General features: G+C 44.1%; 4 protein-coding genes and 1 non-coding gene across 14 annotated transcripts; 4 read left to right on the top strand and 1 right to left on the bottom strand.

Annotated features, from left to right (window-relative positions):
- Nucleotides 1–29454: 29454 nt before the first annotated feature.
- On the bottom strand, nt 29455–29605 carry LOC122685078. Its single transcript, XR_006338250.1, has one exon. It is a non-coding gene; the product is annotated as a small nucleolar RNA SNORA71 (small nucleolar RNA).
- A 17810-nt stretch (nt 29606–47415) lies between these two features.
- LRRC30 (leucine rich repeat containing 30) lies at nt 47416–49902 on the top strand. The gene is made up of 2 exons (XM_043889679.1): nt 47416–49135; nt 49630–49902. The coding sequence occupies exon 1, from the start codon at nt 47739–47741 to the stop codon at nt 48642–48644; it is 906 nt and encodes a 301-aa protein (XP_043745614.1). The 5' UTR covers nt 47416–47738; the 3' UTR covers nt 48645–49135; nt 49630–49902.
- Nucleotides 49903–233234: 183332 nt separating this feature from the next.
- Nucleotides 233235–878348, top strand: PTPRM (protein tyrosine phosphatase receptor type M). 4 transcript variants are annotated; one of them, XM_043889723.1, is made up of 34 exons: nt 233345–233799; nt 391517–391639; nt 473551–473822; nt 488196–488274; nt 504170–504285; nt 521018–521192; nt 527271–527564; nt 599368–599676; nt 606541–606650; nt 614061–614262; nt 617440–617542; nt 639515–639788; nt 640770–640806; nt 667132–667264; nt 739343–739494; nt 744095–744169; nt 744401–744427; nt 748404–748415; nt 749120–749307; nt 794064–794151; nt 806070–806146; nt 809929–809965; nt 833684–833781; nt 845382–845498; nt 846172–846222; nt 850785–850939; nt 851177–851312; nt 852629–852778; nt 853728–853901; nt 854917–855048; nt 859657–859782; nt 861793–861956; nt 869564–869699; nt 877491–878348. In XM_043889723.1, exons 1-34 carry the CDS (start codon nt 233727–233729, stop codon nt 877542–877544), a joined length of 4449 nt encoding a protein of 1482 aa, XP_043745658.1. In that variant the 5' UTR covers nt 233345–233726; the 3' UTR covers nt 877545–878348. The 4 variants fall into 4 exon arrangements, with proteins under 4 accessions (XP_043745661.1, XP_043745662.1, XP_043745658.1 ...); XM_043889726.1 differs by lacking the exon at nt 846172–846222 and having other exon boundaries at nt 233235–233799; XM_043889725.1 differs by lacking the exons at nt 744401–744427; nt 748404–748415.
- Nucleotides 878349–959258: 80910 nt separating this feature from the next.
- On the top strand, nt 959259–979584 carry RAB12 (RAB12, member RAS oncogene family). The gene is made up of 6 exons (XM_043889040.1): nt 959259–959721; nt 969836–969896; nt 974394–974532; nt 976381–976470; nt 977171–977275; nt 978395–979584. Exons 1-6 carry the CDS (start codon nt 959274–959276, stop codon nt 978506–978508), a joined length of 957 nt encoding a protein of 318 aa, XP_043744975.1. The 5' UTR covers nt 959259–959273; the 3' UTR covers nt 978509–979584.
- Nucleotides 979585–1015300: 35716 nt separating this feature from the next.
- MTCL1 (microtubule crosslinking factor 1) lies at nt 1015301–1126841 on the top strand. 7 transcript variants are annotated; one of them, XM_043888803.1, is made up of 16 exons: nt 1015301–1016652; nt 1026476–1026700; nt 1028991–1029149; nt 1082074–1082133; nt 1083218–1083292; nt 1087051–1088226; nt 1089210–1089365; nt 1097504–1097734; nt 1099115–1099300; nt 1107946–1108113; nt 1111801–1112055; nt 1116737–1117033; nt 1118568–1118599; nt 1119735–1121187; nt 1123645–1123696; nt 1125715–1125853. In XM_043888803.1, the coding sequence occupies exons 1-15, from the start codon at nt 1015600–1015602 to the stop codon at nt 1123681–1123683; spliced, it is 5565 nt and encodes a 1854-aa protein (XP_043744738.1). In that variant the 5' UTR covers nt 1015301–1015599; the 3' UTR covers nt 1123684–1123696; nt 1125715–1125853. The 7 variants fall into 7 exon arrangements, with proteins under 7 accessions (XP_043744738.1, XP_043744739.1, XP_043744742.1 ...); XM_043888807.1 differs by lacking the exons at nt 1083218–1083292; nt 1123645–1123696 and adding exons at nt 1089987–1090005; nt 1094916–1095019 and having other exon boundaries at nt 1015302–1016652; nt 1125715–1126841; XM_043888804.1 differs by lacking the exon at nt 1083218–1083292.
- The last annotated feature ends 26592 nt before the right edge of the window (nt 1126842–1153433 follow it).

Genomic DNA, 1153433 nt, shown 5'->3' on the forward strand with positions numbered 1-1153433 from the left:
CCCACTTTGTCTAAGGCAAGAAAGGTCGCTTGGATTTAATTATTATCATTCGCATACCCTTACAGTTCGAGAAGGAGATCTTATGGGGGAGCGGGGAGAAGGGAGTTCAGTCTTAATAGGATATCTCAACTGCTTTGTTCTTTTTTTAAAAATACATCTGGTCCCTGTTAAAGAATTTTTAATTTCCTCTGATTTTTTTTTCCTATTGAAAGTATTCATAACACTTTGCAGATCTTGCTTTCTCACAATATAAACAGGAGAGATAAAGTAAGTGAGTTATTAAGGCCCACGCTCTCATAAATGTCTTTTTTCTTTTTTTGCCTGAGATAGTTATACTTCAGTTGTGTCAGTCAATGTGACAACCTTACCAATTCTAGTTTTTCTCAAGACATTTCCTTCAACGTTTAATGAATAAAATATCATTATAATATTAGCAATTATTATTACTTTTAAGCATAGAAATACAGAACAAGAGGATGGAATTTGACCCTTTATAAAGGATGCAATATAGTTGGGTGAGAAGGTAATCATCACAGTACTAAATTTAAAACACAGAGATTCTTAACTATTAAAGCATTGTAGTAGTAAAGTATTGAGTATATATGTAACAAATCAGTGATTAAGTTCAGTGTTTAGCAAGTATTAAGCATCTAATATTAAAAGATAGAATTATAAGTATTTCTGCTGCAAAATAACTTTGCATGCACATTATACATGGGCAGATATGTCTTTTTGAGTCTTAAGCGCATTCATGCTGATTAGCTGGTGTGATCTTCCCAATTATGAAAGGCAGCAGTTAGTTACCCTTGTGTGAAGAAGTGAGGAAAAGAGTTCAGGAGGTCAAGGTCTCAATGTCAGCAAATGTCTGGTGTAGAGTCAGCCCTCAGAGCTGATTTCTGGTCCAGAGTTCTCTGATTGCTGCCCTGAGACCCTGGAGGATGAACTGAAAGGCAATAGTGAAATCACAGGGGTCATCTGTACCCCCATATCCTGGGCACCTAGAAGTTCTGTCTGGACTTCAGACCCTATCTTTGAACTGCAGACAGGGAACTCAGGCTCCTGATTTAGAGAAACAGAGGGTCAGCACATTTGAGGAGTGAATAGAAAGTATCTGAAGTCACCAAGTTAGCCCAATTTGTCCCTGCTCAAAATTAAGCAGAAAGATTTCAGTGAAAGAAGAATTTCAGAAGCCACTGTAATGAACAAGCTTGGGTAAGTTTGAATAGAAAAAATGTCATAATTCCCCTTCACTACTAGTGTTCCCATCCTTCAGCAAGCTTCCATTCAGTTCAGTTGCTCAGTCGTGTCCAACTCTTTGCGACTCCATGGACTGCAGCATACCAGGCTTCCCTGTCCATCACCAACTCCCAGAGCTTGCTCAAAGTCAGGTCCATCGAGTCGGTGACGCCATCCAACCATCTCATCCTCTACCGTCCCCTTCTCCTCCTGCCTTCAATCTTTCCCAGCATCAGCGTCTTTTCTAGTTAGTCAGTTCTTCTCATCGAGTGGCCAAACTATTGGAGTTTCAGCTTTAGCATCAGTCCTTCCAATGAATATTTCCTTTAGGATGGAGTGGTTGGATCTCCTTTTAGTCCAAGGGACTCTCAAGAGTCTTCCCCAACAGCACAGTTCAAAGCATCAATTCTTTGGCGCTCAGCTTTCTTTATAGTCCAACTCTCACATCCATACATGACTACTGCAAAAACCATAGCTTTGACTAGATGGACTTTTGTTGGCAAAGTAATGTCTCCTTTTTAATATGCTGTCTAGGTTGGTCGCAGCTTTTCTTCCAAGGAGCAAGCGTATTTTAATTTCATGGCTGCGGTCACCATCTGCAGTGATCTTGGAGCCCCAAAAAACAGTCTGTCACTGTTTCCACATCTATTTGCCATGAAGTGATGGGATCAGATGCCATGATCTTAGTTTTCTGAATGTTGAGTTTTAAGCCAACTTTTTCACTCTCCTCTTTCACCTTCATCAAGAGGCTCTTTCGCCTCTTTAGCCACATTCATCAAGAGATTCAGCAGGCTTGGAAATATCTAAATTAGCTACAGCACCATGAAAGCTCAAGCGTGGCCTGTTCAAGGTGAAAATGAAGCAAGAATGTTCATGGTTTGTGAGAAAGCAGAAATTCAGCTCAACAAGGCACACAAAGATGCTGCCTCCAATGTCACCTGTAAATAATGAGCAACAAAAATGCCTAAATGCTAAGCAAGAGTTAACTGTTTAATAATTTATTGTAAATCAAGTGAAAAGCTATTAGGTACCCATTTTTAAAGTATGAGACTTAAAATTTACCAAAAAACGCTGGAAGTAATAAAAGCAAAATTCCAGTTAATAGGGGTGTCCTGGTTGTAATTATATAAAATAAGCACATGTATAAACAAGATACTAGCAGGCAGCATGCAGAAAAAAATTGCTGTGTTCAGCTGATAAGAGTGCAAGGGATGGTGGGGGTGGGGTATTATTGGTATGATAAAGAACTTGGGCCAGCCTCATAGACGGCTCCCATTCTTCCCCCTCACTTTCTAGAAATTATATCTTGGGAAAGTTTCCTCATCTGTAACGTGGGAATAATAATAGTGCCAACTTCATGCATTCAACAAATATTTTTTTAGTCCCTGTTAAGTACTGGTTCTATGGCTTCACCATTAAACAAGACAGGTTCTCATCTCTGTGGAACATTGTCTGGCAGTTAAGGCAGGAAAAAAAATGTAAGCTAAAATTATAAATTTAATAAGTTTGTTAAAGGGTCACTGAGTTAAGGAATTTGAGACCAAGTCCTGATCTGGCTGTTTGGGAAGGTTTTGCTGAGAAACATTTTCATAAGGAGTCAATGAGCCAGTGTCTGTCAGTCACCAGCACTCTGCCTAGCTTATGGTAAATGCTCAAGAAAGATGAATTACTATTTCAGTTTTTCTCTAATACTACTATATTTTTCAATTAAAAGAAGAAAAAAACCCAGCTTGATTATGAGCATTTTCAGAAACAAGAGTTCAGGCAGAGAGGGATGGGCCAGATCAGAGCTTTCAAAACCTCTTAGGGGATCATGTTAAAATGCAGATTCCAGTACAGTAGGACTGCAGTCAGAGGCTGAATTTCTGGACTTCTAACAAACTCCTAGGTGTTTGTTGCTGGTAGGCAGAGTGCACCTTGAACAGAAGTTCCTGGCTTGCTTGTCCTTGATCTTGCCTGCACATTGGAATCGATGGAGAAGTTTGAAAAGATACTAACGTTCGTTTCTATCCCCAGAGATTCAGATTCAGTTGGTACAGGGAGGAGTCTGGACATGAATATATTTTAAGGCTCTCTAAGTGAGCCCAAATGCAACATTTGAGACACCCTGGGCTAGACTGGATGGCTCCTACAGGGGAGATGATCCAGGTCTAGTCACTGGTGGCTGGGCATGCTGCAGGAGCCAGTCTCAGAGAAGTATGATCACAGACAAGAAGAGGAAGCACAGCCTGGCAGATGTTTTCCTGCAAGGACAGACAGCCACGTGGCAGGAACCCAGCCAGTGATGCCCAGAGCATGGGCCAGGACCGTTTCTCTGGAGGCTTGGGGTAAGCAAGGCTGTCCTTTAGTTCTAAAGGGATTGAGATCCCAGACAGGGACTGGGACACAGAAACTTCATACCGGGATCCAGGTACCAAGCTGGAGTATAAAGTGGGAGATGTGATTACCAGGAAAGAGGTAAGAGGTTGGTCACTAAAATTGGGTTAGGGTGTCAGAGTCTGGTCCAGGACAAAGCTAAACAGGCTGAGTGTAAACTAAGCGGCTTAATGTCCCATGGCAGAAATAAGGTGATTAGGAGACTAAGCCTTCGGCAAGAGTGAGGGGTGGACGGTCCAGTAGACAGAGTAGGCAGATTAGGGATGGAGGCAGAATAGTGTCACCTCAGAGATGTTGGTGAAGACTCTTGAGAGTCCCTTGGACTGCACAGAGATCAAACCAGTCAATCCTAAAGAAAATCAACCCTGAATATTCATTGGAAGGGCTGATGCTGAAGCTGAAGCTCCAATAATTTGCCACCTGATGCAAAGAGCCAACTCTTTGGAAAAGACCCTGATGCTGGAAAAGTTTGAGGGCAGGAAAAGAAGGGGGCAGCAGAGGATGAGATGGTTGGAAGGCATCACCAACTCAATGGACATGAGTTTGAGCAAGCTCCAGGAGATGGTGAATGACAGGGAAGCCTGGTGTATTGCAGTCCTTGGGGTCGCAGAGTCAGACACGAGTGAGCCACTGAACAACAGAGATGTGCATGTCCTAATGGCTGGATCCTGGGAGTACGTTGTGCATGAAAAGTCTCAGATGTGATTAAGTGAGGATTTTTACAATAACTTTATTTATTCATTCATATCCCCAAACTGGAACCAAGCCGCATGCCCATCACCAGAAGAATGGATTTTAAAATATCGAATATTTTGGGACTTCCCTGGCAGGCCAATGATTAAGGCTTCACCTACTAATGCAGGGGGTACAAGTTTAATCCCTGGTCAGAAAGTTAAGATCCCACACGTCTCTTGGCCAAAATATGAAAACATAAAACACAAGCAATATTTTAACAATTCAATAAAGACTTTTAAAAAATTAAAATAAAATGTTGGATGGAATGTTTGAAATGTTTGCAAACATTTTGCAAACATTGCAAATGTTTGCAATGGAATAAACTTGGCAATAAAACAGAATGAACCACTGACTCACACAACATGAATGAATTTGAAAAATGTTCAAGCTGGTTTTAGAAAAGGCAGAGTAACCAGAGATCAAATTGCCAACATCCGCTGGATCATCGAAAAAGCACGAGAATTCCAGAAAAAACATCTATTTCTGCTTTATTGACTGTGCCAAAGCCTTTGAGTGTGTGGAGCACAATAAACTGTGGAAGATTCTGAAAGAGATGGGAATACCAGACCACCTGACCTGCCTCTTGAGAAACCTGTAATACAGGTCAGGAGGCAACAGTTAGAACTGGACAACAGACTGGTTCCAAATAGGAAAAGGAGTTCGTCAAGGCTGTATATTGTCATCCTGCTTATTTAACTTATATGCAGAGTACATCATGAGAAACGCTGGGCTGGAGGAAGCACAGGCTGGAATCAAGATTGCCGGAAGAAATATCAATAACCTCAGATATTCAGATGACACCACCCTTATGGCAGAAAGTGAAGAAGAACTAAAAGAGCCTCTTGATGAAAGTGAAAGAGGAGAGTGAAAAAGTTGGCTTAAAGCTCAACATTCAGAAAACTAAGATCATGGCATCTGGTCCCATCACTTCATGGGAAATAGATGGGGAAACAAGGGAAACAGTGGCTGACTTTATTTTTCTGGGCTCCAAAATCACTGCAGATGGTGATTGCAGCCATGAAATTAAAAGACGCTTACTCCTTGGAAGGAAAGTTATGACCAACCTAGAGAGCATGTTAAAAAGCAGAGACATTACTTTGTCCGCAAAGGTCCGTCTAGTCAAGGCTGTGGTTTTTCCAGTGGTCATGTATGGATGTGAGAGTTGGACTATAAAGAGAGCTGAGCACCGAAGAATAGATGCTTTTGAACTGTGGTGTTGGAGAAGACTCTTGAGAGTCCCTTGGACTGCAAGGGGATCCAACCAGTCCATTCTAAAGGAGATCAGTCCTGGGTGTTCATTGATAGGACTGATTTTAAAGCTGAAACTCCAATACTTTGGCCACCTGATAAGAAGACCTGACTCATTTGAAAAGACCCTGATGCTGGGAAAGATTGAGGGCAGGAGGAGAAGGGGATGACAGAGGATGAGATGGTTGGATGACATCACCAATTCAATGGACATGGGTTTGGGTGGACTCTGGGAGTTTGTGATGGACAGGGAGGCCTGGCGTGCTGTGGTTCATGGGGTCACAAAGAGTCAGACACAACTGAGCAACTGAACTGAACTGATACTAAGTGAAAGAAGCCAGCAGAAAAGAGTCCATTTCTGTGACATTTAGCAACAGACAAAACTAATCAAAGGAAAACAATGGTTGCCTATGGAGAGAGTGAAGATTGACTGGAAAAAGATAAAAAGGAGTCTGGGGTCATAGAAAGGGTCTGTATCCTGATTGGCGTGTTGGTTTTATGGCTACAAACCTCTACCAAAATTCATTCAGTTATACAGATTTAGGATCCATGCATTTTTCTGTATAAATAAGGATCTTGAGATGAGGCAATTTTTGTCAATTTTTCTGGCTGAGCCCAGAGTAGTCCCAGAAGTCCTTGTGAGTGAAATAGCGGGGACAAGGGAGTCAGAGAAATTCAGTGTGACAGAAACCCACTCTGCCAAAGACGACTTTGAAAGACAGGGGAAGGGGACCATGAGTCCAGGAATTCTAGAGGCTTCGAGAGGCTGGAATACTTCCTAGAGACTCCAAATCTTTGGCCACCTGATGCAAAGGGCTGACTCACTAGAAAAGACCCTGATGCTGGGAAAGATTGAAGGCAAAAGGAGAAGGGGACAGCAGAGGATGAGATGGTTGGATGGCATCACTGGCTCAATAGACATGAGTTTGGGCAAACTTCAGGAGAAGGACAGTGCTTTAATGGTTTCTTAAAACACTTATAGTATTTTAAATTTGCTAATCTGAGTTTTCAAAGCATGACTTAAAAAATACATTTAAATAGACTTTCACAGCAATCTCATACACAAAAAATCATAGTTTAAAAAAAAAAAATACGGGAACAAATTCCAGTTCCCACATTTACTTGACTGAGTGAGCTTTGGGAAATTATTTAAGTTTCTTGACCTTGGTCTCCTCATCTGTAAAGTGGGGACACATAAAAGACCTACATCAAAAGATGAGAAGCAAAGTTCTTAGCATAGTGCCCAGTATCAAGTAAGTATCCAATAATTATTTTCTTCAATTACTGTGTTCATCTCCATCATCAGGAGATTAGGAAGCAATGTTGTGCAGCTGCTGTCATGAAGATGGGCCAGTTTGTCAGCACAGGTTTATAAAAGGCCGTTGGACACATGTGAAGAGATAAACCATTATTTATCTTCTTATTTACATGGAAGATGCAGAGATGACCCCAAGGGGAAAGGCAAGCTAGAAGCAAACATCTTCCTGAAAACCAAGTAGTAGAAAGAGGTTAATGGAAAATAGTGACCAGTACAGCAAAATCCAAAGAGAATATGTTTTTCAAAAAATTTGGCAGAGAATTGGTCATTAGAGAACTTTGCAAGTATGTTTTTTCTCTCATAGAGGAAGAGGAAGCCAAATTGGGGTGGGGGGGGGGTGGGTGTCTGGGAGACAGCTGTTCACAAGGACATGTAAACAACATTTGTCCCCCAGACTCTGCAGGGTGTCTCTGCCTGCTGGATATCTGTAACAAAAAAACCTTCAACAGGAAAGTTAGATTTGGAAATCAAGGTTAGCAGCACATGTGACTTGGTAAAGCTGGACACAAATTATCTGAAAAATAGGAAATAGATGTTCATTTCTTTTAAAATTTACTTTATGGAAGTATAGTTGATTTGCAATGTTGTGTTAATTTCTGCTATATGGTACAGTGACTCAGTTATACAGGTAGATATATTCTTTTTCATATTCTTTTCCCTTATGTTTTATCACAGGATATTGAGGAAACACAGGATGTTTCCTGTCCTGTACAGTAAAATTTGGTTATCCATCCTGTATGTAATAATTTTCATCAGGAAATGGTGTTTATGAAGATACTTGTCATGTGTCATTTTCATCTGCCCTGGTTTGGGAGAAGATGCTTATCACGGTTATTGGTGCTTCCCTCTGTTTTTATTAAGTTCTTCTGTTCACTCCACGTGGAGGCAGATATTCTTCAATGTTCTGCACTTTCCATTCCCATTCTTTTCTCCTTGTTTACCTCCAGATCCTCACCTTTGCTCATTTTGTCACAACCCCTACATACCTTTCGTCAGGAAGCCAGTGGGTAGTCGAATGACTGAGACACCTTGCAGTGATCTGGCGGCAGAGACAATATTCAAGTTTTAGGAAGACGCTGTTACTATGAAATAGGATTTGTGGTGAAACAGACAGTATCCTTCCATTAAAAGACCCTTTACAGGATTCAGGAAGTAGTTAATTCTGGTCATTGTAGTAATTAATTCAACGCCGTATACTGGACAGCCAGAAGATCTAAAATTAGAATTGTATTTCTGGACAACATGAGCTATTTGTCTCTGGGACAGATTACTTACCTTCTCTGAGCCTCAGTGTTACTTCTCTGTAAAATCTGGAAAACAATATAGACCACTAGACATAATAATTACTCCCTATAAGGACAGCAATAGTAATAACAGCTACCAGGTATTAAAGAATCTTGACAGGAGACATTACATCTGTGTTCACAGATGTTCTGCTTCAATCTCTGTTCTAGGACTGCATCATGGCCCCTGAACAAGACTGGAGAACTACACTGACCAGGATCTCTTCAACCCATGCCCACAGTCATTAAAGTTGACCTTCAGAATTGCCCAGCAATCTCAGGGCCTGCTAGAAACTGTTCACATCCCACTGACTGACCCCATCTTTTCAGGGCTCAGCTGCATTTCCCTCTGGCTAGGATGCCCACCATCTCTTCCTTTTTCCTCTCGTTGAACTCGTAGCCATCCTTCAAGACCCACTCAAACATCCCCTCCCCCAGGTAGCCTTCTGTGATTGCTTCAATGCTCGCAGACTGCTTGCTCCGTTGTGCCACCAGTGTACCTTGTAATGCAATTTCCGTTTTAACAGATCTGTGAATTTTATTAACTTATTTTCCACATTAAACAACGAATTCTTGCCCCTCTTGTTTTATTTTGTCTTAACACTTGCCATAGTGTCTGAAACTAAACAAATACTTGTTGAAAATGACAATAATGTTGACGCGTTCAACACTATGTAATGATACTGGTGCAGTTCCTGTATTATTCTGACACGTCATTTAAATCATCTCAAAGCTTTCTAAACATCCCCAGGTGGCAAAAGGCAATGTGAGCTACTAGGGCTTAAAGAGCTCTGTTACAAGCAATGCAAGCTGAGTCTGGCCACCTTAAAGAGGGCAAGGTAATTGGGGAGATATTTGTGGGGTGGGAAGCGTGGGGGTCACAGAATTCATAGGAACCTGGAGGACAAGGCTTGGAGGATGTGTAGGAACCTAGAGAACTCCAGATGCTCGGCCACAGGCCCAAGGTCAAGACCACCCACCTGAACAGAACAGCTGACACCAACTACAGCACAAGAGGCGTCTGACCTTCAGCTGCTCGCTCCATCTTTGTTTCACCAGCTCATCTTCCAAAATCTGGGGAGCCAATCATGAACTGAGCTAACATCCTGTGCCCAAGGTCGTGGTGGAAGAGGCATGGACCTTTTTCTTATCCAGCAGGAGTTCTGACTGATGAGAAGTAGAAGACAAATGAGCGAGACGGAGAATTCCTCCTGCTTCTCTCTACCAGGCCGTGCAGGAGGCCCCGGGGTCCTATTCTCTGCTCGGATAAGCCTGGCATTCAGATCCCTTCCAAGCCCCCCACCCGACCCCCATGAGCTCCTCTGGTTCATTCAGAACAGAATCAGCATTTCATGCCTTTCTCTGCAATGTCACATCTCCCCCATCTCTCTGCATTCTCCTCTTCTCTGTTGCCATGGATTTCGCCTCCCAAATAGAGCATCAGCATTTTAATCTTTGCCTCCCCATCTGTGCCTGAGATGCTAGCTCAGAACACTTGGGGAGAAGTAGGAAATCAGTTTGGTAGCTTCATTGAGTCCACGGTGTGTAGGAAGAAACCCAGGTGAGGAATTTGATCTTGAAGCAGAAGTGACGGGAAGGAATTATAGACTCTTAATCAGAGAAACAAGAGTGAAGTCCTTCTTAGGAAAGTCTTCTGGCAGTAAACAGAAAGAGTGGAATCAAGAGAAATGGAAGACGAGTGACTAGGTCGGGGAGAAGATGGGGCGGGGGGCGAGGTAGGGGGGATAGAGCAGAGAGGAGGGCAGTGGGAATGGAGAAGAAAGAGGATGAAATGAGATTTCAAAAGAAGGAACATGACTGAGTAACTAATTGGATACAGATGATCAAGGAAATTGGAGATTTAAATTTTTCTTTCTGAAAATGCAAAAAAAAAAAATTGGTTAGATGGGAAGGTGAGCCACTGGGAGAGGAAGTCACAAGTCCAATTGTTTGTTGTAGTTGTGATGTTACGAGATAGTCTGAGGGGGATGTTAGAAGCACAGCTGGAAATTTGAGACAGAGTTCCGTTCTCTCTGTGTGATGGTGACACCATGGACGGATGCAAACTCAGGAAGTGGGATGCTCAGAGAGAAAGGTCATGAGGAGCTCAGGTGAGAACAAGGCCAAGCGGAGCTCCTAGGAGGTGGCCAAAGACTTCCATGGAAAGAAGGTGCAGAATTCATCCATGGGAGGCGAGAGCTGGGAGAAAGGAGATTCGAGGAAGGAGTAAGGACTGAGGATGAACTTTGGTGGCTTTGGTGAGTGGTCCAGGAAGCTTAGGGAAGACGAGTGACACCCACTTTACTGAATGTTTACGGTGTCTGCTGCTTAACCCTCATGTGCAAAGTCAGTATTATGTCCAGTTCAAGGGTAAAACAACAAGAGGCTCAGAGAGGTTAGCCAACTTGTCCCAAGTCACACAGTTAAAATGCATGTTGTTGTTCAGTCTTTAAGTTGTGCCCGACTCTTTGTGATATGTCAGACTTCCCTGTCCTTCACCATCTCCCAGAGTTTGCTCAAACTCACGTCCACTGAGTCGGTAATGCCATCCAACCATCTCATCCTCTGTCACCCCCTTCTCCTGCCTTCAGTCTTTAAAACATTTATCAGTTTGTTTTTGCTATGGCCACAAATCATCCCCCAACATAATGGCTTAGGGCAATGATCATATATTTTTCCTCCAGACGATTCTGTGGTTTGACGGTTGGTCAGCTCAGTGGGACCCTTTCCCTGTTGGTCTTTGCTGGGGATGTTCTCAAGCCTGCCATCAACTCCAGGGTAAGGAAATAGTGGTTTGGGGGTGCCGTGGTCGAGACACATGAAGCCAACCCACAGGAGATCAGCACAGTCCTAGGATGTTAATAGATTCGGTGACTTAGAAATTAACACACTTAGAATAAATAAAATTAAAATGAGAACAGCATACCCAAAGTAACAGGGATAAAGAGTGAATCTAACGTGTGGCAGAGAGCAATTGCCGACAGCATATAGTAGTAACAACAGTGATTAGAGCCGACGGCATTACTGAGTTCGCAGCGGGCCAGCCACTGACCCAAGGGCTTTTGTGCATGATCTCATTTAATCCCCACAACAACCCCATCGGGCACGGCTGTTAGCTTATCTTCCAGTGAGGAAACAGGCACAAAATGCCTGGGTGGCTTAACCCAGATGGATCCAGGCAGAGGAGTCGGGAGTTTGGAATGTAGAAGAAAGGTTTGATTGTATAATTTCAGCCCTGGTATAGATGTCTTAGAATAATGAATTCCAGGACATGAGCCTGTTGCATGCTGATTAACACAAAGAAAAAAGTTCTAAAGGTAAGGAGGGCGAAACTGGGAGTCGAAGATGCTGAAGTCCTTGGACTTGGCTGTTGAAGTCAGTAAGAATAATGGTGGATAATAAGGCAAAAAAAAAAAAAAGGGAAAAAAAAGAATGCAAACCATGTCCTGAATGCTCCAAGAAAATACAGGATGTGAAAAGTTTATGCAATAGTGTGAAAACAGAAAAATAGACAAACACAGGGAAAGCCATATCATCAGGATATGCCAGGTTTTTTTTTTTTATAGTAACGCTACAACAACTCCTGAACCTCAGAGAAGAAAATGGCCAAGGTATCTTTCCTGACTCATGATGGTGGGCTGGCTGTGGGCTGTTCCCTTTTGTAACTCGGGGGTCCAAGCTGATGCAGGCCTCATTTCAATACCTGCTTCCACAATCACAGAGGCTGCAAAAGGGCTAAGTCACAGGTCGGCGCTTAGGTCACTGGGTCGTATCAGCCTCAGTGGAATCTTACCCATGCCTGTAAGTGCAGGAGAACCAGAAGTAACTGGAGAAAAGTTGCTAATGACAACCGCAGAGACATTCTGGTGGATTCTCCTACGACATGGGACACACAACAAGAACACAGGTATGGTACACGGATGGTATAGGGACCCCAGTTGAGCGTGTAGAATGAAATGGGGGACAGGAGAGAGAGAGCTGGGTGGTGAGGTCAGGTGTGGCGGAGGGAAGCAAGATCAAGGCACAGCCTGCGTCACTCTCTGAAAGGTAGTGGGATGGATGGAGGAGGCTGTGAACAGAGGAGCCCTTTATCACAGCAGCATGGGGGTCTCCTGATACCCCTGGCAATTTAGAAAACTCTATTTCCTATTAGGATGAGAAGGTTCTTTTCCTTTCAGTCCAGACATTCTCCAAGTCAACCCCTGGATAGAGTATTAGCATTTCAAGTGTGCGGTGGGGACTTCACCTGGGACCAGAAAGGTCTTAAGTAGGAGAAGGGACGAGAGTCTTGTTATCCCCGAGTCTCCAAGACTGGGCATGTGCCAGATGGTTTGAAAAAAAAAAGCACATCAGCTCTTAATAGGTGCCTAAGCCGGACTCATCATTACACCTCTTCAGAGGATTAACTTCAGGTTTCCTAATAACTGAGACAAAAATGCCCTGGGCTACATGGTTTTCATTTTCTCACAAAATGAAACATGGATATTTATCTGCAAAGAGACACATTTAAGTGTAAATACATTCAAGGATGAATTTATTATGTGTGAATTCCCAGCATAGCAGACAATATTTTTCACTATGTTTTTCCAAGTGACCAGGCTAACCAAAGAAATTCTTCCGATTACCTACTTGAGTGGCCAGCTTCATGTCGGTCACTTGGGGAGGGCTTTTAGGAAGAAAAAGGACTCTTCAGATAACGTTTGTTTGGTTTTTGATTACTTACATTCCGAAGGTGTTTAGGACCTAAAGAATGTAGAAGAAGGCACTGATTATTTTTCTAACAGATTGTCTTTCTTACATATCAGATGTTTCAGCTGAGCCTGTGTTAGAGCTCAGTAAATTGATGCCCAAATTCTTTGACAGTGACCAGGAGCTCATCACCCACAGAGAATGTCAGTTATGCGCAATCCCATACTCACCCAAAAAGAGCTTTGTTCCTCAAATCTGGATAGTAGCAAGGACCAGTGCAGGTCAGTTTTAATGAGAACCATTGGTGTAGGCCAGCTTCTTAAATTTCAGCACAGACATCAGAAATGGAAACAAAACATATGTAGTGGGGAAAAATAAACAGTTTTCAGGAGCAAAGCAGCCTATGTCTTTCCTCTCTGAGAGTTTGGCCAAAAATGTCCCCCCTTCAAAGCCAACAGGACAGGCCAAGCAGCCAAGGACTGAAAACAAAATAACCCAAATGAAGGAAAGGAAAAGAGAAGTTTCAGGAAGGTCACACACCACATGTGCTGGTCACAATGTCACAGCTCATTCAAGGAGAGCTTAATCCACTCTTTCCTAAAGTGCCAGCTCAAGGAGCTGGGAGATGTTCTCAAAATGTGTCTTTTCATTGGATAACTATTGTTCAGTAACATCTATTCTTGCCTGGAGAATTCAATGGATAGAGGAGCCTGGAGGGCTACAGTCCATGGGATCGCAAAGAGTTGGACACGACTGAGCCACTAACTCTTCAACATCTACACACTTTGCATCTCTAGGAATGGTTCTACAGGTAATGACCTATTCACTAAAGGCTGGATTTTAAATACAAGATGATTATATGTGATTAATTTGAATAAAGATGTTAGTGTTCTCTGAGGCCTGTAGATCTGACCTTGGGTAGAAGACAAACCTGGCTGTAACTCCACCTTTGTTCTTGCTAACAAACCCCCAGTTAATCTGGGTTTCAGATGGTCTGTGTTTGAGGGAAGGTGGGCTCGTCCCCATCCTGGGCGTGAATCTTGATAAATCTAGATCCATTAGGGAATTCTATTCTGTTCTCCAGGGGCTGGCTTAGGTAAGGCGCATGACTCAGTTCTTTTCTTAATCAGCATTGCTCAGGTATACCTCTATACCTCTAAAATAAAATCCAGCAATTTTGAGCATGCAATTTGATAAGACTGATGGATGTAAACAGGCCTATAACCACTGCCACATTCACGATGTACATTTCCTGCACTGCCCCCCAAAATTCCCTACTGTCTTTGTGCAGTCAGCTCATTCCCCACCTTCCAGAAACAACTGCTCTGCTCTATGTTACTTTGAACTGGCTTTTGTGAAGTAATCACATGTGTGGAATTGTACAGTCAGAGGTCTGTGTATCTTCTTTCATTTAACCTAATGCCCTGAGACCCTTCCACGATGCTCCGTGACTCAGTGGCCTTTGGTTCATGTGGCCGAGTGATCCCTCCACTGGCCTCTTTGTCAGTTCAGATAGCTGACAGATTTTTGGCTCCCACACATAAAGCTGTTGTGAACATTCAAGTACAAATCTTTTCGTGGACGTGTATCACCATTTCTCTAGGAACTACCGGGGGTTGGGTTGCTGAGTGATGGGCAGGTATGTGAGAACGACTTGAGAAGCTGAAAAAGTGCTTCCAAGGCGGCATTCCCATGAACAATTCTGATTTCCAAGATTTCCAGTTACTCCTCATCCTCGCTTACATCCGGTATTCTCACTCTTCAATACCAGTGATTCCAGTCGTGGGACTCAAAGTAGTTTAATTTGCATTTGCCAATGACAATGCATGATATGATATAACCAACAGTTTTTCATGTGCTTATTTTCCATTTGTATATCTTCTTTGGCGACATGTCTGTTCAAATCATTTGTCTTTTTTTTTTTTTTAATTCAGGGTATCTTCTTAATATTGAGTTGTAAAAGTGCTTTATGTACTCTGGATGTCAGTTCTTCAGCAGATATGCTTTAAAAGCATTTTCTACCAGTATATGCTTGTCTTTTCACCTTCTGAACAGTTACTTTTTAAAGAAAAAGTTTTGAATTTTTAGAACACTTTAAGACGTGCAGAAGAAGTGAGCCCCTCTCTTTTCCTCACTCCACAAAGCTCCTCAAACACTGACTGGCATGGAGAAGGCTTTTTTCTAGAGAAACTACAGGAGCATCAAAATTAATAAAGCTAAATCTTCCAATCCATGAAGCACCCTGCATCTCTCTAGGAATGTCTACAGGGGACCAAACATTAGGTGACATAAGGGGGTCAACTCCTGACAAACCCCCTACTTTATTATCTGGAATGTTCTATTAAATATTGTGCATATTTAAATTAAATGAGGGAGCAAAATGAAACAAAAACACAAAGCCTTCTCCAATAATAAGTTTAGTCATTTTATTTTCACTTCTAAAATAGGCCCAACCATAGGTTATCTGTTTCATTTGTATGTATATATCCTTCTGCTGGTATGGCTTATTTATTTCAATTGATGGGAAAATCCTAAAGGGATCCCTCACATTTTGAAAGCAAGCATAAAACATAAAAACTCTACTTAATGCACTCTGGTGACCGAGATGGGAAGGAAATCCAAAAGGGAGGGAATATATATGGGTATGTATGGCTGATTCATTTTGCTGTACACTCAAAACTAATGCAACATTGTACAGCAACTATAATCCAATAAAAATTAATTAAAAGATAAAATAATAACCGATTTTAAAAAGTCACGAGTCCCCAGGGACATGGGCTGAGGACAGCTCCAAGGGAACACTGGCAGGCAAGGAGAGGAGTGGGGTGGGGATTGAAGTGAGCCTGCCGCCGGGATGGCTCAGAAAACACTAATCCTCAAAACCAAACAACTGAAAAGGAGGAAGTTTCTGTATATATCAAAGAACACAGATTTTTGAGTGTTCTAGAAAGTTGTATAGACTCACGATTCTCTCTCTATAATTTTTGAGTATGCACATGTGTGAAACAGATCCTCAGAAATGTGAGGATGTGCACACATGACTATGCATTTCCCAGGAGGGCAGGTTGTGCTGCGACGCCACTGCAGCCCAGGTGGGGCTGGTACATGGTGGACGTTCAATATTTATTCATTGATAAATTGTTGTTCTTGCCAAAGATCCGTTTCCTCCCTTCTCTCCTCCCAACAGTTTTTTTAATGAAAGGCATCATGACCACTGAAAAGTCTTTTCCCATTAGAGTTTCATCCTAAACTGGAATAAATTATGTTGGACACATGCACACACAGGAGTACAAGAGTTTGGATGGAAAAGAGAACCTGTTCAAGACCATGGGCAGTTTGTCCAGGGCGCCACTAGATGGCGCGGCATATCCATTCAGCAGGAAATACTTGCACGCTGAGCCGGTTTTCAAATGTTATTCAACCGTTGTTGTTGTGCATTTGTTAAGCTGTATCTGACTTTTGGGGACTTCATAGGCTACAGCATGCCAGACTCCTTTGTCCTCCATTATCTCCCAATTTTGCTCAAATTCACGTCCATTGAGTCGATGATGCCATCCAACCATCTCATCCTCTGTCGTCCCCTTCTCCTCCTGCCCTTAGTCTTTCCCAGCATCAGGGTCTTTTCCAATGAGTCGACTCTTCACATCAGGTGGCCAAAGTATTGGAGCTTCAGCTTCAGCATCATTATTTCCAATGAATATTCAGGGTGGATTTCCTTTAAGATTGACTGGTTTCATCTCCTTGCAGTCCAAGGGACTCTCAAGAGTCTTCTCCAGCACCACAATTCAAAAGTAAGCATCAGTTCAAATGTACCACGTGTGAATTCCTGGACAAGATCATGGCGTGAGTGTGCCATTTCATTTGTCTTGAAGAAGAAGAGGGCATCAGAGGATGAGACAGCTGGATGGCATCACCGATGCAATGGACATGAACTTGGGCAAGCTTCGGGAGATGGTGAGGGACAGAGAGGCCTGGGGTGCTGCAGTCCGTGGAGTCACGAACAGTTGGACACGACTGGGCAACTGAACAACAGTCTGACCGTCACTAAACAAGCGACACTCTCTCCTGATACCGGGGAGCACTCTGAGAACACAATCCACTGTCAAACACATTCCCGCCCTCAGTCCTTCCCTGAGGATTCCCAGATGACAGCAGAGCTGTAGTCCCCTCCAGTACACGCCCAGACTTTCCTTCTCTCCCTTTCCTCCCATCTACCTCTCTTTTCCTCAGAACCCCACTGCTGCCCTGAAATCGTCAGTCCCTGACCTCTTGCTCTGGACACCTAAACCCTTCATCAGCCACCTGCCAGGCCCACCTGCTGACACCTGGCCTGACTCTGGAAGCCACAGACTCAGAGCCAAGGCTCAACTCCTTCCCTTGGCCCCGTGGGAGGGAGGTATCCTGGCATCTCAAGTCTTCCTCCCAATAAACGTTGACCAGTTGTCAAATGCAGCATTTTACTCCATTCCCAGGGGCTCAGTGCTAAACAGCCCACCTGCCAATGCAGGAGACATGAGACGCAGGTTCAGTCCCTGGGTTGGGAAGATCCCCTGGAGGAGGGCATGGCAGCCCACTCCAGCATTCTTGCCTGGAGAATCCCATGGGCAGCAGAGCCTGGTGGGCTACAGTGCATGACACGACTGAAGTGACTGAGCAGAAGCATCAGCAGACTAGGGGTTAATGGGTTTTCGGGGTGGGCTGGTGGGGAACTCAGCCACCAATCCTAACAATCCTATCACATTAGGGGCCCCAAACCCAAAGGTGATGATTGACATGGATGACAGCTAGTTAACAGGATCCCATTGTGAGTGCCATCGTAAGGTTCTGAAGAAAATGTGGAGGGTGGAAGGCTGAAGGAAGGCCCAGAAGGGGAGGTAATGCTGAGCTTGAAGCATAAAGAATTCTCTCAATGGAGGTGTGGGAAGGCTTGGGGAAGCCCACAGATGCCATTGCATACGCCCGACAAGAAGTTCTGGAGGCTTGAGTGCACAGTCAGTGGGAGTTGGCTGATTGTAAGGCAGAAGCCAAGCGGAGGATGGACCGAGAGGGTCCCCTCTGACATTCCCACCTGAACACTAAACTATGAGGTGCCCGCAAGGGCTTTCCTGGTCTCTTGCGGGGTGAACTGTGTCTCCTCCCAAGAAAGATATGAAGTCTCGACCCCAGTCCCTTTGAATGTGACCTGGTTTGGAAGAAGGACACTGCAGATGTAATTGCTTAAGGGAGGATGGGGTCCAACATTCTTGGAAGAGAAGAAAAACAGGAATGTGATGACGGGACAGAACCTGGAGCCCCGCGGCCGTGAGCCCAGGGATGGCCAGCAGAGATTGTCCCCAGACACTGGAAGTGGCAGGAGATGAGGAAGGGTCACCTGCACACACAGGTGCCCTGGGGCCACCTTGCTTCTGGACTTCAGGCCTCCAGGTCTGAGGGGCAGTACCTTCCTGTTGTTTTAACGCCTCCAGCCCCACCCCAAGGGTCTGGAGCTTTGTGACAGCAGTCCTAGGAAGTGAATACGAGGTCCTCGCCGCGCCTACTGGCCCCAGAGCCTGGCCTAGAAGGCCCTGGCCTCACCTCTCCCCCATTCTCCTGTCCTCTGCTTCCCCCCAGCTGGACTCAAAGTCCATCTGTCCCTTCAGGGAGCAGCAGCCTCAGTCATCCCAGGCGGGTGTGTCTGAGCCCAAAGGACCCATGGGCGCAGTCATGGGGACTAGCCCTTATCCTGGGATCCCCTCTCCTGAGCATGCCAGGAGGAAGAGCTTCACAGAACAGACCCCTTCCACCTTCGTGGCTCCATCCTGCCTCTGGGCCCTGCCCCCTGAGTTCCCAAAGCACCAGGCCTGAGCTGTGGGAGGCTTCGTTCAACTTGAATAACAGACTTAATTGTGAGTCACAAGGGTCTTGACCTTGACCTTCTCAAATTCAAGGTCTGAATGTGAGATGGTTCTAATCCTTGAAAGTGATAGGATCAGCTTAGGGGCATACCCAGACCTTGGAAATAGGGATCAAGTGTGCATGTGTGAAGACAGAGTGGGGAGAGCAAAAAAGTTCCCTTTTCCTTGTCCCAATCAAGGTCAGTTCATTCCATAAATGAGCTAAACACACAGAGTGTTTTCTCCCTACTGACTTTATTATCTTTAGTTTTTGAAGAACTGGCATTTCAAATGATCCTAATGACACTGAATCTATCTTAATTATAACCCTTCATCTCAGGGCAGAGAGATGTCCATGGAAGAATTTTCTAAATTTCTTAATTAACCTGAGATGACTTTATTTTGCCCAAGACTGTGCTCTGAAACCATTATGAGATATTCTGTATGTGCTACCCCAGAGTAGTTAAAAAAAAAATTTTTTTTAACTATACCATAAAGCAAAAAACAAGAACAAAAACTACAGCAATAACCTGCTAAGTGACAAAAGATCAGAAAGACTAAAGAAGAAGGCAACGACCAGTATTTAAATGTCCAGATGTGTAGAGACTCATATCCTGCACACATCATTTCCATGTTTTTAACCTGCTCAAAATCTAATTTTTGATGGTGAGGGTTTTATAAGCAAGGTTTAAATTTATTACTATGTGGCTGCTTATTATTTACTTTATTTTCCAAAAAAAGTTAATCCTTCCTCTACACAGAGACCAGATCTGAAGTTTAATCAGTAGAAGCTTCCCCTGGGAGGAAATATTCATCTTTTCCTCTGTTTCCCTTTATGCTCTGTCCCTTCCAGCAGAGGAGACTCCCCTGGAGATGCAATGAGCCCGCAGGTTCCTCACCGTGGTCCCCATGAGGCCTGAAAGAGACCCACACTGTCGTCACATGGTCCTAAATGACATATCTGACTCACGCACTTGAGATGATTTACCTGCCATGGCTCAAAAGCATCCTGTCTTTTCACTCCAACTTGTCTTTTCCAAAATATTCTTTAAGGTCAAGTGGGATTCGGGAGGCTGTGGGCTTTTTGGGGATTTGATCCAGGCAAAGTCAAGCTAACGTGGGTTCAGGGGACAGGGTCTGAGGTGTGGCTGGGAGAATCTCTGGCCTCTGGCTGGTTCTTGATGGATGCTGCCATTGGGGGGCGGGTGGGTCCCTGGATTGCCAGGGCTGTCTGAGGACCACAGAGAGCCTGGGGTTGGGACTGCCCGAGGACCCTGGGGTCTTCCGCCTCGCCCTACCATGAAGCCTGGGCCCCTCTTCACCTGCATGGCTCCTGGGGACCTGCTCCTCCAGACCCTCTTGGGGGAGGCTCTGCACCCCAGGTCCACGCACACCACTCAGCACTCCCCCACCAGGGCCTCCTGGGAAGACCAACCGGGATTCTCATCTGGAGCTGCCACCAAAGCCGTGCCAACTTGGAGACTATACCACTGATATCACTGTCAGTGCTTTTCTAGAACTTTCTCCCCCCAGGGATGGTAGTGGGTGGAGAGCAGCTGTTCCTTTCTTTGCTCCTCGAGGTTCCCTGAGAGAGGAAATGAGGAGGCTTCTTTCTGGGTTCCTTCTGGGAGTCTGTTCTAGGCTCCTGGATGTTTCTCCTAGGCTTTCTCCCCAGGGATACAGCAGAGTTCTGCCTGAGTTTGTGTAAGGAGGGCTGGTGTGTATTCAGGACTCAGTATCTGCACACTGGGCTTCCCAAGTGGCACTAGTGGTAAAGAACCTGCTTGCAAATGCAGGAGACATAAGAGAGGTGGGCTCAATCCCTGGGTCAGGAAGATCCCCTGGAGGAGGGCATGGCAACCCCCTCCAGTATTCTTGCCTGGAGAATCTCATGGACAGAGAAGCCTGGAGGGCTACAGTCCATGGGGTCACAAAGAGGCAGGACTGAAGTGACTTAGCATGCATTCACCTTCCCACTAGTCTGCTGTTTCCCGGAGCTTCTAGAAACCCCTGCTCCTCACCCAGCCTCTCCCACGTGACCTCCAACTCCAGGAATGCTCAGGTCCTCTGAGCACTCAGGAGACAATCTGATAATGTGAAATGCAAGGCTGAGTTATCTCCCGGGCACAGGTCGACAGCCCCAGATGCCTATGGAATAAGTGCAGAGCGGGCGCTGGGGCCACACACCTGTTGGAACCAGGCTCTTCCACGCCAGGCTCTTTTGGGACTGAGACCCACACTGTCTCAGGAGGACCTGTCTCCTCCGGCCCAGCTCATTGCATCGATGTGACTCCACTGTTCTCCTGAGTGTGTTTACTATTCCAGGAAGTGCCTGCTCAGAAAGCTACAGATTCCTTGGTCTTCCCATATCTTCCTGAAAGACCATCAGCTTTTCAACAGAGAACATTGCAGATAATTTACACCCTGAGCCGCTTTCAAGCCCTGCCTCTGAATCTTTGCCTGCTGTGTTGAACAATCCTGATGGTGAAGCTGGTGCGCTCACCCGAACTTCATCAAGACCCCTTCACGTGAAAACCCACCTTAGCCAGACACCGGAATCTCAGTGAGGATCCCAGCTTTGGCCTCTTCCCTCCGATTCTTCCCCCCATCCCAACCCAGGCCCTGCCTCGCTCGCCCCCACAATAAGAAGAAACACAACTTGGTCTGCTTATCAGCAGATTATCTGGGTGATATTTCTGAGGAGCTGGAATTTGATAACAGCAAGAAAAGAGGAAAAGAGAAGTAAGAGTTCTCCATGCTTGTTACTTTATATATAGTAGTGTATGGGGAAAGAATTTTTTAAGAAGTGGACATGTGTCCATGTATAACTGATTCACTTTGCTCTACGCCTGAAACTAACACAACATTGTAAAGCAACTGCTTTGTTCAGTCGCTCAGTCATCTCTGACTCTTTGAGACTCCATGGACTGCATCACCCCAGGCTTCCTGGCCTTCACTACCTCCTGGAGTCTGCTCAAACTCATGTTGCTGGAATCAATGATGCCATCCAACCATCTCATCCTCTGTCGTCCCCTTCTCCTCCTGCCCTCAGTCTTTCCCAGCATCAGGGTCTTTTCCAATGAGCCAGTTCTTTGCATCACATGGCCAGAGTATTGGAGGGACATCCTGGGAGTGAAGGCTCTGTGCTCTGCCGGGGGTAAGGGGTGGGGTGGGGGGGAATGTTTGCTCCCCGCTTCTGTAACAATTTGGAACACAGAAGAAGCCAGAACTAAGATTCTGACAGGACAGAATGGTCTAGCAAGCCACTGGAAATTCAGATCTATGTGAGCATAGGAACTCTTTCACATCGTCAAGCTGTGAGGATTAGGAATATCCAGATTCTTTGAACTGAATAGGGAAAAAAAAAGAAAAACCTGGTTAACTGACAACATTTTCATGGCCGTTCTTTCTTTAATAAACAATTTTGAGACCATTTACTATGTCCCTTTCAACCTACCATGCCTTTCAACTTTAATGAATTTCTTGTATGGAATTTTTATAATTTTTATTTTTTGTATTAGAGTAGTTAGTATTTGATGATGGGCCTGAAGCCAGCTGAACATGCTTTAGAAGTTTCCAAGGTATCTGATTGAGTTTATAAGCTTCTTTCTCAGCGCTTCTTTACTGCCTCTCTGAAGGATTAGAGAGTTTGTTGGTAGTTGTGCTGAGCTTGACATGATAATGAAACAATCAGAAAGGAGCCTCACAGACAGGGCCGATTCCCCGGCTGTCTCATTGAGTAATGAAGGACCAACAGCTCCCCCTAGTGAAATTACAGGGGTACTAAATGTTTCTGTGGCTTCCCAGTTGGCTCAGATGGTGAAGAACCTGCCTGCCATGAGGGAGACTGGGGTTCGACCCCTGGTTTGGGAAGATCTCCTGGAGAGAGGAATGGCAACCCACTCCAGTATTCTTGCCTGGAGAATGCCGTGGACAGAGGAGCCTGGAGGACTACAGTCCATGAGGTTGAAAAGAGTTGGGCATGACTGAGCAGCTAACACTCTGACAAGGAAAAGGAAAACTGAGATATGCGAACATACATTATTGTCTTACTTTTACTTAAAATTCTGTATATTTTGTGACTTTTCTGGTGAATTGGATGGTGAAAAATCTCCTGCAATGCAGGAGATGCAGGTTCAATTCCTGAGTCGAGATCTCCTAGAGAAGGGAGAAGGGAGAAGGACAGAGGAGCCTAGTGGGCTACAGTCCATGGGATCGTGAAGAGTCAGACACAGCTGAGTGACTAACACTATTTAAATGTTTCTATGAGCTAACTTCAGAGTCCTATTACATCAGCTCGAATTTAGGATCAAACCTCTTTCTATTGCAGATCTTCAAAAGTAGAATCAAAAACTATCAGTAAAATTTCTGATTATCAGTTAGGAATAAGTTAAACAATATATTAACTATTACACTTATAACTGGAAGACTTTATCACATAATGCACTTTATTCTTATGTATTATTATTATTTTTAAATAGTTTACTTAAATATTTAATATTTGGCTGCACCGGATCTTAAATGCTCCATCTTTGTTGTGGCACGTGAACTCTTAGCTGTGGCATGTGGGATCTAGTTCTCTGAACAGGAATTGAATCTGGACCCCCTGGCATTGGGAGTGTGGAGACTTAGCCACTGGAGCAACACAGAAGTCCCTCATACACTTATTTACATAGTCTGTTGTTCTTTGGTTGCAAAGTCATATCTGACTCTCTGTGTCCCCATGGACTGCACCATGCCAGGCTTCCCTGTCCGTCACTATCTCTAGGAATTTGTGCAAACTCATGTCTTAAATCTGAAAAAAAAAAAAAAACAACAGATAAAAGTGAATTTGTCTTAGAACAATCATTCATCTTCACTTATCAAAACATAGTCATAAGGGCTTATTAAAAGAACAGCAAATCTTGAAAGACTACTGGTAAGATGAAAATATTTTGACTGGATTTTCATGAGAAATTAATAAATATGGCTAAGAAACTGCCACTAATACATTTGGGGAAAATTATAAAATGCCAAGAAAGAAACACATATTCTATCTTTCTCTTCTCCAGGTGTGAACAATGCTTTGTAGAGATTGGAATCTTCCTGACTGTCTTCCCTACCTGGTTCATTCATCAAAATGGAAAATTATTCTGCACAACTCTCAAGTAATGCATGACAAGAGATAAGTGATTCCCAGAAGACTTTAAAATTAAATGAAAAGAGATCCAAAGGCCCAAATCACATGGAGCCACAAATCACATACAGAAGTCAAATCAATAGGATTTGACCCACTAGTGGAAACGGCTTGACAGAGAAGAAATTACTTCTTTCAGAATCTACTAATTGTTGAATAGAACACATATTCATGGAATTCATTCACAGTTGAAGTGTGTTCACTGGATAGGTTAGAGAAAAGCTCTTATCAAATTAAATTTTTAAATGTAAGCAATAGAGGGTTGGTTAACATTTAATATTAATCTACTATTTGGGGGCATTCAATGAAAAGAGCAAAGTTCAAGCTTTGAACCAGGAAGCAAAACATTCAAAGTTGGTTGGATTTTCAGGCAGAAATACAAGTCTAATAATCCATGTTGAGTTATAGAGTTTTTGATGCAGACACCTAGAAAAATGAGTTTCCAAACAATTAGTTTTCATCAACAGTATCTGATGGGTCTAAGAACACAATCTAAATGCGTGTCATTTCTGGAAAGAGATCTAAATTTAGAGCCTTGCTAATGTCCAGCATTATCCTCCCAAGCCTCTTCAGATGCACCTGTCCTGACCACGGAAGTCCATCCAACTGGGGGGAGCTCACCGCTTCCGGCTCAGGAGTTATTACAGCCTGCCTCCCACTTGCCTGCTTTTAATCCTTTGTGTCTCCCTGGTGACCTTGGTTCTTTGATTCTGTTGTTTTTCACCCTCTCTCAAGAACTTTGCTATGGCGACAAGAAAAGGAAGCATATTTTCCCAAAAAACATCTTTTCCATCATTGTAAATGAGACTATGTTTACACTTGATCATTGTTGCGATAACAATGAAAAGACAGTGGAAAGTTTGTGATTCCAACAGTCTGGATACAAGATACCCTGACCAGTTCTTCCACTTACACCAACAAAGCCTGCTGGGCTACAAAATAACTAAAGATATTGATAAACTAATAAGAATCTTTTAAAAATGATACAAACAAAATTGTTTACAAAACAGAAATAGACTCACAGAAGAAATAGAATCCCATGGACACAGGGGCCTGGTGGGCTACAGCCCATAGCGTTGCAGAGTCGGACTTGACTGAAGCAACTTAGCACACACACAGAGAAAACAGATGCTAACCTGAATTGTGTTTTTAGCAAAAGGAAAATCTACCAGAAATGAAAGTAAAATAAGCTAATTTTCAGATCAATAAAAACTTTTCCAACCTGTGTATATATAGCTGGGAGTCTTAACCATTGGACCACCAGGGATGTGCCTTCTAGCAGTAACTTTTGTTAATGAAATTTTGAAGGCAGCGTTTCATGAAAAGGAAGGCGACTTCAAATGTAGATCTGAGGTGTAAGAGGGAGTACACGGAGGGATAAACCTATGCAAATGATGGCTGTGTAAAATAGTATCAATCAACTCTGTAGGATTTAAAAAACAGGATAAAAAAATGCACTACAAAAAAAGAGTATGCAAAGTTATGGTGTTCCAAATTCCTTGTATCATTTGGCAAAGTTGTTAAGATATTATGTGACTTAAATTTGATTAAGTTAAACAATGTCAACGATGGGACTGGTGAGAGACACAGGTGGGATCCCCAAGGTCGCGGTAATCCGCCACTTCGTAATCTAAGCTATGGACACACAGTTGTGCGTTTTGTCTGTTGCATTCTTTTCTCTTACCCATCTTCATATCTGCTCAGTGTTATGAATTAGCCAGGAGAGAGGTTTGTGTGATGAGCCAGTTGCTGTTGAGTCACTACGTCATGTCCGACTCTTTGTGACCTCCTGGGCTGCAGCACGCTGGGCTTCACTTCCTTCGCTATCTCCTGGAGTTTGCTCAAATTCATGTGTATTGAATTGGTGATACCGTCCAGCCATCTCATGCTTAGTCTCCCCCTTCTCCTCCTGCCCTCAATCTTTCCCAGCATCAGGGTCATTTCCAATGAGTTGGCTCTTCACATCAGGTGGCCGAAGTGTTGGAGACAGTTGAGTGAAATATAATACTGCTTTCAAGGTGCTTACTCTGCAGTGAAGGAAATAGAAATGTCTTTGAACGATTAAAGTTCAAGGGAGGAACTGAAAAGCACTAGGAATCTTGCACATCCAGTCAAGTGAGACGAGAGGGCAGACAGCGAAATGGGGCTCATTAAGCTAACTGAGAAGGATTGGTGAAAGGGGTGGCCCCGACAAGGGATGAATAGTCTGTCTAGTTCACAAGTTGAAGAGACCAGTTTCCGGTAGAAAACTGAAAATAAAAACAATGATTGTATTGTTTGCCTACTGTAGTCCTCATTTCCTAGAAAGACTGACTGGAAGGGCAACAGATTCACTTGCAGCTATTCCTCCCTAACAATCTACCCTCTTTAGATGCGACATGAAAGCTGGAGCTCGGGTGCAAGTCTTGTCCAAGAAACCTATCTGAGGAGCAATAAAGCAGGACTTGGGATTTTATGTTTCCCTTACGTATTCAAACCTTTTTACAGATGCAGTGTAGATCTTTGAACTGCAGGGGCCGTCCCTGTCCCTCACTGGCTATTAGATGTTTTAGATAAACGAAAAACTCAAATACACATCGAGAGAAAATACATCTGTAGTTAAGAACAAGAGCATCGCTAGGAATCTGAGAGTCACAAGGACAGTGTGTTAGTCATAAAGAAAACCTTCCTTTATGCACTCCTTCTTTTATTGGGAATGACTTGGGTGCCATTACACAGGTCCTCTGTCCTACAGCTTCCAGATTTACAATGATTACCCAACATGATTGATCAATAAACTATCCAATAACTCATCAGGGTGGCTGGAGTGTAAGGTACTTTGCATTTTGTGATTGAAAATCCTTTCAAACTATCACTTGTAATTTTGATCTTATTCTAAACCTTTATCAATGATGTTGGAGATTTATTGGTTGAATTTGGCTAATGGAATCTCCAACAAGTCAACTGCAATGTTTCCCCTGAGACTTGTATTCTAAACAGCGCAGGTATTGTGATTGTTCCAGAGGTTAGAAAACCTGGATTCTAACTGTGGGTCTACCACTGCTTGACCATGCGAACTTCAAGATACTTTGCCTGTCTGAGATCAGACATCCTCTGAATAATGGAAACAGCACTACTCCACCTCCTAACTCCCCAAGGGTCTTGGGAAAATCAGAAATGAAAGTAGTATTTCTTTGAAAACTGGAAGGTTACACACACACACACACACAAATAATATTATTTTTCTTAATTGAACAATTTAGGAAATTAATTTACTTATTTAGTTTTATTAGGTATAGTGGATATAAAAGAAACAGTACATGTTTAAAATATAAGTTGAAAAGTTTTAGCACACACACACGTACATACCAAAGTTTCTTCATATTCTTAGATAATTTTTGCTCTTATATGTTTCCCTTCTTCCTTTCTAATTTAAAAGATTCTTCTTTCTTTTCCCTCTCTGATTGCATTGGCTAGGACCTCTAGTATAATGTTGAATAGAAGTGGTGAGAGTGGACATCTTTTCCTTGTTTCTGATCTCAGAGAGAAAGACTCCAGTCTTTAGTCACTGAGTATGATATTAGCTGTAGGTGGTTTGTAGATGTTTTTGATCAGGTCAAGGAAATTTCGTTCTATTTCTAGTCTATAAACAGGTTTTTTTAAAATCAGGAATATCAGTTTTTATCAGATGTTGAATTTTGCCAAGTAGTTTTTCTGCATTTATTGAGGTGATCATGTAGCGTGTTAATATATGAATCATATGATTGATTTTCAAATGTTAAATCAACCTTGTATTTCTAGAATAAACCCCACTTGACTTGGACTTGATACCCTTTTAATATATTGTTTGATTAAATTTGCTACAACTTTGTTAAGGATTTTTACATCTATATTCTTAAGGATGCTAGTCATCTTTCTTGTAATATTTTTGTCTGGTTTTGGTATCCAAGGGATGCTGGCCTCATAGAATGAATAGGTGAGTATTCCCTCATCTGGAATTTCATTGATGAGTTTGTATAGAATTAATATTATTTCTTCCTTAAGTATCAAAGCTGCAAATGGCCCCCCACCCACCCACCTCCACTCTGCAACTGATTTATTTTTTCCTGTTTCTTTGCCTGTCTAGCACTTTCTGATTGGATAATAATGGCTTGCATTTTACCTTGTTAGAATCTGGATATTTTGTGTTACTATATATATTTCTTAGCTTCGTTCTGGAATGCCATTCATTTCCTTCAAAAGGATTGGATCCTTTTGTGGCTTGTTTTTAGCTTTGTTGACTGGGTCCAAGCAGATCCCCTTTTGAAGTTTTTTTCACTACTAAGGCAGTACTACATGAGTCTTTAAACTGATAATATAAATGTTAAATTTATCTTATTGAACTATAGTTGATTTACAGTGCCGTGTTACTTTCTACTGTACAGTAGAGTGATTCAGTTATATGTGCACATATATGTTCTTTTTCATACTCTTTTCCATTATGGTTTATTACAGGATATTAATATAGCTCCCTGTGCTATACAGTAGGATCATATTTATCCATCCCATATATAATAGTTCACATCTGCTAACGCAAACTCCTACTCCATCCCTCCTCCACCCGCCCACCCCCAACTGATGTGGTATAAATGACAAGGGTTCCAATTTTTCTGCACGAAGGATGGCTGGTCCCGTGTGAGCTGAGGCAGCTGTTCTCTGTAATCCTTCCTGGTGGTTCTCTTCCTGGCCTCGGGTAGTTTCATCACATGCAGACGCTGATCAGCATTCTGCAAACTGAGGGGAGGGGGCCCTCTGCAGAGTTTTAGAGTTCTGTCTATGGAGCTCTTGCCTCTCTGGTTCTCTGCCCAGAGAACTCCAGCGCTTCTGACTTCCTCGTCCTCCCAGCACCTTCTTGTGAACTCAGAGGGCCTGCCCGGCTCTACCTGATGGCCCTCCCCTCCAGGTGATGGTGGGCTAACCTCGTCTGTTTCTCCTGTCTCAGGAATCACTGTCTTCTGCTTATGTCCAACTTCTGAAAATCATCTTTTCAAGGATTTTGTCCTCTTTTTCCTACATCCCATCTTGACTGGAAGTGAAAGTCTCTTTGTGACCCCATGGACTTTAGCCCACCAGGCTTCTCTGTCCATGGGGATTCTCCAGGCAAGAATACTGTAGTGGGTTGCCATGCCCTCCTCCAGGGGATCTTCCCAACCCAGGGATCAAACCCATGTCTCCCACATTGTAGGCAGATTCTTTACCATCTGAGCCACCAGGGAAGTCCTCAAATTTACTATTTATACTCATTTCAATTTACATAATTCTGTCTTCTCTGCCTGCCTTTCCACTCCTAATCAGATGTTAGGATTTCATGAAACCAAAGTCATGTTAAAGGAGAATCCAGGGTTTGGAGGAAAGAAGGAAGAAAGAATTAATCAAGTTAAAGATAAAAATAGTTCAATACCTTCACTAGGTTCCTCCTACCTGTGAAATATCATGCTTGGTGCCATTAGACTTTTTTTTTTTTTTAATTTTTTTTTTTTTTTTTTTTTTTAAAGACAGACATGTGCGAAAGCGCCAGGGTTTGCAAGGGACAGGATGGACCCTCCAAACACGGGGAAAGGCTTTCGGCAATTCGTCTCCCTGCACTATCAATGACCAGGGCACCGGCGCCATTAGACTTTTGCATGAGCCATGGCCCCCTGTGGATTTAGAGTAAATGCAGTTGTTGTTGGTGTTCAATTGCTAAGTCATACCTGATTCTTTGCGACCCCATAGACTGCAGCATGCCAGGCTTCCCTGTCCTTCACTATCTCCCAGAGTTTGCTCAAATTCATGTCCATTGAGTCAGTGATGCCATCCAACCATCTTATCCTCTGCCACCTGCTTCTCCTCCTGTCCTCAATCTTTCCCAGCATCAGGGTCTTTTCCAATGAGTTGGCTCTTGACATCAGGTGACCAGAGTATCAGAGCTTCATCTTCAGTATCAGTCTTTCCAATGCATATTCAGGGTTAATTTGTTTTAGGATTGACCGATTTGACCTCCTTGCAATCCAAGGGACTCTCAAGAGTCTTCTGCAGCACCACAGTTCAAATAGGAAAAGTTTACTGAGACTTGAAGATTTCACTTTGAAAAAGAGGACACCCTTACCCATTTCTCTTTCACCCGCTGCTTCTCCCTCCATTCATTTCCTAAGCCTCCCAGAAAACTATTTCCCCAGCAAGACAGCCTGTGTTTGCTGCTTGGAAGTTCTGCATGTCTGGGATCCTTCCCTGGTTTCTAGGGGCTTCCCAAGGCTTCCTACTCAACCATTCAGCCCTGGTCTGAGAAAAAATGACGAAAATAGCTGCATTCACTCAGGGATGATCTTACAAAACCTGACTCTTGTGCGCACCTCTGGTCATTTACGCCTTCTGTTGTCCTGTGGTCGCTGATGTTTTATTTATGTCGGGCATGCGGACCGCTGCGCCGGCCCTTTCAGAGCGTCTGGCACCGTTGCGGGAGCGTTCAGTTCTGCTACATTTGTGTCACACATTTGCAACACACTGAAAGGATGAAGCTGGGAGGTTCAGGGAAATGTCAGCCTGGGGTGGGTGTGAGGCTAGCTGGGTTTCTCTGTCTACCAGAAGGAACATTACTTTAAATTGATTGGTTGTTTCCAAAACCACAATCCCAATGAATATTTCATAAGAGGCTACTATCAACTTTTATAGGGACCCTAGTGGTCCTTGCAGACTCCAGATCGGCTATGAATTGATTTTTCAGACTTCTGCTTATCCTTTGAACTGCCAATCAAATCATGCAGTAACTTCTCCTTAATAGAAACTTAGCTAAAGAAAGAGCTGTTATCTTTCGGGTGTGGATAGGCAGGATGCTCAGCTGTGCCCTCCCTTGAAAGGGAAGCTTAGGAAGGTGTTCAGGAGTAGACACAAGCATTTGGTAGGAGTGAGACCCTACTAAGCACATGGACCAAGGCACCAGGAAGCAAACACTTCCCCATCTCTTCACCTAGCTACAATTAGAACTCAATATTTGTGTCCCTTGTGTTTATATACCTTGTCTGGCTCCTCCATGAGACTGAGACCTGAATATGTGGCTTTGGGTTATGTCCTATATCCCTCATATAGATGATGTCATGCAATATTTGTCTTTCTCTGACTTATTGCACTTAGCATAATGTTCTCAGGATCCGTGCATGTTGTCACAAACAGCAGGTTGCCCTCCTTTCTTGTGGCTATATAATATTCCATTGAATGAGTACATGCCACATCTTCTTTATCCATTTATCCACTGACAGACATTTAAATTATTTCTGTATTTGGGCCATTGTGAAAAATGCGACAGTGAACATGGGAAAGCACATACCTCTTTAACATCCTGTATTCATTCTCTTTGGATAAACACCCAGAAGTAGGATCGCTGGGTACTTCTACTTTTAATTTTTTTGAGGAATCTCCTTCCATGCTAGCTGCACCAGTTTACATTCCCATCAACAGTGCACATGGGTTCTCTTTCCTCCAAATCCTGGCCAAAGATTATTTCTTGTTTTGTTGATGATAGTGATCCTAAGAGATGTGAGTTTTGATTTGCATTTCCCTGATGGTTGGTGATATATGAATGAGGACATCTCACTTCCCTTGTTTCATTCACAGTTGACACTCCTTGACATCCACCTGAATTAAGATACTAAATATGCACAGATGTTTCTTTTCCTTGGTTAAGGCTCCTTTGTCCTCTTCTCCATCATTCTAATTTCTAGCCCTCCACCATCTGCCACTATTTATTTAGGCTCTTCCTCATTTCCATTTCATAATTTTTAAAAATACTGACTTCTGATTACTGTTTCATACTTCCAAAGTCCTTAATTGTTTTTTTAAAGCCAGTCAGGAATATTAAAAAATAACATTACCAAATGATGACATTGAATAAAAACCAAATGCCAAGAGCTGTCAGCTAAATGAATAAAACACTACAGTTTTTCATCCAAACCAGAATGGATCACGGTGGGTGATTTCTTAAATACAGATAACCCTTATTTGACTGCTGGGTCTCTAGAAAGATCCAAAAGTCAGGGAAATCCCGTTGAAAATGCAAATATCCTTGTGCCCGGGGAGAGCTACCAGGTTAGTGCGTGTTACCTAAGCAGAGGGGGTGGAGTGGGGGGGTCTTGCCGGTGGACAGGCCTGGAAAGGATAAGGTCACTGGAATACCCGACAGAAAGAAACTATGAGAGAGCCTAGAGGAAAGATGTGAAAAGAGATTTAACAAAGGCCAGACGAAGAAGAAGAAGAGGGGGCAGGGGGAGGGGGAGGGAAATCAGGAAGCACATTGGGAAAATTAGACAGTCACCATCAAAGGAATTGAGTCTCCTGCTCCTTCTCTCCTTCTCTCCTTTCCAATCTGCCTGTGTATATTTACTATCTGGCACACCTACTGTTTCTAGTTCTCTCTTTCTGAATCCAGCATCACTGCTGAGTATCGGACACTATGGCATCTGCTAGGGCAGAGGCATATGGGCTAGTTATTCTTGGCTGGGGAATTCTACGGACAGAGGAGCCTGGTGGGCTACAGTCCATGGGTGGCAAAAAGTTGGACACAACTGAATGACTTTCCCTTCACAGGGCAGAGGTACCAGGATATGGACCCCTGCCCTGAGCAGCAGCCAGAGAAGGAGGGCAATGCGGGGAGAGGGGGCAAGTGGGACATTGATGATGAGAGCACAATTGCCGATAGACTTCTTGCAGGGTAATGGTTTTTAGTGACTGATCACAAGGCTTAACATAATCCCAAGAATGACATTTTACAGGTTTAACAGATTCAACAGTTCCATCAACTAGCTAGATTAGCCCCAATGACACAATAAAACTCTTCTGTTTACTGAAAGTCTGTAAGACAGAGAGCCCTAGGCATTCTTCCAGAGAGTAGAATAGACTGTGAAAGTAAATGGAACAGAAAAGAGTTGGAGAGAGAGGCAGGGGGCGGGAGGGAGAGGGAGGGAAAGAAGAGAAAGTGTGAGGAGTAAACATGACAGGACACGGAGTTTGATGACTGAGGATACGAGCTGGCGGGATTTGGGAAGGTCATCGTCTTTGAAAGTCATTGTAGGAGTCGGACTGAACTCAGAATCAAGGTACACAGCAGCCTCTTTTTTTACAAAAGTATTCTGGAAAGAGTTTGTCTTCGGCAACTTCAACAAGCACCATTTGAAACCAGCTAACCACAGTCGAGTCCTTCCATATAAGGTCCTGTCAAAAAGTTTCACAACCATCTTTTTGGAGCCAAGCAAATTATTTTTAACCAGGAGACACCAAAGACTCTCTGAAGTAGGTCAGCAAACAGAAGTCTGTGTTCTTCCACTGCTGATGCTAATCTCATGACTCAAGACGGTTGAAAAGGATAAACATCAATAACAGACATACAGAAAGGTTAACAAAAACCTAGCCCCTAAAGCATGGAGGACTCCCTGGTCTCTGGTTTACTGCTTCTGAATCTATAGATAATTGAGCCAAGGTCCGGTGAGTTGAGTGATGTCCCCAGAGCCTAGGGCAAAGCGGGGGCTGAACGTAAATCCTGGCATTCTGACTCCTGAAAGCAGCATCTCCTCGGCTACACCGCCCTCTGCTAGTAATACCTGTGAAGAAACAGTTTCTATATCCTCTTTTTCTTCAGCCCTCTGCTTTCAAGATTCTCTTCCAGACTCCAGGTAAGGTCGTAGAGCAAGACTCCTGCATTGAACAATCTGAGCTCGGGGCACAAAAGTGAAATGCTTTTATTTTCTCCAATTGCTGCCTTTAACTATACTTGCCTTCCTCCTAAACACATCTTGGGTAAATCCCTCAGTTCTTTATGTTAATTTTAGGTATTAAAATATGTCTGCTCCTGTTTAAAACTTCAATTTCCTTTCTTCTTGTCGACCCACCATGTAGTTCTTACAGTTCGCTCCACACTGAAAGAATAATTTCAATTTTATTTAATTGTTCATCTTTACCACTTTTGTTTCATCTTCCCATTACTTTTTTTAAAAATCAACACTTTAATTTGAAATAATTTTGGACAGAGAAAAGTTCTTAGCCCATAATCCCCCAATAATAATATTTTACTTATTTTGCTTTATTTTTTGGTTATATATATATATACATGTTTATGCATATTTAAAGCTCTATTTGTATACATATTTTCTTACACATTTGTATGCACATTTGAGAGTAAGATATAGACATCATGCTTCTTTGCTCCTAAATATTTCACTGTGTATTTTTTTTAAAAATGACTTTCTCTTATATAACAATGAAATGATTTTCAAAGCATAAAGTCTACATTGATGCAACACTATGATCTACTCTACAGACCTTATTCAAATTTCAGAATTATCCCACTAATGTCCTCATAATAAAATAAGAAAATTAATTTTTTTCTGGTTCAAGATCCAATCAAGTATCATATATATTACCTTTAACTGTCATTTTTCCTTTTGCTTCTTTTATCTGGAACAATTTTTTAGTCCTTTTTTTTTTCTTCTTTTTATTCGCTTGAAAGTACAATCATCTACATTGCAGAATTGTGCTCTATTCAGTTCAGTTCAGTTCAGTTGCTCAGTTGTGTCTGACTCTTTGTGACCCCATGGACTGTAGCATGCTAGGCCTCCCTGTCCATCACCAACTCCCAGAGTTTATTCAAACTCATGTCCATTGTTCGGTGAGGCCATCCAAACACATAATCCTCTGGCGTCCTCTTCTCCTCCAGCCTTCTATCTTTCCCAGCATCAGGGTCTTTTCAAATGAGTCAGTTCTTCACATGAGGTGGCCAAAATATTGGAGTTTCAGCTTCAACATCAGTCCTTCCAATGAATATTCAGGACTGATTTCCTTTAGGATGGACTGGTTGGATCCCTTTGTAGTCCAAGGGACCCTCAAGAGTCTTCTCCAACACACAGTTCAAAAGCATTAGTTCTTCGCCACTCAGCTTTCTTTATAGTCCAACTCTCACATCCATACATGACTACTGAAAAACCATAGCCTTGACTAGATGGACCTATGTTGGCAAAGTAATTTCTCTACTTTTTAATATGCTGCCTAGATTGGTCATAACTTTCCTTCCAAGGAGCAAGCGTCTTTTAATTTCATGGCTGCAGTCACCATCTGCAGTGATTTTGGAGCCCAAAAAAATAAAGTCTGCCACTGTTTCCCCATCTATTTGCCATGAAATGATGGGACTGGATGCCTTGATCTTAGTTTTCTGAATGTTGAGCTTTAAGCCAACTTTTTCACTCTCCTCTTTCACTTTCATCAAAAGGCTCTTTAGTTCTTCTTCACTTTCTGCCGTAAGGGTGGTGTCATCTGCATATCTGAGGTTATTGATTTTCCTCCTGGAAACCTTGATTCCAGCTTGTGCTTCATCCAGCCCAGTGTTTCTCATGATGTACTCTGTGTATAGGTTAAACAATGGTGTGCTCTATTAGGGTTTGCTATTTATTTATTTTAATTTTTTTTAATTTTTTATTTTTTTAATTTATTTTTAACCTGATTTTTCTTTGTGTCTTTTAATAATAAAAAATAAAGCTCACAAGAGAAGATTCTCTTCTTATACATTCAAATAATGAATCTGTGATTTCTTATTTCTTATACTAAAAGTTTCTGAAGCATCTTTACAAACTGCATTTTAAAAGACTTGAGTCTCATCAAATACATCATGCTCAAGATTAAAAAAAGAGAAAGAAAGAAGGAAAGATGGAAAGTAACAAAGGAAAATGTATGACTTATAATTTTATAATGGCATTGTTTAGAACAACCCGGACAGAAGACCACTTCTGATTTTACTATGCATGGATGAGAAGCAAATCTACTGTATATAATTTTACCTGTATGAATTAGTTATCTGTTGTAGTATAACAAGTCACTCTGAAACAAAACTACTTTAAATAATGAATATTGTATTTGTTCATGATGCTCTGGGTCAGCAAGCTGGGCTGGGCTCAGCGGGGTGGTTCTGCTGGTCTCACCTGCCATCACTCCTGGAGCTGCAGTCATCTGATGGCTCTGCTGGGGACTGGCATTGGCTGTCAGCTGGACATCTCTTTCCTTATGGAGGCTCATCCTCAAGGGAGCTAGCCTGGACTTCTTCATATGGTAGAAATAGGGCAAGAGTGGGCTCTGAATGCCCTCAGTCTAAACAACTCACTGACCTGTAGAAACTGAATCCATCACTTCCGCTATATTTTGTTGGTCAAACTAAGTCTCATGTGTAGCCTGAATTCAACGCATTGGGAAACAGACACCATTTCTTCATGGGAGGTGCAGCAAAAATAATGTGAAAGAGCAAGTGTGCAGAGTGGGACGAGTTATTATACTCAAACATGCAAACAATGTACCACCATATCTAACAGCTGAAAGAACTTTCCAAAGATTTGCTTCTGGTTCCAGGAGCCCTGGGATGCATTTGTATCTCAGTCTGACCTCCAGTTCTGCACCTTCACGTCATAGCACTAATCATGGAATATGGTGAGTGTCGAGTCGTCCTGGAAGCCACCCCAGGATAGCTAGCAATGATTTAATTATCCATGGAAGTGACAGAGAATCTTCCAAACAAAATATATTCCTTGTCCAAATTTCTCCCATCTGCCCCCCCCCCCCCCGCCATGATGTTTACTGCTCCAGTGCCTTTTGAACTGGGGGGGGGGGGAAGAGCGATTGGAGGGGAAGTCAAGTAGATTGTAGCTACAATTACTTACTTATCTTTATACGTTATATTTTTAAAAAATTCTACAGTGTGAGCTCATCACTAGGGACTCGCTTGGTGCCTTGGAAGTATCTTGAGTAACTGAGATGCCCTAAGGTTAAGCTGCACTAGCTTCTCAGTGAATCCAGCTCACCTGGGAGCACTAGAGAACACATCTCAGTCTGAGAATGAAACTGGGCTTCCCTGAGGCCACGAGTCCACACATGGAGACAGAAGCCTCTGATAGCACATTTGATTCCACATCTTGTATTTCATTTGCTGACAAGTTGATAGAGGAGATTTTATGGGGCATAAGGTACCAGTCAACGGACACAAATTTAAGTAAACTCTGTTAGATGGCGATGGACAGGGAAGCCTGGAGTGCTACAGTCCATGGGGTCACAAAGAGTCAGACATGACTTAGTGACTGAACAACAAGGTACTGTTCTAGACTTATTCTTTGGTAGCATATTTGCTTCTCAAAGGACAAATATATTTACAGGGATGTGAGCTGAACCAAAAGCCAAAACAAACTGCTCCAATTTACTGAACTGCAGAACAAATTGAACCAAATACACAAATTTTTATAGAGCCACAAACCACGGCAAAGGTTTTCCTTCCCTTTCAAAAAAAAGAAAACATGTTTTGCTTTCTTTCCCATCATGTTTCCATTAATTTTGTTTTTGAGTTCTAAAAAGTTCTGGAGATGGAGCCTGCATGATTTTTAACCAAACTGAGTTGTACGAAAAAAAAATAAATAACTTTTTTGTTTTCTTAGAACTAAACTAGTCTTTCTCAAGCTCTCATAACTGCCTGGAAATGGAAAACACACACAAAACCTTCCTTAAAAAGACAATTCAAATCACAGATTTTGCAGTAATTTTTGGTTTAAACTCAAATTTTTAAATTTCTCCTTCCGCAACTTTTCCTTGGTTCTGAACTCTCTCTGTTGGACTTATGACCTCAAAACCTTGTAGGAAAACCAGACAGGAAGTTGGGCAACTGCTTTCTTTAAGTCTAATCTCCACACGGGAGTGGGGGTGAGGTCAAGATTCCACCAATTTACAGTCACTCCAACAAGTGTCTCCCTCAGGAACTTAGCTGGGGCAGTAGGCCGTGCGCAGGGATTTGTGAAGACCAGAACTCTGAGCAGTGGAACATGGGTCCTGCTTGGGCTGGTGAGAAGCAGCTTGGGAGCCTGCCTAGCCTGCGAGGGGACAAGCGCAAGAGATAAGACTGTCCAACCACAGGACATGTGCTAATGTGCAAACAAAATGGACAGAGTTGGGCATAATTCATAACTGCAAACATTTTAAAGCATTTCCCACACTTAACCCCACACTCAGAGAAGGCAATGGCAACCCACCCCAGTACTCTTACCTGGAAAATCCAATGGATGAAGGAGGCTGGTAGGCTGCAGTCCATGGGGTCGCTAGGAGTTGGACACGACTGAGCAACTTCACTTTCACTTTTCACTTTCATGCATTGGAGAAGGAAATGGCAAGTGTTCTTGCCTGGAGGATCCCAGGGATGGGGGATCCTGGTGAGCTGCCGTCTATGGGATCACACAGAGTCGGACACAACTGAAGTGACTTAGCAGCAGCAGCATATACATATATATATACATATGTATATATATATGTATTTGTTTTCATATTCTTTTCCACTATGGTTTATCACAGGATATTGAATATAGTTCCTTGTACTATACAGTGGGACCTTGCTGTTTATCCATTCTCTACATAATAGCTTGCATCTGCTAACCCCATCCTCCCAGCCCATCCCTTGCCCACCCCCTTTCCCTTGGCAACCACAAGTTTGTTCTCTATGTCTGTGAGTCTGTTTCTGTTTTGTAGATAAGTTCATTTGTAGTCATAGTCTAGATTCCACATATAAGTGATATCATATGGTATTTATCTTTCTCACTCTAAGTGTAGAGGCATCTTAACTTCCTTCCTTTCAGCTAAAATGCAAACACTTGAAAATCAAGTAATGGCCAAGGTAAATCATGACAATGATTATATTGATATTATACTTGTTGTTTAGTTGCTAAGTCGTGTCCCACTCTTTGCAACCCCATGGACTGTGGCCTGCCAGGCTCCTCTGTCCATGGGATTCTCCTGGCAAGAACACTGGAGTGGGTTGCCATTTCCTTCTCAGGGGAACGTCCCGACCCAGGAATCGAAACCGGGTCTCCTACATTGCAGGCAGATTCTTTATTGACTGAGCTACAAGCGAAGCCCCAATATTATCACTGATTGGAGCCCAACACTGGGCCACTGTTGTACATAGACTAATCCTCAGAAGAAACTCAGCCAGACTGAAAACTTGCTTTATCAGGTCATGAAAGTAGTAGAATAGCAATTGTAATAGTAGTCATCATCACTAACATTCACCGATTACTTTCTGCCAGGAGCTGAGCTAAACAGTTTACCTGCTTCATCTCATTTAATCTTCATAGCAATCCCAAATTATTATTACCCCTGTCTCTCAGAGGAGGGAACTGAGGTTTAGAGATGCTAAGTAGTTGGTGCCAGGTCACACAGCTAGAAAGTGACAGAACAAGGAATTGATCCCAAGCTCTCTGCCTGCAAACCCTATTCGAACAAGAATTTAAAACTGGATGTAGAATTCCTCCAACTTAGGGCTTCACCCTGACAGGGAGGGGAGCTTCTGCTAACATGGTTCATGCCAAATCTGAAATTAAAACAGTAATAGGTCATTGGAGGAGTTTTAAAATGAGATTCCAGCTTATAATTTAATCAAACATGTAAGTTCAATAACACACCATGCATATTTTACATTTCCTGTTTGAGGCAACTGTCTCAGGTGGGGCTGTATGCTTCCCTTAACTGAACTTTTGTCTTTTTGCTTCTATTTTTTATTTTCTGAGCCATTAAAAAATTTATCATCCTAAAACTTCACAATAATTTGAAACTTCAATCTTTAATGAAGCTCTCCTTAGGTCTGAGGATGTTACGTGGATTCTCATTGTTCTTAAATTCATGACCTTGCTTTCTGATATGGACTTATGCACGATGTCGTTTCAGTTTAATTGCTCTCTCCACTTTTAATCAAAGCATCTTTTTATTTCCTCATTCCTGCACTGTTGTTCAGCTTGAAGTGTGCTCTGAGGATCGGGCCCAAATGAGCAGGACTATAAACGCCTTCAGTGGTTACTCAGCTCCACAAGGACAAACAGGAGCATGCAGGGAAAGTGGAAGTGAGGAGAACTAGCATTCTCCCACAGAAGGATCTCCTGAGGAGGAAGGGTGTGGGGATAGCAAAATGGATCTCTCTCTGGAGGCGACCCTTTTAAGAGCTCAATTATCATTGTTTGAGGTGAGGTCTCCTCTGAGAGATGAAATAGACTCGGCTTGTGGGACCAAGCTTTGTTCAAGGAGCTGCTGCAATGGGGGCTAAATTGGGGGTTCTGAAAACAAACAAAAAAAGGAGCTCATAGATACAGAAAATGGAGTAGGGGTTGCAGGGGTGAAGATGAGCAACATGGGTGAAGGGGGTCATAAACCACAAACCTCCAGTTTTGAAATAAATGCCCTGACAACAAAATGTACACCATGGTGACTAGAGTTAACACAATGTTGCTTGTTTGAAAGTTGCTAAGAGAGAAGATCTTAAAAGTTCCCATCACAAGAAAACAAAATTCTGTAACTATGCCTGACAATGAGTGTTAACTAGACTCCTTGTGGGCATCAGTTCGCAATGTTTACAAATAATGGATCATCATGTGGTATACCTGAAAGTAACACAACGTCATATGTCAATTATATCTGCATTAAAACAATTCTGGATTCTGTGAGGAGCCCGGGCACGCAGGGTGTGGTTAAAAAGAGGGGTGCTCTAGGAAGATGAATGTCAAAATATAGGAACAGAGAAGCAATGAAAAGCAAACAGGATAACACCACTCAGGCATAAACATGGAATGAAGTTTGGCTGTTTACAGAACATGGATGGATTTGGAGGGCATCGTGCTAAGTGAGTCAGACAGAGAAAGGCAGATACTGTATGATATCACTTCTGTGTGAAATTTACAAAATACAACAAACTAGTGAATATAACAAAAAAGATAACTCACAAACACAGAGAACAAACTAGAGTGATTACTAGTGGGGAGAGGGAAGGAGGAGGGACAATATAGGGGTAGAGGATTAAGAAGTACAAACTATTATGCATAAAATAAGCTGTGAGGATACACTGTACAGGGCTTCCCAGATGGCGCCAGTGGTAAAGAATCTGTCTGTGAATGTAGATCACCAGCCCAGGTGGGATGCATGATACAAGTGCTCGGGCCTGGTGCACTGGGAAGACCCAGAGGGATCGGGTGGAGAGGGAGGTGGGAGGGGGGATCGGGATGGGGAATACATGTAAATCCATGGCTGATTCATGTCAATGTATGACAAAAACCACTACAATATTGTACAGTAATTAGCCCCCAACTAATAAAGATAAATGAAAAAAAAAAAAAAAAGAATCTGTCTGTGAATGTAGGAGGCAGAGGAGATGCAGGTTTGATCCCTGGGTCAGGAAGATCCTCTGGAGAAGGAAATGGCACCCCACTCCAGTGTTCTTGCCTGGGAAATTCTATGGACAGAGGAGCCTGACGGGCTATAGTCCACAGGGTTGCAAAGAGTTGGACACGACTGAGCATGTACACCACACTATCCATTGTACAACACGGGGAATATAGCCAATATTTTATAATAATAGTAAATGGAATATAACCTTTAAAAACTATGAATCATTATATTGTATACCTATAAATTACATAGTAATGTATATCAACCATACATCAGTGAATCAATCAATAAAAACAACACACAGATAAACAAACATGAAAGCCAAAAAGGCTTATGTGTTGTTGTTTTTTTTTTTCTTATATCAGACTTCCAACAGGACCCAGATGTTTGTTTCAGTGACCATTTATTGAGCACCTACTGTGTCCTCAGAATTGTGTCAGGGACATGGGGTGATAAGCTTTGTGGACAAGTAAGTCTGGGAGAGAAGCTTGAACTAAGAGAGAGAAACAGCTGTGTTTGGATCTGCCTGAGGGCTGCCTGCTCTCCAGGAAAGTGTGCTTGCCCAGCGGGGAGCTGACGGTCGGCACAGCTTGGCTAAGAGGAAGGTCCAGGAGAGGCAAGAGACCAGGCTCGCTCTGCATGGGTGAGGTTCCCAGAGCCCCGAGGCAGCTGTGCAATTGGTCGTCCTTTATGTGCTCTGTCCCATATCCACTCACAGGTTACTCATGGAGATGGGTTCTATGGATCTTAAGGTGTATTCAATTCAATTCAATTCAGTCACTCAGTCGTGTTCGACTCTTTGCAACCCCATGAACTGCAGCATGCCAGGCCCACCTGTCCATCACCAACTTCCAGAGTCCACCCAAACCCATGTCCATTGAGTTGGTGATGCCATCCAACCATCTCATCCTCTGTCATCCCCTTTTCCTCCTGCCCTCAATCTTTCCCAGCATCAGGGTCTTTTCCAGTGAATCAGCTCTTCTCATCAGGTGGCCAAAGTATTGGAGTTTCAGCTTCAACCTCAGTCCTTCCTATGAACACCCAGGACTGATCTCCTTTAGGATGGACTGGTTGGATCTCCTTGCAGTCCAAGGGACTCTCAAGAGTCTTCTCCAGCACCACAGTTCAAAAGCACCAATTCTTCGGCTCTTAGCTTTCTTCATAGTCCAACTCTTGCATCCATACATGACCACTGGAAAAACCACAGCCTTGACTAGACGGACCTTTGTTGGTAAAGTAGTGTCTCTGCTTTTTAATATGTTGTCTAGGTTGGTCATAACTTTCCTTCCAAGGAGTAAGCTTCTTCTAATTTCATGGCTGCAATCACCATCTGCAGTGATTTTGGAGCCCCCCAATATAAAGTCAGCCACTGTTTCCATTGTTTCCCCATCTATTTGCCATGAAGTGATGGGATGGGATGCCATGATCTTAGTTTTCCAAATGTTGAACTTTCAGCCAACTTTTTCACTCTCCTCTTTCACTTTCATCAAGAGGCTCTTTAGTTCTTCTTGACTTTCTGCCATAAGGGTGGTGTCATCTGCATGTCTGAGGTTATTGATATTTCTCCCAGCAATCTTGATTCCAGCTTGTGCTTCCTCCAGCCCAGTGTTTCTCATGATGTACTCTGCATATAAGTTAAATAAGCAGAGTAGCAATATACAGCATTTATGTACTCCTTTTCCTATTGGGAACGAGTCTGTTGTACTATGTCCAGTTCTAACTGTTGCTTCCTGACCTGCATACAGATTTCTCAAGAGGCAGGTCAGGTGGTCTGGTATTCCCATCTCTTTCAGAATCTTCCACAGTTTATTGTGATCCACACAGTCAAAGGCTTTGGCATAGCCAATAAAGCAGAAATAGATATTTTTCTAGGAACTCTCTTGCTTTTTTGATGATCCAGCGGAGGTTGGCAATTTGATCTCTGATTCCTCTGCCTTTTCTAAAACCAGCTTGAACATCTGGAAGTTCACGGTTCACGTATTGCTGAAGCCTGGCTTGGAGAATTTTAAGCATCACTTTACTAGCGTGTGAGATGAGTGCAATTGTGTGGTAGTTTGAACATTCTTTGGCATTGCCTTTCTTTGGGATTGGAATGAAAACTGACCTTTTCCAGTCTTGTGGCCCCTGCTGAGTTTTCCAAATTTGCTGGCATATTGAGTGCAGCACTTTCACAGCATCATCTTTTAGGATTTGAAATAGCTCAACTGGAATTCCATCACCTCCACTAGCTTTGTTCCTAGTGATGCTTCCTAAGGCCCACTTGACTTCACATTCCAGGATGTCTGACTCTAGGTGAGTGATCATACCATTGTGATTATCTGGGTCGTGAAGATCTTTTTTGTACAGTTCTTCTGTGTATTCTTGCCACCTGTTCTTAATGTCTTCTGCTTCTGTTAGGTCCCTATCATTTCTTTCCTTTATTGTGCCCATCTTTGCATGAAATTTTCCTTTGGTATCTCTAATTTTCTTGAAGAGATCTCTAGTCTTTCCCATTCTATTGTTTTCCTCTATTTCTTTGCACTGATCACTGAGGAAGGCTTTCTTATCCTTCCTTGCTATTCTTTGAAACTCTGCATTCAAATGGGTATATCTTTCCTTTTCTCCTTTGCTTTTCGCTTCCCTTCTTTTCACAGCTATTTGTAAGACCTCCTCAGACAGCCATTTTGCTTTTTTGCATTTCTTTTTCTTGGGGCTGGCCTTGAGTCCTGTCTTAATAAGGTGTATTAAGCCATTTAATTCCCACAGCACCCTTATGAAATTCTATGATTATCTCCATTTTACATATGAAAACATGGAAATACAGACAAGCTAAGTAGCTTGCCCTGGGGCACATGGCCTTTGAGTAATAAACTCAGGATGACAACCCAAGACACTTTGGCCTGGCAAGCAAAGTTCACAGTGCTGACCACCAGGCCAGCTGCCTCTCAATGCGGTGGCTCTGAGGCGGCATGCCCTAATCAGAATAGTAATAAGCCACTTTACAAGGAAGAGAAGTTGTGCAGACAGAGGCAGGTTATTCAGAGGGCCAAAGAATTGATGCCTTCGAACTGCGGTGCTAGAGAGTCCCTTGGACATCAAGATCAAACTAGTCAATCTTAAGGAAATCAACCCTGAATATTCATTGGAAGGACTCATGCTGAAGCTAAAGCTCCAAAATTTTGGTAACCTGATGTGAAGAGCTGACTCATTGGAAAAGACCCTGATGCTGGGAAAGATCAAGGGCAGGGAGAAAAGGGAGCCACAGAGGATCAGATGGCTGGATAGCATCACCAGTGCAATGGACATGAACTTGGGCAAACTCTGGGAGATGGTGACCGATGGGAGGCCTGGCTTGCTGCAGTCCATGGGGTCTCACAGAGTCGGACATGACTGAGTGACCGAACAACAAGTATGAGAACAGGATTTATATCGGAAGACTGGGTGTGGATTAGAATTCTAATACTAACTAGTTCTGCATCGGTTAACCTCACTGACTCTCAGTTTCCTCATATTTAACATGAGGTTAACAATATTGGACTTCCCTGGTGGCTCAGATGGTAAAGAACCTGCCTGCAATGCAGGAGATCTAGGTCCCATTACTTAGCATGCCCTGGAATTTCGAGAACTTGTCAACAAGGCTGTGCTCTGAGACTTAATGCCAAACTGAAATCCACTCAGCTTCAAAAAGTTTCTTTCGGCAAAAGTCAGATGTGTGGGCTTCACAGTGAACTCTAAAGCCCACAGCAGTTACTGTTTATTCCTCAGGGACCAGCCTTAATGCGAGCAAGATAAAAGCTTGCTTGGATTTTGCCTGCTTTCACCAGAAAGAGGTTAAGTCTGACTTGCACTTCCTCGCAAAGGTCTCACTTACAGTAAGAACCTGACTCATGGGGTAGGAAGGGGCTCTCCATGGCATAGACGGGGACACAACCCAGAGACAGTGAGCATCCCCTCCATGAACCTGCTCTGACTGGATCACTGTGGTTAACAAGAGGCAGCATCCATGTTTCAAAAACTCAGAAGAAACAGTCAGCAATTCACACAGCTCGTCCATTAGATAGATGAGAACCTCACTAAAGAACTGAACTGTTTGGGGGAGGGGATTGAATTCGTTATGCCAAAGTCTTCTGGAATATTTTAACTCTGGCTTCTCCTGGTTGTGTTGGCAGAGAAAGCAGGGCTAATGCCTAATTGTATAGTTATTTCTATTGTGTGGGTTCATAGTCATTTCTTTACCGATGGTCCCCCCAGCCCCACTCCATAGAAACTTGAAAACAAAAAGCCATATCCTAGTCGTAGTTATTCGAGCTCTCTACAGGGTTAAGTCTAGCATTTTCTTAGGGTTCCAACAAGGGCTGTTGAGTCGGACTCCCTGGGTTTGAATTCTGGTTCTGCCGCTGAGTAGAGATTGAACTTGGGGGAGTGACTTGATTTTGCGTTAGTAACTTAACCTCTCTCTTGTCTTCATTTCCTCATCTGTGAAATGGAGGTAATTTTAACATTCATCTTCTCCGTAAAGTGTCTAGGGTTCATATAGTAAATATTTGATAAATATTGGCTATTGATAAATACTCAAAAATTATTTATTGGTAAGAATGTATTAGAGACAGAGAGATAATTGTCACAAAGAAGAAAGCTGTGCCTCTTTCTCAAACCATCCCAGCTTCTGCTAGTCCCAACAGTTCAGATATCCTAGCATAATTTCTCAGACTCATGGAAGCAGCAGAATTCTATCGTCACATGAAAAGTACGTATATAATCTGTGATATGCTCTAAATCCTGGGGTACAGATTTAGCCATGGTGCTTTTTTCTCTCCAATTAACAGCTACAACAGTCAAGAATCCCATTATAAAAAACATCCCAGGTTTCCACCTTTGTCTAGGAGTGCCAGGGGCTTCATCAGGCAAAAGGGGCCAGATGTCTCTCAAAGGCCAAGTGGGGCAGGAATGGCCTGGCATTGTCTTGCATGTCCAGCTGCTCCTCCTCCGTGGAGGGATCTGAGCTTCCCCGGGGGCGGCGCCCAGCCAGAGCCCAGCTCGAGCTGCAGGCTTGGTGGTGACAGCTCTGAGACCTCGATCACAGGACCAGCATCACTGTCCAGGAGAACTGCCCGGCCAGGACTGCTGCCAGTGAGAGCCACAGGCCTCTGGGCCAAGCCAGCCCCGCACAGCCCGTTAGCCCTTTTCTCAGAACCTGGGTCATCAACCTCGGTGTCTCTTCTTCCCTGAACCATGACTTAGTTTCAGGATTTTTCACCTATGCAGATGTGTCTGCCAGGACCCCCGCTAGATGGGCTTGCCAGTGCAGCCGTACAAATCTCCATAGATGGAGGGACTTAAACAGGGAAATGTATTTTTCCACAATTCCGGGGGCTGCAAATCTAAGAGAAGGCGAGGGCAGGTAGATTGTTTCTGAGGCCTCGCTCCTTGACTTGTAGATGGCCGTCTGCTCCCCATGTCCTCAATGTAGCCCCATCTCCAAACACGGTCACATTCTGAGTTACTGGAAGTTAGGACTCCAACATTGGAAATCTTGGTGGGGGGGGTGGGGCACAGTTTAGCCCATGACACCAACAGCTGACTCTAGCGGCTTGGGGAATAAGGTAACTTGTTCAACGAGAGAGACAGAGATGGAGAGAGCAGGAGGTGTGTACCAGGGAGCCTCTTCAGACCACTTTCCAGGACAGTGGGCACCGTGTTTTCCTTACTAAGCCATCACTCAAGTGCTGTCCTGACATTTGGAGTCACCTGAGCAGATCCAGGAGCTCTTTGTGAAACAGGTGGCCCCAGAGCTCCTCTGAGAGAAAATAGGAGTGCAGTCTGCACCCTTCTTCACCCTCTCCTCAAGAAATCACCTCTGACCAGCACCGTGTAAAACCCTGGCCTGGAGGATTCCAGGCATCAAGACTCCTTCTGCTACTTTTTTCCACAATCTGTGATTCACAGCAATTTGAATTGGGGTGTGTGTGTGTGTGTGTGTGTGTGTGTGTGTATTACTTCTACCGATTCCTGGCTGTGAGAACATATAATAATAGCTTCGTGACCAGCATTCAGCCCAGCTCTGCTCTGGGGTTGGGATGAGCCTGAGACCTGCCGACACCCTGGCTTCAATTTTCCCCCTTGGTTCCTCCCTGGAGACGGGCTGGTTAATCACCCTGCTCAGCTGTGACACCCCAGAGAAGCCAAGAGGGGACAGTCAGAGGCGGCCTCCCCGTGACCTGCTTGCTCACACCAGACCAATAAAGTGCGGGCAGAGTGACAACGACAGCTGCCCCGTGGTGTTCAGAGGGAGCCAAGCAGTTCAGTTCTGCAGCCCCGGGGACGAGTGTGTCATTACAGCCCTGCTTCTCCAAGAGAAGCCACCTCAACGCAGTCGGGGGTGCTCGCAGCTCTTGGAGCCACAGTCAGGCATCTGGAACCCCAAGGACCAGGCACCAGGGACCCTGAGAGCCAGGCATCTGGGATTCCCATCTCCCGCATCTCCCCAAGTCCTACTCCACCTGCGGCACCACCAGCTACGGCTCCTGTCACCCGATCGGCCCCCTGCTGGGCTTTAGCAGTGGAGTCCGGTCTCCATCCCCATCTGTGGCAGCAGAGACGCTGGAGAAAGGAGGTACATGGGGGCCAGGCAGTCCGGGGCCCGCCGCAAGGACAAGAGCCCCCTGGGGCGGGGGCTACTGCGGGGGAGGCAGAAGTTCTCCTCCTGGGACGATGCTCTGCTTCCCGGCAGGGACCCGCGCTGCCTGCTGAAGCGGGGGCTGCGCCATGTCAGTTTCAGCCTGGTCACCAAGGGCATGACGGACGCGCCCGACTTCCTGTGGGGCCTGTCGGAGATGCAGAAGCTCAACCTGTCCCACAACCAGCTCCGGGCCGTTCCGCCCGAGCTGGGGAAGCTCACGCGGCTGGTGGTCCTGAACTTGTGCGGGAACCGCCTGAAGACACTGCCCCGGGAGGTCAGCCTCCTGCAGAGCCTCAAAGTCCTGTTCGTGCACATGAACGGCCTAACGGAGCTGCCGGCCGAGCTGGGCGCCTGCCGGAGCCTGGAGGTCCTGAGCGCGTCGCACAACTGCCTGTCCCAGCTGCCCGCCAGCCTCGCCGACCTGTCGCGGCTGCGCAAGCTGAACCTCAGCCACAACCGCTTCGCCCACATCCCCGTCTGCGTGTTCTCACTCAAGGAGCTGGACTTCCTGCACGTGGGCTCCAACCGCCTGGAGAACATTGCCGAGAGCATCCAGTGCCTGGCCGGCTTGCAGATCTTCATCGCTGAGGGCAACCACATCCACACCTTCCCACGCTCGCTCTGCCTGCTCACAAGCCTGGAGCTGCTGAATCTGAACAACAATGACATCCAGACGCTCCCTGCGGAGCTCTACATGCTCTGCAGGCTGACCAGGATCGCCTGGAACCCCATGGACAAAGGGCTGCACATTTCCCGAAACCCTTTATCCAAACCTCTGCCCGAGCTGCTGGAGGGGGGCCTGGAGATGCTCGTCAGTTACCTGAAGGACAGAAAACACACCTGACTCAGACGGGAACTTCCCTAGTCTAAACCCTCTCCTCTTCCTGTTGCTGCGGGTGGAGGCTTGTGTTACTATGTGCTGGGTTGTACGGAACGCCCCTTCTTAGCAGGTGTTTGCTTTTTAGCTCTGTATACTCCTATAAATGGGCTTCTACTTCTCAGCAGTAGAGAATCCACCTGCAATGCAGGAGATGTGGGTTCGATCCCTGGGTAATGGGAAGATCCCCTGGAGGAGGGCATGGTAACCCACTCCAGTATTCTTGCCTAAAGAATCCCATGGACAGAGGAGCCTGGTGGGCTACAGTCCACGGGGTGGGGAAGTGTCTGACGCAACTGAAGAGACTTAGCCCGCCGGCCTCTCCCCAAAACCCGCATAATATCATCTCCTTCTGAATATCAGTGGATAGAGGACTTGGGTTTTCTTTCCCCAAAGAAAAATAATTCTGCTTCTTCTGGGGAGAAGTGGGATTCAGCCTTTGAAAGAGAGGACAGCAGGTATGATTCAATGTCCACCAAAAGTGAAATGTTTACTAAGTACGTGCTGTGAGCCAGGTACAATATAGGAGGGGTTGAGACCGTGTGGTTTCAGTCCCTGAGCTGGCACCCTGAAGCCACATAGCCCCAAAAAGACATGCCCCCACCCCTGTCTCCAGCATCCCTTGGGACCAAAGAGAAGCTGGCACCCAGCCCTCCTGGCAATGACCAAATCCAGCAGAGTTTCCCCTTGAGTCCCGGGGGAGACAAGCCACAGGAACTTTGCCTCTAGAATGACTAGGGCAGCAGTCCAGCCGCTCATGCTGACGTCTGGGGGTGGGTGACGGGGTGCAGCGTGCTGGCTTTCAGAGAATAAACACAAACAGAGCCAACACTCGCTGTCCATCTTCTTTCCAATCCTTCTCTTGCGCCCAGTCATATCCTCAAGCTTTTCTAGAGACACGGGCCAATGGTTACCGTCCCCTGTTGTAATTTCACTCCTCCTCTCTTCCTAGATTTGCCTTCTCGGAGGTGAGCTAACAGCCAGGGGAAAAGCTCAAAAGGCAGGAAAGAGGAGGTAAGGCATAGACAGCCCACCCCCAAAAGTCATTACCCTTTCATATTCAGAGGAGGATGATGTTTGCTACTTGGCTTTCACCTGTGGTCCTTTAAAAATTAGCTGAGGCGCTTCCCTGGTGGTCCAGTGATTAAGACTCCACTCTTCCAATGCAGGCGGTGTGGGTTCAATCCTTGATGGGGGAACAAGGGTCCCACATGCCAAGGGGCATGGCCAAAAATAAATAAATTAATGAAATAAAACGCTTCGGAGATCTCTCACTTATTTCATAATTTTACAAATTACAAATGAGTTGAGTGACATGCAAAGCTCTTTGGAGAAAAGGCTCTGTAAGAATATTATTTGCTTTGTTTTCAATTCCAAGAGTTACACAGCTGTTAGTTCAATGCAAAATCAGGACGAGCCATTACAGAGTTCCTGCCACAAGAATTACTGGGCCTCACTGTCATTGTCCCAGCCGAGAGCCCCTGAGATGTCACCGTGTGTTGAGAGTTCAAGAATTCAAATGAATATGACAGTGAACGTACAATGCCTTCAGATCCAGAGATCTGGATCTGCGGATCCACAAGTGCTCAGGTTTCTTGGCACATTTGTCTACAGGACACAGCAGACAATAGCAAGGCAGGAATGGGGGATGTGGCCAGGATCATCTAACTTCTTACTACCCTTAGTTTAATTAAGTTAAATTCATGTTTATTAACACTTTTCCTGGGCAGGCACCTCGAGAAGAATAAGGCTCAGCTCCTTCTACCAAGGAGCTCAAAGTGTGCTGAAAGAGACAGACCTACGTGGCAAGTCATGTTCCCTGCTGCTGCTGCTGCTGCTGCTAAGTCACTTCAGTCGTGTTCGACGCTGTGCAACCCCATAGACGGCAGCCCACCAGGCTCCCCCGTCCCTGGGACTCTCCAGGCAAGAACACTGGAGTGGGGTGCCGTTGCCTTCTCCTCATGATCCCCACTAGAGAGAGATTAAAGCAAAGATAGCATACCGGATGGTGTGTAGCACAGGCTGAGCCCCAAGTTTCAGAACCAAAGGACACGATTGGGACGAATCAGTCAAATCCCTGTTCTTGGCAGCCGTCTCACCCTAATTCCCCTCACCGCTTCACCCCACGTAGGGGAGGGGAGCACAGCCAGGGGGTGCGGGGCTCATTCTCAGGTGCTGACTTAGGCAGCTTTAGTGGCAGGGGGTGGGCTGTCGTCTTCGTATTCTAAGCATTGATCAAGGAGGGGTGTGTCCATGTAACTTATTCACAGGACAAATGGATTTCCCACCAGACCCCAAAGTCAATATCCCATCCGTCATAGAGGGCAGCCCATTCCTGCCATTATCATCAGATACCACTGTTCCATGAACACCCTGGGGACATGAGTTCTTGTGCTGAACTACCGCAAACAGATCTCAACAGTGTCACCGGGAGGCAGGTGAAGTCCCCTCCACATCCCCGCCCCCTGCCCCGCCAACCACCCCCCAGCAGCAACCGGAGATCTGCTTATCCCCGCCGGGCACACATAGGCACACTCAGTAACCTCACCCACGTTCACTTGCTGGAGCCAAGACTATTTAAAGACATCAGTGGAATTCTTACTCGATCTCATGACTCAGAGGGAAACGGCAGTGTGAGGCTCCCTCTGCAGAGCAGGACAGAGGCTGGAGCTGGAGCCCAGACAGGCAGCTGTCGCACAAACACGGTGCGTGCCAGGATCGCGCCCGCTGGTGGCCCCTGGTGTCCGCTCCCGAAGACCCACTTGGGCTCATGCTGAATTTCCATGACCTTGCTCTGGGCCGAGAGTCAGGCTGGGGCACCACCATCGCACTTTTCCTGCTGAGCAATCATTTTATTTCCTCTCCTGGCTTTTTCAGTCACTTGATACCTCACAGTAACTCTACTCCAGGGAAAGAACATAACCATATTTTGAAGGTGACCCAAGAGCTTATTATACTGCTTAAGGAAAGGGTGGTATCAGTGTGGTTGGCAGCTTCCATCAGTGCCTTTCAGAGGTATAGAAGTGAGGTTTTCTTTGTGAACAGTCGGCATTGAGGGCTGCATGAAAGTAATAGCAGTTGCCCGATGGGCTTTAGATATTGATTCTTTGTGAATGCTCCTTTTTTATTGATGAAGGGAAGTGCTGAGCACAAACCTGGTTAACGTGCTTGGTTATTCAAAACACCCACGCGGAGGGAATTTGATACAGTGCTGGTGTCTGCCATCAAACCCTACAGTTTGCTGACGGGTTGTGAAATGCATCTTGCTTATCTTCTGTAGTTTTGATGCCGCCACACTCGAATAACTCCCAGGTATTTCTAAGACTTCTGAAATCAAAGCCCTGAGGCTGACTCCAAGGGCGGTGGAGTACGTTTAGCCAAAGAATGCAAGCTAATTGGGGGCTTGATGTAGGGAGCTGACTGTTCACATCCTGATAGTGGGGCGGTTGCATGTCACCAGGCTCTCAGTAAGACGTGATCTCAGTAGTGTGTTCAGAGACACCTTTTGAAGCAGCTGACAAACCCACAATTAAGAAGAAATCCTCTGTTCCTAGGGAAGGAAGATGGTTTTGAAAAGACACATCTGTTCGAGAAATAATACCACTAAATTCATAAAGCTGCTGCACATTAGAAAGAAGCATATCATCATTAGTTACTTGTTGACTTAGTAAATGGTTAATAGAAGTAATGCGCTCTGTTCTCAGACTTGAGTCAATGTACTGTCTCTCTGTAGTAACCAGAGACAGACGGGATGCACCTGTCCTTCACAACAAGACACTCCTGCAAAGAGATGGAGAGGGAAAGCTGTCATTATCTGTACAGATACTTTAAACCCTTTTCTTGTGGGAATGGTTACTGCATTTTAAAATGCCATTTCCTATGCCTCCAAGCACAGACTGAATATGCATGTGGATGGCTATGCGTTACACAGTGGAAGATGAACGCCCTGTGGGCTTGGTCCCTGGAAGACAACGCAAGTGTCAACATCCTGAGATGATGGGGGTGAGGCTCAAAGCTGCGCTGGGCTGCTTCTCATCAGTAATGTACATCAGCAACGGTGAGTCTGGACAGTCTCTGAGATTCTATTACAAATGAGAGAAACAGAAGACGAGTTCAATAAATGGTCTTTTTCGACAAAGGAAGCATTCAAGCTGTTAGATTTAGCTAATAGGAAGATGCTAGAGGATAAGATGGTTAGGTAGCATCACCAACTCAATGGACAGGAATTTAAGCAAATTGCAGGAGGTAGTGGGGGATGGAGGAGCCTGGTATCCGCAGTCCATGGGGTCGCAAAGAGTTGGACACAACTTAGCGACTAAACAACAACTCCATCCTAAACAATACCTCCTTAGGTATCCATGGGTTCTCTATCTTCTTATCCCACCAAAGAATTTTATTTTCAGCACCATGTGAGAAACAGAGAAACACAAAATTCCCAGCCTAGATTAAATGTGCAACTAAGTATTGATATCATCAGGTAATTATAATTTATCCAAGTACATCAAAATACAACTTTTCATAGATTGTAAGAAAATGAAATAAAATTCAGAGGAACATCAAAGCTGCTATAAATAGTAATAGGAACAATCTTGACCTTGTTGAGAAAAGAACTTTTTATGAGTGTTCTTTGAAGGTACCCATTAAGTTATACATTGAATCCAAAGCATTACTAATTTTAAAAAAGGACAGCATAGTAATAAAAGGGAAGCAGAGAGGGCTCATAATGAATTTGTAAGAGCTTGGGCATCGTTAGGCGAGCATAACTGGAAGCTATTAGCATCAAGCTTGCTATGCAGATTTTTTTTTTAGTAGTGTCATAGGAATCTATTTGCAAGGAGAGAACTTGCTTCCCACTGCTTAAACTTTCTTCTTATTTCAGCACAGGACAGAAAATGAAAGTGAACTTGAGTCCTTCCGGAAAGCGTCAAAGTAATTCCGGACGCCCTTGAGGGAAACATACATTATGAAATATACAGGATGACTGGGTTCCATAGGGTGAGCTAGAGTCACCCTTGGAGCATCACAGAGTCCCCCATATTCTTCAGCCTTGAGTAACTTGAGTTCCCCAGAGGAGCCAGGACATGCCACTGGGGCCAATCTGTATTTCAGCCTCAGCGGCAAGGCTCCTGGATGCTGTTGGTCCCCGGACTGCAAAGCCACTGGACTTTATCCTCATGGCTAACTTGGACTTCACATCAGCATAGGGAAGAGATTCAATCATAATGTATCCAATGAGTAATGAAAAAGTGAAGTCTGTACAGGTAACTTCTCCTGTCCAGGCTTCGGTTTTCTACAAACTGAGGCAACTGAATTCACTTATTTTACTATTTATTATCTTTTAATTCTGTAGGTTAGAAGGTCAACACAGATGTTTCTAAAATCAAGGTTTAGCTGGTCTGCATTTCTTTCTGTCAGCTCTAGGGTAGAATTCATTTCCATCTCATTCTGGTAGCAAAATTCATTTCTATAGGGCTGTAGGACTGAGGTTTCAGCTTCCTTGATTGAATTCACTTTAAAGTCAACTCACTTTAAGCTTTTCTTAGCTTTGAAATTCAGACTATATATATATATATATATATATATATTTTTTTTTTTTTTTGGCTTGTCTTCTCCTTGTCTCATGCCCCAGTGCATAGCTACCTGACCTTAGGGTCATTGTAATTACTCAAGAAAAGCCAAAAACATTGACTCAATGGATCAAAATCAGTATCTCCTTGTAGTACCATGAAAAATATAATTTACTTTTGATTGACTTTCAAAAGTATGAAAAGAGCTAAGGCTTTGTGAAACGTGAATCCAGGAGTCTGCAGACCTCTAGATTGTCTGGATTCCATATGTTTTTATTGGCTTGGAGGTTCAGAGGAAATGAAAGATTTAAAGCTTCTCTTATGTTTCTGGAAGAGAAGGAATTTTTAATTATCTGTTTCCCATTTTTTGAAGAAAGAATTGGATTTGATGAAATATTATCATTTGGGTACACAGAGCTGAAATGTCTTATAGAAGAGTAAGCAGAATCTGTTCCAGAGCTTGACCTGAATGTTTGTAATGAGTTATGCTTTCTCTGCATCCCAGTCCAAATACACATGTGAGTCAAACTTGAATTTGGCTATAAATTTTCCAAAGCAACTCCTGCAAGTGGACACACAGAAACCTGCAAAACAGCTCTTCCTTTGGTTTCTTTGATTCTTAATAACATTACTTCTCTGCCTCCACTGTTTTAATCAAAACTACAAATGGATGATATCTACAGTGTGGGAATTAGAAATTAATGACTATAATTTGGCTTTTGATTACCCTTCATTCCAGAAGGGCAGATTACAGTTGTGTTGGATAAGAATTCCTAAGTAATCTTGAAATACATAAGTACTTTGAAAATTGAAAATACAGTTCTGTGTGATCCTTCTCCACCAAGGTATGTGAGTACAAGTTCAGGAATATTTTCATCCAGGAAATCACAGGAGTAGTGCAAACAAAAAATCTAGCAAGAAGAATGAACATCTTCTTTATATTTTACTCTTTCATGCTTTCTTATTATTTAAAGGTTGCTGCTGTGAGCCGTGGGCTACACCCGGATTCGTGGCCTCAGGAGGAGAAGAATTTGATCCAGGGCCAGAGACGAGGCTTGACCACTTGGAGCTTTTGTGTAGCAAAGTTTTATTAAAGTATAATAAAGATAGGGAAAGCTTCTGACAAAGACATCAGAAAGGGACAGAAAGGGTGCCCGCCGGCTGGTTTTTAGCAAGGCATTTTATGTCTGTTAGTGAGCTTCTAATCAGATAAAAGAAACACCTCTAGGCTGAGGGAGTTTCACCAGGCCCGGCACCCACAATATTCATTTTTGAGATAGGATGACACAAGGTGTGTCATCCCTCAGCCCTAAAACAAGGTACTGGTTTGTTGAGCCATTATCAGCCCAAGGTTTGAGAAAAGAAAAAAAGTTAGTCTTAGGCAGAACCATTTTGAAGAAAGGCAGATTCCAAAGCAAATACATAGTTCAATTAACATAGCTGAAGAGAAACGTTTCCATGAGAAAAACACATCGGTTAGCTCAAGGCAGAACCAGGTGTCGTCAACACAGAATTAAAAGAAGCCTCTTTAAATTTTGTGCGGAGAAGGAAAAAAACGTCTGCAAGTGCAGTTTATTTCCTCCTTCCGCTTGGGGACCTCTGGCCTTCCTACCTGTTACCCTCTCATTATCATGATTACTTCTCTGTTGTTGGTAATCAAGAAAACTCTTTACTCTCCCAGAAATGTATCTAATATGCTTGTTGTAGAAAACTTCAACTGTTCATCTGACCGTGTAATATGTTGGTTATAGACAACTGAGTTGACCTCCTTAGTTTGTAAATGAACTTGCCAGGTCTCAGGGATTCATCCTCTACCATCATTTTAGCTGACTTACTTCTGTGACTGAAGAGGCAATATAATCCTTTTGGATCAAGGTGAGCAGGTTCCTTTTTTTTTTTTACCACCAAGGTCGAGTCCTTCATGGTCATCATCTATTGTGCAAAGGCCAAGGATGAATTTGACAAAATCACATGACGTGTGCAATAAAAAGTTGACTCAGGAGGTCTAGGGTGTTGACACTCTGTACATTTCAAAGAAAGGTCTGGCCTTTGACAAATTCCTGGGAAATAATCTCTAAGCCTTTGGAATACCCTGCCTCATAAAGACATCTTTGTTTACCTAGGGCCATGGGTCATATCAGACCATCTGGGCTCACACTGTGATTGATGGTAGGGTCTTTGGTAACACAATATCTGTGTAACCTCTGGAAAGGCTGGGAACCCAGGTGCTAAAGTCAGCCACAGAGGACTTCCATGTCTCCAAGACAAACTCCCAACCAAAACAAACCCTGGACACCAAGGCTCAGCTGAGCCTCCCTGGTTGACAATAGTGCGTACATGTCACAAATCATTGCTGGGAGAATTAAGTATCATCAAATTACTCCACCAGGAGATGACAATGGGAAACCATGCCTGAATATGCTCCTTTTATCTTTGATGATTTTAACTTCTGTCCTTTCCCTGTGTTAAGTCATAACAATGAGTATGACAGATTTTCTGAATTTTACGAGTCCTTCTAGCAAACCACTGAGCTTAAGCGTGCTCTTAGGGACCCCAAAAAGAATGAGTTAAAGAGGAGAAAACCCTTGAAATTGTTGGTTAACAGAAGAGAGGCTCCCTCTAGTCACATAGAAACAGAGCATAGAAGGGCCAGTTCTGAGTGGACACTGATGCCCGTTTGCCTTCTTTCTGCTAACTTACAGCCTCCCCTCCCCGCGTCCTAACTGCCAGCTAGTTTTACTCAATTCTCAAGAAGAGAGATACATTGGTTTTGCTTAAGATTGCCGAAATAGAGTTGGAAAAGCCTCAGTTCCTCTTCCTTATCCCTTTTTCCTTCTCCACGTGTTTTAATTGGTTTAGAACTTAAGGATGGAGAAGGGCATGCCAACCCACTTCAGTATTCTTGCCTGGAGAATCCAATGGACAGAGGAGCTTCACGGGCAACAGTCCATGGGGTCACAAAGAGTCAGACACGACTGAAGTGACTTAGTAGCAGAATTTAAGGAACATGATTGAATTTGTTTAAATCAAGGATGAGGAGGAGCAAAATCAGTACTCGTGCTAGATTTCCTCTCCAAACTTTGGAAAGGAAAAATTTTCCTTCAATCTATCATTCTAATAAAAACATTTTAGAATATAAGACGTGACTAATGCAATCAAAGAGCTGGCCCTGTAGTTTCTCCCGCCTGGGCACTGTACACACCTACCTCACCTAATGGGCCCACAGGCAAGAAGTCCAGAAGGCTTCTCTGTTACTCTCTGATGCAATGTGTATTTTGCTGCTTTTCTTGATCTGAATTACTAGTGTCCCTCCTATTTAAGCTTGGGCTTCGCAGGTGGCTCAGTGATAAAGAACCTGCCTGCCAAGCAGGAGACGAAGGTTCGATCTCTGGGTCGGGAAGATTCCCTGGAGCAGGAACCCACTCCAGTGTTCTTTCCTGGGAAATCCCATGGACAGAGGAGCTTAGTGGGCTACAGTCCATGGGACTGCAAAAGAATCAGACACGGCTAAGCACACACACACTTAGATGTGAAGCCGAGAAACTGCCCCATACATTCTGATCTGGTTTTATACAAGTCATAGACAGAAAAGGATGATCTTCCTGGGATTAATGCAGACTGTGTTCTTTTTTTTTTGGTTTTTTTTTTTTTTTTTTTTTTTTGGCACAGGCTATTTGAAAGAAAACAAAACAAAATGCTGAACAGTTTTGAAAAACCAAGAAAAAGTCCTGCTGGCACGCTCGTGCACTTATTTTCCCCACATATTGGTCCAGAAACCCCATGATGCTCTGTATCTTGCAGACACAAGGGTTTTGAACAGATTGCGCGCTCCAAGCTCCAGCCGCAGAGACAGCCCCAGAATTTTATCTTCTCACTGGGAAATTATTTTCCCCACATATGTTTTGATGATGACAGGCCTTTTTCCATCTTGCTGTTCCTCCTCCTCAGGAGACTAGAAATGTAAGAAATAATTTCTGATTCGATACTTGCCGTTCAGCCCACGTACCACTGCAGTTTAAAGACTGTCTACACACTTGCTAACAACTTACTTTAAATCTATGCTTTGGGAAAATGAGAGGCAAAGGGGAAGAGAAGAAAGAACTTAAAATAATACGTTTGAGAAGATATGTGTAATATTTGGAAGAGAAGTTTCCCTAATTCTACTGATTGTCTCACATTATATAAAGCTACATCTATGTGGGTTGGACAAGTTCATTTCTAAGCTAAGTTCCTATAATTCTGCTACTTAGGAAGTCTCAGTGTAAATGAGGATATTTTCCTCTATTCCTTACCTAATTCAAAACTGTCATAGTTCACCATTCATTTGAGGAAAGAATGATCAGTATTTCTGTTTACCAGCTAAAATGACACAGCATTAGGAAAGGAACAGAAACACAATTCAACATTCACAGGGTTAATCACCTTTGAAATTACAATTCCTAATTTTTCTTTTAGTGAACCATAGTTGATTTACAATATTGTGTTAGTTTCAAAGGTACAGCAAAGTGAATTCTTTTTTAGATCCTTTTCCATCATAGGTTATTAGTGGAAATTGAACATAGTTCCCTGTGCTATACAGTAAATCCTTGTTGTTTATTTTATGTACAATAGTGGGTATCTGTCATTCTCCAACTCCTGATTTATCCCTCCCTCCTTTCCCCTTTGATCGCCATGTTTGTTTTCTACGCTTGTGGGTTTGTTTCTGTTTTATAAGCAAGTTTATTTGTATTAATTTTTCAGATTCCACATATAAGTGATATCATGTCACATCTGTCTTTGTCTGGCTTACTTCACTGAGTATGGTAATCTCTAGGTCCATCCATGTTACTGAAAATTGCATTATTTCATTCATTTTTATGGTTAATATTCTATTGTGAGTGTATGTGTGTACATAGCACATCTTTTTAATCCATTGATCTGTTGATGGAAAATTCTTATTTTTTTTAACTTAGAAGATTGACATTATTTAGAATTCTTTGCAAAAATGAAGTGTTGTTCATGATGTCACTGTACTATGTCAAATCTTTAAAACTCTCAAAGTTTCATATATTGTGACAATATTGTATAATTCAGAGAAAGGGAAAGTCGCTCAGTCGTGTCTGACTCTTTGTGACTCCATGGCCTATACAGTCCATGGAATTCTCCAGGCCAGGAATACTGGAGTGGGTAGCCTTTCCCTTTTCCAGGGGATCTTCCTGACCCAGGAATTGAACTGGTGTCTCCTGCATTGCAGGCAGATTCTTTACCAATTGAGCTATAATTCAGAGAAGTTTCAGTTTTTCGTACTGAAGGTAATAGAGAACTTTACTTGTACCCATTTCCATAGGTCAGGAGATGGCCAAGTATTTATGCTTTTTCTCTTAATATTACCAGGCTGACATCCATCCAATACTTGCAAACTCTAGAATTGGAACAAACAAATCTTAAAATCCATCTCACCTAGATTTCTCCCCCATACATGTCTTTAAAAAAATTTATGCTCAAACACTCTCAGTAACAGAGGGCTCACCCATGTGCAAATGGTTCAATCCATTGATTTTTTGATATGTCTTCTCCTCATTTTCCATCTCAGTAAATGATACCCCAACCCACCCAGGAACCTAAGATGAATTCTAGCCTTCTCCCTCTCTTAATCCTTCATCTACTCTCTCACCCAGTCCTGAGATTCCACCTCCAAAATTCTTCTATTGTCCTATTCAAGCTGACACTGCACTTCATTCTGGCCTCCTCATTCATCCCCTTGGTTCCCTTTTCATCAACCAGCATAGGTACCAAGGGGGCCTTTTAAATAAGCAAATTGGACCGTGGCAGACCCCTGCTCAACATTTGCAATAGAATCCAAAATCTTTCACATGATTTATAAGGTTTCACAAACTCCAGCTCCATTGGTCATTCTTTTTTTCTTTTTTTTTTGCAGATGAAACCTTTTGTTATTAATTTACTTATTTTACTTTATTTTTGCTGTTCTGGGTCTTTGCAGCTTACAGGTTCTCTAGTTGGGGCTCGAGGGCTTAGTTGTCCTGTGGCATGTGGGATCTTAGCTCCTGAACCAGGGACTGAACCTGCATCCCCTGCTTTGCAAGGCAGATTCCTAACGACTGGACCATCAGGGGAGACCCTCCACTGTTAATTCTCTTACAAATGTGTGCCCATACTGGCTTCTTTGGTTCCTGAAGATTCTATCCTGTCTTTGGACTTTCAAGTGCACCCTTCCCTCTTCTTGAAATGACCTTGAAGGCTAACACCTGCTCGCACTCCAAGTTTCAGATCAAACACACTTTTTCAGCAAAGCTTTCCTTGACCTTCCTCTTTTCCTTCTTTGCCCCTACCACAGCTGAAATTACGTGCATTAGAGTATGATCATGTGCACACATGAATAAATGCATGTGAACACACAGATGCACATACAGACGTGTAACTTGTAGGGATTCACCTCCCACCGCACAGCAGCATCAGCATACTTTCCTTATTTCGTGGTTGCATCGCCTGGTGTGTAACTGTCTTTGTGGCCCACAGTAAGTACTTAATGCATTGTACAGGATGCATTCATATCTAATTATTCAAAATCATTAATTTGGAAATGGTGTCTTCATTGAAATTTGTTTCATCAACCAAATGAAGTAAATGATGTGCATGTATCCCTAATGAATAAGTGCTTTTCAGCAGGAAACAAAGTTAACATTCGTTTAAAAATATTGTACTTGAGAAGCAAAGAATCAACAGAGGAGAGTGGTCATCTCTTATTTAGGCTAACACATTAACAGTACCTATATAATTAAACAGGCAGTCATGAGTTGAATGAATAAATGATGAGCTTGGGGACAGAACGGCCACTGCAGGCAGTAACACTTCATTTTCTGAGCATGCATGCTCAGTTGCTCAGTCGTGTCTGGCTCTTTGTGACCCCATGGATTGTAGCCCACCAGGCTCCTCTGTCCATGGGATTCTCCAGGCAAGAATACTGGAGTGTGTTGCCAATATTTCTTCTCCAGGGGATCTTCCCAACCCAGGGATTGAACCTGAGTCTCCTATGTCTCCTGCATTGGCAGGTGGATTCTTTACTGCTAGTGCCTCCTAGGAAGCCTGATTTATATTTATGTCTCTTAATTCATCTCTACAACAACTCTATGAACTGGTGATTTTCTGTAAATGAGGAAAGTGGGACCAACACTGTGCCCAAGTCACATGCCAGGAGCAGACAGCCTGGAGGGAGCCGACATCTCCCCATCCCCACCTCCCAGGATGCTGGGTGCATCTCCCTGCCTTAGGGAAACATAAGGATCCAAGTGAACGGGTCAGGGTGGGGCGTCACGGAGGCAGGGACTAGGACCACTGTAGGGCCAAAGTCAGTGTGAGTCCAAGCTGAAGCCAGTAAGAGAAAGGCAGGGTGGCCAGTGCAGGCAAAACCAGAGGGGGCTAGATGTCAAAGCTTCCACACAGGTGCTGGGAGTGTAAATGTGTCTGAAGAAGCTGGCCCGGCACACAGACCCCTGCTGGTCCTCATGTTCCTGGCCACCAGCCAGGAGCCTTGGGAGTAGTCTTGTCTGCTTCTAGGAAGCCCGCCCTGTCACCTCCCTTCTGGCCAGCAGAGTCCCCACTGTCACAATTAGAGTGGACCCTCTGGGACCACAACCAGCTCCTCTAAGAAAGCTGGTGTTTTTGTGCCGTGATGGCCTCGGTCACATCCTCTAAGGACAGATTCTGCACCTTAGCTCCATGAAGTGCATGACACCACCCCCACACCTGTCACATTTCTCCCAAAGACAATTTTTGAGGTCCTAGTGGTTGATGCCCAAACTCGCAGTCCTGGGGAGTCAGGGTGCCTCCAATGCAGGCCTTCTGCTCCAGGCTCCAGTACACGCTTGGCTTCTGTGGGCACCTTGTGCCCAGACTTCCCTGGTGGATGTTTTTGGGAAAGAAAGTCTCCTGTGTGTCAAGTGCTGGCAGAGAGGACTCTGCCCATGCCGCAGGAAGCCTGTCCTTCCTCCTTCCCTCCCCACGAGCATCCTCCTCCTAGATGGAGTCTGGGCTCAGGCTGGCTGCAGTGGTCCCTTGGTGGAGCGATGTCTGTGACTTGCTTCCCGGCCGTGGTCCAGCTGGACGGCGTGGTTAACTGCGCTAAGCCCCTGCATCCTGGGTTCCAGAACATCTTCATCATTCAGAACTTCAAATGCCACTGTGTCCAGATGGAAAGTCTATAATTTCTGGCTCAAACATTGTAGTAAGGTCCACAGATGTTGTAGTCAGATTTTACCTTTTTTTTTTTTTTCCCAATGAGCGAACACAAACATTTTTACACCCTGCAACAGAGTTGCAGTAACTGTTAAAATATCTGGCTGAGAAAATCGAAGACAGTTGAAGGAGAGTTGTAGACGTCAACCCAGCCTTTCAATAATGCGTTCAATACCTTGAAAAGTGATGGGAAATCAAGGATGAAATGAAACAGTAAACAGAGCGAAGGCGGCTTTCACATACCATGACAGCTATGTCATTTTAAGCCTCAGACAGAACAGGGGATCAAAATGCCAAACATGAAGTATGAGGCTGCATGTCCCAGGTGAGTGGCTTTGGCTGCTGACACAGAGGATGCTTTTTGCACTGTGTATCCTGAGTCAGAAGGAAAAAAAAAAAATTAATGTCGGGCAAAGTTTAGCCTCATCCCAAGGGAGCTTCCATGCCCCAGGATATCCTTGTAAGAGATGGGAGTCCAGGCACGCTATGCTGCATTTGGCCTCTCATGGGAGAGACAACCAACCAAGAAGTCAGCAGCTCTGCCCGGCCCTCCCTGGATCCTTGCAGGATCCTCCGGGACCACCCCCATCTCTCAGAGATGCATTCTGCCCTGTCTCACCAGCGGAGTCCTCCCAAGCCCACAGCCCAGGTGCTCCTCCTGGGTCCTGAAGTCTCCATACTGTGGAGCCCCATTGTCTGCCCATCACATTGGTTCCAGCTTCATTTCTGGCTCTGTTTTCTGAGCCCTCTGAAGCTATTTCCCTCTGTTGGGAGAAATCTTGCCTGTGGAGGGACTGGCTTCTCTGATCGCAGAGCTCTGTGGCAGCCCCCTCCCCACTTCCTGAGATGCTGTCCTGGGATCATCTGTCCCCACGAGCCATGAGATGCCGTCCTGGCCGTCCTTGTCAAGAGGCGGAAGGGGATTAGCATCACTCGTCTCTTAGGCTCTCGCTGGGCCTCTCACTTCAAAAGTCACGAAGTGGAGCCACCTGTCCTGCACTATATTTATCACGTTCTTCGACAGGACTAATCCTGGTACTGTACAGGGCCACCGCCCACGTCCACAGCCTCCGGCTCTGATGACCCCACGGCGCCTGAGCACAGTTGTAGGTACGTGCCGGTGATGGACACTCGTCTAACGATGCCACCTGATTGAGTCAACAGATCCTTTCGTGCCTCCTGTGGGTGATAGGAGCTTTGTGGCCTTGTGGACACTCTATAGCGATGTGTGAATTACACGGCACACCCCACTGCTGCCTGAAACCCTGCCTGACGTGCAATCAGTAGCCACAGAGATCATGTTGCAGTGTTTGTTATAATTTTAACCTAAGGGCTTCCCAGGTGGCGATAGTGATAAAGAATCCGCCTGCAATGCAGGAGACCTAGGTTCGATCCTTGGGTTGGGAAGATCCTCTGGGGGAGGAAGTGGCAACTGACTTCAGTATTCTTGCCTGGAGAGTCACATGGACAGAGGAGCCTGGGGGACTGCAGACCATGGGGTCGCAGTCAGACACAACTGAAGTGACTTAGCACACATCATGGGACTTAGCCTCTTTTCATCTGTTTTTTTTCCTTCTGGATGGAATTCTAGAAAAATCTCTTCAAGTCTATCTTTTAATTTGTTAATTTCTCTTCAGCTGAGTCTTGATCAGTTAAACAGCAGACACTGGATTTTAAGCTTCGATGTTATAGTTTTCATTTCTAGACGTTCCACTTGGTTCTTAATCCAGTCACCTAGGTCTTTCTCTCTAACCTCTTCTTCACTACTGTTTTTTGATCCCTTTTCTTTCTATGTCATTGAACTTATCGAATGTGCTTATTTTAACATCTGTTGTCTGATAATCCAACATCTAATATCTTATTTCAGTTCTGCTGAGTTTTGTTTCTGTTGCTTCTCGCTCATGGGTCCTCCCTGTAAATCTCATGATTTTGGGCCATAAAGCTTTACCTGAAGGAACTGAAAGCTTCCTTTGAAAACTAGGTTGAAGGTCAGAAGGAGATTCTTTCAGAGAGGTTCTGCAGTTGCTTCTGTTGGTTCCCAGGTGCCTTAGCTACCAGACTTACCAGGGTTGGCTTTTAGCTAAGGTACAGAATTAAAGTTTTAGACTCAGAGAATGACAGCCTGCTTAAGGCCTGACTTGTCCTTATGAACTCTGGGTGAATTTTTTTTTTCTCCTGAATCAGCCCAAATCTTTAAAATTGGGTATTTCTCTAGCTCGCCTCTGGGGAGAGGAATGTGGATTTACTTCCAGCTTACCTTTATCTTGAGGCTTAATCTGGTTGAAGCTAAGTTCCTTTGTGGCACTGGGGGAGACTTCTCACCTTGGGCAGACCTGGCTTTGTCTCCGGTACACATATCCATTCTTTTTCAGATTCTTTTCCCACATAGATTATTATAGAATATTGAATAGAGTTCCTTGTGCTATACAGTAGGTCCTTATTGGTTACCTATTTTATATACAGTAGTTCATATTTGTTTAATCCCAAACTTCTAACTTATCCCCCCACCACCAACACCATGTTTCCCTTTTGGTAACCATAACTTTGTTTTTGAAGTCTTTGTTTTGTAAATAAATTCATTTGTATCATTATTTTAGATTCCACATATAAATGATATCATATGATATTTTTCTTTCTCTGATGTACTTCACTTAGTATGATCATCTCTAGGTCCTTTCATGTTGCTACAAATGGCATTATTTATGGTTAAGTAATATTCTTATTTACGGTTGAGTAATATTCCATTGTGTATGTGTACCACATCTCTCTATGCGCTCCTAAATGGACATTTGGATTGCTTACATGTCTTGGCCATTGTAAATAGTAGCACCTAGTAATTGTCCTGCAAGTCATCATATGGGCAACATGTGGACAACATTCCTATGTATAGAAGAAATAGATCTTGGAATAAAGAGGCGAACAGTGCATTGATGTCCTGCCACGAAATTTTCAGTGGGAACAGCCTTTGAATGACTTCTGCCTGGGGCATTCCATCAGCCCCAAGGACCAGAGTAGCGTGCTTACTGCTCAGACCTAGGGGCGGCCCCTCATTTCCATGCCTTTTGCATGAGTCCTGACCCTGTCGATGAGACTAACCAGATGCCCATCCACACCTCCCTCGGCCTTCTTCCTGCTGATGCCCCAACCTATCCATCTGCTCCAGGACTCCCCACCAGCAGTAGCACCTGGGGAATAGGAACCCAACAGAAGCAGAAGGGGAGAGACAGTTTCGCAGGTGTGGTGAAAGAAAGCATTGAAAGCTGAGCCCCACTGTGAAAAGTGATCAAATCTTACAAGAGTCTGACTTAATCATCTAAAAGACCCCCTGATGAGACACCTCAGTGGTTGAACATTCCGGAAGACTGCTGGTTGAACATGGCACCCCCTCGAGTCAGGGGAAGGAAGCCCTTCTTTCCCCATCCTCTCCGGGAACCTGGCGTGTTTTCCTCTAATGAACAAACCATGAGTTTCAGGACACCTAGAAAGTTACTCTGTCTCTCATTCCCTTGTGGACAGAATTTGCACAGGCCTCCTGCTAGCTCCCTTCTTGGGTAGAGGGTGTTGGAAAGGGTCCTTCCTCTTTTCTGACTCCTTGTAATTTGGTGTCTGCTGTGTGTGGAGGAGGCAGACAATAGACATTCCCCAGCATGGTGGCTGGTCTGCTTGTTCACAAAACTGGGGTCAGCTGAGGCTTTGTCAACTTTCAGCTTTCTGTTGAGCAGTGTAAAAGGAAAAAAAAGAAGAAGAAGAAAGAAAGAAAAGGGAAAAAAGCCTTTATTCAGAATTCCCAGGCTCACAATCAATAGAGTTGTTAATTCAAGACCAAACTGCTTAATCAACTCATGGCACCATTATTAATTCATATATTAGGCAGTCTGCATCCATTTCTGGGTTATTCTCATTTGATGATGAGAAGTGAAATGTTTTCTTCTCTATGCTCTACCACCCAATAAGCCTTTTCCAAGTGCAAATTACTGAGCCCAGGTAAAATAAAGACAGCTCTTTGGAAGCCATCAGCTACTGCCTCCCTGGTGAATGCTGAGGAGCTGGGTTGGGGGAGGGTGCCGTGTGAGAAGTGGCCATCCAACACATTAGCCATCTCTTACGGTAAACAAGGAATTAGTATCTGAACAATAAAGAAAGCAGGATTGGCCCCAGATAGCTAGATGCATAGGAAAGATATGATTTCAGCAAGCCAGATGCTTGGATCTTCCATATATAGGGGACTGCTAAAGCTCTTCATGTGAGAGATTTCATTTTCTCTTAATTAATAGTAATCTTTTCATATTCAGATTACCTGCCCGTTGCTGCAAACTTGTATCTAGCCTGGCTCCTCCCCTGCCTCCTTGGCATCAACTCTCTCCCAGTCACCTGAGATGTTGTCTCCTGGGCTCGAGTCCTAATATTCTCACTGAATAAAACCCAGCTCTCAACTTTTAGTTTGTGAGTATATTTTTTTTTAGTCAACAATGATTAAATAGTATTGCCTCTAAGGGAGACAAAAACAATCGAATTGTCCCTGCATTCCTGTGGCCTTCTTCACTGCCTAAGAAGTCCTTCTACAGCATAACTACAAACTCACCCAGGGCCAGATTGGCTGCGTGTGACATGGACAGGTCTTTGCTCTGCCCACCTGCCAGTCATTCTGGAAAATATATGTGCAATGATATCTTTATAGAGTCAAAGAAAACTCCTGTAAAGAGGACAAGACCCCATCTTATTCACTCTTCCTCCCTTAGACTGCTGAGCAAAGTCTGAGGAGCTACAGGCTAACATTAATAGTTTTCTTAGCCAATGTTATCAATATCATAAAAATATCTATTATGACTGACATGCTATAATAGTTTTTTCAGATTTACCTTAAGGAACATTTCTCTGGTCCAGAAAGCCTTCAATTATCAGTGAAATGAAAATGTCCTATCAGCATAGAAATTAATTTGACTTTGTAGACTCTTATTGCAAATGATGTGCGAACACCCTTAGGAGAGGAATTCTGGTCAGTTGATATGCTGGTTAACAAGGAATCGCCAAATGTCAGGTTTGGCAATGCTGACGTGTGATTTCAAGGAATTGGGTCACCAGAAAATACACTTGACACTAGAATCTCACTGAATGTAACCCTGTTGTTGATGGTTCAGAAGCACCTCGGGGTCTTGTGGTGGCTCAGTGACTACCACTTGACTCTGCTGGGTGTCAGGGAATCATGATGGATTGTTTGGTCAGAGAGAGATGGCGTGAATTCACGGGGCCCATGATAGGGACTCTTACTGGCAGTAGGATGGTGGATAATCACACATCCACCAGCATTTGTGAAATAAGCCCCACACGAAGTAAAAGCAGAGCAGGAAAAAAGGTGAAACGCTGAAACCTGACCGAAGAAGACCTTCTTCCTTTGGAGCCCAGAGCATCCAGTTACCCCAGAGGTCACACGGCCCCCTGGCTTTGTGAGCGAGGCTGTGGCTCCCACGGCCCCTGCCCACGTTCCCAGGCTGCAGGGCGGAGGGGCTGCACGGGCAGGAAAAGGACCCTCCCAACATCGCAGGTCTGAGATCACCTGTCCTGACCATGTGTCCTGGGGCTGATGCCCCAGGTCGTCTGTGCTGCCTTGGGCCCCTTTGATGTGATCGCCATTGTCAGCCCTTTTTGTTTTTTTAGCTCTTGTTCACCCATGGCAGGGGGCTTCCTTGGTGGCTCAGACAGTAAAGAATCTGCCTATGCAGGAGACTCAGTTTGGATCCCTGGGTCAGGAAGATATCCGGGAGAAGGGAAGAGCTACCCACTCTAGTATTCTTGCCTGGAGTATTCCATGGACAGAGGAGCCTGGAGGGCTATAATCCATGGAGTCGCAGAGAGTCAGACATGACCGAGTCACTAACAACACCATGCTAGACACTCTGCCCCTCCCTGCCATCCTCCAAAACTTATTTCAGGAAAGAACTTAATTTATTGCAATAACACCCTTTGCTGTTTGGAGAAACACATGTGAGTCTGCGATTTCTTGTTTTCCATGGTATTTGATATTTATTTATTTAAATGGCTGCACTGGCTCTTAGTTGAAGCCTGCGGGATATTTAGTTGTAGCATGTGAACTCTTAGATGCGGCCTATGGGATCTAGTTCCCCAACCAGGGATCAAACTCAGGCCCCCTGCACTGGGTACTTGGAGTCTTAGCCACTGGACCACCAGCGAAGTCCCTGTATTTGCATTTTAATCCTCACCCTGAATTTTTTCTAAGAGAGCTATGCCTCGTTTTTAGAATTATCAGAAACTAATCAGGAAAAGTGGTCTCTTTCTCCTCATCTAGGATTGTCGCTAAGTCAAGTCTGACTCTGCAACTGCATGGACTGCAGCATGCCAGGCTTCCCTGTCTTTCACTGTCTCTCTGGATGTGGGCTAACAAATAATATTTATCATCATCGTCATCATAACCATCACCACTCTAGACTTTCAAAGTTCTTCCATAAGCACCATCCCCTCCAGGACCCGACAGTGACATCTACCAGCTGTCAATCATATCACTTACTCTTAAGGCTTGCTATGGTCCTTGTAAAAGATTTCAAAGATCCCTCCTAGTCCTAACATCCTGGGTTTACCAGTTCCATGGAACAGGCTCCTGTGATCTTCTTATCCTGTCTAATCCACAGCCATAACTATTTATTTTCACAAGTTAACTGTTTGTTTTCTGTTTCATCTGCCAAGAGTTTTGCCAGAAAGTGTGGCATACTGCCAATCTTTAGCAGAGAAACCTCTTCAAAGACCCAGATGCTGGACAACATGCATTCCTTGGAATCACTCGGACGTGTGGTAAGCTCACCTGCTCTGAGTTGAGCCAAACCTCTTGGGGGAGCTAAGTGAATTCTAGGCATCACGCATGTTTGGTTTGGTACATTGTTAACATGGAACGTTTATCCGTAGCTGTACCATTCTGGGCAGCTGCTTTGAAATATGCACGACTTGTAGGTTCTGACCATGGACAGCAGGTGGCGCTCTCGTTTTAGGATTCCAGTTCCTCGGTGAGGCGGTAATCACGGAAAATTTCAGGTGCATTTAAAAATTTATGCACTTTTTTCCCTCTGCCAAGCCAGAAATGTACTCCATTTTTTAGAATCAGGTTCATTTTCTTCCTACTGTGTTACCTCAATTGGGTAATAGTCAACCCGACTTCTCCCTTGGCTGTGTTCTTTCCTTGTTCAGGGGATGATGTTTGAGGCTAGCCGCAGTTGGGAGTTAGAGGTAAGTGCAAGTCTGGGAGATGGTGAAGTGCTGTTTTCATGCCGAGCTGGGTGTCCTCCTGACAGTTCCGGGTGGCCTCGTGCAGACACCCTTGACTGTGTCCTGTTTGCCTGGGTATGGAACCTGTCTGCTCCCCTGTCTGCAGTGAGGGAGCCCAGAGCCAGGAAAAGGTTTCTGCAGAAAGCTGAGTGGGGGAGTAGGTGGCAGGCAAGGGAGTGAGCTGTGGGCAAATCCCAGGGGCACCCAGCTGGCCTCCCAGGGCACCATCATTCCCACTAGTGCTTGAGCATGGCCTTTTGTCAGCGACCGAGCACTCATTCATTCGATCATTCCTACAATCATTCAGCAAGTGCAAGACCTCTTATATTCCCAAAGTGTGGTTTGCTGATGTATCAGACAGGGTCCAATCAGGAGACAAAAACCCGTGAGTTATTTTGTTGTTGTTCATTGTTCTTTCGCTGAGATGTGTCCTACTCTTTGTGACCCCATGGACTGCAGCACTCCAGGCTTCCCTGTCCTTCTCTATCTCCCAGAGTTTGCTCAAGCTCATGTTTTTTGAGTCGGTGATGCATCCAACCACCTCGTCTTATGTCATCCCCTTTAACTCCTGCCCTCCATCTCCTCCTGCTATTTTAAGAGAGAGAATTTATTCTAAAGAATTGTAAACCCTGCATATATTCTTAACAAGAAAGCCAGATAGACAAAAGAACAGCAAAGTATCCTCCAGGGATAGTAATGGGAGTGGCTGTCCCCTCCTCCCACCCCAGGGGTGGAGATGGGTGGGGGTGAGGCTGGAGTATCATTCCTGAAAGCTCAGTCCTGCTGGGTCCCAGCTCTGAGAAGGCTAAGCTCAACTGGTGGAGATCTCTGAGCCTGTGTGATAACAGTGTTGTGAATGTTAAAAAAAAACAACTGCAAACTGGAGTTGGCCACTGCTGTGGACAGGCATTGCCCCCATTGGGGTGAAGAAGTGCAGCAGGGGATATGATCAGAGGAATGGCTTCTTCCTCCTTCCTTGCTGGCTCCCTCTAGAGCCCCCACTGGCAGATCAGGGGCAGGGCACAAAAGTGATGATGGAACCATCATAGGGGCTTTCCAGGTGGCTCAGTGGTCAAGCATTTGCCTGCTAGGGCAGGAGCTGCAGGAGACTCAGGTTCGATCTCTGGGTCAGAAAGATCTCCTGGAGGGGAAAATGGCAACCCACACCAGTATACTTGGCCTGAAAAATCCAGTGGCTAGAGGAGCCTGGCGGGCTACAATCCATGGCGTCACAAAGAGTTGGACGCAACTGAATGACTGAGCAGGAAAAGCAAGACATCATAGTTGCTGCCTCGTAGGGAATGGTGGTTTGTGTAGAGATACAGCTGAGTCGCTGCACACACACCAACTCAGCTTTGTTCCCATCCCCCTGGGCTCCACCCAGATGCCCAGCAGGACCCATTTCCTTTTATAGCCCCAGTGTGACATAAAATTTCACTGAACATAGCATAAAACTTTATTTCCTCTCTTTTCCTCGAAGATTCAAATACAATTTCCTTACTTCATCTTTTCACCTCCCTTCTATCATTACCTCCTCCGGTTTTTCTTAGCCCAGTATTACTTTTCATCAAAATCAGATACAAGAGCCAGAAAAGTATGTCAAAATGTCATCGTGGGTCTTTTGTTAAATGTAAATGGATGTGTTGAATTGAATTAATGCACTTTCATAGCAACTATGCTTTCAACAGCTTTCATTATGACGGTAACATCTGTTGTCAGATCTAATCCATTTGACACATATCAGCGTTCCCATTCTTCGTTAGAATGTTGACCTACGCAGTTAAGAAAAAAATCAAGCAAAGTAGAGGTGGAAGGTATTGGGGAGGTTGAAGTCCAAAGGAGAGAAAATGGAATTGAATGGGGAATTATTTTGAAGATCACTGGTTGTTGCTTTTCATCCAGGAGATGCATTTATCCAGGACAGGCAGCAATCAAACCTGTGCCGGGTGAAGGAAGGGTGAAAATGAAAGTGAAAGTGTTAGTCACTCAGTGGCATCCGACTCTTTGCAACCCCATGGGCTGTAATCCACCAGGCTCCTCTGTCCGTGGGATGTTCCAGGCAAAAATCCTGGAGTGGGTTGCCATTCGCTTCTCCAGGGGATCTTGCAGGGGCTGAACCCAGGTCTCCCGCATTGCAGGCAGATTGTTTACCACTGAGCCAGCAGGGAAGGGTAGCAAGCTAGAAATCCTGAAGATGGAGGTTGGGCAATATATCTCCTGTTTTTTCCCATGTTTCACAGGCCAAAAATATGGAACCTCCGTTTCCCTTTTCCCTGGCCAGGAGTGCTCTGCATACATTTAACATTCCATCCAGTGAGAGGAGCTCACTAGATGTTTGGAAAGTGAGAGGAAGATGTGAGCCATTTCATTTCTTCCTCTGGAAGCCACAGTTGTGGTCTCTGTGGACTGAGTTATCAGCAGTGTCCGCCCTGCCGTTGGCGTCAGCCTGCAGAGGTTCATCTGGGGGACCCGCAGCCACTCTCTGTAGCTTCCTGACTTGGGAAGACAGCTCTTTGGTCTCTAACTGCAAACCTGAAAGCTACGGCAGTGCCCAGTGCCCCCTCCATCAGGCTTCCAGTGTAGTTTTTTATATAATTTTATTTTTTTTTACTGAAGTTAGTTTCAAGTGTTCAGCAAAGGGATTTAGTTATATATATACATGGGCTTCCCTGGTGGCTCAGTGGTAAAGAATCTGTCTTCCAAGGCCCGATACCCAGGTTTGGAAGATCCCTGGGTTGGGAAGATCCCCTGGAGGAGGAAATGGCAACCCACTCCAGTATTCTTGCCTGGGAAATCCCATGAACAGAGGGTCCTGGTGGGCTACCGTTCATAGGGTCACAAACAAGTCAGACGCAACTTGACAACTAAACAAAAATATATAATACATATCCTTTTCCAGATTCTTTTCCATTATAGGCTATCACTATATATATATTTAATTGGAAGAGAATTGCTTTGCAACCTTGTATTAGTTTCTGCTGCTGCATGTCTACATCTGTCCCCTGCCTCTTGAGCGTCCCTCCCACCGCCCCACCCACCCGTCTAGGTCGTCACAGAGCACCGAGCTGATACAGCAGCTGCCCACTAGCTGTCTATTTCACACGTGGTGGTGTATATACGTCAATGCTCCTCTCCCAGTTCCTTTCCCCTCCCCTTCCCCCCATGGCCACAAGTCCATTCACATCTGTATCTCTATTCCTGCCCTATGATGGGTTCATCAGTATCATCTTTCTAAATTTCAAGTATATGTGTTAACATGATATTTGCTTTTCTCCCATGTTTTTATAAGCACCTTATTTCTTCTACTCAGTCCCTTCCTGCTTGATCCACTAGAGTGGTCTCTGTTTTCATGAGCAAACACATACTAATCCAGAGGTGTGAAGGGAGCACTGTCAAAAAGGCACATTCCATTATAAAGTCATTTTCTCTGATGAGTTAGTCTTATGTTACTGTGTTTACCAGCTGGACAAGTTTCAAGAAGCCCAGGAGATTATGTTTGTTGCATTTCTTGATGACCAAATGTAGGTTCGGACAAATCATGATAGCTTCAGAAACCTCTTGTTCCTGGTCCAGAATTAAAATGTCCTTCTAGTACCTTTAATGTACAAGGGACAGCTGAGGTGAATTCTTGGAGGAAACAATTGTCTTTTTCACTGGTATGAGCCAGACAATCCAAATCAGAAGTGAGCAGAGGGTGCCCTCTTTCCTGTGGACGATGTTAACTGAGAATCACTTTTCACGCAGTAAATCTGATTCAAGGCTTTTATGAAATGTGAAATTTAATATTCATCCCCAGAATGAAGATTCATCTCTTTAAAAGCTGTTCACTATCTCACTCAAGGTGTTAGTACTCACGTGGGATGGATTGAGATGGCTCCATCAATTCTGTCTTCCCAGGGGTTCTTGATCCACAGGAAAAGAATGTAGTCGCTGAAACTTTAAATCATTTTGAACAGTCCTTGTCACAGACTTTTTATCTTTGCTCTGTCTCCCACCACTATTTGTTCTTTTTTCTAGTTTTAATCTCTTAACTATGCATTGTATTATGAGTTCATAAATAGAAAGCAATTGTATAACTTGCAGAGGGTTCAATCAATGTTTTATTTTTATTTCCCATTCACAGTTGCTTGAAAAAGTTCTTTCCTTGTAAATACTGAAAAGTAGAAGGATCAGTAGCATCACTGGCCAGGATAACAGTCTGGATGGATTCCCCTAGTCCATCTTGTCATGGAGAAAGGACCGTGCTGACCCACTCAGACCCCATCTGCAGGCTGGGGTCATTTCTTTCGGGTAATGTATAGGAGTGAGACTCATTGATTGGTAATGCGCAGTATTTGCTTTTCTTGAGTGCTGTCACACAGCTGATCTTATTGTTTGGTCATAATAATGCTGGGAAGTGGAAAAAGCAAGAAGGAGCATGCCCCAGTTGACCACTTTGAAAAGACCCACTCTTTTCCCTGCGGCTCTGACAGCCAGGCTCCCCAGTTTGGCCAAGACAGGATTAGTGCAGAGTTTGTATTGCTCTCTTGGATGGGTCTTGATCATCCCTGGGACAATTAAAGAGTAAGACAGGAAGAAAACCCTGAAACCTTCAGGGAAGTAGAAATAAAACACATCTGGCTATTCTAAAAGTTGAGAATAATTTTATCCTGTCACTTAAAGATTTGGGATTCTGTAGAATTACCGTATGGCCCAACAATCCCAGTTCTGGGCATATACCTGGACAAAACTATAATTCAAGGATACATGCACCCCTATTTTCATCAATATCAGTCAGTTCAGTTGCTCAGTCATGTCTAACTCTTTGCAACCCCATGGGCTGCAACACACCAGGCTTCCCTGTCCATCACCAACTCCCAGAGCCTGCTCAAACTCAAGGCCATCAAGTCAGTGATGCCATCCAACCATCTCATCCTCTGTTGTCCCCTTCTCCTCCCACCTTCAATCTTTGCCAACATCAGGGTCTTTTCCAATGAGTTGGGTCTTCGCATCAGGTGGCCAAAGTATTGGAGCTTCATCTTCAGCATCAGTCCTTCCGATGAATATTCAGGACTAATTTCCTTTAGAATTGACTGGTTGGATCTCCTTACAGTCCAGGGGACTCTCAAGAGTCTTCTCCAACACCACGGATCAAAAGCCTCAATTCTTCAGCACTTAGCTTTCTTTATAGTCCAACTCTCACATCTATACATGACTACTGGAAAAGCCACAGGTTTGACTAGATGGACCTTTGTTAGCAAAGTAATGTCTCTGCTTTTTAATATGCTGTCCAGATCGGTCATAGCTTTTCTTCCAAGGAGCAAGCATCTTCTAATTTCATGGCTTCAGTCACCATCTGCAGTGATTCTGGAACCCCCAAGATAAAGTCTGTCGCTGTTTTCATTGCTTCCCCATCTATTGGCCATGAAGTGATGGGACCAGATGCCATGATCTTAGTTTTTTGAATGTTGAGTTTTAAGCCAACTTTTTCACTCTCCTCTTTTACTTTCATCAAGAGCCTCTTTAGTTCTTCGCTTTCTGCCATAAGGGTGGTGTCATCTGCATATCTGAGGTTATTTATATTTCTCCCAGCAAGCTTGATTCCAGCTTGTGATTCATCCAGCCCAGCATTTCCCATGATGTACTCTGCATATAAGTTAAATAACCAGGATGATAGTATACAGTCTTGATGTACTCCTTTCTCAATTTGGAACCAGTCTGTTGTTCCATGTCCAGTTCTAACTGTTGCTTCTTGACCTGCATACAGATTTCTCAGGAGGCAGATCAGGTGGTCTGGTCTTCCCATCTCTTGAAGAATTTTCCAGTTTGTTGTGATCCACACAGTCAAAGGCTTTGGCATAGTCAATAAAGTAAAAGTAGATGTTTTCCTGGAACTCTCTTGCTTTTTCGATGATCCAGCAGATGTTGGCAATTTGACCTCTTGTTCCTCTGCCTTTTCTAAAACCAGCTCAAACATCTGGAAGTTCACAGTTCACGTACTGTTGAAGTCTGGCTTGGAGAATTTTGAGCAATACTTTGCTGGTGTGTGAGATGAGTGCAATTGTATGGTAGTTTGAACATTCTTTGGCATTACCTTTCTTTGGGATTAGAATGAAAACTGACCTTTTCCAGTCCTGTGGCCACTGCTGAGTTTTCCAAATTTGCTGGCATATTGAATGCAGCACTTTCACAGCATCATCTTTTAGGATTTGAAATAGCTCAACTGGAATTCCATCACATCCACTAGCTTTGTTCGTAGTGATGCTTCCTAAGGCCCACTTGACTTCGCATTCCAGGATGTCTGACTCTAGGTGAGTGATCACACCATTGTGGTTATCTGGGTCATGAAGATCTTTTTTGTACAGTTCTTCTGTGTATTCTTACCACCTCTTCTTAACATCTTCTGCTTCTGTTAGGTCCATTTCTGTCCTTTATTGTGCCCATCTTTGCATGAAATATTCCCTAGGTATCTCTAATTTTCTTGGCATGATCTCTAGTCTTTCCCATTCTATTGTTTTTCCTCTATTTCTTTGCATTGATCACCAAGGAAGGCTTTCTTATCTCTCCTTGCTATTCTTTGGAACTCTGCATTCAAATGGGTGTATCTTTCCTTTTCTTCTTTAACTTTAGCTTCTCTTCTTTTTTCCTTTTTGCATTTCTTTTTCTTGGGGATGGTCTTGATCCCTGCCTCCTGTACAATGTCACGAACCTCTGTCCATGGCTCTTCAGGCATTCTATCAGATCTAATCCCTTGAATCTATTTGTCACTTCCACTGTATAATCATAAGGGGTTTGATTTAGGTCATATCTGAATGGTCTAATGGTTTCCCTACTTTCTTCAATTTAAGTTTGAATTTGATGGTAAGGAGTTCATGATCTGAGCCACAGTCAGCTCTTCGTCTTGTTTTTGCTAACTGTATAGAGCTTCTCCATCTTCATCTGCAAAGAATATAATCAATCTGATTTTGGTATTGACCATTTGGTGATGTCCATGTGTTGAGTCATCTCTTGTGTTGTTGGAAGAGAGTGTTTGCTATGACCAGTGTGTTCTCTTGGCAAAACTCTGTTAACCTTTGCCCTGCTTCATTCTGTACTCCAAGGCCAAACTTGTCTGTTACTCCAGGTATCTCTTGACTTCCTACTTCTGCATTCCAGTCCCCTATGATAAAAAGGACATCTTTTTTGGGTGTTAGTTCTAGAAGGTCTTGTAGGTCTTCATAGAACCAGTTCAACTTCAGCTTCTTCTGTGTTGCTGGTTGGTATATAGACTTGAATTAACATGATGTCGAATGGTTTGCCTTGGAAATGAACAGAGATCATTCTATTGTTTTTGAAATTGCACCCAAGTACTGCATTTCAGACTCTTTTGTTGACTATGAGGGCTACACCATTTCTTCTAAGGGATTCTTGCCCACAGTAGTAGATATAGTAGTCCTATTTTCATAGCAACTCTATTTATGATACCCAAGACATGGAAACAGCCTAAATGTTCATTGACAGATGAATGGATAATGAATATGTATACATAGTATATATGGAACATATATTTGTATATATGCAATGCATATGTATATATGGAGTATATATAGTATATATGTATGTATGGTATATATGGAATATATGTATACAATGGAATACTGAAAGTGAAAGTGTTAGTCGCTCAGTCATGTCTGACTCTTTTGTGACCCCATGGACTGTAGCCTGCCAGGCTCCTCTGTCCCTTGAATTCTCCAGGCAAGAATATTGGGGTAGGTTACCATTTCCTTCTCTAAGGGAGCTTCTGGATCCAGGGATAGAACCTAGGTCTCCTCAATTACAGGCAGATTCTTCACTGTCTGAGCAATGAGGGAAGCCCTGGAATATTACTCATCCATAAAAACAATGAAATAATGTCATTTGCAATGACAATAATGTCATGAATGAAATAATGAAATAATGTCATAACGTGGATGGACCTAGAGATGATCATACTAAGTGAAGTGAGTCAGAAACAGAAAGACAAACACCATGTGGTATCATTTATATGTGGAATATAAAATATGATACAAATGAACTTATCATGAAACTGACTCATCAACATAGAGAACAGACTTGCTGTTACCAAGGGAGAGGAAGGGGATGATTTGGGAGTTTGAGGTTAGCAGATGCAAACTGTCACATAATAGGATGGATAAACAACAAGCTCCCACTGCATAGCAGGGGGAACTATAATAAATACCCTTTAATAAAAGACTTGGGATTCTATTTGATTACTGACTCTAGCTGACCATCCAAGCCCATGAACAAGGACCACAACCATCCAGCACCCGTGGCACCATGAACCTGCACGCATGTTGGTGGGCTGACACGGATGCCCTAGAATTCTCTTTCTCTGAGAGTCTTGTCTGATCTCCTTGACTAGACTGGAAGAGACTTGGACAGAAAATACAAGCCAGAGAGCAACACCCAACCACCATGTCTATCCTGCTTGGCAATTTGGCTCCCAGCAAGCTGACCAGGACACTGTGTAGTCACTTCTGACCCCCAGCCAGTGTTCCTAGGCATGACTCCTGCATGGGGAGGGAAAGACACAGCCCTCCTGTGAGGCAGGGTCCCCCACTTTTCACAACCCCACCCCCATACTTTCTACAGGGGCATCGCTTCAGCCTAACACACACATGGATCCGTGGTGTAACTGCACAGTCCTGGGGTTGGGAAGACCAAGGGAGAACTGGCCTCAGGGAAGACTGGATGCAGTGATGCAAATAATGTCATCTCTCTCTCTTTCCAGCCTGTCTTTGCTTATTTTGGTAGATTGCCTTGCTCTTTGGAATTGTGGTGCTGCAGAAGACTCTTGAGAGTTCCTTGGACTGCAAGGAGATCAATCCAGTCAATTTTAAAGGAAATCAACCCTGAATATTCATTGGAAGGACTGACGCTGGAGCCGAAACTCCAATTCTTTGGGACCACCTGATGTGAAGAGCTGACTCATTGGAAAAGACCCTGATTTGGGGAAAGATTGAGGGCAGGAGGAGAAGGGGGCAAAAGAGGATGAGATTGTTGGATGGCATCACTGACTCAATGAACATGAATCTGAGCAAACTCCGGGAGATAGTGGAGGACAGGGAGCCTGGCGTGCTGCAGTCCATGGGATCGCCAAGAGTCGGGCACTGTGACTGAACAGTAACAACTTGTTCTTTACTTTCTAATGTAAACAATTTATATCCGCTGGCTAAAACCAGGCTTACGTTGTGTCAGTGCAGCAACCCCAGAGGAAAGGTGTGTCTTCCTCCTGCCAAGGCTCCCTCACTGGCCTGGTGTGGGTGACTGGCCCACTGCTGTGACCAGCCACTGGGATGGGGCTGGTGCTCTGCGTCCCTGGCAGGTCTTGGGAACCAGGATCGGTAGCCGCACCAGACACAAGAGCTGAGACAAGCACCTCTACAGAGGAAGGTTCCCAGACTGTCTACGGTGGTGACTACTTTGAAGAGTCAGCGCATCATTTGCACAGCAAATTCCTCCTCCTGCAGATAAAGGAAACAATGAGAGTGAACATTTGACCCCATATCCACACATCTCTGCAGGGCTTCCCTGGTGACTCAGCGGTAAAGAATCCACTTGCGATGCAGAAGACACAGGAGATGTGGGTTCAATCCCTGGGTTGGGAAAATCCCCTGGAGGGGGACATGGCAACCCATTCCAGTATTCTTGGCTGGAAAATCCCAGGGACAGAAGAGCCTGGTGGGCTGCAGTTCACAGGGTTTTAAAGAGCTGGAGATGACTGAAGTGACTGAGCAGGCACAGGCCCACCTCATATCTCTGCAGGACTCCCCACAGGCGAGTTCCCCTGGGGTGAGCACCAGAATTCAGTGGAATGCAGTTCAGAAGTCATCCTCGTTGGCAGACGCGTGCAGGGCAGCAGTCCCCGAGGCCATCTCAGCCCTTGGTATGTCTGGCTCGAGCCAACACTATCTGTCATTCAGTTTTAAGAACATCTGACACACCTTTTCACGCTGAGAGCTAATTGCCCTATTTTCCAACCTGGAACTGTCCCTCTTGTGATATTTTTCCAATCACAGTGATCTATTTGTCTAGCCAGCAAGCACTGCCAAGCCAGAGCTATTCTGGAGGGTGGCTGGGGTGATGAGCAGGAGAATTATTCAGCCACACAGTAAACAAAGGGAAATTCTCTCTGAATCAGAAGTTCCAAAGCAATAGCATCATTTCTTTAACCACACATATAGGATAATAAAAATGGCTTGCCATCCATTTTTAATCTTCATGAAATGAAGACACTCAATCATGAAAGTCATGCATTAGCTGCTTACTTCAAACAAGGCAATGAATACATTACAAAAGTAATTAAGTGAGAACTCAAGTGAAATAGAGCAGTATTCTATACCAATAGTTCCCTGTAATCAGATAAAAACAAAACAATCCATAGGTTAGACACAGGATGTAAAAGTAAAAACCAAGGCCATAAGTATGTAAAAATAAATAAGGTCCATTGTACAGCAGAGATAGAGCTCAAATTTCTAACACCTCTCATCATGTTATTTTTACTTTTTAGGAGGGAACAGTAAGGACTTACTTTAACCTGTACTCTGACTTATTATCTTATTATTAGCAGTAATTGATCACTTGCTATGTATAAAGCATTCTGGCAAGAAGTAGCCAACTAAAAGCCAACTAAGTCACTTTGTGTCCAACTCTTTGCAGCCCTATGAACTGTGGCCCACCGGGCTCCTCTGCCCTGGGACTTCTCCAGACAAGAATACTGGAGTGGGTCTCTAGTGGATCTTCCTGACCCAGGGATCAAAACTGAGTCTCTTACATCTCCTGCATTGGCGGGTGGGTTTTTTTTGTTTGTTTGTTTGTTTTACTACTAGCACCAGCTGGGAAGCCCCGGTGGAAGAGGATAAACTGGGGCATGTAAAGTCGCCAGTAAGCTGATGAGAGCTGGGTGTTGTGTTTGTCTGCTGGGGCTGCCACAACCAAGCCTCTCAGACTTGGGGACTTAAAAAACAAACACAGATGGTCACAGTTCTGGAGGCTGGAAACCTGAGATCAAGAGGTTAGCAGGGTGGGTTTTGTCTGAGGCTTCTCTCCTTGACTTAAAGGTGGCTGTCTTCTTCTGCTGTCTTCACTCAGTCTTTTCTCTGTGTGTATCTGTGTGCATGTGCGCATCTTAATCTCCTCTTCATACAAAGACACTAGTCACATTATTAATATATTAGGGACCACCCTAATACCTCACTTTACCTTGATCACCCCTTTAAAAGCCCTGTGTCTAAACACAGTCACATTATATGGTACCAGGAGTTAGGACTATAAGCCGTGAATTTGTGGGGAGAGGGGCACAATTCAGTCCGTAGTAGGGATACTAAGGGCTTGAATGAAGATGGTTTCCTTGGGCGTGGAGAAGAAGAAAGACACCTGGAGCCATCATGAAAGCAGAACTAACAACTCTCAGCCAAAGTCTGGATGTTTGGGTGAGGGAGAAGATGCCCATGGAGACTGCATTTCCTAAAAGGTAAGTTCAAAGGGGAAGGAAGACAAAGGATAAACCTGATGACCACAGATAAAAGTTTTTGTTTTGTTTTTGTTTTTCGGTTTTTATTTGTATAGAGGAGAGTTTGACACAAAAGGGAGACAAAAGGGAAGGAAAGGAAGCTGGAAACCAAGAAACCAAAGATGGTCTCAGACGGACAGAGGAAGAAGAAACAGGCCATTGGACTCATTCTGTAGATTTGGAGGGCTCACGTTTTCCTTTTAGTTAAGATGAGAACATTTAGAGAGTACAAGTGATTGGGAAGACACATGAAAATGCAAAAGATGGAAAACAAGGGATTCCCCCATTCCCATGGGTAGTCTCAATTTTCTTGGTAAAGCTCAAGATATGATGTGGTAGGAACATCTGGGTCGTTAGTTAAGGAACTCAAGTTTCATGTTTGGGAATCAAAAAAGATGCTGGGGTCCCAGCTCTGCTGTGAGACCCTGAGCTTACCATTCCCCAAAATGCTGTTTTTCTAAAAGAGGAAGTCCCCCTCCCTGAGCTTCACCTGAGATACAAATGTACAAGCATCCTGCAAACTGGAAAATCCTATGAACTCATGGGCTGTTAGTCATTGTTTTCCTTATTTATTATGTGAGTGGGACGATGACCCACAAAGCAGACTCTTCAGAACCGTCCTGGATCTAAATGATTCTCAACCTTCAGATGTCCTGGCACCCCCTCCTTAGACCAGACTGAGCTGAAATAGACCTATTTTCCCCTGCTCCCCAGAGCTTCCCACCTCGACCATGGGACCTTGAACTTGGTACTTTCCAAACACGAGTTACTGAAGCGTCTCACCACAGTGTCCAAAATAATTTAGTGCCCACCCAGAGAGATAACATGAAGCTAGCTGCTGGCACTTCATAAATTACTTCTATTTCTTGCATTTTTTATATCAGGATGTCATATTCTCTTCTAATCTCATATATCACTTCGGGACACAATGTCACTCTCGAATTTTTGAAATATTGTAGAAAAGATCTTCACTTTTTCGATACATATCAACAACTCTTATTATTTAAAAATTGCCACTATTACTTTTGGATCGATGAACAGGTTGGTTTCCCAAAAAAGTCCAATGTTTTCCCCAAGATAAAAATGTTCTATTATAAAAATGATGTACTTTGGTTAGGTTTCTGGGTCAGCCAACAAATACGTATATAATCTTAAAAAAGAACGGACACCACAGCCTTGAAACACACCGTTCAAGCCACAGGAAAGCATTTTGTCTACCGGCTTCCTCAGAAGCAGAGAGAATATTCTTTTTTAGAAACACACATCTCAGGGCTGCAAACTGGGTCACATGTCCATTTCTAAATACTTTCTCTGGAACGGGGTGTGGGCCTTGACTTCAACCAATCAGGAGTGAGTGATGTAAGACCGCCCTGAAACTCCAGGACTGACAGGAGGGAGGATCAATCAATATCTGAATAAAGGAGAAACTAGATTATTTTCTAATTAATTTATTTATTGAAATAAATAGGTAGAGGTGATGGTATGCCAAGAAGTCATCAAAAATTTGAAGATATGGTTTGAAGAGTTTGTTTTCCTTTTTACCAAAAATTCAGGTAGGGTTTCTCATTTTTTGGGTCTTTTAGACTCTCATTCAACAATCCATTAATAGTATATGTGAACACTGGCTGTATGCAAGTCACTCTGCTAGGCTCTGTGGGGAGCACAGAGAAATATAAAATATGATAACAAACTTTGAGGTGTTTATAACTTAACTGAGAAGAGAAATCACATAGAATAAAAAAGAAAAGAAAAACCCAAACAGACAAAGCCATCATATTTTGTTCCAAATAATCCTGGAAGGATCACTGTGGCCTGGGGTCACGGGGGAGACTTTGGACTTGAGCTTTATCTTGAGAAGAGGTAAGGTCTAGACCATGGTGGAGGATGTTTTGTGCTCCACTCCACGGGAAAAGCAGAGTGATCTGCTGTGAAAACTCATCAGAGACCTCCCTGGAGAAGGCCACGTGCTGACCCCTCTCCTCCAGCCTCCGTCAGGGAAACTTGGACTCACTGAGTCTCCTCTGCTTCCATCACATTGCTTCTCTCTCTCCATGATTTTCTGGCCAGTGAATCTAAACGGGATTCTTCTCCTTCAATTTTTAGCCATGCGTCTTTGTTGACTGGAGTTCTCTTTATGCCCCAACTATCAAGATTTAGGGCAGGGGGATAAGGGGGTAACAGAGGATGAGATGGTTGGATGGTGTCACTGACTCAATGAACATGAGTTTGAGCAAACTCCAGGAGATGGTGAAGGACAGAGAAGCCTGGCGTGCTGAAGTCCATGGGGTCGCAAAGAGTCGGACATGACTTGGCAGCTAAACAACAGTAACAATCAATATCCTACAATAAATTGGTAAAGGATATGGGGAGATTGGAAGCCACCAAATGGTGTTTCAAGCACTTGCTCAAGGAGCCAGGGCTATTAAATCCTGCCCATCATACCAACTCCCTCCTAAGTCTCTGAGATTCAAGGACTATGATTAGTATGTCAAAGGTTAAGGGATATTTGCACTGTGTCTTTTTTAATTAATTTATTTCTTGGTTGCATTGGTTGGGTCTTAGTTGCAGCACACAGGATTTTTCATTGCAGCTTGTGGGATCTAGCTCCCTGACCAGGGATTGTACCCAGGCCCTCTGCATTGGGAGCACAGAGTCTTGACCACTGGACCACCAGGAAAGTCCCTGCCTTTAGTTTTGACCCAAATCCCCATGCAGAACTTCAACAGACTTAGCCAGATCCTGGCAAAGACTCAGTTGTCTAGGACTGAGGTCTAAGTAGTTGCATTTCTCTGTGTCCAAACCTAAATTTCAGATTATACCGCTCCACCAAGAAAAGCCATATTTATACCCCAGACGGATAGGAACCAGCAGAGTCCTAATTTCCTTGTAACAGTGGGTGCTTGTCTGTAAGCTGGACCCACCTGACAACGCAGCTGGGTCCACCGATCCTGCTCCTTTTCTCCTCGACTGTGGAGTAATACAGGGAGACACCTCTCCCCTAAAAAGTCTCAAGAGTGACCCTCGTTTGTGACCCCAAGTTAGAAAATATCAGACGGCTAAGGAATAAAAAACAAATCACATGGGCTTCCCTTCAAGTGAATGTCATTTATGGAAAAGAATAAATGATGTGAAAATCCAGGCACTACATAGCCCAGGAAAAGAGGTGAGATATTCTGAGAAGTTTGTATTTGTAAACAATCAGAATGCTTCAGATTAGAATAAATTAAAAAAAAAATTTTTTTCATAAGCAAGTTGGGGAGGGGAATTCTGGAGATGACCTTGAATATCAGGATTCCTGCAGCAGATCTGGACCTGGCATTGTCCTTTGGGCCATCTGAACATGGACACTGGGGGTCAGCCCCACCGTCTCCCCTCCATCCTCTCCATGCCCCCTCCTCAGGCCTCTACCATGACTCAGCATCTCTGACATCCCCTAAAATGTTACACAGTAAAAGGCCCCAGAGAGTTGTTGAGGAACTCTGCAATCTATCAACCAATTCAGAAAATAATGCTACAAGTCATGTCCTTCTATGGGAACAATGAATGACGAGTCATTAGTCTCAAAAGCAACAACAAAAAAGGTTTCAGCCAAACTTTTGACTTCCTGCCACTTAAAAAAAAAAAAACAAACAAAACGAGGGAGGCTCCCTGTAGTTTTCACAAGCTCCTGTATAGTGCTGGGCTCCACTCCCTAGAAAATGAACTGGGTCTTCAGCCCAGGTTGTGATCAGCTGGTCAGCACCAGCCTCCTTGAGGGCTGAGTGGAGGAGCTGGGTGGAGGCTTAAGGCAAAGTGGCTTTCTTCCTTCTCAAAGTCAGATGCTGATCTCAAAGGGCTTTGGCAAGCAAATGCCAAGCACACACCCTCTCTGAACCTCCTCTGAAGCCACGCTTCCCTTAACTTCTCACATCTATCATACTATTGTCCACCATTGCCCATTCCCTACTTCTCTCAGCAACCTCATGCCTCTTGATGTGGGAGCGGGGAGCTCCTCCCCATACCAAAAGCCACCATGGTCAGGTCAGATTGTCATGAGAAAGCTACATATAATCAGTCTTAAACACACATGCATACACATATCCACATACATAAGCATACATGCATGCACACACATTTGGAGAAGGGAATGGCAACCCACTCCAGTGTTCTTGCCTGGAGAATCTCATGGACAGAGGAGCCTGGCTGGCAACAGTCCATGGGGTCACAAAGAGTCAGACACGACTGAGCGACTATCACACACATGTGCACACACATACATACATGTGTACACATAGACACACGCACACACACACACACCTGTGAATTATTCTTAAAAATCATTAGAACGCTTTCAGAACCAGATTCCTTCCTCTCCATGCCAGCATTTCCTGTCTGAGTTTACAGTCGAGGGTGCTACAGTCAAACACTGTAGATAATAGTCTCCACCTAAATGACACCTGCTGGTAAGTTCTTTCTTTATAGTTTTCAGAACACAGAGTTGGGGTGAGGGGAGAGTGAGAGATGGATTCCAGCTCCTCAAACATCACTCTATTGATTTATGGATGGAAAAATATGGAATCTGTCAAGGCAAACAGCACTCTGTTAAATGCAAAATGTAATACCAGCTGCGGTGGCCACCGCCGCCAATACATATATTTCAGGAAGTCAATTTACTTTTAAATGGAATTTTAACATTGGTGAAAGGAGTCGCGCTGGAACCCTTATTTATATGAAAACTGTCTTCAGCAGAGAGGACCAATGCACATGCTCCCAGTCTGCAGAGACGGGAGCTACGCAAACTTCGGGAGACATGTTTGTTTCCTCAATCATCTATGACTGTTTACCTGCGTACGCAGTGGGCCAGGCTGGAGAAGGAGGCTAGGGAGGGAGGGGGCCGGGAGAGTCCACGGTGCAGGCCCGCCAGTTCGCCAGCTCCTGGACCTCTGTGATGGGTATGTGTGGCCCCTCTCTCTGGGACTTGGGGAGCCACCTTCTTCAGGAGTAAGGAGGATGGTGGCTACAGCATAGCCACATCATCCTGCTGAAGGCCTGTGTAGAATGGAGGTCCATTTACTACATCAATTCTGAGTGAAAGCTGTGTGATCATAAGCCTGCTGCTTAACCTCTCTGGACTCAATTTGTTCATCTGTAAAGTGGAGATGGCAACCCTTACCTGTTGTGATCTTGCGAGAATTCAATGAGAGGACATTCATACAAGTGGCGTGGGTCTAGTTTTTCAACACCAGAAAGGTACTATTTCTCTTTTCTCTTTTTCTTCCTCACACGTGAAGAATCATGTCTTTCTCAAGGTCCAAGGGTAAGGTGAATGAGGCCGACCCACATTTCTGATTCATGGAACAACCAAGGAAGCCTCTTTCCTTAAAAGCAGGAGTGGAGGATGAGCTGAGACTGGTTAGTGCTAATGACTTGAGTAGACTGGTTAAGTCTTCTAGATCAATTAGTGAAGGTGCTGGTTTGTCTTGGCACAGACAAGAACTTAATTAAATTGTTGTTGTATTAATTAAGTTGTAAGAACTTAAATTAAAGTGTGTGAGGGGCTTCCCTGGTGGTTCAGTGGCAAAGACTCCACATTCCCAATGCAGGGGCTCTGGGTTCCATCCCTGGTCAGGGAACTAGATCCCACATGCTGCAGCTAAGAGTTCGCATGTCACAGCTATGTCCTGGCACAGCCAAATAAATAAAAGCAAACCTTAAAAAATTAAAAAATAAAGTTTGTGAATAGTGAGCCAGGAAGCCCCTGTGGCTGGGCTTAAAGATTACCTGAGTAAATAGTAATTCTGATGGTTGCCCCTTTTCAGCACCCAGAAAGGATCGTCTTCTTAGGCAGAAACAGAAAGTCTCATCTTTCCCATCCTTTGTGAAATAGGCAGTTAGTTGCCCACAGAGGAAAAGCACAGAATAACCTCTTCAAGAACAATAGACCCAACAGGCTCGGAGCCACAAGGGAATTTAAGGTCATCTGCCGGGCTCCCGTCAGCATGCTGTGGATGTCCCCGGTGATCTGCCTGTTGGTGGGGGTTCAAGAGTTGGGTGTGTGTGATGCACACACCTGTCCTCAGATTCCAGGGACAGTTGGACTTTGCTGGAGAAACTTGTGTTCTGTGGTTGCCCACTTTGGCTCCCAGACGCCTTGGGAAATGACACATAAAAATTTTATTAATATTATAATGTATAAGATAATCCATGTGAGTTCACAAGAATCCACACAGCTCATTTTGGTTCTAATTAGAATCTGAAAATGCATTCTCTGCCATAAAATCCGTATCATTTAATCATTGAATTACATATCCCATCCACATTAGTGGTTCCCAAATTGTGGTGCCTTTAATATAAATACCAATATTGAATGGATTACATGCTTTTAGTTTGATATCGTGAGCACTGATAAGTGCGTTGGGAAAGATTATAAAGAAATCACTTAAGCACTACGGATGCCCCCCTCCCCGGTCTCTGCCGCATCGCTCACATAAGCTTTGGGGACACACACACACAAGGGCATGGATAAAATAGACCCCAGACTCTCACTGTCCCCCAGACAGCTTCTAACACATTTATGTCTTCAGTTTCTCCCACCCTCTCCTTCTATCTCTCTTGAAAGGCGAAATAGAACTCCCCAACTCCCGGAAAAGAATTTTTTTTTTTTTTCAGAAAATTCACGTCTATTGATATCTTGGGAAATTTATAGTCAATTCTTTCTGTGTTTTTTCTCTTCCTTTTTACACTGCAGGTGCCTTGGTGTATACTATAAGCTGATTAATTTCTCCATTTCGGCTCTAAAATGTTTCATTCAACTCGTTTTGGACTTCAAAGCTCAGTCTTTCTGGATGGGCAGGCACTCCGAGTTTTCAAAACAGACTTCTTACAAGCTATTCTTTTCGGTCCTTAATCTCAGTGAAACAAAATGTGGATTCGGTGACACGCCCCCTCCAACCCTCTTTCCTCTCTGCCCCTTCCAAACCCAGCGCCCACACCTGGAAAATACAGGTCTGAGACTCAAGATCTAAGCTCATGAAGACCCAGAAATGTGCCTGGTACTGTTGTTAAGTTCAGCCTTCATCTGCACCCGTGACTCTGGGGTGGGGAGAGGGATGTGCCTGCTCCAGGCCTCCCATGGCTCCCCACTGGTCTCCTCCCGGCCAGCCAACACGGACACTCTAACCCTTCCCTCTCTCGTCCTATTTTCTGCCAGGCCAGAGGCATGGAGGCATTGCTTGAAGACACCCTCTTCTGTAACCAACCTGGGCCTCGAACCCTTTAATCAGTAGAAATTGCTAAGAGGCCCAAGGAGAATTTCAGGTGGGCAGGATAGGAACGTGGACCTAGCGTCGGCTCCAGGTCACCTGTGACAGTTGTGACAAGACCCAGGAGGGATGGAGAAGAGAGACAGGTCACGGAGGAGCCATGGGAGGTGGGGGGAGTGAGGTCAGAGCCCCTCCCTGTAGGTTTCACAGCGGGTGACTCTCAGGGACCCCTGAGACAGCTCAGTCAAGGTCCAATCCATCCTGGCCCTCCATTCACAAGGCGGCACTCTGGGGACAACTTCATCTCAGCCCCGAGGGCAGCACGTGGCTCTGTTCTTAGCGGGGGTGGGGAGGTGGGGGGGTGCTGAGGGGGGGTGAGGGCACCTTGCCCTTCTCTCCCCCTCAGGGATCATTCCTGCAGCAGAGGCATTCATGGATGTTTTTCAGAAACCAGCAAAGCTCTGGCAGTAATGTTCCCTGGAGAACTGCAAATTTGAGCCAGCGTCCAGAATTCAGTCACCTGGTAATAAATCATCATACCTTCTTCACCAAAGAAAATGTCACTTCCAGGAGAGACGTCCACTTCGGTTTCTCCACAAGATGACAAATGGCCCCACACCAGGACAGCCCTTACCTGAACCCAGCCAGACCTGGGTGCACAGTTGGGGCAGAAATGAGGGGACTGTGTGAATGACAGGCCCTGTTGTGCCAGACCCACCCACCACCTCTCTCCCGGAGACCACCTTGGCCCCCCTCATCCTGTGCTCCCCTTGAACGGGGCCCCCCCTTTCCCGGGAGCCCTGCCTCTGTCCTGTCCTCACCTCATTGTTTCAGGGCACAATGAAGAAGCTGGCTTGTAACCTGTGTGATTTTCTTCCGACAGCAGCTCCCCCGTGTCTCCTCCTGGCTGCGGGCTGCCTACGGCAGTCTGGAGTATCTTCCAGAATCTCTCTTCACACCCATTATCTGCAGAGAGATAAAGCTCTGAGCCAGAATACTGGGTGATTTATTACCCCAGAAACATTTCATTTTAATTCTTTAAGAAATCGCTCTGGGTGATTCTTGGGGAACAAGAAAAAAAAAAACCCTGAAAAACTATAGTTAAATGCTTTCACAGTCAAAACCACTTGCTATTAAAATCATTGACTACGGGTTTTTTTTTTTTTTGGAATGTTTGACTGATTACACGCACCCTTCTCTAGAAATATTGACGGATTCTCGGGCTGGGCTGGTTCCCCAAGCACACATAACACATAATCCTTGGCAAAATGACTAAAGGAATCATTTATGTGGGCTGGAAGACTGCAGTTCTGCCGGGAGAATTGTGTTATTTCTTATCTCAACTACCCTGCTGTCATTCTCAAAGTGAGCCTGCTGCATAGCTCCCCGGGGACCCGTCACTGCGAGGCTGGGACGCTGGCGGCAGCAGTCACCTCCCCGAGATGCTGTGTCCGGGGTGTGGGTTGGAGAGAGGACGCCCCGGCCACTCCCTCCCAACAGAGAGCGATTGATTCTGCTCTGCCCCTGGACAACACTTGAGCAACAGAGGGATGGCTCAGAGATCAGGTTCAGCATGCTGCGGGGCTGGCCTTGGCAGAGCTAAGGCCTAGAATCTGCAGCTAGAGTATTGAACCCCCCTCTTTTCGACTTGTATGAGGATGAAATCAAATCGAGCCGCCGAAGAAGCAAACACATGTCACGAGCGGTCCCCAAACGGTCTTGTTCATTCTTCCGCTTGATGACCACATTGTCTGCAAGGCTGACACAGTAGTGCTCCTGAACCAAACTGGAAACCCATATTGTTCCTAGTGCAAGTGAAAGTGTTAGTCACTCAGTAGTGTCCGACTTTTTGCGACGCCGTGGACTGTAGCCTGCCAGGATCCTCTGTGCATGGGATTCTCCAGGCAAGAATACTAGAGTGGGTTGCCATCCCCTTCTCCAGGGGAATCATCCCAACCCAGGGATTGAACCCAGGCTTCCTGCATTGCAGGCAGATTCTTTAGCAATGAGCCAGCAGGAAAGCCCTATGTTGCTCCTAAGATGCACCCAAACCTCTGCTGGCTTGAAAAACAGTGATTCTCAATCAAATGATGTATCTGGAGCAGGGAAGGAAAAGAAGGAGGGTCTCTATTAGATTTATGAGGCAAAAGACTAGAAGCAAACCTCACTAACTCTTCTTCAGCTTTTGGGGTTCCCAGGAAGGACCTCCACTCCGTCACTCCAGTGTGTGTGTGTGTCGTACTTCCCAGAAGCAGGCGATGCTGAGAGATGTCTGTGTCAACACAGGAAGCTTGGGTTTAAAGTGTGAGAAACACTAATGAATACATACAAGGACAACATCGCATAGCCCACTGCTCTAGATTTTTACTTCTTTCAACAGATATTTATTAAATATCCAGCCAACCTTCTGAGCACCCTCGAGAATAGGAAAGAAATACCTCCTAGGCTGGCTGTGTTCCTCCCTGCCCCAAACCACAGTGAAGCTTGAACACATCACAGGAGGGTGTTTATTTGGGAAAGACCCAACAAATATTTCCTGGAGAAGGAAATGGCAACACAGTCTAGTATTCATGCCTGGAGAATCCCTTGGATAGAGGAACCTGGCGGGCTACAGTTCATAGGGTTGCACATATCAGACATATCTGAAGTGACTTAACACGTATGCACAACAGATATTTATTGAGCACCTATTACGTGTGGGTCACTGTTTCAGTGGATAGGGTGACTGAACAGGAGCACGGGTCTCACCTTTTGGAGTTCACATCCATCGGGGAGCACTGAGAAAGTCATAAATCCTGTGATCTCAGAGGGTGATAGATGCTCTGAAGGACTTAAGGGGGAAGTCACAGGGCAGTTCCTGTGTGGGAGGCACTTTTAGGGGGAGCCTAGGGGGAAGTGTGCGGAGTAACTGGGAGAAAAAGAACCCAGCATCTCAGGACCCTGCCAGGACCCAGCATCTCAGAAGACACAGTTCATAGGGTGGAGACCAGACCCGAGCTGTTCTTTCAAAGCTCCTGCAAGGCCCCCTGTCTAAGCAGAGTATGTGGGGTTGAGAGGAGCCAATGGTAGTTACAGTCTTGGCCATTTCCACGCACGATGAGCACTGTCCCCTCAGGAAGGGGGGCTGGGATCAGCGGTCTATAGTGGTCATGCGTGATCAGACCCTGGGAACATAAAGTGAAGACTTGAAGCAAAAAGAAGCCAGGCTTCAGCCTTAAGAGCCCATGAAAAGAAAACGCATAGATTTAGGTTGTTTTCATTTTTCTCAAAAATAAAGTCACCACGTGTCTGAAGCAACCTACAAAGCGATTTCCCAATCAATTCTTTAGCAGCTATAAAAATCCATGTTGATCCACTGCAGAAAATCTGAAGGAGGAGAAGATCTCCCGAGAGAGGGGGGATGATCGGCTTGCTCTCTAAACAGACTGTCTGCCCTGTCAGTTAACACCCATCAATGTTTCCACAGCAGAACAACACTGAAGTCAAATTGGATGAAACATATTTAGACACAATCAGATTGCTCTGTATTCAAAAGGGCTTCCAGGAGGAAGGCGGCCTGCAGGCCTGTGGTTGAAGCCTTCTAGGGAGATGGGACTGCGGATTTGCAGGCTGACTTGGCCTGCTTACTGAGCGGAGTGGGGATTTGCTGGGTGTTTGTACATCCTGACTTCCCCGTGATATGCTGCGAATCCAGGAAAATCTGCACCAAGGCTGCTTAAGCAGACGGCAAGGCTGCACTTGGACACAAAGGAAACATTTATTTGTTAAGAAATTTGGAATCTTTTTCTGCTCAGAAATTTCTTTTTTATAATTTTTATATTTTATTTATTAATTCATTTAATTTTGATTTACTGCACAGTATGTGGGATCTTAGTTCCCTGACCCGGGGATCGAAACTACCCACCTCCCCCACTCCTCTGGAAGTGAGGAGTCTCAACCACTGGGGTCGCTGGGGAAGTCCTGGAAAAGGAGCTCATTTGTCTCTACGGTCATGTCCTCATCACGCCCTCCCAGAATTCTCTATCCCCCAACCATCATAGTGACTTAGGAGTCCATTAACTCTTCATCTGGTTGCTTCTGTTTTCTCCAACCTGACTCCCTCCAACCCAGATAGGAGGTTGATGTGATGGGCGGATTCTGGGAGTGAGGTGAAAGCACCCTGCCGGCAAAGCTGCAGCTCAGACCAGCTAAGGGATCAGGTGGTGCTGGGGTCTGGGAAAGACCCCACAGAGGCAGGTGAGACATGGCCATTCTTACCCTTCTCTAAAGAGATCTGCGTGGTTTTCCACTTTCATTTCAGAAGCTTTCCGTCATTTCAGGTCCTCACTGCCGAGTGTGGTCGTCACTCATCAGTACAGCATTCCCAGCTCTATCTGTGTCTCTTGACGTCCCCAACCTAATCTTCTATTTCTGTCCTAGAAGCTTATTTGCATCCCAAGGACTCTGCCTCCTTCAGTGTTTGCAGAAATTCCATCATGTGCTGCACTGTGCTGGGGTAGGGTAAATAAAATGAGTGACATCACCTTTGTCTACTGGGAGATAACAGGGCTCACCCATGAGCCCTGTTATCACCCAGAGCTCATCGAGAGTTACCGGCTGACTCTGTGTCTCTGTTTCTCATTTTGGGGGGATGGATGCATCAGTGTGGAGCTGCCGCCATCCACCAGGGGAAGAGGTGGACTGTTGATCTCAGCGCTGATCATGGGGTCAAAGTGAGTGAGCGGATAGCGGGTCGGTAACGAGGCAGCTGAGTGGCTGTGCCCTTCAGTATGTATGTTTGTTTCTTTCTCAAGGAGTCCTAGTGCTGAAACCTAATGCGTGATTTCACTGAGGTTTACAAAGAAGCAACAGCTCACGGGGACAACTTAACTGCACATCTAGATTTGACCTTGGGTCTTGCCAGCAATCTCAGGGAAGGACAGGAGTGATAGGTCTGCAGCCCCTTCCTCTGCACTCGACATTTGACACTCAGCATACTGACCTCGTGACCCACTTGTATGACTGCCGCCCAATGAGCCTCAGAGCCCAGAGTGTGAAGAGAGTGCCCGGGGGATCAAGGAGCCTTGGGCACTTGTTCAACTAAGGAAGGCAAGAAGTTGACCAGCCCTAACTTATTAAGAGAACACTGTCTGCTCATTCGAAAGGATGGGGGAGCACCCCTTCCCCACAAAGTTTCCAAGAGAAAACAGAGTTGCCACTATTTATTTCTGATATCTGTTCAAGTGATGGAATCTGGGATTTGTCATTCGCAGTAGCAGGCAACATGTAAAATACCTTCTAATCCAGTGCCTTTAAGGAGGAATGTGTAAAACCAAGATACAGAATGCAATGAGTGAGAAGGGAAGAAAATATCAGAGAATCTTCATGGACAGAGGCACCTGGCAGCTAGAGTCCATGGGGTCACAAAGAGTCGGACACAACAGAGTGACTAGGCATACACACATATTTAACTTAAAGTGAGTATTTACAAATGTGGGACTTCCCCGGTGGCACTAGTGGTAAAGAGCCCGCCTGCCAATACATGAGACATAAGATACCTGTGTTTGATCCCTGGGGTTGGGAAGATCCCTTGGAAAGGGTGTGGCAACCCACTCCAGTATTCTTGCCTGGAGAATCCCATGGACAGAGGCTCCTGGCAGCTATAGTTCATAGGGTCACAAAGAGTTGGACATGACTGAAGTGACTTAACATGCACACATGCATTTACTAATGTGTATTTTACATGTATTTTATTATGTGCATAATATACAAGCACAGTGGCACACGTTGAGGATTTGTAAGGTTTTTTAGGGAGGGGTACATCATAAATACTTAGGAAATGTTGCATCTGGATAATCATATATAGCATCTGAATTGTATGTAACATCTGAATGAATATTAACAGATATTTAAATGCCTAGATGGGAAGTTGGGATTAGCAGATGGAAACTATTACATATAGGATGGATAAACAACAAGGTCCTACTGTACAGCATAAGGAACTATATTCAATATCTTGTGATAAACCATAATGGAAAAGAATATAAAAATGAAAAGAATGTATATAGGTATAACCAAATCACTTTGCTGTACAAAAGAAATTTACGCAATACTGTAAATCAACTATCTGCCCATAAAATTTTTAAAAATAAAATAAATGCCTGGATGATTCCAGTTGTGATTTGCCAATAGTTCTTCCCAGTCCCAGGTCAGCTTCTTCTTCCTAAGATGGGTCAAAGTGGATTTCATAGATGAAAAGGTGGGTGGGTGGAAGGAGGGATGGAAGGGTTATGCTTGCTTATACTTTAACTGGAGGCCCTTTCTCAGGCATCCAGGATTCTGAGAAGACTCGGAAATTACAGTCAATATACTACCAACAGGGCTCCCCAGGAAGTGCTAGTGGTAAAGAACCCACCTGCCAATGCCAAAGACCATAAGAGATGAGGGTTCGATCCCTGAGTTGGGAAGATCCCCTGGAGGAGAGCATGGCAACCCACTCCAATATTCTTGCCTGGAGAATCCCATGGACAGAGGAGCCTGGCAGGCTATAGTCCATAGGTTCGCAAAGAGCTGGACATGACTGAAGCGACTTAGCACACACACATGCTACTAACATATTAACCCCTATTTAAACAAATATTGGGGGAATCTTTTAGAGAAGTTTTTGTGATCTAATGTAATTCAAGGTGCTTAAAAGCATTTTATGCTTCAGATCATGTTTATGGATTATGTTTCTCCACGTGGCAAGATTATGCACTACACGGCAATTAGAACACAGAACATCCCCCTTCACTCCTGCCACCTTCAACTGCAGATTTTTAGGCAGGGGAGAAGGAAGAAGGGGAAAGAATTGTGACAGAAGGAACAAGGTGAAAATCATTATATAATTGTTTTTTTTCCTCTTTGCCTTGGAGGCAGTTTAATTCTAAGCCAGTGATTGCAATGTTTGGTCCAATCAGTGTTTCTTCACCATTTAGACATTTACTGATGTTATTTAACTTTGGAAATCTTGTTGGAAGGTGATGGGCTTTCATCTATTTATTTTTATTCAGTGTCACAAAGTCCCCAGCCTCACAGAGTTTCTCACTCAAAATAGGCTGCTATATCACATGAAGTTCCTATATGTGGAATCTAAAAAGAAATGTTTCAAATAAACTTACGAAATAGAGACTCACAGACTTAGAGAATGAACTTGTGGTTGCCGAGGGGAACAGATAGTTAGGGAATTTGGGATCCATGTACACACTGCTGTATTTTAAATGGAGCACCAACAGGGACCTATTGTATGGCACCGGGAACTCTGATCAGTGTTATGTGGCAGCCTGGATGGGAGCGGGGTTTGGGGGAGAATGGATGCATGTATACGTATGACTGAGTCCCTTTGCTGCTCACCTGAAACTCACAACATTGTTGGTTAACCAGCTATACTCCAATGTAAGATAAAAAGTTAAAAAAAAAAAAAAAACAGTCTGCTGAGAGAGATTTGTCCCATGGAATGCCTCCTCTCCCCCGAGCTCAAGGAGCACTTGGATACGGAGCATCTTTAGGGCAGGTGTGACCTTTACTTCCAGGCACCTGTGTGGGTCGAGGGGCCAAGACATCTACTTGGTCCTGAAAGTCTGATCTTCCTCTCTGATAACATTTGAGCAGCTTAAAACCCCACATACCAGGATAAAGCCATCATGATGATGAACAGTGGCCTTAATTGGGTATTAAAGGATCTTTACATTGGGATGACTACGTTAAAACCCCTAATTGATTGGAGGCACTTGAGTAATGGAATCCACGGAGCCCCATTAGTAGCACATTGATGTGTTCGCTTATCTTGGGAGCTGATGGCAAAAGGATACAGATGAGAACCTTGTCCTGCGGCACATCCAGGGTAAGATTTCTGACCTTAGATTTATGTTCACTAGGGCAGCAATCCCAGCTGCTGACTTCATGGTCTGAATTACAGATTTCCATTTAGCTGGACGGCATGAATCTGTGGCTCCGATTATGTCTGCACTTACAGCCCCTTAGAGTGCCCACTGCATTCTAATGCACTTGTTTTCCTCATCCTCTGGCCATCCTTGGAGTAAAAGTGCTTGGGCAGTGTCTGGGCCCTCGTCCCTGGTCCCTCCAGAGACCTGTCACTAGACAGATGCCTGGACCACTCCCAGCAGCCCCGACCCCCGCTGCTCTACTCATCGCTGCCTTTCCCTCTTCAGAGGAGATTTCTTTTCATCAGAACTTTCCAATCTAAGAAATAATGAGCATGATTCTCCCCCTCTGTTCAGGGAATGCACAGAGCAGAGAAGAGAGGAGCTTTTTAAATTTAACAAGCTTTTGCTGAGCTCTGCCTTCCACTGGACACTAGAGCCCCTTCCCAGTGTTGGGTTGGTGGGATGCTCGTATTCTGTGAGACCAGCAATGTGCCTGGTCCCAGGCTTTTCACCCAAACTTTCCCTCCAGCTGATTGGCTTTGGTCCTGAAAGTTTGAGAGCTAGTCTGCATCCTATACCCAGGCTCGGATCTTTCCTTTTTCCTTCCTTCTTTTTTCTTAAATGAAAATATGATCATCTTTCACTGTGTGCTAAGTCGCTTCAGTCATGTCCATCTCTATTTGATCCTATGGACTGTAACCCACCAGGCTCCTCTGTCCATGGGATTCTCCAGGCAAGGATACTGGAGTGGGTTGCCATTTCCTCCTCCAGAGAATTTTCCTGACCCAGGGATCTGATCAGAGTCTCGTGTCTCCTGCATTGGCAGTCGGGTTCTTTACCATTAGTGCCAACTACATGTTGTTTTATGATCTGCTTTAATTTTTTTAAATTAATTGTAATGGTGATACATACTTTTTTTTGGAAAGTTCATTTATGGCCTAAAGGTATACAGTTAATTCTTCAAAGAATATTTCTTTTATCAATGCATATAGAAACACATACATGAAAATATAAATGTACACTTAAAATTAAAACTAAATTTCAATATACATCTTATCTCGAAAATTAATTTTTATTTTTCCTTAGCACATGGTAGATATTTTCCACATCAACCAATTGCATCAGTATCATTCTAGGTGCACAGATCAAATGTAACATGATTTATCTCATGTACTCAAGGGAAAAGGCAACCCACTCCAATATTCTTGCTTGGGAAATCCCACGGACAGAGGAGCCTGGTGGACTGCAGAGTATAGGGTTGAAAAAAGTGTCAGACAGGACTTAGCAACTAAACAACAACAACATTATTATTAGATATTTAGAATATTTCCTGGATTTTGCAATCATGAGTAATTATAGGACGAGCATTCTTTTAGCTGAAACTCCTTCCCCCTTTTTCCTTTTAACATGGAAAATTTCAACTGTACACAAAATTAAGTGAATATTGTAATGAACCCCAAACCAGTACCTCGGTTCAAAAGTATTAACATTTTGTCCATCATGTTTTATCTATCTCCCCTCTCCCCTAACCCTCACACACTTTTTGTTTCCCTAGAGCACTTTAAAAAAAATATGACACTTCCTAAATTCCTTTTAAGAGGTAGGAAGATAAGCAAGTATAAGAAAGGATTACAGATAAGACCTACTTCCTTCTGCTTCTCTGCCTCTCCCCTACCACTCCAAGGGGTGCTGGTTTCTCGGAGGTTAAGCACTGTCTCCTGCTTTTCCTATGAGGTTAGAATGGAAAATGTGTTGCACGCCTACTTTTTATAAAGTACGTCATTTCTCACTCATGGACTTTCTGAATTTAATCAAGTTACATAGCCTTTCTGAGCTCGAGGGCTGAAATAATGAATATTAGCCAGATTGCAGATTTGTCCTGCTGGGGGCAGGTTTGGGGTGGGTGAGGTGAGCAATGGGCGGTCAAGAGCTCAGTCGTGGACGTGACAAGTTTTAGATATTGGAGGCATCCAGGTGGAGAGTTCAAGCAGGTAGATGTACATACGAGTCTGAAGTCCATGAGAGGCATTGAAGATGGAGGTGTAAGCTGAAGGGTCATCAGCATATAAATGGACGTCATGTCATGCACTGGCTGAGCGCTCCCAGGGAGTGAGTGCAGATAGAAATAAAGAACGCATCCAAAGATGCTGTAATATCCACGGAGGAGAACAGAGGAAACAGCAAAGGGGACTGAGCGGGAGCAGGAGAACCAGAGAAGATGTGGGCTTCTGGGTTTCAAGGGAAGAAAGTGTGAAGAGCAGTGAGCAGTACTGACCGCTGAGTTCACACCTGGAGGTTCATGATCCCTTGGAGCCAGGCAGTTTCTGTGATCAGATGAACGAATGTGGACTGGAGTGAGTGGGTGAAAAGTGAGGACAGACGGTTCTCCTGGGAGTTTGCTGTCACGGGATGGAGAAGATCAGGTGGTCTTGGAGGGAAGCAGGGTCCAGAGAGAGATTTTATTTATTTCTTTTCCTTTGATACTGAAGTGGAAAAAGAGTATACTCACTCTTCTGATGAGGACAAAAGAGAAGAAAAGCAGGCTTTGACAGGAGAGGACAGAGCCAGGAGGATGAAGGAATGAAGGAACTCTAGGAAGGAGAGGGCGTGGGATCCAGCGGGAAAGCAGAGCTGGTCCTGATTGCACTGATGGGAGGGAGGAGGGAACACGGGCACACGTGCAGAGGATGGGGTGTGTGCCCATTCTGTCTGCTTCCCCTTTCTCAGCAAGATCAGAAGCAAGTGCATCACAGGGTAGGGACAGGGTAGGAGATGTAAGGCTTAAAGAGAGCATGTGAGAGAGTTATCTTTGTGATTTTAAGACCATATGAGCTGTTCTTCATTGCAGGATAAACGCTCGATGCTATATCTTGTTAACTATAGATGTGGGAAGGCGCAGCTATTTTTCACCATGTCTTATGTGTCCCCAATACGGAAGGGATTATTACTCTCTACAGGTCGGATGCACACATTTAGTAATATTTGTGTTCATGTTGTCACCCTCCCAGATGTCCCGTGAGAACCCTCAGGTCTGCAGGGCTGCTTTAAGTAGACACTTGAATGTAGCCTTGACGACTAATGATGAGAAATGGATTCTCTAAGGTCCTACACTCACCCATCAAAGAGTCTGATAGAATTAGGTAAAGTAAGTCACCCAGTGCAAAGTCACTCGGTGTGTGGAGGATGCCTTTTGGATATCTCTTGTCTGTATATCCAGAGCCACGGTACCTGCAGACAGGAGTGGAGGGGTGCCAAGTGAGGAGGGGGCGGGGAGGAGATTAAGCCATGTGTTCTCTTTCCAGTCAATTTCTCCACTAGGCCCTGGGGGCCTTCCTCCAGCCCAGGCAGCAAGGAGCGATTCATCACTGTCGAAGGAGGAAGTTGCCTTTGCAGAACCGAACAAAGGCATTAAATTCTTGACTTTAAGTTGAAGAGCATTCTCTTTTGCTCTCCCTCCTCTAGGATGGGGGAGAGGAAAAGCAAAAGGGGTGGACACTGGCTGCCTCCCCACCTGTTTTGGGGGTGCTGGAAAGGAGTAAAGCCCATGTGGGAGCAAGGACCCAGTGATGGGGGGACATTACACCAGCATGCGTCATCCACCGGGGACAGGAGAAGAGGAAGGTGCACCCAGGCTGGGAGGGTCTGTCTCCATCTCCGAGAAGATGGGGAGCAAGTTCTCAAGTTTCCTGTCCCAAAGGAGTCTGTGGTAAGAGACAATTCAGTTCAGTTCATTCACTCAGTCGTGTCCGACTCTTTGCGACCCCACAGCACGCCAGGCCCCCCTGTCCATCACCAACTCCCGGAGTTCACCCAAACCCATGTTCATCGGGTCGGTGATGCCATCCAACCATCTCATCCTCTGTCGTCCCCTTCTCCTCCTGTCATCAATCTTTCCCAGCATCAGGGTCTTTTCAGATGAGTCAGCCCTTCGCGTCAGGAGGCCAAAGTGTTGGAGTTTCAGCTTCAACATCAGTCCTTACAACGAACACCCAGGACTGATCTCCTTTAGGATGGACTGGTTGGATCTCCTTGCAGTCCAAGGGACTCTCAAGAGTCTTCTCCAACACCACAGTTCAAAAGCATCAATTCTTCGGCACTCAGCTTTCTTTATAGTCCAACTCTCACATCCATACATGACCACTGGAAAAACCACAACCTTGACTAGATGGACCTTTGTGGACAAAGTAATGTCTCTGCTTTTTAATATTCTGTCTAGGTTGGTCACAACTTTCCTTCTAAGGAGTAAGCGTCTTTTAATTTCATGGCTGCAATCACCATCTGCAGTGATTTTGGAGCCCAGAAAAATAAAGTCAGCCACTGTTTCCCCATCTATTAGCCATGAAGTGATGGGACCAGATGCCATGATCTTAGTTTTCTGAATGTTGAGCTTTAAGCCAACTTTTTCACTCTCCTCTTTCATTTTCATCAAGAGGCTCTTGAGTTCTTCTTCACTTTCTGCCATAAGGGTGGTGTCATCTGAATATCTGAGGTTATTGATATTTCTCCCAGCAATCTTGATTCCAGCTTGTGCTTCTTCCAGCCCAGCATTTCTCATGATATACTCTGCATATAAGTTAAATAAGCAGGGTGGTGGAGGATGCAAAGTGGGGACAGCCTGTGTGAAGGAATGTAGAACCCTTTGGGGGAGGCGGGGATGAATCCACAGGTGAACCAGAGAGGGTGGTCTCATGACACCATGGTATCAGCCCAAGGAGGACCAAGTCCCAGTGACTGCTGCCTCCTCCTGACGGGCATCACAGCACTGTGCAAACAAACATCCAGGACTGAGTGAGGAACCCTGAATTGAACTGGGTGCCTCCATCCAAACCTGAAGATGACCAAGTCTATCCATCACATGGATTGTATTTCTGCCATTGGGACGCTTGGATGAGAGATTAATCGAGTCACAGAAAAAAAGAGAAATTGACATTGCTGCCTATCTGTACCACTCTTCCTTGGTTCTGCTTACAACATGAAAATATTCATCCAAGAAATAATGTATTAAAATCATTAACATCTTAGTCTGAGTGAGCTTATCACTGTGTTCTCAAACATGGGAATTTGTGCTCCCAGGAGATTTTGGCAACATCTGGAGGCAATTTTGATGTCCCATCTTGGGGGAGAGGGGTAATGAGGCCAGAGAGAGGGCTGGGCATCCTATAACACACGGATCAGACTCCACAGCAAAGACTGATCTGGCCCCAAACGTCAATAGCGCTGAGGTTGAGAAGCGCTCTATTTCTCTCCTTCATCAAAAAATAGTTTCATCATGAACAGACTGAATTCCTCAAGGAGGATGGTGGTGCAGATTGGGAAGAATAGAAATTGAAACTGAGAGAGAAAATAAATCCTAGCCTACTCCAGGTTTGGAAGGGCCCGTAGTTTAAGCATAGTCGCTGATTGTATCTACCACCAAGAGAAATAGGAGTATCAACGCTAATTGCATCCTACTTCCAAAAGTACACAAGACAAAATTCCAAATACTAATAGGCTGGGAGAAGGGATAAATTAGGAGTTTGGGGTTATTAGATACACACTACTATATATAAAATAAACAACAGGACCCACAGTATAGCATAGGGAACTATATTCAATATCTTATAATAACCTATAATGGAAAAGAATGGAAAGGAATACATATATATGTATGTGTATATATACATATATATACACACACAGAAACGTATAACTGAATCACTTTGCTTTATGCTATATATAACATTGTAAATCAACTGTACTTTAATGAAAATAAATTAAAAACATAGTAATGGGCACACTGGAATTTCATTTCATCCTTACCTGGCACACACAGTCTACATTAATTTGAGTGAGATTCAGGCCATATTAGGTTTACAGATGAGCAAAATTTTACCCTTGGAGGTCAACAAGTTGCCTTCAATAGTCCAAGTCAAGATAAGCCTTCTGTTAATGGTTCTTTCTCATCCACTGCCCTTCTGAGGGAGGTGTGTGATCACTTTTCTTTTAAAATACCTAGTTCAATGGAAGCTCCAGGCAGAAGTGACCCTTGGCACACACACAGTCTTTCTCACTGCGGTATCGGCCAGCCCACCTCTCAGAGCCAGCAGCGGCCTCCAGGCCGGGCTTCCACCAGGAAGGAGGCTGGTGCGCAATCCTCACGCCATGCAGAACATTGGCGGGAACTTGGCACCTGCCCTCACGTGGTAGCTGGTACAAGGAAACCTTTTTGATGGTGGGGAAATTCACAAGCTTGCTGCTGGGTCAGAAGTCATCAACCCATCAGTCTTTTCTGCTTTGCCTTGCCTCATTCCTCCAGTGTCCTGCACGCAGGAGCCCTCATCCCCTTTGTCTCTTGCCGGGTTTTCAGGACGCTGTCGTCTATTTCTCCGCCTCCCTAACCCAGTGCTCCCGCTGGGGCTTCCTGACTTCGCCTTCCTCCTGCCAGGTCCTTATTTGTTCTTGCCTCTCACCTCTGCTTCATTCTCCGTTTGGCAATCCGCCTGGACCTCTCCACTGCTGCCATCTCTTCTTGGGGGCTAATTTCTGGATGTTTGTCTCTGTTCCGAATTCTCGCCTGAATTTTCAACCATTTACTGCTCATAGGACTTTCTGCCCAGTTTCACCCTCCATAAAATGAGGATAATAACATACCCATCTCCTGGGATCACTGTGAAGAATAAACGGGTGACGGGGGAAGCACTCAGGGAATGCTGGCTATTATTATTCTTATCTGTTCCCACTTAGAAGCCTGAACACTACCTCAAATTTAGTTTGTCCACAACCAGACTCGTTTTCCTCCAAAACCTGATTCTTTTTCTCTGTCCTACCTTTCCAGTTACTCAGCTTTGACTAGGGTGAACCCCTCATTTATTGCCCAAACTAGTACATTTATAAAGAAAGAGGAATTGATAATTACGCAGGCTCAGGGCACGAATCCCTGGCAGCCTAGAGGATGTGTGGTCCTTCTGTCTTGAAATCGCTTCTCCGGACCATCATCCCCTCTAAGCTTCATTAGTAATAAACTCTGTCCCCACAGAGGCCCCCTCCCCTCCAGCTCTCCTCCTTTTTTCCTGCATATCTTTCCCTGCTGCAAAATTTGCAACATTTTCTGATAATTTAAGGAATAGGGCAGAAATTATGCAGCCCACAGTTCAAGGTTTTCTGGGATCTCAGCCAACTTTTACAACCTCATGACTCAGGATCAAGCCAATCAAATAAGCCACCCACTGCCAAGGCACCTACCCCAGACCTGCCCCTTCCCCCTCCCTGCCTTTGCTCTGCAATGTTCCTCCAGACCCCCACCCACATCCCATCATCACAGACCTTTGTCCTACTTACGCTCTGAAGTCATCACCCTCCACAACAACAAGCACTGGAAGTGTAAGGGGGCCTGATGTCCTAGCTACAAGTAACTTCTCCACTGAACTCACATGATAGTTAAATTTGTATCTCTTTTGTGGCATTTATCCCCTCTGACCCTGAACTGAAGTTACTCAGATTCATGCATTTATTTCCCCGGAATATGCTGCAAATTCCTGCAGAACAAGGACATGAATTCAATTTGTCCAAGAATTTAGCACTTGGTAGGTACTCAGCGGTATCTGCCTCCTTACACAGGCTCTTGCTGTTTATTGACTGTGTGTAAAAGTCCACAGACTGGATTTCCTTCCTGGTTTTGTATAGTTTCAGTGTATGTACAGTCCCCAGAAGCTGGTTAACGCTCTCGTTTCCCCTTTTCCCTTGGGGGGAGGGCAGCAAGGCCTGAGGGATGCTTGCGAGGGCTGGAAAGAGAATGTGAAGGTCATTAATGTTCATACGAAGTCTGTGGCCATCAGGCAGTGTGACAGGGGGGTTTGCAGACGCGCAAACTGAGAGATGCTGCTGAGGGGGCTCCGAAGGGCTGTCTGAAGCACCCCCTCCACATTGCTCAGAAGAGACGGTGATGTGGAGGGGTGAGTGAGGTGGCTTCGGGGTTACAAAGTACGTGTGACATTCAGAACCCCATCTCCTAAAGACCCACATTCAAGCAAAAAGGAAGAGTCCCTGGGTTCTGCCCTAAGAAGCAGAAAGGAAACATGTGGACCTGGTTCATCTCTGTAAATAGGTATCGACCCCTCACTGACAGGCAGGGTTGGTCTGAAGAGACAGGATGGCCCGGCACCTGCCAGGCTGGCTGGTCACTGCCTGCGTGTCCCACGTGGGCACCAGGCAGAGTGCAGCGTCCGTCCATCCTCACACACCCCCGGGAGCTCCCTGTTCCTGGGGATTAAGCACCCAACAGAAGTCAGGCACCTGCTCAGTGAGGAGGTGGGATTTGAAGACGGGCAGTCTGCTTTTAGGAACCACCATGCCACGTGCAGGAGGGAGCAAGGGAGAGGGGCGGGAGGGAGCGATGCACCTCCACACCCCCAGCCCACGGCCTGAGGGGAGATGTCCTGGGCCACGTGGCCGTACCCCCTTGCTGACGGGGTGCTGAGGTGTGCTAAGGGCCTGGCAGGCTCCTCCCAGAGGGTTCTTTCCTGTCTTCACAATGTGTAACTTATCTGCACTTGGATGAAGAGAAGCAGGGTCCGCTGGGTACCAACAGGTGCACTCTCCAAGCTGCCTTTCTCTCAAGTGAGTCTTCTAACCCTTTCAGGTGACCACTGCTCTTCTACATGTCAGATTCACTCTGGTTCAGCTAGTAAGACCTGATATCATCCTGTGAGTGAGTGAGTGAAAGTCGGTCAGTCGTGTGCGACTCTTTGCTGCCCCATGGACTATACAGTCCATAGAATTCTCCAGGCCAGAAAGTTGGAGTGGGTAGTTCCCTTCTCCAGGGGATCTTCCCAACCCAGGGATCGAACCCAGGTCTCCTGCATTGCAGGTGATTTCTTTACCAGCTGAGCCAGCAGGGAAGCCCAAGAATATTGGAGTGGGTAGCCTATCCCTTCTCCAGCAGATCTCTGAAACCCAGGAAGTGAACTGGAGTGAACTGGAGTCTCCTGCACTGCCAGCAGATTCTTTACCAGCTGAGCAATCAGGGAAGCCCCCGGTATCATCATATACTGTTGGCCTGAAAACCTTCACACTTCTGTGTAATCTCTCCTGGCACCAGTCCCTCGGTCATGTCCAACTCTTTGTGACCCCATGGACTGTGGCCTGCCAGGCTCCTCTGTCCATGGGATTTCCCAGGCAAAAATACTGGAGTGGATTGTCATTTCCTTCTCCAGGGGATCTTGCTGACCCAGGAATCAAACCTGGGTCTCCTGCATTGAAGGCAGATTCCTGACTGTCTGAGCCACCAGGGGATCTACTGCATACTGATATATCCTTCAACCACAATGAAAAGAACTGCTAGAAAAATTAAATGAAAATGGACATAAAAATATACACCCTAAGTTTAAAATATTAGATTCAGCAAACATAAAATGATTCTGTCAAATTCCTGTATAAGTTTCTAAATACTTATTCTCAATGTCTGGACTCATGTCTGCAGAGACCTGAAACAAACGGTTGATGGGCACTTTTCTGAGATGGTGATTTGATTGTAATGGTTTGTGCATCCGTGAACCAGGATGCTTTCAGGAACCCACCCTCCCCACTCTGAGAGCCAGAGTTCTGGGTCTATCTTAAGACCCACCCTGAGCCTGGAGAATCACCTTCGGCTCTTAAATTATGGCCCTGATTGCATCAGTGTCTGGTTCAAGAGCATAGCTGACTATTATTTGCTCCGTTCATGAACACACAAATCACAGCTTTTCTCTCTGGCCCCTTAAGATGGGATGCCTTGCTGCTCTGATTAATTATGCATCAGTTAATTAATTCGTTGGCTTTAGTGAGTTGAATCAATTATTTTAAATGACTTTTAATTGCTCATATATGCATTATATCAAAAGACAAAAGCGGTTCGTGGAATTCGACAAGAAAACCTCCCAGGACAGGGGGGTCTTGTAAAACAAATTATTTAAAGTTTCCCAAAGCATCTTCACGACTTCCAAAATACCAGTGGTATCTGAAGCAAGACAGGATTCTGTTTAATCTTCCATTTAGAAGTAATCCTAAACTAATACAGACGAATAAGGTTGGAGAATGTATTGAAAAATCACTGTGACTCACAGCTGCCTCTAAGCTCCTCTAAACACGCAGGTGTTTCAGTGAAACCTGATAGCTCCCTGGAGACAGGATCACCTTTTTTCATCAGCATGACTCTCATCTATAGCTCAGTGATATGTCAGGCAAGTGGGCACTGAACGTCTGTTAACAGGGATAAATGGCTGGGAGTGTTCTAGATTCTTTCTTGTTTCAGGAAACAGGACAGCAAGAGGGTAGATCATGGACAGCACTGACTGTCCAAGAAAAAATATTTGCAAAGCATGTGTCTGATGAAGGACTTGAATCCAGAAAACACAGGAAACCCTCCAAACAATAATAAGGAAACCATGTGCGTGCTCAGTTGCTAAGTTGTGTCTGACTCTTTGAGACCTCATGCACTGTAGTCTGCCAGGCTCCTGTGTCCGTGGGATTTCCCAGGCCAGAATACTGGAGTGGTTTGCCAGTTCCTTCTCCAGGGGATCTTCCCAACCCCGCGATCAAACCTGCATCTCCTGCATTGGTGGGTGGATTCTTTACCACTGAGCCACCAGAGAATGCAAAAGCAACCCATAAAAGAAACAGCAAAAGCTCTGAAGAAACATTTCATCATTTATCATTAGAGAAATGGGGATTAAAGCTACTGTGAAACACCACTTCGCAACTACAGTCCAAAAGACTGAGTGCTGGAGGCCTTTGGCATAAAGAGGAGAAACTGAGATTGGAAATTAGCACTGGGGCCTCCACAAGCAACAGCTCTGGGATGTTGGGAGGGTGAGTGACAGCCAGAACCTCGGTGGCTGCAGCTCTTGTAACAGTGAAGGGGTCAGAGGACCAGTGGCTGTTTCTATGCAAGAGCCTCTTACTAGTCAAGTGGTAGCTTTCTGAAGCTGCCTATATTTACAAAAGAGACAGAAAGAAGAGAGCAGGAGGCATCATTCATATGCCACTGGGATGTTGAAATAATATGTGGATTGTCTGAGGGCTTTTAATTTACTGTAACTTTCTTAATGTGCTGTAATATACTATATAGATATATGCAGTGTAATTTTAAATCACTGGAGGCTTTCTTTCCTGATAGTAATTAATTTCACAGCGCAGCAGTGTTTCTTGGACTAAATCTCTCAGGCAGCAGACGGCATGGGTTCCTTTTTGCACTTAAAATGCTCTCAGGACCCTGTCTGCTTCTCTAAACCACATCCCCCGCCGGCCTGTTTGTATCCTGTGCAATGCTTAGGTACGTCAGCCCCAGCTTTTGTTAAGCCTTTATTACCAAGTGACACATGTTCTGAAAGGTATTTATGAAAGAGCGTATGTGAAACCTAGGGCATCGAGGAAGTGCCCCCATCTACATGGTTTCATTCAACAAATATTTAGGCAGGATTCTCGGCACTGGAAATGCAGCTGTGAGAAAGCCCCTTTTCTTGAGGTCCAGTGATGTGACAGGTGAGAACAAGCTTTGACCTAACCATGACTGTTCTCTTGGTCCCTGGGAAAGATGATCCCCCTCAGAGCACATGCCCAGGTGCGGGAAAGCTGAGCTGGGTCTGCTGAGGAGAAAGGCCAAGACATGCAGGGCACCTTGACCCAGCACCTGACTCTCCAAGCCCAGTGGTCCCTGAAGAGCGGCTTTCAGACTAGGTGTGCCGGCAGGGAACATACCTGGCTTATTTCTCCCCCACCAGAGGCATGGGAGTTACATCTTATGTGTGTCACCCAAATAAAGCTGAACCTTCAAGTTCTCAGAATAGCATCACATGCCAAAGAAGCAGCAGTCAGATATCAAGAGAAGCGTGCATGCGTACGTGCTCAGTTGGGTCTGACTCTTTACGGCCCCTTGGACTGTAGCCCGCCAGACTCCGTCCATGGGATTTCCCAGGCAAGACCCACTCCAGTGGGTCTCCATTTCCTTCTCCAGGGGATCTTCCCGACCCAGGGATTGAATCCGCATCTCCTGTGTCTCTTGAATTGCAGGCAGATTCTTGACCAGCTTGAGTTATCAGGGAAACCCTCAAGAGAACAACTCAAAGCAAAAAAAAAAAAAAATATCTGAATACATGTTCAAGAAGGGATTTTGTTTATAAATTTGAGCAAAGTTGTTAAAGATCCTTTTTACCATCTATCTCCCTACAGCCCCACTCATAGCAAAGTAGCTGCCTCAGTCGGCGTCTCAAGTTCCTAAAGAAGTGGGTGCAGGCAGAGGGCTGCATTTGAACTTCTCAGCAAGCCTGAGGGGTGTCCAGGAGCAAAGGCTGGTTCAGAACAGAACAAGGAAGAGCCCCGGGCTTCAGTGCTGTCCACCTGCTCTGATGGGGTGGCTGCCTGACCCACAACTGAACCCCATGGAGGATGGTCCTGGCCATCCTCACAAGAATGAGTGATATTGTGCATAAGAAGTTTAAATATTTTGTACAAAATTGCATAAAAATATTATTAATAATGATATTGATTATAGATTTTTAATTTTTATTTTTAATTAAAATACAGTTGATTTACAATGTTGTGCTAGATTCAGGTGTACAACAAAATATTTCAGACGTACATATACATTTGAATATAAAATATATATTTTAGATTATTTTGTCTTATCAGTTCATTTCAGTTTAGTTACTCAGTCGTGTCCTACTCTTTGCGACCCCATGAATCGCAGCACACCAGGCCTCCCTGTCCATCACAAACTCCCGGAGTTTACTCAAACTCATGCCCATCGAGTTGTTGATGCCATCCAGCCATCTTATCCTCTGTCATCCCCTTCTCCTCCTGCCCCCAATCCCTCCAAGCATCAGGGTCTTTTCCAATGAGTCAACTCTTCGCATGAGGTGGCCAAAGTACTGGAGTTTCAGCTTCAGGTTGTTACAAAATATTGAATATAGTTCCATTTTCTGCACAGCAGGTCCTTGTTGTTCATCTACTTTATGTATAATAGTGTGTATCTCAAACTCCTAATTTATCCCTCCCCTCTTTCCCCTTCAGTAACCCTAAGTTTGTTTTCTATGTATTTATTTCTGTTTTGTAAATAAATTCATTTGTATCAGTTTCTTAGATTCCACATATAAGAGATGTCATATGATATTTGTCTTTCTCTGCTCATCTTGCTTCACTTAATATGATAATCCTTAGACCCATCCATGTTGCTGCAAATACTATCATTATATTCTTTTTCTATGACTTAATAATAGATATTCCATAATCTATTTTATGGATATATCCATAATAATAGATAATTCCATAATGGAATAATAATAATATTCCATTGAAATATATAAATCACATCTTCTTTATCCATTCATCTGTTGATCAACATCTAGGTCGCTTCCATGTCCTAGCTATTGTAAATAGTGCTTCAGTGAAAACGGGTTCATGTATCACTGTTGGTGGGAATGTAAATGGGTATAACCACTATGGAGAAATTTTATGGAGGTTCCTGATCATAGATTTTTTGGTACTGATTATAGATTTTTTTTTTTAAACTAACAAAGCAAAAATATGTTTGAAATTGTATGGGTTTCCCACCACTTTTGCATAGTACAAAAATAACCATGTATCTCACTGAATATGCCAAATTAATTTTACGTTTCATTTCATTACAAAAGAAAATAAAGGAGTATTCATTATGGAGAGAGACCTAAAACTGATACTTTTCTACAATGTTGCATTATACATGTATGATATAAATACATATGTATACATTTGTACATAGGTAAATACATACGCATAGATTGTTATATATGTGTCATGATTTCTACTTTTGCAGTTGTATTTTCTGGTCAAAATTATAAAAAACGTTAGAGGAAAAGAGTTTGTTAGTGGTTAATTAGCAGCTAATCAGTTAAACTGATTTTATCAATGGATTTAATAGCTGATGGCTAAGGTTTTGCCACACCCAGATAATATGCTGCATTTTAATAAATGCTTGAACATCTTATCTAATGATTGAGCAGGAGAATAAACTTAATTTTCTATATTAGGCTAATTTTGAGATATTTTGTAGGCTTTTCCAGTACACTGCAAGTTCTGCTGCAAAGACAACTCAGAAATCATTTTTCAGAAGACTTATTTTCCTATCCATATGGAACTGGTCTTGTCCTGAGGAAAACAATGTATCATAGCACACCAGGGAAACTCATGATAAGAAGGTGATCTTTTCAATTTTTCTAATCTCTTGCAATTTAACATGTGAAAAATTGAAATGAGACCTCAGTATTTAACCTTGCATCTCTTTGACCATTAATGGAATTCAGCATTTTAATATGTCTTGGGCATCTATGTTTCTTCTTTTCCCCATAAGCAGGAACTTTATTAAACTACACATTTCATAAAAGAACATATAAATGGATCTTTAAGTACATTCAGCTCATCTTAAATTTATATAGAAATTTATTTACACTTCTGCATTATAATCTTACATTATTTTTCCAAGCTTACCACCAATAAATGGTAATGGAATGATCATCCGCTCACACAGATGCAAACTAGTTGTCCACAGGGCTAAGTAAAACACCGCTTCTCAGGAAACTCAGCTTATTAGATTTCAAAACAACAGCTCCCTCGAAAGAAGCTTTCTTCTGAGACAGCCTTTATGTGAGACATCTATGTTTCTTTTTGGAAGCTGTCTTTTCATATTCCTTGTCCACTTTTTTAAAGAGTATTTGTATTCATTTGGATTTGTTGTTATTTAGATGCTAAGTCATGTCCTACTCTTTGCGACCCCATGGACTGCAGCCCACCAGGCTCCTCTGTCCATGGGATTCTCCAGGCAAGAATACTGGAGTGGGTTGCCATTCCCTTCTCCAGGGAATCTTCCTGACCCAGGATCGAATCAGCATCTCTTGTATTGGAAGGTATATTCTTTAATATTGGATTTATACAAATTCTGTATGTAGTAAAGTTTATTATGATATTTTAACCAATATAAGACCCCCAAGACTCTGATGCTGGGAAAGACTGAAGGCAGGAGGAAAGGGGGATGACAGAGGACAAGATGGTTGTATGGCATCACCGACTTATTGGACATGAGTTTGGACAAGCTCCAGGAGATGGTGAAGGACAGGGAAGTCTGGCGTGCTGCAGTCCTTGGGGTCTCAAAGAGTCAGACATGACTGAGAGACTGAACAACAAATAATAATGCAAGTTTCTGCTTTTGTAAATTTGCACGTCTGGAAGTTGGCCACCATTGAAGGCAACACCTCGGTTCATCCTGAATTCTGCCTTCCATTGTTGGATTACCTGTCTCCCCAAAGGACTGTACATGGCATTGTTCTTCCTCGGCTTTGACATTTAAAACATTTATAATTTGACCAAGATAAAAAGACTAGAAAAGAAAACATATCAGTCTCCCATAATGAATCACACACAAGAGATTTTCCCACTGTGTGACTGGCATTGTATTTGCATAAAGTGAGAGGTAAGACGTATGAAGTGTTTGATTCATCAGTGAAAACAATTTCCAAATGCCACGCTTAAGCTGTCTTTCACTGTCAGCCAAACATGCAGTATAGCAGGACATCATCCTTTGGACAAACTGTTCTCAGAGATCTGAGGCTACTTCCCCAGCTCCGTGGCTGCCCTGCTCTGCCCTGCCCTGTGCTAAATTCGTCTTTATCACCTACCTCTCTCTTGTTAGGACTTGCTTCAGACACCAAACACTCAGAGACCAAGTTAGCAAACATCACTATGTCTCTAAGATTAACCAATGACTATCACAAAGGGTAGGAATCCCCTATATTGTTCTTGATCCAAAATTATCGTGTTTCCTCCGCACTGAGAGGGATCTGCAATCATGGGTGGGGTATTATCTTTTGTTGGTACGTTGAAATTTTATTTTCTAGTTAAATTTTTATTTTGTACTGGAGTATAGCAGATGAACAATGTTGTAATAGTTTCAAGGGAACTGCAAAGGGACTCAACCATACATATACTTGTATCCATTCTCCCCCAAAGTCCCCTCCCACAGGCTGCCACATAATACTGAGCAGAATTACCTATCCTAAATAGAGTATTATTGATCCTATTCATGACTATACTTATGTTACATGGGCATGAACATTGAGACAATATACAGAACTAACTGGTTTGCTTATTTTATTTTTAAGTTTATGTAAACAATATAATACAACAGGTAGCTTTTACTCAACATTGTTTCTGAGATTTATCCATGTGGTTACTTGTAGCTCTAGTTAATTTCACTGAGCATGGTGTTTTGTTATAAGACTTCCCTTAGGCTTTCTCTCCTTGAAATTCATCCCCACCTACATTTTCCTTTAAAGAGCCAGGAAATGTTCTGTGCCCCCTGCATTCATTTTCACCCCCGTAATTCCAGAGCTTTCAAAAGAGGAAATTCTTTCTCTACTTTTCAAAAAACTGTTCAGAGCCTGCTGCCTTTGTTGCTACTATATTACCCTTTTATTTTATCTACTATTACGTCCACCTCATTCTCTGTAGCTTTATACATCGTGGGAGAAATGAAATGGAAGCTTTTCTTTTTTTTTTTTTCTGGAAGTCTTGACTCTTATCACTGTTCCCACATTTGTGTACAGTTCAGTATTTACTGACTGGCAGGGCCTTGAATTTCTCAGACTGGTTCATGCCTCACTCCTACTCCAGCCACACTGATACCCCGCCCTTGACCTGTGACTCACTGCCACCAACCACAAGTTATGAAACGGATGCAGTTTCTCTCCAGGAACATAAGCCTTCCTAACTTAGAGGCGTTTTCTCTCAATCAAAACCTAAAGTTTTGCTTTTGATCACAAATGAAAGCCTATAGTGTTTGCTGTTCTGTCAGAACTTCTAGCATCTGCAAACAGGAGTGGGGGTGTCCAGGGGGGTGTCTTTAGCCTGGCATCATTGCTCCCTGGATAGTGAGAACAGGTGTTGGGATCAGAGAAAGCTAGCTCCCATCCCAGCTTTGGTACATGCCAGCTCTAAGGCAGTGGCAGGCGCCTGACTTACCCTCTCTCAGCTATGTATCTTCATTAAAAAAAAAAAAAAAGCTCCTCTCAGGATGGAATAGGATTATCCGTATACTGCATACCAGACCAGTATGGTTGAGCAAATCACTCTGAGATGAAGCATCTCTACCAACTACTCCCACAGTTGTACTTTGCTGGTCCGTTTTGCTTCACGTGTGAGGAGCATCTTTGTTCTCTGATCTCTGCTCACCGGAGTGTCCAGCGTCCTGTCCCCTGGGGGCAGGCCCTTCTGTGATCTACACAGAGCCAGGGCCAGGGAGATGCTGAGGGCCCTCCCTGCCTCCCTCCCTGCCTCCCCACCCCCCATCCAATACACACGCCTCTCTTTTTCTCTCCATTGTTGTTCCGGAGCACATGAACGAACAATTATAATAATAAATATTAAACAATATTTTAAAAGGCCTTTGATCATGTTCTAGATTTACCCTCAAATACCCTTGGGGAGACAATACCAGTTCTGAAGGAAAGTTAAAAGCTTGAACTAGTGTTTTTGAAATTCAAACCTAAGGTGTGTTGGATGTGATCCATCTGGGATTTCAACCATGTGTACCCAAGTTCAAAACCTTTGCTGGCTTTATTTTATCCTGCTATCACTTAAATACAGCTTAGCTTAGCTTAGTATGTGTCAGGTATGATGCTCAGGGCTTTATCCAGTGGGATGGGTGTTACTGTGTACGTGTGTGCGTGTTCAATTGCTTCATTTGTGTCCAACTCTTTGCAACCCCGTGGACTGTAGCCTGCCGGGCTCCTCTGTCTATGGGATTCTCCAGGCAAGAATACTGGAGTGTGCCATGCCCTCCTCCAGGGGATCTTCCCAACCCAGGAATTGAACCCATGTCTCCTGTGTCTCCTGCATTTCAGGCAGGCTTTCTACCCACTGAGCCTACCAATGAAATGCCTTCCCAAGTGGCAAGGTCAGTCCTTGAACCTCAGCTGGAGTTCAGAGTCCTTGGCTGTAACTGTGCCTCCCTTCGCGTCTCTGCTGTCCTGACTTTCAGAGGATTGGTGAGCGCCACCCACACCAGGGAGTGCTCCCTCCTTCTACAGACTGACCCCGGTCACAGCACAAGGGGTGGGTGGGCATCCAGGGTAGTACAAGATGCTGAGATGGAGGAGAGAAGGAGGAGAAAGACTGAATGAAACATAGGAGCAACCCAGAAGTGCTGGAAGCCACAATTATTATATTTCTGCTAGGGTAGAATTCAGGAATAATGAAGCATGCCCCTCATCAGGTTTATTGTAGAATAAGTCATTTAGTAAACACCAGACAAAGCTGCTGAAAGACGACTGTAAAGCAGTTTGTTTCATGGAGCACAAAGGGTGATTTGAGTGCAAGCATTAAAACAGTTATCCTGGAGCAATTATGGATATAAGTGATCTCAAAGAGGCTCTGAATTAGCCAGGGAGCTCCCCAAGAAGCCTGAGGTTGGACAGGGTGCTGTGTATTCGTCATGCTGCCAACAGCACCTCCTTTGCCCTTTAATGCAGGAACAGAGAAGGAAATACTTCTAGGGCCCCTTCTCACAACTGCGGGGAAATGTGCCTGCATTCCTGCGCTGGCCATTGTGGCCGTTAGGATAATGGACAATAGACGATGCCCTGCAGCTGGAGCGTGGGCTGCGGAAATGGTGTTCAGACTCCCATGGCGAGAAAGACACTCTGGGAAAGAGCTAATATCACTGACCTCGGGCGAGTCCTGACCTCAGCATCCGAGACAGGCCCTGTGCAAAGTGCCCTCTGGTGGGATTTCACGGGAGCCTCACAACCTCCAGGGTGAACACTTGGATTATCCGCATCGATACTGATGAGGAAACGGGCATAGTTGATGCAAGTTCTCTCAGCAGCCAAGTGGCAAAGCCAGGCTTTGAACCCGCATGCTGCCGGGGACCTGGGTCTCAGGACAGACCAAGCCCTTGCTACCCCTCCTCTACCATTCAATCAGCCAGTCCACGACTGGCTTGTCCTCAGTCTTTCATTTCTGGAGCGTTCTGGGTGGCCTCGCTAGTGAGTGGAAGCCGCCCAGTTTAGGGGCAGGAGTTAACAGGGTGCAGTGACCACAGGGCCCCGTGTGACCCCCCTCCTCACCACCTCTCGATTCAGCTGCTACTGTGGGAGATGGTCTGTGTGAGGCTGCCGAGGGGCCACTCTAGATGCCCAAGCATCTGCATCTTTTTCAGCCCTCAGTCTTTCTCCAAGGCTCCCAGAGCTGCTGGGTTCAATAGACGGCATGTCACCTGGCGCAAATGGGTGACCCGTAGCTGTTAAATGATTGACTATCTAATAGCGGTCACTTGAAAAGTTTCTGGTATGTCTTTCATTTTACAGGAAGGAAGAGCTGGAGGCCAGAGCAATTTAATGATCTGCCCAAGGTCATAGACAGGTAAGGGGGAAGAGCAGAGCAGCTTTAAATGCAGAATCTTGACTCTGAATCCTTTGGTCCTCCTGTCTGCTCTCAGAAACCTGGACCAGTAGTCTGACATGTTTTCTCATTTTGATTCTCTGCAGGTTACATACAGCTGGGTAGGTGTCCAACCATACTAAAAATAATAACGAAGAAAAAAATCCAGAACCAGTAACCACCTAGGAGCCCCAGAACTAAAGGACTCAGTAACAGTGCTCTGTCCCCAGCAAAGAGGGAAAAACTGAGACGTTACCACATGCCCGGGCTGGAGCCAATTGCCATGTTTCCTGAAAGGTGATCCCAGGACCACTTTTAGAAAAGACTGTTCTAGATCAGATACCTACTTATTTCTAATCTTGTCTCCAGGCTGATGAGATGATCCATGATCCACTTTCTACACCACCCTCTAACTCTGGGGAGTCACACTTAGAAGAGGATAGATCCTTTGGGACAGAGCTAGGGATGCCCAAGGATTAGGAATGGTGGCATTTTATCCACGTGGAGCATGCCAAGGAATGGGATGTGCTCTCACACACCTAGGCAGGACCCCCACCTCAAGGCAGGACCCCCACCTGATGAAGAGGTTGTCTCTCACAGCCCAGGCCGCCTGGTTGAGTTCCTGCCTTATCAAGCCACCAGCTGCCGTTCCAGAGGAATCTGATGATTAGTCCCTAGGCTTGCCCAGCTGCAGGATGTAAGAAGAATAGAAGGAAGCTGGGGTCTTGGCGGCCACGTTTATAATTAGCAACACACTGATTTTCAGGGTGCTCTGGGGAGGGAACTTGATTCCTCGTGCTGCACTATTATGTTGTGATCCAGCCCTTGGCATAGAGCCGACCATCTATTCCTACAGAACAGCAACGCAGGGGCCTATGTGGCTTCTGTGTCCTGGTTAGTGGGTCTACCAGGACAGGTAGGCAGTGGGGGTGGGGTGGGGTGCAGCCCCTAGTTAGGGCCTGAAAGGGCATATGGCTTATTTATGATACCCACATCTTATTCCCTGGTTGTGTATGCACTTGTTACTCCGAGCTGCCCATAAACTTCACCTCCCTGACACATTTCTGAAACTGGGCAAAACTAGCAGCTACAGCACATCTGGATTCCTCTCCCTCTCTGGATAGCAACCCCTAGAAAGTGCGCCAACCTTTCACCCCCCAGTGTCAGCCAGCGGGCGTATGTGTCAGGACTCTTCATGCACTCAAGAAGACAGGATTTGCAGACAAGATCACCAGAGTCAGCAAGAAAAGATGCCCCCGGGGCTGGCCCTCCTCTGCCAGCGTCCCTGGCTTGGCTGGATCACCTGCTCTGTGTCTCCTTCGGTCCCTGTGATGGAGTTTTCACAGGTCCCTGTGATGGAGTTTTCACAGTCGTTGGGCATTAGCTCCAGTAGGGCAGGGAGGTGGCTGTGAGAACTCCTTCCTAGTGGCACACGGACCTGGCCTCTAAAGGGAGGATGTGAGGAACACACACTAATGCGGACACACCTTCTCCCTTTCCTGGAGACTCAAGGAAACATCAAGCTGGGACTGAGAGCTCTGAGAATCTGGATCCTGAGGGCACCAGAGAGAAAGGGGCGGGGTCAGCAGGAATTCAACCATCCAAGAACAGTCCTCCTCTGTGAGGGGCCCAGCTCCCTCCAGACAGAAGACCTGTGGTCACGGTCACTCCTGCCCTGGCCTGCTCTCACCCCGCCTCTCCTTCTAGAGCTTTCCACTTGGATCCCTCCCTGGCCTCATTCGTGACATGGAAATATCACTGATGACTTTCTCCTTGTAATTTGTTCCCTGGCATCTTCTGCAAGGGCTTCCCAGGGGGCGCTAGTGGTAAAGAATCAGCTTGGCAATGCAAGAAATAAAAGAAAAGTGGGTTAGATCCCTGGGTTGGGAAGATCCCCTGATGAGGGTATTGCAACTGACTCCAGTATTCTTGCCTGGAGAATCCCCAGGGAGAGAGGAGCCCGGCAGGCTACAGTCCATGGGGTCACAAAGAGTTGGACACGACTGAAGCCACTTAGCATGCATGCATGTCTTCTGCAGAGTATTCAATTAAAACCGAATTGGAGATCAGAAAGGCCAGAGCAGACAGGCAGCTACATGCCAGACGCTCCTGCACCTCCAACCTCTGCCACCCCAGAAACACCAGCTGTGGACACCAGCCCCACCGGGAACAGAGGCCAGGGCAACCTTGCACCACTGCCCTCAGAAAACCGAGCTGGTGCTGAATCCGGTGGGAGTACAACCCTAGAGGAGGGGAAACTGTAATCTCGTTTCAGGAAAAGACGTCATTTTCTCCTGCAGCTGACGGGGGAGGCAGGGCGGCGTGGAATTCATCAACGCGGCATGGCCAGATCTGAGCGGGGTTTTGAACAAACATCTTACGGGTTGTTTAAATTGGAGACAGTCACCGATAAAAGGCGTATTTGGTCCAGCTGTTTGCGCAGGACTCAGCCCTAATTCTAGCTCAAACGCTGCTCATTGTTTAAAGGCTTTATATTCTGAAGTTGTTCCCAGGCGTATCTGCAGGGGAAGAAGCAGAGAGCTGATAGCACGGGTGAGCTGCGACTGCCTGGCTGGACTCAGGAAAGAACAGGAGATAAACACGGCAGTTGGGGGGGTGGCGGGGACACTTTCAGGGACAGAGTCTTGCAGAGGTGAGACCTCGGGGGACATGGCTGCTCCGGGGTGCCCCAAGGTCCCGCTGAGTGGAGGGGCCGGGGCAGCTGGGACCACGAGGCCTTTTCTGGAGCCGGGCCCTGGCAACGAAGCCAGATGGAGGAAGAGGAAGAGGAGTGGCTTCCCGTCTGCCTGTGACTCTCCCAGAGCTGGGCCCGCTGGCCCTGGGCAGGAAAAAGATGGCCTTCTCTGATAGGAAGGCTGTTGAATTGCTCGGAACAATAGATTAAGGTCTCGGTAGAGGCATTATTTGAACTCCACTGTTTGGTCAGCGTTCTGAAAAAGGTTATGATGCGATCTCCATCTGATTAGCATGGAAGGGAGCTAGGCAATGGATGAAGCAATTGCTTCTGTGAGATATCAACACCAAAATCACAACAGACTTGGCTGTAGTCTTGGCAGCTGTTCCCTGGGATTTCTGAAGCTGCCAAGGGCAAAGGGCAAAATAATATATATTCAGAAGAGAAGGTATTTTGTGGTCAGACGCCATCCCTGCACATCCTTGTAAAGGCTCTGATGCTCAAAAAACCCGAGGGGGCATGAAAGAGAGCTACATCACCTGCCGAGTTACTCGCTAGTCACCTGCCAGATTCTCCTGCCTGCAGGAGAGTGAAAGCGGGCTTGAGAGTGTGGAGCCGGAAGGAGCCCAGGATGCAGGCCACCCCCTTCCTTTTCCTGATGGGGAGAGACAGAGGTGCAGGGTCCTTTTGGGGAGCCACTCGCCTTCTCTGGGCCCCGCCAGGTCCCAGACCCAGTGCTTCTGACCCCAAGACGGTGCTCCTGGCAAAGCAGACCAGGCAACAGGGACTCCTGGAAGCCGGGTGGTCCCCGGGCTGGAGCCTGGCGGACGAGGATGAGCTTGTGGAGAGGAAGACAAACTGGGTTGGGATGCAGTTGCAAAGCGCACGTAGGAGATGAAACCCAGAGCATTCGTAGAGAGGGAGGAAGTAAGCCTGGAGGGATGAGCAGGGGCAGAGCTGGAGAAGGACTGGCAGCACAATGGCTATTTTCTTTTTACTTGATTGAATTATAGTTGATTTGCAGTATTGAGTTGATTTCTGCTGTACAACAAAGTCATTCAGATGTACATGTCTATTCTTTTTCATGTTCTTTTCCATTACGGTTGATCACAGGATACTGGCTGTAGTTCCCTGTGCTACATGTAGGACCTTGTTGTGTATCCTATATATACTAGTTTGCATCTGCTAATCCCAGACTCCCAGTCCTCCCCTCCCCCACTTCTCCTCCGCCTTGGCCACCGCCAGTCTGCTCTCTGTGTCTGTGAGTCTGTTTCTCTTTCATGCATCAGTTTATTTGTGTCATATTTGAAATTCCACATATGAGTGATATCATATGGTATTTGTCTCTCTCTTTCTGACTCAATTCGTTTAGTATGATCGCAGCCAGGTCCATCCATCTTGCTGTAAATGGCGAGGGGGATGGTTCCTAGTGGGTCACCGGACAAGTGGGTCACAGTGACAAAGCCTCGATTCTACCCCACTTCAGCAGAGCCATGGAGGGATCACTCTGCCCTAGAGTGAAACAGCTTCATTTAACCTCTTTTGAGAAGTCTTGAAGATGCGTGAAGCGAACCTAGCTGTTAAAGCGAACAACAGATTAACTATTATTCCTAAGTGTAGAGTGCCTCTCTGTTGAAAGAGGCAACTGGGGGCCCAGGAGCCGGTCTCTGAGGTGGAGGGTGAAGAGGGGAGGGCTGGAGACTTTTCTTCTTTCCCTCGGAATAAAACATTTACTCCCCAGCAGCCAACTGTATATGTGTGTGTGCACCATGAATATTCATGATGGTTAAAGGTTGGTCAAGGCAGGCACTTAACAGCAAGTCTCCAAGGAGGACAAAACTTCAAAATGAGAGGTCCCCAACTCACGTGGGCACCTGTAGTAATTAGAAAAGAGGACTATAATCCTTGTAAGGACTTGATTTTGTCTTTTGCTGTGCAACAAGCCATGCCCAGGCTTAAAGGCTTCAAACAAAAGCTGATCGTTTTCTCTCGCCTTTTTCTATGGGTTTACTTGAATCAAAAGTGACCGTGCCCCAGAAGTTCCAGAATGTTCTTTCTACACTTTGACAAGCAAGTCCTGAGATCAGACCAGATTTTAGTATCTTTGTTTGATACTTTCTACATTCTTCTTTTTTGGCCTTGCTTCTTGACATATGGGATCTTAGTTTCCCAACCAGGAGTCAAACCTCTGCCCCTTGCATTGGAAGCGTGGAGTCCTCACCACAGAACCACCAGGGAAGTCCCACTTTCTACATTCTTGCCTCTGAATGGTTTGCCTTTATCTCCAGCGTCCCTTTCGAATCTGACCACTGGTTTGGTTTCTCAGTATTCTCTCTCCCTCTCAATTTCTCCCTCTCGCCCTCTACCTCCCTCTCTTTCTTTCTCTCTCCTTCTCTCAGCTTGCATCTCACCCTTCAGCACCATTGCGCTTCATTGTACTTGCCTCCCGTCTACTTTGCCGTGACCATTGTGCTGGGGTCAGAGGACCTGGTGGTTCTGCATCACCTGGGTGGCTCCATAGCAAGACCCTCACGTCTATCTCCTCATCTGTAAGCCCCACCTGTCACTGAAGGGTGACCAGCCACATCACTGGGGGTCTATGGGGTAGAGAAAAGCCACAGCCATCTTTGGAAAAACCATCCCCCGCAGGGTCTTAGATTGTCCCTTTTCTAAGTGGATTCGCTTTGCTTTGCACATTGATTGCATAGACATCCTTCACAAATAAATAATCACTGTACTCTCTCCTAGGTCTATAGTGAGAAATATACAACCCTCCCAGGTCTGAGGTTCATTTTCCTTCATCGGACAGAGACTTAGTGAATCAAGACTCCACTTTCCTTCGAACACAACTGTGAAAGAAACGACAGAGCAAACATGATGCAAACAGCAGCTGACACTCCCACAGGGAGATTTTAGGGAGTGGTGGGAACGGGGGTGAAACGGGGCTTGTGGGCAGGTCTCAGGACTGCTGGCACTTAGCGGGGGCTGAGTATCATCACGTGAGAAAGACTGTTGATTATATAGCTTCTAATTTACTTTGAAATACTTCAGCACATTCAGTAGGATACCTATGTGTGTACAATTTAATTTTAATCAACACCCTAGGTGCAGTTAACTTTAAAAGACCCTTCAAATTAGGAATCCAAGCTCTAGGGGTGCTTAGTTACCATGTGAAAGACCCCAATCAAAGCTCTGCTTTCCAGACACAAGCACTTCAGATGTTGCAACTACATTTGGATGGAAAAAAACAAACTGTGACTCTGCCTCCTGGGATCAGAGTTTACACCTGCTGTTTGGGCACCACCATGCAAGGTATGTGTGTGTGTCCATCCGGCCCTGAAGATCCAGGAACCCCTCAGTTCAGTTCAGTTCAGTCGCTCAGTCGTGTTCAACTCTTTGTGACCCCGCGAGCTGCAGCACACCAGGCCTCCCTGTCCATCACCAACTCCCAGAGTCCACCCAAACTCATGTCCATTGAGTTGGTGATGCCATCCAACCATCTCATTCTCTGTTGTCCCCTTCTCTGCCTGTCCTCAATCTTTCCCAGCAACAGGGTCTTTTCCAATGAGTCAGCTCTTCTCATCAGGTGGCCAAAGTACTAGAGTTTCAGCTTCAGCATCAGTCCTGCCAATGAACACCCAGGACTGATCTCCTTTAGGATGGACTGGTTAGATCTCCTTGCAGTCCAAGGGACTCTCAAGAGTCTTCTCCAACACCACAGTTCAAAAGCATCAATTCTTCGGTGCTCAGCTTTCCTCATAGTCCAACTCTCACATCCATACATGACTACTGCAAAGACCATAGCCTTGACTGGACCGACCTACCCCTCAGCTTCACTGAAATCCAGGAGCCCGCTTGAATGACCAGATCCCCTGCATTCACACCAGGACAACACAATGGGGAACCGTAGAGCTTTTCGTGGCCACAGGCGTTCCCATTGTAAATACAAACCTCTACCCTTTCATGAAGAATGTCTTCCAGACCTTCCTGAGGTAGCTGAGGGGATGGGTGGATGTGCAGGTCACACAAGGTAGGTCCAGGTCCAAGTTCCTACCTTACTGAGTCCTCGGATTCATGCCTCTGCATTAAGTGCAGAAAGCTCCCAATTTGTAAATGTTGGCAAGTGAATTTGGCCCATGTTGTTGGAAGAGTAAATGCACATCTGTGTGCCAGTTACTTAACCTCTCTCTGCCTCTGTTTCCTTATCCATCAAATGGGAACAATATTAATAATAATAATTCTCACAAGGTTGTCATGGACTAAAGTGAGTCTGTATGTAACATTTCACAGGGACTAGCCACGTTATAAGCTCTATGTGTGTTGCCAGTTTAAAAACAAATACACCAATTTCCACCAGTCAAGTGTCCAGACACCGCCTATTCTTGACCCGTCTTCAGTTTTCCTGTTGCCGATTTGCGCTGTCCTCTTAGCCTCCACGGAAGGAACAGAAGTCAGACCTGTAATAAAAATGCACTAAAGAGAGAGCTTTACCAATGAGCTGAACAAACACATACCCTGAAACAGCTCTTCAGAGCTCACCACGGGACTGCCTTCTCTCTCCTGCTCCTCTGCCCTCACCAGGCTGAAGGCAAATGCGTGTATTGTTGCTGCCAGACACTCGAGTTGATTCCATCCAGACTCAGGCACCAAGTGGGTGGGTACTTGATGCAAAGTGTTGACTTATCTGGGCACAGCAAATGCCAGATGCCTCATCTGGAAGCTGTCTTTCCCTAGCAGAAATGTTGGTGCAGCACTCCGGCATTAAAGCACCAGAAATCATCCTGGTAAGTTCCACTTGAGCCTGGCCCACTAGTTAAAATCTGGAAACTCAAATTAAAGCTTTTAATCTTTCCCCCATCACAGTTGGACTTGAAACCTTAGGAGCAGATGGGTCTGAATTTAAGCACAGGTCAAGGATTGTGGCTTCTTTAAGGAAGCCCTATTTCTTCTCCCTTTCCTCAAGCTTTCTGTCTCTGAGAACTGAAGGAAGGTCAGAGGCAAGAGGAAGAGAGAAAAGGAGCTTGTTGCCTGCTAGGTGGCTTGGTTTCAGTGACAGAAGGGATTTTTAGAGGAGGCAGGACACCTCTGAGTGAGGCTGCAGCTCGTGTGGAGACAGGATGCAGGAGGACCTCTGCGGCCCCCAGGAGGAAGTCATCCATGGGGTATCTCCATCCTGAAGTGGCCATCCCAAAGCCTCATACCCTCCACTGGGTGCAGTGGTGATGTGGCAGTGGTACCCAGAAGCCTGAACCAAACTGCTCTGCCTTCTCCATCTTCCCATGGAGTCACTCGGACCATCCTCTCTATAGCCTTGAGTCCCTGCCTGTTTCAGATGCCTTTCCTCTGGGCACTGTCTCAGTCCCTGACTTAGGCTTAACATCTTGAGTTAATACTTTTCTCTGCCGATGTGTTTGGGAGTAAACAGGAATGATGTTCTCATTTCCAAAGCTCACACTCTTTATTCTGCACATAAAGCTTATACAGCATTCCTGAACCAGAGACAAAGTCCATCAGAAGGGTTATGGCTGCAAAAAGAAAGGGACATCCTACAAGGGAGGGCTTTTCCTTGAACCCTTCCCCCCACGGCTGACTCCCATCTTGAAAGGAACCTAGATGTCTTTGTTTACAAGACGCAATTGACTGTCTAGGTCCAGATCCTCAGAGGAAAGTAAAAATTTCCCTGAATGGAAAAATCCCTGAAATTCACTCACACCTATGCATTTTTTTTAAACTTTTTATTTTGTGTTAGGGTATAGCCAATTAACTTATGCATTGTTAATAACACAAGTCCAGCAGGACTATGTGATTCCCACTGGAAAAAATTCCAGGAGAAAACATTCGCAATACCAGATTTTAGCTCACTTTCGACCCTACGAAACCTAGTATTGATTCAAAGACTGGATTTGAAAGTCAGTCTGACTTAGTTCATTCTGTATCACAGACCTGGGTCCATCCACATCTCTGCAAAAGACCAATTTTGTTCTTTTTTATGCTGAGTAATATTCATTGTACAGCAGAAATTAAAACAACATTGTAAAGCAATAACATTCCAATAAAAGTAATTAATTATTTAAAGAAGTCAGTCTGTTCAGGTTTGCACCACTTCCTAATTAGGAAGTAGACTTCGCTTCTCTATAGCTTGGTTATCTTATCTTTGGAACGAGCAGATTAGGTGTTCCTCCTCCATAGGGTTCTGGTGCCAATTAAGTGAATAACAAATGTAAGCCTAGGACAGTGCCTGGCAAACAGCAAGGGCTTAATAAGTGTTGTCCACCACGTTGTGGCTGCTATAGCTCCAGCTGCATTGGCAACCTTTGTTTAAGTTTCCACTTTCTCTTTACTGAATCAAAATATTAAGAAACAACAAAATTCCTTCCAGGTTTTTTTTTAAAATTTTATTGGAGTATAGTTGGTTTATAGTGTTTTGTAGGTTTCAAGTGTACAGTAAAGTGAATCTAGTTGGGTAAAATGAACCACAATTTTGCATGAGGTATAAAACTGTGGGTTCAGTCAGATGTGGTTTCCCAGGTGGCACTAATGGTAAAGAATCTGCCTGCCAATGCAGGAAATGCAGGAGAAACAGGTTTGATCCCTGGGTTGGAAAGATTCCCCTGGAGGAGGGCATGGCAACCCACTCCAGTATTCTTTGCTGGAGAATCCCATGCACTGCGGAGCCTGGTGGGCTGCAGTCCATGGGGTCACAGAGAGTCAGACATGACTGAGCACACACACACACGCACACACACCACATGCAGATGTACTGAGTTCAACATCATAACACAGAGTTTAAAATAAACTAAGAAACACAGAGGAAAGGAAACCATAAAGAGTTAAAAAAACCATTGAACTAGGTGTAAAAAGACTCGTGGAGGTTTTTAAAAGAACAAATATTAATATGTATGTGCTGACTAGATGCTTGAAAGGCACTCTATGCTGGGAATCACAAAAACGAACAAAATACAGAGTTCCTTTCCTTCAGTGAGCTCACTGCCTTGTATGGAGGACTCAGGGGTAAACAGGCCATTACAGCAGGGCACAGTGTGTGGAGGAAAATCTGAGGTGCTGGCTTGTAAGCCAAGGTTTCTGAGGTCCTTTCAGGATGGGAGGCAGGCGTGGTGGGTCAGGGAAGGGTTTAGAAAAAGTTCTCACTTGTAGGAGGTCCCTCTTTCCACCATACCCCTTCGTACTGATCTCTGGGTCGGAAGTGCTGAGGGAGCCTTGTCAGGGGTCTATCAGAAGGGTATTGTGCCCAGTTGAGGGCATTTGAGCAGAAAGAGCTTCTTTTTTAAAAGTTGTTTTTGTTTTTTTTTTTTGATGTGTACCATATTTAAAATCTTTATTGAACTTGCTACAAGTTTGCTTCTATTTTGTGTTTTGGTGTTTTGGCCATGAGGCATGTGGGATCTTAGTTCCCCAGCCAGTAATCAAACCCACAGCTTGCATCGGAAGGGAAGTCTAACCACTGGACTGCCAGGGAATTCCTAGAAAGAGTTTCTGGAAAGGAGTAGTATCTAAGCCAAGAACTGCAGGCTGAGTTAGAATTAGGTATAGAGAGAAGATTACCCCAGTAGGGAGAGAAACAAGGGGCTTTCCAGGCAGTGGTAGTGGTAAAGAACCCGCCTGCCAGTGCAGAAGATGTAAGAGACACAGGTTCGATTCCTGGGTCAAGAAGATCCCATGGAGGAGGGCATGGCAACCCACTCCAGTATTCTTGCCTGGAGAATCCCATGGACAGAGGAGCCTGATGGGCTACGGTCCATGGGTCTGAAAAGAATTGAACACGACTGAAGCGACTTACCACACACGCATGGAAGAGAAACATAGGCAGAGCCCACTTCACAGGCCAATTCACTGTGGCCAGGACCTTGGAGCTGCCGGGAACAGCGAGAGGAATCGGACCACAAAACTGTCAGTCACGGGACAGGCCTGCCCCTTATCTGAAGGCAATATGACTTCCAATGTCACTCTTCGCTGCACAGGTAAATTGGGTCAGAGGGCCAGAGAGGGGGCTGCCTGCAGGAATGCAAGTTAGAAAATCAGCCAGAGATGAGCTGACAGCAATTGGAACAGAGACTAGCAGAAGGACTGAGAGGGTATTGATAAGTCAGAGTCCAAATGACCAGTGACTTCAGGGGATGTGGACGGGGGGCCAAGGAAACGAGGCAGCAAGAGGAGCTTCACTGCTTCAGGTTTGGGCAGCTGAGCAGATGAGCACATGATTTCCTTTTTAAAAATGTTATTGGAGTATAATTGATCTACAATGTTGTGTTAATTTCAGGGGTACAGCAAAGTGATTCATTACACATATGCATGTATCCTTTCCCATTATGATGAATATAGTTCCCAGTGCTATATGGTAGGATTTTGCGTGATTGTGTGCTCATTGGCTCAGTCGTGTCTGACTCTTTGAGATCCCGTGGACTGTAGCCCACCAGGTTCCTCTGTCCATGGGATTCTCTGGGCAAGAATATTGGAGAGGGTTGCCATGCCCTCCTCCAGAGGATCTTTGCAATCCAGGGATTAAACCCATGTCTCCTGCATTTCAGGTGGATTCTTTATCACTGAGCCACCAGGGAAGTCCTATCTTATTTATTATATGCTAGTTTGTATCTGCTAAGCCCACAGAGCACATGATTTTCTCAAATAAGGATAAGGAGAATGGATTCTGTGGGAAACGATATGGGGTGGGTTTTGAGGATGCTGTGTTACAGGTGCTTATGGGCATCAGGAGAGGTGAGATGCAGACCATCAGATACATGGCTCTGAAGGGCAGGCTGAGGTCCTGGCTGAGAAACCACACACACACACTGCTGTCATCAAGGGTGTTGGGGTTTTGATAGCTGAATGAGCACCTCTTCCTCTCAAAACCACCTCTTCCAAGCAAATGAGAGTCCAAAAGATTGGACCAACCTCTCCCCAATCTGGTTTCTGATCCCTACACCTTCCCCCACACACTCTGACCAAGAGCCTCATACTCCACAACTAGTCACCCTTCTAAGCAGAGACCACGTCTGGGAGAGGACGGGAATGCAGCTGGAGCCCAGCAGCCCACACAACCTGACGACGGGCCCACCTCACGTAGGGTGGGCCCCCATGGGTTTCGGCTGTGCGGTGCCTGCCTTGTTCATAGGGAATGAAGGTGCAACCTCAGCCCGGCTGCTGCAGCGTGGGAGCTCCCAGCATTTCCCTCCATAAATGAAGATAAGAGTAAGAATCTTCCTCCTCCAGCCTGAATGCATGTTCAGTGTGGGAGGGGATGCTTGCTTTGCTGCTTATGACTCACTCCCTCCAAAACCCACTAGGGCATCCAAGGGGAAAATAAGCCCCTTGCCATTCCCCCAAGGTATGTTTATTGCAGGGAAAAAGCATTCTCAGCCCCTAAGTTCCGTGATCCAGGAGGACCAGTGACCTTCCATCCCCTGAAAACCCAAACTTTCACCTTCCCAGCCCACAGCCTTGGAGTCCTCAGGGAGAGATACCATGACCAGCCTACGTATGTGGCATTGGGACAGAAGATGAAAGTCGCCTTTGGCTTTTCCTCTAAAGCAGAAGATGTGCCAGTGTTTATGGAAAGCCATCATCTTTGTGTGTGCATTGAAGTTTTCATTTAATGAATGAACAAAAATATCAGAGCCGCTCACAGGGCAGCCCCTGTGCTGTCAGGGCAACCAGCCACCCTCTGAAGGACACGGAAAACCAGAGGCTGGGTGGTGTGAGCGTCGCTAGCTGAACAAAATCCTGGAGCAGGGAGTGCAGGGAGAAGCAGCAGAGCTCGGGTAGAAGTGAGGGAGAGATACTAACAACGCTTCCTGTTCCCATCACACCTTTTGTGCTCGATTGCCAAGCCCTGCACGCATACACTGCATCTCTGACCTTCCTCCCAGGTAAACATCATCACCCCATTTCACAGATGGGAAATAGGTCCAGCAAGGGGCAAGAGTAGCCATGCCCACAGGAGAGCAATAAAGACAGCCTTTCCCCCGCACCCAGACTGTGTCCCTCCTTCTGCTACAGAGTCACAGCCAAAAGCTCAGACTGGAATGGAAGCCAAATCAGCCCAGCCTGTCCTCCTCCAAAGGGAATTGGGCTGGTTCCCTGCCGCTGCTTGTGGAAGTGTCTCTGGAAGAAGACCTCGCAGAAGCAGGGCTCCCATCTGCTCTTTGTGGACATTTAATATTTCGGGGAGATTACCGCAAAGTTTACCTCGGGCCCTGAGCTGGCAGTTCCTTTCTAGGCGTGCAGGGACTGTGCACCGCTTGTGTTCCTAACTGTGGCTCTCCCAGCCCTGGTGACCTGGGATAAGAAGCCTGTCAAGCGGTTTCTGTGTGCTGGGTGGCTTAGAAATGCGGAGGGGTGGCAGACAGCAGAGATGGAACCCCCATTTTTAATCCTGGACCAGGGCCAGTGCAGTTGGTAACCCGCCTCTCTGGAACTTTGTTTTCGGAAGGGACGATTCCATTTAAAAAGGATGTGATGCTTTCCCATCAAGAGGATGAAATTGACTTCCCTGGATGGCAGGACACCCCACAAATCTGAAAACAAAACAGAAAAGTGTTTTGCTTTGCTGCAATTCACTTTACGGTTCAAGAGTATTCAAAAGAGGTAGGGAGATAAAACTCATTTTGTCACTGTCCAGCCTTGAGAGAAAACGAGGAGGGGGTGGATGGGAGTAAAACATGGAAAACACTGCAATTGTGCGATAACACCCAAATGCTGGTCTGGGCTACCTCTCATTTCCCAAGAAACCGTTAAGCCTCCCTTAATAAACCAGAGTCTGAAACAGACTCTGATTCTGACACTGTCAGTTTGCGTGGCGTGTGATGAGACATGAAAATCACCGCGTAGCTCTCAGGCAGCAATCATCAGACCACTTGAAGTGTGGCCAGATGATCTGGGCAGTCCTGTGCGGAGTCTTGGACGGCGTTCCATCAGGATGTCGGAGGCTGTGTGATTGTCTGTGTTTCTTTTCCTGTTTCCTGTTTGTTTTCCAAGCAGAGGGGTCAACGGCGGAGCAGCAGAGCAGACAGAAAACTCCTTTGGCTTCTTTTTTTGGTCCCACTTGCTGCTCGTCTCTCTCCTCCTCCCTCTTGTCAATTTCCCTCTTATACTCTGTAAACTTCGCCTCCCTTTCCACCTTTCCAACATTTCTCTCTTCAAATGCTGCCTTCCTCCTTGATGGACTAGTGGATCTCACTCCTGTCTAGATGGACGCATTTCTGGCTAAAAAAAATACATCCATGTGTGCGGTGCGATCAGGACAGTGCTCCCCACACTCAGCTGAATTTTCCCCCATCACAGAAGACATAGGGGCAACTGGGGGGAAATGTTATCTCCAGACTGCTGGCACCTCCAGGAAAGTAGCTTCAAGCACAGATTTTGCCTGTGATAAAATTGCAAAACGGTGATGTGGTGAATGGCTTTGCCTCCTGAGCTGTTATAACCTGCAGACCAGAGGCACTGAGGCAAGACTGCTGAGCCCTGCTTGAGCGGTACAGACTGAACTCTCCAAACAATGAGTCTGGATGCAATGAGTAAATGGACTTAGGAAGCCAAGTAGCGGCGGGTGTCACGAAAGCTTCTAAAAGGCATATCTGCACCTGCTAAGATTCTTGGTCTCTGCTTGAAGGAAGTTACGAAGGGTTTTTTTGTTTGTTTGTTTGTGTTTTGTTTTGTTTTTTTTTTTTTGCATGAAGATCTCTCTTGGAACAGCTGTGCCTGGGACGCATGTGTGGATGAGGAGGGCCTGATGGAAGCAGCCCCAGGACTCTTGAGCCTCTGTTGTTCAGTCTTTGAGTCCTGTCCAACTCCCTGCAACCCCATGGACTAGAGCACAGAAGGCTTCCCTGTCCTTCGTTGTCTCCTGGAGTTTACTCAAACTCAAGTCAATTGAGTCGGTGATGCCATCCAACCATCTCATCCTCTGTCGCCTCTAGGGGGAGAGTTCTCAGACATGCTCTGTCTTAGGCTGGGCATCCCAGATAAATCTTCCGAACAAAAAGTCAAGTGCAATTCACTTATGGGGATGGAGTCCAGTATGCAGCTTTAGGACAGTGAGTAAACAGAGAGGGAAAGGTAGCTAAGGAAGTGCAGAGGAGTTCCCAGGGCAGGTGCCTGGAGCCCCACCCTGCTGTAGAAACTGGGAGCCAGAGCAGAAGACACATATCCAGACGTTCACCAGCTGTTATTATCTGAGGTCCACTCCCAGGACTCATGGGCCCCATGCACTTTGGCTTTTATCACAGTGGATGGATTTCACTCTGGACTCCAGTGAATGCCTTCAGGAAAGGAAATCTTGGTGCTGAGGGCTATAACCCCAGTGTACCAAAGTGGAGAGGGCATTGGATGTAGGTGGGGTGCTAATGGCTTCTCATCTATATATCACAATAACATATCAAGTGGAACTTAGAGTTATGTGGCTCTTTGGCTGGTGATGCTTATAAATGGTGGCCCTGAGCTATGTCAAGTTAAAAAACTTATGTCAAAAGAAAAAAGTTTAGAGAGAACAGCATTGAAACAAGTATACTATCAAGGGTGAAACAGATCACCAGCCCAGGTTGGATGCATGAGACAAGTGCTCAGGGCTGGTGCACTGGGAAGACCCAGAGGGATGGGGTGGGGAGGGAGGTGGGAGGGGGGATCAGGATGGGGAATACATGTAAATTCATGGCTGATTCACGTCAATGTATGGCAAAAACCACTACAATATTGTAAAGTAATTAGCCTCCAACTAATAAAAATAAATGGAAAAAAAAAGAAACAAGCAACAGAGTAAAAATGTGACTCATGGTATCGGTGGAAATGTTGCAATTAATATCTGATAAGGGACTAAAGTCTAGCATATATATAGAACTCCTATACCCCAAAATAATAACAAAACCTGATCAAGAAATGTGCAAAGAACTTGACATTTCTATAAAAAGCATATCATTGTAGTTGTTTAGTCACTAAGTCGTGTCCAACTCTTTTGCAATCCCATAGACTGAAGTCCACCAGGCTCTAAAATCCTTGAGATGTTCCAGGCAAGAATACTGGAGTGGGTTGCCATGCCCTCCTGCAGGGGTTCTTCCCGACCCAATGATCAAACCTGTGTCTCCTGAATTGGCAGGTGGATTTTTTTACCACTGAGCCACCATGGAAGTCCCAAAGAACACATACATTTAGTGCATAAATATATGAAAATATGCTCAACATCTCGAATTATTAGAGAAATGCATATCAAAACCACCGTGAGATGGCACCTCATACCAATTAGAATGGCTGGCATCAAAATATAGAAAAAATAACAAGTGTTTAAGAGGATGTGTACATGGTCCTTTGTATACCATGAGTACAAATGAAAAATGGTGCAGCCGCTATGGAAAACAGTATGGACATTTCTCAAAAATGTAAACACAGTTATCATATGATCCAGCAATTCCAGTTCTGAAGATCTACCCCCAAAGAATTGAAAATAGACTGTTGAAGAGATATTTGTTCACCTATGTTCATAGCATTATTCACAATACTGGAAAGGTGGAAGCAACTCAAGTGTCCGGTGACTAGTGAATGGATAAGCAAAAATGGTCTGTCCATACATTGCAATAAGATTCAGCCTCAAAAAGGAAGGAGATTCTAATACATGCTACCACGTGAATGAATTCGGAGACTCTTGTGCTAAGTTAAAGACACCAGTCTCAAAAAGATGAATACTGGATGGTTCCACTTACAGGAGGTGCCTAGAGTAGTCATTCATAGAGATTCATAAAGATAAAGAGCACACGGGTGGTTGGCAGGGGCTGAGGGGGAGGAAGTCAAGGAAAGCTGTCATTTAATGAGTTGAGATTTCAGTTTAGGAAGATGAAAAAGTTCTAGAGATTAGTTGTACAACAATGTGAATGTAGGTAATGCTATTGAGCTGTAAGCTTAAAAATAGCTAAGGGGACTTCCCTGGTGGTTCAGAAACTCCATGCTCCCAGTGCAGAAGGCACGGGTTCAGTCCCTGGTTGGGGAACTAAGATTTCCACATGCTGCACAAAAAAACCCCCAAAACTAAAATAAAAATAAAATAAAGATTGAAAAAGTAGCTAAAGATGTTATGTTAAATGTTACATTATTTACCACAATTAAAGAACTTAAAATCACATACGGAGTTGAAAAAACACAGTTGAATCGATGGAAAGCTAGACCAGAGATCAGAAGGTTTAGATTACTGTTCTGACTTTGGTTATTCATATCTTAGCTCGACTTAGCTAAAATATAAGTGAGAAGCAGCACTAGAAAAGCACTTTCAGCATTTTTAAAAAGGATGGTATTGTTATTAAGGACCATTGGCATAATCACATTGTTAAAACAGTGCACTAACAAAACAAACCTTTCTGCCCTAACAGATTATAGGCAGAATCAGATGAATGAGAAGCTATCCTGCCAGCTCATATTAACACCCTAATAGAAGAAAGAGGGCAAACCTGAAAAAAAAAAAAATGCAGCCATTTACTTAAAAGCAATTTTAAAAGGGAAAAAATAATAACAGTAAATCTGTGACCCAGAGTTCATTTGTTGTGAGGAATGAATTTGGATGGGTCTTGAAGCCTTATATCATGAATCAAAACTAATTTGAGTTTCAATGACTTTGTGTTTCACATGGTGTATTTAACTCTTATCAGACAGATATATGGACAAATACAGATCGACACGTGTGCAGTAAATTAAGCTAGAACCATTTTCTTCCATTAGCGATTTAGCTCGGGGAAAGCATTACACAGGGAAGGCTCTTCAGACCCTCACCCCTGTCAGAGAAAGCTGTAGACCTGAGTTATTAACAGAGCAAAAAAGGAGGAATGTGGTCCTCATTCCCACATGTTCACCCTGAGCCCTGTTAACTGGACTCCCGCGGGCCCGGGTGTAATGGGCTTGTTGCTAGGTAACAGACACAGGGACCCTGGAAAGCCTCTGCTCTGGGCTGCATATATTTTCCACAAAAGCCCTGGCTTCTACGGTCTGGAAACTGTTTCCATTACTCATTGTCTCTGTTGCTCTTCCCCCCCATTTGTTTTTGTTCACAGACCCCAATTTAACAAATGAGTTCATACATCTTATGCCATTAAACAGTTGTGTGAAATAGAGACCCGCCTTAATGGAACTGGTTTACTCCAACAGGTAATATAATAGAAAGCATTTGGCTACTGGTGTTTATCTCCACTTCAAACAAGGAGAGGCGCTGGGAAAAGCATGCAAGCAAATGAAAATGTTTCCTAACAATAGAGTGCCATCTTAAATATGGGTTCCACTGAGCAAATAAATCAGTCAATAAAATTGCTCTTTCAAGTCGCAACAGTTTGGGGGAAAGTGGAGAAATTTGAAAGCGAATTAGGCGTTTGATGCTTTTAAGGAATCTTGTTAATAGGTTAGAGGTGGAAATTGCATTGTGATATGTACAAGAATGTCCTCATTTTTGAAGATGATGCTCAAGGCAAAAGTGCCATAACTTCTGTAAACGACTTTCAAATGGTCCAGCCGAAACTATAGATGAAGCAAAAATGACAAAATATGGAAATAGTAGCAATGATTAGATCTGGATGGAACAACGTATGGATGTTCATGGTCCTGTTTTTTAATTTTTTCATATGTCTGGACTTTTTCATAATGAAAAGTAATTTATAGTAGAAACAAAGAAACCCTCTACGACTGTCTTAGAAAGGAAGGTCTTATAACATGGGAGATCCATTTTTTCTGCTCCTGGAAAGACGGAGGAGAATTTTGGAGGGTGGGAGTAGAGTAGAGCTGTCGGAGGAAAGAGATGGGGGTGGCAGGGAGGGAAAGGCTTGATGTTGGAGACCCTATGACATGAACCGGTTAGAAGACCCCAGTGCTGGGTAAATGGTGACTTGTGGTGTTCAGCTTGAAACCGTCATGTTTCTGAGACATTATTCACTCTTTGGTGAATCCAAATTATTCAGTAAATTGAGCTATAATTAGAACAATTTGTGAGAATGAAAAATGAGTCAGGGGTCAACTTCCACATCGTAGAAAGATCCATAGACTCAGCCATTTCCGTGGAAGCTGGACTCAGAGGTGATCATGAGGCTCTGGTTCCTTGGGAACTTATGGAAATCTTTGGAAAAGACTGTTGTTGTTGTCATTCTTTCATTCACCAAGTTGTGTCTGACTCTTGGCAACCCCATAGACTGCAACATGTCTCCTCTATCCGCCACTATCTGAGTTCACTCAAATTCATGTCCATTGAGTAGGCAATGCCATCCAACCATCTCATTTTCTGTCGCCCCCCCTTCTCCTCCTGCCCTCCATCTTTCTCAGTATTAGGGTCTTTTCCAATGAGTCGGCCCTTCATATCAGGTGGCTGAAGTGTTGGAGCCTCAGCATCAGTCTTTCCGATGAATATTCAGGGTTGACTTCCTTTAGGACTGACTGGTTTGATCTCCTTGCAGTCCAATTCCAAGACCCTCAAGAGTCTTCTCCAGCACCACAACTTGAAAGCATCAGTTCTTTAGCACTCAGCCTTGTTTCTGCTCCAGCTCTCACATCCCTACATGACTACTGGAAAGGGTTTGAAGCTTACAAAGAATGGAATTGGATTCAAAGATATCTCATCTTGGTCTCAGAGCTTATACTCACTGTTCTGCAGAAACAGGAGTCATGGCAAGTAGGACCACAGGGGGAAGGGCCAAGATGAGATGGACAGGCACACAGAAAGGGCCCTTATTGTTGTTTCCGTGGGAAAGAATGGATGAAGCAGGGTAAGCATGATTAGAACTGGTTAGTTAGTTGGCTTGGGGCACAAGGATGTATCTGTATGTCTGGTCCCTGGTCCTGGGATGATCAAGTCAGGTAGACAGTGGCTCTAGATTGGTTGGTTTGCCTTTGAAATGTAGACTCCCAAGCAGGAGAGCTACTTACTACATCCAGGAATCAGCCAGTCCAGGAGGGTGACCCCGTCCATCGTCAGCAAGGCTCCAGATGTCAGAGCATCTGCATGCAGGAAATAAAAAATCATGATTGCTCCAAATTTAAATCCATGAGCATGGATGAGATCACAAAGGGTTGGGGCCCTGAGCACTCTAAGTCAGAGGTCAGCAAGGTGATAGGAATCTAGCAAAAAGAACTGATGAAACAGGAAAAATCCAGCAGAGAGTTGAAAGGGAACCAGCAGAACATGGTAGCTCTGGAACCAAGTGAATGGAATGAGAAACTGGGCTGGTGTTATTGATAAGCCCAGTAAATAACACGGGGCCGTGGGCTTTGCAAGGACAGTTGTGGTGCAGAAGGAGGGACAGAAGTTTAAATGAATTGGATTTAAGAGAGAATGGTGGGGGGCGGGTGAGACAGAATAACTGTCCCTCTTCCAATATCTGTAAAGAGAGCATGGGGATGGAGCAAGGCCTGGAATGGGGCTAGCTTTAAGACTGGAAGAAAACCTGTTTGTATGTAATCAAAGGAACAGGAGGAGGCAGAAGAGTCAAGCAGGAGATGCCCAGGAGTGGACAAGAGGGGCCCAAGAGGAGAGTTTAGCCGTGGAGAGGAGCAGGTGCCCGTGGGGGGCAGGTGGAGGACCAAGGCACCGGTGCCGGCTGTCCTGAAGATGCGGTGATGAAAGGACGTCCACCAATTTTTTTTCATGGTGGTGATTACCTTTTGTGTGTGCTTAGCCCCTTAGTCATGTTCAACTCTTTGCAACCCAAAGGACGGGAGCCTGCCAGGTTCCTCTGTCCATGGAGCTTGTTCTTTTTCCTGATGCTGACTTGATGCTCTTAACTGGGTGGGTGACCGTAATCTAATTCACAGGAAGTGAGAGAGCCCAGCCCACCTCCTTCTTATGTTGGCTTGGCATTGTATACAAACGAAATCACAAGAAAGAAATGCAAATCTCTAAATACAGTCACATAAACTAGATGAAGGTTGTTGTTCAGTCGCTCAGTCGCGTCCGACTCTTTTCGACCCCATGGACTGCAGCACACCAGGCTTCCCTGTCCTGATTCTGATTAAACTGTTTCTCCAACACTGTGAACAAAAGTTTGGGAGAACTTCAGGTGTGATAACAAGACACGTTTTAATGCTCCTTCCAATAAGCAAAACAATACTGACTTTCCAGGGTATTCTAAAGTTATAAGAGAGAGGGGAAAAAGTGGATTCAGCATTTGACTACTATATCAGGAAGGGCTTAACAGCCTCCAAGGGAGCTCCTAAGAAAGTGCTTTAGGAGGAAGACCTGTGCGCACACATACATCCCGCGCACACGCACCTCATACACTCCACATGTCTACTCTCCCCACCCCACCCCTGCCCCCCAGTGGAGCACAGCCTTGCAAGTTACATTCTAGGGACTAAGATGGCTTTATTCCGACAGCTTATTTTTCTGACTTTGCAATTGTTCTGTCCCGGTCACGATGACATGTCTCCTGCTCTTCTATCATAAATAAAGGCAATTTACTTATGAGCTGTCAGACAATGCTCAAAGATACTTTTTTCTTTTCATGTTCATAACTTAACCCTCTAAGTGGGTGGGGAGACTTCACAGAGATCGCAGGATTCTGAGTCTGATGAAAAGTCAGCACTGCCTCTGCCTCAGGTGAAGAGCATCTCAGAGTCCCCAGTCCAGGCTGTAGGGGTGCTGGCAGCACCCCTGGGTGCCCTGGGCCACACTGCCCCTCACTGATTCTCCCTGGGATCTGCCCAGGGGCTGGGGCTCACCAGGTCTGGGCAGCAACCCACCCCCAGCCGAGGGTCTACCAGGAGTTTCATGTTCTTGCCTCCTTTAATGAATTCCTCACGACCTTCCAGAACCTACAAGCCTGTCAGATGCCCAGTGAGCATTTATTCACCTTCACTGGGAGAACATTTGGCATCCAAAAGTCATATCTTGCTCTTTATGACCCCATGGACTATAGCCCACCAGGCTCCTCTGTCCGTGGGATTCTCCAGGCAAGAATACCGGAGAGGTTTGCCATTTCCTCCTCCAGGGGATCTTCCTGACCCAGGGATGGAACCTGCATCTCCTGCATTGGCAGGCAGATTCTTTACCACTGAGCTACCTGGGAAGCCCCCAAAGTCATCTAATCTTGAATTATTTCATTTGCTGCCTGGGAGACAGTCATTGACAAGCCAAAGTTTCTGGCCTGGGCCGTGCCTATCTCTCTCAGAGAAAAATCCTCGTTAGCTGTATCATCAGAAAAGATCTGGCAGGCAGAAGGTTTTTTATTTGTGCAGAAGGCTCCTTTGTTATCTTTTATGCAGGTCACAACTCTTATTTTCCAGGCTTCCTTCTCCATCGTGAAGATGCATCATAGTTAAGAAAGTTCCCGCATCTGGGGTCCTCTGAGGCCATAACTGATTTAAGCCCTGGGCTGACTTTCCTGCTTGCTCTTTCTTCCCATGGAAACAGAATTCGAGCTGTACAGCCGGGGTTCGGGGGAGGGAGTTATTAGTGTTTACCACGGGGAAGCCGGCTCTGCTGCCCAGCTCTGCTTTTGCAGGTCTAGATCATGGCTGCATCTTGATTCAGGCGCACAAAGCCTTGATTTATGTCACTAATAAGTATGTGGTTTGTGTTGCAGTCCCTGTGAACCGCTCAGAATACATGATGTGCTGGTTGTAAATTGATAGCCGTCTATTGTAAATCATGGGCAGCTCAGAAAAAGGTGACAAGTATGGGAATCAAGTTCATGTGATACAGCCTCGACCCAGGATGCAAACCTCAGCAGAGGGGTCAGGGTGTCTTGTCGTTGTTTAGTCACTAAGTCGTGTCCTAACTCTTTTGTAACCTCATGGACACAGGAGCCTGTCAGGTTCCTGTGTCCTTGGGATTTCCCAGGCAAGAATACTGGAGTGGGTTGCCATTTGCTTCTCCAGGGGACCTTCCTGACCCAGGGATCAAACCTGCATCTTCTGTAATAGCAGGCAGATTCTTCACCATCTGAGCCACCAGGGAAGCCCCCAGAGCATCTCAGCCAAATCCAAATTATCCAGCATGTCACTGACATCCATTTCTTGACGTCACTGAGAACACACAGACCCTCTTTCTCTTTATCAATGAGTCTTGCTTATACATCAAACTCTATACGAAGAATTCTGATCTCAAATGAAAAATTGGTCCATTATCTGCCTGTCTTATGGGGAAAGGAGGTCACACCACATTAAGAAAGACATAAGTGGGAATTCCCTGGGGGTCCAGTGGTTAAGACTCAGCACTTTCACTGCTGAGAGCCTGGGTTCAATCCCTGGACCCAAGATCCCATGAGCCGCATGACTCAAGCAAAAAAAAAAAGAAGAGAGATAAACTTCAAAGACAACATAAACTGACTCCATACAGAAGGGTGCAATGACTTCCATGCAGTGTCACAAGAAAATGCATCCTTTCCGCATGAGAAGCAACGCGGTCCATGGGAAGTCCAGCATAGCCCAGCACATGGCCCTCACGTCTTCGTTCAGTCCCTTGTCCGACTTCACCTGCTTTCACTGATCAAGAGCTCAAGCTTCAGTTTTGTTCATCCATTCATTGGGCAGCTTCTCAGAAAGCTTTTGTAATAGTCCTTGAAATGGAACATGATTAATGGAAATTCACAAGAAACATTAATGAGGTTGAAATGCCTTTACATCCATCTTGGAATTCTGGAACAACCCCCTGCTCTCCAACCCCCAGGGTACTGCGTTTTAGTCCAGGCAGCAAGGTAATTGAGATTCGCACAGTAAATGGCATGAGATGGATGTTTGTGGGTTCTGAAAATGTTGTGCGGGAAGGGTGAGCCTTGCAGTGGTGACACTGAAATTTGTCTGAGTGTGAGAATCTTCTGGGAGTGATTTTTACCTTTGTGTCAATAAGTGTTTTCCCCAGAAAACTGGAGGGCCTGGGCATCGAAAATCTGGTTGTCTTTTTACATGGTGCATCAGGTAGAGGCAATCCCGCTGTCCCTGAAGTTGAATCGTGACATTAAATAGCACAAGGAAATAAAAGTGTGACACTCCACCAGGACTGTCAGCTGAGTCAGAAAACCCGATTAGCAGCAAATTTGGCACCTGAGACTCCTGCAAATGGAATGAATTGCCAAAGGCGTGTCTCACCGAGAGAACACTGCCTTTTCATTCAGTTATAGCAATAGTATGGGCTACTTGATATGGTGCATTAATTGTCTTAGAACAATTGGCGGTAGTATAAACATACTCTTTTAGTACGTGCTTTGGAAAGAAGCATTTTATGTAGCTGGGCCTATATTCCTTGGCTATTTTATTAAATGTTAAAACTTTTAAAGAAACTGTGCCATATTTACAAATGATTTAGACTAGCAGAAACCACATAGGGCATGCTTAGGTTAATTACTGCCTGGGAGATTTTGGAAGTCTGATGTGTCTTCGATTTCAGTAGGAAAAATTCAGCATTGTGAAGCGTGTTATGCCAATAATATCTAATTCCTATAGATGAAGATGCATTGTATGCAACTCAACTGTCAAGATGGACACGGCTTAGGAAATCAGGAATTTTAAATGAAAACTTCTGGGAGACAAGGAGAAAAGTCAGCTTTTCTTCTGAGCATTTGTCATCATGGCAACTACATTTCAAACATTTATGTTTCATTTTCCTTATAAAGTTGAAATATGAGGCCAGGGTGATTATCAAAGCTGGTAAAGGGTAGGGAGGGGGTGCATACAATTAAAAATTTAGCATCAATTATATTTGATACAGCGTTTTGTCACTGTGTTTTGAAATGATGTAATTTTCACCTGCCTTTCCATAGCACTAAGGTCTGCTAGAGATGTGTCAGGGACCAACTGGGGATGGCAGACAAAGTTTGGGATTAGCAAATGCCAACAAGTATACATAGAATGGATAAACAACAAGGTCCTACTGCATAGCACAGTATCCTGTGATAAGCCATAATGGAAAATAATATGACAAAGAATATATGTCCCTATAACTGAGTCACTTTGCTCTACAGTAGAAATTAGCAAACATTCTAAATCAGCTATACTTCAATAAAACTTGTAAAAATCCTCATTATGCCTCAAGCTCTCTGCTCTGAAAAAAATCAGCTCCACATTGATCTCCCTGTAACACCAGGATTTAAGGAAGAAATGTTTTGCTACCTAAAGGAGTTTGTAAACAACTGGGTTATTTTGATTCATTGAAAAAAATACATTTAAGGATGTTGTAGAAAAAAATGTAAACATGGAAATGTATGCATGACATATTGTTATATTAAAAATAGTACAAAAGAAGTGTGAATGTTATAGGTCCTTTTTGCAAACAGACTCATATTTACACTTAACAAGAAAATGATAAATAAAATAAAAATAAATTCTATTCAGAGCTGAGTGTTAGAGAGTATTTTTATATTCTGTTTATCTGTCTGTATTTCTTTAACTTTTTGTTTGGAAATAATTCCAGATTCACAGGAAGTTGCAAAAAGAGTACAGAGAGGTCCTGTGCACCCCTACCCACGTTCCTCCCATGGTAACAGTGACAGTAACGTGAACGTAGTGTGTGTGTGTGCAAAGTTCTGTGTGATTTAGTCACACAGATGTGTAAATCTGTGCAACCACCCCAAGAATCAAGACAGAGAACAACTCCACCACCACAGAGATCCTTGGAACTATACTTGATAGTTCCCGCCCCCAACCTTGTCCCTTATCCTTGGAAACCACTAAATGAGTTCTATATGTCCATCTCTGTATAGCTGTGATCATTTCAAAAATGTTGCATAAATGAAATCATATAGCATGTAGCCTTTTGCGATTGGCTTTCATTCACTCACCATAATTCCCTTGAGTTCCAACCAACTTATGTTTATGAACTGTGCTTCTTTTTTCATTGCTGAGTCATATTCCATGGTGTTGCTATACCATAATTTTTCTTTTTCTTTTTTTGCTATTCATGGGTTGTAATTACAGCTGGGTAATGTCCAAATCTGTAGTCTTTATTACAAATAAAGGTAACATAAATATTTTTGTACATATTTTTGTGTGTGGACACAAGTTTCCATTTTTCTGGAATAAATTCTCAAAAGTGTGATTTCTGGATCATATGGTGACTACGTTGAGCGTTGAAAGAAATTTCCAAAATAATTTTCCAAGTGGCAGTGCCATTTTGCATCCCTGCCAGCAACATATGAGAAGACACACAAATGACAGTAAGTATTATAGGCTCCCCTTTTCTTGAATTTTATACCTTGTGTCAGATGAGTGAAGCAAAGACTGTATGACATTATCTGATGCTGTTCTCAATATATGTAGAGAAAATATTTGTCAACTATATTACGAACGGGGAGGGCAAATGGACTATGTGGGTGAAAACTATGTTCATTTTACTCAAACTTTAAAACACTGAGATCAGTGGACAGTGACAAGTTACATACATATAATGTAATACCTAGACAATCACTCCATATCTATACAAAAAGCTACACTCCAAAACTTTATACAAATCAGAACAGAATTCTAAAAAATGTTCAAATAAACCCTAAGAAGGCAGAAAAAGTAAAATAGAGCAAAGGAAAAGAGGACAAATAGTAAGGTGGTAGAAGTAATCCTTAACATGTTAATAATTAAATTAAGTGGAAATTCAATTAATCTTAAAACACCAATTTAAGGGACCTCCCTGGAGGTCCAATGATTAAGACTTTGCCTTCCAATGCAGGGGGTGCAGGTTCAATCCCAGGTCGGGAAGCTAAGATCCCATATGCCTCCTGGCCAAAAAACAAAACATGAAACAGAAACAATATTGTAACAAATCAATAAAGACTTTAAAAATGGTCTGCATTAAAAAACAAAAAACACACCAGTTAAAAGACAAAGACAAGCAGACTGAGTTTTTTTAATGACCCAACTATATACTGTCTAAAATAAACATCATGTGTATTTGTGTATAGGTAGGTTGAAAGAAAAAAAAATGGAAAGAGACATCATATCAACATTAATCAAAAGAAAACAGAAATTAACATCAGATCAAGCAGACTTGACAGCAAAGTGGCAGGTTCCTTAGGCTGCTCTCCACCTCCCAGAATCTTCTGTGCTTATTGACTTTGTTATGTCCAGGGACTTGTCGTTAACAGCAGGGCTGGTAGGAATGGGAAACAACAGGACCATTCCATCTTGGCCAGAATTGAAGTCCTCAATAATTTCCTTACTTCCAAAATAAACTAGATATTTAAATAGTTTAGTTAAAGTATATTTAAATTATCAAAGCAAATTAAACTCTCGATGAAAGAACTTACAATGAATTGCAGGTCAAAGTGAACTGCAATTTTCTGAATTTCAATTTTGAAAATTTTACTGATTCATTGTCCAAAAATTTTCTTGATCAAGGTTTGAATAAAGCTAATGTGTGTGTTCACGTTCACTCAGTAGGTAAGTATCAGGGTTGACTCCTTTCCAAGGAAGTCTGGCTTCAGAGCCCATGCACTCCCCTTGGCTGGTTCCATTCTGCCTCTCTCTCATACACCAGCATAAAACAAGGATGCTGGCTGAGGACACTGGGTGTGATCTGCATGCCTATCCCCTTTCTGATCTCCATTTCACCCTCAGGCAATCCCTCCTTGTTTTCATTCCTCATGTCCATAGAAATATATATATATATATATATACTTAGAGAGAGAAATGCATAAAACATGGCATTGTTTTATGAAACTATACCAGATCAAAGGGAAAAATAAGCCACTATACAAAGAATCTTTGATAACCCTAGGGAAAAGGATTCAGAGAGAGAAAAATTTGGCTTGTTTACCTAATTTCTGGTCATGAAATTGCTTATGGTCCTGAATTCCCATGAGTCACACCTATAAACAGCAGAGCTTCTACAGAAAAAGAGAAGACGTGAGCAAGGGCAGGGGAGAGACGACCCGGGTCCCCTGGTCCTCTCTTGCGGGTGAACAGGTCCCTATTTCTTGTCCCCAGGACATGCTTATACAAGGGGACAGCATCTTCCCCAGAGGGCATCCTGCTGTGTTATGGTAGGCAGAGAGCCTGACTGGTCTTAATTGCACTAAACTGTGTGAAATTCCACCCATTTAGTGTAGGAAACTTGCAATACCCCCATTTTATTATACCACAGTCTTATAACACCTAAGTCTTACAGCAGAAGTACTGAGGCCTTTTCAGCTGCCTTGACTCTGTGCCCTTTTCACCAAGCTTCATCCAAGATCCAAGAGATAGGATCAGGTTGAAGAGCATTAGGTTGCATGAAAATAGGGCAGTGTGTTTAGACAACCTCCCCAGAGACTCTGGGAGAAGCCACGCGAAGAGGAGAGCTGTAAGGTAGAAGCGAACAGGTGGATTGACGAGAGTTTACCAGACTGCAGATTCATTATCTGCTGCAGGGAACAAAAGACACTAGTGCGTGGCTATATACATTTCTGACATCAGGTCAAGTGGAAAATGGGCTTTCTTGGTGGCTCAAACCTTAAAGAATCTGCCTACAATGCAGGAGATGCAGGTTAAATCCCTGGGTTGGGAAGATCCCCTAGAGAAGGGCATGGCAACCCACTCCAGTATTCTTGCTGGAGAATTCCATGAACAGTGGAGCCTGGTGGGCTACAGTCCATGGGATCCCAAAGAATGGGACACAACTGAGAGACTGAGCATGCACGCCTGCAAATGGAGAATAAACAAATTAGTAGGTTTTTAAAAGGCATTTCTTATTTGCCTGTGGACCAAGGTGGCCACTCCAGTGAGCAAAGAGGTAAAAAGATATGGCTTCTTCTCACATATGTGAAGATCAGTTTCAGTCCCCTCCTGTGTAGGAAAGGGACAAATCTTGGATTAAATTACCCAGCCTCATATGTTAGAACATGTTGAGAACCAGAAATCTTTCATTTCCCATATCATGTAAAGAGACAATATTGCTTTCTTAAAATTACCTTCTGACAATCGTGTTAAACCTACATCAAGCAATAACTGAGCCAATTTTATTCTTTAGATAACAAGAGAAATAATCTTTTAGAAGCCTCTATTGGGGGATTCCTACATAGTTTTGGTAAACTCTACTGTATGGAGATGTCTATATGCAGAAACTGAATCCATGGAAAGTGCACCATTGCCTAATTTTTGACAATGACATTCACCGGAGAAACCACCACCGCAGCCAAGATATAGACTTTTCCATTCACCCTCAGGAGGTTCCTCCAGCCCCTTTGCAGCTCATCCCTCCCTCCACCCCCAGCCACAGCAAAGTACCCACCTATTTCCCACATTTAAAAAAATTAATTTATTTTAATTGGATGCTAATTACTTTATAATATTGTAGTGGTTTTTGCCATACGTTGACATGAATCAGCCATGGGTATACATGTGTTCCCCATCCTGAACCCCCCTCCCACCTCCCTCCCCATCCCATCACTCAGGGTCATCCCAGTGCACCAGCCCTGAGCACACCGTCTCATGCATCGAACCTGGACTGGTGATGTATTTCGCATATGATAATATATATGTTTCAATGCTATTCTCTCAAATCATCCCACCCTCGCCTTCTCCCACAGAGTCCAAAAGTCTTCTTTACATCTATGTCTTTTGCTGTCTCGCATATAGGGTCATTGTTACCATCTTTCTAAATTCCATATATATGCGTTAATACACTATATTGGTGTTTTTCTTTCTGACTTACTTCACTCTGTATAACAGGCTCCAGTTTCATCCCCCTCATAAGAACTGATTCAAATGCATTCTTTTTAATAGCTGAGTAATATTCCATTGTGTATATGTACCACAGCTTAGGTTGCTTCCATGTCCTGGCTATTGCAAACAGTGCTGCGATGAACATTGGGGTGCACGTGTCTCTTTCAATTCTGGTTTCCTCGATGTGTATGCCCAGCAGTGGGATTGCTGGGTCATATGGCAGCTCTATTTCCAGTTTTTTAAGGAATCTCCACACTGTTCTCCATAGTGGCTGTACTAGTTTGCATTCTCACCAACAGTGTAAGAGGGTTCCCTTTTCTCTGCACCCTCTCCAGCATTTATTGTTTGTAGACACAATTTTTTAAAGCCAGTGTTTCCATTATTAGTGAGGAATGAAAGAGAAACACAGAGGTATAAAGAACTTTCAAGGTTATTTTGAAGGATCATCCAGGATCTATGTCATGCACCAGTGTTATTCACAAAATACCAAGGGGGTAGCCTATACACTCTCTCTCATTTGCCTAATGCCTGGGAGGGGCAGTCAGGGCTGGAGTTGCCATAGCTTTGAGTATTTGAAAAAAGAGGCAAGTGGGGAGACCAGATAATCGCTCTCCCACTCTCTGGTACGTTGGCGAGTGCAAATTTGATAGCTAGAAGTGCTAGTGCAAGTGTGTGTGCTGGGGGCGGGGGTGGAGGGAGAGAGGCTTCTGGGCTAAGCCAGGTGATTTCTACCTGTGTGGTTTCAGGTCAGTGATGCTGCTCCTAATCTCTTTCACTTCTCCAGTAAAGTGAGAAGGCGGGACTGAAGGTTCTCTAAAGACACTTCCAGGTCTACAAATCGGTGTTCAGTCGTAAACAGGAGAGTTTTTAATAATTATTTATTTTAATTGGAGGCTAATTACTTTAATATTGTAGTGGCTTTCACCATACTTCGACACGTATCACCCACGGGTGTACACGACGTGTCCCCCATCTTGAACCCCCCTCCCACCTCCCTCCCCATCCCATCCCTCAGGGTCATCCCCGTACACTGGCCCTGAGCGCCCTGTCTCATGCATCGAACATGTACTGGTGGTCTATTAAACAGTACTTTTAAAACACTACTGACAGTGGGTTGTTTTAATTGGTTGGAATAAAAATAGAGAACTGAAACTGTGTAAGAGAAATACTTTGCAACTCTCTGTATCTCTTGCAGAAATGATCCTCTCACCTGGGTGATCTGGCATAAGCATTAGTTCAGTTGTCTCTCTTAGCTCTTTTTAACTTTTATTTTAATGATTCTGTCATTGTGATCTTACTTTGAGACTTAAGAGGAAAACACATAAAAAGTAAATGACATCAATGACTCTGTGTCTTGTTGCAGATTACTGTTTTCCTGGAGGAAGTATTATGTTTACTTTTAAAAGACTGTGATATTTTAACATAAGTTCTAGGTCACTTTCATTTAAAGAGGCTTTTGAAACTAATTAATACAAAAATTATAATGTTCTACACCTGATTTTAGCCATGAGAAGAAAAACCAAAAAATACTTGAGTTCTTTCAGAACATTCCAAACAGATTACCCATAGACGTGACTGTAATACTGTTTCAAGTTGAGTTATAACATCTATTTTCTTGTAATAAGAAAAATACTCAGGGGATGGTTAAGTCAAACTTCAAAATCACTTTTCTGCTTTTCAGAGATAATTTGACTTTTTCCTTCTAATTCGTACACAATGGGTACATGAATCCTGAAAATGTAAACACACCTATTTTGGGGTTTCTGATCTAGTTTGTCGATTATATCACATTCTTCCCCCCTCTTTATGATTACCCTCTGATACCTCAAATAAAAACTCAAGTCCATTTTACTGCTTATTATTGTAGATGGAAGAAACTTAAATCTTTAAATTACAATGAAATTCATGAATTGTTGGCAGCAACTTTAACGGAAACAAAAGAAGTCATACGGGTTTCTTAGAGCCTCTGTCTAAACCAAATGTAAATGTCATAATTTTTTAAAAAATTTAACCCAATTCAGCAAACTAAATAATGAGAAAATACATTTTAACTGTAAATAAATTTGAATCTTTTCTCACATAATTTTGGAACATGAAAATAAATTCTGAACCTGAACCAAACTGATAGTTAATTGATTTGCCTCTCAGCCCTATAAATGTATAATTTTATTTTTTCATTATCTCATTTAAAAATTATCATGAATATATCATTTTCAAAAGTGAACCATATAAATTTTATTTTAAATGATTCATGTTAGTGTAGATTGTGTTCATATAACAAAGTTGTATATTGTTTCAATAATTTAAACAGATATGTACATATGTGTATATATAGATATATGTATAATGTACATATCTATAAAGATATAATGTAATAATGCAATATATATCATAATGTAATATTGTTATACCTTACAGGTAGCTTAAAAACCATCATACAAATATTTTAATCATTAAATATTTATAATATATTTATATATATAATTTTTCCTTTTTCTATGTATTTTCCTTTTTTTAAAACTTTCTTTCCCTGGTGGCAGGCTGTGGAGTGTGTTCTAAATTTTCAGTTAAGTTCTTCCTTGTCCATTAGTTCATTTTAGATCAGCTCAATTTCGTTCAAATCCTGAGCTGATCAGCCTCTGCTAATTTGCATAGCTGTGCATGCCTTCTTAAATGTGAAGGAGATTAGTGGTGGGAAATTGCAACGTACTGGAGGAGGGGTCAGCGACTTTGCCTGGTCCGTTACCCCTGGGACGAGAGACAGCAGTGTCACAGGTGCTGGGTGTCACCTCTGTGACCGGCTGGAGACAGACATCGGCTGAACCCTCACCTGCCAGCCGCTCCAAGTCCCACAGTCAGAGGCCCCAACAATGCCTTTATTCATGGTTCTGCACACTAAGCGGGGACAAAGTCGCGCTGAAGGTCAAGAGGGGCCATCACAATCAAGATGGACCAGCTCAAGTGTCACACTGAAGCCAAAAACTTGTACCTGCTGCAATTACAGTGACCAGGGCAGGGCCCCGTGCTGGCAGGGCCTCTGTCCTGAGCAGGGCCTCGTGAGGTTCTCTGTGTGGTCCCCGGTCTCTGGTTCCTCGGCCACTGCTGATGGAGTGGTTGAAGCAGCATTTAAGCTGTCAGGGAAGAGAAGGGGTTCATTAGAAAACCAAGAACATCCTCTCAAGGTGCTCACAACCTCTGTGCAATGTTTCTGAACAAACAGGATTTAGGCTTTCTGGAATGCATATGGCACGTGTGATGAAAAAAAATCAATTAGATTTTTCATAGAACTATGTATTGAGTGTTTTCTATAAAATGAGAACATTTATTGGGGATTGGCTATAAAATGTGAACTCTGGGACCTCGCTGTTGGTCCAGTGGCTAAGATTCCATTCTCCCAACTCAGCGCTGAGTTCAATTCCTGATCAGGGAACTGGGTCCCACATGCCACAACTAAAGATCCTGCATGCTGCCGTGAAGATGGAAGATCCTTTGTGCCACAACCAAGACCTAGTGCAACCAAATAAATAAACTTTTAAAAAAAAAATGTGAACTCCATGAGCTTCTGTGATTGTGTGTGCATGCCTGTGTTTTGTCTGTATGTGTGTGCATGTGCGTGCATGATTTCTGTCCTTGGCCTACTGTTGTTTCCCAAATGCTAAGTCCCTGGCCCATAAGCACAAAGTAGATGTTTGTTGAATGAGGGATTATTCTGAGCACTGACCATAACATTTCATAATTTACATATATTATGTCACTTAAATTTCAACAACTTGAATAGTACAGTGTATAGACCTCAGTAGGCAGATGAGGAAACCAGTCCCAAGGAGTTCAGTGGGTTTCCCTCCATTAACACGCAGGGGTGACAGGCTCAGCCTTTGAATCCTGGTTTTCTCTTTGCAGAGTCTGTTCTCTTCATCATGTTTCATGATTTCAGAGAGTTGAGACTTCACGCTTATTCAGCACTAAATCATAACCAACCTTATTCCAAGTATCTCAGAGCCAGACTGGTTTCCTGGATTCTAGAATGTTCTGACACATGGGAAGTATTTCCTTTCAGATTTGTAGTGCTTGTCTGTCTGCTCCTTTAACTGGCTGTGTCTGAGTCCGCTGGAATTGATCAACCTGATGAGGTTAGCCTGCAAATGCCAACTAACGATAGACTTTAGGATATGGGCAAGCCCTCCATGTGTGGGGAGCCCTGATTTCACCTGCATTACCAATGTGCACAAGAGGATGACAGCTTACTTTTCTTTCAGGGTCTCTGAATGAGTTTTGCTCCCAAGATAGATATTGTATTGAAAGCCCTGGAGAAACAATTTTTTCAGTTCATGCTTAGAGGGGACTATGGGTCAGAGCCACACTGTTACAACCAATAAGCCCGTATCTACCCTGAAGGGCGAGCACCTGGGCTCCCAGGACTGCTTCCCCCTGAGCCAATGGTTTTGTAAATGGGCATTTGAATTAGAAGCTGGGCTGAGACCAGGGAGACAGCAAAGTGGCTGTAAGACAGTGTGATTACTTTCAGCTGTGATAGGATTAACTCTTTCACCCATTAGTGCTTCTTGATTCTATCCATTTTCCATATGAAGGTATGGCTAGCTTTTTCAAAAAATTTTTCCTTAAAGGATTTCCTTTACATTAATATTGTCTTTTTAAAAAAGTTTTATAACCGTCTCATTTGCAGTAAACTTCCTTTATGTTCCAGGGTTGAGCATAATAACACAGAATGAAATGGAAGGTAAGGATTATAATCTACCACGAGGACTTTTTCTGAGTCATAATCAAGAGATATATAGAGAGAAATAGGCTATTTTCACCCACAGAATTCATGCCCCACTGGAAACAATATGAACTGGGCAATAATGCTCACAATAACTATTTGTATTTTGGACATGTTCAATGCATAGAGATTAGAGAAGAAAAATGGATTCCAATTTAGCAGCCCATAGCCATTCAAATAAAGTGTTCTGTCTGAAAGTTGGCCTGAACTATCCTTTTCTATCTTATTTCCCCCAACTGCCTAAAAGTCTAGGAGGGCAATTTAGAAAGTTAAGCTAGAGAAGGGCTAAAGTGAATTCAAGATCTTATGAAATAAATATTACAGGGTACAATGACAAAGAAGCCTGGGCAGGCTTTCATCCAGACATAATTACTTGCCTACCAGAGAGAACACAACGCTTGCCATCTTGAAACGGCAGTGTTAGGTGCGGGGGCTCCATGAGCAGTTTTCTGCAGGGAAGATTCATAATTTCATCAGGCTCCCATCGGTCGGTATAATTTATTAGGTTATGAAACATTGTCCTAGCAAAGGATTGAATCTTTCACACTGTGACAACATCTGCTTTCTGGTCCTTTAACTGAATGTCTGAAGGTTTAGATTTCCCAGGGCTCCTAACTTCTTCTGGAAAGAGAGTCAGATCTGGTCTGGGTGGGGGACAAACTAGACCGTGGGAGTAGCATGATGTCAAATGAGGCGACACAAGTAAACTTCTCAGGCTGTTGTTCAGCAAACAGAGGAAGACGTGTTGAATAGTAGTCTGTTGCCTAGAAAAGTGTATTTCCTCATCTGATGAGCGGGTCACTCAGAGACGCTTGCGAGTCTCATTCTGACTTAACCTGGACAAAGTGCAAAGACTTCTGGAGAGAGGAGGATTTCTCCCAGCACCACCCGCTCTCTACTGAACCGCAATGGCCACCCCCTGGTCTGCTGGATCTTCCAGGGCATCTTTCATTGTCTTGCTCATTACTTGGTCCATCTCAAATCCCCCAAAGCAGTGAAGACACAAACCCCCATGTAAGGAGCAGTCTCACTTTGTATCACAACACAGCTAGAGCAAGGATGAGAACTGATCTGAAACCATAGACCTCTCTGAGCATCCACTGATGGTCACGGACACTTGTGTCAGGCAGACCTTATAATGTTTAGGTGCATTCCTAGATCCCCACGGCCCATCTCTGAATCTGCGGGTCTCAGGTTAAGAAGCACTAGTTTAAAAGACAAATGCCGTATGATATCACTTACGTGTGGAATCTAAAATACAGCACACATGAACATATCTGCAAGACAGCAACAGACTCACCGACATGGAGAATAGACTTACGGTTGCCAAGGGGGAGGGGTCTGGGGATGGGATGGATTGGGAGTTGGGGATTAGCAGATGCAAGCTATTATATGTAGGATGGATAAACAACAAGGTCCTACTGTACAGCACAGGGAACTACATTCAGTATCCTGTGATAAACCATTCTAGAAAGGAATATGAAAAAGAATATATATATGTATAACTGAATCACTTTGCTCTATAGCAGAAATTAACACTGTAAATCAACTATACTTGAATAAAACACATTTAAAGAAACAAGAAGCCCTCGTTGAGAGAAGGAGTTTTCAACTTCAACATCCACGCTTGTGACTGGAAGAGTCTTTGTGGGGGGCTGTCCTGTACCTTGTAGGATGCTTAGCAGAATCTCTGGTTTCCACTCGCTAGATGCCAGGAAACCCTCCCTCCATTTGTGGCCACCAGAAGCATCTCCAGAGGCTGCCCTCCCCAGGTGAGAACTGCTAAGGCAGACACACCCAATAGGACTTTCTGAAATCAGCCCCCAAGTGAAAGGAGGCCCTCTCCTGCCCTCAACGTGGGCAGACTGTTGGTATTCACAAGAGGAACAGAAGCCCACATTCGTGGCATATTTTTTACCTTCATGCACTCACTTAGCCACACAACCACCCAGTGAAATAGCAGCCACGAGTGTAATAAACAGCAAGTTCAGGTTTAAAACCAAGTCTTCTGGTGTCAAATCCAGTGCTCTTTCATATGCATGATAAGGTAATGGGAGTTCTGGCCCTTAACTCAAAGTTCTAGTGGGATCTGGCCCTTAATCAACCACAGTATGTGTGCTCAGTCACTAAGTCATGTCCAGCTGCTTGTGACCCCATGGACTATAGCCTGCCAAGCTCCTCTGTCCATGGGATTTCCCAGGCGAGAGCACTAGAGTGGGTTGCCATTCCCTTCTCCAGGGGATCTTCCTGACCCAGGGATTGAAACCACGTCTCCTACATTGGCAGGTAGGTCCTATACCACTAGGCTACTAGGGAAGCCCTAATCAGCCATGGAAGCTCTTAAATTGTCTGCGACTCATCCTGCATGGCTCAGCTGTGTAACAGGAAGGACACCTCCACCTGTTTCCAGGGAAAGTTGGAGGAACAGACGAGAGCCTGCTGAGCAATTAAAGACAACCCACGCCAGCTTAAATGTAAGGTGTTATTAAATTGAAAAGTATCCATTCATCTATAAGAATTACATGGACATCAGCACTCTGAAATCTTCCTTATGAATACAATCTTGAAAAATGATGGTGCTCGTGGAATATTAAAAAACCGAGATGGGCGAGGGATTGGCTGTCACACTTGACATTAATTTCCTTTTGTGCAGTCCAGTAGAGCAGGCGTATTCAAAACCAGTCCTTCCATCTTCCAAAAAGAAGCCACTCTAAGAAGAAGTAAGATGAGCTAACAATAACAGACTATTATTTTTCTTGTCGATTTCCAAACCCTTCAATTGAATTTGCAGCCCAACAATGGTGCTGTTTGAGTAGAATAAAAACACCCTGACTTGAATCTGTAAAGAATTATAAGTGAGTTACATCTTGCTCATGCTTAAAAACAGAAAGCCCACACGACTGTGAAATGGATGGAAAGGAAGATGAACTGGTAGTCTTGGGTTGTAGCTTGTATCACCTCACTCCTTGTTACGGAGTCACCAATGATGGTAATTGGTTCTTCCCCATGAAACAAGTGGATGGGAGCCAGGAACTATCAAATCCCTTATTAGCTTCCTGGGTTCAGTGGATGGAGGGCACCAGCCACCGTCCAGGCATCAGATATCAGTCCCTCACCCTAGAGCTGCAGCCTCTTCAGAATGATGATTAGAATAATTCTAATTCAATTGCTCTTGGGGACCCATAAGGACAGAAAAATTATGCTTAGCCCCAGAGGTCACTTGCTTGGCTGATTTTTCACTAATTATTTCTTAGTTGCTTTTTTTTCAGAACAGAGAGAAAAAAGAGTTCACTTTTAGGGTTTTATGAAGAAGGACTTGGAGCCTTTACAGCAGTGCAGGATTCATAAGGCTAGGGCTTTAAAAAAGAGGTCAGCACGTACGTGGCACATTGAAATTGATCAAGACAGCAGCATGCCTACAGTGTAATTTTTTAAAAGATGAGACTTCAGCGGTGAGGGATGGAGGCATGGCAGGTGAGGGATGATAAGTGGCCCGGTAACAGTGGGAGGAGGGGCTTGGTCCAGAGATGGCCACGAGGCTAATTAAGTAGTAATAAATGGACCCTAAGTGACCTGGATTCTGAGGTTTATTGAAACATTGATGGAAAAACTCTTAGTTAGGTTCAGTTCAGTGGCTCAGTCATGTCCGACTCTTTGCGACCCCATGAATCGAAGCACGCCAGGCTTCCCTGTCCATCACCAACTCCCGGAGTCTACCCAAACCCATGCCCATCAAGTCGGTGATGCCATCCAGCCATCTCATCCTCTGTCATCCCCTTTTCCTCCTGCCCCCAATCCCTCCCAGCATCAGGGTCTTTTCCAATGAGGTGGCCAAAGTACTGGAGTTTCAGCTTCAGCATCAGTTCTTCCAGTGAACACCCAGGACTGATCTCCTTTAGGATGGACTGGTTGGATCTCCTTGCAGTCCAAGGGACTCTCAAGAGTCAACACCATAGTTCAAAAACATCAGTTTTTTGGCACTCAGCTTTCTTCACAGTCCAACTCTCACATCCATACATGACCACTGGAAAAACCATAGTCTTGACCAGACAGACCTTTGTTGGCAAAGTAATGTCTCTGCTTTTTAATATGCTATCTAGGCATGAGAAACACTTAGTAGGGACTGGCTAATCTGAGCATCATGCAACACCAACTGAGCTATTTGTATCTCGTGTGTGTGTGTGTGTGTGTGTGTGTGTGTGTGTGTGTGAGAGAGAGAGAGAGAGAGAGAGAGAGTTCAGTCATGGCCAACTCTCTGCGACCCCATGGACTGTTGCCCTCCAGGCTTCTCTGTCCATGGAATTTTCCAGGCAAGAATACTGGGATAGGTTGCCATGTCCTCCTCCAGGGGATTTTCCCAACCCAGAAATAGAACCTGCGTCTCTTGCTTCTCCTGCATTGGCAGGCAGGTTCTTCACCACTGCACTGCCTGGAAAGTCCCCATATCTCTCATAAATTGTTATTTAAGACTTAACAACCCAGACTTTGGCACTTGTCCTATTGTCAGACTGATATGATTCTATTGTCAGGAACACAGGGTCAGAGGAACCTTTAAGGAGTGAGGATGAAGGGTTCCCTCTATTGATGATCTTGCTGTCACTCACCCAGCAGGGGGCCTCTCCTGGAGCAGAAAACACAGGGCCAGAGGAAGAAGAGGAACCTCTTCAACTCCCTGGGGCCAGGAGTGAGTTTGGCGCTGTGCAGCTGTGTGGCCACCAGCCGGGGGAGTGAAGGCCCAGGAAGTTGGGTCGGTGTAAGTCATCCATCGTCATGCTCTTCTGCTATCTTTGAAATTTCAATAAAGCCTGATGGAAAGCACGGCAGGATCAAGTTCTGAGAAAATAAGAACTGTTTCCCCCCCCCCCCACATCGTCTCCTGTGGTGTTCACCCTCAATCCGTTCCATCAGTGACACCCTCTGCATTGGGGAAAGGCAGACACACCAAGAACAAAGACATCAGTTGGATGTCTGAAAAAAAATTTTTTCACTGATAATGGAGATGCTGATGGCTGAGGATATCTATTGCCAGAGCTAGGTTGTTTGGAGGCAGAGAAGGGCTTGTGAGCCCCACTGACTGGGAGAAGTCAGAGAGAATGGGGGGAGTGGGGCGGTGACATGTCAGCAGTGCTCTAAGCCAAAAGAGAAGATGGAGCAGCTGATGGGAGGGAAGTTTCCAAAGCGGAGCATGGCCAGGGCATGTGTGGCCAGGGATGCCTGGGGAAGGCTCCTTCTCCCAGACCCTCTGGGCTAGACTCCAGGGGGAGAGAGAATGGACCACCTGAGGCTAGGGGCATCTGAGCAGTAGAGCCTGAAAAGTAGATGGTCTTGAAGTGAAGGCTGGTAGCCCACAGACAAGGAATAGCTGGTATTCAGTAGAGCAGGTATTCTAAGCAGAGGAGCTGAACATGTACCTCTTTTCTGCTCCAAACCTCTCCCAACTCCAGAGCAGTAAGGGAGTCCAGTCGATTGTATTATTTGCTCAAAATATTTGCACTCATAGAGGCTACCCCTTTTGCCTGGATCCCAATGATAAGAGGACATTGATCAAAGTCTCAGTTGATATGTAATGTGAGTGAGAATAAACCTTTATTATTGCAAGCCACTGAGATTTTAGGAGGGAGGTAGCTTTTCATAAGCTAATGCAGGATGCCTATCCAAAAGATTTCCAAGGGACTTCCCTGATGGTCCAGTGGTTAAGACTTTGCCTTCCAATGCAGGGGTTGCAGGTTCAATCCTTGGTCCGGGAGTTCAGATATCACATGCCTCAAGGCCAAAAAAAAAAAAAATCACAGACAGAAACAATATTGTAACAAATTTAATAAAGAGTTTAAAAATGAAAAAGATTTCCAAGACCCAAGGATCCCCAAGAAGGACTGGTGGGCAGGGGGGCCCTTGAAGAGATCTTGTGGTTTTGAACATGGCTAAGATGACACAGAGTTGTCCATGTGGCTCTTTGGTAAAGAATCCACCTGCCAATGTAGGAATCTAGGGTTCAATCCCCACATCTTGAAAATCCCTTGGAGAAGGAAATAGCTATTCACTCCAGCATTCTTGCCTGGGAAATGCCGTGGACAGAGCAGCCTGGCGGTCTACAGTCCATGGGGTCGCCATGAGTTAGATACAACTTAGTTACGCAACAACAGTACCAAGATGACACGCAGTGACCTGGGTCAACCTGAAGACCAAAACTCAGCAGAACAGGGGGCCCTCAGCAGGAGACCAAGCATGGGAGAATTCAAGGGAAAGTGTTCAAATGGATGTGACATTAGCCGTGACCATATTGAACCGAGCTGAATAAAGAAGAAATACATGCTCCCTGCTGTTGAAGCTCAAGCATTCTTAGAGGACCTGTGGGGAGAGGTGATGAGAAGGGAAAGGAGAACATCCAAATGATGTACCCAAAATACAGCAAGGAATCCTTCGAACACATTCTTTCCAATCAGCAATAACAAGTTTTCTGCCGTGTGTGGAAATGGGGCTCACAATCTTCATTTATAGAGAAATCAAGTTTCATTTTGACACACGTGACTTTGTGACTATGGGATTCAGACCCGCACACGTATGTTCTGCAGCGGGAATGAATCCCTTGAGGAGCAGAGAGACACAGACGAGAAAGAGGGCCAGGTTGCAGGTAGGCTTGAGGGACACCACTGACCACCAGGCCACAAGCAGGGGTGGTGCCCGATCCGTGTTCCCAGGGACCCCGGCATATCTTCATGGAACGTCTTGAGACCAGTTCCTGGCAATCAGGCTGCTGGGGTGGGTGCCACAGTAACTCACTGCAATCCGGTTGGCAGAGTGATAGCAGCCATGCTTTATGCAAAGTCTGCGGAGCACCATCAACTCTGAATACAGAGCCGGTTTGCATCATCTGGCCATTCATTCAAGTATGCAAGACAGTGAGCAGGCTTCATTATTCTAGAACTCAGCCTCTTTTTCAGCCCCATTCTGCCCAATGGCAGAAAACATCATCTCAGGCAAAGACAGCTCTTCTCCATTACTTCGGGCGTGAACTTCCTCCCAGTCCCCTGTCCCTCCCAGGGGGCAGCAGCCACGGGCATCCCTCCACTTTGGAACCCTCTCTGATACGTCCCTCTAGATCTGCCCACTTCCTCCACATTATTTCTGGGGCCCCTACCCTCTCCACCAACCTCTTTCTAGGGCAGGAAGGATCCACTATTTTAGGGCACAAACGACCCAGGGGGCTGGCCTGGGTCTTAAGTGTCCAGACCCACCCGGCCACAACTTGACCTCTATAGTCACCTCCATGTGCACACCCAGACAAGAAAGACACGGAGGGGGCTGGGGCTGCAGTTGCTTTGCTTTGAGATTAAAAAGTGTGTGTGTGGTTATGTCTGTGTGTGTGTGTTGTGTGTAAGAGAGAGGGAATTTGGGAGCATACATCAACTAATATATCTCAAAATAATCTTTCCACATGTCATATCATTTAATCCTCACTGAAATGCCAGAAGGACAATATTATTTCTCCAGTTTTACAGAAGCGAGAAGTGAGGCTCAGCCATACGAAACTGTCAGTCACTTAGTCGTGTCCGACTCTTTGCAACTCCAAATAAGCATGCAAATAAATACTTCTGAACAGGTCACAAAAGTGGTAGATGGTGTACCCAGAGCCCAAGCTTGGATCTGTCAGATTCCAAAGCTTCTGTTTTTTTCCCCCATGGTAGAACATTTCAGTGGTTCCCTTTCCTGGGGATGCTTCTTCCGTGGTCCAGAGAGCATGTTGGTACTTCATCTGCCTCCTCCTATTACCTTAGCATCACCAGCTAGTAGATGGAGCATCCATCAGAGACCTCACCATTGATGCCATCAGGATGGCCAATGGGCTGCTTTTATGGAGGAGCACCGGGATTGACCTCTACCAGGGGTGAGATGGTATTTTCTGCTTAGATCCTACAGAAATGTCCTGCAAGGGCCCAGGAATCAGTGACCACAATTGGTCCCATTTTGTAGCGTAAACAGTGTCCCAGTTCCCATCAGCATTTTCTGCCACACACAGGGACATAACCAAAGCCGGCATTGATTCATCCTTTAATCCATCTGTTGGCAGTCCTTTCTCCTGCAAGAGCAAAAAGACCATCTTAGGTGTCTGTTCCCATTGCTGACACTGAGAGTGATTCGTCCCCGTGAAAACTCTGGGGCATCCCCCAAGATGCCACCCACCGGTCTGGAGCAAAAGCACCGCATTTGCAGACACCTGTGGTTTGCCTAATTACATTTTCACAAACCCTCAGAAACCACTGAGGGCTTCAGCTGCACCACGCGTGTGGTCTAATGAGGTTTCTGAACTCCGTGTTATGAAATTGTCGCAGGTTATTTGTCAGGAAGCAGCTGTCTTGTGAACAGAGCAGACTTAAAATTTGGGGGTACCCACACTGTAATAATAATTCTTCATAGTTATAAAAACATCACATGACTTTAGTTACATGGAACAAATGTTTTCTGGGCTTTTGTTTCGAATGCACCTGAGTTTTCCATGTTTTGTGTTCCTCTGCATGTTTTTGAGGAATTGAAAATGGCAGGCAGTGCTACTCTCATCCCTAAATTTGAAAAAGAAAGAATGGTTTTCTCATGAAAACAGAGATCTCAACTTGAATTGATCAATGTTGATTTCCTTTCCTTGTAGATGGATTAACTACTGTTTGCTCTTGTGTTCACCCTTTCCACAAGTTATTGTATTTTACCATAGTCATTGCATTCAGATTTTTCTAAAGAGAGTATTTAATGTAAGCACATCACCGCTTGGTTATTAAGGGAGTGATGATATGGTGAGTGGATTATTCTTGCCCTTGGTGGTTGTTTCTCTCCCCTTCTTTCTCTCTGGGCTCCTGGCTCTGTAACCCCGCTGTTGCTAATTATGAGTTCTCTACACCAGCTGGAGCATCGCTACTGCATCATCCATCCCTGCCCACTTCTAATAACAGCCCTGTGGCCAGGGGAGCCTCCGATCACCTGGAGCCATGAAACCTGAGCCAGGAAGCTTGGTACCAGAGCCTCTCACCCACTAGCAGGTGGGGCTTGGAAACAAACTTCCACCAGGCTTTGTCTTTAGGCCAGACTGCCTGGGGTTATTCAACTCCCACCATTCACAAAGCCCCTGTATGGAACTTCCCCAGCCTTTGGAGGAGGGGCGTCTCATTGTGCATCTTGCTGCTATAGGGACAACGCAATCTATGTACTGGAAATTAAGTTAAACTACTGACACATGTTTCGTGCATTGGGCTCAGTCATGTCTGAGCACTCTTTGTGACCCCGTGGACTGTAGCCCACCAGGCTCCTCTGTACCTGGAATTCTCCAGGCAAGAATACTGGAGAGAGTAGCCATTCCCTTTTCCAGGGGATCTTCCTGACCCTGGGATTGAACCCATGTTTCCGGCATTTGCAGGTAGATTCTTTACTGAGTCACCTGGGAAGCCCAATGCACATTTACTGTACAGCACATGGAAAATGAAGAAAAATAAACACATTCGCACAAGATAAGTATGATGTCATGACCCAGAGATATCTCCAGTTTTTAATCTCCATGTATATGTCTATGTCTATTTTATGAAAAAGGAATATACCATAATACCATTTAACTAACTGATTTCTTAAATTAGTGATATGCTATTATTTTTATTATCACGTGGCATGAAATGTATGTCAGATGATTGCTAAGTAATGGATCGTATGACTGTATCATTCCCTACTTAGCAAATCTGCTAAAGCTGATGACTTAGGGTGATTTCTCTTTTATTATAAACAGTGGGCAGTATAAAGAGGTTTCTGGGTTTTCCAGGTGGTGCCAGTGGTAAAGAATTCACCTGCCAATACAGGAGGACGTAAGAGACGCGGGTTCGATCCCTGGGTCGGGAAGGTCCCTGGCAGATCCCTAGAAGAGGATGCACTCCAAGCCACACAGGGCCATGTGGGGAAGAGCCAGGGTCCATCCAGAGAGAAGAGGACTGGGCAGAGCGTGGCCCAGGCCCTGGAAAATAAGTTACTCATTCATGTTTCATGAATTCTGCTGAATTCTCCTCTATGTCAGCTTACCCAACGTCAGGGGTTTATTCGGAAAGGAGTGGGAAGGTGGGGTAAGCCACAGAGTAGACTTAGGGTTGGCCAGCTTGAACAATTTTGGCAGCCCATGGACTACAGGGGTGGTCCCTAATGGACTGGTACCTGTTCTGGACTAATTCAGGTCAGGAAAGACTATAGGATTACAGCCTCTGTTGGGAATAAGTATTTATTGGGCTTCCCTGGTGGCTCAGAAGGTAAAGCGTCTGCCTATAATGCAGGAGACCTGGGTTCGATCCCTGGGTTGGGAAGATCCCCTGGAGAAGGAAATGGCAACCCACTCCAGTACTCTTGCTTGAAAAATCCCATGGACAGCAAAGCCTGTTAGGCTATAGCCCATGGGGTCGCAAAGAGTCAGACACGAATGAGCGACTTCACTCACTTCACTTCACTTAGAAATGAATTGGGCTTCCCAGGTGGCACTAGTGTTCAAGAATCCACATGCCAATGCTGGAGACGTAAGAGGCTCGGGTTCAATCCCTGGGTTGGGAAGATCCCCTGGAGAAGAACACGGCAACCAACTCCAGTATTCTTGCCTGGAGAATCCCATGGACAGAGGAGCCTGGCAGGCTATGGTCCATGGGGTAGCAAAGAGTTGGACACGACTGGAGCAACTTAGCGAGTGTGCGCGTGCACACACACACACAGAATTGAATTGGAATTTTGCCAACCTCTGCAGAATTAATTACAGCCCCACCCTCTCAGATTTCCTAACCACTGACTCTAGGGCTCAGCCTCTTGTAACGCCCACTGAGGCCTCCTGACACCCAGAACAATCCCTAACAGAGTCTGTCTTCAGCTGAAACAAGATCGCCATGACTGTGCTGAATTCTCCTCTGTGTCAGCTCACCCAACATCAGGCACAAAGAACGCTAAAGCCTCCAAGCCCAAAACAGGTTAGCTTAGTTCAGTGCTCTATATATAAAGGTCTGCTGGAGCGAGGCTGAAATTCTTGGCAAGATAATATTTATGAATTAGCTGTGAATTTCAACTACCCCTGCATCCATCTCACTTCATTAGTATGGAATCAAAAATTATAATTATGGAGTAAATGTTTTTCCAAGACAAGAGAAAAAGAGTTTTTGCCACAGTCCTTGTTATTTCTCTTTTGTAGGGAAATCTAAAATTGGACCAAAAAGAAATGGGACTATGAGCTTTCAACATTCTCCTTGTGATGGGATTACTACATATTATTATTTCTATTCATAGTTTCATTGCTTCTGATAGAGCTGTTATTACTGGAAACAAAACACAACAATAACCCTTTGAAATCTCTTCCAGCAAATTCTCTAAATAGGTAGGCATCTTCCTACCTCATCTCAGTTTTTTTCTAGGGGGTCAGCTAATTTTACCTTTTAAAACCATTGGTATTCAAATCCACGGTTTTTTAAATATCTAGTGGTTTGCTAAGAATTGTCCAATCTCTTCTTGAGCATGTGAGCAAAAATGTTCTTATCCACCACTGAGGAAGCAACTGTTCTCTTTTACCCCCACTGGGAACGTGGGGGCACCTTCCCCCACTTCATCAGCATCCTTCTACTCATAGGCTGCATTCGTTCCTGCCTCACCTGACCCTCCTCAGATGTGTGTAGGAGCGTGACAGCCCCGGCTGGGAGAGACATGACCCACACAACGGCAGGGAGGGTTGGTCCTTATTAGGCCTCTCAGAGTTCCCAGCTCAGCTGCCTGCCCTTTGGTGTCCAGGCAACAGGTGACATCCTGCCATAGCCGGGGCTCTTAGAGAACTCCTTTATCCGGTCACTGTTGTGGCATGCTGCCTGCCAGGCCCTCCTGGTGTCTCACTCTGGTATGGATCACACAGCACAATTTTCCTTTCTAAGACCTGGGAATCGATTTCATGTTCTGATCCATCCCTTTCAGGCCAGGCGCTGGACTGGAGCCATTCCCTCCCCTCCCACCCCAATTCCACAACCCTGCATGCAAACCAGAGCAGCAAGGAGCAAAAGGAGCAGCCGAGATTCATTCTATTTTAGCTTTTATTTAATTAATTATTTTTTGGCCATGCCGTGCAGCCTGGGGGAATCTTGGATCCCCTGCACCGAGAGCAGTCTCAACCACTGGACCACCAGGGAAGTCCCCAGAGACCCATTTTAAACAGTCTCTGAAAGCTGGTTTGATGTAGCAATATTCGTGTCAGAGATCAGCTTCTAGGGTCCCTTTGTGTACCCGTGGAAAGTTCTGGAACAGTCGCCCCAAGAAAGCTTTTCCCTCTGCTGGCCCCTACCAATCGTCATGTGGATCCCTGGGGTTCTTCTGAGGCTTGGCTCTCTCTGTCCCTTTGATGGCCTGCCGAGCGTAGATGCCTGTCTATTCGTGCTGCCCCCTCTCTCAAGACTTTTTCTAACATGCTGAATGCTGAACTCTAGCCAGCATGATGCCATTTCATTTTGCTTCAGCCAGACCCCAAATACTAAAGCTCCAACAAGGACATTCAAACTGTGCTTTAGAAATGAGAGGAAGAAATCCAAGCTTTAGAACCCTGTGTGGGAGTGAAAGTTAGCTGTTTGCAAAGTCAGGTTTGACTTGTATTCAGAGTGGACTGAAAGACAATACAAACTGGATTCAGCTGCAGAAAATGGTATGAAAAGTCCCAGAGACACCTTTATTTGGAGTTTCTAAAACCGCATGGAGAATAGTCCTAGCAGAATTTCCCCACTGCTTATAAAATATGTACCCCACCCTAAGAGGAAGGAAGGAGAGCAGGACCACCTTCTCTGTCTCTTCACTCTCTTTTTGACATTTGGCTCTGCAAACACCAGCACCGCGTCAACTGCTTGCCCTTCAGTGAGAAACGCTCTGTACAGATTTCAGTGGCAATGTGTGTGTACATGCTAAGTCGCTTCAGTCACGTCTGACTCTTTGCGACCCCAGGACTGTAGCTCGCCAGGGTCCTCTGTCCATGGGAATCTCCAAACAAGAATACTGGAGTGGGTTGCCATTTTCTTCTCCAGGAGATCTTCTCAACCCAGGGATCGAACCCACGTCTCTTATGTCTCCTGCGTTGGCAGGCAGGTTCTTTACCACTAGCGCCAGCTGGGAAGCCCAACAAGTCACCAATCAATGGGCAAAAGTGGGTGCTCCCCCAAATCTGTACACGACTAGTTTCTCTGTCTCCTTTGAAAGAATCTCTGTGTTCAGAGAACTCTCAGGTCTCGGCCGCAGCCTGCGTGGACAGGCACACACGTGGAAAACGTTTTCTTCAAACAGGTGATAAAATTGAGTGACGCTCTGAGGACTGTGCTCAGGCTGGAAGGCGGATTGCTAAGACATTTCCTTTCCTAATTCTGTGACTTAAGAGAAAGAGCCAGACTGCAGGAGGAAGCCTCTTTTTCTGGAGCTCACTCATTTGTCAGTCTCTCAATGCAGAGTAAAGTTAGTGATGTGGAGTAAGAAACAAATACTGGGACACATGGCTCTTGCAGGCATCTTGAGAGGGGAGGGCTCCCCAGCACTGTTTGTCCCCTGGGCTTTTCCAGTGGCTCAGCTGTAAAGCATCTGCCTGCAATGCAAGAAACAAAGGAGATTTAGGTTCGATCCCTGGATTGGGAAGATCCCCTGGAGGAGGAAAGGACAACCCACTCCAGTATTCTTGCCTGGGAAATCTCAGGGAGAGAACAGCCTGGTGGGCTACACTCCATGGGGTTGCGAAGAGTTGGACATGACAGAGCACATGCACGTACATATATAGTACCTTCAAGGTTGTCATCTCTACCACCCAACCCAGCTGGTCCATAAACTTTTTGGCTCTGAAGTCCTCATTCTCTTATACTGTGTTTGGTTGCTGGCTGTCTCCATACTCCTGAGGAGGCCATGCTAAGAAACTCTGTGTTCCTGACTCCAGGAAATAAAGCAGGAACCTGCGTTCTGCAGCAAGGATGTGAATATGAAGCAAAAACAAAAACCGAACACGTATTTTCTAAAACTACATGGTTATGATTTCCATTACTGTAGCATACTCCAATTATTTTCTTTTTCTATAAATAATTTTAAAAATGTGTTGGAGAATGGTGTCATTTCTAGCATTGTTTCAAAATTTTTCAGATTCAAAAATGATGAATATTTAAATGATGCGATGGAATTGATGATGCATATTTTGTCAGATGAAAGGCTTGAGATTAAGTGCATGTGGTTTTCTCCAGGCAGTGAGTAAACCACATCCCATCTAGCTGGGAAAGCAGAGTCATTCACACTTCATGGTACCAACTACCACCGAGCAGAGTTCACTCTGTGGCCCAGGGCATACTATGGGGTCGGGGCGCCTGCTAAATGACTGGAGCTCCCACTCAAAGCTTGTAAACGAACCTTCAAGAATGGCAGCTCCATCAGAAGACTGGAGACAACTGGAGGCAGGGGCTCAAGAGTGAGCAATGCATAATTTGCAGCCAGAGTTAAAAGAGTTTCATTCTATGTCAATTACACCTCTGTTAAAAAAATTATAACCTAATACATTGGCAGGATTATGGAAAGAGTGAATGATGTCTGATGTACACAAATGAGCACCTAGAAGCCAGTAAAAAAGAAATTTAAGCTCTTAAGTTCACAGAAATCAAACCAAAATCATCCAATTATGTCTTTGAAGGTGTAACCATATCAACATAGTCTGTTATTTATTTTTTTAAGTTCAGGAAAGGGTCCTTTGTGTGTTGTCAAAACAATCCAACTAACAAACACTACTGTGGAGTTTTCTATGTATTTGTATTGTTTGGGTTTGTTCTCACACAGGAGGCGGAACATATACACAGAATAAATACGACTGATAGTTTTTAAGGATTTAGTTTAATTAGTGTGAAAGTCACTCAGTCTTATCTGACTATTTGCAACCCCATGGACTGTAGTCCGCCAGGCTCCTCTGTCCATGGGATTCCCCAGGCAAGAATACTGGAGTGGGTAGCCATTCCCTTCTCCATGGGATCTTCCCGACCCAGGGAATGAACTCGGGTTTCCTGCATTACAGACAGTTTCTTTATAGTCTGAGCTACCAGAGAAACCCTTAAAAAAGGGAGTTTCAAAATGTGTGGCAATGGACAGGACAGATTCTCATTTACAGCATCTTCATATCACCTATCTCCCTTTCATGTTTCCTGATTCGATCTAAATTTGGAACAGGATAAAGACAAAAGAGGGAAACAGGGGATATGTCTAACAACTGGACTGTGTTTTGACAAGTTAATTCTTCTCAGATCTCTGGACTGCCAGTCTGGCTGCTACCTGGCTTCCTTTCAAAGTGCAGTCCCCAGGAAGACCCTCTCTAAGGACAAAGCAGAGTGTCATCTTAGAGCTGAAGAAGCAAAGACCTGTCTCTCAAAGCTGCTTTCTCTAGGGACAAAGCAGCTTTATATCCAGGGTTGGAAACACCAGACAGGATTAGGAAATGAATAACTTTTTCCCCCACACAAAAGAGCATGTGACTGTGAACTGCTTCACAAGGCTTAATTTTCAGAGGCATAAATGGAATTTAAACTGTAGGCAATAAATCAGTGACACCTTTGATTCATTATAGATAATCACAAGGAAGCTCTTCTGATGATCAGTGCTAACAGAGTCATAGCTCCTGTTTCCTTCAGACTCCACCATCGGTTGAAAGAAGGGATTGGTCTGGGCGGGGAGGTGGGGGAGTAGTTGGCTGCAGCCCTGAGTGGCAGATGGAATTTCCCTCCAGGGTGCAGGCGATGTGACCTGGGCAGTTGTTTACCTTCCCGAGGCCTCTTACGCCTGCCCAGGAAGCATCTATATTCAACTCACCCTAAAGACTGCTTACCACTCTTCCCCCTCCCAGCCTCTGGCTCCCTAAAGCCCCTGTTGCCATCAGACTGCAGGCCACACCATTAGCCCAGGCGTGTGGTCCAGCCCCCACCCTCACACGGGCCTCTCTTCCTCATCACAGGCACAGACCGATAGCACTTGGGTGTGTCTGCAAACCCCAGAGCTGCAGCCCACTGGGGCCCATGTGGTCTCGGTCCCTGCCCTGACCCTTGTCCAGAGACCCTCATGCCACCTGGTTGGTCCATTTTGGGGGACCCCATGGTTTTTCCTGCCATTTAAATGTTTGCCTTTGAAAGCCCAGGCCATGCTAAGGTCCCTGTCCCTTTTCTTCCAGGAGTTTCCACAGATCAGCTTAAGTTCTATTTTCCTCTAAGATGCTTCTCTGCTTCTCCCTGTTTCCACATGTTCACATCTCTGACAGCTGGTGTGTCTTAGTCTTGGTGGTGTTTTACAGTTAGGCCTGGCAGCAACTTTTAAAATCAATTCTACACTAAATAACTGTGCATTCTACAGTTGATGCATCTGTTGTTCAATTGCTCAGTCCTGTCTGACTGTTTGTGATCCCATAGACTGCAGCACACCAGGTTTCCCTGTCTTTCACCATCTCCTGGACTTTGCTCAAACTCATGTCCATTGAGTCGGTGATGCCATCCAACCATCTGATCCTCTGCCACCCCCTTCTCCTCTTGCCTTCAACCTTTCCCAGCATCGGGGTCTTTTCCAATGAGTCAGCTCTTCGCCACAGGTGGCCAAAGTATCAAAGCTTCATCTTCAGCATCAGTCCTTCTAAGAATATTAAGAGCTGATTTCCTTTAGGATTCTCTGGTTTGATCTCCTTGCTGCCCAAGGGACTCTTAAGAGTCTTCTCCAGCACCACAATTCAAAAGCATCAATTCTTTGGTGCTCAGCCTTCTTTGTGAAAGTGTTAGTCACTTAGTCAAGTTGACTCTCTCTGACCTCATGAACTGTAGCCCACCAGGCTCCTCTGTCTATGGAATTTCCCAGGCAAGAATACTGGAGTGGGTAGCCATTCCCTTCTCCAAGGGATCTTCCCGATCAGGGATCAAACTTGGGTCTCCTGCATTGCAGGCAGATTCTTTATCTTCTTTATGGATTTAAAACATCCGTCAACTTAGAGGCAAAGAAGATGCAAACAGAGCCCGGGGTACAGAGTGGCCCCTGTATCACTGGTACAGAGCATCCAGACCCAGCACAGCTGTCGAGTCTGGGAGTCACTGCCTCCCGCCACCACCCCCATCCCCCAGGGCATAAGAACCTCTGCCTGACAACCAATGTTTCTCCTTATTTTCTTAGGAATTCTGGGCCTGTGAGTCTAGCTATCATCAGGCAAAGGGGGAAAGTTGCTGTCTAGACAAAGACTATAATTACTAGTATTATTTAAAGTCACTGAAATGCCTGACTTGCAGAAAGAAGCAAAGGGGCTCATGTAAGTCAGAAGCTAATAACAAACACCCAGCAAACACCTCCCTGGGGGATACGACATCTACTCCAGGTTTTGCAGGCTTGCTTGCTTGCTTCACTTCAGTTGTGTCTGACTCTTTGTGACCACAGACTGTAGCCTGCCAGCCGCCTTGGTCCATGGGAGTCTCCAGGCAACAATCTTCCTGGCTTTGCAGGGGGTGCTGGTAAAAGAAGCTGCCAGAATCTCTGAGAAGCCTGTGTTGGATAAAGCTACAAGAAGAGCTTCTCTGGTAGTGCAGTGGTAAAGAATCCACCTGCCAATGTAGGAGACACAGGTTCGATCCCTGGTCTGGGAAGATTCCACATGCCTCAGAGCAACTGAGTCCATGCACCACGACTATTGAGCCTGTGCTCTAGAGCCTGGGACCCACAACAAGGGAAGCCACCACAGTGAGATGCAGCAAAGAGTAGCCCCTGTTCACCACAACTAGAGAAAGGTCCTTGCAGCAATGAAGACCCAGCATGGCCAAACAAAACAACTATAGGCAAGTAAGGTGTGCGTGTGTGTTTTTTTTTCCTCTCTTGTATGCGTGCATGCTAAGTCACTTCAGTGTTCAACTCTTTGCAACCCCATGGACTGTAGCCCACCAGGCTTCTCTGCCCGGAGACAGTATCTCAGGTGACCCTGAGAAAGCTGACTCAAGGAGGCAGGGGAGGAGCCAGGCTGTATACAAGTTTTCGGCCAGGGGCAGGTAATGTGAATGTTAAAAGATTACTGTTGATAAGGAGGAAACTAAATCTCTCACACGAAGAGATTTCCAGTCAATCCTACAGGAAATCAACCCTGAATATTCATTGGAGGGACTGATGCTGAGGCTGATGCGCCAATACTTTGGCCACCTGAGGAGAAGAGCCAACTCATTGGAAAAGACCCTGATGCTGGGAAAGATTGAGGGCAGGAGGAGAAGGGGGAGACAGAGGATGAGATGGTTGGATGGCATCACTGACTCAACGTACATTATTTTGAGCAAGCTCTGGAAGATGGTGAACAACAGGGAAGTCTGGCATGCTGTAGTCCATGGGATCACAAAGAGTTGGACACGACTGAGCGACTGAACAAAAGCAAATCTCTCATATGAAGAGTTTTAGCTATCTTAGTGCGGGACGATGCAAGCGTCCGGGCTTGCTGAAATCATTTCTTTCATGTGCATCTAGCTATCTGGGGCCAATCCTGCTTCCTTCATTGTTCACATACTAATTCCCTTGTTTACTTTAAGAGATGGCCGCCTCTCACATCCCCCCTGCTCCTCGGCACTTACCAGGAGGAAGTAGCTGGCTTTGTTTTATCTGGGCTCAGATATTTGCATTTGGAAGAGGCTTGTTTACTGTAGAGCACAGAACAAAAAAACATTCCATTTCACCTAAGGAAAGGCCACATGTGGCCTATCTCATTCCCCTAGAACTGTCACTTCAGCCTCAGAGACTGAATGATAGATTCCCCTGGGCCAGGGCTTTCCACCTTCTGCCCAGTGAGAAACTTCACACCCCCATTTAGGAGCTAGATGGCCCCATTTAGCCATGAGAGATCCAGAGTGCACCCAGCTGAAACTCCTCCCCAGAGCACACAGGGGTAGCACCAAGGTTTCAACTCAGGTCTGACCAGCAACAAAGCTGGCACTCCATGGCATTATAAACATTAACCTGGCATCTATCAAATGGCTGGGTAGACAGTACCCACTGGTTTTTTCACAAAGCTGAGAACGCCATCCTGCAGAAATAACTCCCAAGCCTCTATTTCCCTGCTCTTCCAACTGTTCAAGACAATGTCAGAAAGCAGAGTCCCCTCCCAGAATCAATACAAAAAAGATTGGGAACTTCCCTCTGGAAAAGCTAATATGAATAAAGGATTTCATGAGTATAAACTTTAATATTATGAATGTCATGGATAAGGTTGAGGTACTTTAAATAAACCCTGAATATTCACTGGAAGGACTGATGCTGAAGCTCAAGCTCCAATACTTTGGCCACCTGATGATAAGAGCTGATTCATTGGAAAAGACCCTGATGCTGGGAAAAAAACTGAAGGCAAAAGCGGCGGGGGGGGGGGGGGGGGGGGGGAGTGGGGTGGAGTGGGCCAGAGGATGAGATGGTTGTATGGCATCACCGACTCAATGGACATGAGTTTGAGCAACTCCAGGAGACAGTGAAGGATAGGGGAGCCTGGCGTGCTGTAGTCCATGGGGTCGCAGAGAGCTGGGCTCCCTTTAGCAACTGAAAAACAACAAAATGAATATAATCTTTAATATTTTGAGTGTCATGGATACAGTTGAGGTACTTTGAAACTTGAGACCAATTAAGAAATAGTGGAGTAGAATGGTGGTTACTAGAGGCTGGTGGAGGGTACTAGGGAGGTGTTGTTTAGGGGTGCACACTTGGAACTAGTAGATAAGTCCTAGAGAGCTAATGCAATGTCACAATTATAGTTAACAACACTATGGTACAAACTTCAAAGTTGCTAAGACACTAGCTCTTAATTGTTCCCGTCACAAAATAAAAATGATAATTATGTGATATGACAGAGATGTTAGCGATGGTGTAATCGTGTTTCAACATACAAATGTATCAAATCAACAACAGTTTACAATTTCAACTGATACAAGTTTATATGTCGATTATATCTCAGTCTAAGAAAAGGAAAGAAGAGGAAGGAAGAGGTCTTAGTCTGTGATATACAATTAAGGTTAAAATGTGAGAGTGAGAAGGAGAGAGAACAGATTCAACCTCTTTGGACACTTTAAGGAAACTCATGCTTTAAGAACCTATTTGCCCCCTTGAGAATGAAATCATGGGCAGGAAGATACGGATTCAGCAAGACCTGCATCTGAGTCCTATTTCTTATTTAAACATCTCTTTACTCACCCCAGTCTCACTGTCAGCAAATGATTTGTTTCCCTCTGCTCTGAAGACTGGCTTCATTTAATTTGTAAGGAATTATTTATTCGCATCATTTCTGTTGCTACTTGATAAAGAAATACTGCATCTTTTAAGAAACGGTTGGGAGCTCAGACAACAAAACAATAAAGAGAATAGAAAAATAGCAGGAATGCAATAGAAGTAATTAGACTTGAACCCGACATTACTTTCCATCGCCAACACCATATATTAGTACAAAAGGGAGAATAATAGTTTTTCATTTACCTTCATATTTATGGTCATGATGAAAAAAATCACATAACTTATTTAGGGAAATCTTTAGTTTAAGCCAGTGTATAAAAAGCTTTTATTTGAAGTGCATTACAGTGGTCTGTTTCTGTGCAAGTAATTTTTCCTGCATAAGAAAAATAGTTCTGAAAAAAAAAATGTTACAAGCATCGTTCTTTTTTATTTTAGAATTATATGTTTTCAAATAATGACTACAGTATCTACTACTGTTCCACAATATTCTCATTATTTCTATGTCACCAGAGGGTGTCCTTTGTGGGTAAAAATTCAGAAATTACCAGAACACTGGAGAAACACTTTGTTGTATTGTTGTCCTTTAAACACACTTGGTTGCGTAAGATACAATGGAATCTGGCTTATTTTTGTTTTCCTTAACTGGACCTGTACTATGAAATGAGGATTGCTTCTTACTACCTCTTACTGGTGCTTTCTTTAATTTTTTTTTTTAATTCTACTTTTATGAATTGAATTATAAGCAGCATAACTAAAATGAGGCAAGACATTATTCCTCAAAGCATTGTGGTCCCTCAGTTGGGGGACTCCACATTTCTTGCCTGAGAGGGGAGAAGGGATAGACACACAGCTGACCCTAAATTTGTCATCAAAGCCGCCATTTGGATGTAGCCTGGCGCTTGTCATCTCCACATCATCCCCCGCTGGCCACCCAGGGGAACAGACATCAGCTGGATACCTCAGGCAGCAGCCATTCTTGAGGTCCACGAGTGCCCAAGAACCCATGACCACTGTAGGCTTGTGGGCGATTGGGACACCCCCACCGACATGCCCCAGCCTCTCTTGTCCCTGACCGAGCCCATGACCACATGCAGCTCAGAGCCACTCTCGAGACAAAAACAAGTTTTGGATCTTCCTCTCTTGGCCAGGCCTGGCTGATAGAAATGTGCCAGCAACAGGGAGGAGGGGAAAAAAGGGGGGGTTCTAGCCTCAGCAGGGTGCTCCCCAACCCTGCTCAGGATGCTGGAGAGATGAAGCAGCCATGAGCCACTGTAACTAAATTTTTTTAGTTATCAAATGTAAGTAAAATTTGAAACTCTAAGAAACATAAATAGAGTTACAGATGTAGAAAGCAAACTTGTAGTTACCAGGGACTAAGCAGTAGAGGGGAGAGAGAGGATAAATTGGGACATTGGGATTGACATAGACACGACACTATACATAGAATAGGCAACTAATAAGAACCTACTATAGAGCACAGGGAACTCTACTCAATATTCTGTAGTGACCTCTATGGGAAAAGAATCTTTAAAAGAGTAGATTTATGTAGACATGTAACTGATTCACTTTGCTGTACAATTGAAATTAACACAACATTGTAAATCAACCATACCTCAATTAAAAAAAAAACTTTTTTAAAATTTTAAACTCAGTTCTTCAGCTTTACTATGTCACATAGCCAACACCCACACATGGCCAGTGGTTACCACACTGGACAGCAGAGGGTGTGGAAGATCTTGGCCATTGCAGAAAGTTCTCATGGGGAACCCTGCTCTAGAAAGCTTCAGATTTCCCCCTGCTGTTCTAGGGGATGAGTTCCACTGGGTCAGTGTGAGTGGATCTTGTTCTGGTTCTGTTGCCAACCTGCTGTGCATTGGGGCAGGTCACCTCCTTACCTGTGAGGGCTTCCTGGAATTAGATTCTGGTCTGTGATGGAAGAAGGGCAGGCCTCACATGACCCAAGGGTTTCAGATTACTTGTTTCTGTTTTGGCTTTTGTAGAATTGCTTTTACTGAATTGTAGTTTTGCATCATGTTTTCTGAGCTTCCCTGGTGGCTCAGTGGTAAAGAATCTGCCTGCCAATGCAGGAGATGCAAGTTCCATCTCTGGGTTGGGAAGATCCCCTGGAGAAAGAAATGGCAACCCACTCCAGTATTCTTGCCTGGGAAATGCCATGGACAGAGGAGCCTGGCTATAGTCCATGGGGTCTCAAAGAGTGAATACATCTTAGCCATTAAACAACAATCACTTTTTCTACCTATGAAAGGACAATCGCATGCAATTCAGTACTGCTTTCATTTTGGGAATTTTGTGGAACATTTGAAAAATTATATTACAAACTTTACTATTTATGAGATGTAATTGGAAAACTTCTCTCAATCCTCAGAATCAGGACAGAATGTGTTCCTCATAAGCAAGTAGTGGGCAGTTAGGTTTTAAAACAACATGAATGTTGTAACTAATCTCATTTTCCTCTTTGTTTTCACGGTGAGAAAGCTCAGAACAACACCATTAGAAGCAGTTAGACTGACTCTTATGATACTCATTTTTCTTCCTAATTGTATCTCTAATGAAAGCTTTCGGGAAGTCATCAAAATATTTTGGGGAATGAATTGGAGTTGAAATAAGTTATTTTATGAATAGAGGGAAACATATGTTCAGAACCCCCAAACCTTTAAACACATCATGAAAATGCATAACTTAAATCCAGGCTAAGAGAATCCATGTCTTGGGATGATATCCTTAGGAAGATGTCTTCTAACCAGACTTGACCTTGGGGTCTGGGAATTTAGTAGACGTGTATTTCTGGAGTATAGCAAAAGACTAAAAGAAATTAGGGGGCTGGGAATTATAAACTCAGATGTTCTGAAGACTGAAAAATGAAAAGACATCACTGTTTCTAAGCAGAAGGTTTCACTGTTGCTGTTGTTGTCTTAAAAAAAACTTGGAAGTTTCCAAAGCTGTCACATTAACAGACTTCTCACTCCTCCCACAGTAAGCATGACTCTATAATTGAAAAACATCTCTTGATCGAAGAATAAATTAGTAAAAGTAAGAGCATCTCATCCCTCAAAACACTTCCATCCTGTTTTGTTTGTTTGTTTTGATCACTGTCAAAATGTACTTCTTCTGTAAAAGGATATTTTTCAAATAAAAAATTGTTCTTAGAAAACTGTAAATACGACAGCTTTCTTCTTTGAAGTTAGTTATATTGTTATGGTATCAGACTTCATGAAGAAGGGAAACTACATGTTTTGAAATCAAAATGTGAAAGTCCAAACTAGAGTGTACCCAGATATGGTCCATAAGAATTATCTGGACATCACTATTGACAGATATGTGCTTATTTGCAGTACAGAGCCCCAAAAGAATCAAGGGGAAAAACAGAGTGTAGGGTTCCATCACGAACACATGTTCTGTGGTAATCATGTAACGGGGTTGTTTTCAAGAAGCAGTGGTACTCTGCCCTATGTGTGTGCATGTCCATTCATTTCAGCGGTGTCTGATTCTTTGGGACCCCATGGACTGTAGCCGGCCAGACTCCTCTGTCCATGGGACCCTCCAGGCAAGAATACTGGAGTGGGTTCCTGTGCCCTCCTCCAGGGGATCTTCCCAGCCCAGGGATCAAATCCAGGTCTCCCGCATCGCAGGCAGATTCTTTACTGCTGAGTCACCCGAGAAGCACACTCCGCCCTGTACTAAAGCACAAAAAATAGCCCTGAGTATTCTTTTCACTCAACATCTGAGTCTCTTGCTTCTATACATGTCACACAAATATATGAATATTAGTATATCCACATCTCAATCATTCTTGCAAGTAAAAGGCACAACAGGGAGGATTATTGAAATAAGAATAAATGATCTTTATTGGAAATTTACTATGTACCAGGCACTCTGACCAGTGTTCCTGAAGGACTCTCTTATTAACAAACAGTGGGGTAGGTATTGTTTCCATCTTCAATACACAGTGGAGGAAACTTGGGGGGTAACTTATCCAGGTCCACAGGCACGCAACAATGGGTGGGACCCCAAGCTGAGACTGCCTAGCCAGGACCCTGTAAGTCCCCTGAAAAAGAGAGAGGACTTGGCTGCAAGTTAGTGGCAGGACTGAGAGAAAAACCCTGAGAGGGGGACCCAGATTTCACCAACCCTCACTGAGAGACCCCTTCCAAGCTCCTTCTCCAGCACCTGGAGAGGATTAGAGGGACCACAAAGCTGGAAGAACAGACAGGGGGACCGGGACAGATGGCTTTCCTAAGATCTGTGAGAGAGAATTCCGGCCTGACATCCTATCAGCTAATGTTGAACTCTTTCATTTACTTCTCTCTGAAGAGAGGACAAATTTGTTTTCACGTAAACATGATTAATTTGCCGAGAGAGTATTTAATAAACATCGCTCTAATTATCTGAGTATTCTGACACCAGATCGCTGTGACCCTGAGAAGCTCAGCTCTCCTATCGCTCTGCTTCCCATTCTATTAAACGAGGATGGATAAAAGGCTTTCTTATCAAAGTACCTTAGGATTTGATGATGAGTGTAACAAACAGCCACGGAGCTGCCTTTGTATCCAGCTTAAAAGGCCAGACATTTTCCACTGAAGGCTCCATCCACACTGAAATGCCTCATCCTGATACAGTTTTATACAGAGTAATTAAGATATCATATTTGGGACCAAAATTCTAACATTCACAAGTAATTAAATGCTAACAACTGGGAGTTCCCTGGCAGTCCAGGAGTTAGGACTCTGATCGTTCACGGTTGTGGTCAGGGTTCAGTCCCTGATCAGGGAACTAAAATCCTGCAAGCTGGGTTGTGTGGCTAAAAAAAAGAAAAAAGTACTAGCAACTGGCTGGGCACGTTCTATGGTTTTCAGTCACTTCAACTTAGAAGATGCCCTAGAAACACACTTATACTATGTATAAAATAGATAACCAACAAGAACCTATTGTATAGCACAGGGAACTATGCTCAGTATATAGTAATAATCTATAAGGGAAAAAATCTGGAAAAGAATACATCGCAAGTAATTGATATTTATTTGATTAATATGTGGGATTTTTTGACATCTGTTACTTTATTGTTCTCTCCTGCATTCCTTGGGCTTCCCTGTTCTTTCTATCTGGTCCAAAAGGAAACATAACTTGGTTCTCACTGACCAGCTACTGACTCCCTGGGCTTGCTGATATAATATCCTGTCCATTCATCAGCCTCCCACCTCCCGTCCTCAGCCTACCCCGGCTGTTTAAAGACAAGTGTGTTGACAAACAGGCCTGGGCTTTCCCTGCGTTAGCTCTTTGTCAGGTCCAGCAGGTTTGTCATAGAGCGAGGCATGGTGGAATGATGAGCCAAGGTAAACAAGAGTTAGGGGTCCTAAGAGGGTCTTCTCAGAGGGTTTGCAGTCCAAGGCCCTGGGCAGACTGGGAGGGCTCCTTCCAAGTAAACGGACAGATCAAAAGGGAAATGATCAAACGGACTCTTAACAAAGACCTTGAGCCGGAGAGCGGTGAAGTGTGAACTGCAGGAGCTCCGCGTCTGTTCCCGCTCCCCGGGGAGTCAGGTACAAAGGCAGATGCGATTGTGGTCATGAAAAAAGTCTTGCATTGACATGGTTCTGGAAATTCGTCCAGCCAGATGAAAGAGCACAACGGAAACAAGAGCTAACCTGCTCTCCACCCAGCTCCTCCCTCCCCTCGCCTCGTGGATGTGGATTTGGGAGAAAACACGCTTTGTGAATGTGGCAGAGCATGGGGCTGAACCTCACAGGCTGCCTGGTTCTGCCCCGTGGAATCGCCCTGCTGGTCAATATGGACTGAGTGGCAGGCAGATGGCCTCTTGCCAAGTCTTGCCGTCCTCATCCTGGGTCCCAGTCTGCATTTTTGACAATCACTTGGATAAAGATATAAAAGGCATGGAGAGTGTGCACCCCCTGCCTGGTGTCTGAACCTCCTTCTTGTGTTTGGAGAATTGCTTAAAGAACCAGAACTGTAGAGAGGAGGGCTCCTGTCCAACATCAGATCCTGAGAGAACCAAAGGTCTCTGTTCCAGGCCGTCCTTGCCCTGGAGTGTGGGGAGGCCCAGCCACTCAGGCTCACACAAGCCCAGGTCTGAACCAGAAGACAGGGGCTCAGAGAAGAGACCCAGACATATCCCCACTGGCAGCAAAAGATGGGTTGCAGGACTGGTTCCAGGTTTCCGGGCCACACTAGCACACCCAACGCAAACAGGGACTGTGTCCCCGGCCCAGGGCCAGAGGCCTGGGAGACTGTGCATCCAGGTACAAGGGACAGGAATGTCCTCCCAGTGGGGTTTCGTAGACTGGTTTGTGACAGCCTCTTTCCTGCAGCTCAGCCTGCCCTTCCCCTGCCTCAGCCCAAGGTTCTCATGTGACCTTCCCAACGGACTCAGTGGTAAAGAATTTGCCTGTAAATGCAGGAGATGCAGGAGACTAAGGTTTGATCCTTGAGTCGGGAAGATCGCCTAGAGAAGGAAATGGCAACCCACTCTAGTACTTTTGCCTGGAAAATCCCATGGCCAGAGGAGCTTGGTGGGCTACAGTCCATGGTGTTGCAAAGAGCTGGCCACGACTGAGCAACTAACACTTCCTCTTTTTACCACATTGCTACTCGAATATAAAGAAACATAAAATTAGGTATAAGCTCCTTATGATTGTGACTCGTTTACAGTTATAAAACCAAAACAAATTTACCAATTAATTACCAGCAGAACTACAAAAGCAATAACATTCAAATTAACCTCATTAATTTAATGTGAGAGATGATGATGTTTTGCCAGAACTGGATCATTGCTCGCCCCACGGCTCAGCACCAACCGCTGGGACTCAGGAGGTGTCGAGGTGGGGGTGGCCCGTCTGCAGCCCTGGAGCCAGGAACGCACGGAGCCCCGGGCGCCCTCCCATCCATCACTCCTCAGCTTCCTCTGGATCTTCAACACCCAGAGGGTTCTCTCCAGAGAGCGGGGCTTCTGTCTCATCGCTCTGACTTAACTGCCCTGAGATTCCTTCTTCCCCCAAATCAATCTGTTCTTCACTGAGTCCTGACACCCTGGGTCTGAAGTCACTGGCCCAGCGTGAATTCAGTATTGACGCCTCGTCAAGCCCAGTGAGGCCGCCGGGAGGCAGCATCAAATGGTACTGCAGTGACGGCTCCCTCAGCACCCACGTTCACAAGACAGGGCTGGGCGCCCCTTCAGAGAGTGACTGCACGAGGCGAAGCCCTGCTTTTCTCTTGTTGCTGTTCAGTTCCTATGTTGAGTCCAACTCTTTGTGACCCCACGGACTGTAGCCTGCCAGGCTCCTCTGTCCGTGGGATTCTCCAGACAAGAATACTGGAGTGGGCAATCCATTGCCTTCTCCAGGGGATCTTCCTGACCCAGGATTCGAACCCCTGTCTCCTGCAAGTCTCCTGTATTGATGGCAGGTAGATTTTTTTTTTGCCACTGAACCACCAGGGAAGCCCCCTCCAAAATTAAGATGCAAGCCTATCAGGGGCATGTCTGAGGGTATTCAGTGAAACACTGTTTGTGGTGGCAGGAGGCTGGAGGTGACCTGGTTCCTTCACTGGTAAAGTGACCCATGGCAGATGCACGGTGTGGTCTACTGTGCAACAATTAGACTCCATGGGCGTACACGTATCAACCTACATGGGCCTAAAATATAAGGTAGAATGAGATTTAAAATACTATTTACATTAGCTAGAGACACCTAGGAAAAATAATACGTGTTTTGCAAGAAGGCATGCAAATACAAAGATGCATGCTACATCCAAATATTTGCCTGTAGGGACTTCCCTGGAAGTCCAGTGGTTAAGACTCTGTGCTCCCAACTCAAGGGGCCCAGGTTTGATCCCTGGTCAGGGAACTAGATCCCCAATATTGCGACTAAACATCCTCCACGTTGCAACTAAGACCTGGAGCAGCCAAATAAATAAATAAATATTTGACTGTAATAGTATGACAGGAAGGATGCTGATATAAGAGACCAAGTAGAAAAACAGCCAAACTCACTCACTCACTAGCAAATGAGAGGACACCCTATATGGGCCAATGATCATGTCCATGAATGGTAAGGTTTAATAAATCCTTAAGTCAAAATTCTGTAACCAAGGCAAAAAGAAAAAGAGAGGGACGGAAAAGAGAAGAGAGGGAGGAAAAAACAAGTGCCGGTGCTACAGGTATGTACCACACAGGCAAATTACAAAGATCTTCTCAAAAACTTTTATTTCACACGATGAGAAAATCTTTTGAAAGTCACAATTAGAAAATCCAGCTTTAAAAAACAGAATATTTTTTATAAAGAATAAGGGACAACTATTAGGACTTCAGCAGTGCCCCCCTAAAGACACCATCTGTCCCACAAAAAGTAACCCAGCCTTTACCCTGACTCCAGCTTATCCAAATGCAAGTCTCCCAAGCGTGATTTGAACGTAATGAACATGGCGCTGTTCTTTACGGCATAATAAGTTTGCACACAGCTTTATCTTTTCAAGCCAGAATAGGCTGTGCTATTTCAGTTACATTTCAGTGAAATACCCATGTCATAATTCATGAAAACATTTCATTAACTGATTATAGATCTTGTCACTTCAGCAGGGAAGCTGAGAAGAGCACCTCTGACCTTAACATCCTTCCGCAGAGACTAAATGACATATGAAGGGTCAGAATTCCTTGCCCAATTGCTAGTCAGAGAGGCTAAGAAAGTGACATTTTTTTCTAACCAGGCATTGATCACATACTTAAAAAAGAGGTGATTTCCATTGTCATCTTGGGATATGTGAAAATCCTTTTAAGACTTTGCAAATAAGTTTTTAAAATACTGGCTTGGCATCTACAAGAATCAACACCTGTTGATTATTAACTCCAAGGCAAAAATAAGCTTATTATGGCTTGGCGTTGAATTGAGCTGCCACCTTAAATGAAATCACAGTAATAAGATACTTATTCTCAATTCTGTAAGTAGATGATGTGACATCTCTCAGTGGTATGAAACAGCTACTATCTTGAAACTTACCTACTGTCTGATCCATCCTAGGTGAGGTCAACCAATTTGTGTGACTGTCTGTGAGTTATTCACGATACAAATTTTTCGCTTCCCTATCTATGTGTTATCCCAAATTTTGCAGTTAGGTAAGGCCATGGGAGTTTCTCCGGTCAAAAGGCTATGAGTGAGGGTGATGAACGTCACATCTGATCTGAGGAACTTGGGACCTGGAGTGAGTCCCGCATGCTCTCAGCTCCCCGTTATCATGACCAGGGAGCTCACCTGTGAGGTGTGCAGTGTCCCTTGGCCAGCTCTTTGGGGGATGACGAGGGGCAAGCTCCCCAGAGACCTGAACTGGGTGAGGAGCATGGACCAGAAAGTTTCTGCTCCATCAAGCCACTGAGATCTGAGGGTCACTTCATTGCTGCAGTGTAACCTAGTCTATACTGACTAATATTCATATTGAAAGTTTTACTAAACAATAACCTAATTTATCAAATTTGGCAGGAACACAAACAGATTTAAAAGATAACTGTCCATGGAATGTTAAGCAAAATATTTGTTTAACACAGAAGAAGAATTTCCTGAGGCGGTATCATGGGATGAGGAGAAAAGTGAGTGGTCCCAAGAGAGTTAAGTGCTCTTAATTCAGAGGGGGTGTCCCTGGGCTGTAGGATTAACAGAAGAAGGAGGGCCCTGAGTGAAGCCTTGCAATTTGTGCCCCATTTGAAGAAGCTGGAGCAAGAATGTTGGGAAGGAACTGGAAATAAGTTTGGACCTGGACTAGTCCAAGACCATGGAAAGAGAGGTGCATTTAGGAGAACAATTAGAAATAAAATTTGAAAAAAAAAAGAAATAAAATTTGAATATTTTAACCCCATGATGTGAAGTCCATTGAAAGTCAAGCTAAGGATTTTGTACTTATATTAAAGGCAATAGAGAATAACTTTTCTGGGTTTTTTTTAGAATACTGAGTTATTTTAACCTTTTTAATTTTTTAAAAATTTATTTTAATTGGAGGATAATTGCTTTACAATGCTGTGTTGGTTACTACCGTACAACAACGTGAATCAGCCGTAAGTATATATGTATATTCCCGCCCTATTGAGCCTCCCTCTCCCCCCAGCCCCACCCCTCTAGGTCATCACAGAGCACCGGACTAGGCTCCCTGTGTTATATAGCAACTTCCCACCTGGCCTTTCAATTATTTGACTGAAGAGAGAAAGATAGACAGAGAGAGGTAGAGAGGTGTGACATCAGCTCACGTCAGTGTTCAGTGAGTATCTGAGAGCGAAATGAGCGGAAATTGAGAGAAGCCTGTCTCCAGGCAGAAGGTGCACTGGGTTTTGATGATGACCAGGTTTAAAAAAAGGAAAGGCCCCGTGAAGAATTTGCAGACACTGGTGAGTAGATGCAGAAGGCCAAGGAGAAGGATGGCTAGCAAGTCATTCATTCATTCTGCAAATACATACTCAGTACCCACCACGTGCCAGGCACTATTCAAGGCTCCTGGAACACAACAGCAAACAAAATCAAGTTCCTGCTCTCAAGGAATTTAAATATTAGTCAGGAGATGCAAATGATGAACAAATAAGGTACCAGAGGTTATGCTGGGGAGAGAGAAAAGAACTAGATTGGGATTGATGAAGAGCAGAGAGGGGCAGGTCTCCCAGGAAAGGTCACAGAGCGGAGTCTGAATAAATAGGAAGCAAACCATGTGACTATCTTGGTTGGGGGGTGTATCGAGGAAAGAAAATATATAGATCACCTAGTATTCTGTAGGAAATGACTTCACGGCAGAGGTATTCTGTACATGTGGAAGAGGCTGCATAAGCCAGCATCCCCATGAGGGGCAACCAGTACAGAGGAAATGAAGGAATGGGTGAAGGAGTGAATGGGTGTACGCATACTTTTTTTTTTTTTTTTTGCTGACAATACTTTTCTAATGGACTTTTAAAAAATTATATTTATTTCCATATGAAGGAGGAGGAAGAAAAAGAGAAGGGAGGGGAAGAGCAGGAGGGGGATGGCAGAGAAGCAGCGCCCAACCAGTTCCTTCCTCTGCCTGGTTCCTGGGAGTGTCAAGAAACGCAGGAGGAACCCCTGCTTCCCCGGACACACCCTGAGAAGAGGTAGGGGCTCACTCTGGCCTAGAGCTTCCCAGGCCTTCCGATTTGGGGGAGGTGGCTGGTCAGAGCCCTCCTCCAGATCTCCCTGTAGACAGGATTTTGGGGTGAATCCCTCCCCGAAAGACACAGGTTCTGAATCAATCGTTCTTTTAGTAACTCATAACATGGAGTTTCTCCCTTACTGTGATATATGTTCATTAATTTTTATTTATTTATTTTTCTTAATATATATGTGTATTTTATTAAAGTGGAGTTGACTTACAATGTTTCAGGTGCACAACAAGGTGATTCAGTTACACCTATTCACACATATTATTCTTCAGATTATTTTCCATTATAGGTTATTACAAGTTATTGACTATATTTCCCTGTTTTACACAGTAAACCTTTGTTGCTTATTGCATATCTGTTTTTTAAAAATTAGAAATCTAGCATTCTATTCATGCTAAATCAAACAAGTGGAATCAAAATGGCATAACTTTTTTAGTTAGGCAAAAATTTGTAAGTTTTCTAAACTATATATATTATATATATACATATATGTATACAAAAGCTTTTCTACTATACTTGATAAAGGCTTGAGAAAGAACATTAAAAAAAGAAGAGCTGGAGAAATTGAGAAACATAGACTAAATTAAATGGGAGTCCTGAATATGAAATAGAAAAAGTGAAACAAACTGGATAAAAATTCAGAAAAGGCAGAAAACATCAGAGTATGAAAAGTACGAATTACTAACTAGTTGTAAGTCTACCATTTACATAATTGTTTCATATTAAACAATATATACTTAAATATTGCTATGGCTATGGAGCTAACAGTTGAAAATCAATGAAAGCAAATAAAGTGGGAAGGTTAATATCACATCTAATCATCACAGTACAAAAAGTGAAGGTTGAAATGTCTCCAGTGAAAACAGCCGTGATTTTCAGTAATTACTAATATGACTTAATAAGCAGGATTTTAAGATGATATTCGGATTCCCTTAAGTTTACTGGATCTTTTGTTGACTAGGATGTAAGCATTAGGGAGTGATAAATATACTCCTTGAGGGATGAATTTTAAAGCAAATCAGCTATGGCAAATAATTTATCGCGTGTGAAGATGGGCCTGTATCTTTAATTGCTGATGTTTTATTTGCTCTTCTCCTTTTCAGAGCTTGCTCCTCTTCTCTTTCTTTGTCTCTGTCCCTTTTCATTCAGAATCAGAAATGAAGATTGTTACGTCACAGGGAGAAAGGAGACAAGGAAGCCAGACCACAGGAAATCATTGTCTGTTTCAAAACTGGGATTAAGTGCAGGCAGTGCTGGCTTTCCACAGAAGTCTGCCTCCTTTTACTGCTAGTACAAATTAATAGCAGGCAGATAATTCTTATTTGTTCATTGAAAACAACTTTTTTTTAACCCTAGTTCATGTTATGCAACACATTTATCTTAGTTTTAAATTCATTTAAAATGAAATGTTTAAGGTTTTTCTCCCAGGTCCAAAATAGTGAGATTTTAGTGTAGCAAATTTTCCAGGAGTTTGTCTTTCTCTTTGTAGTGTATATTATATTATATATTTACATTATATATAAATATATATTTAATAAATATATCATATAATATATTTAAATATTTAATTACACAGATATGTGTTCATTATAGAGAAATAGGAAATATAAGTTTTAAGACATTTAAAAGATTTGGAGGTCTGAACTTGAACTATAGGTGAAAAATTGAGATTATTTATAATGAAGGTATCCGTAAGAGATATTAAAATTAGATTTGAGTTCATCCTCCAGGATTCAGCTAGGTAATTTGAACACATAAATCCATCCCCGACCTTTATTTTATTTAAAAATGAATGCATAGTGACTGTGACACTCAAAGTTGCTATTAGCTTTTTTCTCTATTAACCAAACAGAGAAGATATTGCCTAATTCAACCCATAGCTGAACTATACCTAACTAGTCAGAAATAGGGCTTCCCTGGTGACTCAGTGGGTAAAGAATCCGCCTGCCAGTGCAGGAGACCCGAGTTTGATTCCTGGGTCGGGAAGATCCCCTAGAGAAGGGAATGGCAACCCACTCCAGTATTCTTACCTGGAGAATCTCATGGACAGAGAATCCTAGCGGGCTACAGTCCATGGAATCACAAAGAGTCAGACACGACTGCGTGACTAAGCACACAGCACTTACACAGAAATAAGCACTTTTAAATTCCATTTGTAAAATATCCAAAGGAGAAGACTCCCAGTTTTCCCGAATCATCTGTGACTAAATTTTCCTCCTGCTCTTAGTATCTCACCTATAAAGAAGCTCCTCCCTGCAGTTAATGCAAATCTCTAAAGCCACAACTTCACCTCACATCTTCTCCTGGGATCAGCTGTGTTTGAATCTATCACCTGTGATGTTCGCTCCTCTCCACGCCTTCGTCTTGATTCCTAGGCTGCTTTGGTTTTTCCTTGCCTCTAGTGACAGAATGAGTTTGAGCAAGCTCCAGGAGATGGTGATGGACAGGGAAGCCTGGCATGCTGCAGTCCGGGGGTCGCAGAGAGTCGGACATGACTGAGCAACTGAACTGAACTGAACTGAATGCACTCATGCCATTTGTTTGACTGTGACAGTTGTTTGAGTACCTGTGACACATATAAGTACAAGTACACACACCTTTAAACTCAATTTCTAAAATGGTTATGATGAGGAGGGGGGCACTTTTTGGGTAAAAATTTGTTAGACCTTGTGAAAATTATATAAGAAATGCCAAATACAGTCTTACTGTAAAAGATTTTAAAATATAGAGTAAAACACTAATACTTGCTCTCACCTAGCTCTCCACAGACTTCCTGTCCAGCCTTTTCACTGTCGATTGCTTTCAATTACTCAGCATTCTGTTGGCCTATGTTGATTTTTCCCCCAAGATTCAATTTAGCTTTATTTTCTCTGGGTTACAGTAGAAGAAATACAAAACCATAGAATCAGAATAAGTAAAGTTAATCATCAAGGAAAAGGTCAGAGGATAAATTCCTTGGACTTTGTGGGCCATATGGTCTCGGTTGCAATGACTCAACTTTGCAATCTTTGCAGAGTTTGACAGCAGCCATGGATAGTATACAGGGCTTTCCTGGTGGCTCAGTGGTCAGGAATCCTCCTGCCAATCCAAGAGACTCAGGTTTGATCCCTGGTTGGAGATATCCCCTGGAAAAGGAAATGGCAACCCTCTCCAGTATTCTTGCCTAAGAAACCCCATGTACAGAGGAGCCTGGCGGGCTATAGTCCATGGGGTCACAAAGAGTCAGACATGACCTAGCTACTGAGCTTGCATGCATAGACAGCATATACAGGGATGAGCATGAATGTGGACCAATAAAACTTTGTCAACACTGACATTTGAATTTATGTAATTTTCATGCATCACAAATATTAGTTTTTTTGTTTTTTAAAACCATTTAAAAATATAAAAATTATGCTTAGCTTACATGATATACAGCCTTGGGACAACTTGGTCCATGCCCCATGGCTGGTGGATCCCTGAAGCATAGAGAATGTGATGGTGAAGCAGAGTAAGACCCTGAAATAGGAGTAATATAGCAAAGTGCTGTTTTCCAGGATAAATTTTAATAATATAGTGAATACTTAATGCTCTTCATCAAGTAATCAAACCTCAAAACATAAGATCCCCTAAAAATGTTTATAAGCAACTTTAAACTCCTAATATTTCAGTTAATTGGAGGAAATGGAATCAGACAAGATATAGACGGGACTAAGATTTAATTAAAAATTTGTATCATCTTTTAAAAACAAAAATCAAAGAGTTCTTTCTTAATTGCTGTGCAAATATTTCATTCCATCAGATTTACTTGTTGAGAATCCTTTTCCCATCTTTTAATAAAATAATTAACACGTAATTTTACATATAATTAAAAGGATGTGTACAATTTAATCCCTGGAGGAGGGCATGGCAACCCATTCCAGTATTCTTGCCCGGAATCCCTATGGACAGAGGAACCTGGTGGGCTATGGTCCGTAGGATTGCCAAGAGTCAGACAAGACTGCCGTGACTGAACACTCATTCATACAATTTAAGCCCAACATATTTCACTAGAGTAAGCAAAGACAGCTGAAGGAATTTGAGATTAAGATCTAATTTTTAAAGAGCTGAAGGTTTGAGAACAATGCAATTTCCCAATAATACATGCTGTATTCATGAACCATTCTTAGAAAATTCTAAGTAATAGAAAGGGCAAGATCAGGCGCTGAACATGATCAAGCCTATGATGACTCAGAAGAAAGTTAGTGCTGAGGTCTGAACTCTTGCTCTTTGAAATTTTATTTCATCCTTGAAAAGGATGAGGCATACAATTAGGACAAATTATTCTACATACTATTTGTGTTTTCCAAATTGGAAAAAAATTGAATCAGTCTGTTTCCTTTAATGATTACTTAGATGTCATTTCAAGAGCAGGCCGAATGCAGGTCCCTTTAATACAATAATGGGACATAAGCCATCCCCTGGGCAGTGTCTTCCTAACTGCTCATGGTCTCAAAGCACAACGCTCTGAGCTGGTCCCAGGGTCACTCAACTGATAATGTCCGCAATGGGCCAGATCATCGCAGGACCATGCTGTTTATTTCTCAGTCTTGTGCACACCCTACTTTCTTCTTCATCCAGCCACACAAACGTCAGCAGTGGACATTCTGGTATTTTCCTGGCCCCCAAGTTCCACATAAGAGATCTTCTCCCCACTGCTTTTATGGCTGGATCCTAGCAAGGCTACAGAGCTCCTCACCTCTAAAGATTTTCCTCCATTTTGCAGTAAGAGAAACTTAATCCATTCGTTTCCCCTGACATTTATAATAAACATGGCACCATTTTTCATTCACTTTATGTTTGTCACTTTCAAATGTATTGTAACAGTATAAGTAGCAGCTGAAGCTTAAAAAAAAAAACAAAAATAGCCCAAGAGCACATTCTCATACTGATTAAGAAATGAACCTAATATTTCTTGTACAGAAAGAGTTGTTGTTTGTTTGTTGGTCTTGTTGCATCTCTAAGTCATGTCTGACTCTTTTTGCCACCCCATGGACTGTCAGGCTCCTCTGTTCATGGGATTTCCCATGCAAGAATACTGGAGTGGGCTGCCATTTCCTTCTCCAAGGGATCTTCCTGACCCAGGGATCAAACCCGCATCTCCTGCATTGGCAGGCAAAATCTTTATCACTGAGTCACCTGGGAAGCCTACATAAAGAGTTGCCAAGCAATACCTCTGTAGTATTATTAAATTAAGAAAAAATCCCAAAGTGGTGCTTTTAATAGTTGCCTTTTAATTACCTCCAGATAGGGTGCTGTATAATAAGGAAAATACATTTCTGGTTTGCATCATTGTATGTCATCCTTAGTTCAGAAACGTGCTCATTCATGGACCAAAGTACTGCCTGGATACAGATTCCCAGGGCTGTTCTCACTTCTCACACCTGGAAACCCAGCGTGGCATTTCAAAGACATGAGAAAAAGTGCCAGGCAGACGAGAAGAATCTGTTCGTACACTGTACAACCGTTGTCCATGATCAGAAGGAGCTGTTTTCGTTGAACAGACATGCCCAAGAGAGAGTTTCTGATTTTTCCCTGATTTAATTTGGTCAGAAGAGGCACTGCCCTCTGAACCACTGCTTTCAATCTTAGGAGGGAGTGCAATTAGTTAGAAAGGAAAGAAATGTACTCCCTAAGAGACAGATCATAAGAAGCGACATCCCCTTGCTTGGATTACTAACTATCCATTAGAGATCTAATAAAAGTTGCACTTATTATGATGTCTGAGCTGGGGTGAAGCACGGACTGCAAGCGCTTTTGTGTCATCACTGCCCGGGATGCTCTCCATGTTCCCACTCAAATCTTGTGTGGTTGTTAACAGAATTAACTGAATGTTCTCCATCTCAACCCTCTTTCTGCTCCACTCTGACCTCTGGAAAATTAAGTCTGTTAATACTTGAGGACATTTGTCAAAAAGATAGTTGGAAACTGATTTAATAAGAAAGGACACATATAATTTTCAAAGATTTCTTTTCTACGTGTGATGTATTTATCCATAGTCATAAGTGAGTGGAGTGTTATTCTCATGCAAGGAAAAGAAACACTTTCCTTAGGGAAAAAGGGGGATATAAATGGTAAGCACCTAATTGTGTAGCAAAGAGACTTGCACAATCTTATTTCCTGTCTTGCAGAAGCTGCCCGTTCAGAGTAGAAATCATGTAAATGAAACGAAACTTCAGCATAAAAGCAATAAACCAATGCATGAATATTCAGTGCCTTATTTACATCAAATCCAAGTCAAAAATGATTTAACCATAGTGATTAAGAATAATAGTTTTTCTGGGGTTGGACTAGTGAGGTGGAAGATACAATTTCAATTTTAGTCAAGAGGGAGAAGTTTTAACCTCTTCTTAATCAATACAGAATTTTCCCTATGTACCTAAAACTAGCTATAGAAGGGTGTTAGGAAAACTGGATAGCCACATGCAAAAGAATGAAAGTGGACCTCTACTTGTTACACAAAATGAATTCAAAATGGATTAAAGACTTGAACTAAGATCTAAACCCATAAAACTCCTAGAAGAAGCTATAAGGGGTGAGATGCTTGACATCAGTCTTGGTAATAACGTTTTGGATTTGGACATCAAAATTAAAGGCAAAAAAAAGCAAAAACAAACACGTGGGATTTCATCAGCCTAAAAAGTTTCTGCAAAGCAAAGGAAACCATCAACAAAGTGAAAAAAATTGACCTACCAAATGGGAGAAAATATTTACAAATCATGTGTCTAATGAGGGGTTAATATTCAAAATATGTAAAGAATTCATACAACCTAATACCAAAAAAAAACAAACAAGTGATCCAAGTTTAAAATGGGCAGAGGAGCTGAATGAACATTTTTTAAAGAAGACATACAAATGGCTAACAGATACATGAAAAAAAGTGCTCAATATCTCTAATCATCAGGGAAATGCAAATTAAGACTGAATGGGAGGCGGAGGAAATGACAACCCACTCAGTATTCTTGCCTGGAAAATATCATGGACAGAGGAGCCTGGTGAGCTACAGTCCATGGATTGCAAAGAGTCAGACTGCTGAGCACCAACGAAGACAGCGCAACAATACATCTTTGTATCCTATGGAGAAAACTGAAAGAAATATCACCTCAAACCTGTTGGAATGGCCATCACCAAAAAGACCAGAGGTTACTACGGTTGGCAAGGATGTAGAGAAGAGCCCTTGTGCATTGTTAGTGGGAATGCAAATTGGTCCATCCACTAAGAGAAGTAGTACAGAGGTCCCTCAAAAAATTAAAAACGGAGCCATCATATGATCCGGCAATTTACTTTGGAGTATGTTTCCAAAGGAAACACGATCACTATCTCAAAGAGGCATCTGCACCTCCATGTTCATTACAGCATTATTAGCAGTAGCCAAGATGTAGAAACAACCTAAGTCCATGGCTGGCTGGATGGATGGATAAAGAAGATGTGATGTACATATATAATGGAATATTATGCAACCATAAAAGGAAGGAAATCCTGCCATACGAGACAACGTGGATGAACCTTCAGGACATTACGCTAAATGAAATGATAGCTAAAGACAAACTCTGCATGATCTCACGTAGATATGGGATCTAAAAAACCAAACTCATGGGTACAGATTGGTGGTTGCCAGAGGCAGGACAAGAAGCGTTGGGAGAAATGGGTGAAGCTGGTCAAAAAGTACAAACTTTTAGTTATAAGACAAACAAGTTCTGGGGATGGAATGCCATAATTAACAATATTATATTGTATATTTAAAAGTTGCTAAGAGAGTAGATCTTTCTTCAGTTACTTTTTTTGGAGGGCTGCACCAGGAGGCTTGCAGGATCTTAGTTCCTGCACCAGGGATTGAACCCATGTACCCTGCAGTGGAAACGTGGAGTCTTCACCTCTGGACCCCCAGGGAAGTCCATTTTTCATCACAAGAAAATAAGTTGTAACTCTGTGGTGAAGGATGTGGTTAACTAAACTGTGGCAATCGTTTTGTAACATATACATATATCCAACTATTATGTTGTACACCTAAAAGCAATACAATGTAATGTGCCAATCACATCTCAGTAAACCCTGAGAGCACTGGAAGTGCTTTCCTTGCCTGCTAATCTCCTGCCTTGAAGAAACCAAATTGCTCAGCTGACAGACATGCTTCAGTTTCCATGGAAGTTTACTGTGCCTAGGTTGAAGACATCTTTTACTGAGATTTTCAACCCATTAGAGCTTAGGGAAGCAGGGTGGATGGGTACCAAGAGTGGTGGTCAAAGAGTCAGTCCTACTTTGCCCTGTTAGCTTCTGAACCCATGAAGTCAAGCTATCTTTATACCAACCAGTAATTCGACACACAAAGCCCATTCTGAAACACAGTACCCCCAGGCTCATGTTTTTCTGGAACAAGTTTAGTAAGCCAGTCCAAGCTTACTGCATCCAGGTAATGAGATGTATGCGAGAACCCACTGCCTTCCATGGTCACGTGCCCACTGTCATATATCTTTTGCCATATAAAAGGGTTCTTTGTCGCATGACAATGCTATTTGGGACTCTGTGCCTATAAATGAATCACTCTGTAAGCTCTCAGGGATGCTTGCAGATATACTGCAGGTGTGCATTGCAAACCCAAATCTGAGATAGATGTCGGTTCTAATAAGGACAAGTCACTCCCCCTTCCAGAGTTGAATGTGTCCAGTGTAACTGAGCAGCCATCAAGCGGCTGGCAGCACCAACATATCAGAAAAAGAGCTCCTGATATTCTCTCTCCAACCTGCTTTCCGTCAATCTTCCCCACCATAATTAATGGCAACTCCATCCTGCAGGCAAGAGATTGAAGATAGCCTGGGACTTCGTTGATGGAGGGCTATGAATTTCAGAGGGCTTTGGAATGATTTGGGAGAATGGAAAGGGTGGAAGGTGAGGTCAGATTAGGGCTTATTCAGAACAACCTGGCCAGATGGTGATCTTGAGGTTTGGACTTTCAGTGGGGACTGAGGCAGCTGGGGAGGAGGGAGATTCAGTGGGCTGAACCCCAGGGTTCACCCCAGGTTGGGGTGGCAGTACATGGGTGGAGGTGGCAGCTGGTGGTGCCAACAGCAGCTGAAGACCTTGGAGCGTTTACTTGACCTTGGTGGATGCAGGGGACATGCAGTCTTGAAGACCCGTGTGGACTGGGCTAGCTAGCCTATGGTCTGGAGGCAGGGTAGCCCCTGGTCAGCAGGCAGTGCCCAGCTCCTGGAATACAGAAAAAGGAGAGAGAGGAAGGAGAGGGAGGAGAGAGAGGGCAAAGGCAGGCAGGCACAGTCATCTGAATAAAAGTTAAAATGGTAACTCTGGGTTATATGTATTAGTTCTAGAAATTCATAAACCAGATACAATATTAACATGCTTTTCATATTAAAAAGTCTCTTCATGACCTGAGATAATCAAAGTAAGAAATTTTATTATCAGTGCCAAGACCTCTTCCGGGTCCTAAAAATCCATGGTTCAGTAACAGTAAGATACACTGTGTATCTTTTTTTTCTTTAAATGGAAGTTGCTTTATAATATGCTAATTTCAGGTGTACGGCACAGTGATTCAGTCACACACACACAGATCGGCACACACACATATGTGTATATACGTATGCATATGTGTAAGTATGTGCTCAGCTGCTTAGTTGTGTCCGACTTTGCAACTTCATGGACTGTAGTCCACCAGGCTCCTCTGTCCATGGAATTTTCCAGGCAAGAGTACTGAAGTGGGTTGCCATTTCCTTCTCCAGGGGATCTTTCTGACCCAGGGATCAAACCTGCATCTTTTTCATTGGCAGGCAGATTCTTTCCCACTGAGCCACCATGTATATATGTATGTATATATATATATATATACACACACACACAATGTGTATACAATGTGTGTGTGTGTGTGTGTGTGTGTGTGTGTGTATTCATTTTCAGGCTTCCCAGATGGAGCTAATGGTAAAGAACCTGCTTGCCAAGGCAGGAAGATTATAAGAGACATGGGTTCTATGCCTGGATTGGGAAGATCCCCTGGAGGAGGGCATGGCAACCCACTCTAGTATTCTTGCCTGGAGAAACCCCTGAACAGAGGAGTCTGGTGGGCTACACTCCATGAGGTCACAAAGAGTTGGATATGACTGAAGCAACTTAGCACCCACACAGATTGATTTTCAGATTCTTTTCCCTTATAGGTTATTACAATACACTAGGTATAGTTCCCCATGCTATGCAGTGGGTCCTTGTTGATTATCTCTTTTATATATAATACGGTGTATCTGTTAGTCCCCAAATCCTAATATATCCCTTTCTCCTACGCCTTTCCCCTTTGGTAACCATACATTTTTTCTCTACGTCTGTGACTGTCTGTTTTGGAAATAAGTTCATCTGTATCTTTTTATACTGTGTATCTCATTCCTTCACGCAGTATTCTAATCAACTACCTACAGCCCTCACTGGTGATTAGAGCATTTTTAAAAAATTTACCTGGACTCTCCTGTCAGAACTCTTGCCGGGTGAATGAGTAACACTTGGCCCCTGGCAAGCCCTGGTGGGGACTTCTCTCCCTGTTAATGACTTCTACCTGCTGAGCCATGGGCAACCTTCCCCATCTTCCATCTGAACAATGACGGGAAGACATTTCCTCTCCCATCTCCGCTCCACTCTGCTAAGAAGATCCACGCCCTGCTGCTCCAAGCCCCTCTCCTTTCCGGCTTCCCAGGAGGATGTACAGTTGTGTTATAGCCTCGAGAAACTTAGCCCAAATTCCCAGTAGGTCGTCAGCAGTTCTAGAACATTCCACCAGTTAATGACTGCATTTTAATACATCTCCTTTTCATAACAGCAGAACAGCCTTCCTCCCTACTCTTTCAGTCTGGGAGCTGCCTGCCTATTTGCAAACTGTTAAATATTTCTCAGAGCTGATGCCTTCAACAAACTTCTTTTTTTTTTTTTTTTTTTTCTTTATTCTGCGTAAACGTCCTTCTACCAAGGGGCCACCCCTAACAGGAAAAATAAAAACAAGATTCTCAAAAGAAGATTTAATAGCAATTCCGAGCAGAGTTGATCTGGTTTCATCACAGAATCTCTGACTTTCCACAGGGAAGAAACCTAATTTAAGGGTGGAGAGGGGAGGAACTCTGATAGCCAAAAGTTCTGAGAGCCAGAAATGACATCTAAAAATAATATTTGTCAATGTACCCAGAGGCTATTGCATGATGGGCGCCCACTGGCGCAGGGCCCCAGGCAGCTGCCTCTGCCTCAGGCTGCTTATGTTGATTCTCCAAAAATAGCAACAGTGAGCTCTCACCTAAGGCTCCTGCCCTCATCCCCCTCAGCTACAAATGTATCTCTCAACCCTAGGATCAGACCTGTTCTCTTACAAAGAATGTCTTCCATCCCCTCCGTGGGCAAGTCTGCGTTTTGCTGCAGAGCTCAGTATATTCTCTTTGGAATCAATGAATTTCTATCATTCTAGCTGCCACCTCTTGTATCACTACACTTACTTTACCTCCTCATTTCTGTGTGCTTTCTCTACTCTTCCTGCCTTTATTTAGTCCTCTTTCTCTGGGCTCTGGAACCCCAGAGATGCTGCAGTTCCAGTAAGGGAGCTCTCGGAAAGACTTCATAGAATGTTTGAACTGCTAGGGAAAGAAACAGTACAATCAAAGCCACTTGGGGCCCTTCTGTGACTCTTATCCACAGGGAAGGGGGCCCTAGCAGGAGACAGAGTTATAGTTGGTGAAGAAGAAGCAGTCATTCATTTTGGATAGCAGGGGAGGGGGTGCTTGGTACTTTGTGGTGGCACCATGACCTTGCTTTTGCCTGTTCTTCAGAATAATTATGAATTGACCTTGTTTCAGCTCCTTTTTTAGGGGCTCTGAGGGCTTCCCAGGTGGATCAGCAGTAAAGAATCTGCCTGCCAAGCAGGAGACATGGGTTCGATCTCTGGGTCAGGAAGATCCCCTGGAGAAGGGAATGGCAACCCACTTCAGTATTTTTGCCTGGAGAATCCCATGGATAGAGGAGCCTGGCGGGCTATAGTCCTACCTCCTTGACTTGATGAGTAGCTATCAAATTGGCTTGTTCTGAGGATTCAGGAGTTAACATACATGTATTTAGGATAAAACAGGCATATGATTATTATCATCTATAATCCTTGAAGGACCAGTTTTCTCAGAGTGGTGGAAGCCAGCAACCAGGCTGCAATGGCCAAAGATAAAGAGCCATTGGTTAAGCAAGTTCAGCATGTTCTGAATAGCAATTCAAGAGAGAGTCTGATGGAAAAATCTGGAAATCATGCAGATTCATGAAGGGAATTGGTTTATCCAAAGACATACAGAGCAGTGCTTCTTAAAGAGTGTTAGCAATGCAAAATTCCAGCCCTCCAGGTGATTCTTTAAAAAAACAGCTCAATTTTGTCAAAGGCTTTCTCTGCATCTATTGGATAATCATATGGTTTTTATCTTTCAATTTGTTAATGTGGTGTATCACATTGATTTGTGAATATTGAAGAATCCTTGCATCCCTGGGATAAACCTCACTTAGTCATGATATATGATCTTTTTTTAAAAAAAAAAAAAGCTGAACTATAATTGATATACAGTAAACTGCATTGACCTAAGACATACCATGTGGCAAGTTTTGACACATGCGCACATGAAACCATCACCACAGTCTACATATTCATCACCCCTTGCTAACCCCTCCCTCCTGTCCCCCACCCCCACCATCCCCAAGTGATTTCTGCTGCCAGTGTGTGAGAACCACTGGGATCTTGAGATAAAGTATGCCCTTGGGAGGACCTGAAGTCATGGTCCCCAAAATAGTAATGACGATGAAATGATAACAGTGGAGAAGGGAAGAAAAGGGGAGGTAGTTGGCAAATCGGGACAGGCAGCCTTGGGCTCAAGGACCAGGCTAAGGAGGATTGTCAGACTCAAGGCCGTGAACAAGCAGGTGCTCATTTCTCTCACTGGGTGACAGGGACTGGGGACAGCGGGGACGTAGGGCTTCTCCATGGCCACCTTCTGATACTTAGGCTAGGAAAATGTTTCAACTCCAGGTCTCTGATCATGGCACATCCTTGCTCAGAAACCCTTAATGGATTCCCTTTTCTATAAGATGCAGTAAAAACAGACAGACAGGGACAAGCTGCAACAGAACCTTCTCGACTTGGCTTTCAGGACAGCCTACAGTCTGGCCTGAAGCACCCTCCAACACCATCTTCCCTTTTTCCACCCCAGTTAGCTCTGGTTCTGTCCCAGGGGCTTATTCCTGTTCTGCCTAATTGCTTTTCCCTTTCCTCCCTTCCAAGAGCTGGTCCTCCTCCACTGGTCCACCACCCGTCCACTGAAACACTGCCGTTTCCTGAAACCTCCTCTGATGGTGCACCTGGGCTTAACCTCTTTTTGCTCAGAACGTTTATACCATAAATGGTGGCCTTTGTGTTGAAAGTGGCAAATGCTTAAAGGCAAAGCTCTATGCGTCTCATTTTTGCATGCTAGCACCTGGCATACGCTGAAGCAGACACCAAATGTTTGCTGCTAAATGAAGGAACAAATGAATTTGCCCCCAGTTCTTCATCTTTCATTTATATGACTGGGTCAGTGTACCAGGGGCTTCCCTGTTGGCTCAGCGGTAAAGAATCTGCCTGCAATGCAGGAGACCCAGGTTTAATCCCTGGGTTGGGAAGATCCCCTAGAGGTGGGCATGGCAACCCACTCTAGCATTCTTGCCCAGAGAATCCCATGAACAGAAGACCTGGCGGGCTGCAGCCCAGAGGGTTGCACAGAGTCCGACACAACTGAAGCGACTAAGCAGAAGCCGCAGGACAGTTCCTGGGTTTGTCAGCCATGGCACTTCTGACGTTTTAGTCCAGGTGACTCCTTGGGGTTGGGGGCTGCCCTGTGCATTTTTGGGTGTTTAACAAAATCCCTGGCTTCTGCCCACTAGTTGTCAGTGGCATTCCCTTCTTGGTGTGACAAACAATAAATGTTTTCAGTTGTTGCTAAATATCCCTTGTGTCCCTGGTGTGATGAGGTCAGGAGAGGGTTTGAGTGGGGAAATAACTCTGTTTGAGACACTTGAACATTAACTCCCCAGGTCTTCCTATTACATATTCATTAAGAAAAGGATAATAGTTATGATCAAATTCAGGTCAAGGCATAACGGAAAATGATTAACACTTGGAACTCCTAAATCCTAGGAAACACCCTTTGTGTTCTAAGTGGCTTTCCCCCTCCATCCCCCCATGCCCTCCCTGTTCCCTGCTACTTTGTACTTTATTCCGATAGACTGTCCATCAGTTCCTATTCACAGCAACAGAAAATATGTCCTGGACCCGAATAGAGAAGCTTTAAGGACGGAATGACTTCAAGTCAGTTGGAATTTTGAATAGGGTTCTGTGAAATGAAGTATTTCCTGCCATATTGGTGGTCAAGAAAAGTCATAGCCAGGTCTGAAATTTCAGACCTCCAAATGTGAATGAGGACTCCCAAATGGGAACACGATGCCTTCGATCGAGCAGATGCCATGCCCCCATGGGAACTGCTGAGGAGCTTGGGGTGAGAGAGGGGGTGATACAGGAAGCAGCCAACTGCCAGCCCTGCCACCCCTTATGGTGGACAAGGAATTAAGTATAAACAATCAAGAAACAGGATTTGGCCCCATATAGCTATGGTACCTATGAAAGGAATGAATTCAGCGAGGCCAGAGGCTTGTATCTTCCATAGCCCGCCAGGCTCCTCCATCCATGGGATTCTCCAGGCAGGAATACTGGAGTGGGTTGCCATTTCCTTCTCCAGGGGATCTTCCTGACCCAGGGATCGATCCCTGGTCTCCCACACCGCGGGCAGACTCTTTACCATCTGAACCACTAGGGAAGCCCTTCCCATACCCAGAAGAACACTAGGTTCCTTAACTTGATATCAGGTTTTCCTTACTTAACAATAGTCCTTGACCTCCAGACCTTCCATCCTCTTCATTGCATACTCGTATATAGCCCAACTGCCTCTCCTGCCTCCTGGGAGCAGTTTTCTCAGGACTACCGAGATGCTGTCTCCACGGCTTGGAGTACTTAACAGTCCCACCAAATAAAATAAGTCTCCACTTTCAGGTTGTCACTACATTTTTTAGTCCACCGTACCATTGTGTTCCCCAAACCGAGCCTTCCAGGTACCTCTTACTCTCTCTCCTCATCATGCCCGCTGTGTATGATCTACAACCATCTGTTCTCAGGAACTGAGGATGCTAAATCACTTCCCCACATTTGTTATGAGATAAAACGTTTACCATCTTGACTTCATGTGGACAAGTTCTGAAAGTGAGAAAGTCAGGAAGCATGATTCATGCTCTGTCTCCCTGAGCTCTCTAGATGTTTACAATCTTAAGTATTTCCCCCTCCATCTTTCAGATGCAGTCTCGGTTTTAATACACTTTCTTCCTTATTATAATATGATCTATGGTGTTCATTTTGCAAGTCTAATTCAATGGACCATTTGCTCAATGCGCTATTAAAACAGAAGAGCGGCATGTAACCTTAAGCCTCTGTCCAATCAGGCTGAGCTCCCAGCACACCTCCTGTGGGTACCACCCGCTGCCCCGTCGTTCCCCGCTCCCCTGCTCCGGGCAGGTGGCGGCCTCTCTCCCTCACAGCCTGTTCTTCTTCCCACTTCTCCCCTTTCTTCTCCATCTACCTCACGCTGACATTTTCCTTTGATCCTTTCGTGCTTTATAGACTCTTTGTCTCTGTTCTCACACTCTGCTTCTGTCTGTGCTGTGTGCCTCAATTTCAAATCACTGGGAACATAAGCTGTATATCACTCTTCTCCTCCTTAAGTCACAAAAGCAGAGGGGGAAAAAAAATGAAAAAAAGAGCTCATCTTTCCGCCTGAGCGAAGCCTTCGTCATGTAGTCAGTAGGTCTGTTGCTCCGTACCAGCTGGAGCGGACCCTGGACACGATCCTCTTAATGAGAGAACTTCTGATGCAAGTGAAAAGCATATGCTTGTAGGAAACAGCCTGGAAAATGTGGTAAGATAGCTAGCATCACGGTATTCTGACAGTTTTGATATCCTAAGGATACTTAGCTTTCCATAAAATTCTAGAATGTGTCCTGGAAACTAGGACTTTGGATTTATGTATTAATTTTGAGTACGTCTTGCACAAATGGGACCTATCTTTGATTTTGGTCCTTAACAATCAAGGAGAGATTCAACAAGGTTGCCTCCAGGAAGTCGGCCCCAGGGTGAGGGATTCTGCCGTTCTGTGTGGGTCACTGTGGCTCCATCTGTTCAGAAGACCATCTGTAGATGTAGATAAACAGAAAAGGACACACAACCAGAGGTGCGAATTTGAGCTTACCTACGATAGCCACTCAGCAAATGTTACAAACCAGTTTGGGGAAGAGTGATCCCCTGTTCCTTCTTAGAAAATCATTCAGCTCTTTCCTTCCGTGGTCTTCTGCTCTCTTTCAGACTGTTATCCACCTGTCCCGTTCCCTGACTTCACATGCAGCCTGCAAACTTAGAAGGAAATACAGTCCGTGTTCTTAAAAACAAACAAACAAACAAAACCTGCTAATTTCTATCTTCTCACCCCAGGGAAAGATGAGAGCTTGACTGATAAGCAAGCTGAGAAAGGCAAGCACACTTGGCCTAAGATGCCTAAGTTTTGCAGCTTTTGCAAAACTGGAATTAGAGACTAGAGTGATCAGGGAACCAGAGGTAAAATATGGAGACCTTGTGAACACCTTCTGAGTGGCTCCTCATAACTTGGCCTTAGTATTTCATTCGATATGAATTCATTGCATAACAAAGTGAAAGTTGCTCAGTTGTGTCATTGTGTTGGACTCTTTGTGACACTATGAGCTATATTCTCCAGGCCAGAATACTGGAGTGGGTAGCCGTTCCCTTCTCCAGGGGATCTTCCCAACCCAGGGATCGAACCCAGGTCTCCTGCATTGCAAGTGGATTCTTTACCAGCTGAGCTACCAGGGAAGCCAGTACCCCAATTCATATTGCTGTCCAAAATGTATTTTCCAAAGCCATAGAGAAATAATCTTGGATATCCACAACTCTATTATTTCTTGATGAAAATGGATATACTCTTCCTTGTGCTTTTATTAATCAAGACATTTAAACCAACCTGTCTGTTCTTTTTTCAAATTTTTAATTTCATAGTATAATATAAAAGCAGTACGCTTCTGTAAAAGATACCTCATCTTCATTATGACATTGACTTCTCTCTTCCTGAAAAGAGGAAAGATAATGCCAATACTGTTTTAGCCTTCCTCCCTTATGAACTCAATGAATTCATAAAAATAAATGTCATAAACAGAGATTAGCAATCAGACAATATCTAATACAAGGGATTTCATTTTGATCTGGCAAGAGGTATTGCTTTGCAATATTTTAAAAATAATTATAAAATTTTGGAGCTTTCTTGTTTTTAATGTAACTCTTCAGCTGATGTAAATTTTCTTTCTCCGTTCTCTTGCAACTTTTCTCCTTTTTTATTCTTTGAATCATGTATGTTGTAACTGCATCTCCATCAGATATCCATAAATGTATCATCTATGTTTTTCTCCATTTTCAGCCTTAATGGATCCTTGAATTGTAACCTTTTGGGAGATAAGATTCACCAGTCCATAATCTCAGGTAGTTTTCATGATATTCTGAAGTAAAAACATGGCAACTTGTCAGATCTGGAAGTGAGAGAGTCTTTAGACAAAATCCAACATTATTTCATGATTAAAAAAAAAACAACCTTGATAAACTAGGAATAGAAGGGAACTTTCTCAACAAGAAAAAGACCTTATCTGAAAAACTTACATGTAACATCACACTTAATTATGAAAGACTAGATGCTTTCCCCACCATGTTGGGAACAAGATCAGGACATCTGCTCTCACCACTTCTATTCAGCCTTGTACCTCATCACAGCCAAGCGGAGGAAACAACCCAAATGTTTATCATCATTTGAATGGATATATGGAGAATGGATAAACTATTGTTATATATCCATGCCTGCATGCTAAGTCGCTTCAGTCTTATCCAGCTCTTTGCAACTTTATAGACTATAGCCCTCCAGGCTCCTCTGTCCATGAGATTCTCCAAGCAAGAATACTGGAGTGGGTTGTAATTTCCTTCTGCAGGGAATCTTCCCTACCCAGGGATCAAGCCTGCCTCTCTTGAATCTACTGCTTTGGCAGGTGGGTTCTTTACCACTAATGCCACCTGGGAAACCCAATCTCAATAAACCTCTTAAAAAAAAAAATCTATCCTCCGGAAAAACAAAACAAAACAAACAGAGCAATGGCTTACCATGAGATCAGTACAGCACTAAATGTTTTACAAAACAGTGTTTCATTTCTATGCTCCCATTTTGCAGATGGAGAAACTGAGGCTTCAAATGTTTAAGCAGCTATCCCAAGGCCATCCTGTGAGGAAATGGCTGGGCTGGCATTAGAATAAGAAAAGTAACTCCCAATTCACTGTCAGATTTAATATTTATTGGATGTCATTATGTAGTGAGCCGCTTTTCAATGTAGTATACCATTTAATTCTTGAAACACTTGCTGTGATGTAAATATTACTTTTCTCACTTTAGAAGTAAGGAAGCTGATATTCCTAGAAACTGTGGAAACTGGCAAAATTTCAAACTAGTCTTTTTATTGAGATTCCCATGCTTATTTTTCACCTCACCAAAACTAAAGGTCACCTGCCTCTACAAAGGTCAACAGGCACTATCTGAGATCCAGGTACTCAGACCCTCTGAGTGTAATACTCAGATGAAATGGAACTTTTCAACCACATGCAAAAGAAAGACTAGATCCAAGCCCAGCAAATAAAGATACATCTGCAATGGAAACAGTTTCATCGATGGATTACTTCAATTTATTTATGATTTTTGGTCTCAGCTTAGTGGACCATGTAAATTCAAAGACCACCTTCCTAATAGCCAAAATTTTCAAAGCATTAATTTGATTCAAGAGTAATGTGTTTTGAGGCTGCCTTCTCTCACGACTTATTTATTTAGCTGAATTGCAGATCAGCTTAAAAAGTCCATTGATGATGAAATAACCTCTTTTAGAAGGGCGATTGTAAAATATGTGTCAGTTCATTTATAGAAAACAAAATGCTTAGTAAGATTTGCTTTCAGAGATTTTTGAAATTTGAGGCCTATGGAAGCAAGGGATGTCTGCCAATGAAATTCACCAGGTCAGTACCTGCAAGACTTTCTAGAGTTTTGTTAAGTAGAACTCTAAAGAGGACCTGAGGCTGGGAGTATGGGGATGGTGGTGGTGATGGGCTGCAGGAAGCTGCTTCCAGGATAGAAGCAGATAGGGGCCTCTCTTATCTGACTTGCTTCCTCCTCCCTCCCCACCCTGAGAAATGAACAAAGAGGCAGACACCGCATCACCCTCCAGGGAAGAGAACAAGAACTACACCTAAGAGCAGAGGAGCTACAAATTCTACCTGAATCCTTCCTAATGGAGGCCTTGGGCAAGGACTCTTATTGTCTCAGGGTATTGTTCAAAGTATGAAAACACTGGCTTCTGTTTAAAAATAAAATATCATAGGTTTCCGTAGAAGAGTATAAGAACTATATTTAAGGGCCACCAGTCAGAAAGAGTCTTTCTGAGACTCCACGGGTGGGCTTCAAGAGAAGACTCCACAGGAGCAGAGTTCTTTGTATGCAAAAGGGTTTTTTTTTTTTTTTTAAGAGTCTATTCTTTTAAGATTTCAAACGCAATACAATCCTCTGAGAAGAGGGGAGAAAACCCTCAGGAGAGCTGATTAAATGCCCGTGCAAGTTTTGTCAGAGATTTAGGTTTATTGGCCATTTTCCCCAAAACAGACAGTCCTCCAGGACTGCTGGCTTGTCTGATTTCCAACCTCAGATTATCTCTGGGGGAAAATGAGTAAAAGTGGTCAAAAGCTAGAAAACAACTGGGAATGTTACTGTACAGACTGGCAGCAATGATTGACAACGCTGTATTGTGTATTTAAAAGTTGCTAAGAGAGTAGATCTTAAAGTTCTCATCATAAGGAAAAAAACAAACTCTAACTACATGAGGTGATGGATAGTAACCAGATTTACTGTTGTGATCATTTCATAGTATATATGTCGATCAAATTGTTATGTAGTACACCTTAAGCTTGTGTGTGTGTGTGTGTGTGTGTGTGTGAAGTTGCTTCAGTCTTGGATGACTCTTTGAAACCCTATGGACTGTAGACCACCAGGCTCCTCTGCCCATAGGGATTCTCCATGCAAGAATACTGGAGTGGGTTGCCGTGCCCCCCTCCAGAGGATCTTTCCAACCCAGGGATCCAACCTGCGTTTCCTGTGGCTCCTGCATTGCAGGCGTATTCTTTGTCACTTAACCACTGGGGAAGTCCCACACCTTAGGCTTATACAATGTTCTTGGTCAATTATATCTTAATTAAACTGGAAAACTTTTAAATAATACAAAATAGACCTTGCAAACATTCAGAGAAAGATTCACAGCCACTTAAACTTAACCAAACCCAATTGCCCGGGTTACCTACTCTTCTCTGTATTGGTAACAGAAGCAGTCAGAGCTTTTTCTAAGACAAAGACACAATGCTTCTTCATCAGCGCCCACACAAAGTGCCCTGTGCAAGCATGTCTTTTGTTGGCGTCAGCTTCAGCCCTGATTTTGAATAACTTTGAGAGAAAAGATGTGCAGGAAACCTTTCGAGTGTCTGTGACTCAGTCAGCATAGGAACTGCACTTGCTGGAAAAGAATGTCTTGCAATCTTTAATAATGGGAACGAAGCTGCCTTGGCTTACCATTCCTCCTTCTCTCCCCGAACTGTCTCAGTTTTTTTGCAGATGTTTTAACACAGCTTATCTAGACAGCAGCTGACATAGGCCACTGATTCACTCTGGGTTGAAAAAGTAATCGCTTGAAGATAACAATCTCTTTAGTCTGTGATGGAAGAATTGTTACTGGCTCTTTCTGTAATACGAAAAAAAAAGAAAACTCAACTTGGAAACATATATATATGTTGTTAGTAATGAACTTCCAAGGCAGCTGGGCTTCTCTTATTTGTAATTTTTAACACGATGGTTAAACATGACTCTGTCGAGAGGGTGACGTAACTTCCAGCTAATAGCCATTGGTTTCCGGGCCCATCCCAGCTTGGGCTTCTCTCGTTTTTTGGTTGGACGGCGATTAGTGTGCAAGTGAGATTCAGTTTCCAGGCCTTCTTTCCACACGTCCTGACACTCTTTGTCCTGATGTTCCCATGAAGGAAATTCATCAGAGTGGGGCTCCGGGCTGCTCTGCCTCCACCCACCTTCCTTCCTTCCCAGGGGAAGCCCTGTCATGTCTTTGTGCTCAGCTGGAAGGAAGGATGAATCATTTGAACATGCTCAGGGTAGGGTCTGCCCATCCATGGAGGTGCTTAACCAGCACCCGAGCTTTCTGGGCTGGTTTGCTTCTGTTGAGGGCGCCAACAGGACGAGAGGGATCTGTGATCTGCAAGTAGTTGAATGAGTTGAATTCTAAAGAGTTATTTAGAGTTAAGAGGTCTGTTATGTCCATACACCTAAGTTCAGCCTCCAATCCAGCATTTATTTATGATAATGCTGATTGAAAAAAAAAATCCCCTTCTACCACAGTCAAGCTCATGGAGACAGAAAGTAGAATGGTGGTCCCTAAGGCCTGGGTCGAAGAAGAGGAGGGAATGGGGAAGTTGTTAGTGTTTAATGGGTATATATAGTGTTTAATGAGAATGAGGAGTTAGTGTTTAATGGGTGAACAACCTTAGTCCCAGGTTTGCAACATGAAATGAGGTCTGGTGATAATGATTCCAATGAAATCCTTGGGTATGTAATTCCACTGCACTGTACCCTCAGAAGTGGCTAAGATGGTAAATATTATGTGTATTTTATCACAATAAAAAATTGTGATGAAAAGTCCTTCTAATACCTGTGCCTGGGTTCCCCCAGGGTTACATCGTTGTTCAGTCACCAAGTCGTGTCTGACTCTTTGCAACCCCATGGACTGCAGCACACCAGGCTTCCCTGTCCATCACTATCTCTCAGAGCTTGCCCAGGTTCTTGTCTGTGGAATCTGTGATGCCATCCAACCATCTCATCCTCTGTCGAATCCTAGGGCTATATTTAACTGTTAGTTCCAGTGACTTACAGGAGTCAAAAGCTGGAATGCTAAAAACAATTCGACATCCCATGGTATTTGGTTCTACGAGGGAACTTCCCCCCAGAATAACATTCTAGTCTCTCTCCTTTTTCTCATACGCCCTTTTCCTTGGGAGGAAAACTGTCCTGTTAAAGCTAGAGAAGCTTTCTCTTTCTTAGAAGCACCCTGACTGGAGAAGGCAGACACAGAAGGAAGATCTTGCATCTCTACAGAGAGGTTTGCGTTGTGCAGATGAGCCTGGGATTGGATGGGTTACTTTATGTAGAAATGAAGTATTAGAAAGCCAGTGTGGTTGTACATTGTTATGTTTTTCAATCTAGCTTTTATACATTTGTTCATCCAACTATTTAAGGATACCTTTATGTTCCAGGCACCCTCCTACGCACTTGTGGCAGTGTAACAAAGCTGTGATTTTTATCTGTATCTGCCTAGTTCTTAAGTTTTGTTTTTTTTTTTAATTTGGGGCTGCACTCTGTGCCATGTGGGACCTTAGTTCCCCAACCAGGGATCGAACTCGCCCTCTCTTCACTGGAAGCAGAGTCTTAACCACTGGACTGCCAGGGAAGTCCCCTAGTTCCTAGGTTTCACTGTTTCACTGGGGAAGGAAAAAAACTGGGGGAGGAAAGAAAAGAGAGAGACGCTCTGTACTGACCTCCTAGGACCTCTGCAATGAACAGATTCTCATTCTAATTAGGCCAATATGGAATACACATCAAATTCTCAATATACCCCAAACTGAAGTCAGCACATCTTACCACCACCTTTGTAAATTCTGGCAAATGCTAGAGATATGGAAATTTAGAAAGGAAGGCTAAGAAAAAAGCAACACCTAAAATTAGGACAGAGTCAGATATTCCCGTGCTCAGAGGTTAGCATGAACAGGAATCAACATAAAATGGCTAAGATTAGCCATCTGCAGAAATCAGCCCAGGAAATAAGCCACCCGAGAGATGATTCACAAACATATTGCTAGCAATTTGAGGGTGCTTTTTAGTCTCACCAGGGGTCTAGTAGGCTCCTCTAAAAGGGAAGTCATCAGTTTAAAATGTAACTAGTGGAAGATTAGCAGTAATTTGAGAAATTGCAAACTGTCATAAGGAAATGATAGAGGTTTCAGATGACAGATAAAGAATATAGAAAATGAATAGCACAGTAGAATTTGTCAATGTGCCCTCACAATCTGTAGGGAAGGAAATCTGCTGACTCTAAAGACTACTAGTGAATATTTTAGGAATATTCCTAGGATCAAGAAGATCAACTCTTCTTGTTTGATAGTTGGATAATTACAGCCAGATCTATCTGTTCTTATTCTATGTTCACTAATTAGTCTGCTAATCCCACTGATACTGCTGCCGCTGCTGCTAATTCACTTCAGTCATATCTGACTTTTTGCTACCCCACTGACTGTAGCCCACCAGGCTCCTCTGTCCATGGGATTCTCCAGGCAAGAAAACTGGAGTGGGTTGCCATTCCCTCCTCCAGGCAATCTTCCTGACCCAGGGATCAAATCCACATTTTCTGCGTCTCCTTGCATTGCAGGTGGATTCTTTAGCACCGAGCCACCAGGCAAATAAGTTGGTGAAAAAATGGTAAAGGTGGGGGAGGAGGAGTCTGCACGGAAGAGATAAAACTGTGAACAAGCAAATGATCCAAATATTTAGGGATTGTCAAATGGTTGAATCAAGCCCATGCTGAGTTCTTAAAAGCTGTGGATGGGACAAAACTGACCTAGGACTGCAGACTTTGGAAGTAAAATTGTGATTCCATAACTCTCTTGGAAACTATGGAACAATTTCCATTCTTGACTCACATATGAGTCACTTATTCATTGTTGTTGTTCAGTCGGTAAGTTTGTCAACTCTTTGCAACCCCACAGACTGCAGCGTGCCAGCCTTCTCTGTCCTCCACTATCTCCCAGAGTTTGCTCAAACTCATGTCCATTGAGTCCATGATGCTATCTAATTAATGCATTGTTTTCCATTTATTTATGTATTTCCATTTACCTATTCAGCCAGCGTATGGATTTTCTACTTTTATGGTAGCCAGTAAAACAAATTTAGCAGCTGAAATCAATGCAAATGCATTCTTTCAGTTCTGTAGGTTAGAAATACAGGTCAGAATGAAGGCATCAACCAGCCAGGCTCTTATCTGGAGGCTCAGATGGGAGTTCATCTGTAAGACCGTTAGGGTTGTTGAGCTCAGATGGTAAAGAATCCACCTGCAATGTGGGAGACCTGGGTTCGATCCCTGGGTTGGGAAGATTCCCTGGAGGAGGGCATGGCAGCCCACTCCAGGATTCTTGCCTGGAGGGTCCCCATGGACAGAGGAGCCTGGTGGGCTGCAGTTGATGAGGTCGCAGAGAGTCGGACACGACTGAGTGACTAATCACAGCATAGCGCAGGGCTGTGGGCAGAATCCAGTTCCTCGCAGATACAGAACCAAGTCCTCATTTTCTTTCTGGCTGCCAGCTGGGGGCTGCCCTAAGCGCCTAGTGCCCCCTTCCAGTCCTTCTATGTGAGCCTTTGAACTTTAGAACCAACAAGAGGACGTTGATTCTTCTCACACTTGGAATCTCTCTGACTTCCTGTTACCAGAAAAGTTCAGAACTGCACCCACACTCTCTTGTGATCCATTACCTTCATTATATCTGCTAAATCCTTTCTGCCATGAATTGTAACACGTTCACAGAATCTAGGGACCTGGGTGTGAACTTCTTGACGGGGACATTCGGCTTACCACAGCCAACAATAATTACTGTTGATACAGACATATTTTTACTTTTAATAAATTTCGTACTCAGTGAAAATAGCACTGAAAAAAAAAAAAAGCTGATCGTTAACCTTGTTGAAACCCTGCCAAGAAGTGATCTCTTAGGCACAAGTTTCATGAACAACCTAATTTTTTAGCCTTAAAAAATATCATTTCCAACCCTTAACTGTATTAGAGGTTCTCCACTGGTTACTTTATAGATTATCAAAGTGTGCTTTTTATGACGGAATCATGAACAGTGTATAGAAATTGCACACAAATATATAGCAAGGATATGATCTGTATAACTGATTTACTGCTGAATTTTCTACCATGTGGGGAAATGAGAAATCACATTCAAACTGGTGTTGAGAGATAAATTTCTGGAGGGTGATTTGACAACATATAGAAGAGCCTTAAAATATGCATATTCTTTGACACACAAATTGTCCTTCTAGAAAATTCTCTTAAATAAATAATAATGGAATGGATGAAGCATTTACTACAAAGACAGCATAACATGATAGTAAAGGATTGCAAGCATGCAAGCTAAGTTGCTTCAGTCATGTCTGACACTTTGCGACCCTATGGACTGTAGCCCACCAGGCTACTCTGTCCATGGGATTCTCCAGGTAAGAATACTGTCGAGGGTTGCCATGCCCTCCTACAGGGGATCTTACCGACCCAAGGATCCAAACTGCCTTTCTTATGTCTCCTGCATTTGCAGGTGGACTCTTTACCACGAGAGCCACCTGGAAAGACCAGTGAAGGATTAATGCAATCTAAATATACAAACAAAAAATGGTTAATTATACTTCTTTCATACAATGAAATGCTTTTTGATAAAATTCCTGGAGGTATTTGGAGATATGACTTCCCAGGTGAGGGTCAAACCTCGGAGAACGGGAAAGGGCTTGGATTTTTCCACACCTAATAAATGCAGAGACAGGGAAAGTAACTGCACGATGATTCCAGGCCAAGTTCCAACACGGAGCAGGGAACATAACATCCCCTGTTCCTGGGTAATCTTAGTTATGGGGAAAGACCTCGAGAGGTTTCCATAATTCCAGAGCAACACAGACAACCTGCCCAAGGTTTCTGAGACAGAGTCAGACCTGGAGAGACTGTGGTGGGTGGGAGCACAGGTCCAAGCAAGGTCCCTAGAACTCTTAGGTGCAACCCTGGGGCATTGGAGGGCTTCCCAGGTGGCGCTAGTGGTAAAGAATCTCCCTGCCAGGAGACACAGGTTTGATCCCTTGGTTGGGAAGATCCTCTGGAAGAGGAAATGGCAACCCACTCCAGTATTCTTGCCTGAAGAATCCCATGGACAGAGGAGCCTGGCGGGGCTACAGTCCATGGGGTTGCATGGAGTCAGACATGACTGAGTGACTACACAGCAGCAGGGCAGGGGAATATCATGAACTGAGGTTAGTTTCTGCTCCCAGCAGACTGAGAGTTGGAAATAAAAAGATGAACTTTATTCACATGTCTAACATATCTGAGATTTCAACACATAGCACACGAACATAGACAGTGTAGATGACGTATACTAGTCATAAAATCTTTCCAGATGTTACATGGTGAGTGTTCCTAACTCGATCCTTTGAGATTTTCTCTAATATCCATTTGTTAAGATAACGGGATAGGTTTGAGTCTTAAATATGGATGAAATATGATAAGTATTAATTTCTAACATAGATTCTAAAGAAAAGTGAAAGTGTTAGTGGCTCAGTCGTGTGTGACTCTTTGCGACCCCATGGACTATAGCCCACAAGGTTCCTCTGTCCGTGGGGTTTCCCAGGCAAGAATACTGGAATGGGTTGCCATTTCCTTCTCTGGGGGATATTCCTGACCCAGGGATTGAACCCACATCTCCTACACTGCAGGCACGTTCTTTATCACTGAGCCACTTGGGAAGCACATACAGAGTCTAAGCACCAGCCCTATCCAGTGGGCAATTCTGCCCCAACTATTCTAGAACTCCCTCCTACATCTGATTAGGCTTTTCTGGGGCTTATGCTGTGTTGAGGTGTGTGAGTGCCTGGGGAGAAAAGGGTCTTTTTTTTTTTTTTAAATATTTATTTATTTGGCTGTGCCTGGTCTTAGTTGAAGCCTGTGGGATCTAGTTCCCTGACCATGGATCAAGCCCAGGCCCCCTGAATTGGGAGCATGAAATCTTAGCCACTGGACCGCTGGGGAAGTCCCCCAAATCACCTATCCTATCACTATGTCTGTCCACACCAGTTCCCACATGTCATGAATGAGGTGGGAGGCTTGTGGTCTTCCTAATTACCCAAAGTGAAAGTCACTCAGTGGTATCTGACTGTTTGTGACCCCATGGACTATACAATCCATGGAATTCTCCAGGCCAGCATACCGAAGTGGGTAGACTTTAGCTTCTCCAGGGGATCTTCCCAACCCAGGGATAGAACCAAAGTCTTTCAAATCTCAGGCGGATTCTTTATCAATTGAGCTATCAGGGAAGCCCCACCCACGGCTGGAACAGGTCTTAAAAATGTGCTTGTCCTAGGGAGACATCACTGAGTAGCTGGGGGCGCTTCATGAGTTCCAGATTCTGTTCCAGGAAGAAGCAAAGAGCCCCTCTCGAGCTGATCCTATGACTCAGCCTATTTCAGTAACAAAGATATGACCTAAAATTACAAAAGATGACTTAGGTGGAAGTGTGCCTTTTATAGATGTGGTAGGGATGAGAGTCAGGTTTAATCTCTTTTAATGTTTGCACTGAACAGAAGCTTCTCTTTGGATTCAAGCCACACGGCACACTTTCCTCTGCGCTGCAATGAGCTCTTATTTCACACGTGAGGTCTACTGGTTTGCAGATCTGATCAAATGGAAAAGAATAGATTCTGAGTTAGGGTGTGAAGGTTGTAAGAACAATGCAGAAAATGGTCAGAGTCAGTTAAAAATTGTGTTCCATCCTCTGCAAACCTGGGCCTTTTCTGATTAAACAGATCACAGAGAAGGAATTACTAAGATCCCTTCCCTGTGGCTTAGAGTCCACACGGATAAAACCAGAAAAATTAACTACTCTCCACCTCTGACATGTCACCCAGACTTTCTCTGGGGGAATTATGAGGCCTGGTTTGGGCTGCAAAGATCACTGATTAGATTTTTCTGGTGGGGACATCAAAGAAAAAGCAATAATACGGGACATGATATATCTAATTGTGATCTTTCTTGATGCAAATAACTCCATGAAAATAATGGCATAGATCTGAATACCTGTCTTTAATTTCTTGGTAGACAAATGTGATAAAACATGAGAAGAAAATTAAAAAAATACTTATACCAAGGCAGAATAAAATTTATAACCAATACACTTTGATGGCCATCAGTGCAATTAATGTAAATGGATTTTTCTCATGGGGGCTAAATAGAAAATACACCTTCACTCAGTTTGAGTCTCTATACACACTCAGAGCTTTCTTGGTTCTGTTTGCTTATTATGCTGTCTTTGAAGACTTCAGAGCAATAGGGGATAAAAATGTGTCACTTCGGTCTCTTTTGCCTTCAAATGACAAAACCTGCATTATCTGCTAATTTTAATTACTGTGTGTCAGTCCTTATCTGTGCCTTGCAACTGGATGATCTTATGCCTTTAGTCATGGTCTTGGGTAACACTGGACAACATTCAGAAGATACTCAATGTTTTCTTTTGAGGGCCTAGAATTCCTCTACCAAGGTGAGAGGGCAATGACCCAAGAAACCTCTCCCTGGAAAGTCTCTCTCTTCCTAATTGGCCTGCTTACTAGGCAAATGCATATATGCACCACACTTTCACTAGAACTGGACTTAACCATTGGAATTGCTCTGTTTTGCTGACTTAAAAAGTGCACAATGAGAGAATTTTGAGTTAAATTTTATTTGGAGCAAAGTGAGGACTATAAACCGGGAGACAGCATTTTGGCTAGCTCTGCTCCAAAGAGGTGGGGGGTGGGGGGGAAGTCAGTACAGTTCTGATTTTGGTGGAGGAGTACGTGCAATCCAGCACATACTTTTTGCAGGTTTTCTGCTTTTCACAAAGAGCAGTCATCTCCATGAAAGATTTTAGTGCTTTTCTAAGATATGAGGAGAAGCAAGAACTGGGCTGCTGAAAATATCTAACCATCTGAAGACCTGTCCTGCCAGTTTTCCCCAGAGCACAGAGGGCCTCATTTCTGCTCTCCACCCTGAACTCCTTTGATGGGGTATTGAAAGTCAGCAGCTGCAGCAGCACGTGATTTCATCATTGTAGAGGTAGATGGCAAGTGCCCATGGCAAGGGCCAATTTGTAGCTGACAGTTCAATGCTGAGTCCCCATGTTTTATAGTCGTTCACACTTTTACACAATCACTTTTTATCCTAAGGGAGTTTTTCTATTTTGAAAAATTTGAGCCTTATTTTTATTATTCAGATTCAGAGATGAAACATGAATATTCTACTTTCTCCTGTTCTCATTCATTTGTGAATTCCAGATACTTTTGGCTATAATCTGAATGTCTCTGTGTCCATGATACTTGTTCCTCATTATTCAAAGACTCTTTCGTATCAAGTTGGCTGTTAGCAGCAAAGTCAGACTGTCAGAAGAGCCAAGAGAAAACGCTAATTGGTGTTCTTTTAATTAATGTCAGGACTTCCCTGGTGGCTCAGATGGTAAAGAATCTGCCTGTAAATGCAAGAGACCTGGGTTCAATCCCTGGGTCAGGAAAATTCCCTGGAGAAGGGATTGGCTACCCACTCCAGTATTCTTGCCTGGAGATTCCATGGAAAGAGGAGTCTCATGGGATGGCAAAGAGATGGACACAAGTGAGTGACTAACACTTTCACTGCTTAAAGTTATTCTTGCTTCTTATTCATGTAAGCCTTCCAATCTGGGTACTAGAACACTACAGATTTTGGTGAAATCTGGAACTGAGTCAAAAGAATGACTTCTTTGCTAAACAATGTAAAGAAAATAGATAATTGGGGAAAATAGGTATAAATTTCTAAAGTAATGCCCCTCCTCCATGAATATAAATGCTTATTAAGTAAGGGATAATTGCGTTCTATCTCATGAATATGAAACTGTAATTAAACAGTTTTCTGTTCTTGGATATATTTCCAGTTTTAACTATAAAACTAGAATGGCAATGTATATTCATGATTGTTGTTTCTCTTTAAAAGTTCTTTCTTTCTTAAAAATATTAAGCAAAATTTTCATATTATGAATATGACATTTGTTAAGTATAAAATTTTTTAAATGCCTAGGAAACATTTTTTAATAATTCATAATTCTGCTACTTTCAAAATTTTGAGGTTTGGAATATCTATTTCCAGAATGTATAGTACTCTCAGGTGAAAGCTTGTGATACTTCAAAAGGCATAGATTATAAATACAAGATGGGTAAAATTCCCCATTAAATAGTAAATTCCCATTGTTTAAATTTTGCAAACATTTCAATTATACCTATGAAGGTCATCTCTTTGTATTTCATCTCTATGGCTCCCTGAGTCCCTGAAGCTCAGCAAAATCTCGTCATTTTAGCTGTGGTTTATGTTTGGAATGACAATACCCTGAATATCAGTAGATATTCATTAGGTAACAATGGTCAAAAATCTAATGTTTATGAGGTATCTGCAAACGAGTTCTAAACTTCCTGGGCTATCATGGAGTGATGCAAATGCCCCAAACTTGCCCAGCCTGGCCATCAATTTCCAAAATGTCCCTCAGAAACTCAGAGCTGCTGTGGCATCGCTTCCCAGCAGACACATCAGTTCAAGGGCAATGAATCAGGGGCTAACCTGTGCCCTAATTGGGGACTCTCTTCCCCATGGATCAAGCAAAGCCAACTTTCCTCTTCCCTCCAGCAAAATGTGCATAAAGAGAAATTATGCCTGACTCATCCACTAGTGTTGAGAGTAAATAATGAAATAGCAAAGGCAAAACTAATAGACTCAATTAATTTAAACCTTCCAAATAAAATCTGACAGTTTCAGAAGAAAGGCAAATGAGCCATTTCAGGTAGGGAAGAGGGCTATGGTACTCGGTCCTCTCAGAGACAGTTTGCTAGTGTGGTCATTCTTTGGGAAGCAGCTAACTTTCTGCCTGGTTCAACTCTGAAACTGGTCTTATTTTCAAATTTTGAAGTTTCAAACTTTGAAACTTATGAAGTTTCAAAAAAGAGGGGAGAATATGGTGAAATGTCCAAATGTGCACTTGACATTGGACTTTCCAGCAAATACATGGACCAAGCCAAATGGAAATGACATGTAGACCTTTTAAAAAAACACTTTTTAATTTTATATTGGAGTATAGCTGATTAACACTGTTGTGAGAGCTTCAGGTGAAGAAGGAAGGGACTCAGCCATACATATACATGGATCCATTCTCCCCTCAACTCCCCTCCCATCCAGGCTGGCACATAACATTGAGCAGAGTTCCCTGTGCTCCACAGGAAGTCCTTATTAGTTATTCATTTTAAATGTGGCAGAGTGTGCATGTCCATCCCAAACTCCCTAACTATCCCTTCCCCTCATCCTTTCCCTTCCCATTGTAACCCTGACTTGGTTCTCTAAGTTGGTGAGTCTGTTTCTGTTTTGTAAGTCAGTTCATTTGTTTCATTTCTCTTTATATTCTGCATATAAGGGATATCATGCAAGATTTCTCTTTCTCTGTTTGACTTGTTTCACTCAATATGACGCTCTCTAGGTCCATCCATGTTGCTGCAAATGGCATTATTTCGTTCTTTTTAATGGCTGACCTTTTGAAGCGGAGATGAGTCATTGAAAGGGCTTCGGTGTGGATAAAAAGAGGTCAAATTGTAGGAATAAAATCTAACTTGTGCTTATTGATTACAGATTGATAACACAACATTACTAGCATCTGTTAGATGCTTTCACACCTGTTTTTCAGATAATGTTCAAAACAAATCCTGTAAAATGATGTATCCTCCTTTTATGTGTGGAGAAACTGACATTAGGAAAGTGCAAGTGACTTAGCCCAGGTCCCTGAACTCATAAGAGGCAGAGCCATTCCTGACACAGTCTGCAAAGGCGGGGCAGTTATTATGCAAGAAGTGGTGTAGAAAGTCATGTGGACACACATCATAGACTCTGGCACAAGCCCTTACTGTGGCAAACATTGTTAATTCAATGTTTTAGACATAATCAGAACATTAAAAATGAGTACAAAATATTATCCTAACTTTATATCATAATTCATACCTGTTTGGACTAATATGTGTGCTCTTTATGTCCAGCTTTTCTAAACGGAGAAAGGTTAGAGCTGGAGAAGGTCCAGTTATTGTTCAGTCGCTCAGCTGTGTCTGACTCTTTGTGACCCCATGAACTGCAGCTCGCCAGGCTTCCCTGTCCTTTACTCTCTCCTGGTGCTTGCTCAAACTCATGTCTATTGAGTCCAAGTGACCAGGACTTAAAACAAAGCTGCTGTGAGTGAGTGGTGTCTGTGCACCTCAGCGTGTCCCTGGGAAGATGCTGTCATCAGAGCCTTAGAACGAGCTCCAGCGCACTGATGTTTTAAGTCTTCTGTGCATTAACATTATGTGTGTGAACTTTGTACCCACTTCTGTCTTCTCCTTTCAAACAGGAAGCAGATATCTGCTGTCTTTTGCCCCCTCCCTCCCAGCCCTCATCCTTTTCCAGTTGTCTTTCCCTTTGGGGGAAACCTCCTCTTACTGCACTTGGAGTCCATTAGCACTTAGGCTCTGCCCCTGCTCCAAGGATGAGCAGAACAACCTGACTGACTTGTCAGTGCTCAGTGATTGGTTCAGAGCTGGTCATGTGACTTAGGGGAAGGCTAACCAGAGTAAACTGCTTTATCTGACATATTAGCTTCCTGCGGCCACTGTAACCAATGAACACAAACCTGGTGGTTAAAAACAGAAACTTGCTCTGTCTCAGTCCATGAGGCTGGAGTCTGAGATCTGTTTCCCCGAGTCACAATCCAGGTGTCAGCAGGGCCGCAGTCCCTGGAGTGGCTGCCAGCATTCCTGGCCTCCTGGCTGCATCACCTCCCAATTCCCCCACCCGACCCCTGCCGTGGTCACATGGCCTCTTCTTCTCTGTGTGTGCTGTCTTCCTCTGCTTCCTCTTATCAGGACACTTATTATTGCATTTGAGGTCCACCTAGACAATCCAGGATAATCTCCCACGTCCAGGTTCTGAACCTTCTCATATCTGCAAAGATCTTATAAGATGATACATACTGGTCCCAGAGGTGAGGACCTTTCATCTTTGAGTGACCATTACTCAGCCTGCTACATCTGGGCAGAGTTAAAGAGAGGAAATATGTCTCTTTCATCCTGGCCTTAGGCTTCTGGTGGGTGAGCCTGCAGATTTCTTGCCTGAGAAGGGAATAGCAGGAAGAAGTGGGGCAGAACACAGAGAGACAAGATCTGCTGACATCCTTTCAGGATTCAGCCAGGCCCCAGACAAGGCCAGCCTCTGGACTACAAGTTCTTTTAGCCTTTAAATTCCCTTTTTGCTTAAGACAGATTTTTTTTTTTTTTGGTCTACAGATAGACCAATATAAATTCTGTCTCCACTATTAGAATACATCTTCTGAAATAGTATCTCAGATTGGTCCCATTTCATAATCTAGGGGATTGGAAATTTTCTACTCAAAGCCGAGGCTTTGGAATACCCATGTGTGCATTTTATGATCAAAGGTAGAATCAAGTTGTTTCTGAGAATTCCTGGTAGCTTTTGTTTTGCTTTTTCCATTGTCCAGAGATGTTCCTCATCCCCTCCTTCCGTGCTGTTTTTCTTTCCACTTCACCTGACTCTCACTCTATTTCTTTTCCTTTCTCACTTCAAAGGTTTCCTAATTGAAATGTGCTGAAGCAATTGAAATGTGGTACCTTGGTGAATTTCTGCCAGACACCATAACCTTTGGACCTGCTAGCGTCTTGCTGTGAGAAGGGACAGTGTATATTGATGGAAGCTTAGAAAAAAGAATCATAAGAAAGTTCATACTGGTAAGTTCTCCTAGGAAGAGAAAATAAGAGAAAAGAGTTAAGTTGCAAAATGGACAATGATCTGTCAACAATTAAAATATTTGGTATAAGATATTCTGAGCATATAAAGTGAAATACATGTCGCAGATACAGAAATGTGGGGTCATGAAACAAAGTAGATTTCAAGATTTAATTTCAAGAAGATGGCTTTCAAAAAAGTGTTTTATGGTGTTTCTACTAACAAGGTGGAAGAATCTGGGCTGAACAGCTGAATACCTGTTGGGTGTATGGCCAGGTGAAAACTAGATTGAAGGGAGTGATGACCTATGTTTATCCAGAGGGAGGTCTTTGGAAGATTTGCCAAAGGCTGTCTTTCATCTGATGTGTTTATTAGTAACTTCAATCAGGCCAGAATGACATGTTTGTCAAATTTAAGTATGACATGAGCTGGAAGAGACAGAGATGAATATACTGAGTGATAGAATCTAAAATGAATCCCCTCAAGCTGGATCTAAATCTAATGAAACCAAAGTTAAATGGCTTCTATATTAGGTTCACATTCAAGTTTACAAACTCAAGATGAGGGAACTATGGCTTAACTGCACTTTAAGGGGGAAAAAAAAAGTTATTTTTGGTTAACAGCTAGATCAACATGAGCCAAAAATGTTTTCAAGTTGCCAGAAGAGTTCACTGAATCTTGGTTGTCTAGTGACCAACAGAGTCCAGAACCAGGGAGTTAACCAGGACATGTTTTTCGTTTTGGTCCAAAGGACAGGATCCAGGTGATGAATGACAGACCATGCCACCAGATGAAGTATTACAAGGACGCTTAGTGAGCAAAATTAAAATTCCTAAGTCATAAAGATGTATCTTCAACATTTTAAATGATACAAAGTCCCAGGCTCTATTCTGAGAAATTTAGACTCTGTAGTTAAGAAGGAGACTTCAGTAATTTATCTTTTCACAGACCTCTCCAAGTGATGATCAGACAGATGAATTTTTTCTTTTGGCCATGCCATGCAACCTGTGGGATCCTAGTTCCCCAACCAGGGATGGAACCCATGCCCACTGTATTGGAAGCATGAAATCTTAACCACTGGACTACCAGGGAAGTCCCCAAGACAGATTAATTTTTAAAACTCAGATTCTAGATCCCAGAGCAGCTTCCAACGTATTTTATATCCCTGAGAATTTTTTTCTTTCCAAATTGTACATATCTTTTAAAGTATTCCTTAAAATTGATCCATCCTCAAACATACATTATGTGTTTATCCTTTGCTAGATACCAGAGTTGGGTGACACAGGAATAACTGCTGCTGTCAACTCAACCTGGCCCCCAAGTTCAACCACATCAGGAGCTTTGGGAAATGCCCCACCCCCACTTTCAACCTCAGGGGCTGTAATTACAGGGAGGACCTGGGAATCTCATTCCTAAAAATCTTCCCTGATGCACTGCCTGTGACACTCAACAAGCCCTTTCTCTTGCTCCAGAATTCTGTCTTTTATAAATTGACGTTTTATTTCAGGGACTGCCAGGGAGGGGATGATGTAGGTAGAAACAAAGGCTAAAGAGATGAACCGACGCCTGTGGGCTAATCAGTTATGATTTTACCTCTCCAGATGTGCGGGAGGTACCCCCACCCTCTGCACGTCTGCCTGTGACACAGGAGGCCCTGGGGAACCAGACCCATCATTTGTGCCCTTAACAGTTTCTCAGAATTTCACATGTGTCACCCCATTTCTGATTGTGTGCACTCAGCCAGGGACGAGATCTCCTATAACTGTGGGATTCTGTGTTTGAAAATAAAAGTCACATTGAGTGTTTCAGACTTTTGTGAAACCTTCCTGGCAGCCTTATTAATTTACTCTTATTTTGGTACTCACTGTTCTTTCTGTCTGGGTGGTTATTTTAAAATGGGAAAGGAACCTAAATTAGTATTATACATTTTAAGGCATACATTTGCATCCATCATGAACTTTAATTTATACTTCGGCCAAATAATTTTAACAGTTGCTATAAAATCAGTTATTTAATAATAGTTTTTACTACCATAGTGAATGCAGCAGTAGACAAGCTTAATAGCCTCGTGTCCACAACAAATTTCCAGCTATTATGTTTACATCCCCCACGCCTTTGACAACTCCATGGACCAGTCAAATTCCCACTGATTGCATTATTTGAATCTTGCTAAAAACTAGTTCACCATGTGCGCACAGTAGTTTTTTAGCGAATACATCTGTTTTTCCAACCTCAATCTCTTTTGCTTTCTCAGATTTACATCATTATAAAAACGCCTGTTATTTTCAATAGAATAATTTTCTGTAATCATATATGTACCCCTTCATAGGACATCTGCAATTCCATTCTAAGGCACAAAGAAGAAAATGTGCATGAACGAACTACATTTAATATTTATGCTTGAAGTAGTAAACATGTGAGAAAATTTCAAGGGGGTTAAAAAAAAGCATATTTTAGACATATGCCAAGGTAGTTAAGTAAGAAAATTTAAATTGGGCAACTGGAAATGTAAAATTAAAAAGTACAAAAATATAACACTAACTTGATCTCTCTTTTTGGCAACTTGCTTTTTAAAATTATGTTCATTTTCTTAAAAGGACGATTATGACTTTTAGTTCCTTAAACTTGAGGTAACTTTGATTATATGAATTTAAGAAACTCTAAAGCTATCTAATCTGATTAAGTTAAATACTAAATTTATCTAATTTATCTTTGTGCACGAATGCTCAGCTGCTTCAGTCATGTCTGACTCTCTTCGACCCGATGGACTGTAGCCCACCAGGTTCCTCTGTCCATGGGGATTCTCCAGGCAAAAACACTGGAGTGGGTTGTCATGCCCTCCAGGCAGTCTTCCCAACCCAGGGACTGAACCTGCATCTCCTGAGTCTCTTGCATTGCAGGTGTATCCTTTACCTACTGAGCCACCTGGGAAATTCCAATTTATCTTTGTATCAACCTCAACTAATCAGACTTGTTTTTTTGCTGGCTTAATTTTCTAATTATCTAATTTATATTACCAATTCATTCCAAACTCTACCTACAAATATCTAAATCTCCTCCCAGTATGTTTAAAGATGGTGAAGCACAGAAAAGCCTGGTGTGCTGCAGTCCATGGGGTCGCAAAGGGTCGGACATGAGCCGGCGACAGAACAACAGCAGTATTTTATTAATTTCATCTTCTTGGAGACATTCGTCTTGGACTCTTGACTTTGTGCATCCTTCTCTGGATCTTCTACACAGATGTTCTCTTGTGATCTCCTGATGCTTCAATCCTGAGGAGTCTGTCTTTCTCTGTTGCTTCTCTTGTTCCCCAATTCTATGCTTTTTAAATTATTGGTTTGCTTATCTGTCTGCAGTTTCCTCAGAAGGAGTTAATTTTTTCTGAAAGTTTGCATACTCAAGTATGTTTTTATTTCGACCTCATAGTTTACTGCAGTATGGCAGAGAATGCAATTCCAAATAGGAAATAATTCACTTTCAGAATTTTGACAGCTCTATTCTGTTGTTTTCCAGCCTCCTGAGTGCTACTGAGAAGTTAAAGTCATTCTGCTTCAACAGTCCATTTTCTGAAGCCATTTCTTCCTGTCTGGAAGTTTGTGGGGATATTTTCTTGATCCCATTGTTTTGAAATTTCACAGTAATGTGCTGTGGTTTGGATCGATTTTCCTCAATTATGCTGTACACTCAAAGAATACTTTCAATCTGGAGGACCTTCTTTTCTGGGAAATTTTCTTGGTTTATTTCCTGATTATTTCTTTCCCACTGTTTTTCTTTTCCCTTAGAGCTTCATTTTCTGGAAAATAACTATTCCGGGCCTAATCTTCTGATTTTCTCATCTCTTCCCTTGTATCTCATTTCCTTGTTTTTTTGTTCAACTTTAATGGAAATGAAATTTGTTTTACTTTAATGAATAAATTCATCAGTTTTATTTTTCATTCTTTCTACTGAATCTTTCATTTCTGCTATTATGTTTTTTTATTTCTCAAAATTCATTTTTATTCTCTAGATATTCCTTCTCTACAGCATCCTGTTCTTAAAGAAGTACTATCTCATTGCTCCAAGGATGTTATTCATAGAATTTTTTTTTTTGGGCCACATCAGACCAAAGCATATGGGATCTTTCCCGACCAGGGATCAAACCTGTGCCCCCTGCCTTGAGAGCAAGGAGTCTGAACCACCAGATTACCATGGAAGTCATGATTGATTTTTTCTTTTTTGGTAGATTTCATGTCTCTGTCCCATAGCTGGGTTATTTTTCTCATTATTATTAATGGGTTTCTTTAGTAGAGGTTTTCCCCTACTTGCTGGTGTTCTCTGGTTCTCTATTCATTTTTAAAAGTGGGATTTTATCTTATGATCGTAAGTTACACCTCAGTAGAGCTCTAAACAGATATAAGAGAAACAATGGGGTATTAGGAGGCTGAGGGGAAGTTCCAAACACCTGGGTGAGGCTTATCAAGTTCAGTGAGCCCCTGGATGGTGCACTGGACAATTTCAATGTCAGACTCTAGGGTGTGTCTCCTGGGGTGGTCAGATTGTTCAGAGAAGAGTCTCCCCACTGGAGGGTGAAAGCCTGGTCATCAAGTGTTCCAGGAGCCGCGTGGGGAAAAATGGTTTCGGTGTTTCAAAATTCATTATTTACACCATTCCTTAAGCTCCATTTTCAACCTGGGACTCCCAACCTCAGTGGTGCTGGATGTCCTTCTATCACCTTCTATCACCACCTTGCCTAAACCTGACCCTCCAGCCTTCCTCCAGAACTGACGAGAGGCCATCACCTGGGTGAACTCACAAAGGATGGTTTGATTGAGAGGGTTGTTACTACAGTTAAGCAAACTTTTAACCCATCCATCTACTTGCAGCCCACCTAGACCCCTGCTTCCTAAATCCTTTGGTACTTCAGGTCCTTCTCGAATTTCTTAAACGCTGACATAGGGTTTGTCTGTCCTTGTTCTATTGGGTAGATTGTCATTCTTCCTTCTGCTTTTCCATTTTCAAAATTTTGTTGCCCTTGTGCCCCTCCCATTTATCATCATTGTGATTTAGTTCCTTCCCCCCACCTTATCCCTTTTTTAAAGATTTCCATATTTTATTCTCAAGTTTTATTTTAAGTGATGCTAATTACAGCATTTGAAGGGGAGGATCTAATTCCATACAAAATGGAAGACACTAAAATGTGCCCATTAAACTGCTAAAAAATAAACTGACTGGTGAGAATACAACAGAAGTCCAAATTAGATTCTGAGTGCTGTCGCCATGTGATTATCATTATTTGGGGCTTTCAGGAGGAGGCAAAGGTACATGGGTGGGTTCAATATACTAATTTTAACCCAAAGTGGTGATGAATTTATGGGTCTTTCTGCCCTCAGTATTTTTTCCTGTAACAGGGGGATAAAGACAGGCTCATGATACTATTTATAAGATATAATAATTTCATCTGTGTACCACCTTACGCTATACAAAGGGTTTTACGTACATCTCCTTTCATCCTCCTGATACATTTATTCATCAGTTAGGGCAGGTACTGTGAGTCCTTTTACTTCTGTAAACTGAACATCACAGAGGTTCCTGTGCTGGAGGCCACATGGCAGCCAGGGATGGAGGTGGAAATGCAGTGCTTCTGGGTGCCTGGGGGCCTGATGGAGCTATTTGAACAGAACAGATGACAAGGAAAGCTTGAGAGCTGATTCTGGAAGCTGATTGAATGTCTACATAATTTGGAAAAAAATGAACATATTAGGCAGGGATAAAAGACCTCAGTTTCTACCAAGCAAATGGCTAAAAAAAAAAATCCAGGTAAACCTATGGTTAGGGAGACAGAATGAAACCCAGAAATTTAATCAAGATTTCAAGAGACCGAATTAGATTCCCTGGTACGGATGCGTATGACACAAGCCATTATCCCAGCACAAAGCCCTGTTTCTTAAGGTTAAATACTGATGTTCTTATCTTGGATGTCCTCTGGGAATCTTATTACTTTCATGGCTATTCTTCTATATTAAAGGAGCACAGAAACACAGAAGGCAGCACACAGTATCTGCAACCACCATCTGCAAGCATCTCTCTTCTCTGCTGAGCTGTACGGCCCACTTGGAAGAAATATACTAGAAACCTTGGGACTTATCGTCCTTTGTTTCATCCTAATTCTGTCATGTTTATCTTTAGCCCCTATTTAATCAATTAACAAATAGCCGTGGAGTCCCTTGGCAGGGGGCCCTAGAGAAGATACAAAGAGAGAAGACACGGTCTCCACCCTGGAGAAGTCATTGTTTTTGATAGAGCAAGACATCACATCATAGCAGTGAGGCCCAGGTCTCAAATCTTACCAAAATAGGGGATACTCATATTGTGTCACAATATGTCACTCAAAACAATTTATTCATTGAACACAATCTAGCTACTTTCCTGGGCAGCTATTGAGTGATGATGGCTGACCTGGTAGGATTAGGGCCATGTTGGATCTGGGATTTTGACAAGAGTCGTGCCATCTTCTTAGGCCGTCCTCTGAAATTGGGCCATTGACCCGCCTGTTCTTGGGCAGCTCTGCCTTGATGTCCAGCCTCTTAGTTCTGCTGTCATGTCCTTTTTTCGTCCGGTGTTTCACTGTGGCAGGAAGGGGTTGGCTCTCTACCTTCTGTTCTCTTTGACATGGACTCTCAAATACAACCTCCTCCCTCCCAAGGGGACCACATCCTATCCTCATAACAGAGGACATAACTGGGTACCATGGGAAGGGAGAAAACTCTGCTTGTCAAGAATATAAAAATATCATCCCTCATACCCTGCCCTTTGAATTAAGCATCATGAAGGAAATACACAGAGTACAAAAAAAGAGGATAAGAGGAGAGACCTGGATTCATTCACTAGAGAAGTCTTTTCCTAGGAGAAGGCACTCACCGCAAACTGAAGGATGAGAAAAACCAACATGAAGATGTATGTTCCCAGGCAGAGAGAACCATAAATTAGGTCCAACAAAATAGTAAGTCATGTTTGATAAGTTGGTAATGAGCGAGGACAAGCAGGTGGGAGGTGAGCTGGGTCTTCTGGGTGTTCCCAGGAATAGCTCCTCCTTCATGGATCACAGCTTTGTTGTGGTGAAGGAGCTTGCTGGGAATAACTCTTGAGAGTCCTTTGGACAGCAAGGAGATCAAACTAGTCAATCCTAAAGGAAATCAACCCTGAATATTGAGTAGAGGGACTGATGCTGAAGCTGAAGCTCCAGTACTTTGGCCACCTGATGGGAAGAGCCAACTCATTGGAAAAGACCCTGATGCTAGGAAAGACTGAAGATAAAAGGAGAAAGGGGAGGCAGAAGATGAGATGGTTAGATAGCATCACCAACTTAGTGGATGTGAATTTGAACAAATTCCAAGAGACAGTGGAGGACAGGGGAGCCTGGCGAACTGCAATCCCTAGGGTTGCAGAGAGTTGAACAGGACTGAGCAATTGAAAAACAACAACAGAGATCAATTCACCCAACAACCATTCCCAGCCACCATCCCCCTGCCTTCCTCCACAGGAGAGCTAGGAAAACATGCCACGGAACTCCCCAGCACCCTGGGAGCAAGGCGTGGCCATAGGACATGATTTTTGCTGACAAGTTGTAGGAGATAGTCCTTTTGGGGGCCTTCTCTTCCCAAGTAAAAGTCAAAATGCCCCAAGAAGAAGTCATCTTGCGCCTTGCCATTTCTCTTCCTCCCTACCTGGAGTGCAGAAGGAAGCACTCAGGTTTTGCAAGACTGAGAATGAGCAGTAAGACCAGTAAGACAGGAGAAACAAGAGCCCTGGATGGTATGGTGATGGGGCTGCCCCATCTGGGCTGGTCACCTCCAGGAGAGAAACAGAATGGCAACTTTTCTTTTTTAAGATGTTCTGAGCAGTTTAATTCATAGTTAAACTTGAATTCATAGTTAATCCTCAAAGGAACTTTAAAAAGTAAGTACCTTTGTCATCCCAGTTTTTAGATGAGGAGGTTGAGGCATGGAAGGGTTGAACAATTCACTCAAATGACTCATTCAGTCAGTGGAAAAAGCTGGACTTTGAACACAGGCAGTGGGCTCCTGCCTCCCACCCCTTGACCACTGGCGACATGGTCAAGCGTGCCAGTGCTGGCTGGGTTTTCTGTTATTCACAGATGTTTGCAACCCTAACCTATCCATCCTTAAAGGATGAACAAAGTTCAGATGGGAGTTTTCAGATGATCATATCAACAAATGGTGCGGTGTGTGCCAGAGGGCAAGTGAGACAACTATTTGAAGAATTGATGCTAGATAATGAATCAAAGGTGAAGACAGAAAATACAGCAGAGTGGAAAGACACATACCATAGATATCACTTACATGTGGAATCGAAAATATGGCACAAATATCTATGAAACAGAAACAGACTCACAAACATTGAGAACAGATGGCGGTTGCCAAGGGGAAGGGGCAGTGAGGGAGGGATGGATGAGGGAGTTTGGGATTAGCACAGCTTCCCAGGTGGCTCAGTGGTTAAGAATCTGCCTGCAGTGCAGGAGATCGGGCAGGAGCCACGGGTTCAATCCCTGGGTCAGGAAGATCCTCTGGAGAAGGAAATGGCAACCCACTCCAGTATTCTTGCCTGAGAAATCCCATGGACAGAGGAGCCTGGCTGGTCATAGTCCATAGGATTGTAAAGAGTCAGACATGACTTAATGACTGAGCACACAGATGCAAACTATTAAATATAGAATGATTAAACAAGAAGGTCCTACTGTATATCACAGGGAACTCATATCCTGGGATAAACCATAATGGAGGAGAATAAAAAAGGAATATATTAACATATATATATATATATATATATATATATATATATATATCCTCTTGAGAAACCTGTATGCAGGTCAGGAAGCAACAGTTAGAACTGGACATGGAACAACAGACTGGTTCCAAATAGGAAAAGGAGTACGTCAAGGCTGTATATTGTCACCCTGCTTATTTAACTTATATGTGGAGTACATCATGAGAAACGCTGGGCTGGAAGAAGCACAAGCTAGAATCAAGATTGCTGGGAGAAATATCAATAACCTCAGATATGCAGATGACACCACCTGTATGGCAGAAAGTGAAGATGAACTAAAAAGCCTCTTGATGAAAGTGAAATAGGAGAGTGAAAAAGTTGGCTTAAAGTTTAACATTCAGAAAACTAAGATCATGGCATCTGGTCCCATCACTTCATGGGAAATAGATGGGGAGACAGTGGAAACAGTGTCAGACTTTAATTTTTTGGGCTCCAAAATCACTGCAGATGGTGATTGCAGCCATGAAATTAAAAGACGCTTACTCCTTGGAAGGAAAGTTATGACCAATCTAGACAGCATATTAAAAAGCAGAGACATTACTTTGCCAACAAAAGTCCATCTGGTCAAGGCTATGGTTTTTCCAGTGGTCATGTATGGATGTGAGAGTTGGACTATGAGGAAAGCTGAGCACCGAAAAATTGATGCTTTTGAACTGTGGTGTTGGAGAAGACTCTTGAGAGTCCCTTGGACTGCAAGGAGATCCAACCAGTCCATCCTAAAGGAGATCAGTCCTGGGTGTTCATTGGAAGGACTGATGCTGAAGCTGAAACTCCAATACTTTGGCCACCTCATGCAAAGAGTTGACTCACTGGAAAAGACCCTGATGCTGGGATGGATTGGGGGCAGGAGGAGAAGGGGACGACAGAGGATGAGATGGCTGGATAGCATCACCGACCGGATGGACATGGGTTTGAGTAAACTCCAGGAGTTGGTGGTGGACAGGGAGGCCTGGCTTGCTGCGATTCATGGGGTCGCAAAGAGTCGGACATGACTGAGCGACTGAACTGAACTGAACTGATGTATATATATACATATATATAAAACTGAGGTACTTTGCTGTAACTGGATACTAATACATTAAAAATAAACTATACTTCAATAAAATAAGTTTTTAAAAAAGAAAATATAGCAGGGTGATCAAGAAAGGGAACTCTGGGATATCTGTGTACCAATCACAGATCTATCAGCTATGACTAGCTGTGGCCTAGTTATTAATACATCACATTATCTTTATTAGATCTAAGTCAGTCTGTCTTTAAGCCTCAGTTTCCTCATCTCTCAAATGGGCATAGTAACCAAACATATCTTTTAGAGTTTCAGTCCCCTAGCAATATGCTCTGCTCATAGAAAGACTTCTGCAAATATTAGCGCCCCAAACATAGTGAGATAAATTCAAATGTTTTCCTCTATGGCTCATCTCCTCTTCACAGTAATGACTGGAATCTTCAATTCAAAATGCAACATTTGGAAACTAAAATATTAAAGATGAAGAGAAAGTAAAGACAATCTTTTCTTTGATGTTAGCAATGAAATTTTTTTTTCTTTTTCTTCATAGTCTAGTGAAAACCTGGCCTTATTACAGATCACAGGCCCCTGCCCACCATTGTTGCCATAATTTAATCCGAGAGAGGACTCGGATATTGTCAGTATCGTGTTTCTTAATAGTATTAGTCAAGCAGAGCTTGAAGGAAGGTACCCAGTGACTTCAAAGGATATTTTAAAGAAAGTGAAATAAGAAGGAAGTGAGAATCCATGGGAATGTCACTGGGTACCATGGTTTCCACCCTGAGTTTTGGAAAAGCTGCATAACCTCCAAACTGTGTTCTGAGAAAAACAGTTGTCTGGTACAAAGGCATGAGAACTGATATAAAACGTTAGTTCAAAGCCTTTGGGGAAAAAAATGAGGGACCTAAAGACAGTCACTGTCTCCTTTAATGAACCCCCACATGGAGAGGGGCTGCTGCGTGGAGAGCTGGTGCCTTTGAACTGCGAGTCAGACAACCGGGCGCCCCCTCACGCCTTCCGACGGGGCGGAGGCCCCAGACTTCCCAGCTCCGAGAAGCGCCTGCGCAGAGCGTCTTCTCCCAGGACTCGTTGGGGGCTTAAACAGAAGACCAAGAGGGTGACTGCGCAGTGACCGCCAGCGGACCCTGGTAAAATCCTCCTAAATCAAGTGCTTCTTCCTTTGTCTTTTTTTCCATATTCGATGAAGCAGCTTGAAAATTACGGCTGATGTGTATGTAGGAGGCTGTAACCGTGTCTCTAAGGTGGCTCTCCCTCCCGGGGGCAGGGCGTGCTTTTGTGCTCAGGGGGTTGCTTTTGTGTGGGTGGTTGTTGCCCCTGGTCCGGGAGGCAGAGGAGAAGGATGAGATGGTTGGATGGCATCCCCAACTCAATGCACATGAGTCTGAGCAAGCTCCGGGAGATGAAGGACATGGGAGCCTAGCGTGCTGCAGTCCACGGGGTGGCAAAGAGTCAGAAGTGCCTGAGCAACTGAACAACAACAGGAGGCAGGGGTGGAAGGGAAGGGGACAGCAGGGCTTGTTTCCGCACAGGATCCCTCCCTGAGCGCCGACCCCAGAGTCCAGCCCGTGCAGTGCAGGGAAGACCCCAGAAGCTGCTTACAAGCTTGGACCCGGCCTTAAAGCCATATTTTCTAGCATCTTGACATCACCATGTGGGGCTCCGCCTTGCTATGGACTCCACGACTAAGCAGGGAACTTTTTGAGAATATCAATCTACCTAATCATTTTACCTAAAATCAGCAAGAGGAAAAAGCTCCACAGAATCATATTTTTATAAAAATAATGGCCTATTTGCAAATTGTGAGCATCTAGTCCCAGCTAGTAAGATGAAATACAAGAGTTATATAGTAAACTGAAAGTTTAGTCACTCGGGGCCTGTTTGTAAAGAACTCTCACCCACGATGTTGACACTCTTACAACGCAATAGGGTAGATGGGGCAGAAATTATTATTCCCATTTTTCAGAGGAGCAAACGAGAAAGGACTACCAGGATAAATTTCATGGTTTCCTTGGATGTGGCCTTGTGTTGGGTCTGGCAGCTGTTATAAACTCAACGTGCCCAAAAGAAGAGCCTGGAAGAAGAAAAAGAAGAGAAAGGACAGAAGAGAAACCCCGTTGAAGGTCATCCCATCTAAATGGTGCGTGCCTTCATGCTCATTCGATTCAGTGCTGTCCAACTCTTTGCAACTCCATGTACTGCAGCCCGCCAGGCTCCTCTGGACACAGGATTTCCCAGGCGAGAGTACTGGAGTGGGTAGACATGCCCTCCTCCAGGGGATCTTTTCAACCCAGGGATCAAACCTGTTTCCTGCGTTGGCAGGTGGATTCTTTACCACTGAACCACCAGGGAAGCTCCCCAAACCTATTACCTCTCCCCTTTTAATTAGGCCTAGAGAAGGAATTCCTGGGGCATCTAAAGATTCATCCTAGTGGTTTAAGCCTTTATATGCAAGTGGCTTTGAACTCTGCTTGGAGGAGCCTTGCTTTTTTCTGGTGACAGGTTCTGGCCTCAGGCAGGATCTGAACAACTTCAAAAGAGGGCACCTGCCCTGTTCTTTCTTCTGTGCAGGTGTGAACAGGGCTTCACTGGTGAAAGTTTAAATGCCCTGGTTTCTTCTGGCCCCCGTGAACCGCTAATGATGTGTTTTTCATTTTCATCCCATTCTCCCTGGTTTCATGTACACATATTCACAAGGTGAGTGAAGCTGTGAAGTCCTGGGTGAAAAATTCTATTTGCTCCCATCATGTCTGAGACTAAGCAGACTCTGACGGTGAGTGCGTGCACCGGGCAGAGATCTGCTCATCACTGGGTCCATGCTCCTCACTGCTACCTTACTGCTCAAGGCTTCTCCAGGTAGAGACAGGTGGGGGCCAGGGGCGGGCAGGGTGGAAACTGTGATGCACTCTGCCCACTTAACGGCTTTGCTTCACCAGAGAGGATTGTTCAGGGCCACCGATGCACACAGAGCCTCCACGTGTAATACCATTTCTGCAGGAAACGGAAGTCAATTTAAATCATACAGTTGGGACTCAATCAAGTCGGACTCCAAATTCCAAACCAGCTCTGTCTCTAACTCCCTCTTTCCTCCTTCTCCTTTTCTTCCTTCTATCATGCCTCCTTCCTTCCGTTTGTTCTTTCTTTTCTCAACCACAACACTATCTTTGATCAATGAAAGATAATACGTCATTTGAAACCTCTGCAAAGGGGTTTATTTATATTTTCCATTTATTATCTCAAAATATGCTTCCATGATCTCAATGTGTCTCTAAAAATGAGATTTCATGATTGCAGCAGAGCCTAGAGAACAAAATGTGAGTAACAAAAACAGCGACAATTTTTTCCTTTTCTGCTGGGTCATGTTAGCTCCAATTAAGCCACCCTGGGAGGTATTTAAATGATCTTTTTGTCTATGGTTTTTGACAGGTGCTATACTTCTAGTGGATCAGGAACTTTTTGCCTGTGCATTCATGCTAAGTCACTTCAGTTGTGTCCCACTCTTTATGATCCCATGGACTGTGGCCCACCGGGCTCCTCTGTCCATGGGATTTTCCAGGCAAGAATACTGGAGTGGGTTGTCATGCCCTCCTCCAGGGGATCTTCCCAACCCAGGGATCGAACCTGCCTCTCTTATGTCTCCTGTATTGGCAGGCAAGTTCTTTACCACTCGGGCCAACTAACAAGCCATTCTGCCTGTGGTTAACCTCAAAATTCAGCCTAACATTGAGGATAGGTGGGAATGGGTTGTGGTCAGATCAGTGTTCTTTTTTAATTTACGTTTTGACTTTCATGGGGTTGGACAAGCGTCATAGGCTTACTGATGTCCAAAACACCACAACAGTACAAACGGTGGGCAGTGTGGGCTCCTGCCCTGGGCCTGGACCTTACAGGGTCCTGAGCATCACTAACCTATAAAAACCAATGTATCAAGGGGCCCATGGTCACCTTTGTCACTAGGGACCTGATGCTCAGTGTTGAGAGACCATAAAGCATCCCTACACATCAAAACACAAAGCCAGCTCTGCTCAGGCTCCAGAGAAATGCTTCCCCTTGGCTTTTGATCCCTGGTCTTGGAAGGGAAGGGCACTGTCAAGACTTCCAGGGTGGACTGCCACTGCCACGGCAGATGGACACACTTCAGTGTGTAGGTGATGTCACCGCAGAGCCACTTCCTTAAAGGAAAAGTCAAATCAATTAAAAATCAAAACCTTGGGACTTCCCTGGCTGTCCAGTGGCTCTTCTTTGTGGAGCAGTATAATTGGAAATCTAGGTTGGGTGGAGAGGAATGTGACTACTCAGACCTCAGTCCTGGACAACCAAATTTTTGCCAGGATCCGGCCAAGCCTATTAAAGTTCTGCATTGGGATTTGGGTCAAAACCAAAGGTAGGGACTTCCCTGGTAGTCCAGTGGCTGAGACTCTGTTCCCAGTGCAGGAGGCCTGGGTTCCATCCCTGGGCGGGGAACTAGATCCCACATGCTGCAAATAAAAATCCCTCAGGCCCCAGCAAAGATGGAAGATCCTGAGTACCACAGAGAAGACCCAGTGCAGACAAATAAATAAAATACTTTAAAAAAAGAAATGAGCTTTCAACAGCTATAGGAAAGATTTTTAATTTTCAGGTTTCAAGAATCTGAGGTAACATTTTTGATGGAAATATGTCCTCAAGTTTTGCAGAATTTGAGTACACAAATCCTTTCTCAGTGTTTTCCCAGAGAGCTTCCTGTGATGATGAAACACTCTGTATCTCTGCTGTCCACATGTGGCTACTGAGGACTTCCAAGAACCACTGAGGGACAAAACCAGGTGAAATGTGGCTAGAAACCTTCCACGCAGAACAACATAGCTTCCGATCATTGCTGTCACCAGAACACAAATTATGTGATCATCTCCATGATGACAACATTTGAATGATTTTACTAAAATAAAGGGAAAATTATATTTATGGAATAAATACCTAGTAATGCATGAATTATGTATGTCTTTATTACTGATCCATACACCCAGACTATCAACAGGGAATATAGATATGTACAGTGATACATTCAGTTGTCTTTGATACTTTGCTAACTTTTGACATATGAAAACTATAGGCTTTCTTTTTTGATATTTCTTTGGCTGCACTGAATCTTAGCTGCAGAACTCAAATCTTTAGTTGCGATATGTGAGCTCTAGTTCCCTGACCAGGGATCAAACCCTGGCCCCCTGCATTGGAAGCCTGGAGTCTTAGCTGCTTGACCACCAGGCAAGTCTGACAATAGGCTTTCTTGTCTTTCAATATTGTTATCTTTGTCAATGTAGGGAGATAAAACACCTTATATAATAGTTTGCCATCTTGATGAATAGCTTTGAAATCTTTTTTTTTTTTTTTTCTGCTGTGCCATGCAGCATGCAGGATCTGAGTTTCCTGACCAGGGATCAAACCTGGGCCCCCTGCAGTGGAGGCCCAGAGTCTTAGCCACTGGACCACCAGGAAAGTCCCTTGAAAGCTTTAGATATATGATAGGGGCTGGCTTTACAGCACCCCTAACTCTGACCAGCCATTCTGAAAATGTCACTGCTGTTCCCAGAGAGACAGGAGTGTCATGTGGTTGGATTAAAAAAAAAAAAAATCTCTGTTTGGGGAAAAAAAAAAAAGTGACAGGAAATATCCCACTGGTAGGACTCCTGCAGCATTCTTCCTTAGAGGAAGTCAAGTCCATTCCTTCTGATACAGGCCTTCCATCTGGGCTCAGTGCTGCTTTGGCCAGTTAACTGGAAGAGGGAGCGAATAATCAGTAGCTGTTAGAACAGCCAGGGATTGAGCTGCTGGCAAAAATCCCATCACTGTTTGCAATGTGGATTGCAGGCTAATAAGGGCAGAGTCGGCTTAACACTGTAATATTTAGAGATCAGAGATAATAGAAATTCACTGGGCCTCCCACTGAGTTTTAAGTAACCAGGGGAAGGGACATAGCACCTTCAGGTTACCAGGGCAGCAGCACTGGGAGGCCCCTCAGGGCTTTTCTCTCCACTGCTGTGGGGACCCCACTCTGTGTACCTGCCTCCCACACCCCCATCCCCCCAGCCACCTCACACATCTTTGCCCTAGGGTGGGGTGCTCCATATTTTCTCCTGGAAGTCCCCAAGGGAGTCAGTCCTAGGGGCCCACAGTGGCAACCTGCTCATTCCCTACATTGACTTTTGCTGATTTTCCCCTCTGTCTTACTTTCCTATGCCTCTTGTACTGTTTCCTGGGATTACTTTCTCAACAGAACCTAAGACCACTTACACTTAAATCCTTACCTTCAGGCCTGTTCCTGGGGGAGCCCAGAGTTAAGACAGCCTCCTGCACAGAGCATAGTGCCTGGGAGACACATGCCTTCAGAGATCTTCAAACTAGTTCACATACTACTGTGCAAATGATATCCTATCCTAATATTAACATCTTTGCTCAAAGAAATTACTCGGAAAGAAAATGACTAGATTGATGTCTCCCTCCTTATCTGGGTCCATCTCACATTTATTAACATAACAGCTCCATTGGAAAGCACCATGACCATTTTTTAAAAAAGCAAATTTGGGATCCATCACAGTGCAGGCAGGACCTGGGCGCCAGGGAAAGCCCTGGGGACAGACCCTCACTGCTGATCCTCAGAGGTATGTGACTTGCCTGCTTCTCCAGACTTCAAATGTTATTTTGCAATCGAGATAAGGCTCAACAAGTACAGACTTGCAAAAAGAGTTTGGGTGATGTAATGTCCTTAAAAAGTAAATGATTAATACAGAGCCCCTGAAGAGGCACTTCTGATATATAAGTGGAATATAATAAGTGGAATTGTGTAATATATAATATTATTATATAGGATATAATAAGTGGAATTCCGCAAGAAAGAGGGGCTGTTGGCTGGGGCACAAAAGGCAAAAGTCCAGTCCAGTTGGCCCTGGGCAGGTGACAGCTATGACATATCCCTGTTTATTGATTCTAGGGTCCACTGGAGACCTCAGGGTCAAGGTGAGCATGGGATCAACTCACCTTTTGGGCCTTTGTGAGGACGGGGCTCGGGGTAGCCCCCGATACACCTGAGTGAGGGGTGTGTCCTCTTGCTGGAACAAGTGCTACTCACCGGTAGTTACTTGGTTTCTAATCGAACCTCTACGCAGGCCTTCTATCGCATTTATATAGGTCTGGCGTCTACAGACGCTCGATGCTGGCTCCCTGCGTCTATTCTGAGGAAGATAGAAATAGTTCTCCCCCCACCCAACCTCCCCTCCTCTTTTTTTGCAATCTTAAAAAGTGGACCTCTTTACTGAAGCATTAGAAGCTTTTTTATCCACTTAATGAAATAGGCATTCCAGACCCCAAACGGTAAATGATATATTTCCAGACATCATTTGATTCATTCCCCACGCCTCCTCCTCCCGCGTTTCCCAACACTTTGCACCAGATACAGAAATCACAGGTTCCGTAGGTCCGAGCCCTCGTTTCGGTGTGACCGCCGCCTCCAGTGCACGGCCGGCGGCTCGCTCGGGTCCCCCACCCCCAACCCCCGGGTCGGCGGGGGCGCCATGAAGCGGCCGGGCGCGTCCGGTTCGGCGGGTGCCGGGCTCCGGGGCGCGCGTGTCCCGCGGGACCGATGCGGGGTCTCGGTGCCCCCGGCCGCCGCTCTCTGCCCGGGCGCCCGCCAACTTCTCGGCGCGGAGAAGCCGCAGCCCTTCGCAGCGCCCCGGATCTGCCGGCTCGCCCGGCCCGCAGCTGCCGGGGAGCGCCGGCCCCGCGACTCCCGGCTCCGCCAGCCCTACCCGCCGACCCTGCCGTCCGGCGCCAGGATCGGAGCCGCCGTCTCGCCCGCTCCGCTCGCCAACTCCCGGCGGCCCGTGACCCGGGACAAACTTCTGGTCCAGGCGCGGCCCCGGAGCGGTCACCCTCCCGGAAGCCGGCCGCGAAACCCGGGCCCGGGAGGGAGCGGGAGGGAGCGGGCGGGAGCTGGTGGCACCGCCCGGCCGCCGCTCCCGGCGCGGTGACGCCGCCCCCGCGGCCGCCCCCCGCCCGGCTCCCCCGGAGGCGCCGCGGCCGCCGAGCGCCGAGTGCGGGCCGGCGGGGCCGGGCGCTCACGCCCTCTAGCGGGCCGCGGCGGCCGGGCGGCCGTGACGTGGGCGCTCCCTTCAGCCGGCCTGCGGGGCCCCGCCAGTCAGTCGGGGAGCAGGAGCCCCGCGCGCAGCCGGCGCGGGCTCGGCCATCGGCGCGCCGCCGCCCGGGGGCTGGCTCGGCTGCCCGCGCAGAGGCGGCGGGCGGGACGCGCGCGGCCTCGCCCCCGGCCCCGGCCCCGGGCACCGCGGCGCCGGAGGCTCGGGTCCCGAGCCCAGGAAGAACCGAGCCAGCGCAGCCTCCGGCACGGAGGGCGGATTTTGGCTCCGCGGGCGCGCCCTCCGCGCTCTCTCGCAGCCGCGCCAGCTCCGAGCGGGGCCGGCGACGGGGCACGGGGACCCCGTCTCCTCGCCCTCCGGCCCCGGGAGCCGCTGGAGTTGGGACTTCTGCAACTGTTGGCACTCGGAGCGTCTGGTTCTGGTTTTGGCTGTTCACCCTCTTCTCGCCGCCTTGGAGGCACAGCTCCCGGCCGCCCTCCGCCCTCGCGCCCACCCAGCGCCGCCGGGGAGCGGCCCGGGGCGCACTCGGCACCATGAGCCGACTTGGGACTTGCCTGGTCACTTTGACCGGACTTTTGCTAACTGCGGCGGGGGACTCGTTTTCAGGTAAGCGGGGCCTCGCCTGCAGGGGCCTGGGGCGCGCGGGCCGGAGGGGGGCTCTGGACACCGGCAGCTCTGGGGTGGGAGAGCCCGAGCGGCGGACGGAGAGGCCGGAAAGGGGGCGCGGCGGGATGGGCACCGCGTCTTTCAGTCCCCGGCACGGGAGCGGGGCTGGCCGGGAGGGTGGGCACCTAGCGCTCGGGCCGGCCGAGCGGAGAAGCCCCGGGGGCTGGCCCGGGAGCCAGGCTCTCATCTCCGCCCCCGCCCCTCCGCGGCCTGGGCGCGTGTCCGCGCGGACGGCGCCACTTGGAGTCCCCGGTCGGCTCCCGGAGCAACAGCAGAAAACTTTGCCTGAAGTTGGGAGCTGCAGCCGCCGGCCGCCGGGCGTGGGCGCTGCGCGGTCCTTCTCGCCGCGAGCGGCTGCCGGGCCGGATCGCCGTGCCCGCTGCGCCCGCGCGATCGGTGGACCCGGCGGCGGCGATCTCCAGCTCCCTGCCCTCCCGCCTCCGCCCAGCCCGCCGAGGCCGTGACCTCCGCTCGTACTGGCATTCGGGAGGCTGCACGGGAGAGCCGAGGCGGCGGCCTCGCAGGTTCCGGCAGCAGGATCGGCGGCCCGGCGGCAGGAGGATCGGGCCCCAGGGTCCCGGCAGCCGCGGCTCTGGCCCGACGGGCTCTTCCTCCGCACCCCGGCCCCGCGGAGCACCCGGCTAGGGGCAGCGGTCAGCCCGCCCCGCGGCTTGCGGCTGGGGGTGGGCAGGAAAGGGAGTGCGGGGAGGTGCCCGCTGCGCGCCTGCAGTCGGAGCCCGGAGAGCTCCTTGCGGGAGGACGCGTGGCCGGGAGTTGGGGGTCAGGAGGGGCGCGAACCCCGCCTGGTGTTACTTGGAGCACACACGTGGATGGACAGCCAACGTTTGCACACCTGCACACTTGTACACTTTCTCGCGTGTGTGTCAGTTTCATTAAGATCTACGTAGAATGGTGGAACTGGGCTTTTTTTCCTTTTAATAAAAAGCCTGTTATTTGGCCTTGAACTTGTGCTGCAAAATAGGTTTCTATGTTTATTCGGGAGGAATGAGTAAGTTGAATTTTTTTTTTTTTTTTTTTTTAGTTTGATGAGGGAGAATTTCACTGGTGGTAAAACACATATTTTAAAACGTTGGAGACTTTTCCGTCTGGCCTTCCGACCGGTGAAAACTTAAATCTTTACTTCCTGGAGCCTGGGGGACACGCAGGCGCAGAGGCCATGCCCCGGTGTTGCTGAGCCCCGAGACCCTTGACCACAGTTGGCCTCCAAGGAAGCCGAGCGTGGAGTTGGCTGCTCGCTGTGTGCTGTCAGTTTCAATATAGAAATACCCTTTCCCGAAGTTTAATATGCCCTTAACTGTCTGGTAATTGCACGTGCGCCAGAGGACTTAACAAAACGATCCACTGCTGTCTGCTATAAAATTGATGCCGATTTTGGCCTGCGTTCTTTTTACTGGTGAATTATGGAGTAGACTCGCTAGTTTTAGAGCCTTGTAACTCATTAGTGTTAGAAGCCAAGGATGAGGGCCTCAGTGATGGTTTTCTCTTTATTAAGATCCATAGCTCCCTGCCTGGGATTTGTTTCAAGTTAAGCTGTGTCAGAAAGCGTTTGGATGGATTTTCAAGAAGTGGGTAAGGGATTGGGGTGGAGGTGGGGAACAAATATTTACGTAACTTATTTAAATGATCAATTTCTCATCATCAAAAGGAACTTCAGCCTGAGTAGTACTGACCTGTGTCCTTGTTAATGCTTATGTAAATTAATAGTCAAGCCAAAAGAGACTTTGCTTTTACTAAATTTTATCCAGATTTTTCTTTTAGAGGAAGTAAATCATTCTATTTGTTTGTTATCCTACCAGTAATTGAACTGTGCCTTCATTTTTTTTTTTTTTAATTTGGAAAGCCAGAGTTAACCTAGTGTGGAGGAACTGAAGGGCAGTATCCCAGAGAATGCTTAGAAATGATGAAATTAAAAGAAAAATTGAAGTTGGCAAATTTTGTGTGTGCAGGGATCAGATAAATTGCAGTGTATTATGCTTTTGCTCTCCACTTTGGGTTTTAGGTAGTACATGTGGGAAGCGCTTAATGCTTTGGAAAAGTCAGTTTTTTATTTTTGAAAATTTTTTTATGTTGAGAAAGTTAATTCTGATGTTGTGAGTGATACCAACACTTATTTCTCTTTATGAGTCTTCTGAAAATTGAAATATTAGGCTGCTGGTCACCTGACATGGGGATCCTTTTAGAGAAGAGGAAGTAGATTGTAAGTGGCTTGAGGGCGAAGTCAGTTATTTTTTCTTCTTGGTTCCCATAGAACACTTACATAGAGCCCTAGACCCAACAGACACTCACTGTTTGTTGAATAAATGACTGACTGATGTGAATTCTGATCCTTTGCAGACATTCAAATTGTACATGAACTGTCTGACACAGAAGGGAGGGAGAGGAAGGACTGTCAGACATTAGACTGGCTTGCATTGTCCCGGCTTTTGAAATTGTCATTTTCATCACAGATTCTTCTCAGCCTCAGCGCAACCAATGGACTGAATCGGGAGGCTTTATGTAATCAGTGGAGGATTTCTTTTTTTTGTAACCAAGATTTGTACACAAGACACTTTGCTGTTTCCCCTCTTTCGGAATGCATTCACAATTGATGTGATTGCTGAGTAATGATTTCTGGAGGGTACTGCACATAATTTCGATGCTAGATATAGGAACGAAACATATTGGGAGAAAACAGAAAAGAATTAGGTTTTTTTTTTGTTGTTGTTCAGGAGGCCTTTTATTTATTCTAAACATTTAATTTTAAACATCTTTCCGTTTTTACAATTTCTAAGTTGTTAAGCAAGATATTGGAGGCTCACTTTCTGCCTTCTATTTAGGTTCTGTATGATCATTCAGAATAACTTTTGCAAAAAAGTATGCAAGTAAGAAGTGAGGCAGAAAGAGAAATCATTTTTGCTTCTGCTTAATATTGTCATTTCCATAGTGAGAAGCCAAGTAGCTGGCAAGTCATTCTTCTTTGACCCATTTTCTTAAAAGCCAGGTGGTGATATATACTATACAAGGAAGTGTTTGGTTTTATATAATAATGAGATTGATGTGATAAGTTCTAGTAAGCAAGCCTTGGTTTGCAGAAATAGAAATACAAAGAGATTTCCATTACACTGTTTAGAACAGATTAAATCTTAATGTAATTTTTTGAGTTTGAAACTCTCCTGAAGAAATGTATTCTTTAAAATACTCTTTTAAGGACAATTAGGGAGGAAACAGCCAAAATCTAAATGGAGTCTGTAATTGCATTAGTAGAATTGTACCAACATTTAGTTTCTTCATTTTGAATAATCTGACTCTGAGTAGTTAAGTCAGATGTCCACACTAGGGGAAGGTGGGAGAAGCATGGACTTGAAATCTTTGTACTGTTTTTGCAACTTTTTTGTAAGTTGAAAATCATTTCAAAATAGAAGATTTTACAGTACCCTTTACAGAGAGTGTGAATAGATTTGTTAAGCAGTTTGTTTTATTTTCTTTTTCGGATAACTAGAGTCATGACGTTTTACGTGTTTATGTTGCTTTAATGAGATTGATAATGGATGTGATGAAAAGATTGCAAATTTAAATCACTGTGCATGAAAGAGATATGCCAAGAAATCACTTTACATTTTTAGTGTTATGTGGATGTAAATAAGTATTGCTTGAGCTTAATCAATTGTTCTGATCTGTAAAATCACAGGTTTTAGCCTCTGATGTTTTCAAAGGGTTGGTTCATGGATTTTCAGTAGAAAAGTTAGTTACATATATTGATATATGGATAAGTGTGTATATAATTTGAGTAATTCTAAATGAACTTTCCCTAGTGAGCAAGTAATCTGAATTATATCTTCAGATGATAAAAAACCCTGTATGAATGAAACACTGCCTTTTGTTTTGGGAAAAGTTGATTTTTGAATTTAGATATTTTTCTGACAATTCTATGGACGTCGGTAGCTTTATTTAAAAATTTCATAGTTTCATAACAATTGTACATTCTAGGAATTGATAGGCTATATGTATCTGTTTCAGTAGAGGTACTGTTTTGGGTTAAGTAGTGTTTCTCTCAGTTTTTGTTTTGGGTTTAGTTTTCTAGAATGAGTGTGTCTAACCTGAATATCCTAAGACAGTTTTCAGTTAGGGGACAGGCATTTTAATAAGTACACATACTTTTTCAACAGTATAACATTTCTTAAGGCAGTGTCTACTGTGCTTTGTAATTCTAGGAGTCTTCTCTTTGAAAACCAACTTTCCCACAAACTTTTCTCAGGCTGCTTCTTATCTTGAGGACTACAGCCTGTTAATCGGCTTCTTTTGTAAGTGAGAGAAGGTTTCATTACTTACGTTTTTCAAACTCATTAGTGAAAAGTTTAAGGAAGATGCTCAGTAACATAGACCTCCCATCATAAGAGGATGCTGCTTCTCCAGTTCCTAAAATACTGCAGTGGTTTAGCATTTAGTCTTATCAGAAAGACTGCTTTTACTCTGTTGCTCTGAAAAAGAACTCAGCGGAGGAGAACAGTAGGTAAGGCTGGTGTTAGGTGGGAAGTAGGAAAGTTTTAGTCATCACTTCCATAGCCTATGGCCCCCCCTGCCTTTCAGGGGCCAGCTGGCAAGGTCAGGATCTGATGAAGAGGTGGGAACGTGGGGAGGGAAAGAGAAGAACACGGGCTGAGGAGGGTGGGGGGTTGTGTGTGCTCACGTGTAGGAACACAGGTGTGCAGATCTCGTTAGGATCCTGTGCAGGTTAAGGATCCAAAGAGGATCAAGTATGCAGGAAGATCAGGCTGACATCCTATACCTGTGTGGCTTTAGGTGGCCTGAGGGGTGGGGCCTGGGAGTGCTGCGCCAGTGCTTCCGCTGAGCTGCGTTTATACCCATACGTTCAAAACCAAGTGTGCTCGAGGGTCACCAGGAGCGGTCCTTCCCAACCCTGGTCTCTATGGCCGGCCGTGGTGATTCTTTTGTCCAGGCCCCTGAAGCATCCGCAGGTGATCCTGGCCACCTTTTGAGAAACATTATTCTAAAAGAGTCATCCTTGGGTGAACAGCGTCAGCATCACTCAGGAACAGGTAGACAGGTACACTCCTGGCCCCACCCAGAGGGATAAAAATCCAAAAGTCCAGGGTTGGGCCGGAGGCATGGGGACAGCAGTAGATGCTAGAACTAACCCTCCAGGCCCTTGGGATGCTGGACAGAGTGTGAGTTCTGAAAGGTTTGGGATTCTCAGCTTGCACTTTTCAGCCTCCCTTGACAAGAGCAGAAAGTACCGTAGATGCAACTAAAACTCACATCCATGCACGTAGTAACCTCCACCCCCACTGTGAACACAACCCAAATTATGAAACAGGCTGATGTGATGGTGTTGTGACTCTCAGCCTCTTAGCGTGACATTTCAAATAATGGTCTTATCTGTGGAAGATATTGGATCCAGCCAATTGTAAAATGACAATGAAAAAACGTTTCCTCTAATTTTACTTACTGCAATGTAAAGTTTTAATTAAATTTTGCAGTCACTGAAAATTAGCCACTGGAAATTTCTGTGGGTTGACACTGTGTTTCGAAGATATTTGTTGACTTGTTATAATAAGCACATAGCCCAGTGCACCTATTAAAATGATGCTTTCTATTCAAAGTGGATATTGAGCATTACTGCTGGGAAAGCCCCTTTAGGGGATTGGGGAAGGCATTGGGGGTGGTCATGGGCAAAGATCAGAAAGATACAGTTACCGTACTTTGGAAAGTTGTCCAATTATTTAAAGTTTCAAAATCTACTGAAATCGAAAGAAACAAGGAATTTCTTAGGCAAGAATGAGGAATTAATGTGCTTAAAATTTGGAATTTTAATATGGGAATGTGACACTTTGGAAATGAACTTCATATCCAAATAGAAGAGAAGAGGTTTTTAATATAGATCTTTTTAAAGTACTGATAATGTACTCTTCAGAGAAGGCAATGGCAACCCACTCCAGTACTCCTGCCTGGAAAATCCCTTGGATGGAGGAGCCTGGTAGGCTACAGTCCATGGGGTCGCTACGAGTTGGGCACGACTGAGCGACTTCACTTTCACTTTTCACTTTCCTGCATTGGAGAAGGAAGTGGCAACCCATTCCAGTGTTCTTGCCTGGAGAATTCCAGGGATGGGGAAGCCTGGTGGGCTGCTGTCTATGGGGTCGCACAGAGTCGGACACAACTGAAGCGACCTAGCAGCAATGTTCTCTTATGAGTCTCCTAAGATAGCACCTCGTTTTTCTGTTTTCAGCCAAAGACCACCCCTGCTTCTCTATCCTTAAACGCTCCAGGTAAACAAAATGGATTGTGATGTCATTTAACAGATTTATCTTGAAACGTTGTCAGCAGACTTTCAGAGAATCCATGGCGGGCAGAGTGCTTTCCATACGGCAGGCAGGCCTCCAGCTCCCTGCTCCTGTCCCCATCCCATCAGCAAGTGTCGCTGCCTAGTGGGTATGTAGGCAGGGGTATCACCCAGCCTCACCCGCACGGCTCCCTGGATGCATCCGCCTAGAGCTGAAGGAAGGCAAGGTATGGAGGAAGCCTGCATCTGCTGTGATGACTTGCTCACATCAAATGAGCTTCTTCAGTGGAAGTTGCTGCTTTCGTTGTAGTTCACTTTAAGTTCCATACTGACCCCAGGACAACTTCAGACTCTGTGGTGATTATTTTTCCTTTCTTCCTCTTTTTTTTTGGCTGTATCCTGTATGGGATCTCAGTGGTGTCCGACTCTTTCTAACCCCATGGACTGTAGCCCACCAGACTCCTCTGTCCTTGGGGTTTCCCAGACAAGAATACTGGAGTGGGTCACCATTTCCTTTTCCATGGCTGTATCCTAAGTGGCCGCTATTCTGTGTATAGCAGTGGGACTAGGAGAAATAGATTATCTGGCAGCTACCTAAGAGTTCAGGGTAACTTATGGAACTTTCTCCATCAAGTCTGTTGGTAATCGACCAGAAAAGTGGCCACGTGCGGATGTATGACATGGATATGAAGAGCGTGGGCACCGTGCTTCCATCTGCAGGAGACCCCTTTTCCGACATTGCTGGTTTAGGTATATAATGCAGGGAGTCATTAAACTTTGCATGGATACCTGCATGCTTAGTCGCTTCGGTCCTGTCCAACTCTGCAACCCTATGGACTATAGCCAACCAGGCTCTTCAGTCCATGGGATTTCCTAGGCAAGAATACTGGAGTGTCACCTGAGTTAGTCCATTTATCTGCTTAAAACTGAGAAGAATCCCGAGTCCTTAAAAACTTTCTCTGTGATATGAAAGGTTTGGGCCCCAAGTTGGAGGCAGAGGGACGGTGGAGGATCTGATGGAAGGATGTCACTTACTTTCACACTGAGGCTGCAAGGGAGGGAAACCGTGGTGGTCAAGAATCCAAGACCTACAGGTGAGAGAGAATGAGGGTCAAATTGTCAGAAGCTTGTCAAAACAGAGATTTTAGACTCTCCCTTGGAGGAGGGGCTAGCATTTAACAGAATGATTTATTTAAAAATACAACAGCCTAGGCAGAAGCAAAGTATGTGGTTTTTATGGGTCTCAGAACAGAAACACTTACAGAGCATTCGTTCGTTTTCAGATGGGTGAGTATTCCCTTTCATCTCTTTCCTATTCAATATGCAGAAAGCAGATTTATTGCAGACAGTGAGAATATGTTGTTTGAGTTACCATGGAAGACAGAGGCCTGGTACTTCTCCCTGATTCTAGTGGTGGAATCCCAAAAGGGTCTAACATGGGCTTCTGACTGTGGATGGGATGGGGAGGCACTGGATCACACCCTTCCTACAGTCCATTTTGAGGGTGTCTGTTTGATCTATCTTCTCTGATATAGTCTGAGCTGTTTTAAGTAATGTCATAAACACAAGTTTGAAGTTGGCTCATTGTGATATTCTCCCTAGATACAAATATAAAGTGGTCTAAAGCATTTCTTTTAAAATAAATACTCATAATGTATAGAATCAAGTTACAGTGTTTAGCATTTAGTATTCACATATTCTTTTTATACAGTTCATGGGGTTCTCATGGTAAGTATAGTGGGGTGGTTTGCCATCCCCTCCTCTAGTGGATCATGTTTTGTCAGAACTCTCCACTAAGACCCATCCATCTTGGGTGGCCCTACATGGCATGGCTCAAAGCATTACTGAGTTACACAGTCCCCTTTGCCATGACAAAGGGGTCACCTGATGCGAACGGCCGACTCATTGGAAAAGGTTCTGATGCTGGGAAAGACTGAAGGCGAAGGAGAGTAGGGTGACGGAGGATGAGATGGCTGGATGGCAACACCGATGCAATGAACATGAACTTGGGCAAACTCTGGGAGATGGTGGGAGACAGGGAGGCCTGGCGTGCTGCAGTCCGTGGGGTTGCAAAGAGTCAGACACCAGTGGGCAAGTGTACAACAACAATCGCGTAGTAAATTAATAAACTTAAATATTTTTGAATGAGTGAATGATTGAATAAAGTTCCCTTAGGGAAGAAAAGACACAAATTACTTCTGCTTACTGCTGATTTTTTTTTCTTTCGATGAAGTTTGATTTTTTAAAAGCATTTGTGATAATCTTAACAGTAGGCTTGGGTGGTGGGTTTGGTGTTTGATACCCTTAGAGATTAATAGGCACATAGAGATTCAGTTGCTAAATTTAAAGGAAAAAGGTTACCTTTTGTTAATTAAATGTGTAAAAATGAGCCTATAATTTTTATCATATGTAATAAAAATTTATAAATCAGTTACTGCCATAAAGTAGAATTTTGGTATTATACTGATCTCTGAGAAAAAAAATGAAATTCACTCTGTGGTAGATAAGCATGATTTGATTTTAGTTTCTGGTGTATTAAAAGAACCGTGTATCACCGGGAAGAAGCTGCCATGACATGGAGTAATAGATAACATCTCCTGCTTTATTTCTGATATAGAATGAAATTGATTACACCTGCTCAGAGCTCAGCCCGCGCATTCCCATCGCTCGTCTGCGGTACAGCAAGCAGGCTCTGCTTGCTTCTTCATTCACTGTTGCCGTGTTCTTAAGTGAGGAAACTTAATAAAAAGAGGCTGCTTTGACAACAGTCTCATGACCTGTGTCCTCCACTTGCTTGACTTTTCACATCCAGGCCTCTGAGCATGGTGTGATGTCTCCCCGATCGTCACCCGTTGGCACACGTCCCGTGTGTGTGTTATGGGGATCCTTGCCGTGTTGTCCCTGTTTGTCGGTGACCGTTTCATCCTGTTTGGGTGGCTTTTTAGAGAGCCCCTCCCTTTTGTTTCCAGCCCCTGTAGGGAGCAAAGAGGCCTCTTAGCAAAGAGGCCTGTGTTGCTGACCCTCGGAAAGTTTGGAGAGGGGTCTGGCCAGCCCCAGTGGGACTCAGACCAGTAGAGGGTGTTGTTAATTAAATGGCCTGATGTCGGCTATGGGGTCCTGGAGGGGAGGAAAGAGGGCAGAGGCCTCCCCCGCAGCAGATCAGGTGTTCCTGATTTTGAAATCTCTTACCATGGAACAGCAGCGTGGCCTTGGACATGGTATTTGATTTTTGAGCCTCAGTTTTGTTTTCTGGAAAAACACTTTGTAGGATTATGGTAAAGACTAAACAAGCAGACCAGCGCTATGAGGTTGGGAGGCACCCACATCCCATGGGTGTAACCACATGAGCTCCCTACTTTTATGTCAGAAAGCCTTGCATATTGACAATTTCATATGGTTCAAACTTCTCTGGGTCCAAGACTTTGGTATTTGAGTGTCCTGGGGGCTCAGTGGGTGATGTGTTTGTAGAAGTGCTTAAAAAATATGTATGTTATAAACGTAAGGCCAATATTATATTTTAAAAGAAAAAGAAACCCTGAGAATTACAAAATGACCCCTCAGAGTTGGCACCATGAAAAGCCAGCACTGCTTGGTTCCAGAAGGCAGTTCTGGATACCTGCATTGGACTCACCAGAAGCTGTTCTTAAAAAAATGCAGATTCCTGGCCCTGTAGAGGTACTGAGTCACAGTCTCTGGAAGGGGCCATCGAAACTGGTAAAGAAACACCCTGGACCCCGAGATCTCCATACTCGCTAAAGTTCAAAGAGTACTGGCAGGACATTAGCAGGGACTCAGAGACCCTACCCTTTGGAGAATTTATCACGTCTTTTCTGACTGGTGTTAAGAAAGCATCTGCGGATTGTGATATGAAGTTTCACGTACCATACTGTAATTGACTGGAGACTGTTTCTCTTAGGAAGCAGAGGCCTTCTGGTGTCAGCAGAGAAAATGAATTATGAAACTTGGTATTTTATAGAAACCAAGCTGCTTTGTAGTCATCTTTCAGAGCTTCCCTGATGGCTCAGCAGTAAAGAACCTGCCTGTCAATATAGCAGATGCAAGTTTGATCCCTGGGTCGGGAAGATTCCCTGGAGAAGGAAATGGCAACCCACTCTGGTATTCTTGCCTGGAGAATCCCATGGACAGAAGAACCTGGTGGGCTACAGTCCATGGGGTTCGAGAAAGGTCAGACATGACTTAGTGACTAAAACAACAGCAGCAACCCATCTTTCAATCTGATGAACTCCAATAATTGTGACATCAGTCTGGAATTTTTAGGGTATAATAAGAGAATACAGATATTTCAGAGAATCAGAACACAGATCATTTTCGATCTCTACATTTGCAGCTGCAAGCCAAAATTTGAGATGACTCATTCAGAGACAGTAACGAGACACAATGATACTGGGGAGATAATTTTCCAGCACTTATTTCTGTCTGATGTTCATTGAAACATGGACACTGGAGAATAATTGGCCTTAGGGCCCCCCTGAGCAGGGACCAAAAGTGTGACATTTTTATTGCAATAGTTCCTAAAAGACTCCTTAGCCTCAAAAATGGGCATCCCCCTCTATTAGAGCACTTGAAATTTCCACCAGCTCATCATTTCGACCAAGGAAGAAAGGTGCTTGTTGAAATGTCATCTCTGGGAGCAGTGGCTCATTAAGTCATCTTAAGTATGACATCCCCAACTTGCTGTCACCTCCCTAAGTTGACATCCTTAGATGTCAGATCTCTCACTTGTGAAATGAAGATGTTTGATTTAAGAATCTATAGGGTCTCGCCAAATACTTAGAGAGCCTGAGGATTGTTACCCGAGTTCGCTTGAGTTTGTCAGGTAGCATGGTGTAAAGGAATGAGACCTGCATCCATAGGTCGTTTCTGATAGAGGAGGATGGGAGAAAGGTCTTGAACAGTGGATCAATCTGAGATGCTGCTTCATGTAGCAGGAAGGTGCTTGTTACAAGAAAGTGGGTATAGCAGGGATATATGCTGGAGGTATTTTAGGTGCTTCCTACGATTGTTCAGCTTTTGTTCCTTCCTGCCTCTGCTCAACTGTGCACAGATAAAACCCAAATTTTCCCCCTCGATACTTGGGGAAGAAGCTGCCAGCTATAGCTGCCACCCAGGTCTGCCACAGCTACACCATTTAGGCTGATATTTTTTGTTTAAATCTTGGCAACATGGGTAAGCCTCATTTCAGGGGTTTATACTGGGCACTCAGTGTATGCTGGGTACCATGCTGTTTGTTGTTGTTCAGTTGCAAAGTCGTGTCCCACTTTTCACGACCCTGTGGACTGTAGCCCACCAGGCTCCTCTGTCCGTGAGATTTCCCAGGCAAGAACACTGAAGTGGGTTGCCATTTCCTTCTCTAGGGGATCTTTCTGCTGCAGGGACTGAACTTGCATCTGCTGCATTGCAGGTGGATTCTTTACGACTGAGCCATCAGGGAAGCCTGGGTACCATGCCGAGAGGGTATGGTATTCTCAAACTTATCATCACCCAGTAGCTCATCAGAGCTCAGCTGAGCTCACTGCTGGGAGCTTTGGGTGGGTAAAGCTGTCTCTGTTCCTAACGAAGCCAGGCCCCCTGAGCACGGGGTGTGTGCACTGTTTTCTCTCTCCTCTCCCTACCCCTCCCCGTGCACACAGAGGTGTGTGTGATAAGCTGTTTCAGTCATGCAGAAAGGTGCAGGTTGTCTTTTCCTGATTTATGCCTCAGTGCCGTCCACCTGTACTGAGGTGTGCTCCATGCAAAAGCATTTCAGGTGGAGTGTTGGGTCTGTTAGGAAGATGCTGAGTGTTTTATTATGTGATGTAGAGTCTTTAGACTTGGAGGAGGGCATGGCAACTCACTCCAGTATTCTTGCCTGGAGAATCCCCATGAACAGAGGAGCCTGATGGGCTATAGTCTTTGGGGTCGCAAAGAGTTGGACACGACCGGGCGACTAAACAAGCACAGCACAGAGTCTTTAGAATGACCCTCTGGGGAGCTGTCCTTCTGGGTCTCACTTCCAGGAAAAGGTGTGACTTCCCTTATGAACATACTTTCTTCTTGTGGACAAAGTGAATTGTGTAACTCATCAAGTTTTCCTCTCTACGTTGGCTCTTAGGGCGCCAGATTCAGATGGGTGGGCTGAAGGAGTTAGAACTTTTTTGAACAGAAAACCTTAGTCAAACTGGACTTTATCAAACAGGATTTGTTGGCTCGTGTAAAGAGAAGGCTGTTGGTGGCCCAGTTGGTCACTGTGGCTTGAGCCATTCTCTCTAAGCATCTTTCCTGGGTGTTTCTAAGGAGTTACAGACTGAACCCTCCAGCCCCAAGCCCCAGGGAAAGAGAAGGTCCCTCCCCCAACAGCATAGACCACGCCTGCCCTGTGGTTCATGGAGTCAGCTCACATCACCTGTTCCCACTTTAACCCTGTGCCCTGCTTGGCCCGCACACTGACCAAGCGTGGGGTCAGCCCTCAGGAACCAGGGGGAGTGAGAGTGTGGAAACTGGGGCTGCTCCATGGAGACATGGGTTCTGTTACCAGCTGGAGGGAGTAGCTGCTGACTGGGCCTTAAACAGAAGAATGCCCAGAGCCACCATCTCTGCAATAGAACTGAATTCTGGTTCCTTTTCTTGGGTCTTAGCCTCCTCTTCACTTATCTTGTGCATGCGTGCTAAGTTGCTTCCGTCATGTCCGACTCTTTTGTGACCCCATGGATTTTAGCCCTCCAGGTTCCTCTGTCCTTGGGATTCTCCAGGCAAGAATACTGGAGTGGGTTGCTGTTCCCTTCTCCAGGGGAATCTTACCAACCCAGGGATTGAACCAATATCTCTTAAGTCTCCTGCGTTGGCAGGCGGGTTCCTTACCACTGGGGCCACCTGGAAAGCACTTGTCTCACCTTACTCTAATTTATCTTGCTGTGTTTTATGTCTCATGATAAATTTATTGACTCTCTTGGGACTGGGTGGTGATAGCAGAAAATAAATGAGTTCCAAAGTCTTAGCATCTGAGTCAGTGTTCCAAAGGCAGCTTTTGTGTGTGCATTTCTTTACATCCTAGTGACACGGGGAACAGTCTCAGCTCACTGACAGCGAAGAACATGGGTGTGGGAGGAGGCAGGGAGGGTATTAGAGCTGAGTCCAGTAGTTTCTCAACTTACTTTTCAAAGCACCACGTTTTTCAGTTAAGTAAAATCTTACATAGGTAGGAAAGCATAAATAACTCTTGGTTAACAAAATTTGTTGTGGGCAGATTTGAAAAGTGACCCTTCAAATTGGGGAAATAAGTGTTTGATGAACTACTACCCAGAAACAGATGCCCCCAAAGCTGATGGCAGAAACCAGGGGACCCCAACCTCAGTGATCTAATGGCTTATGATATGAGGTAGCACTGATGTAATAATAATAATAGAAATAAAGTACACAATAAATGTAATGTGCTTAAATCATCCTGAAACCATGACTCCCCCCCCCCCCCGCCCCCCCCCCCATTGTTTTTCAGTTGCTCAGTCATGTGTAACTCTTTGCTACCGCATGGACTGCAGCACGCCCGGCTTCCCTGTCCTTTAGCATCTCCCAGAGCTTGCTCAGACTCATGTCCATTGAGTTGGTGATGCCATCCAACCATCTTGTCCTCTGTTGCCCCCTTCTCCTCCTGCCCTCAATCTTTACCCGCATCGGGGTCTTTTCCAATGAGTCGGCTCTTCTCATCAGGTGGCCAAAGTACTGGACGCCCCCAGGTGTCCTGTCCACCAGGTCCGTGGAAAAATTTTCTTCCACATAGCTGGTCCCTGCTGCCAGATAGGTTGGGGACCACTGGTGCAAACCACAGTCATCTACTGTTTTTTGTGTTCTGTGGATGGGGAGCGTGCCTGCTGGTCTGAACTGGGATTGTATGCTTTCTCTCTGTGTCTCTACTCAGCTGACCTTGGCTGGCCTCTGTTGACACTCTAGGGTTGGCTGGCTGCAGGCTCGTCTAGGTTTGGCCTTGGCTGGGATGGCTGGGCTCCCCTCCCTGGGGTCCTCTGCGGGCAGGGTTTCCAGAGAGAGAGAGCAGAGGGTGCCAAGGCCCCTTGGCTTACCCTTGGGGAGGGCACATCGTCACTCCTGCCTCATCCTCTCATCACAGTCACACGGCTAGCCTGGAATCCAGGGTGGGCAAACACACCTCCGCCTTGATGTGTGGGGCGGCTGGGCCACGTTGCAAGGGGTAGATGTGGACGCAAGGACAGGGCTCTGTCAGACCCTGGGGCCTGTGTCCTGAGATGCTTCTTTGCAGAGCACAGTTGAGAAATCACTGGCGCATGAAAAAAGGAAATATAGGATTGCAAGACCTGCATTCAAGGGCCCCTCCAGCCACTGGCCATCCTCCGAGAGGAAGCCATTGAACTCGTTGATCTCAGTTCCTTATCTGTAAAGAGGGTCATTCTGGGATGCTGTGGTTCAGAGGTTGGCCTCAGAGATCGCCTGTGATAATGGATGGTCTGCAAAGAAACTTACAAACGACTGTGTCCCTGAGTGTATTCTGGAGAGACTGATAGGCTGCTTATACCTGAGTCACCCTGGCTGTGTCATTCATCCCCTGGGACAGTCCCCTGGCCTCTCCAAGGCTGGTTTCTTCATCTGTGGAGAGCAATGCTGTGTCACCCTTGGTCACCCTGTGGACAACCCAGTGCCTGGTGTGTGAGACCAGTAGCCCTGTTCTTAGAGGCCTGTGACCATGGGATGACCTTGAGCCTTCCTTGAGTGCTAACTTTATGTTATGCTTCCTTTATGTCTGAAAACCCCCAGGGGTGTGGTTCTGCAAACCCCAGGTTTTCTTCCATTTCTGATCCGATTTATTAGCTTATTTCTCTGTCCTCTGGCTTCCCAGGAGGAAGGGAAAAGTAAACAGAAATATCACGTACCACACACTGTTGGTCCTTTATGTGTTAGTTACCTCCCAAAGCTGTCCTGTGGGTGCGATGGTAGCGCTGTCACTTGATGGAGGTTTTTGGAGTTGAGGCCCCAACATTTCAGGATGTGGCACAGACAGTGGGTACAGTTCTTTGTGGACCCAGAGGACTCCATCCATCCAGAGCCTCTGGGGCCCAAAGCACAAGTCGTCATTTTTAAGTGTGCTGAAGTATTTGATGGGCTTCCCTGGTGGCTCAGTGATAAAGAATCTGCCTGCCAGTGCAGGAGATGCAGGTTCAATCCCTGGGTTGGGAAGATCCCCTAGAGAAGGAAATGGCAACCCATTCTCGTTTTCTTGCCTCGAGAATTCCATGGACAGAAGAGCCTGGTGAGCTACAGTCCACGGGGTTGCAAAGAGTCAGACATAACTTAGCGACTAAATGGCAAGTATTTGGTACAATTTCTCATTTTGGTGTTAAAAGCAGTTGTAAAGTTGGTGTAACCCAGCAGTGCACAGTAGTTTATAGCCTGCTAGTTTATAGCCTCTAAAATAGTAAATTAGAAGGAAAAGTACCCAGCTTTTTAGTGCATGCATGTAAGTTGCTTCAGTCATGTCCGACTCTTTGTAACCCTATGGACTGTAGCCCGCCAGGCGCCTCTGTCCATGGGATTCTCCAGGCAAGAATACTGGAGTGGGTTGCCACGCCTTCATCCAGGGGGTCTTCCTGACCCAGTGACTGAACCCACGTCTCTTATGTCTCCTACATTGGCAGGTGGGTTCTTTATGACTAGTGCCACCTGGAGAGCCCTTCTTAGTAACTTGTATGAAATGAATGGATTAGAGACATGGTCTGTACTTTTCACAAGCAGAGGAGGGGTGAATGCTTTCATCTCTGTGGTTTCAAATCCTCTAGAAAGAGCTGTATTGTTGTAATAGCCTATGTTTAGCATTTGGGGATCAGATGGAGGTGAAAAGTGTAAAGCCCTTTGCAAAGCTCTTGTCTGTGTGCACTCGTGGTCTTCGGCTAAATGCCACGAAGGTCAGTGAGGATTTCAGACCTTTCACCCCAGGTGCCTGTGAATGGGCCTTTGGACGTTGATGTTAGTCACCTTTAGAACAAATTGCATTTGCTTTTAAGATTGGAGAGAGGCACAGAGAGCACATAGATCTGTATTCAAAGTGTTGAACATTCTCCAATGAGTCATCATGGCAAAGGACCGTTTGGTATATGAAGTTTACAAGGGTGAGGTAGTTTACTTATTTGAATCACTTTTTTTTTGTTGTTGCAATATTATGGGGGAGAATTATGTTGAAATAAACTGTGCATTGGGGTTTCCCTGGTGGCTCAGATAGTAAAGAATCTGTCAGCAATTCAGGAGACCTGGGTTCAATCCCTGGGTCGGAACAATGCCCTGCAGGAGGGCATGGCAACCCATTCCAGCATTCTTGCCTGGAGAATCCCATGGACAGAGGAGCCTGGTGGGCTACAGTCCTTGTGGTTGCAAAGTCGGACATGACTGAGTGCATGCATAGTTGCGTTACATTGCTGTGTTAATTTCCACTGTACAGCAAAGTGAATCAGCTATTTGTATTCATATAGTCCCTCTTTTGTGTATTTCCTTCCCATTTAGGTCACCACAGAGCATTGAGTAGAGCTCCCTGTGGTATGCAGTAGTTCGCATTAGTTAGCTGTTTTATACAGAGTGCTGTATATATGTCAACTGCAGTCTCCTGATTCATCCCACCCTCTCTCCCCACTTGGTGTCCATATGTTTGTTCTCTATACCTGTGACTCTGTTTCTGCTTTGCAAATAAGAATAAATTCTTGTTTATTCCCACACTTGGTGTCACGGCCCTGCAGTTTCTTTTTTTCCTTTTCCTCTGTCCCCCTCCATCTCCATCTCCTGTAATGGGTGGGTTTTAAAAGAAGGTGGGCCATCTTCTTTTATCTTCTGGGCCGTCTTCCTAAGGAGGTCAGGCTGCTTGGCTTCCTGTTTCTCCTCTGAAGGGTGAAGATAGGACAGAGTGTTGGTCCCAATGGTGAGTGTGAAAGCATAACCACTGCCTTGCCTGTCAGGCACTTGTGGGTGCATTTATCGGCTTTATTTCTAATCAGCACAGCAGTACTTAAAGGTAAAAAGATTATACTACAACAAAGGGACAACTAATGCTTATTGAATACTTAAAGTGTCTAGGCATTATTCTAAGTGCTTTTTCTATGTATCACCTGATTTAATGCTGATAAGCACATAAGTGACCCCCATTTTATAGGCTGGGGAATAAGCTCAGAGACTAAGCAAAGTGGCCCATCTTAGGCAAGTTGCAAGGGTAAAGCTGGAGTTTGGCCTTGAACAGCCTGAGTCTGAAACCACCAAGACACAAAGCCTGCCAGTTCTTCATGTTGGAGGCAGTCACTCCCAGCACACTGAGGTTGTAACCTGCTTCTGTCTTGAACCTCTGGATCTCTTTGTGTCCCTTTGATTGGTCGGTTGGGAATCCAGGAGGGTGGGTGGATGCTTCGGGTAGACAGGGCAGTGGCCCCTGAATGACAGGATGAAGGACCAGAGGAGAACCCCAGCTCTCAGCAGGACTTTCCAAACAGTCGCTGAGTCTTCATTCTGGAGACTCTGTTGTCACATAACCGGCACAACTGGTAAAAGTCAGAAACAAAACAAGGACTTGTCGCTGTTGTTGTACTCAGTCGCATCTGACTCTTTGCAAGTCCAGAGTCTGTATCCCGCCAGGCTCCTCTGTACATGGAATTTTCCAGGCAAGAATACTGGGGTGTGGATTGCCATTAGCTCTTGCTTTATAAAATCTTATTTTAGGGAAGTATTTTCCCTGAACCCGGAGCCAGTGCCAGTAAGTTCCAAGATCTGTGGAGCTCATGTGTTTAAAGAATTAAAAATAATCAGACACTTCCTTGTACGTTGATAAATTCACATCTGAAAAAAAAATTGCATCATATGTTCATGTAGTCAAGAAGAAGGGAATTTATCACCTGTGGTAATTACTGACTTTTACAAAAATCTTATAAAGGCATCCATCAGAGACAGAATATAAATACCAAAGGGATTTGATACTGTCCATTGGCCATTTAAAATTCCATGAACATGCTTTTCTTTAATAGAGAGAAATTTGACCTAACTACTTTTTCTTTCTGAGCTGGTTATTTACATTTTATTTTTCCATAGAATATTATCCTGTTGTTAATATATTTGAACTTGAGAGTCTTTTAGTGATGACTTACCAGAGTTCTCTGCAACAAAAAATATGTATAAGATTGAAGGTTTAATTCTCTGTATTTTAATTCTATTTTAATTTTTAGCGACAGAAATTATGCTTACTGACCTGTATTATTAAATTGACAGATTGATTACTTTCATTCCCAAAATGGTTCAGAGCAAAAAATTAGAAACCAGCTAGTCTGTAAAGAATTTATTGTCCAGTCCTGCACCTTCCCATTTGCTGGGAAGTAAACTGAGTGGATCACACCTGTTGTTTTTTAAAGGTACCTTTTTTAAGCAAAATTAGAGAAATATTCAGAAGTTGTTCTGAAAGGAAATAATATTCATTTAATATACTTTAGTCCATGCATGCTTTAAATATACACACATATATGTAAATACATACACATATACACACTTTTTTTTGGTCACACCTTAAAAATTTAACCTAATTAGTGAGTGAAAAATATCTGTCATATGATTCCATTTAGCACAGCAGTCTTCATCAAAGCTGTCATTCAAATCAGCCTTACTTTCTATCAGAAAAGGTCTAACCATTTTTAATTTCAAGTGTGTTAATTTGCATTTTGTGGAAAAGATTTAAAACCAGAACAAAGAAATGATATGACAGATTGCAAAAAGCAGTTTAGTCAAGTTTAAAGTGAAGTAGATTTATACAATTAATTATATTTTGTTATAAGTTATAAAACCATGGCAAATCTATACTGCTTTTCATTAATTTATAGAAATGTAATATAATAGGTACCCCAAATTATGAGGTATTATAAATAGAGGATTAGGTTTAGAAAAGCATGCTATTTTTCTGGTAAATGTGTGTGAATCTGTGTATTGATCTCTGGTGTTTTACCTCTGGGAATAAAGAACTGTGGACATACTTTCAAAAATACATCAATTTCTGAAAATTTCAGATTTTCCTGTGGATGTAAAAGAGAGAAGTATATGCTACTTGAAACTGATGCAGCAGCAAACTAAAATAATACATGTGTTTGTTAAGAGAAAGTATTAAATATTTTGTTGGGATTGACTTTTATTGGAAACATTGCTTTATGAAGAAATGTTTGATAAAATGGATATTAACTGTTTTACTATGTAACACAAATAGACTCTAAACTAAATCTGATGGATTTTTATTTGTAAATTTTCCCTGTATAATTTGAAAAATTTAGAAAGCGTTAAAATTATATTGAAAAGAATCAGTGTCAGAAATGTCCACACTTTTACTTGTTTGGCGATTGTTTTATTTCCAGCTAATGTCATGCTTGAGTGTGACTATATTTGCTAAAAAAGAATCATTACATTTAAGTACATTTAAAAGTATTTTTTGCATTATTATTTACTGGTATAGTTTTTTTTTGTTTTGTTTCACCAAGTTTTGGCTCTAAAGTGAGTTCTCTATGGTCAAGGGAAGGAAGTTGCGTGGTCATTAAAAATTTATAATATATCTGATTTTATAACATTCTACAAGGGCTAAACTACTCTATCTCTAGTACATTGTTTTACTTTTAAATGAAATGTGGATACAACAGGGGAAGTCATGGAGCACTGCAGAGAGTGGCTGGGGTTTGATTCATCATTAAAAGAAGGCTTCTTTTCCTTGACAGTCACAGCTCACATTGTTTCTTTGAAGTGTGGATGTCTTTATACTAGAAAGATGCGCCTTCCTTTGGTAAGGTGTGACGTCTGGAGAAAGGGCAGGCAGGCAGGAGGACCTCCCTGATGCTGGAATGGCTGTCGGTGCCCTTTGCCCATCAGTGCTCTGTACCCCTTAATGTTCTGTGGCCTTAGCTGGCAGGGGGTGGGGTGGAGGGGTGGGGTCCCTGCTCAGTGACTCTGTCGGGATTCTGACACTGAGACTGAACAAATGATGGGGCCAGGCCCCGTGGCTGGGCTTCTGTAGCCTTTATCTTTCTAGACAGAGATATTAATTTTAAAAAAAGACAACTTTTTAGTTTTCATTTTTTTTAACTAATTTTTATTGGTGTATAGTTTGCTTTACAAAGTAAATTGTTGAATTGAATATTGTTGTATTCATTTCTGCTATACAAGCAGAGTGAATCAGCTATGTTGTTGTTGAGTCGCTAAGTCATGTCCCACTCTTTGCGACCGCATGAACTGTAGCCCACCAGGCTCCTCTGTCCATGGAACTCTCCAGGCAAGAATACTGGAGTGGGTTGCCATTGCCTCCTCCCGGGGATCTTCCTGACCCAGTGATCGAACCCATGTCTCCTGCTTGGCAGGCAGATTCTTTACCACGGCGCCACCAAGGGAAGCCCAAATCTGCTATATGTTTGCATCTGTTCCCCTCTTTTTTGGATTTCCTCCCTGTTTGGATCACCACAGAGCACTGGGCAGAGTTCCCTGTGCTATAGGGTAGGGTCTCATTAGTTATCTAGTTTATGCATAGTATTGATATGCATTTCTCAATCAAAAAGACAATGTTTTAGAGCAGTTTTAAGTTCACAGCAACACAAAGAGGCAGGTACAGAGATTTGTCCTATGTTTCTGTCCTTGCACGTGCGTGGCCCTCCCCCAGCTCCCACCCAATGGTACTTCTGTTACACTGGATGATTTTGCACAAACAGATCACTATCACCCAAAGTCCGTGGTTTACACAAGGATTCCCTATTGATGTTGTGTGTCCTGTGGGTTTGGACAAATGTGTGGTGACATGCTTCTTGCAGTTACAGCATCACTGACCTAAAAGTTCTCTTTGCTCAGCCTGTCTTTCCCTCCATCCCCCAACAGGAAGAGGCAGAAATGTGGCTGGTGAGCTTGGGTTTACAGTAACTCCATCCTGGTCTTGACTGAGTCTGTGACTTGACAAATATTTTATGTCTCTCTGCTTCAGCTCCCCCTCTTGAGATGCAAAGAGGTCATTATGACTTAAAAATAATTCAGATGTTAGGACTTGAGCTTCTGAGTCATGAATAATTATACACGAAAACCAAACAGTCAACTCGTGATTTGACCTGAAAGAATCTTGCAAAAACATTAGTTTCCTATTGTGTAACTTAATCTTCGAATGATTGGCAATTTCCAGTTGAATTCTCACAACTTTGAGGGAATAACAGGCCCCGGGGGAGTCTGTAGCCATCCTTCTGACAGCCTGCGTGTCTCCAAGTCGCTGTGTTTATTTGAGATTTCCTTTCCACTTTGTGTGGTCTTTTTGATGTTTCTTTAGTGGGACATGGGCGGGAATTGTCTTACTACCCAGACCTTGCAGCGCAGGTTAAATGGTTTGCTCAGGTCCTAGAGGAAGCCAGGGTCTGGTCTCGCTGAGTTCTAAAGCCAGGCAGCAAAGCTTTTGTGAACCTGCTACTTGGGAAAATGATAAGCATATTATCCCTTTACTAAGAGGAAGGCAAATTTCTTGTTGAATTGCTTTCAGAAAATAGAACACCAGCAGCGAGTCATTTTTTCAGTGATTTTCTTACGTTGTCGTTCAGTCACTAAGTTGTGTCTGACTCTTTGCGACCCCATCGACTGCAGCATATTAGGCTCCCCTGTCCTTCATTATCTCCCGGAGTTTGCTTGGATTCATGTCCATTGAGTCGGCATTTATAATGTCCTTTGAGTGGGACTGGAAAACACGGTAGAATGGTGGGCCATCTGAGGTCAATCCATGGGCCCGGGTTGTTTCTGGGGTGATGCTCCTCTAAAGCTCAGGTCTCTAGAATGTGCACCCTTGAAGTGTGAAAAGATGATGTATTGGGATGCAAAAAGAGGGGACATAATTAAAATATGAAAAAAAAATCCATCCTAAGGGCATGAGTAGCAATATATGGAGAATCTCCTGAAAGCAGATTTGTAAAAGCATTATTTAGAGTCGTGAAAAGTTAGGAACTGCTGAAATATCCAACAATAACGATTCAGTCATGATCTATTCCTGTGATAGGATGTCAGATAGCCACTAGGAGCAATGATAGAAAAGAATGTCTAAAGACATTACATGACCACAGTATGGATATATGAGATAAAAACTAGTGGCAAAATCAGAAAGTGTTAGTCGCTTAGTCATGTCCCACTCTCTGCAACTCCATGCACTGCAGCCTGCCAGGGTCCTCTGTCCGTGGAATTTCTCCAGGCAAGAATACTGGAGTGGGCTGTCATTCCCTTCTCCAGGGGATCTTCCCAGCTCCGGGATCGAAGTCAGTTCTCCTGCATTGCAGGTAGTGACAAAATCATGTCTATAGGATAATGCTGATGTTATCAAGTGATTCAAAGTATTTGTGTATTTAAAAAAGAAAACGAAGTATTTATGTATTTAAATTTTTTTTTATTTTTCAAGATTTTTATTAAAAAAAAAAAAACTATGGAAATGTAAGAGATACAAGCCAAGATGTTAATAGTGGTTCTTTCTGGATAGTGGGTATAGGTATTTTTGCTTTCTTTTAACTCTTCTTTGTTTACTTTATTTCCTTCGATGTATTTATATATCCTCTGGTGCTGGGAGAAAGTTATTGTAAATAGTTGTTAGGGAAGAGTTGATGCCATAAGTAATGAACTCAGTAAAGAAGTGTGATGATTTGGGAAGTATGAACTGGCAGAGAGGAACCAAACAGGGAAAAATTCTCAGAGGACACCACCTACCTCCACTCTCCTTTGCTCTAAAATGTACTCAGCACACACTGTATAGAGGTAGGTGTGAGGATGTACTGCAGTGTGATTTTTAAAACAGATCGTTCCCGTAGCCAGCTGTCTCCTAATCCACACTTGGCTGGCTTCTCCTCTGGAATTGTTTCTTTGCTGGAGTGTTAATGGATTGGTTAATTTGTGAGCAACACTCCTAATTGTATTAAATCTCTACAACCTTATTAAGCATTTGTGCAGAATTAGATCAGAGAACTTGGGGAAGCAGCATGCCAGTGGTTGGAGGGAGGGATGGAAGGGGAGAGGGAGAGAGAACCGGGCTAACAAGTGGGTCTCCCCCCAAAAATTAAACAGCACAGAGAGAAAACCCCACTGCTGTAAGTTCAGCAGGATTCCAAGGCACATGAAATAGCCTCCTTGCTGTATGTTTAAACACCACTAATGAGAGAGAGAGAGACAGAGTTGAACACCAGAGCCAGTTTGTTCTTTTTATTTAGACCTGTTAGGGTTTACTTTTATTTGGGGAAAAAGAATAAGAACTAACAAACTTTCAAGAGTCTTAGGTTTTCTGGTTGCCTGTATTTATATTTAGATACCAGGCTACATGTATTCTGTGCTTAAAAAGAATCAGTTTCAGAAAATAGAGCTGGACCATGTCTATTTTGAAAACTAAAGCCTCAATGAACTGAAATATATGGCTTTTTAAAATTTTGCATTGGAGTATAGCTGATTAACAATGTTGTGGTAGTTTCAGGTACATAACAAAGGGACTCAGCCATACGAATACATGTATTTATCCTCCCCTAAACTCCCCTCCCATCCAGGTTGCCCAAGAGCATTGAGCAGAATTCCCTGTGTTACACAGGAGGTCTTTGTTGGTTATTCATTTTAAATATAGCAGTGTGTGCATGTCCATCCCCAGTTCCCTAACTGTCCCTTCCCTCATCCTTCCCCCTTGCTCAGCAACCCTAAGTTCCTTCTCTAAGTCTGTTTCTGCTTTGTAAATAAGTTCATTTGTATCATGTCTTTTTAGACTCCGAATATGAGATGTCACACAATTTTTCTGCTTCTCTGTCTGACTTCTCTCAGTGTGACAAGCTCTAGGTCCCTTCACGGTGCTGCAAGTGACATTATTTCATTCTTTTTGATGGCTGAATAATATGTCATTGTATATATGTACCAAATATGTGCATGCATGCCCAGTCGTGTCTGACTCTTTGCAACCCTATGGACTATAGCCCTCTAGGCTCCATGGGATTTTCCAGGCAAGAATACTGGAGTGGGTTGCTATTTCCTCCTCCAGGGTATCTTCCCCACCCAGGGATCGAGCATACGTCTCCTGATTAGCAGGTGAGTTCTTTACTGCTGAACCATCTGGGAAGCCCCTATATGTACCATATATACTGCATTTTAAAAACCGTGGCTGGCAGCTACTTTCTGCCAACCAGGGAGATGGATTCGGCTTCTGAGAATGCTTAGTGCACCTTCCAGCAGTGGCTTTGGAGAGGATGGATGAGGAAGCTTTAACATTGACTTCCGGACATCCTGACTGTGTCCCATTGCTTATCTGGAACAATTGGTTTATCTTTTCCCCCCAGTGTTGAACATTTATTACTTAGATTATTGCAATAGTAATGAAAATCCAAGTAAAACTTTTCGGCAGCCTTTGGTTTGATTTCAAGCTATTGATATCCTTGTATTGTGTACTTTAGCACTTTCAAAGTCAGAAATAATGAAGTACTTTTTAGGATGAAGATGATTCAAACTCAGAAGCAGTTAGAATTTTTACTTTCTTGATAAGTTCCACAGTACCTCACTCAGAGTGTTTGTGGTTTTAAATTGGATGGTCCCACGGGTTTTAAGAGTCACTTGAAAAGCAGAAAAATAAAGGCTATCATTTGTTGTAGAAGTTTGCATAATCATGGTTTTGCTGCAAATAAGTCAGAATAATCAGGAAAGACAAGAGTGTGGGATGCTGCCCTCCCAGCTCCTGGGAGCTCAGCCCAGTGTGTCTGTTGCACTTGTTCAGTTGCTGAGTCCGATTCTCTGCAACCCCATGAACTGCAGCGCACCAGGCTTCCCTGTCCTTCACAGTCTCCCGGAGTTAACTCAGACTCATGTCCATTGAGTCCATGATGCCATCCAACCATCTCATCCTCTGTCACTCACTTCTCCTTCTGCCCTCAGTCTTTCCCAGCATCAGGGTCTTTTCCAGTGAGTCGGGCACCATCAGGTGGCCAAAGTATTGGAGCTTCAACTTCAGTATCAGTCCTTCCAATGAATATTCAGGGTTGATTTCTTTTAGGATTGACTGGTTTGACCTCCTTGCTGTCCAAGGAACTTTCAAGAGCCTTCTCCAGCACCACAGTTAGAAAGCATCAATTCTTCGGCACTCAGCGTCCTTTATGGTCCGATTCTTAACATCTACACGTGGACTACCGGAAAAACCACAGCTTTGATTATATGGACCTTTGTTAGCAAAGTGATGTCTCTGCTTTGTAATCGGCTGCACACCAGGTCAGGAAATCTGCAGGGGTGTCCCTGAAGTGTTTCTCTCTTCTACCAGGCAGGCTCTGCTGTTTCCTCTGCCGGGATGCTGTGGGGATGGCCCTGCCCTGGTTGCTGTGAGCACCAGGTAGCCTCGTGGCCTCTCTCTTCACCGCCGGGTCATCCTACCTGCTCTAGACCATCTGGATCTTCTCTGCCCCTGATGTGGGGAGCACCACACCCAGCTAGTGGCTCACACCCATCACAGAGGCCTGGGAAGTGGCTCTTTATTTCAGCCTCTGCTCTGGGGCTGTCAGTGAATTGGTCTGACCTGTGCAGTCAACAGGGTCCTAGAATCAGGGAGTTAAAAGTTTAGAGTGTGTGTTGTAAAACAGAGTTTTAATTAGTAAGTGCAAAGGTGTGTGTGTGTGTGCACTCATGAGAGAGAGCACATGTTCTGGAGAAAGGGGTTTAACTGTAGATAAAAGGGCCATTTGCTTAGGAGCCCTTCTGTGGAAGGAGGCGGAGGCAGAGATGCTGGCGGAACTTTCCATGTTTGTGAGAGGTCAGCAGGGGTGTGGCTTCCCTTAGCACCTGGATCTGAACTTTTCCCAGACATGTACAGCAGGTTCCTTCCAACCCTTCCAGATTTTCTAGGTCCTTATAAAAATATGAACACATTTCATGTTGTTGTTCAGTCAAATATACAGGATGCTTCCTGGAATAAAATCGGTGGCAAGGAAAGAGTGTCGACCGACCGCTTGGTTAATAATTGCTGGTATGGAGCGTTCTGTTACTTTGCTTTTTTCCTCTTAATTGGCTGAGAATTAATAAACTCCTGGTTGGTTTCAAGGGCACAGCCAGTTTTTAATGGTCATGCGGAAATTTCAGAAAGAAAGCTAAAGAATTAACATAATAAATAATTATTGCTTCCAGAGTTTTTTTTTGTTGTTAGGATTATAAAATGTTAAAAAGCAAAGCCTCTTGAGCGGAAAGTAATGGCCCTGACAAGCAGGGCAGCGGCAGCATTCACAATGAGGCCGATCTTCCCTCAATGTCAGGCAGATTTGCTTCCCCCGGAAACGTTTCCTCGCATTATGGAAATGTTCTTTTCCCATCAACAGTGGAGAATGAAACTCCAGGCTTCTAATTAATCTCAGCTGACGTTTGATTTCATATCCAAGTTCAAGGCAGGAGGCGGAGTGGTCTCCCTCCTCCCGCCATGTCCATGACCACAGGCAAATTTCTCCATTAATGTCAGACTGCATCTGTGTGTCTCATTGACACTGTCACACGTCAGTCATTAATGCATTAGCAGTCACTTCCGTCCACTTGCTACCCACTCGCTCCCTGCTGGAGGAAAAGCATGGCAGGAATTTTATTTTGGAGGCCTTTAACCTTGAACCTCTGTGTTCACGGCATAAAGAGCTTACTCAGATATAATGCATTATAGATGATAACTTGCTCATACATTTTCTCCCAGCTGTGAATCACAGCAGCTTGGTGAGAACGACCCTACACCCGTAGTTCACAAATGTGGAAACCAAGATTCAGAAAACCTATGGGGCTTATCGGGGCTTCCCTGGTGACTCAGTCGGTAAAGAAGCCGCCTGCAATGCGGGAGAACTGGGTTCGATCCCTGGGTTGGGAAGATCCCTTGGAGGAGGGCATGGTAACTCACTCCAGTATTCTTGCCTGGAGAATCTCCAAGGACCGAGGAGCCTGGCGGGGTACAGTCCATGGGGTCACAAAGAGCAGGACATGACTAAGCGACTAAGCACAGCACAGCACAGCATGGGGCTTATCGGAGTTTCCTGGTAAGTAAGTGGTGGACCTGGGATTTGAACCTGCAATGTCTTGAATCAGATGGAATGTTTTTGTTCCTAAGAGGGTTAGAGAGTGCCTTTGAGGATAGAATTATCTTCACCTTGTCTGTTTCTGACAGCCCTCTCACCTCTTCCCAAGTCTAGTTCCTGGATATTAGGGAAGCACTAGGAGGCAATGGCAACCCACTCCAGTACTCTTGGCTGGAAAATCCATGGATGGAGGAGCCTGGTAGGCTGCAGTCCATGGGGTCTCGAAGAGTCAGACATAACTGAGTGACTTCACTTTTTTCACTTTCATGCATTGGAGAAGGAAATGGCAACCCACTCCAGTGTTCTTGCCTGGAGAATCCCAGGGACGGCGGAGCCTGGTGGGCTGCCGTCTATGGGGTCGCACAGAGTCGGACACGACTGAAGCGACTTAGCAGCAGCAGCAGCAGCCATTTTTCATTGTCCAAAGGAAAAAAAAAATCAGATGTATAGAAAAAATGTTAAAAGCAATTTGTTACTTTGAATTAGGACATAAACAAGAAATTTACTAACATAAGAGTGAAAAAGAAAGATGGATGTACTATGAGCTTAGTGTTGTGAATTCCCTGGCTGTCAGGGGAAGAGGGAAACACAGGAGGTTTTGATCTGGAAGAGGAACCTTCTTCCTTTCCTGCTTCTGGATTTCTTCCGAGGGCTCCGTGTCAGCAGATCGAGCGATGCAACAGGACCGTCCTTCTCACAGACAGTTCCAGTGTCTTTCTGGCAGCGTGGGGCAATGGGTATGTTTTATCAGCATGACCTCCTGATTGAAGGAATAACTGCAAACAAGCCAGTGAAGGCTACTCTGCGGGGGTGGAGATGATGTCTGCTGATGTGAGTGAGGGGCAGGCATCAGCATCCCCCGCAGAGGGAAAAGTGGCTTCTTTCTCGAGCTGATCCTCGAAGCCCCCTTCGCTGTGCTGGGTTTTGACAGCCGCGAGCTCAGCAGCTCTGTGTCTCTGGGCTGGCCTTCTGCAGCCTTCCCGGGCTCTGAATGGCCAGGCTGGACTTGGGCGGGAGCTGGGGGGCCCTTGAGGGGCAGACGGGGACTTGGCGGTGATCGCAGATCGCCCCACCACTGCAGATGGCAGGGCTGGGTCGGCCGGGAGGGCTGGGAACAGGCGGTCACCCCCATGAAGTGTCAGAACTTAAGGCAACGGCAGTGCCTTCCTGACGGGGCTCCAGGGAGGACTCGGCTGCAGACAGCCCCTCCAGGAACGAAACAGCGACCTTCACGTGGAATGGCTGTTTTACTGGCTCTTTAAGTGTTGTTGTTGTTTAGTGGCTAAGTCGTGTGTCCAACTCTTTTGCGACCCCCGGGACTGTAGCCCGCCGGGTTCCTCTATTCATGGGATTTTCCAGGCAAGAATACTGGAGCGGCTTGCCATTTCCTTCTCCATTACGTGTTGGGGAATGTCTGTCAAACAGTGACTTCTGTTCTGGCGTAGTTACTGTTGAGTGCTTTTGGGAGGCATGATAATTAGGCAAAGGTTGTTTGGGAACACCTGTGGGTGTCAGTGGCATCCTAGGAGATGCAGCCTTGCATTTAGATGCTTTTACCCCACCGTGAAGTCTCTGGTTGGGCTTCTCTGGTAGCTCAGCAGTAAAGAATCCACCTGCCAAACAGAAGACGTAGGTTCGATCCCTGGGTTGGGAAGATCCCCTGGAAAAGAAAATGACAACCTACTTCACTATTCTTGCCTGGAATTCCTGTGGACAGAAGAGCCTTGCAGGCTACAGTCCACAGGGTTGTGAAGAGTTGAAGGTGACTTAGCAACTGAGCATGCATGTATGAGTCTCAGGTGGTTACATGTGTAGAAGAGTGTGGAGGCCCAGTACTTCAATAGCGGTGTTACTCTATCTGCATTTTTCATATGTTCACTGTCAGTCATCGATGGAGGGCTTCCCATGACTGTGTAATAAATGCTTCTGTTCCCGTTTTGAGGCCCTCGCCCCGTTCTGCCATTCGTCTCTGAATATTTGAATTACATCTCCTATCCTCAGGCCACCTGAAGCAGTCTAGTCTTTACTTCCAAGGCAGTAATTAAACGTAATGTTTTCATGGTTTTGCAGCTTTTATTTTTTCCTTTCCCCCCTAAGTGTGACCTAAAAAAAATAATCCCATGAGATTGGTAATAGTTCTCACATTTTAGATTAAGGGAAATACATTTAGGCCTAGCAGGTAACTGGTAACTGGCAGAGCCCAAGATGTGAACACTGGCTTTTGGGGTCCACACCCAATATTCCTCCCAGGGCCCCACAGAGAATATGTCAAATAAAGATCACGGGAAAATTTCCCCCGCTCTCTGTTACAGACTAGTAGAATTAATGCTCATGAGTTAAAGTGTCAGATTCAAGTATTTTACTTCTAAATGATTAAAGATTTTGAAATGGAGACTCAAAAGAGACTCAAAAGTGAACAAAAGTAAATTGAAATGTAATAAATTATTTTGAGTTACTTTAAAAAAATTATTGTGTTTTCTTTCTAGATGTTCAGTTATGGAATGCTTTTCCACTTCATATCTAGCCTTCAATTGGGACTAAATATATAAAGTATCATTATAAATATATAAATATCCTTGATACTTGAGGTAGATAAGTTTTTTTTTTTTTTTTTTAATCTTACTGACAAAAGTGGCTTTAGTTAAAATCCCATTTGCCACTTTTAGAAAACGACCTGATTTCTCTCTCTCATTTTGGAGATAAACTCTAGAGTATTGTTATTTCTTTCCATCCGTAGACATTTTCCAAGGTGTTATGTTCCTTCCCCTAATAAGTAGGAGGATGCTTCTTGGTCATCCCAGTGCAGGTTCTCACCAGATAGTCACCTCGTTTATAATTAGGTTAATTGTTTTTAATTCAACTTGATTGTCCTGTGCTCCTAATCCCTAGAATGACATGTAGCATGGATAGGAGACTAACTTCTTCAATAAGTGAATGAGTTTCATAAATTATCGCATTGGGCAGCTACCCTTTTACCCTAAAACATCTCTAGCAGAAATTTCATTATGTAGATAACCTTTTAAAATGCACTTGGCACACCTACTTTGAATTTAAATCTTCTAGGAACATTTTTAGTAGAATAATTTCTTTAATTTATTTCTTGACTCTTTATATATTGGACAGTTTCCTTCCCCTTTAACTTCGTTTTGTTAAAAATAATATTTCTTTTTTCACAGAGCAAGTTTGGAAAACAGTCAAAATTACAGGAAGAAGAAAAAAAGTTTATAATGTTGCCACTCATCCTTACCACAATTCAGTATTTTTCTTTCTAGTTTGTTTGCAAATTGTGAGTGTGTTTTTAAGGATTAGAGTCTATCTTTTTTTTTATCTTAACCTTAAATGTGTTAACCTTACTGTTAGTCACTCAGTCGTGTGATCCTATGGACTGTAGCCCACCAGGCTCCTCTGTCCATGAAATTCTCCAGGCAAGAATACTGGAGTGGGTTGAAATTTCCTTCTCCGGGGGATCGTCCCCTCCCAGCAATTGAACCCAGGTCTCCCACATTGTAGGCAGACTCTTTACTGACTGAACCACAAGGGAAGAGTTAAATTAGCCTTAAATAATCTTAAACTATATTTTCTGTATATCCTTAAAACTTAAGAAGACAGGGGATTAATTACCTGGTGGTCCAATGGTCAAGACTGCATGGGTCAAGGGTTTGATCCCTGGTCAGGGAACTAAGCTCCTATGTGTCATGTGGCATGGCCAAAAATAGAAAAAAAAATTAAGGAGACACTTGAGAGCCTGTTTCCACGGCTGCATACTACTCCTTGCTATTGAAGTGTGTTTTTACACATTAGTGAACACCAAAATGTTCAAAGCCTGGAACAGTGCATTTCTAAATGCACTGCATTTACCAACAGGGATATTTTTCATTTTCAAAAATAGCCTTTATCAAAAGGCTTCTTTTGAAATTAATGAGAAGTTTTAGATATCACATTAGATCAGATTCTTAAATAAAACAAAAGTTTGTATTTGAAAAACTTCTATTTATACCAAAGTAAAACAAAATGATGCGAGAGCCTACTCATTGGAAAAGACCCTGATGCTGGGAAAAGTTGAAGGCAGGAGGAGAAGGGGGCAACAGAGGACGAGATGATTGGATGTCATCACCAACTCAATGGACATGAATCTGAGCAAGCTCTAGGAGGTGGTGAAGGACAGGGAAGCCTGGTGTGCTGCAGTCCACAGGGTCGCAAAGAGTCAGACACAACTTAGTGACTGAACAACAACAAAACAAGATGAAATTCTTTTTATCTTAATCAGAATATATATAGGCTGATGGTTTTTGTTTCTGAGCTCAGAATCACCAAGAAAATCTTTTGGTTTTGCAGAACTCAAAATGTGTATTTTCCACAGCCAAGTAGTGCCTTCTAGTGAACAGCAGGCTCAAAACTGTGTCCCTGTGTTTATCTGAAATCTGAGTGCAGTGCTGTGATGCGCGTCCAAGCTGTGCATACTTTCATAGGAATGAACACAAACATAATTATGAGGTTAAGATAAACCTGTTTGGTGTTCACGGAACTGTCTCTACTCATCCTGTCTACATGTGTTTATTGAGCACCTGCTATATCCTCAGTTTAGTTGCTTAGTTCATTTGGGGGAGAGAGAGAGGAAATCAGGATCTCAGAATTTTCCAGAATTAAGTAACATTATCTTTTAGGCAAATACAAGATAGTGTTAATCTGGTGTCCTTTTTGAACTGATTCCCCACTATTGTCAAGCTTTGCTATATTAATAGTGTCCATGCCAGCACTTCCTTGGGAGAAGTCTTTTTTGCTTATTCAACTTTGTCCTCATGTTAAATTTTTTTTTCTTTTTCTGCTAAACATTGCTATTATCTTAGCACTGTTTTTTGTTGACTGGTTCTGTGGCCTGAGAATTCAGTTTGGAACCTTTATTTATTTATGTAAGCAACCTAGGGCAAAGCAAACAACTGTGTGTCCAGTTGGGACAGTCACCAATTTAAGATAATTTATACCCACTTACTTCCCCTGGTGGGGAAAATGGCAACCCACTCCAGTACTCTTGCCTGAAAAATCCCATGGACAGAGGAGCCTGGTGGGCTGCAGTCCATGGGGTTGCAGAGTCAGACAGGACTGAATGACTAAGCTTAAGTATACCCACTTACTTAGCCATCAAGTCTCTTTCTTAAAGCTCTGGATTCCTTGTAGGGACCTTCACATTGCTGGAACTCTGCACTTGTTAAATCATTAAGTTTGGGGCCAAACAGAAATATTCTGTCTAATTTTTGCCATTCCCAAACACAGTGGCCTTCTGTGGCTCAAGCGGTTTAATCAAGTGTTTAGAATTTCTTGGCTGCAACCTGTTTCTGAGGAGTTTAACTCAGCTTTTGTTGAGAGAGGTCGTTCTTTAGTCACTGTGCAGCTTTTGTAAGTCTGATAAGAGCTGGTAAAGAAAAGGAGCTTTGAAGTCTTGATTAGAAAATACGATGCCTCCTTGTGCTTTAGGTTTTGAGAGGTAACTAAAATACGTATTTTAAATTGCTGCAGGGCCTTATTCAAACTTGAAATATAAAGTGTGTCCACGGGGTGGGAGAGAGGGATAACTAAAGAGGTTGGGATTAACATATACACGCCGCGTGTGCGCTCAGTCCTTAAGTCCTGTCCGACTCTTTGAGACTCCCTGGACTATAGCCTGCCAGGCCCCTCTGTTCATGGGATTTTCCAGGCAAGAATACTGAAGTGGGTTGCCATTTCCTTCTCCAGGGGATCTTTCCGACCCAGGGGTCAACTCGTGTCTTCTGCTTGGTAGGCAGATTCTTTACCACTGAACCACTAGAGAAGGACCTACTATATAGCATAGGAATACCTACTGTATTATTATGTTGTATTCCAGTAATAACCTATAAGGGAAAATAGTCTGAAAAGAAATGTATATTTATTCATATAAAATCGAATCACTTTGCTGGACACTTGAAACTCACATGACATTATAAATCAACTATACTTCAATTTAAAAAATGGCTATACTCCTAGACAGATTGAATTTGTAATTAGGAGCTGAATTGCTAAAGATAGAACATGGATTGTATTATGAGAATTAATGCTGGTCTGATTAGCCTCAAATGTCCCTTTAGTTTGTCTCTCTGATTGTAAGTTTAATAAGAAGTACTAATATGAGGGTGGGAGTAGGAAGGGGAAGGTGGAATGTAGCATGGAAACACATACACTACCATATGTAAAATAGATGGCCAATGGAAATTTGATGTACGACTCAAGGAACTCAAATGGTGACTCTCTAATGTCCTAGAGGGGTGGGATGGGGTGGGAGGTGGGACGTAGGTTCAAGAGGGAGGGGACATACGTATACTTAAGGCTGATTCATACTGATGTCTGGCAGAAACCAACACAATCTTGTAAAGCAGTTACCCTTCAGTTAGGAACACATAAATTTAGAAAAGAAGTACTATTAATTTATGGAGATTTCACTGTCTAACTGGGACCCTCCCATCTTTTCCTGGACCATTGCTGCAGTTGTCCCACTTCCTAGAGCGGAGTTTCTCCAGCCTCAGGGTTCACAGAGTGATCTGGGGAACGTGGAGTGCTGGACCACTGGATGAGTTGGATTCAGGAGGCTGGAAGGGGACCCTGGAGAAGCTACAACTGTAAAAAGCAGCCCAGGTGACTGTGAAGCCCTCTTGAGAGTAAGCAAAGGTGTTTTCATGGTCAGAGTCCAGTCCTGGCCACCCCTCCTGTCCCACCTGGAGCATTCATTTCAGGGCTCCTGACTGATGGGCTGGGCTGTCCTGCCCTGTTCTCCTGTGCATGTTCCCGTGTGGGGTCCACCCTGCCTTCATCCTGGTGATCTTCCAAAGATCTTCCAGGGTCTAATCTCAGGTCGCCTTTCACTGGACTTTTCTCCTTCAGCACGCCCCCCTGTGGTGGGAAGTCCATCACTCCCTCTCCTCTGTTCTCCGATTGTTTACCCGAATCTCCAGTCCCTTTTGGCACCTATTACAGTGCCTGAAGGCAGGACTCTGGAGCGTGAGTGCCTGGATTTGAAGCCTGCTCCTTTCTAGCTGTTTGACGAAGGATAAGTTCCTTAACCTCTCTGGGTCTCAGCTTCTTTATGTGTAAAGACCACACTGTCTGTTCCGAAGACCAGATGAAACATGTGTATTGGATGGAGGACAGTGACTTATTGAAGAAGAGCCTGCTGTGAAGATCAGCTGTGTTGTCTTTGTTTTGTCTCTGATGGTGTCATTTCATCACCATCCCGCAGGGCAAGCTGGCCCCAGAACCCAGAAGGCAAGGGGATCCCCTCCATTTCCACACACCTGCATGGCCCCAGACCCGCTCCCAACCCATGCTGCCCCGCACCGCTTGATGTTTTGGGTTTTTGACTTTGAGGCATATGGAATCTTAGCTTCCTGACCAGGGATCGAACCTGCACCCCAAGCATTGGAAGGCAAAGTCTTAACCTCTGGACCACCAGGGACGTCCTCAAGATCTCTAATTCTATCTTGAAAATCCTTTTTCCAAAGAAGGACGAATTTACAAGTTCCAGGGATTAGGGCTCGATAGCTTTGAGTGGCCACGATTCACCCTCTTACATCTAGGTGCCAGGAGTTTCCACGATTGTCATACCAAGTTTATAAACTAGCGTCTGTTAACAATGCTAATCTGGTTGCTGCCAGGAATTTTTCATATTTGAGGGAGAGAGACTAATAAACTACAGAAACAGTACTTTTTTTTTTTTAACCCTTTCCTGTATGCTGTTGCTGTGACATGTACTGGCTTCACTGCCCTGGAAGAAAGGAGTTACCATGGTCCCCATTTTGTTACAGAGAAGAACAAAATCTAACTGCATGTTAGATCTGTTCCTTGTACTTTCATCTTTGCTTCCTGTTGCTTTTGTTACTGTAAAGATACTGTCTATACATAATGGCCTGCCTCAGGGGGCCCTGCTGCTCTGCCTGATTTTAAACCAAAGCGCTTTTGTCCAGGACCCTGTCCACCTGTGGGTGGCTACAGGAAGGAAGAAATTAACACCTCCCCTCCCCTGAGCTTGACCTCTCCAGGAGATATTTGCAGGAGTTATGGATCGCCTCACCTCCTCCTCCTTTCTGTCCTATAAAAGAAACTGGCATCCAGATAGACACGGATAAGAGGGTTATTTTGAGACACCAGTCAGCCATCTTCTTGGTCTCCTGGCTTTCTGAATAAAGTCGCTATTCCTTGCCAACACCTTGTCTCTGGATTTATTGACCTGTCTGTTGTGTGATGAGCAGAGCGAGCTTGGACTCGGTGATAGTTTTCCCGATGAGGTGACAGAGGCCTGGAGCGTTTAAGTACCTTGCTAAGGTCTTTTCAGCTAGTTGGTGGCAGAGTGGGCCCTGAACTCCTGGGAGCAGCTTTCAGAATCTGTGTTCTTGAAGAGGATCAGGGCTGTAGAGGGTGTGTGTGTATGTGTGTGTATGTGTTTGTGTGTCTGTGTGTGGGTGTGTGTGCGCTATAGAGGTGTGTGTGTGTGTGTTCGTTCAGTCACTTAATCGTGTCCAGCTCTTTGAGACCTCATGTGCTGTAGCTTGCCAGGCTCCTCTGTCCTTGGGATTCTTCAGGCAAGAATACTGTAGTGGGTTGCCGTTTCCTCCAGGGGATCTTCCTGACCCAGGCATGGAACCTTAAGCCTCCTGCATTGGCAGGCAAGTTCCTTATTCTTAGCACCAGCTGGGAAGCCCTTAAGCACTATACATATGTTAACTGTTTCAGTTACTCAGTTATTCCAGTTTCTGCTTGTCCTGAGTTTGGGACCTTAAAAATAAATTTGTTGGAAAAGAAAAGCATGTTAATACTTCAGTAAGTTTAAATATGTATGTTGATATTTGACATTAAAACTATTGGGAGGAAAAGATAAAGTATTGCAAAAATGTCTGAGAACAGTGTCTTTGTTATTGATGTTTAAAAATATTTTAATTTTATTATAGTTGATTGACAGTGTGATGTTAGTTTTAGGTGTACAGCAAAGTGATTCAGTTAAACATACACATATATTCATCCTTTTTTAGATTTTTCTCCCGTGTATAGATTATCACAGAATACTGAGCTCCCTGCACTATACAGCAGATCCTGGTTGGCTGTCTGTCTTATATATAGCACTGTACATGTGTTTATCCCAGGCTCATAATTGATCTCTCCCCCTCACGTTTTCCCTTTGATAACCATAAGTTGGTTTTAGATCTCTGTAAGTCTGCTTCTGGTTTGTAAATAAGTTCATTTGTATCTTTAAAAAAAAAATTAGATTCCACATATGAGTGATACTCTATATTTGTCTTTCTCTATCTGACTTACTTCATTTCATATGATCATCTCTATGTCCATCCATGTTGCTGCAAGTGGCATTATTTTATTCTTTTTATGGCTGGGTAATATTCATATATATATGTGTGTATACACACACACACACACACCCTACATCTTTATCCATTTATCTATCGATAGACCCTTAGGTTGCTTCTGTGTCTTGACTGTTATAAATAGTGCTGCTATGAACATTGGGGTGCGTATATCTTTTTGAATTATGTTTTTCTCCGGATATGTCCAGGAGTGGGATTGCTGGATCATAGTGTAACTTTATTTTTAGTTAAGGAACCTCCGTATCATTCTCCGTAGAGGCTGCACCCGTTTACATTCCTACCAACAGTGTAGGAAGGGCCCTTTTTGGGAGCAATGTCTTTGAAGTAACTTTTATAACTTTTGTACATGGTCTCCTTTAATTTTATGGTGAAGAGGTAATTAGGGTTTTCCTTCACTGTAGAATTTGTTTTATGGGATTTATTGCAAAACTCTAAACATGCCTACTTGCAGCTTCACCTCGGGAGAGTCATTCTGCATCTTCTTGGGCCTGTGTGATTTGGAGTTAAGCTGACTTTTGCTGCGAGCCTGTTCCAGTTCACCTCTGCCGGTCCGTGGGCTGCCTGTCATCAGTTCTTCCTCTTCCCTTAGGTTGAAGTCGTGAAAGATCAATAGGAGATGCTGAGGGTCCAAACCTCCCGTTTCTGCCTCCCTCTCTGCTTTGCTGTAGGACAGTTTGTCTGGGCCTAGAGATCCTCTCCCTTCCTCCATCTTCCTCTCTTTCTACTCCTTCCTGGTAGGTTTGGCTTTCAAATGGACAAACTGCTCCCCTGGCTCAGAGTTAGTGATTTCTGTCCTTTCAGGGAGCCGCTGTGAACACACAGTGGCCTGTTGAGTTTCTGCTAAGCCTGCGGGTTCACAATGAAGCATTGATCGCGGGGCCGCGGCAGCCCGGCCTGAGCTCCAGCCGGACGCACTTCCAGTGGGTGTTTGGAGCTGTCACGTCAGCTTTTGTTTGTAGTTAAACGGGAGCATCTCTGTCCTTTTAAACATGACAATCAGCCACCTTTTAGACTTTTAATGAAAATGTAATCATTTATGAAATCTTCACATCACACACGCTGATTTTATTCCTCACATGAGCGATGGTTTTCAGTGGATGTATTGATTGGTGTAGCTCCTGCACGTTGAGCCTGATCTTTTGAGATTTACTAAATCAGTGCTCTCTTCAGGAGGCCGAAAAATGATCCAGGTTGCAAATGCATTGTTACAATTCTTTTCATTCTGAGCAAGTCTCCGTGCTAAATTTGGGGCCTCAGGAGACAGATACGGGATCCCGAGTTAGGAGTTAGACATGATGGCTGCCTGGCCACCTGCCAGATGCTGGGGAGGTAAGGCTGATGGTTCATGGCAGGGTTTGGATGTCACGGCAGGGTTTGGACATCGTGGTTGCTCTGTCAAAGCAACAAAAAGCAAACTCTAACTTGATTCCTATGGTGGTGCATGCATACTCAGTCATGTCTGACTCTGCGACCCTGTGGACTGTAGCCTGCCAGGCTCCTCTGTCCATGGAATTCTCCAGGCAAGAATACCAGAGTGGGTGCCAATTTCTTCTCCAGGAGATTTTCCCGACCCAGGGATTGAACCTGTGTCTCTTGTAATTGGCAGGTGGATTCTTTACCACTAGCGCCACCTGGAAAGTGCTAAAGTCTAGAAAACCGAGATCCTCCGGTATGGGAGATGCTGTGGTGTTCCCAGCATTTGTGGAGCAGCTAGAAACACTCATTTCCATTCATGAACCTGAAATAGGCTCCGTAGGGACTACAGGGGAAATTTGCAAGTGGTGTTTGTTTTGGGAATATTAACTTTTTATGGTGAAGCCAAAAGTAGGGATACTGAAGGGACATATGTACTCAGGAGGAGGAAATAAAAGGAATTTAAATTTCATTTTGACATTGCCATCCTATGAGATTCAGAGATGAGCAGAAACTGAAAACAGAGGTAGAGGCCTTGACTCCTGGAAGATGCCCAGGATGTGTCTTGTCCACCTGGGGCCACATTTATTTCCATGAGAATGGTGGGAAGGGGGACAGGTATGAGCCAGATGAGGTTTCCTTTAGCCTCAGTTGGAAAAGAAATATTTCTTCTAATTTAGTTTTGGATGGAATGATAAAACTGTTCTAATACACTCATATTTCTCATTGCTATTATGCAGTACTTTTCAGTCTCAGTTCCATGAAAGCTGTCCTAGGCCCCCAGATAGAGTTTGGTTTTTCTCTTTGGTGCTGATGTGTTGGTAATGTTCAGAATGCCGAAAAAAAAATCCCACAGATGAATTTTTAATGTGATCAACTACTTCAGTTTTATGCACCAGAATCTTAATAAATATGGTACAACAAAAAGGCTGTGCTTATATACAACTTCAGTGATCAAGTATGGAAATTAGGTGTATATATCACCCTGTCTTTTTCTGAAGAAATCAGCAAAAGTGTCCCTCTTCCCCGTTTTCTTTGGTAGCATGCTTCATAACGAAACATTATAGGAAAGTGAAGGTATTCTTGTTCATAGCGTCAACATCCTTTTCTCCAACAGAAGGAGGAAGGCGGTGTAAAAATCAGATTGTCTTTTCAAGACCTTGCAGGAGATTAAGCCAAATCTTCTCTGTTATTTTGAGGATTAGTTCCTTGGTTTCTCCGTGAGGTTGAACAGCCCACAGTGAGTTGATGTTGACCAGGCCTAGCTCCTTGTCGTACTGCCTCCTCTGGACAGCATCTGCGGCCTGTGCTGGGTATTCTAGACAGAGTATTAAAAAGCAGAAACATCACTTTGGCGACAAAGGTCCATATAATCAAAGCTATGGTTTTTCCAGTAGTTATGGGAAGTGAGAGTTGAACCATAAAGAAGGCTGAGTGCTGAAGCATTGATGCCTTTGAACTATGGTTTTGGAGAAGACTCTTGGGAGTCCCTTGGACTGCAAGGAGATCAAACCAGTCAATCCTAAAGGAAGTCAGTCCTGAATGTTCATTGGAAAGACTGATGCTGAAGCTGAAGCTCCAATACTTTGGCCACTTAATGCGAAGGGCTGACTCACTGGAAAAGACCCCAGTGCTGGGAAAGATTGAAGGGAGGAACAGAAGAAGGTGACAGAGGATGAGATGGTTGGATGGCATCACCAAATCAATGGACACGAGTTTGAGCAAGCTCTGGGAGATGGTGAAGAACAGGGACGCCTGGCATGCTGCAGTCCATGGGGTCACAAAGAGTCAGACACGACTTAGTAACTGAACAACAACAACTGCTGTGTTGGCAGGCCAGCTCCTTAAGGCCTATTTGGGTCCAGACTGAGAGATGATATGGGGGGAGATGGTGTGTGTGGGCATCTGGTCCTCATCTTGTGATGAGCCTTTCAGAACAGAAGAGACAGGAACCAGGGCAGTGTTTTGGGGGTGAGCAGGGCTGAGGATTCAAGACAGTGGGATCTCTTCTGGACCCACCCTCGCACCAGCCACTCTCTTTACTTGTCCTTGTGGATCGGGGTGGGGGTAGGCCTTCAGCCCCCTCCCAGGATTATAGGGAGGGCAGCTGCCTTGCTGCTGGATACCTGCCCTTGGTACCTACTTAGCCTTGCTGGTACCTGCTCTTTTTCTGGACTGAAGTCCTGGACCATCCTTAAACCCCCAGGATCTGGTAACCTGCACTGAGCATTTGGGAAGAGATTTTGCTGGCTAGTGGTGTTCAGACTGGAGAATCAGGCACTCACCACCCCTAGTGTCCTGGGCATGGGTGAATTGGGGGCCTTTGGTGTTGGCACAGCTCCAGGAAGAAGACGCACCCTGGCCCTGGTTGCTCCCTGGCTCATCGCCCTTTTGCCTGGAAAGATGCAGATCAACCCTAAGCTCTCGTCTGGGATGGGTGGGGGCCAGATGGGAAGGGGCAGCAGGAACCTACTTCTTGTTTTCCACCAGCGGAAACCAGATGTGCAGGTGAAGAGCGCCTGCTCGTAGGGTTCTGACGTCAGTGGGCTCCCCTGGTAACTCAGCTGGTAAAGAATCTGCCTGCAATTTGATTGCAGTTTGATTCCTAGGTCGGGAAGATCCCCTAGAGAAGGAATAGGCTACCCACTTCAGTATTCTTACCTGGAGAGTCCCCATGGACAGAGGAGTCTGGCAGGTTTCAGCCCATGGGATCACAGAGTCGGACACTACTGAAGCAATTGAGCATGCACACACGCAGAATACGAGGAGGCTCTTCGCATCAGGTGGCCAAAGGGTTGGAACTTCAGCTTCAGCACTATTCCTTCCAATGAATATTAAGGGTTGATTTCCTTTAGGATTGACTGGTTTGGTCTCCTTCCTGTCCAAGGGACTCTTCAAGAGTCTTCTCCAGCACCATTGTGGTTGACTAAACTGATCATTTTGAGTACAGTTCTAACAGTCTCCTAGCAGAAAAGGAGTAACGATCTCTCTTGTCTGTCCCTGTCTGGCAGAGAACAGGGCTACAGGGCTTCCTCTGGGACAGGCTCTTGACTGTTCAGTGTCAGGTTGCTGACTGCCTGCTGAAGGCTAAGATGTCACTGTCCTAAAATAAGAATCCTGGATGCCCTAGGTAGCTTGCTCTTTCCTGGCTCTGCTGTCCTCAGGGAACTGATTGTCCTGTCCCCATAGATCAGAGTCCCCAGGGGATGCTTCAGCCCCCTCCCACCCCCACCCCCAAAACGTGATTTTCTTCTGCCAAGCCTCTGACATTTAATCCTAAATGGCCTGGCAGTGGTGGTGCAGGGGGGAGTGGACAACCCCATAGCTGGCCTGTTACCATCCTAGCCTGACCAGCTGCCCATGTGCTGGCCTTTTAGGGACATTGGGCCCTCTGGCTCTGCAGGATCTGACTCCCACCTGTTCAGTAATGAATGAAACCGTAAAGCCTTCATTCCCTAGTTAGAGAAGAGGCTGGGCAGGCCAGCACTCCTGGGAGAGGCAACACATCGACTGATAGTCACATCAGTGGAGCGCAAATCCCTTTTGCTTCTAAGTAGATGTTTCTGGAGCCCACAGGATAGAAGTGCCCCAGGAACATCAAGAAGGATCAGGGAAGGGAGGTGGGGAGAGCCTGGAGTGACAAAGAATCATTCTCCCTATTCAGGTTTTCTTTCAGGCTGGCAGGCCTCTCCTGAGGTCACACCAATTTGCGTACAGCTTGTCTAAGATGAGAAAGGGTTCTGCTAATTTTTGCATTCCGTTGTAATGGAAAATCTCAGAGTTGCAGGTGTAAGACAGTCTTGTTGATCTGTAGGTTGCATTAACAAACCACTCTATTGGTTATCTGATTTTTTTTTTTCTTCCCCTGAAGCCCCGTATTGGTTTCTGGAATTAACATCTGAGCTTCCTGAGGTTCCTAAAATGACAATGGGATGGAACTGGCTCTTTTCCATCCCTTAGAAGGTGACTGTGGTTGGTGGTCTGCAAAATTCAGATTTTCCTTCCGATTTTTCCTTTAACCCCTTGAGTCTAAAAGCACTGAAATTTTCCGTGTAGGGCTAAAGTCAAGGTGTCAAAGTGTTAGTCGCTCAGTCATGTCTGACTCTCTGAGACTCCCTAGACTGTAGTCCCCCAGGCTCGTCTGTCCATGGGATTTACCAGACAAGAAAACTGGAGTGAGTTGCTATTCCCTTCTCCAGGGGATCTTCCCAACCCAGGGGTCAAACCCGCGTTGCAGGTGGATTCTTTACTGCCTGAGCCACCAGGGAAGCCCATATAGGGCTAACGGACTAGAATTTCCTTCTTGGCTCCCATGCTTGAGCCGCACAGATTTGAGAATCAGTTGGGAGTGCAAAACATTGGAGTAATGTTGGCGGCTCTGAAACAGCTTGGAGAACTTTGAGAATGCTCTTGGGAGTTGGGGTGGGGCTGTCTGATTGAGGAGTAACCTCTCCCAGTTAGAACAGACTAAGAAAAGAGAGCAAGTCCAGAAACATCTGGAAAACCCTGGAAGTGCAGACTCATCCCTGAGGGCCCACAAGGTCGGTGTATCAGAGGCTATGGAGGCAGATGTCAAAGTTAGCTATCTGGGAACCTCTTCACCATCCCTGTTTACGCCCCCAGAGTCCATTGATGCTATTATTAAATGATGACATACTTGTTCATGCCTTTTTCCAGTGTACTTTCTAGCTAATGTCATTTAAAACTAAAAATAAGTCTATGTACTCCTTAGATTTGCTGAGATTTTTAAATTTTTTCCTTCTTAGCCCTCTTTCTTTTTCAGAGATTTTGGTCTTCTGAATCATAAAGAATTTTGATCTTATGATCTTTTTTCGCCTTGCTGTAAATGATTAGAGTTTCTGTTTTTTAAAATAAGTTACTTAAAAAATATTTTTATTTATTTATTTATTTTAGTTAATTTATTTCTTATTGACGGATAACTGCTTTATAGAATTTTGCTATTTTTCTGTCAAACCTCAACATGAATCAGCCATAGGTATACATATATCCCTTCCCTTTTGGAACTCCTTCCCATCTCCCTCCCTGTCCTACCCCTCTAGGTTGATACAGAGAGCCTAGAGTTGATACATACAGCAAATTCCAGTTGGCTATCTATTTTAACATATGGTAATGTAAGTTTCCATGTTAGTCTTTGCATACATTTTACCCTCTCCTCCCCTCTCCCCATGTCCATAAGTCTATTCTCTATGTCTGTTTCTCCATTGCTGCCCTGTAAGTAAGTTCTTCAGTATCATTCTTCTAGATTCTGTATATATATACGTTAGAATACAATACTTACCTTTCTTTTTCTGACTCACTTAACTCGGTATAATAGGTTCTAGGTTCATTGACCTCATCAAAATTGACTGACATGCCTTCCTTTCTATGGCTAAGTTCCATTGTGTATATGAACCACAACTTCTTTATCCATTCATCTTTTGATGGACATCTAAGTTGCTTCCATGTTCCAGCTATTGTAAATAGTGCTGCAGTGAACACGGGATACATGTGTCTCTTTCAGTTTTGGTTTCCTCAGGGTATGTGCCTAGGAGTGGGATTGCTGGATCATATGATGGTTTTATTCCTCATTTTTTAAGCAATCTCCATACTGTCTTCCTTAGTGGCTGTATCAATTTACATTCCCGCCAACGGTGCAAGAGTGTTTCCTTTTCTCCACACCCTCTCCAGAATTTATTGTTTGTAGACTTTTTGATGAGGGCCATTCTGGCTGGTGTGAAGTGATATTTCATTGTAGTTTTGATTTGCATTTCTCTAATAATGAGCGATGTTGAGCATCTTTTCATGTGTTTGTTAGCCATCTATATGTCTTCCCTGGAGAAATGTCTGTTTAGGTCTTTTTCCCACTTTTTGACTGGGTTGTTTGTTTTTCTGGTATTGAGTTGTATGAGCTGCTTGTATATTTTGAAAATTAACCCTTTGTCAGTTGTTTCATTTGCTATTATTTTCTCCCATTCTAAGGGTTGTCTTTTCAGCTTGCTTATGGTTTCCTTTGCTGTGCAAAAGCTTTTAAGTTTAATCAGGTCCCACTTGTTTACTTCTGTTTTTATTTCTGTTACTCTAGGAGGTGGGTCATAGAGGATCTTGCTTTGATTTATGTCATCGAGTGTTCTGCCTATGTTTTCCTTTAAGAGTTTTGTAGTTTCTGGTCTTATATTTAGGTCTTTAATCCATTTTAAGTTAATCTTTGTGTATGGTGTTAGGAAGTGTTCTAATTTCATTCTTAAAATAATTAAGTTATTTTTAATTGAGGGGTCACTGACATACAGTATTATATTGAGTTAATTCCCTGTCATCATTATAAATTAAGAACCTTTAATTTAAGGGTTAAATACAATTGAACCCTTAATTATATACTGTCTTAGTCTCTTTTGCTTCATTCAGTAGGCACTCAATAAATAATGTTTGCATCTGAGGCCGACCTGGTCACCTTGTCTCTTCCAAGGAATTGAAACACCCCTGAGAGCTGGGGCTGTGTTGCTCATGCAGTTATTGATCAGGATGTAAATGCTTGGTTGATTTCAGTGCAACAGAGAGGTGACCTTGTTTGATTAGTCTCCTGGGACCAGCAGATTACTACTGTCAACTCCAATAGGGCTAACTCATAAACTTTTTTCACTTAGACCAAGTGAATGAATTGCAGTGTTACTCAGATGGTAAAGAATCTGCCTGCAATGCAGGAGACCTGGGTTCGATCCCTGGGTTGAGAAGATGCCCTGGAGAAGGGACTGGCAACCCACTCCTGTATTCTTGCCTGAAGAATTCCATGGACAGAGGAGCCTGATGAGTTACAGTCCATGGGGTCATGAAAAGTCAAACATGACTGAGCGGTTAACACTTTCACTTTTAGATGGAGAAGACGATTGAATGGAAATCTGAATTTTCCCTGGTAACATTGATAGCTTTATTGGGGCTGCTGCATGGTTACTGGAAACAAGAAGATGGCACACAGAAGCCTCAGTAGGAGATTGATGGATTTGGCTTATTGGGGCCATAGTGTTTGTGGTAGGGAACGCATCACAGTGGAGAGAAACCTCTGTTCTCTGCAGAATAGTTTAGGGCAAGAAGCAGAACCAGAGAACATGCGTTAAATAGAATCCACATCAGACCTACCAATCGTGCAAATGATTTAAGGGTTATTGTGGAAATTTACTTAAACCACCAACTCAGCATAAAATAGCATAAACAGTAGGCAAAGCTGGTGTTGCCATAGTGATAAAGTACTCACAGGGCAGTGAGCCTGCGGTACATGTAAGGCAATCGAGTGCATCTGGAATGCTGGTTTCCAAAACAGAAGAGGATGGCCCAAGTTTGATTTTGTGTGATCAGAGATCATTTCAGGGCCAAGGAGCCGAAGGAATACGAGAGAATCCGGGAATGTTCATATTTGAGGCAATTAGAGCTTCTTGTATGCTTCGAGGGAGGGAGTGAATTTTAAGTGATCCTAAAAAGAACAAAGTAGCTTGTCACTCTGAAGGGATGTCTTTTTCCTTGGAGAATATTGGATCACTTATAGGCAATTGATCCAGTTAATAATCTGAATTTTAGCTGCTCCAGTCAAATCATATGGATGAACTTTTCTTGCCTTCTTCCCACCTTATACAAAACTCTAGCTCAGGGTGCTTCTCATTTCTCATAAAGAAATTGTCAGCTGCTATTGACAAGCAGCTAATGAGTTTGACACGGGATCAATATTACCATCAGTCTTTAGCACAGACATGTGTTTATCCGGTAATGTGGCTTTCAAGAGTTGTTTTTTACTCCAGGGGACACATAAATAAATTTCATCTGAACCACTATTTTTGGAAGATTCATCAGTTTTTTTTAAAGGGGATGATTGGTCTTTGAGAATTTAACTCTGACCCTACTTGGCATTCCGTGGCCAACAGAAAATATTATAATAGGATTCAACCAGTGGCTTCTTTTTCTCTTTTAAACTATGAGGTTGATGTTACCATTGAAAATTTTAAGGAACTTTATCTTCAAAACCCCTTGTGGTTTAACTCAGATAAATTTTCAATTTGGGGAGCTGGTTTGATTTTGCTTGAAAAATACACCCTCATTTAGATGCACTTATTTTAAATTGTAACCTGAAGGTAAGAGTAGAGAAAATTTGGGAACTCTAAGAGGGAATAAAAACATCTGTCATGATCTTACCACTGTAATGAAGTCACTGTGGTCATTTGTGAAAGTGAAAGTGTCAGTTGCTCAGCTGTGTTCGTTGTTGCCTGCCAGACTCTGTCCGTGAGATTCTCCAGGCAAGAATACTGGAGTAGGTTGCCATTCCCTTCTCCAGGGGATCTTCCCGACCCGGGGATCGAACCCACGTCTCCTGCATCACAGGTGTATTCTTTACCATCTGAACCACCAGGGAAGCCCTCGGTCATTTGTATTCTGGTGTTTTTAGGAGGATGGTTTATTTCATACTTTGTGCTCTTTGGGTTCATTTGTTCTCAGTCGTACCTGTAAAACCTTCAGTGACTGGGTGTCAGGTGTAGCAATGATGCTGACCTTGTGGATTATCTGTGACTGTCCCTTCACATATGGCCCAGGGGTGACAGAATCTACAGCTGAAGGGGTCGCTGGCATGTTCTGGAGGCCACCTAGCCACATCAGCAGATGTGTGGGAATCACAATTCTGACAACAGGATCTTATATGGAGATTTGATAGGTTTTTTGTTTGTTTGTTTGTTTTTACAATTTTAATTGTTTGGCTCCACCATGCAGCATGTGGGATCTTATTAGTTCCCTGACCAGGGATCAAACCTGGGCCCCCTGCGTTGGAAGAGTGGAGTCTTACCCACTAAGTTCCAGGGAAGTCCCCAAGGGACTTTTAGTTTTAAGGTGAGTTTGGAAAGGAAAATTTGGGAAACTGGAAGAGATGGGAAAGATATTTTTATTAGTAAGTTGAAGAATCAAAGTTGTCCTTAGTTTTCAAGTCTTTGATAAAAGTGCCACCTCTTCCCTGAAGCCTCCCTGGATTCCCCCTGATTAGCACTAATATCCCTTTGATTTTCAAGTGCCCAGAATATTTGACCATTATACATTGCAGCACTTAAGTGTCATTTGTTTAAATAACTTCTCCTCCATCTGTAAACTCTGAGGTATAACACCCCCTTTCCCCGCTCTATTTCCCTGGAGCATAATTATGTCCTCAATAAAGATTTATTTGAATCAAAATATATCAGGTAGTATTTCTCTCTGTGTGTATGGTAAAAATGTAGTTTTCCTGAGTAAATTTAGAAGACACTTGTTTCAATGAAAGAACATAGTCCATGGAATTCTCCAGGCAAGAATACTGGAGGGGGTAGCTATTCCCTTCTCTAGGGGATCTTCCTAACCCAGGGATTGAAGCCAGGGATCAAACCTAGGTCTCTTGCATCGAAGGTGAATTCTTTACCATCTGAGCCACCAAGGAAGTGAAGTCATTCAGTCGTGTCTGACTCTTTTCGACCCCATGGACTGTAACCTACCAGGATCTTCCATCCATGGGATTTTCCAGGCAAGAGTACTAGAAACGGTTGTCATTTTCTTCTCCAGGGGATCTTCCCAACTCAGGGATCGAACCCAGGTCTTCCACATTGCAGGCAGACATTTTACCATCTGAGCTACCAGGAAAGCCCAGAGCTGCCAAGGAAGCCTGGAAAAAAAGTACATAAGCCTTAATTAAATGACTTTGTTTCGAAGAGGCTTTGCATCTGGCTTGGATACTGGGTGTATGTATCTCTATGTCTGTTTCACCATAAGCCGTTCGTGAGAAGAGGACCATCCTTAAGCATGTGACTTAGTGTGTGTGGTGGAATGTCTGGGAAGTGGGAGGTTCAGGAATGCCGCAGCGATGAATAAATCGTGAACATTTCTGGTTTCAATTTGGTTTACCTACTCTCGGTCTGGAAGATCTGGCAAACTGCCCTGGACTTTGGGTTCTGTGTGCATTGGCTCTGAGGAGGAGGAAGAGGAATTCTGAGCTTCGGGGCTGGGATCATGAGAAGTAAGTGGACTGGAATCCGTTCTCTAAAACGATGCCACGGAGTCTGCCTTGCTGATGACAGCTGGGGTTGGAATGATTTTTCCACCGTTCATAAAAGATGTTTTATTTTCACACGTGACTTGCTCATTACGCAGCTTAAAACCCTGCAACCAACCAACAGAAACAAACCCCACAAAATTTTTTTTGGAAGCTCCTTGCATAGACAGTTGAATACAATACTATGATAAAGAAAATGTTAGGCTTCCCTGGTGGCTCAGTGGTAAAGAATCTGCCTACCAATGTAGGAGACACAGGTTAGATCCTTGGTCCGGGAAGATCCCACATGCCTTGGAGCAAATAAGCCTGTGTGCCACAACTACTGAGCCTGCGCTCTAGAACCTGCAAGCTGCAGCTGCTGAAGCCCACGTGCCCTAGAGCCCGTGCTCCACCACAACAGAAGTCCCCAAAATCAGAAGCCCCCCTCGCCCCAAATAGAGAAAAGCCTGAGCAGCAGTGAAGACCCAGCATAGCCTAAATAAATAAATAAAATTATTAAAAGTCCATTGTCTTTCTTTCCCTGAGGGAAATGGGGTAGAGGGTAACGACCTGAAATCCACGAGGGTGTCACAGTCAAGTGTGATGCTTATAAACTTTCCCTTCCTTCTGCTCAGCATCTGTTCACCACTTTTCTTTTTTGTTTTAAGATTTAAAAAAAATTTGTTTGGCTATGGACCATTTTTAAAGTTTTTATTGAATGTGTTACACTATTGCTTCTGTTTTATGTTTTGGTTTTTGGCCCCGAGGCATGTGGGGTCTTAGTTCTCTAACCAGAGATGAAACTCACAAGCCCTGCATTGGAAGACAAAGTCTTAACCACTGGACGGCCAGGGAAATCCTTCTACTTCTGTTGTTCTGATTTATTGCACGAGAACAATTCATTTCTAAAGTGTATTTTTCTCCCTTGTTTTCACTCTGACTTGACGCGTTTTGGAACTTCCGTTTAATGTGTTGGTAAAGTTAGGTTGGTGACGAGTCCTCAGTCTAGGATGTAACACCCAGGCAGAGCTAATGAATCGGCTAAGAATGGTGCCCGGAGAGTTGGTGCTGTTTTGCTCTTGGTTATGCTTCTCAGGCTCTTATACAGGAAAGCAAGGCCTTTTCCTTGGCTCCTGCCCAGATCTTCCCTCTTTACTTCTGTGTAGCACGGTGGCTAGCAGGGTCAACAGAGCAGGTGGGGGAGGCGAGAGGTGGCCCCCTTCCCGGCCAGGAAGGTCAGTGCTCCCCAACAAGGGTAACACACCATGAAGAATGACCGCCAGAGCCCTCAGCTACGATGCTCACTCACCTCCTGAGCTGGATATTTCAGTGTGGTCTCACGTTCAAACGATTTTGTCACACCAAAATAGATTAAGGAGAGAAGAATCCCCACAAGTGGTAAATGAGCAGGAAAAGGCAGATGAGGATTGCAAGTATATCTTGAGGGCATTATGCTAAGTGAAATAAGTGAGACAGAGAAAGATAAATACTCTGTAATGTTGCTTCTGTGGGGCTTCCCTGGTGGCTTAGATGGTAAAGAATCTACCTGCAGTACAGCAGACCTGGGTTCCATCCCTGGGTTGGGAAGATTCCCTGAAGAAGGGAATGGCAACCCATTCCATTGTTCTTCCCTGGGAAAGCCCATGGACAGAGGAGCTGGCAGGCTACAGTCCATGGGGTCTCAAAGAATTGGACATGACTGAGCAATTAACACTTTCACTAAATGGCTAACAGCAATAGCTGCTTATTGAGAGTTATTTATCTTAATGGAGTAGCTTATCCATAAAATAAGTAACTCATCTTACAGAGAGAGACACTAGGTATCCTCTCGTGTAGTTAGGAAGAGCTTGGTTACCTGGTGTGTGAGGAATCATCTTTGTAAGATGTAGGAATGTGAGTTGGAAAAATTCATCACTGGTTGTTCTCTCAATAATCTTGCTACAAGGTTTTCCATGCAGGAAGTAGTATCTTGATGACTGCAGTGTGTGGTGGTTTATGGTCATAGTGGGGCATGTATTGGAGATGGTAGGGCTGTTGAAAACCATTGCTTTAAGGCACTGGTTTTCCCAAGTTGTCCTCTACTGGCTCTCAGAAGTTTTGTAAGCACCTATATTACCAAAGGATAAAACGAAACAAAACAAAAAAGAGTAAAAAAAATTCAAAAGAAATACCAAATCTTTGGAGCCCATTACTACTATCTTTCAAAACCAACTAATAAGAACCACAGTTCTGCAACATCCTTCTTCATTCTTTTCATAGTTTGGTGTCACCTTTGAGTTCAAAGCTAAATGTTGAATGACAGCTTCACACACACACACACACACAACACACACACACACCCCTGGAATTGTTATTTTGAATCACCTTTAAAAAAGCCTCATAAAAAACATCAGTATGATCAGACTTCACCCCTGTGACAGTTAGGATGTGTGTCATACAAAATCCAGGAGCTGGCAGATCAACTCCGTAGCCCTTGTTAAGCCTTTTCTATTCTACAGGGGCAACAAACTCTGAAATGCAGAAGTGATTGCATTAAATCCTTGGCTGGCAATTTTGTGTGGGATTGGGTATTGAAATGCAGCAAAGCAAATAATGAAGGCATATGTTTACCTATAATTCTTTTTACCTTGGGAGAAGGATTAAATAGGAACAGTTTGGTTGTTGTCAAATTCTTAACAGTTGCTTTCAAGCATGAAACAGTCCCTAGGCTCTCGGAGGATTTACTTAGCAGTTTGAATAGAGAGGTCTTTACTGCTAATGGAACTGAGATGGCAGGCTTAAGCAATGGGGTGCTTTATAGCCTCTTTAGCCACTTGAGAAGATGTAACATCAATAGCTGAAACCAGCCCGGTCTCCATTGGTGTTTAGGAAGTTGTGCAAAATTGGTGAATGAATAATTCAGGGTTGGATGAATATCTGGATGCCCAAAGTATAGAGAGTATCTAAAAGCTCGATTCAAGGAAGGTTTCATTCTGGGAAGAAGTCTGGGAGCGTCTGCTTGAGCATGGCCCTGGGGAGCAGTTACAGACGATGACATTTTCTATGAAAGAAAGAATTTTCGCTTGGGATTGACTGAGCTTTGTAAAGAAACATTTCGCTGGGGACTCCAATCCTGGAAAAGCATTATTCATAAAAAAAAAAGAATATTTTATTTTCAAGTGCAGATGGTTGGCAATGACTGCTTGGGGATGGAAGCATGGGTATATGTTTAAAGTAAGGATAGTGATGATGGCTTGGAGTCTTAAGTAACCGCTGAAGCTCTCTGTTAGCTGATGGTTAGGCTTTAAGAAAATACCTTTTGATGGGGTGGGGGAGAGTCACATTTCGTCTCTTGGTAACTGGTGGAAGCTTCTGCTTCAGGCTATAGTCAGTCTGTCTGTGATCGTGATGTTTCTGGAACGTGTTCCCTAATGAGTGGTGGAAGATAGGTGTTGGGGACCGGCTGGATGGATGCATGGATATTTGCAAACATTCTGACTCTCCTTCTTGGCAGAGTAGGTAGGATTACATGTCCATGTCCTCTTGAACATACCTGGGCTTCCCAGGTAAAGAATCCACCTGCCAACACAGGAAACGCAGACGATCCTTAAGGGTCAGGAAGGTCCCTGGAGAAGGAAGTGGCAACCGACTCCAGTATCCTTGCCTGGAGAATTCCACGGACAGAGGAACCTGGTGGGCTGCAGTCCATGGACAGTGTCACGAGGAGTCAGACATGACTGAGTGACTATGTGTACACAGACGGCCAATTACGTGTCACTTCGGGGCAGAACCAAGGACACAGTATAAAGAAAGAAGGCCTAGAGTGATTTGCCTGAGACCACCTAACTGGTTCTCTGTAGCTGTGAGAGGACCGCAGTTCAAAGTTGGTTCCTTCCTTCCCGGGTTCTGGGCTCCTCAGGCTTCCTGCTGAATAAATAGCTAGGATCTCAGTTCTCTGTTCACATGGGGGCAGATGACACCTGTATGAGGACTTCTCCCATGTTGCCGAGTTTGAAATCAGTATCTTTCCAAGTTCAAGGGTGGCCAGCCTGTAGCCTGGCTAAACTGGATTTCCAGCTGTACCTTTTCCTGGCCCCACGGCCTGGGAAAATTGTTTCACTTCTCTGAGCCTCAGTTTCCTCTTCTGTAAAATGGAGATTGAAAGAATATTCCCACACGGGTTTGTTTTGAAAAGAACACCAGAGACAGGGGAATGGAAATTTTCAAGGACGTTGAAGACATCGGATTTTTTTTTTTTTTTTGCCTCTAACAAAATTTATAGAAATTCTGCAAGGGCTTGAAATATGCCTATAGCTGTCATTGAGAGTATATATTTAAGGAGAGTAACATGATAAAAGTATTTGTGGGAAAAAAAAAAAGCTTTTAGAAGACTAAGAAAACTCCCAAGTTCAAAGATTATTTTTAAGCTGGCAGTAGAATGTCATCTCAAATAGGCTTCCTTTTTTTTTTTTCCCTTATGAAAGTTGTTGGGAAAACACAAAACAACCTCATCCTGTATTGATAAGTCAGAGCTTTCCAGATTTCCTGACTTGATTTCACCTACTAGTAATTTTCCAGCTCTTAGAAACTGAAGGTGAATAAATGTTTTTAAAATCTAGCTTCCCACAGGATTTGATTCAATTTGCTATTTTCGGTGTAGAAATGAAGAAGGAATAAGGCCTAATCCTGGCTGGATGTTGAAGATATACTGTAAAGTCAGAGAAGAGGAAATGGAAGCTTCCATTGTAACTGCTCCATGCCTCCCAGGATGGAGACCCTGGGCCACAGCAGGGGGGTGAGGGCGCCAAGATACGCTTATTCTGTCTTTGTCAGTCACTGGTGGAGTGGCAGTGACACCAGCAGTGGTGGGCAGTGTGTGACCTTGGCAGGTGCGGACCTGGGTTTGAAACTGAAACCTGCAGTGTGCATTGGGGTGACCTAGAACGGGAAACCTCCATGCATGCCTCCCAGCTTTGTTTTCTGTACAAGAGAGTCCTTTCTCCCAAGAGGACTGAACAAGTTAACATCTGTGAGAGCATCTGATGGAAGGAGGGCTTCTGGGATCCCGCTTTTCCTCTGATGATGTTCTTCACCTGGGAAAGGGGACCCTGTGGATCGATCATCAGAACTTCATTCTCTGCATCAGGACCCAGTTCTAGGTTTCCTTTTTTTTTTTTTTTTTCAATTTAGTGAGGGAAATAATTTTTTTAAGTGAAGAATAGTATTTAGTTGTCATTGTTGAGTCAGTAAGTCATGTCCAACCTTTTTGTGACCTCATAGACTGTAGCCCACCAGGCTTCTCTGTCCATGGGCTTCTCCAGGCAAGAATACTGGAGTGGGTTGCCATTTTCTCCTCCGGGGATCTTCCCGACCTAGGGATTGAACTCATTCATGTCTTGTGCATTGCAGGCGATTTCTTTACCACTGAGCCACCAGGGAAGCCCTAAATGGTGTACATTTAGTTGATGTACAATATTATATAAGGTACAGGTGTGCCACAGCAATTTTTAATGGTTATACTCCATTTATAGTAATTATAAAATATTGGTTAGGTTTGCTTTTAAACCAGGTTCTTTTCTTATACTATCCAGGCAGAGGATGTGAATATGAGTCGGCATGCCCTCTGTGAGACAAGCACTCACTTTGGAAAAGATTTCCTCCCCAGCCCCCTTTAAAAGGGCTTAACCATCCTTGGACCTTGGCAGGTCCTAGGAACATATACGGTATAGGCTTGATGTACAGAGTTCAGACAGTGAGAAGACTTTCCTTTTCAGTTTCATAGGTAGGCACCAAAAAATTGCAGCTGGCAAACGGAAGGTGGGCGCAGAGGAGCACATGGCGGGCGGTGGGGGGGATCCCCCCATCCCCGTGATTAAGCTGGGGGCTTCCTGAACCTTAGAAGCTTGCTCATCGTGAAGGTAGTGTGGACAGTCGTGCCCCGCTGGCTGACGGGTGTGTGACGAGCGTGATGGGGCCCTCCACATCCCACTCTAGGTTGCTCGGGTGACACTGTGAGGTTTGGCCCAGCTCTGATGCTCTGTCCAGTCGCATCCTCCCCCTGCCTCCCCCCAACCCCCCGGGAGGAGCTGATGGTCCTCTGCTGCCCCTTCCTGGACTCCAGACTCTGGCCTCCCCACCCTGTGTGGGCGGCCTAGGGTCCTTCCTCTCTGCGGGGAGTGGAGGGGGTGTTCTGGATCCCCTGGTCTTCTGGTGGCTCGGGGGTGACTCACACTGCAACCCTGGTGGAATTAGGATTCCTTCCGGAAGCTGTGGTCTCCATCTGACGCCGTTTCTGCCACTGCCCCACCCCACAGACCCACACAGCCAGCCACTCCGTCGCACCCTGGGCAGGGCCTGCTTCTTCTCAATGTTTTGGTCGCCAAACATCACAGTGGATTGGAGGCTCAGGCTTGGCCTTGCCCTTGTCAGGGTCACAGCTCCCTCCCTCGGGGCCTGGAAAGCCCCGAAGCTGGACAGGGAGGTGATTTACTCCTCACTTCCGTGGCTTGTGTGTCCTGTCCTTGGCCTACCAGCCTCTGGGAGTGGGATTCTGTCCACCCAGTGCCGGCCCCTCCCAGTGCACACACATCGGTGTTTCAGGGCTGGACTCCAGGCCTTGGGGTCCCCTGGGAGGCAGCCTTTGGGATGCAGAACGCTCAGAGGCCTGCGGTGATGCTGGGTTCACTCCAGCCAGTGTGTGGGAAGCACTGGCTCCCTGCTGGGCCTGTGCTGGATCCTGGGGGAGGATGAGGATGAGGCCCCTGGGTGGGTCCCAGACGCCTGAGCCTCCCCATGTGTGTGGGCTGTGCTGATCTTAAATGTCATCAGAAATGTTTTAAGCTGGAGGGATTTTGGTGATGGGGGCAGAACTGAACTTTAACCCAGTTATTTTCCCTCTGAAAGGAGCAGTAAGGAAACCAACAGTACTGCTTAGTTAGGAAACAGGTTAGGGAGGAAACCCTGCTCCAGTGAGCAGAGTTCCATTGATTCCAAATTAGAGGCCTTTATTTGTATAAGTGGGGATCCTGATGTGGGCGACCCCCCTGGCTCCTTTCTTTGAAAATAAAAACACCAACTTATTTTTTTTTCCCTAAAAGAATTTGCAGTATTTTCAAATGGCCCTATGGCAAGTCTACTAAACATACTTCAATAGAAATATAAAGAGTATATGTGTCCACATACGTGTTCTAAGAGCCACTATTAGGTCTCTGTCGGCCAGACTGGAGGTTTTTCAAGTGTCTGAAGCATTTACTGTTTTTCACTTTAATATCAAAACATTAAAATCATTCAGAAACAAAAAAATGTTAAGTCACTTAACGATCCTACTTAAAATTAATGCAGCCGATTTAATGTATTTCTGTTAGTCCCTGGTGCCCTATTGTTGCACAGTAGTTATTATCTTTGAAATGAGAGTTGAAAAAGATGCCATCTCTTTCTGTGTCTTTCATAACATTGCAGATATGGTGCAAAATCTTGATTCTAAGTCAGACATGTTTTATTCCATTTTATTTAAAAGAAGAACATATTTAAATCACTGTGTGGTATGCCAGAACCATTAGTTGGCATTTTAAGTGTCATTTAAAGAAAGTACTTTAATTTACATCAGAAGGAAAACTAAATTAGAATTCAATTGCGTCTTACTTCTGCCTTTTTTCTTTTACTGTATTCAAAATGAAATTTTTTCTTGTTTTAAATTCTAGTTTTGTCTATGACTATTCATGCTGGTCGTTCAACAAATCATTGGGTGCCCCAATGTTAGCAGTGCTAAATAAACAAAGCCAAGTTGACACAGAGCTTGGTCTTCAGGGAGTCCCCATTCTATTTATGGACAGCTCTGCGTGCCAGGCACAAGGCTGTGTGCGTTCCCTGCAGGAGCTATTTTAACCCTTACATCAGTGCAAAGAGGAAAGCAGTATTATTGTTTCAGTTTAAGGAATTAGGACACAGAGCCTTGATGCAGGTCCCAATCTTGACCTCATGGGCGACAGACTGGTTTTCCGGCTGTCTCTGTGTGCCCTCATGCTGGTTTTGTGATGTGGGTTAGAGTCAGGGAAAACCTGGAACCACTTAGATTCGGTGTTAGGAACTGAGCTTAAAAAGAGTTTGGGAAGGTCATGTTTACACTGCTGTATTTAAAACGGATCACCAACAAGGACCCACTGTACAGCACAGGGAACTCTGCTCAATGTCATGTGGCAGCCTGGGTGGGACGGGAGTCTGGGGGAGAGTGGATACATGTGTATATACGGCTGATTTCCTTTGCTGCTCACCTGAAACTACCGCAACCTTGTTAATCGGCTATACCCCAGTACAAAATAAAACGTTTCAGTTCAGTTGCTCAGGTGTGTCTGATTCTTTGTGACCCCATGGACTGCAGCACGCCAGGCCTCCCTGTCCCTCACCAACTCCCAGAGTTTACTCAAGCTCAGGTCCATTGAGTCAGTGATGCCATCCAACCATCTCATCCTCTGTCGTCTCCTTCGCCTCCCTCCTTCAATCTTTCCCAGCATCAAGATCTTTTCAAATGAGTCAGTTCTTTGCATCAGGTGGCCAAAACCTGTAAGTGTGAATAAAAAGAATGGGAGACTGTGGACTGCAGGTGTCAGGATGTGTCAGTGTGGGTCATCAGGTGGGGATATTGATCATGGGCTGTCATATGTGGGGGCGGGAGACCTCTGTACCGTTTCCTCAATTTTGCTATGAACCTAAAACTGCTCTAAAACTGGAAATTCTTTAAAAAAAAAGTCTGGAAGCTGGCTCAGAGGAAGGTTATTAAGATGTCGAGGGAGCCAACCACATCCAATGAGGGGATTTTAAGGGATTATTGAACTAGGATCAGTGGGTAGAAGTTCTGGGAGTCTGGATCCAGGTCAATAAGGAAGAGCCATTTCACCTGCCCACAGATGGATGGCTCATGAATGGAGACCCTGAGCCAGTGGGTAGGGTCAGGGCTCAAGTATCAGATAGATGACCTTTTATGTCAGGTCTCCAAGCCACTCCTTGGAGTCATCCAGCCGCTTGTTAGAAGGCTGCATTCTGACCTCCTGATGTTTTGATGCTTTTAGGTTTAGGTGGGCCTGATCCTCTGAATTTCCAGTTGACCCAGGAGACGACCCATATGTGGGGTGGGAGTGGCGGTGGTATGGCAGAGGTTACAGAGGTCCAAGGACTGCTTTTTTGAAGAGGGTGAAAGTGAAAGTGAAAGTCGCTCAGTCGTGTCTGACTCTTTGCGACCCCATGGACTATACAGTCCATTGGGATTCTCCAGGCCGGAGTATTGGAGTGGGTAGCCTTTCCCTACTCCTGGGGATCTTCCCAACCCTGGGATCGAACTCAGGTCTTTACCAGCTTTCCCAGATGAGCCACAAGGGAAGCCTTTGAAGAGGGTACATGGATTTTATTAGAAACTGAAAGGCCAACGTGGGGAGCATTGAGTTACAAAAACAGTGGAGGAGTAGGCGGCAGAAATGGGAGGGTCTGCTGAACCCTGGGAGGGGTCTTCCATGCAATTGGAAGTCTTTGAGCCTCAAGCAGCTCAGGATAATGAGATTAAATATATACGTGTGGATATGCACACATACACAGAGTATTTTTAAAGCTCACTTGGACAGTGAAGAGGACAGATTTAAAAGTGCCCATGGGAACTTCCCTGGTGGTCCAGTGGTTAAGACTTTGCCTTCGAACACAGGACGTGTGGGTTTCATCCTTGGTCAAGAAACTAAGGTCCCACTTGGCTCGGGGACAAAAAACCAAAACATAAGATGGAAGCCATATTGTAATGAAGTCAATAAAAACTTTAAAAAAATAGTGTGGGCAGAGAGGGACTGGGTGGATGGCTACAGGTGATTCTGTAGACTGGGGAAGTACCCCAGGTGAGTGAGGATGGAAACTGAGGAGGGTTTGGGGACCACAGTCAGCAGGACTTGAGGACAGGGTGAGGGAGAGGGGAGAATGAAGGGTGGTGGCTGATGGCAGTCAGTCATGGAGGGAACCCTGGAGGACGAGAGCCGGGGTTAGGGGTCTGTGTTGAATGTAGGGGTTCTGAGATGATAGCGGGAGCTCAGGACAAGAGGTCAGGTGATGGAGGCCCCGGGGGCGGGAAGAAAGCGGGGAGTTAGGAGAGCTTTACAGGGGACCAGGGATGGAGGCAGACGCACCCGGCACTGCCTGCCTGGTTGGGGAGAAGTACCGGAGCAGAGAGAGTGAGTCAGGACGGGAAGGAGGGGAGGCCCTGGGGGAGATGGCCTTCGGCCCTCCTGCCTTGAACTGGCCAGGGCTTCAGGGACAGCCCTCGAGGGGCAGCATGCAGGCTGCAGAAACATGGAGGACTCTCCTGAGACACTGGGTTACAAAGGGGACGGAGAAGTAGGGCAGTGGCTTGAAGAGCATGTGGCAGCGAGGTTTCAAAACAGTTTAAAAAAATGAGACAGACTTTTGGCCTCTTTGCTGATTTATTGGAGAATTGGGAGTGAGGGAATTAAAGAAATTTGGAATAATACTTTTAAAGTATTTTGTCTTTGTTCCTTGAAAATGTTTTCCATCATGAATTCTGAAGCCAGCTTAGAGGGGCTGATAGATTTCTGTCTCTAGACTCTTACTCAGGTGAGTGGAGAAGGGACTTTTTGAAGACCAAAGCTTTGTTTTTCTCTCCTAAGAAAGATAAAGGCACCATGGAACACTTTGTTATCTGAGGGTGGTCCCAGGTGCATATTATGCTAAGAGGTGCCAGTGATTTTGTGTCTGGACCCTGAGACCAGCTCATGTTACATCCTCTAAAAGGGAAAGCTCACAGCCAGGATCTGATTTTCCTTTTTAACTGAGCATCCCATTTAATTCCGGAGCCCCGGGGACCACCATGCAAAACCATTTGCCCACGTCCTGATTTGTTTTTCTGGTCTACAAATCTATGTCTTGTTTCATTTAAAACAAATGGACGTCTTTAATTAAGAAGGTTTTAAAGTCGTGAGATTACAAAGTAATCTTGAATCCAATCCTCTGGAATTTTTATCCAAATCACTCAGTATCTTTAAGCTCAAAGAGTCTGTTCAGCTTTAAATTGAAACTGAATCCCACAAGAAAGTGTTACCCAGTCTCATCAAAACCTGTGTTAATTTCCTCGTTTGTTTCCTCGTTTCCTTTCTTAAATAAACAGTGAGCTTGCCTCTCTATGGCAGTGAGTCTCAAATTTGATAACTGTGATGAGATGTAATTCTTCCCATTATCTTCACTGTAATAACAAATTTGGGGCTTCCCTGGGGGCTCAGTAATAAATGCAGGAGAAGCGGGTTCGATCTGTGGGTTGGGAAGATACCCTGGAGAAGGAAATGGTAACCCACTCCAGTATTCTTGTCTGGGAGAATCCCATGGACAGAGGAGCCTGGTGGGCTACATTCCATGGGGTCAGAGTCAGACATGACTTATCGACTAAACAACAACAGTCCCTCAAGAGTGAGGCAGTAACACTAGCTATGGGTCTTAGTGGATTTTTTCCCCCAGCTTTATTGAGGTATAAATGACAAATAAAAATGGTGTGTATTTAAGGTCTATGCATCCATGTACATTTGGTATACATATACATTGGGAAATGATTACCACAGTCAAGCTAATTATAGCACACCCATCACCTTACATAATTACCATTTATTTGTTATTGTGGTGAGAACATATAAGATTTATTCTCTTGGCAAGTTTCAGGTATATGATTGTTGTTGTTTAGTCTCAAAGTCATGTCCAACTCTTTGAGACCCCATGGACTGTAGCCTGCCAGGCTCCTCTGTCCATGGGATTTCCCAGGCAAGAATACTGGAGTGGGTTGCTATTTCCTTCTCGAGAGGATCTTCCCAACCCAGAAATCGAACTTGTGTTCCTTGCTTGGCAGGTGGATTCTTTACCACTGAATCACTAGTGTTATTAACCATAGTTGTTGGGCTGTAGGCAGATCTCTAGAACTTATTCATCCCGTGTAGTTGAGACTTTGGCCCCTTTGACCACATATCCTCGTTTTCCATCCCCACCTCACCCCACCCTCCTTCTTGCCCAGACTCTGAAAAACACCATTCTCTTCTCTGCTTCTGTGAATTCGACTCTTCTAGATTCCTATGGAAGTGAGACTGTGGGGTATTTGTCTTTCTGTGCTCAGCTTATTTTACTTAGCATAATGCCCTCTGGGTTTTGGGTGTTAATGAAATTTGATTGTCAATATATACTGTGCTGATCTTACTCAAAGTTAAGCAAAATCATAAGTTGCAAATTGAGAAAAACCCAAATGTCAAATGCTGGCTGATCAGTTTGCAGTAAGAATGTGATGGGCACTCGTACCCAGATCTAAACAGAGAAGTTCGGACAGAAACCTGGGTGCCTGTGAAGTCAGCACAGGGATGTCAGTAGCTACTTGTCCTCAAGCTCTTTGACCAGTGTAACCATTTCTACTGTAGTGACACACCAATGGCAAGAGCCAGACCAGGACACTTCTATGGTGGTGCCATTTTCCTGGCACATTTTATACGCAAAGACATGAAGTGATGTCTTCAAGTTTATAGATGAGGAAAGTGAGACTCAGAGAGGTTGTATATTGGCCTACAAGTTGCACAGATCATAGGAGTTGGAATTAGAATTGGAGCTCATATTTAATTCTAATGACTGTGATTGTATTATTACTCACTGCACTGCACTCTTAAGATGTGGGGGCCTGTAGGTCCTCAGTGGCACAGATCATCTCAAAGAAACCTCAGTGTCTCGGCACCTGGTGGCCTTTCTAGGAGCAGAGCATCCGGGTCACTTTGCTGAGGGCTTTTCTAAGCTGGGGCAGCTGAGAAAGGTGGCATGACTGCCACTAGGGGCCACGTCTGCTCTAATCAGGGATGTGTGAAATTCTAGCCGTCATCTGTACCTGGAGTCTGGATGCAGTGAATGTCACAGGTGATAAATGATCCCAGGCAGCATACCTGGATTCAGTATTTGGGAAGGAGTTGTAGAGAAGAAATGACGAGGCGCGTCTTAATGGTCTGTCTTACTAAGGCGGTGTGCTGTTTACTGTTGGAATTAGCATGACTGATTAGAACAGAGCTCTGAAAAGCTGTGAAAATGGCTAGAAAGATTCTGTGATTGCCTCAGTGCCCTAAATAGTCTTATGTCAGCAATTAGCATTAACAGTCCTTCATTAATCCATCAGATTTCTGATGCCGCACATCCTAAAGCAGGAGATAACAGCGAATTAGGATTAGCCAGGCAGCGGTGTTGAGGCAGCATGTGGATGCTTGTCTCAGAGCAGCAGTGCCCGCCTTCTTTCAATCGATCCAGGGATCTAGAGAACACGGCATGTTACTAAGCAGTAGTCTGTAATACTGGAGGAGGGCATGGCAACCCACTCCAGTATTCTTGCCTTGAGAAGCCCATGGACTGAGGAGCCTGGCAGGCTACAGTCCATAGGATTTCAAAGAGCTGGACATGACTAAAGCGACTTAGCACACATGCACAGTCTATAATATCAACTCTATATCACAGACCCCTAGACTCCTGTTGTAAAGACTACGTTGTATTAATAAGATGTTATTATAGAAAGAACATTCCAAGTTCCCCCATGGAAAACGGACTCTTGATGCTAAATTCCCAGGGGTTGACTTCTTGTGGTGCTGGGTTGTCTCTGCAGTGCCCAGGTCCCTATTTAATTGAGGCAGTGACACTGAGCACCCCAGTTATACCCAGGTGTCTACAAGACTCCAGGTTTGCCTTGGCTGAGTGTTTGTTCCCAGAGCTGTGAAGGTCTCTCCTCATTTTTGCTTGTTGAAGGCCTAACTCAGTTGCCACACACAGATGTCTTAGTTCCTTCAATAAAATCTCTTTCCCCTCGGAAGTCTTCCGTCCCTTATACAGCATCTGTCCCACTGTATAGCATCTATCTTGCTGGTCTTCTTGGAGGTGGTGGGTGAGTAGCTATCTTCTTGTTATCTTTGAAAGCTCCCTGATGATGGACTTGGTTTCATTTCATGTTTGAATCTTTTCTCTTTAGCTGTCACCTTGTGGCCTATGTTGACTGAACTTACTGATGAGAAACAGCTCTTAGTTCATATTTCAGATGATCTCAATGAGTATGAAAAGTGCTTGAATTATTTACTTGAACAAGAAATAACATGCATATAATAAATTAGAATGTATTATTTTCTTATTAAGTATCTTAGGATAATAAGCAATGAATTATTAATGTACCACATCAGCATGTATTTTATTCCATTTTTGTGTGTGTTTAAAATATAAAAACAAAATTAAAGTGGGCGATTATTGGCCCTAATAGGGTGTTTTTAGGATTTCAGGGAAAATGACTATTTTTACTTACAAAGGAATCACTAGTTTAAAAAAAAAGAAAACTTTAAAATTTGCATTATGCCCTCTAGAATATTTCCATGTATTTGGAATGTATGCTTCAAATATATTTGGAAAGAACATTCAGTGTATGTTAGAGCTTTAAATATTTTTACAAAAGTATTTAAAAAATAGAAAAAATGGTCTTCTGTTCATTGTGAAATCAACATTTATCTTCCTAAATTTTGACTTTTGATTTGAATGGCAAAGGTAATTTTGTAATGCTGGATCCAAATCTCATTTTCTTCTTATATTTTCTCCCACCACATACGTAATACCTCTTGCTGTAACACACTAATATTTGGCATAAAATGCAGGTTACTACAGTACCAGCTGCTTAATACATAGTAAGCACTCTATAAATGTTAGCTTTTATTATTCATGAAAAGGTGACAATCCTTTTCAGCCTCTTTCTTGCCTTAGCATTCATCATGTACAGTCTTATATGATACTTATTTTTGTATCTCTCTTTAACTATCTATTCTTTAAGATGGCAGAGAATTTTGTACATGGTAAGAGATGAATACATAATTTATCCATTGAATACATAATGAACTTGTGAACATTCTTTTAAAATTTCAGTCGCTTTGATGACTTGATGTTCCATAACACGGAGCCCAAACATGGTGACACGCCCAAGCACAGACAAGTTAATTCCTAAATGATCCCAGAAAAGCCACTGGAGACTGAAGCTGCCCATGGGGACCAGCCAGGAGTCCCATCTGCCTGGCGACGGCTTCCTGGCTGAGAGTTTTCCTAAATTACCAGGGGAAGTGTTACAGTGTGTAGAGACCTCTGAGAAACCGTAAAACCCACAGAAGCCCTCCTCAACTGAATCCGATGGAGTTACCCGTTTGGTTAAGATTAGTTACTCAGTTTATTTATGGTGAATGACTCATTTCGCTTCTGTTTGTGCGGGAAAGGTGGGACCAAATGTTAGAGACAGACAGCAGACAGTGGCTTCTGTTTTCCAACTGTGCAGTCGCAGGAAAGAAAGCAGTCCCTTTCTCAGAGCTTCTGCTGGCGTCCCTCACATTTCAGATGAGAGCCATTGATCATTCAGAAGTAGGACCTGACCTGTTGGACCTGAATGGTCAGTAGGACCTGACCTGTTGTTCTGTGTGTGTGTGCTCACTAAGCATCGCAGGACTTCATAGCAGGCATTCAGGGCATCCTTGGAGGGGGCGCTGGTTTACAGATCAGAGGAGACAGAATTTCACAATGGCTCACCTGTTGGAATTGGTCTGTGAGAGGCTTTATTTGGTTCTCCCAAGGCTCTATGTTTGGCCTGCAGGTTAAATCATTTTCAGATCAATTAATGGAATTGATCATTGCATTACATTAATTGTATTGTAATGTACCATTTATTTGCAAGTCAGAGCAGTCTTCCCTGTCATTAATTTTATTTATTCTCTTTAATGATTCGAAACTTCTGGGCATCTCAGAATTGTAAGTTACTCTATTGGGTGATATCATGGTTCCCATATGCCCTAATGGTATCTTCTGAGCTATTTGCAGCCCAGCCGGAGATCAGACCTGCCGGAGTCACCATCAGGACAGGATGGCAGGCCCATGATCTGCTGAGAGGTTTAAGAGGAAGGAAAGTTTATGTAGAGCTGGAGAAATCTGGAGGACTTCAGAGAAGAAGGTGCATTTTGTTCAAGGCTTTGGAAGAAACTTTGGACTTAATTAGTTGGGAGATTTCACGTGCAGACATCATAGTTAAGAGAAAGCAGCAGGCATGGTTATTAGTAACTGTGTGGTCATGTCAATGCATTCATGGTCATTAAAAGTGTTAAACTTTTAAATGTTAAAATTCTTCATCCATGTGTCGGTCTCTAAGTACAGTGATGTATTTTGTCAAATTTAAGATAAATGTAATTTTTCCCCTTCAGTCTTCTTTTGCTGCAGGGTATATTTCAGAATACAGTTTTGAGTTGTTCAGGTTTTTGTGATCTTTTACTGTTTCATTTAAGTATTGGGATCCTTCATAATCAAAATGGGAAAGGAACTCTCACGTCCTGTGCTAACCTTTGAAGGGATGTTGCACAGTGTCCCAGGTGGAGGTAAGGACATTAGTGTTTCCTCCATAGTGAGAGCAGCCTGCCTCTTCCTCACTGGCCTTGGAGCCATTGCATTCATCTGTTCACTCATTCAAAAAATATTTATTAGGCACCTACTGTGTGCCTCAGGCACTGTGTGGTGTCTGTAAATTGTACTTGCATGCTTTATGGTATGTTTTATAGTCTTTTTCTTTCTTCTATTTCATTAATGGGGCTTCCCAGGTGGCTCAGTGGATAAAGAATCCATCTGCCAGTGCAGGAGATGCTGGAGACTCAGGTTCGATCCCTGGGTTGGGAAGATCCCCTGGAGGAGGAAATGGCAACCCACTCGAGTATTCTTGCCTGGAAAATACCACGGACAGAGGAGCCTCGTGGGCTGCCGTCCACAGGGTCGCAAAGAGTCAGACATGACTTAGTGACTGAGCATATTCCATTAACATTTCTTTGTGGAATATAGTAGGTTCTTAATAATCATCAAATGAGTGCTTATCAAAAAATCTCAGAAGGGAATTAGGGCGTCAGCAGGATGGACTTGTTGAAAATGCCAGTCCTATTTTGAATCCGAGTGCAAACATGAAGCACTTTGTTTCATAGAGGTGCATTAGCACAGGATGCGTTGATTACTTTTGAAGCATTTCTGGTGCTTTGCTTTAATTTAGCAGATAATTCCACAGATGAATCAGATCAATTGTTCAAAAACTTAACTTTGCATTTTTGACTCATCTTCCTACCTGTGCGGAGAAGGCAATGGCACCCCACTCCAGTACTCTTGCCTGGGTGATCCCATGGACCGAGGAGCCTGGTAGGCTGCAGTCCATGGGGTCACTCGGAGTCAGACGAGACTGAGCGACTTCACTTTCACTTTTCACTTTCATGCATTGGAGAAGGAAATGGCAACCCACTCCAGTATTCTTGGCCTGGAGAATCCCAGGGACGGGGGAGCCTGGTGGGCTGCCGTCTATGGGGTCGCACAGAGTCGGACACGACTGAAGCGACTTAGCAGCAGCAGCAGCAGCCTACCTACTGGAATTTTGGTAGTGATTTACACTTGAAGGACTTTTCTTGGCTTTTGCCAGAAGAACAGATATTTAAGTTTTTTATACATTTATTAATGCCAAACTTTCTTTAGCCCATTTCAGCTCTTTGCTGATTTGAAGGTGAGTCACAGACCATTCAGCCAACCGGACAGAAAACAAGAGATTGGTGAGTTAAAGCTTCATGGGCTGTGTGTCCCCTCAGCTCTACCCGCCGTGCACCCAGCCAGTCCCATTCCTGGAGAGACCCAGCCAAACCAGAGTAGCAGAAGGAGGTCCAGAATAGAATGTCTGACAAAGAGTGTTGTACCTGTAAGAAGAAACTCTTTTGGAAGACAGAAGTTGAGGGGTAATAGCTTTGACTTCATGTGACTAACCTAGTGTGTGCCATTAAAACATTTGTGCTTCTTGATGTTTTCATCTAGAGCTCACATTTTTGGAAATGGAGAAAGGCAGTATGTGATAGAATTAAAGGTTCAAATTCTGTTGTACTAAATGTTTTGACTGCCCTGTGTTGTATAAACTTCTCAGTGGCTTTCAGTTTCTTAAAAATGGGTCTAATGACGTGTGCTTGGGAGACACCTTTGTGTCTATTGCAGTTTTTTTTTAAAAATGATTTTAAGTTCATTTTTATTGATTGAGAATGAGACTATCTTTTGAGGCAAAATCATGTAGTAGTACATGACTCTATTAAGTTATTTAAATTAGAGTCACAGTTTAATACATTTGCTATTTGGGTATTACTAGGTTGATTCTTATGTTAATTCTAGATTTATTAACAGATATGCTTGAGTCTGACAATTATTCATCTTTTTCTGTTGATTTCAGCAGTCATTTGTATAGTCCAGCATGCAGGTAGATTTCTTATGGTCTTTTAAAAAATGATTTTCTCTTGATTTCATCACTTGGTACAAGACATGTCATTTAAAACATTTCTAAATTCAATAAAATATTGCATTATTCCATAGGCAGTAATCATTGCAAACTCTTTTCTCACAGTGGAAAAGTCATCTTCTTAAATACACCTCACCATGTTTGTTTCTCTAAAATGGTAGTATTTTACTTTGTAATTTTTTTTCCCGAGTAATGCATTTAAAAGTAGGTATCTCATTTCCACTTATAAAGCATTTTTAAAAAATTTAATCAACTTGTATTGCGCTAGATGCGTTTAAATCTTACAGATGTTGAGCTAGCAGATATTATCCTCGTATTGTGAGGGATGCAGTTTCTTGCTATTCCCACTGACTGGTTTCCTGTGAACAAATAAAATATCCTTGCATTGGTGTTCTTGTCCAGTTAGATTATATCCGTGCTTGAACACCTAGTCAGAAAATGCCGCCACATTTAACAAGGGAATCAGTAACGTAGGAAACAGCCTTGTTATCAGGCTTTATTTCACTTGTACCCAGATAAAAGCTCTTTAGTCATTTGAAAGAAAGAAGTGAATAACCAGTCTTTTCCACAGAATTTATTTGGTGGGAATAGTGGGAGTGGAGGTGGTCACCAGTTAAAGATGAATGAGAGAATGGAAGAATAATTGGCCGTGATGGATATTGACCTAAGAAGGGAAAATGATGCTTCAAATAAGTTTCCTGTGTCTTAAAATGTCAAAAAAATGATATATACTTTATACTTTTTTATACTGATGATAGTGAAGGACAGGGAAGCCTGTCCATGGACTGAAGTTCAGTCCATGGAGTTGCAAAGACAACAGTAATACTGATAATTAGCATTTGGGGCTTGTCTTCTGCACTGGTGCAGATAATAAGCAAGGTTGAAAATCCAAACTCGCTGCATTAAGCAGCTTTTTCCCAGTGTCCAGTTGAAGGAATTGATTAATTACAAATATCTATACCATTCCAAATTGTCTGATAGTTACCTAATTTGAAACAAATAATTTTATGGAAGGAGCCTTAGAGATTATTTTATTGGGAGGAATTCTGTGATCAGGAGGAAAACCGAGGTCCAAGGAAGCTTATTTTTCACAGGTGTTTGTGTATTAGGATGTTTTCAGTTGCAAGCGACAGAATCCCTAATTGAAGCTAGTTTAAGCAAACTGAAAACAAAGAGGTATTGAATTACGTGGCTGGGAAGTCTTTGAGTGGATTTGGAACCTTGACAGTATTTCCAGGACGTGTTCCTGCATCTCTCGGTACAGCTATTTTATCCGTGTTTCAACCACTGTCTCCTCGGTGACACAAGAAAATTACAAGGTAGTAATTGTGCGTCTTGTGTTTTCTACACCAGGTCCCTGAGACAAGTGTGACTTTTAATAATAGTGGCGATTGTAAGCCAGTTCCAGACTAGCCATTCCAGTAAGGGAGGAGAGTGGCTTTTTCTCTTGTGTATTGTAGCTGTGTTTAAATTATCAGGAAATGCCCCGATTTTCCTGCCTCAGGTTGTCTGCAGATCTCCTCGGCAATTTTTTGCCATGGCCAGGGGTTGAGTGTCATAATTTTAGGCTGTGCCCTCATTCCTGAGAAGGCTTGGGGAGAAGGACACGTAGGTGATGGCAGGACCACTAGAGCCACCTGGAAAGGGAGAGGCAGGTCTCTGAAAAAGGCAGCAAACCATCCAGTGGAGTGATGTGATGGCTGATGGAGTCTGGCCTTTCAGCTTCCAAGCCAGTGTCACTGCTGTCAAAACCTTGATACATGGCCAAACGGGTGGATAAATGAGAGTCCCTGACTCTTAGTGGAGAATGTTGTCTATTTCATTCTCACCTAAAGGGCGCCCAGAAGTTTGAGTTCCAAAATCTTGACTCGAAGCCAATAAAAGCTTGTAGTTTCAGTCTTTTGGAGCATAGAGCTTTTGTAAAACAAATTCAGTGTCAGTGATGTGATAAACATAGACCAGAATAAAGTGTGAATCTGCTACCAAAAAAAAAATGTTTCTTTTTCTTTTTTTTCCCTAAATGAGAATGTAAATAATTCCTGAGGGCATGTAAACGGTTCTGTTCAACAGGCAGATCCCTTCATCCTTTCTTTGCTGAGCACACCTGGGCCTGGCCCCAGGCATCTTCTGGGGGTGATGGTCCTTTCATGGTTCACATCCTCATGGGCTACAGCCCACCACCTGTGCTTTCCTGCTCCAGGGCCCCTTTATTATCTTCCCCACCACTTTCTGTTCATTTCAGTAGATGTTCCTGTTTCTTTTACCAGATGTTAAATTCCTCAAAAGCAAGTGCATCTTGAGTTTTTTTTGTATCCCTCATTTTTCCCAGGGAGGATGCTGAGAATGAATGAGGAGTTTCATAAATATTTGTCATGTTTCTTACTTAGCATCAAAGGTCCATATAGTCACAGCTATAGTTTTTCCAGTAGTCATGTATGGATGTGATAGTTGGACCATAAAGAAGGCTGAATGCTAAAGAATTGATACCTTCGAACTGTGGTGCTGGAGAAGACACTTGAGAGCCCCTTGGACAACAGGGATCAAACCAGTCAATGCTAAAGGAAATCAAGCCTGAGTCTTCCTTGAAAGGACTGATACTAAAGCTGATGCTCCAGTACTTTGGCCACCTGGTGCAGAGGGCCAACTCACTGGAAAAGGCCCTGATACTGGGAAAGATTGAAGGCAGAAAGAGAAGGGGACAGGATGAGGATGAGATGGTTAGATAGCATCACTGACTCAGTGGACATGAATCTGAGCAAACTCTGGGAGATAGTGAAGGACAGGGAAGCCTGGTGTGCTGCAGTCCTTGGGGTCACAAAGAGTAGGACAAAACTTAAAACTGAACAACAACAACATCGGAATCATCTTGTATTATTCAAGGGCCCATGCTAGGTTGAATTATATTTAACTGGTTTTTTGTTTCCTTGGTCATTTAAAAGTTCCTATGTTATTAATCTCCAAGGAAGTATGAATTACTAAGGAGCGCGATTATCCAAAATGGAATTTATAGATAGGTTTCATCTCAACCAGTAGATTTGTCTTTTTATATTAAATCCTAAGTGTGTTAATGTATGTGTATATCTTAAATTTACATTTGATTTTGCCTCACTGTTCACAGTGAGTTTTTATAAATGTGATCAGAAATATTCCATCATATCAGGAAGGAGGGAGAGACAAGAAAAGCTGTAGTTAATCCCCAAACCGCATAATTTATCAAGATAGGATTGCTATCATGTAAAAAGAGAACGTTTAAGTTCTCACTCAAATGTACATATCATTCAGATATTATTTACAGAAATGTGTATACTTTAATCATACTCTGTATATAAAATCAGAGGAAGAGTGTGAATCTGAAGAAGAGGGTAATTAACCAAGACTGTATTCCTCTATCAGATGGGCTACTCTAATCACTAAACATTCTTATAGGATTTCATATGAATGTAGTGATTAATCAAAGGTAATTTTAAAAATTTAAGTATATCTGAATTACAGTGTTATGTCATTACTGCCGTACAGCCCAGTGACTCAGCTACACACACACACACACACACACACACACACACACACACACACACTGCCGTACAGCCCAGTGACTCAGCTACACACACACACACACACACACACACACACACGCATATCCTGGAGTAGGCAATGGCAACCGACTCCAGTATTCTTAACTGGGGAATCCTATGGACAGACAAGCCTGGAGGGCTATCGACCATAGGGTCAAAACTGCTTCAGACAAGACTGAAGCAACTTAGCACATATAGATATATGTATATGGCTTCACAGGTGGCTGTGGTGGTAAAGAATATGCCTGCCAATGCAGGAGATGTAAGAGACTTGGGTTCGATTCTTTTCATATTCTTTTTCATACTGTTTTCCATTATGGTTTTTCACAGGATATTAAATATAGTTCCCTGTGCAGTAAAGTAGGACTTCGTTGTTTATCCACTCTATTTACATCAAAGGTAGTTTTAAAATGGAAGATGTTTATTTATAGACATTAGATTGTTGGCATCAGAGAATAGAGTGGTAAAAAATAGGTGAAACTTGTATTGAATGCTTGCTCTGGGTCTTGCACTGTGTTTTCATGCATGTGAATTAATCTTCCCTTCCATCCATGAGGCGAGCACTGTTGTGGATGATACTCCGCCTTACAGATGAGGAAACTGAGGCTTTGAGGGGTCAGTAAATGGTGTAAGGTGGATCCAGCCTTGACCCCTGGCCCTTGGGGGAACGATGAGGGATGTTGAGCCCTGTCTGGCAGCGCTGAATACAAAAGGTGCATACTAAGGGCAGGTATCTGACTTTCCAACCACCTGTTCTATCTGTACCCATGGCACACATTTCCCCAAATACCTTAGGATCTAAAAGCAATTAGGTCTGCTAGGCTTACTGACTTTGTTCTGTGAAGAAAAGAAAAGTAGACATTTGTTTCTGAGAAAGATTGCACCAAAGTAGAGAGTGCCCTTAATTTGCATCAACTTTTAAGAAGTGTTTTAGGCATGAGGAGTTTCGTTTTTCCCCCCAGAAAGGCTGCATGGCTTTGTACCCGGGGAGGAATAGAATATACATTAACCTCCTTCCAGATGACCATTTGTTCTCTTTTAGAGACGAGGTCTGCTCTTAGAAGTTGGGCAGACTTCACATCTAATTATTCTTCTGTTGTTACCATTTCCTCCTCTAATCCTAAACCCCATGGAGGTTTTATTACTTGGGTTGGTGGCATTAGCCCATCAACAGCTGGATGAGACAGAAGTTAGAAAATGGACTTTTCGAGGTCAGGAAGCTAAGCGGCCAGAAAAACCAATTTGTCAACGTAAATCATCTTGGGAATGGAAAAAATTATTCCACAGCATGGGGGAGAAAAGGCTGCTGTGAGCACCTGCTTTGTTTTGTGCTGTCTTCTGTTGGTGTTTTTATTTTTTTAATTTTTTTTTTTTAATAGCAGCTTCATGTCTTCATTGCAGAAGCTTTCTGTGTTGATTTGTCAGAAGCTGCGGTGGGGTGGTCACTTGGGCTGCTTAACAGAATGTTTATCATGAAAATCATGGTCTCCTTTTACCCTCTGGCTCAATTACCTGCAGCCACATCAATCTACAAACACGTAAAAGTTAAAGGGGCCCAAGCGTTCAGTCATAACCTCTCAATCCACATTTTATTACTTTTTAAAAGACCGTCATCTTTGTAGTGATTATCTGTTAATGATGAATACTAATGCATTTTCCCATATTTGGGGTGATAGCATATCAGGAATGAATTTCACTTCCTGGTTTTATGAAAATTTTTATTTCACACTATTTAGGAATATATTTGACATAGTGTTTTATAAAATTTAAATGTAATCTTCTCTTAAAATAGATATTCTTTTGAGCTCTGGATTCCTTTTAGAAACTATGAGGTGAGGGAATTCATGACAGCGAAACACACGTTCCCTCATGATGCTCCCTTTCAATTACTCATGCTTTGTTTTTTCCTTCACGTGAGTCTTTATGAGATAAAAATGTACATACTGCCATGGCATGAAATAAAACCCACCATTGGAAAGCCTCTGTTTCTTAAGGCTCCAAACTGTATTTCTTTATTTTCAGTGTGAAATATTTTCAGATTTTTGGGTTATTTCAATGGACTGAGAAATCCAAATGACTGTTTCTTTAAATAGTAAATATGCAATTTAAAATAATCCAGGCTTATTGTTTTAGAAGCCCAAAGAAAAGTTATTATTTTTCACTCAGCTTATTTCTTTCTTTTCCTTTCTTATGTTTCACTTATACACAGAAGTACAGTTCATGAATGGATAATCTATTGATTAATTTCAAAATGTTATTCTCTTATTAAAACAATTTAATATTGAGGAAATAAAAATTTTTAAAAAGTTACAAGGCAAGAAAACTTGTAATAACCAGGCAGCACATATTGAAATGTAATAATTGTTGGAATTTTTTTTTTTTTAAATTGCCTGTACACTAGTATTACATATTTAAAAAAAATTAATTTATTTATTTTAATTGGAGGCTAATTACTTTACAATATTGTAGTGGTTTTTGCCATATATTGACATGAATCAGCCATGGGTATACATGTGTTCCCCATCCTGAACCCCCCTCCCACCTCCCTCCCGATCCCATCCCTCAGGGTCATCCCAGTGCACCAATCCTGAGCACCCTGTCTCATGCACTGAACCTGGACTGGCGATCTAGTTCACATATGATAATATACATGTTTCAATGCTATTCTCTCAAATCATCCCACCCTAGCCTTCTCCCACAGAGTCCAAAAGACTATTCTTTACATCTGTGTCTCTTTTGCTGTCTCGCGTCTAGGGTCATCATTACCATCTTTCTAAATTCCATATATATGTGTTAAAATACTGTATTGGTGTTTTTCTTTCTGACTTACTTCACTCTGTATAATAGGCTCCAGTTTCATCCACCTCATAAGAACTGATTCAAATGAATTCTTTTTAATAGCTGAGTAATATTCCATTGTGTATATGTACCACAGCTATCTTATCCATTCATCTTTTGATGGACATCTAAGTTGCTTCCACGTCCTAGCTATTGTAAACAGTGCTGTGATGAACATCGGGGTACATGTGTCTCTTTCAATTCTGGTTTTCTTGGTGTATATGCCCAGCAGTGGGATTGCTGGGTCGTATGGCAGTTCTATTTCCAGTTTTTTAAGGGATCTCCACATTGTTCCCATTGTGGCTGTACTAGTTTGCATTCCCACCAACAGTGTAGGAGGGTTCCCTTTTCTTTACACCCTCTCCAGCATTTATTGCTTGTAGACTTTTGGATAGTAGCCATTCTGACTGGTGTGAGATGGTACCTCATTGTGGTTTTGATTTGCATTTCTTTGATAATGAGTGATGTTGAGCATCTTTTCATGTGTTTGTTAGCCATCTGTATGTCTTCTTTGGAGAAATGTCTGTTTAGTTCTTTGGCCCATTTTTTGATTGGGTCATTTATTTTTCTGGAATTGAGCTGCAGGAGCTGCTTGTATATTCTTGAGATTAATTCTTTGTCAGTTGCTTCATTTGCTCTTATTTTCTCCCGTTCTGAAGGCTGTCTTTTCACCTTACTTATAGTTTCCTTTGTTGTGCAAAAGCTTTTGAGTTTAATTAGGTCCCATTTGTTTATTTTTGCTTTTATTTCCATTACTCTGGGAGGTGGGTCATGGAGGATCCTGCTATGATTTATGTCAGAGAGTGTTTTGCCTATGTTTTCCTCTAGGAATTTTATAGGTTCTGGTCTTACATTTAGATCTTTAATCCATTTTGAGTTTATTTTTGTGTATGGTATTAGAAAGTGTTCTGATTTCATTCTTTTACAAGTGGTTGACCAGTTTTCCCAGCACCACTTGTTAAAGAGATTGTCTTCTCTCCATTGTATATTCTTGTCTCCTTTGTCAAAGATAAGGTGTCCATAGGTGCGTGGATTTATCTCTGGGCTTTCTATTTTGTTCCATTGATCTATATTTCTGTCTTTGTGCCAGTACCATACTGTCTTGATGACTGTGGCTTTGTAGTATAGCCTGAAGTCAGGCAGGTTGATTCCTCCAGTTTCATTCTTCTTTCTCAAGATTGCTTTGGCTATTTGAGTTTTTTTGTATTTCCATACAAATTGTGAAATTATTTGTTCTAGTTCTCTGAAAAATACCATTGGTACCTTGATAGGGATTGTGTTGAATCTATAGATTGCTTTGGATAGTATACTCATATTCACTATATTGATTCTTCTGAACCATGAACATGGTATATTTCTTCATCTGTTTGTGTCATCTTTGATTTCTTTCATCAGTGTTTTATAGTGTTCTATATATAAGTCTTTTGTTTCTTTAGGTAGATTTATTCTTAAATATTTTATTCTTTTTGTTGCAATGGTGACTGGTATTGTTTCCTTAATTTCTCTTTCTGTTTTCTCATTGTTAGTGTATAGGAATGCAAGGGATTTCTGTGTGTTAATTTTATATCCTGCAACTTTACTATATTCATTGATTAGCTCTAGTAATTTTCTGGTGGAGTCTTTAGGGTTTTCTGTGTAGAGGATCATGTCATCTGCCAACAGTGAGAGTTTTACTTCTTCTTTTCCAATCTGGATTCCTTTTATTTATTTTTCTTCTCTGATTGCTGTGGCTAAAACTTCCAAAACTATGTTGAATAGTAGTGGTGAGAGTGGGCACACTTGTCTTGTTCCTGACTTTAGGGGAAGTGCTTTCAACTTGTCACAATTGAGGATAATGTTTGTTATGGGTTTATCATGTATGGCTTTTATTATGTTGAGGTATGTTCCTTCTATGCCTGCTTTCTGGAGGATTTTTTTTTTTATCATAAATGGATGTTAAATTTTGTCAAAGGATTTCTCTGCATGTATTGAGATAATCATATGGTTTTTATCTTTCAATTTGTTAATGTGTAGTATTACATATTATAAGAAGAGTATTTTTCTCTTAAAAGTTGCATGTTCATTGGCATGCTATAAATAGGATATTTTGTAATACTCTGGGGATTTTCGTGACAAAAGATGCACTGAGATTAATTCTTTTGCAAAATGAAGACTGGGTTTTTTTTTTTTTTAAATAAACACTCTTGTTAACTGTGTTTATAAATTTAGATTGTTTTAGACTGGGTTATCTTAAGAGTGATGAGCACTTGTATTTATTTTATTTTCAAATCAGAAAATTCTTTATTTACTGTGAACGTTCTTTCAACTAACACAGATGACCAGTGAATAAGCTCCCTTACTTCTGTAAAATATGCCAACTAATGTCCTTCTTATTCTCAACACAGTAGAATTGTATGTACAGAAGAATCATTTATATATATATCCTCAACCCTGTTTTGTTGTTTAGTTGCTAAGTCATGTCTGACTCTTTGTGACCCCATGGACTATAGCCCACCAGGCTCCTCTGTCCATGGGATTCTCCAGGCAAGAATACTGGAGTGGGTTGCCATGCCCTCCTCCAGGGGATCTTCCTGACTCAGGAATGGAACTCACATCTCTTAGGTCTCCAGCATTGGCAGTCAGGTTCTTTACTGCTAGCACCACCTGGGAAGCTCATATCATTTAATATATATAAATAAAATTTTAAGTGTTAAAGTTACATATTTTTGTATGTATATATACATATTCCTCTGTAAATATTTAAATAGATTTGTATACTTGCAATATAAAAGTAAAATTTTAAATTACAAAATTTAAATTTATATAAATATATAATTAAATGGATTTAAATTTTATAGACATTTAAATATGTTTTAGTATAACTTACTATACATTAAAATATATAAATATATTTAAAATAATGATATATTTGATTTCACTTAATACATCTGTATACAACTTTTGTTAGCTCTTTCATATAATTATACATCTCTTTAATATTAAATTAGCTAATTGGAAGCAGACTGTGTTTCTGCCTAAAACTCTTCAAAACCTTATGTGGTTAACCTTTGGAATAGTTTTGTTAGAAATGTTATCTTTTATAAGTGAAAGCCAGCAAGTATTTACTTAAATATTAAATAGTTAATGGGGATAAAAGCCAGCTTTAATTTAATTATATAAAATCAATTTTTAAGTAACCCATGTCGCTTGACACTATTTATTATCAGGTGCATTAAGGGGCCTGTGATTTAATCATGTTCCATTTTACCTGTGGAGTCATTTCATCGGTTCCAAGAAAATACTTAGTGTTTAGAAATGAAATGAATTCATGACCCACTTATTTTATCCAAATGGGAAGCTTTGTTTTCCTTTTGTTTGGTGCACTTTTAATCACAAGAGGGAAAAAAAAAAAAAAAAGACACTTTGAGAAAGTGTGCAGAAATAAAACTTAAAAGCCATTTTAGTGGTAGAATGCTGACGTGCTTCTTGGCAAAGTATTAAAATGCACACGTGCTACTGTAGACCGTGTGGTAGCAGTGAATGCCTGAACTTCCATGCCCCTGCGGAATGCTGCTCATTTGGCCGTCAGATAACTCAGGAGACAATGCAGATGAAGGCAAGTCATCTCTTGTGGATTTATAAAGCCTGCAGAAATTAAAAGTCCTCTAGTGAGTGACATTGTAGAGGACTAGACCATTGAGATGCCAGATGATCCTGAGGACAACTTCTCAGATGGAGAGTCTGGCCTTTGGTCTTGGAAGAAGTGTAAGTCAGGTTTCGTCAGTTCCCCAGAACTGTGTCTGTTCCAAGCTAGAGTCACGTGGGTATTTTGTTACTTATCATGAGCAAATAAGGCAGACTTGAAAACAACTGAGTGCCCACACCCTTTAGCCAGGGTGGCCTTTCTTTGTTGGCAAGCCCTGTGCAGACACGTTAGAATCACACTGTTCCTGGTGGGGCTAGAAGCAGGGGGTGGAATGTGCTGTAAGGCTTAGCTTCCTTCTGCACTCACAGGCCCAGGTTCACACTGGCCATGTGAACATTAGCAGGAATGCGTCCTTGTCCCCTCCCTGTGTCCTGCATAGACAAATAAGCTGTCTCATGCATGTGTGTGTTACTTGCTTGGCCGTGTCAGACTCTTTGTAACTATGTGCGCTGTAACCCACCAGGCCCCTCTGTCCATGGGATACTTGAGGTGAGAATACTGGAGTGGGTTACCATTCCCTTCTCCAGGGGATCTTCCGACCCAGGGATCAAACCCCATCTCCTGCACCTTCAGGTGATTCTTTACCAATGAGCCACCAGGGAAGCCCCATGTCATGTATATTTTACCACAATTTAAAGACAGGGAAAAAAATGATCAGATCAGTGAAACCGCCCTAATCATGGATATTTAACATTGCACATTTGCCAGAACTCATTGGTTGTACATTGCAGAGGGAGCAGTAATGTAAATGTGGACTTAGTTAATAGTAGTGTGTCAGTTGTTAATAGTAGTGTGTCAATATTAGTTCTTCAGTTGTGCAAACGTAGCACACCATTGGCAAGGTGTTCATGATAGGGGAGATGGAGGGTGGAGGAGGGAAAAGAGAATAGGTAAGAACTGTGTATTTTCTGCTTGATTTTTTCTGTGAAACTAAACCTGTTCTTAAAAAAAAAATTGAAATCTATTCATTAAAGCCTTCCCAGATGGCTCGGTGGTGAAGAATCTGCCTGCTAATGAAGGAGATGCCGGTTCGATCCCTGGGTCAGGAAGATTCCCTGGAAAAGGAAATGGCAACGGACTCCAGTATTCTTGCCTGGGAAATCCCATGGACAGAGGAGCCTGGTGGGCTACAGTCCATGGGGTCGCAAAGAGTCGGACTCGACTGAGTGAGCCCACATGCACGCACTATTCATTAAAACAAAGAAACTTAAAAAAACACATGGGGCTAAAGAAGCAAGTAGTATAGCTGAACTAGGTTTTGAAGTAATTCACATACTGGAAAGAGTCCTGGTAAAATCAAGTGCCCGAGATCACTGGGTCGTTAACAATGAATATATTGTTAAAATGAATATATTGTTAACATGAATATATTGCCAATATGAGTATATGGTTAATCTTCATCTCACCCTTCCTGCCGCCGTCACTGCACAGATGCCCTGGGAAGAATTCTGTGCCGCGTTGGAAAGAGAACAAGGGCTTGGTTTTCGCTGACGTGTTAAACAGGAACATATGTTTGGAGCACAGAGTGAGAACTGCTTGGCCATGATGTTTACCTGCTTTCTTTTTCAGGGCTGATTGGCTGGACCTCCTGTCTTCCTTTCTTCAAGAGAACTAGGAAAGATTTCCTGTTTCCTTATTTCCTTATTTGTGGAGGGGTTTCACTTGTGTGGTGATTTTGTCTTCCCTCCCATCCGACACCGTGTCCCCGTCCTGCGGGGAGCTGTGGTCCTGCCCCAGCAGCCTCGTCGTCTTAGGCTGCGTCTGGTCCTCTTCCCATCCTCCCACCTCCCCTCCACTCTCTCAGGTGGACCTGGGCTTAGGAAGCAGACGCAGTCATATTTTCTTTCCATTTCCCTTCAGAATCTTCCAGCTTCTTAGCAGCCTCCCATTTTCAGACTCAACTTTGGATTCTTAACTGAACAAGAGGTGCTAGTTGTATCCGGCTCTGTTTCCAATTCTTTGAAAGATGCTGAACACGGCCACCTTTACCCCGGGAGCCCAGCCATCCCAGATCGTCGGAAGGTTTGAAGGCCAGGCATCCCCAAGCGCTGCTATTTCTGGATTTCACATTGACAGCCGCCAGATTTCAGTGAAGGCCGTAGACTGACAGTTCCTGGCAGGCCTGCGATCGCCGTTGGCAGTCAGAGACAGCGGGCCCCTCCGTGCTCCTGACTCAGGACAAGCATTCCTCCTGAGGTGCCTTGTCCTTTCTGATGATGGATCGAGCGAGACAGGCGGCACATGGGCAGACAGACACCCGCCCAGGCGTTTGGTGCCATTTAACAGCTTCCTCCCACTCCTGACATTTTCATTCCTCTCCTTTGCCCCGTGCATCACTAACTGTTTGCATCTTTTCTTCTTTACACAGCAGTAATGCAGAATGACAGGAGCCACGTCCAGCCTCCGTTCCCATCCTCTGCTCTGTTCTAGTCCAATTACACAGCAGGTTTTTACAAGTGCGGAGCCACACAAGGCACGCTGCAGTTTTGATTGTACCTGACCTGCGTGTGTGTGTGTGTGTGTGTTGGGGGGGAGTGTCATTCAAGATGGCTTGAAATTTACATGAAGCATTGCTGCTCAAAAAGAAGTGGTAGAACAGAAAGGTGTTTCATCTCTGAGTGGCTCACGCTGGCTTGGGCTTGCCTTGCTGGTCAGGAAGCCTCTTTCCCAGGGAAGAAGAATGAGCCTGGATAGTGTAGGACATTCCCTCACATACAGAAAGCCATTGCTTTGGAGCCCACTGCGGTACAGTCTGGCTCACTTTATAAAAAGATCCCTCTGCATTTTTTTTTTATAGAACAGATTATACAGGGACGAAGGTGGAAGCTGGGTGACCAATTAGGAATCTACTGAAATATTCAGTGCAAACAGTGTTGATGGTTGATTGGACTAGTGATCACGAGGCAGGTGATGGAATGATCAACCTCGGGGTGTATTTCTCATGGTAGAACCAGAGGATTTGATGTGTTGGATTTGAGTTAGGAAGGACTGGGTTGAGGGTGACTGTAAGGTTTCTGGTCTGAGCAGCTGGAGTGATGGCACTGTCAGTTACCAACCTTCTCCCCACTCTTTCCCATGTATGTACACTTTCCACAGCCATTTACACAAGGCTTGGAAACCTTATTATATTTGGAGGTTCCAATGCAGTCAGTGTTTTGAGGAGATGGGGTGCTGGGCCAGGGTAGGTGGGAAAGCATTTAGAGGGTGTTAAAAGCAGGGACTCATGATTCTGTTTTTTGGTTGACCTGGGAGGTGGTCGGGGAGGCAGGTATATGGGTCTAGGCCAGAGTTCAGGTGCACGCTCATTATTTTGTATTGAAGCACATTTTTAGTCAATAATACCAGGCACCAACCCTACAGTATACCCAACTGAGAGGAAATGAAGCTCATTTACTTGACTGATAATGTTACCAAACAGTTTCAGGTGTTAGAATTTCATTAAGACAGCATGTTGTCTCTCACTGTACCGTTTACATTGTGTGGCAGGTATTTCACATTAATCTCGAGCATAATTAATAGTTGTGGTAATTAGATTACCATTTGGTGATGATCTGCAGTGCAGCAGAGAATGGGAAGACACAAGAAAAATTAGGACCTCACAGGTCTGTGTCATTCATGCCCTCAATATGAGAAACTTATCAAAACGGGTCACCTCTGAGCATTCATATGTTGATGCTTCCCTGCAGGTTGGTTTATTATAACAGCTCAACAGTGAGACAGTTTTAACGTGAAGTGGAACTCTCCTAGGGCCCTTCGTCCCAAGCCACTGAAATGGAATTGTTTTATGAGGATATTAATACTGTAACAATGGTCCTTGTTGAAGTATGGGTTACTTTTGATAACATTAGAGACATAGGAGAGAAACCATAACACAAAATTTATGGTTTTGTGTTAAGGATCCATGTGCGTAATCTAACCAAAAAAAAAAAAGTTTGGCATTTTACAGCTTTATTAAATTATTGAACATATTTAAGACAGAAGATTGTTAGAGAGTGTTTTGAATAGCTTTTGTTAACCTAGAGAGACACTTGATAAACTATCCATAGGCCAGTAGGAAAAGGGCATTTGCATAGAAGTCGCTTTTCTGCCATGGTTGGCCCTGGAATGATTTCGGAGGATTGTGTAATGAGGGCAGAACGTTGCAGGACTACATAGAAACTGCATGCTGCTTAATAAATTATTCATGTTTGCCCAAAGGTGTAATTATTCAGTGAAATGAGAACGAAAAAATTAGTTCTGTATTAATGTTTATTTATACTGGTATTTTTTTAAACATGCTCACATTTTCCTGCTAGACATAGTCCAAAGGCAATCCACATAAAGTGTTGAATCAGGTTGGAATTCCCAGGATCACTGGTGTTCCTCCTTTTCTATTTCTATTATTGTTGTATTTTGTGTGCTTTAATAGAAAGTTTCTTTCATGTAAAAGGAAAATTCAAACTCTGACTAAAGCTATTCTTTGGCTTTAATGAAAAGCGAAGTGAAGGAGGAGAGTGGTAAGACACTTAAGTGCAGGTGTGCCTGCCGCCCTGGTCTTCCCATCTGCTCTGGCATGAAGAAGGGTCACAGTGACACTGTTCTGTGTTCTGATGGAGGTGGGGTGTCCTCTTCTCCCTTCCTCCTGGAGTCCAGGTCAGGAACCACGATTCTTTCCCTTTTTTTGTCTCAACTATTGTTTCACTATTCGTTGCCACAGTGTTTAATACATTTTAGTTCAACAGTCTGTGCTTGTACCCTTGAACCTGGAGTATCCAGAAGCACAGGCTGGGTGATTTCTACAAAGCAGATGTCAGAGCAGATCTTTCTTCCACTTAAAGCTTTCCAGCAGGTTCTCATCTCAGAGCAACCCATTGTCTTGAGTCCTGCCTGGTCTGGGATTTTTCCTCTGCATCCTTCTGTCACTCGGCCCCTGTGACAGCAGCTGTGGCTGCTGCCACATGGGCCTCTGTCCAGCCCATGGACCAGGCTGGCTGTGCTGCTCCCCACAGAGACCCTGGGGGCCTGAGCCCCATACCAGGATGCCTGTTCAGCTCACTTCTTCACCCTGGACCCTGGGAGGCCAGTGTAGATGCTACCTTCCCAATGAAGCTCATGCTGACCACTCTCTCCCTATAACTACTGTTCTGGGCATCCTTGGTCCCAGACCCCCTTATCTTTGTCCTTTGCTGATTTTCCTGTTCAGCATTCAGCAATATTGGTCCAATGAATGAATATGTATATATATCCTGAAACTCCTCTGTGGAAAGGCTAAGTCTGCTGTCCCCAATATTTATTAGAGAGCATCCAGTGCCCTGCTGTGGATGCCCCATGGCCACCAGGAATGTCCAGTTAGAGTAGAAAAGTGGGCAGGCAAGGACAGGAGGGTAGGAGGCAGTTGAAGCAGTGGAGAGTTTTTGTAGGCTTAGGGCTGGGACTCAGCCCTTGACCATAACCCAGTCCCCTCCCCACCTCTGTTTGGTGCTCATGATTGCAGGATGAAAACAGCACAGGTGGCTTGAGTGAATGGCCTGACCTATGTAGACATCCTGTTTATGTGTAACCTGCGGGAGTTTTATGCACAGGTGTCTGTCCCTTCCCAGACCTGTTTGAATACCCAGTTTCTAGAGCAGGGGTGGCTGCCGTGGCTCGGGTGCTTACCCCCTGGGAGACTGGGTCACCAGGCTTTGCTTGAAAGCTTTCACAGTGGGAAGCAGTGAAGCAGAGGAAATTTTTGGAAGAGTTAAATGTCAAGCGATGAGGCTAAAGGCGACGAGCTGAATCTTGTGTTTCAGAGACTTTCATGATGGGCAGCTTTGCAATTCCAGCCTCCTGCAGATTGTGCACATACACACATGTGCACACAAGAAAGTTACGGACAGAATGCATGTTATCTTATACTTTCGTTGGCTTTAGTGGATGGTTGACTTGCCTCTTAGACTGTTTCAACCTTGTCCAATAGAAATATTTTGTGAACCACAGTTTCAGTGTAACATTGTCTGGTAGCTACATTTAAAAAAGTAACAAAGATTTAATACCCTTTCATTATATATTTTAATATATTTTATTTAACCAAAATATTTAAATATTGTCATTTCAACATGTCATCGGTATAAAATTTATTAATGAGATCTCTTACATTTTCTTAAACTAAGTTTTCAAAATTTGGTGTGTATTTTATACTTGCATCTCAATTTGGACTAGCCACCCCTCAGGTGCTCAATAGCTGTATGAGGCTGGTTTCTTCTCTATTGGACAATATTGGCAACTGTAAAGAGTTGGCTATAAAGACAGAAAGCTTCCTATGTATGGATTCTCTTTTAAAGTGGATTCTGTCACTCCTTAAAACATTTTTTTTAAGTTAGTTTTGATCCAGAGTATATTTTCAGTCTGTTAATTGTGTTGTAGCATGCTCGATGTTATGAATCAGACTGTGGAAGACAGAAAAAAAATGTTTATTTATATGTAATCATGAACATGGTCCCTAATGGTACAGATGGTAAAGAATCTGACTGCAATGCAGGAGACTCGGGTTCAATCCCTGGTTTGGGAGGATCCCCTGCAGAGAGAAATGGCAGCCCACTCCAGTATGCTTGCCTGGAGAATGCCATGGACAGAGGAGCCTGGTGGGCTACAGTCCATGGGGTTGCAAAGAGTTGGACAGGACTGAGCCCACAAGCACATGAAGGTGGTTATTAGTGGTGGTGATTCTATTTTGTCTTAATCATTGGTGAATCAGGTAGCAAAGATGTAAACAGTAGGAACAGAGCAGCTAAGAGGGGATCTACGTACACATTCATGTAGGTCTGATACGACTTTCTGTTTTAGTACATGTGAATTTATACAGGTCTGGCTTCAGAAGTCGTGTACCAGTGCTCTTTTGTTTATTGCAAGATTATCATCTTTTCAAAACTGAGCTGAGGCTTATATAAAGCAGTGACATTTTGGTCCTCTTCCAAGGAATTTTAGCTATTAAATACCCCACATGAATTCTGAAAATAATATTCTAAGCATGCTTGCAGTACTGAAATAACTTGAGGGACCTTGAAAGATGATTGTAAGGCGTAACACATGCTAAGAATCTTAGGGTGGTCGTGGATGCCCGTGATATAAATAAGATGCAGAAGGTAGATCTTCACATCGGGAATAAATGGCATTATAGTTTTGTTCTTAACATTCCAAGCAAAACAATGGTAACGGTTGCTATACTTTAAAAAACTATCACTAAAGGATGCTAACATTTAAAAAAAAATTAATATTGTAATGAATCCCCGAGTCTCAGCAACTTTCAGTTCATTCCCTTCTGTGGACGCTTAGCCCCCCTTGTGCTGTCTTCCACTCCCCTCCACTCCCCAACCCCAATTCAGACAGACAAGTAATTATATACACACCAGCTAAATGTCTGGTAAAATCTCTGGGCAAAACTGAGTTGACTTGTGTGGAACTGAATTTAAAAATACTTGATGGAACGTTGCTTCAGTCTCTGCCTCCTTGTCAGGTTGCATTTCGTGCCTTGCCTGGTTCGCAGGACCTGTGTCTTGGTCCTGAGAGCCACGGATATGCCCTGTCTCTCCTCCTTCCTGCCTCCTGACCATGTAATGCTCGCCACCCAGCACCTCTTCATTTTGTCATTCTCAGTTAGAAAAAAAATATACTCATGGCCTATCTGAAAATTTTATCTGTTTCATATCTAGACACTGTCTTTTTAGGAAGAAAATATTTACCTAGTAAAATAGAGGAGTGTTTCATTATTGTGGAAGTGGAATGAAAATAACGCACTGCATTAAAATTCTGTCTCGATCTGTATGTCTACTTTGGTAAGCTCTTCGTTCTATTTCTATAGATGCATAGAGATGCAGCCAGACACTGTCCTTTTGCTCAGTTTCATGGAAAAGAAATGACTTTTAGTTCTAGTGGTTCAAAAACCCAACTAGGAGTAGTCAAAGCCCCTGGATCTCTCCCTAGAGTGATCCTTTTTGTCCTCCATCTAGTGTGTGATTTGTAGTAAAGAGCATTGCATGTTGTGTCATCCTGGTAATAATTACATGTTGAAACACTGTACATACTCACACTGTATCTAGAAAAGTCATTCTCATCAACCTGGAGTAAAATAGAAGCAATAACAGTTTTAATGAAATAATCCTGCCTTGTCAGTATTGCTAATGGAAATATATTCTTCTTTTGGGGTATAATTGGCAGGGTTTTCATATTAATTTAGAACCTTCATTTTTTTTTTTTTTTTAGTGTTTTACAAACACTATTTCACTTGTGCAGGTAGTTTGCATTTTATTTTATTTCATTCAATTCCATTTTATCTTATTTTTTCTTGTATTTTTTTTCTTCTAGTTTTATTGAGATACAGTTGACCTTCAGCCCTGTGTAAGTTCAGGGTGCCCAGCCTAATAATTTGACTTACATACAACGTGAAATGATGACCACTATTGTGGTGGTGACCCTAGTGAACCACCAAGTGAACATCCATTGTCTCATAGAGATACAACATTAAAGAAATAGAAAAACAAAATTTTTCTTTGTGACGAGAACTCTTAGGATTTACTCTTATAACTTCTTTTTTAAAAAAGTTTACTGAAGTACAGTTGATTTACAATGTTGTGTTAATTTCTGTTGTACAGAAGAATGATTCAGTTATACATTCATATATATTTTTCTTCATTCATAACTTTCATATATAACATACAGCAGTGTTAGTTACTTTTATCCTATGGTGCATCACATTCCTAGTACTTATTTAATCTTCCAGCTGGAAGTTTGTACCTTTTGACCAACTTCATCCAGTAGTTTGCATTTTTTTCATTATTCTTTAAAATTTTTTTTAATTTATTTTTAATTTTAGGATAAAGTTTGTGTTTTAAGTCATCTTACATACATGACTTGTTGGAAGCTGTGATCAGTGCTAAGGGCTCTGTGACGTTTTAAGGGAAAACTGAACAGCATCCGATGTGTGAGGGGAGTCCGGTCTGCAGACCCATGAGAAGAACATGGTGCTTAAATTCACAGCGAGGAGCCTGTTAAGAGCCCAGGCCTTTTTAGGACAACAGAAATGCACCTAAAAGTTAAATCGAAAACGTGCATGCGGTGTGAAGGATCTACGGAAGTTTCTTGATGTCCCAGCTGCTTTTCATCCCAGTGCTGAGGACAGAATAAGCATCAGCTGTTTGGCCATGTGTTCAGAATCACTTCCTGATCCTCTTGTCAACTGGTGAAGAAGCACTGCCATGGTCCTCCCTGCCTCCGACCCTACCTGTGTAGATAACCAGCAGGACACACACTTTGCTGGTTGGTGGGATGATGTCATTTCCTTTTTCACTCGGTACACTTTTTTTTTTTTTTTAATTGTGAAATTGCAATGTGTGTGGCTCTGTCCCAGGCATATCAAGGGACAAAGACTTTTATTTTCCAGAACTGGGTTGTAAGCTTTTAGACACTCCAGGAAGCAGAGGCATTTTTCTTCACTTACTTCTTCAGTGTTTCCATTTTATAGCATTCTTGGCTTGGAGAAAACAGAAATTATTTATTGTTGTGATAGCTCGAAAAATCCCTTAGTCTCTCCATGTGCTTCTTTGGTGACAGGTCAGCAGATAGATAGCCTCTTGGTCACCTCAGGGTCCTGGCATTTGGGAAGGAAAGGTGTGGTGACTACTGATCACCACAACCATGGGGCCATAATCCTCTCCATTTCCACGGCTTTGATGACTGTGAACTTCCTGTCTCATCCTTGACCTTGAGCCTGACTTGTACTGTATCTGGCTTGCAAAGGTCAGCTGTGAAGGATTAATATGTAGCTGAAACCAGTATTAGTGATTTTTGTAACTAAACTCTCATTTCCACCCCTCACCAAAATTTCATGCCTCCAAATGGTTGGTTGATGCTCCATTTGGGCAAGTTTTCTATCAGCTGGAAGATGATTATAGGCCAGTGGGTGTGTGAAGGATTAGTGTTAAGATAAATCTAAAAGCGTTAACTGCATGGATCTTATTGAGAGTGTATTTCCTGTTTGAATGCGTAAAAGCTCGAACAATATAAAAAACATGATTTTTATCTTGAAATGTGAAAATATTTTTAAGTCGAACTTTTTGTGGTTCTTTCAGAGGTGCTTATAAGTCTCTGTATGCATGCTTAGTTGCTCAGTCATGTCCAACTCTTTGCTACCCTTTGGGCTGTAGCCCACCAGGCTCCTCTGTCCATAGGATTTTCCAGGGAAGAATACTGGAGTGGGTTGCCCTTCCCTTCTCCAGAGGATCTTTGCAACCCAGGGATGGAACTCGAATCTCCTGCACTACATGAGTATTCTTTACCTGCTGAGCCACACAGCACATCACTTCCCTGGCTTCCCAGGTGGCTCAGTGGTAAAGAATGTGCCTGCAAGGCAGGAGACACCAGTTAGATCCCTGAGTTGGGAAGATCCCCTGGAGAAGGGAATGACAACCCACTCCAGTATTCTTGCCTGGAGAATTCCATGGACAGAGGAGCCTGGAGGGCTATAGTCCATGAGGGTCCCAAAGAATTGGACATGACTGAGCTGAGCTACTAATATCTGTAAGTCTCTGAATTCATATTAATTTTCTATGCTTTGCACAGTTTTGTCTATGAAGTCATTGCTAAGCCAAGTCTAGGGCCAGCTGTAGATACTATTTAGGGATTTAATTTGAAATTTAAAGAGAGTTCTTTTTCTCTTAATTTTACTCTAGTGGACGCTTTCTAGACAGACTACATTTACTATCCTACTTGTCCCAAACACCCTTCACTTCTTCTCTTATGATCTTTCTCTTTCCATTCTGATGAAGCAGTTGTATAAACCTATATGTCATTTCTAGAACTGCTTTGAGGCACCTGGCAACTGCACTTTTCCTGACAGTTTATAAAACCCCACCAGAAGCTTCTCTGAACATGAGCTTTAGAATTGTTTGGAGATTAATACATGCACTATGTCATGAACTACTTAACTTTTTTAGTATTAATGTTGGATGTTTGCAACCCAAAATGACAAGTGATTACTGGTTTAACAGCTGTATGTTTCAGTAGATATAGCAAACCAGTACATTTCAGTCTCTCCATGGAGATGGCAGTCCACCAGAGCTTAAGTTTTTTTCCCTCTTATCCTTAGCGGGAGAAGCAGATGGACCACAGTTTAAAAGGGAGCTGATGAGAGGCGCCTTCCTTAGAAGGCCTTTTTTTCTCGGGTTGATTAATATCTCACTGCCTGCCCTTAGACGCTAGTTCCATCAACACAGAGGCTGCTCTGTTCCTGCTCACCAAGTGGCAGACTTCTTGGCACATTTACTTGGTTCATTTCTTGGAGGAAAACCCAAAGTCTTCCCTACGCGAGCAGGCTCACTGCTTCTCCGGGCTCACTCTGTGCAACCAGGGGACCATGCTTGCCTGGCGAGCCCCTTCCTGTCTTTTCTCCGGCCAGAAAGGCCCCGCCCCCTTTCCTTGAATCTCTGCTGAGATGCTAACTCATCAGAAGGACCCTTCCCACACCCCATATTCAAGAACTACCTTCATCTCTGTGCCCCTAACCGGTCTTATTTTTCTCTGTGGGACTTGCCACTCAACAGATGACAAACTGATTCCTTTCTTTATTGTCTTGTCTACCCCAAGCAGAAAAAACCCAGATGCTGGGAAAGATTGAGGGCAGGAGAAGGGGGCAACAAAGGATGAGATGGTTGGATGGCATCACCGATTCAATGGACATGAGTTTGAGCAAACTCCAGGAGATAGTGAAGGACAGGGAAGCCTGGCATGCTGCAGTCCATCGGGTTGCAAAGAGCCAGACAAGATTGAGCAACTGAACAACAACCACCCCATGCAGAATGTGACCTCTACGGAGCCAGGGTCTCTGGAGTTTCATCTCTGGTACCTGGGTGAATGGCAGTTACTTGGTTATTCATCTAAGGAATGAATGAAGGATTAGGGGTGTTCGGTGTGTATCTTGGGATGAGCGTGGGATGGAGGATGTATCCCCTGGTCTCTAGTGGGTGCCGACATCTTTGGATCTTGGGGTCCAGCATGAAAAGTTTGATGGTGTTGAGGGGACACATGTGTGAACTGGATCCTGAGTGCATCCTTCAGTTCGAAGAAAGACTGGCCACTGTGCTTTCAGACACCCTTACCTCTTTTAGGGTCAGTGTGTGCAGATAAGAAGGAATTCATCTTGAGGGTGCTTTCCCCTTATGTGAAATAGTTCTTTTTTTTTTTAAGTGAATCTCAGAATTGCCTGAATGATAATAATAATAGATAAACTTAATGAGCCCTTCTGATTAATTGTTGTGTATTATCTCATTTAATCCTCATAACCCTGAGAAGATGCTCAGAGTGTCCATTTTGTTGTTGAACACACAGATTTAATGGTGTTTAAAGTAGCTTGCCAAGTTAAGCGTAGTTAGAAAGTAGAGGGTCTGTCTGCCTAGAACGCCTCCATTTTACAGGACTTTGCAAAAAGCACTTTTTCTTAATGAGTGCATTTGTAATTGTTGGTTAGTGGGTAAGTGGAGCCTATTGTCAGATGCTGTCAAATCCCTCTTTATAATTTTGTTTTTAGCATCGGTTGGATGATGCCTGTCTCTGCCCTGTAACCTCTTACTGCCTCCGTTTTGAAATTAAAATGGAGTTACGTTTTGAAAAAGAATGCTTATTTGTGTTCAGAAGTGGTTCCCAAGTGCACTGCTGGTGTAACTAGTCAATGTTGCTAATTGGCCCTGCCTCGTGAATGGCTAGTCTGAGCAGACACATCACCCACTTGGTCTTGCTTACTTTTCCTTGCATAACAGCTCTGACGTTTTTAATATTTATTTTACATTCATTCTGAGTTTTCATGTAAGTACCAAAAACGACGGCCTCTCCTCCCAGTGACTGGAGGTGAGTGCATTTGTGGTTTCATCGGGCAGATGTAGGGATGGGGGACCCTGGAGGAGAAATTGCCAGAAGTCTCTCTGATCCCTTCTCTTGTGCTGTCCGTGGCTGTGTAGGAGAGCCTGTGAGTATAATGGAGTAGAACATTCTGTAACTGAGACTTAGAGCCGTGCCTGGAACCTGGGGAGCCCTCCGTTGGTGCTCACCTTGCTCTCTGCACCCTGCGGTGCTGGTCCTTCTGGGAGCTTCACTTCCCAGGAGAGGAAGCAGGTTGTATGTCTTTTCTTCTCCATGCCTCGCAGCTGGGAAGTGGCAGAGCTAGGATTCCAGTTCAGTTTGGTCAGATACTTGAGCCCAGGTTGTAATCATAAGTTTTTTGCCTTGTTATGGTTCAAGTGTATTTATTTTTTTTCCAGTAAAACTTTATTAAAAAAAAAAAGGTGGCAGCTGAATTTGGTTTACTTGGTCAGTTTTGCCAATCCCTGGAATTTACCTAGCAGCTTAAAAAAAATTTTATTGAAATATAGTTAATTGACAGGGCTTCTCAGGTGGCGCTAGTGGTGAAGTGTCAGCCTGACAATGCAGGAGATGTGGGTTTGATCCCTGGATCAGGCAGATCCCCTGGAGGAGGGCATGACAGTCCACTCTAGTATTCTTGCCTGGAAATATCCTGTGGACAGAGGAGCCTGACTGGCTACAGTCCATAGCTTCGCAGAGAGTTGGACGCAACTGAAGCGATTTAACACACACACATACAGTTAATTGACGGTGTTGTGTTAGTTTCAGGTATGGAGCAAAGTGAATCAGTTATAATATAAAATCTTTTAAAGATCTGTTTCCACTACAGGTTATTATATGATACCGAGTATAGTTCCCTGTGCTATATAGTAGGACCATGTTGGTTATCTATTTTATGTACGTGAAGTGAAAGTCACTCAGTCGTGTCCGACTCTTTGTGACCCCATGGACTATACAGTCTATGGAAAGCTCTAGGCCAGAATACTGGAGTGGTTAGCCTTTCCCTTCTCCAGGGGATCTTCCAAACCCAGGGAGCGAACCCTGGTTTTCCACATTGCAGGTGGATTCTTTACTGGCTGAGCCACCAGGGAAAGCCCATTTTCTGTATAGTAGTGTGTTTAATACCAAACTCCTAGTTTATCCCTCCCCCTCCTTCCCCTTTGATAACGATGTTTGTTTTCCATGTCTGTGAGTCTGTTTCTGTTCTGTAAATAAGACCCTCATACTTAAATATTCTTGCTTGCATCTCACGTAGAGATAACACATATCTCATATAGAGGTATGTATATCACATGGGGTATCTCACATAGAGCTATTCTGAGGGAATGTCTAAGAAGATATACGAAACATCTTGATTGAGAAACCAGTGTTAAAAACACACAACTGGCAATTGTATTTGGAATCATTTGGCTGTGGGCTCTGTGTCATCAAGATTATACGTTTTCTTGGAAGAAAAGGAAAAAAAGCCTATAGCATCTTTAATTTCACTCACTGCTGCTGACTTCTATTAAACTATCTCTGATTTATTCTAGCTTTTCCAGAATATAGGGCAATTACATGATTGGTACAGTGTCTCCTTGGTTTGCATTTGCCAGTGGAAAGTATTGCCACAGCTCTATTTATTAGAGATGCCAAAAAAAAAAAACCAAACCCAAAAAAAGACCCATTATAGTGTAATTGTAGGGTTGATGAGATATATGACTTCAAGTTTAGTTTTAAAAGGTATCATAAAATTAGACCTTAGTTAGTTATAAGAAATTCCAAATTTTTAAGGTTCACAAATAATTTGCTTACGAGTTTGGGGGAAGTCATTTAGAATTTTTCATTTTAAATGGCACCATGAAGCTCCATTTTCCTTCTGTCTGAGGCATTGTGAGTGGCAAAATGTTGGCCAGGGGGCCCTGGGACTGGGACAAACTCTTTGGGCTTCTTTGTTGTCCTTGTGGGTCCGTGTCCTGCAGTAGTTTTTGAGCGAGTGTAATTTGGGATCAGTTCAACAGTAAAAACCCAGTTTAGAGAATAGGTATTTCTAGTTTGCTTTTCATCTGCTGCCATGTAACTTTGAGCTCCTATGTAACTTACCGTCTGGGGGGCTTAGTTTCTCCTTCCATTTAGCAAAGATGCACTCTCTGCCACTAGGGTGCTCTTGTAACATCTGGGCCCTGAAGCACTGCTCCTTAAGTATGGCCATCCTTCCCCTCATCTCCCCTGCCAGTGATAACTACTGTGCTGGGTATAGGAGGCTGGCAGAGGAACTAGGGGAGTGATTCCCGGAAGAGACCTAGAAGCTGTGGTCTGAGAAGTAAATTTCACTGACCCAGGGTTTCCTGATCCAGGGATGTATTCACTTGCTCTGGTTGCCTAGCAACCACTGGCTCAGCAGATGAAGACAGCCGGCACTTCTTAGCTCATCCTTCTCCATCGGAAGACTGCTCAGAGCATCACTGGGCCGAAATCAAGGTGTTCCCTGGCCGAGCGCTGGAGGATCTGGGGAAGAAGTCACTTCCAGGCTCATTTGCGTTGCCGGCAAATTCAGTTGCCTGTGGCTCTAGCCTGAGGTACCCATTTCCTGGCTGGCATTGGGCAAGCAGTGCTCTCAGCTTCTCTAAGGCTCTCTGCGTTCCTTGTCATGCCCCATCCAGTTTCAGGGCCAGCAATGGCTCATCCTGACAAATCTCTCTGACTTCCGCCTTTGCCACCAGCCCTAGACAACCCTTTCCTTTTAGGACTCAAGAGGATGTGTCATGTAACAACATGGCATCAGCATGTTACCATAATCACCATCGTGTATATCTCAATAAACCTAACAATGAGTATAATAATCCCAGGAGTGGCATGTCTTCATATTCACAAGTTCTATATGGTATGGAATCTGGAAGTGGGTACACTTGTAGGATCCCACCCTCCATGAGATGAGGGCTATCTCTGAACACCCCTGGCTCCATCTGCACCCTGCTGGAATAAGCACCAGCCTGGGCCATTATTCAGTGACCCAGCAAACATCTTATTTCAGCGTGTGCGTGTGTGCTAAGTCGCTTCAGTCATGTCCGACTCTTTGTGACCCCATGGACTGCAGCCTGCCAGGTTCCTCTGTCCATGGGATTCTCCAGGCAAGATTACTGGAGTGGGTTGCCATGCCTTCCTCCAGGGGATCTTCCCCACCCAGGGATCAAACCCATGTCTCTCTCATCCCCTGCATTGGCAGGCAGATTCTTTACCACTAGTGCCATCAGGTTTGGCTAATTTCATTTGGTTTTAAGAAGTCTGCAGTCAGAAATTTCAACTAAAGTATGATCATTTTATCTTGATGCCTCAATAGGTATTAGAACTTCCCGATGGTAATATAAACCTATTAGAAAAGACAGCATCATTCAAGACTTTTAGTGCCAAGGATATGCAGACTCTTAATGTGTCTTGTAGGTGAGACAAAGGCATGGGTCAGTTCACTGCTCATTTTATTGTGGGAATGAGTCTGCGGAACTGGCTCATTTGGGGTTCCTGCAAATATAGTTGAGATTAGAGGTCATAAATTAGAAATTAAAAGGTCTGTTATATAAATGGGCAGATGCAGAATTACCTTGTTGATCAGTTACCGAGTCTCAGGGTGAAAAGCGGCAACCACCACCTTGGATGCGGTTCTATTGATTTTTTTTTTTCAGTTTGCCTCCTAAGGAGTCCTCAGGGCCACCAGGCAAGGTCAGGCAATAATTCACGTCTGGGAAGAGCCCCTAGAATAGAGTCAATGTCTGTTATTTTATCAGAGAGATAATCTCAGGAAAGGGCACCTGTATCAGTGAATGTTCTCAGGTTGCAAGCACTAAAATTGGACCCCAGTTAATTTAAAGCAGAAAAGGAGTTTATTGTAAGGGCATTGGAAAACTCACAGAATCTAGTGGCAGACCAGAGAGCTGGGCTGGGGATAAAGGTCAGGAGAGATACAGAGTAGTTTCGGGGGAAGATTTATTACCTAATGACTGCCCTGTCTTTTCGGGGCAGGCTGCAGGGAACAAGACCGATTTTCTCTCTCTCTCTCGGCACCACACTAATCAAGACTGAAAGCTCTGGAGAGACCCTCCTGTGGACCTTTCTAGAGAACCAGGGACCCAGAGCCTGTGAAGGGATGCACACCTGTGGGGATGCAGGATGTAAGCCAGGATGGAGTAGATGCTTGGGGAAACCCTAAAACAAAAAAACCAACCTTCACTCTGGAGTCTTTGTGCTTAAAATGCTTTTGTAAAAACTATTCTAATAAAACATATTGTGTGGTCATTTCAAAAACACACTTTTGCCTTAAACAAGATTGCCTTTATTGCACCACGAACGCCGCCTTTAATCATAGAAACCCAAAAGCCCCATGAAAGCTAGAAATTAGACTATTTCAGGCATGTTCCCATATTTGCATAATATCAATGAAATCATTTGACTAGGTGAATAAGAAGGACCCACTTAGCATATCACAATGAAAACCTATGACCCCCCCCAAAAAAAATCTGCAAACAGGTAACACAGGAGCAGAAATCATTGTTGTCCTGGAATGGTGTTCACTGATTATTTGTAAAGTGAATACAAATTATGAAGAATAATCCGCATTCTATTTGTTACATGATAATAGCTTTTAAAATGAACAATATTTGTGTCTCACATATAAAACCCTCTGTGTCTGACAATTTATGGGTAAGCGATCATGTTGTAATAGCATTGTATCAAAAGCTGCTTTTCTTTGTAAACCCTTATATTTAATCCTTGTGACCAGCCAACGAGCTACATGCTTCCCAGGGAATTAATTTAAGATTGAAGATAAAAAAAGAGGGCAAAGTTAATGACATCAAAGAGAAAGCTCCTGAAAGAAGTAATAGTTTCAAAAAGATTTTGACTGTTCTATAAAACAAATATAAGCTGCTGTAGAAAGAACTGGTGTAAAAGGAGGTTATTGCTTCTGACTTAGTCAAAATGATTTTTTTCTAGTTTATAACCTCAAATAATCTTGTAATAAATGTTTTAAAGTAAAAATTTTAATGGGAGCGTTGGGAATGACACTGACCAGTTTTACTGTTAGATCACAAAAAAGTGTTTTAAATATTGATCATGTAATTTTGGCAAGAGCAAATCATCACTTTTGATAGCATAAAATTTTTATACTAAATGTGAGATTTCTAAATGAAAGCTTAGGCAAACGAGGGTTTCTTGGTGAGTTAGGTAAAAATCTAAGATTGAATTCTTTACTAACAAGGAAATAAAATAATGGCATGAAACCACCAGGGGAAAATTAAAAAATGATACTTTTGGTGAATGTTTTCCATTTTAAAGAAAAATCTTGCCATGTAATGACTTATACCTATAGTGGAATTGAAGCAACATATTATTTACACATTTAATCTTATTTTGATTTACTCTAATTTATCTGATATTGGCAGCCTGTTAGATGATAATTTAAAAATCCGCTGCTTCCGAAATTGCTTTAGGAAACCTTCCTAATGGTAATTTTATTCCCCAGAATAATTTAACTTTCCATTTAAAATGCACCTGTAAACACGGTGAAGTGTGTATTGGCAACAGAAGATGTTTATGTTCATGTCGAATGGTAATTTCCTTAATGGACAGCAATACTCTGCTTCATATTTTATGGTGATGGAGAAGAACTAAAATTACTGTTTACGGCAGGTTCCTTCTGGGCTTCCCTGGTGGCTCAGATGGTAAAAAATCCTCCTGCCATGCAGGACACCTGGGTTGGATCCCTGGATCAGAAAAATCCCCTGGAGAAGGGTGATGGCTGCCCACTCCAGTTTTCTTGCCTGGAGAATTCCATGGACAGAGGACCCTGGTGGGCTACAGTCCACGGGGTTGCAAAGAGTCATACACGGCTAAGGAACTAACACTTTCCCTTTTTTCATAGGTACCTTCTATGTTTTGTGTTAAAACAAGGAGTTTTAAGAGTTTAAAAGAAAAAATCCACAGTCGTGTCTTCATGGAGGCACAGTGAGATTGTGACATCACATTTCATCAGCTCTCACTCACATTCCAGTCCAAGCTACTTGCCCAACATGGTTGCATTTTCAAAAATCTACATCTGGCTTTTTCCTGGGAAGGTGGACAGCACTGGTTCTTTCTTGGAAGCATGGCGATCTGTTTCTGAATCTTTGCTGCATGCCTGAGAGATGGAGCCCTCCCCTGCCCCAGGTCCTTCATTGACTTCACTGCTGGAAGCTTTATTCCACAAGGAGGTAATGCCGGCAGAGTCCTCAAGTCTGCCATCTGTTGAAGAAAGGAGAGGGGATGATGGAGAATCTTCCAAGGAAAGATGGTGTTAGGAACACAGAGATGGTCCTTCCAGGAAAGTTCTGGGGATGGGGTTACCTCCAAGTCTCTTAGGGTGCTTTCTGACTTGCTGTTCAGTCCCTACGCTGTGTCCAACTCCCTGCGGCCCTGTGGACTGCAGCACTCCAGGCTTCCCTTTTCTTCATCATCTCCCAGAGTTTGCTCAGATTCTTGTCAATTGAATCAGTGATGCCATCCAACCATCTCAGCCTCTGTTGCCCCCTTCTTCTCCTGCCCTCAATCTTTCCCAGCATCAGAGTCTTTTCCAATGAGTCAGCTCTTCGAATCACATGGCCAAAGTATTGTAGCTTCAGCTTTAGCATCAGTCTTTCCAGTGACTATTCAGGGTTGATTTCGTTTCGAATTGACCGGCTTGATCTCCTTGTAGTCCAAGGGACTCTCAAGAGTCTTCTCCAACACCACAGTTCAAAAGTGTCATCAGTTCTTCGGTTCTCAGCCTTCTTTATGGTCCAACTCTCATACTGGAAAAACCATAGCTTTGACTATTTGGACCTTGGTCGGCAAAGTGATGTCTCTGCTTTTGAATACGCTGTCTAGGTTTGACATCACTTTTCTTCCAAAGAGCAAGCTTTCTGAGTGTCCTCTGCCAGTCTTTACAGGACTGATGCGTCTAAATCTATTCCTGCAAATGCTGGGAAAGGGTACAGATGTTGGGGGAAAAATAAATTCCAGATGATGGCTTTCAGGAGAATCCCAGGGTTAGCCTGTGATGGAGGAAGGTTGAGAAGACTTCATGTCTAAGGTGTCTACTGTAGGTGCTTAATCAAATTCAGAAGAGAGGAGCCAGCACTTCCAGATCATGGGGTTTTGCTGTCAGTTAGAGGCAAAGGATAATAGTGGCCCCGGGAATCGCTCACCCTGTGCTTTTTATTTTGTTGGAGCATTGCAGCCCGGTTGGTTATGGCCCAGTTGGTAGAATATGTTTATCCTGGGAATCTGACTTTGTGGACTGGAGCAAATTTATGCAAATAAAACTGCTGAGGCAGAAACCCTTCAGAAGCAGGCCAGGGCTCCTGGCTGGCCCATGGGCATCATAGTTGTCCAGCAAAGGAAGAAGCCTTCAGCTGTGGTGACTGGAGGCGGACTTAGTGACAAGATGCAGATTAGCATACTTCTCCATCCCAGACTTTTAGCATTAAGTAATTTCAGAAGTTATTTGTGAATTTTTTTTTTAAGCCATTCGTCTGACCAAGATTTGAACCAGGAGTATGACACATATCTGTCCTCAAGCATGTCATAATTTTATGGAAAAAAAATAAGATAGAGATTGAGGCAATTCCAGTATAAGTGTTATATTCATGGAATATAAATAAACTAGAATTCATGTGAAAAAGAGCTATTTCCCGGTTGAAGTGAATTGCAAAGAAAATGTCTTAGAGTTTCTGCAAGAAACAGAAGGTACCTTTGAAATGGGTGATTGAGGAGGATTTAATAGAGACACTGGTTACAGAGGTGGAGCCGGGGTTAAGACAACCTGATGGGGGCTGGGGGAGCACCCGTCCACCCCTTGAAACTGGAGAGAGCTGTGAAGGGAGTCAGTCATAGGAACCACTGCTTTCTGTTTGTTTTCCTTTTCTTTTTCCCCCAAGCTTTAAACGTTTTATTTTGTATTGGGGGATAGCCGATGAACAATGTTATGATAGTTTCAGGAGGACAGCAGAGGGACTCGGCCATATATATACATGTATCCATTCTTCCCCAAACTCTCCCCCATCCAGGCTGGCTCATCACGCTGAGCAGAGTTCCCTGTGCTCTCAGGAGGTCCTTGTTGGAACCACTGCTGCCTTAGATGAATTTAGCCGGTGCTGAACCAGAGCCTTCAGGAATGGAGGCTGTGGATGAAAATGCCACACCTCTCCGTCTCTGGTCCTTCCGACCTCCTTCTGATGCCTTTGCTGAGCCACTCAACCAGAAGGAGCCTGTGAGAACTCCTGTGTGGTTGGCTTCCAGGTCATGGAGGGTGGGTTTTGAGGAGCTGGTGGAGAACATCTAGCACAGGGTTTAAGTTTTTATTTATTTATCTGGCTGCACTGGGTCTTTGTTGCGGCACATGGAATCTTTAGTTGCAACAAGTGGGATCTAGTTCCTTGACCATGGATCGAACCCAGACCCTCCGCATTGAGATTGCAGCGTCTTAGCCACTGGAGAGTCCCTTGCACAGGCTTTATATAAGTGTTTGAAGTGCATAAAAAATTTACACCATGGGATGATGAATGGTTAAAGGCCCAATGGATCATACGTGAGTTGTGCAGATAATGCTTAGTTGGTAAAACCTTATTCTTGTCTCTCATTCTTCTGGGTAGGTAATCAGAGGAATTTGTCATCCAGTGTTTTTCCTGACACTGCAAAGCTCTTTGAGACTCTGTAGCAATCCTAAGCAGTATAGAATTTAGGGTGGAAGTCTCCTGACATCCCTCAGTGTAGGGAAGAAGGATGGGTACTGGGCTAGCTATGGAGACATAAAGCTACAATAACCTCTCTTCATTGTTTTTTTTTTGTTGTTGTTGTTGTTTGTTTTTTTGCATTGTACTCTTAAAAGTTGTGAAGTTACTAGAAGCTGTGCCATGGTAAGCTTTAAAAATGCCGAGGAATCTTATGAACAGACTAGGGCCATGACATTTGAGTGGAATTGAAGACCTCAGACAGAGGCAGAGAGACCATATAGCTCAAGGTGGTTGTAATGTTCTCCTTGGAGTGTGGCGACCTCATGAATTGTTCATATATAGAGATTTTTTTCCTCTTTGCCTCTGTTATTTATAGGCATGCTGTTAACTCATAGTTTTAGTATATTACTCAGTGGAGTATCATGGGCTACTTTAAATTTCAGAGATGCTGCAGAAAACCATTTTTAATTTGAGAAATAAGATATAAAGTGTACCCAATGTAACACAAGGGAGAAATGTTCTTAGGTAAATAATTTAAGTATCCTGAGAAAATAACTCAGGACATGATAGAACAGTATTAAGGTGCTGGAAGAACGTTTTTATTATTCAGAATAACTTCTGAATAATATCATTTTATGTGTATCTCTTAAATATGCAATAATAAAAATATGACCTTTAAAATATATGACAACGGAAATTAAGCTAGTGAGGAATCATGCAAGGAAGCCTTGTAGTTTCATGTGGACTGAATCCAACAAATACTGATACCAGGCAGGGGTGATAAATACAGTTATTTGGTTTTTGGCATAAAGGATACTGTTACAGAGGAAGGCAACCATGTGTCACCTTTATCCTAAAAAGAAAACATTATAAAATATGCTTTTAATTCAACTCAGATACAGTTTGTGTGCTAAATCAGATATTTGTGCTAAATAATGTGTTAGTTGCTCAGTAGAGTCCGACTCTTTGTGACTGTTTGGACTCTAGCCTGCCAGGCTCCTCTGTACATGGAATTCTCCAGGCAAGAATACTGGAGTGGGTTGCCATTTGCTCCTCCAGGGGATCTTCCCGACCCAGGGATCAAACCTGGGTCTCCCTCATTGCAGGCAGATTCTTTACGGTTTGAGCCACCAGGGAAGCTCAGAACAGAAAATTGATGCTGATTAGCTTCTTAAATCTTAGTAATCCAAAGCTGAAATAATCGTTGCACTGTGTTAATTTAGTAAATTAGATGAAAAATGTTAGGGTGTGTGTGACAGCTGAGATCTAGTCGTCCTCTTCCTTATTGAAAAGGGTTGTGAAATATATAAAAGGACACACACTTGTGCCATAAATAATTACTTAAAAGAATTCTGCGTGTGTTTAACAAAGTGACCCAAATGTGATCTCCTTGGGTTATTTTCTCACTTTCATCTGACTCAAAGCTAGTTCAGTAACAGTGTTTGTACTTTCACTCCTTTCATTATCATCTGCTTATATCAGAAGTGTAGACATAGAATGGGTCACATATTGTCTGATTTTACTCTCTTTGGAGGTTCTAGGGAACAGAGAGCAATATTTAGTGCTCTGAAGGTCAGTCAGTCAGTGTTAGCTACTCAGTCATGTCTGACTCTGCAACCCCATGGACTGTAGCCCTCCAGGTTTCTCTGTCCATGGGATTCTCCAGGCACCAATGCTGGAGTGGGCTGCCATTTCCTTCTCCAAGGGATCTTCCCGACTCGGGGATCAAACCTGCGGCTCCTGAATTGCAGGCAGATTCTTCACCATCTGATCCACCAGCAAAGCCTGCTCTGATCCAAAGCCTGCTCTGAAGGTCATGGTCCTCTAATCCATACAGTGCAGATGGTGAATTGATGTGCTGGGGAGACATTTCTGGAGAAAACCAGAAAATACCCAAACTCTCTTTTTCAGTTGTTCATGCTGTCATCTCTGTAAGCATAAAATACTACTTTATAATTCTCAGTGTGAATAAAATATAATGATCAGAGTAGCTTTCCTGATTATAGGTAAGTAAATGATGTATAGGTTTTTGCTTATCTTGTTTCCTTGGACCAAGCTTGAATGTGCCAGTGTGTTATTAAATGAACCCCTGCCTCTCATTCTATTTAAATGTTGCTGTGTATGGTGAGTTTCTGGGGGTACCTGTCCATTGAGAAATAAAGGATGTCAAGAAAAGAATGGCTAAAGGAAAGAAAATTTACTTAATTTTTAGAGGGAGAAAAACTGTTTCTCCCATCCCTCTCACTGATGAGCCCAGCACGACTGAATTCAGGGGTAATTTCAGTGGGATTCAGAGACGACTTCCTGCTCGCTCTGCTGCTCTGGACACACACTGACAGTTTCCATCTTGTATTCTAACCATAGTCTGACTGGAATAATTCATAAGTGCAGATTGTGAAATGATACAGCCTCACAATGACACAGTCAGAACCACCAGTTAATAATATCCTGAGATATTTCCACATTTACTTGCCAATGAATGAATGCATCTTTAATGTTGATTTTTATCCTATTCTGTTTTTAGATTTCGAATACCAGGTTTTCAAAACTGCTAAATGCTCTGTAATTTAAATTAATTTTAAATACTTGGAGATATTTTTGTCTTTTTGTGTTATGTGTGTTTAGTTGGATTAGTTGTGTCCAGCTATTTGCAATGCCATGGACTGTAGCCCACCAGGCTCCTCTGTCTGTGGGAGTCTCCAGGCAAGAATACTGGAGTGGGTAGCCATGCCCTCTTCCAAGGAATATTTCCTACCCAGGGATTGAACTCAGGATCTCCTGCATTGCTGGCAGATTCTTTACTGTCTGAGTCACCAGGGAAACACTTTCTGGGTTATACTTTGATGTTAACTTAATAAGCATTAGCTTAACAATGCAAGAGGCTTAGTCTAAAATGTCATGATTTTAGGGTGTAAAGCTGGAAATCAGTTTCTCAGTCTATTCCACATGGAACACTGAATAGGTATTTCCTCAATGTTTATAATACACAGACCATTTTATTAGGTACAGTGAGGTACAGAAAATGAATTGGATTGATGTACCTTACAACCTAGTCTGTGAGACAGATTAACTATGAAGCTTTTATAATTTGAAATAGTAAATTCCAGAAGAGTTAAAGATGTGGTTACTCACTGAACACGCCTAGTCAGGATGTATTTTGTGTAGCACCATGCAGGACATATAGGAATTGTGTTTACATGGCTTTGGGTGTCAAGAAGTCTGGGGGAAGGGTTCCTGAAGAAGGCAATAGTTGGCCTGAGCTGAGTTGCATTATGGTGATGGGGAGCCTTTGGGGAAGGGACCAGATGCCAGGGGCTGTGCCCTGTCATAACCAGGTGCAGGGGCAAGATGGCAGGGTGAGAAGGGCACACAGGGAGGATGAAATTGTCACATGTGCTTGGAGATGGAAAGCCCAGGGGGCACTGGACATGTATTTAGAAAGATTGCTCAGAGGCACAATTCAGAAGAAAGCAAAGGGAAATATCATATATTATGTACTTAGCAGACTTTAATATTAGTAATATTTAGTAGACTATAATAGTTGTTATATAATATTATATGGTATAATACTATTTATACAGTAAGGAGTTTAGACTTTAAAGGCAGTGGTGGGGGGGAACACTGGACTCTTGAGTAAGATGGTGACATGATCTGAGTAAGATTAATCTGGACATCCCAGGGTGTATCCTTATTCATTGTACTCATTAGGGCATCCCTGATGGCTCAGATGGTAAAGGATCTGCCTGCAATGCAGGAGACCCAGATTCGACCCCTGGGTCGGGAAGATTTCTTTGAGAACAGAGTGGCAACCCACTCCAGTATTCTTGCCTGGAAAATTCCATAGACAGAGGAGTCTGGCAGGCTACAGCCCATGGGGTCGCAAAGAGTTGGACATGACTGAGCATGCACGCATATACATTTATATTGTACTCATTAAAGTTGTAATTAGTAGCAAGTACCTTTTTGTTAAAAGAAATCATTTTCTTAGTTCAAATGGGTGGTTTATTCTCAGTGTTTTTACATGAGTAATGTGCCTTCCTAAGAAGGGTTTATTGACCTTGATGGTGATCAACTGTTACCCTTTATCATTGTACCACGAAGAGCCCAGTTAATTGTCAGCTCTATTATTTTTCTACTTTCAGAAATCTTAGATTTTACCAGATGAATTGACACTCTGTTTGTTGAACTATTTGCCCCATGGGTGCAATCAGGATCGTTTATTTACAGCTGTGAAATGTCATGTCAGTCAAAGGAAAGTCTGAGCTGTGATAGATGACCAGAAGCAACAGGCGGCCAGACAGCCGTCTGCTCTTTCTATCTGGAAAAGCACGTGTAAGTAGATGTAGATTGAAAAACAGCCTTCTGGTCACTGGTGGCGCCCAGCACGGAGCAGAAGCTGCATTTCGGTAAGTGTGTTAGTTGTTGAGAATGGGTTTTGAAGGAAAATCATCTTTTAAACTGTGGTTAGGTTCTGAGGCCAGCTCCCAAAGTGCATGTTTAACCACTGTGCCTTCTTCCATTGCTCTGCCCTATATGTTATTTATATTACTACATTCATCACACTGCGTTATTCCTGCTTTCATTGGTTGGTTTTGTTTATTGGCGAGAATTCCCTATGAGCAGGATGGTGTGTTTTAGAAAGGACTCAGGCCTATTCATGGCACCTAGGATTCACTGTGAATTTTCCTCTTAGTGAATGAAAGTATAATGTTTAGTAGGTTTTATGGATGTGAGAATTGGACCATAAAAAAGGCGTAGCACCAAAGAATTGATGCTTTTGAACTGTGGTGCTGGAGAAGACTCTTGAGAATCTCTTGGACAGCAAGGAAATTAAAACAGTCAAACAGTCAATCCTGAAGGAAATCAATCCTGAATATTCATTGGAAGGACTGATGCTGAAGGTGAAGCTCCAATGCTTTGGCCACCTGATGTGAAGAGCCGACTCATTAGAAAAGACCCTGATGCTGGAAGAGATTTAGGGCAAGAGGAGAATTGGGCTGAGTGAGGATGCAATGGTTGGATGGCATCACTGACTCAATGGACGTGGATCTGAGCAAACTCTAGGAGATGGTGATGGACAGGGAAGCCTGGCATGCTGCAGTCCATGGAGTTGCAGAGTTGGACATGACTGAGCCACTGAACAACATCAAAGCTTATCAACAGAGTCATTAGGGATGTTCCTGGTGGTCCAGTAGTTAGGACTTTGTGCTTCCACGACAAGGGGTGGGAGTTTGATCCCTGGTCTGGGAATTAAAATCCTGCATGCAGCACTGAGTGGCCAAAAAATAATAATAAATAATAAAAAGAATAATTACACCGAAAGTCTAGGAAGGCATTATAGAGGGTGTGGCATTGGCACTGGACTTTGGAAAACCAGGTGGTTCTCAGAAATGCAGACTCAGGTTGGGGGCAGGAAGGAGGAATCAGGCTCAAAGAGGAAGGGGACTCATATGAGTAGGGAGAGAGAAAGGAAGAGATGGATTGAAATTTTCAAAAAAGAGAAGTGTAGGGACTCGCCTGGAGGTCTGGTGGTTAAGACTTCGCCTTCCAGTGTAGGGGGTGTGGGTGAATGAGAGGTTTAGTTGGACTGTAGTGTGTTCTAAAGAGAGATGTGGTGGTCACGCCAGATCTTAGAAAGCCTGAGGACCTGGGCAGTTTTCGGTAGGCTCTGTGTGTCCCAGAAAGCCTCCGGGCTGAGTTGGCTTGGGTATGGCTGGCTTCCACTGTGCTGTCTGATGATGGAGCCTGGTGCCTGAGATCCCAGAGGTGTGGAGACTTGTGTTCTGGGGGTGGAGTCTTCCCCAGGCTTGTAGAACTCCTCCTCTTGCCATATTGCCTTTCCTTTGTCTTGTCAACTTCCCTTAAATCTGAAGACTCATCAGCCCCAGATCACAGGAAGTGTGTGCATTGTAGTCTTAATAAATCCCATATGTCTCGTGTTGCTGGAGTCATTTTCCATCCTGTGAGATGTCACCAGAAAATGCACATGATGCTGTGTGATGATGACTCTTCCTCATGAAGAATGTGCTTTGGATAATACTTTGAATTTGATCAGGTGAGAACAGTGAATCATAGAGAAAGCCTAGGAAAGTGCCTTCCACAACGTGTTAAATCCAGAGAGGGGACAGAGCAGTACCTGAGAACGTGTTCATGGAAGGTTGCAGCTCTTTTATAGAATGTGGTAAGTTTCCAGTGGCCAGAATAAATATGTTTAAAACAGTATTTTAAAAATTGAGGTTGAAAAAAGAACTTTACAAAAAGGAGACAGAAGTGAAGCTGTCTTGAAGGCTTCCTGAAAACAGCCCTTGTGCTGGGTTTTTCCTAAGTGTTTTAATCTAGGCAGTAGTCCTGTGCTGGAGGGTTGCATTATCCCCATTTTGCAGATGAGGAAACAGAGGCTTTGAGAGTTTGAGCAGCTTGACCAGCGGCAGGGAAGCGCTCACAAGAGGCAGTCAGGGCTTGAACCCAGGTCAGCTGACTCCAGAGGATACCGTTCCCTAGTTAATTAGACGGTCAGAGTCTATCCTGTCAGTAAGAGTTCCTAGCAAGACACAGAAACCAAAAAGGGTCCCACACCCTTTGAGTTATTCAAAAAGATTACATATATAATGAAATAATGCCTTTTGCAGTAACATGGGTGTACCTAGAGATTATTCTACTGAGTGAAATAAGTCAGACAGAAAAAGATAAATATATAATATCGCTTATATGTGGAATCTAAAAAAAATGATGCAGATGAACTTATTCACGAAGCAGAAGCAGATTCACAGACATAGATAACAAACTTATGGTTACCAAAGGGGAAAGGGAGGAGGGACAAATTAGGAGTTTGGGATTGACATATACACATGACAATGTATAAAATAGACAACCAACAGGGACCTACTGTATGGCACAGGGAACTCTGCTCAATATTTTGTAATAATCTATAATGGAAAAGAATCTGAAAAAGAAAATGTGCGTGTGTGTATGTGTGTGTAACTGAATCACTGTGTACACCTGAATCTAACAAACATTGTAAATCAACTAGACTCCAATTTAAAAAAGAAGATTCATGTCAATGTATGGCAAAAACCACTACAATATTGTAAAGTATTTAGTCTCCAACTAATAAAAATAAATGGAAAAAAATAATAAAAAAGAAGAAAAGTGATTTTTGACTGTCAGGCTGGTTTTAGTAACGCTTGCCCCGCTTCTGTTGTGGGCTGTGTTTGCAGGAGCCCAGTGAAGCATGAGGTCAGGGCTCCCTTAGTGGGCAGAGGTGGGCTGCCCCAGTCATTTGTGCCACTGTATCGCGTGTCAGGCGATTAGCACTCATATGGGATGTGCTGGGGCTGTTGGGGTGTGTACACTCCTGCGCAGTCACTTCTGAAAGTTTTGAGTGCGTTTAGCTGTCCGATAAGTTTATGACACTTACCTGATCTTTCTGTGCATCATCATGTAATTTTAAGCTTTAAGAATGCCCTGGTATATTGACGTATAGTTTACTTTTGATTTACTTGGTGTTTCTTCTTTAGCGTTTACCTACTTCATAGGGCTTTCCTTTAGAGTTAGCGTCTCAGAATGTTGGCTTTTGGAAAGTTAAGAGGCGTTGTGGTGTTCGGTGCCACGCTGCCAATAAGCTGTCTCAGGTGCTGTGGTCCACACCTAGTGGCCACCTTCCCATCAAAGGGCGGCTTCACTGAAGTACCTGGGTTTTGACAGGAATATTGACTTTGCTGTCATGATGGTTTGAAGATAAATAGGTGAAAGCGTTGCTTAAACTCCTTAATATAAAATAGTTTTTATAGAAGTTCCCTTTTCAGGGCTCCTATGACACTGACAGCATTATTAATACTTTCAATAGTCTACTGTCAGCAATCATTTGATATCAGTTTAATCATTTCACTGGTTATGCTGCCTTTTTAGCACAGTCATTTAAATATCCCAAAAGACTGGGTTGATTATTCCTCACCAAGGAGATTCATTTTAAAGTCAAGAAAATTGCATCACTTGTAACATCAGCTATGCCTTTTCCAGGATTCTCCTTTAAATCAAGTCATTATAACTTATTGTTCTGACACTTAGTTATAGACCTGTTTTGACTTGTTTTGTTTCTTAATAGGATCATGAAGAGTCCTTTTGCAAATTAGGCCTTCAGAAAATGAAAACAACCGTGTTTCCCCAATTCTAACAATACTCAAAACTTTAGCACACAACATCTCAATTTTAATTTTCCTCTATAGAATCAGATTTCCAAACTAGATTTCTTTTCATGCATGATAGTCTGTTGTATCTGTGCTACAGATAATTGTTTGCATCAGATTTGTCACTTTCTGGCATATTTTGAAATAGTAAGGCATTGGAATGTGTAAATGTTTCATTAGCTACAGAAGGTGCAAATGTAGCGTGTAAAAATGATTTGAAAACTTCTAAGAGCATCTGTGTTTTCATGGTTACCAGTTCACGCTGGTCAGCCTGTTGCTGCGTCTTCTTTATGCCTGTTTCTATGCAGAGCCCGTTCGTGGGGCTGTCCTAACGGTGCAGGCTTTATGTTTATGGATGATCCATAGACACACAAACAAGGAATTGTAGCAACAGTATTTCATTCTTAAGGCTGAATGGTGGCAGGCATAATTACTGAGGCTAACATCTGGAGTAGTTTATTAAAGGGAAACCTGCCAAGATTGTTAGCATATACCAAACAGCATTATCCATATGTGTTGTTTAATCTCTGTTGAATGCTGGGGTGTGTTCATATGAAAGGAAATGGCTAGCATCCAGCAGAGCATCATGACCAACAGGATACCTTTCCAGAGCAGATTTTACTTTAGCTCGATGGAGCAGTTTGCTAGAGATTTTCAAGATCATGAGCATCACCTATCTGGAGGGTTTCTAGATAGGCCTTGAGTACCTGGTTACTTGGTCTTCCCAGAATTAAAAGGTACCCTTCCTTAAAGTCCTGCATGCTCAGTTGCATCCAACTCTTTTGTGACCCATGGACTGTAGTCCACCAGGCTCCACAGACCATGGCATTTCCCAGGCCAGAGTACTGGAGCAGGTTGCCATTTCCTCCTCCAGGGGATCTGCCTGACCCAGGGATCAAACCCACATCTCTTGTGTCTCCTGCATCCACAGGCAGATTCTTTACTACTGAGCCACCTGGGAAGCCTGTAGATATCCATATCTGTATTTATTTCTATGTTGTCGCTTAGTCACTTAGTCATGTCCAGCTCTTTGTGACCTCATGGACTATAGCTGATGGAATTCTCCAAGCAAGTTTGCTGGAGTGGGTAGCCATTGCTTTCTCCCGGGGATCTTTCAGACCCAGGGATTGAACCCAGGTCTTCTACATTGCAGGCGATGCTTTACCATCTCCACCATCAGAGAAGCCAATTTATGTACCTCAAAGTGGTTGTGCTTGGGCTGTTAGTACTGTGTGGTTTCAAAATATTCTTCATTGTCTCTATTTTGTTGTATTTCCAAAGTTGGATTATAATATTTTATAAGAAGAAGAAAGAAGAAAATATCATGTTGGAGGAAATACCCAAGACACCATTGTGAGTATTAGGTAGTATTAACCTGTATGCAGGTTAAAAAGCAACAGTTAGAACCAGACATGAAACAATGGACTGGTTCCAAATTGGGAAAGGGGTACGTCAAGGCTATATATTGTCACTCTGCTTATTTAACTTATATGCAGAGCACATTATGCGAAATGCTGCGCTGGATGAAGCACAAGCTGGAATCAAGATTGCCAGGAGAAATATCAATAATCTCAGATATGTAGATGACTCCATGCTTATGGCAGAAAGTGAAGAGGAACTAAAGGGCCTCTTGATGAAGATGAAAGAGGAAAGTGAAAAAATTGGCTTAAAATTCAGCATTTAAAAAACTAAGATCATGGCATCCAGTCCTGTCACTTCCTGGCAAATAGATGGGGAAACAATGGTAACAGTGACAGACTTTATTCTCTTGGGCTCCAAAATCACTGCAGATGGTGACTGTAGCCATGAAATTAAAAGATGCTTGCTCCTTGGAAGAAAAGCTATGACAAACCTAGACAGCATATTAAAAAGCAGAGACATAACTTTGCCGACAAAGGTCCGTCTAGTCAAAGCTCTGGTTTTTCCAGTAGTCATGTATGGATGTGAGAGTTGGACTATAAAGAAGACTGAGTGCCAAAGAATTGATGCTTTTGAACTGTGATGTTGGAGAAGACTCTTGAGAGTCCCTTGGACTAAAAGGAGACCAAACCACTCAATTCCAAAGGAAATCAATACTGAATATGCATTGGAGGGACTTATTCTGAGAATAAAGCTCCAATATTTTGGCCACCTGATGCAAAGAGCCGACTCATTGGAAAAGACCCTGATGCTGGGCAAGATTGAAGGCAGGAGGAGAAGGGGATGGCTGAGGATGAGATGGCTGGATGGCATCACTGACTCAATGGACGTGAGTTTGACCAAGCTCCAGGAGATGGTGATGGATAGGGAAGTCTGGTGTGCTGCAGTCCAATGGGTCGCAAAGAGTCAGATGCAACTGAGTGAGTGAACAACAATAGCAACAAAAATGTAGTTTATCATATGCAGCAATTTCACAGTACTGGAGATTGGCAGAGTGCAATTAACTATCTCTAGTTTTTTCATTGATTGTAAAGATTAAGTTGGAGTTACTTCTGCATTTTAAATTCCAGTAAATAATTTTAACTTTGTAGATAAGTTTCTTTAAAAACTCAAAAGGATAGAAGAGTTCTATATTGATTATTCCATATATAGAATGCATGAATCTCATTTCTCTTTATAATTCTCTACTCCTATAATTCCTTTTATGTGTTTTTTTCTTTCTCAACACCAAAGGACATTGATTTGGGTCCAGATTATGGAAAAGTGACATATGGTGATCATATAGTGATTATAGGCACGAGGGTGTGAGGGACGTCAAAAACAGAGGTATTAATTGAGGGGTTTTTTTGTTTTTGTTTTTTTTTTGTGAGAGCTAGTTTTTTTTTTTTTTTCCCCTCACTGACATTTTAAAATAATTCAAGAGAGGTGCCTGTTTCAGATAGAAGATAACTTTAAAAGGGTTGGAAGCCAAGATTTTAATGTGGAGAGACAGACTGTCCCAATGGAACAAAATGCAAACTACACTCTTGTTCTTGCCAATAAATAAGCCAGGTTGCTTCTACCTGTGTAAAAAAGATTATCCTGAAAATAGATGCTACACATACTGAGAATTTTGAGAGTGTTAGGAATGAGTTATGGTCTAAAACAGAAAAAATATGGGAAGGAACTATAAATTATTAGCCACCTTTACCTTCAGACTTCCCAAGGAAATAATTTTTTTTTTGAAGCTAGCCATGTAAAAATGTTTTAAGATTTGGGAGTGGAGGAGAAATGGAGTAGTCAATATAAAATTTGACTTTTAAGGCAGTAATTTTAAAATCATTGGTAATTGGTGACTCTAAATACCTGAATTCCTTTTGGAGATTATTGTGGAATCTGTTTTAAAAATCCACCTTGTGTCTGAGCAAGCATTTGTAAATCTCCTTGTAGGCAATGCAAGGCACTGTTAATTACTTGAGGCCCTATCCTTTTGATTATGTATTATACAACTTAAAATTATGAAGGAAAGAAAAATATTTTTTATCTCCTGCAAGCTGTTTTTTAAAATGACTCATAGGGACTTTACTTCTAGCTCTTTAAGGAAAATGTAAATTGACATCCCGTGCCAGCTACCTAAAAATATACTGTGTCATTCTTTACAGGATACGTCTCAAATTCTTTGTGTTAACTGTGGTTTAAAGAGAGAAACAGAAAAAGTGGCTTTCATTCTTGACTGGGAAACCCAAAACTAGCGTGGCTCTACTAAACACTAGACATGTGACTTGGAAAATGGCTTATCTTGAGTTCATTTTTTTTTCTATTATGTGAGAGGGTGGAATTTATTGGTAAGTGATCTTCAAAGTCCTTGCTACTGCAATATTTTATTAATATTTGTGTGTTTGGACACAGTGATCCCCAAAATTGATACCCTGTCTATTTTCCAGCAAGAATTACCTTAACACTAGAATATTGTAGAGTCTGATGTTTAAAAGTGTTTTTGAATATTTATGTTCATCTTCTTTAGTCAGCTTTTGAGTTGGCTTTCAGAAAGCATAGAGTAAGATTTTTAAATAATGATTATCTGGACTATAGAAATATAAATTAAACAGGGAGTTAAGAATATATATTTTTGCTAGTATATCAGACTTTCACAATGTCATATTGAGAACCTTAATTGTAATCAAATAATGTTCCCAGTCTGTGTTTAACTATACATCAGCTCAGTGGATGGTTCATAAAGGGTATAATTGACAGCTAGTAAAATCCTTGCAAAAATGAATCAGCTTTTAGCTTCGTATTAAATTATCCTTTTCTAGAAGACTGAAAACTATAATCAAGTTCTTTCTGTGTAATTTGCGATAGATTACTACTCTAAGAGAATAACATCCTTTGTTAAAAAGGCTTTTCTATTACTGGCTTGTGGTGTCCCCTCCTCTCACTGAATTAAAGCGTTCAACCTGTTGTCAGATGCCCAGAGCTTTTCACCTGAACATTTTTACAATGAGGGCATAATGAATGTTGAAACTGGTATAGTTTATTTAAAATAAGCTTAGATTAGCTCACTATTGCTATTCTTGACCTCCAGAGAGAGAAAGGAAAACAAGTTCCTTAGTAGAGATGGAATTTTTATCAAATGCTTTAAAGCTTAAACTGTACAGGTGATACTTGTAGCCTCCTACTGCTAGTTTTTCTTTATTTTTCAGGTCCGCTTATTAGTTGAGCAAGTATGGATATTCTGACAGTTATAATGTGCCCATTGTGTATCATATACACTAGAAAACAATATAACAATCAGTATGCTATATAGAAGAATTAGGAACTTAGAACTGGTCATTTATGCATTTATCAAAAATAATACTAAACTTTATGTGTTTAGTATTGAACATTCTATAGATGGAGTGTTGAAAAATGCAGCCAAGTTCCCTGCCTTCATGGAGGCTTTTCACAAAAGTCAGCACCCATTCCTAACTTTAAGAGAAAACTCAATAAAGTACGCATTGGTGATCAGTTCTTTAACATGAGCAAAACTATTTAGAGTGAAGAAATAAGGTCTTACTTCATGTTAAAGCGTAAGAAGTATGCTATTAGCCTCCAAAGAAGGCAAGGGTGACGCCATCTTCACCTGTTTACCTTTTTATTGGTGGTATTAGCCAATGAGATTAGGACAAAGAAAGATAATTAAAGGCAGAAGATCTGTACGTGAGGAAGTGAAGGCTAGCTCTTTGCAGGTGATACCTGGAAAATCCAAAAGAATCAATGAGAAGACTAACACAAACAATAAAAAAAAATTATTGAAGTACCAGGATATATAATTTACTTAAAAAACCAAACACTTGCTCATCAGAAGATAACACGGAGAACATTTTATTTATGACAGCAACAATGTGCTTGGTCACTCAGTCGTGTCTGACTCTTTGTGATCCCCTGAACAGCAGCCCACCAGGCTCCTCTGTCCACGGGATTCTCCAGGCAGGAATACTGGAGTGGGTTGCCATTTCCTTCTCCAAGATGCCAGCAACAATAAGAACAAGAAAATAAAATATCTGGGAGTAGTATTAAGCATATATATATATAATCTATATAAAGGATGTTATAAACCTTTCCTGGAAGGGCAAAAAGTAGATTTGAATAAATGGATAGCTATAATCTATACTTGGAAGGATTGTTACTGCTGTCTAGCTGCTCAGTCGTGTCTGACTCTTTGGGGACCCCATGGCCCACCAGGCTCCTCTGCCCATGGGAATTCCCAGGTAAGAATACTAGAGTGGGTTGCCATTTCCTTCTCCACTTGGATAGGATAACTAATCATAAAGAAGTCATTTATGTTCAAGTTAGTAAATTGAATGCAACCAGAAAAAGTGACTCATTTTTATTTTGAGCTGGACAGTTTGATCATCATGTTCTCATAGAAACTAAACATACAAGAGTATCTAGGAAAACCTGAAAGGGGGAAGAGTCATGAAGGATTTCCCTTTTCTGATATTCAAGCCTCCACAATGAAATAATGAGTGCTAACACACCTGTTGGCTACTGGGGGGAAAATAAAAATAGACCCTAGAGCACATGATAATTCAGTGTTCTGAAGGTGGAGTCTCCAATCTGGGAAAAGGTAGACTTAAACATTTTAGACTTTATTTATATTGTTTTTAATAGTGGTAAAATACACATAACATAAAATTTACCATCTTAAACATTTGTTTGGTGTATAGTTCAGTAGTGTTAAATGCATTCACACTGCTGTGACCAGTTGCCAGAACTTCTCATCTTAGAAACTGAAACTCTATATACGTTAAGTAATAATTACTTATCCCCGTATTCCCTCCCCTCCAGCCCCTGGCAACCACAACTGTACTTTCAGTCTCTTTTGAATTTGGCTACTCTAACTGCCTCATCTAAGTAGAATCATACAGTAGTTGTCTTTTTCTGATTAGTTTATTTTGCTTAGCCCAATGTCCTCAAAGTTTATCCTTGCTATAATGTGCATTAGCTTTTTAAAGACTGAATAATACTCCATGACAGATTTGATTTTCTCAGGCTCCAGAATCACTGTGGACAGTGACTGCAGCCATGAAATTAGAAGGTGCTTGCTTCCTGGAAGGAAAACTATGACAAACCTAGGCAGCATATTAAAAAACAGACACATCACTTTACTGACAAAGGCTCATAGTTAAAGCTATGGTTTTCCCATTAATCGTGTATGGATGTGAGAGTTGGACAGACCATAAGGAAGGTTGAGCACCACAGAATTGATGCTTTTGAACTGTGCTGTTAGAGAAGACTCTTGAGAGTCCCTTGGACAGCAAAAAGATCAAACCAGTCCATCCTAAAGGAAATCAGTCCTGAATATTCATTGGAAGGACTGATGCTGAAACTGAAGCTCCAATACTTTGGTCACCTGATGTGAAGAGCTGACTCATCGGAAAAGACTCTGATGCTGGGAAAGACTGAGAGCAGAGGGAGGAGCGGGTGGAAGAGGATGAAATGGTTAGATAGCATCACCAACTCGATAGGCATGCATTTGAGCAAACTCCGGGAGATAATGGAGGATAGAGGAGGCTGATGTGTTGCAGTCCGTGGGGTCATGAAGAGTCAGCCATCACTTAGCAACTGAACAACCACATTAAAGATTAACTGCTCCTGGTATATACATATATTTAAAATAAATTTTTAAAATTGTAGGGTGATGGGACCCTGGCTCATTTTTATTTTTAACTAATATTATAGTTGTGTTCCTGAGAATTAAAATGTTCTTATTTTTCATATACTTGTCGGTTGCACAGGTTGGTAGTATTTTAGGGTTGCATTTGACCCTAGATTTCAACAGACCCAAATGACTTTTATCAACTAGAGGCTTTCCATCTATGGAAGCTGGTCAGAGCTTATTGACTCGGCTTCTTCCTGAACTTACGGTCTTCATTGGTGAGATAGCTCACTCTGGTCAGTGGCCATATCTGAATAATGGACTGTCCTCTAACTGTGTTCGAGATTTAACTTTCTCATTCTTTTAGGCATTAATGCTTAAGTCTCCCTTCTGAAATTATAGAGTGCCATTTTTTGTTCTTAATAAGACACAGTTTTATTGATATATACTCCACACACCATACAATTGACTGATGTAGAATGTACAGTTTGGTGGTTTTTGTATATTCAAGGAGTTGTACAACCATCACTACAGTCTACTTTTAGAGCATTTTTCATCATGCTTACAAGTTCTATACCCATTTTTAGCAATGAATCCCCATTTCTGTTCCCCAGTCCAGCCCTAGGCAATTATTGTACTAATGTGCAAAGTACTAACAAATATACTTTGTGTTTCTATGGATTTGCTTATTATGGATATTCCTTATAAATGGAATTATACAATACCTAGTCTTTTGTGATTGGCTTCTTTCACTTAGAATAATGTTTTCCAGTTTCATCCATATTATAGTACTTATCAGTACTTTATTCTGTTTCATAACTTTGATAATCTATTGTGTGTATATACCACATCTCAAACTCCCATACTTTGGCCACCTGATGAGAAGAGCTGACTCACTGGGAAAGACCCTGATGCTAGGAAAGATTGAGGGCAGGAGGAGAGGGGATGACAGAGGATGAGATGGTTGGATGGCATCATCAACTGGATGGACATGGGTTTGGGTGGACTCCCGGAGTTGGTGATGGACAGGGAGGCCTGGTGTGCTGGGGTTCATGGGGTCGCAAAGAGTTGGACACAACTGAGCGACTGAACTGAACTGAACCACATCTCAATATCTTATACATCTATTCATCAGTTAACAAGCATCTGAGTTATTCTCACTATCTGGCTAATTATGGACATTTGTGTATACAATTTTGTATGAATGCATCTTTCCATTTCTGTTAGTATTTTACATAGAAGCAGAATTTCTGGGTCACATATGACTTTGTGTTTATGTTTTAGAAAAAGGACCAACCTTTTCCAAAGAAGCTGTAATGTTTTCATTTCCACTTGCAATGTACGAGGGTTCCAGTTTCCCCACATCTTTGCCAATGCTTGTTGTTGTTGTTACTTTCAGTCGCTCATCATGTTCAACACTTTGCAACCCCATGGACTGTAGCCTGCCAGGCTCCTCTGTCCATGGGATTTCCCAGGCAAGAGTACTGGAGCAGGTAGCCATTTCTTCCTCCAGGGGATCTTCTCGACCCAGGGCTGGAACACATGTCTCTTGCATCTCCTCCGTTGGCAGGCAGATTCTTTTCCCTGTGCCATCTGGGAAGCCCAACCTCTAATTCTGTTCTATGCCAAAGATACTTATGAGAAAGACCAATTCTTTTTGTGTTTTTGTGATTTCTGAGATTATATTTTCAATGCACTTTTTCATCAAATACTTTTTAACCTCAAAAGATTGCTTTTATTCTTCACTAAATTGTTTTGGCTTGTAAGGAAAATGCGCCATTCTTTGTATTAATCCTTAATGAACTTAAGTGTATGCTCGGATAAAATTTTGCTTTGTTGTGTATCCTCACTTTTGTTGCTGTTGTTAAGTCTCACAGCTGTATTTAGCAAAGTCTTTTGAGAGACAGCAGAATAGTTGACTTTTTTTTTTGTGGCAAGCCAGTAGCGTGTCAAATCTGAATTTATGTTGTAAAGCTGTTTTACAGACATAGAAGTCCAAATAAACAGCCAAATTACTATTTCTTCCCAATTTGGATGTGGGAAAGTGAGTATGTGTTTGGCTTTTGCTTCTAGAATAACTTGAAAATGGATAAATAAGTTTTCCTGTGTGCTGTGTTAAAAATTTGCAATTTTTTAGCAAATCCAAATGTGAAAAATTTAACCCCAAAGAATTTTTGTTAAGTGGTTGAAAAAATATCTGCTGTGTGTTGGATATTTTACAGATGTTATTTTTTCAAATGTAAACCCCAAAATAGCACTATAGGTATTACAATCATTTCTATGTTATAGGCACTAAAACCAAAGGCATCAGAATCAACAATCAGAATTTAAGGTTATTTGGTCAAGGTCACAGGGTCATTAAGTATGAATAACAAATCTGGGATTCAAACCAAGATCTTCTCAGCTCCAACCTCAGACCTTTTCTTAAAGCTTCCCCAAGTTATTCCAGTTTCTATTCTGTTGTACCATAATATGAGCTCTTTAACATTCAGATATTTTGCTATTTTAAAATATTTCAAATTCATTACTCTGTTTTTTCATGACTATCTAATAGTCAAAATAACAGCATTTCTCCTCTTTTATGGGCTTCGCTGGTGGCTCAGACAGTAAAGAATCTGCCTGCAATGCAGAGACCTGCGTTAGATCCTTGGGTCAGGAAGATCCCCTGGAGGAGGGCTTGGCAACCCACTCCAGTATTCTTGCCTGGAGAATCCCATCGACAGAGGAGCCTGGAGGGCTACGGTTCATAGGGTCGAAAAGAATCGAATATGGCTAAGGGACTAACACTTCAATTTGATTTTTCTCTTATTTTAGTTGCTAGAAGCAGGAATGATTTATCTGTATCCTGGACTCTTGGTGACTCCCACCTCAATTCCTATGTTTATTCATAAGTTAACAAACTGAAGACTCATCAAGAAACTAGCTATTAAGCATTTTGAAAATGAAGTTCTCTCCAACTTTCTGTGTGTGGTTTTCCTGGCTGAAATGCCTTTCTGTTTGTTGTACGTCAGAGAAATGGAGAAATGCTCCCTTATATAAGCTTAGCTTGTTTTCCCAGAGGACTTTGCAAGGATGTCTGTGTCCCTGATCCAGGGCACACGGGTCCCTTTTGGCAGTAAAGTAGACAGTCATCATAGGGTAGATTATGGACTCATGCTTGAGGCTGATCTCTGGGTGCAGTATTATTTCTTTCCTGATTTCCCCCTTATTCTTTAATTTTCTGCTACAGCAGAACTTCCATTGTATCTAAACAAACAAACAAACAAAAAAACAACAGCATCTATTTGCTAGTAAGTCGAAAAGAAAAGCAAGCAATGAAAAGCATTGGAAAGAAAGTAGTCAAGACAGAGTTCATGTTAGAAAAAAGGTGTAGCATTTATTGAAGTAAAGCAATTAAAGATGGTCTGGGGACTCTTAGTTTTATTTTCCATAGTGTTTGTTCTAAAACCGCTCTTAAGTGTTTTCCCCTTATCATCCCAAAGCACACATTTGAGTTCCTTACTTAAATTATTATCCTTAATAGCTGCTTCGATTTTTAAAAAAAAATACTTCCAACTTCAAGGATTTTTCAAACCTCTAATCGTATGGAACCGGGAACCGTATAAGGCTAACCTAACTTTAAATCCTGGCCTAATTTTTGTCTTAATGGTGAAATAATGAATTAAAGTCAAGCTTTGGACATTCTGTGTTGTTGAAGCTATCTCTGTGTACTCTCCATGAATGAAAAACATATACTGTCAACATGGTGGTGGAGGTGTTAGTTGCTCAGTCGTGTCTGACTCTTTGCGACCCCATGGACTGTAGCCCTCCAGGCTCATCTGTCCAAGGGATTCTCCAAGCAAGAATACTGCGGTGAGTTGCCATGCCCTCCTCCAGGGGATCTTCCCAACCTAGGGATGGAACTCAGGTCTCCCACGTTGCAGGCAGATTCTTTTCTATCTGAGCCACCAGGGAAGCACTTACTCTAAACATGCCTTAATGTTTATATGAAATACCTTTCAAGTGTCAAATATACATAGGAAAAATCTTATTTTGACCCTGAATCTTTATTATGCCTGAAAGCTCACGGTACCATTATCTTTAGATTGTGTAGCCTTGAAGGGCACTTTACACAGTAACTCTGTTCTGTAAGGACCAGGAATGGACCCTTGCACAGGAAAGTGGGCTGTTAGTATTACACTGAAACACATCACTTTAAAGAGTCTGTATTCCCAGCTTTTTTAGAGTGTGCCATCTTTGGATGATTCATGCTGAAAATGAGCCACATCTTGCTCACTTTTTCTCTGTTAAGCATTTAAAAAAACCTCTATTTAGACATTTGGCACATACATTATTTTCTTAGCTATTTGAATATTTAACTGTCAGTCATTTCTATGTTTGTTTCTACTTTCCATCCTAAAGCTGTAAATTTGTGTTTCCGCAGAGAGGCAGAGAAGACTCTCTGTTATACCTTGGTTTAGTTGCTCAGTCATGTCCACCTCTTTTCGACCCCAAGGACTGTAGCCTGCCAAGCTCCTCTGTCTATGGGATTTCCCAGAAAAGAATACAGGAGTGGGTTGCCATTTCTTTCTCCGGGGGATCTTCCTGATCCAGGAATTGTACCTGTCTCTCCTGCTTTGCAGGCAAATTCTTTACCACTGAGCCACCTCTATTACCTTAATTCAGTTCAGTCGCTCAGTCATATCCGACTCTTTGTGACCCTATGGACTGCAGCATGCCACGCTTCCCTGTCCATCACTAACTCCCAGAGCTTGCTCAAACTCATGTCCATCAAGTCAGTGATGCCATCCAACCATCTCATCCTCTGTCATCCCCTTCTCCTCTGGCCTTCAGTCTTGCCCAGCATCAGGGTCTTTTCCAATGAGTCAGTCCTTCGCATCAGGTGGCCAAAGTATTGGAGCTTCAGCTTCAGCATCAGTCCTTACAATGCGTATTCAGGACTGATGCCTTTAGGACTGACTGGTTTGATCTCCTTGCAGTCCAAGGGACTCGCAAGAATCTTCTCCAGCACCGCTATTACCTTAAACTACACATAATTAGAAACATATATGTGCTAAATACACACTAAGTAAATGCTACATTGTTACTGTAAGTCCAGATGAGTATCTTTGGATTATATACAGTTTTGCTGATTTGTGATCCTCTTCATTCAAATTTAGATGGGTGATTAAAAGTCATTTATCTGGGGCTTTTGTATGACTCAGGAAATAGCATACATGAAATATCAAGTTTCTGTCCCAGTTCCTCACAGTAAATTCTTTCCCTGAAGGCAAATAATTACAGAGCCAGAAGCACTTTTTTCCCTGGGGGGTGGGGGAAGTTTGCTGAGAAAGCTTACCTAGAAGTCCAAAATACTGCAAATTTGTTGAGACAGTTTCACTTCGCTGACAGGTTGACTGCATGTCCCGTCACACGCAGTACCCAGGGGCTTACTCTGTAGGGTTTCTGGCCTTCCCCTTTATCATAATTGTGGAGTGTCACGCAGGTCTGATGGAGACAGATTTAGAACAGTTGTTGATTGGAAGCTCTTGGTATAGACAGGGAGTTCAAACACAGGCCCTGCCTGGAAATTCAGCAGTGAACATCACTCATCCATCATAATTTGGCAAATGGAAATATCAAGACAACCTGCCATCCATCATATCCGTTTAACTGTACTCCAGAGTGGATTAAATTGTATTTAACAACTTTTCTCATACAGGATTTATGCACTCTGAAGAGGGAGTAACACTTCTTCATCAAGCTTTTGCTTTCTGTTTATCAACCTGAGATTTTGAAATTTGTCCCAGAACATCAAGTGTCTGGTAAATTCTTTTCAAAGTCTTTATGGCCGTAATTTTCTCCAAATTTTGTTTCTAACAGTAAGCATGAATATCAAGTTAGTAGAGTAGCAAAGGAAACAGATTCTTAGCATACAGTGGTTAAAATAGTAAGTCATTCTCAAATATCAGTGTTCTGAATTGAAATAACTTTGATATTGCAGGTATTAATTTGGAGCCCCTGAAGAAACTTTGGTGGTGGAGGTTTAGTCATTAAGTCATGTCTGACTCTTTGCCGCCCCATGGACTGGAGCCTGCTGGGTTCCTCTGTGCATGGGATTTTCCAGACAAGAAGACTGGAGTGGGTTGCCATTTCCTTCTCCAGGGGATCTTCCTGACCCAGGGATCGAACCAGCATCTCTTGCATCTCCTTCATTGGCAGGCAGATTCTTTACCACTAAGCCACCTGGTGAAGAAACTTTAAGGAGTATCATTTTAGACCATAGCACCCTCGTGTTAGAGAAATCGTGAAGCTCTCATCATTCAGTCCCTTTAGTTCACAGATGAGAAGATGAGGCACTAAGAGGTCATGACCATCACAGCAGGGCCATCTTGACTTCTGCAGTAATGCCAGGATACGAATGCAAGTTTTCTGACTCTCGGGGATAGCGTTTCTTTTCATTTTTACTGTATATCTTCACATGTCCATTCTACACGGATCCTGTGAACCTCAAGTCTTATCAGTACCTTGGGGATTTAGGGGTGAGGGGACGGATGATAGTGGTGAGAATGAATCTTAAAACCTGATACTATCAGTTTGAGTCAAAGAGGAAATGTATTGGAGAATGTAGGGGAAAGGAACACACTCTGTTCTTGTGTGTTTTCAGTTTACTTAACACTTGGGAGCTGATAAAAAATTTATTCATGAGTTGTGCTAATGGAGTTGCTATGTGTTGCCCTCTTGGATAATTTCTACATCTGCCGAGACAAAGACCAGATACTTTAGTTTTCTTTTTGAAGAGCAAGAAAATTTTAAAAGAAAACATCTTCTAACATCCTGATGGATATTACTGGTATAAAACATTATGTATTAGTTAGGATTAGATCCAGCCCAAGGTGATGGAAAACACAAAATGAGAATGTTATAAGCACATAGAATTTTATTTTCCCCTTCCAGTAAAAGGGATGTGGAAGTAAGTAGACTCTGGTTGTGGTAGTGGGGCAGCCTCTTCTTTCTGGTTCCCTGTACCATCCTAATGTGGCACCTCAAGGCTCAAGATGACTGCTCAAGCTCCAGCCATCACATCCTAATTTTAGCTAACTTGAATTAGGTGATGAAGAAGAGAAGCAGTAAGAGGGGCAAAGGGCCAATGTGTGCTGGCTTCTAAGGTGGTTTCTGGAAGTAGCCACATAATACTTCACTTATGTTTCATTTTCATTGGTCAGAACTTAGTTATAAGAATACTCCTAACCACAAAGAAGACTAGAAATTTTGAAATGATTTTGGAGAATTAAGTCTATATTTTGGGTGGAAAGCAGTTCAGCTGAATCAGAGTTGCATTATTCTGTTTGATTTTGATAAATTGCAATATTTGAATTTGAAAGTTTTATCTGCCTTTTTAAAAGTTGGCTTAAGTTTAGCATGTCAGGTGGGAGACTGACATTTGTGTCCGATGGTGTCATAAAGCTTTGATTATTAATCACCTCCTCCCTCTCACATTCTCTCTGATTCTCTCTGTAAAGTCCATGTTTATAGTCAGTGCATTTTTTCTTGACCACCGTACATTTGCCTTTTATTTTCCTCTTGGGAGCCTAAGGAATGAAGAAAGTGAAAGTGTTAGTCGCTGAGTTGTGTCAGACTCTTTGGGATCCCATGGACTGTAGCCCACCAGGCTCCTCTGTCAATGGAATTCTCCAGGCAAGAATACTGGAGTGGGTTGCCATTTCCTTCTCCAGAGGATCTTCCCAACCCGGGGGGTAGAACCTGGGTCTCCTGCATTGCAAGCAGATTCTTTACCACCTGAATCACCAGGGAAGCCCAAAGAATGAAGAGTACTTGGTAAATGTCCCAGGACTTTTACTTTTACTTTGAAGAGAAAATTTTGAAGAGAAAATACACCTGTATTTATTCTTCAGTTGTCTTTGATTGTCTATGGCTTGAGATGAATGGTACAAGCTAATGAGTAGTGATACTCTGGAAAAGACTTCTGGGTCCATTCCTCTCCCACCCCACATTGGTACCAGCCCATCAGTAGACAGACCCATGTATACAAGATACAGAGCTGTCATAACAAAGGGGGCTCTCTTTGAAGCTCTGCTTTGTTATAAAGTGTATCCTTTCTGGCTTCCTTTCTCCATAACCAGACCCTTGGTTCTTCCCTGTGTTCACACAGCTGCCCCTTCTGGCTTCCTGGTAGTCTTGACCTTGCTTCCTTCTTGAAGGAGGAGGATCAGTTCCGCTCAAACCAGTAGAAGACAGTGCTTCTTTAATCCACCCGATCTTTGGAAATTCCTGAGGGACATTTTTGCAATGTGGCATCTTGGGTCTCATACCTGAACTACTGAATCAGAACCTCTGGGCAAAAAGCTTGTAGGTTCATTTCCAGAGTTTTTCCAGGACTCCTCAGGCAGCCAGCTTCCTGCCGTGTTTAGGAATCTTTTCACAACAATACAGACACTAGACACAGACCCCCTCCCTGCAAAGATAAAAATATTCTCCAGCTAAATGTTTCACACCTAGGAAGGGCTTGAGACTCCCAGTCCTATGTTCCCCACCTGCACCAAAGCCAGAGGAGACCCAGTCCAGCTTTGCATTACATGTGCCACAGACTTTTGTGAGCCATCTGTGCCCGTGAGCCTGGAGGACACATGCTTGGTATTAACATCCAGCACCATGAAGAAGGGCAGAGATGCACTGCGCTTAGTCACTCAGTTGTGTCCGACTCTTGCGACCCCATGGACTGTAGCCCACCAGGCTCCTCTGTCCATGGGATTCTCCAGGCAAGAGTACTGGAGTGGGCTGCCATTTCCTTCTCCGGAAGATCTTCCCGATCCAAGGATCAAACCTGTGTATCCTGTGTCTCCTGCATTGCAGACAGATTCTTGGGTGCACCCCAAATCTGCATGCTTCCAGGGTGCCGTGGTTTGGGGAAGGGTTTGGAGGGGGCCCATAGGGAAAAGAGGGACCAAGGTAGTGCCTTTCTTCTGTCCCAGGCAAACAAGGTTTCAGCGTAAATGCAGTGCATTTGCCCAGCCTCTATATTTCAGCTTTCAATTAGGTTTTGGCTTCGTTAATAAATCTGGAATATTTTTATGTAATTCTGATTTTATGTATCCCCTTTAGAGTTTCATGTTTAATTAAGTCACTGTGCATGCATGCTCAGTCGCTTCAGTTGTGTCTGACTCTTTGCTATCCCGTGGACTGTGGCCCACCAGGCTCCTCTGTCCATGGGATTCTCCAGGCAAGAATACTGGAGAGGGTTGCCATGCCCTCCTCCAGGGGATCTTCCCATCCCAGGGATTGAACCTGGGTCTATTATGTCTTCTGCATTGGCAGGTGGGTTCTTTAACCACTAGCACCCCCTGGGAAGCCCAGTTAGGTCTCTACTAGTGCTCTAAGTACTAAATCAAGAATATCATAAAATTCTGTTGACAGATAAAAATTTGTGGGGAGAGGGCAGGCATGTCTGGATTCTAGCAGAGCTGATATTAAAAATCTAGCAGTGTTTTAGTTTCTTAAGAAGTGAGGCCGACTTCAGATCTATTGTGGACGTTAATTAGAAAAGGAGAGAAAATGGTATGGGGTTTTACTACTGCTTGAAAAAGCCTTAATGGCATTAATGTTCTGGGAAGTATTGTGACATTGCTCAAGTTCAATTGCAAACAGCCTGTGGCAGCCCCGCCGGCGTGCGGGGTAAAGTTAATTGTCTGAAGAGGGATGGTTCTAAATTCATCAGGACAGAAACTTCCTGCAGTCCTTTGGGCATTCATTTTGACTTCCTCTGAGCTCCTGTCTTAGCCATTGTGCTACTCTGTAGCAAGGACACCTGACGTCAGTTGCAGGGGCCCCAAGCGCAGGTGACTTCCTGGGGGGGACAAGTGACACAGTAAGTGAAGCCTCAGAGAAGAGGCCTCTGCCCAACTCCAGGTAGGAATATGCACCCAGTTTTGCCAGATCTGCTGAGTTTTCATAGAAGTCCCACGTCTGGAATTTTCAAAGTACAAATATCCTGATCTATGTGGCCAAGCCATTCAGATGAAATTAAAAAAAAAAAAAAGAATTGTTTGGGCTTCCCTGGTGGCTCAGTGGTGAAGATTCTGCCTGTCAATGCGGGAGACATGGGTTCGAAGAGAATTATTTTGCCATGTACCCCAAACTAACATGACATTGTAGATCAGCTGTGCCCCAATACAAAATAAAAATTAAAAAAAAAATTAACCCAGAAGCAATGAGGCCCTGTAACAATTAATTTCTGACCTTGAAACACCATTTCGCCATTAAAAGAAGCCAAGTTCCTTAGAGAAATGGCTGATTCTTGATATCTGAAGAATGAGATGTATGAGAGGAGCTCGGAACATCTTGTCGTATCAGATAGTAATTAATATTAGAGACTAATAGCATGGTGTCCAAAAGACTCAAGAGACAAATGGGAGAGAGTTCCACAGGCCAAAGACAGAAATTTTTGAGGATAGTTATTGCAATGACAGAAACACGTAAAATGTGATGAAATCAGTGAGCTTATAAAGATACTAAAGGAAAGTAACAAATCATCTTGAGAGGATAATAAACCAAATGATTATTTTGAAAATTAGAAAATAAAGGTAATGTGTTTTTATCTGAACTGTGGTGGTGGATACACAAATCAATGCTTGTGATAAAACTATTCAAGTTTTATCACATGGACATGAGTTTGAGCTAATTCCAGGAGATAGTGAAGGACAGGGAAGCCTGGAGTGCTGCAGTGCAAGGGGTCTCAAAAGTTGGTCACAACTTAGCAACTGAACAACAACAGCAAGTGTACAAACACACACACAAGTATAAAAAAACTAGGGAAATTTGAAAAGAAAAAAGCCTACAATATTGGCAGAAAGACATTTGTTTTCTTGTGCCCTGAAAAACTTATTTTTCTGTTTTGTTTTTTCCATAGAACGTTATCTTTGTTGGTCACTAATATTTTCGGTTAATGGAAACACACAGGAATGTCTCTGTGTTTCCCCTTTGGCTTCCGTGAAGCACCAAAGGCGGTCATTTCTGATAAAACCGTTAAAACTCTTTAATAAGTGGCTTGACCTTTAAGGCTGGGAAACTGCATCTTAAGGCGTTTTCATCTCGATAAGGTGCCTATGCCTCTGATTAGTTTGGATTCATCCTTCAGGTTCTATTCGGAAAGAAACCATGAATTCCTTTAGTGTAAATGAAACATTATCCCCAGCCTCATCTCACCAGATGCAGGGGAAATCAGCCTTTTTGTCCTATAATTGCTTTCATCAGCTCTCTAAGGCAACAGCCAAATTATAGATCCCAGGGGAGGAGGTTTTCCTGCAGGGAAGTTCCTGTTTACAGGAATGGCTGTGCACCCATTTGTCAAGAGCTGTTCTTCTCCTGACGTGTCACCTCCATTCCTTCCAGTTCTATTAAAAAAAACATGATATCTTTTAGAACCCAATTACTTATGTCATTAACACATTGTCCCCCCACTGAAGTTGCCTAGGGATCGGAGGAAGACAAGCTATGAGTGTGTGGGAAATGATGGTCAGAAATCTTTGGATATCTACAACTGAAGGCTTTAAACTTGGAATTACTGGGGACAAGATGATGTGTAATAGCACTGTACAAAGGAATCTCACATGCAGCTTTCATCTTCCCGTTTTTAAGTCACCATATACATTGGGCTTCCCAGGTGGCGCTAGTGATAAGGAACCCACCTGCCAATGCAGGAGACTTAGAGATGTGAGTTCAATCCCTGGGTCAGGAAGAGACCCTGGAGAAGGGAATGGCAACCCCCGTCAGTATTGCTGCCTAGAGAATCCCCATGGACAGAGGAGCCTGGAGGACTACAGTCCATGGGGTCTCAAAGAGTCAGACAGGACTGAAGGGACTTAGCAGCAGCAGCAGCAATGTCGATACTCCACGTGCTTTTCCTGATTTAATTCTGATAACACTGCCATGAAACCAGTGATTATATTCCCATTTGACTGATGGGAAATGAGAGGGCAAAGATGTTAAGTAGCATATCCAGTTGTCACCTCACCCTGAGCATCTGAATATAGATCAGAACGATGAGAGTTCAATACTTAGGCCTTAAGTTATGCTGCACAGTAGGGAGAATGGTCCAGATATCAGTTCTGTATTATCAACTGTGTGGCCACTGATGGTCACCTAACTTTTCTTTGCCTTTTATCATCTACAGGAATGGGAGCTGGATTCCTTGTCTTATGAAACTGAACACACCATTTTGATTGTGGGGATGTCATGGAACAAAACATGCAAAACCTTTGGATGTAACGTTTCCTGTTATATCAGTGAAAGTTAACATACTTATTCCATCACATTTTTGGTGTAGAATCTTTCACAACAGTCTAAGAAGTTCTTCTGTCCTGGCTCATGGCAATGACTTGTCAGTTTGTCTCCAAAGGTTTTCTAGGTGGGAACTGTCAAATATCAGAGTGGTAGGAACTGACAAATTTTGAATAATACCATATTCTTAAAAGAAAGGCTGGTGGAAACCTGGCGCTTTAACAAACTAGACTAGTGGAGCTCTTGCCTTATTTAAGAGGTGCGTGCAGGTCTTGCCCCCTAAAGGATTAAGTATGTAGCTGGGTGATGTCCATGAATCTCCCCTTGGATATTTTGGACAGAAATTTATATATAGTATAAAGTATTCCTTAGGGCTTCCCTGGTGGCATTGGTGGTAAAGAATCAGCCTGCCAGTGCAGGAGATCTGGGTTTGATCCCTGTGTCGAGAAGATTTCGTCGAGAAAAGAAAATGACAACCCTCTCCAGTATTCTTGTCTGGAAAATCTAATGGACAGAGGAGCCTGGCAGGTTACAGTCCAAGGGGTCACAAAGAGTCAGACCTAACTTGGCAATGAAACGACAACAAAATAAACTATTCCTTACAGATATTTTGGCTTGTGAACTGGTTTACATAGAAATTTATGCTCTTCTTTTAAACTGAGATTGAGTATCCATAGAAGATATCAAAATTAATAGTACTTTTGTTTACATGAAAGCAGGTATACATTATTCAGCAGCTCTTATTCTGGGCTTAGTATGTTCTTATCTGAGAAGCTTCATGAGTATTCGAAAATTACTGTAAAATTCATCAGACAAATGGCAATGATTACCATGAAATCAGGCTTCTGACTTGGATTTTTCTGCAATTAGTGGGAAAGCCTCATACTTGGATTTATGTTATTTAGATTGACTGGGGAAATCCTTTTTAAAGCCTAAACCATACTATATGTTTTCAAGAATTACTCAGTAGAGCTTCTTTTAAAGGTTTTGTGCAAAATAAGTAAAATCTGATTTGGAAAAAAAATCTCACTCAATTTGTCTGCAGATTTGGGGGCTCAAAAAGGCCCAAGGGTGGAGAATAGCAGATTCCTTTGCAGAAGGATAATTTATGTATTTATTTTCCCCAAGTCATAAAGGCAGGGTAGTTACTCAGAATGGATATTGAGTGCTAAGGGTTTTGCCTGAGGACATTCAGAAAACTGAATTGGCAGGTGAAAAAAGGTGCAGTTACTCTGTAAAGAAGCATGTCTTTATGACGAATGGAGTGGGAGTGAGGTGGAGTAATTATTAACAGGATTTTGGAAAATCTTTTGTAAAAGTAAATCCTACAATGTGCCCCATATCTCCTGCCCTTTTATACAGCTCTGTTTTCCCCTGTAGAGCTTAAGAGCTATAAAATTGTCTTATGTATGATGTTTATGTTTATATTTTGTCTCATCTATTTAAATATATCCAAGTGCCTAGAAAATTGCCTGGCATGTAGTAGGTAATAGATATATGCATGCTTGTACCTCTATCCATGAGATTTCCCAGGCTGGAGTGGGTTGCTGTTTCCTCCTCCAGGGGATCGTCCCCACCCAGGGATCAAATCCACGTCTCTTACATTTCCTGCATTGGCAGGCAGGTCCTTTATCATTAGTGCTACCTGGGAAGCCCATATCATGGTCAAATTGCTGAAAATCAGAGACAAAGAGAAAGTGCTAGAAGTGTCCAGAGGGTAAAAAGACATCTGATCTTCAGACAGTAGCAATAAGATTTCGAGTTGATGTCTCAACAGAAACAGTGGCATCCAGAAGATTGTGACATGGTATTTTTGAAATCCTAGAAGCATTCTGCCAATTTGGAATTCCACATCCAGTGATGATAGCCTTCAAAGTGAGGGTGTGAATCAGCTATTTTCACACATGTACTGACTCAGTGGACATGAGTTTGAGCAAACAAAACTCTGGGAAATGGTGAAGGACAGGGAAGCCTGGTGTGCTGGTGTGACCATGGGGTCACAGAGTCAGACCCAACTTAGCGACTGAACAACAATTCTGTCAGCCCACCAAATTCTTTACAGCCTGGAATAGACCCAAAGTAGAATAGTGTTTTAATCGTTAGAACCTGACTGCCACATGCAGTGATCCTTCTGTAAAATGGTGCTCAGAGTTCCTACTTCGGGCACTGGAATACCTCTTCTGCCTTTTCACTCCATGATTGCCTTGACGGTAGGGTGATACCCCTCTCCTTCCCACATCTTTTTAACAGCTGGATCGGGAGTGGCTGGTGACTGTTTCCATGGAGAGTTTGGTCTAGCCAAGGAGGATGGAGGCACATAGAAGGGCATCAGGAGCTGTAGCTGTGTGTTCAGGAAGATGATGGAGACCTCAGTGACTCCAGAGGCTCTTGCAGGCTTCCCCTTCAGTTGAAATAGCCGCATGTGGCCAGTATCCCAGGATTGAATGCCCTTCTCTACCTGCTTCATCCTCCCACCAGGGAAGAGAATGAGCCCGATGGATGGATCCCCATCTTCACTGTGAGGTCAAGTTCCCTCTTCAGACCTTGGAACCATGGACCAGATGAATTTGGGTTTCTGGACATCATGGAGCTTAGCTGTCAAATTGGCCCCGGCCACTTACACAGACTACATCTGTTTTGGAGGGAGAAGCTCTGGTGTCTTGTTAAACCACTGACACTTGACTTTTCTTGCCCTGTTTGACTCATCTAATCCCCATTAATACAGGAGGCAAAAGCCAAGTCTAGATCCCCAGCCTCTTTTAGAGATGGTAACAGGGTACTGATTTATAGCATCCACCATCCTTGCAGTCACCATGAAGACAAACCAGCTGGCAAACAGGAGGCAGAGTTCTTGTATGGAGACCCTAGGCTTCGATTCCCAGGATTGGAGAAGCTGCTGTGAAGAGAGCCCCTTCTCCCACATTGGAAGTAACCCCCACCATGGACATGATGTGCTAGAAACTTCTCTTCAGCACAAAGTTCAAAGCCGCTGGCCAGTGTTCCACTCTAGGATGAGATTAGAATTCCTCAGTGGATATTTCTGATAACAAATTAAATGGCCCATGTCCACTTAGAATGAGACCTTTTCCAGTGAAGGGTCATTTCACCGAGTGTGATTGCTTTGAAAGTCTTCCAGCTACTCTCACATTTGCCTTTAGAGTTCCTTGCCTGCAAGGCACCTCCCCCCAGTGGCCGTGTTAAGAATAGGTGTCTCTGCAGGGGGGAGACGGGATGTGGCCAAGTGGATTGCCACTGGAGGCGTGTCCATGAGAGGAGGCGGCAAGCATCTTCTTGCTCCATCCCCATCACAGCCCCATTAGAGCTGGCAGCATCATCACCCACTATTTTTGTTGGCAGCACTAGGGCAGGCTGTGTGTGTGCATGTGTGTGTGTGTGTGTGTGTGTGTGTGTGAGAAACCATTTTTTGGTCAAGCTGTTTTGACATGGGTTTGGTCTTTAAATAGTAATTGCTCATTAACTGCATTTCTTCCTACAGTCCAGAACCTGCCTCGTCTCCTTGTATACTTTGGAATATTCTAATCTAATAAGAAATCTAATAAGATTTTTATTTGAACTGAGATGATCAGCATGTTTAAAAACATTCCATGGGACCATGTGGGAAACACATGGGAGAACCTGGAGCTGTGTTTGAGTGTGATTCCAGTCTGACCACATTTGCTCCTGTTAGCCTGAGTCGTGGTCATGGCGTGGCATACGGCACACAGTTTGTGCTTACAGGATCTCAGCAAGGTGGGGTTTGCTAGAGAGCCACTCACTTTGAGCTGATTTTCCTGAATCTAGTGTTTTGTGGTTTATAAAGCCTAGGTGTATTTTCTCATGCCCTATGTCAGGAACATTAAAAAAAAATCTTTTCATAATTCCCTTAGGGTTAAAAAATTTTGGTTTTTAAGTGAAGTTGCCTTGGAGAGGCCGGATCTGCTTTGCTTTGTCAAGCGTTTCCAAAATTCATTTAAAGCAATCGGATAAAAGCCCGTGTTTGCAGAGGGCTTAGAAAGCCTGGTGTCTGGTGTTGCGATGCCAGTGAAAATCTGTTCACTGTTGCCTTTTTCACTTCTAAGGCAAGTTCTGTATTCACTTTAGTTTTTAAGACCTGGTATCCTACATGATAGGGTTTCTGTGTAAATCCCCCAATATATAACATCTTTTAAGGTTTTGCTGAGAAAATTGGAATTACAGGATAGTTTTGTGACTAAAGGATATTTTTCTCTGTTACCATTCTAATAAGTGTAGAAGGAAATACCGTGGGGATAAGTTGAGTTCTGATAAGCTAAATTTAAATTTATATCCTTTGTTCACTTTTAGATTCTGTTGTTTTATTTTTTTTTTTAAAGAACATTCAGATGATTTCTAAGCCTCTTAGTCAACCAAGCTTGCTATATTTTTTTAACACACCATCTTTTATATTGCCAGACCTTCCTTCAAAGTACTTTGTGGCTCTGACCCTTTCTTCTTCTTCTTTTTTTTTTTATTTTATTTATTTTTTATTATTATTATTTTATTTTTCCAGTGGGTTTTGTTATACATTGATATGAATCAGCCATGGATTTACATGTATTCCCAATCCTGATCCCCCCTCCCACCTCCCTCTCCACCCGATTCCTCTGGCTCTTCCCAGTGCACCAGGCCGGAGCACTTGTCTCATGCATCCCACCTGGGCTGGTGATCTGTTTCACCATAGATAGTATACATGCTGTTCTTTTGAAATATCCCACCCTCACATTCTCCCACAGAGTTCAAAAGTCTGTTCTGTATTTCTGTGTCTCTTTTTCTGTTTTGCATATAGGGTTATCGTTACCACCTTTCTAAATTCCATATATATGTGTTAGTATGCTGTAATGTTCTTTATCTTTCTGGCTTACTTCACTCTGTATAATGGGCTCCAGCTTCATCCATCTCATTAGAACTGGTTCAAATGAATTCTTTTTAATGGCTGAGTAATATTCCATGGTGTATATGTACCATAGCTTCCTTATCCATTCATCTGCTGATGGGCATCTAGGTTGCTTCCATGTCCTGGCTATTATAAACAGTGCTGCGATGAACATTGGGGTGCATGTGTCTCTTTCAGATCTGGTTTCCTCAGTGTGTATGCCCAGAAGTGGGATTGCTGGGTCATATGGCAGTTCTATTTCCAGTTTTTTAAGAAATCTCCACACTGTTTTCCATAGCGGCTGTATTAGTTTGCATTCCCACCAACAGTGTAAGAGGGTTCCCTTTTCTTCACACCCTCTCCAGCATTTATTGCTTGTAGACTTTTGGATAGCAGCCATCCTGACTGGCGTGTAATGGTACCTCATTGTGGTTTTGATTTGCATTTCTCTAATAATGAGTGATGTTGAGCATCTTTTCATGTGTTTGTTAGCCATCTGTATGTCTTCTTTGGAGAAATGTCTGTTTAGTTCTTTGGCCCATTTTTTGATTGGGTCATTTATTTTTCTGGAATTGAGCTGCAGGAGTTGCTTGTATATTTTTGAGATTAATCCTTTGTCTGTTTCTTCATTTGCTATTATTTTCTCCCAATCTGACGGCTGTCTTTTCACCTTACTTATAGTTTCCTTTGTAGTGCAAAAGCTTTTAAGTTTCATTAGATCCCATTTGTTTAGTTTTGCTTTTATTTCCAATATTCTGGGAGGTGGGTCATAGAGGATCTTGCTGTGATTTATGTCGGAGAGTGTTTTGCCTATGTTCTCCTCTAGGAGTTTTATAGTTTCTGGTCTTACATTTAGATCTTTAATCCATTTTGAGTTTATTTTTGTGTATGGTGTGACCTATACATAGAAAACTATAAAACACTGATGAAAGAAATCAAAGAGGACACAAACAGATGGAGAAACATACCGTGTTCATGGATTGGAAGAATCAATATTGTCAAAATGGCTATTCTACCCAAAGCAGTCTATAGATTCAATGCAATCCCTATCAAGCTACCAACGGTATTTTTCACAGAACTAGACCAAAGAATTTCACAATTTGTATGGAAATACAAAAAACCTCGAATAGCCAAAGTAATCTTGAGAAAGAAGAATGGAACTGGAGGAATCAACCTGCCTGACTTCAGACTCTACTACAAAGCCACAGTCATCAAGACAGTATGGTACTGGCACAAAGACAGAAATATAGATCAATGGAACAGAATAGAAAGCCCAGAGATAAATCCATGAACCTATGGACACCTTATCTTTGACAAAGGAGGCAAGGATATACAATGGAAAAAAGACAACCTCTTTAACAAGTGGTGCTGGGAAAACTGGTCAACCACTTGTAAAAGAATGACCCTTTCTTCTTATTTGGAAGATGCCTGTGTGTTCTGGGCTATGCTGAGTCTCTTTTTTGTTCTGTTTCATACTGTGTAGCTGCAAATTGAATACTATTCCTTGCATCTGTCTCTGGGTTTCTGGAATGGCTGTTTATTGGCCATGAGAGCAGGTAAAACTTCTCTGTTTGATATGTAAGACCTTCTAGCACTCAAAGACTTGACATTCTTGGACCTGGACTAAGCCGCATACCCATTTTCTCCTGCCCACCTGTTGGTCACTCCTGGAGCAGTTCTCTCCACAAGTCTGGATGGAATGTGTGTCATCTCATGACTGCATCTTATTTCATCTGATTTTTTCTTTTGTGGATGAGTGCATTTCCACTGGAACTGCAACCTCTGTCCCCAACAAAACTGAACTCGAGTATAACCAAGATGTTCTATGTCCAGGGTTGACCATCCAAGGCCAGAAATGATAAAATGGAAGTATGTCCCCTTGGACTCAAGTGTATTTATTGAATGAATGATTTTTTTTCATCTGGCATTTACCAAGCCTAATAGCAATCTTTAAATTAGTTTCGTCCCTCCAGTTCTTCCTCCCAATTCCCCTTTGCCTATATTGTTGTTGTTATTCAGCTGCTCAGTCGTGTCTGACTCTGTGACCCCATGGACTGCAGCATGCCAGGCTTCCCTGTCCTTCACCATCCCCTGGAGCTTGCTCACACTCATGTCCATCGAGTTGGTGATGCCGTCCAATGATCTCATCTTCTGTCTTCCCCTTCTTCTCTTGCTTTCAATCTTTCCCAGCATCAGGGTCCTTTCTAATGAGTCGGCTTTTCACATCAGGTGGCCAAAGTATTGGGGTTTCAGCTTCAGCATCAGTCCTTCCAATGAATACTCAGGATTGATTTCCTTTAGGATTAACTGGTTTGATCTCCTTGCAGTCCAAGGAACTCTCAAAGAGTCTTTTCCAACACCACAGTTCAAAACCATCAATTCTTTGGCACTCAGTTTTCTTTATGGTCCAACTCTCACACCCGTACGTGACTACTGGGAAGACCGTAGCTTTGAATATACAGACCTTTGTCGGCAAAGTAATGTCTCTGCTTTTTAATATGCTGTCTAGGTTGGTCATAGCTTTTCTTCCAAGGAGCAAGTGTCTTTTAATTTCATCACTACTGTCAAAACCATCTGCAGTGATTTTGGAGCCCAAGAAAATAAAGTCTGTCACTGTTTCCATTGTTAAAAGTTAATAAAACAAGTTAAATTCTGCTGAATGCATTTCTGTGTTTTTGGGATATTGTCATCTTTGTGGTGTGACTCTGAACATTATTTGTACTTGGCCTGTATGACATTGTGGAAAACTACTTTGAGTGCTTTCTTCTCTTTTAATATTTCTGTGATTTTTTTTTCTTTTTTTTTTTTTCTGTGATTTTTTTGAACTAGGAAGCATGATGTGCTAAGTTGCTTCTGTTGTGTCCCACTCTTTGCACCCCCATGGATTATAGCAACTAGACTACTCTGTCCGTGGGATTCTCCAGGCAAGAATACTGGAGTGGGTTGCCATGCCCTCCTCCAGGGCATCTTCCTGACCCAGGGATTGAACCCGCATCTCCTGCGGCTCCTGCATTGCAGGCAGATTCTTTACTGCTTAGCCACTGGGAAAGCCCAGGAAACATGACGTGCGTGTGTGCTAAGTCGCTTCAGTCTTGTCTGACTCTGTGCAACCCTGTGGACTGTAGCCCACCAGGCTCCTCTGTCCATGGGATTCTCCAATCATGTATACTAGAGTGGGCTGCCATGCCCTTCTCCAGGGGATCTTCCCAACCCAGGGATCAAACCCCTGTCTCTTACATCTCCTGCATTCACAGGCAAGTGCTTTATCACAACCATCATCTGACAATAATGGTTATTTTTAGGGTTTATTAAGGTTGGACATGAATGTGTGAGCCTCAGAAAATAATCCTCAGAGAAGACTACCTACTCAGCTCAGATTTCCTTTGGCCTCTTAGCTGTGACCACTTGGCAGAAAGTGATCTTTCTAACTTTATCAGTTACTTAGAAGATGCTCTTGGCTTCAAATCTTTCTTGTTTATTTTTTGTCAGTATTCTTAATTTTCTAACACCTCTTAATCTTTGGTTTAGTAGAGAGTTGAAGCTGGTTTGGCATAGAATACAGCTCTTTTTTCTGGGCCTACAGTCCATGGGATCACACAGAGTCGGACTCCACTGAGCATCTGAGCACAGCTCTTTTTCTACCTGTATAAATATGACTGAACATGTTTGGAAATCAGTGATTTTGTAAAACATCCTTGGAGTGGTAGCCAGTGATCTCTGTATCCATTCAACACTCATGAAAAGAAATAAAAAACAGGGTGGGTAAGTTTTGAAAACAGACACATGTTGATTTGACGGCTAGCTCCTGTTACTGACTTGCTCATACATCTCGAGAGCTTACCTCTGCCAGCTTTTCTTTGCTCCTCAGTTGAAGGAGCACCATCCTTCCTGATGGGAGGGTTGTTGAGCATGAGTGTTCAGTGAGGTGTGTCAAAGTCAAAGCCACATAGCAGGCGATCAGTGGTGTCAAATTCCCTTCTCATCCCCTGTGTGTAATATAACCAGGGTTTAAATCCACAGAGCGAGTTACTTCATATACGACTGCACACCAGCTTTGTTGCCCAACTTTTAAGACATTTCAAATGGTTAAATTTGCTTCTCTTTAAATTGCCATTTTTTTTTTCTAAACACTGTTCACATAATTTTGTTTTGGCTTTATGCACTCATGTTTTTGGTGGAATCACACCATTTTCTGTTGGCTTAATTTGTAAATCTATTTTCTTTTTGGCTGTATGCATACTCTTTCATTTTGGGACCCGTTGCACTATTGGATTTTTGGCTGCACTCACTTTTTTTTTTCCCCCTTTCCTTCTCTTTGGCCCTTCTCCTCCTATTTGATTTTGGCACAGCTAACAAAACTGTTCACGCATGAGCTGTAAGTCTGCCCAGTACATCTTTAATGGTGCAGTATTCCTTTTTATTCTTTTTTATTTTCCAAAATGACAAGCTTATATTTCAAGTGTGTGAAAATGCCTAGGAACATCATGTTGAATATTGATTAGTGGACATTTAAAATCTTAACCAGGGTTGTACAGTTATGTTTTGGTTTTCTGTTTCTTCTTTACGTTTTTTCATCTTATACTAGGTAGTTTCGTCAGCAATGAATGACTACTAAGGATCTTTCTGTGTATAACACTGTGCAGAGTCTTGCACGAATTATTTTAAAGAGACCCTATGCCATTCATCCCCATTTCCTGTGTGTTATTTGTAGGCAGAGTTTCATAGAATATGGTCGTTGTCATCTTCTGGGTGGTTGAGTCTAGAACAAATACAGACACATAGTCCAAGTGAATATTTGAATGAGAGTATATAAATGGTGGGCTTCCCTGGTGGTTCAGGCAGTAAAGAATCCGCCTGCAATGCAGGAGACCTGGGTTCGATCCCTGGGTTGGGAAGATCCCCTGGGGAAGGGAGTGACAACCCACTCTAGTATTTCTGCCTGGAGAATTCCATGGACAGAGGACTCTGGCGGGCTCCAATCCATGGGGTCACAAAGAGTGTAATAGTGAACAAATAGACACTCGAATCACTCACCGTAGACTATGCTCTGGCTCCTCCCTTGGCTTCCTTTCCTTGAAGTCCTGAGATGCCAGGCTGCCGTCCACACCACCTGGAGTAACCGCTAGGGAGCTGTGCTGCTTGCAAACGAGGCGGCACGTCCTTCAGTTGGTCGGGGGGCTGCACTGCCTGTGATGGACAGCCTCTTTGCTGCAGTGCTGCTTGACTCTTTCCAGCTTGTTCCCTGGAGACATAAGCAGCAGGAGTGGGCACCGACGGTTCGGGGGGATCTCAGAGCAAGGAGGAGGCACCGTCCCCTCCCTAGGATGGGGACGAGGGCCTCTGTCCTCTTCCTGGTAGCTGAATGTGGACATGATATGTAGCCAACTGGAAGCTTATCACAGGAAATGTGAACCAGAAGGGGATGGCTGGGGGGTGAGTTAGAGATGATCCCCTGTGTGGCCTGGGCAGAGGGCAGAGGGCGTGAGAGTCCAGTGGTCCTTGGCCGGCTGCCCCTGGGGTCTGATCCCGTCTGTGTCGCCTCTCTAGGTCACTGTCAGAGCCTGGCTCTCCCAGCTATCAGGTCTTAGTTACCTTTCTCATGAATTGTTCTTCATTTAAATTAACCAGGGTACGCCTTGTAATATTTAGCATCAAGAGTCTGAAGATGGTAGACAAATCAAACCATTGGTTGCAGTGGAGGACATGTCCCTCCCCTATAGCAGGGGGTAGTATTGTCAGTGAAAAAAATAGATGAATCAGAGATTGGCCTGGGAAACAAGGAGAACATCCAGATAGTCATGGTAGGCCCATGAGAGGTGAGAAGGGAAATTTAGGGCTGATTTAGAGGACTTAACAAAGAAGAAGACAAGCCTGGTTTTTCATCTCGAAGGTCCTTGGAGGAGGTAGATATTATGATCTTGTCAATCAGCATGTTGTATTTTTTTTTTTTTCTATAGTGAGGACCAGAAGTGAGAAGAATAAGGAAGTGGCAACATGTCCTTTCAGAGTAGGGCTTCCGGGTGGCTCCATGGTGAAGAATCCACCTGCAATATAGGAGACACAGATTCCATCACTGGGTCAGGAAGATCCCCTGAAGGAAATGGCAACCCACTTCAGTATTCTTGCCTGGAAAATCCCATGGATAGAAGAGCCTGGTGGACTACAGTCCATGGGCTCACAGAGTTGGACACGGCTGAGAGACTGAGCATCCACACATACCTTTCAGAGTGTGGATAGAGGTGTTATTACTGCTCTCGAGAGAGGGGCCCACATGTCAGAGTCAGAGAAATGGATCCAGAGCTGATGCAGGATTTGAAGACAGTGCAGGAGTTTGGTGCCATGTGTATCATTTGGTTTTTAAACTGATTCAAAACAAAATAAGGTGAAAACACTCTACTCTGTCCCCATCTGTTCTTCTTAAATATTGGTGGCCCAGTTTTTGACCAACCCTTATATAATGTAGAAAATCCTGCCTTACAAAATGGTAGGATGCAATTAGTTATCTTTGTGCTCTTCCACAATTTTGCGAAATTTTGCAGTCCCTTTGCAAGTATCTGCCCCTTTCTATGTGAAAGGCTAAGGTAAGAATTTGAAGAATAGGAGTTTTGAGATATTCTGGTCATATCCGTTTCAACACAAACATAGCTCTCTTTAGAGTTTTGCTTGCATAAATTGTTCCATTTTGGGTGTTTTGTAAGATCTGTCTTCATTTCCTCTGTGACTATCAGACTGCCATATTTTCTTGTCCTTTTTTGGCCAGACGTCATCATTTTCTTCCTCCTGGTGGAACAGTAGCTGCTCTTTCAAGCTCTGATGTTAATTTCCTTTCTCGAATCCCAGCATCTCTTTCCAATTTTGAAGGGAGATTTGATCTCTCAGCACCCTGCCACTGTGTCTGTGTTTTCTTGAGGGTCTTCATGGCTGCTTCCAGTGCAAGATCTGATTTCTGATGCAAATGGAAAACCGAACAAGCAGTTAATTCTGTGCATCTTTGTGTCTTCCTGTAAACACACCTGCTACCATGTTTTTACCCCCTAAGCACTCTTGCTTTACACACTTCCGTTTGTCACAGATTGATTTGCTCAACAGAATTATTGGTAGTTGATTCTAGGAGTGAATTTTCTCTGGTGTCTGTTTGTAGAAATAAATCTCACTTCTCTGTGTCTTTCTTTACTTAACTTGTTTCTGTTGTCATCAAATATTTATTTAATGAGTCTGTAAAGGATCTTCAGTGCTCTTTGGGGATAAAATCCAAGACTGACATCTAACGTGTCCATTTTAGTAAAGATGCAGTTAACTTAAATAGTGTAAATGGAAGGTGTATCTATGGAGCAGTCATTCTGCTATAATCATGTGCTGCAATTATACGTTAAGGACACCTGCCTTGAGAAGTTGGGAAACGAAGGGTCATGTTCACCTTTGCTGTCATCTGCCTCTGTCAGAGCAATGGCCCACCTCTTCCTTTGTGAAACAGAATAATGGTTTTTCCCTTCTTAGTCACCTGGTGGTTGTATCGACCACATGGAACCATGAATATGGCAGTGTGGTCATCCCATTCTTGCCCTGGGAGGACCCCAGTCTGGGATTAGTCCACCCTGCTCAGCCTCTGCAGCCTGGGCTTCAGTCCTCCTTTATGCTCTTCATGCTGCAGTGAACTTGAGTCCATGCACATCTAGTAAGAGGCCTTCCCACTGGGCCCCTCCCTCTCTGGGTTTGTGTTCTCTGGAAGTCCTCTAACTGACCCTCAAGACTGGAGCCATCTTCCCAGCCACATCGTAAATTTTTTTCCCTATAAATTCTCTCTTGTTCTCCTGATGTGAAATAACCTCTGAATGATCATGGTCCTCCATCACCTTAGTGATCCGTGGTCCTCCATCACCTTAATGATCTTTGGTCCTCCATCACCTTAGTGATCCGTGGTCCTCCATCACCATAGTGATCTCTGGTCCTCCATCACCATAGTGATCTCTGGTCCTCCATCACCTTAGTGATCCCTGGTCCTCCATCACCTTAGTGATCTGTGGTCCTCCATCACCTTAGTGATCTCTGGTCCTCTATCACCTTAGTTATCCATGGTCCTCCATTGTTACAATGCTGAGTTATCATTGGTCACATATGTGTCCTGTATTGTTAACAAGATTAAAATTGAGGGTCAGGATTCTGATTCTTGACTCTCAGTGTCCATGCTACACAGAACCCTGGTATGGATTTGGGGTTACTGGATGCTGACTGGAGGATCTTTCATAAATCAGGCAAGCCCCCAACCTCAGTTTCCTTGCATAGTACTTTGAGTGATCTGTGGGCCTGCGTAGAGATGTCAGTTGGCCATCCTTCAGTCTTACTACAGATAGTTAAGGGGTGGCCACCCTCGGCAGCCGGGTGCCAGGCCCCTGCTTCTGTAATAAGGTCGATGTGCTTGTCATGTGGTTAGGGAGACCTGCTCACAAGTATGTGCTGTCCAGAGTGCAAAGGGAGGTGGTTTCCTACAGGGGAGGGTTGTGGGCATTCAATGAAGAGCTAACAAGCCAAGAATGGTGGGCGAGAGGGAGAGCTGGCACACGGGGGAGCAGTGGGTCTTCATGGATGAGTGACGAGAGTCTGCTGGGAGGGTGGGCAGGACATGCCCCCTGAGAATGTGCACTCGAGTCCAGGAGTCTGCTGTGTGTGGGGCCGGGGTGGTCGTAGGTACCAGACCTGGTACGCAGAGCAGGTGACGATGCAGGCAGAGATGCCCTTTGGTTGTGTGGAAATGACCGCAGAGAACTGGGCTCCTTGGGAGAGAGGCAGGTGGAAGCCAAGGGAGTATGGACTTCAGAACCAGCCAATGCCAGGACAGGCAAGGAAAATGGCCACGGCAGGGGGACTTTCCTGCCCTTCAGACTGTGGTGGTGGCATCACCAGGAAGAGATTGAAAATCCAGGGCCCTGTTGTCACTTCCTGAAGTTCTGATTCTGTAGGTCTGGGCGGGGCCCGGGGTCTGTGCTTCAGGAAGCTCTCGGGTGATTCTGATGCAGGGTCAGTGACCCACCCTTTGAGTAAATGCTGGATTGTAAACCCAGGGAGTGATCAGATTTGCATGTCCTCTGTTTGTCCTGGCAGACAGCTCATGGATAGCTCTATTCAGAGTCTCAAAAGGATCCATAAATTCCGCAAAGCTTAAGAATCACTGAGCTAGAAGAAAATAATGTAAAACAATGAGAACAGTGCTGTAGCCAGAACATGGGAGAGCAGTAACTTTTTTTTTTTTTGATGTGTGTGCTTAGTCGCTCAGACTCTTTGCAACTGTATGGACTGTAGCCCGCCAGGCTCCTCTGTCCATGGGCTTCTCCAGGCAAGAATACTAGAGTGGGTTGCCATGCCCTTCTCCAGATCTTCCCAACCCAGGGATCGAACCCTCATCTCCTGTGTCTCCTGCATTACAGGTGGATTCTTTACCCACTGAGCAATTGGGGAAGCCAAGAAACATTTTGTGATATGGGGGAAGTTTACATTTATAGGAACTTGACTGTAACACATGAGGAGAGAGAAGTCTTGTCACCCTCTTTGTATTAATAAGTCAGGATTTATGTTTGGGTGAATATCTCAGGATTTAAAGGAGATACAAGGCATGATGGATCTAGAGATTTCATAATTTATCTATAATAGGTTTTTTTCTAAAGACAGTTTTTTCCCCTGACCTAATTAAATCGTCTGGTTTCCCCTGAGTTTTATTTTTTAATTTTGAAGTTAGCAATGTATTAAAGTTCCATAGAATGGAGGTCTTCACTGAGAATTTTCAGTAAAAGTGCCACAAGTTGCTCTCCTGCAGTGAAGGTCATGTCTACATTTGTTTGATAAGCATCTTTCTGAAATTTATGAAGAAAAAATTGATATTGATGCAATCTGGCTTTTACTCCCAGCCTAAGAGCTTTCATGTCAGTCAAGTGTACAGGTGAAAAGTGGTACCTCCTCCCTCTTTTCTTCCTGAACCCAAGGGAAAGTGGGCATCTGGTTGATCTTGGCAACATAAGTGCCACAAATGGGATGCATTAACTCTGAGGGGTAGGGAGGTCTGATCAGGAATGTATTTCCCAGCTGGTCAAGGCTGAGGGATCCACTTGTTACTGCAGTTGTTCTTGACAGTGAGGTTTGGCTCCTGAAGTCCCATATTTAATTGTTGGCTTAAACATTACAGAAATTAAACTGTCTTGACGTTTCTTCTAGGCAAACACCTGGTCCCATGAAGGATTACTCTTCCTTAAGCCCAGTCAATATTCTATTGATCCACAAGGGTTTTATTCTCCATTCGTGGGGTACCCATTGCTATGTGAGATATTGTCTGGATGGCCAAGTGCCAAGGCCAACAGTTAGCTTACTGAAGAGCCTCCCATAAGAAAGAGAAACCCAGGCCACGTGTGATCAAGTGCAAAATTACACACTCAGATTATTAAAAACAACTCCACACAATACTTTTAACTAATCCCAGTGATCACAGCTTCTTAAGATAACTCATCCAGATTGAAAACAAAATGTCTCATGAGAAGCAGAATTCTCCACTCTCCTGCATTTGTATTAAAAATATCCCAATGAGTCATTTCTAAAGCAAATAGGGCTCATCCCAGGCATAATATGGAGTCATTGACCTTGATATTACCTTCTTTTTTGAAACATTTCCCCATCAGCATTTTCCATTTCTAATGTTACCTTTATCAAGTTAAGAAATATCTCACATTTTACTATTTGTACTTGTGGATTTTTTGCTTAGGCTGCACGTGATAGGTCTCAATAAATATTTTTTGGAGAGGGTATCATTAGAGAACCAGTTGTGTGAATATGTGTTGGTTAGTGTTTGCTTGAGTTTTAGATTTTGAGCCTCTTAGACTGAAGAATATCCACTGGTTCAGATAATTTTAGACATGAGTCTGCAGATGCCGCAGATGGGGTCTGTTGAGGAGAGTCCTACTAAAATTATATTGGTTGTTCTCAAATGATTCTTTCAGCACAGATGATGTAATCTTTGGGGGGGGGGGTGCTTGAATAGGAGCAACACCCCAAATCAGTCCTAGCCCACATAGGGTTGAGAATAGTGGGTGCCTGGTCCAGTGATTTTGTGTCTCTGCTCTTCCCAACCGTCACATATACATTCACATCAATGGGGCTTCTCATTTCCTTGTCCTTAACCTTCTCTTCTCTCTTCAACCTTGGCCTCAGCCATCCTTTCACTTACATTACTTAACATGATCTTATTTCATTTTATATTATAATCACCAACCCCCAGCCAGACACCTTGGATAGACACCAACACATTTAAACCTCCATTGTGTTCCTGATAAAGAAGTATTATATTTAAGAGAAGAGGGAGAAGTAATAGAATGTATACTTTTATAATGGAAATACAGCTGACCCTTGAGTGACATAGGCTGGGGGGTGGTTAGGGGCACTGACCCTACGCACACTTGGAAATCCAGGTATGATTTATGGTGGGCCCTCCGTATCTGGGGATCATCTGTATATGAGGTTCATCTATATCTCTGGTCCCCTTGATTCAACTAGTCAGTCCAGATCATATAATGCTGTAATAATTGCTGTCATTGTTTAGTTGCTAAGACATGTCCAACTCGTTGTAACCCCATAGACTATAGCCCACCAGGTTTCACTGTCCATGGGATTCTCCAGGCAAGAATACTGGAGTGGGTTGCCATTTTCTTCTCCAGGGGATCTTACCCACCCAGGGATCAAACCCGTGTTTCCTGCACTGGCAGGCGGATTCTTTACCCCTGAGCCACTGGGGAAATTGTAGTATTTACTCCTGGAAAAAATCCAAGTAGAAATGGACACACACAGTTCAAACCTGTGTTGTTCAAGGCTCCACTGCGTTATCTTAGGGATCATTTTGACCTGGATTTGTTAAACACTGTTAAATAGTTTTTGATCGTACAAGTCTTTTTAAAGTTGGAACCCCAGCATTTAAAATAAATGAAAGTTGAACAAAGCAGGTTGAGTCAGGGTTTTAGAAAGACCTGGAGTGGGTCTGGAAGAACCTTCACAACCTAAGGGTTCTGAGGATCACAGTGTGAAAAACCAGCAGTCTAGTTCCTCCAAGCCATGTTATATAGATCAGGACGCTAGAGAAAGGGAGCCAGCATTGACTTATTTACCTGATAGGAAGGTAGGTAACTGGATAGATAGGTAGATAGCATAATATATATGCATATGTATATAAACATGCACTTATATACAAAGTTGTTTAAGCCTTATAATGTGCTAGAAGGTAGTTGAGCACAGCTGAATAGATGAGAAAAGCTCCTAAGTTGACAGAAGGGGAACTCACCTTGGGTCTTTCTGGTGGCAAATGTACATTCTTTGCCTCATCTCTCCACACTGCCAGCTGGCAGTTTTCCTGAAGCCACACAGGCATGCACAGAACTGGGCCCTACCAGACCCCCTGCCTCCTGGTTCAGGGCTACCCCTTTAAACTACCTTTTCGCTTTAGCCAAATAGTACCTGTGGAGAGAATGCATCGAATATTGAGGAAGCAGTTTAAAAAGAAAGACACTCCAGTTGAGTTGACCTTGAGAAGGGTTAATGTGCTCAGTTCTCTGTGCTTTAGCAACTAATTGGTCATGTAGAATGACTGGGGAGAATCACGGTGCTTTCTGCGCTCTGTATGTCTCGTTCTTAGAGAATTTTGCACGGAGTTTTGCAGCTTCCCAATTTAAAACATTATATGATGAATTAGTTTTCTTCAAAGTGTACTCTCTTTATGGCCTGAGAATTGAAGTTTGATGTTGAATAAGTATTCACCGCTTTTATGTTTCATAAATTTGAAAGATACAGAACATGTAATCATTAACATTCTTTTTATGTTTGGAACATAAAATCAAACACGAGCGATTGAAGCATTAAACCAGAGTTCCAGTACAATACCCAGAAAATCCCTTGGCTTTTTTGTTGACTTATGCTGAGGTCTGCCAAATAACAGCCTTATTATGCAGATGCTTAGAATAACAGGCCCTGGATGGCTCAGCTTCTTGCCTTTTGTCGAGCACTCCAGTTTTCTTTTTCTCAGGTGTGTTTGAGGACAGGATGTCTTCAGGATGAATTTTTGGTTCTTTCTCTTGGCTCCTGTAGCAGTGTTCATCTTTCTCCTTGTAACTGCTTTCTGTTCCCCTAGTGACCTTCCTGGAGGGTCGGGGCATCTTTATCATCATCCATGTCTTCCCTGTAGCCTTCATTTCTCCTCCACACAGGGTCCAAGATAATGCTCAGCACAGAGTGAGATGAGAAAAGAGATTCCAGGACTCTGATCAGAGAGGTGGGAACTTCCAAAAGCAGCATTTCTTCTTCCCTTGGTGCAGCCATAGTACTTAGAGTGTACAGTCCATTTGTGTATGTTTTTCTGCTTTGCAAATAAGTTCACCTGTACCATTGTTTCTAGATTTCACATATAAGCAGTATTATATGACACTTATCTTTTTATGATTTACTTCACTTTTTATGACTTACTTAACTCTTTATGACAATGTCTATCCATGTCTCTGCAAATGGCACTATTCTGTTCTTTTTTATATCAGAGTCATATTCCATTGTACATAGAGTCACAGATGTGGAGAACAAATGTATGGATACCAAAGGGAGAGGGTGAGGTGGGATGGATTGGGAGTTTGGGATTGACATATACACACTATGGATACTATGAATAAAATAGATAACTGATGAGAGCCTACTGCATAGCACAGACAGCTCTACTCAGGTTTAGCTCTTTGGTGACCTAAATGGGAAGGATTTAAAAAGAGATGATTTATGTTTGTGTATAAATGACCCACATTGCTGTACCGCAGAAACTAATGCTGCATTGTAACGCACCTATGTGTGTTCAGTTGCCGTCATGTCTGATTCTTTGCAACCTCATGAACTGTAGCCCACCAGACTCCTCTGTCCATGAGATTTTCCAGGCAAGAACACAGGAGTGAGTTGCCATTTCCTTCCCGGGGAGCCTCCTGACCCAGGGTTTGAACCCCCGTTTCCTGAATTGGCAGGCATGTTCTTTACCACTGAGCCACCAGGGAAAGCCCCAAAGCACCTCTACTCCAACAGAAAATTTTTTAAAGCATTTCTTTTTCAATGTTTCTGATGAAGATAGAAAAATAAACAGCTTTCCATCTTGCTTTTGTTACAAAAATCTTTACGAGACTCCATTGAACCCCTCAGGTCTATAAGGAGTAGCAGGCATCTTTGTAGGACTGGGAATGCAGAGATGACAAGGGATTCCCAGGCCCATAGAAGCTCACAATACAGCAGAGAAGACACAGGCCACACCTGTGTATGGCCTGTGACCTGTGTATCTCACAGTGGTGGTACCCAGGAAGCAGTGATTGATTTTATCTCTGAAACAGGCCCCCGGGAGAGGTGAGCTGTGAGCTAGGATTTGAACAGCCATGAATGGAGTCTGGCATCAGACTCTGGACTGGGGATGCAGGGACTAACGTGGGAGACATGGGCAGCAGCATCGCTTAGGTGGGTCTGCAGACAGTCAGGAATTGCAGGATTATAAGGGCTGACTCACTGGAAAAGACCCTGATGCTGGGAAAGATTGAGGGTAGGAGGAGAAGGAGATCAAGGAGGATGAGATGGTTGGATGGCATCACTGACTGAATGGACATGAGTTTGAGCAAACTCCAGTAGATGGTGAAAGACAGGGAAGCCTGGCATGCTACAGTCCATGGGGTCATAAAGAGCCAGACACGACTGAGTGACTGAATAACAAACAACAACTCTAGAAGGGAAATGGTGGCAGGAAATGAAGATAAATAGGTAGATGGGGGTCGAGTCTGGAAAACCTCCTTGGTCACGTGATAACATTTGCACATTATCCCGTGGGCAGCGAGCTGCCCTGGAGTCGTTTGAACAGGGAGTTTGAACAGCCGCTTTTAGCCATGTGTTTTATGAAAGGCCAGCTTGTTGGCTGTGTGGGGGATAAACTGGAGAGGGCAGAGTCCAGACACAAGAGGGTGGGCCAAGTTTAGTGGGAATGTGAGCTGAAACTCCAGGTGTGGTGTGCAGGGGATGGGAGTTGCATAGGAGAAAGTTTCTGGAAATTGTTTGGAAGGGAAGGTGTTGGGAGGACTCGTGGTTGACTCACGGGGTTTTGGCTTGAGCCTCTGGCTTGTGGTCCATCAGCCAGCGTTGGCAACATCCACACCAAACTGCCTGGCACTTTCATTCCCTGTTTCAGATCCCGTGCCCACGCATGGCCGTGGTCCCCTTTGATGTTCATCATCTTGTCCTAACAGTGAGCGCACTTTCTCATCTGCCAACAAGTCCACCCTCTCCCGGGGGGATGGATAATAAACATTATGAAAGTGTCATGTCTTCTGTAGGCATAAATAAATCCTCGGGGATGTGCTCAGGGGCAGAATTGCCCCCTGGACATCCTTCAGGAACTTCTAGGTGGAGGACCAGCATCCTGTGTCTCAAAGGCTGCACATCTTTAAACACGAGGGTGATGCCGAGCCCAGTGAGATGCATGCAGTTAGGAGGTGTGCCGGATGAAGGAAGTGACTGATGTTCACCCACTGAGGCACCTGCTTTTGAGGCTGCTTGGCCCACCCTCTTGTGTCTGGATTCTGCCCTCTCTATTTTCATGGTTGAAACTGTGCATGCTAACTGTACCTATGATGTACATATCTCCTTTTTACAGACAATCTAGACACACAATCTGTGACATGTCCAAAGATAGAAGAGGTAGCTGACAGATTCAGGACTTCATGAATCCGGGCCTCAGTTTCCAAATGAGTTGAGTGAGCCTTACAAGTTCCCAATTTTTGTTGTAGAATAAGTACTCCTAATGACAGGAAATTGGGATGAGTGTTTTACCAAGAGGATAGAGGAAATTGTATTGACTTTTTACTTATATGTGATTTGATTCTACCCAACAAATGGGATGTGTAGAAAAAAGTGTTCATGGAAGGAAATATATTTAGTTGAGTTTGGGTTAATCAGTGAAAAGAAACCATTGGCTGGCTGTTATAAGCTGGATAATACAGCTTGGCTGTATTGCATGTGGGTGAGTTCTGGAGTTTATTTTATCAGCTGTCCCAGATAATGATTTTATGCTAATAAAATCATCAAGAGATGGATTTGTAAATCATACTAAACTGGCAGGAGCATTACAGGGCATAAAATTAAATTCTGTCCTTTATTAATTTCCTGGGTCTCTCTGACCAACACCCAGGATCGTTTTCCACCTAGGGTATTTCTTCTTGTTGAGTAGTTCCACTTAGGAGAAAAATTACAGATAGAGAGTTTCTTAGCATGAAATTAGAAAATAGAATTCAGTACTTTGATCAAGCAGTGTTATTCTGTTGCCCTTATTCACCTGAGAGACATTTATGACTTAAAAAGACTTATTTAGAGCAGTGATCTCTGAAAGTCTTTCTCCACACCCTTGGAGGCATATAATACACAATCTGTTGATGTATGGAAGAAAATAATTGAACTTCAATTAAATTTATTTTGTAGTTTGTACTTTAAAAGGTCAATTATATGTGTGTCTAATAATCTGAATATGTGGAGTACTACATGATATAATTTATAAATGAAATGAGATGGTTGTACCTTTTTTTATTTATGTTTTAAAATCTTAGTATTCAGAATGTCTATTTAGCTTTATAAAATGAAGCATAGTTAAGTTATAATGTTGTGTTTTGTGTGTGCAGCAAAGTGATCGAGTTATATAACATATATATTTATATAATATATTTTCCTTTTTCAGATTCTTTTCCATTATAGGTTAATACAAGATGCTGAGTAGAGTTCCCTGTGCTATAGGGAAGATGCAATACAGTAGGTCCCTGTGCTATCTAGTAGGTCCTTGTTGTTTATATATTTTATATAATAGTGTGTATACATTAATCCCAAACTCCTAATCTATCCCGCCCCTCCTCTTTTCCCCTCTGGTAACAGTAAGTTTGTTTTCTATGTCTGTGAGTCTGTTTCTGTTTTGTAAATAAGTTCATTTGTATTTCTTTTTTAGATTCCACATATATGTGATAACATATATCACTTTCTCTGTCTGACTTACTTCGCTAGCTATGACAATGGCTAGGGCCATCCATTTCGCTGCGAATGGCATTATTTCATTCTTTTTTATGACTGGATAAAAGGTTGTGGCTTTTTAAAAAACTGAAGTTATCTTTACCTTCCTAAAACTGTTTGACACTACTGATCTAGAGCACTTTTCTAAAATGGGTCAAAGATTAGTTTGTTCTGAGACCTTTTTTCCTAAGAACACAGATTCCTGAAGATTCTGGTTAAATAGGTCAGATTAGAATAATGATTATCAAACCTAAGTGTGCGTCAGAATTATCTAGGGGGCAGGCAGAGGATGAGATGGTTAGATAGCATCACTGACTCAATAGACATGCATTTGAGCAAACTCCAGGAGATAGTGGAGGACAAGGGAGCCTGGCTTGCTGCAGTTCATGGGGTTACTAAGAGTCAGACACAACTTGGCAACTGAACAACTGGCTTGCTAAAGCCTGGAGTGCTGATTCTGGCCTCATCCCAGAGTTTCTGATTCCGTGGGTCGGAGGTGGGGCCTGGTATTTCTAAGTAGAGCGAACCACTATGAGAACCTCAGTCCCCACCTGGGACTCAGGACACAGGTGGTTCCAGAGATGAGGTGACAACTACTGATCTGGATTTTTCAGTCTGCCCTGGCCAGTTCTTGCAGATACTTCATCATTTAGTTTTCTTTTCCTACTCCTGTTGCATTGGTAGAGGCAGACAGCTGCTTTTCACACTGTATTTTTCAATATCGGTGTGGAAGATAGAAGTACCAGTGTGATATTCAGGGAGATTTGAATTTGAAGAGAATTCGTACGACTGATTTAATTAAATCCTCTCTGAGCTACTTATCTGTATGTGGAAAACCGAGACAGTCAGGTCACTAATGATTTGGCTGCATCTGTACAATATTTTGGTATGGAAATAACACTATTAACCCAGTTTAAAAAAACAGATTTTGAGATGAATAGGAAAAACACATGTTTTTTTTTACAATCAGTTCTTTTTAAAAAATAAGAAACCAATAGATTGATATGAGATGAAGAATGCGATGTGGTAAGCTATAGAAACTTTAAGAACAAAACAACTCATTTCCTTTGAACTATATAAAATACATCCATTGGCAGATAGCACTTCTTATGATAGAGTGTGGCATCAGCCATTTAAATGCCTGTGCAATGTGTAAAAGCCGCTTGCTAGATTAAATTATGTAGAAGTGCATTCTATAATGCTTACTGTCCGATTCACTAACCATCAGTGGGGCATTCAGAGTTTAAGAGGCATTATATACTTCCATTGTTGGCAGGCAATTAAATGCAGAAGTCACTGGGATTGATTTAGAAGAGGAAAGCAGTGGCTTAGCTATATTAGTGCAGGGTTTTTTTTTCCCCACTCTTAAAACAATTATGCATATTATAGCTCACTACTGTTTATCCTTTGAAAATGTAGTTTACAGCCGTTTATCTCACAGCTCTAAATTTGAAATAAATGGAAAGGACCACCTGAGATTACATGTATTTTAGGAAAATAGAACATATAACATTAATTCACTTAGTACCAGGTTTTGATTTGCCCTCTCTGTACAGAGTCCCATTTAATACTTTATGCATTTGATAAAGGCTGCCTTAAATGGGGTCATTCTGTATTTAGAACAAATGAGAAAAATGTTCCAGAAATCTCCTTGAGGAGTATTACAGTCTTTTTACAAAATGACTTTAAAAGGACTGTAATTATAACAAAGAGAATGATTGCCTGAGTATATAAGTCAGTTTAACCTGTTAAAGTCAAAACCTGAAAATGTATGTGTATCTTAGGAGGAGGGTGAAATTAACATTTGGTTGTCCTCCATTAGCGGTACTTTCAGGAGCTTATTTACAATGCAATTCATGTAACAGTCATTACATAAATATTTCAGGTTGTTATTTGCTTACTTTATGGAGGCAGGTTAAGCGTGAGGATGAAGTGTTAGCCGCTGTTTGCAGTCGGTCCTGTCCGACTCTTTGCAATCCCCTGGACTGTGGCCCACTAGCCTCCTCTGTCCATGGGATTTCCCAGGCAAAAATACTGGAGTGGGTTGCCATTCCCTTCTCCAGGGATCTTCCAGACCCAGAGACTGAACCTGGATCTCCTGCCTTGCAGGCAGATTCATTACCAGCTGCGCTACCAGAGGAGCAGGTAGCCCCGACGTTGGGGATCTGGGGCTTCTGAAGCTGTGTGTGCTGGAAGCCTTCTGGGAGGTCTGAAAGCCCCATCTTTCCCCCTTCCCTGCCTCTCCAGGACCTTCTGCTGGACAAACTTAAAGTCTTACCAAGTGGAACAGGGTGTGTAGTCAGAGGGTCTGCATACATTTTCGCAGAGCAAGCGATGAAAAGTGAATTTAGGGCTGAGAGGTAATACCTGGCAAAAAGGATATTGATGCTTGCCTTTAGGCTTTGTGAGACAGACCTTTGCGTGGTGTTTGTTATGTGATGAGTTCTCTGATCAGACATATTGAAACTATGGGCTTCCCAGATGGTGCGAGTGGTGAAAAACCCACCTGCCAATGCAGGAGATGTAAGAGACACGAGTTTGATCCCTGAATCAGGAAGATGCCCTGGTGGAGGAAATACTCCAGTATTCTTGCCTGGAGAATCCCATGGACAGAGGAGCCTGGCAGGCTACAGTTCAGGCAGTCTCAAAGAGTTGGATGCTACTGAAGTGATTTAGCATCCACACACGCATTGAGAGTATAGTCTTAGGCTGGTTGTGAGGATTAAATGAAATAATGACTGTCTGTTTTCTGAAGCAGAATCTGGCTAGCATGTGATGAGTGTTCAGGAAATTGAGGTCTTTGCAGATCACAGGGCACTCACATCATAGTGTTGAGTAGTAACTTCAAACTAAATGAAGGGTCCAGGTAATGGTTTTTACCCTCACACCTTAAAGGCTATAGGAGCACCTTTGGAAGGATCCTAGAATCAGTTTTCTAAACCCAGACACCACCCTTTACAAAATTAGATAGAACAGAAATGAAAAAGGCCAGTGTATCTCAGTAGAGATAAATGTGGTTTATGAAGTGCGCATATACATGTGATGGGTTACGGGGTCATGACTATGGGTCACAATCAAAGAATATTTAGATACTGCTTCAGAGGGTGAGTTCTGATCCCTGACAGTTTGGTTTCCTTTGTCTTCTCTCTGGTTCTGGAGCTTTAGTAAGACACAGAGCGATCTTGTGAAAGAATTTTTAAGTTTCCTTTGGGGAAAAAGTGGACCATCCACTCCTTTATAACCTATGTCTTAATGATGGCATGCTACTCTTGGTCTGACTGAATAATTCTCTGCTGTTCCAAAGAAGGGCTTCCCTGATGGCTCAGTGGTGAAGAATCTGCCTTCCAGGAGACGTGGGTTTGATCCCTAAGTTGGGAAGGAAATGGCAGTATTTGGAAATACTGGAAAAGAAATTTCCAGTATTCTTGCCTGGGAAATCCCATGGACAGAGGAGCCTGGTGGGCTGTAGTCCACAGGGTCCCAAAGAGTCGGTCATGACTAAATAACTAAACAACAACAGCAAATTCCTAAGAAAGAAGAAAGATAAATTCCCTTCAATATGCAAATGATATTTTATTTTCATAAATCATGAATGACCTTTATAGACAACTAGCTTTACTATCTTAATTATTGCCAGAAAGAAAAAAAAAGACTTTAACTTTTCTAAAAGCAAAAACCATAATTTGAGGAGACTTCATTAACATTTAGCTGGCTTATAGTTTTCAGCCATAATAAAAAAAATGAACATGTTCAGTGATTTTGTCACATTTGGAGCTGATTCATCTTGGAATACATCAGAACAGGGCTGGGTGTTTTTGAAAACAATTGAGATTGTTTTCATTGTTTAAGTGGATATTACAGTTAGAAAAAAATTTAGGCAAAATTATCATGGCCAGATTCTGCACAGAGCTTTGGGAAATTCATCATGTGTGTTTCTGAAAAAGCATTTATTGGGTCCCTACCATGTGCAGACCAGCCCTCTGGTGACTCAGACAGTAAAGAATCTGCCTGCAACACTGGAGACCCAGGTTCAATCCCTGGCTTGGGAAGATCCCCTGGAGAAGGAAAGGGCAACCCACTGTAGTATTCTTGCCTGGAAGATCCCATGGACAGAGGAGCCTGGCAGACTACAATCCTTGGGGTCGCAAAGAGTTGGACACAACTGAGTGAATATCACTTTCACTACTTTCACTTTACCGTGTACTAGCTCTAAGGAATATCAAGATGACTAAGAGTTATAATGATCAAAATGCTTTTTGAGGGGATTCCCGGGTGGTCCATTGGTTAGGACTCTGCGTTTTCACTGCCAAGGACATGGGTTCAAGCCCTGGTTGGGGAACAAAAAGATCCCACAAGCTGGGGCAGCATGGCCAAAATAATAAAAATAAAATAACTTTTGGGATGAATTCCTAGGCTTCTGGACACCTGTTTCTTTTAAACTCTGAAGTTTTTATAAAACAACAACAAAAAAACCCATGGTTCCACCTGATTTCTAGAACCTATCATGCTATGCTTCAGTAATAGCACAGACTGGCTTCAGGTTTTAGTTGAGGGGTAAATATATAAATTCATGGCAGCCCACTAAGACTTTTTTGAGAGAAGCACTATTCATAAAGACCATTTTGAGGGAGGTTACAGTTTTATCCAAGAATGCTCTGAGCTCCCACTTAATCAAGTTTATCTAATTGAAGTTGGATGACATGCTGTCCTGACATGTTACCAAATGGACCCTAAAATCCGTTGCTCCACTGCGGTGGTTGCCCCTGAGAACTGTGTTCATTAATGCATGTTGAATGCTTTGTCCTAGTGCCCTGGGAAGAGAGGTCCCTCTAGGATTAGGAGTTGTTTTTCTTTCCAGTTTTTAGTTTGGGAGATACTGTCACACAGTGTTAAGAATGTGGGTTTTCAAGACAGGATGTCTGGGTTCAAGTCTCTGCATCACTGTCTTCCACCTTTGGAACCTTGTGTGCAAGCTTTCAACCCTGTTGTGCCTCATCTTCTGTAACTGTAAAATGGAGATCATGGTACCTGTGTTATCGGGTTGGTGTAAACATTGAACAAGTCCTTAGAAATTGTGAAAGTGAGAAAGTAAAAGTGTTAGTCGCTCAGTTGTGTCCGACTCTTTGCTACCCCACAGACTGTAGCCCACCAGGCTCCACTATCCATGGATATCTCCAGGCAACGATACTGGAGTGGATTGCCATGCCCTTCTCCATTAGTAAATGGAAAACCCTGTTACTAGCTTTAGTATGTATATTATCATCTCATAGATACTGTGGATTGTGTAATCAGTCATTATTTCCTCTTGGCACTGGCTACACCAAAGCTCAGAGTGAAGTATGTGGCCAGTGAATGAGCCTAATGACTTTTTAAAAAATTATTTGGTGATAATGGTGGAGTCCTCTCCATAATCCTGATATCATCTTATTCTTACCTTTTTTTTCCCCTCTACTTTTCTTTTCAATTTTCACTTTTCTTTAATTGTATTAATTTAATTGGCATGTTATCGTGTTGCACTGCCTGTCGTGAAACAAGCCGCACAGTCATCATCCTTGTTGTCTGTTACCTGGATATTGACACCCACTGACACTTCCTTTCACATAATAACACCTTATTCCTGCACAGGTTGTGTGTTGTATGCAGATTTGATAAGGAAAAGCCTCTCTCAAGGTATGATGGAGATATGTGTGTGTGTATGTTTGTGTATTGATGTAAGAGCGAGAACAAGAGAGAAGCAGATCACCACCTATCTGGCTTGCATCACCTTTCCTCCATCACATGTTTGACCTTGGGTTTAGTCCTGATTCCCCTCCTCAAAAGAGAAGTAATTTACCTTGACTGATGGATGAATATGGTCCAGCTGTGGGCTGTTGGATGTTGGTCCAATGCCCAGACTTCTGGAGGAAACGTGGCAATTTGTTGCCGACAGTATTCCTCTACATGATGGTAAGCTGTCTATGTTATCCTGAAACTGCAGGTAACTTATTTTTGGAAAGTCTTCCTCTCATGATGGTTCTGGGACTTTGCTTCCTTGTCACATTCTTCACTGGCTCCAAGGCACTGACTTGACAAGCCCAGCCAGCTCTGTTCTTTGCTCTTGTGGTGCCATGGAGGAGACCACACTCGTTTCCCTACATCTTACAATCTCAATTATTTACTCCAGCCACTTGCAGTGCAGTGAACTCCTAAGAGTCCTTGTAGAAGGTACAGATGGTAAGGAAGATTTGTTGTTCAGTCACTCAGTTGTGTCTGACTCTCTGCGACCCCATGGACTGCAGCACTCCAGGCTTCCCTGTCCCTCTTTATCTCCCAGAGTTTGCTCAAACTCATGTTCATTGAGTCGCTGATGCCATCCAACCATCTCATCCTCTGTCACCCTCTTCTCCTCCTGCCTTCAATCTTTCCTAGCATCAGGGCCTTTTCCAGTGAGTTGACTCTTTGCATCAGGTGGCCAAAGTATTGGAGTTTCACCTTTAGCGTCAGTCCTTCCAGTGAATATTCAGAGTTGATTTAAGACCTTAGCTTAAATCTTAATAAGATTATTAGTAATAGCTTTTACTAATTAGTAATATAGTAATAATAATTAGTAGTAGTAGTAATAGCTGATACTGGTGGACTTGGCCAATTCTGTTAGACCAACCACACTTGCTGCCGAACTGACTTAGAAACACCGAGTGAGGTACCTGTTATATTCACATTGTTGGTAAAGACGTTGGGGTTCAGAGAGGCTAAATGATTTGTCTACAAACACAAAGTCAGTGGGACAAGAATAAGGAAGTGCCAGGTGTCTGACCCTGGAATCTGTTCACTTCATGTCTACCCAGAGTTGCCTTGAAATTGAAAAGCTTCGCTCTGTGCTTTCTTGCCTTGGTTATATGCCATTGCTGTTGACCTGACTCTTGCCTTATTTCATCTCAGTGGACCACCTTTGCTGTTTTAGGGTTCTGAGTCTGTTGGATGAAGACCAGTGATGGGTCCCTAGGTGTGCAGGGAGACATAGGTTGCGGCAACAGGAAATCCAGTCTGTGCCATTTTCTGGTGGTTCCATAATCCTGTGTGGATTCTTTGTTTTCCTTCAAGTGGTAAAAGCAGCTTTATATAATGGGGAAATTATATCCTTGTACCAGCATTGTATGAGTCGTTGGGGTTTGCTTCAGCCATACCAACTCTCACCATTGTATTTGCTTATATCTACAGTGCCAAGAATTGGTTCCTAAACCAGATCTTTAACCAGCCTTCAGTTGTTTTGCTGATGCCCCAAGCTATTTCTCACTGCTTAAGATTGCACGGCAGGACTTTCATCAAAGAACTGTCTGTGCTTCCATCGGGGGTCCCTTTTCTGTCAAAATTCATGCCTCTTTCTTTCTTTTGAATATTACAAGTGCTACTGCTATTTGGGCTTATTCCTGCAGCAGTGAGGCTATTTTCTATATCAGAATTAGGGCTTGCAACCAAGAGAAAATATTTCTCATAAATGTTTGCATAGTCTTCTAAAATTTCTTACCTGAAATTGGAAAGTTGTTAGTATTACATGCTTGAAACAAAGCCACTCTGTTTCTGAACTTGTTAAAGCTGAATAAGAGGGAAATATAAATTACCAGTTGTTGTCAAGGTGAAGTATTGAGTTAATGCTGTGTCTTTATAATGAGTTTTCTGTTCCCAACAGAATGTTTAATTGACCAGTTCTGTTAAAAGTGTTACAGAAGATGGTGTCCAGGGCCACTGGAGCTAGTGACTTAATACAAAGAGCGAAAGCAGAGGGACACGTCTTAAAATGGCCCAAGGTCCCTTGAACATCTTTTATCAGTGATTTGGAGGCTGACAGCAAGCATGCTTCATCAAACTTGCAGATAACCTAGATCTAGCTAGGATAACGTAACACCCGAATGACAAAATCAGGATCGCAGAAGCTCTCACCAGGCTGGAGAGATGTACTGACAACAGAGATGGGGTTTAGAAAGGGAAAATGTAGAAAGTCACTTCCCTTATTGCAAAGAGGAGAAGTGGCTCAATGGCAGTGGTATGACGAAGACATGTGGGATTCCAGGCTCCAGGAATCCTGGGATGGGCCATCCCTCAGCTCAGGCTGTTGACAGAGCAGGAGGTCAAGGGAAGTAGTCAGTCGAATTGGGGCTGCCGTACTGGGAGTCCCTGGTTTAGACGAGTGCTGATAAACTCGACAGTGGTTGGAACACCTGCCTTCATGGGGAAGGTCTGAGAGCCTTCTAGCGGGAGGGAGGGAGGGGAGTAAAGCATGTTTTGCCTAGAGAAGCAAAAACATAGAACTTGACAGCTCTTTTTAAATAGCTTTCTTGTGTAAGAACGGGGATTTTTCACTGTTTCTTCACAGGGAAGAGCTAAGATAGATAGGTATACATTTCAGGAAGCTGCATTTGGGCCTTTTTAAAGAAATCGTTTACAATCTGAGGGATGTTTTCTAGATTCTGGGTGCCCACCTGTTCAGAGGGCTTCCCAGATTCTGCCTGCCAATACAAGGGATGCCGGAGGTGTGGGTTCTATCCGTGGGTTGGGAAGAGCAACTGGAGATGGAAGTGGCAACCCACTCCAGTATTCTTGCCTGGAGAATCCCATGGACAGAGGAGCCTGATGGGCTACAGTCTGTAGGGTCGCAAAGAGTCAGACAGGACTGAACACACAGGCACCTGTTCGGAAGCTGTCTGTCTAGAAGGTTGTAGAATTGATGTAAGCAAGTGGATGGAAATGGGACTAGGGGACGCTATGTCTGAGTTTGTACAACTACTTTATTATTATTATTTATCTTCTTGCTGCCAGGGCATACGGTACAGCCACAATGAAATTATATTCTTACACTTGTGTTTTCTTGACCAGACCCTCAATTCTCGTCATTGGCAAGTGGTTATAATTAATCTTTTAAATTGATATAATTAATAACATTCTATGATAATGGGCAGTAGAATTTTCATGATAATTAAGATGATTGATATAATCCTTCACTTTGGCAATGTGAAACATTGGGGGAAAGACTTGACGCTATAATAATTCAGGGTAACAGGAGACATTTGAGAGGATGTGGGTGGAACTTTTTGAATCATCAATGTGTCCCCAGATGCTGAAACAGCGGACCTGCTTTGCATATACTGCATTTTCTTTTATTCTTTGTTTCTTTAAGTAGCTTCATTTTTAGCTTCAACATCCAGCAGATGTTTACCCCATATTTAATTTTGAATTTATCCTTGCCTTTAAAAATTGTGTGGACTGTAAGCAAATTTATAATCTCTTTTAATTTTGAGACCTCAAATCTCCAAAGTGTTTTGTTTTTGTGTTAGATTTAGAATAATCCTTAGAAAAATATTTTTCAAGCAAGGTCTACAATCTGTACTGTTTTGTCCCTGACCAGCATGCCAGTGTTATGATGGAAGTATTTCTCTTTTCATTTTTTGGACAAATTATAATTTTTTTTGTTTTGAAGATATGTTGAACACCTAGGATGGTTCTATTAAAGTTTTGAACACAAGGTCAATTATGCCAACTTCCTATGAATCTGGAAAATATGAATTATAAATTTGCTTCATTTTTACTTTCAACTGGGCTGCCTCAATGCTTCGTGGGTAAAGAATCCACCTGCAATGCAGGAGACACAGGAGACATGGGTTCAGTCCCTGGGTCTGGAAGATCCCCTGGAGGAGGGCATGGCAGCTCAGTCCAGTATTTTGGCCTGGAGAATCCCATGGCTAGAGGAGCCTGGTGGGCTTCAGTCCAAACGGTTACAAAGAGTCAGACACAACTGAGTGGCTATTATAAAGATGTCAGATTCTTTCAGGGAAACAGTATAATTTAGAATTATTGACAAGGCATGACTGGTACTCAGCTAACACTTACTTAGGATGCAATGGGGTCAGGGTCAAATTGCGTTGAGCATCAACCATGGGTTTACCGTTCCCTGCAGTCATTGTCGCTTATCCCGGAGGTCTGGTTGTTATTAATATCACTTTCCCTTCTTTTACATTTTAGGTGGTTGCCTCTTTGATGAGCCTTACAGCACATGTGGATACAGTCAGGCTGTAGACGATGACTTCAACTGGGAGCAAGTGAACACCTTGACCAAACCAACCTCTGACCCATGGATGCCATCAGGTTTGCTTTTAGTTTTAAGTTCTCTTTTTAAAAGCAAAGGTGCAGAAGAGTCTTAATGTCACAGTTAGTGTCCCCTGGGTGTTGGTAGAATGAGTGAGAATGTTGTGTTTTGAGTGGTGAAGCCTGGTTATCTTGTGAGGATGGTTCAAGAGAACCAATGGTAGAGAGTTGACCCTTGTATCTCTACCTTTAAAGTCTAATTAAAGTTTACTTCCTTTTTCTTTGGATTCATCTGAGCTAGATTAATGAGCATTACCCAATGGGATCCTTTCCCAGAAAGCAGAAATTATGGGAAATAGCTTGATGTCTCTTCTGGCGAATGTGTCTGGTAGTTAGAACTCTAGCTGGGGAATCCAGATAACAAGGCCTCCATCTCAAAAAGGAGACCTGGGGAGGTGACTCACCTTGCACCTGGGGAATCTAGGAGGATGCTCGTGGTCTTGAAAGCATTCAGATAAAAAGGTCTTGCGTACATGTAGATCCTTTTTCCACTGTAGAAATGTTTAGTAAGTTTTCTGATGAGTGAGGAACATTTGACCAGCAAGATTCTACTTCTTCTTTGTAAGGAAGAGCAGGAAGATTATGACTTACAGACTCTGATCAGATTGGAGGTTGATCATTTTAATAGACACCGGTTTTAGGCTGTGCATTGCACATCCCTTTAAAGTTTTAGATTTGCAGATTCACTTAACAAATGGGGTGATGAGTGTACCCCATTCAAGATTCAAGCTGGAAGAGATGTTACTCTGATTTGGGTTTCAGATAAAGCACAAGTCTTATACTTTTTAAGTGGCTATCGAGGTCTAGATTGCCAGGAGAAATATCAATAACCTCAGATATGCAGATGACACCACCCTTATGGCAGAAAGTGAAGAGGAACTAAAAAGCCTCTTGATGAAAGTGAAAGAGGAGAGTGAAAAAGTTGGCTTGAAGCTCAACATTCAGAAAACTAAGATCATGGCATCCAGTCCCATCACTTCATGGGAAATAGATGGGGAAACAGGGGAAACAGTGTCAGACTTTATATTTTGGGGCTCCAAAATCACTGCAGATGGTGATTGCAGCCATGAAATTAAAAGGCGCTTACTCCTTGGAAGGAAAGTTATGACCAACCTAGATAGCATATTAAAAAGCAGGGACATTATTTTGCCAACAAAGGTCCATCTAGTTAAGGCTATGGTTTTTCCAGTGGTCATGTATGGATGTGAGAGTTGGACTGTGAAGAAAGCTGAGTGCCGAAAAATTGATGCTTTTGAACTGTGGTGTTGGAGAAGACTCTTGAGAGTCCCTTGGACTGCAAGGAGATCCAACCAGTCCATCTTAAAGGAGATCAGCCCTGGGTGTTCATTGGAAGGACTGATGCTGAAGCTGAAACTCCAATACTTTGGCCACCTGATGGGAAGAGATGACTCATTGGAACAGACCCTGATGCTGGGAGGGATTGGGGGCAGGAGGAGAAGGGGACGACAGAGGATGAGATGGCTGGATGGCATCACCAACTCAATGGACATGAGTTTGGGTAAACTCTGGGAGCTGGTGATGGACAGGGAGGCCTGGCATGCTGCGATTCATGGGGTCTCAAAGAGTCGGACACGACTGAGCGACTGAACTGAACTGAACTGAACTGAACTGAGGTCTTCATTCATGTATCTAAATGTAGTGGTATTTACATTTATTAAGTAATCTTGGAAAGGCAGCTTGTGAAAATGAAGTAGGGTTTAATGTTGTTTGATGAAGCTTTCACAATTATGATGCCCACCACGTTCTCCCCATGTCCTTCCCACGTTAACTCCTTATTACTTCAAAGAGAGGAACCTTGAGCTCTTGAGCACTGTGGTTTAACTGGTCCTCAAATCTGTCCTAGTTCTTGGTGACTTCCCCGCAGCTGACCGTCTCCTCTTCTGTCTCTCTTTTTCTTATGTAAGTAAGTGCTTCTGAATATTACTTGTGTTTGAGTCAGTCGTTCTTGAGTTGTTTTTGCAGTCTAATCTGGTTTCATTCTTGTCAGTGATAAGGAGCTGGATGTGGGACATAGCAGCCTCCCTCTGAGGAGCTGACCTTTCCCAAAAGGCTTCTCACCCTGAAGACCTTTGTTCTCACCTGCTTATATTGAAAGAGTATGTGTGTGTGGAGTTAGGTGCTTGGCCCTCAAAAGTCAGTAAACAGGCCAGGTTGGTAGAAAGGAAAGTTTGCTTTATTTCAGATGCCGCCAACTGGGAGGGAGAGGGTGGCGGACATCTGTCCAAAGACTGACTCCCCGCCCCCACAAGCAGGGGGTGAGAACTTTTATAGATGGAGTGGGGGAGGGGGTTACATGCAGAAATGGCACAGTCCTCTCTAACGGTCATCTTAGAATCGGTCATCAGCAGTCTGACCAGCATCACCATGGTTGTTTTAGATACAGTTAATCTCAGTTCCTAGCATATTAAAAAGCAGAGACATTACTTTGCCAACAAAGAACCATCTGGTCAAGGCTGTGGTTTTTCCAGTAGTCATGTATGGATGTGAGAGTTGGACTGTGAAGAAAGCTGAGAGATGAAAAGTTGATGCTTTTGAACTATGGTGTTGGAGAAGACTCTTGAGAGTCCCTTGGACTGCAAGGAGATCCAACCAGTCCATCCTAAAGGAGATCAGTCCTGGGTGTTCATTGGAAGGACTGATGATGAAGCTGAAACTCCAGTACTTTGGCCACCTGATGGGAAGAGTTGACTCATTGAAACAGACCCTGATTCTGGGAGGGATTGGGGACAGGAGGAGAAGGGGAGGACAGAGGATGAGATGGTTGGATGGCATCACCGACTCGATGGACATGGGTTTGAGTAAACTCCGGGAGTTGCTGATGGACAGGGAGGCCTGGCGTGCTGCGATTCATGTGGTCACAGAGTCGGACATGACTGAGCGACTGAACTCAACTGAACTGAACTGAATCTCAGTTCCAGGGTTTATTTGGTCCCATTTCTTTGCGGTCATTTCTCAGAATTGTGGCAGCTCAAGTCCTGGGTACAGTCTGGTCATCATGTAATTAACTTCTCCACCTGGTGTTTTGGTATCTATAAGACAGGTCACAGGATATGGCTCAGAATACTATCTATAGCCCCTGAGAAAGGACTAAAGGCCCTTGACTATGCTTAATGACTACATTATTATTATTTAGTCTCTTCTGACTGTTTTCCTTTGCTTCAGCATCTCTCACCTCTCTGAATAAACTTATCTTTTGCCTGAAGTTTTCCCCAGACAAAAGGCAGGCAGAGGACACGGTGGGGGGCAGGGCAAGGACATAGGGTCCTGCTCCGTTTCAGTCTCTCTGGAGCCTGGGTCCAGGGAGGCTGAGAGGATACTCAAATTCAGTCTTGGGTGTTTTCTCCGCAAGAGTGCACCTGGGTTTTCTTTGTTTATTATCTTTAAATTTGGTGAATATTTTGTCATTCTCCACAGTAGGTACTTGGTTTCATTTTTGTGGTCTTTTAACTGAAGCCTGACTTGGAAACACCGACTTTTACAAAAGAGCCTCAGTAATGCTGGATCTTTAGCAGCCTTCGCTGGTTCTATTTTTGTTACAGGATGACCTACCTCTCTCCGTAAAGGAGGGCAAGGAATAGCTTCTTGTTACCATTCGTCCTTTTCTTCTTTGTGATGTCCTGTAAGACCATCTCAGACCAAGCTGTCCAGGCTTTAAACACAGAAAGGATGGGTTTCTAGCTGAGGCCATTACAAAGATGATAACATACTCAAAGACCGGCTGTGCTCTGGAGCAATTGGTGGAGAATTGAAGCAACACAGGTGGAGTGACTTTGCAAATTTTTGGCCTTTGAAGGCCCTTCTGCCTTTGGAAGACTGAAGTGGAGGCGTTTTACATGTTCTTCCTGAATTTATTCCACTTCTGTTGATTAATAGAAAACTTAGGGATTCATATTAAGACTTCAGCATGTGGGATCTTAACTCCCCAACCAGTGATGAAACCCACACCTTCTTCACTGGAAGGTGCAGTCCCAACCACTGGGCCGCCACGGAAGTCCCTATCAGTCAGTTTAGTCAGTTCAGTCGCTCAGTCGTGTCCGACTCTTTGCGACCCCATGGATTGCAGCATGCCTTCTTATCAGTTATCCATTTTATATATAGTAATGTGTGTATGTCAATCCCAATATCCAAATTTATCCCTCCCCCTCCTCCTCCTTGGTAACCATAAGTTTGTTTTCCACATCTGTGACTGTCTTTCTGTTCTGTAAATGGGTTCACTTGTACCATGCATATAAGTGATATCATATCCAATCACTTTATGTATTGCAGTGCATCGTGTAATTACACATGTAGACGAAAAGGTATTGATTGAGTGTTTCATGGTGCAGAAGCATCCACACAAGTTGACAATGGTTAATGTTTTCTTATATTGTTAAAGTATTCGTATTTGGACCTTAGTGCTCCAGTTTTATGAAATGAATATTTAACATGCTGCATATCTTATGTATTAGAAATGTGATCCTGTTTATAAAAAAAATTTAAAGAATACATTCACCCATGGGGCTTCTTTGGTGGTCCAGTGGTTAAGAATGCACCTTGCAATGCAGGGGACATATCTTCGATCCCTAGTCCAGGAAGATCCTACATGCCATAGAATAGCTAAACCTATGTGCCACAACTACTGAGCCCATGCCCTGGAGTCTGTGCTCCGCCACAAGAGAAGCCCCTGCAGTGGGAAACCCGAACTAGAGAGTCAGTCCCACTCGCTGCAACTAGAGAAAGTCTGTGTGCAACAACAAAGACCCCACGCAGCCAAAAACAAACAAATAAATACATACAGTTTTAAATAGAAAATAATCTCATCCATAATATTGAAAACGTAAAGGCAGCTTACAACCATAGTGAATAGTGAAAGTCGCTCAGTCGTGTCCAACTCTTTGCAACCCCATGGACTATACAGTCCATGGAATTCTCTAGGCCAAAATACTGGAGTGGGTAGCCTTTCCCTTCTTCAGGGGATCTTCCCAACCCAGGGATCAAACCCAGGTCTCCCGCATTGCAGGCGCATTCTTTACAGGCTGAGCCACAAGGGAAGTGCAAGAATACTGGAGTGTGTAGCTCATCCCTTCTCCAGCAGATCTTCCCGACCCAGGAATCAAACCGGGGTCTTCTGCATTGCAGGTGGATTCTTTACCAAGTGAGCTATCAGGGAAGCCAAAGAAGAAATGCATTTATACCCCCTTGGTATAAATAACCTCTAAAAAGGCTGTAATGAGATAAATGGGGCCTTAGTGCTGGGAAAACCTCAGTGCTCGTCCCGGTTGTGTAGTGTGCATCCTGGGCAACCTCACATGGCCCCCACATCTTGGTTTTACGTAATGCAAATTGGGAGTGGCAGGGTTACCGATCTTCATGCAGGTGCTATGAGTGAGGATTAAGTCATTTCCGTGGCTGCGCATGTGAAAGGCAGAGAGAGGCCCATGCAGGATGTAGGAGCAAGGTAGACTCTTAGCTCGGTGACCCAGAAAACAGAAAAAATTGCCTGCATGTGTTTGTTTTGGGAAAGATGATAGATTGACAGTCAGAGGAACTGCAGTTTCCTCTTGGGGCACATTCATCAGGCACATTTCCCTCTTATTGGGGAAGACGTCCCAGTGTATTCACACCTCAGAGCTGTTACGGGGCTTAGTGAGTGACAAAGACCAGACGACTTTGGGCTTGAAAAGACATGTTTCCTCCTTAAATTTCAGTGTGTATCTAGTGGGTAATATTTCTGACACAGAGCAGTCACACAGTTGTTTAATTATCTCATTCATTCTTTGAATCTGTCAACATTCAGCAAATATTTATTGAACACCTGCTATGTGCGAAGCATTGTTCTAGAGGCTTGGGCTTCGTCACTGAGTGAACCCAATAAGGATGCTTTCCCCGACAGTGTTTTCCCACATGCTGATGAGATGATTCTTGCATTGCCAAAAGACCAGATCCTATAAGACCATGTTTCCCCTCACTCATTAATGACTTTCTGGATGTAAAAACGTAAAAGGTAATATACAATTCAGTTCATCAGCTCAGCACAGGGTAGCATCAAATTTCGCTTTCTTGGCTGTGCTGTCTCTTAAAAAGACACAAAAAACAAAAGCCAGAGCAAAAAAAAAAAAAAAAATCAAAATCCCAGGCAAGTGGCAGCACAGTGTCTTCTGGTAATTCTCCTTTATCAACCAAAGTAATCTTGTGCACGCACATAACTCCTAGCCGTTGCTAGCACTTCCTTCTTTGCTGTGCATCCTCTGATTTTTGTGATGGCCTTGGGCGGTCAGATGGCATTATCTCTGTTTTACACCTTATTAGGACTCAAGTTCAGAGCAAGTGCACCTGTCCCAGGCTTATAGGTGAGAGGAAAAAAAACCCGATTTTGCTGTCTTGAGTGTCGGGGAGTAAACGTCCCACCAGAGCACTTGCATCTAGTGGGGGTGGGGGCAGCCTTCACCCCAGGTGGGAGCTGTGTGGATCGCCTTGAAATGGACACGGAGGTTCTCCTTGTAGGGCTGTCCCCCCTCTGGGTCAGATTCTGGCTCTGGGTCTTCAGTCATGGACCTCGCCAGGCTCGTCAGCTCTTGGGTCCCCAGTCTCCTCGCGGGTGTAGGATGAGTTAGTTGTGCGCGTTTGTGGAGTGGTTGCCAGGGGCCTGGCTGTCGGGGCTGCAGCGGCATCAGTGGAGCCCGCCGTCTGCTGACTGAGTCCCCCGGAGGCAGAAGGCAGGCAGCTGATAAGCGGACAGACTTGGTGGCTCAGATGGTAAAGAATCTGCCTACCATGTGGAAGACCTGGGTTCAATCCCTGAGCTGGGAAGATCCCCTGGAGAAGGGAATGGCTCCCCACTCCAGTATTCTGGCCTGGAGAATTCCGTGGACAGAGGGGCCTGGTGGGCTCCACAGTCCGTGGGGTCCCACACTTTATAGCACCATGGGGAGACATGCTAAGGGCTGTGAAGGAAAACTGAACCAGGACAAGGGCTTAGCGAGGGAGCAGCAGATAAGAACAGCTGCTCTGTGAGCAGAGATGGGGTTCCCTTGGGGACAAGGAGGCCAGGAAGTTGAGTGACCTCCCGACTGAGGGCCGCTCTGTGTAGGGAGGGGACCGTCAGCCCTTCAGAAGCCCCAAGGCCTTGGAAAGGCATCTAAAACCTGCCTCATGGGGTGATTGACCAGGGGAGACCAAAATGGTCCACCTCAGGAACTTGGCCTCCTACCTGGCTCAGCACAGCGTTCAAGAAAAGTCCTCCTTTTATCATTATTAAGTGACCTTTCAGAAGCAGTTGGCATTAATCCGTCTCTTAGCTTAATTTGAACTCTGTGAAGTGGGCAGTTTCTGCTGATTTCTTACTTTCTCTTCTAAGTGATACCAAATAAGAAACAAAAGGTATAGTTTCTATATGGATTAAAATGAAAGCTGAAAGAAGCCCATTAAAATGTGAACCTTTTTTGCCAGGATCGTGGGATTTGGGATAATTGTCCTGTCACTTATACATCACACATTTTTCTTTATAAGTTTAACTTCATGGTAAAAAATATTATAAAGTACTTAAAAAGCCTTCTTTTGAAAGGTGTCTGGATTTTTAATAATTAAGTGTTCCAAGGGGGCCAGTGTATTCTGTAAGACTACTTATTTCAATAATTTATATTCAGTGTTCCCATGAATGCTCTCCTTTAGATTTATTCTAAATTCCTGTCTTGTCTGATTGGAAACTGTTACAAAAAGGAAGAACAGTGGTTGGCTATTTCTTAAATATTTGCTAAAAAGTATGCAAGTCAGCCTATATCTATAAATATATATTTTTTTAAACATAGGTTTATTTCTCGGTTAATTTCCCGTAAAATTGTACAGGATGACATCATGAGTTATGTGAGAGCAAGTAATGGAATAAACAGGCAGACCAGTGGTGACAGAAACTGTAAATCTCTTGAGTCTGAGTGAAGGAGGGGCGGGAGGGGCGAGGGCTGGGGTCCAGGGGGATGGGACCACCAGGCAACTGTGATCGCCGGGCTGAGAAATTCACACCCAGGAGCTGCCGGGCACCCCCGTTTCGTGTGTTCCGTGTGCAGGTGCCCTGGAGCTGGGCCTGGCCCTGTTGTTGGAATGAAGGAGGCTGGGGAGAAGGAACAATCTTACAGCCTTCTGAGCTAGCTTGGACGGCAGAGGGGCAGCGGGTGCAGCTGGGCTGAAGACCAGAGAGCCCATGGCCTGGGGTAGTCTTGCCCTTGGGTCCAGCCAGCGGCAGCCTCTCTTGATGGAGGGTAGGTGTTTGGGTCAGAGGGGTTTTGGGTGGGCCCTGGAGTGCTGGCTGGCACGTGAACAGTGGCGTGAAGGTGCCCTCACACAGACATGGCTTGGGGAGCACCTGGGCCATTCTGTGGCCAGGGGCTCTGGTCACCCCCGTCTCCAGCCTGCATCAGGCCAGACCATCACAGGGGCGAGGTCTCCTTTTAGCACCTTCGGGGCCTTCCATGGTTCAAGAAGCAGAAGAGGATGAATCCATTCAAGGATGAACTAGTTGAGTGTGGGTTGTTCTTTTCACCATAAGACCAAGAGGGAGATGAAGACCCTTCCCTCTGAGGCTCCAGCCTGTGAGGCCCTGGGTGCGCTCTGGGCACTGGATGTAGTGATGACGTGGGGCCAGTCTCCCAGAGCTTCTGCCAGCTCTGGTGGGGGCCTGGCTGCTCTCCAGTCAGAGGCCAGGGGCTGAAGGCCAGTGGAAGGCCTCCAGGAGGAGGCGGCACCCAAGAAGGTCCAGGGGAGCATGAGGAGCAGGCCAGAGCAGGGGGCAGGCCGGGCGGAAGGAACGCCCTGTCTGAGGCAGTGCTGGCCGAGGGCAGGGCCCAGGCTTGCCCAGGAGCTGCAGAGGCTTGGGACCACAGGCATCGAGGACAGGGAAGAGGGGGCTGGGGGACGAGGCTGGAAGAAGGACCCCCTCCCACCCCAGAGGCCGCCCTGAGCTGGTGGAGGATTCTCAGGAAGGAGGCAGTGTGACTCGATTTCTGATTAGAGACAGCAAGAAGCAAATTGACTCTGTATGCACAGAGGGAAAGAAACAATCTCTCATACGAGGGAGCAGAAAAAGATAGAAGAAGAAAACTTGGTTAGTAAATAAGTATCACAAAGCAGAGAAATATGTAGGAGAATTCCCTAGTTCTTACAAGATTTATGTTACGTGTGTGTGTATGTGTGACAGAGTATGTGTGCACACGTGGTAACATGTTGTGTGTGCATGCTAAGTTGCTTCAGTCATGTCTGACTCTTTGTGACTCCATGGACTGTGGCCCGCCAGGCTTCACTGTCCATGGAATTGTCCAGGCAGGAATACTGGAGTGGATAGCCGTTTCCTCCTCCAGGGGATCTTTTAGACCCAGGAGGGATTGAACCTGCGTCTTTTACATCTCCTGCATTAGCAGGCAGATTCTTTACCACTAGCGCCACCTGGGAAGGTGTTAACTGTTGTCAAATCTGGGTGAAGTCTATATGAGCATTTTATCACACTACTTTTTCAACTTTTCTATAGTTTCAAAAGTAAGCAAAATTTGCAATATAAACAGGAAATAAAAGAAACAGAGAGCTTCTCTGACTTCATACCGACATGATTCTTATCCATGAATGCCTCTTTGGCAAAAAGCTATCCTGTCGAATCTCATTGAAAATATTTACATTTAAAAAACCCAAGTTGACCCCTGTCTTCCCTTCTGAGCATCTCTGGATTATTCCTTGGTCTTTCCTGGAGAGGTTTAGTGGAGCTGACAGGCCGATGTAAGTGACACACTTCAGGGAATTAATTTTAGGGCTTTCTAAAATGGGATGGATGCTTCATGCTGCAGTCTTATGCCTCAGTGGGTGAACCAACTATAAAGATAGTTATCCCATTGGCAGCTATTTTGGTGGCTAACTGGAACTTTGTAACAAGACACATACGGAGTTATTACATTTTATTTTTGGATACATACTTGCATTCATTTGTATCCTGTCCATAATCTGGGACTGAGCACAGGAAAATTCATAAAGAATTTCTTGGCAAGCTCTGTGAAATGATTGTGCAGATCATTATTTTAAATAAGTGGCCTTTAATGCATAGTTGACTGAGATTTTATCCGAGGAGATGATGATAAATTATATCTTAAAGTGAAATTTAAAAGCTTAAGTGGCTGAAAGGGAAATAAATAACGGCTATTTAATTAATTGTCGGCTGGACATCCTAGCTCCCCTCGGTGGTGGGCGACACATCCAGATAATTCATTACTCTGCCAACTCTATGCCAGATGTATGGGGTCACACGTGAATACAGCAGCGCCCTCCTAGAGGATGCCCCAAAAAGTTGGTTTTTCCAATATCCTGTTCTTATTTGAGTGCTTCAGTTTTTCTAATACAGAGCTGCTTCTTAATTTGATTTTTTCCCTGGCGCCTTCTAGGGAGCATCTTTTCTTCTATGACCCAGAGAAAATGTACAGAATATTGAAATCTTTGGCATAAGGCTTGGAGGCATAGACTGGGTTTGGTCCAGGCAATTTTGAAGCAAATAGGAAGAATTAATGAGGTCTCGGCGGGTGGCGGGGGGGCCGGGGTTGGGGGGGTTGTCCTCTTGGGAAGGGATGAGCCCACTCCCACAGTCAGCCCTTTCATGCTGCTTCCTCTCCCCATCTCTGCTGACCATGACACCTGTTCTGTTAAACACACACCTTGTGGAAATGGTGTCACCTCCCCAATTGTACTGTATAAACACAACGTGCCTGAGCTCCCCCATTGGTCCCAGCGCACTGTGGAGTGACAGGCAGCAATTTGCCAGCAGGTCAATGACTGAGCTGATGACAAGTGACCTTTCTAACACTGCAATCAATGCTTGTTATTTGGAAAACAAAATGATACAGTTTGTATTTTTCAGCTGATGGGTCATGGGAGCAGCCCACCATTGACATGTGAATTTGTTACTGGGTTTGGATGAGTCAGTTCAGACAAGAATGTTAATTTATTTGAATTGATCTGGGTCTTGCTCTTATAAAAAGGTGTTGGACATTGGGTAATGGCACAAATGACTATGAATAATTGGTTTTACACGTCGGTTAAACAGGCATTTAGAACATTCGTTTTACACAGTAGTACTATATACTAGCTTTGGCGACATATTTTGTTCAGATTTGATGTTTTGCAGTTGTTTTGAAATTAAAAATGATTGAGATACGTGAATGTGTGTGTTTTTTGTGTGGTATTAAATGCCACATGTGTGTGGTATTTAAATAGCATCTCTGCATGTTTCCTGAAATGGTTGTTGAGGCCCTGTGAATACATGGCCATGAGGGTGCAGAGCTCTGGGGAGAGATCTTGGGAGGAGACTAGCTGCCGGCTCTCCTGTTCAGGAAACAGGGGGGCGTGTGCACCCCTGTGCCCTCTGTTGTGAATGCAGCCACACCTGCTGTGGCAGGCGGATGTGTGTGCAGGTGCCACCTGTCACTTTCAGGCAGAAGCTTCTAGAGTCAGATTCCCCATGATGTCTTCCCTTTTTCTGGCCTTGGTGATTCAGGTGCTTTTAGCCCAAGTGACCAGACGACCCCCCTCCGAAAGCCCCCTGCCGCCAACACACTCAGAAATACATGTTCACCTGAGCGCTGGGGGCAGGTGCCCGAGTGAGAGAACTTCCTGTGTGAAGCCACTGAGATTTGGGGGTTGTGGGGGTTTTTTAAAATATTTTTTTATTTAATTCATTTATTTGGCTGCACTGGGTTTTAGTTGCAACATGTGAACTCTTAGTTGTGGTATGTGGGATCTACTTCCCTGACCGGGGGTCAAATCCAGGCCCCTTGTGTTGGGAGCGTGAAGTCTTAGCCGCTGAACTGCCAGGGAAGCCCCTTGGGGTTGTTTTTGAATGATTCTCAAACTTTTTGGTCTTAGGACCCCTTTACACCCTTAAAAATTTTTTTGAATATACAAAGAACTTTTGATATTCATATTTTCTGGATTGAAAATTTAAACCGAATAATTTTGAAAACAGAGTGCATCAGCATACATTCCATTAGCCATCAGAGCAGTGATGTGCAACTGTTAGTAGTTGAGTGTGAAATGGTAATAATAAAGTCAAACAATGCCCTATCAGGAAAACAGTTTTAACCTTGTGAGTGAACTCTTGGGGATTTCAGGGGTCCCTAGAAGATGCTCTGAAAACCACCAACCTGGACCATCTTAAAAGATATGTCTCCCTTGATGACTGACAGTTAAAGGCTTGAAGGAGTCTGGAAAGAAAAGAAAAAGAGGGAAGGATTTTGTAAATACAGTTGATCCTCGAACAACATGAGTTTGAACTGCATGCTTCCACTTATATGCAGATTTTTTTTCCAGTAGTAAACACTACAATCTGCAGGAGTCAAGGTTGGTTAAATCACCGGTTCTGACCTGAATGGCGTATACAGAAGGGCCACCTCTCAGTTATACACAGATTTTTTGTCTGAGTGGAGGGTCCATACCCCTAACCCTTGCATTGCTCAAGGGTCAGTTGTATTGCAAAAAAAGACTATCCCTGAGTGTCACAATTCACATTTTATTTCTGAATAAAGACATTGTAACTAGTTTCTATTATTGCAACATATTCTTTCCTTATTCTAATAAATACTCATTCAAAATGAAATAATGTTCACAAGTTGCATTGTATAAAGTCACATAACTGTGAATGTTACTAGTTCTCTGAAGTTGGGTTTATGAAGCATCATGCTATAGAAAAATATAAGAGTAGGATTCATATTCATATATTTGAAATTGTTTGAGTATAGGTTTTCTGAACTGCGGTGGGTTGGATAAAGTGAATTATTTAAACTCATTCTTTATGAGTAAGCCTGTATAAAGTCATTCAGTAGTGCCGCTTCTGAGATTTTAAACTGTGGAACTGTTGTATATATTGTTGTGATAAAATAATTTCAACCCCTTTATTATGAAGTGCATAGTGACACAGTGATATAAAGATGGTTGAGCATCATTCAGGGTGACTAGGAATTGTGCTGGATAGAACACATAGGAATTGCATAGGAATTGATGACAAATCCTTAGGTGAACTTATCAGTCACACAGCTCCTGTCAACAGCCCTGCTATATAAGGGGATACATTTATTTCCAAAGACATGAATTCTAACAAGAATTTGGTAATATTTAAAAGGCATTGACCAACTCAATGGACATGAGTTTGAGTAAACTCTGGGAGTTGGTGATGGACAGGTGGACAGAGAGGCCTGGTGTGCTGCAGTCCATGGGGCTGCAAAGAGTCGGACACGACTGAGCAACTGAACTGAACTAAAAGGCATGATGGAGAAACATCTCCTAAGTTTAATGTTAATATAGCCATAGAAAGAGTTACCAGGGAAGTCTAGTGATCTTTATAGGTTTTTACAACTATGAGAGATAGTTAATACTTAAGCTTGAGGATTCTTTATCAGCTGAGCCACAAGGGAAGCCCAAGAAAATTGGTTGAGTGGGTAGCCTATTCCTTCTCCAGTGGATCTTACTGACCCAGGAATTGAAGCGGAGTCTCCTGCATTGCAGGCAGATGTGGGAGACCTGGGTTCGATCCCTGAGTTGGGAAGATCCCCTAGAGAAGGAAGAGGCTACCTACTCCAGTATTCTGGCCTGGAGAATTCCATGGACTATATAGTCCATGGGGTTGCAAAGAGTCAGAGATGACTGAGCTTGAGGAAGAAGCCAGATGTGGATGACCTTTCTAGTTTTTTCTAGCACTAGAAACTTTTCTCCTTTTTCAATAAATCCTTAGGAAGCACCTTCTGTGGGCAGACACTGTTTTTGTGTCCTAAGTGATAATGTCATGAACAACCTAAGTGCAAGGAGGCAATGTTTTCCTTGACAGAAAGTATTTCCTTGATGAAGTTTTAAAATAGAATAACACGCTGAACGGAAGACAAGAAAATTAAACTCGTGCAGTTGCAGGGACTCACTAAGGATTAGTTTAATCACTAATTGCCTACCCATCATGGTGGCTTTTGAAGCCTGGGACTCACTTTAGAAAGTCCTTGTTTTTCGGAGTCCCGGCAGGCTGAGAACGCTTTAATAGGCTTCCTAAGAAGATCTGATGGCTGTGATGTACAGTCAGAAGTGGCCATCTGCCCACTGGCTGTGGCAGGCACCCACAGCTGCCCTAAGATGCCAAGAGACACCCTTCTCCTTTCTTAGGTAGAACTGTATAGAGGGAGGGCTCCTCCACTGATGGAGTCCTCTCTATAAAATGCCTGAGCTTGGCTCATACTGATCCAAGAAGTGGAGTGTTTTCTTTCATTTCAACCTTTAAATAACAGGAGTATATGCTTGTGACTTGGTGTGGCCCGTCACACTTTCTTACCCCTGAAATGAAGTGGGATAATATTTTGTTGTCTTCCTAATGCATCTTTTTAAGTAACTTTATTTTATATTGGAGAATATTTGATGTACAGTGTTGCATTAGTTTCAGGTATACAGCAAAGTGATTCAGTGTATCTTTAATAAGATTTTAATCAACCTGTAGCCAAGTCACTTTCTAATTTGGGCAATTCCTCGAGTCCCCCAGCAGGTGGAGACGTGCAGTTTTTTTGCTCTTTGTAGGGGCTGCTTCTTGCCCCTGGGACCAGGCTACACTTCCAAGATGCAGAGAAAATGCAGTGTCAGGTTCTACAGGTGAGCTAGCAGCCATGTTCTCTGCTCCCCACCCCCACCCCCCCCCATGCCTGGTTAAGAGCTCCTATTTATTTCTGCGTTTCGTAAGGTCTTCATCATTAGCAACCTTCCCCAGCACCTAAGAACAATATTTTCTTAGATGACATATGCACAACAAAGCCAAGAGCAGAGAATCCCCTGCACCCCAGGGAGCAGGTTTAAACCTTCTGTGATCTCCCCACTGGCTACACCCTGCTGTGTGCTGACTCAGAGTAAACCCCAGAGGTCAGATCTTATTCAGCCAGCAGGATAGATGTTGGTCAGAGATTCTGTGAGCTCAGCATCCAGAGTACAGACCGAGTACCCTCATTTGCGTCTTTCCACACCCACCCAAACAGTTTAGTTCAGTTCAATCGCTCAGTCATGTGCAACTCTTTGTGACCCATGGACTGCAGCACGCCAGGCCTCCCTGTCCTTCATGATCTCCCAGAGTGTGCTCAAACTCCTGTTTGTTGAGTCAGTGATGCCACCTAACCATCTCATCCTCTGTTGCCTTCTTCTCTTCCTGCCCTCAATTTTTCCCAGCATCGGAGTCTTTTCCAATGAGTTGGCTCTTCACATCAGATGGCCCAAGTATTGAGGCTTCAGCTTCAGCGTCAGTCCTTCCAATGAATATTCAGTTGATTTCCTTTAGGATTTACTGGTTTGATCTCCTTGTCCACACCAAAGGAATGGTAAACAGTCCTGGTTCCAAGGAGTCTTCTGATTCAAGTGATTTGTTTCTTTTCTTTCCTTCTTGATTAACTTATACCATTCCATTCAGGAGTTAAAGAAGAGATCTCCCATCTAAGACAAACTCCACAAAACCTTCCAAAAATATTAACTGTCAGGAAGGCCTTTAAAATCTTGACATTTGTTGCATTTCCTGCTATTTCTACTAATCAGTGGGGGAACATGATTGGTTTTCAAATTGTTAAGTCCAGTGCTTTCTGAGCTGTTAAATTTTCCTCCAGTGCATTAGAAAGGAAAGAAAGGTAACATCCTGTGGTCATTCATGGGAGCGGCTGCTAATGCTTGAGAACTGCAAGTGAGAATTTGGCTAACAAAAATATCAATAGATGGAAAACAACTCAACAACCAAACAAGTAAAAAAAAAAAATCCAATTGTGACCAAAGGCTTTGTTCTTTAAGGAGCTAGTAGTTTATATATTTTTGTACTATTAGACATTCTCTATAATTTGAAGATGCAGTTTACAAATAGGTTGTTTTCCAAGGCAGATCATTAATTTCATTCATGAGAGTCATTTTCATTTACTTTGTAAGTCTTTGTACAGCAAATGCAATGATGATTCCACAAATGTCTATTGACTTATTGAATGAGTTCTGAGAATAGGATTCATCCCAACTCAATAGGTCTTGTGATCTACTTCCTTATTTTCAAATTAAAGAACTTTCTAAAGAAAATGAAGCTCTTTGTTGTTGTTGTTTTTTCCTTTTTTGCTGAAAATTGATAGAGTACAAAGATGTACTAGATACCATGACAAATAAATCTTAAAATCTCAGTGTTTTAATACTGGAGGCATTTATTTTCCTTGTATATAATAGTCTGGAGTGGTTCCAGTTTGGAGGTTTTGGGGTTGGGAACCCTGTTGTAGACAGACATTCAGGTTGAAAAGGACTCTGTCATTTTAAGCATGTGTTCTCCAAGATTGCCCTCAAATGAACACCTAGCTGAAAAAGAACAAAGTCGTGGAGGATGGATGAGGGAGGCTTTTATGGACAGATTTGGAATCGGAGAGGAAAAAGTCATGGGATCTTTATGACCTGCAAAGGCCAGCGGGGGTACCATTTAGTGAGTGTCACTCACAAAAGAAAAAAAAAGAACATTGAGGGACTCAGCTGCAGTCCCTGCCACACTTGGCCCTTTTGTTGTTGTTGTTCAGTCGCTAAGATGTGTCCAGCTCTTTGTGATCCCAAGGACTGCAGCACACCAGGATCCTCTGTCTTGCACCGTTTCTTGGAGTTTGCTCAAATTCATGTCCATTGAGTCAGTGATGCGATCTAACCATCTCATCCTCTGCTGCCCCCTTCTTTTTTGCCTTCAATCTTTTCTAGCATCAGAGTCTTTCCCAATGAGTTGGCTCTTTACATCAGGTGGCCAAAGTGTTGTAGCTTCAGTGTCAGCATCAGTCCTTCCAGTGAATATTCAGGGTTGATTTCCTTTAGGATTGATTGGTTGGATCTCCTTGCTGTCCGAGGGACTCTCAAGAGTCTTCTCCAGCACTACAGTTGGAAAACATCACTTCTTTGGCACTCAGCCTTCTTTAAGGTCCACTTGACCTTAGAGGCTTTTGTTTAAGAAAAGGTCATAATCCTTCCTAGTAAATTATTATAAGAGAAAATCACTTTAAATTGAATATAATGATGGATTTATTTTCCTTTAAAGGAGTACCATCTCTAAAAATTCCAGTTAATTGATCAAGAGTAACTTTGGGGAACTTAACTTTATGGTGTCTTAATAGAAAAGTCAGTGAAGAATTAATCCATAACTGGTAGATCTTGCACATCATGAGCCTTTCCTAAGCCCTATGTTATTAAACCAGATCTTAATATTTCTCTAAAATAGATATTCTCTTACCTTAACTGTGAGAAGATAATTTCCCAGATACAGCAAAGATATATGAGCATATATTGCTACTTAATTCAGTAAAGTAAATATCATTGAATAAATGTCAGCTTTTCCAGGGAAATCACTGTATATAATCTCTCTGGATAATATATTTATCAAAAAAAAAGAATCGATACTGAGAGTAAACAGATTCTTAATGCATCCGAAGGAGCTTCCTAATAAACCTGAATGCCAGCTCATAATTTAAAGCTATTGATACCAATGGGTGTTTACAGATGACATCATCGTCACTTTAGTAGATTATTCTTCATGGTGGTCGGGTGCGATGTATCAAATTCACTTTTAGCCTTGGGCTCGGGAGAGGTGTGGTGTCTTGTAGAGGGGTGTCAGGACCACTCTGGATTTTCTTTTTGTGCAGGAAAACTCCAGCGGGTGCAGAGCCCACGGCACTTTCGTTCCCCTTCATTCTGTTTTTCTCTGACAGTGCTTCTCTGGGGTCTCGGGGCTCTCAGCCTATCAGTCCTCTAATGGCAGCTGTGCTCAGCTTCCTGGGGCTCGTTTGCCTCATTATATGGGCTTGTATTTCACAAACTTTTGGTGCCCACTGACTATATGACTGACACATAATGCATTTTTTGAAATTACAAGTCATTCACAAATTTCATTTTCTTTTTAATTTTTGTTTTATATTGGAGTCTAGTTGATTTACAATGTCATGTTAGTTTCAGGCATACAGCAAAGTGATTCAGTGAAACATACACATATTATATCTATTCTGTTTCAAAGTCTTTTCCCGTTTAGGTGATTACAGAATCCTGACTAGATAAGGTGAATGTTGAAAGGTTGTATTTTACATTGGCAAAAATAAAAGTGGTTTCTTTCCAGATGTCTTTTAAAAGACATCTGTTTTCCACTTACCTACAAACCTGGCCCTTGAGGTTTCTCCCTACGGACCCTGCTAGGATCATATCAAGGGACATCTCACACCCAAAATCTGGAAGTTTGGATATTTCAAAACTTGGAGATAATAATAGGTAGATCCCTAAAGCAGAGTGTGGTTGCACTCAGCTTTAGAAAATGTTTCTGATTCTATTGAAGTATCAGGAGTGGGTTCTTATTCTCTCTGTATTACACCCAACAGGCAGGCAGCTGTTAGCATGCTTTGTAGACTTCCAACATTATCTTCAAAAAAGGATAAATTCTAGCACACCAAGACACGTGAACAAAAGAGAAAATAGACTGTTCTTCATATGGCCATATCTATATCTCACTGCTGGATCACATGGCTTACAATGTACCTGAAATTAGTATTTTTAATCTGTTTTATTATCTTATGAATAACTTAACTATATTGCATTGTAATATTTTCAGTGTTTGAAGTGCTCCCATGTAAACATTTAAATTAACACCGTCAAAAGATTATATCTTAGCATCTCTGCATTTTTTTTAATGGGTCAAGGATATTAAAAATAGCACTGCACTCGTTGACTCTGAGTTTCTGATGCCATCTGCCTGTGAGTAAATCAAGATGTGGGGTGGTCACCCAAGGACACTCCCAGCTCCTTGATGGAAGCCTGGCCAGGCCTCCGGTAGGATGACCTGAGCACTTTTCCACGTCTACACCCTGTCTTACAAAACAAGCCTTAAGGACTTCCCTAGTAGTACAGTAGATCAGACTCCTCCTGCCAGTGCAGAGGACCTGGGTTCGATGCCTGGTCCACGAAGATGCCACATGCCGGGGAGCAACTAAGCCCATGCACCACAACTACTGAACCTGTGCTCTAGAGCCTGGGAACCCCAGCTACTGAGCCCACACACCCTAGAGCCCATGCTCCATAACAAGAGAAGCCTGCACACCACAACTCGAGAGTAGCCCCTGCTTGCTGCAACTAGAGAACCTGCTCAAAAGCAATGAAGACCCAGCACAGCCAAAAATAAAGTAGTTAAATTAAATTAAAAAACAAGCCTCAAATACATCAACCTCAATGCTTCAAGACTGCCAGGCTCCTCTATCCACGGAATTCTTCAGACAAGTAGGTTGCCATTTCCTTCTCCAGGAGATCTTCCCAACACAGGGATCCTGCATTGGCAGGCGGATTCTTTACGGGCTGAGTCCCCAGGGTAGCCCCAAAGTTGTAGGAAGTTCTTCCTGTAACCCAGTCTGTTCTAGAGCTGTTTCACAGGCTGCCTTCAGTGGTTATCTCCTGGCAGGTACTGTGGGCAGCTGTCATCCTCCACTCGACCGCTTGGGTTTTCTATGGCCTTTGTATCTTGGTATTAGCTTGGTGGCCAACGGTGTCATTAGATGCAGAGATTCTCTTCTGTTTTCTGTCTGCACATAATCTGGTTCACCAGCCTTGAGGCTGGCTCCTGGAGGACCTCAAAATGTGATAATGTCAATTCCTAGACAGGTTGATAAGAAGTCTGGGGTGCCCAAGGAGGAGAAAAGGGGGTTTGGAGCTCTCGAAGGGGAGATAGAGGTCTGGAATTCTCAAGGAGGAGGAAAGGACAAACATCGTTTTTTTCTCTACATTTCTTAGTCTTAGTCACATAAAACGTTTTTCTCTTTAAGCCCGGAACTGATGATTACACAACAAACAACTCATTTCAAACTCTGTACTAGGGATTACATAACAACAATGTATCCTGCTTGAGGACAGTCTCTCCTTCCTGAAAACCTTCTGGCTAATCCTGTTATCTTAAAATGTAAATTATGGAAATGGGTCTAGTAAGATCTTTACAACCTTGAGACATTCTTTTGATTTATTGTAATAACTAATTTAAAAAGTATTTAACTCCCTTGCTAACACTAGCAAGGGGGGCACTCTCCATCCCCCTTCTGATGTCTATGTCAGAAGCTTTCTCAGTCCCTTTTAACTTTAACAAGACTCTGCTACACAAAAGCTCTGTATGCAGGTCAGGAAGCAACAGTCAGAACTGGACATGGAACAACAGACTGGCTCCAAATAGGAAAAGGAGTATGTCAAGGCTGTATATTGTCACCCTGCTTATTTAACTTATATGCAGAGTACATCATGAGAAACGCTGGGCTGGAGGAAGCACAAGCTGGAATCAAGGTTGCCGGGAGAAATATCAATCACCTCACATATGCAGATGACACCACCCTTGTGGCAGAAAGTGAAGAAGAACTAAAGAGCCTCTTGATGAAAGTGAAAGAGGAGAGTGAAAAAGTTGGCTTAAAGCTCAACATTCAGAAAACTAAGATCATGGCATCATGTTGATGCCATCATGTTGAGCTCAGAAAACTAAGATCATGGCATCCGGTCCCATCACTTCATGGGAAATAGATGGGGAAACAGTGGAAACAGTGGCTGACTTTATTTTTGGGGGCTCCAAAATCACTGCAGATGGGGACTGCAGCCATAAAATTAAAAGACGCTTACTCCTTGGAAGGAAAGTTATGACCAACCTAGACGGCACATTAAAAAGCAGAGACATTACTTTGCCAACAAAGGTCCATCTCGTCAAGTCTATGGTTTTTTCAGTAGTCATGTATGGATGTGAGAGTTGAACTATAAGGAAAGCTGAGCACTGAAGAATTGATGCTTTTGAATTGTGGCATTGGAGAAGACTCTTGAGAGTCCCTTGGACTGCAAGGAGATCCAGCCAGTCCTTCCTAAAGGAGATCAGTCCTGAGTGTTCTTTGGAGGAACTGACGCTGAAGCTGAAACTCCAATACTTTGGCCACCTGATGCAGAGTTGACTCATTGGAAAAGACCCCGATGTTGGGAAAGATTGAAGGCGGGAGGAGAAGGGGACGACAGAGGATGAGATGGTTGGATGGCATCACTGACTCAATGGGCATGAGTTTGCGCAAACTCCAGGAGTTTGTGATGGACAGGGAGGCCTGGTGTGCTGTGGTCCATGGGATCTTGAAGAGTTGGACACGACTGAGTGACTGAACTGACTGACTGACTGATACAAAAGCTCTTGAGTGATCAAGCCTGATCTCTGGTCCCGAAGTTAAATCTTCTTTGGAGATCACAAATCTGACACCGTTCAGTGTAAGATATCAGTAATCGTTTGTTTTTTCCTGTGGGGATCATTTTCTGTGGAACCTCTGTAACTAGGAGTCTTTCCTTCTCTCAGGACAGCGTCATTGATGTTGATAGAGGACATTAATGTGCTCATTCTGGAAAATCCCTGTTGGGTTACACAGAGATGCCACATGGAAAATTTTGCACACTTTTTGTCACTGTTTGTGAAAGATTTATGATGGCCTCCTTCCTAAGAACTGGGGGCAAATGCATTGCACACAGGAGAAGTCAAAGCTGACTTTTCTCTGCAACTGTACATCTCCATGGACCACTTTGGTGGCCCACCCACTGAGGACCACCAGAGTTCAGTGCTCTCTGAGGCCAGCTGCCATGGGCAGAATCACGACCACTCATCTCTTTATCCCTTTTCTGCCCTGAGTCCGTGGGGGTCTAGTTTCTCTGCAGTGAAGGTGGACCATCTTGTACATGAGCAGAGTGTCCGGGCCTGGCCTTTATTTCCTCCTCCTCAGCCTTGCTCCGTGTCCTGACCACTTGCGGGTGGCTGGTCCATCTCCAGTGCCTTGGCTGCTGGAGACACCCTTGCCTATGAAACCCCCTTCTCTCCCCATGTCCCCCAATGTCTGCTCTTAGTCTTGTGGCCTCCTGCTGCTTGTTGTGGGGGCTTCTGTGGCCCCACTGTTCTTCTCTGAATGGTGTGATGACCCCCATCTGATATAGTCTGTCCCCAAGACCTGGGATGTGTCTCCACGCAGAGCAGCCCCATCTTTGGCCTTCAGGTGTGTTTGTTTAACATGCAGTGGTCCTGTCATTGCAGATGACAGCATGGAGGAGAGTTAATGAGGCAGATGGTCCCTGTGGCTTACCAGCTACTCAGATGCCTGTGCACTGTTGTAGGTTTGCAGGCTGTTGTCTGATGCCTTGGGAAGTACTTAATTGGGCATAGACCTCGTTTCCTACCACAGGGAGGATACCTGTGATCTCAGAAGCAGCATGAGCCCTGTGTCTAAAGCCCCCAGAAGGCAGCCTTTTTCTGGTAAAGGCTCAGGGGCTCCCGCAGGGGTCTGAGCAGTTCTGTGGGTTTTAAAGCCTCAGTCTTGGGAGCAACTAATCCCAGCTTCAGGGTCTACAGGACCTGTTGTGGTGGCCACTGACAACAACTCCTTCCCGCTGAAGAACCCCAGGAGGGTCACTGGGCTTGATTTTGATATTGACTCCCTGTGCTGCTTCCTCTGAAGCAGGGGAGGACCCTCCCCTTCAAGCATGGATGTGAATTAGATACCTTGAGAGGTCATCCTATTATCTTCTGGTTAGATTGGTCTTTCTGAATAAAGAGACAGAATGACTGAAATGAATGAGTTTGTGATGTGCTCTTGACAGCGTATTAAAAAGCAAAGACATCATTTTGCCAGCAAAGGTCCATATAGTCAAAGCTATGGTTTTACCAGTAGTCATGTACAGATGTGAGTTGGACCATAAAGAAGGCCGAATGCCGAAGAATTGATGCTTTCAAACTGTGGTGCTGGAGAAGACTTTTGAGAGTCCCTTAGACTGCAAGAAAATCAAACCAGTCAATCCTAAGGCAGTCAACCCTGAATATTCATTGGAAGGACTGATCCTGAAGCTCCAGTACTGTGGTCACCTGATGTGAAAAGCCGACTTATTGGAAAAGTCCCTGATGCTGGGAAAGATTGAGGCCAGGAGGGGAAGTGGGTGACAGAGGATGAGAGGGTTGGATGGCATCACTGACTCAATGGACATGAGTTTGAACAAATTCTGGAAGATAGTGAAGGACAGGGAAGCATGACCTGCTGCAGTCCATGGGGTTGCGAAGAGTCAGACACAACTTAGAGACTAGACAACAACATTTAGCATTAAAGGGGAAATTAAATGTCCATGAAGGTTGGTAGTTTAAGAAAAAATCATGGAGATTGATTGAACAGCAATGTGAATTATATTTAATACTACTGAACCACCCACTTAAAATGGCCAAGATGGTAAACTTTATGTTAATGTGTATTTTATTGCAATATTAAAAGTATTTTTAATTTTAAAACTCATCTCCAGATCTCTTCCAGGCTTCCGAAGGTTGGTGATGAATGAGGATTTAGAAGCATATTTGTTAATCATTTCAGTAGGCTAAAAGAGACTTCTCCAGACCCAATCAATATGCATTATAAAAGTTAATTTTTCTACCATTTGCTCATATTAATTTTGATGTTTTTATATTAGTGAGAATTTATGTAATATTTCATACATATTCATTGTTCAACCACAAGTTGGCTTCTGGTGTCTGGTTATAAATATTTAGGCTATATTTCTGTCTGTAATCAGACATTTTTAGTTGCCCACAAGACACATACTTCAAACTCAAGGTGTTCAGTGTTACACTTGCATTCATGTCTTATGTTTGCCAGTCTCTGATACATTCACTGAAAACAGCTAGTAGTCAAGACAGCAAAGTGGTTAAAAATGAATATCTCAAGTACCCAGGTTTGGTTTTGATGTATAAAATTAGACGGAAATTAGAGCACTTGGCATTATTTTTAGTGGAAGATTTTTTTTGTTTGTTTGCTTGTGTTGAAGCTCTAGTATTCATAGTTTTTATTGTGGTAAAATGCATTCACAATCTGTCCAACCATCACTGCTGTCTAGCTCCATAACCTTCTCTTTACCCTATAGGAAACCCTGTGCCCATCAATAGTCACTTCCCATCCCCACCCCCACACTGCCTGCCCCTAGAAACCACTAGTCTTTCTGTTTCTGTAGATTTCCCTATTCTGAACATTGCCTATAAATGCATAGTATTAATTTTGAAACAAAATTGAAATCAGCCTTCAGGTAGTTAAACCTGTTCTCAATCAGCTTGTGGTTTGGTGTTTAAAGAAATCTCAATGTCCAGCTATCTGGGGTTGATTAAACTTGGGGGTCTCCCTGTGTTAGAAGATGCTAAAGCCATTAGAGGCCTTCCCAGCTGGCAAAAGTGGTAAGAACCCACCTGCCAATGCGGGAGTCATAAGAGATGTACATGGGTTTGATCCCTGAGTTGGGAAGATCCCCTGGAGGAGGGCATGGCAGCCCACTTCTGTATTCCTACTTGGAGGATCCAGTGGAGAGAGGATCCTGGCAGGCTACAGTCCATAGGGTCGTAAAGAGTTGGACACTACTGAAGTGACTTAGCATAGCACAAAGCCATCAAAGTGGGCTGTAGGCACACATTTGTTGACATTTAAAACTATTTATATTATTAGTCAAGGTAAAAGTTAGATTACAAAATGATATGGTGTGATTGCATTCTTCAGAAGTGCAGACACACAGATAGTATCCAGAAAGAGATAGCCAGGGTCTTGACGATGACAGTTTAAGGTAGATAGCTTGCATTGTTTTTTTAAATGACCTTTCTGTAGGTCCTTAATTCCTCCTTTATGTGCTTAAATGAGAAATAAAGGCTTATCTGTTGCCTTAACCAGCACTAAAATGGTTAGTGTAAGACTTCTTGGTATTTTAAAAATCTATTTACAGTATATTACTGTTCATTTAATTAATATCTTAGACAAAAATTTATTGTTCATACAATCTTGAAAATGAAAATACTGCAAGTGAATTAGTATTGAACCATATCAGTCTGTCTTCATGAATGCAGTTGTAGCAAAAAAATCAGTGTTTGAATATTTTAAAGTGTCTTAGAAATAGATGTATAGATTAGCTTGACTAATACAATTTCCAGAAAAGGGCAGACAACTCAACCAAACAGTAAAATAAAGAAATTGGGCCACATATGTTAAAGCTCTTTAATTCTCCAATTATTTAGCATAGTGATGTTAATACTCATGTTGTCTGCATTTGTGACTGTAAAAAAATAATCTTTTAAATAGGTGCTTATACCATAGTCATAAAACTGGAAAATGATTGAATTAAAAGAAAAGCTAGTTGAGAAACATATTAAATGATCCTTTTGTGTTATCTTGATGGAGAATACAGCATCTTTTCATAGATTTGAGATGAAAAATCTATTCTTGTCTAAATTCTTCTATCTGTTATTTGTCTTTAAGATTATTGTAAGTGTTCTCAGATTCTTGACACATCTTAGTATTGAACAAACACTAACCATGCCTGTTGTCAGCTAATTTAAATCAACCATGTGCCTTGTTCCGATATGGATTATTTTGACTGTATGATATTTGACAATAATGATCATAAGACTGACATATTTCATGATTTCCATGGCTATGCATTCACTACCTCTGGTTTGCCTTCCCAAGGCTCACATTTCAGCCACTTCTTAATTATGCCCTACCCATGATCATACTTGAAGGTCACTCATTTTTGTTATTTTATATATATTTGTAATAACTTTTAATGTGGAAATTTGAGGAAACAATATCCAGTATTCAAAGTGCCTCAGTGTAGGGTCTTATTGAGGTATCCTATGTATTTATGTGATTTATTGAAGTTTTGGTTTCTCTAAGACATTTTTATTGTGAAATATACTTACAATAAAATAATTAAAATATGAATATACCTTTAAATACAGCTTCCCAGGTGGTGTTAGTGGTAAAGGACCCACCTGCCAATGCAGGAGACATGAGACGTGAATTCCATCCCTGGATCTGGAAGATCCCCTGGAAGAGGGCATGGCAACCCACTCCAGTATTCTTGCCTGGAGAATCCCATGGACAGAGGCGCCTGACTGGCTACAACCCATGGGATCGCAAAGAGTCAGACACAACTGAAGTGACTTACCGTGCAGCATGCAAGTACCATTTAATAGCTATGGTACTTAGCCATAACTCAGAAACAGAACATTGTCCAAATCAAAGAAATCTCATACCAGCGCATTTATCCTTTCCATTCACAACTGCCTTCCCTGTCCCTGGATGTAACAAGTGTCTTGAGTTTAGCTTCTTAACTTTATTGCTCTTACAAAGATAATTTTAACACACGTACACCTCAGTCCATTTCAATTTTGTCTGCTTTTGAGCTTTGTCTAAATGGAATCTTCCACTCTCTGCTGGCTTATATACTAGGCTTTTTTTTCTCAACATTAAGATTCAAGATAGTTATGTAACTGTAGTTAGTTCATCTACATGGCTTGAAGATCCTCCTGTATGAAAATACCTCATTTTGTTTATCCATCTTACTCTTGCTAGATGTTTGGGTTATTTCTGCTTTTAAGCTGTCATGGAATGAGATGCTGCTACAAATACCCTTGTGTACTACCCTAATGAGCATAACTGCACAAAGACTGAGTACAAAGTATGTGTGACTTCCGCCTTCTTTCAGCACTGAGCCGCGTTTTCTAAGCCAACCAGCACCAAGCAGGGGACCAGAAGTTCAAGGAGAAGTCCTAGTACTGAGCCCCGTGCTCTTTCCTGAGCCCGTCTCTGTGGCCAGGGACCACATGTGATCCGTGAACAGGCCAGAGTCACAGGTGTCTACTCTGATTTTTAGACAGTGATGTTTTCAAAGCTTGCTTCTGATAGTAACAGTGTGTTTCGAGAGTTGTGAGGAGCTTTGTCACTATATTTCTGTTAAACCAGCTCGGATGGGTGCACTGTCTAAATTTCTTTATACTGTGATATCATCAGTGTGAATCTGAACTCTCATATTTATTGCCAGTCTCTGATTGCCTTCTGACTCTTCATGACCCACGGAACTGTTGCCCACCAGGGTCCTCTGTCCATGGGATTCTCCAGGCAAAAATACTGGAGTGGGTTGCCATGCCCTCCTCAAGGGGATCCTCCAGGGATCGAACCTGCGTCCCTTATGTCACCTGCATTGGCAGGCGGGTTCTTTATCACTAGATTGCCTTCTACAAATGGACCTGGATTTGAAATCTTAACATGTCCACGCCTGTGTTCTGCAAACTTATCCTTTAAAATCAGCACCAAGGCTTTTTTGGTAATGGATATCATTTGTCTGACATTGAAAAGGGAAATATTTAATTAAAGTCCCTATAAAAGTGAAATAAAATCATGCTTTTATTTGAGATCGCTTTCTTCCCTTAAGCAACTGACGATCTCTTTCAGTCTCTGTCAGCAGATTTAATCTCACTTCCAGTAAATCCTTCTCAGTCATATTATCTTCATTTAAATACAGATGTGCTTTAGGATAATTCCATGTTCTTCATACACTGAGTACGTAATGACATCCTGCTCCCAGCGTTTCTGCCATTTGTGCTTTCACGTTTGTAAATGGGCCATCTCGACTCTTTTAAGGGCACAATTTCCTATTGAGTAAATGGAAAATATACTAGACTGTGGTTATGTCTCTGATTGGTTTTATTTATGTGAAAGTGACAGAAATACTTGAAATCATTCCCGTCTTTACCATCTTCTACTGGGAAGCTCTGCTTTTCCCAACTCAGCCTTCATCCACGTTTCTCTGAAAACGACCCTCAGAAAAACAGCTCTGAATCTGACACCTTTCTCTCCTTCCACGTTCCCAGCTTTTGTGTGTGTGTGTGTGTGTGATATGTATTTATTTATTTGGATGGGCTGGGTCTTAGTTGCGGCATGTGAGATCTTTAGTTGCAGCGTGTAGGAAATTAGCCCCCCAACCAGGGATGGAACCTTGGGCCCCCTGCATTGGGAGCTGAGTTTTAGCCACTGGGAAGTCCCCACAGCCTTGTTTTTTAACGTTTAACTGTGGTTAACGCTTCTTCTGTAAATGTAGCATCTCTGAAACTGACCTCATCATCTTAGCTTCTCCGTTGTGCTCAGGCCCCCTGTTCTGAAGTCACCAGGTTCCTCATTTCTTCCTGCATAGTTTCTATCCATTTCTTTCCAGAATGATTGCTACCAACCTGTTTGATTTTTTTAGATTTTCTGAACCTCTTCAATAACCTGCTCTGCTTTTGTCTAAATCTCTTTCACATAAATCTCAGTACAATTGAGAGAAAAACTCTCTGAAACACTATTAAAGTCCAAATAGTTTTGAGAGTTGAGCTTGTACCCCACTCTTCCTCTTGGCGACAAGTTTAGACACAATTTTTCTGAACTTCTTAGCCCTTGTGCATTATGTGATGACACTTATTTGTTCCATGTCTTTTTTATTTATTTTTTTATTTTCTTTATCTGCAATGTTGTGTTTCAGGTGTACGGGGAAGTGATTCAGTTATACGCACACATATGATACCTGTAGGCTTTTAAAAAGCTTGTTTACAAAAAAAAAAAAAAATCAAAAGCTTGTTTGCTACTGATCCACATGTTCTGTTCTCTTCTCCTGTCTTATGTATTCCTCTATCAAGAATGCTTCATTAAAAAGTGGCGATAGTGGTAAAGAACCGCCTGCCAATGCAGGAAACATAAGAGATCTAGGTTTGACCCCTGGGTCGAGAAGATCCCCTGGAGGAGGGAATGGCAACCCACTGCAGTATTCTTGCCTCGAGAATCCCATGGATGGCCAAGCCTGCCTGGCTACAGTCCATAGTGTTGGAAAGAGTCAGACACGACTGAAGCAGCTTAGCACACACTTATATATTGAAAAGGCATCTGAGAAAAAAATTTATCCTTTCTTAAAAAGTGGTTGCCTGATTTTTTTTCTTTTTTGTTGTAGTCTTAGTTATTTTTGTGATTTTTTTTTTTACTGCCCAGAAAGCCCTCCAAATGACCAAAAATGACATCACTCTGTTGAGAAGTGAAAAATCAGTGTAGCCTAAGCTACTGAGACTTTGATTGTTGAGTTTGGGTGGGTTTACGTGTTTGAGGAAGTAGATATAAATATTTGACTGTGTGTAATTTTTGACTTGATTTTTATGTTTGACTCCGTGTGGGTGGAGTCTGCACAAGGTTACTGTCTGTCACGTGGGCGTCAGTCTTGCCTCACATAGTTAAGTACTCTAGAAGTACAGTCATTGCCTTTTATTTTTCTGTTTCAGATTCTTAACATTCTTTTCTAAGTTTAATGATTGACTAGTAAATTTTTGTGGCTCTCCCAGGAAAAGATGCGTTTTCCTGTGTCCCAAGACCCCATGCACATTCATAACACGCTGGGAGTCGGTCTCTCGAGGGTGTTAGGAGGAGCTTGGATGGCATTATTAAAGGCATTTCCCCTAAACCTCCTAATTGCCAGTATTTCTTCCTTCTTATCTATTTCATCAAATCTGTGCCGTAGAAATAATCTTAACAGAGTGGAATTTCATGTTTGCTTTTAATGTTTTCTTACACTCCCTTGAAGAATGAGAACTGTATCAGGAAGTGTTTCCAAAGCCCAGAGGAGAAGAGAGGTGGGCGGACAGACCAGGAAGCCACCATCCCTGGTGGCAGAGAGGTGATGTGGTACCCGTGGGGAAGTAGCTCTTCTTCACTGGGAGATTCTGGGGAGCGATTCCAGGAAAATCTGTGTCTCCAGGTAAACAGGTGAATGTAGAAAATGTAGAGAAAATGCTGCCTGCACCTCTCAAGAGAATTCTGTGAGGTTTAAAGCAAGAAGTTGTGTAATTTTTAATTCTTCATTGAGTCTTCTTGGACTCAGGTAGAAAATGGGCCTGAATTTGGTGAAAAGACTTGCGATTCTGTTCCTGCTCTGCTTAATCTTCCTGTTTGACAAAGGACAGAAGTTGAATGTTTGAAATTACATCTGTTGTTTTTTAGTCTCTTGAGTCATGTCCACCTCTTTTGTGACCCCATGGACTGTAGCCCATCAGGCTCCTCTGTCCATGGAATTCCCCAGGCAAGAATACTGGTCTGGGTTGCCATGCCCTTCTCCAGAGAATCTTCCCAAACCCGCGTCTCCTGCATTGACAGGTGGGTTCTTTACTGCTGAGCCGCCAGAGAAGCCCGAAATTATATTTTGCAGCAGCAGAAAATCTCAGGTGATCCTGCAGCAGGTTTTCCATCAGTTGGACATGCAGTTCAATTCTAACCATGAGAAGTGAGAAATTTCTTTGAATAAAGAATATTTTCTTAGCTTTGTTACTATTATGTCTCTAATATTCTGATATTAAAAGTCAATATGAACTATGTAGAAAGATATTCACATCTGATTTATAGTATTTTCTTCATTGGAAGATATGGAAGCAGTTCGGAGATGCTCAGATTTAAATAATAATAATAGTAGCCAATTATCAATAGAGTACCTGCTCTGATTCGGATGTGCTGTTGTTTTCCTGCACATTTAATTCTCTGTTATCATTACCTACTTTGAGCAGTGAAGGGCCCCAGGGCTTAAGAGGTGGAGGAACAGTCTCAGTCCCTAGAGCCTATTTTCCCTGACTTCATCCTCCAGGAATCACGGAGTCTTCTCTGGATGCCTCCAGGGCAACGTGGGGGAGGCAGCCTGCTCTGAAGTGGGTCTGGGTTCAAGTTCCTGGTCTGTGGCTCTGGCAGGCTTCTCGGCATCTCTGGGCCCCATTTCTCATCTGTAAGTTATAGCCCTGTCTCTTCCCTGGGGTCCAGGGGGCTAATATACAAAGAGAGCTTGGAAGGGGGGACAGCTCCTCTGAAGCACTCTCTCCCCTGGACGGCTGCTCTTGGGGCCAGTGTTGCTCTCCCAGGTCTGGGCATGGAGGTGGAGTCTGAGAGTGGGGAATAAAAATGGCAGTTGGAGAAGCAGCTGGAATCAGAAATGCCTACTTTTAGAGACCCACAAGAGCAAGGACACCCTCCTCCCCCAACTCCTTTTGTATCCTCTCCCTCAGCTCCGGTCCCTGCCTCTCTGGCCTCGGGGACTGCCCTGTGCAAGCAAGCGTTGAGGCGTGGATGGAGCCAGGTCCCCCGAATGCAAGGGCACTAGCTCGGCTGGCATTGTCACCTGGTGATCAGGGTTAGTGGGGAGTGTGTGATAGCGCTAACCCTGGGGCACACGGTGGGCCATGTGAGTCATGGCGAATTGCCTGGGGATGCAAATCACCTGAAATACCTGGTTTCCTTAGGAACATTTGTTATGATCTCCAGGTACCTGGGTACAAATGAATTTTCTTGGGCAAAGCGTGTTTGTAAGCAGTTGGCTATATGCTTTTGCACTTGATTCATAAAGCTTCAGAGGTGCCAGCAATAGTGTGAACTGAATTCCTGAGAAAGACACCTACTTAGTAATGTATGAGTCTGTGTGTGTGTGTTTGTGTGAGTGTGCAAGAGAGAAACAGAGAGGAAGAGAGGCTGCAAATTGAACAGACTTTGGGAAATGCTGTCTCTGGAGTTTGGTGGGGGGCATTAAAACTGTGGAATGATTTTAGCAAATTTTCTGAATCCTGTGACTCACTAGAATGCATTGTTCTTGTCAAGCCCATCTTGTTTGAAATAGGCTTCAACCAGAGGATATGTTTTCCTAAGTAACTTTTTTTTCCTATGAAAAGCCTAGATTTTTATCAAAGTCCACTCTGTTTTTCAATACTTTTCACACTTTATGCTATTTTCTGTGAAGAGAGAAATTTAACTTCATTTTCAATGAATAAAAATCAATACTTATCCACAGTTCACATTTTTTTTTCTGAACAATTGAATACTTGTTCAAGTCTGCCTTTCCTCAGTGGTTTTTTTTGATCAGTATTGGGCCAAAATTGCCACAAATCAGGTTGCAGCTTTGGCAACCAGCATGCGTCCGGAAACAGTCCCACAGAAATAAAATGTGCAAGCGTCCACCAGGTTGCATGCATCATTCTGCAAGGAGCAGGGGAGAGGCAAGAGGGGCCTCTGCAACTCCATGGACTGTAGCCCACCAAACTCCTCTGTCCACGGGATTTCCCAGGCCAGAATACTGGAGTGCCTTGCCATTTCCTTCTCCAAGGGATCTTCCTGACCCAGGGATTGAATCTATGTCTCTTACACCTCCTGCATTGACAGGTAGGTTCTTTACCACTAGCGCCACCTGGGAAGCCCGGTCGTGAATGGCATGCTGTACCAATTTAAAAGCCAAGATGTCTGCATCATGACTGTAGCCAGGCCCAGGCTGCCAAGTGTGGGCTGAGAGCTAAGGTTGAGGGCCCAGGGCCTGTCTTCCCTGTGGCACTGTGACACCAGCAGTGATTTTTTGACAGGGAGTACTATCCTCCAGTCATAGTACTTGAAAGAATTTACATAGCCAGGATTTGGGTAGCTGCACATGTTTGGCTGTTACCCCAAAACTGGGTTCACTTTGTTGTGGATGTTGAGCCAGTAGACATAACCAAGCCAGATCAGGAGAAGGAAGGAATTATTTGCAGCAAGTAAGGAGAACACCAGAGATCTCTCTCAAAGCAGTATCTCCCCAAATGGCAAAATTGGGGAAGTTTTAAACTAAGGGAACATGCATATTCATGAGTGGGCTTGAGCAGAGAATTTGGCATGGAATTGAGGCACTGGTTGACAGAGTCAGGGCTTTAGTTGCTTGAAGTCAGGAGGATCAGGATCATCATTCCAGCCTCCGCCTGGGTAGGGGCCTTAGTTCCTGCATAACTCAAAGGTGTCCATTGAGGAACCAGGGCCCTGTCCCAAGGCTGCACCACTTCATTTTATAAAATGAAGTTCTAGCATATGACCTTGGGGTGACCGTGAACCCTGACTCTGAAACTTTTCTATGATAGTTCCTGTCCATCAAGGCCCTTGCTGACTGGTTCCTATTCAAGATAAAATGAATTAAATCCAGTTTCAGGTTAATGGGCTTTCATTAGCACCCCCATCTCCATGATAACATTGTTAGGTGAATGAGACGCCGTCGAGTTGTGGACGCTTAGTCCTGGAATCCCAGCTCTTCTGCGGACATCCTTCACTTTCCTTACGGCTTGCTTTCCCCCTAATTTCAGCTTTGCAAGTGACTTTTCAAGTTCATTTTTATTATTTTAATGAGGCCGTTCTGTTGGTTCTATTAAGTCTATTGTGTGCTGTTCTTGCTTTTCCTTTTATCTCTCTCCTTCCGTAAGCAGGAGTGGGAGTCTTTCTTATAAGCTGCTTTTCTCTTTCCAGTCAAGATTCCTAGCGGCAGCCCCATTAAGCTTTGTTGGATGGGGGTGAAGAATGATCTTCACAGTGGGAAGTGAGCCTCTTCTTAGATCTTAAGCTCCCTGGGTTTAGGGCAGAAGGGGCTTGATCTGCCCCTGGAATCTCCTGCAGCTGTTTATCAAAAGATGGGTTCTTTCTCTTCCCTTAGGGGACAGAATGTGAGGGATTCTCATGGCACGTATGAAAATAAAACTCTACAAAGCAGAATGGGAGAGCTGAGTAATCAGTCCAGAATTTAAAATATCTAGTTGCCAACTTTACCACTGCATATTGAGACTTAGAAAGTTTTTTTTTTTTCTTTTGTAGTGATACTTGTTCAAAGTGCACTTACTTGTGAAGGAGAAACTGGGTCTAGTTCTTTGAAGAGTGAGCACTGGGTACCACTACACAGTGTGTGGAGGGGTGCAAAATGACAGCGAAGAGCAGGCATGTAGAGGTACACGTGAAACTTGTCAGTCTGAGGTTGGACTAGACCAGAGAAAAGGGTGTGCTAACACCTGAAGCAGCTCATTTGTGCTGTTCATGTAGAATGCAGCTGACAGTGTTTGAGCCACAACTTTTGTGAGGCATCATTTGATGCATGAACCCCTGTGACTTGCAAACGATGGTAGATCATGCCCACTTTGGTGAGGTTTCCCTTCTGGAGGATCTCTTATACAATTTTCCCATAAGATAAACAGGTGCCAAGGCTAATCACCAAGGTTTTGCATGGAAATGAAAGTAGGAGGGGTCAAGGAGTTGGGGTGGAAGGAGCAGAGAGAAATGAGAGGCAAGAGAATGAACATGGGCGTAACTCTATGGATAGTCAGGAGGTGCTCGTGTATTGTGATCTCAAGATCACATCTGCAGTGGATACCTCATTAAGATTGACAGAATACAAGCTTGGATTCAGTAGCCAGTAAGGCTGCTTTTCAAGGACAGAGCCATGTCTTGCTTTCCTTCCATACTCTGGTTTAAGTAGGAGTATCGTTTAAATGCAACATTTCTGGTATCCATAAAGGAACACTTCTAGTGTTTAAGCAGAGGACCCGGCTCCCAGGAGATTCTTGTTCAGATGGAGACCCTTGCTCCCTTCCTCCTGCTTGGACCTTCCTGGGTTCTCTTCACTGAGAACAGGTGCCTTCAGCTCTGTATGATTTTCTTCTATTATTTCTTTGGTCTCTTCTGTTACTTTCTCAGTTGTTTCATAATTCATATTAGATAGGTGGCTTAGTTGGTAAGTAATCTGCCTCCAATGCGGGAGACCTGGGTTCAGTCCCTGGGTTGGGAAGATCCCCTGGAGGAGGGCATGGCAACCCACTCCAGTATTCTTGCCTGGAGAATCCCCAGGGACAGAGGAGGCTGGCGGGCTACAGTCCAGGGGGTCGCAAAGAGTGGGACACAACTGAGCGCCTACGCACACACAAGCACTCATTAGATAGATGCTGCACCTGTTTACTTACCTTTCATTGCTCCAGCCTCGGGGGATTTCCTCACGGGCTGGTGAACACTCAGGTGGGCCCTTCAGGGGAATGTGCTGTGAGTCTCCAGAGCTCGCCGCCTCCAGTGCAAACCCTAACCACCTTGGCCTCGCCAGACTCTTTCTGTCTGCCCCTTCAACCCAGGGAACATGCTGGACTCCTGAATGCCGCTGCCTGCGTGCAGCCCGGAGACCAAGGGAGTAACGGGTGATTGTAGGGTTCACTTCCTTTCTTACCCGTCTTTCAAGGATCAATGTCTTTCATTCCCAGGAATCCAGCATCTTGTCAGCTGTTGTTTCTTATGTTTTGTCTGTAATTTATTTGTTCCTTGTGGGATGGTAAATCTGGCCTGTGTTACTCCATCTTTGTGGGAAGCAGAATTCCCTTTGTGGTATTTTTTAGATTTTGGGGTGTTTTTCAGATTTTTTCTTTTTTTTCTTTTTTGGCTTTCAGGATATTGCCTTAGTTCTTTCTGCAGTGGAAATGCAGAGTCCTAACCACTGGACAGCCAGGGAAATCCCAGTGTTTTCCAGATTTTGAGGAGTGGATCCCTTTTTCCAAAGAGTCTGTAACTGGACTAGTATTGCCTTTGGAAAATGCCCCTGTTAACTGGAGAGGAAGTGGTGTTTTGTTGGTTAAGGGATATTTGTCTGATGCTCTAGTCTTTAGAAACCAGAGTCTCAGAGTTGGTGTGGCTTAGAGAGTTGACCCTGTGAGACTTCAGTCTGGTTGTCGTCAAACTCGAAATTCTTTAAGCAATAATGTACTCCCCTCATGCACTTATAAGTTGAATACAAAGTTTTTCATCATAAATTGCAATATGTATAAAGGATAGAATTCCAATAAATTATAAATATCGACATTTTGATATAAAATGAATAATTCTATAAATGATAATATATCAATAATAATATATGTATAATAAATGTGTCATCTGGGATCTGAATACCATCATAATGTGAGAACCATTATTTTCATTTTAAGTCATGAAAAAATTCTTTAACATGTAGAGATTTTATTCAAGTCGGACACGACTGAGCGACCAAGCACATTTTCCCCTGCTCTTCTCTGGTAATTGACAGTTGACGACTACATGGGCCTAAACTTGCACAATGGATAAAATATAACGTATGCCTTTTACTATAATGAAAGAATCCCTGGGTTTGTGAAGAATTTTAAAAGATTCCATTTACAAATGATGTCTCTTCTGTTGATCAAATCTACTCCGTGAAGTGATGCGTGCCTGTCTAGGGATGCATTTTGGTCAGTATGATGGATAGAACCATCTCCAGTAGTATAATTGAGGTCACATTGTAAGACTGGACTTGTCTTTGTACTGTGTGTTTCTCAGAAGTCATGCGATTTGGGCGCAGGGCAGCCATCACACCCGTGCAACTCTGGGCAGCGTTAATCTCACTGATGTTCTTCCCTTGGAATGAATTGCAGGGAGGCCAGTAGGGACTGAGGCTACCACCCTCCCTATCCAAGCACTTAAGGATGATAAGAGCTTCCCAGGTGGCGCCTGTGGTAAAGAATCCACCTGCCAGTTCAGGAGACTCAAGAGACTGGGGTTTGATCCCTGGGTCAGGAAGATCCCCTGGAGTAGGAAATGACAACCCATTCCAGTAGCCTTGCCTGGGAAATCCCATGGACAGAGGAGCCTGGCGGGCAACAGTCCATGAGGTTGCACAGAGTCAGACATGACTAAGCGACTGAACACACAACATACAAGGATGAAAAAGGCTTCCTGCCAGAAACAGATGCTCTGCCATGCAGATGGTCCACGGGGAAAATGGCGTCTGCCCTTAACTTCACACTTATGGCTCATATTGGCATAGGGACTTTACAAATTATTTGCTCCTTCCCCCAGGGTAAAATCAGTTTGCTTTTGTCTCTGCCAGCACCCTCATCAGAGGGAGCTTTTAAGGAAAGTTGTCAGAGAAGGATGTAACTTGATTTCTAGGGAATTTGATTCTAGACAATCACACTGCTTCTTCTAAACTAGCTGAGCTTGTTCTTTAAGAGACTTGGGGTGAAAAGTGGCTCAGAGAGTAAGGAAAGCATTATTAATTTCTTTGGCTTGATCTGGATATTATGCTTCTCCATGAGAACTTTGAAATGTATATAAGCACATTCATTCAGTCATTCGAGAACAGCAGTGACTCTATTCTAAGGCAAAATGAATCCCCCACTTCTTCGTGGCTCATCCTCCCAGGTACAGACTGACATCCTGACCCCTGCGACACTTAATTGCATCCTTAGATATCCTCTCTTCACCCTTTGGACTCAGGTTTTATTCGTCCTTGTATCTACCATAGACCCTGGCACATAGCAGATTCTGGGAAGGGATAAATAAGAATTGTCTTAAGCACATCTCAATCCTGGTTTGTTCTTAGTAGTGATGCTGTCTTGGGGGCAGTACCCTCCCTCTCTGGCCCAGGGTTCTACACTCTTAAATGGAAATAATAAGCCCTACTCACAGGGTTATGGTCAAAATCAAGTGTCTGCAAAGTACTTACTCTGTGCTTGTGAGTTAATACTTAATACACGACCTTTTTCAATGGCAATATGTCAATCTTATTGTTGTGGACAGAGTGGATGCAGGAATGCATGTGTGTGGCTGCCAAGAATATGAATACACACACATATATGTAAACCCAGGTGGCACAGTGGTAAAGAATGTGCCTGCCAATGCATGAGATGAGGGTTTCATCCCTAGGTTGGGAAGATCCGCTGGAGAAGGAAATGGCAACCCAATCCAGTGTTCTTGCCTGGAATATCCCATGAACAGGGAAGCCTGGTGGGCTATAATCCATGGGTTGCAAAAGAATCAGACACCACCGAACACACACACGTGTATGTATAACTGAATCGCTCTGCTGTACACTCGAAACTAATGCAACATTGTAAATTAACTTTACTTCAATTAAAACATAAAATAAAATTCAGCTGTACTTTGTACTTCCCGGTCCAATTATGAAGGTTAAAAACTTTGCCTTGCCATTGACAGTAAAACAAGAGGCCACCTCAGGTACGGCTCTCCCTGTGGTGAAAAGGAGAAAGGCCTCGTGGCCCTGGGTGCCTCGTCCAGGCCGACTGCGAGCCGGGCAGACACCGGCCGTCGGTTCGAGTCCCTCCTGGAGGCTGGGGGAGCCCTGCTGTGTTGCGTGATGCGGCTGCTTGCTGGCGCCCCTGGGTGAACGGATCATCACTGCGCCTTCCAGACTTCAGCCTTTCTTCATGAATCTGTGCTGCTCGCTCAAACATGTCTGTCTGTCTGTTTTCAAGACACAGAGATACAGGTCTCCTCCTGCTCAGCTTGCTCTAAGGCTGCCTCACTGTCATCTCACCTATGGTGGTAGTCAGTCAGATACCTGCACTGCCAGGGCATCTCTCTGGCTATTAAAGGAGGAAGTGGCAGAGAGCCAGGGTGTATGGCAGCATGTGGCATTCCTGCTTTACATGCAGTTTATGCTCAAGAGAAGAGTGGTTAATTGCTAAGGCCCTGGTTCCCAATCTGTGTGCCAGGGCAGCCTGGAGCATGGTAGCAAATTTCTGTTTTGGTTTTTTTTTTTTTTAATTTTTATTGGAGTATAGTTGATTTACAATATTGTGTAAATATATGTACATATATATATATTCAGATTTTTTTAGTTATTTTCCCATATAGGTCTTTACAGAGTATTGAGTTGAATTCCCTGTGCTATACAACAAGTTCTTATTAGTTATCTACTTTATATAGAATGTGCATGCTAAGTCATATCAGTCGTGTCCGACTCTTTGTGACCCCATGGACTGTGTAGCCTGCCAGGCTCCTCTGTCCATGGGATTCTTTAGGTAAGAACACTGGAGTGGGTTCTTCTGAACCCAGGGATCTAACCCACATCTCCTGTGGCTATGCATTGCAGGCGGATTCTTTACTGCCGGGGAAGCCCTTTATATAGGATAGCGTATATGTCAATCCCAGTCTCCCAATTTATCTCTCGCCCAGTTTCTGGGGTATTGCCAAGTATTTGCATTTTCAAGGGAAACACAAGTGACATGGGCTGGACATCATGCAACTGACTGCTATTATTATTTAGATATTAATAAACAGAGCGATGAACTATTTCCTTTGGCCTAGGAGCACCTTGAAAATTATGGCTGAAACTCTGAGAGCGTGGGAACAGAGAAAGTTCAGCAACTGCTCTAACTGAACAATGAAGGCGCTTTAATACTAGGTGTGGTGGGGTGTAGGAACGGTATGAACAGGGCCAGAGAAGAAAATGGAGATTTGGAAGGTGGGAAATCGGGTCAGAATGACCAGCTTAACAAGCACCCAGGGTGGCTGGTGGCCACTGATCGCCATGGGGCTCTGGACTAGAGATTTCTTCATTTTTCCAACTTGAGAACCTGACATGCCCACCCCTGCTGGTCACCAGGGCCCCACACCTCTCAGACCAAGCATTTGGCATCTTCCTTCTTCCCCCAGTATCTGTTCATCCACTAAAGGTTTCTCGGCTGCACCTACATGGGGGGACGGCAGCGAGCAGAACAGACAGAAATAAATCCCCAATGTTTTGAAGCATACATTTTTCTGGAATAATATCTAATAGGATACTATTGGTGCTTACTGTGAGCCAGGCATTGTTCTAAAAGCTTTCCATATATTATCTCATTTAATCCTGACAAAACTAGCTCCGTAAGTATAAGTAGTATTGCCGTTTACATGCGTCCGATGTGATGGCGATGCTCAGACCACCTTAGTCCTCCTGCTCACTGGAGAGTGTCCTCAGTGACCTGGCAGCAGTCAGGCAAGACAGCAGTGTTTAGAGCAAAACATGGTCCCATTAGTCCGTTTACATGGATCACTATGATACTCTGATCCCGTCGTGTGAGCCTGTTCTCTGTTAGCTCACAGCAAACCAAACCCTTGGCTTTGTCAAAAAACACATGTGTCTGAGCGTGTTCTCATCTCCATGTGTGGGATTTATGTTTCAGGCATAATGGAAGCTGCTTTAGTGAAATATTAAGTCTTTCAGTGGTCATATCCCCTGGTAATGTGTCTTTCTAGGACTTCCTGTAAATACAACCTGATGCATTTAGGTGGATGTCCAACTAGCAGTACCACCCAAGCAATTTCTGATCACACTGAGGAATAGCTTACTTGCCAGGCATGTCATCCAGGGAAGGGGCTGTGACTTCAGAAAGTTGAGCTGGGCGGAGCTAAATGGTTTTCTCCCATTTGTTGCTGGGCTCAGGGGTTTCCTGGAAGAGCAGAAGTCAACAAACTAAGAAATTAAAGGTGTTGAATGGTGGGTTGTTGTATCAAATGACATTTCCATGAAATAGCAGCTCATGCTGTTATTCTCTTTCCTGTAACAAATGTAATACTTGTTCATCCTAGAAAATACAGAAAGCTGTGTACCAAGAGTAACAGCAATCATGTCATCCACAGAAAACAACTCTCTACTTTTTGGTTTATGTTCTTTCAGTCTTTCTCCAGGCAAAGCTGTGCTTCCCTGTTTTTGACGAGGTCACATCATGTGTGGAAGATGCGCATGGGGTTACTTTTGGTGTAATTTGGTTACATTTGGTGTAACCACCTCATTAATGCAGGCAGGAAGAAAGGCACATAGTCATCTCCTGAATCCTAAACAAACTCAGTGCTTCCCTCAAGCCACACATTCCCCTCCAGTCTGCTGTCCTCCCTTCTTTTTCTTCTCTTGGTCACAGAATTGATGTCATTAAAGATAGCTGTGGCCTTGTTGTTCAGTTGCTAAGTTGTGTCTGACTCTGTGACCCCATGAACTGCAGCACACCAGGCCTCCCTGTCCTTCTCTGTCTCCCAGAGTTTGCTCAAACTCATATCCATTGAGTTGGTGATGGCATCCAACCATCTCATTAAAGTTTACCTAGTGACAGAAGCAAAAGAAGACATCTACTGCTGTTTTTTCCCCATTGTGTAGTGCTTCCCACGGCGGGGCTCTAGTTTCCAAGCCTCTCTCCTTCTCTGGAGAGTAAATTATTTGCAGTTAGGGACTGTCCTGTATGGGCTTTTCTGGTGGCTCAGACAAAGGAATACGCCTGCAATGCAGGAGACCCAGGTTCGATCCCTGGGTCGGGAAGATTGCCTGGAGAAGGGAATGGCAACCCACTTCAGGATTCTCGCCTGGAGAATCCCTTGGATAGAGCAGCCTGGCGGCTGTAGTCCATGGGTCACAAAGAGTTGGACACGACTGAGTGACTAAGTACACATGCATGCACTATCCTGTGTATATCTTTTACCCTTGAAAAATTGTAACTGTATGTCCTTCCTGATGGAGCCTCACGCCAGGACACCACAGATCTTGGTTGGGACCCTGAGTGCCCAGGGTCACCTGGACTCTGACAGTGGAAGCCAAAGGGAGTCAGCCCCCACTGAGTTTTCAGGGAGTTCATGGTCCATCCCTGTGGTCCATCCTCATGATTGTACTGGGGTGGTTTTAACTTTCCACATGAGCACATGTGCCCATGACAGCATCTGCATATCCATCAAGGATACACATGTCCTAATATTGTCAAGAAACACAGTTTTCTCCCATTTGTGGACGTTGTCAGTTACCTGTCTGAGAATCTGTAGACACATTCAACTTATATTGTACAGATACTTCAGGGATTCCAGCTGGAGGAGCCAGAGACTGTTCACAATTACAGGGAGTTCACAGCCCAGAGCAGGGTGGCAGGGGCTGACATATCCAGGCCAAAGAGCAGAGTCATTTGGGAAGTTTTTTCTTTTTTATGGTACATATACACCATGGAATAGTACTCAGCCATTAAAAAGAATACATTTGAATCAGTTCTAATGAGATGGATGAAACTGGAGCCCATTATACAGAGTGAAGTAAGCCAGAAAGATAAACACCAATACAGTATACTAATGCATATATATGGAATTTAGAAAGATGGTAACGATAACCCTATATGCAAGACAGAAAAAGAGACACAGATGTATAGAACAGACTTTTGCTCTGGGAGAAGGCGAGGGTGGGATGATCTGAGAGAATAGCATCGAAACATGTATATTATCAAGTGTGAAACAGATCGCCAGTCCAGGTTGGATGCATGAGACAAGTGCTCGGGGCTGGTGCACTGGGATGACCCAGAGGGATGGGATGGGGAGGGAGGTGGGAGGGGGATTCAGGATGGGGAACACATGTAAATCCAAGCTGATTCATGTCAATGTATGGCAAAGACCACTACAATATTGTAAAGTAATTAGCCTCCAACTAATAAAAATAAATGAAAAAATAAAAAACTGTGTGTGTGTGTAAATACAGGTGTGTGTGCATCACATTTGTGTCTGGTCCTACTGCATGTTCACTGAAGTCAAATGTGTGCAGGGATCAGGAACTTTAAAGCTTCTCGTGGCTCTGGTGAGTGGCACAGTTTAGAAACTACTGATCTAGAATCCGTGGCACCAAGCAGAGTGTGTGAGAGGGGAGGTGGAAACCTGAAATCCATCAGACTGTGAAATTCTTGAAGGAGGGCGGTGCCTTCTGCATTCTTCATTTGTGTAGGTTCTGGCCTGGACCCCTCCACCCGTGCACCTGGGAAGACCCTTCCCTCCTGAGTTCTGTTGAACTGAACTGAGAGCAATGGGATTAACTATGCTGTGCATCTGGGGTGAAGGGTGCTCTGTTTTCTAGACTGAAACGAGAAATAAGAAGTGTTACCCAGAAGGGGAGCATTCCAGTGTAAAGAGAACTCGTGTTTGAGACGTCTTCTCAGGACTCAAATGTGCAGCCAGCCCTGTTGGTACTAGGATCCCTGTAATACCTGTCCCAGTATATTTAGCATTTTTGAAAAGATAAATGAAGTAAGAGGTATGCAATCTGTTTGTAAAAGAAAAATCATTCCAGAAATGAGTGATGGTATCCTATAAGTATTTCAAGAATGAACCACTTTTCTTCTCTTTTTTTGTCTGGCCTTCAGTAAGTTCTAGCAATTCACATTCAGTACTGCTGAGTCCCATGGTATCAGAGGCGTGCATTGACTGTGAAAACCAAGTTGTGTTTTGAAATCAAACTGAAATGATTTTCTTATTACCTGCCATTTGGATTATCTGTCCTATTGTTATCCTAAATAATGGAAACCTGAATGTAGACGATAATAGTAGTGATATCTTTGTGACGATGTGTCTGGTTCAAAGTACTTCTGTGTTGAGAGGAACAAACAAAATAATGTATATAAATGTTGGAGATATTTTTGTGCATAATATTTTCAGGAAATCTGAAAACCAGAGTACATAATAATTATATATTTGCCTGCCTTAGAATTCAAGTTGACACTCTTCACATTCAAGATAACAATCGTTGCATATTTTACTTCCCGGAAAATACTAGTGTATTCTACTTTACCTAATCAAGGTATTTGTTTTCTGGAAAAGGTGACCAAAATTAGATGGCTAATGTAAAGTGGCATTTTTATATCATGGTCTTATAGATAGTTGGAATGTAAATTGCAACATTGTATGTATAAGTAGCCCAAACATGTGATTGTGTTTTTATTGAGATTTGAAAATCCTGGCTGTGAGATCACTCTTAAAGATGTCTTAAGTCAATTGGACATGTAAATCTCAAGAGTATCAAAAAGATCCACCAGATCATGTGTACGACACTAGAGTTTATGTAATTGTGGGTCTCATGCACTGAAATCCTTTCCTTTGGTCATAAAAAGGAAAAGTTAAGACTTATATGTCATATTTCTAAAATTCTTCTATTTCTAGGGGAAACTAGATGGTTCATTCTTGGAAAAAACTGTTTAACCAAGTTCTCTCTCCCTTGGGAATTTGTATTTTTCTTCTTTCTCCTTCGTTTCTTTCTGTTTATTTACTTATTTATCTATTCACTTCTGCCCTCCTTTTGGTGTTGGACATTTTAATAATCGAGTATTGATTATCTTCATCCTTATATAGTAATGAAATAATCACTTTAACAAATATTATCTTGTACTTTATGGAATGAATGTTTTGGTTAACTTGGACCTCAAGGAAATGCCTCCTTTATTCCCATGGTTGTGAGTTAAATCTCATTAACATAGTTCAATACACTTTATTGCTAAATGTAATGTAATAGGATGTAGCCAGTGTGTTTTGTGGATATGCAGTCCTTGAATAGAAAGGGTCATCTATACTTAATATAGTTATGTAAATAGCTATATTAATAACTTACATAGTCAGAGCTATGTAAATAGTTGTAGATACAATGGAAATGCTATGTAATAGTTGCCCCAAAATGGCAGATTCAGGTTTTGGCTCTCGGGATTTTTTTAAAAATATAGAATTTAAACTTTTTTTTAAAAAATACAGAATTTAAGCTTTTTTTTTTTTTTTTAACAGAATAAACTTTCTAGAATTTTTAAAGAATATATTTTCCAGCCAGGGTTGGTTTGAACCTGCAATGTAGCACAGAGGATCGACTGTACTTAAAAATTTCAACTGAGGTGACAGACTTCATGAAGGATTGGCTCAAAATTTATTCTTTGAAGTTCCATAGTAAGGCTAAGGCAGAATTGTGCTATCAGGTGCGGGAGAATTTAAGTTCCTTAAAAGTTCTGGACTTGGGGCAATCTTCAGTCTTACTGCACTTATTTTGGAGGAAAATATACACTCCTTTTAATTTCAACAAAGGCTCGGTTGCAACTGTCAACTATTGATTCTCTGCACTGGGAAAGTAAAGTAGTGGTTTTAAATATTGCCAAAGGTAGTTTATATTTTACTTTGAAATAAAACCCTTGGGAAGCAAGTCTGCCTTCCTTATCCTGGCAGTCTTATACCAACACAAAAATATATTTATTTTCTGAACATTTCAATGAACATTCCCGACAAGATCCCTGACTGACAGAGGATGGCTTCCCGAGTTTAAAATTTTGTATGAAATGAATTTGCAAGGAAGCAGAATATACATGTGATTTGCTAAGGAATAAGTTAAACTATTTATGAGAGAAAACATATGCACATATAGTCATCAGGCAAATTCTTCTTTTGAAGGTGTCATATCTTAAAGCTTTTTGGGGAAAATCTTAGGGGGTGGGACTGTGATAATCTGCCTGTCTATCTACTTCCAAAAGTTCACAGGGAAAATAATCCAGATTTGTCATAGTTCTGGCAGGGTCTCCCCTGGAAAAGCGGGAAAATCTTAGGGGGTGGGACTGTGATAATCTGCCTGTCTATCTACTTCCAAAAGTTCACAGGGAAAATAATCCAGATTTGTCATAGTTCTGGCAGGGTCTCCCCTGGAAAAGCATTGGCAATTGTCCATCATTTTCAGGGTTCAGCTTCCTGTTCCTTCCTACTTCAGAGCTTGCCAGTAGTAAGAAATTGACAAATGGTCAGAAATGTGCCTTGGGTGAGACGTGCCCCTGCAATGTTGTGTTTTCCTCAAACGATGAGTTGGCTTTACGCAGAATAAAAGCCATTAGAAACATATGGCATGACAGTTGGCTGCAGAATTTGTTTGTTTTGTTGTAACTCCAGAAGCTGTTACTACTTGGCGTTGACATGCCCTTGAAAATCCAAGATGCTTTGGTCAATGTGTTTGTTGTGTTAAACTTCATGTAAATTTTATTGGGACATTTGTTGTATGAGACAGGCATCCCTTCTTTGTTTTTAAATTTGAAGTTGATCTGAGATGAAAGGACAAGATGCAATTTGTGAAGCCCAACAGTGAAAGTACTTAGAGAAGCTTTGTGCAAAAATCAGGTTCATTGCTTTTTAGTCACGTGGCATTATTTTAAGCCCCTTGAGTTGAAAAGCAGATTATACAGAAAGTGTTTCCATCGACGCTGAAGCTCATGGCAAATTGTAAGTGATCATAATGTCAGTAAAATTGTATAATTCAGAAAAGATATAGGGGTTATTCTGGAGCCATTTTTGTGCTTCTTTCCAAGAACAGAATAATTTTATTTCTAACTTCAGGTCAGACAGATTAGGGCATTTGGGCTCAAACTGTTGCTTAATGAGAGGCATGGTTAGCACCTGATTATTCAGAGAGCAGTTTGTAGATTTTCTGGCACCAGGGTTGCTTAAAATACTCTGACATAAACTGCTTCTGAGGCTACTGGGGTAAGTAATAGTTAAACTTTCAAGATTCTGAGAAAGGAGTCACTCTAAGAGTTTAACACTGAAAGTACCCACATTTTGAATTTAGCTTTATTGGGAGGACCTTTTATTTTCTTAAAATGAGTGATGCTCAGAACAGAGATACAGTAGACAAGTTTCCCTGTTGACTCACAATTCAGATACCCAGTTCCTAGGAGGGATGGTGACTGGAGGTCTAGTTCCTGGAGCAGGTGTGGGTGCCCAGAGGTGAAGAGGATGGTGTCCTGGACTTGCTTCCTCACAAACCCCCAGTGGGTCCCCTTCCTTTTTCCCTTTAGAGTCACTTTCACATAAAGGTGGGTGAAGCATGAGACTAAATGATCCTCTGGTCTGCAAGATTCATTTGTATGTAACATTTAAGAGATACCTGGGTACTGTTTATAATTGTATAAGAGCTATAGGTATAAACCAGGGCTGTCGGGGGACTAGTAGTTATGACTCCCAGGCTCAGTTACCCTGCAGCATGTGGAATCTTCCTGGACCAGGGATCAAACCCGTGTACTCTGCATTGGTAGGTGGATTCTTAACCACTGGACCACCAGGGAAGTCCCTAGATGCAATTAACATTTAAATCAGGGGACTTTGAATTAAAATGAATTTGAATTCAGTAGACTGTGGATGAGTCTCATCCAATCAGTGGAAGTTTCCCTGAAGAAGGAATTTTCAAGAAGACACCAGAGAATTCCTGCCTGAGTTTCAGGCTTGCTGTTCTGCAGACTATTACTTGCCATCCCCCACAGTTACAGGAGAGAATTCTTTAAAATCTCTCTCTCTCTCTGATATATACCACTATATAACCAATGTATGCTATTGGTTTTGTTTCTCTGAAGAACTCATGCAATGCCTATTATGTAGACATAACCAAGGCCTGGAGAGATTAATGAACTCATCTAAAGTCAGGTTACATGGTTCATGGATGGAAGATGGGAGATTTGAGCCTTGATTTCTGGACTCCAGATCTCAAGCTCTTGACCATTAAACTCTGTTGTGTCTTAAGAAAAACATAAAACAACCACCAAAATCCCTCTTGTGATTTTTGTTTCAACTGGTCTCTTTCTTGCTGAGACTCTTCATTGTTACTGAGAACTTTGAGCTATTTCTGAACATCCACTGAAGCCTTTGTGATGATTTATTTTTTATTTTTTTATCAACATTATAGGCACAGACATTTCTCCCAGAGACTATGTTGTGTTCTTAAATCACCCTTGTACAAACTTTGGTCAGGGTATATGATGGAATATCCCTGGGCATTTTCCAGAATTTCTGGCAGATCTTTCAGGGGAGGTTCCCTCCAGCCTCCTGACAGATCATCAGTATAAACACCACTTTTGTGCCAATTCAGAGGTGACAAAATAGACTGGTGTGTCCCAAGGCTGCTGGAAAGGGTGACCCTCTGGACATAGTACTGTACCAAGCATGATAAATGCTCAGACTTTCATTTTTACATTACAGTGAAAGTATATTTCTGTATGGAATTTAGAGTTGAGATGAATATTTTGGGGTGCAGAAACCTGCACAGCTCAAAGCCACAATCACTGTGATCTGACACGGTTCCTGTGCATCCTGAATCCAGACAGGGCACAAGGGGAAAGGCTAGTCCCTGCCCCGTGGTGCTGAGGCTTCGGCTGGAGGTCTCAAAGGTCAGGGCCTGCGCTCATATGAAGGCTTGTCCACTTACGCATGTTGCAGTTGATGCCGGGTCAACTGGGGCCCTGGCTGGGGCTGCTGCCTGGAGCACCCACATCTTGGAAGGAACCCCAGGCCACATGGGGAGGTCACATGTGAAACCAGGTTCCAAAGGCCAGTATCCTAGTGGGGAGGCGTGGGCACTGCTTTGCATGTTATGACCCAGCCCTGGATATGACACAGCATCGTTTGCACTGCCGTTGCAAAGGCCCCCAGGTTTAAGCTAAGGGATCGTAGCGTCCACTTAACAGTGGAAGCATGTCATCACCACCTTTTAAGGAAGAATTTGTGGGACAGGATATATATTGGCGTGGTCATCCATAGAAAATACAGTCTGCCCAGGGTCCTGGGACCACAGCCCTTCATATCACATCCCTCCTGTGTGTAAAATACTTTCACATCTTTCCTGAAGACCTGTAAGTTTCAGCTCATAAAAGCATCAGTGGGACTTCCCTGATGGTCTAGTGGTTAAAAATCCACCTACTGATGCAGGAGACACAGGTTCGAGTCCAGGTCCACAGCAAGATCCCACGTGCTGTGGAGCGACTAGGCCTGTGAGCCACAGCAACTGGGCCCATGTGCCTCGACCCTGTGCTCCATAACAAAGAGAACCCAGCAGTGAGAAGCCCACGCACCGCAACTAGAGGGTAGCCCTTTCTCCCTGCAACCAGAGAAAGCCTGCACGCAGCAAAGAACACCCAGCACAGCCAAAAACAAATAATAAACAAAATTATTTTAAAAAATAAAAGCATCAGCTCAAAGCCCAGTGTGTGAAAAAAAAGTGATAGTCGCTCAGTCATGTTTGACTCTTTGCAACCCCCTGGAATATAAGCCTGCCAGGCTGCCCTGTCCATGGGATTTTCCAAGCAAGAATACTGGAGTGGGTTGCCATACCCTCCTCCAGGGTATCTTCCTGACCCAGGGATTGAACTAGGGTCTTCTGCATTGGCAGGTGTATTCTTTACCATCTGAGCCACGTGGAAAGCCCAGGATCTCACCATCTAAATCAGATATAGGTGCAGATGAGGCACCTCTCGTATGGTTTCGTGCAGCTCAAGTACAGATCTTCTCAGTCTGAAGACATTTGAACTAAAGGACAAGTTATCTGCCCTCTTCCTACCAACATGCAATGGTGGGGCAGGCACAGGAGAACCACCTGTGGAACCCCCATCCAGAAAGAGCTGGAGTGGGAAGCACGGCAGGACCCCTGGCCCATAGAAGCTCTGAAACACCACCTGGCTTGGATAGCCACTGCTTAATCCTGGTGGAGTCCTAAGGCAGGCATGATCCTCTGTGACCCTGGGCTTCGATCTGAGCCCCTCTGCCTCTTCCATAAGAAAAGAATAGTTTTCCCAGCCTGATTTCTGCTTATAGTAGTTTGGGCATCCAGTGGCTTCTTTCCCTTAGAAATATTTCTGTCCAGTTTAGTTGGAGCTGGCAGTGTTTCTTTCAGCCAAGTTTGCTTAAAAATATATGAGTCTTACTGAGATTCCCTCCATAGAACAAAAGTCACACCCATCAATCTCTCTGGGATCAGCCCTGGGATGTCACCCTTAAGGTGTTTAGAGACAGTGTCCTCGGCATCCATGCCTCCTGTCTATGGGCCCAGTTCTCCAAGGCAGTGATTTACATCTTTCTGAGATCTTATTAAAGGGTTTTATAGGGTACCCTCAGTTTCATCACCGAAAGTTGTTTTCTGGTGGAATTTGTTATTATCTCTGCTAGAAGAGGCATACTACAAACTATAAAAGTTTGAGGTTCTAAAATTCCTTTCTCCTGAGACAACAATTAGAATACGACCAATTGTGTGTTCAACCAGTTGTTGCTTTGCATGAGGTTTCACTGGCTGAGTCATGGATGAATGTGTGAAACCTTGAGAATTTAATGAAAATGTGAAAAAAATGCCCAGACCTATAGGCTTCACAGAAGCTCAGTTGGGTGCTCAGTCACTTTTTCATGGAGTGATGGGCACTTGTATTCTCACTTATGCAAAAGTATCTCACTTTCTCATGACTTTACACATCCCGAAGGGTTTATTATGATCAGTTGAGGCATCATTTGGTATCACACTTTTTCCTTTTCACTGAGATGTTTTCCTTCATTAGAAGAGGGGTGAGTTGTCACTGACTTTATTGTCACTGACAATAACATCACTGACTTGAAGAAATGTTAATATGTTTCAACCAGGTGAAACCAGACTGTCAAACCAAAAACCAGTTATTTTATCTTTCCTAGCAAAACTGCCTTATAGCCAGTTTGTCATGCAGTGAAAATCTTTGTAGTGAAAATGCTTGTAGCAAAGATGTGATGAACGCGGGGTTACATGTGTCTTTGAGAATTGTGGTTTTCTCGGGGTATATGCACAGTAGTGGGATTGTTGGGTCATGTGATAGTTGTATTCCTAGTTTGTTCTCCATAGTGACTGTATCAATTTACATTCCAACCAACAGTGCAGTAGGTTCTCTTTTCTCCACATCCTTTCCAGCTTTTATTGTGACCGATTCGCATTGATGTACAGTGGAGACCACCACAACATTGTAAAGCAATTATCATCCAATAAGTAAATACCATCAAAAAAAGATGCCTATGGTGAAAATGCTGGACTTGGATTCAAACTTTTTGTTTGTGAAAATTGTTCAGTACACAGAAGCCTAAATATCTATGGGATCAATGAAACAGCCTGTTTAGCGATATTTTTCTGTAGCTATTGATTTGTCCATTTTACAATTATAGACAAAACTCCCTTCTACTATAATGTTGGCAGTACCTTTTTTACGTTTGTCTTTTATCTTTCAATAGCAGACATTTAGAAGCAAGAGTTTCTTTCCTTCTTTCTAGAATCCCTGCAGCGTCCGTGGTGTGCAGAGACAGGGCACATTGTTGCAGGTTGGGTCCCCGGGGATGCAGATGTGCATGCAGGTGTCTTTGGGGGGAATGCTCTTAGGATCAGAGTCTGGGGACGGGAAGGAGAAGGAAGGGGAGGGAAGCAGCCCTACTTCCCTCTCTGCCCAGTCCTGTGATACAGAATCAACAAAGGCTTCCGTTGACCCCATCTGAAGCTCTGAAGCCTCACCCAGCCCCATCTGAAACATTCAAGTGCTAATGACTTCTCAGAATTGGGGCGAGGAGGGTGAGTCTTCCTACCCAAGGGCTGACCAGTCACTGGATCTGGTGAGTCCAAGTTGTCTTGGGTAATGTCACTCTTCAACCAAGGCAGTGATGGAGGCTGACAGCTGGTGGCCAGCAGGATTCGCTGCAGCTGGCCTAAGACATCCTTCAGTCCTAGAAGTGGGCAGGGATCTGGACAGCACATCGGTTTCCACTATGTGTACCTAAAACACAATGGGGTGGGGGAAGGCGAGATGAATTACGTGCATGTGGCCATGGTAGAGATCTCATAGGATAAGAGCAGATGGTCTTTGGGGTGGATATGTTTGTTTTCATTACTAAATCAAGGAAGAATTTTTGTTTTTACTGAAGCATAGTTGACATACAGTGTATTAATTTCTACTGTACAGCAAAGTGACTCAGTGATACACATATATACATTCTTTTTGCATTCTTTTCCATTATGGTTTATACCGGGATATTGAATACAGTTCCTTGTGCTATACAACAGGACCTTACTGTTTTTCCCTCCTGTATGTAATAATTTGCATCTGTTAATCCCAAACTCCGGCCATCCCCCCCACCATTCCTCCCCCTAGGCAACCACAAGTCTGTTCTCTGTGTCTGTGAGTCTGTTTCTGTTATGTGCTTGCGTGTCCAACTCTTTGCGTGTACCCCATGAACTGTAGCCCACCAGGGACCTCTGTCCATGGAATTTCCCAGGCAAGAGTATTGGAGTGGGCTGCCATTTCCTTCTCCAGGGATCTTCTCCACCCAGGGATCGAACTCAAGTCTCTTGCATCTCCTGCATTAGTAGGCAGATTCTTTACCACTGAGCCACCTGGGAAGTAATTTCTGTTGCTTAGATCAGTTCATTTGTGTCATATTTTAGATTCCACATATAAATGACATTCATATCATATGGTATTTGTCTTTCTCTTTCTGACTTACTAAGGAAGAATTACTTTTATTTTGTGGTGCAGGGAATAAAACAGTGTCTTCCCTTGCACAAGAATTATAGGTAAGTTGAAACACCTTTGACTGTTTTTCTGTTTTCCACAATGGGTAACAATTGTTTTTCTCTAGAAGGTCAGAGTATCACATGGTAGCTAGCATCTGATGCTATGCTTCCATCCTTGCACTAGGCTGGTGGGCTTTCCCTGCGTCTGAGCAGTAAACTGTGCCCAGTGTCATTGTTATTCCACCAGGTTGCTCGTGGTTTCTGTGTCCTTGTCCTACAGTGGACTGGAAGGCTGGGATCTTGCTTCATACTCACACTGTATTTGCCACCTTTATTCTGAGTTGGTCGTGTCCTTCCCTTCCCTCCTCAGCAGACCCTGTATCTCTTCATGTGTCCTGGCTGCAAGAGACTTGCATAATGTCTGCTGGAGGAAAGTGAAACCAGAGAGTCAGGTTTTTATTTGCCTCCCTTCCTAAATAAGTCACATATCTCAGAATAAGTTTGGCCTGGCAGAAACAATAGGAAAAATGGTTAATTTAGTTTAACCGTTCAGGTTGTCATGCTGCTGATAAACCTAACTCATGCAATAAAATGCAAACCACCATATTTAACATGAAAAAAAAAAGATGCACTTTACTGTCATTGTCTTTGTTTTCATTAAGTCTTTGTTTTCATTAAGTTTTAAATGACAAGGAATTGCTTAAAAGTAAAATTTGCTTTGGGGGTCCTTTTTTTATACAGAGGGCTTCCCTTGTCACTTAGCTGGTAAAGAATCTGCCTACAATGCAGGAGACCTGGGTTCCAGACCTGGGTTTGATCCCTGGGTTGGGACGATCCCCTGGAGGAGGGCATGGCAACCCACTCCAGTATTCTTGCATGCAGAATTTCATGGACAGAGGAGCCTGGTGGGTTACAGACCATAGGGTCACAAACAGTCAGACACAACTGAAGTGACTGAGCGCGTGCATGCAAGCAGGTTTATCCTTACTGTATAAAAAGTGAAGAGAAAGTGAAAGTCGCTTAGTCCTGTCTGACTCTTTGCGACCCCATGGACTATACAGCGGAGAAGGCAATGGCACCCCACTCCAGTACTCTTGCCTGGGTGATCCCATGGATGGAGGAGCCTGGTAGGTTGCAGTCCATGGGATCGCTAAGAGTCAGACACGACTGAGTGACTTCACTTTCACTTTTCACTTTCGTGCATTGGAGAAGGAAATGGCAACTCACTCCAGTGTTCTTGCCTAGAGAATCCCAGGGACAGGGGAGCATGGTGAGCTGCCGTCTATGGGGTCGCACAGAGTTGGACACGACTGAAGTGACTTAGCAGGATTGTACAGTCCATGGAATTCTCCAGGCCAGAGTACTGGATTGGGTAGCCATTCCCTTCTCCAGGGGATCTTCCCAACCTAGGGATTGAACCCAGGTCTCCCACATTGCAGGCGGATTCTTTACTGTCTGAGCCACCAGGGAAGCCCATGGCTAAACTTATCGTTTCTAAAATGAAATATTTACATTTTCCTTTTAAAACTGGGTTGATTTATTGAATGAAGTAGCACATTAACTTCTGGAAATTAAATAGCTTTCCCTGTAAGTGTGGCAAATTTCCTTATAAATGAACTATCAAGGATGTTTCAGCCTTGATCTGGCTTAATATAGGAAAGTTCTTGGTTCTTTTCCTCTCTAGTCCCCCAGGGGAGCGTGTGGCTGACTTGGCTTGATCTGAGATGGCATCTGTCTCATTAATATAAATATATTTTTGTAGAATATGTTGCACCCAGAATGATTCTGACTTTGACTCTTACCTGTGAAATGGATTTTCCTCCAGTGGCCAACAGTGATGTTTTGCTCATTTCACTTTGCATGGAATCCTTATGCCTACGATTGCAAGCAAAAAGTCTCATCAGTTTCAGTGGGGATTCAGACTGTTTCAAGGTATCAAGAAAGTGCTGTCTTCTCAGAGAATTCTGGTGTGTCTTTTAATGACTTTTTCCGTATGCCTTCCTCCTTCACCCCATGCTTACCCCCTGCCCTTTCAGTCTTTATTAAGGAAAGAGAATGAATCCTAGATTTGTCTGTCTAAGAATATGTAGTTGAAAATTTTCAGATTTGGTAGATCTCTAAAAATATATGTGACTTTAGCTCCAATGCTTGAGTGGGAGTTGAGTGTAAATGTTGACCAGTGCATTTTTCTGAACACGATGATACCAAACACGAGGTGGTTGTTATGCTTTTCATCTGTGTAAGTTTAAATGAAATGGATGAAATTGGGTTGTCCATTGATACGTGTGTTTGTGGCTGTGATATGTGTTTGGAAACACCTTAAAATAATGAGGCGCCAGTGAAAACTGTGGGGCAAATTTAAAAGGAAAGACTAGCCACACTGCAGAAATCAGCAGTTAGATGCACCTTTACCCAGCAAGGGCTTTCCTGGTGGCTCAGAGGGTTAAAGCATCTGCCTACAATGTAGGAGACCCGGGTTCAATCCCTGGGTCTGGAAGAGCCCCTGGAGAAGGAAATGGCAACCCACTCCATTACTCTTGCCTGGAAAATCCCATGGAAAGAGGAGCCTGGTGGGCTACAGTCCATGGGGTCACAAAGAGTTGGACACGGCTGAGAGACTTCACTTTCTTTCACTTTACCCAGCAAAGATGGAGTGCAAAGTATAGGAATGACAGTCGGTGTCACCAGAAGTAAGAAACTCTAAGGAAACTTCCAGTATAAACCATGGAACTTTCTTTAAGAATTCATGGTCTAAAGGATGCTCTTTATGTTCATATTAATTATGATAATAATAATCATAATAGTTGGCTAACATTTATTGAGAGTGTACTACATACAGATAGCAGGATGTACTTTCCTAAAGACTTCCATGTGTTTTGTTTACATCCTCACAGCTCCCCATAATGTAGGTAGTAAAAGGATCCCCCATTGGACCAATAATGACATGAATGCTTATGCTGTCTAAGTTCTAACAGCTAATTTGAACCCAATTATCGCTAAAACTATACTAAATATACATGAGGTTGATCTCCACTTCCAAGGCGGAGATTGTCAGATTGGATAAACAACAAAAAAAGGAAGACAGTTTTACTGCTTATGAGCAATGTATCTTAAATGTAAAAAGAAAGGGTGAAAATATAAAGTTGTGTCTCCTACACCAAAGAAGAACTAGCATATTTGACTGAAATAAAAAAAAAAAACAACAACTTGGAAGTGTCGGCCACAGCAGTCAGAGCAGAAAAAGAAATAAAAGGTATCCAGATAGGAAAAGAAGAATAAAACTCTCACTGTTTGCAGATGACATGATCCTCTACACAGAAAACCCTAAAGACTCTACCAGAAAATTACTACAGCTAATCAATGAATACAGTAATGTTGCAGGATATAAAATCAACACAGGGAAATCTCTTGCATTCATATACACTAACAATGAGAAAACAGAAAGAGAAATTAAGGAAACAATACCAGTCACCATTGCAACAAAAAGAATAAAATACTTAGGAGTATATCTACCTAAGAAACGAAAGACCTATATATAGAAAACTATAAAACACTGATGAAAGAAATCAAAGATGACACAAATAGATGGAGAAATATACCGTGTTTATGGATTGGAAGAATCAGTATTGTGAAAATGACTATACTACCCAAAGCAATCTATAGATTCAATGCAATCCCTATCAAGCTACTAACGTTATTTTTCACAGAACTAGAACAAATAATTTCACAATTTGTATGGAAATACAAAAAAACCTCAAATAGCCAAAGCAATCTTGAGAAAGAAGAATGGAACTGGAGGAATCAACCTGCCTGACTTCAGACTCTACTACAAAGCCACAGTCATCAAGACAGTATGGTACTGGCACAAAGACAGAAATATAGATCAATGGAACAGAATAGAAAGCCCAGAGATAAATCCACATACCTATGGACACCTTATCTTCGACAAAGGAGGCAAGGATATACAATGGAAAAAAGACAACCTCTTTAACAAGTGGTGCTGGGAAAACTGGTCAACCACTTGTAAAAGAATGAAACTAGAACACTTTCTAACACCATACACAAAAATGAACTCAAAATGGATTAAAGATCTAAATGTAAGACCAGAAACTATAAAACTCCTAGAGGACACTCTAGGCATAAAACACTCTCCGGCATAAATCACAGCAGGATCCTCTATGACCCACCTACCAGAATATTGGAAATAAAAGCAAAAATAAACAAATGGGACCTAATTAAACTCAAAAGCTTTTGCACAACAAAGGAAACTATAAGTAAGGTGAAAAGACAGCCCTCAGATTGGGAGAAAATAATAGCAAATGAAGCAACAGACAAAGGATTAATCTCAAAAATATACAAGCAACTCCTGCAGCTCAATTCCAGAAAAATAAATGACCCAATCAAAAAATGGGCCAAAGAACTAAACAGACATTTCTCCAAAGAAGACATACAGATGGCTAACAAACACGTGAAAAGATGCTCAACATCACTCATTATTAGAGAAATGCAAATCAAAACCACAATGAGGTGCCATTACACGCCAGTCAGGATGGCTGCTATCCAAAAGTCTACAAGCAATAAATGCTGGAGAGGGTGTGGAGAAAAGGGAACCCTCTTACACTGTTGGTGGGAATGCAAATTAGTACAGCCACTATGGAGCCTACAGTGTGGAGAATCCTTAAAAAACTGGAAATAGAACTGCCATATGACCCAGCAATCCCACTCCTGGGCATACACACTGAGGAAACTAGATCTGAAAGAGACACGTGCACCCCAGTGTTCATCGTAGCACTGTTTATAATAGCCAGGACATGGAAACACCCTAGATGCCCATCAGCAGACGAATGGATAAGGAAGCTATGGTACATATACACAATGGAATATTACTCAGCCATTAAAAAGAATTCATTTGAATCAGTTCTAATGAGATGGATGAAACTGGAGCCCATTATAAAGAGTGAAGTAAGCCAGAAAGATAAAGACCAATACAGTATACTAACACATATATATGGAATTTAAAAAGATGGTAACGATAACCCTATATGCAAAACAGAAAAAGAGACACAGATGTACAGAACAGACTTTAGGACTCTGTTGGGAGAAGGCGAGGGTGGGGTGTTCTGAGAGAATAGCATTGAAACAAGTATACTATCAAGGGTGAAACAGATCTCCAGCCCAGGTTGGATGCATGAGACAAGTGCTCGGGGCTGGTGCACTGCGAAGACCCAGGGGGATGGGATGGAGAGGGAGGTGGGAGGGGGGATCGGGATGGGGAACACATGTAAATCCATGGCTGATTCATGTCAGTGTATGGCAAAAACCACTACAGTACTGTAAAGTAATTAGCCTCCAACTAATAAAAATAAATGAGAAAAAAATTTTAAAAAAAAAGAGAGAAGCACAAGAACCGCAATGAAGAGTGTATCTCCTGCTTGCTGCAACTAAAGAAACCCTGAGCAAAGCAAAGAAGACCCAGCACAGCCAAAAATAAATAAATAACTTGGTTTAAAAGAATACACTCCAATACACCACCCCCCCAAAAAAAAAGAAAAGAAAAAAAAACTGATTTAAGGCATTTGTAGAAATAGAAATCTTTACACTGATAAAAGACTCAAGGTAACAGGAAAATAGAACCCTTTTATACGTTATCTACCTGACAGCATAACTTCAAAGTTTCTAAAAGACAGCACATTACCTAATATTCTGGCAGCTGACTATAAATAATAGACTTTGCCAAGGGCAGAAGAGAGTGCTGTCAGGGCATTGGGAACATATTTGTAATGGCTCCATCTATATGTAGCTTTCAGATTCAGCCTGTCATTCGTTTCCATAGTTCCTTTAAAGGAATTGGATGTTTTCTGCCCCCTCAGTTGTGTCCTTCCAGTAGTCATGTACAGATGTGCGAGTTAGACCATAAAGAAGGCCGAGAGCCAAAGAATCGATGTTTTTGAACTGTGGTGTTGGAGAAGACTCTTGAGAGTCCCTTGGACTGCAAGGACATCAAACCAGACAATCCTAAAGGAGAGCAGTCCTGAATATTCATTGTAAGGACTGATGCTGAAGCTAAAGCTCCAGTACTTTGGCCATCTGTTGCAAAGAGCCGACCCATTGGAAAAGATCCTGATGCTGTTCAAGACTGAGGACTGGAGCAGAACAGGGCAACAGAGGATGAGATGTTGGATGGCATCACCGACTCAATGGACACCAGTTTGAGCAAACTCCAGGGAGATCGTGAAGGATAGGGAGGCCTGGTGCCTGCAGTCCATGTGGTCGCAGAGTTGGACACGGCTTAGCGACAGAATAGCAACAACCGCTGTGTCATTGAGGACATGGAGGGGAGGGTTCAGGGTGAAGTTGGAGAGAACAGACTTGATCTGCCTTCCCAAGGGTTGAAGTTGGTGATGTGGGGTCCACACCTGGAGCTTCAAGTAAAGTTCAGTATTGGTAGTAAGGCTGTTTGCCTCTGTACCATTAGTGGAAGTCTTATCAGAAATACATTGACTCCAGAAGTAGCCAGGGAAAGGGAATGGATGCAAGAAGGGTGTAAACCTCAACTTTGCTCATTTTTTGGCATCTCATCCAGTGTATCAGAAATGCGAGCAGCAAGAAAGCCACACTGGGTATCTGAATTTTTTCTTCCTTCTTTTTCCTATACTCCAGTTATTCTTTGTCTAAGGAAGCCATCTCCATTGAGGAGACGTGATGAAGACATGTATATGCCTTTGGAAGGGATATATAGAGCTTGGGGGGAAGAAGTGTTCATGAAAAAGCTTAAAATAACCTTCTTTACTGAGCTGATTCTCATTAGAACTGCTGTTGTCCACCAAGATAAACAGCTTCAATCAGAGCAGTTTTTTCTAATCAGGTTGATAGCTTTGAACTTCAATGAAAACTGATTTTGTAAATTGTTAGCCAGTGGGATTACGTTTTCAGTCTGGTTGTCTTTTCATTCAAAGAAGCCTAGCTAATGAGAGCAGGTGTTGGGGGAAAAATGAGTTGTAAGATTATCTTTCTCTATCTGTTGGACCTAGACTGCTGAATTGGCCATTTGCTGAAATGCACTTCAGGATTTCCTCCTGAAGTTCTGCAGAACAGGAGATTTAAACAGAAATATTAATCTTTATATGTTGTGGTTGTTTAGTTGCTAAGTTGTGTCCATCTCTTTGCAACCCCATGGACTGCAGACACCAGGCTTTCCTATCCTTCACCATCTCCCGGAGTTTCCTCAAACTCATGTCCATTGACTCAGTGATGCCATCCAACCATCTCATCCTCTGTGGCCCCTTTTCTTCCTGCCCTCAATCTTTCACAGCATCAAGATTTTTTCCAATGAGTCGGCTCTTCACATCAGGTGGCCAACAAATTGGAGCTTCAGTATCAGTCTTGCCAGTGAATATTAAGGGTTGATTTCAAACCAGGTAGGATTGACTGGTTTGATCTCCCTACTGTTCAAGGGACTCTCAAACATCTTTTCCAGCAACACATGTAGCTGACGGAAATGATGGATGTAGTTGCTTTTAAAGAAAGGGTTGTCTACTTTTTTCCCTCATTGTAATTCTTCTTTTATCATGTGATCTCTGGTTTTTGTTGCTAAAATATAGGAAAAATAAAAGTGTAGCAGGGAAAGAATTCTGTTAACTTCCAATGCTGGTCTTACACTTCTCTTTTCCTCTTTTGGCTAAAGTAGAAATAATGAAGATCTAGTGCATTACCTGTTTAAACTTCTGCAAATATTATCCCTAACTTTTGCAAGCATTAAGTGAATTTTCTATGTAAAATTTTGACAGGTCTTGTCAAAAAAAATTTAGTGTGAAAAATGGAGCCTAATTTTATTTTACCTGAAACTCCATTAAGAATTGAAAGTTTGTAGTATAATATACTGGCAATTACTTGACAGTGCAGGTACCAGAATGGAAATATCCTTTCACTTGCTTCCTAACCTTAAAATACTATTTAAAGATGAACCTAATACTTAAGAGTATACACATGAGATGTTAGGGTTTGGTCACCTCTGTGCCTTGGAATTGAGAGAGGTTTGAGAGAGTGGGAGACTTTTTAATTTTTAAACTTTTTGAAATGTTAGTTTTGTTTATTTTTACACTGATGTGTTCTTTTGGGGAGGGATTTTTAATGACCTAGAAGTTTCTTATAAACTTTATAGTGTAAAGAGTATGGAAGAGAAGTTTCATTTCTTACTGCTTCATGCAGCAGACCACATGTCTGGTCTTTGTTTGACAAATTTGTTTTTCTAAGGAGGTGGCTTTTGATAGTTAACCATACCTGTATCCTTAGAGGTGAGGTAGCAACAGTTCCTGCCTTCAGACTTGGCTTTTTAAATGATTTTTTTTTAACTGGCAGTATGCTGTTCTGTAAATCCCTTAAGATCACGCTTTGTGCTTTTAAGTTTCTGCTTATAAACAGAATAAGAATTACAATGAAACACAGTCAGTTATTTATAGAGATATGAAAACTAAGTGAGGCTACAATTCCTCGCCGAGGATTTTCACATCTTTAATATTTGAGTGCAATCTGGTTTATAGCAGCAGAGCCTCGCGAGTGACAGCATAATATTTTAAAATATTTATACTTGTACCTAATGAGCATTTGCGACAGCTTATTTTGGATGAATGGAAATGAGCCTAAAAACTCTACAAAATATACCCTAAAGAAGCCTAAAAGCCATCACACTTTGAAGGCTTCTGTTAAATCAGCCCCTGTGTTGAGGTGAGGATATGGTGTGTTTTGATGGGGCCAGTACACAGCTGGGCACGCAGACCTCAATCCTCTGGTGGACAGAATCCACACAAAAAGGTCTTTACCTTTGACTTGCAATGCTCTGCACTCTTCTCCTGGAGAAGGTGGTCGGATGGAGAATATGTGTGACAGAAAGAGAGAGAATCCTCATATATTCTCAAAGCCAAAATCCTGATATAGACAGGCAGAACATCCACCAGGAAAAAAAATGTAGATGAATTTATAGGTAAATGTTCAATTGTGTATTAGGGAGAAAATCTCCCCTCCAGATTTATATCTTTTCTAGGTGCTTGAAATTTTTTTATTTTCTCTAAACATTTTCAAAATACCAATGGTTCTTAAGGGAAGGAGAATCATGGAAAGGCTTAAGTGTTCAGAACATGGATTCTCAATTGTTTTTGTGTCATGGACGCCTTTGGCAGCCTGGTGAACCCTACAGACTCCTTCTCAGAATGACGTATCTAAACAGATAAAATAAAATTCATCAGACTACAGTGAACCAATTAAATTGAAATGGAGGAATCCATACCTTAGAAACATTATGACATTGTTATAACAACAATGTCTATAAACCATTGCATAAATAAAGTGGTTAATCTAACATGCTACCTTGATATGAAAATCGTGTGATTTTCTGTCTGATGACTAAGAAGTACTGCTAACAGGCTGGTGGTTTATTGCCTGTATTGCATTTGAAGGAAATATTATAGTCAATTAGAAGGTATTGAAATTTTAGAATCAGTTTTATTCTCATCTGATTTCATGAACCTCCTGAATTTTGTCCTGAATTCCTTCCAGGGATTTTTCTAATTTAGTTAAAGACAGTTTTAAGTAAATGAATGAATTTACTTAAATTCATTTACTTAAATTCATACTTAAAATGAATGAATGCAAAGACCTGGTGATGCAGGAGAAGATAAGTAAAAGGGGACCGGGAGGTGGGAGAAACCTCTGCTGGGCTCCTTCTGCTAAGACCAGTAGTTTGGTACCCATGACCCTAAACAGGAGGCTTCTCTGACGGCTCAAGTGGTAAAGAATCTGCCTGCCAATGCAGGCAACTAGGGTTTGATCCCTGGATTGGGAAGATCCCCTAGAGAAGGAAGCAGCAACCCACTCCAGTATTCTTGCCCGGAAAATCCCATGGACAGAGGAGTCTGGCAGGCTACAGTCCATGGGGTTGCAAAGAGTCAGACACGACTGAGGGACTGAACATGCAGACATGACACTGAACAGACTGCGTGTTGCAGTTACTAGTAAATGTGAGAAAGTCTTAAGTAGTTTCACCCTCCTTTGAATCTAAGGGGAGAGGATCCTTTGTTTATGAATATGTTAATGATCAATTAATAATTATTACTTTATTCCAAACTCAGGCTGTCTCCAGCATCAGGCAGGCCTCAGTGGACAGCCTGCCTGTGAAGTTCCATGGGGATTAGGGAGGTAGCCTGTGGCTTCGCTAAGTGGGTTTAGATTACCAGGGGTTAAGGATAGAAACTTTATCCTGGAAAAAATGAAACCTGGACATACTTTCTTCAGCAAAATTTCCTTAAAAATTTTTTAAAAATTGAAATATAGTTGATTTACAGTGTTGTGTTAATTAGTGCTGTGTAGCAAAGTGATTCATTTATACAGTTATATATACACATACATTGCTGTTTGTATGCTTTCCCATTCTGGTTTATTACAGGATATTGAGTATAATTCTCTGTGCTGTATGGTAGAACCTTGTTGTTTATCCTTCAGCAAGATTTCTGTGAAAACTGAACAGCTTCCTGTAGTCGTACTTCCTCTGTTCCATTTGGAATGGGGAAGAGTTTAGCAATAGCATTAGTCATCAGAATTTTACCACCCTGTATTTAAGTGCTTGTCTTTTTTTTTTTTTTAAGTATAAAAATGTAATATAAACTATGAGTTTGACTTAATTGATCTGGGGCTTAGTGGTTTCAGGTGGGTAGTGAATGAATAGGCTCTAAGTTTTTAAGCTTCCCTAGGTAAGAAATTATCTTTTCTTCCTGAAGTGGCCATTATTAAACTGATGGCTGATTGATATGAACATGTTTCAATGCAAGTATTTGCTGGATGCTGTCTGGGGTTTAAGTACAGATGACACTTTGGTTATCCCACCACTGGTGACATTTCATGCTTATGGATCTAGGATCTCTTTGTTAAAATCTCACAGATTCCTAGTAGAAGCTAGGTCATATGTTTTCCTGTGGGTGAGAGGTTGGGGTGCAGGCAGGTTAATCTTTGCCACATGGTCATGAAAGGTCACGGTTCTGCAATGAAAGTGAAATCAAGGTTGAAGTCACACCACAGATGCTGTGTTCCTCATCCTTCACTGGCTGATGAAGTTGTTCTGAAAGCTCCATTTCCAAGATGGTTCACAGTTGATCACTGTTAGTATCACTTACCATTTTCACCACTTTTCCATGAATATCATCCTGAACTCTGTCAGGCATTCCTCTGCCTTGCTGACATACGCTGGCGTGTTGGTGATAAGCTGAGATCATTATTAAGAAAACAGGTTTTCCACAGACCTGCTGCAGCAAAGTGGTTACCATGCTCATAACACCCATTGGCTACAGCGCTGAGACTTGTCCTGGCTGTCTTTAATGTGTTCCTTAAAAAAAAAAAATTGCTTATTTATTTATTTGGCTGTGCTGGGTCTTACTTGCGGCACTTGGGACCTTTGATCTTCACTGCGACATGTGAGCTCTCTTAGTTGACTGGTGTGGGATCTAGTTCACCAACTAGAGGTTGAACACAGGCCACCTGCGTTGGGAATGCGGAGTCTTAGCCACTGGACCACCAGGGAAGTCTTTGTATTCCCTTTTTTCCTTATATTCTCAGCAATAAAGAATCTGCCTGCAATGCAGGGGGCATAAGAGGGTCTATGGGTCAGGAAGATCTCCTGGAGGAGGAAGTGGCAACCACCCCAGTATTCTTGCCTGGGAAATTCCATGCATAGAGGAGCCTGGGAAGGCTACAGTCTATGCAGTCACAAGGAGTTGGACTTGTCTGAGCATGCCTGCATATATCCCTTTGTGATACTCTTTTTTTCCTCATTGTTGCTTACATGTCTGCTTTCAGTCTTCCTTTCTTGTGAATTTTTGAAGGTTAAGAAACCAAATAATATAATTTTCCTGTAATGGCAAGTGCAGGCTCTGGGTCATCTGAATAAATGCAGGCATTTGACGACATCCGTGTGAGATGTTCAGAGTTTTATTTTGGTGTATTTACTCTCTGGGGCTAAAATGTTCATGTTGCTGATACATGACTCACTTCAAAACACATGATACCTACCCCCCATCTCTTCATTTCACTGCTCATCTACAAAATGTAAAGTCTGATGGATACTTTTAAATATTAAATCTACTGAATGATTTTCTGCATTTCATTATATTTTTTTCTTTTCCATTATGGTTTATCACAGGATATTGAATATGATTTTTCATTCTATACACTAAGACCTTGCTGTTTATTCATCCTATATATAATAGTTTGCATCTGCTGATCCCAAACTCCCAAACCATCCCCTCTCCTGCTCGGCTTCTCCCTTGGCAATCACAACCCCTGAAATAATTTTTATTTGAAAATATAATAAAACCCATTTAAGATTTTTTTTCCCTGAACATTTTAAAAGTATTCTTTGCCTTTTGCTGGGTTTTCTCCTCTGGGTGTGGAAGTAATTCTGCGTAATGAAAAGGTTTGAAGATGCTCTCTACAATGCTCTCCAAAAGAACTGCCTCTCTGGCAGTTAACTCCCACAGGGGTTAAGGAGCTTTCAAAGCCCTCGCAGTAATGGTTAGTTTTAAAGTATCTGACCCGTCTGTGAGCCAGGTGGGAGTTCAGCTCCCTGGAAGACGACTTAAGGCAGCAATGCAGCTCTTGAAAGAAGTTTTGTGAAAGCCAAGCCCCACGCTGGAAAGAACAAAGCGTGTTAACGTGAACCGCGACTGCTTCCAGAAGAGCTCAGTTGCCGTCCTGGAAAGACATCCTGTGATTCCTGAAGCAGGCGTGGATGTGCCACTCTTCCTGTGGTCCAATCACATCTCCGTCTTAGTTGTCTGTTGCCTGCAGGTTAATCCTGCTAACATTTGCACAGTGAATAAAGCCAATTACAAGTATTCCTCCATCTTCCAAGATAAGGATGATCATTCTTTGCATTTGTGTTGCTTTGAGATGTCCCACTGATAGTCCAGTTGGAGTTCTTAATTTATCCTGACAGTTATCCCGGAGTTACATCAGTCATTCTTTTCTTCAGTGCATCTCTACCACTGAATGATTTGAGTATATCTCTGACATACACTGGGGGTTCCCCAGTAGCTTAGTGGCAAAGAATCCGCCTGCAATGCAGGAGACTTAGGAAATGAGAGTTTGATCCCTGGTTGGGGAAGAAGATCCCCTCGAGGAGGAAAGGGCAATCTACTCCAGTATTCTTGCCTGGAAAATCCCACGGACAGAGGAGCCTGGTGGGCTACAGTCCATGGGGTCGCAAAGAGTTGGACATGATTGAACACAATCTTGTACCTACTGTATGTCAGATAATATGCAAGGCTGGGATATAGAAGTACAACGTTTACTATTCTGCTTTTAGTAAGGAAAAATGCAATTGATAGCATGATATAGCGTCTCTGTTCTTCTACATCATTTGGGTTCAGGATTATACTGGACACCATCAGCTGGTCAGCCTCTCAGCATCTTTTCATAGGTAAACTCCTATGATTGTAACTCACAATGTCCATTTCGTCTTTCCCCACTTCTCCAGTGTCATTGCCCTAGGTTGTTCTGCTCTCATTGGTCTCCTCTTCTTCACACGTGCCCTGTGTGCCAAAAAAAATTATATGTTTGTTCATTTATATTCATGTTTCTTTGTAAGTCGATCCATGGTCTATTTCTCCATCTAGATTAAGAGCAATATCTTGTCTAAGTGATTCACAAAATAATATTGGCCAAATGAAAGGAAAATTAGTCTTGAATAAAAATACCTGAGATACTCAATACTTCTAACTCTTACATCTCCTTCCTTCTTATTACCAGCAGACACAAATGAATTCTTTGTACAATAATGAATTTTAGGAATGATTCTCATGGTGGTTCTTTTTTTTTTTTTGGATGAACTGTTTAAAGGTTTAATTAATTAATTAATTAGACTGTGCAACAAGTGGGATTTCCTACGCCTGACCAGGTATCAAACCCATGCTTCCTGCTTTGGGAGTGTGGTGTCTTAACCACTGGACCTCCAGGGAAGCCCTTCATGGTGACTCTGGACAGAACACATGAACAGGGGACTCCTTTTGAGAAGAAGACAGAGTTTTCTAAGCATCCTTGTGGACCTCTGATGCATCATGACTGTGTCTGACCCCCAGACTCTTAGCTCTTTTAGCAGATAATGTTTGTCTCTAGGGTTGTGTAAGCTAAGGAAATTGGACATCTGCTTTGAATAATTTGACCTCAAATCACATTTTTAAGTAAAACCACATGGGTGTTATTATATCATTTTATTGCATTAGGAAGCAACCAGAATAAACAATATCCTCTGGGCTTCTGAAGAGATGCAGGGGCTGATCTAATTGTTTAGATGATATTAAATGTCTTATTTAAAATTCATATTTTCCAGTGAACCCTGGTAGTTTTTAAAGAAATAGATTTCATTTTCGTCTCTTTATTTTGGTCACTACCTCTTGTTTACTTAAGGAAAAGTAACTAATTTTGTCTCAATACTGCCCTCTTAACCATGGTGGGTTTTAATTTTTACTTTTCAATAAGAGAATACCTCATATGATTTTAGAATTGACTTATTTTTAAGAGTTATAATTCAAAGTTAAAGTTGATCCTAATAGCTTCTAGTACATTTTGGTTCCCCTAATTTTAATTTTTTCCAAAGAGCATATGCCACAAATATTTCATTATTTTACTCAGAGATGTGCTATGAAATCTTGATTATATGTTGAATTAAAACTTTAGCCCTAGAATCAGACCTTGGGGAAGATTTTTAACCCTTCTGAAAATGAATTGATAATAATATTCCCCCACCCATGGGTTATTGAGAAGATCAAATAAAAGAATGGATGTAAAGTTCTTAGCAGGACTTCCTCAGTAGCTCAGTGGATAAGAATCTGCCTGCCAACACAGGGAACACAGGTTCAATCCCTGGTCCAGGAAGATCCCACATGCTGCAGGCCAGCTATGCCTGAGACCTGCAGCTGTTTGAAACCTGCACGCCCTAGAGCCTGTGCTCCACAACAAGAGAAGCCACTGCAGTGAGAAGCCCATGAACTGCAACTAAACAGTTGCCCCTGCTTGTTGCAGCTAGAGAAAGCCAGCACAGCAACAAAGCCCTAGCACAGACAAAAATAAATAAATGAAAAGGAAACTGCCTTAAAAAAATAAAGCATTTAACAGAGCAAGTGGCACATTGCAAGTACTCAGTAACACCAGCAGCAGTTGTTGTTTAGACACTGAGCCTTGTCCAACTCTGTTGCAATCCCATGGACTTTAACCCACCAGGGTCCTCTGTCCATGGGATTTCACAGGCAAGAATACTGGAGTGGGTTGCCATTCCCTTCTCCAGGGGATCTTCCCGACCCAGGGATCGAACCTGCATCTCCCGCATTGCAGGCAGATTCTTTACCTCTGAGCCACTGGGGAAGCTGAACACCACCACCAACAACACCAGTAATAACATGCAGAGGAAGCCATGGTGAGTGTCTGTGTTTGGGACAGAGACGGCCAAGAGGCAGCTTCCTCTGGGCTCAGACCCACTGTCTCTTTAGGCAAACCCACTCTTCCCTGAAGTGATTGGGCCGTTCTGTGCAAACCACTGGCCGTTATCCTTAATAAATAAAAAATTACTCTTTTCATGTCTGGAGCAGTTGTTTAGTATTTTTATTCCATAAATCAAAACACTGAAAACTTAGAAATGCACCTACCTTTTGGCAGCCTGATTTGTAGGGCTCTATTCTATGGGAAAACAGTGTGTTCACGTGGATTCTATTGGAATAAACATGTTAGCAACAGCAGACTGGGTCCATGTGTCTGTACTGGCCTCAAGAGTTAACCATGTTATATTATTGTTAAGAACAAAACAAACTCCAAAGAAACATGTCAGGTTATTAATCTTTAAAAAACATAGGAAGAAAAAAAAAAAAAAACATAGGAAGAGGCTGAAAAATACATCATGTATGTGAATGTATGTTTGTATGTGTATAAACAAAGGTTTTGAAGGAAATATACTTTTTTTTTTGGAAATAAACTTTTTATTGGGATAAGTTTGTGGCTGCTTGAGTGAGAAGGGGTTAATTTTCCTTTGAAATCCTTTATTTTCAACTTTTTATAATGAAATATATTAATTCTATTATTTAAAAAAATTAAAGGGAAAAGTTAAAGCACAGAGAAAGAAAGATCTGGGTCTCTCTGGAAAAGAAAAGAGTCTGCAAGGATGTTTAAAATTTGGTTATCCATTTCTTTGCAAATTTATAGATTTTTCCCCGAGCTTTTCCCAAGTACACAGTTGTTTCTCCTATAAGCAAATCAATTCAGCATCAAGTGAGTACATTTTGAAAGGAGCTTAATAACAATGAATAATTTAAATTGGTTAGAATTTAAGCTATATTCAATTGACTTAAAAGGGAAAATAAAATATGCTAGAGACAGGGAAAAAAAAGAAACCTCTTTAGAACTTCATGAAAAATGAGAGAAGCATTTTAAAACCTTAGGTCTTAATAGAATTGTAAAAATTAATTCTGTATTCTAAAGGAAAGTGCAACTAAAAGCTAAGTAGTGGAACTCCTATAAAAATAATTTTCTACCCAACCAAGCTCAGTGATAGAATAATGTATCTGAATTTATTTCTAGCTCACCTACCTAATAAACTAAATCAAGATGTGGTGAGTTGAAGTATTTTAATTAAACTATAGTTCCTACAGACTGAAAATGCTGAGAATGAAAATCGCAGTTGGACATTGACTGGGCACACTCATATTTACTCATGTATCTGAAAATTTGTAAACACAACTCACAGCTTTGGCAATCACCATTAATTATTATAGAATTTTACCCTTTCAATAAAAAATGTACATTTTCAATAACAATGTATAATTCCATGGATTTGGTAAAATTTCAACTCATAGTTTTTATTCCAAGTTACATTCAGAATGATTAGGCATGTTTGAAGATTAGTGTTGGACATTGGAAAGAATCTGAATGCCATGCCTGGTGAGTATTTCTAACCTTGTTAAGTTGAAAGCATGAGGGTATAGTCTGTATAATCACATGGTCATTGAGACACATGACAACGGGAGGGCCAGCAATTACCTTGAAGTAGGAATTCAACTATTCCATCTCCCTAAACCTAAACCAAATACATTTGGATAAAAACCAGGGCCCAGGCCAATCTTTGGTTAAGTACCTGCTCTGTATCAGGCACTCCTCTGAGAAGCCTTCTAAGTGAATTCCCTCATTGAATCAATTCACTGAACAACTTCTTTGAGATGAGCATAATTTTATCCCCATTTCCTAGGTTAGGAAACTGAGGCAGAGTGGAGTGAGCTAACTCGCTCATGACTTCCAACAAGTGGCCGAGTCAGGATCCAGATGCGGGCCGTCTGGCCGCAGAGCCCCAGTTCTGCTCACCGAGGTCAAAGTGCTCCTGTGTCCCGTCCTGCACCAGAAGGAATCCTTCGCCCTCCCTGGTCCACACAGCCCTCAGAAACTCTTCAAACTGGGCACTCTTATCTCTAGATGGGTCTACTCAGAATTCTCCCCAACCTGCTCAGAAGGGTATGGTCTTTATGGTAGAAATGCAGGAGTCATCACCATGCTTCCTTCTTGAGTGCCTGCAGGAGCTTCGCCATAACCTTACAAATATTTGGGTTTGAAATTTTTACATATTGAAGAAATTTACTCATGTTTTAAAGTATCCCCCACATGTGCTTTAATTTTTGTGGTGAGGACGAATGTTTTCCCAGGCATCTCTTCTCTAATTGTATTTCTGCTAATACAAACTGCCTTTTCATATCGATTGCTAATTGATATGAAATTACTGATATGAAATAAAGACATCAGTATCTTTATGCTTTTCCTGATTAATTAATCCAACAGATTCCTTAAGATTCTAGACTGTTTGATCACTTATAAATTTGACATTGTATCATCAGTGTGATGCAGAGACCAGGTTAATTTCCTCTACTGATTAACCTTGTTTTTTTGTTTTTGTTTTAATTAATTTATTTATTACTTTTTGGCTGTACTGGGTCTTCCATGCTGCTCCAGCTTTTCTCTAGTTGTGGTGAGTGGGGTTTACTCTTTGTTGCAGTGTGTGGGCTTCTCATTGTGGTTGCTTCTCTAGTTGTGGAGCACAGGCTCAGTGGTTGTGGTCCATGACTTAGTTGCTTCGCAGCATGTGGGATTTTCCTAGACCAGAGATTGAACTCGTGTCTCTTGCGTTGGCAGGGAGATTCTTTACCACAGAATCACCAGGGAAGCCCCCACCCCTAGTTACGTTTCAATCATTCCTCCTTTCTGCCCTCTGATCCCGGAGGAATCCCACCTTGGCTGTGTCTTCTGACCCCGGGCAGCCCTAATGAAACATCTTACGCAAAATCATGTGTTTCCTCTTCAGGAATATGGGGAGTTCCCTGTTGGAGATGTTAACAGAACCCTTGGAGTTCTTTGGAGGACTATCTTTTATGGCAGGGTAGCTCCTTAAGCCGAAAATGTCAAAGATGATGCACTTTAAAAAATATTTCAGTTTCATTTACATGTCATGTGGAAGTTTACTGTGTAATATCTTTTTTAAATCTTTTTTTTTCTATTTATTTATTTTTTTGTTGGGAACGTCTGCTTAAAGCAAGACATAATTTAACTGGTAGACAGTCTATCACTGCATACACGTGAAAAAAATCATCTCTAAATTAACAGTAATTTAGGAAAAAATAAGCAGTAACTTAAATTGTGATGGCTTGTGTCATTCTGAGACTTAGAACAAAAGTGAAGTTGTTTCTAAAACTGTCAACTGATAAAAAACCTGACTTATGGGAAATTAAGCAGCCTCTTGAGAACATCATAACCAGCTACCTGTCACTTTCCTGTGGCTCACTTCCTGAGATACAGTCATTAGCATCATCAGATAGTTAAAATGTTGTGTTTACTCTGCGTTTGTTCTTTACTTATAAGTCACGCACCTAGTATTTTCCAGATAAGTCATTAGAGCAGTGTGTCCAGATGACACACAGTGACTTCTGTCATTTTTTTTTTCATGAAAGGAGAGATGTTACTTCTCTAATTGAACCCACAGAGTTTCTTCCCTTTTCCAGAAACTCTTCTTTGTTTCTCATATGATAATCGTGTCTCAAAACTCTTTTTATATCTGCATCTCCATTCCTTCCCAGCAAATAGCTGCATCAACACCATTTTTTGTAGATTCCATATAAATGCATTAATATACTAAATTTGTTTTTCTCTTTATGACTGACTTCCCTCTGTATATTAAATAACAGGCCCTAGGTTCATCTACCTCACTAGAAATGACTCAAGTTTGTTCTTTTTTAAGGCTGAGTAATATTCCATTGTATGTACCACATCTTATTTGTCCATTCTTCTGTTGATGAACATGTAGGTTGCTTCCAATACACTCTTGTTCATGTATGACCTATATCATAATGAAAAGGAAAAAGGACAAAGTTCTTATTTAAAAATGAGCTTCTGGTTGATAGTTCTAGGTTCTAAACCTACAAATTTTACAGCTACTTCACACTGTGGTTATGTAAATATTTTGGTAAACGTAATGGATCTGATCCGCTAATTTGTGAATTTTTTTGTTTCTGTGCTCAATACAAAATATTTAAAATATGATAGACAGCTTAGCTGTGAGATTCTTGCTGGAAGAACTGGTCCAAGTTTTGTTTTTTGGAGTTCTTAAAGTGCTTAGTACGTAATGTTTGCTCAGATGCCTCTTGCATGGCTAAAAGTGACTAGTTAAAGTGACTTAATATTTAGTCACCTCAGTATTCTTATGAGTAATAAAGATAAAAATACCTATTCAATTATGCTGTGAATCACTAATTTACCAATTGCATTATCTTTGAGGCATTTAGTTTAAATGTCCTGAAGCAACTGTCTTATACCCATTTTGGATGTGAGCTATACTTACTATTTTTTTAATTTTTATTTTTCTTGAAGTATAGTTGATTTATAATGTTTCAGGTGTACAACAAAGTGATTCAGTTATACATATACATGTATTCTTTTTCAGATTCTTTCCTATTGTAGCTTATTACAAGATATTGACTATAATTCTCTGTGCTATATATACAGTAGATGCTGGTCGATTATTTTATATTAATATATAGGAGTGTGTATCTGTTAATCCTACTTTATCTCTCCATTCTTTCCCCTTCATTAACCTTAAGTTTGTTTTCTAGTCTGTGAATCTATGTCTGTTTTATAAATAAGTTCATTTATATCATTTAGGTTCTACATATAAGTGATAGCCATATGATTTTTGGCTAATTTACTTCCCTTAGTATGATAATCTCTTGGTCCATCCCTGTTGCTGCAAATCATATTATTTCATTCTTTTTTATGGCAGAATAATATTCCATTATGGGGATTCCTAAGTGACTCAGTGGTAAAGAATCTGCCTGCCAGCGCAGGAGTCTCTGGAGCGTGGGTTCAGGGAACGATCCTCGGTCACGAAGATCTCCTGGAAGAGGAAATAGCAGCCCACTCCAGTATTCTTGCCTGGGAAATCCCATGGACTGAGGAGCCTGGTGGGCTGCAGTCTGTGGTGTCGCAAAGAATCAGACACGACTTAGTGAATGGGCATGTAGGCACACAGTTGCCATTGTATAGATAGATAGATAATGTCAACCACTTCTTTATCCATTCATCTGTTAATGAACATTTAGGTTGCCTCCCTGTCCTGACTATTGTAAATAGTTGAGCTGTGCTTATCGTTAATTTCGTAACACTTATGTTGATGTGAAATTCCCTTGGGGAGCACAGACTGCCTTTTAGTGGCCAGCGTGACTTGCAAGGAGGCCAGGTCATGTGAGTCCCCAGGTTTCCCTCGGCTGAAAGCACATGCTAGACTCTATTGGAGGGAAGAGATCGTGCAGTTTGAGGGTGTACTTGAGCCTCCTTGTGGGGTGGTGTTGCTTCTCTGCCGTCTTACTGTATTTTCACCAGCATTTTAGGAGAGTGGCAAAAATCAGTGCAAGTCACAGATGTTCTTCCTGCTGAGTAATTATTGAGAATCCATCAGAAAGGCAAGAAGAGAGAGGGCAAAAATAGAAAGGGAGAGAGGACATTTGGATGAAGGGAGAATTTTTTTGTTAGAAGTTTTCTTCTCTAGTGGTTGCAAAACACATATTTCATACGTATGCTCAGGTGACATTTTTGAGAGAAGCACGAAAGAGCCTGTGCCCCAGGAAGGAGGCTTGACAGCTGATCTGTAGGACAGGAGAGTGGCCGTGGCGAGAGCAGTTTCATCAGGCTGAAATGGGTGCTAATAAGTGCTTCTACAGTGCTGGTGGCACCTCCCCGCAGAGGTTTTGTTCTCTTTGAGATTTGCTCCTGAGTTCATTTATTTCTCTGCAGGCTTCACATTCCCTATTTCACAAGGCTTCCCATCAGAAAAGACATATTCTTTAGTACCATTTTAGTACCGGCTGAGGGAGACGGGGGAGGGATATAGTATTTTGGTGTTTGAAAGATGAGATCAAATTTAAAATTACAAATTGACAAGAAAAGGTTTTCTTAACTGAGCAGGCAGAGCTCAGTTTTAGATTGTCTCAGGAGGCTATTTCCGTGAGGCCTGAAACGCAGTCATGGGCTCTGAAATCCATGTGGGTTATGTCCATGACTTATTCATGTTGCAAGATGAAATGGGGTAGAATAGGAAATGTGAGTATAATGACCAGACACATGCTGTAGACAGCATACATGTGTGATGTTGTGTGTGTACACACATACACATATTCAGATGCACATGTAGTCAACACAAAACTCTCATGAAAAAGGGCATCATATCAACTTTGAAAAAAAATGGTCACAACTCAAAAGTTGAGAGTTGTATTTTATTTGGTGGGAATTTTTAAGACTTTAAGCGTAGGAGACAGCATCTCAAGTAACGTGGAGAGAACTGCTCTGAGGAGGAGGCGAGGGGAGGAGCCAGGTTATAGAGAAGGTTTGCAACAAAGGGCAGGTAGTCTGAACATCAAAAGAGTATTATGAATTAAGGAAAACTAGATATCCCAGGTTAAGGAATTTAGCAGTTTTCTATGTATGGGAAGGTGCAAGAGTCTGGGCTGGCTGAAATCATTCCTTTTATAGGCTTCTCAGCTATTCTGCGTCAGTATCCTGTGTTTTCACATCCTGAGCTCCTTTGGGGCTTACCATAGGGAGTAGCTGAAGCCTAATGACTGCTAGATCGCAGGTATTGTTCTCTTTCCTGGATGCCCTTAGGCTCACAATGGAAGGCTGCAATCACTGATGACTCTGACATCCTTGTTTACTGATATGGCAGGAAATACTCCATCTCTCAAGTTCATCAGGTGCTGCTTCTCTGTCAGCAAAGGTATTGAATAGCACACAGAGTTCTCTCTTCCTACTACATTTGTCCTGTGCACCAAGTTTCTCGAATTTTGCAGAAGAATCCCTGCAGTTTCCTCAGCCATTAAAAATCTAGAGCCTAGAACACCAATGCAGATTTTTAATGATGAGGTAGAAGGGAGTAACTAATTATACGTCATTATTGCCGCCTTCACCAACAATGATGGAAGATAAACTAATCAAATGCATGTGCCAATGGGTATGATTAAGCTAAATTTAACTCACCCGAAGAGTTGAGAATACGAACATCACATGTTCTCATAACAGAGTCTTCCTTTCCAGAGAAACCAAAATAATGATTTTTAAAGACCTGCCGAGCTGCCTGGTGAGACAGCTGCTTTTGAAGCTAACTCCATTCTGTAGAGATCTTTCCATTTGCCCTGCAATGTTATACTCTCTCCACTTCCGTACTTGTGACTTAAGGGTGTTTTGTTTTGTTTTTTAATTTGAACACAAACAGAATTTTGACGTTAATTTGAATTCTGATTCCTTTTATTCATTTGCCCAGTTGGGGTATTTTTGTAGGGTAAAAGATTGTGGTAAGGACATACCGACAAGGGATCCAATGACTCTTTGAAAATGCATTTTATCACAATCCAAACATTGAAGTAGACATTTAAAATTAAATATTCAACCATATAGGGACATTGTTAAGAACAAACTTAATAGTCTAGAATGTGAATGCTTTGAAGTCTTTAACATCAGTTTGTGAGTTGACTTTACTTCTGTAACAGGCAGGTGATACATTCAGACAATTAAAAAGCACCTCTTCCTCTGACCTGCCATCCCTTTAGGCACAACTGGGACTTTACCCCAGGATCCAGAGTTGCTGGAGGATGCTAAACATAAATGTTCACACTTTCTTCTGCACACTCTCCACAGAACACTAGTGCAGGAAGTACTGGTGTCTCCTGAAACGTCATGTTTAAACTTGATGGGCTTCCCTGGTGGCTCAGCAGTAAAGAATCTGCCTGTAATGCAGGAGACCCGGGTTCGATCCCTGGGTCAGGAAGATCCTCTGGAGGAAGAAATGGCTACCCTCTCTGGTATTCCTGCCAGAAGAATCCCATCGACAGAGGAACCAGGTGGGATACAGTCCATGGGGTTGCAAAGAGTTAGACATGGCTTAGCAACTCAACAACAAACTTGAAACCACATAATAATTCCTGATGACCACATACAGAAGTAAAGGTTTCCTTCCCAAAGCTTAAATGTAGGGGCAAGATTGACTGAGCTGAAGATTTTCTAAAATTTCAATAATGTTTCTCTCCTTTGAAGAAAGGGAGCTTAAACGTTACCATTTTAGGTGAAAAATGATAGCACCAGGTGGGTTTTGGACGGGCAGGTGGAAATATGTTGAGCTAAATGCTGGAGATTTCAAGATGATTTAGAGAAGCCAGGCATTAGGGGGTCTGAAGTACACAGTAAATGTAATGATAATTGTCAGTAACTCTTGGGCTTATGTTATATGGTAAACACTGTCCAAAGTACCTTTATATGTGTTAATCATTATTTGTGACAGCTACATAGATGTATCAGTTGAGTGACCCTGGAGGAAGAAAATAGGAACTTCTCAGCAGACTGCACTGTACTCAATAAAGAGAGACCTTTTTCTTTTAAAATTAGTATTAGAGAAAGAGAAATACCATGTGATGTCATTTATATGTGCAATCTAAAAAATACAACTAGTGAGTGTAATTTAAAAAAAGAAGCAGATGGAGAGAATGGAGAGCAGATGGAGAGAACAAACTGGTGTTACCATTAAGGAGAGAAAAAGGTTAAAGGCAGGACTTCCCTGGTGGTCCAGTGGTTAAAGCTCCATGCTTCCAATGCAGGAGTCATTGGTTCAAGTCCTAGTTGGGGAGCTAAGATCCCACTATGCCTATAGACAAAGGCAAAAATAAATAGTTTAATTTTTTTAAAAAATGAAGAGGAGGAAGAGGCAATACGGGGTAGGGATTAAGAGGTGCAAATTCTTAGATACAAGATAAGCTAAAAGGTTATGTTGTACTATATGAGGGATATAGCCAGAATTTTACAGTATCTATAAATGGAGTGAAACATTTAAAAACTCACATTGAATCACTCTATGGTACACCTGTACTTTCATGACACTGTATAGCAGCTGTACTTCAATAAAAAGAATAATGTGTGTGGACGAGCTGCTTGGGTAGTTTCTTATTTAGAGGTGGAGGACCTTTGCCTGTGACCGTGGGGACAGCCCAGAGACCTAGATGCTTCCAGAGGGCGGAAGGAAGTTAGGAAGGAAGACGGTCCAGGTCGAGCAGGAACTTTGACCAACGTCACACACCTGTCCTTGGAAACCCTCAGCCTAACTGCACAAAACTACACACCAAAAGTGCTAGATCTTGTAAGAAAAACGGCACTGACCATTCAAATCTATGCATCTTTGTATAACTAATAGCAACAGTTCGTTGTTCAGTTGCTAAGTGATGTCTGACTCTTTGTGACCCTATAGACTATATCCCACTAGGCTTCACTGTCCACAGGATTCTCCAAGCAAGAATACTGGAGTGGGTTGCCATTTTCTTCCTCAGCAGGAAGGATATGTAGGGACAAGATTGACTGAGTTGAAGATTTTCTAAAATTTCAGTAATAATGTTCCTCTCCTTTGAAGAAAGGGAACTTAAATGTTACCATTTTAGGTGAAAAATGATAGCACCAGGTGGGTTTTGGATGGGCAGGTGGAAATATGTCGAGCTAAATGCTGAAGACTTGAAGATGGTCTTTCCAAACTAGGGATCAAACCTGCATCTCCCTAACTTGAGAATCCGTCCTTTGCCCCGTGCCAAGGACTCTCTCATCCTCCTCCTCACTAGAGGGGGCCCAGGAGTCATTCCTTTCTGCTGGAGACCACTTTCTGGCAACTGAAACATAGGATCCTGGGCTCGTGGTCCTCATCAGTGTTCTTTTCTTTCTGAACTCAGGAGGGGAGCAGTACCTTCATGGCTTCTTCATCTGGGCTCACAGTTTCCCAGACAGCTTAACAGAGTAGAAAGAGGAATAGCTCCAAAGAGCCACCGAACTTCATGTTGCTTTTGACCCTAAGCAAAGGTATTTCTGCGGGAGTTTTAGATTTGTCGAATGGGCGTCATGTTGCCCTTTACTGGAGAGAAAATTTGCCTTTGATCACTCTAAAACCTTAATGTTCTGCAAAAACTGCACTTGAGCTGAAGGGACTCTGCTGTTCTATGGATGTCATGCCCCTGTTTGCTAATCCTATTAGCTAATTTGCATTGCAGCAACATGCCATGTAACATGACATTCTGGCTCAAAAAGGGAAAAAAGGAGAAAGTATACAAGTCAGGAGGACTTCCCTGGTGGCTCAGACTGTAAAGAATCTGACTGCAATGCAGGAGATCCAGATTCGATCCCTGAGTCAGGAAGATCCCCTGGAGAAGGGAATGGCAACCCACTCCAGTATTCTTGCCTGGAGAATCCCGTGTACAGAGGAGCCTGGAGGGCTGCAGTCCAAGGGGTCGCAAAGAGTAGGACACGACTGTAGTCATTCAACACGCACATACAAGTCAGGATCATTTCAGTATTTGTAGTTCATAGCACCTGAATTTCACCTTGACCTTAAGATAAAAATATCTCTATACGTTAGACCACTTAAGAAGCTGACAGAGCATTCTGTGCTGGGATGAAGCTGAATGGAGTCAGTATTGAAGGACAGGCTGTGTAGTGGGAAAAACAGTATCTTAGGGAACTCCTGTGATTCCTGAACAACTACAATAGGAAGTTACCCAGTTTATCACAGCCTGTGTAAAGAGATGCTTCATCTATGCATCCAGACTCAACCTCCCCAGATGCAGGAGACCTTGCCCTTGTATGCACATCAACACTTTTACCACCTCTGGTCACCACATGTAAGTGATGGAAACACTCCAAGATATAATATTCTTTTTTTTTTTTCTGTATTTGTTGTTTTGTACATTTTCCTTATATATTTTAATATAGTTATATATATTTTTATTTTATTTACTTTTGGCACACTGGGTCTTAGTTGATGCATGCAGGCTTCCTCTGGTTGCAGTGAGTGGGCTTCTCTTGTTGTAGAGCACAGGCTCTAGGCTGAGTGCCCTTGAGTAGTTATTGCTCCACAGCATGTGGAATCTTCTTGGACCTGGGGTTTAACCTGTATCCCCTGCATTGGCAGGGGGATTTTTTAGCATTGGACCACCAGGGAAGTCCAGAAATAATATTCTTGACAATGTGTTGATACTAAAGGTTTTGGTGATTCAGAGTCGGCTTCAAGTCTGTGTCACACCTCAGCCTCATGAGTGGGAATATTCAACATTTTAACTGTGTTGCCGATGCCACAGCCCCAAATGATGGAATGTGGAATAACTTTTCTTATTTTACTAAAAGCAACAAAGTACAGTTTTTAAGTCCTGTTGTAAATACCATAGCCAGCTATAAGTTTGTGATGGGGTTGGTCAACCCTGCGTCTCTTGAAGAGATTTCCCCCCACCACATGTTGTAGAATATAGATAACCCCAATCATTTCAGTGATATTCTCTTCCACACATTCAGTCTCTCTGTCCCCATCTCTTTCTTAAACCATGTTCGCTGTTCTTCCTTATTACTGAAATATATGTTCCCTAACCCCTCCCTTGTGGCTTGGCTTTCATATTTCCAGGTACATAACATTCATCTCTTGAAAAATTGCTGCATTTTCAAATAGTGCTTGTAATTTTCCTTCACTGTCGTGAAGGGGTTTGTTTTCTCCATATGTGCTTGCATGGCACAGGAGGAAACCTGGGGTTATTGGAGTGTAACGAGATGAGTAATGGGATGGAAACTCAGAGGCTTTAAGTTCGGGATTTGCCACTGACTCATCCTTCAACCTGGATAAAATGCTTCCTAGTCTCTCTGTGATGCAGTTCCTGTTAAATGGCATTAGCACCAGCTCGTCTCAGAAAGCGGTCTTGAGCGGTAACAACTAGATGCAAACATTTTGTAATATTGATCCCTTAATAATAGCCTATTAATTTATAAAGGATATATCTACATTTGGTTTTTTTTTTTTTTTAGTTCTCCTAATAATTCTCTGAGAAAGGTAGTCTCGTTTTGGTGTTTAAGAAACCATAGCGAGTTAGATGAGAGAAAAATTCCACACCTTTTCTAGGATTATGTATGTTTATAGATATATGTGAGTGTTTACTAAAATATATTAGGTTGGCCAAAAAGTTATTCAGGTTTTTCTATAAGATGTAATGGAAAAGCCCAAACAAGCTTTCTGGCCAATCCAATATATACCCACAAGCATTCATACATGTAAATTGAAAATTATGGTTCACAGTGATGTAAGTCTTTAAAGGAACACTCAACTGAGGGTAAGAGTCGTTTTCCACAGTAGAAACGTCCAACCACCCTGAGTAGTATTTTTTTTTCACTTTGATTCTCCAAATTTACTTGTTCTGCTCTCTCAGAATTTCAATACATTTTTCCCTCTCTGCTAAAGAAGAGGAACTAAAAAGCCTCTTGATGAAAGTGAAAGAGGAGACTGAAAAAGTTGGCTTGAAGCTCAACATTCAGAAAACTAAGATCATGGCATCTGGTCCCATCACTGCATGGGAAATAGATGAGGAAACAGTGGAAACAGTTTCAGACTTTATTTTTGGGGGCTCCAAAATCACTGCAGATGGGGATTGCAGCCATGAAATTAAAAGACACTTACTCCTTGGAAGGAAAGTTATGACCAACCTAGATGGCATATTAAAAAGCAGAGACATTAGTTTGCCAACAAAGGTCCGTCTAGTCAAGGCTATGGTTTTTCCAGTGGTCATGCATGGATATGAGAGTTGGACTGTGAAGAAAGCTGAGCGCTGAAGAATTGATGCTTTTGAACTGTGGTGTTGGAGAAGACTCTTGAGAGTCCCCTGGACTGCAAGGAGATCCAACCAGTCCATCCTAAAGGAGATCAGTCCTGGTTGTTCATTGGAAGGACTGATGCTGAAGCTGAAACTCCAGTACTTTGGCCACCTGATGCGAAGAGTTGACTCATTGGAAAAGACCCTGATGCTGGGAGGGATTGGGGGCAGGAGGAGAAGGGGAGGACAGAGGATGAGATGGCTGGATGGCATCATCGACTCGATGGACATGAGTTTGGGTAAACTCCAGGAGTTTGTGATGGACAGGGAGGCCTGGCGTGCTGCGATTCATGGGGTCACAAAGAGTCGGACACAACTGAGTGACTGAACTGAACTGCAAGAAGACTTGTGATGACCAGTTTTCCCTTTTATCTTATGCATTGTGATATGTAAAATTCCTATCATTATTATAGTTTCCATTTCTTGAAACTTTCAAGTGACCTCTCCTAAGATCAGGGTGCCTGGGAAGCTTGCGTTGGCATGGAAACTCTTGGTCACTCATGCGTGGGTTAGTGCCCTGGATGAGAATACGAAAGGAGTCACAGAGACTTCTGTGAATCACCATGCTCCCTGGGCACAGCCGCTGCCCAGTAGACTTCATCACCCTCCCCACCTCTGGTCAAGGAGAAGCCAGCTGGGCAGCAGTGGGGGAGGAGCAGTGGTGCTGACCTGCAAGAAAATCATACTATATTGACGACAAAGAACATCATCATGTCTATACAGTTTCTAAGATTCTGTAAACCAGACCAGCCTGTTCCCTTTCTCTAGATTATATGGAAATATTAGACTGGCTGTGATGACTCAGTGGTGGTACCATGAGAGAATCATGCTGTCTAGAGATGATGGAGAAGTTCAAAATCAAACAGCCCGATATGGCAGCACCTGGCCCCACGTGACTGTTGGGTGCTTGAAATGTGGGTCGTGTGGCTGAGGACATAAACTTTCAATGTTATAGAATTTTTTTTTAATCCAGGTGCTAAATGTTTTTTTATTTATCTTTTTTTAAATTGGAGTACAGTCAATTTGCAATGTTGTAATGTTGTGTTAATTTCTGTTGTATAGCAAAGAGAATCAGATATATATATATACATATATATATTTATACACACATTCTTTTTTACATATATATACATTCTTTACATATATATATATACATTTTTTGCACATATATATATATATATATACACACACATTCTTTTTTGCATTCTTTCCCATTATGATTTATCTCAGGATATTGAATACCACTCCCTATGATGTACAATAGTACCTTGTTATCCATTCTATGTGTAATAGTTTGCATGTACCAACCCCAAGCTCCCAAATATTCCTTCCCTGTTGTTCGGTCGCTAAGTTGTGTCTGACTCTCTGTGACCCCATGAACTGCAGCATGCCAGGCTTCCCTGTCCTTCACTATCTCCTAGAGTTTGCTCAAACTAATGTCCATTGAATCCATTCCTTCCCCATATTATCCAGCAATTTGACTCCTGGGCAAATATCTGGACAAAACTAGAATTCAAAAAGGTATACACACACACACACACAAAAGTACACACACCCTTATGTTTATAGCAGCATTATTCACAATAGCCAAGACATAAATGTCCATTGACAGATGAATAGATAAAGAAGATGTGGTACACACACACACACACACACACACACACACACACACAATGGAATACTACTCAGCCATAGAGCAAAATAATGCCATTTGCAGTAACATGAATGCAACTAGAGATTATCATACTAAGTGAAGTATGTCAGAGAGAGAGAGACAAGTATCATATAACTTACATATGGAATCTAAAATATGACTCAACATTACAGATTTTTAATTAATTTCTTAAAAAAACTACATGTGGCTAGTGGCCATCAGATTGAACAGTGCAGAGAAAACTGTGCATGTTCCTTGGGAGACTAATCACAGTGACATCAAGGGACTTTGCCATCCACTCATCTTGAGACCACGTTGCGGGTAAAAAGAGGTAAAAGAGAGAGGACCTTGAAAGCCAGGGTCAAGTGTGTAGAATTGCAGTGTCGACCCATGGACATGATGGTGGCTTCTCAGAAATGACCAGGAAGCAGTATTTCATATTGTGACCATCCTTTGATTTTTTTTTTTTTTTGCAGGCTCCTTCATGTTGGTAAACACGTCCGGGAGACCCGAGGGACAGAGAGCCCACCTCCTCCTACCTCAGCTGAAGGAGAATGACACCCACTGCATTGACTTTCACTACTTTGTGTCTAGCAAGAGTAATTCTGCCCCCGGGTCACTCAACGTCTACGTGAAGGTCAATAATGGGCCTTTGGGGAGCCCTATCTGGAATATATCTGGAGACCCTAACCGTACATGGAACAGGGCAGAACTGGCCATCAGTACCTTCTGGCCTAACTTTTATCAGGTATGCCCTTTATTTTTCATTTCCTGTTTTGAAATATCCTCTAACTTCTGAAAATATAAATCATTTTTCTATTAGTCTAATTGGAGAATGGATAAGAAGCACTGGTATTTTTAGACCGAGGTAAAGAAAGTTTGTGCTGTTGGATAGGAAATATATTAAAGCTTTGTTTGTACATTATCTTGAGAAATGAGTAAGAAGCTAAAAAGTTAAACTTGTCTTGTATATATCAATTTAAGAAAATAGAAGCAGTCATCTGCAGCAGGACAGGAAGTACTGTTTGTAAGGATGTTTAACTTTCTGTGTTGTATGTGTGTGTTCAGTAGCTCAGTTGTGTCCAACTCTTTCCGACCCCATGGACTGTAGCCTACTAGGCTCTTCTATCCATGGAATTCTCCAGGCATGAATATGGGAGTGGGTTGCCATTTTCTCCTTCAGGGGATATTCCCAGACCATGGATCGCACCCATCTCTCCTGCATCTTCTGCCTTGGCAGGTTGATTCTTTACCACTGGCCCACCTGGGAAGCCAGCACTACGCATGTAAATTGCTAAAATCCTTTCAGGGTGCACTTGGGCAATACATTTTAGAAGTGTTAAAAAATTAGATAAGTCTAATTTTAGCAATCTACTATTAGGATTCATCTTAAGGAAATAATGAAGGCCAGTTGCAACTAATTAGCTACAAGGATATTCATGGCGGTGTGTTTACAATAATGAAAAATCAGGAACAGTATTACATTTCTAATAATAGAGGATGAGTTAATGTATGCCATCTCAATACAAAAAGTCATTTAGCAACCATTAAGAATAACATTACAAAAGATCATTTAGTAATATATATAAGCTTATGTTCTTAAGTGGATTAAACTGGTATAAAATCGTAAAGCATCATTTTAGATTCAATTTTAAATTAAATATATATGTACTAATACATAAATATGTATATGTAATTGCCCTTCCCTGTTGGCTTAGATGGTTAAAGAATCCACCTGCAATGCAGTAGACCCAGGTTTGATCCCTGGGTCAGGAAGATCCCCTGGAGAAAGGAATGGCAACCCACTCCAGTATTCTTGCCTGAAAAATCCCATGGGCAGAGGAGCCTGGCGGGCTACAGTCCATGGGGTCACAAGAGTCAGACACCACTGAGTGACTAACACTTTCACTTTTCACATACATAATTAAACTATATGGTGAAATAAATAAATGAAAAAGTGGTATAGCCTCAGCTAGTGACTTGAATTTTTTCTTTCCCTCAGATGTCATATCCTAAATTTTGCACAATGCCCCTGTGCTATTTTTATGTATAAAACAAAAAAGATTAAGCAGTAATTTTTCTTCCAGAGGAAAAATGCTCTACTTACTGCATATCCTTCTTTTTTATAAATGTATTGATAACCTGTCAAGGGCATAATTAAAAAGTAAGGTTTTTAGGACACAGTTTCTTCTTTTGTTGGATTAAAATGGAAGCAAGGGAAGTGGGTTTGGCTAAGGTAGGCATCAGAAGGGTCTATGTGATGGATGAGGCTAAGAGGCTGAGTGTTTTGAGAAACTCCTTTTGGAGGAGGCCTTCCTACAGTAGCACTCGTGGTGAAGAACCCACTTGCCAATGCAGGAGACAGCAGGAGATGTGGGTTCATTCCCTAGGTCGGAACAATCCCTTGGAGCAGGAAATGGCAACCCATTTCAGTATTGCCTGGAAAATCCCGTGGACAGAGGAAGCTGGTGGGCTACAGTCCATGGGGTTTCACAAAGTCAGATGACTGAACACACACACAGAATTTCACAGTAGAGAAGGCCCCACAGGTGCCCATCTGGAACCTGCATGAGAGCCTTCCTTGGTCTCCTTGGTGTCTAGGCAAGATCAGAAGGTGCATCCTGCTCATCTCTGCCTTAATCTTCTTTCCCCACCCAGGACTTCTAAGACTCAACTCTTGCGGGACCCTCCACAGCTGCCAGAGCCCAGCGCATGGGTTTAGTTTTGACACTGGCTACAAGCCAGTGGCTAGATTCCCCCATGCCACAGTTAAGAGTTGGAATGCTGCAACAAGGATCCCAAATGCTGCAACAAAGACCCAACAAAACAGAATAAATATTTTTTAAAAATAAATAAAGGAAGTGACCCCTTTTTGAGACCCTTTCTCACTGCCCAGGGACTCTGCTTCCCCCAGACACTCCATTATTTAGACTACAAGATATTAATCCATGATAAAGATCTAGCAAATTAATGTGGAGTGACCATAGGCTTGAAATACTACCATATTAAAATACTTTATATTCATGTAGTACTTTATTTCTATAAGATGCTTTTTACACTTTTGAAGGTAGTTTTGATTTCATGAGTCAAGATTGGTGACTTTTAAGGAATTTAAGGAATATTATGAAGTCTTTTAAGGAATTTCATTTTATACTGTTATGATTTCACATTATAATATTGCTTCAAAATGGGTAAAAGAACATATGCTTTGCATCAGATAGAACTGGATTTGGTTATGAAGTCGGTTTTAAGTTTGGGCAACTTAAACTTATGAGCCTTCCTACTTACAGGACTAAGTGTAAAGACAGGGCAAGCTGTGAAGAGGGAGGAAAAGCACAATTTGGATGTGCTAGTCTCTCAGTAAATGGTGGTAATTTATGGAGATTCAGATTTGTGCTGTGCTCACTTGCTCAGTCGTGTCCGACTCTTTGCAACCTCATGGACTGTAGCCCGCCAGGCTCCTCTGTCCATGGGGATTCTCCAGGTAAGAATACTGGACTGGGTTGCCATGCCCTCCTCCAGGGGATCTTCCCAACTCCAGGATCAAACCAGGTCTCCCACGTTTCAGGTGGATTCTTTACCATCTCAGCCACCGATCAGATTTGTGGAAAACAGAAAAAAGGAGAAGTGGATTAATAGTTGATGCTTTCTCCTGCTAAGTCATTCCTTAAATGTGTTTGGTGCCGTGGCAGAAAGTGTGCATAGAAAAAAGTTTCTGGAAACAAATCCTTCATTGAAACACTGGATGAAAGGGAAGCACCAAGGGCTTTGGCACCAGAACACTATAGCATGGAGCTGCTATCATGGTGCTCTGCCGACCTTGGGGAGCAGGTGCTCTGGGCGGGGGAGGGCAGGAATGGGGGTGCTATGCTGAGCTCCTTTTATCTGTCCTGTCTCTGATCCTCCCTTACTTTTGTCAAGAATGTCTATTTCTCCCGTATCTTTGGCTGCAAGATCCTGAGTCAGTTCTCATCTCGGTCAGAATCTGAGTCTTGTAAGTTGTTGGGTTTGGGAAGGTTTTCGGCGCAACTGAACACCACTAGCCTGTGTATTTTGGATAATATAGTCTGTTCTCTTGGGCATCCCTTTGTTTTTATAACCTTTCTGCTAACATGATCTTTATTAGAATGGGTAGCGTTTCAAAACGTTTCTTAGCAGAGCGAAGTGTTCTTGCCACAGTAGTCATTTAGTGGAACTTTTCCTATTTATGGGAAAATAGTATTCTGCAGGTACGCATCACAATGATGATTTGCATGGAACACAGGGCCTTGCAGGTTAATTACTGCTCATTAACACACAAACCATCAAGGGTATGGAGATTGAAAGTGAAAGTGAAGTCTCTCAGTCCTCTCCGACTCTTTGCAACCCCATGGACTTTATTTTATTTTTATTTTTTATTATTTTTTTATTATTTTATTTTTTTATATTGTAGTGGTTTTTGTCATACATTGACATGAATCAGCCATGGATTTACATGTATTCCCCATCCCGATCCCCCCTCCCACCTCCTTCTCCACCCAATTCCTCTAGGTCTTCCCAGTGCACCAGGCCCGAGCACTTGTCTTGTGCATCCAGCCTGGGCTGGTGATCTGTTTCATCCTAGATAATATACATGTTTCGATGCTGTTCTCTCACCAGGCTCCTCCGTCCATGTGATTTTCCAGGCAAGAATACTGGAGTGGGTTGCCATTTGATTACCACGTACTTAATCCCTCAATTAGTGTTTGTCCTAACCACGGTGACGTAGAACCTGCCCCTGTGTTGGGGGCAGCATATACACAGCCTACCTGCTTTCGCCAAGGCACCTGGGCTGTAGCCCCTGCTTGTGTTGATTTACACACTGCCTGCCATTTGAAGAACAGCGTTTTCCTCTCACAAGCACCGTTTTGCTTTGTTGTGAAGGTTTTAGAAAATACTTCACTTGGATTCCGTTCCTTCCCCGCTCCCCTCTCTTCTTCCCCACCCCCACAAGTTTCTGGAGGCCTCTGATGAATTCCTCTGGGTTCCTAACCCCATGGGCACCCAGAGACACTCCTGGAACCCCACATTCACTGCCCTGTTTTTGGATACAGTGGCTCTGAGTCCTGACTGAGGTCAGGAGGGTAGTGATCTTTAACAGAAATGGTTGTTTTGAAAAGGAAAAAATGCACAGGTGGTCTAGAAATCCACCACCACCGTCCCCCCACCCCCCCCCCCACCAAGCTCCTGAAATAAGGGGTCATGCCAGGCAGGGGACAGTGACGAGAAGGATGGGAAAGTCAGGGAAGATGATGGTGTTCTGTTTGCTCCACTTGTTGTCGTCTAGTCACTAAGTCATGTCCAACTCTTTTTGCGACCCGTGGGCTGTAGTCCACCAGACCTCCTGTAAAAACAAATCACTTAGATGCACTGAAGGGCCTGGCAGGAGAGGAGGGGTGGATCCCTGCTCTCTCTTCTCCGTATACCAAGCTTACCAAGGGACTAGCATTTCAAGGGAGGAAGCCTTGATTTGCCCTTTACCCATCTGCCAGATTTCCTGGTGGATGATGGTTTGCGGGAATAGGAAGGACTTGGTCTTTCTTACCTCTTCTCATCACCTTCCCACTGTACTCCCGCATGGCAGCCTTGGTTTCTTACTGGACTGGCCTTCAGCCCACTTTACAAGAAGGTCACGAAAGCCACGCTGAGCGGCAGCAGCTCAGCAGGCACTTGCTGCTAAGTTGTTGTCGTCGTCCCGTCACTAAGTTGTGTCTGACTCTTTGTGACTCTGTGGACTACAGCATGCCAGGCTCTCCTGTCCTCCCCAGAATTTGCTCAGATTCATGGTCATTGAGTTGGTGATGCTATCTAACCATCTCATCCTCTGCCACTCTCTTCACCTTCTGCCTTCAATCTTTCCCAGCATCATAGTCTTTTCTGATAAGTCAACTCTTTGTGTCAGGTGACCAAAATATTGGAGTTTCAGCTTCAGCATTAGTCCTTCCAATGAATATTCAGAGTTGATTTCCTATAGGATTGACTGGTTTGGTCTCCTTGCTGTCCAAGGGACTCTCAAGAGTCTTTCCTAGCACCACAGTTTGAAGGCATCAATTCTTCAGTGCTCAGTTTTCTTTATGGTCCAGCTCTCACATCCATACATGACTTACTGGAAAAACCGTAATTTTGACTATAGGGACATTTGTCACCAAAGTGATAGACAGTGTCTGAGGTCTGCATGGGTGAGTGTTTTCCAAACTGCATTGCAAGGAAGGTTCAAAGGCACTGGTCAACCAAATGGAAAGAAGCACTGATTTAAGGGAATCGAACGCATCCTGTAGCACAAGGCATTTCAGAGGCCATGGGAGACACGTGGCAGGTGCATGTGCTGGGGTGAAGCGTGGACATCCATCTGGGCTTTAGCAGAACATCTCTCTACTCGCATTGCTTCCTGGAGTACACTTGGGGAATCCTGATATGTACTTATGGAAGAAGAGAAGGCTCCCCGACTGCATTAATTCCTTAGCTTATGGTCCTTACTCCAAGTGTGAGACCACTAAATCACTTTATACCAAGTGCAAGACAATCAGCTTGCTCTGTCCATCTGGGAGGACACAGGAAATCAGATATGGCAGAGAAATGAAGCCCTGTCTCAGGCAGGAAAGCTGTTCTAATTAGGTACCCCACCTCCTGCATTTTGTGCTAAAAAGAGATGAGTTTGAAGAAATCAGTGAGGACATATGAGGCTGTCACTTTACTACAGACACAGAGCTGCATTTAGGAAGCAGAGGGGTTCACATGACAGTTTCATATCTTCAAAGATGATGCTTTATCCATTTATTGTGAAAAACTTGCGTATCTCTGAGTTTCCTTCTCAGTTTATACTTGTTATTTGATATGATTAAGGACAGGTCCTTCTTCTGGGCAAACATCTTCCATTTCTCTGAGGTCTGTCCCTTCTAGCTGCTCATTACTTTTCCTTATCACTTTCCTATTTTGTTTCCCTGTGCCTTAATTTGCTTACAAATCCCATTTTGTAGAGTGGACATTTGAGCCATGAGTAGAAAAGATTAGAAAAGAACATTTCCTCTTTTCAAAAGAGAAAGGGAAAACATAAGAAAGTTGAAGAAATTAGTGTTGATTGGTAGGAAAAAACATGGCATCATTTCAGAATGTCCTGAGTGATGTAACAAAGCACCAATAATCAACTCCACTGTGAAGCTTATCCTTTGAATGTTTTTAACCTAGAGAAAGTAGGTTTTAACGTGACTTCAATATGTGCATCTAAACAAAGGTCTTCGTTCTTTTTTCCTGATTTTCTAAAGTCATATCATTTGTGGATTTGCTTTGGCTCTTCATTATCACACAAACTTTTCTTTTCCTGTGTATGTTTTAGTTTTATTTTTTTATTTGGAAAATAAAGTAGCAGTTTTTGTGAATATGATATACTTAGCCTTTGGTGGGAGTTGAGAAACCTATATGCAGGTCAGGAAGCAACAGTTAGAACTGGACATCGACCAACAGACTGGTTCCAAATAGGAAAAGGAGTACGTCAAGGCTGTATATTGTCACCCTGCTTATTTAACTTATATGCAGAGTACATCATGAGAAGCGCTGGGCTGGAAGATGCACAAGATGGAATTAAGATTGCCAGGAGAAATATTAATAACCTCAGATATGCAGATGACACCACCCTTATGGCAGACAGTGAAGAGGAACTAAAAAACCTCTTGGTGAAAGTGAAAGAGGAGAGTGAAAAAGTTGGCTTGAAGCTCAACATTCAGAAAACTAAGATCATGGCATCCGGTCCCATCACTTCATGGGAAATAGATGGGGAAACAGTGGAAACAGTGTCAGACTTTATTTTGGGGGGCTCCAAAATCACTGCAGATGGGGATTGCAGCCATGAAATTGAAAGATGCTTACTCCTTGGAAGGAAAGTTATGACCAACCTAGACAGCATATTAAAAAGCAGAGACATTACTTTGCCAACAATCCGTCTAGTCAAGGCTATGGTTTTTCCAGTGGTCATGTATGGATGAGAGTTGGACTGTGAAGAAAGCTGAGCGCCGAAAAATTGATGCTTTTGAACTGTGGTGTTGGAGAAGACTCTTGAGAGTCCCCTGGACTGCAAGGAGATCCAACCAGTCTATCCTAAAGGAGATCAGTCCTGGATGTTCATTGGAAGGCCTGATGCTGAAGCTGAAACTCCAATACTTTGGCCACCTGATGCGAAGAATTGACTCATTGGAAAAGACCCTGATGCTGGGAGGGATTGGGGGCAGGAGGAGAAGGGAAGGACAGAGGATGAGATGGCTGGATGGCATCACCGACTCGATGGACATGAGTTTGAGTAAACTCCGGGAGCTGGTGATGGACAGGGAGGCCTGGCGTGCTGCGATTCATGGGGTCGCAAAGAGTCGGGCACGACTGAGTGACTGAACTGAACTGAATACATATGTATTTTGATAAATGTTTGCAAACTAAGTATGCTCATAAAGTCATGACCCAATGTAAGAAATTGAACATGCTCAGCTCCTCCAGAGACTAGCCCCTCTCCCAGCCTCTGCCCCTCTTATATTAATAGCCCATCCTCAGGAATAATCTTAACTTCTACTATAGACTGAATGTTTGTGCCCCCTCCAAATTCATAGCTTGAAATTCAGTCCTCAGTGTGATACACTATAGCTTTTTATTTAAACCTAAACCAGTAAGGGGCTATGAGGCTCTGTGTGGGAGGACAGACAGATGCCACAGGAGCCCCTTTGTTCTAGGGACTGACAGATGGCTTCCACCAGCCCATCTTCCATGGAGAGTGTTTGTGTTGTAACCTAAGGCCTTTGCTTTGCTCACATGTGGCCAGGGGAAATGGCAGTGTGGAAAGCTAATTTTGCTCCTCACTGAAGCGGGGAGTACCAAAGATGCTACTGGGTTAAACCTCTTCCCATCTCCCTTTTGGCGGACTCAGATCCAGGATGAGTCTTCATGAGTGAAAAAAGACAGCACTCATTAGTCAGTGGTGTAACCATTTCTTTCCTAACTGAGTCAGCAGCTTTCCCCCAAGTCTTCAAAGACGCCGGGGGTGCAGCATCTTGTCCCCCAGAGACGTTCTGTGTTGAGTGATGGAATGTCTGTGGGTTCTGTCTAGTCTGCATATCTTTACTTCCCACCACTGCCAATAACATCTGGGAACCAGCAGCAGAAATGAGCATCGAGTCCTTCCAGCGGCCGAGAACTTTGATAGAATTAGGCCTCGGTGTGAATCCAAACACTCCTGCAGTTTTGTCCCGAACATCACCATGAGTGCTGAATTGGTAAACACTGCACTCTGCTTCTGTGGGGAACAGGGCGTCAGTCCCACCACGAGAGCCTCTGGCCAGGAGATTTTCATCAACCAGTCAAGGCATGACCTTGGTTTATGTGTGTTTCTGTCAAGGTGCCTTATTTAATGTATGTCACTGATTCCTGTCATTGAACGTGGCCAAGAGCACTAGCTCAGGCCTGAAGGAAGTTTATTTATTTAACATATGTGTTTTCTCTGGAAGACACATCACAGCCTTGTGGCGCTTGGCAACAACCAGACAGCACTTCAGTGCTGAGCTGGGGGCCGTCTCAGACAGCAGCATCGCCAGTAAAAGGTTAGCCTCGGATGAGGACCGTTGTTAGCGGCAGGAGGGGGGAAGCTAGAAGGCAGAGCCCCTTTTTCCCCTTTTTCCCCAGCCTCTGCTGGGCCATGCGTGTCCGCCGTCTCTAGTGTTTGCTGCTCCGTCTTTGTTCTCAAATGACCAAGAATGCTTTGCAAGGATTGATTTTGGGCTTTCAAATAAATTACAGAGCAGTCAAATTCAAACTCAGAATCAGCAAATACTGAGGGTTCATTGTATTTTCTGTTAAGTCAGATTCCCTGCCTCCCCCCCAAAAAAGGTGAGGTAAGATGAAATACTATATGGTGACAAAATTATTCCAGAATAATGCAGTTCGACTCTGTGATACCATCATACCCACCCCCAACTTCAGCTTTCAACCTTTCAAATAATCATAGCTGAGGTTAGGCTGGAGGGCAAAGGCATTTATCCTGAAAATGCATGTGTTTCAGTAAAAACACAAACATTTAGCTGCAATCTAGCGAATGCCAAAGGACTTTGTGTAGAATGAGATGTGAGAGGCTTGACTATGAAATTTTTATTATAAATTCTTCGTAGTTTGGCTTCTTTATAGAGGATTTGCCTTCTACATGAGCTGGGTTTTCTTTCATTTTTTTAAAATTTTTTCTTGTCTTTTCAAGTCACTTTTTGGCTGCACTGGGTCTTTGCTGCTGCGTGTGGGCTTTCTCTAGTTGCGGCAAATGGGAGCTACTGTCTAGCTATCCTGTGCAGGCCCCTCATTGCGGTGGCTTCTCTTGTTGCAGAGCACCGGCTCTAGAGCGCGCAATCAGTACTGTGGCGCCCGGGCTTAGTTACTCTGCAGCATGTGGGATCTTCCCGGACCAGGGATCAAACTGGTATCCCCCGCATGGCAGATTCTTAACCATTGCACCACCAAGGAAGCCCTCTTTCATTTTTAGCTTAATTTTTAAGACAGTGTTTTGAGGTCTATCATGTAATTCATTTCTATGGTTTTGTTTTATGCTTTAAAAATTTGGTAATGATTACTGCAAGGTAAGGGGGGCATTGAAAACACCCACCCCTGTAACAGAGTTGAAACAAGTCAGCCCAGGAGAGGGCTTTCTCCCTGCCATTGCTAGAGGAGTACAAGGCTCCCCCAGCAAGCGCAAAGCATATTGAACTTGCTGTGAGGAACTATTGCTGTCGACGTATGCTTTCTTGTTATCCAGAGTAATGGCAGCTGCTGGTGAGCCAAGCAGGAAGGTTTCCTCTTAAAGCAGGAGGCTGGATAGTAAATATTTCAGGCTTTTCAAGCCAGATGGTCTCTGTGGCAGCAACTCCACGGTGCTGAGATTGTGACAGTCGCCATAGATAATCCATAAATGAATGGGTGTGACTGCTTTCCAATAAAGCTTAATCTGCAGACATGGACATTTGAGTTTCATATACTTATGTTGGGCTTCCCTGGTGGCTCAGACAGTAAAGAATCTGCCTGCCAATGCAGGAGACCTGGATTCGATCCCTGGGTCAGGAAAATCCCCAGGAGAAGGAAATAGCAACCCACTCCAGTATTCTTGCCTGGAGAATTCCATGGACAGAAGAGCCTGGCGGGTTATGGCCCATGGGGTCACAAAGAGTCAGATACAACTGAGCGATTAAGCGCACACACAGAGACACACACACATTTCTCGTGTATCACAAAATCTTCTTTTGAGTTCCTCCTACCAGTGAAAACTGTAAAAACCATCCATGGTTTGTGGGCCAGACAGAAACAAGAGATTAGGGGCAGATTTGGTCCATTTGCTATAGTTTTCCTGACCCTTGTCTTAAAGTTTGTGTTGTTAAAACTGTGTCATATAGTTTGGCCCTTGCAGCTATATTTCTAGGTCAAAGATGGCTACATTCTTACTTCAATCTAGAAATAAAGAATTTAGAACATATATACATTTATGCATTAAAAGTTATATATATATATATTATATATATTTGTGTGTATGTATATATGTGTATGGGCTTCCCAGGTGGCACTAGTGGTAAAGAACCTATCTGCCAAAAAAAAAAAAAAAAAGAACCTATCTGCCAATGCAGGATGCATAAGAGATGCAGGCTCGGTCCATGGGTGGGGAAGATCACCTGGAGGAGAAAATGACAACCTACTTCAGTATTCTTGCCTAGACTGGAAAATCCCATTGACAGAGGAGCCTGGTGGGCTACAGTCCATGGGGTTGCAGAGTCAGACATGACTGAAGTGACTGAGTACACACACATGTGTGTGTGTGTGCATGGTTGTATATTATATGTGTATATGCATACATATGTGTATTTATTCTACATATGGTCTCTCATACCTGCTAGGTTAGGCAGTCAAATCACATGAAAAAAGTTCAGACTTGAAAGTAAAATAGACCTGAAATTACACCCTGAGTATGTGACCTCAGAAAAATCACTTAACTTTACTGAGTCTGTTCTGTATCTACTGAGGTAGATAATATTCACTCCAGTGGATATGGTTGACTGAGAAAAATTTGATAATACATACAAAAGGTGCCTGGGACATGGATGTAAATGGCAAATAAATGTTTTTTGAATTATTGATTATTTTATAAAGAAAAAAATTGGTGTGGTTCCCTTAAGAGACTCAAGTTTCTCTTCTAATATAGATTTTTAATAGATTCTGTCCTGTTTGATAAAAATAAGCATGGCCACATCCCACATCAATTTTTACACCTTTTTTTTTTTTTTGCTTTCCAGTGATGCTGTCTATGGTCTTGTGTTAGTCTCCTCTGACTTCCATCTTTTTGGCTGTGGATGCAGGCATCTTCAGACACTCCTGTGATCCACCCCCATCCCTTCATATGTGTGTTATATTTCTGTGCAGCAATACTTGTCTTTTGATAGAGTGGACCAGTGTTTGAAAAAAAGAGACAAAACTATTTCTGCTTCTGAAGCTTTCTTGGCAGGGGCACTGGCTAGAAAAAAAGTACAAAATGGAAAACTTGCCAGATAGCAAGGGTTCACGATGAGAAAAGCTTTTCAGGGCATGGTTAAATATGCTTTTAAGAAACTTGTTTAAGGACTTCCCTGGCTTCTCAAGTGACACAGCAGTAAATAATCTGCCTGCAATGACGGAGACTCGGGGAACACGGGTTCAATCCCTGGGTCGGAAAGATCCCTAGGAGTAGGAAATGGCAACCCACCCCAGTATTCTTGCCTGGAGAATCCCATGGACAGAGGAACCTGGTGGACTACAGTTTATGTGTTTGCAAAAAATTGGACAGGACTGAGCGACTGAGCAGGCATGCCCACTTGCAGCCCAGTGGTTAAGACTTTGCCCTATCTTTCCTGCTCCTACCATGGAGTAGCAAAGAGTCGAAGACGACTGAGCGACCGAACTGATCTGAGCTCCTGCTCCTTCTCCCTCCATCCCTGAGCCCTGGCAAGCACTCACGTGGCCTCCGTTTCTAAAATGCTGACATTACACGTTGTTACATAAATGGAATCATATTGCGTGTAATCTTTTGTGATGGGCTTTTTCACTCAACGCAGTTCTCTGGAGATTCATCCCATCACTGGTTGTGTCAGTAGTTAGTTCCTTGAATTGGAGTCAGTTCTAGTGAGGTGGACGAACCTAGAGGCTGTTAATACAGAAGTAAGTCAGAAAGAGAAAAACTGATATTATATAATAATGCATATATAAGGGATCTAGGAAAAATGGGACTGACGAATCTATTTGCAGGGCAGCAGTAGAAACAGACATAGAGAAGAGACGTGTGGACACAGCAGGGGAAGGAGAGAGTGGGGCAAATTGAGAGGGTAGCGCTGAGACACATACAATATCATGTATAAAATAGATCGCTAGTGGGAAGTTGCTGTATCACACAGGGAGCTCAAGCTGACGCTCTGTGATGACCTAGAGGGTTGGGATGCGATGGGAGGTGAAAGGGAGGCACAGGAGGGAGGGGACATATGTATTCTTATGGCTGATTCACATTCTTACATGGTAGAAACCAACACAACATTGTAAAGCAATTATCCTCCAATTAAAAAAAAATTGTCCCTTTTTAGTGCTGACTAGTAACCATGGACGTACCACTCTCTGTTTAATCATTTGAACGGCACCTGTACTGTTTCTGCCTTCTGGTTATCATGAATAAAGCTTCTATAAACATTGATGTGCAGGTTTTTATATGAATAAAAAAGTTCACTTCTCGAACGGTGGAATTGCTGGGTTGTGCATTAAGAATGATCTTCTTCATGAGGTCTCCTTGGTGACACGGGTTCCTGCTGTGTAGAATGGAGGTAATAATGTCATGTGGACCCGTTAGCATTAACACTAGCCTGACAATGGAGAGCTTTAGACAGTCATGTTTAGAAAATTGAAAACTTTGGTAGTGGTTCTTTTTTCTCCTTTAGCCTCAACTTCTCTGAGTCCATGATGTCAAAATGTTATTCATCTTAAGAACCTCAGAGCATGTTGCCCTTTTTCTGTTGCCCTGCTTCTCTCAGGATCAAACAGTTATAAAGCCTTCCTCACAAGATTTTTATATTATTTTCCTCCCAATTCATACTCTACCATCTGAATTTCAGCCAGCTTAGCTCTTCTCTGTATCTCTTAATATGGTGTGTTCCCTGGAATTGCTCTATGAGTGGAGCCTCTGAGCCTGATCACAGCTGACCTTTAGAGCTGTAGGTCCAAGTTTTCCTCTTTATGGTCATGGTCATGTCCACCTCAGGGCCTTTGCACGTTCCCTGGAAGATACCTTACATTCTTCTCACCTTTGGCTCATTCACCCGCAGCTCTCAGCTCAAACACCACTTCCTCATGGAAGGTCCTCTGGAGTATGTCCTCCTAGTATCCTGTTCTCTTTTTTCATAGTACTTTAAACATTTTAATTGCATGTATTCATTGTATAAAACCTAAGACCCCATGTGGTTCCATCTGGTCCATAGAGTCCCCTCAAAGAAGTTGACCAGAAGATACGTTGCATGCGTGCATAATAAGTCACTTCAGTTGTGTCTGACTCTTTGCAACCCTATGGACTGAAGCCCACCAGGCTCTTCCCATGGGATTCTCCAAGCAAGAATACTGGAGTAGATGTCCATTCCCTTCTCCAGGGGATCTTCCCCACCCAGAGATGGAACCCATGTCTCCTAAGGCTCCTGCATTGCATGCAGGTTCTTTACTGCTGAGCCATGGGGAAAGCTCAGAAAATATATTATCTTAAAGCAATTAAAATCTTAACATCACCTCTGGAAGATGACTCAACCTGTCTTTTGAGTATTGGTTCCTCCCCAGGGTCCCCCCCTCGCCTTTATGGGGTGAGACCTTGATTGCAGTGCTGTCTGCTCCCCACATTCACCTCCCAAAAAACCGAGTTTTAGTCTTAGTTGTTTTTGCAGTTTTAGAACCTAGACCATTTGACTGTCGGATTACTAGGCATTCAAATGATGTCTGTGGGAAACATGAATGAATGGTTGAAATGAGGTATCTTATCTTTAGGAAATATTAGGTCAAAGTTGATAAAATGAATGAATAATGAAAACCTTTCTTAATCTTCCAGGTGATTTTTGAAGTCATAACTTCTGGACATCAAGGTTACCTCGCTATTGATGAAGTGAAGGTGTTAGGACATCCGTGTAGTAAGTTGCCTCAACTTTTAATCCTTCAGGGACATGGTTGGGGGTGTATTTATGTTGTGGATGGGAGAAAGTGCTACAACCTGGAGGGAAGTTTGTCCTGTCTAGAGAGTCCCTGATGGACCTCTAGGCGGCGCTGTGCTAGCCCAGAAGTAAACATACATGTGTCATGTGTGATGCATTGTAAGTGAAAAATGACTAAGTGCCTTGAAAGTGAAAATCAGGAACAGGGACTATGGGAATATTTTGGTATGTTCAAATATCCAACCTCAGAATAGAATGTTGGGAGCTGAGCAACCAAAACTCTGCAAATCTGTGTGCTTCTACGTGCTTAGTACACGTGTGTGTGTTTGTATGTGTGTGTGTATACAGAGCTTCCCATAATCATGTGTTCAGAAAAAGTCATGTTTGCCTTTTTTAAATTCTTTTTTGGGGGCCATGCCTCACAGCATGTGGGATCTTAGTTCCTGGACCAGGAATCGAACCTGCACCCTTTGCAGTGGGCATGTGGAGTCTTAGCCACTGGACCACCAGGGAAATCTCGCCTTTGTAAATTCTAATGAGTGGCATTGAACAGTACAAATCACTCTCTTCTTTTTTTCCCCTCTTAACATTATGTTTTTAGGTCAGTCCATGAGATTGCATCATATAAGTATACTACATTGTATTTTTGTATTTGTTTATGAATATTTAGTTCCCCCTAAGACCCAGTTTTTCTCAATAACAGACATGGCTGCAGCACACACCCATGTGTGTGTGTGCACGTGCATGCCTCCACATGCAGTTTGTGAGAACCTGGGCGAGGTGTGTTCTTACAGGCAGAGTTGCTGAGATGTCGGGTAGAAACTTAATTTTACGAGATGCTGCCGAATTGCTATGAAAGGGGTCTGCCCAGTTACATGCCCACCAGCAGTGCATGGACGTTTGAGTTGCCCATCTCCTTGCCCCAGGTTGCTGTTGTCAGACATTACATCTTTGACCATCTCAGAGATGGTGGCCTGCTTCGTTTTTAGGGTCCCTGGCATTAAAGAGAAATTGGCTCATTCAGGCCATTCTGGATCTCTGCTGGAGCATGCAGGTGTGCTAAATCGCTTCAGTCGTGTCTGACTCTGTGCGACCCCGTGGACTGTAGCCTGCCAGGCTCCTCTGTCTGTGAGATTTCCCTGGCAAGAATACAGGAGTGGGTTGCCATGCCCTTCTCCAGGGGATCTTCCCAACCCAGGGATTGAACCTGCGTCTCATGTCTCCTACATTGGCAGGCGGGTTCTTTGCTGCTTAGCGCCACCCTTTTTGCTGAAGGTCCCCAGCCAAATCCATGGGAGTGTGGTTATAGCTATGCTAATACTAGAAATAAAAACGCTTGCAGGAATGTCTGCTTTTACTATGTGGGCTGAGACATGCCCCAGTGATTACTCCACACGGTAGTCACAGACAAGCCTGTGTGGCTGTTATCCGCTGGGCTATCATGACACCATTGTTTGATTCCACCCCAAAGGGTCTTGCTCTCTGAGATCTTTATCTGGTGTCCAGGTTCAAGCTCAGCAATCATCTTGTTCATTACCGGTCAGGACGTTCCTATTGTAACTCGGTGCTTGGCCTTTTCTTCTGTCAGCAATACTAGCAAATTCAATAAGAATTTCAGTCCCTTTTTTCTGAAAAGGCAAAAGAAAAAAAAAAAAAAAAAGAACAGCGCTGTCCCTAATGGGAACAGCAGGGAAAATTCAAGAAGCAGAATATAATTACTTGAGTTGGAATTTGGCCAAACGCTCAGAGTCATAGCCTCAGGCTTGGAAAAGTGCCCTGAGATCCTCTCAGGCGCGGGAACGTTCAGGGCCTCTGATTCACCTCTCCCCAGGAGAGAAGTCAGACAGACCTACTGTGTGCTGAGCCGTTCCCTGGAGCAAACCTCACCACCCGGCAGGTGTCTCTGCTGCCCTGGGTGCAGGCGCAGAGGCCACTGGCCAGCAGAATAGCTCCTGAAGTGGACCCCCTCCCATCCACCAGGGTTCTAGTCACTGCCTTCAGTAGGAGAGAAAGACTTAATGCTTCCCCTTCCATCAGAGCCTTCCTGAAATGCGTCTCCCACAGTTCAGTGCATTCTTCCCAAGACCAGCTGCCTGCAGCCACAGAAATGGTGTTTATGTCTCTCCTTTGGAGAATACGGGTGCTGATACCTAATTGGCTCTACAAACTGCTGTTAGGAGATAGAGAATCACAAAACAGCCTGTGTCCCAAGGTGATGGATGCTACAGCGGTGTGTTGAACTGTGAGCTTTAAACGGTCTTGATGATGGCCTTTCTGTCGTTATCTTCTCCTGAATTGCTAAGTTTATGGGGAAAACATGCAAATAAAGATTTTAAAGAAGGCAGTCGTTTGGTCTTAAAATGGAAAGCTTTATAGTTTGTATTCTAGGGGGTTTCCTATCAGGATTTCTAAATAATAATCAATTATTTCGAAATGCTGAGGCTCATTAAATTTACATCGTGAAGGAGCATAAATATTTCATATCCAAAATTCTGCTTTCCCCAAAGATGTAAAACTGCTGAACTTTATTTACTTCACTCTAAAGGCTCCTGTTTGGATTCATATAGGTTTATGAGCAGGCATTACGACAGTTTTTTAAAAGTAGCTGTTCTGTTAAGGGTATACAGTTGCTCATAAAATTGATTTTTGCATAGTGACAGTAAGTTGCCAGATCGCTTTGAAATGCGGAGATGACTGTGCAGTAGCTTCACACCACTTCTGATGAACATAGATAATTTCTGTATTTGGGGTGCACGCTAAAGCTATATTTTGAATTTGGTTCAATAATCCTGGTAGGAGAAACTGAAGGAGCAGCTTTTTCAGCTTCATAATATTGTCTCCTGTTTTTAAGCAGGTCGTAACTTAGGCGTATGTGGGTATTATTATTATTATTATTATTACCTTGTGATGCTGGCATGTATTTTTATATCTTATACGCTATGCAGCATTTTAATATCACATATCATTCCATTCACCCTCTCAAAGTTGTATGGGAACATGGGCTGTTTTTCCTTTTACTCGGGCCTTCTAATAGTTCCTTCATTAGTGTTTGCAGTATTCAAGGTACAAACTGAACTTCTCTCATTAAATGTATTCCTATGTGTTCATTTTGATACTACTCTATAGGAGCCTGGTGTGCTACAGTTCATGAAACTCGACTTGGCAACTGAAAAGCAACAACAAATAAATGGAATTGTTTTCTTAATTTCATTATTAGATTGTTCATTACAAGTGTATAGAAACACAGCTGATTTTTATACATTGACCTCATATCCCGAGACCCTGTTGAACTTACTTATTATAAGCACTAATTGTTTTTTGTAGAGCCTTAGAATTTTCAAGACCCGTGATCTTTAGGTTTAGTTTTATATCCTGTTGTTCAATCTGGGTGCCTTTTATTCATTTTCCTGCCTACTTGCTGTGGCTGGAACCTCCTGTACGGTGCTGAGTACAAGTGGAGAGAACAGACGTCTTTGTTGTGTTCATGTCTTTGGAGGGAAATTTCCAGCCTTTCACCGTGAAGTGATGTTAGCTGTGGGTTTGGGTGTTTCTTAGATGCTCATTATCAGGAAGGACATTCTCTTATATTCCTACTTTTTGGGTGTTACTTAAAAATCAGTCATGAAAGGCTGTTGGATTTTAGCCAGTGCTTTTCCTTTATCTATATAGGAGAGGAGAAAGTTTTCCTTGGCCCTCCTAGGGTCGCTGACAGGGTCTGAGAATTAAACCGACAAAGACAGATAAACGGGAGAAAAGCATATAGATATATTTCCTGTATGTTTTATGTGATGCGGTAGCCTCATAAGGAAATAGAGACATGCACAAACAGACCTGAGTTTGTTTATACTGGTTTTCATGAAAAGTGGACGTTCATGGAGGAATGTGGTATGGTAAAGACAATACTGTGAGTGTGGTAAGCTGAGGAAGACCCAGCAAGAGGTGTGTGTTCACTTTCTTTTCCACCTTTAGCGATAAGGAGCTCCTTTCCTCTGGGTACTGGGAGGGCATCTGTCACACGAGGGTTTTATGGCCTGTTTCAAGGGAGGAGGGAAGGAAAGGTCAGAGTGACCTTCTTGCTTCTGCTGTTTTCTCAGACTTCTTCAGCTTAATATATTCGGTGTACCCAGGCGCTGTGTTTTTGGTAGCATTTCCTGAACTCCATTAACTATCAGATTATCCTATGGTTTTTGTCTTTTATTCTATTGGTGTCTTTTATTATTATATTGATTGATTTGGGGATGTTAAATCAACCTAGCACGGCTAGGATGAATCTCACTGGGTTATAGTGTACAATCTTTTTTTTTAATTAATTTTTTAATTGAAGGATAATCGCTTTACAGAATTTTGTTGTTTTCTGTCAAACCTCAACATGAATCAGCCGTAAGTATACATATATCCCCTCCCTTTTGAACCTCCCTCCCATCTCCTGCCCCATCCCACCCCTCTACGTTGATTTGAGTTTCCTGAGACACACAGCAAATTCCCATTGGCTGTCTATTTTACATATGGTAATGTAAGTTTCCATGTTACTCTTTCCACACGTCTCACCCTCTCCTCCCCTCTTCCCATGTCCATAAGTCTATTCTCTATGTCTGTTTCTCCATTGCGGCCCTGAAAATAAATTCTTCAGTACCATTTTTCTAGATTGTGTATATATGCGTTAGTATACAATATTTATCTTTTTCTTTCTGACTTACTTCACTCTGTATAATAGGCTCTAGGTTCATCCACCTCATTAGAACTGACTCAAATGCATTCCTTTTTATGGCTGAGTAATATTCCATTGTGTATATGTACCACAACTTCGTTATTCATTCATCTGTCGATGGACATCTAGGTTGCTTCCATGTTCTATCTTTTGTAAAATAGTGCTGCAGTGAACAGTGGGATGCCTATGTCTTTTTCAGTTTTGGCTTATAGTGTACAATCTTTGTTATTTGTTGTCATATAATACCTTAAATATAAAGATATTTGCATATATTATTCCTTCAATTGTGAGATCAGAAAATTATACAGAATCATGCCTCATTATTATTCTGCCAATTTTAACAAGTAATAATGAAAAAGATTGCAAAAACCCTCATAAACCTATGTGTCATATATTGGATAAAATGAATGCAAAATCTAAAACATTTCTGTATTACTACTCCACAGTATGAAGTAAGTCAGCAATTTCTTTAAACACTTAAGAAATGCTGAGTTCATAATATGGCATTCTTGATTCAAATTTATTCTTATTTTATAAAACAAAATTAATTTTTCAATCATATTTATTTGCATAGTCAAACATTGCCTACTTTCAAATTTAGATTTTTATGAAGACATTAAACAGTGTGATTAAAATAAGAATAACAGTGACAAATTAAAAAATTGGAACTATTTTCTGAATTATGTTTGTTGAATAAAGGCTGACCCAATAAAGGCATTGTTTGAGAAGTGCACAGAACTCAGAACTGTTGTTTCATTTTAAAGGTGGGAAGTTAGCTTGGGTTTTTCTCCAATGGACTGTCATTTTTCTTCAATATACAGTGACTAATAAAAGTTATCTTTACATAGTGGCTCACTTATTTTTCTGTGAGAAGACTGTTGAGTCTGTTTTACCACTTGACAAATTATTCCATTAAGGTCCATTCTTACAGGGCTGCACTGTTGGTTCGGTGGGTAAGACTCATTGAACCAACTGCACTATTGGTTCAGTGGGTGAGACTCCAATGCAGGGAACCTGGGTTCAATTCCTGGTCAGGGAACTAATTTCCCCATGCCGCAGCTAAGACTTGGCACAGCCAAATAGATAAAATTGTCTTACAAAAAGATCTATTCTTTCCTTACAAGCAAAACAAAAGTAGCTTTGTCTTGAAACATGTTTGTTAAGAGCTTTCTGCTCACAAGAGTTACTTGGCCTCTGTGACCTATTACCTTGCTCATGTAGTGGGGGTAATAATAAAAATAATGCTTTCCTCAAAGGGTAAGTGTAAGGATTAAATGAGTTAATGTACATAATGAGCTTTGAACAGTGCTTAGCACATTTCTAAGACCTCAGTAAATGTTAGCTGTTATTATTATGCCTGAATTCTGATTGGCCCACTAGAATGAATTAACTGCAGATTGTAACTCTAAGTAAACATACTGATTGGTTTCTTAGATGGGATAATTTAGTAGTGTCTGTTTTAAAAGTCAAAAAAATTTGCAAAATAGATTGTTTTCAGATAGTACTGGGTGTTCTCTTTAGCAGAAGTTTGCTCTTTGTTTGTGATGATGTTGCTGCACAAATAGAAGTGTTGACTGTGCATTCTGGCCGGCGGGCATGGCCCCAGCCCATCTCAGCCTTTGCCATTACATTAAAATGTAAATGAAAAGACAAAGGGGTCAGGACACAGTCTGCCCGTTGTCCATTTCAGTTTGCACTTTGATCTTGCAAATTACCATTCTCTGATTTTGTTGTTAGCATTTGGTAGCAGGCTTTGAAGAATCAATGATACGAGACATCTACAGAAAATTTGCATCCTGGTCAATGATAACTCCTGGCTTTGGAATCAAAGGCTGATGTGAGATCAATTAACACCTGAAAACCTCTATTCTTTAAAAAGTTGTTTTCTTAGTAAGAAGCAACAGAATATGGCAGAAATGAAAAAAATTAGAAGAATTGTACTCAAAAACCTTTTAATATTCATGGAAGATATTTAGTTTTTAGAACTCCTGTAGATTTTAGAGGAAAACTGGCATAGCATTTTGAAAGGGTACCCAGGAGACAAATGGGCCTATAAATTTAGAGAGAAAAAGAGAATTTTTCTTTTTGAGTATGGGCTAGATTGGAATTTTCCACTCTAGTGGTGCTCTACCTGCGTTCCAATTAAGGTGGTTTGGCAAGGTTCAGAGCACGCAGCTCAGCGTGGAACTGAAACTTTTCTGGCTGTAGACCTCTTTTTCTTGGGATCTTTTCCAGTTTCCAGTGATAGATCAGTTATTTTAAATAATAATGAACATTTTTGAGGCTAAGTACCAGGCACACAGAACGTCTTCTCCTGGCAGCATCTTCTTTGATCTTTATCCCAACGCTATGAAATACATACTTTAAAAAAAAAATCCCAGTTTTGCAAATTGAAAAAACAAATCCACTAAGGCTTGGGTTTAGGAACTTTTGCATCTATTCAAAGACAGTGAGAGCCTGAGCTTGAACATATATACGCTGAAAGTGTTAGTTGCTCAGTCCTGTCTGACTCTGTGCGACCCCAAGGACTGTAGCTCACCAGGCTCCTCTGTCCATGGAATTCTCCAGGCAAGAATACTGATGTGGGTAGTCATACCCTTCTTCAGGGGATCAAACCTGGCTCTCCTGTTTTGCATACAGATTCTTTGCTGTCTAAGCCACAAGGGAAGCCCATATGCTGAAATTCCGACCTTAAAATAGTATTAGCCTTCAATTGCTTCCCAACCGAAAATGTAGGGTTTACAGCACTAGGCAGGGAGAATCCAGGCATCTTAAACCTCTGGAAAAATTATCTATGCCTTTAATGTTTATTGAAAAACCTTACAAATGCCATTAGTAGAAGCCTCAACCTTCCTTATCTTGGAAGAAACTGGTCTGGAATAAAGAATTCCACAGTCCCTTTGTCTTATTAACCCTGGTGGATGAGTTACTATCTTCTATTCATGTCAATTAATTCTCTCAATTGAAAATGACAATTTGCTTATAAAAGGGTTTATGCTTAGTAGGTTTTTCTGTCTTCATCTGGTTTCCATCTGAGGTATGGCTTTATTATTTTAGCCAGATGATTTTTTTCTTTTCTGAAAGTCTTCTTCTCAACCAAGAAACACTGCTGCCCAAACAAAGACAGCCAACCCATTCCAAAGAAGTGTGTGTTTGATCCGTTGCTCAGTCGTGTCTGACTCTTTGTTGACCCCATGGACTGTAACCGCCAGACTTCTCTGACCATAGGATTTTTCAGGCAAGAATACTGGAGTGAGTTGCCATTTCCTCCTCCAAGAGATCTTCCAGACCCAGGGGTTGAACTTGTGTCTCCTGCTTCTACATTGGCAGGTGGATCCTTTACCACTGAGCCATTGTTCCAGAGGCACCCCCCGCCCCCCGCCCAAATACAGTTTGAACAAAGGTATCAATTCCTTAAACGCTAACCTTATTGTGCAAATAATAAGCCCTGGAGTCATTGAGAAAGCCATATTGAACATCAGATCCTTTCTAAAGGAGAAAGGATAAGCCCCGTTCTGAGCAGCATGTCTTAATAAGGATGAAGATAAAGAAATAATATCACACAGTCGTATCTTTGGCCAGCAAATTAAAAATGTAAGTTATAACCTAAAAGTACTCCTAATATAATTAGAAAACTGCATTGATAAATCAGCTTTTCTATGTCTTTCTCTTTGGTTCAGTAGCCACTGCTAGAAACAGGGCCCTTAGGAAAGCAGCCTTCCGGGGCAGCTTTACGGTGCATGCACAGACCTCTGGCAGACCCAGTGACAGTTCTGATATTCCTGTTACTTGTTATTGTTAGGTAAGCTGATGAAGCAGAGCACATATATTTAATCAAATTCTTCAGAAAGAATACAGAAATTAATACTTAGCATTTTTGAGGGCTGGTAAAAAAAAGCATCATACACCATGCTGGTAGAAATGCAGTTTGTTATACACGTGAAGGAAAGCAGTTCAGCAATTTGTGTCTAAAGTCTTTTTAAAAATGCTTCTTTTTGTCTTAGTAATTCAATTTCTAAAACTTCACCCTAAGGAAAAAACAAAAAGTCTGCATGAGGATTTAATTATGAACTCTTGTGTCTTGGCATTATGTTTAAGAAACTCAGAGGTCCAAAGTAAAGGAATGTTCCAGTTAACTTTTTTATGTTCATATGATATATGTGTGTGTGTGTGTGTGTGTGTGTGTGTGTGTGTGTGTACTCTTTGCGACCCCATGGAGCCTGCCAGGCTCCTCTGTCCACAGAATTTCCCAGGCAAGAATACTGGAGTGAGTAGCCATGCTCTCCTCCAGGGAATCTTCCCAACCCAGGGATCGAACTCAGGTCTCTTGCGTCCCCTGCATTGTAGGTGGATTTTTTTTTTTTTTAACCACTGTGCCACCTAGGAAGCCCATATATATTTAAGGATTTCATGACCTTGACATTAGTGACATTAGGATGGGTAATCCCTTTCTGTGGAGGCTGTCTTGTGCATTGTAGAATATTAACACCATCGCTGACCTCTGCACACTGGGTTCTAGCAACATCTGCCCCGCCACCTCCCCTACCCCTGTTGTGAAAAACAAAAATGTCCCAGATATCATCAGATGTCCTCTGGGGGTGACACGATCCCTGATTGTGAACTACAACTTTTTCTAATAGTTTTAGGTGAATATTTAACAAGGAAGATGCTCACAATATCTTGTTAACTTTTTTTCAAAAGTGCACAGTAGTCACAAAAAGGTAAATAGATACCAATAGACTACGTTAGAGGATGTAATTTCTTTAATGGCCAAGACCTGCTCTAATAATTTTATGCAGAACCAGGAACTCCCACCAGACCTCAGAGCCACCCGTAAATAACATAGTTGCCATGTACTGGAGGCTTCTGTTGTTGTTGTTCAGTAGGATTTTTTGTTTCATCTTCATTTCCCCTCTTCTGATGATCACCCCCCATTTGTATCCCTTCTCATGATTTGGTTTTCATCTGCCTCCTTACTTAGTACAAATAAGCAATCTGTAGGAACATTCCTGGAGTCACTGTGAGCCTTGGTGGATCAAAGTGGGTATTTACCAGCCTCTCTCAGAAGGCCCAAGCTTAGGTCTGCAGACAGGTGTCTCCGCCACAGGTTACCAAATGCTTTCCATTTAAAAATCATAAAGTGTGCAGGCTTCCCCAATGACTCAGCATGTAAAAGAATTTGCCTGCAATGCAGGAGGCATAGGAGATGTGGTTTCCATTCCTGGATTGGGAAGATCCCTTGGAGAAGGAAATGGCAACACACACCAGTATTTTTACCTGAAAAACCCCATGAACAGAAGAGCCTGGTGGACTACAGTCCATGGGCTCAAAAAAAATCGGACTCAACTGAGTAGGAGCATGATAGTGCAGAAAAGCATGCCTATTTCCAAAGCTGCTTCTTAAAGGTAAATTTATGTGTGATTGGGAAACAAAGTAGTTAGAAAATTCTAAATTCAGGTTTTTAATTTAAATTAAAAAATATGTTATTTCTTTAATTTTAATGTTTATTATTGAAAGTGTTTTCTAAAGGTAAAAAATTATTTAAGTCAAAAATCTTAGGAAAAAAGAAGGAATTGATTTTAAATACATTGGACACCTTTTAATACTTTAGTCATATTGGTAGGAGGGATATGTAAATGAAGATGATCTTGGTAAGTCATTTCAGGAGGCGGTTTGGATTTGGATACAAATAAAGTATGCTATTTGTCAGCAGTTCAGAAACAGGCCGTAACATTAGAAAAAGGGAAAACAATATGTGTGGCCCACCCTTGCTCTTCGAAAATAATGATCCTGACATGCCTGATAAAGAATGAGCTTAAAATTTCAAGATTGAAATTCATTTTTTGTAAATGATTTTAGTCTGTGGGAAACTTATTCTTGATGCTGCAAACTAAATGTTTTTTAGCTTTCCCTGTGTGCCAATTAAAAAGTGTGGGAGCCTTTAAGAGGCTGCAGATCTCCGGCGAAGAGGTCACTCTGGGAAGAAAGACCTTCCTTTCGTTCCTGCCTCCCTAGGGGAGAGGAGGGTGCAGAGCTCTGCAGCCCACAACACCTGGATGAACCTTCTGGGTGAGAGAAGCTAAGGGAGCTCAGTCATAGAGCATAAGGAAAGCAGGAGGGGTTTTGAAAATGCTGGCAGCCTCGGTGGGTAGGGAGGGAGAAAAGGAGAAGGATCGCAGGTGGGGTACAGGGTAGGAAGCCAAGGTCTAAGACGAGCATGAGCAGCACACGGACATTTCGCAGTGGATTTTTAAGGGAGACTTTTTTCATCAGTAATCAAAGAAAGGCAAATTTAATAATGGTGAGTCTTTTTATGCAAAGTAGTAAACTTATTTTTAGCACTAACCATGGTGTGGGCTGTCTCATACATTGCAAATAAGAATATATACTATCAGTACCTGCTTTCTTTTGGTCTCCGTTTGCATGAAATATTTTTTTCCAGCCCTTCACTTTTAGTCTGTATGTGTCTCTTGTTTTGAGGTGGGTCTCTTGTAGACAGCATATATAGGGGTCTTGTTTTTGTATCCATTCAGCCAATCTTTGTCTTTTGGTTGGGGCATTCAACCCATTTACATTTAGGGTAATTATTGATAGGTGTGGTCCCGTTGCCATTTACTTTGTTGTTTTGGGTTCACGTTTATACAACCTTTCTGTATTTCCTGTCTAGAGAAGATCCTTTAGCATTTGTTGAAGAGCTGGTTTGGTGGTGCTGAATTCTCTCAGCTTTTGCTTATCTGTAAAGCTTTTGAATTCTCCTTCATATCTGAATGAGATCCTTGCTGGATACAGTAATCTAGGTTGTAGGTTATTCTCTTTCATTACTTTCAGTACGTCCTGCCATTCCCTTCTGGCCTAGAGGGTTTCTATTGATAGATCAGCTGTTATCCTTATGGGAATCCCTTTGTGTGTTATTTGTTGTTTTTCCCTTGCTGCTTTTAATATTTGTTCTTTGTGTTTGATCTTTGTTAATTTGATTAATATGTGTCTTGGGGTGTTTCGCCTTGGGTTTATCCTGTTTGGGACTCTCTGGGTTTCTTGGATTTGGGTGGCTATTTCCTTCCCCATTTTAGGGAAGTTTTCAGCTATTATCTCCTCGAGTATTTTCTCATGGCCTTTCTTTTTGTCTTCTTCTTCTGGAACTCCTATGATTCGAATGTTGGGGCGTTTCACAGTGTCCCAGAGGTCCCTGAGGTTGTCCTCATTTCTTCTGATCCTTTTTTCTTTTTTCCTCTCTGCTTCATTTATTTCCACCATTTTATCTTCTACCTCACTTATCCTATCTTCTGCCTCCGTTATTCTACTCTTGGTTCCCTCCAAAGTGTTTTTGATCTCATTCATTGCATTATTCATTTTTAATTGACTCTTTTTTATTTCTTCTAGGTCTTTATTAAACAGTTCTTGAATCTTTTCAATCTTTGTTTCCAGGCTATTTATCTGTAACTCCATTTTGTTTTCAAAATTTTGGATCATTTTTATTATCATTATTCTAAATTCTTTTTCAGGTAGATTCCCTATCTCCTCCTCTTTTGTTTGACTTGGTGGGCATTTTTCATGTTCCTTTACCTGTTGGGTATTTCTTTGCCTTTTCATCTTGTTTAGATTGCTGTATCTGGAGTGGGCTTTCTGTATTCTGGAGGTCTGTGGTTCCTTTTTATTGTGGAGGATTAACCCAGTGGGTGGGGTTAGACGATTGGCTTGTCAAGATTTCCTGGTTAGGGGAGCTTGCGTCAGTGTTCTGGTGCGTGGAACTTGATTTCTTCTCTTTGGAGAGCAATGGAGTGCCCACTAATGAGTTTTGAGATGGGTCTATGTGTTAGGTGTGTCCTTGGGCAGCCTGTATGTTGATGTTCAGGGCTATGTTCCTGCGTTGCTGGAGAATTTGCGTGGTATGTCTTGCTCTAAAACTTATTGGCTCTTGGGTGGTGGTTGGTTTCAGTGTAGGTATGGAGGCTTTTGGACGGTCACTTATTACTTAAAGTTCCATGTAGTCAGGAGTTTTCTGGTGTTCTCAGGTTTTGGGCTTAAGTCTCCTGCCTCTGGATTTCAGTTTTATTCTTCCTGTAGTCTCAGGACTTCTCCAACTATACAGCCCTGATAAGAAAACTTCTAGGTTAATGGCTAAAAGATTCTCCCCCGTTAGGGACACCCAGAGAGGTTCACAGAGTTACATGAAGAAGAGGAGAGGGAGGAGGGAGATAGAGATGAGCAGGAGGAGAAAAAGGGGGACTCAAGAGGAGAGAGACAGATCTACGCAGCTGTCTGTTCCCAGAGTGTTCTCCGTAGCCCAGTCACCTACAAGGATTCACAGAATTGGATTGGGAAGAGAAGGGGAAAGGAGGAAATAGAGGTGTTCTGAGGTAGAAAACAGAGAGTCAAGATTGGGAGAGAATAATCTTCGGTTTAAAAATAGGGCTTCTCTTCTTTTTTTTTTTTTGTAAGGTTATAGTGTATTGAAAATGAAAATTAAGAAGTAGTAGAGGAGTACTAGAGGACTTTAAAAGAAATAAGAGAAAAAGAAAAATAGAAAATAGAAGAGAAAAAGGAAAGAAAAAAAAAAAGAAAGAAAAAGAAAAAAAAAAAAAGAAAATTAGAGCAATATCAAGGCCAAAAATATTATGCAAATAATATAGGCCCATAATTGCCATTAATTAAAAATTGCATGAGTTAAGGGAAAATCTGAATACTAATCCTGAGTTGATTTAAAATTTTGATATTGATATTAAAAAATTTTTGATTCAACATAAAAAAAAAAGAATATATACTATCAGTACCTTTATGTCTTTTTAAATAGAAATATGGTTGATTTACAATGTCATGCCAATCTGCTATACAGCAGAATGACTCCCTTATACACATATGTATGTTCTTTTTTAATGTTCTTTTGCATTATGTATGGTTTATCCCAAAGGAGTAAAATTTTTTTTTAATTTTTAGTAGCTTAACTGTGTGGGGATATATCCAGGGTGATACTCAAAATAATTAGCAACCCTTTAGCACAGACTCTGGAGGGACCCTGGGTTTAACCAGGTGGGGTGAACACTGCCCAAGTAGTCATGAATGATGGCTACACACCCAACACTTTGTGTTAGGAAGCCAGTGTGTGGGAGCGACCTGCAGCCAGAGGAGGGGGTAGGAGGACAGGAAATGGGCAGGGGGGGGTAACAGCAGTGAGATGTCCTGACAGAGGACAGTGATGGTGCAAAGGTCTGACGGCAAGCTCAGGGAGTCCATGCAAGCTTTATGGAAAGAACAGCACTGGAGAGGGGCCTGGAAACGAGCTTGAATTCCAACAGTCAGACTGCGAGCCATGCCTGGTGGGATGCAGAGCCCGGGAAAAGCATTCACCTAGGTACAAAGCAGTGTTGCCCAGTGGGCAGCGCCTGAGCTTTGGAACTGGCCAGACCCAAGTTTCCACTCTGTGTCTGGCTCTCACCGGCCAAGTACCCACAAGTGAAATGATGGAAAAAACCCTTCTTCAGAGAACACATATGAGTCATCAATGGAAAAGTTTCTGCCCGTGAAATGCTCCAAAAAACATTACCTTTTGCCACTTTCTGAAAACAATGGGTCTTTCAGCTTCTTGGGAACGAAAAATTAGAAAAAGAAACTTGATGCAAGGACTTTCTGCACAGATCTTTAAAAACCATAGACTTGTGCTGTTCTTGACTAAGGGGAATTTGATTAAGTTAATGAGAAATAGTTTATAGGCTTCTAAGAGAATATAATAGTATTAGAGACAATGACACACAGTTAATACCGCTGTTTTAGAAATTACTGAGGACATTTTGCATGCCAGGCTTCATGAACGCATTGTTGCAGTTATTGCTGGTCTTCAAATGAGTAATGGGGGTTTCCTCTGTGTTATTGGTATTAAACTACATTTTTCTTTGTTCTTGGATAGTAATTCATTTTCACTCCTAATTGTGTTTTTTTAAGTCTTTATTGAATTTGTTACAATAGTGCTTCTGTTGTTTTTATGTTCTGTTTTTTTGGCAGAGAGGCTTGTGGGATTTTAGCTCCCCAAACAAGGATTGAACCCCCACCCCTGCACTGGAAGGCGAGGTCTTATCTACTGAACTGCTAAGAGAAGTCCCCTAATTATGTTTTTCACAGGCTAGTATTAGTGCTATATATCATCTTTGGGTGCCCAGGAGTGGTGGACCATTCTTTGAAAGGTGTGATCCAGAGACACGTTGGCACTGGGGCGCAGGCTGGCAAGGCATAAACAATGCCTTCTAGCTGTCGTTCAGATTTCTCTATTTCTCCCAGAAAACATCACCATCCTGTTTTCTTCTTTTCTACTCCCTAACCTCCCCCTACCCCACCTCTTGCTACTCTTTCACTCTATCCTTATACTGGTAAGAGAGTGTTTTCCCAAAAAGAGAAGTTATCATAAAATTTAATTCCCAACCCATCCCTGCAGTTCGTCAGTGGACGTCTTCAGTGTGCTCCCGAAATGGATCTGTGCTTCTCAGATCAAATAGAACAATGCTTTGTTTAAACAGGTGTCCCCTATGGACAATGCATGTTCTGAAACTTAATGCTATTTAGCAGTTGGAATCATTCTTTCTCCTTGAATTGGAAATAAGAATCAGCAAAGCCCGCCGTGCTCTAGCGGTTGCAGGGTAATTTCACAGAGTCTGTCTATGGGGAGAGTATTTTGGTCGCTGGGAAATATTACATGAGGAGTGCTGCATACCAATTAGTTGTATTAAAATATATATTACTCACAGCTCCGTACTTGGCTTAAAAAGTTTCCTTGACAACATCATTTAACTTCTTACTGTTCTTTTCATGTTCCTAGTATAAATATCTAATATGTTTTTGTTCAAAACATCAATTAGGCCTCAGTGTAATCTTTATTAATACAGATCTGTTATTACAAGAAGACTGCTGAGCTATGATAATTTGCACAGCAGGGACCATAAAATATCTTCTTTCCGTCTGGTTCTATCCCAGAATGCCTGGCTGTTAGAGAACACAGCAGATCTTTCCAGAACATCTTTTACAGGCATAATGAAATCTTTAAAGCTCTTAGAAGCAAAAGCATTCTTTTCTTCAAAAGTAAACAAAAGGGAAAGGCCTGAAATTGCAGACAGATTTGAAAAGACACAAACGGGTTCAGACCTCCACTTTTAACATCTTTCCTTCTTTGTCTTCCTGCAGCCAGAACGCCCCACTTCCTGCGGATCCAGAATGTGGAGGTCAACGCCGGCCAGTTTGCCACCTTCCAGTGCAGCGCCATCGGCAGGACCGTGGCTGGAGACAGGCTGTGGCTACAGGTACAGTAACTCACCTTCCTGGTTCAGAGCGAGTCCAGCAGGCAGAGAGCCTGTCCCTGGGGAGGGCCCCAGAGAGCCGGTCAGTGTCAGGACACCAGCAGGGAGGAAGAGGATGCTCTGAGCAGTCTCCCCAGTTCTCCTCTTGCTTCCACAGTGAGTAGCCAGGTAACAAAGAGTTCGAGACAAGTTCAGTGTTATCATTCTTCATAAACCTTGCTGTGAATTTGTGGTTTTGCCCTTGCTTCTGCTTAGCCATCTTGCTTGGAAGATCTGGTTACTGAGTTACTTTTAAAGAGCAAGATGTTGGAGTCCAAAATATAATACCCTCTCCCTGTTCATCCTCTTGATAAAAATCCAAAGAATCGCATGGGCATGTCACACACAAACTTATAGGCATTTTTGTTAATTTTCAGCTCCCTAGCCATAGGCATAAACCTAGAAATTAGTAACACATCTTTTACTTTTGACCATTTTTGTTTGTTTTTGTTCTGTTTTGTTTAGTCGCTAAGTCTTGTCTGACTTTTTGTGACCCCACGGACTGTAGCCCACCAGGCTCCTCTTTCCATGGGATTTCCCAGCAAGAATACTGGAGTGGAGTGGGTTGCCATTTCCTTCTCCAGGGGATCTTCCCAACCCAGCGATTGAACCTGGGTCTTCTGCATTGGCAGGCAAATTCTTTACCACTGAGCCACTTGGGAAGCCCTTTGAGCATTTAAGTAGACATTTTGTTGTTGTTGATGATGATGTTTGGCAGAAACCAACAAAATTCTGTAAAGCAGTTATCCTTCAATTTAAAAGTAAAGAAATCTTTTTAAAAGAAAAAAATAAGTAGACATTTTTCAGTGTCATAATCACTTTTGTGTCTTGTTTTATTGTCTTGAAAACTCTACCATCTGCATTTTGTACAGCCAGTAGTTTGATGGACAGATCAAGGGTCTCAGGAATTCTGACCAAATGGGATTAAGTGACCTGTCCCCTCTAAACAGTTTGCCATCCACTTATTTAGACTCTAGGTTTGGTTTCCCCCATAGAGTTCTCCAATTTCATTCATGTTGCTTCTTGCTGTGCATCAGTCCATAGGCTGCTCGTTCCCCATCTTGACTTGTGTCGATTTCACCTCTCTTTCCTTAGGGATCCTATAGTGGGTTTTGGTTTGGTTTGCTTGTTTATTGTAGTTTGCTATGGACCTGCTTTATATTCTGACCCTTCTGTGCATCTGTTCCGCTCCACTTGGGCTTCTGTTCCACGCCTGCAGACTTCTCCTCGGTATACATCACTCTCTGCCTATCCTGTGTCTCTTTCTGCATCATAGCAACAATTGTCATGTGCCACATTTGCCTGATGCCCTATAAAATGTAAAGGTTTCCCAGGTGATGACAGTGGTAAAGAACCACCTGCCAATGCAGGAGACGCAGGTTTGATCCCTGGGTTAGGAAGATCCCTTGGAGAAGGAAATGACAATCCACTCTAGTATTCTTGCCTGGAGAATGCCATGAACAAAGAAGCCTGGCTGGCTGAAGTCCATGGGGTCACAAAAAGTCAGACATGACTGAGCATGCACACATGCTATAATTTTTAAATCCTATATTCTTTGAATCATCACAACTGAAGTCAACAGTCATTTTTTTTTCCTCCTCTATTTCTGGGGGAAATGAAAAACAGCCAACTGTGCTATCCCAGGATTTGTCAGCAGGACATTGACAAATGGGAACACGTTCTGTAAGAGACACCTTAAATGCTTTGGGGGTCCTCTAACATCTGTGGCTGCATGTTGCCCTGCAGCTTTCGAGAAGGGTTGTGTCAAGAAGGGGTTGATGACAAAGACAGAATTGGGATGACTTTGAAATTCTTAGTGACAATGAGATTGTCCTGGACTCAGCCTGTTATTTAGCTTGTGAGTCTTTGTGTTGTTCGAATAGTTTTAGTGTTCAATAATTTACTTCCTCTGTTTGGATAGGCATTTTGTGGGGAGATATTTATTTTATTAATAGTGGATGAAATAAGACAAGTGTCTTTTGCTTGCAAGGATGGCTTCTATTAACCTGAATTTGTATGAGATAGTTCCAGCAGCTTAAGGGTGTGTGGTAGGGGGTGGTGTCACAGAGCGCTCCTGCTCTCTTGCCTGGGCCCTGAGTCTTTGCTTCAGGCCATTCTTGACAAGTTGTGGGGAGAAGCAGACCTGGAAAACTAGATGAAATCCCTATGGTCTTGGAGGTGTGAATATGGGCTTTTCTTCCTTCTTCCTCTAATGTTATAACACTTAAATGCTTTTCTGCATCTCAATTCACTTGGCTCCTCAAAGTAATTCTAAGATTCAGGCAGAAAATTGAATGAAAGATGTTTTAAGTTTTTCTGTCACTTGAATCTTCCTAGTAGTAAGTCAAGATTTGGAAATGAATAGGACATCCTTTATTTGGGGAACATCCTTTATTTGAGAGTTCCTTGGACAGCAAGGAGATCAAACCAGTCAATCCTAAAGGAAATCAGCTCTGATTATTTATTGGAAGGACTGATGCTGAAGGTGAAGCTCCAATACTTTGGCCACATGATGTGAAGAACTGACTCACTGAAAAAGACTGTGATGCTGGGAAAGATTGAGGGCAGGAGGAGAAGAGGACAACAGAGGATGAGATGATTGGATGGTGTCACCAGCTCAATGAACATGAGTTTGAACAGACTCTGGGAGATAGTGAAGAGCAGGGGAGTCTGGCATGCTGCAGTCCATGGAGTCGCAAAAAGTTGGACACGACTTGGCAACTAAACAAAAACAACATCATTGTGAAGTGTGATCATTTATATTTACATTACACAGTAATTTGCATTACATCTTTTGAATTCTACCATAATGCATTGTTCAGTGTTTCATGGTGCATCCCTTGGCTCTGTACTTTTTTATATATGAGTTTGAGGCGCGGGATTGTTAACAGTCACAAAGGTAGATTGCATACCTGGAAATAGTCCTGTTTCTTCACTTCTACTCCAGATTAATTCCACTCTGCTGTGCTGGCTTCTCATATCCAGAGCTAGGTGAATAGGCAATGTGCACTTACCACTCTGTTAGAAGGATTTGGATGTAACTGACATCACATGATTTACATCCAGGAGGCATCTTGAAAAAAAAAAAAGTCCATCTATACAACTTGTACATCTTGATCCACATCTATGAAAAATGGCCAGTGGTTTGATTGCTTAAAAATAATCTATATATATATATAGATTATATATAAATATAATCAATGGCAGAGTCTTTCTCAAAAGCGTAACACTCATAAATCTGAGGATGACACTAATGAAGAAGTGTTTATGGTTAACAGATGGACCCCATCTGCTTCCGTCTTCTCCATCTCATCCGTGGGCCAGGCAGGTTATTGCCAGTGTGGAGCTGGTCTTTCTAGAATACAGAATGACAAAATGAAACACAGCTCATGAGCCTCCATTATTATAGCTGCAATGTACTTAAAACACCTTCCAGACAGTGTGCAGGAGGAAGACAGCATCTATCAAAGTATTTTTATGTGGTAAAAAAAAAAAAAAAAAACTGATGTGCATTGAATCTGCTGAGTATCCTTGCTGTGTACTATCAGATATGGTGATCTTTGCATGAACCTGGGCTATAACCATGGGAGACACTCAGATGAAACAGATTTGGAAAGCCATTTAAGTAACCAAAACAGGAGCATGCATTTCTTGTTGTTATCAACTTTCTGGTCACTTGTGGAGCCCACATTTTGAAATATCCATGAGTATGTTTATATATAAGATACTGGGAAAATAGAATTTTAGATGTTCTTTTTTATACTTAAATATTATTTGCTGATGGTATCAGTTTTTGGGTTATATATGCTCATACAGTCATTGACCCTTTGAGCCACATGTAATTATATTAGAATTACTGTTGTTCTTTCTGAAATATTTAAAATTTTATTTATCTCTATAGGCTTATCTTGGGAATTAGTATTTATAATACCTCTTTCAGCTTTTCAGTAAATCACCAAAGCACTGTAACAAAAATACTGTAGACTGGGAGGCTTAACCAACAGACATTTATCTCTCACAGCTCTGGGGGCTGGCAGTCTTAAGAGCCAGGACCAGCATGCATGTTCTTGGAGAGGACCGCCTCCTGGGTCTGCAGACCAACAGCTTCTTGCTGCATAGTCACGTGCATCCTCTGGGCTCTTCCTCCCTTTGTAAGGGCCCTCATCCCACCCTTTGGTCTCCACACGCACAACCTCATCTCAACCTCATCTCAACATTGAGAGTTAGTTGCCCAGTCGCGTCTGACTCTTTGTGACTCTATGGACAGTAGCCTACCAGACTCCTCTGCCTGTGGATCCTCCAGGCAAGACTGCTGGAGTGGGGTGCCATTCCCTTCTCCAGAAGAATCTTCCCCACCCAGGGATCAAACCCGGGTCTCCCACATTGCAGACAGATTCTTAACCATCTGAGCCACCAAGGAAGTGCATCTCAACCTAGTTAGCTTCCAAAAGCCCCATCCCCATTACGGTCACAGTGGGGAGTAGGCCTCATCATATGAATATGGAGGAGGATGCAAACATTTCAATCTGCACAACTCGGCTACCACATCAGACTCAGATGTGGGTGGGAAATGAAGGTGATCCAGCTTCCAGGACAAGTGCCAGAAAACAAGGAGGTGGTGGAAAGGCCTTTTCTTTTTTTCTTTTAATTTTTTAAAAAGTAATCAATTTATTTTTGGCTGTGCCGGGTCTTTGTTTCTGCTCAGGCTTTTCTCTAGCTGTAGAGCATGGAGGCTACTCTTTAGTTGCTATGCACAGGGTTCTCATGCAGTGGCTTCTCTTGTGGAAAATGGGCTCTAGAGCAGACTTAGTAGTTCTGGTGTACAGCCTTAGTTGTGTGGTGTGTGGGATCTTCCTGGACCAGGGATCGAACCCGTGTTTCCTTCATTGGCAGGCAGATTTTTTACCACTGAGTCACCAGGGAATCCTTGAAATGCCTTTTTAAAGGTAGGTGGATGGAAGCTTTGATCAAGCCCAGGACTGTGTATTGGGTGAACGGTAGCTGGTGAAGGAAACCGGGAAAATCATCCTTTTCTCTCCATCAGTTTTAAATGGCTCACTTTTTAGCATTACAGTATTATGTAAAGCCTAAATTTGGAACAATGTTCAAATTAAATTCTGCATTTTATTAATGAAAAAACAAGCTCAGAAGAGATAAGGAACTTTAACACACTCATCTGTCCAATTATTATATGTATTGTAGATAGTTCTGTTTTGTTAGTGAAAGTCAATTATATGTATAAATGTATTTGTTTATTTATAAATGAGTAAATTCTGTCACTTGGACATTTTTCTCTACTGATTGACTGACCTTGTATTTCAGATATTAGCCTGTTAACCAAATATTTTCAGATTTACTATGAAAATATCAGCATTAACTTTGGAATCATCATCTTGCTGTTGTTCAGTCGCTCAGTCATGCCCGATTCTTTGTGACCCCATGGACTGCAGTGGACCACAACTCCAGCCTATGTTCAGCAATTTTTTTTTCTCTTAACTGATCCCTATGAGAATTCTTTTATGTGCCCATTTATAGAATAAAGATGTAACTGGGTCTCAGAAAATTTCAGAGATTTTTGCATTGACTTGTTGCTAGTAACAAGAACTGGGATTTGAGCCAGGCCATCTAAGTCCAAAAATCTATGTTCTTAACTGTAATGCCTCTTGCAAAGAATGATGATCCAGATCTTTCTTCATGGATTCATAATCATCAGTTGGCAATTTAAGTGATAACATAGCTTTTATCAACATTTAAGATGAAAATTATGGGCTTTGCAGGTGGTAATAGTGGTAAAGAATCTGCCTGCCACTGCAGGGAGAAATAAAGAGATGTTGGTTTGATCCTTGGGTCAGGAAGACCCCCCGGAGGAGGGCATGGCAACCCACTCCAGTATTCTTGCCTGGGAAATCCCATGGACAGAGGAGCCTGGTGGGCAATAGTCTATGGGGTCGTAAAGAGTAGGGCACAACTGAAGCAACTTAGCACACACACAAGATGAAAACTGTATTCATGTGTGGGGAATGTTGCCTTGGCTTTTGTGTTTTGGAATGTGTCTATTTGGTCAACATTTCTTGGTGGCTTTTAGTTTCCTTTATAGATTGTGAGGGAAAAAAAAATCACAGCTGTATATCAGAATGATTTTGTTATTATGTATAAAAACCGTAAAATGATTTGAAAGGGAGTCAAATTATGGTTCCCTTGTCAAGCCTAACTTGGGTGTTTTAGACCCTGTATATTAAAGCATAAATTTAATACTACTTACTGTCATAGAAAATACCAGGAAGGCACAAAAGGGACTGTCTTCAGTTGCTATAGGAACTATTGGCTCCTTAAAGTTTTTTTTTTTCCCTTAAAGTTTTGAGTGGTTGAAATCACATCCATTATTGTTTTAGTAAGTTCAGTATCCATCTACATGATATAATATTGAATATTCAGCCTGAAACCACCGACAACCTTGAAAGCTTACATTGTATCTTTTAACTGATATGATTTTGGATTACCTCCATTTAAAGGTAAAGGTTTCTTTCACCTGGGTGAAACAGTGGGATATGTCTACGGAGATTCTGGGAGAAACTGATTAAAAATTGTACTTTGTGATATCACCTGCCTCAGTCAAAGAAGGTGTAAGTGGCTGGTACTTTGAGGAGGATGGGCCAGGAGTCGCTGGAGCCTTGTACAAGGGTCTCGTCCTCTGATGGGATCTGACGACCACTGGGCCAGGATGTGAGGATGCGCTGTGAAAACCACAGGTCAGGATGGTTCATGTAGGAGGACGGAAGAGAGAGGCATCAACTGCTAATCTTGAGGAATGCTGACTTTGAGCCCAGGAACCACACGTCCTGTTAAAGCATTTATTCTGTCTTTCTTTTCTCGTATTCATCAAAGGGCTCTTGTGTGTCTCTTGCTTCCAAGGATCCACAGCTGTGTCATGAGAAGGGGAGATGCAGAAAGCCCTGCTCCGGAATTCCCGAGATCTCTTTTTTTTTTTTTTTTTTTATTTATTTATTTTTTTTTTTGAATTCCCGAGATCTTAAATATCTTGCCACCCTGTCTGTCTGCTTTCGGTGATCTGGGCCCTAGAGCGGGGACCCTGGAGAATTTGGACACTGTTAGCATCTCTGTTTTTTCCCTCTCTTCTTACTCTTCTTTTTGGAAGGGGAGGAAAAAATGGAGGATATTTTAGCTAGGACTTAAACATGCCTGCTTTAGGTAATTTTGAAAGCCCTAGAAGATTTTCAGTCTAGTTATCTGGAATTGGTGGTGGTGTTATTCAGTCACTCCATTGTGTCTAACTCACTGCGACCCCATGGACTACAGCACACCAGGCTTCCCTGTCCTTCACCATCTCCCAGAGTTTGCTCAAACTCATGTCCGTTGAGCCGATAATGCCGTTCCACCATCTCTTTCTCTGTGGCCCCCTTCTCCTCTTGCCCTTAATCTTTGCCAGCATCAAGGTCTTTTCCAACAAGTTGGCTCTTTGCATCAGGTGGCCAGTATCAGTCCTGCCAATGAATATTTGGAATTTCTTTTAGGATTGACTGGTTTGATCTTCTTGTACCTAAAAAATAGAGTGGGGGAAAAATTTGACCATTTTGGATGGGTTTTAGTTTCAAAATTGTCTTTAGGACCAGAGAAACGGAATAGAGAAAAATTCATGGTGCTTTTAGTCCTAAAGGGACCCAGTTTGGGACAAGGTCAGAGACTTCTGTGACTGACACACAGTGGCAGTCAGCTAGCTCCTATAGGGGATGAACTTTGAAATTATAAATCATATCGTTATTCTCTTCTGCATTTCTCCCATGTGTAAAATGCCACCCTTCATTCCCTTCATTCAAAGCAAAGGGAATTGGCTATTGTCCAGGTGCAAGAAAATTATGTGTCTCTGTTATAAGAAGTGATGTCCACTAAAGACAAGGGACAAGTGACAGATTAATGGAGTTTCTGTTTTCTTGAGATGGAAGCCAGTGATTGCTTTCATTTAGGAAGTATGTGTCCTACACTTTGCATGTGCTGGGTGTATGATGATTAGTTATGCAAATGCTGCTACAGAGAGGACTGCTACCCTGGGCATGTGGCTTCCCCTTTGGCAAATTGCATTTTCTTTACTTCTGTGGTGGGATCTTTGTAGCAGACTGACTTGCTGCTTTTGCTGGACGCAAATGACAGCTGGACAAAATGTTTCTTTGATTCCTATAGCTTTGCAGTATTTGTGAGCTAGCAACAAAACCATCTATTTTTCCTGGGGCAATTGTGATGGTTTAAATAGTTGTTTAAAAATGCAAAAAAGAAGAGATTTTCTTCTGATTGCTTCTTAGAACTATTTTCTTTTTATTTTTTATTTTACTTTATTTTTTTTAAAAATGCTGGGTATAGTTGCCTGTGCTACACAGTAAGTCCTTGTTGGTTATTTAGTTTATGTATTTGTTGTTCAGTGCTAAGTTGTGTCTGACTCTTTGAAACCCCATGTACTGCAGCACGCGAGGTTTCTCTGTCCTTCACTATCTCCCGGAGTTTGCTCAAACTCATTTCCATTGAGTAAGTGATGCCATCCAACCATCTCATCTTCTGTCACCCCTTTCTCCTCCTGCCCTCTATCTTTCCCAACCTCAGGGTCTTTTCCAATGAGTCAACTGTTTGCATCAGGTGGCCAAAGTATTGACGTGTATATGTTAATCTCAAGCTCCTATTTTCATTTTTATTATAGAAATCATAAATAAGCACAGAGGTAGAGAGAATGATGTCACAAACTCGATGTACCCAACATCGACTTCAAAACCAACAGCATGTGAGACCACTTTCTTCCCCTGTGTGCCAACTGCTTCCCCTCTGATGATCCCAGTCATCATGTTATGTAACTTGTAAACGTTTCTCTAAAACAGGAGTTGGCAAACTTTTTCTGTGAAGGGTTAGGTAGTAAATTTTGCTGCCCAGAGGGTCTTCTCTGCCATCATAGCATGAAAGCATCCTTGAACAGCCCTGAAATGGATGAATGTGGCTAGTTTCAGGACAGGTTTATACATGGACATGTGAAAAGTCTGTCACGTCATTTTCATTGTCACAAAATACTATTCTTCTTTTGATTTTTTTTCAGGCGTTTTAAAAAACTTAAACACCATTCTGAGCTTGCAAGCCTTACAAAAGAAGTTGCAGGATGGACTTAGCCTCAAACTGCTGCTCTAAAAGATAAGAGCTCTTACAAAAATAGAATAATCACCATGCATGCCCTGTGAAAACAATTAGTAATTAGTGTTTGTATTTCTTGGCTGTCTAGTAACTATTTATTTTAGCAGTTTTATTTGATTTGTGATTGTGGTAAAGTTCACACTTTGCAGTTGGGTGATGAGTGTTTTCTTTTATATACATGTGGTGGGTTCTCATTGGTTATCTCTTTTATACATAGTAGGATAGAAGTATACATATGTCAGTCCCAATCTCACAATCCATCCGACTCCCATGACGAGTATCTTAAGTCCTTTTTATCTTCAGTATTTCTGTTCATTTCCCTCTGTTTGTGGTGGTGGTTGTTGGTATTGTTGAGGCTGGGTTTGTCCTGCGCAGCCTCTCATGTTTTGAGTTTTGCCTGTCGACTTCAAGTAGCAACATTTAGTGTGTTATTCTGACTGTTGTGTGTCTTGCCAGTTGTATCTCCTTTGTGACACTCATTCCTAGGGTCATTGATTCATTCAGGGTTGCAAAACAGTCTCGTTCTCAGTCCTTCTTTGTTTAGTCACTAGAATACTTCTAAAAAGAAAAGCTCTTCTGCTATTAACCGTTTGGGTGTCCTGGCATATAAATCATACATGGAAGGTGGTATAAATACTTGATATTTTTGTCTTTTTTAGCAAATTTTCAAAATAGTGAGGTAGTTCACTAACATCACCTGAAAGTTACCAAAGAGGTTACTGCTGTTATTGTCATTGTCGTCATCATCTGTCATCATCAACTTGTGAATTTAAACACTTTTGATGAGTTTTGATCCATTGCACTTACTATCCTTATCGCTGCTCAGATCTTCCATCCCTAAACACTGAGGCTTACTCAGAATGGGAGTCCCCTGAGCTGGGCTATCTCCATGGCTTTCTTGCTTTTGGGTGTGACTGTGTGTTCCAGGCTTCTGTTTTCCATATTGATAATCTAGAATTAGCCATTTTGCCAGGGAGCCCTGGTTCTTTTTCAGGGATACCGGTAATTAGAAATTACAATCTGAAAAAAAAAGAGAAGAAGAAATTGCAATCCGAGGACAGAGGTGCTTATTACTACTTACTATTGTTTGCGGATCTTCCCATTGGATGGAGCTGGTATATATATGTGTATATATATATATATATATATACATACACACACACACACACATATGTGTATATATATATATATATATATATATATACACACACACACACACATATACATTTAAGATTAAAACATGTCTGTCTTAAGATCAAGACAGAGTGACAATTCCAATTCAGTGTGACAATTCAAATTCAGATTCAGAACTATGGGGCCTTTAACCCTTATCTTGTGCCTTCTTTATCTTTTCAACTTTTTTTTTTTTCATGAAGACTTGTATGTTTTAGGGCTTCCCTGGTGACTCAGATGGTAAAAAATCTGCTTGCAATGCAGGAAACCTGGGTTTGATCCCTGGTGAAGAAGTTCCCCTGGAGAAGGGAATGGGAACCCACTCTAGTTTTCTTGCCTGGAGAATTCTGTGGACAGAGGAGCCTGGAAGGGGACTAGAATCTTTGTATGTTTTAAGGCATATTGATTGGGGAAAAAGTAATGTCCTTTGTCAGCCTTGTTTATGACTAACTAACCTTGCCTTTTAGATCATGGATAACTAGGTAGGTTCTGCCATCTTCCTCATGGTCAAGTGCTGTTATTACAGTTTAGAAGTAACAAAGTCATGTTCTAGCCTTGCAAACCCAAACCTTTAACCCAACAGGAACTGTCGGGCACTGTCAGATTACTTAGTTTGGTGTGGCTAGATTAGCCTCATTGACAGATTTTAAGACAAAAGAACTTCTAACTTCATTGGTATTTCTTTTTTTGGTATATCTAGTTACTGCATTATTATATATTATTAAACAATATTATTCACATATTGCAAATATATAGTGAACTGTGTCTAAATATCAGAATGAAGTTCTAAATTTTCATAATCAAACTTTTTTACTCGAATATGCATGGAAGACTATTATATGTTTGAATAATACGTTATTTTGGCTGTCTGTGGGCTTCCCTCATAGCTCAGTTGGTAAAGAATCTGCCTGTAATGCAGGAGACCCCGGTTTGATTCCTGGGTTAGGAAGATCCCCTGGAAAAGGAATAGGCTACCCACTGCAGTATTCTTGGGCTTCCCTTGTGGCTCAGCTGGTAAAGAATCTACCTGCAGTGCAGGAGACCTGGGTTCAATCCCTGGATTGGGAAGACCTCCTGGAGAAGGGAAAAGCTACCCACTCCAGTATTTTGGCCTGGAGAATTCCCTAGACTGTACAGTCCATGGGGTCCCAGAGTCAGACATGACTGAGTGACTTTCACTTTGGCTATCTGTATCCCCATTAACCAATTAAAGAACATTTGTCAATATATATTCATAGTACATGATAATAGGAGTAAGACTTCTAGTTGTAGCATTCCACATCGATAAATATTTGTGCTGGCTTGGTTATGGTCTAGAAATCAAAGGTCAGCACTTTGATTAGTTATTATTTATTAAAATGTAAAAATACGTGGGGTCCAGAAAGTAGATTTGTTGAGATAGTCAATTAAGATTTAGATTACAGGAAATGTTTTAAACAAAAGTATTTCTGGCCCTGCAGATACTATTAGTGACCCCAGTGGTAAGGATTTCGATCAGTATCTTACAGGTGGATGTATTTGATAGTGGAATATGTGGATTATTTTCCCTATTAAAGAAATGAAAGTGTGGTTTAATCTCCACCTGTATGGCTGAGGAGCCGCCTCTGGCTCCCCTGTATATGCTTAGCTCCTGCGCTCAGACCAGTTCCTAAATAGGATTAATTTGCTCTAAAGGCGGCTAACTGCCCAGACCTCAATTTCTTTCAATCATTGCTCTGGTTATTGCAAAACTCTTTCTGAAAGACTTAATATGCATCTTTTTTTTTGCTGGCAAATTACTGCTCATTTAGAAGTCCTAGAGTTAGCCCTCTGCAGAAAGAAGGTTGGAAGTCTAATTTAAATAACTATCAGGACTCTTTCTCTGGCTTGCTCAAATTGAAATGCATGCGTGTTTGAAGATACTCTTGCTTTTATTAAAAAGCTGTATTTAACCCACTAAGATCATTTCCTCGCAGACATGGCCATTATGCTTGTCTCATTACGTTGACAAAAGATGGGTCAGAGGTTGCTTTAACACCTGGACACCTGGTGCCCTGCTCTGTCTGGAGTTGGGGGTTTTGTCAGAAGGACGCTGAGGCTGTCTTACAGGAACTCATATTCTAAAGAACATCACGGCCCCATCCTTGTTGGTGCTTCCTTGTCCTGCTGTGATGCTATTAAGAACCAGCTCTCCAGTCCCTGGCAGGGTCACCTCTTTCTAACTCTGTGAAAACTGAGAGAAAACTGCCTGACAAAGGTTCTACCTCTTCCCAGTGGACATTTTCATCATTTTGTTTTGCCTGAGTAACGAAGTCTCCCCATGGTTTCTTAGATGCTCAGGGTACCTGGGGTTCTGAGCGCATTGTCCTATCTGGCCCTCCCTGTCAGGGAGAGGCAGACAGGGAAGGGCCCTCATGACCTTTTCTCACTACCCTGCATCAGAGAAAATAGGCCAGCTTCGGTTCCCTGTCTTTCCTGTTGAATTCTGACCTAAGGCAGGGTATCTGGGGACCAAAAGCATCTTAAAAAATCAATTTGTTCAGTTGCCCATTCAATACCTAAACCCCTTTCAGTATTACCACTGAAGCCCCCTAGGATGCACCAGGCATGTTTTTTGTGCGATAGATGCAGCAGCAAAAAACCTGGAGAAAGATCCCTGCCTTTGTGGGGCCTGAAGTCAAGTAGCAGGGAGGTAGGCAGTCTTTGCTCTTATCCCAATGTATCCATTCATGTACTAGTTATTGGTCACCTGTACATTTGATGGATGTATCTGTGACGCCATCAAAAGCATTGACAGGCATGTTGGAGGAGTCAAGAAAATAACCTTGAACCAAGGCTTCAGAAACACCGTCCCACATCCACGCTGACAGGCAGCCACAGCCTCTGCTTGTGCGCAGGTTTCTAGCTGACCCCGCTCTCCCGGCATTTATCGCATGTTACTTCCTCTGATCCGTGGAGGTGTCGCAGGTTCTGCTGTCTGGTGCTTGCCGAGGGCTGTGAACCCTGGCCTCCTCCTTTCCTAAGGACCCAGGACATGGGATCTGACACTATCAGAGTGACGGGTGCACTGTCTCCTCGCCACAGCCCCAGTGCTCTGAGGACGCTCTCTCCTTCCTCCTCATGAACCCAGCCACCGGTTGCTTCTTTTTGTTGTCATTGAAGTACAGTTAGTTTACAGTGTTGTGTTGGATTCAGGTGTTCAGCGAAGTGATTCCGATATACATACATGTATATGCATATGTATGTATATATGTATCTCCATTCTTCTTTAGATTCTTTTCCCTTATGTTGGATTGGGTGTGTGTGCTCGCTATCTGACTCTTTGCCACCCCGTGGACTGTAGCCCACTAAGCTCCTCTGTCCATAGGGATTCTCCAGGCAAGAATACTGGAGTGGGTTGCCATTTCCTCCTCCGGGGATCTTCCTGAGGCAGGGATGAAACCCTAGTCTCACGTCTCCACATCTCTTGCATTGGCAGGAGGATTCTTTACCACTGCACCACCTTGAAGCCCTGTGATTAAATACATGGGATTAAAAAAAAAGGCCCATTCCTGAGGGTTCTTATGACTCATTGGAGTTGGGCAGAGCTGCCAGTTTCAAGCTGTTTAAAGGATGAATTAGTGGCATAAAGACCACAGGTATGAAGTAACGCTCCTCCCGACATGTGTCTGCATCCAGCACGGACGTTTCCTTAACCTTGGCTGCCCTTCATATAGCCTTGAGTACTTGTGAGGAATGCATAAGGGCATCCTTTAGAATTCTGTTGAATAAACGTTCTTTTGAGACAGGTTTATTCTGTTAGGAAAATATTATGAGATGACCATAGAAGCGTAATCTTTATAAGATTCATGCAACAAGTAAAGAAAGAAAGAAATATTAATAGATAGCCCTTAGGATGTTGTCCTTCTTTTTAATAAACAAAACAGAGAATTATAGATGTGAAGTCTGCCTTTCTTCAGGGCTCAATTTTTTTTTTTTTAAACAAGGTTGGCTTTATTTTCTATTTGAAAAAGCCAATTTTATAGAGTAGTCGGTCTAAGGTTACTCCTAGTGGTAGAATTCAGGGTTTTTTTAAATTTATTTGTGGGAGAGGATGGGAGACTGAATGTGTGGAATACAAAGAGAAATACTCTCTCCTGTTGAATTCACAAATAATGCTAGATTGACATTGTTTCGTTTCGTTTATCTGACTTTTCAGTGCCCTTTGTCAGACCAGATTGAAGGGATTTCGTTTTCGAAAAAAGACACATGATATATGTAAGGAGTATATTTAACATCATATTCAGATCTGTGACTTTTTAAGCTACCAGCAAGGCTGCCTGGATTGCTAGTTCTGAAGATGATAGGAACTGTAGTTCCCCAGTCCTGATGTTTCCTCTGCTGTGGCAGGAACTGTACTGGTGCAGCACCCTGGTCCTTTTCTCTGTCCACGTGGAACTGCTGGCAGGAGGCTGGGAGCACGCAGGGTCCAGCCCCTCCTTTGGGAACTCACTCCCCCCAGCAGCCCTTCCTCCGTCCTGGGTGTTTGCCAGCAGCTCCCGACACAGGGAGGCCTTGTGGCTTTCTAGTGCGGCCCGTGGCTGGCCGGGTGAGTTTATTCCATTCTGTGCTCAGTTCTAGCAAGCCCATGCTTACTGCACATCAGCCGTATTCTGCAGAGTCTGCGGGGCCAGGATCACTGGTAATAAAGGCAGTGTTTTGCCAGCCTGTCCGCCTGTTTTCTAGAGCTCATCCCTCAGCTGGTCCAGAATCTGGGCGGGGACCAGTCATTAGGCCGGTGTCTTAAATTCCCACAACTCCCTGATACTTGTAGGATCTCTTACAGATGAGGGGGGTGGGGGGCGGCGGTGCCCAGGTGGGTAAATCACTCTGAAGTTACCTGTGGAGTTCTGGTCGGTCTAATTCCCAAACTCATGTCCATTAGGACACACTGACAAAATATCACCGAGAAAGCTATTAGAAGGCTTTGCTTATGTAAATCACTGAGCGCTACAGAGGAGTTTTATTATTGGTAGCCTGGCATGTTCACACCTATAAACACAGACACTTTCAGGCAGCCCATGTGTCCTGGAGTGCACGGATGCTTGTCCACCTCCCCAGTTCCTCTGGCTGCCTTGGCCTCCTCCAAAGCTTTACACTCTTTCTAACATCCCAGGCAGCCTGTTCTCTCTTCTGCCTGGGACACTTCCTTCTCTCCCACCCTCCCCTTAGGGTAGCTCCTGCTTACCCTTCAGATCTCAGCTCCAAGATCAGTTCCTCAAACCAGCCTCCATATTTAAAGACAACTCCATTATGATTTCTGCCGGCCACCTGACCCGCCATCATTGGTGATCACGTGTGCATTTCAAGCCTGCACTTCCCAGCAACTGAAGCGCTGTGAGCACTGGGGTCACTTTTCTGTTGTCCACCCCGGTGAACTTAGGGTGTTAATATAGTGACCGCACGGGGGTGGCCCCTAGCATGGTTGCTGGGTGAATAATCAGACAAAATGCATTTGCCTTAAGGTCTTTGCCGGTTGTTTTCTCCTTAATACTTGCAAATAGCATGGTAAAGAGAGCCTCTTTCCTGATAACTGTACTAAAACTATATAGGACGGAAATCTGTAGTCGTTTTTGTGGCTTTAAACTATGGGAAGCATGAATGAATTTCTAAGTGTGCATAAGTAAGGACTTATTTACTGTCTTGGGCATGGAATAGGACAACTCTGCCCCAGAGATGGAACCTGCTTTGTGTGGTCCTGGCTGTGGAATATGGAAAGGAACTTCTCCCCTCGCGTTTCAGTGTTAGGTGATATTAAGCACCAACTTCCGCTTGGTTTTTGTAGCTCCAGGAAGAAAATTCTAAAGCTGAATCTAGTCCTTCAGACCCTTTCCATAGGAGCTATGCTAATACCTACTTATGTTTTTAATGTAGTTCTTGATAAGCTGTTTATTAGTTCATATATAAAATGAGGTCAGTCATAGTGTAGTGTGTGAATTAATTTTTTTTTCTAGCCAAGTATAATACGATTATGTATTATAAAAAGACTAACTGTTGATAGTTTGGGAGCAAAGTAAAGGATTTTCCCATGTGCTTCTTCCTCTCCTCCCATTGCACTAGAATAACATAATGAATATCTTAGAGGGGCAAAACCAAAGACATTTCTTCACACTTAATTTTGCATCTGACAAATCCTGAAAGTGTTGATCAAGGCAGAATTTTGGTTTCTGGGCAGCTGTTTTCCTGCAACAACTGCCCATGGGTAATTAACAAGGGATCGGGATCTGGATGTAAGTAACACTGAACTCTGTGCCTTCAGAAGTATGTTTCCGGAAGACAGCTGATATTACTTGTTTTTGTCCTCTCCACCCCCACAACACAGGGCATTGATGTCCAGGATGCTCCTCTGAAGGAAATAAAGGTGACCAGTTCCCGGCGATTCATAGCATCATTTAACGTCGTGAACACAACCAAACGAGATGCTGGAAAATACCGCTGCATGATTCGCACCGACGGGGGAGTTGGCATATCCAACTATGCAGAGTTGGTAGTTAAAGGTATATAATGTTATTTTTATACCCCCACATAGTCTATTAAAACAAGCATGTGGGACGGTTATGAGATCATGATTTGTTGAAAGCTCAGACTTACCCTCATCTGTTTCTGAACAGTGGTTTGGTGACAGGCTGTATTGATGGATTGCATTTTAAGTACAGATTTTGCACGTGAGCAATATTTTTGAAAAATGTATTTTATTTATGTTGGTTCAGTTGCATACAAAGCAGCGAATGTGCTCTTGGCAAGTTCTTCTGCCAACTCTGTATACAGAGATTACAGCCTATAAATTTTTTTTTTTAAGGAATGAAATTTTTTGTACTGATAGAAAATCACTTAAAATGCAAATATTCCCCCAGCCAGGGTGTTTACGATAGCAGGGTGGTTAATAAAATGAGGCAGTGTCAGTATAGAAATGCTCCGTCATATCACCCAAACCACATTGATAACAGTGAGTTAGCATTCATAATGCTGCCGTTAGGGTCTATTACTGTATTTTGTGTGACTGAAGAATTAAGTCATTATAGTCAGGAAGGTGGGAGATGAGTTAAATAAAAGGGGGGGGATATAAATTTCCTTTAGCTAGTTTGATGTTTTTTTTGTGTGCACGGACTTTGGAGTTTATAGTACTGATCTGCTCAGGCAGTTTTTGGTCCCAGACAGAATAATTTGGACTTTTAGATATACCATGAGGCATTTTTATACAACTTGGGGCAAGCCACTGCTGCTTCTTCCTAGGGGAACAGAATGATGCCTACTTTTAAAATGTTCCTCCGCATTTGTTAAACGGGGAATGTAAAATCGGTTTCTTTTGGAGGGACTATTCCTTTTGTCAGCAAATTTCTCTGTGCAGGCAGTTCTACAGACTGCGGGGTTCAAACCCCCGCGCTGGCTGCATGGGTGTGGTCCTGTGCTCTGGATGCTTCTTTTTCCTCAGGTTTAAAATAGACTTGATAATGAGTTTGACCCAGGACTCCCCTGGTGGGTCCAGCGGCTAAGACTCCGAGCTCCCAGGACAGGGGTTCCAGGTTCCATCCCCTGTTGGGGAACAAGATCCCACATGCCACACAACTAAGACCTGGCGCAGCCAACTGGAAAAGAATAATAATGTGACTGACCCTCAAGGGCTATCAGGAAGATCAGATGCGACAAATAGGTGAATGGCGCCGAGAACACCTAGTGGGCAGCCCACACCTGTGCAGTCCATGATGGGAGAGAGGTGCCTCTTACTCTCTCTGCTCTGGTCCATTAGTGGTCCTCATCTGAGAATGCACGGCTGAATCACCTTTCCGAAAATAATAACAATAATACACCAGCCACTTCTTCTCCACCCCCACTACCACACCTGTATTGAATCAGAGTCTCTGGGGACAGAGCCTCTGCAATAAACGCTATAGGTGATGTGGGTAAAGGCTTCTGTTGTGAAACTGGCCCCACCAGTGTTAGTCATTCCTGGCTTGGGGGGAGCCTGACCCCAGCAGTGTTTATCTGCAGCTAATATGACTAACGTTCTGTGGAAGGAAATAAGGAGCCAGCCACACACTGCAGTGTAGACTCTAATGATCTCATTTGCCATGCCTGATCCCTATGAGTGTGGGCTTGTAGCAAAGCTTTAGCCTGTCTGGCTAGTTTTGGAGTTTGGATTTTATCTGTAAGCAGAGGGAACTTTGCATAAATGTGCACACTGTCCCCTGCAGAAGGGTCTCGGGGTAGAAAACCCCCACCATTTGCCGACAAATCCAGAGGACCGGCCGCCTTGCTGGTCCCAAGGCTGAGTTCTTTATTGTCATCAGTGTAACTTCACTTTTGTCTTGGTCCAGTTCTTTGTGGTTGTGTCCTGTTTTCTGGTTGCTCTAGTGCTTCGCTGTGACCACCTGTGCCGCCTGAGGCATGGTGCTCTGTAATCAGTGTGATGAAGATTTAGTCGCCTCTAAAAATTGCCTCCGTGGGAGAATTAATTTTGGGGGAGTTATAAGCAAATCACATGGCAAATAGATGGGGATAAAGTGGAAACAGTGACAGATTTTATTTTCTTGGGCTCCAAAATCACTGTGGATGGTGACTGCAGCCACAGAATTAAAAGACCCTTGCTCCTTGAAAGAAAAGCCATGACAAACCTAGATAGCATATTAAAAAACAGAGACATTACTTTGCTGAAAATTGTCCGTCTAGTCAAAGCTATGGTTTTTCCAGTAGTCATGTATGGATATGAGAGCTGAACCATAAAGAAAGCTGAGTGCTAAAGAATTGATGCTTTTGAACTGTGGTGTTGGAGAAGACTCTTGAGAGTCCCTTGGACAGCAAGGAGATCAAACCAGTCAATCCTAAAGGAAATCAGTCCTGAATATTCATTGGAAGGACTGATGCTGACACTCTAATACTTTGGCTACCTGATGTGAAGTGTCGACTCATTGGAAAAGACTCTGATGCTGGGAAGATAGAGGGCAGGAGAAGGGGGCAACAGAAGATAAGATGGTTAGATAGTATCACTGACTCAATGGACATGATTTGGAACAAACTCCAAGAGATAAGGACCAGGAAGCCTGGCATGCTGCAGTTCATGGGATCACAAAAGAATCAGACATGACTGAGAGACTGAGCAACAAACAATAACAATAAGCACGTCAGACATCTCTGGTCTGCCAGAACACACCTAAGAGCAAAGGATGTGTGGGTTCAACTCACATTTCTGCCGCACCTTTTCCTGCCTTAGGACAGACAGCATGGGGAACTCTTGACTCCTCATGATAAAATGTCCAGGCACCTCTTTTGCATCTCTGCATCCTGCCTGAGTCAGTGACAACTGGCTTGCAGTTATAGCACAAATCTGGAATTTGACTTTTCCTCCACTTATAATTTTTATTGCCATCTTTTGCTTATATTTTATTTCTTTGAAATGAGGTAACATGCCAGATTCTACTAGTCAAGTAAAGAATTGCCTCGACACGGTTACTTTAAAAGACATAATGACATGTTTAGGCCACATGTATGTGATTGAACACATTTTCTGTGTGTGTATTTAGAGTGCTAATATTTTTTAAGATGACAAAATCTTAAGTTGTTTACTGCTTTCTTAAGGTCATCTCTGATTTGATGTCCCCAAATGAAGCCCAACTCATTTTAAACTATCATACTTGTCTTATTTATATCTACCACTGCTTTTGGTAATCAAAAACAAGAAAATATTTCATGTAATCTCTGCAATGCATGTATATATGCATTTATATCAGTGTCATATTTAACTATAAAAGACATATATTAAGAATTCACAAAAAAAAAAAAGAATTCACTTATATATATCAATTATATATATGATATGTATCTATATGTATATTAATTCTATTTATATAAATAAATAACTTGATTTAGAATTACTTTTAACATGCCCTTTCACTTGGATTAAATATTTTAAGTTGCTTTTTATCACTTAGTAAGATTGAGTGCCTTCCTTCTTTCCCTTTGAGAAAATTTATTCAAAATTTAAATATTGACTTATTATTGTAGATTCTTCCAGCAACCCCAAAGTCCTTTTGAATGACTTTCTCAATTATTTCCAGATTCTAGTTGAATCTTTCATTTGACTTAATGTATTTGGTACTCTTCCTAATGGAGAACTAATAGAGAAAATAGTCTTGGGACGAATAAGCATTAAAGTCCTGTCTATTTTAGGAGACTAGTAACAATGTCCTAAATGAATTGTGTGCTCACTAACCTTTGTGGCTTTGCCCCTGAGTTATATTTTGAATGGCAGTTCAGGAACCCTTGCTAGCATGTGCAACTACAAAGTAATTAACTGCTTTTTCAGCCTGGCTACGTCAATGCCTTAGGATATACTAGAAAAGGCCCTTTTCATGTCTTGGTTCAAGGAATTGCCTAATGATATAAATTGATGTTAAATCATTATGAGTTGCGTCAAAGCTATCTCGAGAAATGAAGAGCTGGCACAGAGTTGTAGTTCATAAACAATAGGAACAATAATTTAATAAATGTGTACTAAATTTGCGGTCCCCTAAATAAAACTCATCTTGTGTCTTATGTAGACTTAAGTCTCATGAGATTTCCCTATTTTATTTTTTGACATGACCCCATACATTTATTGAGGAGGACATGGCAACCTACTCCAGTGTTCTTGCCTAGAGAATCCCCTTGGATGGGGGAGCCTGGTGGGCTGCAGTCCATAGGGTCGCAGAGAGTCAGACATGATTGAGTGACTAAGCATGTACATTTATATATTTTATTTGGCTATGCCAGGTCTTAGTTGTGGCATATGGGATCTTTAGTTGCAGCATGTGGAATCTAGTTCCCTGACTAGGGGTCAAACTCAGACTCTCTGCATTGGGAGCATGTAATCTTAACTCCTGGACCACCAGGAAAGTCTCTTCCCAGTTATTTTAAAAGTTAGTATGATTTATCACACCTTGAATATGTTAAAGAAGAAAAAAGATGCCCTAACTTAACAGAAGGTGGTCGTGTTGCTCATTTCTTATTGGTCTAGGAACCAACTTGGTATCATCTCGGGGGCCAAATCTCAGATGAGACCAGCAGTCCTGAGGTCCTGATCAGCAGGAAACGTGGCGGGGATCAACTGGCTATGTATGCCACCAAGCGGACAGGCGCATATGCCAGTGACAGAATTGTTGTTCAGTCACTAAGTCATGTCCAACTCTTTGCGACCCCAAGGACTGCAGCACACCAGGTTTCCTGTCCTTCACCATCTCCCAGAGCTTGCTCAAACTCATATCCATTAAGTCAGTGATGCCATCCAACCGTCTCATCCTCTGTTGCTCATCCTTCTTCTCCTCCCGTCCTCAGTCTTTCCCAGCATCAGGGTATTTTACAGTGAGTCAGCTCTTTGCATTAGGTGGCCAAAGCATTGAAGCTCCAGCTTCAGCATCAGTCCTTCCAATGAATATTCAGCTTGATTTCCTTTAAGATTGGCTGGTTTGATCTCCTTGCTGTCCAAGGGACTCTCAAGTCTTCTCCAGCACCACAATTCAAATAGCAGGCTTTATTTCCCAGACGTTTGTGTGAACTAGATGAGGAGTTGAAAACAAAAACACGCTGAAAGGCACAAACCACCTGCAGAAACATTCTCGAAAAAAATCACTAGAGCTTAACGTTTTTCTCTGATGGAGATTCATTAAATAGAAACATGTTATTTCATGCAATTACCTTCCTCCCTAATGTCTTGTATGGTGCCCCTCACAGTGACATTGGCACATGGGATGTCTTTATTTGGTGCCTGGAGAGCCATTCAAGTGGCACTTGATATACGGGGAATGCTGTTGTAAACAAGATTGCCTGTTTCTCCCATCTCCAAGGTCCAGAGAAAGTCAGTCTTGTGTTTTAAACAAGGAGGGGGACTTTCTTGAGTTGTAAAGAGTGTTTGCCATTGATTGCTTAGAGGTTTATCAAGTTGGGCATGTGCTTTGTTTTAGAGCTTTTCTTTCTCTCTGTGGCTTTAATAATACTCATTAGTGGAAGTTCCCTCAACAGTGGCTGTGCTGGACTTTATTACCCCAAGTGCTCACTGCTCTGAGAGCAGAAGGAATCCATTGGGATGGCTTTTTGGGGTAAATGAGGCGTCCTGGAAACGCATTTATGATGAGATAAAGTATAATTTCGTCTATGTTTTTCAAGTGATGATATTCTTGGAATATAAATATAAGAAGACTGAATTTAATGATATAAGTAATACCTTGGGTGATGTCAAAGACACTGTTGACAGTGGCGAGCCTTCTAGAGCTTAATTACTACCATTTGAGAGAGTTTTTACAAGTTACTTTTAGTGCAAAATAAAATCCTTTGATGCCTATGTAAGTATTCAAGAAAAAATGAATTGCATCCTGAAACAAAATGGGGTTGTACCTACCTGAACAGGCTTAGGCTTTAAAGATGGCTTATTTCACAGATTTAAACACTCTGCAGACCTCTCTCAAGGTGCTTTTTCTTATTAACCTGAGCAAAACAGTTCTCATCCGTTCATCACTAAACTGTCAACATCTTCCCGATTTTAGTGATTGATATGCGTTGAGCTCTTTCCAAGTGTCTGAAGGATGGCCCTCTGGTTTATCTTTCAGAGCCCCCTGTTCCCATTGCGCCCCCTCAGCTGGCCTCTGTGGGGGCCACCTACCTGTGGATACAACTCAACGCCAACTCCATCAATGGGGACGGGCCCATTGTGGCCCGGGAGGTGGAATACTGCACGGCCAGTGGGAGCTGGAGCGACCGGCAGCCGGTGGACTCCACAAGCTACAAGATCGGGCATCTGGACCCCGACACGGAGTATGAGATCAGTGTGCTCCTCACCCGGCCCGGCGAGGGCGGCACCGGCTCCCCTGGGCCCGCCCTCAGGACCAGGACCAAGTGTGCCGGTGAGTCTGGGGACCCTGGGACCGCTTGTCCATGTCTGGTGGGGTCTGACCTGCAGCCTCAGTGCAGGGGGCTCACGCTTTCCTCAGCTCTTCTGGGACCCTGTGTGGGCATATAGGAGGTCCCTTCACCTGCGGGCAGCCACCTGTGGATTCAGACCTCAAGGCTTTGTCTCACTCAGGACGTCTCCACCCCCATTTTCCCTGTCCTTCGTTGACACCTTCCTAAGAGTATCACCTAGTTCATATGGGAATCATCCCACAGTTGACACAAACTGTCCACTTTAATGATGTCCGCTCACCAGTCAGCACCTCCCATCTAGGTCTCTTCAGTTTATGTTCCCTGTCGATGTGCTTTTAGCCTGGTAGGGTGGGGGGTAGGGGGCAGCTTTGGAAGAACAGATTCCACCTTAGCCATGTGTTTTTATGGACGGATATTGAATGGAGGGGCTGCTTGCCAGTGACACAGGGCCCATTTGCAAGACAAGCCAGGGTGATTTTCAGGCTGCACACAGGCTTTAAATTCTCAGATGATAAAGTTCTAATTGACTGTGCGGAGCCGGCTCTGTGGGGTTGATGGAGAGAGAAATGCAGAGTCTTATAAAAATCAAACCCCGAAGAAAGCTCCTGTCAGAGGTTCAAGTGCTGTTTCTGTCTGGCTGCTCTCCAGTCGAAATAACAGAAAGAAGTAACAGGTTGGGACACTGAAGTGTTCTTTCATCATTTGAAGGAAGATTCTTACACTGAATCGCGGCCTGAGCTAATGAGACTCCAGAAGTTTTTATGGAGACAATTGATTCTTCAGGTGGCTTTATTTAAGAGGACACTTATCGATAGGTTTCATTTCTTCTTAAGTTTTAAAAGTACTCAGAGCAACAGCCTAACCGTGTCTGGTAGGAGAAATGATTAAGCCTTGACAGTGGTAACTACTTCATTCTTTCTTCATAATTTTGAGTATGTGGTTTCCAAAAGCCAAAACCTCATGGAAAAAAATTGTTTTTGTAAAAATACTTTTGTTCGAAAAGAAAACAGGACGCTTATCTTCTTGGGGTATTGCTACCGGGCCTGCCTTTTCCACCCACATCTGTTTCCTGGGTCCCCCGCCCCCATGGCCATATCATGCTCAGTGCAGAGTCTGGCGTAAGACCTGTGGTAATGCCCACAGCTGCCATGGGTGGTCCATAGAGAACAGAGTCGGATCACACCTTCTGTGCCTCACTTTCCTAAACCATGTCATCCCATCTCTCTCTCTTTAACGAATACAATTTCCCTTCTTTGAAATGGTTTATCATCTTTCATAATGCAAACAATAGCTTGTAACACTGTTTACATCATTTTACAATTTAGGAATTGCTTTCAAATCTGTTGCTTATTTTGTAACTGCTTCATGAAGTCTCTGGAGTCAAGACTATGACCCCCTTCCCTTTTGTTGTGTAGTCACTAAGTCGTGTCCAACTCTTTGCGACCCCATGGACTGTAGCCTCGCAGGCTGCTCTGTCGATGGGATTTCCCAGGCAAGAATACTGGAGTGGGTTGCCATTCCCTTCTCCAGGGGATCTTCCTGACCCAGGGACTGAACCCGTATCTCCTGCATTAGGCAGGCATTGGCAGGCAGATTCCTTACTGCTGCACTACAAGGGAAGCTGACCCCCTTCCTAGAGATTAGGAAATGGAGGCCCTTGTGGTCTGCTTTCCTCCACGCCTGCTCCTTGAGCAGTAAGTTCATGTTCTCTGACTTCAGTGTTATTTGGAGGAATCCTGCTTGGGGGCCACGGTGCTAGTCAGTCTTCCTTTCTCTTCAGAAGAAGGTTAGGATCCCATTCACTGACAACCCCTCCCACCTCATGTTTTTAGCTCTGGTCTTTTCTCCTGATTCTGTGTCTGTGTATTTCAGGTATTGACATGATTATTACCTACATTTCCCCTAAACCTAAGGTGTGTGTCTCTGTTTTCAAGAAGCCTTTTTGTTACTGTGGCGTAATGTGTAAATGTAGAGCCTTTCATAATCGATTGGCAGCCCTTCTTAAGACATTAAAACCAGTTCTGAATGGATAGTTGCATATCAGCCCTGTGCCTTAAAGTTTTAACCCCTCTTAAGCAAGGAAGTCCGACGAGAAGGCAAGCTTTTTCCTCGTACCATTTGCAACCCACCATGTTCACTGTTGCAGGTGTATCTTGCATGGGCATTGAGCATTTTTTTTTTTTTGAAAAAACTGTTGTTGAGCAAGTCAGTCTTAGGAAATAGAAATATGTTAGGTGAGAGGGTCAAAGCTAGAAATAAGAGGGGAAGATGACGGGTGGGTGAGCAAAGAGATGTTGAATGAACCTTCTACTGTCAAAGAAATACAGCTTCACCCTTTCCTGACCTGAGGCTTTTGAGAAAATCTGCAGGAAAGCTTGCCTACTGCTCTGGTGAGCTGTGTGGAATGTTGGTGCACAGGACAGAGTGAAAAGAAGCAAGACTCTAGACTGAGAGGTGTGCTAGTGGTCCCCTCCTCTTCCTCAGGTGGTTCACCAGCATTTAAGGCTCAGAAAGAACAAGTCATGGACCTCATAACCTGAGAGAGATGCTGAGCATTCTGCAAAGCAGGTGGAAGATGGAAAATGACCTTATGGAAAATGACCTTCACTGGGCATAAACAGTGGATGAATCTAAGAGGGTGACAGGTAGTAGGAATAAATGAACATTCGTCCCAGGTGGTTTAAAAGGCCAAGACTATGTGTCCAGAATTAGAGAAATAAAATTTAGCAGCAATACATAAAAAAAAAGAGATTGAGGATTAGGTGTAAATGCGTATAAATATACAGTATGGTCCATATTGTATTAGTCATTCTGTAGTGCTATTGCCTTGCCCTCACCTCCCCGAAAGTGAAAGGTGGTGCTGGAGAAGACTCTTAAGAGTCCCTTGGACAGCAAGAAGATTAAACCAGTCAATCCCAAAGGAAATCAACCCTGGATAGTCATTGGAAAGACTGATGCTGAACCTGAAGTTCCATTACTTTGGTCACCTGTTGTGAAGATCCTGATGTTGGGAAAGATTGAAGGCAAAAGGAAAAGAGGGTGGCAGAGGATGAAATGGTTAGATAGCATCACCAACTCACTGGACATGAGTGTGAGCAAACTCGGGGAGATAATGAAGGACCAGGAAGCCTGGTTTGCTGCGGTCCATGGGGTCGCACAGAATCAGACACGACTTAGTGGCTGAACAACAATGAAACAACACCTACCCCAAAAAAAAGTCCCTAATGTAAGCATAGGTTGCATTAAGATAACAAATGCCTTGTAGGAGGTCAGCTATTATTGTCACTCATTTTAAAAGAGAGAGAACACAGAATAGGCTGAGCTCAAAGGAATGCACCCTGGATAGGAAATGCTCTGAATTTCACTCAACCATTGAGGAATGGTGGAAGAATTGAGATGGATGATGGAGAAGAGCAGGGTGTCTGCACATTTGACAAGAGCTAAGTCATGACCAGGAGTTTCCAGTGGCTGGTGGGTTCAGGCAAAAGCTGGTGTTGCTGAAGGAGATTGTGTATTCATGAGAGGATTGAGCTGGCTGAACCTGGAGGCCTCTTCCACGTGAGGATTCTATGGTCTCTTTTTAATTAAATGATCCAGTATGTTCTTCTAGCTTGAAAACCTCTGAGTTGACCTTTTTATTTCATCCTTGATGAAATTCTCTGTGATCATGTTTATCAGGCGGTGCTCTGCTGGCCAACGGAGGTCTCTGATGACCTTTGCAAAAGCCTGAGCAGAAGTAGGGAAACACTGAGTTTTAGGGTAGCAGTTTTTGTGCTAAAATATCACTTTCATGAAAAGCTTGTGGTATCTGGAGCCGGAGTCAGCAGTTGAGAATTCAGGCTCGGAGACCAGGCTGCCAGGATTTGAGTCCTGGCTCTGCCTGGAGCTAGACATGTGACCTTGGGAAGTTCTCTGGGAGCTAGACATGTGACCTTCTCTGAGTTTCTGTTGCCTTATCTATGAAACAGGGGTGATACTAACAGTTGGTATCTCCTATCTCCTAGTGTGGTTGTGAAGTCTTAGAAGACAATACATGTGAGGTGCCTAGGACAGAACCTGACATGTAGCAAGTAGTCAATACAGGTTAAATGCCAGTGAAAAAAATTATCTTTTAGTGTTTTCATTCAAAAGAAGTAGATGTTGGCAACCTGATTTCCTTGCCCTAGATAACTTAATCTGGTAAGTCAAAAATCAGAAGGATTCTGTTTATATTTGGGCTCAGAGAATCCCTTGCAGTTGGGCATTGCATCCATGCCAGGCATCATTCTCTCATTTTTTTTTTTTTCTATTAAATCTGTTTCTTTTGGACAAACTATTTTCATTACTGTGCTGCACCCATGAGGCCTGTCCTATCCCACTGCAGTGACACCCACAAAACCGTATTTCGTTTCTTTCATTGAAATGAAATGGTCACTGTTTATGGCCCATCTCTGTGCGCTGACATTGATTTTCGCATGTGGCGTGTAGGTTTCTTTCAAGAATTGTAGGGGAGCACACTGCCAGACCTTTTGCTTTCTGACGCTTCCCAAAATGATTTTCAAATGTATGCACAGGCTCTGCGTGTGTGACCTTGATCAAATCACTGTTCTTCTCTGATTCTCCAAATAGGCACTGTTGACACCTGCCCAGATCATATCCAAGGTGTTTTTGAAGATCAGGTTAGACATTATCTGTGAAAGTATTTTAGAGTTGAGCAAATCCTCTGCCTACATGGGATATTAAAAATGATTATTGTCAAGAGCTAGTTTCAAGATTTATACACACATCTAGTTATTTTCCAACCTTGCCATTCGGCTAGAGTTGGGAAACCTCGGAGAGCTGAAATTATTTCAGTATCCAGTGGAGCAAAATGCAATTTAGTTTGTATTTTCTATTATATCTTATATTCTTGTAATTATGTGCAGCCTGTATATCACAAGTCATTAGCTGGGAGCTCCTTGAAAAAGAGAAATAGGAGATGCTGTTACCTTGATTCTCGCAGTGGACTTTTTAAGTGTTTTATTTGAGGATATTGCTTTTTATGTATCCTGGTTATTGTTTAACTGTGGTTAAGTGGCTTGCTAATAACTGGCCCCAGGAGTTAAAGCAGGATGATGATAAACTAATGATTTAACAATTAAGATGGTAGGAGTAAAAAAGAAAACTGAACTAAAATGTGTTCTTTAGAGTTAGTATAACTAAAATTATTTTAAAACAGAGAATGATTGCATGGTTTAAAAATTTTATGCTTACGATAATTTATTAAGCATCCATATTTGAAAGGACTGTCCCTAGGCCTTGAGGGCAGAGCAACAAGACAAGATGTGACCTTCAGAGCTGATGTATTCGGGGGGTATTGGAGGGAAGAGGTGTTCAGGCAATAAATATATAAATTATGCATATGTGTTCTTCTGTGTGTGTAAGTGTGTGTTAGTTGCTCAGTCTTGTCTAACTCTTTGCAATCTCATGGACTGTAGCCTGCCAGTCTCCTCTGTCCATGGAATTCTCCAGGCAAGAATACTGGAGTGAGTAGCTATTCCCTCCTCCAGGGGATTTTCCTGACCCAAATATCAAACCCATGTCTCCTGCACTGCAGGCAGATTCTTTACCATCTGAGCCACCAGGCAAGTTTGTGTGCATATAGATATATGTATATTGTATATACACATACATATAATACAATAAATGCTATGAAGGAAAGTAGAGAAAGGAATAAAGGACAGAAAGGTCGAATTTTTCTATTATTTTTAGATTTAATTGTGCCAAAATAACGTAACATAAAATTTAACATCTTAAGCCATTTATATTGTATAGTTCAGTAGTGTTCTGTTCACCTAGCCAACCTCCAGGAGTTTTTCATTTTGCAAAACTGAAACTCCCTACCTCTTCCCTTCACTCCCCAGCCCCCGAAAACCCCCATTTCTGCCTTTATGAGTTTGACGACTCCAGGTTCCTCCTGTCAGTGGAATCATACAGAATCTGTCTTTTGTGTCTGGCGGGTTCACTTTGTGCAGTGTCTGCCAGGTCCATCCGTATTACAGCATGTGTGATTGCACCTCTGTAGTTACTATGACAATGTTGTATAGTGTATACACGTCTGTAATTACTCTGACAGTGTCGTGTAGTGTATAGTTTACGTGATCCTTTGAAAACCACTTTGAGACTTTAAGCAATTACATCGGTTTTCAATGAGTAATCCTCGAAGTTTAAAAACATTTTATCTTTCTGACTTGGGAACTCATGCCTCCTAGAGCAGACAGTACTTCTGTGTCTTCAGAGACTTCAAGTGTATATAGAAGAGGTGTGTCAGGATGCTATAGCCACCCACCAACAGGCAGCCTTCTGTTTGTCGAGAATAATGAGTGAGATGAGAAATTGGAGTGTTTAAAAAAATAATGTAAACGAGTAAGGGAGTGTACATTGTATATTCACAGAGAGATGTGTATTTGTTTCACACATGCCTAGCTGGGAGCCTTTTCTGTAACTGTAATAAGAAGTTCGAATGTGTATTAAATGAAATTGCATTTTTGTTCTGCTCAGGGGCTCAGATAGAAGCAGTCAAAGCTGCCTTGTCTGTCCTACCTGCAGTGACAGGAGAGATGGGCCATGCTTTTCATCACTTCAGGCCGCTTCACCTTCCAGTGCCCTGTGGCCTGTGAAAGTGGGTGTGTGCTCACCCTGTTGCAGTGTGCGTTTTAGTGCATCTCCTGTTCTTTGTGATGGTGGTTGTCCTGTTGCCCCAGAACAGATGTGTTTGTGTAACTCTCCTGTGCCCTCACCATATGCTTGGATGACGACCTACAGGCGTGAGCAGGGTGTCTCGAAGAGCAGAGGCCCTGCATCCCTGACCATGAGGATGTTGTGCTGACCGCAGGTTAATGTTTCATGATGTGTTTTACCAGAGACCCTGAGACCATCTTTCTTTCTTTTTTTTTTAAATTTTTTCAATTAATTAAATAATTTGTTTTGTTTGTTTTGATTGCGCTGGATCTTCGTTGCTGCACACAGATTTTCTCTAGCTGTGGCAAGTGGGGACTACTCTCTAGTTGCAGTGCTCGGGCCTCTAATTTCGGTGGCTTCTCTTGCTGTGGAGCACAGGCTGCAGACACTCAGGTGCACGGGCTTAGTTGCTCCGAGGCACGTGGGATCTTCCTGGACCAGGGATCAAACCCACATATCCTGTGTCTCCTGTACTGGTGGGCGGATTTTTTACCACTGAACCACCAGGGAAGCCCCTTGAGACCGTCTTTAACCTAGTTTACATAGCAACATACTCTGTGCTACCAGCCCTAGTCTAAATCTCAGGAGATTTAGGTTAATATAGGTTTTGAGGTATTAATTTCACTGTGGTTGCTAAATGTGACACAGGAGTAACTCCTTTTATATTTTATTTTTAAGTTTTATTGGAGTCTAGTTGATTTGCAATGTTGCATTAGTTTCAGTTGTATAGTAAAGTGAATCAGTTATACATATACATATATCCACTCTTTTTTTTTTTTTTTTAAGATTCTTTGCACATATAGGTCACTACAGGGTATTGAGTAGAGTTCCCTGTGCTGTAGAACAGGTCCTTATTAGTTAGTTATCTATTTTATATAGAATAGTGTGTGTATGTCAGACCCAATCATCTTAAATACTCTTGAGTGGAATTCCCATATGGAAACTGAACAGTGATCAGGTTCTTGGCAGGAGGGCTTTGCATGAAGCCCAAACTGCATGGTACCTGCATCCACTGAAGGCCAACTTCTCTGTGTCTCTTTATTATTCTTAGTTCCTCTTGTGGGGGCAAAACAGACATTCCAGTTGGAATGGGTCTGATCTGAATTAAAACCCTGCTAAAACTTGTTTTGTTTTCTTCCTAAATCAACGGGGCGGGGGGGGGGGGTGCAGATTTGTTTCTTTTGTACAAAACTTGCTGGTGCCACAACACGTATTTGGACCCACAAGGATGACCCAAGGGCACTGGGGCAGGTGGGAGCCCGACTCAGACCTGGCAGTGGCTGAGATTCAGAATGAATACAGGACAATGAATACAGAATGAATACAGAATGAATACAGGACAAGGCCTCATCGAATGCAACACAGTTTATTTTTAATTTTATTTACCAGGGAAAGAAAAATTAAAGTGTGCTAATTCTAATTCTAAAACAGTTCTGCCAAAGGGCAACAGGTTTTTTTTTTTTTTAATGCATTTCCAAAACATTAAACCATTAAGAACCTTTCTTAATGATAAACATTAAAAGGGTATAAAAAGTATCTGCCCTATTAGACTGCAGATATAAATACATGGCTTTGGGCAGCATGTTGCAATTGGGCAAGGTCTAGAACCCAGCAGCATCACGGCACCGTTTTTATTATAATATATTCAGCCCGTGCTGTACAGGTCTTTATGCCCCATAGGCTGTAATATCCAAACCTTAACCCCGCCTTGAAACACTGAGTCAGCACTTTCCAGTGTCCATGCCTATTAACTGTTCAGTTGTGTCCGACTCTTTGCAACCCCATGGACTGCTATCCACCAGGCTCCTCTGTCTATGGGAATTCTCCAAGGAAAGAATACTGGAGTGGGTTGCCATTTCCTCCTCCAGGGGATCTTTCTGACCCAGGGATTGGACCTGGGTCTCACACATTGCCGGCAGATTCTTTACTGTCTGAGCCACTAGGGAAGTCTCAGCCCTAAGGCCATGGCCGGGGAGGAGGTAGGATTATAACTTCTGGAGCAGTTTTGTGTGAGGGGTTTGCTTCTAGAGAAGCCAGCTTCAGCTGCTACTTACACCCAATGGCTCAGTGGGTAAAGAATCTGCCTGCCATGCAGGACGCATAGGAGATGCAAGTTTGATCCCTGGGTCGGGAAGATTCCCTGGAGAAGGAAATGACAACCCACTCTAGTATTCTTGCCTGGGCAATCTCACAGCCAGGGGAGCCTGGTGGGCTACAGTCCATGGGATCGAAAAAGAGTTGGACATGACCGAGTGACTAAGCATGCTAGAAAAGTCAGACAGATGGAGGTGGTTGTTTCAGAGTACTCATTATCCTGTCTCTGCCACTCCTAAGTGCCCTGATGGTTCTAGAAGGTGTCGAGCAGGTCCCTTGTCTGTAAAGAGTAAGTATTGCTTATGGAATTTCTAGGCGTGAGGTTGAAGTCTTTGTAGGCAGCTCCCTGTGTGGCTTTGAATAAATTAAGGAGGAAGAGAAAGTTAAAAGAAGGATCTGGAGATTATCAGTCAGTGGCTGCAGCTTCCCCAGGCCATACCTCTGATGGGCCATTTGACGCTTAAAAAAAAACAATACTCAAAACCCTCCCATGCTGTGTTCTGTATGTCGTGACCAGGTTCCTGGTGCAGTGCTCTGATGGCACCGGTCTCTATGAGAGGGGCTCTGCTGTCCTAGAGAAACCGGCCTGTGGTCAGGGTTGAGATTGGAGATGTGCGTCCTGATACCGTGGACTCAGGGACTGAGATGGGTCCTGATACCATTGACTCAGGGACCAAGGTGGGTCCTGATACCGTGGATTAAGGGACTGAGGTTGTTCCTAGTACCGTGGACTCAGGGACTGAGGTGGGTCCTGATACCGTGGACCGAGGGACTGAGGTGGGTCCTGATACCATTGACTCAGGGACCAAGGTGGGTCCTGATACCGTGGATTAAGGGACTGAGGTGGGTCCTGATACCGTGGACTCGGGGACTGAGGTGGGTCCTGATACCGTGGATTTAGGGACTGAGGCGCACAGGTACACTCTTCCCCTCTGGACTGCTTCTGAGACAGGCTTACCTTTATTCTAAGCCCACGACCGAATGAAGACCTGAAAGGACTAGTTTCAGTATCACCTTTGTCTTCAGGACATTTCAGGAAAAGTTCCCACAGGCCTTAACTCATCAGGTTTGCTCTGGGTTTGTGCCTCAAGTACAGCAAGTCTGATTCCATGAACTAGGAAGTAGATCGATGCTGTCTTTGATCTCATAGGTCCTATGTGCTTCTGTTCATCTTGCCTGGGCAGGCTTAGATTCATCCTCCTTTTCTCACACCAGCTCTCAGTTCATTTGTACCTGTTCATGTGGCTAGAACTCATGGGAACAGACTCAGCTACATTTGGGCTCCAATTAGAACTTTTCTACTTCATCTGTGAGGAAAATCCTGCTCGTGCTTAAAAACTAAATTAATAAGAAGTTAAATGAGAGCTAAAACTTGCAGAGTGATAACAATGGATTATGAAAGCTTGATGAAATGTCAAAATTTTAGTTTATGAGGCTGAGACACGTTCCTTTGTTTGGATAATGTTTTTCTAAATTAATTTTAAGAATATAAAGAACCAGTAATTGCATTACCTATTAGAATAAATTGCAAGTGAATAGAAAGCTTTAAAAATGAATAATGCATATAAATGAAATTAAAACTACAAATACCAGAAATTTTATTAGGAAGCATGGTTATACCTATTATTAAAATAAGAAAGATAATAGAACTGTTTGAGATCAAAACTGCTGGTCTTCCATCCATGTTATTACCTTTGTAGAAAGAGTAAAATAAGTAATATTCAGGTAAAATATTTCTATTGACCAAATAGCAATATTTCTTTCTTACAGATCTAGACAACTGACTCTAGACATGGATTTATAGCTGGCATTGAAAACTCTTTCTAGCATATATTAGCAGTAGAAAAATACAGATATTAACATATATATATATTTCTGTTAGGTGTTATATATTGTTATTTACTATTCTTTAGCTAGACTCTATCACTCTTAAGATGGATCGTGAATTCATCATACCTAACATTTTACTTGTTAATGTTTATAGCTTTTTCATGACATGTTTTAACTACTGAAGCCAGAAGTACCATATAAGAAGGCAAAATATATAGAAATATATAGTGAAGAAGGTCATGGATTTCCTCATCTTTCAGTTCCTTTCCTGGGAATAATACTTGGGTGTTTATCTTTGCACATCTCTGTCTCTACCCATTTGCACATATAAATATCAGTCTGTGTCCCAGGTCTATTACTTACTCTTTCTAACCATAGAGGAGCATGTTGTTCGTGGGTTTCTGCAGTTTGATTTCACCTTGGTCAGTACTCTCTGAACATCTCTCTAGTGGCTAGAGTCTAGTGCAGTATTTGTGTATCTTTCCCTCATCCTTAGAAGTAGCTGTTTATTATCCTGAGACATGCTGAGCTGTTAGTCACTCTCAGTCATGTCTGACTCTTTGTGACCCCATGGACTGTAGCCTGCCAGGCTCCTCTGTCCACGGAATTCTCCAGGGAAGAATACTGGAGTCAGTAGCCATTCCCTTCTCCAGGGGATCTTCCCAACCCATGGATCAAATGGGTTCAGTATAATGAAGGCAGTGCCTTCCTCTGGAGTGAAGGGCAGACAGGTGTGCTTTCACCCAAGTAAGAGTTTTGGGTTCCCTGAGCTCAGGGTCCCACAGGTGTAACACAGACCTACTGTGTGCAGCACGGCCTGGACCCTCACTGTTGCCCTCGTGAAACTTTGGGGGCAAAGTGTGATGTGATGAGCTTTTTGCTCAAGCTACTTACTGTGTTGTCAGTAGTGAAGTCCTCTGTTTCTGACCCAGGAATCTCCTGTCTTCTGCTAACATCCATGAAACTGGGGCTGGTAACTCGTTAATGTGAAAGTTGGGTGAAATCTCAGACTCTTCAAAGTTCTTAACAGTATATACTTAGAAGAAAAGAAAAGTTGCCCTTTATAACATCCTCTGACTCCTGCATTTTGAGGAGTAGGAAATTGAGCCCTGGATAAGCAAAGCAACTTGCACGAGTGCACAGTAAGTCTGTTTACACAAATGCATGGTGAGTCTGCGCAAGTGTACCAACAGTCTGTTTGCACAAGTGTCCAGTTTGCACAAGTGCACAGTGAGTCTGTTTGCACAACCGCATAGCTGCAGATGTGGCTGTCCGAGCCAGCCCTTGGTCAGTCAGCACACTTTGCTTTCCCCATCACTACAACACTTGGCTCTGTGAGGACAGCCCACAGCCCTAGTGTAGATAAGAATTTCTCATTTCAAGAGAGAAACAGAATTGACGTAAACCGAGAGGCGTGGCTGTTGTATAGAGCGTATAACTGTAACCTGAGCGGGTGATCAGCATGGAGAGATGCTCGGAGGATAGAAGATCAATATTGACCAGGGTCACTTAGCTCTAATTCTCCTAAGAACTGCAAAATGAGATTAGTTGGCCTTCTCTCTTGTTTTTCAATTTGTGTGTTTTCTGGTCACTGCAATTCTGAGGCCGGGTGCTAATACATTTTAAATTATAAAGTGGGGCTCTATTTGATCACAGGTATTAAAAACACCTTGTAGCCAGCAGAATGTGCAGACTTAGCAAGGTGGTGGCTTTGCCCTCAGTTAAGCTTTGGAACATCAGCAGGGCCATCTTTTTCACTTATTAGGTGTATGTTGGTAGAGCCTGTTTTGTTTTTATGTGGTAGCATGCATCTTCCTCTCTTAGGAAAGAATTTCTTTGTCGTATTGTGAGATCGTAACTCTTCTTTATTTTATCAGTAGTATTCATAAGCCTTCTAGCACACTGATCACTTCTCAACTTCAATTATTAAACAGGTTTCTATTCTAATAGTGACTTTAGGATATTGACTGCTACAAGGAGTCTGCAAGCAGATGACAGTCATCTTTCATATAAATTCCAATCAGGTTTCATCATTTTTTGAGAACAAAGACACATCTCTCCACCTCAGAATGGCCTTTAGCAAATTTCATAAAGCAGAGCTTCTCCATGGAAGCTGACAGAACATGACTCTGGGCTCTGCACCTGTGTATTCGCTGAGCCCCAGGCCTGTGGCAGAGAAAATTGAATGTTGCCTGGGTGACCTGTCTCTAAGCCGGGTCTTTAATCCCACGGTGGTTATTGAAGCTCTCGCTGTGGCCAAAGTGAAAGCAGAAGTGAGGCCAGAGGTGACTTCTGCAGACAATCTGGACCCAACCACAGAGGAAATCGTTGACACCCGCCCCCCACTGTCGTGGCTTCCTTCTCTGGCCACTCGTGTCTAAGTCTAGAAAACACACAAACCCTCTGAGAAGCCTGCAGTGTCTGAGAATGACTGAAGAAGTCAGCAGTAGAGGTTGTGCACTCAGGCACTCAGTCATGTCCAGCTCTTTGGGACCCCATGGCCCGTAGCCCACCCTCCAGGCTCCTCTGTCCATGGAATTCTCCAGGCAAGAATTCTGGAGTGGGTTGCCGTGCCCTCCTGCAGGGCATCTTCCTGACCCAGGGCTGGAACCCGCGTCCCTTATGTCTCCTGCACTGGCAGGCAGATTCTTCACCACTAGCGCCACCTGGGGCAGAGTAAGGAGTTTGTATTTTACTGTGTTTACACTATTGCTTAGACTTGTATGATCACACTGGACTTTAGAAAGGTCTCTAACTACAGGACAGAGAGACTCTGGAGGGGAGCGAAGGACACCCGGGATGATAAGTGAGAAGGATGCACAGAGAGCCTGGGGGTGAGGGCTGATGCTGGGACGGCCGCTGTGCAGATAACCTAGAGAGAGCTGCTTCATCCGGGCTTTCTAGGACCAAGGATGGAGAGGATGTAGTGACTGGCTCCCTGCAGAGGGTGAAGCAGTGGAAAGAGCCAAGGGTGAGTCACAGGTTTCCAGCTGGAAGGAGTGGGCAGCTCGTGGAATTCTTTACTGACTTCAGGGACATGGGCTGCTGCTGCTAAGTCGCTTCAGTTGTGTCCAACTCTGTGCGACACCATAGATGGCAGCCCACCAGGCTCTGTTGTCCCTGGGATTCTCCAGGCAAGAACACTGGAGTGGGTTGCCATTTCCTTCTCCAGTGCATGAAAGTGAAAAGTGAAAGTGAAGTCGCTCAGTCGTGTCCGACTCTTTGCAACCGAATGGACTGCAGCCTACCAGGCTCCTCTGCCCATGGGATTTTCCAGGCAAGAGTACTGGAGTGGGGTGCCATTGCCGTCTCCCAGGGACATGGGCAGAGGAACATTAATCCAGGAGGAGGGGTAAGAGAGAGAAGTCTGCGGGGAAGAGGAATACATGCAGTTGCATTTTAAGGGTGCAGAGCTGGAGATGCCCAGACATCTAGGTGAGGGTGTCCAGCAGGCAGCACCTGGGGCCCCCTCCAAGCTGGCTGAGGCCACCTCCCTTGTCTTAGCTCATCCCATGGACAGAGAAGCCTGGAGGGCTACAGTCCACAGGCTGGCAAAGAGTCGGACACAACTGAAGCAACTGAGCACTCAGTCTCCCCTAACTTAAGCCTGGCTTCACCTCTCTCCACCCCTCACGACTGACCCCCCCACTGCCGGTTTTGTGTGTTGCTGTCTCTCCCTCCGCTGGACTGTAAGCTCCAGGAAGGCAACGTGTTCTGTCCTTCTCATTGGCAGTGTGAGGCCAGGGGGACCCTCAGGGAGCAGGAGTGAAGACTGGCTCCCCTGCCCTCACTGTCCGGCTCTGGCCTCCTCGCCATCAGCTCCCCGGCTCCGTGCCGCCTCACCAAAAGCTGCCCCTTCCTGCCTGGAGGGACCTTGGATGGGGGGCTCCTGCCACCCTCGCTCCCCCAGCAGGTCTCCTCCTGGGGCTTGCCCTCAGCTCTGGGCTTTGGGCGAGGGAACCATGTGTTCCCGTGGAATTATTTTCAAACAGTCTGGTCTCTGGGCTCCACGGGAAGCCTCAAGTCTTCAGGATGAACCTCTGTCTTGTCCAATGATGTACACACAGCGTCTGCCGGGTGGCCCTCAGCGGACGTTTAGTGGACGAGTCCACGTGACTCAGGGTCTGGATTGGTACCTGATGAGCAGTGAGTGATGAGGGTTTTCCCTCCAGAAGCAGCTGCATCAGTCAGAGTGTGGTCATCAATCTGATGTCCCCTGCCAGCCTCCTGTTCTTCATGTACTGACCCCTCCTTGCCTCCCCGAGCTGCCCGTGTCCCCCCGGGGAGCAGCTGCCCTCCCCAGTGCTTAAGTACAAACAAGCATCAAGTACATAGTGCCCTGAGGCGGGGGTTCTTATAATCAGGGGCTTTAGGGAGGCCTGTGGGGGTCTTCACCTTCAGGACCCCCGCCCCGGGCCAGCTCCTCCTGGAAGCTTATATTTTAGTCACCTCGGACCGCACCCACCTCCCCAAGCACATCACCCAGGCTTCTCCATCACACCTCGGTGCCTTTCCGTCTGTTGTTCCCCGGCTCAGAAATGCCTTTCCTCCTCTCCTTTCTGCCTGTCAGATGCTCAGCTCACCCTCTCTGTGCGGGAACCGCGAGGCCTGGTCTGTTCATCATGCAGCCAGTGTCCTAGCGCCGTTCTTGGTGGGACGCTGACCCTGACCAGTCTGCAATAAACCACTGTGTTTGTGGCGGCGTTTGTCTCAGGTCCTCAGAACTCGCCTTCTGTCTCTGGCTCCGTGCTGACTGCTGGAGGAAGAGGACACAGTGCAGACTTAGCTCTCTTCAGCCGTGACACCAGTGCCTGGCGCACTGAGGGCCCAGGGCTGCTCCGGACGTTGGTAGAATGGCGCCTGCTTCCTCCCACCCCCTCCAAGTCAGGCTCCTTTCTCCTGTTAATACTTTTCCGTGCCCTCTCTGGCAGCAGCCTCCTTGGAGAACAGCATCTGGGGAAGCCATTATCAGGTTAGCTCAGCGCCTATTTAATGCATGTTTAGCTGCCTTACTGTCACATAAAAACGTAAGGTGGTAAAATAGAGTAGTAAAACTGTCAATAAAAGCTCCACTTCCACCCACTATTTAATGCCAAAGAGCAGGAGACATTTGAGATTTTCATCCATAGTACTAAATCGGCACCATCAAGGTTGGTAGGCAGTCAATTTGCCTTGAAATATTGTTAACTTGATGAATAAAAATGTAAATTTTTAGAATGCAGTGGGGTCTAGAAAGCAATGTGTTCCCGAGTTTCTTACGGAATAGTCTTCGGATAAGGTCAGGATCGGAAGGAGTCCCACACCTTGGGGCCCCCGGGTATTTTTTTAACCTTTTCTTTTGTATTGGGGTATAGCTGATTAACAATGTTGTGATAGTTTCAGGTGAACTGTGAAGGACTCAGCCTCAGCTGTACATATGCACGTATCCATTCTCCCCCAAACTCCCATCCAGGCTGCCAGGTAACATTGAGCAGAGTTCCCTCTGCTGTACAGAAGGTCCTAAGTACAGCTGTGTGTACATGTCCATCCCAAACTCCCTAACTCTCCCTTCCCCCCATCCTTTCCCCAGCTCCGCCAGCAACCATAAGTTTGTTCTCTAAGTCTGTGAGTCTGTTCTGTAGGTATGTTCATTTGTATCACTTCTTTTTAAATTACGCATAGAAAGAATGTTATATGATCTTTCTCCTTCTCTGACTTACTTCACTCAGCGTAACAATCAATGTCTAGGTCCATCCACTACCAAGTGGTTTTAAACACAGAAGTGTTGTCGTGGAAGAATCTAGAAAGATGCCCCACTGTCCCCACCTTTAGTGCTCTATAGTTTGTAAGCTAAAGCCACATGCCTTGTCTCACCTCATCCCCCAGATAACCATGAGGTGGATAACAGTCTCCTCATTTTCCAAATCAAGGAGCTGAGGAGCTGAGGTGTCAAAGGTCACACAGAACCAGGCTCCAGTTCCTCTTGTGTCTGACTCTGAAGTGCTTTCTTTCTGGTTTGACCCAGCTGCTTCATGGCTGGGGACCTAAAAAAAAAAAATCAAATTGATGCAAATGTCTAGAGATTCCCCAGATAGTCCACCATCCTGCTTACTGTCTGAAGAATAACTTCCCTCAGCGTCCAGGGGTCAGGCGGGCTCCAGAATACTTGCAGTCCTTCCACCATCCGGGGGAGGGTATGGATGCCAACAAAGTTCGTTCAGAGTCTGGGACTCATTCCTGAAAGCATCAGCCCATTGTCCCTGATGGGACAGAACCTTCAGAATCCATGAGAAAGTCAGCTTATATTTCCAAATTATACTTTGAAGTTGGAAGATAAAAGGAGGGCCATCTCAGGCCTAGTGTCAAACAGTGGGGCTCGAGACTTTGTTCACATTCTAGAGAGCTTATCAGAACTTGAAATGAATGTGATAGCAAATCTCCTAGAGGAAAGTCCTCACCACCTTATAACCAGGTTTAAAGAAGTTTAGCTCAGCCTTAGACTCCTGGAATCAAAGCCGTTGGTAGGGTTTTTGAAATGTGTTTTCCTTTTCTCAGGATAGAGAAAAGCAGATCCCTGACTTTTATGTACCCAGCCTCCTGGGAAGGCTTTCCATTGTGTGGTTCGGGTCCATTCTTAGAGCACCACAGAGAAACACAGTGGCACTTACATGTCTGAGGGTGGCCTTGGCCGGGCAGTGTTTCCCGTCGCCCTGTGTGCTGGAAGGAGCTGGCTGGGTAGGGTTAGGAGGTTCAGACCCAACATCGGGAACAGTGGATGCCCACCCTTGACTGAGGCTCCTGAATGAAGCTGGGTCCTTAGAGATTCAGTCAAGCGTGGGAGTGAGTAAGTACAGAGGGTAGGTGTGGACTGGGGTAGTCCAAAATGAGCAAATATTATTAAACTTGGAAAACGGCTTTATACACCTGCATTTATAGTGACCTTCTGAGTTGGTGTCATGGACTGAACTGTCCTCCCCAAATTGATGTTGGAGTCCTAACCCCCAGTCTTCAGTATGTGACAGTATTTAAAGAAGGGTCTTTAAAGAAGTAATTAAGGTAAAACGAGATCATTAGGTTGGGCCCTGCTCTAATATGACTGACGTCCTTAGAAGAAGAGGCGATTAGGACACAGATACACCCAGAGGAACAGCCACGTGGGGACACGGAGAAGACGGCTGTCCACCGGCCCGGAAAGGTGGCCCTAGGAGAAACCAACACTGCTGACACCTTGATCTTAAACTCTCCAGCATCCAGGACGGTAAAAAAATACAAATCTGTCATTCAGGCCACCCCGTCAGTGGTTATGTTGCTATGGCAGCCCTAAACATCAAATACAGTTGGTACCCCCAACATTGAGACCGTTGGTGAGGCACAAGTCTTTCAGGCTATGACTGTACCCCCAAATCTGCCTTTATTTCCCTCCCCCCCACAGCATGTCTCTTGAGAAATGTGTGAAAGTTTGTGAAAACCCTTGCCTGGCTGTGCTGAAATATGACTTTATGAGGTTTATTCTTTGATGATAATTAGAGGAAGGTTGAGGCGGCTGTGAGCAGGAGAGTCTGTGAGGCTGGTTACGCCACCACTACAGGAACGAGCAGAGAACATTTGCTGTCTTTGGTTGTTCTTACATTGTTAATGGCATAAGCTCTCACCTCCAAATGCTTCGTGTGTGATAGATGTGAGCCCCAGTGACCAGGGAGGAGGAGCATGTTTCTTCCTTGGCTGTCTTCTCCTCATCGTCGTGTCATCGTGTAGCCGATTTGCAAGTCCTACAGCCAACAGCTGTGTCAGTGATTCTCCGTGGACAAAGGGTGAGGCATGGGGTGCCCTGGACCCCAGGGCACAGCGAGGGCTGGTGTTGAAATCGACCCAGGTGATGTTCTGATTTCTACTTTACCTGGTTTAAATACACCCGAGAAAAGAAAGTGCATTTAACACTCTTGTTACTATAGAACTATCTCATTTTAAAAACATATCCTAGAAGATTAAAAACCACATTTGCAGAGTGTGCACTGCTATGATTGGTCTCTTTTTATTCACAGTGTTTATTGATTTATTTTATTCTAAGATGTTAAGTAAACAAAAACTTCTCCCTCTTCTTTGATATTCTGAAAAACAAATATGTGTTTGCAAAGAAAATTGATTTAGAGATTCTTCTGATGATCTGAAATTTTTAGGAAAGTAGTTTATTAGGTCAGGCCCTGCTCTAATATGACTGACGTCCTTATAAGAAGAGGAGATTAGGACACAGATACACCCAGAGGAACGGCTGTTCATTAGTTTATGGTTTGAATAGAATGAATATAAGGGTTCTAATTTTTATTAAAAGGAATGTCATAGGAACCCCTAGTAAGGCCTTTAAAAAAAAAAATGTTTATTGTGGTAAAATTACACCCAACTAAAACTCTGTACCATTAAACAATAGCCCCTACTTCTCCCCTCCTTCCAGCCCCTGGCAAATTCTACTGTTTACTGTCTCAGTCGACTTGTTCCACGCGCTTCATATAAGTGGAATCATACAGTATTTGTCCTTCTGTTTCTGACTTATTTCACTAAGCGTAATGTTTTAAAGGCTGATCCTTGTTGTAGCAAAATCAAAATTTCATTCATTTCTATGGCTAAATAATATCCACTGTGTTATACAGACCACATTTTATTTATCAGTTCATCTGTTGATGGACATCTGAGTTGTTACCAGCTGCTGTGAACATGCACATAAAAGTGTCTGTTCAGGTTTTAAGGACTTCTGGTACAAGTTAGATTTAAGTTCCACAAAATTTGGGGTTGAAGGTTGAGTTTAATGGAAGTATGAAGAAAATCAGCTACAGAGTAAGTGACCATCACTAATATCTGAAGATTAGAGAAAATGGTACCTTTTCTTAGATACTTTTATATACATTGCCTATGGCTATATACTTTGGCTATTGGCTTCCCTCTTGGCTCAGATGGTAAAGAATCTACCTGCAATGCAGGAGAGCCGGGTTCAATCCTTGGGTCAGGAAGATACCCTAGAAAAGAGAATGGTATTAATAGATATTCAGTTAATATTTATTGGATTTAAATAAGTTGAAAGTTCACTCTGTACTGTTTATAATAATTATTATTATCATATATGTTAGTATTAGTTAATATCTGGACTAGCAGTCTTGGAAAGGAATGCATGTCATAGACCAGATGGAAGTAATGGTTTTAGTAGCTTCTACTTTTAAGCCTACAGGAGGGGCACAGTGTCTGCTTTAAATTTGGGCTCTGCCACTTAACTTCATGGATCACCTTGACTAGGGATCAGTAAATTGCAGTTCACAGGCCAAAGCCAGGCTGCCCCTAACTTTGTGTGGTCTGAGAATCCTCTAGTCATTGAAAAAAAAAGATGAAGAAGACAATGAGATATTGTGACACATAAAATTATATAAATTCAAACTCCAATGCCCATGAGTGAAGTTTTATCAAAACACAACCACACGTATTCCTTTACATATTGTCTGTCTTTGAGCTTTAAAGGTCAGACTGAGTAGTAGCAGCAGAAACTGGTCCACGGAGCCTAAAATCTGTATGCTCTGGCCCCATACAGAAAATACGGACTCTCTGGCTCTATAACAGGAGCATTCCCCCAGCCTTGACTTGAACATGTTGTTGGACCAGGCAAGGCCTTAGTTTACTAATCCATCAAATGGAATTAGAAATAGTTTCTACTCATCGGGCTGCTGAGAAGCCCAGTTTGATGGTGAATATAGAGCCCCTAATTTCTCTGGATCGCAGGAGACACACAGCCACCAGTGGCGGGATTTTGTTTGGTGGTCATTAAGTTTATTATTATAATTACGGTTAACATCCAGCTGAGAGAACAGCGTTAGCTGATGGAACTAACTTAGCCTAATTGCAAACAAAGGATCAGGAAACAATGAATGTCCTCTAGTATGTGGCAGCAGCATGCTGGACCCTGGGTAGGGTGCCAGGGGCTAGCAGTCTTGGCTGAAATCTGAGCTTGTTTTGCTTATCTGTAGTTTTTGTCATCAACGGAGGTCCGTATAGTCAAAGCTGTGGTTTTTCCAGCAATCACGTATGAATGTGAGAGTTGGATCGTAAAGAAGGTTGAGTACTGAAGAATCAATACTTTAAAACTGTAGTGTTGGAGAAGACTCTTGAGAGTCTCTTGGACAGCAAGGAGATCAAACCAGTCTTGACAAAGTTTTGTGCACTCAGAAGTTTAATTCTTTTTTCATTGTTTATTTTAATGCAATTTTTAAAGGTTACCTTCCACTCACAGTTATTACAGGATGCTGGCTCTATTCCCCATGTGGTGCAGTACACCCTTGAGCATTTGTTACACCTGACAGTTTGTACCTGTCACTCTCCCACCTCTAGGCTGCCTTTCCCCCTCCCCACTGGTAACCACTAGTTTGCTCCCTTTGAGTCTGCTGCTTTTATATTATATACACTGGTTTGTTGTGTTTTTTTAAGATTCCACATGTAAGCAACATCATACAGTATTTTTCTTTTGCCGTCTGACATTTCACTTAGCCTAATGCCGTCCAAGTCCATCCATGATACTGCAAATGGCAAAATTTTGTGTTTTTTTAATGGCTAATTTCAGTTTTATTGAGGCATAATTGACACGAAAAATTGAAAGATATTTGAAGTATATGTCACGGTAATTTGATACATTTATGTGTTGTGAAAGGATTCCCCCCAGCTGGTTAATAAACATACCCATTACATATTTATCTCTTTTTTTGGTAAGAATATGCAGGTTCTACTGTCTTAGCAGATTTCAGTTAAACAGCACAGTGTTATCAGCTATAGTCAACATGTTTTACATTAGGTCCTCAGATGTTATTCATCTTGTTGCTGAAAGTTTATACCCTTTTAACACCATCTCCCTATTTCCCCGACCCTGCAGGCTCTGGTAGCTACTCTTTTTATGAGTTCGACTTTTTTTTTTTTTTTTAGATTTCACATATTAGTGACCCCATGCTGTATTTGTCTTTCTCTGTCTGGCTTATTTCACTTAGTATAATGCCCTCAAGGTTCATCTATGTTGTCATGAGTGGCAGAATTCCATTCTTTCTCATGGCTGAATGATACTCCATTGTATTATATCATATCCCCTTTGTCCATTTATCTATTGATGGATACTTGGGTTGTTTCCATATTATGATCATTGTGGATAAGGCATCAGTGAACACAGGGGTGCAGATCTTCAAGATCTGGTTTTCATTTCCTTTGGATCTCTCCCTGGAAGCAGGATTGTTGGATCGTATGGTAGTTTTTAGATTTTTGAGGAACTTGCATGCTGTTCTCCATAGTGGTTGCACTCCTTACATTCCCACCAACACTGCATGAGTTTTCCTCTTCTCCAGGTCCTTGCCAACACTTGTCATCTCTTTTCTTTTTGATGATGGTTGTCCTAACAGACAGGGGGTGATACTGGGGATTTGATTTGCATTTCCCTGATGATTAGCAATGTTAGCATCTTTTCACGTGCCTGTTGGCCATGTGTATGTCAGTCAGCACTTTTAATGTTGGCTTCGTTCACTTCTACACTTTGTATGAAGTTACATTTCATGCCCAGAACATGGAAGCTGCATTTCTGTGTTACTCCCTCCACCCCCACCCACACACACACTGTCTCCTCCTTCATTCAGCTCTAAAAGCCTTCTCTAACTTATAAGATGGTATTTTCTCCTGACCTCACCTCCTGGAATATAGACCTTCCACATCTATTCCAACACTAAGCATCATTCAAAACCCACCAGAGCCTTCACAGTTCAGCAGCGTGATAAATTGCACGTGAGTGTGATTGTGTGTGTGCTGCCTTTGTTTAGCTTGATTTTCTAGATGGTTCATGGCAGCCAGCTTATCTTGTGGTTTCCAATAAGGAGGGACTATGGTGACTTTTTTGAATAATGTCACATGTAGATCCCTGTTTAGCTAGTGACTTCAGTGGTGGTATTTTTGATTGATAACTACTTATATAAGCATTAAAAAATATGAATGTAAAATATATTCTGTGTACAGCCAGACTATTTTAGGGTTAAACATTTCAGTTGGTTTATTTTCAGGATTCAGCAGTTCTTCCCAGAAGGGCGGCAGTGCTGGCTAGCACTGATGCAGAGAAAAGGTGTGAGCCTTCCATCCTGGAGGGTAAACCCCAGGAGGTCATGTGGGCAGTCGACAACCATCACCCAGTTGGAGTGCCTCCTGCCTCTTCGTAGGTGGTTTACCGTCTCTGTGTTCATGTCAGTCGAGTTCCACGTGTACTAAGGACGGCCGCGCCCTGGGGGCAGCGCGATGGGCAGTCTCAGAGAGCTCTTCTAATGTGCCAAGCTTTATGGCGGGTGCTTTGAATGGTCTCTTACATGAATGACTGTTGCAGCTGACGGAAGACCTTGTGGAAATGACTCAGATTAAGCTTCCGCTTTGCTTGAAGATTACTGACCCCATGTCATGGAGTGTAACTCATACACTCCAATTACTCATAAGAGTAAATTTCTCCTCTTACAGTTAACATCGATATAGTCTCAAAAATGAAAAAAAAAAAAATCCCTGAATGAGATTCCTAGTCTATTTTTCTGCTTAGGCCCTCACCTCAAGGAGAATATCATGAAAGCACTGGGGAAATTTTATTTTAAAAATCCCCTTTAAAAAACCCTCTCACCCCACCCACTATGAAAGCTAAATACTGTGTCCATGTGTCACCATTTTAAAGTGAGGAATAATGTAAATAAGGGTGTAGGTTTTATTCCAGCAACACATGCTTTTAACCATCTGAGGACTGTAGTGACTTTAGTGGGACTTCCCAGGTGGCTAAGAGGTAAACGATCAACCTGCCAATGGCAGGAGAAGCAAAGATGAGGTTGGGAAGATCCCCTGGAGAAGGGAATGGCAACCCACTCCAGTGTTGTTACCTGGAAAATCCCATGGACAGAGGAGCCTGGCGGGCTACAGTCCATGGGGTCACTGAGAGTTGGACTCGACTGAGCATGCACGCACACAGTGACTTTAGTGGTAATGTTAATGGAGTTACTATTCTGTGTCACTGGAGGATGGCTCATGACTGGGGAGGGAGGGAAAGGGAAAGGAAGGGAGGGAGGGAGGGAGGAAGGAAATAGAGGAAAATCTAAGGCAGCCTTCAGAATTATTAAAGTAAAACAGAAATGATTGTTTGCAAGGCCACAGCACATAATAGAATCTCAGAGTCTTAATTTCATTAATATCCTTGAGGCCAATAATTCTTCTTCCAGAAAGGAGCCAGCTGACCAGGTAGATTTATATTTTGCAGTAGCAGGCCCCTTCTTATTTTAGACAGAACATTCTTTGGTTTGGTTCAATTGTAAGGTATTCGATGCCCGATTCAGGAGAACTTGTTCCCATTAGTTTGACACTTAAGGCTTTTGCTGGTGGTCCATGTGGTTCCTGGTTTCCTGGAAAACATGAGCAGTGAATGTGTCAAGGGTCATAATTCATGGGATGTGCATAAGAAGCCCATAACTTGTAGGAATTATGTGGGAAAGAACCCTTCCTGAGATGTGTGGGTGGTATTTCAGATTCTAAGGATTAACAGCCTCTTTAGAAGTGTGATCTTGGTTCAAGTGCCTGAGCATCTCATGGTCCAGTCAACCTGATACATAAATTAACCATCACAATCTTGAATGACACTAAAACTGCTGGGCTAATCACTACCACCTCACTGATTTGAATGGCAAGGACCATTAGCCAAAAACCATAGTGTAAATGTGGAGTGTGTGTGTGTGTGTGTGTGTGCGCACACGCATGTGTCTGGCCTGAAAGTTTTACTGGAAGTTTGACAGAAATTAACGAGAGCTGCTGAGAAAGGGGATACTTCCCAGGTGGCCCAGTGGTAAAGAATCCACCGGCCAATGCAGAAGACAGAAGATATCAGGATTTGATCCCTGGGTCGGTAATATCCCCTGGAGTAGGAAATGGCAACCCACTCCAGTATACTTGCCTGGGAAATTCCATGGAGAGAGGAGCCTGGCAGGCTACCATCCATGGGGTTGCAAAGAGCTGGACTCGACTGAGCAGCTGAGAAAGGGGGACATCGACCCAGGCAGCAGGTTTTCTGACCATAGAAGCCTGCATGGAAGGTGTGGTTTTTGATCCCCAACCCCCATCCAGCCTTCATAGTCACCTACTTTTGTGACTTCAGAGGGCTCTCCTCAGATATAGATTCCCAAATTAGTAATAACTATGAAATGATTTCAAGAACCCAGTGGTCAGTCTGCTCCACCCAAGAACCTCCATCCTATTCTTCAGACTGAGCTCTCCTCGGGGAAGCCTGCACCGTCCCTGTCAACTGCCTTTCTTTGCTGACCCCCAGCAGCAGAAACAGGCCTGATGAGCCTGACTGACGCTTGGCAGCCCGGTCAGGCATTGGAACAGCTTACAGGCAGAAGGCTCTAAGACCGGCATGACTGCACAGTGATATTCTACCCATGTTAACCCATGTATTTATGGCTCACCAGCCCTGAAGATCACTGTCAGCACCTGCTGTGCATCAAAATGGATGCTTTCCTTTGGTTTCCTTGAGCACTTCCACCTCAGCTAGGGTGTCAAGGTTCAGAATTTGAAAATAGTTACTGTTAAATGTTGAGAGCTGCTCCTGATTATTGTAGCCATCATGGACCACGTGGGGTGTGACAATAGGAAAATTGCAGGTAACGTATCCACTCCTATTCGAGCTGTAGTTAGATATATGAAGCTCTTCTGGAGGCAGAAACACCACCTCGGGCTGGGGCAGATCTCAGAATAAACATAAAACCATGTAAAGAAAATTAGCCCCCACCCTATGTTTCCTGTGCTTCCATGGTGGCTCAGATGATAAAATACCTGCCTGCGATGCAGGAATCTCGGGATCGATCCCTGTGTCGGGAAGATCCCCTGGAGGAGGGCATGGCAACCCACTCCAGCATTCTTGCCTAGAAAATCCCATGGAGAGAAGAGGCTGGTGAGCTACAGTCGATGGGGTCACAAAGGGTCCGATATGACTGAGGGACTAACACTACTTTTCCAGAAAACTTTAGTTTGTTTCTCAGCTCTCTATTTTGGATTTGTTGATCACTTCTTCCCTTCCAAGGGTATTTCAGTGAGGACTGCTTTCTCGGGCCATGTAAATGATGACAGTGTTTGCATCTCCAGAATCTCCTGCAGTCTGGTTATGTAAATGGTGAGCACACACTATATTTTATTTCCCACAAGCATGTTTGCACTTGTAAAGCTGAGTGTTTAATATATTTCAAAACTTGTTTAAAGAATGGTCCTTTGGGCACAGCTGGTGAATAGTTGCATGAAAATGCACGCCAAGGCAGGGTAACAAAGTCGTGGAACAGATATGTCTCAATTAAGAAAGTCCCTCTGATAATCAAGGTAACTGTACTGCAGACAAAGGCGTGAGTCAGGCATCTTCACAGGTGGGGCCACCTGACTTCATAACTACACAAACAGGGGAGTTTCATGCTCGGCATCCCTCCCCCACCCTGGCTGGGCTTTAGCCTGTTAAAGAGAACAGGCTCACTTTGGACAAAGCCACCTCTCTGGGAGGATTTTATTTTCTGCCTGTAGCCTTTTGGCGCACAAGTGGGGCTTCACTTGGGCCCAGGGCTCCATGCGTTCACAACACTTTTCCGTAAGTAATTTCAGCAAACTCCCAGAGCCATGGTAGCAGTTGACATCATTCCCATTTTATATTTTCTTTCTAGGCAGTTAGATTTAAAAAAAAAAATAATAATTTGTTAACTTTCACCTTTGTATTTTTCCTGCCTTGTCTGACTTTTTTTGGGCGCATAATTGCTTCCTAGCATTGCGTTAGTTTCTGCTGTGAATGAGTTATATGTATATCCCCTCCTTCTTGAGCTTCCCTCCTCACCCTCCATCCCACACCCTCAGGTCACCACTGATCACCGAGCTGAGCTCCCCATTCTGTAGTTGAGTAAACTGTGGTTTGTGCTTCCCAGGTGGCTCAGTGGTATTGCAGGCAACACAGGTTCGATCCCTGGATCGGGAAGATGCCCTGGGCAAGGAAATGTCAAACAGCTCCAATATTCTCCCCTGGGAAATCCCACGGAGAGAGGAGTCTGGTGGGCTGCAGTCTGCGGGGCTGCAGAGTTGTACATGACCGAGCGACTAAACAACAACAACAACAAACTGTGGTTCAGCAAACTGAAGACTCTCTGAATTTCACAGCAAGTGAAGAGAGCAGGACTCAGATGTGTACCCAAGGCTCCTGCCACCACCTGCAGCGGCATTTATCACTGTAGAAGAGTGTCTTTTTGTCACCTCAGGGGCAGCGACTCTATTTTGGGGAGCCTAGTCCTTCCCAGGGTGCTCACTTTCTCCCTCTGCTCTGATACCATTCTCAGTAGTCACATGACTCTTATTATTTTACTGTTGTACAGCTGAAAACTCACTTATGCCTAAACACCGCCTCAATCTGTCTTTTGTATGTGAAGCCTTCTCATTTCTAATTGTGGAATACGTGGCTTTTTTCCTTATGAGAAGCAATTTCAGGGGCTGCAGTTGGGGAGGCCTGTAACAAAGACCGAGAATATTCTTTCTAGAATCCTCTGGATCCCTGGAGCTCTCCCTGTCAACGAGTACCTAATTTATTCAGTTGTAGGGTAACTTAGAGGGAGGTGAGGTGAAAGGAAGCTTTCCTGGCCTCTTCCTCCTCTGATGGCTTGTCTGTGGCTGCTGGAGACCCGGCTGAGGTTTGTTGGAGCCCCTGTACCAGCCGATGAGCGAGCTTCTTCCAGGACTGTGGCCAACCAGCCCAGGTTCATGCATCTTGATTGCTAATCAGAAAAATCTGTACGTGGCTACTAGCTGCAGCTCTGTGAATTCCTAGCTCATGTCCTGCCTCTCAACTAAACACTTATAAAGACCTGGAAGCTGTCAAGGAAATTTAAACTTCCTTATAAAACTTTGTTTTACAAATATAGGCATGCACAGTTTGCAGGAAAAGCTCATAGCCACGATCAGTATTTCTGAGCCAGAGCGGGAGCCAGGTGAGTCCCATGGTCCTGGCGCATGCCCAGCAAAAACACGTGTGTCCTGTTATGTGATGAGGCTTCCCGCCCAGCCTTCCTGGGCTCGGTTAATCACAGAGTACCCTGGGACGTCCCTGCATGGCTGGGAGTACAGTGCAGGAGAGCACGTGGTGGAGGCTGGTTCCCCTCCAGCTTCTCTCCCTCAGCTTTGGCTTTCCCAGCAGTGGAAGCTGGCATGTATCTGGTCCTGTTTCCAGGAGATGGGAGAGAAGCCTAGAAGGACCCTGTCTTCCTAAAACTGTGCACCCTTGGACAGAGGCAGGATTTTTTTTGTAATTTTGTTGGAATATAGATGATTTACAGTGCTGTGTTAATTTCTGCCTTACAACAAAGTGGCTCAGTTACGCACACACACGCATATATATATTCTTTTTATATTGTTTTTCATTGTGGTTTATTACAGGATATTGAAGATAGTTACCTGTGCTACACACACAGTGCTTGATTCTGTGTCCTCCCAGAAGATACCCACACAGGTTCTCAGGAGATGGACTACAGATGGACAATGGGCACATGTCTCCTGCGTATCAGTTCTGTTTTCAAAAAAATAATTAATTTTAATTGGAAGATAATTTACAATATTGTGATGGTTCTTGCCGTACATCAGCAGGAGTCAGCCATAGGTATACACGTGTCCACTGCATCCTGAACCTCCCTCCCACCTCCCCCCCCCAACACCCTATCCCCGTGTGGGTTTCAGGGTGGACAGAGAAGCCATCTGTCTCCATTTGAGACTCTCTGAAGTCTTATTTTAGGAAACTCACCTCAGCTAGAGAACAGATGTATACTCCTTTGTTCTCAACACGGTTTAAGGTTTAATTTCCATTTCACTTCTCTATAGGGTACTTATCTGCATGCATGCATGCTTAGTCATGTCTGACTCTTTGTGACTGCATAGACTAAAGCCCACCAGGTTCCTCTGTCCATAGAATTTCCCAGGCAAGTGGGTCACCTGGAGTGGGTCACCATTTCCTCCTCCAGGGGATCTTCCTGACCCAGAGATTGAACCCAAGTCTCCTGCATCTCCTGCATTGGCAGGTGGGTTCTTTACCACTGGGCCATCTGGAAAGCCCATAGGGTCCTTGTCAACTTGACCCAAATGGAACAACTGGGCCCTAACCCCTCCCTCCTTAAACTAAACCATATTACTCCAACTAGATGACTGTGTATTAACTTCCATGAGAACTAGGAATCTGAACAACAGCACATTTGCCCTTTTATGCCCAGACTCAATCTCAAGGAGCCAGGATTTTGCATCTTCACAAGTGCCAGCGAGTCTCATTATCAGGCAAACTCAGTTAATGGGACTAGTTCCTTAAACCAGTATCTGTTACCTAAGTATCATCCTACATTTCTTCTATGTAATGTGTGCTTCTCCAAGCACTTGGCACTGTGTTTTCTGTTGGAATATTCTGGAATGTGTCAAGTAATGGCTGATCTCTTTTTCAGTGCCTTGCCTATGGGTGCTCAGCCAGCCCCTTGCGGGAATAGATCCAGGTGGAGGCTTCTTGACCATTGCTCATCCATATTTGACAAAAACAGCACAATTTGACTCATCAAATATTTGAGACACCATGGTTGAGGTCCACCACTGTAGCAGATGAAGAGAGCTGCCAGGATAAGATAGAGGTGTGGGACCCAGTGTTTAAGGTTCAATACCACATCTGCCATTGATCATAGAGAGTTTTAATTGCAAAAATTACATTTTAAAATGTTACATATAAAAATAAAAATACAAATCATATATTAAAATGTATGAAAATACAAACTGTAACACTGACTAGAAACCATGTATTAAGTTCTTTCATACATTGTGATGATTTCTGGTGGTAGAAGCTTACCTAATGGTTAAAGATATCAGGAGATCCTTTGGATTAATTTTTTTATGAAAGTGCAAGTCACTCAGTTCTGTCCGAATCTCTGTGACCCCATGGACTATACAGTCCATGGAATTCTCCAGACCAGAATACTGGAGTGGGTAACCTTTCCCTTCTCCAGGGGAATCTTCCTAACCCAGGGATCGAACCCAGGTCTCCCATATTGCGGGCAGATTCTTTACCAGCTGAGCCACCAGGGAAACCCAAGAATACTGGAATGGGTAGCCTATCCTTTCTCCAGAGGATCTTCCTGACTCAGTAATTGAACTGGGGTCTTCTGCATTGTAGGTGGATTCTTTACCAACTGAGCTATTACGGAAGCCCTTAATTTTTTTTTTAATAATTCTATGTATTTATTTATAGAGTGCTGGGTCTTCATTGCTGCATGGACTTTTCTCTAGTTGGGGTAAACAAGGGCTCCTCTCTAGTTGAAGTGCTCGGGTTTCTCATTGTGTTAGCTTCACTTGTTGCAGAGCATGGATTCTAGGCACACGGGCTTCAGTAGTTGTGTCTCATATGCTCTAGAGCACAGGTTCCATGGTTGTGGCACATGAGTTTAGTTGCTTCATGGCATGTGGGATCTTCCTGGATCAGGGATAGAACCTGTGTCCCCTGCATTGGCAGGTGGATTCTTATTCACTGGACCACCTGGGCGTCTCCTTTGGATTAATTTGAATTCCCCAGGTAACTGCCTTCTAATGCCTGGGCTGCCCATGCCTCCCTCCCACAGGGCTGACCTCACCTGTAAATGGCAGCACATCTTACTTGTTCTTTAGGGCCCGTGTACTGTCTAGGAAGGGCTTCCCAGGTGGTGCTAGTGGTAAAGAACCCGCCTGCCAGTGCAGGAGATATCAGAGATGCTGGTTTGATCCCTGGGCCAGGAAGATCCCCCAGAGAAGGGCATAGCAACCCACTCCAGTATTCTTGCCTGGAAAATCCCATGGACAGAGGAGCCTGGCAGGCTACAGTCCATGGGGTCGCAAAGAGTCAGCCATGACTGAGCCACTGAGCACACTGTCTAGGAAGCATTTCTGTGGGACTCATCCTGAATTCTGAGTGAGTCATTTGCAGTGGGGCAGTTGTGTGAACAGAGGAAAATCAGCTGAGGGGCGTGGTGCTGGAGAGGACTTGCTGCATCGGAGGCTACAGTTGCTGCCCTGCTCCCAGCCAAGCTCAGGTCCTCCTGTCCCCCCCTGACCCCTGCACGCCACAGGGCATCTGATGTTTCTGGGGGAGGTCAGCAGGTCAGCTCTGGACTGTACAGAATAATTTGCTGAGAGATCAATATTCAGCAGCTGATGAGACTGACCATGGGAAAATTAAAGGCTCAGGATAAAAGGTTGGTGAAAGGTTGGCTCTTTCAGCTTAAAATTCCCAAAAGGAAACCTCTCTTTTCTGTTTTATATTTTTAAATCAACAATCTTTCCTTACTGTTTTCAGGCATAAATAGTCAAGGAAGGAGTGAGGAAGTGTTCTTTTTCCTAGCACTTGAACACCTTGGTTCAAAACTTACATAAGCTGTCGTATTATTTCTTTGTGTGTTGGGTGATTTAGAGTTTAATAATGTGGTTGGTTGATAGGGAAAGAAATAATGGATTGTTCTCTTTGACTTCACATCGCTTTGCATGTTGAGGGTTGTTTTCTTCTCTCTGGAGTTTTGGAGACTGGCCGGCAGAGCAGCCTTGGTGCTGGAAGCCAGCATCTCACGCTCATTTCTATGGAGACGGTCACGTGCCTGCAGATGTACGCTTCCAGGGCCACAGTATCCAGTTTGTGGATATGAAAATATACATGAGCTCCATCCTGCCCGCTCAGAGCTGAGAGTCTAGAAGGAAAAGCAGAGAGGGAAAATTAAATGCTAAATAAGAATGTAAGGAGGGTTAACACTGAGCAGATGACTGGCTCTGGGCTGCAGACAGGCTTGTGTTCACAAGCCTGTGTGAACAAGGTGTTCACACCCTTCAGCAGAGGTGTGGGTTAGCTGTGGCCCCAGGAGAAGCCTCCCCAGAAGACTGGGCTGTTAGGCAGAGCCTCGACAAGCGGACAGAGGTATCGGGGAGATGAATGGAGGGGAGGAAGCAAGGACGCCCCAAACGCGGGAGCATCTCCTGGAGCCTTTCTCCTTCATAAATCCATCTCATGTGCTGGGGAGATTTCATGGTGAGGTATGCAAAGCATGGAGCTGGATGCCTAGTATTTAAGGTGCTCAATAAATATTAACTGTCATCTTGAAGGATTATGGTTAAAAGATGATATGTCATGAGACAGTGAATAAAGCAGTTGTATTTCCTTGGCTTCTATAACTTTTTTAGGAGTCCATTACCTACTCTAGTTAGAATCCTGGTTTTGCCACTGAGTAGCTAAGAAACTAAATAAATCATCTTTTACTTTAAGCCTTGCTTTTCTTCCATGTAAAGCGTGTCAGTTGGAGTAAGTGACATCTACTGTACCTTCCACTTTGAAAAAGAGCAGTTGACTTTGTTATCATGTATAAGGGGAACTGGGAACTAGTTTGCCAATTTCTTTTACTGATTTATACTCTTTCATCAGTCATACCTATTTGAATGTAAACTTATTTTATATTCCTAGGGATATTAAAATGCTAAATTATTTGGGAATTAAAATTTAAGAATAGGTATATAGAGTTGGCTGATATTTAATTTTTTTTCTTTTCCATTATGGTTTGTTACAGGATATTGAATATAGTTCCCTGTGCTATACAGTAGGACCTATTTTTTTTATCCATCCTATATATAATAGTTTGCATCTGCTAATCCCAAACTTCTAGTCCATCCCTCCCTCACCCACTCCCAGCAACACCAAGTCTGTTCTCTATATCTGTGAGTCTTTTTCTGTTTTATGGATAAGTTCATCTGTGTCCTGTTTTAGATTCCACATGCAAGTGATATCATATGGTATTTGTCTTTCTGACTTACCTCATTGTGCACCATAGTCTCTCGGTCCATCGATTTTGTTGCAAATGGCATCAGTTCATTTTTCATGGCTGAGTAACATTCCATCATATGCATATACCACATCTTTATCCATTCATCTGTCAATGGACACAGGTTGTTTCCATGTCTTGGCTACTGTATACTGGCTGGTATTTCTTATATGGAAGTATTGGCTCCACCCTGAAATAAACAGGGTAGGAAATCAGAGAAGTCTATCTTTAGAAATGTGTTATGGCAGCTGCGATGACTGTAACAGCAGGTAATGCAGATACAGGAGGACATTCTGAACTACTTGACTCACTAGGGTCCCTTTATTGTTTAGAAGATGCTTCCTGCTGTACTCTTTTTCCTTGGTGTTGTTACCAAATTAATCTTCCCCAAATCTCTTTGGTCAAGTCATTTCCCTGCTTAGAGGCCTTTAGTGTGTTTTGTCGCACAAGTTAAGTACAGAAGCATTAGTCTTGCTTGTCTGGATTCATCTTCTCTTCCCTCTCTCACTGTTTTTCCTTAGAACGTTTCTGTTCCTATGGGTGTAATTTACTCACCGACCTGAAATACGTCCCAGTTTTTCATGCCATCCTGGTTTTGATGTCAGCAATCTCATAGCCAGCCAGACTCTATGTTATAAGACTCAACTCAAGAAGGAGGATTCCCCATGTTGCAAAGAGCAGAAGTTGAGCAGGAAATATTAAAATGTTTGTATTACAATTCTCCTTAGACTGGGTGGCAGCGTGTGGCAGGACGGGCAGATGCAGAGGGTAAGAGAGCTCACAGTGTCATTTACTGGAGCTGGAGAGAGGGGTGGAAGCAGGAGTGGGTAAGATGTAAACTAGAGATGCTGGATGTCCCATACTCTGAGGCCAAAGATGCCTCTGGAAATGAAGGTCATAAAAGAAGAGGCAGTGGGGTGGGGGGACTTGACATTCTTTGAGTCAGATGAACACAAATGTGGCTCATAGAGGTACAAAGTCATAGGCTGTAGGAGCTGAAGGGTAGGAGGAAGCTGGAAAGAGAGTGGAGGCTCATTGGGAAGCTGTTTGGATGCTGTGAACGTGATCTGACAACAGGATCTTGGAACGTGAACTAAGTGGTGCTAAAAAAATCAAAAGTTTTGAAGAAGCCAAGAGGTGCAGAAGAGCCCAAGCTGAGATCTTTTCCTATAGTCCATGATATTCAGGAGGAGTCTTTGGATTTGGGAAAATCCAGATTGAAATAAAGGAAGTATGTTCCAACAAAACAGGTTTTCCAGAAAAGACCAGAGAAATATTGGGCTCTGTAGACTAGGTTGATCTGGGCTGTGTTTAAATCATATAAGGAGAGGTAGAAGTATAGATTGTTTATAGATCAGGCTGGAAGGTAAACTGGAGACAAACGTTGGCAGTGGAAAACCACAGCTGACTTATGGGTGCCCCAAACCTCTGGACCCGGGCTGCCTGCTAGCAGGGTGTTGGGGAGCCAGCAAGTCTTTCCTTGTAAGAGAGAGACTGGCCAGGATGTTTTCTGATGTTTACGGCCAACCATCTATAACCTTTAGTGCCAGTAAAAAATACAAAAACCTGTGCTGTCATTTTGCTTCATCCCAGTAAGTTTCTCTTAACCCATTTTTAGATGCATTTCAAGGTTTGAACATTGCCAGCGAGTTCAGCCACCAGTTCTTGGCTCTGAGTCACTCTTTGCCCAGTGTAAACTATTGTAACCTGGTGGGTACTTTTGCAGAAACATGGAATTTGTTTCAATAATTTCCTACTCTGGCTCTTCCATCTGAACTTTCCAACGCATCCTTGAGCTGTTAGTAAATATTATTATAGGGGAGGATCCGCAGGGTTTAGGGTGGCTTAAGGAATTCAGTGCAGAGATCAGGAGCAATGGTACTATGTTTGTAACACAACTAATGATCGAATGTTAACAGCCTGTTGGTTTGTAAAGAGAGAGCTCTTTCACCATTAAAAGAAGGTGAGTGAAAGTACAAGTCACTCAGTCATGTCTGACTCTCTGCAACCCCATGGACTATACAGTTCATGGAATTCTCCAGGCCAGAATGCTGGAGTGAGTAGCTTTTCCCTTCTCCAGGGGATCTTCCCAACCCAGGGATCAAACCCAGGTCTCCCTCATTGCAGGCAGATTCTTTACCAGCTGAGCCACCAGGGAAGCCCAAGAATACTGGAGTGGGTAGCCTACCTCTTCTCCAAGGGATCTTCCCAACCCAGGAATTGAACCAGGGTCTCCTGCATTGCAGGCAGATTCTTTACCAGCTGAGCTACCAGGGAAGCTGGTGGCTCAGTGGTAAAGAAGCTACCCTCCGATGCAGGAGTGCAGGAGAACACAGGTTTGATCCCTGGGTTGGGAAGATCCCCTGGAGGAGGAAATGGCAACCCACTCCAGTGTTCTTGCCTGGAGGATCCCATAGACAGAAGAGCCTGGTGGGCTACAGTCTGTGGGGTCACAAAGAGTCAGAAATGACTGAGCGACTGGTCATGCATGTTCAGTATACATTTATGAGCACTAATCTTAAAATCACTCATTGTAAAATGACCAAGTTCTAGAGATGAAAAGAAATGTTATCTTTGCCTTGGCACTTCGCCTTCCCTCTCTTAGAGAAGAAGATCGGGGTTTGTTGTTGCTGTGGTTTCTGCTTCTGCATTCCTGGGGTCTCTGAGGGATCCTTCCGTGTGATCACCACTGCTCTGCAGTAATGTTCATCTGTGTGGCTCATGACACGGTAGTGAATTCTCACCTCTTTCAAAGTGGTAAATTAGACCTCATCATTTATTTTGTATAGACACAAAAACTTTTATTGATTGATTCCATACAAATCTGGGAAACAGTACATCTACTTTTATTGCAAACTTAAGGGTTATTTTAGAAATGTCTTTTTTTGTTGTTTGGTTTCCTGAAACTCTAAAGGATATCCATTTTTATGATAACATGGCTAGAGAAGAATTTTCTAAAATGGTTACTTTGCTTCTTCCAGGGGTCCCTCTGGCATTCTACAGCCTTCCAATTATATTGTCTTTGTTCTTGGCACGAACATCTCTGTCGTATTTGGAAAGGAATCAGGATTTGTATTGAATGGTGTATCTCTCAAATCAGTTCGGTTCAGTTCATTCGCTCAATCATGTCCAACTCTTTGCGACCCCATGGACTGCAGCATACCAGGCTTCCCTGTCCATCACCAACTCCATGTTTTTTGTTTTACCTGGGCTGTGGACAAATAGGTAACATTCAAAGGAGTCTACCTATTCAAGGGTGGGTAGTGGGTACCCCCAGCGGCTCCTTGGGGAGGGAGGGTCAGGGCATAGAGATGGGAACAGAAGTCTGCCATATGACCCAGCAATCCCACTTCTGGCATACACACTGAGGAAACCAGATCTGAAAGAGACACGTGCACCCCAATGTTCATCGCAGCACTGTTTATAATAGCCAGGACATGGAAGCAACCTAGATGCCCATCAGCAGATGAATGGATAAGGAAGCTGTGGTACATATACACCATGGAATATTACTCAGCCGTTAAAAAGAATTCATTTGAATCAGTTCTAATGAGATGGATGAAACAAGCCCATTATACAGAGTGAAGTAAGCCAGAAAGATAAAGAACATTACAGCATACTAACACATATATATGGAATTTAGAAAGATGGTAACGATAACCCTATATGCAAAACAGAAAAAGAGACACAGAAGTACAGAACAGACTTTTGAACTCTGTGGGAGAAGGTGAGGGTGGGATGTTTCGAAAGAACAGCATGTATATTATCTATGGTGAAACAGATCACCAGCCCAGGTGGGATGCATGAGACAAGTGCTCAGGCCTGGTGCACTGGGAAGACCCAGAGGAATCGGGTGGAGAGGGAGGTGGGAGGGGGGATTGGGATGGGGAATACATGTAACTCTATGGCTGATTCATATCAATGTATGACAAACCCCTCCCCCCCCAAAAAAAAGTGTGGTGGGCCTCTGTTTGTAAAAAATAAATAAATAAATAAATAAAACAAGATGCGTGACTAAAAATAAATAAATAAATAAATAATTAAAAAGGATTATGATAGCTTCTATTCATCAGAGAATGAAATCATACTGCTCAGCCCATATTGAAGTATGACTTTGGCTCCAGCCCACCTTTCTAGACTCATTCTAACCCCTGTTGAAACCCTCACTTCTAGTTCAGAGGTAGAAGCTGGTGGTACATGGACATTAAAAAAAAAAAAAAGAAGTCTGTTATCAGCCCCGGCCCTTGCCTGTGGGTACAGGTCTCTGTCCAGAAGAAGGGAAGCCTGGCTGTGTGAGCAAACACAGATCTTGATGTGAACACCATTCTCGGTGTATTCATGTTTATAAGGACTGGTTCAGTTTTCAACAGCATGAAAATATTCAGAGAGCAGTATGAAAATAATACTAAATGCAGAATCTTTTACTTTGTAGCAACCAAAATTCAAGGTTTCAATCATTTTCAGTTTAGAAATGACCCACTCCTCTGATAGAGGAGTACCATTTCTCCTGGAATGACAGTTGGAAATGTCCACATATTCATTTGGGGGAGAAAATCCATTTGGGCTTCTAAAAGTTTTTCTATAGTTTCAAAAGCATCAAACTGTAGGAGTTACATCACTCTATTTATAGAGATTATACTTCTTAGCATTAAAAACTTAGGCCTTTCTAGAGAAAAGTATGAATATATGTTTTAAGTGCAGGGTTCTTTTCCATCCATTAGTGAAAATTATACCTAAACATACCATCTTGAAATTCAAGATTTCATCATAAACAAATTCAACTTAAAATGAAAAAAAAAAAAAACCCTAACGTTTTAGTATCATTCCAGTTTTTCTTCTTTAACATAGAAAATATAAGAAGAATGAGACTTTATTTTTGTAGATTTGGAGGAAATTAGGAAATTCTTTCCCTGATAATTGAAATACAAGAAATTAATATTGGGTCACTTTTTTGAAAATTTACCTGTCCCCAGGAATTTAGATAATCAGACTTTTAATAATATAAAATAGTTAATATTTAAGTTTATATGCATATTTGTATATATTTTATTTAGAAAGCCTGTGTTAAGCTAGTAATACAGTTATTTATTGTAATTAGGCACCCTTTTGACTGGAAATTTTATTTTTCATATTTTGTCATTTCAAAGATTTCTTGTTTCTGAAGAAGTGATATTCTCCTAGATTAGTGAATTGTTAAAAAAAGAATTATCTTTTCTGTCTACATTTTTTTCTTTCTTGAAGAATGCAAACATTTGTATACCCACACAGTTAAGGAAGGAAAAAAGAGCAAGTGTTACAAGATAATTAGAACAGTTAGGATAATTGTCTTCTATGGATATATAATACTTCAGTTGTTTACTGCTAAATGAAATGTAAAAGTATATTAGAGAATAATGCATAAAATACATCTAAATACAAGAGAAATTGTGCTTTGTTTGATAATGTGTAGCTAGGTCTAAATTAAGAGTAAATGAAGAATGCCTTTTTATGTATATGCACACATATATATATGTATGTATGTGAGAAATTACATGCACTTACATGCTTAAATGCATACACACCAAATACACTGAAACGAGTCTGTACTTAGTGTCACAAGTTTGTGGTGAAGAACAAATGTGATTTATCCTCTGTAATAGTTGATCCTTTCCATTGCTTTCCCATAATGTGCTGCTGTGGATCCAGAGGAGTTTGTCAATAATCTGTTTTTCATGCTCCAGGAGTTACCTCAGAGCAAAGACTGAACTCATCTTTGCACCTCACTTCAGATGTTTGGGAGTGTCGTTTGAGCTCATCAACAGAACTCATTCTTGAGCAGCTCACTGAATTTCAGAAAGCATCCTTTTCCGTGAATCCATGTTTGCATGCATAGCTTAGTGAGCCACCCACCCCTGACTCCGTCACACAAAGAAAGGGCCCCAGGGTTTCTTACATGATGACAAATCCAGGAGCTGTGGTCTCTGCCCAGTGTAAAGGCCCACTCCAGAGAACAGGTGTAAGACTAAATGAGCAGTGGCTGCTAGTCAGGCATTTTTATCCCATTTTGTTTTAAAATTGACAGAGGATAAATATGCTTCTCAAACTTCTGGGGGGAATTTTTGGTATTAAAGACATTGTCTCATTTAAAGCTATTTATACTCAATTCAAAATATGATGCACAGCCTCAAGTTGCGCAAAGAAATTTCCCGTGACCCTTGAGTAACCTCTGGGAGCTTGAATCTCTGGCCATCTAACCGCTGTAGTTGACAACCTATCTTACTTATTTGGTTTAACTCCACTTGGAGTGGTCATCCTCAGATTAATTTAGAGTGAGGGCTTTCCATCCTTTATGTGACAAGAAGGTCTAAATACTTGTCTGAGAAGGAAATGGCCTCTATATAGATGCTTCTAAGTTTTGAAAGAAGATTACTACTAATTATTTTGGAAATAAGTGTAGAATTGGGCATTTATAATTTTAAAGCCTTTCAATTGGATTTATAATAGAATATACCACCTCCTCCCTGACCCCCACCAGAAAAACCCTACAACTTTTTAGGTGCCTAGAGATAGGAAAACTTGGATTTACTGGAATTAACCTTAGGATGAATACTGGAGTTAGTTGGAAAAGTAGATTAGTCTTCAAGGTATATGTGCTCAGTTAAACCTGACTGTGACCCCGTGGACTATAGCCCACCATGCTCCTCTGTCCCTGGGATTTCCCAGGCAAGAATACCGGAGTGGGTTGCCATTTTTCCTCCAGGGGATCTTCCTGATTCAGGGATCAAACCTGCAACTCTTTCATCTCCTGCATTAGCAGGTGGATTCTTTACCATGAGCCGCCTGGGAAGCCTAAGATATGATCCAGTTAAAAAAGGATCATGCCAAAATGTCTTCTGAGAAGCATAGCCTGTCAGCTGGGGTGCCTTGGTGTGTGTGTGTAAACACTGAAATGAAATTTTTGAGTAAACTTGAGGTGGTCCTGAAATGCTGTTACTGGAAAAGAAATAATACCGAGGAGTAGGGGGATGGGGCAGTGGGTAGACCTGGAAAGAAGAGAGAAGTGGAAATCTGATGCCTGATGGGAGCAAAACGATGAATAGGCCTATGTTCTTGAGGGTTTGATGCAAACACTCTAATTTGCCTCCGTTGACAAAATCTTGAGAAAGTGTTAGATGGTTATCAGTTCCTTCTATAAGCACATTCTCTCTGGTGGACCCAGAAGGTGATGATTTCCGCTTTTGGTGGGTACAGGACAAATTGGAAGCTAAACACATGACATAGAAGCTGGAGGACGAGAGGAGAGCTGACAACAGGGCTACGTAGACAATAGCATAGAATCCATGCAGCTGTGGATAACATTTGGTCACTCGAATGGCTTCCCCAGTGGCTCAGTGGGTAAAGATTCTGCTAATGCAGGAGAACACAGATTCAATCCCTGGGTCAGGAAGATCCCCTGGAGAAGGAAATGGCAACCCACTCCAGTATTCTTGCCTGAAAATCCCATGGACAGAGGAACCTGGTGGGCTACAGTCCATGAGGTCACAAAGAATTTAAATGTTCTTTTAAAGAACATTTTTGTCCATATAAATAATTTGAAAGTGATCCCACATGTTAAACAAAGAGTGTATGTAAGTCTCTCTGATCTGTCTCTCTTCCTTTCCTTCAATCTGCATTGCTGGCCAATATTCCTACCTGGGTAGATGTGGTACCTTCTCTGGTCCTCACAGTCATTGTAGTAGTTACGATAAAGTGTTTGGATGTCCACTATGTTAACTGATACATTCATCTATACTGAATTTCTTTCCACTACTCTCATCTACAAATTAGACACCAACTGGGTAGTTCTATCTCCTGCTGATTTCTGAGAGTGCTTTCTTTAAGCATGCTTTCATTGAAGTGGATCAAATATGTTATTACATAGACCATGTGTTCATTATTCCAAGTTGTCTTCCATGGCATAAGACAGTTTATCCTTAAAAAATTACACACACGTATAGGTATAATATCTTATACTTGTGTGTATGTGCTCAGTGGCTCAATCTTGTCTGACTCTTTGCTACCCCATGGACTGTAGCCTGTCAGGCTCCTTTGTTCATGGGATGTCCCGAGCATCAATACTGGAGTGGGCTGCTATTTCTTCCTCCAGGGGATAGCAAAGCACAATTTACAAAGCAAATTTTCAGTTATGCTCTGGGGCTGGGAAAACAGCTTCCCAAAAGTAGGTTTCATGGGTCCATTTTACATTGAGGTGGCCAGGGTGAGTGACATCACCTGTACAAGGCCATTGGCTCTCTGCATCCAAGGATTTTATAGCTGGAAGGGTCTCTGTGCTACATTTGCCAAACATTCTGGGCTCATCTGTTTGAGAAGCAAAGAGGGTGATGTCCGAGGTGAAGGACAGAGAGAAAATATGTCTGGCCACCTGTCAAAGAGTGCACCACCTTAGACAGGTGGTGGTTAGTCGTTCAGTCGTGTCCGACTCTTTGAGAGCTCATGGACTGTGGCCCACCAGGCTCCTCTGTCCATGGAATTCTCCAGGCAAGAATTCTGGAGTGGGTTGCCATGCCCTCATCCAGGGGATGTTCCTGACCCAGGTCTCCTGCATTACAGGCAGATTCTTTACTGTCTGAGCCACTAGGGAAGCCTTGTTAAGGACCAAGTAGGAAATAATAGTTTCATAGAGGAGCTATTTAAATGCCCTCTGACCAGGACAAGGCGATGTTTAAGCTGCATAGCACACAGCCTGGACATGGCCCTAAGGAGGTGACCCTTCTGCTGAGCCTTAGAGGATACCCAAGAGTGCTTCTGGTAAAAATGAAAACTGGGAGCGAATTCCAGACTGAGAAAGGGTATTCATGGAGACCTGGGATGGTTAACATACTTTTAATTTTTATTTTAGTTTTCAACCATCCAGGGTCCATTACATGAAATGGGTGTCTCATACAAGCTCCACACATGAGAGCTTATAGCCCAACCTTGATATGTGTGTTTTCCTGAATTCATTTTTATTTAAGTGACTGCACAGAAGTAGCTCTTTGATCAAGATCCAACTAAAATAGGAGGTTGATTAGTAATAACATTAGGGATTATCAGGATACCTATGGAAACCCTAAATAGCAAATTTTTATGTTTGCTGTGCATTTGTAAACTTGGGAAGAAGCCTCCTCTCGAACTGAGTTGAGCAGAGACACAAGTTGTTCATGTTTGTCATGCTCCCCTCATGGTCACAGAGCATTAGACTGGCCCTCCAGGCAGAAGTAGACATCTGCCCCTGATGAACAGAGAAGGGAACATTTATCAGAATGACATCACTCTTTTTAAGAATTCTTTAAGGAAAGGAAAAATAATTAATCTACAATGTTAGGGGATCAACTCCTTAAGGAGAGAAAAAAAAAAATGTGAGCACAAATTGATGGATAAATTCATTTTCCTTTCTCATGTAAAATTGTTGTGACATGTTAAAATAATTTATGTAATTATAGAAGGAAATTGGATTTTCTTTCAACCTTTATATATGTGTGGTCTTAGGATTGAATATATACTGAATATTATGCTGGAAACTGAATGATGACCCAGAAGAGTACAGTTGACATTTGGTTTCATTAAAGATTAATAGTAGCCTGGCCTTGTGAGTTTTACCATATCACAAAAAGCAAGATTTAGTGGCTAGGGCTCTGGATTATGTATTAGGTGGCAAGGCTTCTGGTCCAAACTGCCACTCAGTTACTGATGTTCCTGATTACCAGGGCTCACTCTAATTTCCCCACCCATAATAACAATAGTGATGCTATTCATAACCACTGTGCCCAGATTGATGGTCGAGACAAATAAGTTAATGTCTACAGTGCTCAGCTGCTTCAGTTGTATCCGACTCTTTGCGACCCCATGGACTACAGCCTGCCAGGCTCCTCTGTCCATGGGATTCTCCAGGCAAGAATGCTGGAGTGGGTTGCCATTCCCTCCTCCTGGGGATCTCCCCAACCCAGGAATCCAACCCACATCTCCTGTTTCCTGAACTGGCAAGGCAGATTCTTTACCCCTGCCCTGAGCCACCTGGGAAGTCCAGAAAAGGTCATCTGTAAGAACCATTACTAGGTTGCTGGTGCTCAGTTGTGTCCAACTCTTTGTGACCCCAGGGACTGCAACCTGCCAGGCTACTCCATCCATGGGATTTTCCCTGCAAGAATACCTGGGGCAGATTGCCATTTCCTCCTCCAGGGGATCTTCCCAACCCAGGAATCAAACTCGTGTCTTCAGACTCTCCTGCGTTGCATGCAGTTTCTTTACCCCTGAGCCACTGGGGCCTCTACAGGCTTTAGACTTCCTAGAAAAGTAATGAATATCGGGATGAGGAACACATGTAAATCCATGGCTGATTCATGTCAATGTATGGCAAAAACCACTACAATATTGTAAAGTAATTAGCCTCCAACTAATAAAAATAGGTGGGGAAAAAAAGTAATGAATAAAAATGCAATAGAAATGCCCTCCAGAGAGCATCAATCACTACTTCACCCTTCAGAAGAGGAGCACAGTGAAAGTCTAGGAGGTGGTGTAAATGCCACTGGGATGATGAGGTGGAGGAATGCAGTGGAAGGCACAGTGGGTTGGCCTTGGACCAAATTTGTCACTCATTGTTCGTGTGACTTTGGACGAGTCACCTGAATGTGATGGCATCTCTTTCATTCTCCTTAATGAACTCCTGAGAGTTGCAAGAATTGAATGTGGCACATCGATTCATTATAATGTTCAGAGGCGTGCACGGGAAATTCTGCCCAACGTTCCCTCTTCTGTTTTGGCCCACGGAGAGAAATACATTAAAAGCATCATTATCCTATAGAGTTGACAAAATGATGTGATACACAGATGATAATTTGGTCATTATTTCTAATAGTTTTGCCATCTCTCTAGCCTTTACATTTTTAGACTCTGCAGCAGTGGAAAAGAGAACACTTTTTATCCTTCCTTCTCTTTCTTATCCCTTCTGATTGTCATGGACTCAAGGACGAGAAGTGGAGATCGAGTTTTATCTCTGTTAAATGGACTTGAAGTTCATTGTGTGTATAAACATAGAGCTGATAAGGTTGTTTTCCTGAGTCAGCCGTGCAACTCAGAGTAAGGGAAAAAAGATCCTCCCAAGAAACCCGATTATTATGTAATAGAGGGGCACTATCACCTTTTTCCAATAATCAAGAGCAATGAGAAATAAAACTTTAAAAATCTTATTGAGGAGAAGCCTGGAAGGTGAGTTTTCATACACGTGAATCATTGCAATAAACTGTTGACACCTTTGCATTAGCTCTTTTTATTCAGATACGAAAAGTATCTGAATACCCAAGCTCATTACTCTCCACTTAAAGAAACCACACCCCACCCCATCTTTTTTTTATGCATATGGTGAAGTCATCCAGATCCCCTGTACAAATAATATTTAATTTATTTAAATCTCACAAATGGGATTCTCATTGCAGGTTCACATGTCTTTAGGGCAAGACACCGTCTTTTCAGTATTACTGTAAAGTATGTGTCTAAAAGATAATGTATGTGATTAAAGACAATTTCCCTGGTCCTGTGAATAGTCAGAACTCAAGGGGGGAAATCTAAGACTTACACAATGCCCTAGATGATGCTTTTTTACAAAACAGAGTTTTAGTAAGGTGAAAGTACTTCTGAAAATATTTATAGATGCCATGGGCACGCTGGTGGCTCAGATGGTAAAGAATCTGTCTGCAATGCAGGACCTGGGTTTGATCCCTGGTCGTGAAGATCTGCTGGAGAAAGGAATGGCTACTCAGTCTAGTACTCTTGCTTGGGGAATCCCATGGACAGAGGGCCTGGCAGGCTACAATCCAGGGGGTCGCAGAGTCAGACATCGCTGAGTAACTATCATAGATGCCTTGAGAATTTTTAAACAGTCTAGAACATGGAGCATACTATGTCCTCCACAGGGTTTCCGGCATGTTTGCTCTGTCAACTGAATCCCTTCTAGGTCTTTTAGTACTTAGTGCAATTCCAGCCCGATTATGATGTGTTTATATTGTGCTACACACTATTCTTGCAGGATTTTTTTTCTTCCACTTTTGGTGAATGGGTTCGTTCATCAGTGATATGAAAAGAAAAAGATGACTGTCACCCAGTGCAGCAAACACCGGTTCTGCATGTTGTTTCTGTGCCTCGGATGAGCACAGGATGTAAATGTGCCACGTGGAATGTCTCTGTAAAGACCCTGATTTTCCTGAACCTCTGGCGTTTGTATCATCAAAGCTTCCCTGAGGTCAGTGTCAGTGGCCTTCTCCCAGACTTTGGTTTCCACTGCAGTGAGGGGACTTTGTTGTAACTGGTAATAAATCTGCGTCCACCCTAGGCAGAAATATTTGCGAGGGGGGCTTCCAGAAAGTTCTTAGCATCTGGCAGTCTTCTGAATCATGCTTAGTGACCATCCTGCTTTATCAGAAGATTGCATTGGGCAGTAACAAATGCTTCTGTGCATAGTGACAATTCAGCATTTCTGACCTCCGCCTTGGTGGACATGAGCTGGCCGCTTCAAGCCACCTCTTATAAGAGCTGTGATTTACTAGTTAAGCTGTTTTGGTTCCAAATAACAAAAACCAATAGCTCAGTGATGAAGACTGCACCTGCCAATGCAGGAGGCGTAGGTTTGAACCCTGGGTCGGGAAGATCGCATGCAACCCAGTCCAGTATCCTTGCCTGGAGAATTCCATGGCAGAGAAGCCTGGTAGGCTACACTCTAGGGGGTCACAAGAGTAGGACACAACTTAGCAACTAAACAACACCTGATTTATACTCTTCTGTATTATGTATAAAACAAAGGACCTTTGCCTGAATTTGATAATATCATTTTCTTCATCAAAAATCCAAATCTACTTCTAGAGAAACGCTATAAATCATTGTTGAAGTTAAATCTTGATCTGTTCACTTAAGGATTAGTGTTTCAGAATTTGAATGTTGTAATTTGATACTTTTCATATAAATAAGTTATGTAGACAGTTATTTTGTATTCCTAGTTACATTCAATTTCTACCCAGAGAGATTGCCTGATAATTCATTTCCTATGTCCTGGGATGAAGGAAGAAAATAAGAAATCGGAAGGCCCTTCGAGAAAATGGAAGGCCCAGCAGCTTTGGCACCTGAGAGTTATGGGGGTTTCACATTCCTCTGGAATGCATTGTGTATGAAAATGTGTACAGATCCCTAACTGATAACCTAATTTTTCTTCTTGGAGGGGACCAGGTAGATCCTAGCAAAATGCTTAACCCTTAGGATCACTATAGAAAAAAATTACTAAATAACTGTAGATAGAGGATGTACATTTTTAGATTTATAGTTGGTAACTTTGGCATGTTTTTAATTCAAGGACATGATCAGTATGAATTATTGTCCAGAACTTGCCCATTAAAGCCATATGTGCGACTCAACTTCAATTAAAAACAACTCATATGAGCATTAATCTCTGTACCACCTCCTGGAGTCCTACTTAGCAGTTCCCATACACAATAAATTATTTGTGATTAAGCTAATATTTATTTAGTACCTACCGCCTCAGACACTGGAGTTAGGAGTCTTTGTAATAGTCTGGGGTAAAAGATTATAGCTTGGTCTGCCATGTTGAAAGTGCATATGGTTTCAGCAGCACATTTATATTCTGTGCTCATCCACGGCACAGAAACATGTAAAATGGGTGTTTACTGCACTGGGTGATAGTCATATTTTTCTTTTCACTGATGAACAAACCCATTCACCAAAAGTGGAAGAAAAAAATCCTGCAAGAATAGTGTATAGCACAATATAAACACTTCATAATCAGGCTGGAATTGCACTAAGTACTAAAAGACCAAGAAGGGATTCAGTTGACAAAGCAAACTTACTGGTAACCCTGTGGAGCACACAGTATGCTCCATGTTCTAGACCATTTAAAAGTTTTGCACAGGCATATATATATATATTCTTTCTCAGATTATTTTCCCATGTAAGTTATTGCAAAGTATTGAGTAGATTTTCCTGTGCTATACAGTAGGTCCTTGTTGATTATCTATTTTATATATAGCAATGATGAAAGTGAAAGAGGAGAGTGAAAAAGTTGGCCTAAAGTTCAACATTCAGAAAACTAAGATCATGGCATCCGGTCCCATCACTTCATGGCACATAGAGGGAAACAGTGGAAACTGTGGCTGACTTTATTTTCTTGGGCTCCAAAATCACTGCAGATAGTGATTGCAGCCATGAAATTAAAAGACACTTACTCCTTGAAAGGAAAGTTATGACCAACCTAGATAGCATATTAAAAAGCAGAGACATTACTTTGCCAACAAAGGTCCTTCGCGTGGAGGCTATGGTTTTTTCAGTAGTCATGTATGGATGTGAGAGTTGGACTATAAAGAAAGCTGAGCGCCGAAGAATTGATGCTTTTGAACTGTGGTGTTGGAGAAGACTTTTGAGAGTCCCTTGGACTGCAAGGAGATCCAACCAGTCCATCCTAAAGGAGATCAGTCTTGGCTGTTCATTGGAAGGACTGATATTGAAGCTGAAACTCCAATACTTTGGCCACCTGATGCGAAGAGTTGACTCATTTGAAAAGACTCTGATGCTGGGAAAGATTGGGGGCAGGAGGAGAAGGGGATGACAGAGGATGAGATGGTTGGATGGCATCACCGACTCGATGGACATGGGTTTGGGTGGACTCCGGGAGTTGGTGATGGACAAGGAGACCTGGTGTGCTGTGGTTCATGGGGTCGCAAAGAGTCGGACACGACCGAGTGACTGAACTGAACTGAACTGAGTGTGTATCTCTTAATCCAAAACTCCTAATTTATCCCTCCCACCCTCAACCTTTCCATTTGACAACCATAAGTTTGTTTTTTAATGAGTCTGTTTCTGTCCTGTAAATAAGTTCATTTGTATCATTTTTTTTATGATTTCACATATAAGTTATATCGTATGAAATTGTCTTTGACTTAATTCACTTAGTAAATCAACTGTGTGTGCTTAGTCACTGAGTTGTGTCTGATGCTTTTGTGATCCCCTACTCCAATATAAAATTTAGAATGTTTTAAATTTTTTAGAAAATCATAAAGGGAATTAACTTTTACACATCTACTTCCATCTGTTAATCATAACATCCAGCATTTCCACAAACTAGAGCGTTGATATAAATTTGAATAAAATTATTTTTTTACCAAAAAAAAAAAAGAAAGTGGGGAATTCCCTGGTGGTTCAGTGCTTAGGACTCTATGGTTTTGCTGTCAAGGGCCTGGGTTTGATCCCTTGTCGGGGAACTGTGATCCCACAAGCTGTGCAGCTTGGGAAAAAAAAAAGAAAGAAAGAATGAAAGTAAAGAGCAGTTGATTAGGTCAAAGGAGGTTTCAGGAAATGTAGCACAGAACTTGAAGAAAAATTGCATGTGAGGAAAGAGGAACATGAGTGAGGTGACTTCTGCTCGTGGAACACATGTCCAAGGGCAGCAGTGTCCACCAAGAGTGCACGATTGAGGAACTCTGAGTGTGCAGGAGGCTTGTGATCTTAGTTATGAAAGCGAGCCCCCTTCACCACTGTGCCTTGAAATGATTGACAATAACATCGCAAGTACTGACAAGGTCAATGCATTTTAATTCAGGCTCTGGTTTTTGGTTGTAGAACATTGTCATCCAGCTAAAGCCTCCAGGAAATGAAAGTGTAGTCCTTTATTCTCTTTTTCCCCAAGGCCCTTCCGCATACCTTGGTTCATGCGTGTATTTCCTAGCTGGATCATGAAGTAGCTTCTTGTCTGGTTTCGTTCTTCTGGTTTCCTTCAGGTCATGTCCACCTTGATGTCCCTGATGTGTGTGCCCTGCTGGGATCTCCCCCACCACCAGCCTTGCTGGCCTGTGTACCCTCTGCCCACAGAGAAGATGTCACCTCCTCGGGGAGGCTTCTCTGCCCTGACCCCCAATTAGGAATGTATTCCTTCCTTCCCTGAGCTCTTTCCTACTATACTTCCGTTATTGTCCTCACGGACGGTTCTGTGCTTCTCACCAGTTTACACATCAGTCTTCACCACCGAACGGGAGCTCCTGGAAAGTGGGGATTACGTTTGATTCTGTTTTGTAGCCCCAATGTTAAGATCATACTGGAACACGGGAAACCGGTATTTGCTGAATTGAATGTTTTCCTCCTACGTCTTTCTGATGTCCAGAGGATGAAGTCCAAGCTCAGCTGCTGCCCAAGGGTGGTCTAAGCTCACCCGTGAACGAGGCAGCCTCTCTGGGGACCTTAGCTCAGGACCCAGAGACATTCAGTTCATGTTGAACTTTTGTCAGTGACTCTGTCCTCACCTAGAATGCCTTCCTGCCTTCTCCTGCCTGTGAACAGTTCAGACCCATCTCTCCCGTTATGCAAGATCCCAGGCCCACCACCTTCACACGCCAGGTAGCCCATCCCAGCCTGTCTGATGTCTTTCTTCTCAGAACCCTCTGTATGTGTGGACATTCCTCACTATTGTCCCACCTGTTCCATGTATATTAGATTCATACTTAACTGCATAAAGAAACAAATATTTTGAGCCTTAGACTTATACCTCATTCTTTGCGGCTATACTCCACAGCCCTGGACACAGCATTGGGTCTGATGGTGGGCTGACTGGTCATTGTGACTGGAGGTGGACAAGAGTGGGAAGTGATTTGGAGCATGGAACCTTATAGACAAGCTTCACAAAGTCACTGCTAAGTAGATGTCCAGTCATTCTTCCCTTGCCACGTCACCTTAAAGCCAGGATTTATTCAAAGCCACGTGTATAGAATATGTATACTGTGTTAGTGGTGTTTCTGCAGGAAGAGGGTAGCATGCTAACCCTGGGGTTGTCTTTTTTTAATTCATTTATTTTAATTGGAGGATAATTGCTTTACAACGTTGTGTTGGTTTCTGCCACATGTCGACATGAATCAGCCGTGGGTATACATATGTTCCCTCCCTCCTGAACCTTCCTCCCACCCCTGTCCCCCATCCCCCGCCTTTAGGTTGATTTGAGCTGGATTTGAATTGGGTTTGGATTTGCCGCGGGATTTGAGCTCCCTGCCTCATCCAGCAAGTTCCCACTGGCTATCTGTCTTACATGTGGTCATGTACATGTACAGTTAATGTACATGTACATGTGTATACTCTCAATCCATCCCACCCTCTCCTTCCCACACCGTGTCCACAGGTTTGTTCACTATGTCTGCGTCTCCACTGCTGCTCTGCAAATAAGTTCATTGGGGTTATATTAAAGCTCGTCTATCATAGTAAATTTTGAAATATTAAGTCCTTTCATTTCCATTATTGAAAACTTTTTCTGTGTGAAGAAAGCAGGGAATTCCTAGATGAGGTCTCCCTTCTCAACAAGTATGGAAAATAGTACCAACCTTACAAATAAGGTGCAGACAACATGAAGTTATTAAAATGAAATTCTGAGTCCAGTAACCAGCACATTAGAGATGGATATGGCAAACCAATCCAGTATTCTTGCCTGCAAAGCCCCATGGACAGAGGAGCCTGGCGAACTACAGTTCATGGGGTGGCAAGAAGTCAAACGTCTGAGCAACAAAACAACAACCACCAGTGCATAGTAGTGCCTTAGCATATGATTCTTGAATGATGAATGAGGTCATTAAATCTTGGTAAGAGTCTACCATGTTTTGTATGTGAAGGGATAAATTCTGTGTCATAACATTTTGCAAAAGACAAGACTTTTTACTGAAAATGTCAGAAGAAACCTGCGAACTATCCAGTCTTTTGTTCCTAAATTGCAATATTGAATACTTGCATTCTCTGCTTTGGATACTTTCTCTTTTTTTTCAAGAGTGTGTGCTTTGTATGTCTTTTGACTCTTTTCATGGAAAACAGTGGCCATTTCAGCTGGTCTTTGAGAAGCTTAAGCAGTCTGTTACTTAATATTTATTTCCATCTTTCTAATTTGGTGGTAAGTGGCAGGTTATGTAGACTGTTCAGTAGTAAACATTTGAGTTAGCTCATGCTAATCACACTCTTAAATCTTTACCCTCTTGAAGATAACTGATGTAACCTGCTGGAAATTAAGGCTATAAATTTTCTGGTAGGGATTTCAGTGTTCCTGCAATCAATACTTTGCAGATCACACTACCAGTTTTTCCTATGAAATATGTTGGCTGGTGGGGTGGAAAATCAATGCCTGGGAATGAAAAACAGGTGTCAAGTTTGATCGGAACATCATGCATTTCATGTTTGGAGGCCAGAGCATCCTGTCAACAAACACAGCAGTAATTCTGTCAGATACAATATGTGTGGGATTAATGAAAACACCAGAAACAAAGCAGACTGGACTGTGAGCCAGGTCTGCAAAAAGCAAAACACACATCTTCCTCTTGCATCCGAAGTGAATGTGTTACATTAAGACAACATTGGAGAGGTAAGATGAGGCTCATTTGCAGAGCTGCAGTCTCGATACAAAGAGAAAAAGAGACCAGGGTGTCAGAGATGGACTTGCCACCAGGGGGGCTGTCACAAGTGTCTGGCAGACAAGTGGACATTGTTGTAACAGAACGCAGTAGTTGGATGTGAAACTTGCAAATCTGCAGTCTTTTTTAGACTAGTCGAGCTTGGCCTCATTCTGAAGTTGGTGATGGATGACTAAGGCCTGAGTGAGCCAGGATGGAAGGGCAAGAGATCAATGACCAATGATATATTTGTAACACGCAAAACACTTACCAGATACACTAACCATTGATGTCCTGAAGCAAAAATGACTCAAAGTTATTCAGTATTAGGGACTGTTTACCAGCTCCATAAGCTAGCAGAAAAAATGAAATATAATACTGAAAAACAGAGAATAAAATTGTCAGCTTTTTTTCACAAAGTATTCTACTGAGAAGTATAGAAGAATCCTCTGAAAAATCAATCAAAAATATGTGAGAGCCCAGTAAAATACACAATTACAAAGTAAAATATATGAAAATCAGTTACCCTGGAGCCACACTGCTGAATACAGATGCTGTCTGTCATTTAACTTGGGTAAGTCACTTAATGTCTGTGTCTCCGTTTGCTCACCTGTGAATGAAGTAGTACTTCGAAAGCCTTGGAACAGCACCTGCTAAATCATCAGTAAAATATGTGTTGTTAGTATTGTTGTTGTTTTCATTCTATTCCTAGCTATCCTATTGGTAAACAATCCCTATGTATGTATTTCCTATAGAAAATGTAACTAAGAGGATTCTATTTATAGTGCAGCTGAAAAATGTACATTGCCTATGATAAAATTTAACAAGAAACATTCTAATAAACAGAGGAAATCATATTTTCAAGATGTCAGTTCTCCCCAAAGTTACTTATACTTTTAATATAATTTCACCCAAAATCCCAATAACTTTCAGGGACTTGAAAATACTTGCAAAGTATTTTTAAAGTTTGTTTGAAAGATTATAGTTATGTGAAATGAACCCCCCCAAAATTGTTAATCCAACATATTTGTTAAAGATTGCTAGATTTGGCTACATATTTTTAGTTTCAATACAAAAATCATTTTTAAAAGGAAGGCAAATGACAGCCTGGATTAAAAAAAAATATTTAAAGCCTGAGGTAAAAATAGTATCTTCAATATATTATGAACTCTTAAAAAATGATAAGAAAAACACAGGGAATATATTCAATATTCTGTAATGAATAATAATGGAAAATAAATAAGTAAATAAAAAAATTTAAAATCTATAAAAAAATGAATACCAAAAAAAAATGAGCAAAGGACTTTAACAATTTATGAAAACACAAGGAAGAATGACTATCAAACATGTAAAAGTCAGCATCAGTGCTAAATAAATGCAGTACAGATTAAAATGATATATTTGGAGTATACATCAAATTGGCAAGTTTTTACAAAAATAATATCTGTGTTATGTTACAGTTATCTGATATTGGGCGCCATAACAAATTGCCACAAACTTCTTGGCTAAAAGTAGCAAAAATGTGGCAGTAGAAATTTAGCTAGCACTCTGCAAGCCAGAAGCCCGAAATCGAGGAGTTGGCAGGGCTCTGCTCCCCTCAGAAGCCGTGGGGGAAATTCCGTCCTTGCCTCTTCCAGCCTCTGGTGGCCGCTGGCGTTCTGTGGCTTGTCCCTGTGGCACTCCAGTCTCAGCTTCCATCTTCACACGGTCTCCTCATCAAATCTTCACTGTGTATCCCCTGCAAAGACAGAGATCATTAGGGCCCATGCGTGTAATCTGGGATGATCTCTTCATTTCCATATCTTTAACTACACGTGAAAAGGCCCTTTGTCCAAATTAGGTCTCGCTTCCAGCTTCTGACCTGTGCGTGTGTGTGCTCGGTTGTGTTCGACTCTTTGCAACCCCATCAACTGTAGCCCGCCAGGCTCCTCTGTCCACAGGATTTCCTAGGCAGGAATACTGAAGTGGGTTGGCATTTCCTCCTCCAGGGGATCTTCCCGACCCGGGAATCGAACCGGAATCTCCTGTGTCTTCTGCATTGGCAGGTGGATTCTTTACTACTGAATCACCTGGGAATCCCTCTGGAACATAGACATATCTTGGGGCAAGCAGGGGGAACACCACTCAACCCCTTGCAGCCCACCCTCTGTCCCTAAAACATTCCTACCCACCTCATATGCAAAATGCATTCAACCCAACATCCCCAAAAGTTTCAGTTCACAACAGCATAAAACCTAAACCCCACAACTCATCTTAATAGCAGCAGCTCCAAATTTCCAAATCTAATCACATAAATCATCTGAATCATGTATGGCTGAAACTCTGGGTATGATCCACTCTAGGGAAAAATGCCATTCCATCCACAGACCTGTGAAACTCAGAAACAAACTGCCTGCTTCTAAAATACAATAATAGGCAGGCATGGGATAGATGCTGCTGTTCCCAAAAAAGGGGGGAATTGGAAGGAATGAATCGTCCCGTACATTGGGACTTATCCGATGTCCACTTGTTTCTTCCACTGTTCCCTGAGCCCCAAGAACGCTGAGGATACTGAGGTGCCCCACTCGAGTGCATATTTCATGTGGGTACATCTGAACTAAGTCTGCAAAGCTGTCCCGTAAGATCGTTATGTTTGTATCTGATCATGTGACTATAGCACTCTGGTCTCTACCAGCAGGTCACTACCATGCAGAAGAAAGCTGCCTTTTACTGTGTGCTTATCAATCCTGGGGTTTGTGCTGGTTGAACTTTCTCTGAACTGGAGCTCTGAGCTCCTTGTTCTCAGAAAGAAGTCACACCTGAATGGAAGTGAGTTTCTCAGCCTGATAAGTGATGTGGGTGAAATATGGGGATTGAGTATGAGTGGAAAATGAAATTGAATAAAACCCCTGGAATAAGGGAGAAAGCCCCTTTGTAGTGCTGCCTTCTCAGAACAGATAAAGGCTTTCTCGAAGTGTGTGTGTGTTTGCACAGAGCAGCTTCATACCCTGCAACCCTTAAATCTTCAGGTGTTCATGTGTTAGAGTGACCATATCCCTGTGTCACCTATGTCATGGAGAATGACCTTCTTACATCTTTTTTTTTTTTTTTTAATTTTTGGTTCCATTACTTTATTTGTCTCTCACAATGGAAACTATATATATGTTTGCATATTTTTTTTTAATTTTTTCAGTGGGTTTTGTCATACATTGACATGAATCAGCAATAGATTTACACGTATTCCCCATCCCGATCCCCCCTCCCACCTCCCTCTCCACCCGATTCCTCTGGGTCTTCCCAGTGCACCAGGCCCGAGCACTTGTCTCATGCATCCCACCTGGGCTGGTGATCTGTTTCACCATAGATAATATACATGCTGTTCTTTCGCAACATCCCACCCTCACCTTCTCCCTCAGGATGTACATATGAGGGAAGATATTTTCTGCCTCAGATAATTTCTTCTTTCCTTTTTAGATGTGATTTTACTGTTTAATTAAATGGAGGCACCCTACTGTCCATTTTTCTATTGCTGGGTGAAAAGCTCACTTAGTTAACTAAGGTTCTTGAAAAATACTCCTTTCCCTTGAGGTACTGAATATCTCATTTTGAGAAACGAGTTAAATGTCTATGTGACTAACGCAGTCTGAATCCCTCACCCCTTTAAGTATACCTTGTTTCATATGATAGTTTGACAAATCTTTTCAGGTTCCAATTCTCTGAACCCTTTCTTTCACAATCCGATTCCGATTTTTCAAATTTTTCAATGGATTGTATTTTCTTCAATTAATTCCGGGGTGCTTTTTAAAGCTGAGTATTAACTGGGTAGTGGTGCCCTTCTAACCCTGAGGGATAGGGGTGTAGGATAATAACTGGGCCAGGGGAGACCCCCACACACACCCCGAAAGTGTCTGGTGAAGGTCCTAAGGCCAAAGTTGCCTTGGTTTGTATTAGCTAGAAATCACTGGTATTTATCTGTTAATACTCAGGGCATTTTTCCCCTCTTAATAGGACATGACTGAAAGAACTTGGTTCTATTTTTTAAATTCTTACTCTGTATTGAAACAGTCATGTAGCACTGATGCTGATGGAATAGAGTCTGAGCTCTTGGATCCTTCATACAGAAATACCCTTGTAATTCATGACTCATGCTTCATCATTCTTCATTGGATGGCCGAAGTGTTGGTGGCTTAGTAGCTAAGCTGTGTCCAGCTCTTGCAAGCCCATGGACTGAAGCCTGCCAGGCTCCTCTGTCCATGGGATTTTTCCAGGCAAGAATACTGGAGTGGGTTGCCATGTCCTTCTCTAAGGGATCTTCCCGACCCAGGGATTGAACCCAGGTCTCCTGCATTGCAGGCGGAATTCTTCCCATGTGAGCCACCAGGGAAGTCCCAAAGATTCCCCCCTCAGATAACTCCTGTGAACCTGTAGGATAGATCATGAGCAGTCTCTCCTGCTATCTTCCACAAGACTCCAGAAACATCTCTGGAATTTAGGATAGGGCTTAATTGTCATTTTAATAAAATGTTCATTGGTTTTAGTGTCACAGATAGGAGGGGGGAAGGTGCCAGCACAGTTTATTAACAAACACCAGCTCTCTGCTTCTTTTTTCCTTCCCTTTGCAGTTGGTTTCTTAAATTTTTAGCAGGGATCCATATTTCTAATTGTATTATTGTTACAATATTAGTAGTGTTTCCAGTAGCTGTTTAGTCAGCCTTTCTATGTTTACCAGACAAGTCTTTCTCCCTCCTTTCTTTTAATTCTGGGAAACTGCAGAGTGATTAAAGTTAGATACCTACCCAGAATCAGGTATTTGCTAGAGGTAGTTCTGAGAGCTTAATCCATGATAAAACGTGTAGTTATAACATCTTGAAAAGGTCTTAATATGAATAAATAACCGGGGCTACTTTTTTTTAGTTTATATTCTGCCAGAATTATGTTAGCAAAAGCATGATGCATTTTATGATTTCGTGCAATGCAGAAGTAATTACCAAATTCATAATTCTGTAAGGAGCAGATTTTTAATACCTACGTTATTAGAACACACCAGATTTATTGCCTCGAATCCAGCCTTGGAAGTTAATAAAATGCGGTTGTCAGTGTTGCAAATACCCGTTAAATCTTGTGTGTTATTTTGTGTGCATACAAACCATCCATGAGGAAATGAAGCCTAGTTAAGAAGTTCTAGGAAGTTTTATAGATGACTATATTTCTCTCTGCAATAGTCTAATGCTTGCTCAATTCTGTGTCCTTATTTAAATTAAAAGAAGTTTGGTTTAATCTTATATTTATTTCCAAAAAGTTTTAAGCATAATTTTAGAATAGTCTCTTCAATATTTAATTAATAATTTTCCCATATATATATATATATACACACATACACACACACACACATATACCCAACTAGCGTACTACTTAGAAGATAATAGTTCAAAAATGATAGAATTATGTTAATGTTATATTTTAAAGTGTAGTATTTGACACATGGCTAGATCCATAGTTATTCCTTTCCGGTATATATTTTCAGACAGTGGGCAGTGGAGAGTCACACTAGAGAAGTTCTTGAGAATTTGAGGCTAATTTGAAAACAAACCTTCCCTTCGTTGTGGATTCCCACACCCTGGTCCCACATAATCATTGAAAGTGTCAATTAGAAGAAAAAAAAATCTGTGGATGTATTCCAAATTGGATATACTACAGGCTGATATATCATTAGGGTTGGGAGTTTAAATATTCTTCATTCGTAGCTCTGCAAAAGAAGGAATCGTTTTTTGAGATGAAAGAAAATGAAACCTTTGAGGAAGGCCTTCCCCCAAGGTGAGGATTGGATGCTCACAGTGTGGGTACCTCTTCCCCACAGGGCCATGCGTTTCCCTCTGAGGCTTTAACAGTCTCTGACCCCACTCCCATCCCCCCAACTCCATTCAACCTCCTCTTGCCCTTGGAGCCCTCGATAGGGATGATGCTGTGTCTTAGCCCCCACTGCAATCGCTTCTTTTAGTTTTAGCCTCATGGGTGACCCATCCCAAGTGTCTAGACTTTGGCAGTAACTTGGGGCAAAGCGTTTCAGCTTGTGAAGGTGAATGGGTGCTGGCTGGCATGCTCTCTGAATTTGCATGTACCCTGTGCTCTGAGATATAGCAGCCAGGCATGAATTTTACTCTCCTCCCCACCCAAGTGTACCTACCTTGTTAGTCGCTCAGTCGTGTCCAACTCTTTTGTGACCCCATGGACTGTATAGCCTGCCAGGCTTCTCTGTCCGGGGGCTTCTCCAGGTAAGAAAACTGGAGTGGGTTGCCATTTCCTCCTCCAGGGGATCTTCCCAACCCAGGAATTGAACCCAGGTCTCCTGCATTGGAGATTGGTGGAAATGGTGGATTCTTTACCATCCAAGCCACCAGGGAAGTCCTTTGTTCTCATTCAAAATTATATTTGTCCATGGATGATTCCTTTGGTCCAGAGCCAGCTACTCCTGCTCCCTGTCTACCAGTGGGTACAATAAGTGCAAGGTTACATTGGGATAAGAATATGTGTGCTGCTCTTAAAATTATGTGGCAGGTCAACCAAGCTGACTTGGAGTTGAAGGAATAAGATACAGTTCAAGGTCATTGGTAGAAATAAGATTCAAAGGAAAACAATCATAGGCTTTCTGAGAATAGAGATATGGTGAAGGGTTTTTTTGGGTGAGTGGGGCGGTGTTGGTAGTGTTGTATAGGGAAACAGGAAAAGAATAAGATTCAGCCAAAAAGTAAAAGTGAATTCCTTTTCGTGCATTACCTTTTAATCTCAAGTCTTTGAGTTTTCGCATCTGTGCTGTCTTCTGTGTTGCTGCCAGATGTTGAGAACAGTCATCGCATAATTGCCTGGTGAGAGAGCTATTTCTGTGCATTCTGGGCCTGAACACACCAAGCAGTTCTGAGTGAATTCCACCAGTTGATCTGGAGGACACTGTTCATCTATCCGTCTCTGCATGTGAGAGTTAATTTGCCAACTCTGATTGCATTCTACACGCCTTGACTCGGGTTGATCACACATATTGGAATGTATCCATTTAGAAAAAAATGAACTCGGCTGTTTAGCCATGTAGCATTAATTGATGACATCTCTTGAGCATGGATTTATGCGGCCATGCAGTCTTGTCTCGGGTTCAGTAAAGCCTTGTGTGAGACTCTCGATTTAGCTCACATTGTTGGGCTAATGACTGCGAGCGAATTAGTGCAGTTTGTCAGCAGCAATAGGCTGCCACTAGAGCAGGAGTGTCCCGGTACGTCTTCTTCAGACTGATATATGAAATCACACATCCCATTTATTTCTGTGCAACATTATAAACAACATCTGTGTCTCTGCTTCCCTGGCAAGGATGGAGCTGCTCAAATCTGAGATTTATACCATGGTTTATCATCGTCCCAGGTGATTTTCATGGCAACCTTCAAAGCTTAAACCAAGAGCTTAAAGTATTTATTGCTCAGGTGTGATCATCGATTGACTTAAATAATGTCTTGGAAATCAGTTTACTTTCTCAGCTGCTTGGTGCTGTAGAAACCCACGTTTGACTCTTGGTGGTGTTTGGAATTTAATTAGAGGCATCATGAGGCATGGCCTTGGGTTAGTCTTCATTGAAATGCCTTTCGTGAGACCGAATTTGAAATGGCCAAGCACGTTTGTCATTTTTAGTACCGGGTGATTATATTTTCTGGTGGCTTAGATGGTAAAGAACCCGCCTGCCAATGCACAAGATGCAGGTTAGATCCCTGAATCAGGAAGATCCCTGGAGAAGGAAATGGCAACCCTCTCCAGTGTTCTTGCCTGGTGAATTCCACGGACAGAGGAGCCTGGAGAGATAGAGTCCATGGGGTCACAAAGAGTCAGACATGACTGAGCGACTGACACTTTTGCTCTTTGATGTTATTTTCTGCTTTACACAGTAAGCTGAAGTTCTGCATTGTGTTTGTGCAGCATTTAAACTCAGCCCACCCCTCCTTTACGAAGACCACCCCCCCATCATGCTCTGACTGAGTCCAGTTGTGGTTGGGATCCTGAACCCCTACAGGTCTTCGGCTTGGGGTGAAGAGCGGTTGGCAGACTGGTGACGTCTTGTTGACTTAGATGTGAACCATGGCACCTGGGGTACACTGGGGCAAATTGTCACTGACATGAGGATGAGGTGAAAAGTATATGTCTGTAGGCTTTTATCTTTCCTTTATAGCTCGACACATGCTTCCTTCACGACAAGGGAAGAAAATCACAAGGACCCGAGCTTGTCTCTCTTTGGAACTCTCTAGAATTAGCTTGTCATGAAATGTAAAACTAATGTGCAGTTGTAAAAACCGTTGCCAGCTCTTTCCTCAGTGCTGCCTGATGGCTAAGTAGATTTGGAAATGAAAGGGGTTATTATAAAGTGATTACTGAATAGCTAGGTATGTCATTTTAAACAAGCAGCTAAAATCTCTCTGTTAGACGTTCAGGCTGTAGTCTTGTTTTGTATCATTCATATTTAAGACATGATTTTGATTGTGGAGGAGTAATCAAGCACTAGGGGTAATTTAAGAAAAAAAATACATATACGGGGTGATATTTTCTTTCATTCCTTATTAAAATACATTAGAATTTAAATGAGGCATTCTCTAAAAATGTGTGACTATTAAGTAGGTACCAAATACAAAAATACGCACTCCAGTCGGCTCTAGTTTAGAGCTGAAAATTCTTCACCTGAGGAAAAACTTTTCTTTTAAAATTCAAGCAAAGCCTATTGTAAAATAATGTGTTGAAAGTGGCACATATCAAAGAATGAATGGTTTAAAAATTATAACTCTTAATATCTTATTACTGTCAGTTTCATAGGGGAGAAGAGATACCATGAAGAATCTTAAAAGGAAAACATAAAATAAAAAGAGGTCCAGCTAATGTAGGCTTTCTTTTGCCTTATCCCCCTCTTCTTTCTAAATACTTTTCCTGGGAATCACCATCTGTGTTAGTGACTTGAATGGTTACGTAACCTCCAAATCCTTCCCCACTCCAACCCCGCCCCAACTTTGAGCTTCAGGTTTATCCTAAGGGCCATACCGGCTGTCTGCTCATGGATGGCTCAGGCAGCAAACAGTCAGGTCCATCACACCCCCAGCTGTCCCCCACTCTGGCCCCTGTCTTGGCAGGACTGTCTTACTATCCCTGGTCCCACCCTCCCCCTGACCGTCTAATGACGACATTCCGTGGTGTGTGGCTGCAGGATGTTTACCAAGCTGCCGTTCTCCTGGTACAGGCTGGCTTGGCCATGGGCAGCAGGTCCTCTGGGGAGAACCCAGCCTCGCACCTCCAGGCTTTCCCCATCCCAGTCCATCCTCTGCCGCCAACAGGCTGGCCCCCAGGTCTGCCCCACAGGCTCAGCAGGCTTCCTCTCGCCATAGAATTCAACTTCAGAAAGGATGAGAAAGCTAAGATATGTGGTATCATATTAAGAACTTATTAGAAGTATTATCTGTGGATCCTCACGAAAATGTCTAATTAATTTTCAATATGTCGGAATCCTGAGTATTTTTAACACTAAATGGCAAATGGGTGATCTACTTTATTAAGATTCTCCAATATGTTCTCTAGTTTTTTAAGCCCCTCTGAAGAAATATGCAAATATTCAAGGAAGCATAGTTGTTTGTAATTTTTTAAGACAAGTTTCTGTGGCAAGTTAACTGAATTCAAAAGGAAATAAATATGTATCAGTGAACTGTGATTTCTTTTCAAAAGTTGAGTGAGGAATGAGCTGTAATAATAATTAAAAAAAAAAAACCCTTATTTGTGACATTTTCCTTGTTCTTTTATTAAAGAGCAGTTCTTTTCTTAAAGATGGAAAATATGGCTGAGCAAATGCCCTGGTGGTCCAGTGGTTAGGACTCTGCCTTCACTGGCAAGGGAGGGCCAGGGCTCAGTTCCCTGGTAGAGGAACTATTAATAAATAGGAGACTCTGAACAGGTAAAAAGTGTTTTAAATAAGATTTCTCTACTAAGTATCAACTAGAGAGAATGGTTCTTATGGGTGAATCGAAAATGGTACTCGATTGGCTTTTTTTCAACACTCAACACATTCTTCCATAACCAGCAGTGACTGGCTTGGGTACGCTTTTGCTCTGGATCCAAACTTCTAACATCCTTTTTGTGGTCATCACAGCTTTATGAGGGTTAGAGAAGGTCAATACACATTCTCAACCAATTTTTGACAGTTCTGAAAAACTCTGTGAAAATCACTTGCCTCCTCCTTTAATAGAATCTGAAATAAATACCAAGAAAGTCTTTTACTGGAAGCTCATTTTTATTTCACACAACAGTTTCTTGTAAAGTTCATCTATAGGATGAATTACAGCTCGTTCATTGCACGGCACCGGAACAACTGAAGATTCCGATTTGACTGTATAGCAGCAGTGTTCTTCCCGCAGGCATGAACTTTACACTTCGGAAATGTCACCAGGGAGCTAAGGCAGAAATGGACCATTCCAGTTGTTAGGGGAGCCATGTTTATAAAGCAGAAAGTAAGACAGAGACACGCAGATCACAGCACAGAACTTGGGAAGGCCGTTCATAGAAAACTGGTAAATACCACAGAAAAGGAGATGTTTTCTGAATTGACTTATGAAAACAAAGGAACTGAGCTGGATGCTTGGTGGTTATTATACTGTGTTAGCATCCTTTTAACTAATGCATTGATTAGTGAACATAAGATCCTTCTAGGATAAAGCATTTGTGTTAGACATGGGATCAGTAGTCAGTGAACTTGATTGTTGCAGAAGACAGGAAAACATAGAAACGTAATCAACCTGTGAACATGAGGATTTTGACAGTGTGGGTGTCTAGAAGCCTCAGAGTTCTTAACTAAGAAAAAATAGTCATTAAAGAGACTGATTTTGAATTAAGATAGAAAGGGATTGAAGACTACTTTTTTGCAGATAAAAAAGGTGACTAATAGTGTATATGTATGGATCTGTGAGACCAAAGATATTAATTTTGGAAGGAGAAGGGTATTTGGGGTGCAACAGACAGACTCACCTGACTGGTGTGGAAAGCAAGAATGGTTATGACCTGTTTGACAGGAGTGACTTACTCATGGAGACATTTTTATTTGGTTCCTATGATAAGAGGGCATCAATTAGAAGTCCTTAGATTGATTCAGACATACCATCAAAAAGTCATGAGGGACAGACAGGATTAGGGAGGAATAGCTAAAACTGGTACCTTCATGAAAATTCAAGTACTGTATGTGGATATATGGCTGTTGAAGTTAGTATTTGTGGTTAAAGGGTAAGTGAATAAGTGGTATTTGTTTGCTGAAAAAAATCCACATACCTCTGTCAACATGCACACGTATCCAGTTCCGCACACCTGCTTTATCTTAAGTTTTGAAACCATCCATTAAATTCTTTCAGAACTCTCAGTGCATGCAGCATGCCTATATCTTTTTGGCCACGGAACTTGCATGTTTTTGAACAGCACACAAACATACCCACATAGACACACACACACACCTACGCACACTGCTTCCAGCAGGACCACAGTGTACGGTTGTGCAGAATGTGCACGGTGTAAGCATGCGGGGCCCGTTCATTGCACAAACCCCATAGATTTATATGATTCCTATGCAGTTTTCCAGCAGATGACAATAAGTGCTTTAAGGAAGCCATGCTTTTCTATTGTACACAAACATAGGTCGGAACATGTACAACACGTGTGCATCACGTACACAAACATGTTGTACCAAATGGGTCAGCCGTGGCCTTGGACGGTTACCTTGCTCACGCTCTTCCCTCCTCACATGGCCATCCTGAGCTCTGCTTTAGGCCTCTCTGTGAGGATACAGGAATGAAACAGGGTGAGGTTCAGAGGTGGGGTCGGGGGAGGGGGAAACAACACCTCTTCCCTGAGTGGCCAAGCCGGCCCTGAGACTCAGCCTGCAGGATCCAGGGGTCTGGTGTCTGGGCCAAGAGCATCACTGGTGAGATGCCTGTTATACATGTGAGTACATGGCTCCATAAAGCTCTTAGGGTCAGAAGCCCCCAGCCATGGGTGAATATCCAGAACATCTTCAGTGAGATGTTATCCTGCTTCCCTTAGGTCTGGCTATCAGAAACCAGTCTTTCTCTCCTAAGAACCAAGGGTAGACTGTCCTGCAGGAAGAGAATTTCAAAGAGCTGACAGAGTTTCTGGGATAGTCATGCCTTCCTGTGATAACCATCTTTTAAGTTATTATGTTGTTGTTTTTTAGTCGCTAAGTTATGTCTGACTCTTTGTGGCCCCATGGACTGCAGCACGCCAGGCTTCCCTGTCCTTCACTATCTGTATTTGACATAAACAAAAGAATGTTTGTCATCTACATAAATTGTGCTATACAGCAACATTAACTGACTCCTTGGCTGAAAAATAGAGCCTCCTTAGAACCTCTGCCTCTAACTGTTTGCTTCTCATTTTATTCCCCTGCCTCTAGGACTGAGGTCACCAGTATCATGAGTTTCCATGGAAATTTGTCCTGTTTTTCTCTTCTTTCTTCATTTAAGTGGTTTTCACATATATGTACGCTTTAATTCCCTTTTGCTGGATTTTCAGTTTTATAAAATTATATCATAGTTCTCTACTGCGACTTGAGTTTTTCACTCAATTCTGTATTTCCACAATTTGTTATTGTTTCATTCATAATCACTAGAGAATACTTTGCCATTGTATGATTATCTGTCTGTTTTCTGCTCAGTAGATATTTAGGTTGTTCCTGCGTTTTGTTCTCTTATTCTTTTGTCAACAATGCTGCTAAGAACATTTCTGTACACATCTCCTGGAACCCCCAGGGAAGACTTTGTCCAGGAGTGCATATCTCCTAGTGCTCCCAGGGAAGAATTTCTCTAGGTGTGTGTATATCTCCTGGCGCCCCCAGGGAAAAAGTTCTCCAGCAGGGTGCTTCTCACTCTTCTGCTACAGTATGAAATGTATTTTACATTGTGGACTCAGTCAAACACACACCTGTAAATTCACAAGAGCGTGCGTATGTAGCCTAAAACAAAAACTGCACAGTCCTCACCTTCTAACTTAAAATGCATTCGAATGTTTTAGTTTGTGTGTGTGTGTGCACTCAGTTGTATCCAACTCTTTGTGATCCCATGGACTGTAGTCCACTGGGCTCCTCTGTCCCTGAGACTCTCCAGGCAAGAATACTGGCGTGGGATGCCATTTCTTCCTCCAGGGGATCTTCCTGACCCAGGGGTCAAACCCACGTCTCTTAGGTCTCCTGCATTGGCAGGCAGGTTCTTTACCACTAGTATTCCTCACTAGTCTAAGACCCGAGGGCCCAACCTGCATTCTAAAAAACACTCCTCTAAGTCAGAGTTTCTCAGACTTTAATGTGCAAAGGAAGATTCGGCTTCTGGCGGTCAAAAGTGGGGCCTGAGCATCTGTGTTTCTGAATGAGTTGCCAGGGGTTACCAGTGCTCACTCTTCACCCCTTGTAATAGGGAACGTGTGGGCTCAACCCGTCTGCTCCTCAGTAGGGAATGCACGAGTAAACTACAGTTAATTTCCTTAATGGAATTTGATCTGCATATATGATACATGTATACATTTGATATATATCAGTTAGAATGATCTATATGATCCATCTGTAGATCTAAGCCAGATCTATGAATTTTAACTTGGCTGATGTGGAACCCATCAATCTGCAGAGAATGGTAGCATTTGTGTAAAATTTTCAGCATACTGGACACTTGTAATAAAAGTACAAAACCATGTCTGAGAGTGATGTATAATAACCTTGAGGTAGCCTACAGGACCCTGGAAAGGATTTATATCAGCACTATTTTATTTCTTTAATCAAAAGTGCTCTGAGGCAAAACACCAATGTTAATATTTGATACTAGTAGGTACACAGGCGATTGTTTTATGTTGTACTTTTCAATGTGGTTTTTTTTTTAATATTACTTGAAATTTTAAAAACCTTAAATTAACACCAGAAAAGAACACTTTGTATTTAAAAGAAGAACATCTTTCAACCACTGTTGGACTCCTAGCCTTATTCTGAAAAGTTAATCAATTCAGGCAGAATAAATTATGACAAACATTACTGTCAGTGAATCTGTTATCAATGCCAACACTTCTTTATTGTGGAAGATTGTCAACAGTGAATCATTTATTCCATCTTTTTTTTCCAGCTCCTGCTCAACTAACTCTTAAGAATATTAACTCTTAAAATTCTTTTTAAAAAAATATTCTAAAAGTCTCGGTGACACTAGGCTGAAACGAGATGCCAAAAGTGACTAACCAAAGGCCAGAGTTGTATTCTTTTACTGTAGGCTTTGTAATGTACAAACCAAAAACTAAACAGAGCATGTGCACACCTTGCTCTCTTAGGATCACCTGAGACGCTGGTAGCTGCCCCTCCAGGCTGTCAGCCATGCTCACGTTCAGAGTGCGGGTGCAGCCCCACCCTCTTGCCTGAGAGGGTCTGCATTCACACCTTGGTCTGTGTCCTCATCGTTTCTTATGTAAAATCACCTGTACATTTCCTGTAAATCATGAATAGAAATTCCTGCTTTCATCTGCGATCAAATTAGATTGGTCAATAGGATTGATACGTGGAGAGTCCAGTTCTCAGCAAGGTTACTTACCTTTAGGATTTAGGCTGAGTACAAACCAGCGCTTGTAATACAGAAAAGATACGGTAAAGAACGCATCCATCCTAAACCAAGAAATATGGGAGGAATTTGCTTCTATGTGAGGCCTGGCATGGCTGCCCTTTCCTTCGTTATTCAGTAAGACTGTTTTCTCAGTTCTTAATGTAGTACTATTTTTGTTTTTGTTGTTGTTGTTGCTATTGTTGTTTAATTGCTAAGTCTTAACCCAACTCTTTCTGACCCCACGGACTATAGCCTGCCAGGCTCCTCTGTCCAAGGGATTTCCTAGGCAAGAATACTGGAGTGGGTTGCCAGTTCCTTCTCCAGGGGCTCTTCCTGACCAAGAGATCGAACCCTGGTCACCTGTATTGCAAGCAGATTTTTTACCATCTGAGCCACCAGGGAAGCCCAAACTCTGGAAAATATCAGTTAATTAAAAAACTACAGCTTGTCACTTACAAACAGTGCTCTGTGCCTGGAATCTTTGTTGCTTGTGTGTTAGTCATTCAGTTGTGTCCGACTCTTTGCAACTCCATGGAGTGTAGCCTGCCAGGTTCCTCTGTCCATGGAATTTTCCAGGCAAGAATATTGGAGTGGATTGCCATTTCCTACTCCAGGGGTTCTTCCCAACGCAGGGATCAAACCTGGGTCTCTTGAATTGCAGGCAGATTCTTTTTTTTTTTTTTTTATTAGTTGGAGGCTAATCACTTCACAATATTTCAGTGGGTTTTGTCATACATTGATATGAATCAGCCATAGAGTTACACATATTCCCCATCCCAGTCCCCCCTCCCAGCTCCCTCTCCACCCGATTCCTCTGGGTCTTCCCAGTGCACCAGGCCCGAGCACTTATCTCATGCATCCCACCTGGGCTGGTGATCTGTTTCACCATAGATAATATACATGCTGTTCTTTTGAAACATCCCACCCTCACCTTCTCCCACAGAGTTCAAAAGTCTGTTCTGTACATCTGTGTCTCTTTTTCTGTTTTGCATATAGGGTTATCGTTACCATCTTTCTAAATTCCATATATATGTGTTAGTATGCTGTAATGTTCTTTATCTTTCTGGCTTACTTCACTCTGTATAATGAGCTCAAGTTTCATCCATCTCATCAGAACTGATTCAAATGAATTCTTTTTAACGGCTGAGTAATATTCCATGGTGTATATGTACCACAGCTTCCTTATCCATTCATCTGCTGATGGGCATCTAGGTTGCTTCCATGTCCTGGCTATTATAAACAGTGCTGCGATGAACATTGGGGTGCACATGTCTCTTTCAGATCTGGTTTCCTCAGTGTGTATGCCCAGAAGTGGGATTGCTGGGTCATATGGCAGTTCTATTTCCAGTTTTTTAAGAAATCTCCACACTGTTCTCCATAGTGGCTGTACTAGTTTGCATTCCCACCAACAGTGTAAGAGGGTTCCCTTTTCTCCACACCCTCTCCAGCATTTATTGCTTGTAGACTTTTGGATAGCAGCCATCCTGACTGGCGTGTAATGGTACCTCATTGTGGTTTTGATTTGCATTTCTCTAATAATGAGTGATGTTGAGCATCTTTTCATGTGTTTGTTAGCCATCTGTATGTCTTCTTGCAGGCAGATTCTTTACGGTCTGTGTCTTTGCTTCTTAGGGATATTAAATAACTGGGAAGGCCAACATAACATCAGTTAAACAAGCCTTTGCTCTGATTTAACTGTATAGCAAAGTAAATAAAGCTGTTACTTTATTATTTTGTCACCTTCTTTTGTGTGACTGGCAAGGCAGAAGTTTAGTAGCTGAAGACGCCAGAAGGGACCCACCCTGCCATTCTGGGTGTCATTCCTTTTATTGCAATAGACTCTGGAAAGTCCATGAAGAGGCAGAAAAGAGAAACCTGTTAGCAGGAGCCTCGGTTTGTAATCTGTGTTTTTGATTATCAATGACAGGATTCTAAAATTACACTCAGATGTATCTCACAGGTTCTGAAATTGAGTTTCTGAAAAAGCAGTGTAGTTGTAATGAAAGGTAAAGGGCAGGGTTCCAGAGAAACGAGCTGTGAATTGAACCCGCAATGGAAATTGATCCTATCACTCAGTTTCTGCCCTTACCCCTGGAAGAACAGGACTGGCTGGATGAGGAGGCGGGGTCCCTGATTAAATAGGATTGCCAGAGTGCTGTAGGCCAGAACCAGCTCACTGGTCCCTCAGGTCAGGGCTGTAAGTGTCAGGTGTCTCTGCTTGACGCCTGACTCGAAGTGGCAGAAAGAGAACAGGGGAAGATGCTGCCGGTGGTACCAGGAAGGGACACCGGTGAGAACTCCCTGCTGAAGCTTCAGGCATGCCAGCCACCACGCTCCTCAGGGATACCACTCTGGTCACTTATTGTGAGCCCACGGGCCCAGACTGGACCCCCTGGCCTCGTGACTGCTGCCAGCGATGCCTCCCGGTGCCCATTCCGCTGAGGGCCAAGGGCATGTTAAGAGAAGTTACTGGCCTTGGAAACCGCACACGTCTTCCAAAACATCTTTACGATCGTGAGAAAAGATAGACATATATTTCCCAACTAGTGACTGTGACTTACAACCCTGTCATCTGGCTTCCCTAGTGGCCCCAATGGTAAAGCATCTGCCTGCAATGGAGGAGACCCGGGTTCGATCCTAGGGTCGGGAAGATCCCCTGGAGAAGGTCATGGCAACCTACTCCAGTATTCTTGCCTAGGAAATCCCATGGACCGAGGAGCCTGGAAGGCTACAGTCCATAGGGTCTCAAACAGTTGGACACCACTTAGTGACTCAGCATGCACACAAAATGTGGTTCAGCAAATTGAAGACACTCCCTGAATTTCATAGCGAGTGAGTAACTGGACTCAGATTAGTACCCAAGGCTCCTACCACCACCTCCAGTGGCATTCGTCATTTTAGAAGAGTGTCTTTTTGTCACCTCCAGGACAGCTTCTCCTATTTGGGGAGCAAATTTATTTATTTACTTTTGGCTATGTCAGGTCTTCGTTGCTGTGTGTGGGCTTTCTCTAGTTGTGGAGAACAGGGGCTACTCTCTAGTTGTGGTGTGAGGGCTTCACGTTGCAGTGTATTCTCTTGTTGTGGCGCATGGGCTCTAGGCACACAGGCTTCAGTAGTTGCAGCACACAGGCTCAGTAGTTGAGGCACAGAGGCTAATTAGTTGTAGTTTGCTGGACCTAAGCATACAGGCTTCAGTATTTATGGTTCGTGGGCTCAGTAGTTGGGGTGCATGGGCTTAGTTGCTCTGAGGCATGTGGAATCTTCCCGGACCAGGGATTGAACCCATGTTGCCTGCATTGGCAGGTGAATTCTTATCCACTGCTCCACCAGGGAAGTCCAAAATTAGAATATTTAAGAAAAGAAATATTCTGTTTGGAAAATCCTCTGCAAGATGGTCTTGTTTACACTGATCAGGAACAAGATGCAAACCAGTTTCCACAACCCTGTTTCCATCTAAGACTCAGGACTCACACAGCCTCCATCTCTGATCTCTTAATACCATTCATGACAATCAGAACTCTGGGGACTTGGTCATAGAGATGGTTGTTTGTGCTAGGCTTAGCTGTTTGAATTGGCAAGTTTACAGGAAGTCATCACTTTACCATGATGGGATTCTGAGAGGTAATAACAGACGGAAAGAGAGCGTGCACTTCAGGACAGCTTGACCAGTAGACAGAGCCTTCGTTGTTTTATCCTGGGGCTTAATTCACAAGTGTGTGTTCTTGGCTAAGGAATATTAAAATGATGCAGGCTTACTTCTGCAGGAGAAAGTAGTTTTTCTAGTGAAATTAAGTTAGAACTGCACTGCTTGTTGAAATTAATATTTGAAGCATTTAGTCATTTAGTAAGTAAAATTGATGAAAACCTTGGAAAAGTGCTTTAGAATAGTCCTTGTGGAGACTTGTGATTAATAGGGAAAGGAGTGAATAGATGCACATTAATCTGTTTATATAAGGGATCTGGAGTGTATTAAAAGTTTTTGTAAGCATTCAACTAATGAAGCATTATATAAAATTAGACATTGCCTTTAGATGGTAAAAACTAGACTGGAACACACCTTCAATGTTATCACTAGGTAACTTATTTGTGATATTTTCCCGAACACTAGTAATTTAAATATGAAAAAAATGATTCAGTAAAAAGTAACATTCCATGAGCATCTTCCACTCAGGATTCTCCAGGGAAATTTTTCCTCACTTGTCCTCAGTTCCCAGAGTTATTACAGGACAGACTAGCATGAATGGTCATGACTAACCTTGTGTTAGGGTTTGAACAGATAACTGGCAGATAAACCCTGTCTCACAAATGCAAACCCAGAGCATTATTTCACATGAATCGTTCCATTTGTTGAAGACCACAAGAAAAGGGGGTTCCCTAAGTTCTCTCTAGGCCCTAAATAATGGAGAAAACAAGGAATTTACACACAGTGAAAAGCAAGATATGAATATCAGTGATAGTCCAGACAGGTTTCTGGTGGCTAAAAAGTATAGGTGTGGATGTCTGGAAAACCAAGGCTGGGGAATGTGGCCTGGGACCCAGCTTCCATGGAACCAAAGGGAGAAGGGGGGAGGGTTCTTCCCAGCACTTTTGTCCCAAGGTTATATTCACAGGACTTTATTCTAGTTTACATCCCTTGATCTTGTTTCTGGGGGAGTTTTAGGTGTCTTAACGTGCTGTTTTTTTTTAAATCTTACTCTCTTTATTTTGGTGGAAACTCTACAGTAGAGTGGCAACAGCATATGTTTCATTGTCAAACATACAAATGCAGAGCCACAGTCAATCCTTCACCTTGGACAACTTGTTGAGCCCATCATGGTCACAATGTTTTCATTTCTATCTTGGAAAAAACTGGATTGTTTGAAGGAATGGAGATTACATACAAAACAACCCATACATAGGAAATGAACACACAGTACATGGTAGTTGTTATTTCTCAAGTTTTCTTGGGTATTTCCCCTTTCCAATTATACATCTCTTTATAGATCATACATGGTAACTACCTTAAGGAAAACAAAAATCAAAATATATGGATCAATTGAATGTATGGCTATACTAAAGTAAATAGATTAGGTGCTCCCCAAACCCATAAAAAGTAAATTTCTTAGAAAGATGCAAGGTACATCATAAGGGCTCAGTATATAATTAGTATTATTGTATTTTCATCATCATTTCCATAAACAAGTTTAAGCTTTCTCATAAATAACAAGGTGCTACTGTATAGCACAGGGTACTATATTCAATATCCTGTGAGAAAACATAATGGAAGAGCATATAAAAATAGAATATATATGTATAACTAAATCACTTTTCTATACAGCAGAAATTAACACAACATTGTAAATCAACTGTACTTCATTTAAAAATAAATATGCATGAAAACGCTTTCTCTGTATATATTCTTTCTCTTAAGCCAATCAGAGTGCTTGTATTCCTGCAAATCATTTAGATTTCTAAGCTCCAAACTCTGTCCCTGGAGCCTGGGCTGAGGACCAACACTGAGACTTGATCAGGGGTAGGAAAGAATTACTTCAGTATTGACTGTGTGGAATTCTCTGTAAATCAAAACCTGAAAAGGCTAGAGTTCTGCTCAGAAGTTTATACTCTTTAATCATTGTATTTCATGCTGAATTTGCAAGCTTTTACTTTTATGTTTTCTAATTCCATAATTATGAATTAATTTAAAAAGATAAAAAGTATATGCATCAGTTAGCATGAAGATTAGTTTTGTGTTTCAGAACCCCAGAGGAAAGAGCCTTAAATAAAAGCACTGTATTTCCCTCTAATGAAAATATTGGGAGTAGACCATTCAGGGCTCGTATGGTAGCCCAGTGATTACCAGGAACCCCATTTCTTTGTTATCATTGCTTTGAATTCTTCATGTTTAATTGCATCATGCTCCATCAGGGCTCCATGAGTGCAAGCTGTCCTAAGTCGAGCTAACAGGACAGAAGGAGGAACAAAGATGGGGAGCCCCTTCCTCTCAAGGAGACCCCCCCAGAAACCATCCCTGACATCTCACCTTGTATGCCATCCACCAGAATTTGGGTTCAAGGATCAGCCTTCACTGCTTAAGAGGCTGGAAACTGTAGTCTTTATTCTGGGTGGCGTTATGCCCAGCTAAGTTGTAGAGAGTTTATTCATATGGAAGAAGAGAAAACAAGATATTGGAGACCAATATAATTATCTGTGGCATCTAGGCTTCACCAGAACTTTTATTATCCTTTTCTCTTATGTTTTATTTTTCCTTCTTTTCCTCCTTAGATCCCATGCGTGGCCCAAGGAAACTGGAAGTCGTGGAAGTCAAATCTCGGCAGATCACCATCCGCTGGGAGCCCTTTGGGTATAACGTGACCCGTTGCCATAGCTACAACCTCACGGTCCACTACTGTTACAAAGTTGGAGGGCAGGAACAGGTGCGAGAGGAAGTGAGCTGGGACACAGAAAACTCACACCCCCAACACACCATCACCAACCTCTCGCCCTACACCAACGTCAGCGTGAAGCTCATCCTCATGAATCCAGAGGGGCGGAAGGAGAGCCAGGAGCTCGTAGTGCAGACGGATGAAGATCGTGAGTACTTTGAAGTGATGTGTTTATGTGAAACATTCAGTCTTTCAAAAATGCAGCTTGTGTTTCTTTCTAACTGAGACCTTTACAATGAAAATGGAAGAAAATTGCTTACCATGTTGAATAACACGTGTGTCTGTGCTGCATCTGCTGAAACACTGATTTAAAAAGGTGAAGACAATAAAGATACAGAGGCTTGTTTTAACTTTTATGTCACATGATTAGTTATCTACATACGATAATCCTACATGACTCTGAATAGTTCTTCAAATTTTGTCATCATGTTGGACTGAGGTGTTATTTGGGTATTAGATAGGAAGGACTTATTCATATGGCATTCTGAAATATTTTCCATAATTCAGATTAAAATTCAGCCCCAGATAGAGGCTGCCTTTGCTCTTTAGCACAGTGCTAAGAAATTACCACATGAGGTCAGTGGTCAAGTAACAGTCATTTTTTTCCATAGGAACAATGTTATAATTGAATATTACCTCAATAACCAAGACTTCAATAAATAGACTTCTATTAATATGTGTCAGAGTACTTCTGAAGTACTTAGTAGTAAACCATTAGTGTTCTAGAAGCCTTATTAATATGAACAGTGATATTACTGTCTATTTTATCTTTTTGCCGTAAGGGTTTTTTCAAACTATATTTTAAATTGAAGTCTAGTTAATTTGCAATGCTAGCTTCAGGTGTACTGCAGAGTTTTATAGATATATATATAAAGTTGTATATATAAATATAAGTTATATATATATAAATTTATTTATATTTATATATAAATATATAAAAGTTTATATATATCATATATTTATATATGATATACATTAAACTCGGCAGTACACCTGAGGCTAACAATACGTATATACATGTATATATACAACTGAATATATATTAATATAAGTATATATTCTTGTTAAGATTCTTTCCCATCATAGGTTATTGCAATATATTAAGAAAAGTTCCCTGTGCTCTATAGCAGGTCCCTGTTGTTTATCTATTTTATATACAGTAGTGTGTGTATGTTCATCTCCATCTCCTACTTTATCTCTTCCTGCTCCCTCCTTCCCCTTTGGTAACATAAGTTTGGTTTCTGTCTCTGAGTCTACTTCTGTTTTGATGGTAAGTTCATTTGTATCATTTTTTTTTAACTCCACATGTAAATGATATCATGTGATGTTTGTCTGACTTACTTCACTTAATATGTTGGTAGATTGTTCTTTTCTCTCAACTTCCACTGCCTACATCCAGATCTCATTATTTTATTCTGAAACTTCTGTAGTAGTTTCTGACCTTTCTTTGTGGTCCCAACTTCTCCCATTCCAGGGCCCCCTACCCACTCACTAAGTTCAGTTCAGTTCACTTGCTCAGTCATGTCCGACTCTTTGCGACCTCATGAACCACAGGACGCCAATCCTCCCTGTCCATCACCAACCGCCAGAGCTTACCCAAACTCATGTCCATCAAGTCGGTGATGCCATCCAGCCATCTCATCCTCTGTCTTCCCCTTCTCCTCCTGCCCCCAGTCCCTCCTAGCATCAGGGTCTTTTCCAATGAGTCAGCTCTTTGCATCAAGTGGCCAAAGTATTGGAGTTTCAGCTTCAGCATCAGTCCTTCCAATGAACACGCAGGACTGATTTCCTTTAGGATGAACTGGTTGGATCTCCTTGCAGTCCAAGGGACTCTCAAGAGTCTTTTCCAACACCACAGTTCAAAAGCATCAATTCTTTGGTGCTCAGCTTTCTTTATAGTCCAACTCTCACATCCATACATGACTACTGGAAAAACCACAGCTTTGACTAGATGGACCTTTGTTGGCAAAGTAATGTCTCTGCTTTTTAATATGCCATCTAGGTTGGTCATAACTTTCCTTCCAAGGTGTAAGGATCTTTTAATTTCATGACTGCAGTCACCATCTGCAGTGATTTTGGAGCCCAAGAAAATAAAGTCAGCCACTATTTCCATTGTTTCCCCATCTATTTGCCATGAAGTGATGGGACCAAATGCCATGTTCTTAGTTTTCTGAATGTTGAGTTTTAAGCCAAGTTTTTCACTCTCCTCTTTCACTTTCATCAAGAGGCTCTTTAATTCTTCACTTTCTGCCATAAGGGTGGTGTCATCTGCATATCTGAGGTTATTGATATTTCTCCCAGCAATCTTGATTCCAGCTTGTGCTTCCTCCAGCCCAGCGTTTCACATGTTGTACTCTGCATATAAATTAAATAAGCAGGGTGACAATATACAGCCTTGAGGTACTCCTTTTCCTATTTGGAACCAGTCTGTTGTTCCATGTCCAGTCCTAACTGTTGCTTCCTGACCAGGATATAAGTTTCTCAAAAGGCAGGTCAGGTGGTCTGGTATTCCCATCTCTTTCAGAATTTTCCACAGTTTATTGTGATCCACACAGTTGAAGGCTTTGGCATAGTCAATAAAGCAGAAACAGATGTTTCTCTGGAACTCTCTTGCTTTTTCGATGATCCAGCGGATGTTGGCAATTTGATCTCTGGTTCCTCTGCCTTTTATAAAACCAGCTTGAACATCTGGAAGTTTACGGTTCCCATGATTGATTATGTTCTTTGCAGCCAAAGATGGAGAAGCTCTATATAGTCAGCAAAAACAAGACTGGGAGCTGACTGTGGCTCAGATCATGAACTCCTTATTGCCAAATCCAGACTTAAATTGAAGAAAGTAGGGAAAACCACTAGACCCACTCACTAAACTTATATGTAAAATACCTTTTTATCACCTCACTGTCTCCACAAGAGCCATTAGTGACTCTCCTTGCCCAAATCTGGATTGTCAAGGTCGTTGGTGCTCCTGTTTCAGACTCTAGAACTGGGCGCCTCTTCTCCCACACAGGGCATCGTGCAGAGAAGTCCTCTGGGCATGGGTCCTACGTGCACACCCCTCACATCCTGAGCACCCCCCACAGTCTGTTCTCCTCTGCACATCCCTCCCACCTAGCCTCCTCCATTCCACCTCCTCCACTACCTTCCAGAGTTCTCAATTTCAGGTCCTTCACGAAGCTGTCTCCAACCCTCCCCACCCTTATTCTCCACATCCTCTGACCTTATTGCATTTCACAAGATCTTTAAATATCTGAGCCTTAATTTCCTTGTCTGAGAAGTAAGACTCATGCAGTTCTCCAGCATTTTAGGGTTAGAAGGCATTTTCATCCAGGGCTGTTTGTGGTTGAAGAGAAGTCTTTAATAGGTGAGTGTTATTATTGTTGTTGTAATAGATCAAAGCAACTTCTCTTGACCCTTACTTATTCTCTCATTATATTACACATAATTTTTCCCTCTTAACTGTAAACTACTTGAGAGAAGAAGCCATCTATTTTTTTTCTATAGCAATATCGATGATATTGAGTAGGCAATAAGCACTCAAAATACTTTGTTAGTCATTAAATAGAAGAGTAAAGTTTGCTAATAATCTTTTCAGTTCAATTCAGTTCAATCGCTCAGTCGTGTCCGACTCTTTGTGACCCCATGAATCGCAGCACGCCAGGCCTCCCTGTCCATCACCAACTCCCGGAGTTTACTCAAACTCATGCCCATCGAGTCGGTGATGCCATCCAGCCATCTCATCCTCTGTTGTCCCCTTCTCCTCCTGCCCCCAATCCCTCCCAGCATCAGGGTCTTTTCCAATGAGTCAACTCTTCCCATCAGGTGGCCAAAGTACTGGAGTTTCAGCTTCAGCATCAGTCCTTCCAATGAACACCCAGGACTGATCTCCTTTAGGATGGACTGGTTGGATCTCCTTGCAGTCCAAGGGACTCTCAAGAGTCTTCTCCAACACCACAGTTCAAAAGCATCAATTTTTCGGCGCTCAGCTTTCTTTATAGTCCAACTCTCACATCCATACATGACCACTGGAAAAACCATAGCCTTGACCAGACGGACCTTTGTTGGCAAAGTAATGTCTCTGCTTTATAATATGCTGTCTAGGTTGGTCATAACTTTCCTTCCAAGGTGTAAGGATCTTTTAATTTCATGACTGCAGTCACCATCCGCAGTGATTTTTGGAGCCCCAAAAAATAAAGTCTGACACTGTTTCCACTGTCTCCCCATCTATTTCCCATGAGGTGATGGGACTAGATGCCATGATCTTAGTTTTCTGAATGTTAAGCTTTAAGCCAGCTTTTTCACTTTCCTCTTTCACTTTCATCAAGAGACTTTTCAGTTCCTCTTCACTCTCTGCCATAAGGGTGGTGTCATCTGCATATCTGAGGTTATTGATATTTCTCCCAGCAATCTTGATTCCAGCTTGTGCTTCTTCCAGCCCAGCATTTCTCATGATGTACTCTGCATATAAATTAAATAAGCAGGGTGACAATATACAGCCTTGAGGTACTCCTTTTCCTATTTGGAACCAGTCTGTTGTTCCATGTCCAGTTCTAACTGTTGCTTCCTGACCTGCATAATTCAGGCTTAAATCAGCAGTAGTTTTCCATCATGAGGGTAGAAGTCTTTTGTAGAGATGAGAGATGTTATGCTGAGGCATGAACCCATCAAAACTTTGAGGTTTCAAATTGACATGAACTGAGAATCCTGTTAAGTGCTGTTGAAACTTAAGGTTAGAATAAGTTACTTACCTGTTTGTGTGTTTAAAGGAGCTTGCTAGTCCCTGGAGTTGGGCATGCATTACTTCCAAATAAAAACCTATTGTTTTCATAGTATACCAGCATCCAGTTAATTAGAAAAACTTTGATTTCAAATTGTATTTCTTAACAAGAACAAAAGAAAAAAGACTTCAAAAAAGGCAGAAGAGGACAGAAAGAGAAAAATGGATAATACTGAGCTTTAAGAAAAAAAAATTGAAGTGTCACTCTCTGCCACTAATAAAGGCTGCAATTCATTGTACATTGTGAGTTTTATTATAGTATAAAAATTTTGTTAAAATATCATTTATGAGAAAATATATGGGAAAGATGTATCTTTTATTGCTGTTATGAGTGTCACTAGACAGGGCTCAATCCCACAAACTTCGATATATTATGTTTCTATACTCCAAATCATGAATTTCTACAACTTCTAAAAACCTGTGCCAGACCGAAGTTTCCATGAAGTGCTATCTTCCTAATTTAACTAAGCTTTCTGGTATTTTATTTTAATTACTTGATCTGTTCTTGACCTAAAAGCAATTATATGACTCCCATTTAGGTTTTCCTGTTGTTAACATTTTCATGATTACAAGGCCTCCAGTACATTTTATTAAGTTTATTATCCTTTTAAGATACCCTCTGTTCAACATCATTTTGACAATCTCTTTTTAAAATTTTACTCCCATTTATACTAATTGAATTAAACCAAAGATTTGTTTTTTCTAAGTTTTTGCCCTCCTTGCACCTGTACATAGATTAATGAAAGCCAAAGTGTTAGTTGCTCAGTCGTGTCCAACTCTCTGTGACCCCATGGACTGTAGCCAGCCAGGCTCCTCTATCTGTGGGATTCTCAAGGTAAGACTGGAGTGTGTAACTATTCTGTTCTCCAGGGAAACTTGCCAGCCCAGGCATTGAACCCAGGTCTGCTGCATGGCAGGTGGATTCCTTACTGTCTGAGCCACCAGAGAAGCCCCACATAGATTACTACACATTTTGAAGTCAGAAGATTATCACAAAGCAGTAGAACCACACATATCATAATCATCTTGATACTTTTAGGAACCTGATGACGTCAAAATAAACACTGTCAAGGTCAAGGAGAAGAGAATGAGTTGAGCTTTCTCTGGTTTGGCCCATCATAGTCCAGCTTCTGACTGTGATGAGCATTTTAGTCTCAGAGCCCAAAATCCAAATTTTCTTGGAACTCACAAGTATCATCACTCCTTAAATATCTTGTTTCTTTGCTTCGCTGTAGTTTCACATCAATTCCTTCAATCTGGAACAACTGTAACTATTTTCATATATATATACGTATTTAGGGTTTGGGAATTAGGGATCAACTTATTCCAACTTCCTCACTTTAGAAATGAGACATCTGAGAACTAAGAAGGATCAGTGCATTGCCCAGATTTCACAGTTTAATCCCTGGAAAGTCTTAAATCAGAACCCATGCCTCCCATCTGAATCAGTGATATTTTTTCTGCTACACCCCACTTAGTTCTATTTAGAGTAGCTGTCAATATCCTCCCTCTGCCTATAGGTAGTCCATCAACTAAACAAATATGTACGACCTTTGTGTCCTCTTGAAATGCTGGTCAGTCTTTCCAGTTGGCACAATCTCAGCAACTCTTAGGGGCTCCTCATACCCTCCATCAGCTAACAAAACATTTCTCTAGCCCCATCTTTCAAACGTTATTGAGATATGTTTATCAAATCTTGAGCTGACTTGGGTTGTTTCTGCTCTTTGGTTATTATGAATAGTGCTTCTCCTAATATTTGTGTACAAGCCTTTGAGTGACCAGTCTTTTCAGTTCTCTTGGATATAGACCTAGGAATAAAGTTGCTGAGTCATATGGTAATTTATCTATGTTTAACCATCTTCCAAAGTGGCTGTACCAGTTTACAGTCTCATAAGTTAATGTGTAGGAATTCACATCACTCTACATCCTTCTTTATTTCTGAACAATAAAAGTTTATTTACCAAATAAAAAAAGTTTATTTACAAGACTGGAATTGTCTGATTCAAACTTTTTAGAGAAAAACGTGGTGAAATTCTTTTCTTTATAAAGACAGTATAGCCAAAATGGTTTTAAATTCCAGGTTTTTGCAAGAAAGTGGAATATATCTATTAAAATCTTTTGACTCAATAGAGAGTTAAAAACCTATCAAAAAAAAAAAAACCTATCAAGTCTAGAAAAATTTTTTTTTTTTTTTTTTTTTTAGTTTACTGAAATACATATCGATTTCCCCACTTGTAGTTCCAGGTGCTGTTCTTACTGAATCCATCCAAGGAAGTACCTTTGAAGAGAAGATATTTCTTCAATGGCGAGAACCAATTCAAACCTACGGTGTTATCACTCTATATGAGGTAAGATATACCCTTGTTAGTAATTTAATTTTTTAGTATAACTTGTATGATTGCTCACCTATCTAGTATTTAAAAGTACATAGTGGCATCATGCCTTTTAAGAAGTTGAATGCTTTCACTAAGTATAATGGCTACTGAATAGAAGCAAAAAAAATTAAAGATGAGTTTTCAAATTATGCATAGCTTCAGGATGTATACTCAAAATGATTTAGATGTGTCCAGATTACCTGTTATTGTATGTAAAGCCACAACATGACATAGTTTAAAAATCACCTTTTTTTTTTTGCTTTTTTTTGCCACTTTATTTTTTTAATTGAAGGATAATTGCTTTACAGAATTTTGTAGTTTTCTGTCAAACATCAACAGGTATATACATAATGTATAATATGTATAATCATTCATAGCTACACCCATGTCTACTCCTCCCAAACCTCCCTCCCTACCCCACCCTTCTAGATTGTCACAGGGTCCCTGTTTGAGTTTCCTGAGCCATATAGCAAATTCCCATTGGGTATCCATTTTACATATGGTAATGTAAGTTTCCGTGTTAGTCTCTCCATACCTCTCACCCTCCTACTCCTCTCCTCCCTAAAAATCACCCTTATTAAAAACAATGTGTTCTCTAGTACATATTAGTTTGGGCTTCCCAACGTGATGCTTGTTGTGAAGAACCGCTTGCCAGTGCAGGAGATTTAAGAGACACGGGTTTGATCACTGGGTCAGGAAGATTCCCCTAAAGGAGGAAATGGCAGCCCACTCCAGTATTCTTGCCTGGAGAAATCCCGTGGACAGAGGAGCCTGGTGGGCTACAGTCAATAGGGTCGCAAAGAGTAAGACACAACCGAAGTGACTTAGTAGACATGTGCAGTATATACATTATTTAGGAGGCAACCATGGCATCCTGTCCTCGCCAGCTCTAAACTCCTTTACTCCTGAATTATAGGAGAACCCTGATGATCCAATTAGCAGAGTTGCTAGACATTGTCTTGGGTTAGCAACAGAATAATGTCTCTTGGTTTCTTAGCATTAGCGGAACACATTTAGACTTCTGTAACATAGTTTTGTCTATTGATAGAGAGCAAAGCAGAACCTGATGACTTGTTCAGGGGAAAAAAATAACAGCCCTAGCGGGGTAGCAGTCATCATCACATCTGTGTGAGCGTGATTGCACTCTGCCTATTGTCATAGAAACAAGCAGGTGCATTTTTTCAAGCTAGCACTTATATGAATGCAAATTCAACAAAATTATATGTTGTTAGGTTTCTAAAATTTGCAGCCTTTCTTCCCACGGGACCTTTACCTGAATACCTTTCAGAGCTACTGACAAAGCTGGGAAAGATTCGCTGTCAGACAGTCATCACTGGTGACCCGTCTCCCTGACCCAACTAGCCTCACAGCTATGCTTCCTTGTACCTTTGGAAAATTGGTATTGAAATGTAAAAAAAGAAAGGAATTGTTGTTCATTGAAAGCTAAACAAAGTAAAAGGAAAGGAAAAAAGTTGATTTTCATGTGGAATGATTGACACTTTCCTCGGCTGCTTCATCGTGAAAGAATCGAGTGTTATGAAAATTCATGCCTTTGCTTTTGTAGAGTTGTTTTTTACAATCAAGTCAAGCAGGTTCTTTTTTAACTCTGTGATCAGAATCTTTTAGTTAATACTTTTGGCCCCGTGACCATTTTTTAGTTCTGCCTTCTAGATTCTTACCTTAGGATAACAGAATATTTTACTAAAAAACATACAATCTTTGAAATCGATGTTAAGTTCCAAGAAATCAGTCTACTTGTCCTGAAAGCCACATGTTGATATCTAGGCAGACAGAAAATAAAGACAAGATCCTTTTTTTCTGATCCCATGGAGCATAATCTTTGTATAAGAAGTAGCTTTTATGTGAAAACAATAGGAATCATAATTCAGAAGCAGAACCCATTAATCTCTCTGACTTCAGCAGCAAAGATGTCCCAGTTGACACTGATCTAAATGCTGCTACAAAAGGGCTGTGTGAATGTGTCATAAAGTGAAGTGAAAGTTGCTCAGTCATGTCCAACTCTTTGCAACCCCATGGACTATACAGTCCATGGAATTTTCTAGGCCAGAATACTGGAGTGGGTAGCCTTTCCCTTCTTCAGGGGATCTTCCCAACCCAGGGATAGAACCCAGGTCTCCTGCATTGCAGGTGGATTCTTTACAAGCTGAGACACAAGGGAAGCCCACTGTGTCATAAATCAGGTCTTAAAACTCAGATATAGGTAAGAAGAGGGTTTCCCAAGTGGCCCAGTTGGTAAAGAATCCGCTTGCAATTCAAAAGACATGAGAGATGCAGGTTGATCCCTGGATCAGGAAGATCCCTTGGAGGAGAGCATGGCTATCCACTCCAGTATTATTACCTGGGAAATTCCATGGACAGAGGAGCCTGGCAGGCTATAGGCCATGGGTTGCAAAGAGTCGGACATGACTGGGTGACTAAGCCCAGTACAGCATCAAAATGCAAACACCACAGGTCGAGCCTGGTTAAGGAAGTTTATCAGTGAGTAAGAGCTTCCCTGATAGCTCAGTTGGTAAAGAATCCGCCTGCAATGCAGCACACAATTTCACACAATTTCAGACACAACTGAAAGACTCGCTTTTCACTTTTCCCCAGTGCACAGGGATACATATCCCAGTATTTCCATTGTCCCCACCAACTTTAAATGGCTCTTGATTGCTTAGTGAATAAACTCCTGGTTGTTGGTCATGAGAGTAACACATCAACAAGCATTAGAAAAAAAGAAATCACTCAGTATGTATAAGGTGTTGGAAGAGGACAGACTATCTAAGATCCCCTCCCTCCTCTAGTAGAAGTAAGCAGTCTTGTCAGCAACTAAGTATAGAAAAGAATGAAATGAGGACCACATGTTGCCTCCATGCAGCAGTGCGTGCAGGATTGTCAGGCATGTGGTAAAGAACAGTCTGGACTCGTCAGCTGAAAACATGAGCGTTGAAAATCCCTCCAAACCCCCGCCTGGAGAGCTGGGCTCAGTGAGTCAGTGTCCCCTCAAAGGAAGAAAGTCAAAGTGTTAGTTGCTCAGTCATGTCCGATTCTGTGACCTCATGGACTGTAGCCTCTGTTCATGGAATTCTCCAGGCAAGAATACTGAAGTGGGTTGCCATTTCCTTCTCCACAGGATCTTCCCAATCCAGGGATTGAACTCAGGACTCCCGCAATGCAGGCAGATTCTTTACTGTCTGAGCCACTAGGGAAGCCCAATGAGACAGATCAAAGGGTAGAGAGAAGGAGAATTGAGGGGCCTGTTTGGCATCAGTGTTCCAGGCCTCCTGTGGTACCATCCCGGCTGATGTTCATTACTGCTTCTGCCATGATTTTCAACTGGAATGGAAGGAGCTGTGTGTATGGAATTTTCTTTTCCCCATAAACCTTCTGATCCATCACACCTGCTTCTGCTGATACCTTCTTTCCTCCCAACACCTTCCCCTCGTTCTCCTTCTAAGGCACTTCTGCTAATCTTTCCTGCATTTCAGTCAAATTTTGAACTTTTCTCTGAAGTATCCTAGGTTCTTGTGTCCCCTGGAATCAGATTGAACTGTTGCTTCCTCTGATTGCTTGTGCATGCATTGAAGGACCTAGTTAAGGCTGGCCGGCATTGCAGCCATGGTCGGAGATGGTGTGTTATCCCGTTTTGGTTCTCTAGGGTTTGAGACTTAGTCATGAGAGGGGAAGATGATGCTGGAGTGCCTCAGGCACCAACCTGCCAATCAGAAATCACCCAATGTGTGCTCATTCCATCTCACCTAATCTGATCCCACTTGTGTGGTCTGCATGTCACTTTGTTTTCAGCATGGGTTTTGTATGAAGTCCTTGGGTTCACCCTGGAACTTCAGGGTTCTTTCTCAATGGAGGTGTTGTTAGAATCAACTTGGCCCTCAGCCAGAGAAATGGCCAAGTGTGAGCTGAGCCCTGGACTTCCCTCCTGGGAGTCCCTGCTGCCATCCACAGCCTGGTACTTGCTAGGCACTTCCCAGACATGCTGAATGAGCAAATGAAAAAATAAATACCGAAAAGGCACATTACATTTGGGTGCGAGCATGGAGCTGGGTGCCCTTCAGACGTACCACTCAGGTGCTTACTGACCATCAGCTCCTCGCAGGCCATGGAGTTCTAGAGTCAAGTTCACTCTGTTTCCAAGGAACCTTTTTATCCCTGGAATTCAGACTCCCAGGGCTCTGAATGAGTTTTAGGGGGGTCCATGCACTTTCTGACATTTTGTGTCCACTTGGACACAACAGAGTTGCTCTTTAGGGATTTCTCAGATGAGAGAGAGGGTTCACTACTTTTTTATTTTTAAGAGAAGTTTATACATGCATTGTGGTGGCTCACTGGTAAAGGATCCGCCTGCTAGTGCGGAAGACATGGGTTGATCCCTGGGTCAGGAAGATCCCCTGAAGGAGAGCATGGCAACCCACTCCAGTATTCTTGACTGGGAAATCCCATGGACAGAGGAGCCTGGCAGGTCACAGTCCATGGGGTCGCAAAGAGTTGGACACAACTTAGCAACTAGACAACAAAAATGTGCATTGTTATGGGTCAGGGAGAGAGAATTTGTGCTTTTAAATAAATTATTGAGGGGTGTTACCAAAAGAGAGTTAAGAAACCCAGTCTAGCTGATCCTGCAAGGTCATGGCTAGAGGTGAGCCCAAACCCCTCAACCGTGGTAAAACAGCAAGTGAAGCCTTTGCTGTTTGCTTTGCCGTTGGCACCAGCAGAGCTGACATCCTCCTCGCTGCACTGTGAGCGTGTCTGTGAGCGCACACCTGCTCTCCCCGGGAGTCCCCAGGAGAACATACACTGAGGGCCAAATATTTACCTATCACAGTGGGATCAAAAAGAATAAGGTGTCACTCTTCAGAAAAAAAGAGACAGTTATATGGAAAGTTCGAATTCCTTTGTCATGTTTAATCACGATTTCAGACCACAAAGAGCTCTTAGAGCACTCCATAAGTTACTGCCGAATGGATGGAGAGGACACCGTCACAACTGCTGGGGTTTAGCAGATCCAGAGATCCTCATGCTTGGGAAGGATTTGTGAATACACGGAATGCAAGCTCCAGCTTGAGACAGGGATGGACACGTCTTTGGTTTCAGTCTTGAACTCCCAGCAGTCTCTTTGAAATCATTCCCTTCTTGTTGTTATTCAATCATTAAGTCATATCAGACTCTTTGTGACCCCCATGGACTGTAAACCAGATTCCTGTGTCCGTGGGATTCTCCAGGCAAGAATACTGGAGTGGTAGTCATTTCCTACTCCAGGGGATCTTCCCAACCCAGGGATCAAACCCACATCTCCTGCATTGCAGGTGGATTCTTTACCACTGAGCCACCAGGAAGGCCGTCGTGTTCTGATTAGGCTGTGTCATAACTTCTGAGTTGCATCTCTCCTTAACCCACCAGATTGCTCCCTCCCCCCAGTCAGGCACCACGTTTGAGTCACCATGTGAGACCCCAGCCCAGAGCACCGTGCTTGGCACCCAAGAGACATGCAGTGGAGATGTTGTGAATGAGTGAAGTAATGGACTGGGGGGAGTGGCTATGTTGTCACAGCTTAGATCTGCTTTCTCTGGGGCTCTCAGGGTGGGAATCAATGTAAGCAGCTAGGTACACAGAGGTGGCATTGAAGTCACTGGCCAGGAGCACGAGTGGACTCAGTCTTACTCTTGACTCCAAGGAACCTTGAGAAGGAAACCAGTGAGAGGGTTAACAGCAGATCTGCTGCCAGACTCTGATGGTATCGTGCACGGCAGTGATTAATACATACAGCAAACATTTTCTTGCCATTGCTCAGTTGATTCAATCTAAATATTCTCTCAGAGAGGTCTCCTTAATTATAATGACATGGTATAAATATAAGAAGAAAGAATGTCAGTTATCACTTGGTATAATAACAGTGTTAGTGTTCATGCACATAAATTATAAGTAACTTTAACCTATTCGAAAGCAAGAAAAGTGCTCAGTTTTGCAATTTAAAACTTTTGAATATGCTGCATTTAAAAATTATGTCATTACAACCAGGAGAAGTTAGTAATCACCCCGAAAATGCATGTTCTTGAGGAGTTGATGAACTACTTAGAGTCAAATTCTTTCAAGCATCATTTGAAAGGGCAGAATTTAAAGACACCTATGTTATATTTATTTTCACACAATCCAGACTCATCCAGGGTGCTTTGAACACTGTTATGTGATAAACATCATGAAAACTTCCAGAAATGCACTGAGTCCAAAATGGCAGCTCCTGGTCATTTGGGCATTTTAACTTTAAATTTTAGTTAATTCAAGTAAAATGACTCACAGACATAGAAGATGAACCCAAGGGGGTTCATCCCAAGGGGGAAGGGAGACAAGGGATAAATTAGGAGTTTGGGGTTAACAGTGTGTAGGCTCCCCAGATGGCTCAGTGGTAAAGAATCCACCTGCCAACGCAGGAGGCGTGGGTTCGATCCTTGAGTCAGAAAGATTCCCTGGAGAAGGAAATGGCAACCCACTCCAGTATTCTTGCCTGGGAAATCCCATGGACAGAGGAGCCTGGTGGGCTACAGTTCATGGGCTCGCAGAGTCAGACACAACTGAGCACACACTCAGCTTGTTGTTGTTTAGTTGCTAAGTTGTGTACATCAACTATACTTCAGTTTTTTTAAAGGATTTTTTAAAACAGTAATAAAATGATATAAAATGTTCAGCTTCTCAGTCTCACCAGCCATGGTCCCTTGTGGTTAGGGGCCACCATGCTGAATAGTGCAGAATAGAACCTTCCCATCCTGACTGTCCTATTGGACAGCTTTGCTCTAAAGAAGACAAATGAATAGGACACTTCACAAACACCACAGTCATAACATCAAGAGCTGTTGACGAGCATCTAGGATTTATTTTTGGAGCAGATATCTTTGCCCACATGGAGTAGAACACTTAAAAGTACTGTTGTTCTCAGTAGACAGTAATCCTCTTCAGTGCAAAACCAGACTCTGGCCCCCCGGGTGAGAGATGAGGCCGTCCCCTTGTCGGGTCCTAACTGTTTGAGTTGGTTGTCTATTTTGTTATTTTGTTTTAAGCCATCTGTAATGTAGTTTTCCCATGTGACATTTTGAAAGCAAACAACTTCAAGGTATTAGCTTGAACATGAACTCATTCCTTATGTTCTAATCTACTGGCTTTCAGTTCCTCTGTCTATAAAAGTAATAACTCATAACAGTTTTGGCAAAGTTCCTGTGCCTGTTCCCTGGTCCAGGATTCGAAGAGTCCAAGGGAACAGGAGAGCTTATCATCAGGCATCTGACAATGCATGCATCAGGAGGGTTTATTGGATAAAGACGCCATTTTCGTCTATCTGCCCAGACACTTCATCACATTCTTATTCTCTTACAGATCACCTACAAAGCAGTCAGTTCCTTTGACCCAGAAATAGATCTATCCAATCAAAGTGGAAGAGTTTCAAAACTGGGAAATGAAACCCACTTCCTGTTTTTTGGACTGTATCCAGGAACCACGTACTCCTTCACCATCCGAGCCAGCACGGCTAAGGGCTTTGGACCCCCGGCAACAAATCAGTTCACCACCAAAATATCAGGTATCAGACTTTCATGAGCTTTGTCTTTTATCACAAGTAGCCCTTGAGTACTTTCTCATTCCCGTTGTCAAGTGTGCAATGCTTATCCAAACGTACACATAAATTCATATTTGTGGGCTGTCTTTTCACCTTACTTATAGTTTCCTTTGTAGTGCAAAAGCTTTTAAGTTTCATTAGGTCCCATTTGTTTAGTTTTGCTTTTATTTCCAATATTCTGGGAGGTGGGTCATAGAGGATCTTGCTGTGATTTATGTCGGAGAGTACATACTATCTATGGTGAAACAGATCACCAGCCCAGGTGGGATGCATGAGACAAGTGCTCGGGCCTGGTGCACTGGGAAGACCCAGAGGAATAGGGTGGAGAGGGAGGTGGGAGGGGGGATCGGGATGGGGAATACGTGTAAATCTATGGCTGATTCATATCAATGTATGACAAAAAATAAATAAATAAATTAAAAAAAACCCTCAATATTAAAAAAACTAAAAAAAAAAAATTCATATTTGTGAATGTATGAAACTCAGACTCATGAAATTCAGTGAAATGCTACAAATATTTACCAGTCAGGAGCTTCAGATTGTCATCCTGGTTGGGAAGTAGGCACTGATTCAAGAGTGTATATTGGAGAACTTGAATATGAGCAGAAGATCGTGTTCTGAGGACCCTCTGCCCTCTCTGTCCCAAGTTCCCAGAGCAGCAGGGTTGGGAAAATGTCTGTAAGGAGATCTCTCATGATGGAGTGCTCAGCAGAAAGGCAGCTTTACGTGGAGTCCCTTCCCGAAGAATCAGCCTTCCCTGGACCTTCACCATTAGTGGTTTCACAGCCAGAAAAGAGAGGTGACTACAGGCAGTGGGGAGCAGGGGGAGCCAGGCACTTATATCTCATTTCTTGTAAAGACTCAATTATGCCACCCAACAGAAGACGTAACTTGGGAAGTATTTCTGGGCACGTGCGACTGTGCAGAAAATGTCTTTGAGCTTCAGACTAGAGGAAATGGAGTTGCCATCTGGTGTGGGAAATGCAGCAGCCATAAGAACAGTTCCAGGAACATTTTTCTCTTCCATTTTCCCCCTTTGGATCCAAGTGCAGAAGTATTTGAGTTTGGGCTGTGACTAGTTGGGGGTTAGAAGAGCAGGGTGGGGGGTGAGGGAGGTCACTTCTCATCAGTAAGGGTTAGCCAAGTGATAGCCTGATTTTCATGCCTGTTGTCCCTCATCCCTAGTTTTGTGAAAGGTTTTAAGTTTTCCTTTAGAACTGAAGGGAGGAAGATAAACTCAAGTACAGTAAGCATTCTATTAGGTTTTGAGAGAGGAGGGAGGTTTGGAATTTTTATTTTAAGCAGATATAGCTTAAGAGATAACTTTGCATTGTGTAAGAGTTAATTTATGAGTACAAACTTAACTTGAAGTTTAATAGACACTTGATAGTTGACAGAAAGTTTTAGCTCATAAGAGCAATGTAGAGAATTATAAACGAGGAAGAATACTTGGGAGGCTGGGAAAATGACATTAAGTGGTACAAATGGGTGTGTAGAAAGACCATTGGGCATGGAATCAGAAAATTTGAGTCCTAGCTGTTATTTTCCCAAGTACTTATTCTCTAACCTTGATCAAGTGAATTTACCCTGGATGTAAATCAAGATGGTATTAATTTGGTGTATGAATTTATCACGGAGATTTAAAGAGGTCATGTATGCCAATGTATATAGCTTCACATCCCCCTTTTGGGGGTAACTTCTCCCCATGGAAATCCTATCTCCAAGGTTATTATCTTTAAGAGGCTACTCTTTTAGAAACTAATTCATTTTTCCCATTTGTGTTAGATAAAAGTTCTGGTTAGCGTAAGTCTGATCACTCTTAGCTCATCAAGTTCTGCAGCTCTATCCCAAAGCAAAGCCAGTTAACATCTTAATTATGCTGAAAAGGTTCATTAGCAGTAAATATTTGATTTTTATAGTTCAAAAAAGTTTTTATAGTTTATAGACCTCCCATTTTCTACTTTCATGGACCTCCGAGAACTACTCTCTATACAAAATGTGATTTCTGTGCCATGAATTGGAGTTCATTTTTAGTAGAATTTAAGTTAATTTTAGTGCTGAGAAAATCCAATAAATGGACCTGAGCTATAATCCATGTCTTTTACATAAAAGCTTTTTATATGTAAGAGATTTTAGAAACTATTTGCTAAAAATGATCTTTAATGTTCTCATCAGTTATGTAAACCTGAGGGTCTTAAAAAGGCCATGTGCCCTCACCCTCAGCATCACAGCCCTCATGAAATGATATCTCGTGTCCACAGTGATCACAAAATTATTCAAGGGCTCCGTTATCTTGTCATAATTAGACTTAATTTAGAAAACAAAAAATGCCCAGAAATGGCCTTGGAAATAGGATTTGTGCTGCGAAGAGATTGAACGTTTGTAGAATTATATTTGCCCCACTCTCTTTGTCTGTTATCCCTTTGAATTCCCATAATAACCCTACAGGATAATTTCTCCTGTTTTAAAAGATGAGTAATCTGAAACCTCAGAGATAATAATTGTCCCTGAGCTTTCATGCTGGTTGAGACAAAATGCAGCAGAAAGTCAAACCCAAGCCTTTGTTATTTCAATTCAATATCTTTCTCACAGTCATACTTTCCAGAAGAGCCCACAAGTGCTCATTAAGTCCAGCAAGGCCCTCTGACTCCTGAGGACCTCTTCACATCTCCAATGAACCTTTGGGACACAAGAAACCTTGCCTTAGATGGGAGAACTGAAATGATCAGTTTTATGATCTTAGCGATTATTTCTTAAATTTGCATTTAATTTTTTGAGAAAAACATATGTACGTAAAAGCACACAAATTAAACTTATTTTACAATTTACAATATAATTACAATGATGTGCATGAATGTATGGGTGTAATGGCTACATCCATCAAGGGAGAACCCAAATCAATAAACAGAGTCCTAAGTCCCCTCACGCCCCCTCCCAGGTTAAACTCAAGACCAAAGTCAACACATGCTGGTTGTAACAGTTGTCCCTCGTGTTAGGGGTTGGGCAGATATAATAAAGGCTGTTCATGGCAATTTATTAATAGACTAAGTGTACTGTGTTCTTAGTGCTCATTGTAAATGAAAGTAGGAAGAAAATGCAAACCAGAAATCATGGGTCTCCCATCTCCTGCATCTTCCCTAGCGCCCTCCATGCCGGCTTATGAACTGGAGACGCCCTTGAATCAGACGGACAACACAGTGACGGTCCTGCTGAAGCCTGCACACAGCCGAGGTGCACCTGTCAGGTACGGAGTCGGCAAGGGGTTGTCTTAGGTGAAAACCCAAATCAGATGGGTTCGTTTCTCCTGTGTGCCTTCTAGGGATTTGCCGCAGACCTCAGTCAGCATGGAAAACCATGTCCTTCTGAGCTCTAATTAAAAGAAAGGACTGAGGGGAAAGAAGGGGCTTTGATGTGGGTGATCAAGTGTTATGTAAGGAGTTTGATTCTGATGCACGTGGTTGTTCTTTGAAGTTAAGGAACAAAAACCCCAGTCTGTTCAGAGGTGGCTTTCCTCCTAAAAGGTAGTTGCTCTCTGCAGTTTAGTTACCCATGGGCAGATGGTATCAGTGTCCTGAGCTGTATTCCTTAAATAGGCTTTGTGAGTTATTTTTGTCTATTTGTTTTGTTTACATCGAGTTTTAAATCTTTAATCTTTAGTAAACTGACTAATCTCTCCATTGAATGTGTAGTATATGACTATACTTTTTTAAAGAAACAGGTGATTGGAAAGACAGTTGTGAAGTCTTTATTTGAACAGATTTAGGTTTATTACCAACATGTAGACCCCCATTTCTCATCACATGATGATTTATATAGCCAAGAAATTACAAATTATAACTTTTACAGTGAATGAATAAATGTATTCTTCTTAGGAAGGAGCAAAGGAATGCCTGAATAACTCTTGAATATGAACTTGTCATAAGCTCAATAATTTATATAAATGAAATTTCTAGTCGTTTCAGCAGTATTCAGATATTTTGTGCTATCAGAATCGCTTCCCTTCAAAATAATCTATTCCTTTGAATAGCATTCTCCAAGGAAACATTTACATTCACAAATAAGACTGTGTGGGGTTCATTTCCCTGTGCCTTTTGTAGAGTTTTATTTCATTAACCTTCTGAAACCTGGCCGTCTTTGATCACGTTTTCTCTACAGTATCAAAGAGTGAGTCACTGAACTTCCTTCTGCCTGATAAGATATATAAGTTTCAGTTCACAGGCTCAAGATGAAAAATGGACAAGCATTAGTTGATAGAGAGATCAAATTGGGGTAGAAACAGACATTTTTATTTGAAAACCCTACAAAATGGCAGGAGATAATTTTTAATTTACTCTGCTTTCTTAATGTAGTAGCCCCTGTAAGGCATTTCAGATGGCCATTCATAAGTGCAGTGAGTGAGAATGCTCTGAAATATGTAAAAGCTCTCTTCCAGGTGTAAGAAATTATTTCTGCAAGAAAAGCAATGCCACTGACACTACCCAGGCCCTTTGGGTTGATATGTGTGGCCCTGAGGGGTTGCACAAACTGAAAGACCCAGACTCACCCTCATTAGATGTCCGTCCAAGACCCAAGCGTACCTATAACTGCAGGTCAGACATTGTTCACTCCAGAACGCTGAATTATTATTAAAGGAAAATTCACGTTCCAGCCATGGCCTTGAGAACATTGTTTTTCTCTGACCAATTTAAGAGCTGCCCAGACTCAGCAATAACATACCATGAGGACAGGAGTCAGGGTTGTGTCAAAACGCCTCATGATGACATGAGGGGGCAGAAGTCATTTACTTTCAGAGCCTCCAAACTGAAGGAGGCTGAAATCCTAACCATTTCTCCCACATTCTGTTTTATTCTTACAGAAACTCCTTCACACTTTTTCGGTTCTTGTTGCTTCTTTCTGCCTAACCTTTTCAGCTGAATTGTCATCTGTATCTTTGTGTAGGTCTTTCCAAGTCTTAAGTTTTCCAGTAACATTTCCTTGGGTAATCCATGTTAGTCCTCTCCCCAGAACTCCTTTTCTTGTCTTTCAAAATTGTCAGTTGTGTCCCAAATGGCTATTCATGTTTTCCACTACCTGCCTTGCTAAGACATGCTTTTGTTCTTTTCCTTTACATGTTGGGCTTCCCTGTGGCTCAGATGGTAAAGAATCTGCCTGCAGTGTGGGAGACCTCGGTTCAATTCATGGGTTGGGAAGATCCCCTGGAAAAGGGAATGGCAACCCACTCCAGTATCTTGTCTGGGAAATCCCATGGACAAAGGGGCCTGGCAGGCTACAGTCCATGGGGTCACGAAGAGTCAGACATGACTAAACTACTAACACTTTTGCATTTGTTTTTAGAGACTCTGGAGCCTTACTAGTTAGTTGGAGACACCCTCGGGCTTTTTATTTCTATGTCTATAAAAATACAAATTCAGATGCTGATCAGGGTGTCCAAAATGCAGGTGCCCCATCATTTCATCAGGCCCAGCTCTAACTCTGAGAAGATTTCAGTTTATCTTGTCATATGCTCTTTCACACCTGTCATACCACCTGATTTTCTAAGTTCAGCACTGTTTTGCTTTTATGAAACATCACCTTGTTATTGGCTAACCATTCCTGGAACTGGCCGGGGGTCACTTTGCTTTCTACCTCTATTATGCCTGCTTTCACAATGTTAGCAACTTGAAATGAACAAATTTACTATTTGTATCCATCATGGAAATCTATAATGCTGGAATCAAGATCAATTCTTGTGGCAAACTCTTATGTATCATTATAAAGAAATCCACTACAGATGCTACCATTACTGGAAGGATGCTTGTCTTAAATGGGAAAATTTTATTGGTACAAGTTTGAGAAAGGAAATTATCTCAGACTCACCTGTCAAAAAGATTTTCTTTGCAGAAAAATGAATATTCTCTTCAAGGGATTCATTATTATAGTGCAGCATAATGGGACTGATTATCTATTGAGTAGATGGAAGCCCAATATATCTAGAAAGACTAGTTTGGAAAAAAATTGTCCATAATACTCTCAATCTAAATGGGTTATATGAAAATTTTCAATTTCATTTAATGTTTAGAGAAATAAGAACTCTGATTAGGGAATCAGAGGGACCTAAAATATAAAGCCATAATGTAGATTGAAACATTTGAACACATCTGGAAATTTGCAAAATGCACATGTAATCAAACTGCAATACAAGAAAGCTCTTCCCAAATGGTAAAATAAATATGAGAAGAGGAAATGGAAGTGAACATCTGTTAGCTTTCCTGGATTTTGCGCAGTATTATGTGTTCAAAAGTACTGTCATTGTGTGATTGCAAAGAACCCATTCTTTCGATTGATTTGATTTTTCTTTAATCCATATTCATTGGTGTTGAAAATTTAGTCATACTTCACTGAGGCACTTCACTAAGTGAGGTGGTTGTATATTGATTCCACTACAGACACTCAACTTGCTTAATGCAGATTCTTGAAATTGCACTAAACTCTCAGTGTAAGTGATTGTTGTCTTTTTATTGATCAACACACCAGCTCTGTCACATAAAATTATTTAAATCCCAAGATGGCCAGGAAGAACACAGAGTCCATCATTCCAGCTGGTAAACAGGCACCCAGGACAGAATTTTAATGTCCATTCATGGATTCAGTTTTTTTTTCCTTTAATAAGACAAGGAAAAGCTTCATTTTCTTTTACTCATTTAGAATCACCTCCATTCTCTGTCTTCTCCTCTCCACTGTTTATTACATGCAGACACAGTTCAACAGAGAAAACCCTTCTAATCTGGCAGTAAAAGAGCAACTCTAAATAAAGAATGAGTTGTACACAAAGTGTTGTGCTTTTCTTGCACTGACAAAAGTTCTGTCTGTGATTTTACTCCCGTGATGTATGTGTTTGTATTATAATCTGCTCTGTGCAGTAACCCTCATTAATGATGTTTTATACCTTCTAATGGGCTGTAGCTTGAGACTCAATCACGTTGTTGTAATTCAAATGACTCTCATTTTTGTTCTTTAGGCATTGTTGCTTTAATTTGTTCATAAATGTTTTGGAGCTCTGTGTCTTCTTAATTAAAACTCAGAGCTTGAATATGTTAACTAATTAAATATTTTGATATTCATTTCAGTGAAATGTTCAAAGATTACCAAATCATTCTTTGATTCATTCATTCAGGAGAAACTAGTGAGTGGGGAAAGCATCTATTACAGTTGTGAGTCTGCAGGGAGATAGGGAAGGAGGGCAGAAATCACATCAGCAACCAGGACATTAACACTGAGGCTGAACTGTGTGAATGTAATTTTAATTCATGGCAGCAACTTTGTTCTTCTAATAAAGAGAAAGCCCCAATTTTGTTGTTGTTGTCGTTGAAGTATAGTTGATTTACAATGTTGTGTTTAATTTCTGCTCTACAGCAAAGTGACTGTTATATATATGTATAACTTTTTCAGATTCTTTTCCACTATGGTTTATCATAGGATATTGAGTATAGTTCCGTGTGCTACAGAGTAGGACCTTGTTTATTCATTCTGTATTAACACTTTGCATCTGCTAATCCCAACCTCCCAGCCCATCCCTCCCCCACCCCCTAACCCCTTGGCAACCACGAGTCTGTTCTCTATGTCTGTGAGTCTGTTTCTGTTTCATAGATAAGTTCATTTGTGTCATACTTTAGGTTCCGCATATAAGTGATATCACATCGTATTTATCTTTTTCTTGCTGACTTACCTCGCTTAATATGGTAATCTCTAGGTCCACCCTTGTTGCTGCAAATGGCATTGTTTCATTCTTTTTATAGCTGAGTAATATTCCAGTATATCCATACCACATCCTTCCTCTTTACCCATTCATCTATCGATGGACCTTTGGGTTGTTTCCATGTCTTTAGCCCTGATTATTTTAATGCTGTGCATTGACAGTCATTGGAGACTTGTATGTGGTTGTCCTCTCAGTTGAATGCTTCCTCAACAGATAGGTTTAAAAAGCAATTTGTGAATAGTTTCTGTTGTTGAGAATTGGGGCCAAAATCTTAAAGCAAGTAGGAACTTCATTGCATTAAGAATAAAGAAGAGCAGAGGGCATAAGGAATCGAAGGCATATTGTGCCTTCCTTTTTCAATGTGTGTTCTAGTTAATTAAGATTTCAAATGAGATAGGAAATATTTCTTGCTAGTCACAGGCAAGCCTAAATAATTTATTCATCCAGACCACTTCTGATTTAAAAACGAAAAACTTGCATCATGTAATAGCTGCAGTTTCATATAGAAGTCAAAAATTTGTTTATTTTTGTATAACATGTCCAGATTTTGGTTAGACTGGTTTTGCCTTGTATTTGTCATCATGGTAGACTGCAAACGTGTGCTGTTTTCATTCACTCCTGTCCTTTATCCTCATGCTGTTTTGCCTTACATAGTAAAGTAGTAAACATGTACTGATGTTTAAGGCTTGTTGTTAACTTCTGATGTTTATTTTTTACTCATATTACTCATCAAGGGCTTCCCAGATGGCACTAGTGGTAAAAAAAAAAAAAAAAAAACGCCTGCCAGTGCAGGAGACATTAGAGACATGGGTTCCATCCCTAGATGAGGAAGACCCCATGGAGGAGGGCATGGCAACCAACTCCCGATCCCATGGACAAAGGAGCCTGGCGGGCAGCAGTCCACAGTATTGCAAAGAGTCAGACATGACTGAGCATGCATACACTCATCAAATATTCTTTTGTAATAAATTAGGTAGGAAATTTTAAATGCATTAAAGGATGCTATTTTTCTCATTATAGAGCTCTTCTCCTCTGAAAAATCCACTCTTAGTCTTAAAAGAAGGTGAAGAACAAATTTTTATTCCATCGAGAATAAAGAGGCAGTAGAGCAATTGGATTTATTTAAAGAAAATGTGTTCCATTTCTCAAATGTGTTCCATTTGATCTTGGTGCTATATGGGAAATGAGCTTTATTCTTCTTGTGGGACTGCACTCACGTCTCCCACTGGGTATAACACGGCAGTTTTTGTTAAAGGGACTCAATGTGAGAGCCCCAGTGAGTGTGTGACACCTGCCTACTCGGATGGGATGGTGCAACTAACCTTGTCAGTAAAAGGGAAGAAAGAGGCCATTATTACTAACAGAAGGTGTGAGATAATCACACACTTGGTTCTAAGAAGTTGCCTGTCTTAGGAATTACAGTTGTTGGCATGTGATTGACTATGGTTTAGAAGTTTGATGTTAGGAAGTGTGGACTAGATCTTTCTTAATTTTTTTTTTAAAGCAACAGCAGTCTGTGTGGTTGTCTCCCATTTCTAAATCCCAGGAAGGACCTTATCTCTCTGCTGTCACCACCTTCTTGGACGCCTTGTTCTCTTCCCCTTCATGCAAGAAGCCTTTGAGCATTTCAACATTCTAGGCTTCTTGAAGAGATTAAATGAGGTAGTATTTTTCGAAACTCTTCAAACGGAGCTTCGAACACACTTAATGCTGTGTAAGTGCTTTTTCTTGCACTGCTACTCTTCAGACTGTAGCAGTAAGTTTCTTTCTTTTCAGAAGACCAGCTGTAGACCTCTAAGTTTTCCTTTGTTTGTCTTATTCTCTTCAAAACTGTTATCACAAAAATCTGATTTGACATGAAAAATAAGAATTCTGTAACTGTCTCTATCAATAAATTCTAAGAAGAATTCCTATGAATTCTGATCTCTCTGCTGCATTTGACATTTTGATTGCCTCTGGCTACCTATTTATTTCTGCCTTTTTGAGTTTTGAGGAATTGATGCTATAAATAGGTAATGAACTGTCCCCCAAATGTACAACAACTCTTTAAAAAGGTTAGGGGTTTCCCTCTTGAACCCTGAGTCATTAGCTAATTACAGTCTTTATCAGCCCTACTGAATAAACTTAACCGTAAAACAGAAGGAATCCTGTCTTCTGTTTTGTTGTTCAGTTGCTCAATCATGTCCAACTCATTCTCTTCTTATTGTTCAGTCTCTGAGTCCTGTCCGACTCTTTGTGATCCTGTGGACTGTAGCCTGCCAGACTCTTCTGTCCATGGTATTCTCCAGGCAAGAATACTGGAGTGGGTTGCCATTTCCTTCTCCAGGGATCTTCCTGACCCAGGGATTGAACCCACGTCTCCCGCATTGGCAGGCAGACTCTTTACCGCTGAGACACCTGAGAAGCCCATAGAATGACTTATCTAAAAGTCAAGTTCACTATATGCCAAACCGACAAAGAGTCAACGAGACAATTAACTTGCTTGGCTCAATGGAATCTGATGTTCTGTGTACCCTCAAAGAATCTGCTTGTCTCTTCACTCTCTTAAAAGAAAGGTCTTTGTGATTCACTGGGCTGGCCTGATCTGGGGATGGGAAGTGTGTTATACTTACAGAGGGTTGGGGTGGCCAGATGGGAGGAGAGGAAGGGAGATGGGGCTGGATCAGGTGACCTCATGCTCCACACCAGGGGGTGAAGATGCAACTGCTGGGTTGTGAGCAGCCATCCAGGGATTTACATAAGGAAAACGTGTAGGAATGATCAGCCGGAGCCTGGAGGGCAGGTTAGCTGGGCAGGATGAAGGGCAGATGTGACAGAGGAGGTGTACCTGGGACCCCCAGCCCTGCCTGGGTTCCTTTCATCCACCCAATCAAGATACTGCTGACCCTTAGAGCAGGGCTCTTGTAATGCCAAACGCTAATTCTCATTAGGAACAGGACTTTGGGGAACCAAAAACATTTAGTTTTTCAGAAGAAAAAAAAGAGAAAGAATGTATCGCCTAATCAGGCTGATTGGTGATATTAATAGTTTAAAGTATTATTGAAGTGAATAAAAACTAGCTCAGCCATGACTCGGATAATTTACTGGAAATTACATATCGTTTCCAAATATTTTTTAGACCTCAATTTCTGTAAGCACCAAATAGGCGGCATGATTAGTCCCTCTTACTCAAAAGAACCTTCTGGATCATTCTGTTTTTGCTTCTCTTTACATTCCCTTTGCTGTATCACCCTGATGCCTTTGCCCTGAGCCTGTGCTTGGCACTTTGGGGACAATTATTGAATGTTATACATGTTGGGATGTGTTTCAACACCTGTGAATGAATGAGGCGCAGTGTCTTGCTTACTGAAAGCCAGAGCGCAGAAGGAATGAATGCTCCAGGACGCTGAGCGAATGCATGTGGCTAACTCTTGACTGGAGGCAGGGAAGACTCAAGTTTTTGATCACACTATTTCTCTTTTTTTTTTTCATTCCTATGCCCAGAGGAACCCATGCTTGTCTCTGCAAAGATAAATGTCTGAGGTTAGAGCTACAGGTTACATGAAGGCCCTTGAATGTTGTTTCTAGTGGAGGTCATACATTATACATGACCACCTCCCTGGAAGTGAGGTCAGTAGCACTTTGCACCCCCTTGCCACGCTGACCAGGACCCCAGAAGCCCCCCGTCGGGGGAGGGAGGCAGATGTACAAGTTGAAGTCACTGTCCACTGATGATAGAGAAAGTTACTTGCTGTTTCTTCCCCCTCATCTATCTGGACCACAAGTAAATCTTACAGACAAATCATTTAAAACCCATCTCAGTTGTAAACCTAGAGACCCAGAGGTTGCAAAAGCCTTGACTTGAACAACTTAGCACCTGATTGACGAATCTCAGCACTGATCTTCCACTAGCTCTCAGCACTGCTGATCTTCCTAATCACAATTATTGATTCCACGGAGTTGAAGGGATGGATTTCCAGACGTGTTCCCAGCTAAGACTGAGAACCTTTGAGAGATAGGATCTTGGACATTTTGACAAAGACTGACTGATCTCACTAAAGATGCCTCGCTTTCATTTTTTTAAGTGTTACAATCACATAAGGGCTTCCGAGATAGCTCAGTTGGTAAAGAATCTGCCTGCAATGCAGGAGATGCCGGTTTGATTCCTGGGTTGGAAAGGTCCCCTGGAGAAGGGATAGGCTACCCACTCCAGTATTGTTGGGCTTCTCTGGTGGCTCAGAAGGTAAAGAATCCACCTACTGTCTCACCATCCTAGCACTGTGACTTGAACATAAAGATGCTTCATAGATATTTGGTAAACAGATAAATGAATAATTGGCCAATGTTGGTGCTCAAATTTCTTACAACACTTGGCACTGTTACAAAAGGCAAGATTTTCACCAGACTAATAACCTCGGAGAGCTCTTACTGCTTCTCACTGAGCAGGATATATACCGACACTGGACAGGAAACACTATAAAGAAACGCAGAGAAATGAAAAAATGGGACACAGAGAGAGAGGGAGACCTGGGTTCGATCCCTGAGTGGGGAAGAATCCCGGACACCCCAGTCCAGTATTCTTGCCTGGGAAATCCCATGGACAGAGGAGCCTGAAGGACTATAGTCCATAGGATTGCAAAGAGTCAGACATGATTGAGTAACTAAGCACGCACACACACACAATCTCATAAATGCATGAGAAAAGATTACAGGTTCGAAGAGACTGATAAAGTCACTCTCCAGGCAGACAGCAAAAGCCAGTCCAGGGAGCCGCTGGGAGCTTTGGGCTTTGGGAGCCCAGGGTCCACTGAAGAGGACCTGACGGCTGTCCTCAGATGTCAGCACCTTGTGATCCTGTGGGTGGGGGTAGGGGGCATAGCCATATAATAAGAACAGGTTTTGTCATTGTCCTCAGCAGAGAACGTTTGCTCAACCAGCACTTCTAAATATGCACAGTGTAATTGTTTATGATGAGAACAGCAAAGCACAGGAACATGCTGACGTGCCTCCTATTTCGCCAGAAACTACTTTCTTAGGTCTGTTATTACATTATGCTTGTGATGGTTACCCGTACATGGTTTTCAGCCTCTTCCTTTAAGCAACACTTCATTCTTCAATCTGTTAGATATAGAATGATTAGGGAGCATTGTTCATTTTTCCCATATCATCATATCCCTTTGGAGTTGTTCTCTGTGTCTTAATTTTTCATTTCTCTGCGTTTCCTTATAGCGTTTCCTGTCCAGTGTCGGTATAGGTCCTGCTCAGTGAGAAGCGGTTAAGAGCTCTCTGAGGTTATTAGTCTGGTGAAAATCTTGCCCTTTGTAACAGTGCCAAGTGTTGTTAAGAAGTTTGAGCACCAACACTGCCAATTATTCATTCATTTGTTTACCAAACATCTATGAAGCATCTTTATGTTCAAATCACGGTGCTAGGATGGTGAGCAAGCTGTACGATGAGTTACTGAGGCCATGTGACAGAGGAGGAAACCCAGCAAGGAAATCAGGATGTGCTGTTTAAGCTGAAACTCAAAGGAGTTGCAGGAAGTGACCAGTCAGGACTGGAAGACCACTGTAGGTTCTCTGAAGAGAGGAGCAGCCCATAGAACGGCCTAGGGTCAGAGAAAGTAAAGAGGTGTAGACAGTGGCCATCCCAGAAAATACAATTAAAACTGCATACGCAGTAAATGAAGTTTGACCGGCACTCAAGAGTATTAATTAGATTTATGAATTTAATGTTGGAAGTGAGCCTTTTCCTGGGCTAATCATTATGTAAAATGTATGTAAATGTAATAGGAAATGCAAAAGGGTCACAAAATGATTTTCATAATTTACTTTCTGAATATCCTTCAGTACCTCAAACCTAATTAAGTGTGCAATAGATGTTTATTGAATTGAACCTCATCTTTTCCTTGTGAGCAGAAGTCATTATCACTGACGCCTTTATAGATGAGAAGCTGAAGGTCTCAAACCTCCTTTTAACTCATTGAACATATAAGGAAGAAGAGGATTTTAAATTTATATTCTCATCACTAAATAAAAGTTAAGTACTACACTCTTCCGTAGAGTACAGAAGCATAAAAAAAAAATACCCTGCTTTTACCCTTGGATCAATCATATTGTTATTAATAAGATTATATTCAGAAGGACTACTTCAAAGAAGTCATTGTTTAAAATACACATTTTATTGGAAGGTCACTAGAATCTCACATGCCTATTCTGAAACCTTTGAGACTTCTCCTCTTCTCACTTTGTGGGGTCACTGACACCCCTCACTTTCTCCTTTTCTTTCCATCCCCCCATAGGTGAGAAAGAGGGTTAGGAGGTAGGCGAAATGGATGAAGAGGGTCGGCTACGTGGTGATGGATGATAACTGGACTTGTCCTGGTGATCACTCTAGAATGTGTAGAGATGTTGAATTTTAATGCTCTGCAGTGGAAATCTATATTCCAAAAAGCTGGGAACCATAAAGAATTATTACAAAGAATTCTCTGAAAACAAATAATTCTCATCAAAGTCAACTAAAATGTAATGAAAACTTTAAAAATTAATTTATTACTAGCTTTTTTTTTTTAAAAAAAAGAACACTCACATGGACCAGAAGTCTTCGGGTTGCACCTGGGCTGCATTGTTTACTTTTTTTTTTTTTTTGCATTGTTTACTTTTGTGTGATCTTGGGCATCCTGTGAACTCTGAATCTTTCTTTAGTTCTGAAATTGGAGTCCAACACACGGCCCATCCATCTCATGACATTGTCATAAAGATTATTACAGGTGGAAGTTCTTTGTAAGCTGAAGTGCTGAGAAAGTGTAAAACTGTAACATCAGAATTTGCTTAGCAGAAATATTGACCGGATTGGTGTTCAGTTTTTATTCCCTTTTTTTTTCTTGCTTTTGGTAGTATGCCTAAAATTTCTCATCATTACTGCCTTTAACTTTTATACCAGTATACACGATTATCACTTAAGTAGGATCTGTGTTTTAAAGGAAACCTATACTTTGACAGTAAGCTGATGGTCATTGAAAGAAATGTGTGTGATCATTCTGTAAAATTATCAAAGTTTTAGAAGACCTGTGGTTCCATCAAAACCCCACAGTGATGAGAAAGAATTGTTGGTTGGAGTAGTTACAAACATGGGCCCTTTCCTGGGAAGGAAGGTGTAGAAATGTTCAGAATCATCAAATGTGCAGCCAACTCTGGCATGGAGTTTGGTGACCCTGGGTTTAGATCCTGGTGTTTATATGCCCCATGATCTTGGGCAAGTGGCACAACTTTTCTGTCTCATTCTCCCCCTGAAGTAGATGTGAGTGAGAACGTCCACCTCCGAGGGCAGCTGGGAGGTGAATGACGGGAAGCAGAGCTCTCAGGACAGCGTCTAACACAGACATCCTCTGCTCATTGTAGGAAAGCTCTTCTTATAACTGTTTATGCTATTCTGGTCTGTGAAGACGTCATGTCTTATAGACAACAGAGCAGCCCCTTGTCTTCTGCCTGTGTCGCAGGAAAGCTTCTAAGTCCCCGTAAAATACTCCTGAGCCTCAGTGATGATCTGACGGGAATAATAATTATGATAATAAAAAATGAAGCATTATTGTGACTTAGATGGAGCAGCTATAATGTGTCAGACCCATGTTTGGTCCTTTATGAAATGATTCTAATCGTCAGAGCAGACTTCCTGCTCAGATGCCCGCGCTCCATGCACAGATAAGGAACTGAGGTCTGGGGTTGCGGGGGGAGCGGTTTTGACAGCCATTCTCTCTCTGTACAACACTACGTGGCCTGCACGGTGCCTCCTAGGAGCCGTCTGCACCACAAACATCATCCCAGCAGGATCTCTTTAGAACCAAGGTGGTTGCATCTCCCTTTGCCAACAAGAGCTTTTCTGAAAATCTTTTCTTTGTTGTCTCTTCCAGGGTTAAGAAAACATATCACACCTTTGTCTTTAGATTATGATCCTTGCAATCTTGGAGGGCTTATCAATATTAAGAATCTTAATTCTTAGAAGTTAGAAGTAGGGGTTTGGGGTTGTTGTTGTTTTCATTATTTCTTTGTTATGATCTTTAAACTAAGACTTTGTAAAACTTTTGGGCAAGTCTATCTCCATCAAAATCTGTTCAGTGCTTACCAGTGAAATACATCTTGATACTTAAAGGTCTTGGGTTGAACAGAGTTGCTTTAGTGTTTTGGATAGTTTTGATCAAATTCAGCGGTCTTTTTTGTTGATCTGTATGTTCTTTTTTCATTTTATCGTCTTAATTGTCCCCAAAGAATAAAGAAAGAAAATGCCAATTCTTCTGAAATGCTTATTAATGGTTTTTTAAATTGTTCCCTCTCTTTTATTGAAGAATTGTAACCTGCAAAGAGCACCTTTAACCTTTGGGGTTAAAGGTTCTTTTGTCACAGTTCTGGAACCTTTTGTAAAGGTTCTATCCATTGCTAAAATTGGTTAAGGAAAAGAGCTCTAAGTACCTGACTTCCACCCTAAAATTTTTCCTTTTTTCATTGGTACACATAGTCACAAAAACCAAAATGTCACTTAACAGTAAAACTTCCATTTTCTATTACTATACAGGCTCGGTTTTTTATGACTTCTTACGCCTGAATTGCTATAGAGTGTGTTCACAAAAACTGTGCTAATCTCTTATTACCACCACCACCACCCTTCTACCACCTGATTTTGGGTGACTTTTATTGTATTAAAAAATACTCTGGATCCCTTTACTGCCAGGAAACAAAGATCATTTTTATTAAAGTTGCTTTTAGGATGACAGTGTCAGTCATCTCGTTGAAAATTCATTTTGGAAACTAAGTTTGTTCTTGCAGAACCCTTGAAAAGCAACCTGAAAAATGGCAGGGGAAGATAAAAATAATAGAGTAGGTGTAGTTGAGCTTTTATACAATGGAACTTAATTTAACTTTCCCTCCAAGTCCGTTTCAAACTTGCTTTTGTGCATGAAAATATATTGCCTCTCTGTCCTTCCCCTGTCTCAGATTTTCCTTTTCTTGAACGGAATCCCCTCTGAAGGATTCCAGGTATGAGATCAGAGCCCCAGCCTGGTGCTCCAGGGCCTGCAGGGCAGGCGCACAGGCCTCTCATTCAGGGAGAGGACCACGCAGAGGGCCACCTGTGGCCTGGGGAGGCAGCAAGGGGACCCCACTGCCAGATTCTGCCACCATCACCCCCCAAACAACCAACATATCTGTAATATTTTGACTTGATCTTTGTAATTACGATGGATATCAAATGAAATAGTAGAATTGAGAAATGATGGCTCTTGTTACCTGCGGCACGATTGTAGAAGGTAGGAAAGGTGGTTCCAGGTTTGCCAGGGTGGGGGCCTGGGGAGAGTTGGGGCGGGGGAGCAGAGACCCCGAGGAGCAGAGGGACCCGCTTCTTGTTCCTCCCCTCGGGCATCACAGGGGATGGGAGTCAACACCCAGCCCTGCTCGTTTGGCCCTACAGTGTCCTTCTAGTAGGATCTGGGCACCATGGAGACTGAGGAAAACCCAGCCTCTCCCAGGGTTCCTCTTGGGGAAACCCGGGGACTCTTAGGACAGGCCTGCTGGGACCCCCACAGGCATCGGAGCCACAGCCCAGCCCGTTACCCTCAGTCTTCAGCCCTATTGATGAAGGGTCCCCCAAGGTCTTGGGAGCTCTGCAGGCAAAGCTGCAAATGAGTCTGACAGAAAGACCTACTGGGACTTGGGTGGAGCTTTGTACACCCAGGTGGTTGTAGAAAACAGGGTTTGTGCAGGGACCACAAAGACATTCGCTCTTTGGTTTGTTGCTGTTACTTTGGCTTTAATTTGGGGGAAAAGTTGGTGGCCGTAGGCAACATAGGACAGTCTTTGGGTGTCACCAGCAGCAGGAGTGTTTGGGCACCAGGTCCAGACCAGAGTTCCCGGAGCCGCTGATGCCACAGGAGACTTTGATATAGACAGAGACTGCTCCCTGCCTCCTCCTCCACTTGGTACAAACCCTTATCAGCATCTTGTCCCAGTTCTCAGTTTGAGGAACCTGTTTCTAACACCCCAAGGCTGTTCTTCTCAAGATGGGGACAGTCTGGTCTTTGTTCCTCTTTTTCTTCCTCCCTTGTGCCTCTCACAGGGCTTGCATGTGGTAAATATCACAGAAAGGAAGGAAATATGGATAAAATAGTTTTCTTCTCACTCATCGACGTCACAGCTTGCCTGACCTAGTACCAGGAGCTATGAAATATCAGAGCTGAAAGGACCCTAGTGGTCAGGGGATGATTTGGTGATAGAGCTGGACTGACTCCACTGGTGTGGGGCTCAGTTCACTGTGCTCTTGCCCCTTCTAGATGATGGCATTTAAGAATCCACCTGCCAATGCAGGAGATGTGAGTTTGATTCCTGGAGGAGAACATGGCACCGCACTGCAGTATTCTTGCCTGGCGAGTCCCATGGGCAGAGGAGCCCGGCGGGCTGCAGTCCATGGGGTTGCAAAGAGTTGGACAGAACTGAGAACACATGCATGCACATCTCACCTGGCCTGCACTACTGCTGTGAATACTTTTAGAGACTGAAAGATTCTGAATTAAATATAACATAAACATACAACAATGAAGATATTTAGTATGGCTCTGATAGTATTCAATTTTTCTAGTTTTGTTTCTTAACCCTAGAGCGAGTTAAGAAAAACAGCTTTAAAAATAGTAGGGGACTTTGGGTTATAATTTTTACAGTCACGTGTTTGTTATGCAGTTGTGATGATTACATTATGATAAACATAAGTGAAATGAAATGTGCAAAGGAAAGCATCTTCACTTGTCAAAAGGGGGAGAAGTCACTCTTAAAGATGTTCCATCTTGGACTAATTTACTTGCAATTCGGTGCCTGTTGTGAAGATTAATAACACGTGGCCTTTTACACAGCTTCTTAGCCCAAGTCTAATGTTCCAGTTGTCCTTTTATTACCCCAAACCTCCATAACTGTAGGATTTTTTCCTCCCTGCCCTTTGTTCACAATATGGAGCAGTAATTGAGTTCATATTTCTCGCCCAACCTTTCAGCTATAATTAATATTTTATGATATCAGATTTATCACTAACTAGCAGAGCATTATAATGTGGGACCCCATGCTCGGGCACACATGCACACACACACATGTGCACACACACACACGTGCACACACATTCAGTACAGAAGTAACTTAGGGATGCCAGGCAAGCTCCTCATGATGAGTGACAGCTGCACGGACATCAGTTTTCTTTGTGGTACCCTGCACGTGTGCCGCAGCAGTAGATGGCCGGTCTTATCTAGAACAGAGCAGGACAAAGAGAAATGAAAGTGGCCAACACAGAATACTCCATGGATCAGTTTATGCTGCGCAGTATCCCAGAGTCCACTGTCCACGGAAAACTGGTGACCAGACCTCATTTGTGAGTCAGTGAGCAGGACATGCTCGTTTAGCTGCTCTCAGCTCCAGTGTTACATGGATCCTAGGCATGATGATAAACACATTGACCTTACTGAACTGACCTTTTCTTCCCCCTAATTTTCAACTGGTGGCAATATTTTTTTTTCCATTTAATTTTATTAGTTGGAGGCTAATTACTTTACAATATTGTAGTGGTTTTTGCCAAACATTGACATGAATCAGCCATGGATTTACATGTATTCCCCATCCTGATCCCCCCTCCCACCTCCCTCTCCACACGATCCCTCTGGGTCTTCCCAGTGCACCAGCCCAGAGCACTTGTCTCATGCATCCAACCTGGGCTGGTGATCTGTTTGCAATATTTTTAAAATGTTGTTCAGTTGAACTAGGTCATTCTGATCTTCAGGGTGTCATTTCAGTAAATGCTGACAGGTTCAGGGAACGGAAATGACTGGAAAAAGAACAGGAAGGAAATGCAGTCTGTGTTACTGCGTAAATAAACCTGAATTACACATATCTCTTCCCTGTTTTGCATATAATTTATATTTTCATTTTCCCTCACTCCCCAAAGAGTTAATCTTCAAGAAGGTATTGATATTAGACTCTATTCTTTTTTCAATTTTTAATTGAAGGGTAATTGCTTTATAGAATTTTGTGGTTTTCTGTCATACATCAGTAAGAATCAGCCATAGGTACACCCATGTCCCCTCCTTCCTGGACCTATCTCCCATCTCCCTCCCCATCCCACCCTTCTGCCTGTCACAGAGTCCCTGTTTGAGTTCCCTGAGTCATATAGCAAATTCCCATTGGCTATCTATTTTACATATGGTATTATAAATTTCTATGTTACTGTTTCCAAACATCACCCCTTCTCTCTCTTCTCCTCCCCCTCTCTCCTTTTTTTAAAAGAGAAAATGGAAGGCTTTACCAAAAACTGCAATCAAGTTAAAGTTACTATTAAGTGTTACGAAATGAACACTATTCTAAGCCTTTGACATGATGAGAAACACCAACAAAAGGATTAGCAGAAGCAACAAAAGAAATAGAGCAGGACTTTTCTCCCCTCATCTCTCCTCTTCACCCAACATTCTGCTATCTAGTTGGATAGTGAAAGTGTTAGTCACTCAGTCATGTCCGACTCTCTGTGACCCCATGGACTGTAGCTCACCAGGCTCCTCTGTCCATGGCATTCTCCAGGCAAGAATACTGGAGTGGGTAGCCTTTCCCTTCTCCAGGGGATCTTCCCAACCCAGGATCGAACCCAGGTCTCCTCCAGTGCAGGTGGAGGAGCCAGATGAGCCACCACACAAGTCCGTCTAGTTGGATAACCCTTCAATTATTTTATGCTGATAAGGAACAGAATAAGTAGGTAAGAAGAGTGAACTTACAACTAAAGGCTTAACCTTGAAAAGAATTAGGACACATATTTTAAAGCCAATTTCACATCTGCAGCAGGCTTATTCTCAACCTCTTCAAAGTTAGAAAATACCAAAACCATTTCATCGCATTTGAACTTTTATGTTTAATGAAGTCCATGAAAGATGTTCAGATGTTCTTTCCTAGGTTATACTTCAAGGGCTATTCTGTATAAATGCAGATTTCTTACTCTCCTTCTAAGAGGCTTAGAGTTTTGTTGTAGGAAAGCCTAGCATCAATTAAACTTTAAATTTCATTCCGTAAGAAAGTTTGGATATAATGATGTCACATTTTTGGCAGATTAATCCTCACGATGGATTGTGCTTTCACATTGCAAATGTCGCCGAAAAGTTTTGTGTTACTTTAAATTCCAGAATAGTGGTGGAGGAAAGCTAGCAATGGTGTGACTGATAAACAAAGGGAATATGATTAATACATTAAAAAGATAATAGAATTTTAATTCATCTCACTAAGCTAGAGACTTATATTTGGTTTACCATCCTTGAGAATTTCCCCCCCTTTTTTTTTCAATCATCCTTTTAGGAGAAGCATTCAAACAGTGAGATTTTCAAAGCTGCTTTTTAGCTAACACTTGTGGTCAGAAAGTTCTTATGAAAATCATCAGTGGGGATGATGTTATTTGTACAAAAGAAAAACATATCAGTCATCGAGTTCTGTCGAGGTACTGTTGACCTGGCTGTCAATACCGTGTTAATTTCCAACCAGGGGGCAGTAGCGTGTGGCCACTGGGCAGCAGAAGGGACTTGGCCATTTTTCATTAGCGCCTGGACTTTGATAGAGGGGGATAGAAAAGAGCTGCCTGACCTTTCAGTGCTTAAATTATTAAAGAGCAAATAGATTTGAGGTCTGGATGCTTGCAAATCTAATTTGTCTTGTGCAGCAAGGATGAAAAGACATTCTGGGTTTGAAATTGCTCTGGTCTACTTACTTCTTCCTTTAATATATCTGAAGATGAGTAGATGGTGGCTATTTAAGAAGTAATATATCTGGAGTAGAGTGTATGGCCTAACATGCCGACTGGCTAAAATCAAGGCCCATTAAATAATCATTTAATCTTTGAATATTCATATGATCCTCATAAACTTGCTGATTGGAAAAATTAATTTTTTTCATTCATATTCACTTAGATGGCATTTCAATTCCAAAACGAAACTGTCTTTCTCTTGTTGTTGTTTAGTCACTAAGTCGTGTCCAACTCTTTGAGACTCCATGGAATGTAGCCCATCAGGCTCCTTTGTCTATGGGATTCTCCAGGCAAGAAAACTGGGGTGGATTGCCGTTCCCTTCTCCAGAGGATATTCCTAACCCATGGATCAAACCCGTGTCTCCTGTATCGGCAGATGGATTCTTTTCCGCTTAGCCACCTGGGAAGCCTTAGGGAGTGTCAAATATTTTGTTCAAGTTAATGCAGGGCAGTGCCTGGCACATACTAGAGGCTCAAAAAATATTTATTGAATTAATAAAAGAGTAGCATTGGGGAAAACTAGCAAAGGTGGGGGTTGGAAATGGATGAAAAGTGAGAAGTGGAGGTGATGGAAGGAGGGGGTAGAAGAAACAGATGCAATTTCTGGTTCTCTCCAGTTCTTGTTTATTTGTGGGTCCTACAGCATAGACTTGCAATTTAACCAGCATTATCTTATCACAGAACTTCTCCTTGGTAATTTCCTCCTCTCTCAGGTCTTGTGTACTCAGGAAATGAATACAGAATAGGCTTAGTATTAGATTTTAGTAAAGCAAAATGTATTATTAGCAATTATCAGTATATTTCCTCCCTATATATTACATATAAGGTACATAAAGTAGAAATTACTTCTGGATTATGTTACATTTTCAAAAATATATACTTCATGGCCCACTTCATTCTAAGTCTCACAAGATACAGAAATGACTGTCTCATCTGATGGTCAGGAGACCATGTCAGCTATTACTTAACTATGTGCCCCAAAGAGAATGGGCACTTCACCTCTGAACCTCAGTTTTCTCATCAGTAAAACCAGAAAATAAAACCTACATATGCAAGGCTCCTGGGCTAGTATTTCCTATATGAAATAATTTCTGTAATTTTTTTCTTTGCATAAATCTTCATATTTCTACATTATCTACTGTAGTACACTAGACTTCCAAGAAGTTCTTTTTAAAGTGGAATTTGGAACATTGTGTCATATAGCAAATAAACTGGAAAAGATTTCTAATAGAAGAAAGCCAATGTTAAAAGTTATTTAATGGAGAATCTCTCTGCAAAGTAATGAATTCTTTTTTGATTTGTCCATCTTGCAAGAGTAGTCTTTGTATGCTGAATAAAAAAAATATAAAATGTACCTTGGAGATCCATCTGATTGTCTCATTTCATCAGAAAAAAATAAGATCCAAAGACATTAATTTAGAAGCCAAATTTTAGCAGCATTAGGAGTAGAGCTTAAATGGTGCACATGCCAGTGTCCACCACCCCAACAGCAGGCCCTGCAGAAGAGTCACAGTTTCTCAGCTGATGTTTGCACTTCTCTGACTGAAGCCTTGAGAGTTGCACATTGTTCTTCTGTTACGTTCTCCTGGTTGCATGCCATCATCAAGGTTAGCCAATCCCATACTTGGTGGAGAAGTGTCCAAGAACTTGCAGATGTATTATAATTGCCACATCTGACTGTAGATATAAGAGGTCAGAGAGAGGGGGATGTGAAGTCAAAGTCCCCTTTCACCTCTGTCTGTGCTCCTTGTCCCTGACCCCTATAGGAAGGTCCTCCCTAACTTCTTCCTTCCATGTTGCATCCATCCTGCAGGTGAGAATGCCACAGGGTTTGGTGGAACATCCTCAGGAATGGTAGAAAGTCTTGAGGTCAGAAAGAGTCCTATTTTCTTTTCTGAGTTTACCTCCCTTTGTCATCACACTGTAATCCTGCTGGACCCCCTGCCTCGTGAGCAATCAGTCTCATGTTCTACAACCATCCATTTTTATTGGAACAGAATCACAAACTGAATGGCTGCTGCTTGGCATGGCCGTAATAGAATGTGCTAAGTGGTTATACTTCCAGAAACAGGAGATTCACCAGGTGCAGATCCCAAGTTCACAGGGACAGGAGCATAGAGAGAGACCTCCCCTCGCTGACTCCAGCTGATGGGGGTGGAAAGCACCTCCCTCCTGTTCTGTTTCCCCAGCTTAAACGAGTGTCCATGCTGAGCAACCCCAGGATTACAGAGTTGTGCTTGGGGAGTCACGGTGCTTTTCTGATAGAGTAAGAAAAAGATACATCTCCTTGTCAGAAGAACTTGCAATCTAATCTGGATTCAGTTTTTCAAAACTGCTGCCAAGGTTTCTCTGTATTAGAATCATTTTTTTTCTCCAACCAAACTGCACAGAAGTTCATCATTCTAGTAAATGTATGCATCTCAGCAAAGAAATCCATCCCTTCAAGGTCTCTCCCAGTCTCCTAAGGCTAATTCAAAATTCACAAACATTGAAAAGGGGTGCGGAGAGAAAGGTGGGTAGGAACCAGGAGACCCAGTCCTCCCAGGGGACATCTGAACTCACAGCATCTTCTGAGGATACTCAGCCCCATCTTATTTTTGTATGTAATTCAAATGCCCTGTTCATGATTTCCTCTTAGAAACTGCTTTTGACTCCAAGTTGTTGGCTTTTGAAATGCAAATGCCTTTTTCCTGCATTCCTAACGTCCTGTCTTTCTACTGACTGATTATGGTGAATGCAAAGGAATATAAGAAAATATGGGTTCCTTTTTATGGCTGAATAATATTCCATTGTGTATATGTACCACAACTTCTTTATCCATTCATCTGTTGATGTACGTCTAGGTTGCTTCCATGTCCTAACTGTTGTAAATAGTGCTGCAGTGAACATTGGAGTGCCTGTGTCTTTTTCAGTTAGTTTAATATATGTGGGATATAAAAAGATGGTACTGATGAGCCTATCTGCAGGGCAGCAATGGAGATGCAGACATAGAGAACAGACTTGTGGACACAGTGAAGGAATGAGAGGGTGGGACGAATTGAGAGGGGTAGGATTGGGTGGGAGATGGGAGGCAGGTTCAAGAAGGAGGGGACATATGTATCCCTATGGCTGACTCGTGTTGATGTATGGCAGAAACCAAAACAATATTGTAAAACAATTATCCTCCAATTAAAAATAGATTAAAAAATATATATATGGAAGTTACACCTTGGTTAGCCTGAATCATCACACCTTGTATCTTGTGACCTGATAAAAATTCACAGGTGTTCATACAGATGTCACTGAAGAAAATGTTATGTTGCCTTTTTCAATGAACTTACAGCTAATATAGTTTCATTGATTGGTTAAACCGAGTCCATTTTGTACAAATTCATCTTCAATACCGCATAAGAGGAACATTATCTTGGTGTTCTGCTCACATCAACAGGAAAAATTGCCATATAAAAAATGTTTTAACTATGGTGAATTTTCTTTCCTTCCAGAAATTGTCTCATTCGGGGTTAGAGAGTTCTGTGGAAGAACTCTAAGCACTTTCTGTCTCTTTCATGGAGCAAGTGTGGGGTCCGTGTCCGCTAGGCACGAAGCCCTTATTACTGACTCTGTCCTTGTTGTTTATCTGCGGTATTATAGGTCTGTACAGTTGAACACAATGGGATTCAGCTCTGTTTTCCTAAACAGTCACTGAGGATACTCTTTTTTTTCTAGTGTCTACCAAATAGTGGTCGAGGAAGAACGTCCTCGAAGAACGAAAAAGACCACAGAAATCTTAAAATGCTACCCGGTGCCCATCCACTTCCAGAACGCCTCCATACTGAATTCCCAGTACTACTTTGCAGCAGAATTCCCAGCCAACAGCCTCCAAGCGGCTCAGCCCTTTACTATTGGTGATAATAAGACTTACAACGGGTACTGGAACACCCCTCTCCTTCCCCATAAAAGCTACAGAATTTACTTCCAAGCAGCTAGTAGAGCCAACGGGGTAAGTTTTATAAATGGCTGTTTACTTAGGCTGTTCAGGATTATTAATGCGAACCCAGTCAAATCACATATTGTAGTTGTAAGAAGGGAAGTCATGCTTTTGTGTGTTTTTACTTGAAATAAATGTATTTTATTCTCTCTTTTTAAAAATTATTTTCACCTGGAGAAATTCCTGGGAAGAAGCAAATATATTCGTATGTGGTTTCTGTAGGAAGAATATATTGTCAACGGGATGGTTTTTATTTTCAGTTTTTACTTGTTACCAAAAGTTGGCTAGTAATTCTGCTTAGCTTACTATTTTACAGGAAAACAGCACAGCTCTAGCACGTACATTCAGCTCATTTACAATTTTGTGAGATTCACAACATCTGTCTTTTCAGCATATTCTGTCCCATTTCTTTGGTGCCACAAGAGTTTATGCTTCCTATAGCTGGGACTAAATTAGTTATCTTTTTTTTTTTTTCCTTTCCTAAGAGAAAACAGCTTTAGAAAGATAAGATGGAAACAAAATACAAACTGTCGAGTTGTTTTTGAAATTTTCTTCCCTTTCCTGTTTAGACTGACCCAGAGCTCTCATGAGACAAGAAAGTTTTTTCCTTCACAGCGTGGGTCTCGGCACCATGACTGCCTTTGGCCAGTGAGAAGCAGGGATCAGGGAGACAGGTTTTCCCCACGAGTGTTTGCACAGGGAGTCAGTGAGGGATCTGGAGAAGGGAGTTGGGGGCCCCCCCCAGGCGGGGGCGATTCTGTGCATTGCTCCTACCCCCCCACCTGCTGCCGGGTGCCCACAAGCAGCACCACGGCCAGCCCTGGAGCCAGAAAATGTATCAGAGCACAGTCCAGGGAGTAATCACGTGCGATTAATGCCACCCTTGGAACAGTGAGACCTCCCCTTATCTGTACTTAAGGAGAACTGCAGAGTTTTTATTTGTTTCACAGAAAACATGAATAGTGATTTTTCTCCCCTCTTTATTTAACACAGGAAACCAAAATAGACTGTGTCCGAGTGGCCACAAAAGGTAGGTTGAAACTGTGGGTTGTTCTGGTTTCTGTCCTCTCCAATTTTAGACGGTATTTCAAAACTTCTTGAAATGTTCACGTCACTGAAAGAAGTGTGTTAGACGTGTGTGTGTTTCCATGTATGTACTAGGATTGTATGGCAGTGAACTGTGTTTCACATAGATTTTTTTTTCAAATAAGAAGTCATATTGCTGTGTTTCAAAGCAGTTTTCAATGGTTATCTTTTACAAAATTCTATTAAAATAGAGTTACTTTTTATATGATCTCCTATCCGTGTTTTAAACCACAGTGGACCCTACCTAGTAATACTGGGTTCAGTGAAATTCAAATGCAGGACAGTAAATTACCTCCTGCTGTTTTAAAGCAATTTATTGTTTAGTTGCTAAGTTGTGTCCAACTCTTTTTGCAACCCTATGGACTGTAGCCTGCCAGGCTTCTCTGTCTGTGGGATTCTCCAGGCAAGAATACTGGAGTGGGCTGCCATTCCCTTCTCCAGGATACCTTCCCAACCAAAGGATCAAACCAAAGTGTCCTGCATTGGCAGGCAGATTCTTTAATGTTGAGTCACCAGGGAAGCCCTTTAGCGCAATTATCTAGTTATAATCTGTAAAACAGGGTCTGCTTGGGCTCTTTTCACTGGGGACGTGTGTCTCTCTCAACCCAGGGACCAGGAGATGTTACTGTGGACCTTCTGTTTCCCTGGCCTGGTTATCATCCTGAAAAAATGTGATCAAGGAAGAGATGTAGATTAGGGTGAATCCGCATAAGCTCAATACCTCCTAAAGAAGAGACTGCAGGGGTGTGTGTGTATACATGCTATGATGTCATCTTGTCAACCTTGCAGTGCGCTTTTAACCATCCCAAGTGGAAGTGTGTAAATGGCTTGAGAAATGCCCAAAGCTACATGAAAACAAGGCAGCATACATTAACACCTGTAGTTAAACACACTCTTTCAAATCATTAGACAAGACATAAGGACAGTGAGCAAGTATCGTGAGGCTGAATTTAGAAAGGACGGCAGAAAGCTCCAGGTTTCCCCAGATCACAGGGACTCCCTTGATGACTTCTGTTGGATGAAAATATCTTGTTGTTTTTGTTGTTTGACGTTCAGACAGTAGGGTTTAAATAGATTACAGGTGCCCATTGGCATTTTCAAAATTCTCATTTTCTGAAGATACATGACCTCTTTATCCCGTTGACTTGACAGATACTCTTGGTTTCATATTATGTGTCAGGCCTTGTGGGATGTACTTAGCTCATTTATATTTTGTTTGTCCTCATGGGCTCATAGCTCTATTTCCAAGAATCTCCTTATAGTGATTTTAAAATATTCAATTCTTTATATCATATTGTACTTGATTAAGAGCCTTTATTTGTAGGGCTAAATTAATTTTTAAAAAATGGAGTTACAGACATTGATGTGTTTTCTAAATTGTAATTCACTTTTAGCTGTTAATTATTACAGTATGATAAGGCCTTTGAGTGAGGTGTTGACCGTCTTAGGCCTCCAGATCATGACCCATGCTCAGATTGCTTTATTGAGTTCTGAAAACCCAGTTCCAGAATGCCTAATTTATAATGCCTTGCCTTTCATGTCACAGCTGAAAGTTAAAATTGCTTTCATATGCATGTTCTCATTTATTTCTTCTAAATTACTGTGAAAACAGAAATACAAATTGCTATTTTTTTGAGATGAAAAAAATGCATATTTGGGGAGACAAATTGACCTGCCCACGACACTCATCTAATAATCTGTGGGTCAAGGCTTGATCCCAAGTGTTTGGACTCCTACACCAGTGTTTCCCTGTATCTCCTGGCTTTTCACCCGGCAGATCCTCTGGCCACTCGTGATTTTGCAGTGTACGAGTATCTGTCCTCATTTTTACTAAAACTGAGTCAGTGCCCAGTTGACTCAAAACAACAAAATATCTGCTATCTTGTTCATTTGCATAGTTAGGTAATTATATAAATAACACACTAGTAAACATGGAAATCTGACGTTTGCTGTTTTCACAATAGATTGAATTAGATGGTGATTTGGATGGTTTTCTTCCATCATCAGCTAGATTTAATCAATATTGTAATTTGTTTTTCAATTCACCAAAGGATGATTAAGCAATCAGATGACCTGATTGACTAAATATTTCCCCGCTCAGATTTTCTGAGTCAATTTGCAAACATTTACACAGCAACAAACTCTATTCTGTCAAATGAAGTTTGGGGAGAAAGAGGGAAGTAGATTTTAATATTCATTGCATCCTATTGTTATTCCTGTTCATAAAATCATCACACAGGAGGGAGCCTTGGGAAATACACTCCTTGTGGGTGAAACTACAATGTTTGATACTATTTTATTTCATTAATTTCTACATTTACAGATTCAGCAACCTTCCTTTACTGCACCGTCTAATGTTTCATCACCTTTATAATCAGATAATTTTTTCTGATTGATACTAAAATTGATTTTGCAATGAAGGAAGCCATTCCATCTTGACCAGTCAAAACAGAGAAAACAGACAGGTCTGATAATGTTACTGACACCATATCGTAAAGATGTTTGAAATTTAAAAGAGTTCAGACATCTTGACTGTTTCTGTCACATATTGCTGACAGTATAGTGGCTTAATTGAGTTTTCAGACACTAAACCACTTTCCTAAGCAGCATTTTGAATTTACAAAGATTTCAATGTTCTCATGAAACAACTGTTGACATGTATCTTCATAGAGCAAGTATGGAAGTAGATTTTTTTCCACAAGGAACTAATTTGTAATTTCAAACACAGATATGTCTCTTAAAGATGTATTTCATGCTAATTTGAAATTTAATGTAGTGATTATTTTAATCATGTTTCAAGGGTACGTTTTGGCACTAGTCATCTCAAATATAAAGTCTTGTAAAAACTGGACACAGGAAAATACCTAAGGTGTGTTATTACATGTCTTTATATGTTGAAGAATCATCTGTATTTTTATGTATCTTCCTTTAATGTATATATCTAATTTCCTCATAAGTATATGTAGCTTTATTTTGATTGCTAGCTATAGGCAGACTCTTTCCAGAATATTCTCTTACATTAAAAAGACATTGTATGATGATAATATATTAATACTTGATGTTTGGGGGTTATTCTCCCAGTTCATAGAATTCTTTTTAATCTTTATGGTAGAGTACATAGAAATTTTCCTAGTTTTTATTTTTGATTTTTAGTTACATTCACATGTTTATAGTTGAATTCTTTTTAAGACCGCCAACTGTCTCTTAGGAATTGGTGTACATCCCTCATGGCTGCCTTATGGTAACTAGTAGGGTGGAAACTCCTTTCTGCTAATTTTGGAAGACTTTGTTGATAATCAATTCTAAACTGAGAGGATACACTTAAAAGTAAAAATCTGTTTTGTTTGCCGGTTAGAATTTTTGTCTTAAATGAGGTATAGTCATTCCAACTGATACAATAATTAGTTTAAACTGTATACTTTGCCTTAATCTCCTACAAAATAATGTTTTCCATGACATGATGCCAGCTATGCTTCTCCTTGACAATATATACGTTTGGAAGCTTGTTATACTTTTTATTTTTAAAAAATATTTGAGGACACACATAGATTGTAAGTGAGGAGACAGAAAAAGGTACTTCATGCAAACAGAAATGACGAGAGTGGGGGGGAGTCACAATGCTCATATCAGACAAAATAGACTTTAAAACAAAGTCTATAAAGAAAGATAAAGAAGGATATGTGCAATGATTAAAGTATCAATACAGGAAGAGGATATTATAGTTGTCAACTTATATGCACCTAATATAGAAGCACCTAAATACATAAAACATATACCAGCAGACATAAAGGGAGAAATTGATGGGAATAAAACAATAGTAGGAGACTTTAACACCCCATTCAAATCAATGGACAAATCTTCCAGACAGAGAATTGATAAGGCAATAGAGATCCTAAATATACAATAGGACAGTAATTGATATTTTCAGAACGTTACATCTGAAAAAACCAGAGTACACATTCTTTTCAAGTGCACATGGAACATGCTCTAAGATTGAGCATGTTCAAGGACTCAAAACAAGCCTCAGCAAATTTAAGAGGATGAAAAATATTTGAAGGCCTATTGTATCAGGCAGAGTGTAATCTATAATGCTTCTAAGTATAGATACATAAATGTATCACTTTTTAAATTTTGAAGATTTTCAGTTAATAAAAATTTGGAGGATTTTGTTTGTTTTTGGTGTTTGGGGGAGGGTGTCATTTGTCTTCCTGTCCTTGCTGTGATTTGAATAACAGCAGTATAGCTAGAAATCAAGACAAAAACTTCATGAAAACACACGCTGAATTCTTTCCAAAAGTATTATAGTAGTCAGATATAAACCCTAAAGAAAAAGAAAACAAAACCATTATTTTAATGTCATATTTTATAAAGGTGAATTTTCTGTGCACAAATGCTCCACTGTTTCTAAGTGTAGTTTTTAACTTACATTTCTATGGCTATGTGCTTTGCTGGGAGACCTTCAGGAAACTTTGAAGGATTTCTATTGTTCTGATACAATTTCTAACTATATTCAGAAATGTGAATGTTTCTTTTTTTAATCACTAGTCTCTTTGAGAAGTTCCTCTAGACTGTTTTTCTGTTCACTGTTTTGTTCAAAGAAATGCCATCCTTTCTAGGCCACAATGCTACAGAATGAAAGTACCCTGAAAAGAAGAACTGAAAAGAATGTCTGTCGAGATGTAAAGCTAATTAAGATTCCTTTTAATTACTCATATTCAACACGCGAGAAAACAAATTATATAGCCAGGCTGCTCATATATGCTAATCTGCTATCATTTAGCTATGGATTTAGAAATAGAAACGTAAATATGATACACATCTGCTGCTGTGTTTTACAGAGAGAATATTTCCTTTTCTCAATCTGAAACAGTCTTCATAATGTATGTCTTGAGTGTATTAAGGGTCCCAAGAAGTTCCTAAGAAAAAGAAACCTGTTTATCACTTTGTTCAACCCTACAGTTTCTAAATTTATTTGAGCCAAACTCACTTCTCAAGGAACCCTAGCGTTATATAAAACCTAGTTTGGTGACTGCTGATTCATCAGATTCCAGAAGTTCCCACCACCAGTAATTGATACACCAGGTGTGATGTTTACTGTACTGTGGACACCTTTGTACCTAAAGGAGACCCTAAGCTTAGCACCAGATGCCATCTTTAAAGCATCAGGATTTAACAGTATTCTCTTCTATAGTGCATTCTTTTGGTATTTAAGACATAGTACAGCCAGTTTTCCTGTAAAGAGTAGACAGTAAATATCTTAGGCTTCCCGACCAACCCACAGCATCTCCATTTCAGCCCCTCAGCCCTGCCTCTAATGTGCATGAGCAGCCATCATCACGGGTGAACAAGGAACATGGCCTTGTGCCAATAAAAGGCAAGCAGTGGGCTGGCTTACCCCTATTTTACAGTAATTTGCAATAAAATCAAGAGGTCCTTTGTAACTAAGAATAATAGTCACAAAGGAACATTTTAACATAATCAGATAGAAAATCCTGGACTTTTCCTTTTGAGTTTTGAGCCACAGGTTTTCAGCTTACCTTCCTTTGAGTTATGAATGCATGGCTGACTGACATAGGTCTTCTCAAAAATCTTTTTGTTCATTATTGTTTACCAATTTCAGTATCAGACAGATGTTCAGTTTTTATGGATATGGTATAATTTTTCTTAGAAGTAGAGTGGGTCAGATTTTCCTGTAGTTAATGGAAAACCTCACAGGAATGTTGGTTGACCACCACTATCTATGACCAAGCAAGTGTTCTGTGTATAAACTTGGATTTGGTACCAACTTTGTCACGAGCCTTAGAAATATCATTATACTATTTACAATTCATTACATCAGTACACTAAATCACATGCTGTGTCAAACCAAAAAAATTTTCTTTGTAATGCTTTGAGAGTTCTCCCTTCTCTGACCAAACTGTTAAGTTTATTCATATCACTGAGCAACACTAAAAAGTTTTCATTAATAACATGTGAAAGACGATGATACCACTCTTAAAGCCAGTGGCTGCTGCTGTTTGGTTATAAGGAGAAGCACTAGTTGAACGGTGCAGAGGGATATTTCAAAATATTATGCACCGGCAGTTTTAGGTTTAATTGTCTGCAGATGGTAGATGATCTATGTCCCTTACTCACTGCCACATTTCTAACAGCACCCAGGCTGTTCTGTGTAAATTAGTAATCGTTCATGTAAGCCTGTCCTTAATTCTCCAATATTTTTTCTTTGCATCATTTTCCAGCTGTATCATGTTAGAACTGACGTTTTAATTTCCTTTATTTTTTTCAATATCTGTGTGTCATAAATGTTAACCATTTAAACTCAGCTGCTGAGCCGTTCCAGCAAACTGAGCAGCCCGCCTTCTCTGCTTCAAGGCTCTTAATCACTCCTCTGGTCACATGTGAACCATGATAACTAGAGCAAAGGCAATGAGTAGTCTTTTTGTTTTCAACTGGTGTTTTGAGATGCATTTTTTTTTCTTTCATTCCCTGAATGTGACAAAATAAAGTTCCTAAATGGAAATACTCTACACAAAATTTAGTGATCAGAGAAATTTCTCTACATAAAAATGTTTTTAGTGAAGGAAGATCGTATTCTCCACAAAGGTGATTTTAGCAAGAAGAGCAAATATTGTGATTTAAGCAGAAGAATTTTAAATAACCAAATACATTTTGAAAGCTGAAAGTCTGGATCATCAGAATTTGCAGTGAGTCTTTCTACCCTCCCTACTCATTAGCAGTTAAAGACACTATTTAGTTTAGCTTTTTTTTTAGAGTTAATGTTTTTACTTTTTGCTTTTATTTTCTCCTATAGTCAATTTAATGAAAATCTCAGCCCAAGTTTGCAACTATGTCATAGAAAGCTAACTGCCTGGTGAAAGCCTGTCTAAGGGAAACGAATTCAGAACATTCAACAGCTGGCTGTGGTGGTGTTCTCTTTTCCTTCTCTTTTTGTTGTTGTTGGAAGAAAGTTGAGACGATGTGATATGCGGATGGAGATTCTCCTTGCTAGCCTAGCTTCAGTCTGGCTTTTTCTTCCCTCATGCATGCTGACCTGGGGATCCTCCTTTGCCATAGCTGCGATAATCGTGACTCAGCTTACGACACCTCATATTCGCATCGCCCCTGCCGCAGGCGACGACCAGCTGACAGGTCAGACGTTCAAGTACAGACGAGTCATCTTGCCCATCTCCTGCTCATTCTTCTCAGCTTTGTCTCCCCTCTGCATCTCCTCCTTCGCTTTAAGGCTCGTTGACAGTGTCTCCAACTCTCGGTGCCGACGTGTGCCCGCGTTGATGCCATGGTGTGCTCATTGCTCTGTATGCACTTGTGTCCCCTGCATCTAGCACAGCCCCGCCGCATGACCTCATTGTCTGTCTGTCTGTCTGTCTGTCGGTATGCTCCTCTCTAGCTTAACGTTATACGGAATGAAATTTGCTGGATTTGCCATGGTAGTGCCATCAAAGTCAATCTCTATCAAAACACATAAAGATGTTTCCCCAGTTATCCACGTTAATCTAGAAAGGCATCGAGATTTGAGCATGAGAGGTCTGTTTTTACCTTGCAGGGTCTAGTTTGCACACACATTTAGCAATCCACAGGCTTGTCTGCCTTCATTAAATGAAGCCACTCAAAACTGTTTGGGTGACGCCATTCAGACAGCTTTTTGAGTTCCCACCAGTAGAGCAGAGTCGATTGCATTCCTAACAGATCCTTGTTTCAAAGCAAACTGTTTATAGACAGCAGAGACAAATCTGCAAGTCAAATGCACTGAATAATTTATGGAAGTTTTTAAAAAATTGAATGGCTGAGAGTCGCATAATGGAACTGCATGCTTCTTTATACCAGGAAGAGTTAGCTTGTCCATCCCTCTAAAGGTGTGTGGACAAACATATAAACTCCCATAGGAAAGGAATCCGGTAGATTCCTGCACATCAAAGGTGAGTAGTTAGAGCATACCAGAAGACTAGCTTTGGCCCTGCAAGATAAGCGCGCCATCATCAAGATTTCTAACACCGTCACGTGGGCAGGACTCTAAGTCTGCTTTCAGAGCATCACCAGTGTGGGAGTTCATTGCATGAGTTGGAGGCATGACGCAAGCCAAGTAAGAAACACAGCTGCTCTCCGTAGGATTTCCCATTCCTGCAACTGTTTTGTGTGTATGAAATTAAGGAATATACCCTACCATGCAGGGGGAAAAAAGTAAAGCTTAACTCATAGTAAGAATTTTTGATAGAGGTTTAAATTGTTCTGTGAGCTTAGTATTTTGGAAAATCAAGCCACTGAGACTCAGGAAAACTATAGACTGCTTTTTAAAGAAATGTAGGATAATTTTACCTCTTTCCCTGCTGTAATTCCATACGTATTTTCAGGACTCTGTTTCAGAGCCTAAAAGCTATAAACTTGTTAACAGTTCTGCTGCCCTGGCTTTCAAGTTTCTTTTAAGTGGGTTTCTTTTACTGGCTGAAGTTCTGATTGTCGCAGACATGCTCTTATCCTGAATGTGTGACGTGTTCCTCCCAACAGTAAATTTCCTTAGGGGATCATGTCTTTTCTTATATAGATCTTCTCCTCCGAAAACCTTTACATGTCAGGCCTGGCCCATGGTTCTCTGCATAGGGTTCAGTGTCCATCACCTGGAAGGTAATCTAGGCTCTTCAGCAAGTCTGACCGCCCCATTGTCTGAGTTGGCACCAGTCTCTTGCCAGCAAACATTACAAAGAGGTCAGCCCCACTATTGTAAAACCAGTACCTGTAGAAAATACAGTTAAATAACCCTTTTTGAGATTTTCCTAAAGCCGCTACCTTTGAATTTAGCACATTGTTTACTAGGAATGAAGTAAGGGACATTTTGAATATCATGCTCTTTCTAAAACTTGCATGATTAAGAAGATACCTCATTAATCAGGTGTCTTCATTAACCTCTTAACCTCATTAACCTCTTTCACAAGGCTTTCAGATCCAGGGCACCTTATTATTTTGGAACTAGTCTGCAGGGAAAACAGACGTAGCTGAAGCATATGGTAACCATCCTTTTAAGGGCTGCAGGTGATCGCCAACATTTACTTTGGTTTATTAGGGATGAAAATGGCGGAGTGTTAGAATAAGCCCCCAAAACTAGTGCAAACCTACTCCTGTCATTTTTTATAGTACTCCCTGCTGCTGTTGTTGATGGTTCCTCTTACCCAGATAAATTCAGGCTCAATTAATTTTTTTTTGTTTTTTCATTTGCATCAGCCATCCATTGGATAGCAAGTAGCTTCTGTTCTGTCTTTTTTAGCAGATGTATTCATGAGTTGTACTGCAAGCTTGAGAGCTCATTCATTCAATCACTGATCGACATTAATCGAGCACCTCCTGTGTGCCAGGTCAAGGGAGGGCACTGACTCCCACAGATACATTTACTTTCAAGGGTTGCCCAGACTTTTGGCATCAGACGTATCTGCACATGTGACACCAAAACCTACATACACAGGCTTTTATGGATGAAAAATGACTCTCACGCTTGTTGCACAGTTGAGAAGAGGCAACAGCTTTGTAACAACGGGGGGAACGGACACGAATTTCGAAGTCTTTCTTGTGGTGTTGAGTTGCTTAGAAAATGGTCCATGGGGCTCTTCTGAATCTTTCATATCTCTGACGCAGTGTTTACCAGATCAATGCAGGCCCTTCCAGAAGTCAGCAGGAAATCACAAGGGATGCATTCTGAATTATGTCTTCAGCAGTTTTCTGGTCCATTTTGTTTTAATTGTAATGATGTTTTGCTCCTAAAAATGCTGCCGGATGCTGTATGTAGAGGAAACTGTGATAAGACACTGAGTCTTCCATAGCCTGGATCCCGGGATGTAATACATGTGACTTGGTCCACCTCAGTGTATACAGTATGCCCCCTTCCTTCTCTAGCACAGAGAAGCAACCCACTGACCTGACCCCCAGCCATGCCACTGGGGGTCCATGTCAGACACAACCAAATAGCCCATGAGTGTTAGCTGGTTTAATTCACTGAATGAATGGAGCTCAGATGCAGGATGCTGGTCTGGCATCGTGCTGGGGCTGTTTCTTAAAAATCTTTGACTCAGTCAGCTGTAAGAATACCTCACCACCAATATACACATGGACACAGACATTTAACTGAAGCAAAAGATTTAGAAGCTGTCTACCAGTGCTGCTCCCTGGGTAAGCTGCACTCTGATCTGTTCTGTTCTGTCCCATCTTATTCTATTTTATCTTTTTTAAAAAAATTTAGTTGCTACCTACTAAGCTGATTTCATTTCCCACTAATGGGTTATAACCCACAGTTTAAAAAAAAACAACAACGCTTTACTAAACCACTATAGTTAGGGAACTGTGAAAGGGAACAGAATATATAATTGGAATAAAGGTCCTGTCTTACCTCAAAATTCATACTCTAATGAGAGCAGACAGAGAAAATTCTAGAAACTGGAAATGCTTCTGCTTTCTACCTGCTTCTCTTAGTTCCTTTATTAATTGTCTGTAATATAGAACTGCTTTGGGAAGAAAGTAACAACTGCACATGCTAGATATTTCTCCTTAAGATTTTTTTTTTTACTTCACTTTATAAATAACTCTAGGCTGTTTATTTTATATTAAGATATTTCTGTTTAGGATTTAAAACCCTGGTCAGCCCTGAGATGCTGTGGAGAATGAGTCCCTTCAACAAACACTTTTTATCATCTGTTTTGGTTAAGCCCTACATCTTAAAATGATAAGATCCGTATAGTAGAGTGTTTATAAACAAAGTGACTTCTGGGATTTGAGTACAATTGAGATATGTCAGACCATGGAGAATTATTTGCTAGATATTAGTAGTACTAAAAATAATAGAGAACTAGCTAACAGTTATTTATACATAAAATTTGAAGTTTTGAAAAAGATACATGTACCAGATGTCTCTACCGTCAAAGATAAACACAGCCCAACATCAGCCGAAGTGGTGGAAACAGATTTTATTCAGTAACTACTAACTTGCAAGGGACTGAGCTGAGCTCCAGTCTGACTTGCTCAGAGGTGACTGGGACTTTACAGGGAAGATGAGAGAGTGGAGAGCAGGTGATGGGCACTCAGTAGGGTCAGGGAGATGAGACGTTGGTCCATTCGGCACCATCTGTCTGGCGTCTGTCAGGCTTCTCTTGTCACACATAAGCTAGGAGCTGGGACCCTGTCCTCAGGGCTCTCTGGAGTCCATAGTCAGTTCTTCAGTCAGCCTTGAGTTTCTGAGGCAGGCACTTTGAGGGGCCTAGAGTTCCCAAGGGATGCAGCCTTGAGCTGTTAGAAATTATGTTCGTCTTTGTTCAAGTCTTTTCTCTGTGGGCCCAGGTGGGCGCCTGGTGGTAAGAGACTCAGAGGAGCCTCCTGGCGTTTCGTCCCAGAGCAGCATCCTTGTCACTCCCCCTCCTTCCCGAGGGAGCAGCAGTGACTCGCTGGACTAGTGACACATGGAAAAAGACATGAGCGTGTGTGATCAGCCTTTTCTGGACATCATCCTCAGGACACACATGTTCCTTTGTGTCAGAGGGACTCAGAAGTTCCTGGCTAGGCTTTGGCCATGGAGAGAATCTTTGTCAGTATATCAACAAAGCTCTCATGAAATAAGCCCCAAGAAATTTCTCTTTCTCCTTCATGTGACTCTTAAAGCAGACAGAGACCTTTTTTTAATGTCGCATATACCACATGGATGCTTTTGACCTGTGGTGATGGAGAAGACTCTTCAGAGTCCCTTGGGGAGCAAGGAGATCGAACCAGTCAATCCTAAAGGAAATCAACCCTGAATACTCATTGAAAAGACTGATGCTAAAGCTGAAGGTTCAATACTTTGGCCACCTGATGCAAAGAGCTGACTCATTGGAAAAGACCATGGTTCTGGGAAAGATTGAGGGCAGAAGAAGAAGGGGGTGACAGAGGATGAGATGGTTGGATGGCATCACCGACTCAATGGACATGAGTTTGAGCAAACTCAGAGACATGGTCGACTCAATGGATATGAGTTTGAGCTAACTCAGGGAGATGGTGAAGGACCTGGAAGCCTGGCGTGCTGCAGTCCAAGGGTCGCAAAGAGTCAGACACGACTGAGCAGCTGAACAACACATAACACACGGAAGCTAGTGAAGCAGGTCCCCACTGAGGAACGAAGAGCCTGCAGTGTTTGTTTATGGAGAACCTTCTGTTCTAGATCCTGGGCAGAGGTCCCACTCCACCTGTTCACTGACTCCCAAGGTAACCCCAGAGCCTGCCTTCTTGGCTACTTGTCCTTCCAAGTGTTGCTGGAGAAACAGCAGGAATAGGCTGACTCGTCCTAGAGTCTGTACCACGGCCTGGCCCTCAGTGACCACCCCCTGCCTAAGCGGCAGCAGGGGCTCCCCACCGCCCGACATCACCGGCTCCCCCACCGCACCAGCCCACCGACCCCGCCGGCCCCTCCAGAGCTTGTTCTGCCTGAGAAGTCTCATCATCCTTTAGGTCATCCAGCCGGGACCCTGAAATTTTGGTATTTTCTGTGCTTGGCTCTTGAGTCCACCTAGAAATTACTCCGGAGTTAGCCTGAAGTGTTTCCAGGACAGAGGTCCAGTTTTGTTTTGTTTTTTTTTCCCCCCCAGAGAAACAAGCAGTTAGGCTGCTTTCATCATTAAATAAGCAATTACTTTCTCACAGAAAGGCCATGCTGTCATGTATTCAGTCCTCACCTATAGTATAAATTTCTAATTTAGTTGCCCTTTCCATTGCAAATAAAATAGACTCATGGTTTTTCAGCCCGTTTACAGAAGCACAGTTTCAATCAGCCATTTCTTTCGGCACGTCACTGTTTGGAGAGAGGCCGACCCACTCACACCAGCGCTGTCTGTTTCGTCCCCAGTCTCAGGCTGCGTCTGTCCACTTCTCTGCCTCAGACCCGGCCAGAGGGTCCTTGGTGCCCTTTGTGAGCAGGAGTGGAGGACAAGGGCAGAGTGAGCGGATGTGACTAGAAGAGCTAAATGCCAGGAAGCCGATTCAGCCTGAGTTCCTGCCCTGGGTTATTGATCATCTGTCATCAGCGTGAAAGCAGACGTGATAGAAACTTCAGGCACAGGTGCTCATAGGTCCTGGGGGCACTTTGTGGACCTTCAAGGCGGGGTGGTTTCCCTCAGCGTCTGGCCCCAGGTCTCCACTTCATGTGTTTTGAGCGCTATTTACTGGGCTCTTTGTATGAAATCAAAACTGGCCAAGAACGAAAGGATAATAAAGCTCAACAATATTCAGGCCCTGAGATAAAAATCTCACTATCTTCAGTTGCAGACAGTTGTACCTGGCCCTTTCAAGAGTTCAGGCATTAGACTTACAACATATTGTACTGGAGATAGTTACCTATGTCTACTATGAAATAGGCATGGAAATATTTGTATCTACTACTCCAAGGGCTGCATTTTAGATCTCTTTATACTTCCCACAACCTGACACTCAGAGCTTGGCAATTGAAAGGCACTCAGAGACCAGCTCTCATCTTTTGATAGAAAGAATTCACTTGGAAAAGATGTAATTGCCTTACAGGTATGAGCTAATTTCCACACCACTTTTTTTAAAATAACATCCCCCACAAAGGAGCTCCTGTCCCTGCTGTCAGGTCTAGGACCAGGGAGGTACAGAGTGTCCCATGGGCCTCCAATGCCCAGACTCCCATCCAGCACTTTTATTTAATTCTGATAGAGGCAAGTCACAGCGTTTCAGTCCCTGAAGCCCTTGGCTGTAGGGATGAGCATCCACCATCCATGCTTTAGGAGAGGACGTCCTCTCGTTCATCCATCACATCGGAGAGCCTCTCACCTCCTTGGAAAGCTTGATGTGTAACCAGCTCTGTGTTAAGAGATGGGAATTCAAGGAAGTGTAACGTGTACTCTTTACTTATATTTGCCATCATTGTTAAGACTGACATAAGTAGTCCAGTAATTATCCCACTTCAATGAATGTACCAGTATCTTGGGCTCTTTGTAACACAATATGTGCATCATGAGCTAAGTTAACATACACATATACTCAGTTGTGCTCTAAAATGTAGTATCACATGATTCCAGAGACATTTTTAGTCTCAGGAGCTTCAACTTGACCTTTCGAGGGAATTTTGGGTGAAAATTAAGCAAAGAAAATGCCTCCATTAGACTTCTTTATGAATTAAAATGCCAAACTCTTCATTAAGCTGATAATTGGAAATAGTGGCTGAATAAGACCTACCATTTTCCAGCTAGTAAGGTGTCCTGGCTTTATTCAAATTCTGTATCATATCGGTATGGAGGATTAGCAATTCACATGCCCTGTCTTGGGCGTTTCACAGTAAACAGTGACCAGGGGTATCAGTGCTGTATGTTTTGGAGGCCAATGTGAACAGTTAATGTGAGAAATTTGGTTAGAATTTCAGCATCTCTTAAAAGTGTTGCTTGAGAATTCTAAACTTTCCTTTTCAGATAGAAGAATGTAAAGTGAAGGGAGATTTTTATTCTTCCTGCAACACCAGCTGAATGCATTTTAATAGGCTGTAGTGTCACTGGTGATTTATTGCCCTTTTTTGTTCTTTTATGTGTTATATTTGTCATTTCGCTATGGCAGTTTCATCTATAAAATGGTATAGTTACAAGAAAATGGTGAGAGGATACAGGACTGCCATGGGAGATTCTGTTCCTTTTTCCTTGTCATTTTTGTAAGGAAATACTGAGTCAAATGTCAAGCATTTGGTTTCAAAAATAATATAATTTAAAGGATATATAATGCACTGAAAGAGTGTTGCTTTTTCCATTTTTACTACATAAACTTTGGAATTTCTATGTAAAAGATTTTCAAAGCAAGAGAGCAATTTATTTTTTCAGTATCCTTTTGTGTTTTCTCTTTCCATCAGCAGTGTGATAAAGGAAACTAAAGCAATGCATTTAAGTGCCTTCTATTTGCTTAAGGCACAGAGCTTCCTGGCTTGAAAAGCATAAATTGAAATTTATATTTTAGGAAATCTACCTTTTAATTTTGTTATTAACCTCATGCATTATGCATATCCAAAATGAATGCTGAAGGTAAAGGTTTGAGCTTAAAATAAACGAAGATTTTGGTAAAAGATGCAAAATACTGGGGAGAAAACAATGCTTGTAGTTTTAAAAAAAAGAGATTTTGCATGAAAGATTTTATGCTAATGAGTTAAATTATTCTTGCCTTTTCTATAAGGAATATATAGTATCAATTTTATAGTAAAATTATATTGGTTCATATTTGATGTTAGTAAACATGGAAAAGGCCTGGATATTTTAATTTATTCTTTAAATAAACTTTTTTTAAGAACAGTTTTAGGTTTACAGGATTATTGCAAAGATAATAAAAAGAGTTCCTGTATACCCCATACCCAGTTTCCCTTTGGATATTTTTAAAACATTTATTAAGGCTGAATGACAGTAGCTGTTTTACCAGGTCTTTCCTTTTACCTCAGTGGATAGCATGGAACTAGACAACATCATAATCATTCATTGACTCTTGTTGATAGATACCAATTGTGCTACTTTCATTTTTAGCCCTTCACTTGCCTTAGAAAAACATTACCACAATTTAGTACAGAAGGCATCACAATGAACTCCCAACAGCTTCATGTCTAAGAAACCAGTGAATTCCATTGAGAATTTGCAGGCAAAGGGCCATGTCTTACTGCTGTGCTTTTTGATTGACTTTGGACTTGTCTCTCTTGTAAATAAGCTTTTTTAGAATACTGTAAAATGCTTAGTATTTGTGAGAGGTTTTTTAAAGTAATTTATGAGTGTGATCCAATATATTGAGTCAGAATGGAAAAGAAGTCAGAATTTCCCCCAATGTTTTAACAGAGCCAGATGTTGAGGCAGCAAATCCAGAAAGCTTCAAGAGTAGAGCTCGGAGAAACAGAAGTCTTTTCTGGAAAGAGAATTATTGTTTTAAATACTCTGCTGACCTTATATTAAGAATCGAGGGAAAGTCCAGAAATCTGAAAAAGCTCAGTCCTTTCAATCCAAGTGCCTCATCTTATTTACCCTTTTGATGATATCAATATCAAAACGTGTTCAGTATCAGTGTCTCCAGAGGGCTGACAGTGAGACCTGCAGTCTATAAAAAGATTGACTCATAAAATTCTAGCCTGTTAACCACCACCTCTACAACAGGCACATACATGCACTGCTTTTAGAATTGTCCTTGTTTTCATGTAAGAGAATCTTGGGTTTGGCTTCGAATGTCTGATTCCTTCTTAAGCCATGGCTTTTCTAGCTGAGGGACCATATATGTGCATGCATGCTAAGTCGCTTCAGTTGTGTCTGAATCTTTGCAACCCCATGAACTGTAACCCACCAGGCTCCTCTGTCCATGGGATTTCCCAGGCAAGAATATTGGAGTGGGTTGCTATTTCCTCCTCCAGGGGATCTTCCCAACCCAAGGATTGAACTCTCCTCTCCTGCTTTGGCAGGAAGATTCTTCACTGCTGAGCCACTGGGGAAGCCCCCAGAAGTGGGGTGGTGCCGGGTTGGGGGAGGGGTACCACTTTCCTTGATGGTAAATCATTTAAAACATTGTTTGTATTAAACATCAGTATATCATGGAGGAAAAGGCAATGTTTACATGCTATACTCAAAAAAATCAAGCAACAGACTTCAAAGAAATTTGAAGCCAATGATTGACCACTTAGGATAAGGCTCCTGCTTGTTCTTGCCCGCCTGCCTTTTGGGGACAAATGGTGGATCATTATAAGAGGCACGGCTTCTCTTTGACCAGCTTGGAGGGAGCAGGGAAGGCCCTAGAGTTTAGACCCTGGGTCATCTTCTGAACCACATGGCACTCTTCCTAGGGCCGTTTTCAAACACATCAGACAGAATCTGGGCCTCAGAGTCTCTGTTCTGGATTCAATAGGGCAGTTTTCAGGGAAAGTATGGATCCCACGCACCTAATTCAGGAAGTATCTGCTTGAGATTCAAGGTCGTGAGTTCAGACTTCTTGGGCAACTCTCTTAAATTCCAAGTCTCAGCTTCCATGTCTATAAAACATGGAGAATACTGCTTCTTAACCCCAGTGGGGGCAGTGGGAGAATTACCCCAATGACATATATAAAGGCCCTTTCACCAGCTGAGTCAGGGCCAAGGCAGAGGAGTTGGCAGTTGCTGGTAACTTTCTGTCATGACTTTATTACTCACTGTTGTCCTGATAAAGGATTGTTTATGCCTCCTAGGACTTTCAGAAGCCCATGGTAATTAATCCAGGCCACTTCTCCTCCCAAGCTTGAATGCAAAATTGAACTTCCCAGAAAATGAATGGCTTTCTTGATGCTAGGTAGAGTATTATTTACATGAATACCATGTGGCTGCTGGGGTCTCCAGAAGCCCCAGAGTGTGGGAGGAATCTGATTATTTTCTTACATGTCGAGGCCCATGATGAGTCCCCCCACGGGTGGTATTTCCCACTTGCCTGCCTTTGAGATATAGGTGCATCAGAATATAAGCTATATTCTCTTGCTAGTGGTGACAATGGTGATGATGCTAGTGATGCAAAAAAAAATCACCACATTTTCAAAGACAGCTGCTTTATTTGAAGCTGTAATAGCCCAGAGCAGTGTCTAACCTATTTTGCACCTCCCTGTGGCCCAGTGCACGGAATAAAGCGCTAGGCTCCCCTTTGTTGTCCTGGCCACTGGGGCTCCCTCGCCCCTCCTCACTGTCCTTGGTGTCGATGTGAACACCTCTCTTTGTGCTCGTCCTTCAGTTACGCCAGTTCTTAAGGGAACCCGAGACGATGCACTTTAGCAGAACTCTATCTAGAGGGATGATAGATGATCTCATTGAGTACCTTTTTCAGACACTTGCTATGAAGTTGGAAAAATATAGAGCAGTTGGCAAGGGAAGGTGAAGCCACATAAGTTTTCCTCCACATGTTGTTTTCATTTTGAAGAGTGAGTGACTATCTCTGAGAAACATCTTTGAAAATCAGCCTGGCACCTGCCTGGGAGTTAATAAATGACATGTGTTCAACACATCTGTCAGGATTTCTGATGAGTTTTCCCATTTCCTCCAGTAAACATCCAAGCCATACATCACCCTAGCACTGTAATTGATGTTCAGTTTAATCTGTATAATGTACTTATTGGTATTGCTAATGATGCAGTTATTAATTGTGGCCTATTATTAATTATAACAGTTTACTCAAGTTAGAGTTCTTGGTCAAAACACATATTTGCATATCAATTTTTGTCTGGAATTTTTGCATATGTACTGTCCTTGTGGTGGTTTTTGTTGTTTTTTACTGAAGATTGTGTCTAACTTCATAGGAAACATGATAAAAAGCATGTGATATCGTCAGTTTAGTGGGTACTTCTTATATATCTTTGAATAGTTTCTTTAGATATTGGTGTATATTTACATACAAATATGCACATGCACGCACTGCATCAGAGTGTATCTTTTGGCCAGTTTAAAGGTTTATAAAAGGGAATTTTCAGATTTCTACCTTATTTCTTCTCTGAGTAACAAAGAAGTTAGAAAATGGTTCTAAAGTATGGTCATAGGAATGATATAAACATTTTATTAAATAAACTTACAATAATTGTAATCATAGTAGCATTATCTTAGAAATTTCTCCTTTTTTGCTTTCTTAAAAGCCCCAGACCATTGTAATTACTCTCCAGCATAAATTTTGGCTCCTTAAAGACTTCTAAAACAAATTCAATGTATGATCATGAAAAATGGTCTACAGCTACTTAATCATTACAAGTATTGAGCTCATAACACTTTATTGTTGACAGATACTCATTTCCTGTCTCCCTGATATGTACCCAGTTAACTTTCTCGTCATTGATGGATATATATTTCACTGCTTTGGTGCTGGAAATATAACATTTTGCCACTAGTATTTATTTTCATGCTCTTTCTTTCTAGTAATCTCATTTTATCATTGATGAAAGTTTGGTCAGTAAATTTACTGGTGAAGACTTTTATCTGTCATCAGCCTCCTGAGGAACACCTTCTGTGCCCTGGCTGTCTCAGGCACAGTCCCTGAAGCCCAGGCTCAGATGGTCTGTCTTTCTCAGGGTGTTGTCTTAATGGCCACGGAATGTCATCTAAATGCACTCACAGACCCCATTTATCTTAGTAAGCCCTTGATAAATGCTGGGAATAGGCAGAGGGAAGACCACAAAATAGGACTTGTCTTTACACTTCTAGTTTTTCCTCTGTTTTCTTTCCTTTTATACCCATCGCCCTATGTCTGGAAACTCTAGTGCAAATGGAGAAAGAATAGGTTGGCTATGAAAAGAGTATAAATGAGAAAGACAGAAAAATTGAAGTGAGATTTTTTGTGAGAGAGTTTTGATTCAGCATGAACTTCAGACACATAATAAGATGCTGGGCCAGGTCATGTGAAGACTAAAAACTAAAACCAGCTTTGTCCCAAGGAACTTATGTTAAGATGTAATATAAAGGACTTACCAAAATAATGGAACTTGCGGTTGAAATAGTCAGGAGAGGTGACAAGGAGGTGCTACAGCAGTTCAGTAGGAGAGAGAATACTTCCTGCAAAGCCACAGGGACGGTGCTGGGCTCACTGGTCTTTGAAAGACAAGTAGGCCTTCAAAGACCGTCTATGAATCTATGGTGTATGAGAGGGGATGGGTCCACAGAGCAGCAGCAAAGGTCCTGAGAAGGGAGATGTTGACTGTGGAGCTAGAGAGGGAAGAGAGGACTGGGCATCTCTGTTTGGTTGGAACACAGGTGGATGTAGGAAAATCAAAAGAGAAGAAGCATAAAGTTTGGAAAAGAGTTGGGAGTCAGCTAATGGGGGGCCCAGCTGCCTTTTGAAATAAGCATTTGGAGGCTTTTGGGTTTTTGTTTTGTTTTTTAAATGAAAGAGTGAGCTGATTAGGCCTGTTCTTTAGGAAAATCACTGTGTAAGAGGCTGGACGGGATGTCTCCCTAGGAGACAAGTACAAAATACAGAAGAGAAATAAACCGGGTCTGTGGCAGTGGGAAAAGAGATGAAGAAAATACAGTGTGTTTTTAATTTTTAGAGATTGGGTAGGGAGGTAAACTGACCTGGTGTTGGGTGACTATCCTTCAACCCAAGATGGAGTTTTGTTTCAATGCCCTCAAAGTTTAGTTTCAAACAATCTGTTGGAAATATACACTCTTAACTGATAATATCCTCAAAATCACCCATTCACATTCCCTTTATTGATTATTCAGTTTGTATGAAAGGTGAACACAGCTGATGCCATCTTATTGACAAGCAGTTGACTCATTTTATTACTTGACCATGATTTGAGAAATGCAAATGGAAGAAATAAAGCCATTTCATCAGACCAGTAATGGCACTCATAATTCTCTGGAAACTTCTAGTGCCCAGAGAATAAGTGATCAGGATTTGATAGATCATCTTACCCACAGGATGTAGACCCATCAATCAATGAGAGCAGTAACTGTCATGAAATTAGAACAAAAATAAAAAAGTAGATTAATTTTTTAGAGATGGTATATATCAAACAATTCAGCATCTCAGTTTTATATGAAAAATTATGTTTCTGATTATTACTTGTACATCGTACATGCTCTGTGCCCCTGCAGTGGAAATTAGGTACCAGGGAAGAGCTATAAATTCAAAAGCATAATCAGGTTACAAACAATACATAAAATGTGAACAGAGATTATTCCAGGGGTGCTGATTGACTTTGCATTCCCAGAAAGAGAAACAGTGATGTGTAATTTAAATGAAAAATCTTGGAGATATTTTGTGATTATATATAGTAATATCAAGGTACAGCCAGAAAAACCAAACACAGATGACAAGGAATTCTAATTTTCTGAGCAATAAAACTTGAGTGAACTACAATAATCTTTAAAACTGGGTGTTGCTATTTTTAAGAAAAAGAAAAGATCTTTGCAAAAGATGAAAAAAATACTATGAAAATTAATTGAAATAGATTCTCTATTCCATAAAGTCATAAAATGCTAGTCCAGAGTGGCTGAGGCTTCCTCGATGGACGTTTTAGAACATCTTTGAGGACGAGTGCTCTTTGAAAACACTCTGAGAAACAATATTCTCACATGTTTCCATTTCATTTTTTCTCATAAGGTTTCTCAACCTCCTCTTTATCTTTTCAGCACCTTCCCACGGTGGCTGTTCCTGACCCTTTTTTCTCTCCCCCCAGCCCCAAATACCAGAGTGGAATTTTGGTATTTGGTCTTGCATGTGGTGAGAATGAAATATTTTGTTGTTTGAATTTGGTGCAGGCGTTGAACCAAACACCAGTTCTGCCACCAGGAAGCCGGCCAGGTATTTCCATGAGCGGCGCTGACATCCAGTGCCCGGCTCTAAGGCCAGAGGGCCTGTGTGCGGCCAGTGGGTGCCTTTTGTGAGTCCCTGCATCTTTGTAGTTCCACTCACCCCCTTGGGCCAGACACTGGAGGCCCCTGGCCCAGGGAGGCAGTAGCCTTCACTGCTCTCCACATGGCACATCCGTCTCTCCTCCAGTTGGGTTTTGAAGCTCAGCCATGGTACCTCTCTCAGCCTCTCGTGTCAGGCAGAGAAAGGTGAACTGTCACTCGTCTTATTCATCTCGAGTGTCCTGCACGGCCTCGTTATGGGACCTGGAGCACAAGAGGAGCTGTTTATTTGAGACTGAAAACGAGGCTTGACTGTGTCCCAGGGATGGATTGAGCAAGCGTCCATTCTGTGTCTGTCCCAGGGACGCTCCTGCCTCTGATGGCTCATGGATCACTTAGGATGGAACTCGGAGCCGTGTCACCCTCTGGCTTTTCTCCCCCTCTTCCCTTCTCCTTCTACTTCTAGTTATAAGGAGGGAGGAGGGGGCCAGCTCTGTGCTCCTGGATAAACTCCCAGCCCCACTGCAACCCTCACATCTCCATCGCCACCTGCTTTGAGATCACCAGGATTCATCTCGCGAGGCCCTTTTTCTCTTAAAGCCCTGGTGTGCAGCTCCCCCGTCTTCCCCTAGGCCCTCATCCCCTTACCTCTCTGTATGACCCTCTCCAGGCCCATCCCTTCCTGTCCCATCAAGGTCGTTACTCCAACAGTCATCTCCTTTCCCTCCTGCATCATCTTTTTCCCCTCCAGGGGACCAGAAGCATCACCATTCAAAATGCCCTAATTTCTCCCATCTTAAAAAAGAGCAGTTTCCCTGGATCCCCACACTCCTCTGTGGCTCCACATCACGCTGACTGCCTCCTCCCCCTCCCTCCTCCCTCCATCAGCAGCTCCTTTTGGCCCCCATTACTGGCCCTCCTGGTGACCCACCCTCTCGCTTCACCTCCCAAGCACCCTCCTTCAGTCTCATGGCTTTAAATATCACCTGGCAACCCCCAAATGTTTGCCCCGAGTCTAGATTTCTCCACTTTATGCCCAACACCTACTTCATATCCTGCTGGGCTGGCATTGTGGGCCTCCAGGGGAAGTTTGTACGGTCTGTGTAGTGGTCAGAACCGGGCCCAGACCCTAGAGCCAATGGCTGAGTACATCCAGTTCTCAACCTGGCAAGCTTCTGTTACTGAATTTAGCATCCAACACTGGGCCAAGACAGAGTGGTTCCTGCCAAGTTGAAAACCAACCAACCACTGCCGTGGATAATCACTCCTTTTCTTTTGAGATTTTTTTCACATTGGATGTTATATCTGAAACCTTAAATAATGCAGATTCACTGGAACACCATCCTTTTGTTTTTTTGAAAAGCTCTTCTTGGTCATTAGAACAGTACTCCTGGAGCTGTCACTAGGAGTCAGCAGCCTGCACATCCGTGGAGGTGATATTCACCCTCCTTCCCCCTGAAATATTTAGCATATTTATCATTTTAGTGACTATGTCCAAGCCCACATAAGGCACACTTTTAGATGCATACATTTGAATTTATTCTCTTCAAAAGGAGCTACACGTGCGGACACGTGCAGTATCCTCTAAGTGGAATGCACAGTAGAGGGGGAAAAAATGCCTTTCCATGAAGAATTCGAATTTATACCAAGGGAAAAAAAAAGGAATGAAAGGTTGTAACATTAGAAAATTGGCACAAAAATAACAAGACAAGGGAAAAATATTGTTTAAAAAAACCTCTTGCCAAGCAGTTTGTAAGTTACACTGTTACATTGGTAGATTTGGGTAAGGGGGAACGAAGTGAGTGAAGTGAAAGTAGCTCAGTCCCGTCTGACTCTTTGCAACCCCATGGACTGTTTAGTCCATGGAATTCTCCAGGCCAGAATACTGGAGTGGGTAGCCTTTACTGTTCTTCAGGGGATCTTCCCAACCCAGGGATTGAATACAGGTCTCCCACATTGCAGGCAGATTCTTTGCCAGCTGAGCCACAAGGGAAGCCCAAGAATACTGGAGCAGAGAGCCTATCCCTTCTCCAGCAGATCTTCCTGACCCAGGAATCAAACCAGGGTCTCCTGCATTGCAGGTGGATTCTTTACGAACTGAGCTACCAGGGAAGCCCCAGGGGGAAAGAAACAAGCTACCAACAACAACCACTCTGTCACAGATTATCCTGTCTGTGGCTGACTGACAGGTCACAGCCACAGGTTTCCAAAGGGAAAAGGGAGAGAGAAGAGCGTCCTGAGGGGGAGGGACAGAAGCAGGTCCATTTCAGGCAGGATGGAGGGCAGAACACGGAGAAGGCAGGGATGGTGTGTCCCTGAGGGAAGCTGCAGTTAATGACACACTTCCGTGAGATCGTCCTGGGGTCATGATTTATTTCAGCCCAGCTTCTGTTTATGTTGCTTCTCTAGGGTAGTTCAGCCCCTTCACCCAGGTAGTAAGCTGGTGACTGTGTGGGCAAACCTGCAGGGCAGCCCTCCTCGCCCTTTTTGAGTTGCTCCCCCATTTTGCACGATTCCTGCCGTGATCACCTTGCCCCTGTGTCCTTTGGAGGCTGAACGTTGCATTTTCTTGGCCTGCAACGTGAAACAAGTTGAGTAAGTGCTAGGGAACGAGGATGCTGAGCTTCGCCGGCTGCACAGCGGGGCACTCGCCTGTTTCCTACAGGGAATGAGGGGTCGCAGGGCTGATGTCTCTCCCTGACCCCAGGATGGGCAGAATCACTCCCCGGTTCTCACGGAGCTTAGAGAACAGGCTAAAGCACAACGTGACTAGTTGTTTAGTTAACAGAACCAGACGTGTGACCGTTAACACGACCAACTCTGCTCTCACGGAGTGTTTACAGTGTATGAGTCTAATCCTTGTAATTGTTTATATTTAAATTTTTAAGCCATATCCAGCTTTTCTAAATAATTTATTCCCTGAGTATTTACTGGCATAATTTAGCTACAAAAAACGTAGAGAGTCATTTGTTTAGAAAGTAGTCTACCACCATACCACCCTGAACACACCCAATCTTGTCTGATCTCAGAAGCAAAGCAGGGTCTGGCCTGGTTAGTACTTGGATGGGAGAAAGCATACCTGGAGAACTTCTAATCTATCTCTAGTTAGATAAATGGAATGGCTCCCAGTGTGCCAGCATTTGGGAGAATAAAACCAATTAGATTTTTTTTTTTAAGTTTTCAAATTAGATTAAAAAAATCAAAATTGAAAACCATTGGGCTTTTTGTCAGTTTCGTGAATTTGAGCTATGTTATTTTTACATGGATGGCTGTTTTCACCTATTATTCATCTTTTAAAACATACACATTTTAACTTAAAATTTTTCTTAGCAGTTTAGTTAAAGAAGTACTATCCTTCAAATCTACCACTTGGCTATGTGTTCCAGTATTGGGGTGTATACTTCAGGTGTTATTACAATAAAAAATGGTAATAGTGATATCTTCAAGGTTCATCTGACACCTGTTTGAGGGACATTCTTTCAAACAGAATAGCAGGAGATCTCCCTGAAGTGGTCAGAAATAAAAAAGTCCTGTAAAGAGTCAATCAATCCAGAAGGCCTTGTATTAATAAGGTATGATTTTTGCATCACAACTACTCTCCTTGCTACCGTCGACTGGATTGGAAAGAAGACATGGTTTCAGGTGTCTCCTGCCTTGTGTTTCTCTGATCTTGACCAGTTCCATCTGTCTGATGGCCACAGCCATGTTCAGGGTCCAGAGTCTCCTATAAAATCTTAATATGAATAACTTTTGAAAGAAGCGTTTATACGTTCCCAGTGGAAACAGATGGCAAGTTATAGTCTATTCTAACCCCTGACTTCCCTGCTGTGACTCAGACCAAGCCCCATGTGGAGCACATAGGACATAGTGATGGTTAAAACCTAGCGAAAGGGTAGAAAGGACTGGTACCAAGAGTCAGTGTTAATTTCATTTTTCCCAACAAGAAGAAAATTCTAACGTGGGAGATTTGGACGTAAAATCCCCACTTTCCCAACGAGCTATATCAGTAGGGAGGGGACGTGATGGCTCAGATGCCAAGGGCTGTCATGTTCTGATGAAAAAGGGAGAAGCCCTTAGAAAGTGGATTCTGTTTAGTGAATAGAACATTAGAATCCTAATATTTTTCATCCCGAGCTCATTTAGCAGAGGTAATGGATATTTCATCAGACACAGATTTGACATTCCATTGCATTATACTGTAAACAGGACGGACGGTGTTTGGGAAATGGGAGAGCTAAGACAGTAGCCACTGGCAGGCCCTGGTTATCTCATTTAAACAGATACCAAATGTGGGCGACAGGAGTGTGATCATCGGCTGCTTCCCACTTTGTGAATAAATTGCTTAGAAGGAGTCTTTGCCTACCAGATGTGACCTAGATTTAGCTTTTCAAAGGCAGGGGGGTGGGGGGGAATATCTCTATTGTGTTAAAAAAAACAATTGCTGGTAAAATGCACAGTAAATGAGCTTATCTCCCCTCTCCAGGTGTTTGGGCTAATATGTTATGGAATTACTGCTTCATTTATGAAAAATAATTGGGGGAAGTGTTCCAGCAAATCAAATTTGGATAAAGGCTGAGGATGTCTATTGTGTTGTTAGCAAGTTTTTAAAAAGGCAGAAAGATCAGGGAGCCCATAGAGATAATAAAAATATTTTAAAAACTGTGTTTGAGAAGAGTCTCTCATAAAAGGGTCAGGCGTGGGTGTGCTTTCCAACTAGTGTTGGGGTTTAGTGAAATATGGAAGAACAATGAGAACAATTACACCCCTTTCAGCGCCTGTGAAAGCTGCTGAAAAAAATCAAAGCCCGTCTGTCTGCTGGCTCCGATAAGTCTTACGACTCTGTTAAAGGCGGCGAAAATTTAAAAAGCTAACGTTTATATTCTCCCTTACCCACCGTGTCTCTTTTCTTGTCTCCCCTACTCCTGCAGGAGCCGCCACTCCAAAACCAGTCCCAGAACCCGAGAAGCAAACAGACCACACAGTCAAGATCGCGGGGGTCATCGCTGGCATCCTGCTGTTCGTGATCATATTTCTCGGGGTCGTGCTGGTGATGAAGAAAAGGTGAGCCCCTGGCTGTTGCCATGCAGGTGCTTCTGGCCCACTGCTGGCCAAGAGGCTTCTCATGTGTGAAAGTGTCCTGTTAGTCCGTTGTCTTGGATGACCAAGCCACACCTGTGGCTCTGGTGGTTCCTATTTTGCATCATGTAGCAGTCAAGGTTATGGGAAAACATTTGGAGTCCGCAGCTGTGATTTTGTGTGACTGTGAAGAGCTTCTTGTGCCAGGTCAGCGTTAAGGATCAGCTGTCTTCCCACCAGTTGGTACATAAAGCTCAGCAGAATCAGTAAAATCACTTGTTCACCAGGAAATGTTCAGTATTAATACTTATTATCAACAGAATAGATCTTGAGGATACAAGCAAAGAGATTTCTCCTTCTCATGATAAGGAAGATAATGACAATGACGGAGTTTCTTGGGCCTGCATTATACACAGGCACCATGTCAGGGGATTAAACAGCACAGTACCCCACGAGAGAGGAACTCTCAGGATCAGCCAGACAGCGACTCAGGGCGTGGACACATAAGGACAAGGATGGTAACATGGTGGGTGTAGTAAGGGTGCCCTTTCTAGCCCGGGATGGTCAAGGGAGGAGAAAAACACGTATGGCTGCAAAAAGCAATCGTCACCTCCAATACATGAAAAATACACAATCTCTTTTGTCTTGTGGAGATGAGAACTTGCTTAATAATACAGTATTCAGCTTATATAAAAATGATCAACATAAAAGATAGATGGCAAGAAGCAGTAAGATAAATTATCCATTTTTTATGTGGTTTAAAATTAGTTATAAACAATTATATTCTACTGTATAGCACAGGAAACTATATTCATTTTTTTTCCCCTTTATTTATTTATTTATTTTTTTTCAGTGGGTTTTGTCATACATTGATATGAATCAGCCATAGATTTACACGTATTCCCCATCCCGATCCCCCCTCCCACCTCCCTCTCCACCCGATTCCTCTGGGTCTTCCCAGTGCACCAGGCCCGAGCACTTGTCTCATGCATCCCGCCTGGGCTGATGAACTATATTCAATATCCTGTGATAAGCCATAATGGAAAAGAACATGAAAAAGAATATATTGAATATATAAATATATATATATATACACACACACATGTAAAGAACCATCACATTGCTACACAGCAGACATTAACACAACATTGTAAATCAACCAACTTCAATTTAAAGAAAAATTAAAAACAATGCTAGAGTGTGAGCAAAAGTGCAGATCTAGAGGTTGACAAAGCCAAGTCAGGGAGGTCTTGTCTGGTCATCTAAGGAGCTAGACCGGGTCGTTAAGTCCACTGGTGTCCTTTAAGCATGTAGTAATGGGATGTGCTTTTTCTATTAGAAAGATCACTCAGTGTTAAGGTTGAGCCCAGCGAGGAGAGAAAAAGGCTCGAGGCAGGAAGACCAGCAACTTTAGAAATGTCAGGAGGTTACAGCCACTTGTAGGCCAATCTGGGGAGCCGAAGTAACACAGAAAGAACCTGTTGGTGCGGCCGTTGGCGGGAGTGTCCCCAGTCACGGGTGTATACGAGCTAGGACCTGCGGGACATGAAGAGGGGACCTCAGCCCTGCACTTTTATGCCCAGTCTTCCTGTGCCGTGGAGTGGACATGTGCCCTGGGCAGGCAGACTGTGCTGGCATGCCCCAGGAACAGTGCTGTCCACAGTCAGAGTTGTCCATCCACGTGTGCCCGGCTGAAGCCGGGGCTTGGACGTGGGCGCTCAGGGCTACTGTCAGAAGGAGGTCGAGGGTGAAGGTCAAATCTTGGGTCACAGGGATATTTAAGGGATGAGCTAATATCCAAATGTACAGGCATACATATACAGCTTTCCTTGCTTCTTCTTTCGTATTTTATTTACTGGTCCGGTGAGGCCTTAGGACGAGGCTCTGTCCTGGCTCATACAGGCCTAGCTAGTCCCCATCATTTCAGCTCCTCCTCCCTCTTGTCATTCACCTTTTCTTCTTTTCTCATTGGTCACACATCATTTAATTTCACTCCATTTTTAAAATATTCTTTCTTGTGTTGAGAACTCTTGTGATCTGCTCTCTTAGCAGCTTTTAAATATACAGCACTATAATGTTGTATATATAGAGACTCAGATGGTAAGAATCGGCCTGCAATGCTGGAGACCCAGGTTTGATTCTTGGTTCAGGAAAGATTCCCCTGGAGAAGGGAACTGCCACCCAGACCAGTATTCTTGCCTGGGAAATACTATGGACAGAGTATACTGGTGGGCTACAGTCCATGGAGCTACAAAGAGTCGGACCCAGCTGAGCAATTAACACTTTCTTACTTACTTACTAGTATAGTGATATTAAGTACAGCCACGTGCTGTTCATCCCATCCCCAGAACTTCTTTACCTTATAGCTAGGAGCCCCCTTCTCCCTCTTCACTTTGCTTATCCCTGGCTTCCTTTTCTTTTATCTTCTCTGCATCTCTAGCTGTCAGTCTCTATTTCTTTCTCCCTTATATCTCTGTCTTTTTCTTCCTCTTTTACTTCTTCATCACCCCTCATCCACTTTCTCCTGGCTGCTCTTTTTCTCTCCCACCTCGCTGTTTATATAGAAAGCTTATCTTTGGTACTGGTAGTTTGTACTATTTTTTTAAAATATGATCCAGTATAAATTCTAAGCAGCCCTAGGCCCTTGCATGCCTAGATATTAAAACTAAGCATTTTGGAGAGTTGATTTTTAGTCATGGGAATGTGTTGGATTTTTGTGTCATCTGGCAAGTTCTCTGTGAGGAATTGCCTGAAACCACCAATCCAGTTGCCCTCATGACCTTAGCTAAATGTTAATTCATCCTCCAAGGGTCTGCTTCTGCTGGATTAATTTATTATTCTACCTTGGACTCTCAGGCAGACACGGAGGTTATGTTATAAATTATGCATTTGAAGAAATTGCCGATGGTAACATATGGCCTTGATACAACTTTAGACTAAATTCCAATACTTCCTATCAAATTTGCATGATTATTTACTAGATAATAGCCTTAAAAGGGTTATTTTCACAGCACGTGCCACTTTGGTATTTGCTCTTTCTGAAATATAGAATATGCTGCCTTGTAAGGCAAATTTGTCAGGAACTTGTAAGATTTTGACCTAAACAATCACGTGGTTCAGACTGTCCTAGTTAATAGAAATTCCGAAAACTTCTGATTGCTCAGGGTTTTCCCTCCAAGTTGAAGCCTAAAATTTTAAATGTGTTTTTAACAGAACAGGTAAACATGATAGTAATCACAGGTAAGTGGCTGGAGAGTTATTGATACGGAATAAGCTGCAGGATTTGGTTAGCAGCCAGGGAGTTTAGATTTGGAATTCCTGGATCTGTATTTTAACCAACTCTGTGATTCTGAACTTCTTTGCCCCTTAGTTTATTCATCTGTAAGTTGAGCAAACTGCACTCGGCCACATCTGAAGTCCCACCCAATCCAAAACTCTCAGACTTTCTATTACGTGGCAGCTGATGGTGACACAACTACCCAGCTGGCGTCCTACAAGGGCAGTGAGGGCTCCTTATGTATCTCATGCTATAAACATACCCGGTCACTCCTCCAAAGCTCACTTTGTGCAGTGGAATTCAAGTCTCCATTGAGTGTCGGCTGGTGAAGGTTCATCTTTCAGCCACATGTTTCCTGTTGTCATACAGTAGGCTCAGTTAAAGGGGACCAGCGGAAAGATGAAATGAGAGAGAATGAGCAGCCAAGAGCTGGCTTTGATTGTAGTGTTGGTCATGTTTGCTGGTTCAAGCCTATGCTCATCAAACTGGGAGACCCACTCCTGCCCAGGCTAGACTCAGTAGCCAACATGAGCTTGTACCATTGGTCATAAAGACAGCCTGAGCCAAGGAAAAAATGTGGGTGAAGCAAATGCATCAGTACTTCTGGGAATGCAGGTGGAAGTCTGTGCCACCGGGGAAGAGTCAGTAGTGACCATCTGGGTGGGCCAGTGTGCCAGGCCACGTGGGCCTGAGCTCTTGGGAGAGGGGAACAACAAATTTCCCTTGAAGATGTTGCCGATTATTGTCATAGCTAAGATCGTGTGGGCTTCTGAAGGGCCAGCCTTCTCTAAAAATTATTTACTGAAGGTAGGCCTGGAATAGAACCTGTAAAATCTATTCTCTTTGCAACCCTATGGACTATATGGTCTATGGAATTCTCCAGGTCAGAATACTGGAATGGGTAACCGTTCCCTTCTCCAGGGGATCTTCCCAACCAAGGATTGAATCCAGGTCACCCTCATTGCAGGCGGATTCTTTACCAGCTGAGTCACCAGGGAAGTCCAAAATTGGTTCAGCTCATACTAACTCAGGGAATCCTTTCACACCCAAGTCATAATGACTAAAAACTGAGACGACCTTCAGTTTTATTTAGCTATAATGTTTTATAACCTATCACAAATTAGACTAGTTGTTACCTGTTTGTGAATATTTATATACTGGATCCTGGCCTAGAAAACAAACCTACTCTCCTTAATGCCTTTTACAAGACCTTTACATGTATTTTTATTTTTTTTATTCTTTAGGTAAAACAATTTCTTAATATTTTCCCCTTCCCAGTTCTTTTGAGGGTGCAGTATTTTGATGCAGCAAATGTTAAGAAAGGGTGTTAAGATGAATATCTATGAAATAAAAAAATCTCTCGCAGAGTCACATGACAACACACTCAAAATTAATGTAAGTTGAGTAGAAGATACTTAGTTTTTATCATTTTCATCCCTGTATAATTAAGTATATTTGTATAAATGAAAATGCCTGCATTTTCAACATTTTTTCATAAGGAATAATTTATCTCAATAACATGTTTGACAGAATTTAGTATATAAACACCATTGATTTTTATCCTGATTAATTATATTTACTATTGTTTCTAAAATTGCTATAGATCTTTTAGAAATTTGAGAACATTTATATCAATTACAGTAATATTTCTGTCTCAGTCATTGTGGTAAATAGAAATTACAGAAGTTGTGACAAAATGGAAATCATTAAAGAGATACACAGTCTTGATCAAAATAGCAAATGCTAGCTCTCCCACTGCATGAACACCTGTTATAGGTAAATATGACTGTTTTCATTCTGTAGCACCATACCTCACTCTCCTTTCCATAAAACATTTTAACACATGTGCATTTTGCAAATGTGAACTTCCCAGGTGGCTCAATGGTAGAGAATCTACCTGCCAATGCAGGAGACGTGGGCTTGATCTTGGGTCAGAAAGATCCCCTGGAGAAGGAAATGACAACCCATTCTAATATTCTTGCCCGGGAAATCCCGCGGACAGAGGAGACTGGAGGGGTACAGTCTAGGGGGTCGCAATCTTTTGTCAGACATGACTTAGCGATTAGACAACAACATTTTGCAAATGCAGCTTATGTCATTAAATATTTAGCATCTTTCCATTGTATTTAAAAAACAGTGTAACTACCAAGAAAAAAAAAATTCAATACTGTAGGTAGAGTATCAAAAAACATCATGAAACCAAAAGTAAGGGAGAAAAATCTGATGAAAGTCCACTTTCTAAAGAGATATCTGAAAAAAAAAATAAAATAAAATAAAGAGATATCTGCAGTGTGTGAGTAGAGGTAAGTTGATATTAACTATAATTCACTTACTAAACCTGTTTACACTTGAGATAGAAAGAAGTTTTTCCACCATATTTAAGGGTCAGTTGCATGTGAAAAATGTGTCAAGTCTGAATGCTTTATTCAAAGTCCTATTTCAAAATCACATTTTCTGAAACCGTATTGAGACAGTCCCGTGTAGCCATGTCTTTGTGACTGTTTAGATTATGTGTCGGAGAAGGCAATGGCAACCCACTCTGGTACTCTTGCCTGGAAAATCCCATGGACAGAGGAGCCTGGTAGGCTGCAGTCCATGGGGTCGCTAAGGGTCGGACACAACAGAGCGACTTCACTTTCACTTTTCACTTTCATGCATTGGAGAAGGAAATGGCAACAAACTCCAGTGTTCTTGCCTGGAGAATCCCAGGGATGAGGGAGCCGGGCAGGCTGCCGTCTATGGGGTTGCACAGAGTCGGACACGACTGAAGCGACTTAGCAGCAGACTATGTGTACTTGACATGTAGTCGTATAAATAAAATCAGGTGCTGAGACTCTTCTGCTCTAGCACATGCTTCAGCACATGTGAAACAGGACACACATGTACCCAACTGGTCTGGAAATGCCCTCCTAATTAATTAGCTAGTGTACTTTGGTTTTCTAGATGATACCTGAATGAGCTCCTTGTTCAGTGGTAAAATATAAATTGATCTTATTTTTAAGATTTGTTTTTGATGTGGAATATTTTTAAAGTCTTTATTGAATCTGTTACAATATTGCTTTTATTTTATGTTCTGGCTTTCTGACTGCACAGCATGTGGAATCTTAGCTCCCTGACCAGCAATGGAACCCTCACCCCCTGCATTGGAAGGCAAAGTCTTAACCACTAGACCACCTGGGAAGTCCATAAGTCGACCTTTGTCAGTTCTTTTCTAACCAGGACCTTATGTGGTGACCCTAATAGCTCCCGTAGTCACACTGTTTCTGGATTTGATCTATTGGTTTATTTAACTATGTTCTACTGGGGGCTCCTTATAAATATTTTCTTTTAAAAAGGAAAGTGGGGAACACAGGCGCTGGTTGTTTTTTTTGTTTGTTTGTTTTTAACTTAACAGGAAGAAAGTGTCAGAATGATAAGAGGCAGTCACCGGACTTTAGAATCTCACAAACCTGGGTTCACAGCTCCTGCTTGGTGCTGGCGTAAATTCAGGGGCGTCATGTAACCTCGTGTTGGCGTAAATTCAAGGGTGTCACATAACCTCATGTTGGCGTAAATTCAGGAACATCACGTAACCTCTCTGAACTCAGTTTACAGATGTGAAATGTGATGATGATTTGTACTTCTCGGGGCGGGGGGTGGGAGGGGAAGTTAGGAAAATTAAGTAAGAGGACTCAAGCACATAGTTGGTACTTGATAAATAGTAACCCAGAATTTCAGGAAGCTGTTCAAGATCACATGGGTGGTACTCGGAGAGCCTGGGGTACATCCAGGTGTGTCTCACTGTTCCCACCTGCTGCCCTGGTTGCAGCAGTCAAGCTCAGAGGTGCCTCTGGCTCAGTAAACCTCAGCTGCGCTTTGCAACCAATAGTTAGAGACACTGAACAGTTATTGTCTTGTTGCCATTTACTCTTGCCAGAAATCTACACGTATTTCGAATTGGCAGCATGTTTTAATCTCCTTTCTGAGCTATCACTGGAGAATAGCTGCAGGATCACTTTTTCCTCTTCCTCCTTAACAGAAGCATTTTGTAAATCCTTTCGAACGTGTGTGTTCATGGCATTCTTGGAGCCATTGGTTTTCTCCTGAGAACTCACAACAGAGAAGATGCTGTGTCCTCGTCTGTTTAGTGAGTGGGAGAGCTTTGTTGAGTTTTATAGTAAGCCTTCAGCAATTGAGCTTCACTCCCTCCTCCTCAGACACAAACCCTAGGGTCTGGGGGCTGTGGAGGATCAGCAGGCCCTGGAGATGGGAGGCTGACATGGGCCCCTGTGAGCTATGTGGCCTGCAAGCTGCTGGCTTTGTGACCCCAGTTTCCTCTGTGTAATGCCCCAAAGGGGTTCCAGCTGGTGCTAGTGGTAAAGAACCTGCCTGCCAATGCAGGAGATGTAAGAGATGCGGGTTCGATCCGTGGGTTAGGAAGATCCCCTAGAGGAGGGCATGGCGACCCATTCCGGTATTCTTGCCTGGAGAATCCTATGGACAGAGGAGTCTGGCAGGCTACAGTCCATGAGGTCACAAAGAGTTGGACATGACTGAAGCGACTCAGCATGCCCACACGCACAGTGCCCAGAAGGCATCATAATAGACCTTTCCTAGAGTGTTAGGAGAAGATGAAGTGTCATTGGCATCATGGTGCTGGCCCCAGTACTAACTATGTGGTCAGTGCACCACTGCGCTGGAGCTGTGTCCACTCTCAGGCCCATCACACACCTTAGAGTCTTTGTTTTTGCCCCCGGAGGCCAGCAGGAGCAAGAGCTGGAGGGAGTGTGGTGTCCACTTGGAGAGCGTGGGTCTCTGTTGAAAAGGTGGCTGGGAGGAAGGCCACCAGGGCCACAGCTCATGGTCCCTGCAGCAGGGCCAGGTCTGGGCAGACTCTGGAACTGAGAGCACAGAGGAAACCACTCCCAACCAAACTGGCCCGCGGTCTTCCTTGTGCAGAGGCCCCTGGTCCATCCGGGGTTTTACTCCCTACAGAGAAGGAAGCCGGGTGCTGGGGCCCGGATAGTGCCTCCCTTGGGGGTTTCCCCACGGTCATGTGAGTGGGCACAGCCTGGGCACTGAGCACAGATTCTATCTGAACCTGTCAGACCCGGACTTGGTCCAAGGCCGGTCATCAGGACAGAGGACGGGGGTTCTCTCTCTCCCGTATCCAGAGTAGCACCCTGCATCAGTAGGGATCCCGAGCCCACTTCACAGCCCCGGCCTCTCAGCTCTCACAGGAGTCCATTGAGGGTGGACCCTCTGGCCATGAGACCAGCCCTGAGCTGGGCTCTCTCTGCCACCTCAGGGCACGGCCATCCTATTGATGCCTACCTGAGTGCCCTGGAACTTTCCACCACAGCTCGTTTGTATCTTGTATCCATTTGCACAGCTTATTAAAACATGTTCTTTCTCTATATCTTACCCTTGAGGTTCAAGTCTAACAGAACCTATAAGGGGGTTGCATGTTTACCACTGAAACTGATGGTTCTCCGAGCTGGCTGGCCCCCAAGGCTTGTTGATGTTCCCAGCTCTGTCCCCCAGGCTCTTTGTGCTTTGTAGAGGGCGTCCGTCTCATTCATGTTGGCACGACCTTGCATTCTAGGTCATAGAGTAGGAAACACCCAGGACATGAAAACTGAGGATGCTTCATTTAGGATGATAGGATGACGACCATCATCCTAAGACAGACATCACTAAACCTGTCTTCTTGGTCAGTGAATCCGTGGATTCAAACTTACCACTTCTTCAATTCTTTCTTGTTTTTTATTAATGACTGAAACAGTAATGAAAAATGCTTTGACTATAGGAAATATATATAGGTTAAAAAAAAAAAAGCAAGCCAGTGTCCAACCTGACTTCTTTGGGAAAAATTCATGAACCCTCTACTTCTAACATAAATCTGAATTTCTTTTTAAGAAGGAAAGACGTTATAGCTGAAATCTTTAATCTTCTTTAATCATTTATGAAGAAGATAAAGAGGAGCTACCGTGTTAATTAGTAGAGGATGTTATTTCTTTTTTCTTTTTTTTTTTTCTTTTTTTGGCATATCTCAGCTTTACAAGATGCTGCAGTAAATAATGTATTGACAAATAAGAAAGGCACGTCATTGCCCAGTATCCTCACAGACTGTGCCCTTCAAGGTATATCATGCTTCATTGGGTCCATTGGAAAGAGTTTGGGTTGTTTTCATATGTAACTCCCTTCTTGGCACTGATGTGGTGAAACTAAAGTAAAGCTATTTCTATGGGTTTTACTGTAATAAGGAAAAACTGACTCGCTTATTAAGTCCAACCTTCTTCTATTTGTTTGTAAAAACAACACAAAACCAAAAGTTGGCCAAAAATGTAGGCCAGGTTATCCTAAGCATGGCCCATTTTCTCTCTCCTGCATACCCAACCATGAATACATTTTTATGTTATATTCCTGAGATGACTTGGAGCACCATGCCCCAATGCCAGAATTCCAGCTTGGACCTAGTATTCAGTGCTTCCCAGACCCACCTCGTCACAGTGCTCAGACCGCTCTCTCCAGGCATTCAGCCTCCTGAATCACCTGGGTACCATCTGCCTCTGCTCTTAGATTCTAGCACGTTACTGGCTGTGATGTGGTCCTTTCTAATCATCTTTGACACCCTTTCACACCCAGCACAGTCTTTGCCCCTAATGGACATGTAGTATATTTAGTAATTAAAGACTGAAAACACTCCTTTCATGCAAACAGTCCTTCAGTGCCACCCTGGACATTGAATTGCTTTTTATTATAGGGATGTGGAAGTTTTATAATATAAGATGCTTCATTAATTTTTCCATACTGTAGGCTTTTTGGTGAACAGATTCCTTCTTTTGAAAAGTATAATTTTTAAAGGTCTGAATAACAATTACTTACATTTTCAACATGATGTATTAAAATCGTTTAAATGAATAAGGATATATTTAAATTCAGATACAGCTTAATTAAAAGAAAAATGGGCTCCTATCTATCATCTACTTAAATTATCACTTATTTTTAAACCACCTTTGAAACATTTTTCGTACACAGTGTACTGCCCTGCATGTTTTTCACAAACAACATCAATTGAGATAGAAATTATTATATTCACAAAATGAATAGGAGCCTCAGGATGAATTTTTCTCTATACAATGAGCACCTGCCCTAAATAAATTAGAATATCCAGTTTTCCAGGTCTTCCATTCAGCAGGTTCACAATGGAAATGCTCAGCCTTACGTCTTGGTAATTCACGTGGGTCTGCAGCCCTGTAGTCACTGATAGCTCTCCCACTGCATCCACACATGGGTCTGCTCCTCCGAGTGCATTTGATGAGAATTTATGATAAACATTAGCTCACTGGCCTTATGTCAGAAGGAAAACATTAAGAGAAACAAAATCAGGGAAAAGCCATTTCCTGAGTGGCTTAATGTCCGTGTGTGGTTATCAGGAGCTGTCAGAACATCCTTCATCCTTTCACCTGATGTGTCTAAACCGGGTGGTGGGTTTGGAGTCAAAAGTCAGTCGTGGAAGAACTTGGCCACTCCTCAAAGTGGATCCGTGCCTGATTCCTAGGAATAGTCCTCACCTTTGCTAAACAGAAAGGGAGGGAGGAAAATCTCAGAAGTACGTTAAGACCACGGGAACAAAGTGGTGACATAGCATTAACTGAAACTCTCGGCTCGGCGGCTGTCATCTGGGAGTGGTGTTGTCACCTTAGGGGCCACTTGGACATGCTTGAGGGTGTCTGCATGGGGAATGGCTTAATTGTACACATCTGCCATCTGCATGGTTCCGTAGTCACAATAATCAAGATTCTTCTTTATAATTTATCAAGATGTGGCTGACTCAGAGTTTGCGTCTGAAAGTCACAGGAGGCCTAGTTTAAGCATCACAGTCAAAATTGCCTCCCGGGGGCCAGGAAAACTGACCAGGTGGTGAGGGGGGCACCAGGAGAAGAGCAGGTCTAGAGAAGATCTGGGCTGTTTGGGTCCCTTAGGTGTGCTGAAACGTAACAGACAGTCCTCTTCCCTTCAGCCCCTGGAGAAGCCAAAAGTCTTGATTTCTTTTATTAAATCTACTAAAGTTTTTATCATTGGCAACTAACCATTTTTTTGATACTCTGTTGGCCAGATAAAATGGGTATCCAATCACCAATCATCAATTGCTGATTCCCAGTTCTATTTTAAGATAAACAGAGCAGGAGATGTGAAAATGACCCTATTTAAAAATTCACCTACATGCTTCTGGCTGTAGATGATGTCTTAGACCAGGAAAAGACAATGGACTCCTTCCTTGTCCATGTCCTTAGCATCTGTGGTGGTGGTAGTTTAATCGTAAGTCACATTCGACTCTTTATGACCCCATGGACTATAGCTCACCAGGCTCCTCTGTCCATGGGATTTCCCAGGCAAGAGTACTGCAGTTGGGTGCCATTTCCTTCTCCACTTCAGCTCCTGAGATGCCCTCAAATAGGTGAATAGGTGGCTCCTGCTTGGAAATACATGATCATTTAATCTTCGTTTATCTTGTCTGCGATGCTGACAGTAGTTTGGATAGTGGATCCCCAGTTTGTGACGAGAGCAGTCCCGTCCTTCTGCATGTAGAACGACTGTTGACTTCTGTATCTCTACTCGATGGCTGCACATAGAATGGCTATTGACTTCCGTATTGCTCTCTCTAAGCCAGGTCGGGAAACTTTGGAATCTAGAGGAGCTTCAGATTGCAACATCTATTAAAGCGCCATCGCTCAGAAGATTAACTTTAAATTTATTAAATTCTGTTTCTATTTTAATCATCTTCCTGGTCTTTCAAAACAATTCCCCTGCATAGGAGAAAGGTTCCTAGGCTGCCCCTGAAGCCAAATCCAGTGGCTGCACTCCGACTCTGAATTAAATCTCAGAGACAGTTTTGGATAAAGTAGAAGAGAATAGCTTTATTGCTTCGCCAGGTAAAGGAGGGGCCGCAGCATGCTAATGCCCTCAGAATTCTGTGTCCTACCCTGGAGGGGATAGTGAAGCTCTTTATAGTCATGGTTCAAAAAGGGCATGGTCAGCTTATACACTTTCTTCTGATGGTTGGTGATGACATAAGTGGGCTTCAGCATCATCAGCATTTTGGTTCCAACAGGTCTGGGGTCTCCCTGCTTGTGGGCAGTAGACAGTTAAATTCTCCCCCCTGGTGGGGGTTTCAGTACCTGCAAAACAGCTCAAAGTTATTGTTATGTGTTTCCCTTAAGGGGAACCAATACCTGCCCCAAGTCTGCACTATTGTTTCTTGGCTGTTCCTCCCCTGTCTCTGCATCTCCTCCATTCCCTGATTAGTATCTGTTTGAATCTGCCCCCTGGAACTCAGTCAGGGAAGGTCCTGGGGACTGAATGAAGCTTACTTCCTATAATCAAGGAATGGGGGACACAGGAAGGCTTTTGTGCCCAAGAGGCCCACAGGGCCCTGCTGGCTTTCACCCCTGGTCATGATCATGGTCATCATGTGAAGGGAGTCTCACGATAGAGGGTTGAGGGGAGCTGGCCCCCATCAGCAAGGCCCTCCTGATAGACTGTGGCTGGCTGACCCAGTCAGAGCCCGGGGTGCCGTGGGTTCTCCCACTGCATAGCCAAGCCCCGGTGACAGAACCAGGCTGCCTGCTAGCACTGTGGCTGTTGACTTCGTGTGCTGGGTTTGAGAAGGAACCGGATTTATGGATCTGCTATCGTCTGAGAATAGAAAGGTCGTGTATTTCCCTGTGTGTCCTTTACCTCCAACCCAGCACACATCCATCTTTATGACCTGTCTTTAAGAAAGAGAATCCAAATGTAAATAATCTCCAGGGCCCTGGAGTTTCCAAGCTGACCCAGTGTCCAGCCCAAGACCCTAGTCGGTGCTGACCTCAGACCACAGTCATGAGAATGTCCTGCTGCTTGGGCCCTGGTGACTCCTGGAGCCTCCACAGCACACCAGGCAGACCTGAGACCACAGCCCTGCCGCCCCTGCTCAGTGGGCATCTAGCACTTTGCCAGGAGCCCCCAGGAGCCCAGAGTGACCCCACGGCATGCCACGCTCACTCTGGGGCCAGGACCACCCGCTGTCACTTGCTGGCAGGAAATTGCTCAGTGCCTGAGCTCCAGTGCCTTCGCTTCCAAAGCAGTTTGATGTCTTATTGTCCTGACCACTGTGCTGGTGTCTGGACTTAAATAATCCATCCGTTAGGATCTCCAAAGAGCTTCTAACTCACCCTGAGACTCCTCCCTAAGTTCTAAAATGGTGATTTTTTTTTTAATCTGGAACCTTGGGGTGCTGGCCTGATTCTGTAAACCTCACCTAGCTCTAGATCATTTCTAGTTTATTGAACACCCCTCCCATGGGGACATGGGCTTCTCGGGTGGTGCTAGTGGTAAAGTACTCACCTGCCAATGCAGGAGACATATGAGACGCAGGTTCGATCCCTGAGTCAGGAAGATTGCCTGGAGGAGGAAATGGCAACCCGCTCCAGCATTCTTACCTGGAGGATTCCATAGACAGAGGAGCCTGGCGGGCTATAGTCCATAGGGTCACAAAGAGTTGGACACAAGTGAACAACAGCATGCATGCACACACGCGTGTGGTGAGATACACACCAGTGTGGCACTGGTGAGGTCTGCACCCCATCCTGAGCACCCTGCCATCCACAGTTTATACCCAGGTTGGCGGTGATAACTCCCAAGGGAAGCCTCCCAGGCACAGAGCCCCTGACGATATTTTAAAGAAGGAAAACAATCTAAACTGTGTGTTCTTATTCTGCATACATGTTTACTCTTATGATCTACACTGATGCGAAGAACAACAACAGCAACAAAATTTAATTGAAGTTAGAAGTCACAAAGTAAAATGATGGTTCATTATATGAACGAAGAAACCAACTCTAGTATGAATGTGGTTGATTAATGAGCTTCATTAACAAGTTCACAGTTGCAGAGGTCAAAATTATAGGTCTGATGACATACAAGGTAACACTCTTCTGTCACGTTCAGGTCCTTTTCCTAACACAGAGCATCTAAGGACATCACCAACAATTATTTTAATCCCATGTGTTCTATGACTTATAAAATTTTGGATTCTCAGAATATCTTGTATTTACTATCCTGAACAGTATGTTCTTTTAGCTTAAACTGAGGACATTCAGCAATCATTTCTCTTTCAGATGTGACCCTGCTAACTTTAAAGATAATATGTGAAGAATCTACAACAATTAAGCTGGGAGCTTTGAAAAATAACAAATCCAGTGACTGAAGCTAAGGAAAAGAAAATATCCATAACAACAGATCCATAAACTAAGAGAGAAACTAAGTAGGATAGAGAAAGACAAATTAAAGTAGATTTTTGGATTCTAAATTATTGTTGACTGTGATACGTTGAGGGGCTTCCCAGGTAACTCAGTGGTAAAGAAACTGCCTCCTGATGCAGGAGATGCAAGAGATTCCATCCCTGGGTCGGGAAGATCCCCTGGAGGAGGGCATGGCAACCCACTCCAGTATTCTTGCCTGGAGAATCCCATGGACAGAGGAGCCTGGCATGCTGCCATTCCATAGCGCACAAAGAGTTGGACATGACTTAGTGACCGAACAACAACAGACAACGGATGTCACGACAGGTTTTGAAGGACTGCCCTCACTGTTCTACCCAACAGTCAGCCTTAGAGCCTTGGGCCAGTCTTGGCACTGGGGGCTAGGCTGTGATGGAGTGTCTGCCTTGTGGACGCATAGGCCTGGGAAGCTGAGAGGGTTGTTCTGTCTGGCCCACAGCAGGAGAAAACTGATGTGACTGTGCATGTTTACCTGAGGCTAGAAGGGCCGCAGAAATACATCTAGCCACATTGAGAGCAGGCAGCCCAAAGTGTTCCTGCATTGTTACCGACAGCAATGACAGCAAGGAGACCAAATTGCCTCTGAAAAGCACCTCCTGAATTGTCACCTTAATACCCTCCTAAAGCCAGGCAGGATGGCCATCAGCCTGGAACCAGCCAAAACACATGTGCTCAGATTGCTGGGGAGGCACTGCTTATTTCAGTCATAAGTGAAGACAACCATGTGCCCCATGCCTTATTTTTAGACACCAGCGGGTCTAAATGTGGGTCGTGCTGGCGGAGGCTCTCGCAGCTGTCAATTTTTTAAATTTTCTTGACTAGTAACAGCAACTCTGCACAGATCACCAGCAAGCAGAACGTGAGTGTGTCTAGCGTTCTAGAAGCTCACAGCACTTCAGGTCCAGTCAACATCACTCCCCTGTGCAGGCTGCAGAATTTGTGCAATTTCAGCCTTAGGGGTTTGATTAAAAAACAGAAAACAAAGAAAATAAATTCAGTGCATGCTGCCTAAAATGTAGAGCTATGGCTCCTCTCAGTTGAATGAAGCTTGTGTGGGCAGGTCCCGAGTTGGTCTTTGGTTTGCCTGTTTCTAAGCAGACTTACTGTCACTGAGTTGACTGGAAGCCCCTGAGGTTAAGACCATAAAATTGAGTGAATAGACAGCAAATCCTGCCAACATGAGCCCTGGGCCCTCTTCCCACCACGTCCCCCCACTCCTCCCAGAGGTGGTGGTGTTTTTCAGTCACTCAGTCGTGTCTGACTCTTTGCGATCCCATGAACTGCAGTACGCCAGCCTTCCTTGTCCTTCACTCTTTCCTGGAGTTTGCTCAAATTCATGTCCATGGATTCAGTGATACCATCGAACCATCTCATCCATCTCATCGAACCCCCTTCTCCTCCTGCCCTCAAATCTTTCCCAGCATCAGGGTCTTTTCCAGTGAGTCAGCTCTTCCAATGAATATTCAGGGTTGGTTTCCCTTAGGATTGACTGGTTTGATCTTCTTGATGTCCAAGGGACTCAAGAGTCTTCTCCAGCACCACAGTTTGAAAGCAGTAATTCTTCGGCGCTCAGCTTTAGCTCAGTGGCTGCGAAAAAAACCCTATGACCTGTATTGTAAGCAGCATTCTCATATTTCCCACCTCACGCATTGGGTGAGAGAAGAAAATTGTGCCCTGCGTGAGACAGGAGCAGGGCGAGGTGAGGTGGGCAGGCTCAGAACTGCCTCGAGAACCCAGTTCTGCCCCTTGAGCTCAGGAAGCAGAGAGTGGACCTGAGTGACTCAGGTGCCTTTCAGAGCCTTTGACTAACCAAGCAGCTCAGTGGGCTTGAAATGAGCCACAGAGAATGGCCACGTTCACGCCTACATGATGTTCAGCGCTCACTGTCCACATGTAGGAATCCAGGTTAGACCTGCAGCCTCTCTCACACAAACGCAGTGAATACCCGGCTTGGAAACCCTGCCGCCGACCCCGCTTCTCCCACGTGTGACGTTAGACCCGTGAGTCCGCACAAAGCCTGTCATTGCCAGGCCTGTGTCCCATGTCACCCCTGAGGCCAGGTCTGGCTCCTCGGCGTTCCCTCATCAGCTGGGCTCATCGTTTAGGACACAGTCCACAATGTAGACCCTGATTCCAACCCACAGGAAAGCCCGGACCTCGAGGCTCCAGCTGGGTTCTCACGTCTCACCTGTGAGGGCCTCAGAGGACAGGCGAGGCCGCGGGCTGTGGGGACACACGATCTAGTGTGTCCTGCGTGTCAGTGCTGCCAGGCCTCTCCTGAGGAGGAGCCGCTTGCTGGCGCTGGTGGAGGCCTCTGGGGTCCAAAGGCAAGGAGTCTAGTGTCCTGAGTGAAGGAAGTCCCTGCAGCGTGAGGTTCGCACCTGAACCAGCCAGGTACAGGCTCTCCAATGGGGTCTGCAAATCTCCCTTCAAAAGCTGGCCGGCTTGGCCTGGAGTCCTGGTGTGTGGAAAGTTGGGTTAGATGAATGTGACACCGTGGCTCTTAAGTTTGGGTCCCTGTTGACATCATGTAGCATCCTGTGGTGGTAGTTTAGTCACCAAGTCCTGTCTGACTCTTGTGACCCCGTGGACTGTAGCCCGCCAGGCCCCTCTGTCCATGGGGATTCTCCATACTGGAGTGGGTTACCATGCTCTCCTCCAGGGGATCTTCCCGACCCGGGGATTGAACCCTCGTCTCCTGCATTGGCAGATGGGTACTTTACCACTAATGCCATCTGGGAAGCCTGTGTAGCATCTGAAAGTGAGACAGATATTACCTTCCAGTGATGCAGAGAATGGGATGGTGAGCCTTTACAGTGGTTTATGTCTCACTATTTTGGCTGGCCCTGGGGCTCTAAAGTGACTTTCATTCCACGCCTGCTTGCTTCCTCCCAGCTGTATCTCCCACTCGTATTCTCTGCTGCTGGCAGGAAGCTGTCCCAGCCCCCCAGCTCTGGACAACAGTGCCGTGTTTCTAGCACTCAGCTAAAAATACTTACTGACATCTGTATCTATTTCAACATCATTTCACAGTATTAATCGTAGTCTGAAAGGTATTTCCTCAGAGCTATTACATATCTTAAATGAATTTGACCAGGACATGTTTTCAGTTTGATCACAACTAATCTTAATTGGATGCCAAACTGCATGGTTTTCACATTAAACCTGGCGGCCCCAGACCACTTTATAGCCAAACCAAAATAACAGGAAACTTACAACAAGGTCTTTATAACATCTTTTGTAATTCTTACAAAATAAGCTTTGAAGTAGCATCATAAATATTTTAAATTAAACTTAGCAAAAATAAATGCATAAAGCACAGTTAGTGCCTGTGGTACTCTCCGTTTTAATTTTTTTCCTCCCTCTCACTAGCAAATTTGCTAAATTTGGTAATTTTCAGGCTGTTTCTTCTACATTAGTGAGAAAAATAAGTTAGTTTTATATTCATTTTTCTTAAAATAACTATTTTCTCAAGTTCCCTTTCTAAGTAGAATCAGCACTCAATTATTTGTGTTAATGGAGGAAAAAGATGATTCGTATAAAACAATGGATAATCACAAGTTGTTTACACAGGGGGAAACTGCTGAATTTTGTGAAACAAAGCTGATATATGGGCTGTTACTAACCCTGTCTTCCTAGATTAGGTGGAAGAAGATGTCACTGGTGCAGATCTACACAGTGACAAAGATCATTACTCTAGAATTCCCCTCCCTGGGGCCTGTCAGGTATGTGTCCCACCTCGGGACAGCACAGACCCCCGGTCACCGTTTGCAGGTATAAATAGAAACCTCTGTTCACGTGTGATCCTCATTCATCCGGTATCACACAAGTAAGCCCGGACTCCATAGAAGTCAAATAAAACACAACTCGTTCCTGTTTGATTTTTGAATTAAATTTCTCTATAAACATCCTGTCAACAACCTTAGAGAGAGCTTCCTTTTTTTTATTCATTTATTTTTGTCTACTCTGGGTCTTTGTTGCTGTGCAGGCTTTCTCTAGTTGCAGCAAGCAGGGGCTACTCTTGGTTGCGGAGCGCAGACTCTAGGCACATGGGCTTCAAAAGTTGAGGCGCACGGGCTTAGTTGCTCCCCAGTATGTGGAATCTTCCCGGATCAGGGATTAAACCATGTCCCCTGCATTGGCAGGCAGATTCTCAACCACTGGACCACCAGGGAAGCCCTAGAGAGAACTTCCTTAAAGAAATATTGTGAAGTGAAAGAGATCACCAGCCCAGGCTGGATGCATGAAACAAGTGCTCAGGCCTGGTACACTGGGAAGACCCAGAGGAATCGGGTGGAGAGGGAGGTAGGAGGGGGGATCGGGATGAGAAATACATATAAATCCATGGCTGATTCATATCAATGTATGACAAAAACCACTACAATATTGTAAAGTAATTAGCCTCCAACTAATAAAAATAAATGGAAAAAAAATTTTAAAAAAATAAAAATTCCAACTTTAAACAAAAAAAAGAAAAGAAAGAAATATTGTGACTACGTGGAAGAAGAATCCAGACTGAAAAGAATAAATGTCACTGACATATCACAGTGAAAAACAGAAATCTCATTCTCCTCCCCTACCTTTCTGTGTTCATTATTTTCTTTTCCTTCCCCCAGAAAAGTTAACTGAGAAAGGCCTATTGTAATGTGTGACAGGTACACGTTAGTTACATCAATGGCTGCCCCCCAAAATCATACCTCTAAAAATATCTTGCTGACTAAGGCAAATATTGCTTATTAAAGTTATAAGACAAAAACTTTTTTTTTCCGGGAAAGAGAGAAGGGTTAAAGTCATAGATTTAAATAGACTTATTTAAAACTACTTTCCTGGATTTAACTGGGGGTCAAGTGGTTAAGAATCTGCCCACCAATGCAGGAGACACAGGTTCGATCCCTGGTCTAGGAAGATCCCACATACTGCAAAGCAAGAAAGCCCAACACGCTGCGAAGCCAGAAAGCCCATGCACCTCAACTACTAAGCCTGTGCTCTAGAGCCCAGGAGCTGCAGCTGCTGAAGCCATGTGCCCTAGAGCCCATGCTCTGCAATAAGCAAGGCCACCTCAGTGAGAAGCCCGCACACTGCACAGCAAGGAAGACTCAGCACAGCCAAAAAATTAAATAAAGAAAGAAAACTACCCCCCTCCCCACCCCTGCCGCTCCTGGGTGCATTCTCTGAACAATTCATAAAGCTTCCTCTACTTAACTTTTCCAAATAGCAGTGCTTTAGACGTAGAAACAACATTCTCAACAGCAAAGAAGAAAGCTTAGCTCACTCATCTGTAGCCATCATGAGATTCTATCTAATTCATAGAATTGGTAAGAATTTCACCCAAGGCAGAAATTCAGTGTAGTGCATGTGTGTACTTTTATTCAGTCTTGAGGAATCACAGAGATTGATTATGATTGCTTCTTTTTTTTCCTTGCAAATATATATATATATATATATATTCATGTAGGCTGAATGAATGTTAATTCCCTGCCATGTGATTTTCCTTTTCATACTGGGTGCAGTTGTGTTTTCTGTGAGTACTTATTCCTGACACAACAGTGTAAGTAATTTGGAAACATGATTTAGTATGCGAGAATTCACTTTCCTCTCCTATCATTTGGAATGCATTTAATGCACAAGATTGTTCAAACTAAATGATGCATAGAATTTCAAGAGCTGCAAGGAGCTTTGGAGTTCATCTCTTCCTAACCTCTCATTTGATAGATGAGGAAGCAAAGCCCAGATAAGCTAAATGCTTCAGTGGTGGTGTTGGGAGGGTAGAGTGGGGAGCCCCCACAGCTGCGAATCCCAGTGGGCAATTTCTGCACAGATTGCTTTAACTCGACTTTTCTGGTGGCGGCTTAGCTGAGTGATGTCAGCTCTGCTGATTTCGGGATGTGTCACTGACAATGCAAGGACCACATGATTAATTTGAGGACATCTGTATTTTTCCGGTGCATCTAGGTGAGCTCCACTAAGCAAGAAGTCTTAATCTGTGACAGGGCCCAAATTCGGGGACAGAGGGCCCAGCCGGGGACAGAACGTGTGTGATTGATCATTGTGCCAGCCACGCAATTATAGCCATCACAGTCTGTGCTCCTTGCAACTTCCAAGCCGTAAATTTGAACCTTAGCTGAGCATTCGCTATTATTAAAGCTTCATTCTAACTGTTTTCCATATGCAACAAACATTTAACATTTAATGTTAACTCAAGGATAAAAAATAAATAAATAAAAAGCAGCTCTCAAAATTATATCTAGGCAGCTATAGCTAGTTTATTTAGGGCCTTTAAAAGTAATATGCAAAGATTTGCCTACCTTTCTGTTTTGTTACTGGGCTTTCCTGGTGGCTCAGTGGTAAAGAATCCACCTGCCAATGCAGGAGACTCGTGTTTGATCCATGGGTCGGGAAGATCCTCTGGAGAAAGAAATGGCAACCCGCTCCAGTATTCTTACCTGGAGAATCCCATGGACAGAGGAGCCTGGTGGGGTCCATGGGGTCGCAAAAGAGTCAGATGTGGCTGAGCAATGAAACAGCAACAACTGTTTGCTATTACAAATAAAAGTTCAGACTCATAGCCTGGGTAGGAGGAGAAACTCATTAAAGGGGCAACACACAGGAAGATTCCTAAAGGATCAGACTGGGCCAGTCCAGGCATTATTAACCTCCACTGGAACTGAGGTTCTTTTCTCTCCATCCCTCCTGGTGGCCATCATAGAGGGATGTCCAAGCTTCTCTTGTGACAAGTACATTTAAAGATGGTGTGGAGTGACCATCAGTTGTTGAAATGTGTTCAGAATGAAGCCACTCATCCCTGTTTACCTCTGAGTCACACAATCTGCAGATGCCCTGCAGCAGAAATAAATTAGCTCTAAATTTTCTATTGAGCAGAGCCTTCTGACTGGGCATCTTGTGAATATTCTTCAGTCATTTTGCTGAGGGCGAAGAGAGACTCAAAAGCCCTCCCCCGACCCCACCCCCACCCCCAGGCTACAGGAGGACCAAGAAGCTCATACTCCTGAGAGAAGATGCCACGTTAAATTCCTGGATAATTAATGCAAAGTACAAAAATTGTGCATTGTAGACCTCAGTCAACTTTTCTGGTGAAAAACTTTCTTTCTTTGAAGTTCCCGTGTTTACCATCGGAGGGAGGCTTGGAGGCAAGGATATGCTTCCTGCATCTAGAATGTGTGGAAAGTGTGCAGCCATAAACGTCTCGGTGGCAAATGGGCCGCACGGCGGCTCCCAGGCAGCCCTGGAGGTAATTTATGTGGCTTAGGGACTGTAGTTTTCTCATAGATTGAACTGTTAGTTTTCAGGAGGATTTAATGAAATATTGAACCAGATGCCACTGGTCTGCCATGGGTGCGGGACTATGAGGAATGAGGAAGTGTTGCTTTGTAAACAGCTCGGACCTCTGCGGGCGGGGAGCCAGCTTGTGTGAGCTAGCAAGGGTCAGAGCCCAGAGAAAAGGGGGCCGGTTTTGAATCCATGTGTTTGTGTCTCTGGCCTGTGCTCATTTAGAATAGGAAGCTGTGTCTAGCCTGGGGCCTTTTGTTGCCCAAAACATGGTCCGTATTTGGAGGCAGGCAGTAGGGGCTGAGGTTCTTCTGTGTCGTTGTTAGTCATTATTATCTGTGCATTCACCATCCACATGATCCTGTAATTCCCCCAGATAAGTTCATGGTGTATTCCCATTTTCAATAATACTGTCCACTAATTGGCATCAAGATTGAACTGGACAATTTTTTGCCAAGAAAACAGACTCTTCAGAATGGAATTTGTACACATCATTTTAAGAGCCTTGACAATTAGACTCTTGCCCTAACATTTTAGGACTTTTTTTTTTTCTCATGACCATGGTCAGGACAAGAAGCTCATTTCTCAACAACAACAAAAAAAATTATTCAACTGGTGAGTTCAAATTTTTATTTTTTTCTTTAGGACAGGCAGGTATTGTTAGATATTTCTTTTTTTCTATGAGTACTCATTCCAACTTAAAACACTTTTTGAGCATCATCTGGTTGATTTTGCTTTACTTTTACATTTAAAATTTGCCTCTGGTTGTCTTATTTTAAAGAGGCTTCTTAATTCTGCATAGCCTGTCCTAACCAGCACCTAAAAGCCCTCTGCAGAGGGCCACCCACAGTGAGAAAGGTCTGGCATAGGTCTGGGTTAAACATGAAAATATACTTGCCAATTAAAGCAAAAACTGTGAGTTTAAAAATGGATAATCAGGTCCACAAGGGTTCATGTCCATGGGGAGATTCTGTCTAGATAATTAAATATCCTGTGTAACCTGGTTTAGCTTTTAATGAGAAACTGAAAGTCACCCAATTTTCTCAAACTACTTTGGACAAAGGTAGACAACATAGTTAGAAACATTGCTTCTGTAATTCTGTCTGGTCCTGGGCCAAGCCTTAACAGCTGATCCTAGGAAAGGGGTGGGAAGCCAAAAGGAAGAAGGTACCTCCCTGTGTCAAGTTCCGCAGAGAAACCTCCATGCCTGCTCTGCACACAGTAATCTGTACCCATTTGATGATATAATGTAGTAGCGCTTCTTGCAGATTACTCAAGGGAATACCAGTGGAGTAAAATCATTAAAGTTCTCCCCAAAAAGATTGAGCTCATCCTTGTTTGGAAGCCAAAGCCGCAGGCTCTGTCCAGGGTCCTGGATCTTGACCCCAGGAGGATAACAAAGTCATCTGTGATCTTTGTTAAGTCCTAGGATCTTTCCTGGCCTCTCTTGTTTGATTAGTCTAGGAACTACCGGATAAAACACAGGGTTCCTCAGCCCCTGGAACAGACACCTGGTGTCTGATTCTAATAGTACCAGCTCTGATCTTTCCAAGAAAGAAAGAATTAGATAAACTAAAACTCAAGTAGCCTTCGTGAGAACCTTAGTCCACTTACTTCCTTGTCCATTTCTATGATGCTCACTCTAGTCCAGCAGATCTATAGCCTTAGATGTACAGGGAAGCCTGTTTCCTGTAGTACTTTTTGTTTGGCTACCAGTGAGGTTTGCGACTTGTTCATTGTGTTCTTCAAGCCCCCATCTTGCCCTCAGACACTCCGTGTAGAGTAATAAGGACTTGCTGCTGCCCCAGCCACATGCCTATAGCTCTGTTGGCTAAAGGGGAAAGAGGAACTAAAAAACAAAGGATTGACTGATGAGTTTTTAGACATTTGCCCTGGCATCACTCAGATGGGTGAAAGATGATGGCATGTGGTACAGATTAACCTGACCTTTCCTACATGACGTTTCAAGTTTGACCCTCTCTCACTTTCTGGATTACCCTCTCCCTGCACATGCAGAGTGGGCACCATCCCAGCCCATCCGATGGTCTTGCTTGGATTCACAGCCAGTTGTAGCATGGTCTTCAGAGCCCTGCAGGGTTCAGTGTTGGGCAGGTCGGAGCAGTTGCCAGACACAGGACTGTGTGCCTCAGTGTGGCCACACCCCCAAATGCAGTGGCGGGGGGAGGTAGGAATGTGTGTAACAGGTTTCCGGGTGATACAGTGATGATGCTTTCTGATGTTTAAGACCACTGCCCTGGGCTCTGGACCAACTGTTGACACTCTTTAAATGTGTGAGGAAGGTTCTCGACCATAGAAAATTGGCTTAAACACCATGAGAACTAGCTGCCCAATCCCATGAGAGCCCATGGAAGTGGAAGGAACTTTTCAAGAGAACTTAATCTGTGGTCCTCATTCTGCGGGTACCATGTGACCATCTTATAGCACACACCTCATTATTTATTTAGTTAGTTTTGGCTGCACTGGGTCTTTAGTGCTACGTGTGAGCTTTCTCTAGTTGTGGAGAGTGGAATCTGCTCTTCCTTGCAGTGCACAGGCTTCTCATTGCAGAGGCTTCTCTTGTTGCAGAGCACAGGCTCTAGGACACGCGGGCTCCTATAGTTGTGGCACATGGGCTTAGCTGCGCCCCCCCCCGACCTGTGGGATCTTCCAGGACCAGGGGATCGAACCCACATCCCCTGCATTGGCAGTGTGTGCGCTGTGCTTCATCTCTCAGTCGTGTCTGCCTCTTTGCAACTCCGTGGACTGTAGCCCACCAGGCTTCTCTATCCATGGGGATTCTCCAGGAAAGAATACTGAAGTGGGTTGCTATACCCTCCTCTAAGAGATCTTCCCAACCCAGGGGTTGAATCCAGGTCTCCCCCTTTTCAGGTGGATTCTTTACCATCTGAGCCACCAGGAAGACTGATTCTTAATCACTGGGCCACCAGGGAAGTCCACAAACACCTTTTAGGATGAAGGCAGCTGGTCTTGAGTGGCCCCTGATGGACTCACCTGGCATCGTAATTAATTGTGACATTCATAAAATAAAGCTGTGTGTGCATATGCACATGTATGAATACACAGAAACACACGTGCTTTTGTTTTAATTAATGGTGTACTTAAGGTTTCATCATCCTTCTTAATGAAACATTGTGTTCAGTTCAGGAGTTTGGAGTGGTTGAGACACATGAATTCATTCAGTGAATACCTGAATCCTCCTCATTCAACGTATTAAGCCAGGTGTCTTGGGGACAGCATGTATCATACTAACCCAAGGACCTCAAGATCATGAGAGTCTAGTAGGAAACAGAAGCCATGGACATAAAGACACCATTGGGCTGAAAATGATAAAGTGCCGTAGAATGTATGAGTAAAGTCTCTGTCAGTTCAAAGAGAAAACTTGCTTTCAGCAGGAGGAATCAGGAAGACTTCAAGGAGGAGGTAGCAATTATGTTGTAATTTTCAGGCCTAAGAGAGGTAAAACAGGTGGCAACATGTGTTGTGGGAAAAGTACTATTATTATTAATAACTGTTGCTTTCATAATATTTCATGTTGTTCAGTCAATAGTTCAGTTCAGTTCAGTCGCTCAGTCGTGTCCGACTCTTTGCTACTCCATGAATTGCAGCACGCCAGGCCTCCCTGTCCATCACCAACTCTCAGAGTTTACTCAAACGATAAGTCGCGTCCAGCTCTTTGTGACCTTGTCCTTAACTATCTCCGGGAGTTTGCTCAAACTCATGTTCATTGAGTCAGCGATGCCATCCAACCGTCTCATCCTCTGTTGTCGCCTTCTCCTCCTGCCCTCATTCTTTCCCAGCATCAGCATCTTTTCCATTTGATCTAACAGAGTGCCTAGCTTGTTTATCTCACGTACCGAGTGATAGGAACAGGTCAGGTCAAAAAAGTACTGCTTTCCAGGAAATGATATCAATCCACTTATAAAAGAAAATAACATAAGTGTGACTTTGGAAGTAAACTTAAAGATCAAAGCAAAGACAGATGGGATGGAGAGTTTCACAGCCTACAATGGGAAATATATTATCGTTAATTTGATGAAAGAAGTTATCAGCTAATGGTAGGAGGTATAATGCTGATGGAGCGTGGAAAAGTATTCAGCTCCGAAATGGTGAAGCAGAAAAAAGAGGGGAAAAATACCCACCAAGAAAGGGCAGTTTGCTGCCTCTTATTAAATTAAAAAATGCATTGCTGCCTGAGTAAGGATGAGAATATCTTCTTAAAAATATCTTTGTCTGAGGATTACCTGTTACTGTCTGAATCATAACTTTCACAACTGCTTTCATTGAAAAGAAGCCATTAAACTCACATACTTCCTGAATATGCACAGTGTCTGAAAGCTTTAATTAAATCTACAAGTAGAGCCTTAAAAGAACAAGGATCAAATTAATTGCAACATAGGCCATGCATTTGTTTCTCTGACAGTCCCTGTGCTGTAGAGAAAAGGCAATCTGGGCGCTCTTATCTGAATTAGTAAACTCGGTATCACTTTCCATTAGCACAGCCAGTCAGGACCACGCGTGTGCCTCCGACACGGCTTCCATGTTAATGCCTCCAGAATACAGTCTGTTCCAACTGGTTTCCTATCAGATTCCCAAGCAGTAAATCCATGAGGTGGAATAAGGGGTCTTCTGCTCTCTGCAAAGCTGGCATGTGTGAGTTCTTCTCCAGACCGAGCATCATAATTAGACTGCAGAGTAATTGAGGAAAATTCAGCACATGCAAATAGGGCAAAAGGATTTGCTGCTAATTATGGTTGTTATACCACCATCAAGAAAAATCAATTTGTAATATTATTATTTGGCTTTTCAGTGACCTGCAGAGGTCTAAAATGAGGACGTGAGGTTTGGTGCTCGGGAAAGACTTCTACCAGTGGAGTTAATGAGTATTGGCCCCAAGAGGAAATTAGAGATAAAAGCAAAATATTTGAAATTTTTAACCAAAAAAAAAAAAAAAAAGACTCCCAAAATTCCTGTGCTCCAAAAGCTTTAATGTATATTTAACTTTACTTTTATTGGGGGTTTGTTTTTAGAAGGTGCTGGTTTGTAATATGCCCATCTTACAGTGGGCTTCCCAGGTGGTGCTAATGGTAAAGAACCCACCTGCCAATGCAAAAGACACAGAAATGCAGGTTCGACCCCTGGGTTGGGAGGATCCCCTGGAGGAGAGTGTGGCAACCCACTCCAGTATTTTTGCCTGGAGAATCCCATGGACAGAGGAGCCTGGCAGCCTATAGTCCATGGAGTTGCAAAGAGTCGGACATGACTGAATCGACTTAGCACTCACTCATGCATGTTACAGTATCATCTAACTAGCAATCTGTAAATACCCACTTCCCCTACCATTTTCAGCATTTGCAACTGGGAATTTAATCAGACAGTATATAATTTTCCTGTTTTAAGATCTTCACCTTTTAATACCCTCACCAAGGTCAAACATTTAAAGCCAATGACCTATACTCAGCCTCTAAGGAGGGGCTAACCTTGAACATGGTGACCTGGCTGAACCTGCAAGTCAAATAGGTATCTTCAAGGTAACTTTGTTGGTTGCACATCGTTTGGATTTAGAAATTGCAAAGATTCCTACTTTGAAACATTCTGTATTTGAGCATCAGGATTGTTTCGTGGGCAGAGAATTGCATTTTCTTCCTGGAAATGGAAAGCGGATTTATTTGTGAACTGTCCACCCCTCCTTGCTACATGTTTTCTGCCTTATTTCTCATCTCTGTGAAGCTGAGGACAAAAGCACCAGCATGCAATCTTAGGACTAAAAAGGGGGAAAGCAGCATTTTTAAGAGTAAAGGCTTTGCGTGTTAATTAAGAGAAGCAATATTCACCAAGTATTAAAAATTTAAGATTTAGTCCATCCAGGGTCAAATTGGGAAACTTAAAAATTGATGAGCTTATATTGTTAATAGTTTCCTGAGGGCAAATCCATCCAGTATTTTGAGCTATTAATGAATTTCTTGTTGTATGGCAGTATAATAGAGAGAAAGTGTACAGTCAAACACAATCTAAAGTTCTTTTTGGAAACAAGCTAACAAGGGAGCCTTGTAATCTCTAGCTATTGCAATCTCTAAAAATAGACCAGATAACCATCTCTTTTCAGCGATTTCAGAGTGATATGCCTGGAGGCAGGGAGTGGGGTCTGGTGACTTCTGAAGTCCCTTCCACTTTTTGTAATTCTCATGATTATGCGTGCAAATATAAATTCAGACAACATGGTTTTCTTTATGCCAGTTTTCACTGTGTGAAAAAAAAAAAAGGTCTAGAATTCAGCAGTCCCATTATAGAACATTGCTGTCAGTTCTTCAGCTTCACCCCATAGAGCTGTCTTTGTTAATGAAGGAAACCAGAGTGTACCTCATCACCAACAGGATGGTCATTTGTGATGTCTTTTAAGTGTCCGAATGACCATGGCATAAAGGACTGAGAGGAAGGTCACATAGATTAGCTCCACACATACCCAGTTGTTACTCAAGAAGGATTTTGCTCTGATGAGCAAAACACCAAGGCCAGTCAGGGAAAAAAATCAAGGCCAGGAACCTTCTGAAACTGAAGTCAACTTAGTAATAAACAAAGACTCCCACCGTCTATCAGGCCTCCACACCCAGCCCACACAGGATTGATTAATAACGTCCTTCACTGTGGCTTGAAAACCCTTGTGGACAGTCCGGCTTCTGATTATTTGTGGATCAAATGGGACTGAAATATATCTATTTCTTTTCTACCTTTTCTTTTGCCCTTTTTTCTGCCCTTTGGGGTAGAGGGGGTGTGGTTATTTAGGACTCATTCAAATACTGATAGCCTTTGGAATGAGCTAAATGATTTTTAAGGTTTTTTTTTTTTTTTTTAACCTTTATAGAAATACGGAAGCTTTTCTTAGACTCACGGTCTATATTTTCTCAGCACGTCATCCACCCAATAAAATAGTTTCTTTAGTAATTCTTGACAAAGTCTTCCATGCCGCCTTCTTTGTTTACTTATTCATTCAACAAGTTTTTGAGAATCTACTCCATGCCAGACACTGCTCTAGATATTGTGAATACAGCAGTAGACAAAACAAAGAGAAATCTTGACCTCTCTGGAGATCCAGAAATTACTCAGAAATTTTGCTCTGTGAGCAGTAATCAAGGAAGAAAAGGTGAGATTTGAGGGTGCTTTGTTCTTCTCCTAGTACACAGCAGTCTTCTTCATTGTAGTTAACGTTGGCTGTATGACCACAGTCCACTAAGACTAGCCCAGAGGAGACATGCAGTTGCTACAGGCAAGGATGAATCCGAGTTTTTGCAGGACAGGGGAGGGACACAAAAACAGAGGGGAAGGGGAGGACCAGGTCTGGGAGCAGAGCGGCTCCCCACCTCCAGCCAATCACGGGAAGGCATCGACCTCTACAGAAGGATAGGGGGCCTCACAAAGGAATGCCCAGCACAGTTCTTGTCCTTCCCCAAGGGCACCAGAGCCTGGAGGGGTTGGAGGGAGATGAGGCCAGACTGGGCTAAGCCGAGAGGGCAGTGACCTGTGTGTAGGCCAGGCGACTGCCTCAGGCAGCTGGGGTTCCGCCTGGGTTAGTGTGATTTTCTCCTGCTGATGCATCTTAGAAGAGTGAAATTGTGTTCTCAAATCTTTCCATCTGCTACTTCTCCTGACCCTCGGTTGAATGAGACAAACAGAAAATCTCTGAGGGGATGTGAGCCTGCATCATGTTCTCTCCAGATTAACCCACTCCCTCCATCAGCACTGGTCATGCAACAAAGATCATTCTCTGTGGCTGAGCATGCCCAAAGCAGTCAGCCTCTTAATGCCTCTTCACTGAGAAAAACTGGACAACGAAGAGAGCTTGTCATTCTAAGTGTTTTGGTACCATTTTCAGACGGAATTGAGTTGCATTGGTTGGGGGTCTTAATTGCAATGGGTCTCTGGCTCACCTTCTGAGACTCCTTTGACATTTTTAGTGCTTCCTCTGATGGAATTGTCTTTCCTGTGCAGTGATTCTATCGTGCAAGACAGTCCCTCAGATTGTTCACCATAAAGAAGAACCACAAAGGAGCAGGACATGTTTATAGGTGCCGAGCACATCAAAGAATCTCATTTATTTTAGAGATGTCTCACCTCCAAGGTGGGGCTGAGGCTCCAAGATATTGTTTCAGCTAGTCTTTTTGTTGTTCTTCAGTCACCAAGTCATGTCTGACTCTTTGTGACTCCATGGACTACAGCACGCCAGGCTTCCCTGTCCTTCTGTATCACCCAGAGTTTGCTCAGATTCATTTACATTGGGTTGATGACGCTATCTAACCATCTCTTCCTCTGCCACCTCCTTCTCCTTTTGCCCTCAATCTTTCTCAGCATCAGGGTCTTTTCCAGTGAGCTGGCTCTTTGCATCAGGTGACCAAAGTATTGGTGTGTTAGCTTCAGCATCAGCTGATCTTTAATGCATTTAAAAAATTTTAAAGATAATGTGAGCTGTTATGAATGCCATACCAGTTATAGGACCTTTTCTCTTTGAGCTTCCTTGTTGCTAAACTTACCTCCAAATCAGAATCAATGAAGGGACCTTCTAGATACACAGATATGTTGCCCCACCCACTCCACATTGCCTCAGAGAGAGAATAATCAGAGAGCTCTATTTTTAAAAATGTATCACAGGTGATCCTATTTGGAAATGTAGGAGGCATGGCAGTGCTGTTCACCAAGTTGGCCAAACACAGCAGAGAAGGGAAATCCCAAGTGTGGGACCTGCACCCAGCTACAGACAGGTGTGGACCTCAGCTCAGATCTCGCGGGATCCCCACATGAGTCCCCATGACCTACTTTACCCTTGAAGGACAGCTTCCAATGTGTATTGAGCAGTAGATTCCACTTTATTCCGTTTGCCTTTTGCAGATTTGTATGCAGGTGAACATTTCAGATGCTTATTAATACATTTCATATCACATTTTTCCTGTTTATTTCCAGCCATTCTCTCTCTCTCTCTCTCTTTTTACCATTTTTAAAGTCTTTATTGAATTTGTTACAATATTGCATCTGTTTTATGTTTTGGTTTCTTGGCCGTAAGGCCAAGATCTTGGCGCCCTGACCAGGGATTGAACCAGCACCCCCTGCATTGGAAAGTGAAATCATAATCATTGGACTGCCAGGGAAGTCCCCTTTCCAACAATTCTTAAAAGCATACAAAGCTTTTCACTCCATGAGCTAAAATTATATTTCATTTCATAAACAGAAGGAACTGTGTCAGAAAGTATAGGTTCCTAAATCCAAAAAAATAAAATTTTGCTTACATTAATTATTTCTCAGGTACTGATAAAGAAGTGAAAAGGAATTTCCAACAGAGCATCTCATTTTTAAAAGGTAAAACAAACCCTGAAAGTCCAGAAGGCACGCAGTTCAGCATAAAGCTAACCAAGGCTGTGCGTGAAATTTGAATACCGTGCTGTCAGAGGGGAGGTTCTTCCTGTGCTTCGTACAGAGGACGTTCGCGGCTGGTGTTTCTACAGACCCTCATTAGAGCTACAGCCAACATTTTTCTGCATAGTTAACACTGAACTAACTCTTGATTTTGAAGCCAACACTGTAGGAAATATTTAAGTGAACATGGTGGTCCTATTATGTAATAAAGCAAATGCTGAATACTTCTAAGACCCAGTCATGCTCAGTGTATTTAACTTGGTGAGCAGCATAGAACTTAAGGCTGAAGACCATTACACTGATGGTCTTTACCGTGAAATTTTTCTTAGTTTCATTGTATTAGTTTAATGGACAAAACCTAATTTTCTTAAAATGAAGGAGTATGGATCAGAGGCACCCAGAAAGTTTTTTTCCCCGTCTAAATACAGGGATTTAGATTCCCCTCCCCCCACCACAGACCTACCCAGAGTCTCCGTGGATGATATGCAAACGTGTACTTTAAAACTTTATAACTTTAAAAAAAAATTTACACTCCTTCCAGTTAAAAGCTATTGAATTAATAAGAATAGTGGCTATATTGAACCAATTTTTCAGAAAATGCCTCTCTGAAGATTGATGGTTGTAAGTTATTTTTGTTTTATTCATTCAAAGATCTCAGAGTTCCAGGATAAATGGAGGAAACAGCCTCTGTTCTTGGAGACACCAGCACAAGGGTGGACGTTGTTGTCTTTAAGTGGTCCAGGCAAGGGCATACTGACCCTGCCCGCCACAGAGGTCAGGACCTTGACAGCCCAATACACCTTATAAAAGCTAAAGCACCCTGCCAAGTAAGCCCACTTTCTTCTTGTGTTGTCAGCCCAAAGTGAGATGATGACAAAGAAATTGTGAGATCTCTTTCTCTATGCATGAAATCAGTATCCTTCAGAGTCAGTGCGTCGGGTCTTCATTTGTTCATTGGAGTGGAGCAGAGGGCAAGGTAACCCACCTGAAGGAGGATTCAGAGTTTCCTCCGACTCCAGGTGACCTGGAGTATCCAGGGAAGTTCTCATCTGGGAGACCTGACCCCAGGGTGACTACAGGGTTGCCCAACACCCTGTAAAGAATCATCTTTTAAGATGCAACAAGATAGTGTTAGTAAATATATCTTCAGTGTTAGTCACTCAGTTGTATCCGATTCCTTGTGACCCGATGGACTGCAGCCCACCCGGCTCCTCTGTCCATGGAATTCGCCAGGCAAGAACACTGGAGTGGGTGCCATTTCTTTCTTCATGGGATCTTCCTGACCCAGGGATCAAACCAGGGTCTCCTGCACTGCAGGCACATTCTTTACCATCTGAGCCACTAGGGAAGCATTGGCACATAAACTGATTGTGTAGCAAACATTGTAACTAGACAGAATTTTCTTTTAGTGAAAAAAATTGTGTGTGTGTATTGGAGGCAGGCAGAGAATGTCACACAGGGTAGGTCATAGGTTAACAGTTATAGCTGGCACTGTTGTTCAGGTGCTAAGTCGTGTCCAACACTTTGCAACCCCATGGAATGCAGCACGCCAATCTCCCCTATCCTCCAGTATCTCCTGGAGTTTGCTCAAACTCGTGTGCCTTGAGTCAGTGATGCCATCCAACCATCTCATCCTCTGCCACCCCCTTCTCCTCTTTCCCTCAATCTTTTGTAGCATCAGAGTCTTTTCAAGTGAGTCAGCTCTTCACATCAGGTGGCCAAAGTACTGGAACTTCAGCTTCAGGATCAGCATCATTTGCCTATAAAAACACACATACATTATTATTACAAAGAGAACTCAAGAAGGGTAAGCCCAAAATGCCTGAAACTGGTTACTATAGGGATAGGTATGTGGGAACAGGGTGGAAGGAGTAATGGATAATGAGCAAAAGACTTCTAAGTATAAATGTTTATAGTTCTGACTTCTGAAGCATGTAAATGTTTTGTGAATTCAAAAAATTAAGTTAAATTGAAAGTATGAAACAAGACAATCTGGAGATTGAGTATAGATAGAAACATGAATTAATAATATTACAGGCCAGAAAAAAAATTTAATAACTTTTGAACACAAGTCTCTGACTGTGCACTGTTAGTGGTGCTGCTGAACCAAACTTGGGTGTGCTTGCAAGCACACAGTAAAACCAATCCACTGACGCCAGGTTGTGGTGGAGGAAAGCGCAGGGTGTATTGTAAGGAGCTGTACAAGGAGTGAGGGGCAGCTCGTGATCAAAAAGCCTGAACTTCCTGATGAGTTTCAGGGAACTTTTTTTTTTTTTAATTTATTATTTTTTTTTCCATTTATTTTTGTTCGTTGGAGGCTCATTACTTTACAACATTTTTAAAGGCAAAGTGAGAGGCGGAGTTGCACCGTATGTGATCAGCTTGTGCACAGTTCCCTGATTGGTTGATGGGGTGAGGTAACAGGGTGATGTCAAAGGTCATTGTCAGGCTCATCATTAGTCCTCAGGCTGAAGCTGGTTTGGGGGTCTACATGCTCAAGGGCCTCATGTAGTTAACTTCTTCCATTGGATGAAGGTTTTCGTATCTGTAAAACAACTCAGAAATGTGCATAGATACTGTTATCAGTGTACTTGAGGGAGGAACTAAAAATCCTGTGACTGTCATTTGGCTGATTCACTGTGTAAATTGTTACCAGTTCTCCTGGCCCAACTGCTGCTTTTGTCACTACATGTTCACATCCTTTCAGAGGGTAATTCTTGAGCCAGGCCTTTGTGACTCCAGGGAGACCTGGGAGACTGTAGCTTTTCTACAGACAAGAGGCAGCAGAAGACATGGGAGCACCCATTAGGGTCCTGCTCAATGACAATGGCCTATATTCTAAGGACAAAAGGAACTAACATGAAACTGTGGACTTTTTTTAGTCAATGTATTTTTATAGTAATGTTCATATTGCTATTCTAAAATGATTTTTTATATAATAGGATAAGCAAAGAAGCCCCAAAGTTTTCACTGTAAGAGAAGATACAAATACTTTTTAAAAAGAAATCTCTGTAATGTTAATGGAAACATCAGTAAGAAGCCATTTATCAGTATGATGTCATGATTTAATTATGTAGAGTATATAATACATGCACAATTTCCTAAGCTTTATTCACTCAAAGGAGTTAGAAACAATGAAACTCTGGTTGCAGGGAGCACATGTGATACTGAGATCTTGATTTCTAAATGCTATTGCCCAGTAAAAACAACAGGGCTTCTTGGAGCAATGACTCATTCTAGTTGCAGGTCAGAGAAGAGCCAGGTGGGCCTTGTAACATCTAATGCCAGGAAGCAAGGTCGTACCCAGTGACTAATGGGATGATGTCAGAGGGACACAGAAGCCAGCCTAAAAGGGCTGCCACATGCCAACTTTGGGACAGTTCGATCATCCCACAGAATAATGGCAGTAATTGATTATGAAGCATTGACTTTTTAAAAACACATTCATTTGTGGTAAACACTTAAAAATGAAATAAAGAAATAAAAAAGAAATAAAAAGAAGGGGACAAGGGAAGTTTTTCTTTGCAGGGTAATGCCAGTGAGTAAATGTAGAAATGGGAGGATTAGAAAATCACCATTTTGCTAATAAGCTCAGTATAATAATTGATTTCAATAAAAAATCATCAGTGTTTGCTATTAATAAAAACAAGTGGGTGAAAGGTAATCTGGGAGTGAGAAGATTCACACACTTTTAAACTGGCACCCTGCAGATGATTTTATTCTGAAGAAAAACTGAGTATTTACAGTGGGAAGGCCTACCAGGCCACACCTTACTCATCAAGTCTAGCAAAGGCAGTGGTAGCTCTGTCGAACATTACGTGCCCCCACCCCCAAGAGGGTGCAGTGAGCAGGGTACAGAGTCACCTGTGTGGTAGCTCTGACACAAATGTTTAATCTGGGACAACCATAAATGTCTAGATGAGACATTCTACAGTAAAACTAGCCTTGAGCTCCTCAAAAGTCAACGTTTAAAAAAAAACAAGTGGTGGGGCTTCCCTGGTGCCTCAGTGGTAAAGAACCGCCTGCCAACGCCAAAGACACTGGTTTGATCCGTCTTAGAAGATCTCACATGTCGCAGAGAAACTAAGCCCATGTGCCCCGACTGTTGCACCTGCATGCTGCAACTACTATAGCCCATGTGCCCTAGAGCCTGTGCTCTGCAACAGGAGAGTAGCCCCTGCTCACCGCAGCTAGAGAAAAGCCCGAATGCAACAAGTCAACCCAGCACAGCCACAAATAAATAAATAGATAAATAAAATTATTTTAAAAAGGAAAGGAGAGGCTGTTCTTCATTAAAGAAGGAAATGGCAACCCACTCCAGTACTCTTGCCTGGAAAATCCCATGGACGGAGGAGCCTGGTAGGCTACAGTCCACGGGGTCACAAAAAGTAGGACACGACTGAGCGACTTCACCTCTTCAAAGAAATATAACCCAAAGCTCTGTCGAGCCTGTGCTCCCAACAGAAAAGTAGACCCTGCTCGCCGCAACTAGAGAAAAGCCCGCACATAGCAGTGAAGACCCATCACAGCCAAGAGTAAATAGATAAATAAAATAATTTTTAATAAAGGAGAAAAGAGGCTCTTCATTAAAGGAGGCTAAAGCAATATAACCCAAAGCACTGTCTGAATCTGGATGCTGAATTAAAAAAAAAAAAAAAAAAAGCATTTAGGGGACAGTTGGGGCTATTGGATGAATAGATAACATATTAAATGACATTACAGAATCTGTGTTTCTTTCAGTTGTGGTTGTGGAGGGTCTGCAAAAGCTATCCAAGGCTTCAGGGGAAGTCTGTGTAAGATCTCAATACAGACGTGCAGGACAGCAGAGCCGTCAAGCAAACACTTGCAGTTGCTCAGTCTGGGGAGAGGGTGTTCGCACGTCCATTGTACTGTCCTTTAGCTTTTACCATAGACTGGAGAATTTTCAGGATAAGAAGTCATGGGGAAGAAAGCTGTCAGGTCATACAGCAATACAGCTGTACTTTCTTTTCCAGCTGCTCATAGATTGATTTTGCGTGATTTTTACTCTTCTTTCCAGTATAAAACTTGAGTCAACAGAATGTGCGTAACTCCCAAACCCCTTTATAAAATACGATTACGTGGCGGGAGAAGGGTTTGCTTCCCCCAGCAAGGTGGGTCAGCAGTGCTGAGTGAGGGCGGTCCACCGGTGGACCCAGCCAGATGCCGGCCCTCGGGGCGCACCTGGGCAGGCACGTGGCACTGATGTCACTGGGGCCCTGCGAGGGGGAGGGGGAGGCAGAGAGCAGCATGAGTGTGCACAGCTGGTGGCCTTCTGCCCGTGATTCAGAGGAGGATAGCAGGGAGGGTCCCAGAGATGCCCTGGGTAGAGACCAGGGCTGTGGCCAGGGTTAGGGAGGACCCTGCTCCCGTCTCTGGCTCAAACTCAGGGCTGCAGGGACAGGGCCCCCACATGGGGGGCCCCCCACCCAGTGGTGTTGGTTTGGGACAACTGCTTTGTACTGACATTGTTTATTTCTTCAGTGACCCTGGAATGTCACCCTCCTACTAAATCCTCCTCCTTATAACAGGTCAGCTTTGAAACCAAGCAACAGGTGGCTCAGATGGTGAAGAATCCACCTGCAATGCAGGAGACCCAGGTTCGATCCCTGGATGGGGCAAATCCCCTGGAAAAGGAAATAGCAACCCACTGCAATATTCTTGCCTGGAGAATCCCATGAACAGAGGAGCCTGGCAGGCTACAGTCCGTGGAGTCGCAAAGAGTCAGACACAACTGAGCAATTATCACACCCCTATTGACTTAGCCTTGGAGCCATAATGTGGGCTGAGTAGAAGTGGTATTCAGGGAGGTTTGGGGGGCTCCCTTGCGTCTCTTAAGAACCTTGGGGTGGGGCCTCATACATCAGACTCTTCCTTGGTGTATGTACAGATGAAACCTATCTCAGGATTCCTGAGTTCAGTCAGGTTTTCACCAGGGATGTAATGAAAAGCCATCAGCTACTGCCTCTTTTCAGGTAAAGTCTAATGGTTCTGTTCCTTACTGCTCTAACGGTAGAGAGATGGGAGTAGGAGGGAGACATGAACTGTGTTTATCTCCTGGAAGAAGAGTGCTCTCATTGCAGGGAATGTTGAGCAGCCAGAAGACGGGCTGGCATTGGGGGCAGCGAGGCTCAAAAGCTCTCCTGTTTGTAGGCAACATTTGCCTAGGATGCCAGCCACCTGGCATCAGTGCCCGTGGCAGGGGGGTGGCATTTACCGGAGCTTTCTCATTGGAGTTGCCTTTCAGATTGCTTCTTGCAGTTGACAGTAACTACATTAAGAAAGATCATTAGATTAGGTGAAAAAGCAGTTTGGACAAATATTTGCCCACTGGAAAGGCTCTAGCACCGATGTTTGCAGATGGTGTGTGATGTTGCCATGTTCCCGTACGGGTCCTGCTGTGCTGTCATGAGCTCGGGTTAGGAACCGCTGTCCTTCTGAACCATGATGTCACTTGGGGAGCTGTGCAGTCACTCAGAAGCTCAGACTTGCACGGGGTGTGGTGGGACAGAAAGAGCTCCCGGTGTAGCCATATGGACCTTGGCGAATATCTGACGTGAGGATGTGTAGAAGTACGCAAACTGAGGGGCCGTTAATAACAATGTTGACTGCTTCTAAGTAATTAGTTAGGAGTGTGTCCTGTAGAAAGCCAAATCAATGCTGCATTCAAGCACTTTGCAGTGAGGACGTTATTTGATTGTGCTTTGATTTGAGAGACGAATGATTTTTACACATAGTGAAAGTGTTGGTCGCCTAGTCTTGTCCGACTCTTTGCAACCCCAGGAACTGTAGCCCTCCAGGCTCCTCTGTCCATGGGATTCTCCAGGCAAGAATACTGGAGTGGTTTGCCATTCCTTTCTCCAGGGGATCTTCCCTATCAGGTGTCAAACTCGGTTCTCCTACATTGTAGGCAGATTCTTTACCATCTGAGCCACCAGGTACTTAGAAATATTTGTTGAGTGTTTGGGTGAACACCAAGGCATCAGATAATGTTGCAGTCATGGTGGTCTTCGCTCTAAGTGATGCTCTGAGTTAATTATTTTCATGATTCATATCATATATTATTTTAGGTGATAATGTCCCTATTTCTGGGGCTTTCCTCATAGCTCAGTCGGTAAAGAATCTGCCTGCAGTGCAGGAGATCCGGGTTGGATTGCTGGGTCGGGAAGATCACCTGGAGAAGGAAATGGCTACCCACTCCAGTATTCTTCCCTGGAGAAGCCCACGGACAGGGGAAACTTGCAGGCCACAGTCCATGGGGTCACAAGAGTCGGGTACGACTTAGCAACTAAATGATGATGATGACGTCCCTATATATGTGTTGTATGTTTTCATGGGAAATAGTGTGTGGCACATGCTCTGACACTAAGCCAAGCCTCCTGGCTATTCACCCAATTGATTATTACTTATAAATTTTAATGTGATCATCAAACCCAAATTGTTGGAAGGATGGGATGTATTTACAATGAAAGGATAAGGAAAACTAAAAACATTACTTTTTATCACTTTGTGGAATTTCATGAGTCATTACTTGGCACTTTCCTTTCTGTTCCTAAAACGAGATTACGACTAAGGGAAATTGAATTAAGAAGTTGCTTAGGAGTCAGCTTTTGTGTTTATTGGGAGCTGGTATTGCACATTCATAAATTTATCATCTGCATTATATTCCAGCAGTATGTTAATGCTGAGTTCATAAGATTCATCAGGCCACATGCGGTCCTGTGGTTTCACTAATACAGTTCTCAGTTACATCAGCATTTTCTCTGTAACTCCACACACAAAACGCCTTACAGAGCAGTGCATAAGCAGTCCTAACAGGCAAATGTTCAGACATAATTAGAGATGAAGTTTAGCTTTTCTGTTATGGTTGGTGAGCAAGATAATGTTCTTTAAACTGTATGATAGGAAAATAGAGCCAAAGCATTTGGCTGCCAAACCCATGCTGAAAACATCAGGCAGGATTTCTCGAATGACTGGAAGCTCATTCCAGGAATCCCAGCCTCTAAGGGATCAGACTGGTTGAGTGAGAAGGTTCAAGGTCTAATGAGTGGAGACAGGTCATGCTGTCTCTCTGGCCGTTTTCCTCCATGTCCACTCTGTTTCTGGAACTCTGAGTAACTGGATATCTGTTGGAAGATCACTTCCTTTGGTGTGAACTCAAAAGATAGGTGCCTTTCACGAAAGTAAGAGGCTTCCCAGGTGGTGCTAGTGGTAAAGAATCCACCTGCCAAGCAGGAGATGCTGCCGGTTTGATCCCAGGATCAGGAAAATCCCCTGGAGTTGGAAATGGCAACCCACTCCAGTATTCTTGTCTGGGAAATCCCATGGACAGAGGAACCTGGTGGGCTGCAGTCCATGGGGTCACACAGAGGCGGACTCAACTGAGCACGGGCACAGGCACTAAAGTAAAATTTCGCCACTGACTGTTAGGAATTGGATTGTAACTTGAAACTGAGTTGTGTCTTCTTGATTAAAGACATGCCCCTGTTTACCCAGCTCCTGCTAGTGCTCAGCACCCTCCCAGGGCTGGTCCAGCAGTGGTGAGCAGAAGGATCTCGTATAAGATCGGCCACAGGGTGATGTCCGCTATTCTGAAGACCACGACCATCATCCTGTTATTCTTTTTCTCCTGGATGCAGTTCGGCCATTCCTGCTCTTCCCCTTCCCCTGGACAAGCCCCTGCTCTTACTAACGCACAGTTGAAGCTGCAGAGAGTTCCAGCAGGCCCCCTCTGTACCTGACACCGCCCCCCCATGTCACCTGCCAGCTTGCCTCCCTCCTGTACTCAACACCCCTGCAGTTTCCTCTGCCTGGTGAAGGACCTGCTTACCTCGACTCAGACGCCCAGAACTGTGATTACCTTCCTGTTCATCACCCCTAAACATGAATGTGCACTTTAATTTATAAATATAAAATATATATATTTGTTTACAGCGAACTTAACTGAATGTGTATCCATGTGATTACTGCTAGTTCTGACGATTCTTGGGGAAATACAGGGAGGAACTCCCATCTGATACAATTGATATTTGGTATAGCTCCTAGCATAGCATCATTCTGAACTTTTGAAGGCAGCAGGATGTAACTGGTATTGCATATATTAACACTCAGAGTTTTTTGGCTCTTAAAAATAACTGGAACTCAGAGAAGTATGATACTAACTACTATGAAGTGAATTCCTCCTTATATGTCATATTAGGGAAAAAACACAGGTTACAAGAAGTTTTTATAAAACAATTGGTTTGTATTCTTTGAAAGCCCAGTATCATAAAAGAGGAAAATTCAGAGACTGCTCTAGATTCAAGAGACTAAAGAAACATGACACATAAATAGAGTTTTTGCTCCTTGATGGATTCTCAAGGGGAAAAAAAAAAAAGTCAAGGACATTATTGGAACAATTTGGAAGTTTTGAATATGCCTATATATTAGATAATGTTTTTGAATCATGGTTGGGTTTCTTGAGAGTAGTAATAATACTGTAGTTATGGAGAAATCCTCATATTTAGGTGACATATGCTAAATATTGGGGTAAATTATCATAATGTCTTCAACCAACTTTCAAATGATTCAGCAAAATAAATGTATGTATTACATGTATGGATATATATGTTCATACATTTGTGTGTACACCACACACACACAGATGGAACTTGCAAAAACTCATTCCTGTCATTCCTTATTTCTTCTAAAGAAGTGAAGGATACTTTTCTAAGTTAACTGTCCTACTGATGAATGAGAGGTTTTTCTTATGCTGTGTGAGACAAGCTGAAGGGAGTGACGGCGTGAACTGCGTGCATCCTCACCGTGTTCCCTCACCCTCCACAGTCATCCCTTCTGTACTTCATGCAACGTTCACCTACATACCTGCTAACTGCAAGAGACGTTTCTCTGCTATTTCTTGAGAAGAGGAACCCATGAAATTTAAACATTTGATGCCAAATGATCCCCAAAGGGTCGCCAGCCTTTGGGATGCCAGTCTCATGCTTGTTAGAGGAGGGAATGGGAAGGGGATTGTAGTCAGCATTGTGGACTGTCTTGCCGTTTCTGTATCGGTACCTCAGTGACACTCCTTATGGTCATTGCCTGCCTGACTTTGGAGCATATGTGACCCTCTTCTTTAAAGGTGTGTTGAAGTGTGTAGGAAGGTAAATTGAGTCTCAACATTCTGAAATAAAATAGCTGTTTCTTTCTAAACCCCTCAAGTTGTTTAGTTAAATAGTTCAGTTCAGTTGCTCAGTCGTGTCCGACTCTTTGCAACCCCATGGACTGCAGCACGCCAGGCCTCCCTCTCCATTAACAACTCCAGGAGCTTGCTGAAACTCCTGTCCATCGAGTCAGTGATGCCATCCAGCCATCTCATCCTCTGTCGTCCCCTTCTCCTCCTGCCTTCAATCTTTCCCAGTGTTAGGGTCTTTTCCAGTGAGTCAGTTCTTCACAATAGGTGGCCAAAGGGTTGGAGCTTCAGCTTCAGCATCAGTCCTTCCAATGAATATTCAGGACTGATATCCTTTAGGATTGACTGGTTTGATCTCCTTGGGGACTCTCAAGAGTCTTCTTCAATATCACAGTTCAAAGACATCAATTCTTTGGCCCTCAGCTTTCTTTATGGCCCAACTGTCATATCCATACATAACTACTGGAAAAACAGTAGTTTTGACTATACAGACCTTTGTTGGTAAAGCAATGACTCTGCTTTTTAATATGCTGTCTAGGTTTGTCATATCTTTTCTTCCAAGGATAGTTCAAAAGAGGTTTTTAATTTAGAGGTCCCCAACCTCTGGGATCTAATGCCTGATGATCCGAGGTGGAGCTAATGTAATAATAATAATAGAAATAAAGTGCATAGTAACTGTAATGTGTTTGAATCATCCCGAAACCATCCCCTACCCCATCGTGGAAACATTGTCTTCCAGGAAACTGGTCCCTGGTCCCAGAAAGACTGGGGACCACAGTTATAATTGATATATAAATAAAGGACAGATTCACTTTGAAAACACAATACCATCTTTAAAAATACAAAAAAAAAAAAAAAAGGGAAAGAAAACAGTGAAATCTCTGCCTGATGTCAATAATAGCTCTGAGGAGGAAGGAAGCAAGGGACCAGTCACAGCCTGTACCACCTCCGCTCAGGGCAGCATCAATGTGAAGGGTGACAGCAGGACCACTTCGCTTAAGGGCTGTCCAGAGCTACGTTTGAACTCAATGTAGAAAGTGACTGGGTTGAGAGCATTCTTTTTTTTTTTCCTAGATAGAAAAAGGCTTTATCTCTTTAAATAAGTAATTCTTTTGTGGTAACTTTAAAAAAAAAAAAAGTATTTTTACCTACTACTTCCCATCATAAAACCAGAAAAAATTGAGAATTTATATCCTCTTATTTTCTGTCCAATGTTTTTGTGATTCTTCAGGTCCGAGTGTGGAAAGAATTCGGATTATCAGCACGTGCCATATTCTATTTGCTACCTAAGCATTTGCGAACATAAACTGGTACTTTACTGTTTAAGTTGCAATTGTGTGCTTAGGTTTTTCTTTTTTTTTTTTTTTCCAGTGGAGTTGTTCTTACATTGTTAGAAGCCAAAATATTGTGTGGCTAAATGATTTCAGTTTATTTTAATTTGCTTGACAATTAGACAACCATTCTAGCCTTGGGAAGAAAATATGTTCATCATAAAAAAATTAAGAATGTGTTCTAAAGTTCAAAGCGAGAATATTTAGCCATTTGGTTAGTAGAAAGTTTTCAGAACTCTGCACTTAGTCTGCAAAAAATATCATGACTTCTCACCACTATAAACTCTGTTTCTGTCCGTGAAAGGAAAATGCATCAAGTTTAATCATTTGATATCAAAAAAATTCCACTAGGCCACCTTGGGGGGCAGGGGTTTGCCAGACTAACATCCAAATTTTTTCTGCATGCATGTATTACTTTAGGTTATATTTATATGATTTCATTTTTAGAAATGTTTACCAAGCATATGCATGGTTTCCATTACTAAAAATCACCTACACTGAGTTCTATGGATCCACTTTCTTTATTCTTTATGTTTATTTGGTTATATGTGCTTTTTCATTTTCAGTATTTTGGCATTTTAGAATACACACAGCAGTATATTTATAGATCCGTATACAGACAGTCCCTGACTTAGGACAATTAGACTTGAAATGTTCCAGCTTTACGATGATGCCAAAGCAATCAGTTGAAAACCTCCTTGGAATTTGGAATTTTGAGCTTTTCACGATATGCGGTATGATCCTTTCTCATGATGTTACCCAGTGGCAGCATCCCTACTGGCCACACGATCTAGAGTGTAAAAACCTGATGCACTTAGAACCATTCTGTGCCCAGACAGCCATTCTGTTTTTCACTTCCAGGACAATATTTAATAAATTACATGAGATGTTCAGCACTTTATTATAAAGTAGGCTTTGTGTTAGAAGATTTTGCCCAACTGCAGGCTAATAGAAGCATTCTCAGGATGCTTAAGGTAGGCTGATGTTTGGTAGATTAGATGTAGTAAATCTATCTTTGACTTAGGGTATTTTCAACTTATGATAGGTTTAACGGGATGTAACCCTATCACAAGTCAGAACGGTCTGTGTGGTTATATCTGGAATGATGTTATGCTTGAGTTACAGAAGTAATTTGACACATCCCACTATGTTCAGTGGATATCATGTCTGCCAGAAATATTTCCACTTGCACACGGCCAGCTTCCATACATAATTACTTTCTTGTTCATCTCAGGACATAATGTCTGCTTGAACTATGTAATATGAAATAATCTCATCTAGACACATAATGAATTTCTATTATCTTTATGTTTGATGACTTTCTCCTACTTTGGGAAAATATATTTCAGAAAGAGGAAAGTGACAAATATTCTTAAAACCAGTGCTTTTTTTTTTTGCATTATGGTGTATTCAGCATGCCCAGTGATTAGAATCACTGTTGTTTAGTGGCAACGTGCTAAGCCTGTGAAATGTGAGAAATGGTTCTTGCCTCACAAATCTCATAAGATAGTATACATATTGAAAGGCAATTAATCAAATGAGACAGGCTGAGGTCAAGATAATGACTGCTTTGGAGTTCAGAGAAAAGTGACATCACAGTGGACTAAAAGATTAGATGCATCAAAGAACCCAGCCTTGAAGGATGGGAAAAAATGAGCTGTTGTAGAAGAAAGAGCAAATGCATGATGAGATGGGAGAACAGTGGAGGCAAGCAGAGACTTCACTCAAGTTATTTTGTAACACATGGCTGCTCCTCTTCATGTAAGCTGTTCAAATCCATGAGTGATGCACTAAGATTTTAAGAGAAAAATGGGCACAGGATATGAATCACAATTTATAGAAGAGGAAATGCAAATGGTCAATATATGCATTAAATGCTATTTATTCATTAATTAGCAATGAAATGTAAATTTAGAAAGTAAATTACTCTATTTTTCATATCAAATTGACAACTACTTTTAAAATACAGTAAGGTATAGTGAGAAGGGCCTCATGCACTTTCTGGTAGAGTAGAAATTGGTACAAATTTTTTAAAAGCCGTTTATAGTTTGTAGCACTGCTATTTTAAAGGGACATTCCAATTAACCCAATATAGCTAAGAACTTTTTCAAAGGGAATTTTCGGATTTATAGATAAAGATATTCATCACAGTATGACTCTGAAAACTTTAGAAGCTAGCTTAATTTCTAAAAGACATAATTAAATAAATATCATTTGATTAAGTATTGCTAGTCATCAAAACCTTTGTTTTCAAAAAAGTTTTAATGACATTTGGAAGTCATAGAAATAAATGGTACAGAAAATTCCAAATTTTTTAAAAGTTAATATGTATTTTAAAAAAAGACTAAATTAAAATACCCTTCTGCTGTTTAGTCACTAAGTCATATCTTACTCTTTGTGACACCACATCATGGACACCTCGTTCCTCTGTCCATGAGATTCTCCAGTCAAGAATACTAGAGTGGGTTGCCATTTCTTTCTCCAGGGCATCTTCCTGACCCAGAGATCAAACCCCTGTCTCCTGTTTGGCAGGCAGATTCTTTTATCACCGAGCCACCTGGGAAGCCCCTTAAAATATCCTGAATTGTTAGCATTTGATATTCTGAGTATAAAATTATAAGTGGTTGTGTTTCCTTTAGCTTTCTATTTTCTAAATTTTGTTCAATTAAAAATGAACTATTTTTTTTAAATATATATTAAATTTTCATTTATCTTAATTTTTTGAAACAGGACAAATAATGTAGTTGGGTAAAGTTTCAAAGAGAGGATTTTGGAAGTTAATAAATGCCAGTGTTAACCTTTTGACCAGCTAGTGAAATGAAGTTGCTAAATAACAAGTTTGTGTGTGTTGGTGAGTGTGTGTGTGTGTGTGTATGCATCAATGTACTGTAAGACCTACAAAAATTTTCCACTGGAGACTCTGCTAAGGAAAGTTTGGGTCTGGTGTACAGTCCGGGAGCTACAGAGACACCTAAACAGAGGGAGTTTACACACCCAAGTCAGAAATGTTAGTGAGAGCCAGAATAAGATGGAACATGATGTGCAAGATTAATAAGAACCAGCACTGTTTAAAATAACTAAAAGATAATATAATGGAGAATAGAAAGAACTGTAATGGTACCCTTCTTGTGTAGTCAAGGTGATAATTATTCTCAGAAACTTCTTGCCATGTGTTTAGACACAAAATATGTCCCAATGACTTTGCACTTAAGAACTCAGTGTCCTTTTCACGGTCATTTTCAGCCTGACCTGCCAGTACGTCAACCTGGCATGGTCACATCTCAGCACTGTGACATCGGGACTGAAGTGATTCTGGCCTCAGTTTCAGAGAGATTGGGTTCTTCCAAATAGTCACCATCAAATATCAGCAAGACCCTAGATGACAGAGGAGTAGAGATCTCTGTAGAAGTTTTTTAGTTGAAATTCTACCATTCACCTGAAATATACCTGTATGTTTATTATAAAGAAGTAAAAAAAGACCCTAATTAATGATCACTATGCATGTTGTCAAATTAAACACAATTTTAAAAATTAAAGGAAAGGGATAACCTTAGGATAAACACAATTTTTACTCCAGAAAATGTGTATAGATAATAAACTGAAGAGCAAGATAGAATTAATGCTAGTACTATATGGTTTTCCAGCTTTCCCAACAAATAGTAAAATTTGTAATAAGGGAGGTAAACTTTAAAAAGCGTTTGACAACTGGAGAGAAACACTCGGGTATTTGATCAACAAATTCTCAGAAATTAGATGTTATGTCTAAAGACCTTAGGTGTTGTGTCTGAGTGGGAAAACAAGAAGGGCCAAGTACAGAGGAAATAAACAGTGTTAAGAGCCACAAGTGAGGGCCCCTATCAACAGCAAGGTCAGTGGACAAGGTCCGTTCACACACCTGCTGGTCTAGACTTGCAGGTGCTCATATGTGTAGCCACCTTCTTCAGTGTACAGTTGCGGCACTTTACAGTGCAAGTGAGTTATTTCAACCCTCCAGTAGACAGGCTCACAGTGGCTAGTACTTATGTAGATATTGAATATGGGTCTCTTCATTCATCTGCTAGATGCCAAATGAGCAGCTATGAGCAGCTAAGTTCTAAGTTCTGCAGAAAGGAATCAACAGAATTTCTCCTCTCAACAGAATTTCTTCTCTCATGGAAAGAGATGGGAGAGATAGACCTTGAAGGAGATAAGTAACTTATCTGTACACCGGAGGAAAATAAAGTTGCAGAAGCGGCCAGGGAGGAGGGAAGTTGGAAGAGACTAGTCTTATAAATAGAGTGGTCATCAGACATCTGTTTTGAAACAAAAGCATTTTCTACACTTGTCTTCAGTTCCTCTTGAAAGACTAAACGTGGTCACTATGCTAAAACCAGACTAGGATCATGTGGACATTGAACAATATTAGTTCTTCCTATCCACGAACATGGAATGTCTTTCCATTTATGTGTATCTGCTTTAATCTATTTCCTGAGTCTTTTCTAGTATCTTTTGTCGGTACATACAAGTCTTTCACCTCCTTGGTTAGGTTTATTCCTAAGTATTTTATTATTCCCCAGACTGCAGAATGTGACCTTATTTAGAAATGGGATGTTTGTATAGGTAATCGCATTAAAATGTGGTCATTAGGGTGGGCCCTAATTCAGTGTGACTGGTGTCCTTATAGAAGAGGAAATTTGGATGCAGACGATGTGAAGGGAGATGCCATGTGAAGACAGAGACAGAGCCTGGAGTGACATGGCTGTGATGGGGATCCAGGGGGATAAGAAGCTGAGGTCATGAGGAGGGACTGCCATGACTCCCAAGGGACATGGCCTGAGTCAAAAGAGAAGCAAGAACACGAGAAGATATGGACAGCTTGCTGAAAGAATAAACAGAGATTTAAGAAAATAAGAAAACTGTCATCTCAAGCAATTCAGTCTCATAAAGAAGAGAGTCATAAAAAAACAAGTTTATGCTCAGGTCTTCAAAAGGGACCACAGAAGAAGTGACAGGAATGTTCCTGGAGGAGGAGTGTCACCTGTGCCAGAGGTGGAGGACCAGGCATATGACTTCAGAGAAGTCATCAAGAATGGATGAAGATAGACAGATGGGCAGGTGAGCAAGGGCAGGTACGCAGAGAGAACTCAGTGCAAACGGGACCCCCAGGGATGACAAGGAACGCTTGGCAGGCAATGTGCTGATTAATAGACCTAGAAACTAGTGTCTTCTCTGTCTTGGATTGTGACAGTAGCTGTTATATTTTTTAATTACAAATTTGATGATTCTCCATCCTCTCCAGTATGTGTGCGTTTGTGTGTATGTATAATTTGTTATGGGCTTCCCAGGTGGCTCAATGGTTAAGAATCCAGTGCAAGAGAAGCAGGAGACTTGAGTTCAATCCCTGGTCGGGAAGATTCCCCTGGAGAAGAAAATGGCAACCCACTCCAGTATTTTTGCCTGGAAGATCCTATAAAAGATCCTGGCAGGCTGCAGTCCGTGGGGTCGCAAAGAGTTGGACAAAACAAAGCATGCACGCATGCACTGATAATTTGTTATATGTAACTTACATACAAAAACTGATTGTATAAATTATATATGTAATATATATATATAAGATTTTTTCACTAACATGAACAGCTCATAAACACAGAACAAAAATGCATCATTTCCCTTTCCCCCCTGCCCACACACCAGCTGCTTCACCCCAGCCTCCTATCTCTGACTTCCTGGGCACCCTTCTCCCCATTTCCAGGTTAATTCCTCTTCTTCTGGCCTTTATGCTACTTCATCTGCCAGTGTTCCAGAAGACCAGCTTGAAAATATGACTCAAAACTCTAGTGTTTCATGTGGGTTCCCAGCACATAACACATACTGATATTAAGAACAATATGATGGAGCTTACCAGGGCTTGGCACCCTAACCTCTTTCTTGTGAATTATGAACGTGTCCCTGGGGATTTAAAGTTTTCATTTTGGATTGTTCAATCACATAGATAACAGAGGTCCCTCATGCTAAGTATATTCTGTGAGCACAGTCCTTGCACGAAGATGTTTTGCTAAATGCTTAAGCAGCGTTGACGTGATTTACTATGGTAAGGTCTCAGCGTAGTGAAACCCAGCAGGCTGTGGGGCTTCATGGTAACACTAGTGGTTCCTCTGAGACCTGCAGTCCACTGATGACAGTGTCCTGAAACTCCCTTGGTTACTCTTTTCCAAAATGTTATTTTTTAAGTACCAGGTATGCTCTGATTTAATTTTTTGCCTAACTGGCTTACAAGCCATCTCTGAGTCATATGGCAGCATATTGTTTCCACGGGCACCCCTTTGCCTAAGCATTTTGAGGGTAATTACAGGCATTTCGTAGAAGTGGTTGCTCTTCTTTTGCAAAGAGCTGGCAAATATTTTTTTATGTCAAAGATTCTAAACCATTACACTGTTGGTGTCCATCAAGAGTTCTCAGGGAACTCCTCCAAAGCAGCTGACATGGATGCCCAGGAGAATAGCCGACTTCTCTCTGGAACATGGATTGGGGAGGGTTTGTATGTATCCCTCATGTAAGAAACTGGCTGGGCTTGCCTCTGACCCAACCATTTGCTGATGGATGCCGCTTTGTGGAGAGTGTTTGACTCTCAGCCACTTAGAAACATTTTGCCTTGGCTATATCTCTCTCTCTCTTTCGTTTATGGCTACAGCAAAGTTAATAATATTTACCCACAGTTTTCTTTCTCTGTGTCGCGACATGTAAGTTGGGACATGCCGGCTTGTCAGTTTCTAAAGTGAATCCCTTTATCTTTGCTTTAGCCTGAAATTGCAGTAGAGTTTGTTTCCTCCTGGGATGTGGATGCAAAGTAACTGAAGCAGATTGAAGCTGGCAGTGACTAATGAAGTCTCTGCACACGTCAGCGAGTCAGTGGGTTTCTGCATATCGGGGAGGATGAGCGGGAGTAGCCAAAGCCTCTGTGAGATCAAGGCGCTTCTTCCCTTTCCCCTTGAGCCCAGCTACAAAGGGGGAGGGAGACTTAAACATCCCTCCTCCGCTCTTTCTAAAGACATCAGATTTGCAGTGTACAAATTTGTTACATTACTGATAATTCCCAGCTAGCTTCCTTGTTTAATGAGCCATTTCAGCTGCCTGAAGGTATTCTACATACAATCATTTTAATCAGTCACATAAAATTTATGAAGCTGCGATTCCAGTGAAAATTAGCAGGAATTAGAGCAGAGTTTCTTTGAGGACTCCTTGAGCTGCTGGCCACCTCGCTCCACCATTAGTGTCCTAGAAAGGATTCTGGGCCGGTGATGAACATCCCAGGGACCACCTTGCTCCTATTTTTGTTGTTTGGTCACCAAGTCGTGTCTGACTCTTTGCAACCCCATGGACTGCAGCACACCAGGCTTCTGTCCCTCACCATCTCCCAGAGTTTGCCCTAGTTAATGTCCGTTGAATCAGTGATGCCATCCAACCATCTCATCCTCTGTCACCCCCTTCTTCCCCTTCTTCCCCTGTCTTCAATCTTTCCCAGCATCAGGGTCTTTTCCAATGACTTGGCTTTTTGCATCAGGTGGCCAAAGTATTGGAGCTTCAGTTTCAGCATCAGTCCTTCCAATGAATATTCAGGGTTGATTTCCTTTAGGATCGACTGGTTTGATCTCTTTGCTCTTTACCCAGCCTCAGTTTTCAGGAGTGTGGATGGCTTTTGCTTGTTTTGTTTTGCTTGTGGTCAGTATCTGCGTATATCCTTCTGTATCCCTTACACAGACAAGCCTTTGCTTTAGAAAATACCAGAGTAATTTCTTTATTTCTCTCTCTCGATGTTTTATTTTTGCTCCTATTTTTTAAGCCTTAAAGCAGTTTCAGGAACCCATAGCATCTCATTGCATTGATAAGGTTACGCATTTACTGTTTGCTTGGTGCATTAGAAATATGTTTTGAAAGACATCACTGGGCTTCCTCCCCTCGGTTCATCTCTCACAGTCTGTGCCCACACGGAGAGGAGCAAGATTTGTGTTTTCCAGCTCATTAAACTGACAGCAGAAATTAGTTTGTGGTATTAAAAACTAAAAAGTTAAATTACAGCTACATGTGTCCTTTACGCAATGGGCCATGCGGAAGATGTTTGATTTTAATGTTTGCTATAATGGAGAATTTAAATTACAATGTTTGTCAAATCTCTAATCTTTGTTACAGGGCGGAATATTAATTACGCTTTTAAGTACGAGAGGTAAATAAAACGGGCATCCACCACACGCCCAGGGGTAAATTGCAGATTACCCACAACATGACAGAACACACTAAATGTCAGTTTCGTCAAACAAATTTAGAGGAACAGTGAGGCCATTAGCTTCCCGTCGTTCCTAGGCCCTTCTTGCAGCCAGCGACCATTTAGAGCAGCAGGGACCCCGAGCCGTCTGGAAGATGAAGGGGGTTAGATCGAATCAGCAAGATGAATGAGGAGACCCCACACTCAATTAGCTGATAACTGTCTATTAACTTCTGCAGGCGGTTTTGACTAAACAGCCGATTAACCATTGCACTTCATGGGGACTTGGGGAGCCAGGGCCCAGGGGCCGTGAGATGCTCAGTGGGGAGGAAATTTTCAACCTCTGTTTTTTTTTTTTCCCTCTGCCTTCTACTTTCTCTCTTTGGGTCTGCTGAAGTAGTCAGAGTTTTCTATGGGTTTTGAGGATAAGCCATGAGCAGCAGCCCCACCCTGGCATTTCTCTTGGTTGGTCTTGCCGGGAACCCTGGTGGAAGGCTCTCCGAAGAGTGAGCCGGGTCCAGACAGCTGGGCACCTCCCCTGGGGAAGAGAACTCTGACTCTGGGTCCTTAGGATTCAGAAGAGAAAGAGTCTCCATCAGTGATCAGAGCCAGGATTTCTTCCTGAGGGTGTGGAAGGGAGGCTGAGCAGGGAGTCCTCCACCCCCATACTAGCCTCACAGGGTGGGTGAAGCTTTCCAGGGAAGGCGTCATTCCTCAGCTTGGTGTTTTGTTACTGTTGTCGTTGTTTAATTGGAGTACAGTTGATTTACAATGTCGTGTTAGTTTCAGATGTGCAGCAAGCACAGTGATTCAGTTTGCATACATGTATCTATTCTTTCTCGGATTCTCTTCCCATATGGGTTAACACAGAGTGTTGAGCAGAGTTCCCGGTGCTCTACCGTGGGTCCTGCTGGTTACCTATTTGGTATCTCATCTCGTGCTCACCTTTTGCTGTGTTGAGAAAGCATTACGTGGTATGGTATTCTTCTTGAGAAGAGCTGCACGTTTCCATATGAAATTGTTCAAGGAACAGTGTGACTTAAGGGGAAACAGGGAGACCAGAAATGGGAGAGGGAGGGAAAAATAAGACCAAGAAAATGTGGAAACTGAGTGTTAATTTCAGGAACTTTGAAGTTCTGAACTTACAGTCTTCAACTATGTGTATCAACTTGCCTTTTTTTGGAAGGGGGGGTGCAAAGAATGCAGATATTATATAACACAAGCCATTTATCCGAATCCTTATGTATAATACCATTCATCATAAAATACTCCTGCTTGCCATTATACACACACACACACACACAGAGATTCATTTTTCTTTTGCTGTTTTGAGAAAGCTAAACAATGTATACTCAGTGCTCACTATGGCCAGATTGGGGCATTCCTCATGTGGAAATCTCCCATTGGGAGCAACTGTCAAGAGAGAATCGGGAAAAACACAACATGCAGAGGATGGATTCCCTGTGCGCTCCGTCACTCCATCATGTCCAGCTCTCTGCAACCCCCAGACTGTAGCCAACCAGGCTCATCTGTCCATGGGATTCTCCAGGCAAGAATACTGGACTGGGTTGCCATGCCCTCCTCCAGAGGTTCTTCCCAACCCAAGGATCGAACCCACATCTCCTGCATTGGCAGGTGGATTCTTTACCACTGAGCCACCTGGGAAGCCTGAAGGGGTTCCCTAAATCCATATTGTTATTTTGAGTTACAAAAGCTGTAGTCTCTCCTGAAGAAGCCTCCTTTAAAGAAGAGTTAAGACTTTCTCTAGCTCGTGGTTATCTGTTTTAATACCTGTGACTATAATTGATGCTTCACTTTATAGAAGATGATAACGGGATCTTTGATGATCTCTTGCATTACCTATCTGACGATCATTGATGTCTCTAATACCTAGTTGCACTTTGGATGATATTGAGTGAAAGTCACTCAGTCGTGTCCGACTCTTCGAGATCCCAGGGACTCTACAGTCCGTGAAACGCTCCAGACCAGAATACTGGAGTGGGTAGCCTTTCCTTTCTCAGGGGGATCTTCCCCACCCAGGGATCAAACCCAGGTCTCTCGCATTGCAGGCAGCTTCCTTACCAGCTGAGACACCAAGGAAGCCCAGTTGCACTTTGGATGATATGTAGGCATTGATGTGCTGGTGGATGCTGCAGCTTCTTTTTTTTTTTTTCATTTATTTTTATTAGTTGGAGGCTAATTACTTTACAATACTGTAGTGCATCTTCTTTATAATCTTTACTAGAACCGTCAGAATGAGGGCAGTTTGCTCATCAAATACTGCACGACATTCTTAGGGGATAAGATCCCAATGAGCAAAGTTACAGTAATCAAGTGAAATAATTGTCGAGTGATTGCCTTGAAAAATAGGGACATATTGCTTAACCTGAACTTGAGCTCTCTCTCTTCTGTGCATCCCTCCAAAGCTGCTGCTGATTAGAGAGGGTGTTTATTTTGTAAGCTACAGTTAGAGGGACTCCTAATAGAAGAGGAGGGTAGGAGTAGACTTGAAGAAGACCACTACTGAAATGATAGTCCAGAGTTTAATCCATCTGCCTGTGCTCCCTGGTGCTGTGTAGAGTCTGTATCAAGCACGCTTCATTACTGCTCTCATCACTTCTGTGGTGGTCTTTCGTGCCCATCTATCTTGGCAACTTTGAGTTTCTTAGACATGAGAACTGACTTCTTCACCTGTATCCCAAGCTGCTCACACATGATTGGGCTCACAGAGAGTGCTTAGGAGCTGCTGAATAAATAGATACGAGAAAAGAGCAAAAGATGTCTTTTATGGATTCTTAAATACCCAAGAACAGCCGAGTTATTTGAAGTAGCCATCAGCTTCTAGAGATGGATCTGTCTTGTTTTCCGCTTCACTGTTGAGTCCTTCCCAAGCATCAGGGACTGCACTTCACTTGTTATTCTCACTTAATCCTCAGAAGCACCCTACAAGTAGGTGGTTTGCTCTCCCCATGTGGGGAGACCCAGACTTCAGAAATTGTCTGTGCCTTTCGCACAGAAACCCAGAACTGGCAAACTCTGTGTGGGGGTGGGGGGAGGGGAGGAAGCAGTAAGGAGTGGGGTGTGGATGTGGTGTCTTCTGGTCGCTGCTATTTAGTTGGTGAAATGAGAGGTATTCACCTCACAGAAGAGAGGGAGGGACTCATGGAGGTTTGAAGCAATGAGAGAAAATTCCCTGGTGGCTCAGATGGTAAAGAATCTGCCTGCAAGAAATAATCAGCAGACACTGGTTTGATCCCTGGGTTGGGAAGATCCCCTGAATGGCAACCCACTCCAGTATTCTTGCATGGAGAATCCCGTGGACAGAGGAGCCTACAATCCATGGGGTCACAAAGAGTCGGACACAACTGAGCAACTAACTCTTCCATGCTTTCACTTTCAATCCCTATAATATTTTTCTCTGCTCAGTGTAACTTTTCCTGTCTAAGTATTACGTCCCAACTTCTCAGCTTCACCTCCAAAGCTTTCCACAAAATGATTCCAGGCCTTCACTGTGCATGTAGGCAGCTCAAACCCAATGTGTTTGGTTAAAAGTTGGTTGACTAATTATAAACTCTGAAATGCATAGCTGTATGATAGTAATTATAAGAATTAATTATTGTATTTTGTCAGAATGAAATGTTAAGGGAACTTCAAGTCAGTGGCCTAGAGATGCTGGGTAGAAATTCAACCCATCTTTCCAGCAGATGTTTTAGCAAATAGTTTTCCAGGTTCTCCATCTTCATATGAGCCCCAAATATTGCAGAGAATTTTCACATAGTTTTTGTAGGTCTCTACATCATCAGCAGATGAAATCCTGAGCATTCTCCCTTTGACCCAAGGAGCAAGACCCTTCATGGTAGAACATTCCTTTGCACAACAACCCCAAATCACAGGATTGAGAAAGAAATATGTGTGTGACTGAGGAGGATTTGGACTGTTTTTGCTATTCCCCCCCCCCCCACCTCCAAGGGGTTTTCCAGGTGGTGCAGTGGTAAAGAATCCACCTGCCAATGCAGGAGACGCACATTCAATCCCTGGGTGGGGAAGATCTTATGGTGAAGGAAATGGCAACCCATTCCAGTATTCTTGCCTGGAAAATCCCATGAACACAGGAGCCTGGTGGGCTCCATACAGTCCATGGGGTCTCAGAGAGTCAAAGAGTTGGATGCAACTTAGCCACTGAGCAGGGCAGGGCACCACCCCCAGGAGGTCTTCACTGTTCCAGCTGCTCAAGACAGTAGCCTTCACAATGCCAGCTGTGATTTGCGCCAACTGCCATATAAGTCCGTGTCATATAAGTCTGCCATTGCATGGGGAGGCAGGTAAATTAAACGAAGCCATGAATCTCTTCTGTGTGTATAGTCTACGAAAGGGAAGCTTTTGAATATCTCCCACCCTGTTTCCTCCCCCTTCACTCTTTGAAGTGTGTGAGGCGCACCATAGCACGGGACAGATAGGTCACTATGTTTGAATTCGTTGGGGGTGGGAAGGGGGATGGCCATCTTTCTCTTTGCTTCAGAAATCAAAAGAAAATGCAGTACCTGCCGGGTACGTCTCCCCTGAAAGTTGCCAGCAGTATTCACTAGACAGCTCCTGGATAAGCAGATGGCTTCTTTAATGATTAAACCCAATTTTTCTAAAATGCTAATTAGTTAGAGAAGGATAATTTGAAAGTCTGTCATACTTTGCAGAAGAATGTCTTTTATGTCTGTGTTATTTGCTCCTACGAATCATACAGCCATCACCTGAGCTGGCTCAGTTTCTCGCTTTTTATTTAAATCATGTGACTCTTCAGTCACAAGAAAAGGGGAAAGACGGTTAATGAGGAAAAGGAGAACCGCCTTTTAGGATGAGTGCTCAGCTAAAAGGAAGGCTATCTTTCTGTTTGCAGAAATCAGCCTCTCTGTTACTTCTGAACTCAGCCTTTGGAACAGTCACTTCAGTGGCTTCATATGGCAGATGCATCTCAATTCATTTTTCTATGAATTTCCACAGAAACACAGAAAAACACAGTTGTCCCCAGGAAAGTGAGTTCTGACTCTGAGCTTGTCAAGCTAGAGGTCTTGGTCAGAATGGTTTGGAATAAATGAAGTAAAGGACTGGAGACCTGGCTTTTGTTCTGGTCACCTAGCCTTTCACAGATGTGTCTCCATTCATAACGTGGACTCCCCTGTTCTGCCTACCCTCGTCTGTTTGTTGAATGAGCCGCTCATCCTGTGGAATCGCCCATGTTCTGAGCTTGGCTGCCGCGTTCTCAGCCTGTCATCTAGTCTGCCCACTCATGACCTGTGCTTCCTGTGATCTGGGCGAGAGCGGAAACTGAATCGGCTCCTTGTTTTGGTTGGAACTGCTCATGGCCACACTGCATGGAAAAGCACGCAGCCCTCAGATTGATTACCGAGTGCTGTTTTTGCCAACCTGATCCATCCATTATAAAGTTCCACCTCAGCCTTTCACTTAATGGTTTTTTAAGCTACTGATGATGATTGCCTAGATCTATTATTTTATTAGGGGTTTCAAAATGGTGACATCCGAATTTCATCACTCCATCCATATTTATTAAATGCTGTCTTGGTTCAAATGTTTGGTTATCTTGAAATATATTTCCTATAGGAGACTTGAGATAAACATTTAATTCATTCCCTCTATTTTCCAGTTTCAGAATGAATTGGTGGCATAACCAGTAGTACCATTATGGGCTGAGGGATTGTAACATATTTAATGTGTTTGAACACTTTACAGTAACTAGTGTTGGCATGTTCAGAGCATCTCATCTCCTCTTTGGCCAGGAGACCCGCTTCAGGGTGTCTCTTGTGTTCTTTCAACATGACCCCAGAAATCTTTGGGAGTTCCCGTGTTGTCTGGTCCAACTGGATGGTCTCAACTCATCTAGTGCATTGTCTGCCCTGTGAAAATGGACAATTCTCCAAGAAACCTTGGGGTTTTTCAGTAGGTGATGGCACTTAGACAACACAATCTGGCTACAGGGGTGCTCGGTGAATCTGGTTTCTTCTAGACCTGTGTCAGCTGCTTTTACCACCATCTTGAAAGTTGTTGTCTGCTTACCTTTCTGCAGAGCCTGAGAAGCTCAGCATCTAATCCATCTCCTTTGTCTCTGTCCCTAGGAAGAGAAAGAGCACTGCCTATAATAAAGTACCATCATGGACATAATCATAAACTTCCATATACCCAAGCACACCATAAACAAAACTTTAAAACAAGCTACAGATTAGAAGAAAATATTTTTAATATTTATATATTGACGTATTAGTGGCCTAACTATAAAAAACTTCTAGACATCAATAAGAAAAGACAAAGTGAAGTGCAAAAATGAATATGAAATATACATAGGCAACTTACAGAATATCAATGTATGGCTAAGTGACATTTGAAAATATATTCAACCTTACATGTAATCAGATACATGCAGATCTATACAACATGAGATGCCATTGTTTTACTCATCAAATTGGCAAACATTTTTGACTGATATCAAGTGTTGGTGAATATGTGGGGAAACACAACTTGTTTAAATATGATAATTTAGTATAACTGGTATTCCTTTGAAGAATTCATTTTAATTTTGAAAAAACTTCATTACACATCATACCCCCCATATACACATACATAATAAATAAATAGTATATAAAGGCCAGATTATTTCCTTTTCACATCTTCCGTAACAAGTAAGAACCTTTCCCTACCAATGTACCAAAGCACTAAAACAAAGTAGTTAGTTTTACCTTTTTCTATAAAAAAGAGAAACTTAATTCAAAATCAGATGAAAAATGTTTTAAGAATGACTTTTATATTTTTCCATGAAGAAAATTATTTTTTTCAATTAAGTGACCATTGTTTAGAATCAGTTAATAAGAAAAGATAGGCCTGAATTGGGAAGAGTGGTTGTTATATAAATTGATATTTTAGAAAGGTCAAATGACTAGTCAGCTGACCATTGTTTTGTTGCTTAGTCATTCAGTCCTGTCTGACTCTTTGCAACCCCATGGACTATAGCCTGCCAGGCTCCTCTATTGGTGAGATTCTCCAGGCAAGAATCTATAGAGTAGGTGCCCATTTCCTGACCCAGGGATCAAACCCCAATCTCCTGTATCAGCGGGGGGTTCTTTACCACTGAGCTACCTGCAAAGTCCCAACTGACCATAGAAATGCCTGTAAGTGATGAAACAGCAAAGCCAGTGCTTCTGAAACAGTTGCTCTTAGTTGTGTTCCATGCAGGTTGCTAGAGCCACTAAAGAAACAGTCTGTGTTTACCCCTGAATAAATTAACCAGCAGCTATATTTTAAACTTGGAATAGAGTTATTTTGTGGAAAATGTTCATCCTGCATGTTTCTGAATTTCTTGGATACTTAGCTCTGCGTCTCCAAGAGGTCACCTGGCTTTTATGATAAAGTCCCTGCTTAATTCAGATACAGAACACACAATTTTCTTGTTTATTGGACTTCAATTTCTCTGTGTGCTGACATCAATGGCTTGCTCTGTTTTTATTAGACAAGCACTCCAATTTTTTAGTGAGCTTAACAAACTTCATCAAGAGGAGACTGGAAGTGCTATTCTGATATGACACACATTAAAAATTCCTCTTTCTCACTCATATTTATAGTCTGATGGAGGATAAACAGTATACCAATTTAGTCTTGCGGAAGAGTGACATTTTTGAAAGCTTTAAATTTCAAGATAATGTTCACACACGGAATTCAGCAACATTAGCCAACTGAGCAGGGACCAGCTCGCACTAATGTCACTTTATTCCCATTTTGCTCTGTTGTGGGCTGTACCCGTTTCCTATTTTCTGTGCTATCACTGGTTCCTGTCCCCCTGGATTCATATGGCCCTGATGTGAGAAATAAAACGAAACAAAAATATTACTAAGGATGACAGATACTGCATCTATTATTTTTACTGCTGACTTTTTTTTAATGTTTCAGAATCTTCAGTTGGTCTGGGAAATTATTGTAGGCACTCATGTGAGCTGTGAGTTACTCCCAAGTGGAAGATGTGTATGTCAGAAGAGCAGAGCGTGTGTGTGTCTGTGTATGTGTCTATGTGTGTGTGTTGGTCCTCTCTGAAGCCTCTTTTTGGAAGGGGCTGCTGAAACCATCATCAAACAGTTACAAAACATGAGCTCTCACCCTCCAGGCCAGATAGAGAATGGGGGGTGGGGGGGTAGGGAAAAGTTGGACTCACAGGGAATTTCTATTTGGTTGGAAAAATAACCAGGGAAGTGGGGAAGAGACCCGAGCAGATAGGAAGAATGAAGGAGAGTGATCATTAAGTATATTTCAGGATTTACCCAATGGTTTTTCCTTCTGGGCTGTTATAGGGATAATGTTAAGTTCAAGTTATCCCAAAGCAAGAGTTGTGGGAGTTTTTTCTGTTCCTCTTTATCACTTAGAAAAATTCAAGGAAAACATCTTAATTCCATGTTATATGTTTTCAAGCTGCCACATTTGCCAAGGGTCCTTGCTATTCTTAACACAAACTGGAAGCTAGAGGATTTAGCTGTGGGCAGCACGTGTCAATTCCAAGTACTGACCTGGACCTTCAGATTCATTAGATGTGCATCATAGTCAGGGTCTCTGTCTCTTATCTCTCCTTCTCACACACAGTTATGTTCATCCTATATTTTTATAATTTGGAAATAATATGTTGAATCAGATAATTGCAGTTTGACAGAAAACAACAAAATTCTATAAAGCAATTATCCTTCAATTAAAAAATAAATTAAAAAAGAAGCAACCAAAAAAATACATGGACCTCAATGTCCACAGTAGCATTATTTACAATTGGCAAGATATAGAAGCAGTGTAAGTGTCCATCCACAGATAAATGGAGAAAGAAAATGTGGTATATAAACACATGCATATGCAAACATACAGATGTGTATATATTATGGAATGCTGCTCAGCCATTAAAAATTAAATCTTGCCATTTGCAACATCATGGATTGACTTGGAGGGTGTTATGCTAAGTGAAATAAGTCAGGCAGAGAATAAATACTGTATGACATTACTTATAAGTAGAATCTAAAAAATACAACAAAGTAGTGAATATAACAAAAAAGAAATAGATTCTGATACAGAGAAAAGCAGTTACCAGTGGGGAAAGGCAAGATAAGGGTAGGGGATTAAGAGGTACAAAACTACAGTGTATTAAATAAATAAGCTGCAAGGATACTTTATACAGCACAGGGAATATAGCCAATATTTTATAATAACTATAAATGGAGCATAATCTTTAAAAATTGTGAACTACTATGTTGTATACCTGAAGCATATAATACTGTAAATCAACTATACCTCAATAAAAAATTTTTTAAAGAAAAAAAAGAACAAATATAGACAAGTATAATTTGAGTTTTTCTCTTTTCTTAATTGCCTTTGATCGACAGATCTTAGCTGATGGTAGAACCTGATTTCTAGTGGAAGACAGCTCTTTATTTTATTTTATTATTTTTTGGCTGCACCACACAGCATGTGGGATCCTAGTTCCCAAACCAGGGATCGAACCCATGTCCCTGGCATTGCAAGCTTGGAGTCTTAACGACTGGATCACCAGGGAAGTCCCCTAGAAATATTTGTCCTAGTACAGTTCTAGGACAGGATATACAGCAAAAAGAATTGAGCCTCGCCCTCATACAGTGGACACTAACATTTGCTGAGAAACATAGTAATATACCTGTTGGCTGAGCATAAAAATGATGGCTCCCTAACCATATCCAGATAATGCTTTCCAATCAGAGGTTCCTTTGAAATTCAAGGGGGAAGAAAAGTTTTATCAGTCAAACACTCTACTGTTAAAAAGCTTTGGGTACTTGGACTCCCTCCAGAAAATAGCAGATTCCATTCCTAATTCTGTTAATTCCAAAAATAAAACACAGGGTATTGGAATTATTTTGTCCACGTGTGTTAGTTCAACATATGAGTCTGTGGATTTTCTCACAATAAACAATACATTCCTAGTACCTTTTTAATTGTAATTTGTGATAATAATGGAAATCATCTGAGTCATAGAAAAGATATGCATGATTTTTGAAGTGATTCTAGATTGTAATACATGTAATTTCAACTTCTTTTAAATGAAAGTCAACATTTTCCAAATTTTCCTTTTACAACTACTAAGTTTGAGAAAGGCTAATTTTTCATCATGTTTGTATAATATGACTCATTATTTGAGCCTTTTCAACATGAAATGTTTATAGTTATGTGTGTGTACATGTGGACAGATAACCTAACAGCTACTTGCCTAAGAAGTCCACTGAGTTTGTTCCTCTTTCCTGGCCTGTGTCCCTTGCAGACACCCTGACCAATCAGTGGAGCAGTCTAGGTCATCTTTGCCACTGGGTGACTCAAAGCAAAGCTGTAGTCTTAAGTGGTAGGTTAATGAAATCATGAACTCAGATCATGAACTCCTTATTGCCAAATTCAGACTTAAGTTGAAGAAAGTAGGGAAAACCACTAGACCATTCAGGTATGACCTAAATCAAATCCCTTAAGGTTATACATCAGAAGTGACAAATAGATTCAAGGATTAGATCTGATAGACAGAGTGCCTGAGGACTATGGATGGAGGTTCGTGACACTATACAGGAGGCAGTGATCAAGACCATCCCCAAGAAAAAGAAATGCAAGAAGGCAAAATGGTTGTCTGAGGAGGCTTTACAAATAGCTATGAAAAGAAGAGAAGCAAAAGGCAAAGGAGAAAAGGAAAGATATTCCCATTTGAATGCAGAGTTCCAGAGAATAGCAAGGAGAGCTAAGAAAGCCTTCCTCAGTGATCAATGCAAAGAAATAGAGGAAAACAATAGAATGGGAAAGAAGAGAGATCTCTTCAAGATAATTAGAGATACCAAGGGAACATTTCATGCAAAGATGGGCTCAATAAAGGACAGAAATGACATGGACCTAACAGAGGCAGAAGATATGAAGAAGAGGTGGCAAGAATACACAGAAGACCTATACAAAAAAGATCTTCACGTCCCAGATAATCACGATGGTGTGATCATTCACCTAGAGCCAGACATCCTGGAATGTGAAGTCAAGTGGGCCTTAGGAAGCATCACTACAAACAAAGCTAGTGGAGGTGATGGAGTTTCAGTTGAGCTATTTCAAATCCTAAAGGATGATGCTATGAAAGTGCTGCTTTCAATATGCCAGCAAATTTGGAAAACTCAGCAGTGGCCGTAGGACTGGAAAAGGTCAGTTTTCATTCCAATCCCTAAGAAAGGCAATCCCAAAGAATGCTCAAACTACCACACAATTGCACTCATCTCACACACTAGCAAAGTGATGCTCAAAATTCTCCAAGCCAGTCTTCAACAGTTTGTGAAACATGAACTTCCAGATGTTCAAACTGGATTTAGAAAAGGCAGAGGAACCACAGATCAAATTGCCAACATCCATTGGATCATTAAAAAAGCAAAAGGGTTCCAGAAAAACATCTACTTCTGCTTTATTCACTATGCCAAAGCCTTTGATTGTAGTTCACAACAAACTGTAGAAAATTCTTCAAGAGATGGGAATACCAGACCACCTGCCCTGCCTCCTGAGAAATTTGTGTGCAGGTCAAGAACCAACAGTTAGAACTGGACATGGAACAACAGACTGGTTCCAAATCGGGAAAGGAACATGTCAAGGCTGTATATTTAACTGCTTATTTAACTTATATGCAGAGTACATCATGTGAAATGCTGGGCTGGATGAAGCACAAGCTGGAATCAAGATTGCCAGAAGAAATACCAATAACCTCAGATATGCAGATGACTCCACCCTTATGGCAGAAAGCGAAGAAGAGCTAAAGAGCCTCTTGATGAAAGTGAAAGAGGAGAGTGAAAAGTTGGCTTAAAGCTCAACATTCAGAAAACTAAGATCATGGCATCCGGTCCCATCACTTCATGGCAAATAGATGGGAAAACAATGGAAACAGTGGCAGATTTTATTTTGGGGGGCTCCAAAATCACTGCAGATGGTGACTACAGCCTTTAAATTAAAAGACGCTTGCTCCTTGGAAGAAAACTTATGACCAACCTAGACAGCATGTTAAAAAGCAGAGATGTTACTTTGCCAACAAAGATCCATCTAGTCAAAGCTATGGTTTTTCCAGTAGTCATGTATCAATGTGAGAGTTGGACTATAAAGAAAGCTGAGCACTGAAGAATTGATGCTTTTGAACTGTGGTGTTGGAGAAGACTCTTGAGAGTCCCTTGGACTGCAAGGAGATCCAACCAGTCCATCCTAAAGGAAATCAGTCCTGTGTGTTCATTGGAAGGACTGATGCTGAAGCTGAAACTCCAATACTTTGGCCACCTGATATGAAGAACTCATTTGACTCATTTGAAACTCAAAGACTCATTTGAAAAGACCCTGATGCAGGCAAAGATTGAAGGTGGGAGGAGAAGGGGACGACAGAGGATGAGATGGTTGGATGACATCACCAACTCAATGGATATGAGTCTGAGTAAACTCCAGGTGTCAGTGATGGACAGGGAAGCTTGGCGCGCTGTCCATCGGACATGAATGAGCAACTGAACTGAACTGAACTGAACTGAAGTAATGAAATCAGCCGTCACTTCTCAGTCGCTGGGGAGGAAGGCCGTGTCTAGTCTGCCAGCGGCCACACCAGCCTATCAGGTCATCTTATCACAGCGTCAAGAGGTGAACTCTGAAAAAGACCCAATCAAGGTCCAAAGCCTGACTTGTCTCAACGTAAAACCCTTTTCTCTGTGATTAACACAGGCCATGTGTACTAGTCAGTGAGAACTGGAAGGCAGCTGCGTGGGTGCTGAGCATCTACAAGCCATGGATGCAGTGGTTTCTCAGGTGATGATGCAGTGAGCAGCCTTGTTAGAAGAACAATCCAGGGACTTCCCTGTCGATCCTGTGGTTAAGACTTTGCTTTCCAGTGCAGGGGACACGGATTCAATCCCTGGTTGGGAAACTAAAATCCCACATGCCTCGCAGCCAAAAAACCAAAATATAAAACAGGAACAATATTGTAGCAAATTCAATAAAGACTTTGAACTAGTCCACATCAAAAAAAAAAAATCTTTAAAAACGCTCTTACCTTGGTTGTCAGCTGCAAAGTCCTAGCTGGTAAAGAAAACTAGCCTTTATTTTCTGTGTCTGAATTTAAGCAACTAATAAAGTTTGCTTAGTGATGCCATTGAGTCTTATGAAGATGGTTTTATCTCAATGCAGGAAACTATGCCAGAGGTCTCAAGTTGCCTAGCCATGTGGTCATGGGCAACTTAATACCACCATGCCTCAATTTCCCTGTCTTTAAGACTGGGATAATAATAGCAATTTCTTCACTGGGTTGTTTTGAGAATTAAGAGCTAATGCATGTAACGTCTCTGGTTTATCTCAAGTCCTACAGAAGTTTCGGTAATTGTTATCCTCATTGTTTTTCTATCAGCTATTGTAGTGATGGTACTTTTGCATTGAAAATATTGATATTTAAGACGTAGGACCGTTTTTTCCTTTTCCTTAACATTTTACCTTTAAAAACAATATCATCTGGTAGCCCTCACAGATCCATCTTTGAGGTGACAGCCCCCTATTCATTGAGGTTTATTCAGCTGAATCTGGGCAATTTGGTATAATGTATGCATTCTTTGACGCAACCAATATCTATTTCATCCCTACTGTGAGGAAAAATTAAATACTTCTTCTCCGTTCCAGCCTCTGCCCCCGTCCTTAATTAAGTCGAAGCACACACTTAATTGTAGAATCCAGAACCAGAAAGCCTTTTGCCTTTCCCTTCTTATGTCTATATGCAATCTGCAAATCCTCAAGTTTTGCCTGCCCTGTAGAATTTCAAATGACAGATCATTTAAAAATAAAGACGCCTTTTTTATAACCGAGCACTGACCTTCAGGTCAGTGTTACCAATTTTTGTCTGTCACAGTCTCTGTTGGTGTAACCCTCTAGCAAGACCTCTAATAGAGATGGACAAGTCAGGCTCGTTGGAGAATCATGTCCTGTAACCCTGAGTTGCAATTAACCATGGGTGAGACTTAGGTCTGAACTGAAGTTGACCTTTGTATTCCTTACCCTTGAATCTGCTCCCATCCTGATCCTCTGAGAAACGTCACCCAGTTCAGGTTCAGGGAGGAAACGAGGAGAAGCAAGACTTATTTCTGTTTTTCCCCCACCCATGCTTTGCTTGGGTCTCCTAACTGGTGGCCATTGTCCTGCTGCTCTTCCTCCCATAGGACACGATGCTGAACACATCATTCTTCACCCTGTTCTCTTTACCGACTCTGATTCATGCCTGTCACATAGTTAATAATTTGCCAAGGATTTTTCTTCCCTTTCCCTTGCCCTTGTTTCTTGTTTTTATTTTTATGCCAGGAAAGAAATATAAGAGAAATATTTGAATAGAATATGCATGAAGGGCCATCCTTTTCATTTGACTTCATCCCACATTTCTTTCTTTCTCCTCTTTTGTTCTAGTTTGGAAATTTAGGACTATAACTATGTTTTTCCTCCCTTTTAATTTTTTTCCAAGCAGTATTATAGGGTTTTTTAGTAGAATTTGTTTTTTAGAGAAGTTTTAGGTTTACAGCAAAATCAAGCATAAAGTATAGTGAACCTTTTCAGATTGGTCTCTTTCATTTGGTAATATGCTTTTGCTTATTTTGTTTTCCATCTATTCTTGCATGTTGTCTACTTATTCCATTAGAGGCTTTAGCCTATAACTCATAGTTATTTTAAATTCCCAGTCTGATAATCCCACCATCCCTGCTGTAGGAGCCTTATCCTAATGCTTCCTCTGTCTCTAAATTGTGTTTTTTGCCTTTTAGTATGCCTTGTAATTTTTTACTGATGTCCAGACTTGATGTACCAGGGAAAATGGACTTCTGCAAATAGGTCCTTAGTCACATGATAGTAAGGTGTTGGAGAGGCAAGGAGACCCACAATTGGGTCTCAGCCTTTTAGTGAATTTGTGTCCCGAGCTGTGACCTTCGCAGGCACTTCAGTAGCCCCCTCCTTGGATGGACAGGATGGCTGCAGGGGGCTGGGTTTGGATAACTTTCCTTCCCCCAGATTGGTTAGACTGATAAAACCACAACAGGTTAGCCTCTAGGAAAATAATATTCTTGAGGGCAACTGTTTTAAAAAGCATAGAATGCTTTGAATGTATTTCAAGTAGGCTACTTTCCTCCTCATGCTGCTGAAAGCCAGAGGTGATTCTTTTTTTTCATTTATTTTTATTAGTTGGAGGCTAATTACTTTACAATATTGTAATGGGTTTTGCCATACATTGACATGAATCAGCCATGGATTTACATGTATTCCCCATCCCGATCCCCCCTCCCACCTCCCTCTCCACCCGCTCCCTCTGGGTCTTCCCAGTGCACCAGCCCCGAGCACTTGTCTCATGCATCCAACCTGGGCTGATGATCTGTTTCACCCTAGATAATATACATGTTTCGATGCTGTTCTCTAGAAACATCCCACCCTCGCCTTCTCCCACAGAGTCCAAAAGTCTGTTCTGTACATCTGTGTCTTTTTTTCTGTTTTGCTTATAGGGTTATCATTACCATCTTTCTAAATTCCATATATATGCGTTAGTATACTGTATTGGTCTTTATCTTTCTGGATTACTTCACTCTGTATAATGGGCTCCAGTTTCATCCATCTCATTAGAACGGATTCAAATGAATTCTTTTTAATGGCTGAGTAATATTCCATGGTGTATATGTACCACAGCTTCCTTATCCATTCATCTGCTGATGGGCATCTAGGTTGCTTCCATGTCCTGGCTATTATAAACAGTGCTGCGGTGAACCACTTGTAAAAGAATGAAACTAGAACACTTTCTAACACCATACACAAAAATAAACTCAAAATGGATTAAAGATCTAAATGTAAGACCAGAAACTATAAAACTCCTAGAGGAGAACATAGGCGAAACACTCTCCGACGTAAATCACAGCAGCATCATCCTCTATGACCCACCTCCCAGAATATTGGAAATAAAAGCAAAAATAAACAAATGAGACCTAATTAAACTTAAAAACTTTTGCACAACAAAGGAAACTATAAGCAAGGTGAAAAGACAGCCCTCAGATTGGGAGAAAATAATAGCAAACGAAGCAACAGACAAAGGATTAATCTCAAAAATATACAAGCAACTCCTGCAGCTCAATTCCAGAAAAATAAATGACCCAATCAAAAAATGAGCCAAAGAACTAAACAGAGGTGATTTTTTTCCCTCCAATCTTTACTTTGAGAACCAGGTAGGGCTCCTGAAGATAAAATTCAAAAAGGTGTGAGGTCCTCCTTAAGTCTGGACCCTGCTGGAGTTTTTAAGTCTCAGGCTGATCCACACTGAGCCTCCAGTAATTCAATTACAGTTTGGGTTTTTCTGCCCCAGTGCTGATTCTCACATAGGTTTCTGCTCATGTATTTCTGCTCTGGTGAGTTATGATTCTCTATATCCACGTGTTTGTAATTCGGGGGACAGTCATTGCCCTGTGACATCAATTATCTTACAAGTTAAGTCAAACAATTGTCTATTCAGCTTTTTACTTGTTTTTAGGACAGAACAATGACCTCCAAGCTCCTTCATGCCCAACATTAAACTGAAGTCTTCTCCTTAATTTTTTATGCTCCATTGATATTTATAAGAACATTTTGTTGTTGTTGTTGTTGTTGTTACTAAGGTCTTTGAGATTCATGCAATCCAAATTTGGAGATTGGAGGTTTAAATATTTCAGACAAACCATTTCTTAAAAATCAAAATGGAAAATAAATTTACCTGTGTCTTTAGATAAGATCGCAAAGAAAAATTGCCTCCACTTTAGGAGTTTTCCTGCACAAAACACTATTTCATTAAGTTCACAATGTTTTTCTGACAGTTTTAAAAGTTTTCACTTGAGGAAAAAAAAAAACAAACCTGAAACACAAAGTCCAAAAGAGAAATAGAGAAAAAAAACAAGAGAGAGAGAATAAATTTCAATTTATCCAGTCATTCCCAACCCTCAATTCTAAATCTAACCTTCCTCAACCATCTTAATTATGGAATACAACATTTAATTGCATATGAGGAAAAACCAGAAATCCCAAGCAGTGACTCATAATCTCTGTGACCAAGCAAGCTACTTTTGATTAGTAGGTTGTAAATAAACTCTTTTCTAATGCTTTGCTATGACAATTGTTAATTCAACTGCTTTTTTTTGTTAATTCCTACTTTTTACAGTGCATATTTAGTCATGAGGTGATAGAGTATTCACACCTGAAAGCAATTTGGTGAAAATTATAATGTAACTTGTATGGAAATGTAAATTAATGAAATACTTTGTTAGGCAAAGCACATGGTTCTAGAATGAGTACCTTTGGGGTCAAGAGAGATCTGGGGTGTGATTCCAGCTCCACAATTTGGACAATTTAACTTCTTGAGACTCAGCTCCTTCATCTGTAAAATGAGAAGTAAGAATAGCTCTTTCCAGGTTGAAAAAAGTGAAAGTCAGTCATGTCCGACTCTTTGCGATCTCATGGACTTTAGCTTGCCAGGCTCCTCTGTCCATGAAATTCTCCAGGCAAGAATACTGGAGTGGGTTGCCATTTCCTACTCCAGGGGATCCTCCCAACCCAGGGATCAAACCCAGGTCTCCCACATTGCAGGCAGATTTTCCATTACTAGGATTAAATGAGAGAACACTTGCAGAGCACTGCCACACCGTAGTTGTGTATTGTATGGCGGTTTCCACTCTCTTCCTTTCCAACACAATTAAGTGCCTAAGTGTGTATTAGCAGAGAGCAGAAGTACCCAAACACATGCTTTGTTTGGACCACATAGTCTTTTTAATTTTTGAATTTGAATTATTTGACAATACTTAAAATTCAATTCCTATAAAATCTGAACTTGGGGTTTCTCCTGATTTACAACGTCTGGGCCCTCTATGGGGCATCCAGCCTCTGGAGCTGAGTGGCTGTCTCCCTTTCCGCTTCTCCGGCACCCACCACTCCTTATCGTCTTAGTCCTGTTTCACTCCCTTGTGAGGCCTGCCTGTCTCCCAGTGAGACGCCTGTGTCTGTGGTCAAACGGTGAGGTTAATGCAGGAAGGCTTGCTGAGGACGTGGGAGGCGGGTTTTGACGGTTCACAGGCACAGAGTGTATGGTTAATGGACATGAGCTTAAAGCTGTGAGTCTCCGGACTGGACCTCTGCTTGGTTTGAGTAGGTTCTCACCAGTCCTTAATGGCCTTCTTTTGTGCTTCAGGAAGATCAGCAGTGGGGTGTGTAGCGTGACCTCACTGAAGTTCACACACGGGGAGATGAGAAAGGAGAAAGATTTTTCCAGTACAAGCTTGGTTTTTATTGTTGCACACACACCCTCTCTACCACCTCATCCCACCAGGGGTAAGAAGCACTTTCACTGCCATCTCCTAACCTGAAAGGATTAGAGAAACACAAGAGAAGACAGAGAGGGAGGGAGGTCTGGCGAACTTGCCCGTGTCTCTCTTCATAGGCAGAACAGAAGAGAATATTGAGGCAATTATCTGCATAAATCAGCCTGAAGCACATTAAAGAAATTCCAACAGAAAGGGGACGTTTATGCCTGAATAATGGCGTTAATTATCTCCGGCCTCCACTTTAGCGCTCCTGGGGAAACCTGGCTTAAGAGTGCTTTTCCAGTGAGCTGGCAGACTCGGAGGTGGAGAGAAATGGTATTGTCATAACTGCAGCTGTGGACCTGGGGTCCCTGCTGCCTCTGCCCAGAACACCTGTTGAGGATATCCAAGCCCGCATTCTGCTGCCCAGACTCATGTGGCGGTCTGGAGGAGAGGGGGTCTCTGCGGAAGACGAGCAGGTTCGGCAAGCTGGCACCTAGAGGAACCATGCAGCTTACTTTGCAAAATCTTCACAACTTTTTACTCTAAACGCATAATTTCAAAAATTTTTTTTGAAATATAGTTGACTTACCATGCTTGTTAGTTTCAAGTGTACAACAAAATGATTCAGTTTTATATATATATATATAAAAGAAGATATGAATATACATATTCTTTTTTAGACTTTTTCCATTATAGGTTATTATAAGATACTGACTATAGTTCCATGTGCTATGTAGTGGGTCCTTGTTGGTTATCTGTTTTATATATAATAGTGTGTATATGTAAATCTCAAACTTTAACTTATCCCTCCCACCTTCCCTTTGATAACCTTAAGTTTGTTTTCTATATCTGTAAGTCTATTTCTGTCCTATAAATAAGTTCATTTCTATCATTTATATATTCCATGTATAAGCTACCCCCTGGACTGTACCCCACTAGGCTCCTCTGTCCATGAAATTCTCCAGGCAAGAATACTGGAGTGGGTTGCCATTCCCTTCTCCAGGGGATCTTCCTGACCCAGGGATCGAACCTAGGTGTCTCACATAACAGGCATAGTCTTTACCATCTAAGCCACCAGGAAATCCCCATATAAGCGATATCATGTGATACTTGTCTTTCTCTGACTGACTTCACTTGGTATGATAATCTCTGCATCCACCCATGTTGCTGCAAATGGCATTATTTTATTCTTTTTTATGGCTGAGTAATATTCATATATATTGTGTGTGGGGGGGGGGGTTCTCTCGTGGCTCAGATGGTAAAGAATCCACCTGCAATGCAGGAGACCCAGGTTTAGTCCCTGAGTTGGGAAGATCCCCTGGAGAAGGAAATGGTAACCCACTCCAGTATTCTTGCCTGGGATTATATATATCTATTTATCCATTCATCTGTCAATGGACATTTAGGTTGCCTCCATGTCCTGGCTATTGTGAGTAGTGCTGCTATAAATATTGGAGGGTATGTATCTTTTAGAATTAGAATGAGTACATCAGATGTATGCCCAGGAGTAGGATTGCTGGATCATATGGTAGCTCTATTTAGATTTTTGAGGAGACTCCATACCATTCTCCACAGTGGCTACACCAATTTATAGTCCCATCTTTACAGCTTTCACATTGTCATAGAAGTTATAGATCATTTTCATTTTTCTGTTTAAAAATGTATCTTTTTTTCACAACAACTTTTAGCAATAAAAAAGGGGCAACTTATTAATGTTCTGCCTTCTAAGTATGAATCAAAAGATTATTATAACTACAGGCAAGAAAGCATTTGGATTATGTGGCATTTTGAAATGAAAATAAAGGTTATCCATATGGTCTGATGTTGTCAATGCCTCACACTGCATTAGTAATCACCAAATATGGGGGTTGATTTTGATTATGCGGCTCATTTTAAATTGTGCCATGTCCTGGGTCAGTCAGAGTCAAGATGATTTACTAGAAATAGCTGCTGCTTTCTTGTGTAAAAGCTGCTAAGTGCTTAAGCAGAATTAGAATATTTAGGACATCGTACTTTTGGTTTTATGGTGCTACGGTCATCTTAAAGCTTCTCACTTTATACCTTCTTAAGCATCTCTAATTCTATTCTTGTCTGTCCTGTATGCATCAAAAACCTCCAGTAGTAAGAGCTATAAAGTATGTTTTATCCGTGTATGTGAATGTCAGTTTCCCTTAGGTTTTATAGCTTTTGTCCTGGTCTCTGTAACTTAAAGGATTATGAGCTTCTGGTGGTTAATGAGAAAGATTCAAAGGCCAGGGTTAACCTTTGTCTCCCAAAGACCTGGAGCTGTCCCTGCCTTCCAAGGCCTTTTTGCATCTCGTTCACCAAGGGGCTGGGGGAAGCCCGGGGACTCACATTCTTCTGCAGACCTGCAGGAAAAGCCAACAACTTGCCTTTTCTTTTTATCCTTCTGCCCTGTTGACCAGCCTTGATGGAGAACCACTCTGGGTTCATTTGGGATTAGGTCCAATGTCACAGCCGTCTGAGGGTCAGAGGGCTGTGTCCCATGCAGGCTCCCGGGAGCCTCCTCCTTTTATGCATGCACTCCAGCGTGAACACCATTGATTCCACACGCGTGACTCTCGATCATTGGTCAGGGCACGTGGTCCATCCTTGCGTGTGTCTACATAACGAACTCTCTGTCCCAAGGAAACTGGCCCAGAAGCGGAAAGAGACAATGAGCAGCACAAGGCAGGAGATGACGGTGATGGTGAGCTCCATGGACAAGAGCTACGCCGAGCAGGGCACCAGCTGCGACGAGGCCTTCTCCTTCATGGACACGCACAACCTCAACGGGAGATGTGAGTGGGCGCGCTTCCCACCTTCGGGGCAGCTCTGGGGCCCGGGGGTTAGGAAACAAAACCTCCCTAGACAATTCTTAGGCGCTGTCGGTTTTGCCAGTCCCTTCAGATGATGCTGGACACATCCCCCTGTGCCACGGTGGCTTAGGAACGATGCTGCAGGAGGGAGGGATGGGAGCAGGTCACAGGCAACCATGGCCACGCGTCTGTAAAGACTGAGAGCTGTGACATCAAGGCGGCCCTCCCCGCCCACAGACGCACCTGCTTCCCACCCTCCCTGCTGTTCCTCAGCTCCTGTTTGTGAGCGAGCCAGGTGTGGAACCACACGGGGGAAGCCTGTTCTAAAACAGCTTACTAAATGGCAGTAACAAGCTAATTGTTTATTTGTTTAGCTGACACGTTCTGCCTTTATTACAGGGCCATTAGTGGCAATTAATAAGTTAAACTGTATTTCCACTTCAGAAGGCTTACGTCTCCCACCAGGTGGGTACAGGGAGCTCAGCTAACACCTTCCCCCTGCCATCCAGGTACAGGGCACTATTTTAGGAAGCTTAACAATTACACGGATTGTTGGAAATATAGTATTTCTCGCCTCGTCCCCCCGTGATCTTCTCGGGGACCTAGATAAATCCACGGGCTGTGCCTCGTGATGTGGTTCCCAGCCCTGCTGGTTTCAAGGTCAGAGGTCTCCTCACCTCGTGAAATTCATGCCCAAAGGCTGCCGCCGACCCTGGCTGCGTTAATCAGGATGCTGGGCAACAAAGGGATGGATTAAGGGGAGCTGTCACCAGCAGTGATAAAAATAAAGGCTGGGGCTTGGCACAGACCCGCAGCCTCCGCTGCAAGAGGGCTGCTGCCAGTGCACTGCTCACTCCTGTCCTGACCACCCTCCTGGGGTGTTCGAATCAGCGTCTCCCCCAGTGCTTCCCCCCCACATCACGCACAATGTGGTTTCTTCTTCTCCGTCTCCTCCCACACCTGCCTTTCCCCCCCACATTCAGCAAAGCTTCATAGAAAGGCCTGTTTTCTTCTTTCCACAGTGGCTACGCTTGTCCACCTTGTCCCAGTTAGAGGTCCTACATGTATTTATCCACGTGCAGCCCCCACTCTCTGGCATGGGACTTCAGCACACGCCGCTCCACCTGGGCGGGTGGGACGCCCTCCTCATCCATGGTCACTGTCCTTTGCCCTTTTGTGTTATTTTCAGTGTAGGTGGCAGAATCTGGGGTACTTAGCTTTACCACAAATTCCTTCCTTTTTTGGAGGCTTTTCTCTGCTTTTTTGTAGCAAATACTACCTTTTCCATTTCAAAAGTATGTAATGCATTTCACTGCCAAAATAAAACAACTGAGGATGCATTTGTTGGGTGGGAGGGTTGAAGGGAGAAGTCCTTCCCACTACAGACAAGATGAGAATTTGTGTTTGCGGGTGACAGAAGATGAGATGGTTGGATGGCATCTCAATGGACATGAGTTTGAGCAAGCTCCGGGAGATAGTGAAGGACAGGGAAGCCTGGCATGCTGTAGTCCATGGGGTTGCAAAGAGTTGGATAGAACTGAGCGACTGAACAAGTTATTTCTTGAACATCGGTGTGGAGGGACTATTCGGATACACATCCTCTCTTTCCAGGATCACCTGTTTATGTTCCAAATCATCTGTGTCATGGTGAAATTGCTCACAAATAAATTTACCTGGGCTTACCTACCCAAAAAGCAGAAACCTACGTTAAGAGTTTCTAGGCTTTCAAAGTTTGAGCAATAGAAGGTATTTGCCTCTGGGTAGGATATTTAGTTTGGCATTGACTTTTTTAAAAATGAATCTATCTGTGGGAATCTAAAACTGCTCCTATCGAGAGGGCCGCTGCAGACTTGGGGGCAGCTTGGGGCTCGCTGGCCGTGAGGGATTACCTGTTTCTCCCATCAGTGCAGCCAGTGGAGGAGATACAGCAAGAAGCTTTCTTTTCCCACTCTCTGAGCAATGGGTGGGTCTCATGGAATCCCATCCACAGGGACGCTCATGGTTAACTCCATCATCACAACATTCTCTTAATGCCTTTAACATGTGCCGTGTGTGCATGTGTGCTATGTCACTTCAGTCCAACTCTTTGCGACCCCATGGACTGTAGCCCGCCAGGCTTCTCAGTCTATGGAATTCTCCAAGTAAGAATACTGGAGTGAGTTGCCATTTCCTTCTCCAGGGGATCTTCTCCACCAAGGGATCAAACCAGTGTCTCCTGTGGCTCCTGCATTGCAGGCAGATTTTTTACCACTGAGCCACCAGGGAAGCCCAATGCCTTTATCGTAAGAGAGCAATTACTGGAGGAGGAAACTCTCAGGAAATGTACTCATTAGACCACTAGACTTCTAGCCTTAAACCTACTGCAAGCCTGGGCATGTTTGAGATCTTTCAGGGTTGGGAGGTGAGTACCTTTTAGGAATGAGATAGTGAGAAAACTGAGGTTGGAGAATTTAAAAAGAATTCTGAGCACATTTACAACAGTGTGGAACAATCTGTCCACCAAAGCAAACAGGAGTTGTGCAGAAAACAAAGGAGAAGTAGTTATGGAGAGTTGGCGGGGGGGGGTGGTTAATCTTTAAACAGAAAAGTTTTTAAATACATTTTTTAAAGGTGAAAATAGACATAGTTCTTTTGTATCTGCACATTGTATTTTGCACATTTTTACAAAACAAATACAAATGTCAGCAGGTAACAGGCATTTTACTTCCTGACCCTGGCATGTTACTCGGAGTTTTTTGTCCTTATTTTTATCAATCACTCTCTTTTTTTCCCTGGAGATTTATCGTAAACATGCATCATAACTGTGATACTTCTCTATTTTAGCAAAATGTAAATGACAGGCAGCCTAGGTTCCAGTTCTGTCATTTACTAATTCGGTACTTTTAAAACATAAACACAGAAAAAACCGTTGTCTGAAAGGGAACTACTCCAAGAGAATGAAAATGTATCAGTGTGTCATCAGAATAAAGATAAGATGCAGTCACCACAGGGATTTGGTTGGTAGTGCCCTATTTAACACCCGTGTAAGTGACATTAAGGGATTCCCCAATGGCTCAGCAGGTAAAGAAACTGCCTACCAATGCAGGAGATGCGGGTTCAATCCTTGGGTTGGGAAGATCCCCTGGAGTAGGAAATGGCAACCCACTCCAGTATTCTTGCCTGAAAAATCCCATGGACAGAGGAACCTGGCAGGCTACAGTCCATGGGGTCACAAGAGTTGGACAGGACTGAGCACACACACGAGTGGTATTAATTAGTGTCCTGATCAGGATGTCAGCATCAAAGAAGCCATGTAACTACACTGGAGGAATTAAAGTTTAGACTTACATCAACCAGCCTGTGCAGTTAAGCACATTCAAATCATTTATCCTTATGCTCTAATGAAATTAAAGTGTTTTAAAAGCACTAATCAATTAAGATGTTGAAGACAGTTAAACTACTTTAAAAATAGGAAATAGCCACTTTCAATGGGATCAGATAAATTGGGTGGGATTGACTTCACCTCTTAATAACAGTGGAAAGAGAAGGTGTAAGTAGTTAAAGCTTGAGTGTTTCAGAGGAAAATTTCAAAGGAAAATAAGCAGGTTTTTAAGGATGTAAGGCCTAATAGGACAATGTGTAGGCATGCAACTTTCATGTTAAAAATAACACATGTGGAACATCTTTATTTTTCATAAAATAGAACATTGTCATGTTCTCTCAGTGTCCAAAGTAAGAGAAAGGTGAGGATTTAGCAAATTACAAAAACATTGACATTTGGAATATTCTCCAAAAGCCATGTGTAGACACATTCTCATCCTCTTAGTTGTAAATAATCAGCAGAGCATTTGGTAAAATTCTACAAGCAAAGTGAAAAAAGTGAAAGTGTTTGTTGTTTGAGTTCTGTCCGACTCTTTGTGACCACATGGACTGTAGCCCACCAGTCTCCTCTGTCCATAGAATTCTCCAGGCAAGAATACTGGAGTGGGTTGCCATTCTCTTCATCAGGGGATCTTTCCAACCTAGGGATCCAGCCTGGGTCTCCTGCATTGCAGGCAGATCCTTCACCATGTGAGCCTCTAGGGAAACCCCCTACAAGCAAAGGCTAGGTGTCAAAAGGGAGAGTAATGAATTTCTGCATCCAGAAAGGGGCTGTGGTTGTGGGTATTTTCCTTCATTTGTGGGGTCAGAAAATCCTTTAAGTGATGAAAGGGTACGTGTCCTCTAAAGTAAGGGTCCCCAACCTTCAGGATTGTGATCTGAGGTGGAGCTGATGTAATAATAATAGAAATGACGTGCACAATAAATGCAATGTGCTTGAATCATCCCCAAACCATCCCTCCCACCCCCAGCCCATGGTAGAATTACCTTTCATGAAACCAGTCCCTGGGGCCCAAAAGGTTGGGGACCACTGCTCTAAAGCACAAGTAACTCCGCAGAGCAGGTGGAGAGGGACAATATTCATCACAGAGACGCAGGTGAACCTCTGATGTTTCTGTGGTCCACAGTCTACCCAGCCCAGTTTCCCCATGTGTGACCTCAGGGCCGTATTTTCAGGTATTGCCTCTCTGCCCCCACTGACACGCCTCTCTCTCATTTACAGCTGTATCTTCACCATCGTCCTTCACCATGAAAACCAACACCCTGAGCACATCGGTGCCCAACTCCTATTACCCAGGTAACAGATCTTTCTGCTCTTGCATCTCTTCATCACCCCGAGCACTCAGAGTCACCCAGGGCTCACTTTGCTGCCCACGATGCTTGAGGAGCTTACTATGTTTGATGTGCTGTAACCCGATGCTTTCTGTGGCTTCTACGGGAAAACTGGGAGGGGGGGCCTTTCATCAATCATTCACTGTTCTCTCTCTTTTTACTTTCTCTGCATTGACCTGCTTACGGTGTATGACAGACCCATTTGTGCCAACTGCAATTTTAGGTGAGAACATTTCCCTTTATCACAGTTCATTACAGGAGTAATTTCGAAAGTCAGTGGCCACTCTGTAGGAAACGGGAGTTTGATACAGGAGTTGTAACCAGGACAGGGTGGGTGGTGGATGGTCTGGAGGGGCGGGGATGGGCACATAACAAAAAGACTTTCTCCAAACAGTCCCCATTGATAAGAAGGGTTTGCTGCGTGTGTTCTGGGAATGATACCGAAAGGTTCCGATGAGTGAACCCAGCTCTACCATTCTCCTTTTCCAGGTTCAGAATTTGCACTCAGTTTTGATCCCAAGGAAAAATCACAGCATGTCCAAACTCAGCTGTAAGACCTGAAGTCTGTCCACTGTGCCAGCCATAAATGTGGAAATAGCTCATTATTATTGTCACTTACTGCTGAGCACTAAAAGCAGCTGTTTCAAAAATAGCATTTTTCTAATTATGCCGAATGTTATGCAAAAAAAATAATCACAGTGGAGTTTAGGCCCCCTGCCCCTCCTCAGAGCCACCCAGGGCAACCCCAGCGTTTCCAAGTGTCTGTCACACAGTGGGATTTCAGAGGAGCCGATGGTCTCAACAGCAGAATGACAAGGTGACACTTTATAATCACATGGTTTACGAGGTGTAGGATGTCACTGGAAATGAAATAAAATGTTAGCCCCTTCGGGCAGAATGCAGTGAAAGTAGGAAGTGTTCCCAGTGGGAGATAAAGAAAAAAATCCCATTTGTCTAAATACAAGGAGGGGGAGGAGAAATGGTGTTACCTGGCCGTGATGGAACCAAACAAGCATGAGCTGCTGTTGTCTTTGAGACTGTAACCAGGAGTACCAGGCTGTTTTCTTCCTGTCACTAACCTTCCCGAGAAGGAGCACCATACGGGTGACTTCAAGGTGCACAGCCCTCCATCGTAGACAGGGCTTCCCCCTCAGCTGTGCCAGGCCTGCTTCCTAATTCTCCAGGCTCAGTCACTCAGCTGTGTCCGACTCTTTGTGACCCCATGGACTGCAGCCCTCCAGGCTCCTCTGTCCGTGGGATTTTCCCAGCAGGACTACTGGAGTGGGTTGCCATTTCCTTCTTCATAACTCTCCTTTCAAGGGTTTATATCTTGGCAACATAATTTTTCCCCCTGTGCTTCTCTTTCTCTTAAGTTGTTATGATTTTTATGTAGAGGGTGATTTTTTTCCCCCCGTATGATGTTTTCTGGGCTTGATTAAGCCAGTTCATTGCCTGAGGCAAAAAAAAAAGAACTCAGAAGTTGAAGAATAGACTAAGCCAGAATTTTTTAATTTGCGTCGTTTCGAGGACTAATAAGCAAACCCCGCTAATGCCAGCACCTTTGACTAGCGACAGTAAGGGAAAGAAAGCTGCGTTTTTAGCCTTTTTGTGAGTGAGGGGCTAATCTTAGGCACCGGAACAATGCAATCTATATGCAGATGACATTTGCAGAATCTCTTGATAAGCGAAGATTTGCAATTTCTTTGTGTGGCTGGCATTCATTCCTCCATTCTTCTGGTAGATGTTCTGACCTTGGGGGAGCTGTGAGGGGGCAGGGCTGAGATGCACATTGTCAGAGGCAAGAAAGTGTTCAGATTTCACAGCAGGATTTAGATAAGCTTATTAAACAAATGCCATCTTTTAAAGTCGGGGCTTTGTTATTACAAACACTAATGACATCTTTTAAAGTTGGTTAGGCTTCTTTACAGGAAAGAGTCACTGGAACAGACGATTCCAATAGCAAAAAAAAAAAAAAAAAATACACACTGGGAAAAATAAGTCAGCCAGATCAACAAGTAGCTGTTTACCATGTTGAGCTGGTACCAGCATGCTAATGTGTCAAACGGCTGTGCTCGGGGACTGTCCCCTCCCCATTACTGGGTGCAAAGGTGACGCTATGTGTCTTGTAGGTTATCACTTGAAACCATGCAAAGAAGTTAAGCTGTGCATCTACTCTGGCATTTTGGGGGAATAGTGGTATTATAATTTACAGGAAGTTATGTTTTGTTGTGACTCAGAGCTTGGCACAATTAAATCCTCTAGTGCCTTTTATTCACACAAGCTAAGGTGCTCAGCCCTATATAAAGCTTTAGTATGCCTTTGTACCATTTTCTTGCAAAACATAGATAGATGATAGACAAGTAGGTAGGTAGATAAGTAGGACCTCTCCCTACCTCAAAAACAGCATTCAAGATTTTTCTAGCTGGTTCAATGAAAATTCAAGAAAGTTTACAAGAGACTGTAGGTAGAATGAATTCTCAATTCTTTGAAAACCATCAGAAATGTTAGTGAGAAACTTTATTTCTGATTTCCTCTTACACATAATTTTAAAAAATTATAGGTGGGTCATTTTTAACAACTATAGGAAGTTAGGGACAAATTATATATTTTATCTGTAATCATTCTGTTTGAAGAAGGCAGAGGTAACTGATGAATCACTCATTTTGGTGGAATCGAGATTTTTCTGCTGGTGTGGGTGACCTGATTTCAGAACAGATATCACACCAGAAACCTTCTATTTCCCTGTCAGTATCTATGTACTTGATAATAATATTCTCATTTTAGATGGTCTGGGTAGTGTGTAAATGCTTCCTAATGCAGTGTGGGTGATACATACAAAGGTGACAGTGGTGGCCACTCTGGAGACCTAAAACTTCCAAGAATGCCTCACCGTGGGGTCTGAGCACTGCCTGGTTGCCAGTGGATCTACGTGAAAGACTCACATGATTCATTTAGGAGAGGTTAGAATAGAAGGTCCGTCCACAGTGAAGGACATTTAATTATGTTCATCCCAAAAGGTACAAAACTGAGAGAATGAGAGGCACGGGGGGAAACTAATTAATGTTCCATTTATTTGAGTATAAAGAGCAAACCTTCCTGCTGGAGCAGCTGAAAGCTCGAGGGATTCAGGGCTTTAGGAGGGAGACTAAGGCCCCTTTGTGAGCTTGGCAGTTGCCAATGAGCAAATCTGATGTGAAAATGTCCTGGTTTATTTGCGACTATTCTAAGAGATGGGAACAAATAAATGTCCAAATTTCAAAGCAAATCCAAATGGAAAAAGATCATAAAATCAACTTCCCACCTTTTTTATTTCGTCTTTGTGTCTTTAGCCACCTTGTAGTGATCAGGTGCCATTTCAGCAGCTGCACGTAGCTACACACCTGTGTGCCACCCTTCATACCATGCATCCCAGGTGCTTTGCGATGCAGCTAGAAGGTCCCAAATCCAGGCCCAGCTCACCAAATTTCCTTTGGAGCGGAACTTCTCAGTTTAAACAGACGAAAACCCGCAGCTGAATTCTCTATTGATAAACAGTCTGGTCATTTTATTTTTTTATTGAACATATCTTTTCTTATATGTTTTCACTCTTTATGCCTGAAACCAATTTCAATTTAATGTTCTCATTTTAAGTGACTTTCTCATTATATTTTGATGCGACATACCCTGAATCAAAATGGCTAAAGAGATTCAGCATTGTAATGAGTTAACCTGTAAAACGTGGAACTCTTAACCTAATAACATCGTCCTGCCTAAGACATTTTTTAATAGCTATAATTTCTGCAGTTCATTAATCTAATTTATTAGAAGTCTTCCATTAAAATATAGCCTCTTAAGGCTTATTTGACCAAATTCTGACATTAATTTTGTAGTACAATTTGGTTGACTTGTTCAAGAAATTTAAGTGAGAAAATGTATCGAGTACAACTAAGACTTATTTAGTCATTACTTGGTTCATAGGGGATGAAAAGCAATTATGATACTATTTTAGCCTCCTAATGTTATTGAGTGCTTAAATTAAGCACCTCCATCCATATGTGATGGGAGAAATGAGGCTTTGCCCTCTGACCACCTATGAATAGAAAACTGTAAAATTAAAGCACAAAATAAAAAATACCTGTACTTATTCACGTAGTACTATTGCTTATGCCCTGTTTCCTTTTTCTCCTCCTCTTTTCTCCTGATATGTATCTTCTTAAAAGTGCCTATAAATGGTAAGTTCCCCCATGCACCCACCCCATGGAGAAGGTGTGGAGGGAATGGGGTTGTGTGTCTTATCTGTAGATCTGGACAAAGCCAGCTGGTTCCGCGCTGTGCGTTGGCCTGCATGTTCGCTCTCATAGAACCTCCCATGAGTGCTGTGTCCATTCATCGTCTTCTGTCTAGCTTTCTGATCTGGAGCATGCAAAGTGACTCATCCAACCCAATTCCTTTCTTCCCCCACCCCATTCATCTTGGATCTCATGTATCAAGTTCACGTTTTCATCGCTAGCTTCATAAGCCAACCCATTCTGTGCACTTTTTCTTTGCTCACAGAACATTTGTACAGAGTTGATTTCCATCTTCATACAAACTAGTTCACGAATCTTCAGAAGAAAACAAGACTGGTTTGGAACCAGGCCTTGATGAAGTTTCAGAGCGAAACTTCGGTGAACCTTAACGCCCAAAGGCTAAAGGATTCTTACCGATCAGCTTTGTGAAAGCTAGAGATCGTTTGGACTGCTTTGTAAAAACAGATTCCTGCCTCATCCCCACCAGTATCGCCAACCCCATTTAAACCTGTAGACATTTAACTTTTCTTTTTTGCTGAATCATCGTGGGGATCGTGGCAGCCCTAGGTTAAGGGGATATCAGATTCTCAGAGACCCCAGCATAGCCCCTGATTCCCCTCACTTTCCCCATGACCTTCTTTTCCCAGACGAGACGCACACGATGGCCAGCGACACCAGCAGCCTGGTGCAGCCACACACGTACAAGAAGCGTGAGCCGGCCGACGTGCCCTACCAGACCGGACAGCTGCACCCCGCCATCCGGGTGGCCGACCTGCTCCAGCACATCACACAGATGAAGTGTGCCGAGGGCTATGGCTTCAAGGAGGAGTACGAGGTGAGCACACACCCTGCCTGCACCCAGGCTCCCCTCTACTTTCCTGAGCTCGGCGCCGGGGGCTGTGCCTCCACCTCCCCCTGCCAGGGGGCCCATGAGGTGGGTGGGGAGGGATCAGCTGTTTCAACCCTGGATCTGTTTCCATCCAGCAGTGAGACTTAGGAAGCTGGCCTACTTTAAATGGAAAAAAGAGGACTGCTTCTTCACCTCTTTCCTTTTTCTGCACAAATACACCTTGAAAACAGAAGCCTGCAGGCTCTCATCCCCCTTCCTCATACCTTTCCAGGTTTTTCCTGTAACGAAGTCTGATGTTAAACTCCAGGAATTTTGAGTGTTAGCTCAGAAAGAAGCTGTCCACCTAGAGCAGAGCCATTGTAGGCCAGCCAGTGACTTCTTGTGCTGGAGATAAGATGAAAGTAGGGGGGCTGGCTAGGGTCACAGGGTGACAGCCCACTGCCTTGCCAGCTCAGGGAGCAGGTCACCGTCACGGGCCCCAGTGCGGGCAGCCCTTGGCCTTTCCAGGAGCAGCAGGTTATACTGTGACACCATATGAACAGAGTAGGCTTTACCCCTTTCACAGCCTCTGTCCTTAGCCGATTCTATTGGAAAATCTTGGTCGAAATAGAGAGAATTAATTGATTGGATGAAGACTGGTTCAGAAGAGCACACCTTCAGTGTCAGTGTGTGTATGTGTGTGTCTGTGTGTGAGTTTGTGAACTGGGTGAAGGAGGCGGCTTGGATTTCTCTGTTACCTTATTAAATAAAATTAGTTCACAGTCATTGGTGAAGATAAAGTAGCAGCGTGTTTACAGTAAAAATAGGATTATACAGCCACGTGGCTTGTTAAATCCAAGATGTTTCTGTACTTTGTCTACCTGGCTAGCTCCAAGTTGGAAAGCATCTTGTCTGGAATTAAGAGTATTTTTAAATCAGTGTCTAACTGCCTCCCTATACTTCAAGGTTCAAACTCTGCTTCTTTCTCCTCTTGGGGGTCCCTCATGATACCTCAATTTTAGCAGTGCAGATGCTGTACTGTTTGGTTAACTGTCAAAGACTCACTGCAGCAGTCAGAGCCCCGCCACTGCTCTGCTTCTTTTAAGACCAGGTCTTGGACTTTCCTTGTGGGCCAGTGATTAAGACTCTGTGTTTCAAATGCAGGGAGCATGGGTTTTATCCTTGCTCGGGGAACTAAGATCCCACATGACACCAGCACGGCCAAAAAATTTTTAAAAAGAAGAGCAGATCTTTGTCCAACTCAAGCAAATACACAGACACACTTTCTTCTGTTGACACATGTGTCTCACATGTTGCCAGTGACCTCAAATCAGAAGTCTGCCAAACCAAGGACACAAACATGGACCAGGCCCTCATAGCTTAGCTTAAGTCGATAAAATATGTCCAGATGAAGTTCTGCCTTTTAGCCATCCTGAAATTCTGAGGTTTACCTTTTGTGATTTAATTTATAATTCAGTGAAATTGACTGCCTTTGCATATTTCCTCCTGCACTTTTAAAGGCTGGCTTAGGAATTAATAGGATTAAGAGCAAGACTTCCAAAAGCATTAATATCTTATGAAAGACAAAATTAGGTTATTGAGAAAATATAAGCCTAATGAATAGAGATGACGTCTTTAGTTCTATCCAGTCTTCCGAATGCAGATATTGCTCTAAAGTTTATTAACGATGTTAATGTCAAAGAGATTAGTTATAGGCTCAAATAAAAATTCATGAAATAACCTGAGTCCAATTTTTCACGGACTATTTTAAAATACCTACCTTAGGACTTCCAAAGCATACCACATAGATGATGCATATTTGAAAATATGAAGAAAATTATTTCATTTTCAGATATCCTTATCCTGAATAAATATGATTTATAAGTGTGAACTAAAACAATGTGTACTTTTAAGCATGTTACAATTTAATGATTCATTAAGGGTTGTTATACTCTGAAATAAAATGTTTTAGTAATTACATTTCAGAAACCTCTTTTTCCCATGCTAGCTATTCTGTGGATCATAGGGGACTGTTTGGTTTTTTTTCATTATTTTATTGAAGTATAGTTGATTTACAGTGTTGTGTTAATTTCTGCTGTGCAGCAAATTGATTCCATTATACATATATGTACATATAATGCATGTGTGCACACATATATGTATAATGTATGTACACACATATATGTATAATGCATGTGCGCACACATATATGTATAATGTGTGTATACATACATGTATGATGTGTGTACATATATGTATAATGTATGTATACTGTATGCATACACATATATGTATGGTGCATGTATACACATATATGTATGGTGTGTGTATACACACATGTATGTATAATGTATGTATACACACATGTGTGTATAATGTATATATGCACATATATGTATAATGTGTGTATACACACATATATGTATAATGTGTGTGCACACATATGTATCATATATGTATACATGTGTGTATAGTGCATGTATACACATATGTATGTATACATATATGTGTATAATGTGTGTACACGCATATATATATTCTTTTCCATTATGGTTTATTACAGCATATTGAGTATAGTTTCCTGTACTATACAGTAGGATCTTGTTGTTTACCCACCCTGTATATAACAGTTTGCATCTATTAATCCCAATTAACTCCCAATCCAACCCTCCCCCAGCCCCCTTCCCCTTGGCAACCACTAGTCTGTTCTCTACATCTGTTTTGTATGTATGTTCATTTGTGTCATATTTTAGATTCCATGTGTAAGTGATATCACATGTTTGTCTTTCTCTGACTTACTTCACGTAGTATGATCATCTCTAGGTTCATCCATGTTGCTGCAAATGGCATTTTTTCATCCTTTTTATGGCTGAGCAATATTCCATTATATATATATGGATTACATCTTCTTTATCCATTCATCTGGTAATGGACATTTAGATTGTTTCCATGTCTTAGCTGTTATAAATAGTGCTGCTCTGAACATTGGGGTGCGTGTTTCTTTTTGAATTATAATTTTGTCTGGGTCTGTGCCCAGGAATGGGATTGCTGAATCATATGGCAACTCTATTTTTAGTTTCTTGAGGAACCTTTATTTTCCATACTGGCTGCACCACTTACATTCCCACCAATAGGGGAGGAGATCCAGAGAGGCCTGTTTAAAATGAATATATACAGATATGCTATCGTCACATTATATACCCTCAAACTATACAATGTTACATGTCAATTATATCTCACTAAAGCTGAGGGGGGAAAAGTAAAAACTTTTCAGTGCCAAAACCATGATCAGCTTTCTTTTTTAAAAGGAAAGGAAAAACACACAAAGAGAACATGTACCAGAGAGGAAAGCAGGAGCACATGGGAACGTGCTCTTGGAAGAAAGATAAGGTGGGAAGTTCTGCTAGGAAGGTTCCCAGTGCTCAGGAATCTTCAGGTTACTAAGTGCTCCCTCCTGGGGCCAGGGAGTGGATGTCTGGGGAGGACTGTGGTGGGACCGAGTCAACGGGACGTGATGAGTAATGCTGGCACAGGGGCAGACCTGCAGAGTGGCCTCGGGGAGCAGGAGGTGCCTGCTCTGTGTCTCACCTCCATCCCCAAATCTGGGCAAGGATGGCTTGTTCCTTGAAGGATGAGTTGGAGTTGGCCTGGAGAAGGGAAAGAGCAGGATTCCAAGTAGACAGGAAGCCAGAAAACCTGGGCAGTCAGGGCTCTGTGAGTTCCTCCCAGAAGCTTGGATATCATTCTGGCTGCCGTGGGAAGAGAAGGAGGTTCAGGTAACTCATGCATCTCATTCTCAGCTGTACTTGGATGGAGATCTGTTCATACAAACAGCTTAATTTTTAAATGCTGTCATACGAGGCCCACAGGCACGGCTTGAAAGATAATAATCCACACCCCAAAGGTGAGGGGGAAATGGGAAATGTATTTACTGTAAAAGTGTAGCAGCAACTGCATCCCTCTCTCCCCATTCAGAAAGCAAAGTGATGGGAAAGTCACTCAGTCGTGTCTGACTCTTTGCGACTCCACGGACAGTAGCCCGCCAGGCTCCTCTGTCCATGGGATTCTCCAGGGAAGAATACTGGAGTGGGTTGCCATGCCTTCCTCCAGGGAATCATCCCAACCTAGGGAGTGAACCTGTATCTCCTGCATTGCAGGCAGATTCTTTACCATCTGAGTCATCAGGGAAGGCTGCAGTGCAAAAGCTTGGCTTCCAGATTTGCCCAAGCCATGAGTTACTCCAGTGCCGAAACATTTCTAGGGGAGAAACGTCAAGAAAGCCTCAGGTTGCCACCATGATTCAGCGCCATCGACCAGCCAGTCGGTTTCCTTCAATTCTCAGATGTCAGAAAACACCAGCCTCTTCAACTGTAAAATAATTTGGAAACAGTGAGTTTCTCTCTGTTGACACTGTTTGAACCAACTCATCTTTATCTTTTCCAAGACAGAACTGTCTGAAAACTGGCCCCAACCCTGGAAGGGCTCATTACCACTCGAGGAGCCGACCCCGAAGTGTGTCCAAACTGTAGGGAAAACGTGGTGGGGACAAGACGGAGCAGCAGCGGGTGCAGATTTTTTTATTTGATTTTGTTCTAACAAGATCGTCATATGGCATCTCTCACCAGGGAAATGCAATAAATAATTTGATTCCAAAGAAACTCAGACATGAATCACAATAAAAAAAGTAAACAGCAGAATTGAACAGAAAACGGCACATTGTCAGCAGAGGCGGGATAGAGGGTCTCAGGAGACAGACTCAGTGGAGAGGGCAAGTTTGTTCACATTGCTGCCGAAAAGAAGCTGGTTATTCTTCCCCCAGAGCACAGATTACTAAGCCCTTGAGGAGGAGCTGTGGGTCTCCCAGAGGTGGAAAAAGGAGAGGGCTGCACTTGGGGAGCGCTGGAGCCCTGCACCAGCCACCTCTGCAGGCTCCCAGACCTTCACCTGGAATGAAGATTCTCCAGCTCTGCCCCTGGCCGAGAGGCCCTGCCCCAGACATGGGGGCTGCTCCCCCTGCCCGACTGGTATGGAGCGGGGCCCAGCCTCAGGGGTGACCCTGCAGATCTAGAGAGTGAGTTCCTGCCCCTCTTTTGTCCCCCAAAGGCCTTCTTTGGTCCTCGATTTTTGAACTGAATCCAGGTGTCTTCCAGGGTCCAAGCAGAAAAACATTAACCTGAAGTGGGAAAACAGTCATGTAATTCTGAAAGAATGTATGTTGCTACCATTGTAAAATTAAGATAAAGGAAGGACAACAATTTAAAACTATTCCCAGCCAGGGCCTCCTGGAAAGCACAGATATTGTTTTATCAGCTGACAATTAACACTTCTCTGGGGCACAGACATTTATTTTCCAGTTACTAGATCTAAAATGTATGTGTGTGTGCTCAGTCACTTCAGTCGTATCTGACTATCTGCGACCCCGTGGACTGTAGCCTGCCCGGCTCCTCTGTCCAGGGGATTCTCCAGGCAAGAATACTGGAGTGGGTTGCCATGCCCTCCTCCAGGGGATCTTCCCGACCCAGAGATCAAACCCCCCATGTCTCTTACGTCTCCTGCATTGGCAGACGTGTTCTTTACCCCTAGCGCTACCTGGGAAGCCTTCTGAAATGTATAAACCTAAGTAATTCATGGCAGCTACTCCTCAGAAAAATATGTGAGTGTATACATATGTCTAAATTTATTTAGCGAAGTATTATCCTCACCCCACCGACTTTTCTCCTGTGTCTTTCTCTAGGGCACAAACACAGATGATTAATTTTGTAATTGAACATGGAGACTGGTTTTTTGCTCAGTTTACACTGGGGAGTTGGAGACATTATGCCAAAACCTTCAGACTCAAGTACAACCTATGTGTTTTCTCGAGGAACCTGCTTTTTTTTTTTAGTGTATCTAACACCTTACAGCTCCTTGTAAATCTTTTAAAAATGTATGGATTGTAAATTTTCCCCTCTCATCCTTCCCTGTTTTCTAAGTAAAACAGCTGATTTTTTTTTTCAGTGTAAGCACAGTGTTATATTTGATGCCTTTTTCTGTATTTGACATGGACCTAATAGTTGTGGCACATGGATTTAGTTGCTCCGTGGCGTGTGGGACCTTCCTGGGTCAGAGATCTGTCCTTGGGATTCTCCAGGCAAGAATACTGGAGTGGGTTGCCATCCCAGTTCTAATTCCTGTGGAGAGGTCGTGAGACAGAAAGGCCCTCAGCTGCGAAGACAGGCTGCATCCTCAGGCAGGCACAGCAGGTCTGGGGAGGAGGCCACCCTAGGCCTGGTCCCTCCCCGGGGGGGACTAGTGGGGACAATTGCAGGTACCTCTAGAAAAGCTCTAAGAAGAGTGCCCAGCGGCCCCTTTGTTGGGTTTTGAAAGCAGAGGCGGGCAGGGGGAATGAGAGGTGCCTTTTGTGTTCCTACCTGGTGGGACTGTTGCCAACGCAGCTAGTCCGTGCATGCGCGCTGTCCAGGGTGGAGGCACCCCCGCGCTCACCTCCAGCCCACACACTCTTCAGATGCGATTTTCAGTTCCCGTTTCATATTCTAAGGCACCAGCTGAGCCCATCAATTGCCACAATCAGTGCAGGTTATTTTCTGTCCCACAGGGTACAAAATAAACAAAACAAAACCATTGAAAGCCAAGGATGGGGAGACGGGGAGCCTTGGCGAGTGCTGCAGATACATTAAGAATCACAGCAGCTGCGCCTCCAATGGCTGCCGCAGCCAAGTGAGTTCTGACATGTTTTTTTCCTTTAATTATTATGGGGCTGCTGAGCCAGGTCCATAAGAAGATAAAAACTTGCATCTCAGATTTCGAGGTTGCTTCAAGCTGTTTGGGGCAAGTCGAGTGTATGTGTTTGCGAATACTTTCTTAGTAGGTGAAAATTTCGGCATAATTTAAATAAGAGCAGCAGTTGGTTTTTCTGTGAATACTTGGTAGATTGTTTTCCCCTAAACTACAAATATAAACGTGTCTTTATTTGTCGCAGGCTCCATTGTGTCATGTTTGCTTTCAGGACCTCTGATGTGTTGGCTGATTTTTTTTTTAATCCGGCTCCCTCTTGCCCACGCCCCTGATAATACCATGGAATCAGAAAATGTAGTTTGTTGTTGTGTTAGTTGCTCAGTTGTACCCGACTCTTTGAGACCCCATGGAGTGTAACCCACCAGGCTCCTCTGTCCATGGGATTCTTCAGGCAAGAATACTGGAGTGGGTTGCCATTTCCTTCTCCAGGGGATCTTCCTGACCTGGGAATCGAACCTGGGTCTCCTGCATTGCAAGCATTATTATTTCTTCTGACTCTCCATCCTCCTGCTGATTTCAGTTTGTGGTGGGAGACGGCTTCCAGTTGGTTTGAAGTAGTTCCCGTCAGCTGTCTGGTTTCCACGTTGAAGCTGGTGATTAGAATTGTCTTCATCTCCCCTGGGAGGAGGAGTGCACTCTCCCCACTGGTTAACATGCTTTTAGTGTCAGATGCTGTTAGATCTCAGGACCTGGCCCGGCAGGGACGTTGGGAGCCGGTGTCCCGACACCTCAAGGGTACCAGACATCAGCTGGATGCTGTCACCGCCCACTGACCTGGCCCAGTTGCTTCAGCAGAACTGTAGTGCCCCTCACCCACCTCCACTCACACCTCCCAGGTCCTGCCTGCTTCTCCTCCCACCGTGTCCAACAGGAGCGCATCCTCTGTGAGCCCACTGGCTGCCCTCATTGCTTGTCCCCCACTTCTTACAACAGTCCCCTAACGAGAGTCCCTTGGCCAGCAAGGAGACCAAGCCAGTCAATCCTAAAGGAAATCAGTCCTGAATATTCATTGGAAGGACTGATGCTGAAGCTGAAACTCCAATAATTTTGGCCACCCGATGCAAACAGCCAACTCATTAGAAAAGACCCTGATGCTGGGAAAGATTAAAGGTGAGAGGAGAAGGGGATGACAGAGGATGAAGTGGTTGGATGGCATCACCAACTCAATGGACATGAGTTTGAGCAAACTCCAGGAGATAGTGAAGGACAGGGAACCCTGGTGAGCTGCAGCCCCTGGGGTCACAAAGAGTCAGACACGATTGAGTGACTGAACAACAACTCATCTCTTGACATTTAATCTCCCTGTTCATATCCACCCTCCACTCCACAACGAGTTTTCTTTGGGAAACACAGATGTTATTGCATGTGAGACTAAAACACCTGCTCTGGATTCTGTACAAAAATGGGCACCTCCTTAGCAGAGGTGCTCGGTCCGCAGGTCGCGGCCCCGGCCCATGCTCCAGGCTTCTCTGTAACTGCCTGCAGCTGCTGCCTGCTGTGCACCTCGGGGTCAGCTCCTCTGAATCCCTGCCCTGCTCACCCCCTCAGCACCTCGCTATCGCTGAGCCGCACTTCACATCTTGGTTTCTGCCTGGAGGGACTCCCAGCTCCCTCTCCACCTGCCAAACCCCTTCAGACCCAGTGCAGATGGTACCTCCTCCTGACATTTTCCCCAGCCTCCCAGTCAGAGACACCAGTCTGTCCAGAGTCTCACAGCTTGGCATTTGAATAACATAGTGGGCAGTGATAATACAGTGGGCAGTGTGTTAACACGATATGGTAAGCTGTATGTTAATTGATTATCCAATAGTTATTTGAGAAACACTGATGGAAACAGTGAGAGACTATTTTTGGGCTCCAAAATCACTGCAGATGGTGATTGCAGCCATGTAATTAAGAGATGCTTGCTCCTTGGAAGAAAAGCTATGACCAACCTAGACAGCATATTAAAAAGCAGAGACATTACTTTACCAACAAAGGTACATCTAGTCAAAGCTATGGTTTTTCCAATAGTCATGTATGGATGTGAGAGTTGGACTATAAAGAAAGCTGAGTGCCAAAGAATTGATGCTTTTGAACTGTGCTATTGGAGAAGACTCTTGAGAGTCCCTTGGACAGCAAGGAGATCCAACCAGTCAATCCTAAAGGAAATCGGTCCTGAATATTCATTGGAAGGACTGATGCTGAAGCTGAAACTCCAATACTTTGGCTACCTGATTCGCAGAAATGACTCGTTAGAAAAGACCCTGATGCTGAGAAAGATTGAAGGCGGGAGGAGAAGGGGACAACAGAGGATGAGATGATTGGATGGCATCACCAACTCAATGGACATGAGTTTGAGTAGGCTCCAGGAGTTGGTTATGGACAGAGAAGCCTGGCGTGCTGTAGTCCATGGGGTTGCAAAGAGTCGGACACAACTGATCATCTGAACTAAACTGATAAATATGTTCCTTTACATTTGTTGAATTGATTTCTGTGTATTTCAACACCTACACTCCTAGAAGGGGAAATGAAATTAAAGATGGATGGAACTATTAAAAATATATGCTCAGAATGGTACACATCATCACGTAGAATCAAGCGGGTTAGCAACATTCAACCAGAAAAACTCTGCTGGATGACTTGAACCTTATCAATACTGATGGCTTAAAAATGGGAAGATGAATGGCATGGTTCCATCTGATGGTTTTACTCACTGTATGCCAACCACATGTTTTAAAAGTGAGAGTATTTTTATTCCAAGTATGCTTTCATGCTTTTTTGGTCCTTAATAGAAATAATGTAGAATTACCTAGTGAAAAGTGAGAGTATTTTTATTCCAAGTATGCTTTCATGCTTTTTTGGTCCTTAATAGAAATAATGTAGAATTACCTAGTGACTTCAGTACGTTTCAAAACATTACTATTGCAAGAGAGAAACTGTGTATTATCATAGACTGTATATATCATAGATTCAGAGTTCAGAAAGGTAATTTGTGTCACCATGGACTTATGAAGGCTTCCAGGGGTGGACTTTTCATGAAATTTCCCGTGGTTCCTAGAATGTCAATGATGATGTTGATGGTGCCTACCTTAGTCTAACTATGTAAATGCTCTCTACAAAGATGCACAGGTAAACAGGGAGAAAGATGGATTGTTCTAATCACAGTGCTATTAAGTCATTATCACACCCATTTTAGAGATGAGGGAATGACTCAGAATTAGGTCTCTTGCCCAAGGTCATCCCGCTCTGGAGTGGGGGGGTTTCCCTCAGATTCTGTTGGCTCCCTGCTGTTTCCCCTGCACCACGAACTTCCTCCTGCAACACGATGAAATTCAGCCCTACAGAAGGCAACCTTGTGTTTTATTGATTCGACTTGTGACTTCATGGCAGGAGCATTGTCCTCCTCTGAGCAGTTCTTTGTGCTTTGAAGTACTCTGTCCTTTGGCAGAGGCTCTAGCCAGCCCCGGGGGCCCTGCTGACAGCGGCGGCTCTGGTTCGTTTCAGAATCTCCGCATCAGCAGTTGCTGCCTGTTAACCTCTCAGTGTCTCCACTCCAAGAGCACAGTCACTCTGACATCACTCCTCTTCTGCTCTAGCTTTTCCTTGTCACGAAATGCGCAGAAATTATCCTGCACAATATCAGCCACCTGGCTCATCAGAGACCCACCTGGACCAGGTATAAGCTCACATCGAGCTGCCACTCTTGAGAGGCTTGGATCCCATACCCTGCCTCCCTGGATTGTTGCATGATGGCCAACCAGCCCAGGAGAGGGAGGGAGAAGAGGAAGTGAAGATGCTAGCTCTGCCTAATTTTCTCAGAGATCCTCTCTGAAGAGGTTCTGCAGATGGTGGCTCTTTTTCCAATGAGGTTATGCAATACAGCAGTGACCACCTTGTGAACTGGATCTCTGACGGCCAGGCAGAACCAGGATAACACCTCTCATCTTTGACTAAATGCTGCAAAAAATAGCTAGTTGAAAAGGCAATTACTTTTTTTCAGAGTAGTTCTGGGAAATAGAAAAGACAGTGGATTGGCAATGAGGAGACTGGGTCCCAAGTCTTCGACCTCAAACGTCACTAAAGAGTCCCTGGGAGACCCTGACTTGGGCCCTTGAGTGAATCACCTTCACTGAAGCAACCAGATCAGTTCTGAAGACCACGTGTTCTCTAGAGTCTCTGTAGACTGCATGGTCACTAGAGTCGAGCTGTTGCCTTGGTAATGCTGGACTCCCAGCTTGGTAGATGTACCTCCGTGAACGGAATGTTTTGGTTGACGTATCTCCATGGATGGGATGGCCTCCAGCTGTCCCTGGTGTGTAGAGGGCCATCACCTGGGACCCACGGGCACTTCTCTGGCCTCCTCTTTCCAGTTTTGAGTTTATTCGGCATTTCTAAATGAGGGCATTTCTATCCTGGTGTGCCCTTCCTTGCTTTTCCCCCTCTCTCATCCCCATCTCCTACTCCCACTGCTAACCCCACCCCATCTCCAAAACCCTAGGAATGCCAGGTGGAGAAGATGCAGTAGTGATATCAGACATTTCTGTATCAAGTTCTCACCACGCCTATAAAATGTCTCTGATCAGAGTTCCGTTCCATCTCTAACTCCCACTGTCCCCTGAGTAATAAAGAAATAGGAAGTTTTGAATTAGATGTTTGAAATTAATTTATTTCACACTTTATGTCATGTAAATCCACAGTATTGTTACATTTATTATTCAGACCAAAATAATGTTGAATCAGAGGCTGTAGCTTTTTTGACCTGTCCTGCCTCTGAAAACAAAGAGAACCAGCTGACTTCTCTAACTTCTTCTGTTGCATCTTCTGAACAAAGTTTTATGTCCACGATGGTCTTCTCCTATTATTCAGCATCTTAGAAATTTTTCAACGCCTCCTCACTCCCTTTATCTTCTATTGTTGCCCTTTAGGGGCATGCAGAAAACCTTTTATCTGTTTACTTCAGGAAAATTATATAAGAGATACTGAATAATTATAATGCATTCAGTGTTAATTAAAATGTACAGCATATGTTTTTATATGTATTGTATTTATGCTCCTTAGGTAATTATGCATTTGTGTTCCTTGCCAATTTTATGGCCAAAATATTTTACTTGGCTGATTACTAAGAGTATTTTAAGCTTACTTCTTGAAACATGAAGAGAAATACTCTAAATCCAATTAACATAATTTATCTGCCTAAAGAGAATGCTTTCTTTTATTTTTTCTCTATTTTAATGATGAAAAACACTTGTAAGGAGGCAGAGTAACAAAATATGCTTTTATAGGTTTCTGAGTCCCAGTTTTATCATTGTTTTCCTCTAAAAACAACACATAATTTTGAAAGAAATTTGAAAATTTTAAGAAAAGTGTAAAGAGAAAAAGACAATAAAAACCACCCATAAACCTATTCTCAGTTTTCAGTAGGTTTCCAGCCAATATTTTAATGCCCTAGAATCTTAATATAAATAGTGTCATATCTTGTCTTTGCTGTGAACACTGCTGTGGATAATTCTTTGGATTTACCTCCACTATTTTTTACAGATAGACTTCAAGAGGTGGAATTAATGGTTCAAAGTATGTAAAATGCTTATGGTTCTTTATGCATATTGAAAACCTGGTTTCCAGAAACACAACCAATTCACACTCGCAAACAGTCTCCACGAGAATGCTAACCTCAACACACCAGCTCTCAAATAAGTTTTAGTCTTTTTATTTTAAATCATATTTGCCAGTTTGATAGGTGGAAAAAGAATATTTCATTACTGTTCCATTTGAAGGTGGACATGTCTTATATGTTCACCAATCAGGTGAAAATGTCTAAACAGTTTGTCAAAACAGAAGATGTCAACTGTTCATACACTGTGCCTCTATTTTTTTACTTGAGTGTTAATATCTACTACTAACAACCTCTTCCATGGTTGCCTTGTTCTTCTCAAGAATGGATTGGTCATCCTTAAGCCTTGTGTTCCATCATTTTAGAGTCACCTTGTCCATGAAAAATGTGGACATTTTATACAGTCAGCTTCCTGGAAAACTACATGTAATGTTGTTTGGAACTGCATGTATAAAAGCTTGAGGAAACTGACTTCTTGGCAATATTGGATCTTCATCTCTCAATATGGTTTATGCCTTGATGTATTTGGGTCTTTTATATTTTTCAGCAGAGTTTCAAAATGTTCTCCATAAAATCTCATACATCTTTTAGTTATGTGTCCTTTTTTGTCTTGGTAGTCTTGTTTTTTAATTGCAAGTAGATAAGAGTATGTGTATAAATATTTAGAGATATGGGTATGTAAGGATATGTGTGTATAATATGTACACACACACGCGCACACACACACATGCTGTTCCCTTTGTATATTGCTCCTTTGTCCAGAAACATTTCTTATCAATGTTGATTTCAATCGTTTCTCTGTAGATTACTCTGGAGTTTTTCATGGAGAAACCAGGTCAACGTTCATTACTGACACTTTTCTTTATTCTTCATCCTTATACATTTATTTTTTTCTTATTTATAAAGCTGACTAGAATCTCCAACACAACATTGAATGAAACTTAGGTTGGCAGGCATTCTTGTCTTGGTCCTGATTTTCATTGAAAAGGCTTTTAATGATTAACAACTAGTTATAATTAGTTTGAGGCTATTCCCTTCCATTTCTGATTTATTAAAACTGTTTACTCCATTGGATAAATATTGAATTTGATAGAATGCTTTTTTTAGCATTTATTATTATGTGAAATGATTATTTTATTCCTCTTTTTTAGTATGTTAGTGTGGCAGGTTAACTAATATAATTAACATTCTAATATTGAACCAACCCTTCTTTCTTAGGATAGCCTTACTTAGTCTTGGTATGTTTTAAATATTGCTGAAAGCTGTTCACTAATGATTTTTGCATCTATGTCCATGAGTGACTAGTCTCCTAATGATCCTTCTTATATTTCTATTTTCTCATGTTAAGAATGAGCAATGTATCTGCTTTTTAAATGAATTAGGTAGCATTCTGTATTCTTTCTATTCTCTTCAAAGAGTTAATGTAAGTTTCAGATTATCTTTAGAACTCACCTACAAGACTGGCTAGGTCTGGCATTTTCCTCCTGGTAAAAATTTCAGTTACTAATTTTTTCAATAGTTATAATACTATTCTAGATTTTCAGTTTTTCTTAAGTTAATCTTATAATAAGTATCTTTCATAAAAATTGTGGTTTTTGTCAAATTCTTTTACTCGGGGGTACAAATTTGTTCATATTTTCTTATTGTTAACTTATTTGTACTTGTGTTCCTTTTTTCCTTTATCATCATTAATAGTGTTTATTTGTGCCTTTTTTCTTTCTTCTTTCTTAACTTTACTTGCCAGCATTTTGTTGGTTTTATTAGCTTTTTCAAAGAAATAACCTCTGGCCTTATTGATCTTTCATATTGCATTTTTAAAATTTCTGCTATTCCTAATCTTTACTCATTTCCTTCTACTTTTTTTTTAGTTTATACTGTACTTATTTTCAAACAGGATGCTGAATACGTTAATTTTCAATCTTTTCTATGAGAAGCATTTAGTTAAAACTATTAATTTGCCCTCTATGTAACAGTCAAGTACTATTATCATTAAGTATTTTTAAATTTTCATCACAATTACTTCTTTGACCCATGCTTTATTTAGAGCATATGAGTGCTTGAATGTGTGTACTTTAGTGCTCAAGGCATGCGAGATTTTTGGGTTGTCGTTTTATTAATGATTTCTAACTTAAATATATGATGATTAGAGAAGATTCATTGGGATTTGTGGACATTATTTAGAGGAATCTGTGGACGTTAAACTTCCTTGTGGTCAATTTTCTTAAATATTTTATGTATTCTTAACAACCATCTTGAGTGCCAAGTTCTGTATATTCTTTAGATCAACTTTTTTAAAAATTTGCTGTTCAAATTTTCTGTATACTTGCTAGCTTTTTGTCTGTTTAATCTGTTACTGAAAGAAGTTCAGTTCAATTCAGTCACTCAATTGTGTCTGACTCTTTTGTGACCCCATGGATTACAACACACCAGGCTTCCCTGTCCATCACCAACTTGCGGAGTTTGCTCAAACTCATGTCCATTGAGTCGGTGATGCCATCCAGCCATCTCATCCTCTGTTGTCCCCTTCTCCTGCCTTCAATCTTTGCCAGCATCAGGGTCTTTTCAAATGAGTCAGTTCTTCACATCAGGTGGCCAAAGTTTTGGAGCTTCAGCTTCAGCATCAGTCCTTCCAATGAATATTCAGGACTGATTTCCTTTAGAATTGACTGGTTTGATCTCTTTGCAGTCCAAGGGACTCTCAAGAGTCTTCTCCAACACCACAGTTCAAAAGCATCAGTTCTTCAGCACTCAACTTTCTTTATGGTCCAACTCTTGCATCCATACATGACTACTGGAAAAACCATAGCTTAGACTAGACAGACTTTTGCGGCCAAGTAATGCCTCTGCTTTTTAATATGCTGTTTAGGTTTGTCATAGTTTTTTTTTCCAAGGAGCAAGTATCTTTTAATTTCATGGCTGCAGTCACCAACTGCAGTGATTTTGGAGCCCAACACAAATAAAGTCTGTCACTGTTTCCATTGTTTCCCCATCTATTTGCCTTGAAGTGATGGGACCAGATGCCATGATTTTAGTTTTTTGAATGTTGAGTTTTAAGCCAGCTTTTTCACTCTCCGCTTTCACTTTCATCACGAGACTCTTTAGTTCCTCTTTGCTTTCTGCCATAAGGGTGGTGTTATCTGCATATCTGAGGTTATTGGTATTTCTCCCAACAATCTTTATTCCAGCTTGTGCTTCCTCCAGCCCAGCATTTCGCATGATGTACTCTGCATAGAAGTTAAATAAGTAGGGTGACAATATACTGCCTTGACATACTCCGTTCCTAATTTTGAACCAATCTGTTGTTCCATGACCTTCATATAGATTTCTCAGGAGGCAGGCAAGGTGGTCTGGTATTCCCATCTCTTGAAGAATTTTCCACAGTTTGTTGTGATCCATACAGTCAAAGACTTTGGCATAGTCCACAGAAAGAGGGTAAAAGAAGTCATATATTTTGAATCTAAGTTATTAGGTAAATATAAATTTAGAATTATCTCCCCCAAGTGAATTGACCATTTCCTCTTTAGGCAGTAATATCATTATTGTTCATTTATTTTGTCTAATTTCAATATAACTATGCCAGTTACTTTCTAATTAGTATTTTCCTGGAAATATATTTTCAATCTCTATATTTTTTTTTTCAATCTCTATATTTTAATTGTGTCTGTTATAAATAGTGTGTTGTTGTCGTTTTTCAGTCACTAAGTTGTATCTGACTCTTTCCAACCCTTTGCCAAAATAGCATGTAGCTGGATTTTATTATTTCAATTTTTACTTTTAAAAGTCTTATAGTTTGTACCTTTAAAATCTACTAATTTGCCACTTGGTACATTTTTAATTTGTTGCAGTTATTTATTTGAATTAATTTCTGTCTTGTTATTTTGTGAATTATGCTTGTTCCATCTTTTTATGCTTCTTCCCCACTTTTTCCTACATACTTTTAATTAGTTGAATTTTTGTCTCATATTTTTCCAGCTACTAATTTGGAAATTACACACTTTTTTTCTTTTACTAGTCACTATAGAAATGTTAGCATGTGTATTTTAAAATCTAGAATTAAATTAATTGTTTAACCTTCTCCTCTCAGATATCTTTTTCCCCTCTAAATATCTCATGATAAGGAGAATCCATGAGAACAAAGATTTCCTGGGATTTGTAGCATCTACAAGGTAACATTTCTTTAATTTGCTCATTCATGAATTCAGCAGATGTCTGCCAAGGACCCTCAAAGGTAGACCCTAGGATTAAAAAGATGAATAGATCTTGGTGTGTATCCTGCAGACCATCTTTTTGTTTTCTCCTCCAGGAGTAATTAGGCATCTACCCATGACCACATGGCAACCCACTCCAGTACTCTTGGCTGGAAAATCCCATGGACGGAAGAGCCTGATAGGCTGAAGTCCATGGGGTCGCTAAATGCCGGACACTACTGAGCAACTTCACTTTCACTTTTCACTTTCATGCATTGGAGAAGGAAATGGCAACCCACTCCAGTGTTCTTGCCTGGAGAATCCCAGGGACGGGGGAGCCTGGTGGGCTGCCATCTATGGGGTCGCACAGGGTCAGACACGATTGAAGTGACTTAGCAGCAGCAGCAGTAGCAGCATGACCACATATCTTTCTTAATCCTGAAACCATATTTTCAACCTGGTCATCACGTAGTTCCAGCAGCTGCAGGGTTACAGGCTCATGACCATGATGGCCATGCTTCCTGTACCACGGGACCCCATCCCCCTTTGCTGTCGGTTACTGATGGTGGTCATCATGCTCAGTCACTGTCTTCCTGTTACCCAAGATGCTTTCTGCTGTAGCACTGCGTTTCTCCTCTCTGACGGCAGACCCCTATTTCTGCTCAGTGCCTTTCCGCATAGGATGGACGTGTAGATGGGCTGAGCTTCCCTATCGAATTTCCCCTTAGTACATGAATCTCTCTAGTCTTCATCGTTCATGTCAGCCCTGATATTCCTCTGAATCGTGGTGATCCTGAAAAATGGGATTATATGTTCCACTCCCTGTGCCCTGTCACCTCTTCTTTCCTGCTTTCCTGGACTTATCTTCCTCTCTCTCGTCTCTGCCCACAATCTCAGTCAAGCCCACATGTCTTCCGTCGCAGCTTCATTCCTCCCTCTCTTCCTTCCACTTCTGGGTCTTCATGCTGTGTCTAAAAGCTCTAAATATTTTTGGTGTTTTCTTCTTTTTTTAATTGATTTTGTTAAAGTATAGTTCATTTACAATGTTGTATTAATTTCTGCTGTACAACAAACTCAGATATATATATACACATATATATATTCTTTTTAATATTCTTTTCCATTATGGTTTATCATAGGATATTGAATATAGTTCCCTGTGCTATACAGTAAGACCTTGTTGTTTTTCCATCTTGTATATAATAGTTTGTATCTGCTAACCCCAACCTCCCACTCCCCTTCTCTCCTATCTCCTCTTCCCCTTGGCAACCACATGTTCTTTATGTCTGTGAGTCTGTTTTGTAGGTAAGTTCATTTATGCCATATTTTAGATCTCACATAGAAGTGATTGCATATGGTATTTGTCTTTCTCTTTCTGACTTAGCTTAGTAGGCTAATCTCTAGATTCACCCATGTTGCAGCAAATGGCTTAATTTCTTTCTTTTTTTATGGCTGAGCAGTATTCCATTGCATGTGTGTATGGACCACATCTTTATCCATTCATCTGTTGATGAACATTTAGGTTTTAAAAGCTCTAATTTTTAAGCAAGATTGTCCTTCTGAAAATATCTAGTCAGTTGTCAGAGGTTGAGGGGATCAGCAGGTATGGTGGTAACAGCTGGTTTAGGGTTGGTCTTTTTGTAAGTTATATGTGTAGGTCACGGCTGCCTGACTTTATAGATAATCCAGCCTGTACTATAACTGGTGAGCAGGAAGGAAGAGAAAATGGAGCTGGATAAGCAATTTAAAACTGACGGAAAAGTACTTTGCTCAGTAACCCCTTGTAGTTTGCCTATTTTCCCCTTCCCTTAGTTAATTCTGACCATCACTGGGGTGCCCACTGACAAGCATCTTTGGTGCTGATGGATGGAACTAGTGGATGGAGGTGGTTGTTTGAGCTGGTGGATGGAACTGGAGCTGGTGGGTGGAGCCAGTGGATGGAGCTGGTCGGCATCGCTCATTGTCACGCTACTCCATGCCTGGTTGTTGGAGAGTAATTCTTTCATACAGTCTTCAGCGGTTTATGCTTTGTTTAGGCTCTAGATGTTCAGTTTTCTTGTCCAGCTGTTTTTTTACGACTTGGCACAGATCTCATTAACACCACTGACCCTTTAACCATTTTAAAGGGCATAGGGTGGGTTGCATAACATGGCATTTGATCTCTTTCACACTAAATAAAATTTTCAATTTATGAGTTTGAGTCCTAGTCATGATTACTGCCTTGGTCAGGTAACTTTAATGCTTTTCTTATTTTTAAAAAAGGCCGATATTTGACATCAGTGTTCCCATAAAATAAATGATTCTTTATAATTGCTTTTCCAAAGCTTTTCCCATGCGACTCTCCCCAAAATTGTCTGAGTAGTGGTTGTCACAATTCCTGTGAACTGGCACTTATGTCAGATAATTTAATCAGTGCTTGAACTGGGCTGGCGTTACTCTTGGAAGACCATTTTTCAGAATGACATCCCTCTGAGCATTTGTTCTGTAATTAGACCTAGAAACCCTTTTGCCTCCAAGGACCTTCAGAAGTATTTGTAGACATTCAGAGCCTTCAGGGAGAGCCAGGGCGCCACCATAAGTGCCTGAGCACCCTTCTGGGCAAAGTTAGTAAACATTGAGCAAGGATGGGTAAGGGTTGGAGTTCTCTGTCCTTAGGAAACCATTCCTGCAGCATCAGCGTCAAGGCAGAGTTCATTGGGATTTTGGTTGACATCAGACACTGTTCCATCAACACTTCAACGCATGTTGAAGGACCACTAGCAGGGTCCCCCATAATTTGTGGAACGTGTGTGATTCTCCTTCAGTCCAAAATCATTGTGGAAAATGTGTTTCTTCTGCATCCTTCAGTGGTATGTTCTGTGGGAAAGTGATGCTTCAAAAATTAGGACTTAGGACTTCCCTGGTGGTCCAGTGGCTAAGACTCTGCACTCCCTATGCAGGGGGCCCAGGTTGGATCACTGGTCAAGGAACTGGATCCCACATGCCATCTCCAAGAGTTCACATGCTGCAGCTAAAGATCCCAGGTGCCACAGCTAAGAACTGCACAGCCAAATCAATCAATAAATATTTTTTAAAAATTAGGAATAGACTTTAACATTGTGATTAAATTGATAGTAAAAATTACAGCATCTTCTTTCAGATGTGTCCATTGGATTTATGAGGAGGCTAATAAAGAAAAAGGAAAGACCTTAATGCCTCCCAGAGACTCTGTTGTGTTCAGACCTTTGCAGGAAAGCAAATAGAATAGCCGGTGAGTAAAGGAACTGCCGGCCATTCAGGTGAAACATGAATGAGAGCAAGAAGTCTGAACAGCTCAGGACACTTAAGCAAGGCCCATGTTACGCCTGTCCATGCCTGTGACATCTCGCTCTCTCTCAGTCACCTTTGCTGTGCTGGTTACTAAATACAAGACACACCCTTTTTTGATTTTTATCATATCAGAATATAGTTGATTAACATTGTTGTGTTGGTTTCAGGTATATAGCAAAATGACTCAGTTATAAATATACAAGTTATCTATTCTTTTTTAATTTCTTTTCCCATTTAGGTTATTACAGAATATTGAGCAGAGTTCTCTGTGCTGTACAATGATAGGTCCTTGTTGGTTATCTATTTTAAATGTAGTATTGAAGACACCCATTTTTTTTTTCTCACTGGCTCAGTCCTTCTGCTCAGATTTTTTTTTTCATTTATTTTTATTAGTTGGAGGCTAATTACTTTACAATATTGTAGTGGTTTTTGTCATACATTGACTTGAATTAGCCATGGATTTACATGTATTCCCCATCCTGATCCCCCCTCCCACCTCCCTCTCCACCCCATCCCTCTGGGTCTTCCCAGTGCACCAGGCCCGAGCACTTGTCTCATGCATCCAACCTGGGCTGATGATCTGTTTCACCCTTGATAATATACATGTTTTGATGCTGTTCTCTTGAAACACCCCACCCTCACCTTCTCCCATAGAGTCCAAAAGTCTGTTCTGTAAATCTGTGTCTCTTTTTCTGTTTTGCATATAGGGTTATCATTACCATCTTTCTAAATTCCATATATATGTGTTAGTATACTGTAATGGTCTTTATCTTTCTGGCTTACTTCACTCTGTATAATGGGCTCCAGTTTCATCCATCTCATCAGAACTGATTCAAATGAATTCTTTTTAATGGCTGAGTAATATTCCATGGTGTATATGTACCACAGCTTCCTTATCCATTCGTCTGCTGATGGGCATCTAGGTTGCTTCCATGTCCTGGCTATTATAAACAGTGCTGCGATGAACATTGGGGTGCACGTGTCTCTTTCAGATCTGGTTTCCTCGGTGAAGACACCCATTTTTTTAAAAAAAATTTTCCAGGTGTCCTACATATGCTGCTAACAGAGGATTCCCTCTGTGATGGGTGCCCCTTACAGGGTGCCTCTGAAAGCCTCCAGTCCCTCATTGAGAAGAAGGGATGTGTGTCTCCCCACAGGACTGTTGTGGGAACAGTATTCTGTATGTGCATCCATGTTATGCATAATATACAAGTAGATCTTTCTGCTGTGACCTGGACCTGGGCGCCTACATTCTTGGGTCACTGCCAGAGCTTTGAGTCACCATTTTTGATGGAAGCAGTTACTTGACCACCATCAGGCTTGGCTTTGCTAAGTCACATTGAAATAGCACTCACTTCCCTCTGCTGGGAAACCCCCGGGGTCTAAAGCCCTGGGTGGTTGGGTCGCCACCAGCAAGTTTCAGCTCACCTCTCCTTATAGCCTTTCGCTCTATGATAAAAATCTCTCGCTTGATCAGACCATCTCCTCCTCCCTCCTTCCCACGCCTCTGTCTGTGTTGCTGGTTCACTCGCCTGTGCTTGGAGTCCAGTCCCGTCTCCCTGAAGCCTCCCTGGCCCACCCACCCACCAAGTGCTCCCTGATCTCTCCAGACCTCAACAGCATAGGAGAGTCCATGCAACGTGACTCAGCGTCTCTTTGTACGTCACTTTTGCCCTCTGCTGTCTGTCTCATGACTGTGATCCCTTCCAGGAACGAGGCCATTGGCTCTTTGGTGTGGTCTCTGCACTGTTTGACACTGGCTTTAGCCCCCAGGAGACAGGCTGGTTGGCTGGGTCAAGGAGCCCTTTACAAGACTATCTTCTGGTACGTCAACACAGACCAGGGGTGCCTAAGTTTGACAACCAGTCATTATAATTTCATGGTTTTGAAAATTATGAGAACCAGGTAGTGGGCATCGTCATGGTGGTGGTTAGAGTAATCAACCTTTTTATCATAATAGCAGGTGACATTGGCTGGGCATCAGCCATGGGCCGCCCTGGTCTAAGACCTTCCACATATGATCTCGTTTAAAGCTCACCACACCCTCCCACTCTGGACAAGAGGAAACTGAGGCTTAGAGGGGTCCATCTTTTACACATGTCACAAAGCTCTTGTGGGGAGCTGGATTTGAACCCGGAGAGCAGCACCTTTTAGGTACGATCAGGAGTTAGAATCTCCCTCCCCACAATGCTTTAACCCTTAAAACAAGGAAAGGTAGAGATCAGACAATTGGGACAGGGATCCTATATATGTCAGGTACCCAGAAAACTTGGTAACTTGCTACTAATTGGGACAAATAGCAGGTCACCACTTCATTAAGCATAAAGAAATGATGCTTTCGAACTGTGGTGCTGGAGAAGACTCTTGAGAGTCCCTTAGACAGCAAGGAGATCAAACCAGTCAATTCTAAAGGAAATCAACCCTGAATATTCTTTGGAAGGATGGATGCTGAAGATGCAGCTCCAATATTTTGGCCACCTGATGTGAAGAGCCAACTCATTGGGATAGACTCTGATGTTGGGAAAGACTGAAGGCAGGAGAAGGGGGCAACAGAGGATTAGATGGTTGGATGGCATCACCAACTCAATGGACATGAGTTTGAGCAAACTCTGGGAGATAATGAAGGACAGAGGAGCCTGGCGTGCTGCAGCCCATGGGGTCACAAAGAGTCAGACAGGACTTAGTGATGGAACAGCAACAGCAACAAAGAAATGGTAGAGGGGTTGGAAATTAAGTTTTTTGACTGCATGCCTATATGGTGTTGATGTAAGAACTTTCATCTTGTAAACTGACCTTGCTTTATTCATACCGTGTTTATGATTTTCAGTTGATGTGAAAATGTTAAGAGTTAGATGAAAGTGTAGATTTGGTCCAGTTAACACTCAAGGAGTCAGAGGAAGGAGGCTTAAAGAGACCCAGGAAATTTATCCTTTGGTGCTGGCCATCCATGGGGTGCCATGTTGCACTTAAACATTGTAATACTTTTCCCTGACAAGTGCAACAGGCGTGATCAAGTAAAGGAACAGTGGAGAAGAGACATTAAAATATTGTCAATGTTCAATATGTAAAAATAAACATTTCAAAAATCAGTCTTCCAACTTTACAACTTTCAGAATGTAAGACAAATCCTCAAGGCTAAAGGCAAAGCTCAAAGCGATCAGGACTTTTAAGAAGCATGCTGTTTCACGTGGACATGGATGTGGATGTGTGTGCTTTGTGTGTTTAAAGTTCTTGTGGCGTGAAGAGCTGGGAGTGATCTGTGGGATCACTTGTAGGTCGGCAGCCAGAAGTGCTACAGCTTTTAAAATAGCTTCTGCCTCTAGCACAGTAAGTATTTTTAGAGCCTTCAGGTAACAGTGATTTAAATGAAAAAGACAACATATTTTGTGTGCCTATAACTTTACATGAATAGGAAGAAAACTGGGACAGGGAAAAAACTATGGAAAAACCATGAGCATGTCTGCACAGTAGGATTTGGTTTCTTGATGTATAATGTTTCATCATGACATTCTGATAGGCAGTACACATTTGATTCTTGAGCTCTTTTTTGGCCAACATCCTATATCTGTATCTCAATGCATACCTCCTATCTAAGCCAAGAAACCATCTAAATAAATCTCTAATGGACCTAATGAATAGAAAAGGCTGGAGTCTTTGTAAGATAATATTTATATAACAGAGCTTCCCAAAGTTGCTATTTGGTTGTTCACTTGCTCAGTCGTGTTCAACTCCCTGTGACCCCATGAACTTCAGCATATCAGGCTTCCCTGTCCTTCACTGTCTCCCGGAGTTTGCTCACACTTGTGTCCATTGAGTTGGTGTTGCCATCCAACCACCTCATCCTCTGTCACCCACTTCTCCTCCTGTCTTCAATCTTTCCCAGCATCAGGGTCATTCCCAGTGAGTCAGCTTTTCACATCAGGTGGCCAAAGTATACAAGCTTAAGCTTCAGCATCAGCCCTTCCAATGAATATTCAGGGGTGATTTTCTTTAGGATTGAGACTCATTAGTCTCCTATTTTGGGCACAATGCAAAAAAATCAAAAATATCTGCTGTCTCCTGGGCTCAATGTAACATTTTTTTTTCAATGTTGTAACGTTTTAAAGCAGCTAATTTAACTTGAGTACACAGTTCAAATGAAAGAAGTCACAGGACGAAAATGCAGAGCTGAAATACATGTCTTCGGTGTCCTTGTAAGTCTGATAAGGTGCCATGCTCTCCTAACCTTCTGTAGAACAGTGAGTGAGGGGCCGATTGCAGAAAACTAAATTATACATAAAGTCATTAAGCCTCCACCTTCACTTCTGATTGAGGGATTGTTGGAGGAGTCGGTGAGAGCAGAGCCAAATGAAAAAATAAATAAATGAAAGACCTGATCACATTATGCATTTCAGTGGAAAGGTAATTGCTTATAAATTCATTTGAAGTTCTTGGGTACGTGCAAAATCATAGCTGCTAGAAATAAGAAAGGAACCGTGGGACATAGAATCCTTGTGAACTCTTCATGTAACCCTCAGACACGGTGGGCCCGAAAGTCAGAAGTGGGTTCCCAGTGATGTTGGAGTCTATATGTCCTGAATAGCCCCAAACTCTCCTACAGATTGAAATGGTCACTCTTTCTTACTCTGGTTTTCCACCCAGAGATGTGCTTCTGTAGATAGCACCATTTATTTCTCTTTTTTTTATTGAAGTATAGTTGATTTACAATGTTGTATTTCTTCCCTGGTGGGCTCAGGCAGTAAAGAATCTTCCTGCAGTGTAGGAGACTCAGATTTGATCCCTGGGTCAGGAAGATCCCCTGGAGAAGGGAATGGCTACCCACTCCAGTATTCTTGCCTGGAGACTTCTATGGACAGAGGAGCCTGGTGGGCTACAGTCCATGGGGTTGCAAAGAGTCAGACACAACTGAGCAACTAACATATTTTTTTTTTTCAGATTCCTTTCCATTATGGGTTATTACAAGATATTGAGTAGAGTTTCCTGTGCTGTACCATAGGTCCTTGTTGGTTATCTATTTTATATATAGTAATGTGTGTACCTTAGTCACAAACTTGTGATTTATCCCTCCCTGCCTCCTCTACTGTCCTCTTTGGCAACCATAAGCTTGTTTTCTATGTCTGAGTCACTCACTGTTTTGTAAATCATTTCATTTGTGTCATATTTTAGATTTCACATATAAGTGATATCATACAGTTTTTGTCTTTCTCTGGCTTACTTTTCTTAGTAAGATCATGTCTAGGTCTATCCATGTCCATTTACTTCTTTTCCAAAGCATTTTTGTAACTGCTGCTTTGGAAGCATGTCTGAATAGACAGACTCTTTAGGAAGGTTATGAAATCTCCTCTTCCAAGATCACATATCCTGGAAGATGTTCTCATCTGTCAAAGCTGATGTAAATGTGAACATTTTGAAAGGATGACGTGCAGTAATGACATCTGTTGAAGTCACCGTCCACTGCCAGGAATATGAAATGTGAAGGTCACTTATGTGTCAGCCTTTGTAGCTTGGGCCCTTGTAGCTCACAGAGCTGGAGAAAGCAGGAAGACCCTTGATTAACAGCGAGGACTCTGCAGATGACTGCTGCCTCTTCAGCAGCCCAGTTTAGTTCTTACTTAATTCTGGCTGCCAGGGTTGCCCACCCTGTGTCACTGCAGATCATGCCCCAGCCGAGGAGTGGAGCGACAGCCATGGTAAGCCCATGGACTGCCTTTCCTCTCTGTTTTGCTTCTAAGCTTCCTTGTTCCTTTCTCTGCCTTTCCCGGGCTCTTGCACCTCCTGGCAAGTCCACAAAGGTTTCCTTCCATCCACCGTCTTCCTTTAGAAGACAGTGTTCTCCTTGCTCTCTCCTCCGCAGCCTACAGTGGGATGCGTGTTGCAGGGGTTGCCTCCTTGACCCCATGGCATCTGAGTGTGATTCTTCCCGGGAGGACAGACGATGCTCCCTCCAGGGCCGAGGTCACAACCCCTTGTGCTGCAGACACACAGCTGCCGGCGCCCCCAGGGGACCGAGCGGACAGGATGCAGCCACTCTGCCTTGTTGAGGGAGCTCGACTGAGCCAGGGACTGAGGGTCAACATCTTCTGTTCCCTCAGCTTTATCTGCAGCATCCTTCTTTCCCTAGAAAGGATGCAGATCACAGACAGTAACCCTGGGGAAGGGGGCCACCTCCCAGTTCATTCAGGGGCAGAGAAGGAAGCAGGGAAGGGAGGTCCCTGAGTTGCCCTGGAGAGCTTTGTGGGGTCCACATATGCCCTTACAAATGCCTCCCAGCCTACGTGCTGACACCAACTCTGCAATGTCAACTTTTCAACACTCATTACTGTTCATTTTAGTCACTGAATTATCTGACATTACAGACTCCTGCAATGATTTCAATCCAATAAAAGTCATTTTGGTTGGGGGGCGGTGGGTACCTGAGGTTTGGTGACCAGTTTTTAGACGTCACATCAAAAGCACGATCCATAAAAGAAGTACAATCAAGAGAATGGACTTCATTAAAATTAAAAATGTTTGCTCTAGAAGATGATGTGAAGAGGATAAAGAGACAAGCTCTAGTCTGAGAAAAAGTATTTGCAACCCACATATTTGACAAGGGACTTGTATCTGAGAAAATAGAAAGGGCTCTGAGACTCAACAGTAAAAAAGCAAATAATCCAACTAGAAAATAGAAGACACTTCACCAGAGAGGATAATGGAGGGCAAATAAACACATGAAAAGAGACCATGATCAGCCATTAACAAAATGCAAATTACATCACGAAGAGAGGTCACTACACACAGATTACAACAACTGAAATGAAAAATAGGGACAACACCAAATGCTGGTTAGAATTCAGTCGTAAATTGCCAGAGAATATAAAACGGGACAGCCTTGCCTGAAAATAGTTTGACAGTTTTCTTTAAAAATTAAACACACATTTACCATACAACCCAACAGTCCCATTCTGGGCGTTCATTCCAGAGAAATCAAAACTTAAACTTCTTCCATAAAATGGCACCTACATTGGTCCAGCTTCTGTTTCCTGGTTTTGATATTACACTGAAGTTATGTGGTAACCATTGGTCACCCCTGGGAAAATTAAAGGGTACGCAGGGCCTCTCTGAGCTAGTTTTATAGCTCCCTGTGAACCTAGAATTATTTCAAGATAAAAAAACGTTTTTTAAAAAGTTATTTTTTTTTGTACAGTTTAAAATTCAAAGTTATTGGTTACTAACATAATTATTCCTGAGCTTACTGGTGATGGTAATAATCAGGTTGACTTTCATGAATATACCGAAATCTCTTCCTTGAAGTAAAGTTAAAGCTATAAGAAGAAAAGGAATGAAGGAGTCGTATCTATAAGGAGGAGACATCTATGAGATGTTTTAGATAGATAACATATGTGTTATTATGCATAATAATAGAGCATTAATGTCATGGATAATAATATCTATGAGATATTAGGGACTTTTCTAGGGGTCCACTGGTTAAGACTTTGCCTTCCAGTGCAGGAGATGAAAGTTCAATACCCGGTCAGGGAGCTACGGTCCCACGTGCCTCACAGCCAAAAAACCAACACGTAAAACAGAAGCAATACGGTAACAGATTCAATAAGACTTAAAATAATAATAATGTCTATGAGACATTATGGGTAAAGCACCTAGAAAAGTATTTAGAGCTTAATTAATATAATAACAATGTCATCTATTATCTGTTGTTCTTAATTAATATTGAGAGTTTCTTGTGATTTCACTAAAAGAACTGTTATGTAATCAAAATATTTTGAGCCAAAGTTCTTTTTCCTTACTACACTTCTTTTTGGCAAAAATTCAACTTCCCTTTCAGAAATCTTCTTGGCTGCAACACCAGTGTCTGCCTGTTATGTGAAAGTTAGTTCTGTCTTGTGATGGAGATGGTAATATAGGTCCTCTGAGGGCGTTAGATCTTTGCTGTCTGCATTTCAAAATTGACTCTTGCATTTACTTTACTTTCACCTCTCTTGCCTTTTCTAAAATGTTTGGAGGCATTACTTCTGATAGCATGAAGCATCCCATTTTTAGTTTAATCCCAAACCTTGTAGTTCTAAATAAAAAATGGAACTATGTGCCCCCAAGGCTTTAATCTAATATCTGGTTCCTTGAATTAGGGCCAACTCGTCATATCTTAAAGCATCAGCAGATTCCAAATACACTTTTGGCTACTTCCTTTTAGCATCTGACCTTGGTTCACTTAAACTAATTCTTGTCCTTTCAGCAGATTATGGTCCTAAAAAAAAAAAAAATTACACTGTAGAACACTGATGGAGTTTTTAAAATGCTAAGTACAATGCCCTCCATGTAAGCAGTGCCTCTTCAGTAGTTCTCCCTTGCTTTTATAATTGAAGTATAATTGATTTACAGGGTTGTGTTAGCTTTGGTGTATAGCAAAGTGATTCATATACTTACATAATCCTTTTCATATTCTTTTTTCATTATGGTTTATCACAGGATGTTGAACATACTGGGTCAGTAGCACTCTCTTATTTAATCATGATAGTAATTTATTTAAATTTATTTAATTCTAAATAAAATTTAGAATTTATTATTTATTATAAATTATTTATTAATTTATTTAAATCTAAACAAAAGCATACAATTTAAGAAAAAAATTTAAGAACCAAGCTTCAAAAATATTAAATTCATATACCCTTGTAATGTATGAATCTTCTGATTTATAAGTGTTACAGAACACTGCCTACCTGCCAGGATGCAGAGAGAGGCTCAGCTCTACCATGTGGGGCACCTGGGTCAAGAAAGAGACAGACCTTCATGCTCTAATCCCCTGTACGTGAATGCATTATACTGATGACATGACAGTTGTGTGTGTGTGTGCACGCATGCTCAGCTGCTGTTCTGTGTCCAACTCTTTGAGACCCCATGGACTGTAGCCCACTAGGCTCCACTGTTGTATGGCTGGCACTTAATGTGTAAAGGCTCCTTTGTGTTCTTGTCACTGACCTCCATTGGTCTGAATACTGAAAGCAATTCTGTTAAGTAATTTAAATTATTAGAGTATTCCAATTAGATAAATTAAAAAGCAAGTTCAGGAACTGGCCTGTGGCCTTATGCTCAAGAATCCGTCAGACCTGGGGTTTCAACACCATCCTTTGAGTCCTGGATCCCAGGCTCTATCTTCTCCCGCACCCTGTGTTGGGAGCCAAGATTGAGGATGAATTTGGAGATCCCCGTGCCCTAACCACAGTGTGAGATGCAAATGACAGATGATGTGCCTGGTGGCTTTGAGGAGGTCCACTCACGATGAATAATCAGGCTGAGATACAGGGTGAGGAAGTGGTTGCCTGTCCAGCTGATTCTTTCGCTCCTTCAGTTCCTCTGTGACCTAGGTTTGGGGCTAGTGCGTCTCTCTCACCTGAGGAAGCAGAGACCTCAGGCTCAGAACGTGGCCCAGAGCACTGCCAGGCGAGACTGATAGCTCTGCTGTGGTTTCTTTGCCTTTCTTTTTTCTGTTATCCATACCTGTGGTGTATGTTTTGACTTTCCATTTACTGAAGTGATACGAAATCTCATTTCCAAATAAACATATTTATGAACAATGTGTTAGTCGCTGAGTCATGTCCGACTCTTTGCCGACCCTATGGGCTGTAGCTCACCGGGCATCTCTGTCCATGGGATTCTCCAGGCAAGAATACTGGAGTGGGTTGCCATGCCCTTCCTCAGGGGATCTTCCCAGTCCAGGGACTGAACCTAGGTCTCCTGCATTGCAGGCAGATTCTTTACCACTGAGCCTCCAGGGGAGCCCATATTTAAATATATGCTTCTTTAACTAAATAGATTAGAGGGAAGAGGTGAGGAGACAGGGGAGATAGTGAAGTGGGGACACACAGACCAAGACGGGACCAGCTTATGGAACAACACTGGCTGCTGGGTCATCCTCACGAACCTTTGGGATCCTTGTTTCATCCTGCCCTCCACCTTCCTGCAGCTCCCCAAATCCAGAGCATCTTCAGAACATGATAACAGTCTGTAGGGAGCACATTCAAATGAGTGAAGCATCCCACCCCAAGGTCAGTGGTAAGGTGGTCATAGCCAGTGATGTTTGATCTGCTTTAAGATGAGTTAGTTCTTTCAGGATCCCCTTTCTCTGGAGGGCTGGTCAGCATGTAAATTCCGCCAAGACTCCCACCCTGCCTGGTTGCAGGCTCACTGTTTTCACTTCGTTTCTAATCTCCCCCTCACACCCAGAGTCTAAGGCTCAGAGCCAAGTCCTTCATCACAAGAAGTCTCCAAATGTCTAGGATGATGGTGTCACCAACTTTCTTTTTTTTTAATTAATTTTTATTGGAGTATAGTGGTTTTATAATGTTGTGTTAGCTTCTGCCATCCAGCACAGTGAATCATTTATGTGTATACACATGTCCCCTCCTTTTTGGTTTTCCTTCCCCTCTAGGTCACCGTGGAGCATCAAGTAAGATTCCCCGTGCTGTGCAGTAGGTTCTCATTGGTTACCTAGTTTATACACGGTATCAATAGTATGTATATGTCAATTCCAGTCTCCTAATTCCTCTCACGCTCTTCAGCCCTGCGTAACCATGAGTTTGTTCTCTACATTTGTGACTCTGTTTCTGCTTTGCAAATAAGGTCATCTGCACCATTTTTCTAGATTCCACATATAAGCCATTTTATACAATATTACAGTATTTGTTTTTCTCTTCCTGATTTACTTCACTCTGTATGACAATCTTTTGGTCCATCCACATCTCATTTCATTCCTTTTTATGACTGAGTAATATTCCCGTGTGTGTGTGTGTGTGTGTGTGTGTATAGATCACATCTTCTTTATCCATTCTACTGTTGATGAACATTTAGGTTGTTTCTGTGTCCTGGCTACTGTAAATAATACTGCAGTAAACATTGGGGTACATGCATCCTTTCAGATTATGGTTTTCTCCGGACATATGCCCAGGAATGGAATTGCTGAGTTATGTGGTAGCTCTATTTTTAGTTTTGTAAGGACCCTCCACACCCAACTTTCAATAACAAACAACACTTGGCCAAACATCAGTCAGTAAAGGAAAGCAGCTATGACTCCCATTTCAAAATAGATTATAATTTTCACTAAAAATATTTGCTTCTAAAATAATTTGGACTTTCTGACAGAATACATTGAGATGTAATTATTCTCCACTGCCTCGATTTCCAAGTTTCTAAAATAATCCTCCCTTCTAAATTTTTACCGTGAATCTCCATGTCTCGGGTTCTGCAGGAAGAGCCTAGGAATGGTGCTGATAGGTTTTCTAAATGAATAGATGTCAAAAAGAGAGTCAGAAACCTCTCATTAAAATTCCCTTTTCTGCTACACTTGTTCATTCTTAAGCCTGTCATGTCTAAAAAAGTATCCTTAGATTTTCCATCACATTTGATGGAGCTTCTGTGCTGTGATTCTTGAGGTGAGGACAGTTTAAAATTCACAGCCCTCCGAGAAACACCTTGGAAAAGATGTTTGTTAACAGACGGGAAAGATGAAACAATAATCACCCCACTTCTAAATGCTATACAGAATCCGTGGAGGGAAGATGGATGGAGAAGAATGAAAAGGATATTATCAGGGAGACTACCAAAAACGGCTGCAAAGTCAGTAAGGATAGATTGTCATGGAAGTTTGGAGATCTGATGTTAGAACGAGAACAGTAACTGCTAGCGCTGACTGAGCACTTCCTGTTTCCTGGTGCATTGCACATGTGGAGCCTTGAGTCCTTAAGACCACCCTGTTCAGCAGGGAGACTTGCTAGGTTTTCAAATAGGGCAGAGGCAGGTACCCACATGCTTTTGTGAAAGCTCACCCAGGAGAAGGGTATAAACCAGAAAGCAGTGGAGTGACCAGGTAGGACGCTACTGCAGTGATGCAGGCCAGAGGTGTGTGGAAGTCAGATTTTCTGGCTGGTCCTGGAAAGGAGCAGCTCACTTTCTGCAGAAGCATCCATTTGTTCTCTAGACGTTTCAGGGATTCCTTTTTCCAGAAGGATGCTTGCTCATCTCTAAAGATGTGGCACCATTAGCACAGGCTTACTGACAAATCACTCTTCCAAGGCAGGTACAGAGGTGGAGGAAATTACAGTCCTTGAGTGGTATTATCATCTTAGACCCCAGCAGTATCTGCATCTGAGGGGAAATTAAAACTGCTATCTCTCTTGAGAGATGCTGGCAATCTCCAAGGAAGACTCAGACCCACAGTGACTTAGGAAGTCTGCAAGGCAACTGCTTCAGGCACTCTCCCCTACCTGGAAAGCAGAGCAGTCCACTTTTTGGTGTGAGCTGTGACGAGCCACTCGTTGGCATCACAATTTTGACACCCCATGCGCCAGGATAATACAATGCGGACAGGCCAGGTCCAAGTTCCAGAACCTTTGCAAAACTGCTTGATCTCATGATGTCCACCATGATCAGAGATAGGCAGTGCTGCAATCAAGAAAGGAAATTCTGACCAAGTTCTTTGTAGTGACTATGAACAGTGCTCTAAATCCCTGCAGTGCAGGCCTGCCCCACCCCCCGGGGGGCAGGGGCACAAGAGGCAACAGAGGCCCCGTCAGGACCATCGATGAGAATGAGTCTGCAGATGCAGCCTTTGACCTTCAAACTGAGGGATGGCCTCCTTGTGATGGCCCTTGAGAGCCCCCTTCAGGGACCAGAGCCAGGGGACCAGAGATTCTCTGAGACTCTGAACTGCCTCTGCAGCATCAGTAGGACACAACATCCTCACGTGGCCGAAAGTGGGGTCTGGCTGCTTTCCCCTTGGAAGCCAGTAAAGAGGCCAGGTTGGTGGAAAGAAAAGTTGGCTTTCTTTCGGAAGACAGCAACCTGAGAGGATGGACTCCTGTCCAAAGACCAACTCTCCCCCACTGACAACAGTGGGCTAGAGCTTTTATAGATGGGGGAAAGGGCTCCATGCAGAAATAGCACAGTCAACTCTGTCATCTTGAAATTGGTCATCAGTGGTCTGACCTACATCATCTTGATTGCTTTAGGGACAGTTAGTATTTAGTTCCAAGGACTGTTTGTTCCCATTTCCTGAGGCCAGTTCTCAGAATGGTGGCAGATTATGTCATGGTTACAGTCTGGTCATCATGAGATTAACTTCTTCCACCTGGTGGGGTTTCAGTATTACTAGACAGCTCAAAGGATATGGCTCAGAATATTATCTATCGCCCTGAGAAGGCACTAAAGGTCTTTGCATTTGCTTGGTGACTAAACTACTATTTCTGAGTCTTGTTGAATTGCTTTCCTTTGTTTCTGCGTTTTCCCACTTCTCTGATTAAACTTATTCTTTGGCTAAAGTTTTTCTACACACAAAATGCAGGTGGAGGACACGATGGGGAAGGACCATAGAAGCCTGCTCCATCTCACTCACGTGTGTGGGACAGGGGTGTCCAGGCCTTAGAAGGCTGCCCAGATGGGAGGGATCGCTGGGCCCTGCTGAGCACCAGGAATCTTGTCACTAAGCTTCTTCCAGGGAACAAAGAAGAGGAATGAATGCCAGGAAGAGAATGAATATCCCTGAACAGCTGCCCTCTGCCTCTTAAAGTTAATGCTCAGCTGAAACCCCAAATACATCAAAATAGCCCCCTTTTATGTATATATATTTTATTATTAAGGTACATCTGATATACAATATTATGTAAGTTTCAGGTATAAACATAGTGACTCAGTTTTCAAAGGTTATATTCCATTTATAATTATTATAAAATATTGACTATATTCCCTGTGTTAAACAATACATCCTTGTAACTTATTTATTTTATACCTAGTAGTTTGCACCTCTTAATCCTCTACCTCATCTTGTCTTCTTTTCCCTCTTCCCACTGTAACCACTATTTCTGTGAGTCTGTTTCTCTTTTGCTGTATTCACTGGTTTGGTTTTTCCACATGTAAATGATATCATACAGTATTTGTCTTTCTCTGATTGACTCATTTCACTCAGCATAATGCCCTCCAAGTCTACCCATGTTGTTGCAAATGGCAAAATTTTATCTTTTTTATATGTCTGAGCAGTGTTCCATTGTAATACATATGACATCTTCTTTGTCCGTTCATCTGTTGATGGACACAGGTTTTTACATGTCTTGCCTACTGTAAATAATGTGGCTATGAACTTGGGGGTGCACATATTGTTTAAAACTGGTGTTTTAATTTTTTTTATACATACCCAGGAGTGGAATTGCTGGGTCATATGGTAGTTCTCTTTTTAGTTTTTTGAGAAAAAACCATCCTCTTTCCACAGTGACTGCTCCAACTTACATTCCCACCAACAGTGTACAAGTGCACACTGTTGGTAAGAATGTAAGTACTCCACAACCTCTATGTTTGATATTTCTGTTCTTTTTGATGATGCCCATTCTGACAGGTGTGAGGTTGATATCTCATTGTAGTTTTAATTTGCGTTTATCTGATGATTAGCGATGTTGAGCATCTTTTCATGTGCCTGTTGGCCATCTGTATGTCTTCCTTGGAAAAATGTCTGTTCAGATTTTCTGCCCATTTTTAAATCAGGTTGTTTGTTTTTTTGATGCTGAGCTATATGCGCTGTTTATATATTTGCATATTAACCCTTATCAGTCACATCATTTGCAAATACCTTCTCCCGTTCTGTATGTTGTCTTTTCATTTTGTTGATGGTTTCCTTTGCTGTGAACAAGCTTTTAAGTTTAATTAGTTCCCATTTATTTTTGTTTCTATTTCCTTTGCTTCAGGAGAAAGATCCAAATAAATGTTGCTACAATTTATGTCAAAGAAAGTCCTGCCTAAGTCTTCTTCTCGGAGCGTTATGGTTTCTAGTCTCATATTTCAGTCTGTAATGCATTTTTACAAAATGGCCCCTTTTTAAAGCCATCTTACTGTGCCTCAGTCTCTGTAATTCTGAAGGACATTGGCCATGCCTGTGGAATGTTTAGCGACAACCCAGGCTTCAAAGTGACTGTTTTCACCTCTTTTTCTCCATCACTCAACTGAAGAGTATTTTTTCCTCTCTGCCCACTTTATCAGTAGTTTTCAGATTTTTTTCCTGCCTCAGTTCACTTGAGGAATATGTCATATCATTAGCAGGAACTTAGTACTTCAGTGGTTCTCAAGGTGGAAAGAAAGAGGGTTTTGAAATTGGGCAAGCTGACTGCAAAGCAGGTAGATCGAGGGTCCCTCCCAGGTACACATGGTTTCCCATGCCCGGAAAACCACTGTGCAGACAGTAACAGGGCTGCGTGTCATCCAACAAGCGTGTTCCATTGCTGAGTCGTGTCTGACTCTTTGTGACTGCATGGACTGCAGCACGCCAGGCTTCCCTGTCCTTCACTATCTCGTGGAATTTGCTCAACTCATATCCATTGAGTCGGTGATACCATCCAGCCATTTCATCCTCTGTCATCCCCTTGTCCAACAAGCTTATTCCACAAAAAATGGGAAACAGAAATGCCTCACAGCTTATGACCCTCAGCTGGATGGCTTCAGAAAGCTGCACACACAATGCAATGTGGCCAACTCGGTGACCAAGTGTCAGGGACAGAGTCCAGAGCCAACAGCCCTCAGTCCAGGCTTCTCCGCTGCCTGATCTCAGACAAGCCACTTCACACCTTTTGATCCTAAATTCCCTTCTTGGTACAGTAGAAATAAAAACACTCACCTGGTAGAGCTTCAAAGATCCCATAAGCATATAAATTATTCATATATGACATTGCTGTAAAAAGTCACTCATTCAGAGCAATATCCAACAGAATAAAAAGCATTTTTAAACTCAGTGAAATGTCAGGGGTAGTGTTTCTGGGCACTGAAACATCACATAACTTTTTTAGGCTGCAAACCTCAATTCCATTTTCACATGAAATAGAGATGTTAGAGACAGGAAGGCCATAGAGCAACCATTGAGAAGGTCATCACCCCCTGAATCTCACAAAATGGAAAAATTCTACAAAAATGGAGTTGAATTAAATTGCAAGAAAATATGGCCATTTGAAGTCCTGAGATTAATTAGCAACTTTTGTTAAGATATCAAAATGTTGACATTTAGGTTTCAATTTGTTTAGAAATAACAGTACATGAACTAGACAGCATATTAAAAAGCAGAGACATCACTTTGCCAACAAAGGTCCATATAGTCAAAACTATAGTTTTTCCATACATCGTGTACGGATATGAGAGTTGGATCATAAAGAAGAATGAGTGCTGAAGAATCAATGCTTTCAAATTGTGGTGCCAGAGAAAATTCTTGAGAGTCCCTTGGACTGCAAGGAGATCAAACCAGTTAATCCTAAAGGAAATCACGCCTGAATATTCATTGGTAAGACTGATGCTGAAGCTGAAACTCCAATACTTTGGCTACCTGATACAAAGAGCTGACTTATTGAAAAAGACCCTGATGCTGGTAAAGATTGAGGGCAGGAGAAGGGGACAGTAGAGGATGAGATGGTTAGATAGCATCACCAACTCAGTAGACATGAATTTGACCAAACTCCAGGAGATAGTGATGGCAACCCGCTCCAGTACTCTTGCCTGGAGAATCCCATGGACAGAGGAGCCTGATGGGCTACAGTCCGTGGGGTGGCAGGAAGTCAGACACAACTGAGCAACTAAGCATGCATGCATGCCAGGAGATAGTGGAGGACAGAGGAGCCTGGCATGCTGCAGTCCATGGGATTGCAAGGAGTCAGACATGACTTAGTGAGTGAACAAGAACAACAACAGAACTTGAGCCAAGATTCTGGTTCCTCCCAGTCCTTACCTCTCTTGAGCTTCACACAGTCACTTTGGCTGCCTCCATCCAGGACATTGATGATGACAGTAACAGGTGGCCACTGCTGTCTCTGGCCCCGAACTCCCGGGCCACCTTCCCATCGGCACTCCACTCTGCGGCCTGTCCAGCAACCATAATTGTGTCTTCAGTTGCTTTAAAGCAGTAACAATAAATAGTTTATATGGACCAAATAAAAAGCAACACTTGGAAGAACCCAAAATGTAGTATGGACAGAAAACAAAGAAACTTCAGAGACTTGGCACACACCATTGAGTGCATCTTCCTTCTTTGAGCATGATGATCTTAGTCATTTTATGTGCCCAGTTTTGTTCATATGAGAAAGGGAGGTAAAATTCGATTTCAGAAGGTTCAAAAAAAAAAAAAAAAACTCGATTCCACACTACCTGAGAATATACCGTGCATTATGTACAGCCCTGACCTGCATCCTATTCTTCCAGGCAGCTTTTCTGTTCATTAGGGTTTTTTCTTCTCCTTTTTTGTATCTGGCATTTTTAACAGACTGCAGCATTTTGGAGTCACGTTCTCTTGAGGTGGGCAACTGAGATGTACCATTATATCCTGCGGAAAGTGACAGTGGGATGAGAGGTGGGGAGGAAGTTACTGAATTGCAAAAATGTGTTTCCTATTCAGACACTAACGGCTGTGTGAGAGATGTCCCCTGTCCTTCTGCTCTGTGCCCGGGGACCGGGTGGCATCTTCGTGTGGAGTCATTGGTATTCGCTGGAGCTTGCCTGCCTTCATTTTTATTGTTTCTGAGACTTATTACTCTTTCAGAGTGTTCCCCGGTTTGCTGCCTCTTCTCAGTATATATGAGCCAAGGTAGTCAGAGGAAACACTTTAATTACATTTTAAGTAGAGTCAGAGTCTAAGTCTATTTATGAAAATTCTAACAGACGGTACAGCTAGGCCATTAACTTAAATCCCCAAAATAACATAAAGTGTTTTTTTAAATAATAAAAAGTCCATAGTTGGTGCATTGAATTGTATCTGCATATTAAAAATAGGCCCTGAACATTAAATATTGCCTAACTGCGCATATTGCATTTAAAAAGCCCTGCTGTGAAAAGCACCCTGGGACCTGGACCGTCGAGGTGTCTCCCAAGCTGGTCTTTATGCGGCTGCTCCGAGGACAGGGCCTCATCAGCATCTAACGATGCTCTCGCATTGCCTTCGCTATGTCTCACTGGGCCTCTTTTTTAAAGATGCTCCTGTGCTTTGGTTAAATTGGATTTTAACCACAACCTGCTCATAACTTTAGTCAAGCAAAGACTGGAGAGATTAAGGAGGATTTGAAGGTTGTACTTAAATGTAAACTTCAGGGTGGGCAAGCTGAATATTGCCCCCAGAATTCCTGTGCTCAGGAATCCTCGTGTTTCTTCAAGAACCCAAGCTGTCTCTTTCTCAGCCACTGCAGGATTCAAAACCTGGTTAGCTTTCCTTCCAGTAAATGTGAGAGAAGCAGCTCTTCTCTAGAGCCTCATAAACAATGTGATTTCTTCCTTCTCAGGAAGACTGGTTCCAAGTAGGATTCTTCTGAAAGCATTCAGTGATTCAATTGATGTAGCTTTATTGGAACACATACAACTTTTGACCTCCTTGCAGATAAAAGAGATAGCCAAAGAACCTTTTGTTCTTACCCTCAAGAAAAATGCCCAGCAGAAAATTGTCTAAAATGTGTGTCGATTTGCTTCATTTATTAAAAGATATTTAGAAGCCAAAAGGGCTGTGAAATAGGACATAGTAGAATGATTGTGTAGCAAAATTACTTAATTTTCCTTGGGCGCATTTCACTAGTGGGTTTATTAGCAGCTATCTGTCCAACTCATGGTCTGCAAAAAAAAAAAAAAAAGGTGGTATGTCATAGGGTAGTCAGAGAAGGCTCGGTGCCCCAGGAAGACAAAGCCTGGAAGAAGAGCCATGTCTGCCTCTGGAGTCTCAGATCTGTGCTGGGCCTCTCTGGGGGCCAGACAGGAAACTGTGTTCCATGTCCCTGATGACCTGCATTTCTGCCCTTGTTACTATTTTGCTTAGACTTCCCAAGACAGGAAGGCAGCCAGGGACTCACTCTGTCAAAGACCCATCATCATGTCTGTCACAGCTTCTCTGAATGCCAAGTGGCTCTAGAGCTATAGCCAAAGTTTTGTTTTCTAAGTAGAAATTTAAACAGCTGACTTTCATCCTACTGCGGGAATAAGAGGGAATCCAGTCTAAGGTAAATATTTTCTCAACTATTTTGAAAATGTACGCTAATGGAAAGCCATGACATTTACAAGTGGGTCCATCTTAGAAATTTTTACAATGGTAATCTCCATAACAAAAAGAGACAAAGCCAAGTTATCAATCTAGAAAGTCCTTTTTTCCTCTCTGAGTTCCCCATTAGGTATATTACTGATGTTACAAGCCAAAGACAAGAACACATGGTTTTCATCATGAGTGTATTCTAGGGGAGATCGGCTGTGTAATTGGAAGCAAAACTGTGCCAGAATATGCTAGACCTGGTCAGCAAATCCACGAGTTAGGAGACCATGGGTGGCACCAGCCATCTGATCGTTTCCTTGAAGCAGCTTTTTGTTTTGCTTTGTTTTGCTTTTGTTTAAAGAAAATACATCTTGCCACTTAAACTTATTCATATTATTCCTGGATAGGAAGCTGGGAGGTTCATGGCAAGAACTCCCACTTCTGCTGTCTCACTCCTACTGTCCCTTCCCTGTGACAATCACATTATACCTGGAGTTAAGAAAATTTCCTGTTTGGGGGAAGCAATCCAACATCTCTTATATTCTCTTGTTGTAAACCTTCATTTAGAGACAAGGAGATATGACCTAGATTGGAAAGCAGTCCTTGGCCATGTGTGGATTTAGCTGTTATCCCCTCCAAAGTCCTCATTGGGAGGGGCACCCAGGAAGAGCCATGGGTTTGTTTTTTTTTAATTTATTTTTTCAGTGGGTTTTGTCATACACCGACATGAATCAGCAATAGATCTACACGCACTCCCCATCCCGATCCCCCCTCCCACCTCCCTCTCCACCCGACTCCTCTGGGTCTTCCCAGTGCACCAGGCTCGAGCACTTGTCTCATGCATCCCACCTGGGCTGGTGACCTGTTTCACCATAGATAATATACATGCTGTTCTTTTGCAACATCCCACCCTCACCTTCTCCCACAGAGTTCAAAAGTCTGTTCTGTACTTCTGTGTCTCTTTTTCTGTTTTGCATATAGGATTATCATTACCATCTTTCTAAATTCCATATATATGTGTTAGTATGCTGTAATGTTCTTTATCTTTCTGGATTACTTCACTCTGTATAATGGGCTCCAGTTTCATCCATCTCATTAGAACTGGTTCAAATGAATTCTTTTTAACGGCTGAGTAATATTCCATGGTGTATATGTACCACAGCTTCCTTATCCATTCATCTGCTGATGGGCATCTAGGTTGCTTCCATGTCCTGGCTATTATAAACAGTGCTGCGATGAACATTGGGGTGCACGTGTCTCTTTCAAATCTGGTTTCCTCAGTGTGTATGCCCAGGAGTGGTATTGCTGGGTCATATGGCAGTTCTATTTCCAGTTTTTTAAGAAATCTCCACACTGTTCTCCATAGCGGCTGTACTAGTTTGCATTCCCACCAACAGTGTAAGAGGGTTCCCTTTTCTCCACACCCTCTCCAGCATTTATTGCTTGTAGTCTTTTGGATAGCAGCCATCCTGACTGGCGTGTAATGGTACCTCATTGTGGTTTTGATTTGCATTTCTCTGATAATGAGTGATGTTGAGCATCTTTTCACGTGTTTGTTAGCCATCTGTATGTCTTCTTTGGAGAAATGTCTGTTTAGTTCTTTGGCCCATTTTTTGATTGGGTCATTTATTTTTCTGGAATTGAGCTGCAGGAGTTGCTTGTATATTTTTGAGATTAATCCTTTGTCTGTTTCTTCATTTGCTATTATTTTCTCCCAATCTGAGGGCTGTCTTTTCACCTTACTTATAGTTTCCTTTATTGTGCAAAAGCTTTTAAGTTTCATCAGGTCCCATTTGTTTAGTTTTGCTTTTATTTCCAATATTCTGGGAGGTGGGTCATAGAGGATCTTGCTGTGATTTATGTCAGAGAGTGTTTTGCCTATGTTCTCCTCTAGGAGTTTTATAGTTTCTGGTCTTACATTTAGATCCTTAATCCATTTTGAGTTTATTTTTGTGTACAAAAAACCTCGAATAGCCAAAGTAATCTTGAGAAAGAAGAATGGAACTGGAGGAATCAACCTACCTAACTTCAGACTATACTACAAAGCCACAGTCATCAAGACAGTATGGTACTGGCACAAAGACAGAAATATAGATCAATGGAACAGAATAGAAAGCCCAGAGATAAATCCACGAACTTATGGACACCTTATCTTTGACAAAGGAGGCAAGGATACACAATGGAAAAAAGACAACCTCTTCAACAAGTGGTGCTGGGAAAGCTGGGCAACCACTTGTAAAAGAATGAAACTAGAACACTTTCTAACACCATACACAAAAATAAACTCAAAATGAGCCATGGGTTTAGAGTCAGAAAGCACTGAGGTCTGACCCAGGCTGGTCCGTGATGAGCTGATCTGTGATAAGGTCTCTCTGTTTCTGCTATCCTCAGCATAAAGCAGGCAGGCAGTCCTCCGTGGCTGCTGCTCTCATGAATATTAGTCAAGGCAATGGACTCTTCATTCTGCTCACTTATCGATACCCCCGCCCTTGTGGTCAGTGCTGGGAGATGGAGAGCGTGGGCCCCACCCACATAAAAACATGCAGAGCTCAAGTGCAGGAAGATTGGTTATCATCTCATTGCTTTTGTCTGTTTCCTGGTCACCAGGTACTTGAAAACAGCCAAATTAAGATAACTTTTTTAGATTCACAGACTTAGAGAATGAGAATTTATGGTTACCAGGGGTAAAGGGCGAGGGGCAGGGTATAGATTGGGAGTTTGGGATTGACATGTACACACTGCTGTATTTAAAATAGATAATCCACAAGGACCAACCCTATAGCACAGGGAACTCTGCTCAATATTCTGATAAATGGGGAAATGAGGGAAAGAATTTAAAAAAGAATAAACATATGTATATTAGGACTGAATCACTTTGCTGTACGCCTGAAACCAACACAATCTTGCTAAATCAGCAACGTTGTTGTTGTTATTCAGTTGCCCAGTCATGTCTGACTCTCGGGAACCCATGGACTACAGCACACCACTATACTCCAATATAAAATGAAAATTTTTAAATAACTTTTTTTAAAGCAAGGGCTATTGGAATTCCTGTGATCACCACAGATGCTAAAGAAACACAACTGTGATGTGAATGCCATCTCCACAGGAGAGCCTCTGTCTGTCAAGAGTGGGAAGGAGCTGGCATGAGTGACTCGGGGTGTCATTGCCTCCCATGGCCCAAGAGCATCTCCTTGTACTCCTGGAGCCAGCGCCTCTTCCCTGCGCCATAGTTGCCCCCAGCTATCTGTCTATCTCTTATCCTGTGGTGAGTTAACTAGTAGCCAGGGATCTACTGGAAGACACCCAGGTCTTTCCCAGAATCAGGTCGCTTCTTCATCTTCCCATGAAAAAGACAAAGTCTGGAAACTTCCACATGTGTGGAGAAGGCAGAGGGGAATGAAATTGGTAATTACGTCGCGACAGACTCAAAGTATTAATAGAATTAAAATGTCATAAGGGAAGTCAAATAATAGTCATTACTCAACGGTAAAATAACTGTCACTCATAGAATAACAATGACACGATTCAGAAAAAGAGGATGATTTTTAAATCCCTGAAGCTATTTTAAATGCATATTTTATGGAGGAATAGAAGTTACATGTCTGAATAAATCCTTTATCCTATAATGGTCTTGTTCTAGATGGAATTAACTTGTGATTTTACTGTATCATTATTGATTTAATTTATTAATAACCCTTAAAATGTTTTTACTTCTTTTTGCCCTGCATTGCATGGCATCTCACCCTTCAGTAGCAGTATACATTGTGAATCTGTTGTTGTTCAGTTGATAAGTCAAGTTCACCTCTTTGCCACCCCTTGGACTGCAGCACTCCAGGCTTCCCTGCCCTTCACCGTCTCCCAGAGTTTGCTCAAAGCTCTGTGCATTGAGTCAGTGATGCCATCCAGCCATCTCAGCCTCTGCCTCCCCTTCTGTTCCTGAATCTCTGAATCTGTTAGTACAGCTCTTAGTGTGTAATTCATCTAATCCTGGTCTGCAGCCATGATTTTTTTCAAAATGATAAATGCAGTGTAAAAACTATTAAGATAACGAGGTGTCAACAATGACTATGACTAAGATACCTTAATTTTAGATGGGCAATTTAATATTGTTGATGTGAATGTAAGTTGGTGCAACTGCTATGGAGAACAGTATGAAGGTTCCTCAGAAAACTAAAAATAGAACTACCATATTAACCAGCAGTCCCACTCTTGGGCGTATACCTAGACAAAACTACTATAATTAAAAAAGATACATGCACCCCCTCTGTTCATAGAACCACTATTTATAGTAACCAAAACATTGAAACAGCCTACATGTCCATCAACAGATGAATGGATAAAGATGTGGTACATGTATATATGATGAAATACTACTCAGTCATTTAAAAAGAACAAAATAATGTCATCTGTAGCAAGGTAAATGCAACTAGGGATTATACTAAGTGGATTGGGAGTGGGGAGGGATGGACTGGGAGTTTGGAGTTAGCAGATGCAAACAGTTGTGTACAGAATGAATAAACAACAAGGTCGTACCATATAACACAGGGAACTATTAATATATTCAATCTTCTGAGATAAACCATAATGGAAAAAACGTAAAAAGAATGTATATAACTAGTCACCTTGCTGTACTGCAAAAATTAACACCACATTGTAAATCAGCCATCACTGAAAACTGTTTCCCATGGGGGTCTGTGAGCAGGTGTGTCCCCACCACAATCGTACTAAGGAACACTTCAACTGATCAGGCACAAGTGGACCCATGAAAAGGGATCATAAATTGTTTCCTTTGAACCCCAGTCTGATCACTTAATAGGGCTACTGGTGTAAATAGCCAAGACGGCCAAATGCTCTGGGGGGATGGAGATGAAGGGAGCAGAAAGGAGCTTTCTGTTCTAAAGAGGGAAGTTGGGAAGCCGCCCTGGGGTGTGTTTGAGGATGTGAGTTCCTGGCAGCACGTTCTCTGGCCCCAGAATGTTTCAGGATGTTGCTTTCAGGCACCTGCTCTGCCTTCATGTCTTCCTCCTGCTCGTCTCTTCTTTCCCAGTTGGTGCCAGAAATGTAAGAGTGGGTACAGCAGAAACAACAGATCAGTGTCACCAAATGCTGCTTGCTACCATCCTTCCTCCCAACACCTCCTTGTAGCGTTGACTACATGAAGGTGAAACAGAATGTGGACTAAAGTGGAAACTAAAATCCCAGATTTTTTTTCACATGTCAGCTGATAGCAGAGGACATTTTCATTATAACTTGAATGGAAAAATGAATATCTGACTACCAACCCAAAGATTAAAGACCCTGGGCATAATAATGCCAAAGCCTTAAATAAATGGACATCTAAGCTCCATTGAAAATGAAGGGAAAACTCTGGCAGAAGTTCTTAGAGGATTTTAGGCTTGAAGTTGTGAAGTCTTAGCTTACCTACTTTCAATTTTAACCAAAAATAAATCTTTCCGTTTGCAATTGGGAAGAAAAATGATATCTTTATATCTCATAGGAGAACATTGAAGGATGATGATATAATTAAGAAGCTGAAAGAAATGTTAAGTTTTCTATATTAAAGATTCAAGTAGAATGGAGATAAACACCCAGCCATCTTTAATACATTGTACAGATGAATTGGGGGCTTATTCTTCAGTCCCCATCCATATTTGTAACATTTTGTCTAAAGGAAAACAAAAAAACTAAATTAAATATTTAATATATAAAGTAGTTTAATAATCCATTGTCTCTTTCCTGTGAACATTCTTTTCCTTCCTTGACCCTCGTACATTTTTTAAGAACACCCTCCTTCATTAAAATCCCTGTGTTTGTTTACTGCACCGAATTGTAATGCGTCATGTCACTTTTCTCTTTCTTCCAGAGCTTCTTTGAAGGGCAGTCTGCACCATGGGACTCTGCTAAGAAAGATGAAAACAGAATGAAGAACAGATATGGGAATATTATTGCCTGTAAGTGTTGACAGCATCATTGCGCTGTGATGTAACTTTCTTTTCACGTTTGCTAAGATTGACCACCAGCCTCATGCGGCGAGAATTTGCAGTGCAATTACTGCCTTCATCTCGCTGGAAAAGCTGGTGTGATGCTTTTCCTTAAGGAAAGGAAAAGCTACCTAAATACCCCCGCTACGTCCATGTGTCTTGCTGTGGGACTAGTTTTACTTTTAGATATAAGGTTTGGGTAACCTAGGTAATGTGCAAATGCTAAGAAAATGCATTCTGGAAGGAGTAAACATAACAGATCTGATGATTCCCAGCTGCTTCTTGAGAAGGAATAGAAATAACAACTCGAAGCACGCCTCGATGCCAGGAGCTCGGGACTCTCAGCAGACACAAGCTCATTAATCCTGGGACACTTGGGGTAAGGAGGTCAGTAACAGCCCCATTTTGAGGACAGGAAACTGAAATGCAGAAGTTAAATGATCATTCCCGTATCACAACACTCATTAGCAACAGAGCTGAGATGATAACTCAGAAATTCCCAGTTCCCGTGAAGCGGAATGCCACCAATCCATAATGTCTCAGTCGGTTCTTAAACCGAGCTCAGCCTCATTAATGTTCTGTAACGATACGGAGAGGCCCGGTAGATTGATGAGCTTCCCTCTTCCAGGGCTGAAGCCATCCATCCCTGCATTGCACTGCTCAAAGCCACACGAGTACCAACAGGGTACTCACAGAATTCATGCTGTTTCTAAAGATACATTAAAGAACAAACAATAACAGTGTGAAATACAGAGTACCTAACCCATCCAGCCTTATTACTTATAAGAGAACAAATTTGAAAGGTTCAGGTAATCCCAGGGAGCCATGTATTAGCTTGCTTGATTGTGTAAGTGTGGTTAGATTTCACCTGCCTGAGTTAACCTTTCTTGGTGGGACGGTTGAGATCCTGTAGCAGCATCTGCTGCTGCTGTGAATGTGCTAAGTCGTGTCCAACTCTGCAGTCCCATGGATGGTAGCCCACCAGGTTCCTCTATCCATGGAATTCTCCAGGCAAGAATCCTGGGGTGGGTTGCCATTCCCTTCTCCAGGGGATCTTCCAGACCCAGGAATCAAACTCGAGTCTCTTGCGGCTGCTCCCTTGCAGGTGGATTCTTTACCACGGAGCCACCAAAGAAGGCCACGCTATGATGACTGACACATCTATGAATAGCAAAGTGATGACTATAGTCAAGCTAGTGAAGTACAGTATCGTCTCCTTGCATAGTTGTCATGTTTCATGTGTGATGAAAGCACCTGAAACCTACTCTCTTGACAAATTTCTGGATTCAGTACAGTGTTAGTAACCCTCATCATCATGCTGTACATTTCCTCTCTAGATTTAGTCATCCTACGTGGCTGTCATTCTGTCCCCTTTGACCAGAAACCCCCCTCAGAGCCATTACCCGCCTCCCAAGCTCCTGGTAATGACCCTTCTACTCTCTGTATGGATTCGACATTTTTTAGATTCCACATACAGATGAGATCATGCTAGGGTTTTCTTTCTGTATCTGGTTTATTTCACTCAACATAATAATGTCCTACAAGTTCGTCCTTCTTCTTGTTCTTGTTCAGTCACTAAGTCATCTCCAACTCTTCTGTGACCCCTTGGACTGTAGCCCGCCAGGCTCCTCTGTCCATGGGAATTTCCTGGGCAAGAATACTGGAGTGGGTTGCCGTTTCCTTGTAGGGACAAATGGTTACCTTTTCCTCTAGTGTTTTGTTGCTTTCTAAAAGAATCCGTCTAGAACTGTCTGGTTGTTTACATAATTGTCTGTAAGCATCTACACTGGCCCATCCCGAGACATTAACCACTTAGACCACCTACAAATGATGATTAGGGCTCCCAGAATAGGGTTTGCTGATTTTTAGATGCTACTGTTCATCCACCCCAGCTACATAGCAGGAGTCGGATACCAGGTTGCAGAAATACCACCACTCCTGGCTTAAATACCAGGACCGCCCTGGTGCCCCCCCACTCTGTCCAGTCTGGTGCTACAACTCGCGTCTGAGCGCTGTCTCACTGGGGGGCTTGTGTTCCTGCTCGGTTGTGTCCAGCTCTTGGCAACCCCATGGACTGTAGCCCGCCAGGCTCCTTGGTCCATGGAATTCTCCAGGCAAGAATACTGCAGTGGGTTACTATTTATTCCCGCAGAGATCTTCCCATCCCAAGGGTTGAACCTGTGTCTCCTGCATTGGCAGGCAGATTCTTTACCACTGAGCCACCTGGGAAGCCCCTCACTGAGGGTGTGGGCAGTTCAGCATGAGCTCTCCGGTAGGTCTGATGAAGCCGATGCCATGCTGAGCACCCTTCTGACAGTCACCATTTGGAACTGCTTCATTTGAGACTCTGTATGTCTTTAATTAGTCTTCCCTGGTGGCTTAGACGGCAAAGAATCTGCCTGAAATGTGGGAGACTCAGGTTCGATCCCTGAGTTCAGAAGATCCCCTGGAGAAGGGAATGGCAACCCACTCCAGTATTCTTGCCTGGAGAATCCCGTGGATAGAGGAGCCTGCTGAGCTATAGTCCATGGGGTCGCAAAGAGTCGGACACGACTGAGCAACTAACACACATGTTTTTAATTATAGCAAAAATGGATCTTTGATATTGTTAGTGTTGTAGAAGGACTTGAAGAATAAAAATACTTCCCTAAATCACCCTAATGTATATACTCATACTGGTTATTTCTTTAAAGACATAGAGAAGAGTGTTACATCTCCCTTTCACCCTAAGAAATCCTGTGATTGTAGAAAACACAGTTTCCCTGGCTGGGAAGCCTGCTCCAGGGAGCCCAGGCTTTGGGAATATCTTACTAACTAGGATGAGGAATTGGGGGATTCAGGGAACGGGTCCTGGAGATTCTTGCTATTGCTTTTCAGAGAACATAAAAGTGCTTTAATGATCACATTTATTGTTTTACAACAGTCTTTGCATATAAAATGGTTTTAATGGTGCTTAAAAACTGTTTATTGGCTGTTGTTCTTAAGTAAGTTGAACTTTTCCCTTATTTACACAACACATTTGCTGAGCAAGCCCTTCCAAGTAGAAACGAATACTCTTTCCACCATTGACACACACACAGACACACGCATACAGACACACAAGCAGAGCCCTCCTAATATTCTCAGCAGTTCTTTTTTTCATTCCACTCTTTTTTTTTTTTAATTTTTTTTTATCTTTTTTACTTTTTAAATTGGGTTTCCCTGATAGCTCAGTTGGTAAAGAATATGCCTGCAGTGCAGGAGACCCCGGTTCAATTCCTGGATTGGGAAGATCTTCTAGAGAAGGGATAAGTTACCCACTCCAGTATTCTTGGGTTTCCCTTGTGGCTCAGCTGGTAAAGAATCCACCACCTGCAATGTGGGAGACCTGGGTTTGATCTCTAGGTTTGGAAGATCCCCTGGAGAAGGGAAAGGCTACCCACTCCAGTATTCTAGCCTGGAGAATTCACAAAGAGTCGAATTTAATTTTTTTTTATTTTTATGATAACACATCTCAGCAGTTCTTAATTGTAACTAACAATTAAAATTGAGAAAATAAGATGCAAGTCAGAAGAAAAAAATGAAACTCTGCCATTTGCAGCCACTTGAAGGGACCTAGAGGGTATTTGCCTAAGTGAAATAAGTCAGAAAGGAAAATGCAGTATATTTTCACTTATGTGTAGAATCTAAAAAATAAAACAAATGAATATAACAAAACAGCAACAGACTCACAGATACACAGAACAACTAGTGGTTACCTGGGGTGGTGGGGGAAGAAGGAGGGAGGTACAGGACAGGGTAGAGAGTTGGGAAGTATAAACTACTAAGTATAAAAGAAACTACAAGGATGTCACATACAGCACAAGGAATACAGCCAATACTTGATAATAAGCTTAAATGGAGTATAAGCTATAAAAAATATTAATTCATTATCTCTATTTTATATACCTGAAAGTAATATAATATTGTAAATCAACTCTACTTCTACTGAATAGATGATAGGACAGTGGATGGATGTATAGATAAATGGTAGGATGAGGATATGATATGATACGACATGATATGATAGAAGAAGTAAATGGCTTCAAGGAAGGCATGGAATCAGAAGCAGCTCCTATATTCCTGACTTGGGTGGATGGAGAATGGGTGAGCGAACAAATGGACAGGTGGAAGTATGGGACATTTACAAGATGTGTAACCCTGGAAGGGAAACTGACTTGGAGCTCAGAGGTAGCATGGAAAGCTTGTGAGTTTAATCCAAACACGTATTACCATGCCTTTGACATATTCAGATGGGATTCAAGTATGCAGCAGCTATGTGGACAGGTCTGGAACCCAAAAGAGATCTAAATTAGTGAATCTTCAAGCAAAGGACTGGTAGTTGTCAGCTTGTCTGTGGAGGAAGCATGGAGGGCATTGAGGGCCTTGGACCCAGCCCGGAGGGGCTTTAATAATGAGCAGTACTGAGACAAAAGCACCGACACGTGCAAAGGAGCATGTGTCATGGAGGGGCGGGGCATGCGTGGTGTCCAGCTGGGCATCTAGGACACGGAAGACAGAGATGTCACAAGGGGGGGAGTAGCCCAAAGCTACTTTGAAGTTGCCCACAGCTGCTTGGGATGGGGGCGTGGTGCAGCCCTGACGGTGGGGGACCCTCGACTCTCACATGAAGAGGGGCCCTTCTGAGGTCTGGTTTTCATCTGGACTCGGGGTCCCGGTGCTTCCTGAGGCGACTAAGAGGACAGTGAGAACTGGGACCCAGTCTGTCCCACCCAGGTCTTTACCAGCAATCTCGTCTCCATCTCTGTGGCCCGTGCAAAGGGCGGCACGTCCCCAGGACTTTGTCTTAAATCAGCATGCTTCTTCCTGCTCACGGAGCGACTCCAACAGTCCCCGTGTCACTTCTGAGGGACAGACTACTGTCACGATCCAGGTTAGGTGTAAAAGCAAGCAAAGGGAGGAGAGAGAGAGAGTTGGAGGGGAGTTTAGGGGGTAAGACTCACTGGGAAAGCATCCAGCATCAAAAATCCAGCAGATGAGTGTAAGACAGAAACACACCCACCGAACACGTGTAGAAAAGAAAAGGGTAAATTCTAGGGAAATTAGTCAAAATAAAATTAGAGGTAGGGGATCTGCCAGGAGCCTGAAAAGAGGAGGCATCCCTGACAGAGGGTCTCAGTTAAAAAAGAGTCAGGCACAAGGCCAGACTAAGAAGTGAGCAACACAAAACCCACAGCGGGAGTGAAGCTCAGTACGGAGCCTCCAGCGCTCAGCTCAGAGCTCCTTCTTGCTCAGATCCTGCATGGCTGGACCTGGGCCCCCCACCTCCTAATGGGCAGTGGCAAAGACCCCAGGCTGGAGCAGGGGGCAGGGGGAGGCAGGATGCGCAGCACCTCCTCTCGGTTACCTCGGCCCCTCTGCCTCTCGTACCTTGAAACCAGTTTACAGCACCTGCCCTTGGCAGGATGTAACCACGGGGAGAGCAAGACTGTTATTTGCAGCAATCAATAATAATTAAAATTAATTTTGAGTCTCCTGTCAGAGGGCAAATGTTACTTAGATCATTGTGGTTCCAGTTTGCCTTAAACATGTCATCAATATTTAGCAGAAGGGGAGAACTGGTTAGAGATGAAAGATCGTCAGTGACAGACGCCATCTCTGCTGCCGCAGTAACATCTAATCACTTACAGGTTCCAGCTGCAAGGCTGTGACCCAGATCCATCGTGTTCAATATGAAAATGTTAAAATATTTGAAGCTACATAGAGGTGTTTTAAACATAATATTACTTGATTAAAAGGGCATAAATAACATGGTTTAGGGATTGAGAGACCTGCTTTAAATCTCTAATTACCCCACCTCTGATGTGCAAAGGCAGTCATACACACACACACACACATATACATGCATACACAGACAGACATATATACAAAAAACACATATGTGGTGTGTATATGTGTGTGTACATGTGTACACACAGATATGCTCATAAGACTGACTTATTTACACATAAGTACATACATACGTGGGCTTCCCAGGTGGCTCAGTGGTAAAGAATCCGCCTGCCAATGCAGGAGACGCAGGTTTGATCCCTGGGTTGGGGAGATCTCCTGCATGAAGAAATGGCAACCCATTCCAGTACTCTTGCCTGGAGAATCAGATGGACAGAGGAGGCTGGCAGGCTGTAGTCCATGGAGCTGCAAAGTGTTGGATGTGATTGAGCACATACACACACCCATACATACATATATAAACACACGTAAATACATATGTATGTACACACTACAAATACACACACATAAATACATACATACACATTCATAATGTACACACATATACATGTGAATATACACATGCCATAAGTATGTACACACATACATAAATACACACGTGCAGACATACATGCAGGAAAGTACACACAGACTATAATTTTTCAGCAGTAAGCAATGGTTTGTTATGACCAGGCCTTAAATGTGCCTGTCTCTTAACCAAAAATATATTTTTGCCCTATTTCATGTACTGAAGGCTTTTTTGGAAGAACTTAGAGGAATGGCACAGACCTTTGATGCAGATCAAGTTTCTCAAAACGGCAGCTTATTACCCTTCTGGATGGGGTAACATTGAGTTGTGGCTATTATATAAACATTAGTTGGAGTTTGATCATATTCCTTTTAGTCATGGCTAAATAGGTTTCTTTTTCCAATTAAAAAAACAGTTCGTACACATTCAAGAAAATGTGTGCAGTAAAGAGGGGGAAATTGTCCAGCACCTCACCCAGAAAATTCAAATTCTGCTAACATTTTATTTCTCTTTCCTTCAAATCTTTTTTTTCTATAACTTGAAGTTACTGGCTTTATTTTGAGCAATAAAAATAGATTTTTATTGTTTTCTTTCTGATTCCTAAGACAGTGCAAACTATGTAGACAATTGAAGTGGTGCGTAAAATCATAAATGGAAGAAGAAACATCCCTCCCAATTTTGCCACCCAGGAGATGTCCCATCCCTTTTGCTCACGATGCTCCTACACACACATCCAAGTTCATTCGATTATTTCATAGAAACAGACTCTTAGGAGACATGCTGCTTGCAACTCACTCTCCTTCACTTATATTATGTCACAGAGATTGTTCCAAGTAAAGAAATTTAGAGTAATCTTTTATAGTGATCGCTTCAGATTCCAGTGTTTCATAAGATCACTGAGGATCAATTCTCTGCTGATAGGGAATGGTTTAAACTGGGTGGGGCTAGAATAAATTGTGTCTTAGAAAAGGAGTTTTGGGCTATCATATGACCCTGCAATCCTGCTCCTAGGCATATAGCCAGAGAAAAACATGCTCTGAAAGAATACATGCATCCCAATGTTCATTGCAGCACTGTTTACAATAGCCAAGACATGGAAGCAGCCTAAATGCCCCCCGATAGAGGAATGGATAAAGAAGATGTGGTACATGTATACAGTGGAATATTAGCCATAAAAATGAATGAAATAATGTCATTTGCAGCAACATGGATGGACCTAGCGAGTGTCATACTGAGTGAAATAAATCCGACAGAGAGAAATATCGTATGACATCCCTTATATGTGGAATCTAAAAAGAAGTGATACAAATGAACTTGCAAACAGAAACAGACACACAGACTTAGAGAATGAGCTTATGGTTGCCAGGAGAAAGGATGTGGCGGGGCCAACGGGGGGTGTGGTTAGTTAGGGAGTTTGAGGTGGACATGTATACACTGCTATATTTAACATGGATAAGCAGCAAGGTCCCATTGTATACAGGACAGGGAACTCTGCTCAGTGTTATGTGACAGCCTGGATGGGAGGGGAGTTTGGGGCAGAATGGATACATGTATACCTATGGCTGAGTCTCTTCCCTGTTCACCTTAGACTATCACAATTGTTTATTAATTGACTATACCCCGATACAAAATAAAAAGTATAAAAAGAAAGGAAAGGAAAAGGAGCTCTTGGCATGGATTCACTGGAGAGGGAGGAATCTAAAGGCAAATATGAAATGGTTCAGGTGAAAATATCAGGTCTTGAAGTCACAGCAGTAATGATATGGTGACAGAGCTGTGCACCAATGCATGGCTTATAGTAACTCAGTCTGAACAAAAGCACCACAAGGTAAGCACTATGTTATTTCCATTTTACAGTGGAAGAAACTGAGGCTGCTGCTGCTGCTAAGTCGCTTCAGTCGTGTCTGACTATCCGTAGAAGAGAGTAGTTTCCTTTTTTTATTGAAAGATAGTTGATTTTCAGTGTTTCAAGGGCACAGCAAACTGATTCAGTTATACATACATATATACTATCTTTCAGATGCTTTTCATTATAGGTTATTACAAGACACTGAATGTAGTTCCCTGTGGTATACAGTAGGTCCTTGTTTAATTTTTATATAGTATGGTGTATCTGTTAACCCCAAATCCCTAATTCATACCTCCCCGCTATCCCTGGGCTTCCCAGGTGACAGGAGTAGTAAAGAGCTCACCTGCCTGTGCAGGAGGCTTAAGAGATGAGAGTTCGATCCCTGGGTCGAGAAGATTCCCCGGAAGAGGGCACGGCAACCCACTCCAGTATTCTTGCCTGGAGAATCCCATGGACAGAGGAGCCTGCTGGGCTATAGTCCATGGGGTCGCAAAGAGTCGGACACGACTGAAGCAACATAGCCCAACACTTCTACTTACCTATCTGTAGCTCTGTACCTGTATAGATCGGTCTCTATGTATCTATCTAGATGACTAGATCAGATAGTCTTTACATCTGCTATGTAAATCCTCCCTGAATCAGTTAGAACGTCTTCCTGCTTCTGTCATTAAGTAAATAAAAATCTTTGATATGTGTTCATCTTTTAAAAAAAAAAAAAAAAGCTGGAGAAATAGCAGTGAAGTTTCAAAACACACAAAACTTTTTGGGGCTTAACTGAATAGTAGGAGATGGTGAGGAAATTATTTCAAAGGCTCTGTTTATGGGAGATGAGAGTGCAATCTTTGCAGAGATCGAAGTCCCTAATGAGAACATTCCAGAACCACTTGAGAGGCCCAGCGGTGATAAATCGGGGGGAATGGGCAGTACTCACCCTGAGGCTCCCAGGGAAATAAAGCCTGGAAGAGGAGGGATTCTGATAGGGAGCACAGCCAACTCTGAGACAGCCCTGGGTCAGAAGCTTGAGAGGCTCGGATGCGGTGCCCGCCTTTTAAAGCACAGCCTGGGGAAAGTCAAGGAGTGAAGCTGACCATCAGAGGAGCTGACTGAAGGCCAGGGGCTGCAGCAGAGCAGGGTTTGGTCCTATTGTAGCATCTTTCTTTTCAGAAGCTCAGATGACTTTACCTGGGGAACTGCTCAACACTCCCCTCTGACATCGTGTGTGGTCGCTGGCTCTTCCGACACAGACGACAGCTGTGACCTTCCACATGTACCCCGTTCCCCAGGAACTCCCCTCCCCGTGACCAGGCCAATTCTGGACCAGAGCCTCTGGTTTTAAGCAAAATGGATTCTAGGATACTAGTTCTTAGAGCATGTCCGCCACAAGGAGAATTTCTGCTCACCCGTGGTTCCATTCCTGGGTCACTCCTGTCAGTTTGGGCAGCAACTGTAAAGGTGGTGGGAAGAGGTGCCCGAGCGTCTGACACCCAGCACGTGGCGACAGCAACAGTGGGCATTCTCCATCACTCGCTTGACACCAGGCTCTCCGATCCTCTCTTCCTGTGGTTCAGTTTCATGCTCACAGTAATCCCATGGGGAGGCACTGTGACACCAGGTCAGGGAAGGAAAGCTTGGCGAGATGAAGCAACTTGCCTGGAACCACAAGTGAGGGTTCCCCTGGCACCCCAGCCCCAGAGCCCACACACATGCCCACTGCCCGTGTTCTCTCAAAGCAGAGCAGGGGGACGTGGCTCCCTCCAAGCTTCGCCCATGTCTGACCCACCTTTTCCCCACTCTCCAGACGAAGGTGCTGTTACTCCCTCCAAGCTTCGCCCATGTCCGACCCACCTTATCCCCCCTCTCCAGATAAAGGTGCTGTTACTCCCTCCAAGCTTTGCCCATGTCCGACCCACCTTATCCCCACGCTCCAGATAAAGGTGCTGTTACTGGTTTCATTGTTGAGTCTAAGTCGTGTCTGACTCTTTGTGACCCCATGGACTAGAGCCCGCTAGGCTCCTCTGTCCATGGAATTCTCCAGGCAAGAATATTGGAGTGGGTCGCCATTTCCTCCTCCAGGGGATCTTCCTGACTCAGGGATCAAACTAGCATCTCTGCGTTGGCAGGCGGATTCTTTACCACTGAGCCACCAGGAACGCCCCAAGGTATATTGAGCCCAGGCTGATTATAAGGCTCGGACAGAAAATGATGTGACCATCTGTCAAGAACTGGAGTGAGAATCCCACCCGTGAAGGAAAGTTAGAGACTTGACGCAGAGTTCCTCCTGTGGAATCAAGCACAACGGTCCTCCGCAGAGGGTTGAACTTGAGGGACCAGCTGACATGTTGGCTTTCACCCATTAACAGGTCACAACAATAAACAGGTTCTAGTCAGCAATTCATCTGGGTCAAACGCCCTGTTACCTGCAGGCATCCTGGCTCTAGCCTTAATCTGGGGGTGTCATTTCTCACCCACTAACCCAGATGAAATGTTAACAGTGTAGAGGCAGGACCTCCATTGCCCAGGGTCATGGCAAGTGGGGTCTCAAAGCAGTTCCCCCAGCCCACCTCTCAGACCCTGAAGTCCTTCCCTCTCAGAGAGGCTGGCTTTATCTTCCAGATACAGGGTGGGTATGAGCTTTCACTGGAAGGAAGATTCCTCTACCCCAAAGAACATTCATTTAGAAAAGCAATTTTTAAAGGACATTTTTTTTAAGTTCACTTTTGACTCATTTAAAAGACATTTGGGGGACTTCCCTGGTGGTCCAGTGGCTAAGACTCCACAGTCCCAAGGCCGGGGCCCTGGGTTCAATCCCTGGTTAGGGAACTAGATCCCACATGCCATAACTAAGACCCAGTGCAGCCAAATAAATAAATTAAAAATATTAAAAAGTGAAAGATATTTGGGAGTAGGAGAAATTCAACATTCCAGACACTAACATAGGGGTTGGGGGTGGGGCAGAGCACAAAAATCCATGTCCTTTTAGGGCTTCTCGAACTTTCCTTTTTAAAAGATAGATTTTCAAGGAAATAACTGAGGTATCTGAGTAGCATTTATAGAGAAAATTCTCCATGCAGAAAAAATGTTTAATGTGACTAATTGATACCACCATCACGACCCCTAGATGGGACTTGCTGTACTTGAAAATTTATGTTTTTGTTTAATCATTAAAACAACCTAGTTGGAGGCAGGTGCTGTCGTCCCTCGTCCAGATGAGTGGCCGAGGCTTGGTGGTGTAACTTAGTGGCCTTGGTCACGTGGCTGATGGGAGCCAGCCTGGCTCCACCAGCCATGCCCTTGATGCAGGGGGAGAGAACCCTGGTCCGATGACTGAGGTTAGAACCGTGTCCACAGCTCCCAGAAAGCTGGGTGGTGGTTTGTAATCGTTGTTCATCAAGGTGGATGTCAGAGACAACCTTCAGAATCTCAGGGCTCACGTGTGATTTAGTGGACTTGCTAAACGTCCAGTCCAAGAACTCGTCCTGCCATGATCCACAGGACTCAGTAAAAGTTTCAGACCTCTGCCAGCACTTCACATCTGTAAACGATCAAAGAATGTGTTGATGAGATATCCTGTGAAATGCAAAGAAATATAAACCCTTCCCCATCTTAGCAGAAGTGTAGGTGTGTAGCATTTAATTCTTTGTTTATCTCTAAAGTGGCAGGATGTGGATGCCCTCTCTGTAACATGCTCGCGTTCTGCAGCTCTGCACAGACCCACAGACAGCGTTTGTTAATTGCTGTTTTCTTGTCCTTTTCCTTCTGCAGATGATCATTCCCGGGTGAGGCTGCAGACTGTAGAAGGAGACAACAACTCAGACTACATCAACGGAAATTATATTGATGTACGTATTCTGTGGCTCAGTTGGTAAAGAAGGATCCACCTGTGATGCAGGAAACCCGGGTTTGATCCCAGGTTGGGAAGATCCCCTGGAGATGGGAATGGCAACCCACTCTAGTATTCTTGCCTGGAGAATCCCATGGACAGAGGAGCCTGGTGGACCACAGTCCATGGGGTCAAAAAGAGTCGGACATGACTGAGTGACTAACACATATTCTGACCTGTCAGTAAACCAGCTGTTCTGGCACATAGCACCCTGTGTATCTGCTCCAAGACAGGTGGGCACAGGTTCGACCAAACACAGCAACCCTGTCCCAATCATGCAGAGCTTGACTGAGGACATGTCCGCCTTGGGCTGATGAGCCTCCCCCACCAACCCCCATAACAGTCTCTTCCTTCTTGGCCGCCCCATGCTTATGTGGACTAAGAAAATGGCATTTCCATTTTTGTCAACAACTTGGATTATTTGACACTTAAAGAAATCTGTTTGCATATTAATAGGACAAAACTCTCTAATTCCTCATTCGATGATTTGCCATCTCCTGTCATCACAGCACTTTTAAGTTGCCTTCAAAGTCGTCTGCAGCTGTTAACCAGGACTTCTGACACACGCAAGACGTGTCATTAAATATGTAGGCTGCTTAATTATTGAAGCCTGCTTCTTTGTTCATTCTGCATCATGTTAACTGAATGTCTTACATTAGAATAAATTCTTTGGGAGACAGCATGTTTTCACTTGAAAGAATGAATGAAATCGAAAGTAGACTGAAAATCAAGGGAACACTGCTGTTACCTCCAATGCCTGAGTTTAGACTGAAGAGATCTCAGCTCCTGAGGCATCGTCCTCTGCGCTTGGACTTCATGCTGGTTCTTAATCCACAGGCCTTTCTTTGCACAGGCTTTATTCAGATACGTGGGCTCCTTTCTTGTCTTTGTTGAGTATTACTAAGAATATTAGCATCACAATCTCTAAGAGTTATCTAAAAATAACTCTTTGGAAAAGACCCTGATGCTGGGAAGAACTGAAGGCAGGAGAAGAAGGGAATGACAGAGGATAAGCTGATTGGATGGCATCACCGACTCGATGGACTTGAGCTAGTGGGAAATAGTGGATGACAGGGGAGACTGGTGTGCTGCAGTCAGTCCATGGGGTTGCAAAGAGTCCGACACAACTTAGCGACTGAACAACAACAATATACTACAGGATACTTGGGTAGTGCTCACTGGGAAGGTTTGGCATTGGGGGTTACAGAGTTGAAGGTGGGGGCTGATGGAGGGTTATTTGAAGAATAATTCATATCTGTCTTCATACACCCCTAGACCCTCCTTTTGCTAATGACCAGAAACATACCCAACCCAAGGTAGAACTTTTTAACTCAGAGTTTCCTCCTAAGGCACACTGACTTATTCCTTTGTTCAGGAAGTGTTTAGGGAGAACTTGACAGGAATGCCCAGAGGCGTCTGAGACCTGTTACCTTCTCCCCAAGGCCTCACCACTTGGAAGCTGAAGTAAGAACCGTCTTTGCTGTGGTGCTCCTTCCCTGGGGAGAGTCCAGCGGAGCCCTGTTCATACTGCAGTCCAGCCCTCCAGCCCTTGGGGTCCTTGAGCAGAGGGACAGTGTCTGGTCCTGCTGTATTCCACCCCATCACAGGCTAGGATGCTATAAGCCCTCAGCATCTTCTGAGTCACCATCTGAGCAGTAGCTGTGATCAGATTAGGCTTGTCCTGGGGGCCTTTTGAACTAAGCTTTAAAGAACAGCTGTGTAAGGCTTCAGGTGATCCAGCAGTGAGCCGCAGCTACTGAAGCCTGCAAGCCCTAGAACGTGTGCTCCGCAACAAGAGAAGCCACCACAGTGAGAAGCCCGCACACCACAACTAGAGAAGGCCCGTGTGCAGCAACAAAGACCCAGAGCAGCCAAAAGAAAAAAGAATAGCTGAGTAGGGACACAGAGGGGAGGACATAAAAGTCATGAACATACTAGATTCATTAGTTTTCATTTTTAGCAGAGAAAGAGTCAGTGTTCAGGGCCACTTTTCACGTAATCGGTGAGATTTTATTGAGCACCTATTACATGTCAGTAACTGAGTTGCTGGTGTTGTAATTGTGAACAATTCAGGCCAAAACAGAATACTCAGCACTGATATAAGGGACCTAATGGTCTAATGGGGAGAAAGAGACCATAAATGAAACAAGTCATGGTATATTGAAGTCTGGTATATTGGACAGTAGGAGGAATAAAGTGGCTGGAGTTGGCTCCACTGAGAAGATGGGGGTCTGGGCCAGGTGGGTATCTCAGGGGGGAGCCTCCAGGCTTAGAAGCAGCCCCAGGAAAGGCCTGGCTGATCTGAAGGGTGTGGCGTCCAGGTGGTCGTGGGCAGGTGAGTATGTGGCTCTTCCTGTGAACCAGGAGGTCAGAGGGTCAGCGCAGAGGAGTGACTGGATCTGGAAGTGAGAGGAGGGTGAACTGTGGGTTGGCGGGAGTCAAAGTTAGGATGGCTGATGGTGACCTGGCCCATCAAATGACCCTCGCCTCTGCCAGCACCTTGCAGACCCACACAGACAGTGGTGAGTCCAGCCAGGTCCTGTCTCGTGGAGCTTATTGACTGAAAGGAAATGAGTGACCATCAAAATAACCCTGCTTAGTATCTTGTGACTGTGTCAGAGACCTGCTGCTGGTCAGGGTAGAGAAGAATGTGTCTGCTTGGGTTGTCTTTTAAGAGCAAAAAGATCTAAGTGGTCTGAGCAATTGGTATTTCCTCTCCAGGTATCTTTATTCTCTTTTCCAGCTGACTTTGGGCAATGTTTTGTGCCTTCTCAGGGGAGAGAAAGAGGAAGTGTTAGGTCCGTGGCAATATTACACGTTCGTGCACGCGCTTAGTCGCTCAGTCGTGTCCGACTCTTTGTGACCCCATGAACTGTAGCCCGCCAGGCTCTTCTGTCCATGGGATTTCCCAGGCAAGAATACTGGAGGGGGTAGCCATTTCCTCCTCCAGGATGGTATGTGTTACCTGTGTGTCATTTTCTCTAAGTTGACTTAACTTGCCCAGATATCGGTCCTGCAATGTCCTTGTTCCCTTCTTGCTTTGGTCCCAATTTTCATCTTTCCCCCTTCTTGTAGGGTCATGATTAAAGGAAGGGGTCTTGCAGAATTTCTGCTTCTCTAAATTCTTGGTCCTGCTACAGAATCATGTCTTGGTATCTGTAATGTTTAAATATGATGTTTGGTATACCCACTCCAGTATTCTTTCCTGGAGAATCCCATGAACAGAGGAGCCTGGCCAGCTATAGTCCATGGGGTTGCAAAGAGTCGGACACGACTGAACGAGTTAGCACAGCACACAGCACATTACTATTGATGTAACTGTCTATACCAATATAACAGAATATGAGTTAAAGCTTTGTCACATTGCCAATAACATCCCAAACACAAATGAAATTCTATTGCACATTCCTAGCCGGTTTGCACTCTAATCAGAGTCGTGGTCATGTTATTTCAGAAAATCCATACGTTGTTAGTGTTTATTGCTCATCCATCATCTCTTAGCCTGTGTGTGATTAAGTTACTCACCCATTCCTCGCTGTGCAGGCATCAGAACTGTTACACATTGATGCACCTTGGCTTATTAAGAGATGCTCAGTGGTCCTGAGTCTGGTAATGTAACTTCCCAGTGATGCAGCTGTTGGTATTTGAAAGTGCATTCATTTTGGCAAACTTAGTATGTGACTTCTGTGCTGCTTATTGATTTTCAAGTTTGTCTAATATTCTTTCTCATTTATTTTTTAGGGTTATCATCGACCCAATCATTATATTGCTACACAAGGTAAGTTGATTCCAGCTTTGATGTCTTTTTTGGTTGTTTGCCCATTCTCTGTCATTTCATACCCAGCTCACCCTCCCCGGGAACTCTGTCACATGCTGCTGTAGCCCCGGGGGCTAATTGCATTTCCAGCCATCAACACGTGCGCTCCTGGTTTCCCATCAGAGGTCCTGGTGATGTAATCATTCAGTTAGAACTTCATATTGAGATCAGTAGAGGAAATGTGTTCATCAATTAATTATTGAATTAACTCTGCCTGCCTGAGCAATTAATCTGACATTTGCAAGAATAGATGTATAGATATTCGTTGAAGAAATAGGTACTGTATATTCTGTGTATAAAGACCTGAACTGGTCACTGCTGGGGATGCAAGCCAAATCCAGTAGGTACTCTTATTACATTGGTGTGAGTTAGTAGGGAAGACATGTTCACATGCTGTATACTTAAAACCTTGTATGAAACCAACACAACGTTGTAAAGCAGTTATCTTCCAATTAAAGATGTTTTAAAAGCCTAAAAGAAAAAAAAAATGCCAGTATCATGGGTCCTTTGTAAAGATTAAATAAGATAAATGACACCTATTTCAATACTGTTATTATTATTATAATATTTATGTGATTAATATAAAATATATGATTGGTATATGATTATAAATATAATTAATATAATATATATTATATAAACACATATTTATATTAATATATCAAAATAACATCAATATATTAAATCTATAAAGTTAACATCCATTAAATTTATATTTATATATAAATATAATATAATAAATATTAATATAAGTATTATAATAAACATTATTTTTAAAACACCTTTTGTGAGAGGTACAGATAAGGTGTTAAGGAAATTCAGAAATTCAGACAAGAAAGAGGTCGCTTTCAGGTGGGACGGTTCAGAAGCAGCCTTGTGGCAGAGGAGCGCCTGGGCAGGGAAGGTCTGACTGGCAGAGACATCACGAGCAACAATCTGAAAGCAGCAAGTCCGTGCTCCTGGGTAGAAGGCAGTTGGTGGCTCACCGTGGCTAAAGGAAGTGGAAGGCCAGAGGAATGTGTCAAGGAAGTTCAAGTACAGTTGATGTAGAGTGCTGTGGTAATTTCTGCTGTCCATCACGTTTACGTGGCGTGGTTTCGGTACCGTCTTCCCCACCAGTGATGGGGCAGGTCATCTGTGGAGAGTGAGGATCATGGGAGACTGAGGTTTTCAGGAAGAGGTGTCATCATGGTCAGGTTGCTGAGTCAGTACAAGGTGAACAGAGGAAGTGCTGGGAAACAGAGACACCCACTCGGGGGACGAGTGAAGAGTGAGTTCTCTGTGTTGTATTACTGTATCATTGTTTCGGTGACACATCATATCCCAGAAACAGGCGTGGGGAAACCAAACGGATGTAGTCTGCCGCTAGTTAGGGGTTGGCAGGGGGATGCCTGAGAAAAAGTCAAGGATACCAAGAAATCGTGGGTGTAAAGTCTCAAATTGGAGGCAGGGAGGCCAGAGTGTCCACTGGGCCCTGAGGAACAGGAAGGCACTGAAGGATTGAGGCCAAGTTCGGTGGTGAGTCAGGAGGTAGAACAGGTGGTCGTAGACAGAGACCAGAGTCCAGCGCCTAGAGCAGTGGTGTCCGGAAGAGCTCTCTGCTCTGGTGGAAATATTCTCTGTGTCGTCCAATATGGTGACCACTAGTCATCCATGGTCACTGATACTCAGAGTGTATCTACTGCAAAGAGTGACTGGATTTCAAGTTTAAACAGCTGCATTTGGCTCTTCCCCATTGGAGGTGTCAGGCAACAGAGCTCTGGGGCAGACAATCTCTGGGTGTGGCCAGAATTATCCTCCTGATGCCCACTCCACAGCAAAATCCTGGGGGCACGACTCTCAGAGTCGTGTTGTGTCATCACGTCCAGATGCTGCACTTGGATCCAGGGTGCATCCTTCCCTGGAATAAAAGCAGCGGTGCCTCCCTCCAAGATCACTTTGTTGTCAGAAGGAGCACCACATGGACAGTGCCCACTGTGAGCCTGGCAGAAGCCCGGCCCTTGGTAGGAAATGCTAAGGGCTCAAGAAAGCACACACTTGGTTTGTCTCACATCTGGGACAGAGCGAGGACATCTGAACCCGAGTCCAGCCCTGGGAGCTTCCAAACAGAGCGGACTGGTACTGGGGCTTCGCATCTGTCCTCTAGGCTATCAGAATGTTCCCGAGTCAGGTCATAACAGCTCTGGTTTATATATGGGATGATTATCAGACATCTGCAGTTTTTACAAATTTACATGAACATTTTGTTGCAAAATAAACAAAACACTCCTTAGTTCTTGTCGAGCAGCCCACATTCTTGTAGAAAGTATAACCAGAAAATTAAATCTGATTTAAATGTCCACAGTTGAGGGCTATAGATTCATGTGACCAAATAGCCAATGGAAGTACAGATTGAAGACCCCAAAGTCCTACTTGGGGCCCCTCCCTCATTCATCCTCTCTGCCCCTCTGTCCCCAAGGGAGGTCACCCCTGGAAGAAAAAAATGCCATAACAGAAGTCACTTTCTGGCCCCATTAGAAGTAGTTTGAGTGATACTTATTTGCTCTGCAGCCATCGTTGGCAGCCTTCACCCTATCAAGTATTAATGAACAGATATATTTGCAGACAGATGAGAAATGGCAGATGTCCTCAGTTTAAAGGAGACCACTATGGTGCCCTTTAGCAAAGAAGGGGGCCCCCCCACCCTACAGAGTGTGGCCCTTTCCTTGGTGACTGGTGGGCCACAGGCTGGACTTTAAAACCTGGCAGTCCTTGCATCACTGTTGCTGGTGCAGGAAGAGGAGGAAATGAGCCGATTTTTAATCTAACATTCAGTCCAGACAGTACCCGTCCTGTTACGAGTAATACCTTCAGACCATGATGTTCGGATTAAAAAGTCAGAATGTCTTTTCTCCAGCGCACCACAGGCACAGTGTAACTGGTGGCCTCGGGTAGCCAGTGATAAAGATTTCTGCTCATCTGCAGTAATCGACCGGGACAAGATGGAACATGTTTGTGGGTGGCCGACAGAATCACGAACAGCCTGATTCTGAATCCAACAAATGGAGTGATGAAGACTAACAGGCAGATGCCATGTTTAAATCCCTCCTTGCTCTTTTTGCCTCTTTACTTTGCACTGAGACGAGTCTTTAAAATCTGTTCACAGCAGGAACCCCTGAAACTACATGAGTGGTCCATTTTCCTGACAACCAGTTCTATCCCCAAGAGTTGGAAATACATAGATTCCTAGCAAGTCCCCTCAATGCAGAGGACGTGTCATGACCGTATCCCTTCAGCCTCTCCCCCTCCCTCCACTTTATTGATTTTTCTACGAGTAACTGACTCTGACCTTTGGTGATAACGGTAATGTTTCTGCAGATTGAAGGGACCACATTCAAGCCAGAGTGGTGGCTTTTTTGATGTGTTCTTCCCATCTCCCCGCCCTTTAATTGTTCTCCATCTGGCAGCTGATATATTGATGCCCCGATGTTCACTGCATCACATGTGCCTGGCCAGCTATTAATACAGTTATAACCTTGGGAATAAGAACCTGGCACACAGGGGTCAAAGGACAGAAACTCATGTTTGTCGCCGCCTGTCCACACTCAGAGCCGGGGCAGAGCTGGGGGTTCAACAGCTGGTTCACAGAGAGGCAGTACCCACTCAGGTGGGTGGAGTCACCCAGAATGGATCATAATCAATCAGAAGATGCCCCACAGAGACCACCGAAGAGACCACCGCGTGGGCCGGGAGCCGGAGGTTCTGTGCACATCAGAACTGCTCCTCCACGGCCATTCGAGAACTCGAGGTCATGGAGAAAGGAACGGGAAAGGGTTAGTCACTCAGTTGTGTCCAACTCTTCGCGACCCCACAGACTGTAGCCCACCAGGCTCCTCTGTCCTTGGGATTCTCCAGGCAAGAATACTGGAGTGGGTAGCCTTTCCTCCTCCAGGGGATCTCCCCGACCCAGTGATCAAACCTGGGCCTCGTACATTACAGGCAGGTTCCTCACTGTCTGAGCCACCTGGAGAAAGGTTCTCTTTACTATTATTTAGGTTTATTTTTCAAACTGACTCAAGGGTCCTGCTTCAGAGAACTCAGGAAAGGCTGTGGGAGGTAGTTACAGAAAAAATGGCTGTAAGTCTGTGGTGGACACGGCTGCGCCCTCCCTCTGACTCATGTCCAAGGTTCCTCTGTGGGCTGGAGATGCATGGGAACACGGGGGGATCCTGCCCAGAGGATCCCCCTGCATCACAAAATCTGGGGTTCACGCAGTTTAGGGGTGGGGCACCTGCACTTGGCCAGGGTCTCAGAGGAATGGGGACAGGTGGATGGGGAGGCAGGTGTTAATCCAGAGGGTAGGCCGAGTGGGAGGACACCCGAGATCCAGGAGGAGTGGGGGCCCAAAGGAGACTGCTGAGAGGGGCGTGGTACCTGGGGTCTTAGTTGCTGGTTGAAATGGATCATCACTCAGGAAAAGTTCACACAGACACACAGTTTTACATGGACGTTTAGGCATGCTCTGACTTTCTACAGTCCAGCTTGAAAAAATCTATGCCCCCCAGATTAAAACCCTTGAATTGGCAGGGGAGGTCTAAGAGCAAAGAACCAACAGGTAAAGTGAGGACACTGATTAAAAGGCTTTGAACAAGGAGCCGTGTTTACTGAACAGCAGAGAGGCAGGGAGGGAAAAGGAAGGGTGTTTCTAAGCTGTGTGGTGGTGAGAACAGTGCTTTAAGAAGATTACTTAAAACACATATATATGGAATTTAGAAAGGTGATAACGATAACCCTATATGCAAAACAGAAAAAGAGACACAGAAATACAGAACAGACTTTTGAACTTTGTGGGAGAATGTGAGGGTGGGATATTTCAAAAGAACAGCATGTATACTATCTATGGTGAAACAGATCACCAGCCCAGGTGGGATGCATGAGACAAGTGCTCCGGCCTGGTGCACTGGGAAGACCCAGAGGAATCGGGTGGAGAGGGAGGTGGGAGGGGGGATCGGGATTGGGAATAAAGACCTGCCCTCTGTAGTTGAAATAAAAAAAAAAAAAAAAAAAAGAAGATTACTTAATGTGGAGTCATCCTGGAAAGAAAAACCTGGAAATAAAGATAGCAAGGAGTAACCACAAGAAAATTTGGGTGAATTAGAGGTGAATAGTTCAGACAACAGTAATGACAGGAATGCAGCTATAGTTTTTATTTTATTCAACGATCCAGGTTGCATATGACTAAATTATGTTTTCTAATATTAAATACATTATGTTCTAGTTTCAAAACTGTTCATTCTTAAGCATGATTCCTTCTCACTTAAGAAAATGCAATAAATATATTTTCTTATGTTTTAGTAGTTAGGGTTGATATAATACTATTCTTTCTGAAACACAGCTTTTTTCTTTGTCCATTCGTTCAGTAAATATCAAGTGCCATTTATGTACTAGGCTTTATGCTGTAACTAATTTAATGTAATTTCCATCCTCCGACCGTTTAAGATATTACTTGTCTCATTTCATAAATAGGAGACTTGAGGCCCATGGAGAGAAGCAGGGGTTGAATACAGAGCTAATGCATAGCTGAGTGCCTTGCCGTGCGGTGTACGTCTCTCTATGTCTGGATAATGTGTGAGCCCCACTGGGCACTGCGTGCTGCCGTTTACGTGGGCCTCATGAAGGTCACCCCTCAAAGTCACATGATGAATCTTTTATGAAATGAATCTAGGATCCAACCCTTTCCTTCTAAGTAACCAGTCATGTCCAACTCTTCGTGACCCCATGTACTATGGCCTGCCAGTCTCCTCTGTCTATGGAATTCTCCAGGCAAGAATACTGGAGTGGGTTGCCATTCCCTTCTCCAGGGGATCTTCCCAACCAAGGATCAGACCAAGGGAATGAACCCAGGTCTCCCGCATTGCAGTCAGATTCTTTACCATCTAAGCCACCCTTTCTATGTAAGTGTTTCTCTAAAAGCAAATTTTCTATGATATGTTCATATTTGAAAACACCTTTTAATTAAAATGGTCTTAAATGTCCTGAAATATGACTCTGAGTGTTTGGAATTGCCTTGTTCCCAAGTGGGCCTCTAGGTACCTGTCTGGAAGACCTGCTGGTCCAGGGCTTAGCTGGTCCAAGGAGCTAATGCTGATGGTAGCAAAGAGACTCAATGTGATCAGATCAAGGCCAAGTTCAGAATTCCAGTTGGGTGGCCAACCCTGTCAAATTAGCACAATTCAGGAAAGAAGAAATGATGAAATAACTGTCGGGAGCCTAATTGTATGGATTCACAATCTAGGGTTAGAAAGATATTCATCTTTCCTTCTCAGAGACCCTGAACGCTCAGAGTTCAGAGTTTCAGGGCACCAAGTCATTCTGGCATAGCCGCAGGAACTGATAGTGAAAACGAGATACCAGATAGTTACTTACTGTCCATCGGACAGAACCGCCCCCAGCCTGGCAAGAGCAGTCTGTGTCTCAGGCCAGCCAGAGAGGTAGATGCTTCAGCAGAAGGCCACTTCCTGGCCTGCATCCGAAGAAGAACCAGAGTTCATCCACTGATCTGCAAGCATCTATCTGCCCAAGGCCTGGTGGAGGGCGGGCATGAAGCAGATGACCAGTGGGTTGGCAGCAGCCAGGGAGGGAGTGAAGGGAAGAACAGACGAGCAAATGGGGGGCTGCTGGCTGTGTGCCCAACACCAGTCAGGATTGGACTATTCCACCCAGGCCACAGGACGCCTCTTGCTGGCTTGATGACGTGTCTGCTGACATGGGTGGATTTTTGTCTTCAATATATGTGACTCCTCTCTAAGTTAAGGACTGGTCAACTCCTATTCTTGTGGACACTTTTTCTTTCGACATGTCAGTAAATCGAGGCACTGTTTTTGGAGACAGTTCGTCTTGTCAAAGTCACTTAGTTTAGCTCCCCTCTGACTCTGTTGGTGCATATATAGCCACCTCCATCTACACCTTAGATGGTCAGTCTTATTTGTCCATAATTATAATCTGTTACTAACTTGGAAATGAGAACTGAAACAGATTTCCTCCCAAGACTTTGAGCTAGGGGCAGACTTTCACATGAAAATAATAGGGGCTTCCCTGGAGGTCCAGTGGTTAAGAATCCGCCTTGCAACGCAGGGGACACAGATTCGATCCCTGATCCAGGAAAATCCCAGATGTCTTGGAGCGACTAAGCCTGTGTGCCACCACTTCTGAAGCCCGCACGCCCTAGAGCCTGCGCTCCATAATAATGGAAGCTACTGCCGTAAGAAGCCTGCACCGCAACAAAGAGTAGCTCCTACTTACCACAACTAGGGAGAGTCAACGTGCAACAGTGAAGACCCAGCACAGCCGAAAAATAAATAAATAAGGCTTTTTAAAAAATAAAGAAAAGGAAAATAATAAAAATGTGGGTCATGAAAGTTTACAGTGAAAATACCTCCAGGTCCTCCACTGCTGTGGAACAGTTGAAACTTTGCTGCTGTTGAAACTTTCATTCTGTTTACTCTTCATCTGTTTTTCTTCTGAATTTCATCCACATACCCTGTGTGGTATGAACATTGTTAATAAGGGTTTTCAGAAAGATGACTATGGGTTATGTTTTCCCTGGCATCTGAAGCAGTAAATACCAGTGCTTAGAATAGGACACCGCTTCGCTCAGCAGGTCAAGACTTGTCAGAGGGTCAACCCAAGTCCTGCACACTCTGTAAAGAGCGTTTGTCTCCGGGGTTCTGGCCTCCAGGTAGAGATGAACACTTGAGATTATTTCTCAGTAGAACTGAAACATTTTTTTATATCCAAAGCTAAGCCTTCAGTAAACATCTTTTGTTTTTATCCCTTCAAGCACCAGCTCTGCATGCTCCTCAAGTACAGATTCTCCATTAGCTGCCATTGTTCTTCCTGCTGAGCTGTTCCCCCGTTGTCAAGGGGTTGTAGGTTATGTTTGGATTTACTTATCATATCCTATTGAAGATTGGTTTACAAGTATTGGTCAGTAAAGTGGAATATTCTCTGGTCTGCAAACTTCAGGAGGGAGGCTGTGAGAAAGTGTGACTTATATGCAGACCTCTAAGGAGGTCTCAGTATCCCTGTCACCCAGGGCCACACCGTCCATGTGGGGCCCACATGCATCTTACTCTCCATCTGCAGATCTTCAAGGCAAAATGAACAGGTGCAAGGAACAGCTTATCCACAAACTTCCTCTGAAACAATAATTTTTCTTCACCAGGTGAATTTTAGAAGCTACTGGCCAATGAGCCCAAAGGTCTGATCACAGACATCGCTCAGCCCCATGCTCTTCATAAACTCAGTCATTAGAAGGGAAAATATTTAAAGCTGGCTTGCAAATGAAAGGATGAAATCGAAATTAGACCACGTTAGGTACCATCTGCCGTGTTGTCCTAGGTGCTACGGCAGAAACACATCCCTCCAGGAAAGGAACCTAAGTTGATACAGAGTAATTGGAAGACATGATGTCCCACAGGTTCAGGGTCCTTGAAGCAAATGCTTTTCAAATCTTTCAAAGTAATTTAGAAGTGTTCCTGTTTTTTTTTTTTTTTTAAGATTTATTTATTTGGCTGCGTCAGATCTTAGTTTCAGCACGTGGGGCTTCCGTTGCAGCACACAGACTCTCTAGTTGTGGTACGTGGGCTCAGTAGTTGTAGCGAGAGGATTTAGTTGCCCTGCATCATGTGAGATCTTAGTACCCCGACCAGGGATTGAACCCATGTCCGCTGCATTGCAAGATGGATTCTTAACCACTGGGCTACCAGGGAACTCCCAGAAATGTTCCTCATTTAACGTAGAAAAATTATAGCACCTTTTAGAGTTGGTAAAAACTTTAAAAATCTTCAAGTCCATCTCCCTTCTTTTGTCATCGAAGCAGTTGGAACTTAAAGCACAGCTTTAAGTGACTATCATCCATGTCAGTTCAAATAAGTCACATATGCTGAAGGCTTTGTGAACTACACAGGTGAGCATTTGTACTTGAATAGTGCTTATGCCGTGTTCAGCTTAGGAGGAACATCCTGGGTTTCTGGCCTCCTAAGGTGCCTCAGTCAACAGTGAGGAAGAGATAGAAGGTCTCATCATTCTCCCAGGTTCAGCCCTGAAAGAATGGAGCAGTGACTAGTGCCCAGGTGTTTTTCTCCAAGGACTGGCATTCCCCCACCTTCACCCACTTTTGCAGAGCCTAGCTGTGGCTTTCAGGCCTAGTCCATTGAAACTGAACCAGTATTTCTGTGCATCTACCAAGGGCCTGCCAAGTGCGGAGTCGGGAACAGAGCGTGACTCAGGAATTAGACAATGTGGCAGCCAGCTGTTACTGACCTGTGAGTTTGCTGCAGTGTCAGATTTGTGCAGGACTTCAGCTGTTTCTCTCTCCTAGCCCTAAACCATTGAGTGGGTGGAGAAGCGAGCCCCGATTCAGCCTGAAAATCACTCTTCCTGCGTGTCGGGACCAGGATCCTTTATTGTCCATCGAGGCGGTTTTGGACAAGTCTCTCAAGGCAGCAGACTTGAGGAAGTGTCTAGCCATTGCAAGCTCCCTTTCTCGCCTTCTCACTCAAAAGGATACTTCTGGAAACTTCCCGATACCATTGAAAACTCGAGACTGCCTGCACTCTGCTCTGTCTAGGGAGTCAACTTACCTCTATTTTGTTCATTTATCAGATTTATTCTCTTTTGTCTCAAATAAAAGCGGATCCCACTTGTGCACTAAAAAAAGCTTAATTAAAGAAGAGAGTGACTAACGAAAACCTTTATGTCTCCGACAGTGGCCCCTGAAGCATGTGCAGGGAAGTTTTCCCCTTCATCTTGCTTCTCCTTGACAGAAGGCAGGCGGGTCCTTTGGGTCACCCAGCCCCTCCACGCTGAACGCTGCCATTCTTTTTTTTCTCCTTGATTGCTTCTCTCTGTGCCCCTCTTTGGAGCGTGAACAAGCACTCAGAATGAATACATGAGGCTTCTGTTTGGAGACGGGCCTGATGGATGTTCTGCGACTCAGCCTGCAGGAGACTCTTGTGCTGGGAGCATCTGTCATGTTCCTCCCTCCCGAGGCTACAGACGTTTTCTCGGCTGCCTCCTCCCAGCTCTTCAAGCAGTGTTTCCATCCAGCTTGCTGCAGGGATCAGGGACCAGCAGACCCCCAGGAATGCATCTCTGTACCTGAGAGTAGGCTCTTGCCCTTCTCTGCCGACCACCTGTCCGTTCTCCTCTACCACGAGTTCTTCTTTGGAGGCCTCATCTTTGCTGCCACTTGGATCTGATTTATCTGCTGTATCCTTCAGTTTCCATGTCAAAAACAATAGCAGCTTTTGCATTCTCGTTCACAGAGGTAGGGCTTCCCAGGTTGGCACAGTGGTAAAGAATCCACCTGCTAATACAAGAGATGCAAGAAGATACAGATTCTATCCCTGAGTCTAGAAGATCCCGTGGAGTAGGAAATGGTAGCCCACTCCAGTAGTCTTGCCTGGAAAAATCCCATGGACAGAGGAGCCTGGCAGGCTACACTCCATGGGGTCACAAAGACACGACTGAGCACACACCCAGACTGGCATTCCTGTTCACAGCAGTACCACTGCAAGATGGAAGTGTTTATGTAACTGCTGGGAATGTGTGATTCTAGAGGAGGGCTGGGTTTAGTCCAAAAGGAACAAAATCTACTTTCAGTTCAAAGTGAAACCTGTGGCAAAACAATAGTTAACAACCACCCTTGAAAGATGGAGCTTCCCAGGTGGCTCAGTGGTAAAGAACCCACCTGCCAATGCAGGAGACATGGGTTCAACTCCTGGATCGGGAAGATCCTCTGGAGAAGGGAATGGCTACCCACTCCAGTATTCTCACCTGGGAAACCCCATGGACAGAGGAGTCTGGCTGGCTATAGTCCATGGGATTGCAAAGAGTCAGACAGGACTAAGCGACTAACACTTCCACTTCACTTTCACTTCAACAGTTCACTTAAGCAAAGGGGGTTTCAGAAATGCCTTGGAGCATTCTAGTCCTGCCAGGAGTCACCCAGTTGCTGGTTTTTGTTTGCAAATAGTCCTTTGTTTATGCAACATGGTCACAATCCAATCTTTGAATTCTATGGATTTCATTTGGCCCTAAGATTCCTTCATATACAAACAAGCTTTATGTCAGTAACCAGGACATGGCTTTTACCCCTCCCGGAGATGGTGGAGCAGAATGGTTAGTTAGAGAGTAGACACTGACGTTACACTGTTGGAGCTCAGACACCAGCTCTGCCAGCAGCCTCTCGACAGGTATTAGCTGAAACTCTTGTCATCATTCCATTGATTCCAAAGACACAGCTCTCAAAGCACATAGGCAGCCAGGCTTTAACCCAAGTGTAGCGTATGCTCACGTCGTCTTCATAAAAGCTAATACATCCTACACCTGTTCGTGTTTCTTCCAGGATGTACCAAAGGGAACCACTTAACGTTTTCACCAGCATCCCACATTCCCCTCCAGAGTACAAAAACGATCGTCACTGTTATTGACTTTTAAACAGATGTGGCTTGCAAAGACAATAAGCTGTCATCCACTGCAGAAAACACATTTTCCTTTGGCTTTTGAAGTCTTGCAGACATTGACCATTTCTGATTGCAACAGAGGACACCAGAGTGGGGTCCTGCAGGCCTCTCTGAAGCATCCTAGGGTCAGGTTACATGTATGTGAAAATAGCTTAATTTCAAACTGAACAAGTCCCTCTCCAATAGACTTCATCCAAACCAATTTCTGATCTAAGAGTCACACAGGATGCTTTAGAGAGCAGCTTTGGAAGCCAAGAAACCACTAGAGAAGAAAATGGAGCTGAGTAGTGATGTGGGAAAGAGAACAGATGACGGAGAAGCAGAGCGGGAGTTAGAGGAAGATGTAGGGAAGACCAGTGCTCTCGGCCTGTTTCTGCAGCCTGTGTTGGGTGGAGCCGGCAAGGCAGACTCCAACTTCTGCTTGGCTGACCAGATGCCTCAAAGTGGCCAATCTGCACCAGGAAGCAGGGAGACAGAGTAGGGCTGGAGGAAGAGGAATTCTTGCTCCAGGCCACTGGGATCAGCTTCACATAGTGGAGGCCCAGGAAGGGTGGGGGTTCCTTGATCCCTGCTTAAGAGAAAGACCATGGAGTCCATCATTGATGTGTGTGCAATGATTTTAAAAATTAGTGTTCTTTTTAAAGTGGAATAACATTATCATGGTTAATAAGTTCTTTAAAATAAAAAACCCAGTGAAATATTTACATGCAAATAATAAAATGCAGACATTACGCTAGAAAGTAATTGTGGCTTTGAGTCCTTGCAGGTGACTCCACCCTGACCCCACACCCCAAGCCCCCCTGTTCCCACAGAGAAAGTGAAAGGGATAGTAACAATTTTTCCAATAATTTATTAGCAAGTTTCCAAAACAAATTTTCTAGCAACACAGAGACCAATTTTATTCTGCTTTTCTTTTCTAACAGAGATTTTGTTGTAAGTTTTCTTAACATTGAGAACATTGGTACCACATTGAAGAATCTCTTAATTTTGAGTATGTCAGTGTTTTATAGTTAAAAATATATTTGTTGGTTTTAACAAAACCCTGCTAGCAATTTAAATCATCACATGGCAGATGTGCTATGGGAGCACCAGTGTTATTTCTAATATGACTTTTTATTTTTTAGCCTTTATTCAGGATTTTATTAACACTTGAGTGTATCTAAATGGTTAGGACTATTCATGTATCAGAAATAATTTATTTTAAGGGTGGTCTTGTAGATTTTTTCCTTTGAAATGGCTCATACAAATTAATTTTAACACATGTTGCTTTTTTAAGAAAAAAGAAAACTTCTAAAAATATCATTTCAAACTTTGGTCTCAAAGCCACTACTTTCATTTATTTTTGTTTCAAGGTCTTAAAGTAGTGGGTAAGAGGAAGGAAGAGGGTATTCAGAACACTTGACTCAAATTTTAAGTTTACTTCTTTTTAGAAATGTGCTTCTTTATCTGTTTTTGCTGTTGACTTGAGACATAGTTAAAAGTGGTGTGGAAATGCATGAACTTTGTCCTTATAAAGATAAATTAAGGAAAACCACAATAAAAATTATGAAAGCTATTAGAAAATTACAACAGAAAAGAAACTATAATAATGACTAATCAAGGTAGGATGAACTCATATTGGAACTAAGATACTAGACAACACAAAGATGAAAAATGGTAAGGTGACAATTAGAATTAAATATGAAGTTCCCGGCATCTCTTTGAAATATAGTAGGTATTATTTAACGTATATTTATTCATGCTAGTGTGCTAGTGTTAGTTGTTCAGTTGTGTCCGACTCTGCAACCCCATGGACTGTAGCCTACCAGGCTCCTCTGCCCTTGGAATTCTCCAGGCAAGAATACTGAAATGGGTAGCCATTCCCGTCTTCAGGGGATCTTCCAGACCCAGGAATCGAACCCAGGTCTCTTGTATTGAGGCAGATTCTTTACCTTCTGAGCCATCAGAGAAGCACCATATTAAATAATGCCTACTATATTATTCTCTATTGTTCTTAAATATTTCATAATTACTTCTAGCGGAGTAAGTGAATAAGATGGGAGTCAAGAGTATTAACCAGAAAAGAGCCAGAGATTTAAGGGTTATGACTGACACTACAAAGATTTCCAGGCTCTTTTAGATTTTATATGTAGCCTGTCCATTAGTGTTTGGTTTATACCAATTTTCTCATAAGTAAGTCTGACATGACCTTTCGGGGTCCAATCAGGATCTCACATGTTCTTGTGCTGCACCTGAAAACCGACATCCCATGACTAGTTATCTAGAGAAAGTCACGGATATTTGCACAGCTCATATTGGCACACTTTCTTGTTTCAGTCTGAAAGAATTTTAGGGCATGGTATGAGTGCTGTGTACCATCCATGAGAATGATATGTCCCAGAGGAATGGATGCAGCACACACGGTGGATGCTGAGTTTTTTCAGATGTAAGAGGAACACACATACCTGGTGAGCCAGTTCAGGAGAAATAGGGTGATCAGCAAGTTCCTGCTCACCAGTCAACTATGCTCCAATTTAAAAAAGAAAAGGAAGGAAAACAAGTAGAAAATTTTTAAAAAAGAAAGACTTAGGCTGTGTAAAAAGGGTTTTGTTATTGTGTGAGAGCCACGGAAATATAGGAAATATAGTAACAGAAAAGAAAGGAAGAAAGGAAAAGAGAGAAGAAGGAAAAGAAAGAAAAAAAGCACTATTTGACATCATTAATTTAGTCATCACGTTTGACACTGCTTCTTAGCAAGGCATATTTCATAATAGCGCCAATGCCAAATTTCTCTTCTTTTTACTACATTCAAATTGAAACTCCACTGGACTGGTGGCTAAATAAAATTTCTAGTAGACTGGTGAACATCCTATAGTTCTGGACATGAAGGGTGTTTCACATAAGAGTTGCCCTTAGAAAATGCTGCCAGTTGTATTTTTGAGTTTAGATTACATAAAGTAATCTCATGTTTTCCCCATCATAGAATAATTCTCAGTGTTTGCTTCTAAATCTTTAGTTGATTTTTATTGTTCCTTTTAAATGATAATTGGGGGACAAGGATGCTCTTAACAATTCAGGAAAATAAACAGATTGAATCCCATGCAACCAGCCATCTCAGCTTTGCTTTTCTTTTTCTGCAGCTGAAACCCAAAAATTATTCAAAAAATTCCATGATTTTCCCTTATGTAGCTTCAGGGGAGAGCCAATGCATCTATCAAATAAGTGTTGTTAAGGTTTATTCATTATTAATGCGAAAGCCGACTGTTTTCTGTGTCGCCCTTACTCCTTTTGTGACATACCAGATTCAGTCCATAAAGCATGGTGGCATATTTTAACTTTTACATTCAACTACTGCAAAAATGAAAGGCTACTAAATGTAAAATTATAGACATAAGTGTTATGGAAGCATCATATTGAAAAAGCATGTAAAGTTTTGTAATAAAAACTTACTCAGAAGCCACTGAAGGGACGTCTAATGCTCCAAATGTTGAGTAACTGACTTCGTAATACTTTATCTAGATTATCTCCAGCAGCAGTGAAAATAATAATGGATCAGAAATTTAGGGTCAGTTTTATTTATGAGTAAGAGCTTGCAAATGAATGCGTAAATCCTAGGCCCCTGTTTCCATGTCAGTATCCCACCATCAAGGGTCTTCTCCTCTGATGGAGTGAGCCTGAAGCCCCAGAGCCTGACGTGGGCCACGCCTGGCCAGCGCCCAGAGCCCTCGGCCTCTTTGCTGACACCACAACAGTCTTGTGCTAGACTGCTGCTCGGTTTTACCCAGAACTCCCATCTAAGGGCAGCCCCTGTCATCCTCAGTCTGACTCAAAGGTCAGCTCATCCATGACCCACCGGTTCCTGAGCCCGCCCAGCTCAGGCCTGAGCCCCTGTTCCGCACCTGGAGCCTGGCAAGTGGCACTGGGGAGGCCAGAGGGGACCTGACCACCTGCCAAGCCCCTGACCTTCTTGTCCTGGAATCACCGCCGGGAGCCACATGCTGTGAGCCCTGGGGTTCCAGACATCGCTGCCCCGATGTCTCTTTACTGTTGTTTACTATTCATAGTCAATGTTGTCCTGTTTCTTGGGAGTTTTTGTTCAGTAGGCTAGATCCGTCCTTTCTGAACACTGTTGTCCATCTGCACCTTCGGGGAGCTCAGAGGCTCCCCTGGACTTGGCCTTTGGATACTTGGCTCAGCTTTCCAGCCCACTGGGTCCCCTCCTCTGGGCCCTCTTCCTTCCCCCCTTTCCTTCTTCCCTTCCTCCCTCTTTCTTCCTTGTGGCTGTGGACACCTCATCACACGTCAGCCTGAGACAACCAGACACTTCCTCTGCTGCGTTCTTCCTGGAAGGCAGGCTATCCATCTAAAAGATTTCTTCCTAGTTGTGTTTTTCTACTACTCATGAAATCTGAACCCAAAATTTTTGTAAAATTTTTGCATTCTCTCTGAAGATGGCTCCATGTGTGTCCCCTCCCCCATCAGGTGGCAATGAGTCACCCGTACTGGACGTTCCACCCAAGGACCTGACCCCCTTTTCCTCCCAGCAAAGTCACATCCACTCTACAGTTCAGCAGTGCAGGAAAAACAATATTGCAGGAAGAAATACAACTTCCTCCTGACTTTGACTACTGTAGACATAAATACGGGCTTCCAGGTGGCACTACTGATAAAGATGGTCCCAGTGGGAGAAGGCAATGGCACCCCACTCCAGTACTCTTGCCTGGAAAATCCCATGGATGGAGAAGCCTGATAGGCTGCAGTCCATGGGGTCGAGAAGAATTGGACACGACTGAGCGACTTCACTTTCACTTTTCACTTTCGTGCACTGGAGATGGAAATGGCAACCCACTCCAGTATTCTTGCCTGGAGAATCCCAGGGACAGGGGAGCCTGGTGGGCTGCCGTCTATGGGGTCGCACAGAGTCAGACACGACTGAAGCGACTTAGCAGCAGCAGCAGCAGCAGTGGTAAAGAACCCACCTGCCAATGCAGGAAACATAAGAGACTCGGGTTCAATCTCTGGGTTGGGAAGATCCCCTGGAGTGGGTTGCCTGGCAACCCACTCCAGTATTCTTGCCTAGGGAATCTCATGGACAGAGGAGCCTGTTGGGCTGCAGTCCATAGGGTCACAAAGAGTTGGACCTGACTACAGCAAGTTAGCATGCATGCATGCAGGCATAAATACATCGCAGACTGACAGTGGTCTTCAAATGGTTTTGCTTGTGAATCCCCAAAAGAAGTTTGAAAAAATTATGTACCCACTTTGAACATTTTAAGTTGCTATCTAAAATTTTCATCATAAGTTTATATAAGTTTACTTGTTAATAGGAGATAGACAATATTAAATTATTTTCTAAGGTAAAATGAGAATGGATGAAATGAGAATAAATATTTTATGATATTATGATAAATAGACTTTAATCACCTTATAGATTAAAGCATGCCAAATCTGAAAGAAAACACATAAAACTTTCATCCATGGTTGTATCCAGGAAAACTTCAGTGGTCCCACAGAACAGCCCAGCTTCAGTTAAAACAATAAATGTTCCCAGGCTCTGCCACTTTGGATGTTGTGAATTCAGAGCATCTCAGCATGAACCAAAATATCCCATTTTTAACACCAAATTTTGTCCTTCGCAAAGATATGTTTCATAAGGGAAGGCAGGAAGCATTGTGGGTTTCTGCAGTCAGTGTTTCAGTCCATCCCTCAGTTCACACTTGCAGGTCTCTTCACCTGGGCAGTGCCCCATAGTAATAGTTGAGAGAGTGAGGGCTTTGTCATGTTCGAGAAAGACCGCTGTTCCTAGACTCCTTCTCATAGAGATCAGTATAGACAGAGTCCATAAAGCCGCTGAGTGTATGGAAATTATTAATGCTAGTTTGGAAACTATCCACATCCCCCCTGGAAAATATCCATGTGTCTGCAGAGGTGTGTACGTCTCCACTGAAAGTTAGGAGTCCGGGGTTGCTGACCTCACCACACTTTATGTGCACACGTGTTCTTGCCTTATCTGCACCTGGCATAGCCTCAAGCTTCTGTGGAGCAGGGGCTGTGTTTCCATCATTGACTGTGGTATCCCCACCGTCCCAGGATCCTGGCACACAGCAGGCTCACCTGTGGATACAGGTCATACACTCAGATCTCCCCCAGGAGCTGGGAAGGGGGTGAATGAGTAAAGCAAGTTCAGAGGGGCCCTGGTGGGGGATCCTGCAGGGGGTCCCGAGGACACGGCACCTGCAACAGCCAAAACCAAGAGTGGAGACCCGGTCCAGGCACAGAACTGGGGGGCAGGTCTGCCTCGTTCAGGAATCTGGGATTTACTCAGTGGAAACCCCTTGGAAGATTTTTAAGCAGGAAAATGATGCTTTGCAGAGGTGAGCTGTGGCTGAGATGGAAAGAACAGAATGAGGGGGGCCGAGTGTGAGGCTGGGCTGGTCATTCGGGGGCACGTGGCTTGGGCTGGGGTGGTGGAGGATGGAGGGAGTAAACCTGGACGTGCTGGGTTCTAGAAACACTTGGATACAGGGGAGGTTGGTGCTGCTGAGGAGGGCACTGCTCATGAACCTGAGCTTGGGAGGGGCTGTGCTCGTGAACTTGGACTTTATTCTGTAGCAGTAGGATCATGGGACTCTTAAAAGAACACATAAAAAAAATTGTTTAAAAGGTGGTTGACGTGGGTTCCTTCTCTTTTATTCTTGCCGGGATCGTGATGACTTTTACACGCACACCTGTCACATCCGTGGATGCTCACCTGGTGACTGGTGGGGCCGGACCTCAGACTCGGCCCCATGGACACCTCTACGGACTTCTCTCTGCCTGAGTGTCCTTCCAGTAAAGTGGGGGAATGTGAAGTGAAGTGAAGTGAAGTCGCTCAATCATGTCCAACTCTTTGCAACCCCATGGACTATACAGTCCGTGGAATTTTCCAGGCCAGAATACTGGAATGGGTAGCCATTCCCTTCTCCAGGGGATCTTCCCAAGCCAGGGATCAAACCCTGGTCTCCCTCATTGCAGGCAGGTTCTTTACCAGCTGAGCCACCCAAGTAGGGGAATAGTAGTGCCTATTAAGTAGGGCTGTGATTTTTAAATTAATGACATAATATATATTGTAAAACACTCAAAGGAGACCTGGGAAATAGGAAGAGCTCAAAAGAAGTTAGGTTTTATCCTGTTTACAGTGGAATACTGGGGCATATCTGAACCCTTTCTTCCCTTCCAAAAACTCTCATGCATCACTGTGAGCTCCAAGGACCTTGACTTCCTGTGGCTCTAATTAATGCAGAAAACATACTGCATAGACATGAGAATGTGAAAGGGAGAGGGCAGAGTCATCTATCAAGGTCTTGAAATTGTAATTTTTAATATCTCTCACTGCCCATGAGCCAGAGAACTAGTCTCACACAATAGAGCCATTCTTGGATGTCCTTCAGTCACAGCTATTTATTGTTTTTATTCTGCTCTCGTTCTTTCTGCCCCTTCTTGTTGCTGCTCCCCTGGGGGATGGGTGGTGTAAGAACTACCCATCCGCATGTCTCCTTCTCAGCCAAGAGAGGTCTGTGTGTGCCGATGGTCATCAGGGAAACGGAATGTAGTGCTGGCCTGATGCTATTGAAGTTTCCAGGCCTTACTTTCAAATGCTTTGGTCCCCATAGGACAGCTGCTGAGAATAACCTTCCCGCCTATTGTGCCAACGTCTGTAAAGGCATAGCCACACCGATCATGGGCCGCTACCCAGCCAGCAACTGCAGAAACCTGATACCTTCCGGGGTTGTCATCCCAGCTGTTGATGCCGGAGGGACAGGGTTTACAGCATCCTTTGCCTACTGTTTTGGATTCCTTGTCGTAGGAGTTTAGCTGTTTGTCCACCCCGAGAGCAGTCACCAATGACCGCTCCATGGATCACGCTCTTTGTTTTAAAGATACCCCGAAAGTAGTTAAGTAAACATTATAAAAAACCTGTGTCACCTTGACTACCGCTTTGCCCCTCAGTGAAATGGTACAGCCATGTTCCCAGATGATATCTTATGAGTGAAAGTGAAAGCGTTAGTCACTCAGTCATGTCTGACTCTTTGCAACCCCATGGATCGTAGCCTTCCATTCTCCCCCGTTCATAGAATTCTCCAGTCAAGAATACTGGAGTAGGTTGCCATTCCTTTCTCCAGGGAATCTTCCCGACCCAGGGATCAAACCCAGGTCTCCTGCATTGCAGGTGAATTCTTTACTGTCTGAACCACCAGAAAAGCCCCCTCTCATGAGTCAAGTTCCTTCTAAATCAAAAAGAATTGGGACTTCTTGATTCAAAGAGCTTATATTGCAAGTTAGACTATTCAGTAGATTAAAAAGCCACAGATCTTGGGTGTTTCATCTCTGAACAAGACCACCTGATAGATTAGGTGTTAGTTAGGTCAGAGGCGTAGCCAAATGCCTGGATGCTGAATCTCTGTGGTTCTTCGCCACAAGACCAACCCCCTCCCAGGCCAATAAACCCAGAGACTCTTGGGTTAGGTTATCAGAATTTTGTAAAGCTGCACAGTGATTATAATATGCAGCCTGAGTTGAGAACTGTTGGTGGAAGCCAGAATTGCACTCTGGCTCCCAGTGATGGATTGGGTTGAGATTGGAGCGAAAGCGTTGGGAGCAGGGGGACTCCAAGGAGCAACCTGCTCAGTAGTTGGAACCAGTTTCTGCAGCACTGCCAGGCAGCATTCTGGAGGCCAGGGGACCCTCACGCTCACTCTGAAGAAGCCCTTGCAAAAGATGCCGCCCTTTATAATAAATCAGGAAGAAGTAGAGGCAAATGTTCTTTCAAGCTTCTACAGGTAATCTCCAAGACATGTCAAGAAAGAGACTCCTACAAGTATTATCTTTTAATAGTACTTAATATTTATATGAGGCTTCCCTGGTGGTTCAGACGGTAAAGAATCCACCTGCAATGCAAGAGACCCAGGTTGGATTCCTGGGTGAGGAAGATTCGCTGGAGAAGGGAATGGCTACCCACGCCAGTATTCTTGCCTGGAGAATTCTGTGGACAGAGGAGCCTGGCAGGTTACAGTCCATGGCGTGGCAAAGAGTCCACACTCTTAATATAGCACTTTAATAGTAAATAATATGGTTTATAGCAATGCATACAAAAGTACTCATTCATTCACTAATTTATGAGCCCATTCTCTGTACTGGGTACTCCATGGACCCTAAGGAAAGAGCAATAAACGTGACAGCCACATTCCCTCCTCCCAGAAGAACTTGAGATAAATCATCACAGGGGCTCTAGAGTCAGGAAAGGGCCAGTGAGTTGCACCTGGGAGCTTGCCCAGCCTTGAATGTCTCTGTTGGGCACTGAGGGGAGAGGAAGATTTCTTTCTGAAAGCACTTGCATCTGCAATGCTGGGGCACCAGATGCATCCACGGTAGCCATTGTCGTCAGAACTGGTTCTGGAAGTTTCAGAGCAGGTGGCACAGGCCTGTGTGTCTGGTGGGTGTCACCTCTTTGTTTCAGGGTCGCACTGGAGAGACTGTGTGTCTGCACAGAGATGGACTTGGGTTATTTTTTCCTTGTGAATAAGTAACAAGCCGTTAAGTACACAATGGAGACACCTCTCTTCCCGTGAGCTGGAAGCGTAGTGATTGATGAGATCTGATGTTTACTGGTGTCCCCGGTAACCTTGACTGAAGTCACTGAAATCTTCAGCCCGTCCATCAGGAGAATGGCACGCACGCGCCAAGGGACGAGGCAAGCGGCAGGCAAAGCTTCGTGGGGGGCAGCGCTCAAGGTCCCATGAAGGGACTCGGCGCAGAGGCTCAGGAGGTGGGGGGTCTCATGAGGAGGGGAAGAGTGGTCACAGCAGCAGGAAGAACAGTAGACATTTGTATTCAGAGAAAAGGGAGGGAAGCTTGACAGTGAGGAAGAAGAAAAGGTACAGGAAGAGACTGATACTTGGTCAGGAGGAACGGGCGGTGCCTGAAGGGGCCAGGAGTGCCCCTTTTGCTCCGCCAGCAAGTGACCATCAATAAATAGCTTTAAATGCACCCTTTTTTTGTTTCCTTGTTAACTTTTCTGTTGTTGTTTTTTGCATCTTCAGCTGTTTTATGGCCTTGGGCTTTAGAAGCTTTAATTTCCTTAATGTTTGTTGTGTAAGGCAAACGAAGATTAGAAGTTCTTCTTCCTAACCTATGTCTCAACCTACTGATTTCTGCAAAATAATTTGTGGAGAAATATCTCTGTTTTTACTGACCAGATTGTACAGTCAGTGATAGTATATCTCTTGGTGAGATTTTTTTTTTTAAATCTTGACATAGAAAACTTCAAGTATGTACAAAAATAGACAGAATTGTACAATGAATCTTCATGTAGCCATCATCTGGCTTAAAAATTGATCAACTTACAGCCCAAATTGCTTTAAATATACCTCCAACTTATCCTCTCCATTCCTCATACTATTTTAATGTAAATGCACCTTGGGTTGTTGTTGTTTTGGGGTTTTTTCTTGCACCTGGTTTTTGTTCTGACACGTGACTGTGTATAAAATGCCTGAGTCAGCGCTCATTCCACAGAGTCTCAAAATAAGCCTCAGCCACGTTCCTGAAATCAGTATGTAGATAAAGAGAGATGCAGATACTAAGGTCGCAGTGTTATTTTCTGGCTTTTTTCTCTAATTATAACCATCCCAGTGGGTATGAGATGGTATCTTACTGTGGCTGTGGTTTGCATTTTCCTAATGACTAATGATGATAGGCATTAGAGAAATGTCCGTTCAAGTGCACTGCCCATTTTCATTGGTAAATTGGGTTGTTTGTCTTTTTTCATGACTAAGAAACTTGCCCCACATCACACACTCGGTTCAAAGCCAGAGGCAGGTCCTAAACTCACATATTCACACTCCAGACCCTGGAATCTACCACGTCCAGATCCAACAGCACATCTGTCCAGCCCGTCCACCCTTGAAAGCGTTTTCCTCTCTTTTCCCCACATGTCTACTGGTCATATAAAGATTTAATGCTGTTAAAATGGAAGCCACAGCGTAAACGTCACTCTAGAAATACACACCCAACAAAACTGTCTAAATATGTTTTCGGCAAATAATTCTGAGAGCTTGCCACCAGCAGAACCTTAAGAAATTCCTGAAGAATGTATTTTGTGATTGTGAAAAATTAAAAGATGAGCTAGATAAAAGTTCTAAAATTGTTTGAAAGGGAGCAAAGTTGACAAATGTGAAAATATAAACATTGTATTAAAATAGCATCCATGGTGGGCTTCAAAAAGTGATAAACACTATAGAAAAATTGCATGTAAATTGGGAGTGGTCAGAGATAAGTCCTTCATAATTTTAGTAGAAAAGGTTAATATGCTAGTTAACCTTAGATTTTTAATTATGTATTACTGAAATAAGTAGGAACCATGAAGATTTATCCAAAAAAGACTTATGCTATTACATGGAGACCCTCAAACATGTCTGAACATAGAGTTTGGGTCTTTTTTTAAAAATCTGCATTTAAATAAAGTTTAAATTCCAGCTTTCTGTGCCTTTACAGTGTCTATAGCACTGGAATTTTATAACACAGATTTTCCCTCTTTTTTTCCAGTCCACAAAAAGAGCTCCTTAATGCTCAGATCCCAGGAACTAGGAAAGCAGATCATGGTCAGTGACAGGAAATACAAGTGCTCGAAACTCCAAACTCACTGGAAGGTGTTAGGCGAAAATTCTAGAAAGGATTAATTTGACAGCACAGATTAAGAAAAATACTAGAAACCAGAAAAGGCCATCTTTCCTATAGAGGCTCATTTCATTCTATAGACTGCTTCCCTGGATCTCGCCAGTTGTTAGCAGGAAGAGTGATGGTACCCCTTTTTTAAAAAAATCTCACTCTCGAGTATTATAGAAATAAATAGCTAAATGATGAAGAAATAACTTTCTTTCACAGCAGTCATTTAAGAAGGGCAAAAAGGGCTCAAATACAGATGCATTGGATGACATGAGAAAATTAAACCATGAGTGAAAAATTCAGTGTTTCTAAGGGTGCTATTATAGGAAGAGTGCCTCCCGCCACCACATCTACACTAGTAGGGAGAGCTCCGTCCACCTAGAGGGATGAGGGGACTGCCTGCAGCTGTCCAGAGATTTCTTTGTGAGCCCCGGAAGTGCCGCAGGTGCAAGCTCCCAAAGACAACACAAGTCTCTGCTGTGTTTTGCTGCAGGGCCGATGCAGGAGACGATCTCTGATTTCTGGAGGATGGTGTGGCACGAGAACACGGCGAGCATCGTCATGGTGACCAACCTGGTGGAAGTGGGGCGGGTAAGTGGCCTCTCTGCCTCCCAGATGTCTGTTCCTTCCTTAGACACCTGTGTGAAGGAGGGCAGGAGCCAGCCCTGGATGCAGTGTGTCCTTCTGAAAATTCTAACCACTAGGCTCCTCCTCTGGCTTGCTGCCCTTGCTTATAAATTATTGGTAAACATAGCCTGAATTGCTTTCACTTGTTGCGATAGCAACAGACAGGAAAGGCACTCAGGATTTAAAAGCAGTTGTTACCCGGATATATTGAGCACACAACAACACAAAAACACAGTGAAGCACGCGTGCTGCTGCTTGGGTGTCAGAGCACAAAGGGAGCCCCCAGGAGGCAGGCCTGCATTCCCCACCTGGAGGAAAATCCTCCCTGAGAACAGCCCGCAGCCCTGGAGTCAATCCCAGGCTTAGAATTCCAGCATCTCCTCTCGCTTAGATCTTCCCTTTCCTCCCTCTCCTGACCTGTGAAGTGGGGACCACACGCTGCCCCAAGGTCTTAGGTTACTTCATCTGTATTAACTGTGGATGAGCTATTTTTATTTAACCAGGAAATTCTTCAGTAGTTAAGATCTCAGTCATAGGATGCAACAGGATTATTCCTAAAGGGGAATTTGAAAGTAAGAAGACATATAGGAGGCAGCTGCTCTGTTGAATAGTGAGGCCATTTCCATGGTTCTGCTGGAGGACCCGTCACTTCTTAGAGACATTGCCATTGTGAGATTTTCTCTGTGCCTAGAGATTAGCCTCCAACTGAAATATTAGGGGCAGAAGTGATAGAGGGGTTGTTTCTTAAGATTCTCTGTCAGCCTTAAAGAAGAAATCCTGCCATTGACAACTCGGTTGCATCTGAAGGATGTCAGGTCAGGTGAAGTAAGCCACTTAAACAGGGCAGGCTCTGGACAATTCCACCCATAGGAGCGAATGATGGAGAAGAGTCAAGTCACAGAAGTAGAAAGTACAGGAGTGGGCGCCAGGACTTGGGGGAGGGGAAGCTGGGGTTGATGTTCAGTGGGTGTTGAGGTCTCAGTTACACCAGAGGCACAAGTTCTAGATATCTGCTGTACAAAACTAGCTTGTAGTCAACAATACAGCGTCACCCACTTAATTTGTTAGGAGGGTAGACCTCCTGTCAAGTGCTCTTAATATATATACACACACACACACACACACACACATGCACAAAGCCCAAGGGCATGTAAGAAACCACGGGAGGTGGTGGATATTGCCCCGACCTTGGTTGTAGTGCTAGTACCAAGGGCATTCACTATGTCAGAAGCCGTCCAGTTGTGCACCTGAAGTTCTCTGTATTGGGTTGGCCCAAAAGTTCATTCGAGCTTTTCCTTAATACCCTACGGAAACCCGAATGAACTTTTGGGCCAACTCAGTACATCAGTTACACTTCTTCAATAAAGCTGTTCTTACAAATGGATTTTCAGAAGGTCTCAGGAAGCACAAACCAGGAAGAAGAGAGACTTAAAAAGTGGGAGGTAGTTAAAATTCTAGCAAAGATGGCAAGCCAAAGAACCTGGAAATCCTCCTTTTACAAACATCCTGAAATTGTAGATAAAATGTAAATGAGTTTTAATGTATTTAATATAAAATATAAATGTATATGTAAACATAAATGTTAAAAATGTTTAACTTAGCTCTTAAGAAAGTAAACTACTAGAGAACAGAGAAGAAGCAAGGACTAGAGACCAGAGAAAGGGAAGGGGGCAACAGGCTCCCACTAGAGGCTGACATGATGGTGCCCATGGGTCCTGACAAATGGGGTAGGGCTTTAGTCTCACGAGCTTGGATCTTGAGTTCTAAAGCCCACCAAGAACAGGAGGTAATGCCTTGGACACGTACAGTGCTAAGAATCTGAACTGAGATGGCCACATGAAACCTAAACTCACAAAGGGTAGATGCTCTGATAAAGGGCCAAGGGGGAAATGAGGGAGGGGCAAAGGAGAGGGAAGCCAGCCGGGCACCAGAACAGAGAAGTGACAGCGGCAGATGGGTCCTCACTAGGCTCTGGTGAGAAAAAGCTTCCACTAATTCATGGGTCAAAGCACAACACCCTCATATCACTCAGAAAATACTTAGAACTGTGAATCATGAAGCATCATGTAGTAAATGTGTAGGATGCCGAGCAAATGGTACCCAAAGTATATATATATGTTTTTCAAGGTTGTTATTAGAAGATTAATTAAGCATCTAATTCAAGAAGATAAATGAGGAACAGGGTAAACTAAAACAAGAAAACAGTAACAACAGACCAGAAAGTTATTAAATAAAAATCAAAGAAACAATAATAAAAATCACCATGATCAAAAAGCTTTTGTGGAAGGACTGATGAAATTGACAACCATCTGGCAATCAGAAGAAAAGAAATCAGAAATAACAAATAGTGGGAATATGATACATTTTTAACATAACAGATAATAGGAATAACAATAAATGTGAAAATTTAGATAAAATCAACAATTTTCTTAACAAATTTGATTTTCCAAAACTGTCTCAAAAAGAAATAGAAATTCTGAAGAAACAAAAATTATTTAAAAAGTGAATTATAGTTTAAAAGTGACCCATGGAAAGTGTTACTCCCAATTGTATTGTAGATATATTCTGCTAAATACTCAAGGAATGGGTAACTCAAATCTTATAAAAATTTATTCTGAGAAGAGAAAAAGACTATTTCCCCATTTTATTTTAAGAGGCTAATATAACCTTGATATCAAAACCAGACACGAACATACCAAAAGGGAAAATGATAGACACTGCAAATCAGGAAGAAATAAATACATCAACAGATCAAAAACTGAGAGCCCAGATGTTGATGAAGGCATTTGTAGGAAAATGTGTAATTAGTGGGAAAAACATGAGCTTTTCCATCAATTGAACTGGCACGTTTGGTCATTCATGTGGACTAAAAGAAAAGCCCCAAATTGAATACTAAATAAAACCAAAAGTTTTAATGCTTTAAATGTTTTAATGCTTTAAAACTTTTAGAAGCAAATACGGAGGGCACATTTATGTCCTTTGTTTTAGGAGTGTTTCGAAGAGGCCAAAAGCTCAACACATTAAGAAAAGGACAGGGAAAATTGACCATTAAAATGTAAAAGTTTCTATAAAGGATATTGGTAAAGTGACGAGACAAGAGGGGAGAAGCTATGGGACTATTAGATAAAGTATAAAAACTGAAAAAGCACAGGTTTACTGCCAACAGTGTAAAAGCCATTTACGCCTTTGGATTCCCTGTCTCCTGGGAGATGTTGAGAGCAAGGAAGCTGGCCTGGGGGGATCAGGGGAGCTCCTTGTGTGACTAGCCTAGAAGGGGTTGCTGAACTCCCCACCACCAGCCCCTCACCTGGGCAGTGTAGATATCATGGCACCTGCTTTATAGGGATCTTGTAAAGATTAAATGAGTCTCTACGTGGCTGGTGGTTAGAGAAGTTCCCGCCCCATTCTGAGGACTTCCTAAACATCAGCATTTAACCCTTACCTTTTCTCCAGCACAACTGAGACCTATAGTGGCATTTATGAATTACCTTTCTTGGGACTTCCCTGGTGGTCCAGTGGCTAAGACCATACTCCCAATGTAGGGCCCCAAGTTTGATCCCTGGTCAGGAAACTAGATCCTGTGTGCCTCAACTAAAGATCCTACATGCAACCAAATAAGCAAACAAATAAATACTTTAATAAATTACCTTTTCACCCCCAAATCAATACTTTGCTATAAAAGGAGTAATGACTACTGAAAAAAATTTTTTCAACTCTGCCATAAAAGCAAACTCCTTTCAGGGAGGAGACAGCATTATAAATTTGTGTGGTCTCTCCCTCCTGGAGCTCAGGAAATGCCCAGCAAAGTGAACAAAGGAGAATTTGCCCCACTTAGAGCAGTTAGTATCCACTAGGTTCACTGTGAAACAGCCAAGCTCAATGTTTTACCTGTTTCTTCCCCTGAAATGTATGATTGATTCTGAGTCCTCACTCATCTCACACACAGTGTTGACTGCCTCGTGTGTTGAGGAGGAAGAGACATGGAGACTGCCTCACACTGCTTTGCTTTCCCAATAACAATATTCCTTGAGTTATTTACCAGATTTTACGTATAGTCAAAGCTATGGTTTTTCCAGTAGTCATGTGTAGATGTGAGAGTTGGACCATAAAGAAGGCCGAGTGCCAAAGAATTGATGCTTTTGAACTGTGGCGTTGGAGAAGACTTTTGAGGGTCCCTTGGACTGCAAGAAGATCAAACCAATCAATCCTAAAGGAAATCAACCCTGAATATTCAACATCCCTGGAAGGACTGATGGTGAAACTGAAGCTCCAATACTTTGGCCACCTAATGTGAGGAGCCGACTCATTGGCAAAGTCCTTGATGCTGGGAAAGACTGAAGGCAGGAGAAGGGGGCGACAGAGGATGAGATGTTTGGATGGCATCACTGACTCAGTGGACATGAGTTTGAGTAAACTCCAGGAGCTAGTGAAGGACAGGGAAGCCTGTCGTGCTGCGGTCCCTGGGGTCGCAAAGAGTTGGACACGACTTAGCAACTGAACAACAACGTATTTGCATCAGAGCTCACTTCAAATCCTCCAGAGAAGGAAATGGCAACCCACTCCAGTATTCTTGCCTGGAAAATCCCATGGACGGAGGAGCGTGGTAGGCTACAGTCCATGGGGTCACAAAGAGTTGGACACAACTGAGCTTCACTTCACTTAAAGTAATCCCAAGATAAATTACTTTGAAAAGTAGGTAATTATTAAAAATAACAACTACTACTGGATTTTTTTTTTAAATAAAGGCATGCGCGTATTTTTTGCTTAATTGAAATTTCAAAATGTGCTGTCTCAGGACCCAATGACTAGACATGAGCTGTTTTCATATGATAAACCCTCTTTCTTTAAGGAAAACTCGGGACAGCATGGTGTTTGGCTAACAGGTCAAAGGAAGACCATGCTATGAAATTATTCCAGTGAAAAAGCCTCAGACACTAGAGCCCAATGTCTGTTGGACATGACACCTTTTACTGGGATGCAGGCTTCACTCTGAGTTACCTGCCTTGGAATAAATAGGTGGTCTCTGTTCCTTCCATCAGGACCCATCCCATATAAGGTGGCCCCTGATGATATTTTTGATGGAAACAATTCTTGCTGACAAATAGCCATGGACACTTCAGCTAATAGTGTGCAGCTAATAGTGTGCAGCTGAAGGGGAGAACAGGGGCCAGGGTTCAAGTTCAACCTTAAATGGAAGCCCACAGCCTCGTAGAAACTGGTAATTTTAGTCTGGTAAGCTTATTTATATATATATATATATATATATATATATATATATATATATATATATATATATATATTTTTTTTTTTTTTTTTGGTAAGCTTATTTAAAAAAAAAAAAATCCTTCCAGATCCTCACCCGGTTTACAGGGATGTGGTAAGCTCTAAGAGTCCTCCCCTGCCACCGTCAGCCCCATGGACTGGCCTGAATTCATTTGTGATGTGCTTCATGGCGTCTGTCCTTGAAACGTCTGGTGCAATCTGGGGGTGTTGACAAGAGGTCACATGCCCTCCGGGAAAAGGTCAGACCTAATTCCAGGCCATTTCCCATTGTTCATCTAGCATGTTTGTCAAGAGACGACATGCCCATCTTCCACGCTTGGAAACAGCGACGACAAACCACTGAAGAAATGAAAATGACATGGTTTTTAAGGGCAGCAACTAGCTGCTTACCGTGTTGACTGCACACAGCGGGTGCTTCATGAATCAGGCATGAGCCAGGCTGACGCTGTTTGTTTACACAGACTTGATTCATTAAGTCAGAGCCCAGCAGCTTTCCCCGGATCTCTGCCCTGGAGCGCCCTGCATTAGGCCGCTGTAATTGCCCCTGTTGGAGCCTCTGGGAGGCCTCCGGTCCCGGCACCTGTGCAAAGGACTCAGAAGCCACACTTCCCTCCTGCAGGGCTCCCCCCATACACCTGCCAGAACCCGTCATCATCTAAGGCTTCCTGGCCGCCCCTGTGCATCCCCCACAGCCCGCGTGTTGTGGGAAGGGACCCTCGTCAGTTTCCTTGGCACCTGCCGACAGCCGCACACCTGGCATGTAAATTGCGTCGGATGTGTTGTGGTTGTTTTCCCTCTTTAATGAACCCACTGGAGGGACCCTGAGCCCTTTATCCAACGCCTGGTTCCCGGGAACTCCCACCGACTCTGCTGTGTTGTTGTACTAATTCATCTGCCAAAAGTCTGGGAACCCAGTCTGGGGCTCTCCCAAAGGAGGTTCTTTTTTGCACTGGTAATTTAAGCTAATGATTTCTAAACATATTTAGTCAGTTTGATGAAGACTTCATTAGGATGTAACTGTTTATTAAAAATCCAAATGAGATCTCGGAGTCATGTAGGAAGATGATTGTTAAGCTTCCCTGAATATTTCTGATAACAGGTGGTAAACAGTCTTGGAGCCATGAGAAGCAGGAACCAGAAATGCTCACCCTCATCAATATATAAGGGATGCCAGGGAACCGATGGATGCTTTAAAGATTATCATCTTCCCAAAGAGATTGACTTGTAATTCCTTTCACGTTTGTCACTAAAAGAGTGACAAAAGAAAAAGTTAAAGATGAACACTGGATGTCAGAAAAAGCTCTAATTCACATACAAGATGGCCTTCCCTGGTGGCTCAGATGGTAAAGAATCTGCCTACCAATGCAGAAGACCCAGGTTTGATCCCTGGGTTGGGAAGATCCCCTGGAGAAGGGAATGGCTACCCACTCCAGTATTCTTGCCTGGAGAATCCCATAGACAGAGGAGCCTGCCGGACTATAGTCCATGGAGTCACAAAGGTCGGACATGCCTGAACGACTAACACTTTGACTTCTTCACCTACAAGGAAGATGTATTAAGGTTCCAAGTGCACCTGGAGCCTTAATACAAAGAACACTTGCTTTTCTACAAGAACCACCAGATCCAGGATCAATGGAAGAAGTAAGAGAGAGGAAAGATTTTCCCCCTAATAACATGTGGAAATAGTTTAATAGTAAAAAAAAAAAACAAAAAACATAGGTAATATATAGCAATACAAAATAATAATTTTTTTACAGAATCTCTTAAGCTGTTCCAAGACATCCAATTCACATGTGAAAGGGAAGAGACAGATTATTTTTGTAGGCATTACTGAAATTTTTCTGTCTCGAACTCTCACGATTGCCTTTTATCGATCTTTTTTTTAATGAATTGGGTATTTAAGTTGACATTTTGTGACCTGAGTAAAGATAGCCTTGACCTTGGATGACCTTATACTAATTCAGTAAGTATTTCCTCTGTATTTTGATCCACCATCAGCCGTCATATTAATGTAACTGACTCAAGCCTTGCCTTCCTCTGTGACTTTGAGATGAAACTAGAAAAACAGAGAAAGTCTGCACCATCCCCATTTTACAACTGAAAAATGGAGGCACCAGGAGAGGGACACACACTCATCATTGTCCTCAGTGGTGGCAAGTCTCCGTCCTTTGGCAGGATGATTTAAATTTCAGGAATAGCTAAAAGTCACGGCCAATCTGTTGAACAAGGTGAGGAACAAGCAGCCTGGGTATATGTGTTTCTTCAAAGTGCTTATGGTTTGTCATGTAGTTAGGTAGGAAAGAAAAGGAACAGGACATTTTACCAAGGAGGTCTGCAAGATGACGCTTAGAATTCCACAGGAGGCATCGGGCCACGTGTTTCTTTACAGCAGATGAAAAGAAATATTACGGATATGGATGTGACCTTATGCATATTCTAAGTATTGTATATCCATTAATTAAGAGATGCTAATGGAAGATGGCAACCCACTCCAGTGTTCTTGCCTGGAGAATCCCAGGGACGGGGGAGCCTGGTGGGCTGCCGTCTATGGGGTCGCACAGAGTCGGACACGACTGAAGTGACTTAGCAGCAGTAGCAGCAGCAGTGGAAGACCAGATAGAAAATCAGAAGCCCTGAAGAAGGAGGTTGAAGCAGGAGCCTGAAGAGGGACTTGCTGGTGCCATGAAGTGATTCCCCCAAATTCACACCATCCAGACCTCCAGCGGTTAGAGCAGGCTTCAGATGTGCTGCCCAAAGGAGAAGGCAGGGCCGAACGTGGCAGGTGTCGGAGGGAGGAGCTGGGACCTAGGACAGGCCAGGTACTGCTTTATACAGACTGTCTCACTTACTCTTCACAGTCTCCCTAAGAGCAATGCTATAGTCCCACTTTGTGCATGAGGAAACTGAGGCTCAGGGGTTCACATCACCGGCTGCAGCACCACCACAAGTCGGCAAGTAAAAGGCCAATGCACCTCCATCTGACTTCATCACACAGGGGCCAAAGAAATCTGGGTATTTAACTGAGTGAATGTTCTCATTGCTGTGAGATCTCTGTTGAAGGCAAAAAATCCTGCACACTATAGACCTGTTTCTTTTGGAAGCTTCGCTGGCAGGAGGCTCTTAACCAGGGCTCTTCAGTCACTGTGCTTCCCTGCAACGTCCCAACTCTTGTCAACAGCGTCCCCAGCAAAGCCACGCTCAGCCGGCCCCTGACACAGCTGTTAATAGAACGTGGTCACTCTCTCTCTGGATGTCTTTTTAGAAAGAGTCTGCTGAAAACCCCTTGATGGATCAAAACTTGTACCAGCGCCTTTGTCTTTTTGCTGCCTGCCGCCTCCTCGATGGTTGTGTCTGTTTGATGGGGCAGTGGTGGCCACAGTGAAGGGCTGACTTCATCCTCCATGATCACAGGCTTCTTAGCAAAATGAGTCCTTGGCCCGGCACGGAGCACAGAAACAGACCTTCACGGTCTGCCCCAGCCTCCATCCTGCCGCCCAAAGAGCTGGTGATACGGGAGCATCCACAAAACGGAGCCACTTGTGATCAGGGATATGAATGGAGGATCCTGCCATTGGATGTGTCTCTTCTTCCTGCCCCTTCCCCTCCTATCCCCTCCCACCCCAAGAGGCCAGGCAGCTAAAGTCATTTCAGGGCTGCCTATTCAGTATCTGTCCCTGAAGCCGGGCCTGGAGAGACTGAAGACAGCATAATTGACCGTGAGCTTCTCCTCCAAAGAGCCCTGCTCTTGAGACCTGTCTGCAGCCTCTCCCAGCCACCATCCACTCATCACTGGAGCAAGTGCCTCTCAGTCCTTGAGCCAGCCTCTCATTTCCTCCTTTCAGGACATGAGCCAGGGCGAGAAGGAAGCGGGGTTGGGGGCAATTCGGCCGGCCCTGGCCCCTGCTGGCTCTCCCCTCGAGCTGGCCACTGGTGAGGCCATGGTCGTGAGAACCCAGGGTCTCAAAGCAGAGTCCAAGCAGGAAGAGCTGGGTCTGACAGTCGTGATACTCTGGAAGAGGAGTGTTTGAAAACTGTGGCTCCTCTCGGCTCCACTGAGTGTGAAGCTCTCCCCACCCGCACGTCACAGGACCCTTTGCTAATTCCTGCGTGCATGCAAGCATGCTCAGTCATGCCCAGCTCTTTGCAACCCCGCCAGGCTCCTCTGTCCATGGTATTCCCCAAGCAAGAATACTGGACTGGGTTGCCATGCCCTCTTCCAAAGACACCCTGAAGGTCACAGTAATGTGTGGCCAGCCTGGGAGCTACAGCCCGAGTGTCCGGGGTTCTCTTACTTTATTGTACATGGGATCATTTGGGCTGCTGGCTAAAAATGACCCTTTGTGCAGGCAGTTAGAAATCCAGGAGTTATTCTGCTTCCTGTACTGTTTCACGTTTGTGAATTTTAAAGCCGGCAACCATGCCCCGTTGTAGGCAGGGGCCCATCATGCACCCCCGCCACCCTCCACGATGACAAGCAGGCAGCAGCCTCGGCCACGGGGTGCCCAAGTGATGGCCGGATGGAAGCGGCCCTAAGATGCCGGGTAACTGGACGAGTGTGATCAGGGCCTGGCATTCTGGGCTGAAGACTGTCTGGTGCCTTAGGTGGTGAGGAAGCCGTGCGGGGAGCACAGTGCGGCAGCATGGTCAGTGGAGAAGAGCGTCTGGTTCTGCCGCACCTGGGTTCCAACAGATACCCACTAACCACTGGTCTAAACATCCATGTCCACAAAACGTAGAGGCCAGGAGGCGACTCAAGCCCGGACTCCACATGGAAAGCCTGCATCCAGAAGGAAACATACTTTCCTCTTGATACAAGTCCAAGCAGTTAAAAAGATACTAAAGTGAACCCAATTTAGAAAGGTTTTGAGTAGGCTGGAAACAGATGTGGCAAGCCATTTCAGGATATTTTGGGAGACGAAATGGGAGGACAGGATGCAGAATGGCTTGGCCACCGCTTCTGGGCCCGCCCAGCCAGGTGCCTCTGCTTGGAGAAGGCTGCCCACAAGCACCTCTTTGGAAGGAGGCTTCCTTTCTCCTAATGACCACTCCTCTGGGCCCCAGGGGCAGAAATAAGTAATAGAAAGCCCTCTGCTTGCCTGCAAGTAATAAGCAGGCCATCACCCAGTGTCATAGCAACAGAGCTGGCACATCTTATCAGACCATCAACAGAGAGCTCACATCCATGGAGGAAAGATTTTGAAGGGGTGTGGCATTTGAGATACTCTTCAAAGAACAGACGAAATGTTCAGCTGGACAAATTGTGTGTCTGGGAGGGGCCTGAGTAGGAGTCTGGACCATGAGGTCTGCTGGGGGATTGGACAGACCACTTGTCTCTGAACATAAAATACATGTGGCTTGAAAGAAGGGTAATGAAAATATAAGGATGAAGATGCTAGTCTAGTTGCAGCCAAGTACAAAAAAGACCTCTACGTGCCAGGCCAAAGTTAATTTCTCTTTAATTTCACGGGCAGTCATTGGAAACAGAAGTTTACTGAGCAGAGCAAGTCAGTGCCAGGGGGACCACACTTGGAAGGGTTTTTGCAGCTGCTTGAGGAGGGGATGTCCACACAGGAAGTTAGCAGGGCCTTAACAAAGATGGTGGCGGAGGGAATAAAAAGCCGGAAAACATATTTGAAAGCTGTTTCAACAGCTTGCTCGACTTGGCACTTGGTTGGGTTTGGGAGGAGGATCTCCAGGCTTTGTGCTTGGGTGACTGAAGAAATCATTAACACGGGGAGTTCACCAGGTTTTGTACACTGAATTTACTTAGACAAAAAATGAATCTGTAATTGTAACTTGAGAAAAACACATAGCTATTGCCTTCTTCAGGAAAAAAAAAAAAATCTCTAATCTTGACTTTTGGCTCCAATTTCCGGCTTGGTCCTCCTCCAAAATGTTCCATCAATTTCTGAAACTAGAAGAAATTTAAAGTTCAGAGGAGCTAAAATATTGCAAGCCACCTTTTGTAGTTTATTTTTCCAGGCCACTCCTGAGTAGAAATAGACAGGAAATGAATGGTTACTGTAACTGGGATATTTGTAGTATAAATACATTCTGTTAACTTTAGACCATATTCCTAGGTTTTATTCCTCCCATGACTCAAATTGTGTTTTATTCTGGGGAGAGAAAAAAATATACAGGTGATCTAAAAGAACAAAGTTAAGCTATATTTCTGATTTTGTGCACAAATTGTATCCTATAAATTATACTGTGACCCAGCATTTAGAGAACTCCAAAAAAAAAAACCCACTTTAGCCTCATTTCCTTTGTGTTTTCTAAAGGTCAAATGCTGCAAATACTGGCCAGATGACACGGAGATCTATAAAGACATTAAAGTTACCCTAATAGAAACAGAGCTACTGGCAGAATATGTGATAAGAACATTTGCTGTTGAAAAGGTAAGCTTTCACACTATTTTTGAAAAGCTACAGTCAGACATTAGTGATACCAGCCTCATTAACTTATCCAGGATAATTCATCCATGGTCTCACCTGAACGCAGGTAGGCTGTAGCCAGTGATGACTCAAGACTGCATCCTACCCTCTGGTCCTGCAGCACCTCACTTCCATCTTTGAAGCAAATCATTCCCATTTCATAGGAATACATATTTTGCCACTAAACCAAAAGATAGACCTAGCTGTCCACTTCCTTTTTCTTTTCAACCTGGTTGGTATTGTTCAGCCCGTCTCTCTGTCATTGTTCGGAGGCAGTCGATAAATGTCCTTCATGCTGTATATCCATGTGGGTTCCCCGGTGCTGAGTTAGCATCAGCGTGGAGACACAGGTTCTAACTCCTCCTGGATACCCTTCACATCCTCGAGGCTTTCTCATCCTGTGGTTTCATGCAGATGATGGACTTTCCAGGTGGAAGTGTCTACCTGGAAACATACATAAGTAGACACAGGACGCTTCTGCATGAACCAGCTTGTCCATTCACTCCCTCCCATGCTGGTTTCAGCCCTCGGTCCCTGTGGGTGTGGCGTCCCAAATGCTCATCCCACGCGCATGGATGGGGCTGCTGCTCTGGGCATAACAGGGAATCTCCTTACCCCCCTCTTTCTGCCAACATAGGGAGGGCCCGGAGGAGAAGCACACTGCAGTCCGTCCCGAGAAGTGTCACAGGTAGGCTGCGGGGGGCGGGGAGTGGAGGTGATGTGCCCGGCGAGTTCTCTGCCTTGCTGTCCTCCAAGAAGGGGACCCCTGGTGTTGTCTCTGGGGTCCCCAGGCTTCTGTCCAGAGCTGGTTCTCTGCGGCTGAACCCTACACTGGACCTAGCAAAGCTGGCACGAGTTGCCCAGTGGTGGGCACCCTTAGAGACCCAGGATTGTAAGTGAACCTCTGGGCAGTTGGTTCCAGCCCTTATTCCCCCTGCATCTCAACGCAGTCTCCAGACTAACGAGACCAGTTGTGGGAAATGAAGAAATGGCAGCGTTTGCCTCCTGGCTCGTTTACCCCGATGTTTTGAACACCTCTCTTGGCTTTCAAATCCCTATTTGTCATAGAATCACAAGGCTGAAGAGACTTTCGTTTATTTTAATCTGTTTCTCATACTATTTAGCATTTTTTTCCCTTAGCCTGTCTTTTTTAATAAGCAGACAGGAGGCTTGAAGACTTCAAAGAATGTGGAGTTCTGGTTGACTCAATTCTTTAAGTTCTGAACCTCACACTTTGATGTCAGTTTTTTTTTTTCCTTTTTAGGCAGAATCAGGAGGGAAAAAAAGAAAAGCATATGGAGGATTTTTGTATGGCTCTTGGCAAGAGCACTCATGAATAACTGCATTAAAACAGATAGTGATAAAAGACCCCGAATATATTTTTTCTTTAAAAAAAAAATCATCCAAAAGCCATCACTTAAACATGGAGTTCTTTGAACAATAGTCAGCTCTTTAATAAGCTGAAAATGCATCTCACTGGCTAAAGGAAGGATTTGTTTGTTTCTTTGCTCTTTTTTTAACCTCTTAGTGTTCTCTATCCCCAGCTGCACAGAAATGTTTCTGAAACACCCAGTTATTTTAGTCCTAAGACAACCAGCAAAGAGCTGGTGGAAGGGAAGGAAGGATGAGGAGCTTGTTAAGGCATTTGGGGAAATCAGAATGACATGTTAGTGATTTTCTAACCAGGCAATTGGAATCTTTAAGGAAAACAAATCGTTAGTACTTCTGCGGAGCACTTCTTGTAGGTTTTAAACTTCCTCATTAGAAAGGAAACTTTAAAAAAAGAGAGAGAGAGAAACAACCAAGTGAAGTGTGTGCTTTGAGAGTCCTGCAGTTCTGATTCTATTTTGAGACAATTTACATCAAGGGACCTAAAGGTGAAAAATAGGTTTGGGCTTCATTCTGCAAACAAGCAGGAAGGTTTGCAAGTTGAAACTGATCAATGCCTGTTTTGCATGGGGCGGTCCTCTCTCCTTTCCCATGAGGCTGATGACCTGGAGCTGAACAGATGTTAAATGACAAAGTGCCCATCCTGGCTGGAGGAAGACAGCTGAAAAGCTTCTGTGGATCTAAGCTATCGGGGGAATCTATCCCCACTGATGCTGGAAGCAAGGAAGCTGGCTATAAACACCAAACTCCCTCTGCAAGGAGGTGCCTGGGGCTCGGAAAAGCAGGAATATGGCCTGGAACCTGTCAGAAAGAACATGCACCTAGGGATTCATCCATCCCACACTTACTTATCAAGCACCCTCTCTGAATTAGGCTCTACTAGGCATCTTCCTTCCCATTATAGTACAAGGAGAGTGAAGTAAATATCACACCTTCTATTATTATTGTTCAGTCACTAAGTTGTGTCCAACTCTTTGTGACCCTATGGACTGCATCAGACTTTCCTATCCAGACTTTCCTATCCCTCACTATCTTCCGGAGCTTGCTCACACTCATGTCCGTTGAGTCAGTGATGCCATCCCACCATCTCATCCTCTGTTTCCCTCTTCCCCTCTTGCCCGCAATCTTTCCCAGCATCAGGGTCTTTTCCAATGAGTTGGCTCTTCACCTAAGTTGGCCAAAGTATCAGAGCTTCAGCTTCAGTATCAATCCTTCCAATGAATATTCAGGGTTGATTTCCTTTAGGATTGATTGGTTTGACCTCCTTGCTTCCCAAGGGACTCTCAAGAGTTTTCTCCAGCACCACAGTTCAAAAGCATCAACTCTTTGGCACTCAGCCTTCTTTGTGGTCCAACTCTCACATCCGTACATGACTACTGGAAAGACCATAGCTTTGGCTATACAGACACCTTTATATAGCATTAATACTTATTACAATTTATATATATATAATGATGATACTGATTTATATCACATTCAGTCTTGTTGAGCAAACTCCGGGAGACATTGGAGGACAGAGGAGCCTGGCATGCTACAGTCCATGGGGTCGCAAAGAGTCAGACACGACTTTGTAACTGAACAACAACAAAATCTTGTTCATGAAAAACAAACAAAAATATACTTGATATCAACTTGCAACGTGTTGGGACTGTGATCACCAGTCACATCTATGATCTATCCCCCCAAATATATTACAAAACAGCAAAAGAGGGAACTGCCTCATCCGTGAACAAGAGTGAGAGGTGACTCAGAAGCCACTCCATTGCTTGTCTCATCAGTAGTGAGCACATTAGAGAGCAAGGTTTATTTTGGGAAGAGGTTTGCTGCATCCCGGACACTAACATTTACCCTGCTGAGAGAATGAGTCTTGCATCAGTTGGATGCCCCTTCCCCACCGCATGATGGATGGAGTTCAGAATCTGGGGATGCTAGATCTGAAACCTAGCAAAGCTAGAAAAAGAAGTGCTCAAAAAAAATTAAAATTAACAGTGTATCGTGGACATAAGTGCTCTCTTGTCCTCTTTGGAATGAAGAAATATTTATTATAGGCTTTCCTGTTTCCTGGGACCACCCCTGCCCCATCGTCCTATGTAAAGCCAGGGGAGCACTCAGAGGTGACACAAGCTCACCATTTGTCTTCTGCTGGAGGCTTTGGCCAACTGTTATCATGGTTTCAGCAAGAGGAAATGTGGGCTCCTAACCACCTAGGAATCTTGCTGTGGGTCACAGAGCATATTTAGCAGATGACAGTGTTGATTTTCCTTTGTGAACCCCTGACGGCTTAATTCCTTAATGCTTAAAGCAACTAAAGAACAGTATGATTTTCTAAGAGAAATGAAGCTTCCGCACTTTTGTGTTATTAAACCAAGATAAATGAACACCCTGATAGCAAACAACTCTTATCTTTAGAACCTATAGTTGTTTGCCTCTTCTAGTCTTTCAAAGCACATAAATTTCTTCCTGGCTAAGTTTCCACAAACAGTGACTGATGGTGAACATAGGGTTCCTGGACAGTTTGTGTTGAGATAGTAAAACCACACCCAGGGCCTAACACAGAGATGGTGTCCAGGAAACAGTGCTGGAAAGAGAGAAGGGGGAAAGTCAAAGTTTTATCTCAGGTTACCTCCAGCCTTGATTCTGGAGGTAATTGTTTTCAAAACAGACTCTTATTTTAAAACACAGTCTTCATGCATAGATTCATAGTTAGGAAGAAAAAAAATGGATAAAAATCAATTTAATGTACTTAGTTGCTTGGTCACATCCAGCTCTTTGCAACCCCATGGACTATAGCCCACCAGGCTTTTCTGTCCGTGGGAGTCTTCAGGCAAGAATACTGGAGTGGGTTACAGTTTCCTTCTCCAGGAGATCTTCCTGATCTTCCTGATCTTCCAGAGATGGAACCGATGTCTCCTGCATTGGCAGCTCAGATTCCCTGAGCCATCAGGGAAGCACATAAATCAACTTAGTTATTCTCAAAACAAAAGTAAATTAAAAAAAAAAAAATGCTTGAAGTCTGTTTCCTTCCGCCTCCCCTTCAGTTGTATGGTGGACCACCCTCCCTCTTCAGTTTATTGATCCAACAGAATTCCAGCAAAAATACTTCTTGGTTTCCATGGTTCGTGTTTGCTGACATGCCTGCTTCCTGAAAGCCGACCACTGAAGACAGGGTGCACCATCTCCACATCTCTGCCACTCCAGACCCTGGAGTCAGACCTGAAGAGCTGCATGTGCATCTGAGTGTTGGTGACCAGATGCATGGATTCAGTGTTTACCCCGATTAGAAAGAGAAGCCTAACAAACTTGAGTTCCAATGAAAAGTGGTCCTCTGGCCGGTCTGGATGGAAGCGGTCCTTCTTCCAGGAGCCTTCCTGTGCCCATCGGCGTGTGTGCAGCCCAAGTGCCTGGCGTAGATGGCACTAGGACGTGGACGAGCTGAACAGGGGTCTGCGTCTCGGCGGCTTGTCTCGAGACATAAATACCCCTTAGACCCCTCCCGCCCCGATCTGTGTCTCGGGGCTGGCTCCTCACACCGTAGGATGTGAGTGACACACAGACTGTTAACAGAGCCTACAGCTTAGGGAGGAGGCTCGAGGAGTCTCAGCGCCCACCACTATCCACTCACTGCCATTGCACCTGTAAACTCACGTGTCCCCCAAGCATCACCTCCCCTTCCACCCCTACAAATATCTTCCTCCCTGAAATGAGCTCTCAGAGTCTGTGTTATCTCAAAGAATGATTTTCTTCCCAGCAATCAGAGGTTTCCAGCCCCAGGCTCCCTGACCCTGAGGGTCCTTGGTACCCTCCTACCCCCTCATCATCTATTTCCCTGTGTTCTCTCCCGTGCTGACTGGCCCCTGGCAGCGAGGCGTCCACGAAATCCGAGAGATCAGACAGTTCCACTTCACGGGCTGGCCAGACCACGGGGTCCCCTACCACGCCACCGGGCTACTGGGCTTCGTCCGGCAGGTGAAATCCAAGAGCCCACCCAACGCGGGCCCGCTGGTGGTGCACTGCAGGTGAGTGGGGGCCGAATGGGGGCAGCAGGTGCAAGTCCCCTTGGGGTGATGGAAACATTTGGAAACTCCACAGAGGCGATGGTCGCACAGCGTTGCGAGGGTGCCAGGCACCACTGAGTTGTACACCTTCCGGTGGTCGTTCCACATTCTGTGAATTTCACCCCAGCGAGGATCTAAGAGGAAGCAGCAGCGGGGGTCCCTGCTGCCCCCCCTGACTGAGCCCCGCTCTCTGTGCAGTGCTGGTGCGGGCAGGACCGGCTGTTTCATCGTCATTGACATCATGCTGGACATGGCCGAGCGGGAAGGGGTGGTGGACATCTACAACTGCGTGCGGGAGCTGCGGTCTCGGAGGGTGAACATGGTGCAGACCGAGGTACTGAACCCCCGTCACCCCGACCCCGCCAGCCTCGGGCTCTGTCCCTGCTGCCCACGTCCCAGGGCCAAGTCGGGGCGGGGGGAGGGAGAGAAGCCGCGGTTCTATCTTCAGAAACCCCCAGCAGAAAAGGTGAGGCATGTGGCCATCCTTTCTTCCCACCCTCCCTCCTTCCTTCCTTTTCTTTCTCCTCTCATAAACACATGAAAAAGGCCAGGAGTCTGCCAGGTAACAGAATCTGCTCCCCAAGCCCAACTTTCCCCTTGTTTCTGCATGCAGGGTCCCGGTTGAGGCTCCACTTTGAAGCCTTCAGGATTTCAATACTGTTTCTTTTTTTTTGGGGGGGGGGGTTCTCTATTTCATTTTTTTTTTTTCCAGTGGGTTTTGTCATACATTGACATGAATCAGCAATAGATTTACACGTATTCCCCATCCCGATCCCCCCTCCCACCTCCCTCTCCACCTGATTCCTCTGGGTCTTCCCAGTGCACCAGGCCCGAGCACTTTTTTTACTGTGTCTTTTAAACTAGCTGGTAACCAGAGCGAGACCACCCCTGAGAATAGGCAGGCATTTGCAGAGTGATTTTTAAGGGTAATCTCTATGCATTTCCTTCTCTTCTGACTGTCCTTAAAAATTCTGTCCAGTGAGTGGCCTGGCATCGTGGGAATTTGCCCACTTTCTGGAAGCACTCTGGAACTTCTCTAAGTTAGAATTCAAGGTGTGCCAGAAACTTAAGTGTTTGAGAATAAGTATTCCATCCTGCTCCTAGGAAGTTAATGTTTTTACTAATGTGTGTGCATGTTAAGTCGCATCAGTCGTGTCCAACTCTGTGCAACCCCATGAACTGTAGCCCACCAGGCACCTCTGTCCATGGGATTCTCCAGGCAAGAATACTAGAGTGGGTTACCATGCCCTCCTCCAGGGGACCTCCCTGACCCAGGGATCGAACCCATATCTCTTAAATTTCCTGCATTGGCAGGTGGTTTCTTTACCACTAGCACCACCTGGGAAGGCCCAGTGTCTGAATGGTTTCCATCAGTGTGTTGAAGCCTTCTGCACCGAGCCCCTGTTTACCTCTCCTCCTGCTGTCCTCCACACATGGCCAGTCACTAATGCCCTGCCCTCCCTTTGGAGAGGGACAGGATTACTGGCCCTGGGACAGCCCCCTCCGAGCGGCCAAGTCCCCTCCCGGGCCTTCTCTCTGGAAGGAATGCGTGCTCTGTGACGGGTGAACCATCGTTCTCTGGTCCACGAGGGGCTGCCTCCCCTCCTCCTCTGGTTCCTGGGAGTTACCTTGGTTTCTCTGCTTCCCCAGGAGCAGTACGTGTTCATCCACGATGCCATTCTGGAAGCCTGTCTCTGTGGGGACACCTCGGTACCCGCTTCCCAGGTCAGGTCTCTCTACTATGACATGAACAAGCTGGACCCGCAGACCAATTCGAGCCAGATCAAGGAGGAATTCCGGGTAGGTCATGCTAAAGGGACAGTCGACTCTGAGCTTGCTCCGAAGAAGAAGCTCAGAGTCAGCTCAGGAACCCTTGAGCCCACGCAGGGCTTCTCAGCCTCAGCACCGTTGACGCTGGGGGCTCAGTTGTCCACGGCCGAGGGGTTGTCCTGTTGGGTGTTTCGTGGCATCCCTGGCAGCTGCCCACTGGATGCCTGAGCCCTGCCCGCCCCCCACACCATCCTGACAGCCAGACCATGTGCTGAAGTAGTTAGTGTCCCCATATCGAGACCACTGGTCTGGCAGAGCCAGGCCCTCCCCGCCCCCACCCCTGCTCAGGGTGCAGACGCCAGACAGACCCACAGTGTAACCCCAACAGCTAGACCAAGCCAGGCACATTCAGGGTGCTTGCTGGCAAGAGTGCATGCGCTCTAAGTTGCTCAGTCGTGTCCAACTCTTTTTGACCCCACGGACTGTAGCCCACCAGACTCCTCTGTCCATGGGATTCTCCAGGCAAGGTACTGGAGTGGGTGGCCCTGCCTTCCTCCAGGGGATCTTCCCGACCTGGGGATCAAACCCGCATGTGTTACGTCTCCCACATTCGCAGGCCGGTTCTTTACCACTAGCGCCACCTGAGTGCTCTATGCCATTTCTCATGCTCTCCTTGGGTCTGAATGCACCTGACTCCACACCTAACTCCAGCCTGACCCCTGCCAACCTCTCCCTCCAAACGCCCAGGTGTCCAGTCCTAGCTGGATTCGTTGGCACCTGATCCGGCATATGCACAGCGGTCCTTGTGTCTGATGGGCTCTGTCTATGCACAGAGTCCTGAAAACTAAAGAGAAATAAAAATCTCATTGTGTAAGTGGGGTCTGGGGAGTGGGGCCGTCAGCTGCAGGACACAGGGGTCCCCTGAGGTCTGCACAGGAGATGGGGTTCTTGTCCCGAGTGTACCTGCTCTGTCCTCCAGACCCTGAACATGGTGACGCCGACCCTGCGCGTGGAAGACTGCAGCATCGCGCTGCTGCCCCGTAACCACGAGAAGAACCGCTGCATGGACATCCTGCCGCCCGACCGCTGCCTGCCCTTCCTCATCACCATCGACGGCGAGAGCAGCAACTACATCAACGCGGCCCTCATGGACGTGAGCCCCCCTCCATCCGCGCGCCCCCTCCCTGGGCAGGACACGGCGGGATGTTCCTCCGGGGGCGGCGCCTGGGTCCTCTCCCTGGTTCGCTTTAAAGCCGTGAACTGTGTTTTCAGCGAAGTGCACTTCCGCCTCCGTATCTGTTTGTGTGTCGGGACCGACGCTCTTGGTCTCTGGGAGACCCCGGTCCAGGAGGGCTGATAAATGAAGGGTGTGTCGGCGGGGCTCTGAGCACTTCAATTTTTTAACCTGCTGGCTGGAGAGCAAGAGACAGCTATTAAGTCAGGAAGGCAGTGAAGTGGGATAATATGGTTTGCAGCATTATTTTAGTTCCCATTCCTCCTAATTTAGGCAGTAATTAACATGGGGGAGAAATTGCCTGTCAGCACAGATAGTACACAACCCATTACCTCCTGTCAGTCTATTTACTTCTAACTGAATGAGCATTTGCTACTCAATTGATGGGAAAAGTGAATGGGGATTTTCAGTGCTAATACGGAAATTTTAATTCTATTGGTGTGATATGGGTAAAAAGGTATTTAAGCTGGTCTGACGCTCTGCAGAGCTGTCAAAAGCGTGTGTGTCCTTGGATGGCAGGAATAAGTAACACCATCTCACACATTTAAACAATAAGCGCACAGATTTTAGGAGAAATGGAACTATCTTAATCATGCATATCTTAAAGTGAAGTTAAATTTTCTCCATTAAATTAGTTATGTGTAGAGTCGACATTGCCTTTCTACCAGAAATACAAAAAAAAAAAAAAAAAAACGAACTGTAGGAGATGCTTATTAAGTTTTATTAGTATCAAAGTGAGGTGACTTTAGCATTATTTTTCTGCAGATGAGTCTATATTTGGCCTGTTTTGGCATGGACCATGGTGGTAGAATTCAGCAGTTGTTAAATATGTTCAGTGTTTTATGTCACGGACTCCCATGTGTACAAAATAACTTAGCTTCCTCCTGTCACGTTCTCCGGGGTCCATTTGGATCTCTCTTGTTTGCGTCTGCAGAGCTATAAACAGCCCTCGGCTTTCATAGTCACCCAGCATCCTCTGCCAAACACGGTGAAAGACTTCTGGAGGCTGGTCCTGGATTATCACTGCACGTCTGTGGTGATGCTAAACGACGTGGACCCCGCCCAGGTGAGACTCATGGACCACGGCTGCCAGAGCCCGGCCTAGGGTCCTGTCTGTGTTTCCTGTGTTTGCACATCCAGAATGCAGTCCCCTGGCAGCAGGTTACAAACCCCAAGCAAGGACAGGGAGCCAAAGATGCCTGTTACAAACCAGATGGGGGACTTCCCCGGCAGTCCAGTGGTTAAGACTGCACCTTCCAATGCAGGGGCTGTGGGTTCGATCCCTGGTTGGGGAGCTAAGATCCCTCATGACTCGTGGCAAAAAAGAAGAAAATATAAAACAGAAGCAATATTGTAAAAAAAAAAAAACTCAGTGAAGAGTTTAAAAATAGTCCGCACACACACACACACACACACACAAAAACTTTACAAAAAATAATACAAACCAGATGTAATTTGGGATGGCAGCAGAAAATAGTCTGAGACCAAAAAGATGGACTGAACTCAGAGACGGAGTGAGTGACAGGGAAACAGAGGGTCATAATCTGGGTTGTTCGCGAAGGATGGGAGTGCTGACCGGAGAGAGATGCAGGGTAACAGGCAGTCAGGACTGACCCAGGGGCTGAAGGGCATAGAGCAAGTGGACCAGAGATGATGAGAAAGGCCGTCAACCTCTGACACAGCCCCGGATCCGGGCTGGGAGTGTCCCCGAGCCTCCTGGCATGGCCCACCTGGAGGCCACAGGTGGCAGTCGGCCTAGCAGGGTGAAAAGAGTGGAGACTGGCATGCCGTTCTAAGGGATAGCAACTACTTTTGTCAACTCTTTGGTAAAGATATATTAAAGAGAAATGAAACCGAGACTGGAAGATAAGGAAAACTCAGAATGATGAATGTGATTTGTTCGTAGCTCCTCTTTTTATACACAGAGAGACAGAATTGGGCAGTGGTGACTCAGTATTACTAATGGGGTTAGAAGGATTTTCCTAAAAGGACTCGTCAGGCCAGAGTGAGCACGGGGGCCCTGGGAGCTGGATTTATCACTTTAGGGCCCAGCTGTTCTAATCACAGGCTGAACTGCTGTGACAAAGGCCCTTGTGGGAAGTTTGAACTTGGTGTGTTGTAAGAATAAACTTGTTCTGGAACGGAATTAATTTTCTGTCTCATAGAGACAAATTTAAAAAAAAAGAAAGAAACGAAAGTCTGACATATTACAGCAGCCAAAGTGGACAAAAATTTTCCTTCCTAAAATCCACTTAATTGTCATCAATCTGCCAAAAATCCCATGGACCTTCACTTCAGTCCTGTAATGTTTTTTATTACATTTGAAGCAATGCATTGTCTTGTTAAGGCTGTAGCCCAAAAGCTAGTTAATGAAATAATAATGATCACGCTTGTCTTCATCTAGTTCTTTTTACTTAAGAAGCTTTAATATTTCAGAAGTCTTCCGTGGTTATCCTCTCCTTTCCAAAGGATGGGTGGCAACCGTTTATAAAAACAAGCAGACACCATAGCTGGGGAACCTCAATGACACAACCAGGAATAGGACCAAGGGTTCTGGTTTTCTAACTCACCATGCCGTGCATTCAGCTCCACTCGTTCAAGGTTCCTTAGTCACAGACAGAGGATAAGCAAGTGTTCCCTCTTCAGAATCGTTGCTTTTCCCCTAAGTGAATACTGAAATGCCGTGATAGACTGTTTTTTTTCCATATGAGTGAACCAGACATCAGTGGTTTACACACGTTCTTTCTGGACGACGCTGTTGAATTCTAAAGCATGTTAGTCAGTCAGTCGTGAACTCAGTAAAGAATTAGCCTGCAATGCAGGAGACCTGGGTTCTATCCCTGGATTGGGAAGATCCCCTGGAGGAGGGACTGGCTACCCATTCCAGTACCCTTGCCTGGAGAATCCCATGGACAGAGGAACCTGACAGGCTACAGTCCATGGGGTCACAAAATATCGGACATGACTAAGCAACTAACACTTGAATTCTAAAGTTGTGTTCTAAGCCACAATTGTCTGGGCTCATACCAAGCCTTGGCTGCCCCGGTGGGAGAGACCAAGGTCCCCATCCCGCTCAGCAGATGGAGCCGGTGCTGGTTTGGAGAAAGGGTGCTCTTGGGATTCGGCCTTTTAGAGAGCACTAAACGGAGCATTTGAACCGAAAGTCTCTGCAATCACACAAGAATAGCACTCAGCTGCTTTAAGTATTTATAGGCCCAGTTCATGGACGTGTTATGCACTATTTAAGTCATTTTCCACACGGTTTCCTCGGGCGGGATGCAGAATGCCATAATCCAGGAGCCCGCGCTGGCCGGGCCGTTCCTGTTTCTCTGGTGAAAGTGATGAGCTTTAGATTGAGGGCTGAATTGTGAGGACGAACAGAAAGCAAGGCTGGCTCCGTCAGGAGAAAACGGGCAGGACAGTTCAGATGTGTGTGCTAGGGCTTCTCTTCCCATCTCAGCTTCCCATCATATGACTGTTCATTTTAACATGGGTACCCTGGGGGTCAAAGAGAAAATAAACTTCAGCGAGCTGTCTTTTGACAAGGCAGTTTTATAACTTGTCACCAAGAAGCACTGGTGAGGAAGGAAAAATTTCGTGGAAGCAATATCTTTTTTTAAGCTTTTATTTATTACATAGCTGTGTGCTCAGTCGCTCAGTTGTGTCCAACCCTTTGCAACCCCATGGACTGTAGCCCACCAGGCTCCTCTGTCCGTAGAGATTATCCAGACAAGAATACTGGAGTAGGTTGCCTTGCCTTCCTCCAGGGGATCTTCCCCACCGAGGGATCGAATGCAGGTCTCCCACACTGCAGGCGGATTCTTTACCAACTGAGCCACCATGAAAGCCCTTTATATACTTATTTTTAACTGTGCTGGGTCTTCATTGCTGCTCGGACTTTCTCTGGTTGCCATGAGCTGGGGCTAATCTTGAGTTGCAGCGCGCGGGCTTCTCACTGCAGTGGCTTCTCTAGTTGCTGAGCACAGGCTCTAGGGTGCATGGGCTTCAGTAGTTTCGGCTCCCAGGCTCTAAAGCACAGGCTCAATAGTTGTGGAACGGGGACTTAGTTTGCTCCATGGTATGTGGCATCTTCCTGACCCAGGGATCGAATCCGTATCTCCTACATTGGCAGGTGGATTCTTTACTGCTGAGCCACCTGGGAAGCCCAGAAGCCTTATTTTCAAATAAATAAATGTAATTTCTAAAATACTATAGACTCAGCTCATGTAAAAAGGGCCCTCAGTTATCCTGTTTTCCAACTTGGTCATGAAATTCAAACCTTTAGCTTCTATAACAGAGGGAGAGGAGATGGCTTCGTTTGATCCACTGGAAACCAGCTTGCAATCTTGGATATAAATCAACCTTTGTAACCTTCCATGATGAGATTTTAAATCCTTTGGAAAAGAAAAATCATCAGAAAAAGGAATTTCAGGCAGTAGGTTCTCACCTTCATTGTACATCATTCTGCTTAAAATGAGATGTTTTCATCTGCTCTTGGCTCAGAAGAAATAGACTGTAAAATAATGAAGTGCTTTCCTCTTGCCCTGATCCCAGCCATTTGTCCCTCCGGTAAATTGGAAAAAAGAGTTAAATGCTGCTCCCAAAACATCACTGCATACCAAGTCCCCAAAGAAGCTTCATTTCCAACTTTAAGTAGGGTCTCAGAGCTTTAGAAGGCTTCCCAGGTGACTCAGTGGTAAAGAACCTGCCTGCCAATGCAAGAGATATAAGAGATGCGGGTTCGATCCCTGGGTTGGGAAGATTCCCTGGAGGAGGGCAGGGCAACCCACTCAGCAGAGCCTGTCGGGCTATATCTGTGGGGTTGCAAAGAGTCAGACACAACTGAACAACTCAGCATGCATTGCGTGCATGCCTGCAGAGCTTTAGAAAAGATTTGTGATAACAGACGGGGGTTTTTCTCACCTGTCTCCAAGTTGTGTTGCTGCAGGGCAGTGGTAAGCAAGATCCCCTCCCTCATCTGCCATCATGCCTGGCACCCTGCCTGCCACACTCGTCACCTGCTCCATGTTTCAGCAGTAGTCCTGGTTCCCCAGTGTCATCAATACCTGGAATGTGAGACGCTAGGAAATTGAGTTTTTAATTGAAGCCCAAAGTGGTTACTCTTATTCCACCGTGTTTCCTAGGTCTGAGCTGGGAGGGTTTGGACCAGTGTGAGAAAATGCAACCCAACACTGTTGCCAGTATTTTGTCACAAAACAGCCCGGTTCTCAAAGTGATTACATACTACTAGGCGAGCCCAGATGGAAGGTTGGAGATTTGGGTGTCAAGTGGGTTATCTCAAATGTCTTTGCTCTTGTAACAGCAGCTCAGGGCATCTCCCCAGGGTCAGAGAAGAGTGCCTTTCAGCGGCAAAAGAGATCTTACAGTGATGGTATTCAGTAGTGCCCACATGACCTCCTTGGGAGGCAGAATTCCTCGTGGCTTAGTGATGCTTTCGCAGAAAATAGAGAAAAAAGTACTAGACGGACAGGAGGAATTAAGGGCTCAGCCAACAAGAAAGTCAACAGGTCAACTTGGGGGAAGGAAAAGAGAAAGGAAAGGAAATAAAGTGAATGATGGGCATTGGGGCCTGATGCTGGTAGTGACCTTGTCCAGACGTGAGCAGTAAATGTATTCTGATCATTAACCTCGCGTTTCTGTGTTTTGACTCCAGTTGTGTCCGCAGTACTGGCCAGAGAACGGAGTCCACCGACACGGCCCCATCCAGGTGGAGTTTGTTTCTGCTGACCTGGAAGAAGACATCATCAGTAGGATATTCCGCATCTACAACGCAGCACGAGTAAGATCCACAACCACCGTGGCTGGTGTTGCGGTTTCCTTATTTTCTCATCAATTGACTGGGTAGATGGTCTAGATCAGCGTTCTGGGAGCCTGAGGCCCTTCTAGGAGTCTGTGAACAAAACCAAGTTCCCTGACCCTGTGGAGCTTACGTTCTAAAGGGAGGAGACAGACAGGAGAGGATGGACGCACAGATTGCCTGTTAGATTTGCCAGAAAGTGCTGTGTGCTGTCGGAGAAAAACAGGAAAGCAGAAGGTGCCAGGCCTGGACCGGAGTATGAGCAGAGGGGCCGTGTGAATGAAGCCCGGTGGGCGTGAGGGGCAGCCACATGCTCTCCTGCAGGTGGCTTTGGGGGCAGAAGTGACGGTCAGTGCAAAGGCCCGGAGGTGGGGGGATTGTCTGGTGAGTCCCGTAACAGCAAGGCAGCTGATGTGTCCGCAGTCCAGGAGGCGAAGGCAGGAGTAGCTACCAGGGCTGAGGTTGGGGTCCAGGGGGCAGAGGTCACATAGGGCCCTGCAGGCCACCGCCAGGATCAGGGCTTCTGCTCTGAAGGAAAGGAGGTGCTGCCACAGGGTCCTGAGTGGAAGAGTCTTATGCTATAATCGAGCTTTTAGAAGGCACGCTCTGGCATCTGTGCTGGGGACAGACAGTGAGGGAGTGGGTCAGGAGGCTGTTGTAGTAATCCAGGTGGGAAAGGACAAGGGTGGGCAGAGCGGCAGTGGGTGGGGGAGGTGGAGGGGCTCTGATACAGTCTGGCCTCAGAGCCGATAGGATGGGGTGATCGGTTGGATCCCAGGGACTCAGGAGCAGCTGACAGCATGTTGGTCCTGAGAACTAGATGGAACAGACATTAACCAAATTGGGAAAAGCTGTGCAGGTAATAGGATTGTTAGGGGTCTGAGCACGCATAGACGGAAGGCAGTTCAACTGTGTACGTGCTAGGTTTAAAGTGACTGTTTGATGCCTGCATTGGAATATCGTGGAGACCTTGGAATCTGTGAGGGTGAAATTCAGGAGCGAGGTCTGGAGACACAGATTGAGGACTCACTGGAATAGTTAAAGCCATGAGACTGAATAAAACCATCAAGAGGGAAATGGAGAAGAGAAAGGGACCCAAGGACTGAGCCTGGGGCCTGCATCAGCAAGCATCTGGGAGGAAGGGAGGCCAAGAGCTGAGGGGTTTGGTGGGGGTACAGCCAGGAAGGAAACAAGAGTGATCCCCTGTGTTGGGTGCTACCGGCAGCCACGGAAGATTTAGCCCAAGAGATTCAGACTAAAATCACGCGGCCTGGTTATTTGACTCCTAAAATTCTATTTAACTCCTCCTGCCAGTGCAGGAGACTCAGGAGACACAGACACAGGTTCTGTTCAATCCCTGGGTCAGGAAGATCCCCTGGAGGAGGGCATGGCAACCCACTCCAATATTCTTGCCTGGAGAATCCCATGGACAGAGGAGCCGGGTGGGCTTTAGCCCATGGGGTTGCATAGTTGGATGCATCTGAGCACACATGCATAATTCTATTTAATTATGGTGAAAGACTATTGATATCTTAGCAAGAGTCATGCTAGTGAGCAGAACCGTATTATACGCCCAGGACACAGGGTGTCATCAGTAACACTCTGAACTCACAGACATCGCCAGAGCACAGTTTATCCTTTACCTTTAGTTTACCTGTACTTAAAGTCAAGCCTGTTTACCACTCTAGGCCAGTGTGGTCAGTGCTCAGGTCATGTGTTGTTTTTCATGCAGCGTTCGCAAAGCTGTGAGCATTCCACTTCGCTTCTGTCTGGCCTCCCATTGGAAACACCTGGTGTCTTATATCAGCTCGTGATTCAGACTCCTAACTCCTCGGGCCATAGACGGTCCATTCGCTAATTACAGGCAGGCCCTCCTTCCCTCTCCGGCCCGCTGGCATGAGGAGGTAGGGTCAGCATGCTGGAGCTTGGCCCTGAGAGTCACGCCTGCTTTTTTTTCTCTCCACTCCCCTCCGATCGCCCGGCCCTCTGCAGCCCCAGGACGGGTACCGGATGGTGCAGCAGTTCCAGTTCCTGGGCTGGCCGATGTACAGGGACACGCCGGTGTCCAAGCGCTCCTTCCTGAAGCTCATCCGCCAGGTGGACAAGTGGCAGGAGGAGTACAACGGCGGGGAGGGACGCACAGTCGTGCATTGCCTGTGAGTATGCACATCCACCAGACTGACATCCAGCCCTAACGCCTCGGCTCACCACCTCTTGTTCACTATAAATGGAGAAGAAATAAGCAGATCTGGGCAAGAGCTCATCGGTCCATTCGTTAAATGTTCAGTTCACTTTGCAGAAAGCAAGCACATGCACATTTTGCCTTTGGAGGGGATGTCGCTGCTATAAATTGAGCCCCAATCTTGTGAATGGGAGCTGCTGCCTCCCCCAAAAAATACCTGGGTGGGTTCAGTGAGCTCCTTCCAGCTCTTGAGAGCACGTTGTTAAGCTTCGGGGAATTTTCTGAGCTGGTTGTGAAACTGTTGGTAACCTGAAATCCTCGGAGGCAGACGTGTTTATGTCACGGACGTCAGCAAATGCCACAGTCAGGGGGCCCTCCCCGTTATGGCAGAACTGGTTTACCAGCACACTCATTGGTGATTCTGTTGGATTTCATGACAGAGGTTTCAGAGGAACTGTCTCCTTCTTCTTTGTGGTTTTAAGAGAGTTTTGTTTTGTTTTGTTTGCCTGGGGATAGATATATATTGGGAAGATTTGGTTACAGCCAGTGTCTGCAGACTGGTCTCCAGACCGGCAATTTTAACAAGTGCTAAAATGGGAGATCCTTGGCTGCAGAATAATGGTTCCCAACCTTGGCTGCACATCTGGGGGGCTTTAAAAAAAAAAAAGCCATGCCCAGGCCGCAGCAAAACAATTAAATCCAAATCTCTGGGGGTGGGAAGACTGGGCAACAGTGCTTTTTTAACTCCCGGATTATTTCAGCCTGAGGCCGAGGTTGCGAGCCGTGGCTCGAGTCTGCGTGCTTTTCAAAGCACTTTCACCTGCATCTTCTCATGGGCAAGGATGGGAGCTAATCAACCAGCTGGAGGTGGCTTAATGGGCAGTGATTGGAAAGCCTCGCAGTCTGGGGAGATGGGAAGAGGGTCTGTGGACACTGGGTATAAGCTTCCTTCTCTTTTTGGTGGAGCATTGTTAACAAGCTCACAGGGAACTCTCTCCCAAATTGAAGGGAGACAAAGCTCCGCTTCGGGGACACTGACCCTGGTTACAGCAACCAGCATGGCCAACAGCTCGTTACTCCACTTGCTGCCGTATCTCACAAGATGCCCTTTACCCCTACCCCCCACCCCAGATCTGGGAACCCAGACTCTGCCACCTCTCAGCACTGAATGTGTCAGGAAACCTCTGTCCCCTCAGAAACAGTCTTATGAAGCAACCAACACTGGCCCTTCATCAGAAGTCCCCCCACTCCTCCCCTCCACCTTCCCCTTCCTTCTCAGGGACCCAGTTCATTAAAATCATCTCCACTGAGTAAACGTCCAGAAGGATCAATGAACTGCTCCCATCCCCATTTTTATTCCTCTACTTGCAGACTTAACTTCTGATCAGAATAAGGTCAGAGGGTCACCTGTGTAAGGTGATAGAGCCCCAGCGAGGATAATCGATATCTTAGTGAGAGCTTGTATTTGATCGGCTAGGTTTTCTTGGGGATGCAAAAACAGCTTGCAGTTACTGATTTCTGCATCAGGAGCCTGCCAGCCTCTGGAACTAGGAACATCACGCTTCCCAGAAGCTTCCTGACCAGGGCCAGCCCTGGGACCCAAATGGCTGCATCCCACATGTATTAAGTTCACCTTAAAAGTGCATTCCGGTATACAGTAGGTGCAGACAAATACTGTTTGATTCCACTTGTAAAGGTGTACCTAGAATAGTCAGATTCATAGAGTCAGAAAGTATTCGTCCCTTGGTAGGCGCCGGGGTCAAGGGTGGGGGAGAATAGGGAGCTAGCGTTTAATGGGGACAGAGTTTCAGTTTAGGAAGGTGAAGGTTTTTAGGCTATGGATGATGGTGAGTTGTACAAGAATGTGAAGGCACTTAATGCCACAGAACTGCAGAGTTAAATATGGTTAAAATAGTATGTTTTATGTCATGTGACTTTTACCACAATAAAAAGTTTTTTTTTTAATCATAACAGAAAAAAGGGGCCGGGGGGGCTACATCCCAGTACTGGGAGATCTGAGGCCCCAGGAGGGGCCTGGGGGGAAGACGCAAAGACCCATTAAGTCACTGCACCTCGTAGACCATGTAGACACACTCTCCAAGGCATGGCTGTGACCCCAGACTGAACAGTTCCACCCCCTGCCCAAGTGATACCTAAGACAGTGGCTGTTCTCTCACCCAGCAGACACTGCAGGCACCTGCTGATTCTGCCCTCCTGCCAGCCAAGCCGCCGGCCCCCCCTCCTGCTGAGAGAACCTGGAATTTTCTCTGGGAACCATCCTCCCCCCAACTCTGAAGTCCCAGCTGTCCCCATGGGGCTGCCATTTACTGTGTCCATATCACAGCGGGCGTGAGACCCAGGCTGGGGACAATGCTGACTGTTGTCAGGATTTTAAAATCTTAATCTAAGATGTTTTAGTTGTAGGAACAGAGTTAGGTTAAATTGGTATCCTCCAGCTCAGGCCAGGAAACGTTGCTTTGACCCCCAGGCAACCTGCTGTCCATGCAAGATGAGAATTTCTTCCTATTCAGTATAGCACAGTACCACCTACTGGCCGTGGGCAGAGCATCCATTCCAGGGACGCCCTTCAGGGCTGTGAACTGGGTGGTTCACAGAAAGCAAGCAGGGAATTCTTTTTCTTTATACACGTCTTCCAGCTAATAAAGCTAGTCGAAATGGATAGAATTAAGGTCTCATGCTTTTTCAGTGCTTGATGAAAGTAATGGATGTAGACAGTGGTCATTGACAGCTGCTGAAAGTGTTAGGTGAAAAGTCTATGGAGGAGAAACAGTGAGGTGTCAATGCAGAGAAAGAAAAGAGACTAAAGAGCAGAAGAGAAAAATCCAGGAACAGCCACACCTCAGGGTCCCTTGACTCACAGCAAGGTCCCACAGCAGGACACCAACTGCAGGCCAGTGGTCTCCCTTCTCACGCTACGCAGAGAGCATCTCTAGTGCATGCTCTCTTCAGACCTGTAAAGGAAGACAACAGAGCTTCTACAGAAAAGCTTCACCCGAAGGAGTAATCAGAGATGAGTTATGCAGAACACAGAACAGCGGCCATAAAGGAAGACATTGGAAAACTGGATCATTAAAGCTGAGCACTCCCGTTCATCCAGGGAGAGTGGAAACACAGGACACTGAGATTTGCGCTCCATACATCTGACAAAGAATTCATAGCCAGCATGCCATAGAACTGCTGAATTCGACAGGAAAAGGACAGACAATCCAACTGTTGGGCAAAATGCTTGACAAGAACTTCATTTTTTCAAAAAGAATATCCAAATAGCCAATAAGCCTACAAAAGGCATCATTAGTTTTCAGGAGAATATGCATTAAAATACAGCAGAATTGGGTGCCCCTACATTCTCACCAGAATGTCTAAAATTTAAATAACTGGTTCTAAGTGTCGGGAGACTGTAGAGTAACTGGACTCCAAAACACTGTTGGAACAAAGTAAGCACATACAACCATTTTGGAACCATTTAAATAGCATATGTGTGTGCATGCATGCATGCTAAGTCACTTCAGTCATGTCCAGCTCTTTGTAACCCTGTGGACTGTAGCCCACCAAGCTCCTCTGTCCATGGGATTATCCAGGCAAGAATACTGGAGTGGGTTGCCATGCCCTCCTCTAGGGGATCTTACTGACCCAGGCATCAAACCTATGTCTCTCACTAGCGCCACCTGGGAAACCCTTTAACAGCATTGAGCAAAGCTAAATATAAATATATCCTCTGAGCTCCTCTGCTGTGAGGTCTGTGACTGCAGAAATGACTTATAAATGCAATAGGAGATGTGCTTATAGCAAATTTACTCGTAATATGGGAAACTGCAAACAGCCCAAACATTCGTCAGCTCCTAGATAAAGAAATTATACAGTAGTATAGCCATTCAGTAGAATTATTCTCAGCAACGTAAGAAGAAAAGGCTTCCCTGGTGGCTCAGATGGTAAAGAACTGTCTGCAATTCGGGAGACATGGGCTCAATCCCTGGGTCCAGAAGATTCCCTGGAGAAGGGAGCAGCTACCCACTCCAGTATTCTTGCCTGGAGAATTCCATGGACAGAGGAACCTGGCGGGCCACAGTCCATGGGGGTCCCAAAGAGTTGGACACAACTGAGCGACTAACACACACAATGTAAGAGGACAAACTACTGATGCAACATGGGTGCTTCTCACACAGATAATATTAAACAAAAGAAGCCAGACTCAAATGAGTATATGTTGTATGATTCCATGTGTACAAAATTCAAAAACAGACAAACTAATGATGCTAGACATGAGAACAGAGATTATCTTGAAGGTGTTGGTAGTTTTGGTGAGGAAGGAATACTGGGTAGAAGGAATCCAGGGGGCTGAATCATGGTCTGTATCTTGATCTGAATGGTGGTTACATGGTGTATGCATTTGCAGAAGTTAACTAGGATCTGTACTTAACCACTTGTGGACTTAATTGTAGGTATGTTATACTTTATTTAAAAAACTGATTTGGAACTTAAGCATGGGATGATCAAGCTGGCACTGGAACACAATGTTCAATCTTAAAATCATGAAACAAATTGATATCCTATGCCTGCTTCCTAATGAAAGTTCACTTATAAAGTATCTTTATCCAGAAAGAAAAAAAATCCTGAATTCTTACGAAACTCTGGAGCTAAATCCCAATTAACAGAAAGCACAGAATTAGAGATTGGTAGGTTGAATGATTCTCAGATATGCAGTGAATGAGAACAACCCAGAATGTGGGGCTGTCTGCAGGGAAAATGACCCCATTTCCTCAACAAATAAATTGCCGGGAGGAAAAAATGAGACAGCAAAAAGAACCCACAGATTAAAATAAACTTGCAAGACTTGTCAACCAAATGCAGTGTGTGGACTTTGCTTGGATGAGGATTTGAAAAAGTCAACTGTAAGAAGAAGTCTGAAACAACCTGGGAAATTTGGACAGTACCTAGAAATTTGATTCCATTAAACTGTAGTGTTTATTTTAGGTGTAATGACAATGGTATTGTGTTTAGTTATTTATTTTTTTTAAAAAGGTCCTTTACATCCTTGGAAAAGTGGTTAATTCCAGAGCTGGTACAAGGGAGAAGTTACAGGACCAGTTAGAAAATCTCATGGTTCTAGAAAGTAAGGATGTGCTTGAAAAGGATTGGAGGAACCAGCCTGATGGAGCTCCTAATGGCCAAAGCAGGAACAATTTCAGCAACAAAATAAATATGGATACTATTTTGGCTCAAAGAAATGAAATTGATATGTATAAGTTTAAAGTGACATAAATAATATAAATAAATTTTCAAACAGTGGCTGAGAGTTCTCTCTTTAGAGCAGGATGTAGAAGGAAAGAGGGACGTGGAAACCAATTAGGCAGATGTCAGAGATGTCAGTTTGCTGACAAAGGTCCATAGAGACAAAGCTGTGGTCTTTCCAGGAGTCATGTATGGATATGAGAGTTGGACCATAAAGAAGGCTAAGTGCCAAAAATTGATGCTTTCAAACTGTGGTGCTGGAGAAGACTCTTGAGGGCCCCTTAGATAGCAAGGAGATCAAACCAGTCCATCCTAAAGGAAATCAACCTTGAATATTCATTGGAAGGACTGATGGTGAAGCTGAAGCTCCAATACTTTGGCCATCTGATGTGAAAAGCCGACTCATTGGAAGAGATCCCGATTCTGAGAAAGATTGAAGGCAGGAGGAGAAGGGGATGAGAGGATGAGATGGTTGGATGACATTACTGACTCGATGGACATGAGTTTGAGCAAATTCAGGGAGATGGTGAAGAACAGGGAAGCCTGGTGTTCTGGAGTTCGTGGGGTCAGAAAGAGTTGGACACGACTTAATAACTGAACAACAAGCAGCACAGTGAACACTGTTGCAGACAGGATCCATCAATCGACACTAGCAACAGCGGATAAAGCTTTGAGGAGAACAAGATAGTTACATAATCCCAGTGTATTTTTCCCAAGATACTTATTAACTACAAAGAGAAGTATCATAACTACATGGTGAAAAAAATCTGCCAGACATCCACCATCTTAATAAGCAACCAAGGTCAGCATCGCCAGCAGCAAGACAGTTCAACACCATGAACCTTCGAAGGAGGCGACCGCCTTTCCATGGTTTTCTTGCCAAAGTGCATAACCTCATGCTCAGTGATCAGATGAATCAAAATGAAAGCACTTTATACAATTTGTATTTTGTAATGACTTCTCAAATCGTGGATGGGGGACCATGGCTGTTTTCTACATCTCATTCTGTATTCCATATTCTGCAAAACAACTGACCAGTCCTCTTTGAAAGTGCCAAGGTCAAGAAAGACAAGGGAAGACTGAGGATGCAGCTCATAAGAAACACTGGAGATGTGATGCCTAAATGCTAGGTGGGTCCTGGACTGACTCCTGGACCAGAAGAAAGGACAGTTGTAGAAAAACTGGACACCTTGACCAAGGTCTGTAGTTTAGTCAATAGCATTATACCAGCGTTAACTTCCTGGTTTTGACCATCTGCTATGGTTATGTAAGACCTTCATATCAGGGGAGGTAAGCATGCAGAGAACTCTCTGTGCTATTTTTGCAGTGATTCTGTACAATTAAAATTAATCCAAAATAGTTTTATTTTGATTAAAGCCGTTTATCTCAAATTGGGACTGGAACCCAGCCAAAACCCATGGTCTTGGGTTTGTGACTAAGATCACAGACCTGTTTTCAGGACCTAATGAAACTCAGGTTCTTGGTCTCTCATTGCAGAAAGTATTCAGTGAGAGACAGAGTGATAGGTAGGAAGTGTATTTATTCAGAAAGAAACATGCTCCACAGACAGAGTGTGGGCCATAGCAGAGAGCGAGTGTGGCAGTCTCAAAATATGGTTATGATTCCCTTTTATGGGATGGGTAATTTCCTAGGCTAGTGAGTGGGAGGATTATTCCAACTATCTGGGGAAGGATTTCCAGGGGTTGGGCCACCGCCCACTTTTGGTCTTTGATGGTCCCCTTTGGAACTGCCATGGCACCTCTGGGTGTGTCATTTAGCTTGCTCATGTGTTGCAATGAGCTTGAACTGAGGATCAAGGTTTAGTCAAGTTGACTTGTCTGCCCTCTAGTACCCATTTGGATCTAATCAGTTTATGCTGTGCCCTCTGGCTATGTCATTCTTTCCAAGGTTGTGCGCTGCCCCTTTCCCTCCTGTTTCATTTAGGTTTTAGAGATAAAGCATGAAATGCTAATAGATTGTCTAAGGCCAAATCCATCTTTGAGCATGACCCACACCCATCCCAGTTTTCCTGCAGACACTGCATGAGCTGTTTGTGTATTGAAAATTTTCCTGGTCGGGCCCCTTTGCATAAAGCTGCCGTATCAGGTTACCTCGTGAGGGCGGAGGTGAAGCTGGGAGAGCAAGCCGGGTTCCCATCACCTCTGGTCAGGTGATCTGTGGGCTCTGGGCTGCGTTTGCATCAGATAGAGGGGCTTGCCCGGGTGGAACATCCCGGCAAGGAGGGCTTGGGCAGCAGGTGTGACCAGGTGGTGTGAGCCATGCGGTGTGAGGGTGACCCAGACCCACCACCTGCCTCTCCTCTCCCTGCAGGAACGGGGGCGGCCGCAGCGGGACCTTCTGTGCCATCAGCATCGTCTGCGAGATGCTCCGGCACCAGCGGACGGTGGACGTCTTCCACGCCGTGAAGACGCTGAGGAACAACAAGCCCAACATGGTGGACCTGCTGGTAGGACCCTGTCCATCTGTCATCCCACTCGGGGTTGGGGTGCGGGGGCCGTTCCTGGTTAGCTCAGTCTGATCCCTGGTGGGAGAGGCTCGTGCTCAAGGTACATTCGCTTTGCTCGTCCCAGTTTTTCTCCCTCCTCCTCCCTTCCTCTTGCCTTTTCACCAGTAGGCTCCTCTCAACACATCTGACACGTGGAAATAGTGGAAACTCACAAGCGCACATCCTGATTAATTGCCATTCTCAGCAGCACCTTCCACATGCCTAAGCACTTCGTCTTCACGGAGAAGAAATAATCATAGCGCATGAAATGCCAGATTTTCAAATTACAGATTTTATAAATAGCTTAATCACCTAATATTTATCAAAGCTGGGTATTGGAGTTTGACATCCGGACGATTGCTTTTAATTATGGCGGGTATCTGAAGAGAGGATGAAAGAGGTGCAGAAACAAAGAATGAGGTAGAATGGTTTTCTTCGGGAATTTCATGAAATCTCTTTATTGTGCGGAGCTGTTGAAATGCCGACTGCTGTGACTTGAGAATAGGAGAACAGTTTAAAGGAGGAAGCTTTTCAATGAGGTTTTTGTATTTCTCTGTTAGTGGAGGAAGGATCTGAAGGAGACAGAGGGATTCATCCCGAGGTGGAGAGAGTGGACTGTGGTGGGGGGCAGGGGGGCTTCAGGAAGAGGTGGAGTCCCTGAAGAGCTTGGAAAGTGTGCTTCCCCGGCCCACAGCACTGCAGCCGGGGCTTAACATTGTCAGTAACGTAACAGGACTAAAGACGGAGCGGAGAGTCATTCTGAAGGTGAGGAAACAGTCGTGGCCCCGCCCTTGATGGCCAGCTCCTGGGACCCACCCGAGCCCTGCTCAGCATCCAGGGCCATCTGCTCCCCCCACAGATGTGCCAGGTGCTTCGTGAGCTGTTCTAGTTTCCAGATGCATGTGCTGCCCTGGGAATTTAACAAACAGGCACCTCTTCAGCCAGGTGCAGACTCTCAAAACCATCAGCAATTACCATGTTGGCTTCTTCGATTAAAGAGCTGTACCCCCCACACTGCTGCTCCCCACCTTGCCCTGGGTGGTTGCTGTTCAGTCACTAAGTCGTTTCCACCTCTTTGTGACCCTATGGACTGTAGCACACCAGGCTTCCCTGTCCTTCACTATCTCCTGGAGTTTGCTCAGACTCATATCCATTGAGTCGGTGATTCTACCTAACCATCTCATCCTCTCTTGACCCCTTCTCCTCCTGCCCTCAATCTTTCTCAGCATCAGGGTCTTTTCCAATGAGTCAGCTCTCATCAGGTGGCCAATGTTTTGCAGCTTCAGCTTCAGCATCAGTCCTTTCAATGAATATTCAGGGTTGATTTCCTTTAGGGTTGATTGCTTTGATCTTACTACAGTCCAAGGGACTCTAAAGGGTCTTCTTCAGCACCACAATTCAAAAGCATCAATTCTTCGGTGCTCAGTCTTCTTTATGGTCCAATTCTCACATCCATACATGACTACTGAAAAAAACCATAGCTTTGACTATATGGTCCTTTGTCAGCAAAGTGATATCTCTGCTTTTTAATATGGTGTCTAGGTTTGTTGTAGCTTTTCTTCCAAGGAGCAAGTGTCTTTTAATTTCATGACTGTCTCTGTCCATAGTGATTTTGGATCCCAAGAAAATAAAATCTGCCACTGTTTCCATATTTTCCCCATCCTGCCCTGGGGACGCCCCTCAAACCTGCCCTCTAGTCTTAGCTCTGCTCATTCAAGTGAAGTGAACTCAGATAACTTTGACATCGCCTTGAGCATGTCACTCAACTCTCCTGAGCCTGAGTTGTATAAACCAGGGGTGATGTTGGTTTGTTCAGATCATCCTCTGTGACGACATATGTGCAAGTGTTTTGGAAGCGCCCCAGGTGAGAAAGCCCATCCCTAAGACTGCAGGTGTCTACATGGCACAGTGTGACCAGCAGCCCACCTGGAGCAGGTAAAAAAATAAAGCACTGGGTGCAAGCGAGGAGGCTTCGGGAGCAGAAGCATGTGTACATGTGGTGCTTATAAGTGCCTTTCACACAGTCCAGATTTCATGTGGATGGGCCAGGTTCTGTGCCCAGGCTTCACTGGTCAGAGGACTGTCTCACTTCCCAGGTTGTTCAGTCACTAAGTCGTGTCCGATGCTTTGTGACCCCATGGACTGACTGCAGCAGGCCAGGCTTCCCTGTCCACTATCTCCCGGGGTTTGCTCAGGCTCACATCCATTGAGTTGGTGATGCCATCTAAGCACTCCCTGGGACCCCCTGAATTTTAGAGTTCCCCCACCCAGAATTCTCCATCTTCTGGGCTGAGGGCAGTTAGAGGTGGCCCGAGTTTAGGACAGATAAGCAGATTGGCAGAGGCTGGAAACAAATGCATAAATGAAACTATTCTGTGACATCATTTGGTATTTAATGTCCTGATTCAGGGACAGGCATGTAGCTTCCAAACATTAGTTGTCATCTGAGTAAGGTCACCTTGACTTTTTTTAAAAAGTGTAATCTCCTTCTCACTGCAGCCTGACTTAAGCACATCGTTAGAAACAGACCCTTCCAGGCCTTTCCCCAAATGGCTCTGCTGAGCTTCCTTCACTCACGAGTGTTTTGGGCAAAAGCAGCGAGGCTTTTCCCAGATCCATGGTGCAGACTACAGTACGGGGTGCTTTTCCATGAAGGCAGCTCCTGACCACAGCTCACTTTCACATCATAACCTGGGCATTTCTCTGTTCATATGTGGCTCTGAAAGAGGAACAGGATCCTCGGATTCCCAGAACCCCAAAGGTCCGCACCAGTTTTATGATAAGCTCAGCGGCTGAGAAATGTAAGAAAGTCCTGCAATTTCCTGAGAAAAATGTCTGATGAATCTGTCACGGTGCCTCCTGGCGGGATAATAGATCTTATCTGGTGACCAGAGGGAAAATGTCACGGTGCTCTTTTCAGTGGGCTTGAAGCTTCTTGAGTTGAATCAGGGCTCTTATCGCTGGTGTGTTTGTTTTTGCTGTGAGTACAGTTTCTGTTTAGTTTGGCGCTCGTGTGTGTGTGTATGTATGTGTGTGTGTGTTGGCTGAGAGAACTAATTAAGGTCAGGGTGATAAAACCTGGTACAGTTTTATTGGGCATAAAAGAGCATCCAAGACTTGAGTCTCTCCTAAGTAGAGAATGTGATACCAGTAGCTGAGAAGCTCACTCCTAGCTGTCTCTTTGCAGGAGGAGGCGAGAGCCAGGGCTCCCTAGAGCAGACCCCATGCTGGCCACCAGGAGGCAGGCAGGTGGGCGTGGGGACCCTGGCCAGGCCCCTCTGGGTCTGCTCATCCTTCCATTCAGACCCCAAAACATGCTGCCACAACCCCCATCCCCCCATCTCCCTATCAGGGCAGGATGAATGTTCCAAAGGGATCAAAGTGGGCCCATCTCCATCTCCCCTTGAGGCTCTGATTATTTTTCCAAATTGCATTTGAGTTAGAAACTTCCTCATCCATTTTGAAGCATGGCACTCTCAAGGGAGAGTCCGAGGGCCTACAGATTTATTTCTTCAAATGTTTAGGTCTGGAGGCTCCAGGGAAAAGGCAGTGGATTGCCAGGAAGCAAAATCATTTTAACACAAGACTAGATGTCTTGATGGGCTTTCCTAGTGACACAGTGGTAAAAGATCCAATGCCAATACAGGAGGCCCAGGTTCAATCCTGGGTCGGAAAGATCCCCTGGAGGAGGAAAGTGGCAACCCACTCCAGTATTCTTGCCTGGGAGAGCCCATAGACAGAGGAGCCTGGCAGGTTACAGTCCATAGGGTTACAAAAGAGTCCGACAGGATTGATCGACTAAACAACAAGATGTTTTGATGCAGCAAGACCACTAGGTTTGTCTCCTGACCCCTCTTGCTGCCAGCTTCTCAGTGATCCACCTCTTCAGCCAGCCCCCAACCCTCATCAAAGGCCTGGATCCCTGAGGGGCCCACTGCCACAGTGCAGCCTGAGATTGGCGCTACTGACCTGGTCAGACATAGACGGGGTCCCCTGCGCTGAGCCACTTTGCATCTCGTATGGTTGCTGGGAAACCAGCTGCTTCAACACACAGTCCTCTCTCACCTTTGCTTCTGCACTTGGCTTTGAAGTTCCCAGGTCTCCGTGTTAACAGACAAGCAGCCTTTAGGAGCCAGATCTTACCCGAGAAAGTTACTGTCCCCGGGAGGCGGTGGGAGCTCTGGCCAACGTGCTGACTTGACACACTCAGTTGTTGTGGAGTGGTTCCCTCGACCACGGTGATCAGCACGGCTGTGGCCTCTTGGAGTGAGCGCGGCTGAGTCTGTGCGATCAGAACACTTGCAATCCGTTGTCAGCAAGTTTCAAGGGTACAATTCCATGTAACTAACTCTGGTCGCCGTGCTGTATGGTAGAGCTGCGGAATTCACTGCTCTTATAACTGAAAATCTGCACCCTCACCAGCGTCACTCCACTTGCCCCTCCCCCCACAACGACAGTTCTAGTCTCTATCTCCATGACATTGACTTCTCTTTAATGGGACCTTTAAAAAATTCTGAGCCCCAGGCCCACCCCAGAGGCTGATCCAGGTGACACAGACCTGGCTGCAGCAGCCGTGGGACAAGCGCCCCAGGTGACCTGATGTGCAGCCGAGGTTAAGTTCATGGATGGTCTAGAAAGGCCCTCGGCCCGTCCACACGTTGAATCACCTGGGGCGCTCCACAGATACAGGAGCCAGGCCGCGCCCCAGAAGACGGGGGTAGACAGAGCCCGTGTGATGTGCCACAGGTGAGAAACTCGGCTCAGAAGGATAAGAGGCTGGCCACGCCCGTGGCGGGGCAGGCCAAGCCCACTTCCCATTTCTTCTCTTTACTGAACCCGAGAACGGGGACCCGAGCTGCTCCCTGGACCAGGGAAGGCGGTGGCCACAGGCTGATGGGTCTGATTAGAGAGCCAGATGCACGGACTGCATGTGGCCTTGGAAAGGGAAAAAGTGCTTCAGACTCTTTCAAGGCTATACCGAGTGTAACGACTCATCCATCTATCGTCAGAGACAGGCAGCTGCCCCCTGGGGGTCTCATAGGCACAGAGGTTGGTCTGTGCGCGACCAACAGGTGCGCGACACCTGGTGCGACCCCCTGGGAACACTGATCCATACAGTCCCACCTGAGGTTATTGGCGCATGGGCCCACTTCCCCTCCTGGCAGGCACGTTGGGCAGAAGCATCTTTCTGCTTGTCAGCAAGGATCCAGCTGAGACTGAAGCTGGTGTTCGTTTCCAAAAGCAGGTGTGTGTGAAGGGGCGGGGAGGGGGAAGCTCTGCCCCAGGTGAGCGCACAATCTCTTTGAAACTTCTCAGGCAACATGGGGTGTTTGAAGTGACAGGCTGACTGTGGGGCCACGTTCTGCAGACAAAGGCACTGTCTGGCCCTTGGGGGAGCTGCCTGCAGCTGCCCGCCAGCACCGAGGCCTCCCATGCCCTCCCTGAGGGCGAGGACTCTTACAGCCTGACCTCACATGGGGTACCCTTTCAAGTTTCACATTCTCCCCATTTTGTGAGAGCAAGGGGCATCTGAAGCGAAGGTGGGGGCAGGGATCTTGAAGAGGAGTTGCCAGTTACCCTGGTTTCGGTCCAGCACAAAAATGCTCACATCATCAGCTAACATCACCCAGGTTGGGAGATCCTGGGACCAAAGCATAAACGCCCTTTCTCCCCTGAAGCAGAGATGGCTCATATGGCTTAACTATACTGTTCAAAAGCGAGGAAACCACCAAAGACGGGCTGTACCTGGTGATCAAGTGTAATCAGGTTCCAAGTGGGAAGATTTCAGGTGTTTTTCGAGGTGCGTGGGGAAGGGGACCAGCAATTTGTGCTCCTTCTGCTCATTCCCTGTACGGAACCAGTCATCACAGAGTCTGTGGAGCTAGCAGCCTACTTAGGAGGGATGAGATGAGAGAGAGAACTCATTTTGAAAAACTGTAGTCACGCCTATGACGGGGCACCTTCAGTGACCCCTCCCCCCACACAGCCGCCCCTTGGGATGAACCCGAAACCCCTTCCAGGCTTCCTCACTCACCTTGACCCAAGGCAGCAGCCACGTGGCCCTGTAAGTGCATCTTACTGTGTTAAGGATCAGCAGTAAAGAAGCTGCCTGCCAATCCAAGAGACGCAGGTTTGATTCCTGGGTCGGGAAGATCCCCTGGAGGAGGAAATGGCAAGCCACTCCAGTATTTTTGCCTGGACAGAGGAGCCTGGTGGGTTACAGTCCATGGGGTTGCAGAGTCGGACACGACTGAGCATGCATAGCACTCTGTTAAGAGGACGGTCCATAGTCAGCACTGAAACTAACTGCACAGCTAGCTTTGTACAAAATCACGTTTCTGCAAGAAGGAACTGATCTCTTAGGTTTCCACGAAAAAGAAAAAAAGAGTTGTCTGTGCGATTCACAAAAACAGCAGTGACTGGAGCTCGCCTCAGCCAGTGTCAGCCGTGAGCTGACAGTGTCAGGATTTGGCATTCAAGTGGTTTCTTGTAAATATTCTGAAAATAGAAGTATCAGATCCCAAAATAATAAATCCTAGAATGTGAATTGGAGGCTTGTGCAGGTGCTGGTCCGGGATCTGAGAAGGCCACGCTCAAGAGAAATGAGTTCTCTGCCCCGTTAAGAACTGGGATGTGGCTCCCAGGGGGCATCAGACGTTGCCCCCAGTGCCTGTCCCTGTTCTGCCATCTCTACCCGGGCAGCCTGCTAGGAGGACCACAGTCAGGAGGCCCACGGGCTTTATCATTCAGACTGGGAAACTTTTGAGAGCGAACAAGGCTTCAACTATCCATTCAGTCAAGATAACAGGCATCAGTCGAGACTGTCCTGGGCAATCCAAGGTACTCAATATCCACCTCCCCCAGTCCACATGCTCCTCCTCCAGCTCCCCATCACCTGCCACCCTCTCACATCTCCCCTGAGAACTGCTGCTCCCCCCTACACTGCATCCAAATTGGGGACCATTCATGGGCCCCACTCAGCTCTGCCTCTTGGGGGCCCTTAGGTCCCTATCTCATCCTCCTCTTTGGACCATGGACTTCTCAGAGTCAGGAGGCAGGTGAAGGTGCTTGGTACTTAAGAGGGGCTTAATAAACGCTCATAAACTGGAGGGAGTCCTGCTGACTGATAATCAGAGGTAGAGCCGGGCCAGGCGTGAAGCCATGTTTACTCACTGAGCAAATTGTGAAGGCTCCAGCCTCCCTCCCCATCCACCTCTTGGCTTTCCCATAATTTGTCCTCAGGGTGTTGATATGACAGGTGCACTTACACGTGTGGACAAACACGTGTGTTCCAGTTGTCTGGAACTTTCCAAGAAGTCTCACAAGCGTAGATTTCAGAATACTCTTTCATCGACCTTGTGTGAAGTATCTACAAACAGTGAATACGCGTGTGGTCCAGGACTGTGACGGCCTGGCTCGTTTCTGATTCACCTCCTTCTTGGGTTGATTGCTTCCAATTAAACCCCTAATCGGGGCTTCCGAGGTGACTCAGCGGTAAAGAATCTGCCTGCCAGTAGAGGAGATGCAGGTTCGATCCCTGAGTCTGGAAGATCCCCTGGAGAAGGAAACAGCAACCCACTCCAGTATTCTTGCCTGGACAATCCCACGGACAGAGGAGCCTGGCGGGCTACAGTCCATGGGGTCACACAGAGTCAGACTTGACTGAGCACGCATTCACGCACAGCATCATTGTTGTCAGAGAAATGGGACCTGCTATGGCGGCACTGATGTTGTGTCCCTTCTGTGTTCCAGGATCAGTACAAGTTCTGCTATGAGGTAGCCCTAGAGTACTTGAACACTGGCTGACGGCATGAAGAGCCCCGCACACCAACCTGCCATCCTGCGTAGCCAGGACGCGTGCCACGGTGTTTGTGCCGATGAGATGAAGACAGCTCCATATGCTTATTTTGCTTTGCCTAATTGGCTCTTTTTAAAAAAGAGTCCAAGAAAAAAAAAGTGTTTATAAAACTGCTTGCACTGCCCGATTCCCAACAGTGCTGCTGCCTGACCGAAACCCACCCACAGCACCCAGTGGTCCAACCCTGTCCTCCTGGGCACCGGCCCCTTCGAGCAGCGTGGACAGATGGTAAATTGAAGAGCACAATTATATTCTTATGAAGGAATTTGTACCTTTGGGGTATTATTTTGTGGCCCGTGAACGTTTGTTATTGTCACAGCTGAGTGTACATTTTCGTTCTGTGGAGAATGCTACCTGGCATTATGATAATATATTATTTTAGTTAATATTTGTATTTTAACATGTTGCATAATATATGTAGCTTTCCAAGACTAACAGATAAACATATAATGAACCAAGAGATGTTGTATGAGTTGTCGTTTCTATCAGATTTGTATCGTTTCCGAGGGAAAAGCTCGGGAGGCGTTCGGTTCGGGAAGGCGGAGGTCGGCGATCAGGTTCACGGATCTGAAGTTCTTCCTGTGTGTTTATATTGTAAATATTTTTGATTTCATCAGATTATTTATTCATTAAAAGAAATTTTTGTGAAGCGCGGTGAGTGACAATCATTTTTATCCAGCCCTGGAAATGATTTGCTGTATGATGCTACCTGTGTGAATTCTCAGCTCAATAAATAAAGACGCGTGAGCAGTGTGGTGTCTGCCTGTGTCCTGACACCCCGCGGGGCAGCTCTGGGCACTCCTGGCCTCGGGCAGAGAAACCGTGGCTGGTCTGCTGGATTGGAGCAGGTGGACTTAGGATTTCAGAGATATCTTTTGTCAGGGAGAAATCGAGACCCATCCTGAGCTCTTCCTACGAGCCCCAGAGGCCACCGGCCGGTGAGCTCTGACCTGGCAGGCAGGTCTGACAGGAGCTCTGGGCTGGACTCCAGAGTGGTGACTTTCTGAGCAGGAGGAGAAGCCTCTGCCTTTCTCTGGGTGGGGCATCCCATCCTTTCCAGCTTCACTCATGCCTGAAACTCATTGACAGAACACTCTTTAGAGAGTGGCAGGACCAGAGTGCATTTGAGCTGGACACCACACTGGACAGATGTTTCTTGCAGGAGAAAGGACTGCAACCCAAGGGCCCTGCTGACCTCTGAAGGAGGAGGAAGCCGGGAGAGGACACACACCGAGTGTAAGCTGAGCGCCAGGCTGTGTGAAATGACCTCTGGGTGATGGGGAAGGTCCTCTGAGAACACCCGTCTGTGCTGAAAACTCTGCGGGGCCTTCCTCTAGTAGCAGCAGGTCCTCCCCCAATGGTGTGACTGGACATAGTTTGGAGCCACTGAGCCATCCGATAGCTGAAAGACTCTGTCACAAGAGACTGAGTAACGTGTCCAAAGTCGCCCAGCCTCTGGGTGCCAGCTGCCTCCGGGGCCCGGGGGAGGCGGGGGCAGTGTCCTAGCACCGCACCTGTGTCATTTATCCAACACTCAGGGTAGGACTGTCCCAGGGGCTTCCCTGGTGGCTCAGTTAGTAAAGAGTCTGCCTGCCAGTGCAGGAGAAGTAAGAGACGCGGGATCGATCCCTGGGTCCGGAAGATCACCTGGAGAAGGGAATGGCAACCCACTCCAGTATTCTTGCCTGGGAAATCCCATGGACAGAGGAGCCTAGTTGGCTACAGTCCAAGGGGTCATAAAGAGTCGGACATGACTGAATGACTAACACAGGGTAGGACCTGCCCCTCCTGTGAGACAGGACACAGCCCACCACCCGCTCTAGGCATCTCGGTGACTAAGAACGACAAGGTCAGAGGTTGTCCGTCAAGGGCCCGAGGTTGACCCTGAATCTGAGACCTGCCCTGTCTTTTGCACTCTGAGTGCACCGTTCCCCAGCCCCCTTGAAGGGGAAGGAACCCCATATGTGCTCAGGAAGGGCTGGCCACCCCCGATTGGGTCTGGACCAGGTATCTCACTACCCAGGTCTCCCCAGGTCCCCCGTGGAAAGTGGCCTCTATGCATCACCACCCCACCCTCTTGGACAAGCTCCTAAAAGATGAAAAGGTACTTGCTGTCTTCCTCTCTGGGATTCAGGAATGGGGACCATGCCCGCGCCCAGGGCACCCTTCTATCAGGCTGGGTTGTGAGAGAAGTGGCGCCCTTGGTCCTCTCGGACAAGGTTGTGGTGGTCTTCACTCCACGAAGGGTGGGAGGAGGAGTTGTTCCAGATCATGGCTGCAGGAATGCTGTCACGTCTTAGTCCCTCCCTTTGAGGTCAAACCCGTCTCACCTGGGAGCAGTGGTTTCCGCCAGACTTTTGAACCTGTTCGATTTTCACCCTCCTTTCACTTGTCTTTAGCCCTTAGCAGAAGTAGTGTCGGAGGAGCAGGGACGTTTGGTGGCTGTTTCTCATCCCGTGAGGCCAGCTGCAGGGTCAGGATTCCTGCCACTTTCTGGACACAGAAATCCCTGCCCATTGCAGACAAAAGAGGCCGACCAACTCGACTGTGTCCCTTCTCTGTCTTCTCTCAGGACCCGGGGTTCCCCTCCCTGGTGTCCGGTGACAGCGAGGTCCGGTTCCCTGACTTCTGTACGATCCTGCTCGAGGACAACACAGCCTCGGGTCTGGGTGCTGTGATGTCTGTAATGTGTAAACTTGGCCTCAGTGGACTACATTTCCCAGGATTCCATTCTCTATGTTTCCAGGTAGGAGGGCCCCCGGGGTCACCCACTGCCTGATGCAGAGGCAGGAGTGAGGTGGCAGCTTTGCTGTTTTTTACCCTCAGAGGGCCCAGCAGTTACTCCAAACTGACTGGGTGACCCCACAGTGACCGGCACCCAGCATGAGCTGCTCACCATCTGGATCCAAACCTATGCCTGTATGTTTAGGTTTTGCTCAGACATTCCAGTTCTAGGTACCAAAAGCAGCACCAGTTATCTACTGCTGATTAACAATCACCCCCAAAATCCAAATGCTAAAATCACCAATAAAGAGTGATTATCTCATGTGGTTTCCATGGGTCAGAAATGCAGGAGTGGCTTTGCTAGATGGTTCTGGCTCTAAGGTCACTCATGCAGAGACCGTCCCAAGTGTTAGTTTAGGGCTGTGGTCATCTGAGAGCCTGAAGGGGACAGGGACCCACTTCCAGGGTGGCCCCACACACCTGACAAGTTGGCACAGAAGGCCCCAGTCCTCTCCACATGGGCCTCCTCACAGGCTGCCCTTGTCCTTGCAGCATGATGAGGACTTCTTCCAGTGACCCAGGAAGCGATGCAGAGGTCTTTCATGACCTGGCTTTGGAAGTCATGCCATCATTTCCACCGTATGCTATTGCTTACTAAAGTCAGCCCTGTTTTGTGTGGGAGGGTCACACCAGGGCACCAGTCCCAGGATACAAGAGTCCTTGAGGCCACCTGGAGGCTGGCTGCCCCCCTGCCAGCTCACCTCGGTCCCCCACCTCAGCTGGAACCTCTCCTTCTGTGGGCTGGTCAGCTGAACACAGTAGATCTTATCCCCGGATGCTAAGCGTGTCAGTCAAGGCCCCTCCTCTCATGTGCAGTACCCTCCCTGCTGCTGTACGTTTTCATCCTACCTGCTGCTTCTGCTGACATTACCTCTAGTCACCTTTGCTGTGCCCTAAGGAACTTTTATTTTATTCCATTGTAAAGGCACTTACCTTACTCCACAGCCTGGATTCCCATTAGGCGCTCTTTTCCTGCCTCCCGAGGAAGCACCCCTCCCCCCAAATAGAAGCAGCTCATTCTTCCACATTCCTGGTGCTTCCTCATCTTCGGCAGCTGCCCTTCATATGCCACTTGAGCTAACAGATGGCCACACCCTGCAGCTGGTCACCTCGAATGGCCTCGCCTCTGAGATCTTCCAACTTGCCAGACTCTGACCCCAGCCTCTTCAGCTGCCTGCTTTCCCTTGCCCTATCACCACCTTCCTTGTTCTTTGAATGTATGAAGCCCTCCAGGCTCTTCTCTGAGCAAGGCTCCCCTTCTTACCTTCTTTCCCAAAACAGCCTAAGCCTCATAATGCAGTGCTTCATCCAACAGCCTCCGTGCTCTTGACTCCTTACAGTAACATCATGTCTGTCCTACAAATGGTCAGCTTTAGAGAAATCTATCCAGGACTTCAGACAGGCTAGAGTAGCAAAGACCAGATTTACCCTCCTAATTGAAACCAGAAAAAGCGGTGGGGGATAGGGGAGGGGAGTGTGAAATATCTTTTAAGATGATTCTCAAGGGACTTTCCTGGTGGTCCAGTGGTTAAGACTTTGATTTCCAACACAGGGGGTGTGGGTTCAATCCCTCGTTGGGCAGCTAAGAACTCACATGCCTTGTGGTCAAAAAATTGAAGTGTAAAACAGAAGCAGTATTGCAACAATTCAATAAAGACTTTAAAAATGATGCACATCAAAAGAGAATCTTAAAGATTCAAGTGTTTGATGTCCAGTGTTTTGTCAAGACACTGGACATCAAATAATGCTAGGAACAGAAAACATGTTAGATGAACCCTAGGATTGCCCAGCGTACAGACTTGAAGGAATATCCAGATAATGGGTACACAGAGGGGAAGTCCAGATGGAGCTCAAAGGTCCCCCTTATTGTTTGAACTGAAAGTTCAAAAAAGCCAGAGTGCCTAGTTTGCAGAGCAGGGCAGCAGAGATGAAAATGCGGCATAGAGAAGGAATTCTGAACTTCTGCAAAGTCCCAATCAAGTCTTCAGCTAAGTACTGATTAGAACAAACATCAAGAAAGGACTTGAGGCTGAAGAAAGAACCACCCAAAAAGACAAGAGTGAAGAATACTCAGTTCACATGGGGCCATACATCTCCTGTTCCCATTGGACAGAGAACCCAAGAAACTTTGGCCTCAGTAGGTGGGGAAATTATCTCTAGACTAAACACAGCTGTAGTCCTGCCTAGCAAAGCAATAACCAAAAGGATCAAACTGTTTCTAAGTAACAACTCGCCACAGAAGAAAACTCAAGAATATTTATAGGGATACAAAAATATCCAGTACCCAAGAAAGCAGACATCCAATTCAAAATTACTAGGCACACGAAGCAAGGAATGTATGACATACACAAGAAGAGGAGAAAACCAATCAGTTGACACTAACTCAGAAATAATATGGATGATAGTAGGCAAATACATTAAAGCACTTATTTTATAACCTTATTCCAGGTGACGAAGAATCCGGAGAAAATATTTAGCATATTTAAGCAAAAACATGGAAGATATTTTTTAAAAGCTGAAGAGAACTTCGAGAGATGAAAACTACAAAGCCTGAGATTTTTAAAAATATTCCAAATGGGAATTACAACAGATTTAACTGCAGAAGAAAAATATAGTGAACGTAAGACATCAATAGAAGTCATTCAAAATAAAACACAGAAAAGACTGAACAAAAATGATCAAAGCACCAGAGAACTGCTGGTTCCCCCCCAAAGTGGGGGAAAGGAAAGAAATATTGGCAAAAATTTTCCAAACTTGATGGAAATTATAAGCCCATAGATGCAAACAATCAAATCAACCTCAATCACCAGATACATAAAGAGAGCTACACCAAGGTACATCATAATCAAATTGCTTAAAACCAGTGACAAAGAGAAAATCTGAAAAGAAGCCAGAGGGGGTAAAATGTTGTGTGCAGAGAAAGATAAGACTTACAGAAGATTTCTTTCTGGACACAATGCAAACCAGAAGATAGTGGAGCAATAATGTAAATACTGAATGAAATAAAAACTGTCAGCCTGGAATTCTATACCTTGCAAGAATATTTACAAAAAAAAAAAGTCTAAATAAAGATGGTTTTTGACATTACAAAAGTTGAAAAATTCATCACCGGAAGATCTATGAATATAAGAAAGGAAAGCTATATTGCAGGTGGAAATCTGCATCTATACAAAGAAATGAGTACTGAAAAGAGTACCTGGATAAATCTAAAAGCCTTTCCATATTGTTATTTAAATATCCTTAAAAGATAATTGACTTTAAATTTAAAACATGGTAACAGTGTATTATGTAGTTTATAACATAAGTAAAAGGAAAAAGTATCACAAAAATAGTAGAGTGAAGGTGGAGGGGATGAACAGCAGTTCTGCTGAAAGATTCCTCTGGTGCATAAATGGTAGGAAGTCACTTGGAGGTAAACAGTGAGAATTTAAAGATCAAACTCTAAACCTTATGTCAACCACCAACATGCCACAACAGAAAGTTATGACTACAACAAAGGAGATAAAAATGGAATCATTAAAAACAGGCTCAATTCATCCAGTAGAAGGCAGGAAAAGAGAAAAAAATGGAACAAAGAACAGACAGGACAAATAGAAAACAAAGAGCAAGATGGTAGATTTAAATTCCACTACATCAATAATCACATTAAAATGTAATTGGACTGAATGCCCCAATTAAAAGATTGTCAGATTGGATTAAACAAAGCAGACCCAATTACATACTGCCTACAAGAAACTCACTTTAAATATAAACAAAGAGAGAAATCGATCCATCTGTTTTCTTTAATATAACCAAGCTACTGAGAGCTGCTAGATAAAATGTATGCATATATTGAATAAATGCAAATAGGCATATTATTGCTGCAGTATATCCAAAGTATCCATCTCTCCTTTCCAATTCTCCATCAATAATCCAGGACTGTCTACACTCAACTGTATACACTCAAATTGTATACGCAACAATGGCTTTATTTCTTCCTTCATGGGAAAAATAAATGATCCACCCTCATATCTATAGCAGTGTGTATCTCTACACCCATCTTCACCTCCTTTTCACCAAATTCAGAGAAACAAGCCTTCAGGAGATAGATTCTTGCAGCAGGAACCATCTCTGAAGTCTCAGGCATAGGACTATATCAGGGATGAACCAGTGGGTTTGCTTTCTCCTCGGGAGATCCTTCTCACTGTTTTGGTATTTGACCCCCTGTTCCCCAAGTTGTTTAATCAGGAAATCTGAGCTTTTCAGAACTACTCCTCCCCACAAGCAGCTCCCAGGTTCCTGACCCTTGGAAAGTTTGTGAGATGATACATATTTGTCATTTTAAGCTACTGGGTTTCAAGGATAATTCCAGTACCTAATAGGAGCTTTCAGAAAGAGGTACTTGTAGCCAAGAAATTGAAGGTATAGATCAATCCTCTTTATTACCCCCTAGGTTCTAGAACCTTCTGCTCGGGGATTATTTCCCGAAGTATGGCACACAGGCCACAGATGGTTCACACGACAATTGTAACTGGTACAAAGATGAGCATTTATTCTGATCACAGTTCTGAGTATTTCCGTATGTATCAGAAGAGTACTGGCTTTCCATTCTCAGTGCTGATGGAATTCTTAGTAGTGAAGGGGCATTTGTGCATGGAGAGGAATAGTCACTGCTACTTGTAATTTAGGCTACACCCCAGTTATTAATCTTAGGAATTTATTAGACAATTAGCATTTTTTAGATATTAAACAATCAGCTTTGCCCTAAATATTTATAATTACTTACAACTAATAAATAAAATATTATAGATTCAATGAAATAAATGTTCCCAATCAATAAAAACCCTAGATTACAAACTTACCCTAGCACTTTTAGGCACTTAATTAAAATCTCAAGTCCAACATATTAATTCCGTTTAATATGCTAAGACTCTTTCAATGCAAAATGGTCACACAAAAAGTATAAAAGCTACAGAATCTATTAATGTCCTTACACTAAGAGAAGTTAGAAAAATATTAGTGCTATGGCTTTCATTGATTTTCTTTTTTGATCCTCACTCTTTTTCTTGTATATTCCCAATGTCACATGCTTTAATTTCAATAGTTCTATCAGTTCAATAACCAATATTTTGCACCTTTCTAGAATTTTGGAAATTTTACCAGACCCCAAAGTAAAGGACTATTGCCTTGATTGCCCTGGGGGATTCAGACTTTGGGCTGGTGACCTACTGATTCTTGGTGGGGACTCAGTTGAACAGACCAAGTTGATTCAAACCAAAGCCAGTGGTCTTTGGGGTGAGTCTCCTTTTCCTGCAAGGAAGCTTCACTTGTTCTATCAGGGAACATTTAGGTTCCTTTCTTCCTTAACGATGCTGATTTTGAGACTTGGAGTCTTTCGAGGAATAAAGTGGCCTCTAAGATTCGTGTGCACTCACTGTGCAATCATTGAGATGTACCAGTCTGGTCTGTTACCATAATTGGACATATGTCTTATCTGCTGTTGTTCAGTCGCTCAGTTGTGTCCGATTCTTTGCAAACCTATGGACTGCAGCACACCAGGCTTCCCTGTCCTTCACTGTCTCCTGGAGTGTGCTCACTAGTATCTCCCTGTAACTAGTGGTGTTGCCAAGGGTTTCCTTCCTTGAGAAAAGAGAGAGTAAGTCTGGAGTGGGCTTTCTTCTGTTAAGGACATTTGGCTATTCTGTTATCTAGGAACATGTGTTTGGATATTTGTTAACTGGCGAGATCGGTGAAGCTCACTGATGGCTACTTCACTGCCCACATGCCATCTACTCTCGGCACCGTTCCTTTATTCACAGGGGTTACTGTAGCTGACTCACCAGTTTTAGTCACTCCTTCTGCTTCTGCTGGTCATATCTAACATCTGATAAACAGATAGGAACTTTCCAAAGGAACATGAGATCCATAGATAGCATAGATAACACTTTTACATTATGAAAAATAACAAGGGTGAGACATGTTCTATCAAATTCACTTTCTTTGAATAACTTCATTCTTTTATATTACCTGTCTGGGTATTTTTTATATGTGTGCTCCAAAACTTTCATTTAATCCCCAATTTAGTTTTTTTTCTTTCCATTCAAAAAGAGTGTTATAGAGACAAAAATCTGGGCCCCACAAATGTACATGAGCTTCAAATATTCAAAGAAATGCTGTTTCTGTTGTTGTTGTTGTTGGGACGTTTTTTCCAACAGAACTGTCAATGGTATTTAAGTCCATATATATATACAATGACTTCCCAAAATTAGTATATCATCAAATTACCCCGCTGTCTCTAATAATAATAATGGACCTAATTGATTCCATCAGTCACCAAGACTGGGACTTCCCCGGCAGTTCAGTGGTTATGACTGTGCTTCATCTGCAGGGGACAAGCGTTTGAACCCAGTTGGGGAACTAAGATCCTATATGCTGCAAGGCACAACCAAAAAATTAAAAATCACCAAGACTCTCTCTCCAGGACTGATGTACAGTGGGGAGATACTGCTTCCTTTTATATTATATTTAACATTAAAAAGGAAAGCAATTAAAAAAGACACTGCAAATAATATTACTGGGGTAAGGCAAACACCCTGAATGTGGATTGTGACTAAGTGGGGCTCTCTACTTGCCCACCAGTCTGTCTACCTATGAGGTCCTCCCCCCAAGCCCAGGTGGGTGAGGTTCCTGGACCCGCTGTAACAAACACCACAGACTGGGGAGCATCCTGGCCTCCCGGGGAGAGCAGATGACAGCGCTCCAGAATGGCGTTGGCCCCCATATGCGACTTCCAGGGGCTGAGAGCCAGCAACATGAGGAATCAGCCTCGAGCTCCCCAGAGAGGTGACTCCCGCAAGAGGCCAGGACTGTGGGACAAGCAAGCAGGTGAGGCCACCCCCTACTCCACCCCCCAGAACCCCCATGCTGGATCCCGGCCAGCACCCAGTCCAGGCCAGCCTGGACAGCTGTGCTCCCTGGAGGTCTGCTTCCAGCTGGCAAGAAAATCTGCAGTTGAGGAGCCATTCGTGAGTGTTCTGCATCCCTTCAGTGCCATCAGGTCCCAGATCATCTGACCTAAGGGCTCCTGGCCATTTAGCAAAGCCCAGAAACTGGTGGCAGTCTTCACTGGGCTGAAGAGAGGTTGTCCCAGTGCTGGAAACTGACTGGGTTTGGGGTGTGCATGACCCAAGAGCTGGCTCCCCGGCCCAGCCTGGGGCAGGGCTCTGGGTTTCCCATCACCTGCTGATTTAACAAGGAATCTGTGTCCATCTGAGGCTTCCCAGGTGGCTCAGTAGTAAAGAATCCCCCTGCCAGTGCAGGAGCTGCAGGAGATGTGGGTTGGGAAGATCCCCTGGAGAAGGGCATGGCAACCCACTCCAGTCTGCTTGCCTGGAGAATCTCATGGACAGAGGAGCCTGGAAGGCTACAGTCCACAGAGTCATGGAGAGTCAGAGGCCATGAGTGAGCACATAGGCACGCCGTGTCCATCTGCCCAAGTCCCCTCCCTTCTTCATGCTATCTCAGCGTCTCCATCTATTTTGTAAAACACTAATTTATCAGATATTACCCTCATTTTCAATTACATACTTTGGTTTAAACATAATTCACCTTCTCTTTCAGATCCCATTAGCTTATAAAAGCATTAGCAAATTGTCACATGTTTAAATGACCGTGTAATGGGTATTGGTTTTAATTGTCAGTACTTAAGTAGCCATTATAACTAAGTGTTGTGCTTTACAAGTCAGGTAAGCCCCTCACTCTCCAAGGAAAAGTGCCTGAGACTTGGCGGCTGCAAAGCTCAGAGCTAAGTTTGTTGTCCACACACAGAATAGGACATTTTTTACTTCAGCTTAAAAAAAAGTCAAAAACGTAAGAGTTTTTTGTTGTGGCTATTGTGAGAAAATTTATATAGCATCAAAACAGAAATAGATTCATAGATACAGAGAACAAGCTGGTGGTTGCTAGAGAGGGCGGGGTGGAGGGTTGGGCAAAATAGGTGAAGGGGATTCACAGACACAAACTTCCAGTTATAAAATAAGTAAGTCACGGGAATGTCATATACAGAATAGGAAATAAAGTCCATAATATTGTAATAGTGTTAAATGGTGATAGATGATAACTGGACTCATTGTGGTGATCAGCTCATGATGTATATAAATGTTGAATCACTAGGTGGTACACCTGAAACTACTATAATATTTTATGCCAGTTATACTTCAATAAAAATGTTGGGAGCATATTGACCTCAGTTTTAACTTCCCATGGAGCCTAGTAGGATACTTGGCACATAACAGGCACCCAGTGTCTTTTTATCATTGATTGTGAGTCTCATTAAGTTACAATCTGTCTCTTTGTATTAAAAAAAAAAATAGTTGATCAGTCATGTCCAACTCTTTGTGACCCCATGGACTGCAGCATGCCAAGCTTCCCTGTTCACTGTCTCCCGGAGTTTGCTCAAACTCATGTCCATTGAGTCAGTGATGCCATCCAACCATCTCATCCTCTGTGGCCTATATTAAAAGTACAGCTATAAAGACAGAGATAGTAGATATATCTAATATAGATAGAATTATAAAGAATTGACTCAAACTCGTCTCTCCCCCAGATTAAGTGTAGAAATAGGAAGTTTGCTGCCTCTCCTGCTGGACCGGCCAGACTCCTCTGTCCCTGGAATTATCCAGGCCAGAATACTGGAGTGGGTAGCCATTCCCTTCTCCAGGGGATCTTCCCTACCCAAGGATCAAACCCAGGTCTCCAACACTGCAGGCAGATTCTTTACCGTCTGAGCCACCAGGGAAGCCCAGTAGAGATAGAAATATAGAGCATTGACTCAAACTCATCTCTTCCCCCAGACTAAGTGTAGAAATAGGAAGTTTGCTGCGTCTCCTGCTGGATGTAGCCCTTTGCAGTCTGGACTGGACATTCCATGTCCTTGCTGTGGGAACAGATGCCTGGGCCTGCCTGTTCCAGAGAGGAAGGTATCAAGTCCATCTTCTTGGGGAAGTGTGGTCTCCACAGTGAAAGAGGTTCAAGACCTACTTCCCTGCTTCTCTGTGCTCGGGTCTCCTTCTCAGAAAAGAGAGAACAGCCCCCAGCTTCCTCTTGCACACTCTAGGGCTGGTGCTCCCTGGAGGAGGGTGAGCCCTGCCGCAGAAGTGGGGGGCTCCGTGGCCCCCTCTGTTGTAATATCCCCTGCTTTGCTGGAGTCATAACAGTTGCACACGCCGTGTCACCCAGAGGTCACAGCATCACTGATGTGGTTGAGAGTCCCGTTCCCCGGTGGTGGGGGCGGGGGAGGTTAAAGGCAGTGGAGGGTGGGGTGGTTAGCGGGTGAGAGCGGGGCTTCCACTGGCCAGAGTAGGAGGCACCTCACCGTGGTAACCGGGAAGGATGGCTACCATATAAATTCTCCCATCAGCAAGCACAGAACTTACCCATATCTTGATCGCTGTACCCGGGGCCCTGCTCCAACTCCTTTCTTCTTTTTGGTTAATAGCATTTTAGCCACCAGACGCCACATGATGCACTCCTCCATAAAGGGAAGTCTGCTGCCCAGAACTGAAAAGCAGAGTGATATAAATACAGAGTGAGGGGTTTTGTCAGTCAGTTTGTGCCAGAACGAGGTGATAATGTTCCCACCCAAAGTAATGTATCTGAGCAGATGTTTAATTTTTGAATATCCTGTTTTGAATATATATTACCTGATAACGGATAGATACTGAAACTACTTTTTATGTCCACTCATTAAATCTCAGTCACATCAGTAAATACCCCAACTACAGAGGCACAGTGACCCTGTTTCGCTTTTCATCACGTGGCGGCAGTGTGTTGTGGTGTAAGATGAATGAACTGCTGGTACGGTTTTAACATAACGGCAGTGACACAGCCAAATGTGTAGCAGCCCTAAGCGTGGGTTGCTCCAAGACTAGGAGATGGTTGTGGGGGAGGGAGGGAAGCGCCGGGTTGAACTCTGGTTGAGCCACTCATTGGGTGACCTTCAGTGGCTACTTGGTCTCCCCAGGCCTCTGTCCCCCTCTGCAGACAGCAACAGTTATTGTGCTGTTTTGGGGGATCCACTTGAAGAAAAAGAATGCAACCTAGGGATACAGAAAGGGCTTTGGAAGGGGCCCATGCAAGCAAGGGACCACCACCACCGCCCGCCCCCCAGCCTTTTATTTCATGAGTTTCATAGTAAATCTGCTCCGGAGTCAATAAATAAACCTATAGGGGAATGAATAAAGGAAGCTTGGTATCAGGTTGTCTGAGTTTTAAAAATTGGTGGGTATTTTTATTGGGATTGTGTTCAGTGTATGAATTAAAGTAGAACTGGCATATCTATGCTTCCTGGTGGTTCAGACAGTAAATAATCTGCCTGTAACACGGGGGACACAGGTTCAGTCCTTGGGTTGGGCAGATCCCCTGGAGAAGGGAATGGCTACCCACTCCAGTATTCTTGCTATATTGCTGAGTTGTACTATTCAAGAGCAAGGGGTGTCTTAGTATTTGTTCCAAAGGTGAGAAGTCTGTGTTTAGAAGTCTGAAATTTAATAATTTCAAATTATTTTATGTTAAAATGACCACATTATGTGGAAGGTGCGATGTTGCTTTTTCTGTGATGTGTTTTCTTTGTTCCTTTAGTTTTTCATCTTCCTTTGCTATTTAGGAAGGTTTATAGTCTATTCTAGTGCTTACCTTTGTAACTCACACCTTTTTAATTGTCCCCAGTCTCCAGTTATTTTATTTATCGTTCACTTTTTCTCCCACTAATTGCCTAGACAGCAATCAGTGAGGTTATTTTGCTTTCTTCTTTTCTGCTCCTTTCTCTTTCCACTTTGGATTGAATTGTGTCTCCTTCGTGATTATATATAACAATGTACATGCGTGCTTCAGTTGCTTTGACTCTTTGCAAACCCTATGGACTGCAGCCCACCAGGCTCCTCTGTCCCTGGGATTTCCCAGGCAAGAAAACTGGAGCAGGTAGCCATTCTTCTCAACCCAGGGATCAAACCACATCTCTTATATTCCAGGCAGAGCCATTGGGGAAGTCCATATTTATATAAGTAACATGGAGCACATAAAATATTATTCTTCCTCCCTTGTTTTGACTTTTCTGTATTCATGAATCTACATTTATATATATTAAGTTGCTTACTCATTGAAATTTTTCCCTTCAGTTCTTTCTTTCTTTTTTTTTTTTGAAGGCCATAACTGGGGTTTTTTGTTTGGGGGTGTGTTTTTTTTCCCTTTAATTTGCTTTAATTCATTGAAAATCAGTATCTTTAAAGCATCTTGTAGTCGCTCAGTCATGTCTGGCTCTTTGCGACCCCGTGGACTGCAGCCCACCAGCCTCCTCTGTCCATGGGATTTCCCAGGCAAGAATGTTGAAGAGGGTAGCCATTCCCTTCTCCAGGGGATCTTCCCAACCCAGGGATTGAACCGAGGTTTTCCACATTGCAGGCAGATTCTTTACCATCTGAACCACCAGGGAAGCCCTGGGGGGAGATGGGCTAGGGAGAGACAAATTCTCGGAGGATGCTATGGCTCACTTTGACATTATACAAGGTTGCCTCTGAGGCCCCCTTCACCTCCTCAAAGGGGTAAGCCTCTCCTGTGAGTTCTGCAGTTTTTTCACCATCATTTTCCAGCACTGCCTCAGGTTGAATGTAGGGTTTTCCAGGCTGGATTTTGGATGCAGGCCTGTAGGTTGTGGGTCAGGAGGTGTGACTGGCACTCCTGAACCATCTGGAGATGAAGGACCTGACCCCAGCACTGTGATGTTCTGTGGGATTTGATGCATTCACCTGGTAATCTCCTGGCAGGAGGCCAAGAAAGTTGGCCACTTGCTGGATCACAGAAGTGATTAGATTTGGGGTTTGTTGTGAGAGGATTAACTCAGGAGCAGTGAGATGAAGAGAGGCACAGGGCAAGGTCTGGGGGAAAGACATGGAGCTGCTGTGCCCCTGAGAGCAATAGAACATCTCCCTAAATCTCCACCTGTTTACCAATCCTGACGCTCTCCCCTTAGTTCTTTCTCTTTTACAATATTTGGGTAAACTTTATTTTTATGTGGGTTAACATTCTGCTATATTTCATTTCATTCATTCTTTCTGAGAAACTGAAACTTGAAGATCATTTCCAAACAGTATCTGAATCTTGCAGTATCTCATTATGCAGCCATTTCTTCCTGTTATTTATATATATATATATATATTTGCCAATAAGTCATTTTGACCCATATCCAGCATAAATAGCTTTTCACCAATCCCTAACTTAAGACAACTAAAATTTACAATCATGTGGCAGTATAAATTTTAAAATTACAGTTCATATATCTTTACAATTGAGATAGTCTGAAGTAGGAAAAGTGAACTTTCCTTTAGCTGAAGTACCTTTTTAAATATTAGACCTGCTAGCTAGTCTACGAAAAAAATACAAGTTTTGAATGTTCTTCAAATACCTTTTATATATGTCATCTGCTAGTAAACAACATATGCAGATTTCTAGAAGATTCTCCGTCTCCCCTTAATTCTTGACTGATGTAGTTTATCCTGTGGTCAATTCCTTAGACAGAGGACTTGCTGCATGCTTGTTTGTTTGAAATTCTCTTTTCTGTAAACTTCATAACGTAAAGAATGTCTTGGCTTGATATAAAATCTTTGATTCCTACGTTCCACGACTTTTTCTGAAAATACTGCCTTAAGGCTATGTCATTTTTTAGGAACAATGATGCAACTCTTACACTCTTGCCCTTTTAAATTACTTGATCCTTCGGCTTGGAAGCCTTGAGGATTTTATTTTTTCCTTTCTCTTTGTTTTTTAAATATAATTTTATTTATTTATTTATGGCTTTGCTAGGCCGTCATTGCTGCACGGTCTTTCCTCTAGTTGCAGCGAGCGAGGGCGACTCGTCATTGTAGTGCTCCTTCTCGTTGTGGGGGCTTCTCTTGTTGTGGAGCCTGGGCTCTAGGGCGCACGGGCTCAGTGGTTGCGGCTTCTGGGCTCTAGGGCGCACGGGCTCAGTGGTTGCGGCTTCTGGGCTCTAGGGCGCAGGCTCAGTGGTTGCGGCTTCTGGGCTCTAGGGCGCACGGGCTCAGTGGTTGCGGCTTCTGGGCTCTAGGGCGCACGGGCTCAGTGGTTGCGGCTTCTGGGCTCTAGGGCGCACGGGCTCAGTGGTTGCGGCTTCTGGGCTCTAGGGCGCAGGCTCAGTGGTTGCGGCTTCTGGGCTCTAGGGCGCAGGCTCAGTGGTTGCGGCTTCTGGGCTCTAGGGCGCAGGCTCAGTGGTTGCGGCTTCTGGGCTCTAGGGCGCAGGCTCAGTGGTTGCGGCTTCTGGGCTCTAGGGTGCACAGGGTCAGTAGTTGCGGCTTCTGGGCTCTAGGGCGCACAGGCTCAGTAGTTGCGGCTTCTGGGCTCTAGGGTGCACGGGCTCAATAGTTATGGCCGATAGGCTTAGTTGCTCCATAGTATGTGGGATCTTCCCTGATCTGGGATCAAATCCATGTCTCCTGCATTGGCAGGCAGATTCTTTACCACTGAGTCACCAGGGACCTTTATCTTTGAGTGCCTGCTAAGTCACTTCAGTAGTATCTGACTCTGAGACCCCGTGGACTGTAGCCCGCCGGGCTCCTCCCTCCACGGGATTCTCCGGGCAAGAATACTGGAATGGGTTGCCAGGCCCTCCTCCAGGGGATCTTCCTAACCCAGGAATCAAACCCGTGTTTCCTTATGTCTCCTGTATTGCAGGCGAGTTCTTCACCACTGGCGCCACCTGGGAAGCCCTCCTTTGTCTTTAAATTCTAATAATTTCACCAGATATGTCTTGGAGTCAGTTGTTCTTGATCAATTCCCGCAGGGACTGAGTTCCTTCAATATGCAGATTCAGGTTTCCTCTTGCTCCTGGAAGGTTTCCTCACTTTCTAGTTTAAATATTAGTTTTTTTTCCGTTGTTTTGTTTTTCTTAGTCACGGTTTCTGATTATGTGTTGGTTTTTGTTTGCCTCGCTTGCCCTTGGATTGCCTTCTCTCGGAGCCTTTTGTTCTTTTCTGTATATCGTTTTCCTTCTTCAGGCAATGTCCCCACCTTTCTTCCATACACCTTATTGAATATGCATGGGCGTCTTTCTCCCCTTGCAACTCATTTTTCATTTCTGAGGTCATTTTGTCTTTTTCTTCCTTTTTTTCTGGAGATCAATCAACTCTTCATTTCTTCCTGTGTCCACCTGATTCTGGCTTTGACTTTGAAACTTCTGATTCAGAGTGGAATTATAGATCCTAGAATGCTTGATGGCATTTAGTTGAGTGCTGAGGGTGATATTACAGTTACCTTCTGCTTTGGGATCATTTGGTGGAAGCAGATTTTTAGCAGCTGAGGACTTCTTTATGTTATGGTAGTTTTGCATATATTTAGTCTGTCTCCCTATTCATTGTCGTGAGTGGCTTAAAGATTCCTCTTTAGCCCTACAGACTTCTCTGGTGGGTCAGTGGTTAAGACTCTGCTCTCCTAATGCAGGGACCTGTGTTTGATCCCTGCTCAGGAAACTAAGGGCTTCCCAGGTGGCTCAGTGGTAAAGAATCCGCCTGCCAATGCAGGAGATGCAAGCAATGCAAGTTCAATCCCTGGATGGGAAAGATCCCCTGGAGAAGGAAATGACAACCCACTCCAGTATTCTTGCCTGGAGAATCCCACAGACAGAGGAGCCTGGCAGGCTACAGTCCATAGGATCGCAAAGAGTCAGACATGACTGAGCACACACTAAGATCCAACATGCCTCAAGGTGCAGCCAAAAAAAAAAAAAGATTTCCTCATTCAAGAGCACCTTCTCCTGTCAGTGTGGGGAAGTGTGGCTTCTGTAATGAATGGTTTTTCTGGACGGGTTTGAGTGAGGGATTGTGTGAGTGTTTTGCCTCTTTCCTGCCCTGCAGAGCCTACAAACTTCTCCTTGGGCTTCTTCCTTCCATCCTGCCTGGCCTCCAAAGCATGCCTCTTCCTTCCTTTGGAACTTCTCCCTCCAAAAGTGGTGCCTTTGAAGACTGCCCCTTGCAGTCACATTCACTCCCGGGGCATGTTTGCCCCTCAGGGCTTTTAGGTGACTTCCCTGGTGGCTCAGACGGTAAAGCGTCTGCCTATAATGCGGGAGACCCAAGTTCAATCCCTGGGTCGGGAAGATCCCCTGGAGAAGGAAATGGCAGCCCACTCCAGTATTCTTGCCTGGAGAATCCCATGGACAGAGGAGCCTGGAGGGCTACAGTCCCTGGGGTCGCAAAGAGTCGGACACGACTGAGCGACTTCACATTGGGTCCTACCACTAGGCTCCCAGGTTGTCATCCACTCAGTTTATCCCAGGCTACCCCTGCCTTCAAGAGTCTTGAGGTGGGATGTGGAAAACAGACTGCAGAGACTGGGTGTTTATTTTGCTACTCAAAGTCATTTGTGCTTTGCTTTGTGGGATTTCTTTCTTTTTTGTTATTTTTGGGTTTTTTGGCTTTAAGGCATGTGGGCCTTAGTTCCCTGACCGGTGATAGAACCCATATCCCCCTGCTTTGGAAGGTGAAGTCTTAACCACTGGACACCAGGGGAGTCCCTCAAAGCCTTATTTGAAGCTCAGGCATTCCATTGTCCATCTCTGCTGGAAGCTGAGTTCCATTTGCCCTTCTTATTGTCCACTGCTGGCTTGGGAAGGACAAACTGGAATATCCGGATGTGTGAAGCTGCTGTTACTTCAACTGCCCAGAATCCTTGGTATTTTCTGGATGAACATAAAAGGAAAAAATTTACCTTGTGTTTGAGATGTATTAGAATGATTTTCAGCTTCTTGGAGGTTCTGGGAAGGTCTTTGATTCTAACATAACTCAGGGCTATGTGATAAACAAAACCTCCCAGAACATGATGTCCTCAGAGGGAGAAGCAATGAGATGTGTCCCCGGTAGTGTTACCATCAGGAATCTCTGGAGGGACTTTCCTGACTCTGAAATCCCACGACTCTGTCCACCCCACCGTGAAGCCAAGGTGGGTACCCCAGGTGCTGGGCTCAGGGGAGTGGACACGGTCCTGTCCCCAGCAGGTGGCCCTCAGTCTCTGCTCACGTGGGTGTCTGGGTGTCTGGCTGGGGTGTTTCTGCCCTCATAGGCACCAAATTGACCCGAGTTGGATCCCTGGGTTGGAAAGATCCCCTGGAGGAGGGAAGTGCTCCAGTATACTTGCCTGGAGAATTCCATGGACAGAGGAGCCTGGCGGGCTACAGTCCATGCGGTCACGGAGAGTCGGACATGACTGATTTACTAACACAAGACAAGGTGCCAATCACAGTCCACTGCAACCTGCTGTTTGTCTCAAAGAGAAGAAAAAGCATGAGTCTGTGACCAGGTACAGTAAAACAGTCTGCAATTTCTTCGCTGTTTTTTTCCCTGGCCCTTAACCATCCTTCCTGCCAGATGGAGATACATACACAGAGACTCAGACAGAAAGGCACAGGAAGATGAACCGGGCCAGGAGTCACCCAGGTCTCCCGTGGGCCCCCTTCAAGTACAGTGAGGACCTGGGGTACGACAGTCCGTAATCAGAGAAGCAAGTGGAAGCTGTGGGCACCTCTTCTACCCCAAGGCTCCCAGCTCACGGGGCTGCACAGAGGGCCTGCCCCTCAGCCATCACTGCATCCCTCGGGGCCTCCATCAACCAACTCCCCTTCATGGGAACTGGCTCTCTCTTTGTTAGAGAACCTTGGTCCTCGTGGAGTCATCCTGCATTGATGCAAGTAGTGTGAGATGGAATATGTAATCATCTGGTTTCGGATGCAAACTGTGACCATCCAGAACAGAGCATGGAATGGCTCCCAGGACCAGTGGTCTCGTCCTGCTTGTCCCCTCTCTACGGAGCTGGTCCCATGCTGTCTCTTTCCCCACCTCCTGTGAGCAGCTGCAAAGGGCAGCCTTCCCAAAAGAAGAAAATTACAACACGGAATTCCGCAGTTATTTCTGCAGCTCCGAAGATTTCTTTTGTGCAAAAACAAAAAGAAAAAAAAAGTCTTTCATCTGCCAAGATTTTTACTTATCACATATGAAAGGGTACCGTCTTCTACACATTTTGAAATGCTTTAAAAATGGGTATCAAAGAGTCCGAGGCCCATTAATCTAAATTGCTTTAACACTTAGAGAAGAATAAAAGGCGCTTTCTAAAATCTGCAAATGAGTATAACCTACAAAATTACAGATTAAATGCTGGGGGGTGTGGGGTGAACCTGAGTTTCTCAGCTTGGAACAAGCATCTTTAAAGGGAAAAAGAAATATTACTTCAATATTTTTAAATCATGTTTTGAAATAGATGAGAAAAAGAAAGATATGTACTTAGACACGATGGAAAGAGATAGGGAAAAAATTTTTAGTTCGGCTAAAACTGGCCGCCATTAAGTTCCATCCAATAAAGATTTGCAAGGAGGGCTGAGTTCCATAAATGCTTTATTTTTTTTACCACCTTTGCAGAAACCCTTGAATCTCAATTCTCTCCCCAGAATGAAAGATGCACAGTTCTCAAAATTCTCAGACCTGAATTCTCAACTGATACAGTTGGCAGGAGAGAGATCATCTCACTTTTCTGTCTCTCCATTTAAATTTATTATCCAGTACTCTGATTGTAAAAATAGGACAGAAAACCTATAATATTTGATTGTCTTGATTTCACAGCCCCAGCCGGGATGAGAAAGCCATAATCATGTAATAACACCTTCAATTTACATCCTCTGTGTCACTAAAGAACTAATTGACTCTTACCAGGCAATTTTAAAATCTGATTAATCCCATCGTCATCCTGACACGTAGGTTCTGTGGAGAAGGTGTCTGCCATCCTCGATGAACAGCTCGTGAAGCGTCATGGGTGAGGGAGACCAGGATACACTGTGTGCCAGGCTCTGTGTCCCGCCATTTGCATTTTTTCTCTCATTGAATTCTCCTGCCATCACTTTATGGTTGATGCTTGGGACAGATTGTAGATAGCCACAGTTTCCCCGCCTTCCTGTAAAGAAGCAGGGTCCAGTCCCCAGTCCCTGAGGTCCGGCTGACTGCGGGACTTGCTCTGATGAATGTGAACAGGTGGGATACAGGCAGAGACTTGGAAAGGTGTGCACACTGGGCTTCTTGAAACATCATCACCAGGCCAGCCTGGGAGACATGGAGCCTAGTCACCTCATTATGTCCGACTGTCAGACATGAATGAGGCCACCTTGGACCAGCTAGCCTGCAGCCAGCCTGCCCACTGACCTCACACACATGTACAAGTGCAGTGGAGATTTGCCAACTCTGTCTAAACCAGAAGAACCACCCACTAGAATCACAAGCTTAAATAAATGCTTTCTGGAGACTCCCTGACAGTCCAATGATTACAACTCAATGCTTCCAATGCAGGGGTCGTGGGTTCCACCCCTGGTGGAAGAATTAAGATTCTGTATGCTATATGGCATGGCCAAAAAGTAAAAAATAAATGAAATAAAGTCTTTTTCACTCATGACATTATGCAACAACAACAAAATAATAATCATCAATACAGCATTAACCCCACTTTACAAAACAGAAAGGTTGGGCTCAGAGAGACTTCGTCATTGGCCCAAGTTCTTCAAACTCAAACTGTCTGATTGCAAAGCACACACAGAACTCCATGTGTTAAACCTGAAAATATTTAAATTTTATGACTGTCCTCAAAGATTTTGAAAACAATTGAACGGAGGAAAAGTAGACCTATATTTTGGGTTGATTCATTAGAACCAAGGAATAGAACTTTCAAGAAAGCAAAATTTAAGTCAAAAAGAGGAGTCACATGACAGTATCCAGGGTGATTTACAATAGCATGGTCGACCACAGAGGGAATTACCTTGGAGGCTAAGTGACACCCCTAGATCAGTGATTCCCTCCCTGGGAATGATGTGTTGTAGGGATGGAAAAGGTAACTTGCCTACTCCAGGGTCCAGAGTGATGCCACGCTTCAGACCTTCTGTTGGCGTCTGGACAACCCTAAGATGTTGTGTGTAAGACCTCGGATGCGAATGAAACCTGGCCAGGTTGGAAATGCATGTCACCTCTGATGTGTCACTTTCCCCCTGGAAGTCTTGTCACCCACTTCCTTGGGTCCTGCTGTGATGCAGACTTTTATGCCACACAGGTAAAGTTTGGCCACATGTCTGATGGAAAGTGGGGCTGGAGTTCTGGTCCTCTCGGTCACAGGGAGACTTGTCACAGTCCCCCCAACCCATGCAATGCAGCAGAACTGTGGTTGGTGTCACCACAGGGAGCTGTGCTGTTAGGGGTTACCCCCCACTTTCTGTTCTCTGTCCAAACTTACATGGGTTCTGCAGATCAGATGTCTCTTGACTTTCCCTGGCGTGAGTGGATGTAGGCTCACCTCTCAGGATGGGGTGGGAGTCAGCTTGACCTTCCTCCCATGGTTTTGTGCATTTCATAAAAGGCCAGCCAAACACCTCTGTGCGGAACCTAGTGAACACCTTTCAGTGATGCTGGTCTTCGCTACATGCGTGCTAAGTCACTTCAGTCGTGTCCAACTCTTTGCAACCCTATGGAATTTAGTCCACCAGGCTTCTCCATAGGATTCTCCAGGCAAGAATACTGGAGTGGGTTGCCATGCCCTCCTCCAGGGGATCTTCCTGACCCAGGGATTGAACCCGAGTCTCTTATATCTCCTGCATTAGGAGGCAGGTTCTTTACCACCAGTGCCACTTAGTGATCTACAAATCTTTCACATGTTACCGTGTTCTAATATGATTCTGTGTTACACAGTGTCACTCGTTGGTGAAAGAGAATTATATGATTGTCAAGCATTTTGGGGGGGCTTCCCAGGTGGCGCTAGTGGTAAAGAACCCGCCTGCCAATGCAGAGTCACGGGTTTGATCCCTGGATCAGGAAGATCCCCTGAGGAGGTCACGGCAACCTACTCCAGCATTCTTGCCTGGAAACTTCCATGGACAGAGGAGCCCGGTGGGCTACAGTCTATGGTGTTGCAGAGTCAAACACAACTGAAGTGACTTAGCACACATGCATGCAAGCATTGCCAAGTGTAAACCTGATAATGTATAAAACATAAATAAGACATACCTCTCTGTACCGTGTGGAGAATTTGGGGGTGGGGGAGAGCAACATAACTATAAGGAAAACTCCTTTGGGTAAAAATAACTATCACTCAGAATGTTGATTTCTTTGCACTGGATGCTGGTTTAGGGAGGAAATCTGGCTCTGTGGAAGCCTGTTGTGATATGACCCAGCCACTAAGAGGGCTTGTAATTCTCTTCTCATTCGTTTATTCAAGTATTTCTTTATTTGCTTGAAGGCTGCTTCCTCTAAAGAAAGAAATTTGCATGCAGCGACCAAAGCAAGCAACCCAGTCTCTGTACCTACTTCCCATTGAGTTTCTTTGTTGTGTATTGTTTTTAGACTCCATCCATCAGTGAGAATGGCTCTGGGGTCTTCTGTTGAATCTGAGTTTATATTTCACATTTGAGTGAGCTGCTTATGTCTGATGTAAAGGAAGTTTGTGGAGTGACCGCTTCCCCCCCCGCCGCCCCATAGCCTTCTGATATGCCCATCAACATAAAAGCCTGATGTCAGCTGGGGAAGAAGCTGAAACAGAGCACACGCTCTCCGTGGCTTAGAGATGGAAGGTGCTCTCTTCCACCCAGGAAACTTCCCCCTCATTTGTCCCACACCACAGTCCTGCACCCCCACCCCCTCTTCCAGGATCTACACTGTAGACTAATCACTTTTGGTGATGCTTATAAACAGCATGGAGATCCATTTAGAAACTAAAGTACAGAACAAAAGCATGACCCTAACCATTTTCTGTACCACTTTTAGCTCCTCATGGCAGTGAACAGACATCACCACTATTAGACCCTTGTCGGGGTCTCAGCAACACACCTCTCACATTTTGGGATGAGAGTAGCAGAGTGTGGAACCCTGACTGTCACTCTGTTTATTCCTAATGATCTTTACCCCTGGAAGGAGCCGCCGCTGACTTCCTCTCCTGGGTGATGGTCGTTTAAACCCCATGGCCCACGGCTTCTCCATTTTTCCAGTTGTCACTTCAAGGCAAGTAGATTCTCTTCTCGCTAAGCCAGCATTCCCACTCCATCCTCCTCGTCCTTCTTCCTGGACTCAAGAGTAGAGACCTGCACACCTCTCGCGATAAGAGGTGCTTCTTTCCGGCGAGATGTGGGCTGGTCCAGCTTCAGGGCCACGAGCAACAGGTGAGAGGAGGGAGGAGGTGGGTGAGGGAGGCGTTCAGAGACAGCGTCAGCTGGAGGGTCCAGATTTAGGATGAGACAAGGAAAATCTGTGGTCGTGCAGCCCTTAGCTCAACCCTCTCGGCAGGGTGAGAGCTGGCACCCTGTAGAGAGGAAAGGTATCCTACAGAGAACTTGCTGATGGCGGGGAGATGGAGGCAGTCTCAGGAAGAGACCTCAGAGAGCTTGACCCTCCGGACTGCCCTGAGTGCTACAGGCTGACACCTGACCGGCAGGTAAGTGGGGGCTGAAAGCCCTGTTCCCTCACCAAGCCCGGAACACCCCGCTATGTTGCGGGAAGGAAAGACACCTCCTAATTTGCCGAGAGCATCACTTACACTCCCCAGGCCTGGCTATTTGCATCTCCAGCCAGCTCCTAGGTGATGCTGATGCTGCTGGCTCTCAGACCCTTCTAGGGGAGCAAGGGGGCCAGAAAAGGGAGGGCTGCAATGTGGGCCACAAATGGTGGCATGGCCTAAGAGCCTGCATCCAAGCCCAGCTGGAGAGGGGCAGTAGGAGTGGGCCTGGCTTAGCTGGCCTGGCCTGGGCATGGCAGTCTCTGCCTGCAGGCCTGTTCTGGATGGTTGAGGAGACCCGAGAGGGGAAGGCTGGCTTCCCAGAGCAGAGGAAGGTTCAAGGGCAAGTGCAGGGAGAAAGGAAAGCTGTCCTGGTGCTATGCAAGGCCCACCAGGCCTCACTGTGCAGCAAGGGGCTGCTTCGCCACCGCAGAGAACAGGAACGGACGGGCAGCTGCATTTCATCACACCAGCAAATATCAGTAAAAATGCCACAGACAGTGGTACTCAAAGTTGGGAGGGTGCTGCGAGATGGGCGCCCTGATCTAGGAGCATTCCAATTGTTCAAAACCTTCTGAAAAGCCAAGTGGCAACAGATAACAACAGCCTCACAGGTATTGAAACAGCATGGCTCAGTAATTACTGTAATTATACTTTTAGGGCTCCATCCAAGGGAAATAAGAAATAAAAATCTTCTTTGCACATAGAGGAAAAGCATTTTTAAGTAACCCAAATGTCTAACGTTAGTACAAAAATGTTATTAATTTTTGTTATTTCAATAGAGTATTTATAGGCATTAAAATTATGTTTATCGGGCACTTTTAAGGCCTAAAACAATACTTAGTGAAAAAAGTGGAATTCTAATAATGCATAGGAAAAAACAGGCCAGAAGAAAACGCACTAAAACAGAATGGTTCTTGCTGGTGATGGGGTTGTGGGGGGCTGTGTTTTCTTTTCACTTATGTTTCCCACAATAGACATATATTATTCTTCCAACTAGAAAAGAAAAGGAGAAAAAGCATATTGAGTGAAAGTCCTGGTGGCTTGTGGTCTGGTACTTGGTGGTCTTGTGGCCTGTTGGCTTGGTGGTTTTGGGGGTCTTGGTGGCCTGTGGTCTGGTGGCCTCATGGCCTATGGCCTGGTAGCCTGGTTACCTGGATGCCAGTGCCCATGGGCTGTGGCAGGTGAGGCACGTGGCCAAGAGTGCAGGTGACCCTCTGGGACCTCCTGGTTTTGCCCAGCAGGGAGGCTTGGTTCTGAGCAGCCTGGGCGCTGGCAAGAGGCCATCTCGATGGACCCGGAATCAGGGCTGAAACAGGCTGACGCACACAGGCTGCATCCATACCTCAGGCTCAAGTGGGTCCCCGCCCTGAACTCGGGGGTTGTGGGAGCTTTCTTGAAGCATTTCCAGGAGCAGACCAGTCACCAGAGGACCTTGTTATTAAATAAAATGCAGACTCTGATCCAGAGTGTCTGGGGTGGAGCCTGAGATGCTGCATTCCTGCTAAACTTCTGGGTGACAGAGATGCTGCCCACCCAGGATCCCTCTGAGTGGCGTGGCCCCGGGGCAGTTCCTCAGTCCTCAGCATCCATGAGAGTCCCCTGGGCAGGTTGTAGACTCGGAGACCTGGACCCACACCCAGAAACTTCAGCCCCCTCAGTCTGGATGGGGCTCGGAAATCTGCATTTCTAACCAGCTCCCAGGCGATGGGCCCACACTGCAGTCCTCTCCTACTTCCCCAAGAGGGTCCAAGAGCCAGCAGCAGCAACATCACCAGGAAGTCAGCCACAAATGCAGATTATACCAGACCCGGGGAATTACAGCTGCATTTTCACACTGTCTTGGATGATTTTCTGCACAGACTTCCCTACTGGCTCAGAGGGTAAAGAATCTGCCTGCAACGCAGGAGACCCGGGTTTGATTCCCTGGGTCCGAAAGATCCCCTGGAGAAGGACATGACAACCCACTCCAGTATTCTTGCTGGAGGATCCCATGGACAGAGGAGCCTGACAGGCTATAGTCCATGGGGTCGCAAAGAGTCGGCCACGACTGAAGAGAGTTAGCACATATGCATGTACAGGAGACTCTCAAAAAGTCTCATCAGCCAAGGTGCTGCCCTTCCCTCCCTCGCTCTCTGGGTGACCAAGGCTCTCCTCCCTCTGAGACCAACAGGGCCACTTCCTGGTCTCCCTGCTGGTCACCGTGATAGTCCCTAAATACCAGTACAGGGATTATCCCTGACCACAGGGACAGTGTCTGCCCTCGGCTCACTTCCCTGTGTTGCTGGCCACCACAAGACTGAAAAACATCTCAGTCACCGTGGAGTTCTTAGACCAATTCCTTAAATCTGAATCCGTGTCCAGACTGGTGGGGGTGACCAATGGAAAACATTTTCCAGGAAGGGGAGATGGTACAGGATTGCAACAAGGAATTCTGGGAGCAGCTAGAAACATAACCCATCAGTTGCTGGTAGAATATGGGATTGCTTAACATCCTTGGCTTTGGGATTTCAGAACCTGGAGTGAAAGGGAGACTTCTTATGTTCTAGGTAACTTCAAAGCAGTGCTGTGTCATTTCACTAGCGTGATTTCCTTTGAAAAATATCCTGTTCCCTGCTTCCTTTTAATATACCCTAACTTTAGGGAAGAAATCTTCCCCAAGAAGGTAGGCTAATAGAAAAGAAAGAAAAACTACTCTGTTTATAGGGGACATTTATTTGCTAAAGTATTTTTCTTAGCCCTGGGCAGAATAAAATATACAATCTAGACTTTTCTCTTGGCTTGAATTTAAATGCAGTTGTCATATTTCATGCTAGTTGAAGATCTTTGGATTTTTTTTTTTTCTAATCTGACAGGAAGAGGGGGAGGAAAGCTACTACTCACCAGTGGCTATTTGAAGTTTACTGATTGCTCAGAAAGGGGAAAAAAACACTCTGGTGTTATTTTTAAGCAATGACTATTTTGCACTGAACTAAGAAATTACTGCAATTTGACACATGGAATCTAAGGCATAGATAAGTGTGATCTTGAAAAATCATCTTTTGGGAGCTTGACGGTTACAAAAAAATAATCATGTCAATGCTGCAGGCATTTGGCCGTGGTTTAGTGAGAAATCAGCCCATGCAGTGGAAACGCACAGCTCTCTCTCTGCGTTGTTGTAACAGGGCATGTGGAGCTGACTGGTAGAAATGACAAGGGCAGCCACTCTGCCCATTGGACACGGCAAATTGTGGTTGTCGCCTCCTTAAAGAAAATCACTTCAAATGACTTTAAGGTGAATTATTCAGTCTGACATACTTAAAATCCTGCCTCTTTATACAAGGTATAGAATTACCCAATTAGTGTTCTCACTCTGATTTTCCTTTGGAGAAAAATCCGCTTGTCCTCTAAGTTAAACTGAACACATTTGCACAACCATATCCATTTTTAAAGCTTTCATTTACTGATAGAAATACCAATACAGGGACTGTCACACAGTCCAGTGGTTAAGACTTTGCCTCCCAATGCAGGGGGCATAGGTTTGATCCCTGGTCAGGAAACTAAGGTCCCACATGCTGCAGGGTGCAGCTGGAAAAAGAATTTTTTTTAATTAAAAAAATACAATATATAAATATCTGAATGTAACTGTAGCCTTTGAAAATGCTTCCGTGCAAATTACTTCTGGGTCATCGTGCAAGCTGTCACTTTCCAAAGGTGGTGTCATAGCAACTTTTGATCCTACACCGTGAGACATGAGTAGAAGTGCATGGCAGGACATAGGGGGATGGTCTCTCTGCCTCTTGGATATGAAGGCGTAAACACAGTAACCTCTTTAGATTTTGAGAACTTTCACTGTGGAATGCATGAGTATGCGAATGTGGTGGGGAGAGTGGTTTTTCGTCTAGTTTTGCCAATTACAGTCAGCTCTTGTGAAAGTTCCCTACAGTGCCAGCTGGAACCTGGCCTTAGTGGAAAAGGAAGCAATCAACAGGTGACTCCTAGTGACAATGACCCAGGCCTAAGGGGCAGACAGGTCCATCAGGTCCATCCTGCCCTGCTCCTTGAACACTTCCAATGGCCCTTGAGCACCAGAATGAAGACTTCTCACAAACTGCTCATCCTTTCTTTGCTGTGTCATCAACTCTGTTCCTTTCGGAAATAATGTTATCCCAGGAAATCACAAGCCTTTGCATTCTCCATGGAATGTCCTTACAAATGTCCCCATCAAGTGGAAGAACTGATTCTAGAAACTGACTCGTGATGGGCAGAGACCCCACAGGGGCCACTCCTACCAACAGTGTTACCTTATGGAGTTGTGGGGTTTTGTCTTCTGAGACAGAAAGAGGAGTAAAAATGGTTTTGGAAAGACCTTGATGATGGGAAAGATTGAGGGCAGGAGGAGAAGGAGGTGATGGAAGACAAATTGGTTGGATGGCATCATCGACTCCGTGGATATGAGTTTGAGCAAACTCTGGGAGAAGGTGATGGACGGGGAGACATGGTATGCTGCAGTCCATGGGGTCACAAAGAGTTGGACACAACTGAGCAACTGAACAACAACAACAATTCATCTTTTGTAACTTAAGAAAAATATGTAAAATAAAAGTAAAAACTTTCTGTGAATTTCACACATCTGTTGTGATCAGTTAAGAGTGGACACAGATGAGAACAGTCCCGGGGAGGAGGAATCGAGAGAGGAAAGGCATGAACGGGATGCAGAAAAGCTGAGGCAGCCCGAGAAAGATGAAGACCAGCAGGAGCATCAGGATTTCCTGGTTAAAAAAACAAGCAAAACAAAAACTGGTTTCATTTGGCCTTAAGATCAAAGCACAGACCGGAAAGTCTTCTCTCTCCCTCATTGAAACATAGTGAGGATTCTCAGCGGGTGTTTGAAGAGCTGGCAGCACCTGTCACCTGTCTTCTAAAGCCCGCCTTTTCAAATAAAAATGTTGCACATAACAGTGGTACCTCCAGTAAACTTTATCAGATCCTCTGGAACCCAGTGCATAGCAGCTGATACATATCGAACAAATCATGAAAGGTATATTTACATTGACTGTTTATTGATGGGGGAAAAAAAGAGTCCCTAGACGTCAGCACTGCACCACTAAAGAAATGTGTGAAAATTGTTAGGGGCTGTTTGAATGTGTGGTTTCAGGGGTGCTGGGAAGGCTGGCGGCTCCCCAAATGTTCCCTGGTCCCTCCTGCCCACAGCGGCCAGTCTGCTCGCCACAGCCCCCAGCTCCTTCTTTTCTGTGACTTCCTCCCCTGTGAGGTCCAGTACCTGGGTGGTATATTCCTTTAGCTCAACACTAGGACTCCTGTTCACCTAAAACTAGTATAATGTTATATGTTAACATTCTTTTTTTTTAATTGCTTTTAAATGTTAATTATACCTCAATTAAAAAAATAATAATAATAAACAGTTACATTGAGTGTTTGCAAAAAAAAAGAGACTTGTCTCTCTTTAAAATTGCAGCCAGCAGGGTCAGAGTCCCAGCAAGGAGAGCTCTGAGCCCTGAGTGCAGGCTTTCCCAGGCAGCTTGGGGTGGGCGGTGTTGGGCACCCAGGGATTAGGTCTCCACTCCAGACACACCGTTCGCCGGCTGTCCCATCTCTGTTATGACTCTGCCCTTTGACCCAGCTTTGACAGGGAGCAGGGACAGAGTAACAGTAGTCCTAAGCAGGACCACAAGCAGTGAGAGCTGACTGGCCTCGTGGGTCAGTCCTCTGGACACTGTCCCAGACTGTGGGACCTGACCTTTGTGACAGAAGAGGAACCTGCCAAGATCCCAGGCGCCGATCCCAGCAGTGGCTCTGCAGGCTGGGGTGTGACAGGTGGACAGGGTGAGGGGGACAGTGACCAGCCCAGAGCCCTGAGGATGACCCTGAAGAGGGGGAGCAGGGGAGGCGGCCCTGGAGGCCTCCAGGGGGTGACTAGAGAGGCAGGACTGGAATGGGGGGGAGGGTGGTGAAGGGACATATTTGCTCTGCTATTCCTCCTGCCTGCTGGCTGCTCGGAGGCATCGCTTAACCTCTGGGTGTTCCTACCAGAGATCTGTAAAATGAGGAGAAAGATCCAGTGACTTAGCCAACTCCCCCAGCAGTTGATGGTCACACAGAGCTTTCACACCACTCGGGGCAACTTTCAAAGTCTCAACCAGAATGTTTGTTCAGTGTTAACAGCTCCCAGAGAGGAGATGAGGTGTGATGTGTCCTGTTTGATGGAAGGACATCCGGATTGTGGTGCCAGGAATTAAAGGGTCCGAGCAGAGAGTAGTGGGCAGTGCCGGGAGACCAGCAGGGCCCAGCTCCTGACAGGAGGCCTCCATGTCTCCACATGATTTCTGATTAGCATTCTACTGTGCTCATGGTAACGGTGGCCCAGAGGATCAGATTAATCAAAGAGGAAAGCCTTTCTATCAACTGCAATCACAACCATTATTTATGTTATTGAAATTAATTGATCACTATTGACAGCCATTGCTATTTTTATATCACCTTGGGAAAGCTGGACAAACCAACCTCCGGTACCTCCCAGGGGAGGCAGCTGCTGGCCGGAAGGCAGGGCTGTTCTCCTCGCTACATAATGGAAGAAGGAAGAAAGGTTGTGCGGTTATTAAATTTTAATGTGTAATTTCTATGTAAAGCAACACGTGATTTATGTTCTCATATTTTCTTGGCCAAGAGCGTAGGTGCTCTTTAATAGACCTGTGTCCCAGACATCAGTCTCCCCCATTAGCATAACACTGGGGAGGGCCCGAGGACACTTGCTGCTCTTGCCCCCCTTCAACGCATAAACCAGGTTTCTCAGGTCCAGCACCATGACTGAAATTTAGTGGATTGTCAGTGTTGAACTGAACTGTTCATAGAAGTGAAATACCGTGTCCACAAATGTTGCCAGCATAAGCCCATCATCTACCCATTCGGTTCCCTAGCTTTCTGTTGGATAAGAAACTGAGTGATGCATTGAAAAGCAGGTGAAGGGTAGGATCAGCAACAGCCTTCAAAACAACTTCTCCCCGTCCGTCCACTTCTGCCCAGACACCAGGGTCGTTTCAGCCTTGGTCTCAGGCCCAGTTGGTTAATGTTACAGAAAAAAAAAAAAAAAACTTCTTGGCTCTGAAGTTCTCTATTTGACTTTGAAAGCCCCTGCTAGGATGCAGAGCAGAGCAAACTCCATTTTCAGCTTTTCCCTGGGATGTGTTGTTGTGTTTGGCTGTTGAGCCAAGAGAAGAGCTTCCTTGAGGTTGTTGATGATCAAGTGCTGACACCTGCAAGCACTTCCCCACTTCCCTGGCAGAACAAGTTACCCAGGGTGGAAACCTCGCGGCTGGATGAGCCCACTTCCCATTCTAGCATTAGTGCTGCTTTAAACTCTGCAGTTCCCAGAGCAGCATTGTCTGAAGTCTCGGCAGTCCGGTGCATCTGCCATCACAGTTACGAACAGTCCTGCCCTGATTACCGTAACCTAGATGGCCACGCTTTCTGCTGTACGGGAGAAGCTAATGAGATGGAGAGCTCTCTCGGAGGTGAACCCGCTGGCCCAGTGCCTAACGCGCAGTGTGGGACCTCCGGGAGCCCGCCTCCCGGATTGCCGACGTGCCTGCTCAGAGCCGAACTTGCTGATGTGTGTATCGATCTCAACAGGGTGGAAGTGGACTGTAAAACAGAGCAGCAGGTGAGCGGAGACCCTACGGGGACACAGCTGAACAGTCCTCTCAGCACATGTGCTATCACTGTCCCCTCAGAAAAGCCTCTTCTTGGGAACAGCGCTGTTATCTGCCAGTGGGCACGGGGACGGCCTCCGCCTAGGGCTGCTCCAAACATGAGGAGCAAAGCCACAGGTCTGGACGCCCACATCAGTGAGCAGAGTTTTCACTTATTCTCAGAGATGCTGTGCCTCCCAGCAGCTGGCTGCCTTGTCATTTTTTGTGATTAAGGTGAGTTCAGATGGTGGGAGTTGCTGGCAATAAGCTCTTCACTGAACTTGCTCTCTTCAGCCCAAAGGGGAGGGGATAAAATAGACCGGAAGTAAGACACAGACGCTGTGTTCCTCTGTGCCATCCAAACACTGACAGAAGGGAAGATGGGGTGACGAGAGCATGGGTGGACACCCTGAGGGTTCTCCGGAAAGGATCAGAAGCTTTCAGAAGCAAGCATCCAGCTGGCTGTCCCACACATCCTGTTGGCCTCCCTGATGGAAGAGACAGGGTACTGTGCTTGATGGTGGGTCACGATCGTGATAAGTGCTGGAACTGCAACTGCCTTTTCCTACGTACTACATATGACATACAGTCAAAGCTATGGTTTTTTCAGTAGTCATATACGGCTGTGAGAGCAGGACCATAAAGAAGGCTGAACGCCAAAGAATTGATGCTTCCAACTATGGTGCTGGAGAAGACTCTTGAGAGTCCCTTTGACATCAAGGAGATCAAAGGAGTCAATCCTAAAGGAAATCAACCCTGAATATTCATTGGAAGGACTGATGCTGAAGCTGAAGCTCCAATACTTTGGCCACCTGATTCAAAGAGCTGACTCAATGGAAAAGACCCTGATGTTGGGAAAGATTGAGGGCAGGAGGAGAAGGAGGTGACAGAGGATGAGCTGGTTTTATGGCATCACCAACTCAAAGGACATGAGTTTGAGCAAACTCAGAGATGGTGAAGGACAGGGAAGCCTGCAGTGCTGCAGTCTGTGGGGGTTGCAAAGAGTTGGACACGACTGAGCCGCTGAACAACAACAAACTACACATACGATGCATTTTATCCAGTCTACTTCTCGGCCAGGATCTGACATCATTAAATGAGGCGAACGGGAGAAAGAAATGCTTGGCCCTGGATCTTCCCTCAGAGACACTGAAACCACTTTCTCCGCTCTGCTAAATCCGCGTGAGACTCCATGGGAACGGCAGACCTAACACCTGTTCTCCTCCCACTTCTGTCTGCTGGGCTGGGGGCCAAATTGAAACCCTGTGAGGGAGCAGCCGTCAGCACACCTGTGGCCTGTTCTGTCCGGATGCGCTGTGGCCTGTGCTTGGTAGTGGCGCCCAGCAGGTACATGGGCTGAACTGACTTCCCCAATCACAGGGTCTCCTGGAGAGCTGCCCGTGCCCTCAGCTCTGTGGCCTCCACTCGGACGTGGAAACCAGAGCTAAGCAGGTTCAGCCTCATCATCTGAGAAGGAAGGTGATGTTCTGTGCAAGACAAGGCATGAAAGAAAGCAACCCCAGTGGTGCAGGAGCTGGCGCTGCTGCAGAGATTGGGGGGCATCAGAGCCGAGCCACCCCTTCTCCCAGGCTCCCTTCTGAGCCAGCAGGAGGACCCCTGCCGTGTGTGCGGCGGAGACCAGCTGCAGGCACTTGTGCTTTTTTAGCAGCGGTCTTCCCGCTCGATTCCAGGCTCATTAGATGCAGCGGTTGGCAGACATTCTGGAGCACTCTCCTCTCCCCCGTCGCTTTGTCATCCTCGTCATCCCAGCCTGCTTCCAAGTTCCTGATCACCGCTTCCTGCTTTCGCCATGAGAGGGACGCTCTGACTCCAGCCTGGGGACGGACGCTGCTCTGCGCTCTGCAGGGTGGTTGCTAACAGGGAAGGACGTCTGAGCCCTGGGGCTGGGCTGGGCAGGAATGGGACTTGCCAACGCTGGTCAGGCCACCTGGACCAAGCTATCTTACAGCAGGGTCTCGGCATGCTGTGATCTGCCTCCAGTCACAGCAGAGAGGTTTTTCTCTATGTGATACTTCTGAGCTGGAAAATTAAGACCAGCATCAAACCTGTCTAGGTCCCATCAAAGCTGGAAATAGGTGGCACAATGGTAAAAGAATCTGCCTGAAATGCAGAAAACGCAAAAGACACGGGTTCAGTCCCTGGGTCAGGAAGACCCCCTGGAGGAGGAAATGGCAAGCCACTCCAGTATTCTTGCCTGGAGAATCCCATGGACAGAGGAGACTGGTAGGGTCACAAAGATTCGGACATGACTAAGCAATTGAGCACACACATACCCTCACTAAAGGGCATCTATGGATTGACTTTGATGGACCCATAACCATTTTCTGAGCCTGTCCTTTGTGCTAGATGCTGAGCTGGATGCTCAGAAGGTTGGTCCTCTGAGTCCTGCCAAGAACTGGGGATCCATGAGAGGGCTAACCTTCAACACCAGGAGACAACACACAGGGTGAGGCAGAAAATAACACACCAACAGAAGGACCAGAGGAGGTGAAGGTGTGGGGTATTGAGACTGAGCTGCTTAGCTGGTCTCCTCCATCCCCCATGTTTGGCAGCCGCCTCTACCATCCTAGGTGGCGATCAGGCCCTCAGTGAAGCCACCAAGTCCATCCCTCTTACATGAGACAGAATCCCTTCACAGGAAATGAAATCCTGTCGGTCTCGGTGATTAGGTGAACTGCCAAAAAAGAATAAGTGTTTGTTATCTGAATTAGTGAATTGCAAAGCCTTCATTCCTGCATCTGGCAAGAAATAGTTCCAAAGACGGATCTTGCCCTCAGCACTCCCCTGTCCACTTATGCAGAGGGCAGCATGGCATGCTGGTGTTCAGGGATCATTCAGAAGTGGCTTCATGCCCCTGGGTCCACTCTGTCAGCTTGGGGGAGCCGATGGTTAAATGCGTGTGGACTTTGTAGCCGGTGGTAAACCACTGGTACCTTGAAACTGACCAGAAGTGCCATGTGACACCACGGAATTCTACAAACACTGCCTGTTCGGTTACCTTACTTTATGGTGAGCTTCTGTGTGCATGTTACCAGCACACTATTGGTTTGGACACTTAGCTTCTCGAAGCCTCAGTCCCCTCATCCGTTAATCTGGATAACGACACCAGTTTCAGTTTTGTTGGGAGGGATGAGGGAGCAAACCCGCATCATGAGTGAAGTTCTGTGTCCAGCCCACAGGCTGGTCTCACTCAGCACAGAGGAAAGACTGTCTCAGGGCAGAGTGGTTTCCAAACCCCCGTCCTTCCCAGAAGGAAGAACACCCCTGTGCCAGTGGCCCCAGGCCACCTTCTGGGATGTGCCAGGCCTGAGAAGTCTCACTGTATCAGAAGAACTACAGGATGATTCCCATGACCAGGGCTGGCGGCCCCAGGGTTCCCACCAGGAGGATGAGGCATCATATGAGTCACTGAGCCCTTGGAAGCCGCAGGAAGCTCAGCCACTCCTGTTTCTCTGACTGATCAACAGGAAAAACAGATAATGTGCCCTTTTATAAAAACTTGGTCTCCGCTCAGCCCATCATTCCCTCCCCAGGCACCATGTCAGCTGGTCTGATGCAGCTTCCCCAGCACATAAACCACCATGATAAAAAAAATTAATTAATTAAAAAATAAAAACTTAAGCCTGGGCAGTAAGTTCATGGTTGATGAATGTTGTTAATGGTGGCAAAACCCCGTGTGTCCCCTTGTCCCTCATGGGACACACCTCATGGAGAGCCAGGTCACGGGTAGGGTAGATTGCTCTGGTCACCCCACCTGCTGCCCTGGGGAGTAATTCCCTTCCATTTCCTTGCATCATGGTTCCACCAGCTGCTGCCAGTTGATGAAAAGAGTGAGCTAATTTTAAGATTCTTGGAAGGGAGCTCCATGTCTCTTATCAGAGTAGTGTGCTCTAGTCTGCTGCTATGCATCAGGAGGTCCTCTTATTTGGTGTTTTTCACATTAAAAAGCATTTTTTTATTAAAAAAAATCCACAATTCTCTATAGGAAAATAGGAAATGGGCTCTCCTTTTAGGATAGATGATATTTGTACTGTGAGTTTGTTCGAATTAGCCATATCAGTGTGTGTGTCAGCATTGGAACAAGTAGGACAGGAAGAAGCCAGTTCAGGCCCCTGCTGTTCAGGGGCCTTTATTAGAGGGGGCAGGAATGACCTGGTACATTGAGGGGCACTTATTTTGATGATGAGACTATGTATTACATTTTTCCCGGTGCCTTTGATGACAAAAATGGCCCCAGATCATTTAGACCTCTTTTCTCTGTTGACAGATTCTTCAGGCTGACACAGCCCTCCTCAGTGGGCACCTGGCTTCCAGGAGGCAATGAGAACCTGACTGTCCTTTGCACTCAGGAATACGGTTTCCTTTACAGTCATCAGAAGAGTAGCTCATTAAACTAATCAGAGACCGGAGGCTGTGATATTATATCTTCAAATATGCAAGTTGGTTGGCGAGGGCAGCCTAGTTTTGATTATTTGCATCTTCAACCCCTCTGTCATCATCTTGGAAAACCAGGTTGAGTCTTATGAGGGTGAGAGCCATAGCATCAGGGGAAAAATACCAATGACCCCAAGAAAAATGAATGTATCTGGATTTATCTGGAACAGCCATTGAGTTTGAATTTTACTTTATTTTTTGGTTAGATAATCCCTAGGAGGTGATATGGAGAAGGAAATGACAACCCACTCCAGTATTCTTGCTTGGAGAATCCCAGGGACGGGGGAGCCTGGTGGGCTGCCGTCTATGGGGTCGCACAGAGTCGGACACGACTAAAGCGACTTAGCAGCAGCAGCAGCAGCAGGAGGTGATACTCAGGTTTGTTGAGGAATGAATGAGTAGACAGATGAATGGTGAATGCCTCTCTGGATTGACCCGAGCCTCGACGGTAAGTTCATGGTTGATGAACGTTGTTAATGATGGCAAAGCCCCATGAGTCCCCATGTCCCTCATGGGATGCACCTCTTGGGGCCAGGTCCCAGTTAAGACAGGCAGCTCCAGTCACCCCCTGGCTGCTCTTGGGGTTATTCCCCTCTATTTCCTTGCGTGCTGGTGCTGTTAAGTCAGTCTTCTCCGTATTCTCCCACTTGCCATCTGCTCTTCCTTTTCAGCAGGAATGGCGCTGTGGCTGGGGGAGGAAGTCCAGAGAAGCATCACTGTCCCCTGATGGTCCCTTGAAGGCTAAGGAGTCAGAAACCATGAGTCACCTTCCTACTGAATATCTCGATTGACAGCAGGACTGACAAGAGTGAGGACTCAGTCTCATCTCAGAAACTTCAGAGTGGCTGCTGGTGGTGGTGAGTCATCTGGCTTCCCAAATCCTGCCTGTTCAGGTGGGGTGAGTCCAGCCACGCTGTGGAATGCTGTGGTCTGGTTTCACGTGGAAGGTGGTACAATGTGATGTGTCTCGGGGTCGTCCTAGTAAAGCAAAAGGAAGTGAGTCCAGTGTGGCATCAGCAGTTTTCATACCACGTGCCTCGGCCCTAACAGTCAGGGTGTCTTGAAAGATAGTCTAGCAAATCTAAGAGAGAGAAATTTTCTTACTTTTGTCGGTGTACTGTGTTTTTGTTGTTCTATTTATTTTTATTGACATATAGTTGTTACAATGTTAGTTTCAGGTGTAGAGCAAGATGATTCAGTTATACATATATCTATATTCTCTTTCAGGTTCTTTTCTCTTATAGGGACTCGGAGTGTGTTAATCTGAAAAAAAATAATCCACAAGTGGTCACTTTATGAATTACCTTCCACATATCTTTGGTCCATTTTATAATAGAGCCATCCATAATGACTTCTTATCAATTGTTTCAATGTTTGACTCAGATTCCATTTATCTTTTATCATTGTTCATTATACTTTAGTGTTCTCCTAGCGTCTTTGATAGCCAGTGGGAAAAGGATTAAAATGTATTTTAAAAATTCAACAAGATGCAGAGTTTGAGGCTTACAGACTTGACTCATGATAATATCACTCTAATGCTCTATTCTTACTTAACACCTTTCAAAAAGAGGTTGAGGAAAATCTTGAAAATAGTAACTTAATTCTTGCAGTGTCTCTATAAAAGCAGCATTATAATCCCTGATTTATAAATGAGGAATTAGGGCTAAAAGCAGTCAGATCACAAGCTATATCCTTTTACAGACTTATGCCCAAACTTCAGATGTCAGAAAGCCTGGAGTGCAAACCAGGTCATTAACACACACACACATACAGGTACACATACACACATACACGCACACGCATGCCCCAGGACAGCACTGGGAAGAAGTGGGAGTTCTTGCTTTTCATGGTTCAGTTCAGTCACTCAGTCGTGTCCGACTCTGCCACCCCGTGGACTGCAGCACCTCAGGCCTCCCTGTCCATTGCCAACTCCCAGAGTTTACCCAAACTCAAGTCTATTAAGTCAGTGATGCCATCCAACCATCTCATCCTCCGTCATCCCCTTCTCCTCCCACCTTCAATCTTTCCCAGCATCAAGGTCTTTTCAAATAAGTCAGTTTTTCAGATCAGGTGGCCAAAGTATTGGAGTTTCAGCTTTAGCATCATGGTTAAAGATATGTTATCCCCCATCTCCCCAGAGATCACCCTGTGCTCTCTTCCCTTCCCCTCTCCCCCGTTGAGCAGAGCCGCCTCCCCCCTTCCCTGCACAGCTGGATAGCATACCCCTACTCTCAGAACCTAGACGACACCCCATCAGACAGTGCTTGCTGACTGCCAGCCACCAGTGCACCTCTCGGCAATCGCTGACTCAGTGAAAACCACTGTCCCACTCTACGGAACCAAACATGAAGGCCCCCAGCCAAGCTGCAGAGCCAGGGCCATGTGGTCCTCCCCGCTGTGCTCAGGCCCCTCGAGTGGAGGCCAAATTCGGTCATTTGTGAGGCCAAACTCAGTCCTCTGCTCTGTGCCAGGCGCTGGGAGGCAGGAGTCCCGAGTAGCTCAAGAGGCCCCAGGCCTCTGTGGGTATACACACAGCTGGTGTTCGGGGAACACGTGAGAAGCACCGCCCCCCCCGCCAGCCAGGATGGGCCCCTGGAGGCTTCACAGAGGACACGCTGGTGGCCGAGTCTGCAGGTGGCGTGGGAAGGGCCAGGCTGGGTAGGTGGGATCACCCTGGCTGCCGGGTGAGCCCCAGGGGGTTGTCCCCCGGGACACAAAGCCTCCAGTGGGGTTGGGTGGGGAAGAGGCTGCACAGCTGGTCAGAGACCTTGAGGCCATGAGGCCTTGGGGCCCCCCCACCCTGATGTAGGAGTGGGGTGGAGCTGAGGGCCCTCTCTCTTGTTGGGGTTGACTGTGGGGACCGAATTTGGCAGGTCAGTTCTGAGTTTGGTTGAGGTGCCTCTGGGACCCCCAGCTGCTAAATCTGTGATCCTGGCCCTGGGAGTGCCCTCGGGCCATGGGAGAGGCTGTGCTCGAATGAGGAAAGGGGGCAAGGTGGGAAGCAGAGGGGACAGACACCACCCCAGGGGACGCCAGCACTCAATGGGCAGCAAGAAAAAAGAGAGGATTCCCAGGGGTCAGGGAAGCAGAGATGAAGCAGTTCTCAGGAGGAAAACCTGAGAAGGAAAAGACGGAGTTGGCTACAGGAAGCAGACGGTTTGGTCAATGGTTTCAAGTGCTGTCAAATCAATAAGTAAGAGAACAGTTAAAAAATGAGCCCCCAGTTAAGCGACAAGGAGGCCAGCAGTGGCCTTGGAGGAAGCAGCTTCACCTGACGGTTGGGGAGGATGCAGGTGGAAGAGGGAGCGGGAGGTGAAGAAGTAGAGAAGGTGGAGAGGCTCTTCCCAACATCCAAATGCTTCCAGGACAAGATGTCATATTTCATAGACCCAGGCAGGAAAGAGGAGAGGAGATGATAAAGTGGAGATGATAAAAACGTGGAAGTAGACAGACAGGAACCTGAGGGGTCCGTGGCTATTATGAAGCTGGTGATGGGACCATCTTCTGAGAACAGCAGTGACCATCAGGACCGACAATGACTGGACTGTCGGCAAGCCCCCTCCCACGCCTGGCATGGCCCCCTTGTCTCTAACCCTCTGACCATCCTCTGCTGAGCAGTTACCATCACCCTTTGACAGATAGGGACACCGAGGCTCAGAGGACATTGGTGGCATCTGAGCAGAGGGTTCGAGGAGCTGGAGAAGAAAATTCTGTGGCAGGAGCTGGGAGGAGCCGACCAGGGAGCCGTTGGGGGACGGCTGAACAGCACTGAGCACCCCGCGGGGACTGGAGACTCTGTGATGCTAATGGTCTGGAACCCAGTGATGCTGTGCATTCAGCAATCAGGTTTCAAAGTGGAAACAGAGAGTTGGACGATCTGGGGCTGGGGTTTTGCTGCCTTGGCAGAAGCTGAGGGGACAGACGTGGGGTCAGGATGGAGCAATCTCCATCCTGCCTGCACTGCAGAGTCACCTGGGGCGCTTTCAAAGCTCAGGAACACCCGTCTCTAGAGATTCTGGCTGTATAAGCTCAGATGGAGCCCTGGGCTTGTGGGCTTTAGAGCTCCCCAGGTGATTTGAATCTGCAGTTGGTGCTGAGAGGCCCCCAAAGCTGAGCTGCTTCAGGGCAAGCCACATCCAGAGCATCAGCATCGCCTGCCTGCCTCTCAGAAACGCACAGTCGGCAACTGCATCCCAGCCCTTCCAGGTGAGGCCCCGCCAGCTGTGTCTTAGCACGTCCTCTAGGAGATCCTGATGTCCCCTGGAGTTTGAGAGCCATGGGTTTAAGGGGTCTGAGAAAAATAGTGGCCTTTAAGAGCTTCCCAGCTTGGTTCAGCCAGGTCTTAGGTCCAAGATGACTCTGATGTGGAATCAAGACTCAGGTCCCTGGGGTTCGTGGCACAGGGACGCTGGGGCAGGGATCTGTCATGGTGGACTGAGCTCATTCAGGTGATGTGGGACTATTTAAAAAAAATTTTTTTATTCAAGTCTAGTTGATATGCATTGCTGTTAGTTCCAGGTGTAAAGCAAAGTGGTTTGGTTATGCACATATGTATATGTATATATATATATTCTTTTTCAGAGTCTTTTCCATTATAAGATATTACAGGATATTAAGTAGAGTTCCCTGTGCACTACAGTAGGTCCTTGTTATTTATTTGTTTTATATATAGTACTGTGTATCTGCTAATCCCAAACTCCTAATTCATCCCTCCTTTCCCCCACCACCGCCCGCTTCCCACCTGAGCTCACTCAGGTGATGTCGGACTTTCAAGAGGTGCAGAGTTTGGACATGAGTTTGAGCAAACTCCAGGAGATAGTGAAGGACAGGGAAACCTGGCATGCAACAGTCCATGGGGTCACAGAGTTGGACACGACTTAGTGACCGAACAATAATAACAGAGTTTGGATCCTTGGTGCAAGGGGGGGGCGGCCTAGGGAGGTGATGAAGACCGCATGGCAGGTGCTGTGAGCAGAGAGCTTTGAATGGGGTTGGGGGTGACTCAGAATAAGCCTGAGACTGCTAGCAGAGAATATGAGGAATAACTCGAGATCCATAGTAACTGTGATAGAAAGATACGGTGATGGCTGGATTTTTTTATTAACTTTTAAAAATTCAGTGTTTGGTAAAGGTGTTTTCCAAAAGAAAAACTGTTTCTTCAAAAGTTTGCATTGGGCCAGCCAGGGCCTCAATAAAACTAAACGTGAATTCAAACACATGTTCTGGTTCCCGGGAATGGCCCTGGGGACAGTCAGACCCAGCTCAGCCTTGCCTGGGTTGTGGGTTGATGGAGGGACAGAGATGGAAGGAACCATAGCATCATTTACCCACCCTTCTTCTGCAAGCTCAGGGGTCAGGGCTGTGTCCAGGTTCCTATAACCAGGGAATGATATGGGGTGGCTGGAATGTAGACGGTATGATGACCAGCAATGTCCAGCATCGGCGCCCCCAGCAGAGGGGCAGCACTTACTGCCCATGCACCCTGACCCCACAAGCCCTCCAGGCAGGACAGCTGCCAGGCCCCCTCGGCTCTAACCCTGTGCCCCACCAGCCCCTGGGTTCCCTCCGTCCTCCAGATTCACCATCACCTTTGCTGCGCTGAGCCTTTGAGTTGCTGACCTCTTAAATGTGTCCTGCCTTATTAAGAGCAGAAACCAACCCATTTTTTAAATTGCCGTGAGAAATATCTTCTTGGGGATTTATAGGACAAAAATTGTTCATTTTAAGCACAGCTTCTTTTTCCATTTAAACAAAGTTTGTAAGAAAATTAAAAAATGGTGGTGCCTAGAACAGCTGGGTACAAGATACCCATTTCCAGAGGTGCTTTTGTATAGCATTGGTATCCTGAGGGTTAATATAGTAAAGCTGCCTGGTAACAAGGGAAGAAACCCTTCAAGGAAAAGAGAAAACACTGCTATCTCAAGACCGGGATGGATAGCATCATCATTTGCCCCAAGAGCACCACACGCAGAACTGGCCAGTGCCTGCCTCCCGCAGGCAGCCTCTGACCGAGACATCGCGGGCTCTAGAAAACCTTCGCTGTAGCTGCAGCGCCATCTCGTGGTGCCGTGCAGTATTAGGGCAAGGAGACTGCACAGCCCCTCTGTCACAGCCCTGCTCAAATGCAGCTGAGACAAATCCCCGTTGGTAATCAATGACATCCATCCCTCCACACAGTGCTGCATGTTTGCAGACCGCTTCCGAGGAAGGGAGCATGGATAATGTGGAATGAGGGTGCTTAAGAGCCGATGAGAACTTGAGCCTGGGGAAGTCTCTAATGCTGGAGGAATAAGATGCTCTATTCACGGTCCTAACAACTGACACACGGGCGAGGCTGGGAGAAAACGCCGCCTAGCCTTGTCTGTGAGACAAGAAAGCTGTGACGGTCGATGCAGGACTTTGCACTTTTTTTTAACAGTTCTCAGAGCCCAAAGCCTGGCTGCCTTTGGGAAAAGAAATTTCAGTAGGATGCGTTGGCATTGTTGTGTTTCTGTCCGGAGCACAGGTCACCATCCTGGCTCTGGGACTCAGGCCTTAGAGGTTCCTCGCTTGGTCTGGATCATCTCGCTTTTGGGGGGACACACGCAGACTGCCGGCCAGTGTGCTCTCCAGCCTTCTGATCTGAGGGATTCCAATTTGAGTGACAGCTGCTTTGTTAATTACAACTGCTGTGGAGCCTGGAGAAAACCTAATAAAAACCTTTATCAAATTATTTAAAAGGAATCGCATGGTAACTTCTCAAACCACTTGGAATAAGCCTGAGACTGCTAGCAGAGAATATGAGGAATAACTCAAGATCCACGGTAACTGTGATAGAAAGACAGGGTGATGGTTGGATTTTTTTTTTTCACTTTTAAAAATTCAGCATTTGGTAAAGGTGTTTTCCAAAAGAAAATCTGTTTCTTCGAAAGTTTGCGTTGGGCCAGCCAGGACCTCAGTAAAACTCACCATGAATTCACATGTGTTCTGGCTCCTAGGAACGGCCCTGGTATGGAGCAGTCAGACCCAGCCCCAGCCTTGCCTGGGTCATGGGTTGACGGAGGGACAGAGCTGGAAGGAACCATAACATCATTCACCTATCCTTCCACTGCAAGCTCGGGGGTCAGGACTGTGTCCAGTTTCCTATAACCAGGTAGTGACACCGTGGTGAGTGGAACATACACAGTGTGATGACCAGCAACGCCCAACATCAGCACCCCCAGAAGAGGGTCAGCCCTTACTGCCCAGGTGCCCGGACACCACACGTCCTCAGGACAGGACAGCTGCCAGGCCCCCTCAGCTATAACCCTGTTCCCGCCAGCCCCGGATCTCCTTGGTCCTTCAGATTCACCATCACCTTTGCTGCCCTGAGCCTTTGAGATGCCAATCTCGTTAATCTTCTTTGGTTCTGATTTGCATTTTAAGATGACTTCCCTGGTGGCTCAGATGGTAAAGCATCTGCCTACAATGCAGCAGACCAGGGTTCAATCCCTGGGTCAGGAAGTTCTCCTGGAGTGGGAAATGGCAACCCACTCCAGTTCAGATGGTCAGTTTTGCAGCTTTTCGGCAAAAGGGTTGGTACCTGCAAGACTCTAAGGGTGCTCCTGTGGTTGCCCAGGCACTAGAGGACAGCGACTCGGATGACGTAGAGACAGTGGCCGTGGAGAGAAGGGAGCGAACTCAAGATGCGTTTTGCCAGGAGAACTGATGGGACTGGCAGGTGGATTCACACGCAAGTGAGGAACCCAGTATGATGCCCAGTTTCTAGCCAGGATGCCATTTGCTGTCACAGGCACCGCTGGGGAGTGCAAGCTGGTTTGGGGGAGAAATCAAGAGACTTTGAAGACATGTTAATTTTGCCCTGTTTCAGACAGGCATAACTGGAGGTTCTCTGAAGATGCCAAGCAGTCTGAATCCTCTCTGGTCTCAGCTTCCTACTCTGGAAAATGAAAAGATGGGGTAAAATCCATCGCCCCTCCCCCACCCCAACAGCCTTTAACTCAGCTCTCCAGTGGAGGATGGTGTCTCTCTGCGGAAGTTACAGCTGGACTTACTGGGTTTTGTCTCAGAGGAGAAGTCCAGGGTGCGACATGCACTGGGGAGATGGCGGCATAATAATGGGACTTAAATTCAGGAGAACTTATGTGCTCATCCGAAGAATTAATGCTTTTGGACTGTGGTGTTGGAGAAGACTCTTGAGAGTCCCTTGGACTACAAGATCCAACCTGTCCATCCGAAAGGAAATCAGTCCTGAATATTCATTGGAAGGACTGATGCTAAAGCTGAAACTTGCATACTTTGGCCACCTGATGCAAAGAACTGACTCATTTGAAAAGACCCTGATGCTGGGAAAGATTGAAGGCAGGAGGAGAAGGGGACGAGAGGATGAGTTGGTTGGATGGCATTACCGACTCGATGGACCTGACTTTTAGTAAGCTCCTGGAGTTGGCGATGGACAGGGAGGCCTGGTGTACTGCAGTCCATGGGGTCACAAAGAGTCAGACACGACCGAGTGACTGAACTGGACTATGTGCTCATCCAGAAAGAAAGTGTGTGTAGAAGAGACCGTAAGTTTCAGGATGGGCCAAGCCCTAAAGAAGCCCACGTTGAGTGGTGAGGGAGAGAGAAGGCCCCTAGTCATTGCCGTTCTTCAAGCATCTCCAAAAGAAAGTGGACAAAGTGACAGAAAACATAGTAAAATGCACATGGCTCACTGTTTCCTCTAGCTGTGAGTGATAACCAAGAAATTCCTCTACCTGTGAGACCAGGCACCAGGTTAAACCCAGAGGTGCGCCAGACCCCAAGGAAAGGCTTGATTTTTTTTGTTTCTAAGACGTTTCTATTGACACCCCTGGAAACTGAAGATGTGATTTAAAATAGCCTGACAGCTGATTCCATGGTGGAATGTGTTAATGCAGCATAAGCAAACAGCTAATGATAGAAAACATAATCGTTTCTGAAGGAGGGGATCACCAAAGGTTGTTTGTGCCTCAGTAATTCTTCAAGAGGCGCCAAACACAAGCTAATGGTGAATTTGTCCACATACAGTGAAAAGCTGCAAGTCCAAACAACAGTGGCTACAGATCCAAATTAAGTCATTCATACAGTAAAGCAATTCTGTCATTTTTTTAATGTAAAATTGGGTGGCTTCCCCAGCATCTTTCTTTTTCTCATCAAGATAAGTAAGTTTTCTGCCCCATTGGGCATCAGGCTAATTTCTAGCTTCTTTATATATTAGAGGTAAATTTAGAAACTACAATTGGATTAAAAAGAAGACATGGTGCTTACTCACGCACTTTCATCTTGAACAATTTAATTTCTGAAACTGCTACCTAAACGAAAACGAACAAGATAATTTTCATTTTCAAATTACAGGTTACTACAAAACACAACCAGTAACTTCCAGCTCAGGAAAATCCTCTTACTAGGAGTCTCCACTAACCATTTGTGACTATGAAAATGATTGGGATTTTTTTTAATTGAGAATTTTTTCAGACTCTAAGTACTACTGTTGCTATTCTTTGCTATAAAATAACCTCAGTGGTATTCTGTCCTCCAAAACGATAGTTTCTGTCTCCAGAACAAGAAGTATCAGACCTCCCAGAAATATATCAGAAGCCAGTAAAATAAGAACATCCTTTTTTTTGGCCATGCTGTGTTACATGTGGGATCTAGTTCCCCTACCAGGGATTGAACCCATGCCTCCTACGATGGAGGTGCAGAGTTTTAACCACTGACCCACCAGGGAAATCCCAAGAGTATAGTTTTAATGCAAATAATTCAGATACTTTTTGAAAAAGATTAATATCCAACTTCTATAGCATAGCATTTTTCTGGCATTATTTTAATTTGCTGCAAACTAGAATATCATAGGTTCTATAAAAATGAATAATACAATGGAAAATAATTTGGCTAGCTTTATTGTTTGGGGAAAAGGAATATTACAGGATCATTGTAAATTAAAATGTAAACAATAAAGTACAAAAGGAAATACAGTTCACCTACAAGGGTATTCACCTAGAGATAGCTACAGTTAGCATTTCTGATGTGTGCTTCCCATCTGTTTCTCTGCAGGTAATTATGTACTCCACACCCATGCACACTTCATCCCATGCACACAAAGTTAAATCGTATTGTCAATACTCCTTGAAATCTTCTTTCATTAATACAGTGGTCCCTAACCTTTTTGGCACCAGGGATCAAGTTCATGGAAGACAATTTTTCCATTGACTGGGAGTGAGGGAAATAATTTGGGGATGATTCAAGCATATTACATTTATTGTGCACTTTATTTCTAATTGAATGCTGCTGCTGCTCCGACAAGAGGTACCAGTCCACAGCTCAGAGTTTGGAGACCCCCTGCCTTAATAGATCATGAACCACTTCATTTGTCACTTAACGGTCTGCTCATGAGTTTTCATATCTACTTAGTATTCCATCAGAGAGCCATAACAACATCTACTTGCCATGCCCAAATTGTTGAACCTGGGGTGTGTATTTTTCCAGTTAAAAATAACGGTGCAATGAAGACACTGTATATATAAAATTTTGTTTACAACTCTGATGACTTCCTTGGAATAAATTTCTAGATATAGAATAATTATATCAGAGAACATTACCCATGTTAAAAAAATTTTTTTGTTGAAAGACTTTTTTTATACGGTAGGTCCTTGTCCGTTATCCACTTATTTTTTTCTTTAAGCTCTTTTGTATTGGAGTACAGGTGATTAACAATGTTGTAATAGTTTCCAGGTGAACAGTGAAAGGACTCAGCCATACATATACATGTATCCTTTCTCCAAACTCCTCTCCCACCCAGGCTGCCACATAACATTGATCAGAGTTCCCTGTGTTCCACAGTAGGTCCTTGTTGGTGATCCATTTTAAATATAGCAGAGTGTACATGCCAATCCCAAACTCTCTAACTACTGTATAGCAAGGGGAACTCTTCAATATTATGTAACAACCTAGTTGGGACAAGAATTTGAAAAAGAATAGATACATATATATGTATAACTGAATCACTGCCTTGTACACCTAAACCTAAGACAATATTGTCAATGAACTATCCTCCAATATAAAATAAAAAAGCTTTTTAAAAAGACAAGGGCAGTTTTAGGTTCACAGCAACTTGAGAGGAAGGTACAGCAATCTCCCACACACCTCCTGCCCCCACCCAAGCACAGCTTTCCTCATCATTCATACCCCCACCAGATGGGACATTTGTCACATCTAATGAATTACATCGTGTGTAAATGTGCTAAGTCACTTCAATTGTGTCCAACTCTTTGCAACCCATGGACTATAGCTCTCCAGGCTCCTCTGTCCATGGGACTCTCCAAGCAAGAATATTGGAGTGGGTGGCCATTCTCTTCTCTGGGGGAATCTTCCTAGTTCAGGGATTGAACTTGGGTTTCCTGCATTGCAGGCAGATTCTTTACCACTGAGACACCGGAGAAGTTCATCTAGTTATACATATTTTAAAGGCAATTTAAAAATTATCTAGGAGTAGACCAATTCATATTCTACCAATATATATGAGAGTTTCTATGTCCCTGAATTCTTATAATACTAAGAATTATAAGAAAAAAGCAACCTTGCCAATTTGATAGCTTAATGGTGATATCTTATTTTTTTAATGAGTTTTAGTGGTACGTATAGTTATTGGTTATTTTTCCTAGTTCAGGGATTGAACTTGGGTTTCCTGCATTGCAGGCAGATTCTTTACCACTGAGACACCGGAGAAGTTCATCTAGTTATACATATTTTAAAGGCAATTTAAAAATTATCTAGGAGTAGACCAATTCATATTCTACCAATATATATGAGAGTTTCTATGTCCCTGAATTCTTATAATACTAAGAATTATAAGAAAAAAGCAACCTTGCCAATTTGATAGCTTAATGGTGATATCTTATTTTTTTAATGAGTTTTAGTGGTACGTATAGTTATTGGTTATTTGAATTGTATACCCGCTCATGCCCTTTGCCTATTGTAAAGTTGTGTTACCTTTTTTATTGCTTTAAAAGAAATATTTTTATTATCTATTTTCATGTACATCATAACTATGTTTTTTCCTAGTTTAGGGATGACCTTTTACTTCCTATATTTAGTGATGGTATTTTATTTTTTTAACATACAGAAGTTTTAATTTTTATGTTGTCAAATTTGTGGTAAAAAATATAGCTATAAATGGTTATATTTTTTTTAAAAAATTGAGGATACCGAGAAATATCAGTAGCCTCAAATGTGCAGATGACGCCACCCTTGTGGCAGGAAGCAAGGAGGAACTGAGGAGCCTCTTGATGGAAGTGAAAGAGGAGAGTGAAAAAGCTGGCTTAAAACTCAACATTCAAAAAACTAAGATCAGGGCATCCAGTCCTATCACGTCATGGCAAATAGATGGGGAAACAATGGAAACAGTGACAAACTTTATTTTCTTGGGCTCCAAAATCACTGCAGATGGTGACTGCAGCCATGAAATTAAAAGACACTTGCTCCTTGGAAGAAAAGATATGAAAAACCTAGACAGCATATTAAAAGGCAGAGACATTACTTTGCTGAGAAAAGTCCATCTAGTCAAAGCTATGGTTTTTCCAGTAGTCATGTATGGATGTGAGCTTTGGACCATGGAGAAAGCTGAGTGTCGAAGAATTGATGCTTTTGAACTATGGTTCTGGAGAAGACTCTTGAGAGTCCCTTGGACTGCAAGGAGATCCAACCAGTCCATCCGAAAGGAAATCAGCCCGAATATTCATTGGAAGGACTGATGCTGAAGTTGAAGCTCCAATACCCTGGCCTCCTGATGCAAAGAACTCACTCATTGGAAAAGGCCCTGATGCTGGGAAGATTGAAGGCAGGAAGAGAAGGGGACGTCAGAGGATGAGCTGGTTGGATGGCATCACCGACTCGATGGACAAGAGTTTGAGCAAGCTCCAGGAGTTGGTGATGGACAGGGAAGCCTGGCTTCCTGTGCTGCAGTCCATGGGATCACAAAGAGTCGGATACAACTGAGCAACTGAACTGAACTGAAGAAAAAAAAAAGATCTGAAATCCACAACCTAACTTTACAACTTGAGAAACTAGAAAAAGAACTAAACCCAGGATGGCAGAAGGAAAGGAAATAATGAAGATTAATGCAGAAAGAAATGAAACAGAGGACAACAGGGACAATCAATGAAACCCAAAGCCACTTCTTAAAAAAAAAAATTAACAAAGCTTTCACTATATGGACTAAGAAAGAAAGAAGACTCAAATTACTAAAATTAGAAATGAAAGCAGGGACATTACTACCAATTGTATAGGAATTTTTTAAAAAATTCTGGGAGTCCTATCAACAATTGTATGCCAAGAAATTGGATAACCTAGATTAAATGGACAAATTCCTAGACACAAAACAACCAAGATTAAATCTCAAAGAAATAGGAAATCTGAATAGACCTATAAGTACTGCATCAAAAATCTCCTGATAAAGAAAAGCCCTGGACCCTATGGCTTCTACTGGCAAATTCTACCAAACAGTTAAAGAAGAACTAATATTAATCTTTCTGAAACTTGTCCAAAAATATGAAGAGAAACACTTCATAATTCATTTTCTGAGGCTAGCATTACTCTAATACCAAAGCCAGACAAAGACACTACAAGGAAAGAAAACCATAGACCAATATTACTTACGAACATTGTTTCAAAAATTCTCCACAAAGTACTATCAAACCAAATTCAGCGGCCTACTATCAAATGCATAGAAAACACTGCTAATTGTTACATAGAGAAACATCTAAGTGCAACTTTGTCTTAAGTGTGTATAATAATGGTTGCTGGGACGTATCAGCCTTGGAGTTAGACCTAGCTTCTCACACTGCCCTTAGCAGGTAGGCTCTGTGATCTTGGGGAAGAGGCGGGGTTAACTGTCCTCTTACTTACTGAGATGGCATAATAGTGCTTCTCTGCAAAATCAGAGAGTTAATGTATGGGAACATGCCTGGCACGTACTTGGTAAGGAGTTAATGTGTTTTTCCTGCCCCTGCTTTATGTCAACCAATTACTCTTTTGACACATGTAACATAATATTTACATTCCATCTGTCAAATTGAAGTGAGGTGGTGTGAATATTTAAGGTATAATAATACAGTCTAGTTACTGAGTTAGGTAGTGAAGAAAATACAGAGACGTAAGGAAAGCTAAAACTGCACCTGCTTTTAACCAATTTAAAATGATAGTTGGAATATAAGAGGCATGTCTTAGAAAATAACAGCAGGAAAAGTTAGAACGTGATAAATGCTGCAAAGGACGGTGGGAGGAAGGAGAGGAAAGAAGACAGCTGACATGGAGGGTGGCTCGGAAATGCCGTTTCTTATTTTCTTAAAGGAAATGAAATCCAAATCAAGCCTTCATCTCCCTGGACTAGCAGGAAATTTCTTCCCCAATATGATGCATTCCTTCCCCAGACTCTCCTCTCTCATAAGTTACACCCCCACCTAGAGCTTCTTAAATCTACACTTAGGGGGAATTCCCCAATGGCCCAGTGGTTAGGACTCTGTGCTTTCACAGCCAGGGCCCGGGTTCAATCCCTGGTCAGAGAGCTTTCTACACTCCAGCTAGACTCCTTGATGCCTGTCCCACTCCCATCCCACTCCACATCAATGCTTACCAGCAAATTTGACCTTCCAAAGCCCACCCAGCCCACTTCATCCCCATCCGGTCCATCCCTTCACCTGGACCAATTCTCTGACTGCTCCCCCCAGGTTCCCTCCTGCATCATCCGCTCCCACCACAGCCTCCAGAGCATCCAGAATAATCTTTGACAGGAGTATCTCAGGTCCCGCCATATTCCTGCCCAAGTTCCGCCTGTAACTCTCTGTTCTCCTTGGGAAAAGGGACAATGGTCCCATTTCTCTTAACCAGCTTCAGAGGCCTCTGTGGTCTCTGGCCCTCTCTGCCTCCTGGCCTCCCCACTGCCCTCCCTGTGGGAGCCTCCTTCTTGTTCTTAGCTGTCCCCAGCTTGCCCTCCCTGGGTCTGGACCACAGCATAGCTGCCTCTGCCGCTGAAGTTGTTCCCTCCAAGACCATGCCCTGCCATATCATCTGAATCGTCTTTAAATTATTTTCCATAATAATAAAAAAGTTAAAAGCAACCTAACATCCACCAGTAAGAGATAACATAGAATTGTGAAATACAGGCAGACCTCAAAAATTATATTGTAGAAAAACACTTCACACTGAGAAAGTGTTCACTATTTAGACAGATTTTTTTAAACAAAAATTTAAAAAGGAAAAGTTTACAAAACAAGAGCTCATTTCTGAATATACATATGTATATTTAAGAAAAAAATACTTAAGAGCATGTAGCCAAATTTTAGCCTTAATTATGATTCAATCATGGTATCAAAGGTGAAATTAATATTTTTTGTGCTTACTTTTCTCTCTTTTTCCTTTTTTTTTTTTTTTTTTGGTTAAAAAATCCACAACAATGAACATTATATATTATTTTTCCAGTAAGGAAAAAGATAGCGATAGAGAGCCTCCATGTATGTACGTGTGTGTGTATATATATATATATATGTTTTTGTTTTTTTTTTTAAGACCCTTAATGGTGAAGGACCAGCATCCCAGCTGAGGTCCCCCAGGAACCCTTGTGGAGGCAGAAACGGGGGAAACGGGACTAGAGGCTGGACAGGCCCAGGACTGGGGGCACCTGTGGTTTCCTATTACCTAGGGACAGGCAGCTGAGATGGTTAGTGAGAACCTCTTGGTTAGAACTTCTTCCAGTCCCTTTGCCAGGATGCCTTGGGGAGCCCATTACACTTAATCAAAGTACTGAAGCAATTACCATGTGGTGAGCACGGCTTTTGGGTTTTCAGCAGGCAAGAAGTGGCTCCAGCTAGAGAACCACATGAGCCAGCTGGATAGACTGGATCTCAGATGCAAGCCGCTGCAACAAAGAGCATAAAGCTAGTGCTGAAGCAGACAGCTGACGGCCGTTCTCATGATGGGATGAGAATTGATTTAGGATCTCAGTGCTTCGATCTTGTGTCAACATCCTGGGAAGGTAAAGCACGGTGACTTCATCTGGCCTGGTCTCTTAAGTTGCTGAGAGCATGGGTTGACAAGCAGAGACCTGGGTGCCCTTATTAGCTCTGAGACTCAGACACGTTCTTAACCTCTGCGTGTTCAGTTTGTGCTTCCATAAAGTGGCGCAATGGTGCTTCAGAGTTGTTGGGATGCTGGCAGTAAATGAGGTGGCTCCTGTGATGTGCTCATGGCTTTATTCCTGGAGCATTACACAGCAGTGATGACAATAGCATGGCCACCTGGGATCGCCTCCAGGGGCCCGGCTGCAATCACAGTCTGCGCTCAACCAGGGCCCCAGTGGCCAGTGTCTTGGGGTTTGAACCCAGTAACTTCAACCGCCAGGAGCCAGGAAGGTCCATGTGGCCCAGGTCAGAGTCACTTTGCTCTTGATCTCTGGAGGGAGGGCAGGCAGTGACCGACCTCTGTCTCACAGGGCAGCAGGGCCCCGGTCTGGCTGGGATAGAGCAGGAAACCCCACCCTCTCACTGGCTTGGCCTGATTACAGGCCAGCTGACGTCAGTCTGGGCTGCCTTCCGGTGGGTCCCGGCGGTCTGTTTCTCCTGTGAATTACAGCCTCTCCCTGCTCCTCCTGCCTGTGTCCCTGGCTCAGCCATGCTGCTGTGACCCCACCCCACCGGGGCCTCTTGGGACCCCAGCTGTGTGCTTACAGGGCTCCCAGCCTCCTGTCTCTTTGTATCCCAGGCCACTCACCTGGTCACAATGTTAGCTGGGGGGAGGGGGGGGCGGGGGGGGGCCTAGGATCTTCTGCCAAATTAAATCCTGTCCATACTATCTTTTACACCTTCTTTTCCATTATCTGTGACCTTCTAGGGTTCCATTCACCTGGAATTTTGATGTTTAGTTCCCTGGGCTGGATTTGAACCCAGGCCCGGCTGTGTGACTCAAGCTGTGACCATCACTTAGCCTCCCTCCCTGAGATCCTCTCCTTCAGAGTGGTGGAACAGTACCTGTCACAGGGGCTGCCAAGGGGGTTTAATGAGGCATAGGGACTCACCAGGTGTGATGTCTAGTATACAGCAGGTGCTTAATAAATGCTCTTTGCTTCCTAGTTAGCTTTACAGCCCCCCCCCCTTTTTAATATTTATTTATTTGACTGCTCCAGGTCTTAGTTGCAGCATGGAGGATCTTTAGTTGCAGCATGTGAGATTCAGTTCCCTGACCAGGGATCGAACCCCGACCCCCTGCATTGGAAGTGTAGAGTCTTAACCACTGGACCACCTGGAGTCTCACAAGCCCCTTTAAACTTTCCATGCAGGCTTTTACCTCAGGTGCCATCGGTCAGGGTGTATTAGTTGCAGAGCCAGGCTGGTGCAGGAAGAGACACGAGCCTGGGCTAAGCTCATGCTGCCCCTTCCTTCCCCCTTCCCGGGGAGGGGGTGGTGGGTGACATCCCAACACCATGCTGCAGGCCCTGGAGGACCTGGTGACCTTGGCTCTTTGCACTAGCTGGGAGGACTCCTCCCTTCTCAGTCCAGGGGCAGCCTCATCAGGGGGACAACCTCCAGGACGCAGGCAGAATGATGGGGATGATCTTGAGTAGCTGTCTCCAACGGAAGGGGTTTCTAATACACTTTCCATCAGCACTCGCTGAAGTGTGCTCCGTAGACCCTCAGTGGGTGACTAAAACGAGAGCCCCATGGAGGGAGGAGGATGGAGCAGATTCCAATTATGCGGGACGTCCTGGGAGGAGGGCAGGCTGGGCGGGTGCCCTGGTTCAGGCCTTTCTGGGGACCCTGCCGATCTCTCAGTGGGAAATAGCTGCAGTCTGCCCTATGCACAGTTGACTGCAGAACTCCTTTTCACACTTTGTAGAAATAGGATCCTGCTGAGAAATATTGCTGGAAACATTGCTTCTTTTATACAACCTTATTGAAGCATATTTTACAGATCATATAATTCACTCATTTCAAGTATACAATTCAATGCTGTTTAGAAAGTGGAAGCGGTGTGATCATACATCAGTTTTAGAGCATTTCTGTCTCCCGCTACCCCCACCAAATTCTCCTGCCCATTGACTGCTGATCCCTGTTCCTAGCCCCCTGCCCCAGGCAACCACTAATCTACTGCCTGTCTCTATAAGTTTCCTTAAGAACCTTTGATTTGTTGTTACCATGGTAGAATAAATTGATACATATTGAAATTTACCTTTTTTTTTTCTTTAATTTGGCTGTGCTGGGTCTTACTTGCAGCACATGGGATGCTTAGTTGCAGCATGCAGACTGTAGTTCCCCGACCAGGGATCAAACCTGGGCCTCCTGCATTGGGAGCCCAGAGTCTCCACCAGCCTAATGAGTGTGAAGTGGTAGGTCATTGTGGTTTTGATTTGCATTTTCCTTAAGATGAGTGATGTTGAACATCTTTTCATGTGTTCATAGGCCATCTGTATATTTTCTTTGGAGGAATGTCTATTTGTTTCTTTGTCTATTTCCAAATTGGTTTGCTTGGTTTTATGTTGTTGAGTTGTAGGAGTTCTTCACATATTCTGGATATTACTCCCTTGTTAGATACAAGATTTGCAAATAGTTTCTCTCATTCAGATGTTTGTCTTTTCATTTTCTTGATAGTATCCTTTGATGTACAAAATTTGTACTTTTGAAAAAGTCCAATTTACTTATTTTTTTCTTCTGCTATGTGTGATTTTGGTCAAAGAAATACTGCTTTTTAAAATTCAACCAGAAAAACAGAGAGCTTACCTTGAAATTAAACAAAGAGGAAATCTCCTGCTATGATAAAAGACATTTTTATCTTTCTTCTAGATATAGTTGGTTTTTTTAAGCTAAAAACTCCTGAATATTATGCTGTTTCAAACTTGTGACTTGGCAGATAGCTAAACAACAGTTGTTGCTGTTATTTAATATTCGTTATGCACCAACAGCTTGTCAGACACCATCAGAGATGAAGATTCAAGCAAGTCTCAGCTCTGGAGCTGTCTTAAGTGGGATAAGAAGCATATTTATTAGTAAAAACTTTCAGTTGCAAGTGACAGAAAACCAATTTAAAATAGCTTTGATAGGAGAATTCACCAGAAGAAACTCCTGGAGAAGGAGGAGAAGGACATTCACTGTAACAGTTCATGTCTTAAAAACATAATAATTTGAAGCGAATATGACAAAATGTTAACACCCATGTTCACCTGGAGTCATGAGTAAATAGATGCCTGGTTTTTACAAAGCATTTATTCACTTAAATTAATTTCCCATCTTTAGTGGGACTTTCTGATGTATATCCATTAATTACACATTAATTCTCTAATGACATACCACCATTACATGAAATTTTTAAATTAGAGACAGAAAGGTTTTTAAACTACTTTTCCTTTCCAGGAAAATGAACAGAACTGGCAGGGGGAAAAAAGGCAATTCACTGGCTCATGTTGAAGAATATAGTGGTTTTATCTAAATCCAGAAGCTATGTCTCAATTCTCTCTCTGTCTCTCTTGTTTATTGGCTCTGCTTTTCATCCTCCCTTTATGCATTGGCCTCTTTCCTTCCTATGGTGTATAACTTTCTTTATGCATCTCTGGTAGGGTCATGAACATATGTTACCATTGTATACAATTCTAGTGGTTTAGATAGTAAATCCCAGTGAAGACACTGAAAGAGCCTCATTGGACCTCATGTCCATCTCTGAATCAACCACTGTGGCCAAAGGGAATGGACTACTCTGACTGGCTACCCTGGGTCATGTGCCCAGCCCCCTGGCCTGCAAGGAGGGACTCAGAGATGGTGGACAGCGGTCTCTAAATGGGATGGTCCACGCTGTGACTCTATAGGGATACACAGGAGCACACCTGCTGGGTATTTGCTGGATTCCTTTTAGTGCAATCTTTCTCCCAATTTTTCTCATTTGTTAGGATTTTTGTGGATATGAGTGTGAGCATTATGGTTTTATAAAACTGGGGACTATCCTTTGATCCATGAAAGTTCCAATTGGAAGGAATACTTGAGGGGCTCTTTGGACTAGGGGATAAATCACTTTACAGATAGCAGAAATGTACATATGAGCAGCACAGCTGAAGGAGTACAACACAGTCAAGTGAGAAGTTAGGGCAGAAAAGCTGAACGATAAAAATTAATCTTTCCAAAAACAAGATTGAGAGAAATAATTGTGAAAGTGGCTAAAAGGAGGAAATGTCAGGATTCTTTAGGTTGTGAGTGACTGACAACTGCTCGAACTGCCTTAGGCCAAAGAAGGCAGTCTTTCATTCCCATAACTGCAAAGTCTGAGGATGCTTTCATGTATAGCTTGATCTAGGACTTACTGTCAGCAGGAGCCATCTCTGAGCTCTGCATCCACTGGCTAGGCACCTTCTCAGGGTCTCACTGAACCTCCAGTGGAGTTCCAGGCACTCCACCTTATGGCTACAGCAGCTCCAAGCCTCCTATCCTTGCACCCCTGAGCCCAAGAACGAAACATGTAGGTTCCCCAAAGTGGGCCTGAATTCTCTGTGATCAGGCAAGCTGAGACTGTGGGCCACCCCTGGGTGAGTCAGCATGACAGGGGGACCTCTTGGCCCCTCCTCGAGCTACATCCCTGGCACTGGGATCTAGTAGGGGGCAGGAATACTCAAATTGACCCCTAGACTGGAAGATGGAGTCAGGCCCACTCAAACCCCATGGCTGAGAACAGAGGAAGGGCTGGTTTTAAATACCCAAACAAAACAAATGAAAACTTGATCCTCATCAGGCGGGGTGGGGGTGGGGGGAGCAGGGGGCGGCGGGGTGGGGGGAAGGTTCTGGCAGCAAACAGGTGTCCGCTACAGGGACCATAATCTGATTATTGAAGATGAAGGTAACAACAGAAGACGAAACTAAAGGACCAGGCAGCTCAGTGTTGAGTAACAAGGCACTACCGGGGGCTAATTGCAAGGTCAGTCCAAGTTCCAGGGATTGAAAATGTCATCCATGCCTGTCTTTGAGGAGGGTCAGATGAAAAGAGAGACTTGTATGGCTCGAGGTCCTGAGGATGAAATCCCCCCAGGCACCCCCACCATGGACACCAGGCCAGCGCTGGGTGGGCCAGGATGACCAGGTCGAGCCCATCGACATCATCAGGAGGTGGAAGCTGCTGGTGGGAAGGAAGCCCAAGATCTTGTCTGTGTCGGTGCTCTTGTGTTCTCCTCGGTGATGGCATGGTGCCACATGAGCGAGACGAGTGTCTTAAGCAGAGCAGCTTGGAGCAGAGCCACGGGCCGTGTGGGAGGGGATGTGGCCCAGAGCAGGTGTGCAAGGCGTCGTGTGGAGAGCTTCTAATACATCATCCAGTTGGGGTACCAGCCCAGGCATCTGGCTAATTGATGGACTGAGGTTGTTCTGAAGTACCAGCACAGACCCCATTTCCCAAAACTGGTCCTCTCTTCCTTCATTGGCTTCCCATTTTGATTGAAGACCTGTGCCTTTGATGCCAAAGACATATTCCTAACACAGTTTTCCTGGAGCATGTGATTTATTCTGTTATTTTAAAAATCCAGTCCATCTCATCATCTATTATTGTTGTCATCATATATATTTAAACACATTGCTTCAGTGGATTTAAAATGCTTTTATTTTATTCCCTTAATAAATATTCATTTCAAGGTGACAGCCAGATGGGCTTTAAGCAGAAAAAAATAGTTTATCCTTTGAGCAAATTTATTATTGGTGCATTTTCCTCTATGCCGTCATAAAGGCCAATCTCTCACTGCACATTAATTTTATGACTTTATTTGTACCTCACGTCAATGCTAAACTCCAATTCACTTTTCTATTTACTCACAGACCGAATCATTTTATTCTCCCGTGCAGAAAAGAAATATCATATTAGGCATGAACTTATAGCAGGATTAAAACTTAGTTTGCTGAGAGAGCTCTTCCAGGAGGCAATGTCTATTTTTGAAAAAAAAAGATTTCAGCTTCATTGTAGGACAAGAATTTTAGTATTTTTAATCATGGGATTTTCAGTAGAAGCCTTGCTTTGGTGTGCTCCGTCTTTGTTTACTGACTGTGTTGGGACTAATTATGATACCAGGTACCCCCTAATCCTCACTCCTCCGAGTCTCAATAGCTTACGTCCATTTCCTGCCCTCATTCTGCTCCATCTTCTGTGTCGTGATGATGCTGGCCGTGATGAGTGTAGAAGTGATTGGTCCTTGACAGCACAGATGAAGGAGCCGTCAGGATCAGGAGGTACCCACCCCCCCACCCCCCACCCCCTGCACGGCACTTCCTGAGCACCACAGACTCCACAAGCATCTCTTTGAGGGTTTGCGTCTGCATCTAAAATCAAATTTCGTCTCCTCCTCCTAATCTAATATTTCTTTATTTCACTTATTTTTGGCTCTGCTGGGTCTTTGGTGCTGCGAGGGCTTTACTCTGGTTGCAGCGAGCAGGTGCTCCTCTCCTGTTGTGGAGCGCCGGCTCTAGGGCACAGGCTCAACAGTGGGGCACGGGCTTAGTCGCTCTGAGTCATGCGGGATCCTTCCTGAGCAGAGATCGGGCCCAAGGCTCCTGCATTAGCAGGTGGATTCTTTGCCACTGTGCCACCCACGAAGCCCTCCTGATCTTACTGAACAGTTTCTCCTTTTCTCTGTTCTCCAGCTTCAGATGCTTCCATCCTAGGGGCTGTGATAATTTGTACTACAAAAAATAATATTTACTATTTAAAACGTGATGAAGATTAATGCCATGCAGAGATAAAACTATTGCATTTAACCAGCCTTTTAAAGCTTGGGCTAAATTATTGGCACGCTCTGAGAGAGGGTCGAAGAGCACACATAAACCTTAAATCCACCAGCCTGCTTTTCTGTTCCCCTCCTAGCAGTGCACTAGACCTGACCTCCGATACAGCCCCCCTCCCCAGGCTATAACTGGGAAGATGCTGAAAGGCAGAGTGTCCAAGGACCCCCAGAGTGGGACCCTGCACTCGGCCCAACCTGCTTAGCTATTGGCACTAGGAGTTCCCCCTATAGGGGTTGCATGGGTCCTGTTGTGATGGACTGAGTATATGGATGGTCTGGAAGGAAAGCTATGACAAACCTAGACAGCATAGTAAAAGCAGAAATGTCACTTTGCCAACAAACATCTGTATAGTCAAAGCTGTGGTTTTCCCAGTAGTCATGTATAGATGTGAGGGTTGGACCACAAAGAAGGTTGAGTGCCAAAGAATTGATGCTTTTGAACTGTGGTGCTAAGGAAGACTCTAGAGAGTTCCTTGGACAGCAAGGAGATCAAACCAGTCAATCCTAAAGGAAATCAACCCTTAATATTCATTGGAAGGACTGAAGCTGAAGCTCCAATATTTGGCCCCCTGATGCGAAGAGCCAACTCATTGGAAAAAGCCCTAATGCTGGGAAAGATTGAAGGCAGGAGGAGGAGGAGGCAGGGATGAGACGGTTAGATAGCATCACCAACTCAAGGGACATGAATCTGTGCAAACTGAGGGAGACAGTGAAGGACAGGGGAGCCAGGCATGCTGTAGTCCATCGGGATGCAAAGAGTGGACACTACGGAGCGACTGAAGAACAAGCCCAGAGTTTTATGTTGTTCTCTGCCTCCCACCCACCCAGTGGCTCAGCCATCTCCCCAAAACCATGGATCCAGTCTGAGGCAACAGCCCACATCTGTTTCCCAGTTTCTCATATTTTTCTCCAGTGAATTTTATCTCTAAGTTGATACTCTCTGAGTCTTGTTAAGGAAAGTGTCACTTCTCAACTTCTTACCTTCTGTAGGAGTCTAAGTGATCTTGCCAAGATATTCCTAAAAATCATGGGCAGTGAGCAATCTTGACTGGGTACAATTGCACCCAAAGTCATCTGTAGTACGTGACCATATAAATATATTATGGGCTTCCCTGGTGGTTCAGATAGTAAAGAATCTGCCTGCAGTGCAGAAGACCCGGGTTCGATCCCTGGGTCAGGAAGACCCCCTGGAGAAGCAAATGGCTATCCACCTCAGTATTCTTGCCTGGAGAATCCCATGGATAGAGGAGCCTGGCAGGCTACAGTCTATGGGGTCGCAAAGAGTCAGACACAATTGAGAGTGTCCCTATATATATAGATAGATAGATATAAATATCCCTATATATATAATATATATATATCCATATATATACACATATGGATCCCTTTAAAAAGGATGGGCTTCAACTTCAGTTTTCAGAAATCAATCGCTTTAGTCACGTTCTCAACACTCTGCTTGCAGGTAAGTCCCCCTCTAGTCAAGTTCAGGCAGAAATTGTAGCAGCTGACCTTGATTTCATTGCGTCCTTGGATGCTCAGGGTGGGGAGACTCAGGGGTCTGGGTCAGTGTGTGCCCTCTATGCAAGCCCATCTAAGAAAGAATTATTGCCTCCACTGTGCATAAAAACAACATACACAAGCCTTGTAAAGCAACTATACTCCAATTTTTTAAAAAATAGAGAATACAGTGATGTCACTGAAGGGTTCAGAATCGACTGACTAATGTCACTTAGGATATATTATAATTTCCAAAATAAAATCTTAGGACAATTTTGTAAATGGCACATAACTTCCAAATTACAGTACTGAGGCTGTTATCCAGTGCTTTGACTGCTAAAAAGTTGGTTGTGATGGAAAACCAGCACATTACTTTTATAGTAAATCAGAAATGATTTAAAAACACACACACACACGTACAGTTAAACTCCCTTCTACTACTTCTAAAATTTTAACTTTTTTTTAATGGAAACCAGGAAACAGCGAAAGATGAAGAGCCAGCTGCTCATTGTGCTATGTGTGTTTGTTCCTTTTATCACTTGCCTAAAGCCACTTTGCATTTAGAGGCTTAAATTCTGATGCTTAAATGACCATGTCGAGATCTTCCTAAAACAGTAGCCTTAGCAATGCGTTGTAATTTTCATCTTCATAGTGAACTGAAGCAAGAAATATCTGCTGCCACATTCACACTCTGATTAGCTCTTATTCACTCCTCCCCATGGCGAAGCAGAAAGAGCATTTAAATGAGTGTTAAGACCTGAGTTTTTAATCATAAGTCTGCTCCTTCCTATCTTGGCTTCAAGCATATCACCTGATCATCTCTGCAGGAGATGTATCTTTTCCTTTGTCCACAGCCCACTCCACACCTTCTCCACACAGTTCTGTGTCCCAGGGGCTGACCTGGAAGCCAGCATCAACCTCCCTCCCTGTTGTCTGACTTTGTATTAGGTTCAGCCACAAAAGGGAGGTCACCACAGGTCAGAGGGCCAAGGGGAAGAAGGACAAGTGCGTGTATTTCCACCAAATTGCTCTGCTTGGCTGAGTCCCTAGACACAAAGCTCCCACCAAAGCTCTGAGCCCTAGTAGCTCAGAGCTGCCTGCTCTGGGTTCTGCTAACTGCCTCCCTTTGCGTCTTCAGACAGAGAGAGGACAGCAAACTTTTCTTGGGAAAATTTCATGAGATGCCAAAATTAGATCGCCTACCAATTAAGTGCTTAAGTGGAAGTTGCTCAGTCGTGTGAAAGGAAGGTTATTTAACTCTAGCTAGTGTAGGTTATTTAACTCCAGCACAAAAATAAACTTCTAACTTTTTAAGCCCCTTTTACTTTAGGGGCTTGCTATTGTATATAGCAACATCTACTCCTAATTGTAGGACCCAGATAAAAGTGAATTTCTCATCAAGCAGGTACATGATATTTCCTTTGCAATACTGAGTTGGCTCACAGATGTAAGCCATGCTCTTCCTCATACGGGCTTCAGCTGCCACATACTTTACCATCCTCAAACCTGCCCTCCCATAAAGTGGCACTATCTTTTTTAAAATATTAATTAATTAATTTGGCTGCACCAGATCTTAGTCGCTGCATGCAGAACCTTTCATCTTCATTGTGGCATTCGGAATCTAGTTGCAGCATGAGAGATCTAGTTCCCTGATGAGGGATCAAACCCAGGCCCCTGCCTTGGGATTGCGCAGTCTTAGCCACTGCACCACCAGGAAAGTCCTCGCTTTTTTCCTTAATGTTAACATTTGGCAAATGATTAAAGTCTGTCACAAGTCCTGGATCCTCCTGGATGCTTCTCACCAGAGCAACTGGCTGGTACATTCTGCTTGGACAGTGTCCTCGTGGCTGGAGCTAAACCTAGACTCTGCTCCCCAGGAGTCTGTGTGGGGAGCGGGGAGGACTTGGTGTGGGGGATCAGGTCTGGCAAACTTAGTGCCAACCTCCAGTGAAAAAAGACCAGGGATAGAGGAATTATCTGTTAAATGGGTAAAAACAGTGATGCAAACAAACACCTTTTCCTGTCTCATGTTACCAGCTGTGCTATTTTAGGACCAGAACACAGACTGTACCATCCTATTTTTAAACAATGGGTTAATGTAATAAAAATGTAGTCTGTCTATAAGGTAATTGAGAGACTGGGTTTTTTCTTTTGAATTAACCAACTGTTAGGTATTATAAGCATGATTACTAAATTGGTCCTGTGAAATAAAAGTAGCTGAGTAACCACGGAGATCACCTACACAGAGACAGACATCAAATCTTGAAGTCTGACAATGTGTCTGTCATTCCAGGACAGTGGTTTTTGGAAATTCATATTTAATGCCTTTTATCAGTTACAGCTCTATTAGAGAAAGGAAAAAGGAAAATGCCTCTTTTCTTCTTCTTGACTAGGCTGATTTAATCTTTATTGTTGTTCAGTTGCTCAGTTGTGTCCCGACTTTTTGCGACCCCATGGATTGCAGTATGCCAGGCTTCCCTGTCCTTCACTGTCTTCTGAAGTTTGCTCAAACTCATGTCCATTTAACCTGGGCAATTATAAAAAATTTTTTTTGCTGTTTTAATGAACTGACAATGAATATGATCTAGCTATGTAAATCTAAGTAGAATTGCAATATTGTGTTTCAAATGTAGTGTATCAGAAAATAATGCATTTGAAATCAGAGCAAATGCTTATTATTACAAAGATAGTAAGCTGCGTTTGGTGGCTTTTATAGGCAGCCGAACCGTCTTTGAGGTGTTGCATATTAGCATTGATTCCTGAATGGAATTAATATCTCTTCCCTTTCATATCTGGCTATGGGAGTACCCTGCTGCTTAACTTGAAGTTTCTTCCTTTTTTTTTTTTTTTTCCATTTATTTTTATTAGTTGGAGGCTAATTACTTTACAATATTGTAGTGGTTTTTGTCATACATTGACATGAATCAGCCATGGATTTACATATATTCCCCATCCCGATCCCCCCTCCCACCTCCCTCCCCACCCCGTCCCTCTGGGTCTTCCCAGTGCACTAGCCCCGAGCACTTATCTCATGCATCCAACCTGGGCTGGTGATCTGTTTCACCCTTGATAGTATACTTGTTTCAATGCTGTTCTCTCAAAACATCCCACCCTCGCCTTCTCCCACAGAGACCAAAAGTCTGTTCTGTACATCTGTGTCTCTTTTTCTGTTTTGCATATAGGGCTATCGTTACCATCTTTTTAAATTCCATGTATATGCATTAGTATACTGTATTGGTCTTTATCTTTCTGGCTTATTTCACTCTGTATAATGGGCTCCAGTTTCATCCATCTCATCAGGACTGATTCAAATGAATTCTTTTTAATGGCTGAGTAATATTCCATGGTGTATATGTACCACAGCTTTCTTATCCATTCGTCTGCTGATGGGCATCTAGGTTGCTTCCATGTCCTGGCTATTATAAACAGTGCTGCGATGAACATTGGGGTGCACGTGTCTCTTTCAGATTGAGATGATCAATTCTCTCCCTTTGCACAGGGCAGGGTCTCAACCTCCAAGGACCCGCCAGGGTCAAAGGTGGTGCAGACCCACATAGATCCCCACCTGCTCCTGCTTTCCAACACTATTGTACAATTTGCTGATCTAAATTAAAATGTCCTTTTTAAAACAAGAAACATCTATTTTTCTGTTTCAACGTTTACTTTAACAATTTTTCATAGAAATAATTTTTAACTTAATTCTAGAAATAATCACACCCACTTATAAATTGTTGGAGGCTTTTTTTAAATGGAAGTATAGTTGATTTACAGTGTTGTGTTAATTACTGCTGTATAGCAAAGTTGTTTAGTTATACACATATATCTATTCTTTTTTAATATTCTCTTCCATTATGGTTTATCATAGAATACTGACTATAGCACCCTGTGCTATACAGTAGGACCTTGTTGCTTATCTACTCTGTGTATAAAAGCTGACACCTGCTAACCCCAACCTCCCACTCCATCCCTCCCCTGTACCCACCTCCTCAGCAACTGCAAGGCTGCTCTCTATGTCTGTGAGTCTGTTTCTATTTTACAGATATGTTCATTTGTATCATGTTTTACATTCCACATATAAATAATATCATATGGTATTTGTCTTTCTCTTTCTGACTTACTTCACTTAGTATGATAATCTCTAGTTGTATCCATTTGTTGCTACAAATGGCATTATTTTATTCTTTTCATGACTGAGTAGTATTCCATTGTATATATATGGGCATTGTATATATGCCCAACAACTACTTTATTCATTCACCTGTGGAAGACATTTGTTGGGGTCCTTTAATGGACCGGAACCTGGTGCTACGGAGTCGACGATAAGAAGGTAAAAGAGAGAAAGAGAGAGAGAGAGACAAAAAAAGACCCGGGGACCTAAGCTCTGATGGAGCAAAGGTGCTTTAATGATTTTTCTATGAGTATATATAGGCTGTGGTACAAGAAACTTCTTTCGGGAATGATAGAGATCAGAAAACCAAACATACAGCAACTGTTACCAAGGGAACAAGGGGTAATGTTCTCCCAAGGTCAGGAGACAATCCATATCTCAAGAAAGGGGAACAAGACTAAGCAGTTTTATCCTAAAGAGAATGTTTACTAAAGGAGACCCAAGCCTGCCTCACACAATTACCTCGGTCCCTGGGAGCAGCGTGCTGTTCCGCTTGAAGAGGGACAGAGGACTCATGAGAGACAGCACGTAGGAACCTCCCGTCAGACATTCCCTGACAGACATTCAAGTTGTTTCCATGTCTTGGCTATTGTGAACAGTGCTGCTATAAACACAGGGGAGCATGTATCTTTTTGAATTATGGTTTTGTCCAGATATATGCCCAGGAGTGGGATTACTGAGTCATATGGTAATTTTATTTTTACTTTTCTGATGAACCTTCATACTGTTTTCCATAGTGGCCGCACCAATTTACATTTCCACCAGCAATGAAGGAGAGTCCCTTATCTCAAAGCCGTCTCTAGCATTTGTTACATGAAGACTTTTTGATGATGGCCATTCTGGTCGGAGTGAGGTGATACCTCATTGTAGTTTTGATTTGCATTTCTCTAATAATGAGCAATGTTGAGCATTTTTTTCGTGTGCCTTTTGGCTATCTGTATGTCTTCTTTGGAGAAGTTTCTATGGACATACGTCTTCTGCCCATATTTCAATCCGGTTGTTTGTTTTGTTGTTGTTGAGTAGTGTGAGCTGTTTGTATATTTTGGAAATTAAGGCTTTGTCAGTCACATCATTTGCCCACATTTCCTCCCATTCTGTAAGTTGTCTTTTTGTTTTGTTTATGATTTCCTCTGCTGTGCGAAAGCCTGATAGTTTGATTAGGTCCCATTTGTTTATTTTCGTTTTTATTTCTATTGCCTTGAGGAACTGACCTAAGAAAACATTGGTACAACTTATTTCAGAGCGCTTTGCCTATCATCTCTTCCATGAGTTTCATGGTGCCGTGTCTTATGGTTAAGTCTTTAAGCCATTTTGAGTTTATTTTTTGTGTCTGCTGTGAGGGTGTGTTCTGACTTCATTGATTTACATATGGCTGTCCTGCTTTCCCAGCACCACTTGCTGAAGAAACTGTCTTTTCCCTATTGTATATTCTTGCCCCCTTTGTCGAAGTTTAATTGAGCTGTTTACCGAGTGTTGGATAGGGTTAGTAACTTGGAACCATGACGCCAGCAGTGACCTCACAGACCTTGTTATCATTCACACAGTGAGAATAAATCATTGCCCAGACTGTCTTCAACTCAGGAACACATGTGATGCTCTCACCAAAGAAATTATTTTGAAAGTGAAATAAGCAAGCGAGTGACTGTTCTAAATATGAAAGGTAATACACATGGAATTCCCTGGTGGTCCAGTCATTGGGACTCAGAGCTTCTAATGCAGAGGGGCGCAAGTTCAATCCCGGGTTGAGGACCTAAGCTCCTACATGCCCTTTGGTGCAACCAAAAAACAAAATTTAAAAAATCAATAAAATAATATATAAGTGTAAGCTATATTGTTACTATTTTTTAAAAGATCTAAAAAATAAGAATGTTAAAGTAACAATGATATATGTTAATGTAGAAATGACTTACAGTTTATAGATATTAACAAAAGTGATGTTACTTGAGAAGCATCATTGCTCTTAAAGTCCATTGGTCATTTCCTTCCGAAGTCCACCTCTAACCCCTTCAGCCAATAGCACCCTTCTGCCCTCCTAACCCTTCCCCATTTCTCCTCTTCGCCACATACCAGGATTCCCAGACTTCATCTGCCAGGAGGAAACTGAAATTTTCTGGTTCCTAGTCATTCAGGGTAATCTACCTGTACCTTAACTCAACCATCTTCTCCCAGGCAAGACAGACACACATGCAAAAAGCAACCTCCTGTCAACGGGCCCATCTTCCCACAATAAGTGCTGAGGGAACCAGAGGGCATGGAGACTGAGGTTAGGCCCTAGTGTCTGCTCTAAGCAGACCTTGGTGGCTCAGGCTGCTGGATGGTCTACTCTGGCTTCCTAAGCTTTGGGTGTCTCTCGGCATCAGGCTTGACATCGTGCTATAGAGGGGTCACACACAGACCACTCTGGCCCCTGCACTGGTGGAGGCAGGCAAAGCAGAGTGTCTGAATGCTCTGATCAGGTATGCGCCTTGTGACCTGAGTCACTCTGCGGAAAGGAGAAGGCCCTCTGACTTGTATATATGAAAGCAGAAGGCATCAATATTTTTTCTTATGATATCTAATAACACGAGGAAGGCTTCCCTGGTGGTTCAGTGATAAAGAATCCGTCTGCCAATGCAGGAGACACAGGTTCGATCCCTGATGCAGGAAGATCCCACATGCCGAGGAGCATCTAAGCCCATGTGCCACAACTACTGAGCCTGGACTTTAAAGCCCTGAAGGTGCAACTACTGAAGGCTGTGCACCCTAGAGTCTATGCTCCAAAACAAGAGAAGTTACCACGATAAGCAGCTGCACACCGCAACGAAAGAGCAGCTCCCACTTGCCACGACTAGAGAAAAGCTTGTGCAGCAGTGAAGACCAGGCACAACCAAAATAAATACATAAAATTGTTTTTTAAAAAAAGAATAACATGAGAAGAAAATGAAATAATGACACAAAAGAAGGGAAACAGGATGAACAGACAAAAGAGCAGGTGCTTTTTCATAGGGAATTAAAAACATCAGAAAGGTACACGAGCCCTGTGGAGGAGAAGGTACTGAGCAGTATGGATGGGAGGGAAAGCTACTCTGGAAAGAAAGGAAAAGTCCCAGGGCTGAGGAGCAGAAGCAGAAAGCCTGGATCGTTGCCAGTTTGGGTGGGGGAGGAAGTGGCAGAAGCAGGAGCAAGGCCAGGGGGGTACCTGGAAGGACCAGGAATGACTTGCATTCTTGTGATCACGAAGGTGAGGTCAGCCAAGAGCAGACACAACGGGAATTTGACTCAGTGAAACACCATGAGTCAGAATCTAAACTGGACCTGGCGAGGGGCCCCTCTCATTATGTAAATGGGCTGTCACGAGGGGAACCACAGAAGTCCTGGTAAACAGTGATCACAGGCAGGGCTCGGCTGGGCCTGGTTGATCCCACCAGGGGGCCCGTCTGGGAAGTTCAGTGGTCACCTGTCCCTCTGGGGAACACGGGGGAGGAAGGATTTGACTCCTTTTTTTCCTTAACTGAGGTATAGCTGATTTACAATGCTGTTAGTTTCAGGTGTAAGCAGTAATCCAGGTATACATATTCTTACTTTTGGATTGTTTTCTACTATAGTTACTTACAAGGTATTGATTATGGTCCCCTATGCTATGCAGGAGGTCCTTGTTGCTTATCTATGTTGTGGTTTTTTTTTTTAATGTTTACAGTTTTTAAATTTATTTATTTTTAATTGAAGGATAATTGCTTTACAGAATTTTGTTGTTTTCTGTCAAACCTCAACAAGAATCAGTCATAGGTAAACATATATCCCCTCCCTTCTGAACCTCCCTCCCATCTCCTGCCCCATCCCACCCCTCTAGGTTGCTACGAGCCCCTGTTTGAGTTTCCTGAGCCATAGAGCAAATTCCTGTAGGCTATCTATTTTACATATGGCGATGTAAGTTTCCATGTTACTTTTTCCATACATTTCACCCTCTCCTCCCCATGTCCATAAGCCCCTTCTCTATGTCTGTTTCTCCACTGCTGTCCTGTAAGTAAATTCTTCAGTACCATTTTTCTAGATTCTGTATATATGCGTCAGAATACGATATTTATCTTTCTCTTTCTGACTCACTTCACTCCGTATAATAGGTTCTAGGTTCATCCACCTCATCAGAACTGACTCAAATGCATTCCTTTTTATGAAAGAGTAATGTTCCATTGTGTATATGCTCATCTATGTTATATAGAGTACTGTATATCTGTGAATCCTTAATTTACCTTCCCCTCGAGGATGTGGCTTATTGAAGTTGTGCGCCTGAGAGAACCACTGGGTTCCGCTCATGGGCTCTTTGCGGAGCTGTGGGCTTCAGGGATACATGTGCCTGTGGTTCCACCTGCTCTCACCATCTCAAGGGAAATGGGCTAAGGCCCCATGCATGCTCCGGGAACCCAGGGGAAGTTGTCAGGGGTCCAAAGCAGTGCAGGCAGCCACAGCCCTCCCTCCATCCCTGCAGGGGGAGAGCTGACCCCAGGACATCTCCCTGCACAGTGGAAGCAGCTGCAAATGACATCATCTTTTTAGTCACATCCTCTTCCTTACAGTTATAGGTCCAGCCCAATCCAGTCTCTCCTTGTAGCCCTGATCGACATTCCAGAAATTCTCTGAACTCCGTGTTCTCCTGTTGAGATGTTCTCTGTAAGGCACTCCAGTTCCTTTGAGTGGAGGTGAAACTGCCTTTCTTGAGCAGGAAAACCTTCTGTTTTTCCTAAATTAGAAAAGTATTTACCCCTCATTTAGGGTGAGACAGGCAATCCCACAAAGCAAAGCAATTTTCTACTAAACATTATTTACCATTTTCGGTGAGAATTCTGACGTGCTGGGATAAGCACAATTTAAATTTATTCAGAGACCAGATTTAACGCTAAGCAAATTGAAAACATCTAAAAAGCTCTCTTGAATATTCCTCTCTTCTGTCAACATGTTCCACCTGGCACAGCCACCATTCACAGTTGATTTTGTGTAACTCACAGATTCAGGGCACGCTCGGCAGTCATTGGGATCTGCGGCGTCTCCGCACTCAGCACCAGCCTCAAGTGGTCAGGATTCTCTGCATACCCACGTTCAAGATGGGTTACAAGGAGCGTTTGTGCCCAGCCTCCGAATAGGTAGGGAGAGTGCGGTTTTGGAAGCATTCAAAAAAGTTAACTTCTGTGGCAGAAAGCCCCAGTTCCACGTTAACAAGCCATTATTCCAGATGAGATGACCAGTCCCCATGGAAAGCAGTGACTTCAGCCTTGGGAAATGAAGGTAAGGCAGCAGTAGAAGCACATGTGGTCTGGGTGACAGAGGGTCCTGCACCCAGCCTTCCTGCAGAAGCCCTGCTGGTCCTTGGGGGCCGCCCCCACCTGGAGAGCAGACAGCCCACACCTCTGACACCAGCAAACACGTGCAGTGTTAACACAGAGCGCTGTCCAGTTTAACCTTCAAGTTCGAATGCTTCCTTTCAAGAAAGGAAAAGAGAAAGCTGATTTTTTTTTTCTTTAAAGTATGAACATCAATACGTACATGTAAAAGAATATTTGAGACAAAGAAGAAAACTATACATAATCTCAATTGAGGTACAGTCTTCCAAAGTTTTAAATCCTTTCTGTACCTTCTCACTTGCTTACTCGCTGGACGCAAAGGGATACATTATTCATAAGGCCATCAGCAGTCCTTTCCTGCCTTCTGACTCTGAACAGCTGCGTGTAGAATAAGCAGTTTTGATGCACTCCTTTTTAAACCCCAGAGTGCAGACATTACAGGCATCCTCCCTTCCAGTTTGAAGCATGACAGGATGCAACCCTCAGCTGTCCTATGTTCAACGATGGATGAACCAACCAACAACAAAGTCGGTTTGCATTTAACATTTTTCTAGATTAAAAGCAGCTTGTAAGGGAGGATCTATATCTACTTTTTAAAGTTAAAGAAATAAAAGGGGGGATTCTGTAACAGCCCAGTGGTTAGGACTCCACACTTTCACTGCCGAGGGCACGGGTTTGATCCCTGGTCAGGGAACTAAGATCCCACAAGCCAGAAGGAAGGAAAGGAAGGAGGGAAGGAAAGAGAAAGAGAGAGAGAAGAAAGAAAGAAAGAAAGAAAAGGGGGGGTCAATTTGAAGTGTGTGTGTGTGCTAAATTGTGTCCGACTCTTTGCAACCCTATGGATTGTAGCCAACCAGGCTCCTCTGTCCATGGGATTTTCCAAGCAAGAACACTGGAGCAGGTTGACATTTTCTACTCCGCAATTTCCAGGGGATCTTCCCAACCCAGGGATGGAACCCATGTCTCCTGAGTCTCCTGCATTGGCAGGAGTATAATACAGTATAAAATTGAGGGTTTGGGCTGAGACCCTAATATGAGAAAGAACACAGGCCAACTTGAGGTTCCAGACAAAGGATGCTGACCTTTAGGGTTGGTGGTGAGAAACTGTCACCCTTTCCCCAGCAGCCTGCTTCCCACCTGCTAGAGAAGAGACACCTCAATGATATCAAGCTTGAGTTTAGAAAACTGCAGGCCACTGGAAATGCTCGTTTCTGTATTGAGATGATTTGCATGACTAAAGTGACTTCCAGAAGTCAGAACACTGCTCAGCTACACCAGCTTTCACTCAGGCACAGAGAAAAGCTAGTTCCACTGAAGAAATTTAAAAGAACAATGACAGAGTTATTTCATGATGGCAATTCATGAGTCATACGTTCTATGCATGATTCGTGTAACTGGTAACACAAGTGACAAGTGTTCAGAAACCTTGGCTGTCTCTTGAAATACCTCTCTTATTTTTAAATATAGGTTATTTTTTTAGATTATAAAAGTGAACTCTTGAGAATTTAGAAAATACACAAAAATGTTTAAAAGGAAAAACTTTAAAATACTCTCATTATCTATCCCTATTTCTTAAAGTATGAATAGAAAGTGCCTTTTCTCAATGAGAAAAAAAATGGCATTCAAATGTTCCAACTATTATCTTTAATGGCGTGATTGTAGGTTTTTCCCCTCTGTGTTGCCTGTTTGTGGAAGCAGAGGGCTGTAATTTTGTCTCCCAAGCTCACCGCCCCCGGCAACTCAACCACCTGTCCGCACTTTCAGAGAAGCAGCCTCCCCATCTGTGAATCACGGCCGCCGGGCTCCTTGGTGATGCCGCGTCCTCTGTGCCTCTTCGTGGTCTAAAGATGGAGCCCCAAGGAGCCAAGACAGTCAAGGGCATCCCTGTGAATTTGGCAACAGAACAAAGAGATGTAAGTTTATACTCTTTCTTTCTGGGAGCAGCAGATAACAGCCCCTTCCTCCTCTGGGAACTGGGAACAGAGCGAGATAAGAGATAAGCCCTGAAACCAACATCCAGAGTGGGGCCTAGATGAGGTGGGGGGGCCTGACAGCATTGGAGGCCTCCCCAAGGTCCACGTGGCCTTTCTGAGCTTCCCTGCAACTGGCCCACATCCTAAAACTAAATTCCCCTTGTTTACCAAAGCTGGGCAGTTCTGTCATCTGAAAGTCAGTACAGTAGTTAATACTTTACATTGTTTTTAATAACTTGTTATTTCCTTTTCTGAAAAGAAGCACATACATTTGGGCTTCCCAGGTGGCGCTAGTGGTGAAGAACCCACCTGCCAATGCAGGAGACGCAGGAGAACTGGGTTTGATCCCTGGATAGGGAAGATCCCCTGGAGGAGAGCATGGCAACCCATTCCAGTATTCTTGCCTGGAGAATCCCACGGATAGAGGAGCCTGGCGAGCCACGGTCCATGAGGTTGCAGAGTCAGACACATCTGATGCAACTTAGCATACATGCAGGCATGCACACTTGCTTAGGTAAAATTTTCCAAGGACCTAGGACTGTCCCCTATTTACATGTAGGACCTGCATCCACTCTTAGAGGCACAGAAAAAGCACACTGGGGGTTTCCATTCTGCTCCCATGTGTGTGCATTTTATCTGTAAATAAAAGTAAAAATAACGGTACTGTATTTTAAAAGGGAAGAAGAATCACAAAAATGACAACTGAGAGGCTCTGTGTGGGCATGTATGTATGCATTCATGTGTGCCTATGTGTGTGCCTGTGCATACATCTATATGTGTATGTGTGTACACATGTGATTGTGTGTACATGTGTGTGCATGTGTGTGCTTTGGTGTAACCTGTGTACATGTGTGGTTATGTGTACATGTGTGGTTATGTGCCCGTGTGTTTTATGTGTATGTGTGTTTTATGTGCATGTGTAAATATGAATAATCCTGTGTCATGTGGTTTCTGTACTGTGTGACTATTTTTTACATGTGTGATATGCATGTGTGTGATTTGTGTACATGTGTGATTGTGCACATGTGTTGCCTCTGTGTACATGTGTGTGGTTGTGTTTATATGTGTGTTGCATTGTGCACATTGTGTACATGTGTGTATTTGTGTGAGGAGCTCAGTCCTGCTGTCTCCCTGGTGATGGTTAAAGTCGTCACCAACTTCTTTTATGACTAGTGGTGTCCAGCTTTGGGGGTAGGCTGCCGGAGCCATGTCCTTTCCATGTCCTTTCCGTGTCCATTTGCCAGCCACAAGGAGGGGGGATGGGAAGTGTGGTCCAGCCCAGAGGGCCATGCCCCGCTGGCCTTGTCTGCCTGGCACCTGAATCTCTGTGGGGTGCTCACTCCCCAGGCTGCCTGCCTTCCCCCTGGGTCTGGGGGTCCCTCCTCGTGGGCATTTCCACTGGATCAGGGGAGGGTCCACAGGGCCCACCCTGAACATGTGACCCTCCTCACCACCAGCCGCAGCTCTTGTTATACCAACTGGACATTGGACCCAGCTGGGTGGGGCAGGTGCCCCCTTTTGGAGACTCCGGATAAGCTGGTTTCAGGCGTGGGAGCTGAGAGTACCGCCCAGAATCAAGCTGGTGAGACCACCTGTGTCACGTGCATATCACAGCAGAGAAAAACACCTGCCTGTGGACACAGAGAATGAAGCAGCTGAGCCAAAGACGTGGAGAGGAGCCTGCGGGCTCCACAGGGCAAGGGCTTTCCAGAATGAGAGGACCAGGAGTGTGACTGCTGCCTCATCTGTGAATTTAAACAGCAACAACTTCCAAGCCACTCTCTGGGTTCTGATTTTGAGCTAAGCCTCACACTTTTTGAAGCATCTTCTTCCAGCTGAAATCTACCTTCGGGCTCCCATCTGAGACGCCAAGCCCAGAATGCTGTCCTGTGCATTCCTGCATCACCAAGGCCACCTGCACAGACTCTTGGAAGTCACGCTGTAGGTCTCAGTTTCTGAATTTTGGGGCCTTGAATGTGCTGTCCTGGTTCGAATTTTTACTTTCTCAAGGAAAAATAGAGGATACATTTTGGACAGCGGCGTGTAAGGCCCAAGAGGTTTCAGGGTTGACCAAGGAAATAGACATGACCACCAGGGGGCACTAGCCCACACAGACTCTGCTTGGGCAGGTCTGCTCCGGGGAAGTCCCTGGGGTTGGGACCACCCTGAGGCTCCTGTGCCGGAGACCACAACTCGGAAGAGGAGGAGGGCGGGGAAACTCCACCAGGGAGACAGGGTTTACATGGTAGGTGACATCTCCAGGCAGAGAACTCCAAAGGGCACAGCAGCTTGGGATCTTTATAGCTGCTGGAAGCTTTATCTTATCTCTAGTGAGAAGATGTTAAGCACAGTTTCTCAGGGTATGCAAAGCAAGTACTCTCTAAATGGCTAAAAATCTGCTTACTGGGGCTATGTTTAAAACAACTGGATGTATAAACATTTGAGTTTGGTTCCAGCAGGTTTCTGAGCTAACACATCTCAGCTGCTGTGAAGAAATGAATAACCTGGGGCCAACATACCAAGGCCTCCTGTGGCTCAGTCCTGTAACAAGGAGGCAGGGGATTCTGCAAAGAAGGAAGAAGGTTGGTGAGTCATACACATTTCATTCTTTTAAAAAGAAAAGCCAGTAATTGGTGAAAAACAAAGTATTATGGAGATTCTAATTAAATGACGGAATGAATTCTGATTCCGCAAACTCCCTAGGTGGAGCTGAACTTCATTATCAACGAACTTTGCTGTTGTTCAGTCATGTCCGACTCTTTGTAACCCCATGGACTACAGCACGCCAGGCTTCCCTGTCCATAACCATCTCCTAGAGTTTGCTCAAACTCATGTCCATCAAGTTGTGATGCTCTCCAACCATCTCATCCTCTGTCGCCCCCTTCTCCTATCATCTATATTTATCTCCTTTGAAGAAAAAAGACTTACATTTAAACGTTTGACCCAAAGATGGTTCCCTTGAAACTCTATACATTAAAAGCATCATGTGTGTGAACACATTTCTTTTCATAATTCAGAGTGTAAGATTTTTATGTAGACTGCACCGTGTCAGTTACTTCCCAGATGTCTAGATTTCCCATCTTTTTGTCGGGAAGGAATAAGACACCATCACCCCACAGATATGCATTCCAAGGGACACTTGCTTGGGCATCATAATTTGCAGTGATGTGTTATCAAGTAATAAAAGGGAAACGAATATTGTTTTGTTGAGCCATTTCACAAAGGTGAGAATATTCAAGTCAAGTGAAAGATAACATTTAAAAGTTTCACCTGAAAATATTGTCATGTGGAAAAAATGGACATTCTGATACAACATAATAAAATATGCAGACAACGTGTCATTAAGAGGGCGGGAGGTGACCTGCAGAAATCCAACAGGGACAGAACTTAAGGATGAAAACACACACTCACTTCCTTCCTCTGATCGCCTCCTGTTGCCTCAAATGGGTCAAACCCACCAGGAAGGGAGCGGGGTTGGGGGTGGGGGAGGAGGGGCTGACACGCCGCCCCGACAGGTCATCTCCCGGGCATGGCAGGGAAGGCTGGAGAAGGCTCTGGGAATGTCTGCCCAGTGACTGGCATGGCCATCTTGTCCGGGATCATGGCCCCCAGACCTTGCACACCAGCAGGCCCACAGCAGGTGCTCGACGTAAGTGTACTGAATAAGTGGGTCGGTCTATCTGCTCTGTAGTGTGTCTCCTCTTCCAAAATTCCCAACCTGCTCCCTGGTCCCAGAACACATGCTGAGTTAGCACTTCCATCTCCGCATCTTGTCGGGGCCTTACTGTCCACTCCGGCTGTTCTTTTCCACATCACTGTGGGGTCAGAGTCAGGGGTCCCAGCCAGGAACCTGGGATGGCGAAACAGGAAACCTGGAGCAGGAGGAAGGTGGGCAGTCATGCAGGCCGGGCCTTTTCAGAGGATGGGCTGGCCAGGGTGGATCTCAGACAGAAAGGACACAGGCGTGGAAGGAGGCTGACCATGAGCTTTGAGTCTGAGGCTGAAACTAATCGGTTGGGGAGTGACCCAACATCCATTCTTCCCTTCTTCCTTGCTGGCAAAGCCCCAATTTTATCTGGGTGTCCAGCCCTCCCCTAGAGATTCATGGAGACTGACCGTGTCCCCTCACTGGTGGACCATTTCTGGCATCAGGACTAGCATTAGAATGTGCATGTGACCTCATTCCAGCCAGAGAGGTGAGTTGAGCCCTGCATCCCTGGGACCACGCCCTCCCATTGCTTCTAGGATTTTGCTCTATCAGTTATTCCCACAATAAATTTCAAACTCTTTCTTGTCAAAATCTTTTACAGAATACCCAAATATGAGACAGATTCTTTTTAGAGTATACATATTTTATACATCCATATTTAAATTATTGAGTCATCTTAATTGAGTAAAGAAGAGGAAAAGAGGAAAAGCTTACTTTGAGGTTGGTTATAAAATTGCGGTCTTCCCTGGTATCTCAGACAGTAAAGAATTTGCCTGCCAATGCAGAAGTTGCAGGAGCTGTGGGTTTGATCTCTGGGTCGAGAAGATCCCCTGAAGAAGGAAATGGCAACCTATTCCACTATTCTTGCCTGGAGAAGCCCATGGATAGAGGATCTTGGCAGGTTACAGTCCATGGGGTTGCAAAGAGTTGGACATGACTGAGCAACTAACACAATAAATTATAAAATTGCAGCACTGGTATTTCTGCAGCTACAGATTTATTGTAAGTCATGAAGCTTAAGCCTCAAGGCCCCTCATCTGCAGGGTGATCTCTTCCTTGAGTCTTTTCTTGAAGTACTTTTTAACCAGATACTCTATTTTCCTGAAGATTTCCCTGAATGTCTCTTTGGCCAGAGATTGGTCATATGTCACTGTGGTGCTGGAGAAGACTCTTGAGAGTCCCTTGGACTGCAAGGAGATCCAACCAGTCCATCCTAAAGGAAATCAGTCCTGAATATTCATTGGAAGAACTGATTTTGACGCTGAAACTCCAATACTTTGGCCACCTGATGCGAACAGCTGACTCATTTGAAAAGACCCTGATGCGGGGAAAGATTGAAGGCGGGAGGAGAAGGGGATGACAGAGGATGAGATAGTTGGATGGCATCACCGACTCAATGGACATGAATTTGAGTAAACTCCAGGAGTTGGTGACGGACAGGGAGGTCTGGCATTCTGCAGTCCATGGGGTCGCAAAGAGTTGGACACAACTGAGCAACTGAACTGAACTGAAGTTACCTACTGACAAGGAGAACAGAATCTGAGTGAGTGACTGAGACAAACCAACATTCCCCCCAGATCCTGATGCTTGGATAAGCTTTACCTGGAACAGATGGGTTCACAAGACAATGTGAGTCCATGGACAAAAATCCACATTCAGTTAATGGAGAAGAACAACGCAATCTGATTCCCACCCTCACTGTGATGAAAGCTTTTCAAAACAGACAGCCCCTTCTGTGTGATTCTGATAAGCAGGAACTTTGGTTACCTCAATGTAGTTAAATAACTCCACTTATTAAATAACTGGAGTTATTAAATAACTCCAACACCTACAATTCAAGTTTCTATGACCATGGTATATTAACTACACATGATTGCAAAATGCATGAACTTCACAGCTAGCTCTTCAGGGCACTACATAAGCACCAGGGGTGTACAGTAAGCAGTGACCATCATGTCTGCTGTGGCCACTCCAAGGAACAGGGATGGACTGCACCAGAACGTGGGTTGGATGTCGAGACCAGTGATGCCATGCACACACCAAGAGGGCATGCTTGACGTTGACATAATCAGAACATTCCAGGGAGTACAGGGTGGGTCTTCTAAGCTATATAGTTTGAAAATGACTTGAGAGCAGGGGAAGGAGATGCGCTGGGGGGTTGTTGTACTGGGATAGGGGTCAGGGAGAGTGGCTAGGGTGACATTTCCTACATGTGGCAGGGACTTGCATGGTTTGAATCTCCCACCAGCTCCACAAGAGGGAGGGCCCAGGCTTTCTTATCACTTGCCCGGACATGGGGCACTAGGGCAGGAGGCAGGGGTGAGGCTTAAAAGATGTCAGTAGTCAAACATCAAAAAATGGAGTCAGAGCCTCCTTGACAGTGTCACTTCTTTCAGAGTCTGTTGGTGACTGGTCCCTGTGAGGTTATTCAGTGCCCTACACCGACTCAATGGACGTGAGTTTGAGCAAACTCCAGGAGCTGGTGAAGGCCAGGGAAGCCTGGCGCGCTGCAGCCTGTGGGGTCATCGAGTCGGACACGACTTAGTGACTGAACAACGACAGCCTTCCTTTGACAGCAGAGTGGGTCATCGTATTGCCTCCTTGTCTCCCACGCTAAATCCACATGACATTTCCCAAAAACAGACAGTCGAAAGAGGAAACCAGTCACCAAAAAGGAAGGTGCATATCACAGAAATAAAAAGTGATCATATGGGAAGTGAAACTGAATCTGTATGAGTGGAGTTAGAGAAGAAATGGCTGAAGGGGCTGAGGTAAGGGATAGACGGGGAGTTTGGGATTAGCAGATGCAAACTACACATATAGCATGGATAAACAACAAGGTCCGACTGTATAGCACAGGGAGCTCTTCAATATCTTGTGATAAACCATCATGGAAAAGAATATGAAAAGGAATATAATATATGTATAACTGAGTCACCTTGCCATAGAGCAGAAATTCACCTAACATTGTAAATCAACTTTATTTCAATAAAAGAAATCTAAAAAGAAACAGCTGACTCTGGATGAGTGACCCTGCCACCTTTCGAGAAGTTTCAGACATGCTGACAGAGGAGCTCAGGGAAGACAGGTTTATCGACACAACAGAGGAAAATGGTTGTGATGAAAAAGATGAAGCCAGCCCAGAGGAAGTAATGCCAGCAAAAAACCTAACATTTAGTGAACTACTGGAGATAATTCATAATGTTGAGCATTCAAAGAACAAAATGCTGGAAGCTGATCCAAGCTTTGGAAGGACTGCAACAATTCACCACACCATGGAAAGACATCCACGGCTTATCCTGAGTCTCATGACAAGAAGATGAGCACTGTTCAAGCTATTCTTGATAAGGTTTCTACGAAGACACAAAGCACTTTAGCAGCATTTCTGATGTGTTCAGTGACACTGTCCTAAATAACACTAGTTTCATTATTTCTTTCATTTCTTTATACTTATAACTGATGATGTTTTTAATATCTCAAGAAAAATGTGTGAAGGTCATGGAACAATCCTAATTTTCCCATTCATTATGAAGATCATTTTGAAGTGTTTGAATCTGCACAATCATCCTTATGGTGCCTCAATGCCACAAAAATTGAGGAGTACCTGTACTAATTTGACGTGACTTGTCTATAAGATTTGATTCTTGTGATCAGTCCTACCTGTGTAAACCACAGCCCTCCCTCCCCAGGACCCACTATCTCCAGAGTCCTCCTGTCCCCACCTTCCCCAGGTTCTTCGGCTTCTCTTCCTTTGCCTGTCTTTTGGGGATTGGTGACCCACTTTCCATGCCCTTCCAGTTCTGGTCCTTTGTAAAAGTTACAGCTTCTCTGGTCTTAGGTGGTGATGATGGCACTAAGCTGGTAGTGAAGGAAGGGGGGTCTTATAAAATGATAGGGAGGAATTTCCAGGGGAAAAGCAGGTGGACAGGGTATCTCCTTTATTTCACAATCTGGATTTAGGACAGCCTACAGAGACCGCTAACTTTATCACTATGAAATGTCCTTCAATCTTTTACAAATAGCTACTGAATTGTACTATGTATCTGGTTCTATGTGCTGGAACATTATGTAATAATAGATAGTGCAAAGCAACACTAAGGATTTTAACTGGGCCCTCTGGGGGTGCTACCCAACTCCCTGCCACTTAACCCATTAAGTATCCCAGTAGATGAAATATTACAGAGTTGCTTCATGAGGAAGATACTATATTACAGGCAAGAGGGTCTTTGGCTACACAACCCACACCACAAAATCTTGCCTATTGGAACAGGAAGTGCTACAAATCAGGATGGACCAAACTAAAAATCTAGAGATTACCTTTGCAGATGTGTCTTGCTTTGTGAAATTGAAATATCTCTGGAAACCCTTGGGTAAATCAGGTTCTTTAATTCCTTACATTAGTGGAGTGAGTTATTGTTTGTAACAAACGCTGCATAGATTGTCAGTAGGTGTTCTCCTGACAACGCTGAATAGCAAGAGGAGTCACTCTCATTCCTATAGAAGGGGAGAGAAATCTACAGCTCAGAGAGACTCATTGACTGTTAGGTGATGCAGCCCTGCTTAAAACGACAGAGATCTGATCATATTTTAAACATTCTAAGTGAAAGTATGTTAGTTGCTCAGTCCTGTCCGACCCTTTGCGACCCCATGGACGGTGACCTGTCAGGCTCCTCTGTCCATGGGATTATTGTGGCAAGAATACTGGAAACACTGAAAAGACTTCTATTGCGATTGCTTTTGGAGAGCTAAGAATGCTCTTATACATGTAAGCTTCCAGTTTACCCTGTGGGCAATGCTGCACTTTCACAAATCAGGTTAGTAGAGTAATGCCCACATGGACTAAGCTGGTACTAAACCTAGTTCTAAATAAAGCTGAAATTTGGTGAGTTACATGATCATGCTGGGCAAATGTGCCAGCTCCTATCATATTTAGAACCCTGTGTTCTGAGGTGCTCAAGTTCACCCTGAGGAATTTGCTAAACAGATCCCTGGCGAGGGATCAGAGCAGTGATTTTCTGAATCCTTAAATCCTTCCAAACAGAAATGGCCAAACACACAGCCCGAGCTTAGAGTCCCTAAACTTCTGGAGTGTCTGTCTTGGAGTTCCTTACTACTGTTTGAACTCACGGGCTTCCCCAAAGGAGCAGGCTATTTATTTTATTTACAAGTTAAACGGAATGAAAACGTATGCACTTTGTATTAGGCAGCAATCAGGACTTAAAAATAACTGATTTCGGCGAGTTTTCTATGGAAAATATGAGACAGACGTGGTCAATCTGCCTTCCAAGAGGGGTAGGTGGGTCCGGGCCTGAGCCGGGGCGGGGGTGCAGGGGACCCCCCCCCCACAGGGGGCGGGGGTCGGCGCGGGGGCCGGTCGGGGACGGTCAGTGCGAGTTTGCAGCGGTGATCTGGAGCAGGGTGGGGAGGGGGACTATCTCAGAGTGCATGCAACAGATTTGGGGGACACGGCTATCGCACGGGCCTAGTATTTGTGGGCTGCGCTCAATGACAGCAGGGACAGGAGGAGGGAAGAAGGAAAGGAGGGGATGCGGATGGAGGGGAGGCAGAAGGTGAAAGTCGCAGAAAGAAAGGCTATAGGGCCAGAGGGCAGCGGAGGCCAAGGAAGGAGCGCGAGCAGGCAGCTAGAGGCGCGCGCGGGGGGTCCTCCAGCCGGCAGGGGGCGCGCGCGAGTCCCTGCCCCGCCCCGCCGCCCGCCCGCCCGTCCGCGCCTGCGCCGTCGCGCCGCCTCGCCCGGGATGCTGCTGCCGCTGCTGCGGAGTAGCTGCTTCCCTTCCTCCTCCCCCGGCGGCAGCGGCGGCGGCGGGGCGGACGCTGGGGGCCGGCCGGCGGCGCAGCTGCAGCGCGGAGCCCGCGAGCCGCCGGGGCCGCTCGAGCGCGCGCTCGCCCAGCCCGGGCCCGAGCCGCGGCGCTTGGCGGAGGCCGAGGGGGCGCGGGGGCGCGGGGGGCCGCATGCGTGCATGGATCCGGGCGCCGCGCTGCACAGGCGGCCCGCGGGCGGCGGCGGGTTGGGCGCGGGCTCCCCGGCGCTGTCGGGCGGCCAGGCCCGCCGGCGCAAGCAGCCCCCCAGGCCGGCCGACTTCAAGCTGCAGGTCATCATCATCGGCTCCCGCGGCGTGGGCAAGACCAGCCTGATGGAGCGCTTCACCGACGACACTTTCTGCGAGGCCTGCAAGTCCACCGTAGGTAAGGCGGGCCGGGGGAGGGCCCCCGGGGGCCCCTGCATCCCCCGGACTGGACGGAGCCCCCGCCCTGGCCGTCTCGAGGCCGGGGATGCACGGGGCCTGTCCGGCCTGGGACGGTGTGAGCATCTCTCCACCGGAGCACCCCCCCCCCAACTCCTCATTAGGAAGAAGGGGGGCAGGCGGGCAGCGTGGTGGACACGAGCTGTGCCCTGGCTGGATGGCCGGAGTGGTCCCCTCTGGGGAATTGTGATGCTTTAGCTTTGTCTTCCTAGGAGGAGGGGCATTTCCACTGTCCACGCGACTTGTTTTTCTAATTTTGAACTCAATTTTATGTTGTGCTGAAATAATGGGAGTTTTAAATCCCCTGTGGAAGAGGGTCTGTGGATAATATTCGGAGTAAGACTAAGAAGTTTCTTCTTTAAACTATGAGTGTGGGCAAAAGGGCTTCAGCTGTGGTTTTCTGTGACTTCAAATAACCCAGGGGACCCCCAAGTGGGAAGGGCACCTCCCGCCCCCTGCCCCCCGGCGCCTCACTGCCAGTTGGGTGAAGGGGTCAGCCAGGTTATTACAGGAACCGCCTGGGCCTGGAAGTGGCCTGTCCTCAGAATGTAAAATTGAAACTGCAGGGAAGTTTTCTGATGGAGTCACATGTATAGGCCTTGGCTTTGAGGTCTGTCCAGTCACTGTGTAACAGTTGTTTCTCTGGAAAACCCCTTAGAAGCTGTCAAAGGGGAACCCCTCAGATGAGATAGTTGTTTGAGGGGAAGATCAATCACCTTCTGTAATGGGTGGGTGGGTGGATTCCCCTAGGGGGGGGTCCAAGAAATAATACATAGTATATAATCATGAAATTCAGAACTGAAACATTCATTCCACACACCACTTGTGTATTTAGATAGTTCCAAGGTGATACAATTGGGAGATTAATTGGCCTTGTTGTCATGTTACAGAAGACCCCTCCATTTGAAATGGCTTATTGAAAGACTAATCTTACACTTTTCACATTATCTTTTTGTTTTGTTTGTGAGAACGTGTTTCCTTTCATACTTTTTAATAATAAATCAGTTTGGATGTATTTGTGCTCTCTGTACCCTGTTTGTTGTTAAGATCTTGGCCTTGAAACTATGAGATTAAAGTTCAGTAGTGTAGCTTAGACCTGTTTCAAATACCCAATTTTGGATCATATAAAGTACATGAAGTTATTCAACCATCAGAAGATGGTTTGTGCTGTTAAGTTTTGTACCTGGCATAAGTAAAATAGAACTAAAAGTAATTCAGAATTATCCATCTTTTATGGCTCGATACTTAAAAATATACAAAAATGAAGAATAACACAGTTGTACAATGTGATGTAGAGAAACCAGCACAGGCCTGCTAGGTGGATAATAGGGTTTGGTGCATGGAGAGTGAGACGGAGGGTGATGTGCTGTAGAACAGGGCAGAGGGGAGGTGGGGAGGGGTTTCCTAAGCTGGGGCCACAGTGCAGCAGCACCCCTACAGTCATTAGGGGACATTGGGAATGAATGCTGGAAGACCTCGGCTGCCATGAAGCATGGAGGGCGGACCCTCTGTATCAGCTGGAGCCATAAAGGCCTCTGGGTACAGCCCTGGCAGGGAGACAGTTTCTTCGGGTACTTGGGAGTCAGGAGGGGGCCAGGCAGTCAGTTTCTTTGTCCCCTTAACAAACAAACATAAATGCACATGTATACATGCCTCCCCAGCCCCAGCCGCTGGGGTCCCTTGTGCCCTTTGACTTTGTCTTGCTTGTTTTTATTTTCTCCATACATAGCCTGTAGTCCTTGGCTTGCTAAGTGTTTATTTGTGGGAAGTTCAGAGAAAGATGATAACTTCTGGTCTGACCCAGACTGTGAGAACACTTTGAGGAAGTTAGCTAAACCTCCCTTCTATCTCTGCCTCTGAGTCGCTTTTCCCTTCCACATATCAGATCACTTGTTGAGCACCTACTGTGTGCGGGTGCTGTGCTACCCATGGGGGCCTCAGTGGTGAGGAGGACAGTCTCTGTCCAGACTGAGGGGTGGGGAAGGGGGTTCCTGGGGATGCCCCAGAGCGATTAGGGCAATGTGATGTCTGCAGACCTTCTGGGGAGTGCGGGGAAACCCCCCCCCTCCAGTCCAGGTGGAGTAGGGGCTGGTCAAGACCTTCCGCTGCTCTGGAATGCTGTAGAGATAAGTTCATTCCTTGAGTTCCTTAGAAAAGCAAGTGTACATGCGGCACTGGGTGTGGTGTAGCTGGGGTTGCCTCACCTGAATACCCCCACCTGAGCAGGTGGCTCGCAGGGTCCTACTGAGGAGCATGGTTGAGTTTCGCCTCCACGGACTCTGCACAGATCCTGTTCCGCCGGCCTCACCCCGTCCAGCTGCAGAGTCTGGAAAAGACCACCCACCTTGTGCAGGCGCTGTGGACCCAGGAGGGTCACTTAGTGACGCCCCCAGCCCACCTCAGACTGGAAGCAGCACCTCCAGTGAGCATTTGATAAAGCCAGGCAGTCTCGCCGGACTTTCTGTAAAGAAGCATAGCAGAAACCCTGAGGGATTTGAGATAATGAGCCTATTTTACCAAATTACAACTGAACAAAATGTTGGTTTTGTTATTGTTGTATTACTGATCAAACCAGAAGTTGTTTTGGTTTAAAAGACACGCGGAACTCACCAGGGTATGAAACTGAAAAGACTTTTAATAATTGACCTATTTAGTGAAAATTGTCCAGGTGAAGTATTACTTTCAAATGGTATTTCATATTCATGGAATTGAGTTAGTCTGATGTGGCCAGCATGGTTTGACAGATACAGCTTTTCAAAGTTTGAGAAACAGGAGAAAAAAATAACTGGTTGGCTGTAGAAATTCACAGCTCTCTAAATACCATGTCGACCTGTGTTTCTTATATAACTATTGGAAGCTTGCTGTTCGTTTTGTTTGGATCAAAATGTTTTTACCAGGCAGCACCCCTTACGCCACTCCCAGCAACTTTACATTTCTAGAAAAGCATTCTAAAAAACCTCAGCTCTTGATTTAAGCTTTTCCATGAACTAGCTTGTGATTTTGGATAAGTAATTTATTTTGTCTTTGTGTGTAAAGGGTTACATTCTGTTAGCAGTAGCTACAGTTTCTTGAGCACATACTGTATACCAGCAAAACTACACTCTTTCTAAATCTCACAACAATCCTGAAGGTTTCCACATTTTACAGATGAGGAAGCAGAGTCCCAGAGGGTAGACAGCTCGCCCACAGTGGCCCAGCAGTGAGCAGTGGTCAGGGCCCGGGCTGCAAGTGAGTTCCTTCTGTCTGTCTGTCCCTTAGCTTCCTTTGGGATTTAAGTTCACTTTACTCTGAAAATGTGGATGGGACTCTTTCCTGCTTGTCTAATTTGGCCCCGCGTCAACCCTGTGAAGGTGGTGAGTGGTGCCATCAATGGTATCACTGAAACTGATTCTCTTTAACTGTGTCCCCATTATTTGTCACTTTCCTCTGGGAGTGATGCTTTAAAGGGTTCATTTCTAAATATTTAATCATTCAACTATCTGAAACTTTTAAAATATTTACTAAAATACATTTAAATACAGGGAAAGGAGGAGTGAGACCATTTGGACCAGAGTATCAGTTTCCTGAACAGTGAAGTTTCTTCCAGAGTGCCAGAGGCCAACATAGGATTGCCAATTCTTTTATTATTTTGCCACGTAAGGACATTTTTTTAAACAATCCACTGTCACCAACTTTTCAAAAAAAACAAAAAACAAAAAAAAGATAACATGAGGTAGACCCCCAAAATATGAAAGACAGAATATCAGAATTTAAAAGTTCTTTGAACTCAGTTTGAGGTTCTCACGACTGTCAACGTTTTCCTCATTTTGCAGCAGTAACTTAACTTCACAGCCTGGCCCTGAGTATAAGCGGTCTTAGACGATGAGAGCGCTCGGTGGAGCCCTGTTTGTATTCAGTCATGTGCCGGGGTCTCTGTTCTCAAGCCCACCCCTTCAGGCCCTGTGTTCACTGCTCCCAAGGCAGGGAAGCCTGGCGCTGCAGGTGACTGGGATTCATCTGGCCCCGTAGTAGAGCCAGAAACAGAACCAGCGGGTCCAAGGTGCGGGTGGCCGTGAATCCCGTGCAGGAGTGGCTGTCTGTGGGCTGACCTTGAACGTGAGTGGGCAGGAGGCAGGAGATCCCACCACTAGGGTCTACTCTGCTTTGCCTACACACAGTGAGTGGAACCACTGTCAAGGGAAATTGCTTGTACTTTATTCTGGAAATTTAGGTCAGTGAGTTTTGTTCGGAAACCCAGAATGAACATTTCATACTGGATTAAAATGCTAAGCTGTGCGTTTTGTGTTGCTCCTCTGTGATCCTGGGCAGTCTTTGAAGCCATGGCTGAGCTGCTCGACTATTTCACTTACAAGGGAATTAGGGAGAATTGTCCCGAATTCCCTCTCCAGAGCCCAGACCTCCAGCGTCAGCCCCTCCCCTGCTGGGCTGATGTAACAGGATGACTCAGGGAGACGGGAGTGGGCGAGGAGCGCCGGTTTTCATGCCAGCCTGCGCTGTGCGTTATGTGGTTTGGCTTATTTAATGAACTCAGAGCATGCTGATAGGCTTGTGCAGAATGCATTTGTGGAATAAAGTAGCTATCTTCCCCAGAAAGTGTGGAAAGTTGGCGATTGGGTTGTTGGGGCTGATAAAAATCTATTTAAAGACCTGGCTTACGTGCATTCGGCCTTTCTTTCGCCAAGGAGCTCTCTCTGGAGGAGAAAGGTCTGCCTCTGCACGATGAGAGGGACCCAGAACCTTCAAGTCTGCCTCCCCTGCAGCTGTGGGGTGCAGGGACAGCCTTCAGAAGGCAGCCTGAGTTCCTTAGACTGCTGGTAGGGCCAGAGCTTTCTCCAGCCTTGCGTGCCAGGAGCAGCGTTTTAATTAAGCATTTGTTTGAATCTGCAAAGAAAACATAGCCTTGTACACCATTCAGCAAGTGTTTTCTGAGGGGCGGTGTGTACTTGGGTGAGACTCCACCCACCGGCCATCAGGGGGCTGGAAGCTCACCTGCTCGCCTGGCTGGTCCCTGCAGGAGGGGAAGCGAGTGGTGGAGATGCCGTGATGAAAAGCGGGGCCCATGTGCTCCGTAACCTCGGGGCGCCTCCACCCCCCTGCCCGCCTGTGAAGTTCATGTGCGGCATGTCTGTTCCAGCCGGGTGCAGGACCATCTCCTGTGTGTGTGCAGGTGAGGGACGCGGACGGTCTGTGTTTGCTGGGATACAGACCGCCCAGTCTGGACTGAGGAGGCGGGTCTTGTTAGACTCAGGGCAGATGCTGGAAATCCTCAGGCCTGTGATCGTTGTTTAATGACATGCAATCATTTAAACTATTCTAGTAGCACCTGTTTCTGAGGCGATCCAAGTATTTTACAGTTGCATTACTTCGTTCCATTGAGTTCTCATGGCTCGGCTTAAGTAGGAGAAGCCCCATGATATTAAACTGTGGTTCGGGACCCCCCCGGGGCAGTACAGGAGGGTCATCTGCCTTGCCTGCCCTTTGTAGGGTGCTTTCCTGGGGGGATGCGTCTGTGCTTTCTCCCAAAAGACAGTGGTCATGTGGAAGGCTGGCCTCATGGTCAAGAAACCGCTTTCTGATAGTAAACGTTCCTCCGTCTGGGTGACCTTGACACATTTCTTAGTTTACTTTCTCACTGTCAACTCAGTGGAAATGCGGGGAAGCCTCCATCAGGGGAAAGATTACGTCCAGGATGGGGTGACACTGTGAAGGATATATGTCCTTGGGAGAAAGGCCAGCCTGTGATCCCAAGATAGTTCTTATAAATTGGCAGTAACAGTTAATAACAATTTGTCACCACTGCTTGAACTGAGACTTGATTTCAAAGTGTGAAATCCTACAGCCTCCAGAACCTGTTTTGTTGTTGGTTATTTGCTGAGTGGTGTCCAACTCTTTTGGAACCCCATGGACTGCAGTATCTGAACTGAAGTCAACTAAAATCATACTCTCACACCAACCCCAAGTCCTTGTTGTTGTGGGGGGGGTGGGTGAGGGGGGACGAACACTCAGCTGTATCCCAGGCATGGGCCACTGGGTCATTTCTGCTTTTATTAAACTTTGTGCTGGAAGGGGATGTGAAGAAAGAAACTTCTGTTTATTTTTGCTATTTTCATTTTTGTGACTTTTTATGCCTCAGCAAAAAGTAACACGGTAATGTTCTTTTTGGATATGTTTCGCCTGCCGGGGAGCCTCGAAATCTTACCAGCACTGTGTACAATTCTTTATGCTCTTGCTGAGATTTATGAAACAACAGTGTACAGAGGTGACAGGGCCAGGTGAAGCTCTGTTCTTGAAGAGCTTCAAGAACAGTTATGGTGACCTGGGCCACTTGCAGAAGATTTTCACACTTTCCCTGTTTCCACATGTTTGACTTCTATAACAACCTTTGGTTGTGGACAGTGTTATAAATTTGAACCTAGGTTCTGCCACTCAGCTAGCAGAAGTGATCTGACCTTGGTCTCTCCTCTGTTCTACTAGCATAGCGCCCAGCTTGCTGGGCTCCTGAGGGAGCCCACATGTTGCATGCCGGGCTCAGGGGTCTGATAGACACTGTCATCATTATTAAAGGGAATTAAGATCAAGAAAGACTTGAATAGAATAGTCGTGTCTATACAACAGAAAGATTACAGCCTGTGACCTGTGTCCTTCCTGATGGAAATATTTTTAGGAAGACTTAGACCCCTGTTACCCAGCAGGACATTCTCTTAGTGGATCACTTCCGGTCTCGATGACTGAGTAAACGGTTCCTGTGATAATCCCCTGGGGGATGGGGGCGGCGTGTTTAGGGAGAGGACCTGGGCATATGAAGACTGCCCCTCCGATAAGGATGTTCCACCGGAAACAGGAGTTATGAGGGCTCCTCTGGGGGCTCAGTGGTGAAGAATCCACCTGCTGCTTCAGGAGACACGGGTTCAATCCTTGGGTCGGGAAGATCCCCTTGAGGAGGAACTGGCAACCCACTCCAGTATTCTTGCCTGGGAAATCCCGTGGACAGAAGAGCCTGGTGGGCTACAGTCCGTGGGATCACAAGACAGTCAGACACAACGTAGGGGCTAAACAACCACGAGCCGGGATTGTAGGAGAAATGGAATGCTCAGGTTCCAGGGTGATGCGTGTGTGCCAGGCACCCTGAATCCTGCTGCTCTGCCCGCCAGACGGGCTCACAACAGGGCATCCGTACTTCCTTCCTACAATTTAAACACACACCCAGCGTTCGATGGAGAAGAGGGGCGGGTCTCCATCAGATTTACTGGACCGCTGCCCTGTGCCAGGCAGCATTCTAGGCGCCAGAGGTGACTGTCCTGAGAAGGCGCCTGTTCTGTCACCTGGGGGAGACCAGCGGAGCCACGGGGCAGGGCTGGACGGGCAGGACTGGGAGGGAGGGGGGAGGTGAGCCGTCGGGAGGCGCAGAAGGGGACCCCTGAGCCTGAAAAGGCTTCTGGGCAGACGGGGAGGTTCTCCGGGAGAGGAGAGCAGAGAGGGCTCTGTTTCACCAAGTGCCTGTCAGTTTAGGTCTGGATGACTCAGGTCTTCAGGATGGGACTGCCTCTACCACCCAACAGAGTTGTAGCTGCTTGCTTCCCCGGATGGTCAGGACACTGTAGGAAATGGGTTTTCAATAAAAGCTACGACTTTTTTTGGTCCCTTGTCTGTTTATAAACATTGATCCTGGGCCCTCCTGTCCAGTCAGGAGATTCTGTGCTGACTTTTCCCAAAACTAATCCCCTCCTTGAAGTGGTTGGTGACTTTCTACCTTTTATTCAGGATCATTATAATTTCTGTGACCTGCAAATGTTAACAATGGACACTAAGAGATATTTTTTACCTAATGTAAAAAAGCTTTTTAAAAATGTGTAGCTGTATACTTTGATGTAAAGATTTGTTTCTAAGCCATAGACTGGAGTAAGTTTCCAGCCATCAGTAGCTAACCTAGTGGCTCTTATATGGTAAAAGAGACTTCATTTGAGAGCAAGCACTATTTTAATGAGCTTTTTCCTTTCGTGGAATTTTAGATTTAGCCACTGGATATTTTTCTATTGTTGTTAATGTCTTTAATCTACTCACTAAAACTAGGTAGTTTGGACTAAACACGTTCTTCATCCTGTTTGCTGTTTGTTCATCTTTGCTTAGCAGTGTATTTATAATCACATGATAACATTACCACTTATTCCTACTTTTGACTATTAATACCCTTTCCTTTATTTTTATTCATTAAACTTTGTGATTACAAAATATAGTTCAGGACTGCTAAAGTCAGAAAGTTGTTCAAGTTGGTTGAAAAAAAAAGACATGATCAGACTTGAGAGCAGTTCTTAGCAGAGAAAACAGCCTACTCAAAACAAAAATTATTTGTGCTGTTTCTAGAGATTCTTGTCCTTAACTTGAAGCAGAGCTCACAAGAGAAGTTTATCTGCTAGCTCTTTTCAGTAAAATGTGGCAGCCGCTGCAACAAGTTGTAACAAAAGTGGCCAGCTCCCCTAAATAAAACTGGAAAAAAAACCAAACAAACTAGAAACAAAAGTAAAACAGAATAGTGGCCATGATACAGTGTGAATTAGATTTGTAAATCGCCCTCACAGAGTAACAGGGTGAGGCCCTAGCTTTATGCTGATATCAGGAAGAAGGGGTTTTGTCTGAGCTGTGCCTTTTCAAAATCAGACCATAGCACATAGGTGCAGGCTGGTTTCTGTGACTCGTAGAATATCGCGTTAGGCTCTGCGCTTCCCTGTGGTTGAAGCACAAAGGATTCCGCTTGGTCTCTGCTTGAGGATGTTGGTTGTGTACAGACACGCTTCCCGTTCCAAGGCTGTCTGAGAGTCATCTGACTTGGAAAAGCAAAGCTGTTCCAGAACTGAAAGTGAAATTGGCTTCCCCAGCATTTGCATGAGCTTTGAGATCAGGGCTAGGGGAGCGAGTAAGAACCAGGTGCGAGGTGCCGTAGCCTCTTCTCCAGCCATGACTTTTTATATTCCTGCCACGTTTCTCTGTTGTACAGACCTCAGTCCCACCCAGGCTTGTAAACACATCTTCTGGTTGCATTGATGTCTGCAGCATGTTGCTAATTATAAAAGTCAGTCACACGCCTTGCCCGTCACCTCAGGAACATCATCTGACTTTGAAGAGCTATGCCGTGCCCCCTTCATCCTCCACCTCGCAGCATCGGGACCCTGGATCCATAAAGCAGCCAAAAAATATTAATAGTTCCCATAGAGATTAGGTTTCCACTTCCCACATTTAGCTGGCGTTATTTTTTTTTAGCTGGTTATTTTTTTTTTTCTTAGTTGTGAGAATTGTGTAAAAAATACTGTTTTAGGAGGGGAGGGGAGGGAAAAAAAAAAAAGAAAAAAAAATACTGTTTTATATTATTTCACAAATATTGTGAAATTTGTATTTAAAAAATATTGAAGTTTTCTGTAACTGACAAGTAGATAAGGAAATATCCACAGGTGAAAATTTGCTCTAAAAAATTATCTGAAGCCTTAAGGGCTGAACTGGAGAAGGATGGAGGTTTGTCATGGTTTGCTTGCTACTATTTAAGTAATTTTAAAAATAAAATTAATGTGTATGAGTAAAATTTTTCAAAAAGAATTCCTCTTCCACACTATTGGCGATATAATAAAGTCACTTTTGTGAATGCTAAAGAATTTATTACAATAATTTCTTAATTCGGACTGTGGCTGTTTGAAATCAAGATTGAGTTTCCAGTGCTCCACGTTAAGAATTTCCCCCCAAGATAGCATGTGTATAAAGCCATTGTTTGTTTGTGTAATGATTCATTGTGATTTTTAAGTGGATTTTAAGCTGCACCTCTAGTAGTGTTAAACTCGATTACAAATAGCAAGTGCTTCATCTCCAGTTCGGGGTAGAACCTAACATACGCTAATGCGTTGTGCAGAGAAGCACAGAGTGTACTCGACTCGGGAACCAGCAGATTTCTTCTCTCCCATTTTGGAATTCAGTGTGGTCAGTTTTTTGGTTTTTCCAACGGCATACAAATAGTACTGCTTTTCTGACAGATTGCCTTGTTTTTGCTTCATCTTCGTCCGTTTTATTTACAGGTGTTGACTTTAAGATCAAAACCGTAGAGCTAAGAGGAAAGAAAATTAGGCTACAGATCTGGTAAGTGGGGCCCTGCACCCGGTTATCACCGTGTGTGTTCAGCAGTCCACACGCTTGTCTAATACAATTAACCGTCAGAGCTGGTCTGTCTCTCCTGCATTTCCTCTCCTCCGCTCTCCTTCAAGGGAAGTGAACAGAGCTTCCTTCTAGAGAGCATTCAGGAAAGAGCCTGTGTAGCTCAGCCCCGATTGCCACGGGGGTCGTGGAGAGACTGTTGTGATACTTCCACGGTGTCTGGCTTGGAGCCTTTAGTCTCTAGTTTGACGTCGTCCGACAAACCGTGATCGCTGAGCCGGTCCCTCCAGTGCTCGTCTACACGTGTTCAGAGTTACTTACTCTGCAAGCACCCGGAGAAAGGCCAGTGTGCTCCCTCCCGCCCGGCCCCCACATCTTGGGCATGTCCCCCTCGGGCGTGTCCTCGATGGGACACGCGTGCCCTGAGCTCCTCTGTGCCCCGTGCGGGGAGCCCAGAGCCCCCTCCCCGCACCCCAGGAGCGTGTGAAAGACTAACCCAGCCGTGCGGGGGCCGCTCAGCCACCCTTCCTTGGGGACCCGGGAGGAGCCCCTCTGGAGCAGGGAGTGGCATCTGGGCCGCCCTTGTTGCTAACACCGTCTCGCCGCAGCGTCTCAGCCACTAACTCCTCTCGCAGGTCGACCTCAGCTCTGTCTGTCCGCCGTGTGTGTGTCGCTTCCATCGCGTTCATTGCTGCCGCGCCGGCGGCTCCATCGCCACCTAGTGCTTCCGTGTTAGTGCCATGTCTCACCCCCACCCGCGCCCCCGAGTGGGGTGCCCGCCGGCTGTCAGGTAACGTCCCGTGGGTCATCGCTGACTGTTCCACCCGCCTGAAGGACTGGGGGTGACGGGGGTTGCTTTTTTGTCTTGTGTTTTTGTTTTTCGTGTCTTTGGGAAGTTCCTTGATCATCTGTGGTTAGAAAAAGGACCATTTTCCCATCTCTGCTTGAAGTGTGTCTACGTGTATGTATATAGAACTTGGTGTAAGTATAGCTAAAATAAGACGTCAACCCGAATGTAGATTCATGAATTTACATCCACATGGTGGCTCAGTGGTAAAGAATCCGCCTGCCAGTGCGGGAGACGTGGGTTCGATCCCTGGGTCGGGAAGATCCCCTGCAGAAGGAAAGGAAGGAAAGAAGGAAATAGCACCCCACTTTAGTATTCTTGCCTGGGAAATCCCGTGGACAAGGAGCCTGGCAGGCTATAGTCCTTGGGGTCACAAAGAGTCAGACACAGTTGAGTGACCTAACAGCAGCAGCAGCACCTATCCTGGAAATTACTCACAGAGGCTTCCAGCTGTTGTGTTGAGATGGACTTGAAGCTGAGAAGCTGGCCTCCTGCGTCAAGACGAACACATAATTAAGATGCTCCGTATGGGGGACTTCCTTGGCAGTCCAGTGGAAGTTCCCCCTTCCACTGCCAAGCCCCTGCGGAGCATCCAATGCAGGGGGTGTGGGTTTGATCCCTGGTTGGGAAGCTAAAATCCCACGTGCTGCATGGCATGCCCCCCACCCCCAAGGTGCTCCATAGGAAGGTCTCCTGTTCGGTCCAGTGCTCACTGTTGGCGAATTTGGTTTCCACTGGAGTCCCTGTGTTGACATCAAGCTTGTTTCCTTTCATTCTCTGCTTGAAGAGGTGGAACTTTCATACACTGACATTGATTCCTGCAAATTAAGAATTGTGTCATTTCACCAAATAGAGTAAGTACAGAAAAATGATGGTTTTTTCAAAGCATGGTTGTAGTACCAAACTGGGGGAAAAGGATGGCAGGAAGTTTTCAATTTGCCCCCAAAGCAGAGAGAGACATAATAATAATAATATCATATTCCACCCACAATAAATGATGATTTGGCTGATGGTAATAAACTGTAAATCTCTGAAAGTCAACTCTCGGTCATTACAGTGGAAACTAAGGTTCTTTGAGATAAAGGTGGGAATGTGAGGATTCTACATCTCGTTGGATAGATAAAAGCCCGACCGGGGCATTGGTATTGTATTACTGTCCAGCTGTGTGAGACGTGGAGACTGGGGTGGAATTTTTGCGGTCCTGGCTCAGAGTAGGAATTTAATAAATACTTGCTGAACTGAATTGGATTCTATTTACCTTGCTCTCTGACCATCTGTGAGAGCAGATAATTCAGTGGGGAAATGATCAAATAAAGGAGCCTTGGAGAGGAATAGAAAATTAAAACTCTGGCAACCCAGATATTTTGGAAATATGGATTATTCTCTTCAGTGGAGATGCTTTTCTGCCTCACACAGTCAAGAACTGGTCACAGAGATGGAGTTTAGGGAATGGCCTTGATGTTTCCTCGCTGGCGTCTTGTACGCTAACCGTTTGTTGTTGTTGAGTCGCTTCAGTTGTGTCCGACTCTTTGCAACCCCCTGGACAGGACTAGCCCCCTGCCAGGCTTCTCTGTCCATGGGACTTCCCAGGTAAGAATACTGGACTGGGCTGCCGTTTGATTTTCCACGGAATCTTAATATCAGAAATGCCTATTACTATCCCAACTCTTTGATTGTTGGGTTTTTATTAAAACCTCTCCCAGGGATCTGCTGTGCAATGTCATGCTTGTGGGTAGCGGAGCTATGTTGTTCCTGCTTCTGAGGTCAGACCTCATGTTAAGTGTTCTTACCACAGCAGCCTCGAAATGATTTTCCAAAAGCTTGTATTATGTCTAATGTCTCTGTTCTTCAGCCCCCAATTTCTGAATCCTAACTGAATGTTTAGAGAAACAAATGTGAAACTGATTTACGCTAAAAGCCATCATAAAACTACTTAACCATCTATACTCACGAGAGCACATAATTCCCCAAATGCTTGGTGAAGACTTTATACCCAGTTGCTGTTTTAAATTTGTGCTGCAGCTATAATGTGCTAACCCCAGACTTCAGAGTGGAAAAACATGTTATTTTTGCTTTTTAAAGAAGTGAGAGCTGTGTTATCAAACCCTAACTTGAACAAGCCAGCACTGTGATAGGAAGAGAAACCACAGTCAGGAAGATACTTTTTTTTGAAAGTATTAATTATGCCCCTAAATGCCTAGGGTCCTGGGAATAATTTTATTCACTGATTCCTCCTGTGAATGAAGCAGTATCTGAGTCAGTTCCTTCTCACCTGATTGGAAGGTGCCTTTTAGTGTCTGCAAGTTGGTTTTATTTTGTCCTGAATTCTTCAGGAATCCAGTTTGGGGGCAGTTTTGAGTCAAAAAATATTGCCTTGAATTGGCATCCACTTTCTGTATTTTGGACATGTAGCCTTTTGTTTTGCCTTTTGTTTTGCATATGTAGATGGAGGGCCTGTGGTAGGCCAGGCCCCCTGGACCCTGGTGGACAAAGCAGACCAGCCTAAGCCCCTGGGCCTTCCAGCCTTGGAAGAGCACAGGGGAGTCTTCAATCCCCTGGGGCAAAGTGTCGGCGTTGCTTTATGTGAAAAGGAATTTGCCGACAGGCTTCATTGTTTGGCATGATGACACATCCCTAAGGGGAGCTAATTTGGTGGCGAGTCTAGCCTGGAACAAAGGCGTAAACTATAGTACCTTTGCGATGTGTGTGTTAGGGACATTAGGGACACGACCCCACAAGGTTCACCCCATCCAGTGCACTTGGAAGAGGTTTCAGTGTCTCCCCCTTTCGGAAGCTCAGCGCTGTCCTGTGAGAGTCTGTGAGCATCTTGCAAGGAAGAACCTCATTTTCTGTGTCCCCCGCTGCCCCTTGCTTTCTCCACCACAAGCCACCTGTGTCACGGGGCTCCCGGAGTGTGCTGAGAGTTAGGGTTCTTTGGGAAAAGCTAAATTACAGATCAGCTTAAAAGAAATCATTTTACTGGTCAGAAGGCCTGCTCTCTTGAGCCTCATTTGTACATTTGTGATAGTTCTCACGCAGTTTCTCAGCTTCCTAGGTGGAGAAAGTGGGTCCCGGCCAGCTTGTGTGCACTGTTAATACATGTATGTCTTCCTGTGGAAACGTCAGCTTTTCCTGGAGAAGAGAGAAAGCTTTAGATATCAAGGTCACGGTCAGAGAGTAGTCAACCTGACTGTGTTTGCAAAGTTTGGGGGTCCTCTTCCTCCTTTACCTGTTTGAAGGACCAAGAAAATGACAAGACCATAGCACTTTTCGTTAGTGGGGACTGTTGGTCGTCTTATCAGCAAAATCAGATAAGATACTCACCATTGAGGTTGGTTAATAGAGATTGCTAGGCTTAAATTGTTTAAATTAAATGTCACCCGTACATTTTGTCATTGATAACCATCAAGTTATGGGGTGTTGCACTTTCCACTGTTATACACGACATTTACTTCTTTTCAGAATCTTGGTGTGGGAGAAATTGGGACTTCCTTATGATTTTTGAACGCACCTAGCTCAGAGAAGCTGCCCCCAGTAATACCGAACGTGCACAGACCTGTGGGGAGTTGTCACGGTTGGGCTGAGTCTTCCCTGTGCGCCCTGTTCGGGGACTGACTTTTGCTGCTGTTTCTCAGGGACACGGCAGGTCAGGAGAGATTCAACAGCATTACCTCAGCTTATTACAGAAGTGCCAAGGGGATCATATTAGTCTACGACATCACTAAGAAGGAGACATTCGATGATTTGCCAAAATGGATGAAGATGATCGATAAGGTAGGTGTTGGCGTTTCTCTCCCAGATGTGAACTCTCCGCTGTGGGTGTTAATAGTGACAACAGGAAGAAGGGAAACAGTTGTGGAGCGTGCTTTTCCATCCCGAACGTCACTTAATCCAGACTGCATTCAAAGTAGGTGCATAGTCCTGCATCACAGGTGAGGCAGAGAAGAGCTGGAATGTCTTCAGGATCAGCTTGTACATGAGGAAGCCTGGATTGGTGTTCTGGTCCCTGGGCTGTCTGACATCAAAGCCCACACATGGTCATCCCACAGGGGCAAGCTGCTTCCGTGGAATCAGATATAGGACAGATTTTATTATTTCTGCAGAAAGTTCACGTGAGCGCTCTCTTTGCGTGTGTCCTCAGAGTGACAGCCTCCCAGGGCCTGCCTTCTCCACTGTGCCTGGGGGCATGCTGAGGCCTCAGTCACCCACTGGACCTCTGCCCGCAAAACTAGAGACGGCCTTCACCCCCTCATTTTGAACTAAAGATTTTATCCTTTGGATCACAGTTGACTATGTAGAAATAAACTGAATTTATATAACCTGTGGGTCCCCCACTAAGAAATGAGTAGACAAAGCCGTTGAGGGTGAGATGTGTGTAAACAGTGGCCACATTTGAGAGTTGTTTCCCCCTCGTTTAGTAATTTGAGGTTTAGCTCCTTTGCATAACAAGCACACTTCGTATATTATAAATCTGATTTCATTTACAGATTGTATTAAACCCGTCTGTTAGATGATGGTGGAGAATGTTTCTTTGCAGGTCTTACCGAGCGCATTTTCAATGTGTGTCTCTTTAAAGTGTGTTGGAGACCCTGGCTGCCAGGGTTACGGAGATGTCAGAACCAGGGTTGGGTCTGTACTCTGGGATTCTGGGGCCGCAGGGTGTGCTCCCAAGGACCCCAGACAGGGGCATCCTCGCTGCCGGCTCAGAACCAAGTGACGTAGCTACCGGGAGGCAGTGGCCTCGGTGTGAAGGGCACCTCTGTTGGGGAACCTGCCCTCCTCCGTCTGATCCCCGGCTCTCGCTCCTCCCTCTGTGCAGCTGTGCTCCCGTTTCTTCCCCTTACCAGCCCCGTTGGGGGCACTGTTAACTGTCACCCCATTACTGGCAGGGAGACGAGCTCCCTGGTTAACCTGGCCCGAGGTCACCACTCGGGTACCCATTGTGGAAGTCCGTCTCCCATCATGTGAACTCAGGGAGTTACTTGAGACAGCTTTGACCTTTTTAAAGAGAGAGACTCTTCTATGCCTGCATGTTTTTTTAAAACTTAGAAATGCAGGTTAACTTTTCCTGACCATAAAATTAACAGTACCTTGTCAGTATAGAAGATTTAGAGAACCAAGTAAAAGCACAAAAGCAAATTGAAACAGTCTGTAGCTGTCACCCAGAAAACCCAGATTGCGTCTGTACTGCGTGTCGTTTCAGGTCATGGTTATTTCACTAAATATTCTATCCCGGGCGGCTTCGTGTGTCACCTTCCTGTTCTTCCAGAGCATATTTTCTGTTTTTTTATGGCTTCACTCTCTTATGTACCTTAACTTATTTCATTCTTGACCCACTTTGTGGGATCTTTAGGTTTTTTTTGACTGAGTACAAAGCTTTGCCTGTATTTCGAGTCAGTCCTTAGGCTACCCTAAGGACTGACTTCCTGGGAGTCATGGGTCAAGAGCTGAGAGCATCCGTGATTCCTCGTGCCTGTGACCACATTGCCCTGCGCCCAGCGGGAGCCCCCTCTAGGTCAGAGCAGATGCTCAGAGGGGTGAGAGGTGTGGCCTGGGGCTGTGTCTCCCTCGTGTGTGACGTGCCGGCTTTGAGATTTCGCTCCTGTTGTTGCGATCCCACAGTATGCTTCGGAAGATGCGGAGCTTCTCTTAGTTGGAAATAAGTTGGACTGTGAAACTGACAGAGAGATCAGCAGACAGCAGGGTGAAAAGGTGAGAAGAGTGGGCAGTGGGGGGGGACCCGTGTCCGTGCAGTGAGCCCCCTGCGTGCTTTCCCTTCTAATAAATTACTTTACGGTTCAGAATTGAGAAAAGTGCAGTCAGTCACATCCTTCGTCTTTGTTTGCGTTGGTTAACTTCCTGCTCCGTTAAATTCATTTTTCAAATGGAGGAGAAAAGACACATGAAAATACACAGCATTGTTTATTGTCCTACCTGACATCTTATACAGAGAAATGTTCTTTTAACCCATGTCATTGCATTCATGATGTTTTCCTATTCTAATGCTAACCTTCCTCAGAAAATCGATGACACTCGCATTTTACTTTTTTGGATACATTTTAAATGTTGGGTACAGTACAGTTTAAACACTTGTGCACGTAATTTTACTTGAGGGTCCTGGTGTCACCTCACAGCCTGTGTTTTGTTGATTTCTCATCATGTAGGAAGTTGCTGCACTTTCCTACATTAAAGTTCAAATGTAAATGAGCTTTATGTTTGAGGATAAACAGGACTTTCCAGACCTTTCGTCCCAGCCTTTGTCTGAACGCCAAAGCCTGAGAACTGTTCCCCCTCCCAGTTATGGACCCTGTGCTTATGCTAGACATGTGTCGTCCCCTCCTCCCCCCCCCAACACACACTCACACATACACACTCACACACACACACGCACAACAATAACGTGTGCTCTCAGTTTGCACAGCAGATAGCCGGGATGCGGTTCTGTGAAGCGAGCGCCAAGGATAACTTCAACGTAGACGAGATCTTCCTGAAGCTTGTCGATGACATCCTGAAAAAGGTAAAAAAAAAAAAAAGAATCCTGTGTCCTGACAGCACATAACCTGGAACCTCTTCATCATTCTCTTTGCTGTTTGTGGTTGGGAACCTCTCCTATAGAAAGCAAACCCCAGCGGTGGTCAGGCTGGAGACCTGGGGGTGCAGACCCAGCCTGAGGACTCAGCCCCCCGCAGCAGCAGCCTGTCACCACATCCTCAGGGCCACGTTCCACGTCCTCACTCAGCCTGGCACACGGGTGCAGTGGCTGTGACCATTTGTTGTTTTTTAGTTGCTCAGTCACGTCCAACTCTTTGTGACCCCGTGGACTGTAGTTCATCAGGCTCCTCTGTCCATGGGATTTCCCAGGCAAGAATACTGGAGTGGGTTGCCATTCCCTTTTCCAGAGGATGTTCCGAATCCAGGGATCGAACCTGTGTCTCCTGCATCGGCAGGCGGATTCTGTACTACTGAGCCACCGGGGAAGCCCAAGGGAGACTGGGCTGTGTTTGTTTGACATTCGCTCCTCTCCTGTTCGAGTTTTCTCACAAGAACCCTGTTAGGTGCAGACAGTGAGGGTCTTGCCTCCCATCAAGGCTCTTCCTGTCTGGTGCGGCCTTTCATGGCGCCAGACCAGGAAGATGACCTCATTGGACAACAGCACATTGTTAAGCATCTTTGGGCTTATATCCAGAGATTCCTTAGATCGTTAAGTGTTTTTATATTATTTTACACATAATCGCCTTGGTGCAATGTAATTCAGAAGCGTCTAATACAATGGCTGTCTGTATAGCTGCCAAGAGAAGGTACTTCTTCCTTTAGTAATGGTATGCCCCCTGAGAACACAGAACCATTTTTTTGTTTTTTTGATACTTAAGTTTCCATCACCCTGGGCTGTGAAAGTAAATGTTGATGAGGTCCGTCTGCTCTCTCCGCCAAAGGGTGTGAGATGGGCTGCACGGCCTTTGTGTGATGGTTGAAGCTCCCTGAACCTGGTTCTTAGGTTCTGGCTGAATGTATAACTGAACTCTGATGATTAGAGAGTTTCCTGTAAAAAAACACTTTGGTCCTCAGTAATTGTATAGTCTGCAGAGTCTTTACATTGTCGAGTCACAATGCGTTTGTCTTTTCCTTTATCCCCAAGATGCCCCTGGACATGCTCAGGAACGAGCTGTCCAACAGCATCCTCTCGTTACAACCGGAGCCCGAGATCCCGCCAGAGCTGCCCCCGCCCAGACCACACGTGCGATGCTGTTGACTCGCCGCCTTGGAGGCGAAGTGGGCGCGATTCCTGGACGGGGGGACGGTCGCATTCTGCACTACAATCATTTTGACAATTTCCTCTCGCACTTTGTAATCCACGTCAGAGCTATACACTAACTTGTAAATATGCAGATATGCAATCCTGGGTAAGTTTGGGTTATAAATGACATATTTCCCTCCAAATTATTATATTTCATTCATCATCCCAATGCCTAGTGTGTGTACACTGGGGAACGTCGTACTTCTGATACAAAGAACAGGAGAAATGAGAGCTATAATGTTTCTGGAAATACATAATATAGTTGTCCTTGTTAACTATATTATGAGGATGGAGATATTCTGATAAAAAGAAAGACCGTGGTGCTTTGCTTACTGTTTTAAAGAAAATTTGTAAAACTAAAGACTTTGGGGGAAGAAAAACGACCTTGAATGCTTTTTCTTTATTTACATTTCTCCCAGCTGTAGCATCTTTGAAGTATTGGAGTGTTTCCCACAAAGCGAGCTCCATGCTTGCTTAAAGGTCTTGAAGGTTATTTATTCACATTAATGATAGAACATAACTAGTTAGAATGTAGGACTTGAATTGGTCCTGAGGCCTCAGAATCTCTCTGGTTTCCTAATGAACGCACTCTGTGCTTTTAAGAACTACAAAGATTCAATAAAAGAAATGTTTTTGAAACTATAGAAGATTTTAAAAGAACGCTGCTGTCCTACACAAATCCTGTTTAAAGGAATTTTAAAGAGATGCATTTTACTATATCAAAGAACCTACACATATTTGCCTAAACATTCTATATACCTTTGTAATGATAAAACCTCTCCCCTCGACGGTGAAGCTTATTCCTATTAAGCCTAGACTGTGTTTTTTTTTTTCCCCCTGGTCTGATAATGAATTTGTGAACTCTTATCTTTGGTATATCTTTTATTAAACTGCACTGTTTGTTTAGTCAAGGTAAATAAGTCATTATGTATTTGAATAACTTGGCGTGTCTTGAGTGTTGTGATATGAGAAGCATTGTGGTCCTTCTACACTAATGAAGTGCAAATAAAATTTTGTATTTATGAATGACAGTTGAGTTGCTACACTTATTTGTGCAATCATAAATTACATATCTGATGATATTCTTCCAGAACTCCACATCTTAATCTTTTGAGTGTTTTTGATAAGGAAAATGTAGCCTCCTTCACCATGGAAAACATTTCAATACTTTCTCAAAAGATTTAGACATAGAACTGCAGTATGACCCAGCAGTTCCAGTCCTGAGTGCACACCTCCAAAAGTTGAAAGTTGGGGCACAAACAGATGCTGTACATTAATGTTCACAACTTTATTCACAGTAGCCAAACGAAGCATCCCAAGTGTCCATCGGCAGGAGAATGGACAGCATGGATGAACCTTGAGGACATCATGCTGAGTGAGATAAGCCAGGCACAGAAGGACAGACCCAGTACAGGGTCACTCACCAAGGGGCCTGGAACAGTCAAGGCCAGAGACGCAGCCTGGTGGGTGCCAGGGGCGGGGGGTGAGTGTTTACCTGGACAGAGTTTGCCTTTGGAAGATGAGAACATCATGAAGGATGGTCGTGATAGTTGTACACCCATGTGCATGTACTTAGTGTCACTGGGCTGCACACTTTACATGGTGAAATATGTGTGTGTTTGCAGATAGCGTCGTCATGAAAATGTTCTTTGTAACGTCTGTGCCCTTTACCATCGGACAACTAGGCGTGGATCATGTCGATTACTCACCTGCTGTCTCACTCCACGTCACCTTCTGGTGCTCTGGCCCTCCTCTGGAGGACACCTGCCCTTCCCCTTAGACCTGCTACTGGGAGGGGCTCTAGGGGCTGGGAGGAGTGGATACGGGACCTGCATTCCCGCTCCTCTCGGGCCCCTGCAGTGACCTCGGACTGGCTGCTGCAGCTCCTCGAGGACCCTCAGCTCAGCCTCACCGCAGGCACCAGTGGTTACACCGCTCCCTGCAAGTCGTCTTGTTCTCCTTCCTGGATCCCTGAAGTGCCGGGTCAAATTGGTAGGTGGTTTTGTTTAACTCACGGTTTAAAGTTTTGAATGTGAAACTGACAGGTGACACTTCCCGGCAGTCCAGGGGTTAAGGCTCCCCACTTCCATCACAGGGTTCAGTCCCTGGTCAGGAACTCAGGTCCCACATGCCAAGCAGCTCAGCCAAAAGATTTAAAAAAATAAAAACTCAGAGGCATGCATATTAGTTGAGGTTGCAACAAAACAAGAAATTCTTGTCTTGCTTTCCTCAAGCTGTAAAACCACCTAAAGTTGTTTTTTCCTCCACAAGCGGCCTGTGTTAGCAGGGAGAAAGTGCTTGCCGTACAGATTATTCATTGCCTAGAACTTGTAAGTAGACCACAGACTGCAGCTGAGGGTGGGTCAGGACGTGACATGCAGGCTGGTGTTGACGCTGTGATGCTTTGGTGATCACAGGTGGTTGCTGTAAGGCCAGCCCTGTGCTTGGAGCTGTGGGGGTGTGACCAAGAGACCGTAGACAGTCTCCGCCTTTAAGGATAACCATCAGGTGCCCCAGACAGACCCCTCCCGGGAGTGCAGGGCAGAACTTCTGACATGGAAGGGTGGGTGCAGAGCTGGGGAGCCCAGGCGGAGGTGGGGGCTCTTCCTCGGCCTTCAGGAAGGAGCCGCGCCCCGGCCAGTGGCAGCACAGACTAGAAGGACAGTGTGTCCACAGGCTGTCAAACTGGAACCTCTGGAAAAAGTAGACCTTGTAGTACAGCATGCACTGCCGTCCTCCTGGGTTATGGCTTTTGAACAGCTGGCCGCTCCTTGGAAATGGGTGATGTTCTCGTGCTAGAGACCAGGCAGTGCTCCGGAAATGTAGTGAACCATCTGCATGCAAAACCTGAAGCGAGTCTCGTTCCTGTAATGGGACAGTCACTACTGAGAAGGGTTCTGAAACCTGCCTCTGGGAGCTGATGCGTTTAGTGAGTTTGCCAACAGGTCCACTCCGTTCCGTAGGCTTAAGTGATAACCCTTTTTGACAGGCTGAGAACAAGATGAACCAGCCCCAGTCCACCCACTGTTGATAACGACCCACCGCACATGCCCAGCATGGGGAGGTTCCTCCAAGAGAGACAGCAGGGCCCCAGGGCAGCGAGGAGGAACTGGGGATTATGGCTCAGTGGGCAAGGCCAGCAGTAGGACCCCGAAATTCTGCTAGATGTCTTTCTTTGAAAACCCACCAGACCTTTCTAAATACAGCTTCACAAATGCTTGTGGTTATAACGAGGGGGATTTCATTATATGAAAAAATTCATTATCCGAAAGGCAAGTCGGGGGTGCTCTCCCATCCCCAGATGCTGAAGCCTCTGGGAGAGACTCAGGGTGTGTCTCAGATTCAGCAGGCCCACGGGTCATCAGCTCTACCTATAGAGTCAGACGCTGAAGCCCATGGTTAGCTTGGGGGCTCTCAGCCCATTAAGGATCTGCCCCAACTTGTTGAAATGTGCTTCAGCCCTGAAAACAGCTCTTCACTCCATAATTTGAAACAGAAGACTTCATAAAGATAATAAAGGTAATAGACCAAAAATTGTATCCATACAACAACAACAACAAAAACCTTTTAAATGGGTAGAAAGTGATCATTAGGGAAATGCCACACTGAGATGTCTTCACACCCTTGAGGATGGCTGTTACCCAAAGAACAAAACAAGCGTTGGCAGGGTTGTGTAAAAATTGCCACCTGTATGCACTGCCAGTGGGAATGTAAAATGGTGCGGCCGCTATGGAAAATGGTATGCAGTTCTTCAAAATATCAAACAGAAATACCATGTGATCCAGTAATTCTGCTTCAGGGTATATGCCCCAAAGAAGTGAAAGTAGAGAGTCAATAGATACTTGTACATCCATGTTCATAGAAGCATATTTCAGAATAACAAGAAATTGGAAGGAACCCGCATGCCTGTTGATGGATAAACAATGTATTCTGTGATATATAAATACAATGAAATATTACTCAGACTTAAAAAGTAAGGAAATTTCTGACATGCGCTACAGAATGGATGAACCTTGAGGACATTGTGGTAAGTGAAATAAGTCACAAAAGCTGACTGACAGATACTGTATGATTCCACTTAGATGAGGGGCCTAGAGTGGTCCGATTCCCAGCAACAGAAAGTGAGATGGTGGTGAGCAGAGACCAGGGGATGGGGGTGGGGAGTTAGCATTTAAGAAGTGCAGAGTTTGGGAAGTTTCAGTTTGGGAAGATGAAAATTCTGGCAATGGATGGGGTGGTAGTTGCACAGTAACTGTATTTGTATACAAATAATGTATTTGATGCTGCTGAGCTGTGCCCTTACAAATGGTTGAATTGGTAAGTTTTATGTCATGTATATTTTACCACAATAAAAAAGTTAAATATGGGGGAAAAGAGTATCTTTATTTAAAAGATGAGCAAAATTGACAAACCTTTACCCAAGCTCACCAGGAATATAGAGAGAACAAGTTACCTGTATCTGGACTGAAAAGGGGGACATCATTACAGACACTTCCGACATCAAGAATGACAGTGAAACATCAACAAATGTTGTGTGCCCATACATTTAACAACCTAGATAAAATGGACACGTCTTAAAAATACAAACCTTTTTGTATTTTCTGAAATACAAAGTTTTCAGAATGAAAAAAAAAAAATGGCACTTTCTCAACCTGCCAAGGGTAACCTATAAAACCCAACAACTAACCTGTACTTGGTGGTGAAAGACTGATCACTTTTCCTCTAAAATTAGGAACAGGGCAGGGGTATTTGTTCTTCATCATCATATTAGAGGTCCTAGCCTGCAATAGGGCATGAAAAAGAGAAGGAACTAGAACAATCTCTGTTCTCAGATGGCATGATTGTCTATGTAGAAAGTCACAAAGAATTTACAACCAAACTATCAGAACTAATAAATGAGATGACAGAGTGAAGGTGGCTGTCCCTCCCCTCCACCCCTTGTCAGTTCCCTTCATCTCGCCTGGGACTGACCCAAAAGTAACTTACTGCAGCCTGTTTTAGAAAAGCTGACGAAGATTCTGTGATTGTGCCTAAACTGAAAGCCAACAATGGTGACAAAGGAGCCACCCATTATCAGGCTTTTTATTTTCCACCAGAATTGAAGGTACCCTCCCCATCTGTTGGTGCTTTTAAACATATGGACTGCTCTTCATCAGCTGTGCTGTTAACCACACTGTTGAAATATCTGCCGCTCAACTTTATCAAAGATTATGTGGCACATAGGGGACAAATCGTAGGTTCGGTTCCCTTCCTTCATACGGTTCCCCAAGTCAAAACCCAAAGGAGAGCTGGATAAAGAACCCGTGGTCTTGACTGGGGAATTGTCTTCACTGTGCTCTGATGTCCTGGGCAACCCCAGGAAACCTCGGGGAATCCATCATTACCTCCAGTGAAGGGATGTAGATGAGTGTACTGTTGGCGTGAATTTCTTTTTATCCTTCCCCCCAACCCCCACCCCCGGCACTGCCCCGTGGAAAGCCACACGGTCTATATTATACAATGAAGTATCAGTGGTCCCAGGATAATCTTGGAAGGGCTTCTGCAATGATGCAAACTACCCAGTAGAGGGAGCCAGAGTACAAATGGAAAAATTACTGCATGTTTAAAAATAACATCCCTTACAAATTGCACAATTGTTTCTAAATTAGAGTGTTTACTGTTTTCACATTTTCCACTATATATATATAAGGCATACGTAATTTAAAAATAACATTTGAATATATGGTATAATTTAGGACAGGAATGTAAATCTTAAAACTTAATGCCCTCCTTTTTAGCAGTACTTTGACCGGACCTAATGAACTTGGTTTGAAATCAGGGGAATTTTTCTAAATCAAAGACTGAAGTTTTTTAGGCCTAAAAAAGTGTTAGAGGCAAACAGTACAGCAAGAGTTTTGAAGGTAATTCTTTCGGTAAAATGTATTGCTGACTTTTTATATGTCACTGAAGGAAGACAAAACTGTATTTTAGTTACTAAATCTACCTGCATTTGCTTTTTAAATTGTAGCCACGGACCAGGCTCAGAGATTAGGACTCACAGCTGTGGGCATTTATCGAGGGGCCTTAAGGAAAGGCGGGGGTGGACACAGAGAAGGTGCTGGGTCTGGACTTCACAAACTCCTGAAGGAGGGCAGCAAGGGGCCGGTTTCCGCAAAGTGTCAGAGTCCCCATGAGCCCGGGGAAAGCGTTTAAAGAGGACACGTCAGTGTCAGGAGCAAAGAGGCCGGAAGCACAAAGCCTTCTCCTTGGAGGAAAAAGAGAGGTCGAACTCGCCTGGATGCCAGCGGGAATTTTGTAAGTACGTGACCTAGGCAAGGTTGGAGGGTTGTGCTCTAACTTACACCCTTGGGAGGTGGAACAGAACTCTGGCTAGACTCGCGTTTGGTGATGAGTCAATTTAGGCGGTGGGAAGAGGAGAACTTTGCTCTGGTTTCTGTACTCCGCAGTTGGGTTTAGACAGACAGAGTGCTTGGCAAGGCAAAAAGGAGAAAGGAAAGAAATGGCAAGTGCTAAGGAAAGGTCATCATCTGCTGGTCTCTTAGAAGGCAGGGCGTCATCAGCAAGTGGCCAGGGATGGGGGAGCTTCAGGGGGACAGGGGTCCTGTGGACTGGGCAGAACTGGCTTCTTAGCTGGCAGGCTCTCCTGGAGGCTTTCTGTTTGGTTCTGTTTTGTTTCTTTTGTGAGGGGGGCGGGGGGGTTATTTGGTCTTTTTTTTTTTTCTTTTTTTTTCTTTTTTTTTTCCTTTTATTTTTATTAGTTGGAGGCTGATTACTTTACAATATTGTAGTGGGTTTTGCCATACATTGACATGAATCAGCCATGGGTGAACATGTGTCCCCCATCCTGACCCTCCCTCCCACCTCCCTCCCCATCCCATCACTCAGGGTCATCCCGGTTCACCAGCCCTGAGCACCCTGTCTCATGCATCAAACCTGGACTGGCGATCTGTTTCACATAGGGTAATATACATGTTTCAATGCTATTCTCTCACATCATCCCACCCTCGCCTTCTCCCACAGAGTCTAAAAGTCTGTTCTTTACATGGTTCTGTTTTATATTCAGTTGTTTCTATGGCAGAATCACATACAGAGAAGGACACAAGGGACTTCCCTGCAGTCCAGTGGTTAAGACTCTGAGCTCCAAGGGGGCGTGTTTGATCCCTGGTCAGGGAACTAAGATCCTGCATGCCATATAGCTAATAAAGAAAGGACACAAATCGTAAGTTGTACAGAGGATAAAATGGACAAGCAAGAGTAGCCTCAGGACCCTCCCCCCGTCCTACCCGCGAACACCAGGCCCCAGGCTGCCTTCTGTTGAACTTTGCAGAAACGAGTCGTGTGTCAGGCGCTCTGCTGTGCGGGCCTCCTCCGCTCGGAGGCAGTGTGAGCTCCGTGTCGTTGCACGTCGTGCTCGCGGTGCACAGTGATTCATCATGTGAACCAACCACGACTCATCCACTCTGTGCAGGAGGACACTTGGATGGCTTGGGGTTGCTCAGTGCAGGGTTGACACAGACATCATTCTTGCTCTTTCTTTTGGGGAACATGGGTGTGCACCCCTGTTGGGTACACTGGAGGTGGCTGCTGGGCCCTAGGGTGTGCTTTATACTTATAGGTACCAACCAAGACATTTCCCACAGGGCTGGGACGATTTAGTGTCTGTGTGTTCTATAACCGGAAGTGGGGTCTGGCTGCTCACCACCCAAAAGTCAATAAAGAGTCCAGGTTAGTGGAAAGGAAAGTTTGCTTTATTTTGGAGGCGGACAACCAGAGGGGAGGGTGGAATCCTGTCTAGTGGCCAACTCCCCCCGACTTCAATGGACAAGGGCTTTTAGAGGGGAGTTTCAAGGATGTATAGATGGAGGGAGGGGGCTACAGCGGCTCTGACAGTCATCTTGAAACTGGTCACCGGTGGTCTGATCATCCTCTTGATTGTTTTAAGTACCGTTAAGTCTTCAGTTCCAGGGCTCCCATTTGCTTGAGGCCCGGTCTCAGAATTGTGGCAGTCTGTGTCATGGCCACAGTCCAGTCATCGTGTGGTTAACTTCTTCCACTTGGTGGGGTTTTTCAGGGTCTAAAAGACAGCTCACAGGAGATGGCTCAGAGTATTATCTGTAGCCCCGGAGGAGGAACTAAAAGTCCTTGACTGTACTTAGTGACTCAATGACTATTTGTTCTGTTGGACTGTTTTCCTTTTGTTTCTGCATTTTCTCACTTCTCTGACTAAAGTTTTTCTACAGACAAAAGGCAGCTGAGGACATGAGGACATGAGGACTTGTTTCAATACCGGCAGCTCTATAATCAAGCTACTGGCATGTTAAATTTATTACTTTATAACAAAATGCTATGATTATTCAAGTAATAAGATAAATATTCAAATGATTAAATAATCATTAATGATAATTATATTAGTATAATCTCTTAACAACTTGTGTATGGTCAGGCCACTCAGGATGGCTGCCCTCTTGCTCTCTGCCCGTCCCTTGTCCGAGCAGTGCCTGCTTCACCTGTATCCTGTGCATGAGACTGACCTTCCTATGCCCTTGGCCCAGGCCCCAGCTGGTGCTCGTTCTTATCAAAGGAGCAGCGAGGGGCATGAGCCTCTGCTGGTTTCCCTGGTAACTAATGAGCACACCTGACGTCAGTTCCTCTGTAACTGGTAATTTCGCCCTGCTTCAGACATGTTGGCTCCCCATCAGTTAAACCGTTGATGTCTCTGTTTCCGACTCCAGGCTCTTTCTTTGGTCTTGAAGCTGGGCAAGCACAGGCCTTTCAAGCCTGTGCGGTGCAGCCCCACAACTTGAAATTGCCTGTGTTTCTTCATTTTATCTGTTCTGATGGGTGTATTGTGGTTTTCATGGGTTTTTTTCACTTCTTTTGCCCTTTTTTTTTTTTTAACTGAGTTGACTACCTTTTGCTTACTGATCCTGCATACTCCGCTGAGGGGATGGTGGCTCGGTGGTAAAGAATCCTCCTGCTGACATAGTAGATGCGGGTTCGATCCCTGGGTTGGGAAGATCCCCTGGAGGAAGAAATGGCAACCTGCTTCAGTATTCTTGCCTGGAGAATGCCATGGACAGAGGAACCTGGTGGTCTACAGTCCGTGGAGTCTCAAAGAGTTGAACACAATTGAGCAACTGATCAGAGTCCCCTGAAGTATTCTTACAGACATATAAATGCAAATTCACAATACAGAGAAACCAGCGTTTTGGAGCAGACAGAGCCTCAGGGAGAAAATTGTAGGTGGTGAGCTCTGCCTTGGCAGCAGCTGGACTTCCCAGAACTGGTGCAGAAGTTGCAGGTGCCAACACCACTGTAGGGTCACTTCCAGGAAACATGGGCATAAGTTGAACTCAACCCAAAGGGACACGCGAGTCTGTTACTTACTGGACAGCTTTTTTTGTTGTTGTTGTGTCTTCCAAAGACAGTCACTGTGTTTGAGAGCAAGCTGTGGAAGGAGGCAACCTTCAGGGTATGGTCCACATGTTTGTGCATACTCAGTCATTCAGTCGTGTCTGACTCTTCAAGACCCCGTGGGCTATAGCCCACCAGGCACCTCTGTCCGTGGAATTCTCTAGGCAAGAACACTGGAGCGGGTTGCCATTTCTTCCTCCAGGGGATCTTCCCGACTCAGGGATCAAACCCGTGTCTCTCGAGTCTCCTGGGTTGGCAGGCAGATTCTTTACCACTAGTGCCACCTGGGAAGTCCATGTGATCTGTGGGCAAAGCAAGCATGTTTCATGTCTGACTGATGACTTGCTTTAGAAGGAGCCCCACCTGACACTAAGCAGAATCTGGGCCTCGCTTCACTCTTGGGGAAGCAGTGACAGAGGTTCACTTGGAGGAATGTATACCTGCTGGCCAGGGTCACTCCAGAGTTAGGCCTTTCAGGTTAGGCTGCTGGGCGTCAGGAGGGCTGGAGACTCTCAGGGGTGCCCTCAGGCTCGGGTTATAGAGCCGGTGTCTGCAGCATCCAGCAGGCTGCCCGGGGATCCTCTTCCTTCCACAGTGACAGGCACTCACCCACCCGACCGGCTCCTGGAGGATACGAGCAGTCGCTTGGAGAACAGACTTGATAAAAGGCAGGAACCCCTGCAGGTTTGGCCTCATCTAACAATAAAGCAAAACTGCTCAAAACCAGCCTGACACTTTTTATGCATTTTGACCCTGGCATAATTTGTGATGACTGTTTAAAGCTGTCATTTAAACTGAAGCCATTTTCACATTGCAAGAAAGGTCTGAGTTCATAAGAAGAAATACTTTAAGTTGAAGGCAGTGCAGAATCCCCAGGCATCACCCGCGGTGGTACAAAGCAGCTGGTGAGTCCCTGGGTGCGGGGGGGCCGCAGCGCTTTCATGTCTGTCACAGGCCTGGCTTTGTCAGCGCCAAGGTCAGTCCTCGCGGTCACAGGCTGCCCCAGGCTGCAGGCTGAGCAAGCTGCCTCAGACTCTGTCATTTCCTCTTGCCTTTGGCTCCAAAGACCCAAGTTCCTTTTTTCCTTTGCCTTTGCTCCTTGGGTAGGGATTTAAATTGTGCCCTGAAGTTTTCTCACTGTCCCACGCCTTCATTTTTAATGTCTAGCACCTGGTCCCTTTCAAGTTTTTCTCTTACCTCTCCTTTTCTTCACCATTCATGCAATATTTTTCATCATCACTATTTTATGAATTTTTCCTTCTTAAGGAAAAAAAAAAGGTTGGAAGTTTTACAGATACTTGAAGTTCATTTGGGACTGATAAGCCCACCATGCCCTTCACCTTTCCCCTACCCCTGGCCCTCTGCTTAGCAGCTGCCAGGCTTTTTCCTCATCCTAGGACCCCACCCTTGGCAGGGGTTGCATTGCCATGACAACCAGCAGCCTGCCAGTCAGCTAGCTCAGGGTGTGTCTGCTCAGGCCTGGGGCACTGGCCCAGCCTGGGGACCCTCCTCGGCATTACCGGAATCGTCCCCGTTCAGTCCCCCCGAGTCCTGGTAGGATCTGCCGGCTCTGTGCGCACTGGGCTTGGCAGCTCCTTGTCAGGGCGAAGCCCATGGCCGGGCGAGGGTCCACAGAAAGTGATGAGTCTTTTCTCTGCAGGGATCAGTCAGCACTCTGTCCTCAGAGTAAGTTTATCCTAAAGAAGGAAAGCCTTAAGCAGCCGTGATGGTCACCACTTGGTCCTGATGTTGGAGGTGGGGTGGGGGATGGGGGAGGGTGGAGAGGAGAGAAGGACTCTCAGAAGGTAGAGGGGGAAAACTGGACAGATCTTATGCCTCATTTGCAGGGGCAGTTTTTATTATGTTTTGACATCTTGCCATCCTTAAGCCATAGTAGTTTTGATCTCAGATGGCCTCGGCCTGCAGCAGCTTGAAGCAGAGCTTCAGTTCCCAGCCGGGTCCGGCAGCGGCAATGAGAGCTCGGAATCCTAGCCCGTCAGACCAGTGGTCAGTGACAAGGCCCTGGCCCTTCAGCTTTGCAGAAATGAATTCCCACAAGGAGACGGAAAGTAGTGAAACAAGTGCAGTGTTTATTAGGAGGAAGAAGGGTACCTGTGGATAGACACCCTCGGGTGGGCTCAGAGAGCATTGCACCCTCATGATGGTTTAATTCACTTTTATGGGGCATTTCTTCCGGGTGTCCTTTGGCCAGTCATCTCGCCCCACCGGGCTCTGAGCCTGTGTTCGGTTTAGCTCAGGGTCCTCCCCGGTGTGTGTGCATTTCTCAGCCAAGGTGGATGCCAGTGAAGAGGCCTATGGGCAGTTGACATCACCTCCTATGGGGTGGCGCCCCCTCTTTCAACCTCCAAGGAGACTCACTGTGCATGTGGGGAGGTCTCCTTGACTTGGACAGTGAGGGAACACATGGTTTCTGTAGCTTATCTGGGCAGGACAAGGCTTCTCGCTGCTCCTGCTCTTTGGGAGTTTCTGTCCATGGGAGGAAACCCCAGCTGCCTGGCCTGGGGCCCATCTGTCTCCCTTGCAATGTCGCTCTTGAATGCTTCTTATCAACCGCCTTGAACACAACATGGATGGATCACATGTAAGCCACTTTGTTACTTTGTAAGCTCACTGGCGCTGGTCACTGGGGACACTCCAGAGGCTGCTGGGGGAGCAGTGGGGGAGGGAGGTCGCCTTTGCCAGGACGGGCTGTCCTGTGCCACCCCAGAGGCAGAAGCTGACGCTCTGACCTGAAGATAAAATCGCTATTGATCGACAGCTGTCTGGGCACTTATAGATCAGGAAGCAAAAGGCCTTACACTTCACCTCATGTGACTTTGCTGCTAACAATGCTGAGATTAATAGCCAGCCTCAGACTGAAACTCAATTTCCTCCCAGGCTGCAGAGGGAAGCAGGGGCGGCTGGGGCTGGCGCAGCTCGGGGACGGGCAAAGCCAGCCCAGCCCAGCGTGTCCACCGACTAATTAGGGAAAGGCCCTGGACTCGACAGGGCTTGGTGGTAGTTCTAGCCACTCAGGAACCAGGAATTTGGAAAATTCACCCAATTCCCCAACGTGCCGATTTACTCTCTATTAAATGAGATTATAAGGATGACAGGTGACACTGGTGATAAAGAAGCCGCCTGCCAATGTAAAGGACACAAGAGACATGGGCTTGATCCCTGTGTCAGGAAGATCCCCTGGAGAAGGAAATGCAACCAGCTCCGGTATTTGTGCCTGGAGAATCCCATGGACAGAGGAGCCAGGCAGGCTACAGTCCGTGGGATCACAAAGAGTCAGACACGACTGAAGCAACTTTCATTTTCACTTCAAGATCATACACGCAGGGGCCTGCCAGAGACAAACGCCGGCTGGGAGGGTACGTATCCCACCGCATCTGGGCTGAAAAGAGGGTGAGTCTCTGGGAATCAGGTGAGTGCCATTGCCAGGCCTGGATTTGGCCGCCCAGCCGCCCTGGCCCGCGCTCTGCCTCAGGTTCTCTGAGGCCCAGCTGTGAGCGTGCTCAGGGTCCCCTGGTCCCTCTGAGACACTCCTTGCCACCCGCAGTCAGGAGAGCCCTACATGTGCCCATGGCACAGGCAGGCATCCTAGCCCATGGCACAGAGGAGGACTCTCAGGGTGGTCCGGGGGCCGAGTGGTGACAGAGGCCCAGGCTCCCCCTGCTCCGGTGGCGGGAAGCTTGCTTGCTCCTTGCCTGGCAGCTCAGATGAATGTCCTCCACCCTGGCTCCCGCATTCCCTCACCGCGGGCGGTGTTTCTCAGCCCTGGGTTGGTCTCCACGCTCAGCTTTACTGGAAAGGCATTTCTCACGCTGTCTTGGACAGCTTGTCCCTCTCTGACCCCTGCCACTGCAGACCAGCTATGCGGTTTCTGAACATCATACCACTGGACTCGCCAGGTGTACTCTTGGTGGACGTTGACAAAATGCAGCATACCTTACCATCCGCTCTGGAGTTGGAGGCTGGTGAGCTCCTCACTCCTAGAGCCTGACTGCCTGCAGGTTCAGACAGGACCAGCTTCTGGAAAGAGAAGCCTTGAAAAAAAAAAAAAAACTTTGGACAGAATGCCTAGTGAGAACGGAACACAGCCCAGCGGAGACTGTGGCCACTCACGTGGCCCTGAGCTGACTTCTGCGTGCCTCAGATTTGACGTGGCTTCCTGGGTGGGTCTCTTGGATGTTATCAGACCTGTGGACTCAAAGCAAATCCGTATGTGAAAATCCAAGGTAGTCCAGTGGTTAAGACTTCACCTTTCAATGCAGAGGGTGCAGGTTTGATCTCTGGCCGGAGAGCTAAGATCCCACATGCCTCATGGCCAAAAATCCAGAACATAAGACAGAAGCAATATTGTAACATTCAATAAAGACTTTTAAAAAATGGTCCACATTAAAAATTTAAAAATCTAAAAAGGAAAAAAAAAAATTGCAAAGCACTTGAGAGCAAGGGCAGTTTCAGTTTCTGTAAATGTCTCTGACCCGGAGTAGACATTCAGTGACCCTGACAATAAATGTGTCTGGCCAGAAAAAAATGAAAGTAGGGGAGCAGGGAGCGGGAGCAGGGAGCGAGGGAGAAAAGGAGGAAGAAGAGTGAGCAGGGCCTGTGCAGAGCTGGAGCAGTTCTGTACGCATGTGGATGGATACCCAGACACTCGTAAACCACAGGCCTGCAAAGTCCTTGAAGAAATGCTCTTTCTTTTTCCTGCGGAGACAGAAGTCTTTATACTCACACAAGCTTCACATCATATTGTAACTTGAGAATTTATCTTTAACACAGAAAGCAAATGTAACTCACTCGCGGAAACACAAATTGCACTGTTGCACTGTTTTGACCTGTGAATGCAAAGTGCATAATAAATGGCGAATAATCAAACTTGCCATTAACTAAAATGGCAACTAAGATCTGGTGCAGCCAAATAAATTTTTTAAATAAATACATTGAAATAAATAAACCTGCATGTCACTTACTTAAAAGAACACTTGCCATCGATAGTATTAGCTGGGAGAAGGATTAAGGCCCGCGATCCTCAGTGATGGCTGGAGGTCAGCCTTTACTCATTAAGAGGTCAGCCCAGCACACCCGCTCATTTTTATTTTCAACTTTTACCTTCTTCTCCTCCCTGTGACTTTACCCAGGGAAATAGCCCTGCCTGTCACCCAGGAAACTGGCTGTCACTCTGGCAGGTGGAGATGGGTAACCCCCTACCAGGTCGTATTACAAATTCACATTTGCAGCTGGGCTCCAGTGACCAGACAGAAAATAATTCTCTTGATTCCCAGCCCTACCCACCTGGCCTCCAGAGGGCTGGGCTATTGGCGGGAATCTGCCTGTTTAAGCTGTGAACACGCCGGGGTCTCCTCTTAAGAAGCAGGCCACAGAGTGGTTTTGTTTCGAACAGAAAGGAGAAAGCAGCCTGATGCCCTGGGTCCTGACTTGCAAGGCCCTGGACCTCTAACCCTGACTGCCTTCCTGATCACCGGTCCCAGGTTAGCCACGAACTTGAGGCTGGGTGAGCTGAGGACAAAGGCCTTGGGTCCCACTTTAGTTATGTTAATTGAGAGGAAAGACGGGGTGAGCCCCTCACAGTGGGGCCAGACGGCGGTGTCTGCGGCTGAGTCTTTATTCTGCGGCCTTTGGCGGCGTTGGCTGGGGACAGAGCCGAGCTCCAGCTGTATGCAAAGTGCGCCCCGGGGCTCCGGGAGGGGCCGGCCCCTGGTCACTGCGTCACCCCCGCCCTTAGCCCTCCCCTCCTTTCTGTAACAAAGGCAGCCAGCACCTGTGGCTGGTGAAAAGTCTTCACTCTGAGGACAGCCAAGGGTGGGCCGTGTTTGTGCTGATTTCAGACTTGGGACCACAAGCTCCCAGTCTGCCAGGCTGCCCTCGTGGGAGGTGGGCCCAGTGGGAAGCGTCCAGCTCCCTCCAGGTGGCTCCTCCATCCTCACTCGCTGTCGACCCATCTGTCCCCTGCCATCGAGGGTGACGAGCCAGGTCTGGACCCAGAACTGCCGCACCGCCCTGCTTGGCACTCCCAGTCCCGAGCACGACCAAGGCCGGTGCTTCCTGGAGGACCATCTGGATCCCAGGAGAAGTCACCTCGTCCTTGTCTAAAGAGAGGCTGAGGACTGCCTGGTGGTCCGGCGGTTAAGAATCCACCTTGCTGCAAAGGGCACGCGGGATCGATTCCTGGTAAGGCAACTAAGATGCTACATGTCACGGGGCAACTAAACCTCAAGCCGCAATGTGAGCTGAAGCCCACGTGCTCAGGACCCCATGTGCCTCAAGGAACATCCCGCATGCCACAACTAAGACCCGCCATAGCCAAATAAATAAATTATAAAAAATAAAAATAGAGCTGTATGTGTGTCTTATACAAGGAGAACAGTGACGGAATCAATGAGTCTAACAGGCATTTTAGGAGCAGCTCTGAGCCAGGTGATGCTCTAAGAAGATGGCCACTGGGATTCCTGCCCCGGGGGCTCACCTTCCCAGCACATGTGTGCTAAGTCATGTCTGACTCTTTGCAACCCCATGGACTGTAGCCTGCCAGGCTCCTCTGTCCATGGGATTCTCTAGGCAAAAATACTAGAGTGGGTTGCCATTTCCTCTTCCAGGGATCTTCCCCACCCAGGGATGGAACCTGAGTCTCCTATGACCCCTCACTTGTCTCATTATGTCTACTGCACTGCAGGCAGATTCTTTACCACTGAGCTACCAGGGAAGCCCATAAAATGTGACATGTTTCCCTAAATTATGCATGCTGAGTTGCATCAGTCATGTCTGACTTTGCAATGCCATGGACTGTAGCCCACCAGGCTCCTCTGTCCATGGGGTTTTCCAGGCAAGAATACTGGAGTGGGTTGCCATTTCCTTCTCCAGGGGATCTTCCCGACCCAGGGATCAAACTCGAGTCTCCTGTGGCCCCTGCATTGCAGGCGGATTCGTTACCGCTGAGCCACCAGGGAATCACTTCCCTAAATCAGTGGTTGACTAAACTTCCTTAGGTTAAGGAAAGGTTTTAACTTATTAATTAGTTAGACCTTCCTTTACAAAATTGCCATCTTCCCTTTATAAAAGAGATGAGGTAACTTACAAAAGTGTTTCACTCTTGGACGTCAGACCTATGCATTTCATCATCCCTTGAAATTCTCACCTGGAGTTACGGCCACAAGTAGCAACGTAGGTGGGATGCAATAGCTGTTGCTTCCTTTTTTCCTTCAAGAATTTCTCAGTGCTTTTTTTAAATTTTGCTGCACCATACAGCATGCAGGATCTTAGTTCCCTTACTGGGGCTTGAGCCCACGCCTCCTGCAGTGGAAGCACAGTCTTAACCACTGTACCACCCAGGAAGTCCCTAGAGAGAATTTTCTTTTTTTTTTTTTTTTCCATTTATTTTTATTAGTTGGAGGCTAATTACTTTACAATATTGTAGTGGTTTTTGCCATACACTGACATGAATCAGCCACGGATTTACATGTGTTCCCCATCCCAATCCCCCCTCCCGCCTCCCTCCCCATCCCATCCCTCTGGGTCTTCCCAGTGCACCAGCCCTGAGCACTTGTCTCATGCATCCAACCTGGGCTGGTGATCTGTTTCACCCTTGATAGTATACTTGTTTCAGTGCTGTTCTCCTAGAGAGAATTTTCAATGTGAGGGTGAACTTGCATTTACAAATAAATAGGGGCTGGCAAGGTCTGGTGGAAAGGAAATTGTACAGAGATAAGGAGATACAGGAGGCTGATGCATAGTTAAAACCCTCATATGCTTTGTATACTTTCATTTCTAATTATGACGCACAAAATCTTTATTTTTTTCATATAATTCAGTGAGAGTGTTTGTAAATGACTGAAAGAGGGATTTACATATAAAGTATTTTCCCTCTTTTTTAAGACATCAGGTTTGAGGCCCCGGCTCCTCTCCAGACCCTCCCCCTTCCAAACCCACCCCCAACCCCTGTGCAAAGTCCCAAGAGGACTCAGGATGCTGCCAGGGGAGGGGGAGGGGAGGGAAAAAGGAAAGGAGTCCTCCTCAGGAGAATGCATGCCAACGCCTCAGGCTGATTTTTTTTTGTTTTCAGGCTGATTTTTATAAGCCATTGTCTCTGTTTGTTTTTTTTCCCCCTTAAATTGGCCCAAAGCGACACTCATGCTATGAATTCCACACCTTCAGTCAGCACTTGGATCACAGTTAACGATATGGTTTAGACCCTTGAGAGCAAGGTATAATTTTACACAGTCATAAGTTTTCTGTCACCTTTTCTGCAAAATAAAAAAAAAAAAGTCTTTGACAAATTGTGAGGAGGAGAGATGTGTGGCTCTTCCCTGGTGCCCTGAGCTGGCAAACCTGCTCCCTGAGGAGCCGGGGCTGCGGACACGCCCAGCCCTGACACTGGTGCTGTGGCTTTGAGGGGGCGGATCGGGGCTCTGAAGACCCTCCTACCCCCACCATCCTCCCCGCAGGCTTAACCAGAAGGCTCTTCCCGGGTTCCCTAAACCCACCCACCCAGTAACAAAAGTGGTCTTTAACACAAAAGTGTTTGATTAAACAGCACTTTTCTTCTCATATCTGGTTGAACAAGCATCATTCAATACCTTTTCCTTTTCCTACGAAACATCCCCGGCAAGAGTGAATTGCACTAAATCTCTAACTCTGACGGTGACCATCTGCAGAGCTTGTTTAGGCACAGGGATCCATCTTGCGCTGAGGCGGCCATGGTCCACCTCCGTCTCACCTGGGAGACAGAGTCTCCAGGCCCATCGCAGGCCTTCACCGGGAAACGGTGAAGGACAGGGAAGCCTGGCGTGCTGCAGTCCACGGGATCGCAAAGAGTCTGCGCGACTGAACAACAGCAGCAACTGTAGGCCCACGACTGGGCCAGGAATGGGCCTCCGGGCCACGCCGCCCCGAGGACTCGAGCTTATAAACCTGGCTGCGGGAACCTCCCAGGTGTGTCACTGGGCAGGTTGTGTAAAAGTGGAGACACCCATCCATAAACCACGATTCCATATTCTTCTTGACCCAGAGAGGCCTCGGTCTCCTGGATAAATTCTCCCACTGAAAGAGGCCCGGACAGGGACCCAGTGAAAAGCTGGCCTGCAGTTCACACTTAGCCGGCAGGTGTGTTCAAGGAGCAGCCACCCCATGGTAACCCCAAGCTGTCAGCTGCCCGGTTCCCCACTTGGAGGAGGAGGTTAACAAGCAGCCTGCAGAGACCACCTGGTGGGGAACAGGCCCCAGCAAGTCAGCAGGGCTCCAATCTGCTGGCAGTTCTCAGCCTTGCAACACCTCCCCCCACCCACCCCACCCCAAGTGCTCCAACACCTTTAGCCTGGGGATAATGTCACATCCCCAGGTCTTCCCAGGTGGTGAAGTGGTAAAGAACCCGCCTGCCACAAACGCTAACGAGTATGAAAGAGGAAATTAATAGTAACACAATAATAGTGGAAGACTTTAATACCCCACTCACAACTATGGATAGATCAACTAAACAGAAAATTAACAAGGAAATATAAACTTTAAATGACACAATGGACCAGCTAGACCTAATTGATATCTATAGGACATTTCACCCCAAAACAATCAACTTCACCTTTTTCTCAAGTGCACAAGGAACCTTCTCCAGAATAGATCACATCCTGGGCCATAAATCTAGCCTTGGTAAATTCAAAAAAATTGAAATCATTCCAGTCATCTTTTCTGACCACAGTGCAGTAAGATTAGATCTCAATTACAGGAAAAAAATTATTAAAAACTCAAACATATGGAAGCTAAATAACACGCTTCTGAATAACCAACAAATCATAAAAGAAAAAAAGAAATAAAAATATGCATAGAAATGAATGAAAATGAAAACACAACAACCCAAAACCTATGGGACACTGTAAAAGCAGTGCTAAGGGGAAGATTCATAGCATTACAGGCTTACGTCAAGAAATAAGAAAAAAGTCAAATAAATAACCTATGTCTACACCTAAAGCAACTAGAGAAGGAAGAAATGAAGAGCCCCAGGGTTAGTAGAAGCAAAGAAATCTTAAAAATTAGGGCAGAAATAAATGCAAAAGAAACCAAAGAGACCATAGCAAAAATCAACAAAGCTAAAAGCTGGTTTTTTGAAAAAATAAAATTGACAAACCGTTAGCAAGACTCATTAAGAAACAAAGGGAGAAGAACCAAATTAACAAAATTAGAAATGAAAATGGAGAGATCACAACAGACAACACTGAAATACAAAGGATCATAAGAGACTACTACCAGCAGCTCTATGCCAATAAAATGGACAGCTTGGAAGAAATGGACAAATTCTTAGAAAAGTATAACTTTCCAAAACTGAACCAGAAAGAAATAGAAGATCTTAACAGACCCATCGCAAGCACGGAAATCAAAACTGTAATCAGAAATCTTCCAGCAAACAAAAGCCCAGGACCAGATGGCTTCACAGCTGAATTCTACCAAAACTAAAAGAGACACGTGCACCCCAATGTTCATCGCAGCACTGTTCATAATTGCCAGGACATGGAAGCAACCTAGATGCCCATCAGCAGACGAATGGATAAGGAAGCTGTGGCACATATACACCATGGAATATTACTCAGCCATTAAAAAGAATTCATTTGAATCAGTTCTAATGAGATGGATGAAACTGGAGCCTGTTATACAGAGTGAAGTAAGCCAGAAAGATAAAGACCAATACAGTATACTAACACATATATATGGAATTTAGAAAGATGGTAACGATAACCCTATAAGCAAAACAGAAAAAGAGACACAGATGTACAGAACAGACTTTTGGACTCTGTGGGAGAAGGCGAGGGTGGGATGTTTCGAGAGAACAGCATCGAAACATGTGTATTATCTAGGGTGAAACAACAGATCATCAGCCCAGGTTGGATGCATGAGACAAGTCTTGGGCCTGGTGCACTGGGAAGACCCAGAGGAATTGGGTGGAGAGGGAGGTGGGAGGGGGGATCGGGATGGGGAACACATGTAAATCCATGGCTGATTCAGGTCAATGTATGACAAAAAAAAAAAAAAGAAAGAAAAATAGATTGGGATTAAATCGGTTAAAGCCATACTTCAAACAATAAAAAATAAAATAAAATACAATTCAGTGTGAAAAAAAAAAAGAACCCGCCTGCCAATGTGGGTTCAATCCCTGGGTCAGGAAGATTCCCTGGAGGAGGGCATAGCAACTCACTCCAGTATTCCTGCCTGGGGAATCCCAAGACAGAGGAGCGTGGCGGGCTACAGCCCATGGGGTCACAAAGAATCACACATGACTGGGCAACTGAGCACACACACATTGTCACACTCCCCTGTCAGGAAGCTCAAACTTGGCAGGTGGCAAAAGCTAACATTTTTCTTTGGAACGAGGAGCAGGAAAGGGACTTGATGGAGGGAATGCAAATTTGGAAAAGACAGAAGGGGTCACCTCCTTTCTAGACCGTCCTTCCCCAGCCCCTCCCCCTTTACCAGCGAAAGCCGTTCACCCTTTCCTCTGTGCCCGACAGCACCCCCTCCCTGACACGGGGTATCTCGTCCACCTGGCTGATACGCAGGCTCCTTAGCAAGAGTCTTTGAGGCCAAGCAATGATTAGTCATCTTCGTGTTCCCTGTGCTTGGCAAAATGTATTTGCTGAGTGAATGAGGCTTAACTAGGGCTGATTCAGCTATTTGGATGGAAAATGGAGCCAGCCAGCAGGTCTGAGACACGTTTCGGCAAAGCTTCCCAAATATACAGGTTCCTCTTGGAATCAGCGTGCACATGTGTGCACACACACAAGCACATACACACATTCACATACACACATACGAGCACTTCTTTTAAAATTGAAGTCTAGTTGATTTACAATGCATTAGTTTCAAGCGTACAGCAAAGTGATTCACTTATATATACAAATATTATTTTTCAGTCTTTTTCATTATAGGTTATTACAAGATACTGAATATAGTTCCCTGTGCTATGCAGTAGGTAATCTATTTAATATATAGTAGTGTGTATATGTTAATCCCAAACTTCTAACTTATTCCCCCCCCCCCCCCCCCGTTTTCCCCTTTGGTAACCATAGATAGGTTTGTTTTCCATGTCTGTGAGTCTGTTACTGTAAATAAGTTCATTTGTATCATTTTTTTAGATTCCACATATAAGCAATATCATATGACATTTGTCTTTCTCTAACTTACTTCACTTAGTATGATGATCTCTATGTTCACCCATGTAGCTGCAAATGGCGTTATTTTGTGCTTTTAATGGCTGAGTAATATTCCATTGTATATATATACCATATCTTCTTTATCCATCCCTCTGTTGATGGACGTCTGGGTTGCTTCCATGTCTTGGCTATTGTACACAGTGCTGCTATGAACTCCTATGAATAGGAGTGCATGTATCTTTTCAAATTATAGCTTTGTCTAGGTGTATGCCCAGAAGTGGGGTTGCTGGATCATATGGTAGTTCTGTTTTTAGTTTTTTAAGAAACCTCTATACTCCATAATGGCTGCAGCAATTTACATTTCCACCAGCTGACACATACACACATCTTGATGGTAGTTCCAGGTCAGTTAAAATTCCTTTAGCCTCCAAAAGCTTCAAGAGGCTGTCATAGGTAATTGCTACACTCCATCCAAGTATAATTAGCTTCCTCTGCCTTCCCTCTAGACCACAAGTGGCTACTACTCACATGTAGAGTCATTCCTGTCCGCATCACTGAAGCAAAGAAAAATTTTGAGAATTCAAGCTGCATCATGTTAATCTGGTCAGTTCCTTAGGGGCTGGTCAGACATAGACTGTTGTGTTCCCAGCGAAGTGAATTTGCTAAGGAAGGGAGGAGGGTCAGTAAATGGGATATTGCATTCTCAGTTGAGTTCCAAGTTACCACCCAGGGACTGGCAGTGCCGTTTACATATAAACAGTGTAATTGCAGTGAGAGTCAGAGCTGGCAGAATTAGGCTGGCACTTGATATGCTAATTACAACTCTCTCTAATCTCTGTAGGCTGTTTGCAAAGAGAATTTAGAATTGGAGAGAACTGAAACCCAGTGAGGATGACTTGCCCGAAGGTCACAGACAGGCCTAATTAATTGGAAATTTTCTGTGTGTTTCAAATGCGTGCAAGGTCTTATATACAACATCTCATTTAATCCTGTAATGACTTTTGAATGGTATTTCAGCACTCTTAGCATCATGCTGTTGATGGAGGAAAGCCATGAGTAGTGAGTGAGAGATCCAGTGTGGTCCTCTGAGATTTCAGCTGAGGTCCATCTTTCCTTACAGGACAGAGCTAAGCTTGGGTGTCCCAATTCTCGAAAAAGCAAAGAACACATGGTGCCTAGTTTCCATTATTCATATACATTAAAGCTGCTTTCTTAAGCCAGAAGAAAAAGAATCTATATTTTCTATAAATTCAAGTTAGCCTTCCAGTTAGTTCCTGAACAAATTTACTACCAACAAGATATTTGTATTTCATCCCATTCAAAAGCTAATTAGCAACAAAGGTCTTATTAATATTACAAACCAGGAGCAAAAGCTGTGTATGTTTTTTCTATTTCCCCCTTCATTTGAGATTTGCAGTGTATTCAGTCGGGATTGATGTGACATATTCTCTGTCCTTTTAAAAATTAAAAAGGTGAACATTCACATCTACATATTTGGAGAGGGGTCCTTATACTTTTGTATAGCAAAGGTAGTAAACACATAAATGCATGGATAAATAAATCTACACATTTCTCCTTCAATCAAGACATTTTTCAGCGACTAGCAGGGCATCTCTTAGACTTACCCTGAAATTTGCACCCTCCCTGGTCCTGGTCCCAGTCCTGGTTTTTCATGCAGGATAAATATAGGAATAAAGGAAAACCATTCACATGTCACAAGTCCAGGCATTCCCCGTCCGAGCCAGCCAGCTAACGAATGGAAGCAGGAGGCAGTCATTGCCCAGAGGCCTGAAGAGAGCTGGATGGGGTTGTCAACTGAAAAAGAAACTACTCGACCTAAAAGTTGAGAAAATATTTTGCTGAAAGATTTACTTTTGTTTTAGTTTTGAAGGATTCGTTAACAAAAGAAACCACTCGTCACACACAATAAACAATTTCAATATTTACTAGAGGATTATTTGGCTTAATTTCAACATACAATCATTTTTTAAAAAGAGAAATAACAACATTAGAGAAAAGTTAACAGCACATACATCACCAAATTGGGCCGACCTACATTCAGACTAATATCATCAGTTACCGATTTGTGTGCAAAAATGCAACTCTAGATTTACTTTAAACTTGTTACAATGCTGTTTGTTTCACCTTGTGAATCATAGGATTTCATTAGATCCCGGGGGGTTGGCCAGACCTCCAGGGGCTCAAGAGCTCCAAGACCCATTCCTTTCTTATCTAAATTGCCTCCTTACTCGCTGTGCTTGGGGCCGAGGCCCTAAAAGCGGGCATCCTGTTTCCATCCTGAGTTCCCTCAGGGCTCGATGTCGGGTGGCTATAATGCAATTGCTTGCTGGCTACAGCATCCTTTGTGTACTGATATGCCAGCAGTATTTTTCATTCAAAGGTTGCAGAGTGGAGCCAAGAGCCTGCGCTGGGGACACAGAAGGAGAGAGAATGTCTGTGCCTGGTACACAGAAAATGCTCATTGAAGTTTTGGGGGACGCAGAAGAACATTTATTTGGCTGCAGTGGGCTACAGTCCATAGTGTTGCAAAGAGTTGGACACAACTGAAGTGACCTAGCGCTCACGCATGCCAGTCTTAGTTGCGGTATGCAGGCTCTTAGTCATGGCAGGTGGGGTCTAGTTCCCTGACCAGGGATTGAACCAGGGTCCCCTGCATTGGGAGCATGGAGTCTCAGCCACTGGACCACAAGGGAAGTCTCTGAATTACCTCTTTTCTCTGTGCTTTTGTTTCTTCATCTGTAAAGCTTAGAGCAAGCATGTCTAGGACCCATTATTCCTCTTGATAAGGTTCATTTGCTTCCTCCATTAGAAAGCCTCACCAGACCTAATTACTTCCTCTATGTTTCTATTCTTGTTTATCAAATTTGAAAACCAGAATAGCTATTTATTATTTTCCAATGAGGAAGGTACTATCAAGCATATCCATTGCCTGCAGGCAGTTTGATATATAATAGCAAATAAAAACACCATAACACGTTGAGAGAGGGAGAAATAGTGGATGAAAGGAAAAGCTGTTTTTTTTTAGAACCTTCATGGCACTTTCCCCTGCTTTTTGAACAAGGATTCCTGTTTAAATTCTGCAGCTGACCCTGGGTTCTGCTGGCATAGTACCATTCTTCCACTATTTTAATATTTAAAATGTCTTTCTCTTCATGACCTTCTCAAGAGCAGGGCTCAGTTCTTTTCATCTTTTAGGTAAATTCAACGCCTGTTGCAATATCTTTTGAAAGAATAAATGAACTGTGTGTAGAAATGAATGAAGGTAACAAATATTTACAGAATGGGTCACAGAGCACCTCTGCGTTGTTTTCCTGATCAACCATCCTCAGAGACAAGGAACAAAGCCAAGAGCCTGTCACTGAGTCTCCACACTAACGTGGTTCGCTGTCAGTCACATTCATAAACAAGCGAGTTCAGTATTTGTATTTTCCATGTCAGACAGCTTCTGTCAATTTTAAATGGTTTGGTTATCTTAACTTGGCTGAATTTTTGTTTTTGTCTGTTTCTTACATGTTGTTTTCCCGAGAAGAAAGCTGGGGTTGGTGGATTCCAGTTGGATGAAAGGGTTCTGGCATCTTGAAAGCTCTGCAGGAAGGGCCAAGTGCTGTGAAAATACCAGCTGTAGTTTAGTGAAGAAAGCTGTCCCTCAGCGGCACCTTCCAGTCCACTCTATGTCCATTTCAGGAGGTACGAGGCCCAGAATCCAGGCAAAAATCACACACAGGGACTCTCTCTACCTTTCATACCTCTCAAAAAAAAAGCCTGCTCCCAGCATTTCTGAATTTACAAATTCTTTAAAGGGTAGGAATCTGCTTTGTGGTTCATGTTGGAACAGTTCCAGGCCTAGAGGAGGTAGTAACTGCTGATGCATTTGATTTTTATTTCTCTACACTTTATTAATTGGAATTAAAATGAGTCTCTATATGGAAAAGCTATAAGAAAACTGAACTTGTGGTCCATCTTCTCTCCCTGGAAATATGTACAGAAATGATGCAGATGAAAGCTTTGGTTGCCATCATTTTTAGTGATTAAAGCACAAATGAAACCCAGAATGTTCTATGAGAATAGAATAGAGTCTAAGATTCTAGAATCTTATAGGGTGACTAATTTGGAAGGAGACTAATTGGAAGCAGAGGACAATTCTAAGTTGTTTCAAGTAGTAAGTCCCTTAAACTTGATACGGTTGTAGAAACTTTTAAGGGTATGAGCTAGGAAAAAAAGAAAAGGATTCATTAAAAAAATAAAAAAGAATCATAGGAGAAGGAAAGAGAAGAAAGGCAACTTTTATGATTGTACATATTGGATTGTCCAAAAAGTTTGTTTGGGTTTCTCCATTTAAAAAAAAAAAACTCAGATGAACATTTTGGCCAACCCAGTACTTCTTCCCCTGGGGAGTTAAATCAGTTATTATAACAGGCAAAGACCATTAACCAACCATCTATTGGGTGCAGATTTCTGTACTACCCCGTGGCTCTGCGCTACGGAAGGTTACAGTCTATGGGAGAAGTCTGAATGTAACCACAGCACTGAACGCAAACCCTCTGCCCAGATAAGAATTTCCTCTACAGTGTCCTTGAAAGGTGACCCCACCTAGACAGCGTCCTTCCAGAGACCATCCAGTTGTACTTCCGGAGACAGCCCTATTTCACTTATCTTTCTACGTACATATATGGTTAATTGACTGACTGATTTTTGGCTGTGCTGGGTCCTCGTTGCCGCGTGGGGGCTTTCTCTAGTTGCAGGGAGCGGGGGCTACCCCCCACTGTAGTGGCTGCTTCTCTTGCTGCAGAGCACAGGTTCAGTTGCTCTGCAGCACGTGGAATCCTCCCGGACCAGAGATGGAACCTGTGTCCCCTGCATTGGCAGGTGGATTCTTATCCACTGTACCACCAGGGAAGTCCTTTCACTTATCTTTGTAGGGACGAAAGCAATTACAGCCTTCAAATTCTATTTGAGAAGCCTCCTGCAGAGAAAACAGAAATTAATAAACACAACTTCAGTGCACAGCAGAGAGGACTTGGGAGTTCATGAAATCACGGACCTAGATTATAAAATGGCATCACGTTGGTGCCAAAGATGACATCCTTGCTTCCCTGTGGAACAAAAGACATTCTCAAAAGACATGTGGCGCTAAAAGACTTTCTCTTCCTCTCCAAAATAGGCTTCAATCCAGGCAATGAGTAAGCAGATTTAGCTGCTCAGAAGGTGTATAGCCTTTATATATATCGATAATGTTTTTTTCTATATGCATGCAGTCTTTTCCAAGGAGAGACAAGACCCATTAAATCACAAAAACTGTTTCACACGTTGATGTATTTGCAAAAACAGAGAACGGGTGGTATGTTCAGTTTCATCAGGATTCCCTGCCTTGTGCAGACAGTCATAATTATCAACTCACCAGGAGCTCACATACCCTGGCTGGTTTATCATGGGGTTTATCACTCATGGCGGTGGAGGGGTGGGCACCGTGGGGAGTCCTCAGTAGGATATGGATGCTGACCCTTATTGGATGACTTGGGGAGGGTCCAACAAGGCAGGGCTTTGCTGTGGATCAGATGCTGTCAGGAAGTGGGGGCAATTCTACAATTGTGTATATTAATAAATCTTACTTGAAAGGAGGGACCACTTGAGCAGGACAGAGGCTGTAACTGGTAAGAAGCAGCAGGTCATATAGTTGAGAGAAAGGGGTATTTGGTCATTTCCATGGTTTAGGAAATGTTGATGCTTTCATCTATGTTCAGACAGACTACAGAGTGATCATGTCTTGATCCATCTCGGTCCCAGAGTGGTCTTGTCTGATGCCGAGATTCTGTGATACTCTTTGTGTTTAACAGGAGATGACAGGGCTTGGCTTTGAGAGTCAGGCCAGATCCTAGGAAGCTGGAGGCCGAGGTGATCTAGAGGCTGGCTCTGGTACCCGGATGGCTTTCCTCCTCCTCGTAACATTCTCTATATGAGATGCTGAGCCCCATAAAGGCAGATTTTCATCCCTACGATTCCCAGTATCTATATATAGCCTAGCATTTTAGAAGGTGGTCAATGACAATCTTTGTTTTTATTTTTAAATTGAATTATGGTTGATTTACAGTGTTGTGCCAATCTTCGTAATCTCTGAATGATTGAGCATATACATGAGTGAGTGGATGGGCCTGCTATGCATATTCTTGAGTGGGCTTCTCTCCCGATTATCTTTTAAAAAAGAGATAAACAATGTGAAAAGAGTTAGACCCCTGTCTTAGCATCAGATGTAAACATGAGTTAGCCTGATCCAATCTGGAGACATTCTTTCCTTGAGGAATGGATTTTAACCACAGGCAACTCTACAGCCTTAGCCACCTGCCTGGGTCTAGTTCATGCCCGTTGCCTCACGTAATTAATAAATGTCCCCATTCATTGTCAAATATTCTACGCTTTGGATGATAAATTATATGATCACCATAACTATAGTCATGAACCTCTTAACTATGGAAAGGAGGCCTTCTTTGGAACTGCAGCCAGTGGATACCAGGCATGGGGATTTCTAGATAGTGACTGATGAGCGAGAGGATCGCAGTGCTTCCTAAGATCTCTCTCTGAGCGAAAATTCCTTGTTTGTTGTTGTTTAGTCGTTAAGTCTTGTCCAACTCTTTGTGACCCCATGGACTGTGGCCCGCCAGGCTCCTCTGTCCATGTTATTTCCCAGGCAAGAATACTGGAGTGGGTTGTCATTCCTTTCTTCAGGAAATCTTCCTGACTCAGGGATCAAACCCGCATCTCCTGAATTGCAGGCGGATTCTTTACCACTGAACCACCAGGGAAGCCCTCAAATTCCTAAATCCTCACATTTAAAATTTTAAAGAGGCAAATATGAAATGGACTTGGCCTAAGGAATAACACTATGAATCTCTTAAACACTGCTGCTGCTGCTGCTAAGTCGCTTCAGTCGTGTCCGACTCTGTGCAACCATAGATGGCAGCCCACCAGGCTCCCCCGTCCCTGGGATTCTCCAGGCAAGAACACTGCAGTGGACTGCCATTTCCTTCTCCAATGCATGAAAGTGAAAAGTGAAAGTGAAGTCACTTAGTCGTGTCCGGCTCCTAGTGATCCCATGGACTGCAGCCTACCAGGCTCCTCCGTCCATGGGATTTTCCAGGCGAGAGTACTGGAGTGGGTTGCCATTGCCTTCTCCGCTTAAACACTGCTGCAGTAGGGTAATCAGGAACATGTCTAACATTTGTCATATTTATTCCATCCTATTTACCTCCTTTAATTATATTATTCTTCTATGAAAATTAGTTCATATTCTTTGAGTATATTTTATCTGAGAATGAACAGAGGTGACTTACAGTTTCCTATGGATAATCCTATGTTGATAATTAAAATGGCACTGAAAAGTTTACCCCAGTCCTTAGATACATACGTAAAGCTTCAGTTCAACTCCCTAATTTTATAGATTATGTCTCAAAAGCTCAGGAAGACTGAGTTCTTTTGTCCAAAGTAACTGAAAAAAACCACTGTGACCAGGCAAACCCACAACATTCTATATCCTCATTCCTAAAATGTGCTTGACAGTAATTTTATATAGAATTAATCATTAAAATGTATTTTGGGGACTTCCGTGGTGGTCCAATGGTTAAGACTCCACAGTTCCAATGCAGGGATCCCTGGTTGGGAAAATAAGATCCCACAGGCTGTGTAGTATGGCCAAAAAGTAAAAAGTATACCTTGTATGTGTGTTTGGTTTTTTTTTTCCGCCATGTGCACTGTTAGTTCCACAACCAGGGGCTGAACCTGGGCCACTGGCAGTGGAAGTTCAGAGTCCTAACCGCTGGACAGCCAGGGAAGTCCCTTGCATGTGTGATCTTGCACAGTGTTCTGTCTCCTGGATTAGTCAGGAAATTTATCCCATAAGTACGCTCTCCTATGAAATCTACAAATGCCTGTTCTATTTCTGCTTTCCATGTGAAACTGTTCTTATTTTGTATGAAAAGACGAGCATTGAAATTGGGCTGAAATGCCCAAGTCAGCAAGAGGAAAGTCATTATTAGCATCATATCTCCATTTCTGTTCTAAAAGATTGTAACTCTCTATGTAGGCAAATAAACAATGGTTACTTACAATAAAACAAGATATGCCTTACATTTCAAAATCTGCATGAGGAAATGAGCGACATTCTAAACTAAAGGGGTTACAATGTAAGTCAGTAATTTCCCCAATCAGGAAAGATCCTTTGATGAGTTTTCATTTACTTATTCATTATTATTATTATTATTTTGGTGGCACCATGTGGCATGCAGGACCTTAGTTCCCGGCCAAGGATTGAACCCATGTCCCTGTATTGGAAGTGCAGAGTCTTAACCACTGGGTTGCCAGGGAAGTTCTGAGCTTTCCTTTTTTTCAGCAATATATTTTCAACATACATCAAGCTGAGAATCTCACAATCATTAAAAAAATAATTTTACAAATTTTAGTAGTTATGTTGTAAGAGGAAAGGAGTCAGAATTTTTTATTTCAAGTTTAGCAAGCATGCATAAGGGAACACTTCTTCCTTTATTGAAAGGACATGTCTTAGAATCACCAAACTCCTCTTCCTCTCTGCTTGGAGGGGACACCTAGATTCTGCAATTTTCTTCCTGTGGGGAAGGTGTGCCATCCCAGAACTCACCACGAGGGGGCACCCTCCACAATAAGTAAGTGTTCGTCGCTCAGTCGTGCCCAACTCTTTGCCACCCCATGGACTGCAGCCCACCAGGCTCCTCTGTCCATGAGATTTTCCAGGCAAGGATACTGGAGTGGGTTGCCATTTCCTTCTCCAGGGATCTTCCCAACCCTCCACCATAGCTCAGCTCTTTTCTCTTTAGGAGTTGCGGTTCCCAACTAGGGCAGCATGTTGCCTAGCTTGTTCTTACAAATGCCCTTTACTTTTGTGAAAGGAGAATCAGTGTGGAATCTCTTCCCGAAAAATGAATTTTTAAAAATCAATATAATTCACTATAGTAATATAAAAGAGAAATAAGAAAGTTTTTTAAAATATGTATTTCAACACATGCTGCTGCTGTTGTTGTTCAGTTGTGAAGTCGTGTCCAATTCTTTGCAACCCCATGGATTATAGCCTGCCAGTCTCCTCTGTCCATGGGATTCTCCAGGTAAGAATACTGGAGTGGGTAGCCATTTCCTCCTCCAGAGTGTCTTCCTATCCCAGGGATTGATCCTGCATCTCCTGCATTGCAGGCAGATTCTTTACCACTGAGCCACCAGGGAAGCCTTTAAACAAACTTGCTAGGTGATTATTCCACATTCTAAAATTGAGAATGAATGCTAAGGGAAATAGTACCATTGAAAAGTAATATCATAGACATTTTCTGATATAAGATGTCAAAACTTTTTATAAATTTATGATTTGAAGTAAATACTGCTTTTTGTCTTAAGCTTCAGGTGTTCAACATATAAAGGTTACCAATACACTAGAAAATATAGACAATGAAGTACTTAGATCTTATGCATAGAGACAACTGCTAAAATGCAAATACAGGTGTGTTATATCGATGATTCAAATAATTTGAGTGGCCCTGCCATTGCTGATGAAATGATCAAAGATGAAAACCGCATTGAAAACTTCCAAATAAAATGAAGTCTAGTCTTGATTTCTATTGCAGCCGCATGCCTTTGGGGGGAAAAAAAGTATGTATTGGGGCTTCCCTGGTGCTCCAGTAAGTAGTTAAGAATCCACCTTGCAATGCAGGGAACACCGGTTCGATCCCTGGTCCAGGAAGATTCCACATGCAGTGGGGCAACGAAGCCTTCACACTACAGCTAGCGAGCCCATGAGTAACAACTACTGAAGCCCGCACACCCTAGAGCATGTGCTCCACGACGAGAAGCCACTGCCATGAGAAGCCTGCATCAGCAAAGACCCAGTGCAGCCAAAAATAAACAGTTAAAATTACTTTTAAAAGGTATACATGAATACTAAAACAACACTAAAAATACTGCCTTATATGTGAAAGTGTTGTGTTTAGGTGTGAAGCAGTGCTATAGGTTGAATGTTGGGTCCCCTCAAAGTGAAAGTGAAAGTCGCTCAGTTGTACCCGACTCTTTGTGACCCCATGGACTATACAGTCCAGAATACTCCAGGCCAGAATACTTGGAGTGGGTAGCCTTTTCCCTTCTCCAGGGGATCCTCCCAACCCAGGGATCGAACCCAGGTTTACCCACACTGCAGGCGGATTCTTTACTAGTTGAGCCACAAGGGAAGCCCAAGAATACTGGAGTGGGAAGCTTATCCCTTCTCCAGAGGATCTTCCCAACCCAGGAATTGAACCGGGGTCCCCTGCATTGCAGGCAGATTCTTTACCAACTGAGCTCTCAGGGAAGCCCAGGTCCCCCCAAAACCTCATGTCAAATTCTAGTACCCCAGGTGGATGGTGTTAGGAGGTGGGGCCTTTGGGAGGTGATTAGCTCAAGATGGTGGAGCCTGCAGGGTAGGGATTAGGGTCCTTAGAGACGAGCCCCCAGAGAGATCCCTTGCCCCTTCTCCAGGTGAGGGCTGGAAAAGATGATGGGCTCTCCCCAGAACTTGACCTTGCTAGCATCTTGAGCTCAGACTTGCAACATACAAAAGGTGAGAAGTAAATGTCTGTTACTTACAAGACCCTAGTCTGTGAAATTCTGTCACAGCAGCCCGCCTGGACTAAGACAAGTAGTTAGGCCCTCGGCTCAGATGACGGTAAGCAGATTTTTTAACCTTTGTGAATGTTTCAGGAGGACTTCGGGAAGTTGTGCAGTAATGGTTGGGGGAGAGGGGCAGTTCTCTGGGAATATTGCAAAACACACAGCATCCTGACTCCCCTCAGAAATTCAACTGGTGCTCCCGATCCAATTTTTGCAACAACAAAAAATACCACAACAAACTTCCCAGATACTCCACCAGGGAACTCCCTCCTCATGAAGAACCACTGCTCAGGAGCAAAGAGCCTCCTTCCCCCCGCATGTAGCTCCTCGCTCTGGGTTCTCAGATCAGAGGAACGCCTGCCACTCAAGACTGGCTCTAGGACAGGCCTGGACACTGCACATTGTCTATAGTTGGAGTTTAACTGGCTAAGCCTTAATCATGGTCTTTGCATCTCTTATCAGCCAGAATCTCCCACCAGCTACAGAAGGACTTTCAACCGGAACCAGGAGGAAGTGCAATTGACAAGTGTGTGACGCTTGGAGCTGTGTTCGAAACTAACTCAGGGCTTCTCAGGTGTGGTCAGAGGGTCATCTGCATTAAAGAAATTTGTTAAAAGTTTGGATCCCAGTCTCCACCTTCTCAATCAGAGCTCCCAGGCCTGTGGCCACGGAACCTGCATTTATAACAAACTCCCCAGGAGGCTCTGATGTCCTCAGGGTTTATGGGCCTTGGAAGTCATCAGGAACCACCACGCCACACACAGGGGCCAGTCTGGTCAGGTGAAGGGGTCTGGGAGCCCCTGTAGGGCTGGCCCGCATCAAGCCCCACGTGGCATTTTGGCTGTAACCCTGCAGGGGCAGCTGGGACGCACCGGGATCCCCAAGTGGGCCCCCTGACTTCCCATTGTCCCTTTTCAACCCCACCATTCCTGAAACACCAAAAAATAGCCCCCTCTGTTAAGTCTCTTTTTTTTCACTCTTTTTAAAGAGGCAACTTCTTCTGACTTAGATCAGACGAATTCATATTCTGAATGTGCCTTTGTGTTAAAATAAAAGGGAAAAACTAGAAAAGAGTTAAGTGCTGTGGTCAAGGTTTTGAGGCTACAGATGTTCTTCGGGTGACTGTCAGCCACAGGCAGTCGTATGTTTTCCCCTCTATGAGTCAAACCAAAAAAAATTTATTCCACTTTATATAACTCTGCAAACAGACTAGAATTCTCTCACTCCAAGTTTGCTTTGCTTGCATTTCAAGGTATTGGAGATAATTCCACTGATATTGGTGGCTCAGGTGGTAAAAAAATCTGCCAGCCAATGCAGGAGATGCAGGTTCCTTCCCTGGGTCAGAAAGAGCCCCTGGAGGAGGAAATGGCATGCCACTCCAGTGTTCTTGCCTGGAGAACCCCACAGGCGGAGGAGCCTGGTGGGCTACAGTCTGTGAGGTCGAAAAGAGGCAGACACGACTGAGTGACTGAGCACTCATTCCAGAACAAAGTGCTTTAAAGGCTCCTTTAAATAGCAAACCCCTAATGCCTTTAGACTAACTTGATTAACAAGAACAAAACATTATTTCGAAATCACCTGGGACTTTAAAAATATTCATGATGCAAGCAGGTGTACACCTGTAACGCACTGCCTGCTGGGAACAGAGACAGCGTTCCTCCTCTCCAGTGTCCAGTGGAAACAGTCGCCAGGCTCATCGTTCAGAGGACGAAGTTTGTTTGACTTATTACCTGAGGGAAAGGAAGCAGGCGACAAAGCTGGCTGATATTTTTGGAAAACTAGCTGACTGCAACATTTTGAGCTGGCCCTTAGCAAGATTAGATGTGGTGTGAGGAGCTGGCAAGCTTGCGCTGAGTCCTGGATATAACTCTCGAGAAAAATGAGGGTGTCGGAGACGTCTGGGTGTCTGCAAGAAGGTGGAGGAGAAGGTCCTCGAGTTCAAGGCGGCTGAGCTCCGGGAGGTCTGACAGCCAGCAGCCACTTTGTGATGATCAAACCACCTGCAGCCAGGAGCGTTACAGCGCCCTCTAGGGACCGCTGGCGGGACCGGTGTGGGGGCAGGGCGCCGTCAGCCCTTCTGCAGTGCTGTCACCACCTGTGTCCTTTTTCTGCAAATACCCCATGATAGATGGCTGTGGTCTTCATAGCTATTGCATCAGTGATGACTTTATCCTGCATTTTTTGAAGGAGGTGGCTAAGTAGGGTGATTTAAGGTTAAGATCACAGACTTTGGAGTCTAGTTTTCCTTTTTTTTTTTTTTTTTTTTTTGCATTTTGTTTTTAATGTAGCATAGTTGATGTACAATGTCATGTTAGTTTCAGGTGTACATCAGGGAAATTCAGTTAGACAGACAGATTCTTTTTCAGATTCTTCTCCCTTACTGGTTCTGTTTTTCCTTTCTCATCACAGTTCTGTCCCCTTTTTTCTCTATTCCTACTACCACTGCCCTCATCTATACTTTGGGCCCCAGCCACTAACTATTCCCTGTCACCCGCCTCCCTCTCCTGGCTGCTGGGATCCTTCTAAGCAGACATTCCCCCAGTGGCTAAAATGCCAAAGAATCTGTCTACAATGCAGGAGACCCAGGTTTGATCCCTGGGTCAGGAAGATCCCCTGGAGAAGGGAGTAGCTGCCCACTCCAGTATTCTTGCCTGGAGAATTCCATGGACAGGGGAGCCTGGAGGGTTAGGTCCATGGGGTCACAAGAGTCAGACATGACTGAGCAATCAACACTTTCTCTTTCTTTCACTTTCAGCATCTTCCAGCAGCTCCCCGCCTTGAGAATAACATCCAAATTCCCCTTGGGACAGTTGGTCCCATCCACCCTAAGGGTCGTCTCACCTACAGCCTCTGCCCTGCACACGTCCTGGGCACTCACCTACACATCCTGGGCACTCACCCAGGCTCAGGGTCCCTGGCCACCCCAGCAACTTGTAAGCACTGCCTGCCTTTGCCTCCAGCTAGACTGGCAGACTGACCCTTATTCCCTGGATATTTACCCACCCACCATCCTGTTACTGAGTCCCAGCTCGCTCTGCTCACCGCCTGACAAGCCAGTAAGTCCAGAGATAAGCTGTTGGCACAAGGAATAGTGAAAAGCTAGCAGCCCCAGAAGATGATGGCCTACTGTCCCAAAGAGCCATCTCCCCCAAGTTAGGATTCAGGCTTCTTTTATACTAAAAAGGGGAGGGAATAGAGACTGGTTTCTGGCCCAGCTCTGGAGGGGGTCTGTTAATTTCTTCCTTCCAGCAGCCATTCACAGGTGGGGCCTGGTCAGGGAATCTTCTGGGAGATTAACAAAGGTGTTGGAGCCTGAAGCCCATTCCCTGGCAGGTGGGGTTCCCAGAGATGGGCAAGCCATTATAACTTAAGCTTATAGCAGCATGCCTTTAGTGATTAACTTGTAACAGAACAGGAAGGTTTTTCTCTACTACAATCCAACACCTGGGACAAATCTCACTGATAATTGAAAAGCACTTAACAGTTGACACAGGGTTTTCTCATCCTTGAATAGACCCCACACTCAGGTGGAGGTACTTTCTAATTGTACAGGGGCGGGAACAGAGGTTTGAAAAGGTCAGTAGCCCACGTTAAGGCTCTCCAGTGGTCTACCAGCCTCATTCTGCGAGGGGTGGGCGTGTAGGACGGAGGATTGCACAAGCCCTGGTGTGAGTCCGGGCCAGCGTGCACGGGCCACTGCACTGACTTCACCTCCCGCGCCCACGCCTCGTCCTTCAACAAGACAGAAGGAGTTCAGAGTCTGGCTTGTTCCGAGGTGAAATGAAACAATGCCTGTGGGGCGTCTACTAGGGCCTGGCTCGCAGCCGACACTACATGTGAGTTCCCTTACTGACCCGGAGCTCGGCGAGCTGTGTCGGACAGCGGCTCTTTCCTGGAGCTCCAGAGGCCTCTGGGTGCCAACTGTGGAGCCCCGTGCGCCTTCAGACGCGATGGGGCGCTGCGGGGCTGGGGGTGGGGCGGGGCGGGGGTGGTGGTCACACCAGTCCTCAAACCAGTGTGGACTCCGGCCCAGCTGGAGAGTGTACTTCGGCCCAGCTCTGGCGGGGCGGAACTCGGGGGCCCTGGGAGGCCGGGCTGGATGCAGGGGCCTATGGGGGGGCATTGTTCCACGTCGGCACCCCGAGGCGCACCCCTCAGAGGGCACACCGGCTGCCTCCCCCGCCTCCAGCCTCCTCCCGCCCCCACCTCGCCTCTGCGCCTGCCCCCTTCCTCCCTCCCCCAGCTCCCGCACTGTCTCATGAGCCCCCACAAGCACGAGGGTCACAGGCGGAGAGGGGAGAGGTTCGGGGCCCGCAGACCGCGCGCCACCCGGGAGCGCAGCCCCGCCCCCACCGCCGCGCCGGCTGGCGGGACGCGGGACATGCGCACCGGGCGGCGGAGGGCGGGGGGGCGCGGGCCCGGGCGGGCGGGGAGCAGGGCGGGCCGTGGGCGGGGAGCAGGGCGCTGGAGCGGGGAGCGCGCAGCCAGCGCCGCCGCCGGACTCGGGCGGGTGTGCGAGCCTGGCGCGCCGCTTGCCGGGGATGCGAGAGGCTGGGGGCCGCCGCGCCGGGAGAACGCGAGCACCGGTGACCTCGGCCCGAGGAGAGCCGGAGACGGCGGCGAACCCCGCAGGGATCTTCGGGGCCGGGGTGCGGGGCCGGCGGCGGCGCAGGAGCGCGGGGCGCAGACCGGGCGGGGCTGGCGGACAGTGATGAGCGGGCGCGCGGGGAGGCTGCACGCCGCCGCCGCCGCCCGGAGCATCCGCCGCCCGAGCTGCTGCTCGCGGCCCGGGCCCCGGCCATGGAGACGCTGAACGGCCCCGCGGGCGGCGGCGCCCAGGACGCGAAGCCGCAGCCGCCCGGCCAGCACCACCGCCACCACCACCATCTCCACCCGCTGGCGGAGCGGAGACGGCTGCACCGCGCGCCCTCGCCAGCCAGACCGTTTCTCAAGGACCTGCACGGTCGGCCCGCGGCCCCCGGCCCGGCCGCCCCCTCCTCGGGCCGAGCCCCGGCGCCCGCCGCCCCGCGCTCTCCCAGCCTCGCGGGCAAGGCGCCGCCTTCGCCAGGGCCCCCGGCCGCGCCCGGCCGCCTCTCCCGGCGGAGCGGCGGCGCCCCCGGCGCGAAGGACAAGCCGCCGCCGGGCGCCGGGGCCAGGGCAGCGGGCGGCGCTAAGGCCGCTCCGGGCCCCAGGAGGGTGGCACGCGCGGCACCCGCCGAGCCGCTGCCCCGGGTAGGGAAGCCACCGCCCGGGGCCGAGCCGCCGCCCGCCGCTTCCAAGGGCCGCAGAGCCAAACGCGCCTCCGGAACCGTCCCCGCCCGCGCCGCCGGGCCCCGGGTCCCCGCCGTCGCGGTCCCCGCCGTGATCCTCGCCGTGAGTTCCGCGGCCGGTTCCCCGGCCCCCGGCTCGCGCATCAGCCACACAGACAGCAGCTCCGATCTCTCCGACTGCCCCTCCGACACTCTTTCCGACGAGCAGCGCCTGCTCCCCGCAGCCAGTAGCGACGCCGAGTCCGGCACGGGCTCCAGCGACCGGGAACCTCTGCGAGGAGCCCCCACGACCAGCCCCCCAGCTCGGGGGGCGCCGCCGGGCAGCCCCGAGCCCCCGGGACTCCTCGCCGTGACCCCCGCCGCCTGCCTTGGGGGTCGGAGCAGCCCCAGCGGGGTCCCCTCGGCGTCCCCGGCGCCCGGCGTGGTGGAGGATGTCGCGGGGCGCGCACCGCCGGAGCGAACGGGCCCTGGGACCCCCAGGGAGCACGGGCCGGGCGAGCGGCACCGGCTGGTCCCGGCGGCGGAGGAGGAGGAGCTGCTGCGGGAAATGGAGGAGCTGCGCTCGGAGAACGACTATCTCAAGGTGTGCAGCCTGCCCCGCTGCAGGTGTCCCGGCGGCGGCCCCAGGTCTGGGTGCGGGCGGGGCCCCCGAAAGCGCTTCCTCCCGGTGCCAGTCGCTTTCCTGCGCCCGACACGCCGGGCGCTGGGAACTTGAGCCAAACTTGTGGAAGGAGCAGCGAGACCTGTGGGTCCAGCCGCTTCTCCACCCCCTTAGCTTGTTTCTAGAAAGTCTCGCGTGGCGCGGATGCCCCTGCCCCAGTTGATGCTGCGTTAACTAGAGAGGCGGCTGTGACCGCTTTTTGGAGAAGCAGTCGACCCCCTGCCCCCTCACCTGTGGGCGCGGATTGTCCCCAGCCGAGAATCTCAGCGGGAGCCCGTGGGCCGAGTGCAGGTCTCGGAGGGTGCAGCCTTGTCTTCCCGTTCTCCTGCAGTTAAGAAGGCCGGGTGCTCTCCGAGTCTCCCCCGGGTGCAGACAGCCGGGTCAGTGATAAACCTACAGCTCAGGAGTCCCTTGAGCGCGGCCTGGGTGGAGAGACCACGCTGTCTTGCTGGCTGGGCCTTCGTACGCGTCCACCAGCCGGTTTTTCCGTGTCAGGCCACTCGTGCCCGCTCTTTCGAGGGACTCGCAGCCTCTGGGTCCATCGAGCGCTTTGCGGCGCGGCCTCCTTTGAGTGGCTTCTGGGTCTTGGTAGCTTTGGGGCACAAGTCTGACTCCATGTTTTCCAGGAGGAGGAGGAGAGCAGGCGCTGCAGAAAAGAGGATTTAGACCGTGTTGGGTGGGGAGGTCAGGGCACGCTGGGTGACTCCAAAGCAAGGAGGGTGGTACTGAATGCATCCGTCTTAATTTATTGTGATGCTCAGGTTAGTCAACAGCTCCACCATGTAAATCTCCTGTTAAGATGGTTAAATATATATTTCCTCCCAAATGCAGCGGCCCTCCTCCGTCAGTGCGTTTTGTGATTGTCCCCATTTTCTCTGCAAAGGCTGACTCTCCCTCATGGAGGTCCCCGGGTGGCTGGTGGGACAACGATGTGGGCTTTTAAGGTACGTGGAGGTGATCTGTGTAGTTAAGCTGGGGTCAGAGCAGTGGATGAGGAGTGTTCCTACACCCAAGCCGCAGAGGCTGCTCTAATCCACGGAGCCCCCATGGTGATTTTACCCTGTTCAAAGAGGCAGAGGAGGATCGTGGTGGGAAAAGAGAGCAGATGGGGACTCCGAATGAAATGTTTCCAGTAGTACGTTTGCTCTGGTCACCGACTCTTATGTAACAGACAACAGAGTGAAAGGCGAGAGTATGGAAGAGAAAGGGCCAGGTATTAGCGTTACTCTGTTGTGAAACCAGGGCTTTTGTAAATCTGCCCTGGAGGTAAGCTCCCTGAGGGTGAGAAAGACCATCTTTGAGTTTTGTAGCCTCGGTCCAAAAGATGTTTCTCATGACATCTGATCTTAAGGCAGGCAGTTCGGCATCATTTCAGGGCTCACTCTGAGGCGGCTGGTAATTTGCCTTTTTTTTTTTCCCCCCCACATCGTTGGATTCTCAGTGAAGGAAGTAGGTGTCTGACCCTGGAGTCTGCTCTGGTGTGTTTGATATTTCAGCGAATCTCACAACACAGGGTATCTTTGTTGTATTTATCACAACCCTAATTTCACTGACAAGGTTGCTGAGATCCAAGAAGACATACGTACCTACTTGTCCAAGGTCACCCAGCTAGTAAGTGATGCAGCTGGTATTTTCCTGGCCTCCAGACCTCTGTTCTCTCCAGGCTCCAGGCTACATCCTTGTTTCCATCAAGACTGAGAAGAGCCACGCCTGCCTTAGAATTGTCGTATTAGCTTGGGCCATACCCAGCATTTAGCTTTTCTGGTGAACTTCTCTTTTTAGGTGAAAGGGCCACAGTGAGCACCTCTCCACTGGACTGTTTGGGGTCCCACAGACCCCACTAGCAGTGTTTAATTTGTGGAAAATGTCAGTTGCCATTTCCTGCGGAGAAAGGTCATGGCCAAACGTTTCCGACCCGAGTCCATCTCCCAGCGGCTCCTCTGACAGCAGGAGAGAAGAGGCAGAGGCAGTCTGGGGAGGCTGGGACATCAGGCTGATCACAAACACATGTGTGAGTTACATGGTTGGCTCTTCAGTAGCTTAAGTGACAGTCATTCAATTTGGGGACGAAAGACAACAGTCCTGCTAGACTTTTCTAAAGGTCAGTGAGCCTGCCCATGTGTGTGGAATCGGCCTGGGAGTATCCCTGACCTCACAGAGCAATGACCTTTGCTGTAAGCCTGCTTTTGCACACGGGTTTTAGAGTGTGCATCAGTGGGGTTTTTTTTTTTTTAGATGGCAGATAAATTAGTCCCTGACCTACTCCTCCTTTAGGGGATGTTGCATAGGACTCTGGAGATGAGAAGTAGGAGACTCCACCCAGAAATTTCACTTTGATATATTCTGGAGGATGGTGACCACAAGTATTACAAGATTTCCTGGGTCAGTTCTATCACCATTATTGTATAAAACTCAAGTCCAGTGTTCTTGCCTGGAGAATCCCAGGGATAGGGGAGCCTGGTGGGCTGCCGTCTATGGGGTCGCACAGAGTCGGACACGACTGAAGCGACTTAGCAGCAGCAGCAAGTTACTGAGAAGAATGAACCGAGAGTAATCACCAGAAAACTAAGGATGATGTGTTACTGACTGGGAAATTCAAGTGGAATTTTGTTTTTTAGCCAGACTGCTGTAGTTTTCCAAAAATCAGCTGTCAACAGAGAAGCGCCGCCTTCTGTTGTGTGTAGCTGAATGGGGCCATCCTTGAGTCATACTGTGATCACAAGGCACCAGGGTGACTAGATGATGTTGTTGTTTAGTCACTAAGTCGTCTCTGATGCTTTGCAAGCCCGTGGACTCTAGTCCGCCAGGCTTCTCTGTTCATGGAGTTTTCCAGGCGAGAATATTGGAGTGGGTTGCCATTTCCTCCTCCAGGGTATCTTCCCAACCCAGGGATCGAACCAGCAATCTCCTGCATTGGCAGGCAGATTTTTTACCACTTAGCCATCAGGGAAGCAGGGTGACTAGATGATGAGTAAGTACTCAGTCCGGGTAGTTGGCTTTTTGCATGAAAGCAGTCAGAAAAGCCCTGTTGGCCCTAGACCGCAAATGAACGTGCATGTAATTTGGAAGGCTTCAGGAGTGAAGATGAGAGATTGAGGTCAGTTGTCCAAAGAGCTTTGCTTCTTAGACCAGACTCGGGTCCATCTTAGTGACCAGGCTGTCTGAGAAATGCTGGCCATCGTGGTCTTTGCCTGCCCACCATCACTGTGTTTTGCTCCAGCGCTCAGAGACAATCAGACAAGCCCTGGAGCTCATTGTGAACATATTAATTATGTTCTGTTTCCACAGGCTTTTCAGGAGGGTTTAATTGCTTTGCATTTATTGGCCTATTTTGAAAATGCTTCTCACGTTGGCAGGGGATGCTAGCATGACACCCCTCCCCCCACTCCCAAGTAGTGTACCCCAAAGTGCCCCAGTCCTGGGGGGCTCCAAGATCAGCCTGGGGAGGGCTGCTGAGTTTGCCTTGCCCTTTCGGTTACCTCCTAAGAATTATTTTTTGGTGAAAACAAGCAAAGTGCCTGCTAGCTCAGAGCAGACACCACGGGAATGTGGAAGAGCAGTGAGTTCTCGAGTGGGCTCCTGGGGAGGCCATTCCGGTGGAGTGGTTGCATTGCCTCAGCACTGGTCCAGCCTCAGCATCCTGCCTCTCTCTTGGGGTCTTGGGAGTTTCAGGATCTGCAATGATTTGGTTAAATCCGGCCATGCAGATTCCAGGCGCTCTGAATGGCCAGGAAGGGGTGGGGGTGGGGTGGACACTGAGGCAAGAATAAACAGTTCTGAGCATAAAGTGCTTCAGCTCCTCCCTGCCGACACCCCTCCCTTCTGGAAGGTTGAAGCAGACAGTGTCCCTATTCTTTCCTGACCTTCTGCTTTCCACACCCATTCTTTATTCAGCCTGCAAACAAGCGGCTGTAATCATCTTAGGTGGCGAGATAATGTGGACCAGGGCACAGGGGGGCCATGGCTGCTGGATGAACTGGCACTTGTAAACAATGGCTGAGCCCCCCTGTGCCTTCTGAGCCTCAGCTGGGACCCTGCGGAGCACATTTCCATTGACGGGAGGGAAAGGAGGTGGATTATTTGTATATTACAGTAGACAATAGTTAAGGGTCTGCAACTCCCAGAGGAGGGAATTATTGCAACAGTAGCCAGCTGACTGCTCACTGTCTAAATTGAGTCTGTTTAAAGAGGGAGTGATTAAAGTAGGACTAGTTATTGATTTTAAGTTGTTTAAAGGGAATTAAGGTCTGATAAGATCATCAGTATGATCAAGGGTTTTCATCACTTTTACTATGAAACCAGGGATTTGGTTTTTATATTTGTGGATAAACTATCCTCAAAGAGATTTTCTTTGACATTTTAATCTCGGTTTATTCTAGTGCACACATGGAACCTCATTATTTCTTAAATCTGATTTTATATATATATATATATATATATAACACACACACACGGGACTTCCCAGACAGCACTAGTAGTAAAAGAATCTGCCTGCCAGTGCAGGGAGATGCAAGACAGGTTTAATCCCTGGGTCGGGAAGATCCCCTGAAGAAGGAAATGGTACCCAGTATTTTTGCCTGGAAAATTCCACGGGCAGAGGAGCCTGGTGGGCTCCAGTCCATGAGGCCATAGAGAGTCGGATGCTCCTGAGCACACATATACACACTCATGAGTATAAAATAAAGCTTGATTTGTTATTTGCAGGTGAAGGGGAATAGTTGGGGAGCTCGCTAGTACTTCAAGGTTTCATGCTATACAGAATTTGAAAAGTATATTTAGTTAAAGCTAAATTAGCTTTTTAATGAGATAATGATCTAACATTTGAGTACCTGACAGACCTGTTGTTAATTCAATATAAAACTTGATTAAGGGAAATTTTCTCCTTATTATCTGTATTAAAAACCAACAGTTTTCTGCTCTTGCTTACCGTGTGTAAATTTAGTCTACCAGAAACATTATATGTTCTGCTTGATTGGGTTTGTTAAGCATTTAAATGGCAGACATCTTTAAGGTTCTTTGATATAATGTTTTCTAGATTAGAGCATGCTGTCAGAAAATTAATGTGATGTTCGTTTGAAAAATCGCTCTCCCATCATGACCCTAATCTGAATAATCACAGTTTTTGCTTTTCAAATGTCTGCTTCCTGCCTACATGGTTTGTAATTTGCCTTTCTTATAACTTCTTTTCACTGAACCTGAAAATTGCTTATTTCAAGGCTCTTTGAAAAGAGTTGAAACCCTGGCCTTGTCCTGTCTCTGTAACAGTGTTGGGAAGCCATTTAAACTTTTAGGGTTTCGGTATGCTCATTTTAAAAATGGAGGGTATTAATACCTTTTCTGCATACTGCAGTGCTTTGGTGAGGACCAGTTGCGAAAATGAATATACCTGCACGTTGACAATGTCAAGTTGTAAATGTTAGCTTGCTGTTATTATTTTACGCTGACAGGCTTTTTGCAAGTGTGATTTAAAGCTTCTTGTTTCACGTGTCCTGGTGGTTGCTGATAATTTCTCCCATTTACTGGAAAGAGTATGTGTGTGGAGCCAGAGAGCCTGGGTTTGTAGCTGGGCTTCCAGTTATCAGCCGAGAAACTTTGGGTGTGTTCACCAGTGTGGGTTTGGCCTCTTTGTCCATCTTGTGGGGGCTGTGTGTCCCTGCAGGCTTATTGTAGGCTTAGTAACGAAGGCGAAGTGCTTGAGAAAGGGTGTTTGCTGGTCCACAAATTTAGATAAAATATGAGTTATAAAAGCAGTGATTCAAATACATGCAATTACAATCTTCCTAATTTTCTTTTCAAAGCGGCTAATGTTAGTGGTTATTTATGCCAAGAACTATTAGCTGTTTACATCTGGCCTGCTGGGTGATCTGGAGGTGTGGGTACATCCAGCCCTGGAACAGGCTTTTTCAGTCCACGGTGGGGGTGCAGGTGTGTGTAGAGCATAACCAGCATTTAATGGTAGGGCTGATGAAGAGCCCCCCATTACAAAATCTGAAAAGCCAGAGAACATTTTTTTATCTGGAAGTCCTACCGTATGTTTTTTTATGACTATGTCACATTTTAAAAATTCATGTTTGAGTAATAGGTAATTTTCAGCATTTATGACTTGACAAGCTTTCTAGAAGGAAAGGGTGGCCCTGGTGGCTCAAATGGTAAAGAATGTGCCTGTAATGCAGGAGACCCAGGTTTGATCCCTGGGCTGGCAGGATCCCTTGGAGAAGGGAATGGCTACCCACTCCTGTATTCTTGCACAGAGAATCCCATGGACTGAGAAACCTGGTGGGCTACCATCCATGCAGTCACACAGAGTCGGACACAACTAAGAGACTAACACTTTCAATGGAAGGAAAAGCATTTGCACAGTGCCTTCATAAACAGAATGCCCAACACCATTGGATATTTGTGGGTACCCCTGGATATGTGTAGTGATTATTGCTTTTGTTGAACTATTTTTATTAGTTATCCAGTGTAATAATTAACTAACTGTATTCAGACACCTCTACATAGACGAAGCTTTTTCTCAAAGTCAAATCAGATTTGCAGAAGGGACCTGAGAAGCTTGACCCTGATTTTGAAGATTCAGCACTAACTCTCTACTCTTTATAGGAGGATGGCATGCATAGGCCTGTTTGAAAGCTTGTAGGCTGTGGTGGCTGGTCCCCTCTGGCATGGGTTGGGTTAAGGGCAAGGCTTTCATGGCTCAGTGTGGGGATTCGGCGTCAGAAACCACCTCTTTGCTGCAGGTTGAAAGGCTCTTCCTGAAGTTGGTGTGTTCTCCAGGCCCCTGAAGAGCCCAGCCTGTCCATTCTGTCCACTGTCTGGCCTCTATGTTCCACCCAGTAAACCCCAATTCCAGCAAACTTCCCTACTGGAACAAGATTTATAGGAAGGGTCCTCCATGAAGAAAAAAAAAAGGGCAATGAAACTCGCTTATGTGTCATAACATTTTCAACATTAAGATTTACCTTTTTTAAAAGATTTTTTAATGTGGATCATTTTTAAAGTCTCTATGTGTTATAATATTGCATCTGCTTTACGTTTTGTTTTTTTGGCCTCAAAGCACATGGGATCTTAGCTCTTTCTCCCCAACTAGGGATCAAACCCACACCACCTGCATTGGAAGGCAAAGTCTTAACTACTGGAGGCAATTCCCTAAGATTTACCTTTCTTAAGACACATAAGAACATCTTATTTTTTTTTATGTAATTTTTTTTTTTTTTTTTTTAGGCCCCACTGCATGGGATCTTAGTTCTCTAACCAGGAATCGAATCCATGCCCTCTGCATTGGAAACACAGAGTCTTAACCACTGGACCGTCAGGGAATTCCCAAACATCTTTTATTTTTAATGAGATTGTCGCCACTGCTGCAGAAATTCTGTAAGAATCTTTAGCAGACAAAAACGTTTTATTTGTTTGACTACTAGGAAGTTGGTAAAGCTTTCAGTTTTAACATCTGCTCCCCGTGATGGGCCATTGAAAGGGGCCCCACTTGGAGCCATGGTCAGCTGAGTGGGTCGTGTTCTTGGTCAGGTGGTGTGGACAGAGTGGGAGAACCTGCAGGCAGCCTTTGGGAGAATCAGATGCCTCACATGTGCCTTTCCCCTACAGGTGCGGGCTGCACACGGGTGGGGTTGGCTGGACAGTAGTTTTCACCCTGTTTGTGCCAATTTGTTATTTTTCCACAAGGGTTCCCAGTTCATTTGGTACACATCTCCTATGTGATCTTATAAAGGATAAAATAATCTGCAGGAGGTTTACTACTAGTCAATTTCTTGTCTACCTGAGGCTCTGATGTTGGGAAACTCTTTTCTTTATTGTAAGTAAATCCCTGGTTTTTAAGAATAAATGCAGGATTAGCGAGGGTGGCCAGGCTCCAGGAACAAACTGAATAGAATGAGAGCTGATAAGTTAGGGTGTCCGTGTTTGGGGGTGTTTTTTTCCTTTGAGCCTTAGTGTTAGTTGAACAAAACAAATGGGAATGAAGACTTCCCTGGTGGTCCAGTGGTTAGAACTCCGCTTTCACTGCCGAGGGCCTGGGTTCTATCCCTGGTTGGGGACTAAGATCAAACAAGCCACGTGACATAGCCAAAAAAAAAAAGAAAAGATGACCAAGAGTATCCTAGTGTGGAGGCATTTACGCCATCAGATATGAAACTAATCAAGACAATTCCTAGTATGCTTTTCTTAACCTCCCACTTTTTAAGTTGTTCCTCGCTGAAGCCTTTATTATGGAAAATATACCCTTCATGCTACTGCCGTGTCTGTGGGTTTGGGAAGAGTTGTCCATGATCAGGCTACAAGACTGGAACAAAGCAATGTGAAGTGATGTCCAGTTTGCATCATGTTTAGGAGCTGGTCTTTCTAGGTGGTGACCGAGGTTCAAGTGTATTCATTCCACAAACATGCATTGAGGGCCTGCTGTGTGGCTCATGCTGCTCTGGACACTGGGAGACTCCAGGTGTCTGCTTTCCTGGTGCTTACCTTCCCGTGTGGGTGACGGATGAACAGTAGGAAGAAACATAATATTAGATGGTGGTAGGAGCTCGGAGGGGCTTTAAAGTGGCGCTTGTGGTAAAGAACTTGCCTGCCATGCAGGAGATAGAGAGGAGGGTTCGATCCCTAGGGTCAGGAAGATCCCCTGGAGAAGGAAAAGGGAACCCACCCCGGTATTCTTGGCTGGGAGAAATCCCATGGACAGAGGAGCCTGGCAGGCTATACTCCATAGGGTTGCAGAGTGGGACATGACTGAAGCGACTTAGCAAACGCAGATTGGAGGGGCAGGGCCTGGGGCTAGAGACGGTGGGGGTAAGGGGCATTGTGTGCCTTCTGACCCATCTACCTACTGTGAGCTTGGCCAGGAGCTGGGGAGGAGCTCTTTAAGGAGAAACCATCACAGGTCACCTGCCTCCTGCGCCTGGACCCTGGGAGAGGGCAGGCTGGTGCTGAGGGAGGGGGCAGCTGTGGCTCCCTAAAGAAGGATGGAGGCGGGATGAGCGTGGTGGGTGGAGCCCTGGGGAGAGAGCCCAAAGGTTGGATATTGAACTGACAGCACTGCGTTGGCTGGGCTGGGAGGGAAGGGAGGGAGCCAGGAATAACTCGCGGGTTTCTTCTGTATCCCAGTGTCTTCATGTTGATCCCAGAGTGGAGTAGAGTTGGGAGATGAAGGGCAGGAGAATGGAAAAAACCAAACCGATGTGTATTTGAAATAGCACACAAGGTTTTATCTTTAGAATCATGAGTCACGTAGTTCCAAGATTGGTGTGGCGGGACAGCATTTTAAGGACATTTGCGGGTGTGTTATAATTCCCGGGCAATTCATAGGGATGAGCCCCCTGAAGTTTGTTCTTTGCAGGTAATGTCTGACTCATCTTACTGCCTAGCTTGTGTCTTAGCGACACAAGTTTAGGTCAGCGTTTGGTTTGAATCTAGGGTTTGATTACCTGCAGAGATGGCATCATTTATGATGAGGATTCTGTAAGGAAAGATTGGGAGCGGGATAAATGCTGAGAGGCCGCGATGACTAAGCCATGCTCGGTTTTGGTTTCTGGATCCACGAGACCTGAACAGACATCTGGTGATGCTGTCTTGTGTGAGAATTTCCGGAGTCCCCGGGCTGTATGCACACGTGTTTCCGGAAGTCCACAGGTGACTGCAGAAAGTTCACAGTATTGCAGGGCAGGGGTGGACGGGCGACTTCGTCCTGTCCCATAGACCTGGCTTCTCAGTGCCCTCTGTCTGGCTTGTGTAGGATGAGTTGGATGAACTCCGAGCGGAAATGGAAGAGATGAGAGACAGTTACTTGGAGGAGGAGGTTTACCAGCTGCAGGAGCTGCGGCGGGAGCTGGACCGCGCCAACAAGAACTGCCGAATCCTGCAGTACCGCCTCCGGAAGGCCGAGCAGAAGAGGCTGAAGGTGGCAGAGACCGGGCAGGTGGACGGGGAGCTTATCAGGAGTCTGGAGCAGGACTTGAAGGTGAGCGCAAGGCAGACAGTGGGCAGGATGTGCCTTACCCAGAGAAGCCAGGGCGGGGGTCGGGGGGTTAGTTTCCGTACAGTTTTACAGGTTTGCCTCGAAGGTACCTTAGAGATCCAGTTTAGGTCAGCATTTGGTTTGAATCTAAAGTTTGATTACCTGCAGAGATGGCATCATTTATGATGATGATTCCGTAGGAAAGATTGGGAGCGGGATAAATGCTGAGAAGGCTGTAAGAGCTGAAGTGCAGCCCTCAGGACCCACTTACACGTGGTGTTTTTTTTTAATTAATTTATTTGGCTGTTATGAGCCTTAGTTGTGGCACATGAGATCTTCATACTCTCACTCGAGATAATCTTCATAATCTCTTGGGCTTCCCTTGTGGCTCAGCTGGTAAAGAATCTGCCTGCAGTGCAGGAAACCTGAGTTCGATCCCTGAGTGGGGGAGATCCCCTAGACAAGGGAAAGGCTACCCACTCCAGTATTCTGGCCTGGAGAATTCCATTGACTCTATAGTCCATGGGGTGGCAAAGAGTCGGACACGACTGAGTGACTTTCACTCATTCACTCACATGAAATCTCTAGTTACTGCCAGGGCATGTGGGATCTTAGTTTACAGACCAGGGATGGAACCCATATCCCCTGCAATACAAGGATGCTAACCCCTGGACTACCAGGGAAGTCTACTTACACATGCTCTTAATGTTCTGCTAAGTGTTTCTCTCTTTCAACAGATTTTAGCTTGCTTAAACATTCTTTGTCATTTGATGGCTTGTAGGGTATGTGTAGTCATATGGCTTTGATAGACCAAGATTTAAATCCCCCATATGAACTGGAATCTTAAACCACCCCTGCCAAAAGAATAAATAAATAAATCATAGATCTTCAATTAAAAAAAAAAAGAATTAATACCTGCCCCCACTGGTCTGATCATTCTTTAGAAATTATGCAGAAACTCCTAAAGATCTGGAATATTTTAAAAAATTGATTCATTATCAGTTCAGTTTTAGTCAAAGACCACTTTTAAAAGTTGACCCTAGTCACTTAACATTTTTTGTTATTTTAAGTTTCTAGAGTGCAGAAATGCTGAAGTTACCATAACCCAAGTAAGACTTGTAATGGTGACTTAACTGAAAGAGAAATAGGGTCATAACTGTTTAAAGTGTCTTTGAGAATCATTGGCAGAAGTGGGAATAAGGTGAAAATACCCCAGACTTTCTTCCATTTGTCCTTTCCACTGTGGCCTCTCTCCTGCCCCAGTTATCAAATCATTTATCTAGAGATGAATTATGTATAATGTCCTTATTATCGGAGTCCCTATGAAATCTCATTTAGCCTTTCATTACAATAACAGGGAAAGACTCTTTGTAACTCAGATTTATAAACCAATAACAAGATGTCATTCAGTGTGATGTAAAGGTGATTTATATTTCTGTTACAAAATCTCCTTAGTTCCTTTTAGACAGTGAAAATGTTGAACTGCCTTTATAGCATTCGAATGTTTTTACCAGAGTAGGCAATTTAAAACCTGACTATATTAAGTATCTACTGAATACAGAATTATTTTTTTAAGCAAGTAGGGTTCTTTAAAAATTATTTTGAGAAACAGAAATGTTTGATCTTTTTAAAAATTATTTGTTATTCATTTTATTTATTTATTCATTTATGGCTGCGCTGGGACTTCTCTGCTGCACGTAGATTTCTCTGGTTGTAGAGAGCAGAGGCTACTCTTCGATCCAGCATGCAGTGTGGGCTTCTCTTGTTGCAGAGTACAGTTTCTTGGTGCACAGGCCTCAGTAATTGTGGCATGTTAGCTTGCCTGCAGCTCGCAGGCTCTAGAGCACAGGCTCAGTAGTTGTGGTGCATGGGCTTAGTTGCCCCGAGGCAGATGGAATCTTCCCAGACCAGGGATTGAACCTATGTCCCCTGGCTTGGCAGGCAAATTCTTGACCAGTGGACCACCAGGCAAGTCCAATGATCATTTTTAATTGATCATTTAAAGCATGTGCTCCTGGGAAGACTTGGCATTCTAAGCAATATTCCAGAAGGAGCAGGGCTGTGGCAAAGTGGCCTTTTAATCCAGATGAAAGTCATACTTCCCCTTAATGTGGATTTCATGTTTTAAACTAATACCCCTTCCTTGAAATGTAGGCTTGTTAATATTGCCAGGATCTTTGCTCTTTGGTGCAACACAATATTCCTTAGTGATTCTGCCTCTGGAGTGGTTTGGAGGTGCCCTTAGCACACAGAAGGCTTCCCATCAGATGACTGTGTCTGTGGGTTGATGCAGGTGGCCAAAGACGTGTCGGTCCGATTGCACCATGAACTTGAAACCGTGGAGGAAAAGAGAGCTAAAGCGGAAGACGAGAATGAAACTCTCCGACAGCAGATGATCGAAGTGGAGATATCCAAGCAGGCCCTGCAGAACGAGCTGGAGAGACTGAAGGAGGTGAGTCAGGTGGATGGGGGCTTGCCCCTTGCGAACATGGGACTCCCAAGTGTCCTATTCTTTTTTTTTTAAATTTAATTAATGTATTTTTATTTTGGTTGCACTGGGTCTTCATTGCTGCGCGTGGGCTTTCTCTAGTTGTGGCGAGCAGGGGCTATTCTCTAGTTGAAGTACACGGGCTTCTCACTGCAGTGGCTTCTCTCATTGCTGAGCACAGGCTCCAGGCCAGCAAATTTCAGTAGTTTCAGCATGCAGGCACGAGAGCTCTGGCTCAGTAGTTGGGGCATGTGAACTCAGTTGCTCTGTGGCTTCCAAGTGTCCTGGTCTTACTCGTGGTTTAAGGCAGGGGACGGCCAGCTACTGTTTGTATGGCCTGGAAACTAAGGATGGTTTTTACATTTTTCATAGACTTGGGGAAAAAGTACAAAACCAACCTGAAAAAGCAAAGATGATGTGATAGAGGCTGTGTTGCTTGTAAAGCCTGAAATATCTGCTCTCTGACCCTTTACGGAAAAGGCTTGTTGAACCCTGGTCTCAAGCTATTTTTTTCTAATTTCCATTCCAGTGAGCTGGCTGTTAGTTCTCTTTATGGGTCCATGTGGGGTGTATTATTACTAGAATACAAAATTAGGCAGTCTCTTTTTTCTCGAGAGCCTTCTCTTCCAATGAGCTGGAAAATATGTTATGCTTGTCCATTATCTGTGTCAACAGATGTGGGCGTGTGCTGCCTGTGTGTGTTATGCAGCCAATATGATTTAAATATAGATTTCTTTTACATTTTAGGGAGTGAATGTGTTCTAGCAGAGAGGTCTAGACAATGGATACTTTTTTTTTTTTTTCATTTGCAACGGTAATGCAAATCTCGTTTTGTTGTTGACATCCAGTATAAGATTAAAGCTGAATGTCCTCTTGGAAAATATCCTGCATATTGATGAAGGTACAAATGGTTTGAGATGATGGCTAAAAAGCCAGCATATTCCGTGCCAACACTTAGCACTTCATGGTTCCTTTGGATTCACTTCATGATTCAGCTGCTAAGCCATCTACTGCTCCACCCACATGTCACTCAGACCCTGGACTGGGCCCTGGGGAGGCAGATCCCTTGCCTTCAAGGTGTTTACTGAGCCAACATGTTATGGATTTGTGTAAATTCTGTGTATGTTGCCACTTCCATGAAAACACTGCATGTTCTATTTCTTTGTCTTGTCACTGTTCCCCTTCGCGAATGGCCCCGAGGGACTTGGGCTCTATGGGCCAGGTTCTGTCTGTCTGGGTCACCGTGGGGGTGCCCACAAGGGCCTGGATCCCAAGGGTTGTCAGGGACTTTCTGGGTGAGTGCAGGATGCAGGTGAGATCTTCACAGAGGAGGAGATGGGGAGCCTGGAAGGTTCTGTCCTGGTTGATGACCCTCCTCTGGCTGTGACCACTCCCCTCTACACTTATGCATCCTAATAACTTTCTTCCCTCTTTTCCCTTTGGTCTGAGTTTGCTAGGAGGCAGGCTGTAATGGTTTCTTTTCCTGAGATTTCCAGTTTGAGCCTGACCTTGAGGGTACAAAAGACAACTTTGAAGTATATTTTGTAAGTTTTATACACGTGTATGTTTTATGTATGGACTTCCCTAGTCGCTCAGTGATAAAGAATCTGCCTGCCAATATAGGAGATGCAGGTTCAATCCCTGGGTCGGGAAAATCTGCTGGAGGAAGAAACGGCAACCCACGCCAGTATTCTTGCCTGGAGAATCCCGTGGACAGAGGAGCCTCGTGGGCTACAGTCCAGGTGTTGCAAGAGAGTCAGACATGACTTAGTGACTAAACAACAGCAATGTTTGTGTATAAATATATAAATTATATACATAAGTCAATATGTGTATTTAAAGCAGGCAGGGATTCTTTATCCCCAACTGAAATGGATTTGTGAAGGACCTGACATCAAGTCACAAATAGCTCTCTGAGAAGAGGAATGACCACTGATGTTAGAGGCTCAGGCTGGTCGTGAGGAGGGGGTGGGGGGGTCAGCGCCTCCCTTTCTTTACGGCTTAAAATTACTCAGAGGGGTCCCTCCACTGGAACACAATCACTGTCCTCTTACCTCCAGAGTGGCAGTCAGACTGGTGGGGCTGCATTCTGACACCGAAATGCTCAAGGAGTCACGAGACTGAGAGTCTGAGGAGGGTCGGGGGCTGGTGGGCCGTTCTGGATGCAGCAGGGTGCACCGATTCAGAGGTGAGGCCAGAGATGCTTATCGGAACATTCCAGCCGGGGTCTCTGTGAATGGCTCCTTTGTACTAAAGCCAGAACAGACTTAGCCCTGGGTTTCACTCTAGAGGGAGGATACTGGTGATTGTTCACCCCTGAGGGCTGGTAAATGAACGACGAGCCACATTCTGAGAAGGTCCAGGGCGGTTTGTGCGTCTCCACCACAGGCCTGGGTGCGGATGTGTCTGTGCCCCGGCCTCGGAGGACGGTGAGACGGCGGATGTCTGCTCCCCTCGGCTCTGTGGCTGCGGCATGTGTCTGCAGACCGTGCTTTCAGCGTCTGGGGGACTCCTCCAGAGTGGGTGTCTCCTCGCTCTGCAAACGCACTCTGTCCAGGAGCAGACTTGTCCCCTTCGCCCCCTCCTGCACCACGCTCTTGTCTTCCCAGCTGTGTTAAGGTGCCACTGTCCTTTAAGTCTCCTAGGCTTAATGGCTGGCAGTTATCTTTACCCTTCTGCTCCCCACTCTCAGTAGCCTGCCGCTCCGAGTTCTCGGTCTTAGTAATTCTTTCTCATTGGTACATGCTACAGAGTTGAATCTCAAAATTATACCAAGTGAAAGAAGCCAGGTGTTGTACGAGTATATTTATCAGAAACGTTCAGATAGGTAAATCCATAGACAACAGATTAGGGCTGGGGAGGAGGGAGACTGACTTGGGTTTCCTCTTGGGCGATGACAAAGTTTTGGAACTGGGTGGAGGTGGCTTGCACATTGTGAATGTACCAAAGGCCACTGGACTATACACTTTAAAGCAGTTCATTTTAACCTCAATTAAACTTTGTGACTGTCTTCTATCTGTCCTTTCACCCATCTCTCTAATGAATATTTTGAGGGCTAACACTCCGGTCACCACATTGAGGGATGCAGCACTTCTAACTGCCCCCTTTTCTGTTTTACCTTCTGTATCCCCCCAGTCCGACAATTTGAGCATGGCTTAAACAGACACACTTGCCTTGACCCCAGTTGTCTAGCCCTTTAGCAGGACACAGGTCCTTTCCTGCCTGGTCAATCCCAGTTTCCCACCCCAAGGCACTAAACCCTGCAGAGAACTGAAAGGCAGCTGAGAAGGATGAGAAGAGACATGCCCTCTGGGCCTCGAACTCCTCGAGCTGTGCCACTTTCTCCATGGATAGATGAGATGCTTAAAGAGGGCTGGCAGGATTAACCCCCTGGAATTGTCCCTTCTGGTCAGCCAGCTTGCTGACTTCCTGTGTTGTTCACATCATGTCCATGCACCCAAACTCCCATATACCCCTTCACTTGTGCAAAACTCTAATTTTTTGACCCCCCTTTGGGGTACATTTCTTCTAGTAGTCTCTCTCTGGTAGAATATCTCAAAAAGGTTGAAACGGTTAACCTTAGTTGACTTTCAGCTTCGTAAAGATTGCCCAAGTGCTTTCACTGTATTTCTTTCTACCAGAAAGTTTCTTAAATACACGCTAGACACAAATAATAACTGGCCAGTTAATCGGCACTTTCAAGAAAGAGAGGGGCAAGTTCTGGATCCTAACAGGGAACTAGGGTTGGTGGATGGAGTCACAGGGAACCAACTAGCTGTCAGATCGCTCTTGTGGGACATCCTTCATCACTATTCAGGACATGATATTGATTCTCTGGGTTTGGCTGAGACTCCTTTGTGCCAAATAAATGATCAGATTTTATAACTTCCTGTTTTAAAATTAGTCTGTTTTAGTTGCACGGGGTCTTTGCTGCTGTGCCTGGGCTTTCTCTAGCTGCGGTGAGTGGGGGCTCCTCTGTTGCGGTGCACAAACTTCTCATCGCAGTGGCTTCTCCTGTTGTGGAGCGCCAGCTCTAGGGCCGGTGGGCTCAGTAGCTGTGGCCCGTGGGCTCAGTTGCTCTGCAGCATGTTGAATCTTCCCGGATCAGGGATTGAACCCGTGTTCCCTGCCTCGGTAGGCAGACTCCTATCCACTGAACCACCAGGAAAGTCCTTGTAACTGTTTTATGAGTGCTTGAGAGGAATATGTATGCTCCGATTTTGGGATGAAGACTTTGAATCCATTAGATTGAAGACTTTCCAACTTGAAGGATACTTACAGCAGAAAGGACATTTTATGTCATCACTCAGTATACAGGTCAAAAGTTTTTACAAAGTAATGCTTATTTTTTGCCATATGGGATGTATTCTGGTATTTTCAATTCTGTTCTTTTTTTTAATGGCGTTTGTAAGTTCAAATCCATTACTAGATTGCCACAATTTGGGGAAAAAATGTGTATCAGATCACTTGTTAATTGTGTTGTTCAAATTTTCTATGTCCTTTGTAGTTTTGTCTGTTAAATCTCTCTTTAGGATAAAGATATATTAAAATCACCCATTATAATTTTACACTTAAATTTTCTTATATTCTGTCAAACTTTATTGATTTTGAATATGAATTCATAAAGATTTAGAACCTTTATATGGTAATGAATTGTTCCCTTTATCATTTCATAATGACCTCTTTATTCTAATGTCTTGCTTTTTCCTGTTAAGCCTGCTTTGTCTGCTTTTATCATCCATGCCAAATTTCTTTTAGTTAGTATTTGCCTCATACAGACTTTTTGGTGATTCTCTTTTATTATTTCTGCACCACTATGTTTTAGATGTATTTTTTGTGAATGGACTATAGCTACCTTTTAAAAACTGGAATCTTGGAATCTCTTTTTTCAAAACTTGTGAATTTAATCCAGTTACATTTTTTGTGGCTATTAATGTGTTTGAACTTATTTCTGTCATTGTATTTTATGCTCTCTATCTTCCATGCCTTTTCTTTATTCTATTTTTTTTCTCTTTTTAAAGACATTTTTATTAAAAAGCATTATAGCCAGCTGCAACAACAGCAGAAAGAAAGGGGAGGGGTAGGGAAGACCCAGGGGACCCCATCCCAGCTGCTCTCAGGGGTTGGAGGGCAGGGACGGACTAGGGAAGCCTGAGTGGTGGCGGAGCAGGGAACGGCTGCTCACCATCTTTTTTTCTATTTTTCATATTGATTTCTCTGTAATTAAATTTGCAATTCTCATGTTCTCTCTCTTGGTTAGGAAACCATACATTATATTACTCTTTTGATGATACTTATATTTGTAACATGCATGTTTGTCTTAATATCCCAAACTAATCACTATCCATATTCTTTTCCTGAATAATACAAGCATCTTAGAAAGCGTCAACTCCTATCTTTCATATAATTGTTACCTAGTACCATTCTGGTTTCATCTTTTTAAAATCAGTTCCCACCCAAGTTGACTAATAACTCATGCTGTTATTTAGATTCATTTGGACATTTTCCAACTTGCTATCATTGCTTCTTGAGTGTTGCTCCTTACTTCTAAATTCAGTTTCCTTCTCACTGATCTATTAATATATCGTTTAGTCATTCCTTTTTCAGTAAATGATATTGTCTAATATGCTTTTATTTCATACTCAGTCTTGAAAGCTATTTAATTGGGTATAGAATTCTAACACTTTGAAGATAATATTTTTATTATCTTTTGACTCTATTTTGCTATCAAGAGATCTGCTGTCAGATATTCTCATTTTGGTAGATAACCGGTCTTTGCTTCCTGGTTACTTTTATGCTATTCTCTTTGTGTTTGATATTCTGCAGTTTGAATCAGATGTATCTCGATTTATTTCGCTCAGCATTCTTTGTCAGTCTGAGTGTGTGGCTTTCATAAAATCTGAAAAATTCTCACTCTTTGAATAGTGTTCTATGATGAAACTGTCTCTTTGAGTCATGTTTCTTTCCCATTCTCTGTGTTTTCTTCTAGAATTCCTTCCTGTTCATCTTTGTGGGACTTTCTTACGATGGCCATTCTTACTCCAGCCTCCGTCTTACCCACCTGTACTTTTTTTTAAGGCATTTTTATCTCTGTATGGTACATTCTGGATAATTTCTTCATTTCTTATCCAGATTATTAATTCTCTTCTTTACATAATAATTAGTTTTATTCACCCACTAACTTTTCATTTCAGTGAGTTTACATTCCAGAAGTTTAAAAAAGCTTGATCTTTTTCATATATTATCTTTTTCTCGTAATCTCATAGTTCTTGGACTTCCAGGTGGGTCAGTGGTAAAGAATTCGCCTGCAATGCAGATGTGGGAGATGCAAGTCCAATCCCTGGGTCAGGAAGATCCCCTGGAGAAGGAAATAGCAACCCACTCCAGTATTCTTGCCTGGAAAAATTTCATGGACAGAGGAGCCTACCAGGCTACAGTCCATGGGATTACAAAGAGTCAGACACGACTGAACACACACATACACATAGTTCTTGCTTTAAATCTTTAAACGTTTAAAGTCATAGTCTTTTTCCGTTTGCTCTGTTTGTCTTGAGCTCTTGGTGTTACTAAGTGTTCAGTTTAGATCTGGTGACTCTTACAGTGGATCATGAGCCCTTCTGAGTGGGAATTCCGTGAAGTTTGTTGACATGTCCTCCTAGTGAGTTTTGACGTCGATCTTTTTTGGAGGCCTTGGTGGTGTCACTGGTCCAAATACAACTCTTAATTTTGGCCTCATGGATCTGTGTGCCAAATGGGTGTGTCAGTTGAACATTGAACTTGCATGTGGCATAGACCTAGGGTATTTTCATATTTCAAAGGAGATTCCCACCCCCCCACCCCCCCCACCACCACCATCCAGTGTCTTGAGCAGAAGCTTACTGTCCCCATCCCTGGGTGATTTTTAGTTTCCTTTCAGGAAGGGTGCGTCTCTGCCGTGGGTTGCTTGGGCGCGTTGATCAAAGCCTCTTCTCATGCCCCTGGCCTATTTCTGGTAACTCTCAGCCTCCCCTCCTCCTCCCTTAATACACACCCTATGCTCATGCTCTGGTTATCCCTTGGGCGTTGTGGACACTGAGGAATCTTCTTTGTGTGTGTGAGTTCAGCTGTGCAAAAATGTTTGCTCGTTACATTTTCTCCAACATTCTGAGCTGTTTACTGGGGGGCAGGGCTCACGATCGCTCCCTGTGCCGTGTTGCCAAAACAGGATGTGACCCTTCGGGTTCAGCGGAAGCGCCCGGGTTGCAGCCCTGGGGCCCCAGAACGACCCCTTGTGTCCTCCGTCTCCTGACCCATCGCTTGCATCCCTGCCTCTTTCTGTGGCTCCCCAACCCCCGCTGACCTCAGAACCTTTCCTTAGCAATGGCTTCTCCAGGTCTTGCCGCCTCCTCACTGCCTTCTCTTGGGGTGTCTGCTGTAGGCTGAATGTCTATGTCACCCCCAGACTCATGTTAAATCCTAATCTCCAATCTGATGCTATGAGGAGGTGGGGCCTTCAGGAGGTGACTGGGTCATGAGAGCGGAGCCCCACCCACTTTCCGAGGATCAGAGTCCTCATCAGAGGGACTTCGTCCAGGGGCCCTCTCCTGTCCATCATGTGAGGACACAGGGGGACCTGGCTGTCTTATGAATCAGGAAGTGGGTCCCCATCAGAATCGAACCTGGCAGCACCTGGATCTTAGATCTCCCAGCCTCCAGGACTGTAAGAAGTAACATCTGTTCTCAAAGATACCCCCCAGTTTTGGTGTTTGTTAGAGCAGCCCGAATGGACTGTGATGGTCTTCCTCGTTTCTTCTCACCAAGGGGCGAGGACTTTTCTCTGTGTGTCATAATAAACTCAGGCAGCCATAAAGTCAGAAACAAAGGTGTACGAACATAATAAATGGCTTTATTGCTCTCATGGTATGCTTTAATGAAATAGCATTGTCTGTAGTTTCAGAGTTCACGGTCCCCCTTGTAAGCAAAAGATGTGCGTGGGTGAGGCTGTGTGAAGCATCTCTGGGCAGAGTCCTCGTGCCAGGGTGCCACCCAGACCCTGGCTGGGTTATCAGCCTCTGTGGCCTCACTCAGGCCTCAGCCCTGGCCGGTCAGCAGTGGATGGGAGGAGAGGAGCAGGCTGTGTGGACGAGGCCGCCGTCCTCTGTGGATTTCTCAGGGAACACACAGCACCTGCTGTCCTTTGCTGAGTTCGGGGAGAGGATAACAAGCTGAACAGCAGGACAGGAGAGCAGTCTGGTGTCCTGAGTGACCCCGGTTCCGTGCCTGCTACCTTAATAACGAGGTGACATGGGGTGAGAGAGAGGAGCAGGGTGAATCAGGTTGTCTGGTTAGGTCTTCTTCCCAAATGTGAGACCTGAGAAGAGCCTGGGGTGCGTGTGTGGGTTAGGGTTAGGGCATATGTGTGTGTGTGTGCATGTGCGTACAGTGTCTGCACAGAGATCTGGGAAACAGTCTTCCTGTGTCCCGCCCGCACCCGAGAGCCCCATCAACAAGGGCGCAGGCCCCAGGCGGGGGACACAGAGTTCCGGGGCCAGAGGGTCAGCAGCAGCAGCAGACGCACGGAGCTTTGGCAGGAGGCGCTTTGAAGGCTTCAGCTGTAAATGGCACCGTTTTGGTGTCTGGGAAGAAAGGGGGTGTGTGTGCAGTTAAACAACCATAAATAGTGCTAATGGCTGATTCACTGTTGCTGGAAGGGCTGGGTGAGGGCCTGTTGGGGGCTGTGCTGGTCCCTGGGCCCAGCTGTGGAGCAATTTCTTGTGGAAATCAGGACGGGAATTACATTGCCTGTTTTCTATGAGGCAAGTGAAGGTCAGTGACCCCCTCACCACACTCCTGGCCAGGCCGGACTGACCCAGGCCTCTGACCCAGCAGCCCTCTTCTCTCCTCTGTCCTCTGGACCTTAGCTGGAACCTGGCCTCCTCCTTCGCTATGTACATGCAAGGAAGAGGCTGGTGGCCAGGTATGCCCTGGAAGGAAGCTCTGTGCAGCCCCCAGGCCGGGGTGCCATTGGGGCAGCCGCTGGAGGAGCAGGGGGTCCACGAGGAAAGGCATCCATGTCTTTTTCTGACTCATAATGCTTCTCTATAAAGTGAATTTCTGTATCCATTGTGCTGCTTCTCTGCTGAGAAAATTATAGGAAGAAGGAGGGCAGAGTTCACCTTTGATGAGAGAGGGCACGCCCCTCCCCCTGCACCCCACCAGGCTGTACCTAAGTCTCGCCTTTACTAGTGACACGGGGCCCCACCTTGAAGATCCTCCCAGAAGTGCCACCTCCTCCTTGAAGCCTTCCCAGCACCCTTTCTCTGAACTCTTTCCTGAGGCCCTTGCAGATTCTCCTGCAGTTTGTAAGAAATAATTCAGCAAGGTCCCATGTATCCTTTATCCAGTTCAGACTCTGGTATGATCTTGAAACTAGGGTGTCAGGTTGATGCAATCAAGCTACAGAGGGTTTCAGGTTTCCTGACCATTGGGGTCCCTCATGTGGACCTTTTATGGCCACACCTACTTTCCTCTATGGCCACACCCACTTCTCTCCATGACCACGCCCACTTTCCCTCCTGTCCCTGCCCCCATCACACATCCCTGGCACCCATGGCTGGGTCTCTGTTTCCATAGTCTTGTCATTTCAAGACTATGACATGAATGGAGACACACAGCATGTAACCTCTGAGGATTAGCTTTTTCACTCAGCATCAGTCTCTAGAGATCACCCAGATGGTGTACACATCCATGGTCTGTGCCTTTGTATAGCTGCGGGGTGGTCCACGGTGACCATGCATCACAGGGGCTTAACCAGTCACTGGTTGAAGGACATCTGGGTTGTTTCCAGTTCGGGGCTGTATGAATACAGTTGCTTGGTTCCTGGACTGTATAGGAGTTGCATATTTTGTTTGTTTTCGTTTCTTTAAAGAACTGTCCCAGCTGTTTTGCTATTTTCCAAAGTGGTTGCACCACTTAAAGTTCTCCCTTGCAGGAGTGCTCCCTTGTTCTGCATCCTCATCAGTATTTGGCATTGTCACTGTTTTGTCCATTCTCATAGGTAATATATCATTGTGGTTTTAATGTGCATTTCCCTAGTGGCTAATGACATTGGTATCTTTTCATGTCGTATTCGCCATCTGCATGTCCTCTTTGTCTTCATAGTTTTTGCCCTTCTTCTAATTAGATTACCTTGGTTATTCTACTGTGTGTGTGATTTTTTTTTTTTTAAACTGTTGAGTTTTGAGAGATCTCGATACTAGCCCTTGGTTGGCTATATGGTTTACAAATATTTTCTCCCATTCTGCCATTTGTCTTTCTTCCTTTCAGCAGGGTCTTCCCCAGGACAAGTGTTTTTAATTTTTATGAAGTTCAATTTATAAATATTTCCTTTTATGGTATCAATTCCAGAGCTCTTTGCTTAGCCCTGGATTCTGAATATTTTCTCCTTGTGGGTTTTTTTTTTTTTTTTCTGAAAGTGTTACGTTTTACATTTTAATCCATGGTGTCCATTTTGAGTTCTTTTTTGTATAAGGTGTGAGACTCGGGTCAAGGTTATTTTTTTTTTTTTTTTTGGTCTATGAGCCTCCATTTTTTTTGCACCATTTCTTGGAAAGGCTGTCTTTGCTCTGTTGAATTATTTTTGTACCTTTGTCAGAAATCAGGGGACATACGTGTGTAGGTCTATTTCTGGATGTGGTGCTATTCCCTTGATCTCTGTCCACACAGCCTTGACCACTGAGCCTATAGATCTTAAAAGTGCTTTCTTGGTGGGTGTCCACTCCTCCAACCAGCAGTTTGAGAGTCTTGCAGGATCCCTCCATGGCATTTCTGATTTACTGAATATATACATGTGTCCTTGCCCTTGTCAAGCACTCACTAAATATTTGTTGAGTGAGTGACGGTTTTATCACCTTTATCTTTTCCTTGAGAAGAAGCTAGAACAGTCTTAAAATCCCTTGGCAAGGAATTTCTGACTGTAAATGAGCACCTCAGGGCAGTGCGTATAGACCTGTGGTTCCACTCGAGGTCAAGTACTGGGACGATGACCGTGGGCCGCCTGATCACCTGTTGGGTCAGTGATGAGGGACCTTGAGCCAGGCTCAGGGATCCGTCCCTCCCCATGGTTGTGCCACACACGTTGTCCCTGTGAGCAGGGCCTCCTCTTAGCCTGTTACCTGTGTCCCTGTGGGCATTCAGGTGGCCTTCCAGACTGCGGTATGTGAGAAGCAGTGATGCTGTGTGAGCGGCCATCAGCGTCAGGCGACACTCACTCCCCCAGAGAGGTAAGACCCCTGCCCCTCCTCTGCTCTCAGCACAGATTTCCTGGCATGTGGGAGTCTTTCAGAACTTGGAGGGCAGCTGTCTGCCTGTCACTTGCTGTAGATGAAGGGAGTTTGTGAATTTCAGTGAAATGGACACCATTCACATTTTTCTTAAATAATGCAAATGTAGCGAGAGCACATATTTCTGGGTAATTTTAATGCCCCTAGGCGGTTAAGTGCATCCAGCTTGTGCTATGGGAATGAAAAAATGTAAAAGTTTTCGTTGCTCAGTTGTGTCCGACTCTTTGTAGCCCCCTAGACTGTAGCCTGGCAGGTTCCTATATCCATGAGATTTCCCAGGCAAGAATGCTGGAGTAGGTTGCCATTTCCTTCTCCAGGGGATCTTCCCAGCCCAGGGATAGAAGCCAGGTCTCCTGCATTGCAGGCAGATTCTTTACCATCTGAGCCACAAGGTGCTAGAGGAATAGATAACAAATATTTCTCTCTTTAAAATTTACATTTGATGTGGGGGTCTGTCAAATTCATATGCCATATGTGTCGTTAGTGACATTGTATGACTGGGGTAACTTTTATCCTCAAATGAGGAATCGAGAGTCAGAGAAGCAGAAATGCTTAGAGGATGCTGACTGGTTGGTGTGGCTGTTTCTCAAGTACACTTTCTTGGCATTTCTCTAACTCAAGTGAGAACCATCAAGTGTTGAGTGGTGTGATTATGAGCCAAAGAAGCCACTTTCATTTTTTTCCCTTTAGTTGTCAGAAATTATTCAGCGTTGAGAAGGCACCAAGTTATATGTGTATTTACGCATCTGTGCAGAGTGTCTTCCTGTTGAGCAGTTGATCGCCAGGGCTTGAATCTCTGACTTAGGATGAGCCTCTGAGAAAGGAGTGGGAGGCCTGAGCTCCCAGGGCGCTTCCCCTCGGGTTGGTCAGTTTTTGTGCAGAGAGAAGGCTTGTGTGGGAGGCTCGGTTCTGATTTTTCCCCAGCATCGCAGATGCTCTCTCCTGTGACCCACAGCAGGATGGCCGGGATGGGGGAATGTCCAAAACGTGGGAGCACTCATCAGATGGCTAGCACGTGGGCACAGATGCTGTCTGTCTGTGGATGCAGACAGGAGCTGGGCACCCAGGCAAGACCACGCTTGCTCATCAGGCCTGCACTTGTGTGATTGATCTCATCCTGAGGACCTCAAGGAGCCCCCAGTCAGTGATCCGCCCATCACACATGGCCTCTTCTCTTGGGCTGGAGGTCTCTTGAAATCTGAGCAGGGCTGGGAACGGGAGGGGGAAATGATGGGACATTGGGGCACCAGGCACCCCTACAGGACTGATGCACGAGGCACTGGGAGGGGGGCTGCAAGGAGGCTTGTGAAGGTTCCATCCTCTGTGCTTATTCTTGGGGATTAGCAACAATTCTCTTCCATGAGTGAAACAAAGTCACTTCCAAAAAATCCTCCATTTTATTACTTCCTGTGAATCCTAGGAAACAAGATAGCTTAAAGATGATACGATTTTATGCAAGACATGCCTGTCTGTTTTGTTCTAATGCGTGTGTTTCAAACATTTTAATGATGGAGGGCTTTACACAGTTCTCCTGGAGGAGCCTTAGGAACCCCACTGAAACAGACGCCTTCCTTCTGGCCAGCTGAGTCCATGGTCGGGCCGCTCACTTCCTTTTCAACTTCAAAGTGTCTCTGGGAGAGTCTTGTTTCCAGGGGTTCTCTGGTGTAGGGATTTTGGATTTGTTTGGATTTATTTTAAATCAGGTTACTCACAGGGTCACTGAGTGAGGGGCCCGGGTTCCGCATAACCTCTCATCGTCTATTACAGCGTGTGCTGAGATTGTGGTCTGCTCAGGAGGGTCGTTGGCCTCAGCTCAGTGGTGTCTTGGGCACCATCCTGTGCCCTGTTGGACGTGTAACAGCATCTCTGGCCTCTGCCTACTGGATGAAGTGCCGGCCCCCCATTTGTGCTTGTATCTATGCGCAAAGCCAAGTGTCCTTGGGGTGGGGTAGGTCACCCCTAGTTGAGCTCCACTGGCTTGAAGAGACACCAGATGCACAGGCTGGCTGGACGTCTCCCTGTCCTTCCACCGCCTCGGACCCTGGAGCTTCGGAGGGAAGCAGACGAGCTGATCCGGAGGGTGTGTCATGCTGTCCACAAGACCCTGACCTTGACGAGAGTCCGGTTCTTCCTCTCAAGGGAGTGTGTGTGTGTGATGTGATCGTGACGGGCTGCGCAGGTGATTCTGATACGTTCGGAAAGCTCCTTGTCTCCTATCTCACATCTCATTCCTCTGTCTCCCCAGCCCTGTCTGAGCTTGACTCATCTTTAGATTTCCCCAGGGACGGGCTGGCGACAAGGCGGGCAGACTGCAGGCACTGTACATTCGCCCCTGCTCTCGGCCTCTTGCAGAACATCTCCAAGGTGCCCTGTGAAATAGGGGGAGATGTTTGGGTCTTTCTTTGCAGGAGGGTTAGAGACCAGCAGTGCCCAGAGCAGGGGATAAGGTGCGCCCTGCTCCCCGGCTTTTATCAGGTGGTGAAAGGGGTCATATAAATGCATGTGGAGGACCAAGCCCTCAAGCCAGTGATGCTGTTCCAGCCGCCTGGTAGACTCTCCAGGAGGTGCTTATGAATCCCGATGCCTGGGGCACCCCCTGGCCCATTACATTGGAACCTCTGCAGGTGGGGGACCCAGGCGTCTGAGGGTTTTGTTTTGCTCTGTTTCTCTGGCATCTGTGTTTTGTGAAACTTCCTTGTGCTTTCAGATCAGGCACAGTCACCGCCGTGAGAGGATGGTGTCTGGAGAAGCTCCATAAACATAGCTAAGTAGTTCCCACCCAGGACTGATGCTGAGGGTGGCTCAGGTTAATGAGGGGTGAAGTCAGAGTTTGCAGGACAGGCGTTGGGCGAAGACAAGGCCTTGGACCCACCGCTTCCCATCAAAGCAGAGGCCCCAGACGAATGAGCAGCCAGGTAACTGCCCTCGGGGGCGAGTCTGTGCTCTGCCTCAGGTGTGAATTTATGACCACAGCAGCCATCAAGAGCCGAGACTGTGTGGCTTCCTGGCCACTAATGATAGTTTTCCTGAAACACATCAGAGGCCAGATTCTAGCCTTCCCATGACAGGGGCCTTCATCCGTCTCAGGTTCACTGGATCCTGCCCCTCATCACACTCACCCCACCCCTCTTTGCCCCTTTGATTTCCTTTCCCCTTGCCTGGCCTTGCCCCCTTTGCTCACCTGCAGTGCGCACTCTTCTGGCTATTGTGGATTGTGTTGTTTATGCATGACTCTGCTATCCCAGGTGACCAGCGGGACGGGAACCCGCATTAGAGGGCAGGGTGGCCATGTGGTCAGCCTCTCCTGTCCTCCTGGGGGCCTCTGAGCCTCTCCTGGGCCTTTGAAGCCATCCATCTGAGCACTGGGACTTTGTTTTAATCAACTGAACACACTGTCAGTAAAAGGACACTCTTGAGACTTTCCTGGTCGTCCAGTATAGGGAGCATGAGTTCAATCCCTGGTCAGGGAACTAGGATCCCACATGCTGTGTGGCACAGCCAAAAAAAAAGGGGGGGGGAGGGGAAAAGGGCACTCCTGAATTGAGTGTATATAAAACTATGATTTTTACATTAAACAAATGGGAATCAATCAGGTGAAAACATAAAATAGCTGATTTTTCCCACAGTTGGTGAATTCTAATTTATTCTATGGGTCTAGTCCTTCCATGTTTTTTGAATGAAATCTAGACCCATGATTTCTTTGGTCACTCTTGAATAGCACGTGACCTTCTTGTTCACTTTTATTTATCAGCATATATTTTTTAAAATTTATTTTTGGCTGCACTGGGTCTTTGTTGCTGCATGCGGGCTTTCTCTGATTGCATTGGGCAGGGGCTACTCTCTAGTTGTAGTGCACGGGCTTCTCATTGCAGTGGCTTCTCTTGTTTCAGGGCATGGACTCTTGTTTTAGGTGCATGGACTTCACTAGCTGTGGTGCATGGGTTTAGTTGCCCCATGGTGTGTGGAATCTTCCTGGATCAGGGATCGAACCCATGTCTCCTGCATTGGCAGGTGGATTCTTACCTGCCAGACCACCTTCTGTTCACTTTTAACTCCCCCAAATCATCTCATTTCTGTAATTAAAATAATGATTTAAAAAAAAATAATAAACTCACTCAAGGCCATGGTATGTCCCCCCAGTGGGCTGGTCTGACCAATGGGCTGACTTTTCTTGTCTCTTGCTTTTGGGGACCATTTCAGCAGAATGTAGTGAATTTGGTTTGGGAAAGTGTTTGCTGCTTTAGTATCAGGTGCATAAAATTTCATGGTCGTCATAGGCTGGCTATGTGGGCTCCTCCATGTGGCCCATGGACTCTAGAGCATGAAGGTTCAGTTGTCCCAGGGCACATGGGATCTCAGTGCCCTGACTAGGGATTAAACTACATCCCCTGCATTGGAAGGCAGATTCTTAACCCTGGACCACCAGGGGAGTCCCGGTGGTTTTGTTATTAAACGCATTATCCCTGTTAATGCTTTTGCCTTGTATTACAATGTAGTCTGATGCTGCTGTTAGTATCATATTGTACTGATTTTGCTACATCAGCTTTTTTGAAGCATTTTTTGCTGGTTTAATTTTTCTGCTTTTTTTGTTTTCAACTTCTCTGTGTCTTGTTTTAAGCAGTTTAAGGCTGAGTGTGTGTGAGAGGTAATCCCTGTTTATCTTAGTGAGTTTGTTCCTCTTAGAGTTATTGTGATTGCACTCAGAGTTGGATCTGTTCTGCTGTTATTTTTCCTGCTACCATGTTTTTTTCTTCTTCTTCTTCTTTTTTAACCTACCTGCATTCCATCAGAAATACTCGGCTTGTTTTTAATTCTCTCCATGGGTTTAAAGTTTATATCTCTGTTCTTTCATGGATCGCCTTTGCAAATTTTAACAAGCACACTTAGGATCGTATTTACCATTCTTCTAAAGGACACAAGCTGCTTCTGACACCCTGACTTGCTGACAGTCATTTAGTGTCGAATCACCAGTACCCCGTTTGAAGTGTCCATTTTATTTTCTTTTAATTGTAAGTACTTATGCTGATTCGCTGTTTAAATTTAAGTTCACCAACTTTGGTACCGCTTTCCTTCTGGGTTCTGTTTTTTCTTGATGGGATACATTCCATGTTATTTTAGTAGGTATAAGGCGGAAGTAATCTCTACACAGAAGCCTTTGTATATTTAAAGAATGACTTACTCTCAAATGGTAATTTAATTGGTAGAGAACTTTGAGAAACAGCTGTCTTCCTCAGTACTTCTAAAGATAACAACGTCATTACCTTTTGGTATCTGTTGTCATTGCAGCAACCATCTGCCTAATTGTCTATCTTTGCTGATAATCTCACTTTCCCCATGGCTCCCTTTAAGGTTTTCTTGTTACCATTGCAGTTTCACTGTGATTTGTCTTGATGTGGATTTTTTTTTTTTTTGGTAACTTTTTTTCAGTTTTAATGAGATGTAATTGACATGCAGCACTGTGTAAGTTTAACATGTGCAGAATAATGATTTGACCTACATCATTAAATGATTAGCACAGTAAAATACTCATCACCTCACACAGTTGCAAAATTAAAGAAATTTAAAAAAAATTTTTTTTCTTGTAATGAGAACTCTTAGAATTTACTCATAACAACTTCCGTGTATAAGATGTGGCTTTCTTCTTCTTTATCCCCCTTGGGACTTGCAGGGTGTTTTCCTCACTTCTTATTAACTGTGGTGGCCCCAGCCTGTTAGCTCAGGGATGTTTGCCGATGTTTGGGGCCCATTGCCTGGCAGTGTCTGGCAGGCATAGCTGGTGATGCAGAGACTGGTAGAAGATTTTAGTCAGAGCTTCTACAAATTGAGATCTGTGTCCACAAAGTACAGGCTTTCCAAGGTGGCCACCACGTAAATCACTGCAATGCACTGGTCTAAAAGAATAAATGTATTTTTCACTTTTTTAATTTTCTCATTAATACTCTTAAAGAAACAGTCAATGATTTAAGAAACAGTCAGTTCAATCAATGATCATGGTCAACAGCATTTCCCTCCAGAAACGTTTGGCCTGGTCTCCAATTCTTGTGCCAGACGACTTTCCTTTCTCTCTGTAACTGTGCAGTGATGCTACAGCCATCTGCCTGAAAAGCTTGGGGACCCTCGCTCTGAGCTTACTAGTGCAGTTTTTAAAAGAGAATTTTATGCATTAACCATTTGCTGTAGGGCAATATTGTTATTCTTGTTAAGTTACCTGGTACACCAATAATAAATCTTTACCTTTGTGGATTTTACAGATATATTTTTTCCTTTCTTTTTTTTTAAAAAAACAAAAACTTTGTTTTGTATTGGGGAATAGTGAATTAACAATGTGATAGTTTCAAGTGAACAGCAAAAGGACTCAGCCATACATACATACGTATCCAGTTCTCCCCCCAACTCTCCTCCCATCTAGACTGCCATATAACATTGAGCAGAGTTCCATGTGCTGTTATATAGTAGGACCTTATTGGTTATCCATTTTAAATACAGCAGTGTGTACATGTCCATCCCAAGTTCCCTAACTATCCCTTTCCCCCATCCTCCCCCCAACCTGGCTACCATAAGTTCATTCTCTAAGTCTTTGGGTTTCTTTCTGTTTTGTAAGTAAGTTCATTTGTATAATTTCTTTTGTGATTCCACATGTAAGGGATGTCATAAATATTTATCCTTTGCTGTCTGACTGACTTCACTCTAGGTCCATCCATGTTGCTGCAAATGGCATTATTTCATTCTTTTTAATGGCTGAGTAATATTCCCTTGGCTATATGTACCACATCTTTACAGATGTAAACTTTGTCCCCAGTTTAAAGGAGGAAACTCAAAGAATGAGTGAATAGGCAATTTTGTTTTTCTCTTGCAAAATTATTTTTTATAGGTGCTTGGTTTTTTAATTGAAGTATAGTTGATTTGCAATGTGGTAATTTCAGATGTACGGAACAGTGATTCATTTATATATATATATATATATATATATATATATATATATGTTTCAGATTCTTTTCCCTTGTAATATGTTATTACAAAATATTGAATGTAGTTTCCTGTGCTATAAGTAGGTCCTTGTTGGTTATCTAGTTTATATATAGTAGTATTCTATCTGCTAATCCCAACCTCCTAATTTATCCCTCCCTGCCCCCCTTTTCCCTTTGGTAACAATAAGTTTGTTCTTTATGTCTGTGTGGTCTTCCCTGGGGGCTCAGATGGTAAAGAATCTATCTGCAATGTGGGAGACCTGGGTTTGATCTTTGAAGAAGGGAACAGCTATTCTGGCCTGGAGAATTCCATGGACTGTATCCACAGGGTCCACAGGGTCACAAAGAGTTGGACATGGCTGAGTGACTTTCACTTTCTATGTCTGTGTATGTGTTTCTATTTTGTGTATAAGTTCATTTGTATCACTTTTTAAAGATTCCACATATAAGTGATGTCATATGATTGTTTGTCTAACACTTCACTCAGTATGATAATCTCTAAGGTCATCCATGTTGCTACGGATGGCATTATTTCATTCTTTTTTTTTTTTTTTCTCCCAGGCCCCTATTTCATTCTTTTTTATGACTGAATTATATTCCATTGTATTGTATCTATATACCACATCTTGTTTTTTTTAACCTGCAGGTTTTTTATTTTATTTTTTATTTTTAATTGGAGGCTAATTACAATATTGTGGTGGTTTTTGCCATACATTCACATGAATCAGCCATGGTATACCACATCTTTTTAACCCATTCATCTGTCAATGGACATTTAGATTGCTTCCACATCTTGACTATTGTAAATAGTGCTGCAGTGAACATAGGGGCATGTATATCTTTTTAAAGTATGGTTTTCTCCAGATATATCCCCAGGAGTGGGATTGCTGGATCATATGGTAGCTCTACTTTTACTTTTTTTAGGAACCTCCATGCTGTTCTCCATAATGGCTGAACCAATTTACATTCCCACCACTGTATAGGAGGGTTCTCTTCTCTCCACACTCTCCAGCATTTTTATATTTAGACTTTTCAATGATGGCCATTCTGACCAGTGTGAGGTGGCACCTCACTGTAGCTTGGACTTGCATTTCTCTAATAGTTAGCAGTGTTGAGCATTTTTCTGTGCCTGCTGACCATCTGTATGTCTTCTTTGGAGAAATGTCTATTTAGGTCTTCTTTTTTTTTATTGGATTCTTTGTTTTTTGATATAGATATGTATAAACTGTTTGCATATTTTGGGGATTAATCCCTTGTTGATATCATTTACAAATATTTTCTCCCATTCTGAGGGTTGTCTTTTCATTATCTTCATGGTTTCCTTTGCTGTGCAAAAGCTTTTAAGTTTAGGTCCCATTTGTTTATTTTTGGTTTTATTTCCTTTCCTCTGGAAGGCATATCTAAAAAGCTATTGCTGAGATTTACGTCAGTGTGTTCTGCCTATGTTTTCCTCTAGAAGTTTTATAGTGTCCAGTCTTACATTTAGGTCTTTAATCTTTCCTGAGTTTATTTTTGTATGGGGTGTTTAGGGAGTGTTCCAATTTCATTCTTTTATGTGTAACTGTCCAGTTTTCCCAGCACTAGAGATACTTGTAATGTGAAGCCCTCTGGGTTGGTAGCATGATTTTTGAGGTAGCTAGTCTTTAATATTTTGAGACTTGTTGGCCAATAAGCACAAATAACTAGAAAACTACCTTAGGGGAGAGTCTGGAAGTCTCGCTGACCTTTGGCAGAGAATGAAGGCACGGATGCTTTTGAACTGTGGTGTTGGAGAGGACTCTTGAGAGTCCCTTGGACTGCAAGGAGATCCAACCAGTCCATCCTAAATGAGATCATTTCTGGGTGTTCATTGGAAGGACTGATGTTGATGCTGAAACTCCAATACTTTGGCCTCCTGATGCGAAGAGCTGTCTCATTTGAAAAGACCCTGATGCTGGGAAAGATCAAGGGCATGCAGAGAAGGGGACGACAGAAGATGAGATGGTTGGATGGCATCACTGACTCAATGGACATGAGTTTGGGTGGACTCTGGGAATTGGTGATAGGCAGGGAGGCCTGGCATGCTGCAGTCCATGGAGTCGCAAAGAGCTGGACACGACTGAGCGGCTGAACTGAAACTGAAGGCACGGGATGTCGTTTGCTTTCGAAATGGGAACTAGAGCTGTCTCTTGTGAGCCTGCCCACCCTCCCCTCCCCTCCCCGCCCTGCCCCCCCAACACACAGGACACAACTCTGCCTTTTCAAGTCAGGTTGGACTGACCCAGCCCATGAGCACGTAAGAACGTGATGCTTTGAGAGCTGGGAGCCAGGCTCACTGAGCCCTTCTTGGCCAATTTCCACCCTGCATGGCTTGGTCATGGCTACAACACATCCACAAAGCAAGCTCAGTTGAGTGAGAAATCAGATGAAGACCTCAGCAGCAGGTGCTGTATTGGAGGGAGGGTCCAACTAACCTGTGGAAGACAGCACAGAAGCCTGGAACTGGTGGGTTCTAGCACATGTCATGCTCATCCCCCCAAATCCCTGAAATGTGGGAGCTAAGCAGTGGGCACAGCAGAAAGGAGCAGGCTGGGGGCTGCTCCCCCAGGAAGCAGGTCCTCTGGCAGGATTGGAGGGCATGCACAGTGGGGGAGGGGCAGTAACCGAGAGCTGTCTGCCAGGAGCATGGATGTGCCTTCCTGTAGAAATTCTTGTGTGCATCTGTGGTGTTTGTAAGAGATCCCACGATACCCAAGATGTCTTTCCCCTTATTATAAAGGATGAACGTTTCAGAGATGCATGCTAGCATCTGTCAGGGCATGCACGCTTAGTCATTTCAGTCATATATGACTCTTCGAGACCCCACGGACTGTAGCCCACCAGGCTCCCCTGTCCATGGGATTCTCCAGGCCAGAATACTAGAGTGGGTTGCCGTTTCCTTCTCCAGTGGGTCTTCCTGACCCAGGGATCGAACCTGGTTCTCCCACATTGCAGGCAGACTCTTGACCATCTGCGCTACCAGGGAATCCCAGCATTTGTCAGAGGTCAGAGTAATTCACAAGGTGAGGCAGAGTATCAGCTTCGTGAGGTCTGATCACAGGTCTCTGGTCCGAGAGGGGTGTGTGGATGTGCTGGACAGATCCCCCTGACATCTGTGATTGTAAAGAGGAGAAGATAACACTGCTTGTCTCTGGGTTATAAAAACAGCCCTCTCCTCGGAAAACATCTCAGTATCTCCCACAGCCTGTTCTGCTGAGCGAGTTTGGAGATGAATATGTCATAGTAATTGGTTAGTAAAGAAATGATTGTATATTGCTCTCACATGCCTTCATCTGGCTTGTTCATCTGTTAACCAAAGTCCAATCTTCAGAGCTTTTACTGCATTCAGGGAAGCAGAAACCTACCCAAGTATGATAAATCCCTGAGAAACACAGTAATGGCCATTTTGAGGTAGTGCTTCATGCTTTGGGTTAATTTGCACCCTTTAGCCCCTGTGAGGTGAACTGTCTCATCACCTGCATGGGCCAGGTACCCCCAAGCCCAAGGAGACGAAGGCCAGTAACCTTATTCAGTCAGCGTTTCAGAGTGGGATGAGTGGAAGTTTGCAGGGTTGTAGCATTTTTGCTGTAAAACCTTGGTCAGGGCTGCAAAAATCAGATGGGTGGTGACAGCACACCACACAACTGAGACGGGACTGCGGGGTGGAAACGTCAGGGGAGTAACCGCTAAAGAGAGGAGAGAGGGACGGGCCAGCGCACACAGGATCCAGGAAGCGCGCAGGGGGAGTAAGCAAATATGATTTACTCCCGGCCCCACAGTGGGAACCATGCATCAGTTAATGGAGGCGGTAAATTGCCCAGCACTTGCTGCTGGGAGTTCATTTCTCCGTGCTCATCCCATCAGGTTAATGGGGAGTTAAATGGCTCTTGAAACAAGCCGACTGGAGTTGCTGGGAGCCGGGGCTTGTGTCCTGGGCTGGGTCGAGCTCTCTGGGGAGGCTCAGGGCCAGGGGAGCTGATAAGGCCCCCTCGTTCCTGCTTCGAGCTGTTTGCATCGCCCTGTCTGGCTTCCCCCTGGGGTGGAGGCGGGGACTGTTTGCTCCAGGACAGAAGACCCTGCTGCTGGACCAAGCCCAGAGTCTCCAGGAGTAGAAAACCACCTCCCGGCAGGACTTGCGGGCCCAGCTTGGTGGGAATATACTGGCAGGTGGGGAGCACACCCGAAGACAGCATTTTTCTAAATGATGGAAAGTTTTGAGCATTTGTGGGAATGAGATAGTGAACCTTCACATCCTCGGCCTTGATCTGCATTTTGCCACTCTCTTTAATCTTCCCTTCTGTGGTATTCCTGCTCTTCCTTCCTTTATGTTGAGTATTTTTAGGCAAACGGAAAATGTAGAGCATGTAATCACAAACTGAAGGTGGCCATAGTTCATGCAATTTCCCTTGACAAAGCCCATGGACCTGGACTTTACAAGGAATAGGTACACCACCGTGATGCCACGGGTTTTCCAGGTGTGGATGCTACTCACTCACCTGTATGCCTCAGACTTGGCCTTGGGGGCTGGCGAGAGGAGTTATTCGTATTATTTTTCTGTTTATCATAGTTAAAGCTACATCGCCTTCTTGATTTAAAACCATTTGGGGGATTTGCATGAGTTACTTTTTTTTCTTAATTTTTTTTGGCCACACAGCTCTTGGGATTTTAATTCCCCAACCAGGGATCGAACCCTTGCCCCCTGCAGTGAAAACTTAGATTTAACTACTGAAATTCCTTGCATGAGTCACTTTAAGTATTTGGGAAAATTTTCCTTTGGAGCCAGAGGTGGACAGGCCCAGGGTGTGGACAGGCCAGGGAATCTGTTCCATGGAATCTGTTCTTGACCATAAATCTTTTACTGTTCTTTAGTATAGAATGTTCTCGCAGGTTAGTAAAGCTTGTTGTTCTTGTTTAGTTGCTTAGTCATGTTTGACTCTTTGTGGCCAGGCTCCTTTGTCCATGGGATTCTCCTGGCAAGAGTACTGGAGCAGGTTGCCATTTCCTTCTCCATGGAATCTTCCCAACCCAGGGATCAAACCCGCGTCTCCTACATTGAGCCATCAGGGAAGCTGTGTGCAAATAGGTAGCTTTTGTAAATGAAGTGATAATCACATGTTACATTACTGGTTTGTTAGTGTTTTAGAATAATTTCTCTCTCTCTCTCTCTTTTTCCTGGCTCTCCCTCCCCAGTGCAGTTTGGGTTCAGTTCCAACCATAGCAGGTCTTAGCACCACACAGAGTTGTATTAGGTTCCTGCGCTGCTGTAACAAATGATCAGACTTAGTGGCTTAAAACAAGGCAGATTTATTATCTCATAGCACAGTGAGAGTGGTTCAGAAGGCTGAGCTGGGCCTCACTGGCTACAATGAAGGTTTTACAGGACTCTGTTCCTTTTGGGGAGCTCTGAGGGAAGAATCCACTTCCTTGCACTTTCCAGCCCCCCCAAACACATCCTCATTTCTGGGTTCAAGTCCTCTCCCTCCATCTTCAAATCCAGCAGTGGCAGGATTCTCTCTCCTGCCTCCCGCTTCCATCCCCAAGGACCCCGTTTACATGGAGACCACCAGGAAAACTCCGGAGAGTCCCCCTATTTCAAGGTCAGCTGATTAGCAACTGTAACTACCCTTTGGTATATGGCATCATGCTGCTTTTATTTCTCTTTTTTCACTACTACACTAAAAGGGAAAAATGATATTTTTTTAATCAGTCATTCAATAAAAGTATGGGTGCCCATGGGTGTGTAAGGCATTCCCTCTAGATTTAAAAACTAAGTCTGCCCTGAAGGGGGCTTCCCAGGTGGCTCAGTGGTAAAGTATCTGCCTGCCAAGAGACACAGGAGGTACAGGTTCAGTCCTTGGGTCAGGAAGATCCCCTGGAGGAGGAAATGGCAACCCACTCCAGTTTTCTTGCCTGGAGAATCCCATGGACAGAGGAGCCTGGCGGGCTACAGTCCATGGGGTCACAAGAGTCAGACACAACAGCAACTGAACACACACACATGACATCATGCACTCATGGTTTCCATGGCTTAAGGAAGTGGGTGCTCGGGGGAGGAGGGAATTGTTCTGCCTTCCACAGCAGGGAAGCAATTTTAGAGCTAGTGAGACTTGAGCTCATTTACTCCTCCTTGCAACTGCATAGTTGGGAAGTCAAGACTTGGGGCATAGCATTTAATAGGAGCCTGCTCTGTAAATGAAGTGACAGAGCTGGGCCTCTCACCCCACAGCTGTCCGAGGGCCCATCCCTGCCCTTCCGCTCGTCTGCTGGCTGGGTATGGCTCCCTGACAGACCTCCGGCTTCCTGTCTGGTGTTCCTTCTGCCCGCTCACGTCTTCCTCCAGTGACGGGAGCAATAATGCATTTTCCAGAAGTTCCTTTTTGAAGGAAGGTTGCAGCGTCATCGGTAGTTTCGAGCCTTTTAAACTTTTATAACTCCTTGTCTTCTCCAAGAGGCACCATGTTTTTCTCATCCCCTTGGAGCATGATTTTTTTTGGGGGGGGGCGGGAATCACTCAGTCCAAACACATCAGAAGATTTACGTGGAAATTCTAAGATAGAAACTTCAGCTTGTGCCCATTCCTCTCCCTGCCCTCTGCTGCTTAGGACTGAATCTCCTATCACTTTCTTTTCGTCTTTGGCACATTCCTTCTGTCCTGGTTTTCCCTTTAACAAGCTTGTGTGTGTTAGTCACTCAGTCGTGTCCTACTGTTCGCAACCCCGTGGACTGTGTCCCGCCAGGCTCCTCTGTCCATGGGATTCTCCAGGCAAGAATGCTGGAGTGGATTGCCATGCCCTTCTCCAGGGGATCTTCCCGACCCAGGCTTGGATACTTGTAAAAAAAAAAAAAAAAGTGTGTGAGCTCCGATATGCATATGTCCTATTTGAACCCTAGTGTGATATCTGTCGGATTCTGGGAAAGGTTGCAGCAGCCCTTTGTCAAGACTTGGGCCCTCACATCTTGTTTTCTGTTCTTTTTATTCTTCATAAAGCTTCGGGCTACTCAGGCTTTTTCTCCAGGTGTGGGGTGTGGGGGCTATGCTCTAGTTGTGGTGCGTGGGCTTCTCACTGCAGTGGCTTCTCTAGTTGTGGACCACAGGCTCTAGGGCACAGGCTCAACAGTCTTGGCACATGGGCTTAGCTGCTTCTCCGCATGTGGGATCTTTGATCAGGGATCAAACCCATATCCCCTGAATTGGCTGACAGAAGCTTTACCACTGAGCCACCAGGGAAACCCAAAAGCTATTTTAAAAAAAGATACAAACTATATTATATACAAAAATAATATTTTAAAAATATGTATACATATGTGTGTGTGTATATATGTATGTATAACTTAAAGAAGAAAAGTAAAAAAATACACATCTTAGGCAGTAGAATGTTAGCAGTTGGTTTGAAAATCCATGTATGACCGTCTTTCACCCTCAAGTCAGCATTATTGTGATTTCTATTCATTTTTTTCTTGTCTTCCTTTATAGTTTTCTAATTGTGTGTCCCAAAGAAGTATACTGTTTAGTTTTGCTTACTTTTGAATAAGCAGTGAGGTGGAGTCATGCTCTAGATGTTCTTCTGTGACATATCGTATTGCTCGAGGGTACATTTTTGATATTTATCGGTGCTGATGCTGGTCACTGTAGTTTATTCATGGTTAGATTCAGGGTCATCAAAACCCTGATGCTGGGAAAGATTGAAGGCAGGAGGAGAAGGGGACAACAGAGGATGGATGGCATCACTGACTTGATGGACATGAGTTTGAGCAAGCTCCAGGAGTTGGTGATGGACAGGGAAGCCTGGCGTGCTGCAGTCCATCGGGTCGCAAAGAGTCAGACACAACTGAGCGACTGAACTTCACTGTGCTGATGCAGGTCGCCACAGTTTATTCATGGTCACTGTTCTTCATTATGGGCACTGTCTGGGTCTCCTCTCTTGTTTTCTGGGTTGTTTGGTTGCTTCTTCTTATTATAAAACCATGTTTCTGGTTATTACGTAACCATGTTATAAAAGTATGCCTGGTTCCCGTGTGCTGTAACTTCTTCAGCACGTATTCCTAAAAGGTGTGCTGGGCTATAGGGTATGCATATATTTAATTTGTTTAAATTTTTAAATTGTGGTAAAATATGCATAACATAAAATTTCCCACTTTGACCATTGTTTGGTGTCTGGTTTAGTGGCATCAAGTTCATTCACATTGTTTTGCTGCCATCGCCACCATCCATCTCCAGAGCATGTTTTCATCTTACAAAACTGAAACTCAGTACCCATTAAACCATAATCTCCTATTCTCCCTCCTTCCAGCCCCTGGCAGCCACCATTCTGCTTTCTGTGTTTATGAATTTGCCTACTCTGAGCACCTCACATAAGTGCAGTCATACAGTGTCTGCTCTTTCCTAACTGGCTTATTTCTCTTAGCATTATGTCCTCGAGGTTCATGCATGTTATAGCATGTGTTGAAATTTCTGTCTTAAAGGTGAATGATACTCCATTGTTGTGTATTAACCACATTCGGCTCACCCATTAATCCGTCCGACCCTTGGTTTGCTTTTACTTCTTAGTTCTTGTGGATAAAACTGCTGTGAACATAGGCGTACAAATCTCTCTTCAGGACCCACTTTCAGTTATTTTGGGGTGTATACCCAGAGGTGGAATTGCTGGATCAGGTGGCAACTCTATTTCTTCATGTTTTGATGCACAGGGCTGCACTCTTTCACATCCCATCAACTATGCACAAGGGGCTCGTTTATCCACATCCTCACCAACACATCGCTTTCTAGGTTTTTCATGGCATTCGTTTGAATGGGTGCAAAAAAGTCTCTTGTTTGTTTTATTTTTAAAATTTTTAATTGGAGGATAATTGCTTTACAATATCGTGCTGGTTTCTGCCATACATCAGCATGAATCAGCCACAGGAATACATATGTCCCCTCCCTCTTGAACTTCCCTCCCACCTCCTTCACGGTGGTTTTGACCTGAATTTCCTTAATGACTAGTGATGTGCATATTTTCATATGTCTAATGGTCATCTTTTTATCTCATTTGGACAAGTGTCTATTTAAGTCCTTTGCATATGTTTCATTTTACTAAGAAATGCCAAGTGGTTTATCAAAGTAGTTGTAACAGCTTATGGGTAACCAGCAATTTATGAAAATTCCATTGAATCCATGTTTGTGTCAACTGTTGAATGGTCAGACTTTGAATTTCTGGCAGTCTGCCAAACAAAATGGTGGATCTTTATGGTTTTAACTTGCAGATGCTGTAAAGTGTCATCTTCTGGTTTGTGATGTATCTTTCTCATTTTGGGGGTAATATCTTTTGATGACCAAAAGTTTAAATTTTATCATGGTTAAATTTATCAGTCTTTTATTTTATGGTCCCCAAGTCATGAACACATTTTCCTATAATTTTTTATAGGTTTACCAACTTTCAGGGTTAGGTTCTTAACCCAGACAGGGTTACCTGTGAGGTAGGGTGTGAGTGGCGCTTTGCTCGTTGCCCCACAGGGATGACCTGAGGAATCAATTCTTAGAGCAGGCGCTCTCAGCTGGAGCTGGACGTGTCAGCCGATGATCAGGGAGCTTCTGCAAACGGTACCCTCCTTCCTCCATTCTGACAAGTGAATCCTGAATTTGTGTGTGTGTGTGTGTATGTATGTGAAGAAACACCCAGTGGGATCTGACCCCTGCTGCTACCAGGAGACTGTCTCCCCTGTTGATGGGCTGCTGCAGCACATTAGTCCAGTGTTCTGTTAGTCACGTGTCTTCAGCTCTGCTCACAACTGCCTGGCCACCCTCTCAGGGTGGGACCCAGAACCTGATCTTGTGTTATATACTCTTACATGTCCATGTTCTGAAGAAGTGAAGAGGTTGATGGACAGGTTTATCACAGATGACATGAGGTGGATGTAAGGGAGCAGCACACTGCACGTGGATAGAGGGTTGATAGTGCTGGTGTTCCCACCCGGCAGGGTCTTCGCGACCTGCTCCCCCCATGTCCTTCCTAGAGACGATACTTCCTGGGGGGAGCCAGCATTGTCTTTTTAACCGGGGTCATGCCTACCCCTCTACCTGGGCAGGTGATTGTGAGGACTTGGGAGGCATGTCTGGTTGCCTAGGATACAGCCAGTGCTATCACTGCTGTGATCAGTGTTGTTATCCTGGGTGGGGGTGGGGTGAGGAAAGTGATTGTAGGTGGGGTCGGGGGGAGCGTCCCATGCAGTTCTAACCCACTGAACCCTGGAGATGCTAAAGTGGGTGCCCCCCTATATGGTTCCTTGTCCTCTTTGGAGTAAAATAAGGTTGGGGGTAAGTTGGTGGTCTTCCTTCTTGTGAGGCGGCCTCTCTCCTGAGGTCTGTTAGGGACTACAGACCTGCTGTCCACCCCCAACCCCTCTGCCGCTACAATTACTAACCCCCCAGAGAGCTGAGTCCTCACTGTGGCCGAGCCCCGAGCCCCAGAAGTGATGGGTGTGGGTTGTTGATGCCGGATGATTAAACAGGTAATTCTCTCATTATGTCTGGTCATAATGAATAAATACCTGAGGATCAAGTGTGCCTACAATGGGTTTTTTTCTTTTAACTGAGCTGACTGCTCTGGATTTCCCATGGGAAAACACTGTACTTAATTAAGAGACTTAAAATGCCAGGGTCCATTCACTGTACATGCAAGAAAGGGGGTTTTCTGTTCTCAGAGGAAACCACAGCAGCTGAATGGACCAGTTGAAAGTTTAGCCTGGGAATCTGGACCTGCAGGTTCTCTTCTGTCAACTGGGCCTTGTTGCCTGGGGCCTGGTGATAGTCACAGGGGTCCTTCTTCCCAAGTGTCCTGTGAGGGGCTGGCTCCTCCCAGCAGAAATCAGAGAAGGTGGTCACCTCTCTGGAGTGACCAGGTCCACAACCCGAGGCCTTCCCTGGCGGGTCCCCAGGTGGTACCATCACAAAGTGGCACAAACTGAATGCTGGCTTAAAAGCCAGAAGTTGATTCTCTTGCAGTTCTGGAGTCTAGGATCGTGGTGTTTCAGGGCCGAGCCATTTCTGCAGGCTCTGCGGGGGTGGTCTGTCCAGGCCTCTGTGCCTTTCTGCTGTTCCTGGGCCCCTGGCTGCAGCTGCCTCACTGCGGTCTCCGCCTCCGTCTTCACAAAGACATCTTCCCTTGTGTGTGCACACATCCCTCACATGCTGTCTCCCACCCGCCATGGATTAGGGCCCACCCTCCTCCAGGTGACCACATCTTACTTGATGACATCTATGAAGACCTCATTTCCAAGTAAGGCAGTGCACAGGTCCTGGGGGCTAGGATTGAACAGATCTTTGCCAGGACACCATTCACCCCGCAGCACTGGGTGCCTGCAGAGATAGGAGGAAAGCCCTGCGAAACCCTTGTAGGAACGAGACATCCACATGCAGGGTCAGTGGGCCTGTGTGTCTGTTTCTTTTCTTGGTAGTTCATTTTATGGTACTTTTCTTACACTGGAGGGGTAGGGTGAGCAGCGCTGCCTGGGCCCCAGGTCTGTCCTCAGCGCTTCTCCTGGGTCCCCTATGCTGGGGCCCCCAAGAGAGGCCTCCCATGGGGGTCAGGAGAGCAGACTGGACATCACCCAACTCCCCTTCCTCACTTCTGTCTTGGTGGGTCCACTGATCTTCAGTTCCCAAAGCCAAACCCTCAGAACTGCCCTTGGCTGCCATCTCTTCCTCCACCGCAGGGTCTTCGGATCCTGCCACTTCCGCTCTAGCCTCCCAGCCTCTCGCCGGCACAGCTATTGCAGGAGCCTGCTCCGCCCCGCCCCTGCCTTGGCCCCGCCCTACCCCCACTGTGGCCCCGCCCTCCAACTAGCTCTGCTCACTGGGGACTGACTTTCCCATGGATGAAAGAAACTGCATAGCCTGGCATCAGGCCCCTCTCGGCCCAAGCCCCTGCCACCCTTGTCTTCCACCCGAGCCTCGGGAGCCCTGGAGACAGGCTACGTGCCACACACCCTCCTGCTCCTGCCCCTGGGCTGGACTCCCTGGTCCACTCCCCCGCAGACCCCTGTCCCCCTCCAGGCGCTAGAGTGGAGGCTCCCAGATCCCGGAAAGGCCGGCTGGAAGTGAGTGGCCGCCCCCGCCCCCGCCTGGAGCTCCAGCACGCATCACTCGCTCTCTGCCCCCTCTCCGTTTCATTTGGTTGCGGGTCTCAACATCTCTGCTGGACCCTAAGCTCCTTGAAGGCAGGCACTGTCTTACTTATTTTTATCTCCATCACAGTGGAATTTATTTAATATATAGTAGAACTCAAATGACTGAATAAATCAACAAATATCTGTGCGAACTAAAGCCGAGACCACTCACATCAAAGGTGAGGGCCCCTGGCACCCGCATCCCCAGGCAGGCAGGTCAGGGCTCCTCTCCCGCCCTCACTGAGAATGCCGGACTTTCCTACATCACCACTAGACTAGCTGTTGGCTCCAAAATACAAAATTGATTAAAAAAAATAATTTTTTAAACTATAAACATTTCTACTCAAGGCCCTTAAAACTCCTCATGTTTCTGCTTTTTATTGACAGTGAGTGAAATGTTTTGACTTTGGTACAATACATGAGCAAGGTAAACTCCCATTTGAAGAAAATACTAGGCATGAATTTCAACAGCCTTAACAAAACCAGATATTTATAACCAAGAGGAAGAAAACGAAAAGAAGTTTTCTTATTTTTACTAAACTAAAATAAGGTATAAGTTGATGGCAACTTATAACTGAGATTGAATGAAAATGCAGAGCTACAGAAAAATGGTACTGATGCATATTTTCAGATGCTAGGGTATGAGATATATACCATACATATAAGATATATATGTATATATATAATATGTATACCATGAATTTCTGTTAGAACTGTGGAAATTGATACATTCAGATTCTTCAGAATTTCCTTCTACATTAGGTCAGGGTCAGCCGCTTCTGTCCTCTGGGTAGAATCACTGGGCTATCCATTGGTGAGGGAGCCACGTCGTCTGTAATCTGGGGACACCATTCCTTTCATCTTACAGCCCAAGATCATAGGTGGTCAGGCTGCTTTTTGGGGGCCATCAAGGACGTAAGAGGTTCTGTCCTTCCAAAGCTCGCTCTTCTGCACAAGGACAAAGGCACTGTCCTCTGTTGGCACCACCAGTGCGTGACGCCACCCTTACCGTATCAGGCCTCATCTCTACTTTTAGTCCTGTTATAAATGGAGGCCCTGGTCTCGCCTCGGGTGACCTCAGGAGACAGTTGGCCACTTCCCTTCTTTGGCAGCAGTGAAAGGTGGGGTTTTTGACTACGCTGCAGCATTTTTGATTTCTGAGGCTTCCTTCCCTGTGCAGTGTCCCCAGACTCATGCCATAAAGGCATCAAAAAGCAATTAGAGAACCACAGCTGCTCAGGGCCGCAGCTGCCCGGCTTCTGGCCTGGGCAGTAATGGAACTGTTTCAGAGCAGCACATACTGACTGAATGAAGGGGTCAGCCTGCCTGGTGGGACCTCAGGCCATGCGGTATGACCACCCCAAGCACAGGGCGTGGCGTGGTTGGATCGAGCTGGCCAAGGGCAGACCACATGAATCCTGTGTCTAGGCTCAGCATGTTGGGTGTTGTACGGGAAGGCAGTGGCGCGCCCCAGGAGGGATTTAAAAGGGGAATGACACGATCAGAATTGCATCTTTGGGAGATGACTGGCAGGCGAGTGAAGCCAGAAGAGACAGGCCAGTTTGGAGGCTGCTGCAACAGTCTAAACGGGAAACAACAGCCTGGACCAAGGCAGGTGCGGTGGTGATAGGTCTGAGCTCAAAAAGGATGTGCCACCTGCTAAAACCCACGGTACAGTACCTCCCGCTGGTGGTGGCACCGGGCCTTGGCCCTCAGTGCCAGGGAGCCAGAGTCAGCCATCCTTCCCTTGTCACTTCCTAACCCTGCGTCTCGGGCAGGTTTCTTAACTATTAGGACTTAAGCAGGTACAGTTGTAAAATAAACTTGTACCTAAGTTTGTCCTGACAGTTAAATGAGCTAAAGCTTTGCTCCAAGGGAAGGTCTGGGCTAACATAAAATTATATTTTGAATTTGATGCTATTAATCCGGGGAATATTAAAGTTGTCAGCTGGTTGGCCGTGTGTGACTGCCAAGGCCAGTACAGCCTGGACAGAGCCCAGCCCCGGGGCGGGGCCCCACCTGCTGCTCTCCGGGGGCTGGACAGAAAGAGCTTGGTGTGTGTGTGCTGCTGCCAGGCTGGCTGCGCCAGGAAGGAAGTTTCTATCTTCCTGTCAATCGAGTGGAGAGCAGGGAGGGACTGCAGAATGGACCAGCTCTTCCTTGGGGTTGCAAAACCTGGGCCCCGAATGCATGCATCCAGAGGGTCACTGCTCTGCCATAGGCCTGAGAAAACTTTTTCTCAGTGTGGGAGGAGCTGTTAGCCAGATTATTGACGTGCTTTTTGAAGGCATTGCAATTATAATCAGATTTATCCATCTGGCTGGAGGCAGTTTTTGGTTTATTAAAGTGCTTTTTCTTCATTACAGTGAGCTACTTGCCAGTAGAACTTAATTTATTTCAGGAAGTCACAAGATGAGCACGTTTGGCTTTGCTGGGGTCAAGGCCTGCGGAGCTGCCTTCTGTTTGTATGTTGATGTGTTTATTGGACGGGCATCTGGAGACAGTTACTGGGGAGGGTAAGGGCGCCACAGCACAGCGCTCACTGCGCATGCTCACCGCCACGGTACCTCCAAGGCCTCCACGTGGGGGAGGATGTGCGGTCCTCTGCGCACTGGACCCAAAGCTGAGCAAGTGTATGTGGACACGTGACTGTGCCTGTTCATGCTCCACGCACACCCCTTCAGCACTGGGATTGTGTGTGTCTGGATTCTGTTGAGAAGATAATATTTGTGCAAAAGAGATTTGTAAGGCTCACGCTGCCGCTGACTTTGTGCTTTGACTTGAATGTTTATAAGGAATTTTGAATGTGTTTGGACATAGCTTGTGTGTGTTCTGTCAGAAGCACGCTCCAGGAGCATATTCAACCAGGCACTAGATTCGCAAATGTTTTAAGTTTTGTGTGTGGAGACATTAAACACATCTCCTTCAGTGACCACCCAGGAGTGTAACATGATATTTTATCTGTGCATTACTACTGTTCTGGGTTGTGCTCAAAAGTTGGCCAGACCTTCAAGAATAGGTTGGTGGTGTTTCAGAACAAGATCATTTAAATTCTGTGCTGGAATTCCTCACCGGGGTGCTGTTTTAGACACTCATTTCCCGTATGTCGACACTAACAAGCACTTTTTGTTCCCAGTGGATTTTGCTGCTGCCCTTCAACAGTCAGAGACAGGTGGCAGACTTCCTCATTGTCTGAATTCCACAGAACCAGTGCAGGAAGTGTGAGTCTACGGATGAGGTTCACAGGAGGTGCAGCAGGTGAGGTTGGCTGCTGCTCGAAAAGGGGCCACTGCTTTCTAAGAGGGGACATCACAATAAAGAATAGCCCTTTTCTGGTTGTCATGTTGAAGACTAGGCGAAATTGGAGACACTTGATGTTGGGACAGGTGAAGTCGATGATATCATCGCTGGAAGGTTGTCTCATTAACCTGGGTGTAAGGTGTTGAAGATGGACTTCCCTGGTGGCTCCGAGGTTAAGAACCCACCTGCCAAGCAGTAGACTCGGGAGACACAGGTTCAATCCCTGGATGGGGAAGATCCCCTGAAGAAGGGAATGGCAACCCACTTTAGTATTCTTGCCTGGGAAATCCCATGGACAGAGGAGCCTGGCGGGCTACAGTCCATGGGGTTGCAGAGAGTCAAACATGACTGAGCAACAAGGGGTTGAAGGTCTCTTGTAGGGTAGTGATGCTGGGAATGAGGGGTGATATGTATGAGGGTGTCTTGAAAGGAGTTCTGATGATGAATGGATAAAACCAAAAGGAAGGGGAGAGGCTATAAGGATTCCAGTGCTTTGAGTCTGGGACGTCTTGGTGACAGAAATGGAGAGGGCTGATTTCATGAGAAGAGGTTCAGGGTTGCTTGTAGAATGAGAAAATCTAACATTGTGTACTGCTTTAAGTGAGAACAGTTAAATAATGTTATTTTAAGGAAGAGGTAAATTTCATAACTCTGTATAATCATCATCTATATGTTGGAAGCTGGAGAAGGGATAGGCTACCCACTCCAGTAGTCTGAGCCTTCCCTGGTAGCTCAGATGGCAAAGAAACTGCCAAAAGAAGTACTGAATAATAGTTTCACAGACTTTGTTAAACTTTTTTAAAATATTGAAGCTTCCACATACTAGCTGTATAATAACGGAAAGAGCTGACAGTTGATAACCTCAGTAGAAAAAAACTTCAAAAAGTTTGATAGTTGTCTGTAGCAACTGTGACTTGTTCTTCCAGGTTTCTTTGGAGGAGTTAAAGTTTAAGAAAGGCTTGGGCCTGGCTCTTTGTCTTAGGGAGAACCACACAGAAGAGCAGATTAAACAAAGAGTGAAAATATGTCCAGTTTTAGGTGCACTGTAGTTTTCATGCCAGATGCAGGCAGAGTGCTTCTGAGTTTCTGGTGGTAACTGTTTAAAAATCTTACTGGCTGCTTTCCCATTTTTAAACCCAACAGAATGTTACTAAAAAGAATTGTCACAGATGAGTTCTAGAAATGATAAGTTTTTGAAAGTTTTTTTTAATGTAATTTTATTTTTGGCTGGACTGGGTCTTCATTACTGCACATGGGCTTTCTCTAATTGCAGTGAGCAGGGACTCCTCTCTAGTTGCGGTGCTCAGGCTTCTCATTTCAGTGGCTTCTCTTGTTGCAGCTTGTGGTCTCTAGATTGAGGGCTCCTATGGGCTCAGTAGTTGTGACACACAGGCTTAGTTGCTCCGAGGCATGTGGAATCTTCCCAGAGCAGGGATCGAACCCATGTCCCCTGCATTGACAAGTGGAGTCTTAACCACTGGACCACCAGAGAAGTCTTAGAAATGATCATTGGTTGAGGCACTCCTCAAGTATGGTGGGGCTGCTTCGGGGTGCAGGCGCCTCCTCGCTGGGGGTAAAGGTTATTCCAGGCCCCCGTTCTTGGTCGCTGCCCTGCAAGAGGGGTGAGACGGGAGGCTTTGCACAAGACACAGTACGCCATGGAGGAGGCAGAAGCACCAGACCGTGAGAAGCCTCAGGGATCACGGAGGGTGAACTCAGGCACCGCTGCCACACCTGCCGTGCCTGTTCTGACCTATTTCCGCAGGGAGTGGGGTGGAACGGAGCCAAGGCAGAGCTGGCTGCACTTGAACTTTTTACTACTGGTCCCTAGGCCAGAAAACCGGCTGGTGCAGCAGAGCCAGGGAGCCCTCGGCCTGGGATGACAGTGGAAGCAGTGAGGCCAAACCCCAGGGTTCCCTGGCCGGGGCCGATGACATCACAGATGGGAGACCCTGCGGGGGGGAGCCCTCGGAGCTGCACGTGGAGGAGCCCAGGGTGGCCAGGCAGTTTTCAGCAACAGTTCAAATCCCTCTTTAAAGTATCAGATGCTGGAAATTCCCTGGTGGTCCAGCGTTTAGGCGTTTGGTCCTCAGTGCTCTCCCCTCATCAAGTTCAAGTTCAGTCAGAGGGTTGGGGCAGTGGAGACACACGTGGTACTCAAGGCCGTCATTCTTTACCGGGGTGTGATGACCCGGCAAGGCTTCTCTTCTGCCGGGGACATTCCAAGGGCATTGCACAGCCATCTCCTCGGCTTCCCTGGGCCCAGCTCTGTCCTAGAAAATCCTCCCAAAGCCAGTGTGGCCTCCTAGGATTCCAGGACACCTCTCTGGGGCCCCCAGGACGACCTGCCCTATTTTTTGAGTGGTCAGGACTATTTTTAGTGTCCAAGCCCCGTCTGAAGGGCACACCGTCCCCTCTGAGAAAACATGGTCCTGTGAGGTCACAGCAAGCAGTGTCGGGCAGCAGACCGGATGGGGCTCAGGCAGCAGGATGTCACTCATCACACAAGTGTGATCACTGTCCTCTGTTGTCACTGGGCTGTATTCAGAGTCAGAACCAGCAGGCGGGGAGGGAGGGTCTGTCCCGGGAGCCAGTGCCTGAGCTTCAGCTCACGAGGGCCGTGGTCTCTTCTGTAAGGACCTGAGCCTTCCCGGAGGGCGTGAGGTGGCTTGCTGACTCGGGCCTCTGTCGTGTTTCCATCCGACACCAGCCATGAAGAATTGAAAACAGCAAAGGCAAGGGATTCAGAGTTTTAGACTGTAGCTCTGAGTTTCAGGACTGTTGAGGAGAGATGCAGAGTTTTTGGCTAAAAGAAAAATGTAGAGACGTTACAAGGGAGGGAGGAGGAGATCAAGGGTGAAAGAGGAGAAGGGCATCTTTGTCTGGAATTCAAGTGTCAAATCTGGGTGCACCTAGAATGTGGTCAGGAACCCCATCGTGCTTAAAAAATGCTCTGAAGCCCCAAAGTTGTGAATGCCACGGGATGCATCCAGTGAGCGAGCACACCTTCCAGAGCCCTTCTCCCTGATGCTGGCCACCAGCCCCTAATCAGTTGACACCAGCTGGTCAACTGGAGCTGGGCAAAGGCTCCTCTGATGTCCTAATGACCAGTGAGCGCACAGCGCTGGCCCCGGGCACAGTCAGCCAGAGAGCTAGTGGCAGAGCCTTCAAAGCTGGTAATGGAGCCCCAGACAGAGGACAGCTGACCTGTAGCCTGTAAACCCCTTTTAAGGAGGCATGGGGTCAGGAGATCTGTGTCCAGGTGAAGTTCAAGTACTAGCACCATTGGGGGTTAATCAGAAGCTATGAGGAGGATCTGGGAGGTCACAGTGGCTCCAGGCCAGGAAGGGTCACAGCTCCATGTTCTAACCCACGTCCTGGGGCAGAAACTCCTTTGTGATGAACACAGAGGTATGTTGGAGATGCACCTACAGTAAAAGGAGGGTGTTAGCGTGTTTGAAATAGTTTGTGAGTATCTCATTCCAGCACCAATTATAACGAGTGACCACCCCTTCCCTCTCCCTCCCAACCTCAACAAGCACTTAGCTCAGTTCTGTCTGCCCGGAGGTGGCGTCGGATCCCACTGGGTAAGGGCTCAGTGCTAAAACGCTGTTCCTCCCTCCCCGGTTTCAGACACTCTGCAAAATCCCAGGGGGTCGCCTGTGCTTCTGATGGACCAGCTGTAGATGGAACGCTCCCTTCGGCCCCCTCCTCCAGTTTGATCAGTTTGCTGCAGTGGCTCACAGAACTCAGAGGAACATTCTGCTCCCTGGGATACCAGTTAACTGTAGAAGAGGATGGAACTCAGGGGCAGCCCAGGGAAGAGGTGCCCAGGGCAGGGTGCAGAGGGTGGAGTCATGGCTTTCCGCTCCATCCAGGGCCCCCCTCACTGAATCTCCACAGCTCACCAACCTGGAGCTCTCTAAACCCCATCCTTTTGGGGGTTGTAAAGGCTTCATTACATGGGCATGGACACATGGGCATGTCCGTTGGAGCTCTCTAAACCCCATCCTTTTGGGGGTTGTAAAGGCTTCATTACATGGGCATGGACACATGGGCATGTCCGTTAAATCATGGACAATGGCAGTTGATTCGATCTCTAGCCTCTGTCTCCTCCCCAGAGGTCAGAAAATTGGGACAGGAAGTTCCAACCCTCTAATCACATGACAACCACCCCCCAACTTTAGGTGGGATCCAAAAGTCACCTTATTAACACAAACTCAGGTGTGGTTGACAGGTGTTTATTATGAATATCAAGACACTTACTGCTCTCATCACTTAGTAAATTCCAAGGGTTTTGGGAACTTTGTGCCAGAAAGAGCAAGTATAAGTGAAGACCAAAATATATATTCCTTATTAAACATCACAGTACCCCAAGGGGATATTGTTCTCCAATGAGGGCCTCTGATAGTGTCATAGTTCTTTTTTAAAGCAAAATGTTTGTACTATATTAGATACTATCATAGTCTTTATTGTTGTTGGTTTTCATAAAATGTACATGCTCTTTTGATATAGACATTCTTCCTATAACTGGTTTTCAACTATGGATTTGGCTAAACAATATTTTGAAGACTGGTTCATCAGCTTTTTGTCCAAGAAATATAAAGTTTTTTCAGAAGTGACTTATAAACTAGATGGTAGCACCTCTCTGCTAATCACTCCTTCCTTCTGGAATTATGCCTAACAGCACCAAAAGGCTTTCCTAGTTTTCTAACTGTGGTGAAAATAATTTCTTCTGTAGCTCACTGTGGAGCTATCACCTAGGTTTTCTTTAATCCTTAGAATTTGGGATCAAAGGTGGGTTTCAGGCTGATTAGTCTCACCTGTGATGAGCTTGGCATTTCTGCCTTTCGGTACTAGTTAGGCTCCTGAAAAGAAAGTGAAAGTGTTAGTTGTGTCCATTCTGTTGTGTCTGACTCTTTGCAACCCCGTGGACTGTAGCCCACCACGCTTCTCTGTCCATGGGATTTCCCAGGCAAGAATACTGGAGTGGGTTGCCATGCCTTCCTCCAGGGGAATCTTTCCAACCCCGGGATTGAACCTGCATCTCCTGCATTGCAGGCAGATTCTTTACTATCTGAGCACCAGGGAAGCTCAGTTAGGCTCGTAGGACTTGATAAATGGCTCAGTCTGATCTTGCACAAGCTACAACTGGGTGACTTTGTGCTGTTGACATTTTCCTGAAAACCATTTATGCTAATTACATAATTAGGCACTTTATCTCTCAAGAACCTGGCAGCTCAATGAATTGTGCATTCTTGTTATCAGGTCTTTGTGATCAGACAACAGAAAGACGTTTGTAAGTGGCAAAAGGAAGCAAAAACCTATTATTGCAAATTGTGCTGATACCGGGGGAAGCTAATTCAGGGCTTTCAGAATAGAGATGAGGGGCAGCCAAGTAAACCCACATGGTAGATTTCTCTCAAAGATTCCCCCTTTTACTACAGACACTAAAATATGGGGAAATACTTGCTCCAGAGCCTCAGTCCATGATAGTAAGGGGAAAAGAGTGGGAGGAGAGGGCCCTGAGGGGTGGGGAGAGTGTTGAGGGCTGGAGTGGTTATTTTATTCTGCCTTTGGGATCACTTTGGAAGGAAGAGTGCCAGAGTGGAGAGAATTAAGTAGCAGATGACACACACAAATAAGAAGTGCTTTTTTTTTTAATTGAAAAAAATGTTTTAAGTTGAAATGTAGTTGATTTACAGTGTTGTATTAATTTCTACCGTGAAGTGATTCTGTTATATATATTCTTCATATTTGTTTCCTTTATGGCTTATCACAGGATAGTGAATATAGTTCTCTGTGCTATACAGTAGGACCTTGTTGTTTATCCTGTTAGTAATAGCTGGCATCTGCTAATCCCAGACTCCCCTTCCACCCCTCCCCCAGCCCATCTCCCCCTGGGCCACCACAAATCTGTTCTCCATGTCTGTGAGTCTGTGTTTGTTTCATAGATAGGTTCATATGTGTCATAGTTTAAGTGAAAGTTTCTCACTTGTGTCCGATTCTTTGCAACACCATGGGCTATGCAGTCCATGGAATTCTCCAGGCCAGAATTATTGGAGTGGGTAGCTGTTCCCTTCTCCAGGGGATCTTCCCAACCCAGGTATCGAACCCAGGCTTAGATCCACATATAAGGGATATCATTTGCGTTTTCTTCCCGTCCCAGCTCCACTTAGTATATAATCTCTAGGTCCACACATGCTGTTGCAGATGGCATTATTTCATTCTCTTTTGTGACTGAGTAGTATTGCAGTGTGTGGACAACTGAGGTTGCTTCCATGTCTTGGCTATTGTGAACAGTGATGCTATGAACATACCGGTTGCATGTATCTCTTTAGATTATAGTTCTGTCTGGTAAATGCCCAGGAGTGGGGTTGCTGGATCATATGGCAACTCTCTCCTTAGTTTTTTCGAGGCACCTCAACACCGTTGCCACTGACTGCCCTGAAACTTAATGTAATGCCTGCCAGGTCACCGAGCAGACCCTTCTGAGAAGCGCCTTCATCCACGAGGCTCTCGGTCTGAAAGTGGATGCAGCTGCTGCTTCTCCAGGCAGGAGGAAATCATGATGGGTCCTCAGGACTCTTCCTGAGCTCAGCACTTCCGTCCATCCTCAGGCCTCGCTGGTCTCCTGCTGCCGAGTCCAGGAGGAGTTCTGACGGAGCCGCTGGGCCTTCTCCCATCTGTCCTCTGTCCTTGTCAGTCTGTCGTGAGACTGTCTGCCCCCCAGCATCCCCGAGGCCCCGCTGAGGGGCAGGAAGAGAGGCTTTTGTTTGTCTCCATGTGGAAACAGTCTCCTGGGAAGAAAGGATGTTTACACAGCAGAACCTCGGCCTCATGAGACCCTGATTTGAAGGCGGTGGCCCCTCTTGAGTTCAGGATTTGTGGCGATTGGCATAAATTTCTAAGGCCTTGTGTCCATAAGTGATCGGCTGTTATAATAACAGGCTTTCTGTGCCCACAAGTAAGTAACCCAGAAAACGCTAGACCCAGGTCTGCAGGGTCCCTAAGCTGCGAGTGCGGTGCTGCGGGAGTCCCAGCAGAAGGCGGTGCATGTGGTGGGACCCAGGGGCTCCTTGCAGGGGCCCTGGTCTGCTCACTGGGCCCATGCATAGTGCGGTCTTTCCCCGTTTGTATGAGAGGTGAACGTGAGGTGACTCTGGTCTGACTCAGATTGCCCCCAGGCCCTCTGAGCCCCAAGTCATCAAGAGCAGAGCACCGGTCCTTGTCATGTCCTCTTCTGGAACATGGTCTGGCCTCCCAGGCCACCTGGAGCCAGTGAGCGATGCCCCCGCCCCCCGAAGCGGCCCTCCTCAGAAAGGCAGCTGGGTCTGAGCAGAGACAGGCTTGGGGGCGGGGAGATGGCACTGCTTCTGCAACACAGGTTCTCTGAGGTCCCCCCGCATCTGAGATGAGAACAGGGACCCCGCCCTCCCCCGTGGAGGTGCTATGGGGAGGGACGCTGATCACGCTGGCTCTGATGGAGCTCATCCCCAGATCCAAATACCTGCATGATGACCCACCAGTGGGTGTACTGTCACCTCATCAGGTTTGCCCAGCTTCCTCATCAGAAACTAGGGTCCCCATCTTGACCTCTCTGACCCCCGAGGATAAGGTCCATGATGTCAGCTGGAGCTCTGTGTGGGGCTGGAGCGTAAGGCCTGGATTCACTTCCCTTCATACTTGCCAATTTCTTTCACTCCATTCATTCTTTTTTCTTCCTGTATTTCCATAAGAAGCAAAATGTGTGTGTGTGTGTGTATATAAGAAGCAAATATAAAATATTGTAAAAGGTACTTCTGCTTTGCCTCTACTGAGTTTTAAGATTTTGAAGTCCTGTGAAAAAATAAAAATTTCTCACACTAGTATTTTCTAGTAAATTTTAGATATTTTTTTCTACAAATAAATTATCACCAAGAAAAGGTACTGACTTCTTATGAAGAAACCATGCATGTAGTAGTGATGTTGATTAAAATATAGTGACTTGAAACATAAGTAGAGGAGAAACTACCTTTTGAGACATAATGAATTTTTTAATGTCTGCCTTTTTTTTTTTTTTTTAATGTAAGGCCCTTGGAGAGAGAAACTTGCTAGGATTTTGGTCACAGTTTAAAAGCTGCCTTCAAAACACTTATAAACAATTTGAGTCCATCCGAATGTGTATTTTACAGGTTAAAAAAAACAGTACTGGCTAATCTTAGCTTCTTGGCCATAAAAGGAGAAAAAGAATGTATAGTAATGTATACACGGAATATGAAATCAATCAAGGAACCTCAGAGGGATTCCCAAAATATAAGCTGTAGCAACCCACAGGTTTGATCTGACGTGCTTTATCACGGCTCCTAAAATAGACTGTTTGGGATATTCTTTACTGTCCGAGCCACCAGGGAAGCCTGTTTGGATATAATTTTTTTTTTTATTGTGGTCGAATAGACATAACATCAGATTTACAATTTTAGTCCTTTTTAAGTGTATAATTCAGGGACATTAAATACATTCACAAAGTACTGTTTCCAGAACTTGTTGATCATCCCAACGGAAACTCTGTACCCATTAAATTATATCTCCCCCGCTCCCCCCGCCACACCTCATCCTCCCACCCATTTCCTGGGAGCCTGTGTTCTACTTTCCATCTCTACGAATGCGCCTAGTCTGGGCCTCTCCTATACGTGGACTCATAAAGTACTTGCCTGTTTTTTGTGTGGCTTATTTCACCTGGGTGATGTTTTCAAGGTTCATCTGTGTATCAGAGTATCCTTTTTATGTAAATTGTGTGTAATGGACAGAGCAGAGGCCCTCAACTCCGAGCTCTCGTTGGCTTCGTCCTTGCCTCCAGGCAGCTGTGGTGGTGGAGTCGAGCCCAACACCCCAGGCAGAACTGGGACTGCCCGCTTCCCCCTGTCCCCCATTGTCCTGGGAGCATCGGGCAACCTTTCAAGTCCTGCTTTCCTCCTCATCCTGCTGTCCATCCTGGTGCGGTGCCGACACCCACGTGGGTCTGGGCCCACATCACTCTCCCCCACCTCTGTCTGCTTCAGGTGGGAGCGGTTTTGCTGAACAGCAGAAGCAGGGAATCTAGGGGGTGGAAGGACCTGGCGTGCTGGCCGTCATCCTTAGGCAGGGCAGGCATGCTTGTCAGGGATAATCGATCGCCTGTCCCAGTGGAAACGGCCAGGGGAGCTGCATCTGCGGAGGATGAAGGATGAAGCTTTCAGGCAGACGGTCCTTCCTGATCGAGCCTCTGCTGTGTCAACTCGGAAGCTGTTAGAACCCGGCTTGACTGCACAAATGGGCTCACATGCAGTCCACGGAGGAGCCATCATCATAAGATGCTCCCTGAGTCTGAGTCAAGAGCTTCTTGCCCTTTATACCTAGAAGGGAATGGCAGCCCACGCCAGTATTCTTGCCTGGAGAGTCCCATGGACAGAGGAGCCTGGCAGGCTTACAGTCCATGGGGTCACAAAGAGTCGTACATGACTGAGTACACACACACACGTACCTAGATGAGATCGTCTCAGTTCAGATGGCTTGCGTGTAGACATCCAACACCAGATTTTCTCCTCCCGGCATTTCGTGGGAGAGGCTGGTCGTTTAGGAGACGGGCAGCTAGACTGCAGAGGCTGTAACAGCACAGAGCAGACCCTGCACACGAGATGGACACAGAGTGAGCACTGCAGAGACACGTGTCCCCAGGGCCGCGCCGCAGAGCGATGCCTCCGGGGCCACCTCCATTGTTCCCAGCGTAGCTCCATCCTGTGGGTCTCACCATTGGCGCTCTGCCCTCAGCAGGACACCAGCTGTCCTCTTTGGGGACAGGAGAGCTGTCCTCGGTGAGCACCTGGGAGCGCGGTGAGCCCGAGGTCCGGCGGGCTGAGGGGGGACTTGCAGGCGGTGGCAACTCTGACCTTGGCTGTGGAGGGGCTGCAGTGGAAAAACCTGGGCTGGCAGCCGATCAGGCTTACAGAGACTGGGAAGCTCTATGCCGTCATGTGCTGGCAGAAATGCATGGTTTGTGGGGGGCGGGGGGAGGATTGCAGCTTCTTACAACACTTAACAGACAGTAAAATTTGGCTGCTTTTAATCACCTGAACCAGGGCTGTTCTTAGTCTTCCACAGGAGGCCTGCTCCTAGCTCCAGCCCTGCCCAGGGCTTTCCAGGGGCCAGGCTGGGCCGGGGGAGCAGGACCGCGGTCCCTCTGCAGCTCTGCCCATCCTGAGTCCTGGGTTCGTTCAGCTGGAAGCACGTTGCTCCCCCAGCACTCACTGCTGGCCCAGTTCAGCAGGCGGGGCGGCCCCATCCACAGGCCTAGCAGCCTCCAGGGCTGTTCACACGCGGTGAGAGCAAGCAGCGTCCTGCCTTCTTCCCGTGGTGCAGTGACGGGTCTTGGCTAACTGACTCATCCGAGATTCCCCAAAGGTGCCAGAGGCTCAGAGAGAGAATACAGAGAGTCTTTGACCAAACAGCAAGGTTCATGAGATCGGGGTGCAGGTGACCCCTCCCTCCCATAAGTCAGTCAGAGTGTGCCTCGGTGTCAGAGATGGGAATCCAGGTAGGCACGGCTTGGAGATGACAGTCAAGAATGACTGAAGATGCACCCAGGGGGCAGGAGTGGCTTTGTTTGCAGAGTGCGAGGAGAGGGGCATCGGAGGTTTCAGAGCCTTTTGGTGGGTGATTCTTGGAGCTGAGCGGTAGCTCCAGATAACAGGGCTCCAGGCAGACGTGGCTGAGCAGGTCGGCCTTGGTCTGCGGGGAGCCTCTGGGACAGAAGCCATCAGCCCGGCAGGGCGATTACGATCGGAGCCATTTGCTGTCCCCAGATGTCCGTCAGGCCCTTCCTTGTCCTCTGTGTGAGGCTGTGCGTGATAAGCCCCGGCAGCACAGCACTAATCCTGCCCGGGTCTAATCCTCCTGCTCCACTTCCTGCTCATTTCTCTCTGGCTTCAGGGCTCCCAGTCCGTCAGCTCTGTCCACTACAGCGTTAGGTGTATCCGCGGGTGCTTGCTTCGCAAGTCTGTTCTCTTGTTTTCCAAATATAGCATCTTTTCTGACTCAAAACAGTAGCATATTCATTTTGACTCTTTCAGAGAAATTTTCTAAATCTATAAAGAAAAGTATGAAGTCACCCATAATTCTACTGCCCACCAATAAGAACGGGTAGCATCTTAGAGTAACATTTGCTTCCAAACATTTCAAAGACAAAAATAGTTAATCTTGATGAGATTATATTAAATTTATGTTTTTCATCCTGCGTTTCAAGGGTTGGCATTTTATGGAATGTTTCTCATGTGATTAAAATTGTTGAGTAATCATTTATAATGGTGATACAATATTAACTATTCTCAGTGAAATTGGAAACTTGCATGTTTTTCTTATAAATATTATGAAAGTTTTCAATCATATAGCAAAGCTTAAAGAATTTTCTAGTAAGCACCTGTATAGTCACCACCTATATTCTCCATTAACATTTTACTATATTTATAATATCAAGCATCTTCATCCACCCACTTATTAACCCGCCTTACTTTTTTTTTGACGCATTTGCAAATCAATTGTTGACACCAATTCACTTTTCCATCAATGCATGTTAACTAGAGCTTATTTTTTACTGACACTTTTTTTTGTTGTTCATCTGTATATACTGACTGCATCCATCTTAAGTTTATATTCCCTAGTTTTGACAAATAATGTGCATACATTTGAATAGTATAAAGTGCGGTCTATTATTTAGTACAATACTCAAGTCACATTAGAAGATCCAAAGGGTGTGATGGCAGATTATTATGAAATGGTAGCTCACGTTAATCGGTTAACCAGAACATTTCCCGAGGCTGTTTTTGTTTGGGTGTTAAGTATTTTCTCATGTTACTTGCACCTGAAAAAAAAAAAAGGGGGTGTTCTCTGAAAAGGGGGCAACATTTAAATATATCATTTATTTTTCTGGTTTGTTTTTCAAAGTACTTCTAACTCTTCTGTATTGTGTGTGGGTGTGTTCAGTCATTCAGTTGTGTCCATGGGATTTCCCATGGCAAGAATGCTGAAGTGGGTTGCCATTTCCTACTCCAGGGGATCTTTCCAACCCACGGATCCAACCCACGTCTCTTGTATCTCCTGCATTGGCAGGCGGATTCTTTACCACTGCAGCACCTGGGAAGCCAACTCTTTTGTATTACTTCATCAGAATAGGAAATAATTTGCCTCTCTTAAAGGATGGATGGATATACTTCTTCCTAGTAGACCAGTGGGAGCCAGGAACAGAATATTTTTTAAAGACACAAACTTTATCTTCAGTTCTGACAGGCAAATGGCATGCATTTCTACAGATTTTCAGCTTTCATGAATGCCCAAGGGCCCTATTGATTACCTGCTAAGTGAGTCAATAGAAGCTTCTGAAATATGGATTCCAGTGCAGTATTTCATATGATGCTTGGTGGTGTGACCGAGTGCCTGTGTGTGTATGTGCACTTTGAGAGGTAGGATTTCTACAGTTTGGGAAACAGACACTTTTTGCTGCAGTCGTCATTTTGGGCTTGAAATGATCATGATTTTCCATGTTTCTTTTTGCTTATTAATAACCTGCAGTTTAACATCTCTAGTTCGTTTTGTGATGTCTGACTGAGAGTACAGTATTGGGACATGTTTTAACCAGCAATTTTCTGATTACTAGGCCTGCAGACATGTGTCTCTAAGGTTTAGAATGAATCTACCAGCCCTGTTACAGAGCATGGATGTGTCCAAGTCCCCAGATTTGCCTGTGCAGTGACCTGTTGCTTTTGTCATCGTGTTCTTTCTTGTCCCAGGAGAAAGTGGCATCTGCTAGGCTGGGTGTGCTGGTGGTCCCTGTCCATCCGGGGCGGGCCTCGGGGCCCTGGACCGTGCGGTGCGGGGCTGGACAGCTGCCCCCTGGCCTCCCACTCTGTGCCCGGCTGTCTGGATTCCCAGGCAGCTCTGACTTCGATGGCTGTACCTTTCTTCCGCCAAAGTGCCCCAATATAACTTTCCTGCTCTTTTCCTCATTTCCTTTGTGGTATTTTGTCCTCTGATAATGGTTTTCTGTCTTTTCCAAATAAGGACTTTTGCCATCTGCGGTCTCAGATCCTTCAGAAGGCATCAGAGCGCCAAGAAATATTTCCCTGCCTTGAGGTGCCTCGTGAGCTGAGCAGCTTGCCACCATTCCTGTAACAGTCTGTTGTGCTCTTTTGCTAAAGGAAGGAGAGAACTCTTCAGATAATGACCCCAGCAATTTGAGGTCAGAAACTTTAAGAAAACAAAAAACCAGCCCAAACGGGGAGATTGGGGTCTGAGGGCTTAGAGTGAGGGTCAGGGGGGCACTTCACCTCCGAGTTTGGGGGACCTTGAAACATGACCTGACTTCAGTGTTTTCTTGTCTGTTAACCAGTGATAAGAATGTGTCATATATATACACATTGTGTCTCTCAGGGCTTGGGTGAGAAATACAGTAGATTACATGTGACAAGAAAGTTTAGCATCCTGCCTGGCATTAGTAAACATCCAGTAAATGGCAGTTGTTAATATCGTCACTGTAGGCGAGGTAGGCAAGGAGAAACGCGGCCTTCCCTCTCTGGCCTTCAGGGTTTCCCACCAGATCCCAGGGGTTTTTTCTTGTGTTGGACCCTGCAGTGTATCTGTGGTACTGTCGACTTCAGAGTGAAGGACCAGTCTCACTGGGAGATGTTTAGGGATTAGAGGAGAGAACGAAAGGGAAGGAGGCATCTCCCAGCTGGGACCTAGTGCTTCTGCCTGAAGGAGAAGCTGTTAACTCCCATCCTTCATGTCTCATAACATAGTGAGAATGGTAATACGGGTAAAAGGGTGTTAATGACATCCTCCTAAAAGGAAGAAGGTCGAGGCACCTTCTTTTCTTGTTCTAATGGTACAGCTGTGTGCTGCAAATCAGCACTCAAAATCCAAACAACATGCAAAATAATAAGAATTTATATGGGCTTCTCTGGTAGCTCAGCTGGTAAAGAATCCACCTGCAATGCAGGAGACCCCAGTTTGATTCCTGGGGTGGGAAGATCCCCTGAAGAAGGGATAGGCTATCCACTCCAGTATTTTTGGGCTTCCCTGGTGGTTCAGATGGTAAAGAATCCTCCCGCAGTGTGGCAGACCTGGGTTAGATCCCTGGGTTGGGAAGATCCTTTGGAGGAGGGCATGGCAGCCTCCAGGAATACTCCGGTATTCTTGCCTGGAGAATCTCCATGGACAGAGGAGCCTGGCAGGCAACAGTCCATGGGGTTGCAAAGAGTCGGACACAACTGAGTGACTAAGCACACAGTAAGAATCTGTAAGAATTCTGAGACTCCTCTGCCTCCATCCATAATCTCTCCCATGCTGACTCATAATCTACAGCATCCTAAATTTCATTTGCTGCCTTTTATTCACAATATAAATTTTAAGCCCAAAGTCTGTCTCTGAAATGTTGTTGCAATTGAGAGCTTGTTAGTTTTTCTGAAATCACTGGGAAGAAACTGGCTTACTTAAAATGTTAAGAATTGACATGCAAGTCCAAATAATTGCCTGACTTTGTGTTTTATTTAATCATATCCAATACTCAGCAAGTGAAAAAACTGGCTTAAGACTCAACATTCAGAAAACAAAGATCATGGCATCCGGTCCCATCACTTCATGGAAAATAGATGGGGAGACAATGGAAACAGTGGCAGACTTTATTTTCTTGGGCTCCAAAATCACTGCAGATGGTGATTGCAGCCATGAAATTAAAAGACACTTGGTCCTTGAAAGAAAAGCTATGGCAAACCTAGACAGCGTATTAAAAAGCAGAGACATCACTTTACCGACAAAGGTCTGTCTAGTCAAAGCTATGATTTTTCCAGTAGTCATGTATGGATGTGAGAGTTGGACCATAAGGAAAGCTGAGGGCCGAAAAATGGATGCTTTTGAACTGTGGTGTTGGAGAAGACTCTTGAGAGTCCCTTGGACAACAAAGAAATCAAACCAGTCAATTGTAAAGGAAATCAATGCTGAATATTCACTGAAGGACTGATGCTGAAGCTCCAATACTTTGGCACCTAATGCGAAGAGCTGACTCATTGGAAAAGACCCTCATGCTGGGAAAGATTGAAGGCAGGAGGAGAAGGGGACGACAGAGGATGAGATGGTAGAATGGCATCAACAACTCACTGGACATGAGTCTGAACAAGCTCCAGGAATTGTGATGGACAGAGAAGCCTAGTGTGATGCCATCCATGGGGTCGCAAAGAGTCGGACATGGCTGAGCGACTGATCTGAACTGACTGAATATTCAGCAAATGCATCAGCCATGTATGGATTCAATCTGGATCCAAGCTCAATTTTTTTTTTTCTTCTCAATAGGAATTTTAGAGTTGATCTGCTGGCACTTGGCCAGACTAAAAAGGAAGAGTGGACTGAATCACAGGGGAGTCACCCTTCTGGGTTCTGTTCATTCGACAGTCAGCATTCACCCATTTCCTTACTGTTTGTTGAAAGACACTCCACTGGATCTGAGTCAACCGGAGGGATGAACTGGCCATGATGCAAATATCCCTCCTCCTGCACCCTGGATCCCCATGGTGCACCCAGAGCATGGAGCCCTGCCTGGGCAAGACTTGAGACGTGAGTGCAGAGGGACCTGTACCCTAGTCTGGGACTCGTGACAGCTTAGCACATGTCTGCAGTGCTCTGGGGTGCCTGGCCAGTCCCCCTAACTCTCAGAGGGCTTTCTGGTCTCTTTCACCAACCATATGTGCACCAGTCATACTTCAAGGACCATGCTAATGAAAACAGCATCACCTTGTGGAAAGAGACCCCAGACCTGGCTGATAACTTCTGGTGAGGCCACTGTCATCCCACACAGATATCAGTGATTCAGTGATGGCCTCTTGCCTCTGACCTCTTTAGAGGACAGAATTTCATTTCCTGTCTTTTTAATTGCAAAGGAAACAGTGTTCGCTGCCGATAAATTTGGAGACTTTGAAAAGCCACACGAAAAATTAGAATCACTTGTAATTCTATCATCCAAAGAGGGGGATCACTGTTCACATTTTGATAAACCTTTCTTTAGTTGACTTTTATCACATACATATGAAATACATATGCATACTTATAACTTATTAGATGTAAGTTGAAGTCACAAAATACATGCTGTTTGTTGTCTGCATTTTCCTCATAGTATATTTCCTGAATCTTTACGTATTCTTCAGAAGCATCATTTTAATAACCTGCACTGTGTTCATTTACTATTATGGGAGGTACTGTGATGAGTATTCTTGGTTCATTCATAAATCTTCACACAGGCTCAGTGTTTTTCTTTAGGGGACATTGCCAGAGGTGGGATTCCTGGGTCACGATATATACTCTGATCAGGCTGCACTGCCCATTGGAAGTCCATTCATGCTGATCGGTGTGGGGGGCTGGTCTGGGGACACTTGGTAACACTGGGTGTCCTACTTCTTATGGTTCATAAATCTCTTAAGTGAGGAACTATACCTTGTTGCTTTAATTATTAGTCATCATGTTTATTGGCCGTTTGTTTATTTTCTTATTAAGATGGTTTTCCTTTCCCTACTGCTTGCCAAATACTGTTCTTTTGTCTGTCTTGTGTTCAAAAAATCCTTTTTTCCCCATTTTATCATTTGCTTTTTAATACTATAAGTGTTTTATTTTGATAATATAAAAATTTTTAATCTTACAAATCCACTCATCTGTCCTGGGATGTTTCAGCTTTCATTTCTTGTGTTTATAAAGTCCATGCCCCCAAAACAAATAAGAAATTCATCTCTTTATTTCTGGGATTTTGTGTGCATGTCTTACTACGTCTAGATTTTTAATTCATCTGAAATTTTAAAAAATAAATAGCATGGATCTGTTTTGTTTTTTTTTCTCCCTAATCCATAGATGAAGCTGTGCTCCAGTAAAACTTAGTCACAAAATAGGCTGTGGGTTGATTGGTCCTGACAGCCTTAGTTTGCCTATCCCTGTTTTAGCTGAATTTTTGAATCTTTTTAAGTCCTTCATCGTCGTCTCCCTTACATATACAAAAAAAGGGTGTGTATGTATATATATATATATGTATGTATATTGTCACACACACAAATACTTTCTATGTGTGTATATGTTACACTATCCTACGGACAGAGGAGCCTGGTGGGCTACAGTCTGTGGGGCCCCAAAGAGTCAGACACAAGTGAGTGCAATGATGATGGTACACTATATATATATATATGGAGAAAGAGAGAGGAGTTTGGTTAAAGTGTCTTATAAAATGATTTGGGAGAAATACGACATCTTTATAACATAGGGTCTTCCCATCAGTCAACACCCAGCATTCATCTGTGTCCATCACCAACCAAAGTTTTATAGCTTCTTGTTGCTGGTTCATTTCAGTCCTTGCAGTGTTTCTCATTGTAGTTGCCACTTGTGACTAGGCTCTGTGTCAGGGTTCCCATAACCCCCTGCCTGTTCCCCTGATTCACTGGAATGATCACAGGACTAGGCTGTTGTGTTCAGGACAGGACAAGGGAGGAGACCCCCCCACCTCTCACCAACCAGGCAGGTCAGTGGAGCTACTGCAGGTGGGGTTCCAGGACCAGCTTCTACCCCGCTCCCGCTCCCCACCCACACCAACTCTAACTTCTCATCTCTTCTTTCAGTTACCTTTTCACCAGGCCACCAGCCTCCAGGAGGCTCAGGGCAGCTAGAACTTTAGTTGTTTCTTAACCCCGAGATTCATCCAATATATGGCATGATCTCATGTGACAACGAGACACCAAAATGCACACAGAACTGAGTGAATTGACTTTAGATCCAACCTGATGGAAGAGCCTCCTCCCCAGGCCGGGTGGAGTGAGGGGTGTGGCAGAGGCTCAAAGCCCAGAGGGCACTGCCACGCCCCCCCCACCCCATGAGCTCCCCTGGAGGAGGGGGTTGGTCCCCTCTTTCAGGGAGCTGCAGAGGGAAGGCGGTGGCTGTGGGGGAATCCTTTCTGCCGCAGGCTCCCTGAGGTCCGAAGGATGCCGGTCTGAACTCTCCAAACTGCTTTCTTCTGAAATGTGCTGTGACGACGTCCATCCTCTCAGCTCCTTTGTCTTCCCCTCGGAGCTCCTCCCTCTCCTTCCAGCCGTTCTGTCTCCTCACTTTGCCCAAGGGGGAGCTGCCTTGGCTTCCTGCCCCTCCGTCTCAGACACCCCTTGGCCCTTTGATTGATACTTGTGCTTGTCTTTCAGACATACTTCTTGCCCACAGCAGGCAAAGGTGCTCTGTGATGGGTGTAAAACTAGGTACTTCCCATATGAATACATGATGAGTTTGCTAAGACCTCTAAGAGGGAGGTTTAATCAGGAATTGCAGTGGCTTCATGGGGAATATTGCAACCTGGATTCTCCATAAACCAGGACCACCATCTCTCCCTTCCGACCACTTTCTGTCTCACTGCTTACCCACAGGGGCCCAGGAAACAGCAATTAATTTTTTTTAATTAAATTTACTTTTGGCACTGCTGGGTCTTCACTGCTGCACGAGGGCTTTCTCTAGTTGCGGTAAATGGGGGCTGCTCTCTAAGTGTGGCGCATGGTCTTCTCGTTGCTGTGGCTTGTCTGGTTTCAGGGCACAGGCTCTGGAGCGCAAGCTCAGTCAGCAGTTGTGGTACACAGGCTTAGTCGCCCCACGGCATGTGCGATCCTCTTGGACCAGGAATTGAACCCATGTCCCCCTGCATTGGCAGGTGGATTCTTAACCACTGGACCACCAGGAGAGGCCAGCAATTAGTTTTGATATTAGCCCAAACGAAACATAATTCAGAGGAGCAGTCACCCTCAGTACATTACGTATATGTTTTCCGATGCGTCCTACCCTCTTCCTCTTCCCATCACCCCTCCTCGGTCACAATGATCCTACCCTCCCTCTTTATGAAACTGAACGATTGGGGAAAACCCCAAGTTCAATAATCAGGACTTGAAGCCTCTCAGGAGGCAAACACCTCCCAAGCTCTAGTCTGGTTTGTGATTCCAGAGACAGAAGAGCCTCCTTCCACTGTGTGTGTGTGTCCCCTCCCGGGGGCGAGGGGACATGCTGCTTCTGCCGGTTCCCACGTGTGACCCCCCCCTTTGTAACAGAATGTCACCTGCTCTGTTTCAGAGTTCCTTGAAAAGGAGAGGCAGCCGGGAAGCATACAAAGAGAAGAAAGCCTTCACCCAGGTAAGCAGCATCTCACTTTCACGCGACATCTCCTCATTTTGAGTTTTCTTGAAAAGTGTGAGCGTCACCTTGAAGATCGCCAAAGAATCACCACCTGTGCAAATATCTGAACTCTCACCCAGAGACCCCCATGGGGTGAAAGTTGTCTTCCCAAACCAAGAGCTCTTCCCTTTTGTTTCTTTCACCGGTCAGCTGGTGGTTTCCTCAAGAAGGAGGAGAACAGACCAACTTCCTAGGCAGCGTAATTGGGTGCCGTTCAGGGCTCTACTGTGTTCTCAGATGGTGACGGGCGTTCTGGCCATCAAAGTCAGTCACACAGTAAAAGAGTGAGATGGCACAGCTGCCGTCACGTCAGATCATCCAGAAAGCATCATTTTGGGGGTTGGAGTTTTTTTTTTAATGCACAAGCTGAATAGTATCTAAAATTGTCCTAATCGAAAGCAAGGTGTTCTTTGCAAGGTGGTCCAAGTGGGGCCCTCCCTGTGCACAATGCATCATGTCCTTCAGAACTTCTTAGCTTTTCTGAGCACTCTGCATTTCTTTCTTTCTTTTCTAAATTGCTACTAGTATTAGATGTTGGAAAGAACAAGGCTTCTTTGGGGTGTCCACTCCCTGGAGGCCCCAGAGCGAGGAGTGATGAGAGAGACACCGTGGAACGTCCAGGGAACTACAAGCCCCAGTGCCTCCCCGCTGTGAATTCCCCTGCCCCATTCTCTTGCTTCTCTCCTCTCCCCGAAGCCCCCTTCCCCATAGCAGCTCTCATGGAAGGCCGGGCCCAGTGAGCTGGAGAAACAGTAAGGCTTAGCTGTTTTCTTCCACGTCTCTGCTGCCCAAATCTCACTTTGGAACTGCTAATAATGGGGCATTAACGCCTGTTGTCTCCAGATGCTGGGCGCTTCAGCCCCTGGCCTTTAACACTGTTTCAACTTCCTGGCTTCTGACCGGGGAAGAGCTGTTCTTTAAAAGCGTCATCTTTGCGCGTCGCGGGGTGACAGGTGCAGTGCCCTCACCAGGGGTAAGTGAGGCTGGGGGCAGGAGGGGACCCAAGAGCGGGATCATTGAGCGGGGAGTTTCTGTCTGGCAGAACGGAGGAGCTGAGCACCTTGGGAACTGCAGGTCTGCAGCCAAAACTCAGAGGAAACTGCCGCCCCGGCGCAAGGTAGGAGCACGAGCAGCAGTCGTCGGCGCTGGGGTGCTGGCCAGAGGCAGACTTGCAAGCCAGAGAATATATACCCACAGCGTTATATTTCTGTTGCTTGTCAAGGCCTTTCCGCTAGTGGCGGTGGTGGTGGTCCTGTGTGCGTCCTCCCCCACCCCGGACCGTGCTGGGCTTCTCTGCTGCACCATGAAGGGTCACAGGTCACGTGGGCAAGCTACTGGATCTGCTTCATGCTCCTTCCTGGAGCTGTCGGACCGTCTCCTGAAACCAGAGCTTGAGGTCGGCCTCGCCCCTCCCGGGGAGCCTTGGTAGAGTTCTAGAAGGTCTTCAGTTACCAGATAAGATGGGTGTCCGGCCCGTGCTGCTATAGCTGAGGCTGTGATTCCCCCATCATATCAGAAGTTGGCCTCCTGTCCCAGAACAGGCCAAGCCCGGCTTCCCCCAGCCTCCCCTTACTCTGCACACCGGCTCCAGCTGCCCCCACTGAGCAATGAAGTTGACCACACACTCCCTCGGTTTCAAAGACGGCCTTTTTGTTTTTATCAAAACCTGCGTTAATCCTGGTGGCAGGGCTGGCTGTGCATGGGTGTTGCATAGAAACGAAGCATGCTTTCATCATATGTTAGAATTCCTGGTGTGGGGGTAGTTTCTTTCCCTAAGGAGCTGGAGCCTTTTTGGATATTTGGTCACTCTTCAGGTAATCTATGAATCAGATGCTCACTAGGGTATGTCGTGGAATCCTGCTTTTTTACCCAGCCTGGATTTAAGTTCGAGGAGACAGAGGAGGAGGATGGCTCTGATTTAGAATCAGACTCATGGGGAATGGCAGGGGATGGGGGGACAGTGTAAGGTTTCCAGAAGTCAAGGTGATTTGAGGGCTTGCTGGGGTTTTGTACCATGTAGGGGGGTGCAGATAAATGCTTCTATCTGAGCACAGAGCCCTGGGGAACACCAGACTCCATGTGCATCCTCTGAGAGCTCAGCTCAGCTTTTGGGGGAACAACCCTCAGGAGAGACAGCCTGAGACGCCCTGACCGTGGTTTGAGACAGAAGCGTCCTGAACTGCGCAGGGGGCTCTGCCGCTCGGCTGCCACCATCTCAAGGGCTCACCAGTCATGAGTCTCCAGGGAGGGTGGGTCAGGACACTGGTCCCACCTGGGGCTCTGCTCAGGCTTGAGTGCCGGGCTGAAGGTGGAATTCCCCTGGGACAGGTGACGTTCCCCTCCACGGCTGTCCCCAGGCACTGAAGTGAACTTCTGTGCTTGAGGTGGAGACAGGATGGTGTAGGTGAGTCTAGACTTAGGACAAACACCAGCTACCAGGTTCATGATCCTGCTAAACATCTTCCTATCCTGGGCTTGTCACCCCCGATGTGATTCGTTTACAAAGTACTGACACTATCTCCACTGACACCTGTTGTAGTTTATTCAAACCCCTTCCTGTGACAACAAAGACCTCTCTGTATTTGGACACATAGATTTCTTATAAATCTATATTTATCAAAAAATTTAAAAAGATGCTTTTGATCTGCTTTCAAAAGTTCTAAGAACCTGGTTTGTTTAACATGCCAATTTCTGGTACAGAGTAGGTATTCAGTATTTCCTGAAGGAATGAATGAATAACAAATAAGTAGGCTTTTTCCCTTAGTGCTAAGTTAGGATTAAATATAGTATGTGTTTTATGGCCCATGTATTCCTGTGTAGGCCCTGTAAAAATGTACATCATTACCCCAGCAGTGATGGTAGCCTATCTTGCTCCATTGCGTGGGGCAGTCAGCTTTATTTCCAGTTGTCGCAGAACCCCTCGTTATGTCCACCTTTGTTGTTGTTCAGTTGCTAAATTGTGTCTGACTCTTTGCGACCCCATGGATTGCAGCACACCAGGCTTCCCTGTCCTTTACCATCTCCTGGAATTTGCTCAAACTCATATCCATTGAGTTGGTGATGCCATCCAACCATCTCATCCTTTGTGGTCCCCTTCTCCTCCTGCCTTCAATCTTTCCCATCATCAGAGTCTTTTCCAATGAATCAGCCTTTCACATCAGGTGGCCAAAATACTGGAGCTTCAGCTTCAATATCAGTCCTTCCAATGAACATTCAAAGTTGATTTCCTTTAGGATTGACTGGTTTGATCTCCCTGCAGTCCAAGAGACTCTCAAGAGTCTTCTCCAGCACCACACTTCGAAAGCATCAATTCTTTGGTGTTCAGCCTAACAAAAACCAAACCAGACCCTTAATGTGATAAGTTCTAGATCATGAAGACTGTGCCCTCTTCCCGGTGACATTTATATATCACTCTCCTGATATGCAAAGAGGAAGAAAAAAAGTTACTTGCTCCTTTCCCCCAAATTCACTGAGTTTCAGACAAAGCAGAAAGTTGGCTTCAGGTCTACTGGTGGGGGGAGGCAAGGTAGGGGCTCCCAGGGAGGTCTTTCTGCCCAGTGGTGAGTGTGTAGCAGGAACTGGTGGAGAATGAACCGTGTTCTCCGGGTGTGAGAGCTGCGCCAGCCTTGCTGACCCGTCTGCACAAGTGACCAGCTGGAAGAGCTCCCTGCCACCCCCAGGGCTGACTTGCTGGTTTGATGACTTTTCCTCCCCTGGTGATGGGATGTGACCACCAGATAAGGAGGGAGACTTTGTCTAAGTCTTGGTTCCCAGAACAGCCTTTTGGAACTTGATAGCCAGTCACAGAGGAACGAGTCATGACACTGGTCACTGTTGCCAGCCACCCAGTTGTCATTTATGAAACCGTAGCATGAGCCCAGATCCAGAATTGATGCAGCTCCAGGGTGTGGAGTCCACACAGGGAAGGGAAGGGTCACTCTCTAGTTGGTCCTAAAAGGGCCTTCTGGACCTCGGTCCAGCAGTGCGGGGTTTTAGCAGACAGCCTGCTCCCGTGACCCTCCAGAGTCCTCTGGGTACCTGAGGAGCCCTACTTTTTAGATTTTAAACCACTTAACACCTTGCCTTAGGTTTCTGGGATTAATTTCCTGCTGTCATAGCCACTAAAATGTGCTGAAGTCGAGTTTGCGTGGAGAGAGGGTGTGAGTCACCCGGGCCTTCAGTTTACAGTATCCATCTCATACTAACCACCAGAGCCGGGTGCTTACTCCGCAGCTTAACATCCAGAGGCCCTCATGCCCATCATCTCAAGTCATCCTCACATCCTCCCTGGGATGAGTTGGGGGAGGAGGATAGGGGAATTGCCTTGTCTTAGGTTCTCAGCAGATTTGTTGAAAGCCAGGCTGATTCGGGGTCACCTGGCCTCCCCATCCCGTTAGTACCTGTGAAGTGCTGGCGGCCCCTCTGTTAAGGGAGGAGGTGAGTGGCTACAGGTAGAAGTTGGCACGGAGGCCTGTCCACCTGCCCCAGGCTAAGCTAGGGGTCTGGGGTGTCTCACAGGTCAGGATGGACCCAGAGAGGCAGGGTGAGTTGCCACATTGCTGACGGTGCTGGGCTTCATTTCACTCATTCCTCTCCATTCATCTCCTGGGTGATGGTTTTCATGTGCATGTTTGCCCACACTACTTGTTTGGTGTCTTTTGTTCCTGTGACCAAGCAGGCCTTGGTGCCCCAGTGAAGGACCAGGCCTGCCCCATCTGTCATGGCCCCTCTCGGTGGAGCCCATGCACCGACGGGAAGACTGGTGTGTCTTGTCTGTGGGTGTGTGTGTGAGGGGTGAGGTGTGAGGAAAATCGTCAAAAACAGGAAGGTGTGATATTTTCAAATAACCCTAGTCTGGGCTCTCTCTCCGGGCAGGATGACAGCGCGGATCTGAGGTGCCAGCTCCAGTTTGCCAAAGAGGAGGGCTCACTGATGCTCAGGAAGATGGCCAAGCTGGGGCGCGAGAAGGACCGGCTGGAGCAGGAGCTGCAGAGGTACAGGGCCCTCTACGGGGATGCCGACAGCCCCCTGCCCACGGGCGAGGCCGGCGGGCCGCCCAGCACCCGCGAGGCCGAGCTGAAGCTGCGGCTGAGGCTGGTGGAGGAGGAGGCCAGCATCTTGGGCCGGAAGATCGTGGAGCTGGAGGTGGAAAACCGGGGCCTCAAGGCCGAGATGGAAGACCTGCGTGGCCGGGAACCGCTGCCCGGTGGGCCGACCTCGCCCTTCGGGGGGGACTCCCTGGAGTCCTCGGCCGAGCTGCGCCGGCACCTGCAGTTCGTGGAGGAGGAGGCGGAGCTGCTGCGGCGGTCCATCTCCGAGATCGAGGACCACAACCGGCAGCTGACCCACGAGCTGAGCAAGTTCAAGTTCGAGCCGAGGCCCGAGCCAGGCTGGCTGGCGGGGGGCGGGGCGGCCCTGCAGGACGAGCTCCAGGCGGCGCGGCTGCCGGTGAGCGAGCTGAGCGGGGAGGTGCTTACGCTGCAGCCCGGCCCGCGCGCACCGAGCCCGCGGGACAGCGATGCTGACAGCGACACGGGTCGGAGGAGCGACGACGGCGAGGACGGCCGCGTGCAGCCCCGCCGGGAGGGCCCCATTGGCGGCGAGAGCGACTCAGAGGAGACCTTCGAGAAGACCTCGGGCTTCGGCAGCGGGAGGCCGTCGGAGGCCGGGGAGTGCCCGGCGGAGCTGCTGCGCGCGCGGGAGGACTCGGAGCGCCTGGCGAGCATCAGGCACGAGGCAGAGCGGCTGGAGCGCGCGGTGGAGCGCATCATCACGGACACCGAGGCCGCGCTCCCGGGCGGAGAGGCCTCGCCCGGGGCCTGCGGCCAGGGCACCAGGGAGGAGCCCCAGCTGCTGGGGACCCTCAACGCGAGGATGAAGGCCTTCAGGAAAGAGCTCCAGGCCTTCCTGGAGCAGGTGGAGCGGCTGGGGGAGGGCCTGTCCCCGCTGCCCCAGCTCACCGAGTCATCCAGCTTCCTGTCCTCTGTGACCTCCGTGTCCCGGGACTCCCCGGTGGGGAACCTGGGCAAGGAGCTGGGCCCGGACCAGCAGGTAAGGGGGCTCCTGGCTCTGCCTCCCTGCTCCGTCCTGCTCCTCCTCCTTCTCGCTGGCCTTGCCGCGCTCCAACTCACCTTGCTCACGGCTGCTTGGTTATGATCGCAAACCTGCATTGTACTAAAGCCTCAAGTTTCAACCAAAGCCTTTCTGTTGGTTGGGTTTCTCTCTTTTTTTTTTTTTTTTGGTTTGGTTTGGTTTAGCTCTCTTTCGTTTCCTTGTTTCTTTCCCCCACTCCCTTTTATTTTTAACCATGCCACTGCTCTTGGCTAAGAGGTCCTCCCTCTTGACACGAGGCTAACCCACTGGCAGCGCCAAGGATGGACGCGTTCTGTCCCTTCTTTTTTTGGCGTCCTCAACGACCAGCCATCTCGATGAAGAAGCAAAGAGGAGTTTGAAGCGCAGTGTGAGCGCTCTTCGAAGTCAGGATAATTAGCAGACGCCTCGGGAGTGGGTGCATCCGTGCCTGGGTTCACCGCCCCAGGGACAGTCCAGCCCACCGGCTCCCTCTGTGACACAGCTGGGGCAGGCAAGGAGCGTGGTGGAGAGAAGGATGGCTCTGACGGCACCCCCGGAGCCGAGGGCAGCAAGTGGCGTGGCCCGGACGGCTCTCCCTGCACCGCCCTGGACTCTGGCGTTCGATGCCCAATGCCCAACTGCGGGCGAGTCTCACTCCCTCGTCCCCACCGCATGCGCCTCGTAACCAGCGTGTTGCATTCTCCTCCCCTTTCTCTGTTTGCCTTTCAGATCTCTCAGCCTGCCGTTTTGCTGCTGCTCCTCCTGGCTCTGTTCTCTCCTCTCTCTGACACCGCTGTGTTTACGTTGGTTTCTCTGGCCATGCTTTTCCTCATTCCATAGATTTCCAGCTGTCTTGTCTACCTTCCCCACCCCACCTCACCCTCTTGTCCTTTGTATTTTGTTTAAAATTGTAAGACAAGAACAAAAGCAAAAAAACCAAATCCCTCCCATGCACCTCACAGTCCAAACTGAGAGATCAGATGGAGTGGCAGCCGGGGCAGGAGCGAGGGGAGGAGCGGGGTCACCTCCATCTCCGCGCCGCACGGGAGCTGCACCGCCGAGCCGACGGGGACGCTGGAAGCTGCCGGCCCGGAGCCCAGAGCTGCTTCAGCCTTGAGGTGAGCAGGGGTCCCCCTCACCTTCCCACTCCTCCTTCGCTGTGTGTCCGTGTGATGGTTCCCACCTAGGTCCAAGGCCGCTAGGGAATGTGATGGGGATGTGGGGCATGTGAGATCAGGGGGTACTTAACTGAATCAGAGTCCACGGCATACAACTGAACTGAGGGGTTCACACAGGGTGAGGGCAGGGGGCCTGGAAACGAAGCGAAGCAACTAGACCAATTCATGAGGCTGTGTGGCTGCTTGTCAGGCAGTGAGGAAAGTAGGACTGAAAACCAAGACTGTCCCACCTGTGTGTCATGCCCCCCCGCCACCTGCTCCAGACATAGGGCAGAACCGGGGATGCTCTTCTGACCTGGGGGCTCTTAAGCAGTCCCTGTTGCCATAGCAACCCATGTCCACAAATCTCACAGTCACCATGGGTAGTACTGCTTTTCCTCATCCCATAGTTTTCCAGCTGCCTGTCTACTTTCCCCACCCCACCTCACCCCCTTGTCCTTTGTATTTTGTTTAAAATTGTAAGACAAGAACAAAAGCAAAAAAAACGAATCCCTCCCATGCACCTCACAGTCCAAACTGAGAGATCAGATGGGGTGGCAGCCGGGGCAGGAGTGAGGGGAGGAGCGGGGTCCTGTTGTAGGTCACAGTTGTCCCATCAGCGAAGGCTCCTCCCTTTAGGTAATTCCACCAGAACAGAGGGTAGGTGGCCCTGAGGGGCGCATCTGGCCCTGGTACCACCTGTCAAGGAAGTTGCTGCAGGGTTAGGCCACGTGTTCTGCATTAGGAAAGGTCGGGGTGTTTGCTTCCAGAAGCAAACAGAAGCCCACTTCTCAGAGTCAGGTGAGAAAGCCCCCTAAGAGTGCTAGGTGCTGTGAAACATCAAGTATGAATAATAATCAAGAACCAGAAGGAATATGTCTTGCTGTTGAAGACTGCCTGGCAGGAAAGGGTGTCACGGCTCCAGTATCTGGTACCAATTTTCTGTTTCTTCTGGTGTGATTTTATAACTGTCAATGTACAGTAAAAACGGGCAAAAACTAGCCGATCAGACTACATCAAATGACAGCACGTGTAAGGCCAAAACCAGCCCATCTTCATCTTGTCCTGCACACAGGTCAGAGGCTGGGCCACATAGCCAGTCTTCTCTGCCCCCCGGAGGCCCTTTCTCCTCTGTTTGGTCCTGTCCCGTTGCCCTCCTCTCTCTATACACCGTCCCGGGTGTCCTGTCTAAGCGTGTCCGGTTCACTGTGGTGAGGTCAGAGGACTCCCTCCCCTGCACCCCCAGGCCCTGCTGGTTCCCCAGGAGCGACAAGTCTGTCCCCACTCTCCCGGTCACGTGTGCTCTGCACAGCTTCAGAAACCGCAGTGAATCTGGAGAGAGGAAGACACTTTGCTGAAACAGTGTCATGGGAAAACAAACCTTCGTAAAAGGGCGCGTAGCAGAGTTAGCTGGTGCTGTGTGGTGACTTAGGGTTACTGAACAATAGGGCTCAGAAGGGATCTTCAGACAGACCCCTCATTCTACAAGTGGGAAGAAAGCGCGAGGCAGCGTCAGCAAATTCTCCCCGACCCCAGCTAGGTCCAGAACTGCCTCCTTGGGTCTCTCCCGACCCCTGCCCCTCCCGTGAGGAGTGCTACTATACAGCAGGGGCTGGTCCCCACTGACCACCCCCCCTCCCAGGCCTGGACATTCCAACAGGCGCTCCATCTCATTGGAGGGCATTTCCAAATACAGATCACTAGGGTGACTAATCTTATGCCAGCTATCTTGCCATGGAATGTTTCTTCTTTCAAACATCTGTCTGGTTTCCTTTAATTTTATACATTCTAATGAGACAGTAAAAAAAATAACTCGGTAAAAGGCAAGGTCCAGGAGCATCATTTTCTAGAAGGGGAAACTGATTTACTCAGGAGTTAGACACGCTTTGTTCTGACTTTTTATTCACCAAGGCATTTCACACAGGAGAGAAAACTCATGTATGCAGACACAATTTTAAAGTACTTTCTAAAAGATGACACATGTTTTCTGACCCCTCTGACGACGCCACAGTTTTTCCTTTCATGATGAGAGGAGCCCCATGTTGATCCCACTAGGGTCTGGTTCTCCGTGGAGTGTCTGTGTGTGTCCCTGGCATGGATGTCACCCTGACAGACTGCTCAGCTTGGCCTCTGAATGTGATATTGGGTTAAAGGATCATACAGTGGACAGTTCTAGAGGGCAGAACACTCGGAACCCTTTAGTGAAGACTTCACTGAATTCATTGCCAACAGTTGCTTTCCCATGAGGCTCTACTGGAAACAGTACACACAGTAGCAGGGCAGCTGGCCAGAGAAGCGACTGTGGGTTAAAGACTCGGGGCACGGTGCACGGATGCCATGGAGCACCGTGTAACTGGGGGGAAGGCAGACAGAGCAGACCTTTTCATCTAGAACGGGGCTGAGACTGAGGCAAGGTGTACCGCTCGCAGGTTTTTTGTTTTTAAATTGATGTATAGTTGATTTACAGTGTTGTGTTAATTTCTGCTGTGTGGCAGAGTGACTCAGTTACACGCATATATACAGTCTTTTTCATATTCTTTTCCATGAAGCTTTATTACAGGATATTGAATATAGTCCCCTGTGCTATACAATATGACCTGTGCATCCATCCTATGTATGCTAGTTGGCATCTGCTAATCCCGTCCTCTTACTCCCCCTTGCTAACAGTGTCTGGACTTCCTCTTCCATTGCCCTTGACGTGACCTTGGTTTGTCTGCATACTGTGACTACTCTTAAACACGTGAATTTCCTTCAGCCCTTGGCTCCTTGGAGGTGCTAGTGGAGGGGTTGACAGAAGCCACCCAGGATCTGTAGCTTCAAAGAAGAAGCAACTTTCTGAATGGAAGCTGAAGTTTAGAAGATTCCTCAAGTCCCGTTTGTGAAGTGACTTCTGTGTTTTTTTGCCTTATAGATTTTCATGTTTGGGGAAAGGGGACAGAAGTTAAGTGCTTATTTGGGAAGATTTGGGTAGACACCGAATCTTGGTAGTAGGTTTAACTACTACTAGTAGTACCAGCAGCAGCAGTCACAATAAGGCGAGAAAGAAAATAACTGCCTTCTTACTCAGTAGCGTGTTAGCAGATCCTGTGATCTGTGTGGTGGGAGGCCCGCCCCTCGGGCTGCACACGCTGAGCTCTAGGGGGCACGGTGTGTCCATATCCACGCCCAGCCCCTCAGAGCTGCCGTAGCCAGAGAGGGCCAAAGTCCCAACCTGCCAGCACCCACGAGCCTGCTAAGGCAGCTACAGAAAAGTTAACTGCTCAGAGGAGAACAAAGTGAGCGGACTTCAGAAGGGCCAGTACTCTGGTTGCCTGTTTCTCTCGGTGGCTGCCAGCAGGATTCCCACGTGGCACAGGCGTCTTCCCGGGCTTTGCTCCCTGGGGCTCCCGGCGAGTCTGCTGAGAGATTCCATCTGTTAAGAGAGGAGGATACGGAATATGTGGTTTGGAATGTGCCAGGCGCCTTAAAAATAGTGCTGAAGGAGGAGCAGCAGAGCAGGGGCACCGGTCAGATTACACGTAAATTTGAGACCGAGCCTATGCCCAGAGGATCGAGTTTCTGGGTCAGAAATCCCGGAGTTCTTCTCCCGAGCCCCTCCTCCTGTCCTTTCATCAACGAGAGCACTCTTCGGTCTCAGCTGTGACATACCAGCCTCGATGAAAGGACGTGGGGTTTATATGCCAAGTACGCGGGCACAGGTGCTGACCCGATAAACCGCTTTGGAAGGGAGCGGTAGCAGAACTGGCCCGAACAAAATGGAAGTCGTGGGAGATGAGGTCACAGGGAGGGAGGCAGAATGGAGTCCTGGTGAATGAGTAGCATTCTTGTTATCTAGTAAGTGGCCACGTGAAAAGGTTTTTTGGTTTGATTTGGTTTTTGTTTGTGTATTGAGATATCGAAGTTGTCTTTAGTGTGGAAAGTAACTTATATGCCAGTTTCTGTGAAGATGTCCGGGAAATGAGCAGTGTAGTCATTGTAGCATACCCCATGTGAATGAGGAAGGCTGGGGTGTGGATTCCCCAGCAATAACACAGGGAGGTGGTCGGGGTGTCGAGATGAACACGTGTCCATGGCATGGGGACCGCCCGGGAAGGCGTCGGCTGAATGTAAACCAACCGAGTAGGACGAGGTGAATGTGTTTGGTGACTAATCAGAATCTTAGATGGGTGGGCAAAGGATGGTTCTGGGAACTCGGTGATGAAGGGGAAGTATGTGTTTTTGGAGGGAATCTCTGTGTTGTGTAAAACCTTTCTCACATGTATGGTGACGTGTATGAGCACGTGCAGTTGTATGGCGGTGGTGGAGTCATTCTGGATGGCAGTTTCTGCCATCGCCTGTTTGTATTTTGATTTTCTAACACTAGAGTGGCAGCATCCTACCTAGGAGCAGCTACTTGTCCACAGAGCTTTATTTCTTTTAATGTTTGCTTCTTTTTATTTTTGGCTGTGCTGGGTCTTCGTTGCTGTGCGCAGGCTTTTCTTTAGTTGGGGTGAGCGGCAGCTCCTCTCTCACTGCGGTGCTCAGGCTTCTCTTTGCCGTGGCTTCTCCTGTTGCAGAGCACAGGTTCTAGGGCACACAGGCTTCAGTAGTTGTGGCACACAGGCTTAGATACCCTGTGGCACGTGGGATCTTCTCGGACCAGGGATCGAACCCGTGTCCCCTGCATTGCAAAGGTGGATTCTTAACCACTGGAACCGGTGGGCAGCACATCATGCTTCAATGTTAATGATGCCTGAGATTTTTAATAGGACAGTGTTTCCATCTCTAAAAAACATGTCATAAAGGAACTCAGCCTCCTCTGTCATTGTCATTTGGACATAAAGGCGTAAAAGATGGATTTTACCAGTAACCGTTTTATTGAAGATTCCTGTAGGTATTTTAATGTAAAATGTAGCAGGCAGACCTTGTGCAGCTCCTCCGAGGCACTGGCATCTGTTCAGTGAAGGAGCCCCAGGCCACTCGCCCTAAGCATCCTGGGGGCAACTCTGGGCAAAAAAAGAGAGGCCTCCCGACAGAGCAGGAAAAACTCTGACAAGGAATTATGAACTCATTAATTACCCAACTGAGACAGACACTCAGGGACTCGGGCAGTTAGTCCAGAAAGCTGTGTGTGAGGCAGTCATGCAGAGCCATCAGCCTTGTCAGCTCTGATGCCCACAGCTTCTAGGAAGTCGTCTAGAAGCTGCCTCATGTGGGGCTGCCTCCTCTTGGCCTGGTTTGTGGCGCTGTAGTGGCCGAAGCCCAGGTGATGGCACCGCTCACCGGCCCGGCTGCCAGGTTAGAGGTGCGGGTGGGGCTCCGGGGGAGCTGCCGGGAGTTGCTCGCTGCGCCCGAATGTGTCTCGTCACACCACGTGCCCCTGCGTCATGCACGGGTCTGTCCCTTGTCTTCAGCTTGGGCCAAGTTCTCACTGCTACTGAACCCCTTCCTTTGTCCCACCAACCAGCTCAGGGGCTCCCCCAGAGTGTATCCACTAAACCCCTTCCTTTGTCCCACCGGTCAGCTCAGGAGCTCCCCCGAACAGTGTATCAATAAAGGAGCTTCAGGGTCGGCTTGCGCAGGTAGTCAGACCACATCAGGAAGAGGCAGAGAGATTGACAGACACCATCTGGAAGGCAAATACGACTTGGGTCCAGCACCACCTTCTCTGTCCACAGGGCCCCGAGAGAGAGAGGATGGGCGCTGCTTTATAGGGACTCGGTCTCATGCACCAACTGGGCAGCCTGGGCTTGGGGCTGGAGGGCACATGGATAAGGGCGCCCAGTCAAGCTGCCTGCCTCGGGGGTGTCACAAAGATCACTGTCTCCCTTCCTGCTGGAAAGCATGCTTTTCCATCCTGACATTGGTCAGTATGTGGTCTCAGGAGACGTGGGTTAGATTCCTGGTTTGGGAAGATCCCCAGGAAAAGGGAATGGCAACCCACTCCAATATTCTTGCCTGGAGAATCCTCATGGACAGAGGAGCCTGGCGGGCTGCAGTCCGTGGGGTCGCAAAGAGTCGGACATGACTGAGGGACTCACACAACAACAGACAAGCTTGCCTGCAGCCAGAACCAGTAAAGGGCCTTCCATGCCGCTGGACATGAAAGTGTGTCTGTAATGTCCAGTGTCTGCAGATTGGTACATCTCGGGTCAATATCAGCTCAATTTTCTGCTAGATACATCGACAATTCACCCGTTTTATTAAAAAAGCTGCCACTAATTGGGCTGTGGCCTTATCAGCTCTTTTAGCCATTTTAGAGTAACCTGGTCCTGGCTCAAAATCCTCATTCACTAAGAGCTTCCCCAGAGTTCCCAGGACCTGGGATCACTGTCCCCAGGCCTCCAAGGTAACTGCCACCCCTGACACACCCGAGACGCAAACCCAGGCTCAAATCACCATGGCTGCTTCTCAGACCTTTTGTGTTTGTTCCTGGAAGAAATCTGTTATCTTTAAAAACAAAAACCAGATGATCTTGAGATGGCACCACAGTGTTTCAAATGCATGTCCTATGCACAGTAAGGTATCTGTATGTACTTACTCTGGCAAGGAATGTGCATGCCACCTAAGCCTCATGTTGTCCGTGGTTGTGCTCATCTAAATGGGTTAAAAACTGATCAAGGGAGCACCTTCTGCCATGAAGCTCCAGGAGAGCCAAGCCAGGTACCACTAGACGTGTCCCCCTTTTTAAAGTTATTTTTACAAGTCAAGTTTCACATATTATCACCAAAGAAAAGTAATTTCATATCACCTGAAGGCTAATCCCTAAGGAATTTAGCTGCTGCTGTTGTTTTTTTTTACATTGCACCAAAAATCATGTTTAAAAGTGAGTTTATCCGTGGAGGTGCTGTCAGCAGAACTGCAGGATCCTGGTGTTTCTAGTACTGAGTTCAGGATAAAGGGCTGTGGGGTGAAGACTCTCCCAGCCTAGGCTGGAGGCGCTGAGCAGTCATCCAGGCTTGTTCAAAGGGGAAGGGAAGGGGGTCTCCTCACCTCCCCAAGGGCCAGGGACACGACTCTGAGACTTGGGACATGCAGGGGATCCTGGAACAGGAGAAGGCAGCAAGGACCTTGGAGGAAGAGGGAGCAGAGCGAGCCAGTCAGGAAGAGATGTTTCTAAGAGGTTATAGATCAAAAAATAAAGAATAGGCCCTCCCAGGGCTGTGCCTCCAGGAGCCAGTCCCGGGGCACCTCAGGGACCCACCTGGCACTGGGCACACACGGCGGGGATCGGTTGCACTCGACAGCTGGAAGCTCACCAGGGTCAGTCAATGGCCTGAGATAACACACAAATAAATCGCAGACACCGGGCTTCCAGGAGCCCAGTCGCCCCCCTCCTGTCTAGCTCCATGTCCACGGGGGACAAAGCCAGTGCTGGGACTCAGGGCTGCTAAGCGTGTGAGTGAAATTGCCTGTTTTTCATGTTATCTGGGATAGCTTCAGGTGCCAACGAGGTCTGGTGTCAGCACCCAACTTAGTACTTTCTCTAGTACTTTAGGGGAACAAAACCAAACCCACCTGTTGGTTTTTGACACAAGAGGGGGTGTTAGGGTAATAGCAAGACTGGCATTCTAACCCTTTCTGGTCAGTGGAGCAAAAGACTTTCAGCCTATGTATCACTTTAGCCACCATGAATGCTATTCCCGTGCCCTTATCTGCACCCCATGTGCAGCTGAGTACTAGCTTGTCATTCTGTCTGGGGCTGTGGGAACCCTAGGGCCCAGCAAGTCAAGGGGGAACGACTCCCACTTACTCTGCCTGGACACCTGTAATGTGCCAAGGCACAACCTACCAGCCCCAGAGGGCAAACAGGGCCTGCCCCTGGGTCAGCTGTGAGCCCTGCCTCCAAGAGACGGTGCTCCTGAAGGGGTCTAAGGAACATCAAAAAAACCTCACAAGCAACTCCACGATGGGAAATGATGTGACGCCTCCTCTGAGGCAGGAAGCGCTCGGGGTTTTGTGAAGAGCGAGCCTCTCGAGGAGTTTACTAAACGCTGGGAGTTGGGGGATGAGGTTTCTGAGTTTCCCATTCCAGGCGGAATGGCCGCTGGCAGACTCAGTTGGGTGGCAGGTGGGGACAGCCGCCCGTCACGGCGCCTCTCTTCTCTTCTTCGTCCAAGGTGGAGGAGGAACGCCGCTGCGCCCTGCGGCGGCGGGACCGGGAGGCGAACGGCCTGGCCCCGCAGAGCTCCCTGCAGGAGCGCGCCTGGGGCGACGAGCGGCACCTGCTGCAGCAGGAGCTGCGCTCCCTGAAGCAGAACCTCTTCCTCTTCTACGTCAAGCTCAGGTGGCTGCTCAAGCACTGGCGCCAAGGGAGGCAGGCGGAGGGCGACGCGGAGGACTTCACGGAGGTACCTCGGCCCGGGAGTTGTATGGGGTTAGTTCTCGATCCGCAGGCCCTGCTGTCCGCCTACCCCACCCCGCTCCGCACACAGTCATGTTCTGATACCTCAGGTTATCTTCTCAAGCCCAGTCCAGGCAGAGCAAAGGCAGTGAACAATACCTGAGTAAGTAAGTTAGGCCGTTTGGCGGAACCAACTTGAAGAGTCTGGGGTACATTAACATAGCTTAAGACAACATTTCCATAAAAAAAAAGAAATGTATTGGTTAACTCAAGGTTTGAGAGTAGTTAGCTTTAGGTGAGACCAGGTGTCATGGCAACACAGCATTTTAAGAGAAACCTCCTTTTAAATTTGTATAGAGAAGGAAAAACATATCGCTGGTTTGTTTCTTCCTGCCGCTTAAGAGAGAGGAAAATGTCTGGCACTTGCAGCCTCTTTCCTCCATTTGGAGACCCCTGGCCTTCCTGCCTGTTACCTCTCAGTGCTGCCCAGGGAACTCCTTTGAAGAACACGCTGGTCTGTAACACCATCCTGCAGCCAGGCTTTTTGCTGCCACGTCTTTCTGCTGATGGATGAATTCATTATCACCCCAAAGTCCTTTACTGGTTCATTCCACAGTGATGGTTAGCAAACCTGGCTCTGATGCGGTCTCTCTGAGCGCCAGGGGAGCTTTCTCACAGCCTCCGAAATCTGTATATGGAGCATATACCTACTTAGGCCTCAATTCCCAGGTTCACGGCAGGACCAGAGCTATTTGCCTTCTGATTGATGGTTATTGATTAAGGCAGAGTGGCTTTCAGCTCTGCAGGCTCCTCTCTGGCGAGCACAGGGCTGGAGCTGCTGGTGTCTGCTGCTCTGGCTGCCTCGTGGGCTGTTCCAGGGCCCCGTGGCAGTTGGTTCCTCTTAGCCCCCAAAGACCCTCTGCTCCCACTCTCCTCAGCAGTGTGTGCAGTTTTAAGACATCCTGAGAATGGGAAGATACAATGATGCTCTTGCCTCGGGGTGGAGAACTTCTTCAACAGCAAATTCAACCTGCTTCCAGATAGCCATGACCTAGAAAACCATCATTAAGCGAAACCTGGAAGTAGTTGTCAAGTTTTCTATTGATCAGTACTTTGGAGGCCCTCCTCCTTTTACTGTAACTGAGAGCAGGAATGATTTATAAATAGTAATATTTCTAATCTCCTCTAATAAACTGGGCACCCTCTCTGTGAGGTTTAGATGGAGAAAGTGGCCAATGAGTGAAGTGGTCACTATGAGCCTGTTAGGGGGAGAGGGCTGAGAAGTGAAGTCATGATAACTTCTGAAGTGGGTGATGAACCTCAGGCATTAAAACTCAGGCTGAGGGCAGAAGCATTTGGCTGTGATTGTCCCCTCCTGCCATTTCAGAGCGAGCTTCCAGAGACCTTCCCCAGGCTTGGGGAGCTTGGCATCCAGGGGGACACAAAGGCAGACAGTCCAGACCGAGATGACGATGGGCCAAGCTGTGGCTTTTCCCTGGGAGAGCGCTCTCCGCAGATGGGTGACCACGGATCACGGCTGCAGCCCACAGACGGGGGGCAGCTCTACAGGCAGGTGGGTGCTAGTCTCGGCTCATTCTCCCTGCACTGGGGGGAGAGGACCCCTAGCCTGTCCCTCTCATCCGTTCATGCACTGGTGTTCCCAGGGGCAGAGAGCTCTAGTTTACTTGGCTCATTCACATAAATGAGGACATAGGAAGGGCGCATCGATTGAGCCCCCTCAAGGCCAGTGAATGTACCTCAGGAAGAGAAGAACACAGTACTGGATAAGGTGGCTCGTGTCTTTATATAGAGGGTGACCACTCTTGCAAGGAAGCGGTGCCCTCCTCACAGCCATTTAGGGCTTTGTTGTTGTTGTTTGCTGGCGGGCAACATAATGCAGTAAGAAAAGCAAGCTTGTTTGTTTTTTTATCTCCAAATGTGTATAAAGTGTTTCAGGTTGTTTTTAAGCCACACGAAACATAATGTCCCCAGTACAAATATTGGATGACACTTGAAGCAAAAATGAAAGCATGTGTAAAGAGAGGTGGGGTTTCCATGTAGAACCTTAAGTAACTATCAGTGTTGCCAAAAGCCCCATTTATTTTTATAAGCAAACAGGCCCCTGCTGGATAAGCCAAGAGATGCTCTGGGTGCCCCAGGTTGGTTGTGCTTTTCTGCAAAACTAAAGCTGTGATGGGTTTGGAGTGCCCGGATCCTGCCTGCCAGGCTAAAACTTTTTTGCTCCCGGGCTTCCTGGCCTGAGACTCTCCTGACCTCATGTTGCTTCTTTGAGGGTCTGGCAGGGAGAGCCTGGATCTGGGGGGAGGCGCAGGGTGGGGTGACCCCGGGCGCAGCTGCAGCCACCCCGTCGCAGCCAGCTCGGGCCCTCCCTGCACACCGCACTCCACAGCTGCGGCCCCTCCCTCTGCCCAGAGCATATGTGTGTGGGGGGTGGGGGGGAGTGGGTTGTGGTTAGGATGGTTAGGACGGCAGCAGAGTGTGGACTCAGGTCAGAGGAGGAAAGTGACGCCTCCCTAGCTCACGCCTGGGGGAGTATTCCCCCTTCCCCCACCTTCTTTCTGTATACAACTCCGATTTTCACAGTTGAAGTCCTGATTTCTATGCATATCTTCACCCTTCATTCTCCCAGAATAACAGGACTCAAGAAAGAGGTTATATTTTCAAAGGAACTTTTAATTACCATTATTAGGAGGTCTGTCATGAGGCCAGTGTCCATGGGGGAGATTTTTTTAGCTCATGGAATGAGTTTTCCAGCAAAGATCTAGTTAGAAAATAAAATGCTTCTTTGCAAAACATCCCCTAAAATCGAGCAGTTTTCTTAGTTTTTAAAAGCAGTGCTGTCAGGCAGTCCCACAGAATATCTGTGACTCACAAAGAATTCCTCATTGGCTGCTTAGCCACAGACCCGCTGCCTCCGAGAGCACGTGTGGGGTGTTTCCCACGTGTACATCCAAATGCTTTGGGAAAGGGGGAAAAAGTAACACAGCTGGTTTCCCAAACAGTAGTCATGGAAGATTCTCCCTGTGAGATGCAGACCTATGGAAAGTCACTCATCTGGAACCTCCTGTTCTGTGCATCTTAAAGTCATCTTTGCTGCTGCCTCCTTCCATCATTCGTGTCTCAGCATTTCTGCTTTAAAGCAGAGGTGGACTGCTGTGTCCCTACTTTGTACAGAGGCATGCAGATGGGCTAATGGGGGGTGGCGTCCACGTGGGCAGAATCAGATCTGCCTTTAATGGGCGCGTCTGCCCACGGCAGTCCAGTGCATGAGGCTGTCCATCTGAGGACACAAGATTAATGAGCTCTACTGTAAGTGACAGCTGGCACCCGGCAGTGCGCTCCTCGGGAGGGAGGTCTGTCCATCCTGTACCAGCCAGGCGGCCTGGACACGGGAGCTGGGCACGTGTCACAGGGAGCGGCCCCTTTAGCTGCACCCGCCTCAGAAACTCCGAGGGCCTCCCAAGGCAATAAGCGGAGTGGGAAATGTGGCCTGACTTCTTTCCCAAGGATAAATTAGCAGGGGACAAAATTTCCCAGACCTTGCCTTGTGTCACAGTGAACAGTCTCACAGCTGAACAAGGTGGATGGCAACATTTATCATGTCAAAGGAGGTTAAAAAAAATTGCATGTATCAAGTCAACGTTGGAAATACTTCATTAAAAACCATCAGATTGGAAAATGTTTGGCTCTGCGAACATTCCGCACAGACTGACGAGGCAGCAGGGACCCACCTGTCCTGGAGGCAGTGAGCACTTCAGAGTTCGCCCAGCCTTCTGCAGGGCCCCAGGCTGGGGACAAGCACCAAGACACCTGTGACTGTGTTGAGCTTCTGAGGCCAGCACTACTACAGCCAAGTATGCCTTTGATAGTTAGTAGTAATTCCTGAAATCAGGTTTTTAAACACAGGGTGGTTAATAGTGCCGGAAGTATGACCCTGGGGTTCCAGTCTTCCCAGAACTGGATTAAGTCATTAAAAGAGAAGTTACTTTTTCATTCAGGGATGTGACATAATACTCTTTGTTAAAGTGTCTAAGTGTTAAATGTGGAGTGGGCAATCTAATGCAATTATGAAAAAGTGAAAATGTGTAGTCGCCCAGTTGTGTCCGACTCTTTGCAACTCCATGGACTATAGCCTGCTAGCTCCTCAGTCCATGGAATTCTCCAGGCAAGAATATGGGAGTGGGTTGCCATGTCCTTTTCCAGAGGATCTTCCTAACCCAGGGATCGAACCCAGGTCTCTTGCATTGCAGGCAGATCATTTACCATTTACTATGTTTCGTGTTCAGATCTTCAAGTCTTCAATTGCCACTGGTCCCTGAGGGCCCTCCTCAGGATCCAGCCTGAGGACTGGGGGCAATCTGCTCCCTGGGCCTTTGTCACTGACCTGGGACTCGGAGGCCCCCAGCTCAAAGCCAGTCTTTCCCTGTAGACAGAGTGCCTTTGACTCCAGGGCCTCCTGGGCCTGCATTCACCTGGTGCCCAGCAGCCTACTCGCTGACAGCCCGTTCTTTCTACTCTGCCCAAGATACAGAAACTTCCAGAAACAGCACTTCCACACATCTGATTTTACTTTTTAAATATGAAGGCACTCCTCTTGAGCCTTGATAGCTTTTATGTTTCACTTTTGTATGTTGTACCAGATTCATTTCACAGAATGAGGCAGGCAACTCTGTGAAAATAAGCAGACCAGAGTTTATGATTAGGAAATACTTTATTTTTGCTCCTGTTACTGTGAAAGTAGCACGTGTTCAGGGCGTGGAAAGTCACAAGTAAGAAAACATTCCTGAGGAAATACTCTCAGCCCCAGCTCCACCTCCCCGACCTACCTGTGGCTGGCAGGTAGTTTGTGACACACCTTTCTGAGTGTTGTGGCACAAGCTCTGATACACTAATGAGCTTGCCAGTAATCAGTTCATTTTTCCCATCTGGTCACTTGACTTCCATCACACTTGTCCTGGTTTCTTTGACGCCTTTGGCGACAGTTCTGGGTCTATAACTTGTTCAATCTGCGTCCATTTGTCCTCTCACACGCCCACCTTTACTCTTCCGAGGCCCTCAGTGAAAATGATGGGAGACCTGCAGGCATGGAGTCCTCCTGGTCCAGGTCACCCAGTGTATTTGCAGCCGGCGGACACGTGAGTTCTGTCCATAGACGAGTCCGTCATCTCTGCAAGCTTCCATCAGAGATTATATTTTCACAGCCAGTCTTTAATGACTCATTCTCCTTTATCTGTGGGGGATAACGGTTTTAGAAAAGAATCTTTAATCTGTATGCAATAATGAAGGTAAAAATGACAAATGGCTTATTTGTTAAAATGTTGCTGGATTAAAATGTTGTAGGGTTCCTAGGTGGCGCAGTGGTAAAGACTCTGCCTGCCAATGCAGGAGATAGAAGAGATGCAGGTTCGATCCCTGGGTCAGGAAGATCCCCTGAAGTAGGAAATGGCTATCCACGGCAGTGTTCTTGTCTGGAGAATCCCATGGACAGAGGAGCCTGGTGGGCTATAGTCTCTGGGGTTGCAGTTGGACGTGACTAAGAGACCAAGCGCACACAGACATGTAGAGATAATCTCAGTGAAGGATGACTTGGCGCCCCTGCTGGTGAGGGAGTTACTTTTACTGAACCTGCAAGAGGCCCCCCTCTTTATATGTATCAAATAGGAACTATGCATGGGTGTGTATGTGGAAGTGGGTGGGGGGTGGTCAGGGCAGCCAACCACAGCATTCCAGGACTCTGCCTAAGTGAGTATGAGGCAGAGGCCAGCACCTCTATTTTTTTTTTCCCAGCATCTCTATTTTGTGATTGACTTTTTGTGGGTCAGCCTGTAGCAGCAGGTCAGTACCTCTGTTCAAATTTTAGATTACACCCATCTCCAAAGTCAGTGGCTCTGATGCAGCAGAGTGGTTGATGTTAAGTGTAGCTCTTTCACAGAATTACTTATGTGCATGTCTTAGAAATCTTAAGCAAAAGTGAGTCTGTAAAATAGCTGGTGTTGCCTCACCAACCGGTCTGCTACCTTTCGATAAACTTCTATTTCTATTAACATGTGTCCTATAATTGGATAGGGCTTCCCTGATAGCTCAGTTGGTAAAGAATCCGCCTGCAATGCAGGAGACCCTGGTTTGATTCCTGGGTCAGGAAGATCTGCTGGAGAAGGGACAGGCTACCCACTCCAGTACTCTTAGGCGTCCCTTGTGGCTTAGCTGGTAAAGAATCTGCCTGCAATGCAGGACACCTGGGTTCTATCCCTGGGTTGGGAAGATCCCCTAGAGAAGGAAAAGGCTACCCACTCCAGTATTCTGACCTAGAGAATTCCATGGACTCTATAGTCCATGGGGTCTCAAAGAGTCAGACACGACTGAGTGACTTTCACTTATAATTGGATAACAGTCCTATTGGTCAAAGCCCAACCTGTTATTTTAACACTTTATAGCACAAACTCCTGATGCCTACTGGGGGGTTATTCAAGCTTGAAAGGGCTGAAATGCCCTTAGAATTGAGAAGGAAATTGTGGAAACATTTTATCCTGCTTCTTTGTAAGAAGACCAATAAGCTGATCTTAAAGAAATTGGGAAGTTGGCCTTTTTAATTATAATTGCCCATACTTACCAGAAGGGCTTCCCTGGGGGCTCAGAGGGTAAGGCGTCTGCCTGCAATGCAGAAGACCTGGGTTTGATCCCCAGGTCAGGAAGATCCCGTGGAGAAGGAAATGGCAACCCACTCCAGTACTCTTGCCTGGAAAATGCCATGGAGGGAGGAGCCTGGTAGGCTACAGTCAATGGGATCTCAAAGAGTCGTACACAACTGAGCAATTTCACTTTTTGTATACTTACCAGATATATAAGTTAAAAGGTTGTAGAGCTCAGCCACCTGGCACAGAAGATTCTGAGAGCTCTGTATCTAAGAAGACTTTCACCTGAAGACCTAGTCTTGATTCCATCTTTGACTTGATTTGGGTCTTTCTACCAAAAATATAGCCCAGCAAACAGCCACCACTGGGAGAAGTGAGAAGAGTAACTTCTAGGTGTTCTTTCAGGAGGGCTACTGTTATTTCCGTCGACGTGGGGGATGGAATTTGCTTCACAGAGATGAGCCGTCTTTGTTTATTTTCGGCTGTGCTGGATCTTCATTGCAGCAAGGAGTTGTGGTTGCTTGGGCTTCTCGTTGCAGTGGCTGCTCATATGGAGCGCAGGCTGTAGGCGTGCGGGCTTCAGCAGTGGGAGCACTCAGGCGCAGTAGTTGCAGTTCACAGGCGCAGTAGTTGTGGCACATAGGCTTAAATGCTCTGCGACCTGTGAAACCTTCCTGGAACCAGGCATCAAACCCATGTGTCCTGTATTGGTGGGCGTATTCTTAACTACTAGACCCCTAGAGAAGCCCTACATTAGCTATCTTTAAAATTAAGGCATGGGCAGGGTTATGATGCCAGAATTCACATATGCTGGCGGGCTTGTCCAGTCTTGGGTAGCACAGGCAGACCTGGACTGCAGTCAGGCTCCACACTTCCTCACAGCCAGACAGGTCCCCTGTTGCTGTGGGTCCTCCCCTGTGACAAGGGCACGTGCCAGTGTGCACTCAGGCTCGATGTGAGATGCAAGCACTGTCCTGTAGGTGAAGGATCAACACCCCTGGCCCACTGGGTGTTAGTTACTGGTGTTAGTTAACACCACTTAGTGTTAGTTACCATCACTGGCTTTGTGTGTGTGTGACAGTCAGTTGGAAGGATCAGTGCCTGTCTATGGCTCATTCTGGGTCTTCAGAAGTTTTCTCTTGGACATAGTTCTTGCCGTTGTTCTCCAGTGGCAGAACTAGGTTGGCTGCATGCCAGGCCACACGCTGCGCCCAGGTGACTATGGTAACAGGGACCAATAGCATCAATTCTCTGGGCTCTTGTCCCCTTTGGCCACCTTCACCCCAAAGCAAGTTTGAGCTTATCCCATGATGATTAAATATAATACTGATATAACAGGACATTATGTTGATTGCTGTGGCCCAAATGTGCATGAAAACATTAAGGCTTGATTTTATTTAATCTGGTATCTATTAATGCCAAAAAGTACTTACTTCCAGCAGAAGCAAAATTTCAATCTGCAAAAGGACAGTCATGTGAACCCTGCTTTCAAGGAGCACAAAGTTCTGGTCCTGATGTCACAGTTGTTTGTTAGAGAAGAACCCCAAAGCTGATCACATACATGACTTGGGGTTCATAGGAAGGTATTGATCACATGTGATTTATTATGTGGTTTTCTGCTTTTTCTTTAATAAAACAGAGACAACTGCTCCAAAGTTTGGATTAAGAATTATTATGGTGATTTTATTCTTAAAATAGTTTGACTTGAAAAGTAGTGATTTTTTAAAAATCTAAAATCCAATGATGAAAAATCAAATCTACCATAAAATAAACATAATTTTTTAGCAAACAAATCCTATACTTAGGAAGATGTATATTTGTGAAAAGACTGCTGTAACACCGCACTCACTCGTACTTACAGCTTTTAAATACTTTTGGTATAGAGTTTAAAGAAACTTCTGCATTGATTATAGTTTCACACATTTTATGAGTATCTCGTTGAGAACAGTGGTAATTTACTTAATTCTGATGGTTGGAAAGAACATACAGGATTTTTAGAAGGTTTTCTATTTGCCAAGTTTTGCAGATGTTAACTGAATTGTACTCTCAGTGCCTCTTAGAGCTGTTAAAAGTGAAAACTGGTTTTCATGGCGAGGAAAATCAAGCAGCAATAAATGCTAACAGACCTTTCCACCTGACCAAAAGTCTACTGTATCTAATACTAAAACTTTTCATATAAATTATGGAGAAAACTATGGTGTTTTCAGTGATAAAGCTCATGTTGAGGAATTTCTTTTCTACATCCAAACATATATCCAAACATATATCCTCATAAATTCTTCCCAAGCATGGCTAACCATTTTTGCACATGTACACATGTGTTTCATGGATTGACTAGATGGTTTTAGAAGCATGATTGTCTCTCAAACTGAGGAGAGAGAGAGAGGGCTGCTGGGCATGCCGATCCCAGGCTCGCTGCCCTGGGACGGGAGGTTTACCGAGGGGGGATTCTTCTGAGCATGAGGGGCTCTGTCTTCCCATGTTACAGACAGCCTGCCTCCAGCAAGACTGAGAGAGCTTTTAAGTCCTCCTGCCTCATAAATATACCAAAGAGGACTGCCTTGAGACCATTCAGGGAGCTAGCAATGGGCTTTAGGTGTTTTCCATATGGTTTCTAGAGATGGGCTCATGTGGCTTTTATTATCCAGGTACTATCATTGGTTCAGGGTGTATTAATTCATTTGGACAAACCTTCTGATATAATGCCCATGCCGAAGCATACTGAGATAGCAGTCATGGTTTTGAAATGTGTGTTCATAGAACCTAGATAGGTATTAATGGAAAATACAAAATCTTTTAAGTTAGGTAGAGCAGGTTAGTAATAAGAATCCATTCTTCATTTATCAGACCTGTTTGCATACTTCCCATGGATCTGAGCACCAGAAATGTGGGAGGTGGTCAGCCTTTGACAACTTGGGAGGTGGGGGGACAGGGGAGGCACAGGATAAACACATAGGTACAGTAGTTATTCCTGCCATTAGTGAGCAGAAAAGAGATTCTGGGCAGTGACTGTATTTCGAGGGACCACGAGTAAGCCTTCACCAACATGTTAAGCCTTTACTTTTGGTAAAGTAGTAAACTGTTAGACCTAAAAGTCACCCCCACCCCATGACTCTGTTTGTCACATATATGACCTCTTCGTAACTACAAGTTGGAGACGTAACCACCACGTTGATGAGATACACAAGCCCTTTATTAATTCCCTTTTGGTTCAACAGCTAGCACTCAAGTGACAGCACACAGAGGTGAGTTTATCTCATTACTCCTGTTGTCAACCAGAGCTGTGAGGTCTGAAGTCACACAGAGCATCCTAGCAGCCCTAGCTCGGCTCCCCTGGCCTCCCTCAGCTTCTTCCCATCTCTGTTCCAGGTGTCCATGGTGCCAGCCTCCTCATCCAAGGACCCCTTAGCAGCATCGGCCTGGTGGCCCTCGAGCAGCCAGGGGGCCCAATATCCCCCTAACTGTGCAGATTCCCACCACAGCCCCGTACCAGCCCCCCTCCCCTGCTGGCCAGGCCCCTGTCCTCACCCTCCTGAGATGCAGAGCCGCCTTCATGTCCCCGCAGGTGGCGGAGACCCAGCCGCTGTTCTGCGCGCTCAAGGCGCTGCTCGAGGAACTGCGTGCTGAGCTGCGGGAGGACGCGCGCGCACGCCAGCGGCTGCAGCAGCAATACGCGGGCGACAAGGCCTCCTGGGATGTCGAGTGGGCCGCGCTCACGTGCCGCCTGGAGCAGGTACGGCCCGGGCTCCTCTCTGACTGCGGGGAGGGTCTGGATCCCAGAGCCTGGCTGGGAAAGGGGCTAGGAGAAACCCACAGCAATGGCCTCGGGTACCTGGGAAGTCGCCCGCCTTCCTGCGGTGCCATTCTTCCCTCTTCTTCCCTCTCCCAAGGTGTGAAACACGGCCCCCACCCCGCAGTGTTTCAAAAGCAGCATCTGTTTCCCTATTCTGTGTAGAACAAGGTTGTCTTTCTTTTTTATTATCCAGTTTATTTAAACTAAAAGCATAAGAGTTCACCCATTCCCTAACCACTTCCCCCTGGCAGCTCCTAATCTGTTCAGTGTATCTATGAGCTTGGTTTCATCTGTTTACTTATAGATTCCACATCTATTTGTGATCACGCAGTATTTAGCTGTTTCTCTGACTTCAGTTAGCGTAATGCCCTTGAGCTCCACCCGATGTTGCTGCAAATGGCATGATTTCGTTCCTTTTCGTGACTGAGTAGTACTCCATTATATATATGTACCACATCCTTACCCATTCATTCATCCATGAACATTTTCGTTGCTTCTGTAAATGGTGCTGCTGCGAACACGGAGGTACAGGTGTCCTTTCGCCTGAGTGTTTTCTTTTTCTTCAGACAACAGGTACATGAAAAAATGCTGTTATTAATCCTCAGGGAAATGCAAATCAAAGCCACAATGAGCTGTCACCTCACAGCTGTTGGAGTGGCTCTTATCAGAAAGACTAGAAATAGCGAGTGTTGGTGGGGAGAAAGGAGCAAGGATGTCCTTAGTGCCACCGAAGCCTGACCAGCATGAAATGGTGATCAGAATGCACGGCCATCATTCAGACAGAAGCAAAGAAAAGGCAGATTGTGGTTTTGTTGTCTCTAAAAAAAAAAAAAGCAAATGAATGCTTTCCGTTAGATTTCTCCCAGTGCTGGGAAGACCTTGTAGACCTTCCACTACACATGCCCTAGAAGTCTGATGAGTCATGCTGTCCTTATTCACACGGGAGAAGTGAAGGCCTGGAGGAAGCGTGTTGTCACAGACTGCAGAGGCTTCACTGAGAGTGGAGACGAGAGCACAGGGTCTCGGAGACTTAAGACCATGGCCCTGGTCGTTAAGATCAGGCTGCACTGGAAATGCTGTGTGCTTTCTCCCTGGAAACCTTTGAAAGTGGTCATTCCTGCATGATATCTGCTTGCTCAGACTGCTTCTCTGCTGTCTCCCCACCACCCCCGCCGCCCCCCGCCCCCCGCCCCCATCATGCTGCACCATCTCAGATGATCTCTTTTCTGGGCAGACTGTAATCAAGATTTTGTATCAGTTGGCCCTGTCACGAGAGAAAAAAAAAACCTTGCCTGAAACGAAGACATCTTCCGAATAGTCTTGATAAAAGCTGAGAGGGCCTGTCCTGTCAGAAGACGACAGCTCCCACAGTGCCCACAGGTTCACCTGCTGCCTGGCCCACGGGGGCAGAAGTGCCAGGCCCTGGAGGGGCCGCGGTTCAGCCGCCTCTGCAGGGGCAGCAGCAAAGCACAGCCAGTCCAGAGCTCCCAGCCAGGCTGGGCAAGGATGCAGCTGCTGACCCGGTTATGAATCCTGCCGACTGCCTGGTAGGAGCTTCTTACTAGATATTCTGTTTATCTTAGTTCACAGCCTGAAGAGCCAGCAGTGGAGGGGAAATGAGTAAGGACATTCTGATGAGCTGCCTTTAAGCTTACTTTAAAAATATGTTTATGGGGGAAACAGCTAAATATTTTCAGAAATGTAAGCATAGCCAAAAAGAGGAGGCATAATCTTTGACGTGAGCCAACTTCAAAACATTTCATCTTTGTTTTAGAGGAACCTGCTATCCACCCACACATTTGCTACAAATAAAGCCTCAGGGATAATCACTAAGCACCAAGAAGTAAAGCTAGGACTTCAAACCTAGAAGCCAAGTGGTAATAGATTTCATGGTAAAGATTTCATTTTCTGTCCCCAAACTGTTTTAAGAGTTTCTCAAACATTTGTGGCCCAAGAACAATGAACATGAGCTGATGCTAGTACATTTATAATAATGCCATCTTTGCCCATTTCTATTTAAATGCAAAACAGCTAAGTTCTACACAGGGGGAAATATTTTCTCTCAGTGGAGGCCATGTTGTGTCAATCCCCAAATCTAATTCCTTCAACTGACTCCTGAGTCAGAGCTTGCTTTGCCAGGGATCCCCCAACAGAAAAGACAGATCCTTAGGGGGTTCTCAGTACAGTGGGAGAGCAGACAAGGGCCAGTTAGTAACAGAATGATTAAGTGCCCTGCCAGACCTGTACACAGGCTCCCAGGAATGGGAGTGTGCAGGGCACACACCTCAGTGTGCAGGCTCAGGGCAGGGTTGTTTGTTAAAGTCCTGCTTAGAATGAATCTTGGAGGATGAACAGGAGTGGCTACATGGAAAAGGAGAGAAAGGGACATCATGAAGACAGGAGCACGGCACACCCGAGCAGCTGCACCTCACCATGTATGAGTGGAAAGAAGAATGTTCAAGGAATCAAAACACTGATCCTGATTTCATCATGGAAGTAAAGCATTTTGACCTGCATTTTTAAGAAGTTATTCTGATACAGAGGTAGAGAATAGATTAACATGGGGCCATGCCTAGACTTCAGGGATCTGCTTATCTAGAGTAGGAAAAAGGGTATATCTTTGTGTTCATGAATCTTGCACAGCCTGTGAAATTTATCACATTCACCAACAACAGTATACCGCCAGTTCCCTCCTCCTGTCCCTTGCACTGTTGTCAGTTCACTTCTACACATTTTGTAAACACACAATATGCTGCAACTATTTTTACCTTGGATACTCAGCATCTAAGCAGTATCTAAAGCAATTAAAAGTAGAAAATGAGTTATATTTGTATTTAGGATTTCCAGTCATTTCCAGTATTTTTCTTTTGTGCAGATCAAAGTGTTTGCTGGTATATCATTCCTTCTGCCCGAAAACTTCCTCTATCATTTCTTGAAATGCAGGTCTGCTGACAGTAATTTTTAAGTTTCCCTTTGTTGAAAAACCTTCCCCCGCCGCCCCTGTATTTTTGAAAGATGTTGCTGAATACAGACTTCTGGTGAGGTCGACATTTCCTCCTCCAGCCCTTTCAGTGTTACTCCACTGTCCCCTGACTTGCATAGTTTCCAAGGAGAGGTCTGCTGTCATTCCCATCTTTGTGCCTCCATGGGTGGGGTTTTTTTTCTGTCTGCCTCCAAGTTTTCTCTTTGATTTTCAGCAGTGTGCATGTGGTGTCTAGATGGGAGTTCTTTTGCTTGCTTGATTTTGGTCTTCAACCTCCTGGGTGCTTGATGTGTGTTTATTGTAGACTGCTAGGTTCCACAGAGGAGTGAAGGACGTAGGCATAGACATGTGCCTTCCCTTCAAGGAGCTGCACAGAACAGGCAGGAGACGTGGTGACTCAGAGTCTGCAAGGGGATTGAGGAGTGGACTGTGGGAAGCTGGGTGGATTCTCTGATTCACCTCTGTGTGACTCTGTCAGATGTTCGTAATTAGGACTTTAAAGACGAAAATCGTTTCCTCTGTAAGCTTGGTCAGATTTTGATTTAAACACGATTCCAGGGATAATATGTGAATGTGCTGAGGTTTCCTTCACCTAATAATGTGAGACTGTCAGGGACTAAGTTCCCATGTCTTATCTTTGACAGCTGGAAGCAAAGAATGAGAAGAGCTTGGGAGACCCAGGCTCCTGCACCGACAGTAAAGGGGCCTTCAGGAAGGAGAGAGAGATGCAGCAGAAGCTGCTGGCGGACAGTCACAGGCTGGTCATGGACCTGCGCTGGCAGATCCACCACAGCGAGAAGAACTGGAACCGGGAGAAGGTGGAGCTTCTCGACCGCCTGGACCGGGAGCGCCAGGAGTGGGGGCGGCAGGAGAAGGAGCTGCTGTGGAGAATTGAACAGGTGAGGATGCGCCTAGGAGGAGTGGGGATGCCTGGCCTGGAAACCAGAGAACTCAGAGGGGAAACTGAAACAGCTCGGGGGTCTCTGCCATATCAGGCTGATCTCGGGGCTTCCAGAGGAAAAGGAAGAAATCCTAGAGGCTCCAGTGTTGGAGACCTAGGGTCAGCCCTCCTATGACACAGGTCTTTTCATGCAAAGTCGGTGGGTAACTTTACTCAATGTGTCCGGTTGGGGGTGGGGATAACTTTTTTAAGGTGTTAAAAGACTAAACTTGAAAGGCGAGGTTATTTCATATCTTAGAAAGTGATTTCTGCCAAAAAGCAAACTAGCTTTTAAGTCTGCCACTGAAGATGTGATCACAGTGACTGCTCCAGCTTGAATGGAATTGTTGTCCATTAGTGAAGAAACTGCTGAATTCAGTAGGAAGTCAGGCTGTTTGCACCTGCTGTGGATCTTGCAGAGCTGTGATTAGACAGGACAGAGTCAGGGGAGGTGACTGGTAGTTCATTATCTTCAGCTAAACAAACGATTCAAACACGCAGATGAGTTCAGTGGGAGAGGCGAGTTGTTTTTCTACGGATAATCATTCCCTGCCTTGCATCAGATGTAGGACAGTTTGCATAGCTGTGATCCTGCTTGAGTGGTGCACAAATTAAATTTCCACATGAAAACGATGAAAGACTGGGATTCTTTCCAGGCTGGGTTTTGACATAGCATACAATTTCAGCCTGTCACACTTATAAATTTCAGGTGGCCTCAAGGAAATGTATTAATCAGAAAATGAAAGCAGGAAAAATAACCTCATTATTCTTTTACAAATGCCCATGCTGCCTTTTGAAAAATGTGCTGTATTATTCCTGAGACATGGACCTCTGTTCTGCACGTGCAATGGCGAAGGTCTGTTTCTGCTCACTGGTGGGGAGGGAGGGAGAACTGAAAAGAACCAGGAGCTTTTGGCTGAAGAACCCCTGAGAAGCAGCAAGTGCATTTGCAGATAGAGAGGCCTGACGTCCTTCCTGGGTTCGGTTACTCACACAGCTGAGTCACCCAGACTGGTAGGTGATCTGGCTCATTTCAGAATTCCCCAGATTCTATCAAAGGAAGGTTGGCCACTTCCTGTTTGGCCTAGAATGTGACACTTGAGAAGACTCTCCTGTCTTAAACCCATGGTGTGCCTGTGCTCCATGCAGAGATCAGCTGTCGGGTGGGAGTCAGGGGGGAGAGGCAGCATGTACTCTGACAAAGTGCTCATAGATTCACCCAATATTAACTAGTGTCACAGCTCCTCCAGGCCCCTCCCTGGAGGGTCCCTCCTGGCCTCCCTCCAGGACCACTCCCTGTCTCTCCTGCACCCCAGCAAGACCATGGTCAACATCTCCTTTGCCCATCAGCTCTAGGCTCCTTGCTCTTGTCTTCTTGGCTGCATTATGGATATAACCTTGGATGTAAGTGAAGCAAATCTCTAAGGGCTTCATCTTACTTTGGGGAATGAAGGTAATTTCTAATAGAGGAAAAATTAGTAAGACGTCTGATGATGTTCACCTTTAAAGAGTTGATGTCCTGGGGATGAACAGCACTTTAAGACCGTCTTTGGGAAAGTGAGTGGGCAGGGGCTGAACCCCATTTCCAGCTTGTCACTACTGCCATGGTTCTACCACGGTGACAGCCTCAGAACTTTAGTCCTCCAGGTTAGCATGTTTGAGCAAATGGACTTGAGTGAGATGTGGGTTCTGGGTGTTCCTTCATCTGTTTCTGAAATCTGTGATGGACCCCACATATTTGTACCCTGAGTTCACTGCTATTTTTAGAAGAGGGTTTGTTGATGCTTCAGATGTGCAGTTGTGGCTTTCAAAAATAAATCCAGCCCAGTATTTGACATTTTAAAAAATCATAGTACCCAATCCTGAAAATTAGGAAAAGCAGTTAAAGGCATTCTCTATAAAAGAGGAAACTGACTTGACGTGTGTAGTGTGTGTAGGTCTGTCAGTTATTGTTCGTTCATTTAACTTTTAGCTGCATGTTCCACAGATAAACTGGACATGCAGGCAAGCGCCCTTTATAACATATGCCCCTCGATATCTGACTACGTGGTGGGCCGTGTGACCTTGTCTGTGATGGCCTAGACAGATGGTGAGAGGAGTAACAGTAAATCCATTTTCCACTGCGAGAACACATGCTTCATACTTGTGCGGTGGCACTGAATTCCTACATGATTTCTGTGCCTCGTGAGGCGTTTTATGTGATGAATGACTGGAAATGTGGTAGAAGTCATTTAACACACACTGTCTATTGCATTGGCAGCTCGTCTCCGCCCAGACCTAACGGTGAGGGTTAACTTCTCTGGAGTTACATCACATTTCTCCTGTGAATCATCAGGTCCAAGTGAGCCTGCAGAGGCCCTAGGACTTGGTTCTGTTAAAAACCTGAAGGAAAAGCTCTAGAATCATTCTGTTACTCTTCTGGTGACTTCCTTACATTAGTTGCCTCTACAGCAAAAAAGGCTGTTCTATTAAAACCTGTGTACAAAGTAACCTTTTTTCCTGTGAACAGTTTGGGTAAGGGGACACTCTCAAGGGTGTTTTGCTGCCTGTATTATTTGAAGAAGTGAAGTCGCTCAGTCATGTCTCCTTGCAAACCCCATGGACTGTAGCCTTCCCAACTCCTCCATCCATGGGATAGTCCAGGCAAAAGTACTGGAGTGGGTTGCCATTTCCTTCTCCAGGGGATCTTCCTGACCCAAGGATCAGACCCAGGTCTTGCACATTATAGGCAGATGCTTTACCGTCTGGGCGACCACAGAAGCCCCAAGGCACTGTTTGCTCTAGAAGTTGTTCTCCTGCAGGATTCTAAGTACAGTAGGTGCTGGTGGCTGGTCTGAAATGACTCTCCTAGGAAACCCTATCCTTTTAAGGGCCTTTTACTCTGTGACAGTGCTGCAGAGGCATCTTGGCAGCAGACACCTCCAGCTAAAACCACTCCAGTTCATTTTTAGGGAACCTAACACTTACCAGCTCTACTGCATGCTGCTCCTGGCTGCCCGGGTTTATTTTTGACACCCCGCTTTGCCAAGTGAGAATGTGCTGGTTCGTAGCTCCCCACTGTAGTCATTCTCCCCCTCTTCACACGCACCCTCCGTGCACATTTACAGTTTCAGATGTGATTTTAATCTTAATTCTGTGCCTGAAATAGCTTGGAGATGATATGTTGAAACTAAATCACACTGACATACATAGATGAATAATAAAAAGCTTTCCTTTTTTTTTTTTTTTAAAGAAAGGATTTATGGCCTTTGAAAATGACAAAGAACTATGTCAGCGGGGTTGGTGGAGAGAGCAGAGGGTTTTCAGCTGAGCGGATACCCAGGGTGACTTTGCTTGTTCCCTGATTCAACTGGGATCCTGCCTCAAAACTCCAACATTTAAGGTCTGGCTGCTTCCTCCTAAAACAAAGGTGATACCCATCTCAGAAATTAATGAGAAGTCCTTTGTCCCCATAGCTCCATATGGCTTTGTTCCCGGTGACATACTTGTGGCTGAAGGCTTGGGTTAGGACACAAGATGTAGTTTGTGACAGAGGCTTTGTTAAAACATAAACGAGAAAAAAAAAAAAAACACAAACAAATGCGCTTCCAAGGGAAGGTCAGTGCTTACGGCCGCCATCGCAGCACCCTGCCATCCTTGGAGACGAGTCCAGAGGCGGGCACAGTGGAGCACGGGAGTGGATTCTGTGAATTTCCCTACTGCTTCAGGGGAGGCTGGGAGGGGAGCACAGGAGGAGAGGAGACAGTGCGGCCTGCATACGTGTCCCTGCCCGTCCCCGTGTTTCCATGGGCTCCTCCTGAAGGCCCCCCGCGCTGGGAAGAGATGAGGCATTCATCAGTGTGCCCAGGCCCAAGGACTCCCACAGGCCTGAGGGGAGCTGGTGGTAGTCCCACTGATGAACACGGACCTTTAGGGTGGGCCTGGCCCTGCAGTCCTCGAGCAGTCCCAGAGGGGAGGCACCCATCTAAGAGGTGGGGATACTGAGAGGACTAGCCACAATACAGCAGCTCCAGTCTCCCGTGGTTTCCACCACTGCTGCTGCTTACGTTTACCAGGTCAGGGAAAAGTACAACTCCAGTCTTTGTGGCTCACATGTTACTTCTAGTCACACCAGATCTTTGTTACCTCTGTAGCTAAATCTTCATCCTCTCAAGCAAAGCGTGAGCTGTTTTCAACACCCAGTGGTTGTAACCCAGGCGATCATGCGAGGTTTATATAGGACCCATTCCAAATGACTTGGACACCATGCTCTTGTTGTTGTTAGGAAACCTTGCTATTTAAGAAAACCAAATTCACCCCAGAAGTCTGCTGTCACTGATGGCTTTCCACTGAATGTGTCTTACATTCAGAAGGTAACTGCAAAAAGGTATTTCTAAATGTGTCATTTGGCAATGTTAGATTTTAAAAACAAATGTGTGATTTCCCATGAGAACAGCACTCAGTTACACATACAGTAACATATTCTCTACAGAAGGAGTTGACTTGCCTGTGGTTAATGCAGATGTTTCTAGTCCAGATAAAATTGTGATTTTTTTTTTTTTAAAGCATTTATGGTGTTATTTTTGAAATTGACACCAGAACTTTAAGAACATAAGATGTCTCACTATCTTCAGGCTGCTTTCACTTTTAAAATCCTTCAGTTGCAGAAAGAAAACAGTCCCCGGAGAGGTGGCAGTTTCCTCTGTGATCAAGAGGAGGGGGATGCCCGCCCCTGTACCCACCCAGGGAGCCCTCGGGCGCCCTGCCCTGCGGGGACGTGGCCCTGTATGGACACAGACTCCAGTGCATTTGAGGACCGGCCGCTGTCCAAGCTGAAGGAATCGGACAGGTGCTCAGCACGGGAGAACCTCTACCTGGACACCTTGTCCCTGGACGATGAGTCAGAGGAGCCCCCGGCCCGCGGGCCCCAGAGGGAGTTCAGGAACTGCTTCTGTGAGGTCAGCCTGGGTTTGGGTCTAGTCACCTGCAGGACAGAGGGTGAGGGGTTGGGAAGCTGGCCGAGCGGCTGCATACTGTGGCCCTGAGGTTAGTAAAAGTGAACCTTCCATGATGTGAGCACTCTGGGGTGGTCCTGACCCCAGGCTCCCTGCTGCACTTGGCTGCTTATCTCAAGGTCAGAAATTCAGAGCCTGTGTCCCATGTGAATAGGAGTCTCAGGAGCAGGGGTTGTCCAGTGAAATCCAAGAGGAAAAAGATAATCCCAGAAGTGCAGAACTGCCAATTTCCTTAAAATTACAGCACAGTCACTGATTCCAGAAAACATACTAATAACAGAACAAAGTTTTGTTTTTTTTTAAAGAAAGTACTTCACATTGGAAGTAGCAAATGTCAGTAACCAGTGACATACAATAAATACCTTCTTTATGCAAAGGGGAGAAAATCGAACACTAGAAAACTATGGAACTGAGATCAGTAAAGGGGAAAACTTAGCTCTGTGCAGAAATCCCTACAGGATGGCAGTGGGTTTTCCTGGTTAAAGACTGATTTTAAGAATCACTGCCTGTGAGCTGGTCTCACAGTGGCTGCACCTGTCATCTGACCTGTCCCACACGCTCAGCAGATGGGGGTGCCCGTCAGGCAGTGCTGCTGGAAGTAGGGACCTCCTCCTCCTCTGAACCCAGCAGAGGTGACATCACCAGCATGCCACCCCAGGGGACTCCAGCGGCCGTGTCCCGACCCCATGCTGACCACAGCAGTGGCCAGGGCTCTCTGGGGGATCCTTGAGGGGTTTGCTGGCTGGGGCCTCACTCCATCCGGACTGGGTCTGCATAAGGGTGTCCTTTGCTCAGAACCATGTATGCAGTTCTCTTCTTTAGCGGAGGTAAGTAGCTTTCCCAATGCCCAAGGGCGACGTTTAAACACCAAGAGCGCTCTACCTAAAGACGTCACACTGGCTTTTTTTTCTTTCATTTTTTATTGCAGTACAGTTGATATACAATGTTAAGTTGCAGGTGTATGATATAGAGGTTCAGATCTTAAAGGTTATACACTCCATTTACAGTTATTATAAAATACTGGCAGCATTCCCTGTGCCATACAGCATATCCTGTAGCTTGTTTATTTTCTATGTAGTGTCTGTGCCTTTCATGCTGACTTCTCTAGCCAGGCTGAGGCCAGGGGACATCTACCCCGACTTACCCTCCTCCGTCTCTCCCTCCCAACCCTTACTCCTCCTCTCTCACACATTGTCATTAATGAGGCAGCTCAGATACAGCAATGCCCTCTGAGAAACACAGAAGAGCTACTTTGGGACAAAGCTTAAAGCCAGTTTTGCTCACATAGGCCCTCCCTCATGTCCCCTGGATTCTGGTGTCATTACTGAACTTCCAAGGGCTGAGGGGCAGAGGCACTCCTGGCCCAAACTTGGCTTCCACATACATTTTATGCTTTCCTAAGAGCAAAACAGACCCCTTAGCAGCCCCAAATCTGCCAGTACTGACTGATTCAGGTGAACTTATTTCTTCTTTATAGGAAGAAGAAAATCACAAGGGAAATCTTCAAAGGTAAGTTAAGGTTGATGAAATGACAGTAGACTACTGCAGGAAAAACCTCCTGGTCTTAAAAGTCTATCTATAGTCACAGCAGTGCACCGTGACTGACTGACTAAGTCAGTCAAAACTGACTTACCCAGAAGTTTTACTCTAAGTAGTTGCTTTATTACACGGTATTTTAGATGATTAACATCAAAAAAGCCAGTGCTGTGTTCATGTGTGTTAGTGTTGTGGTGAGAGCTGTGTATATAAGGGGATAACTGTGTTAAACGGTTTTTGAAAAGTTCATGGAAACCCCTCTCTTCTGATTTAAAGCCTGGAAAAAACTCCCTCTTGATACGCTATGAGACATTTTAGATTGACCATTTAGAAGCTCTCCTAGGAGGACTTATTACAGTATTTCCAAGAGTAATCCTTGAAGTAAATATAAAGTAGCTGGTGTTTGTAATCATTTTCTAGTAACCACATATGTATGTAATGGTGGGACATGTCTGGAAAGGCCCATATAAGCAAATCTGTTTAAATGGAGCAGCAGGCAGGGGGAGGAGTGAGCCCAGAGGGGACTGCTGTGTGAAATGGTGTTGATAACAGGCGTGAGCCTGCTCACACCGTCCACTGCCCTTGGGAGACTGGGAGTGCTTTAGCCGATAGTGATGAGGCCAGCGGGTACAGGAGACGTCATTTGACAGTTACTTTGTGGTGGCCTCTCCTCTTCCCCACCACGCTGGTATCGGGGTTGGACTAGGACTGTGGTGCAGTCACATCTGCTCTAAGGCAGGGAACTCAGGAAACTCCTGCAGATTCAGCATCAAGGGTGCCTGTCAGTAAACGGAGAGGCCAGGCCACAACCAGGCTTCCCTGCCGCTGTAGGCTGAAACAGAACAGTGCAGAGGACACTTGGAGCTTAACTCCAACTACCCTGGAGCGCCATGCCCCTCCCAGTTTTGAAAGTCAGCTGGAGTAAAATCTGACCAGTCCAAGGCTCCTGCATCAATTCCAGAGCCGTAAGAGCCCAAAGGGTCAGCCCGGGCGGAGACTGTCAGGCCCAGCGCACACAGGCAGGCAGTGGGCTGCGCTGGGTTCGGGGTCGCGGGGCCGTGGCTCCCTAGCTGGTGACAGCTCACACCGCTCCTCCCGCCTTCCCCAGGGCCGTGTCTGTGTCCTCCATGTCTGAGTTCCAGCGCTTGATGGATGGCTCTCCCTTCCTGCCAGAGAAGGGCCTACCCCCCACCTGCAGCAAGGAGGACGTCACCCCACCCCTATCCCCTGATGACCTCAAGTACATCGAGGAGTTCAACAGCAAGAGCTGGGACGACAGGCCCCCAGACCCCTGGGCGGACAGGACCGAAGTCAGCACCGAACCTTTCTCCGACACCGCCTGGTACCTCACCACAAGCATCACCCTGACCACGGACACCGTGACCAACCCCGAGCACTGCCAGAAGCAGCCCCCGCGGAACCTCGTCTGTGCTGAGCAGGCTGGGGGGAGGGGGCTGCACAGCCCCCCTGCCATCCGGAGGCTGGATGGCATTGTGGCAGGGGTCGGCGAAAGCAGGGCCCGAGGGGGCCCCGGGGATGCCAAGGGGGGCCCTTCTGAACATGTGCTCAGCAGGTGGCCCTGTGCCCCCTCCAGGCACCCCCGAAACTACACAGAGGGGGGGCTCCGGCCCCTCGACAGCACCCTCAGCTTCTCCTCCCCGCTGCACAGCCTGGAGCTGCCCAGAAACCTGAGTGACGACATGAAGGAGGTAGCCTTCTCGGTCAGGAGCACCGCCTGCTCCAGCCCTGGCGAGCCTCTGGTTAGGGACATAGCCTGCCAGACTAATGGGTCCCGGACGACAGGGACACAGACCATCCAGACCATCAGTGTTGGCCTACAGACGGAAGCCCTGCGGGGCAGCCCACACAAGTGTCTCACACCCAAGGCAGGAGGTGGTGCCACGCCCGCGTCCTCTCCCTCCCGCGGCCTCAGGAACAGGCAGGTAGCCCCTGCCATTGAGAAGGTGCAGGCCAAATTTGAACGCACATGCTGCTCCCCCAAGTACGGGTCTCCCAAGCTGCAGCGGAAGCCCCTCCCCAGAATGGACCAGTCGAGTAGCAGGGCCTCCCCAGGGCTGGCTCAGAAGGGGTGCGGCGAGTCAGCCTGGGCCCGCTCCACCACCACACGCGAGAGCCCCGTGCACACCGCCATGAATGACGGCCTCTCCAGCCTCTTCAGCATCATCGATCACAGCCCCGTGGTGCAGGACCCCTTCCAGAAGGGGGTGCGGACTGCGAGTCGGTCTCGCTCAGCCGAGCCCCGGCCGGAGTTGGGTCCAGGCCAAGACACCAGCCCCAGCTCCCGGGGCCGCTCACCCAGCCCCATCGGCGGCTCAGAGACATGCAGGGAGGAGGGGGGAGAGGGCACGCCCTTGAGGCAGGACTTATCCGCTCCCCCTGGCTACACACTCACCGAGAACGTGGCCCGGATCCTCCACAGGAAGCTGCTGGAACATGCCTTAAAGGAGGAGCGGAGGCAGGCTGCCCACAGCCCCACAAACATCGGCAGCGACAACCACCTGGGAGAAACGGCAGTCAAGGCCGAGCCAGGGTCCATCGAGGTAATGGAGGTTCAGTCTTCCCCTTACTATGCCCCCACCCCTGGTCTTTCTCAGTGCGGGCAAGGGGGACCCTGGGGCTGTGTACCAGGTCACCTGAGTTCAGGAGGGTGTTGGGAGGACAGAATAAGCAAGAACACAAGCCCTGAGCTGCTGCTGCTTAGAAGAGAAACTCATCTTACCACTTTCAGTGATCCTCTGAAGACAAGGAGATGGTGTTCTTTAAGTAGCTCAGGGACCGACTCGGGTCCTCTTCTCTGGCTCAGTGACCCATGGTTGTCTGTTCATCTGGGCTTTTCACCTGAGGTCTTGCTTGCCCTCTTTCTGTATGAGTTTGTGTCCTGGGATCGTGTGCGCACAGCATCAGGCTTGCTGCTCCAGCTGTGTGGATGAGAGGTTTTGACAGGGTGGACACAGGACACCTCCCGTCAGACCTACAAGAAGAATGTGTGGATAACAGTGTTGACTTAAGTGCAGAGAGCACGCTTATGTCTCACATATCCCGTTACCTTCTCTGTGTGCAAGAGTTCTCTGAGCAGTAAAACCAGGTGAGACGAATGGATAAGGTCAACAGTATGCCTTCACACAACTAGATTACTGTCAATATCCCCCTTACACCTCACCTACTGTTATGCTACCTATGACCACACATTAAATATTATCACACATTACTATTATCATCATTATATGCCCCTATATGCCCCTAAGATTATTCACGATTCCACATGTGGTATAACTGGACCACACCACTTAAAATTAAAAATCAATTCCTGTTTCTGCGGCAGGAATGAGCAAAACAAAGTCAGATGATAATGCCAGGCATCAAAATAGTGGGGCTGGAGGACATATCCAGCTCTTGGTCAGACACCCTTGTGTGTAGACCCACTAGGAAGCCAGATGCAAAACCTCCCCAGCAGTGGAGTCCAGACCCCCGTGGGCATTCTCCAGGTCAGGCAGTCAGCCGATGGCAAAGGTGAGACAGAGAGACACCCTCTGGCTCCCTGGCTGCTCCCTCCCAAGGCCCTGCAGCTCAGCTGCACAGGTGAGGAGAGGAAAGCTGAGGAGGGGAAGAGGTGTATTTCTGTGTCACCTGAGCCCCCTGCCATCCACACATCCCACAGAGGGATAAGTAATGTGCGGCTTCCCACTGTAATTCAAAACACAGAGTTAAATCTGAAGTAGATGAAACCATGTGAAATTGCCAGTGACCTTCAGAAGGGCAATGCTCTGTGGTTCACCCTAATATTGATCGTCTGGGGCCCATGCCTGTCAAAGGTACGTGGTTGTGGGAAAGCTGCCGGTGTGCTCTGAGGCGGCGGCTGCCTGTGCTCAGGTGACAGGTGGTGCCTTCTGTCACCCCACCCCTCCCACAGCGGGGCTAAACCACCCTCAGGTAAGTGTTTTGCTGCTGCAGGGGATCTAGTAGGGAGAGCGCCCCATCTTCCGGGACTGAGATCTTGGGCCCAGAGCATTACTCATTTGTATTAGACACAAAATGGGTTTCATTTTGGAGGCTAAAAATGCTGAGTCACAAATGAATGTGAGACTATAAGGGAAATGGCTCAATAATGGGATCACACCACTCAGGCACAAAGCCAAGCCCCACCCTTTGGTCCTCCATCAAGTCTCTTTGCTACCAGAAAAGGTGACGGCTGATTTAAAGGGGGCCCAGGGCCGGTGTCAGGGGTTCAGACCAGCATGGAGCTCCCTGGACAGTATTGAGATATCATGGTCTTCTTCCTTTCGCTGTGGGAAATAGCTTGTTCTAGATTTCAGGGGATTATTCCTCACCTGAGCTGACTTACTAAATGAGTCCCTCTCTAGATCGTGTCAGTTCTGGGTTTTCATTCCAAACTCCACAGAACAAGTTCTGTTCCACCCTGCCCTCCTCTGAGCCCATGGGTCATCTTCCACAAGTGCTCATGGTGACCCCAAGACACGGTGTTGGAGGGCCCCTGGCCAGGAACGGGCACTGCAGGAAACTCCCCCTCTCTCCTCAGGATCACCCCACAAGCTACTTGCTCCTTTGTTTCTCTTGGAGTCATAGTACAATGCAGACCAAGGCTATGAACAGGAGGGCTGGGGTAGAGAGGAGAACATGACTCAGTTGAAAATTTGAAGGGAAAGTTTTAGTCTGGGCCTCAGTCATTTGGTCATTGTGACTAAGACAGTCTTGCTGTTTAATGGGCTCTGTTTCAAAACCAGCAGCTGTAGGGTGTTGGAAATGCTCGGTGCCACCGGGCAGCTCAGGAAGAGGCTGCTCTGTCGTGGGCCCTCTCCTGCGTGGCTGGGTACGGACCGGCCTACATGCCCACTTCTGCTGAGCCTCACTTCTCTGGATGGCTGTCCCTGGAGCTGCCACCTGGGCCTGTTGACTTTAAACCTTTACTGTTGTTCTTCTTTTAAAATACTTTCCAACCTACTTGCCTTTCTTTTCTTTTGTCTGTCTCTTCTGTCCAGAACCAAACTGTCTTACTAACTGCCCCCTGGGGACTCTAGCCCGCCTCACTCCGTAAGTGCTTTCTTCCTTCTTTCCACTGTCTGCAGAGCTTGTTGGGTAGGTCAGGGATGGCCCAGGGTCCATCTAAAGGGACAGATGGCCAGCCTGGACAGGCCCACATGCCCCCCCACACACACCCCTGAGTGCTGAATGCTCTGTGCAGGAAAGGCACAGTGGCCTGAGAGGGGACTGACTAGCCTGCGGGGTCTGAGCAGAGCGTGGTCTGTGCCTGCTCACCGACAATTGACGTTGTGGTGGCATGTGTGCACCGCCATGTGCTCTGCAGGAAGCTTTTCTCTGTTTTCAACAACCACACGAGAGGGAAGAAATACAAACGTGTCTTGACCTTCTAGGGGTCACCACAGGTGACCAAGTGCTCGACAACATTGTCAACACACAACAGTCACTCCTGCCCCAAAACTGCAGAACCACCTTCAGAGCCCTAGTCGAGGAGCATGAGAAAACACCAGCCTTGTTTCCGATCAAGGAGAGTTACCTCCCCTTATCCACTGGCCTTAAATACACCTGGCTCTCAGAGACCAAGCCTGAGCCCACGAAATATGACAGAATGGCTACAACAGCCCTTTCTAGAAGAGGTGCTCCAAGGACGAGAGCCCCATTACTGCCTGTCTTCCCATTAGTGTTGGCACTGGCCAGGCGTGTTGAATTCTTATCTTTTTAACTTATTCCACTGCAGGGGCTTCTCAGGAAAAGAGAGCATCCTTTGCTCCCGAGTGCTGGTGTGACGTGAAGGGGAACTTTGGCCCCTTAACTCATGCTCACACAGCCTTTCTTTGCGCAGGAACGCACAAATGCGAGTGGAGAGGTGGCACAGACAGACCTGTCACTCAGCATCAGCCAGGCAGAAATGGGCCACAGTGCTGTCCAAAACCCTACTCCAGCACTCTACCCCTGCCACACTTACACACACCTCTTGAGACACCAAAAGACCCAGAGCAGTAGCAGACTTCTCAACCGCTGTCTCCCATACCCTTTAATTTCTGCTGTTTCGGTGCTGAGGTGTTTTCATAGACAAGCTATCTCTGGTTGCCATGGTTTCCATTAGTACAAGAGCTCTGCTGCTGGGGCTCGTAAAAAGTTGCAGTCATGTAAAAAGCCATCAGCAGAACTAGCAACATTAGCATCATCGTGTGTCAGTGCTTCTTTTCTGCTGGCCCCGGGCAGCAACCACTCCCCACCCTCCTGTGCTCTGCCCGACACCTTCTCCCCCCTGTCTCTTCCTCACTCTGCTGCCTACGTGCTCCTTGTGTGGTCTCTGCTGTGCTCATCACATCTCTTCGCATCCCTCCACTTACTTCTGGAGTGGCTCTGAACGTCCTTGTTCCGTGCTCTTCACCACCATGGTCTCCCTCCTCAGCCTCCGGCCGTGTGGGTGTCGTCTGGGTGGACAGAACTCACTTCCTCCTGCCACAGTTGCCCCACCTTTGTGCCCGCAGATCCTGAGTCTGCGTGTCCTTTGTCCTGGCTGCAGTGTTCTATCCCTGTTGTGGGGATCTCACCCAGTGCCAGTCCACCTGGAACAAGCAGCAGCAGAGCTGATTTGAAGGTGAGCCCGCTGCTGATGCAGCTGGCTGGCATCCTAGGGCCCTCTGGGGGTGCCCACAGACCAAGGCACAGGGAGGCTGGCCACAGCAACTGACTAGATGCTTCAGAAGGCCGAAATGATGTGCGCGGCCAGGCAGGACCATGCCCAGGCAGGCCATGCAGACCACTCGCCCCTCTGACTCCCCTTTCCATTCGCTGCAGCCCAGTTCCAAAGCCACTTCTATACATACCCATCTCATGCCACGTTTTCATCATAATTTGCTATCTTCCCATTACTGTTGGCAATGGTCATTCATGTTGAATTCGTAGTCTTTTTTAACATATTCTCTGTGAGCAATGTATATATTAGCATTCAGACCTGCTGGGCTGTTGCACTTGTCTTAGAGAAGTCTGTGTGGGGGATGAGCCCTCCTAGAGGACCTGTCCCTCTTGTAACCCTGTCTTTCTCTTCCTCGGCTCTGAAGGAACTACCTTGTTCCGCACTTGCTCCGTCCCTAGAGCCTTGCTTCTCCAGGCCCGAGAGACCAGCAAACCGTCGCCCTCCGTCCCGCTGGGCCCCACACCCCGCCACTGCCTCACCAGCTCCATCACCCGGAGAACCCACCTCCTTGGAGGAGCTCGGTGATGAGGAGCCGCCTGGGGAGAAGCCGCACGTGTGATGCAGGTCGGCATGGATTATCCGGAATAATTCACTGTAATTTGCATAATCACACCTTCATCATCAACTGAACTCTGCCCCAAAAGGAGAGATCTGATTTTCCCAAGGTCAAAGAATGTTTTTTTTAAAAAAACAAAAACAAAAACACAGCTGCTGAATGTTCAACCTGTGAACCTGAGATGTTTCTAGAATGAAACAGTAAATGTGCCTGTAAGAACTTGATTTTTTTCATAGCTCAGAAAACTATTTTTGTCTCCATCTTTTTTACAAAGTATATTAAAAGGTAAATATGATATAAATAAATTAAAAATGAAAGTTTTAAAGATGTACATTGTAAGAGATTCTGAACACCCTCACGCGCAATATTGACTGCCTGTTAAATCTGCACTGTTAACATTTTGCTTTGGTTTATTTCCACGTTGAATTAGTGTGTTTTAAGTTAATTTTATTTTGTCAGTGTTCTTGTTTTTTAAGAATTTTTGAAATGCTTCAGCCTGTTGGAGTCAGTGAACTTTTCTTAATGAAAAACCATGAAACCAGTAGACAAGGCATCTCCTCTGTCCTAGAGGGGAGAGAGGGCAGCATCTGGAAAGGCACAGAGGCCACAGCTGGGCTGCAAGTCCACCTGCTCCTCTTGACCTGCACGTCTCTGGGTGCATGTCCATAACCCTGCTGTGGTCTCACCCCCTCCGCCATGACATCGTGTGACCCCCTTGTACTGTAGTGTTGGTGTTGTCTTCTTGCACTGACGATACAACAGCATTTTAAAATTACTGTTAGAAGACTAACTGGCAATACACAGTGTTTACTCCAAATTTTCTTGTTTAAGGAAAACCACCACAAAAAGTCACAAGCATACCAAATGGAAAGAGAGGGTGGTACCTCAGCATCTGTATGAGGTGATGATGAAGAAATAAAGTGTTTATAAAACGGCACCTGTCCCAACCTCTTGTTTCAAGCACCCTCCGCCTTAGTTCCTAATGGCTCATGCAAGTTTCCCCTGGAGAGAGGACAGGGGCGGGGGGCGCAGGGGGAAGGCGAGTCAAACAGCCACTCATTTATCTGACTGGGATGCACTGTGAGTGCACAACGGCCTTGCAGCCTCTCTGCAACAGTATATTAGGATTAAAAGGTGACTTCATTTTTGCTAAAAACACCAAAATGGATGGGTGAGGGGGTGTGAAGAAACAGGTTACCCACACTCAGGATGTGCCTGCCCACTCCCCTCCCTGGAAGGTGGGAAAGGCCGTTTCCACCCTGGACTGAGGTGCAGCTGAGCTATCAGACTGACAGACCAGGAGTTTATGAAGTGGTGGTGCTGGTGAAGACAGAACTGCTTCAAGCCGAAGCTTCTAGCTAAAATGTTTCTGCAGCAAATGGGCTAATGGCTTAAGCTTTTTCCCCAGCATTACCACAGTTCCATTAAATATTTTTTTTTTAAAAAGTTGGACATTGGAGCCTGCTGTAGTAGCTGTGGAGACCAGCCTGACAGTTCCTTAGGGAGTTAACCAGTTACCATGTGACCCAGAAATCCCACCACTGGGTGCAGGCCCAGGAAGAAAGCTGGACCTTGGACTGGACAGGTATTTGTTCACCCACGTTCACAGCAGCTTTATTCATGGTAGCCAGAGAGTGGAAACCACCCAAGTGTCCATCAATGGTTCATCCACACACTATTCAGCCTTAGGAAGCAAGGAGATTCTGGCACCTGCTGCAGTATGGATGAACCGTGAGGACAGCATGCTGAGGGCCATAAACTAGTCATAAAAACAATAAATGCTATATGATTCCATTTACATGAGGTACCCACAGTAGTCGAATTCATAGATACACCAAGTCATGGTGAGCAGGAGTTGGGGAAAGAATGAGGATAGTGTTTAATGGGTTTCAGTTCAGAGTTTCAGTTTGGGAAGATGAAAAATTCTGGTAATGGATGGAGGTAATGGCTGCTCAACAATATCAATGTACCTAATTTTATGCATTGGAGAAGGAAATGGCAACCCACTCCAGGGTTCTTGCCTGGAGAATCCCAGGGATGGGGTTGCACAGAGTCAGACATGACTGAAGTGACTTAGCAGTAGCAATGCCACTGAGCTCTACGCTTAAAACACCACTAAATGGTGAATGTTGCATGTATTTTACAACAGTAACAATTTTTAATTCAAAAGGTAAATACTTAACCCCAGAGAGACTGCAAGTTGACAGGTATTTCATTCCTGCTCAGCCTCTGCCCACCGTGAGTGATGGGAGGTGCATTAACACGTCCACTTGGAAGCAAGCAGGCAAGCTGCTGGTGCTCCTAACTGGGAAAGCGCCAGCGTCCAGCGCAAGTACAGTCCGGGACACACACACATCAAAGCTGCCCTGTGCAGCTCGGTTCTCAGACAGGATCCTAAGAGTTGGCAGCCCTGGCCCCCAGAGGCTCTCACTAGTTCAGCAACTCCGAGAGAAAGAGGATCTCTTAGCAGCTGCACCAACAGAAGCCCCAGGACGGGAGACTCTCGTGGGTCTGCTCTCAGTTACACGTCACACCCTGAGATTGTCACCACCAGACTGGTCCAGCAAAGGAAAACCACCAGGGCGGTAAGAACAGAGAAAGGGTGACTGGAAGGCAGGGAAACCTGGACGTGATGGTGGGGGGCCCCTGGAATCACAGGAGAGGTTCTGGTCACCACAGAACTGCCCTCTGCCTGGTGATGACTCCCAGATACAGAAACAAAATATAGAGGTAGTACAGTGTAAAGCCTAAATTAAGCGGGGCTTGAGCTGGACTTGAGAGGAAGGCAGGAGAGACTGTCAGGGGTGGGGAGGAGGAGCAGAGGTGTGGGGAGGGGCAGATGAAGGCCTGGCACCCGGGCAGCGGCGTCACTGCTGGAGGAGAGCGTGCACGGACGCAGCCATGTCAGTGGCACCAGTGCCTCGAAAGTGGTTTGGAGCCTCTCTGACCATCCAGTTCTCTAAGGGTCGGGCACACGTATTCTTGAATCCATTTACTGTGGAACCACTCCAACTTTTTCATGGGCAGGACTAGAGGATGAGATTAGTTCCTACACTCCCGTCCAAATGGAGTGAGGCACTAAGCGGGTAAAGAGCAGCTGCCTGTCTGTTCACGTCCCCACCCGCCGCCCTCATGTGCAATTTGCTCTTATGTCCTAAACAAAGAGGCAGAAGCAGATTCCTCCAAGCCAGCTAAGAGTCCTCACACCCACCGGGCGTGCCCTGCCCAGTCCTTGCTACATTAAGGTTTTCAGTATTACGTGTCTTTTAAAAATATATATCTGTGCAAATCATAATTCTAATTCCCTTTAGCACATCTGTGTCTCACTCTACTGAGCTTGTCAGAGTTATGCATATTTGTTCTGTCCAAAAAATAGCTGAGAACTGCAACTATCATTTTCTAATTCATTGATTTTTTTTTTAAGTTGTGGATTTTAACTGTGTTTTAAAAACCATTTTAAAGTATACGATCCCATGGGATTTGGAACATTCACAATGTTGTACAGTCATCACCACTGTCTAATCCCACAACATTTTCATCACCCTACAAGGAAATACACATTAAGCAGTCCCTCCCCCCAGCGCCTGGCACCCGCGGACCTGTTTTCTGTCTCTGTGGGTTTGCCAATTCAAGACATTTCATGTAAATGAAATCTCAGTGTGAACATGTCTGGCCTCTTTCACCTAGCCTATTGTCATGGTTCACCCACACTGCAGCCTGTCACTACTTTCCTTTCAGAGTTGAATAATATCCCACTATATAGATTACTACATTTTCTTTATCTGTGCATTTTTAAAACAAAAGGAAATGCTTTGTTTACCTTAAATAGCCTTGATGGTTCCCCAAAAGGAAGTCACAATGAATAATCAGGACACTCAGTTCAATTGCTCAGTCGTGTCCAACTCTTTGCAGCCCCATGGACTGCAGCACGCCCGGCTTCCCTGTCCACTCAGTCAATTCGCAAATTTGAGGCACTGCAGTGTCTTTAACATCAAACAGTCATTTCCTGGGGCCACCAGTACGTGTTATACTTAGGTTTTGTCTGCCTTTAGTCCTCTCGGCACCATTCTTTGAGGCAGCACTGGAAACCAGTATAGTAGGAATTCAGGCTGAGTCATAAGCAAGTTGGCCATTTAAGTGAATCTGATGACATCAGTCTTTAGTAAACTCTGGGCTACTCCACTCAGACTAGAGAAAGCTGAATTTGAATCCTGTTTTGAACACAAAGGACTGCAATCTTAAAGGGCTATCTCTTTTAAATTCATCTGAGCGATAGCAACAATAATACGTAATTCCCAGGGCATGTAAGGATCAAGGTTTGTTGTATACCTACTGTGTGCAAGATCCTGCACTAAGATCTGCGAACAACAACTTTCAACCAGGACCAAACAAAACAGAAAGAGGCTCCCTGCTCTCTCAGAGCTTATGTCCTGTGATGAGAGACCAGAGTAAACAGGTGTGAGTGTGATGGAGAACACTGAGCTAAAAGGCTTCCCTGAGAGACACCCCATGAACTGAGGTCTGGGCAAGAAGCAGCTGTTGGGCATTCAGAGGATGTAGCTGGTGAAAAGTGGCGATGAAGAGCTGAGCCTGTGTGTCCCTGGAAGTGAAGGATGGGTACTCTGACCTGAGGAGGGCAGGGGAGGCCTCACAGTACACAGGGAAGAGGGAATTTTACACTAGGTCAGGGGGAAATCCATGGAACGATATTAAGCAAAGAAGAAAAGAACTTTCTAGAACACCACTGTAATGTGAGGATAAGGCTGGCCCAGAATGAAGGCTTCCCGACAAATGGCTGCTGCGCTGACCCAGAGCAGCCTTGCTGGTAGCTCCAGGGTTTCTGCTGCTGCTGTTATTATTAGCATCGCGCCACCAGGCTGGCCACAGGCCGCTCATCAAGAGCTGGGCTGTAGGACCTGCTGCTGAGGCTCCCACAGGGCCCACCGCCACACTCCAGGATCTACCGCAGCTGTTCAGATAAAAACCGGGCCAGGCCCTCACTGGCTCTGCGGCTGCCTCTCAGGCTAGGCCAGCAGCCCTGTGAGTGGCCTTGGATCAAGAACAGGCTCCTCTCTTAGCCCCCTACCCTTTGGGCACAAAAATCACACAAGCTTCCCATTCCTGTTCTGTTTCAAAGGTCTGCTTCTTCTCCAAAAAGAAGCTGGCACTTCTAAGCTATAGTCAGTTACCTGCCATTTATTAAGAATGGGTTCCTACTCTTTAAAGTTGTCTTTATAAGGGGACCACAGAGGACTCTGGGTATTTGGATAGTGTGGGAGGGTTGGGGAGGCACCCAGTTATAAGCACTGCACCACATAATATAAAAGTCAGATAGGAACAAAAAGATAGCTGACTTTGTTTATTCTAGGCTCAGTTCTGTCCATTACACTGAATGAACCCAGCCCATTTCAAAGATAGAAACTTCTGTAACTTCCTAGTGAGCTAATAAACTTCAACAGGGCACCAGGAATCCAAACTTCACAAATCCCCACAGTAATCCTGGAACAAATTCACCGCTCATTATTCATCAACTCCAGTCTTCTCTATACAGGTGGTTTTAACTGATTAAAACACAAAGTGCTGAAGACAGGATGATGAAGAGGATGCATCTGAAAATAGATGGTGGAATTATAAACTCTGAGTTCCAAATTTCTGGAGAATGACTAAGCAATAAGCAATTATCTATAAAACTGTTTATACTTATTGAGTCACTTCACTTAGGGGAATTTACCCCCAAATAATTCCAGTGACAGCAGTGTAATTTGTACAATAGATTCACAACACCACAGATTATACACAAAAATCTGGGAGTGGGCTAAACAAGTTCTGGTCCATCCACAGGTTTGAACACTGTGCTCCTTCACCTAGAAAACATTCCTGGTGACCAGAGACTGGATGGACCTGTGGGGACTCAAACATAAATGTCATGTACCTGCTCCCACGAGGCTTATTCCCTGGTCAACGGTGTCCAACTACCTCAGCTCAAACCCTGCTTCACCACTGTCTACCCAAACACCCTTGGGAAAATTACCTGTGCCCCCCAAGTCTGAGTTTGCTGCTCTGCAACGTAAACAATGATCACCTTATAGGTAAGGTGTGAGGTCTGGACAGCTAATACCTGTCAAGCACTTAGACTAGATTTGTGAAGTAAAATGATTATATAAATGTCACATTATAAAACAATATAATATGTGCTGTAATAGTATATTTAAGTGTAGAGTGAGCACAGACTTGGGACTGATTCTGCCCAGGGCTGGGGCAGAGGGTGTGTGGTGGGGGTGGGGCAGGGTGTGGACAGCAAGGTCTAGGAAGACCTCATGCTGAGCTATTTGGGAAGAGTCTTGAAGGAAAATGAGGAAAGAGACTGAGAACTTTCAGAAGGACTGCCTAGGTTGTACATGTAATACTCCTTTCAAGTTTCCGAAGAGAGGTTCCAATTTATTTTCAATTACTTTTGTATTCTGAGCTGGTGTTTTCACTGAACCTGACACCATGCTATGCTTTCTTGGAGAGAAAAGCAAAGGGTGAAAAAGTAGCTCAGTCATCCTGACCCCCAGGACCCTGCCATCCACCTCAACACAGCCAAAAAGCAGGTTACCCTTCCTGAGGCACCCATCCACTATGGCATTTCATAGGAAGAGTCACTCTGATCCACTAAAAGCCTCTCACTGTTGAAGCGTTAATAGTGCCACCAGGAGCCACACTGGCACTGTCTTCTTGTGGTTCATGCCTATCTGTGAGCTAGAATCCAGACAGGTGCCAACATTCTCAAGGCAGTGCTAGTAAAAATGAGATACATATGAATTTTGCTGTGTAGTCACTAGAACTGTTCATGATTAGTCCACCTACTTCTGAGCACATTATAAAAATCACCCCCATTTTCCCCTGAAGTTAGGCAAGGCTTTTTGCTAATGAAGTATGAACCAGAGTCGCATACGTCACTTTCTGCTGGCAGTTTTAAGAGCCAATACACCACCTGCTATGTTGCTTTCCTGCCTCAGCAGCTGTGAGACCACTGACCCTTCAATCTGGGCCTCTGAGTGGTGCCATACACAGACCCACTGTTGTATGAGCGACAAATAAGTCCTTGTGCAGTAACACCACTGAGAGTTGGGAACTGTTCATTAAGGCAGCACAACTTAGCCCATCCTGACTGGAGTAACTGTCAAAAAATGGGAATGCATGTATAAGTAATATGAAAAAACAAAAACTACATGATCATCTCAATGGGCACAGAAAAAACATTTGATAAAATTCAACATCCATTTTTTATAAAAACTCTCACCAAACTGTGTACAGAGGGAACATAACATAATAAAATAAACCCACAGCCAACATAATACTCAACAATGAAAAGCTGAAGGCTGCTCCACTGAATTCTGGAACACAACAAGGATGCTGACTCTCACCACTCCCATTCAACATAGTACTGGAAGTCCTAGCCACAACAGCCAGGCAAGAAAAAGAAACAGAAGGTGTCCAAGTCTGAAGGGAAGGGGTAACGCTGCCATTATATACAGAAGACATGGTATCTATACAGAAATCCCTGAAGATTCCACACAAAAACCATTAAAACTGATCAACGAAGTCGGCAAGGTAGCAGGACACAAGATTAACATACAAAAACCTGTTGCCTTTCTTTACACTAACGAAATATCAGGATGAGAAAGTTTAAGAAATCCAATTTAAAATCACATCAAAAAACATCTAGGAATAAAACTAACCAAGAAGGTGAACGACTTACATACCAAGAACTATAGAACATTGCTAAAAGAAACTGAATATGATTCAAAGAAATGGAAAAATATTCCATGCTTTTGGACTAAATGAATATGGTTAAAATGGCCATACTACTAAAAATAAAAATCTACAGGTTTAATGTGACCCCTATAAATTACCCATGAAATTTTTCACAGATTAAAACAAATAATATTAAAATTTACATGGAACCATGAAGGACCCATAGTTGCCAAAGCAATCCTGAGGAAAGAGAATAAAGCCAGAGGTATAGTCCTCCCAGACTTACAATACTACAAAGCTATAGTAATTGAAACTGCCTGGTACTGGCACAAAAACAGACATGGATGAACAGAACAGAACAGAGAGCCTAGAAATAAACCCACATAGCTACAATCTTCAACAAAGGAGATGATAATATACAACGGAGAAAAGACAGTCTCTTCAGCAAGTGGTGTTGTGAAAGCTGGACAGCCACATGTAAATCAATAAAGTTAGAACACACACCCTCACACTTTATACAAAAATAAACTCAAAATGGCTTAAAAGACATAAATATATGACAAGATATCACAGAATGTAGGTAAAGTATTCTCAAACAAATGACAGCAATATTTTCTTAGTTCAGCCTCCCAAGGCTACAGAAATAAAAGCAAGATAAACAAGTGGGACCTAATCAAACTTACAAGCTTCTGCACAGCAAAGAAAATCATACACAAAAAGACAGTTTACAGACTGGGAGAAAATATTTGCAAATGATGCAACCAACAAGGGCTTAACTTACAAAATATACAAACAACTCATACAACTCAACAACAAACAGCCCAATGAAAAAATAGACAGAAAACCTAAATAAGACATTTCTTCAAAGAGCACACACAGATGACCAATCGGCACATGAAAAGATGCTCAACATCACTAATTATTAAAGAAATGCAAATCAAAACTACAAGGTACCACCTCATACTAGTCAGAATGACCATCATTAAAACACAAATAACAAATACTGGAGAGGATGTGGAGAAAAGGGAACCTTCCACTGCTGATGGAAATGTAAATTGATGCAGCCACTATGGATGTTCCTCAGAAAACTAGAGTTGCCATATGATCCAGCAATTCCACTCCTGGGCATATACCTAGATAAAGTTATAACTCAGAAAAGATACCTGTACCCGCTATGTTCACTGCAGCGCTGTTTACAATAGCTAAGACACAGAAACAACCTAAATGTCCATCGACACAGATGAATGGATAAAGAGGATGTGGTGCGTTTACACAACTGAGTATTACTCAGCCATCAAGGAGAATCAAATAATGCCATCTGCAGCAACAAGGATGGACCAAAAGATTATCATACTTAAGGAAAGTTTAGACAAATACCATATATCACTTACATGTGGAATCTAAAATATGACACAAATCAACAGAACAAAAACAGACTCATAGAGGACAGGGAGTGGAGGATGACTGAGAGTTTGGGATAAGCAGATGCAAACTATTATATATACGATGGATAAACAATAGGTCCTATTGTATAGCATAGAGAACTATATTCAATATCCTGTGACAAACCATAATGGAAAAGAATGTGAGAAAGAATGTGTGTATGCGTGTGTGCATATATATATGTATGTATATGTATAACTGAGTCACTTTAATGCACAGAAAAAATTAACACAACACTGTAAATCAATAAAATAAAATCTTCAATAAAATCTTTTTTAAAAATTTAAACCTTTAAAAAACATCTACAGATAATAAATGCTGGAGAGGGTGTGGGATAGAACCCTCCTATACCCTTGCTGGGAATGTAAACTGATACAGCCACCACAGAAAACAGTATGGAGGTTCCTTAAAAAGCTCGAAATAGAGCTACCACATGATCCTGCAATCCTATACATATATCCCATATATATATCCCCAGGCATATATATGGAAAAGTGAAAGTGTCAGTCACTCAGTCCAACTCTTTGTGACCCCATGGACTGTTGCCCACCAGGCTCCTCTGTCCGTGAAATTCTCCAGGCAAGAATACTGGAGTGGGTTGCCATTTTCTTCTCCAGGGGAACTTCCCCACCCAGGGATCAAACTCGGTCTCCTGCATTAAAGGCAGACTCTTTATGGTCTGAGCCAAATCATAATTAGAAAAGAAACACACACCCTGTTCACAGCAGCACTATTTACAATGGCCAAGACATGGAAGCAATCTAAATGTCCACTGACAGATGAATGGATAAAAAAGATGTGGTATATACACACAATGTAATACTACTCAGCCATAAAAAAGAATGAAATAATGCCATTTGCAGCAACATGGATGGAACTAGAGAGAATCATACTAAGTCAGTCAGACAGAGAAAGACAAACATCATATGATATCATTAATATGTACAATCTAGAAGACACAAATGAGCTTATTTACAAAACAAAACAGAGACTCAAAACATAAAAAACAAACTTACGGTTGCCAAAGAGGAAACAGGGAGAGATGAATTAGCAGGAGTTCGGGATTAACATATACACACTATTACATATAAGAGAGATAAACAACAGGACCTACTGTACAGTACAGTGAACTATATTCAGTATCTTGTAATAACCTGTAATGGAAACGAACCCAAATAATTACACACACACACACACATATATATAACTGAATCACCTTACCATCCACCAGAAACACATTATAAATCAACTATACTTCAATAAAAAATAAGCACACATTTTAAGAAAAGAAAAAAATGAGATAAAATTTTCACAGCATATAAAGCTGCTACTTCATGTTAACAGATTTTAAAGCTATGCAAAGTTATTATTTTCTTACTGAATAGAACTTTCAGTTCCTTTACCTCAGAGGACAGACATTATTATTGAACTGACTACAGGGATAAAACACAAGCGAACAGCTCGAATATTCCAGTGACGCTGCTTCCTGCCCCCTTCCTTTTTCTTTCCAGCTACATTTGTTGGAAAAGTCCAGACAGAGTTCCTCCTCTGAGCCAGCAAACTGAGACAAAGGTGAAGAGTGGCTTTCCTAGGGAATTACAAGTGCATGTTGAAGACTATAAAAAGACTTGTCCTCACCAAGCCCTCATTTAATACATAATTTTAACCATGGCAACCATTTTCAGAGGGTGCTTCCCTTGAAACTTAGCACAATGGTCTCTGTCCTCACGGCATTTGAGAGTTGCCTGGAGTAACTTAAGGCCCTTCCCAAATCAAATAAATCAGACTCCCGTGGGTGTATCCATCAGTATACTTAGACGGGTCCCCTGTGGGTCTGGACAGCCAAGACTGGGAACTATGAATGCTGGCAGAGAAGAAGTGCTTAACTGAGACGTCCCCAAACCTTACTGCACACTGGGGTCACCCGGGGGCCTTCAGAAACCCCATCCCCACCTCCCGCCCCAGACCTCACGATGTAATTGGTCTGGGGCAAGACCTGGGCACTGGGATTTTTTAATGAATTAATCCCCTTTGGAATTAATTCTGTTCTGCAGCATTGTTCAAGAGCCCGTCTTACCCCATGTAAGAGCTCAGGGGCTGAGTCAGAGAGACAAGGGTACAGCACCGTGTAGTCGTGGGCATGGTCCTCACCCTGCCAGGGGTCTGGCTTTCTAATTCTGTGCAGTGGGAATCACAGCACCTACCTCACAAAGTGGCTGTGAGCATGAGAGGCAACAGTGAGTTAGCACACGGTCTGCCAGAGGACACTTGTTCTAGAAACAGCATCATCTCACACAGACTGACAATCTTGGAAATCAAGGTGACTGTCTTAATGTCATAGTTAAAGGCACTGGGAAGCTAGACTCAGCCCAGGCATCCCTGAGCAGAGGGGCTGCAAGGGCCCCACCCACAGAGCCTGCCCGCAGAGTGAGCGGGGCTGAGCTGGCCCTGCTACGGGACATGCTTAGGCTGTCAGGTGGACCTGGCCCGTCTCAGCCCAGCTGCTTCTAAATCACGTCTTGAATATCACCGACTTCATTTCTTTTCAAGATTGTGGAGTAGCCTCAAGCGACCTGAGTGAGTGATAGTCACTAAGTCGTATCCGACTCTTTGCAACCCCATGGAATTGCAGGCTCCTTTGTCCTTGTGATTCTCCAGGCAAGAATACTGGAGACGGTTGCCATTTCCCTCTCCAGGGGATGTTCCCAACCAACCAGACCAGAATTCTTTTCTCAGGGTGTTCTCCAAATGCAGTGGTCACCTACCACTGCTTCTGCTATTCATGTGGTGTTCTTTCTCACGTAACTGACAAGGAGGAGGAACTCAGGCATGGTGACACTGTATTTATATTTGCATGGATGGTGGAGAAGGCAGGGAAATTGCCTAAAGCACTGCTACACTTCAAAGTGTAGTACCTTGGCCCAAGTGAAGAAACACAGAGTCATGGATTGGAGGGGCCACGGAGCAGCCACAGATGTGACCACAGGAGTGATTTACTTAAAACGTGTTTGTCCTGAGGAGGGGTTGTCCAGGCGCTGTCCCACTCCAGACCTCCATGAGCAAGAGCTGACACCATGACTCTGGCGGAGGCAGCACCAAGCTTGGCTGGGGGGTGGCAGCGGGGAGGACAGGGCGTGGAGCCCACCTCCTCTCATGTCCATCATCCCCTCACACTTTATTCAGATATGAATAGCTGACTTCTTACTGCTAGCAAAGTGATGTGAACAGGTTCAAGGACATTCCTTAGTCCCTGAAGTTGCTTCCCTTTAGGAATTCTGGAGCAGCTGCAGCCTGGCTGAGGCAGGATCCCCCATGGGCTACAGGCTGCACGTCCCAGGAAGGCAGAGGGATTTTTGGTGTAAAAAGCCTCTGCTCTCCAGGCCACAGAGGACCTCTCCTGTCACTTTCTCCTTGTTGGCTTGACCTCAGTCCTGAAGGAGGTCATAATCAGAGCAGACTGGTTAAAGCAGAGGTTCAGAATAAGACTGGAACATCTTCCCCATGAGAACTCTGTGTCCTCAAAAGTTAAGTCCAAACTGAACTGAATTCTCAGAGCCATTAAAGATCTTGTCTAAATTTACCCTGACCCACTTAGGGGAGGAGCCAGAACAAAGCAGGCCTTTTTAAAATGACACTTGGGACACTGAACTAAAGGCACAGAGGCTCATAAAGTGGCTAGTGACCAATATGGAAGTTCAATCCAACATTAAGTCACCACCTGGGAGACCAAATGGGCAGCAAACTGCTTCTGTGGCAGTCATGGCCACATCTGGTCAGCACCTGTGCAGTGGCACCTGAAAGGGAGCTGTGAGCTGGACCATGATCAAGGTGTTCAGCTCGTTGCCTAGCAACACCTCACAGGGGACACTCAGGAGCAGCAGCACCGTAGCTGGTGAGGACGTCCCTCTGGCATTTCAACAGAGCATACGGTAGGTTCTGAGCCACTGCTCCAGGTGGGAGACCCAACAGATGGGGCATATGCCCTAGAGGCTGGAACCCTCTCTCTTCCTCTGCATTTAAAATGGCCTGAGCTCCCTTCCCCAGGCAGGAGCGCATTCCACATGGCCTGAGAGGTGGCAAGCCTGGTAGGTCACTGCATGCTTGCCCAGGAAGACCAGTTTATATTCCCAGCCTCCTCCAGTCTGCCACCGGCCATGAAGTGATGCTCAGGGGACTTCTTCCTGGCCTCAAGGAACCTGAGTTAACACCCTATGGCTTCACAGGCACAGTGGGTGGTGAGCCTCACAAAGGCACGGCCCTCTTCCCTATAAGCTCACAGTGCACTCACAGTGTAAAAGTGAAAAAAGAAAGTGTTGTTTGGTAAGTGTCCGACTTTGCCTCTGTCCATGGAATTCCTCAGGCAAGAATACCTGGAGTGGGTTGCCATTCCCTTCTTCAGGGGACCTTCCTGACCCAGGGATCGAACCCGGGTCTCTTGCATTGCATGCAGATTCTTTACCATCTGAACTACCAAGCACAGCGCAGTAGACCCTCAAGAAATGCTTGTGGGATTTAGACAAATTAGAATTAGGATTAGAGCAAGTACATTAAAATTTAAGAAATATAGTCTAACCTAAAGGACCCACTGCCCAGCATAAACACCGGTAATAGGATAAGCACGTTGTGATGCTAATAGCTAGCTTGCATACAAATTTAAGGTTTCACAAAGTGCTATTACTCACATCTTTCCTTTAATACACTTAGGATCTGGGCTCCTCTTTAGTGCCTGTTTCCCTTTGCACTCTTTTCCGGCCTTTTCTACAACTGCATCCCATACCATGAACTGCTCTCTCCGGGACCCTCTCCGAGGCCTGGGGCCCACCCCACCTCCAGGTGATGCAAAAGCAGAGCTTGAGCTATTTCAAGGGAAGGACGGGATAACCAGAAGAGAGAGATGTCAGAAACCTCATGTCTCCCCCCTGCCTCCAATCTGTAATCTTCCTCCACTTTGGCCCCACTATTATTGGTTGGGCCTAACATGGGCTTCCCTGGTGGTTCAGAGGGTAAAGTGTCTACATGCAATGCGGGAGCCCTGGGTTTGATCCCTGGGTCTGGAAGATCCCCTGGAGAAGGAAATGGCAACCCACTCCAGTGGGTTACTCTTGTCTGGAAAATCCCATGGACAGAGAAGCCTGGTAGGCTACAGTCCATGGGGTCCCAAAGAGTCGGACACGACTGAGCGACTTCACTTTCACTTTTTCACTTTCAACATGGCTAGAAATTTTACTTAATAATAAACATGGTAACAATAATTAACCATGTCCCAGGTATTATCCCATTTAATACAACAATCCAATGCATCTCTCAGATGCAGCTGAGAAAGGTTAGGTCATTCACAGGCCGTAAGAGGAGAACCAGCTCCTGGATCATCTGACCCAGCCATCTGCTCCTGCACTCTTTATCCCCTGCCCAAGCTCCATGCAGAAACCCCCAGCAGCATCTCTGAGTAGCTCCAGAAACACATCACTGGTCATCTGTTCTCTATCCACGCATCATCTGGGGCCCCTGGTGAGGCTCTGAAGCTGTGCATTCACTCAGCAAACACATGGTGAGGACCACCGTACTGGCCGCTCTGCTGAACTCAGGGTATGAGTCACATCAGATACTGGTCTGCCCTTGGGAGGAGAAGACACAGCAAATCTGTTCAGAACAGCATCTAGACAGGACAGGAACAGGCTGAGTGCCACAGGGCCTGAGAAGCCACGGCCGTGGGCAGGTGGCTCAGCAGTGACATCACAAAGTGGGGAAGATCAAGCCTCTGACATCACAGAAGATTGACGGAGCCCCACAGAGGGCACACGAGGAGCTCAGACCCAGAGACCCTCCAATAGGCAGTTCCCCTGGTCCTGAACACACAAGGCCATCTCCGGTCGTTTTCATTCAGCCAGTCAGCAGACAGATGACCTCTCCCAGGTACAGGGCACTCCGCTAAGGGCTAGGCCTGACACAGAAGCAGGACAAAGCCACTCCTGCCTTCATAGGGAAGGCAGCTCTGTTACCAGACTCTTCACACAGAGAAGCTGCCCAGCTGGCATTTGCTACAGCATCAACACACATGGAGATTTACTGCAGGACAATCCATGAGCGATGGCTCACAGGAGCTTGCAAACAAGCTGCTTTAAACTGGAGCCACTGCCCCAGCCGCCACGTGTGACTGAGGACAGAGACAGCAGTGTCTGTGTCAGCCTGGGGCCAAGAGCGGTGATGTGATGACATGTGTCAAGCAGTGCGCTTCTGTGGGATGGCATTAGGTCAAAAATAGGTGATCCGCTTAAATAATCCCATTTCTCAAAATCTTCCAGGAAATATAATACATACAAAGATGTATGTATTTGTATACATGTACAGAAATAGATTATATCCCGGTCTTGATCACTACCTTCCAAGGTCTATTCTTCTATTAACTCACTATTGACCAGGGGACTTTTACAGAAACTAACGCCTGTGGCCAGCACCTTTTATTTCAGCAGGCCAAAAATTAATTCTGTTATTTCACTAACATTTTGCAGATTATCACACTCAGTAGTTACACCTGACACACCTGTAATATCTTCTCCTGAAGATATCTTGTGAAATTCACCTGAAATATCTTGTGAATTTCATTTTCACTTTCCTTATCAGAATCAATTTTTGTCTTTTTATGGTTCACATTGTCTTAATATTCACAGAGTCAGAATTACATTCTGAAGAACTATCATCTTCTGAGACATTAGTATGTATGTCGCTCAATCAAAGCAAAAATTCTTCACTCAAAATTTTGTGATGCATCATTTTTTAAAATTATATGGCCATAACCTTGCATTTATAACATGCATAAAGTTGGAGCAAAAACCTAATGGAGCAAAATGTGAATGACAACAACAATCCTGAATTGTATAAGGAACCCATGATGAATTTTAAGCTCTAAGGACTTTGCATGGTGATGTCAATTGTATCTCTCTCTAAAAATGTATCGATGCCTATCTTGGTCATAACACTGGGGTTAACAACTGATGTGCTGCTATGTCTCCAGTAAATAATGTGTTAATTCTGCTGGTAAATAATGTGTTAATTGTGTGGGTTGAACAGTCCAGAGAGTGGAGGAACAGTAGGACATGAGTTCACCTCTCCCCAAAAATGCATCAAAAACTCATCTACACAAGGATAAATCTCACAGAGCACCAGCTGAACACTAGCAGAAGCCCTGAGACACCTAAAAGGACAAGATAGATCCCTGTATAACTAGGTAGGATGAAAGAAAGAAAAAGCAAAGAGGAAATGGGATGGGACCTGCACCCCAGGAGAGAAGCTAAAGCAAAGGAGAGGTTCCGCATCCAGAGAAGCCCACTCACTGCTCACTGGCAGGGAGATCAGCTGACAGAAGAGGAGCTTCGGGGCTCTCAGAGGAGAGCCCAGAAACAGGTCCGTGCCACAGCCCTGCACGCCCCAGCCTGGGTAGGGTGCCTGTCAGTGTGCAAAGGGGCTGGATGCTAGACTGTGGAGTTTGGAGAATAGTCTTGGGGAGACGACTGCTGTGGGCTGCAAAGAGATAGTCTTAGGGGATGCGAGTGAGGAGTTCCACAACTGGGAATGCTTGAGGAGGAAGCCTGGACCACTACAGAAGCAAAGTGCCACTGCTGAGTGACATGCAAGGGGTGTGGCCACCATTGCCCCCGCACCCCCCTCCCCCTACCCTGCCAGGGCAGGCTCCAGAGCAGGTCAGGAGCAGACGCCTGTGGGTGGGCCACACAAACAGGTGGGGCTGAAACAACAGCTGAGCCCCAGGGGTCATGCGACTAAGGAAAAGGAGCTGAAATCTCTCCTCAGGGTTGCATGAACTTTGGATTTACACCCCAGTGACTGGCTTTGTAACTTCAGAGCCTGCAGGACACTGGAACAGACAAGTGCCCCCGCAGCTGAGACGGGTCTAGCTTTAGCAGCTGCGGACTTTGTGGACATGGACCCGCAAGGGTTGGCCAGGCCAGTGTCTGAGCTGCCTCTACAGCAGGTCCAGATCCATGGTCATTGCCATGCTGGGACCAAACTTCAGTGATCTCTGTGGTGGTCTGCTGAAAACAATCTGAGAGAGAGCAGGGCCAACTGCCAACAAACCCACAGCTAAGGCCAGGCCAACGGCAGCGCCAACAACCGTGCAGCCTGAGAGCTCGCACATGGGGCCGAAGTGACACAACAAAGCACATCCACCGGCGGACAGTCCAGAGGAGGAAGACTCAGTGGAAGACACCCCATGGGAGTGATCCAAGCCTGCCGACCTCGCCCGGCAGAGCAGAAACGGAGTCAAGATGGCAGAGCAGGAGGACACAGAGCTCGAGTCTCCTCACAGCCAAGGCACCTACTAGCGCTAGTGCAATCCTGAGACACCTCAAGGGATGGGGAGAATTCCTGCGCAACCAAGTAGGATGTGGGACAGAAGGAGGGAGAAAGAAAAAGGAAGCAGAACAGGACCAAGGCCCTGAAGTGGGGCTGGGGAAGGGGAGAGATTCCAAGCTTGGAGGGGGCCACTCAGGTGAGGGGATCAGCGGGGACAGAGAGGGACCTTGGGGGGGCGGTTAGAGGGGAAGGGGGTCGGTGTGTCCCTTGCCCACTCGGGCCCCAGCAAGCCTGCTGGGGTCTTGGGCCTAAGCCTCCCCCTGCCTCCAGGCCTCCTCTGGCCACACAGGTCAAGGTGGCCCGAGGGTTAACCCCTTGAAGCCGCCTCTGGCTGCACTGGCCCATGCAGCCTGGCCTGTGGAGGCCTGGGTCCCTGCTGGCCTGCCTGGCACACGTGGCTCTGGACCAGCTCCACAAACAGATGCTGGTGAGAGGAACACACGCAGAGATGAGGCTGACACAGCAGGTCCAGAGACCCATCTAGAGGTCTTGGAGGCTTACTGAGGAAGCAGAAGTAGGTTTTAGCTCACAGTGGGGGCAAGGACACTGAAAGGAGGAGAAATTACAACCCACACCGCAGAAATACAAAGGATCATAAGAAACTATTACAGGGCTTCCCTGGTGGTCCAGTGGTTGGGAATCTGCCTGCCAGAGCAGGGGACACAAGTGTGATCCCTGGTCCGGGAAGATTCTACATGCCATGGAGCAACTAAGCCCATGTGCCACAACTGCTGAGCCTGTGCTCTAGAGCCCAAGCTCTGCAACAAGAGAAGCCACCATAATGAGAAGCCTATGCATTGCAATGAAGAACAGCCCTGCTCACCCAAACTAGAGAGAAAGCCTGCATGCAGCAACGAAGACTCAGAACAGCCCCCCACCCCACCCCAAAAAAAGGGAGAGACTACTACAAGCAACTACACGCCAGTAAGACGGACAACCTAGAAGACATGGACAAATTCTCAGAAAGGTACAACCTTCCAAAACTGAACCAGGAAGAAAAAGAAAATACAGACAAATCACAAGTGATGAAATTGCTATTGAAAATGTCCCAAAAACAGAAGTCCAGGACCAGATGGCTTCACAGGCCAATTCTATCAAACATTAGAAGCACTAACACTTCTTCGCAAACTCTTCCTCTCAAACTGCTGAGGAAGGAACACTAGCAAGTTCATTCTATGATGACACCAACACCCTGATAACAAACCCAAAGATATCACACACACACACGCAAATTACAAACCACTATCACTGATGAACTTAGACCCCAAAATCCTGAACAAAATATGAGAGCAGACAGAATCCAACAACACATTAAAAGGACTGTACACCATGATCAAGTGGGATTTATCCCAGGAATGTAAAGATTCTTCAATATACACAAGTCAAGCAATGTGATACATCATACTAACTGAATAAAAACCATATAATCATTTTGATAAATGCAAAAAAGCCTTTGACAAAATTCAACACAAATTTATGATAAAAACTCTCTAAAAGTCAACACAGAGGGAACCTACCTCAACATAATAAGGCCATATAAAATCAACCCAGAGCAAACACCCTTCTCTTTGATGAAAAACTGAAAGGACGCCCTCTAAGATCAGGAGCAAGACAAGGATGTCCACACTAACCACTATTATTGAACATAGTTTTATTAGAGTCCTAGCCACAGCAATCACAGAAGAAACAGAAATAAAAAGCACAAACTGGAAAAGAAGTAAAACTGTCATCATTTGCAGATGACATGATACTATAGATAGAAAATCCTAAAGATGCCACCAGAACACTACTAGAGCTAATCAATGAATTTGGTAAAGTTGCAGAATATAAAATTAATGCACTGAATCTCTTGCATCCCTATACACTAATCACAAAAGATCAGAAAGAGAAAGTAAGGAAACAATCCCATTTACAATTGCAACAAAAAGAATAAAATACCCAAGAATAAACCCACCTGAGGCAAAGACCTATACTCAAAAAACTGTAAGATACTGATCAAAGAAATAAGAAATGACACAAATAGATGAAGAGATATACCATGTTCTTGAATGGGAATTGTGAAAATGACTGTATTGCCCAAAGCAATCTATAGATTCAATGCAATGCCTATCAAATTACCAGTGAAAATTTTTCTCAAAATTAGAAAAAATTTTACAATTTGTATGGAAACACAAAAGATGAATAGCCAAAGCAATCTTAAGAAAGAAAAAGCTGGAAGAATCAGGCTCCCTGACTTCAGACTATACTACAAAGCTACAGTCATCAAGACATTATAATCCTGGCACAGAAACAGAAATGGAACAGGACAGACAATCCAGAAATAAACCCGCATCACCTAACCTATGACAGAGGAGGCAAGGACATGCAATGGAGAAAAGACAGTCTCTTCACTAGGTGGTGCCGGGAAAACTGGACGGCTACATGTAAAAGAACAAAATTAGAATATTCCCTAACACCACACACAAAAAATAAACTCAAAATGGATTAAAGACCTAAATGTAAGCCCAGACACTATAAAACTCTTAGAGGAAAACAAAGGCACAACACTCTTTGACATAAATTTCAGCAAGATCTTTTTTGATCCACATCCTAGAGTAATAAAAATAGAAACAAAAATAAACAAATGAGACCTAATTAAACTTAAAAGCTTTTGCACAGCAAAGCAAACCATAAACAATAGGAAAAGACAACCCTCAGAATGGGACAGAATTCTTGCAAATGAAGCAATGGACAAAGGATTAATCTCCAAAATAATTAAGCAGCTCATTCAGCTCAGTATCAGAAAAAAACCCAATCAAAAGATGGGCAGGAGACCTAAATAGACATTTCTCCAAAGAAGACATACAGATGGCCAAGAGACATGGGAAAAGATGTTCAACATCACTAATTATTAGAGAAATGATGATCAAAACTACTTCAAGGTATCACCTCACATTGGTCAGAATGGCCATCATCAAAAATTCTACAAACAATAATAAATGGTCAAGAGGGTGTGGAGAAAAGGGAACCCTCTTACACTATTGGTGGGAATATAAATCGATACAGCCACTATGGAGAACAGTGTGGAGGTTCCTTAAAACACCTATTCCTTAGAAAACCTATTCCATTGGAATATAAAAATATTCCATTGTTTACATGTACCACATAATTTAAAAAATTTTTCCCTTTTTGGCTATTTTTAAAAATATTTATGACTGCACTGGGTCCTCACTGTTGTGCACGGGCTTATCTGTAGTTGCCTTGAGTGCATGTTCCGTTTGGGGTACATTTAAAATTTAATTTTAAAAATTAAAAAACAGAACTCCCAAGCCGTGCTGTGCCTAGTCGCTCAGTTGTGTGCCACCCTTTGCGACCCCACAGACTGCAGCCACCAGGCCCCTCTGTCCATGGGATTCTCCAGGCAAGAATGCTGGAGTGGGTTGCATGCCCTCCTCCAGGGCATCTTCCCTATCCAGCGATCAAACCCAGGTCTCCTGCACTGCAGGCAGACTCTTCATGGTCTGAGCCACCAGGGAAGCCCAAGAATCCTGGAGTGGGTAGTCAATTCCTTCTCCAGGGGATCTTCCCAACCCAGGAATCGAACCAGGGTCTCCTGCATTGCAGGCGGATTACCATATTACCCATCAATCTCACTCCTGGTCATATACCCAGAGAAAACTATAATTTCAAAAGATACATGTACCCCAAAAGAAACATGCACTCAAGGCAACTAAAGAAAGTACATGTACAGCAATGAGGACCCAGTGCAGTCATAAAATATTTAAATAATGCATTACTTTAAATAAGTCATGACTGCATGACTGAATGCAGTCATGCATTATTTAAATATTTTTTTAAATAACCAAGAAGTGAAAAAAATTTTTTAATGATGTGGTACATAAAAACAATGGAATATTAGCCATAAAAAGTAACAAAACTGAATGGCTGATTCATGTCAATGTATGACAAAAACCACTACAATATTGTAAAGTAATTAGCCTCCAACTAATAAAAATAAATGAAAAAAAAAAGTAACAAAACTGTGCCATCTGCAGAGACATGGATGGACCTAAAGACTGTCATACAGAGTGAAGTAAATCAGAAAAACAAATATATATTAACACGTGTAGGTGGAATCTAGAAAAATGGTGCAGATAATCTATTTGAGAAGCAGGAGATAGAGACACAAACTTGGAGAACAAACATATGGATACCAAGGAGGGAAAGGGGGATGGAGGAACTGGGAGACTGGGACTGACATATACACACCACTATGTATAAAACGCACAATTGCACTCATCTCACACGCTAGTAAAGTGATGCTCAAAATTCTTCAAGCCAGGCTTCAGCAACACGTGAACCGCAAACTTCCAGATGTCCAAGCTTGTTTTAGAAAAGGCAGAGGAACCAGAGATCAAACTGCCAATATCCGCTGGATCATCAAAAAAGCAAGAGAGTTTCAGAAAAACATCTATTTCTGCTTTATTGACTATGCCAAAGCCTTCGACTGTGTGGATCACAATAAACTGTGGAAAATTCTGAAAGAGATGGGAATACCAGACCACCTGACCTGCTCCTTGAGAAACCTGTAGGCAGGTCAGGAAGCAAGTTAGAACTGGACATGGAACAACAGACTAGTTCCAAATAGGAAAAGGAGTACATCAAGGTTGTGTATTGTCACCCTGCTTATTTAACTTATATGCAGAGTACATCATGAGAAACACTGGGCTGGAAGAAGCACAAGCTGGAATCAAGATTGCCAGGAGAAATATTAGTAACCTCAGATATGCAGATGACACCACCCTTATGGCAGAAAGTGAAGAGGAACTAAAAAGCCTCTTGATGAAAGTGAAAGAGGAGAGTGAAAAAGTTGGCTTAAAGCTCAACATTCAGAAAACTAAGATCATGGCATCTGGTCTCATCACTTCATCAGAAATAGATGGGGAAACAGTGGAAACAGTGTCAGACTTCATTTTTCTGGGCTCCAAAATCACTGCAGATGGTGATTGCAGCCAAGAAATTAAAAGACGCTTACTCCTTGGAAGGAAAGTTATGACCAACCTAGATGGCATATTAAAAAGCAGAGACATTACTTTGCCAACAAAGGTCCGTCTAGTCAAGGCTATGGTTTTTCCAGTGGTCATGTGTGGATGTGATGTGAGAGTTGGACTGTGAAGAAAGCTGAGCGCCAAAAAATTGATGCTTTTGAACTGTGGTGTTCGAGAAGACTCTTGAGTCCCCCTTGGACAGCAAGGAGATCCACCCAGTCCATCCTAAAGGAGATCAGTCCTGTGTGTTCATTGGAAGGACTGATGCTGAAGCTGAAACTCTAATACTTTGGCCACCTCATGTGAAGAGCTGACTCATTGGAAAAGACCCTGATGCTGGGAGGGATTGGTGGCAGGAGGAGAAGGGGACAAGAGAATGAGATGGCTGGATGGCATCACCGACTCAATGGACATGAGTGAGTAAACTCCGGGAGTTGGTGGTGGACAGGGAGGCCTGGTGTGCTGAGATTCATGGGGTCGCAAAGAGTCAGACATGACTGGGCAACTGAACTGAACTGATGTATAAAACAGCTAACTAATGAGAACCTGCTATATAGCATGGGGAACTCTACTCAATGCTCTGTGCTAAATAAATGGGAAGGAACTTTAAGCGGGGGAGGGGGGATATGCATACATGTAGCTGATTCACTTTGCTGTACAGCAGAAATATAACACTGTAAAGCAACTATGCTCCAATAAAAAATTTTATTATAACAATGGAATAGTACTCAGCCACAGAAAAAGAACAAAAAACACCATTTGTAGCAACATGGATGGGCCTAGAGATTGTCATACTGAATGAATAAGTCAGAGAAAGACAAATATCATATGATATTGCTTACATATGGGATCTAAAAACATGATACACATGAATTTATTCACAAAACATAGTCACAGATGTAGAAAACAAACTTATGGTTACCAGGAGGGGAAGTGGGGCAAGGGATAAACTAGGATATTGGGACTGACACATACATGCTACTGTATGTATAAAACAGTATAATAAGGACCTCCTTATATACAGGGAACTCTACTCAATACTGTGTAATGACCTACATGGGGAAAGAATCTAAAAAAGAATGGATATATGCATAACTGATTCCCTTTACTATACAGCTGAAACTAACACCATAAATCAACTATACTCCAATAAAAACTTTTAAAAATAAAAATAATTAAAGAGTATATACTGCCTGGCTTCATTTCTATACTCCTTGACAAGAAATTCAGTAATTTTACTGCTTTAAAATGTACGCTGTATAAATGTAATCCCCCTTGCCTCCGTTTCTTTACTTCTGAAGGTAATGCGGAATAATAAATGTAACTTCAGAGGGGAAAACAATTGTGTAGGTTAAGACACCCCAAAGATTTTTTACAATTCCTGGAGAGCAAATGAGCAGGGTTTGAACTAGGGTGTGCTTCAAATTCCAACTGTTTTAAGTTACTGTGGGCTTTGATAACTTGAGGTGCCCAGCCTGCCAACCAAGCCAAATGATAAAGATATGTCTGATGTCTTTGCCTCAATTCCTCGTTTAACCAACATCATCATTACTCATTTCCTCCTGTTTGTCCAATCATCTCTCTGTCCACCCATCCATCCTCCATTCATTACAAGCTCTTGCTCATGCCAGGGCTCCAGTTAGTAAGAGATGCCCCAGTACATGTTCCCAGCTCAGAATGAGAGATGAGGAAGGTTATAGTGAGGAAGCATGTGTGAGTAACAAGACAGCACACTGATGAAGCGTGTCAGATGTTTTCTGGAAAGCCCTAAAAACAGATCAGTGGTTACCACAAGCAAGAGTCATATGGTCACCTCCACCTGGGCATCAGCAGTCATGTTCCTAACCATGCCCCCCAGAGACCAAGTCTCACCTCCCTCCTAAGTGGGCCAGCCCATCTCTCGGGGGGTCACAGCTCTGGGCCAGGCAACTCCCCTGTCCTGAGCAGCTGGGGCGAGCCCTGCCCCTTCCTCCCAGGTGTCTTCTGTTCATGGGCTCCTGGGGCCAGGAGCTAACCTGTTTGTACCATATGCTCTTTCTCACATGCATGAAGTACGAGAGTCATTAATACAGCTCATGCAGGCCCCTGGTGCCACTGTACGTCATAACAGTCCAACATGGACCACAGGTCCAATGATAATCCTTTCAACTTCTGATCACACGCGCTTACTAACTTAGTCCAGGAACTGCACTGTGCACCTGTCTGACAGGGCCTGTGTGCGGGTCCTTTTCAGCCAATCCAGTCAGCTGGATTATTACGTGCTTATGTTTTAGTGTAAAGCCTATTACATGTCCATACTGTTGGCGAGCTTCTTCCACTCAATCATCTAATACATTAACCATCTAATTCATCCCAGTCTGGATTCCAGGGATGTGGAGATGAGTCAGTGGGGGCCCTGACTCGAGCCCCTCACAGTCCAGGGGAAGAGAAAGGCACAGCTGTACTTACTCCACGACACCACAGGGTATCATGGAGCACAGAGGAAGTTGGGCCCAGTTCTACCTCAGGAGCAACAAATTTGAAGAAATCTGAAACCCACCAAGACATCACTTGTTTCAGTTTAGACCTCTTTGAGAATGAGACTCTGACATTCCCTTCTAACTCACTCTTTCTGGAAGTTATTAAAAGTGTCTAGCTATGTTCAACTCCAGAACTTTATGAAGATAATAGAAACATTTATAAGACTGACACCTAAATTATGAAGCATTATACACAGCATCCACGTAAGAAGGCACATGTGAGTTGTGAACACTGGCTGTGGGTCGTGGCTGCCTTTTAGTTCATCAAGGAGGCAGTGACCCCCCTGCCCAGAGTGGCGGGGGCAGGGTCACATGCCACCGTATTCTCTCCAACTCTCCCTGCTGATGTCACTAGTTACCAAACTGTCTCTCCACTGGTCTCCTTGAATTAGTGGTTCCACTACGTGCTATCAATACAGCTGCACCCCCCACCCCACCCCCAGTGCTCCTTGGTACCCCTCTGCCGCCTCTGCAGGGTCAGGGGTCCTGCCATCCTCTGGGCTGTGGCTGCAGCCATGAGAGAAGCGGTGCTTCCCTTTGGAATCTGCTCTGCAGACTGATCCCCCACTGCACAGACACAAGGAAAGTGAAAACAACGTCTGTACACAGTGTGCACATCTGTGCACAGACTCAGAAGTCACTATACAACACTGGGCCACTTCCTGATGTGTGTTGCACCGAGACTGGAAAGAGTTAAAGCCAATGAAAGAAATAATACCAAGAGAAACTGGAAGATGATGACTGAGGTCTTGATAAGGTTGATATATAAACACAAAGGAGGAGAAAAGAGCTATAAATATTAGGATTGAAACTGGTTTCAAGGGACAGAAAACTCAAAAGAAGAGTGCTTTAAGCAAGACTAAGGCTTGCTTCTCTCTCAAGGGAATACGGGCAATGCAGGGCTGGCGTGGGGCACCACAATCATGGGGAACCCAGGTTCCTGTCATGGTCCAGTTCTATCATCCTCAACATGCTAGCTTCTAACTCATGTTCCAAAATGGGTGCCCAAGCCCCTGTCATCACAGTCGTATTCAACCCAGCAAGCAAGAGGAGGGAGTAAAGGATGGCACGCTCCCTTCCTAGGAGGATGTTTCTCAAAAGTTGTGTTGACTGCTTCTGCCTACATCCCATCAAAGTAGTATTTAGTCACTGTGGTACACTGAATTGGAAAGGAGACTAGAAAACACAGGCTTTCTTCCAAACAGCTTGTGCCCTTATGTGGTAACTAAAGGCTTTCAAACAGTCTCAGCAAAGGCTTTAAACAGTGCAGTTTAAAATCTCAGAGACGAAGCACTTCCAGGTACTAAAACAATGACAAAACTGCCCAGGAGGAGGCAGTTGAAAGGCAAAGTGAAGGTCACGGATATACTGAAGCTGGGGACAGTGAGGTGGATTTACAGGGTAGATCCTTAACAGTGCAGAAGATACAGCCACATGGTTTGGCTGAAGGAGTCAGGGAAGCGAGAAGGACCCTGAGAACACTGATGAAACCCAATCCTGGCTGCAACCATGTGACCACTGGTTTATGTTTATCCTATAAATGCTTCATCTAATTGACACAAAGGCCTCTTAAGGAATTAGCACTGTCTCTGCTGCATCTCCTGTGATTTCCCACAGTTCTAGATGCATGGCACACGACACACACAGTTGAGCCAACAAATCCCAAACACTTCCCTGGGGCCCAGAAGATAACCTAATATGTTCTGTTTCCCACACTGACTGAACATTCTCCTTTTGTTAGGGTGAGAATTCTTAAGTGTATTTGACAAGCTGATATTAGAAACAGGAAAACAACAAGTTCTTAAATTATCATGTGCTTAACACTCCAAAAAAGACTTTTTCTTTTTCTTTCATTAATTAATTAGTTTGGCTGCACTGGGTTTAGCTGCGGCATGTGGGATCTAGTTCCCTGATCAGGGATCGAACCTGGGTCCCCTGCATTGGGAGCACAGAGTCTCTTCCACTGTCGAGTAGTTCCTCCTTTTTTGAACAAAATTGAGATAATAACCAAGAATAACATACCAATATTCATGTAACCATATTCAAAATGAGTAACTTTGTTAATATTTACATATTACACAAATTACAGCTGATTTTCCTTTACCACATTATGTTCTACAAGCTTACCAAAAACGCTTAATCACATAACACTGAACCATTGCTCTTAGGGAGGAATAGTTTTCCTCGGGGAAAAAAAATCACTCCTGAGAGCCTCTGGGGTGCATACCCATGAACTGAATGTGGGATGGTTCTGTAGGTTAATACTTTTTTTTCTACAAATGATAACACATTCTTCCATGCTCTGCAACTTGCTTTATCCACTTGTGTTTTCAAGATCTATCTACATGGAAACATGGATCTAATTCATTCACTGAAAGTTCAGTATAGTAATTCCAGACTCAGGATTGGAGGATATCAATCATCAAGG

Source organism: Cervus elaphus, chromosome 27 (genome assembly GCF_910594005.1).
Source record: "Cervus elaphus chromosome 27, mCerEla1.1, whole genome shotgun sequence".
Taxonomy (NCBI): Eukaryota; Metazoa; Chordata; class Mammalia; order Artiodactyla; family Cervidae; genus Cervus; species Cervus elaphus.

Excerpts from the sequence above, each read along its gene's own strand:
- LRRC30 (XM_043889679.1), top strand. The coding sequence starts at position 47,739 with ATGGGGGCCAGGCAGTCCGGGGCCCGCCGCAAGGACAAGAGCCCCCTG.
- RAB12 (XM_043889040.1), top strand. The coding sequence starts at position 959,274 with ATGCTGCTGCCGCTGCTGCGGAGTAGCTGCTTCCCTTCCTCCTCCCCC. Across the intron at positions 959,722-969,835 it reads GGCCTGCAAGTCCACCGTAG|GTGTTGACTTTAAGATCAAA; the intron begins GTAAGGCGGGCC and ends TTTTATTTACAG. Across the intron at positions 976,471-977,170 it reads GCAGACAGCAGGGTGAAAAG|TTTGCACAGCAGATAGCCGG; the intron begins GTGAGAAGAGTG and ends GTGTGCTCTCAG.
- MTCL1 (XM_043888807.1), top strand. The coding sequence starts at position 1,015,600 with ATGGAGACGCTGAACGGCCCCGCGGGCGGCGGCGCCCAGGACGCGAAG. Across the intron at positions 1,026,701-1,028,990 it reads GTCTGGAGCAGGACTTGAAG|GTGGCCAAAGACGTGTCGGT; the intron begins GTGAGCGCAAGG and ends GGGTTGATGCAG. Across the intron at positions 1,099,301-1,107,945 it reads GGGGGCAGCTCTACAGGCAG|GTGGCGGAGACCCAGCCGCT; the intron begins GTGGGTGCTAGT and ends ATGTCCCCGCAG.
- PTPRM (XM_043889723.1), top strand. The coding sequence starts at position 233,727 with ATGAGCCGACTTGGGACTTGCCTGGTCACTTTGACCGGACTTTTGCTA. Across the intron at positions 739,495-744,094 it reads GCACAACCTCAACGGGAGAT|CTGTATCTTCACCATCGTCC; the intron begins GTGAGTGGGCGC and ends TCTCATTTACAG. Across the intron at positions 744,170-744,400 it reads GCCCAACTCCTATTACCCAG|ACCCATTTGTGCCAACTGCA; the intron begins GTAACAGATCTT and ends GGTGTATGACAG.